Source organism: Sminthopsis crassicaudata, chromosome 5, assembly GCF_048593235.1.
Source record: "Sminthopsis crassicaudata isolate SCR6 chromosome 5, ASM4859323v1, whole genome shotgun sequence".
Taxonomy (NCBI): Eukaryota; Metazoa; Chordata; class Mammalia; order Dasyuromorphia; family Dasyuridae; genus Sminthopsis; species Sminthopsis crassicaudata.
The window spans coordinates 155474827-156628259 of NC_133621.1; the positions used below are offsets into that span (position 1 = coordinate 155474827).

At 32.3% G+C, this 1153433-nt stretch overlaps 1 protein-coding gene across 9 annotated transcripts; it reads right to left on the reverse strand.

Moving 5' to 3' along the window:
• Positions 1–33535: 33535 nt before the first annotated feature.
• Positions 33536–670209, reverse strand: SEMA3A (semaphorin 3A). Of its 9 annotated transcripts, none has more exons than XM_074268519.1 (19): positions 669954–670209; positions 415465–415530; positions 312266–312458; positions 231492–231649; positions 221336–221398; positions 196940–197059; positions 138538–138631; positions 128370–128489; positions 94905–95047; positions 92405–92519; positions 92243–92312; positions 86039–86183; positions 83225–83444; positions 79856–79947; positions 74128–74169; positions 64460–64617; positions 54677–54744; positions 40156–40298; positions 33536–37468 (listed from the first exon to the last, which is right to left on the reverse strand). In XM_074268519.1, the coding sequence occupies exons 3-19, from the start codon at positions 312375–312377 to the stop codon at positions 37013–37015; spliced, it is 2319 nt and encodes a 772-aa protein (XP_074124620.1). In that variant the 5' UTR covers positions 312378–312458; positions 415465–415530; positions 669954–670209; the 3' UTR covers positions 33536–37012. The 9 variants fall into 9 exon arrangements, with proteins under 9 accessions (XP_074124620.1, XP_074124623.1, XP_074124622.1 ...); XM_074268522.1 differs by lacking the exon at positions 669954–670209 and adding an exon at positions 564336–564351; XM_074268521.1 differs by lacking the exon at positions 669954–670209 and adding an exon at positions 534657–534672.
• Between the last annotated feature and the right edge of the window lie 483224 nt (positions 670210–1153433).

Sequence of the window (1153433 nt, forward strand, 5' to 3'; positions counted from 1 at the left end):
TCATGGCTGGATCAAAAGGAATGCACAGTTTGATAGCCTTTTGGGCATAGTTGCAGAACTCCAGAATGGCTGGATCATTTCACAACTCCATCAAAATGCATTAGTGTCCCAGTTTTTTTACACCCCCCTCTAACATTTATCATTATTTTTTCCTTTCATCTTAGTCAATCTGAGAGATATGAGGTAGTACCTCAGAGTTATTTTAATTTGCATTTACCTAGTCAATAGTGATTTAGAGCATGTTTTCATATGACAATGGATGACTTTAATTTCATCATCTGAAAATTGTCTGCTCATATCCTTTGACCATTTATCATTTGGGGAATGACTTGTGTTCTTATAAATTTGACACAGTTCTTTACATATTTTAGAAATGAGACCTTTATCAAAAACACTGGTTATAATGATGTCTTTCCCCAGCCTTATACTTCCTGGATTTTTTAAGGAGTTTGGAGTATCCAGGATCTCTGCCTAGTCTCCAACTACTGGGATAGTATTTCCCCAAATATAAAGTTGGTTCCCTATATCTCAACCACTAACGTGATTATTAACATGACATGGTAGTTTCTATACAGAAATCTTGACTTCAAATGGTATTATCTCAAATATAAAAACTTACTCTTCCAACATGTGAGAAAGAAAATCTCCTTCCCCCATACTTTTCATAGTCTCTGGATATGTCTCATGGTTTAGCTCAAATAGAAGACCTCTTCCAGTCAGGTTTAGTGCCAAGGCACCCTAACTTCTCAGGGTTTCTACACTAGGCGGGCTGACTATACCATTGAAGTAGATTCCCCATTAGGCAAACCAGGAATGTTTAAAAGGCCTTAAAAGATAACTTTAGAACTAATAGAATGTGTTGCTTGCCACCTATTTTGTATCCTTTGAACATTTCTTTTATATCTTTTAACATTAGATCGATGTCATTATTGTCTATATGATCTTAATTTTAAATATCTTTCCAATTATTTCTGAATTCTTCTAATTTTCTGGTATGTATGGTACAGTAAACTAATATTATATAATATTATATATGCTTCAATTTGATCAGTTACTCTTTCCAAAAGGCTAAAAAATTAAATTCCTCTTTGTTAATTAGATGGCTATAAAATAAAATATGAGAATTATTTTACTTTACAATTCTTTGACTATTAGTGATTTTAATCACTTTTTAAGTGGTTGTTAATAATATCTAAAAATTGTATCTTTTGATTACTTGTATGTTGGGAAATGGCTCTTACTCATATTTGTGTCAATTTTTTTAAGATTCTGTGTTAGACTTCATTCAGAACTGTTCAATAAAATAAATTCTATTTATTTTTCTAATTCTTTCTTTGAATTTTTTGACATAAAAGTTTTTTCATAATTATATAATTGTCATATTTATAATTCATATAAATATTATATAACATTATACTTCATAATGTATATAATTTGTCTACTTATCATAATTGTTAGTCACAATCTTCTCTTTTATTTTTTAATGGTATAACTTTTTTTTATTATACATCACTTATTCATTATTGCCTCTACTAAAAAGTTCTCAGAAACCACACATCATAAATTATTCTAAAATTTTTCTAGAGTCAATATCCTTGACAAAGGATAATTAGATTGCAAAATTTCCAGAGCTGGTTCTATGCCATATAAATATGTCAAATCTCCTTATACCACATTATTTATCAGCATTCTGGGAATAGATAAACAGTCAATTTACATAAATACAGAACACTAAATATATTTTATCCTTACTCAACATTACTAAAATATATACTTACTAAATATATACTCAATACTTACTAAAATAATCCTTACAATTAACAGAGATTTAAAAAAATTAACAGAGATGGTGATACAACTACAAATATTTTTTTATTTGCAGGAGACGTTATATTTTATAAGATAACCATTTTGGAATGGCTAAAAATTACTTTTAATGAAAGAATCTGCTTATAATTAGCCATAAGTGATAGCTGCAGCAAAATATAAAGAAAGAATAATTGAGATCAGTAATTTGTTTAGGGCTTTTTACCAAAGACAATTTGATTTTCATTTTTACTGAGAGGAATTGCAAGATTAATAGAAATGAATGAAAGAGGCAAAGGGTAAAATTGTAATAATACAGTACTGAATAAAACCACTTTATCATCATCACACATGGTAATTTCCACTTCTAGTTAGATTTGGGGCATTTTTCAGGAGTCAGCTAACATAAAGCAAAAGAATAGGAAAAAATGAACTTTGTTAGATTTTTGCATTATTGACTTACTTTCTTGATCATCTTAAGATCTAATCATAAGATGAATAATCCTTTCATATTTTCCTAGTTAGTGAAGCAACTAACATTGTTAATAGCTATATAATTATACCATTCTTTCATAAATTTAACAATTATATTAATTTTATTCCATTTCTGTAGCATTAGATTACACTGTAGCTTGTGAGTAAAGTGAGACATTTATCTTTTCATTGACATTGTGTTTATTATATTTAAATGTTAGAGTCCTTTTGGATATTCAGATTAAATGAGTGAAGGACCTTCAACTAACTCATAGTATAAACAGAAAGTACACCAGTGAGTAAGGTAATGGATAAAATAAAGTTATGCATGTAATAGGAAATCATTGTCCTCCAGGAAAAAAAAAAAAAATCTATCTATCTATCTATCTATCTATCTATCTATCTATCTACTTTTTTTTTCTCTCTTTCCACCCTGTTTTAATAGTGTTTTTTAATCCACTCCATTCATTACCTTATCTTCAATCACCCTTCTCCTCTTATCATTTTTCCCTAGTGTTTCTGCCCTCCCTTCTATCCCCCCCCTCCCCAGGCCATTTCTTTTCTTCTTTCTCCTCCTACTTCTTTATAGGGTTAGATAAGTTATTTACTCTTAGACCCAAAACTGATGAGATCAAGCTTCAGACAAAACTCATCCCCCTCTGTTATTTCCTTGGAATGTAATAAGTCTTTTGCATCTCTTTGTGTGAACTAATTTTCCCATTATCCCTATTCTTTCCTCTTTTTTTTCCAGTCCAGACCTTTTCCCACCCCTTAATGTCTTTTTCTTTGATATCACATCCACACCCTCTGTCCATACAATGCAGGCTTCCCCCACCTCCCTATCTGCCCCAGTGACAGTTACAGATAACATTTTTTTTTTTCTATCTAAGGATATAAATAGTTTAACCTTTAAATTTCATATATATATATGTATATGTATATATATATATACATATATGTGTGTGTATATATATATATATATATGTATACATATGTGTGTGTGTGTATATATATATATATATATATATATATATATATATATATATGTATGTATGTATATGTATTCCTCTGTTTACCTTTCTGACCTGTACATTAATTATTCTGTTTAGATCTGGTTTTGTCAATAGAAATGATTAAAATCATTGAAGTTTCATTACCTCCCCTGAAAGATGATGCTGAGTCTCTCTAGATAATTCTTGGTTGTAACCTTAGGTCTTTTGCTTTCCAGAATATGGTATTTCAGGCCCTCCACTCCTTTATTGTAGATACTGCCAGATCCTGCATAATCCTGACTATTGCTCCTTGATATTTGAATTGTTTGTGTCTATAAGCAAGGAGCCAATCTCTGAATGACTTCCATTGTCAAAGAGAGCATTTTATATTATTAGGGAGATTCTAATGGTGATTGAATGAAGGAATCATGTGGTCAGACTTGTTGTACTTTAAGAAAATTAATTTAAAATTTATTGGAGGATAAATTAATGAGGGGAGAGGATTAAACCAGGGAAAATAACCATCAAGCTATTAAAATAGTATAGATGTGATTTTATGAGAGCTGACACCAGAATGATGACAGTATGTTTTTTGTATAAAAAATTTTGTGGAGCTGTAAAAAAGATAGGACTTGAAAATAGATAGTAAGTATTATAGATTATGATTTGAATGCAGATCTTCCAATTTTGAACCCAGGAATCTTCCTACTACTAAATGAAATTATTAAAGGTCTATTATTCATATAACAACATTAATAAGATTAATAAGCACAAAGATTTCTCCTATTCTGAGTTACATATGGTAGACCTCAGATTAACAAAATCAATACCGGATAAACATGAAAACTATTTTCACAATGCTAGAAATGAATCCTAATTACTTTAAACCACCAAACATATTACAATAGTCAAATTAATTACTGGATGCATGGGTGAGTACTTTTTAAAAAATTTTTTGAATATTTTTCAAAAGATCTACAATATACATAACTAAAATTGTAATGCTGGAGAAACTGAGACAAGATAAAGATTAGAGAGTATTTAATAATTTATTTAAAAGGGAGAGATTTCCTGGGACCAAATGGATCCATGGTTTGGTCCCAGGGCTGAATGAGACTATCATCTCCAAGAATCCAGTGAATTCTCAATGACATACATGTGGCTCAGACTCAGGGGATAGACTGAGGCAGTGGTGAAGTCAGGTTGTTGAGAGCAGGAATGGGATTCTGACAGGGTGGGGTGAGCCACTAGAGATAGGATGACATAATGGGGGGAGGCATCCTGGAGATGGGGAGAGGCATCTTGACAAGATGGTATCTGATATTCTGATAGCTTGGGATGGGAAGAGGTATTCTGATATTCTAAAATATAAGATCTTTTACCTTATCAAATATTCTGATAAAGTGGGAGGAGTGATTTTGCAGGATTGAGCAGAACAATTATAAACTGAGGCAGAACAATTAGGGAAACTGAGTTAGGACAATAAAAAAAAAAAACTATGGCATAACATTCCACACACTCTCTCTTCTGAATATTCAAATCATTGAATTACCTTCCTCTAGAAGGTCTTAGCACCATAATATTAACCAACCCTATGTACAACAAATAAACCAAACTAAAACTAGAAAAATTCAAAGACTTGTGGCACGGACTAGTCTCTATCTGGTACCATAAAAAACAGAATTCCTCATGTAGGGAGACACATAGGCCTCCCTGTTGCAGAAATAGCAGGTCCTCTGCAGTTCTGGAGCATCTCAGCCAGACAATCCATTTTGAGATGGACAGTTCACTGTGAGTTAGGTCTGTTCTCGTTTGTGCATTTAACTCAGCCTCTGCTGAGTAGCAGTGCTCAAAACAGTCCTGCTACCCATCCTAAGAAGGGCACCCCAAGTCTGTCAGGGACTACAAAGGGGGGAAAAGTGGGATTTGGAGTAGGTCCACCTGTCCCTTCTTGATAGACCAGGAACTGCTACTAGGAAACAGATTTCTGAGCAAACTATGCAGTTAGACTAAGGCAGGCAACCCGAACTATTAGAGGCCTGATATCAAAAGGAACTGGGGTAACAGGAGTAGAGAAACAGATCAGAGAGACTGCCAGTCCCAAGAGAGGTGTCTGATTTCTGACTGATTCTAAAAAATAATCCCCCCCAAAACTGAGTTTGCCAGGGCAATTCCAGCAGACTAAGGGTTAATCAGCAAATTATAGTCCAGTAAAAAATGAAAAGGACTATTTAAATAATTTCCAACTCAATCTGAACTAATGAGATAGGGAGCAAGGCAGAAGTGCCTAAGAAAAATATATCAGTTTTTCCAATTTCCTAACCAGTTTCAACCAGTTTCATACTCCATTTTTTTTTCTCATGGAAAGGAATTATCAAATGACCATTTCACATATAAATCCCAAGAGTGAATCAAAATTCTTATACATAACAGACTAGTACAGTAAGTTTTGTAAAAATCCCTCAAACATACAGCAATAGTTACAGTTTTAACAAATCTTAAACACAGTAATACAGTTAAAATTTTAATAATAGTTCAACCACTTTCCCACTCCCTTATATCAGTCCAAATTATATCAGAAGCAGTGGTCTCTCAAAAGCTGCTAATGCTGAGGATGATCCAAGATGCTCAACTCAGAGAGGGGATAATCCGGGCATGGCTGTGCTGCCAACTACCAAAGCTTCAGATGGGCTGATCCATGTCTCAGAAGAAGCAAGTCAATACTTGTTAAGTTGATCAAAATCTAGAACAAAAATACAAATCTAACAAATGAAGGTTAGAACAGACTGATAAAATGACAGTTATCCTTTTGTCCTTTCATTAGTTAGAAACCTTAAAAAGAAACTTGAATATCCAGACACAATATCCAGTAACAAATAGATAATCAGACTAAACACTTTTTTGCCCAAGTATTTAGGATATCATGATTATAAATAACCAAGTTGGAAACAGCAAAGTATAGCATATAACCAGATTGAAAATGGCAAGCTATGACATAATTGAATTGCATTAACAGTTTCTTATTGACCATTGCAGCAATTATAGAGATTAGTTACATGAGGAAAAATGCAGGGACATAACTATAACATAACATAAGCAATCAAAACTGATCCCTAAGCTCACAAGGATAAATAAGCCACTTTAACCCAGTTTACTCCTGATAATTGACCCAATGGAGCTTTAAAACTCCCAAATAATATTAACTACAAACCCAAGAAATTTTCCCTTCAATAGCAAATCCCATTAATCAAAGTGTCAGATAAATCCTAAATAGATATTTACTATAAACTTATATTTATAATAGTAAGAATTTGTCTCAGTAAGTTCTTTTATATCTAAGTAAATGTTTCCATAAGCGAACATTATACATACAAATCAGTTTGCTTTTAAAAATATCCAATACATAAACATCCCATATTACATATTGTCCATAGCAAAAACATTTTCAAAAGGACAAAAAAATATTATTTTCAGAGGCTCTTTAAATGACCTCAGGATGACCCAATACAATCAATTAAAAACTTAGACTACCCTATACAGAATATCCTACTATCACATAAAAGAAACCAAAAGGTTCTTAAAACTGTTAAACCTTTAAAAATACCATAATCTCATATTGATAACAATAATAAGTTTGTTTAAGTAACTTCACAAGTTATCTTTCATATTTAACAGAAACATTTTCAAAAGGACAAGGAAAAAATGTTATTTTCAGAAGCTCTTTTAAATGATGGGCATAACCTCAAGATGTATTTATTAAACTTATATAGAATACCCAATTCTACATAAAAGAATCTGAAAAATTCTTTAAAATATCCTTTAAACTTTTAGAAATAGTGCTACAACTTATAGATCAATCAATTACCTTAAAAGCAGGCTTATCTCTTGAAATCTTTTGCCAAAGCTAAGTTTCTACAGAAAGAGGCTGGAACACACTTGGGGGGGGGGGGGATTCCATGTGGCTGCCCTTCCCTCCACTCCACTTCCAAAGAGGCAGGGGGAGGGAAGGCGAGCTAAACTTCACCCCAGACTAGACTTTCGGTAACTAAAGTAGCAAAGAGCAGTGGAGGTGACTTTGATCTTGACCTTTGAAAACAAAAGATCTCTTCCCCACTCAACTTTTAAAGTAGCAGAAAGCAGTGGGGGTGGGGAGGTTAGGGAGGATTTCATGTGGCCATTATTCCCAATGGACTTTTCTTAAGCTTCAACTTTGGCCAGAGCCTTTAAAAAGTCAGACCTTTCTTTACCTAATTAGAGGCATGTTACCCCTTTTAGGTAAGTTAACAGAATTTCACTCCAACAAGTTCTTAAGATCTTACATTTATTTCCCATAATTTGAAACAGCTCAAAAAAATACTCAGAATAAATCTGGCATGCAAAGACAACAGTAAAATTATTTCCCACAATTTCAGAATCATCCTAAAATTCCTAATCAAATATTTCTCCAGCCTGAATTTCTATCAGATAAGGTTTTATTGCTCTTTACTCTATAGGCTCTGAAAACCTGCTTCAAGGAAAAACCATCTGCCTTTTTCTTCCTTTTACTCACAAATTAGTACAACAGGTAAAAAAGTTTAAAATCACAAGCAAATTTTATACTAAGTACAGTTGCAACATTGAAATAACCAAATTTCTTAATTTAGCAGAGCTCTTAACCAACAAAACAGACAAACAAGTCACACAGAAACACAGACATAGACTACATAGTCAAAACATTTAACACACAGACCAGGGGCTATCTGGAAACCTTAGAATAGACCTGAGGGAAGCTGTCAGCTCCAGAATCTTTCCTCCCAGTTTGATGCATTTCTCTGCATTCACAGAGAATGCTCAGAATAAAACCAGGTAGTACCAAAAGGTACTCAGGTACCCAAAGGGTAAATTAGAACCAGATAATGCCACATAGCATCCTACTGGCATTTCTCAGAGTTGTATGGCTTGTTAGCCCAACTTTTTCTGAGGACCAGATTTGCTAGCAATCAGAGCAGACAGAAAATTTACCTTGCAGGAGTTTCAGACCAGATACTTCCATGGCCAAATGGAGTTGTCCACTGTCAGGTATTGTGGCTAGAAACTGCTCTCTTTCCTGGAGACTGTGGAAAAAAATCTAGAGGGCCAGCTTCTCCAAGCAAAGAATCTGGATCCCCAGCTGCCGGAGGCCCAAGTGGAGACTTGAATGTCTCTATTAAAACTGTTTATTTTCTAACATCTTGGTGGGAAGCCTCCAAAATGTAATACTGGAGAAACTGAGACAAGATAGAAATTAGAGAGTATTTAATAATTTATTTAAAAGGGAGAGATTTACTGGGACCAAATGGATCCATGGTTTGTTCCCAGGGCTGAATGAGACTATCATCTCCAAGAATCCAGCAAACAATGTGAGTTCTCAATGACATATATACACGTGGCTCAGACTCAGGGGATAGACTGAGGCAGGAGAAGAGTCAGGGTGCTGAGAGCGGGAACATGACTCTGACAGGGTGGGGTGAGCCAATGAAATGGGATAATATAATGGGGCAAGGCACCCTGTAGATGGGGAGAGGCATCTTGATAAGATGGTATCTGATATTCTGATAGCTTAGGATGGGGAGAGGCATTCTGATATTCTAAAACATAAGATCTTTTACCTTATCAAATATTCTGATAAAGTGGGAGGAGTGATTTTGCAGGATTGAGCAGAACAATTTTAAACTGAGACAGAACAATTAGGGAAACTGAGTCAGGGCAGTAAAAGAGAATTGTGGCATAACAAAACCAGTGGTTTAAAAAGTGGGATGTGCAAAATAAAGTGGTATGCAAGATAATCTGTTAAGGTCCTGGAAGAAAATATAAAAGTTTTTCTTTTTTTTTCAAACCTAAAACAAAATTAAACTTAATTTAATATATAGATTGGTACTGGCCCTCTCATCTGGTACAAGTTATCAAAAGATAACTTGTCATGTATGGTGTCTCGAATATCATTGAGGAAAGAATGGTAGTTCAACAGCAAGGAGGAATTGCCAATGACATCCTCACTTAGTCATTTATTTTCAACATATTATGATGTTAGAGTTCATGTGTATCTTTGTAAGTGGAATTATGGATTTTGTTATGTAGTTTTACCTAAAATAATCCTTATAAATGGGTGAGTAGATTAAAGTCATTCTATTACACTAAATAATTTTTAAAATAAAAAAGTAGAGGAGAATATATAAATGGGAAAAATTACCAGTACATTGAAAAAAAAAAAAATCTGACATTAGATGCAATGTTTACGCCTATGAAGTCTGGCATCTATAGAGAACATAGTAGGAGTAGCTAGGTGGATAGAGCACCAGCCCTGAATTCAGGAGGACCTGAGTTCAAATTTGGTCTCAGACACTTAACACTTCCTAGCTGTGTGACCCTGGGCAAGTCACTTAACCCCAGCCTCAAAAAAAAAAAAAAAAAAAAAAAAAAGAGAGAGAGATGAGGACATGCACCTATGTTCTCTCATAGGTGCATGTCCTCATCTATCTCTTCTTTGGGGTCAATGCTCACAGCCACCACCCAAGGAATTGTAGTTTGACAGTTTTCCCTATACCTATTCTATAGCTACATCTGATAAAGAGACAAAGAAACCTTTTGGCAACCTGAAATGATTCATCATAAGAATATGCTATAATTTTATTATTGAAGATGGCATTGAAGAAGAAGCATTACTAATGGCTTTGCCACTCTACCTTAAAGAGTAATATACTTTTCCAAAAGACTTGTAGCTGAAACCTTCCTTTTTGTATTATCACTCCCATTCAAATAGGAAGTCCTTAAGGACAGGGACTATTTTTCTTTTCTAATTGTATAGTATGTGGCCATTGGAATGGTCATTTAATAATGTGTTTGATATCCTTGGCAATATTATCTTTCTTTGTATTGTTCCAATTATAATGATGTGACTATAAGGATGGAAATGGAAATAGCAAAAAGAAAAAGAAAAAAAAAACATATGAGCTGACTGCTACATGGTTATGAGTTGTTTGGCTTTCCTTAATTTTCTATTTTTATATTTTGTAACCAGTGCTGGATAAATTTGTGGGAAAAGGGGAAAGACATATTCATAACTCTATGGCTACTGGAATATGCCCTAATACCTAACTTAAAAAATCAATTGTCTTAGGAACCAGAACTTCAGGAAACCATATCAAACAGTTCAACCTCCTGCCTGATTTTACATCTGAGGAAACCAAGACCCAATGAAGGGAAATGACTCACTCAAGTTCATATAAATAGCAAGTGACAGAGCTGGGATTGGAATGTAGGTTCCCTGATTCCAAATTCTTTTCTGCTGTACTCAAAATTAATTTTTCCCCTTTATCCTCCAAAGAGTATTCATTCCAGCTTTGGTTTTGTGACTCCTCTGAGATGCTTCATTGTTTCACGAACTGTCTTGAGATCCTCAACACAGAAGGAATGCTAATTAACTTTAATTTGTTAAAAAGAAGTCTGCCATATAACATTTATAAGTAAAAAAGCCATGTTTCAAAAATCAAATAGTGATAAAACACTGTAACCCTAAAAAAAGTTTCAAAAACACTGACCCAGGTCTGTAAAAAGCTTTTGTTCCTTCTGATGAAATCATGTAGCAGTTAGTCACCTGGAAGTATGTCAGCTGCAAGTTGGCCAGAACCACGGAGCTTTTTGTTAAGTTATTATGCTAGTCCAAGCCACATAATCCTGCTTTCTTCATGGTTTTAACTCAGATAGAACTAATTTGAAACCTTGAGGTAAAAAAAAAAAAAAAAAAAAAAGGTTTTTTTTAAAAGGTTGCCAAGAAATGCAGGCTGAGACTTTTTTTATGATGTGCAAATAGCCTTTGCAGTAACTCTAGCTGTTCATATCCTGAGAAGTGTTTACTTGAAAAGTTGACAGTATTATTGATTTTTTTTTTCCATTGCAAACCCATTCTCAGGATTGAACCCTTCCAGAAGAATTATTGAAAAGTAAGCTTCAGTAGGTTATTGAATTATTCAAGACTTGTCTGAACAAAAGAAAATCCAGACCTTTAGGACATCTGTATGCTAATTCAACATTAGAAAAAAATAATCTATTGGTACATTATATTGCTTAAGACCATATGAAGAACAATGTATTCTACTTGGAGTAGGCTGGTGACCATCTCAATGAGACTTTTGGGATTTAATTTCCAAATTTGTATGAAAACAAAAATCTTGCTTATCTATGTAAGGGAACTAACTAGCTTTTATATCAACTACAGAATATGTTTGGAAGAAGCAAAATAACCTCCCTAAATGAGAGGATATTTTTATACTTACTGTGGATCAATCTGTAGACTTTTTAGAATAAATAGATATTTAACAGAGAGACTAATAATTCTGTATGTTTCACCTATATTTATCAAATCCAGTTTTTGTACTTCTTATCTTACCTATGAAAAAGACTTCCTCATTGTAGGATCCATGATTTAACTACCCTACAGATATTATCTCCAACAAATGCCTGATTCATAAGCATTTAATGAATACTTATAGATTGTTTGAACAATCAGAACTCGAAGTAGATATAACTATCTTATGAAAGAAGTCAGAAGTAGATATTACTATCTTATGAAAGAAGTCAGGATTAGATCAAACTGAAAGATAGACAATAACTTTCCAAAGTTCTAAGCAAGCCCAGGATTTGAATGCAGGTTCCAGTGGGATAGGTATTGATAAGGAGGTAACCATCAAAATGACAGAACTTATTTTAGAAACAAGCAGCCAGATAATTTAATAGGAGTTATAGGGTATTAGGAAGAATCTCTTTCCCTCCAAAATATTGTCAGTCTTCCCCCCATCTCTCCAAATAGGAAGGGACCATGATTTTATCAGTATAAATAATGTCCAGTTAGCAAATTATCTCTAAGCACCCTGGTATTGGTTTTATGATATTTTTTCTTAATTACCTGAAACACTGCCATGCCTCGTTTCATAGCCAACAGATATTAGAGAAGAAACCTGAACCAAGGTCTTGGTGATTCCAAGATTGGCTTACTACCTAAAAACTTATGCTTCAACCTTGTAAGTTGTCTGCCTCAAATGAAAATAATTATAGATTTATTTGGGTGAGTACAAATCCTCTTTTAAAATGCAAATGCTGTTGGGTTGGGAAGGCCATAAGTCATTCACATCTTAACTTGAATGAGTTTAATTAGATTGCTTTCCTTTTAACAACTAGCAGAAATTGCTACCCTAACATCACTGGAGTTTTGATGGACATGCAGTTGGAGGGAGTTATTATTAAATGGCATAAGCCTGTTTGAGGGGATATAATTCTGAGTGGAAGGGAATCCACATCCATTGGTTTTGGAAAATCAGAAAGTAGAATGAGAGAAAGAGAGAGAGGGAAAGGAAGAGAATGAGGAAGGACAATGGGAGGGAGGAAGATGTAGAAAAAGAAGTAAGAAGTCTCCATGGACAAAATTTAATTTATTTCTTGTTTTCTGTGGGGATATTCTATGTTTTGGAGACGAGATAGAGAATGACTTTTCTGGAGCAGCAGTTTCATTTGACTATTTAGGTCTACAGTTAACTGGATAGGATGAGGTATGTTGAATAGAATTGTGTAAGAAGTAGAAAGGCTGTGATAGTTGACTTATGTGTTGCCCTTGACATGATTACTATACTTGTCCAAACAGTTTTATGAGGTATATTTTGAAATAGTTTTTTTTTTAAGTTTTACTGATGTTTTTTCCTGTCTTTTTAACATGGTCATTTTTCATTGATTCAGTCCAATAAATTGATTCAGCTTCACTAAAACCCTACCTCATAAGGGTTAAGTATGATTAAATAAAACTATCAAAAACATTAGACAAAGTATATCTTATTTCACAAATACCTATCTGCTTCTAAACAACTAATAAGAGATGATTCATCATGTCTTTTTAAGCCAGTTAATCACAATTTATTAAGCACTTATGATATGATTTGCTAAGTGATTATACAAAGAAAAAGCAAAAATGAACCCCGCTACCAAAAAGCTTATAAGGAATTGACCAGTCAACAATAATTTATTAAATATTTACAGTGTGTCAGGTTATGTATTAGGGATATGAAGAAAGGCAAAAATAATTCCCACTTTAAAGAAACTCACTTCATAAAGAGGCAGACATTTAAATAACTACATACATTTATATATACTGATATATACAAAGAGAAAGAAAGGAAAGCAGGAAGGAAAGGAGAGGAGGAGAGAAGCAGAAGAGGAAAGAGGAAAGGAAAGGAAAGGATGTAGGGCAGCTCTACTTACAGAGGATATTGGTTGTCCTTAATTCTAGAAGAAGACCATGATACCAGGGAGGTAATGTCTCCAGAGCCATCTCTAGTCATCGTGATCTATATCTGGCCATTGGACCCAGATGGCTCTGGAGGGGAAAGTGAGGTAGGTGACTTTGTAGAGCTCTCATTCATTTAAATCTAATTCACTTGCATATTATGGCATTACTTCCCTGATGTCATGTTCTCTTCAAGAATGAAGGATAAACAACAATAGAGTAAATAATAATCTCAGAGAGAGCAAAACTGTATGTGGGTATTGAGAAAAACCTGTCATAGAAGGTAATATTTGACACTTGCCTGAAGAAAATGAGTTAAGATAAAAGGCAGAAATGAGGTAAAGCACTCTAGGAATGAAAGAAAGTCAATAAAAAGCACAGATTTATAATATGCCAAATGGTGTTTGAGAAATGGCAAGGAGGTAGACATGGCTGTGTCAGAGAAGATCCAGAAAGAAATCACCTGCTTAAATATGGAAAGTAATAGGAAAAAAGCTATGGAAAGTCATGTTATAAAGAATTTGAATTTATATTATTTTAGTCATTAAGTTTTTGTTCTGGCTTTGCTTACTTTATTCTGCATTAGTCCATATAAATCATGGAACAAGATGGCTTGGGGATAGTGTTCTGGAATTGGAGACAGGAAGACTCCTCTTTGTTGAGTTCAAATCTGACCTCAGACATTCACTAGCTGTTTGACTTTGGGCAAGTCACTTAACCCTATTTGGCTAAGTTTCCTCATCTATAAAATAAACTAGAAAAGAAAATGGCGAAGTGCTCCAATATGTCTTCCAAGAAAATTCCAAATAGGTTTATGAAGTTAGACATGATGAAAAATAATTGGACAACAACAAAATATTAATTTTACCAAATTCTCCTGAAATCTTGATATTTGTTAGTTTTTAATAATATCTGATCACATTCATATGACATAATTTGTTCAGCCAGATTCTAGGTGATTAGAAACTCCTTTGCTTCCAGTTCCTTGCTACTGATAAAAAGTACTGCTAATTTGGTTTTTTTGTATGTATAGAGTCTTTACCTTTTTGACCTCCGTGAGATGTATACCAAATAGTAGTATTATACTACAAGTCAAAGTATAGGTAGAGTTAATTTTTTCATCTAATTCCATTTTTTTCCCAGAATATTTGGATTATTCCACAATTCTAAGTTACCTTCTCTGCTAATTAGGGTTGCCATTTAAAAGAATCAGGTGTGCTCTTCTAGAAGAATTACTATACATTGTGCCCTTTGAGAGACTTCAAGGACTGTGCATTAGGGAAAATAGTAAAATTTGTTTCTAGGAAAATAGGTACAATAAAATTATTTTGGTGGAGCAATCAATTGTCCCAACTATTTTGGAAAGCATTTTGAAATTACGCCCAGAAAAATTACCAGATTATATACTTTTTTGGCCCAGTTTAACTACTAGGTTTGTTCCCCCCAAAAAAAAATGAAAAAAAGGAAAAAGAGCTATATTCACAAAAGCAATTATAGCAGTTCTTTTGATAATAGCCAAAAATTGGAAAGGGAAGGGCTCTACTTCAATTGCAAAATGGAATAACAAAGTATGGCACATGAATGTCAGAGAATGTTATTTTGCCATAAGACATGGAGGAATGGACAATTTCAGAGAAAGTTGAGAAGACATTTATGGAATGATGTAAAATGAAAAGAGCACTAGTCAAACAATTTATTCATTGATAGTAACATTGGAGAGAAAGACTAGTAGTACTCAGATAAAAACAATGGTAAAATTTGAGTCCACATGAATGAAGATGAAAACATTTATTCTTTGAGAGAGAAGTAATGAACTTAAAGTGAAAAAAAGAAATATACATTTTGCAATGTGGGAATTTGTTTTGTCAGTCTATATAAATACATACTGAAATATTTGGGGGGGTGTTTTGTTTTGTTTTTAATTTGTTCAATAAGAGTTAGGAGAAAAGATATTTTAATATATAATATTCAAAAAAAAATTGTAGTGGATGGGGGAAGTATACCCTGGAACACGAACACATTTCCTAATAAGGGCCAAGACATTAGTTAATAACCCGGATGCAAAGTTTTATACATGCAGCATCTGGCTTTTGGGAACTCCAAGATTTGTTGCTGATGCTTCACTCACTCTTAGTTCTACAATTAAATGTCCTAAGTAAAAAAAACAAAAAAACAAACAAAAAAAAAAAACTAGGAAGAGATAGCTTGTCACCTATTCCATATGGAATATCTGGAGCCATAAAAACATCACAGTTTAGGGACCTGGAATGGCTATTAGCCACTTAGCAATATTATTGCCAAATATAAGTTTTGAGATTTTATACACCAAATCTTTATATGACTCTCTCCAGTCCAGAAAGAAATGCTTCTGTTTCATGTCTCAGGAAGAGGAAAGCATCACCTCTTTGGTGGTGAATTTACTTTACCCAGTGCAACTGCTCAATTAGCATATCATGTCTGGTTTGGAAAACATTCTTATACCTCAATTTGCCCCCAGACGCCTGGTCCCAGAGCTCCCAATTTATCCTTTCCCCCCAACCAACATTTTAGCAGTCTGTGTTACACATTAGCAAATCAGCAGTATTTTAAGATGATTTACAGAGAGCTTAAGAGAAAACTGCACTTTTCAAACTCCAAGACTTGGCAACCCTCATGAGCTTTAATTTAAGGTTCCCGCTTCCTGAAATCCCTTTGACATAAAACATCCATCGTACTACTCAGCTCTCCATATCTTCTGGAAGTCATTTTTAATAGGTAATGATGAGTGATTGGTTGATCAATATCCTTTTTAACAAAAAAAAAAAATTAAAAAACTACAAAGTTGATCCCAGATTATTTTAGGAGTTTCTAGTGAGTCACTAAAAGTATGTGGAATTACAGCAATTGATGCCCAAGCAAGCTGTTCTCTGGCTGTTACCAGCAGACAGTGTCTGTTGCTTTGACACGCGACAGTGAATGTAACAATAAATAACCTGATTCTTTCACAAGCAGAGAAATCTATTTGCCAGCAAAGATTACAGAGTTGAATTCAACAATATGAAAATATTCGTGAGTATACCAACTACTGGTAGGTTGCGGTGCTTTTCATAGGCAGTGAACTGGGAAGGTTGTAGAAACCTTTGTAAATATCATCTGGCATGGGAGCAAGGCACACATGGGTTTTATTTATGATACTTTTCAATAACCCTCAACTTCAGGATCAGTTGGTTGCAGTATACAAAGCAGTAGGAGACCACCCAGGAACATTTGAATGATATTCTTGGAAATATATGGATGCACACACATGCATGCACTGTTAACGCTGGTTAGCCCAACCTATGTTTATAGCTGTTGGCTATACTCATTATTAGATTTAAGTGGTGCAAAAACATACTAAGGAAGTAGTCAACTGGACTACATCCATTTGTATCAAATTACATCTCTATAATGATAAGAACTCATAATTAAGTATTAAATTATGACTACTAATATACAACATCCATAAGTGCCTTTTCTTCCTCACATAATTTAGAGTACTATAAAAATCATAACCAAAAGGAGCTGAAAGTTTTTTTCAGATAACCTCCCAAATGGAAAAAAACGCTAAGCTTAACCATGCCCATATATATGACTCTCCTTTTCGAGTCCTACTCCATGCAATAAGATGCCATTTTATCTCCAACATTTCCTGTTTCTAGGCCTTATAGCATGGGTCATAGTAGGAAATAGAAACTGGACTTACTGTGTTTCCTAAACAAGGTCTGAAAAATATACCCTCTGAAACTTGTCATCACCTATGTCTTTCTCTTCTCAGGAAGATTTGATGCTTCACTACAGGGAAATTACTATTTTATGATTTCAGAGATGATCTTGAAGTTCAGGGGAACAAGGATGTAATCTCCAGCCTCTGGAGGCAAGACTCCCAGGATCATGAGGTATGGGAGTGCAATGTGCAAACAGTTTTCATCACAAAATAGTGAAGTAGAAAATATTATCTCCACTTAACAAATAAGGGAACTATGACTCTGGGATAAGTGACATGAATAAAATCAGCTACTTAGTGGTAGGCCCAAAACTTGAAGCCAGGTTTCTTAAGTGCAAGCAAAGCTCTCTATATAATACCATCCTGATGGTACCTGACATGTCTAATGATCCGACATCAAGAAAATCATAAAATTAATAGTTGTGTGCAATGGAGAGCAGAATTTTGCATAATTAGAGATAGGCAAATTTGTAAATCATAGCCTTAAAACATATTTCTCAATATATATCTTGAGTGACTTTGGCAACCATTTATCCTTAGCATCAGCTATGACTGTTCTTTAATTACTAAGCTAACATTTTTTATAGTTTGAGTTTTACATGTGCATTTCTTTATATTTGCAACGTTTTATACTATAATACAAAAGATAAGAGACAATGTATCATAATAGATAGGGAGTATTATAGGAGCCAGGAAGACCTGGATTTTAGTCCTGCCTCTTTCATATACTGGCTGTGTGATCCTGGATATGTTATTCAACTTGTTAGCAGTTCAGGCAACTCTAATATTTTAAGTTGGAGAGCATTTAGTGATCTGCATTCGTGAAAGGAGTCCTTTGGTTGTTCAATGTATCGCAATGAAATCACAGTGTACTCTTTATCCCTCACTCCTTCCCTTTCCTTCATCTTCTGTCTCTCTATCTCTGTCTTTGTCCCTATCCCTGTCTCTCTTTTTCTGCATGTGTGTGTGTGTATCTCCAGATCTAAGTTTTCATTTACAATCCTTTTTCCATTTCCTCCAGATAGTTCTTCCTAAAAACTGCTCTTCAATCATGTCATTATACTGCTCAAAAATATTCTCCCACATGATCCAGTAATTATAACATAGTATTTTAGGCATACGACAATCTGGAGTTTCCAGATTGAAATTCCAAACATATCTTCCTACTATTCCCTAATATTACCTTTCTTGTCCAGCCAGATTGATCTATCTTCTGTCACCTAAAACTGTCTTGCATATGGTCTTTCTCTGGAATGCTCTCTTCTCATTCTCCTACCAAAACTGATTTTCACACATTCAACTGGTATTTAAGCATCCAGTGTGTCAGGTACTGGGAATACAAAGACAAAAACAAGACTGTGCCTGATCTCATGGAATTTACAGTCTAATAGAGAAAACAATGGCTGAACAGACAAGTAATTGCAAAAGATGCACCCCTTTGGAGTGCATCTGCTGCTAGGAGAATGCATCTGCTGCTAGGGAGTTAATGATGAGTAGGATTGGTCAAGACTAAGATAGGACTTTTGTATCAGGGAGCACTTGAATTGATTTTTACATGAATTTGGGGGAATTCTACAAGCCAAAGATAAGGGTGAATGTGTTCTGGGCGAGGAGGACAGACTGTAAAATCATGGAGGTAAAATGTTCTGTATGGAAAACAGTAAATAAGCCTGTTTGGTTGGAAGAGTATGAGAGAATTAAATTTAATCCATCCTTCAAGGCCTAGGTCAAGATTCACAGCCTTAGTCTTTTTAGTTTTCACAGTTTCCCCTGGGTACCTTAGACCTTGCTGATTTCCTCCAACCTGGCCCCTACCTTAAATCCTATTACTTTGATTGCCTAGACTTATTTTTGGTACAGGTTCATGCCTTTGATTTCTTCACTGTGGTGAAGTCCTTATGTGAGAACCTCTTTTGCTGATGCACATTGGCAGTTTGCCTGCAACTGACTCTTAAAAAAGCAACCTGGGGCATTAAGAATTTAAGTAATTTGCTATTAATCACACAATTGCATATGTCATAAACTGGCTTAGAACCCAAGTATTCCCACTTTGAAAACTGGCTCACTACCTACTAGCCAATCCTGTATCTTATATTTAACACATATTGTCTGACTTTATAAATTGACTTTTTACTTATGTCATTTTCCCATTTGATTTTAAAAGTGCATCTTTATATAACAAATGAGTTTATGGACCATGTTGTATGTTGTTTAATGTCTACTATCATTTGCACAAAGTAGCTTTTATATCAGTTTTATAAAGAAGCAAATTTGAGAATTCCTTCTTATCAAATATCACTGTCAAAAGACAAATCAGCTGCTTTAGGTGATGATGAGTTCCCAATAAGTGAAGACCTTTGAAAAAACTTTTAACTTGTACACTTAATAAACTCTTGAACCAGGAATCAGGAAGATGTCACTTTAAATCCCACCTAACATTTACTTACTATGAGTCTGGGCAAGTCACTTAACTTCCATCTGCCTCAATTTCAACTGTAAAATGGTGTTAATAATAGCACCTATCACAAAAAAAAAAAAGTTGTTTGGAAGACTGAGATAACACATATAAAGTACTTTGCAAACTTTAATGTGCTCTATAAATGTTATATAATGGCAATGATCTTGAGTGAATACTTAACAGGAGTATTATAGAATGGATTCCCATTAATAAGATTATAGGATCATGGATTAAGAAAAAAGTCCTCACTTTTTTTTTAACCAATTTTACGAATAAGGACCTAGAAATGTTAAGGACTTATCCAGAGCCTACTGATAGTCTAATTCCTAATACAGCATTATTTTCATTTATGCTAAACTATGTTAGAATAACTAGGTAAAGATTAAACTAATTGGCCTCTGAGATCCTTTCCAAATCTCAGATCCTGTGACTGTGGAATGTGTTGAATTACTCCATATTACAGGGAAGGTATTTCCTTTAATTATATTCAATTTTAATCACCATATCTCATTTATATACTTAAAATTTCAATAGTTCCTGGTCACCTGGTAGAATTAATAAAACCACCCATAAGGTCTAACTTCTAAATAATATCCATGGAAAAAAAGTTTAATTATTTTATCCTATAACCAGAAAAATGCCTAGAAATTTCAATTTATAAGATATGGTTTGTGGAAAATAATTCTAATTTTTACATGTCACATTTTTATTTTCAAAATCTTTAAAATTGTTTTTCTTTATAGCTATTTTCATTTTTTATTATTGGCTTCCTAAATATTTTATGATATTAACATTTTATTTTTGTTTTTGTTTCTTCTTAATCTTCTTGCAAGAGATATTCTAGATGAACTTTTGCTTTGATTTGAGACTGATAGCATCTCACAGTTTCTATGCATAGTGTTATTCTACTTCAAAGCAAGAATTTAAAAAATCTCTTTATGTTATAATTTATCATTTTGCAACCACCCCCCAATTAAATCACCATAATACTTTAAAAAGTGATAATATAACAGAATTACCTAAAGCTTGGAATCAGATCAGTCTCCACAGGGTTTTTTAGCCTATTTACCCTTCCTACTAGACCTTGAAGTTCTAAGATTTTGCTGAGAAGTCCTTACCAGTCAACATCTGGATCATGTCATAGTTAGGAATTATTTTCTATCTAATAGTTTCATTGCCAGGTTTGCTTCCCAAAATACACATGGTTTATTTCTGGTGTTTATCCTTAGCTTGGCAGGGTTTGGAACTGTCATGTTTCTTTCATTTCCAGTTTTTCAGGGAGTTATTTTGCATAAATTATTATTCCTCTAGGTGTGAATAATAATATCATTCTTTTTCATGTGTTCTTTAGAGATTATTAAATGACTGCTGTTACATTTTGTTTGCTGTGATGCATATCTTAATCCAAGATTTAACTTTGCTGTTATCACCAAGATAACATTTCTAAGTTTTAAGTAGGGCTAATTTTTTTCTCTTTTAAATCCTAAATTTTCATAGAATACATCTGGAAGGATCCTTAAAGATCAACTAATCCAATGTAATATTTATTTTTTTAACTTCTTTCATATTTATATGAGGTGCATGTTGCTGTATTTTAAAAATATGTCTTATTAAAATTTTAATGAGTGGGAAATAATTGATAATTTCTTTTTTCTATAGCTTGAAAATGTATGTTGAAAATTTAGATTAATAAGCAATTTGTAGTCTGATTAAAACCAACAAGTATTTATTGATCATCTACAATGTGCTGGGCATTGAAAGAAATGGAAATGGAAAAGTTGTCTATGGATGAGAAACTTAGAGGTTTGCTATGAGGAAGGTGGAGTCAGCAAACTTAATAATATATGATTGAAAATCATTTATTAAGTACTTGCTAGGTATCAAACACTGTGCGAAGTGCTGGAATACACTGGGGAAACAAAGATAATTTCTCCAATTCTAGTCACACACATACATACATACACATATCTATGTGTTTATATGTGTGTGTGTGTATATATATAATATCATATATATTATATATATACACACACACATATAAACACATAGATATGTGTATGTATTTATATAATGTAGGTGTATATATATCCAATTTTAGGATGGATATAAAAGTCTAGGAATCCTAAGCTTCCATCAGATGGAGACTGCAATGGTCCAGTCTAGCTCCTCTGAAGGGCTCAGAATAAGTCCTTGTCAGGATAAGGAAAAGTACTTGGCCCACATTGTGGACACCAATATGTAGCGTGCTGTTGTCTCCAGAAGCTGCCGATCGCTCTCTGGGAGGAGATCCGCTGTGTCAACTCAAATCTCTCAGACAGATTCTTCTTCCTGTAGAGAACTGTTGTCTCCAGACAGTTGCAGTTAACTGTCATCCAGAGAAGTGACTTCCCTTCCTGCAGAGAGCTGCATCAAGCCTGGTCTAAAGCAGAGACTCTTTATCTCTGGAGTGCTGCCCTCTTTATCCTCCCAGAGAATGGGCGTGGGATAATACAAGGGCTTCTGGGAAGAACCACTTCAACCAGTGAACTTGCTCCTCCCAAGCACACAAGCTCTTCCCCAGGAATTCACAAGTCAAACTACCAGGAAAGGCCGGAACTAGAAAATTGTCAAGTACCAACTTAGCACTTAGTAAAAACCCAATATCTCATTATCTCATTAGCACTTAGTAAGAACCTAACAGGAGACCAGGTAACTTAGGGGATTGTTAGATGAGGAGAAAAGAGAAAATTAAGAAGGGAAAAGTTATCTTGCTGCTCATTCTTCCTGTGTTAAACATTACCGTTTCCTTTAGCTGATCTTATTACCTGATCAACTCCACCATTATTCTCTCTTCTCTGAATTCTCTTTAAGTTATTAATGCCCTTTTTTCAAAATCTAACATCCATTCCTATTAAAAACACTAAAGAGCATAGGAATAAATGGAGTTTTCCTTAAAATGATCAGTAGCATCTATCTAAAACCATCATCAAACGTCCTATGTGATGATGATAAACTGGAAGCATTCCCAATAAGATAAGTTTAAAATAAGCCATAATTGTTCAATATTATATTAGAAATGTTAGGTTTAGTAATAAGAGAAGAAAAATAAATTAAAGGAATTAGAAAGATAATAAGGAAACAATATTATTCTTTGCAGATGGTATGATGGTATACTTAGAGAACAATAGGGAATCAACCAAAAACTTCTAGAAACAATTAGCAACTTTATTAAAGTTGCAACATACAAAATACATCCACATCAATCATCAGCATTTCTATATATTGCCAACAAAGTCCAATAGCAAGAGATATAAAAAGAAATTACATTTAAAATAACTTTAGACAATGTAAAATATTTGGGAGTCTACTTGCCAGGACAAAGCCAGGAACTATATTAACACGATTCCAAACATTCTCCACATAAATAAAGTTAACTGAAAAAATTGGAAGAATATTAAGTATTAAATTTAAAAGAATACAAGTCATTCTCCAAATAATAGATGGTCTAAGAATATGAACAGGCAGTTTTCAGATGGAGATAGTTTTCTATCATCATAAAAAAATGCTCTAAATCACTCCTGATTAGAGAAATGCAAATTAAAACGACTATGAGGTACCACTTCATATCTACCAGATTAGCCAATAAAGACAGAAAAGGAAAAATGATAAATGTTGGAGAAGATGTGGGAAAATTGGGACCCTAATGTATTGTTGGAGTTGTGAACATATCCAATCATTCTGGAGACAAATTGGAACAACGTGCAACGGGTAATCAAACTATGTATACCCTTTGATCTGACAATAAGACTGCTGGCTCTGTATCTCAAAGAGCTCAAACAAAGGGACAAAGAACCTATTTGTACAAAAATATTCATACCAGCTCTTTTTGCAGTGACCAAGGACTGGAAATCAAGATGATAGCCATCACTTGGGAGCAGCTGAACAAATTGTGTTCTTGGAAGGTAATAGATTGCTATTGTTCTATAAGAAATGATTGCAGGAAGATTTTAGAAAAACCTGGAAATATTTACATGAACTGATTCTGAGTGAGGTGAGCAGAACCAGGAGAATATAGCACACAGTAATAGCAACATTGTGTGATGATCAAAATGATTCATTTAGCTCTTATCAGCAATTCATTGAATCATGTCAATTCCAAAAGATACATAATGGAAAATGCTGTCTACATTTAGCTATTCAGAGAAAGAATTATGAAAGCTGAATGCAGATTGAAGAATATTATTTTCTCTTTTTTTGTCTTTCCCCTTTTCTTCTGTTTCCTCTATCACAAAATGAATAATGTGGAAATATGTTTATTATGATTTCATTATGTTTAACCTACATCAGATTGTTTGCAATCTTTGGGAGGATGATAGGAGATAGAAAAATTTGAAATGCAAAATCTTATAAAAAATAAATGTTTAAAATTACTTTTGTGCAATTAAAAAAAATTATAATACTGTTTACTGAAAAAAAACTCATCCTTTTTTATCTGAATGTGGTAAAAAATGGTTGAACACAGACACAAAGTGTTTGTTGTAAGACTATATCAAATTCAACTAGACAAATAAATGTTGACAAGGAGATAATATTTGGGAGAGGATACTATAGATAATATGCAAACAAAACAAACTTCCTGATCTTGAAGGAGACAAAGGAAGAAATAAGAGAAGACAAAACAGATCTAAGGGGACTTCCTTTTGTGAATGATCGAACTATTGTGGTATATAAATGTGCTGACATATTGACATTATATAAGAAAAGATGCAATAATTTCAGAAAATCTTTGAAAGTATGAATTAATGCAGAATGAAGTAAGCAGAACACTAAAACAACTTTCATAAATACATCATATACAGAAGGATAATTCTCAAATTTTTAATCTATTCAAATTAAGTATTAACTATGCCTCCAAAAGACAAATAGATAATGAGCTATTTAACACACTCACAGACACACAGACACACACACACACACACACAGACACACACACATTCACAACTACTAATAACAGGATTTGCTTGACTATGCAGATTTTCTTTTACAAGATTTATTTACTATTGTGTGTGAATGATAACACCTCTTGGAAGTTTGGTAAATATTTTGGACCCCTTCTCAAAACAATGCTTTTGTATCCATAAAATAAAATGCATATGATTACATAGAAAAGCTTTTATATTTAGATGTAATTATAAAAAAATTTAAAATAAACTAATAGATTCCATATTAAAAATACCTGTGCTGTTGTTGCCCTCTTTGTAGTGGCCAGAAACTGGAAACTGAATGGACGCCCATGAATTGGAGAATGGCTGAATAAATTGTGGTATATGAATATTATGGAATATTATTGTTCTATAAGAAATGGCCAACAGGATGATTTCAGAAAGGCCTGGGGAGACTTACATGAACTGATGCTGAGTGAAATGAGGAAAACCAAGAGATCATTATATACTTCAACAACAATCCTATATGATGATCAATTCTGATGGACGTGGCCATCTTCAACAATGAGATGAACCAAATCAGTTCCAATAGAGCAGTAACGACCTGAACTAGCTACACCCAGCAAAAGAACTCTGGGAGATAACTATGAACCACTACATAGAATTCCCAATCCCTCTATTTTTGTCCACCTAAATTTTTGATTTCCTTCACAGACTAATTGTACACTATTTCAAAGTCCAATTCTTTTTGTATAGCAAAATAACTGTTTGGACATGTATACATATATTGTATTTAATTTATACTTTAACATATTTAACATGTATTGGTCAACCTGCCATCTGGGCAAGGGGGTGGGGGGAAGGAGGGGGAAATTGGAACAAAAGATTTGGCAATTGTCAATTCTGTAAAATTACCCACGCATATATCTGGTAAATAAAAACATAATTAAAAATTTTTTAAAAGAATACTCTTCTGTTTGTAAATAACATTTTACATAAAGATGTAGAATCTTATTGCATTTACATTGATTTACAATTATGCTGAAGAGTTTAGCCTAAAAATTCCTGATGTGGAAGACTTGAGGAAGGGAATGTGAGGGGAAGAGTTAGGTAAATAAACCCCAAAGTTAAGACTATTATATGCATTTGAATGAACAGACTATTGAGTTGATCTATCAGTACATAAAACCTAGATGAGCACTGGTGGTTGGAAAATGATCTAGCCTTAGAATTAACTGAAGAAGGTAAATCTGATCTGGTAGGCTGTGTACTACTTTCAACAATCTCAAGCTTATCTTTGATAATACATATATATATCATATTTTAACACCAATTTTTTTGGCAATGCTATGTAGTGGTGATTCATGGAATAATATAATCTCCAAAGAATCAAAATTGAGGGTTATCCCAAGGGTAATGGAGAGATGTTTAGAGGACTTAATAGAATGCAGCATGATACAAATGATGAATTACAGGAAATAAACAGTGTTATGTCTTCATCAAGGGATATATAACCATAAAAAGGAGTTAGGCTAATCACACAGCAAGAGTGAGGCATAACAGATGCCTGAATGCTTTTGCACTGGTAACCTCCTGCTATTCTTTGTTTCATACTTTATTTCATAGAATGCAGAGATTGTAGCATCCTCAAAGAAAACTAAATAATAGTCTTAATTCATAGGTAATTTTTTTTTATCTCGGTTTGGATACTGAATTTTGGACCTAGAGAAAATATCTAAAAGTTCCATATCTTCCATGAAAGCCTAACAATAGACCTATGTGGCAAATCATTTGATTAGAAACTAGTTAGAAACTAAGTCCCCCAGACTTTTAAAAATGCCTGATAATAGACCTATGTCTCAATGAATTTTATTGGAAATTGATCACCCGGGCTCAAGAGAATCAAAGAATTAAAGAGTCCAAAAAATAATCTAAACATTTATTAAGTTCCTACATGCAGCAATGGACTAAGTGCTGGTGACATGAATGAAGCATTGCCTGCCCTCAAGAACTTTATATTTCACTGGAGTAGAATGGAGAAGATATCAATCTCAAAGCAGATTTCTTCAGGGATGTTCTGACAAAACAAGGGTCCTTCTAAGGTCTTAAGAAGGCCTTAACCTCATTACCCAGTGGCAGATTTTAAGAAACAAAGTCTTTTACTATACTGGTTGGAATTCCTTGAGAATTTTAGTACATAATTTTCATTTGCCATCATTTGAGTTATATTATATATTGCTAGAAGGAACATATGCAACATAACTTGAGATTAAGTATCTGAATCACAGAATCTGCAATAGGGTAGAGGAATTTTCTGTGACCCATGATCTTGACAGAAAGCATGACATATTTTCATGGGAGATTGCAATTTAACAGTACTTGAACTTTTTTCAATAGGTAAAAAATAGTACTCAATTTAAGTATTTTTCCTATTGATTCTTCATGTTTCTCTAATAAGATCTCTCCCCTGTTCCTAATTTCCTCAGAGAACAATGAGAATTGTTGACTTCAAAATCATTTCATATTCAAAAGCAAAATATGAAAAAGGAGTATATCTCCTAATATTTAAATATTCCAAAGCTATCTCTTTGATGATAAAATAAGTCTTTTATTTAATCAAATAAACTCAGTCAAGTAAGGGAATTTCATAGCTTCATAGATTTATAGTTGGAAGGGACCTCAGAGGCCACTTCATAATTTATAAATCAGGAAACTGAGATCCAAGTAAGTTAACCAACTTTGTCAAATAAAGAAGAGAAACTCAGTCCAAATTTAGCCCAATAAATTCAAGTTCAGTTCTTTAAATCTACCATTACTTTATAACTATCAAATTATCTCCAATTTATAGGTCTATAAAATATCTTAGTATCATGCCTCAGTGACCATTTATATGGAGCTTAGTATATAGCAAGCACTTAAATGCTTGTTGATGCACTGAAGTTATTTGAATTTAGTTATTCAAGCCTAAAGATAAAAGCAGTCAAAAAGTTTCTTAGCTTGGGTACCTGAATTCATTATTTGCTCACACTACTAACAAATGTTATAAGCACTTAACATCTATCTGCTTCAGTTTCTCCAACTGTAAAGTTGGAATCTTAATAATGTATACCTTTCAGCATTGTTGTAAGAATATTGGAAATTAACATGATCACCCAAGCTTAAAGAGAATCAAAATAATTAAACAATCCAACAAACTGATCTAAACATAAAATCCAAAAATTGAATTAATATTTTTAAAATAATTAGTACAATGCTAAGCATATAATGGGTATTTTTAAAATGTTTTCCCTGCCTTCCCCCTTCTTTTCAATACATTCTCTCCAAAAATAAGGAGTTACTAATTTTAGAAGCTCAGTTAAGATAAAAGTAGAAAGCAGCTTTCCAGTACATTAGCTATCTTTTCCTTCATTCTGTCTCACTCAAAAATTGTTTTCTGTAATTTCTAGACAGAACCAGTACTCTTCAGAGTAAGTGAAATTTTGAGGTTGTACATTTATCTTTAGGGTTATTTCTCTTACCATGGCTTCATCGAGCAGTAAATGATCATACAATCTGTGGCTGCCTTTTGCACAAATAGGATGATCTGAATATGTTCCCAGCTATTGACCATAATGAATAGTGATTTGGAACATTTATTTCCCTTTGTAGTCTTATAAGGATAATTGCATTAATGAATACTAAATACTTGTTGAATGGATGAATAAATCATCTTAGCCTAAGATGAGATTTTTTTTACTTATTTTTAAATTAATTTTTATAATTATAACATTTTCTTTGACAGTACATATGCATAGGTAAAAATTTTTTTTTTTACATTATCCCTTGTACTCCCTTCTGTTCCGAGTTTTTCCCCTCCTTCCCTCCACCCCTTCCCCTAGATGGCAGGCATTCCCATACATATTAAATATAAGATGAAATTTTTCAACAAAAAAGTTTTATTGTAGTGTTAATTTCATTCTTTTAAACTTTTTTTCTCTTGAACTTTGTATCAATCTGACATATAGTATTTAATTTTAAGATTGCTATACCCTACCCTGAAGTCAGGAAGACCTGAGTTCAAATCTAGTATCAGACACTTAATACTTCCTAGCTGTGTGATCCTGGGCAAGTTAGCAAGTCACTTAACTCCAATTGCTTCAACAAAAAAAAAATTACGCTAAAGTTAATGCAAATATTTAAACCATATTTCAAATTATCTATGTTAGAAATCTTAGTAAAAGAATTTAAGAATAAGATATATGGGCATCATAAAGGTTTTATAATATAAGAAATAGATTTTAAGATCAATAAAGAAACAAATATGTACTATATTCTAATCTTAGTTAGGGTGTATTTTCAGTTTTAGAATGGGTTAGGTTGCAGACTTCAAGTTTTTCCTTTTAATTTTTTAATTATAGTCCCTTTAAAAAGGGAAATATGATCTGGCAATTGAAAAGCAAATTATTCTTCATATTTTTCCTGACTTAAATGCTAAGTATATGGCTTGAATATATGTCATAAGGACAACAATTAAACCTTGATTTCCAAAGAAGAATTTGAGGTTTTCCACAATCTATGTGCACCTTATTTTTTCAGTCTTATTTTTTTACAATCAATCAGTTCCTTTGAGTCATGTTCGAATACTTACTATTCCCCAAGTAATTTTTTTGTTTTGTTGCTATTATGTTTTTGTTTATGATATTGCCTATGTCTGCATAGCCTATCATCTATTTTTGTAGAAATCCTATATAGGCTCAATAGATTTGAAATCATCTCCAATTTCCCCTTCCACTGACAATGGTACTTTTCCTCCCCTTATTCTCTCCTTCCTCTCTTCTCTTGTCTTCTCTTCTCTGTCTTCTTCTCTTCTCTTTCCTCTTCTCTTCTCTCTTCTCTTCTCTTCCCTTTTTTCTTTTTTCTCTTCTCTCTTAACAATTTGTATTTTTAACTAATGTATTTTAAGATGTATTATACTTATTTATATTCATAGTTACATATTTAATTGTATCATCTGTATATTATAATCTTCTACTATATTGCATGTTTCATCAGAGCAGTACCAAATATTTCACTGCAAATATTTAATATCATCTTAATGAATTGAATTAAGGTAACTACTGGGTTCAAATCCATCTGCAAACCATATTTTTCTGATATAGCCCAATTTCCACTTGGTCGTGCTTTTACAGACTCATGAAAGAAATAAAGGGAAAAAAGAATTTCAATAGACATTCTATTAATGAAATAAAGAATAGTAATGAGCAACTTTTCTGAAATCCTTCTGTTTAAAGGTAGCAAATGTGGCACATCACTATATCACTATTAATCAACCTCAAAAAAAAAAAAGACATTTAGCAAATCATCCTACCAATATATCTATCTATCTATCTATCTATCTATCTATCTATCTATCTATCTATAGACATATAGATAGATAGATATAATATACATATATATTTAAACTGCTGATAAAGACAAATACATATTTGTCTTTATCAGCAGTTTTAAAATATGGCATTCAAAAACTAAATTACATTAATAAAGTTTCTATTCTTTTTGAAGTCTAAGAACCTAAAACTGAAAACGTGTGGTGCCTTTTTAAAAGTGCAACACTTAAACTTCAAACAGAAACATTACCTATAGAATTTAAATGTGTCAAGAATTAATTTCAGGGGAAAATGAAAAAAGCCCTAAGATAGAGCTACATATAGGAAATATTGACACGTCTTAGCTTTTGGGAGTCTACTGATTCAACTAGAATAATTAAATCACAGAGAAGTGATGAGAATGAATTCATTTTCAGAGAAACTTAAAATTAGATTCCCTGAACACATTTATAAATCCATTTGCTGTGGTATTGAGTAAATATGCAGCATACAAGTATGCCTTTCAACATAAGAAAAAATAAAATATGTACTCTTGTCATACAGTAAGAAACTTGACAGTTTAATATAAGGGTGGTGAATGGCTGATAGATTCAAGATGCAGCTTGACCTTCTCATATTTTCTTAACTGCCTTTTTTTCTACTTTCTAGAAGAATGGGAGTCATCATCTGAGAATAGTTGACTTTTAGATATGTTGAGCTCTTTAACCAGACATAATGCAGCCATATGCAATGTTACACATGTAATACATATTTATGTGCAATATATTGATTTCTCTGGCTTAGTCATCCATTGCAAGGATAAGCTTCAAATTGTAAATTCTTTATTTTTGTGTATATGTATATCTTGTAAATGACTTTTAATACTAAGATCAAAATGAGCATTAGCCATAGAGCATTCAAGTTCTAGAATTTTGAAGGACTATTAACTGTTTATAAGAAATACTAAAAGCATGCACAAAATCCCATAAATCTTTCAGTGCCCTCCAGAAAAAAAAATTCTTATCATTTAATCAATCACCAAATATTTATTAAGAATCTACTATGAGTCAAGGATTGTGGACACTGAATATTAATTATAGATGATTTGCTGGTATTCTTTAAAGGGAAGATTTACCCTAACAGGGAGCTCATTATGCTCATTAAGTTATAGATTTCTGATATATATTAAATAGAAGAGTAAGGAGAGAACAAGAGCAAAGAGAAAGAGGAAGACTGAGTTAAAGAAAGAAAATAGAATGTCAAGATGTGAGAAAGTGTGCCATAATTTTAGAAATAATTTTTGTTATTTGGTCATTTCACTCATGTCTGACTCCTCATTTGGGGTTTTCTTGGCAAAGATACTGGAGAGGTTTATCATTTGTTTCTCCATTTCATTTTACAGATGGGGTGGGAGGCAGGCAGAATCTTGGAAAATACCTTAGGAGTTGCAGGAAAGCCAACAATGGACAGATTGGAAAAGTAGTCAGATGAACATAAGATTTAAAGCAAAAAAAAAATCATAAAATACATCTCTCCCTTCACAGCCTCTCACTTCACACATAGCCAAATTGGTCAACAAGATCTGTTCATTTTATTTCCTCAGCATTACTTGAATCTATATCACCATTTTAATGCAGAGACTTGGCATCTCCTATTTTGATTGATGCCATTGCCTCTTGATTAGTCTCCCTCCTGCCTTCCCACTTCAGTGCGTAAAAAAGGTCTGACTATATTATTATTCCTATTCAATATTCAATAAACTTCTTGGGCTCACCACCTTCCTATCTTTGATATTCAAAACCCTACATAAACTATGCCCTCCTACCTTTCCAGTACTCTTACACACCTTATTCATCTTGAATGAATAAGAATCAGATCCACTGAAGCTGGGCTTGCTAACATTTCTTGTACAAAATACTCTGTCTCCCAATTGACTGAATTTTCATTGACTGTTTTCAATATATGTAATTCTGTCTTTCCTTTTCCCCATCTCTTGTCCTCCCTGAATCTGTTCAAGTCGCAGCTAAAATTCCACCTTTTATAAGAAGCCTTTTCTTATCTCATTTAATGCTAGTATCTCTCTCCTTTTAATTATTTCAATTTATCTTGTATAGATTCTGTTTGTACATAGCTATATGCATGATGTTTCTCCCATCCCATTAGTGAACTTTTGTTTTTGTTTTTGTTTTTGTTATGTGCCTTCTTTGTAATAGAAAGTGCTTAATACAGTGCCCCACACATAGTAGGTGCTTAATATGTTTATTGATTAGTTGACTCTCCTCCATATTCCATATTGCCACCATTCTAATATAATCCTTCATTATCATCTAATGATATTAAAATAATATCTTAAATGATCTTCCTGCTGTTTTCGTGATCTTTCATACAATTGCCAGTCATATCTTACATGGATCTAGTGATGTCATTTCTATGCTCAAAACTATTCAATTTCCTCACATGAATACCTGTCCCTTTAATTGTTATAAAATGTTTTTCATAAGTAGATCCCACCACTCCAGTATAATCTTAGACTACTCTCTTCCACATACTTTTTCCAATAGAATTATTCACTAGCCACTATTCAATTCTTGTAATTCCAACCTTCATGTTTCTTCTTCTGATTCCAATGTATAGAATATTCCTCCTACTCTCTTTTCACCTGCTTATTTTTTAATTGTCCTGTAATCTAACAAAAATATTGCCACTTCTATATTTGTCTTCACTGGTCCCTTTGTCCAGGAATATCATTTCCCTTTTTGGATTTCAAACAGCTCTCTACTTGTATCTAATAAACTAATTATGCTTTATTTGTATTATTGCTGGCTATATAATAACTGTCATAACTCTACAAGAGTAAGCTTTATGAAGGCAGGATATATTTTATTAATTATAAATTCTCACTACATAGTGGTAGGCTCAGCCAACTCTGTTTATAAATGTCTATATCTTTAATCCTAGACTTTTTATATTTACTTCTTGATTTTTGGTTTTGGATATACTCATATGTGCATGAGTTCATCTCTTCAGTTTTAAAATTACTTTAATAAATCAAAGCCTAGTAGCACAGTAAATGGCAAAAATAAATGTCAGAACTGTGGTTCCTTCTTTCTCATCTCCCCTCTTTCCTTGAACTGCTTAATTCAATAAATTACTTTTCTCTCCAACTTGTTTTAATTAAATATAACAATATATTATCTAAATGAATTAATGCTTATGTAATTACTTTAAGGAATTTCTGAAATACAGAAATATTTTTATCAAATGTAAATTGGTTAAAATTATTTTACATACTATATAGCCATAGAGTTAAAAGGAATCTTAGAAATTATTTAGTCAACTCTCATTTTACAAATGGGAATACCGAGTCCTTGACACTTCCTTAGTTTCACATAAGCTTGTATATAAAAGCTAGGATTTGACACCAGGCTTTTTGATATAAAATCTACTGCTTTCCCCAATTCATTATGTGGTTTATTTTCATGAAGTAAAACTAAAAACAAAAATTATATTGTTAAAAGTAATCCATTTTATATCTAATTGGTGTTATTTCAACCTAAGAGAATTGTGATGCCATTTATTTTAAGTAGCACATATCCTCATTTAAAAAAAATATTTCTAATGTTTTACATACTATTTTAAGTCAAACAAATTCTTTTCATTAAACCTTAAACAAAAAGAATAGGACTTTTGTCTTTAGAAAGACATGCTTTGTGTTTAAACAATACTATTATTTCGTAGGTACTCTTTAAAAAAATGATGATTGTTCCACACTTGACTGTCTCTTGTAAGGGCTCCAGAAAACAAAAATTGTTCATAATTATGACAAAAATCTTCATATAATTTCAATCACATAATATATGATGGATATTGAATTTAAATTAATACCATTTCAGTTGAGAAAAAATACACACATCACATTATCACAATGAGAACCTCTCAAGTATAACTACATTGAGGGAAGTCAATGTGCTGATTTCTTTAGCGTCATTAGTCTTGATCTGAAAGACCCTTCCAGCTTGTCTTCTTTCACACTACATGCTGGTGGGAAGAGTAAAGACATCCAAATTCCAATATTTTGAAGAAATGTGTATTTAACAACTGAATACATGCTAAAAGAAATAATTTACAGCAGCAATTCCATTTACATTTTGTCTCCAGTTCTCTAATTCCCATCTGAAATGCAGTGATAAATACAGAGATGGAGAAATTTACTATCTGGCAAAGAACATGCTTAGTGAATGGGCACACACCTTCTGCCCTTAAATAGCACATAAACCACCATATCACCTGCATGGTGAAATCTTGCATTTTGAAAGTATGTTGAACACATTGAAATGGAGTACCTATAGATAGCAGTACTTTACAGTGTACCCTCTTTTCTATTCAAAAGTATTTACATCTCTTTTGGCTAATGTGTAGGTAGCAAAAACTGAACTATTTAACACATACCATTGAAATCCACTAAATAATACATAAAATGATCGATCACATGCACTTTTTTTTTGCACTTTGACTTCAATCAGATTATGTAACTTTGCTCTGCAGTGATGCACATCATTTCTAGCTTTATATTTTTATTATATTTCTTTTGAAACTCATAATTCTTATGAACTTTTAAAGTAAATCTCATGTCCAATGATCCACAAAAATGCAAATGGAACAAAATTTGATTGATTTTTTTTTGGCATATACAAACTGCCTTCTCTGAATACACTTTGGCAGAAGATTTTGTTCACCTGAATATAATGTGTGTTGAAATCCTCAAACTAATGATTTATTGAGTCAAGCCAAGCCAATATTTTATCAAAGTGCTATAGCATTTCTTTCAAATAGTAGCAAATGAAATCAAAATGCATTCCAAAAAATGGAGGGCATCCCTGGAGTTATCACATATCCTCTGTTTTGAAGCTTAATGAGACACTGGATACTTCTGTTGATAACAAATGAACTCTTTTCAACTTAAAGATGTCCACATTTAGAATGAAATTCAATACTATCTTTTTAGTACAGTTGAGATATTTTATGAAAAATGCTAGAATGACCTATTTTCTGAGACCCTCCTTGTTATTTTGTCTGTAATTATATAAGATGTTTTATAAAGAAATATATCTTGAATGTGAAATGGCACAACATAATATTAGTCCATGAAGCTTTCCAATTGAATTCAAACTAATTTTTTAGCTTTTTTTGAAACACATGCCACCAAATTGATTATTCAAAGTGATCGTGAATACTGAAACTTTGCCTTCAACCTGTGAAATATTTCAGCTTATGGGGACTTTTAAAATTCACTGTATTCCACAGTGAGAAATTAGTGACAAATTAGAATCCTAAAATTACTATAGTCAGAACCCTGATGTCATGTCATTAATTACCATTTTTTTCTCCTTGAGAATTTTAAAAATCATAGGGAGAGATCCCCAGGAAAAGGCAATGCTATACAAAAATAATGTTCTATTGATAATGATTTGACTAATCCTAAGTACAACAATTCCCAATAGCAAGACAATATGGTAAACAATTTTTTGCTTGATTCTGGATGCTTTTTCACAAAACTGTTTTAGGAAATTAGTATTTTCATATTTCAAAAAAGTTGATATCTACAATTCTGTTATGTTTGGTTGAAATAAAAGTTCATTAAAAAGAAACTATTGCCTCAAGAAATGAGAGTTATGGGTAGTTAGGCTTTGTTGGTACTGATTCTCAATTGAGAAAGGCACTATTACTTCATAACCTCATTTGGGAATGTAGAATATCATAATATACTTGTTTTTCATCTTTTCATAGTTTTCCTATTTGACTTCCACTGAAACTAAGACAAATCTTTGCTATATATGAATTCTTTTGTGTGGATTTTCTACATTTATGGACAGAATTAAAAGAACATTTTTTTTTCTATTCAATCAACCAGAGAGTGGCGATAACTCTTAGGTAACATGTAATTCATTTGTTCTTCACTGATCTGTAATAAACAATTAAGATACATTTTTACCAAATTCTTTGCTGTTTCTTTGGGGGGTGGTGTTTGTATATGTCAGGAAATATAGTTTACATTTTTTATAGGTAATATTTAGAACGGAGAGGGAGTGAAAGGTTTCTATCTTTTCCTTTCTACAGAAAACTAAGGCATATTTTATACTTAGGTTTTCGGGATTAACTATTTAAGCTATATGCCATATAAAACATACAGGCTGTCTCTGTGACTTGGATGAAAGAATTTCCAAATGAGAAAAAAAAAAGCAGCACACAATTGGAATTTTAAAACAATAATTAAAAAGTACAATATTTGTAAGACAAAAGCCTATTCTAGTTTAGAAAAGAGCTAAGTTTTACTGCATATTTGTCATGGTACATTTAAATTATAGTTTTAATAAAATACATCTTTAGATCAAAGCTGAAAGAAGATATCAGTAGTAGATCAGTGTATTCCACTTTCTTCCTGGATGATGGGTAGTATATGCTTTTCATATTTCCACAAACCATTTCATTCAGTATCATTTTACTCCTCCAGTATGTATAAACAAGAGTATTGGTAGATAAAAAAATCATCTTTGTGTCCAACCAATTTTGGAATATTAATCAGCTTTGTAAATCCATGCAGGTTTTTTTTTTAATGCTTAGTTCAATAAAAATGGCATTGCTGATGACAGTTTTCCTTCTTTTAAAGGATAGTATGGCAAATGACATTTTTAAGTCTCAGGCAAAGAAAGCAAAACCTGTACAATGGTATCTTTGTAGGAAACATTGTCAACTAAATTGAATATCTATGTTCATCGTTGAATCTCCATAATATGTTGGTATTAGGATAGGAGTCTATTAGAAAGTTAGTCATGGACTTAATTTATACTTGGTGGAAATCAATTGGCTTTCCCACTATTGTAAACATCCACATAATGCCATGATTAAGTTCACGTATATTGCATTTTTTCCAGTTATCTGTTTAAACAAGTTTCTACTTAGGTGAGGTTTCCAGAGGTAATGCAGTTCAAACACTCCTGGGTGCCCTCTCAAATTCGTGGGTCCTCCTATTTCTACCTTTCTTATTTTCTTGTAGGTGTTTCCATTTATTACTATTCACCTGAGAATTGCCTGGCCTCTGTCTACGTTGTTTTCGGTCCCTTTTCCATACTTGTTCACAGAACTCATCCATTGTATTGAGGTTGGGATGGTTGATAAGTTGCATGAAGTCTCTGTACCAGACTTTCTGATTGGGAGTCATGCTATTTGAAATATCCTTGGTCTTAGAAGTATCACCATCATCGTCTTTATGAAGAAGCTCTTCTAAGTGATCTGTGTCAATGACTTCTAGGGTCACCTTAAGAAGAGTTTGCATGAAGCCATGTTCCACTGCATGACAGAGATAAATGCCTGAATCTTTCCTTTGTAGACTGCGTAGCAAAAGGCCTTGTTCAGTTTTGATGATACGCTCATCCACTCTGATCTGATGTATGAGAGGGAAAAAAAAAGAAAGAGGCATTCTAAATATCATCTATGGTATCTCAAATTCTAATTTTCTTTTATAAGCACAGCATGATAGTAGAATTTGGTTTATATTTTGGGAAAATCTTATAAACATTATAATTTATATCTCAATGAAAATGATATATAAAAAGGTTTAGCATTCCATAGAATGAAATAAGTAAAACAATACCATCCAATACAAATGGAGTGAGGTTTTTCCACTATAAAGTAAAATTTTATTATATATATTTTTATTATTATTTTATATGTATAATTATTTATATAAAAGATTTTTATATAAAAACCATTTCTTATACCCAAGATAATAGATGAAAGAATCAAATATCTTACTTTCTAAAACAATGTTAATGGAAAAAATATTATTTTGGGTAAAGGATGATATTGCAAGTGTAGCTTGAAAAAATAACAGTGATAACTACAATCCATGTTTTAGAAAATTCTGAAAAGCAATAGACTTGTAATAAGAGAAAATGAAAAAAAATTTTGATAATTGAGGAAATCAGAGCTGAGCCATTGAGTTGGGCAGACTTTATTATTATTATTATTATTATTATTATTAATAGTTAGGATGATGATAATTATTTGTTAAGTATATTTTGTTTTAGTAATTCTAATTATAAATATGCAATTTGGATAAATCAATTATCTGTTCTATAATAATTACTTATTCAATTTATAAATATAAACTAGCATTAATATTTATCTATCATCTATCTAACATACATAGTAGAGACTAAAAGACTATGCTTAATGCTTCATTGAAGATATGGGAGCATTAATTTATTTTTACAGTTTTTCTCTATTATGTGATTATGTATTTCTTCTGTTCATCTACCCTTTTAAGGAATTTTTCACTTTTATATCTATCAAGACCATCTAGTTATTGATACTGAAGCTTTTTTTTTTCAAAAGTTTTTGAAAGCCTGGCATATTTATTAACTCACCTTTCTTTTGGGAATTCTAATTTATAAAGATAGAAATGGTCATGTTCTTTCAAAAGGCCTTCTGTTAATTAAACAAATGTGTTTGATTTTCCTGAATTGATATCTTTGCATTATCTAACAAAACAGATGCTTCTTAAACTGCCTCTTATAATCAAAGACTCAACACAATAATTTGAAGACATATTATATCTTAATCTTGATATTAGTTTCTGTATTTGTATGGAAATTTTCATTTGAAAAATACAACCTTTTACCTTTCTTCCTCAAGGAAAAAAAATGGCCAAAGCAAGAATTTCATAGAAGAAAAGTATGACTGGACAAACCAAATTTCTTGTATAGTGATTATAAATACCTGGAAAGTTTAAGTAGGTGAGCTACATGGCCGGTCAAAATATACAGTGGAAAGACAATATATTAACATTGAAATTCATTCCAGGGGATAGCTATATGGACAAAAACTAGCTTAGTAAATTAGTTACATTAAGGGGAAATATACTCAAGAATTTGTTGATTTCATTACTAAAGAAGTTAATGGATTTTATCCTTTTTCTGATTATTCACTGCTTAGCTTTCGTGTGTGTGTGTGTGTGTGTGTGTGTGTGTGTGCATAAATTCTTGGTTCCGTACCTGATATGTTTGTATATTGAGTACTTTTCATACTTCCCCTTCTTCTCTGGGGATATTTTAGACTAGATCCAAAAGCAACATTATTGTAATTAGCAACAAGGTGGTGAAGGTTTAGAACCAATAAACCCTGGACAAGTCTTGAAGGCAGGAAAAACATCAAAAATTAATGATAGGGGCAGCTAGGTGGCACAGTAGATAAAGCACCAGACCTGAAGTCAGGAGGACCTGAGTTCAAATCTGGTCTCAGACACTTAATACTTCCTGATTGGGTAACCTTGGGCAAGTCACTCAGCAAAAAAAAAAATAAATAAATAAAATAATAATAATAATAATAATAATAACAACAACAATAATAATGATAGTGTCAGTTTATAAACTCCATAGAAAGATAGTTACCTAGCCATTACATCAATATTATCTTTTTATTTGATAATTAAAGCTCTTCACAATTTGGCCCCTTCCTATTGTTCTAGTCTTTTTACATAATAATCTGTTCCATAAAAGCTATTATCCATTCATGCTGGCCTGCTTGCTAGTCTTCATACATGATGCTGCATCATTGTGCCATTCAATCAATTGCCTCCTCCCATTTCTAGAATATTCTCCTTCACTTCCCTTTCTTAAAATATCTGGCTTTCTTCAAGTATGAATTCAAGTCCCACATTGCTCAGAAAGGCTTTCCTTTTACTGCCTCAGCTATTAATATTCTTCCCTTCTGAGGCAACCTTCCACTGACTCAGCAAATATTCTCTCTTTACCAATTTAGGTGCATAATTTCTCTCCTCATTAGAATGTAAGCTTTATGAGGGAAGGGAAGGGAAAAGACTGTTGTTTTTTCTTTCTACTTCCTCAAGTTAGTATAATGTTTTTCATATGGCAAATATAGTTATTGAATTATTTTGATTGCTTAATTGATGATTAAAAATGGGATAAGTATGTTGGTGCTAAATTTTTTCAAAAGGCAAAATGAAAAAACTAGCTAGGCTACCCATTATGACAAAAATAGGGAAATTATTAAGGAAGACTTTAATAATAAAAGTTGTGTTGAAGAATAAAATCTTTTGTAATCTTGTACCTCTTCTTTCCGTTCCTCATTTTGCCTCTGGAATTGCCAATATACTAGAGCACGTTGAGACTTGGGGCTGCATTCCAAGAATGTGCTACTGTTTTCTACTCCATAGATGATTTTTTCTTCAAAACCGTGGCCATTGTAGTTATCTGTCAGTTGATAAAAATAAATAAGTGAATGAATAAATGAAATGAAATGAAATGGGGGGAAAGTAAGAAAGAAAATGACCCTCAATTTCCAAATGCATTTACTTCTTCAGAAAGTCATTTTTATTGCCAAGTTTGTATGATATTTCAAACTGATGAGAATAGCAGTGAATGCATACAACAGGAAAGGTCTGAAAATTGAGTTTTCTATCTATGAAAACAAAATCATTTTTTTTGGATCATATGAAGCACATAGAGAGCTGGTCTTTTAGAAAGTAACATTTTATTAATACAATGCTGTATAGAATATAAATGTGCATATATGTTATAAGTAAATGTATGAAATTACTTTCAATGCAATATATTATGATATGCAGAAGTGAGTGACCAGAAGGTATTTAAGCACATGGGATTTAAACTATTTCTATTGGGCTGTGCATCTTTCTTTGCTAAACAAGAGCTGACCTGGGGTTGGCAGGAAGTTTATATTATATAATAAGTGCCCTATAATACTTTATAGGCTTGTTGGGAGGCCAAACGTGGGAATGTCTTTGAATACTTCAGAAGAATTATTGTTTTGATGTGACTCAGCTCTCCACTGGAACTGGTTATAAATAATCCATATTTTATTATACTAAGGAATTAGTGAATTGGAGAAAAGATAGGAAAAAAAGATATTTAAATAATATATATGAAAAGTAAAGGAAGAACAAAATCAATTTCCTAAGAAGGTTTTGTTATTTTACCCTTAACATAACCTTCCTCAGTGTGGTAAAGGAAACACATTCGATATCAACAGTATCACAAAAGGAGATGCTTGGTAAAACTCATTGGGAAAAAAAATTTATAATATTATATAATTATTTTTCTATGAGGATATACCACAAAATCTGCACCTGTTAATTTAACTGAAAAAAATGGTCAAAATATTTTTATATGTAAGAGAAGTTGACTTTGCAGAAATATGAAAGAAATATTTACTATCTCCCCTGCAGATAAACTCCTAATAATAACATAATATTTTCTTGTCTAATTTGAATAATGCTACTCTCTCACCAGTTACTTATTGTATTTCTTATTAGATTTAAACCTCTTTTGCTTCTTATCATATTTAAATTTCTCATGCTGTGTTTAAAGCTTCCCTAAAAGGATCACCTCTAACATCCTCCATCTTGAACTATCAATTTCCAACATTTTACATAGAGTACTTACATTTATATAGTGACTTAAATTTCACAAAGCACATTCTTTACATCTTTGGCAGGAAAGTATCTAAGTATCACTCCTCTCATTTCTCCAGAGACAGAAACCAAAATTCTAAAACTTTGATTATGTCATTTAAAGTTACAAAGCAGGTAAGAACCTGAGCTGAGATTCAAATCCAGATCCCTTGATTTCCAAGTCCAGCACTCCATGGGCTACGTCATTTTGCTTATAATCTCAAATAAACCAATGGCTGTTTTTTCTCCTTAACTTGAATTTTTATTCTTTTAAAAATTCTCTCCAAAGTGTGAAATTCCTTTAACAGATATTTATCTGATCCTTTTTTCACATAACAAATCTAACACATGGGGAAAAAAGATCTATAACAAATATGTTACTTAAAAAATATATATGGCACATCATCCTTTGACATTTTCATTCCTAGAATAGCTATTTTTCCTACTTCAACTTAAGTGCTACTAATATTTCTTTATCAAGTAGGTTTACAGTGGAAGAATCCAGTAGTGGCTTTACTATCATTCTCAACATGACTATTTTTGTAGAACATTAGCTTAATAGATGTTATTTCAGCCTTTCTATCAGTATCTCCATAAAGGCTTGAATACCTATTGGAGAATTTGAAGAGTTTGCTAGACATGAGTTATCCCCTAGCACGGTTCAGGAGATTTCTCTGGATTAAAGCACTGAAGTGGGCTAGAGTCAGAAAGAGAAATGAGCCCTTTGAGTATTTCATGAGGAGTTTTTGGAGAGTTGGGATAAGACCTAAGTAAATCCTTGTGTGAAATAATAACATTCACAATCTTCCCTCCAGTTCTTCCTTGAAGTTTTACAAATAAGTTTTCACTATAACTCGATGTCCATAATAGGTGCTAAGATCATTTGCCTATCAAGACATAAAAAGTGTTTGCTGGTTAAAATAGTTGATTTTCTTGTACTGGTAATCATTTTGTGTTTGTTAAATTTCTCTTTAAAATTACCATTTTTGTAATTGTAACATTCTTTTTGTCTTTCTCAGCATTTCTTCCACAATCATTGCAGAAAAGTAGTAACACACTTGGAAGGGTCAGAAAATCTATCTGCTAGTCTAGATCTTATTGGTTAGAATCTACATGATTCTAAGTGTTTGGAAATAGTGAGTTACAATAGTCCTTACTATCCCATGGTACAATTAGGAATCATAGATAGTAAGCTGTGATTTTATTGGTCTAGACAATGAGGAAACTCTCTCTCCTAATTTCTTTCTTCAATCATTTTCAGTTATGTATGATTCTTTGTGACCCCATTTAGGATTTTTTTGGGCAAAGATACTAGAATGACTTGGAATTTCCTTATTAAGCTCATTTTATTAAAGAGGAGACTGAAGCAAAAATAATTAAATAACTTGTCCAGGGTGAAACAGCTAATATACAAGTCAGTATTTTCATTCAAAGATTTGCTATCTGGATGACTAAGAATTTAAATGCCTTTCCCAGGGTAACAGAATCAGTTTTCTTTTTTTTTTTTTAAATCCTGTTTCCTTGGTTCCATGCCAGCTTTCTCTTCCCTACACCATGTTGTTCTAATATTTAAGTGATAATTCTGCCACATATGCCATTTTAGATATATATGTTCAGAGGCCAGTATTCATTCTGATAAAAAAATAGGTTTTTAGTAAATATCCAGTAAGCATATTTCTTCAAAAGTTTCAAACAAAATAGTTGGTTCATTCTTACTTGGATTATACCTGTGCAATTCTAAAATAATTCCCCAAGAAGTGTGAGGGGTAGAGAGAAGGATGTAATTAGCCAAGTAATTGAGTCACAGTAGATGTCTAGTGATCTGTCATCTCAGAAATACTTCCTAAGTGCACAGGATAGAATGAGTGACAGAAATAATCCTGTCCTACTATTTAACCCTATTTTCCTGTCTCTAAGAAAGAGTAGCACTAAACTATCTCCTGGCCAGTGGGCAACTGCCTGATTTGTAAAGATTTCTAAGAAAGGAAATTCCACAATCCCTCTTAGTCATCCACTGAGAAATATATTTCACACTTAGAATAAATTGGTTTTGGATGCAAACTTTTATGATGAAAATTATACCAATAGATAAGAGGGGTGTAGTTTTAAAATTGGCATAATGATTCCTCATGGGTTCTGCAATCAGAATAGTTAGACCAAAATGTTTGAGAGTAATAAAACATTAGGTTCCTTCTTAAATAACTACAGCATGTTTGGAGAATACAATGTTGCAATATGTAGCAGCTGTTAACGAAAAGAAATAATGTTTTTGAGGAAGTAATCTTTAATTAATCATTTCCTCTTGTAGTAGGATAATTTATGGAAACGAAATGAGGCTAATAAACCAGAAATAATGGGAGAAAGTTAAATAAATTGCTTCCTTTTGTAACAACAAAGATTCATGATATCCATCATTTTGTTGGATATATCACATTGCTAAAGGACATATTTAGCATTTGATTCTCCTCCAATACCACAGAAACAGAAGGCATCAGATTTCAGCTTTCAACTTATTTACTTTTCTATCTTAACCCTATAAATGTTTCTAGGAACTGAAATTTAATAGTGTACTTTTCAAGTGATTAAACATCACATTGAAGAAAATGACAAAGGAGAATTATTTAATACAGAGTTTGTCTTTCATGGGAATTTTAACCTTTGTTTTAATTTTTTTTAAAGACCCTGATCTTTTGATTTGGGAAAATTGAACTTTCTTAGACATGAGGTATAAAATGAAAGCCTCATTTTGTCAAAAGTTGCAGACCATTTAATCATATTAGCTCATTCATTCATTAGCAAGTAGATTCAACTGTTCAATTGTTGAACAAAAATCTTTTTATTTTTCATAATGATACTGAAACCCAATTGCCCATATTCATGTCTTGTTTGAAGTTTCTTCCATCAAGCTTCAATTTCAAGTCCCAGTTCCTCCATGAAAGTTTTTCTGACTTCCTCAATTAAAAGAAAAATTTCCTTTGCAAATTTTCCATAGTCCACTGCCTGGACTTCACCAAAGGACCACTCTTCCTTTCCTTTTTGTTATATGTGTCTTTCAGATCAAAACCTACTTGAGAACATGTTCTGCCATGTCTTTGTATTCACAGGGTCTAACACTATGCTGTGCAGATAGTAGGTGCTTACTTCCTGAAATGAATTAACAAGTAAACTATTAATAGTTATAATAGATTTAATTTTGATGCAAAGTAATTATGTGATATTTTAATTCAACAAAGATTCATTAAATACTGTGGTGATTGCTAAGAATTTAGAGATAAAAGTCACTTGCAAGAATTTACAAATATACATGTATACAAAGAGTTATGTATATGTTAACTAGGTTTTCATACAACCATACATATGTGTATACACATGCACATATAAACATTGTCTCTATTATAATACCTGGCATTTATATAAGGCATTATATGGAGCAATTTAAAATGTTTTTCTTCTGCTCTCTTATTTGATCCTCACAATAATACTGTAAAATAGATACAGGCTGAACTTAACACTTAGAAATTCTGTATGATATGAGTAGAATTATTATCTTTACTTCATATTCTAACAGCAAAATGTTTATGAATTTTAAGATAAGTAAATGAGTTAGTTGTTTTGCTCTTACCTAATGGATTCTAGACTTTAAATATAATGGAGTAGAGAGAATTTAGTTCATTGGAAAGAGATGGATTTGAAGTCACAGCATCTAAATTTGAATCCTTCCCTTTTCCTATCCTCCACTTCCTCTCTTTCTCTTCTCTCTCCCTCCTCCTTCTTTTCCTCCAGCTTCTGTTACCTCCTCAGTAAATCAAGGAGTTCACATTAGATGATTTCTAAATATGTGGTGCTAGTACACTATGGAAATAAGGGTGAATGTTGTTTTTATTACACATAAAATACTTTGCAAGAGAAAATGGTTGTAGGTGATTAACACTATAGGAGGAAGTCATAAAAGTCAGGAAGACTACGTATTATATTTAAAAATATAAACAAAAACTAAAAAGAACTTAAAAAAAAACAATTATATGCCCAGGTGTATCTTTCACTCATCATTTTCATGTTGATAGAGCTTAATGATTTTCAAAATCATAGATGGGATGTATTTAAATTCTCTAGTGCATAGCAAAATTCTATGCATAAATATATCTATAGATTATAGTCCATTATGGGTATTTAGCTAATTTGATTATAGTTTGGTAGATGGTACTGGCTTTATTTAGCAAGGTAGAAATGCTAAAAGTTATCTTTAAAATTGAAATTAATAACTTTCAAAAAGTAGCATGGCATAGTGAATCAAGAGCCAGCCTTGGAATTAGGAATAACTGGATTTATATCTGATCTCAAAAGCATCCTGGCTATTTTATTCTAAACAGAAAACTTAAATTCTCAGAACTTCAGCTCTAAGACTGGGAGTAGATTAATTTACTTGCACATCTATACTATTTGCAGTAGTTTCAATCTGATAATTTTATTTCACAACATTTAAAAATAATGTGTTATATAGGTAACTGCCAGTTAATTCCCTTTGACAATGAAGATATCTTCCCTGGAACTTGAATGTACTCTTAAAGAGTGACCTAATCAAATATTGGGAAGTTGTAATTTTCCCCAAATCATAAAACTCTATGTCACAAGTAGGATTTGAAACCAAGCCTTCTAGATTCTAAGGAACAACCTATTCCTTATTTCATGATGCCTCTCAAATAGTTTATCAGCTCAGTAAATTCAATTTTATATTACATTGATTACACATTAAGATTCAAAGTAAGATTTTTACTTTCCATGTGCATATGCTTACTTGTAAGGTTCCATCTACCATATTATAGTTACTAAATTGACAACATTGTAGTTTAGCAAATAGTCACATTTGGGCAGAATTTTAATGCACTTTGTGAACTTGTCACTGAAATATATAAATAATATGGGGATTATTATTAATCTTTTAAATATTATTTATTACTACAAATGACAAAGTCTATGAATAATGATGCATTGCACATAATGAAATTAAATGATATTTCTAAAGATCATTTATAAAGTCAATTGAATTGGCAATATTAAAAATAAGATCTATTAATCTTGACATCCTTTGAAACTAATGACAATTCTGCTTTTTAGCAGGACTAATGCAGTAATTTTAATTATTTCAAAAAGCAATTTAAAATACTATAATATTTACTTTTATTTTTGCCATTTTACAGAAAACACATTTCTCAAGAAAGCAGGAATAATCTATATGCCAGAGAAGAATTACTATAGGAACCTTACTCTCCCAAATAAAATAAAACAAAAGTCAGAAAAGACACTTTGTTTAAATTACTTTTCCCAAGAGGTATAACAAGAGATAGGAAACATCCATTAGTTGAAAACAAAACCTCTCCATAAACAATAATGAAAATACCACCTTGCATTTGAAAAAAATGGTGTTTCATTCATAGTCTTAGCATCTGAAAAAATTCCACTGTGCTTGTGTTAAGGACACTAATATGAATAATATTGCAGTTTAAAAGCAATTATTGAATTTCAAAAAGCATAATGGCATAAAATCATTGAGAAGTGTGTGTATGTGGGGGGGGGGCAACATTTTAACCAAGTCTTGAAAGCTCTTAGAATGAATAAGGATCCAATAAATATTTAAGAAATAGAATCACCAATGTGTACACTAATCTCACTTCCTTTTGTAAGCTGTGTTGTTTATTATATTATACATATACATATATACATATGTATATGTATATGCAGAGAGAGGGAAGGAAGGGAAGGAAAGAGGGGGAGAGAGTATATGTAATAGATAGATACATTTTTAATATATACAGCAAGTAGTTAATTATTGTTACTGGTTACTCTCAGAAACATATATAGGTTGAAAATATAAAGTCTAAGGATTTAGATGAAATTATATTAATAAGTATTTTATAAGTAAATTATAAGATTTACTATGGAGAATTTAGAAATATTTAAAGTTAGAATATTTGTGCCCAAGCATGATGCTTTCTTACAATCTCCACATTTCAGGCAGATTATTAAATCCTAAAAATTGGCTAATAGTAGCAAGCCATTATTTTTAGTCTTTTGTGAATGAAATGAACTTTGTGGATGGAATAAAATGACTGGTTGTCATTCATCATTTGTTTTCAAAGAGGATCAATGACACGATGATATTGGGGTAAAATAAGCTGTAGCATGCACAAAGCTGGTAAAAATGTCATGGTAGATGGACTAAATCAGGTTGAGTGTAGCCTCAAATCTATTATGAGTTCTGGTCCATATCATGTGAATGACTCAACCCATGGTGGCATTTCTATAGTAATGCATAAGTCAGAGAATCTGAATTAGGACCAGTATGGATTTTCTATACCTCTTATTGCCCACTGAGGGGCAGCTTTTTTTATTCAGTTAACACTTAACTTGAACTCAACCCCTCATAATCATGGAGACCAACAAGAGTTTTTGTCTTTTTCTAAAGAATATATCCTTCAGCAATGGACCAGAACCTGAGTTCAAAACTCAGAAAGAGAAAGTTATGTATTGAACTTATGATTTAGGTAACAAATTGGAAATTGAGTATAGAGAACCTTAGGGTGAGGAATCTCCTTTGCCTAATGTAGATTAGCATCTTTTCTACAGTTGACTAAGATAGTGAGCTATGCTTTGCAGGAAGAAATAGGTTTTATAAAGTTAAGGTGAAGACCTAGTGTTTTCTAGACAAAGGGAATCACTTATATAGAAGCATGGATGTGGATGATCCAATGTCATGAATGTGGGGAGAACTAATAGAATAGTTTGACCAGAATGGAAAGTATATGAAAAGGAAAAAAAAATTAACTAAAACAAGAATGCTATGTAGAACTAGATTGTAGAGGCCTTTGCATTTTAGATTGAAGAGTTTCTATTTTATCTTAAAGGCAATCGAGAACCATTGAAAATTTTGTTGTTTATTTTGTTTTGTTGGGGCTGGGGTGTAGGGTATGGGTAACATGGTCAAATCTGTTTTAGGAATAGGTGATGTTATTATTTGAAGTAAAAGAATGAAAGGACTGGAGTCCAGCCTGACCAAATACTATGTTGCCTTCCTGGTGTCATTTAAGCATTGAATACAGTTTATGTGCTTGAATTAAGACATATAAAAGATGAAATATTTTCAGAGAAAGCTGCTAAGAAATGTGAAGCCAAGTTACACATAGCAGGAAATTCAGTTCCAGCTGCCATGGTAAACTCATGTAGTAACACTTCATAGGATGATAGAATTTAAAGGATACCCTGAGGCATAATCCAAATTTCATTTTTCAGAAGAGGATTCTGAGGTCCAGGAAGGTGATTAATCTAACATGATGTAGTAAGGAGGAACAGAATTTGAACCCGGAATCTGTATCTTCATATTCATGCACATTTTATTGTTTATTGTATTGTCCTTCAAAAAACATAGTGTGAATTTTGTTTCAGGTAGTTATACTGTAGAAATCATTGAAGAGATTGATTATTGTAAGAAATCATTAAGGAAAAGCCAACTCAAATGAATAGAGGCTCAAATTCATCTTAATTCTAATTTTTCTCATATTACAACACTGGTAAAACTTCCCTACATTGACAATATGGTGTGTTATTAAATGAGTTTACCACTGCAGCTGGAAATGAATTTCCTGTAGTATGTAATTTGGCTTCGCATTTCTTAGCAGTTTTCTTTGAAAATGTCTCATGTCTTTTATATGTCTCAATTTGAACACACAGACTTTATTCAACACGAGAAATAAGTGACATTAGCAAAGGAACATATATGATTTAACTGGGTTGGGTTCTGGTCCTTTGCCCATTTGATTTCCAAATATTGACATTATCCATTGCAAAGACTTTCACTCTTCCTTAAGGGTCAGGCCTGTTGTGGTCAGATATGAATGTTCTCCTTGGTTTTAAGATGGTTGAAAAGTACTTCATTTTGTCATTTTTGTGCCTAATTAAGAATAAAGGGGGGGAAAATCACCCTCAAACTTGGTTTCTATTTTAAACCAGATGGTTATACTTACTATTGCTTTCACATGCTTCATCTACTTCTGCCTCCAAGGCATTACATTTGACACCCCACTTGACTAAAATGCACTCTCCATTATGTCAAATTTTGTCTCTATCACTCTTTAAAGCTCTCATCAAAATTCTTTTCCTCCTCACAGACCTTATGTACTAGTTCCACATGTTATTGGTGGTTACCATCACTCTACCAACATCTTTGCTATCCCACCATACATTTCTCTTCCTGAATGATTTGGCACTTTTGTGCTAAATTGTAACTTAGGCCAAAAGAGGTAAAGAGGTACTGCTGAGAATATGGGAAGATTGGATTACTATAAATGTATACCCAAAGGCTAAGTGCAAGAGTGGAATAAACTGAGTGGCAGATTTGATAAAGTGGGGAAATCATGTTATTTCTCTTTATGTGTTCTTGACTTTGTTTATGGGTCATATGTTAAAATAATAACAACAATAGCTAATATTTATATTTGCAAAGCATTTATCATATATTGTTCTTTCATTTGATTCTCACAACAATCACAAAAAGCAGGTGTTTTTATTTTCCCCATTTTACAATTTAGGAAACTGAGGCAAATAGAGTTTAAATGACTTATTTAGTGTCACCCAGTTGATATGTATCTGAGGTCAGTTTTGAACTCAAGTTCTGGTCTACTGCTGAAGGAATATAAAAGGAATAACACAGAAACTTCTTCGTAGTCCCCATGATTATGAGGGATTGTGTTTGTGTTGACTGAATGAAAAAAAAAGCTCTTGAGCTATGTATAGCCCATGTGCTTTTTTTTTTTATTTATTTTTTTTTTTTTTTTTTGAGAACATAGATTTGATTTGAATTCCAACTCTTTGGACTTTCAGTGGGAAGGAAAGAAAGTGTCAGTCTCTCCTTTACCCATAGAATCAATAGTGGCTATATACATCTAAAAATGTGAACCTGTCCTTGCTTGGGGGAGCTTGAGATTAGATTTCAAATCTCAGGTTGCATTTTATCTTTTGAGTTTTCTTCCCTAAAAATGGGTTTGCGATCATCAATAGTGAGATTTTTAAAAAATCTTATCAGTTATCTTATGAACTCGACAAATTGAGGATTTCTTCAAATAGTGCAGGTTTGATTAGTTTGATGTGATTCTTTCAACAACATTTAATCTCAGAGAAAATGGCCTTCAATATGATCATACAAAACTACAGAGGACTAAAGAACAAGTGCTGGATAGTCAGGAGATTTGGAATTTCAGTTGACAGTATATATTCAAGGTAAAAGTAAAATATCAATAAAGTCTCACAAAGGTTTTTTTCTTTGTTTTGTTTTACTTTTTTGTGAACACATAGAATATACAAATGTAATGGGCTATTTGTTCTATATTTTAAAGCATCTGTGAATGTGTTTATGAGGGATTTTTTTTTTTTTTTTAATTTGGAAGTTTTCTTTTGTGGTACAGGAAATGTATAACATTCTACCTGATATATGTGTTATATATTGATTAGCTTTGTAGAAGTTCCTTTTGGGAGACTATAGAACATGATCTTACCAAAATTTTATTTTGGGGATTTTCTACCAAGTTATGATCCATGGGCAGGCTTAACTCACAGTCCTCTTCTCCATACACCAGGACTTCTAGCTAAGGAATATCAACATATCAATACTCCCTCAAATACCCTAACTTCTCACTTCTTTCAATCTACTTAAGGTTTTAAAGCAATCTACTTAAGACTCTTCAAATACACAAAGAGATTATAGCTTTGATCCTGTCAAAACCTACAAGGGTTCATTGTCCTTATTCAAGAATTCCAAAATTCCTTTATCTAGTTGTAATATTTTATCATTCCCATTCTTTCTTAAGTTTTACAACTACCAACTACATTCTTTGTTCCCACTGTGTCAGTTCCCTTAAAAAAAAAAAAAAAAAAAAAAAAAAAAAACTTAGCCCTACACTGTTCTCCATTTTCAAGTATCTTATGATTGCACTTTGCCAAATTTCAACTTTTATGTACTGATTCTCCCCTTCCCACTCCCTTTTCCCTCCTTAGTTTCACAGTCTTTTAAACAGAGCTAGAGAAAATCATGAAGCCATGTTGACTGAATCTTCAAAAATTTATTTTATTTAATAACTAATTGGTTCTCATTAGAACAAGTGAGGCCTTTTATTCCTCCCTAATTGATTCATTATCCTATTCCAGTTGCCTATGACCCTCTTCCCTCCAGACCCATACTTTCAGCAAAGTACTTTGCAATCTCAATTTTGTAGGTTAAATATGATGCAATCTGGCTTCTAAACCCATTATTAAATTGAAACTGACCTCCCCAAAGCTACTAATGTTCTAATTATAAAATCTAATGGTCTTTTCTAAGCCCTAATACTTTTTTTTTTTCCTTTTTTAATTTCTCAGCAGCATTTGGCACTACTTATCATCTTCCTTTCTGGATATTAATTCCTCCTAAGGCTTCTGTGACACTATTCTCTCCTTGTTTTCCATCAGTAGAACTACTTTCTCAATCTCATGAGCCGATTCTATATCCATGTCATGCCCACTAACTGTTGGAACTCCTCTCATATTTTGTTTTAGGTCTTCTCATAAATTTTCAGTGTGTGAACCAGATGATGTTTCTATTTTTATAACCCAAGTCTCTTTCCTAAAAGCTTTAGTTCTAAATCAGCAATGCCCTCTGTAAACAATTCAAATTCATTTATAAACTAGATTATTATCCCCCACAGCCCATTTCCTTATCACTATAGTGAACACCATTACCCTCCTTGTCATCAGTGCCCACAATCTTGGCAAATAATTTAACTCTCTAAGCTCATTCACCTGATGTATATCATCTGTTCCCAAACTTTGTTGCTTCTACATTCCTCTCATAGATCATCTTTTCTCTATTAACAAAATAATATAAGTTCAGGCCCTCATCATCCTTCTCATAGGTAAATTTAACAGGCTTCTAACAAATCTCACTTCCTCAAGTCTCTCTTCACTCCAAATACAGAGGTTTAATATTTTCGGTTTAAAGGGATTCAGTAGTACCTTATTATAGCCACAATAACATCTGGTAAGATCTGACAACAGAGCCTAAAACTCAGATCTACTGGCTTGATTAACTTTGTTTTATTGTTTTTTTAGTAATATCAATCAGGCACACTTAATGGGCAAAAAAAAAAATAAGCACAAAATTCATTAGTATTTAATGGCATTGTATTGGAATAGAGAGTAATCACTAATAAAGCAAATTTAAACTGCATTCAGAAATGGTTAGTATAGAAGTATATTGCTCTTACCTCATTTAATCTTATAGATTAAATGCTTTGTATTTGATCTGTGAACATGTCTTACTAGCTTACCAACTTTATTAGGTTATAAACTCCATGAAGCCAGGAATTATATTTTATCTATCCTTGTAGCTCCTTCAACCTTGTTTTATAGTGCATGTAGAAGCTTTTAATAAATATTGTCAGATGACATGCTCTATCACTTAACACCCAGTTAATAAATGATTTGAGTTTAATATATCCTGGATCAATTTAATGATACTTTAATTTCAACAATAAAATTTAGTAATATATGATCATTAGAATTTGAAGAATTTGAACCTGGAAAGAGCCTTACAAATGTTTCATTTAGCAAAAAAGTCTTTTGGGATTGGATGTTAAAAAACAAATATACTACTGAAACTCTCATTCATATCTGAAAGCAAGAAATATCTACCTATGCTTTTTAAAATATTTATTGGTGTAAACTCTTTTGTTCCTTATCTGTATCATTATTCCCAATGAAGAAAATGATAAGAATGCTTAAAATGTTCGTCTATGGGAATGAATTTTTTCAAGAAAGTGAGTCTATATCCTGCTCTCCCATATTTTTCCATATATATGGGGGGCATTATGTAGAAAATACAATCACATTTTTAAAAATATCAGAGTCTGAAGTCAGATTTTGGAAAACTTCCATCCGCTTTGGATTGAATTTTGTGATCATATACTTTCCATGGAAGTATTGAATTTTCATGCATTAGCAAAATATTAATTTTGTGCTTACAATGATTAGCTTATTTTTAAATTTCAGAGGAGGTAATAAATAAAATTTGGTTAATTTAAATGATGAAAAATCTGGCAGTTATACCCATAATGTAAAATAAAGAAGTAAATTATAAAATATTGATTTAAAACCACTACAACTTACATTTTTAAAAATTTTCCCCATCTCTGTATACAAATATGCCAAAGAAATTTTAATCAAACAACAATGATGTCACTAAAATCAAACAGAAAAATTTTTCCCCAGTAGAGGGAGGCATAATCCCATTGTTCTTTTCATAAAGGGAGACAATCCCTATTATTTTATACTTGGATAAGTAAAAACTAGCTACTTGTTGAAACAGGTAGCCCAATTTAGATTTAAACTCGATGTAAAACTTCATTGTAGCAAAATGTACTGCAAATAACAGTACAAAGGTGACCAAGTTAATTATCTTAAACATGAGGGAAAAATATTTTATAGCACCATCCAAGTTGTTAATATACCAACAAAAATGCCTGCCTGACATTTATTAACTTATATATTAATCTTTTGAACAAGCAGATTTTTTTCCTTTAAGTTAGAGTTCCTTGCTAGTCTTTTTTTTTTTTTCAGAAATTATTCCATAGGATTAATTCAAAAGAAGGCTGCAATTATCTTGATTTTAGTTTTTAATGAAAATATTAGAAATCAGCAAGTCTCTATGTGAACATGTTATAGCCTAAAATGTTTTGATGTCTTCAATTTTTTTAACAAAAGTCATTATTCACAAATGTTTTTCATTTCTTTCTGATTGTATATTTGTTGTATTCTCCAGGTAAAGTAAGCTATTTAAAGCAGAGGATTTCCCTTTTCTCTCTCTGCTTTCTCTCCCCCTCCCAAAACTGAGCATAGCCTTGACCCAGAGCAAGTCCTTAATAAGTGTTTGTTGAATTGGATCCTAGAGGTCTGTTGGATTTATTTGTCTTGGGGATCTTTTGCTCTCTTTGTAAGGGTCTACTTTTCACTAAGCATCCTTACATCAGCTGCATATATATAAAAAAAAGTACTTGTGTGTGTGTGTGTGTGTGTGTGTGTGTGTGTGTGTGTTTGTGTGTAAAAATCACTGAGACTATACATACCAGAATAGTGACTTACCATGATGCTGTAGATCTGAGCAATGAGTCAATGGGTCTCCATTGCGTATATCTTGTCTTCTTGTGCGTCTAAAAACATTACATTAGAAAATAGGTTATTGGATTTCTATTTGATACCCTTTAATGCTTGTGAAAAATCATGAAAAAGTCATGTTTATGAAGTCAGGAACCAAACAGATCTCAGAATATGAAGCAAAATTATGTGATTTTTAATACTAGAATATAATAGTTTATTGCACTTTTCAATGTAGGTTCCAAAATAATATGTAACAAGTGTACTAGTTTATAATGAGAAAATAAGTCTTCAAATATTGATTACAAAGACTTCATGGTTTGATCTGTATAATGGCAATAAATAGGAATCTTGAATTCATCTCTGGTAGGCTTGGGCTAATTTAACTTTTGAAATGCAAAGGGATTCAAAGTAGCATCATGCTTTAACAAGAAAGGAGACTAAAGGCAAAAGGAGAGGGAGGTGAAATGGATAATGACATGGAAGCAATGAAGATGAGCTTGGACAGATTTCAGGAGATAATGGAGGACCTGACATGCTATGGTCCATGGCTTTAGAAGAGTCAGTCATAACGACAACAATTTTTTTTTTTAAACAAATAGTGACTTGATTGAGAAAACTGTCAATTCATAAATAAGAATGATTTGTGATAAGAATTTTACAGGTTCAAAACGAGTGTTCAGTGAGGTATTTTCCTAATCTTTCAACTCAGGAAGAGATAAAATATGACTTTTCCCATATTTTCATGAAGTGGTTAGTTTAATTTACTAAAGAAAACTTTCAACAAATTCAACTTCCTTTCCTTCCCTCTTTCTTCCTTACCCTCTCTTCCCCCCATATATCTTTTCACTAATATATAAAGATTTGAGCAACAAGATTTTTTTTAAATCAATTTTTCTTTCACTTCCTTCCTTCTTTCTTTTCTTCATCTCTGTCCCTGTCTCTGTGTCTCTGACTCTGACTCTGTCTCTCTCAACTTTGGGAGAATCTATTTCTCATCTGTTTCTTTTGTCCTAAATGACTGTGACTGCAAATCCAATTTGGGGATATTCAGAATTTAATACAACAACAACAACAGGGTTGTATTTGGTCAAAGTCTTGGCTGGGCAGAGAAAATGGAATTAGATAACAGAACAATATCACAGCTACACAAAAACAGACTGCCTTATGAAACAAAAATGTAGTCATACCAGTTTACATTAAAGTCACCCTTCCTTATTGTTAATAAGTTCTGCTTTTCCAGATGGTACAGCTAATTCCTTTTTCTGCCCACATTTAAGGGGTGGAAAAACAAAGGAACAAACAATTGTACATTCTATTGTTCTTCAACTTCCCCAAATGTGATTCTCTCAGGTGTACGGTGAATAATATTTTTGCATGCCTATATCACAGGTTTTAGTGAAATAAATCTCTAAAACAAAAATAGAAAATCTCCATTCCATATTAAGTTTTAAAATGAGAGCTATGAGAAAAATCACAACATAAGGAACTGAAAGAATTTCACAAAAAAAATTCCAAAGAAAAATCTTATCAAAATAGTATTTATTTCTAAACTTAATATCTTCTTAATGATCACTCTTTTCACCTTATTCTTCACCCCACTCTGCTTTCCTACATTCCTATTTTCTCTCTGATTATGATCTTGCTCTTTTGCTTCCCCCAATTCTAAAGCTATTAAAGACATTAAGAATCTTTTCAAGTTTGGTAAATTATCACACCCATCCACACACCCCCTCCCCCCCCACACCTACAGAGCCTATTATTAAATCCATTCAGTTTTAAAAGTTTGCCCTGGGGTTAAGCTATGCTGATTAGATCAAAGGATTGTGTATTGATTTGTTCTTGAGTCCTGTCCAGCTCAGTATGACACCATTTGGGCTTCTCTTGGAAAGGATATTGGAGTGGTTTTCTATTTCCTTCTCCAATTCATTTTACAGATTAGGAAACTGAAGCAAAGTGAAATGACTTGTTCAGGGTCATACAAAGTATCTGAGTCTAAATTGGAATTCAGGTCTTCCTGACTCTAGGGTCAACATTCTATCCACTGGGCAACCTAGTTACCTCAAAAGAATCATAGAATTATAGAATTAAAATAGAAAAAGACCATTTACTCTAGACCACTAATTTACATATGGTACATTGAGGATGAGAAAATATATGTGAAGTAAGATTACACATAAAAGAATTGGTGGGTAAATAGGCAAAAGGACAACTAGTTCCATATATAGCCAATGCGCAGGCCGTGCTTTACATGGGATTTAGTCATCCAACAGAAAAATGGCCATATTCAGCTATAAAGCATGTACCCTTTGCCATTTTTTGCTAGCAATGCCACTGCCTTTCTCCCAATATCATACTCTAGGAAAAGTAATTAATTCATTAATACCATTGTTACTGAAAGGGATGAAACAATTCACTGCCCTGCAGTTCTCACAGCTATGGGATTCCTTAGACCAAAACTTCCTTCTCTTTCCTCCTCCCTCTAACATATGTTATAAGAACATGAGACCCTTGAGCACAATAACTATCTTATTTGCACTTCCAGGATCTAGTGTAGTGCTTGGGATTTAGTAGATGCTGAAGAATAATTGTTCACTTATTCACATTAATCCACATACTTTAGGGTTATTTTAATGTGGAGTTTATAAAATTCTGATTATTTGATACTAATACAATAAGGGAAAAAGAGGGTTGAAAGAAAGGAAGGTTACAAAAAGAATCATGTATCTCCCAGTAATATAAGGAATATAAAACTGAAATTATAATAGTTTTATTTCAAATATACATTACTTCTTTTGCTCTATGGAATTGTTCATCTTTGAATTTTTTTTTATTTCCATAACTATTATATTCCCCTAGGCGTGGAATTGTTCTATTCATTTATTAAAGAATTACTTCCTGAATCCTTGCCTAGTACCACAATAGAGATACTATGTGAGGGATACAAAAATGCTCCAGGATTTTTGCAAAATATTTTGCATTTCTCAGCTAGAAGTCATAGTATAAACACCATCTGTAAATCATACAAAATTTAACATTTTTTGTATATTGTTTCTTGTAAGACAAATAATCATGCAAACTGAACCTTTTTACATTTTTTAGGGTTGAAGGAACTCTTCTAAGTTGATGAAGCATAGCATCTCTGACCTGACAGGAAAATGGACTGAATAATTTAGATCTCTATCCAAAGCATCAAAACACTTTAATTTTCAAGGAGACATCTTTGATGTGAAGTGTTCTGGATTTCCTCACTCCCTTACATTTTTGACTAGTTTGAGTAGGCTGCTAACCAAAGTTAAAGAAGGAAGGAGGGAGCTCTGGGTAGGTGTGTACATAACCTAGTGGTTGTGGGGAAATGGTGTGGAGAGACAGATGACTTTGTGTAATGGACTGAAAAAGGCAAGAACATTATGGCCTGGTTTCTCTGTTTTCTAATTTAATGGTTATTTGCCTTCTCCAAAACTTCTCTCTGTAATTGAAAAAAAGTTACAAGAAGACCATTTCAGGCTGCTAACATGGATTCTGTTACTGCATTCATAAATTCCAAAGACAAACATATTTATAGAATTCTATTTGTAGAATTAGTGAGGATATCAAACAAATGTCACACATTTCAAAATTAAGCCAACATGGGAACTTGTGAAATACGAACCACAAAGCATCTGAGGAGACTCTCAACTGTCATTTAGGCTCTTTAAAAATGCAATTAATGTGGAGAAAATATAAGCTAAAGCTTCTTTTAAAAATCCCTTTTGAAAACATAGTGCTAGACAAGTGATATAGATTAAATAGAATGTGTCTACAATAAAAGAGGGATGTGTTAATGATCATTTCTTACACTTTCACAATCTAAGGGGTTCAATAAACATATTTACGCTATATCATAATATTCAATGTTCAATTTGTGACAGGTAAATTAAGGGACGTTCATTAAAAGCTTCTTCCCCCAGGTCCTCCCAAATTCCAGTCTAAACAAATTCTTCAATTGGATTACTATTAAATTATGGGATGGTGTGTGAATTTTCAAAGACAGAAAGGTCTTTTTAACTTCTGTTCAAAGCGGAATTCTATTACTCTAGAATCTTTTTTTTTTTAAGCCCCCTGTAGCAAAAAGTACTTTTTACTGTTGTTCTGTCACTTTTTTCAGTTATGTCTGATTCTTTGTGACTCCATTTGACATTTCCTTGGCAAAGATACTAGAGTAAGTTGCTATTTCTTCCTTCCACTTATTTTACAAAGTAGGAAACTGAGGCAAACAGGGTTAAGTGGATCTGCCCAGGGTCACATAACTATTAAGTATCTGAAGCAAAATTTGAACTCCCAAAGATGGGTTTTATTAATTCCAGGCCTGACACTATCTGCTATACCACTTATTTGCTTCATGATAAGTGCTTAGAAAGCATGACATTTTAATTTTAAATAACTATTATTTTTATCCTCATATTTACTATTATGTAGTAATTATTAAATTATTTATTATATGTTTGGTCAATGTTACATTCACCTATTCACTGAGATTCAAATTTTTAAGATCAATCTGCTAACACTGTCTTGGGTAAACAACAGTTTGCTCACAAAGAAATAAAAGGGGAGAAGACTAAGAAGGAATTTTGTATGTTTGATACAAGGCGTTATTTGTCATCAGATACTAACTAAATATTTATAAGTTTGTTTTTTTTTAATATTATAGTAACATGGCAAAAGCCCATTGATTTTGGTTTTGATTTTTTAAGCTGAAGATAAGGACCTTTATGAATGGATTTCAGAACAGCATTAATTTGATAGCCTATAACTCTTTTTTTTTTTAAATCAACAATCAAGTAGTTCAAAAGATACTAATACAGAAAACTTGTTCTACCTACTTAGTAACCCTCAACTTCTTCCAAAACATTTTGTCAATGGGAATTTTCTAAGAAAAAACAAACAAACAAACAAACAAAAAACTCAAACAAAAGTTGCTTTTAGAAGATCGTATTTTTAAATGGGAATATTAGTTCAAGCAAACTAGCTTTGGGCTTTCAATCAGAAGAGACTTGAGTTTCAAACCCACTTTCTGACATATCAGCTGTATGATTATAAGCAAATTGCCTAGTCTATGAGTTACCATTTCTTCATATGTAAAATGTTATCTTAAAATAGTTTACTAAAAAATAAATATTATTATAGATACTTTTGCTACTACTGTAGGCTTTCTGAAAAGTTTGTGCTATATTTTATGTAATCTATACAGCCATATACATAATATATGTGTGTTTATACACACACACACATATATATATATGAATATATACATATATATACATATATATTCCTACCAAGCCTTTAATACCCTTCTTATTGAAGATATACTCAAATTCCTTGAAATGAAAATGGTTTAAGGAAGGATAATAGAATCATTCATTAGGTATTTATTAAGCACTTGATACAAGGCAGCACTTACTGTTTGCTAAGCATTGGTAAAAACAAGTATGAATTGTGAAATAATTCAAACTTTCAAGTACTTAGATTCAAATTGAAGATACTTGAGGCATTCTTTTATAGCTGTTCCACTATCTGGATTTATCTTATATAACTTATGTGTTTTCCCATTTATCATTGATCAATTGAATCAGTGTCAAATATCAGCAAAAATTATGGATTGTTATTTGAAGCCACAGTTGAGTGCAGAAAACTTTGGACAGTGAGATGGTTTCCTTTAAGAATATCAAAATATTTGAAATTATAAGTGACTTTAATCATCATTTAGGCAGCTTTAATCTTTTCACAGATTAAGATGAGATCCAGAGAGGCAAAAAGATTTTCTTAGGTCATATAACTAGTGAACAACAGAGCCAATGTTTTATATATGTTTTCCTTCCCATGCTAAAATATAAGTTCCATGCAGGCAACTACCTTTTCTCATAACATCTAATACATTTGTATTAGATGTTAGCCACACATCTGGCTACTGTTAGCCACACAGTACGTAAATGCTTGAGCAGCTAGATACCCTAGATAATAGAGTGCCATGTCTGCACTGAGGAAGACTCATGTTTATGACTTCAAATTTTCAGAACTCACTAACTGTGGAACCCTAGTCAAATCACTTAATTCAGTGTCAGTTTCCTCATCTGTAAAATGGGCTGGAGAAGGAGATGGAAAAACACTCTAGTATTTTTGCAAGAAAATCCCAAATGGGGAAGAGTCAAATACAACTAGAAATGACTGACTGAAAGTAAGTAATTAGAGTGACCTTTATGTGTTAAGAAGGATTTTGCCATTTGTACACTTCTCTTAATATTTAATAGTAGTTTACAGTGGAAGAAATAACCACATTGATAAATCACAGATCTGTTTAGATATTTAAGCAAGTAATCTACTTGTTTATAGTTTTAGGGTACAGTGTATGTTCTTATGTGTAACAATATTATAATTTCCTCCTTCCTTCCCATCCTTATTTTGTGGCCCTTGTGCATTTGATACAATCCTGGAGCATGGGAGAAAACTAGGAGATGACAGAAAAAAGGAGAATATAAGATGCAATAGATCGAGGATGTGACATTTGGGAATGGGAAATTCAAGGATGAAAATCATTTCTTTATAATCTGGGTTTTCCTTTAAGTCCAGCATGCTATTCTACTACTGAGGAATAAAAAGAAGAACCAATTGGCATCCTATGCAGTTTGGTCCATAGGCAAGCCATTCTGGGAAGCAGTTATAGGATCAGATCAGATGCCTCAAGGACAGAACAATGAGTAAAGGAAAAAGGCCTCATTGTCTTTAAGTAAGAGCTTTAGTTAGCTTTGGTAAGAGTCCTAGGTTCCTAGTTCCCTTAATTGACACTGACCCATTAGGAGGCCACAAATATAATAGCATGAGCTATTTTGATGGCTCCTATTAAGAGTCTCTGAAAGGGAGGTCTAAACCTGAACTATGATCCTGGTGTTCTTGAGTTTGGTGTATGTCTAATATGCTGATTAAGGGCCTTATGGCTTTGGAAGAAGTCACAGACATGCATCCCGAGGGGTAGCTTTTTGTTTGCAGCTGATTTTATTAAAATTCAGCACAAAGGGGAGAGAGTAGATTTTTCTGGTATATAGAGATTGTCAAAAGAATAATTAGATAAATTCACACAGAGCACACCACCTAGTGAGATAGGCAATGCAACCTACAAAAGGGGCAGCTCTAGTAGATAAAGGTTTTTACTTCTTTGTTAATCATAGAAAGTTAGTCATTTTCCTGAGAGTCCTGTTGTATTTGGTAAAACATATAACTGGTAGAGTCAGATTGGAATTGCAAATGCCTAGTCTTTATTATACATAAAGATAAAGCAGTGAAGAACAGTGCTCCTTAGTGGATAAATAGTTATTATGTAATGAGTAATATATTAATAGCAACCCTATGTCCACAGCAACTTTTGTATCTAGTTGGAATTTCCTTTTCCTTCTAGTCTCCCCAGAAAATTCACTTTAAAGATAGAAATGTCCTATAGGAATACATAAATTGAGGATGGTTAAAGACTGAGATTCCTAGTATCTTAAAGTGATTTAAATAATTCCATTCTAACTTTAAGTAAATGAAATAGGGCAAGGAGGAGATTAGAAGCTTGTCAATTCCAGAGCAAATTGGAAGCATTTCCTCAGATTGGAGAAGCCTATCTCCTTTAGAGGAGAAAAGTATATCATACCAGAAAGTAGAGTTTGTTATGGGAACCTAAAAAATTATAGCATAACCATTTTTTTTTTCTTTTCTAAAGCCTAGAATGATTAGTGAGAAAGGGAACAATCTCAAAGAGAAGGAAGTAGAAGCAAAGGGTAAGGTACAGATAAAACATGAGTACTTGACCTGAACTCTTTTCAGTAGAACTGTGAATTGAAAAGTATGTGTTTACAAATAGGGATGGTGTAGATGTTAGTATATTGGGTGGAACAATATCTTAAGGGTGGTGTGATGGGATAGGACCTAAGGAAACAGTCAATTTCCAGGCCTTTCATGGGATGAAATGCTTTGACATAGAGATTATATAGCTGCATAATAGCAAATTCTCATTCAGTGATGACAATTTGTCATAAAATAATACATTTATAAGTCTGATTTGTGATATACCATATTCCAAATAGGATCACAGAATTTTAGAATTAGAGCTCGTAAGGCACCTTAGAGATAGGTCACCTAGTTCATCCCTTATTTCACTGATGAGGAAACCATTCAAGTTATTCAGTAGTAGCAGAGTGAACCCATGCCCTCTGAAGGTATGACACTTTCAATTTTATCACATTGTCTCCCTAGGTAACTTGCTAACAATAAAGACTGAAGACAAACAAAATAATAATTTAGTCTGTGTGTTCATGTATATGTATATATACACACACATATATATTTGTTGCAGTTGTTCAGTTATTTTTGAGTTTTTGTCTAACTCTTTGTGGACATTTAGGGTTATCTTGTCAAAGATGCTGAGTGGTTTGTTATTTCCTTCTCCAGTTCATTTTATATTTGAGGAACTGAGGCAAAAAAGATTAAATCACATGCCCAGAGTCATTTAGCTAATAGGAAGTATCTGAGGCCAAAATTGAACTGAGGAAGATGAGTCTTAACTAATGCCCTACCTAGCACTCTATCCACTCTCCTCCTAGCAGCCACACACACACACATATATATATATATATATGTATATACACATATGTAAAATCTAATTTAGTTATCATATATTATATAATCAATCATATAGAATATAAATTTTATATATGACATATTATATAACACAGTTTTGAAAGTACAGACTGAAACCTAGTTATTGTAAGAATTTGGATACAGTAGGCATTCCTATAATACAGATAGACTTTCAAGGGAAGGCCCTCATCTGTGCAAAAATAGGTTCCCACTTGAGAATTAAGGGAAACTGCTGACATAAGTATCTTCTGGAAAATAGAAAACTGAATTATAAAGGTTTCTTTCTGGACTTTTAATTTCCATCCTTCCTCCCTCCCTTCTACTTCCCCTTCTTTCTTTCTTCTCTCTCTTTGTTTCCTTGTCTGTCTCTCTTTCTCCTCCCTACTCTGTCTCTCTCTCTTTTTCTTCCTTCTGTCTTTCTTCCTTTCCTTCTTCCCCCTCTCTTTTTCTTTCTTCTTTATTCCTAAATGATTTGCTCTAGTCACTTGGATTTTAACATTTCTATGAACCATAATGAAGGAGCTGTTGGGTTTATTCAGATAAATACTACTCTTCAAATGAATTTTGTGGCAGTAAAAGAAACCAGGGGAAACTCTATGCTTCTCAATACCTATCTACATCCATGCTGACCCCAATATTCAACAACTATATCCTTCCTATCTGCAACTATCTTTTTCAAGTAAGTCATTTAACTAACATGATACCTAGATTCAATGGGCTGAACCATATTATTCTGACTGCATATATAAATACTTGTCATTTCTACAATCAGGAAAAATTGATGATATCACAGCCTCATTTAAGCACTTCAAAATTTGTTAATTACATTGTATTCTGAAGAAAATTCCAAGGAGACATTTTTTGTTTTCTACTCTATTATTTAGGCAAAATTCTTTACTCCTCTGAGTTTAACACTCTAGTTTTTCCCTCATGCCTTTTGAGAATATTTAGTAAAATACCAGTCATATAACCCATTAATATATGATTACTTATTTTTAGATGATGCCTTGGAAAAGATTCTTATACTGATATATATATATATATAATATATATATATATATTATATATATATATATATATACACACAATATGTACATATTAAACCCCTATCAAACTTACCTTTTTGCAGTAGGAAAATAACGAGAGCATGAAGAACCATCCCAAGCACAATATGGGTCTCGAGCAAGGCAACACTCTGCACAGGCCTTTCCATATATATCACACCGATGTAAAGGTAACTGGGCAATTCCAGCAGCTGAGCCAACATATAATTGTTGCTGTGGAAAGAATCACTTTATAAAGACTAAGTTTTGAAAGTATAATTTAAAAGAGTCTTACTCTGAACATAATAAAACTTTATATTTTAGATGAGAAAAATGAATTCCACTATAGATATTAATATGAATGATTCAACAATGGGATACAGGAAAATTAATATTAGCTTGTGTGTGATTTTAGGTAAATCTCTTTTATTCTCTAAACTTCAGTTTCCTGATCTATAAGTTAAGAGTTGTTGTGATGAACAGTTGAAATACTATATGTAAAGCACTTTAGAAATTTAAAAATATGAGGGCAGCTAGGTGGTGCAGTGAATAGAGCACCAGCCTTAAAGTTAAAAGGACTGGAGTTCAAATATGATCTCAGATACTTAACACTTCTGGCTTTGTGACTCTGGGCAAATCACTTAACCCCAATTGCCTCAAAAGAGAAAGAGAGAAAGAGAAAAGAAATTTAAAAGTACTATATAAATGCTATTTTAAAATAATAATGATATTGATATTTGGCAGAACTAGGTGTCTTATATTGGTACAAATTTTGACATATAAAGATAGATGGTAACATTTAAATGGAGTTGCTTTATAGGTCATCTCTTATAATAAGGACCAGAAATTTAGAGTTATAAGAGACCTCTGAGACCATATAGTCTAAATCCTTCATTTGCTCAGAAAAGTGAAATGACCTGCAAACACCACACAGGCAGAAAGTAAGGAATGATTCAGAATCGAACCTGGGCTTCTGATTCAAAGCTAGTGCTCCTTCTAGTGTAACACATTGTCTCTACATCTTAGGATGCTCATTATTATTCTTTAAAATTATTTATACCAAATGAACATACATATATAAGCTAGTTTTTGTCAGACTATGGGTAAGTCATGAAGAATTTTTATCGGAAATCATTTGTTTTCAGCTCTTGAATATTTTCATGACTTATATGGCCCAAAAAGATGGATTTTGGATATCTATTCCCCAGAGGAGCATCCAAGTGTCAGATACACTAAAGATTATAAGGAGTTAATGATTGTGAAGAATGTTAACAAAATCAATTACTTTTTCTTTTTCTTTTCTTTATTCTTTCTTTTTGTTTTGTTTTTGTTTTTGTTTTCGTTTTTAACTTTGAGGAACAAGGAAGGTATAGGTCTGCTGCTTAAGGGAGAAAGGTATAGTATTAAAGGTATAGTATTAACAGATAACAAAAATGAATAACTAAATCCTACTTTGCTTTTGCATTCTTTATCGAGCTGACTGATCTGGTTGGGAAAGAGAAATGATATATGGTTAAGGAAGAATCAGAGCTTAAGGTAAGTAAGCAAAGAGGAGGAAAACACCAGGACCTTTTGAATTATTTCATCTCTACAGGTAAGATGAATTATACTCATACAATACAGATGAAATTTCTGAACCATACTGTTGATACTTTTTTTTTGGATGGGTCATTGGAATAGGAGATAGCATCTGACCATTTCTTATTTTCCAATAAACCATATCTTAGTTTTTAGAAAAGGATTGTGTAAATCACAGACCAGTTATTACCATGGCAATTCCTGGCAAAAATCCTAATAAAAAAAATCTAAATGGATGTTTTTTCAGCATGAAAAAGGGCATTAGATAGTCACTAAGAATAAGCATGGTTTGTAATTGATTCATAAGTGTAAAGAAGTAAGCTGGAGGAAAGTAACAAAAAGAGACAGGCTATTGAAGATTTTGTAGCTCTTTCTGTAGAAAAGAGATCTGGACTAACTCTGGGAGAAGCTGCTTTTAAAAGCAGTGATCCAAAGTAAGGGGATTTTCAGGTGTCATTAGATAAAATGTAATCCAATAAGGGGTTGACATCAGAATTAATTGAAAAGAATAGTGGTGGTTCATAACTCCTTCAATAGAGGTACTGAGGTAGTTGTACCATTATCTGAAATATTCCCTCCATCCCTGCCATCATCTGGAACATGACAGATATCATCTACTTCTAGTGAGATATGTGGAGATAAATCAAAACAACAAAGGAACCTAGAAAATATTGCCAAAGAATATAAAGTCCTGGGCAAAGAATTGAAGGTCTTGAGAACATAAGTAGTAGTATTCTTTTTTTTTTTTTTTTTAGTAGTAGTAGTATTATTCTAATGAATTCCTTTTTCTTTTTTTCTTTTTTTTCTTTTTTTTCCCCTGAGGCAATTGGGGTTAAATGACTGGCCCAGGTCACACAGCCAAGAAGTATTAAGTGTCTGAGACCAGATTTGAACTCAGGCTGGTGCTCTATCCACTGTGCCACCTAGCTGCCCCTTCTAATAAAGTCTAACTAAATTTACATAATTATGAAGAAAAATATGGATTTGAGAAGTAAAAAACTGCTAAGAACATGGTCCTTGAGAATTGAATTTGAATTTCTAGACCATGATTTCAAAATAGGAATGATGAACTCAAAGACCGGTAAAAACATATTTACCAGGAATCTTGCAAAACTAATTAACAGCACTTTAAAATAAAAAAGGAAAGGGTAAAAAACTCACAAACCTGGTACCTTAGACATGTTCAACATGAAGAAGGTGTCAAAGAAGATACAATCTAAGAAGGGAATTAGCAAGGTAACCCACGACTACAAATATCTAAATATAAAATAGTAATTTTGTTGCAAAAAAGCAATTTTGACCTTGTTGATTCCACTGAGACTTATGTGTATGACTGAATTTGGCTCTGGAATTGTATGTTTTGTTTAAAATAGCATAAGAGATATGGTAGTAGTGAGGAGGAAATAACTTTATATACTAGTATTATAGATCTGGGTTAGACCTTGAAGTTCATCTAAACCAAACTTTTCATTTGACTGAGGTGAAATTTGAGGCCAAGAAAAGCTACATAGCATAGTCAATGTAATACAATAATTTCTTGTTATTGGTCAGTAATTCAGTAATAACCAATTCTTCATGACTCCATGGACTATGCATAGCATGTCAATATTGTCCATGAGATTTTCTTGACAAAGATAGGGTAGTAGTTTGCCATTTCCTTCTCCACTGGATTAAGGGAAATAAATGTAGCATAATTAAAGTTCTTTAAGGTTTACAAAGCAAATTACAAATATCATCCCTAATTTACAGATGATAAGACTGCACAATAATAGTTAGTATTGTTAAAGATTACAAAGCAATTTACATAATTTATAGCAATTTATAGATGATAAGACCATCTAGTTGAGAACAGTTAAAATGACTTGTCTATGGTAACAAAGCAAATATCTGAATATTTTGCTCCCTAAAAGACAAGAGCCAGATTTAAACCCAGGTTCCTGAATCCAAATGTAGCATTTATATATTCAATGAGGAAGTTCAGAAGCCTCTGTAGGAAGAATGGGACAGTGATGAATGAAGAAGAGTTATGTTATAGAGGAAATAATTTTGGAAAACTTTTGGCCAAGCTAGTTAATTCCATTTTTTAAAATATTTAATTTAGATAATAGACTAACCAAATTTTTTTTTTTAATCAATTCTTCTCTAATGGTATTTAACTGATTTATGATTTCTAGAGAGGATTCTGGGAAAATGGCAGATTAGGTCACAAAACTTTCAGTTCTCCAAATTTCTCCACAAAAGAAGAAGAAGAAGAAAAAAAAAAAGCAAAAACAACAACGACAACAACAACAACAACAAAAAAAAAACAGAACATCACCTCAGAGCAAGAGAATTAAACACTTGTTTAATAGTTGTTCTTCTAAGATAATTTGAGTAGACCCTAGAAAAGATCCAATTTCAGGGGTTGTGATTCATCCTGAAGGAAGTGCAAACATTCCCAAGGCTACTTTGCAAAATCAACAAACAATAAGCCCTGGAGCAGCTGGGTGAAGAGGAAGGTTCTATCTTAGAAACTTTTGCAGACATTGTAGACTGCTATAGAAGATTGAAGGATCTTCCTTAGTTGAGGGACACCAAGCATAGCTATGCTGACCAGACGTGAACTGTAGTTCAGTCTGGCCTGGTCAGTGGGAAAGCAGAGAGCCTGTTGGCTGTGGACACTTGAAGGAGAGCAGAGTCCTTGGTTTCATTCCTGGGGCAGAGAAGACAGATGTAGTTTCCAGTTGTTGGAGGGATTGCAAGGAATAAAATCATTAGCAAGACAGTTTGTCTTAAGAGTACTAGCTGCAGTTTAGGAATGGAGAGGATTGTCCAAGATTGGATCCTGAGACAGACCTCAGAAACTGATAGTAAGAAGAACCTGAGATGTGGGACACTATTCCTTATACCTTGGGATTGCAATTTAATTACAGTAGTAGCTTCTAAAAACCAAATAAAACCAAACAGAATAAAAATGAGTGAGTAAGAGAAAAAGAACCCAACCAGAGATCATGACCATGGAGATACAAAAGATCTGAGTTCATATTCAAAGGAAGATAATGGATAAGGAAAAGAAAAGTCATTTTTTTTCAATGAGAAATATAAAACAGTCCCCGAAACATAAAAAAAAGAATTCTTGAAAGACCTCAAAAAGGACTTTAAAAATGAAATAAGAGAGATTGAGGAAAAATTAGGAAACAAGAGCAATTTGAGAAAATCATGAAAAGAATGTTAGCTAATTTTAAATAATGAATCCAAAAATTAAGGAAGGAAATATTTCCTTGAAAACTAAAATTGAGCAAAGGGAAACGTATGTTCTAAGATACCCAAGAAATCATGAAACAAAATCAAAACAATGAGAAAAATAGAAGAAGTAAAATATTTCATCGGAAAAACAAATCTGGAGAAACAGACTGAGGAGAAATAACGTAAAAATAGTCAGACTTCCTGGAAAACATAATTTAAAAAAAAGAATCTTGGTACAATATTATAAAAAAGTATCAAGCAAAATTGCCCTAAAGTTTTAGAATATGAAGGCAAAGAAGAATTTTACAAAAAAATTATTTTTAAATCTACTTATTACCATTTGAAAGAGATCCCAGGAAGAAAATATACAGGGATATCATAGCCAAGTTTAATATCTCCTAGGTTAAAAAGAAAATACTGGAAGTAACAACAACAAAAAAATCCACAATTTAAATATCATGGAGATATTATAAGGATTACACAAACTTTAGCAATTACTATATTAAAAGAACATAGGTCTTGGAATACTATATTTCTTAGAGCAAAAGAGCTTGGCAAAACCAAGGGTAGGCAAAACCAAGGGTAACATGCCCAGAAAAATTAAATATAACCTGAATGGGGAAAAAAATATTTAATGAACTCAAAGACTTTCAGATTTTTGTGACAAAAACCTCAGAACTTAAGAGATAATTCAACATTCAACATATAAGATAAACATTAAAGACCAAATATAAGGAATGCAATAAGGACAAATTGTTTACTTCTTAGATGTGAAAATATTATCAGTGATTTTATGATGGCTTATCTTAAAGATAAACTATTTGTGTAGCTTGAAAGAAAGACTGGTGCTGAGCTGAGTAAGAGAGGGCGATTTTAAAAATGAAATTGTAAGGCCAGATAAAAAGGACATATAAAAGAAATTAATGGAGGAGGGTAGGTAGTGCTGGAATTTTATTCTCATCAAGAATGAATTAAAGAAGGAAATACACACACACACACACACACACACACATGTATATTTTTTTAAAAAGTCTTCTAAATTAGATAGAAATGGTAAGGTGGCAGAGAGGATAAGGGAAGAACTTTTTGTGGGATGGTAGGCTAAAGAATAGGAGGTAGAAGTAAAGTAGAGGAATGAGAAAGATAAGAAAAATAGAAAGGAAGAAAGTACAAAGCAAGTAATTGTAGCTTAGAAAGTGAATAGGATGAATTTACCTTTAAAATAAAAATGGATATCTGATTAATATTTTTAATTAATCAATATGCTGTTTTCAGGAAACATTAGAAAAAAGAATTATATACAAAGATAAAATAAAGAACAGGAGTAGAAGATATTACATAAAAAACAGGGATAGTGATCTTGATCTCAGACAAAGTTAAAATTAAAATAGATTTTAAAAAAGTTTAAAAAAACACAGAAAAACTGTGCTATGTCAGCAATATTATTCAATATAGCTTTAGACCATTTAGAATATCTAGACAATATAAAATATGTGAGTATATAACTGACAAAACAGACAGAAACAATATGAACATAAATATTTTTATACAAATAAACTCAGATCTATATGAAGTAATATTTATTGTTCATGGGTGGGTTAAGAAAATATAAATTTAAAAATAAAAAATTTATTTATTCAATGTCATTCCAATTAAATTATTAAAAATTTATTTTACTGAATTAGAAAAATATAACAACAAAGTTTATTTGCAACAATAAAAGATCAAACAAGTAGATTCAGCAGTATCAAACCTTAAACTATATTAAAAAGAAGAACATTGTAGGAAATGATGATCTAGTTGATTTTTAAAAAATGGAAAGACTTGGGCCTATGAAAAAAAGATGCCTCAGAGAAACAAGACAGGTGAAAAGAAGCATTGTATGGTCTTACATATATAGGTATGTTTCTAGATATTTATGTATAAGTATACATGCACATACACATACACAAATATACATATATACCATCTCCATGCTTCTTTGTATCCTTCTTTAGGGAGGCGAGATGGAGAAAGAGGAGAAAATGTAAAAAGTATACAATAGAGAACAAAAAAAAAACCAACAATGAAGATAAGAATAGCTGGGAAGCTTTGAAAAGAATATGTAGTATTATATAGGTTTTCTTGAAATAGAAATTTACTATTTATATAGAATTCTTTCCTATGATCTGCTGTTTACATAACATTTTTTTCCTTTTCTCATTTTGTATTTAAGTTAAAAAATTGATATGTCCTTTCAAAAAGAAGGGATTATATCCATTAGTTCTAGTCCTTCTAAAGAGAAAAAAATATTATGGGAGGTTCATGAAAGAAAGGGAAGATCAAAAGAATAACTTGATGATTGCCAGAAGGTAAGGAAATTTAAAGTTGGAAAAATAGCAGACACAGTTCAAATAAATTTAAATTTACCAAATTCTTTCAACTATAAAGCATTTCATTGAGCTAATCTTGAGGAGTAATGATTTTCTTTCTTTGACTGATAGAAGCTTTTCCAATTATTTAATAGTACCAGAATATTTTTAATGTAAAATATATCTTTATAATAGGCATAATTGTGTAAAGAAAGTACATGTGAAAGTAAGAAATTAAATGCTGAATATAAGGCACGTGATTCTACTAAAAATCATTATGTCAGGAAACATGCCAGTCTGGCTTCCATCCTGGAAATCCCCATATTTCCTTGCCAGCAACTGACAAATGTTAGGTCATAAGAACAGGTGAAAACATGCTTATGAGGGGTAAGATGACAGTATCAGGTCAATAATATTCCCACTATGAGTTTTGCTTGCACTGTATTTCTCTAAATGTTTTAGAAATTATTTATCCATCTATTTTGGTATATCGTTTTAGAAAGAGGATGTTCATTTTCACAAAATATGGTCTTCAAATCTTGCTCATGGGATAAAGTATGATTAGCAATTAAAACAAAGAAACAAATTAAAGAGCATGAGATTAAAGACAGACCTAGAATCCTAGATTCTCAAATTGTGTTAATACACAAGATGTCAGTTTAGCCAGTGATTATTTTCCCAGCTTCACTCATATTCATTTTAACTCCTTATATCATTGATTGATATACTTGGTAGCTATTACATTGTTTAAACAGCGTTAATTGCTGCTACCACTACTCTCATTCATTTGAATATTACTCTTTTATTACACATATTTTAAATTGGAAGGAACTTATAGGTCATCTAGTCCAATATCTTCATTTTACAATGAGAAATTTGAGGCCCAAATTAGTTGAGATTTTTCCCAAATCATGTTTTTAGTGTCAAACTAGTATTACATTAGGTTATTAAAATATTCTCAAAACATGGTTAATCTAGGTAACAATGGTCTATTTTTGAAATTCTTTCTTTGAGTTCTTTGAGAAGTGTAGAAGGATTTGCAACCTAATAAAACAAATTTTGAGACACATTTCCAAAGCCAAACAATGCTTTTAATTGTTTAGCAAAAAAAAAAAAAAAAAAAAAAAAAAAAAAAAAAAAAGAAAAAGAAAAAAAAGTCTTTTTAGCAGCAAAATATTATTCTTAATTTATCTTAATAAACCACATGCAGTTGACATGAAATAACTGGCAACATGATGGAAACAAAAATATAATTCATGAAAAGTAAAAACAAAATTTGTTTGTGAAAACTACATCATTTAGCCATCATCTGTTTTGCTTAAGGGTGCTGCCAAAGCACTCATTAAATCTAAAATGAGAAACTAAGATTCATGTAGCATAATAAACTTACTATTAATAAGCACGGGGTTTTAGATAAATTGGGACGGAATAATTCTTGCTGAGATTTAAAACTATAAAATTGTTTTCCAGAACTCCAAGCAGACTATACCTTTCCCACGTAGATAAAATGATCTTTGAAGACAAGATCACTGTGCCACAAAGGTACCTATTACGTATCTCAGAAGACAATACCATTCTACAAATAGACATTCAGTCATAATTTTATAATTTCTGATAGAACATATGTGACATGGTATTTCCTTTAAATCTCTACTTACATCCTACTCTAATGCATCATAGTTTAAAGGTGATTCTATGTTTGCAAAGATTAACATTAATGGAGAGCAAATTCTGACAGATCCTATTAGCTTTTTGTTAGAGGCCTGGCAATACCTCAAATTCTGTCCACTGATAAACTTCACTAAAATTAACTTATTCCTCAGAATGTTGACCACGGGATGAATGAATATATATTTTTCAGTCAAAGAAATTCTTGAAATATTCTATAAATGAATACTCTATAAAAATACTCTATAAAAGAGTAAAGAGGTAGTAAATTGTATCTATAAGGGGAGAGGGTATGCATACTGAAGAACTTACTTAGACATCAATATCTTTGAAGACATTTCTCTTAGAAGATATTTTTTGCAGAGTTTTTTTTCAACCCCTTTTGTTTTTCTGGAAAATTACAGATACCAATGCAGACATATTCATTTTCTTCAAATGGACTCCCACAAAAATTTCAAATTAAAAATCAATCTCTTTTTTGTGTACTTTTCAAATTTTAGTTGAAGATATTTTATAACTCATTAAATTTAAAAATCTTCAAAATTAACTTAAACGATTGAAGTAAATATATATAATTGATAATTTTATATTTAACCCATTTTTAAAAAATATAAACTTTTTAACCAAATAGAAAATTAACAGAATTTTTTTTGTTTTTGAAATTGGAAATGTAAAAAAAATTGTAGGTGGTTGAGTGTTTTTTTAAAAAAATAATATTTTTTGTTTCTTTAAATCTAATGTAGGTAGAGCTGTGTGGGAGAAAAGAATCATAGAACCTAGATTCAAATACTTACTCTGACATATAAAATTTGTTTTACTTTAGGTGAATCTTAACTTCTTACAGCCTTAGTTTCCATATCTATGAAATTAGGAAACTTATCTAAATATCATTTTTTAATGTCATAATTCAATATAAAAATACCTGCTTTGTAGAAATCTTCATTGCTGAAATAACAGTTGGTTCCTAAAAGAAAAAAAAAAAAACAAAGAAACTTTTTTTGTTGGGGAAAAAAAGAAATAAAACAGAAAACAGAAAATTTAATAGATACTGAAGGAGATAACTGTGAATTATCAGTATTACCAAAGGAATGTTTAATTTTGAGTTTCATTGATAGCTTTTATTTTAATACCACAATCATTTCCTCATATATTCCAACTACCATTGAACCTTCTCTTTGTAATAAAGACAAAACAGTTCATCACAATCAACCAACATAAACTCTGAATTGGACAGCATGTAACATTAAGCACCTCCAACTTAGAACAAAGGGGAATAAAGCTAATTTTTTAATCTGTAGAAGAAATGAACAAATGAAAAATAACAACATAAGCACATGGAGAACAAATCACTAACAGTAGATGTTAGCCAAGTCTTCAAAAGGTGTGCCTCTTTTTGAAATTTCCTTCTCTTTACCTTTTATTTCACAGTCTCATGTGTACACTTTTTATCTCACTTGATATTCTATTTTGTCTTTCTACTACTTTATCTTTTATTATATACATTTAAGAATTCTACATTTTTAAAATTGACAGTATGACCATTTCCCCAATTTTAGTATGCTGTTATTAGAACAAATTTAAAACCATGCCAATAATACTTTAAAATATCTTCACCAATCAGTGAGCTAGACAAATATAGTCCGACAATCATTCAAAAAGCAAATCAGCAATTTATAAATTTAAGTATTTGCTTTAGTAATTTTATTAATTGATTTCTGTAGGCATCTAGATTTTAAACAAATTATTTAGTGATTTCTTAGAATTTTGCTATTTTATAAAATCATAATCCAGATATAGTTTTCTGAGCTAGCTACTATTAATATAAATAATTATATATAGAGAGATATAGATAATATTTAATACATAAATGAAAGATTTATCTTGATTCTAGTCAGGTCTCATTTACTGTTTGACACCAATTTTGAAATTGATAGCATTTGATAGCTTATAAAACAACAAATGAAGAAAAGTTTTGTTATTTTTTTTTAATCTAGAAAAGATAAAACTAACAAAATATGTTAACCCTAAGTGAAGGATTTACTTTAAAAAAAAAAAATCATACTTTTATGTTAAGTAGAAAAAGCTGTTAACTTAAAATGCAAGTGAAAAAATCTAAGTATTTGTGCATCAGTTTTAAGTGAATAAATAGTACCTTAGTAGTAATCCTGAATGATAAACTTATTGTACTTTGAACCATAGTATGATATATTAGGGCTTCAACAAACTTAAATGAGGATTTAACAATGCTTTGAAAGAAAGAGCAGAAATTAATAATTAGTTCTAAACAACTCCCTGCTCATTATTCATTGTTGTGATGTTTGAATTAATATGTCAAGATAACATTCATTAAAATAAATGATATTTTACTGTAAAATATATTGAATCTGACTTCCATCAAAATTAATGTAGCTTTAAAAACTTTTATTTTAATAACGTAATATGGATGGCAAACATGGATAGAAAAACATGTAGTTTCAAGATTGTATGAATATAGTACTGATTTATGGTGTTTTTGTCCCAACAATTTATCTAATTCTTATTAAATAATCACACTTGCATAGCTTTCAACCTGCTAATCCCAGGAGAGTTTAGCAAAGCTCACTGGATGCAAAGCACATGGACTCTCTTTTATAAATGAGTTAATAGACTTGGTATTGGAAAGCATCAATTATGTTTTACATTTGAATGAAAATTGAACTCATTCATTTGTTTGCTCAGCTGTTCCTGAAATATTGCATAAATTGGGTTTTAAAATGCATGTTATCAATGTAACAGCTTTGGAAACTCTCTCTTTCAGGAAAGCTATAAATAAGACCCATTGTATTTATTAATGCACTGCAACTTGGGCAGTGCAATGCATTTTCATGGCTGGTATTAAGCTAAACTTGGTCCTAATTAGAGTGAAAAGCAGTTTAATATCTTCATGCCGATTTTCATTTTTCCTTTAGTTATTCACCTCATGCATTTTTATTACAATATATTACAGTTATATTTGATTCTTTTACACCTTTCAGAGGACATTTTTATTTTTGTTAAAAAATGTTTTTAAGCAATGTAAAAATTTTGAGTGAAGTATTCCATGTCAAAAGCAATTCAGGGCTTTTGTAAGAGTTCCTAAGTAACTGAGTTTGTCCTTTACAAAGAAAATAATGAATACTATATTGAAACTACTAGGATAGAATGGTTCCAGATGACACATTCATGAAGAATAAAGATCCTACCTGAAGATATATCAGAATATAGATCAAGGGCAGCTAGAGAGGTTCACTGTGTAGTATCACATTAATTTTCTTGGTGTTCTTGAAAGAGCATTGGACTTAGGTATCGAAAGATGAGATTCTGCCACTAACTAGCTGGGTCATTCCTTGGTTCAGACACTTAATCTCTCTCAATATTCTAAAATGGGGATAGTAGAACTGTGTGATCTAATTCACAGGGCTGTTGTGAGGACTAAATGAGATAATATATGCAATCATTAATCATAATTATAAATAGTCTAAGATAAAAGTGTTCCAACAACTGGTAAAGTTGATTACTAAAAAAAATTGAGAGTAGAAATCTAAACTACTTACAATGATATTAAATAGCAACCCAGTTCTGGATCATAAAATGAGGGTCTTAGGTATAATTGTCCTTCTTCAAAGTATCAGTATTGAATTCTCCAGGTATCTAATAGGCTATTATATCCATTATGACGATAACTGATAATGATATCAGTATAATCTGGTTATTATAATGATGATTCCCATGTTACCTCAATAGTAACAGCATACGATTCTATTGTATTTTATGGTTTACAAAATCCTTTATATTCTCACACAATCCTCAAAACAATGCTCTGAGTAGTTATTATTATCTTCAGTTTTCAGATGAGGAAACAAGAAAAGTTAGATGACTTGCTCAGTGTTACACCAACAGTAAGAATCTATGGCAAGTCTAACTAACCCCAGGCCCAGCACTTTAGCTACTGTGATGCCTATTTAGAGTCCATATGAGACCATACCTAGAGTTTTAAATTAACACAGATTTCACTTATGCTTAGGGTTAGAATTTATCTGAGCTGTCTGTTTGAAAAGAATTGGAGAGCAACTTTATTTATTAACTCAGTAAAAAATTATGTTATGGAGCAGTAGGTTTTCTCCATATGTTATATTTGAGATTTAACTTAAAATAAGAATTCTTTGGAGGTAATCTTAGTTGTTGGAATGCTCAGAAATAGATTAGGGACTTTGCAGCATAACTATGAACATAGTATATGTTGTCAATAATCTCATTTAATCCAACAGAAATGACTTAATAATAACTACTTTATGTCTATAACATAATGATACATTAACAGGTGGCTTTAAATGTATTTTACTGGATCATATCAGTCTACTTTGCAGGTAGAGAAAGAGAACAAGAATATAACTTTCCCAAAGGAAAGGAAGAAATGTAGACCAGAGACCATAAAATACTCTCTCATTTCACTATTTCGTTTAATATAGAGACTGATCTAAAGTGTTATGTTTTTTTTAACTACAAAATTAAACAAAATTTGACAGTGAAATATTCCAATCTAGAGGAGGCAATCTGAATATAAGTTTAGCCTTTGAGTATAGAATGTTTAAAGTAAATATTTCTCTACGTTCTGCTCAAATATGTTGTCTATTTGAGTAGCACATCAATAGCAATGGCAATAATATTCAGGAGGCATTGAGAGAATAATGTAGGGAAAGGTAATATGCAACTATGAAAGCATACAGATTTCTTATTGAAATAATTTGCTGCCTATCCATTAGAATACAACTGATTTCTTAGAAATTCATGAAAGACATTGAACAACTCAAAAACCTAATTATTATTCATTTATATTTATCTGTAGCACATATTCTGGAGCTGTTCTCTCTACCCTCCTATTTAAAAAGGCAATCATCTCAGCTTCCTCTAAGTCTGTGCTTTGGTACAACATCTACCCTTTTATTTTTAAGAGAAATTCTAAAAAAGTGTGGGATAATTTTTAAACATTTACTGCTCACATGCTCCTAGTGGTGTACTACATACCTTCTTTCTAATTATTGGTTGATAACAATTAGTCTTGTACATATTTAGTTATTTTAGTTAGTTTTTTTTTTTAAGAAGGGATATTTTACTAAGATGGTATAATAGAAAGAATTTTGGTAGAACATTCATACCCAAGAAAACTAAACTATCCTAATAATACAAAGTTCAGAAGAAAGTAGATGGGTGGGTTCACTGTCCAAAAGCACTTGTAGCAAAGGGATAATTCTCAACTTTTAGTTACTGAAAATATTCTTCCTTTCTGGAGTAATCATGAAGTTCTCCCTAAGCATCTTATAATATTCCTCTTAATCTGCTTGTGGAGTCTTGAGATTATTTTTTCTCAGTGGATCTAATTTGTTCTTAGCTACAGATTTAGACAATCAATTAATTCTACTGGAGATATTAAAAAGACTGGGACAATCAATGGAAGTCCCCAAATCCTAAATCTAGTCAGATTTCAGAAGGAAAATTGAATCATAAATTTAGAGGCAGGATATTAGAAATTATCTAATTTAACTATTCCTTACTCCTTTTACAGACAAGGAGACAGATATTAACTGATTTGCCCTTGGTCTCCTACATACTTAAAGTAGCAGAAGATTTTTTCCATTGAATCACTTTGTAATCAGTGGCAGATTTAGGATTGGGATGCAAGTTTTCTGATTCCTATTCCAGGATGTTTATTTGTAGTAATATTATTTCATACCTTCTTTATAATTGTTTTTAAAAGTTCACTTTCCCCAAAACCTACAAATTTGATTCTGTAAGAGTTTTTAGGAAACCTATTCATCTTCATTCTTTCTAAATCATATAAAAAAAGAATCTCCAGAACAATAGCCTATAATTAGATCTTTTCCTCTCTGTTTTGTTCTCATTTGCCCCATTTCTACAGAAACAGAATAGCCTGGTGGGAACATAGCATTGCTTTAGTTTCTGATTTGTTACCACCACAGGGTGGTGAAAATGGGAATCAATGACAATCAATGAGGATATTTCTAAGATTATTTTTAAAAGTATATGAAAGGCTTTAATATCAGGATTTGTTCACTTCTATTCCCTATACCTTGAATGTCTTCCATCTCAGTTGTTGAATTTTATTTATCCTTCAATATTCAATGCAATTGACATTTCTTTTCTGAAGTCTTTCCTGATTTAATTAGAAGTTTTTTTTCCCTGACCATTGAGCCTTCCCCAAACATTTTATACCATTTTAATATACTTATCTTACTTAATTTTCTATTTGCTTTATCTGTCTCATTCAATTGTTTAAGCTCTCAATGTCAAGGACCATTTCTTATGCACCAATATCAAGGAGAGTTTCTTATTTATAGTAAGTATTGAATAATTTTTCTTGTACTGAATTAAAAATTAATTTTAAAATATATTATCACTGACACAATAAAATAAGTTTGCAACGTAATTCTCTTCAACCTTTTAACATCTACTGAAACTTCTAAGATTTTATTTTGACTAGTGTCTAACTCTAATTAATGATCTAATTAGAAGGGTATGCTAAATTACTTACCCACACCAAATTCAAATGTGCAGCTGTCCAAGAGGAAAAGTATAGCTGAACTTGTTGACACTTGAAATTAAGCAATACTCACCCGAAATACTGTCATTTCTTCCAGTAAGACTTCTTCTAAATCATGCCAAGTTTCCTTAGGAATTGAAACTACTTTAAGAACTGTCCCAACATCTTTGAGAGAAAGAAAAAAAGATGATTATTTAAAAGGTCAAGTAATAATAGTGGGCATAATAGTAATAAAAATAATGACTAAATTATTTTGTGTTTGCAGAATTAATATAACAAATCCAAGAATAATTAGTGTATTTATTATGTATTTTAAGCATCCTAACTGGGATGTATTTAATTTAAGAAATAAGATTTTGATTTATGAAGGGTATTTCTTAAAGTTGTACACATTTGTTCAGTTATTTAGTCGTGTCCAATTCTTCATGACTTCACATGGAATTTTTTTAAGCAAAAATACTAGAATGATTTTCAATTTCCTTCTCCAATGGACTTAAGCAAACAGAGTTAAGGGACTTGTTTAGGAACACATAGCTAGGGAGTGTCTGAGACCAGACTCCAGACTAACATCCTATTGCTAGAAGACACCTGTCTCCTGTATACATTAAACCAAAAACAATCCTCCCCCAATGAAAACAAACAAAAATAAGCAACATCAAAACAACCTAATACATTTCATAAAAAGGAAACTAGCTTAACTGTGACATCTAAATAGAATCAGACAACCTTATTATCATTATTACTATGGAAAAGACTTTGCTATTTGCTACAAAGGAATAAATAAAAAAATTATAAGCACACTCCATTAAACAAACATGTGTTTATACTTACAAAAATGTCATTTTCCTACTGTTATTTCAAAATATGAAAGTTATGGTAATAACTACATTTTGAAGGAAAACTTAAGAAAAACTAAATAACAAAGACATCAAATCATTTTGGATCAGGGAAATGAAAGGTGAGATAAAGGGATTTCATGTGTGAATGCGTTTAAAACAGTGTGATTATCTTTGTGGAGATTTATATATCTATATATATAGATTTATATTAATATCTATCTATATTTGGCGTTAGGGGAAATATAGCAATGGCTTTTTAAAGATTACAGAGTTTGGATAATTCCACAGAAATAAAAAAAGGAACTTATATAATAGAAAATATGCTTGATCCAAGATATAATTGATATTCTTCTTCAAATCTCTTATTTATGCATAAAACTATAAATTCTCTCCTGTGACAAGTACTATGGATTAGTTTCTAGTTTGGCAAGTAGAAGTTTCTAATTTTATATATTTTTATTAGTATTTGAAACTAAGGGGGGAAAATTCCTAATTTAGCTGAAAGCTAATGAACTGAAATTTTAATTGAGGCAGGAGAAATGCATACAGACAAAAAATTAATTGAATCTTATTTTGGTTACATTTGCTAATTTTAAACACATGTTTAAAAATGTAATTATTAAGGGGCTACAAAATTATATCAGTAAAGGATTTATAAAGGATTAATTTGTGCATGAGCATGACTAGCTCCAATGAGACTCCTATAGAGTTACACTTCTGAAGTGACATTTTGCTAAAGAAAAACAATGGATGATCTAGAATTAAAATAAATTAACTTTGCATCTCTGAAGAATCAAAATACAGGGCACTCTTAAGATAATTCATCAGTATTTATAGAAACTGTTTTTTTTTTTTTTCAGAATTGCAAAAGTTTTGATTAGATTCTGATTCTCTTCAATACCTCTGATTAGATCTCTGGTACCATAAATAGACTTTATCAGAATCCTAAATCAAGTTTTACAAACGATTTCATACTCTTATAGGATCAATAGACTATGATAAGCAACTCAGTTAAAAAGATAAAATTACTGTGATTCATTCACTTTACTGACAGACAGAGTTTGCTAACTGATACTCCATGAAAGTTTGACATTCAATGTGATCATGAAAGCAGGGCTTTTAATGCTGGTTGGTGACAAGAAGACTTCAAAAAGTTCAGATTTTGTTTCTTTTGTTGAACATCTCAACAGAGTCATCACAATGACAATCAGATTTCTCACTGTTAATTTTTTTTTCACAGAAAAGAAGAGTAAGGATGGAATGAACTATAGAAATTAAGTGGCATTTACTTTATATTTGATTACTCTAAATTTTGGACATAAAATGATTTATTGCATTTTCTAGCATTTTTATATTCCTAGAAACAAATTAAATATAAATCTAGCTTAGAGAACTAATTTCATTCAACTTTCACAAAACTACTTAGGAGTTAGTATTAATAACTGTAATACAAAATTAATAAATCATCTTTGAATCTTCTTGGCTCTTTTTTGAAGATAGATGTATCACTCATAAAAAGGATAAAATAATATTAAGTAACTTACACTATTATACCTGATAGCACAGATACTTCTAGTTTGAAATGTTTAGATCTTGTTGCCATTTACATTTTTCTTTGGCAATTTTAAATGTTGTTCATTGTTTCCCAACTAAGGAAAATAAATGTTACTACATAAAGTTTCAGCAGAGTAATCAGCTTCCCACTGATTTATATGTCAGGCACTAACAAGGATGGAGCCTGGGGATTTATTGCCTTGGAATCTGACCTTAGTACCAAGTTGCAGATTTGCAACTGGTACCATTCAAAAATAGTATTACTGTTACAGAAAAAAAAATAAATAAAAACAGCTTATGTCATAGTACCAGTTTGAACCAGTCACAGACCAAAAAGGTATCTGAAGGTTAGATTTTTGTTGTGGAGTCTGATTAGACACTGAATAAAAAAAATAAAAGTAGTTAGAGAATTCATAAATTTTTCCCTTAAAGTTTTACAATGCAAGAGTTGGATATTTCCAAGGAGAAATTTTTCCATTTCTGCTCTGAGCTCTTTGAATGACCTGAAGGAAAACCAAACATATTTTAATGAAACTTTTATTTTTTCTTTATTTTCTTTTTTGCTGTCAATTTTAGCAAAGTGCAAATAACATTAAATTAATGAGTTATTTGACAAATTTTTCCACAAAATTAGGAAACCTACAGGAATAGAAAGGAAAAATAATTATTTGCCCTGATAAAGGAAAAAAAAATAGTGAGGCAGTTGCTGAACTTTAGTGAAATGACTAGGGACACCAAATGTTCTCCTAATCATTAGGTACACCTGTTCATATTCAGTCATGGACAAATTTAGGTCACATTGAAGAGGAAAGTAATTAAAGTGCTGTCAACAAACCTGAGAAGAGAATTATTTTAATAGGCTTTTAATGACAATGTTCAGTTTTTAACTTGTCCACTGATCAAGAGTCTGTTAGACTTTGCAGATTAACATGGCAATTTCTTTTGGTTATCTTCATTTTTTAAAGAAAAAATATTCAGTATTGGGGAATATTAAGCAGATTACTTGAATGTAATTGACATGTAAATTTAATGCTGAAATTGAGTTTTACCTGTTCCAATAAACATGACATCATATTGGCCATCTTCTGCATCCACTCGATCTACTACAATTTGTGTAAACTGGTATTTCACATCTGTTTTTATCATAATTGGGCGGTTATTAATAGGAAATACTGGATTGTACATGGCTGGATGACTTCTTGCAAATGTTATAACATCATCTGGAAGGTCCTTTGTAGAGTCAAACCCTCCAAACGTTTTACTGGGACACTGAGAATGTAAGAACACAGAACACTTGTCACTTAAAATTAAAAGTGAAATTATGTGAACTACATGATTACACATATGAGTATGGGAATTTTATCGTTGATAGATTTTTTCTGGTGTTTATATTTTATGTGTATGTAACTGTGTATATATACATAGGCACACACACATCCTAGAAATATATATATATATATATATATATATATATATATATATATATATATATATATATATATATGACTGTATATTTTAACATATGACATTATGGATATCTTTTGGTAGATTTAGATAATAGTACAAATTTTCCATATATATATATATATATATATATATATGTATGTATCATGCATAAACTTCCCTAGAATTTTATAAGAATTGGAGAATGAAAACTATTTTCCAGTACTTATATCACATTGCAAATTTTGATTTGTTAGTATTGATTTGATAGGGTAAAAATGGCCATTAAATAACTTTCAATTAAGAAAAAGACATATTTTAACTGAATATTCCCATATAATTATAGAAATTTCTCCGAATAATGCATTCAAATATTCTTTGTTTTTACCTAAAGTATAATGGCACATACAGATATAAATGCAGAGCCTAAAACCAACCGATATTTTATAAGAGGGACTTAATTGCTTTATATTTTTCACTACAGAACTAGAACTATGTATTTTTGTGGCCTAAGATAATTTTGGTGATGATTATCAGCATTTAGTATAGAGTGAAGTCTAAAAAGCATATGTTAAAGAAAAATTTAATTCATACTGACAGGCATACTATACTGAATTTAGTCTTGTAATACAAGTATTCAGAGGTTAGAATGTCTTCAACCACTTGCTTTTTGTCTTATACACAAAGAATTTCTGTTATTTAGAGTTTAGAACCTAAAATTTAATTAACAGAGATTCATAATCATATAGTATGCTCAGAAAAATAAATCAATTCACTTTGTACCTTGACTCAGATTATTCATCCAGTTTTTTGCAAAAGAAAAAAAATCATTAAGTTAAAGGCTTAGAAGCATTGTCTAGTGAGGTTTATAGTTTTGTTATATTTTCTTGGATAATTTATATCATTCCCAATTATATATTTTCAATGAAATAAAATGGTTAGAAGTGAAGAGTTTAAATATTAATTGAAGTTAATTTAAAAAAAATAAGCCTTTATGACTTTTGCTTGTCAATATACATTCTGAATCATTAACTATTTGGTCCCTTATATTCCTTTCTTTTTACACAAGATAAAGTAACATTCATTTTCCTTAGGAACAGATCATTTGAACTGAGATCTTTTGTGTAAGAGTGTTGGAATGGGTTGGTGCAGCTGCACACTTTCACCTGACACCATAGCTGCCTAATAAAACACATTTTGAATTTGCCTTTGGAACAGAGCAAAACAAAATGATCCAAAAACAGATTTAACTGTCTGTTAACATATTCAAAAGTGATTTATGGCTAAGAAAAAGAGAAATTCCTGTATCTCGAAAAGGAATAGTTGACTTTCTTCAGTTTAGATAAATACCTTTTTTTTTTAACCCAGTACTTCAAACCATATATTTATAAGTATAATATTATAATGTGATTTTAGCCAAACTGACCTTCTTTCCTTATTTTATAGTATTAAATTTATTGAAATGTGAATGCTACAATAATGTAATTTATGACTTCAAAAAGGATAAACCTTGTAAAATTACTTTAATGACTTAAGATGAATTAGTTTGCCTTCGTATGGAGAAATGGGACTCAAATGCTGCATGTAACCTAAATGGATTGATGGGAAAAATGTTTTGGTTAAAATTATGTAAATGTTCATCTCTACTCACTATATGTTTATCAGAGGTGAGGGCAGTTTCGGCTATCTAAGATATTCAGGAGGGACCTGAATTCTCTAGAAAAGTAATCTGCTATATGAGAATTCCTAGTAAAATACAGAAGTTTGAGTGTCACAATATTTTTTTAATAATTTCTTGGTTTTTCAGGTAGTTTGATGATTATAGCTAAAGAATATGACTATCATTTAGAAACGTAGGAAAGGCATATTGTAGAAAGGGTAGGTATGTTGGGATATCCTTAATAAGTCCTACTAAATATAAAAAAAAATCCAAGAAATTCTGTAATCAAATACATTAACTCCCTCTCACTAGATTATGGGACTAGGAAAAGAGCTCTCGAATTGATGAAGGTATACCTGTTATATTGTAGATTTTTCTCCAGAAATAGCTGTCTGGCACATAACTATGCTCTCATTATATAGTAGATCATAAATATAGTGGCAATAATGGAAAAGGTACAATTTTATTATGGAGCTGTGGAAATGAATAAAATCAGAGTAATCCAAACTCAATCTAAATGAATAAATTGTGAATATATTTTTTCTCAATCTGGCAGGAAAGCTAAACACTATTTGGGATAAAACATTGAAGTTGACCATGTGTTTACATAGTATACAAAATGAGCTATATAGGATGTATTTTTAATATTCAACACTATGTAATTATGGGAAGATTTGCAATACAGATATGTTCATCTAAATCTAGGCAACTTAATTGCTTAAAAAAAAGAAAATCAAAACACAATTCTCAGGGGACTTACAGTTCCTGGACGTGGATATGGAACTCTTCCTTGATATGGCACCCATTGATAGTTCGGACCATCCCTATGTGCATATGGACCAAGAAATACCCTTCTGACATCACTCATGCTGTACATACACACAGCTGACCCCTTGAAGATGTTACTAAAAGGTAAAAAGAAAGTCCATTTCTTCAAATAATCTATCAATTTAATTACAGAAGAACCATATAGAGAATGACATTTGACATTCTAATGTGTTACAGTTATTGATTTTCAGAACTCAGATATGCAGCCTCACAGCATATGCAAACTTATCTTTAGAAAATTATTTTATATACATATAATATGCAACACTAATCTACAATAAGCAGTTAATGTTTTTTTCTTGTTTTGTTTTGTTTTTGTTAAACAGAACATAAAAAGGTAAATAACCCAGTATAGTATTTTGGTCAATTTATTCTTGATACAATGATAATGTGATTTTAAAATAATTATGCATAACATCTACTGAAAATATTCTATTTCTATTAGGAGACATATACACACATTTGCATGCATATATATGTATATACATATATATATATATGCATTGTATACACACACACATTTGTGAGCAATTAAATTGTTTTACATTTCCAAAAATACTTCTCAGTATAAGTTTATAAGATAAATTGTACAAATATGTTCATTATGACAAAAGCATTACACTGCTAAAAGATTCACTCCACAGATGTAAAATTATTATTTTTAATATTGTTTATGATGAGAAAACTTAAAGAGGATTATTGAGAAAAGTTAAAGAGGATGACTATGGATAATCCTCTTTAAGTTTTCTCATCATAAACATATTTTAGAAGTTGGGGATATCCAATTAATGATGTCCTTAGACCAATAGAAATTTCTAGCTAGAAGGTGGGTGAGTAGTTGGAATGAATAGTATAGATTAAATAATTGGGAGAGTCTATTCTCATGGAAGATAAGGGAATTTTATTTCTTAAAAATTTAGGTCTCTAAAGGCACACGATATTTAAGATATATAAACAATGAAGAATCTTTTGAAAAGATAAATTGATTTAGTCAGTAAGTAGTCTGACACTAGTCCCTTAAACTTCAATTTTATTCAATTAATTCAATGGCAGAATATTGTGCCATGCTTGGTGATAGACCATGCAAGAAAAACATAAGGAAATATAATTTAGGCAGGGATTGGTTAAATGATCTATATATTCCTAACTGAACTCAAGATTTGATAATTTCATGATTACCTAAATGTATAGAAAATTAATTTTTGTTCATAAAGTTTTGCTGAATAATTTAAAAATTCCAAATCCTTCTTGCCACCCCTATTTATATTATATTTCCCCATCATTCAAATGTCTTAAAAAGTCAAATCTTCAATGCATTCAACATTTTGTTAACTCCAAATGGGAACTCATAAGTGCTTGGTCCATTCTAACTTTGCAACTTCATTTCCTAAAGTTATCTTATCTACTTTCACATATAGTACATTAGGGACTATTTTTCGGGGGAATACACTTTAAATATGGTATTCCCTTGTCACAGATCCTAAAGAGATATTGCTGTGAAAACACTGGCTGAGTTATCCCATTTTTCTTCTTTCTGGTGATTCACTTCTAATTTCACCTATAAATAACATTCTTTGGGAGTTATCTGTCTTAGTTGGCTATCACATTCATATTGCTGCAGAGACACTTTATGATGTAATATTGCTTGTCATTTTCCAACATCCTCCTCTTTAAAATTTAGCAAATTATTTTATATTCCAAATAAATTTTTGCTTTTGGCTGCCATCATTGATTGTTTGTGAAAAAGATCAAGTGCTTTCTGGCTAATATAGTTTTTGGGCTCTTTGTATTTTGTCACTGTGATGATTACATCAATTATTTGAACTCATAGAGAAAATACTAATAATAAGGATCAATAACTCTTGTTTGATCAGTTTTCCATTTGGTTATCAATAACTTACTTGAATAGTTCAGTCAAGTTGCCTTCAATGCCTTCTTCTCATCTTTGTCCTTTCTTCCAATTTGGTTTTGACTTTGACTTTTCTTGTAACTATCAATTGTTTATACACAGCTGAGGCAGACACGATTTCCCTATTTGGCAACTAATTGTATCTTAACTTTTATGTTATAGTCAAGTGCTTACCATGTCTAATATTTAAAAGTCAAGGCAGCAAAAAGTAATAGGAGGCTGGTCTTTGAATCAGAAAAGTCCAAATTCAATACCTGCCTTTTCTACATACTAGCTGTGTGACCACTATCTAGCTCTCAGTGTTACCAAGTAAATCTCTAATACTATGAGTTTTTGATGAGTTGCTTGTGAACAGTGAAAAGCAATTTTCATACTGGCAGTTTCCATACCAATGAAATAATAAATTAAAGAAAATAATGCTCACCATTTCCAGTGACTTCCAGCTCTTTTCTAAAATAAAATTATCATAATATACAAGTGGAAGGAAGGTTATAGGTAGTTTATAAGCCATTGGTATCTTTTATATATGAATTCTGAAGCATGTTTTCCAATACTTTTTTTTAGCATCCTCTTGTATATCCACTTCCATAGTTATGTCACCAGCTATCAGTGGATCTGTCTAATAGTTTGGACGTTCTTGATAAGTTTTCCATATAATTTATCTACTTTGTCTTCTGCAATAGATGATGTATAAGATATAATTATCTTCAGAGTGGTCTTTTTGCTTTTTCTTATCATGGGGACAATAAAGGAAGTTGACCAAATGTCCTAAGAAATTATGCTTCTTGCTGTCTTTGGTTGCATGATGTAAGCAGCTCTGCCAGTTCTTTTATCTGCCTCTCCAAGGAGCATCTTCCTTGGAGTCATCATTTCATTTAACTGCAACTTCTTAATATCTTCTGGTTTCATTTCTAGTGAGAATGTTAATATTGATATGATTCAGTTCCTCCAGTAACACACTGGTTATTGGACAAGGTTCTTGCTTTTAAGAATCATTAAATTATTGCTTCTAGATGACAAGTGAAAAAAACAACACATTTTATGGCTCTTAGCAACTCTTTCCCCCTTTTCTGCCACTGTGACTATTTGTTGATTCATTCCCTACTTGAGTGATTGGAATGGAAGGTGACCACCTTGTATCAATGGACATTTTGCATTGTTTTCTTTTTTTTTCTTGGGATGCTGTAGTCACATATTCATCACTTCTTAGTGCCCATCATACTGAGATGAGGTTTTTTTTTCCATATTTAACTAGATTGTTCTGAGGACATCAAAGGCTCAAAGCCTTTTTTTTATTTTTAACCATAGCAAAGTCTAATAGAATTCACAACATAATGTATTTTCACAACATATTGTATAAAAATGTGAGAACAGCTGCTTATCAATGCCTCTTTGAATATCTTTTAAATATGACGGTTAAGCAAGATGATTTCCAAAGTCATTGTAAAAATCTAGAAGCTATGATTTTCAAGTGCCTGAGATAAAAGTAGGAATTTGACTCATACTACCTGGAATCCTGATTGACTTATCTTAATTCTTCACTTTCCTTTATTTATGAAGCTATAAAATAATAAATCACTTTTGCTTTTATGCTTGAGTAATGTTATAATGCAAATTTATACTTAAAAATAAAATGCATGCCTATCTTTCAACAAAACTCTTTTATATAGAAAATTTGCACAAAAAACAATGATGCCATCATGAAGGATATATTCTTTTACTTTTTTGGAAACTTTCCAAAAATTGCATGTGTATGTAGAAAATAATACGATTAGACTTTAATAGTTTATAGTAACCTATAATTAGTGTTACAATAATTATTATTTCATACATTATTTAAAACATAGGTAGTGCCTTTGTGGTTTTATAACCTACTCATTTCTCTTTTAGAAAAGAGAAAACATGAAGGACTCAAAAATGACTTTTATGGAGCTAGTAAATTTCCATGTGTATTAACCCAAGCATGGGTGAAAGTTTTGGTGATTCTGAGTCTGTTGCTTGTTGATTAATGTGATGCATGAGTAGCATCACTATTTCTGTGTCTACTACTCATTAGTGACTGGGCTGTAAAAAAATAAATTCTGTTTAACAAACAACTATTTTAATGTAATCTTATAGGTAATGTACTGTATTAGAGGCTAAACAGAAAAAACAAAACTGATTCCTACCTTCAAATGACTGAAAATCAGAAGGAAAATACACACACACTTGCATGTATATATGTACATGTGAGCATATATGCAAATATGCATATAGATAGGTGCATATGAATAAATATTATAAGATATCAGCAATAGCTACATAAATGATGGAAGCAGGGTATAGCAGAGAAGATACAAGATTTCAAATTATAGCACTTGATTTTGAATTCTTGTTCTACATTTTTAATTGGAGAATTCATTTAATCCCTTTGGGTTTCAGTTTTCTTTCCTTTCAAATGAGGTGTTTGAATTAGAGGGCCTCCAATGTCCTACTCCAAATCCTATGAATACTGAAGAAAGTCTCAATGAATTAGCAAGCTAAGTTATATTAGAATAGCTTGCATTTATTCCAAAAGGTAGGACAGTAAAAATTGTGGAACTTGTTTGGAGAGCCCAATGAATGAAAGGTGGTATTGTGGAGAACCATAATGGCAATTTAGGAAGTTCATATTAAAGAGGCAACAGGAATTCATTAAGTGTTTTTTGAATGAGAGAATGAGACTACCAGATTTATATATGAGGAATAATAATTTGTCACTTTTGTGAATGATGGATTAGAAGATGATGACACTGGAAGTATTAGTACCAATAGGGGAACTATAGTACACATAGATAGAAGAAAAGGGCCTAAAATAGTGTAATGGCAATTTAAGTGTTAGAAAAGGGAAAGTGGATGTAAAATCTTCACAATTTTGTAGCTGACCGGATATTGGAAGCAAAGGAGAAAGAAAAACCAATAAAATACCTGATTTTTTAAGCCAGGTTGACTGAAAAGCTATAGTACTATCAACAGTGACAGGAGAATCAGAGTAAGAAGAGTTTTACAGTGAAAATAATGACTGTTGGAAGGATTATATTGAAAGTAACAAGAGAACATCCAGATAGACATGCCCAACAAGGTAATAGATATTAAATAAACAAATATTAAATCATTAAATATTAAATATGAGACAAGATGAGGAATATGTCATTTGGGGAATCATTCCCATAAAAGTAAAAATTAAAGTAGCCAGAATAAATGAAATCTCCAAAGGAGACTTCATGGAGAGAAGACAAAAGAGAGTACCTTAGAAGATAACCATCATTAGGGATCAGGAAGAAAAAGATAAACTAATGATGGAAACTAAAAAGGTATACTAACAGCTGCATGAGAACCATTAGTTAGCAGTGTTACAGAAATTAAGGTAAGAAAGAGCAGAATGAAGGATGATTGGGTCAAGACATGCAAATGCAGCGGAATGGCCAGTAAGTAGAAAATCTAGGCCTGCAAATAGGGATGCTTAAGAAAATAGTTTAACTGAAGTTATGAGGACAGAAGCCATAATATAGGCAGTTGAGGAGTAAATGAGTAAATTATTAAAATTCAGAGCAAAAATCCCACATTTTTATCTACTATGATATCTTTACAGTAGAAAACATGAAACAAAATCATATTTTGTGGACTTATCATATACTATATTTTAGTACACAATAAAATTATTAAATGCTAAATTGTATATTTTAAACCTTAAATAACTTTAAATATTTCTTAATTTGATGGTTCCACAATGTGAAAAGAAATGTAGGAGAAAGTAATAACATTCTATTTCAGAAAGCATACTGGCTTTCCACTGCCCTACGAAGTTTTGTTCCTCATCATGCCTGAGGTAATTTTTATCAACAGAAAAATAATTAGCCATCTAAATTATTTTCTTCAGAAGGAATAAGTTCATTGTAAACTAACTGAAGATTACTTTATAATATCACTAGGAACATTTGTTAAAAATACAGCTTTCCATATTAATAATTGATCATACCATTTTTTGAAACCAAAGTTATAAGAAGGTTTTGGGGATAGGTACACTGACAGACTTTCAAACCAGACATTTTATTTACAACAGCATGGAGATTCTTATTTCCTTCAATTATTGGGACTCTAAAGCTAAAAAGTTAGGAAAACATGGTTGAAAAATATTTTCAACAGGTCATGGGCAATCAGAAAGTACCTAATAAACTTTGCATGAAAATAACATAGTGAATTTAATACCTGGAAGTTGTAAACACTCCGTAGACTATTGGATTTTTAGGATCTTTGGAATTCATTAAGAATACATCCTCTAAATGAAAAGAGAGTAAGAAAAAATAATGTCACTTTATTATCTGGGGAGAGTCTGGAAAAAATATGTTTAGAATGACATAAGCTACTTACGTAATTCATCAAAATGAGTGTCAATGCCATTAGGCCCTGGCACTGAACAAATAAGCCGAGCCTTAAGGAAAGTTGTCCATTTATTAACAAGGCTTCTGTGTCCACCAAAGTCATTCTAAAAGGAGATGAGTAGAACTATGATAGTACTTCCGTATGAAATAAGAACTGAGCAAGTAAATAAAGATGACTGAAAATAATTTACTCTATTTTGTAACCTACAGTAACATCAGATATGTATTATCAATTTCACATTAAAAAAAAAAACTAAATATTATTTAATGAAACTACAGATTCAACTTTGGGGATTAATAAAATCTAATCCTTCATTGTATGATTAGGTTCAGTAGATATATCTTTATATTCAAATGAGATGTATAGAATTTCATTATGAAGAAACTTCTTCAAAATACAACTAGTCATACAAATCTCCCAAATTGCATGTAGGAGAGTAATTATTGAGAGGGAAGAAGAAATTTAATTATAAGGAGATTTCAAAAAGCAATATTATATTTTGTGTATTTTCCATGCTAGAACACTTTTCTCACATACATTTTGTTCTACTTATACTATCATCTAACAATGAATAAAACAGAAAAAGACAAAAATCAATTCAGCAAAATCAACAAATATATATAACAGTATATGCAATATCTCTTGTACATATATTCATTTCACCTCCTATATAAATTTCTAGCAAGTATTCATGATAATAACCTCATTAACATAGTAAATAGAGGTCCAAAGTATCCCACAGGTTATTTGATTTTGAAGATCCTTTGAATTCACTAAGTATATTTCAGACAAACATTTTGATTTTTTTTTTAACAAAACCTTTAGTAAGTCCAAATTCAAGTTTTTTTTTTTATTATTTTTAAAAAGATTTATTGACATTATGGGACTTTAGATCAAGAACCAAAGAATAATTCTATGAAAATAATATTTGCAAAAATATAGTAAACATATGAAATATTTAGGGTATTCTGATTAAGAAAATATGCACTTTAATATTACTTTATTGATAAATAATTTTATAAAATTAATACATGTCATACAAATAAATGTTATTCTCAAAATATTTACAAAGATATATCAATCTTAAATGTAATTTATGATGAAAAATACAGGAATAGGATTCCTTCCATTTGCATTTTCAAGTGTTTGAATTGAATTTGTAATTTAAAGTTTTCTTGTCTCTCAGAATTTGAAAAGAATATACTTACTAGTTTCCCTCAGAAACTCTCAATTGGCTAGAAAAATAATTCACATTGAAGAATTGATTTTTATAAATGTATTTTTAATTATACTGATAGTTTCTTTGGAAGTAAGCCCCCTCTGCCCCATTTTTCTGAGAGGAAAAAAAAAAAAGATGTTTTCCAAAGATATTTTCCAAGTACATAAAACAAAAGACAAATTGCCTGGAGACCTAGTCTAATTTCTACCACTTTACATCTCTGGAGCTCAGTTTCCCCTGAAGGAGCTGGTTCAAATGATTTTTACGTTCTCTTCTTGTTTTAACATTTTAGCAAGTTTGTCTGTATCAGAAGGTATTGGTAATATAGAGATGAGGAAATCATTGTTCTTATATATGTTCTTTTAAATTAGAGTTTTTGACAAACTAAGGTGATTTTAAAATAATGCAAATATACATATATGATATCATAATTTTGAGCCTTAGCTGGAGAAGATTTGTGGAAAGTGCATTAGTGAGGGAGGGCTATGCAAAGTCACCAGCCTCACTCTCTCCTCAAAAGGCATCTGAGTCCAGTGGCAAGATATACATTAGGACAACTGAACACTGCCTTGAATGCAGTGAGAGATGTTGGCCTTTTTTAAGTTAAGGATTTTCCCAGGTCTATGTTTGACTAGGACAATGCCCATTCAGTAACCACGGCTAATCATTTATATTTATATTACCAACATTATAGGATTTCTTTGAGGAAAGTGTTTCTTTTCAATAAGCCATAAAATATTATATAAAATTAGTTACTATTACCTTATGCATTTTTAAAAAAGTGATTTGAATTATTTTCCAAGTCAACTTTAATCAATTACATGGGTCCTATTCACATCTTTCATTATGAATTAATTGCTTCTTATTCACATTTAAAAAATGTTATATCAGTGATTTCATTAGTGAGAGTACTTTGTTCAGTGATTCAAACAATAAATCTTCGAAGTTATACCTTAAATATTTGGCTTATATTTTTTGACTACAACTAAAAAAAAAAAAAGAATCATCACGTAGTTATAAACATCTCAAAATTTGGCTAAGTTTTTCCTCATAGAATATATATGCATACTGAATTTATCATACTCAAAAACTACGACTTTGGTAATATTCTTGCTTCCTTCACTTCTAAGATTTTGATTTCCATTGGTATAATCTATGATATCTAAGATAACCTGAATGCTATCAGCATAAGATTTAAATAGATAATACAATTATACAAATTGAAAAAATGTAATAATATTTATGGCAAAAATTGTATTCTTTCCTCACCTTACATATTTGACCTATTCTAGCATGGGTAGCTTTTCCAGAATGCTCTCCATCTATTGCATTTTCACGGAAGAAAAAATAGACTTTGTCATCTTCTGGATTGTCACTCTCAGGGATGAGGTGGACACTGATAAATCTTGGATCTGAGACACAAAATGAAGTACATATATTAATTAAAATGACATCAAGACAAAATTATTCAATTTGATACACCACAATTTCTTCTTAATTCTATTGAATCTGATGCTGCAAATGAACCTTCCCTTTTCCTTCAGCTCCAGTGTTTCTTATTTGGTATTTTTCCTACAGGTGTTTCAATGACTGACATAAACATCCATTTGGAACATCACAGACCTTCTACAGGAAAGTTATACCTTAGTTAGCAGAATATCTCTTTTGATTTTTTTAGAATTCTTTATCAGAAGAGCCAACTCACTTCCAGTTGATCAATGATGGACAGAGGTAGATACACCCAGAGAAGAAACACTGGGAGGGGAATGTAAATTGTTAGCACTAATATCTGTCTGCCCAGGTTGCATATACCTTCGGATTCTAATGTTTATTGTGCAACAAGAAAATGATATTCACACACATGTATTTTACTTAGACTATATTGTAACACATGTAAAATGTATGGTATTGCCTGTCGTCGGGGGGAGGGAATAAGGGAGGGGGGGTAATTTGGAAAAATGAATACAAGGGATAATATTATAAAATATATATATATATATAATAAAAAAAAAAAAAATATAAAAAAAAAAAAAAAAAAAAAAAAAAAAAAGAATTCTTTATCAAAAGAGAAAGTATAAAAATGAAACTAAACTCTTATATCAAGGTAATTCTTGATGATACAGGGAAAAGTATTGGTAAAGGGTCAGAAAGCCTGGATTACAAAGTAATCATCAAAGAGGAAAAGGACCCATGTGTGCAAACATATTTGTAGGAGCTCTTTTGGTAAGAAAGAATTTAAAAATGAGTGGATTCCCATCAATTGAGGGATGGTTGAATAAGTTATGGTATTTGAAAGCAATGAAATATTATTGTTCTATAGAAGAATGATCAATGGGCTGATTTTAGAAAAGCCTGGAAAGATTTACATGAACTGATGATGAGTGAAGTAAGCAGAACCAGGAAAATAGCAAGTTTGTGTGATAATCAATGATGATAGACTTGGTTCTTAGCAATTAAGTGATCTAATGTAGTTCTAATAAATTTTGAATGGAAAACACTATTAGCATCCAGAGAGAACTATGAAGACTGAATGTGGATCAAAACATTCTATCTTCATCTTTTTTTTTTTCTTGTGGTTTTCTCCTTTTGTTCTGATTTTTCTCTCTCAATATGATTCTTATGGAAATATGTAAAAAAAATGTGTATGCACAATCAAAAATAAATAAATAAAATGTAAAAAGCCTAGTTCTGGAAATTTATGTATAACCTTGCATAAATCATTCATCATCTTTCAACTCCTATAAATCATATTTATTTTCCAAATATTTATATGTATGTGGGGTTATTATGATGTATTTTTTATACAAGCTATAGAATATAAACTCATTCAGGGCAGATATTATTTCACTTGTCTTTGTTTTTTCAGCAACTATAAAAATTTCCTGGCTCATAGTAAGTGATCAATAAATGCTTGTTGAACAATTAATAGCTGTCTTGCAGAGTTTCATGAGGTACACCTAGCTAATAAAATGTCCAGACTCTTCTATTGATGTTCCCATCTGGAATCATTCCTAGTTATTATCATAAGCTAAAAGTGTTGGTGCAAAGGAAGTCAAGAATCATATGAGATACAGTATATGGAAACAAATTAATAAGGAGTGTACACTTTCCCCATAGAGTGATATCTTTACTCCTCACCCCAAACATAAATATACTTTTCAAACATCTTTTCTAGTAGATATTTTTTACTCAAACTTTCATCTGAGCAATTCTAATTTCCAACATAACGCGGGCAGGAAGATGGAGGAGTGATCAGGTCAATAAAGAGGATCTCATAAAACATGAAATAATGGGACTTTTCTTTTGGAAAGACTTCCTAGTGTACACAGAATCACTGCCCAGAATTACACCGAGTCCCATGGGGAAAGAATATGAAAGAAATGTAGGAGAGTCTCTTGTTCAAAGAAGATTGGAATACACAGTTTATGAGAATCCATGATTCTTTGTGTATTTTTAGTACTTTGCATAGTTTACCATACTCTACTCTGTATCTATCCATTTAATCAACCAGAAAATACAAATGGATTAATTAGGTCAAGTTGATCAAGCTGCACTAAAGGCCCCAAGTTTTACGTAGGCAAAGTATAATATACTACTATAACATAGTATGTTGAATATTGACCGGAAATAATTTTAAGTAGCAGCCAAGAAGGCAAGAAAATGTTTTCTTATTACTTTCATTGTATGATATAATAGCTATACAAAATCAAATTTGCTTATGACTACACATTGATATTGCTATTTTTAATTTCCTCATAATGTAAAATCCTAAAATCATAATACATTTAAAAACAGATTATACAAAGAGCTTCATATAAATATTAAACTCAATATACTTTATCCCTATGATTCTTTTCCTATCAAAACATACTTGGGGAAAAAAGTCACATCTGAAGCTAGCTCTCTTCCTTTATTCCTGCAAAAAACATTCCAAACCCAGAATAACATTACATACTCTCCATATAATTTCTTCAATCTTCATCCTTGTGAATAATCACAACTAGTATGTATTCTTTAGTTTTAAATATCTATACTTTTAGAAATATGTATGTCATAGAAGGTTTGTAGATTGTTTAGCCTAGAGAAGAAAAGGTTTAGGGAGTCATAGCTGTTGTTTCTAAGTTTTTGAAAGGCTTAATGTAAGAGGAACTCAACATATTTTTCTTGACAAAGGGAAGAACTAAGCAATGGGTAGGAATTGGACAGGGGGCTGATTTTGGCTCAATGTAAGAAATAACTTCCTAACAATCTGTTGTCCAAAAGTAGGGTAAGTTGCTTTGGGAGTCAGTAAGCTCCCCATTACTGGAAGTATTCCAAAAAAAAAAAAAAAGTTGGATAGCCATTTGTCAGCTTTGTAGGAAACATCAGGGGGCATCTTGTTCAGGTAGGATTGGAATAGAAAACCTCTAAGGCTCCATGATTTTTGGATGTGCATTTTAGTCCTTAGCCTTAGAATATACAATGTTCTACCCTTTTCCCCCTTTTTAATCATCTAGGAATAAGAATGAATTTTATAATTATTGAGCCAGGTTGAATAAGTAGCAAAATACATCCTGAGTTTTATCTATGCAAAATGAAGTATACTACTATTACATAGAATGTTGGACATTGATTTGGAATAATTTCCAAGTAGGAACCTATGGTTCTGAATATTTGGGGGGGATAGGCTTATAAAATAATTGTTTTTATTACTTTCATGATGTGATACAAAGTTTATTTTAAAAAAGAACTTCTCTGGGCAATATGTATATTGATATCCATGTTTATTGCTATTAATTACTGGCATATTTGAGGGAAAATTCTCCTAATGTCTTTCATCTTTCCTCTTCCCCAAGAAGAATGCTCATTTTTCTTTTACTTTAACAATTTTATTTATCAGTGTACTTTTTTTTCAATTCTCTTCTACACCTTTCCTCTTTAGTTATCACTTTTACCCATCTTCAAAAACATCATGAATGTCTTCAGGAGTTCCATTTACCTAAAGTGAATTTATAGATTTCTCTCTCTTTAAATGTACAGTGGAAATTATGATTTTAAAGCATTAACAAACTATTCTTCAGGTATGTTCTTTCTTCCTGTTATTGCTTGCTAAGAGGTATTAATTTATCTCTCCCACCTCCTGCATCCCGTTTTCTTTGATTATATGGGAATCTGTGACTATCCAATTCATTAAAATTACTTAATAGCTAGTTTTCAAAATTACATCTGAACAATAATATTAAACATATTCAGAAAAAAGGCCATTCCCTTCCATCAGACTGAAAAGCAACATTAGTGGTCAAGCATTATCATCGTTCAGAAAAACCTTAGCCAGTTTAACATGTCTTGCCTAAAATTCCCCATGGAAAGGCTTACAAAAACTCACTTGGGGCTGGTCTACTTTGTTAATTGAGTTCAGATTCCTAGGAAAGGCTATGATATTGCAGAAGCTACTGGCCCTGAATGGGAAACAGAAATGAAAATCTAAACAAAGTTTTTAAAATTAAATTTCACTACTCTGCAATCCATTAAAGAAGGGTATGGCTATTTCCAGGTTCCAGATACAAATTGCTGGTTTCAACATAGCGAAATCCACCCAAAATAATTGACATAAATACCCAGATCTTTTAATAATGTAAGCAGTCACGTCACCCCTATTCACCATGTTCTTTTTCATGGTACAATTTTATTCCCTCCCCATGGAAAATTTTTTATTTCTTAATCCCTGATGACAATGGCTTCACAAAAACTTGAAGTTTCTACCATTTATAAAAATTCTTTGTGATTTGAATCAGGAAGTTAATGTGAAAGGACATTGGAAAACTGCACTTCAAAAGAAAGTGGCAAAATCCATTTAAGCAAGATCAAAGTACATTAATCTCTCCAGCATGAAACCATAGAGTAAACACTCTGAAAGGTAAATACAATTGGAACCCTTTCTCTGATCTGTCTAGCTTTGATAGTGGGCCTCCAGGGAAAGAACTTCTGTCTTTGCCTGTATTGCATATTTCTGAATACACTGAAGGAGCTAAACAAATAATCACATTGAACAATCTTGTAGCCAGTGCCATCACATGAAATAAAATACGCAATCTCTATTCATGATAATAATAGTAAATATTCACTTTTCCTCCTTCCATCTCTTCCCTTCCCTCTACTCTACCATGATATTATGCTGCTTTTTTATCCCAGAGTTGGCATCTCTTGGTAAAATGTACTTTGGTGCAACACCTGCCACTTGTAACAGTACCACTTTGTTCAAATATTTTCCACAGCTGCAAATTAAACTGTCCTTCAGGTGCAATCTCTCACTTAATGAAAATGACACCTTGGCAGAGGACATGCTGCTCCCTTTATGATTCATTTGGCAGCCTGTGGTTATTTAAATAATGAAAACATTTTGCTGTTCTCAGCACTTGAATCAATCTGAAACCTCTGTATGCCATCATCTTAGCCAGCATTTAACAGGCTACCCTGCTCTATCCTGTCAAAACAAAACAAAGAAACTACTAAACAAAACCCTCCCCAAATTAAAACAGCAGAGAACTTGGCTGTAGAAATATTTAAGTTCTTGAATTACTAATCAGAGGTTTTCACATCTTTTAAACATAAAGCACAAGAAGGGAAGTCAGGATATGTGTACATTTCTAGAACACACACACCATATATACAGCCCAGTTGGCTAGAGGATGGAGCTAATGAGAGCAAGGTCTCATATTCGATCCCCAGATGGGCCAGTAAGGTTTCACACACAAACATACACACACACACACACACACACACACACACACACACACACACACTTTCATAGTCATGGTCTGTACTCCTAACCCCAGCCAATCACTAAACAATGCGTGCATAGGTCACAAGGCAATTCACACAAGATCTGGAGGATGACTCATTGCAATCTATCAACACTACTGGAACAACAACTCATAGCACATGGCCTCCTGGCTCTGTAGCATCACCATGATAAATGACTGAGGAAAAAAAAAATGTTATTCATAGATTTCCAAATGCATGTATAAATTTATGTATGTATAGTGATATTTTTAACTTATATATGATATTACTGAAAATGATTCCTATCTGGAAAACTAAATATAACTCCGTGACTTTAAATACTAAAGCATAAACTAAAAAGACCCTTTTATTTCAGGCATATATAAAACTTTTATGTGATATAGAGGAGAACCAAGGATTTTGATCTTCTGTTTGGATCTATTTTATTCACTTATGTTCCAATAAATTCGGATTGGATAAGAAATGTAGTAGGCTGTTGTGGAAGAATGCTTGCTTTGGAGTTGAAAGTCAAAGTTTCAAGACCTGATTGTCATATCTCCTAGCCTTATAACCTCAGATAACCTCAGACTTTATTTCAAAGCCACATATTACTTTATAGATTCTCTATTTCCTCATTGACAGATTAAGTTGGATTAGATCATCTCTAAGGTTCCCTCCTAACAGAAACTTAGAAGATTTTACAAATGAATTTGAAATTCATACTACGACTATCAAAATGAAATATTTATTGTATAAATTGTATTGTTAGAAAATAAATTGCAATGGAATCTCTAGAGTTAAGAGACTTGTAAACCCATTTTCAGGTAAATCAGTGATTAAAAGAAAAGTCGACTTGCCCAGCCTATGCTCACAATGCTATTATGGTTTATTTATCTTTCGTTTTGCCATGAGGGAAGAGAAGACTAAAGAAAAATAAAGAAAATGTGCCAAAGGCCTTCTGGCTGATCAAGAATATTAGGAATGCAAAAGTAATGTCATCACTAAATGTCTAAAAACCTAAATAGAAGGGATGGATTATTTTTTTTTCTTCCTTGTGCAAAAATGTAGCTACCAGGGCAAAGAGAGACAAAAGACAACTTAAAAAGTGAGACACAAGAACTGGGAAAATCTACTTGAAAATAAGGGGGGAAAATACTCAAAGTGACTGAAGCCCAGAGATAGAACTAGCATTGTGTTATTTGTATTTACATTTCTTTGATTGCTACTCCACAGTGCAGTTGGGTAATTACATATCACAGTGCATAGAGTGCTAAACCTAGAGTCAGGTAGACTCATCCTCAGTCCAAATCCAGCTTGAGACACTTATTAGCTGTGTGACTGGTCAAGTCAATTAACCCTGTTTGCTTCAGTTTCCTCATCTGTAAAATGAGTTGGAAAAATAATGATAAACCATTCTGGTATCTTAGCCAAGAAAATGTGACCAAAACTGTTGAACAGCGATAGTGAATAAGCTCCTATTTCTATTATTTGTATTAACACACTTGTATAAAAGTTAGATTTGGAGTTGGGAATCTTAGAAATTTTCTATCATCTTTATTCCATATAAAAGGAAGTTGAGGCTAAAAGGGGATGTATAGTTTGCTCAAGATCACAAAGGGAAAAAGAGGTTGAGATTGTATTTGAACCCAGATCACTTGATTGTTGTTGTTATTGCAGTTATATAAGTATCAACCAAGTAAGCCTGACTCTTTTGGTTAATTGAATTATTTGCTTCTCAAATAAGGTTAAATGGAAATAATTTCAGCAAATAACTTGTGTGTGTGTGCACATGTATGTGTGGTAGTTTTTCAGGGAAAACAATTCTTGGTTAATTTGTATGAAATTTAAAAAAATACGATGCTTTATTATTACAATAATTTTTTAGTCAATAGAAGACTATTTTTAAAATTAGAAAACAGACATCCCTTTCTTTTTTTCAAATAGAAATTGGTATTAAAAAATAAATATTCAAAAAACTAAACTCTACTTTCATTTTCTATAACATACTTTTAATAGAGATGGTGTACATAGAATCAGTCATATTTATTTCTCTAAAATAACTAGAAATAAGAGGCACTTTTGAATTTGGATAAGGTAGATAAGTTATCAAATCTTTAAAGTATGATGCTAAGAAAGAAACTATTGTTCTGAGATAGGTAATAAATATAACCTATTTATGCTATGACTTTATACCCAAACCTTTTCTTAAAAACATTAATAGAGTTTCAAGACTTGTATTTTTCTAACCTACCTCATTTTAATTTTGAGCACATTTTCCTTCTCCTTGCCAGTAAGATAATCAAATGCTTTAGACATTATGCTTACTCTGCTGTATTGAATGAAACTTGAAATGAGTGCAAGTCAGTGCATGTGATTTATTTTGAAAAGATTCAGTGCTTAAGCAAGGAGCTAAAAAGTCAACCCACAAAAGAGATATAGCACAGGCATGATTTAAATCTTTAGGAGAAAAAAGGAAAACATACCAGTACTTCCCTTTAAGTCCCTCTCAAGTCCATAGCTCAGTCTGGCTTAATAATGAAGGTTTAGATGTAAATGGAATTGGGTAATTAAGTTGATGCTTCTTGGCTAATATTAGAAGGTGTCTTGTACAAATAAATAGCTCTTAGAACTTTTTGAAAATCAAATTGTTAATGAACCTCATAATTAATAGCCTGCCTGTCCCAAAGGTAAAACACAAGTCACTGGGCAGAGAGAGCTGCTCCAAGAGCTAAAAAGTCCTTGCTTCTTCTCTTGTCTCTTACATATACTAGCTCTGTGACCCTAGGCAAGTCACTTGATCTTTCAGTACTGTAGGCAATTCTATAAATTGCATATAAGATAACATGTGAAAGAAAAATATCTCAGTTTAATTTACTCAGCATTTTTTTTGAGCTCCTTTTATGTTTGCTACACTGTAATACAATTCCTGCAAAAATAAAAATGAAATAGTCCCTACCTATAGGGCCTCATATCCTCCTATTAAATGAAATATAGAGAGTTTGACATTGATTCTAAATCACTGATGACATGATTGCATACAGACAGTTGATAGTGAAATGACTTCAACTTTGAATAACAGTGATATCTTGTCTTCTCATTTCCCTGAATGCTATTATATTTCCAACCTGAACTACTTTAAAAAAAAAAAAAATTAGTGATTTTATGCAACAAGAAATGGGGGAAAATAAATATATTGATCATTGTTTCTCATAGAAATTTAACTAATATAAAACAATCAACACAAAGAAGAGTCCAATTTTTTTTAAATGGCCTATCAAATACATTACAAATAAAAAAAAAAAAAAATTCAGTATTAGAAGGACATTTAGAGGTCATCCAGTACATGATTAAGAATATCATCTACAATATCTTTCCACTTCAGATTACTGCTATCTCTGAAGATAACCCATTTCACTGTTGCATATCAATTATGAAATGTTTCCTTATGTCTAGTCTTTATCTGTCCTGTGAAACTTCTTCCAATTGCTTCTAGCTATTCCTTCTGAAGCAAAGCAAGAAAAAGTCTAATTGATTTTACTTATGATCAACTTTAAAGTACTTGAAGCTAATTTCTACTTCTATCCTCTTCTGCAAACTCGAAAATTCTTTCAACCAATAAAACATGTACTCTAGTACTTCATTATTTTAATAACCATCACCTGAATATTATTCAGTTTAGCATTTTCCTCTCTAACAGTAGTATGCATAAGTGAAAATAATGCTTCAGTTACAATCTGATCAAAACCAGACTACAACAGTATTAATATCTCGTATTCTGGATCCTATGTTTCTTTTAGTATATAATGAGTTTGCAATTTATAAAGTTTCTACTATCTAACTGTTTCTATCCCATCTTTTATATCTGTGGATTTTTTAAAATCAAAATATACTATTTATATTTTAAGTGTCAACTTTCATCTTATCCACTAGGAACAAGAGTGATTTTCCTAGATGTAGGCTTGACCATGAATCTACTTATTTAGTAAATTCCAGCAGTTTCCTACTATTTCCAAAATTAAATATAAAATCATGTGTCTGGCAAAGCTCTTACAAGTGGATCGATCGCTTCCTTTTCATCCTCTTTACATACTCTACAATCTACTCTTTATTGGCTCACTTTTCTCACACAAGGTACTCCACCCAATTTTAAGAATTTGTACTGGCCATAACTAGAAGACTGTCCATTCCCCTCTGCCCCTTGAAAACTATGGCTTCCTTCAAGGGAGTGCAAAACATTCCTTTTTCAAAATTATTTCTAGAGTGATACCCCTGAAGGTTAGTTTCCATCTAACATGCATTTATCTTGTAAGAAACTTGATATTTATCATAGTTCCTTGATGCCATGGTTATCCTCTTTGTCTTGTCTTTCTTTATATTCCCAATGCTTACAAGTACATGTTACAAAGTAAGAGTTTAATTAAATCCCTTTTTGCTTATTAGACCTGGTTCAACTTTTTTTTTTTTTTTCCTTCTAAGATCTTTTTGGATCCTAACCTCTTCTTCCAAAGTAATAGTTTTATTTCACATACAAATTGGATATCCATGTGTTGAACTATACTAGAAGATAAGATATGTTGTTGGGAAGCAATTTATTAGGGTAGACACCTTCGCTTATTCCACTTGCAAAGCCAAAACATGGCAATCAAGAACAAAGCTAGATTCTCATGTCAAGTTAATCCACTGTTTCTAATTAGTTACTGCTATGGATAATGTAATTGGGATCTATTTCTCTTTCCATTCATCCTATACTGCCTATCTAGTCAAATAGAGATTTCTAGGAAAAAAACAAAACAAAACAAAACAAAAAAACAGGTAGACCAGGCAGGATTTTTACTATATTAATCCTTTCTCCAAATATTTCTATATTGTAATATACCATGTAATCTTTTTATTCATTATCACATAGATTGGTCAGACTAAAATATCTTCAAATAAACATAGCACTTTTCCATGAATTTTATTCTTGAACTTTATTTTAATTATAATATATAATATAATAATGATATAATAATATTTATAGTATAATGGAGCATACTCCTCTTAATGGCTAATCTTTTACAGCTAATATCTAACATTTATATAGCACTTACTGTATACTAAACACTGTAGGTGATTTACAATTATTAACTTATTTGATCCTCACAATAGCCCCCGTATTATTACTCCCACTTTATATATGAGGAAACTGATTAACTGATTTAAGCGATTTACTATTTACTGCCTAAGGCTATATTTCCTAACTCCATTGTCCAGCACTCTACTTACCATTCCCTCTAGTTGTTGGTTTTCTTTGTGACTTACACCCAATAGTCACAAGAGACCATCAGGAATCCATAATAAAATACCTTTAATAATTTTCTTGAATTGTTTAATAATTTAATAATTAAAGCAATATCTGGGGAAATAATTGAAATTTTCACTTTTGTTTTTGACATGAGTACTAAGATTTTGTTTGATTATTTTTTTTCTTTTTTTTTCATAAGTATTAGACTCATAGATTTAAAAACAAAAGGAGCCTTATTGGTCATATAATCCAAGGCCTTCATTTTACAGATGAGGAAAACAACGTCTAAGGAAGTCGGATATCTTGCCTAGTGTCCCAGAAGTAGAGGAAGGATGAACATGGTTCTTTTAAGCCAAAATCCAAGAATTTTTCTAATTATATCATACTATGAAAGAGCTACAATCTATTCAGATTGGTTACAACTCTAGCAGAATTTCTGTTGTGCTTTCATTTTTCTATACTACTTAAAAATGTTCCCCAAAATATTGTCAATTCAAAGGATCCATTCCAGGAAGATAAAATGTTTAATGACAATATAATTACTAGCTTCTAGGCTTTTGTTCTTAAAAGACAATAATAGTTTTGATATTCAAATCTAATTATAGGGCAAGACATTTTAAGACAGAAGGGGAAACAGATTATATGATAATTTTCAAAGTAAATTAGATTTTGCACAAACAATATTCAAATAACTGTACAACTTCCTTAACCTCAAGTTGATTATCCATTTAAGAAAGAAAAATCACAATTAAATGTCATTTTGGGGGGCACTATCTGAACCCTTATCTGTTCTGGGAAAGTGAACTCTCAAAATAATTTCTACTATCCCTCCTTTTGGGTCCAAAATAGGTGTACAGAATACTAATGAATGAGTCATGACATTTGCATGTGATATGCATGTAACTACTAAATTTTAAGCAGATGACACATATACTAATTATGACTTCAGTTTGTCATCTTCTTTGCCAGCTCATTTCACAGATGTGGAAACTGAGGCAAACAGGGTTAAGTGACTTGCCCAAAGTCTCACAGCCAATATTGAAGGGGGAGGGAAATTGTTCCCTTTCTCAAACTATTCCCTTTAAAATTATCACTCTGAAACTGTATTTCCTTTTGATATGTGATCCCTTGGGAGTCTCAGCCCCTCCTGGGGAAGGCATATCCCACCAGATAAGGGTCTAGGATGCCAGACCCTTTAATTCAATTAGAAAACCTGGTCAAAAAGCACCCCTTTGAAATGCTATTAATTCCAATAGGAGATCTGGGCCTGATATTGATAAGCATCCAGGCCTGGGAACCTTGGCTTCCTGAAGCCTCAAGACTCCTTTTAAAGGGCAGCTTCTAAACTCACTTTTGGCAGAAGGCCAAAAGCAGGAACATGCCATGCTAAGGATCCTTTCTCTCTCCTTGGCATTGCTGCCTGTGAGTATCCCCTGTCCACTGAGAAAACATTCTTTTTTCAGTGTTAACCCATCTTTATCTTTCTCACCTATTTCCCTAACAGGACTTGGCAGAATGCCCAAGTAGCTTGCTCAGCTGCTAGGACCCTGCTCACAGAGAAAAAATTCTCTTCTTAGTGCCAGACTCCATTTCCCTAATAGGACGCTGCAACTATAGAAGTCAATCTCTTAGCAAAACTGGCTTTCTGTCCAACAATAAACTTTCATTTTTGCCAAGTAATAATTTGGGGTTTCATGAATTCTTTCATGAAGAACCTTTGTGCTGACCATAAGGGGATTTTAACAACTGACTGCCACTAACCTCAACAGTATTACTATGAGGGTGGATATGATCAGATCTTTCTGATTCCAGATGAAGCATTATATTCACTGTACCACCTAGCAACCATGTAATAAAATCTAAAAGGTAGTAACTAGGGAGAAGTATTTTGATTTAGAAATTTACAAAGATGGTGAGTCAGTCCATACTTAATAAACACTTACAAAATGCCTATTATATACCAGATATTGTTCTAAGCACTAGACATATAAAGAAAGGTAAAATACAGTCCCTGCCCCCAAGAAGCTCACAGACTAATGGAGGAAACCACAAATTCACAGTTTGAATTCAAGATGAATCTTCCTGACTCCAGGTCCGGCACTCTACTACAATACCTAGCTACTCCTTAATGTATCAATAGATACATTTTAAGTGAATGTCATTATCGGGAGAGGTAGACATAGTGGTTAGAGATTCAGCATTGGAGTAAAGAAAACCTAGGTTCAAGTTTTCTTTTAGACATATGCTAATTATATAGCTTTGAAAAACTCTCTAGGATAAGTGACAAATAAACTATATACTTCAGTGAAGGGAATTGCTACATGGAAAGAAGCATCACTAATCAGTCATGGTCATATTATGTTTACTTTGTGTCATTTCTTTTCATTATAAATTTATCAAGTTCATCAATATCAAAAACATGCAGCAGAAAGGTGAAGGAAGATTCTTAGCTGTGCATTCTGGATAGGCAAATGATGGTTCAAATTACCAGAAATCTTTCTAAGAGAACATTGTAAGGTGAATCAGTATAAAATGATGTGATAAGTAGGTGAACAGGCACAGCAAAATTTTCAATGACAGCTTAGATAGGTATTAAACAATACTGTAATTTTCAGTGATCAAAACCGATAAAAAGTCTTTGATGAAATTATTACCTCCGCAATGAGGGAAGCTTTCATGACCCAATCATCCCTGTTTCCTCACTGAAAAATAAGGGGCTTGAGATATATGATCTTTAAATGTTCTCTTTAACTCCATGACTTATGATCTAATTGGGCATGAACTAATGTGGGATTTTATAGTCAAAAACTATATTGTTAGCAGCTGTCAAGAGTCATCCCCAAAGAGATCCTGTAATTACTGCAGTTGGATTAACCCAACACCTGTCTCCATTCATTGATTCGGATGGCTAAAATCTGTTTCAGTGATCCAAATAATTGGTTTACTAACTTTTGTAACAATCCAGTCTTATTTGTAATTTCTTCCCCAGATATTATTAACTTATCAGGTTTTTTATTTTTACTTTAATTTTTAAATTTACAGTCAAAACATAGCAAACAGACTGTTACCTTCTAATTTGTAACCAGAGTTTTAAGAGGCCATATGATTAAACCTCATATCGTAAATAGTGTGCTCGCTTGCACTTTCCCCTGCTCTCCATCTCCTCTTCCCTCTCTCTCTCTTCCCCCCTTTCTCTCTTCCCCATTTCTCTCTCTTCTTTCTCCTCCTCTCTCTCCCCTGAGCTCTCTCCCTCTCTTTTTCTCTCTCTTTCTCCTCCCTCTTCCTATCTATTTATATTTGAATTGTAATATACGATATGTAATGAGTTTTCTTAGAAAGCCACATAGAGGCCTTCCATGTTGTGGTACAAATGTGTAATACCTACTAATGGGGAGGCTGAGGTAAGAGAATCACTTGAGCTCTGGAGTTCTCAGTTGCAATAGAACTAAAGCAGATTGAGGGTCCATAATGTCTGTCATCAATTTGGGAAATCTTTTGGTAATACTCAATCACCAGGCTACCTAAAGAAGGGTGAATCATCTTAGTAAATAAATGGAATAATTAAAAACTTTGGTGCCTATTTAGTCATGAGTAAAATAGAGTTACTTAGCCTCAAAAAATGAAGGAAAGAAAAAGAAGAAGGAAGAAAAAAAGGGGAAAAAAGAAACCAAGTATAGATATAATTGTCACCCAAAACAAAAAAAATATAAACTTATTGTCCAGAGGTAATTTGCTCACTGTCAACAAGAATAACTGTTACTAATCTACATCAGAACAATTAAGTCCATGGCTTGTAGAATATCATTTTATAAAACATTACATTATAAACCACTTTCTTTAATTTTACTATATATTTATTTCTTTCTGTTGGTGAAAAATCCTGATGTTTCCCACATAGCACTATTAGTTTCATAAAATTTTTGTAAATTTTATTTTTTTCAGTTTCTACTTAAATGTTGATACAAATAAACATCAGAATCATCAAACTAAATTCATAACATATAATATTTGTTAGCTAAAAAGACAACTATAATGATATTTGATAAAGTATGTTTAATATCCAAAGTGATAATAGTTATCATGTCAACCTTATTTTGTAGTCTATGATTTAATTCCATTGTAATTTGGCATTACTTCCCTTAACAAAAATTGACTTATTGCCAGTGATCATATAACTAAAATTCCTTCTTATTTTTATTAAAATGAAGTTCAATTAGTAATTGGCAGCTAGAAGGCACAGTGGATGGAATACTGGGCTTGGAGTAAGGAAAATTCAAAAGTTGAAATCCAGCCCCAGACACTTACTAGCCGTGTGACCTTATATGAGACACTTAACCTCTATTTGCTTCAGTTTCCTATTCTGTAAAATGGGGATAATAATGGCACCTGCCTCCCACAATTATTGTGAGGATATGATAATACTTGTAAAGTACTTAGCACTGGCATATAAGTACCATATAGATATTAGCTATTAATTGTTATTAATAAATATACAATGTATTCTAAAAGTTTTAATGTAATTTTAAGATATTAAATATTAAAGCTGTATTAAGACTTTGAGATATCTGTATAAAGATACATAATTAAAATACCCATCTTTTTAAAAACAAAATAACATCCAATTTGACCTGTTTTATTTCCTAATGCTTCTCTTACCTACGATTGTAGGTAAATTAAACCTTTGAGTGGCAAGACATTTAAATCCTGAAAAAATAATAATATAATTTAATTAGCAGATATTGCTTTTAATGTGGGAAAATATGGATCAATTTGCATTTATGTCAATGAATAAAAGACATTTACTATTATAGATAATGTTTCCTAAACCATTTTAATAGTATTCACTAAAATTGCTCCAGGCTAGCCCTTAAAAATGTTAAAATTCTTCTAAAATCTTGAAAGTATACAGGGAAATGTTACTAAGTTATAGTAGGTAGAAAAGAGACAGTATAGCAATGTAATGTCAAATGATAGCAATAATAGCAATGATTACTTATATCCATTACTTATAGGTCCTTAAAGTTTACAGATTACTTGCTTCACAAGAATACTTTGAAGTGGATATATAATTATACAAAATATTTTCTAGGATCCATGTGTTCATATCATAATTCAAATTTTTCAAAATTCTTTATTTCCAAAAAAAATCATTGAAGTTTTGATAATAGAAATTTGCTAATGAAGCCTCTGTCCTCAGAGGATATATAGATTTGTTGTATTTGAAGAATGGAGCATTTCTAAGCATTAAGCAATGTGTCAAGCACTGTGCTAAATCCTAGATTTAGACAAAAACAAAACAAAAACAAAAATCCCTCTCCTTCTTCTAAAGGACTTCACAGTCTAATAGAGAAGATGACATATTAACAGCTATGTATGAATAAGACACATATAATTTCATAGGGAAGGCATTAAGATGTTTGAGAATCATCTTACTGACTTCCAAATTACCACGTGGAAGCTTATTGAGTCTTTTTCTGAAAATACCTAATGGAGGGGGTATTTTTTTCCAGTTTGGAGCTTTCACAACTCTCTCCTCTCCCTCTCCCTTTCTTTCTCTTCCTCCCCTTCTTCTTCCTCCATACTCCCACCTCTCCTATACTCTTTTTCTCCTCTCCCTTTCTCTCCCCTCTCTCCTCCTCCCTTTATTTCCCCCTCTTCCTCTCCCTCTTTCCATCTCTCTCCTTCCCTTTATTTATTTTTGTCAGCATACTTTGACACTGATAAAAAATTTTAATTGATTACTGAGCCAGAGAAATGAATTAGCACACAAAAGGATTGACTGGCAATCTCTCCCTCCCTTAAGTCTTGGCTTTTGAATAATGAGGGCGGATGTGAGACACCAGGTGGGGGAGTAGCAGTAGAGTCTGTCTCCACCTGGCTGCAACATACCTATATCATATAATGCTCTGGCACCTGTTCCTTTTTATCGTTTGTGTTTATTCTTTCCTTAGTGTGAATGAATGAGTAGCTAAAGATGGAAATATGATGAGATTTTCATCTTCTCAGGTCTAAAGAGTCATCAGAGAATTCCTCAGTAACTGCAGTTGGTAGCAGAATCTACTGGAACTTGGTAGCTACAAGTAACTAAGTCTGTTTGGAGATGGCTCTGAGATGTGAACTGTTTTACCCAGCCCAGCAATTGCTTGTCCTGTCAGTCAAGAAACCATGCTTTGAAATATGCCAGCCCAGTTGATCTAGAGGACAATTAATTCATCAAAATTCCATGCTCTGAAGAAATGCTCTTAGTAGGGATCCTATAAGGCAGAAAAGTATACCTGCATAGAGAACACACAAAGAAACCCTTTATCCTTTATCCTTATTATTTTGAATAAGTGTTTTATCATCTTTGTTCTTTAAGTTTTTACTCAGAGATCTTATGAATACAAGTATCTCCCTTATACAAGAGGAGATTGGGTGTTTCTGTTTGGGTTGCTGTTTTTTTTTTTTTTGTTGTTGTTGTTGTTTGTTTGTTTGTTTGTTTGTTTTTGTTTTTAACCATTCCTCTTCTAATTTTCCCCCAATTTATGTTAGTTGATTGATTGGGTAAAATGTATTAGATGGGTGTATCTAAATAACTGTATTAGAAATCTCAGTCCTTTATACTTATCCTCTCATATCCCAAGGTGATTAGGAGTAATAGCCATCTCCTGGGGAATCAATCTGTCAAAACAATTGGGAGTAGTGAGAGTAATTCTAGAAAGGATGCTATATATTTTCTTATAGTATTTTTAAAAATAAGGTAATGAATTAAATCAATAAAAAGGCTTATCTAAGGTTAAATTTATTTTTAAAAATTCAAAATCTAAAGAAAAGTGATTTCTATTTTCTCGAAATAATTGTTTTTAAATAGGAAGCTATAATTTTTTTCAAAGAAAATGTAATCCCCTCTAAAGGATTCTCTGAAAAGTGCTATAAGATTGCTAGAAATTAATGCTATTTTTTTGTATGTGGGCTTCTTTGAGGACAATTTTAAGAGATTTTTGTTTATTGTCAGGGGAGTTTCTGGCATCTTTATTTAAAAAAAAAAACCTTAGTGTGTATTTTTATATAAAAATATAGTTTCCTGGTTATTTTCTTTCTTTTTTAAATAATAAATCTGTATTTCATTTTTTTTATTCTCTTGACTTTCCTCACCCAGCAATTTTATAGAAATCAAAAATTTTCAAAATTTATTTAGGCAACATTATTTAAATAATTGTAGCCAATGTTAACTATAGGGAATAATATTTTCAGTTTCCATAATTTCCCAACTTTGTAGGCATTCTTATTTTCATGAGACTATTAAACTTTGTTAGTTAGTTTAATACTCTTCATATAAAGATTTCTAATACTGGTTCCAAACACTTTTGTGTACAATATTTTAAATAATTTCATCCTATTAGAAATTTAAATTGAAAATTTAAGTTTTATCATATAATTTCAACTAAGTGTAGAAATGAATCTTTCATTTAAAGCATAATTTAAAAATGAAATAAATGACAATTTTCCATCACTCACTTTCAAATAAAGTAACAGTCTTGTCATATTAATATACCTTGGAGTGGCGAATTGAGGCTTTATTTGGCATAGACAGCATAACATATAAGACCATTGGGTTTGGAATCAGGAAGACCCGAGTTCAAAAAATCAGCCTCAGACATTTATTATCTTTATGATCCTGAGAGAGTCCCTTAACTTCTGCTTACTTCAGTTTCCTCATTTGTAAAATGGTGAAAAAAGTTCCTACCCACAGGGATGTTGGGAGAATCAAATGAAATTATTATTATTATATGTGAATGTCTCTATAGATACATATGTATGTGTGTATATATATATATATATATATATATATATACACATGTATTTATGTGTATGTTATTATTATCCTCACATTACCCTCACAATTCAGAGGATTTCTTCAGATTTAAATTAGTGTCTTCTTCTACTACTATTTACCAGGTGATCTTTGTAACTTTCACTAGAGAAAATGGATTTTTCTCAGAGCTTCTAAGGGAAACAGGAAAAAGTGACTGGGGTGAGATGGATGTAATTAGGAGAGTGACTATTGTGTGAAGGTGACTTAGAGATATTAGACATAAAAGATAAGTGACTGAGAAGAGAATGAAGAATAAGTTCTGGGTAAATCTTTAAGTTTAACCCTCAAATTAAAAGAATCAATAAATTTTAAAATGAATATCACTTAATCTCTGTTCCATTTTGATATTAATATTGTGGGCATTTAACTGTTATAAAGTTTCATCTATCATGGCACATTATTTTTACTGACCAACAGATGATCAGTATATGAAATATCGCTCTATAAAACTCACATGATAATATGAATTCTAGTGATATCTTGAAATTTGTATGTTAAAACTAGGAAAATTATTTATCTTTAGCATGTGAATATATATCTATATCACAAGTATTCAAATATATATGTAAGCAGATGTATGAATTACATTTGAATGTGTATGTAGAAGTTATTTTATTGCTCATAAAATCAGTCCAATTTATAGTGGACAGATTCCTTCACATGTTGTTGCTTCTTAAATTATCAGAAGTGAGATTTTGTGATCCAATTAGGTATTGTTCTTTAAAAGATTCATATTGCTTTAATTTAATATCAGTGTGGCATCAGGTTATAGTGGGAATGAAGTTAAGACTTGGAATAAAAAAGCCTGAATTCAAACCTTGCCTCTTCTACTCATTTATTAAATATGGAACTGAGAGTTAATGATTTACTCTGAGGCTCAGTTTGCTCATTTGTGAAATGAGATAGCAATATTTTCATTGCTGGCCCTCTTTGGACAATTCCAAGGCCTAAATAAGATAATGGAGATGAAATCACTCAGGGAATTATAGAAGCACCATGAAAATATAAGGTATTTAAAAATATATTTTCATGATATTTTAAAGTACCACTGAGTGGGACGCATGCCTGTTGGATCCTTCTCTGTGTTCCTGCTTTAATCACCCCAGTCAGCTGTTCTTAAATGCCCTCTCTTGCACTCCTTTTACTTAGTTTCACTCAGAGATTGGTTTCTATCATGGCAAGAGGGAATAATGGCTGCTAAATCTGAGTAAATGAAATGACTCAGCTACCACCAGCACACTGCTCTCTAAGTCTATTTACTCCTATACTGTTTCCTGTCTTACTTCTTCCACACCTGCTGATCTTATTTTTAACCACCTACTCAGATACTGGATTATTATATTCACCTGATTATGCAGTCCTTCACATGCCATTTACCAGGCTCTCCAACTAATCCTAATCCATCACCCATGACCAACAGCTTACTGAGTCTATTAATAAAGGATAGATCATAAGAATGTAGATTTAGAGCTGGAAGGTATTTCAGTGACCATTTAGTGACCTTTAATCCTACAAGTGAAACAGAATGGGGTTGGGTAGGAGCTTAATTGAGGCCATGTCCTTTTAATGATTTACTTCAGTACTGACCCATAATTCCCCATCCTTTTATCTATCTGCTTCTTTCTGATCTACTATGGAATCTTCAGTACTTAATGTAGCCCTGAAATTTAGGTAGAAAAGAAAGGGTTTTGAAATCATAGAAGTTATTTCTATGTTGACTGACTTTCAGCTTAGCCACTTATCAGCTGAGCTATTTTGATCAAATCATTTCACTAAGTTGAAGCCCTGTTTCCTCATCATTACAATGAGGATAAATCAAGAATTCAATCAAATGAGATCAATATTCAAATGAGAAATTGTTTTTAAAGTACTTTACACAGAATAGTAACTTAATAAATACTTGTTTCTTTTCCTTTCTCTAATTGATATTTATAAAAGAACTGAGTCCTGGTGATTCAAAGACAAAAATGAAGCAAAGCAATAATATTTTCAAGGATGTGAGCATTACAGATAATAAATGCTATATAAATATGAACGATTGAAAAATAAAATCTCATCATCTATGGCCTAAAATAACTCTATTATCACATTATATTTAAATTATTTAAGGTCTTCCAAAAGTTAACTGTAATACAATCTTAATCATTTGATTTCTCCTCATTTAGAATTTGTATAAGTTGACTAAGATTTACCTAGGCCTATCTTTCCATTATTTATAAAGAAAGCATTTTCTAGGCAAATCCCAAATGCAGGTTAATGATTAACCTACTTCAAACAATTATTTCTTTCCATGCACTTTTACAATATTTTGGAATACATAATAAACACATAATACATAAGAAATAAACATATACATATAATGCTTTAACATTTTTAAAAGAGCAGATTGGTAAATCATAAGTTTTGCATCCCTCTGCTGATATATACTGGCTTTGTGACTTTGTATATACATGTACATATGTATGTATATGCATATATGTATATACATATAAGTATATATGTATTATTTATCTATATTTACATAAAATTTTGAGTTTACAACCTCACTATGCTATAATAAAAATTAGCAGCCTCATTTGAAATATGGTGAAGCTAAATTTCAAAGAAGTTAAATAAATTGCCTATTCACATGGCTAAGAAGAATTAAAAATGGAATTTGGACTGGTTCCCTTAACACACTACACCAAAACATCTAAGGACTTGCAATCAAATTATGTCCTAATTGTTTACTAGTTATAAGACTTTGCATGCTACTGCCCAGACCCTTGGATTCACTTCTGTAAGCTCACTCTATCTCTATATTCCATAGACCTGTAATATGATTCAGTTAAGTTGTTTCATAAGTCAGAGTAAACTTCTCCTCAGTCCCAATTGGAAGTCCAGATTTTTTGATGAGATGTCATACTTCTGTATTTATTTTCTATTGCCTAGATTCACAAATGTAGAGCCAAGGAGTTCTTGACAAATACTTTGATGTATGTGTGTGCTTTATGGTCTAATATTTAAGCATTTCCAATAGGTATTTTAAAATAAACATTAAATACCATGAATATTTAAGCAATTGAGTGTTAGCTATCAGTTTGATATCAACCATGACATTGTTTGATATTCAGAATGAGGAAGGTTAAAGTTCATTGAACTACAAACAGTGGGAAAACATGAAGTGGAAATCTCAAGATGCAACTCTGCTCTGACTAAAATTTAAATCAGATTGCATGCTAAGTTGAAAAGACAGTAGAATTCCCAAAAGGCAACAATAAATCTAGAGTCACATTTGCCACACACATCCATAATGATGGTTATGAGATTTCTATCTTTCTTTGGAATGAAGGTTTTGTGATTTAATAAAATTCATAATTAAACAGCCTAATTTAGCTGGAGAAATTACTTAACACTTAAAAGCATTCACACTAAATACATAACTATTAATGGAAAGAAATCCCAATATGTTTGTTATATTATCCTATTAACTTGGAATTTTGAAATAGGTATAACTGAGGAAAGAGCAAGAGGTCTAGAAACTAGTAATACTATATTGCGCAAAAGTGATGGTGATTGGAAATATTAATTAAACATTGAATACTGAGACTTAGGAGAACAAAATATTCTGTATACAGTAATATCATTAAAGCAGATAGTTTTTGAGGGTCAGGGCCTATGATTTCACTGATATAGAGAGCTCCTGTCAGGGAAATTCCATCTGCTAATGCAGATCAATACTATTCTACAAATGAGTTTCTGACAAATTTGTCACTGGCAGTGAGAAGATAAGTTATTTGCCCTCTGTCATTGGAACAGTATGTGTCAGTATCTTCTTGAATTCTAGGCTAACTCTTTATTCACCATTTTATGATGCGATAAAAAATACTAAAAATAATAACAGCATATTTAAACCAATATGAGCGATTCATTTCTCAAATGAAATTGAACAGAGTAAAAGTTCATCACCACATTAGGCTTATTAGTTGATGAATTTCAGATTGCAGCATTTCTCCAAGAACAAATACTTAGTTATAGGTTTTAGATGCCAAAATACAGTCGAAGAAATGATCAAACAATGTATACAATGTAGACTTTCTAAATACTGTTTTGTATTTTCTTTTATAACTAGATAATAAAAATATTGACACCCAACATTTATCTAGTTCTTACTATGTGCCATCCACTGTGCTAAGTGCTTTACAACTAATAATATTATTATGTTATAAAGGTAAAATGCTACCTTTATAATAATACTGGGAGGTATCTGCTATTACTATCACCATTTTACAGATGAGTAAACTAAAGCAGAGGTTAAATGACTTGTCCAGGGTCACACAGCTAGTAAGGAATCTAAGGCTGGGTTTGAATTCAGGTCTTGGTAACTTTGGGTCTAGGTATTCTATTAAGTACAGCTGGTGTAGTTATGTATCATGGATACTCAAGCCTGCAAACATTTTCTTAAAGTTATATTTTAAAATGGTTTGATTTATTTTTTTTTAATTGTATCACTAGAATATTATTTTAAGAGTATTTTTTTGTGTTACATTTTCTTTTAGGGGTTCCAATTGCAACCATTGATTAATGGATACTCTACCATCTGCATGAATTTTGTAGTTTTTAATGAAAAAACAGTTTCTCTTAACTACTTATTCATTTAATAATTCAATAATTTATATTTTATCAGATGATTTCCTTTAACAAAGGACAGTAAGTATGTGAAATCCAATATGTAGTCAATTTAATATAGAAGAATTGGAATAGTGGAAAATAAGATTAGAAAGATAGGCTGGAATCAAGTTATGGATGATCTTCAGTAGCAGTTCAAGGAATCTGGAATTATCTTGGTAGGCAATGGGGAAACCCTGACTGAACAGAAGTGTGTTATTATTCTGTTAGCACATAAAATACTTTTGGAAGGAGAAGGATTGGAAGACAAATTATCAGAAAATCATAGAAATTATAACTAGAAAGAATTTTGTAGATTACATACTTCATTTTTTCCCTGAGGCAATTGGGATTAAATGACTTCCCCAGGGTCACACATACAGGAAGGAAGTGTTAAGTGTCTGAGACCAGACTTGAACTCAGGTCCTCCTGACTTCAGAGTTGGTACTCTATGCATTATACCAACTAGCTGCCCTTTCAATCCCATTAAAAAAATGAAGGAATTAAGACTCAGAGAGACAATGTAATTTATTTAAAGTAACACAAGTGACTAATGACTGAACCAGGACTGACTGGAAAAGTTACAAGAATAAAAATACCTAAATTAGATGTTTTCTTGGGTTAAGAAGATGATTTCCATTTTGTACATAAATGCCTTTGATGCTCATATGAGATAGCTATGTGATTGACATATATTTAGAAAACAGGTCTGGAGCCCAGAAGAATGACAGCTACTAGGCTTAAGTGTTATTTGCATGCAAATAAGACAGAAGCTTATGTGTAGCTTCAGTAATTCAGAGGGCTCTAGTATTACTAAATAAGTCCTTAAGATGTGGTGCAGCTCTAATGTGCTTTACTCAGTCCACACATTACTTGACAGGGGCATGATTGGAGCTGCAAGGAATTTACTTACTTCGATCTAAATATCAAGTAAGTTTGGAAAAAAATATTTTTGAATGTAATGAAGTTATTCACCTTGATCTGAGTTATTTTTTTTTCTTTGCTAAGTGTGTGTGGTGATAGCCTTGATTGACAAAAGAAGAATAACACTATCTATGTCATTTTGGAGGTCCCCATTTAAAACTTCTTTATGTCATAAATTACACAAGATTGAAGGTTTTAGTGGCTATCACCATTAGGACCATTGCCATCTTTATCATCTTTAGAAATGATACCTACTTCACTGTTTTTCACCACAGGAGAGTGAGTTTTGCTGTTACTGAAGGAAGTTTAAGGAGAACTACTGAATTTCTTTTCTCTATTCTATGCTCTTGCTGTTAAATTTGTCATTACCCAGGATTCATGGTCCGTATTCCTGTGCTTTTTCTAATATTACTATTACAATGGTGACTGCTAATAGATGACATCATATAAATGTGTAGATTGAGCTCACTAAAAATTCATGTTATCTTACCTCAAGTGGAATTTCAATATTTCAAAAAAATAATTTTTAGCTGATTGGCTGAAGACTGGAAAAGTAATATAACAAGGCTGCATATTGTCACCTCATCTATTTAACTTATATATACAACACATCATATGAAATGCTACCTGAACAAATCAAAAGCTAAAATTAGGGGTTCTGGGAGAAAAAAAATTCTACAATTTCAGAAACACTAATGATATCTGTTATATGATTGCAAAAAATGAAGAATTAAGCAGCCTCCTAACTTGGATAAAAGAAGAAAGTGTAAAAACTGGCTTGAAATTTAAGGAAAACAAACTAATAGCTTGATCACTAACCCCATCACTTCCTGGCAAATAGAAGTAGATGAAATTGAAACAGTCAGATTTTTACTTTGGGATTCAAAGATCACCATAGATAGCCACAGCCATGAAATTGAAAGGCACTTGCTCCTTGGAAGGAAAATTGTGCTAAATCTGCACAATTTACTAAAAAAAAAAAAAAAAAAAAAAAAAAAAAAAAGCTGAGATATTACCTTGACAACAAAGATCCATATAGTCAAGTGATGATTTTTCCAGCAGTAATGATGTATGGCCATGAGAATTGCACCATAGGAAAAACTGAATTCTGTAGAATTGATATTATTTTGAATTATGGTGCTGGAGAAGACTTTTCAGACTCTCTTGAACAGTAAGAAGACCAAATCAGATAATTTTTAAAGGAAATTAATTCAGGTTTTTTCTCTTGAAGATCAATTACTGAAGCTAAAATTTAAACACTTTGGCCTATGAAAAGACAGGACTGACTAGAAAAGAATCCAGTATTTGGGGAAATTGAAGACAAAAGGAAAAAAAGGATAATAAATGATGAAATGGAATGTATAGAAACATGGAAGCCAATGAACATGAACTTGGACAGACTTTAAGAGATAATGGGGGGGCAGGGGTAGAAGGACCTAGCAATAACAATAATTCTTATCCACTGCCTAAATCCTTGTGTTTAAACCAAAACATAAATTATCTTTTATTTGATCCTGCTCTCCCTTCCAGCTATTCTTTTCACTTTTAAAAGTTCCTATCTTCCTTCAAGTTTCAGTTCCTATGTTTCAATTAAAAACCTTTCCTTTTCCTTTCAGATGCTATTATTTGCATTGACCTTAAACATTCACAAAGTATTCTGATCTCTCCATTGCTTCTTACATTATGTTATACTATCTCTGTTCATGCTGGATTCCTCCAGTTTAGTGTTAAACTGTTTGATGGTAGAAACCCTTTTGCTTTTGATTTTGTTTTCAGTATCTAAGCAGAGTTCCTTGAATGTATAAGCCACTAACTAAATGTTGAGTTATGCTGAATTGAGTTCAATGAGGTGCCAGAGCTGGAGAATAAGATGCTTACAGAAAAAAGATAAAACTTCAAACCACTGATGTTCTCTATAAGCATATATAAATGAATTGCTTAGCCTACCAGGGTCATAGGTCTTTTTTCTAGGAAATAAGGGAGTTGGAGTAGAAAATGCAAAATTTTTCTTCATGCTTTTGTGCTTCAGACTGTGATAAGGACCAACAAAATGGTACAGAAGTCAAGGAGAATGATGAGGAAGAAAAGACCATACAATGTGGTCATTAGATACTCATTAGTTCCCTCTGAGAGTACATTTTCAAAGGAGAGGTGAAGATAGTGGTCACATTACAAGAGGTTAATTTGTTAGAGGGGTGTTGCAAAGTACAGAAATTGATGAGATGACCAGTTTTGCAAAGTCTATCCATGAAGGAAAAGAAAGGATAGGTACTTGCCTTCCTGGTTTAAATGCTTATTTCTATCCTAGATGATACTTAAATTTGTTTGTAGATAGAGTAAAGAAACTCAGTAATGAGAGAAAGAAAATAAAGCAATCAATAAGCACTTATCAAGTACTCTACATAGGCTGGGAGAAAAAAAAATAAAATTAGTATTAATGCTTTAGCACACTGTTTAATTGAATAAAAAAGTAAAAATTATCTTTCTCTAAAAAAAACAAAATTGTAAGCAATAATATAATTTTAAATGTATTATGTATGTTTAATCATATAAATAAAGCTAAATATGACTAATAAAAGGATCTCTTTTTCTTAGAATAGCTATCAAATAAAACATCTGAAAAATTTTGAAGTTTAAAATTTGTTCTTTGAAATTTTGATGGTTCTGTCTTCAAAGAAATGGCATAAATTCTGAAAAAATGTCTACCAATTTAAAATGCTTTGATGATCAATGAAGCATTTATCAAGTCCTTATTATCTGCCAGGCACTTTTCCAGGTCTTCAGGATATAAGTTCAAATAAGCTCTCAGAGAGCTTATATTTAAATAATAGACAAGGGGGCAGCTACTTGGTGTAGTGGATAGAGCACCAACCCTAAAGTCAGGAGGATCTGAATTCAAATTTGACACCAGATACTTAATACTTCCTGGCTGTGTGATCTTGGGCAAATTACTTAAGCCTAACTGACTCAGCAAAAAAAAAAAAAAAAAAATTGGGGCAAAATGAGATTATATATAAGAATATACAGCATTTATATAAAGTGAATAAATATAAAAATAAATTTTATATCATTGTATTTCTGGTCTAATCTTGGATATTCAGTGATTTGTGGAAAGATACAACCCCAGGAGATTAGTAAATAGGTGCTAAATTCCTTGGCCACAGAAAGTCATACAATTGTTCTTATAAGGTAAAATCAGTTATGCTATAGAATTAGTAGTTCATAGTGAATTTTTTTTTAAGTAAGGAAGAGTGTAAATGCTAATTTTATAAATGAGAAAGGACACTATTGATTTTCTTGTCACCTAATTTTACTATTCATCTACTGAGACATTTCAATTAGAATTTTCCACTGAGATCATCAGATATTTATGTGAAGTCTACCTTTGATAACACAATAAGCCTGTTCCTTCTACTAATAGAGATTAGGACATAAGAGGCATTTTGATCAAAACTATCCATGCCATTAAAATTCAATGAACTCACTTGGCATCATTCAGCTTTATCTGGGTAAAATCCTTTAATTCCCCAGCCCCTGCTGCTTACGTGCTCTAGGCTCATCACACTTAACCTCTGCTTTGGCTTCTCAGAAAAGATTGTGTTTCACTCCATTCATAGTTTCAATAGTCCTGCAAGCCACACGCAAGTGCCTGACTAGCCCTTTATACTGAGCACACTAATCTGATTGTTTTTCCACTCTACAAACTCTGGGTCAACAATCAAGCTGCCCGCCAGAAACTAATTAATCTGCAAACAGACTTCTGTTTTCATGGAGGGAAAGCTTTTGAAAGCCATGTCAGTGAGTCTAGTCACACCATGGTTACATGTATTGTCCTGGTATCTTCTGAGTAAAGCTCCTTGCTCACTGTCACTGCACACACACATGAACTCAGATTATCCAGTCAATAGCAAATCCCTATTGAACACTAACCAAACTCTGAATGCAGTGACTGCAAGAGAGGAAATTGGTACAGACAGGGTCTGAACTCATTAAGCTGGTGGTTAGAGAAGAAAGGGAGAGAAAATAGTTTTAGGATGGAGGCAGGAATGGATGTTAGCTATTAAAAGACTTGCTCCAAATAGTGTCCCTTCAGTTGTTGAATGTTTTATGCAGTTTAAAAAGAGGGAAGCAGCATCCTCAAAGGTAAAAATAATATTAAAATATGACTTATTGTGTCCCTTGCTAAATCTAGTAATTATGCAACTGTAAATGTGATTTACATATCATAATAAAATTTCATGTGCTCACGTCTATTTTTGAATCATGGCACTGATGTAATGGTCAGTTGAAATATGAAGACAATAGCCACTTTGTTACAACTGCTATGGGATTATATGTTAAGTTTTGTTATTCTGAGATTTCAACACACAAACAAAAATGTTGTGAAAATGAAATAAAAAGAGATATTAAGCAAGTACTTCATTTTCTCATCTAATTCCTGCTACTTCCTGAATTTTTCTTAAAGTAAGCCTCCCTACACAATAGTGTTTGATTGTGACAATAAAATATGTTTATTAACTGTTCAAATACTAAAATTTATGCATGTGATTTCACCAAAATGCAACATATTCAACATTTTAGAATTTTTATATTAGTTTACTTTTCTTATATTCATTTTTGAGAAGAAGAAAGAAGCTGTGATTTCATTAGCATGGGAGTTTCCTAGAATGGAAACTGGCATAAGCAGATCAGCAACTAAATATGTAGTAATTAGAGAAATGTTGGGGCCAGGTAACTAAGTTTGAAAAGGGGCTTGCCATTGATTGCAAAGTACCATGTCAGAGTCAGGACTTGAACCTTATACTGGACACTCACATAATACCTCTTTCAACTAGGCAATTAAGAAGCATTCATTATGTCCCATTCAGTGTACTAAAGATTGAGGGTAAGGATAATTAAAGAAAAGCAAAAACAAAAATAAAACCAAAAACCAGCCCTGCCTTTAAGGAGCTTGTATTCATTCCAATGCAGGAATTAACAGGTTTAAACAACTAGGTATATATATAAGAGAAAATTGGAGAGAGATTTTGAAAGGCCTCCTAACAAAAGTAGGATTTATATTAAGTATTAAATGAAGCCAAAGAACCCCAAGATCATGGAGATAACAAGTGACAGAATCAGGATTGGAACTTAGGGCCTCTGATTTCCCAACAAGAACTTTTTCCACTACGATATACTGTTCTAACTGTTATTTCAGTCAAACAACAACTTTGCATTTTGATGGCAATGTTAGGATTTTGACAATTATTTTAGAATCCAAATTATACAGTGGCTATAGGGCAAATCTCAGAATCAAAACCACTGAAAATGACGTCCTGCCTTTGACATATCTTGGCTATGTGACTCTAGGGCAATTTCTTAACTCAGACTGCCCTGAAGAGTTGTCCATCTTTGATGAAAGAAGGAGTTTCCTACATTGATGATGTATTCACAGATCTTGATAACATTTTTAAAAGTATATATTTATTATGATTCTCTCCAGAACCATCAATGGTCTATTTGTGAGAATTACCCTTTGATGACTACCTTATCCACTATTTTTTTGGCTTCTCGTTTTTCTTTATTGTTTTATCTTTTTCTGGCTTTACTAAGATAGGCTAAAGCACTCTTTTTCTTTGGTTGAATATGGAAAATGAGTCTAGGAAAGATGAAGTAAAGGAAGTTAATGTTTTGGTAAAGGTCGGACTGTTTGAAAAAAAAAAAAGGTATATTTGTAGGTGACACAAAAATGATTAGTTGTTTGAGAATAAAAAGATTCCATAGTTTAGTTTTATTATATATTTTAATAGAATATACAAAGGATGGTATATGTTTTTTGTCTAAAGTAAAGGACTGCCTGAATGAATTACATGAAAACAAACAAAAGAAAAATTGCTGAATCTTGTTTTAGCAAAATTGATATTAAAAACTATTTCAAACCATCAGGCTCATTTACTTCTGATTTCAATTGAGTAGGATGTTCTGAATCCATTTAGTTTCTTAGGTTCTTGATATCCTAGATAAATTATATGCTATCATAATATCAAACAGTAACTATTCATTTAGTGTCCAAGGCCATCTTATGACAGTTTGTAATCTGTAATAAAGGGGACAGGGCACTGTAACTGCCAGAAAATACAATATAAATGCCATAAGAGGATTGTGTCCTTGTTTCCTGTCTGAAAGCCTGTGAAATTTAAGAGGGTATTTCTTTATTATTATTGAATGTTCACTCAGTTCCTATAACACTCAACTGCTTATGTAACCATAAAATAAGGATTATGAAGGGCTTTGTCTCCAGGGTACTGAAACACGCAACTAACTGGTTTAAAATACTAAGCCACAGACATGATGAGAAAATCAAGAGGTCTAACAGTCACAAAAAAAAACAAATAAATTCCAACTTATTTCTAAAATGTTTAATTTAATATTCCTCTTTAACCTATAGTTGCCATAACTGGTGAATCTATAAAATCAGGGATTCTTTTCTTACATTATTTTTTCATCCCTTATTACATATATCTAAAAAACTGCCAAAGTATTTGTCTATTATTGCATTTTTAAAATTAAAAGTTAGAGTAAAAAGATATGTAGAAAACAAAGTTAAAAAAGAGGACCAAGAAAACAGTGAATACCAATAATATTGAGCATAATGCCTCTCTCTTGGGACTTAGAAAACCCTTTCTTACAAAATGATTTTCTATTTTTAGCTATTTGCTGAAAATTAGAATTATTGACAATGTAGTTAAAGGAATAGGCCTAGAGTGATGATTTGGGACTAAGGAGTGCTCCATATTGCTTAAAATCTGATTTCTAAAACATTTTAAATTCTACTGCATCAGATTTGTTTTCTCTTTAGTGGGAAGGAAACTATTAAACTATATTTGAAATAGCCCAACTTTTTGCTGCAAAGGAGAGGAACTGATTTAGGGAAATTAAAATGTCATATGCCAAATTAAATGTTCATAGCCTTGAAGACCAATAAAAAAAAAAAAAGTTTAAGATAGTGTTTAGGGTCTGGAAGTTCTGATGATTATGCAGTATAGTCTTATTCCACAAAAGTCATTCATTGTATGCAAGAATGCATAAACATAATGTCTCTAATTTTATTCCAGAATGGTATTTGATTTTGGGTAGTTTATGATTCCCAGTCCTTGGTTCTATCAGATACGTGACTATGTCCTCAATCTTAAAACAGTCCTAGTTTCTGCACCCTGTCAGATGTAACTTCTTTGCTAATTTGGGAAAATCAGTTCTCACATTTTGTGCTGAGAGACTGATAACTGAATTCCCATTGGAATTACACATTTTCAGAGATGAAGTACAGAGCTGTGGACAATGGCTGTGTTTTCCCATAGTGTAAATTCTTTAGATTCAGCTGTCATCATGCAGGTCTGCAGTACAAAAGCAGCTTCAAGTCAATGACTTGTCTTTATTTCCCCAAGGCCATACAAATTAAATGGGTGCTTTATACTTTTCCATATCTATACCTATTATAATCAGGCCTTATTTCTCAAGGACACTGAAAACTTTCATAACCTTCAGAGATGATATTAGCTTAGAGTCTGCTTCTGATATGTGTGTGTTTCTGTATGCATTTAAATAAATAAAATAAATCTACATTTATATGAATATATATAATCATTATATATATTTTCCTTCCATGCTAATAACACTAACTGCAAATGACATAGGATTTGCTATTTCTCCATAAATACTTTTATTAGGACATCTTAAATGAAAGTGGAATTATGTTAACAATTTATGAATCACAGTTACTTCAGTGAAAGTATAACTGAAATAAGGGTAGCGCCAGTGTCAAAGGTCTAAGTTTAAAGGAAGGACAGCATGTGCAAAAACTTGTACTCTAGGCTTAAAGATTACAGAACCTAGATTCATGGCCCTATTCCATTTTCTATGTGACCTTATTTGTAACAGTGCATAAGCAAAAAATGAACCCAGTTATGTCTCACCATCTAATTCTATTATATAGACATAATTCATGATGAAAAGCACTCATGAAATATAAATGGAAACAAATATAAATATACACTTTTACTTCTGTTTCATGGCAGCTTAAAATATTTCTAATCTTTCTTAGACATAATTGCTTTGTATATCTCACTCTTTTTAAAAAAATTCTGTTATCTATTATGTGTTACTTTAGACTAAACCGTTGTGCAGTCTGATATAAAAGACCTAATGCAAAGAAAAAAGGAAGTCTGATTTCTAGTCCCAGCTCCGATAGGATTTATGGGCCCTTTGGGAATGTAGATTTTCTGCACTCCAATTTTCTAGGAAAAATTCAAGGAGACACAACATGGAATATTACATATGAGGGACAACAAGTAAGATAGCTCGTCTGGCATATAATGTAACATAATTGAGAGCAATGACTATAAAGGCAGGCTGGGACTGGATAGGGAAGGCTTTTCAATTCTACAATATTTGTATTTTATCCTAAAATCAAGAGTGAGCCACTGGAACAAATTTATTCTTTATGCTTAATATCTAGTCATACTCCTTAAGTTATCTTGTAGTAGGAGCAATATCCTCACTCCCTTTCATAAGCATATTAGGCTATTTTATTTTTCTTCAAAAGGTATTAACATCTTTTGGAGACTTGACTGGTACAGGGGAATAAAGATTCAAAACACTAATATCTGAATAAAAACTGAATACAAACCAGACACAAGAAATTCTAGAAGAACTTGGAGAATTAACAGGTAGGTTGGGATAGATAAATAAAGCAAGAAAGCTTTGCTCTGCTATACCAACTCAAAGTGTCATCAAGACCTGCTCTCGTGGAATATCTTTCTGCTGCTATGGCTAAAGTAAATTGACTTTTGTTACCTGCTAAGTGACCAATGAATGTCTCATATCTGAAAATTGGCCTAAGTCAGGCCCAACCCAGGACCTTCCTTACCTTTGCCTTTTTATTTTTCTTCAAAGGATGATTTTTTCCTTAACATGAAAAAAATCTTCATGAACCCACTGTCTTACAGCAATAACTTTTTCTGAATATTTTATCTCTCTCTACATATTTATTCAGTTTATACTCCCTAATCATAAAACCAAAATTACTGAGTATTCACTAATGTTCATTAAAACATAAGCCAATATTTTACACTCAATATACAAGAAACTTAATTGTTCAATATGCGAAGTCACTGACATCAAATTTTGCATCTAGTTTTAAATTAATCAGTTTGTCAGATATGGATTGCTGAATTTTAAGATGTCAGATCAAAGTTTTCATGTTTCTATTATATAGTTTACCTACCATTTAGCCACCTGGAATCATGCTGTTCTGTCCTAATTGGATGGTGGTGTCCAAGAGTTCGGAAAATGGCAAAGTCTCGTCCCATAAAATCAGCTGCAGTACCAGAATATAATTCTCCATCTATTGAGTGACAGAACATAACAATGAATATTTTCTTTAACATCATTCTTATGGATAAATATTTCAAACTGATATTGTTTGAGAATGAAACAGAAAGTAGTCCTTCACAAAATTTGTTATATTTCATTTTTTTTCCTATATGAAATACATAGTTTTAAATCTTTCAACAAGTTTTCATCCACTTTTGCTGTTGCATTTACCTGTGGACTTAATAGCCAAACAAAACCATACTGTAAAATTTCACTAAGCATAACTGGAATGAAGGCCAATCTGAATTATCAAAAATTATAGATTAAGAAAATTATATTTCATTACTTACAAATAACAGAAAAGTAACATGAACTAAATTAATATTGCCATGTAGCAGTGCTTTGGGATTTACATAGATCAATAAGTATAATTTGAAATTAATACATTATTCATATGTACAATGAAAGGCAGAATGACAAAGTGACTGGAAATCAAGAACACCAGGATACAACTACTGTTTCTGATATATAATATCTGTATGACCATAGGAAAGTGCCTTAACCTCTAAGTGCATTGGGAAATTGAGACCATCAGTTGTAGGACTGTTAAACTTACTTTATAAAGGGAGTTTTCTCTTTTATAAAGGGACACACAAATGAACATGTGTGTATGAATGTATATATATATTTTTTTCAAAATAATTGCTTTGTTATTTAAAGGTTTTACTAATTAGATTAAATAGTTGTCTTAATCTTAAAACTGAGTTAAACAAGTACTTTTTTACACATGAATAAGAAAGATATGACACATTTATCTATTTCATATATGAGGGACTCTAAATGAATAAGAATTGGTTTTAGTTGAAATTTAATTCCTCTTTTTTTATCATTTTGCATGACTTTATCTTCTCTAAATTTTTCAGTGCACAGGATAAGTTCTGTATCTTGATGTGTCAGCAGATTATATTTTTGAAAAATTAGAATAGCCAAGTTTGGTTCTAAAGAAGAAATGTGAGAAGGCATCCCGTTCTGAGAAGTTGAGGTAATTCTGACATTTAATTATATGAAAGATGGGAACTCTAGGTCACAATAATGGATGATCCACAAACAACAAACATTTGTTGAGTAGATGCATTAGTGAATATAAATTACACAATCAAAGTTCACAGGATTTGGGCTATTCTTTTTCAGAAAATATATTGCTACCTACAGTAGGCTGTTTAAGATATACATATATTTTCTTTCCCCAAATATTCTGTTATCATTATATTGAAAGTTAAAATGTTATGGAATTTTTGTAAATGGCATACTTACTTTTAGATATTTTCATTATTTATTTACTTATTTCATTGTATATATTATATAACATATACTATTTATTATTTATCAGATATTATTTTTAGCTATTTTAGTTAATAGGATAAAGATTATTCATAATTATTAGTATTATTTTTAATAATTCTTAAAGATCTCAACTATTCACTGTTCTATTCAATCGAATATACATATATATGTGTGTGTATATATACATATATATGTGTGTATATATACACACATATATATGTATACACACACACACATACACACACACATATATATATGTATATAGTTAGTTAGGAATTTAATTCAGGAAATACTAGACATCTGATTTATTTTACAATCATCCATATTTATTTCTTCATCCTTAACTTATACAGAAATTATTCTTTACATGCTAGACATATTCCCAGATTTCCAACCCAAAGCATTTCTCTTGCTAGGAAATAGACCTTATAATCTATCTGGATCATATTAGCTTGGAAGAATCTATATGGAATTAGAGAAATGCCCAGTGAGAGCAATTTTTCCATCTCTGCATATCCTTGTCTTGAGAATAAAAAGATTTCATCTTAGGAAAATATACATAATGGCCTGACATTTTGTTGGATTATTGTGCAAAAGGTATCTATAATAATGTTTAGACACTTCAAAATACAAAACCAAAAAGCCACAGTAATAATATCAATATTTTTTTAAAAATTAAACCACCCATCAAGTTCAAATTTTTGAGCAGATTCAATGGTAATATACTATAAAAGAGTATCCTGAAAGACCACCATGCAAAGAAAGAATTCTGTGTTAATAGTGCACTGATGTTATAAAGAGACCCACCAATTGGTTTCAAAGGAAACTATGCAGTCAAATATTTCGTCTCCTGGATATTAAACCACTATTTATATTTCTATAATGTTCCTTCCTATTGGTTGGTATTTTATATACCCTTCCTTTAAAAGGAACTGACTCTCTAGATACAAAAAAGGGATGTTGTGGATTTTAAAATTTTAGGTGAAAGATTTTTCTTGTCTGTTTGAATATGAACCTATATTTTAAACACATTCTTTAAGTCACGGGCTTTATATCCTAGTAAGGTAGTGCAACCCTCATGTAGAGCTGAGTTGGGGCCTGCATTGTAGTTTTCAATTTCATAAAGTTCTTACTGGGAATAAATACCTTGAAAAGCTCAGCTCTGTAGCCCATATTTTGTTTGTTCATTTTACCAGGGAATCTCTAGGAAAGATTCAACTCCTAAGCCCATGGAGCTTTTGATGGCTATGACCAAGAGTCCCCAAAACAGGGTGTCTGGAATACTTGTATTGTAAATGATGAATCCTTGATGAGAAATTTGGTTAGGCAGAACCATGGACCATAGTCCATAAATGTTGAAATAGAATGTAAACTATCCAGTTTACATTAAGTCCTTGCATTACTAGTGCCTGTGAAAAATTAAAGTTTTTAATTAACACTTATTCCATTGAATTGGAAACAAATCTCCAATCTTCATGCCATTCATTTAAAAAAAAATCATGGTTGTATACCTAAATCTAAGAACATGTTCTGTCCTTCACCCTCAGAAAAAAATGAAAAAAAAAAAAAGATTCCTAATAATTATGGAGGATAAGGGAGTCACAAATGTGAGGAAAGTTTATGAGAAAGATCATAGGAAAATTTAAAAAATACATATAACAGATAGAATTTAGTCTTTTTCTAATAGTACTTTAAGCTAAGTGAAAGTGGGGAGCATGTTTTCATGTAATGGTTTCTGTTTTCTATCATTCACTTTATTTTGGGAAGAAAATAACAATGAGCCTTTCCCGCCTGAGCCGGACCTTGATCGCCGCCGCCAGCGGACATGGAACGGCCGGACCCTTTCTCTCCCCCTTTTTAACTCGTTCAATAAAGTCCGCTCCCTAAGAAAGTCTAAAAAAATAAAAAATAAAAAATAACAATGAAAAATATTGGGTAAAAATATATTTAGGAGAGCTAAATTTTTGTACTCTTGGTAAAAGTTTAAAAGCTTCTCTTCACTAATTTAACCTCATTTTTAAATCATTCTCTCCCAAGTAAACAGAGAAAAATCAATACAATTTAAGAATATAACAAGGATGAGTTTAATTACTTCTTTGACAAAAGGCAAAGTGATATTTCAGAGAGAGAGAGAGTGAGAGTGAGGGGGAGAGGGTGCAAGTGCAAGAGACAGAAAGAGGAGAGACAGAGACAGACAAAGAGAAGGGAAGAGGGAGGAGAAAGAAAAGGAGAGAGAGGGAGAGAAAAAGAGAGCAAGACGGAGCACAGAGACATTCACACACAGAGACAGAGAGAGAGAAAGAGAGACAGACAGAGAGAGGGAAGCAGGGAGGAAGGGAGGGAGAGAGAGAGCATGCTCAGGAGAAGAGCTATTGTTTTGATTTATAATTTTTAAAATGTTAACAAACAAGTGAATGAATTAAATGCTAAGGGAAAGCTAGAATGTAACTTTGGATGTCTCCAGCCATATAGAAACCTATTTCACTGCATAGTAATGCTCCTTTAGGAAGGTGTTTATGTGAAGCAATGAAGGGTGAGGCCAATAATGGAATTGTTTTTACTGCTCTCAAGGGTGCATCATTCCACTGCTGACCTTCAATTATATTCAATAAATGCTGAATTTCCCCAGATCTTGGCTTTGCTTTCCTATTTAGGTTTCTGTCATTGGAGGACTGTGTGTGTGTGTGTGTGTGTGTGTGTGTGCAAATTTTGGAGGGTACAAGGAGAGTCAGGAGGATTATTTGGTGGGAGAGATTTCATTCAGGAATATGATTCCTTCAGAACTGGGGTGGTCTCCTTATAATAATAATAACTTCAACTTTTTGTGCAACTTTCAAACTTCCAAACTGCCTTCCTTAAAATAATTCTGGGGGAAGATGGCTTACAATATTTGATGTGAATATTTTTATTTGTATTTACAAGTAGGAAAACTCAGATACAGAGGAATAATGTGATTGACTTAAAGACACACAGAGTAAGTGCTAAATGCAAACCTCAGATTCTGATCTTTTGAACTCATAGCTGTTTTCCTTTTACAGCATTATAATGTTTTCATAAACATGGGTAATAACTTTCATTCATGTAGCTATCTGAATATTTAATTGCTATAGGCCCATTAGCCAAAATTTTGACTCTATTATTTCAAGTATGATAGTTGTAGCCATTGTAACAAAACATAGATAACATATTCATCTTTTCAGGATGACTAGAAATATTTAAATAGCAGTAGCTAAGTCTCACTATTTTAGTTTTATATATAATTGATTAATTTATATTTGTATTTAGATGCCAAATACTGTTAATGATTATTTATATCATTTTGATCTTATGTGTTTTATATATATATGCACACACATATACACATATATCACTAATATATACTAATACATATATATAAGTACATATATATGTATATGTATACATGTACACACACACATATATATTTATATATATATATATATATATATATGTATATGAGTTGTTCTAAAAGTAGTCTTAGTGAAGTTTTAAGCACTAAGATTTGGGGACATCCTCGTGTGTGTGTGTGTGTGTGTGTGTGTGTGTGTGCGCGTGTGCATATGTATGTGCGTAGTCTCCAGTAGAAGCCAAAAAAAAATTTTTTTTTTAAATCTTAGCTCATTAATTTAGGGCACAGGAAGTGGTATGTGGGAGAAAACCAGTTGCAGATACTCTGTCCAGTAACAGCCTTTTACTTCCTCACTACAGAAAACCCTCTGTGGAGAGTCTGGTATAACAAAAACAAATAAATGGGTCCAAAATAAATTGGTGCTGACATGCATACCGAACTTGAAATACCATATACTAACTGCCAAAAGAAGGAAGTTACTATTTGAATGTGACTCCATTTTTTTTCTCCTTGAAAGCTGAGTCTCTAAGGGAAGTTTCCTTTACTGAACTAAACAAAGAAGACAGTTCAATGAACTCTAAGAGCATTTTCAGCATGTCTCAGATACCAAGGCACAGATTAAACAAAGGTCACATGTATTCTGGATTTTCTTTACACAACTCAATGTAAAATAAAAAATGTGGCTTAGATCAGTTAGAGTGTTGGATTACCATTCCTTAGATGGGTGAGGTGAGGGAAAATAGAGGACAAAGAAAATATATCTTGCTGATGTTTCAAAATTAGTGTTGCAGGTGAAAAATTTTAGATTGAGGCAGAAAAAAAAAATACTATGACCAGTACATATTTTAGAGCCTAAAATTGCTATCATTCAAAGTAAATCTCGTTTGAAGGTAACTCAGCAGTTAAAAAGAAAAGGGGGAAAGTATGTGAATTAAAATTATAAGATGTATGTATTATGTATGAAATTACATATGAATATATATGAGTGTATATTATGTGTATACACATAGATGTATTAATACTTAGAGCTATTTATGATTTACTTACCTATTCTCTAAAAAGGGAAAATTGGGTTTGCATATCATTCTAGTATTTAATACTTTCCTTATTCTATCTCCTATATGTTCCAACTAAATAAAACTACTGTAGAAGGGCTGGATTGAACCTTTTCCCTCCAACTCCATGAAGCACTAAGCCCACACTCAGATCACTTCCAAGGCAACATGTAGCTCAGAGTTAAATGACTTATACCCTATGGTGGTTACTCAAAGCCCTTACTGGTCTCTGAATATTAACAGGATCTCTAAAAGAGAATGAACCACCCTTTGCTTCTTTCTCCTTAGCTCTTTTCCTAACTGACCTGAGTCTAGTATTATTTTAAGCACGTACATCAGGAGTTTGTGCTTTAATCTAATTCTCCTATGCCTTTAATTTCTCATATAGCTTTGTCCATTTTGAATAAAAACTGAAAAATATCTTCTCTTTCCCACTTTACACCAGCAGAATTTCTATCCATCCAATAAAGTCCAACTCAAATACCAACTCTTACATTAAACTTTCCATGATATATCCCCCTTGATAATGATCTTTTCCTCTAGACTTCACATAATATACTGTTTTGCATTTCTTCAAGGCCCTAGTCATATGTTGTTATATAGTAATTATTGTGTTTGTGTTGTAATTTCCATTAGACTATAAGATCCAGAAAGGAAAGTTCTTAATTCTGTTTAGCACCTAAAAGAGATGTATTCATAGTAAGTATTAGTAAATGTTTTAAAATGTTGTCGAATGAAATTTTAGATAGCAATCTTTAGTCACAATTGATTTCAATGCTGTATGATTAGTCCTTAAAAAAAAGGAAGGAAAAAAAGAAGGAAGGAAATGAGGGAGAGAGGGAGAGGGAAAGGAGAGAAAGAGAGGGAAAAAGAGAAGGAAGAGAGAGAGGGAAGAGGGGACAAAAGAGAGGAGAGGGAGAGGGAGAAAGGGAGAAGGAAAAGTGCTTGTTAGCTGTTCTATTAATTGTATAGATGTTAAGTGATTGTTAATGATGGAAGAAATACTCTGTTTTGCTTCTTGAAAGTATAGCTGCATTCTCTTCACAGCTGGGATTTATTCAGAGCAGGGTAGCAATTGCTACCTTTAATGAACAAGTTTTAAAGAAAATAATGAAAAATGTTTGCAGGTGGGTACAATAAGAAACATGTTTCTAAAAATACTGGAACAATTTAATAATGTTGAAATTTCTTTTATAACACTACTGAACTCTATCAAAAGAGACTATAGAAAATGAAGGAAATGACATATTTTTGAGGTTTCATTTAAGTGGACATATTTAACTCAAGCCCAGAATAATAGCTACTCATAATCATTAAGGAACCTGGGATTCTCTTCAGAGAGTATCAGTTAACAATTATATTTGGGATTATCATGTTCTCTTTCACATCTAGAGAAGTCTAAAAGTAGTTTAGTGATTGTGTTAGTGATGAAGAATTGGAGCTGGACTATTTTAAAAAGTAATCTGGAACTTGCTATGTGGACAGTTTCAGGTAATCAGAGCTTTGGTCACTCTTCTGCAAAGGGACATCTTCACTCCTCTAAAAACAGCCTTGTTCGCTGGTCTCAGGGAGATCTGCATATCCTGCTTCATGAAGGTACCCTATGTTTGAAAGGACTAGAAATTTTTTCTTTTTTAGGAACAACTAATTGTTGCATATATGAAGACGAACATGACAGTTTTGAAACTGATGTAGCATCCATCTATAAAAGAGGTTCCTTTAAGCTATTGAGTATTGTTTGTACTGCTGTTTGAGTTATTGCCAAAAACAACCCAAGAGAGATTAAATGTACCAAAAGAGGAAGAATTATAAATTTGTATGTAGCATAGCTGTATATAAGAATAAATAAAACATCTACAATAAAGGGAGTTGCAGCATTTGAATTAAGAAGGGATTGTCAGCATTTTCAACAATTTTGCTAGCTTGGTGTAGTTTATTCCTAACCATCCATTTGATTGAGAGATCATTTTTATTCTACTTTAAGTGAGATCATAGATTTGGATCTGATTATCTCATTTAATCCCCTCATTTTATAGATGAGGAAATGGAAATTTAGTGACATTTATAATGTTGCACATTATAATTAGTAAAAGAGGCAGGATTTGAACTCAGGTTTTTTATTAGTGACCCATATTAAAATATCTTTCATTAGTATTTACTTAAGGTCCAGGCCCTCATTTAGAACCTGACTGATTAGTGTTTTTAAGGCAGATGCTCTTCCATTAACACCTTGAAATTTTAGTGCCCACTTTTTTTCTTCTTTCACATTACTACAGATTTTTCAAGATTAAATTAAAAAATTTTTGGTCTTTTTCATAAAACCAACTCTTAACTTTATTAATTCAATAGGTTTTTATTTTAACTTTTAATTTTACTAATCTCCCTTTTTATTTTTAGAATTTCAAGTTTGGTATTTGATTGGGGGGATTATTTATTCTTTTTCAAGCTTTTTTAGTTGCAAGCTCAATTTATCAACCTTTTCTTTCTCTTCTCTATTTTATGCAAGTAAGCATCTAGAAATATAAAATTTCTCCTTATTACTGCTTTAGCTGCATCCCACAAAATTTGGAATGTAAAAGAAGCCAAAATCATGAAGTTTAAAATTCTGTGTTGACTTTGTGTGTTTGCATACCATATGCACATCATCATGCCTACTTGTCAACATCCTCTTTCAACTTTATATTAAAGCTCATGATCCTATAAAGTCCGGTGGAGAAGCATATAAAAGATTCAAATTGCTTGAGGCACTAATTTGTATATCATCTTAATTTAACAATAAACCTTCTTTTTTGTATATTTTGAATAAATGCAGACTACAAGCTTGAACAAGGTAAAACTCCTCCCCTTTGGCTGACTATGTTTTAAAATTTTTATTGTGTGCCCTCAAGGAAGTCATCTGAGTGGAATCATTAGGCCTGATGTGAATAAGAAAATTATAAGCTTGCTATGTTTGCTGCATTCCTCCATGACTAACCTTCTGCTAAACTGTAGCATAAATGGAACAAAACTCATTATTAAAGGAAGCTCTAAAATTGCATGTAGTTGAGGAGTAATGGAGAATATAACTCTTGCTTAAAGCAGTTTTATTCATCATAGGGCATGAATTGTGGAATTCTGAAAACATATCTTAATATTTGCTTAAGGTGCCAATCAATAAAACTATAGTTAGTTAGGATCATTTGTTTTCTGTGAAAAAGTGAATTGTAAAGCACAAAAGAATGGAAGGAAATCATTTTTGTGAAGTCTTTACAATTTAGAGGGGAAATAGATTATATTTTCATTTTGAAGTATTTTAAGTTTTCATGTTTATCATGATATTATTTTTATTCATTTTTTCATAAAATAATTGATTCTTTCAATGATGAATTAAAGAATTTTCAGGTAATTTTGTAAAGCTGATTCAGCAAATTGTAGGCAAGAACAGAATTAGAATTCAGAATCATTTGTGATTTGATCAATCTGTTAGTATTTGCTCACCAGCAGAATAATGAAAACCTGTCAGAACATGAATTTTGAGATGAAATCACACCTTGGGATAGAAAAAAATTGAAACTCCCGAAACTCCTATCATATCCCAATCAAGATTACAACTGTCTCTTTCCTTTCTCTCTCTAGCCCTATCTCTCTTCTCCCAATAACTAGGTTGGCAGATTGAAAAACATAAAGAATGGCAGAAGAGAGAATTGAAGAGGAAGATTTCAATGATGTTGTAGAAGTTAAACAATACAAGAACTATAAGGCTTTGTTTTTGGCTTTTCATTTTTTCTGCATATTTTAAGATTAGTGAAATAGGTTAGTGTAATGAATGATTAACACTTCTAGATAATTCTTAAAGACATAACCAACTGTGCAAACCAATTTTTCTGATTAGTTTGATCAAAAACTATAATACAGAGGATGATTCTTGGGGCTATTCTTCTGGTAGGTATGTTATGCAAACTGAGCCTCACTTTTGTATGGGTTTTCTGAAACTCATTGTGTAACTGCAAAAAAAAAAAATCTTAAAATACTCTTAACAATATGTAGAGATAAGGGAAGACTTTGTAGGGACTGATAGATCATTTCCAAGTCATTTATAGTCATTATAGCCTTTTAAACTATTAGTTTGATAACCCCTAACAATAAAAAGCAAGATTTTGTATTTTATCCCTATTTTCAAAACATTTAAACAGATCACATTTGATTGACATCCTCCTGAAAAGATTTCAAGATTAAAAAAAAGTATAACCTTGGTAAAGGGGGGAAAAAAGAACAAGCAACCTAGTAGTGATCTACAGAAAATATTTTTTTCTCATTTATTGTTGACTACGCACCTATTAAAAGAGATGCTGTCAGCAGTTTGGGGTCATATGGACTCTTTCCACGGCCATTTTCAAAATGTGAATCCTCCAGCTTAAAAATGTTGTCCTGTTGGTGAAAAAAGGATTAAATTTATTTAAGGGAAGGAGTATTTCTCATATGAGTTCAAATATTCTTTAAGAGAGGATGAGAATTTATGTCTAATTGCAAGGGTAATATTTGTGAATTCTCCATAATTAGAACACTAAATTAGAAATAATTCTTCCTAAAGCCAATAGTTTATTATGTTGGAGGGTGGATGGGGAAGTTCTCTTCATTAGCATCACTATACAGATATGCACACTTGAAAATCTGTGTTAACAAAAAATACATATGCATAATTTCTATTTAGCTCTGCAGTTTTGATGAAAGAAAAAAGGCAGAACATAAAAATTCAAGAGATGCTTTACTTGATTGCTTGCATACATCATTCACCTCCTTTACCAGCTTACATTGTACAAGGCCATACATAGGCATTTTATACTAATGGAACCCCATAAATAGTTATTATGTACATAAAAATGTAAGTAACTGGAGGAGGGGACTTCCAGCTGGGGTCTGGACTTTTCTAAATGTGTCTTGTTCCTAAATACTCCAATGTGTTTACAATCACAACATTGTAACATATAGTAGTCTGGTTCTATATAAGTACAAATTCTTTTCCATGGAGTATTAGTTTGGAATTATAGTATGGGTGGTCAGATGATCTTAGATTTGCTGTGAAAAGGACACCTTAGAGATCATTTAATCTAATCTTCTCATTTTTTAGATAAGGAAGCTGAGAACCTGAAAGGTTAAGTAATTATCCAAAGTCACATATGCAGAAATAGGAGAACCAGTACTGAACACAAGTTCATTGATTCCAAAGTGTCCATTGTTCCTGGACACTAAACAAAATCATTCATTAAGCAGACCAAAAAAAGGAATGATACCACAGTAGCTCTAAAGAGTAATTATTAAGTGAGAATAAAAAAGTGATTCAAATGATATTATGGCTCACTACTTCTGTATTGTAGAGTTCTAAACTTAGCAAATGAACCTCATTCTGCCTGTCATGCAAAGATGTTGGCAACCCACCGTCTTCTTTATGAAGGAAAGATAATTGTTTGCCTCTTATTTTTTCCCTGTTTTTCCCATTAACCAAAGCCCAATTCATCAGCTGGGACAAAAAGGGAAACCATCCTTTCTTGGCCTGATGCTCTCATGGCTCTCTGCTATATGGAAATATACATTTTTAGAAACAAGATAAAGGAATGGGTGCAGTGACACACATATTAATTCCACTCTATCTTGGGAATTATTTGCCCATGGTATTGTCAGTAAGATTCCTTTTCTATTCAATATGGCAAAAATCAAATCTTAGGAGCTCCTGGATTTGATGAAGTTTAGAGTGGTCTAGATTCCTGGTGGTCTAAAGGTTAGTGGCTATAAGAGAGTTATTAAAAATCCCTATTAAAATCAGCCACAGGTTTTAGGAGTGATAGAAGTCACTCATTCCCAAATATTAGTTGCAAAATGAAAGTTTATTGTTAGATAGAAATCAATTTAACCAGAGACTGACTTCTATAGTGGCAGATCTATGGGAAATGGGAGTTTTGCACTGAGAATCCAGTTCTCAGTGGACAGAAAGTCCTGGCAGCAAAGAGGGCTGCCAAGGTCCATCTGCAAAGACTTTAGTTAATGGAAGCTTATTATATTGGGTGCCTTGGTGAGGGTTGGGAAGCCCAAGCAGATCAGAACCAGTAGGGGTTGGGCAGCCCAAGCAAGTCAGAATGGGGGCTGGGACAACAGGAGCAGATCAGAACCAGTGGGGGCTGGAAGAGCCTAAGTTGGCTCAGATCCATTAGGGGCTGGGACAAACCTGGATCTCCTACTGGAATTCAAAGGGATGCTTTTTGATCAAGATTTGTGAATCAAAGGCTGTGGCATCCAGGAAAAACAACTTGTCTGAGGAGAATATGCCTCAGCCAGGAAGGGCTGGGAATCTGAAAGGAATCACAGATCAATAGGAAATACATCTTCTTAAAGGGACCATAACCCCCTTCAGATTATTGTTGAGGGCTTCCCTAAAGCCTTCATAATTTAGATATTTTGTTAGCCCTTGGATACTAAATTCTGCATACCAGCTAAAGACAAGAATTTTGATAGAGGTTAATAATTTCATACTTAAGAACTATAGGACAGACCTTAAAATTCAAGGTTAACATTAAAGATTATAATATTACCTTGATCAGAAATACATGCATATACCATAATAACTGAATCTCATAGAGTATGAGTTTAAATACATGATTGATAACTACATCCTTCCTGAAGACAATTTAATTAATTTTATTCTAATATTTCATCACTTTGAATGCACTACACATTAGACTATGAGTTCTTTGTTTTTTTCTCTTTCTTTGCACCTTCAGCTCTTACCAGAGTGCCTGACATATAACAAATACTTAACAAATGTTCTGTGGTTTCCTGATAGCATAGAAATAATTGTGATTCAATTCAACAAATCTTCATGTAAGGCATAGTGCTTGGTAATGGGAATACAAAGATTGATATTATGTAGGCTCTGCTCTTAAGCTTACACTTTACTATGAAGAAAAGACAAATAAATACCATAGAAGAAGATAAGTACAATGGAGAGATCTAGGCAAAGTGGAAGCAGAAATTTGAGAAAGAAATCAATTTGATCAGGAGTGACAGGAGGAAGAGAGAAAGCTTGATGGAGGAAATAAAGGATCAAAGTGATTAAGTAGTAGTAGAGGAAAGGAGAAAACAAGAATCATTTTGCATTTATATGAGAGGTTTGGCAATTTAATATCTATTCACTGGGGAGAAAAAGGTAAAGATGACCTTAAGATTATTAGCCTGACTAAACTGAAGGTTAGTGACTGTTCTATTGGCTCTAAACGACAAGTTAAGTAGAGAGATACAGTATGAAGGGAAGAGAGTTCAGTTGTGGATATGTAAAGTTTGAGATGTCAGAAAAACATACAATTGAAAATCTTCTACAAATAAATAAAATATAATATTGAAACACAGTGAAGACTGCTTTGAGTAAAAAGGAAGATTTGGGGACACTAAATAAAAGATAATATTAATACATCAGATAGCTTAGGAGGAAATAAAAGAACTAGGACAGAATTTTGGTCTATATTACATATACATATGTGTATGTGTGTGAGTTTGTGTCTGCATACATATACTTTATATCTAAAGGATGTGAAGAAGAAAAGAAGAGAGTAAAGGAGACAGAGAAGATGTGATGATAAAGAGATGAGGAAAATCATGAAATGAACAGAGCAAAGGGTATCAGAAAAAAGGAGGGGGTTAATACTGCAGAGTTATCAAGGAAGATAAAACTTGGTGGAGAAATGGCACTGAATTTCAGAAGATCATTAATGATCTGGAAAGAGCAGTTTGAGAAGTGTGGTGGGGACAGAAACCAGATTGCAAAAGTTCAAGAATGAGTTATCAGTGAGTAAATCTGACAACTTTTTTATAGAAATTGCTACTAAAGGCTAAGAGAAAAATAGGATAGTTTGAAAGGACAGAAGAGTTAAGGCAAGGATTTGTTGCTTTTATTTTGGGTTAAAAGGAACTCAGTCTATTTGTGGCTTGAGCAGAAGGACCTACAAACTTCCTCTCAGAAGAAGAGAGATCAAAGATGCCTCAACTCAGGGAAAAAGACATGGAGGACATGAGATTGAGAATGCATTCTAGAAGGTATATTTGTCCAAGAAGACAGAAAGAGAAAAGGATGGGTAAGAACATTTGAAGTTTAGTGAACTGGAGGTGGGGAGTTATAATTGAAAAAGGAAAGAAAGAAACAAACAAAAAAAAAAAAGAAAGAGAAAAGGAGAGGAAGGAAGGAAGGACGGAAGGAAGGAAGGAAGGAAGGAAGGAAGGAAGGAAGGAAGGAAGGAAGGAAGGAAGGAAGGAAGGAAGGAAGGAAGGAAGGAAGGGAGGGAGGGAAGGAGGGAGGGAGGGAGGGAGGGAGGGAAAAAAGGAGGGAGGGAAGGAAGGAAGAGAGAAAGAAAAAAGAGAAAGAAACAAAGAGAGAGTGATAAAAAGAAAAGAAGAAAGAAGAGAGAAGGAAATTGTAAGGATGTTTCCCACAAAACAAGAGAAGGGAATTGTAAGGGCCCTTTAAATGGGCGGACACAGTGCAAAGAGAGATTGAGGCCCTGAAGTAATCTCTGTGGATATTAGGACTGCCCAGTGGGTGGGATCCTGACCATATTGAGATAGCTTCGTAATGGGTGACTCTCTTGCTGATTGGCTGCGTGTGTGACCTCACAGGCCCTTTATAAGCCCACTGCAGGCAGCAGTAGCTCTCTTTAACCTGGCTCCCTGAGCCAAGAGGATGGATAGCCCAGAGAGGTAAGGCTTTTGGTAGAGTAATTATATTTATGTCTCCTGGGTAATAAGTAAGACACGTGGGTCTTCTGACCAGGTGTTCACTACCAAAATCAGTGAGAGAGTCACCCATTATGAAGCTATCTCAATATGGTCAGGATCCCACCCACTGGGCAGTCCTAATATCCACAGAGATTACTTCGGGGCCTCAATCTCCCTTTGCACTGTGTCTTCCCATTTAAAGGGCCCTTACAGAAAATGGGAAGAGAGAGGAAAAGAAGGAAGTAAAGAAGAAACAAAGAACTAGGGGATGGACAAAGAAACAGAAATTGATGTAGACTATACTAGTTTACCTTGGAAATTTGACAGAAATAAAACAATTAACACAAAAAGGAGCCAAAAGTATTAGAAGACATTTTGGCTAGCAAACACTCAATAACTTTCTCAAACAAAGAGACATGGCAATCAAGAACAAGAGAAGTGTAGAATATAAATTCATTTGAAGATTTGCTAAAGGATTGTAGATAGAGAAATGGAGACAAAAATTGAAATTGCAGGAAGTTTATCCGGAGACCCAAACAATTAAGCCACATAATGCTAGGAAAGATAAAAATGGATAAAGAAAAACAGATGAAAAAAATACAAAAGACCTAATAAGTTTCTATTATTTTTATCAGTAACAAACTAGGTACCACATTTAGATCCTAGACTCAAAACCCTTGATATGCTAAGTTAGGAAATAAAAATAACATAAAAGAAATCTAAAATAAGAAGAATAGCTGGATTAGATCAAGTTTACAGAATAGAGAACTATGCTTGAGGGAACACATGTTAAAGCCATTGAGAGACTGAGACCCAAATATATATCTTTAAAAATCTATGTAATGGAAAAAAAAAAAAAAAGATGGTATTACAAAAAAGAGATAATTGATAGGACTTATTTTCCAGATTATAATATAGAATTATAGAAAAAATAATAATAAATATAAAGAATGAGATTAGGATTACTATGATTATGTCATTTCCCATAATTATTTCTATTCAAATCCTATTAAACAGATGAAAAATGAAATTCTGATAATTAATAAGCATTTTTTAAGTTGCAAAATAATTTATATACATTATCCTATTTGTATATCATGATAAGACTAAAAGGTATTTTGGACTGTAATTATCCCATATTTCAGATAACAAAAATGAAAATTGGATAAGTTAAGTGAGTTGACCATGGCTACACTGATAGTATCAGAGATGTGATTTGAACTTGTCTTCCTGACTTCAAGTATAGAACTCTTTTCACTACATCATATTGACATTTATCCCTCAGCAAATATATTTGAGCCTTGTACTGAAGATGTACATTGAACTGAGAGCACAATTAAAAAATATACTTGGCTACTTTGCTTTGGAAAACTGGGACTAATATACTTTATAAGGAACATGATTGTTATTTTAACAGACTCTAGGGAGAGCAATACTTGAAATTTTCAAGCAGCTTACACATTCTAAAGGACATTGGCTCAATGTTAGTTTTCGTGGTCTTGTTTTATTCCTATATCTTGCATATTGCATTAATTTGGAGTGGAGTTAATCCAAAACAGTTAACCCAAAACAGTTCATAAAAGACATATTGAAAATCTACTTGTCTCTTGCCGGTTTTTAGTAATAGTCAAAAGTGTGTGTGTGTGTGTGTGTGTGTGTGTGTGTGTGTATGTGTGTGTATGTATGAGAGAGAGAGAGAGAGAGAGAGAGAGAGAGAGAGAGAGAGAGAGAGAGAGAGAGAGAGAGAGAGAGAGAGAGAGAGAGAGAGAGAGAGAGAGAGAGAGAGAGAGAGATGTTTGAGTAAGTGGATGACCATAGTCTGTTTAGAAGAACCCTTTGGTCTAATCTTTGTAATCAATTCAGACTTGTATTTTACAATGGCTAATTCAGGACACATTAAAAAATTCAGTATTAATAAGATTGATTTCTAAGATAACTCCTCCATCCTGAAGACAACAACAACAAAAAGTTCTCGAACAGTTTTGTTTTACTTTTGACAAATTATAAGGCTTTATAACATGTCATAATAAGATAACTTGCCACTCTATTTCACCTGATAATGAAACATTTTTAAGCATTTTTTTCTATCAAAATCATTAGTTATTGTTTAAAAATTTGATTTTCACAAATGATATAAAGACCTAGTAAGAACATGGCTAATTACATGTCATGCCATCATCATCATTATCAATAATATTTGAATGGAATCTACTATGTGGCAGAACACTGCTAAGTGCCTTACTATTATCATCTCATGTTTCAAAAGTATAATCTAGAGGACTTCTCAGGAGAAATTATGAAATTCTCCTCTACATACAAATTATGTCAAAAGGCTTGATACCTTTTGATAATCAGAATTAAGATTTTAATTGCACATAAAAAGACATAAAGGACTGTCAGAAACTTTCTCAGAAAGAAATGACTACTACATGTTAATAAAATTAACTTCTAATACAATTATCATTATAAAAACATTTAAAAAACAAAGAATTTTTGCAAACAGATCAGGAGAAAAAATAATTTTCCCTAATGACTGAAGAGTTTAAACAATAGAGTTTAGATCTGTAACACATTGCACAAAGCTCCTTAAGACTATGTACTTGCATTCTGCAAGTTCATTCATTTTGTCTCTTTGACTCATTTTCCCCACCTGAAGTTGCTCCAGGAAAAAAAAAATTCTAAATATATTTTGCGTCTAGCATATGTCTGGTTGTCTAAAGGGGACTCAGATATCATAAAAGTTCTAAAGGTAACATAGGCAATTCAAAAAGAGGTGTGTTTTTATTTTATCCCACAAATAATGTGGAATATCTAAGGAACATATAAGAATCCCAGCACAGAAACCTAAAATATGTAGAGGACTCTACTGGTGTATGAGCTGAAGGCAATTTGATACAATAGAAGTACTAGATTTAGAACCAGTGGATATCAACTCAAATGTTAGCCTTCATGTATGATCTTGGGCAAATCATTTAACCTTTCCCAGCCTCAGTTCATTTTCTGTAAAATGAAAGGGAGGGTCGGACTTAATGCTTTTTTAAAGTCCTTTTCAGTTCTTAATTTATGATCCCACAATGACCCCTGGCCTTGCTGATGTGGAGAATGACAATAATAATAAATAGAATGATGAGGAGAATGACAATAATAATAAATAGAATAGCACTCCCCTCACACACATAGTGTTTTGTAGTTTACCAAAGGACTTTACATTCTTTACTTGATTTGTGATGAGACAATGGAACACAGAAAAGGACTAACTTGAGTGTGTCGATCAATATTCATTATAACAGTGAACATAGCTCTCATTCATATAACTGTGCATCTGTTATCGTCCTGGGATGAAAAGTAAATGTGACAGCTATAACAATAATATTAATAATAATATTAATCATTATATATGCTAATATTATATAGTTCTTTAAAGTTTGCAACAATCTTTTCAAATGTTGCTTCCTTTGATTCTCATGACAAATATGGGGGATAGGTGACATTATGATTTATGTTTTACAGATAAAGAAACTAAGGTTGAAATGGGTTCATTGACTTGCCCAGGATAACATAATTAAAAAGTATCTGAGACCACTTTGAACTCAGATTCTTATGATTTTAGTGTACCATCCATATATTGTGCCATCTAGCTATCTTCTTAGTTAGTCAAGATGGGATTAGTAACAACAATTTAGGATATAAGATGGAGAAATAAAGGCAGGGAGTCACCTGAGCCCTCCCAAATTTCCCCTCCAAACAATATAAAAATAGCATCTCAAAGCAAATGCTGAAATAGCAGAATCAATAAAAGGATGGAGAGAAACAATTTCCAACCTAAGACAATTTAGAAGGTTAACAAGAAAGGTGCTCACTGAGGTGAGGGTAGAGCATAATTTACTTGGGCCTATAGTAGCATAAGCCAAAACAAAAGCGTAATGCAACTGAATTTGCAATGGGATACTTCTTCAGCTCATAGATGTCAAGGAGGTCAGACAAAGGAATTTAAAGGGGACCCTTTGCTGGCACTGGGAGCAAGACATTGTTGCATTGCCCATATGCTTTCTGGGTTCTGGTCTCAGAGCAAAGAGGAGCACTATCAGGAATAGTAATCTTGGTCACAGTTGCAAAAGTTTGTGGTCTCTTATAGACAAGAGCACATGCCAGTAGAACAGTTGCTACACCTCTCATTGGACCATACCACCTTGGAAGAACTGAAAACACAAATCCTCTGAAATAGCTTGAACATAGAAGCAAGAAAATCCGAAAGTTAAGATGATACTCCCCCATAGGATATATCTGATTTAAGAATAGAAGCGTACCCTATTATTCAAGAGTTTGACTCTTCAGAAGTTAACACCTTGTAAGATTATATCAATCATATTGAACCTTAAGTATATTTTTCCAGAATTCCTGCCCTTTACAGAAACTGAATATGGATCAAAGCTAATATTTTCACTTTTTATTTGTTTATTTGCCCTGCCTCTTTCCTCCACCCCCCTTTTTGGCCTGATTTTTTTTTTTTTTTTTGGTACAGAAGGACAAATATAGAAATATGTTTAAAAGAATTGTATATCTTTAACTTATATCAGATTACTTGCTATCATAGGGAAGGCGAAATAAGGAAGAAAGGGAGAAAAATTTGGAATACAGTCTTACAAAAATGAATGTTGAAAACTATATTTGTATAAATTTGGAAAATAAAATATAATTGGTAAAATAAATAAATATCAAATTGCAAATCCTTCAAAACAAACGACAGATTCGTAAAATTGAATGAAAACCACTGATAATAAAGAAAACTAGGAATTAATTTTAATTTAAAATTGCAAGTGAAATAACTGTTTGTTTTGATTAAAAAAGGAAGAAAACCAATTTTCCAGTATCAAAAATGAAAAGAGTGAATTCACCAAAAAAAGAAGAAAAAAAAATAAAGCAATTATTATTAATTATTTTTTCTAATTATGTGCAATAAATCTAACATTAGATATTTATAAAAATATAAAATTTTCAGATTAACATAAGAGGAAATAATTTTTAAATAATCATGCCCTGGTAAAAAGAAATTGAATAGCCATCAGTGAATTGCCTAAGAAAAAAGACTCAGGACTAGAAGGGTTCGAAAGTAAATTCTGCCAAACATTTTTGTAAAACTTTTTATTTTCAAAATATGTACATAGATAGTTTTCAACATTCATATTTGTGAAACCTTGTGTTCCAAATTGTTTTTTTTCTCCCTTCCTTCCTCCTATTCTTTCCCCTAGATGACAATTAATCCAATTTGTTTAACACGTGAAGTTCTTCTATGCACATTCCCACAATTATTATGCTGTACAAGGAAAATAGAATCAAAAAGGAAAACAAAATATAATCAAACAACAACAACAACAAAAATGAAAATTCTGTTGTGATTCAAATTAGGTCCCCACAGTCTTCTTTCTGGACACCGGTGGCTCTCTCCATCACAAGACCACTGGAACTGGCCTAAATCACCTCATTGTTGAAAAGAGCTATGTCCATCAGAATTGACCATTGTATAATCTTGTTGTTGCTGTGTACAATGCTTTCTTTGTTCTACTCACTTCACAGAGTGTTTTATAGAACAATAATATTCCATAACATTCATATACCATAGCTTATTCAGTCATTCTCCAACTGATGGTCATCCACTCAGTTTCCAGTTCCTTGCTACTTCAAAAAAGAGCTGCTACAAACATTTTTGTACAGCTGGGTCCTTTCTCTTTTTTATAATCTCTTTGGGATACAAGTCATGTAGAGACATTGTTGGATCAATGGGTATGCAGAGTTTGATCGCCATTTAGGCAAAGTTCCAGAATGGTTGGATCAGTTCACAACTCCACCAACAACATCTTGGTGTTCCAGTTTTTCCACATGTCCTCAAATATTCATCATTATCTTTTCCTGTCATCTTAGACAATCTGAGAAGTGTGTAGTTCTACCAGATATTTAAAGGACAATTAATCCCAATATTATATAAACTATTTGGGAATATAGAAAAAGAAAGAATCCTACCAAATTCCTTTCACAAAGCAAATATAGTGCCAATACTTAAACCAGGAAGAACAAAAACAAAATAGGAAAACTAAAGACCAACTATGCTTGTGAATATAAATGCAAAAAGTTTTAAATATAATACTAGCAAGGAGAATATAACAATATATTAAAAAGATCATATGCTATGACCAGGAAGGATTTATAATAAAAATTTGGGATTGTTCCAGTATTATCAGTCTTTATTAGCATAACTGACAACATAAAAATAATAAAATATTATCTCAATAAATAAAAAAAAAAGCTTTTAACAAAATACAACATGTATTCCTTTTAAGAATGTTTGACAGAATAGTCACAAATGGAGTTTTCTTTAAATGATAAGTAGTATCTAACACCATCAGCAACTATTTTACACTGGAAACTGGTACACTTAGAAGTTTAATACCAGAAAATAGTATTTTATAAATCAGTTTGATAAAAGTAAAATTTAGATGAAAAACCTACAATAGTTCTTGTTATGTTTCAAATCAATTTTTAGAGGTAAAAACTATGACAACAATAAAACCTTTCTTTTCTTTTCTTTTCTTTTTTTTTCTTCCCTGAGGCTGGGGTTAAGTGACTTGCCCAGGGTCACACAGCTAGGAAGTGTTAAGTGTCCAAGACCAGATTTGAACTCTCGTCCTGAATTCAGGGCTGGTGCTCTATCCACTGCTCCCCCTAGCTGCCCCCCAAAACCTTTCTTTTCAATTGAACTTCAGCATATTATTATCCTCTAATTTATTATCCAGTAAAAATGGAATGGTTAAAATATTTTTTTTATCAGTGCAATGTAAAGCTTGATTCACAAAAGCATTGCCATCATTATTTTAGTAGCCTAGTGATCATTAGATGTTATAAAGAATATCAAACAATTATCAGAAAGTCATAGAGAATTGGAATATCTTTGTTTGTAACACTCTCTGTTGTCATATGTAAAATATTTCCTAGATCATTGTCTCACTTTACCAAGATAACCTCTGGGAATATGTGTTACAGAATGATTTTGTTTTAGATGAGCTGTTAAATAAATTGCATATGCAAGCAATAATACTGGATTCTAAGAACCATGTATACAATTAAGCTGCTTCATTTAGACATGTTATCATAGCTAGAATATTTTTTCATTTTTAGCAATATATTAAAGCAGAAATTGAGTTTTATGTATCCTAATTGCTTTAGCAGATACTATGTACATATTATATAAATTACTATGTCATACTTTACTACATGATCACATCAATTTTCAATGGCTGTTTTTAGAATTCAAGACCATTGTTTCTCTCTTTGTCTTATGGATTTCCTGAATATTATTAGACTGTGGTAATGTAAGGCATTTAAAAAAAAAAAAACAGCCATGCTAATTTCTAATCCTGGTGTTTCATAAATTGCAGAACACTGGTGACATAATATCAGTGAATATTCCCATTATCATTCTTGTCTTGTTATTAATTAGCATAGGGTACAGTAATGATGCTTTATTTAAATGGCAAGTTTTTTTTAAGAATTTTTTTCCCATAGTTTAATAAGAGGAACACATTTTACTATCAAGCCAACAAAACGGCATTGGCCAACATTGAAGGAAAATAAGGCTTTCAGTACTTCTTTGGCAATAAATCGAAAGTATTTACTGAAGTTTAAGAACCATAGAATGTAGAGCTAGAGGGGACATTAGCAGACATCTAGTGCAATTCATACCAGAAAGAACTCCCCACTTTAACATAGTCTATAAATAGTCCTCCTTTTATTGAAGGTTTTTGCTGAGGTTATCATCTCCCAAGGTAGTCCATTTTACTTTAGGACAACTTTAATTATCAGGAATTTCTTTCAAACAAGCTTAAATTTGCCTTTTTTGTAATTTATGTCTAATAACCCAACTTCTAACCTCATGGACATTATACACTATTCATTTCTTTGATTTCTCTTATCTCCATGTATCTCTCTGTTTCTGTGTGTGTCTCTGTGAGTGGGTGTCTGTATCTCTGTATCTGTCTCTTTCTGTGTCTGTTTTTATGTCTGTCTTTCTCTGTCTCTGTCTCTCTCTCTCACACACACACACACACACACACACACACACACACACACACACACACACAATTTTAGGTAAATGAATTGTCCTTTTAGGGGTTCCACAAAACAATGCAACTAATATATTCTCTGCTCTTCTTGGGAGGAGATAAAGAGGACGGGAGAGAAAAAATGAAGAATATGATTTGGATCTTAGGAGGGGCCATCTGTGGATCATGGAAGCTCCACATATGAACTATGTAATCAGAAACAAAGCCAAAATTAATGTATTAAAAGTCTGCTCTTATATAATCAAAAGAACACTTGACAGGGCCAAGAAAATAGAGTATGATTCCCAACTTGGACACTAGCCATTTGATTTTTGAACAGTTACTTAACTTTTCTGCATTCCTTAAACATCAATATTAATAGAAATAACTGCTATAGAGAAGCAGCTTGACCCAGAGGATAGAAAACTGGCCTTAGATTCAGAAAGACCTGGATTCTACCTCTGACATATTCTGGCTTTACACATTACACATTAACTTTTCAGTGATCTAGTAAACATTCTAAAACCAAAAATTACAGAATAGTTGTGGAGATTCTCTGATAGAATTTCCACACAGTAATACTTTTGAAAATCTATTAAAATGACTAATCTCCAAGACAAATATAAGAGCAACATTAAATGATTTTATTAATAAATGCTATTTATTAATATGTAGAACTCTAGCCAGTTTCCCCATGTGCCAAGTGTATTTCACATTATTGCTTATATTCTAAAATCTTTTACCATTAATAAACCTTTATCATATATCCAGTTCAATGGAATTAAAACAATGTGAGGTTTGTTATATGGGAAGAGATTTGAGGTATACAGAGATGAATTTCAACTGTTTTTATCTTTAATAAATTGTTTATATAAAAGAAGATAGACAATCATGACTAAAGTAGTCTTTTACTATATGCTACATAAATGAAAAGTATGGATCATTCTGATTCAAGTAATAAGGGAAGGTATTATGAATGATGACACATTAGACTTCAGATTGTAAGAATATTTACACTTGTACAATGTTTCCAAAGGTATTTGGGGTTGAAGAAGGAAGCACATTATATGGGTAGACAAAAAAAAAGCCTGAATAAAATGCTTCAGGGTATGTGGCCAGGTAAGGACTGCTAAACTTCACTGGACTTAGTAATTAGGCCATTAATATTTTAAAAATCATTAACAAGTTAGGAAATGAAATTCTACCAAACTAAAATTCCCACTTCTCTAATCTCCTTAACTTCTTCCTAAATTAATCTTCCTAAAATTAGCATTCATTAAGATTCTACCTCCTCCTGTAATGTTCTCTTTGGTTTTCTGGAGGTCTTTGGGGCAGCCTTCTTTTCAGCAGATTAACCACCACCACCAGAATAGCCAGGTATTAAAAGTCCAAACTTCTTTATTGTCTCCTTTGCCTGGTGCTCCACTTTCTTTCTCATGCCCTGAGTCTGAGTCCTAGGGCTTTTGCTTCAGCCTCTAGCCACCACAAAAGTGGATGATGGAATGAATATGTCTCTGCCTCTTTTGGCTTAATTTCTCACTTTATATGCTCTACACTGCATATAAACCAATCATTATATCACAAGGAAACCATTATTTAATATAAGATTAAATCACTCATACTGAATTTAGAGAGCTATTAAGCACCATGCTAACTAGATAATCATTGTCTCATCAATTCCACTGACAACATCTTGTAAGAATCCTTGTTTCAGAGTTCTGGCCCATAACATCCTCCTCCAAGCCCTTCTCCTCTTTTAAGGTCTCCTTCTTCCCCTCCAGTATTCCTCCTTCCTTCTCAGTGACTCCTCTAGTACTGCTTTTTCATCTCTATTCAACCTATCATATTCACCGCAAACACATTTCCTAAACAATACACTGCTAATTTAGGTTATTTATCATATCCTCTCTTCAAATCTAAGGGAAAAAAAAACACACACACACAATGATTTTAGGTAACCCAATGTAAAGAGTTTTGATTCAGAAGTCATTTAAAATATAATGTTATATGATTAAAATAATTTTTTTTTTCTAGAGGAGACTAGATTTCCCTATCTTTCCTTGGCTGAAAATATAACAATTCCAATCACAAAGGAAGATGAAACTTGTTCTATTTTACCAGAGACTGTTTATCCCTCCTTGGGGTTCCTGGTAGCTAATTTTCATAGTGCTGAGATTAGTGAGCACATTTGATCAAGTTTAGTCCTTAGATATTTCAAAACTCTTGAATTAAGAGATTCGCCAGCTTCAGTTTTCCTCAGTAGCAGGGATTATAATCGTGCTTCACCAAGTGTGGCCAGTTTTTCTAATCTGATTTTAATTGAATGATCTTCTCTTAGCTTTTCTAAGATGAAACCACAGCTCTGATTCTTGGGGCACAATTTAACTTTTCTTTATACCTGACCAATAATGTCTCTTTATATTAATAATGCTGTTAGATAAATAAAAATGTAATGAAAATGAGTAAAATTGTGTTTAAGAAAATGTAAGAATTGGTTGATCTACAAACACTAAAAATTATACCCTTTTCCTAACATTATTTGTTTTACATTTAAAACTGTATTTTGTATTCAATGTCTTTTAAATCCCATTAAAAGTCATGTTTCATTTCATGTAGAATAAAAATGATTATGAATCAATAGTTTTATTTATTGCTATTTCATGGAAATTAACACTTTTTTTTTCTGAGGGTTAAGTGATTTGCCCAGGGTTACATAGCCAGGAAGTGTTAAGTGTCTGAGGTCATATTTGAACTCAGGTCCTCCTGACTTCAGGACCAGTACTCTATCCACTATACCAACTAGTTTCCCGACACTTATTCTTTTAGATAATATCTTCCCAGGAATGGAGTGTGTTTTCAATATGAGGAGCCACCTGAAATAAATTTAGTTTTACATGGCTAGCAAAAAGTGAGAGACTTGCAATTTAGTATCCAATGAATTTGTAATCTCAGCAATGAGGGATGTTAAGAAGGTGCAAAATGAAGGAAGTGGATAAGAAGTTTGGAAGAAGAGGATGGAGATAGTTATAAGAGCTGGTAAAAAATAAAAAAGGAACTGCATCATCCCTAATGGATATTGCCCAGATAACCTCGAAAAGAGCTATAACTGCCTCCTTTCTTTTTAACCACAGTTAGCCATATGACAATTCTACTACAGTAAGAGAGTTTTGATGGTTGGTGTGAAGAAAGGAAAAGTGATTATAGGTAAAGCCCTGCAGAGAGTAAGAACTGGTTGAAATCTAGCAAGCAGTAGTTTGATAATATCAGAAGATAGAAATGGTTTTGGAATGATGGAGACATGAATTGCCTTTCTCTATTTTTGTTGCTGTCCAGACATTTTAGTCATATCCTTCTCTTTGTGATCCAATTGAGAGTTTTCTTGGCACAAATAGTTGCTTGCCATTCCCTTCTTTATCTCATTTAACAGATGAGGCGTCAGTGGTAAATAGGGTTAAATGATTTACTCAGGATTACATAGTTAAGTTTCTGAAATTGGATTTGAATTCAAGTCTTCCTGATTCTAGGTCTGGCACTCTATCTACTATGCCCCTGAATGCCCAAAATATTTCCCTATAAGTATGTATATTCATAGAGGAGTTCTGGTTACATGTATTCCCTTTTGATAGTTCCTTTATTCCTTTTGTAAAAGTATATCTATTTGGGTAAGAATAAATTCAAGATTTAGTAGGAAATATAGAATTATTTTATTAATTTATATTTAACTAAAATGTCTTTGTTATCAGCTAAATTATATGAGTGATAGCTAAAAAGTAAAACACATCAATTGGGGCATATGAAATTCTATTTGGAGAAGATTACAACATATATAAATAGCTGGAATCAGGTTAGTTAACTAGGATATCAAGAGTAAGTAGTCCAAGGACTAAAATAACATTCCTACTCTGTCCTCTAATCCTTCAAAATGCTGGATAAATTTATTCTATCACAATGATTATAGGCTATGGTCCTCACAGTTTAAGACTAACAAAGCAGCTTGCTAAATTTTCTCAAAAAACTGTAGTCAAATTTTCAATGCATGTAAAGACCTGGTGTCAATTTATTTATTTTCTCACCTATCAAATGAAAACTTTGCATGGCAATCTTTATAGCTGGATTTAAATGGTACCTAACATCTTAAATTCAAGAACCTTGAAATTATTTTTTATAAGTTTTACAAACTCACATCAGTGACATAATTCTTCTGTTTTCTGTCATCATTAAAATTAATTGTATAAACCAAATAAAATAGAAAGCACATGTGTTCATATTTCATGAAGATTATGTTTTTAATATGAGCTTAATTTGAGTTCATGCAGATATCACAAAACTGTCAGGGTCGTAATTATTTAGCTATGAATGCCTGTTAACTCCCAAGATGTGTAATACAGAAAAGGGGGGAAAGATACATATCCTCAAATGAAAAATTCCAGAACATGGATAATTAACTCTACCAAGCTTTATTCCAGTGAGGCCCTGGGCTCTGAACTTAGTCTAAGAGAAAACTAATGGGACAAAAGAAAACAAAAGTAGATGAACAGTTCATGATTAATATGACTTTCAATCTTCAGATGCAAAACTTTTGTTTTCCATTTATTTATTTTTTGCTTCATAAACTAATAAGTTAGTGTTAATTATAATGTATAAAAATAATATAATATTTCTTATTGAGTTTTTAAATAAATATTTTGCTAAATCTGTGAAAAGATATGACTGATCATTTAATGATTCTGTGCATGCCTCTGTTAATAAAAAGACCAAATGTTCTATAAGAATGGATGACTACTGCTAAATGATGTCTTGCATTGTTTTTTTAACATCTAAAAAAGTAAACAATCATTCAAGTGAGCATATTTACACTCATATACAAACACTTGTTTGTATATACGTGCATACATAAGAGATACTTTGTACTTCAAATGAGGAATTTGCCATCTAAAAAATTCTTATATAGAGGGAGTAAAAAATAATGGAAAAAATTCCTAGAACTTCAGCTGCTATAAAATTACATAAAAGTCACTGATAATTGAACTAATCAAGACAGTATCATGATCAATCATACTCTTCCTCAGAAGAGCATTGTTTATTTATCAATTATGCATTAATAATCGACATATTGTCACTTTATTTCTCTTCTTATATATGTGTACCTGTAAATGGGTTATTTAATTACAGCTTACAGGTAAGTAGCCAGATGAAGCAGCATCTAGTGTCTGATTGCCTTCTCACTCTGACTGTAGAGCATCTAATGTCCCATCCTCTTCTCAAGAAAGGAAGAAAGTCTGGGGGCATGTCTGCATCACTATGCCAGTAGACTAGCAGAAAGTGGGAAGGCAGACAGATCCCAGCAGCACTAAGAAGAAAGGGAATCTTTTATCTGTCTTCAAGAATGGTGCCAGACTAGAATTGTATCTGTCTTCCTAAATATTATTCCTATAATGTACAATTTGTGTTCAAAACATAAGCTGCCTCCTGGGTGTCTAGACTATATCTTACATTTACTGGATTGGTCTGTTCTTACCAAATGCTGTTTATACAGATGACCATCACAAATGTTACTTTCAAAACAAATTGGTAATCTGGAAGAGAGGCAGGTTCAGGAAGGAAGAGCATATTCTTTGATCCAGCAGTGCCATTACTAGTCCTGTATCCCAAAGAAATGATAAAATAGGGAAAAGGACTCACATATGAACAAATGTTTGTGGCAGCTTTTTATGGTGGCAAAGAATTGGAAAATGAGTAAATGCCCATCATTTGGGCAATAGCTGAATAAGTTATTGGTATATGAAGGGAATGGAATATTATTGTTCTATAAGAAATGATGAACAAGCTAGTTTACATGGAAAGAACTAAATGAACTGATGCTGAGTGAAGCAAACAGAACCAGGAAAACATTGTACAAAGCAGCATCTGAATTGTATAATGATCAAGTATCATAGACTTGGTTCTTCTCAGCGGTTCAGTGATCCAAGGCAATTCCAATAAACTTCGAATGGAAAACTCTATCTGCTATCTTCATCCAAAGAGAGAATTATGGAGACAATATAAATCAACATATGCTATTTTCCCCTTTTTTTCTCATAGTTTGTCCTTTTGGTTCTGATTTTTCTCTGGCAATATGATATATATGGGAATAAGTAAAAACTGGATATATATTTATAACAAAAATAGTTTATACATGTAACTGGGAAAAATAATTTAAAAAAAATTATAACTGTCCTGACAAAATTGCTGACAAATGCAAGGTTTCAAGAAATGAGTGAACAAAGTGCTGGTTTTTCTCAAAACCATGCCATATTGAAAATGGGTAGAATGTTTTGCCGGCAAAGAAGAAGAGCTACGCAGCACAGCTTTTTAAGGTATTTCAAAGGTGTGGTTATAAAACTTTTGCTTATTCTAAGAGCATTGCACCAGGAACAATAAGTAGAAGTTGCAGAGTGGTCAGTTTTGATATAAAGAAAAGTTTCCTGACAACCCAAACCTTCAAAAAAAAAAAAAAAAAGGATTGATCTCAGTGATGTGTTAGAGCCAGATCTTTCTGGTTTTCAAGAGATGATTATTAAATTTTTATTGTTTAAATCTTGGAAATCTGCAAACACTAAGGATCAGGATTTGGAACTGAACCAGCTACACCCAGCAAAAGAACTCTAGGAGATGACTATGAACCACTACATAGAATCCCCTCTAATTTTGTCCGCCTGCATTTTGAATTTCCTTCACAAGCTAATTGTACACTATTTCAAAGTCCAATTCGTTTTGTATGGCAAAACAACTGTTTAGACATGTATACATATATTGTATTTAATTTATACTTTAACATATTTAACATGTATTGGTCAACCTGCCATCTGGGGGGAGGGGAAGGAGGAAAAAATTAGAGCAAAATGTTTGGCAATTGTCAATGTTATAAAATTACCCATGCATATATCTGGTAAATAAAAACTATTAAAATTTTTAAAAAAAGAATCAGTATTTGATTTATTATTTTGTTAATTATCTACATCAATCCTTCTTAAAGCTTTTCTACTTGTGACCCTTTATCATCCATGAAATTTTACATGACCCTAGGTACAGAGGTATACAAAATATGAATACAAATCAAACATTTAGTGATAATATATCATAATTTTGTAACTTACATTCAGTTAGGAGATCCCATATGGGATCATAAACCAGTTTAAGAAGCTGGGGTCTGAATCAGGGCTTGACAGATTAGGTTCCATGTTAATAGTGCAGATTATTGAAAAATATATCATGTATATATTTTTTCTCAGAGAATCAGTTCTTAAGTGTTTACTTGTGTACCCCCAAATGGGTTTCATTAATTTAAAGTTTCCCTTCCTTTGACATCTTAAAGTCAGCTATCCACTTAGGCAGTTTGAGGAGGGGATTCTTGGTTAGTTGCTATCTGGACTAAATCATCTCTGAAGCACCTTTCTCTTCAACTGACCTATGACTTTGAGTAGAGAGAACCTATCCTCAAAGAATTTAAAGCGAGATAAAGAAGAGAAAGAGTAGCCCAATGGAAAAAAAATTGCAAAAAACATTCAATATTATATATAATCAAATAGAAACAATAGGTAACTTCTGTAGGGATTCTGAAAAAGCTTGATCATTGAGTCCTTGATCTATTATTGTTGTTGTTACTATTAATAATAACTAGAAATTATAAAACATTTTTAATTTTGCAAATAGCTATGCAAATGTTATATCTTTGATCCTTGCAACAATCTGAGGCTAAAGTTAAAACTAAAGGTATTCCTATTATCTCCACTTTAAAATGAGTAAATTAATATGGACAGAAATTAAGTGACTTGCTAGGTGACACATTTAGTTAGTGACTGAGGCCAGGTTTGAACTCAAGCCTCCCAGTTTTGTGTGTTAGCTGCTATGCCACTCGAATTGATGAGAGTTTTTTTCATGGAAAAAGGGAACACTGAATTTCATCTTAAAGAGTAAATATTTAGACAGGAAGAGATGGAAAATAGAAAATTCATATAGAATTGAAAATGGATATCTCAAGTAGAAAGGTATAGGTAAAAAAATAGAACCTCTATGACTTATATAGACAGTGAAATTAAGACACAGGTCCTTCTTGTTCTTGCTATATTTGATCAATTCAGTTATTAACACAAGATAACAAAAGAGACAAAGAAAAATGCCATGGTTTCCCACTGCGTCTGGGACCATCTCTAGTCATCCTTATCTCTTTCTGATCACTGGATCCAGATAATTCTGAAGAAAAAATTGAGGCTAGTGACTTTACACAGCCCTCCCTCACTTAAATCCAACTCACTTGCAAGTCACCCTGATGTCATTATCCTCTTTGAGAATGGACAAACAACAATAATATCTGAACAAAACTTCAACATTTTAATAAACCTACTATGATCTTGGCAATATGGTTATTCTCCCTAACAATGCAGACAATAGACTATCTATGCCTGCTCTTTCTGTGCAACTCTTATCTAGATGAAATTATTTCCTATTTTTTAAAAGTTCTACTTATATCAAATAAGCAAACAAATTTTTAAAAATCATTCTTAGAGGTTGGTCAAATGAAGATCAGCTGTACATAATGTATGAAAGTAAAAAAAATGTCCATTACAAGCAAATTTTTTCTTCTAAATTATTATTAATGCTGTATATTATCAAACAAATATCTCCAAATTTAATTTCTATTTAGTTCCTTATACAAATAAATAGCTAAAAAATAAGAGAACACTTTAAGTAGATGAGAAAATATTTATAGAAAGCAAATGCAGGCTCTGTTTTTAAAGTGCTAAAAGAATAATTGCAATCTGTCATGGAGTTCATAATATACTGTGTAAAACTTGATCTGTAACTTTTGAGTCTTTCAGAAAGCCATGTGTCTTTACTGTTATTGTTTGTTGCTGCTGCTACAATAGTATTTATAAGTGTAATATGAGACTGGCCAATGAGAACCTATGAACATGTAACAACTTGTTACCACAGGTGTTCTACCCACCAGAAGACTTAATAGCAGTTATTGGCTCTTTTTATTCAAATGTAGCCATGCAGGACTGGCTGAGTTCACCAGGGGGAGTCTTGTATGCATACCAAACACCAGTAGAGCCACCAATCAAAAAAAAAAAAAGGTATATAGTATGTTGAATTGAAACAAGTTTACTATGTGCTCATATATTAGACATCTTTGGGTTCTCTATTATGCTGAGCATGTGACATATGCTTCTAAAGGCTATGTTCTCATTAATCTGTTATTAAAGGAAAAACAAAACAAATCAAAACAAAAAAACTACTTCAAATTTTTACCTTTCTAAGAAGATATTAAGAAATATAAGTTTTGGAACAGGAGATTCTTCATAGATATAGGAAACACATTTGGAAAGAATGTAAAACATGGTAAAGCAAAAGTGTAAACAATATGACAGATTTTATTTGAAAACTAAGTTATTATAATTGTATTACTTTTCTTTCCTATCAAAAAAATCAAACAACAGAACAAAACAAAACAAACAAAAAAACACATTTAAATCTTAATGCTCCTGAGTAAAGGCACTGAATTTAGGATTGCTTTCGAAATGACTCAATAAATATTTCATTGTAATACTAAACTAAAATTCTCATATTTTGGTAGAATAAGTGATATCTATGTGTCAAAAAATCCAAAATGCCTATTTTTCTACTAGGGAGCAATTATTAACATGTATAGATGTTTTATTATTGTTTACAGTAGCAAATTATTCTTGATAAATTTATTAGCAAATTTATAGCCAAATTCACAAAACATAATTTTACTTACAATAAAAACCATGTGTCAAGTGCAGTAATATACTACCCTATAATTTATTTAACTTGACCTCATTCAAGTTTAGTTTTCTGCCTGGTTAAGTATCACTGATCACACAGGTAAATATGGGGTAATATAGATTTTGAAACACAAAACATTTCACTTTATATATAGTTGGCCTTAAAGTGTCAACTGCATTATGATTTTTTTTCTGTAGCAAAATCAATCAGCAGAAATTTATTGTTCTAATTTCAATTAGCTAAAAATGGGGCTCTACCCAAGCCAACTGTTCTACATATACACTTTGCAGGCAAACAGAACAAATTGGGATAATTGAATCTTTTGATCACCTTCAATTTACAGATATAAATTATTGAAAGTATAAATCATGTCAAAGTTATCCTTGAAATTTTATTTCTTGCCTTTGGCAAAGTGAAAAGAGACAATTTCTGAAATTTATATTTAAGGGCATGTAATTTAAATTTCCACCTCTGAAAACAACTTACATTAAAATTTAGCTCAAAATCTTATTAGAAAGGTATGGGTTTCATATCTAACGCTATAGAAATGGATAGACATTTACCTATATACATACATGAATGTTCATTTGCATGCATATATTAAAATAAAAGTGGAGAATTTAGGATGAGTGAATTGAAGGAAAGTTTTTTAAGGGTGGGTACTTCTATGTTTTTATCTTTTTATTCACAGTTCTTATTGTAGTATACTACATGTCTTACAAGATATGTAATAAGCACTTAATAAATAATTGCTGATTAATGATAAAAATTAGCAAAGAATACCTCAAATAACTCAGAAACTGAGGTTTAAGATGTATATTAAAAATCAGAATGCAGAAAAAATAATTCTTCATTCATATATAATAATAACAAACTTTCCTCTATAAATATTCCCAAAGGAAAAAACCCTCTGACTGGTTATCAAGCTTTTCATTAACAGCTCAGAAATCAATACTCAATGAGAAGCTAAGACATAGAGAGAAGAACAAAGCAGAATCTTTTAGCTGTACTTAACTGGAATTACTTATTATCAAAGTACATATAAGGTCATTTGAACAGAAACATGTAACCAAAATTACCTAAGAAATCTGATACCTTAGCTATGTGGGTTACTCTAGGGATATTAACAATAAAGTAGGATGATATGTCAATATTAGCAAGGGAGGATGCATCATTTGGAATGAGATCTCTTTTGGCTGACTGCATCAATAGATCGTATTCAGGTTTAGAAGGATGAAGGGAGGATGAGTGGGGGAGTAATAGGAAATGAAAGCAGAAGTGTAGGAGGTGTCAGATTTCACAGAGCATTGAAATGGAGAGTGGGGAGTTGGAATGTCTTCTGGAAAGAAATAACTGGAAGAGGAGAGAGTTGAAAGAGGGAAGGATGTAAAACAGCTATAATATCAGAAAAGGAGAAAATGAACCAAAATGAGAATGACATCAAAGTGAAGGGATGATCTTGAATCATTTGCTAGACATATTAAATCAAAGTAAATTTCCAAATGTTCAATCTTAAAGATATTTTTAAATAAGAATATTCATAAAAATTCAACATCAAGAATAAAAAAGTTAAAAGCAAATGAGAATAAACTTATAGAAATTTATTTGATATCATGTTTATCTTTTTAAATGTTAACTATTCTTTTATTTTTTCTCCCCTCCTCTTCCTCCTCCTCTTCCTCCTCTTCCTCCTCCTCCTTCTTCTTCTGATTCTTCTCTCTCTCTCTCTCTCTCTCTCTCTCTCTCTCTCTCTCTCTCTCTCTCTCTCTCTCTCTCTCTCTCTCACACACACACACACACACACACACACACACACTCACATAAAATTTTATTTTCCACCCACCTACTTCTTTTTTCTACACCTGGTAATTATTTATTAAAGTTAATATCTTGATATAACTTCTCAGAACCAGCCAAGCTAAAGGACATATATTTTAATTATATGGCTGATTACATATAGAGGGAGAAAAATAGTAATTCACTGAAGGCTTCAAATTGTCTAAATACCTCATGCATGAAATATATTATGTTAAAATAATATCAAGTAAGAGTTATAGTTTAGGATACTCTATAAACATTGAGCATTGAGGAATTTTGTTTTTAATTCTGTTTTGCTATAACTTCACATTAAATTGTTTACAAAAATGTTTAAGATGATAACCAGAGATATGATAGAAAATGATAGTCCTGAAAAATCCTGTAAGTTATAGTTCTTTAATAGTTGAATAGTTAGGATATAACTATTTTCTTCCCAACCACTAAGTTACTTTTTATTTAAATGTTATCATTTATCCCTTTTCTCTTCCTCAGGTTAGATCCTTCAGATCTCTTAAACAAGGATTTTACATTTATTAGCTTAAACTTATTTACCATTCACTCTCTCCTTTGATCCTTGGCAATCTAACTTATATTTCCATCACTCTACTAAAACTCATTCTCCAATGGTCACCAATGGCTTCTTTATTTCCTCTTTATGAGGTTGATATATTATAGTTGTGTTATATTCATCTTAAACTATACTCTCTGAGGTTAATGATCATGACTTATGCTTCTGTCTTCCCAGAGTATCTAGCATACTGCTGTAGAAATGCTCAAAATTGTAGAGAATGATTATAGATAGCATTTAGAAGCTACATTTCAAATACTTAATTGTTCTGTCATTAGGATTTCAAATACTATAGAAAATATTCATGCTTTCTTTCAAATAAGAATTTTAAAACTACTTTAATAAAAATAATTTGATGATATAATTTTGGGGAATTCATATATATATATATATATATATGCATTTACACATACATACATATATATGTACATACATGCATATATATGTGCATACATATATATGTATATATGAAGAGAGAGACAGAGAGAGAGAATGTCAGGATGTGCAGATACTGTAAGCAAAAGTAATAAAGCAATGAACTCGATGCAGTCAATGAAGAAAAAAAATGAGGCTGCTCTAACAGGTCTTTCTTGACCAGAAGAATCAGACATGTTATTTTCACATTTGAGTTTGTGGAGGAAGGGATGATATCCTTTAAAAAGACTGTTTGCTCAACCTCTCAGGGCTCAGCTAAGTGCAAAGAGAGGCACTGAGGTACTAATACTTTTAAGATGATGATGAATCAGCTATAGCTGTTAGGAAACAAATGTCATGACTCCATGTTGAGAATAGATGAAAAAAGAATTGGCTGTGAACATTCATCTCCAGAAAAAAAAATGTGTTACTGAATTTTTGAAGAAAGAACATACTGTATGGTATATTTTTACTTCTTGAAATATAGTTATTTATTTTCTTCTCAATTAAAAATCTATAAGGCTAACAAACAGAACATGAAATCCATTGGCAAAAACAAAATTAAATTCAAATGTTACATTTGTTTCTTGGGCAGATGGAACATGTTCATATGGGAATATTTTCACTTGGATTTGAGGGTCAGGCTAATTTGTACCATCTTTTTCCCTTAAAGACAGCTCAAGCATCATATTCAGCATGAAACTTTCCCTGATTTCCCTATTTCCACGGGGAAAAATTCTCGATTTTTGATAAAATTATCTATCTTTGAATCTAGTATCTGTATAAATTTGAGTAAATCAGTTAATCTCTCTAGAGCCTAGTTTTCTAATCTATAAAAGAAAGCACTAATTTAACTAGAGGAAGCTGGATATCAGAATGATAGTGTCCAGCCTGGAGTAAGAAAGACTCATCTTCTTGAGTAGCCTCAGGCATTTATTAGTTGCATGACCCTATGCAAGTTTCTTAATTTTATTTGTCACAATTCCTTCATTTTAAAATAAGCTGGAGAAGAAAATAGCAAATCACTCTAGTAATTTTGCCAAGAAAACCCAAATGAGAGGAGGTGGAATCAAGATGGCAGAGTACAGTCAGGAACTCACCCAACTCTCCCCCAAACCACTCCAATTCCTTTAAATAATGAATCTAAACAAATTTTAGAGCATCAGAACACCCAAACAAGTGGAGCAGAACATTTTCCAGCCAAAGACAAATTAGAAGGTCAGCAGAAAATATCTGTGATGGATCAAGGTGGGAGTCTAGCTTGCAGCCCAGTGCAGATAGTGCCACTGCAGTCCTGGCTCTTGCCTCTGAATCAGCAACAGTGCTAAAGGCTTCTTGATCTCTCAGCCCAGAGACAGCAATAAGAATTTGGATGTTCAGCAGAAAGGGACTATAAAATGAGGGTGGGAGCCTAGCATGCAATCTCAGTGCAGGTTATGCCAGCACAACCAGGTATGTCCCTGGCCCTAGCATCAGCGAGGCGGACCTCTGAATCAGCAGGCTTCTGGACCTCTCAACCTGGAGACACAAGGAAAGTAAGCAAAGAGGGTCTATGGCAATAAATTGGGAGTCTGAGTGTGCAGTCCCAGCATAGGACATGCTGACATGGCTCTGGCTATAGCCCTGGCCCTGGTATTAGCAAAACAGGACTCTGCTGCTTTAACACATGAGATCTTACAGTTACAGTAGGGCAAGGACACTCCTAATAGTTCCAGGGCAGAAAATATTTATAATATCTTTTATAAGATCTTTATAGTCAGGTTCCTAAAAAGATGTCTGAAAACAGTTTCATAAAACCTCTGAAGCTTGGGAGAGTGTGCCCTTCACCCTAGAAACAGAGTCCTACTTTAACAGAGTTAAAACCCAAGTAATTAATAGACTAGGAAAATGAGTAGACAACAAAAAAAAAGTTTCTGACCATTGTAAGTTACTATGGTGACAACGAAGGTCAAAATACACACTCAGAAGATGGTAACAAAAGTCAAAATTCCTTCATCCAAAGCCTCCAAGAAAATTAAGAATTGGTCTCACACCATGGATAAGCTCAACAGGGATTTTGAAAATCAAGTAAGAGAGATAGAGGAAAAATTAGGAAAAGAATTGAGTGGTACAAAAGGAAATACAAAAATCTAAGTTGCCTTATAAAGCAAAATTGGCCAATTGAGAAAGAAGGTACAAAAGCTCACCAAGAAAAATAATTACTTAAAAATTAAAATTGAGCAAATGGAATCTAAATATTTTATGGGAAGTCATGATAAAAAAGAAAAAAAATTGAAATATTGCATTGGAAAAACAACTGACCTGAAAAATGGATCCAGGAGATATCATTTAAAAATTATTGGTCTACCTGAAAATCATGATCAAAAAAATAAAGTCAGGATATCATCTTTCAAGAAATTATCAAGGAAAATTATCCTGGTATTCTAGAACCAGAGAGTAAAACAGAAATTGAAATAACCTCCTGAAAGAGAACCAAAAATGAAAACTCCCAAGAATAATAAAACCAAATTCTAGAAATTCCATGTCAAGGAGAAAATATTGCAAGCATCCAAAAAGTAACAATTCAAGTATAGTGGAGTTATAGTTAAAATAACACAAGATTCAACAGCTTCTACATTAAAGGACAAGAGTGCTTGGAATATGGTATTCCAGAGAGCAAAGGAGCTAGCATTATAACCAAGAATCACCTACCCAGCAAAACTGATAGACAGATAGACAGATAGATAGATAGATAGATAGATAGATAGATAGATAGATAGATAGATAGATATAGATAGCTACATACATATAGTGTGATATAATGTCATATAATATAATATAATCCTTCAGAGAAAAAGGTGATTATTCAATGAAATAGAGAATTTTCAAGCATTTGTGATAAAAAGATGAGAGCTTATTGAAAAAAATCTGCTTTTTAAATAAGGGAAAGAACCTAGAACTCCAAAATTTTAAAATAAATGTAAAAATATATACATATATACATATATATTTAATTTAAAGAATGGATAGAGGATAGAGATAGCTGATTTTTGGATTCAGTGGTATAGGGTACTGCCAGAGGAAGAAACTCCAATCAATTCAGGTCAGCATCTTCTCTGAAACTTTTAATGTTGTATGATGATTGGGGTTGGGAGAAGAAAAGAGACTGGAAATAGGGAGATCAAATAAGAGGATTATGTCAATAGTTCAGGTGAGAGATGAAACCATTAAATAGATTAATAGTCATTTGAGTCAAGAAAAGGGGATATAATTGCACTCACTTCAGGGGTTTGATGAGTATCCAAAAAGATAATATATGCATACCTTTATTTATTTTTTTATTTAGAATTTTTTTCCTCAATATTTTTTTTTAAAACATTATCCCTTGTATTCATTTTTCCAAATTATCCCCCTCTCTTTCCACTCCCTCCCCCCAATGACAGGCAATCCCATACATTTTACATGTGTTACAATATAACCTAGATACAATATATGTGTGTAAATACCATTTTCTTGTTGTACATTAAGTATTAGATTCCAAATATCTTTATATTTTTGATGCTACATTAATGCCAACTATTATTATATTGTAAAGCTAAAATAAAATGGCAAGAATTGAAAACTAATTAGATATTGGGGGTAAGAGAGAATGTAGGAAAATGGTAGACTTGGAATCAGGAGGATTTTAGTTCAAATCCTGTTTCTTATATTTCCTTATAATTATGAAAAATTCATTAAACCTCCCTGGGTCTCAAAAAATTACATAAATATAAAATTTATTGATATTCCATTTCCTCTCCAAGTCATCGGTCATCATGTTTAATAATGCAAGTGTTAAAAAAATTCCTTTTGCACAAAAGAAATAACATTGAGTATTGTTGTTGTTATGAGAAATGTCATCACAGTTGTGTTTGTAGGCAACATGTTATCTAAAATGGCTAATGGACATATGACTATGACCTATTTCCTAAGGGTTGTTTGAAGAATGCAATGGCTTTATTTCTTCTAGCAATTGTGTCTATTGAAGTGAATATGGGGAAGTACTCAGGGCTGAAAATACTTGCCAATAACTCTATCAAGAAGGTAAAAACATCTTGATATCTTTCCAAATGAGGCACGAGACAAGGTTAGAATGAGTTTTTTTTTTTTAAACTAATTAAGTTGTATTAAACAGTGAGCATACTAATAGCTACCAAACCTGTAATCAGCACAAGATGAATACCTCTATCCTCTTAAAGTAGCCCAAGTCAAATGTCTCTTTACAAGAGTAAAATATTTTTGTAGATAGATTTGCATCAGTACAATAGATATACATTGAAACTGAAAGATTTCCACCTAATACAATGCACAGGTGAACTAATTATTTGCAGATTTATTCCCTTTATAAAACTCTAAGGAAACATGCCACCACATAGAAATGGTCTGTTTCCCTTGCACAAAGGAAAGATTCATTCTGATTGCTAATGAAAATAAAGACAAGACATATGAGCATCTGAAATGGAGTTCAATGGAATCTTTATTCTATTTCCTTCCAAATGATAGTAACTTAAATAAACCATAAAAATTACATTAAGAGTCTGTTTGAAGTAGGGCTGATCTGAAAACAATCACAGTATGGACAAATATGTGCTTTGAATCAAAATTATCTTCATGAACAGTATCATACTTCAAAAATATGGTTCTCTAGATCCTACCACTATGATGTTACTAACCTGCATACCTATTGACTTTTTTTTTTTTTTAGACTGGGACAAATGTCAGTGTACTGACTGATTTTTATCTGGAAGAGTGTAGTTTTAGGGTTGTTCCAATAATATTTGAAATTATGTTAATCCAGTGTTATTTTTGCATTTATTGAATGAAGTAATTAAAATGTGAATGCACTTCTGAATACCACAGAGCTATAACAATGGGAAAATGAAGTGAAGTGCATCCTTTAGGCTGGGGAGTGGCAAAAATATACAAGAAACCTGTATTTGATCATCTAAACATGCCATATGATTAGAAGAGAGTGTCATTTTTATATATTTATCTCAAACATAAAATTAACAAATTATGGTATTGCTGGTCTAATACTATGGTTTTTACAATATAAATTTCTTTTCTAACTACCTCTAAAAGATAACATAGAAACTTAATGGTCTATCTAAAAAATATAGGTTGGCTATTCAGGTTGGAAAACCTGGGTCATAATCTTATTTTTGGATACTGAATTTGGAACCATCAGAATTATAATATCATGGGTTTTGAATTGAAAGGGCCCTTACTGACCATTTAGTCCAATCTACTTAATCTACAGAAAAGGAAACTAATACTCAGAAAAATTATGAAATTTGCCCAAGATGGCATAGATAGCAAGTTACAAAGTAGGATTTCAAAATAATAAAATATTACTTCCAAAATCAGTATTTTTTTTTCACTGCCAACACTGCGAAGAGAATATTGACTTGTCTACTAGCAAAGAGACCTTTGGAATGTGACAACCTCTCTCAGTCTCAGTTTTTTCTTCCATAAAACCTGGATAAAACTTGTGGCATTTACTTAAAAGAGGTTGTTGGGGGGATCAAATTCAAAAGTGTATACATAATACTTTGGAAACATTAATTTGTAATATGTCAGATATTATTATTTCTATTTAGAAATATTTACCATACACATTCAGAATCAGCTCTTTTTATTTTATTTACAAAATAAAATTTAATAATAAACAATTAGGGTTTATAACATTCTCTAGATGTTAGCTAATTCATAAAATAACTAGTTTTGTGGTTAATGAAGAATAGTTGTTAAACTTAACAATGAAATTGAATCATTAAACAGAAGAGTAGAAGTTTGACTTCTAAGTCCTTTGTAGATGACATCACTTCCTTCATCATTGAGTGTGGATAATTAAGGGTTTGGTGGATTGCCAATATTCAACAATAGAGCTCCGATGAGTCCCTTCATTCTTTTGATGAAGTCTTTAAATGCTTCATCATTCAACATATGAAAGGGACGCTGGATACTTAAAGGTGAAACTAGAAAATTTCAGAGTCAAGCAGGTTCTACCAAGATAGAAACAGTTTGCCTATGGGTCCCATAAGAGAAAGTATATGTATTGTCTAAAGATTAAATCAACTAAGTTCAGAAAAATTAGCTATTAGATAGTGAATTTGTAATCCACAATTGAAGTGATGATGTTCAATTATTTTCAGTCATTTCTGAAGCTCTGTGACCCCATTTGGGTTTTTGTTGGTAAAGATATTGGAGTAGTTAGCCATTTCCTTCTCCAACTCATTTTAGAGATGAGGAAACTGAAACAGAGTTAAATGACTTTTCCAGGGTCACACAACTAGTAAGTATGTAACATCAGATTTGACTTGGGTCCTTTGGATTCTAGAGTAAACATTCTATACCACTAAGTTGCTTTGTACTAATTTAGAACAGGATTACAAGCAATCATACTAATGAAACAACAGGCTTTGAAATAATGAAGTAAACATAATCAAATATTGTGACATGTATACTGGCCCCTGTTTTATCAGAAATAAATCACCAAATCTAATGTCAAATCCGAATATGCACAACTAATTAGCATCTTATGATACAAATCATTACATATTTTTAAAATGGCATACTCTAAGAATTTTATTTTGCACGTAGCTTCATATTCTCAACAGCAATTTTGCTGAGTGACAGTCAACTTCCTTTCCCAACCTCTTCCAAATTCTGATCAAATATCTACCTATTCTCAGACAATAAGAGTGAATAAATGTTTAACATATGCTGACTCTGTAGTGTTCATAAAAACTAGCATTAAAGAGAGGTGAAGGAAACGAGCCTCCTGTCAAATTCTTCAGCTCTCGAAATATCTGGTTGTTAAGCAAGCTGTGTCATTTTCTGCCAGTTGAAATCTTGATGAGAAAAAAAGAAAGGTACTTCTTTTACCAAAATAGAATTTCCCTTTAGCCTTAGATCTTTATTTTTAAATTTTAAACAATGGGAACTAGTTTCTCTTAATGCTACCTTTTATTATTCCGTTTAAAATAAAAAGTGTGTATGCTTCGTGCTTGTCTCATCTGTTCCTGTCACCTCCAAACTCCCACTTCCCTATCCTGTCAAGATGAAGTCTGCTGCTGATCATCACATCACTCCTTATTATCCTTATTACTTCCTGCTTATCAGGCCTCAGGAGTGAATCACAGACAAGAAGAATCTATTTTTTATTCACTATAGGTAAAGAAAATAGAACATAAGAATTTTTTGACTAGCATATTGAATAATACTAAATTTAGATGTGTAATTATCTGTAACTAAAATATATCTTTTAGGCTTTCTTATCTTTGAGGGAGGGAGGGAGAATGAAAAGGAAAAATAATGGCTTTTCTGTATTAGGGGTTCTTAACCATGGTGTATAGATCAATTTTAAGAGATCGATAAGTATGAGTAGGAAAAAATACAACTAAAAATTTAGCATTTCTTTACATTATGAATATAGCCAGCAAAACATTTTTCTGAGAAAGGATTCAGAGGTATCATTAGAATTTCAATAGGATCCAGGACATACAATCAAACAAAAACTATTGCAGTTCTTGATTGCCTTTTTATCAATAGCATCAAAAATTATAATATCAGGTAAAAACAATATTTCCTTAACAGTTTCCACAGCCTGTAGAGGTCTGCAGATAGTTCAGGAACTCTGGGTAAGTTATAAGACCTTTTAGCCCAGAGGGAACCTGCTAACAATGTCTGGTTTGACTCATTTTCCTTTGGTGCTCTCACTCTTCCTGAGAAGTCAAAGAGGGTAGGACCACCTGTACTCTACTTGAAGTAAGTAATACTTACAGTAAGAGGAATTTACATATCAATAACAGGGTGCTTATAGTTAACACATGTGCAGTGTGCTGTGGTTCTATAGTTGGCACATGCTTAGTGTGCCAACTATAGTATTATACTAAAGTATTTAAGGGCTGAGAGGACTTGAAATAATCAGATTCCATCTTTGACCATTCTTGTGGGTCTCCAGCCTTCTTCACTCCTCCACTAAGACCAAGGACTCTGGCTGGTCCCAAGATCCTCCAGAGAGGTAGTCAGGACAGTATATTTTTGGCAACCCAGAATGGAGGGGCTCCAGAAAGCGTAGTATATTTTGGCACCCCGACTTGGGGGTTCTAAAAAGCCCACTACAACAGTTTATCACTTTTCACTTAAAAAAAATGCCAGTTGGTTATTTCCATGAATTTCATATTTTCTGTCATGGTTATATGGCATTTCAATAGATTTTTCAATAGATATGCAACTCCTATCTGTAGATATTTGCGACTATAATATCCCTGTGTCAAAACAGACCCTTTTCTTAGGTCATGAGCATACATGTAACAAATATAGAAAGTCTAAAACATTAGGAGAGTCTGCAATTTTAGGCAATATGTATTCTATCACATATTGCTACTGAGCTGGCGAATATGTTGAATGTATATTGCAGCAACTATATTGTACAATACATAGAGCCTTGGGCCTGGTTTTTAAGATAGTAAAATGGGAATAACAATTACCTCTTAATGATGTTATAAGAATCAAATGAAATAATAATTTAAAGTGCTTAGCACCTAGTATATGATGGTACTAAACAAATATTTAATTCCTTATCTTGTCCAAGTAACTTCACTTGAAAATTTAAGTACCATGCAAACTTTCTTGAAGGCTCCTTTGCCTTTTGGTAAGGCCAAATTAAAATTTCTATTTCTCTGCCTTATAGAAGCTATATATGGATAGGGTTTTCAATTAGGGTTAAAAAAAAACAAAAAACACTTCAGCTGACAGGAGTTTTCCTTCTCTTTTCCCCCCCTTTTACACACTTTCAAACTATATTCCATTAAGTTTTAAAAGAACTACCTAATTAATTAATCCTTTATGAAATACAGAATCTTTGGCAAATTCCACATCCTTTAAATTCAGAGGTTTTATGTAGTCAGTTAATAAGCGTTTATGAAGCACTCATTATGTAGGGGTGCTGCACTAAGGCCTAAGAACATACAGAAAGGCAAAAAACCAACCAAACAAACAAACAAAACCAGACTGCTCTCAAGGAGCATACATTTCAGAGGGAACAAATAACCTGTAAACAACTTGCTTTAACCAGGGTATACACAAGGTAAATAGAAAGCAAATTAAGAGGGGTAAGCACTATTGCAACATGGGAGGGAGGAAATGAAGGAGGATGAGCAGAAAAGGCATTCTACAGAAGGTGGAATTTGAGTGAATGTTTAAAGGGAGCTAGGAAAACCAAGAAGTAGATTTGATGAAGGAAAAAAAATCCAGGCATGAGTGACAACTAGCACAAAAACAAAGACGGAGAGACAGAAAGGAGATTTCTTTGTGTTCTTTGAAAGGAAAAGCAAGCACGTTGAAAGGTAGAGCGATTAAAGGGAAGTAAAGAATGGAAAGGTAGACAAGAATATAAGAACAGACTGAGTGACACTGTCCTGATACCATCACTCCCGACTTTGGCAGAAAAATCTGACAATTGTGAGACATTTTATTTAGCCTCTTTGTTTTTGCCCCTATCTCCTCCCAGAGATTCCTCTCCTCTTTCTACTAATTTTTTACTGTTCAAATGGCATTTTGTGAGCCTCTTTTTTTTTTTTCTTAAGATAAAATTGCTTTTCCATTGTTACTACCTGGATGTTTTTAATGTGATGTTGAAGAGTACAAGGGGACAGAACTGAGAAATCTTGTTCTTTTACACAATATAAAAGCTAGAAGAACTTCTATTTTCTCTTGGCAGTCAAGAAATTGCCTGAGGGTACCACAAGTCAAATTTATTATGAATTTTATAAACCTTTAAATTCCCCAAGAGCAAAGAGAGGATTTCATATGAATCTGGGGCCCTATTAAGTAAAGGAGTCTAAACTTCCATTATAATCACCTGTAATTAGGTGGACTAAGAGAATGCTGAAAACTTCTGGGCCCACACACTCTTCTGCTTTTCTGATGATGAAGGAGAAAAAAAAGTTTGGAAGGGAGAATTAGGTAATGGCTAGGAGCAATGACTATGACAAGTCAACCTCAGGTAAACATTTGAGGAAGTTGAAGCTCAACTGCTGTCTGGTTGGGGAGTAGAGTAAAATGATCATTGACCCTTTCTACAAACACACCTAAAATTTTCTCATGACTATTACTTTATGGATAATGTATAATAACATACATTTATTGTCTCTGTCTCTATCTTTTTCTCCTCTCTCTCTTTTTGAGGTCAAGCATTGGTAATTCTGACTGAATTAGAAACTAATTATTGTATCTCCAGGCCATAATTTTTTGGATTTTTTTTTGTTTTGTTTTCTATATGAAAATGAAATGTACAATAGAAAGCTGAGCATAAATACAATGAGTTCCATCAATCAAACAGCAGAGACAGTCTGGCTCAGAAAATATTGTTTCCTTACCTCTAAATTTTAGATGCTTCAAAGAAGCATCAGCTTTATTTTGGTAGTATTACTCAAGTCTGAAAATGAATTCTTGTCTTTCTATATGTTATCTTCATGATTTCAACTTTGTCCTTGCCAGCTAGGGCCTATTATTGCATTCTTTATTGGATGCTTTTAAAAAAACTACAAAAAAAAAAAAAAAAAAAAAAAAAACTTACCAAAAATAGCTTTTAAATTTTTTTCAAAAATATAAAATACAATGCTTTTATCTGAATGTCCTTTCTCTCTCAAGTCAAATCATATCTGCTTAGTCAATCTGAAGTCTGTGCCTATTACTCTCTTTGTTTCTGAACTCTCCTTTTCTATGTAATATCTTTTTCTTTCACTTTGCTCATGCCTTGTGTCAACATTCTCCTAGTCTCCACACTGTTCATTAAACCTGTTTTCTAACAGATGTTGCTTTTCCCTTTCCTCTTTCATGTGATTCTGGGGAGATCAAAGAGTTCAGTCAATTTTGCTCATTGGCTACAGAGGTGTTTGGATGAAGCTTTGCATGCATCCTGTGTTCAAGCTATTTCACTAATGTTTTTAATTATTTTCTTTGATAAGGATTGATATGTGTTGACTGTTTCAACTAGTTGTATTGCTCTGAACCTACCTATTTTATGTAAGTCAAAGTATAATTTATAAGCTTCAAACTTACAGATATTTTCTTTCTTTAAAATAATATTTAAAATAAAAATAATTCCTATTTTAACTAAATAAAAGCAAAAAAATTAGAAATTAGAAATCACTTTTATAATTGCAAGATATGAAATAAAACCACTGAATTGCCCAGTCCATATTAACATGAAAGATTTAATTATTTCATCAACAACACAATATCAATGATTATACATGATTCTTTTTCCTGTCAAAAGAAAGAAGCTGTAAAGTTCTATTCGGTTAGTAATTTTTCAATGAGAGGAGGTGAAGAATGGTATAAAGAAAAGAAGCACCAACTCAGAAATCAGAATAACTAAGTTCTATTTCTGGCTCTGTAATTGCTTAGATGAATGACTTTGAACAAATCCATTCCCCCAAATGAAACTCAGTTTATTCACCTGTAAAATGAGAGGGCAGGGCTAGATGATCCTTGAATTGCTTTCTTAACCTAATAACTCAGGATTTGAAAATATATATTCAAATTAGTTCACCCATACTTTAAAACTTTCATATTTTAATGAATCTATAATCTCATTAATGTATTCATTCTGTCCCGTGAAGCTGATGGTAAGACATCTCCTTTCTTTCCCTGGATGACATCCATTAGTTCCCACAAATCATCCAGCCAACATGCTGAAGGTTTCCTCAACTTCTCATAACATTGTTTGGATATCAGTACAATTCATGGACTGTTCATCATTTCTCCCTGCTTTGTGCCCAATAATTGACCCACATTTCTTAGTCATAAATCTCTTTGATGGCATGCTTTATGTATTTTTGGGTTTTTTTCAATTTTTGCTTAAGCCACAGATAAGAGTCAAATTCTGGTAACAGTGCAAAAAGCAAAGTACAGTCAAGGAATGCTGGTCCTTTCAGTTAAGACAGTCATTAAAAATATCAGAAACATATGAAAAATGTAAACTGAGAAGATCAAAGGAATATGAGCTCTTCTATACTTAATAAGAACAAATAGTAAAGGAAAGAAATTTTAAAGGATTTGTGATTTTTATCAATATGGATGCTTCCTCTATTGATACAGCTCACATAGATACAATCCATCTATGCTTGACTAATAAGTAGCTTAAAAATTCCATACAAGAAACTAAAAATCAAACAAAATTTTAAAATAAAGTAGAATGTTTATACAAATATATTATGGATCAATCAAATCAGTTAAAGTACCAGAAACAATGGATTTGTGAAAAGAAATCATCAAAATCTCCTTGGAAACACTTTCAAACAGATGACACATTTAAATAAATTAAAATAGATAGCACTGTTTTAAAATCATAAATATATTTTATATGTATAGACATATGTTTCTGTTGTATATGTAAATATAAATACACTTATTCTACACAGGAGAAAAACAAGGTCAAATTAGGAGACATTAAAACAGATTGTAAAAAATATCAAAGAGAATTATGATTATGGTGAGTACAATAAGGGGGGGGAAGATCCTTAGAAACAATCGATGGGAAAAAAAATTGTACATGAAGCAAAGCAGTTATAACTTACAAAAAATCTGACTTACAAAAAAATAATGAATTAACCAAATTGTTCAAAAATATTCCATGCTAAATGAAGGCTGAGTTTTCCATTAGAATATTGCTTTGGTTCAAGACAAACTGTAAAGTTAGAGAGAAAAGAAAAGAGCTTGTAAAAAGAAAGAAAATAGTGACTGAAGGAAGCATCAGGAAGCAATCCCAATAGATGGAAGACCCCTTCCATGGTGATATAGCTCTAAACCTGGGAGTGGCTTGAGTTTTGTTTTATTTCCTGGTCTGCCACATGCCATATTTGGAGAATCCAGTAACTCATAAGCTGTGCCTACAAAGAAAAGCTTCAGGAACAGGGAGAAATCTACTTGTCTCCTTTCTGTTTATTGCTGTATAAACTCTGCCAAGATTATTTAGCAAAAAGTATTTCTTTGCTTTTTTAAATTCCCTTTTTGTGTGATTTTATCCTAGAAAACAATAAGATTGCATCCTAAATTAATGTTTTTTGTTGTAGGAAGTATGGAAAGGAGGTAAGTATGTTAATAATTAAGTGCACAGAATTTACAGAAATGGAAAACTTCATTTCCAGTCTCAAGATAAAAAAATAATCTGGGGCTTAGAAATTTTCTGATTTTTTTAGCTATATTTTTAAACTGTCCTGTTCTGTAGAGAAATGAAATCATGTGTTCAGGACAGGGAATTATGTTGTAGATGTTTTTGAAATAAGATTCAAGACATCATCTAGAAAAACAAAAACAAAAACAAAAACAAAAACAAAAACAAAAACAAACAAACAAAAAAAAACCCTCAACATGTCTAACCACATTAAATTAAAACTACAGCACTGTAATGGTAAGGGGAACACATATGCTATCAGAAGTTTAAAAATAATTTACCAAGGAATAATAATTACAATCATAGAAAAAATTTTCAATCAAGACAAGTACAAAGACAAGCTAAGAAATTGGAATATCGCATTTCTGAAATTGAGAAACATTAGTTATGAAATAGAAATACCAACTCAGAAAAACTTAGTTTATCCTATGAAAGCAGAAGATTGATACAGAAACAACAAAGAGTCTTTGAAAAGTTTATAAAAGACATATGAACTTCAAGAAAGGCTTGAACAACAAACAAGTTTTCTGACCAAAATGTTAAATGTTATCTAAATGTACTCAAATCAATGTAAACCCATGGTACACAAAAATTTAAGATCCCTTAGGGCATTTTATTGGCTAACTCCCAAAGTTTTCAGAGAAATGTTTCAGAGAAACAAAAGGAAAGGGGGAAAAAATGAAATAAAGATAGAAGGTAGGTAGAATAATTTCATTTATAAAGGGGAGTCCAAGATCAATAAATCTACATCATTGTCGCCCTTAGGACAAAAGCTTAATTCCTTCAACAAGTTTTTATTCAATGTTTATTATGATTGACACTATTTTCTGCACAGGAGTACAAAGATTGAAAACAAAATAGCTGCAACCTTATCAGATAGGTAGAAAAAGAGCCAGGAAAGAACAATATTACACAACCAGAGTAAAAATGTCCATGGAAGAGAGGAAAATATCAAAAATATAAAAAAAAAAACAACAGTATGAGAAAGATGAAAAATGAGAAAATGTTTTGGTTAGAGAAGTGTAGCAAAAATATTAGGTTATAATGTATTGGTCAGCCTACCATCTGCAGGAGGGGATGGGGGAAAGGAGGGGAAAAGTTGGAACAAAAGGTTTTGCAACTGTCAATGCTGAAAAATTACCCATGCAAATATATCTTGTAAATAAAAAGCTATAATAATAAACAAAAGCAAGTAAAGCAGGAAAAATTAATTAATTAATTAATTTAAAATTTCAAGTTTCCAAACAAACAAAAAAAATTAGATTATACTAGATTGTAAATTTGTTGAGGGCAGGGACTGTCTGTTATTATTACTTATATTTGTAGTATTTAGTACAATGCCTGGCATATAGCTGATGCTTAATAAATGGTTTACTGATTAAAATATTAAGGATGTGTTGCTTAGATAGAATGACTGAAGGAAAGATGAAACAACCAATTGTGCTATGAAATTTACCTGAATTACAATATATCTATCCCTCTCCCCTATTGTGGGGAAATCAAAAAAGTCATAGACTGGATTGAAAACTATAATCCAATAACTACTTATAAAAACATTTAATTTCAGTAAAATAAAAATGACAGATTTGTCTAAAATTTTTCATGCTTCTGCCTAATCCTAAAAAGAACTCTCCTAACCTCATGTCTTGAATATACTTACACACATCTATACATATATGTAGTTTTCATATGATCAGTAGTTATTGCAAAAATTCTGAAGCAAGGAAAAGCTGAGGTGACCTGTTTAATGTCACTTCAGTGGCAGTAACTGTCACCGAAAGGATCAGTGGCAAAACTGGAAATTGATCTGAAATTCTATTAGGTTTTTCTTCTGACCCATTCAGTAAGTTCTTAAGGCTGCTTTTAATGATCAAATATCCACAATTAAATTAAATGACAGACTAGAAAATAAAAAATAAAATAAAAATGGAAACTAGCCAGATGCTCTGTTTTGATTTCTGACAATTCAAAACTTGATTTCATTTCCTGTATGTAGATGTACAAATTATGAATTTCAAAGCCTTATTCAGACATAATTACTGACTTTTATTTCTGTCACTTAGACATAAATAGATTCCAAATTACTAAAGTATAATAGTGAAATATGCAAAGATAGAATTTAATGTGCTAAATGACAGCTGAACGCCTATGATGTTCAATTTTGTAGGCAATGATTAAAGCATGACCTTTGGCAAAAATACATTTTTTCCAAATATATTTGTCCCAGCTGCAATTTGTAAAAGTGTATAACTAGATAATTAAATTTGAATGAAATGCACATCTTTGTCAAAGATGTTCAATTTTAACCATTTTTTAACAGTGGAAATATCCTTATTATATAGGATAGATATAATTATAACCAATATACCTAGAATAAAGATTCTATCATTTCAAAATATGTTCTTGATAAATCATAAGTGAATTATATGCTTTCAGCCCTCACAGCATCCAATTTTGTGGAGTAATTTAGGTATATTTTGAAAAGCACTGATTAAAATGACTTTGATTTGAAGGTTCAAGTATTTTCCAATGTTGCCTTTTATATGTATAAACCATCCAATGCAGATCCATCATTTCTGCCCTACTAAATCCTCACTCTGAATAAGGAGAACTGGACTCATGCCCAATTTCTGTTACTTATTGCTTTTTGGATAATAAGAATATTTTGGAAAATACTTCTCATTGCCAAGAAGTAGCAACCCCATTGATTCTATAAGGCTGGAGGGAGATGAAGTCAAATGCATTTTTGAACTTTCCTTGAATTAAATCAGGGAATAAAATGGGAAAAAAAAAAAAAAAAAAAAAAAAAAAAAAAAAAAAAAAAAAAAGTTCAGCCATTAGTACATACCAGCTTCTGTAAGCATTCCTCCAGGATATCTTATATATTATGATTCTTCCCTTTTCTGATCATTGTGTATTTCAGTTGTGTATACTGCAGACTTATTTGTGAAAGGAGCTACTAGTAACATACTAATGTTATCTATCTATTCAGGGACAATCTTAACTTTGCTATTAAGATGCTTGCCATCAGTGAAAATATATATATATATATATATATATATATATATATATATATATATATATATATATATATATATAAAGAGATTCTTTATTTGGAACCTATGACCTTTTTAATTTCAGGATAAGAAGTTTCATTTACAATCCTATGTATTATGTTTTATGCAATTAAGAATATTATTCTCAGGTTTTCAAAAGCTTGATCACACTATCAAAAGGGCACATGACAAAATTAGTTAACTCTTCCTGATTTATGAATATATACCAATAGGAATACAGCATTCAAAGTAATTTCAAAGAATCAAGAATATAATATTGTAGAGTTAATGTAGAAAGGTTTTTTTTTTTTTTTTGTAATTCGATGTTTTTCTAAATTTAATGGAAAAAATGTTGGTACTATTTGAGTACAGAAAAAAAAATTTGTGATAAGCACATAGCACAATAATAATTGTAATAAAAACTTATATTTATATATTGTTTTAAGGTTAACAAAATGCTTTTACAAATGTTATGCATTTTGTTCTAACAATCATGGAAAGTAGGTGCTATTATAATCAACCCTATTTTAAAGATGAGAACACTGAGGCTTACTGAGATTTTGCCCAAGGGTCAAACACTTAACAAGATTTGTTTTCAAGTCTCCTGGAATCCAAGCCAGAATTTTATCCACCACACCACATAGCTACTTATGTTGATACTTGATGATTTCATCAGCATGAAAGCTATTGCTTTCAAAGAGGATCAGTGACATCACAGGGTTTTCTGACTTGCAATTGAACTAGATTTAAATGAGTCAGAGTTGTGTAAAGTCATCCATCTCACTCTCCTAAGTCATCAAAGTCCACTGGTGCCCAAAATGCAGTGGATAAATTTGGTGTTTTTATTACCTGATAAAGCTCTAAGCTTGCTTAGAGCAACCACAGCACTCTTTTCAGCCACCTTTGTGACTGTTGGAACAAATTTTTTACCACAGCACTCTTTTCAGCCACCTTTGTGACTGTTGGAACAAATTTTTCTCTTCCACCTATTCTATATGAGAAAGTCTTCAATATGCGTGGAGTAGGCATCCCCCAACTCACTAACAGATTTAAGGCCTGTTGGTTTTTGTAGGCTAACATTCATAACCTTTGGTAATTTTGCCAAGCCCTTATTTTGCATTGACAAATTTTCTGAGTTTTCCAAAGAATAAGAAAAATAGGTAATATTTATAAACATAGGGACAGACTAAATAATAATAATTTATGTGACATAGGTACACATATAATAGCTTAATGTTCTAGTGAAACCATAAATCCAAGCTATTTGTGGATTCAAATGGGGAAATAAAGCTATACAAAATTGCAACAATCTCTAACATCATCTGTGTTCTAAATAATAGTTACCTAATCATTAAATAATGATTTGACCATCTCAGTTTTATATAATCAGATTTTTTTTTTTCAGAGAATTTTGCTTCACTCACAGTTGTATCATTGTTTTGCTGTGAATATATACATAATTTCTGGTTTCTTCACAGTAAGCAATGGGAAAGAACAGGAGAAATGAATGTTTCTTTCCCTCCCTTTTATCCTCCTTTTCTTTCTATCCTTCCCTGTCTGTCTCTCTCCCTCTGGCTCTCTGCTATGTCTTTTTCCCTCTGTGTCTCTCTTATTTTATTCACTCACTCTCTCTCTTACACACACACACACACACACACACACACACACACACACACACACACACACACACAGACACACACACACATACAAAGCTTTGAAAATTCAGATCAGATCAAGAATGTTAAAAGAGGGGGCAGCTAGGTGGCACAGTGGAGAGAGCACCAGCCCTGAAGTCAGGAGGACCTGAGTTCAAATTTGATCTCAGAAACTTAACACTTCCTAACTGTGTGAATCTAGGCAAGTCACTTAACCCCAACTGCCTCAGCAAAAAAAAAAAAAAAAAAAAAAAAAAAAAGAAAAATGTTAAAAAAGCTCAATGAAGAATAGTTAATTAGTTAACACAGATAGGGGATCTTAAGTGATAATGTATCTGTGGACTAAGAAGACAACATTTTTAAAAGTGCCTTTCATAACTTTAGAAAAACTATTTATATATGAATATGTGTATACATATGCATTTTTGTACCCTAAACACATCACCTCTCTATAATAGAGAATATATGTGCTTTTGAATCACAAAAGATTATTGCATTGATCAAAATTTTTTACAACTTTGAAAACTTAATTTTTATGGAGTTGCTATAAATAATTTTGTGTCAATTTAGAAAAGTCATAATTGATCATCTTTATAAATTGTTCTTTTGATCCTGTTTAATTCATCTTAGATTTGTTCACACATATCTTTTTTGAAATAATCTATTTCCTCATTTCCTACTATACAATAGTCTTCTACCACATTTCATATTAATATTTTACACTTTATTTGGTCATTTCTCAATTGATGGACCATCCTTCAGATTAAGAAGTTTTCTTGTTTGTTTGTTTACTTTCCTTTATCACAAAAACAAAAGTTACTATAAATATTTTTGTACATAAAGAACTTCTTTCTTTTACTTTCATCCCTTTTGGCTATAGGCCTAGTGGTGGTACTTGAATGGCACTGGGTGGAGTCTCAAAAAGATAGAGTAAGTAGGTCAGACTATAGGTCTAAATCACGTGTTTCCTATTCCCAGAGGACTGCAGAGCTAGAAGATCAGGTCTTGGACCCAAGATTGCAGGAAGTCACATGATCTCTAAACATCAGACCTTAAATCAATGACAGAAAGTTACAGGAAGTGATGTGACCCACAGGAAGCAGACCTCATTGGTGACCATTGGTCAATAACAGTTACTTCCTTTTAGTCTATCCAGTGAAAAGATTTGAGTCTTTTGCTATTTAACTCTTGTCAGGTCCTTGAGCACATGGTGGGAACTGGGATGGCTCCTGGGAGTGCTGGGCCTCTCCCTGCAGGGACTAAATAAATGATTTCTCTTTGTACCTGAAGATGTCTCTGATTAGTTAATTTGGGAAATGGGGTCTGCATCTGTCCCACACAAAATGTTGGGCAATATTTTGTGTATAAAATTAAATTCCTGAATGACTGTATTCATTCACAGGTCAAAAATAGTGCATCCATATGAAGATATTTTACAATCTAATGTTGACACTATAAATACTGCTCTAATAACCAATAAAACATAATAAAACATATTGATAGGGTGTTTTGTGAGTTTTTGAAGTTCATAAGGAAGCAGCAATTCAATTAAATGTAATGCTAGGTAATGGTTTGCTGAAATAAAAAAACTTATTTTTCCAATTAAAATTTCCTGAAATATTCTAGTCTGCTGATTTAAAAAAAAAAAAAAAGTTCCATCATCCAAGCTATTAAGCATTCCTTCAAATTTTACACAATACATGAATGTGCCTTCTATGTCTCCATCCAAGTTGCTGACAAAAATGTGAATAGGACAGGACCAATGACAGAACTTGGTAGGATGCCACTGGATTTCTTCCAGATTTAAATGTATCTTTTAATCAAATAATCTTTTAGCACATTGTTTAAGTGGCTATGAATCCATTCAACTTTATTATAATCTAGAGAACTTTCTCCATTTAATATGTGTGTGTGTGTGTGTGTGTGTGTGTGTGTGTTTTCTCAGTTATATCAGTTCACTTATATAAATACATCCAAAATCTGTGTTTCTGTTGCTTTGGGAATCCCTTCCTTATGAACTTTATAATCATCTATAATTTATCATCTTATCAAACTACCTGACACTCAAAGAAGGTAAGATATTTGTCCATGGCCATACAGCTAATAATTATTAGAGGTCAAATTTGAATCCAAATGTTTGATTCCAAATCTAGCCATAGAAACCAATCTGTTTATTCAATTTCTTTGATTTCATCAATTAGAAAATCCCTTTACCAACTCAAATAAAAATTCAATTACTACTTAATAGATAAGTTTTAGGGATTTCCATGAAGCAAAAAAGAGATTTAAGGATATGTCTATATTCAGATTAGTAGTAAATGGCAATGGCAAGATTTAATTCTAATTCTTCCTGATTCAAACACCAACATATTATTTGCAATGGTGCATTTTCTCCTTTAAATAAAAATTCTTGTATATAAATATTTATTAAGTAGCTTGAAAAAAAAAGAATTGGTTTAGTTTGTTCTTCAGGTATCTATTCTAGCTTGTCATCACCAACTCTTTTTTAGCAAGTATTTACAAAGTTTATCAAATAACTTGTTCAGTAATTTTACACGAAATATATAATTTTGGGGATTCCATGCTCTCTATTTTGAAAACTAAAATTTTCAGTCTTTTGGTGCCACTCCTAGTTTCTCTATTACTTTTCAAAGGCTACCAATTCCTCACATTTGTTCATCCCTTTAGGATGATGGCATCTAAATAAGTTGGGTCTAAAAACTACAATTTAATTTTCAGAACTAGGTATGCTTTCTCCACTGCAATATTTTAAATATATAAATATTTTAAAATAACATCATTTTTAAAAAATTCTATAGCATTTTTAGGTTTGTAAAATAACATACATATCAAATACATTTGTCACATATTTATTTTATATATATAGTTATTTATAAGATATATATGTATTAAACACTTAATTTAATTCTTACATCAAGCTTGTGAGGAAGATGTTATTATTTAAGAGAACTTGTTACATAACTGGTAACTTTTTGAGGCAGATTTGTATTCAGGACTTTTTGAATCTAAGTGCAGCACTCAATCCCCTTATTAAATAAATATGTAGATATGAGCATTAGGTATTATGCTCCTAAAGTCTTTCAGAGATAGATAGGATAAATTAAATAGGCTCTGGACCAGTGATTTAATCGATTAAAGGGAATTCTGAGGTGAGGAAACTGCCTCAGATTGCCACATATACATACACACATTTTACAGACACACATAGATACATACATACATTAATATATATTCACACACAAAGCAATTTTCTTAAAGACTTTCAACTTCTAGCTTTGATTTTTTTCAATCCCTTAAGTTTTCTTGCATTCTGTATTTTTAAATGCTGAAGATGAGGTTTTAGGGAGTGAGAGAAAGGAAGGAAATTTGGGGGGAATTCAGGGTATCAGAAATAGAAACAAAAGGCTCTTGAGTTTAGGTTTTTAATTTTTTTTCTGTTGCTCACACATAATAGATATACTAGAAGAAGGATGTTTTGATTTAAGTCAAAATGTCCCTACTCCTCTGTGAACTTCCAAAGAGCCCTATTATTTGATGTTTATATACTCATCACTCCTCTCTCTCTTAAAAAAAAAAGAAAAAAGAAAAAAGAAAAAACAACAACAACAACAAAAACAAAACAAAACAAAAAAAACACAAAAAAACAGAAAAAAAGAAAAGGTATTAAAAAGTGAGGCAGGCCATAGAAAAAATAAAATTAAGTAGAGAAAGAAGAACACAAATAAAAGGGGAAAGGTACAGTGCAAGTGTATATATTGTGTGGGGGTGAGTGATGAGATGATATCTCATATCTCAATTAAGAGATATCTGTCATTTACATAAGTTTGTATACCCATATTCATCATCTGATTTGTTTTTCACAATAGCTCTGTGACATAAGTGAGGGAGAGAATAATATCTCCGGTTTAATAGATGTTGTTGAATTCAATTCATGGAATATAATCTGCCACTCTAGGTACAGGGCTATCTATGTTATATCATGAGAGAAAAAAAAAGATTAAAAATAAAAATAAAAATTCCTGAGTTCTGGTCTCAGACATTTGCTAGCAGTTTGCCCCTGGGCAAGTTTCCTAACCCTGTTTGTCTTAGTTTCTTCATTTGTAAAATGAGCTGGAGATGGAAATAGCAAAGTCCTCCAGTATCTTTATCAAGAAAACTCCAAATGGGGTCTCAGAGTAAAGTAGAACTGAAACAATTAAGCAAGTGATATAACTTGATAAATAAAGACAAGGGCATTTATCAAAGACAAAGGGAGAAGGTTTTTAGCTAAGCTTGAAGAAAATTAAGATTGTGCAAATATGTGGAGCCAGGAGATAGAGTTATGAGTGCATAATAGAGTAGTTTGGCTAGAATGAAGTAAATATAGTGAAGAATTATTAAACCAAGACTAGAAATGGTTGGCCTTGCCCAAAGATACATAGTGGGACATTTTCCTAAAAATTTTAAAGGTGGAAAAATTATTTTTAAAAGATTGGGGTGGTTGTTAATATATATATATATATATATATATATATATATATATTTTTTTTTTTTTAAACATGGGAGACACTACATGGGATCATGAGAAACAGTATGACATTAAAGACAGTAGATTGGCCTTGAGATTGGAGTCAGGACCAGGATTCAAATTCTGCTTCAGATACTTAATTAGTTGTGTGACCTTGGCCATTTCACTTATACTTTTTTAGCTTATTTTCCTCATCTGTGAAACATAGGAAGTGAATTTACAGAACTTTGTTCTTTTGATATTCTTAAAATAATCATGAGAGAAAGTAAGGTCAGAAGAAGTGGTCTTGGCAATAGAGGTCAAGTTTTGAAGAGAGGGATTCATAGCAAAAGGGTGAGACACTAAAATTGGCTTGCTTTATTATTGTGTATTAGGTTAACCCTACTTCTAGTTAATGCTATTAACAACTAGATTTTCTCAATAGTTCCACTTAGTATCTGGTCATTTAAAGGCTACTACTATATGGGAACATCTAATTATTTTACATTGAGTTTAACTCAGTTCCTACATCTACTAAATTTTTTAAATGACTGGAAATACATATAATTAAAGGAAAATAAATTGCTTAGATAAACTATGTATGACTGAAAGCACCACATATTTAAGTAAATGTATTTGTTGTCAAAAAGATTTCTTGTCATGAGTAACTGACCATTTTACTGGTGATAAAAGAACAACGTCTGGTAAAATTTAATGTGTGTGTGTGTGTGTGTGTGTGTGTGTGTGTGTGTGTGTGTACATACTAAGGGAAAAAATACACCAAAAGCCAATGTCACTATTTTTATCTCTTAGACTTATTATTGATTCTTACAGGACCCAGAGTTGCAAAACATCTTGAGAAAACAAAACAAAACAAAACTTTTCATAGTAACCAAAGAGGGGGTGGAGGGGGAAGCATGTTAATCTCTTAATTATGGTATTTGTATCTCAACTATACAGGACAAACAAGTCAAAAATAAAATGCTGAGCTGAAATATTTCTTCTTATATATATGTGTGTGTGTGTGTGTGTGTGTGTGTGTGTATTGCATATATTTACTTTGAATATACTATATATATATATGCATATATATATTCTAAATTTTGATATTTATTTTGTATATATGCATACATAGAATACAAGGTTCTAAAAGAATTAAGCAAGTGAAATTTATTTAAGGTGAGATCAACTTCTATAGAATCTGATATAGGTGAGGAAAAGTGGTTCTAGATGGAGTTTTGAGCAGCCAGGGCAATCATAAAGGAACCTGTACAAGGAGAACAAAGCACATGTAAGAAGTAGAAAGGTATCTAAACATTTCCTCTTTAATGATTTTTCCTTAGCTTTCACCCTGGAAACCTTGCATATAGCTTTGAGGGCATTAGAGATGAAGCTGGGTGAAATAAGCATTGAATATGGTTCTCAATGGACAATGGAATATCAGCTTAATACTCTGCTCCTCAGTTTTCTCATTTCTCAAGTGAAGAAATAGGTTTATATAAATTTTTCTAACTATAGAGCTGATAAGTAATATATATATATTAAATCAGAAATATGTTTTCATATATAATATACTAATAATAATATATATATACATATGTATCAATTAAGATGATAAAAATAAACAATTATGAAATTAAAGATTTTTGTAGATGTGAGGGAAAGGTTCCAATTTTAGAAACTAATGGTCAGTTAAACAGTATTAATTTCTCTCTTTAGATACTGTCCTACTTCCCTAAATTATACATCAATGAAATAAATAGTAAGGGAGCAATATATGCAAAAAATTTATGCTGAACTAAGGATTCTCCTTGTTTTCAACAAACTTATGATCAAGTGACAGAGAGAGAGGATAAACGTAAGTTAAGAGGCTAAAGAGAGGTTGTCACCTCCTAAATGGGAAGTACCCACACTAAAGAAATCATAAAGAATTGGGAAAAAAATAAATACAGATTTTCACTTTGACTAGAACAGAGGAAAAAAAAATCATAGAATGGTGATACCTGAGCTGATTTTTGAGAATGAGAAAGAGTTCAATAAATATAAATGGGGTAGAGGAATATTCTGAAAGCAAACTCAGAAGGAGAAATCATTTTCATCCATCTCAATGTGTTTCACACATAAACACACACACACACGCACACACACACAAACACACTCACTTCAAAAGGAGCAGTTTTCTACCTTCAATATATACAGGACATAAAATTCCATCAACCTAATCACATACACTTAGCTACTGCTTGAGCATCCTTAACAAATATGGGAGCAGCCAGGTGGCACAGTGGATAGAGTACCAGTCCTGAAGTCAGGAGGACCCCGGGTTCAAATCTGGTCTCAGACACTTAACACTTCCTGGCTATGTGACCCTGGGCAAGTCACTTAACCCCAATTGCCTAAAAAAACAAAAACAAAAACAAAAAAATATGGGTAGGGGAACATTTAATTTTGAAGATAGTTGCTGTGCAAAGTTTGTCTAGAGATTCATTCTTTAGATTTTTATTCAAGAACATTAATTTAAAGATTAAATACCTACCATGTGCAAGAAATTGAAAGGGAGAATCAAAAAAACAATGTATGTCGTTTTTGTTATTTGGAAATGTGGCCACAGAGATAACCCAGTGAGTCTTAGTACATATATTCTAATATTTCACTAGTCTACTATGGCTTGAACATGACATTATGATGGAATTTACAGTACTAATGTTTTACAGCTTTCATCTGTGTCTGTCCTTGCTTCAGATTTCCGGTCCTCTATACAGAAGAAGCCCACTTGGAATCTGAGAAAATATCCAGAGACTTACTTCAAAAACTCATGTTTCTACTAAAGACTTTTTTTTTTAACAGATGTAAATTTGAGGGGGGATGTCTTATACCATAAGCCATTTGGGATTATTTAGCCTCTAAAGGATGAACATACTTGCCATCTGAACGGCAGGAAAGCTGGAAGCTTAAACTCAAAACCAAGCTTTTCTGTAACTTTAGCCCTGAATCATCTTTTCTGTAAATTATTTTCTTCCATTAAGTTTGCAAGAGTTTTATGATAAATATTCACTCATATAAAGCAAATGACCTCATCGCTAGCTAGCTATAATATATATTCAAATCCTCTTGGCAGATACCCAAGAATTGATTGACACCCATCTTAACAGAGCTGGTTTTAATTAATATGTCTACCAATTCCCAAATGCATCTCAGGAAACTAAAAATCTATTTAATGCTGAAAGCAATGACATACTGTGTGTGGTCAGGAGAGAATCTCTAATGCCAAGAATAGATTTTAAAATTTAAAAAAGTATTAAAATGTCTGTTTAAAAAAAAAAAAACAAAAAACAAAATAAGTGTACCCATATCATGTCCTAGATCATTAAGATGAGGTATGGTTTTAAAATTAAAAAACATTTTTATAGGAGGAAATCATGTCCAGACTGTTAAGTCATTACTCAAAGGGTCTGTTAATTTCCCTACAAGATGCAAAGCTATTCTTGAAAGATGAACAGTACCCTTATTCACTTCAACAATAATGTCTTTATTTTTGTGGCAATTTGCCATCCTGAATGTCAAATCCACAAGGTGATTCTTTAATAATTGAGCTTTAGAGATCCTCACAACATAATATAAAATAGCTACAGATGATGAAGAGAGACTACTTCCATTAGAAAAAAAGAATGTTGAGGGAGATCAGAGATGTCTGCTTTAAATATTCAAAATATTCCTAAAAATCATAACAATAATAAAAAGGAAAATAACTTCTGCTTTCTTGATGGAAATAAAAATAGCCACAAAGCACTCTGTATAAAAATGTTATATATCTCATAACTAAAGAATCTTGAAGGTAATCTTCAATAAGAAGTAAAAAAAGAGAAAGGAAACATCCTTCACGTATTTTAGTTAAAGGGGAAAATAGCATAAAACACATAATATTATACACTGGAAAACTTGCAATGATGAAAAATATTTTGTAAAATCAAGGCAACATAAAGTACCATGGAAAAGGTAATATTTGGAATCAAAAAAATGCTTACTCTGCCATTATGAAATTATACATGGCACTTGAATCAGTTGGGCCTTGACTTTATCATGAAGAAATTGGAGTCTTAGTTGTGTTTTTCAGCTTTAAGTTAATGATTCTACTCCAAATTCATAAGAAATGCTATGCCCTGAAGTATTATAAAATACATAAAACATATTGTGTTTCGTCTTTAATTTTTTTCCATGCTTTGTTCTTCCTTTTCTTTGTTTTGAATTTAAATAGTATATATTCACAGTTCCCAAACTATGCACCATGGCTACAGTGTATTCCCAGGAGTGCTACATTATATTTGAAATTTTTAAGGGAAATACAGCAATACTTAGCAGACAACCTGGATGAACCAGTAGTTCAAAGTAGTTCATAATTTCAACATTAAATCTTGCTACATATCCCTATTAGTGACATTTTTAAGTGTTTGAGATCTGTTTTTGCATTTTCTTGTAGTTTTGGCTACTCCAATAACTTCTCAAACTTTCTCATTAGTGACAACATATGCATGTGCTGTGATTACAAAAAAAAAAAAAGTATGTAAAAATCAAAGTGAAAGAGGAAGTAATGATGGAGGTGATCAATTTGATTGCAAGGTTCAAAAAGTGTACAATTACCAACAGTACAAAAATCCCTTTAGCAAGTAATTATGTTGTTTAAGAATGAAATAAAAATGCTATTTTTTCTTATGTTGTATAGGTATTATTTTTTAAATGGCTATTAAGTTGTTAGGACATAAACACTTATTAAGTTATTTGAGACTATTTACTAAATGGAACTGTTTAGGTATTTCTTTTGGCCTAGAGGTGCCAAGAAAACAAAATTACTGTGACATTAAGGGTGCTGTAAACTGGGAAGTTTGGAAACCCCTGGCATAACTGAATGGAAAATGTCAAGACCCAACATATTATAAATATTTTTATAAAAATTCATGTCAGAAAAGAGATTGGTTTAGCCACACATAACTAAAAAGAATAAGAAAAATGCAAATTATTTAGATGACGATGTGCAGATAGACAAAAAGTCTACATTATTAGGCAGGCAACTATTATAAATAGTCAGTAAGCCAAGAATTTAATTAGATGAAGCAAGTGTTTAAAAACTCTTCAGTTACTGTTTCTAGGAGCAAGAAAAACATTTAGGTTCAGGACTATTGGTACAGAATGTTAAGGTTGTATGAGTCAAACTCCATCTCATCAAATACTACTGTCCCTTTTAATGTATATTATAATAATACAATATAAATACTATATAAATAATATATTTCATATATTATAATACGAATAATATTTAATATAATATATAATAATATTATAAATTATATATTAACATATAATATATTATATATGTACATATTATAAAAGATAGTAGTATGCTGAGAAATTAAGTGATTTCCCTAGGATCATACAATCAATATGTTTTAAGTGTAGAACTTGAATCCACAAGCTCAGTTCTCTGTCCATTCATTATGCCAGCCTGCCTCAAGAGTAAGTAAACTTAATTTTAGACCAAAGATCTAAACTGTTTTTTTCTTCATCTTCTGATAATTTTAATTCAATACACAATTCAATACATACTTTAATACACTTGAACACATACACACACATATATATCATATATATATAGATATAGATATAGATATAGATATAGATATAGAAATCTGATAGTTTCTGATTTCATTACCTCTGACCTCTGCTTTGACTTTGCACAACATGCTATTTATTTTCTGGGATGAAGATTTGGACCACATCCATTTTCCTTAGAAGGCTTCTTTCCTGAAGGTCCAATTAATTGGTTTTTATTCACCAAGCACTGTTAGGTACCATATTAATCTCCAGAGAGTAGGAATTTGACAATAACTGACTTCAAGAATAAAATACAAGAGTTTGGATTTGAAGCAGTTAGCAACAAAGAGAAAATGTTAATGCAAAATTGGGAAATAAGTTTATTACACAAAAATTTGGGGGAGATTATTCTGGGATAGATGGATGAGATGAACAGAGGTTTGTGGCAAGAAATCCAGCAGAGATTATTACAGATATGGGATAACAAATGTCTATATTTAAGATGATAGCTTTGTGGCTTGACAAGTATAATTTTACAAGAGATATTTTCAAGAATGAAGGGAAGGAACCCAATGATCAATTCTTTTTCATATAACTATTTTATAAATGCAGAAAGGAAGAGTCAAAGAGTAAAGAGAAGATGGAAGGGAGGAAAGAAGGAAAAAACAGTCCATGTAAGGACATATAAATACAATCAAGCAAAACAAATTTCCATGATAGTCAGGTAGCTTTTTCTTTTTTGGTAATTTTGCCATTCTGATGAATGTGGGGTAAAACCTTGGAGTTGCTTCATCTATACAGCTATTATTAGTGATTTGCAGATTTTTTTTTTTCAATAGGATTATAGATAATTTGAATTTCTTTCCTCAAGAATGACTGTTCATATCCTGATATCATTTGTCAACTGGGCAATGCTTTTATTATTATAAATTTGAAATAGTTCTTTACATATCTTAGAAATTAGACCTTTAACAAAGAAACTGCTACAAAAATTTTTTTTTCCAGTTATCTTTCCCTTCTAATCTTAGTTGTGTTGGATTTGTTTGTGCAAACCACTGTATTTTAAGCTCCATAATCCTCTTAGTATTTACTGTGCTGACAGTGTGTGGGGGTGGAGGTAGAAGCAGAGTCACTTGGGAAAAAGAAAGCCTATATTTTCCCTCCAAAAGAGTGTCCATTTTTCTCTAAACAGGCTTGGAAATCAAAGGACAATTTCATGTCTTAGAGGAATGGATTACCAGGAAAGAATAGAGACATTCTGGCATTATTGGCTTTAATGACTTAAACAGTCATTAATTAGAGACCTAAGATTAAAATATCATCAACAGAGGAATTAAAGTTTGTAAAACTTAAGAGTATGCTCACTCAGAGATGCCTGCAGCTTTTAATCAACCAATTAAAGTCTTATCACTGGGGAGTAACTAAAAGATTTAGAATTAAATATATATAATGGAAGACAGTAGAGATGATGTAATTTTTCCCAACTCATCTGTAAACCTCAAGTTTTTATCAGTCCACAAATCACTTATTTTTTTAAAATCCATACTCTCTTAAAACTATGAGCTTTCCAGTGTAGAGAGTGGAGGACTTGGAATAAGGACAACTGAATTGGTATACTATCTTACATATTTACCACAGTAACTGACTTAATCTATCATGTTAACCTATCATGTCTCAGTTTCCTCATATGCAAAGTCAGTATAATAGCATTTAACTCACAGAGTGGTGAGGAACACCTTAAAAGCTATACAATATCCCAAAAGTTTTAGTGCAGTTATAAATTTAGTAGCCTGAAACACACTAATGGAGTGCTACTCACTGAGGCTAATAAGGGCAAGATAGGGAATTTATATATTGTTAATCTCTATAGTTTGTTTTAGAAAGTATTTTTCTAGACCTACTTTATAAGTGAGAACACTGAGGCTGAAAGGAATAAAATGATAAATTGGGTAACCAAAAGTATTACTTTAGAATTCAGAGTTCTACGCTCTTCCCATTTTAATATATTGAGGTACAAGTTTCAAAATGGTTATTAAGAAAGTTTTAATTTGAATCTACCTTCCTTGGAAATGTGATTATTCACTCCTCTCTAGAACCATATAGTTGGGCATTAACTCAGGGAAGTCAACAACGGAGAATGATTTAAATTATTTTTAAATTCTTTAATTGAAAAAGCATTGCAGGTCAAATATGAAATAATTATTACCAATGTGAATCAAATTGGGAAAAAAAAAAACAGCCTTCAATCCTGAAAAAAATAAAACCTACTTACGTTAGTGCTCAAAACCATAAAGGTACAGGTACCTTTTGAGATAAGAATAACAAATTTGTCTAAAGGTATGGTTTATCAAAAAATTAGCAATATTTAAATTGTGTTTTAGTAATTAATTGTTGTTTTAACTATACCTGGATTTTACTAGTAGAGAAAATTCTCTAGCCAAACAAGTCACTTGCTCTGCAACTTGGTCTTCAAGAAACTGCCCTGAGCAACATTTCCTTTTTTTCAAAACTATTTTTTAAAATTGTGAACTTAATAATTATAAACATTTTAATGTACAAAAAGGAACTGAACATTTATAGAATTTACTATTGGTTAAGATATACATGTGAAAATGTAGAAATTATATATGTATATAATTTCTCTTCTATACGTTCATGTATATGTCTTAACTTATATGTATATGTATATATAACTATAACCTATATGTGTAAAACATATTTGTATATAGTCACATGTAGGTCTATATATGTGTGTGTGTGTGTATGTGTACGTGTGTGTATATTTTCTAGTAATTGCACTAAGATTTTTAGGACAATGACAAACTATAGACACTCACTTGACTTAACAATGGATCAATAAAACTATTGTATATATTCAATTCTTCATCTAAATTTTTTTCTGAACCTTATGAGTGGAATGAAAGTCTATGTGTTTATATGTATTTGTGGCCTGTAAACTGTATTCATTGGATTTATTCATTACATCCTATTGCCCAAATAAACCACATTAGTCATTCAAAAAAATTTAAAAGTTTTCTGTACATTAAAGGAGTTTTAAAGATGCTGAGAGAATGAGTGAGAAAGAGAATGCAAATAAGAGAAAATATTACCCACTAATCTAACTATTGTGCCTTTCAGAATTTCATTCTTGGGAGTATTCCATCCCTTCTAGGGCACTTCCGTCACAGTATTTTATTCCATAGGATTCTACCTGTCCTTTCAATTTTGGTTTCCCCAAATCTAATGCATATGTCTAACTGTGGCTCCAATTTTTTTCTTCCCTCACAAACTCTAGGAAGAAGTTGTTCCAGCCCTCCTTCATTCCAGTGTTTCTATCATTTGCACCTTAGCAACTAGTTTCTTTCTACTAGAGAGAATCTGATATAGAGTAGAATTTCCCATAAAGGCTTTCAGTTTTTAAAGGGTGAAATTATCATTTATAGAAGCCAAAGAGTTATTAGCAATTCTGTTTCTTGGCAGAGAGATCTTCAGCAGATGTCTACATAACTGAAGCTTTCTATCACTACTGTATCAGAACATTGAAAGTTTAAGTGGCTTAATCAGGATAGATCTCCCAGACTGAAGTGTCAAAGAAAGAACTCAAAGCCATGTATTTGGACCATTGAGGACGAATGCTATTATGCTACATTGTTTCAAAAGTTTGTTTTTAGATTGGAAATTTGAGTTGGAAATTAAGAAACAACAACAACAATAACAAAAACAACAAAATAAATACTTGCCTCTAGTTTGGAAAAAAAGTTATTGGATAAAGGTATTAACAGACACAAAACTGGAACACCTCTACTTATTTTTGGATATTCAACCAACATAGATAGATAGATAGAGGGCATTTTGAAAAAAAGGAAGTACAGTGTTAAATACTTATTGGTAAATTACTTTCATAACCACCCACATTCCCTTCTGATCAGATGAGACTCTCAATAATGGTCAATTTTAATTTTACCCTGAATTCTAGTTAATTTTCTTCATTTAATTACCAATTGAAAAATAACATAAAAAATAAATATTTAGAAATCAAATATACTAGATTTGTAAAAGAGTTAAATGTAGCATGTAAGAAGGGATAGCATTATTAAAAGAATCAGCTCCTTGATTTCACAGATAAGGGAATGAGATACAATGAATTAATTGATATGATAATAACAATGATCACAAAAGCAACCACAACAATAATAACTAGAATTTCATCAAAGCACTTTATAAATACATCATTTGATCCTCACAACATTGAGATATAGATACTATTACTACCTCAGACTTAAAGATGAGGAAACTCAAGTTAATAGATGTAGGAATAAACCTGAGTTCAGATTTGAACTTGATTTTTTCTACTCCATGACCAGTACTATTAAACACCTGCCTTGCTCAGGAGCATTTCTTCAATATAAAGAAAAGATAATGTCCAGCCTTTTTTTCTCTGCCAACATAAACTCTCCTTGTAATTGACACTTGAGTTCTCCCTGCTGCCCCCCTGTTTCAATGAAAATCAAAAAAATATATTCCACTCTTCTCTACAAAGTGGCCCATTGTAAAAAGCCTGTGAGTCTGAAATAAAATTGGTATTGACTGGATCACTTTGAGATTCTTACACAAACATTTTCAGTCTGAAACTAATTTAAATGGTTTATGTTTAAAGGTGCATGAATGGCTAAAGAGGAATTTGAATTCGCATCTTTCTGATTATATATCTGGTATCCTATTCATTTTTTCCATGTTTCTCTTCTTACAATTAGAAGATTAAATAAATGCATAAAAATCACTACTTATCTAAACCAGAAAACAAAACAATTAGATCCATAAGTTATTGAGATAAAACAGGATTCCTGAGAAGCATGTATAATATATGTGCATGGGTAGCATCTAGTCTTAATCCCTAAACAGAAGAAAACAGCTGTGGTGGTAGACACTAGCACTGTCTGAGGAAGGAACTGAAGGGGGAGGCTGACACAATAAAAGACAAAGGAGACCACAGTACACAAAGAGCCTGTTGGCATCTGCCACCAAAACAAAAGAAAACTGATTTAGTAATCTGGGGTAAAAACAAATGTTAGTTTTCTTTGTTCCCTTCTGTTCTTGAATTATTGGTAGATGATGGCTTCATTTGATTAGCATTCACAAATCAGAAATAATATCAACATCTCAATTAGAAGCAGATCACCCAGAGCAACAATTTGGAAACTAAATGAGCTGCAGTAATTAACAAGAAGTCATTTAAATAGGAAAGGGTCATGGACAAGATTTTTTTTTTTTTTTTTTAAACAGCTTTACCTCAGGATGGCGTCCAATTTCAATGTAGGTGCAAATTGGATGAAAAGCCCCTGTTCCACAGGCATACAAGTGAGTTTGGTTATAAGCCTTAAGCACCTTGATGAAATTAGCACATTCTTTCTGTAAGAAAAAAAAAATAATATAATAAAATAAAACAGTGAATTTAGTTTGACTAACGTATCCTCTAGTATGTCAAGTATGCTAAGAGGAGGAACAGATTTTTTTCATTTGAGGCCTTTTCACAACATTTCTAAGGCTTGTTTATTATTCAGCAGCCCATGACTATTTTAACCCAAGGGCTAATTGTTCTGCACGCAAGGGTGCATAACTTCAAAATACACAGGTCTTTCAACACAAAAGAAAGTTACTCCTTCAATTTCTAACCCTTTTTCTTTGCCAAGTTGTGCCTTCCCTTGTCCTGGGTACTTAATTTCTCCCCTTTGAGTATAAGGAAAGCAAAGTCCTATGTATTTTGTTTTCTATTTAAAGTTGCTTAGAGGACATGGGTTTGAAATAGGACTGACTTTGAATGGATATTACTCTAAAAAACTCATCTAAACATCCCTAGAGACCAATGACTTTTTTTTAGTTTAAATGTTCATACTATTAAAACTGATATTTTCAGTTATTTTAGTTTAAATTTACATCTGATTTATTTGAAAAGGAATGGAAGAAAGTGATTACAGACAATCAAGGATTTCAACTGGTTTCCCTATGAATTTCATTACTGATGGAAAAATTAGTTTCCTATACTGAAAATAAAGTAGACATGTTAAAATGGGAATCTTTTGATGACTATTCTTAAACTTTAAAAAGTATAAAGAAAATATAAATCTTACATAATAATAAAAATAGGAACCTATTATTACTCATCACTAGAAATTTATTCAATTGAGGTATATCTAAGTAGGTTGCACTGTATTAGGTACAGTGTGATTTTTAAAAATACATAGTTCTTTCCCTTCCTCCAAATATTACCTCATTTTCAAAGAAGACAGTTTTTTTTTTTAATCAAAGATTTGAGTGTTGGGATTTTTTATATTGTGAAGATCTTTAAGGAAATGTCTCCAGAGATGGTGGATGGGAATGTGAGGGCTGAGGGAGCAATTCAATCAAAACTTTTTAATATACACTGAGGTAAATTCCACAATAGAAAATGTTTTCCATTATACAAATAAAAATGCTCTCCTTAGTTGAAGAAACACTAGAGGAGAGACCTAAAATATTAAAAACTTATTTTTATTGGTATAGTAATCCATAGCAGGAAAAAAGCAATTTCTTATATTTTAATAAGTAAATCTATATTGACATTATAAAAACCAACTACCATAATAACTTCAATAAGCTTATGGTCCACTGCCCACATAATACAAATTTTAAAAATTAGTTACATATAGGATACAATGTGTTATGAGTTATGTTATTGAATACATAACATGCCTTTTAAAAGTTTTCCAATTGGGTATTCATCCCTGGGACCATAAAACTTTAACTAAAGATCATTTTTTATTTTTCCAGATATTTCCCAACCAGACTTAGTTTATTTCACTGGACAAAGAGAAATAGGAAAAACAAATAGGTATTTATAATAATAAAGGAAAAATTTAGAATGCAATACAACTAAAAGTGGCCAATATTAGGGAAGAAATGTTTTATCCTACTTGTATACTCAAAAAAGTCAAATATACATTCATCATTACATTCATCCTGTAATGAGAAAAGCTTAATGATTGATTTTTTTTGGTATAACTTTGTACCTGAACTTTATGAACATATGTATTCTATATTTGCACCTGAAAATTTTGGCCTTACCTCTCTTACCCTCAGGAAATGAGAATCAGTAGGTCAAAAATGAATTTAAAAATTCACAAATCAATCTGAACTGAATATATCTGTATTGTTGTCTTTAAGAATCTAATTTTTCTAGGGGTAATTATAAGGCTGTGCTTCCAAAGATAAGTTATATATTTAATTCCAAAGTTTTAGGATCTCATATTCTACTCAAAACAAATCCTTGCTGCTTTTGAGAGTAACCACAGAGATAGTTAATTTTTTAAAAACTGTTTTAAGACAGACCTTTAAATTCATTTTTTATTTTTGGTCTAGTCAGATATTATGAAATATTAAATTGAACTCAAGAATTAATATCTTAATTCCCTTAAGAAACTTTAATTTGAAAGGACTGCTTTTGTTTCATGATAAACAGACTCATCCTCACATATAATTCTTAAATAGACAAATTTTTTTAAGAGTTGTTATTTTCTTTCTTCCCCATTTGGTCCCCTTGGATATCCTAAAAATGTCCTGTGCTCAGAACCTGGAGCAGATTGGGAAAATTAGACTATCTTATTAATGAAGGAAAAGCATATTCTATATATGCTAATACTTAGCATTTTGTGTGTTGTTGTGCTACATTCACAGGATTATTTATATTTGAAAAAAATTCTGACTAGATTATTAGACTAAAGATTTAGATTCATATGATTATTACAAATAAATAATTCATGGTAAAATCAGAAGCATTAACAAAGGATAGATATATACAAATCTACATATATACATATATTTGAAAGATTCCATGAATAGTTCCTCACAGATATGTGTGAGGAACTATTCATGGAATCTTTCAAGTCACACATGTAGGCAATTGTTCACATTAACTTGCATAAAGATAATCTGAAATACTCATTTAATTATTATAATGGCTGATATTTATATAGCTCCTATTATGTGCCAGGCATTATGATAAGCACTTTGCAAAGATCTTATTTTACCCTTGAAATAACCTTGGGAAGTAAGTGCTATTATTACAATATCCATTTTTGCAATTGAGGAAATAGAGGGCAATAGTAGTTAAGGGAATTCCCAGGGACATACCACTAGAAAACATGTGAGATCAATTTTGGACTCAGCTCTTCATGATTCCAGGCCTGGCATTCACTATGAGGTAGCTATCTATCTGCCCCATATTTGCTAATTGTTATAAATTTACAAATTCCAGATTGACTGAAGACTTACTATGAGAGTTTGGTGTAGAAAGTAGAGAACAAACTTCATAGCCACAAAATCCTGGGTTCAAGTTCTGCTTCTAATATATACTTGTCACATTACCCTAAATCATTTAACCTTTCAAGGTTCTAGACAGCTGAAAAGGTTCCAACCTGCAATAGTAGAAACAGATTCTTCACCCCAGAGTTCCAATGAAATCACAAGCCCAGTTCTTATCTCATTTCCTCATGTTAATAACAATAATCAAAAAATACTTCCTATATACAAATTTCTATGCTATGCATTCCCTCTTGTGTAGATATTGGAGTGGAAGAGATACAAAGAATACCTTGTAAATCACACAATCTAGTGATTGTGGATTTAATACCACACATAGTTTACATAGTAGATGCTACTATCAAAATAGGCTGCATTTTGTCAATTTAATAAATCTCAATATGAAATACAATGGAACTATCAATTTTCAAAAAGGAAGGGCTTCCATTTACCTTATTTTTAGATTGATCTGAAATGTACCTAATTTCATAACATTATTAAAAATTAAATAAATTAAACCAAATTCATTTAAAGCCCCCAAATTTCTAGTTCATTTGCAACCCTGGGGTAAAATAAAGAAATTGGAAAATGGAGGGATTAGATTCTATTATATATTTGACAGGTGGCATAAATTTTACCACTATGCTCAAGAAGTTGAAATAAGTATTCATGGTTACAGTTTTGAAATTTTTAGTTGATTCCTCAACAATGTTAAGGGCTTATGGGTTATTTTACTTTTCTGTTGTTTTGGGTTACATCCTTATAATTTTTCAGTACCTCAATTTGCCCTCTTTAAAATATATTTCTACCTATTCACATTCCCAAGAGTTCTGAGGGGCTTTTAATTATTATCTGGAAAGACCTTATGTTTTTTGCAAATGAAGAGACCCCCATACACACACAGAAAGAGAAAATATGATAAGTTTTTATGACTTTCTATCATACCGTCTATAGGTGAACCACTATAAAAAGATGTCTAGACATTCCTAAGACTTGTGGGGGGGGGGGGAAGGGAATAGCATCTACATACACCTCTAGCTGTGAAACTTGGCAAACAATCCTAATGTGGATGCTGATGATTGAATGTATCAGTTCTACATAGCAGCTAAACCCACCCTATTGGCCCATAGCCTGGAATGAGTTAGTTTATCACTCAACTGTGCTCTTCTAACTGGCAGTAGGTTGTGTTTTTTGCCATGCCCCAAGGCTAACTGGATATTGCTTTGAATGTGAAGGACCATGCAATTAGAACAGAGAGAAAGAGGGGGAAAATGAGCTCCAAGTGTAAGATACTTGAAGGGAAACAAAAGAATTAAATGAAAATTTCTATATGGGCTAAAAATAGCAGATAGAAGAATGCATCAACAGCCACTCCTGGGGGAGGAAAGAAATTAAATTAACTGCTTCTATAAAAGAGCCAGGATTTTAAAAGAACCATTATTGGTATTCTTTTTATTTTTTTTTGGTGGGGGGGGGGCGGTTAAGCTAGATTTTACATAAATGGTTTTCAGTCCTGTCATTCATTTGATTTAGAGAAAGAAAAAAAAAAATCTCACGTTAATGCTGCCAAGGTTTTGTTAGTTCCTAAATAGGATATTCAGTTTTCTTTGAATCAGCTTGAATATTTCCTAAGGAGGAGAGAGTGAGTGTGGCATAGGAAGGAAGTACATTTCACACATTTCTGCTCCAAGGAGGCAGAAGAAAAGATTTTGTGACCTTTGCTTGAACTATGGCAATTCTGAAAACTTTTAAACTGTTATGTACTTTTTGGCACCACATTGTGCTTTGACTCACCACTAGAGGGTTTTTTCACTAGACTGAAGGAAGAGAATAATCAAATCAGATTGAACACATTTTTTTTCCCCAAGCCTTTATCCTTTTTCTGTTATATGTGGTCAAGGTTATCAACACGCTTTGGTTTGCTTAGAGCTAATCAAACATATCTGCTCCTGTGATTATGTATGAAGTATCTTCTAATACAAATACATAACAAATATTTAACCAAGCTCTGAAAAACTGCCCTCAAGAGATTAACTGCAATAAATTAGCCTAAGCAAAGTCTATGCCTGATAATCAATGTATCATCTTTATTGACAAAATATTTACATTTACTTGTAAGAGTTTTCAGTGTTTGTAGATCAAATAGGTAGAGGAAATATGGAGAAAAAGATTAGCCTCCAAAAATTAGGGGGAAAAAAAAACCCTATCAAAAGTCCCTTAAGAGTCAAATGCACAAGATTCAAAAATAAATACTGCAGCTATGTAATACTGATTAGATTGTGTTAGTCAGACTTTTCCTGGACAGTTCCTAAAATAAAGTCCATCCATCTGTCAAAACAATTGCTCCATGTATGAAAATTAAAACAGTTGAGGTGTTTTTAATAAGCTTCCACTAACTACACCCACAAGAAAAGCAAAGGATTTACAAACAGGTTCATCAGCTATTGAGAAAATCCCTTTGTGTTTTAAGTTAGAAATCAGAGGACTTCCCTTTTCATATGACTGATGTAGTAAAATCTTTTCTCCTTTCCAAATGACTTATACTGTATTAAAATATATTACAATATAAATAAGCTCAAAATGAATGGACAGAATTGAGTATTGCCTCAGGTCAGTGAGCATTCATTTAGAACAAAAAGAGATTTGTCTCCATTCCTTCTGTGAGTTAGATGGAACAATTTTAAGGTATCATCTAACAGCTGGGAAAGCAAACGAAACATTTTCCTATCATGCTGGATGGATATATTTATGTATGAAATTCCATTAATAAACTTAATTTCTGAAGTTAATCTGTTGACGTTCTTTTCCTCTGGTCAATTTATTTGGCAAGCTAGTGGAATCTGAGGATCCTAGTGCCAGAGCAATAATCCTGGAGATTGTTGCTGTCACTCACTTTATCCTTTACTCTATTTAAGATGTCTCACATTTATCTAGCAGGATGCGAGGGGCGCTCTCTCTCTCTCTCTCTCTCTCTCTCTCTCTCTCTCTCTCTCTCTCTCTCTCTCTCTCTCTCTCTCTCTCTCTCTCTCTCTCTCTCTCTCTCTCTCTCTCTCTTACACACACACACACACATACACACACGTCTCTGTCTATGTCTGTCTCTTTGTTTCTCTCCCTATCTCTCTTTTTTAACCATTATGTTATTCTAACCATGATCATTCCTCAAAAAAAAAAAAAAAAAAAAAAGGTCAGAGTCACTTTTGAGATGCTACAGACTTCAGTCATGAATAGCAAAACTGATATGTGATATGAACATTACTATTGTAAATTTAGTTGGTCAATTTTGAATATATATTATTCAAATAATGTTGAGTTTGAGAATTAGATTTTTGTTTCCTTTGAGTTTATAAAATATAGGTAAGCTTTACCATCCATTAAAATATACCTTTGCATATTTTACAATCCATCTTGGATTGCTTTATTGCTTACCAGAATCACTGGCCATATAATAAAACCAATGTAGTTTTCTACTTTATTATCATCATTCCTATGTTTTGTAGAAATATAAAACTACATGACTAAACTGATGATTATATTCATACTTGTTTTAAGTCACAAAGTTTAAAAATCAATTTATATTGTTACCTTTTAAGCTATGTAATATAAGTACTGAAGGCCAAATTTGCACAAGATTTTAAGGTCAACTGTTCTAACTGATCATTCAATTAAGTGACATGTTGGACTGAATGTCGTTTTCCCACTGAACTGTTTTGTTGTTTTACTGAACTGGGTGACTAGACTAATTGTTTTGAAATCATGTTTTCACAGTCAAAGATTGCATAAATATTTTTCTTTAGATTTACAACCTTCAAACTTCACCAAAAGAAAAAATACACTTTGGCAAGATAGGCATGACAGATCATGCTACAACACTGGTGATAACCACCAAATTAGATTTCCTTCTGCTGTTAAAAGGGTCCTGGGAAGTTTCAGGATGAAGTTGTTGATGGACTAGAAAAGCTGATAAGAGCCATCAGCAGCCTAACACATTTTTAAAGTCTAACTATCATTCAAATTCAATGTTCACTGCTTCTGAACCATCTATGACACATTCAATAATTTTCCACAATATTTTTTAAAGATATGGCTTTAAAAAGTTTGCTTTGAGTATATAAAGTAAATTGACTAGACCTTCTAGGGAAACTATAGGAAGAACATGGAAATGAATATATACAATGTGAAAATATGAATGGATAGCAATCTGTACCAATTGAAGCAGTATCCATTGAAATGAGATCTATGGAAACATGGTTTTCTCTCTCTAATTTGTAAATAGCTAATTGAAAAAAAAAACAACAGAGATACTGATTTATATAAAATGTAACAAAACATTACTATGCCTTAATGTAAAATCAATAGAAGTCAGCTATTGATTATTCAAGGACTTATATTTTCTTATAGAATATTACATGGCTTTCAGTTGTGTTAGAGGTTTTTTGTGACATTATTATTAAAAAGAGGACCTCAGAAAAGCAATAAGATGAGTATCAGAAATAAATTTAATGCTAAAACTAACACTTTCCTCTTAAAACCTTTAAATATATGAAAATCGAAATGGAAAGACAATGTAATATAATGAAAATGATATTAGATATACATTCAGAAGAGCAAGGATTCAAATCTATATACTGACTTAGCAAAATGACTAGCACATATTAAGTGCTTAATAAATATTTATGATTGAATAATTGATTATTCTTTTATAATCTTGAGTAAGACCTTTCTCTGGGACTTGATTTCTGCATCTACCAATTGAGGGAGTTAGCCTATAATACATTATGTGGAAGGTTCATTTCAATCCTAAATTCTATGTATATAAATGATCACATGGAATCTCAAAGAACAGATAAGATATATCTATAGGTGAGCCAAAAACAAAAAAATTCAAATTTCAGGGAATAGCTTTATTCTTTAAAAACAAACAAACAAACACAAATAGCCTCTCCCTTATTTCTATCTGATGCAGAGAAACAGACAATATTCTTTGGTCAAAGCACTAAGAGATATACCATTATAAAAAGGCTTATAAAATGTCTCACATTGTCTAGAAACAAAGTTGAATGAAAACTTTTGAATCACTTTGATTCTAAAACTAGACTTCCTTACCCAGGTGACTCAGAACATTTAGGGTGGAGATCCTCAATCTAAACCCTCTACTCCAAATACCTCCACAATTTCTGAAAAGTCATTTTGAGGTTGGAGCTGGAAAGATCCTTCAAATCTAATTTTCATATCCTTCCTTCCCCTATCATTTATTAATTCACCTCTGTTTTGTTCTGAATTCAACATATAGTTTACTTCAAGACAGCATAAATATTCATCATTTTTTTCAATGTTAACACAAAGATATAGTGCATGAACAAACCAAACTACTAGTAACCCAAGACCTATGACCAAGAGAAACAGGAAAGGACTTCACGGAAAGTGTAGTCAAGGATGGAGCTGTCTCTAACTTTAGCATAAAGTCCTCCTAACCTAGGGCTTTAATGTTTTCTCTGTCTAATACCTCAGGCAATCTGCTGTACAGCCAGATATAGAAAATACTAATGAATGTGGCTCTTTCAGGGAACCATACTACAATACTATTAAAAATAGATTTTATCTGGTTTTCTTGTTGTACCTAACAGTGTAGACGTATACTTGAAACAAGGTGTTAACTAGGTGGATTTGATGAAATAATGGTTCTCTAGTTCACATATATACTTAGTACTTATATTGTAAGTACTTATAATGTAAATACTTATAATGTCTAGTTCACACATACTCAGGATACTGTAATGATGTAATTGTAATAGGGTATTTAAACTGGGGACAAAGTCAGACTGAGGGGGAGACTGGTTGAGACTGGCAGATTGCTAGAGGAGACTGGGGACAGTCAGTCAGAATGTCAATCAGACTACTGGAGGAAACTGTAGGTCAGACTGCTGGAGCAGACTAAGATAGACTATGAAGGACACAAACTGTGTAAGAGACAAAAAAGACTTTGAACTCTATTCTTGTCCATTCTAGAGGTGTCTATCCTGATGAGACCAAGACCCTTCCAGAGGACCTGCAGAAAGCTAACCTGGACAGTTAACAAGTCAATAAGCTCTGTAGCCACAAAATAAAGTTTGTTTGTTTGTTTTTACAAATTTACGAATGCCAAACTAAAAATTATCCTTAAAGGATATCTTCCTTCCTTTTAAAAAAAAATTCTCTTTTTTATTATTTTCTTTATTTTGATGGTTATACATTTACATTATTTAAAAAAAAATACATATTTCTTCATGAATCATGTTGGGAGAGAAAAGTTGGAACAAAGAAAAAAACCTCCAAAAAATACCCCCCCCCAAAAAAAAATGAACTAAAAGACTTCTTCCTAACCTGGAGTCTCATCCTTTTTTTTTTTTTTTTTTTAACTTTACCTTTGGGAATGACAGAGATTAAAAACATTTAATACTCTTTCCCTCCAGTTATTCTACAGTCAAAAGCACATATTAATGCACCTGGGCATAGTAGAAATCACTCTCTTTTTAATGAAGTGCCCCTTCTACTCTAATTTCTAATAACAATCACCAAAGCCAAAAATATTCCAGGAATAGCTGAGCTGAAAGTGAAAGTAAATCTACCAAGTGTTGAAAGGACCCAGGAGACTGCTAAGATATAGGATATAGTTGCTAAGTAACTTAAGGACAATAAACAAATATATAAAGATGTACCATGCAGTTATTTTTTTCATTGTTTTAAAATTTAAAAAAAACAATTTTAAAAATTCCCCCCCAAAAAATTAAAGCTTTATCAATGGAAAACTGGTATATTTACATAAACATTCAAATAGAAGGTGCCAAGATTCCCACTCTTTTCTTCCTTTTCCTCTCTCTCCCCCTTCCAATGCTCTAATCAAAATCCAGTTCTCTCATGTGGAAAAGAAATATGTGAAAATAGTTAACAAGATGTGGTTATGAAGAGAAGGTCTTAACAGAAATGAAAAGAAGCATTAGATAGATGTGCTCCAATTCTCAAATCAAGAAATAAAAAAATGAAAAGTTTAATTCTCTAGGCATACATTTATTACGTCTTGTTCATAGGAATACCTATATGTAGGTTATGGAATGATAATTCTATTATAAACTTAGAAATTATTATTCTGGATAGAATTAAAATTTGGAGCCAACAATTTTGTCATTTGGTCTTCCTTTTGATGGCTAAAAATGTAGATCCTTAACTATAGATATTTTCATTTTAAAAGATGTCAAAGGAAGCTCAAATTGTTTTAAAAAATAATAAATGCAGAATCATAAGAAATATGACAAGTAATGTCACTGATTTTTGGAAATAGACTGCCTTATCTGAAGCTTACTCAGCTTGCATAGAAGCATCTGTCTAATGCCAAGATGCTTGGGCTAAGCACCAAAGTCTGAATTGCTTGTTTATGGATTCTCCAAGTAAAACAAATACGTTTGTTTAAATGGATAGAAAATGCTAGCCAGAAATGGACTTAGGTCAAATGGTTGGAGATAATATTGTCACTTTATGAAGTTCTTTATGAGTCCAATTGTGAAGCCTCCTTTTAGATTCTTGATGACTCAGTTCTTATTGTGTCAACGAAGGGTTCAATATGATGCCAGTGAGTCATATCATCTCGGTTCATTATATATATAGAGAAGATGTTTCCAAAGTAGTTATGGAGTGGCCTATAACCTGAGGATTGACAATTAAATGTTGGATTCTTTAGCCATTGTTACCCATGAGATGCCATGCATATATTTTTTAAACTAATTCCCACATAGGATTTATCCAAGTTGACTGTGAAAGTGGCAGAACCTTTGAATCAGTATTCACATAAAATTGTGGAGATGAGTTAGTGAGTTAATTGAAGAGACATTATCACTAAACTATAATCCATGTATGGATACATATTCTTTTACATGTAATATGAACTGTGAGAGAATGTCTTAAAAATAGTTTGGAATGCTATTTATTTTTCAATCTTAAATCAATATTGTTTATACACCCTATCATTATAATATTATTTTGAAACATAGGGGATGACAATTCAAATTTTCAGAACTTAGCATATTTGGATCTTTAAAAAAAAGAATATTATGTCTTATTATGTATATCAGTGCTACCATTTGAGGGTCTATAACACTTTCAAAGCAATGAAAAAGAAACCTTTGAGAGTGTTCCATTCTGGTTTTTTTAAATAAAGGAATGGTGATTTCCAGCTTTTTTTATATGGGGCCCCAAAATCAGAGAGAGTGGTTGAATCAATAGGAGGCAACAGGGTCAGTCCAGGATGAGGCAGGGTGTCAGCAGTGGCAAAGGCTAAACCTCAGGAAGTAGCTAGAGTTCAGAAATAGGGTTGATACTTGGCACTCTCTACTTTGCATCTTCTTAATCTTCAAAATGTGCCCTTGGTTTTGAACTCTGACCAATAACCAACTCTATTGCTTGCTTTTGGATTCCAATGTCTGATAGTCACTCTGAGACTAGCCTGCCCATTAGCTAGTCTTTACTTAGGGTTTATGATGTTATTTAATCTCTTCTTCCCTACAAGACTTTTCTTAATTACCAAGAACAACATGGCCAGAGGAGATAGAATTGTACCAATTTTAAAAGTGTAGTATAGAATTAGAATATTTAGATGCATTTAAAATAATGTTCTGGGAATTTAATTTTTCTTCACTTTTACTGGTAGTGGTAAGGCAGGATTGTTGACACTCTGTTGCTATAGTCCAAAAAACACCTGAAGCTTGATAGTTTATAATCAAAAGCTTAAAACTTTCAGATAGTACATTTTGGCTGGAGATAAAATGTACCCATGGAAAATATGCATGAAATTGTATTTTATAACAATTATGAAACTAAGTTGTGGCTAAAAACAAACTCTTTAAAATATCAATAGCTGCAAATAAATATTGAAAAACCCAGTGCAAATTAAAGCTGTGTATGTATGTTAGTATGAAATTAAATTACTAAATACAAAGTTAGACAGTGCTGGGCCAAATTCTCTTCCCTGAGGAACTGTGTAAATTATAATTGAGATAGTGCTTACACATACACACTTGAATACACACACACACAAACACACAGTATCTATATTTAGGTTGAACCACATAAAAATTTCTGTCATGTAAATTGATCTAAAAAATGTGTCATTTTAATTCAAATGTTTTTTTTTCTTTTCTTCTTTTATAGCACTGAATACTAATAAAGAAAAAAAATTCATCCTACCCCTCTACCATGAAAAATTAAGTGCTATTTAATTACTTTAATGCACAGTATTTAATATCTTAAGATGGCTTTTTGACTATGCAGTCTTAGCAAAAAAACAAAACAAAACAAAACAAAATAGTAAACCCTTCCCCTTTCCCCCAAGATTTATAGTTCTTAGTCCTTTGGTTAAACTAACATGTTTAATCAAAATACATAATTTAAGGGGTTTCCTGAAGGCACAAACACATTTATTTCATTCTCTCATTTTCCCATGGTACAACAAATTTGAGATATAATTTTCAGTCTTATAAAGTCAGATATTTAATCATGCTTATTTCATTATGAAAAGGTAACATCAAAAGACATAAAAAAGCATTCACTTCTTTTAAATATGTTGAACAACAGGCCTTCTGATGTTATTTAATCACTACTAGTAAAGAAACATCTTTGTTAGGATAAATAATTTCTTTATAGTAATTTACTTGAATATGTTATTTGTACTGGGAAATCTGTATGCAAATTCTTCAAGTGAAAGCAATTCTCAGTGCTAGTTTGCAAACTGAGTATCAGGCACCTGATCTGTTCCAGTTACACTAGGAGTAGGTTGCCTACTTCCGAATGCTGGAGTTAAATTGCAATCCCTGTGCTCAGTTATGCATTTACTTTGTCATATGAAATAAATTGCTTTCACATTTTGCTTTCATATACTTGCATATTTTCCCCAAGCAAAAACCTTTAATAAAATGAGAGGAAAGGAAGTAAACTAAACTTCTTTGGTCCAGTTCTATGATTCTTCCTAAGGCAAGATTTCCATTGGCTTTAATCAGCGATAGTACTTGTATTTCTAGAGTGTTATCAAATATGAGATCACAGGTCAAATCTAGAATGCTCCATGAAAAGATGATAATTTCAAACAAGAGATGAAATCAGTCTTTAGTAAAAGGTTTATATAATTCAGAAAAAAATTTAATTCTTGAGACAATCAGAATAGTGTGGCACAGTGATTCTCAAAATGTGGCCCCAGGCCACTGAGGACTCCAAAACATTTTGGGAGTCAAGATCAAACACATTTTCATAATAATATTGAAATGTTATAATATTTAATATAAGTATCAGGAGATATAAGCCACTTAAGCAAATGCTCTTGGGGTAAGAAATTGAATTATTTTCAAGAGTATTGAGATCCCAAGCGTGCCAAAATGTTTTTAAAACCCACTAATATAGGGACTGGCAATTCAGCTTCAAACCTGAAGTAACTGGATTCAAGTTCCACATATCTCATATATTGGAGATGAAATGCTAGACAAGCTATTTAGCTCAGAATTCTAGGTAATTATATAAGAAAGGAAGTTAAAGAGAAGGTATTGTCCCATGTTGGTAGAGGCATTTCATCTGGGAGTTCCTTGTATCAATGAAATCAAAGCTTGATCCTGTTCCATAGTCAGAAAAAAATACCAATATGTGATTATCTCTCAAAATTTTACATTTGGAAATAAATTATTTGACTTTTATGTTAATTATGAGATGAATTAAGCTTCTAGCTTAACAATATAAATGTATATATACATCTTCAAATGTGCAATTCTGCTACTTTGGTGAATTCTGCTGCTAAGCATTCAACTAAAATAATTATGGATTTAGGGGGTGAAGTACTAAGTTAGTAAAACATTGAGAAGAAATATAGTTGCTGAAATGGGAAGAAAAAAGTCAAACTACTCTTCCTTACTAAAAAAAGAAATAAAAGTTTAGTTTCTCATCAAAATATATCTAATCATAGAGATATTTTGAAAATATGACTTTGTTCCTATTATTGCAATTTTGATTTTAACCACATTCAAAATATTACAAGTATAGTCATATAAATGGAATTTTATATCATTGAAGCTTATCTCACAAAAAGTATGGTTTCTCAGAGAAATAAAATATGAAAATTCAGATTCATAGATTGAAAACAGATTTTTCTACTACCTTAGCATATGTCCATCTTTCATTTGTTAGTCAATCAACAAGCATGTATTAAAAGCATATGCTATGTGACAGGCACTAAATAGGAATAATAAAGTTAATCTACATATAATAATTTTAGGAATATCAAAGATCATAAGCACTTGGCAAATACCAAGTATCAGGGTTAAGCCTAATTATAAACAGGGATTTCTAACATCAAGCTACTGGGATTACATAGAGTTCCACCAACTAAACTATGTGATTTTATTTACAATTCATTAGTTGTCAAATCACCAAAGTCTTGAGTTAAAACAGACCTAATGGATAATTTATCTTAAAAAATCATAAAGTAGTGATTATATAGACAACTTGGAATCTATTGACTTATTTTTAAATACATATTTGTGTTGATTACATTTAAATATAATTATTTGTCTTTTTTTAAAAATTGATTTACTTTGTCAAATACATGTTATTTTATGCATTTAAAAGCCTTATTCTCAGAAGACTTTACCAGTGTGTTAAAAATATGATATACACACAAAAAGAGGAAGAAATCTGTTTGTGCGTTAATACTTCCAAAAATCATCAATCAATTAAAATTTGAGAATTTTAATTATTTAGCTAAATTTTTCATATTGCTCCAAATAAGATTCAATGTAATTACTACTGGCTTGCCTAGTTCCTTCTGGAACTACTAAAAATAAATTTATTAATTTTAATAAGTAAGAACAGTTTAAGCATCTTAAGCTAACCAGAAGGCTCTCCCCATTTATCCCTTTTTTTTTCCCTATAAGTTAAATAGTCTCAGTTTTTTCAAACATTCTTTAGATGTTATGCTTTAAACTCTGCTTACACTCTTTTGCAAAAGATACAGTATGTTATTTTTTCCTTAAAATTATGTTCCAAAGCTCAACACAATACACCAGGAAAAATCTAATTAGCATAAAATAGAGTGACTTGATGGCACTATTAACATTTTCAATGCAGCTATTTATTCCAACAAGCCCTATGCATAAGTAGAAAACGACCACTTTCCCTATGGTATCTACTCATAAATTTTTAAAAGGAATTTTCTTTTCTTTTTCTTTCCCCTTTCCTATTTCCTTCCCTCTTCCCATTTTCCACATCTGTAAAATGAACTGGAGAAGTAAGTGGGAAACCTCATCAGTATCTCTACCAAGAAAACTCCAAATTGGGTCAGACATAACTGAAAAAAAAACAAACAATTGAACAACAATAATAAAAATGTGCATTTTTATTATTTGTAGTTCCAGCATACCTATACTTTTCAGCTTTCAAATGATTACTTGAACATGTATATACATAGTTCTTTACCTATAATGAAAATAAGGAATACACTTGAGGAATTTTCACAATCTTTCTTGAAAATAGTATGGCTGTCATTTATTTTGCTGTGTTTATTTATTTTTTATTTATTTATTTGTTTGTTTATTTATTAACCACACATGATTTCAATAATCAGGGAACTACTCTTAGTGAGAAATTTTCTTTTCTGGCTTCCTCAACAATTTAAAATCTTAGATGTTTTCTTGTAACATTGAAAAATTAAGTCAATTGTCAAAGGTCACAGATAGTATGTGTTAAGAATTGGGATATGAACACAGGTTTTTATTCCTGACTGTGAGACCCTCATCCAGACAAGCGGAAACACATTCAAATAGAAACAGTATCTCTAATCTGTATCGAATCTTGTGGGTCACATACTAACTTAGTCTTAAACTATAATGTTATTTATGTTTTATTTTATTTTTGCTTATTTTGTTAAATATTTTTTCTAACTGCACTTGAGCTTCTACCTTATACCATGCTGATTTTTATGCATTCAAGTTATAATACTTTAATATATCTTAGTTTCAATTAAAACAAAGAAACAAAACTATGAGTATTCTCAGAAAGCTTCCATGACTAATGTGAAAAAGTTTGGCTTGATTGGCTATGTTTTCAACAGCCTGATAGCTAGAGCAAATTAGCCTCTCCTTTCCCTCCATTTTTTTCCCCTTAAGGAGAAATCTTTTGGTTCATAGTTAAGGTTACCTATAGGACAGGGTTTGAAGGTCATGCCTTCAGAACAGCTATTACACTGCACCTGGGCTATAACTAGAAACCTTCAGGATTCCATATTGACAGCCCCTCGAGATCAATAATTACAGATGTTAAAAATGAGGATTGTTATATAAGATATGGAAATATATCCTGGCAAGTTCTGGAAAGCACAGATACAAAATAATATCAAATATCTGAGCGGTGGAACAAACTGAGCTAATCGTTAAATCAAATATGTTCAAAATTTGACTTTAGTGCCTGTTACAAAATCCAGATCCTGTGGTAAATGCATGCATGGCTTGGGACATAGTATAGTTGGATCAAATCAACTATTTTCTTTCTTTTTTCTTTTTTTTTTTTTTAAATTCCAGAGAATGAGCAAATTCAGTAATGTGTGGGAGGGGCCTTTTACTTTTATGTTATGCTTTGCTTGAAATGTACAGATAAATAAGTGCATTAGCACTTTATTTCAATTTTCTTTCATAGACAGGATCAAGACATTTCAGGAGCAATGCTTTCTCTTGGAAATGGAGCAAAGTGTTCCACTGTAATTCTCTTATTATTCATAAGAATGACAGGAAGATTGACTTTGAAAATCTGAATCAGCCAGAAATCTTCCCCAAATGGATTAGCACTATTGTTCTGTCCTCTTTGGCCAAAAGAAGCTGGATAAAAGGCAAGCCTTCTGCTAAAATGTCATGTTGCCCAGCAGGCTAGAGGCTATGGAGGACCTAACTCCCCATGATCTACTTCCTTTCTGAGCAATAATTCAACAGAAAGTTCTACCCTGTGTGTTTGCAGGTAGATTTGACATAAAGATTGAGATTGCACAAAGTGAGGGTTAGTTCAGATGCGATCCTTCAAATGAATTTGAAGTATTTGATTCTGCTTTAACTGAAATCTTTTGAAAAATAAGTATTAATAATAATAGCTATAATAATTATTATTGCTATGTCAAACTTAGAATATCAGTATGTATTATTTTCTTTTAGTTTAGCTCCATGAAACCTGTACTGATTTTCAAAAAGTTCCCTTGACAAATATGGCTAAGCAGTCTGTTTTTTCAATCATTTAATCCTTCACACGTTATATCTGAAAATTACTTCACACTTTTCAAGGCATTTTCACACACATTATCCCACTTAATCCTCACAAAAATCTTGTGAAATAAGCAGTTCTTTTTATCCCAAAATTATAGATGGGCAGCTGAAGCCCAAAGAGAATAATGATCTATCTGAAATTCCTGTTTTCATTTGTATTTCCAGAACTAGAACCCAAATTCTAATTAGAAGTCAAAAGTGCTTTTCACTATAATAAATGCCTTCCCAAAGATATCAATATACATATTTTAAATTTGTAGACTATGTCAAAATAGTTCTCCCTTTTTGTTCCAAATTATCATCTCCAATAATGGACAAGTCAGTCGCTGTAACCCATTTTTCTCATCTGCAAACTAAGGGAATTGGATGAGATAGGCTCAAACTTCAGATCAATGAGCCAATAATCACAAGTCTAATATATTTACTTTGAAATCATGATAAAACAAGATCAGACCATTTATCATGGTAATTAAAAAGCATTTTAAAGCCATAATAGTAGCCTAGAAGGCAGTTTGTAAAGTTGATTTTTTTACAAATATTTTGTTCTGTAATCTCACATAGAGAATTTTCCTGTCAATTTGTTCATGTGCAGACTCTGTCAAAATCACCATTAATCAATGAATAAATAAATACCAGATCCTTAGGACTTTTCTCTTCCCAATATCATAAGCCATGTATTTTTTTCACTTCACCAAACAGATTGAAAATAAGGAAAAGAAAATGAGAGTAAGAATTTATATAATGCCTACTTTGTAACAGGCACAGTCCTGAGTTCATTTTACAAATATTATCTCATTTAATCCTCACAACAGAACTTTGTGGTAGGTGTAATCATTTTTCATTTGAGGAAACTGAAGTAAATCACAGTTAAGTTACATGCCCAAGATCATACACTTAGTAAGTATCTCAGGCCACATTTGAAGTCAAGTCCATATGAATACAGTCCAGGGCTTTGGCATTGGACTAATTCCTAATTACTATATACTAGCCTTTAATGCTATGTAGAAAGCATTGCTGTAGGTACTGAGGTATAGCAATAAAAAACAGCAGTGATTTAAGAACATCCTCAATGAAGAAACTTTCTCTACCCAAAAAGCTCAACAACTTCTTTATAATTTACAGTTTTCAAGATCTAAAATACTGAGAATTAAAATTCAGGTTTACACAACTATTATGTGTTAGAGGAAGAATTGGAAACCCAGATCCTCTTGCCTTTGTAATATACAATCTATATTTTTTTAAGACCTAATATGGAAATAACTAAGTAGATAACTTACTAAGCTATTACCATCTCAGAAAAGAGGGAGGAGAGGATTAAAGGAAGAGAGAAATAAAATTTGTAACTCAAAACTTAAAAAAGGCCAGATTTTTTTAAAAAAATCATTTTAACATATAATTGGGAGAAATACATTAAATTATTGATGAAAAATAAACAATATAGACATAAAAGAGGAAAATAATGAGTCCATATCTAGCTTTTTAGACAAATCACTATTATTAAATACCTTTGAGCACATATTATGTGAAATCATGCTTTATCATTATTAATATTTGAATTAATCTCCTATGTCAATTTGTTTATAAGTAAAAATTGCTATTTAAATAATAAAATATTTCAATCATAAAGACAGGGAACATCGGAACATCCCTCACTCTACTTGATTCACTCATCAGTCAGTTCTTGGATAGAGAATTCTGGCTTGTAAGAGATGATCTGTCCTCAAATTCCCCAAGATTAAGTATTGAACATTCCCTTCTTCCCTTAATTCAACTGAGGAAAATAAAGTAAGTTGCATTTTCTGAAGGCATTTTACTAGATAAGCAAGGGGAAAAGCAAAGTAAAACAAACTGTAGAATATGAAAACAGAAATGATGAGTTACAGAGCCTAGAAATATTCTTTCAAGATGTCTATAATTTAGATATATATTTTCTGGCATGACTTCTGAAAAGGCAACTCCCAGTCCCGCCAGAAAGACACACACACACATGTGCGCATGCATACACACACACACACACACACACACACACACACACACACACACACACACACACACACACCTGATCTCGATCTTCCTTCACTTTTTCTCAGTCCAATTTTGTTCAGGCCAGAGTCCTAGAGTCACTAGTCTTTGGCACAGGTTGATTAACCACTTATTTGAAGCTTAGTTTCTTGACTCCCTGTTCAAATTCAGCTTAGAAGTAATTTAGACTGGACTTTGTGGGACTCAACATGAAACTCTGCCTCTCTCTCTCAAAGAGATTCCCCTTTTAGAGCTAAGGATAGATTTATTTTCCTTTCTAGCTTCCAGTTTGGTTCCCTGTCCCAAATCTTAGAACAAGTTCCTATTTTTGGCATTTAGAATTCTTATCAGATGAAGGAAAGTAAGACACCATCCAGGATAGAGTTAGGGATTTACAATCCAGTATACCAACTCCTCTCATTTCCTTATATTTTGAAGTTGATGACTCATTAGCTCATTCATAAGATAACAGATTTAGAAGTAAAGGGACTCTACATTCTACCTTCTCATATTACAGATAAAGTAATTGAGGCTGAAAGCAGAGAAATGACCAGCTGAGGATCATGTCCATGGTCTGAGGATTTATTCAAACTCAAGTTTTCCAGATTCCAAGAACCAGGGGTATGTCCACTGTATCACCTACCTAACCACTCAACTCACAATTTTATCACATTTTAATTACAGATAGTTTATACATGATAAAATAAATAACAATAGTTAGTATGTATGTTATACTTATAGTTTTGCAAAGGGAATTGCATATATCATTTATTTTAACAATCCAATGAGGTAAGCACTATTAATATCCTCAATTTACAAGTGAAGAAACTGAGGCTTAAAGAATTTATGTGACTTGTTCATGGTTACACAGGTAGTAAAGTGTCTAACTGACATGATCTTCAAAACTACATGGACTGCAACACAGAAATATTTCAAAGACTCAGTGAAAGTGAGGCAAGGGGTATTTTATCACAGCCTAATGAGCCTTAAATGGTAACTTCTGAAATATATAGTAATTTTCTTTACAATGACTTTTCCTCACAATGACCCAGTAAGAGTTATTCAGTCAATAAACATTTATCAATTACCTCCTATATGACAAAACCTGAGTAATGCTGGGGATACAAAGAAATGCAAGTTCTTAAGGAATTCACACTCTAATGAAAATAGAATGTATATTAATCCCACTTTCCACATCAAGTAACTGACACTGAAATGGAATTTGAACCCAGAACATACACCTATAATCATTTATAATCATTGCTATTTCAACTACCCCATTCTACTTCTCCTAAAGCATGATGGTAATGAAGGTTATGTTTGCCTATAGTTAGCCAGACATAAAGAAAATTTGCTATGAAATAATGGAAATCATCCTAAACCTCAAACTAGATAACTCATAATATACAAATACAGGTACATGGGGATGAGAAGGAATAATAACAAGTAGTGGAAGATGTTGACAATGGCTGGTGCACTTGACAACTATATATATATATATATATATATATATATATATATATATATATATATATATATATATATATATATATATGAACTTATTCATGAAATAAATTCATAAATATGTGATTAGATACTAATAAATCACATTTCTACATTATACAAGAAAAGGCATCTCCTTATTTTATAGCCATACTTTATACAGCTACATGGTTCACTCTACCTTTTTTTTTTTTTTTTTTTGAGAATAATATTCCCAGTCATTAGAATTCAGGTGATAATAATACATAGAATTTATTTAGAGCTTTATGGCTTATACAGTGTTTTACAGATATAACTTCATTTTATTCTCACAACAACACTGCAGAGCAGACATTATTACTACCCTTACTTTATAGATGATGAAACAATGTTGCTAAGTATCTCAGACCAAATTTCAGGCATGATTGCTTGTGGTTTCTGCTTAATGTAATTGATGGAAATAGGATTCAAATCAATGATACTCCTAGTTCCAAGTACAATAGACATCACACAAGATCACAGGACTATATTGTACCAGGACTAGTACAGTTATACACACAAAATTCCACCATTAACCTAAGTGTCATCATTTACATATCAAATATTCAATAAAGGACAGATTCAATAAAAGATAAAAGAATAATGAAGAGAACACCACTAAAGTAAAAAAGAACTATCAGGGGACATAGAAAGTACATGGAGATAAAAGTTGAGGAGAAAGATTTACAGAAAATGAATATAAATACATAAACATAAATATATTGTTTAAGCCTTATTGTTTGTCTTTTATACATGATAATTAAATATAGACTGGAAATGAGATTAATTATACCTACAAAAGCTAAATAAATGTTTGTATGGTTCTCTGAAAGATTAGGTCATATAATTCCCATAGTATTTCATGAGTTCAATGCCTATGAATACTAATGAGTGAAATGTAATGAAACCTACTGAGATTTTATTTGTTTGACAGTCAAATGGGATCACAGATTTAGAATTGAGATATGCTTTTCAGAAAGAAGTCATCTATTCCAAGCTTTCACTTGCAACTAAGTTAAGGATCTGCTGGTGAATGTTTAACAAGCTGCTTTCCAGGGGAAAAATAAAGGCAATTCAACACACTTTTAACATTGCATTATTTACATTTTCTTTTTTACTTTCTTAAGTCTAGATAATCAACAAAACAATAAATCAAGTCTTGATTTAAAGTCTGCTGATTTCAAAGGTGTAAATACTCATATTGAAAATGTATGTGAGCATTTACAAACCATCAGTTTGAGAGTCAGCTTGAGCCCATGATATTAAGGTCATAGAGGGTAAGCTACTAGCTCAAAGTCAAAGAGTCAGTATGTATTCAAAGCTTTTTTACACATGAGGAAACAGGGACCAACAGAGTTAAGTGCTGAAGGTCACCCAGCTAAAGTCTGAGACCAGATTTGAAGTCAGGAAGATGAGTTTTCTTAACTCTGCTGAGCCTGACACTCTATCCATTGTGTCACCTATCTGTCCAAATATAGAGTACAAATATTTTGTACTGGGAGGAACCCTATTTCTTGATGAAGGAAATGACTAAAGTCTCCAATGTCTTTGCCAATAGAGCTTCAAATGGGGTTACATACAATCAAAAAATAACTTAACAACAATATTTGGAGTAGTTACTATTTGGGACATTACAGAATTGATCAATACCATCATTTGCACATTCTCTGTCCATTAAAATACTCATGCATTTTATGTATACATATCCATATACATGTCTGTGTATGTACATACACACATAATTTTGAGAGATATATATGTATAAGCATGCATATGCTTATATGTGTATTTCCTTTACCCCCCTCCCCAAGGGTGATTTAATTGGTATGGAGAATTCCTATTATGGAAATCTCCATACAAATGCACATTTATTACTTAATAGAATTGCTTGGGGCCTTAATGTTAATTAACCTGCTCTTGATTACAAGTTTCTGAAACAGCATATGAACCCCTGTCTTTTTTATTCCATAGCCAGACTTCTAGTAATTACATTATGCTATATTTCATGTATGTATGTATATATATATATATATATATATGTAAATATGTTTATATCTCTTTTATACATATACTGTCCGTGGATGTATTTTCTTCTACTAAAAAGAAAAAAAATCTGGTTCATTCTCCAAATGAAATCTATTCTTTTAAGTTTATCACCCAAATAAAATTAATATAGAGACAATGAAGCTGGTGTTTATCATTTAAAATAAAAATAATTAAAATTTTAAAAAAAATTAAAAATTATCTAATATAAAATATGCTAAGTATAGAATGATGCTTAATTCATTTTTGTCAAACATATCAAAAATGCTACTATTCTTTCTGCATGTGAGTTTTATATACCTATACATCAATACAAATACAATAACATGAATATTCAATATAATAAATTGTTTACTCAATACATTGCTTTTGCAATATTCTGAAGTGTCAGATAGAATTCTTAAAACAAACTTTGCTTTATTTGGATTTAAAACCATGAAGTATATTATTAAAATGCTTAATTATGTATGTTTTTCTCTGTGTGTATGCATAAAGTGAAGTCTTGGAAAGTCAAACTTTTATAAGATATGAGAATTCCAAATTTTTAATTATATATTCACCTATAAAATAAATATTTATGTATCTCTGTACCTATCTAAATATATAAATGTGATAATGTATTAATGGAACGAATTATACTCTGAGATCACATATCAATGAAATATTGACAAATAGTACATATGCATATATTAAGATTTATTTTACATATGAATCCATAGTTTTATTTACAAAAATTTTATCATTGATATTTCAAAATTTTAAAATATGTATAGAAAACTTTGTAAACTGATTTGTCAGCAGCTGTTTTAGCTAATATACAGATATATAGACACACACAGATATGTTTGTATATAAATACATCTTTGTAGTCATGCTACTTAAACATTTGTCTGTGACTAAACTATTCAAAATCAAAGAAAATTCAAGATCAAAGAAAAATCAAAGAAAGTTTCAGAACTATAAATTACCTTTCAGGAGCATTACAGATACAGGTGTTCTTTAAAACAAATCCCTATCTATAAATCTATGTCTAATTTCCTACATAACAGATTCAGTTGTCATGATTCCTGTCAATCATGAAGACCAGTTGAGGTTAACTCAGTTGATTGGTTCTCCTGAACTATTCTCTAAAGATATTAAAAACAGTACTGTAAGACTATCCCACAAAGATGATATACCTTAGATATAAGTATGGGTATGACTATAACAAATGGAATTTTATAAATAAAATTTCTATGTTTCCTTTATTTCTTAGATGTAAATATTATACATTTGTATCCTCTGATGATTTCTTGTTGACAGTCCACATCCAAACCCTTTTAATTATCTTCACCACTTCCACAATTGAAAATGATTGAAATATTTGAAAGCTAAAAGTCATAAAATTATTATATACCCAATTTTAAATTGCTTATTCAATTTCTAAAATAATTTTTAAAGTTTGTTGGCTTACCAAAATATCTTTTCCAGCCCACTTGCACTCGTCCCTTCGTGTATGAGAAACTGGCCAAGCAATCTAAAAGCAGAGAATAAAGATTACTTTAGGGCTGCTTAGAAGGAAGTTTCATTTAAGATCATGACTACAATTGCTCTAGACCAAGCTGGTGTAGCCAAGATCAGTACAGAATTAAAAGCAGACCTTCTGGATAGAATTATCCCTCTTTCTTAATGTTTTAAATTCCTATCAAGATATGTCCATTTAATTTAATTCAGATTTGTTAAAAATTTGATTTTATTTTTTAGGAAAAGTGAACAATGGATATATGAATGCATGCAACCATTACTTCTATTCTTAATTTTACAATTTCTTTCCCTTTCCCCAGAACTTCAGACATTATAATTGCTTACATTTCAATATATGAGAAATTTGATCACCCTGTTCTTTATTTTATTCATAATTACCATTCAGTTAAAATTATGATTTGGCATGGGTTTGACTCCTGGCTCTTCATTTAGTCAAGTCACTTCATCACTATGAGCCTTGGTTTCATTTCCTCTAGAATGAAGGTCCAGGAACAAACATTAAATCTGTTACCTAATCACTGAAATATCCAGTTCTTACTTTTGCTTCAATAATTCAAGATTCTGCAGTATTTTTCATTATAGATAATCCCTTTACTAACATGAAACATGACCTCCTCATAATTGGGCAGGTATTCTTTAAAAATTTCTGAAGCCAAGAAAACATCCCATTGTAGTCAACCTCAAAATGAGTCACTATGAAGTTATCTAGGTTGGTCATCCAAGCACCTTTATATTCAGTTTTGAAAACAGAAATTATAAGAATATCATCCTAATCACCAAAGAACAATAAAATGCCAAAAAAACTTATCATTAATTTAGACTACTTTTTGAGATTTTCCATTTTATGTGCAATTTGTGATTTTAACACAATTTCAGAGTGAAAGAAGTTGTGAATAAGGTGCTGAGAAACAAGGAGTTCTATCTGTGCTGTAATTATACTATACCCTTGACTATATTATTTGTTTGTTTGATTTTCATCATTGTAGCCATTCAAAGAATACCTACATAGTCACTACAAAGACAAAATAATGATTTAGCAAATTATCTCATGAAATCAGAACTGTCCAAAAGTTGACCTGACAATTTGAAGACAGGTATAAATAAATCAAATTGCAAAGCAATTTATACCAACATGTTATTGAATGTTCTCAATATAGGGTGTCATAAGACAAGTATAAAGAATTTCTTGTATAAGTTATTGAACCAGGCACATTATTGCAATGATATGGGTTTCTATAAGGTAAAGAAAAACTCCTTTTACTAATTTATATCAGGACATTTTCTGTAGTCTATAGTCCTAGAAAGTTCTTGAGAACAATGAGAATTGAATCAAATAACATCTAGCAGAAGAAGGATTTGAAATTAGGGTTTCTTGGTTTCAAGTCTATTTATCCTTTATAGACATGGCCTCTCATGTCTAAAGTCAATTTATATAAAATTATTATTTATGGTTCTAAATGAAGAAAAAACAAAGATTTGAGGAGATGATAGAGAAATATTAATATTAGTTGTCCTACAAAGACATTCCTAGACTTAGTAAAATAAAATTTAGATTGATTATTACAAAGATTAAGTTTACATTGTTTATCCCAAAGTACAGCTTGCTAGACTGTTCTTTAGTTTACACTAAAATCCTATTTCTAATTATATTTTGTTTTGCTTTTGAAATATTTTCAGTTGAATATTATAGTCATAACCCCAGCATTATGATCAATTATAACAAAACTTCATAAATTGTGGTTGTGCTTGTGATGGAGAGAGAGGATTATGGGGACTAAATGTGGATCACAACATAGTATTTTCACCTTTTTGTTATTGTTTGCATGCTTTTTTTTTTTCCTCTCATTTTTTCCCTCTTTGATCTGATTTTTCTTTTGTAGCATGACAAAGTTTGAAAAAAATTTAAAAGAATTGCCCATGTTTAATCAATATTGGATTTCTTGTTGTCTAGGGGAGGGTGGGTAAGAAGGAGGTAGGAGGAGGAAGGAAAAAAATAGGGAACACAAGGTTTTGCAAGGGTAAATGTTGAAAACTATCTTTGCGTGTATTTTTAAAAAAATAAAAGTTATAAAAATCAATTGTGGTTGTGTAGCTAAATGCAGTGATTATGATTTATTATCAGTAAATGTTTGATTTGTATACCTATTTTATGTATCTATATTTGTATACCTACATACCTGGGGTAATGTAAAACTTTCTTGGGTGAAAAGGAATCAGAAGTTGAAAATTTAAGAATTCCTTAGTTATATAATATCTTCTGACATTTCTAAACAAATCATAGTCAGGCTTTATGTGAAGGCCACATTTCATTCTTTTTTAATTCCTAAAAGTTTTTCAACAATTAGAAATAATTGACTCTCATTATCCCTAGAATATTTTTCTGTAATTTTTGCTGAAATTAGGTTGAATAACTAGAGTAAGAGTAGTCATACAAAAAGTAATGATTTATTCTGATACAGATAAGGGTGTTTCCAATAGTTAAGTTAATTTAGATAATCTTCACATTAAAATTAGCTGTAATTATGACAGCCCTTAGGCTGATGTCATTTTAAAAATTACACATGCAACACTCTAGCCCAGCAGCAAAAAAAAAAAAAAAAAATCCACACATCCACCATTTATTGGTTATATTTCATTCTCAAAATTGGAGCCATATGGGTGGGGCCTTTCTTCTGAAGCCATAGAATGTCCGAGTGGGGGCCCTAGAAGTAGACTTTAGGAATCATCTAATCAAATCCATTATTTCTGTTTGTATGTTTGTTTTATTTAATAACAAAGTTGAGAACCAAGAGAAATTCAATGAGGATTATAACAGAAAGGAGACCTTGAGTCACAGGTTAAGCAACCTCTATAGTATTATTTGTTGTTGTTTAGTTGTTTCAATTGTGTCCAACTCTTTGGGACCCCATTTTGGGATTTTATTGGCAAAGCTATTAGAATGGTTGTCATTTCCTTTGTCAGCTCATTATACAGATGAGGAAACTGAAACTAATGATTAAGTGATTCTCTTAGCATCAAACAACTAGTAAATATCTGGGGCTGGATTTGAACTCATTTATTTACATCCTCTATAATATTGCCTTCAAATCACCTTAGAGAGCCCTATCTACTGCAAAACACCCATATTCATTTTCCTTTTTCCCTGCTCCTTTACCCCCTTACATTTTTTGAGAACATTGGTAAACACTCAGTATACTTATTTTTCTCATAATCAATAGCTCTGTTCTCTAATGGACTTACTATCTTTGAGTAATGAACAAGTACTTAAGACAGGGCTATAGAAATGGAGTTGGGTCACTTCTTATTTAAAATTTCCCATTTCATAATCATTAATAGAGGAAAATTGGTGGTGAAGATAAAGAAGATATGAATGAATATAAATCTTCATGATGTGTTCTCTACTTCTACTTTCCCTTCCAACATTTCCAACTTTTTTTGAAAATCCCTCATTTCATCACTCGATCACCTCTCTTCCTATCTCTGTTTCTATTTTCTTTGCTATAAATACCCAGCAAAATGTGAGGGAATTAGAAGGACAGAGTATAATGAAATCAATTATTCAAAGCCAGACACTTAGTTAATGGTACTTCCTGGAAAATATGCATAACTAATAATTTATGACATAAGCAATTACAAATTTCTAGAATTCTTTGAGGGGAAAACACCTAATATGTCATGAATTAAGTGCAGCATGAATGTTGCTATGAATTTATAATAGTGGTCTTGCATAGTCAAGCTGTTCAATTTTGCAATCATAGATTTAAAGTTGGAAAGGACTTTAGAAGAGATGACCTTGTCCAATTCCCAAACCCTTCCAAGATTTTTGCTGTTCTCATAAGGCTAATTGTCTTATAAATCTTTGTTGCAATGGCAACTGAAGTAGTAAGTGAATTCAATTAAACTCTTTGGATAAAATGTGCATAATTTTATTTATAATTTTAAAAATTCTTACTAAGTTTAGAAATATTTTTCTTTCATTACTTTTGCCACCAAACTCAATATTTCCATTTTTTCATCACTTTCAAACTTCTTGATCCTGACTTCTAATAAATAGAACAACAATTTGGACTAAAAGCATTGAAATCCAGATAGAGGGCAAGATTTAGTCTATGGAATTGGGTTCAAACTTTGCCTCTAAAAGATGCTTGTGAAGTGATCCTGGGAAAGTCCTTTAACCCCTCAATCTATAAAATCAGAGTTGGCTGAGAGACCTCTAAAGTCCTTTGTGATTCTAAATCCAAATTCCTATGAACCCATGGGAATTGATAAAATTATTTTAAAAAGAGAGAAACAAGAAAAGAGGACACAGAACAGAATTCTGCAGGATAGTGCTGGCAAGTCAGCAAATAAGAGGAGTGATTAGGTTAGTAGCATATGACTTTATCATAGAAATGATTAGAATAGTTTCCTGGTTTGTCTATCTTCATCTTGGTTTTTGAACCCATTCTATATACTACTCCCAGATTAAACTCCCTAAATCTAATTATATCTTTTACTCTCCCTATTATTTACTTTAACACACACACACACACACACACACACAAAAAAAAAAAAAAAAAAAAAAAAAAAAGCCATATTTCTTAGGCTGTCATCAAACCTCTTCAAATTCAGGTCTCATCTACATCCAAATCTAGTAATTCTAACTATAGAAATTATGAAACAACCATAATGAAACAAATAGCTTCTTCTCTTAAGTATGTGTAATCTAATAAATGAAGAGGATGCAGGATACTATTTCTTTCCCCACTTTCCCTGCATTACTTTATCAAGTGTACTTTTATATAACAGTTCTAAAGTTAGTATTCTGATAAACTTTTTCTCTCCCCACTATGTATTGCCACCAATTCCCATATCCTTATTGGGGAGAAGGGAGAATCTGACAATACAAAAGGGAACTCTGACAATACAAAACAAAAAGTAAGTATTTAGAAAAATGATAGAAAAAAATTATTTTAAGGATTACATAATACATTCAATTACATAATATCTTTGGCAACTCCTTGTATGAATCTACATAGCTAGTTTCTTTTGAAAAGCAGAGCACTCTTCATAGAAACAAAAAACACCCTGTAACAATATATTATATATATTTTTGGAATGGCTATTAAATGTATAACTGGAGTCTTGACTGTAGAACTTTAGAGGTATTTAACTCTACCATGTTCAGACTGCTCATCAACTTTACTTTTCCATTTTCAGGGTAACAAATAAACAATTACGCATAAAACCATGCCACTCTCAGTTTTTAAAGGAGCAATTATCATGTCGAGGAGAAAGCAAAGCAAAATAACAAACAAAACTGCCCTTCTGTTTAGGAATATTTACTACAGTATCAATAAGCAATCACAATATCAGGAACCTTAAGTGAAAAATCAGGTTTATTACAAGAGAAATGAATATGCATGTGGAATCCAAAGAGTTGAAGTCCTTCTAGAAGTTTGTATATTTATAAGAGAAGAATACATGAAGGGGTGTGGCAAGGAAAGGAAAAAGTAGGGAAAAGTATAAAACCCTTCCTGAAGGGAAAGAGCAAGGTGATGATAAAATTTCCATTCTTTTCCTGTGAGAACCACTAGACTATGACATAGAACAGTCTGCTTATCTGCAGAGGACCCCAGTTGCACAAGCATTTTCCCAGCCTGGCAGACTGGTTCCTGTCTTGCTACCCAAGGATTCACAGGAAATCTAGATTAGGGTGCAAACAGCCAATTATGTCAGCTGAAGGGCTTTGTTCTTGATACATTAAGGCCCCCTGCATGCTCTGGGTCCAGGGTTTCAGGAAAATACTGCAACTAAGAAACAACAAACTGAAGGTGCCTTTAATAGTCTTTAAAAATAGAGAGTGATTCAACATACATCTGTTTGTTAAACCACTGGCATTGAATTTTCCAGAATACAGTACTTGTGTGAAGATAGGGCATGCTTTTAATTTTTTTGTGTGTGGAGGCTAGCATAATGCATTTTCTTCTGCATCCCCATCAGCACCACCAGACAATATATTTTTGGCATACAGATCTTTTGGATGTCAATGTCAAACTTCATGATTGAGTTGCAAGTGTTGTCTTGGAAAGCACAAAATTCCATATCTAAAAAAGATGGTTGGAAAAGAATTTCTGAACCTCTCACTGCCAGTGACTATGACCTGACCCTCAAGAAGCTTGTAGATCTTTTCTAGAGTAAAACTAAATGTTAGTGTTCAACTCCTGCTCAAAATCTAAGGCAGGAGCACATCACAACTTCTTTTTTTACATCACACACAATTTGCTGTTCTGTTATATCGGAGAAGTTATAATTTTCCTTATTATCTTTATGAGAGAGTCCTTTGGGTAAAGAATGATAGTATGGCGATGGGGAATAACCTTTATATATGGGCACAGTGTGGGTTATACCATCATAATATCACTGGTAACCCTAGAGATATATATAAAGAAAGAAAACAGAGTCTGAATGGCAGCATTTATGTCCAAAGGGTTGAAGACCTTGAGCTTCACATGTAAACATATGACATTCTTCTCCCACTCCCACTCTTGGCTTTAGAGGTCTATTTGGAGGGTGGTTTCTGGGAATAACACAAGTGATCATCTATACTGGAGCTCGCTTTAGAAACTATAGTTTCAGATCTCCTCCCATCTTGTCCTTATTGGTGATAATGATGCATTGAATGGGTGCCATCAAAGACATAATATTTTTATGGTTCTGTGCTTTATCGCCCATGTCACTATCTTGGAGGATCATGCCAACCATCACATTAGATATTAGAGGTATTGCAGAATGCAATGGAATGCAGCCTGAGAGTCAATGTTTCCTACAAACCCATGTTTAAATATTCTGGAGCCATTGTCAACAACAAGGACAGTGATACTGTCACAAATGAGAAACCTTAAATGACAATTAGTTTAAATCCATAAGTGAGTAAGGAGATGGAGACAGAAATAAGAATATTTCTGCTGAGTGTAATTATTCTGATCCAGATGGTTATATTTCTTCTCTCTTTCTAGACTTTCAACTCCTTCTGAGGAGCTATGATATTTTGTCCATCTGAGCAACTTGAGGTTAGGCACTATTTTTTGACTCTTTTGTATCCCCGGTGTCTGACTTAAAGGAGGCTCTTAATAAATGCTTAATGATTGAATTTTATCCCCTATAACATCTAAGGCAGCAGTATATATACAATAAAAGTTTTTAGAAATATCTAGGTCAATTTCAATGCTAGGATTAACAATAATAGCTATGGCATAAGTCCTACTCCCAAGAAGCTTGTAGTAAGGTAAATAAAATACCAGAACCATACTTTACTATGATATGAAGGAGATAAATACAAAGGAATAAACTAAGAAGGATCTTTATGGTAAAAGGTACAGTAGGTATCTGATATCGATATAGAATAGATATACTAATTATCTAGTGATTTCTTTCCTTTAACCAGTCTTCATTCTAGTCAAAGCATGTGAACCTCAAGAGGCCTTATTAAGAATGCGTTAGTGCTTTGACTATTTTAGATACTTAAGCCAATAATTTCCATTAATTTTACTCATAACATAAAAGGATCATAGTTGGGCCAAGTCCACCTAGAAAAGCCTTTCCAATTTCCATGACAACAGGCACAGTATTCCAGGGAAGAAAGTTACTATTGCTCTGCTTTCATCCCTTTTGTTTCCTTATGTCTTATAGGAAAGCTCAACAAGAAAAGCCTATCTGTCCTACAAGCCACTAAGAAAATACCTATAAAGTCAGGGTATTCTAATCTTGCTCCAAAAGTTAAATTAGTAATGAAAAGTCTCTTTTCTAATGGAAGGAGAAAAAAAAAAAGTTGGATAATCTTAATTTGTTTTCTATCCTATAATTTCTATTCTATATAATTTTCTAATCCTATAATACTATAATTTTATATCCTATAGTAATGTGTGTGTATATATATATATTATAATGATATAGTAACAGAATAAAATAGCATAAAATCTGATTAGAAATATTAATTAAAAAATTCAAAAAAGAGTTTACAACTCATATTCATAACCACAACCTTGAGAAGTAGATACTATTATTATCTGAATTTTACAAATAAGAAAACTTTGAGTAAAGTTCAATGACTCCCTGAGGTTCACAAAACTAGGAGCAGTGTCTGATGTGGAATTTGAACTCATACTCTCTTGACTCAGTATCCTGAGTCCATAGTCACTGTATCTTCAAACAAATTATCTTAATACAAATGAAAAACAAAATAAGACCCAGAATAGATTTAGAGATAATTTACCTTTTAAAAACAGGATACAGCATAAAACTAAATAAGATGAAGAAAAAATGTTATATGACATAATCTGCCAACACTGGATATTAATTTAAATTATTGCATGACAATTTTCTTAATTTCTTAATTTGCAAGACAAATGTCTTAATTATTGCATATACTTTATAAAATCTAAGTTAATTTTGGGGATTAAGACACAAAATGCATTGCATCTGTGCTTCCTCCAAGAAGATTTTCTTTTAATGTGTTAATTCATTTGATTTGGTTTACAAATAAATAAGATGGTTTTCTTGCAGAATAGAAGAGATAAGATCTTTACTTCTATTATCTGAGGAGGCTTAGAGGCAGCAAGAAAGTTCAGAAGAAAAAAAAGTCCAAAATATTATTTGTTATGTCTTTTAAAACACTTAAGTATGTGAGAGAGAAAGAGAAAAATAGAGAGTGCATGTTGATATGTAATAAATCAAACTTCTTTATGAACCAAATCAGTATATTGCTATTTGGGGAAGCTCTTTGCAAATGAAAAAAAAAAACGTTCTTGTTGGAATATCTTCTTCTCTGAGAATGTACATCAGCTTTGAATTTAACTATACAACTTTTATGAAAAGTAATGTTCTCCATAAAGAATAAAAAGTTGTTACCAATCTGTCACCATTTTATTAGTATTCAATCTATTATAGTTTATGAGAAGCTGAGGCACACCATTTTAAAGCACTCAGAGTCAAGAAAGAAGCAAAATCAACACTCACATATTCAAACACTGAGATGTATGCACTCTCAGAAATGTATTGTAATATGACCTTTTTTTTTGTGAGGCTTTCTAAAAGTCACTTTTATGTTTCAGAGAACTAAAGTTGGAAATATTGACTGTCATAGAACAATTAATTTAAAGCACAGCTCATTCATTCACTTAATAGTGTCATTTTTCCTCTACTGTGTCAATTCTATCTAGTTTTACCAACTTATAAGTCATCAAAGTTGAATATGATATAAAATGAATGAGCCATCAAATAGAAATGTTGATGGGTTCTGCATGACAAAAATTGATTTTTTACTTTTCATTCAGATGTTTTCATGCTATGTCAACTTAGTCAAGTATAGTGGAACATTTGGGCCTTCAATAGTTGTTTAAAGTGGGATAGTGAAATTTTATATTACAAAATAGCTATTATATGTCCTGTGAATACATACACACATGCATACATATAGGTAAGTAAGTGGCCCAGTAGATAGAACACTGGGCTTGGAATCTGGTAGATTCATATTCATGAATTCAAAGCTGATCTCAGATAAGTGCTCACTATGTGACCCTGGGCAGATCACTTAACTCTGTTTGCCTCAGTTTCTTATGTAAAATGAGTTTGAAAAGGACAATGCAAATCATTTTAGTATCTTTGTCTAGAAAACCCCAAAATAGAGTCACAAGTCAGACACATCTGAACAACAAAATATATGCATCCACACATATATGCATTAAAGCAAATGAATAAAGATCAGAAGAATGGATAAAAGTTGCAAAGAAGCAATTTCAGACTTGATTTTTTTTTTTTTTTGCATTTAAAAATGCAATGGAATTATTTGGGCAGCCTTTAAGCAAAGAATGGATGGCCAAATGTTAGGTATAGTATAATGGAATTTCTTTGAGGAATAAATTGGTTATTAATCTTGAAATCCCTTCTAAGTCTTAAATTCTGTGATACTATGATATCAAATAGCTACATATGATTAAACCATATTCTACATTTTCTAAAATTAGAATTGAAAATTTTCATTATTCTATCTTAGCGACTTTATTTGTTCATATACTCCAGTTTATATACTTCAGGAATGAAGATACCTTTTGAAAATCCTTGATATTAACCAGGTTGAATGAAAATATGTGATCCTTTGCTCCAACATACAGCCTACTCCGTTCCTCATCCAAAAGAAAAGTATGATAACTGGAGCTGTTTGTCAGGCCATTGAAAGTGATAACATTGTTGGATTCCAACATTTCTGTAAGGTAACAAAGCAGACATTTGTGTTAGTTTGATAACCTAAAAGAAACATAGATAAGATATTCCATAATTACCTAAATCTGGATATTGTGCTTGAGGTTATGCATGATAAAGTAACCATTTTCTTATAGTTTATTAAAATAGTAGTTTTACATTTATACTTAATAATTCTATTCTTTTAGACCCCTAAAATGGTAGAGAAGAGGCTTTACATATACAAATCTGGGACAGAAACCGTTGAGAAGGCTATTGTAGTAACTTAATTGCCAAAGCTATTTTCCTGTTGTGTAGACTGACCATAGCACATTTTCCCCCTTCATCTATCCCCCTTCTTCCCCTCTTTTCTCCTTCCTCTTCTTCTCTCGAAAACACACATACAAACACACTCCGCTTTTCTAGTAGGTTCCTATTACTTCAGACTCATAAATATATATATATATATATATGTATATATATATATATATATTTTAACTCTTCACAATCTGACTCCTACCTTTCTAATTTTTTTACACACTCCTCTCTTCCATTTACTCTGTAACAAGTCAATCCAAAGTCTCCTTGCTACTTCCATACAATAACTTATAATATTTTATTATTTAAGCCCTTTGTCTGAAATATTCTTTCAACTTCCATCTCTTAGAATGCCTGGCTTCCTTTTAGATTGAGTTCCTAAATTCACCTTCTTTCAAAATTCCTGTACACATCCCTAGTTTTTAATGCTACCCTCTCTAAAATTAATTTCTCTCTATTTTTGGATTTATCTTAAAATATCTGATTTATACATGTTAAAGAATAAACTTTTTGAAAACAGACTTTTTTTCTTTTTCTTCCCAATTACCTGATCTCCTTAAATAGGGTAAATGCTTAGAAGTTAATTAAGTATTAATTTAATTTTCATAGCCAAACTTGACATGTCTTTCTGCCTCCAAGAGAATTTTTAAAAATTATGAATCCCAAAAAATGATCAATAAGATGGAGATCATGTACAATCAGAAACTAAGATAGAAAAGAAAATATTTCTTTCAATAGAAATTAGTAGGAAAAGAAAACTACTTCATGAGAGAGAGGCATATTGAATAGCATACTACATTTGATATCAAGAAAGACCTGGGTTCGAATTCCCTTTTCTGTCACTTAAGAATTATATGGCTAGGTGTAGTCCACTTAACCTTGAAAGATCCTCAATTTGTTTACATGTAACTTTGGGATAATAATAATTTTATTAACCCATTTCACAGAGCAATCATGGTGCACAAACAAGTTTATAAAAAAGGATAAAATAAGTGCAAAACACTATAAATCTTAAACCATCATGCAGATTATAGATACACATTCACTATGTAAATATAATATAGAACCATTTAAGTTCTTTAAGTACATCATTCTGAGAAAAGAAACTATTCTTAGTTTAAGTCAAACTACTGAACCCTTCAGAAATCAAAAGAGCCTTACTGTTTTCCTTTAGCTGTTTTCCATCTGTTTTCCATTGGTTTATAATTTTGCTTAATTTCCTCCCATAATTCTTTTCAATATGACTCTAGGTTCTCTCACATTTTGCATTCTTTGCATCTGTCATCCATTGTATAAATGCTTTCAATACTTGGTAGGTTGCTTTCCAAGATAAGCAAAAGAAATATATAAATACAACTACCACTCACTATTTTTAGAAACCCAGACTTAAATAATTGGAAAAACATTCATTGTTCATGAGTAGGATGAAGTATTATAACAAAAATGACAATACCATCTAAATAAATTTATTTCTTCAATGCTATAAGAATCAAACTACCAGAAAAAATAATGATAATGAAATTTTATATTGAAAAACAAGGACAAGCATTTCAAGAAGAAAAAAATGAAAAAGAAATGGGAATTGAGGGGACTTATCAATGCCAGATCTCAAACTATATAATAAAAGAGTAATTATTAATATAATTTAGTAGGCACAAATTAGGTATCCAACAGTACCCTGGTATTCAGTAAAGACAATGACACCAGCTATGGTAAAGACTTACTATTTCACACACACACACAAAAAAATGCTTAAAATACTGAATAGCAGTATGGAAGAAATTATATTTATACTAATACCTCACATCTTGAATAAATATAAACTTTAAATTAGTATGTGGACTAGAAATAAAAGTTCATATCTGAAACAAATGGAAGAAACATGCAAAAAATTAATTATCTGATCTATGGATAGGAAAGTCCATGATCAATCAAGGAACAGCTGTCACAGAAGAATAAAAATAAGTTTATTAAAGAAGATAGGATTGATAATTTTATTAAATGAATTAAAAAGATTTTTCACAAGTAAATCTAATAAGCTAAGATTAAAGAGAAATAAAAAACCAGGAAAAACCTTTCCAGCAAGTTTCTCTGATAAAAGACTCATTTTCAAGATATATAAGAAACTGATTCAAAGTCTTAAGCATAAAAGCCATCCCAAATTAATAGTGTATGGACATGAACAGCCAATTCTCAAAGAAAATTAGGCTGTCTATAGTTATATAAAGAAAAATGTTCTGAATCACTAGTAATTAGAGAAATGAAAATTAAAATAATTCTGAAATTTGCCCCCACACATAATATAGTAGCAAAGACGATTGCAAAAATAAAAATAATAAATATTGGAGGGGCTGCAGATAGATACCATTGGTGAACTTGTGAATAAACATAAATTTTCTGGAAAGCAATTTTAAGTTATACACAAAACATTACTAAAGAGAAAATGTTATGTCACTGCTAGACCTCTATCCAAAAGACATCCAAAAAAGAGAAAAATGCTTTTTAATATGAGTAAAGGGCTGAAACTCCAAAAAGATATGCTTGAATCAGACAAGGGAGCACTTAAGGCTAATTACCTATTTGACTATGACTCTATTAGTATATGTTTGGAAAAATGGATCTTCTCCCCATTGGTGCTGACTCAATATTTGATGTTAAGATAATCACAAGCAAGGATGAGAGGGTGGGGTGAGAGAGATGAGACTTCACTTAGCAACAGGATAAGGAGGAGAAAAGTGGAGATTTTGGACTCCAGAATCCAGAAGAGATCTTTGGCTAAACTCCTGGCAGCCTTCTTCTCCTCCTAAAGACCTAGGACTTTTACTTATCCTTACTCTAGCTGATCCTGAGACCTCCAGAAAACTAGCCAAGACTTAACAAATATGTAAAAATAAATATTAAAAAAAATGTATAAAATTTTTTCATGTTGGCAAAAAGCTGCAAACTAAAGGATAAGTTGTGGCATATAAATATAATGAATTATTATTGTGGTATAAGAAATGAGGAAATGGATAATTTCAAAAAGATATGGAATGACTCATAAGAACAATTGCATAATGAAGTAAGCAGAATCAGATGAATGTTTTTATAACATCAATATTATAAAAATGAACAATTTTGACAACATTTATTAACTGACAAAGAATGAAATGAGCATGTAAAAACCAAAAAATAAATGTATAAGCTGTAAGATATATGATATCTTACAATCTGAGGATTGATGATGAACTCTTATTCTTTAGAAAGAAATGATAGATTTAGGGAATAGAACAAGACATTTATACTTTTGTATACAACTTTTGGAAGGAAGTATTTGACTTGTTTGCTTATGCATTCTTATTACATGAACATTTTTATTCCCTTTTGTTTTTAACCTTGGGATGGGAGAGGGAAGAAAAATTGTTTTCAATTAATTGAATTAAAGTTTTCTTGTAAGTGATTTCACTTTTGATAGCTTTCAACTTTCTACCTCCCTTGTTTTAATCTTATGTATTCTTCTCCACAATGTAGATACATTCAAAAATTTTTACTATTCAACTCTTTTTCTCCAAGTTCTTTCTTGAATTTTAGATTTTGATTTTCAGTTTCTGTTTTTATTGCTCTTGATTACTTAACTGGACCCCTAGACAGTGGAAACTAAAATAAATATTCAGGAATGAGAAAAGCATAGTCCCTTTATCACATCTCACACCATCTGTATTACCATAACCAAATTAATTTCAAAAAGATCAAACTAAATCATTGCTCATCAGTCTGGTGCATTTGAATACAGTGTAATACAAATATATACTACTTATTTTCAGGTCCATATGTGCTTCCCCATAGCTATAATGAGTCTTAACATTCCTGGGCAATCATAAATTGGATTACTTCTGGGTTTTAGTCAAAGGCATCAGTTGTAATTGAAGTTCTTTAGTTAAAATAAGTGCTTTAATTATGTAATTGGCAGTCTAGAACTCTCCACTCCTGAAAGTGTAATTGATTCTACAGGTAATAAATATTATTAAATACCTAGTATGTGTAACATTTAATATAGAGTTTTAAAAGACAGAAAAATAAATTAGATGTGGTTGCTGCCAGTTCACTGTCCAAAACTAGATTTGTCATATGGGCAATGAACAATAAATGAATAACCAAATCATGAAAAATGAATGAAAGTTATAATATTCTTTGAGAGTTACAAGGACAATTATCAGGGGAAATTTCTTGGAGGAAGTAGCCCTGGATTTGTATTTTGAAAAGTAGAATAGATTTTAAAATGACATGTAAGAAAGGATATAATTCCACACACACACACACACACACACACACACACACACACACACACACACACACACACAAAGGAGTTGAAGAAAAAGATAAGTATACATGAAATCAAAGAGTGGAAAGGTGAAATAAGATTAGCCACTGAAGTATTTTTTGTAAATGAATTCTTTCACACTGCTGCATATCCACTACCATCCCCACTTCTTTTAAACTGTATCTTCTTTAAGTTTACAATTGGTGTCACATATCTTTGTACCCCAGCACTTAATACTTAGCTTTGTATATAGTAGACACTTAAATCTTTATTGAAGTGAATTTCAAGAAAAGCAAATTAGGTAGAAAAAGGTAGTAAACTACACTTCCCCCCTTTATTCATTATATAAAGAGAAATATAAAAACTATAGAGAACTATAAAAACTAAAAAGAGAACTATTAAAAAAACCTATGTGATATTGCTTTAAAAATAGGACAATGAGAGAAAATAAATTATATTTGTATTTCTACAGAATATTTACAAACCAATGTTTACAAAGAGTAAAAAAAAAGAGTAAACACAAGCAATTTGCATGTAATAATATTAAACATATAACAGAAAACATGATGAGCAGAAATGGAGATGAGCCAATTATTTAGAGATTAGGAAATGACAATCTGCTACAAAATGTGAAACTGAAAATTGATACCTCAACTTCATTTTGTATTAATTATTAATTGAGAATTGTATCTAACAACTGAAATCAGTATTTGTGGGTTAAAGAAATAGATTTAAATATACAGGTCTTAGTATTAGAATTTTTAAGAGTTTAACTTCCCCGTTTCTCTGAGCTACAGCCTGGACTGAATCCATTTTACTTGAGAAGAAAAGGATGAATTGAAATGGCCATGCAATAGTCTCCTTAATTACAGACCTAGCACCTGACCACTCTATAAAAGGAGTTGCCTAATGCAGGAGTTTCCAGAAAATATTGATCAACTCTGTTTCTGCCTCACTATGGACTTTGGAAACCCTGCCTTAACTAGCAAGTCAGCATGAAAATGTCAAAATTAATTATGTCTTCCCTACACCTATGTATAAAAGCTGTATAAAAGACTGCTGTCTGCACTTCTAATACAAACCTGGCCACTGAGAGGCTTGAGATCTCACTTTGTTGACAACTGATGGTCTTGGTAATGAGTTGATTACAGTACTGTACAAATTGTATCAAATTGTAACAAGTTATAGTAATGTAACAAATCCACTCCCACCTCCAAGAAACTTAGTATCATAGGAAGAAAACTAGTGCATTGATTACTTTCTCAAATGAGAATTCATTAAAGTTCATTCAATAATTGTTAAGAACCATTAAAAACCATCAATTTTTTCCGAGAGCCCTCTGCAGCTGTGGATCATAACATTTGAAAGAGTTGCAAAGCAGCCTTTGCTGATGCAGGTATTCCTTGTAGATTTGGAATGAAATAAATTGGAGGCAAGAGGGAAGAGGAGAGAGGTCAGAGAATGCATGTTTCTCTTAGTCTCCTTGTATCATCATCATCCTTTCACAAGAATAAATCCCTTCTACAGGTCTGAGTTAGACCTGCAAGAGCTACTGACAGGTGGCTCCTGTATCACAACAAATAATCACACTAGATGAAAAATCATATGAGGGTTAATCATGATTTATTTTGATAGTGCAGTTACTTTCAAATTATCAGTTTAAGTTGTTCATGGATAGCAGTTTCTTCAAATATAAAAGACCTTCATTATTTTTAAACCCTAGCTTAATTTAGTTAAACATAAAATTTCTAAAAATTTGTTTATAACTGTATGTATGTATATGTATTTTAGTGTGGATCTATGAATTTCTCCTTTTAGAGGACTTCTACTGATTTAGAAATATCTTTGCCAGTGCAAATTAATAACTTATTTACTTTTTAAATTTTTTGTGAGAAATAAAAGAAAAGGAAAAAAAAACAATCATTTCCATATCTTCATTGAGTTAAGTTAAAATTCAATATCATCTTTGGCTTCTTCTCTAAAGATATAAAATTAGACTATGTGCCTTTTTTTGTATGGTGTGCATGAAAATTATACTTTAAAAGCAGGTCAGCAAAGAATTCTGGGATCCTTTTAATTTGTTATAACAGATATTTGTCCATGGTCCTGAGTTGAAGTCTTCTAAATCTTGTTTTAATTCTCTCAGAATAATTACTTACTTTTAAATTCTTAATAGTTTTCTGACTAAATACCATAATTCCCTCTCATATATTCTCTAGTTAGAATTTGTGAGCTGGTGGCAGAAGAGTGAAGAAATGACACTGTCAGTAATCAATAATGGCATATTATATATACTGCTATTGATTGCTTTTATCAATTAATATTTTTATGTAATTAATTTTCTCAATTAGTAAAATTTATAGGAAATATTTTAGAATGATGATATGCTGCTATACTCTTTACATTTTACAGTGATGTGGCTTCTCTATTATTCTAATTATCTTTAAAATAAATTCAGCTTCTTATGGATGACTATATTAGTATAACTAGGTCAAACTTTCAAATATTCAGTTTTAGAATGCAATATCCCCCTTAATATCAGCTTTTTTTTTTTTAAGTAAGGTGGAGACCTCCATACACTTGACCTTCAAATGCAAACAATAGTTCCCTTGTTTGCATATTTGTTTTCTTCCTTTATAACTTTTTCCTACAAATTTCATAGCATGGACGGTACTATACTTCACCAGTTGCTGCAGCCAGACAAATTTCTTTTATTCATTTTGACTTGAAGATCGTGTCTTTGTGTCTTTATGCATGATTTGAACTTTGCCCTTACTCTTGATTTTTCAAAAGGTTCCAAATAAAACAGAACCTCATCTTTGACTCCTCCTTCTTCTTTGGCCCCTGTCAAAATAGTGCCAAATTTTGGCTATTTTTACTTCCAAATCTCCTTTCATTTCTATTTCCATTTTAATCATACAAATTAAACTTCTTATGAAGCCTTATTAGGTCCCTTTGCCTCTTCTTGTCTCTCCCAGCTTCCAAATCATCTAAAATACTGTCACAGATGAACTTTCCCATAGTACTGTTTTGATTCTATTATTCTCTTAACTTATAAAACTTTTAGCAGATTATCATTTTATATAAATAAAATCCAAAGTTCTCACTCTAAATTCAAGACCCTACAAATATCAATCCAACTAATCTTTTCCAATCTTATTTGTATATTTCCTCATGATTACTATAATCTCAAGGCAAATTGCAACACTAACCATTCCCCAAATATTCTTTTTTTTTATCTCAAGCTTAAACCTGGAATATTTTCCCAACTTTTCTCACTCCTATACATTATTCAAGATCCAACATCACTTCCAATTCTTTCATGAAATCTTTTTTGATTGCCCTAGCCCCAGAACTCTACATGACATTATTCTGTAGACTTTTTGGCAAAAGCAATGATGCAAATCATGGAGTTTTTGTACAATTAGCAGCAGTACAGTTTGGCAGATTTCAGCATTTTTATGTTATTTATTCCTTTCTCCATAAAAATTACAAAAATTGTTTTTGATGTAATAAATGATATAGATCATAGACATTATAGATCATAGACAAACCATTCATTGACTACCTAAGGAACCTTTTTAGCTCTAATGGCATATGACAATCAACTAAATAACTTCTTTTACTTGGAAAATTGGGTTCTAACATAATGTCCTAAACATCTTTTCATTAAGGTATTGTAGTCCTAATGAAATATGTATAATTCCTTCACACATACATGCACCTATAAAAAGGAGATAGAGTTGAAAAGGGACTTCCAGTGTCAATGGGATTAGAAGACTTGTGCTTTTCATACATGGAGATGGGTCTCCCTTATACTCCTTCCAAAGAATTGTAGAATTCTGTGATAAGGGACAATGGAGACCTGGGTGGGAGGAAAAAAGGATCCCTTGAAATGGTGACAAATGTTTTGTTTGTCAAGAGTAAACTTGGTGGTATTTAATAGATAGAAGTCAGGACATAGATGGTTCTTTCTCTCCCCCAACAAGTAACACAATCTATTTTGGAGTCAGAAGCTATCTGTACCTTTGTAAGAATCTTGTAAAATTATTGAGATACTTAGATTTAGAGATAGAAGCCACAAAGTCATTGCATGCCCCATAGCTGAAGGTGCCAGGAAAAGAGCTCTAGTGGCAATTTCAGTAGGAGATCAAAGCCACATCCCCTAACTCCTTCTCAAAAGGTCCACTGAAAGGGAAAAAAGTAAGTTCTTTCAATCATTTATTCAACAAGTATTAATTAAGCACCTATTATCTGCCAAATAGTATTTGGGTACTAAGAATGAAGAAAAATGATGAAGAAGGATTATTCCAACTTCTTCATCACTACTAGTGAATGAGGAGAAATGAATGGATAGTGTGGCCAGGAAGGCTATGTTACCTAAGATTAGTCTCAATGAAAGCCATCAGATGAAAGGAAGAATAGAAAGGGGCACATTATCTTCAGACAAAGCCAACACTCCTTTAATAACTTCTCCAAGAAACAAAGGCCTGCATTTTTAATACCACTCTTCTACTGACATATTTTATATGGTGAGAAACATGGAACATAAGCCAATAGTGTGCTGATAAATGTTTAACAACTGGCACTCTGGGGTAAAATGTACTTATAAATGTACATATTAAGTCTAATTTGCATCTTTAACATTTTCTTTCTCACTTTAAGTCTATATGATCAACAAAATAATAAATCAAGCTGTAATTTGTGAAGTTTGCCAATTTCTGAGGATAATTTGTCACACTGAAAATTTAACAACTACTTTCCAGCATTCCCTTTATTACCTAATAATCTCTAAAGAACAATAAATGAATATTGCAAAGAGGACAAAAAGCAAGAAGAGTGAGAAGGTTGCACCTAATAATCAATGAGCAACTCAGAGGAAAAGCAATAATGAATTATATCATCAGGTAAATATACGATAGGATGAATTATATGAGGGGGTCATGTGGTGGTATGAGTGAGCATAAAAAGTGGACAGCCCAAGTATTCCAGTGATTTCTAGATAAAGAAAGGAAAGTCAGCCTATTGTTTCAAACTTACTGAAGTATCTGGACTAGAGTCTTTTAAGATGAAAAGACAAATGTGTTGTGATCGACATCCTTGGTGAGACCACTCATCTGACAGATTCATTTGAGTTTAAGATTACATTCTGTTATAACTATCCACTATTTATATGACCAGCCCCTTTTAATCTTCTTTACAGAATTATCATCCATGTTCTTCCCTCCATGGATAGATCATACTCTAGGGCTTTGTCTTAGACCCTCTCTCCTCTCTTTACACATTCTCTTCCTGATCTCATCACCTCTCATGGATTCAATTATTACCTATGTGCAGCTGACACCCAAATCCTTGTAGCTAGTACTCATCTCTCCTGAGATCCAATTTTATATTTCCAGCTGTCTTCTGGATACATCTGCTGCAATGATCCATAGGCATCTTAAATTCAACATCTCTAAAACCAAACATTTTCTTTCTGCATAAATCCACCCCACTATCTCTCTAATTTTCCATTTCTGGCACCATCACTCTTCTAGACAGCCAGGTTTACAACTTAGGAATCATCACTAGCTCTTCATCTTGATTTATCCTTCCACAATAACTGCCAAATCCTATTTGACTATTCCATGCTTGTATCTATTCTGATCTTTTACTCATATTACAACCATCCTAATTGAGGGCACTGATCATCTCTCTTTTTTTTATTTTATTTTTTTTATTATAGCTTTTTATTTACAAGATATATGCATGGGTAATTTTTCAACACTGACCCTTGCAAAAACCTCTTTTCAACTTTTCCCCTCCTTCTCCCCCCTTCCCCTAGATGGCAGGCAGACCCATACATGTTAAATGCAATATAGGTATACATATCCAATGTTATTTTGCTGCACACACACACACACACACACACACACACACACACACACACACACAAATGGACTTAGACATAAGGTAAAAATAACCTGAGAAGGAAATAAAAAATGGAAGGGGACAAAAACAGAAGGAGTAGAAATGCTATGTTGTGGTTCATATTCATTTCCCATGGTTCTTTCGCTGGTGTAGTTGGTTCTCTTCATTGTTGAACAAATGGACCTGATTTGTTTCATGTCATTGTTGAAGAGAGCCATGTCCATAAGAATTGATCATCATATAGTATTGTTGTTGAAATATACAACGATCGGGGGGCAGCTAGGTGGCGCAGTGGATAGAGCACCAGCCTTGAATTCAGGAGGACCAGAGTTCAAATCTGATCTCAGACACTTAACACTTCCTAGCTGTGTGACCCTGGGCAAGTCACTTAACCCCAGCCTCAGGAGGACAAAAAAAAAAAGAAAAAAAAGAAATATACAACGATCTCCTAGTCCTGCTCATCTCACTCAGCATCAGTTCATGTGAGTCTCTCCAGGCCTCATGTGAGTCTCTCCAGGCCTTTCTGAAATCACACTGATCATATCTCAATCTCAGTGGGATTATTGCAATAGTTTCTAATTATTCTTCCTATATCAACTGTTTTCTCTCTCTAATCCATCCTCCACATAAAATCAACATTTATAAATTGTTTTTTTGTTTTTTGTTCTTTTGTTTTGATTTTTATCAATGTATCGCAATAATTCTTAAAGCCTTACTGCTAAAAAGGTTTAAAAAGTTTTTTTTTTAAAGTTATTAGCTAAAAAAACCACTAATAGCCTTGAATGAAAAAAATTAAAGCATAAAAGTCAAATGCTTGATCCAATGTCATCTGATCAATTAGGAGTAAAGCCATGAAATGAAAATAAGAAACCAATTTTCTGGATTCAGTTCTCACTAGATCTCTCTATCAAATTAAACTTTTTGAATAATTTATAACTTGTTCCTTGGATGAAAAGGAAAGAATGACATATAGACTTTCCCATAGTGATCAAATGATAAATGAAGTACTTCACAGGTCAGGGGTAACATAAGAAAAAGCAGCAGTTTATTGTACAAAAGTTCACTTTTGGTTATTTCAGGCCACTAGGATGATAAACCAGCCAAATTCCATGGAACTAAAAATGTTCAACCAGAAAGTCCTAACCCTGGTAGAATGAATTTCTGGTCTGGGTGTTCAGGCAGAGATAAAAGCAGCAAGTGTGAGATCATGGGATCTGGTATTCAGGAGATTTAAATCTTTATTGTATTGAATGACAAAAGATATGAATGCATGACTGAACAGGTTATTTTACTTCATTACCATTGATGATTGATAGTTGTGATTTAGTCACGTAGTAACAAATGTACCATGAAAATTTTCATCTATACTTGAAATAACAACAATGAGCATTTAAAAAGTATCACCCTGTGAGTGAATATTGAAATTCCATTATTCTAGACGCAGACCAAAATGATTAATGCAGATGTTCATTTTTATTATTTTCATCTGAGTATAAAATTATTACTCATGTCATAATGGTAACAAATAAAAGCACACTCTTCCCTATCTCTTCTTCTGTATTTGTCTTAAGGTATTTTAATGGTTAGAATGGTGAACCAGTGTTCTTAAGCTGAAGTTTCTCTTATTCTCATTTTCCTAAAATATTTCTAATTTTGGATAAGATTACTACCTCCTCTGTGGGTAGGTTTCTATTATCAATATTTCTTTAGTGCACATTGTGCCTGGAGCTCCAGGTTTGCATTTTGGTGGAACTGTGTTACCAGCCAAAACAAACCAAACTAAAGCATACTTGTAACATATGTAATTTAGGCTTGGGGAGGTGCCTGGGGGTTCTATGAGGTTAAGGCAAGACCTAAACCCAGGTCTTCCTAATTCCAAGACATCCTTATCCTTGATCTTCTCTATCCCATTGCCTCTAGCATGACTATTATTAGCAAGATGGAAAATGGATAAAACTTTTCTGCATAATCCAGGTGAAAGTGATTTTGAGACAGTCATGGTAAATTATTTGCATATACTACAGAATGTCTTTCCCAGTGTTTTACGGAATTTTTTCCTAATAATTTTGTCATATTTTGCATGCCTTGAGAAAGCATGTGCTCTCTAACTTATTTGCAAACTGTATGCTTCATTTTTCCAGTAATGAAACTGTGGAAAATTTCCACATCTGGAGAATTAAGGAAGATGATAGTTCAGTTACCCAATGCCTATTATACATGAGTATAGTGAAAATATTTCAAAACTGCTTAGAAAATACATGCTGTGCTCCCAGGTTGAGCCAGAATGAGTAACTATTCCACAGAAACCTTAATCCCATATATTGGCATGAATTAAATCTCATTTTAGCATATTGCTTTTCAACCTTTTATCATTCCCACTGTCATTTATACACACACACAAAAAAGTATAATTGCTACCAATGTACACTGTCTTCTAGGGCAGCTACTCAGTCCTGAAGTAAAATATGAATTAACCTCTGTAGCTAAATGACAGGGGGGAGTAGACAAGTACTAGGGAGGGGAAAGGAGAAAAAGATTTGCTCTGAGTTCTACTACATGTATAATCTGTCCCCAACTTTCATCCTTAATTCTTTTTAAAAATAGGCTTTAATTGATACTTTTTCTATTATGAAGCCTGGATTTCCCTGTATTTCTCTCCTTTTTCTGACTCCTACAAAATCTTTCCTTAGAATAAGGAATTTTTAAGAAAGAAAAAGAAAAAGTAAACTAAACTGATATAGATTAAAAACTATTATTATGTGTTATGTTTCACCTATGGACTCCCAACCTTTGCAAATGAGGTGTGTGTGTGTGTATATGTGTGTGTGTGTGTGTGTGTGTGTGTGTGTGTGTGTGTGTGTATGTGTGTGTGTGTTGAGGAGGTATGTGGTAATAATTTTACTCTGGAAAAATCTTTATAATTCCACACTATTCATTTTATATTGTGTTGTGTTTGTTTCCACTTATACTGTTGTAGTCATTATATATGGGTGGTGCAGTTGATAGAATTTCAGGACTGAAGTCAAGAAGATCTGAGTTCAAATGTGGCCTCACACACAATTAAATATATGATCCTGGGCAAGTCACTGTTTGCTTTAGTTTCCTCTTCTGTAAAATGAGCTGGAAGAAGAAATAGCAAAGTACTCCAGTACCTTTGCCAAGAAAAGCCCCAATGAGGTCATAAAGAGTTGTAACTAAAACAAATGAACAACAAAAGTTGAGGTGTACGCGATTTTCTTGCTCTGCTAATTTCATGTTGTATCAGTTAGGGTACTTTTTGTCATATTTCTCTTTACTCATATTTATAACTTCTTACAAGAGAGTAATTTTCTGATATTCACATCTTACAATTTGTTTAGTCATGCCCTGGTCCATGGGAATCTACTTTGTTCTTGTATTTTTTTTAACACTACAAAAAGTGCAAATATAAATATTTTAGTGGATATGGAGTAATGGCTTTATTCTTATTTTGGAATTCTTCTCTAGTTATTTTTACCATATATGTTCCCATACAATACCATACCATCTTCCTCAAGAAAAGTGTAAACTCCTTATAGTTTAAGAGGTTTTTTTATTTTTTATTATTTTTTTTAATCTCTGTGTGTTTCTCTTAAATTGCTCACAGCACTTTCCAGGGTTCTTGGGGACTAAAAGTTGTGAGTAAGAACAAATTAAATATACAGCACAAAGTATTTATGTCCACATTCAAACTAAGTGAAATTATATATTAAACAATATACGTTCAAATATAGAGAATTGAGTCAAACTTATAAGAACAATTGATAAATTGAACAGAATATGAACAGAAATTTTTCAGATGAAGAAATTAAAGTCATTTTTAGTCATATGAAAATATGCTCTAAATCACTATTGATTAGAGAAATGCAAATTAAGACAACTCTGAGGTACCACTTCATACATCTCAGATTGGCTAAGATGATAGAAAAAGATAATGATAAATGTTGGAGGGAATATGCAAAAACTGGGACACTGATACATTATCAATGAAGTTGTAAACTGATCCATTCTGGAAAGTAATGTGGAAGTATGCCCAAAAGACTATCAAACTGTGCATACCCTTTGATCCAGCAGTGTCACTACTGGATTTATATCCCAAAGAGATCATAAAAAAGGGAAAGGGATCCATATTTACAAAGATGTTTGTATCAGCCCTTTTTGTAGTGGCAAGGAATTGGAAACTAAGTAGATGACCAACGATTGGGAAATGTTTGAATAAGTTATGATATGTGAAAGCAATGGAACATTATTGTTCTATAATGTTCTTCTATAAGAATGCTCTATAAGAAAGTTGATTTCAAAAAGGTTTGGAGAGACATGTACTGATGCTAAGTGAAAAGAGTAGAACCAAGAGAATATTGGACACAGCAACAAGATTATGTGATGATCAATTGTGATGCACTAGACTCTTTTCAACATTGAGGAGATTCAGATCAATTCCAATATGTAGAGGGCCAGAACTCTGAAAAGGTGAACTTGAATCAAGGACAGGGTGCTTATAGTTAAGCACCTACTCAGTGTGATTGATGGGATATTGGCTCTCTAGTTAAACATATACTTAGTGTTATATAATGATGTAATCACTGTAGTTAAACACGTATGTAGTATGATATGATGATGTAATGGCTCCCCTAACAGCTGTAGCATGCTCAGTGTGCTGTAGTGATGTAATTGTACTGAGCTATTTAAGGGCTGAGAGACACAGAAGGGACACAGAGAAGATTCAGGGCTACATCTTTGACCAGCCTTGTGGTAGCTCTCCTACCTTCATCACTTCTCCACCTAAAAACCAAGGCCCATCCTGAAACCATCCAGAGAGCTAGTCAGATATTACACAATAGACATGTGACAGAGTCATATCTGCAGCCAGAGAGAGGACTATGGGGACTGAATGTGGATCACAACATAGTATTTTCATCTTTTGTTATTGTTATTGTTTGCTTATTTTTTTTCTTTCTCTTTTTGATGCAGTTTTTCTTGTGCAGCATGATAAATGTGGAAATATGTTTAGAAGAATATTGCTTCAGTTTAACCTATATTGGATTATTTGCTATCTAGAGGAAGGAGGAGGTAAGGGAAGGAGAAAAAATTGAAATGTAAGGTTTTGTAAGGTTGAAAACTATTTTGCATGTATTTTGAAAAATAAAAAGCTATTATTATAAACATATATGTACATACACACAATATATATGTTCAGGCATTTTCTAAGCCTCTATAAATGACAATTGCAACAAAAAGAAAAAATGCATTAACAATCCTCTGACCAACTGAATCACTCTGTGAAATCCCACAGCTCAGTAGTCACTCACAGGCTACAACATTCTATTCAGAGACTCTGAATATCGGAATGCTAAAGTAATCACCTTATAACTTAAGCTTAAAAACCAATCTATTTCAGATTTCAGGGAGCTATCCTCCCCGCAAATGGCAAGAATCTTTTCATTTGTCTAATTATATTGTATAAGTAGGCATAAAGTTACTCAGGCACACCCAAGGAAAAGACAAGTGGAAGAGTTAACAATGAGAATTAAGATTTTAAAGTTAGGTTCAATGAAGATACTTTATAAATGTATTGAATGAAAGAATAAATTATTTTTTGTCAGTTCAATTCAATTCACAAACATTTATTAAATGAAAAGCAGGTAAGCAATGGGATGCAAAAACAGTCAGTTATAGTTCCTGAATGCATGAAGAGTATATTCTACCATAATCAGTTGAAATTGTTAAACATTAGTCCTGGATCACTTTTTTGCTCCCTTTCTTGGACCCTTGAATAAATGAAAGTTACAGAAATTCTAATCATTGGAATAAACATGAATCTGCAAAAGGACCAAATGGATAAAAAGATTTAAAAATTAGTTTCCTTGAAATATATTATTAGGTACTTTTCTTGTTCTTTAAAAAAAAAAAAAATGTGGTGCAAGTTTTTCTTCTCTGAAATGAACTGTTACTCTCTTTTGTACATACTTTGTTTTGGATAGTTAAATAGAGAAAGCTAAGATTATAGAGCACCAGATAGCTGAATGATCACAGAACTGATGATATGGATTCACTTTTAAAAAGTAAACATGTGTATAGTAACACCAATGTGAGGTAGAAAACAGAATCACATCTAGAGATTACCAGTAAATGAAATACTTCCTTCCCTTCTTTTCTACCAGGGATTGGGGGTTGGGGTAAGAAAAAAAGAAACTTTCTTTCCTCCACACCCCACCCAAACAATTATGAGAATAATTAGCTCACTACTTTAGTTCACTTTGTTTATGAAGAAGTAACTTTAGAATTTAGAAATAGCTTAAATCACAGTGGAGGCAAAAGCAAACAAACAAAAACTTCCAAAGCTTCTTTTTAAATTCCTGGAATTGGTAATCTATAAGCCTTTAATAAGATTAGGTATAATACTCTCCACAATTAGGAGTTCTTTTGTAGTAAAGTGAGTGTAATTTAAGTATCAAAAAAAAAAAAAAAAAAAGAAATTATTTTATCAATAATCTGAGGAAAGAAGAGATAAACCTTTTTTATACCTTCACCAGTTCAAATGTTTATTAGTTCTTCTTTGTTTCCAGTAGAATGAAAGGTTCCTGGAGTGAAGAAATATTCTCCACCAGATCAGCAATTGTTCTGCAACCTTATAGGATTGCCCAGGGATACTGGGTAATTGTCATATGATCATAGATTTCTAGTTTGAAGAAATCTTCCAGGTAATCTAGTACAGCTCCCTAATTTTATAGATAAGCAAACTGAAACACAAAGAAGCTATGTAGATTGTGCATTGGGTCAAGACCCTAAATACCAGTGTTAAAATTTGATCTTAAACACTGGGAAAGTCATTTATCCACAATCTACCTCTGTTTCCTCATCTGTGAAATGTAGATAATGACAGCTCCTCCATCCAAAGGCAGTTTTCATAGATTAAAAATGCTATATATATATAAAGTGCTTGTTTAATTATCATTCTAAAATATCATGTTAACGATACAACAACTCAGGTACTCCAGTTAAGTATGGTATGGAATTTGAGTCCAGAATTTTTGTGGACAACAGATCTTTTTTATAATGGAAGTTGAACTCTAATTTGCCGAACTACTTTTGTCTCTTTGTATTCTTGCAATTCAAATAAACTCTTTTCAAGTCAGGAAATCAATGTAGAAAGCCTATTATGTATAACACTACTGGAAAGATTGATCCATTCTATCCAGGTCACATTCATTGCCAATACAGGACCACAATTAATTCTAGGAATTAGGGTAGAAGGTAGAAGGAAAGGAGTATATAAGGAACAGAGAAGGCGTGAAAAGCATGGTTAGCTATTCAACTTCCTTCACTCCTATATCAGCACATAAGTGAGACTTTCAAATGACAATTGCATCTTACAAAAAAAAAAAAAAAATTAGAATTATGTATAACCTCAGGATTAGAGTGTTAAGGTGATTTCTTCATTATAATTATTTCAAATACTTGAGAAATTCCCATTGGTCTTAGAGAATAGGACCAAGTGTAAAATTTGACTCTTACACATCAAGGAAGAGGAAATATGTTTTAGTACCTTTCAGTGGTAATGAAACCCTCAGAGTATTTTTGCCTCATCAACTGAATCATGTAATATTATTATAGGCCACTAGTTCCTCAACTCTTTCCTTTTCCTCATAGGTATTTATTTTGTATATAAACAGTCCAACAGGCTATCTCTGTCAATCACTTTTTTATACCAACATGGTCATCATTAACCTTTAGACTAAATAATTAAACCTTGTAAATAATAATTCTTAAAATTAGCATTTTACTGGTTTTGATTTCTTCATCACACCTGACAGAAGGGGCTCCTTTCCACTGCCCCTACAATTAAAAAGCATTTTATAGAATAATAATCTGTGTACTTCTACAACCTCACAAAAGCTGCATGAAAAGCTAAGGTTAAGGATTCTGCAGTGTCCCCAGAGGGGCAATAAAAGTTATATAAGATTTCCAAGGGTTCTTTTTTCTTTTCTTTTTTTCATGTGAAGGAATTCTTTACAACAGACATTTGTTTCCTATTAGGCTTTATGCCACCTCTGGAAAAGGCCAAAAGGTGGTAGAAACTTTTAGAGTCTGAACATCAAGCAAAGATAAAAGTTATGTTTTTCCCATTTACACCTCAAAAATTATTTTTTAATTGTATTTTGTTCTAGAACTAAAAGAACTCTTTATGAAAAAAAAATCAGATTAGTTTAAAAGTTCTTAACAACATAATTAATGAACATAATTAATAGTTAATGAGCATAATTATTCTCACCTCATTTAGGAAATCTCTACCTTAAAAAATGTCATTGTCCACCATCTCATTAGGCATTATAGTTTATCTGTCTTGTTTATAGCACTTCATTAGCTGTCAAGACCCAGTAAGTGATATTGCTATATGACCATTGATTTATGTAGTCAGAAATTCTCATTTTGCAAATATGCCAATTTTCAAGAGTGGAAATTAAGGGAAAGTCTAACCCAAACAGTTGTCTTCCCCTCCCCCTTCTGTTATCTCCTTGGACAACATAGGATAAAGGAGTATTATTCCAGCAAATATTCCAGATTTCCTGAACTGCAGGTTGATTTAATACTGAACAAAAACTATTATTAGTCTTTGAGTTCTACCTTGTAGCTGTTTTGCAATATCTATGAAATGAAAGAAAAAGTAGAATTTTATTTCCAAAATTACTGAGATATAGATATATATTATAAGGGTCCCCAAGGGATCACCTAATCCAACTCTCTTATTTTACATATTTGGAATATGAGAAGTAGAGATGGAGTGACCTGCTTGCCTAATGTCACAAAAACAGAATGCAGCATATTTAATATTCATATTCAGTCCACTGACTTCAGATACAAAAATATTCTTTCTAACATATCATTTTCAAAGCATAATTGTGTTTGTGACTAATTCATTCTTATGTATCAAATGACACAAGAAACAAACAATTATCCTTCCAAATAAGTTTTTACCAATCAAAATATAATTTTGAGTTCATTCCTTTTGTTGAGTTCATTTTGTATTTTATTTATTTTTTTCTTTTTAACTCTAAGGTAACAATTGCACCTGCTTCAAGATGAAGAAGAAAAGTTGACTTAAATAAAATACTTAACAAAAAAAAAATCTATACAAAACTGAATCCTCCAAATTGCCTTATGTGAAAAAGTAACTTAAAATATTAGTCAATGGATAAGAATTTTTCATATAAAAATGAGAGCTAATTCAATGTAATATATAATGTATATATCCCAACATATAGATATATATATATTTGCTGAGGCAATTGGGGTTAAGTGACTTGTCCAGGGTCATGCAGCTAGGAAGTATTAAGTGTCTGAAGACTGATTTGAACTCAGATCCTCCTGACTTCAGGGCTGGTGCTTTATCTACTGCACCAACTAGCTGCCCCAATTCTATGTAATATTAACCAATACAAATAAAAGCTCTATTTGCAAATACCATAGGGACATCACTATAAAATGCAATGTTTTCTTAATAACTATAAGTATTGCAAAAGTATTTAAAAATGTAAATTATATTTAAAATATAACGTAGTAAAATAAAATAAAATATTGCTTTATATTAAAATACAAATAATATTTAAAATATAAATACTTCTTTAATTTTTTTCAAAATTATGGGCTCATTATTTCTGAATTATGAATACATAAATTTCCTTATTCATCTTTCAAAGCTATGGCTATCCTTTTTTCCAATTTTAAGAAAAATGTCAATTATTTTATAATATACTCAATAGATCATGGATGGTTTTTTATTTAAAATTATACTTTTATTAATTTTTACATATATTCAATTAAGGGCAATCACAGTGCTGTGTTGCCTGGTTAGATCAGTAATAGGAAATATTTAACTAGAGAAGTTAGCTTAGATCAATTAAATAGTATTATGAAAAAAATTGGAAGCTTTCCCAGGATTTGAGTCACAATCTTTAAGTGAAAAACAAAACAAAACAAAAAAAAAAAAAACAATGTAGAATTTACTTATATGTGAGACAGATGTTTGTGAAATACATATGTATTTCTTGGATAGGTCTTGTTGCTGCTGATTTACTTCAAGGAAAACTATTTTCACACTGAAATACCATGTCTGAAATGTGAAAGTCTAATTGTTCACCTCTCCTTGAGAGTTGTGGTATCTCAAAATGACAGTAGCTAGTATAATTTCATTTGTGTGCAAGACATTATGTTTTATAAAAGCAGCTGTTTTATATGGATTGTGTCCAGCTTTCCTCTTTGGGATGTAAACCAGTGACCTCATCCTTCCAATTCAAGACCTATCTATCAACACCTTTCCTATGCTAGATTTTTATTACACAGGACCCTCCCTTTTGTGTGATCAGTATGTGCAGGAATATACCCCCAGAAGTGTCTCTTTTAATTAGCCTCAACAATGAACCAATTCCGGCTGAGGTTCAGGGCCTCCTCCTCTTCCATCTCTTTCAGTTTGCCATTTCTCAGAGAAAATTGCTACACAACTTAGTATTCATACACCTCCACTTTGGACTGATGAGAGACTATCATGTATCTGGATATTAGAATACTGTGGGTAGCTGTGGCTTTAGTCTTCCACCAACCAGCTATGGTAATGCATTATTGGTCTCCTATTCCACTCTGACCATATGTCCTGAGTGAAGGATTGTAAACAGTGTCACATTATATCAAGCACCACCTTAATGAGGTACAGAATACTGTCTTTTTTCTTGCTTCTTTTGTTTGTTGTTGTTTGACTTTCATTCTCAAAAAGAACCAGTGACGTGGGGGGAGAAGGGGAGAAGGGGAGATATTCTGCCTTGACTTACAAGTAATTGCATTCAACTGAGGAGGGGTTGTGTGAAGTCATCAACTTGAGCCTGGCTCTCTCCTAAGGATTCACTGGAATCCACTGGCAAGACATTACTCAGGATGGTTGGCAATGGCCCTGAATGTAGTAGGAGGCCTTGGCTATCTTTTTTTTTTTTTTTTTTTTTAAATAAATTAAATTGTTTACTGATGAGCTCTGAATAGGAATAGTTATTATTGTCTTTGTTTTAACTTCTCAGGTAAAAGTAGCATTTCTTAAAGTTAGCATTTTAAGCTCAATAGAAATTAGTGAAGGTAGTTTCTGAACTAAGTAAAAAAAATCATTTTTTTCCATAATGCAGTTATCTAAACTTTTTTTTAAATAGTTCTTGAAACTTATAGGAAAGGCAACAGACAGCATTCTCTTTGTGGAAACTGAATGCCCATTCTTAGTGCAATTCCCAATTTATAGAACTCTTGGCTAGTTATTTTATATTACCTGTGCTTTGGTTATACCATATATGAAATACCTTTCCCTATCTATTTCCCAGACACTTAAAGAAATGAATGCTATAGAGTCTAAAAATATATTTTTCTGAATATGCTACTATAATTCAGAGTATTTTATTTTAATACTACATAGTTCTTTTCAAAGGGAATTTTATAAATTAGGACACATTTATTTGTCATTATTTTTCCCATTATGGTCAGGGATCATAGAGCAGAAACATTTAAAAAATATTCATTAGAAAAGAATTCAGAAATTCACCTAAGATTATTATATTTCTTTGCTTTTATGATCACTGTCACTTGGCTGTTTGGACAGAGATCAAGTCCAAAATGGCAGCTAGGTGACACAAAGAATAGACTGCCAGGCCTATAGTCAAGATGATTTGAGTTCAAATTTGACCTCAGGTACTTCCTAGCTGTGTAATCCTGGGCAAGTCACTTAACTCTGTTTGCCTCAGTTCCTTATCTGTAAAATCTGTAAAATAAAAATCTGTACAATCTGTAAATCTGTAAAATGAAGGAGAAAATGGCAGACCACTCTAGTATTTTTCCTAAGAAATACCCAGATAAGGCCACAAAGAATCAGAGAACAGAAACAATGCAACGATCATTCAGAATCTCTACCTTTGATCCTTATATTACAACACTAGCCTCACAGAATTTTCTCTACAGCAGATGAACAGGAAAACCCCTAAAAAGTGTGATATTATACAAAACTGTTTTTAACACTATAGAGTAAATCATCTTATACCTAGTAGTTACAAAAAAACCACTGAATCAGAATAAAGCAATGTTTCTTTATGAACTACAGAAATTTGGAGACAAGTAATTTACCAAGCTGCCTTATTTCTTGACTAGGTATTACTATATCTTACTCTTTCAATACCTTCTTAGTTCCAAATAGATTATGAACTTATATATAAAAATACATATATTTATCTATATATTTTCAATATACTAAGGGTAAGAAAGTTAGGGTGTGTGTGTGTGTGTGTGTGTGTGTGTGTGTGTGTGTGTGATGGTTTTTATTCTCTAGCTGTGTATTTTAACTCTTACTTTTCTTCATTTTATTTAAATAGCAGTCATTTCTCTTCATCCCAAAATATAGCATTAATACTTTAGAAAACTTCTTGCTTTCTTCTTAAAAGAACCTTTTATTCTACTTTTTAATCCAAAAGCTGGTTATTATGTCATTATTCTTAAAACTTTGTTCTAAACTATTCTTTTCCTCTACAAGTTAACATCCCACCTTGCAAGAAGTTGTTTTTCTAATTTATCATATATGCCAGATCTGATTTAAAATAATTAGAAAGGATTATTTGCCCTTAAGACTCCAGGAAAAAAAAAATCTATCAGCAGAATAACTGTTGAAAATAGAATGAGGGCCTGGTAAGTTTTGAGTTAATGTTCAAATATTTTATGCGATTTCAATGACATAAAATGCATGCACAGACAAAAATGTACTATTTGGAATGAGAGACTACCCTCCCCCTCTATTCTGTTTTATGAGTCAGCTCTCATCATTTAAAAATTGATCTTTTTAAAAAAGCATTTATGCTTCTGCCATTAGATCTTCTTCAAACTTTTTTAACTAATTATGAGTTCCCTCTGTGTGTATTTGTGTCCAAATATATATACATGCTGCCATCAACTATCAACTGCAGTCCTGTCTTTAAAAATGCCCACAACCTTTAAGACACCATGCTTCATTGTTGATAGATGAGTAACATCTGTGGGAATCCCAGAAGCCATGTGTATTGAGTCTGTTGAATGTTAATTTGAGAACTCACATATGAGTTTTTTTGTTGATGGCCACACACTGACTAACATATATCAAGGTTAAAGAGGACCCAGGAGAGTAGATCTGCTAAGAAAATAAAAATAACAATGTTGATTTAAAAAAAATTCTCACTAACATAGACTCTGTGATTGGGGGGGAGGGGAACCAGTGCTGAACTTCCTTGTTCAGCAAGAGAAAATAGTTTAATTAAAGGGAAAATGTTTTATTATTTGCATTATTGAGGGCAACTGACAGAATTTATCAAATATTTGCTAAATTTCAAATGCTTACTGTTGTATAATCTTGACAGAAGTCATTTTATTTATTTATTTTTTTAAGCCACAAACCTCCCCTGATTGGCATTTAAAGCCCTTCACAACCTGCCTCCAAACACCCTTTCTATGCTTACCATACATTATTCTATTTCAATCATTCCATGATTGAGTCACTGTGATCCAAGGAATCTGCTAAGACAAGAAGATCATGTGTAAGGAACAAGAAGATGGCCAATTGGCTGAAACATGGAGTGACTGAAATCGAGATGTATTTGCATTCGTTCAGCTTACTTTCTACCATCTTACCCTTCTTTCCAATTCAGTGAAATCCACTTCCTCATCTGCTCTGAGATGCCCTAGTTGTCTTTAAAGTTCAGTTCAAGCATTAATTTTTGGAGGAAAAAAAAAAACAAAAAAAACCTTTCACTACCTGATTTCTTCATCTCCTTCCCCCACTTTCATTCCCTGATCAATTTGCCTCATAATTTTCTGGTGTATTATTTTGTAGTTACTTATTTGTGTACATGGTCTTTCCCCTAATAGAATGTATACTTCTTACCAGCAAGAGACCTCAAAAGACATTGTCTTTGTAACCCTATCACCTAGATATGAGGAACTTTGATGTCCGAATTACTGTTGTTCAGTTGTTTCTTAGCTACTGTACTATCTGGCTGCCTTTTAATGAACAAATACTTTTTACATATGTATACTTCTGTGTCAGATTGGCTAGGTGGCACAGTGTATAGAGTCTAAGGCCTAGAGTCAGGAAGATTCATTTTCCTGAATTTATCTAGCCTCAAACATTTGCTAGCTTGTGACCTTGGATAAATTACATCACCATGTTTGCCTTAATTTCCCCATCTGTAAAATGAACTGGAGAAGGAAATGGACAACTTTTCTGGTACCTTTGCCAAGAAAATTCCAAATGGGGTCATGGAGAGTTGAACAGGACAGAAAAAAACTGAACAAGAACAAAATGTATATACATCTACATTTATGTCTATGCTGAAGATTTTTTTTTTCTGGAACCTAAAAGAAAAATTATCCTCCTTAATTATTTTAAACCAGGCTGATATAGAGTATATGTGCACATGTCATGAATGCTATCAAATAACATATATGCAGCTTTTTTTTTGTCTTTGAAACAATTTTTAATAATAATCAAAAAGCAAAACTTTACTAGAATAAAGAAAAGAGGGGAAAAGATATTGGATGATGGCTCTATATGAAACAAAGTTAAATTTTCCCGTCTTTCTCCTCAATGAACCAAAAGCATGAGAAGAAAAAAGATTCAGTTTGAACTTTTGCAATGATCATTTTTTGTTTGTTTTTTTCCCCCAAAACACTAATCATAAACTTTATGATAATTTTTTTTAAAAATCTTCTTCTGGTCTTCCCCAGGCAAACTTAGCATTACAGGTGATTAAGACATAAAATATACAATTTTCAAAATGTTTTGATTAATATTTTAATGCAGGGTATAACTAAGCCAAAGGATTCTTTCCATATACAGCCAGAAATAAATCTTATTCTACTTGCTTTATCTTGCTTAATAAGTAGAATAACAGGAGTATTTTTAAGACTTATGCTTAAAAGACAGTTAAGAGATAATCGAGATTAAGCTTTTTCAAAACGCTAATTTTTTCAAATATATTTTCCCAAGGAAATACTACACATAAATCCTGCTATATAATAAAACAATTCAAATGCAAAACTCCTACATAAAAGCTCTACCAGCCTATCTGTGCTATATTTCCAAAGAAGCTGACATAGTAATTGGGGAAAAAAAAAAATATATATATATACATATATATTTATATATATGTATATATATGTATATATATAATTAGAACACCTCCTCCACACCAGTTTCAGCAAAGCACTCAGACTTTAAAGTAATTTTCAGTCAGATAAGAGCATTACCTAATGAAACCATAGTTCAATCATGGGGGGAAAACTGTCAAGAAATTCAGAGGGGCTGGTTTAGCTTTGATGCAATCTTAGGCAATAATATTTCTTCTTTACCATCTGAAGAATAGCATGATACAATTTTAGAGCTAATTTTGGAAGTGGTTTTAATTCACTAGGTATAAGAAACTCCAGTGTATACCAGGGTTTCTGAGAATCAAAAAACTAAAGCTGTTAAAAGATTTCAAAGATCATCTCACTTGAATTTTAGTTGGTCTATAAGTCTCCTTTGTAACATCCCCAATAAGTAGGTATCAAAACTTCATCTAAAGACCCTCAGTGAAAGAGAATCCATTAAGTACTGTTCCATATTTGACCAATTTTCATTAATAGGAAAATTTTCCTTATACCAAACTAAAATTTGCTTCTTTGCAATAACTGCTCTTAATTTTTCCAAGGAACAGCAGATCTATAACCTGTCCCATATAACAACTTTTCAAATACTCAAAAGTAATTATCTTGTCTTTTCAATTAAAAAAAAAAAACAAAAACAAAACAAACAAAAAAAAAAAAACACCCTTCCTTTAGTTAGTTATTCAGTCATTTTCCAGTTGCGTTCAACTCTGTGATTTCATTTTGGCATTTTCTTGACAAAGATACTAGAGTTTTACCCTTTCGTTCTTCACCTCATTTTATGAATGGGAAACTGAGGCAAACAGGGTTAAGTGACTTGTCCAGTGTCATATTGCTAGTATCTGAAGCTTCATTTGAATTCATGAAAATTAATCTTACTGATTCCCAGACTAGTGTTCCTTCTATTGTGCCATCTAGCTGTCCTTTATGCCAATTTTTAAATGGTGTGATTCCCTGTCTTAACCTCCTAATCACCTTGCTTCAGGTATGCCCCAGGATGTTAATAGTTGTTTTTAAAATGGGACAATCAAGACAAAATATAATTTAAAAAGAAATGTCATCTCAGCAGAGAAGAGGGCAGCAGAATTTTCATTTCCCTTTCGTTTATTTTCCTCTATGAATAGAAATGGGGCAGCCTAAGTGGTGCAGTAGATAGAACACCAGCCCTGAAGTCAGGAAGACCTGAGTTCAAATTTGACCTCAGATACTTAACACTTCTGAGCTGTGTGACCCTGGACAGGTCATTAAACTCTAATTATCTCAGCAAAAACAAAACAAAACAAAACAAAACAAAACAAAACAAAACAAAAAACAAAACCAAACAAATAAAAATAAATAGAAATAAAGCCTAAACTTATTTTGTTTTTGTTTGTTTGTTTGTTTTTTGGGTAGGGAGCATCTTGTATCCTTCTATTGACTCTCAAATTAAGCTTACAGTCCTGAAAAACCTGTATTCTTTTCATATGAACTAAAAAGCCAAGCTGCCTGAATTGTAAACTCTAGCTGTTGTTTTTTGTTTGTTTTGGATGTTACATGTATCTATCTCTCTTAAATGTAATCTTGTTAGTTCCAATCATCCTTAGAACTATTTAGAATCATTTTGTATATTGATTTCTCTGTTAATCATATTAGTGCTCTCTCTTCCCCAAATTCATGTCTTCTATAAATTGTATAAACAAAATTATATGTCTTTAAAGTCATTGGCAAATATGGTTAACAACAGGGCGCAGGATAGACTTTTGTTATATTTCATTAGAAACCAACTTCTAGATTGATATCCATGAAATCATCACTGATTTTTTTTTTCATTCTGTTCCATCTATCATATTGAAATCTATTTTATCCAGAAAAAAGGAAAATGTGGTCAAATTGCTTTGTGAATTCAGAATACCTATGAATTCATTTTAATATCATGAATTTTATCTAAGAACATGTTCTGCACTCAATCAATATGGAAAATATAAAGCCTGGAATTGGTGAATGGGTTGAACTAAGACTTTCATCCTCAAATGGGAGATTTTCTGTAAATTCTTTCTGATATTTAAACATTGCTTTTTAGCTGTCAGAAAATTCTGGGAGCAAAAGCACTCTTTATTTTATATGGGTTAAAAAAAATCTAAGGCTGTAGATAGACTCTAAATTTGAATTTCTTTATAGAATCTTATTTGTGGGAGAATTCAATGCATTTTTCCAAATGTAGACTGGGATGTTAACCAAATTTCATCTAGACTAACCCTGTACTGAAAATATTTTCTTCAAGCTATGGTACATTCTTCATGTCCATGTTTTCTCATTTTGATTCATAGCTCATTTTAGAGGAATAGAAATTTCTAGAGGTACCACTAAACTCTCTGTGCCACAGACTTTTTGTACTATTGTTAGGTGATATTCATGTTCATGTTTACACATTATTGATGCCACAAATAAAAGTAGAGATTTTGCAAACTGTTGGAAATTATAAAGCTTTCTAATATATTTTCTAAACTACAAAAACTCCTAATATGTTTAAATGGGAGCTGCAAAAAAAAGACAAGGTTATGAAAAAGAGGACATCTGGCTAAATTCTGGCTGTGTGATAAATTACATAAATTACATAATTTATCACCTGTGTAAGCTTTGTCAAATCATTTTCTCTCTGTGGGTCTCAATTTTTAAAAAGGTAAAATCAGGGGACCTTATGACCCCCTTATATGATCTTAAAGGTTATTTTTACTTCTAAACAAATGATTAGACGTATTTAAACTTAAAATTGTGCATCCCTACCAGTAAAAAAAGGGGTGGGGAAAGAAGTTAGTATGTAGTCCTCAATATACGTTGTAATTAATGGATACATAATAAAATTTATGCAAAAAGGAGTAAAATTGATGAGATAAAGATGATTTAAATTTAACATTAAATAGGGAATCAATAGAGATTATAGAGTGGGGAGCCACTATATTTTATTAGGTAGAGGAAAAAAATAGCAACTATGTGAAGGATAAATTGGAGAGGAAAGAATCCTCATGTCGAGACTATTTAGGAGGCAATTGTAATAGTTTAGAAAAGAGATGATGAAGCCTGAACTGGGGTGATGGCAATGAAAAAGGAGACAGACAGGACAGTAGTTGGATAGATACAAAAAAAATCCAACAATTCATTAGCTATGTCCAGAAAAGGAAGACATCAAAAATGATATTAATAGTATGAGAATCTGTAGCCAAAAATCAATTTAGTAATAATTATTTATCTGGGTCTCTAAAAGCTTAAGTAGACTGTGGAGATACAAATAAAAATCAAAATAATTTCTGCCTTTTGACATTATATTCTATAGGGGAAACTATGTATACATAGAAGTCAATAAAAAAATATATACATAAGGATTTGGGGTAGGCAAAAAGAGTGTATAAAAGCAATACTTGCAACTGTGGAAATCTTAAAATACAACGAATGCTAAGTTGTCTCCAACCCCACTTCTCCACATTATATTTCCTTAGCAGAAGGAAAAGGCACAGAAATTCTGTGAAGGTTATGTCCAGAATATATACCTATAAATGCACACAGTGAAATAAAGAATGAGCTATTAATTCATTTAATTCACCCCCTTCCAAGTTACTATTGGCTTAATAATCTATACAGAGCTACTGTGGGAGACAGGAAACTTTCAGTTCAAAGTTTATCTAAGACATTATACTGATTATGTGACTCCTAGACAAATCATTTAAACTTCCTGTGCTCTAGTCTGAGGAAACTTTCTAAGATAAAAAGCTTCCATCTTACTTTGGTAGATGAAATTCTTCACCTGGCAGTTTCATAGGCTAATGAAGTAATATTTTCCCATCTCCAACCCTTCTTTGAAGGGAAAGTGGGTATATGTAGACCTCACTGATATTTGTGTCAAGAATCCAAATGCTTTTCATTAATTCATTTTCTCAGTCAACAAACATTAAATTTTTATTATCTGTCAGTTATTATGTTAGTCATTTAGGATGTAAAAACACAAATGAAATCATTTTTATGCTAAAAATGTTTATTTTCTATTTGGTGACAGAGAACCACATGCTGGTAGACAGTGCTACTTACTATCAGTGTGACTTTAGCCAAGTAATAGAACCTTTCTGGGTCTTCTTGCTAAATAGAAAATTAAAGAGGTTGAATTCACAAAGGTACAAAATTCTTTCTATATCTAAAGATATAATCTTAAGTAAATACAAAATGTATTTGTGTAAATTTTGAGGTTCAATGGGAGAGCACTAACAACTTAGGATATCAGGAAAGGATTTTTATAGGACAGAGCATCATGACGAACTTTAAGGGAACTTGGCATTCCAAGAGGTGAAGATGAAGAATGTTTCAGTCTATCTATAGATTATCACAAATGTGGGGAATAAAAGTCCTATATTGGAAACAGAAATTAGATTGATTTGACTAGTACATAGAATATGTGAAGGGAGAAAACTGCCAACTTGATCTTGAAAAAAGGTTGCTAGAGTATATAAAACTTGAAATGCCCCAAAATTGAGTGTTATATCCTAGAAACAAGGAGTCAAAATCTTGACTATGACTATGTTATTGTGAAATTTAGATGATTTAAAAGTATCAAGATAGCAGCTGAATGGAGTTGGAAAGATAACAGTCAGGGAGACTAATTATAGCCAAAAGGTGAGATTGTGAGATATTGAAGAAAAGTGGTGGTCATGGGGGCAGAGAGAAAGGAACATGTGTAAGAGATATATGAATAGAATCAACAAGATTGGGCAACCCATTGGAAATGATCTGAAGAATTGAAGATTACTCCAAGTTGAAACTTCAGATGAATAAAAGGGTAACAATCTGAAGAATTGAAGATCACTGCAAGTTGAAAATACAGATGAATAAAAGGATAACAATGCTTTTGAGAGAAATAGGAAACTTGTGGTGAAGAACTGATGCAGAGAAAATTATAATGAATTCTTTTTTGGACTAAGAAAGTTTTAGGAACTCTAGTCAATCATGATCTAATAATGATGAAAGCTATCTATCCTGTAATAAAAACATGATGAATATGCATAATTTAACATAATTTTTCAACAAGCCTTATATGAGAATGTATTTTCTTGACTTTTGCTTATTTGTATTGTATTTTCCCCCTTCTCAGCCCTTTAATCCCCACAATTTCCACTGACCAACAAGAAGCCAGAAGACATGGCATTACTGAAAACCCTCTCTAATATATGATGTCCCTCATCTCATGCTAGCTGATACTTTGGAGAATAGCCTGAGAACAGGTTGACAATTTAACCTTTAAATAATATATAATAATTTCCCTGTTTACTTTTCAATACTTCTTTTGAGTTCTTTGCAGATTAATTTTCTGTCTAGTTCTGGTTTTTTTATTTTTTTTTTGTTTTTGTTTTGTTTTGTTTTTTTACAGAAATGATTTAAAGTCTCTTATTTCATTGAAGCACCATCTTCTCCCCGGAAAGATGATGGTGAATCTCTCTGGGTAGTTAATTCTTGGTTGTAACTCCAGGTCCTTTGTCTTCAGGAATATAGTATTCCAAGCCCTTTGATTCTTTACTGTAGAAGCTGCCAGATTCTAGGTAATCCTAACAGTTGCTCCTTGATATTTGAAATGTTTTTGTTTGGCAGCTTGCAGTATTTTTTTCCTTGAGATTGTAGTTTTGGAGTTTTGCAACAATCTTCCTTGGGGTTTTCCTTGTGGGGTCTCTTTCTGAAGGTGATTGATGGATTCTTTCCATCAGTTTTTCGCATTCTGTTTTTAGAATATTGGGACAATTTTCCTTAATGATCTTTGGCAGAATACTATCCAGGCTCCTTTTTTATGGTCATAGCCTTTAGGTAGACCCATAATTTTTAAATTGTCTCTTCTGGATCTATTTTCTAGATTAGCTATTTTGTCAATGACGTATTTCACCTTTTCTTTATTTTTTTCATTCTTTTTAATTTGTTTGATTCTTGCTGTCTCACAAAGTAATTAACTTCCATTTATTCTGTTTATTTTTCAATACATGATTTTCTTCATTTAGAATTTGTTTCTCTTTTCCCATTTGGTTAATTCTATTGTGTAAGGAGTTGTTTTCTTCCATTTTTTTCTTTCCTTTTATACATTGTTGACTCTCTCATGCGTATCTCATTTTTTGCTTCTCATTTTCTTTCTCATTTTTTTCTTTTGCCTCTTTTATTTGCTTTTTAAAGTCTTTTATGAGCACTTCCAAGAAGCTTCTTTGGGCTTGAGACAAATTCATATCACTCTGAGATTTCTTCTATCGACATTCTGTTCTCATCTGAGTTTGTGTTTTGCTCTGCTCTGTCACCATATTAGATTTCTATGGTCAAAGTTCCTTTCAGTTTCTTGCTCATTTTCTTTCCTTTTCTTTTGGTATTTCTTCTTTTTTCTTCTTCTTTTTTTCCCCCTTACTTTTATGGTTAAGTTCTGCTTCTGGTTTAAGGGGACACTGTCCCAAGCTTCCTGTGCAGCTCTGAGCCTTGGCTTTGAGCCCAGAAACCCCTTGTGTTCGCAGGGGTGGCTTTGCCTCCTCTTTTCAACCTGGTTTCCCAGAGTTTGCTTTCTGAGTTGAGACTGAAAGCTGTCCCACTGATTTGATCCTTATGATGCCAAGATGTAGGCTCTTATTTGCTGATTTTCTATGATTAAGACCCTCTCCCTGGCTTTCCCAGAGCCTATCTGTGCAGGGCTGAACACTTTTTTTTTACCTCAGCAAAACTGAGGTAAAAACTTTCTTGAAGCTTTTCCAGTCTATCTTGAGCTGAAGACTGGTTTCATTCCATCAGACTCTGTTCAGAGGCTTGGTTTCATGTGGTTTTTGAGGGAAACTGGGAGAGCTGGAGCAGTTTTCCTGATTTTACTCTGCCAAAAAAAAAAAAACAAAACAAAACAAAAACAAAAACAAAAACAAAAAACACCAATAACAATCTGAATCTTCTCCTGGGACAAAGATTTAGCTTTTTTGTTTGTTTCTTTTTGTAACAAAATGTATTTTCTAGTGATTCTGTATGGTTATAAGACTTCAAATATATCACAATCTCAGTATAATTAAGGCTAAATCATGGGATAGATATGGTGGGTTTAAGTTATAGATGTTATAGAACATCATCACACACAAAGACAAATAACCACAAAAGGAGGTAAATTATTTATGGGTGAAGAATGAAGGATAACTAATGTATAGCTCATATATTTCATTGGTATTCATATAATGTCACAAGAGAAGAAGTTCCCAGATATTTCCCAGATCTATACATCTAGCCCTACTGTCTTTTCTGAATTCTCTTTCTAACTATGAGACATTTCAAACTGGATATTCTATAGACATCTTAAATTCAAGATATCCAAAACAGAATTCATTAAAACCCTTCCTTCTTCTAAAGTTTCTTATTATTGTCAAGAACATAACCATTCTGCCAGTCACCAGGTAGTAACCTCAGTCATCTTCAACTCTTCACTCAAAATTAACACAATCATTTTTTTGACAAACATTTTATTCATCAGACTTTTCAGACTATTGTATCCTTTGAGTTCAGGTATATCTCTAGATTTCAATTAACATTAGAGTTATTAGACACTCTGTAAGAGTATACATGAATATAAGTGCTTAAAATTAATATTACTTTGCCATTTTATTCATTTTGAAAAATGTATACTTTTCCAGAATTTTATTATAATCATGGGACTATCTCAATATTTTCTAATAATATTAAAAATGGCAAATTACTCTCCTTTCATGAGAAATTTCTCAACTTGCTTATTTAGGGCAATTAGATAGTATGTAATATATAATAAATATATATTAGATAGAGCACCAGAACCAGAGTTACAAAGATTTTATTTCAAATTTAATCTCAAACACTTCATCTATAAATGGAAATAATAATAGCACTACCTCTCAGGATTGGGATTATTAAATGAAATAATAATTGTAAAGTATTGTCACAGTGCCTAGCATGTAATAAGCCCTATATAAATGCTAGCTATTATTTTTGTGGTTTTTGTTATTTTTTAACCATCCTTTTTTGCATTTGTAAATAAGTTTTTGGGGTTATAACTTTTCACTGATGATCTTTCCTTGCATTTTTTTCTTCTGTGAATTTCTGGGGATCTCTACTAGTATTTTTCTTCTTATATTGCCTACTCCCCATTTTCTCTAGGTTGGTGTCCATATGTAAGCAGTTTTCTTCCTCCTCTTCTATTTCAGTTAAAAGGGTTTTTTTTTTTTTTTTTTTTTTTTTTTTTATTAGACTTGTTAGATATCAGGCAAATTTATTCTTACCAGCCCCTTTTTAAGTTCATTCCATTGCTGGCCAGGAGCCCATCATTCTTATATTTTAAGCTTGAGTTCAGAAATCCAAATCCTATTCCTAGAGTCCAAGTTTTGAACCAGATGTTTGCTCCCCAAATCTGTCTTTTTTTTTTTCTGAAATGCTTGCCTTTGATCAGTAGCATTGATGAAAACATCACCTGTGCCTTTTTGGTCTTTAGTTTCTTGTCCAAGTCTTTGTAATTTTTATCAGTGCTTTATACATTGCTTCTGGTGTAATTATCTTTGCCCCTGTCTATTACCAGAAATGAGTAGTAGTCATAAACATTAACAAATACTAGGAGATTCTTTGTTACTTTCTGAACAGTTTTAATATTTCTCAGCAGGGAGACATTGGATATTGCTATTTAACTTTTCTTTCTCTTTTTCTTTCTCTGGCTCTTACTAGATGAACTCTTATATGAAGCCCCCTTGAATCAATATCATCATTCCATTAAGGACAAAAAAGTATTCCCCTATTTTTTTGGAAAGAAAAACAACTTGTTTCTTTTGTTTACAATATTTAGTTTCTTCTCTTTCATATTAATGTTGCAAATTGCTCCATGCATACATTTCATTGATCACATTTGTTGTATTTTTATTTCTGCAGTTTTTAAGAGTAGATATTGATGCTAGAAATCATTTGATAATTGTAGAAGTGACTATTATTCTGGGAAATCAAATATTTCAAGAGTCTTTCAAGTGGATGATGATTCATTATTAGTTTCACCAAAGCACGAAGGAAAGTATGGTTGAAAATTAAAACAAAGTCATAACAAGATTCCACAAAACACTGCTCTATAAGAACCTATTTAAGCCATAAATTAATAATGAACAAAAACTTTCAGAGATATCTAGCATTTAGAATGATTGTTACTAATTTTTCTAGAATGTAGTTACTTGAAGTCAGTTGCACAAGACCAATAAAACAAATAAATAGCTGATAATTTTTCCAACCAAAAATGTTTTCACTGGCAAGACAATAAGAAAATGCTAAAATAATTAAAATTGGGAGGAAAAGATATATTTTACTGACAAAACTCAGTTTTTTTCATTAGAGGCTGAATCAAAATCTTTTTCAGAAAAAGTCTAGGTTAGCCTTTAAGATATGGGTATCTCCATGAGACTGTAAAATATTTATTCTCCAAAATATTGCTGTTGTTGGTGTTATTGTTTTTTTTGTTTTGTTTTGTTTTCTTTTTTTAACTTTCAGTGGTCCTGGAAGTCTTGATCTCACAGAAGAAATAATGAAAAAAAAAACATATTTCTATGTTATAAAGATGATTGTTCTATAGATTTAGAAATTCCCATTGGAGATGAAATTGTACAACATTAAACTGTTTTACCCAAAATGACGTACTAGACACAAGCTCCATTAGGTGAACACAAGGATAAGACAGTAATGGAATTTGGGACCCTTTTCAACAATGAATTCCAATCTACTCTTAAAAACTACAGAAGTAAAAATATAGCAAAAGTGATCAATGAAATGTATGCATGGAGCAAATTTCAACATTAATGTGAAAGAGAAGTAATACAATATGGAAAAGCCAGCTTAATGAATGTCAGACATTCTGACCTTATATCAATGGAAGTACATAAGAATGACTAAATGTCACAGAATGAAAAAATATATATATAAGAATTTTGACTTGATCCAAGTGATTTTGACACCACTGTCAACAAAAGAAACAAGTGATTTTTCTTTCCTACTCCAAAAAAATGGTGGAAATCTTTTTTGTCCTTAATGAAACTATATTTGGAACTGTTTAGTCCTTAATGGAACTAAATTTTCCAAAGTAAATTGGTTTATGAAGTACTTGAATTACAGTTAAACTCACATGTATTAGACAAGTAGGTAGTGCAGTGGATAGTGCCTTGGAAAATGCTCTTCTTCAGTCGTGGGCAATCTTCATGACTCCATGGATCATAATACCTAGGGAGTTCTCTGGGCAAATTTTCTGCCTCTTCCAGTGACTTAAAGCAATTAAGATTAAATGAATTAGCCAAGGTTACACAGATGATAAGTGTCTGAGGTTGCCTTTGAACCCATCTTCCTGACTCGTCTCTCTCAGCTGTCCTATTTTCAGGAAGCTTGAGTTCAAATTCAGCCTCAGACAATTAGTAGTTGTGTGATCATGGCAAGTAAATGTAATAACCCAGGTTTTTGTGATAAAGAAATGAGATATTTGAGGAATGCTTTTATCCACTCTTAAAGTGGTACATAAAATGCTAATTATTCTTATTAATATTACATGAAGAATAATAGAGAGATGTGTGGTGGCATAGGGGCAGGGGGTTAATAATGCTAAATTTAAAAATAGAAAGTAAAAAGACTTATTTATTATTGTTTCTTCAATAAAGCTTTTAAATATCTAAATTTTACTTTGGAAAACTGTGCAAGGCTTAACCAAGATCATGTTTAATCATTAATTTACCCATAACTTTGAATACACAAAGATGCATGGTACTTCATCACTACCTTTTTGACCTTTGATGATCCTCCACATTTTGCATTTCTCTGCCTATACCTAGCCAGCCTTACAAGGAGGAAGCAAAAATCCCTCCCAGTCTAGTCAATTTCCATTATCATGTTCATTGATAAGTCAAAATATTAAGAGTTACAGTCAGACTGCCTGTTGAAACTTCTAATTTATTAATGATGGCATCTACAACACCCCAGTGTGGTGAGTAAAGACTTGAGTCTTTGACCCAATACTGAGTCAAAATTCCTTTGACTGAATCCTGGCAGCGACAAATATGGTCTGGTGGAGAGCCAGAATCAAAAATTAATTCCCATTACATACATCCAGCCTTCAAATTATTTTATCCAAGTATCATTGCCCTGGATCAAGGCTTTGATAAGCTTTTGTGAGTTAATGCAACAAATACTTTTGCTAAGATTTGAAAGTTGGAATTACAAAGTAAAAGTCAGTTAATTTCTGATTCTTTACATACGTTATCAATTATAGGTTCTTAAATGGAAATTTTGTCAACATTAATTACTGAACTAAGATAAGGATAATTTTATAAAAAGTCATCAAAAATAAGATCTAAACTAAGCTTTAAACACTTATGCTCTCAGCTTTACTAATGAAAGTTCAATAAATGCGTGGTTATTTGGAAGCAACTTCAGAAAATTTCTGCTTACCAAAGAAGCACACAGCACTATCTAGATCCATCACATCACCTCCATCCTCATTTTCTTACTCAAAATCTCCACAGATAATACAATTTAATACTCCCATCCACCATTGAATTCCTTGATTCCTGCTTCCTTGTCTCTTTGTTCACCATGTCCTATTCATGAGTAACCACTACTATTCATGCTCTCTATACTTTCTTATATGCCGCTACTGATGCCTCAAGAGAAAGTCACAAAACTATGGTGAGAGCATCCATTTCAAATCGATGTTTTCTGATTTCAACTGGACCGTTACTTCTATACACAAATACTTAAACTATTCCTTGACAGATTATCGATTACATTTGTCATTGCAATCAGCACAGAACTCTCAGCAAACTATGCTAGCTACTGAAAGAAACAAAGTTCAGATAAGCAGCAGTCTTTGCTCTCATGAAGCTTACATATGTGGTAAGTAAAGCTGAAATGACCAAAGAAATGAATTTATGAGCATATGGAATTATTAAATAATGAATCAATTGGCCAACAGATTGGCGAACAGTTGATTTCCTCAACTTTGGCACTGAATGTGGGGAAAGAGGGTGGGAAAAGGGGAGAGGGGCTCATTCAAGGAAGGGTAGAGGAACAGATAGGCTTTTACACATTAAAAATAAATCAGATAGGGGGCAGCTAGGTAGCACAGTGGATAGAGCACCAGCCTTGAATTCAGGAGGACCCGAGTTCAAATCTGGTCTCAGACACTTAACACTTCCTAGCTGTGTGACTCTGGGCAAGTCACTTAACCCCAGCCTCAAAAAAAAAAAAAAAAAAAAAAAAAAAAAAAAAAAAATCAGATAAGAATGATTGATTAAAAAAAGCAGTCAAGTTACAAAATTAGGTAATCTGATGTCTAATTGGAGAAAATATTATTGACTTTCTATATTGAGATCAGGAAAATAAGCAAGTGTAATTCCTTGAAATCCCCCCCAAAAAACAAACAATAACAACAACAAAAAAGAGGTGTCCTACTTCCCACAAATATTTCTATTTAATAAAAGGAACATAGAAACAGTAATTGGTTAACACTATGAAACCAGTTTTCAGATAAGATATATGAGTTGCTTGAGATGTATAATTGTGAGAAAGTTCATTACATCAGTCTTTGGATCTGACTGGGTTTCTAGATACCATAACCTAGGTACTTACTTAAAGGTCATGGATTTGGTTCAGCTTCTCAGCCATAAAGAGCTAAGTTCAAACAATGCAATAAAGTTTTTTTTTTTTCTTCACAATTCCTAAAATTGAATAAAGTTTTCTCAGGACAGAAATTTTACTATACTCATAATTGAATTGAAAGGAAAGTGAGCTGAATTGAGTGAGTCATAAGATGGAGTCAGTATGGTTCACCTAATTTCTAATACCATTTGCTTTTAACCAATTATCTCCCAGTCTAGTCAATATCTTTTATTATGTTTTCATTGGTAAGTCAAAGTGCTAAGAGTTACAATCAGACTGCCTGTTGCAACTTCTAGTTTATTATTGATGGCATCTGCAACACCCCAAAGGAGTGGACAAAGACTGGGGTAGTTAGCTAAATCTGGGCAGCTACAAATATGCTCTGGTGGAAAGCCAAAATTCAAAATTAGTTCCCATTACATACATCTAGCGTACAAATTATATCATTGGAACAGAATCTCTCAGGTGCCTCCTTATATAACTGACTTACTACTGAGTACTTCAACAAATCCTTATGTCTCTCTAATTTTTTGCAGCATCCACTTAACTGTATAACCTTTCCTAATGATAACCTTATAAGAGATCTCCACTCTGTTTATAATTGCTGGATTTTTTTTTTTATTGAGATGTGAGAAAATTAAATTGATAGTGTTTAAATAACCAAGATTAATATAGACTCATCAAGCAAAACCAGGTGCTAACTATTTAACTTTAATATTCTGATTCATATTTAAACTGTCAAGATTCACATCACAAAACTTTTTTCTCAGTGTTAGAAGCTATCTTTCAAAGGCAAATACCAACATGTCAGCTTGACATAGAATCCCAGTTTCTATTGTTCAATTGTTTTCTGGTTATTTAATATTCAAAAGATAAGTTCATATTATTACTTTAAACAATATTTAGCCAATGGGCAATTGAACAGAAAAATAATAAAATTATAGAATTTAAAGACAATGTAGACATTATATAATGATCTTCTTAATTTTATTCAAGGAAACTCAAACATATTTGCTCAAAGTCACAACATTGCCAAGGCATACATTTAACTTTATAAATGTTTGCAAATATATGAGTCATAAGTAAGGATTTACTAAGCATCTGTTATGTGCCAAGCACTGTGCTAAGAGATAGGGAACATAAAAGATAACCCCCAAAAGCAGTCCCTGTACTTCACAGTCCAATGAAACACTCAAATATACAAAATATAATATATGTGTGTGTGTGTGTGTGTGTGCATAGATACACACAAATATATATGTGTGTGTATATGTAAAATTAGTCTTGGAAATGAGAATGTCAGGCTAACATATCCCCCATATCATATGAAGCATATCCCCCCCTAGTATACTACAGTATTCAAGAGGATATGCTAAAAAAAATTAAATAAAAATTATAAGAGTATCTTCTACCTGACTTGCATTCTATGAGGGAGCTATAATAACAGAAAATAGCTCATGCTGATGAAAAATTGCTTATAGATCATTTTCTAAATACGGACAAACTAATAATCATTATTTAATGTGGGATTAACTTTGACAGGTAGTAGTTGTTTAGATAATAAACCAATGAATCCCCTAATTTTTTGCTTTTAAAAAGTAGCCACATTTATAAGATATACTTGTCCCCCATCCACCTCCTTCACCCTTCTCCCTCACCTTCTCACTATCCCCACAATTCACTCCTACCAAAAAATAAGTCATCAAAGAAAGCATAATAAATGAGGATGTTAAATGAGTTCAAATCATCAAACATTTTATGAGCCACGTTCTCTGCCCTAAGGGCTGGGAAAACAAATAAAGGCAAAAACAGCCCAGTTTTCAAGAAACTCACAATCTAATCATAACAACATGTAAATAATTATGTACAAGCAAGATGTATATAACAACTCAAACATCATTTCAAAGGGAAGGCACTGATATTAAAAGGAATCAGGAAAAGATTTGATTTCAAATATACTGTTACTGTTACTATCTCTTTCTGGGAATTATTTTATATAATTTTGTATATCCTTGGTGTTTACTTAGTTCTTCATATACTTCTTCCTGAAAAATACAAACTTCTTGAGAGTAGAGACTTCCTTTGTTCTTTATATGTACAATACTTATCACAGAGAATGTTTCAAGAACATAAAAAATTTTTTTAAAATCATTTGTTAAATTGTAACAAAACCTGATATGAAGCAATCATTCAGCATTTTTTAAATGCCTTCTGTGTTCCAGGTAGTGTGTTAGGCATTGGGGAAATAATTTTTAAAATAATGAAACAACCTCTACTTTCCAGCAGCATAGTCTATCAAGTAGAATGCAACATATCCACAGTTAAGCTGGGTAGAGTGTAAAAAACAAGATTATTGCTCCATAAGACCTAATTTGGAAGAGGACATATAACATTATGATCACTTTGAAAGACCAAAAGTACAGAAGACAGGAAAAATAGGCACACAAGCTTAAATAATGACTGAAAATAGTTCATTATGGTAGAAAATAGGAGCTAGCTCAGTAGCATCCAGAAGAAAACAGTGGGTCTAGAGTTAGAAGGCCTGAATTCAAATCTTGAATTTTATACCTACTATTTATTACTTCTATGACACTGAACAAATAACTTAAATTCCCTGTATCTCAGTTACCTTATTTTTAAAATGAGAGGATTAGTCCAGATTATCTCTGAGAGTGCAACAACTTCTAGATCTTTGATCTCTGATATTTTGTGACCTTTACTCTCTAATAATTTGGACAACCATATTTTGTTTAATAAAGGAAGAATTTCCTAAGAAGAGAAACACTGGTCTCTCTCTCTCTCTAAGAGCTTATACATACTTAAATGAAACAATAGTCAAGATTCCTAAATCCCAGGTTGGGGTTAATGATTCTGCAAGAATTATGACAAATAAACCTAGACACAATATTGAATTTTACCCTTTCTCAGATGAATTCTGCAGAAATGACTTCAGACTAACTCAGACTAATTTTATCTTCCATTTTTAGCATGAGCTGCATTTTAAAAAAACATCCTTTTTTTTTGTTTATAACTCACATGCTGACAAAGCAGTCTATCTTCTATTGTTATAACTTCCAACTGTTTTCTGATGCGGTTAATGTACACAAAGATAGCTATACAATTTTATCTTTTTTTATTAATTATAGTTTTTATTTACCAGATATATGCATGGGTAAGTTTACAGCATTGACAATTGCCAAACCTTTTGTTCCAATTTTTCTCCTCCTTCCCTCTCCTCCCCCCTCCCATGGCAAGTTGACCAATACATGTTAAATATGTTAAATATACAAATTTGTCTTAAAAACAATCTAGCTCCTCTCTAACTTGCATATATCTAAGTTCTATTTATAACCCCAACATGTATTCCTGATAAACAAGAAATATCAAATGGCAACACAGTCTTAATTGTTATTTTTATATAATTGATCATATATTTATTAATTGTGGATAGAATTTAATGATGTAGGCTATTATTGAATTCCACCCTCTCATTTTATTTCAGGCAATCAAATCTCATAAAAGCCAAATAGTCATGTGTACACAAAGTTTATATATATTCATGTGTGAGCATATTTACCTTTATACTGATTTAGGTTTCAACACTGAAGGAAGTGAATTGTGAAAGCTGTCTCAAAAGATGGAGGCATTGTTCTAAAAACTGAGTGAAGGTCAGCTGTGCCCCAGGCCCAAGTTTTGGTTTTCCAGAAATCACGTGGTTTACAAAAAATAAGATCACATAGTCCATTTTTGTGAAACAAAGTTATGGCCACCTCAGCATTAAAACTCCCATATAAAATAATTTAGTAATCCTAAAGATCTGGTTGGGCTAGAAGTATTTCCTCATTTATGACTTAGAATGTGAGGCCATTTGTCCTGAATAATGAGGACAGAGGTCCAGTCTATGGGGAATGTTACCAGAGACATATATATATCTTCTGCTTGCTTTATGTAGTTTGCCTCTCACTGTTAGATCACTGCTTTTAAGGAGCATTTATTCTGATGTGGGGAGACAAAATAAAGAGGGAGGGAGGAGATTCATGTGAGAATTAGCAAAAATTGGAAACAGTATAAAGGATCAATCTTTCTTTGAATCTCTCATATCATTCTGAATCTATTTTATATGCTGAAATTTCTTAACTTGTCCTATAGTTATTTGGAGATAGCCCTTATTCTCCCCTGACATACTTGGAGAGAAAAAGAACCCAACAATTAGTATAGTACCTAGTAAATGCTTCATTAGTATTTGCTGCAATAAATTTCAGAATTTGATAAGAACCAATTAGTGACTGCATAATGAGTTGTCAGAAATCACTGGTCAAAGAGATAATAGCTCTCTCTCTTCCATTTCCCTATGCCCCATTCAATCCAAAAACCTTGGTTTACTTATTTATTTATGTAGCTTGAATTTTCTTCAATATCTGAGTATACAAATGCCCAATATTATTCCTTAATATTCTTTTCCCCTTAGGGTGCTATTTTCTGGAATTAATTTAGTTTTATGTTAGGGTCATAATAAAGTCTTATTTTCTACTTTTCAAACCACAACAGTTCCATGAATTTTGTTTCCATGTATGGGTTAAAAAAAAAAACATAAATAAGATGACTACAATGGAAAATAAATGATTTTTTCCTCTAGACATGTTATTCAGAATAGGTAGTAACCATGATCATATGTCTTACTGTGAAAGAGATTTGAAGGGGTGGATATCAAATGTTAGGAAATTCTGTGACATCAATAGTTTAAGACCAGAATTCTATTCTTTGCTCTGCTAGCAACTAGATATTTTATCTAGGAAAAATCATGTAATCTTGGTAGACTTCTCATTATCCATCTACAATGTAAGGCAGTGGGAAGAGATTATCTATAAAATCTCCTTTCAGTTCTGCCATGTAATTCTACAAAAATATTATTTTCTACAAGATAGGTTATTATAAAAACTGAATTCATATACCAATAGTACATCTATCTGATAAAGTAAGAGCTTAAATATGTTAATTTAATAATTATTTAGCATCTTAGGAGGAAGATAATTCACATAATTCAAATGGAGAAAATATGATAGCAGGAAATTGGTAACCCAGCATTATCTCTAGTTTAAGTCTCTTAACCGAGAAGAGAAATGAAATGATGAAATGAAGAGAAATGAAATGATGAAATGATTGATAATTGGATTATACTAGTCCATGTACCAGATTCCCTTCTCTTCAATTCAGGTTCCAGTGTATGCCTAATTTATTTTTCTAAAGCACAGTTAGAACACATCACTTCTCTGATGAAGAAGAATTAACATTTCTTTTAATATCTCTAGAATAAAATAAAAACTTCTATTTGTCAATGAAACATTTTTCAAAACCTGATTATCTTTGCAGATTTATTTACCAATATTTCCTCTCATTCTGTCTACCTTTCATCCAAACTGACTTTATAATTGTTCCAAATACAAGACCTCCACCTTCTATCTATCCAACTTTGCACATATTGTCCCACATTCTTGGAACATTCTCCTTCATCTGTTCTTGGAATCCCTACTGATATTCAAAGGATGAGCTCAAGTAGATTCCCCTTAGTGGGAGTAATAACTATGCACAGCTCTGCCTCACTTAAATCTAATTTACTTGCAAGTCATCCACCTCTTGATGGTTTTAGTCCTCTTCCAAAAGAAAGGAAGAACAATAAAGAATCCCTAGAAGTGGTCATTTTATTTGAATTTGTACTGCTTATTTCTACTAGGCTATGATTACTGTGAAGTAGAATACAAAGACTTCATTATTTGCACCAAACAGGACCTGACTGCTTCCAGTAAAAAGCCTCTTTCAATAGCAGCAGAAGCATCAGTGCTAACCATCACAAATCATTTTGGATTGGTTTTGAATAAATTTTATATTGACTTATCTATGTAATGCACTTTATCCCAGTAGAATATGAACTCTTGGATGACAAGAACTATTTCATTTATCTTTAAAATTCCCTAAACCTATCATAATTTTTTTCACATAGCAGGACTGACTGCTAAACATTTGGGAATAGAAGCTGAATTTAGAATTCCAAAAGTGTATGTACCTCTGGAAAAATTAAATATCACTGATGAGATATGTACTTAATGAAAGACTGATTTAAATAATATAATTTTAAAATAAAATAATAGTTTATACATATATATATATATTATTTTTATTCAAATATACCTTTACTCAGAGGGCATGTATCGGATATTTAGCAAGTTCAAAGACCTTTGCTAGGTGTTGATCAAGACACAAAAATATCCTCAAAGAAGCTCCAATCTAGTAGAAAAACTTATCACACATTAGATTTGTTACCAACTTAAATTATATAATACATCACCATTTTTTAAAGTATAAGAACAAAGAGATTCAAAGAGTTTGAGTCACACAGTTAGTCACATAATTAGTCAGTGGCAGATATAAGATTTGAATTCAGGATTTTCTACTCTGATCATAATATATTGTTAGGAGAGGAAATAAAATATAAGCATAACTTGACTCAATTTCCATTTAACAAAAAAATGCACCTATGCTGTATAAAGAATAAAGATTTTAGGACAGCTATAGGGTGAAGTGGATAGTGCATCTGTCCTGAGTTCAAATTCAATTTTAGACACTTACTAGCCATGTGACCCTGGGCAAGTCACTTAACCCCAATTGCTAATAAAGCAATAAATTTTCCCAGAGAGCTTTTCCTTAAAAAGAAAATGCGCCCATAGACAATCATAAATGAAAACAATGGAAATATAAAACAACAAAGGAAAATTAAAAAAAAAAATACAGGCAAGATTTCACTAAGCCTTCTCAATTGCAATGATTTAATTGAGAAGATGAATGAGACTTTATATAAAAATGGTATTATTAGAATGATCCTCCTCTCAGGTATAGAAGACAAAATAAGCTTGAAACTCTTGATAATGATGAATCGCCAGCTTGTAAGGATAACGCTGAAAAGAAAAATATCATATTTTCTTTTCACTAGGTATACTGTATTTCATCTAGTACACCTTTCTGTTTTTTAGAACTACACAGTTTCATTTTTTAAATGAAAAAGATTTTAAAATTTGTTTTAAAATGTGTAAAGTCAAAGATGCTCCAAGTCATTATTAATCAGAGAAATGAAAATTAAGACAACTCTGAAATACCACTACACACCTGTCAGATTGGCTAAAATGACAGGGAAAGATAATGTGCAATGTTGGAGGGAATGTGGGAAAACTGGGACACTGATACATTGTTGGTGGAATTGTGAATACATCCAGCCATTCTGGAGAGCAATCTGGAACTATGCTCAAAAAGTTATCAGACTGTGCATACCCTTTGACCCAACAGTGTTACTACTGGGCTTATATCCCAAAGAGATCTTAAAGAAGGGAAAGGGACCTGTATGTGCAAGAATGTTTGTGGCAGCCTTCTTTGTAGTGGCCAGAAACTGGAAACTGAGTGGATGCCCATCAATTGGAGAATGGCTAAATAAATTGTAGTATATGAATGTTATGGAATATTATTGTTCTGTAAGAAATGACCAACAGGATGATTTCAGAAAGGTCTGAAGAGACTTACATGAACTGATGCTGAGTGAAATGAGCAGGACCAGGAGATCATTATATACTTCAAAAACAATACTGTATGATGATCAATTCTGATGGACGTGGCCCTCTCCAACAATGAGATGAACCAAATCAGTTCCAATAGAGTAGTAATGAACTGAACCAGATACACTCAGCAAAAGAACTCTAGGAGATGATTATGAACCACTACATAGAATTTCTAATCCCTCTAATTTTGTCCACGTGCATTTTGGATTTCCTTCACAGGTTAATTGTACACTATTTCAAAGTTTGATTCTTTTTGTACAGCAAAACAACTGTTTGGTCATGTATATGTATATTGTATTTAATTTATACTCTATCATATTTAACATGTATTGGTCAACCTGCCATCTTGGGGGGGAGGGGAAAATTAGAACAAAAGGTTTGGCAAGTGTCAGTGTTGTAAATTTTACCCATGAATATATCTGGTAAATAAAAAATATATATTTTTTTAAATTGACCAGCAGGATGATTTCAGAAAAGCCTGGAGAGACTTACATGAACTGATGCTGAGTGAAATGAACAAGACTAGGAGATCATATACTTCAACAACAATACTATATAATGATTAATTCTGATGGATGTGGCCCTCTTCAACAATGAGATGAACTAAATCAGTCCCAATAGAGCAGTAATGAATAAAACCAGCTACCCCAATGAAAGAACTCTAGGAGATGATTATGAACTACTGCATAAAATTCCCAATCCCTCTATTTTTGTCTGCCTGCATTTTTTATTTCCTTCACAGGCTAATTGTACACTATTTCAAAGTCCGATTCTTCTTATATAGCAAAATAACTATATGAACGTGTGTGTGTGTGTGTATAGTATTTAACTTGTACTTTAACATATTTAACATGTATTGGTCAACTTGCCATCTGGGAGAAGGGGTGAGTGGAAGGAGGGGAAAAGTTGGAACAAAAGGTTTTGCAATTATCAATGCTGAAAAATTATCCATGCAGATATCTTGTAAATAAAAAGCTATAATTTAATCTTAATTCTAGTACATTTACTTTATTAATTATTGGATACACCTAGCTCTGCTTATATTTGGTTTTTTGTTGTCTCCTCTCATTAGGTCTTAAGGTCTTTGAGATCAGTGACTTTTTTCATAGTCCTGGGGGTTAACATGGTCAGTGGAACATAATAGCTGCTTAATATTTTTTTTTCATTGATCATAAGCAATCAGTAAATATTTACTGAATATCTGATCATTGCACCCATTAAACTTAAGATTGCTTCATGCCATGGAAATTCTGCTACCAAATCTTGGAATCTCAGAAATGGAAATGATTTTTGTGATCCTATAGTCAATTCTATATTTGAACACTAATCCCTTTCCCTGACAAATAATCCATCTAATCTCCATCTGAATACTGCAAGTGTGGAGGAAATTCCATCTTTTCTAAAAATATTAATCATGATAGACATTTGAGATTTTACTGATCTATTTATCACAGCAACAATTACAATCAAATGAATTAGATGCATGAGACTGAAATTTTACTTAAAATTCATACATAAAACAAGACCAGATATTTTATTGGGGAATTCTTGAATTGTTCTGCAGATGTGTCTCAAGAACAACATCAATTTATCAACATAGAATTTTGAATACATTATCAACTATTAAAAAGCATTTGTTATTTCAATTATTTTATCCTACTGAGAGGTCCTGTATCACAATTGATCTTTATGACAATCTATTTTATAAAAGTTCTCCATACATACTTGGCTCAAAAAAGCCTATAATTTAATATTTGTCAAGTGCTACTTACTATCTTAAACCAATAATGTTAACACTTTGGCTGCTTTTGTAAGATTCATTTAATTTTTACAATTTCACAAATGTACATTCTCAAAAAAAAATAATCAAAGGGTTTAGTTAATTAAATTGATCCAGAGTAAGAACTACATCAATGTATTGTGAACTAAAAAAGAAAAAAGAAAAAAAATTTCCAATATGGTCAGGTTACTGAACAGTTCAATTTTGTTCAATGAGTTCTATTGATTTTTGGCAGAAAGAAAAAGAAAGAACAGATGGTGAAAGAAAGAAATTGAGTTGCTGATGCTAGAATACAATATCACACTGAATTTTAAAGAATGGTGTTCAAAAATCTCTAAATAACCAGTTCAATTAGAATAAAATACTAGCATATACAAAATATTCCCCATTCACCATGGAGTGTTAAAAATATGTGCATATGATTTAATTTTGAAATTGTGTTATCTCTATGATAAAATAAAAAAGCATCATAAGGTAAGAAAGGTCCTTTATGCTACAGACTTGATGAAAAACATAACCCATTCTTCCTAGAGCCTGTGAAAAAATGGAAAATTCCTATTATCTACTGCCAAATATACTATGCCTATTAGCATACGATCAAAATTATGGATATACATAAAATATATATACACGAGAGGCAAAATATTTTAAAAACACTATATAAAGCCCTAATCATGGTAATATACCATCATAATGTGATATAACAAAGTTTCTTAAACAGTGGGTCAACCCTTTATGGGGTCATGTAACTGAATATGGGAGTCATGAAATTATGATTTGTTATCAGTAAATGTGTGGTTTGTATATCTATTTTCTATACCTACATACTCAGGATCAAATAAAAACTTCTCAGGCAAAAAAGGTGTCATGTGTGGGAAAAATTTTAAGAAGCCCTGGTTTAGAGGTATGAATATAACATTGTATCCTATTCAAATCACTGTCCTACAGGCTCATTATAAAGACTAACCATGAGTGTTTGTGTTTTGGTTGGTTCATTTCACCTTTGGCTCAATTTGGAGAAACAAACATAAGGAACAATGAAAGGAAAGTAATTTTTGCATGCAGAATGAATGTTTTTAATAAGAAGAAATTCATAATAACCACAGTAAATAAGAGAAATATTTATTTTTGGATAAGCACATTTTGAAGACTTTTACTAAATATTATATTTTAGTCTAATTAAATTTGAATATTCCCTTTTATTCTCTGTATTTATTTCACCACAAATATAATAACTTAAATCAGATTGGACTGCTGAAAACAGGGAGAAAAGGAGAAAACTGTGCCAACATCTTGCAATTTTGTAAGCAGAGAAAGTTTTGACCAACAAGAAGACTTCACCATGCTTCCTCAAACCTCAAACATATTAAACTTTTGAATCCAACCTTGTCTATATTTTGTGGGTGAACCAGACCAATCTATTGATTTTGCCCATTTCCATAATCATCCACTAATCTTTAAAATTAACTAAATGAACAGCTCAGCCATTCCAAAGTCTCCTCACTTTGTATGTTTGGAAACAGTTTCAGTTTTTGAGAAAAGCTCAAGGGACTTAATATAATATCAGTTTTTGACATTTATGATATTTTTAAATGTTCTTATCATGTTTAACTTGAGGGAGAAACTAGTCAGATAAAAGGGTACTTCCTAAATTCTCTGGTTCTGTTCTTCAGTTTTGGAAAGGACTTTCTCAAATTTTCTTTCTCTATGACTCCATATGCAAAGCTAAACTTGACAGCTTGAAAATTTATCAAGCAAAATTAGAAGTTTTTTAAAGTATTTTAGGTTAGTATTAAGAGAACATTTGGTTTCTTTTTGGATAAAAAAATATTCCCATTTGACTGTGCCATTCAATAAGGTATTATATCTAATTACAGGCAACACTGGAATAAACTTTCAATGTTATCTGTTAAGAGTATAATATGAATATCACTTAGATATTAGAAGAAATTATTTGCCAGTGCCTAATATAACCAGTCATTTGAAAATAATGTATACCAACTTAGACATAGTCTATCATGAAATCTTTTGGATATCTTCAAGTTTGTAGTATAATGAATCTCAGCATATGGCTATTGATTTATTCAATGATTTATTCAACAGATTATAATGAGGCAGATTCAATACATGGGAAGATCCTATCAGTCACCTAAAATATTATTTTCTAACAGAAGGCATTAGGAACTTGCTTCTAGGAGACTGGAGGACTAGAACACACACACACACGGGCACACACACACATTCTGTAAAGGTCTACCATGGGTTTGAAAGCAGTCAACCCATGGAACTCCATTTTTTCACCATCTTCAGGAGTCCCGGCTCATCACTCCTCCTCTAGGAAGGTATATCTTAATCACTCCAGTATGGGGGCTCTAGAAAGCAACTATGTTTTTGTCACCCAAATTTGGGAGCTCTAAAAAGCAGGGCACAAGAATTTTCCATTTTAGATCCAGAGATTGAATCTAATTTAATTTAAATCTAATCTAATCTGTGTATAGCTATACACTCTATGAAAAAAAAAATGCAGCTTATAAACTTATGATAGGTTAATGTTAAACGTACATAAATGCTTCAGTTCTCCAATTTTAGAAGCATATCCCTAATATATCCCAAATGGATGTGTACCCATGACACTATGGATCTAAGCTCTCTGTAACAGACACTAGAGCAGCAACCTTCAGAAGATAGAAGGTCACAGGACTCCTGTTCAACAGAGGTCAGCAACACAGTCTTTGAAGTTTCATTCAGTTGTTGGTGATATAGCTGTTCAGTTGTTTTCAGTCATATCTGGTTCTTTGGGAGCCTATTTGAGGTTCTCTTGGCAAAGATACTAGAGTCATTTGTCATTTATCTTTCCAATTCATTTTACAGATGAGAAACTGAGGCACACAGGATTAAATGACTTGCCTAGTGTACCAGCTAGCTACCAATTTTGGTTGGACCAATTCTATATAGTAACTAACCTAAATTGTGAGTGATAACAACTTCCTTCCTCCTCATGCCCATTCCCTTCCTAGAAGGAGAGAATATAGAAAGGAGGAAGAAGAGAGGAAGAAAATAAGCATTCATTAAGTATCTACTTAACAGGCACTAAATACTTTAAAATATTACCTCATTTGACCTAAAAATTCCTTTTGACTGAGGTGCTATTATAATTACCAGTTTTACTTGTATTATTTACTCCCACATTTTATGAGATATGAATGGAGGTTATCTTTTATCTTTTTTCTTTCCCTTTTACCTCTGTTCTTAACAAAGGACTTTGTCATCATAATGTTTTGGTAAATATTTGTGCATTAAATTGAATTAAATAAGAGTGAAATGAAATAAAATTAAAAAATGAGTAGGCTCAGAAAGAGGCAGAAGTAAGTTAACTGATTAGGTCTGATTGCTATTGCAATCAGATAAGCCAAGGCTAGAGTGGCTGAAGTGGAAGTATCAAGGAAGGACTAGGTTGCAGATATTTTGTGGAGATAAATTTAGTTAAATTTGGGGAGTGATTAGTGATTAGGAGAAGGCAAAAGGAAGAATCATAAATTCTAAATAAATGAAGATTATGAATAGCTTATTTGTTTTTTTCCCCAGATTTAAATATATAATCTATAGAAATTTGAATACACTGATTGCCAAAGGTTTTAGGCAAAATAGTAGGGGGAATTTATGAAGTAGAGGAAGTTTCACATGAATACTAGAGTTTGATATACATAAACATTTTTGGAAATACTACTTTTTGTGGTTTTCAGTCATGTCCCACTCTTCATGATCCCATTTGAGATTTACTTGACAAAGATGCTGGAATAGTTTGCCATTTTTTTCTTCAGCTCATTTCACAGATGAGGAAACTGAGCTAACATGTTAAGTTACTCGTCCAGGATCACAGAGCTAGAAAGTATTTGATATCAGATTTTAATTTATGAAGATGAGTCTTTCTGACTCCAGGCCTCACACTCTACTATGCCATCTAGCTGCTTATGATACTTACCTTTACTAATGTTGTTAGTTCCACACACCCAGTAATAAGAATAAATTTTCTAGCATCTGAAAATTTTGGTAATCATTTTAAGAAAGTAATCTTTTTCTTTGGTTTCTATACTTTAGTAAGTATACTTTCTATACTTCTTACTAGTTTATTGACTGGAGTCTAGAACATTGATTTGCTTATTTAAAATCAAATTTTGGGATATGTACCATTCTCAAAACTCAAAGGATTTGCAAGACAACTGCTTACATATTTACAGAGACAGTTATAGCAATGTCTTCCACAAATTTCTAAGAAAAATTAACCACTGAATCCTACAGTAATGTAGACTCATAAGTCCTGAATTATACATGCCTTGCTAACTTAAAAAAATACAAATATGAAAAACAAAGAAGCAACCCATTTTGGTAGCTTCACCACAAAACAATTCAGTTGTATATCCTGTGAGTCAGATATGGAGCTTTTAGTAATTTTTGTCAGCTTCCTTTTGTAGGTCTCTGTGGGGGTTGAAGAATTCCTTCATAAGTGCACAGGAAAGTGAAATAATTATAATTCATTTATGTGGGTTGCTGTTTCCATTGGCAAATTTCAGAATGTCCTATGGATCTCTCTCTCTTCTTCCCCTCTCATATGAGCTGTCTGAATGAAGGACTTGTGAATTTAGTTGCCACTATTTGGTTTCAGTTTTCTAAATTATAACCAAAATTATTTTTCCTCAGGACACTGACCTCCATCATTGTTATCCTCCATGCTTATTCTGCCCCTCTCCATTTAATTTAGCATCCTAATCTGAATTAAATATTTTGATAAAATATTTTGTCATAGGGATCCATCCTAATGCAAAAATCTTGAAGTGTGAATCCCTATATCTGGAAAAGTATATGAGAACACTGCATGTGTGAACCATAATTGCCCCACAGAAGAATGCTCTGAACTTTTATAGCAGTTTCTATTTATGAGCAAAGTGATTCACCAACACTAACAAGTATTAAATTTTCACAACATCCTTATCACTTGACTTGGCATAGAAAATCCTAAATTTTAGAAAGCCTGGATTTAAAACTATGGGTTCAATACCCTTAATTATTTTCTCAGAACTCTGGATTCTTCAAATTATCTTTTAATGACTTAAAAAAATTCAGCCTAGCTGGCATTGTAGTATGCCAATGATGAATCCTATCCAGTCAATTACAATCCTGGCCTAAGATGTGCATTAGAAGTTATTTTGTGGTCTTCTGTAGAATTGCATAAACCACTTAAACAATCATCCAAATTAGTGTAAATGTTAAGACCTTTGAAGACAAGAAACAGCCAATTGAAAAATTGTCTATCCAAATTGGAACAGAGATCAGAGGTGGTGCAAATATGTTTTCCATTGGAGTTTCCACCACAAATGTTTTCTGCTTCCTGTATTTAATAGAAAACATTCCTTGAGTAAGATGTATACCTATTAAGAAAATGAGGTCATTTATTATCTTCTTAAAAAAAGGAGCTTATTTGTATATGGGAGAAGGCAAGATAGATCAGTAGGGTGCCAGCATCTTATCTGAATAAATCTTGAAAGGTTGTTTAAATGTGGATTAGACAAATTTAGCTGCTACTTCCTAGCACAGAAATTAAAATAGTGACTTATCTATGTTCAAAATAAAATATAGAATGGGATGTCAAGAAATTTCTTTGAATCTAATAAATTCTTACAATTTATTCTACTATGAGGTTACATTCTTACATCAATAAGTGCAAGCACAATTTTTGATGAAAGGAAAATGATATCTGGAGTAATTTCCCTCAAAGGAATGCATTAAAATTTGGGTAGTGAACTATTCATTTTCACTAGTGAAGAGCAAAAAAAGTCTTTCAAATTAGAAAATGGTACTACTATCCAACCTTTATTCCATAGCTTCATAAAAACTGTCTAGCATCCAGCAAAGTTGGTGTGCTCCTTGATGCTGCCATGTGGTTTCTCCAATATCACTTTTAGAATATGATCTTAATAATAAATAATTTTGAAACATATTAATGAAAGTTTTCATTTAAATTGTGTGGTCATTTTTCTCTTTTAAAATTTATTTTCAAAAATATTTTCCAATTATAAGTAAGACATTTAACATATATTTTTGAATATTTTGAATTATACTTTCTCTCTCTCCCTTACACACATATTGAGAATGCAAGCACCATAATATTGATTATACATGTGAAGTCATGCAAAATGGATTTTCACATTAGCTATGTTGCAAAAGAAAACACACGCACAATTAAGACAAATAAATAAAAATACACCTAAAATATTGCTGTTAGTATGTTCTCCTGTTTCTGCTCACTTCAGATTGCAGAAATTTTTATAATCTTCCCAGGTTTTTCTAAAAGCATACTATCAATTTACAAAACAATAGATTTAATCATAGAAAGGACATTGGATATCATCAATCTAATCCATCCTTTCTTTTAGGAACTGAGGCCTAGAAGAGTCCAATGACTTCTCCAGAGATGTAGAGCAAATGAATTTCAGAAACAGGACTTAAGTTGGTTATTCCTGACTCTAAATCAATACCCTATTCAGTATTCTATCCAATTTGTCCAAATAGTTGAATCAATTATAAAATAAAGCTTAACTCACCTCTTAGCATCCAGGATAAAATAAATTTGTCTTCATATCACATTGAAATTAATAACAAATATTATGAGTGATTAAGAGTTAATGATACCCATATTTAATGTTTATAGAAATTTTTTATCATTATAATTATTACTCAGGAAATTCTCTGATATTCTTTATTACAATTAGGAAATTCAGATTTCTCTTACACAATTTTAAGAACCCTCAAGACATTTTCCTCCACTTCATTTTCAATGTTCATGCTATAGCAAAATGAAATGAAATTATCTACTTCTTGCTATACTGTTGTTGATAATACTTGTCTTTATGATTAAATGTCAGTTCCAAATAAATGTTTGATACAATACTTTAGGAATGGCCAACTAATGGATGCAACTTTTAATATTAAAAAGGAGCAAAGAAATAGTGAGAAGAAAGAAGAGGTGGCAATGATCAATTAGTTAAACAATCAATCACTAAGAATAATTAAGTAGCAATTATGTATTGCCAATTATGTATCACATACTATGTTGGCTACTGTATATACAAAGACAAAAAGGAGATGTTGGCATTGAAAAGTGAGTGCTGGGAAAAGAAGAAGATAAGGCTGAGGGGAAGAGGCATCTAAGATCTATTCAACATGAATTGCTATTTTGTTTTGTTTTGTTTTTGTCCCAATGTTGTCATGCCTCCTTTGTGACGCAATACTTTCAAGTTCAGTTTCTTTAATAAAAGGCACCTCTGCTCTGTTTTATTTATTTGCTCTGCAAATATGTGGGAAGTTTGTGACAGAGCCTTAGAAATTGAGTATATTCTTACAGAATTTTATTTGCAAAGTTTATATATATACCATTCCATGTGATTCTAACAATACTCTTTCAAGATGGCAGGGGAAGTACTATTAATCCAATTTTACAAATATATATTGAGTAACAGAAAAGTAATATTTCCATGTCCACCAAGCTGGCATGTAAGTGTCAGAATTCAAACTCAAGTCTCTCAAAACTCCAATTCCATCTCTCTTTCCACTAGTCTTAACTCATAAGTTTCAGAACCAAATCTTACATACACACATACACACACACACACACACACACACACACACACATATACAATGAAGTGTCTTGCTAAAGATAAAATCAGGCTGTAAATAAAAGTGATAATATTGAATTCTAGATTTTTTATTTCAAATTGTTATTTCCATTATATTTAACTATGATTAGCATACTTAGCCAGTTGGAAAATATAGAGGAAGGGAAACTTCTAGCTATATCCCAATTATTCTAAATATATATTCCCCCTATGTAATGGGCTGGTCCTGAGATCCTCCAGAGAGCTAGTCTGGGCACTATATTTTAATTTACCCCGTTATGGGGGCTCTAGAAAGCAATGGTACATTTTGTCACCCCAACTTAGGGGCTCTAGAAAACAGGACATTATATTGAGATGTGCAGACTGCTGAGTGGCTAACTGGTTGAGACTGCTCATGCATACTGGGAGACTGAAGGACACAATAAAGACTTTGGATTTATCCCTGACTATTCTTGTGGTGATTATTCTGCTGAAACCAAGGCGCATTCAGAGGACCACCAGAAAGCTAGCTTGAATATTACGCCCCCAAATATCCCAAAGTATTTATGCCAGGATAAGGGTACAAACTTCAGTAGCTTATACGGGATAGAGTCAGAAAGCATCTATCAAATCAGATATTGAATTTTAAAATGGGAACGTATTTTGAATATATATAGTAGGTTCCCATTTTCACATCTATCTATCTATCTATCTATCTATCTATCTATCTATCTATCTATCTAGATAGATATATGAAAACACACATATAGTTACACACAGCATTGATGTAACTACAACCAGTGTCATGAAAATTTACCTGCTCTACTCTGAGGAAGAGAATTTGTCCTTGATATATCTATCTCTATATATTTATATATCTTTCATTAATTCACATATCTAAGATACCCACTGGATGGAGGTAAATTTTAGTTTTAAGTAAAAGGCTAAAGAATATAACTCTAATTGCTAATCTTAGAAGAATTCCACAGATAGACAAAGAGGACTACTATTTCATACAATATAATATACAAGTTCAAACAGAGAATTTCCCTGGAAATCATTACCATAGCAATATCCTTTCTATCACTGAAAAAAGTTATAGTATGCTTATATGCATGCAGGTTATATGCATATTTATAGATAACAATTTTAAAAGCAATAATTTGAGTTATTTCTCTGTTTCCCAAATAACCATCTAATGATAAATTCTGTCATTGTTAAAAGATGTAAGAACCCAAAGTTCTCCACAGAGCAAGGCCTTCATGCTATCAGGCAAAATTTATATCTTTCTAGAGTATTGCACTTCATTATGGATTAAGTAGATCTTAGACTTGCTCTTGAATATGAGTTGGGGGTATTTTCATGTTTTGTTCTTGATTTTCATTTTTCATTTTTAAGCTGGAAAAAATCTTTGATACTTAGGTTACATTAATATCCTGCATTATATGCAGCAGATGGAATAAAAACCATTCACAAAGGCATAGTACGTTGGTGCTAAGCCTAATACCTGTGTTTTTTCAGAAGTTCAAGAAAAGAAAAAAAGTATTATGTCTATTTCCTTTCCAACGGAATTTTGTAGTTTTATGTCTTTAAACATTTGTGAAATGTTATTAAAAAACATACACAAGTATGAAAAATATGTAACGTATGCAAAACAAATTGATATCATGTTAAAAAGAAAAGAGGGGAGGGCCAAGCTTTTCATTTCCAACAAAATAAGTTCAGTGTTCTTATGTTAAATTTTAACTTTTTGAAAGATCATTGCAAAATGCAATTTATTATTTAAAACTTTCAGGAATAAAATAACACTAATACTACTAACTTAATTCTAGAGATACTTAAAATTGACCAATTCTTTATGTGCATTGTTTTTCTTTAAACAAGTGGTCCTTACAGCAAAATTTTATGTTACAAGACAATACTGTATAGTCCTCTTAGTGGAAACTTACCACAAAAATATTAGTTGCAAGATTGATTCATCATTGATCATTCTGTAAAGAAACTTATGCTAAAAGTGATGTGGTTATAATTTATAACCATCCATACTCTATGTTTCTAGGCAAGACCTATAAGCTCACCTTCACATATCATTTACATATCTTGATCACTTCCACATGTTTGGCATAAGGTAAAATAGTTTGTGTGTATTATAATATGGCTGAAGCCACAATAAAATGAAATTCAGTCTTTGTCCAAAATGCCTCAGACATTTATTCATACCGGTAAAGGAAGTGTTTGCCAAAAGTATCTCAGTTTCAAGAATTGTCTTTGAAGAGCCCATTGTGGTTAGTGTCACCTTCCTATCTAATGGCATTTAGATTTCCCAGTCCGGCATACAAGTGTCTTCTATAAAACAAAAGTTTCTTTAAGTAGTTCTCAACATGTTCTTCTTTCAATTTATTAGCTGCAGATTTCGTTTATTTTCTTGAGTGACTGAATATTCTTGAAAGAATTCTCTTTTTTCTATTAATGGGCTATTTGCAATCACAGGTGGTTTGCAGAATTTGTCAGAAGGACCAGACTTTATTTCAAGAATGTTCATTCAGGTCTGGAGACACAGAACACAGGAATATTGTGTTAATTCCTATGTGCATTCAATGTTCCCAAGTTGTCATGAAAGATGATGTGTCTTTGTGGACAAAGTCATAATAAAATAATATTTGGAGCAGCCATTACATCATTTGAAAGGATATGCTGTAAGTACAGGAGCAAATAAAATCAGTCATTTCCTGGATTATTTCACTGAATATTATATGACTGCCTTTGGTCCATGTGGAAGACATGAATTGGAACTTAAATACTGTGAGATGCAGCCAACCCCTTCCTTAAGAAACAGGTGCTTCCTTGTTCAATCTGGCTAAGTGAATCCATGACCAAAAGACTTAGAGAAGCACAGGTATACTTTATGGACATATGTATACAAGTACTATGGAAACTATCTTACAGAGTTGTGACTAGCAATATGACAGAAATTAAAGACTTTATTTCTACCAGTCAGGACAAAAATGTTGAGAGCCTTTGCCTGCTAATCTTTCCATTACCCTTGAAACAGAACTTTCACATTAATAGGTGCCTAATAAAGTGCTTATTGACTGACTTTCCACAAGGGTATGTGGGTGTTGTGCATTTTCTTTTATTTATTGGTCACATACTTAAAATATTATTTTTTAAAATATGTTTCCAATGCTTTCTTGAAAGATTTTTTTAAATTTCAAATTATATCACTTTTATTATTTCTTCAGACTTTGTACTAGTTTCATCTGCCGTAGCAAATCAATGGCCTAATTGTAAACTGACAACTGATTAAGGAATGATTCCCAAATTAGTAACAATTTGTTTCCTTTCTGCTAAAATGTAATAAATTCTCTCTCTCTCTCTCTCTCTCTCTGTATATATATATATATACACATACATATATATGTATATATGAGATATTATGTGGTGTTCTAATGAATAGATTCTCTGGATTGTTATCTCAAAGAAAGCATTCATGACATATAGGCATGTATAGTCTAACAAATCTTTGGCTTCTCTGATTCTTCCTTGAAGATCCATATTCCCTCTCTCTTTTTTTTTTTCTTACTCACCTATTCCAGTCTTTACATTCTATATTCTGGGTATCAAAATATATGCTTATTTATTTCAGAATGTTTTATTTAAATCTATACTTTTTTTTTCTTTCTGACATCTTCAGCAACATAGATTGCTATATGTTTTTAGTCCATTGCAGGTGGCCTTTTGGCAAATGCTTATCATGAATATTACAATAAGGGAAGACTAAATGTCTCATTAAAGGATGTTTCCTATTATTTTTGGACAAATGGTAAAACCAGTACACCTACTGCTTAATTTGCTACTGAGACCCATCATTCCATTTATCTGAAATCTCTTTCCTCCTGCTTAAATTCATAGTTAAAAATTTCAAAATCAACAAGGTTTAACTACTCAAGTAGCACATCTACTCACTGGATTATTGTTTAAAAGTCTCACATTTATAATATTAACCATTATCTTAAACATATATATGGTCTAAAATTATACTTCTTAGCTCCAACTGCCAATTTTCTTCCACTATGTCAATTTTAGTTCTTAGAAAGAAATTGCCTCACAACAGGACGGAGAGTATTTTTTTTTTCATGGACTGACATGGCCAAAAGATAAGCTGACTATACATTGGTATGAACCTCTCCATACTTAGCAAGACATATCTTGATAAAGAAATCTTAATCTGTTGCCAGAACTATAGGCAAAGCCTTCCCAGTGTTGTAGAAGCTCTCAGAATTGACACTCTATCAGAATAGACTTTAAAAATTCAGGATCATAAAACTATAATATAAAGCAGTAATCATCAAACCATTTGGTACTGGCTAAGAAATATTATTTGATCAGTAAAATAGGTTAAGTTGACAAGACACAATAGTCAAGGACTGTAGTAATCTAGTGCTTGCTAAACCCAAAGATTCCAGCTTCTAGCATAAGAATTCACTATTTGACAAACATTTCCGGGAAATTTGGAAAACAGTATGGCAGAAACTAGGCATTGACATCTAGCCCCCTATACCAAAATAAACTTGAAATGGATTCATGATTTAGACATAAAGGTGTTGTTAAAGCAAATTAGGAGAACAAGGGATAGTCTATTTCTCAAATATGTGGGGAAGGAAGGAATTCATAACCAAAAAAGAATTAGAGAACATTATGAAATGCAAAATGGATAATTTTGATTATATTATATTATTTTTTTTTTGTACAAACAAAACCAATGCAGCCAAGATTAGAAGGAAAGCAAAAAAGTGGAGGGGAAATTACATTCAAGGACTCTGATAAAGGCCTCACTACTAAAGTATATAGAAAATTGAGTCAAATTTATAAGAATACAAGCCATTCTCTAACTGATAAATGGTCAAAGGATATGAAGAGACAATTTTCACATGAAGAAATAAAAGCCATTTCTAGTCATGTTGGAAGGGGTTTCAGAAACTGGGACACTGATACATTTATTGTTGGAGTTGTGAACTGAGTCAACCATTCTGGAGAGCAATTTGGAAGTATGGCCAAAGGACTATCAAACTGTGCATATCCTTTAATCCAGTAGTGTCTCTACTGGGTCTATAGCCAAAAAGATATTATAAAAAGGGGGAAAGGACTCACATGTGCAAAAAAAAATTATAGTAGCCCTTTTTGTAGTGGCAAGAAATTAGAAAACAATGGATGTCTATCAGTTGAGGAATGGCTGAATAAGTTATGGCATATGAATATAATAGAATGTTATAGTTCTATAGGAAATGATCAGTAGCATGATTTCAGAAAGGCCTGGAGAGACTTACATGAACTGACTCTAAGTGAAGTGAATAGAACCAAGTGAACATTATACACAGCAACAACAAGATTATGTGATAATTAACTCTGATGGACTTGGTTCTTTTCAACAATGAGGTGATTCAGGCCAGATGCAATAGCCTTATGATGGAGATAAATCTTCATCTGTATCTAGAAAAAGAACTATGGAGACTGCATGTGAGTCACAACTTAGTATTTTCACTTTTCTTCTTGTTGTTTGCTTGCCTTTTTTCCCTTACATATTTTTTTCCTTTTTTTCATCTGATTTTTCACTGTGCAGCATGATAAATGAGGAAATATGTATAGAATAATTGTACATCTAAAGGAGGGAAATTAGGTAGGGGGTAAGAAAGGAAGAAAAATTTGGAACACAAGATTTTGGAAGGGTGAAGGTTGAAAACTATCTTTGCATATATTTTGAAAAAAAAAACTATTATTTAAAAAAATCTAGGCCCCAGATTAGGACTTTGTGGAGAAATCCTCCATACAGTTGACAAATTCTGTTTTGACAAAATTAATAAAAATTCTCACTGGCTCCTTGTTGCTTTTAAGATCAAATGTAATTTCTTTTTAATCACCCTGGAATTTAAAAACAATTTCCACTTTCATTTCCAGATTTCTTATTACTCTTTACATATTTTATATTAAACACAAAGCATAACACACAAATATGTCCTGAACCAGATTAAAATGTAAATGGAAAATAAAACAAACTGTTACTTTTTTTTATCTGTTATCTAAGTCAATACGTAGCCTAAAGAGATTATTTTATGATTCAGTGTCCCAAGTTTTAACTTGAGTTTGAAATCACTGCTTTAAAAATATAACAAGCTTACTCTATCTTACTTCATGAGGGAAGTAGTATAACAAAAATATAATAATAATAATAATAATAACAAAAAATTATGATCATGTTAGTGGCAATGTTAGTAATAAAAATAACAAGATCTAGCATTCATACAGAATTTTCAGGTTTGCAAAGTTCTTCATACATGTTATCTTATTTTATCATCAAATTAACTTTGGGATATAGGTGATATTATTACCTCCATTATACTGCTGAAGAAACTGAAGTGGAACAAATTTAAATGACTTTGTAGAGTTACATAGTGTCTAAGACCATCTTGGAATTCAGGTTTTCCTGAGTAGGGTTAGTGTTTTATCCCCAAAACTATCTAGATTCCTCAATATGTATCATTCTTGACTTAGAAATATGGGAGTAAGATTTACTTTTATGAGAAGCAACCTAGCAGAGTGGATAGAGAGCCAGTTTTGAAACCAGCAAGATTTCTGTTCATATCCTGTCTCAGAGAGACCACCTTTGTGACTCTACATGTCACATAGCTTCCCAGTATTTTTGCCAACTCTTTAAATTCATAAAATCTAAAAGTGTCAGTCTGTATTAGTAAAAATCAGGGAATTTTTAGACTAATTAAATTAGATCCAGTCCCCATCTTTAGTTAGAAAACTGAGCATCTTTCCTAGTGAAGGAAATAAAAGAAAATATAAGTACTACATGAAACTGCACTAGCTGTACACAATCATTAGAATATTAGCTCATATTTCTATAGACTTTATGGTTTAAAAATGTGCTCTTCATAATAACTCCCTGTTCATAAAGGACAAATGATTTCCTTAGCCTTGTTTGTGTCAGAGCCACTGAAGAACAAAAATTATGCTGGCTTCACAAGTTCTTTCCTCATTATACCAAAAAACTTGTTATATCAGTCAACAGGTAGTATCTTTCAAGGATATTTTAAAAGAAACACATTTAAAGAACAATTAAGTTAATTACTCAATTGTATCAGTCAAAATATACCTAAATCATAAATAAATAGAAAGTTGTGTAACTATTAGATATTAAAGGCTTTGTTATCTTTTGCCTAATTTTTATGTAATTTATGAACTATATTGTAACTATTCTTCAAACAAGTAAAAGACAAAAATATGTAACTATTTTTTCTATATTCAAATATTAAAGCTTTCTCTCATTTTGATTCATACTGTAACCCCCAAAATGCCTTGAAAGCAACAATAGGCATGTTTTATCCTGTTAACATTTCCTTAATCTATTATCCTAAGTGGCACGGCAGCAAGCATGCCAGACTTGAAGTTAGGAATACCCTGCTTTAATATCTACTCTTATTCTTGGCAAATCACAATTTCTGTCTTCCCAAGTTTCTGTAACTATAAAAATTAACAGCAACTACTAAAAAGGGCTGTTGTTAGGAACAAGTGAGTTGATATCTGTAGAGCACTCGGCATAGTCCTTTTAACATACTAAGCACTTAATAAATGTTTATTTTCTTCCCCTTCCCCCAAATATATACAATATTACTTTCTGTTGATTTTAGGAACACACAAGTGAGCTACCTAAATAGATTTTTTTTTTTAATCACATCAACTGATACACAAACCAAGTCTCTGTTTTTACATGCCATGGAAAGAATCAATATAAAAAAATGAAACATCCAATTGGTCACAATGTACATCAAAAATTTATAGACATTTGTCTAATATTGCACTACAAGATTCTAACTGTGCAATTAGATGTAGCATTCTATCCACAAGTCCTACTCTGGTATGTGGAGGTGATCAGTTGTTTGCAAAGGTGATACCTTTGAATCATAAACTCTGAGAATCTATTATATTGGAAAGGATCTGAATAATAAATCAAACCTGTTTTTGAAGGATCAACCTAACTAATCATGGAAAGACACATCTCCAATAGGCTGACAACCTGGTTATGTTTTTTTTTTAAATTTCTTTTCAGCCATTGTAATCCATGAAACAAAGAAAAAGTATTTTTCTTTTTTTAAATGACCCTAGATCCTATGCAGCCTTACTTCTACTTATTCTGGGATTGGTATAGAATAGTAGAAATGGTATATGGAAGATATTAAGAATCACATAGATTTCAGGCCATCCAAAAACTTCATTTTGAATAATGGTACTCTAAATATGAGATTCTTGCCCACTGGCCAATGAGTGGGCTAGAGCTAAATCACAAAAAATTTGACATTCTTTCTACAAACAAAACCAGAAAGATGGAAATTGCAGCTAAACACAACAAAAAATTGCAGCTACTCCTTAAGGAAAAAGGTATTGTAAGAGAAGATTTTATAATCTGTACAGAATCAAAAAGAATCATTATTTCAAGGGATATTTAATTACCACATGTTATAATACTAATGATAACAATCTACAAAAAAGATCACCATGAAAATATAGTTTTTATACCAATATATTACAGAGGACAAAGTGGTTAAAAAACTTTTAAAATAACTTAACAAAACCTTTCATATGATATTAATATAGCCTAATACTTGGTGATACCAATCACCAAGTAAGAAAAAAGTTAGAAAGGGTGAGGTTGGGGAAGACTAAATGGGAAAGCATGATTTAGAAAAAGGGAAGAAGCAAGGCCAAAGACTTGGTCCTATCTCATGAACACTGCGCAGGATGGGAATGCAGAAATGGTGAAGAATTTCTTTTACCAGAGGGAATTCATGAATCAATGAGATCAACAAGCTATTTGAAAATAAAACCAGAGATACTATCTATCAGACCACAAAAGAAGGGGTTCAGTTTTGGAAAAAACAAAACAAAACATTGCAGACACTATTGGGCAAATAAATCACAGTCTTTCTCCCCTTTGTTTGAGTCTTTGTTTTAAGAAGATTACTTTTTTCATAAAGAAACCTCTTTATTAAACTCAACTTCAACTGAATTATATTGCTGAAAGCCAATAACAAGAGAACTACTCTATGCCTATTTAAAATTAATATCACTTTTTTAGGTTATATTTGGCAACTAACTTTTTTAAAATTAATTTTATAATTACAACATTTTTTGACAGAACATATGCATAGGTAATTTTTTTTTTTTTTACAACATTATCCCTTCTGTTCCGAGTTTTCCCCCTCCTTCCCTCCATCCCCTCCCCTAGATGGCAGGCATTCCCATACATATGAAATATCTTATAATATATCCTAAGTACAATATATATTTGCAGAACTGAAATTTGTTGTTGTTGTTGTTGTTGCAAAGGAAGAATTGTATTTGGAAGGTAAAAATAATCTGGGAAGAAAAACAAAAACAAAAAATGCTCACAGTTTACACTCATTTCCCAGTGTTCCTTTACTGGGTGTAGCTGATTCTGTCCATCATAGATCAAATGGAATTGGATTAGCTCTTATCTATGTTGAAGATATCCACTTCCATCAGAATACATCCTCATACAGTATCATTGTTGAAGTGTATAATGATCTCCTAGTTCTGCTCATTTCACTCAGCATCACTTGATGTAAGTCTCTCCAAGCCTCTCTGTATTCCTCCTGTTGGTCATTTCTTATAGAACAATAATATTCCATAACATTCATATACCCTAATTTATCCAACCATTCTCCAATTGATGGACATCCATTCATTTTCCAGTTTCTAGCCACTACAAAAAGGGCTGCCACAAACATTTTGGCACATACAGGTCCCTTTCCCTTCTTTAGTATTTCCTTGGGATATAAGCCAGTAGTAGCACTGCTGGATCAAAGGGTATGCACAGTTTGATAACTTTTTGGGCATAATTCCAGATTGCTCTTCAGAATGGTTGGATTCTTTCACAACTCCACCAACAAAGCATCAGTGTCCCAGTTTTTTCATATCCCCTCCAACATTCATCGTTATTTGTTCCTGTCATCTTAGCCAATCTGACAGTTGTGTAGTGGTATCTCAGAGTTGTCTTAATTTACATTTCTCTGATCAATAGTGATTTGGAACACTCTTTCATATGAGTGAAAATAGTTTTAATTTCATCATCTGAAAATTGTCTGTTCATATCCTTTGACCATTTATCAATTGGAGAATGGTTTGATTTCTTATAAATTACAGTCAATTCTCTGTATATTTTGGAGATGAGGCCTTTATCAGAACCTTTAACTATAAAAATGTTTTCCCTATTTGTTACTTCCCTTCTAATATTGTTTGCATTAGTTTTGTTTGTGCAAAACCTTTTTAATTTGATATAATCAAAATTTTCTATTTTGTAATCAATAATGATCTCCAGTTCTCCTTTGGACACAAATTCCTTCCTCCTCCACAAGTCTGAGAGGTAAACTATCCTATGTTCCTCTAATTTATTTATGATCTCGTTTTTTATGCCTAAATCTTGGACCCATTTTGATCTTATCTTAGTATGTGGTGTTAAATGTGGGTCCATGCCTAGTTTCTGCCATGGCAACTAACTTATTAAGTTGTATCCTCTTAAATAATCAGTCATAAAAAAATTGGCTGGGTTAGGAAGGTAAGCAGCCAAGATCCATAGATACTGGGGTTATTGTTATTTTGGTATAGGTATATATGAAAGACATACTCATTATCAGTAGAGGAAAGAAAGTATTAGCTTGGTGTTATAATGACTGAGTTTTAATCTGGTTCTGATGCATAGTTCCGGTGTGAATGCAGGTAAATAACTGAAGTCCTCAAGACCTCAATTTTCTTATCTTTAAGTAAAAGGTTGGGTAACTAGATGATTTCTAAGTTTCAACTCAACACAGCTATAAATACAAGTCTTGACTCCTAGGACAAATTCAGTTGCCATGGATTGAGGGGGAAGAATCCAAGAAGAAATTTGAAATAGGGGCAATGAGGATTTGGGGCAAGATGAGTGAGTATTAAGTGATATAGTTTCAAAGCAATTACAGATCTGGGGAAAGTGACAATAGCTTACTGTTCTCCTTCTTCTGCCTGCAATTCTGCTTCCCTCTATTCTCTGATTTACACAGGCACAGGTTGGTAAAGGATCATGAGGTATAAAATAGTAAATGGAACTTCCCTTCCAGGACAAAGAACAACACCTCAGATGCCAAAGCCTCATCAAAGTTCTGGCTGCATTACTGTAATTACAGCTCTTTGCTCAACTTTTTCTTATGATTCTAAGAACTGTTACATGCTATATAAGCATGTTGTTGTTGTTGCTGTTACTGTTACTGTTGTTGTTATATACAAGAGAAAATTTAAGGCAATTGGGAGCTCTCAGGAGAGAGGAATGAATCATCATAGAGACACAAGTGAAAGAGGAATTCCTAATTATATCACTTGCTGATTCTTCATTGACCGAGGAAAGATATTTCTGCAGGAAAAGAAATGATGGATGTGAATGACAGATTGAAGGGGACAATCATTACAGGATGAGAAGACTGACTGCAAGAGCCCTATAAATAAGGACACACATTCTACCATCTCTACTCCCACCTCTAAGAAAGTCACCAGATTTTAGTCTCAAAAGCCATAGCTAGAGAACTGCCATAACCTAATCAGACATACTTCACAGTTCCTTTCTGTTCCATGAATCTATGTATTCACTAAGTGCAAATCAGTCATTCTTATTAATATTAGAAATATCATCCTATTAACAAACTTAATGTTTAAACTAGGATTGGTAGAAAGTCTTTTATGTTACTCTTCTATTTCTTTCTTGAATTAAGAGTCTGCTGATAGATTTGCAATTTTTAGCAATTTTAACAGAAGCTGAAATTATCTTTTCAGGAAAATAAAATTTTCTTTCTTAAGCACATAATTTTATCAGATTAAAATTTCAAATTACTCTTTTTATTTAATTAGGAGAAAAAAGGACATTATCTATTCAATCTTAAGTATAAAAGATTACTTTGTTGTCATTGTCAAGCCTGTACAAATGAAAATAGCATGAAAAGCCATTCATGTAATATTGGAATGGTATATGCTAAAATCCACTATAACAGTACAAACAGAATTAGACTTCAATTAAGGAAGACCTGTCCTCCAATTCTGTCTGACAAACAGTAGCTGTGTCACTTACCCTCTCAGCACTACAGGCAACTGAATTCATAAGATTATAAATTGTAGAGAAGGAGCTTGTCTTCAATGATAGAGAAATATCTTAATCTGAAGATCTCTGTAACAATGACCAATGCAATCAGAGGTCTAGTTCTAATCTCTTTCCTAGTTTTATGAAAAAATACAGATCATGTAGCAAGTGTGAGACCTGATAAGTAAATAACTTGTGTGCTATCCATACTGAACTGCTCGCTTCAGGTGATATCATAAGATCCATGAAATTTGAAAAGAGATGGAAGAAGGTCACCAGGATGTTCAACAAGATACATTCAAAAATGTTATGGGATGAAGGTATACAGATCAGTTCTGTTAAAAGGAATACTAATGCCTCTGAAGAGGCATGTCAAGTTAATAAGCAGTCATTATGTACATACTATCTGTCACATATTGTGACAAGGAAAGACAGAAAGAAGGATGGAGAGGGAAAAACCCTGCTCTCATAGATCTAGATCACAGTTCAATGGAAAAAATTCTGCATTTGTAATTAAAAGTGATCTGGATTTGAATTCTCACGTTTGAATACTCACTTGTTATAATGTGTGAATATGATAAAACTATTTTAACTTTTTTTTTGTCTCAGTTTCTTCCTTAAAATGTGTATATCACCTGTGGCACCTACCTTCAATGGTTAAGATGAGTATAGGTATTTTTGTAAAGCATTGGACAGGTGTGAATGAATAGTCAGGTACATCTTTGGACAAACATCACATCTTTCCTCTCTCACACATAGGGAAGTCACAAGTTCACTCAAGGAAAATAGAAATGACCATAGTAAGATCAAGATATGCTGACAATGAATCTATGATTTACACATAATTATAATAAAGACTCAAAAAAACAGGAAGTAGAATGAAAGTAAGAAAATATTTAGCTGCCTAAAATGAGTTTAAATCTGCAGGCCAAGATTTTACTTGAATTGAATTGAATGAAAATTGAAAGAATGGGGTTAGATTCTTTTGCCCAATGAAGTAAACAAAGATGATAGGAAGACATTGTTTTCCAACAATGAGGAGAGTTACATACAAATGAGCTTTGGAACTGGGGTTACATTTAAAGAAAACAAAACAAACAAGCAAACAAAAAAAAAACACCTTTAAAAGACTTTAGAATTCTTATAAATGCAATAATAAACTGCCAATCTAAGAGAGAAAATGAAATATGTCTCTCACCCTTTGCCAAAAGGATAATTTACTTGGAATATTTTTTTCTAATTTCCAATATTTTTTGTAATGTCCTAATTTGTTTTTTGGACAATGCATGTTTTCTAATAAATGTTTTCTTTATCTTGTTTTGTTTAATTGGGAAGGAGAGAAGGAAGTGAAGCTAGAGAAGGGTAAATACATATACAAATTAATAAAATATAAAAAAATTGCAAAAGAATGATTAGATATGGTTGCTGATACACTGCATATACTCTGAAAAAAGGTATAGAGAATGTGAAGGGTGCTGCAAAATTGTAGATTGGCCAAATGCCTCACTTTCAATTAAAAAAAAATAAGAAAGTAGAATTGTAGCCTTCAATAATTCTGACTTAAATTTCTTGCCACCACCCTGAAATGCATTATTAAAGCAAAGGTCACACAAACAAACAAAACCAGAATAGTTTCATAAAGAAAAATTCACATCAAGGTAACTTTTTTTTTCTTTATTTTTAAAAATAGAATTACCAGACAGGCAAATCAGAAGAGTAAAGTAAATGTAGGTTATGTAGAATTTAGAAAAGCAATCTCTCATGCAAATCTTATGAACAAGGTGGAAAGATGTGAGTTAAAGATAGCAGAGCTAAATTCAAAATTGGTTGAAGAGCCATATCTGAAAGTGTCATAATAGTTTCATATTAGTTTGGAAGGCTCTACAAAAGAGTGCCCCAAGAATATATATATTCCATCCCCTATTCAGATTATCCTGAGCTCCCTCTAGATGATACATTTCCCATTTCCACTCTTTTTATACTGGCTGCACTTTCACTTGTAGGCATTAGTAAATAAATACTGGTGAATTTGAATATTCTTTACTCCCCATTATCCTTATTAGGACTACCTACTACCATTATCACTCAATTATCTTTCAACCTTTGAGTTCATTCAATCCATATTTATCACCCAATAAAGATTCCAGGACCTGTTGTCTATCAATCTCCAGGAAATGCTCCTTCCTTTGCCACATATTCATGACTACTCCCCAGTCTTTCTCTCTTCCTCAACTTCTACCTTCAGGCTAGAAGAAATTAACATGCATAAGGATTATCTTTTCAACACCCAAATCCCAATTTCAGTACTTATTTTTTAGGACCTTTTCCTACAGCCTACTTCAAATATGCATAGTAATGGTCACACCTTTGATCTAGCTACATTTCTCAAAGATCCTGCTTCCATATTCATGAACTCTGAAATAGTTTTATCTGATTACCTTTCTCACTGACTTGCAACTCCAAAGACTGTTCTTGGGTTTCACTATGACCTTGATTACTCTTCAATCTCTATCTGCTAGATGCTTCTTTACTGCTTGTAAAATTACTTCAGCATAGAAGAAATGACTTAGCAGGGATATGTGATAGTTGTTCCACTGCATTTGAAAGAGAGATTATGTCTACTTAATGGTTTTAGATGTCAGAACTAGAACAATGAGTAGAGATTAAAAAGTTGTATATTATATGGGAAAAAAAAAAAAAAAAACTCCTTGGTCACTGAAACTTGGAAGATCTCATAAGTCATGAATTCTCCATATTAAAATTCTTCAAGTAAAGTATTTGTGACAATTTGACTGATATATTGTAAATTAGATAGAGAAAGTGCATATATGTGTAGAGTACTTTTCCAGTTATTATTTGAGATCACATATGCACTGAGGTACTAAAACAAGCAGTGAATGACATAAACAAGAAAAAAAAATCAAAAGGCAAAAAAGAAAACATACATTTGTTTCTATATCTATGTATTTTCTACTATCCTGTGAAGGAAGGCCATGAAAGCCATGGTTATATCAAGAATGCTTGCTGCCAAAAGCACTGAAATGCAAGAAAAAAAAATTGAAAATACTCAATCTGTTTTGTTTACATTATTCCAAATAATATATTTTTCAGATATCTTTTTCATGGAATCAACTAATAATTGTAAATGAGGAATAGTTTTTAGAACTCTGCTACTAAGCATTCGTATTATAATGATGAAGCCATCACACAAAATATTTCCTGCTCAATAAGTTGACTGGATAATGAAGTCAGAATGACAGGCCTTCCCCTACTCCAAATTGGCAGCACTACTTCAATGGATTGACCTTTCAACTTAACACCTTGGTCTCAGTTCTACTCCCTGAATTTTAATTACTGTTACCCCACAAAAGATATACAATCTATCTTCTTCTGCCTTGGGGAATTACATTTTGTTAGTCTTCAGGGAGCTAGGAGAAAGGATAACAAATTCTAAATTGTGATACAGACCTACAAGCATTTATAAGCATATTTATATTTATCACCTGAACTCCCAAAGTATATGTTATTTATAATTATTTATATTTTGCTTAGTGATACCTATTGTTGTAAAAATGCTATTTATATATTTTATTGTTATTTAGTTTTCATGTGTTTTTTTTTCTTGTTTCCCCAACTTTGCAGTAGAAACTCAATAAATACTTTATAATCTACTGTGTTGATTTATCTTGATTTATATATGATCATTAAAAGTTCAACATAGACAGAATGGAGAAAGGAACATATTGTTTTCTATTTTGTGTAATAGTAGGAACTACTACTAGTTCCTACTATTACACAAAACAGAAAACATATACTGTTATACTAAATCCATTCCTTAAAGAATGTGAATGGATTGGACCCAACAGAGCTAATCCTCTTTTTCTTAAAAATTTCAAAGTACATTATTATTGTCTGAGTTTACATGGATTTATCTTTATTTGGATAGTTTGGACACTGCTTCAAATGGATATTTTATTTCATTTTATATTGACTTTACATCAAGAAGAAGTTCCAACTACTTCAGGCAATATTTAAAATGTTATAGTGTCTTCTGAATAGTTAAAATTTCCATTGGAAAGTCTGAGCCCACAACTTTGGGGAAAGAAAGTTCTAAGACTGGAATAAATGAAAAACTTCCCCCTTCCCTCAAATCAGTCCCTCTATCCAAAAACATCAGTGATAAGAAACTAATAATTACTCAACACTCACTTATTGAGTACTACAGGTATATAGGTATAAGCACACTTACACATATATATGCTAAATCAGTGGTATTTTAAAATATGAATCTAAAAAGAAACAAAGCAGTATTGATCAAACTGTATTATTACACTCATCAAAACAAAACATATATTTGAGAATAAGCAGGCTACAGTTTCCCATTTTATGTTTATAAATAATTTCAAAAGACTCATGCTCCAAACTCCAACAATCTTCACTGGGGTCAGAATTCTTCTATGTTGGCAATATACTGCCAAATGATAATAAAGTAGCACTAAAATTTCATGACAGTTGTTAAAGGATATCAATCTCTCTTCTTTTCTATTAACTAGCAGTATTGTCTGCCTATAATTATAGTTTCTTCTTTACAAATCTGATATATATATATATATATATATATATATATATATATATATATATATATGTTTCAACCATATTCTAAGAATTAATCTCTATTGATGTAATAGTTTGCTTGCATTTTTTTTTATTTATGTGCAATATTTCACTATAAAGTGCAGCCTTTATTTAAGAATAGGGTGGTAACACAAATTATAGTATTTACCATGATTGAATATTAAATATTCACTACACATAGAGATGTACATGTCTAGTGATGATATAAAGCATTACTTTGCAGGATTTTTTCAATTAATATAAAAATTCAGATACAGAGAGCAACTTTCCATTACAAACAATGTAAACTTAAGGACAGGTGCTAGGTGTAATTACAGTATTACAGTGTATTACAGTATAATAATTTGCATATATGGCCTAGCACTTAGCATAATATTTTAATAAATAAGGTGGATAAAAATGTCTATTGATTGAATGAATGAACTAAAATTGATTCAATACTTGTGATGTTCAAAACATCATTATATGCTCTTTGGATTTGAGACAATCTTTCCATCTGTTCTTGCCTTGTATAAAAGAAGGCAGCATGGAATGAAAAAGATAAAGACTGATCACAATTCTGGAGAAATAACTCTTCTACCTGGTTCCATGACTCTGCAGCACCAAAAGGGGGGAGGGAGAAGGAATATATTTCTAAGAAGGAGCTACAGCAAATACTCTATCTCCTTTCTCCAAGAAATGTGATTTTACTCAAAAATGCTTTTTGATTATAGGGGCTTTCCTCCTCAATTTAAATATAGATTAATTCCAAAGAAGATTCATGATTAGGTAGGACTGTTACTCTTACCTTACTCTTACCTTCTCTCTGCTCCACCCCAGACCTTTTTTATTGGAAAGTACATAACTGGTTATCTTCTAGAATAGAAGGTATTCTTTACTTGGACTCACCTTCTCTACAATGCACAATGGCACATATTCTGAATGTATTTTTTTAAAATTTGAGCTTTTATTCTATTTACTAAATACAGCAATGTATTTAGTGTAAATTTTTTTTAAAAAATGAGTATTTTCACAACTTCTTATTAGCTATGTCTGAAGTTTTAGAACTGAATGGACCTTCATAGATATAAATTTTCCATTAAACTCCTTGCAATCTGCAAGTAAAGTAAATTCTTTCAGAAGTTTTACACTCAGCAATAATCCTACACCTACCCATTCTTTATATTTATCACTATGATTTTCTTTTTGCTTGCATTCAGTCCCTAGCTCTATTATAAATTGTGTATTTTCCTATCCTGGGTCTGACAGAATCCAGCTTTGTTAATGTTTGGAAACAGTGTCAGAATTCCTTGTTTACACAAATGTTTATATCTTGGCAATGGTCGGATGGAGTGGATGGAAACTTTCAGAATTATTTGTGTCAAGTATGATGGTGGAGGTTCCCATATGTTTAATTAAGGTCATATAATTATAAAGGAACTATAAGTCAAAAAGGGACATAAAAGGAACCAGTTTTTTTTTTGTTTTTTTTTTTTTGTTGTTGTTGTTGTTGTTGTTGTTGTTTTTAAACATATTTAATTTTTCCAAAAAACTTCCTTTTCCTTATCTGGCCAAATTCTGTGATCGCATAAGATGTACAACTTGGTGTCAAAAGAAAGACTGTCTTACCACACAAGCACATTTAACATATCATGGTAAAAACAAAAGCATTTTAACTTCAGCATACCAAGTATCTTGAAATTATATACATGAAAACTATATTTTCTTACATGGCCAATATCTTTTTCAGCCACAGATGAACTGTGGTAAAGCTTGAACCATAATAAAATAGCAAAACTAACAAAAAATAAATTCTTTAGCAAGTTGTATTTGAGCCAAAAATCTGATCTTTCTCTATTGGATCTCCACTCATTATTGAGCAGAGATATTTTTATCCTATTTTCTTGACCATTTCCAAACTGATGAAGCAATTGTCACAAATTGCTACTGCCACCTATTAGTGAAAGCAGAGAACTGCAAATCCTGATAGTCCATTTGTCTGGAAACTTCAGAAGGGAAAGTCATCATCATACTAATCACATGTGTCCTACTATGTTCAGATTATGTCTGTATGTGTTTCATATACCTTAACACAAATCAATATTTTATATATTAAAAATTTGATATTGGCACCAGCAAAGGAGAATTATATTTCTAACTAAAAAAACAATTAATAGAGCATGATTTTTCAAAGGACTTTTCTTTTGTGTGTGCTGATTTGCAGGAAAGGAAGGAACGTGCATTTATTAAGCACCTATTCTGTTCCAGGCTTAGTACTAGGCTCATTGTTTTGATACGAGGATCCGACTTCTAATATTAACATGCAGTCAACATATCATACATAAAGATACATATCATATATAAAGTCAACAAATCCTAATATATATTTTGAGAGGTAGTGTACATATATATGCATATATTTACACATCCACAAGTAGGTATATGCTTATGTGTATGTGAGTATATACATATATACATACTTGCATACATACATTATCCTTCTGACGCAACACAATAGCACACACTCTGTGTGTGTGTGTGTGTGGGTGGGTTGCAACATAGGAATAAGAAAGAGAGAAACAGGGGGAGATAAGAAGAGACAAAGGAAGAACCTCCTTTTGTAAGGGAACTATATTAGATAAATATTCAGTTTAAAAGCACCTCTGCTACTGGTATGGAATGAATAAAAGAAACTGAAATATAATCATTGTTGCTCTAATTCAGATTTAAATTTTTTTCTAAAAAACTTTGAATAATAGTTTAGGAATCTTGTCTTTTTTGGATTTACAATCTTAAAATTTGAAAACAGGAAAATATAAATAAAATATGAAACATAACTTAATTCTGACCTCCCCTTTGGAGTCCATGGTGACTTGATAAAAAAAGAAATAAAATTAAAATACAAATTAAAAATGCAAAAGGGCAAATTCACCTAATATAATTAAATTGAGGATGTCTATATAATACATTGTGCCTATCCTAATAAAACTTTATCTTTTGTAATTAAATAATTGTCATTTGATTTTATAGAAATTATTTGCAAAAATATTTATCATACTGTAAAGTATAACATCTGAAGAAAATATTTCAATCATTAATGTTAATAATAATAACTAACATTTATGTAGCATTTGAAGTTTTGCAAAAGTCTTTATGAATTCTAACTCATTCTATTCTCATAACAACCTTCTAAGGTACGTAGAATTACTATGCCATTTTACTGATAAGGAGATTGAAACTGAGCAGGTTAAGTGACTTGCCCATGATCATATAGCTAGTAAGTTCCTAAGGCTTTTTTTCTTTTTAAAGTATTTTGAAATAAAGACTTCAGAACTACAAGTTCAGTGCTCTATAGACTATACCATCTACTTGCTTCCTAATCAGAAAGATCAACTTTTTTGTGTGCTTAAAGATTTAGTTAAATAATGAACATGTTAATACATTTCGTAATCTACAGAGCTATAAACCTGTTTATAACTTGTTAGTACATGGTCTAATACAAATAACACAAACACTAGAATCAGAAGACTTGAATTCAAATCCCAGTTCTCCAATGAACAATGTGACTTTGGACAAATAATTTAGTCTTTCTAGATCTGTTTCTTCATCTGTTAAAAGAAAAAGCTAGTTTTTAGATGATGGTTGAGATTTCTTTTAGTTCTAAGTACCATGATACAAGGAAAAGGAATATTTGAAGTCCCCCAGCAACATATGTATTGGTAATTCATACCTTGCTGATCCAGTACTGGGTAGCATAGTATGAATTGCCCCTGTGTGAGAAAGGAAAGAGAAAGAACAGGAAGAAGGAAGTGTGGGTGGTAGATATTTTCTTTGGGTCATTAGTTCAGATCTGGTTTAGGCTTTTAGTGACTAACAGTCAATGTCAAGTAGGTTAGTGGCTTAAGTGGAAAGTGGAAAGACTCTGTGGTCTCAATAACATGCCTACTTGCCAAAGTCTATCCTGCAGAAACCACATAATGTCAATATGGTTGAGGGCTTTAAGCAAAGAAGCTAAGGACTAGACTTTTACCGATATCTTTGGGCTAGGTTCAGAGCAATGTGAGGGATCATCCATTATTATAAGGACTATGTTTGTTTGAGTGGATAAATATGGTTCTCTCCCAATTTTCAGGGCTTTTAATTAGACACTTCAAGAATACCAAATGTACTTAAAAGTCGACTGCCATTTAAAAGAAAGAAATGACCTTCTAAATATAGGTCACAAAATTTTAATCAGTACTTAACAAAATGATATTAAGTAAAAATGCATGACTTTATATTTTAGAGGGGTGATTTCTGGTGCCAAATTCATGAAATGCTGACTGCTATAATGAATTACAATAATTTCTTAAATTTTACCATTGACAATTTCCACATGAAAATACACACAGGGCTTTTCAAATGTCAGATTTCTTTCAAAAATAAAGCTAATGAGGTAGCACGGCACAGAGGATTTGAAATCAAAGTCCATGGGCTCAAACCCATTCTTAATCATTTAGAACTTAGTATGGCTCACATATAATTCTTTCAAGTTTTTAGAAAACCTATTATCTTTATCATAAGTCTTTGGGAGTCAGTCTGTACCTCAGGCCTAGGATGCATATAGCTCATACCTTTTACTCATACGTTTTGGTGAGCAAGCTGTTGTCAACATCAATGGCCAGGTACATTAGGAAATTTGTTTTCATAAAGTTAAAGAACATGTTTGCTTAGCATGAAGGTATCTTTCAATTATATTATAGCTCTGAGAGAAGAAAAAGGTCTTAGAGGTCTGAAAGGAAGCCAAGAAGTTGTACTACTGAATCTGTGTAAAATATTTTTCCAATTACTTGTTCAGAAGTATTACATTTTCACTGAGTAATGAGAAAGGGGGAAAACTCCACTCCAAATAAAAATCCACTACATTGCCTTTCTTTAAATAAATGCTATTTGTTTAACAAACAGATGAACATTAAATACTTTCATTTACCATGTTCTCTCATTTTAAAGGGTTTTAGGGAGCTTGGGGGGGGGGAGAGGGAGTTTTGTAAAATTATATCATAATAAAAACCTTAAAAGAAAACCTCATGAATGAAACGACCATTTACTTTATTGGTGTTACTAACCAAGAAAGAAATACTTTTGAAGCTAAGGTTACAGTCATTGATTTACACTTTGGTCTCACTTGATCACTATCACATTGAAGACTAAATACTGTACACATTAGTTCTCTCTCTCTCTCTCACATGGAACAGTTCATTAGATGCATAGTGAAATGTTTGTCACTTTTTAAAACTTTAAGTTTTATTCCATTTCCTTCCTATTGGTGTTTTTGCCCCTGCAATATTTGCTTTATTATATTTTCCAAGAGAAATATATGATTTTTTTAATATTTCAGAAGAGATATGGAATTCAAACAATTTTGAGGGAGGTAAAGAACAGTTATAAAATGCTAGTTCCAGAGAAGCATTCAACATTTAGCCATATTAAAGATGTTTAAGGAAAACACACAATCTCTCTATGAAATCTTTTGAATGAAAAGTGCCTAGTACTTCTGAGACTTGTAGACTTCTTGTGTTTTCTCCACAAGTAATCCAAATCAGATTGATTCATAGGGAAGAATTACTATAACTCCTTTATTTACTCTATCATTTCTCCAGAAGGATATAAAAGCATCTTTTCAGCCCCCTTCTTCTCTGCTGGATACTGAAGTAAGTCCCTATTGCTATATATTTACTAAAAATCCTTTCTTTTCCTACCTTTGTCATCTTCACTTGTCCTGTCAAAATACTTTTCATCTGTCTCAAGGCCAGGTGATAAGACAAGTGGAAAATGAATATTAGAACTGTTGTGTAGTTAACTGAAACTTCTTAGCAACCTGAGCAATGACTGAGTTAATAGTGGATCTTTGAAAACAAGTGACCATGGGAAATTAGGGTTGGCAGGGATTTAACCCTTCATGAATCATGCTGGAGTATTTTTAGAAGCAAGCATTGACTGTTTTAACTGTGTTTGACATATAATTAGCCAGAAAAAGAAAAGTTGCTAGAAGTCCAAATTATTCTTTGGACACAAAGTAAGGACAATTGAATATAAGAAATTTGTTTTGGAAACAAACAAGTTTACATGTACAAATAAAAAAGGTAATGACAGCTCAACAAAATGACAGAAGAAAAATTGCTAGACACATTCCTTTTATTCTTCTTGCTCTTGTTCATTTCACAGTTTATTTTACTAAATTGCCAAGCACTAGGCATATAAAGAGAACTGTTAGGTAACTGAAGGGTAGTTTTTCTAATTGTGGGTAGGATAATACAAATTAGTTCCACTACTGATAAATGATTTTCATGAAAGAGTAATAGCAACACTATATCAAGATGTGCTTCCTATTTATTCAAAGAGTTTTAAAGCATACACAACAAATTGCTATTCTCATTTAATGATGGCCTTTTATTACAGAGGGAATTGGTTCCTTGTAAAATGGAGGATAATCTATTGCCATGGAAATGTGTTATCTTTCTTTTTCTTGAAAGAATTGTTTTTTGGGGGGAAGGGAAGGTTAACAACTTACTGTGTTTTTCCAATTTGTATAAGAAGTGGCTAAAAATACATTTTTAAAGGCAGAAGCATCACCTTGACAAAGATCATTCAATCATTAAAATCTATTCTGCATTTTGAATTATGTGACAAAAATTGTAGACAGGACATCTCTGAGTCAAAATCTCAAATAGCACTTATTGGTAAGAAGTAACAACTTGAATAAAGTGATCCACCAATACAAAACATTCAAACTTGTAAGGAGTAAAAAGACAAAACAAATGCTGATATAATATCAAAAGAAAAATGCCATATAATTGGGTAAGTAACTTGAAATAGTAAATTAATTTATGTTTATGAAAAAAATTAATGGACTGTATATGTTCAATTTTAAATAAGTTACCTCACAGGGAAAGTGATACATGTATGTGTGTATGTATACATACATACATATATATGTATTGTACACACATACACACACATATACCTCTTCCTTTAATTAAATGATTATTTTAAAATTACCAATTCAATATCCATCAATGCAGTTAAACCTATAAAGTTCATTGTGAAGGAATTTTCTCTTAAAAAGTTATTTAAAAATGCATGATTTCTTTATAAAAAATTAAACAAGAACACATGTTTAATAGGTATTTAATTTTCTAATCTAAAAGTGTGAAAATGACAACTCTTCTCTGAGGTGTTTTTTCCACACAAGTGAATTCAGAAAAGACAGACTTTCTCCATTATGTGAAAATGAAAGAACATATTTCTGTTGGCATGAAAATAACATACAGTAGATAAATCTATGTCCAAAGAGGCAGCCACTCTCTCCTTTATATTATAGGGAGAGGTAGGACATTATAGAAAGCTATTGCCCCACCCCCAGCTGAGGAAATCTGAGAGTCATAAGAATTCAACACCTTAAGAAGGCTAAACTATTTGGGTTAAAATAGTTTCATCTTCTACTCCATCTTGAGTAATTTTTGAATTGTGAAAATGTTCTTTTAAACATTTTAAACATTTATGTACATCTTCTGATCTTGTGCTATTATATTTGACATGTGTGGCTATAAATTTTACTGAGATGGATAGCATACTAACCTTACACAATTCCATATTAAAATTGTCCAAATTTGTATACATAAAGGCAATTAATGAAAAATTCTGCAAAGTATTTCTCGTGTACTATTTACATTGCTTATAAATCAAAACTTGTTCTTCTAGCTATAAACTAGCTGGTGAGGTATCTTTAATTACTACTGAAACACACATAAAATGAAAATAGTATTTTCTTTCAAAGGCTTTAGCAGTACATCAATTAGCCAAATACACAATCTTTTGTACAATCATAACACCCTTTACAGAAGCTTGTCTGTTCCCTCCAGTTTATATTCTCTTGGCAAAACCACCATCTACTGCTTATGTTAAGCATCTGATTGTCAGATTTGTACAAACTGAATATTCATGACAGAGAATTAACCACTTAATGCCTAAAAAGTACGGAAATGAAAATCTGCCATGACAGGTATTATATAGGTACAATCCACACACCTACACAGAAGAGAAGCCAGTTTGCTATGAAATGTTATAATATTTTAGGGAAGTAAAATAAAAAAGGAGAAAAAAAAAAAAAAACAAGGTAAAATATCTTTTCCGCTGTATAGCAGGATGTCTTAGGATACAGTCCTGAAAATGTGATTAAGTGCTCTTTGTTTGCATTTAAATTGTCAGACTCTGAGCATGAGGCATGCTTTTAAAAGTGTTTCAATCATTTCCTTTATCTCCCCCCCCTCTCAATATACATATATTAACACAGGCTTTCACATGTCAGCAAACTAAAGGTTTTGAAGAAAGAAAATAAAAGAACCTGAACAAACCAAATAAGGGGAAGAAAAGAAAAGGATTTACCTTTATAGGATAATTTCAGTCTTGGCACATTATTCTTCACATTTTGATAGTTCGCTCTTGCAGCTAGTAATACTCCCCAGAAAAGATAGGCAATCCTCCGGAGCCAACCCATGCTGAAAACAGTGTAGGTCCTTCCGCGGCTTCAGGGCTCTTTCCTGTAGAGTCAGCCACAGAAGTTCAAACAATCTGGAAACTGGAGGTAACAGGTGATTTGGGTCAGTTTCATTCATAAATGCAGACAATCAAGACCTCATGGCAATTCTAACATATCCTCTTCTGTAGCAGTCACTGGAGCAGAGAAACTTCAAACCCTCCAAAAAAAAAAAAAAAAAAAAATGCAGGCACTGGATAATGAGGCACAACTGTTGTGTGGAAAGAAAAAAAAAAAAAATTTAACAAGGGCTGCTGCAGTGGTGCTTAAGGAGAAGTCCCTTTTATCTACGCTACTCCGATAGCCGGTGGCAGAAGCTAATCCTGCTCTCTGCTTCATTCGCCTCTGTGGCAACAGAATGAAAGGAAAACAGACAGAGACAGAGAATGAGACAGAGAGTAAGTGAATGTGTGTGTGTGCGTGTGTGTGTGTGTGTGTGTGTGTGTGAGAGAGAGAGAGAGAGAGAGAGAGAGAGAGAGAGAGAGAGAGAGAGAGAGAGAGAGAGAGAGAGAGAAAGAGAGAGACAGACAGAAAGAAAGAGAGAGAGAGAGAGAGAGAGAGAGAGAGAGAGAGAGAGAGAGAGAGAGAGAGAGAGAGAGAGAGAGAGAGACGGAGAGCTAGAGAGAGCAAGCTAAAGAGAGAGACAGACTGAGCAGCAGCACACCGACTTTTCCTGTACACATGCAGGAAAAAAGATGACACAAGATCCCACAGACAGGTTTTCCCAACACTCACTAGACTAGCTGACAATGGGAGAACAGGCAAGCTCAACCCACTCCCCTTCCCTGCTGTCACACAACACATGCAAAAAACATCTACCAGAGATTAGAGGAGGGAACATAAACCTCCAGCGTGCTTGTGAAAGGCATGTAGCTATAAATTTACTTCCCAAGGCATAGGCTATTTAATAGCTATTTTTTGGGTCCAATTTTGATTAAAAAAATCTGAATTCTGCTACCTACAAAAATAATAGCCCATGTTTGTTGTATAACCCTGCTAGGACGTATGCACAGTAAAAAGAGAAGGGGGGAAAAAAAACACAAAACAAAACCCGAGTCTTTTTCATCTATGTAAGTTTCCCATTTAAGGTTTTAAAATCTTGTTAGAGAACATCCCACCTCCCCCACCTCCCCAATTTCAGTGTAGAAATTCCATGAAAAGCCTATTTCAACAATCAGTTCAAGACAAGTATAGGTCCATTGGGAATTATAAATTACAACAAGGGATTCTCAAAAGGATTCTCTGAATTTAAAAATATCTAGTTTTCCAGCTTCTGGAATGCTCTGGATAATATTTTAAATACTATGCATCTCATTAATTAAAACCTTTTTTTGGTCTTATTTCAAAGAGCAAAGGAAGACCACAAAGTTCAGTAAATCTCTGCTGTGTCAAGAACCAATAAAAAGAATTTCCTCCCCCCCTTTTCTTTACACCCCAACTCCATTTCTTGACCTGGGGGTTACTAAAGTTTCTACAGCATTCATGTGTTATGCATCCAGAACTATGTCATAATTTTCTAAACCAGAATATTGTGTGCATAGCTTAATTCTTTTACCAATTCCCCCCCCCAAAAAAAAATCTCAGGTTAAATAACTTGCAGGTATTTTGAGATAATAGATATTAGAATCATGCAACTTTGTTTATTCTTCTTGCTTTTATCTCCACTTACAGTGTACACTGTATTCAAATAGAAGTTCACACTTTAAAAAGGGAGGTAAACGTGTTTTGTTGTGTTGTTGTTTGTTCCCGAGTTTCAGTTAAAAATGTAAACACTTACCCTGAAAGACTTTAGTTCTTTTGTAATAGAAGACCTATATGTTCACTTATCAACACTTTCTCATTATTCAATATCTCTAAGATTGTGGGAAAAGGAAAAGAACTTGGGGATATAATGGGGAATCCGACAGAGTGGTGAGGAAAAATGTTCTTTTTCTTCATAAGATTAATTCACTAAACTAACCTTATTATATTTGACAGATATAGCAAGTCTATTGATAAATAGTGGTAAAACAATATAATCCCAAAATAATGTTGATTTTAGTGACTCACATACTTGCTAATCTGAACACTTTCATGTTCCAAACAGTAGATTAAAGTTCCAAAGTGACAAGAGAAGCCTATCTTTTTTCCCAAGGATTTCTTACTTTGGACCCAGTAAAGGAATTCATGTCACTTTGGGATTATTTGGGAAATTGCTTTAATGAATTATCCTATTACAAATAAAAAATAATTAGTGGTTTAAAAAATCCTCACTAAACATGCACCCAACTCAGTAGTGATTTCTTTTAGTTGCCTTAGTTTAAATGAATGATTTTGCACTTATTCTTAACAAAAGAAGAGAAAAAAAGTTCTATTCTTGTCCAAAGTAAAATGAATTAATATTCCTTTTAAGTTTATTTTTATGCAAAACTCTAACCTTAAAATATTTTTGTGGTCCAACCAAAAGAGATGTTTCTTGAAAACTTTAGTATAGAAAAAGGATAAAAGGAAGGTCTTCAAATTCTGAAACAGAGAATATGAGCAAAATTATTTTATTTTTAAGCAAAAATAATCTAAATCAATGTTTGTAGCTTGGAATTTAGTATAACCAATGCATATATTACTTTTGAAAGTCTTTCCTTTATGTTTATTTAGAATAGGAATTGTTCTTATGTTCCAAATTTTAAACCAACTTGAGGTTTTTTAATGGATGTTTGGGAAAAATGATGAATAACTTTATATTTTCTTTTCCATAGATTTTCAGCTAACAAAATTAGTTAACTGTCAAAATGCTGTAAAATTACTGAGAGAAAGAAAACATTTTATTCTTTTTTCTATTTCCCCTGGATACCTAGTATAGTGCCTAATACACAGTAGACAACCCATGAATGAATGAAAACAGTTAAATTTTCAGATTTTCAAAACTGAAGCCTGAGGTGAAGTATGAAGAAATATCAAGGTAGTATGTTAAAAATGAGCCAGAATAAACATATACTTAGTATTAAATGGGTTAATTATAAACTTTTTTAGATTTTAAATTATAATTTCTACTGATTTCTGAAATAATTAATTCTCCCAATGGAATGGCAAAGCCAACAATGATCATGTCAGTAATGCACATATATTATATATACACACACATATATATACAAATATATGTGTATGTACACATAAATTATTAAGAATATGGAAGATACCTCTAATTTCATTGATAGAAGAACTATCCTAATAAGGTAACATTCTCTATCAATGCAAGTGTGCACTGTTTCTGCAACTTTTATTCGTTTGTTTAGTCTTTTTATTTTAAGAAATTGAAGTCTTTTATTTTTAATTATATCTAAAGATAGTTTTCCACATTCATTTTTGTAAGATTTTGTGCTCCAAGTTTTTCTTCTTCTCTCCCTTGCCTCTCCCCAAAACAACAAGCAATCCGATATAAGCTATACATGGACAATCATTACAACTCTTATTCTTAGAGAATTGCCTAGAACACTGAGAAGTAACTTGCCCTAGAATCAGATGACCAGATGTAAGAATAATATAACTTATTTTTAAAAGGTTAAAAAAGACAGAATTGGCATTGCCCCACAGAGACATGACCCCTTTAGCATTTTTTCTCTCCTGAAAGTCATTTTCCAAATTTTTCTCTATTTTCTGACTACTGTCTACTAATAATCTTTCTAATTGTACCAATGCCATCTTGGTTTCTGTTATCTTTTCCTTTAACCTCAAATTTTATATATTTATTTATTTTTTCATATATGGAGTTCATAGTGCAGTATCAAATTCATTTAGATGTCAAACACTATAAAAATAATAGTGACTTTTCTGCCTTGGATATGTTAATATTCAACCTTTTTTTTCTATCTATATTGGAATGGAATAAAATAATTTCCCACTTTGGAGAAACTGGTTTTGAAAAAAAGACAGTTTATTGCACAATGACATTTTCTAGTGTATGAACTTTTTCAATTTCCACTGCTGTACAGAAACCTAGAAGATCCTATCAAAATGGAAAAGTCTTGAATGTGGTCTGTGTGGAAGACTATACATCTATCCTCCAAGGACTAGTGTAGCTGCATTCAGAGAGGCTTGTCATTAGGTTGGCCTCATAGTGATGAATTTCACAGGCCATAGCAATTCTCTAAGACCGTCAACTAAATCACTGAAGAGTCATGATATGTGTCTGGGAAGGAAGTGCTCACATTAATGATGTCACAGGTTGTTAGAGTAAGAAGTAGAATGTTCTATATAGTACAGAGAGGCTAAAATTAAAAGAGTACTTAATATTATTCTGTATTCTAACAAAGCATTTTTGAGATAAAATCTATGATTTTTCTTTTCTTTCTTTTTTGGGGGGAGGGAAAATTTATCTTAGGAAATTCTTCTAATAGTCTAATAAATATCTAAAACTCTTTTTCAATTTATTATCTAAGAGAATTGCCTTGGGGTACTGTCAATTTAAGTCATGATGAAAATAGCTAGTATTTACATAAAATGCTTAGGTTTTCAAAGTGTTTTGCATATGTTATTTCATTTGATCCTTAAATAACCTTGTGAGTAGCTGTTATTAATACTTGCTGTTAATACAGATGAGGAAACAGAAGCTAAGGTTTAATGACATGGATTGGAACTGGAGGTTCCAGGATAAACTAATCATTTAAAATATCATCATCATGCTGTTTAATTCAAATTTGTATGATTAACATCTCCCCTCCTTTAAGATGGGAGGGCTGGAGGATGGAACACTAAAATCCACCCAAATCTTTCCTTCAGAGAAGGCAGGACCTGGATTTCCCCATTCATTCTCCACTTTCCCAATTGCCTCTCTGCTTGGTTTGAACTCCACTAAATAAGACTGTCCACTCTGTATTGAGCACCTTTTTTTTATTTTTTTAAATTATCTTCCATCCCTGCTTTGGAGTTTTCTTTTGCATTTGTTCTTCTTTCATTAGATTGTAAGCTCTTTCAGGGCAGGAACTATCTTTTTGCTTATTGCAGCCCCAGCACTTAGGACAGTGTTTAGCACCATAGTAGAAACTTAATATTTGTTTATGGAATTGAATTAAAGTCCTGGGTTCTATTCATTATGCCACCTAGCTAAATCTATCTAATTATTATCCTGACTTTAGAGAACTGGATGTGAAAGATGAGTGCACAAGTGATATTCTCAGAATCACAGAACTAGCATGAGTCAAAGAAATTACTAAAACCCATGTAGGCCCATCACCAACACCAGTTCTCTACACAGAACTGCACAGTGCCACAAATAAAATGTTTTTGATCATTTCACCGATATACTTTGCCCACTTATGGAAATGAAAACAAAATTTTCAATTTTTATATTAGCTTCAATACTTAGTTCTGCAATATTCATTTGCCACATCAATTTTAAATACAGTAAATAGAGAAAGGCAAACAGTAAGTTTTAAAGAAACTTTAACAAACAAACTACTGTTTGGTGACCTCCCCTTTATTCCAAAAGCTTCAAAGTTCTGTAATTGTCAGCTGAAATACTTTTTAAATATAGTTGCAAATAGAACCTAAGAAGTTAGGAAGTACCAGAATTATTCAAAAGATTTGATTTTATAAAACACTTAACACAACATACTCTTTTAAATATGTTTGTACCTCCCTTCAATTATTTGCTTGTTGATTTAGTTAGTAGACATAGTTTCTACCTAGAGGGCATGCTATCCTTAGAAGCAGACTTGATCTTTGAGAGAAAGATATTATGTTAGGAGTTTCAAAGTAAATTGGTTAATGAGTTCTTCCAAGGAAGAAGGCTAAAAAAAAAAAAAAACAAAAAACAAAACAAAAAAAAAAAAAAACTAATAACAAACAAACAAAAATTCAATAATCTTCCCAAGGTTGGTTTTTTTTCATATACAGTCACCCTGCAACATCTGCTACTACCATTTTTGTTTCCTTGTATTTTTTTCCTTCTCCACTCAAATACTGTATTCATATAAAAGAGAGGCAGTTGATTAAGAATATTATAGAAAATGTTACTGTCAAGCATTTGTCCCAAATTTGACATATGGAAAAAAAAAAAAAAAAACTTTTTAAATAGGACATTTTTTCTGATGCAAGAAAGTGGAAATGTGAGTTTTTTTATTTATTTATTTATTTTTTTTTATTGATACAACTTATTTTCATGTAGACTATATTTCCTTCTGTACCTGACACTCAGACATCTCTTATAACAAATCATTTTTTAAAAGGAGTTCTGGGAGAAGGGGAAATGTGTAGGTACATCCTTTAGAAAACTTAAAAGAGATTAAAATGAAGTGGAAAATATCTGGTAAATAGCTGGTACTTGATTGTTTTCAGACAAAAAAGTGATAGTTATTTGAGAACTACCAAGATACAAGAAGTTGAGGGATATCAGGTAAATTGCAATAGTTAAGAAAACAGGGTTGAATTTATAATAATTTGACCCCTGTGAATGCTTTTAGTGCCAGCAATATGTGAAAGCGTGTGTTGGGAGGAGGAGTTGGCGAGATACAAAGGGAATTCAATCTCTAAGGAAGCATTAACTCTCTCCCCCTCTCTCTGATGAATAGAGATTTCAGTAAAACATGCATGTCCCTCCTTTGGACTGAACTTGTAACAGTTTGAGAAAGGATCTCCTTATGCTATTTTCCTGTTTTCTTCTGTGACATCATTGTTCAAAATGCTTTAAGGTAAACAGGGACTCAGAGGAAGAAAGACCCCTTGTGTTCTCAAGGAAGAGGAACGAGAAATGTTTAACTCAAGGCAATGTTAAAGCAGAACTGGGCCAATTAGTCACAAATTCTTGGCTGTATAAACTTGAGGATGGGTTAAACAAATAAATGTATCAACATTTCCAATGGACAAAAAAAAAAAAAAAAAAATCTTGCAGGAAAGTGCTGAAACCCTATGACAGATCCTAGCTTTCTCAACCTTGAGTAATTTCTAAAGTTGGCGTGGAATGAGAGAGTGGGGGTCAGGTTGGGGTGGGGAGGGACAGAGAAAAGAGAGATACAAGACAGTAAAAATGATGGTTGGGTTCCAAATTGCACTGGCTAACATCCAGCTCTAGAAAAAGAAATTATCTTCTGCCACAGTCACTCTCTTGTCTATCGGCTTCCTAATTCCATCACGTTTTTCAACATTTCAAAATGTTTTGCAGATGGATCTCTCCCTTCTCTTTTCCTCTATTTAAAGCCCTTGTCATTATTACAGATACTTTGGGGAACTGAGTGCCAAGAAAATAAAGTTTCCGGAAGTTTCCGGTTTTGTCATCTAAATAATTAGACTACAAAATGTAACCTAGAAAATACCTGTTACTTTTATGAGATTATCTGCACCTTAAATAAAATGGAACAAGACCTTGTTCAAGTGAGACAAAAATCCCATTGTTAATACTGATCAGTACAGACTAGGCAGTGAGGAGGAAAAAACGAGGCCTCTGTGGAATACAAATTAAGAAAGCAGGTTGGTTGTTGAGTGTTTTAAATTATTAAGTTATTGAATGTCTTGTGCCTTCAGTAACTGAACATCACCTATTTTCCTATCAAATTAAAAAAAGGAATAAGAAAAGAAAAAAGGACAACACTCTTTAGAAATGTTTCGTAGTAGTTCATAAATGTGGTACAGAGTTTTCTTGTTACCAGCTGAAAGGAATGTTTCAGATCAAATATAAGTTTACCATAATCTCAATATTCTTCTAAGTCCTTTTAACTGCTTAAAAAAAGCTTAAAACTGATTGCATTGCATTGCTAAGGAGAGGGAAAGACGTATTAAAACATAGAATAAAACTTCCTGGCAAAGCATACTATTTAGTAGACTCAAAAGTCTACTTATAAAGATTTTCTTATGATAAATTGCTATAACTGGAAAAGCAATATCTTATTCCAAAATATTTCTTAAATTCTAAATAACATGTGACCTAATATACTGTATAGTGTCCTTTCTCATTTAAAAAGAAAATGGAGGGTGGAGACTTGGGTGCTACATGTAATACTACAATTTACATTAATGGCTCTAAGAACAGCTGTCACCTTATGGAAAAGTTTGAAAAGTTCTCTTCTTAAAAGCTAACTGTATTTCAATGTTAGATGTAAATTAAGAACACATTGAAAATTTTTCTCCTGTTCAATTATCAAATCTTTATTTTGCTTAGAATCTCTGCTCTTTTAGATTTATTTCCCCATGTCTCTTACATAATGCCAAAAAAGCAATTCTATTCTCCCTTCAATTTAATCCTTTCTAAATTATAGACACAATTCTAAAATAGTCTTCCTCATGAGACTTGCTTAGGTCTTTACTCATCAGTAAAAAAGTAATGTGATTATTGTTTGTTTTTGTTTTTGTTTTTTTTTAGAATTCATTAATGGATTTGGTGATGGAAAGCAATCTGAAGACAGTAAACATATCTGATACATATTTCAATAATACTTCCTTTTTAGTTCAATAATCTCATTTTAGTAGATGTGATTACTGAATCAACCATGCTCTCACAAAAGTAGTTAGAGTTTCCAATCTCTCATATAAAGTCTTATTTTCCTAATGTCTATTACCCACAGGAAGAAAAAAAAAATCTACATTGGCTAGTACTTTTCAAAAACACAAATGAAATATTTAATTTTGAATACACATATTTGTGGGCATGTCACTTGACATTTTGGAAAATCCATTTGAATCTTAATCTCTCTATATTTTCCTCCTTAAACCCTCCCTCCTTCCCTCTCTCTCCTCTCCATTCCTTCCCTTTCTTTTTTTTTCCTTCTTTCTTTTCTTCCTCCTTCCTTCCCCTTCTTTTCTCTCTTTTCTTCTTCTCATACATTTATATATCACCTTGCTACTACAGAATTAATTAAACCTAAATGTTTATTTTGATTCTCTAATGAATTAAAATAATGTGAAGTTTAAGCAAAGCAGAAAAAAAAAAAAAAAACAGAATAAACCATACTACCTGTCCATTCATTTAATTGCCAACAAATCTCTGCAAGTATTCATAGATTGCCACAATATACATGATACTGTATCTAATCCAGATGTAAGTGACATAATATTTTGATAATTTGTTACTGTCCCAGAGATTAAAAACAATGTGATGTGACATAAAAATAGAAATCCAGACAATTCCCAAAGTTTCAATTTTAGTCATGAGTTAAAGGATGGTCTTAATAGTTAATCAGCCTATTAAGGACTATTATTCCCATATTAGTCTCCTGATTTTTTTCTCATTTGTAAACAGAAAAATAGCAACTACTTCATAGGATTTTTGTGTGTTTAGAAACATGTGTGTTACATATGTCCATATATACATATGCATATATACATACATATGTACAAATAATATATACACAACCGTACATATACATATATACAAATGTATATAGTTCTTTGCAAAATTAAAAATATATATAAACGTTAGCTATTATAATTATGGTATGAAAAGACAACCATATGCTTCTTATATTCAAAATATCACCAAAACACAATTATTACAAACTTAAATTTCCTTTTTAAATAATCAGCATTGAAACTTATTTTTATCCTTCTTGAGACTTTAGTTTTCAATTGTTCTACAAGCTTTACATACTATCTTCATCCTAACCAGGTAATCTTTATCAAAATAATTATTTTTTTCCTTAACTTCCTGAATATTTTATTCTCATCTATTATGTATATATTTCCTTTCATTTTAGTCATATCTTCTATATTTCTTTTGCTATTTCAAATATGGCTCTTCTCAACTATTAAAGGGAAGATTACTGAGAAATACCTTAACTATTTATAGCATAATACATATCATTCATAAATAGTGGCTATCGGATTTACCTAAGGAAGCTTTTGTAAATTAATATTTGTTTGTGATTTTTCATGGGTCTCTCTATCAGAGACTCAGTTCTTGTCATGAAAAGATCATGGGATTTTGGGAGAAAATTCCAGTTCAGAACTAGTCTGATATTTACTAACTTGCCTTGTGGCCCTGGGTCAAATAACCTGAAAATCAATTTCCTCATTTGTAAAATAATAGAATTAATATGCACACCACAACATAGAATTTTTAACCAAGATCTCTGCAAATTTTATAGTATTATGAAAATGAGACACATTATTGTTATCTGGGACGTTTTGCTATTCCAGGAAATATTAGCGAAAATTTGTACAATTTTTCAACCACTTTAATAAGAGGTATAAAGAAGAATGATTGAGGTAGGGAGAGGAGGGGGGCATCTCCAAAGAAAATAAAAACAATGGAGCATTTCAGAAGTTTCAAAACTCCTATTAGTATTTTTTTTTTTTTTTTTGGTGGAAAGTATTTTTTCCCTCAGGTATAATTACATGCATATATGCTACTGATCCATCTCCTTGAATATGCATTGAAATGTATTTAAAAACACTTTTTAAAAAGCTATAGTAGATTCACTTTAAACTGTCAAATAAATTATATAAAACAGGCCACAAAAATAAGAAACTTATGACGAAGAGGGTGAAATCTTACCAGTTTATTCATCAAAAAAGTAAACCAGAAATAATATTCTTGCCTCTTGGTCAATGAATGAAAGATATCACTATTCTTTGGATTTAAATTAAAGATGATAGGAGTAATATTTCTGTTAGGATTGAAGAGTTCTTTCTCCCAATTTCCTAAAATCTGCTGCCCATATCCTAAAACATGTGATAGAGGTTGAAGCTTATTATGAATTACTAGGAATGCTGTTGATCAAACAAAATTCTTTATTAGTTTCAATGATTATTTGAATATCTGACATAGAAAATAGGGGTGTGTCTAAGTAAAGGAGGAAAGATATGTTTTTTCTTTCCATATATTTATTTTAAAAGAATGTTTTGTTTTACAACTTAAGAAAGAGGACTTTGACAAGGTAACATTTGAGAGGAAAGAATTTTAAAATTAAAGTGAAACATTAAAAATGCAAAGCCTCTGTTTTAAGTATATGTCTAGCAAAGAAAAAGAAGAATTCTCATTTAAATTATTATTTCAATGAGGTTGAGTAAAGTCAGTAGAAAAGATATTTTGTCTAAGCATAAGATTGCCTTGCCTAATCAGGTCACTATAAGCAAGCAGCTGCAAATGTAAGGAGAGTGGCATTTCACCACTTAGAAAGTTCTCAGTGACTCATTTAGCCAGATGTGAATTTGAGATTCTCTACTTTTCACAGCTCACAGGGTGTGGAAAGATTCAGATCTCTTTTGGCAAAAAGAACTTTAAATTATTAGGAGACCCATTACTAGGCCTACATCCTAGATTTAGGAATAGGTTTTAATAAGCTGACTTCCAAAGTGCATGGGTTAGTGAATATTTATGTGTCTAAGGCAAATTATTTTCCCAGAGAAGTGTCATGCTTACAGAAGGCATAAGCTTGTGGGTCAACAGGTGGAACACCTGTACAATTATTGTGGGAATATCTCTTGCTACTCTTTATATTTTAAGTCATTACCTCTCACTGGTCAATAGTATTCTGTGGTATTCTTACAATGTAACACGTTTTGCTTCATGCTGTTTTCAGACCACTAGGGAAGCCTGATTGGCTGGTAAAGAAGTTAATTTTTCTCCTGGCAAAATATTTAACTCTAATCATTTCACTAGGAGTATTTGCTTTTTTTCTTTATTATTAATGTTAAATACCAATGACAATAAAAATGACAACAAATTATATTTTTTTCCTAACTTTCCCATGGCAAGCTCTAAATGCTTGCAAAGCAAACTCTCAAAATATTATTTGCCATAACATGAGGACCACATGGCCTATATTAATTCATAAAATATGTTCATTTTCTAAATTTTTTGTTCATGTTGAATATTACGCAATAATTATCTGTAGTATTATCATATTACAAAGCTAATTATTAGTCTACCATAACCATCATTTGACTAGAGTTACAGATTTCTGTTTTCTACAAATGATATACCATAGCCAATCATTCTAGATTTATTGGCTATAAATTATTGTATACATAAAATAAGTTAGTTAAGAGAAAGAATCATGTCTCTCTGTATCTGAGAACAAATAAATAATTTTAAAAATCCAGTCTGTTTTGATGCTATATATATGGAAAAAGTCCTAAGAATAATGCTTTCTGTGTAATACTTCCAAATATGAATTTAGTAAAAAGGAAGGGAAATGTATATAATTGCCACACTAACTAGAGTCCATCTTTCACAAGGTAGAAGTTCAAATCTGTCATTGATTATTGTGTAGAAATAATAATGTTTTAACTTTACACAAACATAAGCTTTAGGCTGCTTAGTACTATAATATGTAGATGAAAATAGAGATCCCTCTACTGAAATAGAGAAGATTAAGTTACATTTAACAAGATGCAGGATATAGCACTTTAGCTATCTAACAGTGACCAGACAATTTGCCAACCCAGCAAGTGTATCAAATGTTCTATGCCTAACACACTTTAAGAAGTCTTTTCATTAAAGTTATATGATTAAATACATAGCTTTCTTCACAGTGGAGACTCCCTTAAATAGTTTATATCATGACAGTGAAATTATATTTAAAAAAAAAAAAGAAAGAAAATGACTTGATAATGGCTACATTTAACAAAATAAACCACTTACTCTGGTGTCATTTTCAAATCTCTAGGTATTATAGAAATTAAAATGACATTTCTTTCATTTACTTTAATAGTTTCCTACTTTGTTTATTTTGTATTTCATTCTCTGAAATCTGATTAAATGATTTTGGGTTCTTGAAATGTTACCAAATCATATTCTCTTCTTTCCTTCAAACTATTTAAGCACAATCTGCAGGATAGGATAGAAACAAGTAAGAATATCTTCCTACTTTTGGCAGACTTAAAGTCTGTCATCGATAATCACATTGTATGTATACATGTACATATATGCCAAAAATCTACCGCAAAGATATGACTTTAGATAGGTCATTTGGCCTTTATGGGTTCCATCATCTGTTAAATGAATAGAATGCAATAGATGACCTCAAAGGAACCAAAAACATTTCAAGATCCAATGTTATGTTTTTGATTGGAGTGCTTTACTTGACAAAAGCCAAATTAATAATAACTAGCATTAATAAAGAGCCTACTATATGCCAAGTTCTTTACAATTACCTTATTTGATCTTTACAATAACTTTAGGAGATAGGTACTATTATTATCCTCATTTTACAAATAAGGAAAATGAAACAAAAAGAAGTGACATGACCATAGTCACATAGTAAAAATGTGAGGCCACATTTGAATTCAGGTCTACTTGACTCCAAGTCCAGCTCTCTATCCACAGCACCATCTAGAATCTTAAGATATGACTTTAAAATCCCAAAAAATAGAACTAACCAAGGATACAAAAATGAAGTGCTCAAAGAGGAGAATAGTGATTGTTTAGTGCTATAGAAGCTGAGAGAAGAACAGCTATTGAGGAGAATTAGGTTTCAAATTGAAGGCAGGATGGAAAACACCACTGAATTTTTTTGATAAGGGACTATTAATTTGTGAAAACAAAAAATAGTTCCTATAAAGTCTCTGTAGTTTATTAGAAACACCACTGGAATGGGAGATAAAAGTCTTGGAAATTCAAAATCAGGTTTTGACATTTTTTGACATTTATTACTATAGCTTCTCAACTTAGAGAAGCCTTCCAGCCTTGATTTTCTCATCTGTAATACTGGTGATAATAACAAATATTCTATCACCCTCATAGGATTGTTATAAGGACAATATTTCATAAATTCTTAAGTGCTTTCTAAAGAAGTTATTAGAATGCTAAGCTGAAGAATAGATGGATGGCAATGAAATGAAGTCCTTAGATATAGACTAATTTTTCAACAAGTTCGAAGATAAATGGATGGGGCAGTAGCTTAAGGATGAATTTTAAGCAGCTATCCCCTCCCCAGCCCCCATTTTATTTTAGAGATTCTGATTGAAGATGTATATTAAGGAGAAAAGAAGTGATAGAGTAATCCTGGTAAAGTTAGAATTAGAGGATTTAAAGGAAGAATAAAGGCTCTTCTGAAACAAAAGAATGATAAGAATGAAGAAATGAGAAAGTTTTGAGGTGGTAGCAGGATGTTGATAATTTTCAGGTTTTTAGTAAAATAGGGTGTGAAGTCATCTTGGATTTAGAGAAAAAATCAGAAGCCAAATTATCATTATTTTAGTCACTTGTACCTCATTCTTTTACTTTCTCTCTTGCTCATTTCACTACATTCATACATACACATATATAGTTCATTGTCCTTGTAGAATATAAAAGATTTTACCTAGATTTTACCAAAATATTTAATGAATACTTTCATACCATCCTTGTGGTCAACTTTATGCTGTTTTTCACCATGAAATCACATGTCACTTCCTCCTGTGACTAATCATACCTTTCCAAACCACAAGTGGATTATAGCTAGTATTTATTTTCTCTGATCCTATTCAATTGCCAGTGAACATAAATAGAAGTTACAGAGCTACTGCCTGGTTTATGCTAGGCAATATCATATAGCCCCTCACTAATGTACCACAATCTTTCTACTTTTACCTAAGAAATCCTTAGTATTTTTGACAGTTTTATTCCAGAGTTCTTTTACTTTTCAAGCCAATTATGTGTCTTCTTCTCTTTCTTTACTACTTTACTGAGAAATGAAGGACAATCATTATAACTCTTATAATTTCACACCTCTAATCATACATATCAATTCTCTTATGTCTATTTTTGATGAAGTTATTTTCCTCTTGTCAAATTGATTCCCTTGAATCTTGGTATTCTTGGTAGCATCTTCTCTAAAAGTTCTCTCTCTCTAATCAATCAGTAAACATTTAACAATCTCTTATTGTGTATAGGTACCTTTCTATGTGTTGGGCATATAAAGAAAAAGAAAAAGCTGTCTATGTCCTCAAAGAACTTATATTCTAATGGGAGAGATAATACATGGACAGATAAATATGCATCCTGTTTATATGGAAAGGGGTAGGTGTGAGGATGAGAAAATAATGAAATCTGTTGATATGCCAATATGTTAAGTTTGATATAATGATTAGACATAGTTAGAAATTATAATAGACTGTTTGAAAGAATAAGGAATTATTTTTATAGACAGTAACTGAACTCTTGGTTTATCTCATCAGCTAACTAAGAAAATGATCAAGGAAAAGATAAGAGTTTCCAGGTCAGAGCTGTGGTGATAGTTGTAATGCAGGACAAAATATTAGGCATGATATGGATGAATATACAACAAAAAAATTGAGAAGGAATAATCAATTAAATAGGAAGAGAAGCAAGAGAGAGCAGTGTCATAAAAGAAAAAGAATCACCCCCCCCCCCAAAAAAAAAGGACCTAGGAAAAGAAGAGATTTAAGTGTGTAGGACATGAAAGATCTATCTGCAAAATAAATTAAGATGAAATGATGACATAGGCAGGATGAGTACTGGACATACACTTTAAAAAGTCCTCAATCTTCTTTTGTCTACTGGCTCTTTTTATTACTGAATACAAACTTATATAGGTATCTTACTGTCCATACAACTTCTTGAAAACAAAACAAAAATAATCCTATCGACTCTGCTATTTTGTTGTTCAGTCATTTTAGTTCCAACTCTTCTGACCACATTTGGGATTTTCTTAGCAAAAGTACTGAAGTAGTTCTCCACATCATACTTCAGTTCATTTTGCTAATGGTACCAAAAAAGGGTTAAATGACCTGCATAGGGTCACAGAGCCAATAAATGACTGAGGTAAGATTTGAAGTGAAGATGAGTCTTCCTGATTTAAGGCCTGGTGTTCAAAACACTGCTCTGCTGAACTAGTTGCCCTATCATGTTAAATAGCTTCTACTTAAATAAAAATAATGATAATATTATTAGATAGAGTTTTCTTATTTGTAAACCAAATTCCGGCACAAAGTTGTCTACATGCATCACCTCTTATCTCACACCACCCAGTTTTTGGCCCCTTGCAATCTCACTGTTGGATTGGAATTACATTTCTCACAATTACCAATAATCTATTTATTGCCAAATTGCATGACTTTTCCTCAGTCCTCAATGTTATTGACTGTTCTATAACATTTGAAATACTTCACTATTTCTTTCTGCTTTTTTGTTTTATTTGTTTTGTTAAATGACACTTTGCAGTAAATTCAATGCTTTGACCTTACTTGATATTCATGTGGCAATTTCAGAAAGGGAGGACTATGGCTTACAGAAAGATCCCATAAAGGTCCCAGGATATAGCAATTATAAAAGTAGAGTGATTGATTTATCCAACTCCACCCTACTTAAAGTGATAAGATGCTCAATCAATCATATAGGCTTTAAACCACAAGAAAATTCAGAGGGGTTAGGGCAGGCTTCTATAGAAGGTGAGATTTTAATTTGGGAATTAAAGGAAGCCAGAATTCAACATTACCAAGGACATATCCCAGCGATAAAAGCCATATTCTTGACTTCCAAGTTATTGATTGAATGAGAAAATAAATTTACATATCTACTCAACAATTAAAACCAATATAATTTAGCAAAACATGAAAAAGAATCCAAAATTTCCTAATTAAATGTAGAGTTGTGTGAATGGCTAATTCTGAAAAGCAGAAAGAAGTATAATCTTCATTTAGAATTTGGGACCTTCTTTCTTAGTTTGCATAATCTAAATTAATCAAATTGAACTTGTTTACAAAACAATGGGATTCAGTTTGTTCTAAAGTTCAGGTTTTGTTTTTTTTTTTTTTTGTTTTTTTTTAAATCTCAACTAATAAAAGAATTAAATATTACCAGTTCTAAAACAGAGAATAGCAAATGAGAATTTTGGGGAATATTATCTATAGAGACTGTCATAGTTTTCTTATTTTATTTACTAAAATATTTCTTAGTATGATAAGAGAGTGAAAGAAGAGTTGAAGAATAGAAAATGGCTTTCAACATTCATAGGATTTGTGTGCATTAGACAAGCACTAGGACTTATAGCCAGCTTCTTCCTGCTGCCTGGAATCCAAGCTTGGGCTGAGTTGGGCCCAGTCCTAGGGCTTTCTGGAACCACAACACTTCTCACCTCTTCCCCACCTAAACAGTGGTTCCAAAGTCTAGTGCCCTTGTGATCACTTCCCTGAAGTGCCTCTGTACAGGTGTGGTTGAATGGAGGATGGGTTAGAGTGGGGAGAGATGAGGGCAGACAAATCCATGAACAGGCTATTGCAATAAGCAAGTGTTCCTTCATCTTGGATACAGAAGTGACCTCTCCTACTCGCTCCATGCAAGCCTCTGATATTGCACTGAGTTGTGGGGTAGGAAGAGCCTACAAACTGGGAATGAGGAACAGGCTTACTCTCATCAGATTTCAATAAAATGTCTTTGGAAAGGAAAAAATGGTCGAGGATAGTTAATTGGTACAATTAATACAGCACTGCTTCTGGAATCAAGAGAACCTGAGTTCAAAATAGAATTCAGATACTTGACACTTACTAGTTCTGTGATCCTGGGCTAGTGACTTAATCCTGATTATCTTGTAATCAGAATTTATATACTATTACCATCAATTAATAAACATAAATTAAGTGTCTACTATATGGCAGAATCTGTGTTAAGTGCTATAGATATAAAAAGAAGTAAAAGAAAATTCCTTAATCAAGGACCTTATGGTCTAATGAGGAAGGCAACATGAACCAAATATATAAAAAGCCAACTATATACCAGCTATGTAAATGAAAAAGAATAGAGAGAAGGTACTGGGATTCAGAGGGATTAGGGCAGGCTTCTATAGAAGGTGAGATTTTAATTTGGGAATTAAAGGAAGCCAGAATTCAATGGAGTAGAGGAAGGAGAACATTCCAGGCATGGCAGACAGCAAGAGAAGATTTCACTAGCTAAGAGATGGAGACTTTTGCTGTTGAAATAGTCAGTCTAGTGTCACTGAAATAAGGTGCAAAAAGACTGGAAAGGAAGGAGGAGAATAGGTTATAATAAGCTTTGAAGACCAAACAGAGCATTTTGTGTTTGCTCGTAGAGGGAATAGGAAGCTACTGAAGTTTGTTGAGTAGGAACATGGTGATATCAGACTGATGTTTTAGGAAAATCACTTTGTGGTTGAATGGAGGATGGGTTGGAGTGGGAAGAGATGAGGGCAGACAAATCCATGAGCAGACTATTGCAATAAGCAAGGTGTGAGGTGATGAGGGCCTGTGCTAGAATGGTGGCAGTGTCAGAGGTATATGGAAGAGAAATGTTGCAAAGGTGAAAAACAGATTCCAAAAATCTTTTCACAGCTTAACTTTTGTGCTATTCTGTCATTTGTCTCATAGTTATTTATATATTCTCCAAAACCCTTCCCCAACCCCAAATTAAATATTAAACCCATTGAGAATAGGTATTACTTGAATCTATATTAGCACTTAGGGAGCTGGAACAAGTGCCTTACATTTGTTTAAATTGAATTAGCAAAGCTATGACTAAAATGGAAAAAATGGTTTTGAACCAGATTCTGAAATTCAGAAGATGCTGAAAGCCCTTGGATTCTTTCAGCAGGTCATCTTCCTCCTGTATTCCTTGTTGGCTTAGTTTTGTTTTTTTTCCTTTTGGTGGGAATCTTTCCAACATCCTTAGTATTAAGATCCACCTCTCTTCTTCCCCATCTCCCACAATTTCCTTTCTTTCAACCTATCCTTGGTTTATTTTGTGATGCTTGCCTTAGGTCTAGAGTCTCCACACCAATGAAATAAGGAAGACAGTTGAGGAAAAGCTATTCATACATATTTAAATTACATTATAGAAACAGACATATATTAAAATTTTTATTTAGTTATGAGACTTTCATAGCAGCTTACTGTGTCCAACTTCTGCTTTTAGTAATATACTGATACCCTATATTTAAATATAAATTCATATATCTTGTTGTAATCCTGGACAAATCATTGTTTACTTCAGTTTCCTTTTTTTTTTTTTTTTTTTTTTTTTGTTGTTGTTGTTGTTGTTGTTAAATGAGCTGGAGAAGGAAATAGCAAACCACTCCAGTATTTTTTCCTAGGAAACCCTAAATGAGGTCATGAAAAATAATACACAAATGAGAAATGACAGAACACCACCACCACACATGTACTTTCTATCAATCTATCTATTTACCTACACACACATATGTTCATTACATCTAAATATTAAAATATGCCTCTAGGATCAGAGATTGGATATTTATATATTTATATATGAGGAAATTGAAGCAAAGAGGTTAAGTGATTATACCAAGACAGATAATATGAAACAATAGGTTGAATTGAGTTACTTTGACTTGAAATTCAAGTGTTCAGCACTTTTCCCACTGTATCATGCCATATCCCATTATAATTGCACTATATTTATTCTAGTTTTCATTAGCAAAGTAAGAAATTTGAGAAAAATAGTTTATTCTTTTGTCTTCTAATTTGTAGTTTAATTTTCAGCATAGGTTGAAATATGAGTCATATTTACTGAATCCCTCTACACAGTGAAAATTTCCCTAAACAAAAAACTTACTATATCAGCTAGCTGCCTTTGATCCTTTGTGATTAAGTTGCTTTCTTTTTTTCTAGCACTTACATTGTCATTGAGCTCTATGGCTTCAGGATCAGGAGGTTAGGTCATAGCTTTTTTATTTATGATGCTATATCATTTGGTAGCCCCTAGTTCCTCTCTAATAGGTCTCTTTAAATGAACTGAGATTTCATTTAGATTCAATGAAGGCTGAATGTCTGTCCCTTACTTTAAGTTACTGACTATAAATACTAATCATCACTTTGAGTGCTGTACAAATAACAAAATTCAATAAATATTTTCAAAACCCCTTCTATATGTGAAATATGGTGCTAAGTGCTAGAGTTATAAATATGAAATGAGACACATACCATATAAGCTGTTTTATGATAGGAGAGACCTGAGAACATTTGTAACCTAAGGGGATAGATGGTTCAGGCAAGCTGGGAAGAGGGGATTAAAAGGATATATACATATATACAAACAATATAAAATACACACATACATACCCTCCAATATACACACGCACAAATGAAGAGGAAAAAATAAGTGTGAAAAGGAGGAAACAGGAGAGAGTGAAGTAGGAGGAAAAGGAAAAAGAGGAAGAACAGAAAGGAAAATGAGAAAGGGAAAAGGAAGGAAGAGAGGAAGAAAGAAAAGGAAGAGGAATAAGAGAAGAAGGAAAAGGAGGAGGGATGGGAGGAATAGGATGATGATGAGGAGGATAAAGAAAAGAATGTTTTTCTAGTCTTCATTTTGATTCATTTATAGCAAAATGATTCTTGTCCTGCCAGTCTCCTAGAATGTAGTAAGGATGAAATAAAAGCATATATATGATTCAGTTTAATGATACCTAAATCCAAGTTATTCTCTCACCAACTTTATCTTTATTGTTTTGCTATTGTTGTTTAATATATTATAGCGAGCACAAAGCAAAGAGCAATCTTAAAATATATGATATTGAAAATAAGAAGAAAACTGAGTACCATGCATGTTTCTGAGGCATGCTGGGCAGAATGACAAATGGCTGATGATATAGATAATGACATGGAAGTCTTTGGCTTTGCAAAGGGGTCTGCAAATATTTTTCACATGCTTGGAATACATGGACTTCCAGCTGACAGACTATCCAAGAAAATTCTAAAATTAGATACCTGCTCTAAATTAGTAACAGGATTTTGACAAAAAGGGATGTCCTTGGCAGCTCACACAAAAGGCCCTTTATGATGTATCTGACATCATCATGCTGTCTGTTATGGCAAAATGAGTATGAATGACTAAACTTAAAAAAAAAAAAAGTTGCAATCAGTTTGCATAGTGGCAGCTATGTGATTCACATTAATAGTGCCAAAACAGCAGCAGCATGAATGCTAAATTATTCACCATGTTCACAAACTGTCAAATGGGGCAAATAACCAACTATTCAAAATAATTACAAAAAGATCAGCACAGCTGTAATTTATTTTCAGCTTACATTAGATATATTCCTGAAACCAACAGTCAATGCAATGACACCAGTACTTCTAAATAGAAGGCTTGGATTTACATGTTATTCTAATTCAGAATAGGAAGCTAAAAATAATCAGTTCATTTGTCCTTCAATTTTTTTTTTTCCTTTCCTGTGATTTAAAATTAGCAAAATAATTCTAGATCAGGAATAAATAGCAAGAAGAAGTGAATGCTCAAGTGATATGCTGATGACAGGCTCTCTCTGTGTAAGTTGCTCCATGATATATATATACATATATATATGAGTGAGAGAGAGAGAGAGAAAGAGAGAGAGGAAGAAAAAGACTACTTTAAGACTATAGGTCTTTCTATATATATATATATTTTTTTTTTTTTTCCCTCTATAGAACAATTTCAAATTCTTATAATATTATCTTTTTCTCATGCAAATATATACCTCAGGGCATTGATAGATGCATTGAAAAATATACCAACAAAAAGTAAAAAATATTGACAATTTAAGTCTGAGATCCTTGTTTTATTAGTGATTTATTCCATAGATTCAAAAATCAGTTAGCTTTTCCAGTTTCCATTTTTTACTTTTTGAACTAAGGATGAGACCATACATACATGTACATAAACATACATCTCTATACATACTTAGGCATATGTAATTCATTTGAAAAACATTGATTAAAATAATTCTGTAGCAAGGACAATTGTCCTTGACTAGTATCCTTTTTATAATAAGTGTCAAATCTTTTTACTTATAAATGTTATGTAAATATATGGTTCAACTAATTTTGTTGAATACTTAATATTCTATTTATTATAAGGCATTAAAAAAAAGTGAATTTATCATAAAGTAATACACAACACAATGATACAGAAACTTCTTCCTAGACTCAAAGAGGAAATTTTGTATAAAGGACAGTATCTTCTCATGGTAAATATGATGAACTGAATGAGCTGAATTTAATATACCACACTGTTCAAATCAGGATATCAAAGTGCACTATGATATGTGGAAAGACTTTTTTCAAGTCTTTTGTTAAAATGGGATTATGGGTTTGTACAACCTAAAATCTTTAAAACTTACTGTGACCAAAATACTTTCTTCTTGAAGCTAGATAAATGGAAGTTTTTAAGGGATATGCTTATAAATTTGTAAAGCATTAACAGATTTATATTTTTATTTTTCATGGTTTCATTTGATAGATTTTTACAGATTTGTTTTTTAATGCTTTTAATTAAAAATATATACCATACAAATACATGCATATATATGTATAAACACATGCATATGTGTACTCACATGTTATATATGTATACATAGTGTGTATATGCATATATATATATATATTACTAATTATTTACAAATGTCCAATAAATTCTGATAATCTTTTATCTTTAATTTCTTGTATTTATAGGTACAGATGTATATGTACCCATAAATATATTTGAATTGTTTTTATGGTGGGAAATGCATTTTTAGTTATTTCTTTATGATTCTTATTTTATTTGATTATTAAAATTATAAAACCAAAATTAAATGAAAGTTTGAAATATATAGAAACAAAATTTTTAGAGACATACTGAGCTGACTACACTTGAAACCCATTTTTGCATATCTTTGCTATGGCACAATTTCTAGTCATTTAACTGACAAATCAAACTAAGTCTGATTCCTTGACATGTGAATCTGAGGCTCGGATGCTTTGCATGGAAACTATTCACAAATTTAATCAGTGGCAAAGGAAGTCAGCTATCTGATTGGCTTTTAGAGATTTTCCCCCCTATTCTATGAAACTTGGATTCATAGAAGGCCAGGATTGCCTTCTGCAGAGACAAAATGGGAGAAGACTAGATTTTAATATTAGAAGGGACCATAAGAAGCCATTTGATCAAGGCAAAATGAGGGTGTCATTCTCATTTATTAGATTGAGGCAATGAATCCCAGAGCATTTAAATGACTTGGCAGTCTTACAACTGGTAATTGATTGATTGAGGACAGGATCTCTAGTGATCTGCTTCCCACAGCTAGACTTGCCAGGAACCATCTGAGGTTGAGCACTCTGAAAATTGCCACTGTCTTTAAAGGTCACTTAATACTCACTTGGGGGTGCGGTGGGGGGGGTAGAGAGGTGGTTAAATTATGCAAGTTCTATCTAAAATTATATCCATATAAATTCCATAAGGATGGGGATTATATCTTGGTTTTTCTTAGTGTGTACAGTTTATAGTTCCTGGTACAGCTCCTGATACCAGATAAGTTTATTGAACAGATGCTGTTGAATTGAATTGAAAGAGACTTTAGAGATCCTCTGGTCTAAGACCTCCATTTCACAGTTGTGAAAATTGATGCCCAGTTTCCTCAAAAGATTCAGGTCATATAGGGGGTAAGCAATTGTTCCAGAATTCAAACCTAAGGTCTGCTCTCAAATTAACGACTCTCGTGTCTATTTAGAAGGGGAAGATAGTGTAGAAATACTGAAATTTGCTGTCCCCCAAGGAAAAACCATAATTTTAATTTTCTAAATTTAAATGACCTCCATAACAAAATTGGAAGCATCTATATTAAATAGTCTCAGAGAATCAGGAATGGTTGTATTAACTATGTTCTTGATATCCCAAGACACTTCTCTTTACTTAAGTGAGCTATGATGAGTGGAAAGACTTGTGTTCAAGTTTCAACTCTGATCTTAGTAATCATGTAACCATGAGCTTATAATACCTGAACTTTTAAGAATTTTTGCTAACAAAAAATTTTTTAATTGACTTTCCAAATCTAGGCAAATGAGAGTATTAAGGGAATTTAATAGTAGAAGAGCTGGGGATTTTTTTTTTTTTTCAGCCTGCTCTCTTTCAGGGGCAAGCATACACACACACATTTGCTAGGAACCAGCAAATTTACCATTTATATCCCTTCAGATAGCTATAAGGCTAAGATTTACATTTCATGGGGGAAGGGAGGGAGAATAAAAATCAATTTTTTAGCTTTCAGGAACACTAAACAGATTAGAGGATATTTATAGAATTTCACAGATATTTATCCTTCCCTAGGAACTAGACCTCTTACAATAAGAAGGAGATTGCTATCGAGTCATTAAAAGGATTAACCCAAAGTGCCCCAACTAGTGCCTGGGGCACTCAGAGCTTCCTTTTTTCCTCTGAGAAGTGCCTATTTACTCTTCTTCTCTTAAAGTGGCCAAGCAGTACCTTTAGGTTAATTCATGCTGTTCATTCATTGTACAATTCATTCTTATGCCAGTTTTAATCTTCAAGAATAAGCCCTCTTGATTTCTAAAGGAAATTGCATTGTCTGTGTTTCTCTTTCTTTTTCCCTGTTATGTTCTCTTGTCTGGGGATAGTCTGTGGGGGCCTGCCCCCCATGCCCATACAGAGCCTCTGATTCTCTGTATATTCAATATTATTTTGACTGTAGTCAGAGTCCCAAATTTAAAGCTAAAAGAGACCATAGTAATTATGAAGCCCATTTTACAGATGAAAAAACTGAGAAGTTAGGAGGATATGACTTATTGGTATAGGTAGGACACAGTACACAGGTAATAAAAGTAGTACACAATTTGAACATAGTTTCTGACTCTAGTGTCCTATGTACTATATGACACACTAGAAAATCTTGGGAAGCAGCTACCTTTTTTCTACCTTTCTTGACATCTCATATAATTCTCCTTTATCCATGCTCCAAAGTGAATCATTCTTTCTGTGTTCTCTGAACATGATCTGTTCTTCAATGTCCCTGGAGAATCTTTCCCTTAGATCCTCCTCATTTTTGTCTCTTGAATTCCTACTCATCTTATAAACTGAAAGTTAAGTCCCACCTGTTCCAAGATGTTTCTCCTCTAAGAATCTTTTCCTGTGATCTAAGATAGCATTTATTTTACATATCTCTCACACACTTATGCATGCCATAATATATGTTACAATTAACTGAATTTGTCTTATTTCTTAATTAAATATTAAATTCTTCATTTCTCCAGAATGCTTGTTCTTACTAAATTACTTTCTGTTCTTTCTTTAGAGTAGGTGCTTATTAGATATTTGATAATCTGAGTAGATCTTTAAGAACTATGAGGAAAAGATGCTTGTGCTGGACTTATGCAAATACTTTCAGTTAAGGAAACTAAATGTAGCAAGCCTTTGATATATTTTAGCTATTACAGGTATGGTCTTAGTTCAAATTTACTTGCATAGGTAGACCATTGAAGAACAAAGTAAATCAGCTACTCTTGGAAATTGCCTGTAGCCACAATAAGGCACAAATGATAGCATTTTTGTTTTACAATGCATCTAGGCAAAGTATAGGAATTCATTTCCATGTGGTAAACATTGAGGATGCAAGGATTGATAGCATTAGTGGAATTGGATTCTGGAAGCTAAGTAAGTTTGATTGGCTTCTATATATTATAAAATTATAGACCTAGAGCTAAAAGGAAACCTTGAGATGACCTAGTACAACCTTCCTCATTTCTATATGTAACTGAAAGGTGGAGAAGCTAATTGACTTGTTCAAGATCACAAAGATAGCAAATAGCAGAGCAGGATTTGAACCCAATTTGATTTCTAAACACAGTATTATTTCCATCCTCCTCCTCCTATTTCTTCTTCTTCATTACCATCATCATCATCATCATCATCATCATCATCATCATCACTCTCACCATATAAATGGTGAGCAAATATCTGGCACTTTTAAGTATGACATTTTAAGGTTTACAAAGAGCTTTAAAAATTCTTTCATTTTATCCTCACAATAAAGATTGGTGTGTGTTTAGAGTGCTATTATTATCAATCCCACTTTACAAAAGAGGAAATTGAGGATGACAGGTTGTGATTTGCCCAAAGTCATATAGCAAATTAATGCCTATGGCTAGCTTTGAAATCAGGCCTTCCTGACTCTACTTCCAGGACTTTATCCCCTGAATCATTACCCATAGTACTATGGGTTATGACAAATTAGATATTGTATTGTTTGAAGTGTTACTCGTCTTGTATAAGCATTTCTATGTATTCATTCTTGGATCTTGAGGATAAGAAAGAATCTGTATTGTATTGCCAGAATATATTTTCATACCTCTATGAAATTCTTCCTTCATCAGCAAACTAAGATTTTTATTTGAAAATCTGAGAGGCCACAAAGTATGGTAGAAAGTATAGTGAAATCAGAGTCAAGAGGCAGAAGTCATTATTCCAGCTATGAAAATCACTAGTTGGGTAGATCTTTATTTCACTGACAACATTTCCTCATGTAGAGATAATCCTCAGAATACTACAGTCTCCTAAAAGAGCACAGCCATGCATGATTTTGCCTAAAGAGAATTGACAAAAACAAAACACCAAGAATCCTATTTTTGCAGAAAATAGAGACTACTATGGAGTTTATGACATGCATTCTATTAAGTTATTAAGTATATTCCCATAGAATTGAATTTGCATGCCTTTCAAATTGAATTCAACATATAATTAGCAAATAGCTATACTAATTATAGCATTGTGAGAGAAAGAACAATTTTTAAAAATCAGTCTCAATATAAGAGGAACATGTAAGCTAGCTGTAAAGACAAAAAAATGTCTTTGGGAAATAAAAAGAAAGTATATTATTAACAAAAAAATTGAAATAATTTATATTTAGTGAGCAACCTTAGAGAAAGACCACAGATTGCAAGATAGAAAAGACCATAATTTTTTCATTTTATTTATTTTGCAATATGGATTATTTGGAAATATGTTTTGTGTAAGTTCACATGTATGATTTATTTTAATATTGTTTGACTTCTCAGTGGGTGGAAATATAGGAGGGAGGGAGGGAGAGAATCTAGAACTCAAAATTTTAAAAAGAAAAGTATGTTAAAATAAATAAAAAATAAATGTTAATTTTTAAAAAATGAAAATGACCATAGAGTCCACCAAATACAAATGATCCATTTCAAAGATAAGGAAACAGATTGAGGATGGTTAAGTGATTAGTCAAAGTCAAATAGTTATATATTAAGTATCAGGAATGGTACCAGAATTCAGGCTGTCTGACTCAGTCAGTGTCCTTTCTCTGATACCTTATTGTATGGAATATATTCTAAATAGTACAAATTTCAAATGAAATGATCCAAAAATCTACAGCTGTCCCATTAAAAATCTTGGAGACATTTTTTTTTTTTTCTCTATCCATACTTCTTCTTGAGAGAAGGCAGATCAAGTCAAGCCAATACCTATAGTGCCAGGCAGAATAAAATGCTCAAATTCTAATGGTGGTGACAGTGTATCAAAAGAAATAACAGAGGTGACAGAGAAATATAAGGAAACAATTAGAAAATTGAACTCAACACTCTGAATTGTTAAAACATTAAGCAAAACCACAATGGTGCATATTTTGCTCATGCTCTTTTCCCCATTTGTAATTGAAGCATTTATTTGAAGAGAAATCTAAACCTTCTGTACTTCATGTTTTATTCAACATTTATCCTAAGGTGCCTAATTTATAACAAAGGACAGAAAAGGCCCTAAGAGTAGTCCATGCAAGAAGAGAAGCCTTTAAGATTGTTATGCCTACCCTTTGACTTAAATTTTAACTCCAGATATTTGGTATTCAAAAATCATTAGATTTCTCCTAACAATTATATATATATATATATATATATATATATATATATATATATATATATATATATATATATATATATATATATATATATATATATATATATATATATATATATATATATATATATATATGTTAAAGTTTTTTTCTAAAAACGAAGAAAAATTGATAAACATGACTATGCCAAATGTATACTTTGTAGCTTAGGGATAAGTATTTTTTGTCTTAGTTACTTGTAAGAAAATATACATGATAAATAATATCTCCTTTTCCAAAAGGGAGTGGGTCATTTATTCTTTTGTTGTATTTAGATTTTGTAAAACAAACTATATTATGATAAATGAGCACTGACACATAGCTAAAACATTCCCATGAAAATATACATTATGGACTATATACAATCCATTTAACAAGAAAAAGTTCATACTGTTCTCTTCCTTCCTTTGGCACTCTTGAATATTTAGGCAAAAATTTCAGACACCTCAAACAGTCTTTTAAGCACCATCAATGAAATAAATTATTTTTGTTGTCAGATCTCCCACTGGGTGGCGTGTGGACCTTCATGCTTGTTCATTTGTCACCCTCCAATTGAGTAATGCCTCCCATATTACACAGGTCTTTTCCTTACAGCTGGTAACTACCCAAGTGGAAGTTAATTGAGTCATTGGTTTCCCCTTGAATCTGTGAATGTTTGGGGATTCTGAGCCTTCAACACTGCAAGTAATAAGGCATCTAATGCTTACTCTACAATATTCTAGTCTCAATGTGAAAATCAAAAGAGCCTACTTTGTATTCTATTCAGATACAAATTTATAGGCACTCTTGTTCAGTAGAAATAAGATAAGCAGTTGGAAAATGATCAGGAAGTACAGAATAAGGTCAGGCTTTCAACTGTGGACCTAGTTAAGTAGCATTTCTTTCTTTCTTTCTTTCTTTCTTTCTTTCTTTCTTTCTTTCTTTCTTTCTTTCTTTCTTTCTTTCTTTCTTTCTTTCTTTCTTTCTTTCTTTCTTTCTTTCTTTCTTTCTTTCTTTTTCTTTCTTTCTTTCTTTCTCTTTCTTTCTTTCTTTCTCTTTCTTTCTTTCTTTCTTTCTTTCTTTCTTTCTTTCTTTCTTTCTTTCTCTCTTTCTTTCTTTCTTTCTCTCTTTCTTTCTTTCTTTCTCTTTCTTTCTTTCTTTCTTTCTTTCTTTCTTTCTTTCTTTCTTTCTTTCTTTCTTTCTTTCTTTCTTTCTTTCTTTCTTTCTTTCTTTCTTTCTTTCTTTCTTTCTTTCTTTCTTTCTTTCTTTCTTTCTTTCTTTCTTTCTTTCTTTCTTCTAATATTGAATGCTTTTTGTAACAGTTCTTATGGCATTGCAAAGGATTTTCATCATCAGTCTGTTATGATTAATTATATTATAAATCCCATTTTACTTTTAATGTGCCCTTGGTAAAGCATAACTGTGTGATATGAAGGGTAGAAGAATTGAGAGGTTTGATTGTCGTCCAATTTCTGCATGGTATGAATATATCTTTTATCTTTGTCGTGCCTTGATTTTTCTGTCTTTAAAGTGGCAATGATGTTACTTCTCAAATTTATAAATAAAAAGATAAGCAAAACAAACCTGTGCTTATTTCAATGAAAAAGAGCAATGACATTGAGGAAAATGTTTAAAAAAAACAAACAAACAATTCTTTCAAATCCATTTCTCTCTAAGAACTCTCCTTAAACAACCAACCAGATAAAAATGAAGAAGAGAGGATACCTGGGAGGATAGTTACTTTGACACAGGAAATTTTTCAGACTATTCCCTACATATCTCACAACTTATTAGGAAAGCCAATAGTTCTAAGAGGTTCAATAGCAACAGTTGTCAGTTTAATAGATGAATAGTCAGGGAATTTATTTATGTGGGTATGAATACAATAGCATACATACATACATACATATATATATATATATATATATATATATATATATATATTATATATATATATATATGTTGGATAACTGAATTGGACAATGGAAAGAATAAGATAACTTGCTATCTGTTTTATAAGGGATTTTGTGAAGATCAATAGTCTAATTTCTAAGAAGAACTTATAAACTTAGATACCAAGTTTTAGCATTATTATTTATTAGTTTATTATATAGTAAATTTCCCCTGGGAGCATCACTGAAAGCTACCTGAAAACTTTCCTTATTTAATTTTAAATATGTTACAAGTATATAAGAGAGATTTAACATTTGGGAAAGCAGTGAATCAGCCTTGTAAAGTTCGAAGCTCCTGAAAAAAAAAAAAAAAAAAAAGGTTCTTTTAAATATTTGAAAATATTTCAATGTTCAAGAGAAAAGGTGAAGAAATCTATCACCACATGACAAAAAAGTTTAAAAAAGACATTCTGTTCCCTGTGTCTCTGGAGAATAGGATACAGGACAGAGATCATAAATTCAGAGTGGTGCTGCTGAGAACAAGAAAGGTGTCAGAAATCACACATTTCTCAGTATGTTTTCTCTACAAGAAAGTCTTTTTGAAAGAAAGAACACTTAAGTATACAAGTAGAGCTCTAAAACCTTTTTTAAAAAGAAGCACCCAAGCATCCTCTCACTCTGTAAAAAATATTAAAATTTATAATAAAATTCAAGACAGTATGATACACATACATATATATGTGTGTATGTGTGTGTTTTGTATATATATACATATACTCAAAATTACAATTAAATTTTTCATTGTAACAAGTTGTCCATTCTAGAAGTCTAATATAGATTAAAAAACAAAAACCAAAACAGCAGTCATAATAGTGAGTGACTCTAAAATTCTACATAGCAAATGAAAAAGTATGTATATAAATATCATGGCAATGATATATATTCAGGCTAGAGACTTTTTTTTTTTTTTCTCTAAACATTTCTTATGGTGTCAGCATATTTGTGTTCTAAAAAGGACATTTGATATATTCTCCAATAATCTGAGCTAGTAGAAAATAATGACTTTTTTTTTTTTTTTTTTGGCATAAGAATCCTAAAAAACATTTAGTTCAAATTACATATTCATTCTATTTCTAATGGATGTAACACTTGGGAAATAAAGATTTAGACTTAGTTATTATTACCTCTAATTATAGGGATGCCATTTACATATTCTTTATGCATTAAATATACTCCACAGATTCCACTTCTCTTATCTGCTTCATGGGTGAGGTTTCTTCTCCATAGAGCAATAAGAAAGACAATGGAAATGAGAGCAGCTATCCTATTACAAGGTTAATTTATGAATGATAAATGAATGTTTTAGAATGAACTGCAAAGGTTACCACTTAAACAGGTTTTGGCAGAGAACCAGTTCTCTCTCTTCTGTGATGGTTAAAAAAAAAATAAAAAAGGAAAACCAGAGAATATACATATCATTGCCCCCAAGATGTCTTTTTCAAGAGAAATGGAAAACACTCAATTCCATCCAAAACAATACTCTTGATTTCAAATCTGTGATTCTATAATCATGCTACTTGTACTGCACTTCTCACAAAAAAAAAAAAATCAATTAAATAGTATTTTTAAAAATATATGTTTTTGAATAGTAGGAGAAAAATAATAGAATCAAAGAATTTAGATCTGTAAGGAACCAATTGAATTGAAGATATTTCAACTGAATTGTAGTTTATTGTTATTGTCCTTTATTCTCAAAGAAAGTGGTAGTCGGGGAAGTAATGCCATCACCCAAAAATAAATTGAAATCAAGTAAGAAAGACTGTGCAAAGTTACTAGTCTTATTTTCTCATGCAGAGCCATCTGGCTCTAGACATACATTAGGACAACTGGAGAAGGCCCAGGATGCAATAGGAAATCTAGGCTTTTTTCCCAAGGGAAAAAAAAAAAATTAAATTATTATTATAGATTTTTATTGGCAAAGCATATGTGTGGGTAATTTTTCAACATTGACCCATGCAAAAAATTCTGTTCCAACTTTTCCCCTCCTTCCCTTTACCCCCTCCCCTAGATGGCAGGCAGTCCCATACATGTTAAACATGTTAAAGCATATGTTAAATACAATATATGTATACATATTTATACAGTTATCTTGTTGCACAAGAAAAACTAGATTTAGAAAGAAGGTAAAAATAACCTGGGAAGAAAAACAAAAATGCAAGCAAACAACAACAGAAAGAGTGCAAATGCTATGCTGTGGTCCACACTCATTCCCCAGTATTAGTTCACTGGGTGTAGCTGGTATTGTTCATCACTGATCATTTGAATCCTCTCATTGCAGAAGATAGTCACTTCCATCAGAATTGATCGTCATATAGTATTGTTGAGATATAGGCTTTTTTAAGATAAGGTCTTTTCCAGGTCTTAGTTTCAACTTAGTTTGATTGAAGCAATATCCATTGAGTGATCAAGGCTAGGTTAGAAATGAGGTAGATATTGGCCTTTTTTAATCTAGTCTTTATATAATTCTTGAGGTAATGAGGGTAGTAGAGTCTAAATATAGTATTTGCTTTAGGATATTCCAATGAAGCAAGAGGATAAAAAAGAAAAAAAAGACTTATTTAGTATACAAAAATGAATGTGGTATTTTAAGGTTTTCTTCAAGTAATTAATAGTAGTCCAAATTATTAAATTCTCCTCTCTTCTGAATACTCCTCATCCTGAGTACACATGCTTCCAAAATATCTTTAATACTGACCCATAATGATTCTATTTTCTCCATTTCATTGGCTTGACATTAACATCATTCAGTAATTGGGGGAGAGTGAGAAGAGGGAAACCTTAAGAAAGTGAGAGTGAGGTTCCCTGATTATCCACAAATGTGAAAAATTTTTAAGAGAAAACATTTATCATATAAGAAGAATGAATAATGCAACAGTGTTATTTTTTTTACTAATTATGGGTAAACAAAAGCATATTGATGAAATCTATATAGAAAAGTTCTTTTAGATCCAGGAGTAGTAAGAGAATAGCAGTCAAATACAAAAACTAGAAAGAAGAGAGAATCAGTCTTCTATACAGATTAGCCAAAAAAATAAGCAGAGAAATAAAAGGCAAAATGTTCACAGATCCTTTAAAAACATCTGAGCAATGGGTAGAATCCCTTTTTCTTAGACAATTCTCCATAGCATCCTCTTTAGTGCTTCCTCACACTTCTAAAAGGGGTCTGTGTAAGGTAAAATAGTATAAGTTATTACTCTTTTTCACCTTATTAAAATAATAGAAAATCAATATCTAGCCAAAAAATTGTGGATCTTTTTGCTTTGATTCATATACTACTTTGAAACTTCTGGTTTCCTGTAATTATCAATAAAAACCTCAAATGTCTTAATAATTATTTTAAAACTGCCATTTTTAGTAACCATAAATGTCAGTAAATATATGTTTGTTGATTGTCAACAACACAGATACCTGATACCTTATTAGGCTCTTGAATATTTCTGCTTCACTTTTTCATTATTTTTTTAAAAGGATGAAAGATTTTACTATAATAAAAATTTCTTCCATGCCTGTTACTTACTTCCTATATCATTTATTATATATAGAGATGTATAGATAGATATTTTGCCAATGAAACTAGCCCTTTCTGCCATATTTTCTCTGTTATGATGTGATATTTAGCCTAATTCTTAAAAATTATAGTTGAGATCAATTTTTATTCAATTTTACTGAAGATATCTAAGATTCCTCTAGAGTTTTTTCCTCTTAATTTATTTACAATGATTCCCTTGGGGTTTTGCTTTTCATCTTCAATGTCACACTGTACTGAATTCTCCCAAGCTTTCTAAAGAGTTCTTTTCCAAAGCAAAAAGGGGAGAATAGCCTTCCTAATATTATTTTTCAGATTCTCTCTGAGTTTGAGATAGTAAAGTCTATGAAGCTTCTGATCCCAACATATGTTTTATATGTTCCTAATATATGTATTGCTCATTATTAGACATTTTTTTTCTTTCTGTCTAAATTAAACATATGGCTTGGTTCTAAACTATATTAGAACTTTGACATACTTTATCAGTGCCAAAGTATTCTAATTTATATTTTAAAATATCAAATGATTTGTGAATTAGTCAAAATATTCCTTTTAATAACACAAATTGTTACCCAATAGAAAAAACCCAATAGAGGTTTATCTAACTCATATTAGCATCAGATCTTTTATCAACTCTATATACATTTTCATGATACCTTAGTTAATTATTCTTGGATATTCACAAGTAAGACATGTAAAGTCCAAAAGAAAGGGAAGAATTGTTCATCTATGTATCTAATAACATATTGTTGTTCATTAAAATATGGGAAAGTGGAGGATTTGGGTTCAATTTTATTACACTTGGCTGAAACTTAAAATATAGCTGTTAATTACTTATTTTACACATTTTCCCCAATACACTGTGAGCATCTTCTAACAGGTCTTATTTTCTCCCCATTTAAATGATCTATGGAGACCTTCTCAGACCCAGTATTCTTTAACTCCTTTTCATAATGGAGAATAATTACCCATTCCTTGAAGTATTTACTTAGAAAGTTTCAGTTCAACCAATCAGCACAATTTCCTAGAGTTAGCTGGTTGCCATTATAGACAACTACTTTCATTGATTCAATGATATATTCTTTCATTTAACAAGAATTTATTAAATATTTCTAGCATACGAATACTGCTGAATATAGATGCAGATAGATATTTGGGACAAGAAATATTCCATAACTTATGAAACTGGCAGTTTAGTAGAAGGGAAAATAGTAACTTAAATATTGCACCAGCAATTTTTTCCAGTGATGAAATAAATTATGCACTATCCCAACTACTCAAGAACCAAAATTGAGAGTCATGAAAAGGGGAGACTCACAATTGACAAAAATGAGTAACAACATATCAACACCAGTGAACTTTGAAACAGCTTCAAAGAGTTTACTTTAATAAATAACCATCAAAATATGTGGGCCAATCATGTTAGAGTGAAGGATCACAACAGATGGATAAACTGAGTGTGAAACAGGTATTCATAAACTCTTATAAAATCTGGAAGGACTCCTAGCACACTGGATATTATTTTAATGGGAGGATAGGGGCAAGAATTATATAGGAAAAAATTTTTTGAATGGCAAGTTGCCCAGTTTCCATGAATATTTATTCGATGAGATCACAGATCTTATCATTTAAAGAATGTGATAAGCATGCCAGATCTGCCAAATTAAATGTATGAGGCCAAAGTTAGGTGATAAGAATTAAAGAAAACTTCATAGAGGAGGTAGCACTGGTTAAAGTAACTATCACTGAATATTCTTTGGCTGTCAGTGCTTTAACAAAATATAAAATTTCAAAATATATAAAGACTAATCTTAGTTCTAGCTTCATCTAACCCATCACAAATAGCTGAGTTTAGGTTGAAAAAAAAAATCAAAAAGGTGCTTTATAACCAATAACTTACAGATTAATTAATTTTTAAATTAAATTGATTGACAATCCGTTCTGTAAATAAAATCTGAAAAAAAGAAAATACAGTTTCATTTGAATTTTCTATTAATGATAATCCATCTTCATGGTGTTATTGTTCAACATATTCCATCATAATGAAATTCCCTTGCATGCATTTGGTTTCCGACTTTATTTCTATTTTTTTTAAATCAATAAACTTGAGGCAGATACCAGGTGAAACTGGAGTGATTAGTATTTTTTCAAAAGGAAAATATTCTAAACAATGCAATTAGAATGTTCTAAACAGTAGCAAACATTTTGTAGATAGAACTGTCACAACTTTTTGCACATAGAATTTCATTTTTGATTGTGTGTGTGTATATATATATATATTATATATATATATACATAGTGTAATTGTTAGACAATTTAGTTTAATATATTTGACATCCATTCCACTGTTTTGTAATATTTATATGTATAAAGTTATGTGCTATTTCATGCAATAGATATTGTTTTAAGAACAAAGTTTAGAAATTTAAACATCTATAATTGCTCTGGAGAATAGCATCCCCTTCACAGGAAAAAAAATGGGAGTTTATTAGGGCAGAATATTATATACATATTCAGGTGAGCTTAAAATATGATATTTTATTTTTAAAATTTTGTAGCATATCAAATAATCAATCTATAAGCCTCAATTTTGATTGTCTGCATTTCAAATGTTATTGTTTACAGCTAAATCTATCTATAATTTTATGGTCCCCTTTTGATTAAAGATATAAACAATGAAAATATTCATATATGTAAGTTTTAGAAGAATATGTTTATATTATTTTTTATTATTCTATTTCTATTCCATTCTATTATATTAGCTTTCTATTAACACCACAATAATATTAAAGAAAAACAATGAACAACAGCATTTCAAGTCTTATCATTTCAGTGATCAGTCATGCCTTTGGATGCCTGATTTTTGTCTTGTCAGTGAGATGGTGGACCAAATAAGTCATACATTTTGGGACATCTTTGATTTTATCTACTTGACTATAATTTTGCTATAAGGGAGAACTCTGTTTGAATTAGACAAGATAAGGGGAAACTAAAGAATTTTTTAATTGAAAATTAAGCACTGATAAAACATTTTTAAAAATAAAGAAAAAAATCAAGACTAGCTATAAGAAAGACAATTTGACTTGAAAACAGCTGCCAGGGCATATGGCTCAGCTTTTGAGAAGAAAGGAGGTAGGAGTTAAGTGATCACATAAAGAAAGCTTTAAGCAGGTGTACCTCAATTGATTGGCAAGAGATATTGTGGGGGTGAATAATAATAGAGTATTTCAAAATTTTACAAAATACTTATCTCATGCCAACCCCATGAGATAGGTGAAGAGGGTAAAGTAAATTTGTGCACACTGGTGAAAAGCATTTGAATTGGAGAGTAAAACTCTTATAAAGATATTCTAGGCTAGGAGAAAGAATTACAATGAAGTGAAAAGATTTGTGCTTTATTTCTGCCTCTGGTTGTAACAGGCTACACTACCTTTGCCAAGTTTTTTAGCTTAATCTGGTCTTTGATTTTGTAATACTTCAAATGGCAGTAATATCTACCTCTTAAAGCCTTTTAAAAGTAGGGTCGGCAGCTATCATAATTCCCATTTGGCAGATAAGCCATGAAATAGTAATTTAGGAATGAACAACATTGATATGAAAATTATTTAGAACATAACATATTATGAAAAGTAAATAAGATCTCACTAAATGTCATAAAGTTAAAGAATAGTTTTCTATAGGTTATAGACCAGTTGATATTGTGAGATTCTCAGAGCTAAGAGGTTCATGTCATCTCTGATACTTGCTACCTTTATGATGCTGGGCAAATCACTTTTTAAAAAAAAATTTGCTCTTTCTCCACTTCCCATTTCTATGTCTGTCTATTTATAAACAATACAATATAATTTCATTTATTTCAGCAATACAAATAAATTTCATTTACTCTTGTATATTGATTTTCCCTTCCCTGCAACAAGGACACCAGGAGTTAGCTAGAGATAAACAGAATTTCCAGTGAGCTCAGAGATAGGAACTTGTTTAATCAGATGTTCTGAACTACTATGATTGCACTAACTTTGTATTGATATAAAATTCTTAAAGCAGTGGAAGAGGTGGCCAAGGAGATAATGGAATTATATTTACTTTAGGCTAAAAAGTGAGCTGTTATGAAAGGAAATGACTAATTAAATCTCTAGAAAGAAAGATGAAAAGGATGAGAGGGCTATGATTGGAGTAACATTTAAACCTTAAAGGACATCTTGCCTTAACTCTTCCCTCTGGCATCCCAGAGGGGAGGGGACAAAAATGTTCAAGATGGCCAATTGTACCTATTAAAGATAGTAAAAGATTGATCTGCCACAGCAAAAGGGAGCTGACTGAAAGTTTCTTATATCAATAAAATTACAAGTACAATCCAAAATATAATATTCTAGAACAAAAGATCAAAACAATCTTCACAATGTATTTTCTGAATTATGATAGTTTCTGGGGACCAACTTTTAATGGGATTAAATTTAATGATAGTTTGAATATTTAAAATTTTCAAGCAACATTTTCAAGCAGAAGGGCCAACAGTTATTTCTCAAAGAAAAAAAAATGAAGCAACAGACTGGTTGTTCATAAGGTGAAAAGTTAAAATGCATGCCAAAGGAAGTTTTTGCCAAAAAGCATTTAGGAAAAAAGCAATAGCCAATAGTGCTAGCAAAGTCTTTGTACTGCCAATTCTTATAATTCTTTTCATTTGATGGCAGTGATTATTGTTATACTACTTAATCTATAATACTTAATCTTAGCAACTTATCAGTTTTAAAATGAATGGTTTAATGCTAAGACATGATGTTAGTGAAACACAAAGGAAAACTATTCTCTGTACTATGAAAAATTGTGGGGGGATCACTATGGGTTTTTTTTGGAGACTCGTTCTGCAGATAAAGTCTTCAAGAGCCATGCATCAGCTCCATGCCACCATAAAATACTAGAAAGGACCTCAATATGGACTTGAAGAGATGGCACTCTAGTTGCACCTTAAAAGAAGGTTGAAAATTCAATACAGTGAACATTTATTAAGTGCCTATTGCATGTAGATTGGACAAGTCTTTGATGAAGTTGAAAAATATAGGAAATACACGTCTCTATCATCAATAAATTTTTAGTAAAATAGGAGTGTGACCCAAACAATGTTAGCTGTCATACATAAAGTTACAAAAGATAGAGGAGAGGAGAATCTATTCTAGGTTTGGAAGTCAGAAAAAAAGGCAAAGAAACAGGAGAAGGCATAATTATTATTAGATTAGTGAATATTATTATTTGATTATTGGAATAATCAATTGGATTCATTAGGTTGGAAAGGAGAGTATAATATTAAGGGGAGGGATATGAGATAGAGATAGAATGATAGGTTGGGTTCAAGTTGTGAAGTTAGTCAGGAGTCCTAGAAATGTGTAGCCATTAAATGTGACTCTTTTAAAGGTTATTTACCAAAGAAGGGGCATTAATGTGAACAATGAAAAAAATAACTTAGGCAACAGTATGATTATATTAGACCTATAATGTACACATTGGAAGCAGGAAGAATAGTTAGGTCACTATCATGTTTCATGATCTGTAAAATGTGAGTATTTGATCACAGAATATTTAAAGTCTCTCTCAAAATCCCATAAAGTAATCTAGATGACAAAATATAAGTTGAACAGCATTGTTGTATTTGTCACCCTCTATAGACAATTTAAGAGAAGCAAACCCCACTTATGACTCTGGTTGTTTTTTCCAAAGGATTAGTTGCCAGTTAAATAGTTCATCACTACATAAGTATAGAACTGCTCATTGGTAATTTTGTTTTTCTTTTTCACTGTGTTTCCTCCTCTTCCATCTCTCTCTTTATTCTACTCTCATTTAAAAGTACCACCACATATTTTATTCTGTATGGAAGAACAGTACAGAATCTGAGTTTCCTAAACTCAGGACTGTGGTCACCTATCCTGACAATTCTTTTACTCATGGCATAAAAGGAGCAAATAACTCAAAGTAAGCATTTTTTATGTTGAATGGAAAGGGCAATGTGGGCAAGTCATTTCATCTCTCTGAGCCTCTGGAAAATGGGTATAATAATAAATTTGCCACTTTATAGGATGGTTGTAAAAGAAAAGGCATCTATAGGTAACTTGAGGGGTTGATGGACAGAATGATGATTGGGCCTAGAGTCAGGAGGAGTGCAGTTCAAATGCTTGCCAGGGACACTTAACAAGTTGTGATTTCAGCTAAGTTATTTACCCTGTTTTGTTTCAGTTTCCTTAACTATAAAATGGGGATAATAACATCACTTATGTCATAGGGTTCTTGCAAAGGTTAAATGAGATGATATATGTAAAGGCACAATGCCTGGCACATAGTAGGCACTTTATAAATGTTTATTCCCTTCTCACTTGTAAACTATAAAATGCTTTATACATGTGCCATTATTTCTTCAAACAAATTGAACCCTTCATATGTAGGCTGGGTAATACTTATTAGCTTTATGCAGTCTTTTCATATATTCATTTAATATCTAAATATTGGATGAAGTTTGTAGGAAGAAATATAAGAAAAATTTTTTGAGAAATGGTCCCAGATAGAATATTTTTGAAGCTCTTATAGAATTTATCCATTTATTTTCAGCATCTGGTTATCTTTTTAACTAAAAAAATGCTAGGCCAATTATATTTTATAGGTAGCAATTTTATTTTTATAGTTTAAAAATTGGATCATAAAAGAAAACAACTGTGGTTACAACATTTTGAAAGTATTTTTTAAAGGATATAATGAGATCAGACCTCCACAAAAGTTTTCTGATGCTTTATTGTAGCTTATATGTGACCCATGATTGTTGAAGGCTATCCTAGAAGAATGAAAGCTCTGGCAATTCCTACAAAAATGTAAATGGTTCAAGTAACAGCCTGGTGACTGGCAATGCCTTCACCTTTCAAAAATCAGCCCTGTTAATTAGGAAAATAATCTTTTCCAGAAGATTGTCCAAAAGGTATTGATCCACAAAATGGACAAAACTAGAAACTGTATGGTACAATCCTTTTATGTTTCTGCATTTAAAATGGCAAGGTAGAAGAAGGGGACCAGTGAATATTAAGTTATAAACAATTCTTACACTGTCTGTAAACATTATTTTTATCACTTGCACTTTGAATATGTGATCTTTCTTTATTGACCAATGCATCAACATCTTACTGTACCAATCGAGTTTATTTCATTATGTTCCCAAAAGCAGCAAGAAACATCATATCATGAAATATTTAGTCATCTTACCATGTGCTATTCACAATGTGCTTAAGCAAATAGACCATCATGAGAACAATTATAGATTAGGGCAAAATCTATTATAGAAAATAAAGCAAAGAAGTGCTATTTAAAAGAAAAACTTAAAAAAATAAAAATAAACCCAAAATATATTATAGTTACTTTCAGTAATTTTTCAATCATGTCCGACTCTTCATGACCCAATTTTTAGTTTTCTTGGCAAAGATACTCTGTAATGGTTTGCCATTTCCTTCTCCAGCTCATTTCATAAATGGGAAACTGAGACAAATAGGGTTAAGTGATTAGGCCATGGCCCCAAAGGTAAGTGGCAGAGGCCAGATTAGAACTCAGGAAGATGAGACTTTCTGACTCCAGATCTGGTACTTTATCTATTCTACTCCCTACTTGTCATGCTACTTACCTACTTTAGTCTAAAAGTGTATTTGAGGGAAGAGAATGAAAATTATGTTGGAAAATATGACTAAAGAGACCATGAGCTTGTACAAGACTCAAAAATCTCATGCTTGCTCACTTATGAATATTTCTGTCAAAAAGGAGAGTTAGGAGGTATTATGACAGATACTACTGAATAACAGATCAATAAAAAATTTATTGGAGAAAATAAAAGTCACTTTAGAATTAGCTAGGTCACAGCTGGGACCCATGGTATATGACCATTGACAGATTGAAGCAAAAATTAAGGTGATTCCAAAGTATACAAGGATAAGGATAAGATATTATGGGTGATTATAAAAGCACCAACCACAATTATTTTTAAAAACCTACCAACTGTTAAATAAACTAAAACTTTATGAGTAAAACATCCCAACTTGCTTTATTAGCAAATATTTGATGATCTTGCTAGTTGATTAAATTTGGGGGGGAGGAAGTATAGCAGTTTAGAATATAAATTTATTTAAAAATATTACTGTTTATTGGAAGGCTATTGGAAGGTTTATTGAAATAATATCACTTCATAGAATAGGAAATTCAATTAGGGAGAAAAAAAAACCTTGCAAATACAATCCCCAAATAACTTGAGGGGAAAATTAGATTATATATATATATACACTAATCTATTTTCAGCCCTTTCATACCAATATTCTGTTGGTTATAATATAAAGTTGTACAAAAAACATTAACAAAAACCAGAAATTGAGTATCAAAATGATAAATGATCTTAATGACAATGGAAAGTTGTGGGATGGATATTAATAGAAAACAGTAAATCACCATTGATAATTGCAATAACAAAAGTGACAAATAGCAGTGAAGATACATATGTCTGTCAAAGATCATTTGGTACTGTAAGGATGAGAAAAGATATTATTTTGATGACCAAAGTTTTAGGTTATAGGCTAGTTTCTTTTGTTAAAACTGAAAGGCAGATAGAGGAAGAACTTTTGAGTCTCTCCTGCTAAGGTTTATTTGATCAAAGATCCTTAAAGGAAATTTTCTTATAGGGAGGCATTAATGTTACTCTTATAAAGCAGCTTTTACAGGGTAGGATTTTGTCAAGTCCAGGAATTTCCCTTGTGTGTCTTTTATATAATTTACATCATTTATCCTTGATACAAGCCTGTCTGGATGCAGCTGTTGCAGTCATATGGGCCAACTATATATTTTGTGGTTTGGGTCATTTAGGTGAGTTTCCTAGAGTGTTTATATATATAACATGAAGGGGGAAAAGTAATATACTAAAGTCAGTCAACAGACATCTCTTGAAAATAACCCTATACCTTCTTCTTTTATATATTTCTCTAATCTTAATATCTCTAGAGTATACAAAGCATGATTTCAAAAAGTAGAGGTTGCCAGATATACATACAATGTCAGAATTTTGTTTAAGGTGTTCATTAATTTTGCTGAATTATTTGTTTCTTCTTTATCTTTTTATTTATTTTTAAACAAGGATGGGACTCTGAAAAGACAATATGAAATAGAAAAAAATGCAGGCCATGTAAACATAAACCTATAAATCAAAATACGTTAAAAATAAAATTAAAAAAAATTAAACTATGGCTTCAGTGACACTTTATGCTTCTGGTCTAAAGACAAGCCTAGTTATGTTGTGAAATGTTCATTATCAGATTGATTGTAGGTGATAAATCTTTTGGAAACAGAAAGCCTAGAAGGACTTCTTTTTAATAAAAAAAGGCTGTGATCTCCCTTAATAGGAAGAGCATCTGTACTTACAAGTTCAAATATTCTTGAGATATTGAATAAGAGGAAAGAACTTCAATGAACTGGGTAAATCTCAGGAGAATTTGTGAAAGGATGTGTACAAGAAATGCAGAGAATGAATGTGAGAGTTTAAGGAGTTTGGTATTGATATCATTGACAGAATAATCATACAGTGAAATTTATATTGTTCAAAATGTAATGAAATCATATACATTAATTCACATGGATATAAGTAGTTAATACAGTGGACTGAATGCTAAATCTAGGTTCAGGAAAACTTGAGTTCAAATCTGGCCTCAGACACTTAGGAATTATGTGACCCTAAATATGTCACTTAATTGTTTGCCTGAGTTTCATCACCTCTAAAATAAACTGTAGAAAAAAATGGCAACACAATACCGTATCTTTGCAAGAAAACCCCAAATGGGGTCATTAAGGTTCAGGCATGACTGATATAACTGAATGACAATAAAAATTCACACAGTTTATGATTTAAATGGTCACAAAAGAAAGTCTTTATTCTAAAGATCTACAAATAAAAACATTTCTCTGATAATTACAGAGCAAATTTTGGATGATACAATAATAGTTGGTATTATTACATAAAAGCACTACAAACCTTTATTTCCAGTCTTGTAAATATGGTTAAAGAATATTCCAAGTGAAATGAGAATGATTTCTAAAAATGGCACTGTAATTGAAATGTTAAGAGGAAGTACAGTATTATAGAATCATCTAATCAACAAAATTTTATAAATTTTGTGAATAAAAAGCCCCATACTTTTCTCACTAAAATGATTAGTTAGAATAATGGTGGCTGTACCTAATAAATGAAGGACATATACACATACCCTACACAAATAGAATGTATACATAAGAGCACATGTGTGTTTTCTCTATATCTATAGTATTATATCTATATCTCCATATAGCTTTCTCCTTATCTCTCTCTGTATATATGTGTGTGTGTGTGTGTGTGTGTGTGTGTGTGTGTGTGTGTGTGTGTGTGTGGACATCAAGAAACCTAGTGATCCAATAAAAAGAATAGATCTCTCTATATAGTAGATATTCAATAAATGTTTCTTATTTCAGGGAAATCACCCCTATAAACTTCTCAAAGTATAGAATGTCCATTCTATTGAAAATAATAGTTTCATATTCTTGTTGCATAAAATGAACAAAAAATATTGAGAAATGGTACTATATCAGAAAATATACATTGATATCAAGTTATCTTTTTGAATTTTAGCTTTGGATCATAGCTTGGATAGCTTTAGAGCTTTAGCTTGGATCACAGAGAATTACTATGAATACGAATTGATTAGATTTTAGTTGATTAGTTAATTAACTAGATACTAATTATTCTATTCAAACACCTTTATTCATTCCTTTGTAATTTCTAAATAATCTTTCCCATTCTGTATTATTATTACATACAACACTTCAAGTCAGGGAAAATATATTTGTATCTCACAAACAATTCAGTTTAGTGAAAGAAAAAGCTAATTCTGATTCAAAGTTTAATTTCCCTTAAGTCCTATCCCTATCTCTTTAAAAATTATTTCACTGATTCCATCTTCCCCAAAGTTACAAGAACATACATGTTCCCCTGTAACTTTGTCTAAAGCTACCAGTGTTCAGATTTTTACTGGAAGAGAAATTTATTGAAGTGTCATTAGTTTAGCCCTCCACATTCTTGACCACCCCTATTTGACAGATTAAAAAGCACAGATACTTTTGTTCCTTTCTTTAGAAGTGTTTGGAACTTGCTCCAACAAGCAAATCTATTTCATCCCCACAAAAGGGAACCACTAAAACACTTTGTTTTAGTTGATGACATATAGTCAAGAAAATGTTTTACCAATATTTTTTGCAGAACTTAATTTAAAACTTTTAAAATAGTTATTAGCCTGTATTTATGGTTTTGTGCATATGGATATACTTTGGTAATGGACAAAACTAAATTTTAAGTCGTTAATCTGACAGAAGTTGTAGAAATGACATTTTTTTCCGTATGTGTTTCCATAAATATCACATCATTTATGGTTTAGAGACCAAATAATGTCTTTAAGCAAAACAGCTTACAAACCCGTTTCTTTGATAGAATTTTTAAAATTAAATAGGTTAAAATGAGACTTTTACCTAGAAGAGAATTCAAAAGGATTCAATAAAGATCATTACTGCTTAATGCTCATTCTCTCAGGAACTATTGTTTTCCTTTCTACCTTCTACCTTCAGGGGAAAAAAAAGAATCTTCCTTAAAGCAGTTGGTGTTTCCCTTGTTACATGATCTGGGTCATTGGGAGGCCACATTTAGCTGGACATCTGTGATTTCATCTTTAACTTCACATGGAATGGAAGATTTGAACATACCTACATTTGCCACATTACATGTATTTTTTTTTTTTATTTCATTCTTCCTTTTGTGATATGGAATCAGGATTTCCTCATCCAGTGAGAGGAAGTGCTTTTCCCTACCTGAATGAACTCTTCAACTTGTTTTTGCTAAAGAGTTGAGGTCTTACTAGAGTAACAACTCTGATTTGGGGAGTGAAGAATCAGTCCATTTGCCTCTAAAGAACTACTGCCATATCTCCCTCTTTTTAGTGAATAAATTATGTACTCTAGGTATGGAATAAGGTATATATTTTTAAACTATTTCTACTTCTTTCAAGGGAAGGCTTTCTTCAAGGAAATACCGATCTATATGGCAGACAGAATTAATTTAACAAGAATTCCCCAAACTAATGGGGGGGGAGGGAAGTGTGATTATGTGTGAGTATGTATGTGTGTGTGGTGTATGATGAGTGATATTACTGGTATGAGGTTTAAAGCATGAATATGATCTAAATATATATAATTTTCCAGTGAGCTAATTATTATAACTATTATTTAGAATGTAAGCTTTTTGAGTGTAAAAACTATGTTTTTGCTTTATCTTTGTAAACCCAGTCTGGTACAGATCTTAAGTACTTAATAAATACTTATGGTCAATTATTGTCTTATATTACAGATAGAGAAATTGAGCCTTCGAGGTCAGACTGCTTAAAGTGATACATTTAGTATGTAGTGTCATCTGGCATACAGAAGAAGGAGTTATACTCAGAATTAGGAACAACTATGTCTCAGAGCCCCTTCCGACACACCTAGCTGTATAATACTAAGTTATTTAATTTCAGTTTTCCAAATATTTGAGACTATAATTTATGGAACAAGAGTCGATCTGCTTTGGTAGAGGGAATTTCTTACATCAATGTAATACCTCTAGTTTCATCTATTATTGCATAAAATTAAATGTGATTATATACGTATAAACTCAATACCTCCTCAGCCATCCTCTGTTATCTTACTTCATTGATTGAAAGGCTAGAAAGTAGAGTAAAATAAATTCCTTTTAAAGCATCCCTCTATAGAGGGCTCAAAAATTTTTCCAGCTAACTTCTAATCAACAATTCATGGTAACCTTTAATGGGTGGGAAAAACCTTTTAACTTCTTTTTGTTGTCTTTTTCCATTTGATTGTAAATTTTTTGATCACATGGACCTTTTTTTTTTTTCACTTGGATCCTCAAGAAATGGAACAGTATCTAACACATAGTAGGCACTTAATAAATATTTCTTGTTTTATGCTTTATTATTGTTGAATTATATCAGATGTGCCCATTCTGTGACCCCATTTAGGGTGTCTTGGCAAAGATACTGGAGTGAATTGACATCTCCTTTCTGAGATCATTTTCCAGATGAGGAATTGAGGCAGTGTTAAGTGACTTGCCCAGGGCCACACAGCTATAAGTGTCTGAGGTCAGATTTAAAGGTTTTCCTGATTGCAGATCTGGTATTCTATCCGTTGCTTTATGTGTATAAAACTCTCTCCCAATGAAAATTATGATGTCTCTTTTCAAGAGCCATGAATGTAAAAACAAATAGTTCTTAGAAACATGTAAAATGCTTAAAGATGAGTAATATTTTAGATTTATAAATACTCAGTATATTGCCATTTGAAGAAGTAAATAATTTTGTCTGAAATAGTCAAGATTGAGTTTCTGAGGGAATGTGACTGAATAACTTTGGAATCCATAATCATATAACATAGAGTCAATCACCCAAATGTGATCATGTTTTCTTTTACTACTTTTCATTTTTAAAGAGGTAATATCTTTATTCATTCAAAACTGTAATGTTCTCATTGGTTTTCCTGGAGGTCTTGGGAGCAGCCTTCATTTCAGTCAGGTAATCACCACAAGTATAGCCAGGTGTTAAAATCCAAAAATCTTTATTGTCTCCTTCACCTGGTGCTCAGCTAGTTTTCCTGTGGCCTTCAGAGGGGACTTAGTTTCAGTGGAGAAAATGCAGGAGGACAGGCCAGCCACCACAAGGCTGATGAAAATGGAAATGAATCTCTCTCTCCTTGGCTCCCAGAGCTTGAGCTCCCACCTTCAGTCTGCTTGTCTTCACTGGCTCTGAGGCTGAATCCCAGTTTATATGCTCTAATCTGAGTATAAACCAATCATTATATCACTAGGAAACCATTATTTGCTGTAAGATTAAATAAATCATACTGAACTTAGAGAACTATTAAGCACCACACTAAACTAGATAACCATTGTCTTTATCAATGCCACTGACTTAACACCTTGTAAGAATCTTTGTTTCAGAATTCTGGCCCATAGCACAAAATTCACTGAATGAAGCTATCAGTGGCTAGGAGAAAATGGTATAAAATTGCTACTATGAGGACAACCAATATATAATATTCATAGGGAAGAATGGTCCAGGACTTACTATTCTGTCATTAAAAGGACTTTTATGAATTCCAAAGATCACCGATTATCTCTAATTCAACTCAGACCTATAAGTTATACACATAATAAAATATATTTTTAGTGATACAGTAGCATCTTTCCTAATTAACTTTCTTAGAAAAAAATCATTATTTCTCCTAGATATTTCTATAGTGTGTATAGTGACCAAAAGAACATTTAACATTTCTTGAGATGTAGATAATCACTTTCATGTAAATATATGACTATATTTTTATATACTCATACAGTCATTCAGTATGTCATACATATTTCAAGAGTCCCTGATCTATCTATTGAAAAAAGTCTATATTAACATGGGTGAAATAAAATCTAGTTTTTTGATTAAGGAAACTGAAAAAAATATTGTATTTATAAATAATGGAGTTAATTTCAATAAAACTAATTAAGTAGAAGAGTGACTATAAAGTCAAGAGCTTTAGAGAATATTTCTATGATTTTTGGAATGACTCATAAAAAAATAATACAACCATTAAGAATCTAAAAACATATAAAATAAGGGTATATTTATTGGGAGTATATTTTTAAATATGAAACTGACCTAAATTATAGAAAATATGCTTAGTTTAAGTTATAGTATTTTTACATAAAATATTTTGTGAAAATCCAAACATGTAAATTTGGCATGATTAAGAGAACATTTAATATCTCAACCAGGAGGAAGCTACAAATTTAATAAGAGACAAGTAGTGACAACAAATACTTATGTTCTACTTTCTTTTTGTTTTTCTTCTGCATTAAAAAATGGTCTCTAGCTCTTCTTTGAAAGTTTTTTTAAAAGAATTAATCACTTTCTGAGTTATTGCTTCTTCATCTGTAAAATGAAGGAAATGAATTGGGCTGTTTAGAAAACCATCTTTACTTCCATAATATTATGATCTGATTATCCTGAGAACTTTTACTTAAAGGAAAGGAGAGTGGGTGTTCGGTTGCACAAGTAGGGAAAATTAGAATTAGAAGCCAAGCCTTTAAAAGAAGATTCCCACTATATAGTAAAATACAAGAAAGTTTTAGTACAAGAAGATAATTCCTAAGTCTAACTTTGAATTCCAGGGTTCCTATCTACTTCCTTTGATACTCAACCTAAGAACTCGTTTGTAAAGTCACATTAACTTTGCTTCTCACTTCCTTGTCAGTGTCTAAATATTAGACACTTATAACAACCAAGACATTTTGCTATGTATTGGAGAGAAGGAAATTTTAAAAAACAAACAAACAAACAAACAAACAAACAAAAACAAAAAAAAAAAAAAACACCAAGCAATCCTTACCTTCAAAACCACTTCTTTCTATTACAGGGATAAAATGTTCAGGGATGAATTCTAATCAGTGGGGAAGATACAAAATGGCTTTACACCAAGAAGATACTATTTAAACTGAGTCTCAAAGAAAGACAAATCATTATGAGAAATAGAGATGAGGAGGGAGTGCATTCCAGGCATAGGAGTCAGTTTGTGTAAATACAGAGAGTCAGGAGATGGAATGTTGAGTTTGCAGAATAATTAGTAATTCAGTTTTGCCAGAATATAGAGGCCATGAAGGGGCATAATGTGAAATAAGGTTGAAAAAGTAGGACAAAATCAGATTACAAGGTAATTTAAAAGCCCAGTTGGGTAATCTATAGTTTATCTTAAAGGAAAGACATAGAAAATTAAGATTTTTTTTTTTTTCAGCAGGAAAGTGATCTGGTTAGAACCATGTGTTTGGAATGTTATTTTGTTAACTGGGGATTGTTTTGGCAAAGGAAGAGATTAGATGCAAGAATACAAATTAAGGAGGCCACTGCAATAGTCCAGATACAAGATCTTAAACAGAGTATTAGGTAGGTGAAATCAGAGAAAACAATAGCTATGTACAGGATATATTGAAGAGAGAATTGACAATGCTTGATGATTGTAGAGGTGGGATGAAGACAAATGAAGTCTAAGATGTAGCTGAAGTTATAAACTTGGTTGGAAGGTAGTTATCACTTAGGATTGGGAGGAAGGGTCAATTTAAGGACAAAATGATTACTTGAGAGACCAAGAAAATATTCAGGTAGAGATATTTAAAATAAATATGGAAATGTTCAAAAGATAGTCAAAGTTAGGTAAACATATTTGTGAATTATATCTGTAGATAGGAATTTTAAACTCATGGAAATAGATGAGATCCCCAAGAAAGAGGGAAGAGGGATAGAAAATGGATATGCTCGAGACGGAAACTTGAGGGACATCAAAATAAAAATCTATTAGAGAAGACTGAAGAGCAAAGAATTTGGGACAAAAGAGTAGTGTCACAAAAATCATGAGAGAAAAAGAAGTAGCAGTCAATTATCGACAAAAGAAGAGTTGTCAATGAAAATAAAGATTGTGAAATCCATTGGATTTTGCACTTAAAAGATTATTAGTAATTTGTGAGAGAGCAATTTCAGTGGAAGAGTAGGTTTTGAAGTCAGATTTTAAGGAATGGAAGACAAAGTGGGTGGTACATGGTAACAGAAGCAGTGACCAAAGGGAATTTTTTTCTATGAATTTAACAGTAGATGGGAAGAGAGACCAAAAGTACTAGCAAGAAGGAATGTAAGGTCAAATGAAAGTTTTTTTTTTTTTAATTTGGTAGAAATCTAGGCATGTTTGAAGGCTTGTGAGGAAGGAGTCAGCAGACAGGAAAAGATTGAGTATGTGAGAGAAAGAATGAATGATGGATGGGACAAGCTCCTGGAAGAATTCTGAATTCTTCAAAGTGACATTCTCAGCAATTTCCCCAGGAGCCAAAATTCTTATTAGCTTTGAGTCCTTTCTAGAAAACCTCAGAGGTTAATGTGCCTTTTCCCTTAGTAAGTTTTTTTTTTCTTTTCTTCTTCTTCTCTCTCCCTCCTCCTTTCTTCCTCCCTTTTATTTATTTATTTATTTATTTATTTATTTATTTATTTATTTATTTATTTATTTATTTATTCATTTATTTATTTTGGCAATGACTATAAAATTTCATGTGATTTTAAGATAGGTTCCTTTAGCATATGTCTCCTAGAGAGAAAAGGAAAGATGCAATTAAAAGGAAACGCTTTATCAAATAGGCTGCCAAATTGGTTCTACCTCAGTAGCTTGATCTAGAGCTATACAGAAAGTAGAAAGAGAAATTCCTCCTTACCCTGAAAGATTGCTGCCTTTTTTTTTTTAATCTATTGTGATGAGGTGCTTGAAATAGGAATTGTTAAGGACTAACATACTTAAGATATTTTGTTCATAAAAAATTGGATGCTAGTTATGTTATGCAAGATGCATGAAAGGCATATGATCTCTTCATTTATTATTCCATTTCTGTGGGTCTTATCTCTTTATTCATTTCGCAAAACTTCTGTAATGCTTTAGAACATATAGTAGTTCTTCAAATAAAAGATGCAATTGATGTTTTTATTTGTTCCAAGCTTTTGTTTGTGTTTTTATAGATGATCTTCACAGCTTTTTTTTTCACTTAAATCTGCATTTTATTCAATGTATCTCAATTGCATGATATGCCTACTTGTCTATCTCTCTGAATATAAAGGGCACCAACTCTTGAATCAAGGATTTTAAGTCAAATTCCCAAGGGCTTCATCTCCAACCTGCATGAGGGTGAGCAAATCATTTATGCTCTCTCAACCTCAGTTTCCTCATGTGTAAAACAGATGCTATCTTAGCTTCCTTTCAGCTATAGATCCTATGTAGCAGATTCTTCACCTTTTTGCTGTTCTGGACTGCTATCTTAGGTGGTTCATTGAAGCCTATGCAGCCCTGCTCAGCTTAATATTTTTGATTGCCTCAAAGAAAATACATTGGATTACAGAGGAAGGAAGCCAGTTAACTGAAACATTGTTATCAAAAATAATTTTACAAACAAGTTAATAACCTTTTACATGATAGATGTGTATATGGATATTTGTATAATATAATGAACTTTTTAACAAGCAAAACTAAAGTTTTAATTTGACATTAGTATTCTGATGCTCATTTATGTAAGGATGATGTCCTTAAGAAATAAACACTAGTTAAAATTTAATAAGCAACATATATTGCCATTGAAGAAACTTTGCATATCTTTCTCCATACCTATTTTTCATGATTTCTTTATCTAAATTCTATTTTGGAAGCCAAATTGGAAAGGACAAGGGAAACAAGTGACTTTAAACATCTGTTTGAAAGGATCTGAGTTTACCACTGCAATAAAAATGATGTGATATACTGGACTACATTGAACAAAAACCATTCTGCACTATAGGAAAGGCAAAGAAGGAGTTACTATTTATACTATTGTACAATAAAATGGAAAATATACATTGCTTTTCAGGTTCAAAGGGCTTGAAAGGACTTGGGTAACTTTATTCTTTGCCATCACAAATTGGCATATGGTTAAGATCCTCTTTTTGCTATTATTTTAAATTTGTTTATGGGATATAAATATAAACTATTCTGAATCCTATAAAAAATATTTCCCTGAATGGAAACATGAGTAAGTTGGACTAGGCCAAGTCACTTCCACTTTGGTTATCTAACTGTTTCTGATGGAATAGGAAAGAGGACTGGAGATATGGAAATCTAAGGGGACAATGATGTTAAGTTCTTTCCCTTTTCATTTTCCTCTGAGTTTTCCCATGGCAGAGGTATCCCAGACATAAGCAGCCAAAAAAGCTGAAAAAGGGATTTAAAGAACTGTCAGAAATTGTTTAGGGAAAGAGGGTGTCTCCACAATTTTCCATGAATCAAATGGTAACAAGGGAATATTATTTTCTGCCTAACTCAATTTCTAGGGCAATAGCATCCAGTGGTTTGGTCCTCTTAAATCACAGAAGTATTTCTAAAAGGAAAAAAATAAAACAAAGGAAGTAATAAATGTCAAGCACCCATCAAAAACAGACCAGGCACTTTATTATTATTATTTTTAAAATTTTTATTCTCTGCTGGAGTTCTTTGAAAGTATAAAGAGTAATCCATGTGTAGTTCAGTTATACTGTAAATCTGGTTTATCAAGCTACCTGTTTTAAAACTTACATCAGTCCCAGATTAGGTAACTGAAGTCATGGTTCATATAGCAAACAAAGACTTCTTACCATTTCTTTACAAGTCATTTGATATTTATTTTTAAATTCATATTAAAATGCACAAATAAGTCGGAGAGTAGATATGCACCAGATTTTAGTTTTAGGAAAAATAATATATGCCCGGAATACTGAAATACTAATTCCTAGGGGAAATAATTTTGGGCCTTCCAGTTAGATTTAAATACTGTACATTCTTATTTTCCTTAATCATATTCATCAGCTAGGTGTGTCTATGTGTACATTGGCTCCCCTAAATGAAACCAAAAGGCAAAAGAAACAAACTAAATCCTTAAAAAGTAATTTCAATCAATACTAAGTTAAACCTGAAAATAATGTGATTTCTAATAGAAAACCCAAATAAAAGATTTTAGGACTAATATTCAGATTAAAATTATTTAATCAGCTAATAAGAATTCAAAAACTTTGATGTATATTAGTTATGATGATTTTTGTTCTCCAAAGAATGGAAAGACATGAATTGATGCAAAATAAAGGATTATATATATATATATGTATATATATATATATATATACAATAATTACAGCATTGTACATGGAGAGAATAATAAATTCTTATTATTTTTTATTTTAAATAATTTCTTATTTTTAAAATGCTTGAAATTAACTCATAATTTCAAGATTGGTTGTATGGAGATGAAAAAATGCACCTTTTCCCCATCTTTTTCTAATTGGGCAACTGTGGAAATGGAACACTTCATAGAATGATGGGTTGATGAGCTTTTCTGAGCTGTATTCCTCCTATATCAACCTTCCACCCCCTGCATAAAATGTCATTTGAGAAGTAGAGGTGAGTGAGAGACGTATTTACAATGATGGTAATGCAGAAACAATAACATATCAAACGTATCGGTAAATCAGTAAATCAGTCAGTAAAATTATTTTTGATATGATTTCCATTCTCACTTCAACACACCATGGCATTGAATTTTATTTGTTTATTGATTTTGCAATTCCTTCTGCTTTACAACTTTTTCTATACCTTGTCAAATACACTAACAAGCATTGCATTGCCATTTTGCTCCTATGGAACTAACAACAAGCTTTTCATACTGACATGAGATAGGGGGAACATCTGTTTCCCTGAAAAGCATTAAGATATAGTCTTCTGTCATTGCATTTAAAATTCATTCTCTACCTTTAGTCTGTCAACACTACTTCTTTGCAAGGTCAGCACAAGATCTATTCTGCCTCCTTTATCATATGCATTCACTTCCAGCACTTCATTTACTGGTGTGCCTGTGTTCGTGTGTGTGTGTGTGTGTGTGTGTGTGTGTGTGTGTGTGTGTTTGGGGTGAAGGGATGATAACTTTTGGCTCCTGAATGGCTCTTCTGATCATAAGCTGCAGTTTCAAAAGGTCAGATGCTGCTTGCTTAGTTGTGTCAACTTTATTACCATCACCTCACTTCCAGGGTAAAAGGGGCACTCAAAGATTAATGTCTAGAAACATGATGTTCCTACTGAACTCTTAAGGAATTCTTTTCCACTGTGGAAAAGTTCAAGGGAAAGAAAAAAATGTGGGATATTAAGGGCACAGAAGATTTATATACTGTATTATGAAGAGCTAATACCTTCACTGTTTCGTACAATTTTCTAGTCAAACACAGGAACAAAATGATAGGATCAGTTGCATGTTATAGCATTTTGCAGTTATTCAAATGAGTAGATGAGCCTGCACAGGGAATATAATCAATTATATCTCAACTTTGTATTATAAAATAAAATAAAAAAAGCACACAATCACCATTTATATGCCTTTGTAACAATTCTTCTTTCTTTCACATTCAGTCAGTATTCATTCATTAATCTTTACCACTTTACTGCTTAAAGTCAGACGAGCAAATGGTGGATCCAAAAACAGAATCCAGGGTCCCTCACTTCTAGCCAGGATTCCGACCACAAAAACCACATTATTCTTTTTAAGGTATTACTGTAGGAAAGTTGTCTTTATAGCAAAGCCAAGACTCTAGGGATTATCTCAACTCAAAAGGATGATTTTTTTTTTTTTTTTTTTTTGTAAGCTGTGACCTGACCATCTGTCATGTTTTCCTCATTTCAGAGACCTGGTTTCCATGACCAAGAAAACAGTCCTTTTGAAGAAACAGGATATCTTGGTTTTATCATTTAATAATAAAACTGATAAGTGTTCATACACCCAAAAGATTGAAGAGAGTTATATTTTTGTTTTATCATTTTACATATTTTTTTAAACACTGCTTCATCTCAGGATAATGTTAAAATGTTACTAGCTGATTCACATTTTATTCACATTTGACCTTTTTACATGGCAAATATTGAAATGTTTTAGTGAGAACTTTTTTCTACTTTTCCCCCTTAGATATTAGAGGTCTTAGTACACTATTTAATAAAATAGCCAGCATTTGTGGATCGCATTAAGGGATACAATTAATTTTACATATATCACACTTGATAACAATAATGCTATGAGGTAGATATCCATTTTCTAACTTAAGGAAACCAAATCTAAGTTATAGTTTTGTAGCCAAGAGTGAGAGGTAGTCTTAAAACCTGAGCTATCAATATTGTCATATAAGGAACATCAGAGGCCATTGATCCAGTTCCTCAGAGAAGCTGAGGACAAGCAAGTTTAAATGATTTGCCCAAAAAATGTAAAAAAAAAATCATATATGAAGTAAAAATCAGAGAGAGGATAAAACCCAGGCACATTGACTTTAGTGTCAGCTTCCTTTCACTACAGCAAATAGTAGCTCTAGCTTCTGAACCTGATTCCAAGTCCAACACTATTATCACTTGGATCCAGGAACTCTTACCACATTTCTCCATTTTATTGAAATGTCACTTTATCTAACTTTACTTAATAAAAAAAGTGTTCATAAAGTATCCATACTACTTGAAACAATGATGTCCTGTATGCAACAGTAATAAATACAAGATCAATTTTATATTGAATCTTTTAATAAGATGTTCATGTGATTCAGTATATGTTTGTTGTGTTCTTAAGGTGCAGGACTGCATATTATCAGTCTTCTGATATTATGCTAAATATATATTAAATTTATATTTATATTATATACATTATATATTAAATTATGTTAAATATATATATATAATTTTATTATATATAATTACATATTAAATATAGCAACACAATATGATAAACAAAGAACTATGTTGAACTCAAGGAAGCCCGAGTCTTAAAGAGCTTCCTAGTGTACAGAAGGATAAAGAGACTGAGCTAAGGTGATGTAGCCATAGGACTGAAAATGCATAGCTCAAAGGAAAGATAGTTCCTTCTCTTAAGGAGTTTATATTGTAAGGTGCCAAGATAGAGTTGGGAGGACTAGTTTGCTTTAGAAAATTGGGTCTATAGTGACATACTTTTTCAGAAGAATAGCTACACTGATTTTATTATAGGTGCAGTACTATAATGCAAAGAGTATATGTTTGGCAACAAAGTGTTTAATAAGATAAGAAAGGAAGAGGGTACTTAGGTGGTGAAGTAGATGGAATATGGGACCTGAGCTCTGGGAGACTTATCTTCATGAGTTCAAATCCATTATCAGGCACTCACTAGATATATAATAACTCTGGATGAATTAGAGTTAACTCTGGCTCAGTTTCCACTTCTGTAAAATTAGTTTAAAATTCTGTAAAACTAGTAAAATTAACTAATTACATTAGTTAGAAGAAAATGGCAAACCACCTTAGTATTTTTGCCCCCCAAAAAAAACAACAACAACAATAAAAAAAAATGGAAGAGTCAGATATGAATGAAATGATTGAACAACAAAGTCTATAAAGCAGACTGGGGCCTAACTGAAATAATGGGATAGATAAGGTATTCACTAATCAGAATAATGGGGAAGAATTCAGGAGTTTCATAGATGAAAGGGTTAAGATCTCTAGTCTACAATCTATGGTACAGAAAGCAAGCCAAATGGCAAAAAAAAAAAAAAAAAAAAAAAAAAAAAGAGCGAGACTAGGAAATAAATTATGACATCACTTGGGTCTGGTTTGTGTTGTTCTATAGAAATATGGATGTTTGAAGAAAGGATTCCTTTCAGGAGAAATGTGTAATATTTTAGTTACTCTGAGTTTGTGATGTCTAACTGAAAGTAATTTAAGATTGGAATTTAGCAAAGAAACTTGGGCTGAATCTATACATCATCTCTTTAGAAGTGATAATTGAACCCATGAGATGTGATTAGACTACCAAGGGAGAAAGTGCAAAGAGGAGAGGGATTGAGGAACAGCCTGAGGAAACAGTGATGCTTAGTATATAGGAAACAGGATGAGGATCCAGCAAAGGAGACTGAGATAAGTAAGAACCAGGGTTATGATTTTTACTGTTCCAGCCACCCTAAAGAGAGATGTTTGATCTTTTATTTTACTTTAATAGTATTAAAATATTATTTATGGTTATCCTGAGAATTGATTATCAGCTTTAGCTCTCATGACAATCTTCTCACAGAAAATGGTATTTTTTTTATTACCTTCCATTGCTATCATTTTCTAAACATCAGTATAATATCTAAATTTACCTGTGATTCTCATTTATCAATGTTAATCTCATTAGATAGCTATGTTGTCCCTTGTTGGAATTTTTTCTATTTGTATGTTCAGAATTTCCTTTTTGAGAGCTTTCCGTTTTTTTGTTTTGTTTTGTTTTTGACTTAGTTTCCATAAAATAGTTTTAAATGATAGGAATTAATCAATTCTTTTTTTCTAACTTCTCTATTCACAAACATTTAAGATTGTGATTAGGCTGTATACCTACCTTTTCTCTTATTGTTATTATTCAGTCGTGTCAATCATGTTTGATTCTTTGTTACCCTATTTGGAATTTTTATGGCAGATATACTAGAGTACTTTGACATTACCTTCTTCAGTTCTATATACAGATCAACAAACCGAGGCAAACATGTTTAAGTGGCCTGTCCAGACATATAGCTATTAAGTGTCTGAGGTCATATCTGAAACTCAGAAAGACGAGTCTTCCTGACTCCACGCTAGGCATTCTATCTACTGTTTCCACAACCTTTTCATCGATTCTTCTTCAACATGTTACTCTTTGCAGTCAGAAAAGTAGCTTCCTGGTTTGCATTCTCTAGATATTTTAAAAATCAAGCATATTTTTGAAATAGTGACAAAAGAGCAAATTCAATAATATCTTAAGCTTAGATATAAAAAAAAAAAAAAAACCAAAAAAAAAAAAAACTTCAAAAGTACTAAGTAATTGCAACATGGTGAGTGAGCCATTGTCCTGAAAGGACACAGAGAACTGAACACTCAAAATCAGTTAGTGGTATGATATGACAGCAGGGATCTCTGATTGCTATAAGAGAGACAGAGCTTCTGGGAATAGGTAGATAATATTTCCACTTATTCTGCCCTGGTCACGCTTCATTTGGAGTATTGTATTCAGTTTTGAGTGCCACAGTTTAAGAAGGACCCTGATAAGCTTTGATAACATCCAGAGAAGGACAACTAGGATAGTTGCCTAAATGATATGAGGATCATATGTAGTAATGGGGTATGTTTAGCCTGGACAAGCCTCAGGGGGAACATGAAAGCTTTCTTCAATTATCTGAAGAGCCGTTATTTAGAAAAGTGAGCAGATTAGTTCTGTTGGGCCCTCTGGAGACAGAGTAAGGAGTAATGGGTTGAAGTTACAAAAATAAAATTTAGGCTACATGTCAGGAAAACAAAATAAAACAATTAATTTTTTTTTTAAAAAAGGAGAATTGGCTGCCTTAAGAGACAGAAGCTCATTAAGCAGAGGCTGGATGCTCATTTGTTCAGTACGTTGTGATGGTGATAGTTTTCATATGTAAGTTGGACTAAAATGCTAGTGAGATTGTTTCCTATTCTCTGATTCTGTGATTCTTTGAATTTAATAGCTGAATGATATGTATACATAGATATCATCAAATATTAATTGTATTATAGTATAAATATATTATATAGATAGGCATAACTCCCCTATAGCTAGCTACATATACATGCCTTTACATGTATGTGTATTTGACATCTATTTATAAATAAATCAACCTCTATAAATTCCAGCATCAATGTATATATATATATATATTTGCAATTTTCTTAAAGTTCCATAAATTTATCATATGTTCAAAATTGAAATTCTCAGAACTATGTTAGAAAAGTATCAGAGTATCATAGATTCATAGTAATTTTTAATCAATTAAATAGGTACTCTATTGATAAAGTTTCATAGTGTTATAATAATACTTTCAAATATGAAAGTCGTTATACTGGCTAGATAAGGGATGCAGGTCTATGTCTCAATCTATTTAATGTTCCTTTACAAGGTAGACTTTAGTGTTTGCAAACAAATTTGTGATAAATAGTGATTCTGTTACCATTTCAAGAAAGAAAGTAGATGAAAGATTATGAAAACTTTTGTCCCTTGCCTTTTACCTTCCACAGATAGATACCTCTTAGCCATCAGACCCTAGGAGTCAATATTCTTAGGAAATTAAGTGTAACTCTGCCAGGCCTATGCAATATTATAGTGTTTCTCTGTAGTATAGTTGGGGTATATTCTTTCCTTTATTAAAGTCTTCTCCCTTTCTCTTTCTTTTATTTAAAGGCATTTTCACTGGAAATGATATTTCATGGATTTTATCTTTCCTTTAGAGTATATACTCCCTGACAGCATGTATTATTTTCTCCCCAATATCTCCCCAGTGACTACTGTAAACTAATTATATTGTAAATTCTTAATATTTTCATTACTGTTGGACCTAGAGAAAAATAATGAGGTTTTCCATCTAAACTATATTAACATTGAGTAAACAAGGTGACTGAAAAGATTAGTAAAGTGAACAATAAAGCAACTGAAAAAATATTCTGGAATAAATACTTCAATCTATTAAGTGCTAAAGGTCAAGCAAGTAAAAAATATAAAATTGAAAATAATTACCCATCTGACACTAAAATTTTCTGAAATCATAATTATGATATTGCTAGTTTCCCTTTTTTTTTTAATGTGAAGGGAAAATAAGTAAAAGTAAATGTGCATTGTTATAATCATTATTAGTTGAGTAGATTAATTCTTGAACTTGGGCATTGCAAAGTTCTAATTTCAAATTCTACCTCAGATGGTTACTAGAAATAGGACCCTGGGCAAGTGACTTAGACTCAGTTTGCTAATCTGAAAAATGGGGATTATAACAGTTTCAACCTTCTAACAACACTGTGAAAAGAAAATAAGAGTAATATTAAGTGGTTTGTAAAACATGATGTGCAATATAAATTTTAACTATTAAATAGCAATTAAAGCACTTTGTAACCCTTAGAAGTCACATACATTTTAACTATTATTCTACATTCAGTTTAGCATTATGGGTTAAGTTATCCTTATTGCCAGAGAGATCTGTATTCAGCTTTGTTTTAGTTATGGTTTCCTATAATTTAGTATAGCACTTATAGGGAATGCACGGGATAGATTGCTGACAGTATTTCATTCATGTTTCTTAAATAAAGTGTTTTAAAAAAGGAAATGATTAAATTTGCTTTTATTATTGACCTCCACTATATTAAATGAATTGTTAGTCTTGTCCTAATTGTTCACTTTTTAAATTTTATTCATATTTCTCAATGAGCCTGTTTTCATTTCCCAGTGTAAGCTTATGAAAATAATAACTATATCCTGGCTCAGATGAAGAAAATATTTTAGTTCTTTTAACATTAGCTAATTCCAGAACACATGAGGATTGAATGAAATGTCCAAGTACAATAAGGAGTGAACTAAAGCAAACAACATGGGGGGCCAAAACCAATTTGGATAGATCCCCATTTTTTTCAAATGTTCCTGAACATCTATGGATTATGCCTCTAGCTAAGGAGGGAAGTAGAATAGCCAAAATAGTATGAGCAAAATTAATCCTGTGGTATTTCCAACCCTTATAGAAACAACAAACGCAAGGATACTAGAAATATTAATATAGTCTGTTCTCATTGATTTCCAACTCCAATCTTTAGATCCTTGTGGTTCAGATAAAATTCATTTGAATATGTAAACCTTTAGTATTCATCTCAAGGAAACTGAATGCCTTTGTCCCCAGGGAATTATTCAGTATTAGAATGAACCCCATCATTGACTAGGAAAACAAAATACAGTTCTAAATTTAGAAAAATAATTTTTTAAAAAGGCAGGTTATATTTTAGAAAATCTAAGGGTTTCCTCAAGGGAAAGAAAACTAGAAGTTGAAGGAAGAGGAAGGAAAAAAGGGAGAAAGAAAGGAAATAAACCACCTGAAATCCTTAATCAGTTCAAACATAAATATCCACTTAGTATTTAAATAGTCATTTTAAAAGATATTATTTTAACTAAATAAAAATAAATTTGTTTAAAAATTGAAGAGAGATTAGGTTAAATCTGTTTATTGCAATTCATAGCTTTTAGTTTACATCTTGGCCTTATAAATACTTAGAATATGCCTTGTACAAACACTACTAGCACCTGTGACCAGTTTTCTGCTATTAATTGCTGGGACATGGACTTGATGAGGTATTTTCAGAAGTTGGGTCTTATTAATTATTGTAAGTATATGAATGCCATGTCTCAAAAGGGACTTTGACTTTTCAGGGTAGAAGATTTCTTGATAGTTTCATAGTTTGATTGAAGCTTTCCTTCAATTCCTGTCATTTAAACATTTTTACCTTATTTTCAATCCTTTGTTTCTAATTTTTTCCTTATATCAGATTTAATAGAACATGCAACTTTCAGTATCACAGTCAGCATGATTTATTTTTTGTCTTAAGAAGAACTGAAGTGTAGGTGTTGCTTCACACTTTACATATGAGGTCTCCCAAGTGCAAATTATCTTTGTCACTTTTAAAAGTCCAGAAGATAAACTTAAGTCATCTAAAAATTACGAAATGAACATGTTACTGCTAAAAAGCAATTGCTGGCTAATATCATCCAAAATTAGGAAGAACAATTAACAAGATTATTAACTGGTTTTGTTCCTGCTTCTTTTAATCTGAAGCCTAATTATGTGTTTATTTAAATAAGCCCTTATGCTCTCATTAAAGACATCAGCATGTTAATGGTTTTGGTTTGGTGTAAGACATCAGACTCAAGATTAATTTTCACCATATGGGGGGTTTCCACTTACATTTGAGGAACTAGGCTTGTATCATACTTCATACAAGAGTCCTAGCTTAGCTTGGATTCCCATGAGAATACAAGAATTATGAAAATTCAAATTCCTTATTATCTATGGCCACTAATTACCATAAGCCAATTTATATTTGTTACTTAAGCAATTAAAAAATTGGGAATAAAAGTATAAGCAGAAATACAAATAATGACTTTTTTTCTGCCATATGTTCATTTAACAAAGAACATATATTTTTCAAGCTTTGAATAAATATTATTTGTATTGACAAAGAAAAATGCTAGACTCTATGGAGGGGTATGCATTTGGACAAAAAGGATTCCTGCTATTAAAGCGCCATAAAAGACAGTTTGCTATAGTAGAAGGAATATTGGATTTATAGAGGAAGAGGACCTGTGTTCAAATTCTTATTGTCATGTACTGTCTTTGATTCTGGCCACATGATTTAATATAGCTTGTTGTCAATTACCTTAGTTCTAACGTCCACTCCAGTTCTAATGCTATCCTATCAGTTTACATACATAAAAAAGCTATAATTATAAACCAATATGTGAAATAGGACATAGAATGATGTACATACTGCTAGAGAAGCTGAGATTTCTGACTCAGGAAACCACTGGTGGTTATATGAAGAAGGTCATTCAGAACTGAGGCTAGGAGCAATGGTCAAATTTCAAGTGATAAGAATTAGAAATATGTATGTGTGTGGATTTGAAGATATTTATAAGCAAGTATATAGAACAAAAAATTTCAAGGTATGCTCAGAAAACGAGAACTCTAATTTGATTAGAAAATAGAATAAATATAGAGGGGGAATGGAATAAGCAGATTAAAATCAGACTTTAAGAGTCCTGAATGCCAAGTTAAAATTTTAGAGTTTGATTTGAGAAACAATGGAGAGCTATTAAAGAACTTTGAGCAATGATAGCGATAAACTTAGACCAATGATGCAGGAATATTTCTCTGATGGTCAGAGATCTGACATACAAGAAAAATAGTGAGAAATATTTTGAAATATTCCAGGTTGGAATTAGTAAGAGCGAAAACAGGGTATCCTAAAGGTCTTAATGTAATTTTAAAATTGCATTAAGACTTTTAAGATATTCTATGATTGAATTATGGAAGAAAAATTAAAGAGATCAACTTGGTTATTAAGCAGTTTGGACCTTAGTATATTCAATCATTTTAGATGATAAATTTCTTGAAAGCAGGGCTGACATATAGCTATCTTATTTTTAGTGCCTTAAACACACTGACAATGAAAACAACAAATGATGATTGCTGTTATTTATATAAGAATGCAGTGAGATCATTTGATATACTGATAAAAGGACTTGGAGTAAGAAAGTTGAGGGTTCAAATATAGCAACAAACACTTTACTAGCTATGTGACATTGGATTAGTGATCCTTCTTTCTAAATTGATTGGAGAAGAAAATGACAAATTTAGTATCTTTGTCAAGAAAACTCCATGGATAAGATGGTCCATGGGGTCATTAAGAATCATAAATTACTGAGTGATGAAATTATGTTATTTATATACCACTTTATAAGGTTTACAAAGAATGTTATGTGTATATACCTATGCATATATATATATACATACCTATGCATATATACATATACATATATACCTATATATCATATATATATGATATACATAAACCTTATTTGATCTTCACAACAATCCTGTTAGCTAATTGCTCTTATTCTTCCATTTTTTTCCAAATGAAATAACAGAGGCTTAGAGATTGAGTGACTCTCCCAGGGTGACATAGCTAATAAATGTCTGAGGCAGCAGTTGAACTCCAGTTCTCCTTCCTAGTTGAACTTCACTGTGCCTAGATACTTAAATATACAACTTAAAACTTAAATACTTATTGTATTGAATTTATTGGAAAAATGACATAGATGAAAATCCATTCTAAGTCCTACCTAAATAGTCATATATTACAGAATGAAATGACATTAGTAACTGAATAAAGAAACAGAAATGAACAATTAAGTGATATCTGGTTAACATAGGGTCAAGTGGATTGAAAGTTTTATAAAATGTGATAAAAATAAATTCAGAAGTGTTTCATGAAAACATTTTGCATCTTGGTTACCCAACTATAAATACATCTGACAGGAAAATTACATATTCAGGAAATCTGAAATAGTTAAGAGATTATAAATACTATATAATTGAATTTGTCAATAACTGATTATCTAATTCTAAAATCTCTTTGTATAAAATTTCAACATAAATATTTAAATTATCTCTATTATTTGAATGCCCACTTGAATAAAGTATAATGAGTTAGATTCAAAAGAACAGGGTTCACATGGCAGGATGTATCTGACATTAGACTGAGGAGTCAGAAAACCTTAAGTCCAAATTTGCCCTCTCATACATAATCAAACACTTAGTTTCTATCTAACTCATTGTACTCATTTGTGAATTGAAAGGGATGTCTTCCATGGTTTCTATAGTCACTTTTAGCTTTATGTTCATGATCAGAAATTTGTAATCTGAAGTTCTTGACTGCCATTTATTAACTACTATCTCGGTTAATTAATTTAAGTTCTTTGAGGCTTTATGACTTCATCTCTAAAATGAAGATATGCAGAAGCATTATCTTGACATTCATGGGTTTGATATGACTTTTAGGTGCCATAATGCATGTGACAGTGCTTTATAAGCTATAATGTTCTATATGCTATAGTTATTATTTAAAGCAACATGTGGGCAGATGAGATCTATATAAAACTATTTCCAGTTTTCTATAAATATTTATCAAGTTGAATTTCATTTTGGGAACTGATGTTTCTGAGAACAAAGAAATAGGTTTTCCTCTAAATTTCAATATTTTAAATAAGAAAAATACAAGTAGAAATGTGTGCTTAAAATATAACAATGTTCTAACAAGATGGTCTTTGGCTCTGTCTCCATGACAGCCTTAAAATGATTTGAAAATGAAGAATAGAGGAATGGAGGATTTGAATGGTCATTAAAATGCTTAGAACATTTGATTTTAGACTCAACAAATGGCCTTTTTCACCCAGTAAAAAGGAGAGAAGTAAGCAACAGCTTCAATTGCATGCAGGCATCACACTGAGTTAAAAAGTCAAATTATTTCCTTCTTACCTCTAAACTACTCATTACCTCAGGTTTATATCATTGATTCACTTTCTTCATATAAATAAAAATTAAAATTCCATTCCAAGTTCTCATAAGAACAGTTTAGAAATTTAAGACCACACATGTCAGTAGCCAGAAGTTATAGTTAAAATTCATGATTTTCAGATGAGGAAATCAAAGCCGAAAGATGCCATGAAGCTTGCCCCCATGACTATATCCAAATTATCTTGTATAAATTTGTATGTTTGTATAGTTACTTGCATGTTGTCTTAATAGACAATAAGCTTCTTGAGGGCAAAAAAAAAATGTCTTTTTTTCCTTTCTCTGTATGTCTAGTAGTGAGCACAATTGATTAACACATAGTAGGCCCTTAATAAATGATTACTGGGATAAGCTGATCACACAGATAGTTAGATATGCCCCCTAAATCCAACATGTACCTTTCCATTGCCATTCTTATCCATGTTCTTCCTAATATTCACAAATTATAAATGTTCTTGCTTTCTTTTGACATCACCAATATACCAATGAAATACATATCCATCAATTCTTCCTAACTTTTAACATGTGTTTTATTCAAACATCTCTTTGCTGACATGTTTTATTCCAGTTATCCTTTGTAATTCTTCATTTGTACTTTGTTGAAGCCTGCTCATAACCTCTATGTGCCTCTCCATTGACATTTGGGTGATTCTCATTTATTATTTTTTGGAGTCAGTTGTATTCTATGACTCACAAATACAAATGACTAATTGATATTCATGATGATTTTTTTCAAGGGAAAAAAAAAAACAGAAGATACTGGACCTAGTAAGAGTGAATAGTCCCATATGAAATGAAATTCATTATAATCTGTAAGGAAGTAATTTATTATTCACATAGGAATTTTTCCTGACTTGTCTGTCTGGGTATTGTCAGAACACTAACTTGTTAGAGCAAAGCTCAAAATATAAAATGCAAGTAAAAAAATTCTAGCCTTACCTATTTTAAAGAGTTAGTCAAAAAAGTAAAATAATGAAATATGAATGGAGGAAAGGATATTGACAAAAGAATTTTATATAGAAGTTTAACCAATATAACCAGTATATAGGGAAACCAGAAGAGCCAAAAAACTACTTTAAATTGATTTTACTTGAGAAACAGGAAGATAATATAGTGGAAAGTAACATCAATTTTTAATATAAGTTTGATGGGAAATTTTTACAGAGGATAGTAGCAGAGCATGGATAGTATTGCATCAATATAAAGAATATGACTGGATTACAAAAACCAGTTTAAAGAGAACTTGTTAAGTAAGTTATCTAAATACAATAAATCTGAGTCCATTAAAGAATTGAAATAGGAGATAATTGTAAATATGGGAAAAGATCTACAAACAAATCCACTTCACTATCAAGCATAGTGGGTAACATTAAGTCTCAGTTTTTTCATCTCTAAAGTAAACAAATTAGAAGAGGACTTTTAAGGTGCCTTCATTTTCTACATTGACCATTCTTTGAAGCCATCATATTTGAAATCTAACATAACAGTCCTAAATGTACTTCTACTGCAAATAGATATGGCAAAGAAGAAACAAAACTTAGAAAAATTGCTGGACTAGATTACCAGTTTCAAGAGGAGTTATGTGGTGGAGGTTGAAAGGCTGATTCTCCAGGGCTCTAAGAGCAAAATAGACAAAATAAATAAAATCTGACATCTAATTAAAATTAAAAAGGGAAGAGGAAGCTAAGACAATATTAATAACTACCAATCACTATATTATGCTTTTAAAAATAATAATTTGTTATAAGTCAATAAACATTTATTAAGTGTGCACTACGTGCTAAGTATTCTGCTAAGCTCTGAGAATTCAGTGAAAGATACAAGGCAGTTCTTGCTCTTAAAGAGCAATAATAAATTTATGATAGAACATATCAAAATTTACAAAATGTTTCATCTAGAATATACCTCTGGGGTAGGTAATATAAATAGGATTATCTCTATCTTACAGAGTATGTGAATTTCCTATGATAATATAATTATTAAGCCACAGAGTCAGGCCATGAATCCATTCCAAGCCAATGCATTCCCTTGCTGTTTTGTTTTAACTCTTTAACATCCTAGAAATAACTTGCCTTTCATATTTCTTGGAGCTAGTGATTCAAGGCATTGTTAGCACTTATTTCACAGGGTTTTCTTGAGGACCCAGATAATATTGATAAAGTACTTAGCCCAGCACCTGGCACATATAGGTAATTAGTTAATGCTTATTCCCTTCCCTTTTGTTTTGTTTGGTTTTGTTTTTTTTTTTTTTTTTAATAGCTATGTCTCTGCCCTTCTCATTTGGTGACCTCATCATTTCACATTATAATGATGAATCATGTAACTATATATTCAGTCCTTTAGTCCTTTTCTCAGATCTTCTATCAAAAAACTGTTCATTGGATACTACAAACTGGATACCCTACACATATTTAAACCTGAAGATATTCAAAACAATCCATCATCTCTTTCCTCAAATCTTCTTATAGTCATCCAGGTTTGCAATCTTTGGGTCATCTTCATTCACCTCATGTGCTCTCCCTCCCTTCCCTCATTTTCCCTCTCTCCCCCTTTCCAAATATCCAATGAAATGGTGAATCTTATACTTTTTCTTCCACAAGACCTCTCTCCTTTTCTCTCTACTACTCAGTGCTCTCTCCTTCTAAATTTTAGATACGGTTACCAAAGTGAATTTCGTAAAGTACATTTGACAAAATCTTCATGCTCTCCAGTGGGTCCTTATTGCCTTAAATAAAGGAGAGATAGGTGATGCAATGGATAGAATTCCCAATCTGGAGGCACAAAGACTCATCTTCCTGAGTTCGAATCTGGTCTTAAACACTTTCTAGCTATGTGAATCTAGACAAGTCACTTAACCCTGTAGTATCTTTACCAAGAAAACCCCAAATGGGGTCATGAAGAGTTTAAAATGACTGATATGAGTGAACAATAATATATACATAATTATACATAACCAAATGTTACATTCTATAGAAGCAGTATCAAACTCAAACTGAAAGGGATCCTTGCACTTATAGACTTTTGGGAAATGACAAATAACATTACCTATGTTGTATTATAGTTTTATTTTGTTAAACAAATCCTAACTACATTTTAGTCTAGTTTGGGCCAAACTCAGTAGTTATTGAATTTGACATCTTTGTACAAAATGTAAGCTCCATAAGGGCAGGTACTATTTTGCATCTCCACAATTTTTATCAATGATCGACATATAGTAGATGTTTAATAAATATCTATTGGACACCTGAGGACTAGTTTGATAAGCTGAGAAAGGCTTAACAGCATGACACACTGATTATTTATTTATTTATTTTTGTCAGAGTTTTTCTTGAAGACTGTCACAGTGTGAACTGTTTGTGTTCTGTGATGGTAGAAAGAGTACCTGCAAGTAAAAATAGTATGAATCTTTAAAATATTGGCAACATTTGACTACTCAGAGAGCCAGAATACACTTACATTGTTACACTTCACCACCAATGTCTTTCCAAGATAGAAAACGTCTTTATCAGAGACCCTGTCAAAGATCTCTAATCCTCTTCCTCATCAATTTCCTCAATCAGAAAGTTAACTAGATACTGGAGCTCTTAAGTACATGAAGGGGAGGGGATCCTATTCCTAAAGTCTACAGAGGTAGGTTTTTTTTTTTTTTTTTGTATGTTTATTTCTTTATTTGTAAAACTTAAAGGACATCTGGTGGCTTCAAGGTGTTCTTTTTTTTTATTCAAGAAAAGATGTAAATAAAATAAAAGAAAATATTTTTATTTCTTATTCAAGAGGACTTACAAAGAAGGAAAATCAATAAAACATTTAAAAATACATAGAACAATAGCAATATAAAGGTTAAAAGGAGTTAAAAACCAAATGGGATAATTTTGTTTTTACCACAGTAAATTTAATATATACGTTCAACAAACTGTGCAGGACAGAAGTTAACACTTCTCTATATATTTCTTATTTTGTTCCTTGTTCTTTGAAACACTCCTGAGACACACACACACACACACACACACACACACACAGAGAGAGAGAGAGAGAGAGAGAGAGAGAGAGAACGAACCAGAGACAGAGAGAGGGATTTGTACATTTTCTCCTCCATTAGAATGTTTGTGATGATAAAGAAAATTGGAAGGGGAAAAAGAAAAAAAAAAATAAGCCAACTCAAAACACCAAATGAAGGGAACAAGCAAGCTATGTGGGCAACAGGTCAATGATATTCCAATAATATTTAATATCTTTGGGTCATAGATGAACTATATAGGTATAATATGTCCTCCTGGAAGAGATTTCAGTGTTCTCAAGACTTCCGTTTAGAAGTTATTTTGCCATCCTTCTGATTTTTATTTTTTTTTATTGTCTTACCTTGCTGATGATTTCCCTATCTGCTTCCAGTCATCTACTTGGTTCCCCTATCTCAGCAAAGAAGTTATCACCACAGTGTCTCACTTCAAATTTGACTTCTTTCTTCCTGTCAACTCAAGCTTCAAGCCACTCCAAAATGAATCATTGTCTCTTATTCTCAACCTCCAATTACTAGCACATATTGCCTGGTCCCACCTATATCAATAGGAAATCACTCTGGGCTCTGACCTGATCAAAAAAAATGTAAATTCAATTCATCCTGCATAGGTCCTTCAAAATTTTTGACCTGCCCCACAGCTCTATTCACCAATGGTGGTTAACTCAAAATATTCAGGGAAATAATCAGGAAAAGTGGGCTGTGAGACTCATTGCACTCATAATCTATATGTTCCCTAGCAACAACATGACTTGGAGATAAATACAAAGCAGAAAAAAGTTAGGCTCCTGAAGGACAGAGCAGATTTCTCTAGCATTAAAAGCCAGGAATTCTATTTGTGAAATTCAAGAAAGGAGAGATCTCCAGGCTATTGACTTTTAACAGGATATTTATGAATTGTTTTTTTCTCTTTGTTTCTATTTTCTGTGATACTTTTTAATTAAGAGTTTATCAATTAAAAGTTTCATCTAATCCTAGTGTTTCAATTCTTGAATCTAAACAAGTTCCAATTTCAAGAAATAGTTCTCTGACCAGATGTAGACCCAAGTTCTACGATGATTAATAATCCCAAACAACACTGCTTTATAACTTCTTATGCCTCACTAAAGTACAACAGCTTTTAGCTACTAGCCTTATGGTCCCTATATCACTTCAACAATTCAATTCAATTAAACATCTGAAGAGCCTCTCATATTAAAACACAGCAAATTAAATTTATTATGTGTACTATTTATCTAACTGATTCTCCATATTTTGTTTCCTTTCTTAAGTCAATGAGTGTTTATTTTTTAGTACCTGCTATGTGCCAGGCATAGGAATACAAACATTATGAATGAATTTCTTCTTATTTGGAGAAAACTTACGCCCTAATTAAATAGACAAGATGAATAGAAACACACAACTATGCACACATTTGTGTATACATAGATATAATGTATACATTTATATGTGTATTTTTATCTATGTGTCTATATTATAAATATAAATGAAATAGATACCTACATTGTATATCATACATTGTGTTTAATACACAAAGTAATCAAATATAAAGTATCATTAAAAAAGCATTTAATTATCAAAGACCCCGTCAAAGATCTCTAGTCCTCAAAGCATTTAAGGGATTTGGGAAATACTTCATGGAGAAAATAGTGTCTTCTTGAATTGAAGGAAAATGAAGCAAGCAGATAACCTTCTCCTTAGGCAGGTATCAATTAGCAAATGTTTATTAAGTTAGTATATACTAGGCTCTGTGCTAAGCAATAACACAAAGAAAGGCAAAAAATAGTCCTTGTCTTTAAGAAGTATACATTCTAATGAAGGAGAAAATGTACAAATCTGTCTCTGTCTCTCTGTCTCTGTCTCAGTAGTCTCAGAGTAAAGGGGTGTGTAAATTTTCTTGAAGAAGTTAGGATGTGTAAATACAATGTACTTTAAATTATTTTTATAGTAATCCACCAAAAAAATCAGAATCTTCTGTTTTCTGGCCTATTCTTCCTTTTTTTCCCTACAAAAAAACTCATGATATAAATCCAGAATGAATTAAGGCAACAAGTTTTAAAAAAAAATATTTAGACATAATATCACAATCTGTATGCAAAGTATTTTTTGAAAGGAGAAGAAAGCTAATATTATCAACTAGAAAGCAGAGGGAAGAGAGAGGAAGGTAGAAAAAGAGGTGAGGAGGAGAAAGAGAAGGAGGAGAAGGAAATGGAGAGGGAGAAAGTGAGAGAGCTCTGACAAAATGGGGTAACAACATCATGGAACTGTTTCATATCAGAATGCCAGTAGAAGACAAAGGACAATATGAAGTAGTAGGCTTTTTTGATTTTGAAAATCTATTCTAAGCATTCATAAGATTTTTGTGTCATGGAGCCTCTTGATCTAGTAGTAAAATCTGGGAACTCTTCAAGAGATTTTTAAATGTATAAAAATACATTTGGAAAATTGCATAAAAAACCAGTTATACTGAAATATAATAATCATTTTTTTTTAAGTTCATGGGTCCCAGATTAAGAATTCTTTCTATTACGAATGTCTGTCTCCCCATTTTAAGTTGAAAAAAATTAGGGACAAAAGATATATTTCAATAGTTGCACAGATTATTATTATTTTTTTTTTTGGTCTTCTGAGAACAAAGGACAACAATTGACCAACTTCTTGATATTTAATGGTTATGGAGGTAAAAGAGAAAATGTGTTGTAAAAAAGAATGATAAACTATTGTAATCAGGAGACCTATCTCCAAATTTTTTCTCTGATACTTACTAGATGTAATATATAGGCAAATCATTTAACCTCTGAGGTGATATTTTCTCATCTATAAAATAAGAATGATATTTTTACTTCCTACTCTTGCTGTAGAGATCATATGCTACAAAACTTAAGTATGTAATAACATTTAAAATTTATATAATGTGTTTGTAAATCATATATATGTGTGTGTATATTTATATATATATATATATATACACTATATATTCTTATTTTATAAATGAGAAAATAGAATTTGAGAGAAGTTGAGTGTCTTTTTCAAGGTTACAATGGTAGTATGAGTCAGAGGCAGGATTTAAGTTCAAGTCTTCCTAAAGGCAATCCTGGTGAGCTATTCAGTGTACCAAATTACTTCTCATGATATAAATAATTTATGATTAGATCGTTGCCTAAAAATATGAACATATTTGATTTAGTCAACTCACATGAACTTTGTATGTTGTTAATGAATTTTGAAGCAAAATGACCTAAAATCAAAAATAAATTATTATACTGCTCTTTTAATTCAATTCTGAAAAGCAATGAAAACACTTTTTAAAGAATAATGAAAGTTATCATTTAAAAAACAAAGCAAACTCTCCCAATAAGAGTCATTTTCTATAAATATAATTAAAGAATGGATTTGAAAAGCTGGAACAAAACTTATATGGAACATGTGATCTGGCATTTCTCAGAGTATATAGATTAATTTTCAAAGGATTAATCCAGGAAGTCTTTCCATAATTCACCTGTTTGTCTGGCTGACCATGAAAATGAGGAAAACTCTGAGGCTGACTTCATCCTTCATCTTGGGTGGGCTACACTCTTTAATTCTGTAAGGAAAATTGCAGGGTGAAAAAATTCCCAACTCTTGATTGCCAATCAAAAATAAACATGTTACTGTTGGCACTAAAGGGTGAAACACCTGTGTACCAGATACACACAGCTGTATGCTTGATGGAAATCTCTGCCCGACCTTTATTTGACCTGCTGTATTTCACTGAGAGATGATGCAAAGAAAGGGATATAATAAATGTTGAATTGTGGAACTGAATTGAATAGAGGAGGAAAAAAGAGAAAATACAACAGGATTAACAAATGAATTCTTTCTCCCTGGTTACTCCCATACACAGTGAATAGCTAGGATGGCAGTTAGTGCCTAGTTAGATGAATGAGTCTTAAACTAAAATTCCTCCAAGTACATCTCTTGGGGCACTTTTTCTCTCTTTATCATCTAGCAAAATATATGCTTCCCCTACTGATCTGGCTTTCCATCTAGTTTATGACAGTAGCTATTGGAGACAGAAAGAGACAGAAATAGAAAGAGAAGAGACAAGAAAGACAAAGAAAGAGAATGACACACACACAAACACACACACATACACACATAGATAGAGAGGAGAGAAAAGAGAAGAAGAAAGAAGAGAGGAGAAGGAAGAAGAGGAGGAAGAGGAGGGGAAAGAAGAGAAAGAGGAGAGGGAAGAAGAGAAAGGGGAGGAAGAAGAGGAGAAGGAGAGAAACATTATTATGAAAACTGGAAATATGTAAATAACAGAAAAATGAACAGCACAGTGTCACAGTCTTTGAGACTAAATCTACAAAACCAAATCAATTGACTATATGTAAAATTTAGTTAAATTCTACATATGTCATCTACATATCTTTCAACAAGTAGCCTACTTGTTGTGCCAGACACTATACTAGGTTATGGGAATAAAAGAAATTGAAATAAAAAATGAAAATGCCATTATGTGCATTTTAAAGCCTACAAATAAACACACACATACACATATATGCAACATAAATGAAAGGGAATTTTTTATTTGGTGGAAACAAATAACGAGGGATGAGGTAGAATCAGCAAATGTCTTACATATTAACTATTATTTAAACTAAGCTTTTAAAAATTAAGTATTTCTAATACTTGAAGGACAGGAGAGAATTCATTCCAAGTATGGTGAACAACCTGTTCAAAGATATAATAGTAGGGAAAACACCCTATTATATAAAGAATGGCAAGAAGGCCAATTTGCTTTGGCCCAAAATGTTTATAAAGTAGTAACATAAGTTTAAGACTAGAAAGATCGATTGCAGTCAGTTTGTGAAAGATTTTAATTGTCAAACAGAATTTATATTTTAATCTAGGGCTAACAAGCAGCTATTAGAATTTATTGAATGAGGGAAAAGTGTTTTTTTAAGATATGAGTTTTGAGGATAATAGTTTAACAGGTATATATTGGAGAGGGGAAATACTTGAGGCAATGAGACAAATTAAGAAATTCTTGTAATAATCTAAGTGAAGCTTATGAGGGCCTGAACTAAGGTGGTAACTATAATGAGACAAAGGGAAATCTGTGAGAGGGTATGCAGATGAAGAATTGACATCAGATTAACAAGTCATTTAATTTGCAGAGTAAGTATGAGTGAGGAAATAACTAGGATTAACCTGCATTTTGGACTCTAAAAGGCCATGAGGACTACCACCTTTTATGCTACCACTATTTAATCATGCTGCTTATAAAAATCCAAGGTATTCTTTGATGGAGGACCAACATTCTAAAACATATTATAAAGACATTTCAAATCAGGCCATCAATGGTATACTTAGGATTCTTATTTAATGCCCACCTCAAGGTAGTCAAACCTGATGACTTTTCACATTGCTTTTTGCCATATTAAATGCAAAACATCTGAGAAATATGGCATAATAGCAGAGACACAAAATCAACTCATTGAAGAACAATAAAATAAAGACAATATAAAAGCAAGAAGGTCATTTGAATTCTATCTAGAAGATATCCTTTGCCACAACAAAGATTGGAAGAGAGAAAAATGTTTAATTAAATGGAAGAAGGCAAAAAATCCTGTTATTAGAAATGGAATAGAAAATAAGTGTGGAGTTAGTACCAAGCTTTTGAACATATATCCTTTTGCTACTTAAATTTTCCCTTGTTTAAGGCAGAATTCTCTGCACCTCTCAACCAGATGTGCAACCATAAAAATGTTGTTTATGAATAGAATTGTCTGTAAAAATTTAATTTTTTAAGAAGAATACTCTTAATTTATGTCAAAAGATATTTTTAAAGAGATTAGAAAGTTGACATATGGACTACTGATATTGTTGTCTTTTGGGGTAAGTGTAAGTGATACTTTATGGATTTTAGCCTCTTCCCCTCTGTGATATCTTGATAATTAATAGATGAGTACTTTTAAAAATATGTCTCTTCCAGCAGATTTCTAATTCATTTGTATCTGACCCAAGTGATTATCTTGACCTCATCTTCTTCCATGGCCTGATCATGTCTTTCACACTTACAATGAGTATAAAGTAGAGGATAATTGGTGTTTTTTCATTGTTATTGCTAGTGACAAGAAATCACTATAGAAACAAAAGATTTATTTTACTTCTATTTACTAATGTCCTATTCTCATCTCCATTTGCAAATACTCTGGATGACCTGAATCAATTATATCTTAGACCAAGTTCTGCTTTAGTTAGTAACCAAAAAACACAAAAAAACCCCAAACAAACAAAAAACAATTGGGTGAAGAACTAACAAGTGATACTACTCATATTCTTCTATTATCATCTTACCAAATGTTTTGTAAATGAAGATGGATTCTAAGTTATTGTTCTTGTCTTCTATAGCTGCCTTCTTGATAAGGAGATCTAAAGTGCTATGATATCTATATATATAAATAAATAAATATATATATACACACACACACACACACACACACACACACACACATACACACATGTACAATAAGTAGAGGAATATATTTTAAACCAGTCATACAACAAACATTTAAGCATTTATTCATTGCCTACTATCTATTGGGGTAAGCAAGAAGGGAAAGATAGAAAAAGAGAGACAGATAGACAGATAGACACAGACACAGACACAGACACACAGAAAGAGAGACAGAGAGATAGAGACAGACACCAAAAAAACCAGACATAGAGACAGGAAAGAAAGGAGGGAGGAATAGAGGAAAGAAGGAAAGAAAGAAGGGAGGAGGGAAAGAAGGAAGGATGGGAGGAAGGAAGAGCCAAATAGACGGACAGAGGGAGGAAGGGAGGGAAAGAGGAAGGAAGGAAGGGAAAGTCAATTTAGAATGTTTTGTTCTGTTAACTTTGAATTATGACCTTAATGTTAGATAAGGTCTTTGAAAGCAAGAACTTTTTTTGTCTTACTAATCAGATGTGCTTAATAAGTGTTTGATGGATTTAATAAAATTCCAAAAGTTTTATGGCTAAAAAGATTAAAGTGAGAGTAGGTTAAAGTAAATCAATTACTACCACAAATATAACACACAACAATTAAGTGCTACTAATGGAAAGTTAGCTACCACATGATACCACACAATTTCCAAGTGCTTGGCAATCAGATAAATTCTATGTATGCCTTAGGGAAAATGTTTTAAATGTATATAATAAAACACATGGAATTGACAAGAAAATCAACTGATACTTTAATCAAAATAAAAATATATCCATCAAAATAAATTAGTTCTAAGGCAAATATTAAGGCAAGTTAGTAAGTTATTTAAGTTAACAAGGGCAGTTAGTAAGTTAGTAAGAGCAGAAATCTTCCAGATCATCTTTGAAGCACCAAACTAAGATTGTGCCTAAAATAAATGTTCAATGGATTAAGACAAATATCCATTCTATAAGAATTAGGTGCTATGCATATGCTTGGCACTGTACTGAATCCTGTAAAATCAAAAACCACATAAGACTGATGTGATAGAATGACCATTGTACTATTCAGAAAGTCACTTACAGAATTAGGAAGATTTGAGTTTACAGGAACTTGAACTTGCTTATATGTACACATATTATCTCTGTTACTATGAGCAAGTCTCTCAATTATGTAGTTTCCTAAGCAACTAAAGTTGCAGATCTGCAACAGCAAAAAGTTTCCATACCCACTATCCCTAAAGATTCTTAAGTTTTGGAGATCTTCTGTCCCCCTAATATGTGTGCATATGTGTGTATGTGTGTGTGTATGTTTTAGTTAATATTTATTTAGCTAATATATATTATATATATTTATTTATTTACAAGTCCCTGCAATTTTAGTTTATACAAGTCCCTTGATTCATAGTAGTTTATGTCAAATTAATTAATAAAATACTTATCTGAATAACCATCTGTATAACTACTCTTATTAAAAAAAAATATTTAGACACTCAGTCTCAAGGTATTAGCCATTTTCTAGGAAAGGCATTTATCCTAAAATTTTGAATTTGTCCTAAATTTGAACTTATCCTAAAATTAGAAATTGATGGGATTGAGAGTGAATGAATGGAGTAAATTGGCACACAGTAGCACAGACAAAAATTAGAGCTTCCCTTTGAATTTATAACTTGCGTCTTTCTCAGCTTTCTCCTCCCAATTCTCCCATGCTTCTTTATTTATTTTCTCTTTTAAGCTGTATCACTTCTATTTAGTGCAAGTGATAATAAGTACAATGTCCAATGCAAGGAGCTATTTTTTTCCCACACTTTTTACCAAGTTAACGTTTGTACCAAGAAGATTAGGTTACACAATTATCTCTCAGCATCTGGAAAACTAGAGTATTTTTCTCCCCAAACGTCCACAAGCAATTCCTTTAGGGAATTATCTCTGTTTTTCCAGGCCCCCTTTTTTTTCAGTTTCAATTTTCCACATTAAGAAATTAATAACTATGAGCTGAAAATCAAAGATAACAAATTTATCTGAATGAAACAATTTTGTATATGTGTATATATACATATATATGCACAAAATGTATATAAATATATGTTCAATTAATAAAACATATATATAAACAAATATTCTTAGACCATGTCATTTTATATTCATAATATTTATACTATATGTGCTACATAGTATTAATGTGAAAAGACATGGTCTAAGAGTACTTATTTACTTCTCCCAATTAAAATGTTGACATTAATAAGAGCAATTTTTTATTATACTATTGAATATATATGTATGACAGGCCTATGGGTTCAAGTTAGTTCCATACATCTTTTCACATTTAAGCTTCTTAAAATCAGATAATATATAGAAAACCTCTTCATTCATCCTTGCCATATTAATTACATAATTAATATTTTGTTTTTGTATATATCTGTGACTATCTATGTAATCTTTTGTTCAGGGACTACCTGAATAGATGACGTTTAGTTGGTCCAGTTAATAGAATACTGGGTCTAAGTCAGCAAAATTTATCTTTGTGAGTTCAAATCCTATCTCTGACACTTGTTAGCTGAGCAAGTCACTTAATCCTATTTGACTCAATTTCTTCAGCTGTAATATGTAGAAAAGCACAATTACATATCTTTGCCAAGAAAACCTTAAATGGGTTCATGAAAAGTTGACATGTCTGAAAAGTGGCTCAACAATGGAAATTTTTCTGTAAGTTTAGGGAGTGGCTCAAGAAAATTAATAGTTAAATGCCTTATCCAAGGGCATATAGTCAGTATGAATCAAGGTTACATTTCAAATCACAAGTTCCAGGCCTCTATCCACTTCGCCAAGCTGCATCTCAATATATTAATGAAGGCATGTCAATAACAATATCTAACAGAGAATGCATAAATAAATTAGATGAGGATGACCTAAACAAGACTCACTTATCAAAAAATAATGGACTTTCCCCTTCTTTTTAATTAGTATTACTTAGATATTAATGCATAATCTAACAACATAGTATAAATGCTTGTGGCAATACTAAAACAAGAATCCTACTGCTTAAATCTAAAGTATGCCAAAATCTCTTGCTGGTCTCAGGATTTCAGATCAAACCCAGATGGATCCAAAATATCCGAGATCTCTCACCTCACTTCAGGCTTATATTAATTTTTGTGGGGAGATGTAGGAATTGACTAAAATCTTAAATAATTACCTAAGGTACCATATTAAGTTCTTTTGAAAATTCAGAATTAATTTCTTTGCTATTTACTCTGAGGGCAAGGGAAATAATTGAACCAATCTATAATCATTTATCAAGCACCTAAACTGAGTAAGTTCAATCAAAGAAGACAAGAATTTATGTAGATTATATTAATACATATGTGATAAAGAAATCAATGTGATGAAGAAATAGACATTAGTAGTCAGAGAGATACAGAAAAGCATGTAAGCTATTTCTTGAAGGAAACTAGAGATTTTACAAAGCAAAGTTGAAGAGAAAATATATTAAAAGCATGGAAGATCATTGCAAAGGCAAAGAGATGGTATGTGGAATGTCACATATGAGGTACAAAGAGAAGTTATAATTTCATTGAAGTATATAGTAAGGGAAAGAGGGTAATATATAAAGTGGCTGGAAAGATGGATTGGAATCTAGTTGGGAAGAGTTTTAAAAGCCAACTGACATAATAGTAGTTTTCATTTTTTCCCCTAGGAGTAATAGGGAAATATTACAGTTTCTTGAGTATGGGAGCAACAAGATCAAGGCTATGCTTAAGAAAAGTTAAATAAATTCATGAGCACAAATTCTACATTGCACACTATTGGACACTTCAACTAGATATTCTAGAGAGATCTCCAATTCACTATGGCCAAAATAGAAATCATTAACTTACCTCCCAAAACTTATCTAATTTTCATTTTTTTTTTTAATAAGAAGGCTAGATTGCAGAGAGAGTAAGTTAGAACAAAGAAACCAGTTAAGAGACCATAGCAATAGTTTATTAAAAGATGATAAACCTGCTCTATTGTAATGGCTACATGAGAAGGGTGAATGAATGAGAGTTTCTCTAAGATTAGGAATAGTATGATTTGGCAGCTGATCAGGATTTTGGAATGAGAGAGAATGAGAAGTCCGATACAAAACCAGCTTTATGAAGCTGGCAAACTAAATGAGAGGTGATGCCCTTTAAAAATATAGGCATTAAAAAATGTAGGCATGTATATCTGTATCTACATAATATTTATATCCATATAACATATATCTATAAATTTGCATATATTCATAGATACACATGCATATATAAATAATATGCATAGATATATTATGTACATGCCATATATTACTATATATGCATGTTTATAGAGATATTATAGCAATATTAAAACATGTTTAATACATATTCATACACACATTACATTACATTATTATTATTACACATGCATTATACGATTTTATACATATATGTAGAAGGCATGTGTTACATATATGTTACATATATGCTACATATATGTGTGATCTATAGATATGAGAACAATGAGTTAATCTTGGCAAAGAGAAGGGTACCTTCCTTATGGCAACCTAAAGGACAGGAGAAAAAAGTTCAAGCTGATTACATAGAGTTTGAAGATGAAAAGGGGAAAAGAAAGACTTCATAAGAATGATCTCAGTTTTCTGAGTAAAAGAAGAAGTGAGGGTAAGATCCTCAGCTGAGTGGTGAATATATAGAGGAGGGGGAAATGTGAGTCTTGAGGGTAGAAGAAAAGGTCTAGGGTATCTTCTGTGTAGTGTGGGATACAAATTGACCTTGCTGCAGTAAATGCCCCCTATAAATAACTTCAGTTTGTAGTGTATCAGTCAGCTTATTTAGTTTTATACAAATGAGCATAGGCAATTGAAAATTTACTGAATATTTTTCCAGAAAATAAATGATAATCAATGGTTGAACAAAAGAATACAGATCAAGAATTCTGGACTAGTAAATTCTAGTTGTAATTTTCTTACTAACTATGTGAATGACCTTTGGCATTTTACCTCCATATGCTTCCACTTCCTTATCTTTGAAATGAGGGAAATAATCCCTCAGGTCCTACCTAGTCCTAAAATCTCACCATTAGCTAAATATCATTGTGACACTGATGATACTATGAAAAAATAAATGTGAAACAAGTTACAACAAATGTGGGGAAACTTACAAATTGCATTATTAAAATACAATCATAGTTATAATGATCCCAATCCTATAGAAGGTATCCAACCCTTTTTTCTTAAAATCACAGACTATTTTTTCCCTTCTTATCCCTTAATCTTAATAAAGGGCTTTGCACATAGTAGTTGCTTAAAAAACACTTATAGAATTGCAAGAATGAATAGGCTTAATTTAAGCAGTTTTTACAAGTATCAGATAAGAACAAACCGAATCACTTATACAGATTTATGTAGCATTGTCCTAATTTATGTTAAGGGGTCATAGATTTAAAACTGGGAGATCAACTATAAAACAGGACTAGGAAATTAATAACAAAAGTAACATAGAAATGAATATAGAAATCTACACTGTTTGAGACAATGGGGTAGAGCATGCTTTTTAAAAATGCCTTACAAAATAAAAAAATAAATAAATAAAATTAAGAAAAAATAAAAAATATAGAGACCTCACTGAGCTTTCTTGCATAGAATTTTGCTCAATAATATTTAAACATATCATTACATCATCAAAATAATGAATCTTATAAGTGCTGATAAAATGTTAAAGTCCATATTGTAGAATAACTGGCAGAACAGATCCAAAGGCCCAAACACAACATAATTTCATGGCCTTTTATTTTCTCCTGAAAAAATATTGCATTCAATAATGTCACCTAATCCTCTCTTTACAAAGTTGGCTTCTCTTCTTACAGAAGAGTGTACGTTGGTCAGAAGAGATGAAGATCAAGTCTGTATTTGTGAAAATAACCATCTTTTCACAAGCAAATAGCATACATGTCAGCAAAAAGCCAGGTGACCAATATATGTCCATGTTTAAATTTAAAGTGAAATGTGAGTACCAATTATGCTTTCTCTTTCTTCTGTCTTCTAGTTAATTTTCCCTTCAAATGAAAGATTTGGATTTCTCAATTCCTGCTGATGTTTGTTTTTCATTACAGGCTGATTTTTGTTAGGAGGAACAGTGAGTGAACATTTACTAAGGAAATGCTCAGTCAGGGCCTACTGGTTAATGTCAAAGGGCAGCATCTGGTACTATTCTCTTAGTAGTGAATTGCTTCTTTCTTTTAGCTTTCTTCTAAGTCAGGTACAAGTGGAGAAGTGGATATGAGATGCTAAAAGCTGGACAAAAAAACAACTTATGTGCATAAATCTTTTGTCACTAATACTTCACCTCAGTTCAATCTATTGTAATGATTTTGACCCTATAGAACTTTCACGAGAATTGTGGTTCCTGGGGTAGGTGGGAAAGAGATCAAAGGCAAATGGCAAACTTACCAAAGTGACATTTTCCACTTCTCTCACAAAGACACTCCAAAGAGTATGGCCCTAATGAATCTAATCTTCTTGGGCATCTTTCAAGACAGCTCAAATCTCACATTCTATAGGAAGCCTTTCCTAGTGATTTCTTTAGTTCCTAAGTGATTTCTCTCTGAGATTATCTTCTATTTACACTGTAAATATCTTGTGTTTATATAGGCATTTTCTCTTCACCACTAGAATATGAGATCCTTGAAGGTAGCCAAGACATTTTTATCTTTCTTTATATCTCACCACTTTGCACCAATAAATGATATTGGCTGAATGAATAGTTTCTTTCATTAAGGACAACCCAAACTAGATATTTCTTCTGTAGTGTGGATTAATGAGAGTCAAGAGCAAGAGTGCTGTAATACCAAACAAAAAACAAAGCTAGGATAGAAAGGGCTAATTTGTTGTGTTGTGCTTTGTTTTCTAAAAATCTTATCCTGTCAATTTGCATCAGAATCCATAGGCAAAGTTTTCCTTTTGATTGACTCAAATGTTAAACTTCCATGAATAAAAGCCAAACAGAGTAGGCATATAGTGTCTCTCCACAGGCTAAATTTCAAATCCTGGTTAACACAGTGGGGTCACTAAACATTCAAAGTGGCCTTTGCCAGTGTTTGTGTTTTCTTGCAATTAGAAGAAAATCAAAGCCATGTGGACACCTACAGGGAAAACAGGAGGTCTCAATGTGTTTTTGGCAGAGTAAACTATGTGAATCTCCTGCACTGTTTTATTTCTTGAAAATCTAAGGTTGGAAAAACTCTTTTTTTTCTGTATTCTCTAATTATCCAATTTTCTCCATTCTGTTTACATTATTTATCTGGGTATATCAGGAGGGTTCAGAGAAGAAAATAAAGCTACTTTCTATAGTTATTCCAGATCCCATACTATTTAAATGCCCAGAATAATATAGCAGGTGTCCAAGTTCCCTGGGGATACATTAAAGAAAAGACAAAGTTAAAGTCTTCTGACTTAATAAACTGCCAATAGACTTTCCCCAAGAAAACAAAGTGATTCAGGTATAACAAAGGCATTCACCTTCCCCCACAACTCTTGCCCTATTCACATCTCTTTTTAAAAGATTCTCATCTAAATGTGATAAAGAAAACTAATAATCTGTGGTATGCTTAATAGGGAAATATTATATTTCTTTTAAATAGTGTCAAAATATTCATAGGTTATGATGATAATGTTTTTTTTAAAGAAATAGACAAGAAATATCAAACATGTTGGAAGCTATTAAAACATGATTTATTCCTCTTAATAGCCAGAATATAACTTTGTTCTTTTTATCTGAAAGAACTTTTGAAAGAAATCAGATGTCTAGCTGTCATTTTAAAAAGAGAAAAATTGCAATGGAGAAGAATTTAAATAGAGATGTTAAATTAACAATAAATGCCATTTATCAATAGTCATTAAATACTATCTATAAATTTCAGAATTCTACATAATTTTAAAACCCTATCTTCTTTAAACTTAGAAAAGAGAGTTTTAATCAGTGAATTACTGCTATTGTGAACTTAAACTTAAGGGCAGAGACAAGAAGATAAACAAATTAAAAGAAATCCTAGAGAGTGGATTTTTACTTGTCCAAGCCCAACTTTTTTTCACATCTCAAGTCTTGAGTTCAGTGCAAAAAAATGAGGGAATGTAGATATCATGTAGAAAAAATTATATTACATCAATTATTGTATTTTGAGAAATGATTCATCTTTAAAAAAATAAAAACAACAAAAGTTATTTTAAAATGTTGTGAAAAGTTTTATCTAAAAGCACAAAAAATTTAGGTCACATGTTTTAGTATCCAGAAGAGGAAATATTTGACTATCTTTGCTAAGCATATTTAACAGACTAGTTGATTTTGTTTTTAAATTAGATTATCCGTGAGATTAATAGAAATCTTGTATATTTCAAAATATCATGTGTACCTATATAGGCTATTTATGTTAATATATGGATGTATTTATGTGCCCTATGCCTTATTCCTAAGAAATATAAAATGTCTGGTATCTTAATAGACAAACATTGCTTTGAAAAAAAAAAGAAAGAAAACCAAAACGTTAGCATCTTGTATTAAAGATAATGCTTCCTTAATATAGTAAAGACTGGTCTTTAGTTGGCTCACCTGTTAAGTTTTTCTATTTTGATAATAGCTGTCAGACGTTCTGATTGATTGACACAGTCTCAGGGAACTTAGGGCAGCAAAATGAAGAAGGCTTTTGAATAAGATCTTTTTAAATATGCTATACAGTCATCAGAACTTACTTTTGTTTCCTTGTTTATACATTAGATCAATTCCATTTTAAACACAAGCAAATAATTATTAAGTATCTATCATGTGGCCAACACAGTGCTAATCCTTGGTGGTACAATTTAAGGTAAGACAAAGATGTTGGCCCTAATAGTTGATGGAAATAAGCACTCCAAAAACTATGATACAAGGGAAAACACTATAGATTTAAAGAAGAGGGTCAGATGAGATTTCATGAGAAATCAATAAAGGGACAGAATGTTTTCAGATACAGGTTTTCCATGGAAAAGAACAAGTCACCTGATCCTTGAAGGAAATGAAAAACTAAACAAGAGAAATGTTTATTATAGACATGGGATATAGTTCCACCAAACTAAATAAAGAAGAGCAGAATAAGAATGAGTAATGGAAACTAATCCATTTTGTTGAAAAATTAAAGAATATAAAGTAGAAAGAAGAACAGCCTAAAACAAAAGGTGTATTGGTAAATGTTTAACAACTGTTTCTCCAAAAATATGGTAAAACATATTTGAAGTATTTTAAATGTATTCTTCAATATTAATATTTTCTATAGGATTTTCTTAAGTCTAGAAAATCAATAAAACAACAAATCATCCCTGATTTGTGTGCTGATTTCTAAGACATAAATACCTACACAGAAAATTTAACAAATGGCCTGGAAGGAAGTGGCTTCTGGATGGCCTTAGATCTTGAAGTTCATCTAGTGCAAACCCTTTATTTTATACCCCAAACCCTGGTTTCACAAGAAACAGGTTGAGTTAGCCTTGGAGAACAACTAAAAACACTCTCATCTTTGTGGTTCATTAGACCTTGGCCTAGTTTCCTTCTGTATATCTCAAATGAAGTCCACATCTAGATCAATACACATATGAGTTAAAAGTTCCTAGTTCCCCTTTCCTTCCGCCAATGAAGGAAAGAAGCCTAATAGATTTATTTATAAGGAGGTCATATAAAAAGCTACTTCCATATACAAGAGAGATATTTTTGTGAAAGGAGCGAGCTAGAAGTCTTGTTGGAATGAATGAGGGAATAAGTGATTAGTAAATGGAGACTAAATAAAGTACTTTTCCAAGAAATTTCATAGTGGAATATTGGGACAAATTTAAGTTGCTGTGAAGTCAAGAGAAGATAATATCATAATATGGGAAAAGTTAGCTTTTTTTGTAGATCCAGGGGAATTCAGGGAAAGATAGATTGAGGATAGCCTATAAGGAATAATTGGTAGAGAAATATCATAGTTGAGAGAAGAGGGGTCAAGGAATCAAAGATAAAAGTAGAAGGATGTTGTGGAAGCAATCTAGTAATCCTTGTCCCCACATTAATTGGACATTTATCTATCCCTTTCCAATGGTAGCAAAACCATCAGAATTACATGATTGGCCCAAGGGTCTAAGATTCAAATTCCACTTTTTTTTTGGTGCAATTTTTTAGCAACCTCTGGCTATATTGACATGGTTCCCTAACTTGGGTTCCCAAGCTATAAAAAAGAGCCACATAAATGGAATCTAGGTCTTTCAAAATTGGTGAATGTCTTAAGACCACAAGACTTTAAGACTTTTTTATACCTTGCCCTGTTTCTCAGATACATCTTCACATGTTGGTGTACATGTGTGTATATGTGTGTCCAATTACCTCAACTACTTTTCACAATATTCTTATTGAACATTCCTTCTATGGTATAGCTAAGTAAATCTCCTTATGTTAACTACTAAGTGACCTACAACAGTTGCATTTCAACAGTGAACTTAGGGTATCAAACTAAGAGAGTTTAGGCATTTTAAGAGGTGACTGGCAAGAGGAAGGGACTGTTAATCATAAAAGATTGTCGACACTTAATTGTAATTGAGGAGTAACTCTCTGTTAACAATCAATAGCAGCAACTTCATGCCTTACAAGAAGGGATAACTCTTTTTGTAACATATATAGTCCATGTGGGAGACTCTAGATGGGATCCATCTATTTGACCTAAATGTGATCACCAGATTCAAGCAACAACATCCTGATGTCATTATCTCCAAATCTAGGAATAAGTAAAACTATGTCTTCCCTGAAGAACTAAGCAATTCTAGAAGTACCTGATTCTATTATAGCCCTAAACATAAAGAATCTTCTTTGATGAAGGAGGAAGAGATTATAACTTTTGTCATACTCTAGGTGTGTGCTACAGCCATAATTAACAATTAATAATGCATAAATTATGTATATAGAAAGGGAAAGATAAGTTCATATTTGAATTATTTACTCTAAGCCAAATACCAGCTTTTGCTGCTCTTCATCAACTATTAGATATTAGAAGCATTAAATACAGTATTGTTCCACTGAAAATGGAACTCCAGGAATATTTCAAAATGAGTTATAGAAGCACAATCACAGATTCCTAATATGAAAAGAATGATAACATTTTCAAATGTTGGTAAAGTCTAAAGTCATTAATTGATGATATTTGCTCCTTTAAATTTTATCTCCTTTGTTTTACTCCTGTCAATATCTCATTGGTTGGAGAAATTTTGTAAAAGAGTGGAAATGATACCTATAGTAACAAAAGATTCCACAAAGTATTTCACAACTTTAAAGTTTTTATGCCTCAGGTATTGTTAGTTTTGTTGTTCATTTTACTATTTCAAGCTATTGTCCCTTTCCCCCTGTTGCTTTTTTTTTTTAAATAAGATCATGCTTATTGCCTTCCTGTGATAGGAATGCTATAACCTATAAAACTGACGATGTTAAGATAGCAATATCTGGTTTGAAATAAATATGACAAATTAAACAATGGCCATTCTCTTTGCCAAAAGGAAGGTGTATTTAGAAGTGTTTACAGACAAAAATAAGAAATAAAATAGACACATCAGGAGTGGCAAATATAAAAAATAGTTGGAAGAGCTTATAGTTGGCAAGGAAAATAATTTTAAAGAATCCATTAAAGGAATACACTATGAGGCCTAAGTATGCCATTAAGTAGCAGATTAGATCCCATAGAAGAGTTTAGCAGACTAGCCAGAGTTAGAAAAAGAGTAAGGGAAAAGACTATTAAAGGGAAGGCACTATGAGGGGGAGTAGGAGAGTACCTCATAGTGGGCTTACTTTTGAAGAGAACTTAAGATCTTCATCATAAGCAGATCTTTTACAGAGGAAATATAGCCTTGGGGGTTTCCTAGGTGCAAAGGCATGGAATGCACCTGGCAGACCAGATCCAAGACCTGTCAAAAGATATGCCAATCAAGATAGTCTGGGAAAACTTAACTTCTTAACCTATGGTAATAAGAATAAAATCCTACCAAAGTTATCTCAAAGATTGTTGTAACTGTCTTTAAAGATGCTAACTAGAGTGGAGATGGGATGGATGAATTAATGAAAGAACAACTTCATATTAAGAGATCATCTGCTAAAACAGGAAATTTGACTTATTGGTCTGCGAGAACTGAAATTGGGCATTTTTTTTATAACAAAACAAAGTTAAATATAATAAAAGTGCTATCATGTATATAATGCATAAGCATTTTCTGTTCCTATCTCTACTGCAGGGTACACCAACATTGTATCACATGACAAGAAACCTCAAAAACATTTCACATTATCTTTTTCTTTTTGGTACTCTATATGTTTGATTATTATCGTTCGATATCACAAATAATAAAGTAATAGCACTTTAGAATTAATAAGGATCTCAAGTATCAACTTGTCTAAACCTCAAAATCCACTTCTTGATATAAGCCCTACTATCATTATGCTAAGAATATTCTGACAGACAAATTCACGATCTGTTTTCCTTCCTTTGGCTGGATGAGTCTAGGAAGTAGGCTAACATGTCTATCTGAGTTCCCTCAAGTATAAAATGGAGATAATAATCACATTTACTTCCCAAGGTTGTGTGAGGATCAAATAATTTGTAAAACACCTAGCTCTGTGCCTATCAAAAAGCTGGCACTTAATAAAATGCCTTTCTTTTTTTCTTTTCTTCCTTTCTTCTTTCCTTTTTTTTAATCTCAGGCAGCCTACTGCTCTCCTTTCTGAATGATTTTCCTTCCTACTCTGTTATTGATCTTTGATATCTTTTCTTTTTTTAATTTTTAATTTTTTAATAATTTTATAATTATAATTTTTTGACAGTACATATGCATGGGTAATTTTTTTACAACATTATCCCTTGTACTCACTTCTTTTCCAAATTTTCCCCTCCTTCCCTCTATCCTCTCCCCTAGATGATAGGCAATCCCATACATGTTAAATGTGTTACAGTATATCCTAGATACAATATATGTGTGTAAAACTGAATTTCTTGTTGCACAATAAAAATTGGATTCAGAAGGTAAAAGTAACCTGGGTAGAAAGACAATAGTGCAAACAGTTTACATTCAATTTGCAATGTTCCTTCTCCGGGTGTAGCTGATTCTGTCCATCATTGATCAACTGGAACTCAATTAGATCTTCTCTATATTGAAGATATCCACTTCAATCAGAATACATCTTTATTCAGTATTGTTGTTGAAGTGTATAATGATCTCCTGATTCTGCTCATTTCACTCAACATCAGTTCATGTAAGTTTCTCTAAGCCTCTCTGTATTCCTCCTGTTGGTCATTTCTTATAGAACAATAATATTCCATAACATTCATATATCATAATTTACCCAATCATTCTCCAATTAATGGGCATACATTCATTTTCCAGTTTCTAGCCACTACAAAAAAAGGCTGCCACAAACATTTTGGCACATACAGGTCCCTTTCCCTTCTTTAGTATTTCTTTGGGATATAAGCCCAGTAGTAGCAGTGCTGGATCAAAGGGTATGCACAGTTTGATAACTTTTTGGGCATAGTTCCAAATTGCTCTCCAGAATGGTTGGATTCTTTCACAACTCCATCAACAATGCATCAGTGTCCCCGTTTTCCCACATCCCCTCCAACATTCATCATTATTTTTTCCTGTCATCTTAGCCAATCTGACAGTTGTGTAGTGGTATCTCAGAGTTGTCTTAATTTGCATTTCTCTGATCAATTGTGATTTGGAACACTTTTATATGAATGGAAATAGTTTCAATTTCATCATTTGAAAATTTGAAATCTGTTCATATCCTTTGACCGTTTATCAATTGGAGAATGGTTTGATTTCTTATAAATTAGAGTCCGTTTCTATATATTTTGGAAATAAGGCCTTTATCAGAACCTTTAACTATAAAAAATATTTTCCCAATTTGTTACTTCCCTTCTAATCTTGTTTGCATTAGTTTTGTTTGTACAAAAGCTTTTTAATTTTATGTAATCAAATTTTTCTATTTTGTGATCAATAGATATATTTTCTTTAGTGACACAATACTCTCTTCTCTATTAAAACCTGCTTTATTGAAAGTTTGCTGTCATCATACTGTTATTTTCATTTTATATGCCGTCTCTTCCAAGTATGTTTAGACTTTAATCATTATTTTTATTGATTTAAATACTCCTCCTCAATGGAATTCCAATCACTGCTTGAGCCGATTGGGTCAGAAAGTCCATCTAATCCTTTTGAAATTATACTACATATATAGCCAACTTTTGCCTTTATGATTAAGCCTGGTCCTGTTGCTTGCTGATCTGAGTTTTCATCTATATTATTGGGATTTATTTATTATATTATGTTTTTCTAAAATTATTTATGACTGTTTTATGTCCTTTACTAATGTTTTCTATATAATACAAATACATCTTTTTAAAATCTAGTAACCCAGGAAAGCAATCTTTAAAGGTATCAGATATAGTGTTCAGACCTTTATCAAGGGATGCACATGTGTATTAAACTGTTTTTATTTTTTGCTGAAAATTTCATTATGATATAGTAAGTCCTTTCATTAAGTAGGTCTTTCCCAAATATGAATAAATATTAATACTTTGAATATCAATTATTACAATTTAATTAAACAAATATTAAGTACATATATTCTAATCACTGGGGATAAAAAAGACTTTGAACTTTAAAACTTTAAAGATCTTCTAAATTATTAGTTTAAAATATACAAGCCAACCTTTCAAATTGTATACCACAAGCTTAAAGCTGGCCTGGGAATAACAAAATATTTTTAAAGTCAGAATAAGAATATTGTCAGTTAAACATCATCTTCAATCAAAATTAATTGTTAACTTAGTTGATTTATTTTACTTTCTTTTGAGTATCATCTTATCAATGTACAAATAGCAATTTAAAATATTCAATAATTAAATAATTTTTCAATGTTATTTTTTAGCAATAATATAGAAAACAAATCATTTTAATGTTAAACACTAAAATACAGACAGTAATGTTTTGAACTTAATACTTTTCTTGTTTCTATTCTCTTAAAATTCTATAAAAGAAACATTTCCATTGAGATACAAATTGAATAAGAAAGTCAAAGAAAGACTAGAGGCTTACTATCATTACATAGATTATGCTGTTTATATTTTGTGTTCTCTACAATGATACTGACATCTCATAGGACTATTCTTCAGTTAAAAAGTGAAAAGCTCCTAGGGAAGAAAAGCTTCTCACCCAATTTAATTCTTTTAAGACTTTATTCCCTTGGGCCAAATAATCAAGTGGAGCACCTGTGGTGCAAGTGTTAAAGAAATATCAAGCAAAAGCAAACCACAGCTGTGTGCACAATCATTGAAGTGTGCCCAATGCACAATGGTACATTAGGTAGGCATTGATCTCTGCCAGTTTATGAGGTCTCTTACAGAATTAAGCAGACTTTTTCAAGGAAACCCATGGAGCAGAAATTGCTACTTCTAAGCTAATCCATTTTCAAATTACCATCCAATTGTGACTGATGACCTCACTACAAATCTGCTTATCTACCTCTAACCATTCAATAATGAAAGGGAAATTAATCTTTATTTCCTTTTATTTCCAATTCTTTAAAAAACAAATGCCCCAAAATATACACACAGCAACCCACCAATATCATTGTCTCTTGCTTTTCTTAGCCACCTTTTATACAACTGCAGTTGTGAGATAAGAATGATAGATGCTAAGTGCCATCTATTTTGTGTGTGTGCATGTGTATTAGGAAAATAAAGCAAAGAAGCAGAAAATGTGTTTTATTTAATACTAGTTTCAACAACAACAAAAAAAATTAAATACTTGATATATCAGGGATCATCCATTTTATGAACTATGATACTTTACTCAGAACTGACATTATCTAGTAAACGTTTAGTCACTACAAAATGAAAGTATCTCATGGAGGTTGTTACCTGAGGGGCATTAACAGAAATTTGAAATATATGGGTGAAAACAAATTATTGAAGTCATTTAGAAATAGTTCCTGTAACATCATATTGGAAGAAATAGAAAGTGTCCCTTCTTTTATCTTGCTTGGAAAACTTTCCAATTAAAAAGTGTAGATGATAAGAAATTGCTAAAATAGTAATAAAATTAATTGTTTTTTATGCTCTGAATAATATCTAAATATAAAAATAAAAAATTTAACATGTTTTAAACAGAGGAGTCTGTTTTGCATTAATGTTATAAGAAATTATAATTTGTTGCCATTCCAAAGTCGATCTTAATATATCTTAGAAAATATTTTTAGTGAAATGTCATCTTGGTTATTTATGTTGAGAAAAAGTTCAAGACATAGCACTTCCTCAAAGCTTTCCAGGGAGCAAAGTTAAATAATATTTAAACTTTTAAATATACATACATACCCCTCCTCCCATACACACACAAATACATATCCATATAAACACATATGTACACAGCCAAAATGATGTTCATCTAAATTTTAAAATTTGAAGTAATGCACATTTTGAAAGTAATATGTGGAAAATTTTAGCATTATCAGTGTATCACTGAATTGATTGCAAAATACTTGATACTGGCAGAGTGATGGATGAGATGGAGAAATAATTATTTCCATGTCTATAAATTAAATCACACATTTTCCAATGATTCCAACTTAGATGTAATCAAAACTCAAACATCTGGACCCATCATTGCTGTGAAACATCACAATAATGATATTAATCATATTGGTCTGTACAGTATGTTGAAATCTTTATAAAATTCAGAGCCAGGCTAGTAGTGTCTCAGTTGCTTTCAAAGAGTTGTTTTCTTCTGAACATATATAATGTACAGAAAGAAACAAACAAAAGATTTTCTGAACATTAATCAATTCTAATACTTTAGCCCAATTTTTTGCACTAAAGAGTCAGGGGCATTGATGTTGAGAAGCATAGAGATATGATGTTATGGATTGGAAGGATGCATCAATCATTCATATTAAATTAAAAACTCCATTAGGCCAAAAACTATGTCTTAACCCCTTTTTGTATTTCTAGAAACTACCACTCAACCTTTATACATAGCAGACTCTTAGTGAAATATCACTGAATTTAATTAAAATATTTTGATATTATTGCAAACTCCTCAATATTATTTTATTTTATTTTTGTTTCATTTTAAACATTAAAATTTTACTTATAGCTTATTTTATGGGACTTAAATGCATCCCTCCAATCTTTCCTTCTAAACAGCAATTTCTTAAAAAATATTAATCTTTATAGCAAAAACACATTGAAAATATTTGACAACATCCATAATATTCTTCAACCAAAGATTCAAATTTATGCAAAGAAAAGTCAATTTTTCCTTCTCTTCTTTGGAGACTAATTTAGTCATAATTTCTCAATATTTAACTTCAGTTACTTTATTACTTATTTTATTTACTTTGTTGTCATTGTATATATTGCTTTACTGATTCTTCTGACTCACTTAAATCCATTTCTCTCCATGTTTCTCAATTCCTTCATCAAAACAGTTTCAATACAAAACATACAAACACTACACCAAGTTTGTTTAGATATGTCCTAATTGATGGGTAGCTATTTTGTTTCCAATTGTGTGCTTCTGGGTTACAAAATACTTCCTTACATATGAGACATTTTTAAAAATCACCAATTTCCATGGATTCTAGACCTTACAGTCAAATCTCTGGGTCAAAGGATCTTCATGTTTATTTTCTTCACATATTTCTAGAATGACTGGACCAAGTCCTAGCATATTTAATAGTCTACTTGTAATATAATTAGTACTTTTTGAAAATGAAGTATAAAAACCCAACATTTTTGCTAGTTCCACCTTATGTTTAAAATTCCTCCAATGATTTCCCTATTTTATTATCTTTGTCCAAATTTTTTTTTATGTGAAATGATACCTAAGAGTAGTTTTGATTTGCATTACTTATTAGTAGTGATTTGGAACATTTTAAAAAAATATGGTTGTTACCAGCCTGCAATTCTTTGAAGAATTGTTGTTCATGTCTTTGAATGCCTTTCAATTGGGGAACATCTTTTTAATAACATTTTTCTGTAAGTTACTTAGGTATTTTTTTGATAAAATCTTATCAGTGATAAATATTACATTTTCCCCAATTCCCTGCTTCCCTTCTTATTCTAGTTATGTTAATTATGTTTAAGATTTTCTTTTTTGCTGTTTTCTGCAATCAGTTCTTTTGTAATAATTTAAAACTATAAGTTAGGAATTCAACCTGAGTTTTTTTTTTTCAATAAATACTTGATCCAATCTATAAAAAATCTATTTAAAAATAAAAAGCAAAGATATTTAAGATACCAGATAATTACAAAAGTAATTTCAGTTGTACTATACAACTTTAAATATTATAGATTCTTTAAAAAAAAAAAAAAAGGAATGTTGCTTATAATCTGTTCCTTCTCTTTGCTCCAATACAGAGCCCAGAATGATACTTTATATGTAGATATTGCTCTGCTAATGCTTATTGTTTGACTGATATTTATTCTCTTTGCTCTAAACTAACTCTAAGACCAAATCAATAAGAGGGCATAAAGACCAAAAACAATACTTTCCTCACCAGATTTTGGGAATATGCATTCCCTGACGTCCCAGGGAAAATCAGACACATTTGTCCTTGGATGTAATTTTTTCTTATTTCCCTTACTTTGAATATCTATCTCATGTTCATTCCATACAAACTTGGCAATTCAGCACTATGTGGAATTTCAACTAACACATTTCAGATGTGCATGATCTCAGTCTGTGGAAGATGAAAGGGAAAAATTTAGAAGTTACCTCTATCCTACTTAAGAGTCTAGACTACACTACAATATTACTGCTAGACAATGATTTCTTGCTTCCAAATTGACATTCATCATAAAGTACTATAAGGATGGTTTTATATTAAAATGGATGATACTTGATCAATTATTTTTGATTGAAGGATCACTAGCCATACACCACCATGTTTACTCCCCAAACCAAATGCTAGGATGGATCCATTATTGGATTTAACATTTATATAAACTAATATATTGTGATTCCATGATTTACCTATAATGGCTTAAAAACAAATAAAATTAACAAATATGCATCTAATAAGATGCAATTTTACATACAAGGAATAATATTTCCTCCCCCAGCTTTCTGTACCACTGTATATGGCTACAATTTAAACTTCAGTTCAATTGCTGATCTAAAGGTTAAGATCTCCATTATCCTCCCAAGCATATGTGAACTTACTATATTGTCCAAGCAGTAGTTGACTGTAAGGTTTGCACAAGTTTAAGACATGGTAGTTATTATCATTATATGATCGGAATGCAAATATGGGCATCTAGTCTTAAACTGAGGGCATATTCTTGAGTTCTGACCTCCATTCCTCACTTTAGGAGAATTGTGGTTGCTCTCAAGGCACAATGATTTTAATAACTATTAAAACATTGTTCTCTTTAGGGTGAAATTAATAACCTAGGTCAGATTGCTCGTGTTCTTGGAGGGTTTGTATAATTCAATCCAAGTGCTTGAGAAATGAAAAATGGGGACTATTTGGGGGTACTTTGGTGTTTTTGAATGAATATGGGTAAATTCTTTGGAGAAAGAGTTATCCCACTTCTGAGAAGTAGGAAGTATAAGAGGGACTAGATATTTCTTTATGCAGTCAACTTCTATATGGAAAAATGTTATTATTACCAAAAGACTGAGAGATGAATGGCTCAATGGAAGCTCAAGAAAAGGAAATCTTTGTTTCCCTATTGTGGTTGTTCGGTCATGTTGGTTACTTCATGACCTCTGTATGTTTTTTTGGTTGTTGTTTTTTTTTTTTTTTTTTGGCAAACATACTCAAGTGATTTGTCATTTTTTTCTCCAAGAATTTGGGTAAACAGATGTTATGTAATTTCGAAAGGGTCATACAGTTAGTATCTGTGGCTGAATTTAAAGTTAGGCTTTTTTGACTCAGGCCCAGTGCTCTATCCACTGAACTACCTACCTGCCTCCCTATGTTCTGATAATAAAACTATGAGCATGGCAGGAAATAGTTGTAATAAGGTGCCAGGTTAATAGACAAACAGATTTTCATTATCAGTTCAGACCAATAAGGGGAAATCTTAAATATTGTTATTACCAAGAAGGGACATCAGCTAGGAAAATATATTACCAATTTAACAGCACTGAGGAATTAAGAATATATCATTTTGAACTGAAAGGGAACGTTGACAGCATTGAGACCAATCCTTTTAAGGAAGGGAAAACATAGCTCTGAGGCTAATTCACTTGCTATGTACCACTGGAATTTAGATCTTCTGACACTAGATCCATTGTTTTTCCCATTACACCATGATGTTTTCATATTACAGGAAGCTGTGATTATGTAATGATAACTGTGTAATTGGTCCCAGCAGACTAGTGGGAGTCTTCCACCTTAGTATGAGATTCTAGGCATTGGCATTATTATAGTTGGCTTTGGGAAATTTTTAGTCATAGTTTGGGAAGTCATCATTATTTTAAATTTTCTTTCTTTGCTCTCTTCTCTTTCCCATTCAATTTTAATAAAAAACGAAAAAGTTAATGCTAACCTGTTAGATTGCTCAGTAAAAAGTTTCTACAATTTTTTGGGTAACACCTCAAGATAAATAAAAGATGAACCATCAATTCTTTGTCCTACCATCAAATATATCTCAAATCATTTGTATTACAAGTACCACACATGTAAGGCAGTCACAAATAAGGTTTTGTTTTTGCTTGACACAATACAAATTCAAAAGGAGAACTGATATTACAGATTTAATTCTGATTATTTAATGTCATTCAGTCAGTGGTTAAAAATTATTAAGTATCTTTGAAGTGCAAAATTCTATCTAGGAGTTAGTAATTTAAAGAAAGACAAAACAAAGTGAAAAAAAAAAAGTCACTGTCCTCTAGGTATTTCACAGTCAATCTGAATCATATCAAAGGTATAATTTCCAGAAAGAGAATTCTTAGTCATTAAGGGATAGCTAGATAATATAGTGGGATAGAGCACAAGCTGGTAGTTAAGAATATTGGAATTCAAATCCTGCAAGCATTCTAAGCATTTATACCTATTAGCCTCAGTTCCTTGTCTATATAATGTGGACACACTGAAAAAGGAAATGGCAGACCTCTCCAATATATTTGTCAAGTAAACCACAGTGATCATCAAACATGACTGAATTATTGAATACAGTACCATTTATTGAAATTAAGCATTAAATTAAACATCTCTATATATTTGAGTGAGTATATAAGGTCATCTCTGTTTTTGTTATAGACATGGAGAAGTTATAGAAAATGAGTAGCAAAATCTGAAAGCACTAACATATTTTGTATTAGCAAAACAAAGGATAAAAAGGTTTTCAAAATATATGTCCTTTACAGACACAAAATAACAATGATTAAATGCAACACACACATACACAAACACTGAAATATGCCTATTAGAAGTAAATAAAAGAATTAACACACTCAGAGTAGATAAAAATCACTCCAGAAAGAATGGTTTTCCAGTTGGTCAACATGAGGATATTAATTTGCCTTCTGGACACAATTTCCCTAATTTCAAATGTAGGAAAAGTAGTCCACTGAAGCACACCATAATATCAATTTTCATCAAGGAAATTATAAAAAATGATACAAGTTTGGGTTGTGCATACTAGTGTACAGAATACCTAATTGTGTTTCATGTCAGGCCCTAGTTAAGTGCAGATGGAGATAATAGAAATACATCTTAAGACATCATGTTAATAATTCAGTGAAACAAACTCCTGTTATTATATATGTTGTATACAGAGTAGTGAAATAAAGGGCCAAGTCTTACAAGACACATATCTCTAATAACAATTCTTCAAAAGAAATCAGATTTTGAGGATCACTGTATCAAGAAAAAAAGACTAAAGAAAGCAAAGACCCAGCACACTATACACAAACATTTCAGTTAGAATCTACATAGCCCTTTAAGGTTTGAAAAGTGTTTTACATATACTATCTCATTTAGTTTCCCCAACAACCATATGAGGTAAGTGCTATAATTATCTCCATTTTATAGATGAGGAAACTAAGGTTGATGGAGGTTAGTGACTTGCCCAATATGTGTCTGAAGCAGGATCTGAACTTGAGTTTCCCAATACCAAGTCTAGGTCTACACATCACTTACCAGCCTCATACAGAGATAACAGTAAACAGTAATGATATTCAGGTCAAATACAAAAGATAATGTTATTATCCAAAAATGGAAGTTAAATTATGCATTTTTTGTTAATAAAATGTAAATGACAAGTGTCATTTAGCATGATATGCTATACCTGCTCTTTTAGGTAATTTCATTCAGCTTTAAGAGAGATGTACTTTGTGATAGCTTTACATTTCTATGTCAAAAGAATAATAATCAAGAAGATACAAAACTAGTTTAAAGCAAAACTAGCAGTGAGTACCATCTTCCTTTTGCTTGACAGGGTGATAGCTTCAACTCATTTCTATAGAAAAACCACTGAAAATAAACTCAGAAAAATGTAAATTCAAAATTGGCCAGAAAACTTCATGTTGCAAATGAATTTAATAGCCCTATATCATGAGTGGGAGTGGAAATTAAAATAGAACTACTTTATGATATTTTGAGGCCGAAACCAAAATCAAATTTTCTCTTTGATATGGTCCTTGGAAACTTATATGGATACTCTTTCCCCAGAAATACTTTGTTGTACTTTTTAGAGGTATTGGCAAGGCAAGGGAAAAATCTGCAGAAAAATTCTCACAGAAGAATCATAGGTAATAGTAGAAAACAGGAAATAAACTTTTTGTTCAAAGGTTGCTGGTAACATGAAGAAAATAAAGAAACATGGAAGTCACATGTAATGGTTCATAGAATAGAAAATAAAATACATAAATGGAGACATCATAAAATAGCATCAGTACTATGTTATTAACATGAATGCACATTATGATCTTTTAATTTAACAAATGTTAAATAAGAATATGATTACATGTACACTGCTTTCCAACTACTTTTCCAGGTAATTTCTTCTGGAGTATTTTCTTTGTTTTTTTTTTCTGCTTTTGCTTTTAACACATTTGAGAAAGAGGTTTAAATAATTACAAAATGTTACTTAATTCCATCACAATATGTTTTTGCCTTGTGGTGAAATAGAGAAATTAATTTCAAATTTGATGATAATAGATTGGATACTAGTTTTGCTTCTTATGACCTTTGTGACTCTCTCATGCTCTGTCTAGGCCTAAACTGTTATATTATGAAAAATGAAAGTCTCTTCTACCTCTAAACTTAGTAATCCTATGATGTTTATTATAACATTATTTTATTTTACTTTTTGTTGGGGTTTGTTTAGTAGTGTTACTTTTTAAAAAAATTCTCTATAGATTTTTAAATGTTTTTCTTCTTTATTCTAATCATTGTATTTGTATTATTCTATTATAAAATCACTAAACACAAATCTTCCAATCAACAAAAAGCAACAAAAATATAAGATTGTACATGAAATCACAAACTTTTGTTCTCATCTTACCTCCTCAGTCTGACTTCCAGTCCATTATTCAACTGAAACTACTCTTCTGGAAGTCATTAACAATCTTGAATTGCCAAAACTAAGAGCCTTTTTTCTATCCGTATTCTTCTTAACCTTTCTGCAGCCTTGGATGATGTTGATCACTTTCTTCTTCATGCTTGTACCCATTTAGGTTTCTTTCACTCCACTCTCTACTTGTTTTCATTCTATTTATCTGACCATTCTTTCTTACTTTTTTTTTTGCTGGATCTTCATCCAATTTATGCAAACTATGAGTATCCCACAAAGTTTTGCCCTTGTCCTCCTATCCTCCCCCTCTATACCATTTTACTTGGGTGATCTGAATTTCCATGGATTCAATTATCATCTCTATGCTGATGATTCTCTTAGCCAAGCCAAACCTAGGCTCAGATCTCCAACTGCTTACTGTACAACTTAAGCTGGATGCTCTGCAGACATGTTAAATTTAACACGTCAAAAAACAAACTCATTCTCTTTCCCACAAAATTATCTTATTTTCCCCTAACACTGTGAGTTTTCCACCATCCTCCCAATCACCCAGGTTCACAACCTTGGTATCATCTATTATTTTGCACGATCTCTTACTCCTTATATGCAGTCTAGTGCCAAAGTCTATAATTTTTTCCTTTGCAACATGCCTTAAACATGTGTTTCTCTCTTCTGACACTGCAACTATCTTGGTGTAGGCCTGTATCAACTCACATCACGACTACTGCTAAAGTCTGATAGTTACTCTACCTGCCACAAATCTCACCCCACTCCAGTACATCTACATGCCAAAGTGATTTCTATAAAGCATAAATCTGACCATGTCATTCATCCTACATGAAAAACTCTAATGGCACCCTAAAACATTGAGAAGCAAATATAAAAGTGCTCTGTTTATATTATAAACTTTTCACAACTAGCCCAAGAAAGCCTACTTTTCTAATATTCTGGAATGTCTTTTCTCCTCATCTCTACTTTCTTAAGTTTTCCTTCTTTAACCTTCTTCTTCCTCCCTTATAACTTATTTTTAAACTATCATTTTATTTGTTTTCTTACACATTAAGTTAAGAAAGGTTAAAGTTAACTCACATTAAGTTGTGAGTTTCTTGGAGGCAGTGATGTCTTATATCTTATTTGTATCTCAGGTGCACTTCACAGTTTTTATAATTCAGTAAGAACTATATAAACATTAGAAATTATTGTATTAAATTTAATAGTAGTAGCAAAATTATCCATTTTGTGTCCCCTTCTGAAATTATTTTACACATTTTCAAGTATTTTATTAAAGATTAATTTTGTTTTTGTAATTTTGTTAATCGAAAAAAATTTTTTTTGTTGATTTCTAAAATCTTCCCACAAACTCAAGCCTTCCCAAGCCTCCTTTTCTCTAATAAAACGTAGAAGGCATCATTCATTATCATGCGACTTTTTGGTTATTATTCTCATGTATTGTCTTTTTTTATTATGTTGATGGTATTTAAAACATTTATTAATAAAAGTGAAAACACTTTTTAAAAAATACTTCAGGGTTCTTGATTATTCCTCATTGTCAATTTAATAATTTTACAGCTTATTCTAAGTATCCTAGAATGACAGAATTATATTGTCTCATAGGCATAAAGGAATAAAAAAGTGATTTGATCCAAACAGAATCTTAGCAGAAAAAGCCCTTACATAAAATCCCAGAAACCTGAACATCCAACCTATGATTGGCAACTCTAGTCAGTAGAAAATCACTACCTCCAATGGATACATTTTGTAAATATCAAGTTGAAACCTGTTTTTGTAATTTTTAGTAATTACTGCTGGTTCTAATTTCTGGGGATGTACTAAGAATAATCAACAAAACTGCACTTGAAAGTACTTGAAGACAGCTATAATCCACTCTCTTCCAGAGTCTTTTATTTACCAGGCCAAACATCCCAGATTCCTTCAAGTAATCTTCATCATGATGGCATGATTTCCACTTCCCTCACCATGCTACCCTCTATCCTTTGGATAAGTGACAGTTTATCAATGTCATTGTTAAAATATGATGCCCAAAACAGGGTGGAAAAAGTACTCCAGATGTCATCTGATCAAGGCAGATTAGACAAGGACTTCCAACACCCTTTAGCCCTCTGCTCTTTTAATGAAAACCTTAGATAAACTATTTCTTTCATGCTAAAATTGTTGTCATTCTGAATGCTATTTTTATTAATAAAACACATGATTAGTAGATTTTGATAGCTATATCTTACTGTTTAGTCATTGTGTAACTAGAGATCATTAGAATTATAAAAATTTCACATAAACTGCTTATTCTCCAGGTTTCTCTATCCTGTACTTGAACTGTTTATTTTTTCATTTAAAACTAAGTATAGATCTTTTTTATTAATTATGGGTCATCATTCTAGTTTTTAAATATTTTAATATTATAATTATCATCCAATGTGTCAACTTTTTAAACATTAATATAGCTTTCAAGCTGCATAATATCTTCAGCTATGATTTGTTTTTTATGTTTCAATGTCTCCATTCAAGGCATTGATTTAAAATAAATACCTCCAGAGAACTTGCTTTAGCTCAAATTGACAAAGAATCATTCCCTTCCCCATCCAATTTTGTACCCAGTCATTCATTATGTTTCAGTCTACCTAATTTCAGTCACTTGATTCCCATATCTAAAACCCCACAAAATTCCTGAGAATATTATTAGAGATTTTGGAGAAAAAAGATTTAGTCAAATGTCGTGTTGGTATAAAGTTAGTGCTATAAGGAGAGACTAACTCACAATGGCTTATACTATACTAATTTATTCTACTCACAACATGTAAATGATTTTGATCTCTATGATATCCCTCTATTTTGAAAATCATTTTGTTCCATGTAAATTGAAGGTTATGATTATTTGGAAAAGTGATATATCTTTTAAATTTTGTTAAGTTGTTGATGTTTCAATAAATAAATTTTATGACTAGTAATAGTAACAGTTTGGCTTGTCTGAAGCTTTGTGCTAGGCATTATGCCAGGTACAGGATCTTCAAGTTATTTTGTTTACTTTGAAGAGATAACAAATTTAGGATTAAGCAGGAATGTAATTATTTTAAACTGTCTCTCTAAAAATGATCTTATTTTAAATCAATTGTTCTTGACAGGATTATGTTTATGAGAATAAATTTCCATATAGATACCGAATACACAATTTCTCACTGTCCCTGCTTCTATTTTAGATAATCATCATAAATAGCTTACCAATTCATTATTAAATCACCAGTAGACAAAAGCGTCATTATTATTGCCCTGCTTTTGATACATACATAGCATAAAGAATTTTCTTATCCTTCTATTTTTAATTGATCTTCTTAGATGTTGAAGTCCTTAGGCAAAATTTTATTTTATTGGTCTTTTCTCTGAATAAGAATCTGTTATTTTTTTTCTGTATACTTACCATCATGATACATGACTTTATGGGGTTATATTAGTTATAAGTTAAAAGATATTGTATATATCTAATGCTAAATACCCATGTAAATACAAGACCAAAGTAATTTGATGTAATTGGATAAAGTTAAACATGATTTTGGCTTTTGCTTATATTATATCACATTTATAGTCTCTTCAAAGCCTTGCCTTCATGCTCTTATGCTATAAAAAGTAATCTGACTCTATCAAGCACACATCTTAATTTAAAGATGCCTTATTTGATTAGTTATTCAAATCCTTCAATCATTTCATATTAGTTTCTATATATTACTATCTTAGAGCAAAGCATTTATTTATATCTTTTAGTCAAATTGATTAAATGGTTGGATATATAAAGATTTACATTGACTCCTCCTTGCAAATCCCCAATTCCTCATAAAATACCGTGAGATACCATGAGAAATGTCCTAAAATATATTTATTCTAATAATACAAATGCCCTGACACTAGTTGCTAGTGGTATGAAACACTAGAATATGGTGAATATTGTTCAATGGAAGGTTGTCTATGAAGAAGCTACATTAATAGTATTGATGAGGAAGTACTATGGGTAGTGTTTTAATTATTGAAACAGTTTAATTTTAATAAATTTCCATTTTGTACTTAAGGATGTTTGTGAGTACTTTCCCCCAAAACCACAATATTAAGGAGATATCTTATAAAGTTATCATAATAATCCTCCAAATCTAAAATTTGTATGCTGTGTGAATTATGAAATTGTTGAAATAAAAGATCTTATGATAAAGTTAGTACTCAAAAACTTTCAAGAATACAAAATGCTACATTTCCAAACTATCTTTTATTTGTGGCAAACATAAGTAAAATCTCTCTGAATCCTAGACAACGGGATGATTTATATTGTACTTTTCATATGATCTAAAGTGTCCATTTTGAGCATATCTGTTGTGGTCTTTTGGTAGAAGATATAGTCTATTGCTTACCTGTAGTTTTTGGCAGGAGATGTATTGTTTATGTTGTGCAGTTCAAAGAGGATCCCATCCTTATTACTAGAAAAAAAGTGATGTATTATAAATTAGAAAAACAAATGAAGGATGATCAGACATTCAAAAAGAAATAGTTTTGGTTTTTCAAGCTTTTCTTGGGTGACATTATTGGAAAAATCATTGCAATAGGCTATTACCAGAAACCAAAAAGACTAAAAGGTTAATATAAATTCATAAGTAAAATAATTATACTATAACAAAAGTAATAAAAATAATTATAATATAAATATATTTTTATCGTTTTTCTTTCTGTTCATATTGTTGTAGTCACTGTACATAACTATTTTCTTTGTTCTATTTCACTTTTCAACAATTCATAATTTTTCCCATGTTTCTCTACTTTCTTCACATTAATCATTTCTTACATCATAATAATGTTCTATTAAATACCATAATTTGTTGAGCCATTCCCCATTCCTTAACTCATGAATGTTAATTTTGTTTCCAATTCTTTGCTAATAGAAAAAAGTTCAGCTACAAATCATTTGAGTTTTGTGGAAATTTTATTTCTAACTTTGACCTTCTTGGAACATTTATCAGCAATGTGGTTTTTGGGTCAAAGGGCAAGGACATTTCAGATATTGTCTTTGCATAATTTAAAATTATTTTAGAAAATCGTTGAATAAATTTAGAGGTCCACTTACAGCTACTAGTGGGAAGTAGTTCAACAATTTTTAAATGCTTAGGAACTATGTTAGGAACTATACAAAGATCTGGTAAACCTATCTACAACTACTCCAATATTGATTATTCTCATTTTTTATCATTTTTGATCAACTTTTTTTAGTATAAAATGAAAATTCAGAGTTATTTGGATTTGAAAATCTCATCATTAATATTTTGAAACGAGCTTTCATATGGTTGGTTATAGTTTGCAACTGTTATTTTGAAACTTTTGTTCATATCAACCAATAAGACATTTATTAAGTGTTTATGATATACCAGGTACTATACTAAATTCTGGAAATGCAAAAGAAAAACAGAAGACAATATAGCTATTGATTTTTTTTATCCATTGGGGAGCTCTGTGTTTACAGTAGCTCCTAATGTATATCTTGAATATCTGGGATCAGAGATATTTGATAGAAAATCCTTCTCCTAATTTCAATGGACAAATTGACAGCTTCTCTTTTTGTCCTAGATGTTTTGGTGTTTTCATGAAAAAAAAGAGTCCATTTCATCCATCATTTCACAATTTAAGTGAATTATAATAGTGAAAATTGTGTTGAATATATTTATATAATATGTATATAATATATGTTTGTATATTCTGAATTGTGTTTCAATGATTAATCAGGGAAATATATTAAATTTTCCCATGTGTATGCATGTCTGGATTCTATGTGCTTTGTATGTCCTTCATGTAACACATCAATATCCCCTGATCAGTATTTTATCATAAATATTTAAAATAGTTTTGTCAAGAGTTATCCAAGGAAAACATCATCATGAGTAAAAAAAACTCAAGATGTTTCTAAGAATCCAAATTATATACCATTAATTCATGTCAGAATTTTTATTCCAAGACAGCAAAACTTGGGAATGAGAGATGCTTTTACGGTTTCAGGGTTATTTCTAATAGCATCATTTTTCCCTATATTATTTGGTGACATTATAAATTGATGTTCTTTTCTGCCCTTTTATCATGTCTGGGAAACTATCATTAAATATGTGGAAGGTGGGAAAACCTAGAAGAACTTTTGAAAAACTCAGTATTGTCAAGAATGAAAAATAATACTCTATCTGGTTTGACTTGATGCAATATTTTTATCAAGAAAATGGAGTAATTCTTAAAGAATACAAATAAAATTATTTTGGAGTCATATACCCAGAGTGAAAGACATATAATACCTGTTAAAATGTGATAATTTTCTCTATTTTAATAGTTTCTTATCAAATCAAAAACTGATTTGTATACATGCATAGGTAACTGCTTCTCTGCAAATACTTTCTATTGTTATCTCCCTAGATTTCTATAATTTCTTCACTTTTTTTATATTTTCAGCCTACATTCATCACCTTTGCTTAGGGTTTTACTGTATATCACTGGAGGGGAAGGTTTCCATGGCAACTGGATGAGACCCTCAGGCAAATCCCTAATGACTCTGGGCAGCACTTCCAAACACAGTTTAAAGGTCCAATTGTTGTCCAACAAGAGTACAGTTGATGAAACACAGATGAGTGGAAACCTTTCATTCTCTACTCTCACATCTACTAGAGTCTATTATTCTTGATATTAGAAAAATATAAATAGACTGAGTAATGAATTCCAGAAATAATCATAAACCATCATTTTAACCAAGAGTTTCAATTTACTCCCCCAATATACATTTTACCAAAACTACAGCCAGTGGCAAAAATTGACAGAATGGACCACCTCTTGTTTACTAATATGAAAGTGCTGATAAGTAGAGAATTGACTCTGTCCTAAAACATTATGATAGAAAATCAAAGGTGCCTTAAAAAAGCCAAGCTAAGTCTCTAAAAAAATTCAAAGTAGATTTTTTTTCATATTTCTCTTTTAAAAATTAGGCCAAGTTGTTCAAAGGAAGGAATTCTAAATGCGAAGTAAAAGGATTTCAGTTCAATATAAGCTCCATCACTTATAATCTTTGGTAAGTCATTTAGATACTCTGGGATTCAGCTTCCTCACTTGTCAAATGAAAACATTCATCTAAATAGCCTCAAAGGCCTTTTCTACCTTTCATTCAAATGTTCTTAATCATGAAAAACTTTTAGAAGTTTCTGTACAGTACCCCTATATTTGTCATTTTAATTTTAAAAAAATAAAAATAATTTTAAATGATTACAAAGTGCAAGTATAAGTAAAAGATCAATAAAAAAGTAATTCCATTCAAAAAGCATTTGCCATATACATAATTTGTTCTAGATAATATAATGAAAAAGAAATATACTCAATAAGAAAACCAAAGGCAAAACCTGCCCATTCTATCATATTTATTACTATTATAGTTGTTTATTAGTACCAGAGCTGAACAGTTATTTGAGGTTTACAAATAAATGCTATGTAAAGCAAAAGTGATACATATGGGAAGCAAGAACAAGTTAGTATTACCAGTAATAATAGAAGAGGGAAAAATAGTCAGCTCTCCATTCCTAATATTGCTTTGCTTATAGAATAGTGAAGCTCACAAATTATCAACCTAAATTTGTCAGCTAAATATAAATCTTGATTTCTCAAGAGTTGGCAATCCTCTAGGTGGATGAAGTCATTTCCTACATTAACAGAATATGAGTATTTTTCAGTCTGCCAGCTAAATGACTAGAGGAAGATGGCTGTATATATGTATTCTGTGCCAAAAAAAAATCTACATGAATATAGTGTTAAAACTGAAGATTTTGAACATATTTGTGACAGAGGCCAAAAGTGAAGGTTAATATTTTCAGTCCAATCATATTGTTCAAACCTTGCATTTCAGATCAAATTTAATTTATACTATTTACAGGTAAAGATGACTAAATGATTTGAAGATATTTTAGGCACATGTTTAATCAAACTCAGAAGAATTTGTGAAAGATCAGTAAGCACTGGAGATTCTCAAAACACCTGGAGAGTTGGCAATGAGGAAAGACATTTTTACTTAAACATATTGATATATTGGATAGTTTAATGCCATTTACCCTGGAAAAGTGTATGCTTTAGTTATGATTCTTCAAAAACTTAGTGCAAACATGTGACAATCCTTATACTTTCATTCTGGTTAAAGGAAACAAAGGAAGAAGGACTTCAATAGAATTTAGGATACCAATAATGTCAGAATACTTTTATTTTGTTGAATTACTTGAAATTGCAGTATGCTGACTGGTAATAGGTCTATAATTAACTTAATCTTTCTACATTTCCTAGTGTCCAGACATAATTTTTGCTGTTCCCTTATACTTAATCTTGTGCCATCTTGTTCCCCTATGCTATAATTTTATATTATCAATATAAGTTAATTTAACTATTAAATATTTCCATCCTTTTTCTATGCTGATATTTATACAGGGTGTCCCCAAAGTCTTTAAGATTTAAAGCTTAAAAATACAATGAATATTTAAAATTTAAATATCTATCAAAGTTCAAAAATGCCCTTAAAACTTTTGGGACACCATTTGGAGTATCAAGATTTTTCCAAAATAATTCATGAATATTTTCTTATTTTATCCTCATTAATATATAACCATATATTCATAATATCTCTATTTTTAAAAGTGTAAATAAAAGTGTGTCACTGTGGATATTTTACTAAGGCAGATCATGGTATCACTATAATTTAGTAAATAATAACAATACTATTTTTATATCACTAAGTATACAAATTAACACAGTGCCTGACAAATAGGAAATGCTTAATAAATGTTTACTGATTCGTTGATAGCTGTCACCAATGTCTAGAAATGTCTTTCACTTCACCTTCACTATGCTTAAATCTCACCTTCAACTAGAAGCTTTTCTAGATCACTCCAGATGCTCATACCTGCCTCATTTAGAATATCTTATAGCTATATTAAAGTTATAGGTACATAGTTATATATCTGTGATTTTCCTCATGAGAATGTATGGTTTTTCAGGGTTGAAACTTCCCTTCCTCTCACCATCTTTGCAAGATATATTCAATGTGCAGCATGGAGCTTGAAACATAGTAAGTACTTTATAGAAAACTATTGGCTAAAACATATCCATATACCATATATATTTAAAACACATCCATATATCACAGGCATATATGTAAAATAATATTTATTAATGATCTGATTCATCATTTGCTTATACATATTTATATATATGCATGTTTCCCAACATATATGTGTATGTGTGTATATATATACATATATGTATTTATGTACACATTCAAAACCATGAATCAAATCACTGACATATTATAAATTAACATTGAATGTATATTACTTAAATTTGTAATTATAGGTACCTTAATGTGTACATATTTTATATATACATGCATAAAACATAGCATGTTTATTCATAATCATATCTTCCATATGTTAGATGCATATTAAGCAGATAGTAAGGAAAGAAAAAAGCAGGGTAGAGTAGCCCCAAAGAATATTCAGAATAATTTTTTTCATCTTGGGGGTCTAAGTTAATTTAGTCAAGAATTCTGCTTACACTTCCAGAGGTGGAGCCAAAATGGCAGAGTGAAGCCAGGAAGCTGCTACCACATGAAACAGAGACAATTAACAGAAACTAATGGAATGAAACCACTCTTCAGTTCAACATAGATTAGAAAAACTTCAAGAAAGGTCAGTATCATTAAAAAAAAAAAGTGTTCAAGCTCAATTCTGATGGAGTCTGGGAAAACTAGTGAGAGGTTTTCATAATCATAATAAATCAGCAACTGAGATCCTTGGTCCTGGCTCAGAAAAAGCCAGCTCTATTAGAAGAGCAAATCAATGGAGCAGCCTCCAGTCCCAACTCAGAAGGAAAATTCTGGGAAACTAGGCTGTGTCCTGGAAAGGGCAGATAAAGATAGCCCCTGCAAACAAAAGGGACCCCACAAAACAAGGAGCTGCACAGGAATCTTGGGACAGTGCTCCCTTTACTCCAGGAACAAAGCTCAAACTTAAAAGTTAAAAAAAAAAAAAAAAGAATTACCAAAATAGAAAATAATTTTGAACATAAAAAATTACTATAGTGACAGGGAAGACCAAAACACTCAGAAAAGGACAAAATGTCCTTAGAGGAAATCTCAAAGAGTTATATGAATTGGTCTCAAAAGCCCAAAGAAGCTTCTTAGAAGTGCTCATAAAATTTTTTAAAAGGCAAATAAGAGAGATAGAAGAAACAAATGAGAAAAGAAATGAGAGGTATGCAAGAGAAAGTCAATAGCTTGGAAAAGGAAGGCAATTCCTTAAAAAATACAACTGGGCAAATACAAAGAAAAATTCACTGAAGAAAACAACATCTTCAAAAGTAGAATTAACCAAATGGAAAAAGAAATACAAAAGCTAACTGAAAAAAAATCACACATTAAAAACTAGAATAGGGCAAATGGAAGCTAATGACTGTATGAGACATAAAGAATTAGTCAAATAAACTTGAAGGAATGAAAAAATAGAAGAAAGTGTAAAAGACCTCACTAGAAAAAAAAAGCCATCCCTTAAAGCCATGATCATAAAAAAAAAAAAAAAAAAAAAAGCCTGGCTAGCATTCTTCAAGAGATTTTCTAGGAAAACTGCCCCAATATGCTAGAAACAAAGGGGAAAATAGTCAATGAAAGAATCCATTGATCACTTTTGGAAAGAGATCCCACAAGGAAAACCCCAAGGAACCCTGTTGCAAAACTCCAGAACTGCAGTCTTTAGGGAAAAAAAATACTGCAAGCTATCATACAAAAACAATTAATATATCAAGGAGAAACTGTCAGGATTACCCAGCATCTGGCAGCTTCTACAATAAAAAATATATATATATTGTTTGGAAGGCAAAGGACCTGGGGTTACAACCAAGAATTAACTACGTAGAGAGACTGAGCATCATTTTTCAAGGGAGGAGATGGATCTTCAATGAGGTAAGAGACTTTCAATCATTTCTATTAAAAACAAAACAAAACAAAACCAGAAGTAAATAGAAAACAATCTTCAAACACAGGATTCAAGAGTAGCATAGAAAGGTAGGGGAAACATAACATATTATTTAAAGGTTAAAGTGTTTGTATTCCTAAATAGGAAAATTATATCTATAACTCTTGAGAACTATATCCATTACTGGGGCAGTCAGAGAGGTCATTATAAGGACAGTGGATGTGGTTGTGAAAGAAGAGAAGGGGATAAGCATTGTCTGAAAGTTGATCTCATCAGTTTTGGCTCAAAGAGAAAATAAATCAATCATTCTTTTGGGTCTAGAAATTTATCTAACCCTATAAAGAAGTGGGAGGAAAGAAAAGATAGGGGTTGGATAGAGGAGAGGGCAAAACACACACACACACACACACACACACACACACACACACACACAAAAAGGTAAGAGAAGAGGGGAGGAATGATTAAAGATAAGACAATGAGTGAGATGTGTTTAAAAAACAAAACACTATTAAGAGAAGGAAGAGGTAGTACAGAAGATAATGTAGTGGGTGGGGTAAATAAAAAAAAAATCCAAAATACTACAAGGGACAGGGTAGAAAGAGAGAACAAAAGTACATACAGAGGAGAAAATAGGATGAAGGGAAATATGGAACTGGTAATCATAACTGTGAATGTGAACTCTCCCATAAAATGGAAGTGATTAGCAGAGTAGATTAAAAACAGAATCCTACAACATATTGGTTATAAGAAACACATTTAACACAGAATAAAGATATAAGACTGGAATGGAATTTATTATGCTCCATCTAAAGTTAAAAAAAAAAAAAAGCAGGGATTGCCATTCTGATCTCATTTAAAGCAAAAGTAAAAACATCTAATTAAAAGAGATAAGGAAGAAAAGTACATTTTGATAAAGGGTATCATAAATAATGAAATAGTAACTATATTAAATGTATATGCACCAAGTGGTAGCACATAAAAATTCCCAGAGAGGATATTCTACCATTTACAGGAAGAAATATATAGCAAAAACTACATTAGTGGGGACCTCAATCTTCCCCTCTCAGAATCAAACAAATCTAACTAAAAAGTAAACAAGAAAGAAACCAGGGTGGTTATTAGGATCCTGGAAAACCTAAATATTATAGATCTCTGGAGAAAATTGAATAGAGACAGAAAATAATACACCTTTTTCTTGGTAGAACATGGCACCTTCACAAAAATTGAGCATGTATTAGGGCATAAAAACCTCACAAACAAATGTAGAAAGGCAGAAAGTGTAAATGCTTGTTTCCAGAGCAGAATGCAATAAAAGTTATATCCAATAAAGGGGCAGGTAAAGGTAGACTAAAAACCAATTGGAAATTAAATAATCTAATTCTAAAGAATGAGTGGGTCCAACAAAAAAATCACAGAAATAATCCATAATTTCATCCAAGAGAATGACAATAATGAGATAACATAGCAAAATCTATGGGACACAACTAAAACAATTCTTAAGAGAAATTATATATTTTTAAATAGTTACATAAATAAAATAAAGAGAAGTTCAATGAACTAAACTAAACTAAGCTAGAAACTAAAACTAGTTTCTAACTAAAAAAGCTAGAAAAAGTACAAATTTAAAATCTCCAATTAAATATCAAGCTATAAATTCTGAAATTCAAAAGAGAAGTTAATAAAATTGAAACTAAAAAAGCTATTGAATTAATAAAACTAAGAGTTGGTTTTATGAAAAAAAAATAACAACAAAATAAACTTCAGATTAATTTGGTTAGAAAAAAGAAAGACAAAAATCAAATCACCAGCATCAAAAATGAAAAGAGTGAACTTAAAACCAATGAAAAAGAAATTAAAGCAATAACTAGGAGCTATTTTGCTCAACTGAATGGCAGTAAAGCTGGCAAACAAAAATCAATTAATTTTTAAAAAAAATATAAATTGTTCAGATTAACAGAAAAGGAAATAAATTACTTAAACAGTTCCATTTTACACAAATAAATTTAACAATCTATTAATGAACTCCCAAAGAAAAAATCTCCAGAGCCAGATGGATTTACAAGTGAATTCTACCAATCATTGAAAGTGCAATTAATTTTAATACTATGTAAACTATTTGGAAAAATAGTTAAAAAAAGGAGTGCTGCCAAATTCCTTTTATGATACAAATATGGTTTTGATATGTAAACCAGGAAGAGCCAAAACAAAGAAAGAAAATTACACAACAATCTCTCTAATGAATAGTGATGCAAAAATTTTAACTAAAATATTACCAAAGAGATTATAGCAATTTATCAGCAAGATAATACAATATAACCAAGTGGGATTTATACCAGGAATGCAGGGATGGTTCAATATCAGAAAAAAACTATTTAAATAATTGATTATATAAATAAAAAGAAACAGAAATCATATAAATCTTAATAGATACAGAAAAAGCTTTTGTCAAAATATAGCACCCATTAAAAACACTGGAGAACATAGGGATAAAGGAAGCTTTCCTTAAAATAATAAGCAATATCTATCTGAAAGCTGCAGCAAGCATGATTGGTAATAGAGAGAAACTGGATACATTCCCAATAAAATCAGAGGTAAAACAAAGATACCCATTATCGCAACCATTATTCAACATTGCATTAGAAATGACTTTATCAATAAGAAAAGAAAAAGAAATTAAAGGAATTATAATAGACAATAAGGAAATAAAACTATCACTCTTTGCAGATGATAAAATAAAATTCATCCAAAAACCTACTCAAAACAATTAACAGCTTTAGCAAAGTTGCAAGATATAAAATAAATCCACACAAATCATCAGCATTTCTATATATTACTGGCAAAGCCCAGCAGCAAGAGATAGATAAATTCTATTTAAAATAACTATAGACAAAATAAAATATTTGGGGATCTATGTGCCAAGACAAACCCAGGAACTATATAAGCATAATTACAAAATACTGCTCATATAAATAAAGTCAGATATAAACAATTGGAAAAATGTCAATTGCTCATGGATAGGCAGAGCTAATATAATAAAAATGACAATTCTGCCTAAATTGAACTACTTGTTCAGTACTGTACAAATCCAACTGCCAAAAATTATCTTATAGAACTAGAAAAATAATAACAAAATTCATCTAGAAGAATAAAAACTCAAGATTATAAAGGGAATTAATAAAACAAAAATTCAAAGGATTGTGGCTTAGCAGTACCAGATCAAAAATTGTATTATAAAGCAGCAGTTATCAAAACCACTTGTTACTGGCTAAGAGTAATGGATCACTAGAATAGATTAAACATGCAGGACACATAATAGCCAAAGCCTATAGTAATCTAGTATTTGATAAACCCCCAAACTCTAGCTTCTGGGATAATAACTCATTATTTGACAAAAACTGCTGGGAAACTGGAAAAATGTCATAAAAGAGAGAGAGGGAGCAGGAAAGGAGAGGGAGTAAGAAGGGGAGGGGAAGGATGTCTGTGTGTGTATATACTTACCTGAATACTTTTAGGAGGCAAAATGTGAACTCAGACCTCTATCTTTGATTCCAGATTGGTGTTTTTATAGACAGGAAAATATTTTGCCCAAAATGGAACAGAGACTGACTTTGTTACTAACTTAAAGAATTTGAAATTCTACAATGAAGTAAGAGAAATTTCACCACAATGTTCCACCTAAATATTCAGGTTCATATGTATATTGCTAAGTTTGGCCCTTTGCAGAGGAACACACTTCAGTTGACAAAATTTAACACTGTTCCCTCTTTTCTCTGTCCTTTTAACACAAATAGAAACTGTAAGTCAATGATAAAAAATGGCCAATGGAGCAACAGTAGAATTTATCTCCCAAATTTTTGCATTTCTGTTTAGTGGTTCTGAATGTTGAATTATGAGGTAAGGATGAAAGCAGTGGCATCCTGAAAATTATACACACACACACACACACACACACACACACATATATTATATATATATACACACACACACACATACACACACACACACACATACATACATACACACATTATAATTAAAGGGTCATATATAAATTGTAGAAACAACTGTAACAGGCATAAACAAGGTCTGGTAACAGAAATCATGGCAAGTAGTAAAAGCGATAAGTACCAAACAATATATAGGGAATATATCTCCAGGCTTCAGCCTGACCATATCTTTCTGCCCCAACTCCCTAAAGAAGACAGTAAGGCTTCTAGTTACAGAGAACAATAGCCCAGCTGGGATCATCCCTTCTTTACCCAATTCACTTTTTGAGAAAAATGCTACATTCATACTCTCCCCTACCCATTCAAGCTTAGCCAGAGTATGTCTGTGTGTGGGGGGTGAGGCTAGCTATGGAAGTGGAAGCTATGTCCCAGTGTCCATTGCTGCCCATGGGCTTCAGATTCAGTGTTTGACCTTCCAGTGAAAAGTCTAAATTAATTTCTTTAGATACTGACTGATTTGATTCCCTTGCTGTCCAATGGATACTCAAAAGTTTCTGCCAGCACCACAATTCAAAAACATTGATTCTGCTGCACTTAGCTTTCCTTATAGGACAAATCTTACAGTTATGCACTACTTCTGGGGGAAAATAAACAAACAAACATAATTTAGACTAAATGGAGTTTTGTTGGCAATGTGATACTTCTATTTTTTAGTATGCTGTCCAGATTTGCCAGGGCTCTCCTTCCAAGGAACAAGCATCTTGTAATTTAATGGCTATAGTCACTATTTGCAGTGATCTTTGAGCCTAAGAATATAAAATTTCTTATTTTTTTATTCTTCTTAATTATTATTCTTATATATTATATTATATACATTATTACATACATCATATTTATATGTAATATAGAATTATATATAACATTAATATCTTAGTATTAATAATTCTTACTATTCTTAAAATTTCTTCTTTTTGTGCCAGGAGGCTATGGAATAGATTGCCAATATCTTAGTACTTTTTTTTTAATGTTAAGCTTCCAGCCAGCTTTCACCTCTTTCACCCTTTCCTCATCAAGCTGGCTCTTACTTTCTTAAAGAGAAATTTACCATTAGAGTGGTATCATTTGCATATCTGAGAATGTTCGGATTTCTCCCAACAACCTTAATCCCAGCTTTTATTTTATCCAATCTGGATTTCAGATGATGTACTCTGCATGTAAGTTAAATAAATAAGACGACAATATATAGCTTTGTTGTACTCCTTTTACAATCTTAAAACAAGTTGTACATTGTTTACTTCTAACTGTTGCTTCTTGGCCTGCATATTAGATCCTCCAGAGACAGTCAAGATAGTCTGGTTCTCATACCTCTTTGAGGACTTGTCATGTTTTGTTATTGGTGAGAGTGGGCTCAGTTGTATGGATAAGCTAGATGAACTATGATCAAGAGTACATGAAAATAAGATTGATTTTGGCAAGAAAGGCCACTTCTTTATGAGAGGTGAGAGTAAATTTAGAGAAAGTGGGGATAAGATGTCTGTCCAATATTAGATGAGGAGGCAGAAGAAGGGGGGCTTTTTTTTTCCCAGTATGAAGAAAAATATTTGACTGAGAGAGGAGAAGAAAGGAATACCATGGGTTCTAAATACTCAAATTAGCAAGTCAAATAAAATAGAAAGAGTTTTAGAAACTAAAAACTAATAAATACTATCATAAATATTTTCCAGCAATATATCTAAAACAAAATGACTACCATCAAGTCATGTTAATAATAAGAATAAAAATGATGGTTCAACTTTGGGAAAACATGATAATTCTATTTAAAAGAAAGACAACCAAAATCACATGATTATAAACATTGAAAATGGACAAAAAACCCATCATTGATAACATAAATCATTCATTTTTGTCAAAAATTCTAAAATGATTAATTATAAAAGGTGTTATATTTCAATAAGGTAAACATATAGTTATGAGTCATTAGAAATAAATACAAGGATCAAGAGATAAAGCATACTACAAATGGTATATAAGGAAAATGGATATTATAAACCCATTAGTGTTAAAATTTCCCTCAATGTAACATTCTACAATGAATCAGGATGGGATCTTCTTTCTTCCCTTCCTTGCTTTCTTCCTTTCCCAGGCTGAAAGTACAGCTGCCAGCCATGGATTATATCATACTGATGACTGGCATAGAAGCTTAACCTACCCTATTTTCGAGTTTATCTGATTAGCTCTTCCTAGATTGCCAAATAGTTTCCCTCCACACACACAAGAATATTGTGTCAAGTTTAGTGGGTACTCCTGAGGAGCTTTAGCCCTAACTACTATAGCTTCCCTCATAAGGGAACAACAAGCATGCATCACCATAGGAAAAAAATATATTCTGCTAGTGATATGAAGAATTGTCCAACTCTCTCTTTTTCACCTTTTTTTCCCCTGCTCAGCAGGCCTATTTTGCTTAAAGTACAGGAGTCACTCATAGGTCCAATCCCACTATATCAGCAACTTTGATCTGCTTTGTTTACAATTTAGGATGGTTCACTCCTCCTTAGGCAACCAGGTGGAATTCCTTACCCCAATCCCTATATACTTAGGCTTGGACCTTGCCATATTGATGCTGAACTTAATGTCAACACCTTATTAGCTCTGCCTACTGCAGAGCTCCCTAAGAGCAAACCATTAGCCAACCTCAACTTTACTGATAGCATAGAAGGTAAGTGTGCATCACTATGCCTAACTCATATATATGTTTTTGAACAAAATCAGTGCAATGGTGGAATGATCATGCAATCGCCAGTTTTTGTCCTAATTGGTACAAGAGTTGCAATGAAAAATGTGCCCTATAATATGGGGAAAACAAGGTCCCTAGAAATAAAGTGAGTTCCCCAAACTTATATAGGTAGGTATGATTTGAAGTCAAGGGGATCTAATTCCAAAATCACAGAAGTCTGGTTTTTTTTTTTTTTCGTTTTTTTTCTTTTTTTTAGGAGAGTACAAAATCATGTGTTTATATAGTAATTTTATCCTCTTCCAATTGAGCTCAATTTCTAAATATTCTTTGGGAAATGGGGAAGGCTGAGTAAAACCAACTCTCCTGTATGAGAGGGAAAAAAATACTATCACCTTTCACCTGGACTCCTTGAAATTACAATTTAACAAGTCTGCACTATGCTTTCCTTGGACAACTAAAACATTTATATTTTTACAGATATAATAATCATCAGAGCAAAAACACAGGGCTAAGAATACAACAGATGATTTATTCTTATTGATTGATCATTCTATTTAATTATGCTTATCAATATTTTAAGTGCTGAACTATTATGTCCAAACTTCCAACATCAAATGTCATTTGAATATACATTTGTACCTCCTGACACAAAAATATTAATTTATGTAGTACTTTTTTCTTCAATCCAACTGCATACTTCCAATATCTTAAAAAAGGAGATTCATAATTAATATAAATATTCTACCAAATGTTTTCAAATGACTCAGGTAACTTTAAAACAACAACAACAAAAAATTGATGCAAGTAAAAGACAACAACTGCTAGAGGTAGCATCAGCTTTGGCACTCACTCTATAAACTATCTGCACTGTCAACCAAATTTGAAGAGTATTCAATGTACTCATTATTTAGGCTGAGAGCAAGAAGATATAATAGCAGTGTAAATCTCAGTGATTTGTAAATTAGTTTAAACATGAACAATCTAAACTTAGAGAACTCAAGACCAAGAAATCAGTAATATTTTAAAAACATCTTTGTAATAAGAAAGACATTAACATCACAGTTAACAATAAATTTCACTCTTAATATCTGGACTTCCCTTTCAGAATATAAGAGGGGAATAAAGGAGGGGGAAAGTTCATAAGTTAGGTAAAGTAAATTATTTTAACATCAATTGTTTCAAATTCTCAATGGAAAAAATGCTTAGGAAAGGGTATTTCAGATTAGTTCTTTTAGTAAAATGAAGGCTTTTGTAAAACTAAATTATAATCTGTCTCTTCCCCCTAGACCCAAGTACCCACAATACTTGTTAAACTCAGTATAATAATATAGAAAAGAATAGATTATCATAAATGAATGCCTGAGGGCAAAAGGACAAATTCACCCATTTGGGGAAATTTATTAATTTAAAAAGGCAAATAAAAATTAAAGTAAATTATCTAAGATCAAGTATAATATCTGAGTTAGTGCTATCAGTTTTCATTATCATTACCTGTACATATAGTATATGGAAGAGAAAGCTGCTATGGTATGGTGCTTTGTTCTCCAAACCTTTTTTTAATTGCATACCCCATCAGTAAAAAAGGAAGAATATCTTATCTAAGTTTACTTATTTGTCATGTATATACAAGTACTTCTACACATTAGAAAACTTACATAAAATGTAGAAATGAGAAAAGGATGAGATGGAATCATATTTAGTCTTAGAGATAATAAGTTGCCTTTAGAATAAGCACTAGAATATTTTTTTGCTACTAGATTGCTTAAATATTTACTATAATTCTTAAATTTTTGGTATATTTTACATTTTAGAGATAAGAAAAGTTTTAGGTACAGTGAATATGGGAAGAGAAGACCAATCAAAGCATTATATCAGATCACCACCCAAATAAGAAAGCTATTACTGGAATTTCTTACAATATTGAATTTAAGGAACAAGAGCTAAGAAGATAGTCACCCTAACCCTCTTTTATATATCAAAATAATGATTAAGTTTACTTTTTAACAAAGTAACCTGAGAGTGCCAAACCATCAAGCCAAGTTATTATGCAGGTCTTTTCTTTTTATGAATATCCTAAAAATAGACTGATCCCAATTTATACCCTCAAACTCAATCCCAATTACCATCCATTGTTCCAGAAAGCTGTGCAATATTGGGTAGTAACTTTTTAACACTGACTGGTAGATTGTTAGGAGCTTAGAAGATGAGGGTATAAGAGCCCACATCATGGTCAATTTGATTGTTTTGGACATATAAATAACCATACATTTTTTACTTCCTTCAGTGGGAATTTTTTTTTTACCTTCCCTCAGCATTTATTGAGTAGAAAATAAGACAATATTAATCAGAATTAATATCAATCAAAAAAACTTTTATTAAATACCTACTTAGCACCAGGCACTTTGCTAAGAGCTAGCTATGGAAGGGCAAAACAAAAATGGTCCTTAACACCAAGGAATATATATATTATTGGGCAAAGGAAGAACTGCTAATATGGGTAAGAGAAGCTAGTCTTGAAAGAATTGTGAAAGAACATTTGCTATGGAGACAGAGATCTGAATTTGAACACTTCTGTTACACATTTACTGTGTTTATGAGCAAATCACTTAACATTGGTGGTCTTCAGTTTCCTTATTTATAAAGTGAGGTTAGTTGGACTACAGGCGCATTTCAGCTTTAAATATTCAATTCTCTGTTTCTAGAACTTGTACTTTATGAAATTAATTTTGGCAGTCATATAAACAATAGGTTCAGGAGATAATAGTCTCCAATTTGGAAATCGTTGAAATAATCCAGGTAAGAAGTGATGAGGAGGCTTACATCAGTTATTTGTTCTAGAGAGAAGGGGAAGTGCATAAATATTTATGCAGATCTACTAAGTTTCAGGTATTTTAGTAAGTACTTTATTGATATTATCTCATAGGATCCTGAGAGCGACCCTGAGAGTTAGGTCTTATTGCTACCCTCATTTTACAGATGAGGAAACTGAGACAGCCAAGTTAAGTGACTTTTTCATGATCAACAAAAATTAAGTGTCTAAGGATAGATTTGAATTTTTTTTCCATGTTCAATATACTATGCCATCTAGGTGACTCTCAGAATGGTATAAATGTGATAAATATTATGAAGATGGAAGTGAATATATTTGGCAATTGGTCAGATACACGAAGTGGGGAAGAGTTCTAAATTAAGGGGACACTGGAATTGTAAATCTGAATGACTGAAAGGACGGTAATTAACTTCCATGAAAATTCCTAGATTTTGGAGAGGTTGCAATGAGTTTTTTGAGAGGTATATTATAACCTGTTCATACCTGCTCATCCTGTGATACTCAATCAACACCACCTAAAATACTAAATGGGTGAATGCCATGATTCTTCTTCAAAGGTTAGCAATGTGGAACACCAGTCAAAAATGTAGGGGCAGGGTATAGATGATACAATGTAGAAAATTTCCCCAATTGAATCTATGTAGATCCTGGGATGTGTTCCTGAGCACTGGGTTTTAACTGTCATGAAAGGCCATTGCTAGAGTCAGAAGGAAATTGGGAGCTTGCACTTAGGGTTGGAGGGGAAGTAGTGCAATAAACTCCAAAATTAATAAGTTCTTACAAACTGAGGCAAATTCATGTCCTGTCCAGCCTGGTCTTTGATGGTATCAGAGGACATTTTTGTGGAAGCACATGATTTTTAGCTTAGAAATCAATCTTTAAAGCTAAAAGGTACATGCCATAGACAGCCTAATTTCTCTTTCTGAAAGAGGTGAATTTGGGACTATTTCAATGTACATGATGAATATGGATAAAATAAATCAAATGGAAAGACTTTGTAAGATCACCTATTAGTCATAAAACTTTTTGAGTTAATCCCAGTCTTTGCAAATAGAACCAAAATATCTACATAGATTACCTATAATGATGTTTTGCATGTAAGCATCACTTAATTTTCAATGAATAAATATTTGATTAGTCTGGTTGATTTAAGTGTGCTAAATATTCCATGTTAAGACCACAGACTATTCCAGGTTTCAATCTTTCTAGGTAACATATTTTTATTTACTTAACCTGTCTGTCCATCTGTCCTTCCCTACCCCCCCATCTGTCTCTGTCTCTCTCTGTTTGACTGTCTGTCTGTCTGTCTCTCTCTCTCTCTCTCACGTACACACACACACACACACACACACACACACACACACACACACATACACACACACGCACATGCATACACACACATACACGCACACAATTGATTTGTACAACCAACCAGAAAGAAAATTTTCTGATTGATCATTGAGGTATGATGAAAAACTAGCTTCAGAGTCAAAGGACCTAAGCTCCAAGACCTCATATCTAGTGTTATCTGAATGACCTCAGGAAAGTCATTTAATTGTAAAGCCTCAGTTTCTTTATCTATTAAATTAGGAGTTGGTACTATGTAGCCTCTGAGGTTCCTTCCAACATTTACTGCTTTGATGAAAATATTTATTCTATGAAGGTATTCACATACCTTGTTAAAAGTTGTGGAAATCTGATCACATCATGGTCAATTTGGTTATTTTAGACATGTAAACAACCATCAGGCTGAACACAAGGGAATTCAATAAGTTATGTGTTCAGTTTTCACTTTTCAGAATATTTAGAAATTCTGAATAAAGAACATTCCAATATAGTCATTTAATAGGCTTTATGCTTATTAAATGATTATAGTAAAAAGTTTATTGTAGATAGCCTTCTACCAAATGATACCATGACAAGACCTAAAATCCCAGACATCAAAGAAGAAAGAAAAGGATCCATATGAACAAAATTATTTATAACAGTTTTTTCTTTGTTGTAGCAAATAAATGAAAAAAAGAGAGATGCCTAAATAACAAGAAAAACATAGTCCATGAAAGAATTGGAATAGTCTTATGCTATAAGAAATGTTAAAAAGAATGATTTCAGAGATATCTGGGAAGACTTGAATAAACTGGTGAAAAGTAAATGGAGCAGAACCAGAAGAACTTATGCTATAATGGAAAAAAAAAAGTGTGAAAAGAAACAGTTTTCAAAGTCCAAAGGGCTATGATCAATAGAATGACCAACCATTATTCTAGGAAATCTAAAATAAGAATGCTATTCATTTCCTGATAGAGAGGTGATGGACAACATATGCAGCAATAAAACATTTTTGAACATGAACAATAAGGGAATTTTTTTTTCTTGACTTTGAATATTTGTTAGAAAGGTTTTGTTTTCTCTCTCCTTCCTTCCTTCCTTCCTTCCTTCCTTCCTTCCTTCCTTCCTTCCTTCCTTCCTTCCTTCCTTCCTTCCTTCCTTCCTTCCTTCCTTCCTTCCTTCCTTCCTTCTTCCTTCCTTCTTTCCTTCCTTCCTTCTTCCTTCCTTCCTTCCTTCCTTCCTTCCTTCCTTCCTTCCTTCCTTCCTTCCTTCCTTCTTCCTTCCTTCGTTCCTTCCTTCCTTCCTTCCTTCTTCCTTCCTTCCTTCCTTTCTTTCTTCCTTCCTTCTTTCCTTCCTCCCTCTTTGTTTTTCTTTTCTTTTCTTTTCTTTTTTTCTTTTTTTGTGAGCGGAGGCAAAAGAGAGGATATAAATAATTCTTATTTGAAAATAAATAAAATTTTGTAATGAAAACTATGCTCAATAAGAGACATCTGTTGAGAGGGGGAAAAGTACACTTAAAATTATCTTTTGAAATACAAAGTAAGATAAGATGACTCTTGCAGAGGGGTTTGGAATGAACCTGACAGGTCATTGTTCAATTCTCACCAAATATTTTTGTACACAAGCTGTCTAGAGATTCCATTAGTGTCAGGAAAAGTTCCCTATCAAGCATAATTTTAGAGATCAGTTCCAGAATAATAGTAACAGGCAAAATTTGGTTGGGAAATCCCTGTTTCAAATAGACTTTACTTCTTTAACTATCACTTTTTATTTGATCCTAGTTCTCCAGGTTTTTTCAATATGGATTTTAACATTTTTCATATTTCATTTCCAAAAGAATAATGTTTTGGATAAACAATATATTTTAAATTCTGATAAACTTCATGTAGTACATGTTAACTTAATTTGTGCTTAAGCCAGATAATTTGCAAATATTAGGTTAACTTTGACAAAAGAAAGGGGGCAGTTATTAAGCATAAGTTTAGCTCCCCATATTTGTTACCAAGGAAGCTAGTGGAGGAGGAAAGCCTCTGGCCAGAGAACAATCAACACATAGACGATCTGGTATAGGACCCATCAGATAGAAGATGATATTTATACTTGAGTACATGCAAACTGACATACTTGAGAACTGTTTGGGATTGGGAGGAGACAATTTTCATAGATACTGAAAGGTGGGATGAGTGACAAATTTCAAGAATTTTTTTCCAAAATGCTTACCCCTAGCAATTTCATGATTTTGAAGGACATAGACCTGAATCAGACAAAAGAAAGGCAAGTTTTGGTACTGGTGTTATTACAAGTTATAGGCTTAACTTTTAAAGTGGAGCATTAAACCTGCCAGTTTTTCAGGGTCAGGTCTCAGAGAAAGAATTGGAAAACTTGTAAGAGATAATAGTGTAGGGGAATAATGGTGCCAGGCATTACATGGGTGCTTCAGATTGCTAGGACACAGTTATTTAAGGCCTTTTATGAATGACATTTATTTTTTTTTAATTTAAATTTATGAATTTATTGAAATTTAAAACATATCACCTTTATTTTCAAAAAGATCCTTCTCATCCTTTGTTCAGAATAGTTATAACAAAAAAAAGAACAAAATGATAAAAAAAAGGAATCCTGAAAAATTAACCAACTCATCTACTGAATTGACAGTATATGTGATGTTCCGACATGTAGTAATATTTCACCTTTCCCTGCTTCTTTAATAATTGGAGGAGATGCATTTTCTCATCTCTTTTTTAATCAAACAAAATTTTATAATTGCATGCTTAGGTTTTTTTGTCATTGTTCTTTTCATTTACATTGTTGTAGTAAATTCAAAATTACTTTCCTTTCTCTATTTAATTCACTTTGTATCATTTCATAATTCATCCTATTTCCATTTCTAATATTTATCATTTTTATAGTGCAGTAAGAATTCTTTACATTCACATACCAAAATGATTAATCCATTTCTTGATAAATGGCCATTAACTTATTTTGAAATTATTTTTATACTAATACAAAAGTGATATTTTTAAAGAATAAGACTACTTCATGTCTGATATTCTTGGGATAAATTCCTAAATGTCTGGATTAGAGGATAAAGATATTTTAGTCACATTTTAGCATAATTCTTGGATTGCCTTTTCAATGTGTGAACCCAGAATTTTGGTGTTATTGATTCTAGCAATAATAATCATGCCCCTCCCCCTGCCACCATGGAAGATCATAAACTTCCAGTGTAGAAACAAGATACATCTATGTTGACTTTTTAAAATCTGAAACTTCACTCCAAAGTCATCAAAGAGTGAAAGCTGGTCATACTCTAAGTGAAATTTGGGAATGGGAAAAAGTAGATGGGTATCAGGACATATTATGTAGATGAAAAAGAAGTTTAGATGGTGAACTATGATGTGTTAAAAATTTCAGAATTAGTATGGGATGCAAAGCAGTGACTTCAAGTCACTGCCTCTTGTAAGAGCAGTCAAATTCATACCATTAACTCTGATGTCTTGATTAGGTGAAAATACTTTTGATTGAATCAGTCAAAATTAAATAATAATCTTCTCACCCCCCCTGAATCAAAGCCATTATATGACAGATTGGATCATGTCATTAGCATGATGAGCTATCTAGTTTTGAAAGGTTGGACAAAGTAAAGACTGCACTGAAAGTCCCCTCTCCTCCCCAAAATAGTTCAGCTCTTTTCCCAATTCCCAGAATTATCTCTCTCTCTATCTCTCCCTCATTGTCTCTATCCCTCCCTTCCTCTTTTCCTCCTTTCTTCCCTCCCTTCCTCTTTTCCTCCTTTCTTCCCTCCCTTCCTCTTTTCTTCCTTTCTTCCCTCCCTTCCTCTTTTCCTCCCTTCTTTCCTTCCTCCCTTTTTCCTTCCTCCCTTTTCCCTTCCCTCTTTCCTCTCTCTCTCTCCTCCTTGTCTTTTCACTATAATATAAGCTACCATTTGGTCCCCAAATGAGTCACAATTTTCCATGATGAATGAAACATGCATCACTGCCACAAGGTTAACTTGAAGATAAACTTTTTTGAATTTAACTAAGCTGCTTTTCAGACAACAAATATAAACAAACATTTTCAGTTCAAGATTTGAAGGTTTTCTAGTTGGATTAGAAATTTCAGAGAATGTGCTCTTCTGGCATAATTTCCATGAGTCACATAAGCATCACAATTAATCCATCTATCAATCAAACAATTAGATTTATGAAAGGCCTACTCCATTCCAGGAATTGTGCTAGACTTTAGACAAACAAACAAAAATGAAAGAATCTCATTAAACTTTGGTGTAGTTTAATGGAAGATCTCACAAACAGGGAACTATGAAAAAAAATCTCAAAATTTCTGATGGATTTAATAAAACTTCAATTTTTTTATTATTAGAATTCATTTATCCAATATAAAATTTTAAGGAAGGTATTACTTTATCATAACATTTTAACAAAAGGAAAAAAGTAAATTATGAAATTTAAATAATATTGTGTACATTTTAAAATTTTTAATCCATATATTGCTTAAGTCTAATAATGGAAATTTAAATCTGCTTGATGAATTCAGTTTCAAACTTACATTAATTATGAAACATGAACATTGAGTTAAACATATTTATGACTATTTTTCTGGTAAACATTTTTATCCTTATAGTTCTTTATCAGTACACATTCAGAGATATGAAACAACAAATGTATAGCCTCTCATTTCTTTTTCAAAGAAAGACCATTAAGAAACATACATAATGGAGATTAAAAGGATCTAAAAGGCCAGTTTGTTTAAGCTTCCACGCAAGAATTGTTTCTTTAAATAAACTTCCTGGTGACTTTTCCAGCAAAATTTAAAGCAGACTGCACAAATGTATTGGGACATTACTAGGTCAGAATGAGGTCACTGGAGGATCTTTGATGAAAAATTCTCAGGGACAAAAAATTTCAAATGGGCATTGAAAGATCTGTTTTCCTTTTACACAAACTTTTTGTATTGAGGAGTTTTTGTTTTCCATCAGTGAAATCTATTATAATCCATGAAACCTTACTGGGAACTGTGATGCCAAAAACTCAGCTCCTTCCCAGAACCCATTTTCCACCAAGTCAGGCAACTACATTTGATTTCTACAGATCTTCTGATTTGGCAAAAGAATACTATCCATACAAAATTTGACAGAGAACTGAGAAATTTGACCTTTTATTCTTTGTCCCAGATGTTTAATTTAAATTCTTCTTACTTAGCAAATCATATTATTATGCCTTCTCTTTCAGAGAAGAGAATATTTTGATTTTTTTTTCAATTCCTAATACCTAGATTCAGCATCTTGCAGATAATAGGCACTTAATAAAGGCTTTTTTAAAACCCACTGCATTATAAGTAAGCTAACATTAAATTACTTGAAGGAGCTAAAGATAATCAAATATTTTCCAGCAAATGTTTGCACGTATTCAAGTAAATACAAATGGAATCCATCTCCTAATAACTATTCACATGTTTAAGTAATGAAGAATCCACCAGAATTAAAATGGTATGTGACAAACCACATTCATTCATATATTGGACTTCAATATATAGAGCTCTTATAGTGCCAGTACAGGAAGAAATACCAGAATTCTACTAATACTCATCACTTTCACCTGGGGAATCATTTGAAGATATCTTACTTGAATCATTTATATTTAATTTTCATTTTGCCTTACTATGTTTTCAAGGAAATGTATCAAAACTATTTCCAAAATGTGACCTCATGTGGCAAAATTATAGTTCTGTCTCCACCATAATGAAATGAGACCATCTAAGACCCTGGATTATATGTATATATATATATATATATATATATATATATATATATATATATATATATAGTGCTCAAAGTAAACTGCATCCTTTATTACACAAGTTTTTTTTTTGTTTGTTTTGTTTTAATCATTGCTACTTTTCTATCCACTACTTAATATCTCTGTTTAAGTACTCTCTTATCTAGATGTAGGTTAAAATTATGATTACATTATTCTGTAATGTCCTGATCATATCTCCAAGCATTTTAGATGAAGTGTAAAAAAAGGTTGTCTTTCTCTGATTTTTCTAAGTAACTCCAGTTCTAATATAAAATTCAAACTTAGGTCTTTCTCAAAGCAGATAAAATAAGTATAAATCTCTGATAACCCACTAGGCATTCCCACTGTCATTTACTTTTATATCTATATCTATATCTATATCTATATCTATATCTATATCTATATCTATATCTATATCTATATCTATATCTATATCTATATCCATATCTATATCTATATCTATATCTATGTGAATACAAGTAAATATATATAATATATGTCTTTATTTAATATATATATTTATAAATATATGAATATAAATAATAAAATATATATTATATATAATTAATATAATATATAATAAATATATATCACATATAAGTAAACATATATTATATATAAGTAAATATATAATATATAATAAATATATGCATATTATATAATATATATGTATATATATGTGTGTGTGTGTATAGTTTTAAAGACATTTTCCAGACCATGAAGTTTTATTGTCATCCAAATCAACAGGAACCAATTTTGCAAGTGAAACTGTGAAAATCACTGCCAAAGTTATAATATATATGTCCTTTCACTTAAGGTATTCATTCATTTTGCAGTTCTGTCAAGAAAATCAATCCAAGATTCAGTTATGGTTCACTAGGAATAAATCAAATTAGCTTTTTTTTATTGTTCTATTGTGTTGTCTTTAGCAATTTTGTCCATAGTTTTTCATTCTTTGAATGAGATCATTTTTCTTTTCTTTTAGGTCACACAACTCTATATTTAACTTTTCTCCCACAATATTAAAAAGAAAAAAAATTAAAGGAACTATTTTTTTAAGTTGGACAATTATGTTAATTTGAAATCAGTTGAGCTATTATCTGAATTTTTCCTTCTCTGGGTATTGGAGGACTACTACTATTAGAATTAGGATTTTAGAAAAATATTCATATATATTTATTCTGACATACACAGGACAAATTTATGTTGAATAGCAGAGAAAGAGAATATTTCTTCCTAGGAGCATATACCCATGTGCTATTTGCCTTTGTTTCTATGTGTAATTTCAATAACTAACCAAAGTAAAACCCACGGCTCATTATAACACCATCATAACATAATCATTTTCAGAAGAGCTCAACAAGATATAGAAACTGTGTCCATCTAATCCTACAAGACATTAGTTTACTATCACACTAATAATTCCTCTAGGTAGAAATATAAACCAGGACTGAGAAACCTAAGTTACAAGCTGTGAAAAGAACAGAAGAACATATTCTTCTGGCAAGAAGAAAGGCAAGAAGAAAAGGGAGCAAAAATCATGCAAGAGCCAAAAGCAAGGAAAAGTTATCTGAAAAACATCAGTTAAATTGAAAGGATATATGAGTACAGAAAAGCCAAACATCAAACAAGATGGGACTTGACAAGTAGACAGTCAAAAATCAAAAAGTACAGAGAAGCTGGAGAACAAGATAAGTTAGCTGTTTAGCTCAAAATAATCTACCAGAAGAGCAAAAGCAAAGACAAGAAAATCTTTAAAAGAGGCAAACCTAGTCTCTGTCAAATTGTCTTTTGTACACTTTTTTTTTTAATTGAAGCAATATCATATAAGTAAATGCTCAAGTCACTAGTATACAGAGCTGGAAAATTATGACTGCTGAAGTATAGAAATTCCCTATATTTGGCAAATTTTAATAGAAGAATACTCATACCCTTCTGTTAATCTGGAGTCCTTTTAATAATTTTTAACAAGTATCCTTTCTGACTGCAAATTTCTTAAGAGTAAGGACAATAATTTTGTATATTGTTTAAAAAATAGCAACAATAAACTATAAAAATAAAAAAAAATCAATAATATCAAGTGATTTCTTTTGTGTGCTTTAGGTCTATTCAATGCTGGTTGGACCCTTTGGTGATAAAGGGACAAATTTGATAAATCTCAACAAGATTCATTTTTCTGACCTTTGAAATCTTTAGGAATTTCAAACATGAAATTATAAGATCTTTGAATCTATCTAATTATATACATATATACACATCGGTGTGTATATAGTTATACACACACACACACACACACACACATATATATATATATATGTGTACATATGCATACATATATACATATTTGTATGTATTACCACATAAAGGATTTTCCAAAAGTGTGTGTGTATGCTAAAATCTAACTAATAATTTGAATTGTTAGAATGAAAATTATAGGTCAATTTCTTCAATGAATATCAATAGAAATTTTTTAAATAAAATTCCAGCAAGGAGATTTTAACAATATATATATAACCAAGATTATACTCTATAATCAGATAGGGTTTATGCCAGGAATACAGGATTGGTTCAGTATTAGGAAAATGATAAACATAATTAGTAATATCAACAATAAAAAACAAAATTGTAATTATCTCAAAAAAAAAGTCTTTGACAAAAAAAGTCATTCCTATTAAAAACACTAGAAAATATAGGAATAAATGGAGTCTTCCTTAAAATTAGTAGTATCTATTTAAAACCTGAAAAAAAACTTAAGTTTTCTGTGCTTTAAAAAAAGGTGGATAATCCATTTCTTTCTTAAGTAATACAGGGATTTTGGAGAGTTGAGGATTAAAATCACTAGAATTAACTCTTTTTTTCTTTTAAAAAATATTTCCTTTTTTAAAAAGTAACATTTTTATTTCCTTTATTATTTCTCAATTATGTAAAAATCATTTAAAAATTTAGGGTTTTAAATTTGACCCTCCTTCCTGACCTTTTCCATTGAGAAGGTAATATGATAGTGATTATACATCTGAAGTCATGTGAAACATGTTTCCTTATTAGCAATCTTACAAAAGAAAACAAAGAAAAACAAGAAAAAATTAAAAGTTAAATAAAAATATGCTTTAGGTTGCATTTGCAGTTCATCAATACTTTCTCTAGAGGTAGAAAGAAATTTTAATCAAGAGTCTATTGGATTTGTCTTTGATCATTGTCTTGATCAAAGTAGTTGTCTTTTCTTAGTCTTTCACATTCTTACAATAGTGTGGTTTTTTATTTTTTGTTTTTTTTTTTTTTTTACTATATAGTGTTCTCCTGCTTCTGATCATGTTACATTGCTTCTACTACTAAATGACCATGTAATGTTAAGAAACTAGTCTTGCATTCTCTCTGAACTTAGTTTTCTTCTTCTAACTGAGAGGATATAATGTATTAATTTCAATTCAATTTGACAAACATTGATTAAGCACCTACTATTGTTTTTTTTTTTTTTTTTTTTTTTCAAGTGAAGAATTTTTTTTTCTTTTTTTTTTTTATTTTATATATATATATATATATATATATATATTTTATAATATTATCTCTTGTATTCATTTTTCCAATTTACCCCCCCTCCCTCTATTCCCTCCCCCCGACGACAGGCAATACCATACATTTTACATGTGTTACAATATAGTCTAGGTACAATACATGTGTGCGAATATCATTTTCTTGTTGCACAATAAACATTAGAATCCGAAGGTACATGCAACCTGGGCAGACAGATATTAGTGCTAACAATTTTCATTCCCCTCCCAGTGTTTCTTCTCTGGGTGCAGCTACCTCTGTCCATCATTGATCAACTGGAAGTGAGTTGGATCTTCTTTATGTTGAAGATTTCCACTTCCATCAGAATACATCCTCATACAGTATTGTTGTTGAAGTGTACAGTGATCTTCTGGTTCTGCTCATTTCACTCAGCATCAGTTGATTTAAGTCTCTCCAGGCCTCTCTATATTCCTCCTGCTGGTCATTTCTTACCGAGCAATAATATTCCATAACCTTCATATACCACAATTTACCCAACCATTCTCCAACTGATGGACATCCATTCATCCTCCAGTTTCTAGCTACAACAAAAAGAGCTGCCACAAACATTTTGGCACATATATGTCTCTTTCCGCTCTTTAGTATTTCTTTGGGATATAATCCCAGTAGTAGCGCTGCTGGGTCAAAGGGTATGCACAGTTTGATAACTTTTTGGGCATAATTCCAGATAAGCACCTACTATTGTTAAGATATTATGTTAGGAGCTGGAAGAAGTAGTCTTTGACTTCATGGAATTTCCCTTTTATTGGAATAATATAGCATGGATAGATAGAAATAAATAACAACTGTGTGTAAAAGTATACAACTTACAAATTTATTCTGAGGATCATGTGAGATAATAACTATAAATTCTTAGAGCAGTGACTGACACATTATAAGCACTATATATATATATATATATATATATATATATATATATATATTAGTTAATAACAACAAAAATAACAATAAAATAAAAGAGATACTATTGGGGAGAAATCTTTGAATCTATCCAAAGTTGAAAACCAACCAGTAGGAACCAAGGTACCTATTTTTCTAATGTCAAATTTGCTTATTGGTCACCACATGATATACATATATATATATATATATATATATATATATATATATATATATATATATATATATATATATATATATATATATATATATATATATATATATACACACATATATATTGGTCACAGCAACTATAAACTAAAGCATGGAGTGGTTTTAAATACTTTAATGAAAAAATATCTACCCAAGTAAAATTAAAGATTTTTGAAGCTTGAAATTATGTTATAATCTACCAAAATAATTTTCCTAAAAATTCAGTGGCAACTTATTATCTCTAGGATAAAATTCAAAATTTTCTCTATTGAAACCCAACACTTTTTCTCCAACCCTTTTTTTTTTTTTCATATCTACTCATTATACACACTGTCCCATTCAGACATTGCTGCTGTTATTCATCCTTCATTATTGAAGAGGATCAATGCCAGACATAATAACCTATAACTATTTAACTTAATAGGATGTTTTATTTTTCAAGCCATCATTTCTGGAAAGTAACAATTCCTTAACTTCTGTCTCAAAGACTATATAACTTCCTTCAAAGCAAAGCCAACATATCATCTCCTACCTAAGGACTTCACTGATCCCCCAGCTGTTATTGTTCTTATCTCTCAAAAAGACATTGTATACTTTTACACACAGTTGTTATTTATTTCTATCTATCCATGCTATATTATTCCAATAAAAGGGAAATTCCATGAAGTCAAAGACTACTTCTTCCAGCTCCTAACATAATATCTTAACAATAGTAGGTGCTTAATCAATGTTTGTCAAATTGAATTGAAATTAATACATTATATCCTCTCAGTTAGAAGAAGAAAACTAAGTTCAGAGAGAATGCAAGACTAGTTTCTTAACATTACATGGTCATTTAGTAGTAGAAGCAAGATTATAATGTACAAACACTGATTCCAAAAACGGGGATTTCTCCATTTAATTACTTTCTTGTGGAATATCACAGAGAAATCTGTATTATTTCTTATCAATTCCTTTAATCTATAAAAAGTTATTTTTATTTTTCTACTATTTTATCTGTTTTTTAAAAAGAATTTGTAACAGCAATACACTCCCAAAACAGATCTGATAAGTCCAAAGTCGTTGGGAAAATGTATTAAAGAAGCACAGTGGGCTGATAAGAAATCCACAAGAGATCAAACTTTGCAATATCTGCGATTTACCAGAATTCTGTAAAATGCCCCTCATTTTCACAAAGTATAAGGAGATAAAGTTCTTGCCTATGTGGTATGCCCTACAGAAACTATTGTGCCCATCATGCACTTCTTCTAATGGATCCCAGTAGCATTTTGCTCACTTTTAGCAAGTTGTACTATTAGCTGATAACCAATACCTTAATAGGATACTTCTCCATATTAATGATGGATGCAGCTTCTGAAACTCCTTAAAAACTCTGTCTAGGCCTCAGGCTACATTTGTCCTGAAGCACCAAGTCATATGTAGCCTTGAGGGACTCATATAACTTGAGCAAAGTTATATCCAGCTTCCCTTGGGAGGAAACTAGGTCAATCTGATGGTGGATGCAAATACAATAAAGGTGAGAAACAATTGCTACTTCTGTCCTTGGCTTAATTTACCATAGCATTACTTGAGTTCCTAGAGATATGAGGTGTATGTATAGAAAAATGAAAATAGATGAAGTAAGTGGTCTTGTAATAGAATTGCATGTTTCAATGACAACACATTTTTGAATTAGTTTGAATTTTTTATTCTATCTAATTTTGAATATGATGAATAAGTTAATTCTTATTTTTCGAGTTGCTGCAGGAGAGTTTTTCTTCCATAATTTTAATACTTCTTACTAATAGCTGTATTTTCCTGATATTTGAATTTAAACAGCTTACATGAAAAAAATGTCCTGTGTGTATATCTACATATATAAATTCTTCATATCTCCTGACATCTCCTCTTCCTAGTCTGAATTTCACATCATATTTTTCATGCTATCTGTACTTGACGACCTCCTTGTCTCAACATATTTCATCATCTATTATGGTCACTGACTTGACAATAAATTATTTAACTTGAATAAATATTCTCTGTTGCAGACTGTTTGTTAGGTCAAAAAATGCAGCTTTCTCAGAATATACTGACATTGGAGTTATGTAAAAAATGTCCAGTTTCCTCCTTTAAAATCTTTGTGGAAAATTCAATTGAAGAAATAGTGTAATTCAATTGTATAAAACCAGTAAATTTGGAAATATATATTGTATTTTGAGAAGATTAAGAAAATATAGATTTAAGGAATTACTTTACCAGTCATATCTCTTGGTCAACCTTTCCTTCTTTTCATATATTCTATGGTCTATCCTAACTAGCTTTCTGTAGATTTTTTTTACACATAGAACTTGATTTCCATATCAGAGTCTTTTAACTGAGTGTTTCAATGCCTGGACTGCCCTCCTTCTTTATCACCAGCTCTTTAAATATCTAATTGTTTTTAAAGTCTTAATTTAACATATTCTTGGACCGATAAACCATTCATGATTCCCTATGCTCAGATCATTCTAGTTCTTGCCTCTCATCATCCAAAAAGTATTCATCACTTTGTGTCTATTTTTCATCCATTTCCTTTGTATGTAATTGTCTTTCTGTAGAATCAAAATGTGTCAGAGCAGAGATTCTTACTTTTGTCCTTGAGTCTTCAGGGACACAGTGGATTTTTTTTAGCGTTGGTGGATTGAGTAATGAAAATGAGAGAAAATGGAAGATAAGGGAGGGATTCTCTAACTTGAATTTTTGATGCCTTCTAGGATACATGATATTATTGATCTTTGTATTACCTCTCCTGAAATAGACTCTAAGACTTCAAAGTACTCTTGTCTTTTTTTTTTTTTTTTTTTTTTTTTTAAGAATAAAATTGTAACTAGACGAGAACACAGGGTCACATATCTAAGAAATGTTAAGTGACTGATGCAGATTTGAACTCATGTCCTCTTGACTTCAAGACTGGTGATCTATCCACTGCACCAATTAACTCCTGAACCACCTCATTTTACAGACAAGGAGTTTGAAGGCCCAGAGAATTTAATGATTTACTTGCCTGAGGTCATATAAGTAGAAAGTAAGGAAACTAGAGATTTGAACACAGGATCTTTCCTGTGCTTGATTAAAATTTAAACATTATTTATCCATTCATGATCTTATAGTTATTAATGATTTGTAATGGAATTATAAATTTCAAAAAAATTATAATGGTTCAAATTTAAATTTTAATTCTTTAAACTCTTAAATGAGAGTAATAAAGACAATCTACTTCCTGAATCACCCTGTAGTTATTTAGTACAAAGAGCTTAGCAAAGGAAAGTTTCAAGAATAATGGATTTCACCTTAAGTGAAAATCAGTAATGAAATTCAGTTGAATAAATGTTTATTAAATGACTACATTGTACGAAGTTGTATGCTTGGTGCTATGATTATTAAAAAACAAAACAAAACAAAACAAAATAAAACAGCAGTGGGAGGATTCTGGGAAGATGACAGAATAGGCCAGTAAATTTTAAGCTCTTCAGATTTCCCCCCCAAAACAGAAAATTTGCGCCTCAGGGTGAACACAAAGTGGTGAAAAATCAAGAAAACTTGATTTGGGGCAGAACAAGGATTTTCCTGGTGTAAGCCAAGAAGATCTAAAGATAAACCCCAGGCCTGGGTTAACCCTTGTGAAGAGCAACCACCTCAGGGATAGCTTCACACAAATACCTAGTAGGGAGTTATGGGTAAGCAGGAAGCACAGAAACTTTCACCTCCCCATGAATCAGGGTAGACTGAGTGAACTTTGGCTGATCAGGAATGTCAAGCCCAGTTGTGGTGCAGAAAGGAGGCACTGGGTGAGGAGAAACTAGTACCCAGGGTGTACAGAGGCAAGGGGGGCAGGGATGCTGCTGGCTGTGGGCATTTGAAGGAGGATGGAGATCTTGACTTGGGGTTTGAGGTTAAAGGGGAGAGCTGAAGTAAAGCCAGAAAACAGGGTTCATTTTCAGAGGACACTGAAGTGAAAAACAAACAAATAAAAAACCCAACTTCTATTCCAAAGAGTAATATTAAATGGCTTCCTGCCCAGAAATAATTTAAAAAGAAAAAAAAAAATAATTTAAAAATCAAATGAGAGATATTGAAAAAAAACATGCAAAAAACCAAAGAAGATTATGAAAAAAGTTAACTAAGTAGAAAAAGGAAATATAGAATCTCAAAAATGAAGATAACTATTTGAAAACTAGAATTGGGAAAGGAGAAATCAGTAAAGCTATGAGAAACCAAGAAATAACAAAACAGATTATAGAGAATAAGAAATTAGAACAGACTATGAAACATTTTATAAGAAAAACAACAGGCTTGGAGGATAGATCAAGAAGAGAAAATATTGGAATAATTGGACCATCTGAAAGCTGTGACTAAAAAAAAGAACCTTGAGACAATAATGCAAGAAATAATCCAAAAAAATTGTCCTGGAATAATAGAACATGAGGGGAAAGTAGAAATAGAAAAAAATAATCAATTATCATCTCAAAGAGATTCTTTGTGGAAAACACATAGGAATATTAATGCTAAAATTTGAAATTCCCAGATCAAAAATGTAATTTTGCAAAAAAAAAAAAAAAAATTCAACTCAAATACACTGGTGCTACAATTAGAATTGTACAGAATTTATTAGCAGCCACAATAATAGAATACAAATCTGGAATCATATATATTGAAAATTAAAAGAACTAGCAGCCAAAATATAATTTCCAGCATCAAATAGGACATCAATATCTATTATATACAAATAGGTATTGAGGAAAAAATGGACATTCAATGAACTTGCAGATTTTCAGGACTTTCTATCAACAAAACCCAAACCCAATAAAAAATTTGTCATGTAAGACCCAATATCAAAGATCATTTTCAAATAACTTAACATGGACAAGTTATTTATATTTTTAACATAGAAATGTATAGCATATGTTTAAGATTGACATTAGTAATAGAGTATAGCTCAAAAGATACTGGGGCAGAGTTAACATAATTATGTTATTCAAATGATGTGTAGAGGAAGAAAAGACACAGAAGAGGAGGAAGGAGGACTAATAGTTCAGAAAACTTACATCAAGAATTGGTTAAATAGGCAACACTATATATACATGTATATATATATATATATATATATATATATATATATATATATATATACCATGAAAGATATAGTACCTTCCAATATTTATAAAGAAATAAGAAGGGAGGAATGTGTGGAAAGGAAAGCAAAGGGTAGGGAAAGAAGACAGGGGAGGAAACATGAATAGAAGGTTAAATAATAACAAGGTGTTATGGGCCAGAAATCCGTACTTGAAACAAGAATTATTACAAGGTGTCAAGTCAGAGGAATTCTAGTTTATCAAGGTGATTAATAGTTCTCTAATTCAGTATGATTGATTTAATCTTACAACAAATAATGGTTTCCTAGTGATAAAATGATTGGTTTATATTCAGTAAACTCCATATAAGCTGGGACAAACTCAACCAGACAGATTCACTCCATCTCATACTACAATGGTGGCTGGCCTATACTGCTGCATTTCCTCCACTGAGACCAAGCTAGCCTGGGCCCCAGGCAAGGAGACACTAAAGAATTTGGACTTTATCTCTGGCTATTCTAGTGGTGATTACTTTGCTGAAACAAAGTCTGGTCCAGAGACCTCCAGAAAACCAACCAGAACACTACATTTAGTGTCCAAACGTAGGACTAAGGATTTACACACAAAAGTCCAGACTGAAATGATCCTGAGTTCAGTGAAAAAGTCTCTGTGACCCAGAAAATAGAGTGAGTACAAAAATAGAAAAGAAGGAAACTTTGTTAAGGGCTAACCTAGTGTTTCAGCTGAAATGGGACAAATATTTAGAAAGGAGCCTTCTCCAACACAAGGAAAATGTGCCAAAAAAATAGTTAAACTGATAGAAAATCAAGGTTTGATTGTAACTTGGAAGCAGATCATTAAATTTTTAGAAACATTACAGTACTCCTCTCCTTGGTTCTCAAAGGAAGAACCAAATGGAACATTACACCAGGCAAGTTAAAGAGCAAAATTAAAGCAACGAATTAGCAGGAATAGGAAAGATATATGTGTGGTTATGTGTGTGTGATGGCTTGTTATGTCTGTGTGAGTATATTTATATATATATATATATATACACATAAATATATTCTTGCTTAACTACATCCCAGTTAAAAATAAAGTTAAAAAAAAATTTCAGCAGAGAACAAAAGAACAACAAAGAAGTAAACATGAACACTTATGAATATAATTTCTTCTACTATTATATATCCTTTCTTGAATTGGTCATTTTTTCTCACATATTTTGAATCCTGCCTGATGTTCTGCTGAGCATATGAATGTTCTGTTTTATCTTGTTTTTTTTTTCCTTTTCTGTCTTTATTTTTTTTTAATTTTAAAATAAAATAAATTTTTAAAAAAGAAAAAAATGAGTTCAGTAAGTTTTTTGCATTAGTTCTATTCTGAGCTGAAAGATGGAGTAAGAGGGCTGGAAAGATAGAGATTAAAACATTTGCTGCCTACACCCTACTGGTGCTAGAACACAAGATTTTCCATTCTCTACCTTGTCCCTTACCCACTCTAGTCATCAAGAGAAAGGAGGCACCTCACAATGCTCTATAGTTACCATGTATAAGGGCAGCACTTTTAAGAAATGAAGGTTTTACTATGAATGAGATTTATGACAAACATATTTAAAATAATTTATAATAAATTTATCTTTGTTTAATATAAAAATGGGGAAGTGATGAGTCAAAAGAAAGTGCAGGATTTAAAGTCAGAAGTTATGGATTCAAATTCTTTCACAACACTTACTACTCACACACGAGTATGAGATTGGATAAGTTCCTTTATGTCTTCAAGTATGTTTCCTTTAAGTTGAACGTTTAGGACTAGATAATATCAGAATTTGCTTCCAGCTTCACAGCTATTACTACAGTTTCATACCTATCATTCAGATCTTGCCATCCATGTTTAGTCACTTTCATGAAAATGGTCCCCAAAGATTAAGATTCCAATAGAGTCATATTGAACAAGTTAATACTTTTGCTTCTGTGTTGGAAAATGGATGTCAATCAAGTCATTTATTCTCTGTAGCTTTTAATTCATTTCCTTTTCTTAAAATTAAAATGCACTATGGTTGTAATATTAAGTGTTCTCTGCTAAAAATCAGTTTTGTTAAGAATAGCTTACTCCATGTTCATTTGGAACTCATCAGTCTAGTGTACAAGCCTGCCAAGTATAATATTTTCAACTAAAGTAGACTGTTTAAGGAGCATCCACTTTAAGTTAAACATCTTGATAATTTTTGTTTGTTTTTGTACCATAATTTATTTGGTATCTTATTTTTCCCCAAAACATGTAAAAACAATTACCATTAATTTTTAGAAATTTGAATTCCAAATTGTCTCTCCCTTCCTGTTCACCCCCCACATTAAAAAGGTTATATACATGTGTACACATGTATTATTCCATAACAGCCATGTTATGATGGAAAATAGACTCATAACAAAACAAAACCACGAAAAATAAAGTTTTTGTTTGTTTGTTTTTGTGTTTGTTTTTTTTCCCAAAAAGTAAGCTTCAGCTTGTATTCAAATACCATCAGTTCTTTCTCTGGTGATAGATAGCATTTTTCATCATGACTCCTTCGGAATTAACTTGGATCTTTGTATTGCTAAGAATAGCAAAGTCATTTACAGCTGATCATCTTACAATATTACTATTACTTTGTGTATAATACATTTCACTTTGTATCAACTCATGGAATCTTTACAGGTTGTTATGAGAGCATCCTGTCCATCTTTTCTTATAGCACAATAGAATTGTATCAATCATTTGTTATAATTTGTTCAGTCATTCTCAAATTGATCTTCTCAATTTTCAATTCTTTGCACCAAATAAGAGCTACTATAAATATTTTTGTACATATAAGTACCTTTCCTTTTTGAAAAAAAATCTTTTGGGGGAAAGACTTATATTGCAAGATTAAAGGTTATGCATGCTTTAATAGCCCTTTCAACAATAGTTCCAAATTGTTCTACATAATGATTGTATCAGTTCACAACTCCAAAAGTGCATTGATGTCTCATTTTCTCCACATCTTCCATACAATTATCATTTTCCTTTTCTGTCCTGTGAGTCAATCTAATGGGCATGGGGTAATATCTCAGAGTTGTTTTAAAATGTATTTCTCCAATCAAGAGTTAGAATTTTTTAAAATATGATTATAGGTTTGATTACTTCATCTGAAAACTACATATCTTTTGATCATTTATCAATTGGGGAATGGTACTTACTTTTTTATAAATTTGATTCAATTACTAACTATATTTCCCTTCATTCTATTCCCTGACCCTGGGAGTTTATTATATTCTTTCTCTCCTTTTATCCTATTCCTCCTCAAATGTTTTGCTTCTTATTACAGTTTTCTCCAATCTGCCCTCTCTTCTATTGCCACCTTCTCCTTCTACTTTTCTGTGTATATTATTCCCTCTTTGAGCCACTTTAAAAATTATTTAATTTATTTGTATTTGTTATAGCTTTTTTTTATTTACAAGTTATATGCATGGGTGATTTTACAGCATTGACAATTACCAAACCTTTTGTTCCAATTTTTCCCCTCGTTCCCCCACCCCCACCCACAGATGGCAGGTTGGCCAATACATGTTAAATATGTTAAAGTATAAGTTAAATACAATATATGTATACATGTCCAAACAGTTATTTTGCTGTTCAAAAAGAATCGGATTTTGAAATTGTGTACCATTAGCGTGTGAAGAAAATAAAAAATGCTGGCAGACAAAAGTAGAGTGATTGGGAATTCTATGTAGTTGTTCATCTTTGAGCTACTTCTGAGGAGAATAAGGTTCACTCACTCCTGTTCATCTTTTTTATCTTTTCTACTGTAAAAACTTTTATTTGCTTCCTCATGTGAGATATTTTGACCTATTCTACCTTTCTCTTTCTTCTAGTATATTCCTCTCTTACCTCATAATTTTATTTACTTTTAAATATCATCCTTCCATGTTCACCTCACACCTGTGTCCTCTACATATATACGTACATATATATGTGTGCGTATGTATGTGTGTGTGTATATATATACACACACATATATATACACACATATATACATATATATGTATATATATATATATATACACATATGTTATTATTTGTTACAATTATCATTTTCCCATGTAGGAATGTAAACAGTTTAACCTTATTAAATTCCTTATGATTTCCTTTTCCCATTTACCTTTTCATAATTTTCTTGGGTCTTGTATTTGAAAGTCAAATTTTCTATTCCTCTCTAGTCTTTTCATCAACAATGTTTGAAAGTCCTTTATTTTATTGAATATCCAACCCTGAGGATTATACTCCTTTGCTGAGTAGAAGATTCTGGGTTATATTCCTATGTTCTTTGTCTTCAGAAATACCACATTCTAAGTCCTTCTATCTTTGAAAGTTCAAGATGTTAAATCTTGTGTTATCCTGACTCTGACTCCACAATACTTTAGCTATCTCTTTCTACTTGCTTGCAATATTTTCTTCTTGACCTGGGAATTTTGAGATCTCCTTCAGGAGATAATCAGTGGATTCTTTCAATTTCAATTTTGTCTCTGTTTTAGAATATTCGGGCAGTTTTGCTACATAATTTCTTTAAAGATAGTGTCTGGGCTCTTTTTTAAATCATGGCTTTGAGGTAGTCCAATAGTTTATAAATGATCTCTTTTAGATGTATTTTCCAAGTCATTTTTTCTTTCTTTCAATGAGATATTTCACATTGTTTTTTTATTTGTTTGTTTGCTTTTTAATTTTTGGCTTTGTTTTATTTTTCTTAATTTCTCATGAAGTCATTAGCTTCCATTTGCTCAATTCTAACTTTTAAGGAATTATTTTCTTCAGTCAGTTTTCATATTCATTTTTCATTTATCCATTTCTACTTTTTAAGGAGTTCTTTTGTTTGTTTGTTTGTTTGTTTTGTTTTTTAACCTGAGTGAATGTTTATGGTTCTTTTTCCATTTGGCCAATTCTGAACTTTAAGGCATTCTTCTCATTTGAGGGAGGCACCTCTCTTCTATTTGGTCTAATTTGTTTTTTAAAGTGTTATTTTCTTCAGTATTTTTTTCTCCTTTTCAAATTGTTAACTCTTATTCATGATTTCTTTCATCACTCTTTTAGCTTTCCTATTTTTCTTGTACCTCTCTTAATTTATCAAAAGAAAAAAAAAAAAAATCAGCCCTTCCATGTCCTAAAACCGATTAGTATTTATCTTGGAGGTTTGAGTCATAGAAGTTTTGATCTCACTGTTTGCTTCTTGAATATGTTTTTCCCCTATTCTTTGCTCCAGCCTATTCTTTGACTTTATGTTATTTTATTATTTATTGTTTTATATAAATATTATTATTTACATTATTAACTTTTTGTTAAAATAGGGTTCTGCTTAGAATTAAAGTTAATTTGGGAAAGTAGGGTGGAAGGTACACTGTTCTAAGTTTTAGGTGTTTTGTGCCATTATTTTTAGAGATTACTACAGAGGTACTTGTAAATTTTCAATTCTTCCAAGTGGTACGATCTAAGGAAAGGCACCTTTACTACTCTCCTGGTCTGTGCTCTGGTCTGTGAATGACCATAAGCACTCTTTTCTGTCTTGAAACTGTAACAAGGGTTTTCTCTCCACTGTGACTACAAGCTGTTATTCTTCCTCACCCTGAAACTGCCAACCTTGACTGCAACATAAATCTGTTTATGAGTAAAGCAACATAGTTCTGTCTTAGTGCTAGCGAAGAGATCCTTGTAATCTCCTTCTGATCACTTGTTCAGTCCCTTTACAATCTGTGAATTGAAGTAGCCACTGCCTCTACTGATTCAGTGACTTCCCAGATCTGTTTCTTGTTTGCTGGGGCTAGGGCTTTGCTGGCATGGCCTATGATAGACTGTGCTCCATTCTCACCCAGGTGTGACAGACTTTTCCTACTGACTTTCTAAGTTGACTTTGACATCTATGGGCTTAAAGGTCTGGAAACCACCACTGCTATCTCTGATACTGTTGCTTCCAAGTCTTGTTTCTGATTTGCTGGGTCCAATTTGCACAAATTAGGCCTGTGCTTAACTGTTGCTTTTCCCTTACTCTAATGCAATACACCTTTCCTGTCAAGCTTCTAAGTTGTCTTGGGTGGAAAATTGTTTCACTCTGTTTTTTTGTTCCTTATGCTAATCTAGAATTTGTTTGGAGAGTTTTGGGGAACAATTTAGACAAATCCCTGCCTTGACTCATCCAATCTTGACTCTGCCTTCTGATAAATACTTATAATTGTAAGGGAGTGAATTTTGGAAGCAGAGAGGAGGAAACCCTAAAGTAAACAAAACATGGATATAAAAATTTAAAAAAGAAAAAAAAAAAAAGAAAGAAAGAAAATATTCATACCACCTTCTAAACAACAGATCTTTTTACAATGAATTGCAGTTTATAAAAAATAGTTTTTTCTCTCATTGTATTCTGTTGTAAATCATATGGACAGATGTGAGCCTTAGTCATGCATCATGGTTGATTACTATTAGTTTAAGTTTATGCAACACAGACTAAAGATTATTTTGTTTTTATTCTAACATTAATTTCTTTGGTTTTATAACAGAAAAAATATAATATCCCATGCATTTCTTTTTGTTATAGCATAACATCTGAACAATAAAAAATATTTTCATCAAATATTTTTTCATTAATATATATATATATATATATATATATATATATATATATAAATATATATATATATATAATTTAAAACCATGCATAAGTCTGTTTATTCTCTTCCAGAGAATAGTATGTTTGGGGTTCTTGTTGTGGTTTAAAATAACTTGTTCAAAAGTTTTTAATTATGCATTACTTTTTTTCTAAGAATTTTGAAGAGTTAGTAAATCAACACAACATCAAAATATGTAAATATATAAAATTATCCGGGGAACAAGTGTTTACTAGTGCAGTGGTTTAGCCTGGCACCATGAGTCAAGGATTTTTAAATTACAGGGTGTACAGATTTCATATCTTGTTGCACCAGACTACCCTGATTTGGAAAGGTAGGATTAATCCATTGGGTAGCCTGCTTGCAAAAGAAAACTCTAGGGAATGAGCAATCTATGAGGGATACTGATCTGACCTAACTCATTAGCATAGTCATCTCTGGCATATAGAGGAGATTAGCATGAGGTTACTCAATATTTCTATTAGATAGAATTCAGACTTGACATTTGTCATGGGTATAATGTAAGTTTTGAATCTGCTCTGGAATTCAAATTCTCTTAGTTATCTGCCAGATCCAATGAATATACAAAGCAAGATTGTCATACAGAATAAAGGAGAGAATAAATGGCTGAAATAAGCAAAAGCCATACATAGCTGATAAAAAAAATAGACAAGTGATCATTTATACATTAAGGTTCATAATTTAAAAACTTAAATTCTAGATTCTAAGCAAATGAAAATGTCATTTAGTGAACCAACAGAAAATTGTGAAGGATTTCCAAATTTGCTCTTTGAAAAAGATTGGCAAGTATAAAATTGTACGGAATACTGATGTTGAAATTGTTAAAGTATATTTTTCTATCTGGGTAAAATTTAAAATGTCTAGGGAGATAGGTTGATGTGTTATTTTAAAATAGTTATGAAATAATTTTGTGGCCATGCTTCATAATTAACAGAGATCAGTATGATATATCACACACAGAGTTATACATGTTAATGCTCCATTGTAAATTTCAGGTTCAATTTCGCTTTATCAAGAGAAAGGTAGTAGAAAAATTTGGGTAAAAATCCCATCTCTGAAACATACTGGGTATTTGCCCCTGAACAAAACACTTGAGATCTCTCAGCTACAAAATATTTAAGATTACAAGATGGAAAAAAGATATCCACTTGAATTGGTAAAGAAAATTTCGTTCTTTGGGAGTTCATTCTACCAATGAAATTATGGGTTCAGTCATTGTATGTCACAAATTATTTAAATTTCTCCCCATGCCCAGACTTCCTGGGCATGAACTGTTTTTGCCTTTCTTTGTATTATCAGTGTCTAATGCAATGCTTGCCACCTAGTAAACAAAGAGACAGTAGAATAAGTATTGGCAGAGGACCAACCAATGAGTCAGAAAGACCTACAACGATGCCCTCTCTCTGACATATACTCACTATGTGACCAAGGTCAAGTCATTAAATAAAATATCGCAAGTACCCCTGACATCTCTCTAATACTGTAAATTACAAAGTCCTTAATCTGCATTGGTATATGGAAGTTTCCATATCAGGAATTATCTACACTAATTAAAACCCAAGTCCAAACCAACTCCAAATAAAGTGTCTACAAAGATATTTTTAATTGTTTCTATAGGAGATCCACTGTCTTTAAGTAAGTACAATGTGGGTAAGAGTAGAGAATTAGTTAAATCTATTTGGTGAGTATAGATGCCATTCGCCCTCCCCAAAGCCTAACAGACTGAGTGATTTTCTTTGGACTATTTGTTTTGATATGTAGATCATCCATTTAAGTTATAGTGACAGAGTATAGCAAATGTAGAAATGTAGATGAGGGTTTGGAATATTTCCTTATGAGAGTTTCATTCTGAAAATATGTATAAATATGTTAAATATAACATGTATGTTGTCACTATAAAATAGTTTTCTGATTCTTTTTTGGAAAACTATAAAAATTCAATTTTTTATTGCATAATGAAAATCTTTGAGAAATATTGTTATTGTTGATGTTATTTTTTACAGAAACAACTATACAAACAATTTTTATGAAGCAAAACTTATACCACCAGAACTGCCACCACCATCATCACTAAGATCTCCATCTTTTTCTGTCAGAAAGTAATCTTTCTTTGTCAGAAGATAACCAACCTTCTAGCTATCTGATCCTGGGCAAGGTACATCACCTCTACTTGCCTTAATACAATGAAGAAGGAAGTGATAAACTACTCCAGTATATTTAGTGTGCTATGGTTGACAGGCTCACTAGGAGTTGACCATGATTAAATAAATGATGGAACAATCACCCTGCTGCCTTTTTTACTGGAAAAATTCAGGCATTCTATTATGACCTCTCCTATTTCTCGTATTACACCTTCAAAAGTATTGCCAGTAATCTTTTTACTATCATCTCTATCCAACTGTATTTTAAATCTCCATCCTTCTAGACTTCAGCTTTTGATACTCTTGATTATTCCTTGTTTGGGAATACTCTCTCCTCTTTCAGATTCTATCACTATGAGATAGAGCAGGATAGTTTAATGGTATCATTAATTATATATAGGGAAGTAGAAGGAGATAAGTATAAAAAAGTGGGCTAGAATCGTATTTTAGTGGGCTTTGAATTCCAGGACTTAAAATATGATAGGAGATAAGGTTATATCTGAAGCAGACTTAAATATAGATTATAACACACATGGTCTTAAACAGATACATTTACAAACATGCATAACTGTATATAAATATATCAGGTGATGATACAAAGTAGAAAGTATATATTTTTGATCAACATGTTTTAACAGTGTAAAAGTCCTTCAGTAAGGAAAAAAACCTAGGAAGATTCATGTTTAAAAAGAGATAAAATGATGTAAGAGAGGAAAAGCTAGCTTGAAAAGTATGTATTCAATTTTATTTATCAAGATAGGATTTAAATGATTTCAAGTTTAAAATTTTTTTTCCTAGAATGCTTCTGTCATTGTTGGGAATTATAAAGATGGAGATAATTATCAATCTCAATGAATGAAAATACATGTAACAATTTGATATTAAAAGTATCTTATTTAAATATGCTATACAATCAATCTTAGACTATATAGGAGCTTTTCTTAATCATCAAGATGATTAGTTATAAAATAAGCACAATGATAACTATTTTTGTTTTTATATTTTGTTGCAAGTTTTTTTTTTCATTATTTCCCCTTCTTTCCAATGAGTATAAATGGTAAAAAGAAATGGCTATTCTAATTAAAGAGATAATAGCTTGGTGAATTGCAAATGAGTTCATTAAATTTGGGTTGGTAATATCAAAAATCATTTATATTCTATGGCAAGTCATATGCCTATGTTTAAAAAAAAATTAGCTATATGAGCTATATATCATGAGCCTCTATCAAAAAAGTATGAGAGTAGTAAAGGACCTTAGAGGTCCTCTAGTTCACAGAGTGAAAGTAATGTTAGAAACCAGGCTCTTTATTTACCAGATTTGAAAACTGAGGCAAAGAAAGATTACATTACTTACTCACACAGTCAAATAGGATTTGAATATAGATATTATTTATTCCAAGTCCATAGTTCTACCCACCTTCAATTGATGTTACACATGTTGCCCTGAAAGATATGATGATTTGTTTAAAGTCACTGATCTATTAACTGACAAAGCTGTAGGAATAATGGAAAATTATGTTTATAAATTTCAGTTCAGATTTCAGTGAAGAGAAAGTGAATCTCAAAAAATGCTTGAGGAAATCGAGAATCTTAGAGTAAAGAGCACTAGTGTTGCTTTTTGCATGAAAATTCATCATAGAAACATGGAGGGAATTTAAGAGATGGAAGGAGCTATATAGAACACTGACCCCTACTCTATCATTTTACAGATAAGGATTAGGAGATTGAGATCAATTAAGTGACTTGTCTAGGATCACACAGTAAGAATTAGAAGAAAAGGTTATTCCTGACTCCAAGTTCAGTGCTTTATCCAATATACCAGTCTGACTCTTCAAAACTCTTCTAATTTCTCAAGAAATCCATTTTTAGTTGTCAATATTTTTCATTTTGTACATTTTTTCAGTTTATAGATATAACTCATGTCCTACCTGGAAAGGTATTATAATCTGTTGGCTTTAGCCTACTCTCTCTGACAGGTTCAAAGACTTTAAAGCAACATGTTCCTCACAGAACACTTAATTTTTTACCAGACACCTAGAAAGTCTAAGGTTATTCTGCAATTCTCTGGCTATCATTCAACATACATCAGCAGTATACTAATGTTTTGGCAGAGAATAAGATAATGAATACAGGTGTGGGTGGCAGCACCTTCACTCCCCAAACAGCACATTACTTTTACCTTCTGTATTTTCACCTTGGCTTGGTGCCTCCCTCTGAGGGATTTTCCAGACCAAAAGCTTCCTGATAGCTTATCAGTGAGTCAGGTTCCCACCCTGTTTTATCTTTTGTATGCGTCCCGTGCTGGGAAGATAGCTAGTAAAGAAAGGGGAAAAAGACATCTGGAACTAAAGATTGAACCATTTGTCTCTTGAATGCAAACCTGATGACTTGTTGCTTTTTATACCAACTTTTTCTTACACTAGCATATTTTGAGGGAGAGTAATATCTAATTTCCCAACACTCATGCAAACTTTTGTAATCTGGCTTCCATCCCCACCACCACTCCATTGAAATACTTTTTTCTCTCCAAAGTAACACAATATTATCTTCTTGTTAAGGCCAATGAATGTGTTTCTAGACCCAACTTCATTGAGCTCCCTAGAAAGCAATGACCACCCTTTGCTTTTTTATGCTCTCTGGTCCACTGACTAAAATATTAATACACTCTAAAGGTTCTCCCTCTGATTCTCTAATCCCTTTTTTTTTTTTTTTCCTTTCCTTTGCCAGGGAATTTTCTCTTTTTGTTTCCTTCTCCTTCCTTTCACTCTTTTTCTCCCTCTCTTTTCTTTCTCCCTTTTTCTCTCCCTTTCCTCTCTCTTCCTTTATCTTTCTCCTTTTGCTTCCCTTTTCCCCCTCTTCTTCTGTGTTTCCTTGATGTTTTATCAGTCTGTGTGGCTTCAATCACCACATCTATAAAGATGCCTGCCAAATTAATATCTTCTCCTTCAGTTTTTCCCAAAAGCTCTATGCTGTATTTTCAACTATCTGTTGGAAGCTCTATTGGGATATCATATTCCCCTTGACATTCATTCAACTCAAAAGAATTGGGTTTTAACCTTAAAAACTCTTTGCCTGTTAACTTTTCTATTTTTATTGACACACGTATCTATTCCCTCTCTATATTGTCTTTAATGATCTCACTAGTTTATATGGGTTTCATTATCCTTGTTAGGTATAATTTAATTTCCCAGTCTGCTTTGTCCTTAAAGCCTGAAAGCTCATTTCGAGTTCTTAGAATCCATAGTTCCTTTCACTCTAATACTGCCTTTTATAAAGTCTTTCCTGGCTCCTTCACCTGCTAAAGCCAAAACCCAACTAGTTATATTTTATCTCTTTCTTCCATTTTTCCTCCTGAGGCAATCGAGGGTGAGTAATTTGCCCAGCATCACACAGCTAAGTATCTGAGGCCAGATTTGAACTCAGGTCCTCGTGACTTCAGGGATGGTGCTCTATCCATTGCACCACCTAGCTTCTCCTCTTCCATCTTTTGACTAGTTGTCTTGATGCCTTCTAGATAAATTTTTAGAAATCTTCATTTATTTTGTTTATAAAGTGTGTGTGTGTATGTGTGTGTGTGTGAATGCTCAGATTTGCTTCTTAGAATGTAAGCTTTTAAGGGCAGGGATTTTTTTATTTTTTATTTTGTTTCCTCAGTATCTAGCATATAGCACATGTTTTAAACTTTTTAAAAATTTAATTGGTTGACTCAGCTAGACTCAGGACCAGTGAATTTTTCTTGGGTCTTCTCTTTCTCACCCCTCATACCTAATTACTTTATTGCTGATCTTACCAATGTATCTTGAATATGGACTTACTTTTCCAATTTCATTGATAAATAGTTTAACTTAAATGGCTATCTCTTCTTACTTAGACTATTGATACGTAATCCTTCTAAATTTAATGTTTGAAATAGTGGAAAGTTTGCTCAGAAACCATGAGTTCAAATCTTGCCTCAGTATAAGCAATACCCTGCTCACAGTGGGTAACTACAAACTAATGCTTGCTAAACTGAAGAAACATAGGCAGTCTTAACCTGAAATACTTCATCACATGGATGTGGAAATGTTCCAGGGAGTAGTAAGAATTACTAAAAGACTGCAAATAAAAGGCTGGATATTAGTATATTTTAATGGATAATAAAAGTGGGAAATAAGCTTAGAAGTGTTATTTGAGAATCTGGTTTTGGGAGAAATGTCACTTTATTTAGGATTATAACATGCCATTGCTATGCATCAACCTCAGAAGTGTATAATTACAGAGATGACTTTGTCCAGAATATTCATATATAGGAAATGTCTCTAGAAATAATCATCTGGTCAAAAAATAAGCATTAAGCATCTTAGTCTATTTTTTTCATTTTTTTTCCATTCTAAAATTTTCTTTCTCTACATTAGTCCATAGAAGTTCCAATTTCCCAACAAAATTATCATTGGCTACACTCACATTTTTTAAGAGCATCTCCTTATCATATGTTCTTCCTTCTATTCTTAACCACATAAACAGATTAATGAAGCATAAACAACTGGCTATCAATATCCACATGCTCAATTTTTGAATACAAAATGAAACTATGGTTTTGTGATAGACCTCATGGATAAAAGCTTAATTGGTTGTATCAACAAGCATTTATGAAGTGCCTACTTTGTGCCAATCATTGTGCTAGATATTAAGCATAAAGATATAAGAAATGAAATACTCTCTATACTCAAGAAATTTACATTCAGTGGATACAATGCTGGACCTAGAGTCAGAAAGCCCTAAATTCAAAGAGTGCCTCAATTACCTACATGCACATATTAAACTAGGTTATTTGAGACCTATGTTTCAATTCCTCATCTGTAAAACAGAGTAATAAAAGCACTCACCCCCATTACTGTTAAGAAGATTAAGTTGCACTTTTAAATGCATACATGTGTGTATATATATGTATGTATATATGTGTGTATGTGTATCTAGTTAGTGCTTTACAAATCTTAAAGCTCTATGTAAATGTCATCTTTTATTATTATTGCTGCTGTTTAATGTAAATACATATACACATATAATTCCATATTGAATAAATATACTTTGGGAGGGAGGGTACTGGTAGTTAAGGGGTTTAAGAAAGAAATAAGTATAGAATGTGGTGCTGGAGCAAGGTATTCAATATTTCAACACAAGAAAAGATAGAAAATTTCAGTTTCCAGAGATACCCATTCCCTCATTCAGGACCTTCCTCCAATACCCAAAAAACTTTATCTGAAGATCTGTCTAGAAGATACCAATACAGCTGTTTAAGAAATGATTTTAAGAAAATGCCATTAAATTTTTAGAATAGTTGATAACTATGAAGTAGTTTGATAATTCTAGTGAAGAGACTTGAATAGTGTGGCCAGAATAAAAATCTTTTAAATCCAACTGTTGTTGATAGTTGGGGGGAAAGTGTGGAAGTGGAAGTAGGGAACGCATTTGAATGGTTGACATCTTAGTTTTCAGCTTTGCATTCCATAGACACAAATGTAAAATGTTCAATAAGTCTTAGTAGAAACATTTTTCGTTTAGAAAACACTTTCTAGGGGTAGAGCTAAGATGACACAGAAGGCACAAGAGAGTTTCTGAGCCTCTCTTTACCAACCCTCATTAAATTCAGCCTCAAAAATAATGCTGACTGGTGAAATTCACAAAGATTGGAAGTGCAAAAACTAGGCAGAGACACTTCCAGTGCCATGTGGTTTGCTGGGCAACTGTTAATACCAAAGTGGGTTTTTTGGGGGGCAGTGATACTTTCTCTGCTAAGCCTCTAGTCTCAAGGCAGTCCCTAATCCTCACAGCAGGCTCCTCACAGGGCAGTTCCACACAGCTCCGCTGTGATACCCAGGTCTAGTCACTTCTGGTGTGGAGTTTTTCCCAGAGCACTCCTGTCGCTTAGCCACTCTTTGCAGCCCATTGACAGGGCAGCTACTGTCTATTTACCTATACCTGCTCTGCAGAGGAAGCTGGCAACTTCCTTGCCCTGAAAGAAAACCCTAAAGGCTTTTTAAAAAATGAGTAAAAAAATCACAAGGACCATCAATAGCTTCAATAGAGAAAGAGAGCAGGTTTTCACCCCCAAGGAGACTAATAACAGGCAATCTCCAGACAATACCCCAAGGGGGATATAACCTGGTCCTCAAAGCAAAAGGCTTTCCTTTAAGAAACTATACAAAATCTTAATAGAGAACTAGAAGAAAAATGGGGAATGGAAAGAGAAGCTATGCAATAGAGTAACAACTTCTTGAAATGTGAATTGGAAAAAGTAAAGAACTCCCAGGAAGTGCAGGAAAAACAGAATTTGTGAATTAGAAAAGGTAAAGAACTCCTAGGAAAGCAGGATTTGTGAATTGGAAAAAGAAAATAACTCACTAAAAAATTAAAAAAAACAAAACAAAAAAAAAGAGTGAAATGGAAAAAAAAATTCCATAGAGCAAAACAACTCATTTAAAAACTCAATTGTACATATACAAAAAGAAGTAAAAAAAGCTAATGAAGAAAATAACTCATTAAAAACCAGAACTGAACAAACAGAAATGAAAGATTCATTGAGATATCAAGAATCAGTCAAGCAAAACCAAAAAAATGAAAAACTAGAAAAAAAAATGTTAAATACCTACTTGAAAAAAACAACAGACCTGGAAAATAGATCTAGGAGCGATAATCTGAGGATCATTGGACTTCCCAAAAATTATGATGAAAAAAGAGCTTAGATACTATTTTACAGGAAATTATCAAAGAGAACTGCCCAGATGTAATAGAATCAGAAGGCAAAATAGGTATTGAAAGAATTTATCAAACACCTTCTGAAAAAGACCCTAAAATAAAAACTCCAAGGAATATAGTGGCTAAATTTCAGAACTATCAAACTAAGGAAAAAATATTACAAGCAGCCAGAAAAAAAACAATTCAAATACTGAGGTCCCACAATAAAGATCACTCAAGATCTGGCTGCTTCCACATGAAAGGATCAAAGGGCCTAGAATCTGATATTCTGAAAGGAAAAGAACTTGGAATGCAGCCAAGAATAAACAATCCAGCTAAGCTGAGCATTTTCTTCCATGGAAGAAGATGGTTATTTAATGAAACAGATGAATTCCATTTGTTTCTAAGGAAAAAAACCACCTCTAAACAAAAAATCTGATCTCCAAACATAGCACTCAAGAGAAGCAGAAAAAGGTAATAATATGTAGATATACATAAAGAGTACATGTATAATTTGATTTTACTGATATAACATAAAAAAGGGAAGTGGAAAATGAAAGGGGATAGTGTAAGAAAAAGGGAAAAGGGGAGATAAAAAGAGGGAAATTACATCCCACAAAGAGGCAAAGGAAACCTCTCATATCTGAGGGAATTTAGAGAGGGGAGGAACATTGTATGAATCTTACTCTCATCAAAATTGGCTCAGAGAAAGTAACTGACATATTTATTTTACAGAGAAACTTTTCTCAACCCATTAAAAAATGGGAAAGGTAAAAGAAAAAGGAAAAGAGTAATAAGGGAAGGGTACAAGAAAGGAAACGAGATTCAAAGGGTAGAGGGAGGGATCCTAAAGAGGGAGAGCTGCATGATGCAAGTGGTGCCCATAAGATTAATACTGGGAAAGAGGGTAAGGGGGAACAAGAAAAAGAAAAGCATAATGTGTGGATAATAAGATGGCAGGAAATACAAAATTAGTAATTTTAACCATAAATGTGAATGGGATGAACTCTCCCATAAAGTGGAGGTGGATAGCATACTGGATCAAAAGTCAAAACCCTACAATATGTTGTTTACAGGAAACACAATTAAATCAGTAGATAAATACAGAGTAAAGGTAAAAGGCTGGAGCAGAATCTATTATGCTTCAGGTGAAGTTTGGGTAGCCATTCTTATCTTGGATCAAGCAAAACCAAAAATTGATCTATTTAAAAGAGATAAAGAAGGAAACTATACCTAGTTGTACCAGTTAGTTGTACCTAGTTGTATTATATTATAAAGGGGGCAGCTAGGTGGCACAGTGGATAGAGCACCAGCCCTGAATTCAGGAGGACCCAAGTTCAAATCTGGTCTCAGACACTTAACACTTCCTAGCTGTCTGACCCTGGGCAAGTCACTTAACCCCAGCCTCAGGGGGGAAAAAAAAAATAAATAAATAATATAGTATAAAGTAGCAGTAATCAAAACCATTTGGTATTGGCTAAGAAATAGAGTAAATGATCAGCAGAATAGGTTAGTCAATACAGTCAATAAATTTAATAATCTAATATTTGACAAACCCAAAGACCCTAGCTGTTAGGATAATAACTCACTGTTTGACAAAAATTGCTGGAAAAATTGGAAATTAGTATGGCAGAAACTAGGCATTGACTCACACTTAACACCATACCCCAGGATAAGATCAAAATGGGTTCATGATTTAGGTATAAAGAATGAGATTATAAATATATTAGAAGAACATAGGATAGTTTACCTCTCAGACCTGTGAAAGAAGTAGGAATATATGACCAAAAAAGAAGTAGAGATCATTATTGATCACAAAATAGAAAATTTTGATTATATCAAATTGAAAAGTTTTTGTACAAACAAAACTAATGCAGACAAGATTAGAAGGGAAGCAATAAACTGGGAAAACATTTTTACAATCAGGCCTCATTTCCAAAATATATAGCGAATATGAACAGACAATTGTCAAATGAAGAAATTAATACTATTTCTAGCCATATGAAAAGATGCTTAAAGTCATTATTAATCAGAGAAATTCAAATTAAGACAACTCTGAGATACCACTACACACCTGTCAAATTGGCTAGAATGTCAGGGAAAGATAATGCAGAATGTTGGAGGGGATGTGGAAAACCAGGACACTGATACATTGCTGGTGAAATTGTGAATACATCCAGCCATTCTGTAGAACGATTTGGAATTATGCTCAAAAAGTTATCAAACTGTGCATAGCCTTTGATACAGCAGTGTTACTACTGGGCTTATATCCCAAGGCGATTTTAAAAAAAGGGAAAGGGACCTGTTTGTGCAAGAATGCTTGTGGTAGCCCTCTTTGTAGTGGCCAGAAACTGGAAACTGAGTGAATGCCCATCAATTGGAGAATGGCTGAATAAATTGTAGTATATGAATATTATGGAATATTATTGTTCTGTTAGAAATGACTAGCAAGATGATTTCAAAAAGTCCTGGAGAGACTCACATGAACTGATGCTGAGTGAAATGAGCAGGACTAGGAGATTATTAGGTTCTTCAACAACAATACCACATGGTGATCAATTCTGATGGACATGGCCCTCTTCAACAATGAGATGAACCAAATCAGCTCCAGTAGAGCAGTAATGAATTGAACCAGCTACACCCAGTGAAAGATCTCTGGGAGATGACTATGAACCACCCACTACACAGAATTCCCAATTCCTTTATTTTGTCTGCATTTTTGATTTCCTTCACAGGCTAATTGTACACTATTTCAAAGTCCAGTTCTTTTTGTATAGCAAAATAGCTATATGGACATGTATACATATATTGTATTTAACTTTACTTTAACATATTTAACATGTATTGGTCAACCTGCAATCTTGGGGAAGGGGTGGGGGGAAGGAGGGGAAAAGTTGGAACAAAAAATTTTGCAATTGTCAAAGCTAAAAAATTGCCTATGCACACATCTTGTAAATAAAAAGCTATAAAAAAAAAAAAAAAAAAAAAAAAAAAAAAAACACTTTCTAATTTTCAAAGCATTTTGTTTGCACCCACCCAGTTATATGGTATATAATATAATGTCATTTCCTTCTTTTCACAGATAATGAAATTGTGGCTAGGAAAGCTAACAAATTTTATTAAATGCTGTAATTATTAATAAGAAAAAACATATGGAGCAGGACTTTATGTACAATGATATTTTAAAGTGCAATAGAAAACATCTTCTATTAGTTGTTCAGACACTGATGATTGGATTTCATCCAATATTCAGTTTTTTTAATAAATAGTATTTAATGATCAAAACATGAACATCTATCTAGCAAATATTACTTATCATCAATTCAAATGACTAGACATCCATATAACTCTTTAAAGCTCTTCTTTGGTTTCCAAGATCCTCAAATCTTGTCTTGCAGTAATAAAATAAGGAAATAAAAAAGATTTTAGAAATTTTAGTATATCAGAACAATGGAAGAATTTAAGACAATGTCGAGAACATTTGGAAAAATAGGTTGGGTTTTTTTCAAAGCTTCTTGAACTAGAAATTTGACTTAATATATATATATATAGATATGTATATATATATACATATCTATATATATATATTAAGGGCAAAGGGATTTTAGTTTAGAAGAATGACTCTTGATTTTCTTCATTTAATTTTAGGACTCATTTCGGGTTTTGGAATCAAGTTAATATTACAACTAAATGAGTGATGTGACTGATACTTAAATTGACTTTTCAAAAAGTTTATCTGGTCATTCCTCTAAATATAGAGCATGAAATTATTTCCTCAAAAGTATGGGTTTATGGCTTTAAAAATTTCTAGCTGAAGGCAATTAGATTATGAAGAATGGTTTGTTGTAATAGCATGTTTATGGAATGTCTATAATTGCCTTCAAGGACAAAAAGAAAGAAATGAATAGAACCAAAAAAAAAACCAATCTTACAGATTCAAATATTGTTGCTGGTTGTTGGGGGAATGGTGAGCAGGGTGGACAGTGAAGGTGAGAGTGTGGAGTACACATGAAAGTTTGATGTTAGCTTTCAGTTTTGCACCTGGTAAGGAGAGGGAGGAGGAAAAAGAGGGAACAGGAGAGAAAAGAACTTGAGAAGAAAAAGAAAAAAAATATATTTTGCTGGAAGGGCACAGAAGAAAAATAAAAGGAAAGGCAGACCAATTCTCGAGCATATATAAAGAATGTAAATAAAAGTCTATTCAATATTCCTGGCAAGAAGGTATTGCCCCATTACAATTGAAGTTAATGATGTTTTGCAATGCAGGAAAAAAAAAAAAAAAAAAAAAAAAAAAAAAGAACAAATTCAGGTCTGAAGCTAGTACTCTGGTTTTTGTTTGTTTTTAATTTTTTTTTTTTTTTGGTCCAAGTGGTTTATACTTGGCTTCCCCACAAAAAAAAAGTATCATAAACCTGATTCAACTGTTCTTCCTTTTTTTTTTTTTTTAATTGAGTAACATTACTTATCATTAAACGTTGACCTTTCTGAGGTAGTCTTAAACCACAAAATTATGCAACTCAGTGACTTCAGCATTTGTGTATCACTACGAAGTTTTATAGCTTGTCTGGGAAAATATTTTAACACCAGGTTATTAAAAATTCATTCTTTTACTACTGCATTCAGGTTTTTACTTCCAAGTAGGAAAAACAATCTATAAATATAATTCTAATATCATATATAAGTACTCAAAGTAATAACTATTTTATGATTAATTTAACATATTCTATGAATTTCCACTTAATTTTGTAAGAAATTAAGTATATATAGATATATACATATACATGTATCATATACCAATAGTAACCAGAACTAATTTAACTAATTAATTAATTAAATTAATTAATAGAATTAGAATTAATGTTTCATATTAATGAGAAGTTGTTTGTTTTTGTAACCTCTTACACAGGATAATTTGTTAAAAAAAAAAAAAAGTCTATAATACTTTGTGCCTTTAGATGACCTGTATTTCAAGATGTGACAAAATGAATGTAACTTAGACTGGGGGAAGGACAGCCAAGATTCATAGTAAAGAGCTAACAATTAAAATTATACAAATATGGAAGGAAATGATTCTGTTTTTTTTTTTTTTTTTTTTTTTTTTTAATGTTAGTCGGCCAATTTTGTGGTTAGAAGAATTGAGGCTTAAGACTCAATTAATAAATATTATGTAACCAAGGTATGAGCCAGAGATAGGTCATCTTCTTGTTTGGCTATTGAAATAAAGCCTAATGATGAATAGGTGTGGGTATACATTTTATGCACAAACATGGATGCCTATTATATATGTATATTTAACATAAACATATAGCATACATAATTATTTACACGTGTTTTAACAAACATTGTGAAGAATAACAAATAATCCAAGTAATCATTTGTTTATTAGCTTTTATTCCAGGGTAAATACTTATAGTATTTGAGTACCAGGAATACTAAAATACACTGAAGTTTCTCTGCCAGTAGATAGTGTAAAGCAGTTTTTCAGGTAAGTAATGTTCCATTGATCCTCTCAACAACAAACACCTATTTGTTTCATGCAACAGTTTGGAATTGGAAGACCATGGTTCATACTATTATTCAAAAAACCAGGTTAAGAGTCAAATGCAGTCATCTGTTTTTATCAATGAACTCGGAAATTATGACAACTTCTATTTCTCTCCAAGAATCATGGAATCTGAATTTCTTTCTGCCTCAGTTTTTATATTTCTATGACTCAATTCCTCAGTGCTACTATATGTTACAGACTATAAGTCTGTGTGGACTACAAGTTAGATAGTTTAAGATAGCATTTTTGAAGTAATAAATATGTGAATATTATATATAACTTTATATAAAATAGGAAAAATGGTGTTTTTTTTTTCCTTTTTTTTCCAAGTATCCTATAGGAGGGTTCATTTTGTATTGAGAGACTTAGTAAAAGTTCAGATTCCTAGTTTCTCTAGGTCACAGTATCATGGGATTAAGGATTGAAAAGACCCTATCAAAAAAACCTAAACTGAATATGGAGGAAATTCAAGCAGGATACCTGTCATGCCTTCAATTACATTCACTTGTCTTACTCTTCATTTCTACCAGCTGTCAAAGAAAAAGGTCATTCCCACATAGGGGTATATTAAGTACTTCAAGACAGTGTGATATAATAAGAAAAAAAATCCTAAACTCAGAATCAAAGGATTTCATTTTGAATCCTAGTTTTCTCAGTGTAATGATGGTTTAGTCAGCTATAAAATCAGGATAATATCTGTCCTATTGATTTACCTCTCTTCTTCTTTCCCTACTTCACAGAGATGTTCAATCAGTTCATTCAAGTCTGATTCTTAGTGACTCCACTTGAGGTCTTCCTGGTAAAGGTATTGGAATGATTTGCCATTGCCTTATCCAGCTCATTTTATAGATGAGAAAACGGAGGCAAACTGGGTAAAGTTATTTACCTAGGATCACACAGTAAGTATTTGAAGTCAGAATTCAATTAATGTCTTTTTGATCACCCAGCTGTCCTGAACTTCATAGAGTATTGGCCAAGAAAATATTTTGTCAAGCTTAAAGCACATTCCAGATAAGTATGAACCATTTATATTAAATTAATAGTGCACTAATTTAAGAGGTCTTAATTAGCATGCGTAATATATTGACAGATGGGGTAGTCTGTATTCAATTTTACACTATTCAAAAGTAAAATCATGTAATTGTTCCAGAATGCTGGAAATATGGACTTCACATTTGAATATATGTCCACATCAGATGAGTTCATCATGCATTTGGCCTTAAATAATACCTTTCACATGTTAGGCTCTGGTTAGGCAGAGGGAGAGATTATTGCAATTATTCTGAAAGTGTAGAAAGGCTCCTTTTGCAATAGCTATCCTTAAGTCCAATCTTCATTACAAAGATATTGTAAGTTATCCACCTATGAAGTTGGGCACCACTATTAGGTATACCTTTTCATAAATGTTAAATTACATAATTACTAATATATCTGTTATTTCTAGAAGATAATTTTTAACTTCTTTTTTACAGTCTTCCAGGAAAAGGGGTAGGTAGCATTTGTATATAATTCTTGAGAAGTTAAAAAGAACACTCACAACTCATCACTCTGAATGATGTCTGCCTATTACTGCCATCTGCTCTTTCTTCTCCATAAATCTCCAAAAAAAAAAAAAAAAAAAAAAAAAAGAGAGAGAGAGAGAGAGAGAGAGAAAGAAAGAAATAAAAAAAAGTAGCCAATGCATAGAAATACAGAAACTGGGCTGTATTGTATTTGGGTCATTTGAAGCCTGATGTATAAGCAACACATTCCAAACTCCTTTACTCCATTTGTTTAATGGTTAGCAAGACATGGCAGACAGAGTGCTGCTTTTCCCTTATGTTACTCTTTTTGCTTTTTACCCAAGACATATGTTGTACGTACAGAGAGACCAAATATCTGTTATAATTTAAATTCATCTTAGCCTCAGGCCATCAGAGAAGTTATTTTTAAACCTTAAAGGAAAATAATTTTTCTAACTTATATGGTGACTAATTGTTGAAAAAATATCAAGACAAACCAAAAAAACAACATGCTTGCCCTAGTTCAGGTATTAATACTAGGATCTTCAAGTAATAAGTATACTAATTTCTTAAAATTAAGCACTTTTGCCCTATTGTCTTTCTAACTAGTTCTTCTCATATTTTACCCAGCAAAATAAATTCCAACATAATTGTCTATTTCCAAAAGCAATTCCAATTAAAGACCAAGCCTTCAGTGGTGTCTATATGATTCTAAACATCTGGATCTAAGGAAAAAATCTGGATCTTTACAAATACACAGATGTTTGGCATCATATAAATAAAATATTTTTGTGGGGGTTTTGTTCTAAATTTTATAAGGATATTTAGTATCATGTAATATTCCTGGCCTCTTGCACTTCCCTCCCCATTCATCCTAGATGTCTATGAAAGATTAATCATTTAGCTGCACAGATGTGATCAGGGCATTTCCTTGCTCACACCACTGTCATCAGATTCTTGTTGAGTATTGAATGAAGCTCCTTAAGGTCTGAAGACAGTATGGCATAATGAAAAGATCCCTTGGATTTGGAATCAAAGGATCTGTTTTTAAACTTCAGATCTACTACTTGTAACATATGACACTGGGAAAGTTGTTTAACCATTCTGGACTTTATGAAACTCAGGCTCAAAATTAAAAAAAAAAAAAAAAAAAAAAAAAAAAGGGGGATTATCTTTCAAGCTCCGAAACATAAAACCAAAGCCTTCCTCAAAGTACACCAAATCTTTTTTTTTAGCTATGTCATTTCAGTTTCTTTTATGAATATTCCAAAGTAGACTACTCACTATTAGCAGAAAATTACATATATTTTCCTATCTCTCATGCCTTTTCTTATACAAGTCCCTTGTTCTGTAATGTTTTAACTTCATATTTTACTAGCATTAGCCTTCTCTGAAGACCTTTCTCAAATGCTACCTTCTCCATATTACCCATGCTGAATTAGTCCCTAATCAGAAATTATGGCTTTTTCTCCTGCTTTGAATTTACAGAGAATTTTACTGTATCTTATAGATAGCATCTTTACTCTAAATATTCATATGAACAATTTGTGCCAAAACTGTAATAGATCCTTCCAAATCCCAATGGTCTGATCAGCCACAGTGAGACCCACTGTCCCTTGATCCCAACATAGTGATAACATGTCCTCTCTAAGCATGAAGGACAACAACCAGCCAATGAAATTTGTCAAAGTATGTGTACTTCCTTGGTTTTATATTTATTTGTATATATAATATTCTTTTACCCTAAATTTTAAAGTTACCTGAGAGCAGGAACTAGTGTGTGTGTGTGTGTGTGTGTGTGTGTGTATGAAATGTGCATAGCCTATACCACTGAGGAGTTCTGTGCTGGGTAAATAATATACATAAATTTTTTGTTGGAATAGATTTATTAACTGTGGAATTTAGACTAAAAACTGAACTTATGGCAAGGAATCATTGTAATAATGTGCTATTGATATTTTGAACACATTGGGTGAAAACTTTTAAACAGATTAAACATTGCTTGACTTTTTTGGATAGAATATGCAAAACATAATTGAACTTTTTCTTGATGACTTAATATTTTAATTTTAAATATCAATTACTTTAGTTTAGGAACTCTTCTAAGCCCAGATTTATCTGTCCCTTTTTGCCTTTGGTTTTTTTCCTAATGTAAGTTGTTATTTCTCACTTGTTTCTTGAAAAGGAAACTGAATGAGAAAGTTTATTCAACAATAGGCTCAATTTCATATAAAATCAATAAGTTGAGGTCAGGGTGAGAGGAGCATAATTTTCTTTCTTATAGAATAAAATGAATGGGCTTTGTGATTCTTGGAGTCCTCAATCTGCAATCACAAGATCTAGTTTTTTACTCTGCCACTCACTAGCATTGTAACCTTGAATAAATCTTTTATATAGCTGTGCTTTAGTCTCTTTATTTCTAAAATAGGACTGATAATTTTCATATCATTTACTTCACAATTTTCTCATGACGCTTAATAGATCATGCATGTAGAATACCTTACTTAATGCAAAGGACAATAAAAGTGTCAGCTATTATTATTCCTCTTCCATATTCAGCTCTTTTTCAATAGCATTGAGCTTTGTGGCCATGTGCCAGAAAACTGAGTTTGCAAGAAGGCTAACTTCAAAATAGCTTTGTTATTATTTTAGTAAATTCAAGATTTTGTTCATAATTTTCTTTTGTAAAGAATAATTATTTGATAGCGTGGCAAAACCATGTGTTTCATAAAAATTGTTAAAGTGGGAAATATAACAATGAAGTTATCCTTCATGAGCAAATGAAATATGATGTCATTCACGCGTGTTTCTAAAATTCTGTATTTGTTGATCACATTGCCTTGAATAAACTGGAATGAAATGTCAACAAACAAATTATTACATTGGAAAAGATAATGTAACACAATTATAATTCATGAAATATCTTATCTATTTAAAGGCATATTTACAAATTTTTAGGCTGGTTGACACTAAAAACTAATCTTAATGTGCATTCTTCAAGAAGCATTCAAACATCTTTGTCTTAGATAGCATGCAAACCATATTTGAAATTCATGTAAATTAGCTAATATCATATTGAAAAACCACTGTGACTATAGCTATAGACTCTGCATGGAAGCAGTTAAAGCAAACCTTTAAAAAACAAAAGGTGTAATTAAGTAGAAAATGTGCAGTTAAATGTACACAAAACATCCCACTATTCTCAATAGATTGAAAGATTCCAAACCAAGGGAACACCACCAAGCATATAAAGAAATGGGAGAGGAAGAAACTTAACTTTGGCAGGAATTAACATATTTAGTGAAAAGACTACTTATTTGGCTTTGGGAACCTTTTTCACAGAAATCAGCTACATGTTTAAAAAGATACGGGATTTTTTTCCTATAACAGAGTATATTTGATGTAACCATAGTAATGGATATATAATATATACCAAGCTTTAAAAAAGACAATATCTTAAAGCAGATGTTCAGTAAGAATAAAAATGGAAATATAACTTCATGTCACAAACAGGTCAATTTCTTCCATGTATGTAGAATGAGAAAAAGTTTGGCATAGTAGAGAGTCATGAAGATCTGGATTTGAGTTTTGCTTTGAGATAAAACTATCCCTGTGTGACTCTGGGCAAATCATTTACTCCCTCCAGACCCTCAGCAGCTCACTAGCACTAGAATTTAGAGCACAACTTCCAGTCTACATTGTCAAGGAGTTTCCTCACTTAGAAGATCCATTATCAATAAAATCCTAAGACCAGACCAAAATAAAGGTAGTAGTAAACTGTGACCAACACAGATAAGAGAGACCCAGAGAGTATACTTTTGTATACTTTTTTGTAACAGTCATCTCATCAGTATAGGTGAGTAATCTCACCAATAGCCCATATTGCAATTCAACCACAGCTGAAGCTATCCTCTTGCTTTTATTCATGCTTTTCCATAAATTTTATTCATGCTTTTCCATAAAATTTACCTAAGGAACCACTCAACATGCTGGAGGCCTTCATAAAGCATATACAAGTGAAGAACTGGTTCCAGTGTCCAAAGTCCTGGGTTCAAACTTTACTTCTAAGATTTACAATATGTGTGATTTGGGAGTTTCTCTTGGTTTCTGTTTATTTTATGTCACTTTGCAATTTTACCTGATAATGAAAGATGCTGCAGATTATCTATGTCTACCAAGTGGTTATATACCAGACAAGCCTTTGATCCCTTACTAATTTAACTATGTGACATATGTTCCACAATTTTGTTTTAGAATCATAGCCTCTGCCTATCTTTAATTGAAGTTGCCAGTCTCTTAATCTTTTTTTTTTCCAAACTTACTGGAGGATTGTACAATATTGCCTACTTATCTTTTTTGGTAATGACAGGGAAATAGAAATTGAGTGGATGTCCAACAGTGGGGGAATAGTTGAATATGGTATATGAATGCAATGAGATATTATTATTCTATAAGAAATGACAAGCAGGCTGATTTTAGAAAAGCCTGGAAAAACTCAGATGAACTGATGCCAAGTGAAGTGAGTAGAACCAAGAGAACATTACACATCACAATTAGAAGATTATGTGATGATCAACTCTGATAGACTTGGCTCTTTTTAATAATGAGGTGATTCAAGGAAATTCCAATAGACTTGTGATGGAAAGAGTCATCCATATTCAGAGACAGAACTATGGAGACTAAATGTGAACCAAAGCATAATATTTTCACCTTTGTTTTTGGTTGTTGTTGCTTACTTTCTTTCTTTCCCCTATTTTTCTTGTGTTTTTTTTTACTTCCCTTTTGAAAAGATTTTTCTTGTGCAGCAGTATGACAAATAAGAAAATATGCTTAGAAGAAATGACCATGTTTAACTTACATCGGATTGCTTGCTGTCTATGGGAGAGGGGAGAAAAATTTGAAACACAAGATTCTGCAAAAGTGTTAAAACTATCTTTATATGTTTTTGGAAAAAATAAAGACCTATTATAAAAATAAAATGAAGTAGAGAAGATAAAAGGAAGTTTTGTACATTAAAACAAAAAAAAAAAAAACTTTGGCAGATGCTTTATATGTTGTTCAGTACTGGTTATTTGTTTATAATTTGTTTGAATACCCAATAAGTTTGATTGCACTTGGGAAAGTAAATATTTTTATGCCAAGGCTATATAACTAGTATTCATGGAAATCCAGAATCACATGGTATATTCTCAATAAATACTTGTTGATTAATTATTATTAATTGAAATATAGCACATCCAAAAAAGTAAAAAACTATCATAACCAGAGGATAAGAAGCTCAGATATAAGTTCTTAATGAAAGATCCACATAGTTCCAGACAAGGAATGAGGGAGCAGCACCCATTGAAATAAAGCTAAAGACTAGAAGGCTTATGACTCTGTGGTAATTACAGATAGCATAGACCTCAGCAATTCTGCCTTTGCTGGGCACATACAAATTAACTCAAATAAGCACAGGGTTCTGAAGTGAATGATTGTGTCACTTAACTATTAAATTGGCAAAGGGCAAGGATATTAGTTTATTCAAGATATATAAAATTAGCATTGAAGGATAGAGTTGGGGAAAAAAATAGGAAATCCAGAATTAGAAAGATGAAAGATTAAAATATGAGAGAAAAGGGAAGAAATCTGGGAGTCAAAGTTTTATCAATCAACTTAGATGGAATAGTAAGAAACAATGGAGGAGGAAATTGTTGCTAAAAAGAAAGATTAAGAATCAGGAGTAGTTATGAAACAGCCACTGTATTCCATAATTCCTTATTTAATCTTCCTGCCTCAACTAAAATCATCTTACTCACACTCTTAGTCTAGCCCGAAGTGAAACTCAAATTTTCTATGAATTCACTCATTTATACAATTCCTTATATATTCATCTATCTGGGTAAGTTTTATAATAACCATTTTTCATTCATTCACATGATGTTAGATTTTGGTAGTGCATATTGTGAACATGATTACTTAAAAGAGAATTAACACTGATGATAAACCAACAGAGTAAGAGGTGGTGGTCATGAAAGGACCACATGAAAGAACATGGCTTCATATTGCCATAGGTTTTACTCTCTTATTTTTTGCTAGCTTTATTATTTCAGTACAATGAATGCCTGAACTAAAAGAATATCAGAGATCAAAGGGAAGATGTCCATCCTCCTAATCCTCCTTAAAATAAAAAAGCAAATAAATTAAAAATCACATAGAATTAACAACTTATTTTACTCTTTGATAGAAAATGAGAATATTGACTCCAAATCTAATTGTAAAGTACTAGAAGAAAAAAAAAATATGTTTTAAGTTAATCCCTTCAGATGTGATGTTCCTATTCACCATAGCTCCCCTCCTTTTATATGGTGTGGCTCAGATGTCTGTGGTAGGTTCCATTCTCTATTACTGTTTTTAGATTTTCCTTCTGTGTCCCAAGTAAGAAGTTTATGTCAGGAATTGCTTCAGGCCTTTCAGGAATTAGCTATTCATTTGGAGTTTCCTTTGAAAAGCATAAAACAGAATACAATGACTTCAATAACACACTTTCCTGCACAATATTTTGAACTGTCTTACTTCCCCATGAATTAATATTATAATCTGAAAAAAGGTAAATCCTTTTAAGAATATGCAATTACCATTGGATGTTTTGAATATATAATTGAAGTGTTGTTTAAAATATTTGTGTAATTTTGCTAGTGGCCTTAACATAACTACATGTTCTGATTATTGCGTGTAAACCATTAAAAGTTTATAATTCTATGTATCTGCTTTTGTGGCATCTTGCAATGGCACTACTTAAGGCAGCTGCACTACAAACTTAAGGGGTTGCAGCTGTTCAAGGATATATCAGGAAAGTGAGGGTTTGGCGTTTGCTTTCAGGGGTCCTTCTGTGTAGAAGTTTGGCAAGAACTATGGAAAGGAAGGGGCATCTTAAAGAATGTCAGTAAAGCTATTCCCCATAGTTGTGGTTTTGTTCACGTGGGCTCTAGAGCCAAAGAATTTCTGGGTGGTTATTTTGGTTGGGACATTTGGGTCTCATCCATATAGTGAACAGTCAGTCAGCGTATTCTGAGCATCTGATGAAATCATGAAGAGTGTCAATTTGCTTCATTAAACTTATTGTATAGAGAGGGTTGTCCCAAGATGGGATGCTAAAGAATTTTGGTTGATTCCTCAAGGTTGGTAGTTTTGGAAACTTTTGGCAACTACATATAATCCCCTGCATTGTGATGGCATTAGTTGCTATGGAGAATAGTTACAATGTTGAAAGAGTAATAACAGAAATGTCAAGAAATTCATAAGCAACAAATTCTAAGAAAGGAACCCCAATAAAATCTTGGCCTCAGACATCTATCCACAAAAACATTAAGTATGGGAAGTAAAAACATAAATAAATAAATGAAAGTAAACTAGAATTTTCATTGTAAGAAGGAACATTTATTTGACTTCCTGGTTACCAAGGAGACTTTGAGAGATAGATGATGATAGGGTTCTGGAAAAGCACAATTTTTGAAGAAAAATCTTAAAAATCAATAAAAGGTAGAAGAGTTATGATGGTAATAAATATTAAGAAGATATCTTATTCACAATAAAATCCAAAACAATCTAATGGGGTTAGATCTGGAATATTGTAATTAGTTCAAAAAAATATGGATTACAAAGAACACTGATAAACTGAGAACATCTAGAGGAAGATAGCCAGCATAGTAGAGTGAATCCAAATCATTTCACATGAGCCTTGATTAGAGGAATTGTGAGATATTTATCCTAGAGGAGAGAAAACATAGCAGAGACATGATAGTTCTTTTCAAGCATGTAAAGGGCTGTTACACAGAAAAGGCATCCACTTTGTTTTGTTTAGTTTTACAATGAATAGCTAGGAGTAATATATTGAAGTTTCAAATAGACAGATTTAATTTTGTTAAAAGGAAGAAATTATTAACAAGTAGCTCCCTCAAAAAATGAAATGAGTGGGTCACCCAAGTAAAGAGGATGGATAATTAGTTCCTTATCCTTATAGCTAATCAATCTGAGTATAGATCCCCACTTCCTTCTTACTAGGGATCTAGTCAGAATTATTAGCTATATTATAGAGGACATTATTGTTCTATAAAATGCCTTCCAATTTTGACATTCAGTGATTTTTTTTAGGAAAAATTAAGAGGTATTTTCCTAAATTTACTAATTTTTACAGAAAAGAAAGTATTCTAATATCAAATAAACATAAGGCTTTCAAGGAAATAAATTTGATTTGTTCTTCAATAACTTTTCATGTTGCATGGAAAACTAGCTTTCTGATATTTGGAACCAGAGAAAGAAAGTAGAGTAATATCTGCCATGAACATTTCTAAGACAGAGTTTTAACAATGTGAGATTTGGGTTTAAATTAATATATACAGTGGTGTTCTTTTCAGTTCCTTCAATGGATGAGTTTCCATTTCTCTTGGCAGGAAATTTGGGGGAATGCCAACCTCCTGGGTGCATTTAATAATATTATGCTAAAATTGATTAACAATCCAGTAAGAGCTTTATTTCTTGATTGCTGATACCATTGCTACTGTAAGAAATACTGCAACATATTTTCACACAGTTTTTTTTTTTCTTTCTATTTAATAAGGCATAAACATTTGAATGGGAAAGTGGTCGCTCAATAGTAATTCATAAGAAACATATATTTAATATATTGCATGTTATAGACTATGATCAGACTTTTTTCATTTATTGTTAGAATTGAAAAAGTTACTGAAGAACCAGACATGACAGACTTATCAGAAGCATTATAAAATGCCTACTTTTCTTCTAAAATAAGTAAACAAAAATCCATGAGGATAACCTCATTCAGAATACCAATAGCAATCAATGAATTATATAATTACCTACATTTATTCCTATGTACAATAATGATGATGATGATGATAATGACAACTATTGTTTATTTAGGTTTTCAAACTATTTTAAGAATACTATCTTACTTTATCCTCACAAAATCTTGAGAAGGAGGTTATTACCTGCATGAAGTTAAATAGTACAGATCATTGTCTATATTTGAACTCAAGTCTACCTGACTGCAGGTTCAATGTGCTGCATGCTTATGGCAGAGAGCTATAATAAAAGAAATGAATGAATGAAAAAGGAGCTGGGCCAGTAATGCTTCAAGAATGAGGAAAAACCAACAACCTGAGTCTTGCACTGATACCTGCAGAATGCAAGAGGAATGAGAACAATGCAATTAATCCATTGAGTGGATCCTCTGGGCAAAACAGTAAAGAGAATAGCATAGGGCATGGACAGGCCACAATTTGCATTCCATTGAGGGAATCCATACATTGAGATCTATGATCTCACAAGTCAGTCCACTGAGAAAATAGATTATTTTAAATGATTTTTATTTTCAGCAGGAGTCAACAGAATTATATGCCATCCAAAAAGATAGCAATCTCAGTTGACAATGTAGTGTCAAGACAGAGATCGTATCTACTCCTTAATGCTACACCATATCAAAATATTGGGTTCAATTATTAGTGTTTAAATTTAAAAGTAAAATTAAAACAATAGTGTAAAAGGAAATTTTGACTAAAATGGGAATACCTTTGGTTTGAATATTGAAGATACTGGGGATGAAAAACATTTGAAACAAAGGCAGTGATGTTATAAATGGTTTTTGATGGGTTCACTATAATACAAATAAGGTTAAAACATATTATTCCTCCTGAAACATTTCCAGAATCTTTATTCACTCATAAAAATGATTTTTAAATGTTATTATTAATGCAACAATTTCTAATTTTTCTAAATCAAAATAAAATAGTTTTTATTTTAAAATATTAAGATTAAGTTGATAGAAAGAAGATAAATTTATGAACACTGATTATAGAGATATGCTTCAGGAGGAATGTTAAGATTTAGAGAAAATGCTCCATAGGTTTCAATCATATATTCTCTGTTATTTCTTAAATTAACATTTAAAAATGATTTTATAATAGTGTAAAAAAAATGGCCTCAGTTTATCTTTGATGTATAAAGACTTTTTTTTTTTTCTCATATGTAATTTTAGGTGCACTATTTTAGAATTAGAAATATCCAGAAAATAGTGATAGAAACCCAGCAATGAAGTCAGAAAAAAATTAGTTGGAGTGCTACTTCTAATGCATTAAGCTATGTGAGTCAGGTCAAAGAGTTTAACCTTCCAGAGTTCTAAACAATTTTCTCAAAACCTAAGTTTCAAGATGCCAATGGCCTATATTTCCTGGTCTGGGAGTTATATTATCAGTCTCTTATCATATATTTTAGATGTTTTTACATAACCTCCTGGTATGCATGTAAAACACAGAAGAAAAGCTAATTCTTCATATACAGAATAACAATAATACCAAAAGAAGCTCTAGATTCCATATAATGAAAATAATAAATTTTTTATTAAAATCCATCCTAAAACTATGAACCATGTAAGGTATATTTCCAATTTTTTTCTTTTTGCTTGTAAAGTGTGCTATATACTCCTTTAAAGAGTATGTCAGTTTTCTATTATTCCAAAATTAATGTATGGCTATATGGGATTATCATTTATGACCCTCACTGAATTATTTTCACAGACATAGTATTTTAAAGATACAATGCTTTAAAATATAATCATTGTGATATTTTAAAAGTTTTACGAGTTTTTCTTTGGATTTTACTGAATTCATAATTGTTTTACTTGATCATATTTTTTCCCTTCCCCTCTTAGGATTCCAATTTCCTGCCAAATTATATTTTAAAAGGCTTGAAAGTTTCTGAAAACCTTGTTTGGAATTTTTCTGTTTAATTGCTTTCTCAAGAAAATGAAATTTTGGCAATATTTATATAAGCAAAAACTTTCAAATATGCTGCTATGTGTCCCAAGTGTTTTAATATATTTTCTTTCTTATTCCAATGTGTTCTACCTAAGATAAGGTAGAATAGTAATCTGAGTCAGTATGGAGAAAGGGGTCTAGATTAGATCCATAGCCATGAATACAGTATTGGCCTTAAATTTTGTTGTTGTTGTCGCTAGTGGGTCTAACAATTTTCAGTTCTCTCCCATTCACCTTCCATTTTCTGTGTTGTTTTTTTTTGTTGTTGTTGTTTGTTTGTTTGTTTTTTAGGCAATTGGGGTCAAGTGACTTGCCCAACCAGTAAGTATTAAGTGCCTGAAGCTGTTTTTGACTAAAGTTCTCCTTATACCAGGGCCCATGTTATATCCACTGTGCCATCTAGATCCCCATCTTCTACTTCTAAAAGTACTAAACCTGTGAGAAGGGACATGAGCAATTTTTCCCCCCCACAGTCAAGCGACTGAAAAAGGTCTCTCTCAATTTCCTCAATTAAATGCTGGGATATAAGTGCTTTTCACCAGGCTCACATAAGGATAATTTGTATACTGAAGAAGGGTTGTCCCTTCTTTGAATTTTTGTCTTTGAGAGTTAAGAAGTTGAATAATGAGTGCTCTTTAAAAGCCTTTCCCAGTCAGAGGGAGATTTAAGGTACTGATTCAATGTATTCTTGTGTTGATAGGTAGGTCAAGTGAATAGAGTTCTGGGCTAACATGCAGAAAGACCTCAATTTAAATCTAGCCTTAGACACTTGCTAGGTGGGTAAACTTAGGCAAGTTACTTAACCTATGTTTGTCTTATTTTCCTTATCTGTAAAATGGAGAACCTAGCATTTCTTTCCCAGAGCTATTCAAATGAAGATAATATTTACAATTGACTTGACACAGTGCCTGGCACACCATAAATGCTATATGAATGCTAGCTATTATTTTTAGTGAATTAAATAATAATAATTGTGGAGGAGCATTATGTAGAAGGTTGACAGTAAAAGAACAGTGGAAATATCTGGATTGCAGGAAAGTTTCTTCAGGATAATTTTCTTTAAATTAATTATATTTAAAAGAATAATTGATGGTATCATAAGATATGGTCATGAGTTTGTTCACATGTCTGGGCAGGTCTTGATACAGATTATTCTCCTATTCTCTGATGAAGACATGTCAACAGACAAAAATGCTAATCCTTAATCTTAGATCATCCCTGCAGGCAGTAGCCACCACCACCATAGTTAGCGATTTCACACTCATATCCCTGCCATGAGCAGCACCAATTACCTTGCTTTGAAATTAATTACCTAACGTCTTTGTCAAGATCCCATCACTGGTAGCTGCCTGCTCAATATTGGGCTTTGTAGCAGTGCTTAAAAAAAAAAAAAAAAAAAAAAAGAGTCAAGGGGCTGAATTTGAAGAGATTTTTGCTTATAAAATTGCAGTTTGTGATAAACAAAGGCCAAATATTTATATCAATGTTTGTTTTTGATATTATCATTTCTCTAATTAGGTCATTTTGCTTACCTATAGCACTGAAATCCATATGATTAAAATACCAGCAGATGCAGTAGAAGGAGGTCACAATATACATATTAACTCTGAAAGAGGGACTTGGGATTATTGTAGAATCCAATCTTTTCACATGTTAGTATTCTCAAGACATATATTATAGTTGGGAACACCTTTTTTTCCCCCCATATGGCTAACAGATTTGTAAATTCATGAAATAGAGAAATAAGCCAGAGAAGCATGGAGACAGCAACAAACAAGGAAGCTAGAAGTACATTAGACAAAACAAGTTATATACCCATGGAGATCATAGTTGTGGGACTTCAAGAATATACCATATATTAGAAGAGGAAAGGAGAGTAGGTGATCCATTGAAACTGACAGTCATATACTGAGATCATCAGTTTTGGGGACCTGTCTTAGTTTTTAATCCAACTACAGAAGGAGAATGAGTCCATGTCAGAGATTAAAGTCTTAATGGAATTTATTTCCCAAACTACTTTGGGTTGCAATTATTTCTTCTTGATTTCCACTTCTGAACAATTAAATATTTACTGGTATGTTGAACTGAAAAGCTAGACCCAAATTAAAATGTGAAGTTTCCATGTCTTAGACTGCAGTTTAGGGAGTTAGTCAGCCAGAGGGATAAATTATCATTTTTGTTGTTTAGTTGTTTCCATTGTCACTGAGTCTTCATAATCTATTTGGAGTTTTCTTGGCTAATATATTGGAATGGTCTTCTATTTCCTTCCCCAGCTCTTTTACTGATGAGAAAAGGGAGGTAAATAGAGGTGTGACTTGCCCAGAGTCACGTAGTTAGTAAGTATTGGAGGCCAGAATAAATTTAGAAAGATTAATCTTTCTGATTTCAGATCCAGCACCTTATTCATTATACCACTAGGGTCCTATAATTAGAACCTGAGCTCATTAAGGAGTCCATGTCTTTAATAACTTTTAATAAATGTTTATTGATTGAATAAATAAATTAATTAAATTTCATTAAGGCCTTTACCTTTAACTTCCTATGAGGCTGAGAAGGATTAATCACATATTTTTGTTTTTCATTTTGATAGCCAATAAAAAGACAATGTGTGTGTGTTGGTCTCATGAAAAAAAAAAGAAAAAAAAAAAGTTTTACATAGTAGTAGAACAAGCCTGAATTAAAATGGCTATGATTAGGAAAAACAGCCATAGATATAAAAACCCATACAATTCAAAGTTTCTTTGTTATAGGAAGACAGCTAGTCAATAAACTATTCAATGAACATGTATTTTTTAAGCACCCACTATGTTCCAAGGACTGTGTGAAGTTTTCAATATTCAAAGAAAAAAAAAAAAAAAACGAAACAAAAAATCCACAACATGGTCCCTGTGCCAAAGTAGTGATTTTATGCATAAGAAAGTGAATTATCCTCTTTCACTCTATTTTCCTTGCCTTTTCTCTATCTTCTCTCTATTTCTCCTCCTATCCCTCTATGGTAAATAGAAGGTTATTTATGGATTAATAGAAATAACTTCATTCAAAGTTAGGCTTCTTAACTTAAAAAAAAAAAAGGTATTTGAACTATTCCTCATTCAAAATAAGACATGAGTTAAAAAAAAAAAAAAGTTCTGAAACTATACTTGAAATTGGATTGATTAGAGTGACTTTGGATATTAGCATCATTCCCAGTCACCTGACTGAAAAACAACCACAAGGAGTTCCAGGTGCACTCTAGGGCTTTATTGGAGGACCATGATGGGCAGCTCTGGAAGGAGAGCTTCACATGCCTGAATCACCTTGGTTTACTCTCAATATAATTTCCTTGTTGAATTTATTTCTCCTGCTATAACTATGCTTTCTTTTGTTAACTAGTTAATTATCTGTGAGTGTTTCATTTTGTTTCCATATTGAACAGAATAGTACTAGGAAATTGGTCTGAGTGATGCCCAAACTAGAATACATGGTATAGACATACTGTTGGTGAGTATGGGTAAGTAAAACTTTTATAACTTCCCTAATTCAGATCTGAAATAATGTTGAATGGTTTTTTGTGGTCAAATAATTTATATATACTGCATGTTTGAATATTTAACTATCTTCAACATACCCATATACAGACACAGCCGTATCCTTATTAGATATAATTATATAACTAGATACACATATAATCTTTCTATATCTTTCTTTCCATCTAACCATCTAGTATGGAAGTATGGAATAGTGGATAAAGATCTAATTTTCTAGTATCTGGAAGACCCAGATTTAAATTTCACCTCTTATGCTCACTCCTTATGTTACCCTGAGCAAGCCTGGAGGAAAGAAGGCACTTAAGATTTCAGTGCCCTAAGCAATACTCTAAAACTATAAAGTGACAAGCAAGAGCTCATCTGCCTTAGTAAGGGAGTTTCTAACCAACAGATCTCTATTTTGCCAATATCATACATCTAGGTATATGTGTATGTGTGTATGCATGTAAATGTGTATACTCTGTGTATACATATGTATATATTTATGTATATATATATATATGTATATATATATATATATGTATATATATATATATGTTCTCAATAGTAAACAATACAATAGTAACAAAATTGGGAAAAGTATTTTTGGGAAAAGACAATGAGTTCTACTTTGACTATGTCTTAAATGCATTATTAACATATATTTTTTTATTACTGTCTTTAACATTTTCTCATTCATCATTTCCAACAAGGGTAAAGAGATTTTTGGATAGTAACAAAGACTTCTCTAGAATGTTCTGACAATCTGGATTTCCTTTGTGAAGATAGTAGTGATTACAACAGAGAGAAGAAAGAACTTAGCTGGCATATGATCATGGATATATATATATATATATATATATATATATATATATATATATATATATATATATATATATATATATATATTACGTGGCACTCAAGTAATTTGAAAATTTGTACTCAGGAAGGAAAAAGTGGTGAAAAGAGGAATTTATAAAATGAGAATAAAATAAAATTTGAAAACTATTACAAAAATCAAGACCAAGAAAATTGAGGATTATACACCCTTTTCAGCTCTAATGATTCTCAGAATCCTCCCAAATGAGCAATTTTAAATTTTATTCAGCTCAATTATATCCGAATCCACAGTATAAAAAAAAAAAAGTGAGGAACCAGACAATGAAATTTTTATGAATTAGTGCAGGGAAATTCTAATCCTTACAGTGTTTATTCAGCAATCCTCCCACAACAGGCCTCCACAAACTAGTCAATGGGCAAGTGCCAGCAGCCTATATCCATTTTTGCTGCAGAGATTTTGGCAGTACACAGCACACCTTGCTAATTCCCCACTCTCCAACATCTAGTAGACAGTGATTTTTGTTCAGCTCAACAATGATAGAGTAGGAAACATGATCCTTTCTGCCTTTGGAAGCCCATAGATTAGAGATCCACAAAACTCCATCGACTTTATTTGGAACTCCAATTCTCCCCCCCAAAAAACAAACAAACAAACAAAAAACAACCTGACAGATGATGTCTCAAGCACTCAAAGAAGGAAAGGGAGAAAATAAGGGAAGAAAATTAGGGTCAGGATGGGGAGTCCAGTATTAGTAGCTGACCCCTCTGAAGGCAAGGGGTCAAAAATTCAAGCAGGGCTAGTTTTTTTTTTTTTTTTTTTTTTTTTTTTTCTTTGAGAGGCTACTTAAAGAAGGGACTAGGCCAGTAAATATTAAATCCACCAAGATTTGGAAGAAAAATATGATGAGATAACTTTCCAGCCATTACTGTGGTTATACTCATTAGGAAAGAGGAAAATCAGAAAACCACAGCTTTAGAAGAATGTAAAAAACAATGAAACATCAAAGATTTCAAGAGAAAGAAAATTAATTATGAACCCAGAAAAAGGCAAATAAATCAACAATTAGTCACTTAAAGTTTAAAAAAAATTGTGAGGACTATATTCTCAATGAGATTACAAAGGTCCTTTAATGAATAGAATAAGAGGAAAGAATCTATTTCTGATGAAACACCAAAAGCTATGATTTCCCAAGATAGGATGGAACAACAAGAAATTCCAGAATGGCTCAACAATTATATCCATAAGGGAAAAATATCAGGAATGAATAGGCATATTCATTCCTGATATGTAAGAAAATATAATTCAATACAGAGATTTTAAAAAATCTCATTTAATAGATTAAAAAAATAAGCCATGTTAGAGAGTTTTTTCCAAGGAACAAAAGACAGATTAGTATAATTGGAATCAAAACTACTGAAGAAAAGGGGAAACTTGGGGAGAAAAAAGGAAAAGGCAACAAAATAAGCCAAAGCTCCTGATTTGAAATACCAGATGTACATAGACAACAAAATGCATTTGGAGGAACAAAACTTTTAGAATAGCAAAGAGAAAAATGCAAAAAAGATAAGAGGAAAAGGGATTTAACATTTGAAGGTCCATTGCATCCTTCCTGTCTATTTCTGTGTCATGTTGTATCCAATTTTCCACCAAAATTCTGCACTCCTCTTTTAAAACTACCTTGGGTTTTTAACCATTTTTGGCTTTACCTTGCCCAAATTTAGGCTTCAAAAGCACAACTTCCTGGCCCCTCTCTGCTTCTCCATTTCTAGGTTTCTTTTATGTGTTGCTTTCCTTTTTTATAATGTAAGAAAACAAGGATGGCTTTATGTATTATTTGTATCCTCCACATTTAACATTATACATAGTAACGCTTTTTAAGTGTACTTTCTCTCTCCCTCTCCTTCCCTCCCTCCCGCCACCTCTCTCTCTCTTTCCCTCTCCCTTCCTCTTACCTCTCTTTCCCTTTCCCTCCCTCCCCCTCTCTCTCTCCCTCCCCTCCTCTCTCTCTATCTCTCCCCCTCCCCTTCCTTCTCCCCCTCTCCCTCCTCCTCTCTCTTCCTCTCCCTCTCTTTCCCCCTCCTTGTCTTTTCTTCTTTATCTACTTTCTTCTTCTATATGTATCTAACATCTAATTAAAACATTAGGAATTAAAACCATTTGCTACTGATAAATAGATAAGTAAATAATTAGAATGGATTGGCCAAGGAAAAATCAGAAATAAAGGTTTTTGAAACCCAAAACTATATTAATCCTTATCTATCTCCATGTTATATCTCAATACAGGTTACTGCCTTGACATCTTTCCTAACAAAATATTGGGTTCTCTCTTTAAAAACATCTTGGGTTTATAGAAATAAGTATTCAAAAAAAAATCATAAATTACTTTTAGGAAGAACTTCCTATTTTATATCTGGTAGAAATTAGATTTAAACTAATGCCTTGCAATACATAACATAATAAATAAAAAATGAACAACTGGCTTTTATATTGAGGATACTATTATTAAAAACCATAAGAAGCAGAATACATATCATAGGTATGATTATGAGCTAAAGTTTTAACCAACACACACACACACACACACACAGAAACACAGAGAGGGAAAGAGAGAGAGAGGAGAGGGTGAAAGAGAGGGAGGATAATTCAAAAAATAAATTAGATAAATATTAGTTAACTATTATATGCAAATAAAATAAAAATTCCGGCATGGACAAAATCAAGTCAATTAGATAATAAGAAAATAGTCAATTGGAGGTCTGAAATCTGGAAGACTCAAGGTGCCTGAAGTCAGGAAGACTCCATCTTCCTGAATTCAAATTTGGCCAAGGCACTAAATAGCTGTGTAACTCTGGACAATCCCCTTAACTCTGTTTGCCTCAGTTTTCTCATCTTTTGTTGTTGGACTTTTGTTTTCAAAGTGGGCTGATGGCATTATAGGATATTTTGATTTGCTTGAGAATCAGACTTAAGTGAGGCATTTGTAAAATGGCAAATCATTCCATTATATTTATCAAGAAAATCCCAAAAGAATCATGAAGAGTCACCAAAATTGAAAGTTCCTGAACAGCAAAATATCCTCCACCTATGTCCCATGTCTTTCTAACACTGCAGTCTTATGTCTGAAAGGTCCTTTATTCATTCTGATTGTTGAAATCCTTCTCCACTAAAGCCAGATTCTAATAGTCTCCTCTATCAAACTTTGTTTGATTTCTTTGGTTTGTAATGGTTTATGCCTCTTTGCACTTTATACAGTAATTTTCAATTCTCCTATTTACTTACCATCTATACTCATTGTGTCTGTGTCATATCTCTATTGATTTGTGACAATTGGTGCATTTTTACCTTCCTTGTGATTCTTCCACAGTTTTATAGTAACTTTGGTCTAATTTGTACTTTCTGCTCTAAAATTGTCTAAGCTTGCTATATCTATGCTCCCATTAACTTCTTTTTATTCACAAATTTATTCTTTCAAATGCTTATATTAATATATTATTAGGGAATTACATTTGCTGCAAAAAGAGGATAATTATAGAATTCAAATATTTAGGGAAGGTGATATTTATCATTCACCATCAAATTCTCACACACACATTGATGTGGACCCCTAAGCAAGAAGGATAGAATGATAATTCATATATGGGAAGAGTTTATTTATCATTCTTAAGGACTTCTATACATATATAATATGCCCCTCTGTTAATAGGTATGTCAGGATATTTTTTAGCTAAAAATTTGCATTTTATATTTACTATAATTAGTCATCACATTTACTACACTAAAATCTCCATGAAGAAAGGGTTATGTCCTCTTCTTAAAAAAAAAAAAAAATCTGTTCTATGGAATATATTGTTTTTCATATATTTTACTGGTACAGAATACATTTTTTTCAAACTTCAACTGTCTGATATACAATATTGCCTATTTGTTATATAGAAAGATTTAGGAAGGTATACCTGAGCTCAACATTGATGAGTAATTTTATGTAAAACATGAAGGAAAAGTGTTTCATTTTCTTTGCCATATTAGAATTGAATTCCCATGCTGCATTACTCACAAATGCTGAAATAATATACTAGAACATTCCCTTTTCTCTGCTAAATTTTCAGGACAGGATTGGGAAGTTCTTATGAATTATCTAGTATTATGATACAATAGCCTACACAATAAACCTAAGAAATATGTTTGATCACGAATCTTAATATTTATGTTGCTCATTGATTGCATTTTTTACAGCAAAGATTGCTACAAACTATGAAAATGAAATATTAAATCACATTCCTTTCCTTTAATATGTTAGTTATTTATTGAGAGCATATGTTACTCTGCCTTCTAACACTTGCCCTTAAGTTATATCATATTAACATAATACTGTGAAAAGAAATATAAAGAAATAAAATGACACAATGATCTATCTAAAAATAAAATTTAAGCATAATTATATTGTAAATATTTTAAATGATAAGCAAGACACTGATGTAAAAATAAATTTATAACTCTTAGACAAAGATGAATGAAACCAAGAGCTATGATAATGCATTGTCTTCAGTAAAGCATATTCATATACACTTAGTTTTTTCTGTCCACTAAAAAGCAAAGAGCACAGATATGGTTCTTACTCCATTAGTGGTAGTTCTTCTGAAATAAGTCATGTCATATCTCCTACATGTTGAATCAATGGAAAAGAAAACTAATATTTGCATTCAGCTTTTGATAATTATTTAAAATAGGTTATAATGCTACTTTGTTTCCTCATTTCCATGGAAGTAACACTGAATTCTCAAGTGTCATTCCAGTGAAATACAAACTTTGATAGGAGTTCATCTATCTAGTGCAGAAAACCACTTAATTGGGTACAGATGCAAGGATTTGTTACCTGAAAATTAATCTAGTCAAGCATAGAGAAGTTCACTACCAAATCTACCAAATACCAGTCTGATTTACAATCCCCCCACAAGTTACTACAAAGGTTATTTTTTCAAGGGTTTGTTAGAAGTGGAAGTAGCAGTCATTTCTATGAGCCACAGTGAAGACAATTCACATACCGACAAAATCCCCAAGTCTTAAAATCTGTATATACATTGTTTTTCTATCTTACCTTCCCCCTGCCTCAACTTAAGATAGTTCTCCTTGTAATTAATTCCAAAATGAAAAAGTGTAACTAAGCAACAGTAAAGGAAAAGTCCTACTTAATGTTTAAATCATACAGAGTAATTTTTATCCTGCCAAACATTGTTATGGAGACAAAGCATTACTTTGTTGTTTTTTTTTTTCCTAGATAATTCTAATATCTAAATAATATCCTTGTTTTAATTTCAGTTTTAAAAAGGGGCATAAAAAGATGATATCACTTCCCTTTTCTGGCTAGCTTCACAATTATCAACATTTCATAAATAAGATGAACTAAAATACATACTCAAATCAAATTAAAATAGAGGTATACAATTAGGAAGGGACTATGGGATGGAGGACAGAGCATAAAAAAAAAAATACTTCAAGTCCTGTAAAGTAGTACTCTTCAATATTATGCAATAATATGATTTTGATTCCTTTCTTTATGAGGCACTTGACTTTGGGTAGACATACAATCATTTCATGTAACAGAATGGAATACAGCATCTGCAAAGCAGACATGCATCAATGTCACACAACAGCTTAGGACATTAAAGATGACTTCCAGTCAATACTGTAAGGGAAGTTAAGTAGGCAGAATGGAATTCTCTAAATTAGAATGTCCTTGAGATGTTAGAGTAAACACATCTGCATATATCAAAAGACAAGTCATTTGAGTTTAACAAGTTTAACATGACAAAGACATTACTATGAAAGGAGTTCTCTTTCCAACCAACTCCTCAGTCACTGTGATTGATGCTTTGATTTTTATCCATGCCTCCAAAACAGGAAACTCCATCTTATCCAATTGCAGATCACAGTAGCCAACATTTATCCAACATATCTACACTTGGAGAATTAAAGAATTTTATTCAATTCATTGCAAAAAACATGTTCCTAATTTTGAAAAACAAAATAAAACAAAACTTTAGGAATGTCAAGTTATCACGTTACTCTATCCCTGTTTTCCCACTATTGTAGCTTTCTGAAGGGTGTAACTTCTACTATATATTTTTCTGTGTGGAGCCACATATTTGTATGTGTATATATGTGCTATGGCTTTGAAATCTAACATTCTTCTTATCACTAAGTCATAAATGATACTGGGTGGCAGTTCCATTATCATTGCATGCAGACAACTCAGTGTGTTTATCCACAACATCTTTGTATATGAAGGGCAAAACAGAGCTATTATTTTTGTCTTAAGTAGAAGAATGAGGGGATTGATAAAGTATAAGTTGAATAGAGAAATTTATAGAAGACTTATTGAACAAGTCAGTTTGCCAAAATCTGAACTAAAATAAACAACATGAACATTCTTTGCATCATTTCCATAATATTTTTACAGTGTTTTTAAACCTGTAAAGATACCATGCAATTTTTTTTTTTACTTATAGTATTATTCTGCTGCTATGTCAAAAAAGTAAAATAGGGAAACAAACCAAATAAAGTAGGAACATCTTCCCCTTAATCATTTGAACATTCCAGATAAAAGTCTCTTTTTGATCCAAATATAAATACTGGTTCTACAACTTTTCAGTTCTTTTACCCAATAATATAGTGTCATTCTGAATGGATTACTATCTTTGTTCCCCAATTGCTAAATTAAAAGACTCAAATACAGATTTCACTTCTTCATCAGATGTCATGGAAAGGGTCCATAATCTTTCAGCTTTGGAATTTTTTTTATAGTTTTCTTAAAGCAATGGCATTTGTGGAAATCGCCTAAGTTACAAAATGTATACCACAAAATGGCATTTCTATCAGCCATATATCCATATGCAAATGACTCAGTTCTATTAAAAGTCAAGAGGTATTCAAAAAGTCCCAGGGACAATTTTTTGAAGAAATTATCTTACAGATTGGACTAGGAAATCAAAATGAGTATTTTCAGATTTTCCTAAATAAATCATTGAATCAGCAATGTTATGATTTCATGGATTCTGGACACAGCAAGATTTTGTATAGTAAAAAAATACCTTTAAAAATTTTAGCATTCATTAACAAATATGCAAAAACAAAGGCATATATCATTATGTATGTATTCTGGGAGACATAATGATCCAAATGGAAAATATAGATTTAACAGTCTAATTTAAGAATAAGAAAACAATCCTTGACAAAAATTTCAAATTTAATAGCCATTTTGCAAATATATGTTGACTCTATAGTATGCCAGCAAAACCAAATAGGAAGGAATAATTTAATCACGCTAGTTTTTTTTAAACTGGGCGTCCCTATCTTTCTTACATATGCCACAAGTATCATGTTTCACATATGACTGCTGATTGATATAAAGCTGCTCCATTTCTAGCCTATGGCAGTTTGTCTCTTTTAAGTCAGTCTTGTCCCATTCCTGATGGTTCACAATATTAGTGCCAGACTTATTGTGAATACCTGATTAGTTTAGCTCTAATGGAATTTAAAGCTTCCAAACCTAAGAAATTAGCTATCTCAATTGCTTAGTTGGAACAATTACTCTCATCCTTGTCAGTTTACTTTTCTGAGAGTAGAAATGACTAAGAAGGAAAAAGTGCTTCTGATGTTTTTAGATGCATCTAATCCCTGGTATACTATATGAAAAATGAAAATGGAAAGTACACTGATTATAGGATGCATACTTCTGCATGCATGTGTATGTGCAATATATATCATCTGTTAGTATCTGAAATTTTAAAGTTGTGATGTAAGAATATTTAAGATTACTTTTTTCCTCCAAAGATGATTAATAACATTTAAAGGCATATTAATATTACCTTTCCAGTGATATAACTGACTGAAATTATATATGATTTTTGGTACTTATTTGTTCTTTATAAACATGGATTAATTTGGAAGGATGAAATATAAACATTCTTCTCCAATATAGTATCACATATTAAGATAAGATTATACAATATTCCTTGGTAAACCTTAATACCTAGATAACTTTTTTAGACAATCTGATTATAATTAGTACAAAGCAAGACATAATACAGAAAGAAGAATGTTCAACAAAAATATCTGCCACTGTCCTAAAAAACATAAAAAATAAAGCCAAAGTCAAAGAGATATTATTTATATATGATGAAATCCTCCAGATGTTTCTGTTTATGAATGATATAATATTATCAGTTCTGGAACAATGTAGAACCTCATAGTTGAGACAAAAAATTGTTAAGGAGTTTTGTCTAACATCCACAGAGAAAGCCAAGTGGTTGAAAGAATGTCTATTGGCCAATGGTATACAATTCAATGGAAAACCCATGGAGAGAGTATATACATATATATATATATATATATATATATATATATGTATGTATGTATAATCATGTATATACACCCAAAACATGCAGTATACATGCATCTATACATGCATATTGATGTTAAACATATGCAAATGCAAGTATGTATGTAATATATATATATATATATGTATATGAATTTCAGTTATTATAGATTTAAAACAAATGGGCTCTGGAACTGAAAAGAGAGAATGTGGGTTACATTTCATCTGAGATATTAAATAGTACTTTTAATGACCCTCCAATCCTCTCTCTGGAACAGATTCTCATCCTTTTAATACCAGTGACTGGTCATGATACACAACAATGAATCATGGACTAAAACATTTTTTTGAAAATCAAAATTAAAGGTTACCCAAAGCACAGTGAAGAAACTCTTAATGGACATAAATAAGCTATATCATGATACTGATCAAGAATTACGAAGAAGTTATTATTAAAGAGATGTATCACATGAAAAGGCTGATCATATACTAAGAATAAGAGATAACACAAAATCCATATGCTATATTACTATTTAATATCAGTAAATATGAAATAAAGTCCCAGAATACTGAGTAGATTCCTATACAGTATGAAAAACAAAACATCAATTGAACAGTATAACAAGTAATGGAGGGATTGTGATGTATACTGTTGAAGGAAGAACTCATATCTATAATTTAAAATCAGTTAAGGTTGTGAAATATTCATTTCAGCTATCAAACTTTATTATGTTCCTTTAGTAATATATACTTTCTTCAAATAAAATCATATATCTTCATCACAGAAAATATTTTGGAATTAAGTATTTTAAATACAATGTTGTTTGACTTTAGGTTAATAGCCAGGAAACTGGGTAGCATAATAGAGTGTTAAGTTTGAAACTAGGAAGATCTGAGTACTAATCCCATCCAAATATTTATTAGGTATGGAGCTTTGGTCTTCACCTAACCTCTCTCAGACTTAGTTCCCTTATCTATAAAACTGGAATAATAAAACAACTTTTGCATATGGCTGTTATAAGGATCAAGTGATCTTTATAATATATGTGCAGCAGATGGCAAACCTTAAAGCATCTGACAAAAGACTGAAGACACAAAGACATTAGCAAATTGGATTTGAACCCAGGGCTTCTAACGTCAAATCTTTTTTTTTTTTTTCTTTTTACATCATAATGCTGCATTAACCACAAATGTTTCTGAAATGTGTTTTCTAATTATAACCAGTGATTTAGTAGAATCCAATTAAATGAATGCAAATTGGATTCCTTGAAGTAAAACCAAATCATTGTGAAATCAAGACCTTTGTAACATGAATTTTAATGAGAAAAACATGCAGTTGAAGAGGTTTGTGTTTTTTCTTTATCTAAAGAAAAACAATGAGATGCAAGTTTTTCACCTGTTATAAAGCCAAAAGATTAAAAAGACTGATAGAATTAACTTTTCATTACATATGTCTCCATCACAGCTTCAAGTAACTTAATATAATCCCTTCATTAGCAAGAAATTTTTTTAGGAAAATAAAGTTTTTTGTCACAAAATTTAGTTCAAACAAAACTAGACAGTATTATTAAAATTTTATAAGACATTGTAATGTGGTTCTCTCTTGTTTAGGAGATTCAGTCGAGTTGCATAAATTAAACTAAGGACACTAGGTTAAACAGCTATTGAAGTTAACATGGAATGTTTAATAATCACACAGAACAGATGGAATCTCAGTTTTTATTAGATCTCATCTGAGAAATTCACACAATAAATTGCATGACACTCATTTCATGTAATTCATATGGGCAGAAGCATAACCTAAGATTCTGGGCTTTGCTAAAATTTGGAGATGCAAAATTAAAAAGGATTATAATTTTAAAATCACTAACATATTTGTCTCTTCCTTGATTTTACTCTGAATACATGAACAAGATGCTAGCTAGTTTGAAACATAGCTTGCTGCTAATGTGCACAGCTTTAAACCAACAGACTCTACTTCAAAGAAATGCAAACTCAACACTTTGGCCAGCAATAATCCAGATTTTGTAGTAATGTTGATTCCATCCCCATATTGGCAACATTTTGTTGTTTTAAAAAGCACATATAAAAATGTTTCCTTTGAAAACATTTAAATTCTTCAGTAATTTCTTCTAAAGAGATAATTTCCACATATCAGGAGATCAAACATGGCTTTCATTGTTTCAAATGAATTTTATGGGCTATCTACTTTAATAATTCAATCAGTTGTATAATTTTAGCTAAAGACAGGAAGGGAAGGAGGGAGGAAGGAAGAGAGAGAGAGGGAGAGAGGAAAGAAGGGGGAGGAGGAGGAAGGGAGGGAGGAAGAGGCAGACAGACAGAGAGAGAGAGAGAGACAGAGACAAAGAAAGACAGAGATAGAGAGAGACTCAATTTCCTTAATTTTTAGAGAGGGCCAGACAATTTCAACTATAGGTATAAATTTTCAAGTGAGTGTCAAAGAAAGACTTTGAACCCATACCCTCTTTTTACACAATCAGTATTCAATCTACTTCATGATACTATTTTATTTCATAGAGTAGCTTTTATTCATCCCTCTTTTTGCCTGTCCATGTCTTGTAAGGTGTGAGTACAGAGTCAAAGAAATGAAATAGAACATACTTGAAGGCATGTCTTTGTCGTTATTTTACCCAATTACAAAAAAAAAAAAAAAAAAAAAAAAAAAAAAAAGTAGGACTAAAGGAAAGTTTTTCTAAGAATTTGAGCCTAGGTCAGCTAAATTTAATTGAACATATAAAAGGTAAATGGAAAATCTTTAAAAAGAAAATCAGATGACCTGATTTCATTTGATCCCTCACTGATACTTATCAAAATACCTATTTGAATATGGTATCCTTTTGAATTTTGTAACATGCTGATTCTCTTCCCTTTTCCCCTTTCTCCCCCATCCCGTATTTCTAGTCTCTGATATTACCTGAAAAAAAATTTCTAAGGATTTATTGAACCATGACAAAATATTATAAACAAATATCAGAGGCATCTTCCATTATCTTTTACTTGTCTGATGATTTAAAATTAGGTGGCAGTACTAATTGTCTGAAGTAGAATATGAAGAGAAATTGTTAGCAATTAACCTAATATACAAATAGTATTTCTTACAAATTTAAGTATTATGATATGCTTTTTGGAAATAAAGCTATTACTAATGTAATTTCTTAAAATATTTAAATTTCATTTTTTTAAAAAATCACAATACTATCTTCCCAGCCACCCAGTGAAGACTTCAAAGCCATTTTTAATTTTTCCTTCTCTCAACTACTACAACCAAACAGTAGCAAAGTCATGCTAATGCTACCTCAATAATACCTGAGGTATCTATAAATCCCTTGTTCTTTCATACTATGACAAGCTCAAACTCTCATTTTCTCATTTTCTATTCACCAGTGTAATATCCTCCTAATTGGTTTCCTTTTTATTTTCTCCCATTTCCAAAACATCCTTCAAATACTTGGCAAAGTAATCTTTCTAAGGAAAAAAAAAATCTGATTATATCATCTATTTAAAAAAAAAATCTCTAAATTCCCATTTATTTTATTTATTTATTTGTTTGTTTGTTTGTTTGTTTATTGCTGAGGCAGTTGGGGTTAAGTGACTTGCCCAGGGTCACACAGCTAGGAAGTCTTAAGTGTCTGAGGCCACATTTGAACTCAGGTCCTCCTGAATTCAAGACTGGTGCTCTATCCACTGTGCCACCTAGCTGCCCCGCAGTTTATTATTTCCATCAAAATATGGAAGTAAAAATTAACTCTCAGTTTTGTCAATAAGCAAGAAGCATTTTAAGGCTATGGAAGTTCACTTACAGCTCAGACAGATGGACAGTTATATGGAAAAATGAAGAAAAAATCAATTAAATGCTATATAATCCTAAGTCCGGTATGTGCTTACTTTTAAGCATTTACTGCTTGCAAAATTAACCAATATTTGGGTTGAGCCGAAGCATAGATATTTTTCATTTAAATATTGTCCTGACATCCTCAAATCAAGTCAATCAGCATTTATTACTGTGATAGACTCATTAAGTAGAAAAAAAAATGAATGCAAAACAAACAAAAATACCCTTCTCTCAAGGAACCAATAATTCAATGGCTAATGGGGAGGGGATGGACAACCTTTATATAATTGGAAGGCTTGTAGATATGTAAGAGCAATATTGTTAAAATTAGAAAGGAAAAGCTTAGCTACAGAAAAATAAACTTTTCCTGTCAATTTTCTTGAGAAGTCTAATATCCAAGATATATAGGAAGTTAATGTTACACAATAAGAATTCCCTAATGTATAAATGCTCCAAGGATATGAATAGTAATTTCTCAAGAAAAAAACTTATAAACAGTCATATAAACACTTCTCCAAGTCACTAATAAGAAAATGCGAATTAAAATAACTATGATATCTATTCTCACACTTAAGAGATTGTAAAAGACAAAATGGCAATTCCTGGAATGCTGGTTAGAGAAGCATATCAATACACAATTAATGGAAGCATGAACTTATTCAGCTATTCTGGAAAGCATTTCTATCGCCTATTAGGCCCAGAAAAATATTTGTCTAACATTATTCTACATAAAATTTCTCCCACTATGTTGGGGTAACAAAATAATAAATTATAATGGAATGATTGCCAACTATTATAAAGTTAAAACAAGTCCTTTTCAAGCATTTATTGGTTATGAAATTAATCAAGATTTGGCCTAGGTCAGAACATAACAAAAAACTTATTAGAGTCCAGTTCTTGCTTGCTTCTATCCAAATAGTAATGCTCTAGCAAATTACAATCACTAAAGTAGAAAATGATGTAACATCTTTCTATCCCCAGAACTGAATTTCTATAGCATCTGCAATTACATTTAGGAGGTCTAGGAGAAGAACTGATGATATAATCATTTACTCACTCAACAAATATTTATTAAGCACTTAATATGTGCAAGGCAGAGTGAGAACTGAGAATAAGAAGAAAGTGAAATAATTCCTGATCTCAAGCTACCTAATATAGCTTTGGGGAGTAAAAAGTAAAAAGTATACAATTGATAAAATGTAGGAAAAAATACAAAAGTACATAGTCATTTCCAATTAGTTTCTAGGGAGATTTCTGGATAGGTGTCAAATGGGAAGTGCTACTTGATTTAAATCTTGAAGGAATTAAAACTATTCTATCAAGCAAAGGTGAGAAAGATTTTCATTTTCAGGCATCTAGGCTAGCTTGTGAAAAGACCAAAGCAGAGAGATGCATAAAGAAGTGATATATATATATATATATATATATATATATATATATATATATATATATATAGCAAATGCAAAGTAGACTAGTGTTTCTATAATGTAGAGTAAATGATGGCAAACAACGTGCAGTAAACCTGGAAAAGCAGACAGCCAGATTGTATAGGACTTTAAGAACCAGCCATAAGTTTGTGGTTTATTTTAAATGCAATACTGACTAAAGCTTCTTGAGTGGGAGTGTCATGTTCAGACAGGTGTTGTAGGAATATTAATTGGTGTGTGAAAGATAGAAGGGAGAGGGAAGAAGCTACAGACAGGGACAGTAAGGTTAAGGGAAAATAGAGTTTGAACTAAGTTTGGTCACTATATGAGTGAGGAGAAGGGATCAAATGTGAGAAATGTTGTAGACTTAGAACCAATAAGCAGGTCACTGGAGAAGAATGGGAACAAGCATTTATATATCATCTGCTATATGCCCATGCATTCTATTTAGAGCTTTTTAGAAATATTTTCTCACTGTCCTGACAACTGTCCAATGTAGGTCTTATTATTACTTTCATTTTTCAATTGAGGGAACTGAGGCAGGCAACCAGAAGTCAACTATATGTGGCCAAGGGTCACAGAACTAAAAGTATCTAAGGCTGGGTTTGAACTCAAGTCTCCCTGATTCTACACACAGTTTAGAAAGACCAAGGAATCTCTCTGCATTCAAGGCCATCTCAGTAGTCTGACCTATATCTCCCCAATGGATCCAGATGGATCTTGAGGGGAAAGTGAAGAAGGTGACTTTGCACAGCCCTATTTCAATTATATCCATCTTATTTGCATGCCACAGCATCACCTCCCTGATATCATGGTCCTCTTTGATAATAAAGGACAAATGATAACAAGTCCTGAATATGAGTTAATGAAAAAAGAAACAGATAGTTAATGTTGTAAATCTGGGTAACTATTACAATGGCTCTACAATGTGAAAATCAAAATATGTATTGTATGTTTTCCTGTTTGTTAAATTAAGACTATAAATTTTAAGATTAAAAAAAATTTAAATTAAATTTTAAAAATTAAAAAAGTATTTGATTAAAAATATAAAATATTTGATTAAAATAGTTACAGTAATAATTTGAATTTATACATATGCCTCACTTTTCTATCCATTGTGCAACCCTGCATGTCTATACAAAAAAAAAAAAAAAGTTGAATGCATATAGGAACTCATTTCTACAATGTGAACAATGAACTATTTCTTTTTCTTTTTTTTTTTTTTTTTTTTTTGAGGCTGGGGTTAAGTGACTTGCCCAGGGTCACACAGCTAGGAAGTGTGTTAAGTGTCTGAGACCAGATTTGAACTCGGGTCCTCCTGAATTCAAGGCTGGTGCTCCATCCACTGTGCCATCTAGCTGCCTCTAACAATGGACTATTTCAATGTGAACCAATGGTGCATGAACTGAGAAACAATTTCAGCTTATATTTGTTGTTCTTGTTTTTTATTCACTTCTGACTTTCCATCATCCCATTTGGGGTTTTCTTGGCAAAGAAAGTGGTTTGTCATTTCCATGTCCAGTTTATTTTAATAAACAACAACAAATTCCTGATTCTAGGCTCATCACTCTGTCAATTGAACCAAAATATTCTTGTTGCTTATTTTACATATCAAAAAATTGAATCCCTCCCAGATGCTTATGATTCTTACTCATATTACTCTCTAAATGTTTGCAACAACTTTTACCGCCAATTTAACAAGTGATCAACCAATATAAGCTGATTAGGCATTTAATGTTTTAGAAAGCAATGAGATAGATTGTAAGTGGACATACAAAGAAATAAGTTGATAGCTTTATATTCCATGGAACCTGAATTGAGAGGATTGTCATCAGAATTGGCCTTAGTGAATGGGTGAGCAAATAGCTAGAAGGACCAAAATTTCTCATCAAATATAGAGAAAACATAATCTGGACTAAACTAAGCTAATGTTAAGCACCAACCCAATAACATTAGAGGAGAATTTCAGTTTTAAAGTGGAGTATAATTAGGATATCTTAATCAATGTTATTATAAAATAACATTGATTGGGCAATACACAAGAAGAACTACAATTTAGTTCTTGGTATTATAAGCATCAAATGATAGTACTGACAATAAGAGCTATAAGAAAGGAGGTTAAAATTCATTTTTAAGAGAGCTCATTTGGTAGAAGGGAGTTGTATAACTGCCAATGGAAAAAAATGGGTCAGATTTCGGGGAGGGGGGGGAGGTAAATTTCAGATAAATCCAACCAACAAGAATGAATTAAACAACTATTACGTTCCAGGCACTATGCACTATAGGCTGGGGACACACAAAAATTTGCAAAAGATAGCCTCTGTTTCCAGGAAGCTCACGGAAAAGTAAGAAAAGTATGAAATTTTGGAAGCAAAAGAAATTTTGGAACTTGGCTAGTAGAACAATTCTAGGTAGAGTGGAAAATTTTTTTATGAAATAAAGAGAGACAAATATGTAAACCTAGTTCAGACCAGGTTTTGAAGGGATGATTTTTTTTTCCTGTAGGCAATAAATAGCATTATATTATAAGCTCAAATTATATGTTAAAAAAAAAAAAACAGAAATCCAGGGGAAGCTAGGTGGCACAGTGGATAGAGTACCATTCCTGAAGTTGAGAGGATCTGGGTTCAAATTTGACCTCAGACACTTAACACTATGTAACCCTGGGCAAGCTACAACTTCAATTGCCTCAGCCAAAAAAAAAAAAAAATGAATAGAAATCCAGACATATAATAATCCTATAAAATTTAGGATTCTCAGAGAACTTTCTTACATTCAAATATAAATATGTTCATTTATACAATTTCTTCTAAAGAATCCATCGAGAAAAAAATAAAACATAAGGGGATGATTAAATCATTATAGAGGTCACTTGTCAATAAAATTTATTTTAAGGGATGTGTTTAGATTTTTTCAACATATTGAAATTTCACTCTATTAAACATTGTACAAAATAAAATGAAATGAGCAGTGGTTGGTATTGAGGGCTTTATTATTATTAATTATTAATCTTTGTTGTAAAAACTATTTATTGTAATGAGATTTTGGCCTGCATCCCAATCCTTAGTCAGAAAATTGTCCTATGTTTCTTTTGATGACTTGGAACATTCATTAGTATCTTTTTTTTTTTTTTTTTTTTTAATATTAGCATGAGTGACAGGGATAAAGATCACTATTTAAAATCAAAGAAGTCATGTGGATTTCTGAAATCATAGGGTCATGCTGACAGGTCATTGTTTTCTTTGGGGGCCACAGTTTCTGCAGTGGAGCACAAAAGGCCACATTATAGAACAATAAGAAAAAACCAAGGCTTAACCTTGGGGTCTTTTTATCTCACCCCTGACACTATACCCTCCTGTGTTCTTTCCAGCCTTAACATTCCCCAACTTTCCCCCTACTTCACTGCTCTAAACTTAGTTGAAAATGATCAGTTCACTCTGTCTGATGATAGTTGATTTTTGTAAAAAAAAAAAAATATATATATATATATATATGTATATATATATATAAATCATATATATGTATATGTGCATATATGCATTACATATATATGTGTGTGCTTATTTATATATGAATATATATATATATACATATATAAACCAAGGATTTTATTTGGTTTAGTGCTTCTTATTTTGGCCATATGGAAAATATAGCTGAAGCCATAGAAGAAATGTTATTCCAATGATGTGGCTGTTACTAAGATAATTTAGATACTGTGGGTTTACGGATTTTTTTTTTTTTCCAAATATGTTTCCATGGGCGGCCCTGGGGCCACAGTTATTACTAAAGTACAATATCAATTTCTTTCTTTCAATGGTAAGTTGTTGTTCTTTTTAATGGTTGGCAATGGAAACAATGGAACTACTTTGTCAAATGCATATTCCCTCTAGATATCCATTATTATAGAGAAGAATAAATGGTACATATGCCTATATTTAGAGTCTAAATAAAAACCCAAATAGAATCAAAGCTAGACATTTTTAAAATTCAATATGTCTGGGATGATTTAACTTACTGAATTTTCATATTTTTCAATGTGTATACGTTTATTCAGGAAGGCTTATACAAAACAGAGAAGCATTATGGTAAAAAGGACAAAACCAGACTTAAACTCAAAAAGACCTTGGTTCAAGGCTCATTTCTGACACATACTGGCTAATTAAACCTGGGTGAGTTCGTGAACCTCACTATGCCATCAGGAATCTTTTTAAAAGATGATATATATCATTAAAGAAAGTTTTTCCACTGGGAAATTCCTACACTGATATATTAACAGGTCTCCAAATTAAAACTTACAAACAAAATAAATTCTTTCTTAGCAAGTGTCAAGATTTAGACAATGGATTCAAGTAACTTATTTAAGAAAACAGAAAATTTTCTTTCCCAGTCATACACAATGCTTTCCTTTTAGACATTACAGTTCTATATTTCTTACAAGTCCTTCTAGGTCCGTTTACCAACATGTATTATGCTAGCAGTAAGATTCCCAGAGACCAATAAGTATTCCTTCAAGATTCTATGGGTGCTCAAGTTTCTATTAGTTCTTCACAAGTGACCACCTAATATGTTCTCTACTATCAACCAGCTATCATGAATTAATTTGCAAAAAAAGAGATATTTATTGAGGAGGTTTGGCAAGAACAGTAGATCCAAAAAATACCCCCCCAAAACCAGGATTGTACTCTCTTCTTGCACATACAAGAATTTGGGGGACAATGAGCTTAATGTTAAGGAGCATATGTGGCCAAAAGGTATACTTATAGCTTCTTTTTCCAGGAAATGCTTTTACCTCTTTAGAAAGCAAGTATCACATTACTCATAGACAGACTTCTGAGCTAGGCTCCAAAGGCTAATGCCCAATTAAATTCTCCTTCCTTAGTTTCTCAACTCCAAAGCTGAATTCTAATATCCTTTCTTGCTTGATATGTTGATGAGAACTATAGATCATCTGACCTTTCAAGATTTATAAGGCCATGATGATGGTAAGTATAATATTCAGATCTTATTCCTTGTCCTATAAATTGGAACTTATCAATATGACTCCAGAAACTTTTTTTTTCTTCTAATGGACTGCACAATTTTAAGGTGATTTTTTATGCTATACACAGGTCCGTTGCTCTTTCATAATTTCAGTTGTGTTTGCCTCTTCATGCACCCATATGGAATTTTCTTGACAAAGATCTTATAATGGGACTTCCGGCCAAGATGGCAGCGTGGAGACAGACAGGTGCTTGAGCTCCACGTTTTCTCTCAGGACTTACTTCATGAGAAGCCTCGGAATTAATGCTTGACCAGAAAAAAAAAAAAAAAAAACCATAAATACTCACCAACAAAAGACATCCTTGAAATTCACCAGAAAAAGGTCTGTGTTTGCTTGGGGGAGGGTCAGACAGACTGGGCACAAACTGAGGGCAGGCAGTGAGAAAGAGACAGCCAGCTCACACAACCCGGACTGGAGGGGGGAGGGGTACTATCTCTTCCATTTCTGTGAAAAGACTTTTACCCCAGTGTGGATACTTTGTCTTGGCAGCAAGCCAGGAGCAGCAGAGAAGGTGTAATTACTGGAGGTGAAGAATAAAACCCCGGAAAGCTAGTGTCTCTCAGGACCCGCCCACCCCCACCCCCACCCTGAGTGACTCAGCGCATTTTCAGAGCCTCAGAGTGTAGACACAGCACAGCCATTGCTGTCCTGTTAGTGCCTCGCTGCTGTCTCCCTCAGTTTATAGAGAGAGCTTGGTAACACCATCCAGCCCCAACCCCCCCCCCCAGAAACAGACCAATTGTTTCTCTTGTCAATTTGTTTTCTTTGAGTCCTGCTCTGACAAAATGAACAAAAAATTCAAAAGGGCTCTAACCATTGACAGATTCTGTATGGAGAGAGAGCAGACTTCAAATACTGAGAACACTAAAAGCAGATTGTCTCTAGAGGAATCCCCTAATGAGGATATGAGCTGCTCCTCAATACAAAAGAATATCATAGAGGAAATCAAAAAGGCTCTCACAAGAGAGCTAGAAGAGAAATGGGAAAAAGAAAGGGAAGCTTGGCAAGAGAGCCTGGAGAAGTCATTCCACACATTTAAAGACAGAGTGGATAAAGAAAACAAATCATTGAGAAATAAAATTAGTGAGCTGGAAAAAGAAAACAGCTCTCTAAAAAATAAAATGGATGAAATGGGAAAAAAAATTCCATAGAAGAAAAAAACTCACTTAAAAACTCAATTGGACAATTACAAAAAGACATAAAAAAGTGAGTGAAGAAAATACATCATTGAAAATTAGACTCGAACAAGTAGAAATGAGTGACTCAAGGAGAAACCAAAAAGTAGTCAAGCAAAACCAGAAAAACAAAACAATTGAAAAGAATGTCAAGTACCTTATTGGAAAGACAACAGATCTGGAAAATAGATCCAGGAGAGACAATTCGAGAATGATCGGACTCCCTGAAAAATGTGAGGAAAAAAAGAGCCTGGACAGTATTTTCCATGAAATTATCAAAGAGAACTGCCCAGACATTTTGGAAACAGATGGTAAAATAGATAGTGAAAAAATTAATTGATCACCTACTGAAAGGGACCCTAAAATCAAAACGCCAAGAAATATACTGGCCAAGTTCAAGAACCATAAGACAAAGGAAAAAATACTGGAAGCTGCTAGAAAAAAGCAATTCAGATATGGAGGAGCCATAATAAGGATAACTCAGGTATACAGCCAAGAATAACTTATCCAACAAAAATGAGCATCATTTTCCAGGGAAGAAGATGGGACATTTAATGAAATAAATGAATTCTATCTATTCTTGATGAAAAAACCAGACCTACACAAAATGTTTGATCTTCAAATACAGAACTCAAGAGATTTCTAAAAAGGTAAAAAGAAATTTTGAGAACTATATTTCTGCCATAAAGATATATAAAGAACACATGTATAATTTGTCCTAGAAACTAGAGGTGGAAAGGAAATTATATCATAAAAAAGGGTAAAGTGGTGGTACTACATCTCACGAAGAAGCAAAGGTAACCTATTATATCTGAGAGAAAGAAAGGAGGGGGATGAACATACTGTGTATCAATAGACATATTCGATTTATGTTGAAACTTCTTCCACTTCAATGAAAAGTGAGAGGGAAGGAGTAAGCTAAGGGGAAGGCAATACAGAAATTGTGAGAAAAGGGGGTAAAATAGGAAGAGGAACTTTAAGGTGGGGGAGGGATATTAAAAAGGGAGGGCTGTGAGCAAGTGGTGTTCACAAGTTTAATACTGGGTAAGAGGGAAGGAAAGGAGAAAAGCAAAAGCAGGGGTTAACAAGATGGCAAGCAATATAGAATTAGTCATTCTAACCATAAATGTGAATGGGGTAAACTCTCTCATAAAGAGGAAGCAGTTAGCAGACTGGATTAAAAGTCAGAATCCTACTATATGTTGTTTACAGGAAACACACCTGAAACAGGATGAGACATTCAAACTAAAAGTAAAAGGGTGGAGCAGAATCTATTATGCTTCAGGTGAAGCCAAAAAAGCAGGGGTATCCATCCTCATCTCACATCAAGCAAAAACAAAAATTGATCTAATTAAAAGAGATAAGAAAGGGCATTATATCCTGCTAAAGGGTAGCATAGATAATGAAGCAGTATCAATATTAAACATATACACACCAAGTGGTGCAGCATCTAAATTCTTAAAAGAGAAATTAAGAGAGCTGCAAAAAGAAATAGACAGCAAAACTATAACAGTGGGAGATCTCAACCTTGCACTCTCAGAATTAGATAAATCAAACCAAAAAATAAATAAGAAAGAAGTCAAAGAGGCAAATAGAATACTAGAAAAGTTTGATATGATAGATCTTGGGCAAAAGCTAAATGGAGACAGAAATGAGTATATTTTCTTCTCAGCAGTTCATGGAACCTATATAAAAACTGATCATATACTAGGACATAAAAACCTCAAAATCAAATGTATTAAGGCAGAAATAGTAAATGCATCCTTTTTCAGACCACAATGCAATTAATATTACATTTAATAAAAAGCCATGGGAAAATAGACCAAAAAATAATTGGAAACTAAATAATCTTATACTAAAGAATGATTGGGTAAAACAGCAAATCATAGACATAATTAATAACTTCACCTAAGAAATTGACAATAATGAGACATCATACCAAAATGTGTGGGATACAACCAAAGCAGTAATAAGGGGAAGTTTTATATTCCTAGAGATCTACTTGCATAAAATAGAGAAAGAGATGGTCAACAAATTGGGCTTACAACTAAAAATGCTAGAAAAGGAACAAATTAAAAACTCCCAGACAAACACAAAACTTGAAATTCTAAAAATAGAAGGTGAGATTAATAAAATTGAAAGTAAAAAAAACTATTGAATTAATTAATAAAACTAAGAGTTGGTTCTATGAAAAAATCAACAAAATAGACAAACCCTTAGTAAATCTGATTAAAAAAGGAAAGAGAAAAAGCAAATTGTTAGTCTTGAAAATGAAAAGGGAGAACTCACCACTAATGAAAAGGAAATTAGAACAATAATTAGGAGCTACTTTGCTCAACTTTATGCCAATAAATGTGATAACTTAAATGATATGGAAGAATACCTTCAAAAATATAGCTTGCCCAGATTAACAGAGGAAGAAGTAAGTAGTCCAAATAGTCCCATTTCAGAAAAATAAATAGAACAAGCTATTAACCAACTCCCTAAGAAAAAATCCCCAGGACCAGATGGATTTACATGAGAATTCTACCAAACATTTAAAGAACAACTAACTCCAATGCTATATAAATTATTTGAAAAAATAGGGATTGAAGGAGTCCTATCAAATTCTTTTTATGACACATTCATGGTACTGATAGCTAAACCAGGTAGATTGAAAACTGAGAAAGAAAACTATAGACCAATCTCCTTAATGAATATTGATGCTAAAATCTTAAATAAGATATTAGCAAAAAGACTACAGAAAATCATCCCCAGGATAATACACTATGATCAAATAGGATTTATACCAGGAATGCAGGACTGGTTTAATATTAGGAAAACTATTAGTATAATGACCATATTAATAATCAAATTAATAAAAACCATATGATCATGCCAATAGATGCAGAAAAAGCATTTGATAAAATCCAACATCCATTCCTACTAAAAATGCTTGAGAGTATAGGAATAAATAGATTATTCCTTAAAATAATAAGGAACACATATTTAAAACCATCAGTAAACATCATATGTAATGGCGATAAATTGGAACCCTTCCCTGTGTAAGATCAGGAGTGAAACAAGGTTGCCTGCTATAACCATTACTATTCAATATGGTACTAGAAACACTAACCTTGGCAATAAGAGCCAAGAAAGAGATTCAAGGAATTAGAGTAGGAAATGAGGAAATTAAACTATCACTCTTTGCAGATGACATGATGAAATAATTCAGAACTTTACCAAAGTTGCAGGATACAAAATAAATCCACATAAATCCTCATCATTTTTATACATTACCAACACAACCCAACAACAAGAGATATAAAGAGAAATTCCATTCAAAATAATGGTTGATAGTATAAAATATTTGGGAATATATCTACCAAAAGAAAGTCAGGAGTTATATGAGCAAAATTGCATAACACTTCCCACAAAAATAAAGTCAGATTTAAATAATTGGAAAGACATTAAATGCTCTTGGATAGGCTGAGCAAATATAATAAAGATGACAATACTCCCTAAACTAATCTATTTGTTTAGTGCTATAACAATCAGACTCCCAAGAAACTATTTTAATGACCTAGAAAAAATAACAACAGAATTCATATGGAAGAACAAAAGGTCGAGAATTTCAAGGGAAGTAATGAAAAAAAAAATTAAATGAAGGTGGTCTAGCTGTACCTGATCTAGAACTGTATTATAAAGCAACAGTCACCAAAACCATTTGTTATTGGTTAAGAAATAGACTAGTTGATCAGTGGAATAGGTTAAGTTCACAGGGCAAGATAGTGAATAAAAATAGCAATCTAGTGTTTGGCAAACCCAAAGATCCCAACCTTTGGGATGAGAATTCATTATTTGACAAAAACTGCTGGGAAAACTGGAAATCAGTATGGCAGAAACTAGGCATGGACCCACATTTAACACCACATACTAAGATAAGATCAAAATGGGTCCAAGATTTAGGCATAAAGAACGAGATCATAAATAAATTAGAGGAACATAGGATAGTTTACCTCTCAGACTTGTGGAGGGGGAAAGAATTTGTGTCCAAAGGAGAACTAGCGATCATTATTGATCACAGAATAGAAAATTTTGATTACATCAAATTAAAAAGTTTTTGCACAAACAAAACTAATGCAAACAAAATTAGAAGGGAGGTAACAAATTGGGAAAACATTTTTACAGTTAACGGTTCTGATAAAGTCCTCATCTCCAAAATATACAGAGAATTGACTTTAATTTATGAGAAATCAACCCATTCTCCAATTGATAAATGGTCAAAGGATATGAACAGACAATTTTCAGATAATGAAATTAAAACTATTTTCACTCATATGAAAGAGTGTTCCAAATCACTATTGATCAGAGAAATGTAAATTAAGACAACTCTGAGATACCACTACACACCTGTCAGATTGGCTAAGATGATAGGAACAAATAATGATGAATGTTGGAGGGGATGTGGAAAAACTGAGATACTGATGCTTTGTTAGTGGAGTTGTGAAAGAATCCAACCATTCTGGAGAGCAATCTGGAATTATGCCCAAAAAGTATCAAAATGTGCATACCCTTTGACCCAGCAGTGCTACTACTGGGCTTATATCCCAAGGAAATACTAAAGAAGGGAAAGGGACCTGTATGTGCCAAAATGTTTGTGGCAGCTCTTTTTGTGTGGCTAGAAACTGGAAAATGAATGGATGTCCATCAATTGGAGAATGGTTGGGTAAATTATGGTATATGAGTGTTATGCAATATTATTGTTCTGTAAGAAATGACCAACAGGAGGAATACAGAGAGGATTGGAGAGACTTACATCAACTGATGCTGAGTTAAATGAGCAGAACTAGGAGATCATTATACACTTCAACAATGATACTGTATCAGGATGCATTCTGATGGAAGTGGATATCTTCAACATAGAGAAGAGCTTATCTAATTCCAATTGATCAATGATGGACAGAATCTGCTACACCCAGAAAGGGAACACTGAGAAATGTGTGTAAACTGTGAGCATTTTTTGTTTTTGTTTTTCTTCCCAGATTATTTTTACCTTCCGAATACAATTCTTCCTTTGCAACAACAACAACAATAAAATTTGGTTCTGCACATATATATTGTACCTAGGATATACTATAAGATATTTAACATGTATGAGAATGCCTGCCATCTAGGGGAGAGGATGTAGGGAAAGAGGGGGAAAATTCGGAACAGAAGGGAGTACAAGGGATAATGTTAAAAAATATATATATATATTTTTTACCTACGCATATGTCTGTCAAAAAAAGTTATAATTATAAAATTAATAAACAAACAAACAAAAAAAAAAAAAAAAAAAAAGCTCTTATAATGGTTTGCTATTTCCTTCTCCAGATCATTTTACAAATGAGGAAACTGAAGCAAAAAGAATCACATGATTTTCTCAGGGTCACATAGCTAGTAAGACTCTAAGGGCAGATTTGAACTCCAGACTCCTGACTCCAGGATTACCACTCTATCTATGTTATGTGTCTGTCTGATTCTTTGAATCAATAATAAAATATTTCCTATATGGCATTATCTGCTTCTATCTACTGAACAAAGGATATCTCTTCTTCCAAGATAGATGGGTTTGAGTTGAGAAATGAAGGCCTTTTAGTTTCAGAATCCTTTACTCGAACATCTAGGACCACAACTGACAAATAAATCCACTTGCAACAAACCCAACAGCAGGTCTTTTAATCTTTGCTTGAAAATTCCCAAATGATGAAAGAGTTATTACCTTCTATGGCAATTTATTCTACTTCTTTTAATTCTAATTTGGGCAATTTTGTCTTATATAAAATATCAACCTACCTTGTGGAAATTTTTATCTATGGCTATTAATCTTCTCCACCATTTGGCAAAATTAACCTCCACAAGCACAAAATCAAATAATTCATGGGATAGTCTAGCATCAATGAAATTCCTCATTCTTTTAAGGAAAGGAGAAGCATTTTATTAGCTATTATTTTTCTGTGACTAGGCATGACTTTTCTAATTACACAACGGTAAGTGTAGGCTTTATGTTGTTCTTTTTGTTTATTTATATTGTTTAATTCAAGTTCTGGTGATTCTGCTCATCTTATTTTATATCAATTTAAGTCTCTCCATGTTTCTCTGAATTTTCGATATATATTAATGAAATAAATTTCTGTTGCATTTAAGAACCACAATTTGTTTAACTAGTCAATGTATTTTTTTACTTGTTTCTAGGTCTTTGTTATGACATAAAGTGGCACTATGAACATTTTGATTTAAACTGGACTTTTCCTTCAGTCTTTGATTGACCCCATTGCAATGTATACTTAGGAGTAGATAACTCAGTAAAAAGGCATAATTTTTCTTTTTTGGTCATATTTTTGAGGTAACAGCAAAGTGGCACAGTAGAGTTCTGGACATGATCAGGGACGCCTTAATCAAACTGATCTCAGTCACTGGATAGCTATGTTAACTTTTGTTGGTCTTGGTTTCTTTATTCTAGAATGAGGATAATAATAGCACCTATCACCTAGAGAGTTAAGTGATATGCCAGTTGTCACACAGCTGGAAGAGTTGAGTATCTGAGACCAGACTTGAACTCAGGTCCTCCTGACTCCAGGGCCAAAGCTCAATCTACTGCATAATCTAATGCCATCTCCCATTGTATTTATGAGGATCAAATGAGACAATATTGGTAAAGGGTTCAGTACAATGCCTAGCACACAGTTGGCACTATTTTAATCTTAGCTATTTATTATTATTACAAATTCCTTTCCAGAATTTCTAATCAATTTACAACTCTACCAATAGTATGTTGTATCTTTTGTTTCATAGTCCCTTTATAAATGACTATTTTCATAATTAGTTATCTTTTCCAGTTTATTAGGTATAAGACAAAAATCTCAAAGCTATTTTATTTTGCATTTCTTTTACCATTACTATTGTGGAGAAACATTTCATATTGTCATTAATAATCTGCAATTCTTCTCTTGAAAACTATTAGTTCATTTCCTTTGATCACATTCATTAGAGAATGATCCTTGGAAAGGTTCACTATTGAAATAAGATATTTACATAAACTTTTTAAAAAATGCTTACTACTCTTGCTGCCTAGTAATGCAAGGCTATTTAGAAAAAAATGTATGCTGGGTTCAAATGTTTTCTATTAAAAACAACATAATTGTAATGAATTTGATTTTGTTACCAATAAATAATGAAAATTAGGTCTGAGGTTGGGGTATGTATACTATGTGAATGTTGTCCTATCATAAGAAAATGTAAAATTTGAATGGTCACTTTAGATAATTGTAGATAAAGAAGAAGGGCACATTTTTAAAGGCCTCTATAAAATGTTTCAAGGCATTTCTGAACTATCCTGTCTCTTTGTTACTTCCTCTCTAGCCACTCAAAACAGCATCCAGGTCTTCTCCTCTGGCCACATTAGATATTCCCAGATTACTTCTACTATTTAGATGCCTTAATTTGGCTCATCTTTTTCAGTTTCTCTCCAGCTGCTTTATGTCTCTCTCTTAAGCCAAAATCATCGCCCCCTCAATACCTCCTCCTTCAGCTGCCTCAGGCATTTCCAGTTTTCTATCTTCAGACATGCTGGGCGTCTGTGACATCCTCTTTCATTTTCTTCTCAAACTTATACAGATCATCTATTATTATTTTGGTAAATGATATGAGCTTTCAGATTTGGATTCCTAGAAAACATGCTACTTTCTTAACAAACAATTCTGAAATATTTCGTGAAAATTAATATTTTACTTGATTTGTTTTGGACTAACTTGAATAGAGATTCTGGATTCCAAGGTTTTCATGCTTCTGTGACACTGAATCCACAAATTTGTGGCTTGTGGTATGAGGTTGAGTGGGTGGGTACAATGGTGACTAGTTTAATGAGTCAGTCACTAAGAAACTTGAAGATTCAACCCATAGAGATACAAGACTCTCTTAAAAGGCACACATAATAATAATTTTAAAAAACAGTAAGAAACCACTTGTCTAAAAATCACAAATTTTCCATCCTTTTGATGATCTTATGGTCAAAAATAGAAGTAGATGGGTTTGATCTGGGATACATTTTATAATTAAGAAGCTACCACAAATTAATGATACTCTATCAAAACTACCACATTTTAGCTTTTCACTAAATCTTAGCTACCATGACTGCAGAGCTTTAAAATTACCGGAATAATTAATCAGTATCTGTAGTGGTACAAACAAAGTCTTCTATATTGGCTAAGGCTTCTGGGAGATCCTTAAGAATTAGATTATTTATAATCTAAATAATTGAAAACCTCAACTGTCATGATCTGTGCCTGATTTGTGCAGCTCTTGGACTATTCAGTCTGATAATGGAACAAAATTAGGTAATAGATCCATCACAGACATTTATTAAGTACTTGTTATGGGCTGGTATACACAAATTTTAAATATATATTATATATTTAAATCTTGCATGGATGGCTGGGATTTCTGGTCTGACCTTGATACTCCTTCCTAAAGTTTTCTTCTGTATTATTCTTTAGTTTTGTTTTGTTTTTCCTTTATCTCACTGCTTATAATTGACCTTGAATCAATGATTATTAGTGTGTATTGAACAAAACAAACTTTTTTTCAACTCTTGCTCACTATTGTTCTTGTTGCTGAGTCCTTTTACTCACATCTGACTCTTTGTGATCATATTTGACATTTTCTTGTCATTTCCTTCTCCAGCTCACTTTACAGATGAAGAAATTGAGGAAAACAGCATTAAATGACTTGCCCAGCATCACACAGCTTGTGTCTGAAACCAATTAGAACTCAGGTAAAGCTATTTACAGCTTAGCCTTTGCATATTTCCAAGAGGATGTTGGAGTCTCTCAAGGCAATTTAAGAGAACTGATTGCTAAATTCCTTATGGATAACTGTACTTCACAAACAATGAAAATTAAGTAATGATTTATTGTTTTGCTGATTTTTCAGACTTAATACAGTGATGGGCAGCATGTCACTAATGCAGATTAAACTTAAAAGTGTTATGTGGGTACTCTTTTTATTTTTGTTTCTTTTAAGAAGAGATTATTAACTATTTACCTGTATAACACTGGTTCTTTCCTTGTGCTGTTCAGCTTAAACAACTGATCTCTACCCATCAACTCTTACTCGAGACAGCAAATAAAACATTCACAATTGGCAACTAGAGTACCTGTTCCTTACTTTTAGCTTTCTTTCAATAGCAATCTGCTTCACATTTTTATCAATCTTAAAAGATTTTCTCCAGCAGATGGTTGGTTAAAATACAATAAATCGCCTATATTTATTACATCTTCCATACCTATATGGTACATACACATTATATGTATATATTATATACATTATATAATTTTCCTTAAGCACAGACCTGTTCATGTCACACCCATTACTAAGTCAACATCAATGATCCTTTATTGTCCTTTGATAGATTCAAGTTTTAATCTTTCCAGACACTATCTATGTAATCCTTTACAAGTTACTTCCTCTCAGATTCCTCAATTGTAAAATGGGAATAATTATAAAACCTGTCTTCCAGGATTATTATGAACACCAAATGAGATAAAATTTGTAAAGTGCTTAGAAATGTGCTTAGCATATTATATATGGTTAATAAATCCTTAATAATAAATATATTATAGATGGTTGTTATAATCTAGTATAAAATATACATTTTTTTAGCTGTTAAAGCCCTTCACAATCTTGCCCCAACATATCTTCTCACCCTCATGCGACACTATTAACCCCTCTTGTAGCAACCCCTTCAAAGTGACTTACACCCAATGATTCTATATCTTCTTCCCAGTCCTTTCATTATCTTTTCCCTATCCTATGGCTAAAAGTTACTTGTTTCATCTGTACTTCTCAGAATTTCTCTTTCTTCAAGCCATAAGTCAAGTACCATCTTCTATGTGAATACTTCCCTACGTTCTACTAGCCTAATGCCTTCCTTCCCACAAGATTTTGTAGTTAACTACATTCTATTTTCAATTATTCTCTTTCTTATTCAGTATAGACTTATATATGTTCTTGTTAGCTTACACAAATACAATGTAAGCTTCTTGCTAATAAGAACATAGTTATCACTATATTCTTTTTTCTATCTTTCCTTCTTTCTCTTCCTTTCTTCTTTCCTTTTTTTTTTCTTTTTTTTTAGCAACAAAATTGGAGTTAAGTGACTTGCTTAGGGTCACACAGCTAATAAGTATTAAGTGTCTGAAGCCACATTTGAACTCAGGTATTCCTGACTTCAGGGCTGGTACTTAATCCACTGTGCCATCTAGCTGCTCTTAACTTTTATATTCTTGATATAATCTTATTCTTTGCATTTATTGGGTTTTTTTCTTGCACATATTCTAATTCCTTAGATATCACTAACACTAGAGTTTTAAGAACATTTAATTAATCACCCATTTGCCAATTCTAGTGGAGAAACATCAGCTAACTGTAAGGTTCACATGCTTCATCATCTATTTCTTAGCCATAGATATTATTGTCTTGGGTTAATAAAGATCCCCAGAAGGGGAAGTTCTACTTTAGAAATCAGCTTTGCCCTTTGTCAAATTGAGATGGTCACTTCTTTCTTTTAAGCCAAATTGATGGATAATAGTGTGTCTACAAGCAATCATTAAATCTGAGGATGTTCTACAAAGACTCTACATTTCTCAATTTCTTTTTTGCAGTCACAAAGGATGAATTACATGGCTGTTAGGACAGAAAATAATGTCCTTTTTTTTTTTTAAAAAATTGTCATTTTTAAGTGAGAGACAGCATAATGTAATGGATAGGCAGTTATTGTCATATTGATTAAGATTTGCATTTAACTTCTGCCTGTAATATACACAGACTGTATAAATTTAAGTCTCAATTTCAGTTGCTCAATAAAAGGCAATACAATAAAAGTTTACCTCTCAGAGAAAAAGTCTACAGATCTGACTTGTCTTGCTATAAATTAAACCACATTCATTCAAAACAAATTTTCTTAATAAGGAAATAAAATAATTTGCTCCTGCTTATGCTTAAATAAAAATGAGAGACATAAAGATATCAGATGTTATGTTTAATTTGCAGTTGAATGGTTTAAAGCATTAGTATCCCATGAAAATTGTTTTATATGTCATTTTGGCATAGACAAAATACTTCAAGCAAAGAAACTTTAAGGAGAAAAAAAAATTTCATTGAACCAAAGTGTCTTTTGCTTTTATTTATAAAAATCTAAGGATATCATTGCAAAGCACTGACTAAAGGACTCAGATGAGCTTTTACTCAACATACACATCAGTGAATTCATGTACTGAACATATGAACACAATTGTGTCTATTTATAAGAACAAAGCTTCTATTTGTAGAAATAGGCTGTTCTTAAAAAATGTAAAAGAAAAAAATACCATTTGTTCTTTGGGTGGAAAGAAAATCATAGCTAATACCATAGTAGGAATGAAGTGACAATAGTGCTACAAGAAGAAAAAAAAAAAAAAAAAAAAAAAAAAACACCACTCATCAAAATTAAAATGGGAAAACCCATCCAATTCTTGTAACAAAAATCTTCAAAGAAATTGTGGTTTTTCTCTTCATTTTTTACTGCTTGCTGTATTTCCCAATTAGGGACAATGTGTAACAAGTAAGGCAAAAACACTGTCAGTGTGACTCACATACAAATTGCTAAAAACATAAATTAGATTTGTTTGGGCAACTAATCTTGGATTCTTTTGATTCATATGTTAAAAATGTAAATCAAAGTAATGATTTTAGAATGAGAATGAATGTAAGATGTTATACTTTGAAAACCTTCAATTTATCAACTACACAGTACTATGAATATGACCCAGTTTGTGTTTTTTATGTGTTTAGAATCATGTCTAATGTATGTCACCCAAGAAATCAGGGGCTACTTTTGTCTTTTAATACTTTGAAGAAATATTTTTGCTTCCTGCTTTAATAAGATTAGACCTATCCAAAAAGTTTCTTCAAATATGAAAGATATTTTCAAAAGAAAATATAGGAATTAGAAGAAGGAACCATTGTAGGAAATGTGTGATGATTAATGGAAGGAGGAAGAATTTTTTTTTAGTTTGCTACCAATCATTTGAACTGAAAGATTTAAAAAGCTTTAGTAAACAAATCATAAGTTTGGTACAAGAGCATAATATAATAATGGATATAGGATTTCATTTATCCAGCTGTCTGAAGGAACTTCCTTTCTATCAAAGTAAGGTAAAAATAATTTTAAAAATTTTTCCTCATAATTATATAATTATTCAAAAGGTGAGGGGCAATTCTAATCTGTAACAAAAATTTGTTGTTGGGATGAGAAGAATGAGAACCACCGGCAGAAGTTATATTCTTTCCTGAAGTTTGTGAAATGAATGGGGAGGAAATCCTAGTTTAGTTTAATATACACCCTAAATTTGAAAGAGTAGGTTTCAAAGAATTCTGAGGAAGGAGAAGTAGCACCCATTGACTAGCATTCCATAAGTGAACTGAGCATTGAAAGTACAGGAAACTTTAAAGAAAGAAGTTCTGTGAACAAAAGAACAATTCTTATGAACAAGGAAAAGGAGTTTCCCAAAGGTATTAATTTGGTTACACCTAAGTATGAGGGATCTGAAAAAACAGATTTTTTTTTTGTAAGAAAAAGGATAGTAATTTCAGTTTTGAGCATGTTACATTAAAGATGTTTGCTAGAGATTACTGAGAGGCAGTTGAAGATGCAGAATTCAGTGGAGAGATTGCATTTGAGGATTATCAGTAGAGAGATGATAATTAAATCAATGGGAGCTGATGAGTTTGTCAAGTGAAGTAATATAGACCAAAAAAAAAATAGAGTCCTGTGGGAAACCCGTGTTTAATGGTTATAACATGTTTGAAGTTCCAGCAACAGAGAATGAGGAGCAGTCAGTAGAGTGTGGCTGACAAAAGAACATAGACAATAATTACAACAATATAAATAGTGAGAACAAATATACATATATCACAAGTAAATGTTGTAAAATTATAAAGAAGGAATGTGGGCCAAAAGAAGAGAGTTGGAAAAACACTTTTCCAACTCACCCCTTCACAAAACTGTGAGGTCCCCATATCATTCTTCATTTTCTCAATATATTAATCACGGTGCTGACTTTTTTATAGTTATTCTTTTTGTGTTATTTTTTTTTTATTTTATTAGATAGCTGCCTTGGAGAGAAGGGGAAATATTGAGGATGATGATATATAAAAAAAAAGATCAATAAAACTTTTTTTTTTTTTGGATAAGCATAGCTAACAAGAATGAAGATGTGATATTTGGTTTTCTGTTCTAATTAGAGCATATCTGGTAGCATTGTGTACTTTATACTGGATAACACAATTTAAGAAGTATATTCATATGCTAGAAGTGGTGAAAGGTCTTGATTTCATATCATATGAAAATCATTCAGTAGAACTAGGTATGATAATCCTACAGAAGAGAAAAAACTCATCATTTGTTGGGTATGTTATCATAGGGATTTCTTTTCATATATGATTTGGATGAGATACTTCTTGAGGTTCATTTTGAGTCTATAATTCTATGACTGTGAAATTCCTTCTACTTTACAAATTCTGTGTCTTCACTCATCTTGGGCTTTTCTCTTGTCCTAGAGATATCTCTGCCTCTGGTCAAATCTTTCATTCTTCCCTCTACTTCCCTCTATTCCAGGATCCTCGTTTTATTAGTTGTCTTTTATGATTTTTCAAAATTTTCAAATTAAGTCTCATTATAAATGAGTCTTTTCGACTCTCATCTTGAACTACCATCCCTAGTTTCCCATCCTTCAATACCAACAGCTCTTGAAAGGATGTTACATTGCTTTGTCTCCAAGGTCTCAGCATTGCTATAATCCATTTCACTCTGAACTTGTGTATCTTATTATTTAATGAAGCTTCTATCTAATATAAGCAATGACCTAAATACTAAATCAATAGGTTTTTATGTCAATCCTCTTCCTTAAAATTTGTAACATTTCATATTAGTTACTATATCCCCCTTCCTGATTTTCTCTTTTCTCTTGGTTTCTGTCAACTTTATCCTTTTATTTCTTTGAGGGTCTCCTTTAAGGATTTCTATTCTCTCACCAGAGCATGATATAGTGAAATGAACAAGAGAACATTTCCATATGAGTCATGCCAGAGAAGAAAGAAAATAAGAACAAAAGGAAAAACCACAAGAAAGAAAAAAAGGGGAAAAAGTGACATAGTAGTATGCTTCAATCTGCATTCAGTCTTCATAGTTCTTTCTCTGGATGTGGATGGCATTTTCCATCTAAAATTTGTTGGAATTGTCTCGGATCACTGAATTGCTGAGAAAAGCTAAGTCTACCATAGTGGATTTTCATATAATCTTGTTGCTCTGTATAATGTTTTTCTCATTCTGCAAGCTTCCCTCAGCTCATATGAGTCTTTCCAGGCTTTTCTGAAATAATTTCTTATAGAATAAAATAGTATTCCATTACATTCATAAACCACAACTTATTCAGCTTTTCCCTACTTGATGGGCATTCCCTAAGTTTCCAATTCCTTGCAACCATAAATAGAGCTACTACAAATATTAAATTGTTCTGATATTTGTTTACATTGAAATCATTTCAAATATATCCACATAGTTTAGCAAAAACAACCAAAATAACATTTTACTCATAAAATATTCAGCACCTTTCTCTATAGTCCTGCATCTTTTTAAGGAAAGGAAAGAAGTTCTTTTCCCCCACAAAGCATAAGGTTAGTCATTAAGTGTTTAGCTTTTGATTCAATATTTATTTGTTTTTAATGTAATTCTAATTGTTTATATTGTTCCCTTGGTTCCATTTATTCTATTTCACTTAGATTCACAAAATTCCTTCCATTTTTTATTTATTCTTATTTTTCATTTTTATGATACAGAATCATTTTATTTATTATGTAATATTATTCTGTTATGCACCTAATCAATGGTCACCCTCTTTGTTTTTATTTTTCTGCAACAATAAAAAGTGTTGCAGTGAATATTTTTGCTTATTTGGTGCCTTTCCTTGTGCCCTCCCTTAACCCATTTCTCTTCTCTCATGATCAGATCTTAACCTATTGATGGATTTTAGGGAAATCATGAATTTTTAGGAGAAAATGTGATTTTTATTTACACTATCTTCTGATTCCTTTTGTAATCTCATAACTTTTATGACTTTAGAAATTCTTTCATTTTTATAAAGGATATAGAAGTTTTAACAGATTGTCTGCAGGTTTCATGATATAGCAAAAAAGGTAAAAAAATCTCATTTTCTTTCTACATTATCAATTCTCACCCCTGTGAGAGGCATCCCCCAATCATAATCCCTAATGTTAACCACATTGAAGTATAACAAGATAGAATTCTAGCTCTAGTAGAATACCTTGTACAGAACAGGTACTTACAAATGTTTATTGAATTTTGTTCTAGTAAAGGTTATATCGATTGAGAAGGGAGATTTTCTTTGTCATTAAACAAATATAGACATATACACATATACACACATGTGTATGTATGTATGTATAGATATACATTGAACAAATGCAACATGTTTCAAGCTCTGGTTATTGTTATTGGAGAGAAATAAGTATATTAAATAATTCATACTCTCATGAACGCATCTCCCAGAATTCTTTTAGACCTCTTTCATAGAGTTTTGCTCTAACTTTGGGAGTCGCAGAACAGCTAGGCTTTTCATACATTGGACTTGTGAGAAGGAAAATAGAGAAGCCATAGAAGTCAAAAGTAGCAGAAAACCAAAAGATATTGGTCATAAATGTGGAAAAGTACAAAGTATGTTGGAATAGATTTCGTGTTACTAAAATCCAGTAAGGTTACAAATGAAGGCTTTCATTTCTTTTTCCCTCCCTTATCTTCTTTTTTCTTCCCCAAAAGTGCTTAAGCTTGGTATACTTCTCGGAGAATATGCAGAAGGCTTTTATTATTTTCTTTAAAGTTTTTTATCCTATTTTGTGTCTAAATACTTACTTTATTGCTTATGGCAGGATTTGTGATACAACTATTAACTAGTTACATCAATAAAATGTGGGTGTTTTGATTTGAAAATATAATGGAAAGGGATAGTTGAGATCTCCTGAGAAAGAAAAGAGATTTAAAACTTGGGTATTATTTGCCAGAGCAGGGTATCTGGAAAAAGACTCAGAGGAAGGAAAGAGTTATTGCTTCATTTTACAGTTTCCTTGAGCAGAAGTAGTACAGAGAAGAAGACTAGTCCACAAAAAGGTAGGGAAAAATAATAGTGATTAAAAGCTTTACTTTCCTGTTCAATAGAGAAACCACACCTGCTATATGTATAAACCTGGCAAGTATAAACACTTAATTTTCATTTGAATGTGAAAGTATAACCTATATTTTGCCACCAAGTCTAGTCACAGGCAGGGAGAAATGGATGAGACCCCACTCCAATTGCTCTCTGAACTGCATTAAACCACTCCATATTCTTATGACTTATCTCACTGATTTTTATTTCCCCATTTTTCTAATAACTAGTTTCTTGAATTCTAGTAATTCTACCTGCTCTATCATTCTAGGCCATTTGGGCTTTTTGTCTACCCTCTGATTTCCTCCCTGATATTCCATTTCCTCCAATAGTTAATATTCTGTCCTCGAAGAAATATTTTCCTATAAGTGAGTACCCCTACATCTGATGTTAGATCCCTCTGACAACAACCTAGACTTCAAGGATTTTCCTGTCAGTTTCTTTTCTGAAAATTATATACTCTATCCTTGCTTGGGACAGGACTGTGATTTGTATATTTTGCTAACTCCTGCCAAGAGAATCACAAATTTATGGCTAGAGGATAACAGAGGGGTCATCTAATGCCATCTTTTTATTTGACGAGAAAGAAGAGACTAACATCCACAGAGCCTATGTGATTTGGACAAGGTCATATCATAAGTAACAAGAGTAGGATTTTAAATCAGGGCTTCTGACTGCAAGTCCAGTACTTGTTCTACTGTATCATGATGCCCCTAAATAACAAATAAACAAGGCCACTGCTGAGCTGCAATGGTAAGAGCTTAAAACGAAGCATTTGCTGTTATTGCTATTGTTCAATCATTTCAATCCTTTTCAACTCTCCATGACCACATTTTGGCATTTTCTTTGCAAAAATATTCAAGTGATTTGCTGTTTCCTTCTCCAGATCATTTTACAGATGAGGAACTGGGCAAACAGTGTTATATGACTAGCCCAGGGTCACATAGCTAGAAGGTGTCTGAGGCTGAATTTGAACTCATAAAGAAAGGTCTTCCTGATTTCAAACCTACTGCTCACATTTATGATTATCTTTAAATTAACAAATGTCCTTTATCTTGAACTCCCAATGTTAGAAATGTTTTTGGATTCGTGCCTATATTTCTATCCTTAGAATGAGTGAATGGCACATTTATTAAATGATTTCTATGTGCAAAGAACAGGAAATACAAAAGAAATATAAGATAGTCCCTGCATTTCAAGAGTACATATTCTAATGGAAAAGACAATGTATACAGGAAAAGTTTCAGCTGCATGTCAATGGAAAGGTCCCATGGTCCCTAGGGTGTATTGGCAAAGCTGATGGCAATCATTCTGCTCTAATTTAATTTCCACTGATAAAATCAAAAATTTCAGATATTGAAACAACTGACAGTGCCAAAGACTTTGGTGACAAGAACCTTCTTGTCTGGAACTTCAATAGATGAGACTAACTAATCTGTGGGGAATAATTGCCAGGCCACATCTTCCACAGGATTTACTTTCCAAGATGATGCTGTAGACATAGAACTTGAAATTTTGTTGTTCCCAAAGCTTTGGGGTTCAGCATTCTTGGCTATCTTAATAGAATAAGCAAGCCTTGGTCTTTACCCAATACTGTGGTTCTGTTTGGACTCCTTGTCCCATGCTTCTCTAATCTTATCTACCCAACCAAAATCCAAGTCTTAGTTTTGAAATAAGAGAGCAAGGAGAACTGCCAAACCGTGGGAGAGGTCGCCTATTGAAGAGTAGTAGGAAATAAGGCACGTTGTTGGCTAAGTACATCAATGGTAGATTGTGAAAAGGCTTGAAAGGCAAATGAAGGTGTTCAGACTTGATATAGTAAGTAGGAGGGATCTCAGGCAAAGAAGTGGTGGCATAATTTAAGTAATATTTTAAGTTGATTATTCTGGCATGAATAGACAGGATAAAATGGAGAAAGGAAAGACTAGGAGCAGGGAGAGCAATTAGAATGCTTTGTAGTAAGGTAAGAGTGTTAAAATCTCAAATACTTATAGAAATGAGGAATTATTATTGATAAATGGGAAACAAAATGAAATAAGGTAACTTTACTTAGCTTAATTGTTACAGGGTGGGGAGGAGGAGGAGGAAGAGAGAGAGAGAGAGAGAGAGAGAGAGAGAGAGAGAGAGAGAGAGAGAGAGAGAGAGAGAGTGAGAGAGTGAGAGAGATTCCTTGTTACATTATATAAGTGATATTTTATTGGCTATCAGATTCTGCTTTGTTGGGATGTAGGGAAAGAAAAGTGTATCTATGCAAGTGTATCTAAAAAGAATCAGACAGGAGGCATAGATGATGCCAGTGATTTAGGCCACATTAAATACTGATTGGGCATGGCAGTCACAGTTAATCCGCTCAATTATGCAGAAATCTCCTGGTTCAGTCATGTCATGTAGACAAAACTTGAATTTAAAAAATGCTTTTGTTTGAGAATAAGTGGAGGGAAAATCTTGAACTATATATTTTTTTTCTTTTTAACCAGAGGATCATTTGAATTATAGAATAAAATTATTCTTTCAAATACATCTGTCCTCCATTTACCAATATTGGTATCATTATGTGGTTTCAAAAAATGAAATGTTATCTATGGAGATCTTGAACTGGCAGGACACCAAGAAATTCAAAATTGAGCAGAGATATCTCAAATAGCCTAACCTAGGCAAAAAAAAAAAAAAAAAAAAAAAAAAAAAAAAATCAGGAAATAGGTTAGATATTTCTTTTATTTTCTTCCCTTCCTCACACTTCCCCTTACCCCCCTCCTCCCCTTTTCCTTTTCCTTCCTTTCTCCTTTCCTTCCTCTCTAACTCACTTTCTCCCTACCTTCCTTTTTTTCCTTTTTTTTCTTTCTATTACAGAAATCTCAGAGGGGTTATCCTAATAAATATTTAAATGCGTAAATTTTGGACAGTAGTAGGTATGTTAGTCTAGGTGTGTTTGAAAGAAGTATATAATGTGATCAATTCTATTTTGACCTTTACCATATTAAAAAGTAAATTATAATTATGACTCAAAACCATTTTTGCTTTAGCAAAGTAATAAAAATAAAAATTTTTCAACCATTATTTGAGAAAGAAGTTGATGGAATGAAGGAAGAAGGAGAATAAGCCAGAAGAAATAATGAAACAAGACAGATTTGTTTCATTTCCTACACATATAAAATTTAAGCTTTTGGTAGGTATAAGGATAAAAGTATAATTTGTATTTAAAAGGCTTATGATTTTCAATAGGAGTCACTTGTTTTCTTAAAGTAGACTTAAGACTCATATTTTATTGCTAAAGCACTGAATTTTCAGGTTGCAAACCCTATTTCTTTTGTCTGTAAAATGCAAAACTCTGGTTTCCTAAATACTGTTTACAATTCTGGAGCAGATGTTTATTGCTGTAACATATTTCTGCTGGAGTTAACCCCCTACCCAATAATGCTGTAGTGCCAATGAGTAGTAACAAAAAGTGAATTTCCAGAGTTTGTTCTTTTAAATGTCAAGTAACTTACTTGATTTCTACTATCTTGGAGAAAGTAATAGACCAGCACTATCAAAAACCTGAAACTTTTGTTGTGGTTATTGGTTTTCAAATCAAAGGAAAGCATTTTAATACTTCAAAAATTCTCAAACAGAATTTCACTTGAATAATTCATTTTTCTTATGTTTTAGCAAGTCTAAATATACCTGTGCTGTTGGCAAGGTTTAGAGAGTGCAAAAGGAACTGGAGTTTGAAAAAAATCTGTTGGATTACAATGGTAAGAATAAAACAAAAATAAAGTGGGGATCTTCAATATGCTAATTGAACAGATGACTTAATGTTCCTATTTCTATGGATAATTAGCACTGATCATATTTCTACTTAGTTTCCCAGTCCTGAGGATTCTCTCTCAAACTAAAGCTTTTCTTCCTTTTTGAGTCCCTCTTCTTTCTCCTTTCCCATAATCCTCAATCCTTGACTTTGATTGAATCCTTTCTTTTTCTTACCTATCCCCTGGGCATTCTATTATCTAAAGCATCTTCTTTGTGGGTATAAGTATCTCTGTCACAAAAAAATCAAAAACAAACAACAACAACAACAACAAAACTATTTATTGTTACACTTCCCCCTTTGGTAATATTCATTAAATTTTACCTAGTCTATTTTTTTCACCTTGGTCTAACTCCCCTCCCCCAATAAATCATAGCTGATCTATCTTTTCAAAAGTACTGATTAGAAAGGACTAAGAGAAAGATCACCTCAGGTCAAATAATAAAGGGTCTTTACTGTTCTCAAGTAAAATAGGCACACTTCAATTAAACAATCTACCCATATGTTCATTGAAGCTGTAGGTCTTTAAAAGATTAAATTCAAGGTTAGTAGAATAGAAATTTTTTGTTTGGCTTTACTCATATCTGACTCATTGTGACCTTATTTGGGATTTTCTTGGCAAAGCTGTTATCATGATTTCCTTCTTTAGTTCATTTTTCAGACAAAGAACTGAGCCAGCTTCAGTGGCATGTGTAGGTCACATTATTAGTAAGCATCTTAGGCCAGATTTGAAATAAAAAAGTTGAATCCTCCTGACTTTCAGGCCCTGGGACACTGATGCATTGTTGGTGGAGCTGTGAAAGAATCCGACCATTCTGGAGAGCAATCTGGAATTATGCCCAAAAAGTTATCAAAATGTGCATATCCTTTGACCCAGCAGTGCTACTACTGGGCTTATATCCCAAGGAAATAAAGAAGGGAAAGGGACCTGTATGTGCCAAAATGTTTGTGGCAGCCCTTTTTGTAGTGGCTAGAAACTGGAAAATGAATGGATGTCCATCAATTGGAGAATGGTTGGGTAAATTATGGTATATGAATATTATGCAATATTATTGTTCTGTAAGAAATGACCAACAGGAGGAATACAGAGAGGCTTGGAGAGACTTACATCAACTGATGCTGAGTGAAACGAGCAGAACTAGGAGATCATTATACACTTCAACAATGATACTGTATGAGGATGTATTCTGATGGAAGTGGATATCTTCAACATAGAGAAGAGCTAATCCAATTCCAGTTGATGAATGATGGACAGAATCAGCTACATCCAGAAAAGGAATACTGGGAAATGAGTGTAAACTGTGAGCATTTTTTTTATTTGTTTGTTTGTTTTTCTTCCCAGATTATTTTTACCTTCCAAATACAATTCTTCCTTTGCAACAACAACAACAACAAAATTTGGTTCTGCACATATATATATTGTACCTAGGATATACTATAAGATATTTAATATGTATGGGAATGCCTGCTATCTAGGGGAGGGAGTAGAGGGAAGGAGGGGAAAAATTCGGAACAGAAGGGAGTACAAGGGATAATGTTGTAAAAAAAAAAAAATTACCTATGCATATGTACTGTAAAAAAAAGTTATAATTATAAAAATTAATTTAAAAAAAGGAAAATAAAATAAAATAAAATAAAATAAAGAAATTATAGCTAGTCATTCCCCAATTGATATATGACCAAAGAATATGAACAGATAATTTTCAGATGACAAAGTTAAAGCCATCTAAAGTCATAAACAAATGCTCTAAGTCACTATTGATTAAACAAATGCAAAATAAAACAACTCTGAGGTACCACTTCACACCTCTCAAATTGGCTAAAATGACAGGAAAAGATAATAATAAAAGTTAGAGGGGAAATGAGAAAATTGGGACTTTAATGCATTGTTGGAGGAGTTGTGAAATGATATAACTATTTTGGAAAGCAATTTCGAATTATGCCTAAAGGGCTACAAAACTGTGCATACCCTTTAGCCAGCAGTGCCATTATTGGGTCTGTATCCCAAGGAAATCATAAAAGAGGATAAAGAACCCAAATGTGCAAAAATATTTGTAGCAATGTTTTTTTGTGGTAACAAAGAATTGGAAAATGAGAAGATGCCCAATAAGTGGGAATAGCTGAATAAGTTGTGGGAAATTAAAGTAATGGAATACTATTATTCTATAAAAATGATGAACAAGCTGATTTTAGAAAGAAAGGCCTGGAAAGATTTATACAAACTGATGCTGAGCAAAACAAATAGAACCAGAAATACATTATACACAGAAACAGCAAGAATGTGCTATGATCAACTATGAAAGAGTTGGTTTTTCTCAGTGGTTCAGTGATCCAAAGAAAACCCAATAGATTTTGGACAGAAAAGGCCATCTGCATCCAGAAAAAGCACTATGGAAATTGAATGCAAATCAACATATACTTTGTTTAGTTCTTTTTCTGTACTTTTTTCTCTCCCAGGATTTTTCCCTTTCGTTCTGATTTTTCTCTACCAACATGATTCATAAAGCTCTGTGTATTTTATAAATAAATAAATAATGAATAAAGAAAATGCTAGTATTATGCTAGTATTATGATATCTTAATAGGAGGAGGGGGAGGGCAAAGCCAAGATGATAGAGTAGAGGAAGAACTTCAGCTAAGCTCTCACAACATTCTCCTCCTTAGAACATTAAAATAACACCTAAAATCAAATTTTGGAGCAGCAGAGCCAACAAAATGCCAGGGTGAGACAATTTTCTAGTCCATGACTTATTATTGTATAATAAAGAGAGGTCTATACTCTGAGGTGGAAGATACTGGAATTCATATGGTAGCAAAGCAAATTGTGACACGTGGTAGCAATACTTCTGGGGACTCTCAAACCAAATATGATAAAGGGGTCATGCAGTTAAATGATCAGAAAGAGATTACAGAGGACTTCTTTTCTGGCATTGATAGCAGGAAAGGATGTGGTTTGACAATTCCATTGTCCAGCCACTTCTGGATTATAATTCCAATCAAACTAACAAATTATTTTATAGGACTAGAAATAAAATTTCATCTGGAAAAAAAAAAACAAAAGATCAAGAATATCAAGGGAATCAGCAGAAACATTTGAAGGAAAGACTAGCAATATCAAATTTCAAACTATATCACAAGAAAGTAATCATCAAAATTCTCTGATGCTGGCTAAGAAACAGAATGGGAAATCAGTGAAAGAGATTAGATACACAATACACAATAGTGAATGATGATAGTAATCTATTATTTGATAAATCTGAGAGATATATGTATAAAGACAGAGTTTATGAAAAAATACGAAAGAGAATTAGGGGGCAAAAAAGGAATCCTGAACAATTTTGATTACATGTGAATTATCTAAGACAATTCAAAAGGACTCATGATGGAAAAAATCCTATCTGCTTCTAGAGAGAGAGAAATGATGAATTCTGAGAGTTAAAGTTTTTTTTTTTTCACTTTATTTTTCTTGCTTTTTTTCCAACATGAAACAATGCTTTGCATAACTTCATATATATAATGGACATATTTTTTGTTTTGTCAATTGAGGAAAATAATTTGCGATTCAAATTTTTTTAAAGATCAGCAATAAATGCATTTTATAAATTAAAAAAATAAAAACAAAAAAGGAAGAGAGGCATTTTTCTCAGATATCTTCTTTGGATCAAAGCTTAATCTTTGTAAATTTACTACATTCACTTTGGACAGTTATATGGTGTCTGTTCTTTCTATTTGCATAGTTGTAATAGTTGTGTATATTGTTCTTTTTGCTCTATTTACTTTACTCTGCAGCAAAGTAAAAAATAAAAAAAATATTTATTAAACAACAACAATAATCCCCTGCTTAAAGTTATTTTAATTGAGTCCCTATGAAACAAATGAATTTGCTTTCTGACATATGCCAGAAATTAAAAAAAAAAAAAATTGTCTTCATTCTCTTTAACTTATTTTCAGTATTTTCAATGAATGACCATCCTTTCTTCCCTTGATTTTTCTCATTTTACACACTCTAACAATTCTAAACATTATTTTCCTTTGTTGGCTCCTCATCTTTCTCCAGATCTTTTATGATGAGTGTTCCAACCTTAGTCAAATCCTTTTCTCTCTGTTCTCTTCTTGGTCTCACCCACTCCCATGGAGTCAATTTTATCACCACTATGATATAAATGTCTCTATTCCCCAATTTTCCCCAGAGTTCCAGTTTAATATTTTTAGCCATTCTGTTTTAGCTCTCTGTTTAATCACATTTAAAATGGGTGTTATATTAGGACCTACTTCACAAAGTTGTTGTAAGGGCTAGGATATCTCAGTGACATCATAAATATAACAGAGCTCATCTTTCTTCCAAAACATTTATCCTTTCCTTCATTTTCTTATTTCTGTGCATAGTAAAACAAAACTACTATTCTCCCAGGGGAGTACCATTAGAGATATTTCCAATCAATTTGTAAGAATTATCTTTTCATCTCTACAATATCTCTTATGTCATCTACTCTAACCTTTCATTATTATACATGAGGAAACTATGAAAGATTAAATTAATTGTCCAAGTTCATAAAACAAAAAATTGGAGAAGATTTAAACTAATTTTCTTGGATCCCAAATTTAGCACTCTATTATAGCACAATACCTCTGAGATTAAAAACTTCATTTCTTTTTTTTTTCTAGAACATTTTCTTATCTTCCCAACTTATCTTCCTGACTTTATTATATCTCACACAATCCTTTGTAGTCTTCACATCAATGTCCAATAATGTTATTGATGTTCTGCTTTATCATTCTATCAGTCTGAGGTGTTTCTATCTACGGGTCCCACATTCCATATGCATCTCAAATGCAAAATATATAGAGTCTAACTCATTATTTTCAGTAAATACTGTCTCCCCCCCAAACCCTATCTTTCATTCAATATCCCTGTTTCTGTTTTGTGTATCATCAACTCACCTAGTTTTGCACTCTTATCATCTTTTACCAGCACTTGAAAAAATGCCAAGCATCTAACAAGCATTTATTAGATACTAGCTTCCTTCCTCCATATTTATGCCTCCCTCCCTCTAATCCCTTTTTCTTTCTCTTTGTTGTTGTAGTCCTCTTTATCATCTCCTCCTCTTCTTCCTTCTCCCTCATTTCTTTTGCCCCTCCCTCCCATCTTCTTTCCTTCTTCCTTTGTATTCCTTATTCCTTCCTTCTATTGCTAAATCTGTTTCAATCTGTTGCTAAATCTAACAATTTCTACCTCTATTTTTTTTTTATAATCACACTATTACTGCATTATTTTAGGCCCTTTTACTTGGACTATTGCAATATATTTCTAAATGATCTTTCTGTCCTGTATCTTCTTTTTCAGATCATTTGTTTAAATTTGTTTATATCTTTCACATATAACATATATATATATATCAAAGATGTCTTATTTCATTTCTAGACTCTTATTTTTGAAGCCCCTAGAGGAAGTATGAGAGTCATGAGTCAATCATTACAACTACCTATATAAATAAGATTCTAGCTTATGGGTTTTTTAATATAAAAACATGTAATATCCTGGCTATTTTTTTCTGGAGTCTGGAGTCTGAGCTCCAGTTTCAGCACACTCACACTCGAGTCTCTTTATTTCAAGTTCTCTCAGCCCTTTATATACCTTACAATTATATCACTATAGCACAGTGAGCATGTGCCAACTGTAGGACCATTACATCACCATACTAAGTATTAAGTATATGTGAACTAGAGAACCATCATCTCATCAATCACATTGAGTTAATACCCTAAGATAAGTATCTTTGCTTCAAGTATACTTTTCTCAGTTCCCCAATATCTCTGGTCCTCTACAAAAACCAATATTTAAAAATATGAATAGAATGATAAAGTATCTGTGACTTTTGATGAATTAATGTATACAAGTAAGTTAAGTATTATAGGACAATTGCACTTGTTTCACAGGCTAGCAAAGTTATGCTTAAGATTCTACAAGCTAGGTTTCAGCAATATGTGAATGAAGAATTATCAGAATAGCAGGCTGGTTTTTGAAAAGGTAAAAGCATGATCTAGAGACTAAACTGCTCAACATTCACTGGATTGGAAAGAAAGTAAGGGAGGTCCAGAAAAAAATAGCTACTTCTGCTTCAATGACTACATGAAAGCCTTTGTATGGATCACAACAAAAATGTAGCATTTCCTCAAAGAGATGGTTGTATTAGGTGATCTTACTTTTTCTTCTGAGGAAACTACATGCAGATCAAGATGCAACAGAACAAAATATGGAACAACTGATTGGTTTAAGATTTAAAAAAGAAAAGAACAAGGCTGTATATTGTCATCACATTAATCTTATATGCATAGTACATGACAGGAAATGCCAAGCTGGACAAATCAAAAAGCATAACTAAGGTTTCTTGGAAAAAATAATCTCAGATATGAAGATGACAAAATTCTCATAGCAGATAGTGGAAAAGAATCAAGAAACCTATTTATAAGGTTGAAATAGGAAAATTTAAAAGTTGACTTGAAGCTAAAGAACAACAACAAACAACAATAAAACTAAGATCATGGAAATTGGTCCCATGATTTCCTGGCAATCATAGGAAGAAGAAATCGAAGCAGTATTAAATTTTATATTCATGGGCTCAAAAATCATTGCACACAGCCAAGGCAATCATGACATTAAAAGACAGCTTTCCTTCCAAGGAGCAAGTATGACAAATTTGGACAGTATATTAAAAAAACAATTAAAACATTGTTATGGGCCAGAAATTTGAAACAAGGATTCTTACAAGGTGTTAACTCAGTGGAATTGGTGATGCAGTGGCTATCTATTATAGCATGGTGATTAAATCAATCAAACTGAACTTTAGAGAACTATTAATCTTACAACAAATAATGGTTCTCTAGTGATATAATGATTGGCTTATACTCAGTATGATGAATGGATTTAATTGTAATAGAGCATATAATCTGGGACAAATTCAGTCAGGATGGGACACAGAGGCAGATTTATTCCATCATCCACCTTTGTGGTAGCTGGATGCTGAAGCACAAGTCCTCAGACTCAGAGCCAGATTCATTAACTTCATCTCACACTATCATGTGTGGCTGACCTCCTGCACTTCCCCCTCTGAGACCAAGGATGGTCTGAAAGGCTCTCCAGAAAGCTGGCCCTGGCCCCAGGCAAGGAAACTAGACTGAAGGAGATAATAAAGGATTTGGACTTTAACACCTGGCTATTCTTGTGATGATTACAGAAAAGAAGGCTGGTCCAGAGACTCCAGAAAACCAACAAGAACATTACATCACATTGTCAAACAAAAGTCTATATAGAAAAAAAAAAAAATTTTCTCCCAGTAGCAATGTATGGCTTTGACAATTTATCTATAAGGAAAGCTGAATACCTCAGAAGCACTGCTATCAACTTATGGTGCTGGAGAAAGCATTTAAGATTCTCTTGTACACCAAGGAAATCAAATCAACCAATACTTAAGGAAATTTTAATTTTGATTATTGAAGTTTAAATGTTTTGACCACATAATGAGAAGATAGGATTATTATAAAACAACCTGTTGGTAGGAAAGATTAAAGAGAAAATGAGAAAAGGACTGCAGAGGATGAAGTGAATAGATAATGTCAAGGAATCCATAAAGGTGAGTTTGCACCGACTTCAAAAGATAGTGGAGGATAGAAGGGTCTGGTAGGTTATGTTCATAAAGTCATGAAAAGTTAGACAGGACTAAACAACAACAACAACAACAAAAATAAAGTATTAATTTGAAACTAGAAGCATTTTTTTAAAATGATCTTTTCTTTGGTGTATCTCAGTCTTTTAAAAGAAAACCCATCAGTTCATAGATTTAAATACACACATACACACACGCACACACGAGAGAAAGAGAGAGGAGAGAGAACTGACTGAAATTTATAAGAATACAATCCATTCCCCAATAATAAATGGTCAAAGAATATGAACAATTTTCAGATAACTAAAGACCATTAGTAATCATATGAAAAAATGCTCTAAATCACTATTGATCAAAGAAATGCAAATTAAAACAAATTTTAAGTACAACTACACATCTCTCAGATTGGCTAAGATGATGGGAAAAGATAACGATGAATATGGGAGGGTAAAATTGGAATAGTAATACATTGGATCAGTTTACAACTCCACCAACAACCATTTTGGAGAACAATATAGAACTATATTCAAAGGTCTATAAAATCGTGCATACCCTTTGCCATCAGTGGTTTTATTGGGTCTGTATCCCAAAGAAATCATAAAAAAGGGAAAAAAATTCCACATATGCAAAAATGTTTGTAGAAGCCCTTTTTGTAGAGGCAAGGCACTGGAACATAAGTGGATGTCCATCAGTTGGAGAATGGCTGAATAAGTTATGCTATATGAATGTTAAGGATTATTATTGTTCTATGATGATTTCAGAGAGAACAGAAGAGACTTACATGAAATAATGCTAAGTGAAGTGATTAGAACCAGAAGATCATTATACATACCAACAAGATTATATAATGATCAATCGTGATGAAAGTGACTCATTTTAATAGGTAGGTAATTCAGGCAAGCTCCAATGGTCTTTTGATGGAGAGCCATCTGCACACAAAGAGAAGATTGTGGGAATTAAGTGTGGATCACAACATAGTATTTTTACATTTTTGTTATTGTTGTATGCTTGCATTTTGCTTTCTTTCATTTTTTTTTTGCCCTTTTTGATCTAATTTTGATGTAAACTTATCATATTCAGCATGATAATTGTGAAAATATGCATAGAAGAATTGCACATATTTAATATATATTGGATTACTTGCCATCTAGGGGAGGGGATGGGAGAGAAGGGAGGGAGAAAAAAATGGAACACAAGGTTTTACAAGGGTGAAAACTATGCATATATTTTGAAAATAAAAAAGTTTTTTTTTTTTTTTTTTTAAAGTACTTTCTTTTCTGAAATATATAAATAGATATACATGTTCCCACACTTCAGGCTATACATCATCCTTCTCTACTTTCATGTTATTTTCTAATTTCCCCCCCATAGAAACATTTGCTTTCTTAATGTTTACCAAAGGGGCATGATTTCCTTTGTTTTTAGACCCCTATCTTACCAAGAGTGCCATTTATAAGAATAAAGTAATGGATAATGATGACAAAAAACAAAATAAAACAAAAACAAAAACAAACAAACAAACAAAAACAATTAGAGCAGCAAGTAATATAAAGGAAAGAATCTGGAACATTTAAATTCAACTTTTATCTCAGTGGTCTTTCAGAGGTCTTTTTTACCTCTAAATCTATGACCATGTGATTGGGAAAGCTAGTGATAGGGTCTTAATCACAGTAAATCAGCTACTGAGACCTTCTGTCCTTGCCCAGTAGAGAAGAAAATCAATGGGGCAGCCTCCAATCCCATCTCAGAAGACAAATTCTGTGAAACAAAGCTGTTTCTTTAAAAAGCAGGCAAAACTCCTCCCTGCAAACACAAAGGACCTTGTGCTCAAAACCAAGGTTCAGAGATGCCCAGGAAGCATGGTACAGCATTCCTTTTAACCCAGGAACAGAGCTTTGCCATAAAAGTAAAAAAAAAAAAAAAAAAAAAAAAAAAAAAAAAAAAAAAAAAGGAGGAAATTGCAAAAGAAAAGAGAAAAAAAAGTTGAAGAAACATAATATAATCTTGACCATAGAAAGCTACTATGGTGACAGGAAAGACCAAAATATTAATTCAGACAAGGGCAAAATGTACACAGAGGAAATCTCAGAGTGATATGAACTGATCTCAAGCCCAAAGAGCTTGAATGTAATTATAAAAAAACTTTAAAAGGCAAATAAGAAAGGTAGAAGAAAAAATGAGCAATGAAATGAAAGGTATGCAAGAAAGAGTCAACAGCTTGGAAAAGGAAGCCAATTCCTTAAAAAATACATTTGGCTAAATACAAACAAAAATCAACTAAAGTAAACAACATTTTGAAAAGCAGAATTAACCAAATAGGAAAAGAGATACAAAAGCTAACTGGGAAAAAAATCAAACATTAAAAACTAGAATAGGGCAAATGGAAGCTAATGACACTATGAGACATGAAGAATCAAACAAACTAAAAAGAACAGGAAAATGTAAGAAAATGTGAAATGTCTCATTAGAAAAACAGACAACCTGGAAAATAGATCTAAAAGAGACAATTTTAAAATTGTTGGTCTACTAAAAGGCCATGACAAAAAATTAAAATAAAATAAAAAAAGAATCGGATAACATTCTTTAAGAGATCATTAAAGAAAACTGCCTCAATATTCTAGAAAGTGAGGAGGAAATATTCATTGAAAGAATCTATCAATCACCTTCAGAAAGATAGCCCACAAAAAAAATCCCAAGGAACATTGTTGCAAAACTCCAGAACTATAAACTCAAGGAAAAAATACTGCAAGCTGCCAGAAAAAAACAAAAACAAAACTGAAATGTCAAAGATCAACAGTCAGGATTACCCAGGATCTGTCATCTTTTACAATAAAAGATTGGAGGATCTGGAATATTGTATTCCAGAAGGCAAAGAATTTAGGATTCCAATCAAGAATTAACTACCCAGTGAGACTGATCATCTTCTTTTAGGGGATATGATGGATCTCCAATGAAGTAAGATACTTTCAATTATTTTTGTTGAAAAAAATCCAGAACTAAACAGAAAATTTAATCTACAAACACAGGACCCAAGAGAAGCATAGAAAAATAAACAGGGAAAATATATATTATTTAAAGATTAAACTGTTTACATCCCTAGATAAGAAAACATTATCTGTATCTCTTTAGAACTATATCTGTTACTGGAGGGAGGCATCACATGGACAGAGGGTGTGATTATGAATGAAATCTGAGGTGATGATACCAAAGAAAAAGACATTAAGGAGTAGCAAAAGGAAAGAGGAAGTATAATGGGACAAAATATATCACATGAAGAGGCTAATGCAATTGATCTATTACAATAGACCTATTATAATTGACGGAAAGAAAGGAGGGGGATGAACACTGTCTGAAGCTTGATCTCATCAGTTTTGGCTCTAAGAAGAAATAACTTAATGTTTCAGTTAGGTATATAAAAATTTATCTAACCCTATAAAGAAGTAGGAGAAGAAAGAGGAAAGAAAAGGGAGGGATGGATAGAAGGGACAGCAGAAACACTAGGAAAACAAGGGAAAGGAAAAGGGAGGGGTGATTTAAAATAAGGTAATAAGTGGGATGGGTTAAAAAAAACCCACTACTATGAGAAGAGAGAGGGGTGATAGGAGATAAGATAGTGAGTGATGTGGGTAAAAAAAAAATAACTCAGGACAGGGTGGAAAGAGTGAACAAAAGCATATGCAGAAGAAAAATAGGATGGAGGGAAATACAGACTTGGTCATCAAAACTGTGAGTGTGAATGGGATGAATACTCCCATAAAATGAAAGTGAATAGCAGAGTGGATTAAAAAACAGAATCTTACAATATATTATTTGCAAGAAACACATTTGACACAGAGAGACACATATAGAGTAAAGGTAAAAGTCTGGAACAGAAATTATTATGCTTCAGCTGATATAAAAAGAAAAAAGGCAGGAATACCAATTCTGATCTCAGATAAAGCAAAAGAAATAAATTGATCTAATTAAAAGAGATAGGAAAGGAAAGTACCTCTTGATAAACAATGAAATAGTAACTACATTAAATATATATGCTCCAATTGGTAGAGCATATAAATTCCTAAAGAAGATATTAAGCCAGTTGCAGGAAGAAAGAGACAGCAAAGTTATATTAGTGAGGGATTTCAACCTTCTCTTCTTAACATAAGACAAATTTAACTACAAAATAAACAAGAAAAAAACTAAGATGATTAATAAGATCTTAGAAAATCTGGATATGATAGACTTTTGGATAAAATTGAATATAGACAGAAAGGAATACACTTTTTTTTTTTTTTTTCAGCAGTACATGGCACCTACACATAAACTGACTATGCATTGGAGCATAAAAAGCTCACAATCAAATGCAGAAAGATAATAATAATAAGCATTTTCTTTTCAGACCACAAGGTAATAAAAAGTATATTCAGTAAAGGAGCAGGGAAAGATAGACTAAAAAACAATTACAAACTAAATAATCTAATACTAAAAAATGAGTGTCAAAAATCAAATCACAGAAACAATTCATAATTTCATCCAAGAGAATGGCAATAATGAGACAATATAACAAAATCTATGGGATGCAGCCAAAGCAGTTCTTAGGGAAAATTTCATATCTGTATAAAGCTACAGGAATAAAACAGATAGAGATCAATAAATTGGGAATACAACTATAAAAGCTAGAAAAAGAACAAATTAACCCCTGAAATTAAATACTAAATTAGAAATTCTGAAACTCAAAGAATAGATTAATAAAACTGAAACTAAGATTGAACTAATTAATAAAATTAGGAATTGGTTTTATGAAAAAAAAAACTAGTGAAATAGATAAAACTTTGGTTAATTTGATTAGAAAAAGGAAAGACAAAAACCAAATCACCAGAATAAAAAATGAAAAACAAAATTAAAGCAATAATTGAGAGGTATTTTGCCCAATTGTATGGTAGCATATCTGACAATATAGATGAATATTTACAAATATATAAACTGCCCAGATTAACAGAAGAGGAAATAAATTACTTCAATAGTGGCATTTTAGAAAAAAAGAAATTGGAGAAGCCATTAATGAACTGCATAAGAAAAAAAAAAATCTCTAGGGCCAGATGGACTCACAAGTGAATTCTATCAAACATTAAAAATAATAATAATAATTCCAATACTATATAAGTTATTTGGAGAAATAGATAAAGAAGTTCTGTCAAATTCCTTCTATGACACATATTTGGTACAGATACCTAAACCTGGAAGACCCAAAACAGAGAAAGAAAATTATGGACCAATCTCCCTAATAAATATTTATGGAAAAATATTAAATAAAATCTTAGCAAATAAACTACAGGAACTTATTTACAAGGTTAATACAATATGATCAAGTGGGATTTATGCCAGGAATGCAGAGTTAGTTCTATATCAGTAAACTATTGCCATATAATTGACTATATCACTAACAAAAAAACAACAGAAATCAATGAACACAACTTTGATTACATTAAACTAAAAAGATTTTGCACAAATTCCTTCAACTAGTCCTCTCTCTTTTCATAGGATTCCCAAACTTTTCATAAACTTAGCACTTCTGAAATCTCTTCATTTTTTCAATTATCCTCCAATATTTCAGGACCAAAATGTCAATGAAATACATCATATTTTATTATACTAGGGCAGAGTACAAGAAGAAAACTTCCTTTCTTATTGTGAATTTCTATTATTTTTGCCCTTAAACACAATAGCATTTGTGCAGAATGTGTATATTTGTGAGTATTCATAGTGTGCTTGAAGTCAATACAAACCTTTAGGTCTATTTTACATAAAATTATATTAAGCTATATATCTCTGATTCTATATAAGGCCAATTCAATTAGTAGTCACTTAATAAGTATTTATTAAGTGACTATTTGTCATTCTCTATTGATACTTTTTAGTCAAGTATAGGAGTATTTACAATTTGTAACTATAAATACATAAATAAATGATATTTATGAATATTTCTAGTACATTTCATTTTCTCAGACCATGATTCTAATCTGCTTCTAATCTTTTTTGAATGATTATCCTTTCCCCTTATATTTTAGCCACCTTCTGTGAAAAGTGTCACCACCCATTTTGGTAAAGGTAGCCTCATTAGTCACATTGTATATAGCAGGGAAATCAATGAAAGCATTAAGAAATGCCTTTTGTGTTCTTTGGCAATGCGATAGGTACTAGATATATAAATATTAAAAATGAAAAATAAATTTGCAATGGTCTTATGTTCTAACAGGATAGATAACAAATATATAAGCATGTAGCTCTTTTAAAAAAATACAATAAAGAATCTTTACAAAGTATGTATGTAAAATAGCAAGGGAAGACAGCAGAGGTTGACAGAATGAGGAAAGATTTCATGATGTTGCCTAAGCTGGTCATTGAAAGGAGGAAATATTATTTGATGAGGAAGGAGTGAGGAGAGAATGCATTCCACATGTGGGAGACCGCAAATACAAAGGAATGGAGAAGTCAGAAAGAATTCTAGGCAAGAAGAATTCAGCCAGTTTGGCTAGATTGCACAATGACAAAATAATGTATGCTGAAACCAGAAAGATAGGTTAGTGCCAGGTTATGAAGGCTTTTCAATGCCAAATAAAGATTTTTTTCCTCCTAAAAACAAGAAAAGGAATAATTTATGTATTGACTAAAAAAATGATACAATCAGATTAAAACAATATCAAGGTAAAAACTAGACAGTTCCATTTTTTATATTTGTGTTAAAATAGAAATATGGGCAGAATTGAACCATGATAAAGCAGCAAATATTTATGTCCAAGATGACAATAAATTATTAATTGATTTCTTGAGAGTGGGGATGGGAATGGAAGTTCCATGATAGAACCAATAATGTTTATTTCAAACATCTCTATTAACACAGTATTTCTAAAACAAAGGAAATGCATTAATATTATCGGTCAAAAAAGAAACAGGGGGAACTATAATCATTTATTCACTTCAAGTTAATTAATTTCCCACTTTACCAGATGTTTTATACACACACACACACACACCATTAAGCATTATTGAAAATAGAATAGGAAATGTTCTATTGAACATTAAAGATGAATTATAATGTTTATGTAATAAATTTCAAATAAAATGAATCATATTTTATTAACATCATTAAAAATAAGATTGCAATAATTTTCTTAAATCACTCTAAATAAAAGAAGTGGTGAAAGGAAAAGTTAATTGATCTAATTCATGCCTGAACTTGAACCCTTTTTATCAAATCAGACAAATGGTCATTTAGCTGTACACCTCCAATTGTTAGGAATTTTATTTTTATCTCAAAGCTGCATTTTGTCTTTTCACAGAATTCAAACATCATTCCTAGTTCTGCCATCTGAGACAAACAAAAGAAGTTTATCTCTTCTTAAGCAAGACAACTTGTTAAATAATTAACAATAAATACACCTCATTCAAGTCTCTTCTCCAGTTCTATCAATTGATGCTTATATGGAATGAACTTGCAGCCCTTTACCATCTTTGATTGTCATCCTTTGGATGTTGTCTAAGTTAGTAATATCATTCCAAAGGGTGGTGGCTAGGATTATACAAATTGCTACAGATGTGGTGGACCCGTGGCCAAGTACTGGATGCTATGGTCTCACTACTTCCAGAAAACATTTTCAATACTGCCATCTAGGATTGCACTGGACTTGTTGGCTGCTGTACCACACACAATTGAACTCATATTTCATTAGAACTTTGGGATCTTTTCCAAGTAAATAACTCTGTAGTGAAAACTCTTTCTTCTTGAACCTGAAGCTAATTTTTTGAACCCAAATGAGAAACTTCACACATTTATCTCAATTAAATCCATTTTGTTCAATTTTAGTTCAATGTTTCATCCTGTTAATATCTATTTGGATCCTAATTCCACCAATCCAACATTCAACCTATCCTATCTATATCCTCCCTGAAAATTTCATAAACTTGACATCTTTTATTACATCTAAGTCATTGAGAAGAGTTGAAGAACAGCATAGGATAAAGGACAGATTGCAGGTACTTTCCAATACAGATCCTTCTCTTTCTCATTCCCACCCATGTTGATAATAAACTATTAATTATTGTGCTTTGGGTATTTCCATTGAACCAGTTTTGAATTTACTGATCTGTAAATTATTATTATCCACTTGACACATCTCCAAATTGTCTATAACACTACCTTTAAGATTTACAAAATGTTTTAGATACATTATTTCATCTAATCCTCACATTAAAAAAAAACAATAACACAGTAATGATGAAAGTACTAGAGCTATTATTATCACCATTTTAGAAATGAGGAAACTGAGGTTTCAAAAGGTTAAGTAATCACATACACCTTTTAAGCATCAAAATAGGGATTCGATGAAAAACCAATGGGATTAGATTGCCTCTTTATGATCATCATGTCTTTTTCTGAATGTTTTCTAAACATCTTTGTAATATTGATGTAAACTGAGATGTTTTGGAGAAAAAATAAAGTAAATTGTGTCCCCTTTAACCTTTTACGGGGACCCTGAAACTGTGTCCCCTTTAATCTATGGGGAAGGGTGATTGGGGTCTCAGGCTCTCCTTTGGGAGGGGTCACACCCCCTCCCAAAATAAGTAATCTCTTTTCAATTGGAAATCTCGGCCTGAGACATAGTCAATATTGAATGGTTCAAAATCCCAGTTAAGTAATCTCATTCAATTTTGAATTGAATTGAAAATTAGTCTCTTAGAAGTTGCCTCCTTCCTAGACACACCTTCCTCCCAGGGATCAGGCAACCTAAATACATCTAGGGCTGTGTGCCCACTAAGAAAGTTGTCCTCTTACCACTTTTTTCTTAACCTACCTTTGCTAAATTCCAAACAGAACCTTGCCCACTAAGAAAGCTGTCTTCCTAGCAAGCTGTCTTCTTAGTGTAAATAAATCCCCTTCTTTGCCACAAACCTCATGGCTGTATACATTGGGGTTTGCAAATTCTTTCTCAAAGCCTGCTGCTGGTCAAGGGGATTCCATTGCTGTTAGGGGATCTCTTACCCTCAATTCTGGCACCTCATCAATATTATGGCCTAAAATTTTGCCAAAAATTAGTCAAGCAATAAAAAATAAACTTTGTTTTTTGACAGAAATGCAGTTTCTCCCTCCTCTATTCCATTCTCATCATTCTGAAATAACTAATAGTAGCCTAAATATATATATATCAATTTTTTTTTAATCTCCTAGGATGAAGCCATTGGAGGTGTAATTCTGGAGAAACTGAGGCAAGATAGAGATTAGAGAGTATTTAATAATGTATTAAATGGGAGAGATTTACTGAGACCAAATGGATCGATGGGTTGGTCACAGGGCTGAATGAGATTGTCTCCAAGAATCCAGCAAACAATGTGAGGTTCTCAATGACCTATATACACATTGGCTTAGACTCAGGGGGGTATACTGAGGCAGGAGTGGAGTTAGGGTGCTGAGAGCAGGAATGGGACTCTGACAGGGTAGGGTGAGAGGGGGATGACATCGTAGCTTGGGATGGGAAGAGGCATTCTGATATTCTAAAACATAAGATCTTTTATCCTTAATAAATATTCTGATAAAAAGGGAGGGGAGGTTTTGCAGGATCTTTAAGAAACTGAGTTAGGACTGGGCCAGGATAATTAGGGAGATTGAGTCAGGACAATAAAAGAGAACTGTGGCATAACATTGGGTCTGTTAATATGATATTACCAAATGCATTTAGGGACTAGCTTACTACTTCCTTAACTAATTTCATTTATACTTCTCTATTTACCATTTTTATTTTGTTCTTACCAGTTCAGAGATCATTTTCTTCCTCAACTGATCAGAGATTAAAAGGAGAGAGACTGAGTAATTACTTCTCTCTGTCATCTTTTATCTCTTTTTAATCCTCTTCTAGTTCCTAATAAAGCCTTAAAAGGAGACCATTTTCTATAGGCTTTATTTAGCTTTCCATCTAATCTGACTTCCCTCTCATTCTATAGTGTTTTTCATTCTATTCTTATGAAAGCATGTCATCCATCTGTAACCTTGTTTCCATACCAATCTATATTGATAAATAATTTTCCTTTCTTTTCATAATTGTCTCCATAGATCACTGCCTATTTTTCATCTCTCTGGAATTAATTTTTTTTTTATTTTGAATTTTTTTCTGAAAAGTTTCCCTGTTCCTCCCCAGTTGAACCTTTCTTTAGGACTTTAGCATATAAAACTGTATTTAATTCCCACTCTCACCCCTCCCATAGATCCTGTGAAAGCAGTTTTTCAATATGAAAGGTACTAAGCAGTTCATGAACTAAATTGTCATGATTTTGTTAGGAAAAGCTCTCCAGCACAATTGTTGTTGTTTGTTTTACTTTCTCAAAGAGTATCATGACAACAGGAAGGTGATGATATGATCTGTAAGTGAATTGGATTTAAGTGAAGGAGGCCTATGCAAAGTAACCAACTTCATTCTCTTCTCCAGAACCAACTAGGTTCAGTGGAAACATATAGATTGGATGACTTGTAATGGTCCTGGCTGCAATAGGAAACATTGGCCTTATAAGATTATTTTACTTTTATTCACTTTTACTAAGGAAATGGCCCTTTAATGAATAAAGTTACATAAGAAATTAGTCAAAGAATGGCCTCTCTTACTAAATTTATTTATTTTAATAATTTTTTTTTTTTTTTTTTTTTTTTTTTTTTTTTTTTTTTTTTGCTGAGGCAATTGGGGTTAAGTGATTTGCCCAGCTAGGACATGTTAAATTTCTGAGGTCACATTTGAACTCAGTTCCTCCAGACTTCAGGGCTGGTGCTCTATCCACTACATCAACTAGCTGCCCCTCTATTACTAAATTGAAAAAAAAAAAAAAAAAAGAAAGAAAAAAGAAGAAAAAAAGTCTTTCTGGGATGGGGGAAGACTTTCTGATTTTCTGAGCAAAACAGAAACAATTGCTATTTACACTCACTCTAAGTCATTAGGGCCCAAACAATGACCAGTTTAGTATTGGGATAAGGGATAAATAAAATCTACTATCATTACTCTATCATGGTTCCTTGATAGGCATATTATGGTCTATTCCTTGAACACCTGATCTTTTTCCTCTTAATGCATTCTGTAGTATCCTATGATGATAAGATCACTTCTGTTTTTGCCTGCACTGGATATCATTCAGAACCCTACACTGTAGTTCCTCACTCTCACTCCTATATTTCTTTTATAAATATATCTTTCTCTTTCCTCTCCCATTACCTATCTTTTTCCTAATTGACAAGGGGAGCCCAGAAACTCTTACACTCTCTCTTGGACTTTGTGGGGGAAAGTTTGGGAAACTCCCTCAGAGAAGTTCTCTCCTGAGAGAACCACCCCAGGGAATCAAGATAAAATGGTTTTATTCTGTTATCTGAGTAGGACTAGATGAGTCCAGGACCACTTCCACTTAGCCAAAGCTGGAGATTGAGATTTCTAGCCAATACTATTGAGTTGGAGATTAGTCCGGGGACATTCATTCAATTCCAAGATTCTCTATTTTTGATTTCAACTCAAACTGCTCCCAGCCCCCACCAAGAACTACCCATATGGCAAGCTTCCTTCAACCCAACTCCTTTCAGAGGACTTAATTATGTCAAGGAACCTCTCTCTCTCTTTGGGATAGTTGTGATCCTGTGCCCATTGAAAAGACATTCTCTTTCAGTATTACTCTCTCTTTATCTCTCTCACCTATTTTCCTAACAGGACCTTATTCACCTTTCTGTAGGGATTTCTCTGCTAGAAACTTTCTTTGCTAGAGGATTTCTCTGCTAGATCTTTACTTTTCTGTCAGGACCTCACTACTAAGGAAGTTAGCCCACAAAAGCTGACTTCTCAGTTCTAATAATAAACTTCTTTTGCCAGCTTAACTTTTCGGGTTTGTAAATTCATTTACGAAGGACCTGCACCAACCAGAAAGGGGTAACCACAACTTCCTGCCCTGCACCAAACCTCACCATTTTTGGCTCCTTGACAGGGAATCAAGGGGAACTGAACCTCATCATTATGAATAAATATTTCATTCTAGAGTCATAGATATATTTCTCATCCCATCTAATTATAGTTATACTATAAAGTCTCTCTTTGTAGCATAATTTTTAATTCACCTTGTTTATGATTTAAATCTGCAGATGTTTATAGATATCAGAAGGCACAGATCTTAGTATTGATGTTACTCTTGGGTTTTTCCTCATGGAAATTTTGGGAATATTCTCCCTCACACATACTAGCCACTCCCTGTGCTAGAGGATCATATCTTAGGGTTTGTTGAGCTTCAAGATAACTATGAATAGATTTTAGTAGGTCCAACAACTTTTACAGGAAACCAAAATTATATCTTTATTTCAATATAATTTGGTTTCTGTAATATTCGTCTCTAAAATATATTGTTCTCTGGGAGCAGGTTTCTTTTCAGTTCAATAATTCAGTTCAGATTCAATAATCACCTCAAATGCAGCCAGAAGTTAAAGTCCAAATTCTTTATTATTTCCTTCAAAATCTTGTCTGTTTTCCTGGGGCCCGGTTAGCTTTCTTAGAGGCCTATCTCTCTCCTTGGTTCTGAGAGCTCCTGCTGCTAGTCCTTTGTCTCTGCCAGCTTCTGCCTCTAGCTTCCTCCAAATGAGCTTCTAATAGGCTTGGCTTATCCTGGCCCTGACAGCTCCTCCTTATATGCCCCACACTGACTATACACCAATCATTATATCACTAGGAAACCATTATTTGTTATAGGATTAAACAATGCTAAACTAGATTTAACCACTGTCTCCTCAATTCCACTTAGTACCTTGTTTCTAGTTCTGGCCCATAACATCTCCTTGTAGGATCAGATCAATCATACTGAACCATGCTAAATTAAATAATTATTGTCTCTATCAATTCCAGTGACTTAGCACCTTGTAAGAATCCTAACAGGTTTCCACATGTATTTTAGTGTATACATTTAAAAACATTCTGAAAAGGGAGGTCCCTTGATGCAGAAAAGGTTAAGATGTCTTGTTCTAATAATATATGGCTCGAGACTCATTGTCCTATGTGTGTGTATGTATACACACATATAAATATCATATTCATATACAAAGTTTGCTTCCTTTCTCTTGCTTTTTAATTTAAAGCCCTTTTGACTATATTTGCAAATACTAGCCCTTGTTAGCAATATTTTATCAATGGCCAAGCAATTCTATTTTTTTAAATTATCATCTTGCTTTTTTCTTAATTCTGATCTTCTTTTCTAATCCTTTCCTTTAAATCAAGAGTACTGATGAAAAACACTAACCATTTCCCTTCAGTTTCTTACCATGACTTTATAATCTTTAGTAACACTTTCTAGATTCCCTCTGGCAATATCATTTGTGTCCAGGTGAATCATTCCAAGTGGGTGTTAATCATCTGGTTTGACAAGTCTTGGGAGGTTCTTTGTTTCACCCTGGTAACATGCCACAGAAAGGCAATGCATCTCTAGTGTTATTATCAGTTCAAGAGAAAAATGGCTCTGTACTTTTCTATTTTTTTTTGACCTCTATTATATTGAATTCATTTTATTTAGGAGTTAAGAAAAACCAACAACAACAAATATTTATAAGTTTGCTACAGCTCTAGGAAAATCCACATTTGGCTAAATTCACCACTTATACATCAATTAAGCATATTTAAGAACTTCATTAGTCATCATTTTGTAGATGTTTCTAGGACACTATCTTATTTGCAAATAGGGGCATGCAAAAGTTCTTCACCCAAAAAGTAACATTTCTGCATCAAGAAGAAAAGACAGCCACAAGTTAGTTTCAAATTATTATTTTCAATTTGATTTTATTGGCAGGAAGAATATGAATTTTCATTATTTTTTTAGGGTCACTCCCACTCTTACCTATCATGCAACCATCAATACTAGAGGAGAAACCAGTATTTCAGTTCATTCCTCCTATTGTTTCCAGTGGCTTCTCAAGTCAACCACAAAATAATTAGAATAGTCTGACTCAGCTACCACAGAGAAAGACAGGATTGGTAAGACAAAGAGTGGGGGGAAGGGTATAATTATAGTCCCTCAGAACCCCAAGATTCATCTAGAGATTCCAAACAAACTGAAAGCACCATAGAGTCAAAAATATAACTGAGTATCTAACTAACATGGACAAACATTTGGCATCATGGATTGGAGTCAGAAGGAACTGGTATTAAGTTTAATTTTGGGTACTCACTTTGTCAAGTCAATTAAAATCTATGAATCTCAGGAAACTCCCATGGTCTTCATAAACTAAGTATAAGCAGGCTGTAGTTTGAGAGGAAGATAAAGATTCCCACACCAGAGATTCACCATGCTAATAAAATCTCAATTCCTTAGCTTACATAGATGAGAGTAGAGCAAAATACCAGTTACAGAATCTTTTAAGTCTTTAAAAAGGATTATAGTCCTTTAAATGTTAAAACTATAGGAAAGACTGTGTATTTACAACTTTGATCAACAATTAGAAAAGTAGAAAAATACTATTTCCCTAAATTCTTATATCCAATTCTATAATAAATATGCACAGAAATGAAATAGTTATGATTTGAAAAATGCAACTCCTTATATTTATTACTCCCTAAACTAAATTATCACTTGGGAAATAGAATTCATATGCAAGAGGTTTCAAGCCCAATTGTTTTGTTAATTACTACCCAAGCAGCTCCCTAGCAAGCTCATTTTATTTTGTAATTACCAAATTAATGACCCTTTCTGAATTGCTTTGCTTGAAACCAGAACTGAAAACATACACTATTTGCTCCACCAAATTAATCTTTAAACAAATAGCAACCTCACCCTTTCCAAGAAAACATCGGTAAGCTTAATATACGACAAAAAAAGCTTCAAAAAAAAAACATCAAAAACTCAGTAATATTAGTATTTATACAACTTTTTTTGGTTTGCAAAGTGCTTTCTAAATATTTCATTTTATCTTCAGAAAAAACTCAAGGAAGTAGGTGCTATTATTTTCTCTGTTTGGCAAACTGAGACAGACAGAGCTTGAATAGAAACCCAGAATTACATACCTAAGAAGTACCTGAGACTGAATTTAACCTCACATCTTCCTTATTCCAGGTCTGGCACTCTATTCACTGAATCACCTGGCTACCTGTGCATGGTATATTCTAAAGCCTTAATAAAGAAATTTTATAGCATATGGAATAGAATTGATATATAATAACCAAATGCTTTTTTTCTTTTCTTTTTTTTTTTTTTTTTTTTGGTAACACAAATCAGAATCTAACAATTAGAAATAACCTACACACATGCTACACATACACACAATACACACACACACACACACACACACACACACACACACACACACAATATGCCCTTGTGCCCAAATCAGTTTCTTGTATTGATGACTGCTTTAATCTGTGGTAACTTTTCATCAAACTCTTGTGATTCAACATGCGGTTTCTTTTCATTTGAAACTATAGACTAGAGAAAGACAGATACAGAGAGTTCTGGTCTAATCAAAGAGAATGGGGGCTGACATTGAATCTGATCTTGCAGTCTGGCTCTTTTATAGCTGTCCTGGCTCCTCAGGAAACAGATCTCCTTAAAAACAGAACCTGTTAGAATGCAGACATTTTTTGACATATTAAAAGTCTGCATTTGTTTGATCTTACCCAGCAATTTGAATGTATATCAACAGAAAGAAAGCACACATCTGCCACAACAGGCATGTTTACAATCATTTTAATGACACCATTAGATGCTGCTTTTCAGGGCTCTCTATTCCAGGCTGTTATATAAAAAACATGTGAGATAAGTTTACCACCTGTGCACAATGAAAATAACCTTTTAAATGAATCATTTTAAATGCAAACAGTTAGAGGTCCATCCATTTCCTCTTTTAAATCTCACTTATTTTGGATTTGAAAACAGGAGTTTTGAATCCAAGCAGTTTCTTTTAGCTTGAATAGACCAGATTAAGAAATCCTATAGACACTATCTCACTATTTTACCTAACCCTGAAACACCTTTTAGCCACTTCGGGAAAGAGTATCAGCTGACAGGTGCTTTGGAACTTTTGGAAAAAATTGGAGTTTTAAAGCCACTCCCCAAACATTTACCTGCCTCTTAAGACACTCTGGGTTTTAAATTTTCTGAAGTTTTTCTTTTGAGAATCATAACTTTGTGATATTTTTCTCTTTCTCTTTTGAAAGAAAAGTGAAATTTGGAATGTCTATAAAAATGTAAACAAAGTACAATATAATTCCTCATAATTCCTCATTCACCTGCTTGCTTTTTCTAAAGTATGGGTCAATGTGGTTCCTAAGCTTAAAATATGTATCGCTGGGACAGTTAGGTGGCTCAGTGGATAGAGCACCAATCCTGAATTCAGGAGGACCAGAATTCAAATCTGATCTCAGACACTTCCTAGCTATGTGACCCTGGGCAAGTCACTCAACCCCAGCCTCAGGGGAAAAAAAAAAAAAAAAAAAAAGAAATGTATGGCTATTTTTTCCCCATTAAACTGACTATAGCTAAATGTCATTATCCTAGAATAGAGACACTGTTTTTGTTTCCATCTTGGATGACAGTGATCTAAATTTGGGAGAAACCTCAGAGGCTATCTCTAGTCCAATACCTTTATGTAATATATGTGGAAACTGATGTACAGGCAAGAGAAATGACTTGTCTAAAATCACAAAGGACATATGTAGTAAAGGCAAAATTTGCACCTAAGTGATGTAATTACTAAGTCCCTATTCTTTCTACTCCACATGTTAGTCTCTACTCATGCTACTACATCTGCTACTGCTTTTCCTTCTTCTTTTAAAAATTGTCTTCCCAGCAATGGCAATTACAAACTTTCTTCTCTTCTTACAGAACTGTACACCAAATCCAAGAGACAATAGGAGACAATAAAAAAATGCAGGGAATGAAAGTCAGAGGATTAAAGCTTGATCCTGTGTCTAACATTTACCTGCTTTTCAATCTTGGGCAAATCATTTAAGTTCCCTGTACCTAATTTCCTCATCTGTAAAATTATAGGGATGGACTTGATATTTTCTCTGGTCCCTTCTAGTTTTAAATCTTTAATTCTATGACTCAAGTTCAAATACCCATTCTGCTACTACTGGCTATGTGACCTCTTATAAATAACTTAAACAACTCTGGCAGGTTGTATATACTCAGTCACCTTAAAAGTCCCTAAATTAATGAACTGATAAAACATTTAATTATTCATTCTGTGCTCATAATGGAAAGGAAAATCAAAAGGTAATTATTTCAACCAAATTTAATTTATGCTAAAATGATTTGTAACAATTCACCAAGTTCATAAATGGAATATTCAAACCCAAATTTTCTGATTACAAATCCAATGTACTTTCCACCTGACACTTATAAACCTTCAGCAATTTTCAAAATCTACCATTCAGGATGGTATGTTAAGATTATTGCACTGCATGTAAATAGGAATATTCCATTTCCCAAATGAGTGGCTTGACCAAATTACTTTAATTCTGACTAACTGTTTTATTATAGGATTCTGGTGAAAGCTCAATGAGGTGATTTAAAGTATGTTTTGTAAATCCTAAGGCACTCTACAAATGTAAACTACCATCTACATATAGAAAGTAAAATGTTGACTTAATGTAATTATAGTTTTTAAAATTTTTATAAAAGTACTGTGGTATGTAATTGGAAAGAGTATCAGAAAGCCTGGATTTGATTTAATTTGATCTCACTTGATCTCTGCACCTTAGTTTCTTCATGAGGAAGATAGGGATGGTTGGCTAGGTGATGCAATGGATAGAGTATTGGGCCTGAAGTCAGGATGGCTCATCTTTTCAAATATGGCTTCATATATTTACTAGTTGGTTTACCTTGGTCCAGTCATTTCACTCTGTTTGCTTCAGTTTCCTCATTTGTAAAATGAGCTGGAGAAGGAAATAGAAAGCCATTCCAGTCTTTTTGTTAGGAAGACTCTAAATGTAATCATAAATAGTCAGATATGACTGAAATGACTTAACAACAAGGGTTACTGGTATTTGTTGCACCTTCTTTATGGGGCGATTGTAAGGAAAGTGCCTAGTACACTGTAAAATATTTTATGAATGAGAATTATAGTTTTTGGGAGGATTTGATTTAATTATGATTATTTCAGGAGAGGGTTTTTTTTTAAACATAATTAAATGGAGAAAGGAAAAGGAAATGATGGTGCTACAAGGAAAAAACCCAGAATCATTGAAATGTGTCAAAAATATAGAGAACAGAAATTCAAAATGGCATAGACATATAAAGCAGTATTTCTGCCATGTTAAATTTAAGATATATTTTTAAAAGCTCCAGGTAACAGAGATTTATAGTTTCATGTGTGATATTCATTTTCTTTTTATGTATGTAGAAATGTGAATATGCTCATTTTGTCAAATTAATAATAAAAATAAATAACAAAATAAATAAGGAAATAAAATTATGGTGATATAGTACCATATTACAGGAACATCGTTAGTGAGGATATGATTTTTAATTCTAAAAAATAACTTGTAGTTATAGTAAGGAAATTATGAAAATATTTTTCAAAAAATTTTCACCTAGAAGTATAAAATGGGAATAATAATAGATCTTTCTTTGTAAGGTTGTTGTGAAGATCAAATTAGATAATGTTTATAAAGTATTCACTATAGATCCTAGCAAAATAAACATCATATAAATTCATGTTCTCTTCCCTTTTATTTATGAATTTCTCTTTTCTCCTGCCTTGAATCCAACTTTCACAATGCTGCCCATCTAATATTTCTCATGTACAATTATATATATAGATATATAGATATAGATATAGATATGTGTCTCTTCTGCTAATTTTTTTTTTCAGTTGAACTCATGGGTCATGTAACTTCCTCATTTTACAGATGAAGAAACTTAGATCCAGAGCAGTTAAGTGATAGTTTTCAAGTTCACATAAATAGTGAGCATCAGAGGCCAAATAAATTCATTACCTTAAGGTTGACTTCTTCTGGTGAGGAATCTACCCAACTTTAGCAAGATTAACTTCTAAATATGTCACTTCTTTTTTTTTTTTTTTTTTCCTGGAGGGAGATTAAATCCTAACTTGAAATGTTTTCAGCATGGAAGGAACTAAAAGGAGCAAATTAGTTGCTATAACATCATTGGCAAAACATATCACATAATCTATTGGAGTAGACCTTCAATGGAGTCACAGGATCTCAGAGTTGGAAAGGACTTGAAGGAACAAAGTTTGTCCTAATTTAGAAACTCCTTAAAGGAGCTTCCTTAGTGACTCTCCATTTGCTTCTGAATTCTCAGAAGAATTTTGAGGTTCCCTGAAGCTATATTAAACTCTAAGAATGTGGAACAAGTTACCCAATAGCCTAATTTAGTTCACTATCTTAGTTCAAAATCTATAGTTAGTTTGAAAGCTGTGTTTTTCTATCGTTCAGCTTGCTAAATGTGTCTTCATTGGTTACTATAATCACAAAATGGTCAAAGTAGAAGTTAAAAATAAAGACAAAAATCCAGATAATTAAGCCATAACAAAATGGAGAAGAGGTTTTTTAGTTCATCCCTTCTACAACTTTTCAAATCATCACTTGAAAATATCCAGGATGGGGGAACATATTATGTTCTCAAATAGACCAATCTAATTATGTAAAGCTCTGCTAGAATTTTTTTCCCCTTATATAGCTTTTATTCAAATGACTTTCTTTTAAATTACTGCTACTGTCCTATAAAGCCAAATAGAATGTTGAGCTGAGGCATTTTGAGCTGATAGTCTCAAGTATTAATTGAAAATGTCTCTTTGAGGGGTTTCTTCCTATGAAGCCTGGGAGAAATTCTACAATTTATCTTTACTAGTAATGAAGCTATTATGAATTTGTGGAAAAAAGGCAGAGAAAGAGATTGATGGGAAACTTCTTCCTTGTTGAAACTGTCATAAGTGAATGGTTTTAGAGAAATTTATAGAGTTCTGTGAAGAACCTTTAAGAAGCAGGCAAATATAATATAGTATGGAAATAACATTCTCTGCAATGGTTGAAAAGGTGAACAAAGATATAGGAATAACAATGTTTATTTTCAAAAACCTGAATTTAATTCCACTTGAGTAGAGATATAAAGAATCTTAAGAGACTTTGATCTATATCCAAAGTGAAATTAATATTTTTAGATAAGTGAAGAATTATCTGTTAATGTTGAATATTGAAGTTGAATTAAGCTATATATTTTCACTTAGCCAAAGTATTGTAAACAGTAATTTATGTCTTTGCATTATTATTGTTTTCCTTTGGTAATAAATTGTAAATGAATAACTACTGTTAGAAATGAAGTTTCACCAGTTCATTAAATAATTAACATTTATGATTAATTATACATTAAATAATTAATATTTGATAAACTGGGCTGGAGTTCAAATTAACTCACTAATGAGAAAGAGGTTGACAACTTAATAATTAATTAAAAATATGTTATCATAACATCTGTGGGTCACTTTAAATTAAAGTAAGAGAAAGAGCCTAATTATAGAAGAATGAGTTGCTCTCAAGTTAGTTTGAATGACCTCAGATATTACCTCCCCATATATTAAATCTTACTTATAGCATCTAGAAGTGGAAGCTTTGTCCTCTGGAATACCTAGCCATTACTCTTGGTTCTGCTGTCCATCATCATCATTAGGCCAAGGAGAGCAATCTAATTTCTCTACCATAGAACGCCCTTCTTGACAATAGCCACCAAGAATGTTTCAGGAACAATCAGAAAGTAAAATCTGGATATAGTAATGGAACTTTAAGAGAATGAATTTGGTAAACAAAAGAGAGGCTGGGAGAAAATTCAAATATGATACAATTAGCATACTCTATAAATTCCTGAGAGCAGAAAGAATAAAATTGAAATACGTGGCAAAAATAAATAAAATATGCAAATGTATGCTACATAGTTCTATAACTGAATTCAGTGTCTATTAAAAGTGTCTGAATGACAGCCAGCAACAATAAAGTTCTATTTTCTTTCAGGTAACTGGTATCATGGAGTCAGCCCCATTCTAAATTGCCAAGATGAGTCCAGACTGACCGTTAGGACCATCTGTAGGGAAAAAAACAACAAAAATGGGCTGCATATATAATGATGCCATTAAATTGCTGAGTCCTCTAAATATTTTAAATAGTTATCATTTCTTGAAACACAGATCCTATTTTCTGTAGGGGGTCATATAAGTTAATAGACCTAGGCCAATTGAAAGGATATCTTTACTTTTCTTCAGTTAAATTAGGATAGGAACTTCACATAATTATGTATTTTATTTCTTATTTGCTTTAAGACTATACTTCTTCAAAAGAACATAGTACTATAATGTTCAACCAAACTAAAGACCCAAGCTAATGGTATAAAAATTCATTATTCAACAAATGCTGCTGGGAAAACTAGAAAGTAATCTGACAGAAATTAGACTAAAACAACATTTTATATACTCTATAAAGATAAGATCCAAATGAATATTACATATATGTATATATAATAAGCACATTAGATATACATATACATGTATGTGTGTGTGTGTATGTGTGTGTGTGTAATATTTCACATAATAGATTTGAGCATTGAAAAAGATAATGATTTTTATAACTGTGGAAGGGGGGTAGGTTAATGGCCAAATAAGGACTAGAAAGGATATAAATGGCAATTTTGGTTATATAAAATTTAAAACTTTTACCTGTTTTTTTGGGGGGGGTGAGGTTATTGGGGTTTAAATGACTTGGCCGGGCTCATATAGCTAGTAAGTGTTAAGTGGTTGAGTGGTTTATCCACTGTATCATCTAGCTGCCCCTATAATTTAAAATTTGTTAAATGATGACAACATAGCTAAAATGTGAGTGGTTTCAGTTAGGTGAGGGAAAATCTTTTAATTTCTCTGCTAAAAGTCTAGTATTCAAGATACATAAAGAATATATTTAAGTGTATAAAAAGAGAAGCACTTCACTAACATAATCTGATTTGATCATCAGAACAAACCTACCAGATAAGCATTGTTGATTTTACCATTTCAGAGTTGAGGAAACTGAGGCAAGCAGAGATTGTTTCTTTCCCAGAATCACATAGTGACAGACACACAGTCCTGAGGTGTTATTTGAATTCAAATCTTCCTCAGGGAAGATCTGCCATTCAATCTACTGTACCACTTAGCTGTCTCAGAAGGCCAAAAACCATTCTCCAAACATAGTCAATGGATATGAAAAATCATTTCTAAAAGGAAAAAAACATCCAAGCTGTCTATAAACATATTCTTTTTTTTACATGCTCCAAATCACTAATGATTAGAGAATTATAAATAAAAGCAACTCTGAAATTCTATTTCATGTCCATCAGCTTGAATGTAATTTCCTTAAGAGTAAGGACTTTTTTTTTAAACAATAAAGGAAATGGACAACTATTTGGAGGGAAAAAAAATATTTGCAGGAAAATAGGCATCTTAATGTGACTTGATCCAGCAATTCTGGAAAGAAATGTACAACTATACCAAATTGTAATACCCTTTAAGTTGAGAATATCACTTGAGATTCTTATCCTCAAAGAAATAAAAGAAAAAAGGGAATCATTTCTGCAAAATTCAACAGCTACTTGTGTCCTTGAAACAAGACCAATCTATGTGCTATCTTCTTCCCAAAGATTTTTTAATTACCACAGGGATAAAATAGTATTTCCATGCAATGACATGTAAAAATGTTCTCAATCATAGATTATTCCATTTCACCCATTCACACTTAACATTCTAGACAAACTGTCAGTTAATAAGCATTAATTAAGCATCCACTATGTGCCAGAAATATTACATTTTGGGGATGCAAAAAAAAAAAAAAAAAAAAAAAAAAAAAAGCAAAAGATAGATCCTCCTATCATAGAGCCTCCAATTTAACTGGAAAACAACTACATACAAATAAACTGCATGATAAATAAATAATCAAGGAGAGCACTAGAATCAAAAAAGACAGGGAATGACTTCCTGTATAAAGTGGGATAAGAGTTTGTTTTACAATGTATTGCATCTCCTGGCTTTTCATAGGTTATCACTCACATTTCAATGGCTTTCCTCAATTATTAGGATTCCTATCTCTGACCAAAGATAAGATAAAATACCACCTTCTAAGTTGTTTTTTGTCCTCCTTTCTCAAAGGGAAACCTGGCATCAGGCAGGGAATGTCATGATAGGAAAAGTAATTGTTTTTTGAGTGAGAGAGGGCTGTGCAAAGTCACCAGCTTCAATTCAGCTCTGGAACCATCAGAGCAAGATAGGAGACTAGCCTCTTTAAGCAAAGGTCTTTAATAGGTTCTCAGTTTTATTGAGGCAATGCCTAATCAGTGATTAAGGCTAGGTAAACAAATGAGGTAGAGAAATGCTTCTTTTTATCTAGTCAACCTAAATTCAGAGATTATTTGGTCCATTGGTAGTTTGTACTAATTATCACCTTCTAAATAGTTCTTTTTTGATAGCCCAGATAGTTAGTGTTCCCCAACCCATCTTCCCAAATTGCTTTTTGTTTTGCTGTTTCTAATTTTTATATATGTTGCCTCTCCCACAAGAGAATATAATTTCCTTAAGAGTAAGGATTTTTTTTTTAAACTTTTTTTTTCTTTATATAATTAAGCCTTAGGAAAGTGACATGTACTTAATAAATGTGCATTGAATTGAATTTTCTGCCATGAATTAGAGAATCATTTAAAAGAAAGTTTGAACTTAAAAGGATCAAATAAAATGATAATTTCTATATACAAAAGTGAAATAGAAAATGAAAAATATACATGAACCCATAAATCTTAAAAACAGCCTGCATTTCCTTTAAATATATAACGTCAATATTGAACTCTCAACGTTTTCCTGGATGTCTGTGTGTGTTTTTGTTTTTTTTTAAACACTTCAGTGAAATTTTTTTTTTTTTTTTTTGGTTTGTTTGTTTCTATTGTTTATTTGTTTCTTCTCAGTCTGCCACTTCCCTTTCAGGAGTTAGTAATATGTTTCATTTTTGGAGATGGAGAGGTTAGAAACAAGGAGATCATTTAGGAGGCTCTTGCAATAGTTCAGGAGAGATGAGATGAGAGGAAAAGCTTAAACAATAAAATTGGGACAGAGGCATGTTTAGTTGAGATAGTAGGAGAGTCTAAACTTTTCTATTCAGTGCTTTAATTTTGCAAATCATATTTTGAGGCATTTTTAATTAACAATATGCAATTATTTATTCTTAGAATCTGAAAGGTAGTTGGGTCATTGAAGTGATATAGACTAAATCATTAATATACATGAGGAATCCAAAATTTAGTCAGTTTAAATAATTTGACAAGTGCCTCACTGCTGGCTAGTAGCACACTCAGGACTAAAATCAGGTCTCTTCATGCCTGGGCTAGGGTTTTTTCTTGGTGGAATTTTCTATAAGTAATAAGAAAGATAAACAGAACCTTATCCAAGTTATCACAGATTTCTGGAACAACTTTATCAATCAACTAAGCCACATTTAGAACTGAACTTAGTGGAGTAGTAACTTTGGAGCACATCTCCAACTGAAGGTATATGATGGGGGGGGCTGTTAGCTATTAATTTTTCAGTATGAGTATTTTATACCTCAGAAATCAGCAAATACTACAAATAAGAGCTTAATTTATTATTCTATTAATTGGATAGACTTGAAACAACAGAAAAAAATCATACTTCCCCTCCTCAGCTGGTGGTTCAACATGTATCTGCACAACTCTAGATATTTATTTTTCTTTTCTTTCTATATTTCCTCAATAAATATCCCTTTGTAAGCTTAACTGATGTTGTTAATTGATACTAAGGGTCCTAATAACTAGGACAATCAATGATAAAAGGGATATACTAACAAGAACTGATGAATGACATTGGATAAAATACATCAAAATGGGGGGGGGGGGTTGAACTAATGACATTATAAATATACCTTCAATCCCTTAGGGGAATGCTTCCTCTCTGATATCTAGATACCTTGCTTTGGGAAGAAAAGTAGAAGTTTAGATAACATCATGTCCAATGGAACTATCTTCTCAGTAAGAATGGGAGTCGGAATAAGGATACTTAGACCTTATATCAGCTATATAGGGTGATGGAAGAATTAATCAGAGCTATTTTGTACCTCACCAAGTCTTCAGTGATAGTTAAATTTCATCAGATAAGCTAAAACTTTCTCCTTATGTATATTCCCCCCCCCCCACTCCATCCTCCCCAAAGAGTAGTTCTCTATGTTAGATAGACTTTATAACCATGTTCTTCTTCAATAATTGCTAGGGTATATGAATGTCCATCCCCCTAAACTGACTTGGCAAAGCAAAGATCTTTTTTGCATCTGTTAGAGTACTATTGGGAGGTAAGCACTTATTTCTATCCTTAACTGTTTGCAGAAGGGAAACCTATCTCCTGATTCTCAAGTAGTTAATGATGCTCCTATGGAGTGCCATGGCTTTCCTGTCTGGGTTGTTTTCATGTGTGTCATTTCCCCCTTTTGATTTTCAAGTATTTAATCATGTAACTGGAAGGTATGCACCTGGCTTCTGAGTACTCTGGCCCAAGCTGGTGGGAAACCAATTTGCAAATCTCGGTAGTCATGGCAACTTTAATAAGTTGAGCTTAATAAAACTGCAGAGAGAACCCAAATGTTCATGCTCAATACACTGGGTTTTCTGGTTGGAAGATAACTCTTTAAGCACAGGAAAGGCATATATTTGAAGGAAAACCAAGACATGGATCCCTGCAGTTTCCCAAATCACTGATGTAAGATTTTTTACAGCTTGGTTGGAAAATGCAAACCATTAATTTTCTTAAGAAAAAAAAAAAAAAGAATCAGAATAATATGGACTCATGGAATAAACAAACACACAAGCAAACAACAAAACAAAACTGCTTCAGGGCTCCCAAACTAACAAACCAGGTAGTATTTCCAGTGGAAGATTTGTTAATTTCTGGAAAACATAAGACTGACCTGGTTGAAGCTAAATACTATCTATCTAGTTTTGTGGACTTTCTGAACCTTAAAGTTAGTATTTCCAGATTCAAAGGGCTAAAATAAAATATAGAGAAACTTTCCTGATTTACTCCTGGAGTTCAGGAAGTTATAGTCTGGGTAGGATCTGATTAAAGACAAAGTATGACTCAGGCATGCTGGGAAGGAGAGATAATGGGATTTCTCAATGCTATTTATAGTAGATTGGTCAAGTCAATCATGTCATCATGTCAATCCTTTAGAGTGGAAACTCTAATTTGTGTGAAGCAATGTGTCCCTAGTGGACAGAATGCCTAAATCTGAGGTATGAAGACCTGAGTTCAAAATCTTAACCTGAGCAAGTTATGCTTCTGAATCTGATTTTTCCTTATCTGTAATGTGAGGATAATAACTGCTACTTGGTTTTAAAGATCAATTTAAAAAACAATAATAATTCGTGGACAGAAAACCAATTAATGGACAATTAATGGACAAAAAATCAGGAAGATCTGAGTTCGAGTCCCACTCTGATACTTAATGACTTTGTGTCAATGGGCAAGTCACTCGTTACTCTAAGATCATAAATTGATTTCATGTTAACTGATACTGGTAGAGAAGAGAAATCATGTCTAATCTTTATCCTATGTTCAAGGTACTATATTATGCACTGGAGTGTTTTGATTCAAGTTTTATTCCACTTAAGAAGGCACTGATACCTTTCAATCATTAAAACTGAGTACCACCCAACACTCTGTCTTCTCCTAGGATCTCTTTTCATTTCCTGTTATAGTGTTATAATTTGTTATTTCACTGATTTTTCAAAGATTCATTATCCTCTCTATGCTAATGATTGTCAGAGCTACTTATCAAGCTCTAATCTCTCATAAACTCTAATCTTGCATCTGCAACTGCATATGGGACATCTCAAGTTAGATGTCCTATAGACATCTTAAACTCAATATGTCTAAAACAGAAATCATTCTCTTTTTTTTCCCAATGCAATCCCATTTTTCATTCTTAACTTTCCTATTATTCTTAAGGGTACCAATACCTTCCTCTAAAGAACCCAGTCTCTCAGCCAAAACCAAACATTTTGGGCTTCTCACTCTCAATTCAGCACATCCAGTCAGTTGACAAAGCCTGACATTTCTACTCATTTAAAATCTCTTGTTTATGCTTCCTCTTCTCTGTCATTCTCATCACACTATGATTCAAGCCTTCATTATCTTATACCTAGATTACTGCAAGAACCTAGGGATGGCATGCCTCAAGAGTCTAGACAGTCTAGTCCACCCTCCACTCAATAGCCATAATCTCAAGTATATGTTACTCCCCTCCCTTCTCTCCTTCTCCCCTACACATTTTAATAAACTCTAATGACTCAAGATGATTATCTGTTTGGCTTTCAAAGTCCTTTTTAAATTGATCCTTTTGTCCCTATTTTTCCCTCTGTTCAACTTCATCTTTCCTTCCCTCTCTTTTACTCCCTCGCTGTGTCCCTTCCTTTCTTTCTTCTCTCTCTCCCTTCTTTCCTTCCCTTCTTCTCTCCCTTCCTCCTTCCTTCATTCTTCTCTCTACCCTCCTTTTCTCCTTCCTTCCTTGCTTCCTTCCTCCCTTCATCCCTCCCTTCCTTCCTATCTTCCTGCTTTCCTCTATCCCTTCCTCCCTTCCTTCCTCTCTCCTTCCTTCTTCCCTTCATTCCTTTCTCCCTCCTTCCATTCCTTCTGTCCTTCCTTCTTTTGTCCCTTTCTTTTTCCCTCCTTCCTTCTCTCTTTCCTTCCCTCCCTCCCTCTTTCCTTCCTCTCTCCCTCCCTCATTCCTTCCTTCCTTCCTTGTTTTTTCCTTCTTTCCTTCCCTTCCCTCTCTTCATTTACTGCCTTCTCTCCTTCCCTCTCTTCATTTACTGCCTCCTCTCCTTCCCTCCCTTCTATTCGTCCTTCTTTTTTATACTTTACTGCCCTTCACACTCTGTAATCCAGTGACAGTAGCTTCTTTTCTATTCTTCATCCAAAATAACATGTCTTCTGATTCCAGGCATTTTCATTGGCTATCCCCCTTCTTGGAATGCTTTCCTTGTTCATTTCTACCTCAGCCTTCCTGGCTTCCTTCAATGCCCAGATGAAATCTCATATTCTGCAAGAAGTCTTATAGCCCTCTTAAGCCTAGTTACAACTTTCTATTAATTATATACAATTAATCTCATAAATTATCCTTTTGATATATAGTTGTTTATATGTTATCTTCCCCCTTATATTGTGAGCTCCTTGAAAATAGGTACTAGACTATGTTCTTGTTTGGTTTTTATTACATTTTGCTTTTCTGACCTTACTGTTTTTTATCTCCAGTTTATTACATTGTCTGGAACATAGTAAGTATTTAAATAAGTGGTTTTCTTGATTTGATTCTTAATCATAACAGAATCATCTTTCTGTTTAATCATATAGACTCTTGTATTTATTGAGGGAAATAAGAAAAGTCTAAATTTCCTTTATGAGTATCATGTTATTCTTTAGTTAGTGTAAAGATTTAAGATATTTTAAAGACTAATTAAATTTTTAGCTAAGTTTTCATTTCATGTTTTACTTTGTTTTTTATATGTCTGCCTACCTCAATGTAGACAAAGATTAAAAAGAATGAGAGAGGTTATCTTTTTCCTTCCCTCCTATTTTAATTATTTAATTGGAACATAAACAATTCATTTCTTCAGGATGTTAATTTAACACGAGCTTCTAAAAATGGAATATTAAAGTTCTCCCAACCTGTAAGCAACCAAAATACACAAAGATTTATACAAATTGCCAAAAGCACATGCTCATGTATTTGTAGGCCAAAAACTATGCTGTCATTTTGAACTTTTTTTGAGGCATTAATAGAGCTCTCTTAACATAACTCTACTGATCTAAGGCCCTTTTTAATATGTGAAAATCAATTACTTAAAAAAAATATATATATATATATATACATATATACACATACATACAGAGAGAATGACGGACACAATTGAAGAAATAAGCATAGGCAAAGGATCAATGAAATCCTTTATTTTAAGATGTTGTTTTACTTAAAAAACTCTATCCAGTCATTTAAAAAAGCAATTTGAAAAATTAATGATTTTAGCAAAGTTGTTGGACATAATTCCATATAAACAATACAGATTTTGAATATTACAAACCGAATCCAACAGAAAGAGATAAGAAGAAAAATGCTGTTTAAAATAACTATGGAAAGTATTAAACTTTTGGGAGACAGCCTGTTAGTCTCCACAAGGGAATTGTATGAACATAACTACAAAACATTCTTTATACAAAAAAGACATATTTAAATAATTGCACAAATGTTAGCTGATCACATATAAGTCACACCAATATAATAAAATGACAATATGACTTGAATCAACTTATTCCATTCTATACCAAATAGATTACTAATGGAATGCTTTTCAGAGCTTGGAAAAATAATAACAAAATTCATATGAAGGAGGAAAAAGTTTAAAAATCTTGAGGGAATTAATAGAAAAAAGTGGGAACAAATGAAGCCTATCTAGCAGGGCCAGATCTGAAACTATACTTTAAGGCAATCAAAACCAATTGATATTGGCTTAACAATGCAGGATTTGAATAGTGGAACATATTATGTATATGATATACAGAAACAAATGAGTGGTTGATATATCCAAAGATCTTGATGACTGGGGCAAGAACTAACACTAACTATTCTACAAAAAGGTCAAGGACAAGGGAGTAGTATTTATATAGTGGCTATTATGTGCTAGGTAGTATTCTAAGTGCTTTACAAATATTATCTCATTTGATCCTCACAACAACTCTATGAAATAGTTGATATTATTATCCCCATTTTGTATTGGTGGGATCTGATGCAGAGATTTGGTGACTCCCAGCATCATGTTGCTTGTTTCTGAGGGTAAAGTTGAAATCAAATATTCCTGTTTTCAGGCCCTAATAACTGCACCACCAATTTACTTTTGTATATATTCAACAAAAACTCCTGCAAAATTAGAAAGTACTTTGGGGGAAACTAGCTATATGCCAACATCTCACATTATATATAGTATGCATTTCAAATGGGTACATGACTAAGGTATAAAGGCTGAAATAATAAATAAATGAGAAGAGGAAGGGAAAAATTATCCATTAGATCTTGTGATAGGGGAAAAGTTCATGATCAGAGAAGACATACAGAGAATCACATAAGATAAAATAGACAATTTTGATAAATGGCCAAAAGATATGAATAGATAATTTCCAAGAGAAGAAATCCAAACCATTGATAGCCATATTCTTAAAAATGAACAAAATCATTAATAACTAGAGAAAGGAAAATTATACTAACTCTGGAGTTCTACTTCAACTTAGAAGCGTCTGATAGAATTTAATACATATATTATTAAAACTGGCAATTTGATAGAAAATCCATAAGCATTTTTGGTTATGATGAGCTTTAACTATTTAATCACTTCATTACTAGTAATTATGTCAAGATTAAAGTATAAAACACAAGCTATGATTGTAAACAAAACTCTTCCTTACCTTTTACACAATGAGGAAGTATTATGCTTCAACACTGAATATCTTCCTCCAAAATTTTTCTTTGAACTGAATCATCCAATACAGAAGCAGGCTAAATGTAAGAGTTGGGAAGAATGGCTTTAAACACACACACACAATATTACTGGAACTGTCCTCCTGTTCCATATATGGCATTCCTTCTCCCTCCTCCATACTTTTCTTCATGAATGAAATACACTTCCTTCTCAACTCCCCTTCGTATAATCCCTAGCTTCCTTCAAAGGACAATTTGGATGTTGACTCCTACATGAAATCTTTTTTTATATACAGCATGATTAGCACACTTTCACATTCTTCTTGAAATTACTTTGCATATGTTTTATATTTAGTTTTTTGTATACATGTTTTGTCACCCCAGCAGAATGGGCCCAATGGATAGAGCATTCAACTAAGAGTCAGGAAGTCCAGAAATCATTTCAGACACTTAACAACTATATGACCTCAGACAAAGCATGCATCGAGACATAAGACAACTCAAAGATAAACTCCTTGAGATTCATTTTCCTCACCTGTAAAATGAGGAATTTGGATTCAATGATTTTCAAGTTTCCTTCCAACTCTCAATCAAAGATTCAATAATATAAACATATTTATTGCAAGAACCAGTATGCTTTTATATATATATATATATATATTATATATGTGAGTATATACATATATATAATTTAAATTTAAAATTTGCTTTGACCTTGTTAATGTTAAAACAAGAGAAAACATTCAAATTAAATCCAAGAGGCAACATGGTCAGAGTATTTGGAGTCAGAGGACCTGGATTAAAATCTCAGTTTTGCCTCTTGCTACCTATGTTGCTTTGAACACCTAATTTAGTCTCCATGAAGCTCACTCTCATCTATAAAATTAAAATTTTGGTCTCAATGATCCATTTCTTCTCTAAATCCATGAGTCTACAACCCATGTCAAGAAAGACTCAACTTTTCCGACATGAGAATATCAATTAGTATGATGGACTCCTCATCAATAATAACATAATAATTTCATTAACAGAAATTCTGTATTTCTTTGTTGCTACAATGAATAAGCAGAACATGCTACCATATCAGAGGCATATACTATCCTTTATTTAATCAAGGACAGTGTTGCTTACATGCTCTGAAAAATGACAGTTAAATATGTAAATTACAAAAGCATTTTTTGCTGAGTTGTCAAGAATTTGGGTAATGATCACCAATCTATGCCAACAACTACAGTATTATTAAAGGCTTCTTACTGAGGTATATTGATGCTTAAAGGCAATTTATGTAGTCCAGGTGCTAGCTGCTGAATGTATTGATGGAAGAGGAGGGAAAGGGCAATAAATGTTGATCCCCTTTCCAGGGAAAAATGAGCAAGAATTGCACATAGCTCAGCCTATACTCTGAAGTGGAAAAGAAATAAAATGAATTTACTTGTCCTGACTTACCTAGGATTTAAGACCTTGTAATTAGGCAAGGATTTTGGAAAAAAAAAAAAAAGACTAATGCTTTAAGTGAAAGTTAAGTGTGATGAGACTTCACTTTTTAAAAAAGGAAAACGTATTGATAAGTTCATGATAAATAGCAGTCATATAAATAATACCATACTTAGTGAAGGAAATAGAAACAAAAAAAAATCCTGTCATTAGAATTAGGATAAGAGAGAAGCAGTGAAACAGTGAATCATCATTAATAGGCAGCAGAGAGAGCTATGAGTCTCTTTCTAGACATAATTCAACCCTCTTTCTCAGATTGAGTAATCCATGGAATGTTTCTTCCCCTATTTATAGGGAATCAACTGAAAATTGCTGTTGTTTTGTGTGTGTGTGTGTGTGTGTGTGAGAGAGACAGAGAGAGGAACAAAGAGAGAGACAGAGTGAAAATGTGTGTGTGTGTGTGGTAGTAGCAATAGGATCCTGAAAATTGTCCTTATACTTGATTTCCCCTTGATATTTATGTTGCTTCAATTGTGGTTCCTGTCTGGTCTTTTGGTAGAGAATGCAATGAATGGTCTGTAAACCATATCTACATAATTGTGATTACTCCAAATAACACTCAGTAAAATTAGGGTAACAATGATTTCAGGTCTGGGTAAGGTGGAATTGTGCTACAAATATACAACAATGAAGTATTCATTTACACTTTCAAGAAAAATAGAATTGGTAGAAGTAGTTTTCTCATTGGGGAAAAAAAAAAAAACAAAAAAAAAACTCCTCTACCAATTCAGATCTACCACTTAGCTTCACCTTGAAGTCTTAGAGATTTACCTATGGCTGCTACAGATTGGAATAGATCATACAAGCAGTATTACTCTTAACTGAAGAACAGTACCCATCTATCTGGGAAAGTTGTCCTCTTTGACCCAGCTTGCAACTTTGAGAGCAATGCACATGGAGTGGTAAGAAAGGAAGGGAACACCTTGGAAATCAATGGGGTGACAGATACTGCAATCAGATCACCCTCACATCCATACAAGCAGTATTATCAAAAGTGAGTCTTGCATCAAGATCTTTTGCACACCAAATTTCTTCATTTATTGAACTGTGATACTTATTATGACCTTTGTATAGGCTATATTATTACTTTCATGTTTGTTTGGTTTTTTTTAATGATAACGCCCCTTTCTATGCAGTTATTGAAATCTTTACTATATTTAAAGACACATTACAAGATACTTCTAATGTGTAAGTCATTGTTATTACTATTATTAATTTTGGAGGCAATTAGAATTAAATGACTTCCCTAGATTTATCTAACTTGTATTGTCTGGGATCAAATTTGAACTCAGGTCCTCCTGACTCCAAGGCCAATTCATCCATTTCATCTCTTATCTGCCTCATTACAAATTTATACTCAAGTAATCTTGTACACTCTGATCTACCTCTTTTCTGAATTCCTATTGCAGGCTCTTAATTGTTCTCTAGTGCTGTCATGAAAGTCAAGTGCTGGGCCTGGAGACAACAGAAGCTGAGTTCAAATCTTTTTTTTTTTTTTAATTTTAATTTTTTTAATTTTATAATTATGATTTTTTGGCAGTATATATGCATGAATAATTTTTTATAACATTATCCCTTGTATTCATTTTTCCAAATTTTCCCCTCCCTCTCTCTCCTAGTTACAGTATAACCTAGATACAATATATGTGTGTAAATCTAATTTTCTTGTTGCACGTTAAGAATTAGATCCCAAAGAAATACCCATATGTAACCTGGGTAGATAGACAGTAGTGCTAACAATTTATATTCACTTCCCAGTGTTCCTTCTCTGGGTGTAGTTGTTTCTGTCCATCATTGATCAACTGGAAGTGAGTTGGATCTTCTTTATGTTGAAGATATCCACTTCCATCAGAATACATCCTCATACAGTATTGTTGTTGAAGCGTATAGTGATCTTCTGGTTCTGCTCATTTCACTCAGCATCAGTTCATGTAAGTATCTTCAAACCTCTCTGTATTCATCCTGCTGGTCATTTCTTACAGAGCAATAATAGTCCATAACCTTCATTCTCCAATTGATGAACATCCATTCATCTTCCAGTTTCTAGCTACAACAAAAAGAGCTGCCACAAACATTTTGGCACATACAGGTCCCTTTCCCCTCTTTAGTATTTCTTTGGGATATAATCCCAATAACAGCACTGCTGGGTCAAAGGGTATGCACAGTTTGACAACTTTTGGGGCATAATTCCAAATTGCTCTCCAGAATGGCTGGATTCTTTCACAACTCCACCAACAATGCACTAGTGTCCCAGTTTTCCCACATCCCCTCCAAAATTCATCATTATTTGTTCCTGTCATCTTAGCCCATGTGACAGGTGTGTAGTGGTATCTCAGAGTTGTCTTAATTTGCATTTCTCTGATCAGTAGTGATTTGGAACACTCTTTCATATGAGTGGATATAATTTCAATTTCATCATCTGAGAATTGTCTGTTCATATCCTTAGACCATTTATCAATTGGAGAATGGTTTGATTTCTTGTAAATTAGGGTCAGCTGAGTTCAAATCTATCCCTAAACACTAGAAGTGTCATCCCCCTACGAAAGATATTTAATTGCTTGCCTTAGTCAAATGAGCTAGTGAAGGAAATGGCAAACAGTTCAGTATCTTTGTCAAGAAAATCCCAAAATGGGAGCAAGAAGAGTTGGACGTAACTGAAACAAACAAATAACAAGATGTCATAAATATTAATTTAATTCTGTTGACAAAACTTATTGGATCCAAATCATATACCCATTCACTGTCAAGTTCAAGATATAAGAAAGATCCAACAAAGGACAGGGAGTAAATACTCAATCCCAAGCATCTAGAAGTAAATTTAGCCCCACAGATAATTTAGAGAATCTAGAAGTAGTTATGAAATCATCCTCTTACATACCATAAAATCATACATGGATTGATTTTCTTAATTTCAATATACTGAGTCATTAGGGAAAATCAGTCTCAAAGATCATGCTAATAATGATGACTTCATTAGAACCCTGTCTCGTTGTAGGTTTCTTGGAGACAGAGACTTTCATTTCTGTTTTTATGCCCTTGCTGCCAAATTTAGTATATGGAACATTTTACATTTAATAAAGGTTTAATAAACTTCTAATTGATCTTAAATATTAATATTGGTTTGGAGCTTTTGTTGATTTTTATTATAGCCTGAATCTGTTCATCTCCCAAGAAGATTCTGTAATAAAAACAGTCTTTTTGAAACATATGCCACTAATTTTAGGGACATAAGAGAGACAAAGGGCTGCCAATCAATGTCCCAGGGATCCTTCTTTCCTCCTCAGAAAGAAGATACATCTCCGTTGGCATTTACTGCAGTTCTGTCTAGGGTTTTGATATCAGAATCAAAATTCTTCACATTTATACCTTCTCAGGGCATAAGCTGGGTATTTAAAGAAGCTTCTTTTACTCTTTTGAGCCACCTGACTTCCACTTGGTCTATGGAAAGAAAAATGTATGCTGTATGTCTTCCTAAATGTCCCATATGTTTACGCAAGTAGGTCACTACTCCTTTTCAACTAAAATATCTATATGTCTTCCATAAAATTTCTTTCTAGAAAAGAGTTATTGCACTCATTGCACTGAGAGCTAAAGCAAAACAAAGGATATAAAATTTTTCTCAAGACAATTAAAACTTGAGAGCAAAATAGTTACTATCAAGCTTGTAGATAAAGGTGATGGTCCCATAAGACATGTACTGAATTATCCAGTGATGGAAAATCAGAGCTGCTTAAAGCATTCTTGGATATTATAGAAAATCAACAGACTCTTTAGTTATCTCTATGTTTGATTTGATAGTTCTCAGGAGGGTAGGCAAAAGCCAAAGTGTTTTCCCAAATTGTTGAAATGCGTATTTAATGGGCTCAAATGGGTTAGGGTCAGTGAACTAAGTCCCGACATATGTTGTGTGTAAACCAGGTGCTCTTGTTCTCAACTTATTAATTCAAAAGTTATAAGTAAGTGAAGGTTTCATTCACTGAGAACTTGTACAACAGTTTTTTAGAGAAATTTGGCTAGAGGAATAAAAGGAAACAGGGATTGCTTAGTATGATGTAAGGAAATTAAAATATTTTGCTGCATCTCTTTTTGCTACTTTTTAGTTTATTCTTTCAGAAATAATGACTAATGCATTTCATTTTGAGATATTTAGCATACCATCAGTGGTTCCATAATTGACTGAATGACCCTTAAAAAGCTAAAAAGTCAAAGAAATTGGGGCATTAATAATAACAAAAGAAATCTAGGAATAGTTGCATTTCTTGTATCATAATCAACAAATATTAATTTTTATAGCTTTCTTAACATTCTGATATATTCTAGTACTCCAAAAAAATAATGTAATTCTAATACTCTAAAAATACAAAAAAACCCACTCATAATTATTTCCAACTCATATTCTATACAACATTATACATATGTTTTGTGTACAGACACAAATATACATATATAATATAATTAATAAAGAACATATTTTTTTCATTTACAAGAAGTGATTTGTGGTTGTTCCATAGAGGGCACTTTCCTTTTTATAATTTTCCAAGATAAAAGGAATTCTTTTAATACCAGCCTGGTGCCTATGTGGTTATGTACTATATTATTAAACAGCAACCTGGATTTGATTCCCAACCCAGAACTCACACTCCCCAGGCTACTGTGCTCCACACCTGTAGAAAAGAAAATGGCTCATGTTACATGGAATTTTCTATTTTAAAAATAACACCTAGATTTATTTTTATTAAATAAAATTCCTACTTTTTTAAGAGAAGGATTATATTCTCCAAAGAAGAAGGAAGTTTGATTTTGTTTTGTCTTCTAGAGAATTTGTGTGTTTTTTTTTTTTTTTTTTTTTTTTTTTTTTTTTTTAGTCAGAGAGATGAAATAATCTGGCAGTCTCTTCCATATAAGATTGTCTCCATACACCAATAACATTTTTAAAAGAGAAAAAAAGAATCCAACTATTACATATGTTTATCATACATTTTTCCTCTAAAGAGTGAATTAATATTGGGAAGTTGAGAGTGTTTAGACTTGAGCTTTTTAATATATTGGAAGACCAGTACAGTTCTGATTTTAGGCTAAGATCTCTGACTTTTGACCTAGGTAGTCTGCATCTGATAGCTATAGGGCAGTAATAGCTACAATTTTTCAGACAGAGGCATTTACTGGATCAGGGATTCCATACCTTTTACATGGTAGTTCTGGTTTTCAGGCCCCTCAAGCCTTGAGATCACATCAATGGAGTGAGGTGAAGTGGGAGGAGATATTGAGAAATTCCTGAGTGCATGCAGGTGGTGAAGGCAAAAGTTCATTTAAAAGGCAACTGAGTTGAATGCATTCATCTAATTGAAATCACAGTTGGAATATTGGGGCAACAACCTGTTGCCGAATATGCTGGATATGAACTAGAATTCCACTACAATATTCCATCAATGGACAACAGATAACAAAATCATAGAATCAGAAAATTTTAAGGAACCACAGTAATCATTTTGCTTATGTATATCTTCCCCCAAATAAATAAAAAAATGTAATCCCCACTGTATTCCTGTTCTTTGACAAGTGATTATTCGGCCATTGCTGAAGATCTCCAAGGAAGAGAAATCCATTACTTCTCAAGATAAAGGGCCAGCTAGGTGAACAATACCCCTTTTCATGACAGCTCTTTAAATATTTAACAGCAACTGTCATGACCCTCCTATGTCTTCTTTGCTCCAGGGTAAGCGTGTCCAGTACTTCCAGTTGATGCTCATATTTTATGGACTCATGAATCTTCACCATTGTGATTGTACTCCTCTGGATACTCTACAATTTATCAGTCTAGTACTGTGAGGACACACTCAGAAACTGATCCTCCCTTCCTCACACTACATGAGCTAGGGCAGTCTTTGTAAGAATTCATGTGACTTCATGGTCACCTAAAAGCATATAAAAGACCTAATCACCTGAAGTCTTGCAGGTTGGTGTTATGTCCCAAGAGCACATATTGCAGTAAACCCTGTCCTATTAATTAGACCATATGGAGAGTGGATGGGGAAATGTGTCTACATGAGCTAAGAGACACTATATCCTCATTAAATGTTGGTCCTGGCAATTACCTCTAACATCCACTGAGTTAACTGTACTAGATGTATGGGGGCCTGTTCCTTATTCTACTGAGAGGCAAAAAAGCCTACAATGTGCCACAATACTATTATATAGTCACCCATAACCAACCTTTTTAATTTGCAGTGCAAGTCTTACCTAAGTGAAGATATGAGTCTCAAGGCCATTTTACCGATTAAATTAAATCTTAGTGATAGACCTGACTCAGGCTGATATTTTGTTTAAGTTCAATGTTGAGACAAAATGAAGCACTCATAGGTCACAGAATAATTAACAAAAGGAAGTTGACTGAGCTTTAAAGTAGAAAGGACATTTAACAAAACAAGAGTCCTTTCATTGTATCATGCTACTGCTTGTTCACTTTTCTTTATACCTCAGAGCACAATACATGGCAAATAACAAGCACTTAAATGCTTGCTGATTTGACTTGTATTCTATTTTAAATTATTTTTAAAGGAAGTAACAGAAATGCCATTCATTGTGCAATATAAATATGAGTAGTGTGAATTTGTAAATTACTTTTTAGGAAATCACCCTCTCCCTCAGTAATATACAAAGTGACATTTATGTAAAGGATTCCTTGTTTTCTAAATTCTAGGGGTCATAGTGTTTAGGCTCTGTTTTTTCCAGTATGGTGTTAAAAATATTCAATATTAAGCAGACTTGTGATAAGAATATTGCTTTTGAGAAAACATACTTTTAGGCTTTCTAGTATATAACAATGTGTATATTGGGATACAAAGACCCCTGGATTTGTGGTCATAACACCAGAGTCCAAACCTTGGCTCCAGTATTTACTACAAGAGTGATTTGGGACAAGTAACTTCCTATCTCTGGAGCTTAGTTTTTTCATTTGCAAAATGAGAGGCTTGAACCAAACAATCCCTAATGTCCATTCCAGTTCTAAATCCTATGATTCTATTAGAACATTAAAACTAAGAAACTGAATGTGGTAGGGTGGGGTTAGTTTCACTCCATATTGTGTAGTTCAAAAGCCATGTAAAAATTCCAATGGAAAATCGTAAATTTTTTGCTAAATAAGTTAAGATATATTTTTCCAGTCGTGTTTTTCTCATGACACATGAAACAGCTGTTATACCAGACAAAGTTTCAGAATGAAGTAGGAAAGAAAGAAAAGAAAAAAAAGATAAAAGGAAGGAAGAAACATAGGAAAAGAAAGCATAACAGGAATAAAAGAAAAGACAAAGAAGGAGGAAATAAAGAAAAAGAAAAAAACAAAGCAGAAGTGTTTTCAGAGAGAGTGTTAAAACTACTTGAAACACTTATAAATTTGCCCTGGGGCGTGGGGGGTGGGACAAAAAGGGGAAATTTGTGAAAATAAAGTCTACAAATGTTACTGAAATTTCTTTTCTTCCCTTTCAATCCAGTTACATTTTCTTCAAGCTATTCCTTAATCCATAATAAGCTAATTTCAAAATATAGGAATTCTACAACCTCCCAAAGCATTCCACCCCCTCTTCTTTCCCAAAGTACTTATAAGTGACCTTTCTCACCCTGCTTGGCAAATGTTGAAAAGTATATTCTCAGATCCTATTTATGACAGCTCAAAAGCAGATGCCTTGATAAGGCCCCAAAGCAAGCTAATGGTTTTAAAAGCCCAGTGATGAAAAGGTTGGTGGGGAGGCAGTGCTAACTACATATGTGGATCATGGAAGAGGCTGCAGGAGGTCACAGATTTTAAGGGGACAGGATCAAGCAAGGTCAGATTGGTTAGAGCCAATTGCACAGTAGCATTCTTGTCCTTTCATTCCCAGCCAATCTCTAATTATGGACTCAACAATCAGAAGGGAGAGTTCTAAATGGTGGAAATGTATTGTTCCATGGTGAGTCCCTAGAAAAAAGGAAAGAATCTGATAGTTGGTCACAGTTTACAAACATGCAGTTGGACAACCTGAGGGGGTAACCTTTTTATATTGAGTCAATTTATTAGCCACAGTACCTGTCAGTCGGAAACTCCCCAAAAGCCCCTTCCTTATTAAAGATAACTTTGATATAGAAAGAGTTCAAAGTAAGAACTAAATCACTTAAAAGAAACATCACTCATTTCCCCCCTCCCTGGTTCTTTTTAGACAATCTATTCATCAATATTTCTGACTTTAATTAGCACTCTAATATATGAGCAAAAGATCACCTGGGCCTAGTTATTTTTAAAGAAACAAAGTTTTGAAGTATCTGTGTGGAAGGTTCCCAGTTTACATACTTTCTGATATTTTAACATGAATGCAAACAGTAGCTGACACTGTTTTGGTAGAGCTTTGACACACCTTCACATGCTTCATGTTTGCCCCACAGAAATGATTCAATATTTGGAAAACATGTCTGAATTTGATAACAGTCTGAAGTAAAGATGCCCAACAACTGCTCCCCCTGCCTTTTTTTTTTTTTTAAAACACCAGGACCTTTCTTCTGAATTCATATGGTTTTCAGTCTGTTAACCACTTTTCATTCAAGAAAAATAAAGAAATTACTTTCCTCTCCTTGAGGCAAAAATAACACACTCCAAAAACAGATGAGAGCTCAATTATATTTTCTTGCTTTTATTTTATTTTTATTTTTCCAGCAAGAAGTATTAAATCTTTAATCTTATATGTTTCCTTCCATACATTACTAGCTTCTGTTTGGAATTTATCATTTTATAACCTCTGTATATATAATTTCACACCATGCTTGGCCATCTGGGTGAAGTTACTTTGGCCTTGCCCTATAAGAAGTATTTTTTAAAAATATATTGAAAATCTAATTCCCTAAGGATTTTGCATGGGCAAGTTAAATAAGACTTAGAGAATAGTTCAAAAAGAAATAAACAAGTGACAAAGAATGATTAGGAAGCACAAAGATTTAAAAGACTTATGAGAGGCCTCCCCCATCCAACTCTTTCTCAGGAGGTGGGAGGTCCACAGGTGCTGTAAATTGTGTTTTCAGAGTTTTTCAATATATTGATGGATTGAACTAATTTTTTTTCCTTTTCCTTGTTCCTTTTTATTTATTTTTTTGTTTTGTTTCAAAAAGTACTATTAGTTACATTATATAGTTTTCTGGGAGGAAGAAAGGGAAAGATACAGAAGAAATTAGGATAATATAAAAATCAATAAGAATAATAAAAAAGTGTAGAATTTAAAAAGTTGCCCAGTTTTAGAGATTTCTCTCTCTCTCTCTCTCTCTCTCTCTCTCTCTCTCTCTGTATGTATGTGTGTGTGTGTATATATATATATATATATATATATATATATATATATATATATATAATTTTCTTTCTTAAAAAATAAGAAATTATTTCCTTTAAAATTGTTTTTAGTTCTTCTGGGACACATAAGGAAAAAATGATTTAAACATTTAAAAGGATAAATTTTCCAATGAAAGTACCAGACCACTTTACCTCTATAAGATAAAAGCTCTGCATGAGTTCTCTTTGTAACACAACTCTTGGTATAGAAATTTAGCATCAATTAGTTCTTGGCCATTTATACCCTATCATTAGTGCTTCCTCTGTATCACCCACTTTGCTGCATCTTCTCCTGCCATCTACAACCTCTGGCATCTATTATTTGAAGCCTTCATGGCCAAACCTGGAAACTCATTTAACACTAATTGCAAGAGTAATTTAGTTACCAAAAAAAAAAAAAAAAATTCGAGATCCCATTGCTAACCCTGGGTCATATTGTATGAAATCAAAGGCCTCTTTTGCAAGGGACCATGTTTTATTGAACATTCTTTGGGATTTGGGGACAATTTAAGCCATATAGCTGTCTGTGCTCTTTCTTGTCCCCAATCTGGTAATACTTTGAATCACTGATAGACCACTTAAAAGCTAACACTAATGGGCTGGGAAAGTGAATAACTCAATGGAGATTTCTTGCTGGATTATTCATTGTGGTTACTTCTAATTTACCATTATTAGATGATAGACTGTAGACACATATTTTTCTTTGGAATTTAATCTAATCAGCAAATGCAGTTTTTGTGTTTTTACATTTCTACTTGGAACTGGAAAAGGAACAGGAGCCTTCATTTTCAGTGATACTTAGGGAAAAAATTAAGTCTTATTTTGATTATCCTAAATATATAGTATGTTTCCCTAGAAATTAAACCCTTGGAAATTACCTGTCTATTCATTTAACTGGACTAAGCTTGCTAATTCTTCTAATTCTTTAATTTTTCTATAGTCTAATAGAGTTAGTTCAAATAAGCTGATTGGGGGAAAACTTTCAAGGGAAAGATAAACCATAACAGATAGCTATGTATTTTTAATCAGTAAGGCACCTATGGTTTATCACAAAGTATAGCATATTGAGAATGAGTCTATTTCTAAAAGTGGTTATAATTGAATTTCTGGCTTATTTACACAGATTTCAAGGCAATTCCAAGTTTCTAAGATATAATATTCCCCCAAAACTCAATTTACTTAATTGCATTCTTACTATAGCTTTGACCACACACATACACACACACACACATACACACACATATGTAGTATAAGTTGAATATAGCATATAATAGGCATGTATTATTATAGTACATTTGCAATATGTATACAAATATATCATTTCCCCCAGGGCCTGAACCAAACTTTTTTTATAATTGATCTTCTGATAACTATTTGAGGGGGCATTTTACTGTAGCAGAAGCATCATAAGAGACATGAGTAAAGGAGTATTTACATCTTTCCTCTATCTTTAAAATAATTCTGTTTTTTCTCCACAATTTACAAATTTCTCAGATATTTAGCTCTTACTACAAAGCATTTCATAAGAACTAGAAATTTCTAAGAAATATGGAATGCTTGCAATATAATTTGGCTCAGATTCTGTAATCTGATTAAAACCATACTTCAAATTTATTCCACAACTAGGCAATATTCTTTTGGGTGTTTACATGCATCCTTACTCACAGGAACATTTACTTTGAAGCTTCTGAAAGACTAAATTCATTCAGACATGCAGCAAATTCATTACATCACACCAAAGGACTTGTACCTAGTTTATATTTTCATTATAAAGTTTCATTATGTTTAAATTATAAAATTGTGATCCCCCTGGACAGCTCTGTTCAAACAGCACTAATGCTATAATGAATTGAGTTGATCCAAAGCCATAGACCAATTTCCTTCAAGACGTGCTTTTTTTTTTTTTAAGCTATAACTTTTTAGTTTTTCCTCAATCATGGTAATAAACAGTTAAATTCAAGAAAGGTGTTTTCCTTTTAGTGATTTTTCTACCAGTTGTCTTTTAAGATTCAAATTTTCTCATGTAACATGCAAGTGAGATTTTAGTATTGTGACAAAAGGGGTAAATGTGTTAATTCCAAATACTACAACTGTAGTATAATCAGTTTTCTTGAGAAGGAAAACTGACAATGTTATTGTGGGTCTGATTATTTCACTTAAGATCATAGATAGTGAACTTTTAAGGAGAAGTAGAAGGCACTTCAAACCACCACTAATATATTATTAGAAAAGAGGAAAAATCCACTGCATTAAGTCACAAGAATGAATACATAACCATATAAAATTCTAATTTGAAATGTTTTATTATTTCACTCTGTGACCTCTGGCAAAGTAAGTATGTATATAAGGAAGTGAGATTGCTTCCTGGACACAGTACTAATTCTAGAGTCAAGAAGACCTGAGTTCAAATCTCATATCAGAGAATTAGTATATGTGTGAACCTGGACAAATCACTTAAATTTCCTTAATTGTAACATAAAGAATAATAGCTTCAAACTTTAGGTCTAAACATAAGGATCAAAATAAAATATTATTAGTAAAGTATTCAGCTTGGCATATAGTAAGTGCTTAATGCATGCCTATTTTCTTCTTTCCCCCATTATCTTTAACATAAGTAAATTAAAATAAAAAATTAAAATAATAGACATGTTTATCAGAGATTTTTGCCTGCTTTATGCTGAAGCTTTTAAAAATGCTCAAAGACCAGATAAATAACATATATCCGTGTCAACCATCAAAGTCATGTCCTTTCACATATACATATACATATATATATACACATACATACACACATATATACCTACACACATACATATATATGTACGTTTTATATATATATAATATATATATATATATATATATATATATATGTATATATATAATCCAAATCTTCCCAATTTAACTTTTACTCTGCTTTTGTGCTGAGTCATCATTTGAGATGGTCTGGTCACCATCAATCTGAAGCTATACTTTTTTCAGTCTTGAGAATTTATTAATTCACTAATCCAAGACTACTCCTTTCCAGGACAAAACAGTCTTTCAACATTTCCCCTGAAGTCATACTTTCCTTTGGATCATCTCCAAATTCTCTACATCTATCTTAAGAACTTAGGACATAGTTATCTAACAAGGACCAGGCCAATTTCAAGAACAGGGAAAGATTACTTCATTGTTCTTTCATGTTGTGTTCTATTAATAAATTGTACTACTGTGGTTACTTTTTTTAAAAAAAAAGAACAACTGGACTATATATGGTGCTGATTCATAGTCCCATGTTTCATTAAATTGAAATTTGGGGCCTTGTTGGATCAAACTTGCATGCTATTTTTCTTACCAGATATGGCTCTACCCCATTTACCGTCCCAAAACTGGTTACAAGATACTATGAAATCACATATATAAAGTTCAAGAAGAAAAGGCCAAATAAGGGAGTTTAACATCTAGAGAATTCATGAATTCAAAAAATTCAGTTCAACAAACATTTTTTAATTGAATATGGGTAAGGCACCAAAGTTTAAAAAATAGTCCTTGCTGTAGAAAATATTATAGTTTACTTCAAAGATGCAAGACACAAGAACAAATTCAGGAGAAAATGAATATTAAATCAATGGAAATTAGGAAATTCTTCCTGAAAGAAGTGTCATCTAAGCTGAAACTATAAGAAAACCAAAGATTCTAAGAAGTGCAAATGAAAAGCAAATGCATTTCATATATTCTAAAAATGAGCAGGAACAGTGGAGTGTTAAGTTTGGGGAATAACTTTTCAGATGACCAGTTTGACTTTAATGCTCAGTCTAATTTTCTTTTTATTACTTTTATCTAATGGTAAATTACTACCAAAAACCCCCACAGGTTTTAAAAATGTATCACTTAAAGTTGTGAAGCAACATGTGTCTCCTAGTAAATCACCTAGTTCTCTAATTCAGAGACTTTGCAATATCCTAGTCAATCCACATGGATAAATAATGTACAAAAAGAAACTAGCTTATTCATATTTACTTGCTATAGGCAAGGATATTTAGTGCAAGAATGTATATATAGCTAAGTGGTATAGTAGATAAAGAACTGATTGTGGAAACAAGAGCACTTGAGTTCAAATCTTGCCTGAGACACTTGACAGTTAATGAGCATGCACAAATCGCTTAACCCAGATTGCTTTGCCAAAAAAAAAAAAAAAAAAAAAGATATAAAAAGAATGAGAAAATTAAGTTTTCTATGTAATATACTATTGATTCTGTTTGTTCCAAACATTTTCATAATTAACAAATTCCCAAAATAATAAAAGTAGTATCTTGCTTTCCCAATAAAAGCCATAGATAATAAATCTGGCTGGTACTCCTCCCACCCTTTTCATCTCCTTCCCTCCCATCCTTCCTTTAGTCCTTCCTGTCTTCTTTTTTTTCCCTCCTTTCCTTTTTCCTTTCCATCTTCCCTCCCTCCCTCTCTCCCTTCTTTCTTCTCTCCCTCTCTTCCTTCCTCCTTTCCTCCCTTCCTCTTTTTCTTCCTCCCTTCCTCCTTCCCTTCCTTCCTTTCTTCCTCCCTCCCTACTTTCCTTCCTCTCTTCTTCCTTTCCTCCCTTCCTTCCTTCCAATTCCCGTCTCTGTCTCCCTCTTCCATATACACACTTTTCATACCCACCCTCCAAAACCCCCATCCCTCATACCCATCTAAGAAGAAATTCCCTGGAAGTATACTGGAAAACCCTACACATTAACCTGATAGCTTCTTGCCAAGAAAATACCAAACACAACACTAGTGAGATCTGTTACATCACCATCTAGTGGCTCCTCAGAAAACTAACATAAAAAATAGCAATACACCCTAGCTGGAAATTAGAATAACAATATTTTTTAGAGGTAAACAGAACCTTAGAGATCATAAAGTCTCATTCTTTCATTTTACAGATTGTGAAATTAAAGTATCAGAGGCATGAAATGGCTTTCACAGTGATAAGCTGGCTAATGTTGGAGCTAAAACCTAGGTCTTTTTTCTAATCCAGTCCATTATTATTATTTTTTTTTTCAGTTGTATCACACAAATACCCTAATTACAAATCAGGATTACCAATATTTACTAAGTGAGTATTTATCTCCATATATGTGTGCTTATCATACCCCCCTGAGAGAATGCTTAATTTGTTTATTAGATCAATAAATTCCCTTGTCTCTTTTTATAATTATGTTAACTGAATATAACTTTTAAATTTTCTAAATGAAAATCAGTAATTGGTTTTATTTCTCAGAAATGTTTTATTAGTATGTGCTACCTGAAAATACCTCATGCAGTTACACTAAATCTATATTAAAAAATCAATGGTTCTAGAATCAGAAAACAATATTTGCCTCCTATATGACAATGAACAGCTAAGTGGCAAAGTGAATAGATTTCAGGGTCTGAAATCAAGAAGACTTATTTTCTGGAGTTAAAATTTAGCCAGGTGCTTGCTATGTGATCCCAGAGGGACAAGTCACTTAATGTTGTTGGTATCCATTTCCTCATCTGTAAAATGACCTGGAGAGAAAATGGTAAACCACTCTCATACCTTCACTAAGAAAATCCCCAAATAGTCAAGGACAAACTTTTTTTTTTTCCCCTTCTTGGCTCATGCCTGGCACACTATTAATAAAAGATTATTGACTTTTTAGTCTAAAAGTACAGGGCAGAATTAAAATGCCTGAAAATAGTTGGTCAATTAAGCCAGAGACTACTTGGATTAAATACCAAAATAGTCAAGTACAAGAGAAATAACAAAGTATTTTCTATAGTTTAAAAATCATGTATTATTTTATGTACTAAAACTCACTACCAAGAACTATAAAGTACATTTCAATTCTCTCCCAAAATGTAACTTTTAGATCTCATAACTCCATGTTTGAAATTCACCTGAGATATTACATTACATTTATTACATAAATAGCATTCAACAAATGGAAGAATGTGTGGTTATAATAATGCCAACTTAAGTGGACCTTATTATTTGCTCAATTAAAGCTTAATGCAAAGAAAAATATTTCACTGACAATAGTCTTGATTGCATTAAATTATTTCTTTTTTTAATTTTTAACGTTCCAAGATAATTTAAGGTATGATTTAATATCACAAAAAATAAGATGTTACCTTGAATATTTTAATAATGAGATGAATTTATATATTTAGCACTAGATAAATGCCTTTAAAAACAGCTAATTATTAAATACAAATTCAATGTAGCAAGTTATCGATATGTCTGATAAACTGACCTTAAAAGGGATCTATCAAACAAAGAGGTCAGCACACAGGGAACAAAGGATAGTAAAATATAAACATTTCCAAATTGTGGTGCACCAGGTGGACATTAATTTAATTGAAGACACATTCAATTTAATTATGTCAAATTTTGCAACTGATAAAGGTTTTTTTATGGAAAATTTAAAGAAAGGAATTATCATTAGCATCCACATTTACCACATATTAATCACATACCTTGTATTAGCTTCTAAGGCATTTAGAAATTGTTTTACTCAAAACATTATAAAAATACTACAGATAATAGAAATATATTTAGTAAATCATTAATAAAAACCAAAGGACTGGATAAATAAATGTATGAGAGAACAACATCCTCACATAGACTAGAAAGAACATTCTTGCTTCCCATTGTGATGGTAATTAAAATTAAAAGGACTTAGTGGTTCATGCATTTCACTTTCAAGACAAGTGGATTAATAAGAATCAAACCAGCAGGATATGAACACTAAATGATTATCCCAATTCATACACATAGTTACTGTCTTTGAATTGTCTAAGGGTCCATAAAAGGAATGGGACCCCTATTGTGTAGAGCAAAGGTGTATCTGGGGAACTGTGATGAGGGTGGGAGTAGAGAGAAAAGCAATCGATTATCTCAAGAAATACATCATACATTCCCCTGTAGATCCTTTCTTTTTTCATAAGGCAACATGTCACTTTGACAAAAAAGAAAAAAAAAAATCAACTGAACTATGAAATGTTCTCAAGAACTTTTCTTTCAATAGTGCACTTTATTGGATGCAAAGTTTTAAAAACAAACAAAAAAAAGTCTACATAGAATATGATCCTGGAAGGCAATTGTGATGCCATGGAGATGATAAAATGGAACTTAAAATTAATGACTACTATATCCATTTGTTTACAAAACAGCTTCTACTAATAAGCTAGTTTTCCATACTAAGATGAATCTTATTTGGTGACATTGGGAAAACAGACATCATTTCAAATAATATTTCAACTTTGTATATTTAACAAAATAAAAACGCCTTTAAATTGGCCTTTTTCCTCTAGTGCAACTCATTTATACTTGAGGGGAACTGTTATCTTCATGATTGTTACTCCTTGAAATCAAATTCATTGAATGCTATTTTATGAGTGCTATTTGATGTTTAAGAAGTCTTTTGAGTTGTTTCTAATGGTCTCTTAAAGCTTTTATTCTTTAAACCAGAATGTTTTGCTTTGTCAGCTTAAAATCTAACAAGATTTCAAAAGGGCTTGTGTTCATTTATGTCAAAAATCCCTAACTTTGAAATGGAATCATGGCTAAATGCACATACTTATCTATACCCTGCCCCCATAAAGAAGGATGAGACATATTAAATAAAGCATAAGGAAACTGCAAAAAATTATACAGGTATTATGCCATTAGCTGGGTAATCCCACCACATATTGGATACTTTATTTAGAAAATTTAAAAAAATATATATTTAATGAAATTTGAAGATTTCAAATAGTAGTACAGGAAAATCCAAAAAAACAGTTTTAATTAAAGTAAAATATATATATATAGCCAATAGAAAATGTGATATAATGAAAGCATAATAACAATAGTTTACAGCTAAATTATACTTTAATATTTATCCAGTATCTTCTTTATAACAACACTGTAAAATTGGCACAATCAGGATAGGGCTACATAAGAATGATGCAGAATAGCAGGATAATAGAAGCACTACTTATTTCATGGATCATAATAGGCAGCATTTACATAAGGCTTACAAAGAGCTTTACAAAGCTCTTTACATACACTATCATTTGATCTTTGCAATGTGGCAGAATGGTGTGTGCTATTAGACTATCCATTTTACATATAGTCCGGCCTCCACTCAGCAAAGTGATCTTAAGTGCAAATCTGATTGTGTCATGTCTCTGTTCAAACTCTATCATGTTGGGGGTCAAATATGAAGCCCTCTACTTGGTGTTCAAAGCCTATCATAAGTTAGCCCTGCCCCTACCTTGCTAGTTTTCTTATATCTTAAACCCTATGATCCAGTTTCTTAGACAACATATCAATTCCTAACTTCAGGGACTGAGCATTTGTTATTCCTGGAATATTCTTCTTCTTCATCTTCATTTTTCTCATGGCTTCAATTATGAGACCCATATGGGGTGGCAACTCGCAGTTTAAGAAATTGGGTTGTAGTTTGTATAATGATTTGTGTTATCTTCCTCATTCCACTATGAACTCCTTGAATTGAGGACTGTCTTTGACTTTTTCTCTGTGTCCTCAGGACTGAGCACATTACTGACCTGTAATATATTCTTAATAAATATTTACCGTATGACTGACCATATGATTTCCTTAGTTACACTAGAGGCAGTAGAGGCAAGATTCTAATTCCAGCTCTTATCCAAGATTCAAATCCTAAACAGTCCTTTTCGTTACCAGGTTGTATTATATTTCATTTAACAAGATTTGAGGGATCACAGGATTATAGATGAAGAACTAGAAGGGAATTTTGATACTTTTTAATGGAATTCACTCAATTGTACAGGAGAGGAGATCCTGAGATTTGTCTAAGGGAAGAATCCAAGATTTCTTTTTATTTAGTTGATTCACTTGTGTTCAACTCTTTGTGACCCTATTTGGGCTTTGTTGGCAAAGATGCTAGAATAGTTTGTCATTTCTTTCTTCTTCTCATTTTACAGATAAAGAAATCAAGATAAACACAGTGTCTGAGGTGAGATCGGAACTCAGGTTTGCCCACTGCTCTATCTCCTACAATACCTAGCTGCCCTTGTCTAAGATTACACAGACAAAATAAGTGGATCCCAACTTTTTTTGTAGTCTTATCATTGGGGTATTCAAGAATGTACCTCGTTTTTTTCCTACCTCTTTACCATTATTAGATTTTTTTTGTTTTATTATTATTATTTTAGTTTCTATTATGTCTCTGGCACAGTAATTGATAAGCTGCTGGTATTTTTTCCATTTAAAAATGAAAATACTATCATTTAGCCTATAAATATTCTTATCTCATATTCTTATCTTATAAATGGCTCATTTTACCATTGTTGTTCAGTAAGAATTTATATTCTGTTTCATCAGAAGAATTTAATGTGCAAACAAGCATTTTAAGAATATAGGGAAGTGTTTCTTGGGAGGTTTCCCTTATACAAAATGGCACTGATTAAGTGGACAATATGCTGCAGACAGGCTATTGTAAGCCTCAATTTCATTAATACCCTACTTACCCCATATTCTTACAATCTGCAATTACTAAGATTATGTGTCTCTCTCTCAACAGGACAAAGAGATACATTTTCAAGCTAAAATGGAGCAAGCTGGTTTATCTAATTTCAAACACTCTTTTCATTAGGGCCACTCTAGTCTTAAACTGGCATTTAAGTTGGGTCAAGTACAAGTAATTCACTTCTCTGACAGAAACACAGACAAAGCTGGATTACCATGACTGTCATATACAACAGCTCCCCAGTGCTATTTACTTCTACATAGCATCCTTCAGAATGAGAGATCACAAAGCTGCTCACAATAGAGAAAAGAAGGCCCTCCTGGCTGGTTGCAGTGACTCCCAGGGGGGCCCAAACAAAGGATGATCAATGGTTAAGTCAAAGAAAGGTAAGTTTCAGTGGTTAATCTTTCTTGGAAGACTAAGTACAACAAAGTAAGAATAATAAGATGTGAATTGAGGGACAGGAACAGTTAATAAGTTTTAGTGTCATTTAGTTAACAATTAGTTTTATTACTAGTATTTAAAGTACTTCCCTTCTCAGGTCATTTCTTCTTTTCATGGTTTCTTTCTAGTTAACATTCCAATTTGCACTTTGATTTTGTTTTTTGGTTATTCTGAAGTCATTTGGGCTGAGTAAAATGATAGTACTGAGGCCATAAGACTAATTTTCTCTCATTTTTCAAAGTAGTCTGAAGCATATTTCATGTTATCACTTTTCTTCTATAATTACCTTTTTGCTGTTCTCCAGCATTGCTTTTATTCTCCTTTTAAATTGGTGGGTAGGCAAGAAAGGGGGCTTTAAAAGAAAAAAATGAAATAAAAAAAAAAGTTGAGTTAAGCTTTGGATTTACTGAAATGTGAGAACACTGAGTTTCAGACATATAAACTAGGTTTAGAGAATCAAGTAGGTTTTGCAAACTGAAAAATCACAGGAAGGTAATTTGAAGTATATCATATTAGTCTTAGTGAGATGACAGGGGAGGTGGAAGCACTCACCAAAATCTCCAGAGAAATATTCCTCAAATGCAGTGACCAAATTGGATTCTCTAAAGCCAGCAAATATGTTGTTCAAGATACAATGATTCCTTAAGCCCAACATGATAGGAGCCACTTACATCCTTTCCTCAAGCACCTAAACCCAGAACATTTAGGAAACCTGAAATACATTTAGTAAGGATGAACAGAATCTGGTAAAGTTAGGGATGTGTGAGTGATTAAGGTCTAGGGAGGAAACTGCTTGGCTATTCATGTTACAGGGGATTTCAAATCTTAATATATAACAAAATAGCTTATGCCCATTGACAAATAGAGATTTAGTTTAGTGAGAGACCACACCAATGGACCCCCATCTCTGAAACATATTCTTTGGTCAGATGTCCCGTGGGAAAGATAGTAAGCCTTCATATCAAGTATGTGATCTGAACCTACCTGAATCACTCATAGTCTAGTGGACAAAAGATAAGATCAACTTTAAGGCTATCTTTTGATCTTGGAATCTGAACACTTCAAGACTGCTGTCAACAATATGAGACTAATGCAGGCGATTACACTGAGTTAAACATTTGGCAGACATATCAGACTGGCTATTGTGAGAGCCTGGGACTAGCAGAACCAGATTGATCCAGCTCTAGACACATTAAACACATAGGAATAGGATCATTGTAGATAACAGGAACTAATTTTGTGAGATACATCAATCTCTGCTTATGATCTATGGAAACAAGGTAGGCTAAAGGTAATCCTTGAGATAACAGTGACTGAGAAGAAGGGTAATCTATCTTCCTTCTCCATATTCTCTTCTCCCTCTTCACAGTACCAAAAACCAGTTTGGTAGATAAAGGGCAAAAGGATGGAGAAAGGAGTACTTAGTCACAGGGAAAGGGAGATGGCTGTATTTAGAAATAAATGACTAATTTTTATTTTATTTCCATGTATGCTTCAGGCATAGAATTTTTATTCTTGGTTACATTTTAAGAAATAAATGATTTTGTTTATTTTAGATTACTGGCTGTGAGAGTGGTTTTATTTACACTAATGTTTCTATCAAGCATAAGCAAGCCAACAGCCCTAACTATTTTATTTTGACAGACCGAATATGTGTGCTCTGAAATCTGTTGGACTGAGCTTGATATTAAAACAGTGCCATGGCAAAAGCAGATAATTCTGATATGATTTTTCAAACAGTGGCTGAGAAGCCTGTCGGAGGTTAGCCACACACAAAGATGATGTAGGTTAAGGCTATAAAAGGCTTGCTTGGGGTTTTACAGAAGACAGAGAAAAAGAGACAGACACAAAGAGAAAGATGGAAAAAGAAAGGAGAGACTATGAACATCTGCTATGGAATCTCTGTTAATAATGCCCTAAAGAATGTAGGACATAAAGAAGAATTAATTACATATTGGAATAGTAAAATAAGAATATCTTCATGTTATGAAAAGCATGTTATATTAGGAAAAGCACTGAACCTTGGAGTAAGCAGAGAAGGAGACAATGAAGTGTGGGTCCCAACTCTAATGTTTATTGTTTTGGGACCTAAGACAAGTTATTTAGCTTATCTTAATTTTAATTTCTCCACCTATCAAATGGAGCTAATATTACAGCATATCTCACAGTGTTATTATGAAGTTAACATAAGGTCAGCCCTTCACCTATCCATTATCTCATGTTACTTTTTATGGTAACATTTATAAAACTAAAAAGAAACAAAAAACATTCTGATATTTGAAATGCATTTTCCAATTTCTTTGTTCATATGCCATAAAAGGTTTGTAAGATGAGTGTGCTAAAGTTAAATTTTCAGTGTTAGCTTTCACATCTAAGAAATAAGAAAACTACATAAACCAGGGATTGATTTATTGTTTTGTTCATTGTTTAGACTTAAAAATCAAAAGAGAAAATGTTAATGGAATAATAATAAACTTAAAAAGTATATTATATGTACTTTCCCCCCAAAAGATTCAGTTGTTAAACAGTAATGTGCTTATCTTTGAACCTATCTCTGCCCTATAAAAAAAGTTCCACACATTTGCAATTTGAAATAAAGCACTCATTTTAATTTCAACTACTTCAGCATATATCAGTATTTCCCAACCTAATTCACCAAGAAGAAATCATGATAGTAGTATGAGTTATCATCTATTGAGATCTACCTCTTATTATAAATGAAAACCATGAAAGTATATAAAATTAATTATTTGAGTTATTGGAGATTATATTTAATATTATCTATTTATCCAACAAAATTATCAAAATATAAATTATATTTAATCATCTACTACATTGATTTGTAAAGCTAAATCTAACTTCTCAGAAGCTATGCAAGTTCAGGAAAAGTTCTAGCAAGTCCATTCAAAATTGAAAAACTTTAAATATGAACTGAAAAGAGATTATTATCTAATGCCATGCTGAATAAATTTCAGGGAGACTTATCACCTAAAGGTTAGTTATTAGATGACTATTTTTATGGCCCAAATGACAGAAAATTATGACTAAATTATTCATCAGAAAAGTAAGTACTCAGGAAAGCAGTATTTTTTAAGGTAATAGAGTTTCCATGTTTTGCATATCAATCTATGAATAGTCATCTGAAATAAATCCACTGTATTAATATCAAAAAATTTTATATCATAAAAAATATTATACTATGAGCAATGTATCTTTACTTCTATTACCAGAACAACAGAAGGTTGTCTGTAGATTCTAAAAGAACTTGCTATGTTATTTAATAGTCAACATGTGCTTTTTTCATTACCTTTCTCAGTAAACCTGAAAGTAAGGATAACCTGGAAAATATCAATTTTAAACCTTTTTAATTCAAGTTATTAATCCAAACCCATCCTCTCTTCAGAAATTTAGAATTGAGAGTCCAATAAAAAGGGTTTTGCCTTTTGCTCATTATTATAAAAACAGGTATTAGTCTGCCAAAAGAGGGCACTTAGAGTTTGAAGTTTTTCTTGGCAAGACAACCCATGCTAGGGTAAATGTGATAATTTGTTATACAATAAGGGCTTAAAAAAAAGCACAGACTGCCACAGCAAGTTATACAAGTAAAAACTAAAAATGTGATCTTTCAGGTTATTTTCACCACAGTTCATTTGTGGCTTGCAATTATATATACTTTTTTACTTTAAGGATGGGGAAGTGGGAAAGAATGTGTTATACATAATATATTCCCTGTAAAGGTAATCAGACTTCTAAATTTGGATAAATTATTTATATTCGTGGCATCAAAGTTTTAAAATATTTAATTTTTTTCAACAAGTATGTACTACTTAAAAAAAAACGTAAGTTAGACACAGATATGTATCAATGAAAAAAATCAAATTTAAGATTTGAAATGTTTTTGTTTAACTCTTCTATCACTCTTTAATCACCTTCCTTCAAATGAAGCAACTTCTAAAACTTCTCTTCTATTTGCATAAGTGCAATAAGGTTAAATTAGCTAGGCAGATGTTATCTTTGAAGTGCATGCTTATAATTCAGATAGCTAGATTTTCCAGTTGATAGATTGCTAAACCTGGAATCAGGAAGACCTGAATTCAGATTCTTAAATTTGCCATGTGACCTTGAAAAAGTCATAATCATTCACAGCTTCAATGTCCTCACAGATTTTGTTTGTGTTTATTTTTTTTTTTAGTGTTCAAGAATATCTCAAATATCATTTCATCTTTATCATAGATAAGAAGAATTATAAGAAATAGAAGACAAACAACTTGGGAATTAAATATATGCTAGAAAATAAACTTGGAAATATAAAAGTAGTAAAATTTCAGTAATAAACATCTGTGTGTAAATACTAGTACATATTTTCTTCTCTATATTTATTCTCATTCTGTCTAGACACTCTATATGATGTTTTCCCAGAACTACAGAATTACAGAACAAACTCATTCAACATTCTCCTTTTTATTATCTAATTAGCCAACATGTGAGAAATTACTATGTGTGGAAGCTGTATCAATCAAAAATGCCTAAGAAATAGCCCTTGATTTCAAAGTAGCATACATTATATTAGAATAAACATGTAAGACAAAAAAAAAAAAAAAAGATTTATGCCATACTAGTGGTACAAGACTTAGAGAGTTAGAACTTCTGGTGTAGAAAGCATGAAAATTCCAGGATATAGAATGTAAGCAAAAGCACAGAGGCAGAAAAGAATGGGATTTATTAAGGAAACAGGAAAGTGTTAGACTGGATGACGGGTGGGTACGAGTGAAGAATTGGGAAATAAAGTTGGAAAGGAAGTTTGGAGAGAAATTATGCGACTGAAGCAATGTCAGACTTCTGGCAACTGTAGAAATGTCCTGGGAGGGATTCAGACTACACAGGGAATACCTTTGCTAATGTTATTCTGTCTGCTTGAAATACCATTCTTTTTTTCTTTCCCTCACTTCACCCAGTTCTGTCTTTTAAAAATTCTACCTTTTCTGAAAGACCACATTTGTATGTTATTTCTTACATGAAACACTCTCTGATTGCTCTTACTAGAGGTGACTTCATTCACATTCCTTGAGGATATGCCTCACTTTCCATGCTGTAGTTTTACTATGAAGGTGTTGAACTAAATGGTCTCTATTTTTCTTCAGATATCTCCTCATATGCTGATTACCATGAAGATATCCGGGTCCCTTCACAGGAAAAAAATTTATCTCCTAAACTCTCACTATCTTAGGGAGGAGCAAAATGGTACCTGAATAAGAATTCCCTTTAGAGTGCACCTAAAATGCCTTTGGGTGCAGCTAGGTGGCACAGTGGATGAAACAAGTCTGAAGTCGGGAAGATCCAAGTTCAAATCCAACTGTGACATTTTTTTTTTTTAAACTATGTATGAACTTAGGCAAATCACTTTACAGTGTTTGCCTTAGTTTTCTTATTTATAAAATGAGTTGAAAAAGGAAATAGCAAAAGGATCACTAAGAGTTGGATATGACTGAAGGGACTTAACAACAACATACCTTTGATGGCAAATCTCAAGGAAGGGGTAATCCATTATCCCATCAATTTTTGAGGCAGCTCATTATACTTTTGAATAACTTTAATTATTGTCTTTTTTTTCCCCATGACATTAAGCCTAAATCTGATTTTCTTTTCTTTAACTCATTGTTTCTATTATTGTTCTTGGTGGCCAAGAAAGAAAAAAAAATCTCTATTTACACACACACACACAAATACATGTGTCCAAATATTATATATACACACACATATATACATATATCTATAGCTATCTATTTTTACTTTTCCTTCCACATAATCAAATATCAAATTACAAATATGTGAAATGTTTATCTCAAATTATATCCTATCTCCACCTATGTCTGCAGGCTAAATATCTCCAGTACTTACACCTGAAGATCATCTGACATAAATAATAATTAGACCTCCCATCCTCCTCATTATCTCTGTTGAATACTATATAGCTTACCAAAGAAGTTACTACAGCGATAGTTTTTGTTATTATCTAATATTATTTGTACCATGACCACTACTCTTATCCCTTCTTTGATCTTCATGTTTTCAAAAATATTTTTAAAAAGTTTTTACTTTTCTTTCTTGCCAATCAGCTTCTTCTGAATTTTAGTGCTGCTGACACCATTCTTACAGTACCATGCCAAGCTTTTATATGTATTCTTCATTACCTGCTCTTTTCCCTTTATTATGGCTTCTTAAAATTCCAATAGCCTGTGAGTTTTATGGGCATAAATAAGCCTAGTAATCTTTAGATGACTTCCCCTTTTTATTTGTTCCTGGAATTATATCTTCCAAATTTCACTCTTTTAAATTTTTTATGTTAATAGTATATTATTTTTTTCAATTATAGGTAAAGATGGTTTTCAACATTCATTTTTGCAAGATTTTGAGTTCTACATTTTTTTTCTCCTTTCCTTCCTCTCATCCCCCCCTTCCAAGATATAGATTATATATGTACAATCAATATCAATCCACATTCAATATCCATAGTTCTTTCTGGATGAACATGGCATTTTCTATTCAAAGTCTTTTGAAATTGTCCTGGATCACTGTATTGCTGAGAAGAAGTAAGTCTATCATAGTTGATCAACACACAATTTTATTACTGTGTACTATGTTTTCTTGGTGCTACTCACTTAGCATCAATTCACATAAGTCTTCCCATGCTTTTTTGAAATCAACCTGCTCATCATATCTTATAAACCAATAATATTCTATTACATTTGTATAGAATAGCTTATTTATCCATTCCCCAATTGATATGCATCTCTCAATTTCCAAATCCTTGCTACTGCAAAAAGAAGTGCTACAAACATGTTTTGTATGCATAGACTCTTTCCCCTCTTTTATGATCTTTTTGGGTTACAGACCTAAAAGTGTACCTGCTGGATTAAAGGGTATGCATAGTTTTATAGCCTTTTGTGCATAGTTCCAAATTCTTCTCCAGAATGGCTAGATCAATTCACAACTCCACCAATAATGCATCACATCACCATCAACATTAAAATGTTATCTGTCATCTTAGTCAATTTGATAGGTATGAAGTGGTACCTCAGAGTTTTTCTCATTTGCATTTCTCTAATTAATAGTGATTTGGAACATTTTTCATTGGACTTAAATGACTTTGATTTCTTCATCTTAAAAACTGCCTGTTCATATTCTTTGACCATTTATCATTTGGGGAATAATTTATATTTTTTATGAATTTGATTCCATTCTCAATATACCAAATTGGCTTTTATGGCTTTTCCCACAAAATAACACTAGTACAGTACTTGGTGTAGTACCTACCACATAGTAAGGACTCTATAAATGTTTTTATTATCATCATCATAAATTCTGACACAAATGCTAAGGTAGAGCAATGACTTCTTTACAAGTTGTCTATAATTTCTATTTTGGCAACTAGTTTATTCTTATTTTTAGTACTCTGTTCAAGAAGAACAATTTTCTTTCTAGTCTTTTCTTTCTCCATCTTTTAAAGAATGAGACAATTATAGTAAGTCCAGTTAATGATCTGACTTTTGACAAAAGAAAAAAAGACTGCAATTATTTAGAAGACGTAAATTCTTCATTGCTAATTTATTATACCTCTGTGCTAAAGTTGTGGCATTTGCTAAACACTTTATCTATTCCTTCTTTCTGTCCGGGTGTGTCATAGAATACTTCAATGATTTGCTTCTTTCAGTTGCTACTCATCAGCACCATAATGTTCTTCTCTAAGTTTCTCACTTATAGTATTTAGATTATCACACATGAGAAAATCTACTTAATATAATATGCTATAGCATATTACATGTGATGTAATATATAATGTATATAATATATAATTATCTCTTAACAAAATATAGTTATATAATATATAATAATATGTTTCCTTTTACTTATCCTATTCTTTTTGAACAAGGCATGTCCTTCCAAATCCACATTCTAATCTTATGCTAACAAGTCTCAGTAGTTGTCTGTGTTATAAAGTTTGCTTCCTTGTGTTGGGATCCCTAATTTACTTTACTTCTCTGTATTACATATTTATACAATGATCATAATCTAGTCTGTATTTTATTCTGCTCATTTTGATACTTTTTAATTTTGAAATACCTCAAGCTAAAGTTTCTGTCATTTATTTACTGGCTAACTTAGTCTTATATAGGAAAGATGATTTATATATATATGCTGAGGAGTTGGGGTTAAGTGACTTGCCCGGGGTCACATAGCTAGGAAGTGTTAAGTGTCTGAGGTCAGATTTCAACTGGGGTTCTCTTGACTTCAAGGCTGGTGCTCTATCCACTGTGCCACCTAGCTGCCCATAAAATGTGTTTTTAATGAATAGAAACAGTTTAATTTTAAAAGCACATGCAGTCCTCACTGTTTTATTCTCTGAATTGTCAAAAGTTTGATTGGTTACAGTAGAAATTCTTCTCATATTTGATGCTTAGATTAGGTAAAAACTCAAAATATCCTTTCCCCATGTATCCTTTCTCTTTATATTCCCTTCTTCTGAGCCAATATGAAAGGTTAGAAACAAGGCAATGTTTCCTGTCATTTTGCCTAATGTTAATCTAATTCACCTCTATAGTATTTTTTTTTCCTAAATAAGAATAATGGTACAAGAACAAGTCACTATCTTGCTGAAATCTTCTTCTTCTTTTTGTTTTATTTCTCTCCTTTCTATCACATCAGTCCAGTAGCATTCATTTATTTAACAAGCATTTATGAAGCATATACTATATGACATGTACTATGCAAGGGTTAGAAATGCTAAAGTTTTAGTGTCTATTCAATGGTTTTCAGCTCATTAAGGCCTACCCATCTTGGGAGAGTCTTGTCTATGTCCTCCTGAAATTTCAGCACAGGGAACCTTCTTTATTGTCTCCCCATATTGAGGGTAAAAGAGAAATACCCTTGATTTAAAAGTGATATCCCTCACTTTCATCATTTGAACAGCCTATTTTCTTTTTCTGCCACAGAATTCTTAGTGCTGTTGATACAAAAACAAACATTATAAAAGTTCCTTAATCTAAAGAACTTACATTATGGTGAAAGGAAACTATATATATATATATATATATACATATATATATATATGTATATATATATATATATAATATTAAGCAAATATAAAGTATATACAAAGAAATTTCCAGATGCAGTAGTAACTGAGATAATGAGAATGTGCCTCTTTAATGGAGCTCTAAATTTAATTAAGTTTTCAGTGACATCAAGGTGAATAAAGAACCTTTGCCAGGCAGGGGGGAATAGCTTATAAAAAGATAGATATGGAAATAAATTGGACAGTTTGGCTAGAAATTAGAATACGTGTAAGAGAATCATAAGTAATAAGCCTAGACATGTAGCCTGGAACCAGTTTATAAAAAGCTTTAAACCCCAAAAGGGGAGTTTGTCTTTTATCCCAGAGGTAAGAAGGAGCAACAAACTTTCTTGAACAGAGGAGTAAGATGGTTAGATTAGTTTTTTTGTTACATAAATGTGGCAGCTATGTTGAAAATAGATTAGAAATGAAAAGGACTGAATTGAAGAATGGTGGGGCAGGAAGAAAAATGGTTACATGAGTGAAAAAAATAGGACAACTGGGAGAGAGATTATATAGAGAGACTCACTAAGACCTAACAAATATAACATCTTCAAGATTTAAAATCAGAGGAAAGAGTAGTACCTTCAATAGAAAGGGAAGTTAAGAACTGGCTGCATTCACAGAGTGGGAAGGGGAAAAACAAGTTCTGTTTTTGACATAGAATCTCTGAGATATACATGGGAAATCTCACTGGGAATGTCCAGCAAGTAGTTGATGGGTGTAAGAATATAGCTCAGGAAAGAAAATGACACTAGGTATTGAGATCTGGGACTCGATTGTATAAAAATGGTGATTGAATTCATGGAAGTTAGTGAAATCATCAAGAAAAGAGGTGTAGAAATAGGGGGGAAAGGGTATGAGACAAGATCTTGTTACTGTACACTCATGCAAAGGGAGTGGGGCATCAGTGATGATCTAGAAAAAGAGACTGAGAAAGTATCAGGCAGGTTAAAGAAGAGGTGAGAGAAAATATCCTCACAAAATTCTAGGAGGAGAAATTGTCAGGTTTAGAGAGTAGGTAAGAATAATTGTTTTTCTTCTTCCTTCATTTTTGAAGAGGACCAATATCAACATGGATGCATCTAAACTTGTGTATGAATTAGATTTAAGAGTGAGCAAATGTTGTGCAGAGTCATTAGTCTCATTCTCACTTTCAGTGTCACCAAAGACCAGACATGATAAAAGTCAAGATGACTGGCAATAGCTCAGTAACTCATGTGTATATTTTTGTATGAAAGTCTAGGGTTTATATGAAGGTATAGAATTCATCCAATACTAAATAATCTTATAAGAGGAATAGGGGAAAATGTAATAATGTAGTTGTTTTCTGAGAAGACTTAGGAAGTATATAATTATAGTTTTACAATATTGAAAAATTATGAAAATGAAGATAAATTAGGTTTGTACTACTTTTCCCATCTATATTTATCTATCTACCCATACAGGGACACCAAGGGACTGAAATCAGACCATCATACTCACAAAATAACATTCAACTTTATCTGAAGAATAGAGCTGGAAGCACAGCTCTCAATTCCAATTATATAGATTTGCTCCTGCCTCTGAGATCTATAAGAGATCACAACCATTCTTAATTCTCTGAACTTCTCATTCACTCATCTTAATGTGGAAATGGTAGCAATGTTATAAAGGTGGAAGTATATATTAAGAGATATATCCCTAAGAGAATGACTGGAAAGATGTCATCTTTTTGCCATATTAAACCCCACACCAAGTGAAAAGATTCAGGGTGCTAACTGCTGCAGACTAAAAAAAAGCAAAATCTACAACAAAAAAACTTTGTATTTAAGTATTACTTGAGAAATATGGTACTAGGTTTTTTTTTTAATGTTCTCTAATAAGGAGTTGGAATGATTTGAGCTGGTCACCAAAGTCTTTGTTTCATGATATCATTCCCTACCAACACAGGCATGTACAAGCATGAAGAAATTTTGTAGCTTAAGGTTGTGATTATTAGAGTCCAAGGATGGCTCAAGGCATTCATGTAGCCACGGGATTTAGGAATATCATAAATCTAATATATATATGATATGGTAATGGATTTCTTTTTCATGTTCTAAACATACCAAAGTACATTTTTTCTTGAAAACAGTAAGTACGTAAAGATAATGATATGTTTACATATTCTTGGTGGATCAATTTAAGAGACGATGACAGAAACAAAAAGTGTGTACCATAAGATATCTATTATTCATCTCTACTGCAACCATTTATTTTTTCTATAGTCAAGACATGTTGGGAAGTCAATAATTAAATGACTCCTAGACAGAACTACAAACTCTTCTACCTGTTCTACCATAATAGCTTGATGAATGCAAAGTTCATCTGTCAGTGACCAGAGATGCCATTTTTCTCTCACTTTGGTAACTTGTTTAACTTGCTATGTTGGGTCACTCATCACTTTCTGTGGACATTTACACAAGCAAACAGGGACCTTTATTTAGGAAGTAAATCTTGACAAATTTTCAGGACCTTTTTTCTTTCTGTTGTTAGCACTGAAATGAGTATAGACGTTTTATTGCATTAAGTTAACATAACTACACAGCTGGACTTTTGTGATAGGCTGAATGGGCCTATTATAAGATCATATAATTTCTAATATTAGTGTAACAATCTACCAAAATGTCTTTTTTTTTCTTTATCAGTCTAATGAAAATCCATCATAAAAAATGAAATATTGTATCCTTATATACATGGAACACCTGTTATTAAGTGAATAAAATACCATATAGCGAATATTATATAATGAATACAATATATCATATATACATTATATAATGAATAAAACAAAACAAAACAAAAAAAAACATGTGCAAATTTACTTTATTTGTTTTGCTTGCATTTCTTAGAGTGGGGGTGGGAGGGTTTACTGGCTTTATGATTTCATTGACAGTGAATAGGAGAATGGGATCCCAATGAGAAAACTACCTCAAATTCTTGTTTGTTTGCTTTTAATTTTATTGGTAGAGAATCACATCGAGAAAACTACCTGCACCCAAAGTAGTTCAGCACTAGCTCTGTGAAAGCATGTTAGGAGATTTAAAAACAAAACAAAACAAAACAAAACAAAAACTAGCCTTAATTCAGGATTACCCAGAATTCAAAACCACCTCTGACATGTTATGTAAGTTTTTGAAAATCATCTGACCTCTCCCATAAGATCATGTAATTATAAGAGATAAATTCCAATACAAATTGTACTTTACAGAAAATGTAAGTGGAAGTTAATATAGTTTTCTCACAGAGAACCCCCCAAATGTTTATTTGCTATTATTTCTTTAAAACTTGCTAAAATTCTGAAGTATAAAATTTCAAAAAAGCCAGGATAAAGGCCTATTCTCAAGAGAAATATTTGTTAATGGGCTTCATTCATCAAAAGAAAAGCTAATTCTTTTTGCCTACACAAATCCACTTAATTTGCCTCATTTTAAATCACAACAGATTCTCAAGCAGTAGCTCAGAATTTCAATGGAATAAGGTTGCATGTTTCCTTGAATTTTATTGCTAACAGAAATTTGATTCTGGGTGGTATCATAGCAAGAAAAGAAGCACATATATATTTTCTACTTTTTCCACTAGAAAAAAGAAAATTCCATCAGTTCCTTTTTTAACAATGCAATTTAAAGGGGAAAATAAAACTATGTGCATATCACAGAAAGCTATGTGGAGAATTGAGGTAATTCAATCATACCCTCCTCATGTACCCACAAAAAAATTCTCAAAATAACAATTATTTGGAAAACATAGCTGAAAGTAATTTTGTTTTGACTTTTCAAAATAATAACTTCAGTTTTTTACCTTGTACCAGATTTATGCACCCAATCTAAGTTCCCATGGGTTTTCAGATGAAAGTCTAATGAGAAGTAAAAATTTTAGTGGAAATTTTAGAAATTCCTGTTTTAAACCCTAATATTGTCAACTGAATGTGAATTGTCCTTTTGTAACACCAATTGTGTTTATACTATGGTTTTGAAGCTTTATAACTCTGTTTATTTAAGGAAATTGTAGGATATACATTAGCCACACATAATTCCTAACTTAATCATGAGTTAAAGGAACTAACTTTAAGGTGAAAGATTGGCTCAATTTCCTTTCCCATTCATTCTCTGTCATCTCTGTGGGTAATGCTAACTGGTTATGTGCTTTATTGTGGTGTCATTCTTTTTAAGTGAATGCCTCCTGCAGAGAAGAATGAAGTCACCAACTTCTTTTGGCCCATAATAGGATAGTGTCTAGGGCTGTTCTGCAAAGATCACTAAATCATTTTGATGGCTTATAGGATTGTGTGGGAAACACATCTTGTCACTAAATATTACAATGTTTCTCCAATTCATGGAAAAAGATATTAGGATAAAAATGAATGTATTACAAAATAATTTGTAAAAAGATGACAAAATAAATTTAAAGCCTTTACAAATAGCATGTTAATGTCCATAAACTAATGGCTGAGTACCATCTTTTAAATAGAGTTCTATTTGTTAACAGAACATTCTTATTGGGGATTTTTTTTTTTTTTGAAGATTGCAATTCTGTTCAACAAAAGTTGATTGATTGATTGTTCCTGCCATCTGGTGGCAGAATGAAAATTCAGACATCATACTCATTTATTATATATATATATACAAATACTGTCACATTTAACATATAGAAAGATCTTGCTGCCATATCAGGATATATTAGTATGGACCTAAATTAGTATGTTTTCTAAATCAAGCAGTAGTTTAAAATTAGAATTAGAAATTATATGTTTGTGTATATATACATATATGTGTGTGTTCATATATACTATGAATTTGGAAAGTAGCATAATCCTTAAATTGACTGAAAACAAATACTTCATGAAATTTTAATATTCTGATATCCAATATCATGTTTGCATGAAACAATTAGTCATGTATATATTTTAAAAGTTTAATTTATTCCTGTCTTCTTAATTTTCTACAGATAAAGAAATGCCTTATTAAATATTTCTTCATAACCAGACTGTTGAATCTAATTAAAATACTTGAGATAGTTTCAAAGAAAATGATTAACAGAAAAGTAGGAAATACAGGAAAGTCAAACATGTTGAGCCTAACCATTTTGAGGAAGAAAAAACATTAAAGATATTCGAAATGAAAAGTTTTAAGATTAAAATCTTTTTCTTTTAAAAATATTTAGCATTTGATTTCCCATATTACATGTAAAAGCAATTTTTAATATTTATTTTTAAAATTTACAGTTCCAAAAGTTTTCCATTCCTTCGTTCCTAACTCCCTTGTTGAGAAGATAAGCAATTTAATATAGGTAATACATGTGTAGTCATGTAAAACATATTTCCATATTAGTCATGTTGTGAAGAAAACAGGCAAAAAACCCCAATAAAGAAAGGTTTTAAAAAAGTATGTTTCAATCTGTATTCAAATATCATCAGTTCTTTGTCTGGGGATGGATAGCATTTTTTTGTCCTAAGTCTTTTAGAGTTGTCTTAGATCACTGTATTGCTGAGAATAGTTAAATAATTTACAGCTTATCTTACAATATTGCTATTATTCTGAACACAGTACATTTCAGCTCATGGATTCCAGCTTTTTTATGAGCATCCTGTTCATAATTTCTGATAGCACAAGTGTATTCCATCACAATTAAATAGCATAATTTGTTCAGCCATTCTCCAATTGATGGGCATCCTTCTAATTTCCAACTATAAAAGACTATAAAAACTATAAAAGAGCTTTTATAAATATTTTATACATATAGACTTTTCCAAATTGTTTTGTATCTCTTTTAGATTTAGTCATGTCACTAATAAGTAAGGGAATATAAAGTTTTATGGCCCTTTGGACATAGTTCCAAATTTTTCTCAACAATTGTTGAATCAGTTCACAACTCCAGCAACAATGCACTAACATATCATTTTCCCATATCTCTTTCAACATTTGTAATTCTTCTTTTCTGTCCTATTAGTCAATCTAATAGTTATAAGGTAGTGCTTCAGAATTGTTTCTATTTGCTTTCTTCTACTCAATAATGATTTATAACAATTTATCATATGGTTATGGATAGCTTTGATTACTTCATCTGAAAAATGTTCATATCTCTTAATTATTCATCAACTGAGGATTGTCTTCTATTTTTTTTTTTTACAAATTTGACTTATAATATAGATGAGAAACTGAGAAATTCTCATGAAAAATGAGGCCCTTATCACTGAAACTTGCTTCAAACTTTGTCACAGTCAGAATTGCTAGATATTATCCACCAAGCTATTTTCTCTCCCTATTTATTATATCCTCTCTCTCCTTTCACCCTGACCCTTTTAAAAAGTGTTTTATGTCTGACTATCACTTCCTCAAATTTATCCTCCCTTCTCTCACCTCATCCCCTTATTTCATCCCTTTCTCTTACTACTTTCCTGTAGGATAAGAAAGATGTCTATATCAAAATGAGTGTGAAGGTTATTCCCTTTTTGAGTCACTTCTGATGAGCACAATGTTCACTCACTCCAACCTCCTCTTCTCCATCTTCCCCTTCACTGTAAAAAGCTTTTTTCCTGATGCTTTTATATGAGATAGTTTTCCCCCTTCTACCTCTCCCTTTCCTTTTCTCCCAGTGAATTCCTTTCTCACCTTTCAATGTTATTTTTGAAAATATCATCTCTTCACATTCAACTCATACCTGTGGCCTCTGTCTATAAATGTTCTTTCCAACTGCCCTAAAAATGAAAAACTTTTTATGAGTTATGTCTCATATGTTTCATCTTCCCACATAGGAATGTAAATAGTTTAATTTTATTAAATCCCTTATGATTTCACTTTCTTGCTTATCTTTTTATTCTTCTCTTGAGTCTTGTATTTGAAAGACACATTTTCTATTCAGCTTAGGCCTTTTTTTTTTTTTTTATCAAGAATGCTTGAAAGTCTTCTATTTCAATCTTCTACACATTTCCCCTTGAAGAATTATTTTCAGTTTTCCTAGGTAGGTGAATATTGATAGGTGATTGCTGATAGAAGATTTGTTTTCCAGACTATCATATTCCAAGTCCTCCAAACTTAGAATGTAGATTCTAAATCTTTCGTTATCCTGACTTTGGGTCCAAAACACTTGAATTATTTCTTTCTGGCTGCTTGCAACATTTTCTTCTTAGCCCGGGACCTCTGGAATTTGGCTATAATATTTCTGGAAGTTTTCATTTTTGAACTTTTCCAGGAGGGGATCAGTGGATTCTTTCAATTTCTATTTCACCCTCCGGTTCTAGAACATCAAGGCAATTTTCCTTGATAATTTCTTGGAAGATCATATCTAGATTTTTTTTTTTTTTTTTTGATGATGCAATTTAGAAAATCCAATAATTTTTAAATGATCTCTTCTGGATTTATTTTCTAGGTCTGTTGTTTTTTCAATGAGATATTTCAAACAGATATTTTACAATCTTCTATTCTTTTTGTTTTATCTATCTATCTATCTATCTATCTATCTATCTATCTATTTATTTATTTATTTATTTATTAATTAATTAATTTATTTATTTATTTATTTGATTCCTCATAAAGTTGTTAGTTTCCAAGTGCTCAATTCTAATTTTTAAGGAATTATTTTTTTTAGTGAGCTTTTGTACCTTCTTTTCCCTTTGGCTAATTCTGCCTTTTTTTTTAAGGTATTCCCCTCCTCATTAGCTTTTTACACTTTTTTTACCATTTGACCCAATCTGTTTTATAAATGTTATTTCCTTCAGTATCGCCCCTCCCAACCCCCATGGAGGTGTGTGTCCTTTTGTATTAAATTGTTCACTTTTTTCATGATATCCTTTCACCACTCTCATTTCTCCTCCCAATTTTTCCTCTACCTCTTATAGCTTATTTTCAAAATCTTTTTTTGAAATCTTCCCTGGTTTGAAACTAGGTTTGAATGTACAAGCTTTGATTTTATCTTCTTCTGAGTTTATGTTCTGATCTTCATTGTCACCGTAGTAATTTTCTGCAGTCAGAATTCTTTTATCTGTTATTGCACATTTTCCTGTTTATTTCTAGACTTTTATCTCTTTCTTAAAGTGGAGCTCTGCTTCCAGGGTGATGCACTGCCTTAAGTTTTAAGGGATCTTCTGCAGTTACTTTCAAAGATACTTCAGGAACCTGTGAATATTCAATTCTTCTAGGGTGGTATGATCTAAGAAGTATATTTACTACTCTCTTGGCTTGTGATCATGTCTGTGAGTGACCATGAGCCCTGGAACTATGGTGAGGGTCCCTGCTCTATTATGGCTAAAGGTTTAATGTGCTAAGGTTCTTCCTCAGCTTGGGACTGCTACACAAGATTGTTACCCAGATCTAAGTAAAAGCAAAGTAACAGAGACCTGCTCCCTCAGTGCCACCAAAGAGACATATGAAATTTCCTTTTTGACCAGTTGTTCAACATCCTTATCTGTGGGCTGAGAGGTTCTGATGCAGCTTTTTCTGTTGCTTATTCAGTAGTTCCCTCAAGGCCTGCTCCTGGTTTGTTGGGAGGTAGCCTGTGCTGGACTGTGCTCTACTCTCACCCAGGTGCAACAAACCTTGCCCAGTGATCTTCTGAGTTAGTCTTGGCTGGAAAATTATATCATCCCATCCCTTTGTGGGTTCAGTTGCTTATTTTATGTAATTATTTAAGGGTATTATGAGGGGTTTAGGGCCTTTTGGCATTTTGGATCTGTCTCCAAAATCTTTTTCTTAAGACAATCTGTACATTAAACATTTTGTATATTTTTTTTCAGATGAGATTCACTAAAGTTTATTTGAAAATTTTATCTTTTGTTTTGTAAAGACAAGCCTTAGAATTCTTAAATTCTATAACTCATTTAAAAAACTCTCTAATGTTTTTAGTAATTCACTATTCATGCTTGTCTATATACAGAACTTCCATTATTTCCCCTCTAATATCTTGTTAAGATAGGGAAAATAGTTTTATATCTTGCTCTACACATGATTTCCCTTTATGTAATTAAACTACTATGACAACCATTAGCAGGATCAAAGTAGTTTTGGGGGTAATCTTTTAGAGGTATAATCTCTCAAATATCAAAAAATATTTGGTTCATTTCCTGTAATAAAGTTTAAATTCTCTTTCAGGTACATTTTGCTAAAGTAAGAATGATTTCTCACCTTAGAATTGCTTATTGCATTAGATTTGAAACTAATTTACATTAGAATTCAACTTCTTACTATCATTGTTTTTACATCAACTCCCTTTGTTAGGTTATAAGTAAGCTACTTAAGGATTATTTTCTTTTCATCTTTTATTCCAAGTTTTTGACCCATGCCTAACAGATAAAAATAATTAATTTATTTATTTGAGGAGTTGAATACTTAACTCATCTCATTTTGCATAGCTCCCACATTATACAAATTCCTTCAAGTAGTCACATAATTGGTTGAAGACCTCTCATGAATGGGAATTCACTTTTGTGTAGTTTGAACAGAAAGTTTTTCCTTATATCAGTTTTAAATTTCCGTCCATCCATCAGTTTTAGTTCATCACAGTCATTTGGATACTTAAGTACAACTATCATGTCTTCCCTAAAGCTTCTACTCTTCACATTAGACATAATCAGTTTGTTCAAATGATGAACTCAAATTCAACTCACATGAATTTGATATCCTTCAGCCAGCAGTATTACATGGCTAAAATAAGGGGAGAAGGAAAGGATGTAAAGCACTTTGCAAACCTTAAGGCATCATATAAATGCCAGTTGTTATTATTATAAATAGCCTTCAGTCTGCTGATGACTTCATTCCCTGAGCCTTCTATTGTACTCCTATTGAAATCAAGCAGTGTTTATAGACCAATATAAATGTATACTGGTAAATGTGTAACAAGTGATCTCTGAGAAAAAGACATATGTAAAAAATATGCAAGGAAGAAGAAGGAAGGAGGGAGGGAGGGAGGGAGGAAGGAAAAAAGGAAAGGGGGAGGTTTTTCATTATGAACATTGTTTTAAGTCTAGATCATCAATAATACAATAAATCAGTCACTGATTGGTAGCAACTGGTGATTTGTGAGGTATAAATGATCACATTGAACATTTTAAAGTGGGATTGGTTATAGATAGATCCAGTGTGATCTTCTCCTCACCCCTAATTATTCTTCATTAGATCCCTGTTTTCCATTCATCTTATAATTGACATTTATGAAATGTTGGCCAGAGGTGAACAAAGTGGTCTGATCAAGGATGAATAAAATATAACTACAACCCCCCCAGAACTGGTATCTTTTCTTTTCTTAATGCAGTTTAATACTCTCCTATGTTTTTCATTGCCTCATTACATTTTTTCATACTGAAATTGCAACCCATTGAAATCTCCAAATCTTCTTTAAGTAATCTCTTGCCTAATCATATTTCTCTTATCTTAGATTTGTAAAAATAATAACTAGAATTTCCATAAAGGATTTGCAGATTTCTTTACAAAAATCTGGAAAATGTTTTACAATTATTCATCTGATTCTCACAACCATCATGGGAGGGAGGTGTTTTTACTATCCCCATTTTGCAGATGAGGAAATTGAGAGCTGAGAGTAAATGATTTGTAAAAAGTTCTTGTAAGAACAAAACTAATGCAGACAAGATTAGAAGGGAAGCAATAAACTGGGAAAACATTTTTACATTCAAAGGCTCTGATATAGTTCTCATTTCTAAAATATGTAGAGACTTGATTAAAATTTATAGGAGTTCAGGCCATTCTCCAATTGATAAATGGTCAAAGGATACGAATAGACAATTTTCAGATGAAGAAATTGAAACTATTTGTAGTCATATGAAAAGGTGCTCCAAATCACTATTGATCAGAAAAATGCAACTCTGAGATACTACTACAAACCACTCAGATTGGCTAAGATAATAGGAGAAGAAAATGATGAATGTTGTAGGGGATGTGAGAAAACTGGGACACTGATAACTTCAGTGGAACTATGAGTGGATCCAACCATTCTGGAGAGCAATTTGGAACTATGCTCAAAAAGTTATCAAACTGTGTAAACCGACCCACATGTGTGAAAATGTTTGTGGCAGCCCTTCTTGTGGCAAGAAACTGGAAACTGAGTGGATGACCATCAATTGTAGAATGGTTGAATAAATTATGGCATATGAATGTTATGGAATAGTATTGTTCTCTAAGAAATGACCAGCAGGATGATTTCAGAGTTGCCTGGAGAGACTTACATGAACTGATGCTAAATGAAATGAGCAGAAGCAGGAAATCATTATACACAACAACCATAAGACTATACGACCTTCAATTCTGATGGACATGGCTCTCTTCAACAATGAGATGATTCAAAGTGGTTCCATTTGTTCAGTGATGAAGAAGGCCATCTACACACATAGAGAGGACTGTGGGAATTGAATGTGGAACACAACATAACATTCTCACTCTTTCTATTGTTATTTGCTTGCATTTTGTTTTCTCTCAGTTTTTTTTTCTTCCTTCTTGATCTGATTTTTCTTGCGCAGAAAGATAATTGTATAAACATACATACATATATTTTCCTTAACAAATATTTTAACATATTTAACATGTATTGGACTACCTGCCATCTAGGGGATGGAGTGGAGGGAAGGAATGGATAATTTGGAAGGCTTTGTAAAGGTCAATGTTGAAAAATTACTCATCTATATGTTTTATAAATAAAATGCTTTAATTAATAAAAAAATACCCCTAAAACCATTAAAACATGCTTTTAAGATTTACAAATATTTATCCATACCAAAAACTTGGATAAAGTTTGCTTATATAATTTGTAGATAACAAAAAACCAAGAGGAATAATAAAAGTGAATGACAGATTGAAAAATCAATAAAAGTGATAAAAATGCAATAATTTGGTCAAGTTGTTGTCATTTCAGTTGGATGGAAGTACATTTTAGAATCTGATCTATCAATAATACTATTCCATAAGTTCAAAAGTCTATTTTCTTACTTTTTATGAAAATTGTTATAACATTTGTTGTGTAAGCACTTGTCCTTTCACCAGGATTTATTAAATATTATTAATAGTGGATAACAATCACACCTGTCAATTTAAAAAATATTTTGGAATGCATTTTGTCTAGGTAAGAGAGCTTGAGGTCACTCTAGTATTTGTCTTACCTATAAATGCAATCTAACTCCCTATTAGACATTATTTTTTTTGCTCTGACTTTGAAGTTCAAAGATAATTTTTTGTGGTATTGAAAACAAGAGGCAAAATATCATTTCTCAGCAATGCTTTTCCTCTATCATTTGTTATCATTGACCCATCCACCAAAAGCTACAATCTAATCCCCTGTGTGATTTCTTTCTTTTTTTCCCTAGTGCATTTTTGTTGTTCTTAGCTTTCCACTCCAGTTTCAGCTCATTCTCCAAATTGTCAGGTAACAAGAGAAAAACAAATATTAGATAACATCAATGCCACTAAAATGCCTGAAATCTAGTTAGGAAGCAATGACTAATCCAAGAGAAAAATCAAGAATTTCTGTATAATGTTGATTATATTTAACAAAAATTTAGATAAAAGTTAAGATAAAAGTGAATTATGAGAATCAAAGAAAGCTTACTAATGTTTAAAAAAAACTCCAAAGAACATTGAGAATTTTTCTATCATTTGTAATGTTTTTGAATAAATATTTTATTGATACGATTCTTTAGAAAAACACCTCTCTCAACAAAAAAGTATAGGCAAACAAACCAATCAATGCTAGTCTGATAACTTTGTTCTCATTAGATATATAGAGTTCATTACCTCTTTCTTCTGAAAGGTGGAAGATGTTTCAATCATTCCTCTAAAGTCATTATTGATCCTTAAATTAACTAGAGTTTTGGTTTTGTCCATTTTAGTTTTCTTTATAATATTGTGCTTCTGATTTGTATTTATTACAAAATATAGAATAGTTACAGGAAGTGATCTTTTAATTTTAAAAATACCGTATTTTGTACCTAAAAAGTATAGCCACTATAATTTTGCTTGAAAATTATACCTGATAAATATTATATTGTAATTCTACATTGATGACATGATTAAAATGTCATTATTGTCATTTAAATTATTTTTAGCAGCATAAACCAATCTAATTTCTATCTAAATCTTAATACTCTAGTAGGTGCAGAGAGCTTTATCAGCACTTTAGTGAATTTTGTATATTCACATTCTCCCAAAATGAACTAAGTGTAGTTAGATAACTAGTGGTATTATTTAAAATTAGTAATGATTTAAGTACAATGTTCTGGTCTTGTAATGTTCTGGTTAGCTCTCTGTAGGTTCTCTGAATGGACCTTGGTTTCAGCAGAATAATCACCACAAGAATAGTCAAGAATAAAGTCCAAAGTCTTTATTATCTCCTTCACAGTCTGTCTTCTCCTGGGGCTGGGCTAGCTTTCTGGGGGATCTTCAGATGGGCCATAGTCTTATTAGAGAAGTGAAGGAGGACAGGCCAGCCACCATGAGGATCTCTTGTCTTCAAGTCTCTTTATATCCTCCTCTAGGTCTGACTCTGACCTCTTAAATACTCAATTACAAGTAAATCCATTTATTATACTGAGTATAAGCAATCATTATATCACTAGAGAACCATTATTTGTTACAAGATTAAATCAATCATACTGAACCAGAGACCTATTAATCACCAGGCTAAACTAGAAAACCATTGTCTTATTAATTCTACTGAGTTAACACCATGTTGTAAGAATCCTTGCGTCAAGTATATCTCTCGAGTTCTGGCTCATTACATTGTCTTAGAAATATTTTTCAGTAGCTACTCTAAAAAAACTAAAATTGCCTTAAAAAGTAGCTTTAAAACAGTAACTTATGTTTTCTTATTTTACTGCAAAGAATTGAAGAGATTGATGTATTTAATCTCTGAGTTTGATAATTTTGAGCCTGATAAATCAGTATTAAATCTCTTTCTGCATTACCCACAAATAAAGTTATCTTAGATAATTCTTAGATACTTTAAATCCTGTCTGACTTTTTTTTAACCTTATAAATATACATTTGGGAAGGCATCATTTTCAATAACTTCTTTTTTCTATAATGAAAATTTGTTTTCATTGTATCTGTGTACGTGGTCAAGGTATCAAGATATTTAGCTATAATATCTTATGTACTGTACATAAATAACAACTTCATATGGCTTCCTGTCCCATGATTTTAATGTTATTTAGTTTAACTCAGTTTTTAAAGTGATCAAAAGAACGAATATTTGCTGTAAATATTTCTTTACTTTATTTCCATTGTATTTCATTGTCTGAAATAAATTTGAAAGCTTTGTCTAAATGGATTTTTTCTTAAATAAAATGTATTTTAAAATTTATTCTTTAATCCAAACAGTTAAAAAATAATCTATTTCTATCTTCATAACACTTTGATCCCTTGTAGTTGTTTTACCTGCTACAAAAAAAACAAAAAACAACAACAAAAAAAACAAAAACACTGTGATGAAACTTCAGTTTTAATTCTACTTCTCCTATGGATTTTATAATATTCCATACTATTGATTCAGAGGCACTTAAGTGGTGCAGTAGATAGAATCTTGGGTCTGAAGTCAGGAAGTTATTCAGTTATATGCCCAATTCTTCCTTAAATAATTTGAGGTTTTCTTGACAAAGATGTTGGAGTAATTTCCCATTTCCTTCTCCAGCTGATTTAATAGATAAGGAAATGGAGGTAAATAGACTTGAGTGACTTTACCCAGGTTACATAACTAGCAAGTTTCTGAAGCCAAATTTGAACTCAAGAAATAAATCTTTCTGTCTCCAGACCTGGCATAGTATCTACTGTGCCACTTAGCTTCCCTGAAGCCAGGAAGACCTTCAAATTTGACTTCAGACACTTTCTAATTGTGTGATCTTGGGGAAGCCTCAGTTTCCTCATTTGTTAAATGGGCCGGAGAAGAAAATAGAAAAAGAAACATGCCAATATCTTTGCCAAGAAAACCTCAAATGGGAGCATGAAGAGTTGGACAGTACTGAAACAACTGATCAACAATTCATCCTCTTTTAGAGTTATGACCATATTCATATACAATTACTTCAAATTTTCATTCTAATTTAATAATAAGCCTCTTTTTTTGTGTGTGCCAATAGAGTTTATATTTGAAGTATTTTTTTTTCTCTTGTCTGTTTTGTTAAAAACTCAAAAAATGAAACAAATATTGGTAACATGGCACACAGAAGAATAAGTAACTAAGAACTTGTGTTGATTAATGATGTAGTATCAAGATAAAATAGTAGCAAGATAAAGATAAAAATTAATTTTCATGCTTCATTCACATTAATGTATATTTAAATGTAACCTATTATTATTCTATAATTTATAATAAATCAAATTTCATAATATCAAACTATATTAATTATAATCTAGCACTATAGTAAACTAAAGTATAAACTGGAAACTCATTACTGAGGAAAATATATTTATACTCTAAAACTACTATTAGTCATTATTATAGTTATACACAAAGTAAATACTGATACTAGGATTTATTACTAAAAAGTTTATAAAATATTTTGCATTTGAAATACTTGCATGAAAAATGCCTGTATGGTATAAACTTTATCAAATTGCTTCCCGTCTTTGAGTAAGAAGGAAATAAGGAAGGGAAAGAGAATGTATGAATGCAACTAGAATCTTACAAAAATAAATGTTGAAAACTATCTTTAAATGTATTTGGGGAAAAAATTGTTGAGGAAAAAAAAATCTATATGTCTAGAGTGGTTCAAATATACAGAGGTCAGAGGATTCTGGGAAGATGACAGAGTAGGTCAATAAATTTCCAGCTCTCCAAATTTCCCCCACAAATGAAACAAATTTGTGCTTCAGGAATGAACATAGACTGGCAAAAAACCAAGAAGACTTGGGGCAGAACATGGATTTCATGGGACAATCCAAGAAGGCCTAGAAGTCCAGGGATTAACCAGTGTGAAGTTCAAACACCTCTGTGCTAGCTGCATAGAAACAACAAGTGGGGACCAAAGCTGGGTTTGGTTGGAGCCTCAGCCCAAACTATAGAAACTTTTACCTTCTGGACAGTTTAAAGAGTTCTGGATCTGAGTCCAGGACGACTGGATGACCCTCAACTAATTAGGAACATCAGACTCAGCTGTGTTGTAGATGCAGTCCTAGGCAAGAACAAACCCAGCTCACCCAGTGAGTGCAGAGGCAAAGGGGCAGATATACTGCTGGCTGCAAACACTTGGGGGGGAGGGGAAGGAGGGCTTTTAATTTGGGATTCTAGATCAGATAAAAGAGCTGAAGTAAAGCTTGAGGCACCATCACCCTACCCCATAATTAGAAATGCTTATTTAGAAAAATGCTTATATTAATACTTCTTATTAAAAAAAAAAAAAAAAAAAAAAAAAGAATTGGCCCCAATCATACAAAGGGAACAGTGAAGACGGGACTTCATCTTCAGAGGAGGACACTAAACTAAAACACAAACAAACAACAATAAACCAAAAACACTTCTTCTACCCCCTAAAGTAGCATTAAATGGCTCCCTGTCCAGAGAGAATTTATAAAAGAACTCAAAAATGAACTTAAAAATGAAATGAGAAATATTGAGGAAAAGCAAAAATTTTAAAAAATCCAAAAAAACCCCAAGAAAATTGTGAAAAACTACTGAACCTGTTAGAAAAGGAGACACAAAGTCTTAAAGTTGGAAATAATTAGAATTGAGCAAGAGGAAACCAGTAACAAAACAGTACATAAAGTACATAAAGAATGAAAACAATATAACAGAATATGAAACATCTTGTAAGACAAAAACAACAGATCTAGAAAATAAATCAAAAAGAAAAATATATATATATATAAGAATACGTGGGCCATTTGAAAACTATGACCAAAAAAAAAACTTTGACACAATGATGCAAAAATAAGCCGAGAAAAGTATCCTGGAATGATAGAACATGAGGGGAAAGTAGAAATAGAAAAAAACTCCACTGCTCTCCACCTCAACAAGATGCTTTGTGTAAAACACTCATGAATACTACTGCTAAATTTCAAAAAATCTCAGATAAAATAAAAAATTTTGCAAGATACAAGAAAAAAAAACAATTCAAATATGCTGGAGCTACACTTAGAAGTGTAAAGAACTTTGCAGATGATATGATGATATACTTAAAGAATTCTAGAAAATCCTATAAAAACCTACTCAAAACAATTCACAGCTTTAGCAAAGTTGCAGGATATAAAATAAACCCACAGAAATCATCAGCATTTCTATATGTTACTGACAAAACCCAATAACAAGAAATAGGAAGTAAAATTTCATTTAAAATATTTGCAGTTAAAATAAAATATTTGTGGTCAACCTGAAAAGACAAACCCAAGAATTATATGAACACAACTACAAAACACTTCTCACACAAATAAAGTCAGATAGAAACAATTGGAAAAATATTAATTGCTGGGTAGGCTGAATTAATATAAAAATTATAATTTTGCCTAAATTGATCTACTGGTAAGTGTCATACCAAGAAATTGCCAAAAAATTATTTTACAGAAATAGAAAAAGTAACAGAACTCATCTGGAAAAACAAAAGTCTAAGAATATAAAAAAATTAATAAAAAATAAAGGGATGGTAGCTTAGCAGTGTCAAACCTAAAACTGTATTATAAAGCAGCAATCATCAAAACTATTTGATACTGGCTATGAAATAAAGTGGTCGATCAGTGCCCTAGATCAGATACCCAGGAAACAATAATCAAACCTCATAGTAATCTAGTATTTTATAAATCCCCCAAACTCCAGCTTTTGGAATAAAAACTCACTATTTGAAAAAGTTGCTGGGAAAACCAGAAAATAATATGTCAGAAACTCGGCATAGACCTATATCTCACTCCCCATAATAAAGGGGGTGTGAAAATATGTTTCCTTTAAAATCATCAATCTGAAACTGTGTTCCCTTCCAATCTGTAGAATTATTACTCTGAAATTGTGTCCCCTTTTGATCTGAGATCATGGTCTTCTAGACTCCAAGAAGTCTAGAGAGGGCTCATCCTCTCTGGATGAGACAAGCAACATTATTCAAGGGCAAATCAACTCCTATTGATCTTTTGGACAGTCACATCCTTGTTCAGGAAATTCTAAATTCTCATTAAATTGAGAAATCCTGGACTGATCAGCTCAAACTGTCCCCCAACCCCCCCCCCTCCCCAGATCAGAGCTGCTCATAAAATAGGTTTTCTTTTACTCATTTTTTTGCAGAATGTCCAAAGTAGGACCCTGCCTGTTAAGAAGGCATTCTCTTCTCAGTGCCAGCCTCCATTTCCCTAAGAGGACTCTGCCACTGAGGAACTTAATCTCTTAGCAAAACTGGCTTCCTATCCAACAATCCATTTTTGCCATTAATATTTCAGGTTTTACAAAGAACCTGCGCCTCCGACCAAAAGGGGATTTCCACAACTCTCTGCACTGCCACTAACCTTATCAATACCAAAATAGGGTCAAAATAGGTACATGATTTGAGCATAAAGAATAATACCATAAACAAATTAGAAGAGTAAGGAATCATTTACCTATCAGATCTTTGGAGAAGGGAGGAATTTATGAACAAAGAAAAACTAGAGAACATTTTAAAAGGCAAAATTGACAACTTTGATTATACTAAATTTAACAGGTTTTACACAAACAAAATCAACAGAAACAAGATTAAAAGAAAAGTGCAAAGCTAGGAAAAGTTTATAGCCAGTGTTTCTGACAAAGGTCTCATTTCTAAAATATATATAGAATTGTATCAAATTTATAAGAATGCGAGTCATTCCTCAATTGATAAATAGTCAAAGAATATGAAGAGGCAATTTTGAGATGACAAAATTAAAGCCATCTATAGTCATGTGAAAAGCATGCTCTTAATCATTATTGATTAGATAAATGCAAATTAAAAACTCTGAGGTACTACCTCACACCTCTCAGATTTTGGCTAAGATGATAGGAAATGATAATGATAAATGTTGGAGGGGATGTGGGAAAACTGGGACACTAAAGAATTGTTGGTGGAGTTGTGAAATGATATAACCATTCTGGAGAACAATCTGGAACTATGTCCAAAGGACTATTAAATTGTGCACATCTTCTGACTCAGCAGTATAAGTACTGGGTCTATATACCAAGAAAATCATGAAGAAGGGTAAAAGGCCCATATGCGCAAGAAAATATTTGTAGCAGCTCTTTTTATGGTAGCAAAGAATTGGAAAATAAGTGGGTAGCCATCAATTGGGGAATGGTTGAACAAATTGTGGTATATGAAGGTAATAGTATATTATTGTTTTATAAAAACATGATGAACAAGCTGATTTTAGAAAGGCTTAGAAAGATTTACATGAACTGATGCTGAGCAAAATAAGCAGAACCACAAATACATTGTACACAATAACAGCAAGAATGTACATGATCAACTATGAATGACTTGGTTCTACTTTGATTCAGAGATCCAAAGCAATCCTAAGAAATTGCCATCTGCATCCAAAAAAAAAAAAAAAAAAAAAGAAAAGAAAAAGAAAGAAAAAAAAAGAGCTATGGAGATAGGATGCATTAATTTACATTCAATGTTCACTTTTTTTTCTCTCTCCCATAGTCTTTCACTTTTGCTCTGATTTTTCTCTTCCAACATGAATATTAAAGCAATGTATTTTAAAAATAAATAAATTTTTAAAAATTGTACAGGACTTTTCTGTAACCACAATAAAAGACCACAGGTCCTGGAAACATATACACCAGAATTCAAAACAGCTAGGCATGTGGCCAAAAATATCATATCCAGAAAAATTATCTATAATACTGAATGGAAAAAAAGGTCATTCAATAAACTTGAAAATTTTCAGGACTTTTTTTTCTCCCCAGGCAGAATTTAATAGAAAAATTAACATATAAGAGCCAATTCCAAAGATCAATTTTAAGGAACTTAACATGGACAAAGTTTTTTATGATTTTTACATGGAAATGCATACCATATGTTAAAGATTGACATCAACAATTGGGTAGCTCAAAAGAAACATTAGGAAAAAAAAGATTAGGACAGAGTTGAGTATGATCTGATTATAAAATGCAAAACTGCCTAGGAAAATGCAAAAATAACAATTATAATATACAAATGAAGTGCAGAGGGAGAATAAACAGAGGGGTGAAGAGGGCTTATAGTTCTGAAAACCTACTCAGGTTTCTTCACTTAACCCACTTCAGGAGTGGTTAAATAGGCAACACTTCATATATAATGTGAAGGGTATAGTACCCTCCAAAATCTGTAAAGAAATAATGGGAGGAGGGATAAGCATTGGGGGAAGCAAAGGGTGGGGGGAAAATATAATGAGGAATCCATGGATTAGGGGAAATTACATGAACAGGGGAGATTAAGTAATAGCAAGGTAAATTAAGAAGCAGAATTAAAGTAGAAGAATTAGCAGGGATAGGAAAGGCATACACAATTACTACAAATAAAAGTATGGATAATAATCACTGGCCTTAAACAAACTTAAAGATTCAAACAAGAGAGAATTCACCATTAGATTTTAGATATTCTAATATTGTTTTAGAGACATATTTAGATATTAACTTCATTTCACAAAATGGTGTTTTCAGTCAATTGAAAAATCTTTCATACTATCTATCCTACAACAAAAACCTTAATTATGGGTTCATCCAGGAATGGTCTCTTTCACCTCTAGAATTCTGTTAGATAAGTCAGAAAATTTTAACCAAGTGCTCTTAATAGCACATATATTTACTTTTTAACTCAGCTGTTTATTAGAAATTTAAAGTTAAAAAAAAAGAACAAACTGCTTATGTATATGTATATATATATATGTATGCATATAATTTTTAATGTGGCACAAGAAGCAGAATTTCATAAAGAAAAGAGAATAATATTCATTATCATGAGGACCAAGGTTCAAGTATACATACAATTATTCGTCTGACTCTGAGCCCAATCACTTAATCTCGCCCTGCCCCTGGAAAATCTCTAAAACTATAAATTGTAGAAAAGGTACAAATCTGTATAGACACAGGAAGTTCCTTTCTGAGAACTCCCTACATAGATGAAATCATAGGTCTGCTTAAACTTAACAAAGCTGTTACTTACATAGTCATATCACAAGTATGTATTCATGCTTCCCACTGAAAGGAATGTGTAAAAGTTATTTTCATAAAATGTCCTTCTGCTTTTCTTATTTCTCTAATCTTGCATATTTTTCTATTAGTAACAAGTTTACAAAATATCTCCAAATATGTATTATTTTCTTAATCATACTTTTCTGATGTTTAATTCAATTGATGATATATTAAAATATTATATTTTCTTTTCTACATAAAATTAGCTCTGTGAACAAAACATTATTATAAGGAAAGCATGTGGCTTTTCAAGGATCACAGCATAATTGTGGAGGATAACCTGGTGAACTGTGTCCTCCCAGACATTGCAAAAAGACTCAATTTGCATATTATTATGTGTCCTACATTATTTTTTAAAAAGTTACTTAATTTCTGTACAGAATTCTGTCCACATAATTCTACCTCGTGCACTGCATTTTCATGCTTTTATGGATCAATTCCTAATATTAGACACTCACTATTTCAAGTATTTTTTTTTTAAATTAGTGTTCTTGAACAAGGAATTTAAACGCTCTGGAATTCTGTTTCCTTTGTCATGTGATGTGGCTAGATGAACTAACCTCTAAAAATTTTTTCAATTCTATATCTTACCACATAAAATGGAAAAGTTGTCCATTTTTAGACACAATAGGTATTATAATTTTGGGAAAATTTGGATTCACACAAAAAATTCCTAGGCTTATAATAATAATAATAATAATGCCACAACTAGAGTTCACTTAGGAGGTATATAAATAATAAAATCCATCTTTTTTATCCTTTAACATGAATATTCATTTTTTCTATCATTTGTAACATATCACTATCAAACTATATGTGTATACATGCATAGGTATGTGTATAGGAGAGAAAAAATTGATTGATTTTATTATTTTTTGGGATTTAATTTATTAAATTAGGGAATTTAGGGAATGCATGAGCAAAATTTTTCTAAGACTGCTTGTCAGCACCTTTTTCTGTATTTTATAGTCTTAGAAAGTTATCTACAACACAGAGGTTGAGACTTTATGATCACAGGGCTAACATGTGTCAGTCAAACTTTGATCCCAGACCTTTTTAGCTTTAAGTCAAGTACTCTATCTACTATGTTAGTATCTCTTTGATCTATATGTGTATAGTGGTGTGTATGGATGTTTTTCAATTCAAGAAATGAAATTTAGATTTAAAATATTTTAAAAATGGACTACATAGTGGATTGGATACATAACAGGTTGATTGTGTCAATTTAATGAGAAAAAAGTCAAGACACATATTTAGTATAATTTTGGACCCAGAAAATCCCAACTGAAAGCTTTTTAACTTAACTTTATTTTTGGTAGCAGCATCTATGTGTAATCTGTGATTCAAAAACTGCTTTAAAATCATATTGCATGTAGGTGATAATTTATATGCTGTCATTCCCCATCTGAAAGCTGTTCTAGCTTCTTTCCTTTACTCTATTAGAGGAAACCTTAACTCATTCTAAACTTTCCCCTTTGCTCCAGATAGAAATCCTCCCAGCTGACCCTGCCTCATTTACCTTGCCCTGCTCTGTCATTCCTAGCTTACTATGTTCACCTTTCCACTTGGCTCCACCTCCTCAGATTTGTTAAAGGGTCCTGCCTCTTCTCACTGGAGGCATCACTTTTCCCAGCAATGGTTTTCTTTTAAAAATGTATCTTTATTCCTGACACCTATAGAAGTTCTATGTGAATTGCTTGATGATCCATTATGTAATTCCTTTGAATATTGTAGAAAGGGACCATTATATTTGGAAGACACAGTGAGTAAAAAGATATGATATATTTTATTAACAAAATAAACAATCCTATTGTCCCAAAAGTGGTTTAAATTTTTTTTTAAAGACAAAAGTTGTCTTCTGCATATGTTAAAACTAAGAAGTTATATAGTGTCATTAAGAGTTTACTATTCAAAATGTCTTTTCTTTAAATCCTACTTCTGAATCAATTCAGGAAAATTTTAAGTGGTTACCCTTTGCCTGATGATCAACATTTCATAAGCATTCAGAAGAAGCTTACTTCTTCCTAATGGAGATATATACTGGTTAACAACATTTTATTTTAGGGAAAAGAGTAAAAATCTTTGGAAAATATCTAAGGAAATAGAGGAGAAAAGGAGATTCTTGGGGAACTTAAATTCTCTTGTGTATTTTTCAAAAGATTCTGAAACACCTCAGAATATTTCTCAACATTACTTTTGTGATAACCCAGATGGTTTTGATTATCTTGAATATCTCAAAACCTCCTATCCCCCCATTAACTTTAATTCACTTAATTGAAAAATAAATAAACGTTCTTACATAGCACTTCTTAGGAAGAGATGGTAAAATGGTGGTGGAGTGTAAAATAGAATGGAGGGATGAAAGAAAAAGAATTGTTATTCATGAAATTAATCCAGACCTACCCATTTCCCACAATGTCAAAAAACATAATCATAGAAAACTTTCCTTTGGATAAGTTTAAAGCACATCTGAGATAAAGCAACAACAGCAGCAGCAGCAGTAGTAGCAGATTTCAAATTCTGTTGACATCCTAATTTAGCATAATTTATTGAATAAAGGATAAAATAAGTGACTTATTTGTATTATTTCATTCATTTCCCTATCTTCTGGAATTAGAATAGGTTATCTCTCATTTGGCATAATTATAGGCTAGATCATCAGATTTAAAACTAGAGTGAACCTTAGAGATCAATCTTTCTTCCAGATATTTATTTTCTGATAAAGACATACAACACTGCAGTTTTATTACGATTTATTGCTCATATGGAGGGGAAAGTTTAAAAAAAAAAAGGAAGGAAAGGAATTATTATTATGATGTTCCTCACAGTGATACTGTTATTAGGGGATGATGTAACACAAGCCATTAAGCTTTAAAAAGTTTTCTTCTCATTTGGTTGAGAAGCCAGTAAAATCAATCAACAAACATATGCTCCAGATGCCATGTTAGGCATTGAAAATAGAAATTCGACAAATGAATGAGTGACTAATATGTGAAAGCAAGTTGTACTTGATAGTTCCATGGGAAAAAAAAAATCCTGTTTGTTATGGCTCACAGAGGTGTTAAACTAGGTCACTCCCTTTATCCCACTCTTGGTCCACTAAATGAAAATATCTGTGGTCAGTTATTTGAAATAACTTAACCCAATTGTCATACTCTTCTGCCAAAGTATGCAATATATAGGATGTTGCATGGACTGTATGGAAAATTCCACAGACAAAAAAAAAAATAAAAGGGATAAAAATGGAGGAAGAAAGATGAGAAGCCCTGTGATAAATATACAGTTGAAAAAAAGGCTTCTTTATTTTGACACCATGTGTTTCACTTTAAAATATTTTAAGGCCTCCAAACAGAACACTGAAATTTATATGATATATGGCATTTTACTTATTCAAGAAGGTGCTGTGTATTTCAGACATACTTAAGCCCGCATTCCATGCAATAGGTTCAATACTCTGGTAACCACAAGATGTGAAATGAATCTCAGATTAAATATGTTGATAAATGTGCTCTGTGCACAAGCTGCAGCTGCCTGGGTTTTTCAGTCATTTACCTTTTTAAAAAATCCCTCCTCTCCTCCCCCCAGTCAATATCTCTGAATATGCATCCCTGAGCAAAAACAATAGAGAATCACTACCAGCATAGCCTGCATTATCCATAAGGAATTAAACACCTACTTGGGTACTTGGGTGAGAGGTTATAACTTATGCAAACTAAACTGTCACCCATTCCGGAGAACACATTTTGGGGTGGGTGATTTTCCATCATGAATATGTATTTTTGTTGCACACATACTTGGAAAGCTCTTTTTCCAGCTGTCTTCACTTCTTTTAGATTAAGGCACCCTTTGGATGCATAATTCATCCATTTATGCATGAAGAAATAGTATTTTGTGAATGCAAACAAGTATAGGATATGCACAAACAATGGGAAAAGGTGCCTTGTACAATTTCCTGTAAATATTGAAAAGATCCCCAGGGACCAAAATAAACAATTACTTTTAAAAAAATTAAGTTAAGATTTACTTAAGGCCTCACACCTATTAATATTCAACTAATTAAAATACCATTATGGTGTAGGCAGTTCTGAGGGGGAATGAATTAATTCTGTATTATGTATATAAAAACAAATCTCACTTCCAGCCTATGTTTCTGCAATTCTGATCCCTAGGTTGTTTCTATTTTATCTCAAAGTTTTATGCTCTTGTTCACTAAGACCAACAATGAATTAACATGTTGAAGGTGTTTGGGAAGACTCCAGAAATTTTTCTATTTAAAGTTTATGTTACTATTTATGTTATTTCTTCCAGAAATTTCTTGTACTAAGAAGGAAACAAGCAGGTTGCAGAATTCCATCATTTTATATATTTAATATATAGAACAATTCTTAGAAATGAGTCCTTATATTCAGTATTGGAAGTTAGATGAAAGAATACGAAGAGTTAAAAGACTTAGGTTTGAATATTGCCTCTTATACTTACTAGTTTGGTGACCTCATCTGTCACATGGAAATGTCATCTGTACACCTCTATGTAAAATTCTGTTGAGATTTCTTATCCAAATTTGTGTATGTATGAGTGTATGTTTGTGTATCTGTGTGTTTTCATGTAAGTACATATTTCTATTTTTATGCAAAACACTTTAAACATGGGTAATGATTTTAAAATTATACTATTTTTATTTTTATGGAAAAATGTTAACAGTTATATTATAGGATGAATCAAAAATCAATTGGCTTCTTTTCATTTTAAAATATCTATAATTCTTTATAATTTATTAAGTTTTCCAAAGACAAAAGTCATAAATTCCTGTATTCTGTGCAATATTATGCACAGAAATCCAAAGTTCATATCCAAGGAATATGAAATACAAGTTTTCATCATGGCTAACCTTGACAAAAGAGATATGGGAGTAACAGTCATTCATAATAATAACACTTTTTACTTTGACTTTTATAGTTCAAAATGTTCTTTCCTCTCTGCAGCCATGTAAGGTGGGATGTGCAAGTAATATTGCTTCCATGTTTTGAATGAAAAAGTTTCCAGCTTGAAATATTAAATGATGTGCTCAACCAAGGTCACAAAGCTAAGAAAAGGCAGAACTAAAACCAGAACCCAGGTTTTCTTGCTCTGTGTCCAGCATTTCTTTCCTTATGCCATACAATTTTACTCACTGGGTGAGATCAAAAGACTTAAGTAATATTTTGTCTATGCCTAACTCTTCTGACTATTTGTTTTTTTACAGGTTGATGCTTTTCTAAATAACCATTCCTATTATGTTCTTGTTCCAGTGCTGTATATGTAGATGAGTACAATGTGTATCTGTGAGATCCAAAATAGAGATGTTTTTGGAACTCAATGAAAACATAACATGGAAACGTGATGTAATTGTTTAGTTTTTTTAAGTCTTTTAATATGTATAATCTTAATATGTACAATGCTCCTGAACATGGCTGAAGGGATCATAGGATGCAGCATTTGTCCATTGTGCTCACATGAAGATAGGTGGTCACATTGCCAGTTATTCTCATCACTGAAAACCTTAAAGAAATAAAGCATGCTGCAAACTGTTTGGTATTATTTCATCACCAAATCAATTCAATCCAACCAATATTTATCAAATAACCATGATACTCAATGAAAGATTCTGGTAATAAAGACAGAAAACTCAAAATTGTTTTCAAAGGCCTTATCATCTAAAGATGGGGGAAAAATAAACATTGATATGTGACATAGGAAGTATGGGAGAACTGCAACAAATCAATAAACAAATATGTACAATCTGCCTATTATGTGCAAGGCACTATACTAAAAGCAAAAAAGAGTACTGTTTGTTAATACAAATTTCTCTTTTTATATCGGTGTTAGGTTTTCTGATCTGATGGTTTTTCATAATGGTATTCCTAATATTATATTCCTCTAGATTCTCCTCTTAATGTCAGGATGAAAGATTTATAATAATGCATTTTTAAGTAGGAGGAAGGAAAAAAAAATTTCTCTCTTTTTAAAACTCTGGAAAAACTCTCACAAATTTGCTAAGATGGCATAAAAATATTTTAAGGCTACAGGAAGCTCTTGGATCACTTTATTGAATCCATTGTCCCCCCAAAACACTTGCTTATAGTTGCAGTAGAAAGCTAGCAGGAAGCAACTCTTTCTTAAACTTTAGTACTAGCATAAGGAGGAATGAATAGGGGTTATTTTTGAATTGTAGATTTATGATTGTATTCTGACCTATATGGGGAGCACAAAAATTGAAAATAGAGTAGATTCTTGTTAATTATGGAATGGCTAAAACAATTATGGCATATGGATGCAATGGAATAACATTGATGCAAAGAGAAGTAAGCAAGGATAGGTAAACAATATAACAATGACTATAATAATGTAAATAATGTAAAATAAGAATTTTAAATAATTGAAAAAAGTTTCAAACTTACTAGATTACCTAGTTTTCAATAAATCGAAAGATGTACATTATTAAAGCAAGAGCTCATAATTCAAAAAAATATGCTGAAAAAAACTGGTAAGCAGTTTGAGAAAAACTAGGCATAAACCAACATCTCATAACAAATAGCAAAAATAAGCTCAAATCAGTTATTTGATTTAGACAAAGGATGACATCATAAGCAATTTAGGGGAAATGGGGAATACATACATACATACATATATATATATATATATATATATATATATATATATATATATATATATATATATATATATATATATATACACACTATATATATACACATATATGTAATGCCAGAGCAACAGAGGCAAGATAGTGATTAGAGAGTTTTTATTATTTTATTTGAGAGGGACAGATTGTCTGGGGTCAAAACAGGATCCATGTTGGCCCTACGGCTGATTGGGACTTTTGTCTCAAAGAATCCAGCATGGAATGTGAGATTCCAATGGATTATTATATGTAGCTCCAGAGATCAGGGTAGACAAAGGCAAGGTGTGGAGTTTGAACACTGAGAGTGTGGGAATTTCCAGAAAGGGACCATCATTCTAGTTCCTGGGGAGGGGAGGGGGGAGCACCATAAATTCTGATAAACTAGGAGTGAATGAGGTAGTCACTAGAGACAGAAAGTCTAGAATTTAGAGATAGAGGATGCCAATTAAGTATCTGAGATAGGACATCTGTAGTCTTATCTTTTTGAATGTCAGAGGGGCCAATTCTCTACAGCCCTAATTATCTCAGCCCTAAAGAACAGGCAAGGGGGATTGCAACCAGGAGGATTGAGGCAGAACAATTCAAGGAACTGAGGCAGAACAATTTAGGGAAACTATGGCACAACAATATAAAATAGATTACATGTGTATATATGTATGTGTATGTATGACAGAGCTATTTATAAAGGAAGAGTTCATGATCAAATGCAAGATATAGTCAAGGGAGGTAAAATGGGTAATTTTGATTACATTAAAATAAAATATTATTGTGCATTCAAAACCATTGCAGCTAAAATAATAGAAAGGCAGGAAAATGGAGGAAAACTATAGTTAGTTTCACAAATAAACATCTCAATTTTCAAATATAAATGGAACCAAGACAAATTTATAAAACAAAGCTATTCTCCAATTGATAATCAAATGACATGAAAAAGTAGTTTTCAGAAGAAATAAAATTTATAAATAATCATAAAAATGCTCTACATAAAAATAATCCTGAGGTACTGTTAGTACAGTCTTATCAGATTGGCTAACATGCCAGAAAAGAAAAATGATAAATGTTGAATGGGATATGGAAAAATAGGAAAATCAATGCACTATTAGTAGATTTGTAAACTTAAACAATCATTCTAGAGAACAATTTGCAGTGATGTCCAAAGGGCATGTACATATCCTTTTACCCAGCAATATTACTACTAAGTTTATATACCAAAGAGAGCAAAGAAAAATGAAAAAGACCTATATGTAAAAAAATATTTATAACATCTCTTTCATTATAACATTTCCAAAGTATTAGAAATTGAGCAGATATCCATGATTGGGTAATGACTGAAAAAGTTACAATCTATTATTGTGACTATTATTCTTATAGAATAACCACTTTATATAAGCTAATAAAAAATGAAGTGAGTAGAACACTGCACCAAAGTAACAGTAATATTGCACAATTAATTGTGAAAAAATGATATATGACAGTTCCAAAGAGTTCATGATAAAAAATGTTATTCACCACCAGAAAGATAACAGATGAACTAAGTGCAGATTAAAGCTTTTTAAAAATTCTTTATTTTTCTTGCTTTTATTTTTGATACAAGGACAATGCAAAATTAAAATATATATATATATATATATATATGTATATATATATATATATATATATATATACACAACAAATTTGACTCCTAACAAAAGAGTTTTGTAGAGTTCATTGCTATATAACATTATATACAGGATTTTTCAATTGATTGATTTTGCTAAGCTTTTTCTCTTCCTTTAATTTCTTCTTTTTTTTTTTTTTTTTTTAGATTCTTCACTATAAAGAAAGCCTCTCTGAGAAGAAAGAAGATACCCAAAGAGAAATTTGGACAATGGAAAAAATCAATAAAAATGTATTTAAAAATAGTGATAATCTTCACCTCTAAAAAGTGTTAGCTTTCCTGTTTTTGATTGTCAAGAAAATTATATTTATGGTACATGGAACTGAAAAAATGTTAGAAAGGTCAAGGAAAGGATCTTTTTTATATATCTAGTGAGTTTAATGTTAGTGGTCTCCCAGTTTCCATGGGAAGTACTAGACATCATTATATATAATATGAAATAAAACTGACTTTCTCAGGGAAAAAATATATATATATTAATATACGCACAGAAAAAGAAACACAGGAATAAATAAAATACTACCAAACCAAAACAAATAGAAAAAAAAAGGTTTGAAAAAATCATTCTATGGTACATTGCCCCCAGCTTAGAAAAAATCTTCAACAACCTTTAATACTGTATTTTGTTCAATATTCAAATTTCATTTCTGTTCACATACTTTTCAGTGAAAGCAGGTGCAAAAATATAAAGTTCTCAAAAAAATATAAGGTTGCTGAGTTTGTTGCATACATTTCATGCCAATAAGATTTTACGTAATTCTTTAAATATAAAATAGCTGAAATTATCAATAATCAAAGACAGATCATATAATAGATCTAAGTAGAAAAGAAGGGAGAAGTGATAATTCAATTTTAAAACAACATAATTGGATGATGTGGAAAGCATAATCTGTGTATTTCAAAAGTAATACCCATGTTTATTTCAACCAGTGACATTTTCATATAATAAACACTGCAAACAGCACTAGGAAGGGGACAGTATGTTTTTACATATATGTAACTAAATGATGTAATATCACTTCCTGTAGCTATGGAGACCTTTGCTCTTGTTAGTGCTGCAATTCCATTTGACTGTGACCCTGCATAATCTTTAAAGAATGTTTTTAGTCATGGGCCTTCACCTTCCAATGATTTCATCCAGATACAATTTCCATAGGCTTTACTGGTTTAGACAGAAGAAAAGAGTGGACCATCTGAATAAAATAAAATGTCACCATTAAATTGGTTTTTGTAGCTTAAGGTATAATGTAATGATATTTTCCTAACAGCTGCTTTCAGTTGGACTTGAAGTTTTGAAAACTCTTTGCATCTGATTCAAAGTAATAAAGCACAGGTTGTGTGACTTCCTCCTTCTGTGTCCCTGACCATAAGAAAAGTTTTGATACTTCACATGGCAACTTATGGTAATTAAAGACTTTTTATTTTATATGAACATTAATAATTACCCAGATGTGCCAAATACAGCCTATAAGATGTATATGTTTTAAGAAAAAAGAATGTTCCTAAAAGTAATATTGATATAACTTTGGTCAGCATCTTATTTATCATAGGCATTGTTCATTTTCTCAAATAAAACAGGCAATTGCTTATGTAAAAGGAGACCTTTTGGCAATATATTTCTAATGTAAATGCAAAGGAGCATAGAAATCTTTCAGAAATCACAATTTATGATTTATTCTTTCCCACCCACAGAGAGACTTTTGATCAGCATGTAAGCACTTAAGAAAATAATAATTTGATAAAAAATCAAAAATGAGTTTATCTTCGATAAGGAAAAGCAAACAATAGCCTCAAGTATAAAATGGATGCGAAGTATTTTTGAAAATGAAAGTTTATTGAAAACTTTTTTCTGAAGGTACATATAAAAGAACTTTCATTTCTCCTGAGATTAATATAGTGAGTACATATACTCAGAAACAACTAAACTCTAATATCTCTACTAGGTAATTTGAAGAACAGCAAGAGGAGATCACAAAATAATAGAAAAGTCCCCATGTTCCCTCTATCCATATAAAATTTACAGTTTATGAAAGACCATCATTTATCAATTTTTTTCCTTTGTCAGTGTGTTCAAGGATAGCTCAAGTTATGAGAAAAATCTAGTAGCCAAGTATGTTGATAAATTTTCTGTTTTGTAGTCTTGCAGTAAAGTCAGTTCATTTAATGCAAACAACTGAAATGGATGTTAGACTAAATTAGTTTTAGGATTAGATATCAAGCAGTCTGAGTACCAATATAGATTTTTTAGCAAAAAACACTTCTCTGTTCTGCTTCTCAGTTTCCTCACTTATAAAATTAGATGGTTGAATGATTTCTAAGTTTTCTTTCAATTCAAAATCCTATGATTACTTATCAACAATAATAGGGTTTGGGCTTTTTTTGAGCTTATATATTAATTTCTATTTTAAAGAGAATACTGGACTCTCAGGAAGATCAGGTTGAAATCAAACACTGGTTTTCCTGAAACCAAGTACACACACACACAGATATACACATAGATATACAGATACACAATACACATTTCATATATACATAAGCATATATGTGTATTTATATCTACAAGTGTATATATATGTGTATATATATGTATATATGTGTGTGTACATATATATGTATATATGCATGTATGTATATATGTATACATATATCACCTTGGATTTACAGATGGTATCACAACTTTTCTTTTCCCAGAATTTCTTCAACTGGTTTAAGGGAGAAAAGAAAGAATAAATGTTCACTCCACCCTCAAACTCCTATACTCTTCTATAGGCTGATTCTTCACTCTGGGACTTCTTCAGGATCCTGCATCAGCACCAGATTCCAGAAAACAGCCTCCAGGCCAAAGTCTTCATTCCCAGGGCCCTCTGCAGTGTCCTCTGCTAGCTGAATATCTGTTTTTTTCATGGGATCTTAACTAGCAAATTGGCAAGCTAACGCTAAAAAAAGATCCTCTGCAGTCTGACATTATCACTTCTTCCCATCTGATTAGTGTTCTTTAGACCATAATTCCATCTACTCCAATTTACTATGACCAATACAGAGCTCTCTATTGCAGTATATAGCATCACTACCTATATACCCATTAGGCAAATCCTATAGTCCAACAGCTCCCTCTTTTACAACCCACTGGCTCAAATTTAGCCTCTCTAATGTCCTACTCTATGTGTGCCCCCTTCTGGGTAGTAAATATTTATTAAGGGGCAGCTAGGTGGCTCAATGAATAGAGCACCAGACCTGAAGTCAGGAGGACTTGAGTATAAATCTGATCTCAGACACATAACACTTCCTAGCTATGTAACCCTGGGCAAGTCACTTAACACCAATTGCCTCAGCAGGAGATATATATATATATATATATATATATATATATATATATATATATATATATATATATATACATATATATATATATATATATATACATATATATATATGTATATATATGTATATATATATATGTAATACTTGAATACTTGATGATGACATGTTCTCATTTATGTCATTAAATAGACCTTAGAACTCCAATATTTTTATTGTTGCAGAAAAATAAATTAAAGCCCTCAAAAGTTATGCTTTTCCCAAGGTTACACTGCTAGTAAAGGGGAATATATAGAAATTGAACCTAGTTCTTTAATTCCAAAATTCAGCCCTCTTTTGATTAAACTCTTCAAAGTAGTCTGACATCAGGTCTCTAAATTTCTGATTTCATTTCTTAGACTTCCCTCTCCCTAATGTCCTCTGCATACAGTAACTTACTTAGTCTGATGTTTTCTGCTTAGAAACAAATCTGTGTATTTCTCTTTATTGTCCTGCTAGTATCCTAATTCTTTTATTTAAAAAATTAATTTAAATGTTATTTTAATTTTCCCAAGTTACATGTAAAACAACATTTTTGATAATACATATACATTCATTTTTTACATATTTCCATATAATCATGTTGGGAGAAAAAAATCAGAACAAAAGGGAAAAACCATGAGAAAAGAAACAGAAGAAACAAAAAGTCAATGTAGCATGTGTTGATTTACATTTAGCCTCCATAAATTCTCTCTCTGGATGTGGATGTCATTTTCCATCCAAAGTTTATTGGGATTGCCTTGGATCATTGAACCACTGAGAAGAACCAAGTTTATATAGTTGATCATCACACAACCTTGTTGCTCCTAGTTCAATCCCTTATTGCTTCTCTCATCAACTAGCTTAGTAGCTTCCCAACTGATCTCCATTTCTAATCTTTCCCCCTCTCTGACAGTTGTCAAAACAACATTCCTTTTTAAGTTCTTATTGTCCCTCTATGTAAAATGACTTCCAATGTCTCCTTACTCTATACAAGATAAAATACCACCTCCTTATTTGTGCATTTAAGAACTTAAACAGTTAGCTCTAATCTTCCTTATCAGTCTTACTTCATATTATAACATATGCATTATATATCCAAACACTTTTTACAAATAAGGAACCTGAGTCTTAAGGAGATTAGTGATTGACACGGGCTCACAAAGATAATTTTAACATTAGACAAAGCATTTGAACCCAGGTCCCTGTCCAACTAATCTGGGCTATTAGCAATTTTTAGATTTCATTCTTTATTATCTTATATCTGTATATTTTTACAGCTCATCCAAAAAAATTTCCTTTCAATAGATGCCTTCCAAATGTCCTACATTAAAATGCTTCTTCAAGTCCCATCTTAGGTATCACTTCTTCCAGGAAGCTTTCTCCAAGACTTGCAGTGACAATTTTTATAAGCACTCATTTTGCCTCTCTCTCTTTTGATTCTTTCTTACATATATACCACATTCTAAATTGTATTAAAAGGACTGGATATTATAACATGACTTTCATTCAGTCTTATATTGTGACAATTTAATTTATATTGTAAACATTTAATAACCATTTGGTGAGTTGAATGCTAAACCAAAATTAAGTTGGTGCTAACTATTCTGAGAACAAAAAGAAGGCCTGCCACAAGCATTTCACACTCTCAATTTAAAATAGTTTTGTCTTATTTCTTTGATGGTTCTTTCTTCTCCTGAGGTCTTATAAAGTATTAATATTTGTGAAAGTCTTCCAAATAAATGAACATTTAAAGTTATATATTTTTAAAAATAATATTTCATTATCATTTGTAAAATGACTATAGGGTATGACAGAGTATCTTTTTAAAGCTTACTATTTATTCAGTCTCATCTTTCTACCTTCCATGTTAGGAATATTCATAAAGCTTTAAAAGGATACATGGAAATAACCTAAGGAGTCTTTGGAAAGGATACCAGGGGCTGCATTACATATAGCCAATCATATTCACTTTTTGATAAAACAAATAACTAAATCTACCTATTAGGAATCATAAAGACTGGTGATCTATAATGAGAAGGAAAGCAAAACAAGGGTTTTTTTCCTTCTATAATTCCACTCTTTTGAGTGATTAAAAATAGAAAGTGTGTTAGCAACACATCCCTATGGATTTGATTTCCTCAGGAGGGAAAGAAAGGAGAGAGAAAAAGTGTTACGAAACTTGGACTTGAAATTGCTAGAGTGCATCAAAATCCCTAACTCCCTCTGCTGAAAAGAGGCACTCTGAACCATCTATATCATCATGTGTGTTTTTGTGGTTTCTAGGGAAACAAGCTTTTATACTTAAGTTGGAGTGGGAAATCTTTTTTTAGCTCCTTTGTCCTCAATAAAAATCTTCTATAATTATGATCAACACATGAGGATCAGTGGACCTTCAATTCTTCATACAAACTGGGACTTGATTTTTCCTTCAGTGGTTAAGGTTAAAGGCCTGAGTTGACAATAATTGAATGGATGGTGATTGTTAACAAAATTTAAAGGACAGTTAATTTCCTAAACCAATAAATAGCAGGAGATAACTGGAGAAATTTTATTTCAAACATGCAAGGAAACTGGGAAAAATAGATATCTAGAGTAGAAGAAAAAATATTGGGAAAGAAAGGGAAGATGTAAAATTAAAAACAAGTGGCAGAGTCTAGTCATGCTAGTTATTATCTCTCCATCATTAATAATGCTTCTCTTATACAAGATAAAGATAGAACCTCTCATTATCATTTCTGTTTTCATCACTTTTTGTCATCTAGCTTCACAAACTACCAAACCACCATCACATATTCATTGTTTAAATGGTGCATATAAATGTCTCATTAAAATAAGTGTCCTTCAAAGAAAGATGTAACTGAGAACATGCTAATACTAGCAAGAGTGGAAAGATTTGGAGATGGAAGAGCTTCAAGAAATAGCAATATATATTTGATTTATCTATATTCCATTCAGTATCTTACTTCCCCAGTGTCCAATATTCCAATGTCCATAATTGCCTATGATCCTTTACTGTCACAGTACCATATCCCAAAATATTATTTCATGTATTGAACCTCTTCTACTCATCAAAGCGGTTTCCCCTATATATTATTTCATGTCCTTTGAGGAGAAAATGAATGGAATAGAAGACTAGTAGGTGACCACAGAGTAGAAATAAGACCTATCAATCATTTAAAATCACATCATGCATGGTGTTCCTCTTGGAAGGGTAACAAGTTTCACTCTGGTTTTGTTTTCTGATAAAACACTATTACCACTTTTCCTTGTATTTCTTGTCTTTCAGAAATGGAGGGTAATAGAATACCACTTTTACTCATTTCAATATTGGACATTTTATCTTTATTTCTAGAAGGGTTAAACATGAAAGTCTTTTCTCTACCTTTAATCATTCATGCAATAGATGTCTCTTTCCCTTCTTTTTACATGCTAAATTTGTTTCATCTTTTCACAAATACCCTGGCCCTAACTTTGTTTTCTTGTCTCTCCGTGTATTTTGAAGTTTTGTAACATTTCTTATAGTACTTTTACCAACAAGTAAAATTGTAAAACAAACTTTATGGACCATAGCATTCAGCAATATAGATGAATTTAATAAGCAAGAGGTAAAGCAATCCTCAGCCAGAAATATGTCCTCACATCAACATTTTGGCACACCAGATCCATAGAAAATAGTGATTGTCTTTTGCTTTCTCTGAATTTCCAGTGCTTAACACAGTGTCTGGTATATAGTAATTGCTTAATAAATATTTATTGACTGATGTACTAACAAAACAGAGCAGTATGTCAAAGTCACTTCAATCTGAGGACATCAAAAATAGCTGATAAAGATAAAGCCACATCATTAAAGTTATTTTACAAGAGATGTGACTTCAGTTCCACAAATATTAATCATCTGTGTCACTCTAGGATAAGTCCCTTTACATCCCTGGGTCTCAGTTTCCTCATCAGTAACTGGGGGTTCGATAATCCCCAAGATCCCTTTTTAGCTCTAAATATAAACTTCTATTTTATTTTTTTATTAATGCTTTTTTAATTTTCAAAAGATATGCATGGATAATTTTCCAACATTAACCCCTATAAAACTTCATGTTCCAATCCGCCCCCTTTCCCCTCCCCACCCCACCCCTAAATAGCATTTACTTCTATTTTCTTAACACTGCAGGATTCTTTATGAGGATTGAGGGAGATTCAAAGAAAAACTAATTATTGTCCTTGCCCTCATGGAATTTATAAGAGGCCAAATAAATTAAGATCATCATACCAAAGGGAGCCTGATAAATGTGTAAAAGATATGACTAAAATAAAAAAATAAAAAAGATGTTAAACCTCAAAGACATTGAGACTATCAAAAAGGTAAACTTTTGCTAGAGATAATTATTTAACAGACCGTTGTGGTAGTATTTTATAATATACATATTACTAGTAATATTATTTTGGAGGTATTGACAACTGTTCCCATATTTTTATTTCTTCCTAATTCTTCTAAAAAATAAAGACTAGAGTTAGCCCACAAAACATATGTGAACAAATGATAGTCAAATTAGGCATTTAATTATTTGGAAATTAATTTCAAATATATAGTGTCTAAATACTTCAAAATTATTATTTCACCCCAAGCCATAATAAAAAGGACTTAAGCAAAATATAAACAGACTGATGTGAACTGATACAACACACAATACAAGGAAAACTAAAATAATAAATCCAATGGTTACAATAATGTAAACAGTTCCCAAAAGCAACCAAACCCAAATTAGCAGTGATGCTCGATTTTGGTTTTAGCAAAGAGTTGAAAAATGTTCCTTTTAGATATGTGGGAGGAATTCTAAACAGAGAATGTTGAATATTCTTTCATATCAGATTTCTCAATTTTGCTTAACTGTTACTCATTGTTATGAGTGTAAGAGGGATATTCTATCCCATCTCAATAATTACAAATGGCTCAAACTTACTTAACAAATAAATCAACTAGAGATATGTACTAGATAAGAAAAAAGTCTATAACTCTATTGAATTAATCAAAGGCACCAAAGTGAGCAAACTAGTTAATAAAATGGAAAAAGGTCTTAAAATAATTATCCACTGGATGAAATAAAATCATATTACACAAGGTATATGTGGGGGTTGTTTATAGAGACTCAGTCACATTTAAATAGTCACTAATTACAATGCCTGTAGTGAGTCTAGTTAAAGGTAGAGAAGGGGATGGAAAGGAATTTTTTCTCATCCATCCTGTTGCTAATCAGTGGAGATTCATGGAAACTAAGAATCTCAGAAGAATTCAACTTCTATAGGCATCATAGAAATGTTCTTAGGACTACTGACTAAATTTGAAGCAAAGGACTAATAAATTAGACACACCAAAAGAAATGCAGCTTTAATATTTTTCAAGGATCCCAACAAAAAAGTTATGTCATTGTTTATACATGCATAACCTATGTAAAAGTGCTTGCTTTCTTAATGAGAGAGGTAAGAGAATGAGAAGTGACTTGCGCAGGGTCACACAGCTAGGAAGTGTTAACTGTCTGAGACCAAATTTGAACTCAGGTCATCCTGACTTCAGGGCTGTGGCTCTATCCACTGTGCAACCTAGCTGCCCCTATTTTTTTTATTTTTTAAAATTTTTTTTTATTTTTTTAAGATTTGAGAAGTTATGCCACAAAGGAGAGGAAATTTTTGCATATTCCCCTAAGGGGAGAAAAAAGGGTTCTCCTGAAATTACTTCTAAGATATGTGAGTTACCCTTTTTTTCCATGATAAACATGGTTCCACTTTCTCCTTTTTATGTATACCTGTACAAAAGGGTGGTTCCATATTTTTAGGAGAATGTTATATATAGTTTGTTTTTATTATATCATCTTACTATATACCCTTAACCAAAAATAATTAAATGTCATTGGATAATTACTATAAACTGGTAATAATTGGGATAGGAAAGGAGCACACCTCTTGGGGTTCATGAGATGTAATACTTAAAAAGCCACTTAATCCCTTAAGGATTCTATAAATCTCAGAGGAGAAGTAGCAGCTACCTTTGGGGGACCTGACCTGACCATTTGAGTGAAAGTTGAGAGAATACAAAGTTGAATTGAGGAAGGAAAGCTTATCAGGGTAACAATCAAGTGTAAAGGTGAACGACCTCAAGAAAACTTTTTTTTTTTTTTTTTTTTTTTTTAGTAGATCTATTGCTTGAAAAAAGAAATGAAAATATATGCATATGTTTTAAATGGAAGTAATAAGCTTGCTCTGGTATTCTAGCTCATATGCTTAAACCAAACTTTGTAAGTTAATATCCTTGAGATTAAGAGAACCCATTTAGAAATTAACACTTGATCCTATAGAATGTGAGCAAGAAAGAATCTTAAATAATAATCAGCAGTGATGAAAGTTACATTAAAACATCATGTAAAAATACAATGCATTGAGCACAAAAACATAAAATATATTTAACTAAAAGACTTCCACTGTAAAAATCACCAAGATTAGTATTATGGCCCATAGCTTTTTGCCCTAAAATACTAATTTTTAGAAGTCAGAAGTACGAAGTCTATTCTAAACAATCATAAACATAGTCATATCTATCCTACCATAGGGCCAGAGCATGCATGGTACCTTGGTTTTTGTTACAATTAAGTTAAAAATCTATCTTTTCTATTCTTCCAAGTTAGAGAATGGATACATAATGTTGCTGATAAAACAAAATATTGAATCAGAAAATGATATGGTCATATATACTAAGATCAAAGGGAAACTGAATATGATGAGTCTGGACCAAGCTAATGCAAAAAGCAATATTCCTACTATTTCAAATAGAAGACATCACCATGCCTTTCAACTAATGTCTTCTTATACAGGTAGGATACATCCCCACGAAGTCACAAAAAGAAGCTTTGAGAAAAATACATCTAAAACTTTCCATTGACTTCTTTGATGATGAGGTGTTGCCCAGATAGGACATGGAGGGGAAAAGTGTAGGGAATTCCAATTTCCTACCCAACTGTGTAGTCCTCAAAGAAAATCTGTTCTCCCATTCAACTACCATGGTAAAGACTGTGTTTCTGCAGGGAGACAATTACCATCACTTTGAAATGTGTGTGACGATTTTGCTCTAGAAGCAGCCTATGTACTTGGCATGCTTTCTGCTAGGTAGGTGCTATTGGGAGAATGGCTCATTTTCTTCCTCAGGAGGGTGAATAGCTTATGTCTCCTGGGCCCAAAGGATAGAATAGAGCTGAATTATTACTATTTGGCATTTATATAGTGTCTTTCCTCTAAAGAGTGCAAGGCACATTATAAAACCTTAATTAATAGGCAGTATTCTTCCATGCATCCCAAGAGGTGGGTAAATGCATCATTGATAATATTGCCACCCTCATTCCTACCCTGGGAAAAAGTCAGGCCCAGCTACATTAAAAATTAAGAGCATACTATGCTTTACAATGAGAAAGGATACTGTTTATCGATCAGCAGGGTTTTTTCCCCTTCTTTGTGAAGACCAGAAAGTTGGGGGGAAGGGGAGGAAAGAAGACTCAATAAAAGAGGTGAGAAAGAAAAAGGGAAAGATTTCTATGAGCTGAAAGGAGGAGGTAGAAATGGATGGTTGAAAGGGAAGAAATACATCAGTGACATCATTGCCCTTCCAGGAAGGCCTCTGGTGGACTGTTGGCGCCAGAGAAGTTTGCACCCTGGCGCTCACTGGTAGTAGTAGGTAGATCCCCAGAGAGCAAAGGACTTGGGGGGAGGGGGAAACAGAAAAGAAAAGGAGATTGTTTCTTTCATGCTCTTTAAGAATTCTCTCTCACTCTCTCTCTCTGTATATCTGTTTGTATGTGTATGTGTGTGTGTGTATATAGTGTGTGTATACATATATAGTGTGTATGTATATATAGTGTATATTTATATAGTGTGTATATATAGAGTGTATATATAGTATGTGTATATATAATGTGTGTGTATATATATATTGTGTGTATATATAGTATATGCATATATATACATACAATATATGTATATAAATATATAGTGTATGTGTATATATATATGGTGTGTGTGTTTAGTGTATATATATATATATATATAGTATATATATGCATATGCATTGTGTGCATGTGTATATATGTAGTGTGTATATATGTATACATAGAGTATATATATGTGTATGCATATATAGTATATATGTGTATATGCATATACTATTCATACATACTATATATATGTACACACTATATGTACACACATGCACTATATATACACACACTAGATATATTTACACATTCTATGTATACACACACTATATACACACACATATAGAGATAGATATAGATATTGAGCTAGAGATATACACACACATATATCAAGGACAAAAACATTATTTCAATAGAAATCTACTCAGAAAATGTTTCCTAACAACAACACAAACAAAACAAAAAATTAAACTGAAAATAATGGAGAAAAGAGGGGAAAGAAAGGGAAGAGAGGAGAGGAGAGAATTATAGAATTGGAAAAAATCTTATTTATGATTTAGCCTAGTAAGCAGAGAAGAAAATTAACATTAGAAAATTAAGATCTAGTTGTAACCTGCCCAAGTTCAATCAAATTCCACCTCTATTTTCATTTTGTTGTGACTAAATTGACTCTATTGTCATTTGCATTTCAGGGGCTTGCTAAATTCTTAATAATTGCCTTATTTCTATGTAAATAATTTCATTCCAGTTTTAAAACAAAATATAATTATCACAATTTTTCAGATTTTAACAAACCTGCAGAATTATAAAAGTGATATAAATTCATTATTATTTTCATAATTTCTGCTTAAACTTTATGTAGATCATTGCCAAGTTTAATTAGAGAATTTTTTTTCTGAGCTAAATATGCATAGCAATTTTTCAGTTATATTAACAGTAGTAAATTTGTGACTTCTTAAGGATTTCTGAGACTTTCTATGTCACTGATATCCAGGGGAAAATGGAATAAAGCTATAGATGGCAACTGAATTAGAAAAAGGGAGATAGGGTGATCATTATCTGATGTCTGTCATAAGAATATAAGAATCTATTGGCCAAAGAATTAATACCTCTTTGATCAGTCCTGACAATAAGTCAATAGCATTTTATTAGTTCCTTCAGTGGTCATGCTAATAGGAGTAAGTTAATCAAAGTTATCATACCATTAGCATTTTCATTCTACTCTGTAGCCTTCTAAATATATAAATAAACAATTTATTTCATTAAGAAAATGAATCATTGTCCTTTCTTGGCAGATCAAGTATTGCACAAGATGGAACCATCATGCTACATTGTTTTCTTTAAGAAATTTCAAATTCATGAATCTATAACCTGAAATGCAACTGTAATTGAGAACTTTCAGAACTTATTGGCTTATACATTGTTGTGTTGGTCTCCCTCTGGGAGTAGAAATACTGCTGAGCACCTTGGTAAATTTGCATATATCAATCCATTAGTATCAAGTTGCTTTCCTGATTGTAGCAAGATTCTTTTCATTCTCCTTTGAAGCTATATTAAGTTTAGAATACATACAAAATTTTGCTGACTATTGTTCTGTTACCAAAGATTGAGCAGAAAATAATGAATTGCATGTACTATTAAGGTTTGTTTTTTTTTTTTTCTTAATAATAGGCCCAGGTATATATATGTATATATATATACATACATATATGTGTGTGTGTGTGTGTATATATATATATATATATATATATATATATTTTTTTTTTTTTTTTAAATCAGTGAAGGAAACTTTTATAGTGGAAAGTCCCTATATGGATAGAAAATGTCAGACTTCTCTGAAACTTAACATTTTTCCAAATTGATTGGGGCTTCTCAGATGATAAATGGCTTTATTACCACAGATATTAGGTATTAGAGGTCTTCCTCACTCCTATTTATTAATTCTGCCTCATTAAATCTCCATACAAAAAATATTTCAAATATATAGTTTATCTTTATGAGAAGCACTGAGGTAGATAAACTAGTCACCTCAGGAGGTCATAGATCTGTGCCAGTATCACTGTAATTAGATTTTAGTAAATACATGGAAATTATTTATTATATGCTTATTCTGTGCTGAAGACTGCGATAAATATAGGAAATAAAATAGGAAAATACACACACATCAAGTTTGTGAAAAAAATGTTTCAATCCCATAAATATATGGGTTATCTTGATAATGTTCTGAATATGATCCTTATAAAAGAGGGTTTAAAATAAAAGAATTTAAAGCTGTCTTAAAGGACCTACTTTATCCTCAAGTCACAAAATAAGCATGTTTCTCTGAATATGTAACATATCATAGACACAAACACACGTGAATATATACATATATAGTCAGATTCTCCTCTTTTTCAGTAGACCAGAAATGACTGCAGTTCCACCAGTGTATGTCTACAAAGAGATGCTTTTCATCCAAGACACATCATGGTATTCATATTGACAGGAAGAATCCATTTTTATGGCTGGACTTACTGTCAAACAGAAAATCAGTCAACAGCTATGAGCTCAGGATAAAGAGGAAGAAATCTTGGGGGCTTAAAGGTTAATGTCTTGTACTTAACCTTAAGAACTAAGCCATTAACCTTAAGTGCTATATTTACATAGCTATCAATTTCATTTATAAAGAGATTCCATGGCTATCAATCATTTGTAGCTACTAGTCAATCACATACCAAATTATATTTAAATTAGAAGAAAAAAAACTTATCTGAATAGTTTGGTAAATTGGTTGTGTCAGCAGGGAATTTCATTTTCTTCAATTAAATTGAATACCTATGATGTGTTGTTGGGAATATGAAGTGTAGTAATGTTTTCTTCCTCTAAACTCATGCAGCATTTTGTATATTTGCTGTCAGTCATACCTTACATTTTTTCAAGTTTTATAATTATTTGTTTACACATTTGTCTCCTTTAAAAGATTATAAATTCCAAGAGTATTGAGGATTTCTGTGTATTACTAGAGTAGCATTAACCATACAGTGGGTTGATTTGGATTTATTTGATAAATACACCATGTATATCAAGGGATTTACAGATGGCAAAAACTACAGATCATTTAAGGTTTTTTTCTCAAATGGTTCACAATCTAGTTTGAGAGATAAAACAAGAAGAAAAGAAATAATCACAAAAAATATTATAAGGTAAGTAAAAAGTGAAACAATAAATGCTACCCAAGTTCATAGGATAGAAATATATACCAGAGAATCTGATGAGGGGGGACCCCAAACTCTCTTTCTAAAACTCCTTGAATCCCGCCACTAATCTCATCATTTAATTCCCTGACCACCAGGAACCCTAAACCTTAACATTTGGTTTCCTGACTGGGAATCCAGTGGAACCCGATGAGAAAGCACTGAATCCTAGCCATTAGACCACCCCCGAAGGAGGGAAACAGGATAACCAACTTCATTCTGTTATCCTGAGAAGGGCCACCACCCCCACTGATAATACTCACTACTGATTAAACTTCCCATTGAATTAAAGATCAGCTTAAAGACACTTATTCAATTCTAAAATTCTCTATTCAAATTTCAACTCAAAGCTGTGCCAGCCCCCATCAAGAGCAAACCCCAGCTCTATTATCAAATGAGTCAACTTGGGGCTCAGTCCTTGCAGACGACCTAACATGCCATGCCATGCATAGCAGCAACCCTCTGCCTGCTGAAATGATATTCTCTTTCAGTGTTACCCTCTCTTTTATCTCTCACCTATGTCCCTAATAAGACTTTATACCTCTCTGTCAGGATTTCTCTGCTAGAAATTCTCTATCTCTCTCTGCCAGGACTCCTTCACTAGAAACTTTACTTCTTTTTTAGGATCTTGAAACAAAGGAATTCAGTCTTTCTATTCATGTGTAGCAAAGGCTGACTTCCCAATGCCAATACTAAATTTCTTGTTTTATTTGTTTTTGGATTCTAATTGTTAACTTAAAATTTTTGGTTTTATGCATATGTTTGATAATTCATGCCATATCTTCTGAATTTGATACTTTAAAACTACCTTTGATTGCTAAATTTACAATTAGAAAAAAAAAAAAGAACAATCATCCACAAATTCAAACACAAAGGATAACAGAAAGGATTGCATAATAAACTATAGATTTCTATTCATTTATTTTTTCAATTCATTAAATTTAATATGTTTTTCTCACAACATATTTTTTTCTGGGATTATTCCAAGAGTTTTGAACTTCTTTTATAAGTTTAACATTATGCAATGATGATAATGATGATGATGATGATGATGATGATGATGATGATGATGATGATAACCACCTTTGCACATTTAGGTGCTACTTAATGCTAAACAATAAATAATTTAAAAGAAAAATTCTAAAGAGTTGGCATTTGAGTAATTTTGAAAATTACATGAGCTTTCCACTGAAAGTTTCTTTACCTGGATAAACTTACAAGATTTTGAAAAATTTAGGAGCAGAAAATGTAGAATACAAGGGAAATTCTCTCAGTAAATCAATCAGCCTAATGTGATTAATTACAATACAAGAATGGAATTTAGTAAAATAAGATTGATGTCATTTCTATAGAAGCCACCAAGTAATTACATATAGCAGTTGCATTTTTAACTGAATTAAGAACTTTTAGTTGTGTTTCCTCCCTTCTCCTCTTCATACCCTTTGAATTGACTTTAAAAGAAGAATAGGAAACAAGAGGGGAGAAGAGGGGTGGAAGAAAGAAGAGGGAAAAAAATGAGTGTGCAGGAAGAGTAATAGTTTAAATTCTTACTGGCAAAGAATTTGGTTAATCATTTGAAATGTAAATTTTTTACATGTATAATCTAGAAGTCATGGTTTATAAATTAGAAAATCTTGTATTGTAATGTGCCTTCCACAAGCATATCTTAAACAGAAAAAAAAAAAAAACACAGCAAAAGAAAGTTGTATATAAAACTAAAAATCTCTATTTTATAATACTTATTTTTCCTAAGTATATAGAAATTCAACATATTTATTTCAAATCTATATTGTGTGATTTTGCTTCTTTCTGGACCTTCATCTTTTCCTTTATGTGTATTAAAAAAAGAAAAAAAATCTCTCTCTCTCTCTCTCTCTCTGTCTTAATCCTTACAGTGACAATATTAAAAATTGTGTATCACTGACCTTTCTGTTGAGTGAAAGACTTTGTGTGAATAAAATAACTATGTCTTCTGAAGACACTCATCATTATTGAAGTGATCAGAATTCTTAAAAAGTCTTTGAAATTTTTTTTTTAATATTGTTATTGTTCTTATATAAAGAGCTTCTCCTGGATCTACTTGCTTAATTCTATATCATTTCATATTTCTACAATTCTTCAGAATCTCTTTTTTATTTCTCACAGTGAAATAATGTCACATTTTATTGATAAACCATAATTGATTCAATCATTCCATAATTCATGAATATCTTGCTTATATTTTAGATTCTTACATGTCTTCTTTCTATTACTTCTTTTAGAATGAAAAATTTCATTTTGCTTGCTGTTGTACCTTTCTCAGTATTATAATCTCTTAATACACTTCTCTTTTCTATTCATGTTTATTTCCCTGTTGAGTTTGAATATTTTTATGCCAAATTGTCATGTTTTGTTTATTATTGTTTTAAATCAGATGAATTCATTTGATGTTCATTCTCCTTTATCCTTTCCCTTCATATTTGTATATTCTTGTTACGTCTCAATTGTGAAAAATAATAAGTTGGGGCAGCTAGGTGGCACAGTGGATAGAGCGCCAGCCTTGAATTCAGGAGGACCCGAGTTCAAATCTGGTCTCAGACACTTAACACTTCCTAGCTGTGTGACCCTGGGCAAGTCACTTAACCCCAGCCTCAGGGGGGGGAAAAAAAGAAAAAAGAAAAATAACAAGTCCTATCATCTTCTTTCTCCTTTCAATACTAGTGTATTTCTTTTGTCTTCATTTATTTCTTCTTAAAATACTCAATAAAAAAGAATCTGCATATTATCCCTATCAATATATATATATATATATATATATATATATATATATATATATATATAACTTTTGCTTTTTACATTTTTGTTTTCCTTTTTAATTCTTTAAATTTCCTTTAGAAAACATTAAGATGGAGCAGCTAGGTGATTTAGTGGATAGAGCACCAGCCCTGAAGTCAGGAGGACCCGAGTTCAAATCTGACCTCAGACACTTAACACTTCCCTAACTATGTGATCCTGGGCAAGTCACTTAACCCCAATTATCACAGCCAAAAAAAAGTAAAATTTTTAAGGGACAGGGATATTTAGCAGTACTTTAAGATATAACTAAGGTGAAGTCTAAACAAACTCTTCCTCTCTTTGTTGTTAGGAATAATACAAACTCAAAAAGAATCTGCCTTGTTCTTATTGTCAAACATAGTGTACATAAAAGGAGGCCAAATTCCTAGGACTGTCTTGGTATCATATCTAAGACATACTCAACCAACTCATCATGCAGCTGTTCATGTAGACATAAAACACATGTGAATTTGTTCTCAACTAGGACCCTACTTAACTTCTATCTAATTTTCAAGATTATGGCCTTACTTCCTATCATCTTCTTCTTTTAAAAAGCCCCCTTCACTCACACAACCCACTGCTAAATCATATTTGATTTTTCCTGTGAACCTTTTCATGCCAATAAAGGGCGCCTTGTCAGTATAACAACACCTCAGTTGAACTCTTCATATTCCAAACCACTCTTCCCCACAACCTTTACTTCTTCATAATTACTTCTGTAACATACAACTTCTTAAGTAAAATTAAAAATCTCAGATTTCTTTTAAGAATCACCTTTGTATTTAAATATTGCTACTTAGGTATTTATTTTAATCAGATATATTCAAAAGTTCTCTATTCTAAAGCTCAATTCCTCTCCTCCCTCAACCCCCAGAATTATATTTAGCTTTGTAAGTTAAAGCATTCTTACATATAAGTCTCTTAGTTTTGGAAATATTGCATTATGTTTTCTCACTTTTTTGAGACACTTAGAGGTTTTGAGTTAAGAAGCTGCATTTTTTTTTTTTTTTTTACTTTGATGAAAGAGCTTTGGATTTTGGCTATGACATTCCTAGGACTTTTCCTTTTAGAGGTTCTGTTATGAGATGATTAGTGAATTCTCCCTGCTTCACTTTTTCTTTCTTGTTCTAAGTTGGGCAGTTTTCACTTAATGATTTCTTGAAATATGGGGCTTTTTGATAAATGCAGGAGCAAATTCCATATTTTGTTACAAAAATTCATTTTTTTTTCAATTGGGGACTAAGTGAAGGAAAGAAATAGAGATTATAATTAGTTGAAAACATTAAATTAAGAATATACTAGCAAAGTTTTAAAAATATGTTTTTCAGGAGTCCAATGATTTTTAAATTCTCTCTCCTAGAAATATGTTTCAGGTTAATTATTATAGAAACTTTAGATCTTATATATTTTTTCTCAGAAAATCTTTAGATTTTATTCTAATATGCCTTATGGTCTCATGGAGTCATTAACTTCTCTTTAATCACTTTTAGGTTTTAGGGAGCATAGTATTTGAATAAGCCTACTATTTACCACTTTTTCTTATAAGCTATATATTATCCTTCCAATATTTCCTTCCAGACCTTTTATTTCACATTTTATGTGTTGGGTCATTTCTTTTAGGTATTCATGAAGTCCTTGTGGTGAATCCTTTTTTATTGCTGTCAGATTCCTCAGGGATAAAGTCAGGAAAACACGTTCCAGAAACATTGCACATAGGGATATATCCAATGACCCACTTCCCATTATCCCCTGGGAAATGATAGAGGGGGAAAAATGATAGCTGCTATTAGTCTTTGGATCAAGAATGTGGCTATTGGGACTTCTTTCATTAGTCTTGAGGACAATGGAAGAGCCATGATTAAAGTTCAAGGTAGTTATGGGTTCAAGAATAAATCCGTGAGCACTGCTGCCAAGAGCACTATAGCACAGAGTGCTCTAAGTCAGTTGAGGTTGAGGGAGGCAATAGGGTAATTGTCTAATTCTGTTTTTCCTTTTCCTACATCTGGAGTACTGGCCAACATTTCTAGACAACTCTTTCTAGGAAGAAAATTGACAAACTGGAGAATCAAGTCAGAAATAATTTATTAGGCAACTACCATGTGCCAGAACTTCTGCTAAGCTCTCAAAAATGAGGGAGGGTGATTGTCAAGGATTTTGTTGGTAATTTAATGTAAATTAAGACTTCTGTTTAGTTCCATAGAGGCCTAACTAAATTATAAAGGCAATTTAGGATTGATCTAAGATAACATTTCCCCCTAAAGAGCTAATCAATGAGTTCTCTGTACTATAAGTTTTTAGGTAAAGACCAAATCAGATGACTATTTAATAGGCAAATAGTAAATGAGATTCATATTCAATCGTAAATAGGACTGGATGACAACTAAGTTTCTTTCTAAACAAACAAACAAATTGTTTTCCAAAAGCCCAGAAAGTATTTGAACTAGCATACACATAGTTTAGTGGAAAGAACACTGGAATTGGAATCAGAGGCCTTGTGTTAGAATCCTACTACATTATCTTATTGGCCATGTGAATTTATGCAGATCAATTAACTGCTGTATAAAATCAAAGGGAATTTTTTTAAAGAGGTTTTTTTTTTCTCCTCTAAATGCATGATCTGATTTTAAAAATTATTTCCTCAGGAAGAGATATGAATGGCAAAGGAAACACTAATTTAGAACATGAATTTATTTATAAAATGTTATAGAGAATAATGATAGAAGACTATTATCATGACTTTTTCAAAACCAGCAAGATATAGTAGAAGGAAAATGGAATTACAGAATAACAAAGCCTGATCACACAAAAGAATTTGAATACAAACTTTGAAGGACAATAAACAGAAAAAGAAAAGAGAGAAAGGATCTGCACGAATTTTGTGGCATGAGAGATAAATATTAAGGGATTGGGAAAGATAGCAAGCCTGGAGATGTGTATAAAGATGTAAAACAAAAAAATGCTATTCATAAACATTTCTAAGCCTATCACTAAATGGAGAAAGACAGTGAATAGCACTTTGGTGTGTAGGACATTTTTTAATACCCAAAATAATACTGGTGAAAGAGTAAACCAATTAAAATCAGTATGGAGGGGCAGCTAGATGCTACAGTGAATAGAATACCAGCCCTGGAGTTAGGAGGATCTGAATTCTAATTTGACCTTAGATACAACACTTCCTAGCTCTCTGGACAAGTCATTTGACACCAATTGCCTTGCAAAATTAAAAAAAAAAATTAGTGTACATCAGTGAAGGCAAAAATACCACAGTGCCTGTCACTTAGCAAATATAATATATAGTTGTTATTGTTATCATTCATTATTGTTATAATTTATTATTATTATTATTTGCCTCAAATCTCCATGAATATTTAATCTTACCCTAGATTAAATGATAATTCATATTTTAAGATATTTTAAAGCTAATGTTAAGATATGCTGATAAGGGAAATGTCTCTTAATTTGAAAGTTTTTGTGAAAGTTTGATTTTGTAAGTTAGCTGCAGAGAAAAGGTGACTTTGAAATTCAGGATGAGATATCTAAAACAAGAAGTATCATAAAATAGAAAAAGTCTAAAGGAAAGGCTCATATATCTTTGACAAATGTTTAAAATTCATAGCTAGGATAACAAGGAGAATATGATATTATAATTGGGTTATACTTTCCTAAATTCTTTAAGAAATGCTTAATGTGGATTTTCTCTCTTTCTCCTATTACACCTAATTAAAGGTAAATTAAATTCACCCATTTCAGCTAATTACATTGCTCCTGTATTTTATTATGGGGTCTATAGTTTGACAGAATAAAAAATTACCTTTAATCAAAAAAGGCAAATTATTTTCTATTTAAAGTGCTAGAATTGCATTTTAATTCCTTAATACTTGATAAGTATTGAACAAAAGCAGGCCAAATTAACTGATAGAATCAATGTCTCCAATTGTAACATGTGGCTCTTTAATTAAATACTTAGTAGTTTGTTACTTGTTTCCTGGCTGAATTTTTAATATCTTTAAGTTATTTAATCTATGTTAGGAAGATTCTTAATAGGATTTGTATTTATAACTTTCTCAAATAAAAAAGGACACAAATTGTGATATTTATGTATGATAAATAACTTATCTTAGCCTGGATGACATTGCATTGTGGCGTGCACAAACACACACACACACACACACACAAGCTTAAAGTAAGAATAAATGATTCTATACAAAGATATCATAGTAAGTCAGTGTCAATGGAAACACATCTTTAAGTCATCCTCATTTCAAAACTAATCCTTTCTATCTGATTCACCCTATTACCTGTTATAAAACACCTTTATGTCATTTTCTGTATCTGTGTATTTCTCTCTCCCTTCTTCTTATTTTCCTTCATAGTCTGTCTCTATCTGTCTCAATGTGTCATCTGCCTCTGTTTTGGTGTATCATCATCTGTATGTCTCAGTGTGTTCTGTCCATGTATATGTCCCATCCATGTGTGTCTGTGTTTGTCTGTCTCTGTGTGCCTGTGTCTCTGTGTCTCTGTGTGCCTGTGTCTCTGTGTCTCTGTGTGCCTGTGTCTCCGTGTCTCTGTGTTTCTGTGTGTCTGTGTCTCTGTGTGTCTGTGTCTTTGTCTATCTGGGTGCCTGTGTCTGGCTGACCCTCACTGTCTGTCTGTCTGGCTGACCCTCGCTGGCTGTCTGTCTGGCTGACCCTCGCTGTCTGTCTGTCTGGCTAACCCTCGCTGGCTGTCTAGCTGTCTCTTGCTCTCTTGCTGTTTGTCTGTAGGTCTTGGTTTCTCTGTCATCTCTCTGTCTCTTTGTAGTATGTATGTTTCTAGGGGTATCTGGACAAACATATTATTAGATAGATAGATCTAAATACATAAATCTATATGCCTAAGAAATAGAGAGGGAGAGACATAAAACCCTGATTCATTTATGTCACAAATCAGTATTCTTTCCATTTAAAAATATAACTAATTAGCAAATCAATAGATTGTCCTTTCATAGGTTCATACTGAATTTTTAAATTTAGTTATTCTCTCTAGTGTTACTTGATACAATAGAAAGTTTTTGTTGCTTTTGTTATTATTGTTTTTAATTCAACATTTTGCCATGAGGGGGGAAAAAAGACAAGCAGAACAAAGTATAATATTCTTATAATTAACACAATTTTATTATGTTAATCTCGAATGAAAAGCTGAAAATAATAATGATGTTTAGCATGTTATTGGATTAATAATCTTATTGATATGAACATTTCCACCAAATATGAAGCTTCTAATACACCTGGGGTCTTCTTGCAATCTTTGTCCAGTTGCTACTTAAATTCACTGCAAACTACCTACTCATTTTTTGAAGGTCTTTCTTTAGGTCCTTTATTGTTGATCATCCATTAGTATTTTGACTATGTCTTATGCCTTGGGAATTATATATGATAAGAAAGACATTCTGTTATCATGTTTCTATTCCTTGTTAAACTAATGTCTTTATAAGATTTGAAATGCAGAAATGTAATAATTTCATTTTGCAATAACTCTGTAACACACAGGTACAGAATATCAATACTTCATAATATTGCAATTATTCATATTTTTATAAAAATCTAATACTTGTACTTTTAAAAATAAAATTTAATGCCATTCATTTTCATATTAACTGTTAATTATTAATTCTGCATTTTCCCTTTTCTCCTATTCACCAGAATAATCTCATTTAATAATGGATATTTCTAAAGAAAAAAAATCAGTAAAATAATCAATGCATTAAAAAATAGAAAACATACATAATATTTCATAGTAATCAAATGCCTTCCTGTATTGCTTCCTAAGAACTGTGATTCTTTGTGATTTTTGCAAAAAAAAAAAAAACAAACTTCATTCATTTAATAGTTTTATAGTTCTTTCTGATATGTTGCTACAATTGCTTTCTTCACTTTGTTTCAGTTCATGTAAATTTTTTATACTTCTCTTTATTCATCATACTCAATATTTTTACTTTTATTAAAATTATTTGAAAAGAGTTAAAAAATGAATTGTACAAATGTTTTGTAGTTTTAATTACAAATGTAATGGGAAGAAAGACTTCAGAGAAGTCTTAAATGCAGTATGTGATTTTCATCTATAAAATTTAAATATTAACTTTGATAGAGATTAATAGCAGGCATGTCTTTTAAAAACTTTGATAGAGATTAATAGCAGGTATGTCTTTTTAAAACCTTATATCAACTTACTGAAATATTTTAAATGAAAGTAGTCCAAGACTGGAAGAAGATTGTAAGTGAGAAGAAGGAACATAATCCCTCAAAGTGTCAAGAGTCAAGCAATCCAATACTCACAGGCATGGAAATATATGTGTGTGAAGCTCCTTCACCCTTTAGACCTAATGAACACTCAATGAAGATAGTTAAAGCAAACTGGGGGCTTTGTACCCTCATACAGAACCTGAATAATCTCCTGGCTTTATGCCCATAGATCTTATTCTTATTGCTTCACATATTAACATGGACTGAATGACATAGAAAGTCAGTAGCTAGTCTAGACTATAATTTATACCCCCTTCTTACCTCAGGACACACTGACATCATAGATAATAACATTTGCTACTATTATATAACTGGATTAAATAAAGTCTGTTAAGTAAATAATTTACTAATCTTTGCTCCTAACCCTAATGGATCTGACTAATTCTGTTGTTGGGTACACACTAACTTTGTAGTATAAAGACTGATAATAATCAAACATGGTATCACTCTTGTCAGCTAGGGCCCAACAATAAACTGATTCATATAATAAAACTTTTCCCCAAGAAATTTGTTTTTATATGTAGCTAATTAATATGCATGATGAATCTTCACTAAAAATGCCAACCTTTTTTTTTTTCCATAAGGAAATAGGTCAATTTAAATTGTTGAAAAGAAATATAAAATCGGTTTATAAACAAATTGATAATCATTTTATTGAATCTTCTAGGTATCCAGTTTCTTACTCGATATAGAGGAACACTAGAATGATTATAAAGTGATGGAAATAAATTCTGAAGTCACATAAGACCATCAGTCTTATGACTGATACTTAACATATAAATGTGGCCTCCACCCTCAAGGTTCTTACAATCAATGAACTAACCTGTGGTCAAATGGTCATTAGATTTGTAATCAGAGGAGTTGGGTAAGAGACCTGGTATAGTTACTTCATAATTTTGGGACATTGAATGTATCATTTAATCTCCAAAGGCCTTGGTTTCCTCATCCGTATTATAATAGTTTAAATGGATGATTGCCAAATTTCCTCACAGCTCTAAACCTTATAAATCTTATTGAGGAAAAAAAAAAGAAATATATAAAATAATGCTTCATATAAATTATGTCATGTTGGATCATCTTATTACAATTATAATTAAAACATTATTTTTAAAAGTCTATTGAGATTCATAGTGCTTATACATGAATTAAATCTATTTCTTACCAGAGGTACTCTGTGATTCTCAGGAAATTCCAGGAAAGGAAATTCCCTCTAGTAATGCAGGTGGGCATTTTCTCTGCAATTTATAGTCTTAGAGGTCTGCCTAAAAGCAGCAAGGGAACACTGTTTTCTGCCATGATTATATGGATATTTATAACAACATTCACAGGCTATACACAATCATCAATTTATAGAACTCAAGCTATAGGTTGTACTATCTAGCTCTCAGCTTCTCATCTTCTGTTAATTATACAAATAGTTTCACAGGCCTTATAGTCCCTACATCCTTAGCCTAGAGCCCTGAGAAATTAAGGTGAAGTCTACTCAACAAATATCACTGCAATGAGCCAATCACTGTACTAAGCACTGGAGATATAAATGCAAAAACAAATCAAAACAAAAAGCAAAACCAAGTCTTTGTTTTCAAGTAGCACATAATCCAGTAAAAAAAGAAATATGAAAATAATTAACTATAAATGAAATATACACAACCTAACCTGCACCTCAAAGTCCATTGGAATAGGCCAATTGCTTCACTGGTAGAGATCAAAGCTCCATGGCTTCATGAGGATCAGGGACAGAATTGCTGAGAGTGAAAGAAGAAAGACTGGCTCTTCACTCTTTTTGTTCTGTATATTCTCTTTGAACTGGCTTATCAGTCTCCACTGATACTATTGGCTAACTTCAAGAGAGATGATTGATGGGACCAGTCTTACTTCAGGTTGCTGAAGGGAGAATAATTGTCCTTAAAGAAGCTGGCATCAGAGCAGTTGACAGCGCTGTCATTAGAGGAGATGGCAGTTTTCGATATGTCTCTATTCCAAATTTTAAAAATGTGAGAATCTTCAAAGAATTTTCCTTTTGAATGAGATCTGTGACATTCTTTCAGTTGAGCTGCATTTTCACTTCCAATGGGAAACCTTATTCATTGTATATTGTCTGGGGTATATCTTTCTCTGTAAATTTTCTGATTTCTGAGATAATACATTTCTATTTACTATGGATGTATTCTTCATAAAACTACTATGTGGTAGAAAGGAAGTCAAAGTTAGGTGTTTTCCCCATTTACAAATAGTGATCAGAAGTTCAGCTGGAATCTGAAAAAAAAAATCCCCTAGACTAACAATACTAAAACGAGTAGACAGATTGATTCTAACTGGGTGGCACCTCTCTCTGAGGAGAGCTGGAGTGATCAGGCTTCTGGTTCTATTTCCCTATTTGTCAGAAAATAGTCTCCTTTGGAAAATGGACAGGCTGGGAGAAGAGAATGGAGATATCTGTTCTGCCTCTTTTCAAACTATATAGAATGTCTCATGCTACATGGGCAGGAGTGCTTTGCTACAAGAGGATAAATTGAGTGTAGTCTCAGAGACAAGGGAATAATATTAAGAAAGATTGTGAAAAAAAATTTTCTTAAAGAGAGTGGGATTTTAGAAGAGACTTGAAGGATATCAGGGAACTAGGATGTGGAGAGGAGAATGGAAATTGTTTTATACATAGAGCAGGCAAACAGACAAGCAAACAAAAAGAAACACAAACCCAAGCATTATTTTTTAAATGGTGAACAAGATGTTTTGAGATTTACTAGAGAGTAAGAGATCTTCTAATTGGCAAAATAGAGAAAATTAATTATAAAGGACATAATAAGGAAGATACTGTGTACAAAGAAAAAACCTGATAAATAGAAGTATGTATGGAATACTTCTATTTTTCTACACACACACACACACACACACACACACACACACACACACACACACACACACACACATATTTGTATTTAATGGTAGTCATATAAAACGTGATAGAGTGAGGAGAGAAAAAATACAAGAAAAAAAGTTAACATGATAACTTTATTATATATTTAAGATGAAGAGTAAGCAGTACATAATAGATTTGTTATTTCATGTATAATCATTTTTTCTTCTATGTTATAGAAATGCTTGTTTTAATTCTTAAATTTGGAATAAAATAAAAAAGAAGTCCTGTGTGGTAAGTTGAATACTATGAAATTGTAAAATGTGCTTTCCCCTAATTTTATAGTTTTACTTGTGGTCAAGGATATCTCAAACAAAATGGGTACCAGAAGGGGTGGGGGAGAGTGGGAGACAGAGGGAAAAGAGAAAAGAAAAAAGGAGGAGAGGGAGGAAGAGAAAGGAAAAGAGAGAGAATGAGGCAAAAATTTTCTGTTACCACTTTTTCAATAGAGGGAAAGGGACTGAAAATTTTATATATGTATATATGTGTGTGTGTATAATAAATGCATATTTATGTATAAAAACTTTGCAGTCCCCTTATGTATATAGATAAAATATGCATTTATTACATATATCTATATGTATATATATTTATCTTCACATATGCACATACATATACATTGTGACTAGACCTGTAATTTCATTGGTATATCTAATTCTTCAGTGTAGCAGGATTTTAACCTCTAGCAAAATTCAATTTCCCATCCATTCTGCCACATTGAAGCAAATATTGGTGCAAAATAAGTGTCTATTTCCCTCACAAGAATATTAAGACTTTTGTTATATTTGTAAAACATAAAAAGCCAGAAAAAATTGTAGAAAACAATATGAAAATATTAAAAAGAGTCACTTTTAAACCATTTAGCCAAAATTAGTTATAGATGAAAATGGTAAAGGTTTATCATATTTGAGTCATTTTTTACTTGCATCTATTTGTGACATCTTTTGGATTTTTTTGGCAAAGATATGAGAAGGTTTAATATTTCCTTTACCAGATCATTTTACAAATGAGGAAACTTTTTATCTTACATTTATAGATGAGGCAAACAGATTAAGTGACTCTCTCCACCTCATCTTTGCAATTATAGAAATAGAAGCTGAGAAATCACGCAGAAAACAGAAAAGAAAATGAAAAGCTAGAAAGACAGATAGAGACAGAGACACACAGAGAGGTAGAGACAGAGACAAAGACAGAAAGACAGAGAAAGTGAAAATGATTGACTAGTACAGGGAACTCAGAAAAAACTTGACAAGTATATAAAAGCAGGTTAAAAATTCTAGAAGTACTCTTATAGATACTATAATACTATACTATTCCAAATCCCTTAAAAGAAATATGTGAATAAAAATAACTATACACTTTCACATTCAAATTAACAAAACTGACAAAACATGCTGATTCAATTTTTGATAAGTTATAGAAAGGCAAAATTGATAAAAGGTCAAAAGATATGAACAGATGATTTTAATATGAAGAAATTAAAACCATTTCTATTCATATTAAAATGCTCTAGATCACTATTGATCAAAGAAATGCAGATTAATTCAACTCTGAGGTATCATAACCTATCTCTCAGATTGGCTAAGAAGACAGGAAATGATAATGATAAATGTTGGAAGAGAGGTGGGAAAACTGAGACACTGGTATATTGTGGGTGGAGTTGTGAACTGATCCAACTATTATGGAGAACAATTTGTAACTATACCCAACAAAGCTATCAAACTGTATGTACCTTTTGATCCAGCAGTACCACTAGTACCAGTATCCTAAAAAATCATAAAAAAGGGAAAAGAATCCACATGTGTTTGTAGCAGCCCTTTTTGTAATGGAAAGGAACTGGAAACTGAATGGACACCCTTCAATTAGAGAATGGCTGAATAAGTTATGGTATATGAATGTTATGAAATATTATTGTTCTATAATAAATGATCAGCAGCATGATTTCAGAAAGGCCTAGAGAGACTTGCATGAACTAATATTAAGTGAAATGAGCAGAACCAAGAGAACATTGTACTCAGCAACAACAAGAGTATGTGATAATCAATTCTAATGAACAGTGACTCTTTTAAACAATGAGTGAGTCTTGTGATGGAGAGAGCCATTTGCATCCAGAAAGAGAATTGTTGGGACATATTGTGGATCATGACACAGTTTCTCCACCTTTTGTTGTTGTTGTTTGCTTGATTTTTTTCCTCATTTTCCCCCTTTTTGATCTGATTTTTCTTGTGCAGCATGTTAAATATAGAAATGTGTATAGACGAATTGTACATGTTCAACACATATTGAATTACTTGCTATCTAGGAGAGGGGATAGAGGAAGGAAGGGTGAAAAATTTGGAATGCAAAATTTTGCAAGGGTGAATGTTGAAAACTACCTTTGCATGTATTTTGAAAATTAAAAAGCTATTATTAAAAAAAAAAGACAGGTAAGCTGGTACAATGTTGGAGGAACTGTGAATCAGAACCATTTCAAAAGCAATTTGGAAATATGTAAATTTCCATAATCTTTTATCTAATCTACTCTGGAAGGTCATTGAAAAGAAATCCTCATATATACCAAAAAAATTATAGCAGCATTTTTATGATAGTGAACAATTGGACAACATATTAAATGACTATCATTTAGGAAATAAATAAATTGTGTAATATTAATATAAAGGAATACTACTGTGATGTTAGAAGTAACAAATGTGATGAACACAGAGAAGCATAGAAAAATATACATGAACTTATATAGAGTAAGACAAGCAGAGTTAAATATATGATGTGCAATGACCTCAAGAATGTTAGCGGAAAGATTAATCACACACACATTAAAAGTGAATGTTACGAAGTTACAAAGAGTAAGAATAGGTCAAAAGAAGAAATGTTAGAGAATACATCTAATTCCCCTATTTGGAGAAGTTAGTTTTATAAGTGTTACACATTGTACCCCTCTTCATGCTTTTTCTTTATGTTGATCATTTTCATGCTGATTGTTCCCCCCTCCCCAATCTTTTATCTCTTTATGGAGGAGGAGAATGAAAGGGAGACAGAGAGAGTGAGGGGAAGCCAGAGGGGGAGAGGTGAAAGAAGAGGGAAGAGAAAAGGGAAAAAGTGGGTATAGAGGAGAAGGTTAGGGAGGGGAGAATGGAGGAGAGGAAGAGGAAGAGAAAGGGAGGGAGAGGAAGAGGGAGAGAGGGGGAGGATTAATTATCCATTGTCTTTCTAAATTAGTTGTCATTTATGTACTTTCCTCTATTCTTGCCACCACCGCATTGTACATTCATTATCATCTGCCACCTAAATTATTTGAATAATTTCCTGTTATTTCTATCACTAACCTATATCATCTTTAATTCACCCTTCCCACAAATACCTATTCCAAATGCAGTGGCAGACTGTATCACTTCTTTGATTAACACAACAATAATAAAATCTTTGGTGATTCCTTATTGTCTACAAAATAAATTATAAATTCCCCAATTCAGAAACCAACAAAAAATAAATTCAACATTGACTGTCAGACTTACTTCACAGAACAAAGATTTTAAAACATCTATGTTCCATTTTGAGCTTGCTCTGTCCCAAACCCATAATGACTCTTTCACATTATCTCCCATACTTAGAATAGATTTCTTCCTACACTTTTCAAGGCTCAACTTTAGTGATACCTCTTCTGTGAAATCTCGTTCCTCAGATTTCTCACAATATTTTGAGTCCCTCTTTTGTATTTATCTCTGCTTTAATATCTACAAGATCAGTTTTGTATTTATCTTTGTGTCTCCAGAGATGAAAAAAAGTGTCTTCCAGTAAAGATTTGGTTAAATTATTTATGGGTTTATTTTTTTATCTTTTTTAAAAATGATCAATGAAGAAATATATAATTTTACATACAAAATCAAAGCCTTATCTTTCAATAAACTGCATTTGAATTAACTATATGAGGAATACTAAATGGATCCCTATAAAAAGTATTGTTGACAAGCTATTTTTCATATCACCATAATACCAAAAATAAATAATTAGACCTTGAAATGCATGGTCCAGTGATGAGGTTAAAAAAATACAATAAATCATTCCCCCCACATGGGGGAACCATCTATAGTGTTTCTAGCCCATGAAAACCAAGAAAATTGAAAGTCTTTGAAATGACATGCTATTACTTTGAACAATGCACATTTGCACCTTTTTTCATTTTTTCAGTGAGAAATATGATGGGAATATTAACATAATTTTTCAACAGTCATAAATACAATGTATATTTTTATTCTGATGTTTCAAATTTAATGAAACTATTTTGTTTCCATAATCTTTACCAACTATCTAGAGTTTTAACACATGCCATTTTTTTTTTTTTTTTTTTTTACTTTGATACCTTGTGAAAGAGGTTGGGCAGTTTGTACTAATTTTGTGGGCCCTTGACCAAAAAAGTAGTTACAGAACATTAATTTTAATATAATTCAATAAAATGACAGAGTAAAGGAGATGCTATTCTTGTTTGTCTTATGTATAGTTTTTATTTTTAAATTCCAATGAGAATATACACATATATATTCATACATGTGTATAAACATGTGAATAAATAAGCATATGTGTATTTTAATTTTAATGTTATGTGATTTGCATTTCTCATGAATTTCTCATTTATTACATGAAAATCAAAGTTTAAAGGAACCATGCATTTTTAAAGTCCTTTAATTTCCTAAACCATTGTTTAAAATTAGGTGGCTAGTGAATGCTTGTTGAGTGATTGAAAGATTTGTTGATTAATTATTTCATTTTTTTTCAGTTAATGCAGAGGGATACATTTAAAAATGCCTTCACTCTTTTTATTGCTGGTTGTTTTTTATACATTCCAGAACATCCTTTATTGAGGAGGAGCCCATTGAAGGGCTACTTTAAGTTAAATTCTCAGAAACAGTATTCAATGAAATTCTGAACTGGTATTGGATTTAACTTTTTTTTTTTCCTTCCTCTCCTCTCAATCATTCATGAATATTTCTACTTTAACTTTAAAATCAACAAACTTGTTGACCACAGCAAATTGAGGACCACAGCAGCTTTCTACTACAATGATCAGCAAGTCCCAGGAAAGGCTTAAAGAACCTTTTTTTTTTCTTTCTTTTTTTTTTTTTCTTTTGGATATAGTTTATCTTCCAAAACAAAGACTCCTCATAGGCAAATAGTTTCTAATAACATATTTCTAGCCATTCTAATTCTCAAACAAGACTAGAGTAGTAACAAAATCAATTATTTTCCCAATGGCTGAATTGGAGCAAATTAAGCAAATTAATTCTGAACTAATAGCTTTCAATTAAAATACCAAATATAAGTGAATAGAGAAGGAAGGAGAATGGAAGTTGTATTATCTGAATTATCCATTTTCCCATTTCAGTATGACTCCTAAAATCAGGAAGATGTCTTTCTGAGTTTAAATCTGGCCTCAAATACTCATTATCTGTGTGATCCCATCCAAGTTATGTAACTCTGCTTTGTTCAGTTTCCTCATCTGTAAAATGGGCTAGAGAAGGAAATGGGTAAACCCCTCCAGTACTTTTGCCAAGAATACCCTAAATGAGTTCATGAAAAGTTGGTGACAACCAAAATGACTTGACAAATGAAACAACAAAATAATAATCTAAGAAAAACAACTCAGGCAAAAAAATCCAGTTAAGCCTGTTATTCAATTTCAGGTAAGTAAAAATAATTGACAGGTTAAGCATCTATACTTCTTACAGTAATTTGCCTCAAGTTCTCTTTGCTCTTATTTTATTCTCTTGTATCATGATGTTAGACTTATCATATCAAGTTTACTTGTCCATTATCTTATTCAATCTAAGCTCTTTCAAGAAGAGGATCTACCATATTTGTCTTCATATCACCAGTTTCTGACACAGTGCCTCCACAAGTACACAATCAATAAATGATTCATCGTAGTGAATATTTTCCCAAACTGAATATTCTTCAGTGTTCTCACTTCAATAATAGTGTATAATTACCCATGACCATTTTTTTTCAGATTTGTATAGTGTATTCAGCTTTTTATAGCACGATAGGAGAATATGTAAGAGTAGTTCATTGTTTTTCTCATGTTTTCTGCTTTTTAATATTTTTAAATTTTTAATCAAATCAATTATAATTAAAGATACAAAACACTAAAATTAATGTTTGATACTGTTTTCTACTCTAATTATCAAAACATTTTAAGGCCATACATATTTCTTTGTAGAATCAATCACATATAGATGATAATATATATTCCATTACATATATCAAATCTAAACTCAAATCACATATGCAGCATGGAAGACAAACTATCCAACTTATGAAACAACATCCTATTTATGCTTCTATGATGAAGGATAATCATTTGTTAGCTTAAGGAAGCTGCATTTGAATTGTATTTTGCAGAATGGACATAACATCAGAGGCAGAGATGAAGATTCCAGGGATAAGTTCAGACTCATGGGATGAACTCAGGAATTGTAAGTCATATGAAAGCATAGTATTATAGGTGCTATTTAGCAAGGTTTAGCTTTTGTACCACAGGTGTCAAACACAAGGCCTATTGATCTCATAATACTTCTAAGTGGGGCCTGATCCAGATTAAAGTGTAACTGAAAATAGTAATAAATAAAAAGGCAGTAGAACATAGTTGATATTAATATATGGTTTTCTAAGTCAATATGCAACCTGTAAGGATATGTTGAATAGTTTTATATAGATCTTATAAACAATTATATAGAATATAGTACCCCCTATTTCTATTTGAGTTTGACACTATTTTTTATTCAGCTGTTCCTGGCCCTGTGACCCTATGCCATAGCCTATTCTTCCATCTTCTGTAGTGATGGCTCCCTATAACTTTTTGCTTCATCTCTGTTCATTTTGCTCACTTTATTGAATCTTTTCAAAACTTTAGTTTGTGCTTCCAGAACTAAACTTATGGAAATATTAGAAAGAAGGGAGGGATAATTTCTCATCTCTATAGATGGTATCTCTCTCCTCTTTTCTATTCCATGCCCTGGAAAGACATGGGGAAAGAGGGGATATCACACATGGAAGAGGATTGAGGTGCAAACAATATATTTTTATTCTTTAATTTTTTTCCTCCCATTCACTCTACAGAAATACTTTGAGTTCCTATGTTGAGTAAGATAGGAGGGAAAAAACTCTTTTGATGTTGTCTTAACAGTGAAGGGCCTACCTGTGATTGGCTTATAATTATGCAATGATAATGATAATAAGGACATATTTTAATGGTAAGTTAGGATTTCAATGCCACAGTGCCAAGGATGTTTCTATAATTTCTTGAGGTTTGTAACTGATAACGAATTTAAAGAATTTTAGAATTATAAGGGACAGCAGAAATAAACTAATTCAACTACTTCACTTGTACAAGAAAGGTAACTCGAGTACCAGAGAGTTTAATGACTTGTTGAGGTGACATCTACTCAGTTGACAAAATACAATTAGAATTTTCTATTCTCTAGTTGCAAAAAATGTTATATAAAAGGAAATGATACATAAATCATAAAGAAAAATATATTTTCCCCAAATATTTAAACAGCAAGAAATTAATCTGTTAATCTATTAAACCACAGCAACAGCAGCAATAACAAAAGATTTCTTGTATTTGTTGGGAAGAAACAATTAAGACAGATATTCTCCTGGAAAATATACATCTAAATTTATGCTCTAGAATAATATTGACTTTTCCTGTATAATTCCAGTAGGACTCAGGAATACAAAAATCAACTTTGAGGAGTTAACCTGTTGATCTATGGGAGAAATGGTGATGACCTAGAAATTTTATGCTTAGTGTAGCTACTGAATCATCAATAATGGAGCCACTTAGAGTTATAAGATCTTATAATATCAAACAGCTATAATATAAAATACTAGGTTTAAATTCCTCAAAGTAAAATTCAATACACTGTTAGTATTTATATGTCATTTTAATATTTGTTTTCCTTATAATGACAGGTCATTAAATATAATGTAAAGAAAGTTGGTTTTGGAGTTAAAATATCCAGATTAGAATTCTATGCCTAATTCATAATTTGTATATGCTGGGCATTTCATTTCACAGGTGGCAAACATGTGATTTATAAATCTTATGATACTCTGAAGTTGGACCTGATCCAGATTAAAATATAAGTGGGAAATAATCATAATAGAAACACATTAGAACATAGATAATGTTAATATGTAGTTTTCAAAATCAATATGTGAACCACAGGGAGTTAGGATATGATGGTTTTATAGACTCCTCTGGGCTTTTATATGTTTTCTCAGTTGTGAAATGAGTGGGTTGAACTAGCCTATTTCTCAGTACTCTTTTCCGTAAATCTTTGATCTCATCCTATGACCTGCCTGAAATAAGGGTTTGTAGAAGAACTCTTTTTGAACAAAAGGGGTGGAGCAAAGATGGCAGAGACAATACACATTCCTCTCTGACCTTCTTTCATAACCCTCATATTAATTATGAAATCCAGCCACTGAATTAGCTCTGGATGGGCAGAACCCGCAAATATTGGGAGTGCAACAAATTATCAGTAGAAGATAATTTCAAGGACTCTAACAATTGACAACTTATATAGCAAAAGAGAAGAACAGATTTCAAACCCTGGAGAGACTAAAGGCATATTGTCTCCAGATGAAGCTCCAAGGGATGAAATAACCTGGTCCCAATCACACAAGGCTCTCCTAGAAGAACTTAGAAAGGATCTTAAAAGAGAGCTAGAGGAAAAATGGGGAAAATAAATGAAAGCCTTGTAAGAGAGTCTGGAAAAGGCAACACAAAATAGACATAGTGATATGAAAAAAGCATATAACTCATTAAAAGATAGATTTGATAAACTAGAAAATGAAAACAACTCCCAGAAAAACAAAATTTGTGAAATTGAAAAAGAAAATAACTCCTTAAGAACAATTTGTGAAATGGAAAAAAAAAATTTCATAGAACAAAAAAAAATACTCATTCAAAAATTCAATTGGACAAATACAAAAAGAAGTAAAAAAAATGAAAATAACACATTAAATTGAACAAATGGAAAAGAATGACACAATAAGGGAAAAAGAATCAGTCATGCAAAACCAAAAAAATGAAAAAAAATACAAAAAAATGTAAATTACCTAATGGGGAAAAGAACTGACTTGGAAAATATATCTAAGAGAGACAATCTAAGAATTATTGGACTCCCTGAAATACATGAGGAAAAAAGAGTCTACACACTATTTTTCAGGAAATCATCAAAGAGAACAATCCAGATGTCATAGAAACAGAAGGTAAAATAGACATTGAAAATTAGTTGATCACCTACAGAAAGAAATCCTAAAATTAAAACTCTAAGAAAAATTGTGGCCAAATTCCAGAACAATCAGACCAAGGGAAAAATACTACAAGCAGCCAGAAAAAAACACAATTCAAATACGGAGGAGCCACAATAAAGATCTCTCAGGATCTAGCAGCTTCCACATTACAGTATCTAACAGCCTAGAATCTGATATTCCCAAAGGCAAAGGAACTTGGTATGCAGCCAAGAATAAACTACCCTGCTAAACTTATCATTTTCTTTCAGGGAAGATGATGGACTTTCAATGAAATAGGTGAATTCCATATATTTTTGACAAAAAAACAAAAAACAAAAAAACTGGGCTAAACAAAAAGTTTGACCTCCAAATATAGGACTCAAGAGAATCATAAAAAGGTAAAAAGAACTCTTGAGAACTGTATTTCTTTTATGGGTGTACATAAAGAGTACATATATAATTTGGTTTGCTGTTATAACATAAAAAACAAAAAAAGTGGTGGAAAGGAAATTGTACCAAGAAATAGGAAAAGTGGAGACAGAAAGAGGGAAATTACATCTCACAAAGAGGCAAAGGAAATCTATTATATCAGAGGGAAAGCAGAGAGGGGGATGATCATAATACAAATCTTACTCTTATCAGAATTGGCTCAAAGAGAAATTATTAGACATATTTGGATTATAGAGAAACTTCTCCCACCTCATTGAAAAGTGGGAGGGGAAAGTGAAAAGGAAAGGGGTAGGATAAATAGAAGGGAATACAGAAATTCAAAGGGAAAGGATTAAGAAAAGGGAGGGAAGGATCCTAAAGAGAGAGGGCTATGTGAGGCAAGTGGTGCTTATAAGTTTAATAGTGGGGAGGGGGGGTAAGGGGAAAAGGAAAAAGAAAAGCATAATCTGGAGTTAACAAAATAGCAAGAAATACAGAATTAGTAATCTTAACCATAAATGTGAATGGGGTAAATTCCCTCATAAAGCAGAGGTGGATAGCAGACTGGAGTAAAAGTCAGAATTTTGCAATATGTTGTTTACAGGAAACACACTCGAAGCAGGGCAATACATACAGACTGAAGGTAAAAGGTTGAGCAGAGCCTATTATTCTTTAGGTAAAATCAAAAAAGCAGGGGTACCCATCCTTATCTCAGATTAAGCAAAAGCAAAAATTGATCTAAGTAAAAGAGATAAGGAAGGGCACTATATCTTGCTAAAGGGCAGCATAGGTAATGAAACAATGTCAATACTAAACATGTATGCACCAAGTGGTATAGCATCTAAATTCCTAACGGAGAAGTTAAGAGAGCTGCAAGAAGAAACAGACAGCAAAACTATAATAGTGGGAGATCTCAACCTTGCACTCTCAGAACTAGATAAATCAAACCACAAAATAAATAAGAAAGAAGTTATAGAGGTATATAGAACACAAGAAAAGATAGGTTATGATAGACCTTTGGAGAAAACTAAATGAAGACAGAAAAGAGTACACTTTCTTCTTCACAGTCCATGGAACCTATACAAAAATTGGCCATATATTAGGACATAAAGACCTCAAATTCAAAGGTAGAAACAGTAAATGTATCCCTTTCATATCATAATGTAATAAAAGTTACATTCAATAAAAAACCAGGGGGAAATAGACTAAAAAGTAATTGCAAACTAAATAATCTCATCCTAAAGAATGAATGGGTGAAACAGCAAATCATAAGCACAACTAACAATTTCACCCAAAAGAATGACACTGAGATGTCATACCAAAATGTGTGGGATGCTGCCAAAACAGTAATAAGGGGAAATTTTATATCTCTAGAGGCCTATTTGTATAAAATAGAGAAAGAGAAAATCAATGAATTAGGCTTGCCACTAAAAAACTAGAAAAAAAGGCAAATTAAAACCCCCCAATCAAAAATTAAACTTGAAATTCTAAAAAAAAAAAAAAAAAAAAAAGGAGAGATTAATAAAATTGAAAGTAAAAAAAGCTATTGAATTATTAAATAAAACTAAGTTGGTTCTATAAAAAAAACTAACAAAACAGATAAACTCTTGGAATATTTGATTAGAAAAAGAAAAGAGGAAAATCAAATTGTTAGTCTTAAAAGTGAAAAGGGAGAGCTTTCCACTAATGAAGAGGAAATTAGAGCAGTAATTAAGAGTTACTTTGGCCAACTTTATGCCAATAAATTTGATAACTTAAATGAAATGGATGAATACCTTCAAAATCATAGGTTGCCCAGATTAACAGAGGAAGAAAAAAATGGTTCAATAGTCCCATTTTAGAAAAAGAAATAGAACAAGCTATTAATCAACTCCCTAAGAAAAAAAATCCCCAGAATCATATGGATTTACATGTGAATTCTACCAAACATTTAAAGAACAATTAATTCCAATGCCATGCAAATTATTTGAAAAAATAGGGAATGAAGGAGTCCTATCAAATTCTTTTTATGACATAGACATGGTACTGATACCTAAACCAGGTAGGATGAAAACAGGAAAAGAAAATCTCCCTAATGAACATTGATGCAAAAATCTTAAGTAAAATATTAACAAAAAAGATTACAAAAAATCATCCCCAAGATAATATATCATGACCAAGTAGGATTTATACCAGTAATGCAGGATTGGTTCAATATTAGGAAAACTATTAACATAATTGACTATGTAATAACCAAATTAACAAAAATCATGATAACCTCAATAGATGCAGAAAAAGCATTTGATAAATCCAATACCCATTCCTATTAAAATTACTAGAGAATATAGGAATAAATGGACTTTTCCTTAAAATAGTCAATAGCCTCTATTTAAAACCATCAGTAAGCCTCATATGTAATGGTGATAAACTGGAACCATTCCCAATAAAATCAGGAGTGAAACACGGTTGCCCACTATCACCATTACTATTCAAAATTGTGTTACAAATGTAAGCTTTGGGAATAAGAGATGAAAAAGAAATTAAAGGAATTAGAATAGGTAATAAGGAAATGAAATTATCACTCTTTGCAGATGATATGATGGTATACTTAGAGAACCCCAGAGATTCTACTAAAAAGCTATTAGAAATATTCCACAAGTTTAGCAAAGTTGCAGGATACAAAATAAATCCACATAAATCATCAGCATTTTTATATATCACTAACAAAATCCAACAGCAAGAGATACAAAGAGAAATTACATTTAAAATTACTGTTGAGAGCATAAAATATTTGGGATCTGCCAAAGGAAAATTAGGAACTATACGAATAAAACTACAAAACATTTCCACACAAAGTCAGATCTAAACAATTGGAAAAAAAATATTAAGTGTTCTTGGATAGGTCAAGTGAATATAATAAAGATGACAATACTCTCTAAACTAATCTATTTAATTAGTGCTATACCAATCAGACTCCCAAGAGACTATTTTAATGACCTAGAAAAAATAACAACAAAATTCATCTGGAAGAACAAAAGGTCAAGAATTTCAAGGGAAGTAATGAAAAAAAAATCAAATGAAGGTGGCCTAGTATCTCATCTAAAACTATATTATAAAGTAGTGATCATCAAAACCATTTGGTATTGGTTAAGAAATAGACTAGTTGACCAGTGGAATAGGTTAGGTTCACAGGACAAAATTATCAATAACTATAGCAATCTAGTGTTTGACAAACCCAAAGACCCCAACTTTTGGGATAAGAAAGCAATATTTGACAAAAAACTGCTGGGAAAATTAGAAATTAGTATGGCAGAAACTATGCATTGACCCATACTTAACACCATATACAAGATAAGATCAAAATTGGTTTTTGATCTACGCAAAAAGAATAAGATTATAGATAAATTAGAAGAACATAGTATAGTTTATCTCTCAGACCTGTGGAGAAAGAAGGAATTTGTGATCAAAACAAACAAACAAACAAAAACCCTAGAGATTATTATTGATCACAAAAAAGAAAATTTTGATTATACCAAGTTAAAAAAGCTTTTGTACAAACAAAACTAATGGAGACAGCATTAGAAGGGAAGCAATAAATTGGGAAAACATCTTTACAGGTAAAGGTTCTGATAAAAGTCTCATTTCCAAAATATATAGAGAATTGACTCAAATTTATAAGAAATCAAGCCATTCTCCAATTGATAAATGGTTATGAAAAGGATATGAAGAGTCAATTTTCAGATGATGAAATTGAAACTATGTCTACCCATATGCAAAAGTATTCCAAATCATTGTTGATCAAAGAAATGCAAATTAAGACAACTTTGCAATAAATACCACTACACACCTGTCAGATTGGCTAAGATGACAGGAAAAGATAATCATGAATATAGGAGGAGATTGGGGAAACTGGGACACTGATGCATTGTTGTTGGCATTGTGAACAGATCCAACTATTCTGGAGAGCAATTTGGAACTATGCTCAAAAAGTTGTCAAATTGTACATACCCTTTAATCCAGCAGTGTTACTACTGGGATTATATCCCAAAGAAATATTAAAGAAGGGAAAGGGACCTGTATGTGCAAAAATGTTTGTGGCAGCCTTTTTTGTAGTGGCTTGAAACTGGAAATTGAATGGATGCCCATCAATTGGAGAATGGCTAAGTAAATTATGGTATATAAATGTTATGGAATATTGTTGTTCTGTAAGAAATAACCAGCAGGACAAATACAGAGAGGCTTGGAGAGACTGACATGTACTGATGCTAAGTGAAATGAGCATAACCAGGAGAACATTATATACTTCAACAACAATATTATATGAGGATCACTTCTGATGGAAGTGGCTATCTTCAAAAATCAGAGGATCCAAGTCAGTTTCAATTGATCTGTAATGAACAGAACCAGCTACACTCAGCGATAGAACACTGGAAAATAAGTGTGGACCACAACATAGCATTTCCACTCTTTCTGTTATTGTTTGCTTGTATTTTTATTTTTACCTTCTCTATAAATTTGATTTTTCTTGTGTAGCAAGACTATATATACATATATGTATACATACACACATCTATATTGTATTTAATATATACTTTAACATATTTAACATGTATGGGACTATCTGCTATCTAGGGGAGAGGGTGGAGGGAAGGAAGGGAAAAATTGGAACAGAAGTTTTTCAAGGGTCAATGTTGAAAATTTTTTTTCATATGTTTTGTCAATAAAAAAAGCTATAGTTAAAAATAAAAGAAGTACTCTTCCCCCCCCAAGCAGCTCTGTCATTAAATATATCTCTCCCCAAGTTCAGACAAAGTGGAATGAAGGAGGAAGGAACTTATTTGTGTTTTCCTTATTATCTGGTTATATTAGCAAAATATTTTTAAAAACATTAAACTGAACATCTGGCTGATATCATAGTGTTGAAATGAAACTTAGAGACTATTTCCTTTAGTTTTGCATATAAAGAAATTGAGCCCTAGAGAAATTAAGTAACTTTTCCCAAAGGAACTAGATTTGGACACAGGTCTTTTGATTTCATAAGTCACTTCCCACTATACCATGCTAAAAAAAAAAAAAAAAAAAAGATGGTTTCCTCAAATTCTGTGTGCTCAATTTCTTTTCAGATGGGCCATTTGGATATAACATATGACATTTCAGAATGAGTGATGTGTTAGTAGAAAATTTTGAGAGGTCTTACTCAAGGGCGATTTAAAATTTCTTTTTCTTTCTTTTTTTTCTTTTTTTTGATATAGAGGTACATATCTCATACCTACTACATCAACATTTTCTCATGTAGCCCAAAGGAATTGTCTAACAGACATTCTTTATCCTTTTGATGTTTAGTAATTTAATTTTCAGATCTCCAAACAGGAAGCTTATGACCTTGTAGATAGGGTCAGTTTGTGGCAGGGGGCGGGGAGGAAGGTAAAGCAGATACAAAGTTCTTTAAATTTCTACCTTTGAAATAAAATCTTATTGTCTCCCCAAAATGTGACTAAGTCATTTCTACATGGCAATAAATATCCAGTGATAATTGTGGTATAGTGGGGGGGGGGAAGAGATCTATCCTTGAAATCAGGAGTTTCCTGATATATTCTAAATACTCAGAAATGGGATAAATCAAGCAATCTCTCTAAGCTTCAGTTTCCTCATTCACAAAAATAGATTATTGTTTCTACCAACTAATGACAGGATTGGTTTGGGGAAAGTACTTTTAAATCTTAAGGCAGAATATAAAATATTAGTCATTGGCATGTATCTGGAAAAGGTAAGATCCCTAGTCAAACCTTTAAATATGTCAAAATATCTGCATGTTTATAATGTATAGGTGTTAATAACTTGAGAGTTTACAGATATTCATTTATTAACTCCTTTTGATTCTTGACGGTTGAAGAGTGTTATTTGAACATTATTTAAATGGACTAATTGCATTGTCTGCTGACTGGCTACCCTTATTGAGGAAAGCTAAGTAATGTGTTGTGACCCAGGTAATCACCTGATGTGGTCTGCTCAGAGAAATCCCACAGGACTACTCCTTTGAACCTTGGGCTGCCAAAAGTGAAGGGAGTAGGAAAAAGTAGCAAAAAAGTATTTCCCTTGCCACATTCACACATCTTAGTTCTAAATATATAATGTCTTCAGCCAACTTTATAAATTGGCATAGTAATTTGGCTCCTGTTCTCAAATATCTACTTTACTGCCTATAATTCCCACTATTTAAGTGAGATTCATGGGGTCTTTAAGGCTTTTCCATTTTTAAGAGTGCTTTCCTTAAAAAAAGCATCTAGTCTTGCTAAATATCAGGCAAGTCATGGGCAATTTAAAGTTAATTATGTCAGTATTTTAGGAGATATATTGACATATTAATGAAGAGCACAAAGAAAAGATAGTAAGAACATGGTGAAAAAACTCTTGGTAGAGACAAGGAGAAGAAAGAGGGAAGAAGAATTAAGGAAAAGTGCACAATTAAAGGAAGCAGAATGATACCAATGAATGGAAATTTTTGCTTACATTCAACCCTGCCATACTACTTTTTGCATATATGAGTAGATTGATTTTAAACATTTCATCAAGGTATTTGGTATTACCTAGGCAAACCCTCAAACTAAAAGAAAACACAATCATTTCTCTTATCTCTTCACTGTTTTCAACATCCTTCTTACTGTTGAAGACACTAGTACCATCTATGTGAAATAGGCTAACAGCTTGGGTGGCAGGTGGGATTTTTCACTCACTTTTACCCCACATAGATAATGTGGCTTCTACCTTTATCACATCTCTCTGACAGAATCCTTTCTCTTCACTAACATAGAAAGTCCCTTTATAAAATGTTACCTCATTTATTCCCACTGCAATAATTTCTTGATTGGTCTACCTACTCTAATCGATCATCAACTCTTCTAGCAAAATGATTTTCCTAAATTACAGTGTTTTTTCCCTCCTTCCCCAGAAAACAAACAAACAAACAACAACCCAAAACTTCACTGGTTCCCTGTTATTCCTCTACATGAAACTCTATTGTTTAGCTCTGCTCTACCTTTACACTGAATGCCTCTCCCATATCTAGAATGCATTCCCTAGTGGCTTCTGCCTTTTAACTTCTCCAACTTGTTTTTTAGATTTAACCTAAACCCCACTTTCTACAGGAGACCTTTCCTTGCCCTCTTTCTTCTTTACTCCTCCTCCTTCCTGGAAGATTACCTTCCATCTTCACAGTGTGTAATGTGTGTGTAGCATGTATAACATATATACATATATATGTATATATATGTGTATATATATATACATAATATATTAAATAGGCATGTATATTTTTATTTATATATGTGTGGGTAAGATAAATTTATCTTACCCACACATCTATATCTATCAATATATGTCTTATATGCACATCAATATGGGTTGTCCACTGGGCCATGAGCTCCTTAAGGCCAGGAACATTTTTGCCCTTCTTTGTATCTCAAACAATGCTTAGCTCTGGATCCAGCACACAGCAAGATCTAAAAGGATGTCTGTTTCCTTAAATGACAGACTAAAATCAAACTTAAACCTAGACTTGAATATGTCTGTTGACTCCCAAATCAATGATTTTACTACTTCTGTATGAACAAATAGATAAATCTATTTGCTATTAAATATCTACACTGAATATTTTTAAAAGTTTATCCAATTTAAGTTGGTAAAATTATGTTGATGAACTTACTTTTATGATTTATTTTTGCTCTTATCCAATTAATTTGTTATATCTTCAGTGAATCTCAGATTGCACTGTGAAAATGTTCACCCTTCCTATAATCTACCTGGGTATTTGAATAGATCTATACTTAGGCACAATATAATTTAGATTGTGAATTGTCTACTTTAAAGTGTGATTTAATTACATGAAATCTAAGCCAAACTCATGAACTCAGCTCCTTGGAGTAGCAGTAAAGGTTCCAATCAGTCATTCCCCACACCTCCCCCTATTCACCCCAGGTTTAAGTTTATTTAATTACTTTTTTTTTTTTTTGATGGGTCTGATTGAATTGACCAGATGTGTTGGCACCATGCAAGCACAAGCTCAGGATAAAAAGAAGCCCCTGACTACTCTCATCTGTGTAATATTGAAAACCAAATTAAAAAAAATAATAACCTGGGGGAAATGAAGACCCCATAGCTTGTTTTTTTTTTTTTTTTTTTTTTTTTTTTTTTTTTTTTTTTTTGTGTGTGTGTGTGTGTGTGTTTTTTTTTTGAGAGGAGGAGTGCTAAAGTAGAATCCAGGCTTTGAAACTGGCTTCCTATTAATCACGGTCTGACCTTTTCATTAAGGGGCACTTGTTGGAGCCAGAGACATCATTACTACATTCATATGTGTGAACTGTACTGCAAAGTATTCATGTACTGAGACAGGCATAGTGAAATTAGATTCTTTCCCTGTAGGGGGTAGGCATTGACCGCTATTTGATGCCAACAGCTGTATTTTAAGATTTTTTTGTGAAGAATAGTATTTTTTTTACAATTTTTATAGTAAATTTTATAGTACTTTTACCTTACTATCAGCAATGTCAAGTCCACTTCACACAAAAAGAGGTTTAAGAAGGAGTAAATAATTACAGTTTCCATTAAAGGAACATTATCCAGGGTAGATTGTTGACGCCCAAAAAAGGATTCCTCAGAGGTCTGGAGTCAAAACTTTAGATAAGTACAGAATTATAAATGTTGTCCTTTTATAGTATGTTTGGATGTCTGCGTGTCACATACATATACATATGTAAACTGGTTGCAAAGCATCACCAAGCAAAACTCTAAACATTTTCATGTAAACTTTTTTTTAATGCTTTTCCACTTGTGTTGCAGGCATGTGGTTTTGGGGATGACAATACTCTCTGGAATAACTGCTCATTCCAGACAAACAAATCCCAAAATGAAAAGAATCAGCTCAACCATTTCTCTAAAGATAGACATAAATGTGCTGACAGTTTTTACTACATTCTTTCTTAATGCAATCATCTTTAGGAGACTGAGGTGGGACCTTGGTCAGGGTGCATGTTTCTTGTGTTTATTTCTTACATAGAACATCATACATCTCATGGCAAACACATTCTTACACATTGGCTGACATTCCACCTGAAAGTCCACTGCCGTGAGCTTGTTAACACACTTCAGGATATATGGCGAGGTAGTAAAAAGATTCCCCATAGTCAAGTAAAAATCGGGGTAGGGGGCTCAAAGAATATGTGTTTGCTTAGATCAAATCTTAGTTTTAAGTTCAAACATAGTTTAACAGTGAATTCAAAGTTGTAAATGGAAAGTAAATGCAATTTTAAGGCTGCTTTAAACCAAGCATGAAAGACCAAAAGTCAAAGTTGAGATTCCATACATCTGGTTTTAATATCGCTCTCACTCTCTTTACTATTAGACAAGTGACCTTCTTTTTGTTTTGAAAATTCATTATCAACGGAGCTTGCAGCAATACAATAAATTCACTGTTTGGGGGTATCCTGATCTCTGGTTCCTTTTGGAATGGGGAAGATCAGGGATGGTTTTGTTAAACAAATAATCAAACAAAAACGTTAGCTTTCCTTCACGGGCTGTAATATAACTATATATTCCATTTAAGCTGAAACTGCTTAACAAAAAGAGCGTCCTCCTCTTCATTTTCAAAGCTTGTGGTGTCGTTTTCCCCCCTCCCAGAACAGTGGTAAAGCACTTGCGATCATCATTTTTGACAGCAATAAACTATATTTCCCCCAGAAATTGTGGTTAATATGATTGGCTGCAGGCTCAAATTAGCATTATTATTAGCACCACATTTTAGTTGCAGGAGCTCCTCTGAATAAGGAAGTCTCTCAGTACGACTATTTAAGCTTGAGTGGCAGTGCCAGGGCACCGTGCAAAACGAAACCCAGGGAACTCCACAGGGTCATGAACACCGGCTGAATTCTGCTTCATTTCTGTGCAGCCTTTAGAGAGTTGCCTCAAAGTAAACACCCTTAATTAATTCCCAAGTAAAATAAGTAAAGACGAATTTTCCACTTACTGTGTGCTGGGCTTTGTCCATGAGCTGGAGGAAAAAAAAGGGGGCGGGGGGGGGGACAGCTCTGCCGTTCTCACCTGGCTCCAGGTTGTTTTGTGAATTAGTCATAAATGTAAGCTGTGAGAAGCTTATTGACTTTGTAACTGTACAATGAGCAACCCATCTCACTGCTGCTAGACAACCCTTCAGGACAAAATGCTAAACTTCAGCATAAGAGCGCAGCATCTATTACCCCTGAGGCTCTACCATTTCACCTACACCTGGGCGGATCTATCAAGCTTCATCTCTATTAGAGCGATTTGACTCTGTGGTTTAAGGGAAGGTTGGGGGGGGGGGGGGGGAAGGTAAGAGAAAGCTTGCCGTTGCCACACTTGTTTCCTATTAAAGAGCCTTACGGTGGATTGAGTAATTGTGTACGAAGGTAGTCTGGCTGGCAGATGTGCTTAGCCCCAGCGGAGCACTAGATTCAAGGCAGATGGGTTGTACCAGGGCGCAAACAACATTGAGAGAGAGAGGCGTGATTAAAACAGCAGGCCTCTGTTTTATAGCGCTGGAAGTGGGGTACCATTAAAAGCCCTCGGGACCCAAAGCTCCCCAAATGGTCTTTCTCTGTAGCAAGCAAAACAATAAAATCATTTTTTTTTTTTTTTAAAGATTGTCCAAATAAGCCAGTTGTAGAAATTGTTATAATTGTTTAGGTAATAATGAATGATTTTAGGTAATAATGAATGATAGAAAAGCATACTGCCTATTACCCCCCACCTCCTTTTTGTACATACTAGTGAACTTAATTAAATCTACTCAATCACTGGTCTTCTTGGGTTATTGATAGTGCTACTGTAATGGAGTTGAAACAGATTCCCTATTTTGCCTATAAGTCAGGGTTATCTTTTTAATCTCAAATAAATTGCTTTAAGGAGATTTACACTGGTGGGTTTGACTTTTCAGGTTTTTCTTCTCTTTCTTTTCTTTCTTTTTTCTTTTTTTTGAAAGAGTTGAAGCAAATTAACCAGAAAGTCTAGGGTTTAGGATTTTTTTTTCCTCTTGTTTATTTTTGTATCCCCGAATCTTCTCTGAAGTGCCCTAACCTTTCAGAACCCTGAGAATCAAGTTATGACAACATTCTCTATGGCATTTAAATATCCTGAAATCTCTATTGAGACTTAGAAGAGAAAGGAGCCTCTGAATATTCCTAATATGGACAGATTTATATTTCAGTAGTCAGTATGGGTTATTGTTTTCTTTGATATCTTTCAATCATGGGGGAGGTAATCTCCCCCGTGGGGGAAATCTATCCTTATAAAAAGCAATAGTGTATAAGAACTTAAAATTAAAGGCCATGAAGTGGCTAGGTATCTCAGTTAATAGTGTGCTGGGCTTGGAATCAGAGAAAGTCATCCTCCTGAGTTCAAAGTAGGCTTTAGATACTTACTAACCTTGCGATCCTGAACAAGTCACTTAACCTAGTTTGTGTTAGTTTGTCCTCTGTAAAATGAGTTGGAGAAAAATAAAATGGCCAACTGCTCCCAGTATCTTTGCCAAGAAAAATCCAAAAATTGTCATAAAGAGTTGGATACCATTGAAAAACAATTAAACAGCAAAAAAATCATAAAACTCATTGTTTGGTCAGAGAAAAAAATAAGAGATTATATTGAGGATCAAATGATATCAAGTGCTGTGCAAATGATAAAGAAACAATTAAACATAAACTAATAATTTTAGTTGCAACAACAATATCCAGTAGTAATAATGGTAGTATTATCACTATATTAGAGCTAGAATCATAATTTTTCTTTAAACCAAAAGTTCTCCAAACCAGTGGAATTGTGATGCTTCAGAAATAAATTTGGATAGACAATTTGAGTTCATCTCTGATATTGACTTGTGGCAAAATCACTTTAATTCTTTTGTTCTCAGTGTCTTTATCTGTCAAACAAGGCAAGTGGAAGAGATATTCTACAGAGCGTAGAGGATGCTTCCAATTCTGTAGTTCTATTATCTGAAGCAATGTGCTACAATCATATCAAGTAGTCTAAGTCCCTCATTTTATAGAAACTGAGGCAAAAATTAAATAAAGAAAAATTTGCCCCAGATCATAGCTAGTTTATAAGCAGTTGAAGAAAATATGTACAATTTAAAAATGGTTTTGTAATTAAGCTAACAAGTCACTAAATCCTCATGTAATGTAAATCTATTGATTACAATGCAAGTTTTTGAAAGAAAAAGATAGAGAAAATGGAAGTGTTGCTTCACAACTTTCCTCCATGTATTAGAACAAATTTTATGTTCCCTTTGCAATCCTGCAATTTCACTTTGTATGTTTCCTTTTTTCTACTATACCTTAACTTAGCAGAGAACTAGTATTTTGCAAATGAAAATGATGACAAAATGTAATTTTATTTAGATATTTCCAGCACTTAGTATATAGTGACTAGCACATAATAGATGCTTAATTTATTGCTTAAGTTTATTAACTGAGTGACAAAAGGGGAAGAGAGAATTTTGGAGAAAAATATTTTTATAAATACAATCCAATATTCAAAATTATAACAAAATGAAAACTTGAAGTGAAAAAAAATTTACCAACTGAAGAGAGATAAAAATTAAATTCTAATGTTCTCAAATAATTAAAAAGCCCAAAATTTCATAACACATCTGATTACATTGTTTCATACTTTAGATAATGATAGCATATTAAAAATATGAAAAAAATAGAAACATATATCCAGATCATTCCAACCAATTGGAAACCTTCAGGTATGAATGAAGTACTTTAAAATAGAAAGCATTCTAATGAGGTGGGCATGAAAAAGATGATGAAAAGAAAGATAAAGTGTGGGAAAAGTGGGAATTAAAAAGCAAGCAAACAAACCTGGGAATAAAACAGAGCAAAAAGAGATAATAATATAAGAGGAAAAAAAAAGAAGACAATTTAAATTTGGCCCATGGGACCAATGCAACTTGAGAAGGCCTAATCTCCAACTACCGGTTTTGTATAACTACAATATGAGAAGAAAGCTTGTTAAACAACTTCTGCTTATCTTAAATCAGTAGTGCATATATATCTATCAAAGAAGGTACAAAAACACTGCGAGAGTCATCCAAAAGAAAATCATACTGTAACAGGAACACATAGCTGCAGGGGAAGTATCATACATGAAAGATAAAAATCAAGTAGGTTCCTTAAGGTTTGTTTCGTTATCACTTGAAATCTTTGCTTTTAACTTAAACAAAAAGTGGCACTTAAAAATTTCAGAATGTTAATGATTTTGAAGGAAATCATACTTGTGAATTTTATAGTTTTATCCAAAATGATATAAAGACATTTTTGAGTGAGTGATATTTCTCTTCTGGCTTAAAATAGGACACATTGGAAAATTCACAAAAAATAATGTCTTTGGGAATTGCCTAATCTTAGTTTGAGACTAAAGTTTGGATAAGATTTGGAGAAACATACTGACTTTATTTTGATTTATTTCTAGGTTTATTCACAACTCATCATGCAGGCATACACTCGAGAGTATTTCAGGATAAAAGTTATCTAATTTATGGACCAATACTATACTGTAGACTTTTTTCCTTAAATAGAACAATGCCAACTTTTATCACCAACTCCCTCAAAAGTCATTTTAGTTTATTCATGAATAGACAGTTACTGTTTTTACTTGCTGTACCATTATCAGGCAATTAAAATATTTAGTTCTATAAACCATAAAGGTTTTATGTAATTCCCATTTAATTTTATTTTACTTTAAGGAAAAATAATCCACATATTTTTCACTAATTCACTTTCAAATCAGCAAAATGTATTACAAAGTTATCTCATTTGGAAGAAAGAAAATAAAAAAGTGTTTCCATCTGATTTAGTATTTGTTCTTTTCAAAAGTACCAGCAAATTTTGTCAACATACTTTTCTGTTTTTTTCTCACACTACTCTTTCTTGGGTACTCTTCCTTCTTCTCAAAGTAAATTATTTGTCAGTCCTGGAGAACATCCTGGGTTTCCCATCTCAACATTCTGCACCTAAAATTTATTCTTCCTCTTCTCCCAGGCCCCTTTATATTAAGATTTTAACTATACTATTAGGGCCCAACGTAAATATTACCTCATCCATGGAACTTTCATGATTCCTTCAAATAGTGATGTCTTTTCCTTCAGAAGGGAACCAATCAACTGACTTAAGTTTAAAAAAGAAACACACAGAAGATGTAAGGCCAAGAAATAGTTGAAAAATAATTGCATGTCATAGCTTTGTTAAAAAATAGTTACATAAATGCTAATGCTAATTATGTGCTTGGGTTTCTGAGAAAAGCTAAGGACAATGAGTCCAGTTCAATTTTTTAAGACAAAAAATGAGGGGAAAGTTAGATAACAAAAGGAATAAGAACTTTAGGTGAGATGATGATAAATTACTGACAAAAGAGAAATCAGAGCAGTTCAAACAAGTCTTATGTAGTTTTTCTCTTCTCTCTAAAGGAGAATGGACATTACACTGGAAATGACAGAAGAGCCAGTGGAGAGTGTGAAGATAGTAATAGACCACTTATGTACCTTCGATGAAGTCAGTGGACTGGGGACTTACAGAACCAGCAGGTGTGATTGGTGAATTAGTCACTCATAGAAAACATGAGAATAGTTACAAAATTAAAGGAGAGCAAAATTGATCTGATTTTCCACAAAGCAAAGAAAGGAAAGTCTACAAAATACAGGTTAGTGAAACTGATTTCAATTCATGGAAGAATTTTAGAATACATAAATAAAAATATTGTTGGCCAACATTTAGAAAGTGAAGGGGTGATTTCAAAGGGCCAGCACTGTTTCTTTCACCAGAAACAAGTCACCTTTATTTGACAAGATTCCTCAATTGGTAGATAAAGAAAAGGCTGTAGATATAGTTAATTTCTGGTAAATATCTCATACAACTTGTGACCAATATTTAGTGATATCAATGAGAAGATAATACCATATGATGGTTTTAGGACAGGTTGAATTGCTAGTGTGAAGAAAGTAGTTGTGAAGTAGTCTACAGGTGGTTTCCAGGGGAGAACATCAATAATTTGACCTTGGTACAGATCCATTTAACATTTTAAAAAATCAATTACATGACTTTAAGACATAGAGGATATGCTTATCAGATATTCATGTTGCACAGATCTAGGAAGGATAATTAACACAATGGGTAAGATTCAAAATCTAAAATGATATTGACAGACTAAAGCACTGGGATGAATCTATTAGCATTTATCTCAATAGGAATAAATTCGATATCTTATACCTGACTCCATCATATCTACTTCAATAATATAAAGCTGGAGAGGCATGGGTAAATAACAGATGATGAGTTGATGGCTGCATTTTTGTTAAATTTTTCCCAATTAGATTATAGTCTGGTTCAGAAGGACTTGGTAGTATGACACTCTGGGTCCAGTTTTACACCTCTGCTTTGGTAAACTATAAACTTCATTTAAATCACCAGTGTGCTCTCCTGCCAAAAAACAAAAACAATATTTAGGTAGAGTCCCTCAATACTTAGCCTTTGATAGTCTTTATCTGGCATATTGTGTTCAGTTCTGAGAGCTGTGGTTTTAGAAGGATGTTAATATGTGGGAGAGTGTGTGTCCAAGAGCTGGGTAGCCAGGGTGATATAGAGTCTTGAATCCATGGCAAAACATAGAAATAAAATAAATTAAAAAAAAAAAACTGATTTAAGGAACTGTCATTAAAGAACGATGTATTCAGCCATAAAAGGAGATAAAGAAAAGAACATTTCATAACTGTGTTCAAGTATTTGTAAAGAAGAGATACCACATTTGGATGCTATTCTTCAATAAGGTATAAGAGGAAGTAGGAATGAGAGAGACAGAGAGAAAGAGAAAGACAGAGAGATATGAGAATGCTTATTATATAGAAGTTACAAAGAATTTCGTTGGCTCCAAAGGGACTCAGGAGTAATTGGTAGAAGCCTGAAATTCAGACTTACTATCAGAGGAAAAACAATCAACTATTTCCTGTACTTAGAAATTACAAAAAGGAAATGGTCTTGAAAAGAGGGAAGGGAGGTTTCTCTCCTTTCTCTCTTTTTTCACAATTGGGCATTACATTATTTGGCCAGGGTAATATAGTAAGTATCTGAGACCATATTCGAACTCACAGCTTCCTGACTCCAGACCCTCTATCTACTGTGCCATCTAGCTGCCACTCAGTACCACCCCCATTTCGCCCCCCTGGTCTTGAAAGTCTTGAGGCAGATACTAGATGACCACTTGTCAAATATATTTTTGTAGGAATTTCTTTTTTTTATAATGGTCAAACTAGGTGACCAATGAGATTCCTTTCAACTTTTATTTTTGTGATTCTATAAAAATGGGATACACCTTACTTCTTTTATTCATACAACAATATTTAACCTATATAAAATTTACTTTTAAGAGAAAAACTACCTTACAATTGATATTTTCACTTCCTCTCCACTAACATCTTAATGCATTACAATAGTGTTTCTTTTATTGAAATTGCTTTCCTCTTGATTTTATTAATACTAAATCAAGTGGCTTTTCTCTTAGTTCTCATGGGTTTTAACCTTCCTCCAATTCTGGGCACAACTGAAAACTCACTCCTCTTTAATATGCACATTGTGGGTAAGGTTGAAAACCCAAGTATTATATTCATAATTTCTGGCCTTCTCACAGGACTTGAAAATGATGTCATTCTCTATAGAAACTCAAAACAGGCCTAGACTTATGTTTCCACAAAATGTCTCCCTGTTTTATGCCTTTCTAGTTAAAAATAATCATAGGTTTCTTAATCAAACTCACCTTTATTATATCATTTAAGGAATTTTGGATGATTTTGACATACCTTTCTTGAGGATGCTCTTTTGGCATGTATATTATTTTTGTAATAATTTATAGAAAGGATAGTAGTTATGTCAATAGATATTAATGCTTTCTCAGTTACTTTGAGGTTAGTAATAAATTCCAAGATTTTTAAAGGGCATTTTTTATCCTTTCCTTTCTCAGATAATTCGAGAATTGGATTCTTCAATACTTTCCAATTATTTTTTTCCCCTCAACAAAGCCTAACTTTGGGAATCCATGATCTAGTTCAACAATATTTACAATCTTTTTTTTTTTTTTTTTTTTGTATAATTTTTACTTCACCTTATACCTTTCAAGAGCTATGATATCCAGATGTAGTGCCTCCTTTGTCATTGATGGAGTAAAATTTTGTTATAAAATTTTGACTCATCTTTTTCAATTTTTTTATTTCCCTCCTTGAAGTTTTATTCTTAAATATTCTAAGGATGAATTTTCTTGTTAGGATTCTCACAAACCCCACCCTGACACCGCTTTTTACTGTTTTGAGACAATGACACTCTGTAAAAAAGAATTGTTATAAAATAAGCTTATATTCTTCCAGCTCTCTGAATCTAACATTCTATTTTTTTTTTTTTTTTTTTTTTTTTGCCACAGAAAGTATACATAAGCCTTCAAATATATCTAATTTGTACTGTCTCCGCTCTCCTTTCAGAATTTTTGCTTTCTTTCTTGACAAGTTCTGTCTCTATATTCTTTGGGAAGCTTCCTTTTGCCCTTTTCCCTCAATATTCTTTATGTTATCCTTATTTGTGTACATGTTCATTCCTAAATGCAATATAAATTTCTAGAAGGAAACTTTTGTTTTATTTTTGTACCCCCACTATCTGCCACCACTTACATATAATAAACACTTTATAAATATTCATTGCATTCAATTTAAGTTTGAAGGAGAAACAAGCTTGGGAAAAGCTGATTCTATTTAATTAACAATGAATTTGAGATAACAATAACAATCAAAATGTAGATGTACAGAAGGGCAGGGTTGATGGAATTCCAGAGAGAGACTATGAACTGAATGTGTAGATTTGAAGACTAAACACAGATGAATGGAAATAAATGACAGGAGAGAGCAAGACTGACATTTAAAGGAAGACTGTATACTCAGGAAGGGATGAATAGAAAGAACTGATTGTGAAGTGATAGATAAAGGAGTTTATTATGTCTAATCTAATAGGTAAGAAAAGGTTAATGGAATTTACTGAGTGGGGAGGTAAGGTTTATAGAACTGGATTCAGTTGATATAGTAGGAAAATTGTTTGGTGACTATATATATGATAGATTGAAGGGAGAAGAGACTAGGAGCATGGAGTCTAAATAAGAGGCTTTTGTAATTGGCTATGCAATAAATGATTAATGCCTTGATTATGGCTCTGGCTGGGCAAGAGAAGAAAAGGGACTATAAACTTTGGACTCTAGGCAGTGCCTTGCAAAAAAAGAAACATTTAATACTTTTTTTTTTTTTTTTTTTTAATGTTTATTACACATGTCATTCATTCTACTACATAGTAAACACTTAAAGAAAAAGAGCCGTCTTGTTCATCTACTTATGGCCTTCAGGAATCCATGAAATTATGTATAAAGAGCAGAAAATATTTAATAAATTCTGAACAACTGAATGCTAGCATGCCTTTGAAAATAAATGCTAATTGATTCAAATTTGTTTCAAACTCATAATTTCTGAACTTTAGGTATGACAGGAAAGTACCAAAATTGCTCACTTATGGAAATATAGTAGGACAGCTTTTCTAGAAGAAAACTTGCACAAAACTTCTATATTTAAATATAGTACTTGACTTTTTTTTTTTTTTAATAACATTTTCATTGCAGCTTACCTGTCCTATATCTTATCCCCTTAGGGGCAGGAAGGCTTTCTATGTCTTCAAGTGACAATTAGATAATCTGATAAACTAATCAGGAGGAAGAGGTTAAAGGAAACCCTTGGGGCTTTTCTGCCCTCTACTTTCTAATTTCATAAGAAAATTAAATATCCATCTGATTCTTTATTCCATTATTGGAAAATTGAACTGTTATAAACCTGTGGAGGGAGATTTTCTAAAGATTCATGGAAAATTATTTCTTGGTCTTCCAGAGAGAGTATTTTCCCACTGTACTTTGGATGGATGTAATATTATGTAATAGGAAAATGTGACAGGGTATGTCATTCCTCACTGGTATGTTGATCAGGTTGAAAAGAAATCATGCAGTGAGTAAATAAAAATCTAAGTTGAAAATATGCCCCAGATACTAGCATGATTATATTTCTTAAACAACATTAATGCTTAGTAACATAGGACGAGGAGATAAGTATGTGGGAGTCTGGATCTGTGATTATAATGACATGACATAAGCATCTCTGGATAAAGAAACCCCCTTTGCTAATTGAGACTTGGATCTAGACTTCCTTGACTTCAAAGTCATTCCTCTTTTTTACTACACTATGCCATTTTTCCTCAGTTATATTTCTATTTCTATTGAAGTATGCTGAAAGAACACTTTAAAGATTGTGAGACGAAGATGGAGGAGTTCCAGTATATTACAGTTTCAAAAGGAATCAGATCTATGTAACGCATGGCAAATGAAAACTCACATTAACTAGAGTTGAACAATTAGAAAGAATAAGATAAGCAGCATTCTCTGCTCTATTGTCCAATGTTGTAGGTGTCAAAATTTTGGAAGGTTGTTAACAAGTTGGAGCATGCCTATTGAGAGGACCAAAGATGGTGACATATAAGTAATAGTTGAAGAAAATGGAGAAGAGAAACTTTTGAATGGACATGACTTTTGTCTTCAAGTACTTGAAAGCCTGTTGGTTGAAGAAAAAATAAACATGGCCTACTTAACCTATGAATTCAAAATGAAGAATAGTGGAAAGAAGTTACAACAAGGTCAGTTTGGGATCCTTCTAAGAAAATAATATATTAACAATTAGAATAGGTCAAAACTGCATATATTGCATTGGAAAATAATGGCAGAGGCAGCCAGTGCAACAGTGAAAAGATAGATGGACCTGAACCAAGGAAGACTTGAGTTTAAATCCAGATTCATACACTAATTAGCTGTGTGACTTTTGGTGAATTACTTTATCTGTTTGCCTCAGTTTCCTCAACTATAAAATGAGGATAATAACATTTATCTTAGATACTTATTGTGAAGATTAAAAAAGACAATATTTATGAAAACATTTACCACAGGATCTGGCACAGAGTAGTCACTATATAAAATGCTTATTCCTTTCCACCTTTCCTAGGAATTTCCTCCACAATTGCAGTATTCAGATGGAGATTAGATGGATTATTTGTCAGGGAAAGGGATTGGTGTTCAAATATAGAATTGACTATAGGATCACAAAAATCATTTCCATTTCTGAGATTCTAAGATTTGGTAGCAGAATTTCCATGGCTGGATGAAGCAGTCTTAAGTTTAATGGGTGCAATGATCAGATATTCAGTAAATATTTACTGATTGCTTATGATCAATGAAAAAAAAAATTATTAAACAGCTATTATGTTCCACTGACCATGTTAACCCCCAAGACTATGAAAAAAGTCACTGATCTCAAAGACCTTAAGACCTAATGAGAGGAGACAACAAAAAACCAAATATAAGCAGAGCTAGGTGTATACAATAATTAATAAAGTAAATGTACTAGAATTAAGATTAAATTATAGCTTTTTATTTACAAGATATCTGCATGGGTAATTTTTCAGCATTGACAATTGCAAAACCTTTTGTTCCAACTTTTCCCCTCCTTCCGCTCACCCCTTCTCCCAGATGGCAAGTTGACCAATACATGTTAAATATGTTAAAGTACAAGTTAAATACTATCTATCTATCTATCTATCTATCTATCTATCTATCTATACACACACACATGTTCATATAGTTATTTTGCTATATAAGAAGAATCGGACTTTGAAATAGTGTATAATTAGCCTGTGAAGGAAATAAAAAATGCAGGCAGACAAAAATAGAGGGATTGGGAATTTTATGCAGTAGTTCATAATCATCTCCTAGAGTTCTGTCATTGGGGTAGCTGGTATAATTCATTACTGCTCTATTGGGACTGATTTAGCTCATCTCATTGTTGAAGAGGGCCACATCCATCAGAATTAATCATCATATAGTATTGTTGTTGAAGTATATGATCTCCTAGTCTTGTTCATTTCACTCAGCATCAGTTCATGTAAGTCTCTCCAGGCTTTTCTGAAATCATCCTGCTGGTCAATTTAAAAAATATATATTTTTTATTTACCAGATATATTCATGGGTAAAATTTACAACACTGACACTTGCCAAACCTTTGGTTCTGATTTTTCCCTTCCCCCCCAAGATGGCAGGTTGACCAATACATGTTAAATATGATAGAGTATAAATTAAATACAATATACGTATACATGACCAAACAGTTGTTTTGCTATACAAAAAGAATCGAACTTTGAAATAGTGTACAATTAACCTGTGAAGGAAATAAAAAATGCAGGCGGACAAAAATAGAGGGATTGGGAATTCTATGTAGTGGTTCATAATCATCTCCTAGAGTTCTTTTGCTGAGTGTATCTGGTTCAGTTCATTACTACTCTACTGGAACTGATTTGGTTCATCTCATTGTTGAAGAGGGCCACATCCATCAGAATTGATCATCATACAGTATTGTTGTTGAAGTATATAATGATTTCCTGGTCCTGCTCATTTCACTCAGCATCAGTTCATGTAAGTCTCTCCAGACCTTTCTGAAATCATCCTGTTGGTCATTTCTTACAGAACAATAATATTCCATAACATTCATATACTACAATTAATTCAGCCAATCTCCAATTGATGGGCATCCACTTAGTTTCCAGTTTCTGGCCACTACAAAGAGGGCTGCCACAAACATTCTTGCACATACAGGTCCTGTTCCCTTATTTAAAATCTCTTTGGGATATAAGCCCAGTAGTAACACTGCTGGGTCAAAGGGTATGCACAGTTTGATAACTTTTTAAGCATAGTTTCAAATCATTCTCCAGAATGGCTGGATGTATTCACAATTCCACCAACATCCCCTCTAACATTCCGCATTATTTTTTTCCTGCCATCCTAGGCAATCTAACAGGTATGTAGTGGTATCTTAGAGTTATCTTAATTTGCATTTCTCTGATTAATAATGACTTGGAGCATCTTTTCATATGGTTAGAAATAGTTTCAATTTCTTCATCTGAGAATTATCTGTTCATATCCTTTGACCATTTATCAACTGGAGAATGGCTTGATTTCTTATAAATTAAGTCAATTCTCTATATATTTTGGAAATGAAACCCTTATCAGAACCTTTGACTGTAAAAATGTTTTCCCAGTTTATTGCTTCCCTTCTAATCTTGTCTGCATTAGTTTAGTTTGTACAAAACCTTTTCTATTTGATATAATCAAAATTTTCTATTTTGTGATCAATAATGATCTCTAGTGAGAAAGACAATTTGAATGGAGGAGGGATAATGTTTCAGTTATGGGGCACAGCTAAAGCAAATATTCGGAGACAAGAAATGGAATATCACATTCTAGAAACAACCAGGAAATCGATTTTCCTGGATTGAATAACACTACTGAATATAAGAAGACTAGAAAAGTAGGAGATTATGAAGGGCTTTGGATTCCAAATAGAGAATTTTGTATTCCATTCTTGAGACAACAGAGATTCATCGAAGTTTATTGCATAAGGGTGTAACATGGTTGGACCTATGCTGTTGGAAAATCACTGTAGGGACTGATGGGTGGATGAATAGTCATGGGAAAAGACATCAACAAGCTATTACAATAGTCCAAGAGTGATACAATGAGGTTCTGCACTAAAGCAGTGACAGATTCAAAGCAAAGAAGGGGGTCACAGTAATAGTAATCGAAAGTGAATATCATGAAATACAGTACTCAATTGACAGAACTAACTAAAGGCAAGTTACCAGCTCAATTTGATTTTATCTGGTTAGCATCAGACTATGTTAGTCAGATTAGGGTAAGTGGAAGCATAATATATGAACATTGCCACCTCAAAATGAAACCTGTCAAAAATAATTGCTTGTCCTTTTTAATTCACATGATATTGTACATAGTTTTGCCTTTTCTTCTACTACCACACTTAGGTGAGTGTAAGCTTCTTGACAAATCAGACATTTTTGTCTTTCTTTCTAATCCTGTCATCTAGACAAATATTTTACATACAGGAGATGCTCAATTATTTAATTTAAATTGATAAATGTGCTCTACTTTGGCTTGGTCAGATTACAGAAACATAATTATATTCAATTCTGGGTCCAAATTTTAGAAAATGTTAAAAACAAATTAGGACATGCTCATAATAAAGGTTAGGGGAAAAAAGCTGGATAATGGATGGAAGACTGTCATAAGAGGATACATAAAAGGAATGTTACTGCAAATGTTTATTCTACAGAAAAGAAGATTTAGGGGAATAGTTTTTCTTTTCAAATATTTTCATGAGTACCATGTGGAAAAGAGATTAGAAATATGCTTAGTTCTGAGGGCAGAACTAGAAGAAATGTTTGGAATGTAATGAGGCATAATTTCAATTCAATGTAAGGATATATTTAAAAATTGGTTAGAACTGTTTAAAAATAGAATATGTCATTAGAAATAGTGAGCTCCCTATCATTAAAAGTATATAAGCAAAGGCTAGGTGATCACTTGTCATTGTTGTTACAAAAGAAATTCCTATTTGGGTAAAGAGTAATTAGGCTTTATTATCTCCAATATCTCATCTAACTCTGACCTTCTCTTATGCTTCAATTCTTACAATATATTTTTCCTGGATTGAATAGTTGAAAGAATAGATGATATGAAGAATGATTCACAAGTTTGGTGGGGAAAGAAATAAAGAGATGGGGATTTGTGATTTCCTTTTTAAAGGGTACTTCTGCAGTGATAGTTCTTGCAACTAATGCACATCCTTAATTTAACTGAAACATTTCTTAGAAAGTTGCTTGGATTAGTGGTTATTAAACTCCATTAAGAAATGGATTCTCCTATAGGTTCATACTTGAAATAGAAACAACAGATTAACATTATGTATTTTCTTGTACTTTATCTGTTTTTTCAAACATTTTGAAATTATATTTTAATCTGGCTTAAGTGACACTCATTTGTAACATATATATTTATACATATGTGAGTCCAATATAGGCATACATATTTATATAATTATCATGCTGAACAAGAAAAATTAAATCAAAAAAGGAAAAAAATGAGAAAGAAAATAAAATTCAAGCAAACAACAGCAAAAGAAGTGAAAATGCTATGTTGTGATCCAAACTCTCTGAGTGTAGATGGCTCTCTTCATCGCAAGATGATTAGAACTGGCCTGAATCATCTCATTATTGAAAAGAGCCACATCCATTAGAATTGATCATTGTATAATCTTGTATTGCCATTAAACACTTTATTTTTCACTAAACTCTCTATTTACTAAATCATGCTACATCACATTCTACATATATTCTGTATAAAAATGAATAAAAAATAAATGTAAAGAAGAATCAATCAGAAGATTTAGATTTGGAGGAAGATAATGTGGAAAGCATTAGCAATAGCCAAATAATGCCATTTTGATGAAAATAAGAAAGTTTAAAAGTAAATGAGTTTGGAGGCCCTCTTGAATAATGTTTCACATGAGAAAATCTCACATAATGAATTATATTGGGACCCTGATATTTACTCTATGAATAAATAAATTCTTTCATTGGCCCATCTAATTCAAGTGTTTTAATCTTTGTATAAAACTAAAGAAGAAGAAAAGAAGAGTAATATTTAAAAAATAGTATCAGGAAGGATTCAGAAATGGTCAATTCAATAGTCTGCCTAATATAATGTAAATATAAATAATGTATAATATAAATGTGAAGAAAGCACCTCGGTACATAATTTGTAATACTTCTTTTCTTAAACATCACTTTTCTTATAAATAGCTATATTGGTGATATTTTCAGGTTCCTGAGATAGAAAATTGAACATTTAAGGACCTAATTATTTGCAAATTTTTAAGAAACTGTCTTAAGTGTAATGGGGGAGCAATTAACTGAATTCTCCTATTCCAATCTATAAACATTTGACTAGTTCTTGTGGATCTTATGTAAAGCTCACTGCTAAACAATAATAATAACAACCACAAAACAACTTGGTGCTTTGAGATGATGATGCAGTAGACCTTTGGCCAGCTTACACAGCAATGGGGCAAAAAGATATATAAAAATAATAGTGAGTTAGAGATAGCAATTTAGTGACTCTCGCTAATGACTTGTGACAGTAACTTTTACAGAAGTGATAGCATCTGTTTTATTTTTTTTTCCTTTCTCTGCTCCAAATTTTCTCCCCTTATTTTGGAATCACCCAAGGGGCCATCAAGGCCAAAAAAGAGAAAAATGGGGGTAACATCTATCACAGAAGGTACACACAATGGCTAGTGAAGGCTAAACCTAGATCTTCAACCTTTCACTGCTACTTGTTTTTTGTTGTTGTTGTTGTTGTTGTTGTTGTTGTTGTTTTCTTCATTCCCTGAACATAGCTCATCAAAGAGTGATATAATGATGGGTATTTCCTCCCTGGGAGTCAAACTCATAAGTGTAAGAAATTTGGCATTCCTAGGTCCTTCAACTGACCTTAGATGTATTGCAGAAGTCATTGAGATTATGCCCATTTTAGAGAAAATAACAATGGCCAGAATATATAGGCTTTCAAGGAATTTTTCAGATAGTACAAATCTGAGATGAAGGTGAAATGTCTTTTCAAAAGTTCTTTAGTTTTTACAGTTTTAAACACTACTCTCTTAATGAAGTGAAACAACAATTATCATTTACTTAGTCATTTTATATCTTTGTTAATCCCTACTTATGAGCCTCATCTTTTATTTTCCCCTTCATTTTATTTTTATGGAAGAAAGAGCTGAATTTTACTATATTCTACATGGAGTACTTTTCCATCAATTTTTGAGATATGCTAGGCATAAACCACATCTAAGGTTACTTATATGTGATGGCAAAAGGGTTGGTAGAAGTAGTTAATTCAGAAAAAAGATCAGATCAGTTGCCTGGTGAATTATTCTATTCCATTATTTAAGAAAATTGGTAAATTATACTTAATCAATTGAGCAATTTCTTGGGTTCACAACTTGAAACATATATGGAAAATGTTGTTTCTTAAGTCCTTAAAGAGTACATAACTACTTTTGTGACTTTCTATGACATTCATGCCATATATTTGTTGTACATGCTATGAAGAATTTTATAAGGTTCATGATAGTGTCTTTATGACTTTATTGAACACTTTAATGTTTTTCTATCTTTACAATAATAATCATTGAGCACTGCCTATTTTACTGTTACAACCATCAAATTAAGGCCATCAGACCAAAGGACTGTGAAATGATTATTCATCAATAGTTCCAAAAAAACCATCTATATTTACATGTTTTAGGTGAGGCTCTAATACCAACACCCTTACTTTAGGTATGAACATAGGATGAAATGATACACTAAAAAGTCAATGAACAGTTAATAAAATGAAGTTTACTTGTCCCGTCCAGTGGGACTCAGTTATTCAGGGAGTCGAGGGGGACCCAGCCTGAAAAAGAAACGGGTGAGAAAGAAGAGCGAGACCAAGCAGATTCTTGTCAAGGTCTCAGTTTATTACTCTTGGGGTACAGCTTATATAGCAAAAAGCATGAGAAAGAGAAGAAGGGTAGAGCATGGGAAAGGAGCAGGAGTGATGGAGAATTTGGGTTGGGCCTGGGAAAGGAACATGGGGATGGCTGGTTCAATGAACAGGAACAGTTTGTGGTTAGGATGTACAATGTTGGAATATTCTATGGTCGGCTGGTTCTCAGAACAATTTGTCTGAGGGTAATGCCCACTTAGGGGGGAGAGACACCTGGGCCGAAGCTGTTGGCTCCCAACATCTACTTTGTTCTATCAGAACATGCATATGCAGCATGGATACAATAGAACTCCCTTTTCCCTTAATATCCAAATGGAAAGTCATCTGATCATTAGGGCAAGATAAATTGCCCATATTGAAGAAGGTTTAAAATTCACTGTCCTGGGTCTTTTTAATGCCCTATAAGATCAGGAAAGTGGATGGTAGAAGCCAGAATCAACCAGGTTCAGGGGCAACTTCTTTTTTAGGTAATGTCTTCCCAGACTGAGTAGAAGGAAAGAAGCTGGATCAGGGAAATTCTGGTCTTGGTCACACGTAGCATATGTTTATTTATACTGCTCAAAAGAAATTGGAAATATGGATGTCACAGTAAATTTGAACATTATAGTTAGCCAAAATAAAATTCACTCTGGAGCCTGAATTATATAGGTTACTTGTCTCTAGTAACCAGATCATTATCAACTTTTCACTTTATTTTTTGCCACATAGGTACAGCCAAAGATTAACTAAAGTAGTTATAGGTACCATAATTATTTCTCTAATCTAATTTTAAAAGAAACTAAATGTACACTATGATTTTTTTGGAAGTTTAGAAGAGAACACTACCTATAAGCATTTTCAGTTTCTTTTAAAGGAAGGCTAAAGGAAATTGAAGGGCTAAAGCAAATGATGAAAAACTTTTCAGGCAGGAAATTTCAGAGAAGCCAAAGCTGGTTTTCATTGTTCAGATTTTCATTCAACAATAATCCGACATTTCACAGTGGCATATTACATGTGTCACTTAATTTATGTCACTGAAGAGTACAAGCCTGTATAACCTATTTAGTAAATCCAGATTTTGGTGTGACCGTAACAAAGGAGCAAGTTCTTTATTGCATCATACCTCTCCTTGACATTCATAAATTAGTCACCTCTGTGGTTTTTATTGATATTTCACCTGTGAGAGCTTGACTTTTTTTTTTTTTCATTTGGAATGTTTATAACTTGAAGATAGAGATGCTCTAGAAATATTTTATCCTGCTTATTCATCATAAAGGTCTTTGTAAATTTCTGTGCATTTCTTTTACTTTTACTCAATTACATTTTCTGAAACTTCTCCATTAGATTCTATGCTCCTATCTCTTCTTTAGCTTTCCTTGATCAATTTATGTTTAACTAATCTCCTCATGAAAATTACCATCATCATCATAATTGTTGTAAGATTATTTCAGTAATAGCCAACTCTCCATGACCCCATTTAGGATTCTCACTAGAGTGGTTTGCCTTTTCCCTCCTTGGCTGATTTTACAGATAAAGATGTCAGGTAAACAGGATTAAGTTAATTTACTTAGGGTCCCATAGCTAGTAGGTGTCTGAGGTCACATTTGAATTCATATCCTCCAAACTCTAGGGTCAGAGTACTATCCTGTGTGTGTAATCATAATAGCTTTAAACTTCGAGACATATATTATCACCCTGGATATTCATAACAACAATTGTGATAGGAACAATTATTATCTCACATACAAGGATACTGAGAAACAAGTTGGTTAAAGTCACACTTCTAGGGTCTATAGAAGGATTTTAATTTTAATTCCCTACTTTGTCATATTCTCTATCAACAAAGTCATTTTGCCTGCCTGCCTACAAATACACCTGTCCTTCATTTAATGATACTGCTATCTTGTTCATTGATTTTTTATCTTCATTCATTCTACAAATGTTTATTGAGACACAATAATAATAGCTCTTATTTGTCATAAATTTTGCAATATTTTACACACATTATCTCATTTGAGGCCCATTATCTCCTACCCCGCCCTCCAATGGTAGGTATTACTATTTTCCTTTTATAGATGATAAAACTTAATAATGCCATTTCATAGATGAGAAAACTGCCCAGAAAGATTAAATGATTTGGGTCCCCCATCAGATGAGATGAAAAAAAAAAAAGTATTTCCATGTTTGAAGTCATTTTGTGGTTCCAGAATGCTAAATATACAGTTTACCAGTGAGCTTGCCTTTAAAAGGCAGCCAGGAGAAATAATTAATTTCAATGGTACTTCTTAATCTGTCATATTGGGAGTAGAAGGCATAAATCATTATTCTCATAAACTTAGGATGCTATTTCTTCTTCTTTTTTTATTTTATTTTTTTTAGTTTTTATTTACCAAACATATGCATGGATAATTTTAAAACATTGACAATTGCCAAACCTTTTATTCAAATTTTTCCCCTCCTACCTCCCCCCCAGATGGCAGGTTGACCAATACATGTTAAATATATTAGAGTATAAATTAAATACAATATATGCATACATGTCCAAACAGTTGTTTTACTGTACAAAAAGAATTGGACTTTGAAATAGTATACAATTAGCTTGTGAAGGAAATCAAAAATGCAGGCGGACAAAAATAGAGGGATTGGGAATTCTATGTAGTGGTTCATAGTTATCTCCCAGAGTTCTTTCCCTGGGTGTAGCTGGTTCAGTTCATTACTGCTCTATTGGAACTGATTTGGTTCATCTCATTGTTGAAGAGGGCCACATCCATCAGAACTGATCATCATATAGTTTCCTTGTTGAAGTATATAATGATCTCTTGGTCCTGCTCATTTCACTCAGCATTAGTTCATGTAAGTCTCTCCAGGCCTTTCTGAAATCATCCTGTTAGTCATTTCTTACAGAACAATAGTATTCCATAATATTCATATATCACAAATTTTCAGCCATTCTCCAATTGATAGGCATCCACTTAGTTTCCAGTTTCTGGCCACTACAAAGAGGGCTGCCACAAACATTCTTGCACATACAGGTCCCTTTTTCTTCTTTAGTTTTTCTTTGGGATATAAGCCCAGTAGTAACACTGCTGGGTCAAAGGATATGCACAATTTGATAACTTTTTGAGCATAGTTAGGATGTTATTGTGAGGGAATTGGGATTAAGTGACTTGCCCAGGGTCACACAGCTAGGAAGTATTAAGTGTCTGAGACCAGATTTCAACTCTGGTATTCTTGACTTCAGGGCTGGTCCTCTATCCACTGGGCCATCTAGCTGCTCTGAGAACAAAAAAAAAATTAAACAATAAAGACAGTGAGGCACATAACAGAGAGAATACATACCACCAAGATAATTCAATTCTTGATTGCTAACACATTCCCAATCAATACTTATTCTCTCTTTCAATTTTTTTTTAAATTTTCATGCAGTATCTTGCTGGGCATAGAACCTCAGGTGGGTGGATTGCTTGACTCACTCTCTGATCAGCAACATATCAAGATTCTACGTGGACTTGTTTTTCTAAAGCCAGAATTCAAACTCCTTGAAGTTGCTTCCCACCCCAACTTTCTTCTCTCTGTATCTTGTGGCATATACTATCTCTTACTTGGTGAATAACTTTTCTGCAAGATGCCATGGGCAGGGGGGAAAAGGGAATGAACTAGATATAATCATATCCCTCACTGCTACTCTTACTTAGAGAAACATTCCACAAATGGTTTTATTTTCTAATCCTCTTCAGCTACAGTGTTGGTAAGTTTAGGTTTTTAAAAATATAACCTGAGTATGGCCTTCTCAAGAATACTCATACTCTTCCATTTCTGTCATATAACTGTCTTTATGGATCAGTTCACAAATGGATCAGATGACACATATTCATCTCTGTACTTTAACACATTGACAGAAAATTATTAATGTATTTGTTAATAAAACAATAGAAATTGTCAATACTGATTGTAATGTAGACTGGCAACTCAGTTCACATGATCCTTGTAATAATGTTAACATTTCACAAATGTCCTTTCATTTCTACTCTTATGATATTTGTTCTTGATTAGGTTGAGCTGAGCCATACCCTAGGTCTCTCTATTCAAAGATCTTGCCTTATGGGGAACTCAGCTGGATATCACCATCTAGAGTCCTTGCCCCCTTCCATTGGAATTTCTGTCATGAAGGGCAAAATAGTCAGAGGCTTTCCTTGACCAAACTGCAAGGGCCACTGAGATCTCATGACCAGGCCTTGCTGCCTCATATTGCCTCCTTCTCATCTCCTTCTCAAAGTATAAGAAGGTTTTGCATGGGTCATAAAATTAGCAAATTCTACTGGATATCCCTCAGGGAGGCAGGTGTACTACTCTGTTATCTCAATTAAAGACACTTTATCAACTCATAGTTTTTATTTATTTCAGTACTTGAGAATATTAATATCTTATCTCTCACGTACCTGCCCCCATTTTTTGGATTTTTATTCACTTAAAAAGAAGGAAGAACAAACTTGTGCCACTCCTTGATTTTTTTAACTAAATTTAAATTTAGTACCAGAGAATAAAGCAAAAAAATAAAATGTACTTTTCCAGTAAATTTAGTCACCTTAGGAAGGTTTCAAGGGATGAATCTGAATATATGTTAATGGTCCTCTCTAATAGAGTTATGCTAATTCTACTAACTCAATCTATTTTTAAATAATCAATTACATTTTAAAATCAATTATTGAGCAGTCAATGTATAAATCAGACATAAAATTCAAAAAAATATTTCATTGAATGAGAAAAAGAAGAAAGGCTCACATGTAAACTCTATCATATATAGGTCCAAAGAAAGGTACAAAAATGCCAATTGTACACATTGTTGAAAGTTGTTGAAGTGATCAGATTTTCATGGCACTCTTATGTAAAGGCTTCAGAGAGAACATGAACTTCAAGCATTGTTTTTATACATCACAGAGAGATAATTTTAATGTGAGGGAAAGGGAGTTTCCACATTTTACTGGGCAAGAGGATATATACCCAATCAACTCATCTATATTTGCAGATGAGAGGACAAAGTTCATCATATTTATTGTCTGGAAACAAAAGCTATAGAAGTTGACAAATAAAAGTTAATTGGTTGAAGATGATAAACATTGAAATCAAGACATATAATTAAATTTAAAACAACAGTGAAAGCCATTATAAGATCGTAGCCATTATAAGACTGAAGATGATTCCTATTGAAAGCACCAAGAGAACACAGAAACTAAATTTGGTTCTTTGCTGGGATTTTAGGGGCAAGTCAATAATGATTTAGTATTTTCAGTGAATTCAGTGAAGAATTAAGAAGGAAATCTAAGAAGTGTTTTGTAGGAAGAATAAGCAAGACAGTAATGGCTGAGACATAGGAGATAAGGAGAGAGATAAACTGTTTTGTAGAAAAAGATTAATAGGTTCTCTGAAGACAAAGAAGGGGTGTGCAGAGACCATCTGAATTATAAATCTTTCCAGCAATAGTATTGTAGAGGGATTGCTATTCCTCCCTTCAAAAAAAGAAGAAAAAAAGGCAATTGTACTCTTAGTACACAAAGAGATTCTTTTAGAAAACTGTAATGATCTACTCTGTTTATATCCATGCTAATAGTTTGGCAGTATATTTAATAAGAATCACAATACATGATGTTCTCTTGAAAATTTTGAGTGAATATCTTAAGCTAATGTGTGAAATTTTCATCAACTATTTGGTTGACTGAAAGGTCAAACCTAGAGTGTGGTTACCAATCATTCATTGTCAATCTGGAAAGACATAACAAGTGGTGTTCTGAAGGGGTCACCACTGGCTCCTGTGCTGCTTAAGTGTTTCATCAATGACCTGGAAAATGGAATGGAAAATAGGCTCATCAAGTTCTGAGATGAAACAATCTCCTGGGGAGCATGAGAGCAAGGTAGCCCATGCAAGACAGATTCTGTACTCTAGATGAATTTGTTACATTTGAAAAATGTTTTTTTTTTCCTCCCTGTAAGATGGATGTTCAATAGGAACACATTTAAAGAAAGAACACCTGTGAATTGCGGTAAATGGAGGTGCAGTACAAGCTAACTTTTTAAAATATAAAAATATGGCAGAAAAAGATTTAGGAAAATAAAAGCATAACCAATATTCTGCATTTTGTTACATGCCAAATAGAAGACACTGCAAAGTTAGGGTTTGGAGATAAGTGGGAGAGGAAGAAATGGCAGCATGTGTTCTACAATAGCAGAAACTGGATTAGTTTGCCATTTCCTTTTGTGGTTCATTTAATAGATTAGGAACAGAGGCAAACAAGGTTACATTACTTGCTCAGGGTCACACAGCAAGTAAATGTCTGAAGTCAGATTTGAACTCAGGAAGATGAGTATTCCAGGCTCAGCTCTCTATCCACTGAACCCCTTACAAACATAAAATACATATGTTATATACTGTGTTTTATAAACACACATACAAACCTAACATCTGTTTATATCCTAACTTGAAACCATAAAGTACTCTGTGAATGTTAACTATTTGTATGAGGAAAATTTTCCTATGTTGAGAACTAATACACATGAAGATGAAGTTTTTTAAGTAACTTTTAAAATACTGTGTTTATATGGGGTGCTTCTAATCTATGGGTTTTATTCATCCCTTGGTTGAATTTTATTTGGCTCTTGGTAAATTTTCTAAAATATGAATTTACATGTTAACTTTTTTATGTACCATTATGTAACCATCAAGAAATCACTTAAACTTTCTAAGGATCAGTTTCTTAGAAAATATCATATATAGTAACCTCTCTACAATGCTGTTGTGAGGCTTAACTGAGAAAAAAAAAGTGAATATGTATCTGCATATATGTATACCTTAACATGCATACATATGTCTACATATATGTATACATTAACATGCATGTATAGATGTGTTAGACTGCATACACACATGAATATATTTCTTTAATATTTACATTTATTTGTATATGCATACAAGCACACATATATACATATACTTATATGTGTTCAGATAGGTACATCTATTTATACATATACTTTAATCTATTATGTAAATAGCAGATATTGTTATTAACATTGTTGAGAAAATGAAGTATGTATTGCTTGCTCCATATTTATTATTGATATTGATAATACAATTATGTCAAGTTCAAAGAGGGTGTTTATAATAATTCTTAAATATAATAGTTCATATTTTACAGATCATATTTAGAATATAATATAGCTCAAAAAGAGTATTTATAAGAACCTAGCATCCCATATTGAATAATCTTGCTTCTTGTTGATTTGATAGCCTTAAAGGCAGAAATCTAAATTACTTGAGTAATGGGACAAGCAATAATAATGACCTTTATATATTTAAATTGAAATGTGTTATTTTATATTTTTCTATTATCTTTTTAAAAATCATACTTTATTAATTTGACTTTCATTTTTCTTTTTTGTGCACACCTTAATTTCTTTCTCTCTGTGGATAAGTGACTTATGGTAGAAATAGGGATATGGTAGAAAAAGAAATTTGGCTGAGGTAAAAATGGGATATCTGCTTGATTCAGGTGCCATTTTAAAGCAAAACTGATAAATTCTTAGCTTCAAGCTCAAAAACAAAGAATTGGTGGAACTCTTTGCAAACTAATTTATTCATCTTACAAGCTATACCAGAAGAGAACACTGTATAATAAAATGCAAAAATATATTACTGCTTTACACAGGCTACATGTGTATGCAAGATTTTTAAATCATGAGGCAGATGTCTCCCTTCTTGAGAGATCATGGAAGTGAGTTCTACAAAGCTTATGTAGCTTTTGTTTATGACATCAATCAGAGCCCTGGGAATTGAATCTTTTCGGTGTATCTTAGATTCTGGGAAGGTAGAGTAGAATCACATTTCCAGGAGGTCACCTAATATTATAAAAGGCTCTTGCTAAATCTCAAGTGATCTGCTGTAACATTTTACTGCCCTGTAGCTACAACTTTCCATATGTAAATGCATACAAGCTGTTTTAACATTTTCAAAAGTGCAGTTGTGTTGCACAATATATATCTATCCCATTGAGAGAAAAATCATTGGTGTATACTGCTAAAGGTCAGAGAAATCCTAACCCCAAGTTTTGCCTTTATCCATCATGAAAGTGACACATCATTGCAAACTAGATTGCCTATTTGTATGAGTTCATAAAAAAAGTTTATATCTAACAGTCCAACTTTGGGATCAATTGCATTCATATAAAATGAACGTAAGATCAAAATTATGTCAGGGTACAAAGCAAAGATTGACATTCTTGGCAAGCATAAAAGGTGGGAAAGTAGGACATAAATGAAATTTATAAAGACTTGGTTTAATTAAAATGTTGAAATTAAAAAAATAAGCAAATTTAGCTAATAGAAGATGATCTCTGTGCAAATACCTATTATATTTTACCATACTACACACACACACACACACACACACAACTTATGTCTCTGTGTATGTGTGTAACAGTAGATAAGAAAAATTGAGTGAAAGAAAGCATTGGTAAAGTGTTAACAACCAAAATTAGAAGAAATGCAGAAAATGGAAACATTTATAGGAAGTTCTCTCATAATGCTCTCATTTCTCAACTATAAAGGGGAACTGAACCAAATTTATAAATGTAAGAATTATGCCCCTATTATTAAAGGTCATAAATAGGTAGTTTGCAAGAGAAGAAATGAGAACTATCCTATGAAAAAAAAATGCTCTAAATTACTAGTGACTAGAAAAATGCAGGAAAAAACCCAACCCAACCAAAAAACAAAAAAACTCTGAGATCCTACCTCCACACCTAGAAATTGGCTAATGTAACAGAAAAGGAAAATGACATGCTGAAAGATATGAAGAAAATAGACACACTAATGTATTATTGGTAGAGTTGTGAGCTAGTTAAACCATTCTGGAGAACCATTTGGAAATAGAACAAAGGGTTAAAAAACTGTGCATACACATTTATAGTCTTACTGTGTCTGTATCCCAAAGAGATAAAGGAAAAAAGAAACAGAACATACTGAGGAGATGCCCATCATGTGGAGAATGGCTGAATAAATTGTTGTGTATGATTGTGCTGGATAGGGGATAGCTTGAGAAAAACCTGGGAAGACATATGAATTGATACAAAGTGAAATGAGAACTAGAACACTGTACTCAGTTATAGCAATATTGTAATGTAAATTGTACAAGACTTTGTAACTCCAATAAATACAATGATATAAGACAATTCCAAAGGACTCTCAAAGACAAATGCTATTTACCTCCAGAGACAAAATTGATGAATTCTAAATGCATAGTGAAGCAATTCTTTTTTACTTATTTTATTTTTCTTGCTTTTTTTGGACACATGATTAATATGAAATTTTATTTTGGATGATATCATGTATATAATTGATATCATTTCACTGACTTTCTCAGTAGTTTTAAGAGGACCTAAATGGAAGGAGAGAATTGGGAATTCAATTAAAAATGTCAAAATAAGTATAATTATTATTTTTCTTAAAAAAGGAAAAAAATAATAAGGATTTCCTATTTCAGAATCTTTTTAAACTTCACAAAACACCAATTGAGGTCAAATTAAGAAAGTGGACTAGAGATCATTTGGCTTCATACACCACAATGAAAAATGTATAGAATAATAAATATGTCTATTTTCTAATATCAGCTGTATTCAACTAGCTAGCCAATATTATCAATGAGATCATCTAGATTTCTCAATAAATTATTGAAAATTCCCTGAATTATTTCCTTTTGTTTATCTTTAGGGTTCAAAATATAACATATATGTATATTAATATATTCCTCCAAAAGATATATATATATATATACATAAAACTAAAATAATTAATAAATTGAGGGCGGCTTACTTTTGTAACTAATTCATTTAGAGAGTTAACATAATTTTGATCTGACTTGCCTTAATGTCACAAGCCGTTAAGTTCCTTCTAGAGCTGAAGAACAACAAATTTCAAAATTTGGATTTTTCCCTCCTTATCTGAATGGAAATGAAGAAAATAACTTAGACCTTTGAGTTTACTGTTTTTGTAGAAAACAAATTTATTTTGTTTATTTGAATCACAGGGTTTCCTTTAGTTGTAGTATAGGGTTTCAAAGTTTTCATATTTCCTAGCTTTTTCCTAAAAAGATCCTCCCAGTTCATTGGTCACATCAACATTTTTATTGCTTCTGATATCCAGCATCTGGTATCTGCTTCTGTTATAATTCTATGTATATCTTTTGTACTCCCTCACATTTAAAGAAGAAAATCTGTTTCCTTAAAAGTAGTTTTCTACCCTGAGGAGGTGCAGGAAAAAAAAAAAAAAAGGCAAGAAGATGGGATGATCCCTCATACATTGTTTATGGCAGCATCCAATGAGTAAGGGTTTGTATGTCTACATATGGTACAAGTGTTTTAATTCAACCCTTGGGATGTGAATTCAATAATGCTGCCAACACACACTTTTCTCATTGCACTGATAATGAAATCTGAGTACAGCCAAAAACACAAATTTTCTATTTGCATGCCATTGCAATACTCCTTTATATACACCATACACAAGTGCCCAAGTTGGCATATGTATAGATAGTATTTGTGAATATATAATATATACAATCCTTATCTTTGATCATTGCAAGGAAATGTTTGTTTTATTTTCACTGATAGTTCATGTTAAGTTGTTCAGAAAACCTTGGACTAATTTTATATTTTCCATTTGTTTTTACTTTATCTGGATAAGTATAGCATCTTCCTTTTATATTCAGACCATACCATTTTAAAAACATGTGTTCAGATTTGTGTTGACCCAAATGCATCTCAAGCATACCATGCAGTATAAAATGTCCAAACACATTGTAATCTCCCATTGGAACTAATGTTTCAGCAAGCTGCTTTCCTCCTGGATCTATTTCAGGAGTTTTTTGGCCCAAGCATAGAGAGGTGTCCACTGATTTTACAACCCAAGCCTGACATATGGTATTTTCAGAACCAAAGTATTGTCTGTAGGAAGCTTTTCATAGTTAGGTCAAAGTATCTCTCAGAGAAAAGGCATGTGTGGGCTAAATCTGCAGCCCACCTGATTCTCGATTCTCCAGACCTGTGTACCATATACACAAAAGTCAGGATTTTGTTGTGTGTTTTCTTCAATCAGGGTGAGAATTCTTGTATATAGTAAATCACAATTTCACCTTTTTCTTTATCACACAGGATGGTATGTTTTATGTTTGATTAGTCTATAGCTATGGCAGAGCAGAGGACTAGAAGCCAAGAGACTGAATATGTATAATAGGTCAACTACAGACACCATTAAAAAAGCTTTCTGCATATGACATTTCACTACTATCAGGACCAAAAGGGAATTATAACAAAAGAACTGTATAAAGTACCACACACATTTTCCATGATTTTCTTACTCTCTCATCTTGAGCTTGAGAAAGAATAATAATCTTATGAAAGTCAATTCCTTAGTTTGTCTTTTCTCTTTAAATGCCTAGAGAGAAAGCACCTAGTGAAAAAGTTTCAAAAGATTGAAGAGTAGAAAAATAATTCCATTGTATAGTACAAATGAAATGAAGAGATTAAATATATGTAAATTGAACTAATTTTTCTTGAACATTTAACTAAATTCCTTCAAATAGATAGGATCATGTAGAACATAAGCAAAAAGCACTGAAGAAACTCTTGTAGGTTTAGAGTAGTGATTCAAGTACAAGTGGTTCAAGTTCCTCAGGCAGAATCACTCACAAGGGCAACTGAACCGGAACAAAATGTAATTGGAAATAATTTAAGAAAATTAATAAAAATATAATAGAATGAAAATATTGTTAATATGTAGTTTTCTAACTAATTAAGTGGTTTGCTGTGATCCTTATGTATTTGTAGGACCCTCCCCCCGCCACTTCTATTATTTGTATTTGAGTTTTATGTTTTACAGCAGTGGAGAGTTAACCATATTTTGCCTCAACAACATCTGTGCCAAAAATCTAAAAAAAAATTATTCTTTAGAGAGTAGATTCCTGGGTGGAAGGGAAAGAGTTATCAACAATGAAAACCATTTTTATGGCTGTCTACCCTTTGGATTCATTTCACTATCCATAATTTACCTCAGTAACATCATTCTTGGCAAAAACATTATTTGATATTTTTTTTCTGAGTAATTGTTGAAAATTTTGTTAGGGTATGTTTGAAAATCAATCTTTTTTTGTGCCAACAATATATCTTTATAGGTTTTTAAGTTCTAATACAATTAACATGCCAATAAAATCACTTCTTTGATAATTCAAAAGATCTACAAGGTTATTTCATTTGAAACCACCATTTAGTGGTACAGATAGAAATCCTTCTACATACAAATAGAGAGTTATTCGGGTACTGAGCTATGTAGCAAATTATTGTTTGTTTTGTTAAAAGATGAATGATCAGGTGATTACCTTTGAATTCTGTTAAGTATTCTAGGCCTGTCCTGTGATAAGGAAACAATTTGTCACCAAGCCCATTCTTAAAGTCCTTCAAATTGGGTAATCTTAACCATTGAGAAGTCAGAAGTATCTATGTAAAATCATGACATACAACTTCAGGAGATGTACAAGTACAAAAGTAAATAATTGAACTTTTCCACTTTTTAAGAGAGATTCGGAGAAAAATACACATATACAGAGAGACAGATAGAGAGACAGAAAGGCAGAGGCAGAAACAGAAAGATTCACGGCCCCTCCATACCTTTCCATCCTATGCTTTTCTTATTTATAGAATTTGATTATTATGCTCTTTTCCAAGCTATTATAAATGAAAACTATAAAAATTATACCTCAACCCCACTGATTTCATTTTTAAAGGGGTGAAAGGAATTCAACATGATTGTTAATAAGTGCTAATTGTTATCACCTGGGCAATGTGAGATATGGATTTTTTAAAAATATGGTTTAAATGTATTAATTTTTTCTAAATGTGGTATATCAACACATTTAGAAAAATAAACAAAATACTGTGTATCTGTCCTCAATGTGCTGATTTCATTAATGTCTTACCTCATCTGTTTTGTACTTGTTGTAAAAACTACAATGAGAACCACACATATAGTAAACTACTACTTAGCTGCTTGTTAACAATATGTAAAGAACAATGATTCTTGAGTAATCTTTCTTTATGTCAACACCCTGTATTATGTTATTAGCCAAATTAATTACCCAAGTGAGTATTATAATTCATGGAAAAGTGCTATGTCATTTTCAATGTTAGAATTTGGCATTGCCTCACTTGCAACACAAAATATTGAATCAAACAGTAGGACAGACCTAGTGATGTCATAAAAGCAAATCAACAACAAAAAAATTAAAACAGAAACAGACAAGCAAGAACTAGCTGGAATGTTTGCCAAACACCCAGATGCCAAGAATTCTTTGCACAGCGATCCATCTCCCTCCTTTCCCCTAAATACACTCTCCAGTAGGAGAGACATTCGAATAACCTTCTAATGCATTCTGAAGGCCACATTTTTAGTGCCTGAAGTTATACATATAATTTTTGTTAAAAGTTAAAGGGAATTCTGCTTCCTTCGCTCACTATTGCCCTGGGTATATTGCTCTTATGTTGAATGGTTTTGCCATATAATTGAAAAATAAAGAGGGCAAGCTAAAATAAGGTAGTATCCAAGAATGACAGTCAATGCTGCACTCTGGGGTCTAATTTTTTTCATTTGCAATTAAGTGAGGCAAAGCAATGCCTTCCTTACTAGTGAAGCAAGAATGATGAGGGTGTTTGTTACTCCTTCCTCTTCCTTTCACTCTCTTCTAAAACCTGGTGCACTGTGTACAGATATATTGTATACCACATAGATACTATTTATGCTATTGTTAAATTCTTGGATTTTTTATGTTATCAGAAAGCTAGCTCAGTTATATGGAAATGACATAATTGATTTGTTGACTTCAATACTATATACAGCAGACTGGCCATGCCTTTGTTACTGTAAATTTTACTTAGAGGATAAAACAGCACATACTTATCCAGGTTTTAGAGTGTAATTCAGAGAAGTGAGAGATTTTTTCCCCTTTTTTGAAAGTTTTTAATCCTATATTGACTTAAAAAAAATTGCCACAATGGAGGAAAAAAGAGCACAGCTTCTTTGGGGGGGAGGGGTGAAGGGCAGGAGGGAAGGGGAAATCTTCTAAATGTGTTAAGTTTGTACCACATTGTTTAGTAGGTATTGCCTTATGCAGGAAACATTTATTTTTCTTGGGCTCTTTATAAATCAGCTATATAGAGAAACAAAAAAAAAAATCCCTCTCTCCAAGAAAGTTTGAAATGAAGATTTCAGATTGGCAATTTTTACCTACATAAGAATGACCTATTAAAAACAGGTGGCTCTGATAGGATTTTCAAAGGACTTTCCCATTTAAAAAAAGGAAAAAAAAACATATATCTATGATTTCTATAAGGAATTCATGATAAAGACATTTCCTCAATCAGTACAAATCAAGTATTCTTAAACTAAACATCAAAGATGAAGTATTTATGTGGCTAGATCCAAGTAAAAGAGAACCAAGTTCAAATGTGGCCTCAAATACTTCCACATGATCCTAGGCAGGCCTCAGTTTCCACTAAAGAAAAAAGGGGATAATAATAGCACCTATCTCCCAGAGTTGTTTTGAGGGTGAAATGAGGTTAATAATTGTAAAGTGCACAATACTTGACACGTAATAAGAACTATTTTAAGTGTTAGATTTTTTTTTTTTTTTTTTTTTTACTTACTATTACTACTACTGCTACTATTATTATTTTGTGGGGTGGCATTAAGAAGTGGCTTGCCTACACTTACAGGAAGAGCATTTGCTGTACTTGAAACCAGTTTTCTAATTCCCTCTTTCACATGACTCCTTAAAATCACTATATTAAGTACATTTTTAAAAAATAAAGTGAATAGTAACTAAAGTCTACTATAAGCTGTGTTTTAAAATTTAAAGTGGTTTTTATGTGACAAATTTTTCTTTGATAAATACCAAATGCAAAGAGTCTGACAGTATTGTAAACAGAATGAGAGGAGGAAAAAATAAACTTTAAAAAAAAGAACTCTAATTGCTATCTTAAGAAACTTTTAGGCTTATCAATCTGTATTGATAAGTTCTGTAACTGGGAAGAACTTCAGAAGTTATCTATTCAAATCTTTTTATAGATATATGAAGAAATAGAAATAACTTAGTCCAAAAAGGAGAAATAACTTACTCAGGGTCCCACGAGTATTAAGTATCATAATTGGAATTAGAAAACCATCTCTATGAGACCAGTTCCAATGATCTTATGATGAAGAGAGCCATCTACACCTAGAGCGAGGACTGTGGAAACTGAGTGTGGAGCATAACATAGCATTTTCATGCTTTCTTTTGTTGTTTGCTTGGATTGTGTTTTCTTTCTGATTTTTTCCTTTTTGATCTGATTTTTCTTGTGTAGCAAAATAATTATATAAATATGTATACATATATTGGATTTAACATAAATTTTAACATTTTATATATATATATATATATATATATATATACATATATATATATATATATATATATATATATATATATATATATATATATATATATATATTTGATTACTTGGCATCTAGGGGAAAGGGTGGAGGGAAGGAGGGAAAATTTTGGAACACAAGGTTTTGCAAGGGTCAATATTGAAAAATTATCCATACATATATTTTGAAAAGAAAAGGCTTTAATAAAAAAAATAAAAAAAGAAAACCATCCCTAGATTTCTGACACAGAACCTTAAGTTTAAAGTTGGTCAACTAGATTGATTTAATTTGATTAAGCTGATTCAGTTGAAGATTAGCAAAACGAAAATGGTTTTGTTTTGGAATATGGAATTCCAAACCATGATCCCTACTCTATTTAAAAGTCAGAAAACTCTATGTGTTACTGACTAGACCCTTGACCAACATGTCAGGGCCTTGCCAAAGACAAGACTTGCTATGGAATGTTTTTGAATGCAGACTGTAACTAAGTATGGTTTGCAGCTACTATTTGAAGTCTTCCTGAGTTCTGGCTACTGTAATTATCTAATCATACAGGTAACACCTCCTTTGTGAAATATCAGTCACAGCTGCCTATACTCTCTTTGTAAGTGCATGTGGTTGGGAAATACTAGCAAGTTAAAGGCAAAGTACTCCAGTTTGCATTTAGGCATGCCAAGGGTTGACAATGAAGAAATTCTTTACAAAACATTGCTACTCGTTCATCGGTTGCAGCCTTTATCACTTTACTCAAGGAAAAGACTGCCTGACGCCAACACAAGCGGTGTAGATAAATGCTGTCTTCAGCTCTGCACTTCTTGGCAAGTAGAGAGAACAACAAATAAGATGAGAGAGCCAGAAAAGAGGCCATGTAGAATGTTGTCTTTTTTTTTTTTTTCCTCCAGAATAAGCATCTACTTATATAGACTATTGCACTTTCTCTGTGGGTTTGTTGGTTCAGTCAGGGAAAAGATTTGCTTTTCCCAAATCTGTGAAAGATGGATATAAGGAATGTAATCGTTAAACATAACCAAAAAAAAATCCCCAATTCTGTCATGGTTTCACAATATTAACAATAGCTTCCATATTAAGCACAGGAAAGAGAATGAGGTAGGGGTGGGGGGAGAATGTTATGCTTGGGCCTTTCTTCAATTGTGGCAAAAATAAACTTAAATGGAGTTTTAAAAAAATTCTTTTATGGGTCAAAAATTGTAATGAACCTGTTCAAATTTTTCTCCTTCATACACATTTAAGTGTTTTCATGAATTTGGTTTGGAACACATTTTCCAGGGTTCCACATGTTTGTTTGTTTTTCTTTGATATGGGAAGGAGAGAAAATATATATTCCCAGTCTTTTGTATGCAAATAATGAATTATGGGTATTTGAACTGATGAACTTTTAAGATCTATATATCATATATTTGGTGATTCTAATCCATAAGAAAATGCTAACTTAAAGGCAATTAAGGATAAATTACCTTTCATCATGCTGCTTCAGCATTCCGGCTTGGTGTAAAGAATGTGAAATCTGGGCCTGGATTCAAATAGTGGCTTTACTACTGATATCACTTTAGATAATTCACCACCTGTCTCTAGGTCTTTCTCTCCTCATTCGTAAAATGAGAAAGTTGGGCATGATGTTCTCAGAGATCCTTAACAATTCTGTATCTGCATGATCTTATGACAATAGAAATGTTCTTAAGTACTCAGTGAAACAGCATTGACAAGAACAGTGGCTCTAGAGTAAAAAAAAAAAAAAAACAACAACAAAAAAACCCCCAAACAAACAAACAAACAAACAAACAAAAAAAAAAACCCAAGCATTTAAATCCTGGCTTTTTATTAGAGGCTATGTGATTAGGGGTTGGTAATTAAAAAGAATTTATTTTATTTCTGACTCAGGTACCTCATAAGTGAAATGAAGATAATATTTAACAATTGTTGATCAAGAAATGGTATAGGAGGAATAATGCTGGTGCTGCTTTCAAATTCCCTCCAAAGCCCGTGTAAAGAGGTCGTCAGTATTCCAGAGAAAAATAAAATGGTTGGTTTCACCCCCTTCCCCACAAAAAAGCATATGTTCAAAATAGGATTATGGGCTAGTCACATGGAAAAAGTGAGCATAAAATGGAATATCTGAGACTTCTAATATTATCCTTGTGGAATAAAAGCAACAACAATAATAGAGCATTTATATAGATCTTTAAAATACACAAAATTCTTTACAAATATTATCTCATTTCCTTCTTACAACTGCTCAAAGTAGGTGATCTCCATTTTACAGATGAGGAAATTGATCAATACAGAGATGAGCGACTTGCTCAGGGTCACATAGGTAGTAAACATCTGAGGCTCCATTTAGTCCAGTGCTTTGTCCACTGAACCACATCACTAGCTGCTTGAAAGGCCTTAGCATTTGGAGTGGACTCCCAAAGATGCACTCCATAGAAGACTTGCACAAAAGTTATTCAGAATGGATAGATATGGATTTAATTCTAAAGGGAACTCTTAGTACTGAACAACCAAATTGATGAGTTCATCAATCCTATTCAATATTTAAATATATAGAGAGGATCATATAAGATAACATGTATAGAAGAGCAGATAGATTGTAAAGTTCTATCTAAATCTATATTAATAAATTACCTATGCATATGTACTGTCAAAAAAAGTATAATTATAAAATTAATAAAAAACTAAACTAAAAAAAATAAATCTATATTAATAATTCATATTTTATAGATTTGAGAGTGGGCTTTGCAAAAGTTGGTGAATAGGTTGTCTTTCTTTTTTTCCTTTTTCTCTCCACTCTCCATTAAGGCTTTCAGGTCCATTACAAAGGCTAATAAACTACATTCCTTATAGTAATATGTAAGGAAAGTATTGAAAATATCATTATCTTGATTTCTTGGAAAAACTGAGAGCCAGAGAAATATCATTTGTTGAAATCCACAGGACTTAAACATTTAAATGAGAATTAGCCATTACTAGAATGGATTGAATACAGTTTAACCCCAGAATGGTGAAAATTAGAGCTTTACTATACCTTGTTTCTTTTCCCCAGCAATTTCTCTATAAAAAGGAAATGTCCAGGGAGTCTCCATCTTCTAGGAAATGTCTAGAATTTTTGTATTTCTCATTCTCCAAGGCCTTAGATCCTAATATTACAAGTCTCTCCCAAATTTTCTCTCCTTTTTTTCTCTCTACCACCAGCAACTGAATTTAACTGGTGATTTTAATGTGAATATTTGCTTAGTGGTGAAATTTGTGATGGCTGATTTTAATTTAAGAACTACCAGTTATTACTTTGGTCAGTTCAAATCAATTATTTTCCTTAACCACAAATCCACCATTTTTATAACATCTTGCCGTTTTTTTCATAACGTCTTATATATAGAGATAACTTCTCTCTTTAAAAATCATTTTGATCTCTACACATCTTAAACCTATGCCACAGACTATTGTTGTTTTTTTTTTTTCCCTTAAGGAAACAAAAATAAATCAGAAATAAAGAAAAAAGAGTGTTCAACTTGAGAATCGGTATGCACACCAGAGGGAAAAAATTTCTTTGGTATGGAATGTGGAATTGATAAAGGAAAAAAAAAATATCCTGAAAATTTGGACGGATAGTCATCACCTGCAACTGACATATCATAAAATGTCACTAAGGTGACATTCATGAAATAATGAGATTGATCTATGCTTGGCAGAGAGAAATGAATCTCTCTGTTTGACAATCCCACCTGTATGAGGTATTGTTCCAGGTCAAGAGATTGGTGTGAATTCTACAGTCACCTGGGAATGGTCAAGATTAATAATGCATGTTAAACAACAAAAGTAGGCAGCCTATGCAGGTGTGAAAGTTTTGGCTTTGTTTCTAGCTTTAACTGTTTTTAGTAAAATGATATTTACAATAAGGTTCATTCCTTCATTCAGCTAGTGGTTTGAATGTTGCAGGGGTTTTTTCCCCCTTTGGAAGATAGCATTCCTGTCACATCCTATTCGCTTCACAATTAACACATTCCTGAATTTGTGGGTTGGATTAGTTTTATTAGCCACAAACCCTTTCACCTGAGAGCAGGACTCCTGGATTTGTCTTAGGGGGTAGAAGTGGAGGTAGTTTTGTTCAGTGTTTATGACTAATGGATACCTTTACTTCCTCCAACTCTGCTGTGGGGTTATCACTTGCAAATGGTTCAAGCAAATGGAAAGTATATTCCTCATACTCATCCATCTCTATACCTAGTTAAGAAATAAAATTTGAGCTATAAATGTCATCATTACCTTAAATTTTTCATATATGCACATATACTAAATAAGTATATATAATGCATATGCATTTGGCAACTGCCCCCAAAGACCCAAAAAAAGAATCTCCTAGCATCTTTAATAATACTCATTTAAGCAAAATATAGTATGAAGAAGTAATGCAATCCAGAGCTCTGAGTAATCCCAGCACCAGTTCCTTGGATTTTCAGTAGTTATTGAAACCTATGAACATTTCTAGCTTTTCTTTGAGTCCTCCTGAAAACAGGTCTGTCCTTGAGGTGTCAGATTAACACTCCACTCAGAAGACAAATTGTTCCTGGGCACACTGGACATATGAGAGCCATTAGACGCTGCACTTTGCATTCTTGAAAAATGAAAAATTCTAGGCAACATTACATTTTATAAATGCAAGATGTTTATTATTACAGCACCAGCAATAAATGTTTAGAAACTGGAGAGGGTTCACGATGGCTCTGACTAGGAACATATGACTACGGAGCCCATTGGACGTGGAGCCATTGATTTTTGGCATTAAACAAAGGGTCTGGAAGTGATTATGTATTTAGCCCTCTATGAGTATTTAATTATATCAATAGGAGAACACAATTTTTGTTGCGTGCATAGTGATGAATGTCTTCATTTATTCGTGTTACTATGCATGATAGATGAGTTCAAACCAGATGCTCTAACTCTCTTGCAATTTAGTTAAATGAATTAAGCCAAATTCTTTGAAATTGCAGGGGACACCTCATGGACACTATCAAGAATACAATGCATGGAGACTCTCTGTTGAATTTATCTTTTCATGTCAATATATAAACAACAAGACATTCATATATTTATATGTATATTCAATATTTTCCCTCAGGGCTGAGAAAAATCCCTTTCTCTGGTGAGGATTATTTTGCACCTCTCCTCATCATCTATTCATCTAACAATAATCCTTGCTTGGCTATGTAGTTACTATTGTAGAATTTGGAATCACCAGCAGGGTCAGATATTAGAAGAGACTTATCCAGAGATTACAATTCATATCCTAGAGCCCAAATTACTATAGCTGAGTTACAGACTAGAAATTTGTGTGTGTGTGTGTGTGTGTGTGTGTGTGTGTGTGTGTGTGTGTGTGTGTGTGGTTTTAGGATGTGAATGGGTTGTATTAGGAGGAAGAAAAAAGAATGCCCGACTTAAAAAATGGTTCCTTTTTGTCTGTGTACCTGAGGGGATAAACATATTGTACTCAAACCTACTTGCAGAGAATGAAAAGCAAAGAGATTTCAAGATCACAAAGGTTTTAAAAGCACAATTTAACTGGCTATGCTTCATAAGGCTATGGATAGGAAATTGTTCTGTAAGTTGTAAATGCCACAAAAATGAAATTCATTATTTGTCAATGAAGATTTTTAGGAATTTCAACATCCCATCTTGAAGTATGCTTTTTCTTAATCTTGCAAATAGTTTAAAAATCATTAAATAAGCAAAAAACTGCATCTGACTTGAAATTACACTTATCTAGAGGCAGTTTGGCATAGAGACAGAAAGCTGACCTCAAAATTAGGAAGACTTGCCTCAATTCTCTCCTTTTACATATGTCAGCTTTGTGTGCCTGGGCAAACTGCTTAATCTCTCAATGGTCTAGGCAAGTCTCTAATGTATACATTTTTAAAGAAGATGCCAATTTGCATTGGTACAAGTAGTTGCTTCACTTACAATTTCTTTACCAGCAGCTTTTAAAGTGTGATTTGGGGATATTTGGGTTTTCTGAAATCCTTTTGGGGACTGCAGTGGTCAAAACTTTTTTTTTTAATAATTATTCTACAATTTTTAATTTTCAATATTGAAGAGTTATAACCCACAAAAACAAAGCCTTCTTTAGGGTGGTCCTCATTTTTAAGAGTATAAAGAAGTCTTGAGATTAAAATGTTTGAGAACTGCTGCCTTGTGCCAATGAAATCATTTCTAGTCCCTATTCTCTATTTCCTCCTCTATGTGTGGCCTAATATAAATAACATTAGGTGTCAAAGAACTTGGTTTTGCTTACTATCTGTGTGACCTTAGTTCTAGTGTAGTGCTTAGTAGAATGCCTGGAACTTAATAGGTATTTAATAAATATTTGAATAACTGACTTAATCCTCCTGGAACTTTGTTTCCTCTTTGGTAAAATGAGAGCTTTGAACTAAAAGATTTCTTAGGAAATAGGATTAACAAGCAACCTGAAACAATTTCTGAACTGAAGGAAGGTGAAGGGAAAGGAAGTTAAATTATTTGTCCAAAATAGTAAACTTCAGAGACAGATTTGAACGTGGACCCTCTGATTCCATAAACAATAAGCAATCTATTACACTATATTGCCCCCCAGAGTTAAATCCTATGATTCTGTAATTAATATTACCATTTCTTTCTCTCTTTTTACCATTTATTATTTCATTCTATTGGAGTTATTTTTTAGGTAGGACTCAAAGGTATTCTAATTACCCACAGTTTAGAATCTGTTCACTTGGTCTTCCAGATACAGAATTTCAATTCCCAGTTCACCAGGGAGAGATAAAGACATTAGAAATTAGTTTTGACTAACTATATTCACAATAAATGGACCTATAAATTTGAATGACAATTTATTAATTTACAGAGGTGGAGGTCTTCATTTCAACTAAAATAACTGACTTTTCTCAAGCCTTTTATAAATTAGTAGCTATATATATATGCAAATATAATGATGTTATTTGCCATTTTATTCTCTAATTTATTTTACAAATGAGGAAACTGAGGTAAACATAATTAAATTACTTGCCTAGGATCATACACAGAGCTAGTAGGTGTCTGAGGCCTGATTTGAACTCTGGTCTTCTGGACTCCATGTTTGGCACTCTATCTATCTAGCTGCCATATGTGGAAAACCACTTTAATTTCCCGAAGATGGCTTTTGGTAAGCATGAAATTATAATACTAAGTACTTGTTGATCCTTATATATATTATATCAAAGCTTGTCTATGTAACTAGGCTATTTTACTGCAATGATTAACAAAACATTTATTAAATATTTAGCTCTGTACAAAACACTGGCCTAGGTGCTGGGAATACAAACACAAAGTAAACACAAAGAATTCATTACTTAATGGGAGAGAAAATATATAGGAAAGTTTAAACTTCAGGTCAGATGGAAAGTTCCCATATTCTTTTTTTTTTTTTTCATATCTAATAGTTTTTATTTACCAGATATTTGCATGGGCAATTTTACAACAATGACAATTGCCGAACCATTTGTTCCAATTTTTCCCCTCCTTCCCCCCCCCCAAGATGGCAGGTTGACCAATACATATTACATATGTTAGAGTATAAATTAAATACATTATATGTATACATGACCAAACAGTTGTTTTGCTGAACAAAAAGAATCGGACTTTAAAATAGTGTACATTTAGCCTGTGAAGGAAATCCAAAATGCAGGCGGACAAAATTAGAGGGATTGGAAATTCTATGTAGTGGTTCATAGTCATCTCCCAGAGTTCTTTTGCTGAGTGTAGCTGGTTCAGTTCATTACTGCTCTATTGGAACTGATTTGGTTTATCTCATTGTTGGAGAGGGCCTCATCCATCAGAATTGATCATCATATAGTACTGTTGTTGAAGTATATAATGATCTCCTGGTCCTGCTCATTTCACTCAGCATCAGTTCATGTAAGTCTCCCCAGGCCTTTCTGAAATCATTTTGTTGTTCATTTCTTACAGAACAATAATATTCCATATTATTCATATACCACAATTTATTCAGCCAATCTCCAATTGATGGGCATCCATGTACTTTCCAGTTTCTGGCCACCACAAAGAGGGCTGCCACAAACATTCTTGCACATACAGATCCCTTTCCCTTCTTTAAGATCTCTTTGGGATACAAACCCCGTAGCAATGCTGCTGGATCAAAGGGTATGCACAGTTTGATAACTTTTTGGAAAGCTCCCATATTCTTTAGTTTTCACTGTCAAAGGTTATTTCTGAGGAAGCTAAGTGACATAATGGATAGAATGTTGGACTGGGAATCGGGCGGACCTGAGTTCAAATTCAGCTTCAGATACTTATTAGCTGTGTTACTCTAGGCAAGTAACAACTCCAATTGGCTTCCTTCTCCCTCCAAAAAGTTATTTCTATTGATAATATTGAACAATTTGACAGTACCAAGAACTTAAATGACAAACACTTTCTTTTTAGGTATTCAGTAGATGTGACTGCAGTACCTGTAAGAGCAGTTACCAGGTTGCATCTTCTGAGGATGATGTCTGAAGGCACTGGAGATTTGCTATTCCCAAAGCATTTTAATCCAGGGTCCTAGACTGCCTCCATGGTATCCTGAGTTAAAGCAATTGTAATAGTTTGAATTGCCTAGAACATGTTGCTTCATGTATGTTCCTTGGAGTGCCTTCCTGCCTCTTGGGGTATTCCTATCTATCTCATGTTGGATAATTGATGGGAAATACCAGGTCTCTTCAACATAGGAAATGCTTTTCCTCACAATGTTGGGTGGGAGCAGGATAATAGATGTTCCCACTTTATCTCTTATTCTTTTCACCCCTTATATTTTAGCTTCTGAACATATCATTCTACCAAAACTGCTCTCATCAAAATGACCAATGATCTTATCTCCCAAGTTCAATCTTCTTTCTGTAGCTTTTAACTCTGTGGATCAATCACCCTCTCATCCTTCATTCACTCTTCTGTCTAGATTTTTGGAACATCATTCTCTCTTGGGATTCCTCCTACTTATTTGTTCACTCCTCACTCTTTTTTTTCAGGATCCTTATCACGTCACATCACATGTGATCCAGATCACATCCTCTAATCATAAGTACCCCTAAAGATTCCATCTTGCTCTTTACTTCTCCCTATATACTACTTCATTTGGTGATTTTTATCATCTCCCATGGATTTCAGTACTATATATTGAGAAATCTCAATTCTACCCTGTCACATCTCTTTACTGACTTTCTATCTCCCTTTTCCAATTGGTATATATCCAAAATAAATACATCCAAACCCACAAACTCATTATCTTTCCCCCTAAACCCTACACCTACTATTATTTTCTCTATTACTTTTCTATTCCCACTTCCCCAGGCTGGTTGTCACCTTCAATTCCTCATTATTTCTCAAAAGCTCTGTCTAAGCTATTGCCAACATATCGGTTTTTACCTTTGCAGCATCTCTCAAATATAGCCCCTTTTCACCCTTGATGTTTCCAGCATTCTCATATAGGTCCTCCTCACTTCATACCAAGATTATTACAGTAAGGAGAAGTTATCTACTGCATCAATTCTCTTCCTAGTATGGTCTGTCCATGAAATCAGCGACTAATGTCACCTTCCTCCTCAATAAACTCCAGTGGCTCCAAAATCTTCTGCTTGGCATTCAAAGCCCTTAATAACCCAGCATTAATCTACCATGAATTGTTGTTGATATTGTTGTTTGTCCCTCATTCTTGAAGAGGACCATGACTTCAGGGAAGTGATGACATGATATGCAAGGGTAATTAGATTTAAACGAGAAAGGGCTGTGTAAGATCACCAGCCTCACTTTTTCCTCCAGAACTGTCTGGGTCCAATGGCCAGACAGAAATCAGGATGACTAGAGATGGCCCTGGATGCCAGTAAGTGCCAGAGGCTAGGGCCTCATGACTCTTGGCCTGGTGGTCTATACAGCTACCTGTTATTATTCTGTAAAAAAGAATTCTCTATACAAATGTTTCTATATACCTATACAAAAATCCATGAACTTGGGGAAAATATTAAGATGACCTTAAAGAGAAGTTAAGAAAAATTATGTTTTCAACCATTGACTGGTAGGAATTAGGTTCCTAAAAAGTGAGTGTACTAACCTTCAAAAGGAATTAGTCATAACATTAAGAAGAATGACATAAGACAGTATATTATGCCATTGATTGGTGAGCTAAATTCTAGGAAAAGTTAACCAGTCGTTTTCAAAATACAAAAACTTTAGCTGAAATATATGTCAAAATTACTATTAAAAGTATAATAAAAATGTAGATGTTTATTTATGCTGATATGGGATGGATCTCACAAGCCTAAAATTCATCTATACTGATGCTCCAGCATGGCAAAAATTATGTATGCAAATCCTGTTATCTAAATTTAAATTTTATTTATAATTTTTTTTCTAAGTAAGCATTTTTTTTTGGGGGGGGCAAGGCAATTGGGGGTTATGTGATTTGCCTAGGACCACAGAGGTAGTCACTGTTAAGTGTCTCAGGCTGAATTTAAATTCAAGTCCTTGGCCTGGAGCTGGAGGCAGCAGCTCTTGCTCTAGCATTGTGAAAGAAGATACCTCACAGCTCATCTTCCCAAATAATTTCAAATAGCAGAAACTTCTAAATTCCAAAGTCCACATGCTTCTAGAGCATCAAAAGCAACAGAATGAAAATACAGAGGATGAACAAATATTTTTAGAGGTTTTTGTGAAAACTTCAAAATACATTGCACATTTTATCCGTTTTAAAAACAGGGAAACCATTGCTAGTGTTTATAGTTTGTTATTCCAGAAAAATCTCCATAAATTTGAGTTGGCCTCTTTAGCAAATCCTTGTTCTGAGTCAGCAGGATAGACTAAAGCTCTGATTCTAAACCTAAAAGGTCCATTTGAAGATGAGGAATTACAACAGATTCTTGATGATATCCAGACTAAAAGAAGATTCTAGTACTAGTACCAGGGACTCAGCCATTGAGTAAAGACAGAAGAGAAAATTTCCCCAAATTCTTCTATAGCTGAAAAGAGATTCTCCCTCCAGAGATTGTATTGAAATTTAGTCACAAAAGTTGATCAAGCTTCCTCTGGACAAGGCAATGCATGATAGTCTTGCATTAACAAGTAATTAAGACTTGTGAACAGTTGTGATTCTGATTGACTCTGAATATTTCAGATGTGGCAAAGGAATGTCATAGAATCTTTTTTAAAATTATTATTATTTTTTATTTTCAAAAGATATGCATGGATAATTTTTCAGTATTGACCCTTGAAAATCTTGTGTTGCAAAATTTCCTCCTCTTCCTAGATGGCAAGTAATCCAATATGTGTTAAACATGTGTAATATTTCTTTACATATTTCTACAATTATCATGCTGCACAAAAAAAGTCAGATCAAAAAAGGAAGAAAATTAGAAAGAAAACAAAATATAAGCAATCAACAACAAAAAAGTGAAAATTCTATGTTGTGATCCACACTCAATCCCCACAGTTCTCTCTCTGGGTGCAGATGGCTCTCTTCATCACAAGATCATTGGAACTGACATCAATCATCTCATTGTTGAAGAAAGCCACATCCATCAGAATTAATCATCGTATAATCTTCTTGTTGCTGTTTACAATGATCTCTTGGATCTGCTCCCTACACTTGGCATCAGTTCATGTAAATCTCTCCAAGCCTCTCTGAAATCATACTGTTGGTCGTTTCTTAAAGAACAATAATATTCCATAACTTATTCAGCCATTTCCCAACAGATGGGCATCCATTCAGTTTCCAGTTTCTTGCCACTACAAAGAGGGCTGCCACAAACATTTTTGCACATGTCGGTCCTTTTCCCTCTTTTAAAATATCTTTGGGATACAAGCCCAGTAGAAACACTGCTGAATCAAAGGATATGCACAGTTTGATGGTCCTTTGGGTATAGTTCCAAATTGGTCTCCAGAATGGTTAGATCCATTCACAACTCCACCAATAATATATCAGTGTTCCAGATTTCCCACATCTCCTCCAACTTTCGTGATTATCTTTTCTTGCTATTTTAGCCAAGCTGAGTGTGTAGAGGTACTTCAGAGTTGTCTTAATATCTGCATTTCTCTTATCAATAGTGATTTAGAGTACTTTTTCATATGGCTAAAAAAAGTTTCAATTTCTTCATAACAGGAATCTTAATTTATTAGAATCTATAGAATTCTGAAATTTGGCTCTAGATTTAGATGACCTAAGTTCAAGTTGTGCCTCTAATATTATCTGTGTGACCTTCAGCAAGACCCTTAATATCTCTGGACTTTAATTTCCTGACCTGCAAAATAAGGTTTTGGAACTAGACAGCCTCAAAGATTTTTTCTATCTTTAGGTCTATTATTCTTTCTGCAGTCTCAAAGTAGATATCTTCCCATAAGCATTTCCAAAATCACTTCTGCTTTTTTCTTTGATCCATTTGAATCCAAAGTTTCTCTAAACCCATGTTTCTAGATGAAGAGAATAAGAAAATTTTTCTAACACAAATACACTAAGTGTCTTAATGGATTCCATGAAAAGCCAAGAGAAGGAAGAAAGGTAATGAAAAATATGTTAAACTGATTATAAATTGTTGACATATTACTAGACCTTAATCCATTTTCTATTATCTCTCCTGACTCTCTAAAAGAGTTAGGGTACATCATGGGTACCTTATTATTTTATAGATGCTTTATAAACCACAATGTCAGTTTTCAACAACTTCAAAACTGATTATTCTGATACACAACTGCTGTTTAGACTAAAGATAATAAGCTTTTATAAAGTATTTTAAAATTTACAAATGACTTTCCATATATACATCATATGAGGAATTTAGTGAAAGTATCATAATCTTCATTAAAGCAAGAGTCTGAGATCTCAAGTTAAATGATTTTTCCACAAAATGCACAGCTGGTAAGTAGGAGAACTAGAACTATGATCCATCCTTTCTGAATCCAAGTTTCCTTCATCACTTGCTACTCTTTTTTTGTGGGGTAATATCAGAACTACTACTGATTAAGTAAAATTGTTTCAGAAAAAAAAATAATGTCACAAATTACTGGACTTAAGAGAAACAGAATCAGTACAATGTCAAAGCAGAGGAAGCTGACGAAACAGAACATAGAATTAAAAAAATAAAATGAGTATCAAAAGTTATTTGGAAAGAAGTACAAGGAAGTGCATCAAATGTCTATCACTCCTTTACAGTGACACAAGTAATGATGCAAAAGTCAGAGGCTAGTGTTAAGAGGTTAAAAAAAAAAAAAAAAAAAAAAAAAAAAAAAAAAAGATCCAACTAGGGAAACACAAGACATGAGGAAGCAGAAGGGAGCTCAAGGGAGATTATTAGAAACAGGAAGAGGAAATAATACAGGGGAATTTTGAAAGGTGAGAATGTACATTGGGTCAAAATAGGTCAAATTTGAGGGTACTGATTCAGGAATTTATTCAGCAAGAGTGGTACAAAAGGGAAGAGACCCTTGGCACTGACACCGATGTAAGGTCAGGTGAAAAACAATGAGAGAAGCTGGAAGAACATAATCAACCCACTGAATTAGGTCATTACTGATGAAATAATGACTGGACACAGACCAAGGGATGAGACCCGTTGTCAGATAACCATAAACCACAGAATAACTGGCTCATGCTGCTCAATACTTTGGACATTTACTTTTTCCCCTAAATGTATCTTTCTACCAAGGTTGGCCTTCTTCTGAGGTTGATTCAAGATTTTATAAATTACTCTTTCCTTATTTAGCAACCATTTCTTCTTTGATATTCTAAGAATTTAGCTATTTCCTTTTTAAGTGATCTATTACTACATTGGGCCTCTGACAACCAAAATGGCTCCTTTTCAAAAACTTTGAGAGAAGAGAATTGTTTTTAATTAAGATTTTGTGTCCTGTATTCTTCTTTTATTCCCCAATCAAAGAAAGTCACTCAGAATCTTATCCAGATAATATCAATAAGGGAAATCTTTTAATCATTCTAAACTAAGCTTAAAGAATTTTATCACTGAGATTATAATAATTATAAATGTATATGTGTGTGTATGTTTGGCTGGGTAGGTATGGTTTAGCAGAAAGAATAAGATTTTCTGTCAATCTAAAACCTTTCTTTGATGGGTATAATAAATACAGTATGCTGAAACAGATTGCTGCTACCTTTTGGATCAGTTCAATTATGTAAATAGCTTAGTGTAGGCCTAGCTCTGTACTTGGTGATAAAAAAGAAATATTTTATAATTTAATTGGAGAGGTCATTCTCTCAGTTTTCAAACAGGGCTAACTTTCTATTATTGCTCTTACATTATAAATATCCTTTTCCAGTCAAAATATTATCACTCATAGGTTGATTGCTATTGTAGTATCTTTATTTTGTTTCCCCATCACTGCCATACCAATCTCCAGGCATCACTGGGCACCACAAACTAAGCTAAGTTTTAATCTTGAGTTTAATCCTGAGATGATGGCAACAACAAAGCAAAATGGGAAGCAGTAGAAACAGGAGCTAGATAGAGTTGGCAGGTTGTGAGAGGTGATATGGTATACAGGAGAGAGTTCACAATAGAAAAGCATGTCAGAATGCAAAGACTCAGGCCAAGTTGGAAGGATTCACATAAGGTGCACATTCCTTTTAATAGATATTAATCAGATGATCATGATTAGTTCATTTAGAATCATAGGTTCAAAGATCACAGACAAAACTTAATTGGGATATTAGGGTGTATGCAGTCCAATTCTCACTTTACAGATGAGGAAATTGAGGCTCAGAGGGATGAATTAGTTTTCTGAGATTACATAGTAAAGTGACAGGGCCTCTAAATTCACACAAGACTCTTTCTACTGCAATATGACAGCTCCTACCAAGTTCATAATGTTCTGGAAGGTTTAAGCAAATTTAAAGTCTAAGTAAAAAGGTATACACCATTCATAGAACAGAAGGGCAATAGAGTCTGGATAAGAAAATACAGACAGAAAAGTCCATCCATTAGGGAAAGCAGGTAATGTCTATTAACTATGGTAAGGGTTATTTTTATCTTATGTCTTGATTTTTATTTTCCTTATTTGGAGCATGAAGAAAGTAGCAAATTTATGCTGCTATAGTATCAAAAGGGAAAGGGCACTTTATAGATAATGATAATAATAATAGATGGTTTCAATGCAGATTGCAAACTTTCCCTCTAGGGAGTCTTCACAATTTTAGCACTAAGGTAATCAAAGGTATTATACTAGAAACCTCCTTGTCTCTTTCCTGGGATTTCTAGACACCCAATAAATCAACAGAAATAATCATTAGGATTTCAAGCACTCAGACATCACCTTAATGTATTCTACTTTAAAAAGCACTATATCTTTGTTATGCTTCCTTTTAAAGTAAATAGTATTTACTCTCAGGCTATATGATCCTCCCTTTTCCTACTTTGATCTTTTAGTTCTGTAACACCTGGGGTCAAAGCCCTCTCTCACCCAATCTAGAGGTGGATTTACTAGAGGAGTTCAAGATTAAGACATCTAACTTTTCTGAATGTGTTTCAACAGCGATAAAATGAAGTGTTTGGAATAGAAGACTTCTGAGGTCCTTTCTTCTCTATTTCTATGATTATGAGGGAGCTTGAGAGCACATCCTCTCCAAATCCTTTCCTTGCCCAATGTTATAGCATTTAATGGCAGAGCTTTGTAAGAAACATTACAAGGACACTGATATCTATTAGTGATGTTATTACATTGCTTCTATACTTACTTTCTATAGGTGTCTTTGGGGTGCATTGTCTTCAGAAGATGGAGTACTCCTACTCTCTGCCAGATAATGTTTTGTTAGATACAGTTTCCATCAGATGCTAGTAGACAAGGCTGCACACTAGGATCATATGACTGGATTTTCTTTCTTCCAGCTTTTGGTTTCAGCTTCATTGGCTAGTTGTGAGGATCACATGAAACAGCATATTGAAAGCACTTTGCAAACTCTAAAGTGCTATTTTCTGCAGTCATCTACTGTCTCCTTATAAAAGGAGCCTTGGCCAATCTATTTTATTTCAAAGGCCTTCCATATGGGCTTTGAAGGAAATTTGAGCCATAGAAAGAAAGCTTCATCTGGGGTAAGGATTGGGGCAAAGAAGTTGTAGCTTTGAACTAGTATGAATGATAAGGCTTTATTTTGCTATAGCTGGTCAACTAGATAAAAGCACCAAATATTCCCCCTCAGACCTCTAAATTAAGTGATAGTGTGTGTGTGTGTGTGTGTGTGTGTGTGTGTGTGTGTATGCATGTTATGATATTCAGGCTCCATTTCAATTTTCTTTACAAGTGAGAGTTTCTATTTCCTCTACATGTAACGGCCCATTTACACATGTGGACATATTTATGTCTTAGTGCTACACATGGGAACTCATGTTCCTGTTCTTTGTTATCTATTTCTATACCTATTTTACATGTCCATTGCTTTCACCTGTCCATTGCCTTGAAGAGATAGACAGAAGGGTTGCAAGATGGAAGGCAAACTAAAAATCCTGGAAATAGGAGGATACAATTATAAGATCTAGAAACAACCAACAAAGGAATTCAAAGGTTGTGTACATAGAATGAGGAGTTTTCTTCATAGAAGTAATAATTAGGATCAAAGTGGTAGATTATAAAATTACTGAATCTCAGACTTGTACTCTTACAAGTATCCCTGATACTTAGGGATCTTCTAGTTCAATCCACATCAGACTCAGAAAAGGTTTCCAAGAAATAGTCATCTTGTCCTCCCTTAAAGTTCTTTAATGATAAGGAAATTATTTCTTCCTCCAGGAAAGCCATTCCATTTTTAGAAAACTGTTATTAGGAAGAAAATTTGTCCTCACATCAAGTCAAAATATATATTTATACCTTCTACACATCAATATTAATTCTCTGTGTTGAGTGCTAGGTGCAAGACAATATGGAGTGAAAAAGACATGAATTAAAAAAACTATTTCTGACACATTATTTGTGTATGTCATATAATTTCTTTCAGTTTCAGTTTCCTTATCTACAAAATCAGAATAGTATTTAATTCACAAATTTAATGTGAATGTAAAAAAAATAACATGTAAAACAATTTGTAAACCCTAAAGTAGTACATAAATCCAGACTATTGTTATCATTATGACTGGCATTAAATAGAGAGATAAATATAGATTCACATAGATATCTAAATTATATAAAAAGTCAGAACAGCTAGATGTTGCAATTGATAGATCTGAGATATTTAACAGTTACTAATTGTATGACCCTGGACAACTCACTTAACCCCACATACCTTACCAAAAACAAAGAAAAAAAAGACAAACAACAATGTAAATATTAGGTAATTTTGACAATAGAGGCGTGAGCATCAAATTATATGTAAAGTTAGAGCAGCTAGATGATGCAGTGGATAAAGCACTTATCCTGAAGTCAGAAGAACCTGAGTTTAAGTGTGACCTCAGACATTTAACACTTACTAATTGTGTGATCCTAGGCAAGTCACTTAACCCCAAATACCTTTCCAAAAACAAAAACAAAAACAAAAATCAAGACAAACAACAAAGTAAATATAAAGTAATTTTGACAATAGAAGCATGAGAAGATATAGGGACTAGAAAAGGCTTTATGTAGTTGAGATAAGATTTGAAAGGTAGTAGATACCCTAATAATTGTTAGGAGGGGTAGATTGCAAGCATGGTAAGTAACTTTTGCAGAAACACAGAGATGGGAGATGGATAGTAAAAGGTTTTTTTTTTAAGTAAGGCAGAGTTACATAAAGTAATCAGATTCACTTTCTCCTCTGGAGTCATTGAAATCTAGTGGCAAGACAAAAATCAAGATTACTGGCAATGGCCTGCAAAGCAATGAATGACTTTGGTGTCTTCAATGACCCGCCAAGTTCTAGCTCTCCACAGTGCCTGTTTCAGTCACTTCCATGGTTATTGTAACAAATTGTTTTCATTACCCATTCTTCCACGAGAAAGTTTTCACATGCTTGAGGTAGATATCCCCTTAATTCACCATCAGGTTCAAGACTTGTTGGTTATCCTCAAGCTAATTTATCTTGTTTGCTAAGATGGTTACAATAGGGTGTAGCTTCTGTGAATGCTGCAGATTTTTGCAGCAGGTTAGGCTGGGACTGATCCAAAGTTGGATGAAAAGAACTCAGCAAATCGTTACATCAAAGTTGCTCAGCCTTCCTGTACACCTTATACATTTCATGGAAAAGGTGGATATCCCAGACAGAAAGATTAGAATTCAATTGTGAAGGACTAAATGTTAAACAAGTGCTTGACCTGGGATCCACTGAAATTTATTGAGCAATCAGAGAGTAATTCTTTTCCCACAAAAGAGCTATTCAAGTACTTTAAGAAAACTTTAATATTCATTCTCTAAATTTTTTCTCTCCTAAATAAACATGTCCAATTTCTTCAGCTGATGACTATATGAAACTCAAGACTTTTCATTTTTTCCTTTGGATACTAAAACAATTTAGCCAATTATTCCAGATATAGTATGACTAAGGGAGAATACAGGTGATTATTAATTTCCAGATTTTATACATTGTAATTTTCTTATGGAAGTTATAGCATTTATCTAAAATCCCAATGTTTTCACTGCTTTGTGCAGCTGTTGACTTATATTGAATTTTTAACCTATTAACCCTCCCCCTAAATTTTTTCACATAAATTGTTATTTCAAAGGATCAAAGAACTAGCATAAGAAGAGACTTCAGATTCCATTTAGTCCAAACCTTTAATTTTACAGATGAGAAAATCAAGAGTGAAGGAAATTAAATAATTTGTTCAAACTTATATGGATAATCAGCATAAGAGGTGGGATTTTAACTTACATCCAACATTCTAAATCCTGTGCTCCCTATAAATAAAAAAAAAAGCTTATTTATAATCTGGTGGTATGACTTTATATTTATCTTCATTAAGCTTCATCCTGTTGTTATATATGACCCATTTTTTTAAGCTTGTAAGACAGTCTGGGATCCTTGACCATTATTAATGTGTTAGATAATTTTCCCCAGTATGTAGCATCAAAACCTTGATATTCAAGTCTATTAAAGTGTTTAGCAGCATAGGGTTAAAGACTGATTACTGAGATACTAAAGGCTCACCTTCAAGTTGATGTTAATTCCTTACTGACTACTCTTCGCCTTTGGGGTTTAATCATTCAAGGATTCTAAAGCTATTTAATTGTAGTTTTGTCTGTCCCACCTCTGTCCATCTCATTCATAAGTATAACATGTGAGACTTTGCTGTGCTTTGATAGAATCTAGGTAAATGATGTCTCTGGCATTTTCCTAATTTAACAGTCTAGTAACCCTGTCAAAAAAAAAGGAAATGGGCTTGTATGACTTGTGATTGATGAAACCATGCAGGCTCCTAGGGTTCTCTGTTTCACTCAGTAAATAGCACAAGCCATATTTATAACATGTTCTTTGCAGGAAATTAAAATAAAAGTCACTGGCATATATTTTGCATACTGTATGTTTTCTATCCTTTTAAAAACTTTTAATTGGGGCATTTGTTCTTCAGTTCTGAAGCTTCTTACCTACTATTCATAATCTTTTAGTAGTTATTGAAAGTTACTAAACGATCATATCTGCCAATTTATTTAGTATTTCCTCTAGGTTGAGGACAGCTAAACTAGATTTTTTGAATGCTTATTATTGCCATTCTCAGCTAAAATTTGCCATAATGAAGAGGAAATATTGAAATAGTCTACATGCACCCTCAGATTTGGGGGAAAACATATTTCAAAAGGACCAAAAGAAATATCGATGAGATCCTGTGGAATAAAATGAAACCGGAGATGTCAACTCAAGAAGGATGAAAGAAACTCCAGAATTCTGAGTCCAAAGGAAATAATTCCAATGAGGAAGAAAAAGGATTGTTTATCTGAAAAGAAAGATATGCAATCACAAATGACTTATCAATCATGTTGCATATAACCAAGATGAATACAGAAAGTAGAAGTTCAATTAGGTAATTGAATAATAATAAAAGCTCATACATATATAGTACTTATTATGTGTCAGACACTGTGTTAAATGCTTTACAAATCTCATAACAGTTTGGGAGGTTGGTGCTATTATTATCACCTCCATTTTACAAACAAATAAACTAAGGCAAAGAGAGGTTGAGTGACTTGCTCATTTTTACCCAGTGACCACAAGTTTCTGAAGTCAGAATTGAACTCAGATCCTCCTGATTCCAGGCTTTGTGCTCTACCTCCTCTACCATATAGCTGCAAGATGAAAAGAAGAATGTAGTCAAAGGGCTAAAACTCAAAATGAGGTAAATATGGCCAGGGAGAGAAAGGGAACAAATCTTTTCTTTTTCTAAATGCATGTTGGCAGAAAAAAAAAAAAAAAGAGGACCAAAGAAGGATTAGGACCTTTGTTTAAAATTGATGGGATGTCAACTCATAAATAGTCAAAGGAAATGAACAAGCAATTTTCAGATGAAGAAATTAAAGCCTCTATGATTATATGAAAAAAATATTTGAAATCACTATTGATTAGTGAAATGCAAATTAAAACAACTCTGAAGTACCTCCATCTTCACTTATCTCCACTCATCTCCAATTGGCTAAGATGACAGAAAAAGGTAATGACAAAGGTTGGAGGGAACATGGGAAACTAGAATACTAATGAATTTTTGGTGGAGTTGTGAAATGATCCAACCATTCTGGAGAGCAATTTGGAACTATGCTCAAAGGGCTATCAAACTCTGCATACCCTTTGATGGACAAACAGACTTTAGAAAGATCTGGAAAAATTTACATAAATTGATACAACTGAGCAAAACAAGTTGAATCAGGAAAACATTGTACACAGTAATAGGAAGATTATAGGATGATCAGCTATGACAGAATTGGTCCTTTTCAGCAATGTGTTGATCTAATACAATTCCAATAAACTTTAGATGGAAAACATCAACCTCATATAGAGAGAAATATGGAAACTGAATATAGATCAACACATGCTATGTTCACTTTTTTTTCTCTTTCTTCTGTTTTCTTTTTTTTTTCTTATTTTTTTGTTCTGATTTTTCTCTCCCAACATGATTCATAAGGGAATATGTAAAAAAGTAAAAATGAATGTACATATAAACCAGAAAAATAGTTAATTAAGAAAAATTAAGAAAAATAAAATAAAATTTATGGGATGATGATAAATAAAAGCAAGGAGAATGAACTATTCAACTTTATATTTTTCTTCTGTTTTCTCTGCTAAGGATATTGGTTCTTACTTAGGAAAGACTAAACCAAAGCTACCAAGAAAGACTTTATAGCAAAAATAACTAAGGAGGCCTTAAGTGAGTACATATTGTAGTTACCTGAATGGATCCAAGTCAACTATATCAAATTAATTATATAAATGGGTACTGAGGGAACCCCAGGACAATATAGTCAGAAGAGATCTCAGAAATCATGTATTCCAATTTTCTTGTCTTATAAATGAGGACAGTGATTGGGAGTTAAGACTTGTCTAAAGTCTCACAGATAGTAAACATTAAAGACAAGATTCAAAACTAGTTTGTTATGGGATTACTGTCTATTAGAGTTACTTTTTTCTGGGCAAATAGGCTAGGCTATTTTTTCCCTTCAAGATGACAAAGACTTCATTTGAACCTAATGAGCCCACAACAAGACTCAAGCCACACATTGATTGGCATACCTTCCTGGTTATATCTGATTCTATAAATGAGACTTCTTAGTTATATATACTTTCTTGAAGTCAATATCTTACAGCTTTAGTTGACATCCTGAAGCCATATGAGTCCCAGGACTCCACTTAGATAATCAGCTCCAATTCTCTAAGAGAGCAAGAGGATGTGTCTTTTTTATTTACTTATCTATCTAAGTGAAGTGCTACTGTATCAAATATATGCTGGATCTTGTTCAAAAACTCAAGAACCAATTCTGAAATTTTCAATGTGAGCTTTTTCACTCCAGAAATCTGCAAAGGCTACAAATCAAGACTTAATTCATTGATTTGTGGATGGCATGTATTAGAAAAAAGCGATGGGGAAAATGCCAATCATTCAGACTAAATTTAAAAATGTATTTAGTACATTTTCTCCTATTGCACTGTATTTTAAGTGTCCCATGCTAGTACTTTTTTATTAACTGCTGAATAAGTTATAGTCCTTTATTTCTTTTCTATCATAGACCTTAAACTTCCAAGGGAATGCCCTGAGCTTGCCCATTTCACAGGCTTTGTCCTTTCACAACTTTTTAGGCACTGGAGCACCAACATTCAGCAATACCTCACTGTCTCTCAAAAGGCAGAATTGCTGAAATGCTTCCACTAATATATAAAAGATCATGAAAATTAAAAGAGATACCTATATAAAGGACTATAAAGGATCCATGATGTTATTTGTAAAATAAGGAAAAGAATCTATAAATTATTAGCTACTGATTACTTAAATAATTGCTGTAGAACATCCAAAATGGAACATGATGATTAGAGAAAGCCAGCATGACTTCATTAAAGACAGACCATGTCAGATCAATCTCATTTCATTTTTTGGAAAGGAATCCCAACATAGTAGAAGAGAATAGAAGTACAGATAAAAGTTAGCTAGATTTTAATGGAATTTTTAGTAAAGAAGTTCATGATATTCTTGTGGAAAAGATGGAGAGATGCGGATTATACAACAATAGAATTAGACCCAATTAAAACTGTTTTGATTGCTGGACTCAAAGAATAATTGTTAATGGTCCATACTCTATGTAGCAGGAAGTCTCCACTATAGTCCCTCTGCAGGAATCTGTGAATGACTCTGCATATATTCAATCATAAACCTTGTATTTAATGCCAGATCCTATGCTAGGAGAATGGTATAAAGACATAAAGAATGATATAATCCCTACTTTCAAGGAGATTGTATTCTAATCAAGGAGACGATAAGTACATTTATAAGTATATGGAATAGATATGAAGATAGTAAATTCATACATGAAGTGATTAGATGCAAAGGATTTTGGGAAAAACAGAACCAACAATTTAGGGGATCAAGAAAAACTTCAAGTAGGTGATAGTTTCACTGTCTTGGAAGAAAAGCAAAATTCTGTGAAATAGGTAAGGAGGGAGTACATTACAGGTTTTAATTATGGTCAGTAAAAAAAGCACAGAAATGGGAAGCTATGGATGAGGGAGAAAAGGCAATTTGTTAGATTGTGAGAAGGGAGTAATGTGCAGTGAGCATAGAAAAATGACAGGTTGAAGCAAAATTGTAAAGGGTTTTAAAGTTAAACTACTCAGAGTAATATGGAGGTTTGAGTTCATTGAATAAGAGAGTGACATTGTCATAATTGCACTAAGGGAAAATGATTTTGACAGTTTATGGGGCTTTTGAAATAATCTAGTTGAAAGGCTGGCAATATGCACCAGAAATAAGGTGGTAAATGTATGAGGAGAGAGGAAAAATTCATATGGGAAAGACTTTGTAGAAGTAGAAACATCAGGATTTGACAACTGATAGGAATTGTGGGGTGAATAAAAATCAGGAGTTAAAGACATTAAGCTTATGTACCTTGGAAATGGGGGCATATAATGATAAAATTGATCAAATAGGGTATTATAATGGTTTTAGAAAAAAGATAATGAGTTCCATTTTGTACATATTGAATTTGAGCTAAAATATCTACTAGGCAGTTATGATGCCTTCAGAGGATGGACTAGGGTCAGATAAATAGGTCGGGGTCATTGACAGAGAGGAGGAGATAATTAAACCCATAGAAACTGATGCGGTTACCAAGAAAGAATGAAGAAGACAGAGCCTATCATGGAGCCTTTGGGAAAAATGCAGGGTTAGAAGATGTTGAGAGGAACCAATACTTGTAAAAGGCTTCATAAACCCTAAGGCACTATTGAAATGTCATATATTTTCAATATGAGAGGTGGTGTGGATTAACTGATGGAAGGCTGGCCTTAGATTCATGATGGCCTACCTTTAAATCATTCTTCTAACACGTTTTGATTATGTGATTCTGGGCAAATCATAAACTCCCAGTTCCCCCAGACATCTCTTTAAGAATATAAATTATAGCAGCTTTGCCAATTTGCCTTTGTAAAAAGCATCCCACCTCTGAGATTTCCCCATACTTATAGGCCAAAGGTACAGACTCAACCAACATATATTATTATTATATAGATAGAGAGATTGCAGATAGAAAGAGAGAGAGAACTCTTAAAAAGGAAAATTATTTATATATAAAAGGAGAGGTCTTGGCTAGATGATTTCTAAAGTTCCAATACAGTACGCACTTAATAAATATATTTTTGACTAAATAACCTTTAATATTCTGTATTTATATTTACCCAAGGGAATATTTGATTCAAATTCAGATCTTATAGTACATTAGATAATAGATTCTGGAACTTCCTCTTAGTTTCAATTTGCTTATATCCTTAAACTTCTAATGACTTGAGAGTGTTCAGCATAAAGTCAGCTTGTGAGTCTATTTACACATGGAGACAGAGAAAAAAGGAGGGAGGAGATTACAAAACTTCCATTATGTTTCTTGATAAAAATAATCAAAGTTTTAGAAAATGAATTATCTCTCCCTGAAGGACAGTTTTTGAAAACCCAAAAATCTCAACAATTTCATCAATAATCATATTCCTCAGAAAGTTAAAATAATATTTTGGTAATACTGACTAGTATAATCACAAACTTAGTCCACATATATATAGTAGTCATTAGGAGTTTAAAATGATTTTCTCCCATTACTAGTATAGAAATTTTTGATCCTGAAAATGGATACCAGTCTGTCATAAGACAACTGGGAACTACTGTTTCGTGACAGAACATAATAGGGGAGAGGGGAAGCATTGTTACTACTTGTGCCAATAGATTTTTTTTTCCCTGTTAGATACTGTATATAAGGAATGCTGGCTTCGATTTTTCTCAGTTGCACTTTTGGGGATATTAGAAATTGTCATAGACTACTGCTCCTTTTTTTATACCTTGGATGAAATCTGAAGAATAGAGATGGAGAGGGGCAAAAAAAGTATGAAAGAAATTAGTGAAGACTAATAAGTAAGATGATAAATGACAGAAAAAGTATATAATACCCAAAAAAACACAAGAAATCAGTTAAACAATCGTTTAAAAGTCATTACTGTTACTCTCAGATATACAGAGAATAATGAAAGGCCAATTCAGATTTTATAATTAACTTTTAAGAAGTTCAGAATAGAATAAGAATATGCTTGGAAATTTTAATGGACTATCATAGCTATTCATGAAATAATTAATTATATATGCCTTTATGGTATTAACTGTCTTAACAAAAGAATTCCCATTATTCTAATAATATATTTCCCTTCAAAGAATAACATCAATTAGAAATTTTATTATATTGCTATAATACTTCCCACATTTATTAAGTGAGAACATGTCAGTACTTTTTACTTTTTTTAGAAAAGAAAAACAGTAAAAAAAAATACTCAAAAAAGTTTACAATACTATTTTTCTTTGTATAACCTTCCCTTGAGAGAAAAATAATAGAAAGTAGTTGCTATTTTCAACTGAGCACATGGAGAGTGACAGTAAAGATAAAATATATTTTAAAATGTTTTCCCTAGTGGATAGCAACAGAATCAGAGGCAGGTTTTGAGGGTTGGGGAGAGGCCCATGATTAAAATTTGAAATACACATATATTCAAACAAACTAAACTAAATCATTGAAATTTAGACTCCAAGATTTATGTTGTCCTTCCATAATTCATTGTTTTTAACTTATTGTTATATGATGTGAAACTCTTTTTTGTGCTTTTAAAATAAAATATATCAATTTTTAAAATTTTAGTCATGGCAGTAGCAATAGATTTTTAGGCCTAATATTCAGCTATGTCACTGACTTGTATAAAAAAAAATCTATGATCATTTGAAAGCCATTTTGGATGCATTGAAGGCTTAATTGAGCACCTTAAGAGAAAGTAAGCAATTTGTATACTTCACTCTGAATTTAAGAATAGAGTAACAGGTTAGTCCTTGGAAAGAATTTTTAAAAAACCTTTTCCCCCTTATGTGTCCACAACTGAAGATGAGAAAATTGGAAGAAAAAAAAGAAAAAAGGAACAAAGGAAGGAGAAAGGAGTAAGAAAAGATATCAAATAAATTAACAACAAAAAGGAAGAAGATAGCTCTTAAAATTCTTACCATTTTTTTCACCATCTTCTAATAAAAATGTAATTATAGTTCATAGGGTCAAATATTTAAAACTGGAAGAATATAAGGTGTTAATCATAAGTAATTTACTCTTTTTATATCTTTGTTTTCCTGCTTTTTAAAATCATTGTTTCATGTCATTTATTCATTGTATATTTTAAGTTTGAACTTAACCATCTGTTGTAGTACAGATGAGAAAATTAGTGAGTTTATATGTGTGTGGGAGAGAGAAAGAAACAGACTCAAAGCCACAAACACCAACTAATAAAAAAGATAGATATTGAGAGAAGAGTAAGGGAGACAGAGGAGGAAAAATAGCAAAAAAGAGTGAAAATACCCTCTTTTCCAATTTAAGAAACTCAGATAAATGAAAATGACTTAAAATGTATGATGTTTGTTTAATATGACAATGCATTTTAAGGATATTATTGATTAATTAGTAGGGATTTTAATCAGCTATTTGTCCTAACATGCCTTAAACAGATTAAATTATGAGAGCAGCTAAACAAGATGACTTTAAAGAATATTAGATAATTTAAAACAATCAGATTATAAAACTTATTTGGTCTGTGGCATTTCATAATTGTCAGCTTTCACTACCAACATACTATCTTCTTGGTGGGATGACATGTTGAAACCAGATCCTATTTGATTCCTGGCATCATGCATATTTTCTTATCTAAGTGAAGAAACATATTGAGAAATAATACCCTTTAAATAGTTTTGACTCCCACTATCATGCCAGTTCTATTTAAGTACAATATCAACAAGACTTTTTGTTTATTTGTTTGTTGTTTTCTTCTTCGGTATCTATTATTTACTAAGTGGAATCTTCACACTAGAATTTTAATACAAATAAATATTTAATATTGGTTAATGAGTTTAAGATTTTATCTTCTCTTGATATTTTAATCTTCTCAATATTAAAAGCAGACTTTAATAACATTTTTGTGAAAGACACTTAGTAGAATTTGTAGCAGTCAACAGTTTGGAATGGTTTGAATTTTATATGCTTATCAAACCATAGATGGGAATTAAAATAATTTGATCTTTGGTAAAGAATTTTTTTTAAGACAAAAAACAAAGTGAAGAATTTGGGTTTTATTGGGCTGATTTCACCAGAAGTTATGTCACCAAACATTTATATTTCATAGCATATAAAATTTGCCTCATTTCTCTTTGGGGGTCTTCATTTTGTGCAGATCAAGTGTCTTGGCTAATTCTGTCTTCCCTTGTGCTCAAAAGTAGAAAATTTCAATTAGGAGAAAAATTCATTGGTGACAAGAATGAGACCTAGATTAAATTTGCTTGATTTTTGTCAGAGTAAATAACTCTGATGACTCTCTATCTCTGTCTAGAATCAAAGTGATGGAATATAAGACATTATTTTAGTAAGACAATCTTGATCTGAATCTCAGAATAAAAGCTAGTAGTGTACCTGTGAAAATCTGCAAAATCTCAACCTCTAATCTTGAAAAAGACATCAAAGGTCACTGATTATTTAATTAAAACTAAAATGTTTCCTATTTAATCATGCCACAAGGCCAAATGGTGTGCTTATACTTGTGATGAGTAAGTTTTTTCAATATGCCAGCTACGTGATTTAGCTAAGATCCTGCAAAAGAATCATTGATTTTGACTTGGAAGGGAATTTATAGATTCAACTTAATATTCTTATGTGATAGATGAAGAAACTAAGTGCTAGAGAATTTAAATGAGAGAGGATTCAAACTTGGTTTTTTCTTGATTTCAAGTTGAGCTCTATGAGCTCAATGACCTATTTATCTAATGAGCTCTATTTACCTAATGAGCATGCTATGTCTTTCTGACTTTTTAAAGAGAATGAGGAAAAAACCAAAACAAAACAGCAATGATGTTAAACTCTACTAAAACAGAAAGGATTGATATGAAATTAAGCGGCAATACTATGAATGATTAATTATCATCTTTCTTCTCCATCTTCTTTCTACTTGTCTCACTTGTTTCTCAAGTGAAAGTGAAAGCTCTAAGCTGAAATTTGCCCCAACCACAGATGAATAATCCTTGATCCAAATTGCAGACCTACAACATGAAAGGATTCCCAAGTTTAAAGGGTCAAAAATTTCCCTGGGATCTGATGCCTGGATGATTCAAGCTGTAGCACTGTCCCTTATGAAGTCTGAGACAGATGGAAATAGCATTAATAACTACTAGCATCAGTACCAGCATAGACAATGACTAAAGGCTTCAGAAATCCATATGCTCAATTCTACCTATAATGACACTGTCTGTTTGACAGGCTCATTTGTGGTAGAATTTACCTTGACAGCTGAGGATGTCTAGAAATGGATGGTGGTAAAGTATTATTCAAGCAGCATGGCCTTGTGCTTAAAGCTTCCCTCAAAAGTCAGCAAGTACTGAATTCAAGCCCTGTCTTTGACACATATTGACTGAGATTCTGGACAAATCATTTAAAGTCATGATAAATTCCCTATTTTGATGAGATCATAGATTCAGTTAAAAAAAGTTTTAACTATTGTGTTGATTTATGTACAATTAACATATTTTAGTAAGCTAGATCAGACAAGATGAGTAGAAATGTTGGCAGATGTTAACCAACGAAGAAGGTATTTTTGCTGAATCCAGAGTTTTCTAAGCTCTGAAAGCTTCAGAGAAAATTTATACCTTTGAAGTTTTTGTTCCACTTATTTTTGGCAAAAGGTAATTTCTTGGTCCAAAGAAGAACTGATTTAACGGGTTGCTCAAAGGGATTTTTGGAAAATATAGTGCTTTTTATTAAGAAGAAAAGTTTCTATCTGAAAATATATGAGTGCTAAAAAAAGTAATGAAAAAATGCTTGTCAAGGTTCATTTGATTCCCAGATAATCTAACACATTTTTGGAGAAAATAGGATGGGCAAACCAAACTATTAGGTTTGCCAAGTTCAGAAGCTGAGGCTCAGAAGAAAAATGGACCCACCCAACCCAAAATGGTTATCCTGCTCATAGTAAGTATTTCATCCATTTATAATTACAATAAATGTACTTTAACCACTATGCATAATTGATATATTCTGTCCAATAATAGATTTATATTCAATGTGAGGGTAGTTAGCGCCCCTTTGAAACAGAACAATATATAATCTCATAGTAATTTTCATTTTTAGGTAATCTCAAGCACTTCATGAGTTTTTCAAAGTTTATAGCAAAAAATAATTTTCTTCATCACTGATGCAAAAAAAAAAGTTTTTTTCCATTAGAAAGAACAGATGCTCCCAATTTTTTTAATCAACATAAACTGTCAGGACCTTATTTTTATGTCTCTTCTGAAAGACAGCAGCACAGATTTGCAACTTCTTCTTGGGCAATATCATGCTGTGCTTATGGTTAAATATGGACATAAGACATAAGCCTCCTCTTTCAAATGGACGTTTATTATCTCCTTAGTGTTTAGTCCTCCAACTGCTGTCTTGCTCTTATTTAATCTATGATAGGGGATATAAGTATTAACCACACACTTCATACTCCAAGGAAAGTATTCCATACCCTAACAAACAGGCAATATTTTTCTCCGTGACCTCTATTTTCAACTTAAGAAAGTTTTATAATTTTTTTTTTTTTTTTTTAACAGAGGTTGGAAAGAGGGTGGATGAACTACCGGCTGAAGTTCTGTTCTTACTCCAGTTACACTTTAATGCTTGTAAACTGAGATAATGGGAAGTCTTTCCTGGGTTTATTTCTGAGGAGTTATTGGAAGCATTCTGGCACATAGGTGAAAGGATAGAAGGAATCACGATGGAAATAAAAGCAGCACTACTTCTGATATAAACTTTTGTCAAATAAGCTAAGCCACAAGTGGAAAAACTTTTCAAATGCCAATAGTACATGCAGTTTCACAAAGATGAGGATCTTAATTAGCACTGGATGGGAAGCTCAGCATGAGTCTAAATGGCTGGTTTGATCTTTTAGAGTTATGATTTTGGAGGGTATCACTGAGATTATACAATATCATGTAGAAAACATGAATGTTAAACAAATCACACATTTTGGAATTTCTTAAGTGGCATTTTATAGCTTTGGGATCAGACATGTTTTTGATACTGACTGTGTTTTTCTTTGCTGGATTCCCTAATGAATTTAACAGCCTTTATGCTGAACAGGAAATCTGGAGTGACCATTTGAGGTCTGTTTTCTTTATACCTTGTGGAGCACAGGTTTACTTTTGGACACCTAATAAATCAGGATATACTGTCTAAAACTCAGAGATTTTGCCACACCATTAAGCAAAGGACAGAAAATCATGCTAGAAGGTTGAGATGTCTTCCTTCATTCTCTGACCTTTGGGGAAGCAAAGAAGCCAGGTTTCCACTGGTCATCTTTCAATTGAGTTGGGTTGGTTACAGCTTTTCATTTAAAAATACTTTTCCTTGTAGCTCACCAAGGAATACAGCCATTTGCAATTCTTCTATATTTCAAGCAATGGCCCACTGCTGGATTGATTGCTGTTGAAAGCTTTTGACCAAGGGGAGCCATTAGATTTTGCTAGCTAGCAAACAATTATAGCTTTGATATGTGCATCAAGGTAGGTGAAGATTAAAAGGAATATAAATAGAGAAAAATATGCAGAATCTGTGTGGTCTCTAGTCTCATCTTGTGATGATGAAAATGAATCTGTATTGAAGGAAAAAAATTTACAAGATATGTTAGAGTTAAAAAGAATACTGAAAAAACTACTAAGGATGAATAAAATAACTTCTTCACTCTAAAATTAAGTACTTTGAAAATGGAGTTAAAAAGAAAATTGCACACCTTTGAGTTGATGTTAAGGTTTCTTGGATATTGTCTGTTTCTTCCTCCTTCCCCCAGCCCAAACAGGTAATGGGAATAAGCTGTTTGTCTTCCTAGATATAAATTCCTAGAACTATTATTTTTATAACTCTCACATGACCCCTTTTAAATAATCTTCTATCCAATACTGCCTGACTGACAAGATTTTTAAGTTCTGAATTGTTTGCTTCTTTTGACAATACTCATATAAGATAAGTTAGTCATCCATCAATCTTTGAATGTGGTTTGTTCTAGGAAATGAGTAAAGAAATTTCAATTTCTGGAACATTGTGAATTTGAAAATGATCAGAAAACTCAAATTTGATTATTAATAATAATTTTAATAATATGATGATAATAATTATTGTAACATGAAGATAAGGGGGAAATAATACTAAGAAATAGATTCACCTATCAATTTGACATTAAAAGGCATTTTTTATATGTAAATGTTAATGTCAATAATTAGGAACACATGAAGAATTTAGTAATGAAATCATGTTTAAATAACAAACTAAATTCCCTTAGTTTTGGTAAATATTTAGATGCAACATTTTACAATTATTTTTAAAAAATAGTACAAATTAATAATTTCTTTTTGAAAATAGTGGAAATAAAATTCCATTTAAACTGTATTGTTTCTTCTGGAATTTTTAAAATTACAAGTATACATGATTATGCAAGTGTTAGGACAGAGTATCATTGAACAAATTTAATTTAGTTAAGGTGTTTATTCCCTAGACCTTTGATTTCATTCATTTAGGCAGCCACTTTCACAGGTGGGCAATTTATTTTTAATTTATATTATGAAAATTTTCTGGAATACTGAAAACTTAAGTGGCTTGTCCACAATCAAGGATATTATGTGAGAATAAGAGAAAAGGTAATGAATCCATCTAGGTTTCCTGAGCACCTCTATTCTTTGCATCATGATGCCCCTAAGTTAGAGTTTAATATATGATAACTTATCACATTATATATCTTTTTTATTGATTCATTCTAAAAACTCTCCAAATGACTTAAGATGGAAGTACTATAATCTTTTATGGAAGAGTATATCTATTGACATTAATTTAGGAGGAAGTTTTTCTCTATAGTTTTAACATTTCAGGGATTTTTTCTGTTTAACTCTGTATTGTTAATATTATAGTTCAACAGGGTACATATTGATAGGAGGATTCAGTGACTGATTTCTGAGTTTTAAAAATAACTGATGATGATGATGATGATGATGATGGTTTTGATGATAATGAAGAGAGTGGTTATATAAGATTTTGCAGAACCAATGCAGAGTTCAAGAGTGCTTTGAAAATTTAGGAAATTCGACATATTCTATAACACAAGGAGACTATAAGTGCCTTCTTCCCCAAGAGACTTCTGAAAGATATATTTATGTGAATCTGGAAGAAGAAAGTTGGATACAGGTAGTTTTAATTTTCAAAGCCCTTCTCTTGTATTTCTATTTAAAGAGAGAAAATGTTTTATCTCCATAGAACTGAAACAATTAGATGACTTATATAACCAACTTTTAACCTTATTTGGTAAACAGAGTAAAAATATCTGTGAATTAATTGAATATTTTTTTTCAGATAGTTGTTTAAAGTTGCCACAATATCTACATGTTTCAAAAATATTTCTTTCTCCTGTCAAAAAATATTTTATTTTCTCCTGAAGAATGAAATTTAGGATATCTTTCATAGGAAATCTAATACCATGATACATTACTGTAATGCCTTGGACCTTAAACGCGTATATTTAAATGAAACACCATGACAAAAAAAGGAGAAAAGAATTTCAAGGTTTTCCATCTGAAGATATTCTGGACCTAGAGAGATGAATCTTGCAATAGAATAGCATTTTCCCTGTTTTAAATACCAAAGATAGTCATAAGTGTATTTTAACTGAAACACAGGGAATTTAATTCAAAAGGTCCAATTCATATCTAGCATATTTTTTATCCAGTGAATTAATTATGTAAAAGCACTAATCATTACACAGAGGAATTAAGGAGCATAAAAACAACACAGGTCGTTTCTGGATGGCCCAGTCCCATTTGTTGTTCTTCTACCTCCTCCCCACTTTTTTTCCCCTCAACCATGTAAATGACAGATCAAACAACAGCTGGAAATTATTCAAGATAGTATTAATTGATTCTGACTTCCTCAAAGATTTGTCAGCATCCCAAATAAGCTACAAAAATGTCATCTGGTCTAAAACTTAATTAGAGACCTTAGTAACCATCTAATATACCATCTCCTACAATTTTTTTGCAGATGACAAAATGAAGACCAAGGGGTTGTAACTTGCCTAACGAAACAGAGGCAGTAAGTATCACAGTATGGTATCAAAAACTCTGTTGTCTCACTAAAAATCCAGTGCTCCTTTTACCTATTACCTACTCCTCTATCTATTCTTGTACCTATACCTATTGCCTTTTTATTAAAGAACAATTAATAAATGAAATTTCATAGGAACTTTAAAAATGGCTAAATAAAAAAAGACATACATTCCATATCAGCAAGGGAATTTTATGTAACTTGGAAATTGAAATATTGGATAGCCAAATTAAGCATGTGGCTATAAAACACCTTAGGCCTTGAAACTGATGTGTAAACAGAAGTCTTGCTAATTTCATAATTATGCTTTCTCACTGTTTGGACATTAGTTGATTAATTATAATTAGCACAAAGACACACATTTACCTATTCTTTAATTAACATTATGGAATTTTGCAAGGCAGAAATACTAATAAATTTAAATTTATCTAATTCCTTTCCTCACAAAAGCCCTCTGGTTGGAAGCCAGTAAAATAGCTAATATAAATATTATTTTCTATTTTTATGAATTAGAAAATAAAGGCAAGTTAGTTGAATCATTAGCCTCCAATCATTAGGCTACTTAGGTACAGATACAGAGACTTCATGTATAATATACCTATATTGATCCTTCTGGTAAATGTATGAACACTCTGGGCAGAGATTGAGATGCAGCCAGATGGTCACCACCCTTTCAAGGATGAGATCTCTTTCTTAAAGTCAAAAATATGTTGGACTTCAACTTATGATCATTGAACAATTAATATTTAATAAAGTAACTCAATATTTCTAAGAATTCACTCATGCCAGTATTTTTATTTCTTCTATCATAACAATATCAATCTATTTTTGAAAAATAGTAACAAGCATGTATGGGAGGTATTATTTATTTAGTGACTCTATAGCAGGTAATTTGTTTTGGAGTCAAAGTATACATCTAATTGAAATTAGATAGAAATAAAAATTATAATTCTTGGGCACATATATTCAGGAATCACTTATTATAACTTTGAAACTTTTTAAGCCCAAAAGCTAAATAGCCATTGTAGCATAGAAAGAACTCCAGATTGAGGAAAAGAATGGTTTCCACCCATGGAACTACACAAAAGAAGGGCTAAATTTAGAATGCTAAAGTAGGCATTCCTGTTCTTAAGTTTGAATCCTGACTTTGTCACTTACCATCTATGTGACTTTAATCAAGTTGCTTAACCCATTTGAGGCTGTTTTCTCTCTTGAAAAATTTGGATTAAATGACTTTTAAGATTCTTTCAAATTCTATTTCTACAAAACAGCTCAAAGAGTTGTTGTGAGGAAAGCTGCAAAGTGCTGAAGAAAGGAGAATTTGAATTTGTTGTTATTCCTGCCATGCAAAAAGTGAGAATATTAATGAGAGAAGATTGATAATATGTCTGTATTCTAATTATTTAATCTGCTAATATACAAGCAATACTGAAGAAGCAGGAACACACGAATATATCAAAATTCAAGCCCTGGCTCCAATATATATTGGCTTTCTCGCTGAGATACTATCTACAAAGACAAATTATGTTTATGCCAGGAAAGAGTTCATAATTATATGCCTGTAGTTGGATGTATTCTATAAAGTACAGAATTACCTATCAGGAAATGTTTAAGTACAAAATTTTGACCATTGATAAATTATTTCCTTTCTTTGAGTATCTATTATTTTTCTGTAAAATTAACAAGTTTGAATAAATGACTTCTATAATCTTTTCCAGCTTTAAATAATTTTATTCTTTAATATTAAAAATATGTCACAATTTTGATTCCACAAAAATTCTTCTATGATTCCCTCATCATAGTTTAGAAGTGACAATAGGTTCCTGAAAATTTTGCCAATGAAGATTAAGTTCTGACAGTTTTTTTCCCCATATTGGGATGGATTTGAGTATACTTCTGATGACAGGTAGTATCTTCTTTCAAAAGATCATTCTAGTAATTTATGGAGAACTCGATTCTGTTACTACTTGATTATAGGGATAAATTTTTCGGCCATTGTAACCCATGAGATAGAGAAAAATGCAAATGTTCCTCTGTTATAAATAACACATTTCTATTTATGCAGAGAAATAGAGAGGTTATATTTTGCTGATTTACATGGTTTTTAGATGAGCCATAAGCACACAGTGACCATGTAGATATATTGCTTAGGGACATAATCATATCTGGGTTATTCTTCCAATAAATAAAACTAGAAGATAAAAGGAAGTTGAAGCTAAAGGCTCATAGAATGATGTAGTTTAAAAAAAAAACACACCTAATTTCATTGGTTAGCTAGAAATCTTATTACAATATATATGATGAACACTTACTTAAAAAACAAGAACATAAATATAGTTTGGGTTACTTAGGTCTTATTACCATCTTAGGTTCATACATTAAGAGCTCAAAGAGATAAGTTAGCCATAAGTAAGGCTTAGAATGGTTAGTGATTTATTTGCTCAGTGTCACATAAGTGGTACCCAGAACAGCTTGACTTTGAACCCAGTTCCTCTCACTTCAAATACAGAAAATTTCTTATTGTAACAGTATTATAACATCTGTAATAGATGAGAAAACTTGGGAATTTCTTTAAAAAGAGAGAGAGAAAAAGATTTGAAGAGGAAGAGAAGTAGATGGAGTCAAGCACAAGATAAAAATTAAATAAAGACAATATCTTCTGATACAAGACTTTATTCTCATCATTGCTCTTTCTCATGACTGTTGCTTTACAACTTGAGGTTTCTTTAAACTTCTAGCTAAAATACCACAACCAAGATGCCTTTTCTGATTCCTCCAATTAGTCATTGCTTTCTATCACTGTGTATTTATTTTGTCTATATACTATATTTATTTATGTGTAACTATGTTGTATTCACTCAATAGAATATAATTTCATCAAGGTCTGGGTTTGTTTCAATTTGCATTTGTAACATAGTACTTGGTCCATAATAGACACATAAAAAGTACTTATTGTTTACTTAATGGATTGAATCAGAAAGCTAAGTAAAGGATAATGGAGTGTAGTGAAGTAGGAGATCTGGAAGAGAAAGGAAAGGAAATTGAACATACTTTTCAAACTAATAATGAAGTCCTAAGTAAACAAGAAGATTGACAGCTCTTATGATAATGATTCCCACAAGCAAATGTTTATGATATTATTAGGAGAGTTACTAAGCGGAATAAAAAGACCTAGCAGCCTTCAAGAGAATGGACAGTTTTTCAATGACTTGTGTTACATAAAATGATTTTATTTCTACTATGTCCAAAAAACCTTGATTTGTGCCTATAGGGTTGACTGGTCTCCCTCGTAAAAGAATAAGTAAAGAAAGTTGAGCAGGGCTTTCTATCAGTGATCAGGGAAAAAAAAATCAAAATAATGGAAGAAAAACTTGGATATAACAACAAAAAAGAAAGGACTTTTAAATACCTACTTACAAAAATCCTTGGAGGTAGGTACTATTATTCCTCTCAATTTTATAGATTAGGAAACTGAGTTAGTTAAGGATTAAGTGATTGGCAGAGTCATTTAGTGGGAGCCTCAACCCATATTTGAACTCAGATCTTCCTATCTCCAGGTTAAGAGCACTATTTACTCACAATTTCTAGGAGAGGCAAAAAAAAGTTGATAGTATTGGCCTGATCTTTTATCTCAATGTAATTGCAAAATGGGAAGAACAAAGAAATTCTATAAATAATTGAGCATTCCAAACTAACAGAGAAAGACTAAGAATCAGAAAGAAAAAGAGATGAATAGATACTAAATAGATATTCATGGACTTCAGTTTAAATCAGTCCTTTGTAAGGAAATTTGGGAGAAGGTAGTATTTGTGGCTATTAATAAACAACATCACTAAGAATGAAATTGGCTTTATCGATTAAGATATAGTATTGTGTTCTGTTTTCTAGATCCCCCAAGTTGGGATGACAAAATGTATTGTGCTTTCTAAAGCCCCCATGCAGAGGTGGTTAAAACATACCATCTTAGTGGAGGAGTGATGAGGCAAGATTCCCAAGGATGGTGGAAATATGGTAGTCCATTTATTCCAAGTTCTTTCACCCTTATATACCTTAATACCCTTATGTAAATAAAACAGCACTGAGCATGTGCTAAGTATATACTGCACATGTGGGACCACAAAAACAACTTGCAAAACTTGTATGTATTTTGCCACCTGGTATCACTCTTTTCCACCTGGTATCACTCTGCTTCAATCACAACACAGATTGTCATGCCTCCTGACTTCTCAAGAAGGCCTAGAGTCTTTAGGGGAGATGGGGAGTCAAATCAAACATTGTTAGCAGGTTCCTTCTGTGCTTAAGTGTCTTATACCTCATCCAGAGATCCCGCCACTATTTGTGGACCTCCAAGTCTCTCCCTTTTGTTTTTAATTGAAGCAGGTATATACCAGTGGCTAAATTCATCATTATGGGAGGAATCACACAAGCAACTTGTACTATCACACATTCAAATAGTAACATAACAAACTATATGAATAAACAAAATATTAAAAAGATTTTCATGAGTCCCAGAAGGAAGGTATAGAAAATTACTATCAATTCACTACTACATATACACTCCCTTTAGCAGCCAAGAGATAGTTGAAAGCCAATCTACTGTCAATCACTTCATGTCTCAGGGTATCCAATGATTCCTGTAGGTTTTGAAGTCCTGCATCAGTCTCACTGAGAATTATTTTTGATGTTCATGAGTTAATTGCTATCCACATAGGGTTAACTGCCAAGCTCTTTCAGTGGTAAGTACAGTCAGCAATGGAACCATCTGATGTTTCTTCAGTCTTTTCCTTCATTTCGAGGGTCTTTTCCTTTGTTTAAAGAGTCTTCTCCTTTTCTGTCTCTCTCTGATGGACAAGGTGGATATGGCTTGTTGGCACCTATGTGGTTCCTTCTCAATCTATTGAGATACAAGCAAACCTTCTTCCCCGAGAAGTTAACCTATCTGATCCCTTCCATTCACCTCTTTCTGGCTCTCTCCACATCACCTTTTGATTATCTAAAGATACTGGAGCTGCTTGCACTGGACATTACCTTTCTAGCAGGTTATGAAACTTGTCTGCTAGAGACAGTGCATCTTCACCAAAAATAAATAAATAAATAAATAAATAAAATTGATATATAGAGTTAAGTTTAAAAATTTCCTAGGGTTACCTGTGGTTCCCCCTTTCTTTTGTTTTTGGAGGAGCATCTTAAATCTCTGTTTTTCCTTTATACTCTTGCCTGTCATTGAGGATTGAAAGGTATATCTGTGGTGTGTGAAATCTGATACTGTGCACAAAAATGTGCAAAATGCTTGGAAGTATATCCAGGTCCATTATCTGTTTTTATTGTTTATAGTACACCCATAATTGCAAAACCTTGTATAAGGAATTCAGTGACCATGTGGCTTGTCTCTTTTGATGCTTGTATTGCAAAAGTAAATCCTGAAAAGGTGTCCACTAAACATGGATTTTCCAGATTTTTTTTAAAGCAAATACAAGGGAATTCCAAGGACTTAGAGAAGGTTGTAAGTGTCCTTGGTCAAGTTGCTCCTGTACTATATGTAATAAGGTTGATTGTTTTCACTGGTTAAGGGCCACTGTTCTATCCACACTAGTGTATCAGTTTTCCATTGAATGTGAATAGGTGAGAGTGCAGGCAGACCTTCAACAGCAGCCCTATCTAAAAGGCCAAAGAACTTAATTGTAATCCTAATTATTGTAAGATGTCTCTTATGTCTCTTCCCCATAGATTGATGGAGTTTTTTTTTGTTTGTTTGTTTGTTTGTTGTTGTTGTTGTTGTTGTTGTTGTTGTTGTTGTTGTTGTTGTTGTTTTACTACAAAAGGAGTAAAAACTCCTGTTTTATCTTCAAATTTCCATCTCAAAGTGATAGCACTAAATTCAGCTATTATTGATCCTCCTATGCCAGACAAATGGATGTTTACCATAATCTTTGGCCAGTAACTGACCCAGCTGGCCCCTCCTTTGACTGTATGATCTGTACTGGTGTCTATCAACCCTTTCAAAATTATGCTATTTACATAAATAATGAGCATGGAACAATCAGCTATAACAGCTGCAGTCCAGAATATTCCTGGATTCTCTTTTTGGGAGTCAAAATCTGGGTAAATATTACCAAATTGCATTTCAGGAGTATATATTAGGATACCTAATGTTACTACTTCTCCTAGGTGATAGATCACACATTGTCTACTTATATTAGTGATTGGGATATTGGCTACACCTCTCTCAGTTTCCCAAATCATTATATGGATAGAAAATATTTTGTAAGCACTCTCAGGAGGTGAAATGGTCAAGCCTACTCTGTATGGAGGCAAGGGATCTATAGGCTGGACAGGGACAGATTCCACCTCTCCAGGGGATAACTCAGTAGTCCCAGTGGCATACAACTCTATTCTCCTTAATCCAATCCCCTTTCCCCACCAGCTTGCTTAAAGCCTCTCTGGGTGCAATAGCAGTTGCCATCATACCGGAAGTGTTTTTTGCATGGGGCCTGGAACCAAACCCCACTTCTCATTTACCTGAATCATTCTACATTCTGACACCCAGTGGAAGCCCTTATTGCATTTTGGACACAGGGTTTGGGTCTTGTTCTCTCACCCTGTTCTTTCACTTTTATCATTTTGCCAACATTGAGCTTTCAGATGCCCTACTTTACCACAATGAAAGCACTGACGAGTCTCTCTGAAAGTCCCTTCTCAAAAGAGATCCTGTCTCTCCATGTTCAGATCTTGAAAAGCCTGCATCATAGTGTGGTTATAAAAGGTATTTGTGCCCACTGTGGCACAGTGTCTTATGATTTCATCTAAAGGAGTATCCTTGTGTAGTCCTAGTATAATTCTTCCACAATCCTCATTAGCATTTTCCTTAGCCAGTTGTTTTATCATAATATCTGTTGCTTTATTTTCACCAATGTTTTGTGTGACAGCTATCTGCAGACATCCCAAGAAATCAGTAAAGGATTCATTTGGTCTTTGCACTATTTTTGTGAAGGCTTCCCCTCTATCTTGTCTTCCTGGGAGGGTGCTCCATGTTTTCACAATGGCAGAAGCAATTTGCTCATATACTGCCAAAGGGTAATTATTCTGTGTTAAAGGATCTGCATAAAGACCTGCACCTGTAGAATTTCACCAAACTCAGAAGGCTACAAGGTTTGTCTAGGTTCTAAACTATGTCTTTGATAAAGATTTCCAATCATTAGGGGTTAAAATTTCATAAGCCAAATTCTCTAATACCACCTTAACATAAGAAGATGTAGACCTATAAAGAGTGCAAGCCTTTTTCAGATCTTTGATGATTTCCAGATTAAAAGGAGTATATCTTCTTCTGATTTGACCAGAAGAGTCAAGCTCTTCACAGGATATGCTTCTATTCTCAATCCAATTGTATCCCGTCCTTCCTAATTAGCTTAAAATAGTGTCTCCTGTAATGGTGACATAGGGGATGGGCAAACTGCTGCGTGGTGTCATTGCCTCTCCCATTCCTCTTCCTGCCCACAAAGGCAAAGTTGAGGGAGGAGGGTCAGGAGATGGGGAATACCCTAAGGGTGCATGCTCAGGTGTAGGTGGAAGTAAAAGGGAGCTGTGAAAGTGAGAAGCACCATGGGCTTATCAGCAGAATCCTTGAGGTACTTAACTTGGCTCAAATGGCCATGCTTTCCAACTGCATAGTCAGTACCATCTCCCTCCTGCTTTTTCTCCTCACACTTCCATGCCGGGCCACATTAAAATCTTTCCTTGTTTTAAAACTTGTGGAATTCTTTAAAGCCAATTGTATTATATTGTATAATAAGGAATGAATCAGGAATTGAATCAGGACCCATAGCTTTGTAATATCCAATTACTTGTCCTGTCACTATTTTCCACATCCGGCTCTATTTTTTTCCCTTAGAGTGCCAAGGAGATGTGCTCTAATATATCTAAGAACTCAGTGATCTGCTTCTGAGTTACCAACAAACCTTGCTTATCTATTAACCTAACTAAACATGCTTCATGCTTCCCTAGGTGGGGAGACTCTTTTCTTAGTATTTGCCCATTTTGGCTGAAAAACAAAAGTGACTAGTTTAGTCCTTACTGATTCTTCCCACTTGCCTATTTTTAAACTTACCCTATTCCTGGGTCACAGGAACTTGTTCCTCCATTGAACTTGGTCGATCATAACAGTTGAACTAATATGTGTACAACCTCAGCTAGAGCCCAACATTTAGGCACAAATGTTGTGTCCTGCTTTCTAGAGCCACCAAGTTGGGGTGACAAAATGTATTGTGCTCTCTGGAGGTCCCACATGAAAGTATTGTGTGCTTTCTAGAGTCCCTATGCAGGGATAGTGAAAACATAATATTTTAGTGGAGGAATGATGAGACAAGACTTGGAAGGATAGTGGTGTCTACTTATTCCAAGTTCTTTCATCCATATATACTCTAATACCCTTACATAACCAAAACAACACTGGGCATGTGCTAAGTAAATACTGCACATACAGACCATATAAACAGCTTGCTATTGTATATAGTTTTCCACCTGCTATCATTTTTCTTTAATAACAATACAGATTGTCATGCCTCCTGACTTCTCAAGAAGGCTGAGAGCCCTTAGGGTAGATGAGGAGCCAAACGAGACATTGTTAGCAGGTTCCCTCTGGGCTGAAGGGTCTTATACCTCACCCCCAATTTCCCCACTATCTATGGTGCTCTATAAAATAGGTATTGATATAAGAACCATTTTCAAAATAAGTATGCATAATCAGATCATTTACTTTTAAATGATAGAGATGAGAAATTCTTTATACATCTTATAATAGCACCAACCTGACTTATTCAATAGAGCTATTTGGTAGGTGACACAGTGGATATAATGCCCAGTCTGGAGTAGAGAAGACTCATTATCCTAAGTTCAAATCTGGCCTCAAACCCTTACTAGCTGTGTGACTCTGAGCAAGTCACTTAACCCTGTTTGCCTCATTTTCCTCATCTATAAAATGGGCTGGAGAAGGAAATGACAAACTCCTCCATTATCTTTGACAAGGAAACCCCAAATGGGGTCATGAAGAGGTAAACACAATTGAAAAACAACTGAACAACAATAATGTCAAGTGTTCAAATTTAAAATGTGAAATGGATAAAGAAAAATCACATAGACCTTCAACATTTTCTACAGAAGTTTAAGTGACACAAAATAGTTGTCACAAGAAGAAGGTCAAAAGAGCCCAGAAATTGCTTTTATCAGAAAATATATTATGCCAAGAGATAAAACACCCAGGGACAACATTAGAAGATAATGTAAACTTTTGCAATATGTCATAGAGGAAGAGGAAAATGGAAAAAAATTATAGGCAGCAATGATTCAAATTGTAAAGAACAGTGGTAAAGAAAAATAATCTGAAGAAAGTCTTGAATAAGACTCCAAGCTAGATTGTCTTGCGAATACTTATAGATGAAATTGGAAGAACAAATCACTGAAAAATGAACTTTATCTGCCATCATTTCTATACCAAAATTTTTTCATCATCAAATGACACTATAATGACAAGTAGTTTTCACTCTCTAGTCTATATTATGCCATATACAGAAGTAAAAGAAGCACCAAAGAAGGATAAAGATTGGAAGAGAAGCTGACTTAGATCAAGAAGACAGAAGAAATCTATTCTGGATGTGATATGGTTTCAAAAACACTTAAACTTATTTTCAGAAAACTTTAGGAGATATTACCAATTGATTGAAAATAAAATTATAAATGACTATATATATCTATATATCCATGAATAAATAGATATATAGATATATATATATAGTCATTTAAATTAAATATATATATGTGTATATACATATATGTATATATATATAATGTCCATTTCCCTTCTTTCTTACTGTTATGTATCTTTATGAGAAGAGTAAGTTTTTATAGTATTTTTATGAAAGTGTAAATGGGTAATAGTAATCACAATTTTTTTGTATAATAGGCTACAACAATATAACACAATTGATTTGTAGCTTATAAATGTACTTTTAAAAAGTATTTTTATAACTATTTCAATATACTAGTTTTCTTTATAGTCTTATGTTTTTCAAAATATACATTTGAAAATGTTATGCTGAAAAAGTGAAAAGACTACTAGACTACCATGTACACAAAAAAGGTCAAGAAATTTTGATATAGAGAATAAAAGATTCTGTTGTGTTCAGTGGTTATGTATTATCAACATGCATTTGGCTCTCCAAAAGAGATTATCACGTAACAATGTTAGAATTATATAACATTCTATGGTAAATGAATACTTGTTCAATGATTTTCTGATCTTTAATGTCAAGCAGAGGAAGAAATATTCACTAAAAGCTACTAGTCACTATCAAGGAGGATATGCTTTGAGGAGCTCAAAGGGGCAAGGGTTTACCTATAGACACCAAAAACTTTCAGAAAGAGATAATATTGTTAATTCAGCTCTCTCATATAACATCAAAGAGCACTTAAAAGATGAACTTAACAATCTAAATGTTAAAAAAAGAAAGAAAGAAAGAAAGAAAGAAAGAAAGAAAGAAAGAAAGAAAGAAAGAAAAACTGTTGCCTACCAACACAATTTGCAAATGTATAGACTATCCATTGAATGTATGGCTAAACATGTATGGCTAGGAGGAAGGATAATATCATTAACAAAAATAGGAAAAAAAAGAAGAAAGTATTTGGGAGAGAAGATGTTTCTATTTTGATTGTGTTGAATTTGACATATTATTGAATAACATCAGTGGAGATATTTCAGAAGATGTATAAAAATACAGCTCTTGGAGATGTAGGGAGAAATAAACATACCTAGAAATAAGAGACCCTCTATTCCCTAAGACTTAGAGAACATTTGACTATAATTCATCATAAAACCAAGTTTCAGGTGAAAATCTGCCAAGAAACAAAATTTAATCTTACAAATATTACAGTACCAACTCAATCTTTAGCTCTAGAGACTTTATTTTAAAGCTAGGTGAAGGTCAACTACACTGGGATTGTTAGAGTCCTTCAAGAATGCCAGTCACAGCACACATCTGCCACTCTTAACTAAGAAAAATTCCACACAGTCAGGAGTCCCCATCTAAAAAAGGATTTTAGAGTAAAGTAAACATCATGAATGAATTACCCTTCTTCCCTGGGAGAGGTCACATTTGAGGTTCACTGGTGATGCAAGATGGTGAACCTAGGACAGTGCCCACCTGCTAAGGATTAAACAGAGAGCTACAGTCTCTTATGCAATCAATGCCTTATCTTTATTGGGCTAAATATTCATCACTGGAAGATTTGACAGGCTTATAATTCATTCATTAATGTATGTTAATATCATACTCCATGGTGTTGCAGTAACTTTCAAACACTTCTGTCTTGTTCATACTCTTCCCCTTCCCCCCAATAGAAAAAATAAAAAAAAATAAAAATAAAAACAACCCAAGAAGCTTTTGCGTGTGAGAGTTGGCAAAAAATAGTATACTTCTCACATAGGAAAAGAAAGTTTGCCAGACTGATTTTATTGAACTCTTCTCAGTGTGAAATTTCACGACTAAAGTTCCCTCACATGCTGTAACAATAAAATTATTGCTTGTCAGCCAGACCAAGCTGTAGTCCCATAAATACCATCTTGAATGTTTTCAGGCTGCAGGACAACATTTGTCTTGCTAAGCCATCATGGTAGGTCTAATCATTTGATAAGAATTTTCAAGTTAGGAATCCAATGAAGAGAAACAGAGAGATGGAAAAGAAAATAAAGTTTTGGTGATAAGAAATTCTCTCCAAAAGTAATAAAATATTTCTATAATTAAAATTTCTCTACTATGGAGAACAAATTTATCTCACAGGTTGATTATAATCATATACTTCTTGGAAAATGAAAATCTATCAGTATAGCTATATTGTATTTGAAAGCATAAATAATTTTGAAGAATACTACGTTTGTTTGTTTTTTCTGAAAGTTAAGCTGTATAAGATCTCCTTTTCCATTTTTAAAGACTAAATAAGGCATTTTGTATGCTGCTATCTGATGGAAGGTGCTGATACATTTTTGATGGTAGCTTAGCTACTTCATTCTTCTTTAGAAGTTTCAGATGAAAACCATTTGAAGTTTGTGATTTATGGCCACTTAATTTCTCATATTGTTTCAATCATTTCTTTGTTTTGATTGTCCTGACAATTCTTTACCTTCATTCATAGTACAAAGTAACTCCAGGGTAGATAGTTCTCTATCATACTCTAACACGAAGACATAACACAAAGAATGCATTCAATTCTCTGCATTCTTACTAATGTCTTTTGATTCTTCATTTGCACTGCTGTAGACTAGCAGACCAAGTTAATCTCCAGTGGAATTCTTACTTCTGCTATGTTTAGAGAATCCAAAGAAGGATGTTTTATCAAGGTAGTGATTTTTAAAATTCAATAAAAATTTTTGTTCCGGAAATTTCCCCTACGCCTTTATCCATTGTCATCTGATCACTGATGATTTTCCCATCACTCTTAATTTCTTTGCATTGTTTTACTTTATTTTTTCTCATAATTCTCACCGTCTTCTACTAATGTGCCCATAAGCAGCTTCCCTGCTGCTTGGATGGTTTTTAATTTCCTACCTTTTCCCCTTAGGTACTTTCTCACTAATCTTTTCATTTTTCTTCAAATCCACTATTTAAAGAAATTGTGTCCAAATTTGATCTTTCAATATGATGTCCCCTGTGAAGATGTCAAACTTGATTATGTCATTGCTACTGCTACTTCTTTCCTTTCTTGATTTTCTATGAGGGACCAAATCGAACCATTTAACTATTGGCATCTCCAAAATAAATTGTTCAGCCAGAAAAATCTCTGTATGTTAAAAGCCTCCAAGAAATCCAAGTTTTCTTCAATTTTTTATCATTAAAAAAATCTTGGCAATGGGTTGCCTAAACTTGAAATGTGCCATCAGCAAATAAGTAGCCACAGTAACAAGCTTTCCCTTTGTGATCTGCATAACAGGTTTCTGCCATTAATATAAAGCTTATGCCCCACATTTCCATATGACAAATCAATCACAAAGAGACATAGGTTTTATATTAACATATGCCAATCACTATATGGGAACCTACCAACACTTACATACTGTATTCAAAAGTTTATCCATCTTTAGATAAATAAAACAATGTGTCTCAACCCCAGTTGGATTCCCTTTCTTAAATATTTCAATATAACTCCAAGTGTCAGGCAAACCAAACTGAGTGATGATAAGCTTATTCTTACTCTTTCCAGATTGAACAAATCTAACCAAATAGTTTTGTATTACCACAGTGTCTCTTTTGTAAGAAACCATGGAGCAGTCACTGAATTCCTAGTAGAGCTAAAAAACATACATGTCTCTCAGCAAAACCTCAAAGGGACTTATGAAGAACTATAAATCCTATAAATTCTTTGCCATTTCTAGGGTTATTTTCTCTGAATTTAGCTCTCAGAAACATTTAAAAATACACATTCTTCTTATATAGATCACAAAGAACTATAAAACATTGCCATCAATGGTATAATTAGTACCACTGCAAAAAAAAAAAAAAAAGGTTATGCTGTACTCATCTGGTTATATTTTGGCTCTGAGAACCAACATAATACAGTAGATTGAATCAGAAAGACTAAGATTCAAGTCATGATCTAGACACACACATGCCACATGACCAAATGTAAATAACTTCTCAGGGTCTGTGGTAAAGGGCAAACATTGTTAGTTATAGAAGAGTTGCTAATTTACATACAAAAGAAAGCTTCTTTCACATAATTTTGCTACATAGAACAACTCAGATTCTTGATGTTTATGCATATATGTGTGTATATGCAAAATAATTTATTTGATGAAGAATTTTATTCATATCCAAAAATAACAGATGAAGATTAGAAGTTAAATAAAATTTATCCATCATCAAAATTTATACATCAATAACTAAAAAGTGAAATTCAGACATGGCAAAATTACTTAGGGACAATGCCAATAAACAAACAAACAAATAAACAAACAAATAAATAAATAAATAAATGACAAAGGACTAAATGGATATCTATCTGATAGATTTAGTGATGTAATTGGATCAACCAAAGAATCTCAGTAAACTGTTCTTTTAATTATTTTGTTCTTTACTAGTAAAAGGAAAGTTTCAGTTAAAATAGTCAATAATACATAATCAACACAACAGAAGCAATTGGCTCAGGTCAATTACTGCACATGTTCTGTGACTGAAAAGTAAACACACACATATATATGTGCATAAATGCATACAAGTATATGCAAATATACATGATTGTATGTTTATATATATTTGTGTGTGTATGTAGATAGATAGAAAGATTTTTATTAATTTTTTTTCCTGACTGATCTTTGTTAACTATCAATGACTTAAGAATGACTGTCAGGGCACAAATTCCATTTAGTTGACATCAGGACCAGCTGTTGCTGTGGGACACATAAACTAATCAAGATGTGCTTATAATACTAGAATATTGCAATCAAAAGCAACAGGGCTGGACATCACTAAAAAGATACCAAAACACAGTACAATGTTAGATTCATGACAGGAGAATAATCATTTGATTAATGCTGTTGACAACACTCTTCCTGGAAAGTTTCTCCTTCATTGAATCTTTCCTGGTTTTCCTTTTATGAGTTTGCTTTTTAATATCTTTTGCTGAATTTTCACCTATATCCTACCTCCAGAATGTTTGCCTCTCAAGGGTCTGTCATGGGCCTGCCTTCTTTTCTGTTCCTACAACACTCTCTCTTGGTTATCTCTTCAGCTCTCAGATTTACAATAAACATCTGTGTCCAAATTTATCTCAGAGTTAAATATCCAGTCTTCATCTTCTGAATGACAGTCTTACAGTGTCAAAAAGTATTCTGGCTGTCTTCCTTCAAATTTCCCTCTGTTAAATCTAAGTTAACATGTCCAAAATGGAATGCTTTATTTTTCTTTCTAAATTTGGCCTTTCTTCAAAATTCCCAGTTTCTGTTAGTGTACTACCATTTTTCTTATCACCCTGAGAAATCAACCTAACTAAACTTTAACAATTCCCTCTCCTTCATCTTCAATTTCTGATCAATTGCCAAGTCCAGTTGTAGCTATCTTTATAACATCTTATGTCTCCATGACATTTCCTGTCTTCATCCTCTACTTTCCACTCACATTGCTATTATCCTAATTCACCTTTTATCACCTCTGTGTCCTTCAAGATTCAATTCAAATAACAACTCCCACAATCATTTTTCTGATTCTTCCAATTGTGTATGCTCTCCCTGACAAATTATTTTTAAATATTTATTTTAAAAGTATGTTATCTTTTCCAATTTTATTTAAAGGATTTTCAACATTCAACATTCATTTTGTAAGGCTTCGAGTTCCATTTTTTCTCACTCCCTACCTTACCTTCTCCCTCCTCAAGCTAGCAAACAAATTGATATGGAATATATATATATATATTCATTTTTTAATATATTTCCATGTTGGGAAAGAAAAATCAGAACACAAGGGGATTATAAGAAAGAAAAAACCAAAACAAAATAGGTAAGCTTTGATCTGCATTCAGTCTCCATACTTCTTTCTCTGGATGCAGATGGCATTTTCCGTCCAAAGTTTGTTGAAATTGCCAAAGGTCACTGTATTTTTAATTTTTTTTTAATTCTTGAAGCTTTTTATTTACAAAGCATATGCATGGGTAATTTTTCCAGCATTTTGTTCCAAATTTTCCCCTCCTTCCCCCCTCTCCCCTAGCTGGCATGTAGTCTAATACATGATAAATATATTGAAACACATGTTAGATCCGATATATGAGTACATATTTATAGTTATTTTGTTGCAAAAGAAAAATCAGATCAAGAAGCAAGAAAAAAACTGAGAAAGAAAACAAAATGCAAGGAAATAACAATAGAGAGAGTAAGAATGCTATGTTGTGTTCCACATTCTGTTCCCACGGTTTTCTCTCTGGTGTAGATGGCTCTCTTCATCACTGAACAAATGGAATTGCTTTGAATCATCTCATTATGAAGAGAGCCATGTCCATCAGAATTGATTGTCATATAGTCTTATTGTTGCTGTGTATAACGATCTCCTGGTTCTGTTCATTTCACTTAGCATCAGTTCATGTGGGTCTCTCCAAGCCTCTCTGAAATCATCCTGCTGGTCGTTTCTTACAGAACAATAGTATCCCATAGCATTCATATACCATAATTTATTCAGCCATTCTCCAATTGATGGGCATCCATTCAGTTTCCAGTTTCTTGCCACTGCAAAGAGGGGTGCTACAAACATTTTTGCACATGTGGGTCACTTTTCCTCCTTTAAGATCTCTTTGGGATATAATCCCAGTAAAAACACTACTGGATTAAAGGATATGTACAGTTTGAAAACTTTTTGAGCAGAGTTCTAAACTGCTCTCCAGAATGGTTGGATGAGTTCACAGTTCCACCAACAATGTATCAATGTCCCAGTTTTTTCACATCCCCTCCAACATTCCTCATTATCTTAGCCATTCTGATAGGTGTGTAGTGGTATCTCAGAGTTGTCTTAATTTGCATTTCTCTGATCAATAGTGATTTGGAGCACCTTTTCATGTGGCTACAAATAGTTTCAGTTTCTTCAGTTGAAAATTTTCTCTTTATATTCTTTGACCATTTATAAAGTGGAGAATGGTTTGAACTATTATAAACTTGAGTTAATTTTCTATATCTTTTAGAAATGAGGCCTTTATTAGATGCTTTGAATATAAAAATGTTTTCCCAGTTTATTGCTTTCCTTCTAATCTTGTCTGCATTAGTTTGTTTGTACAAAAGCTTTTCAATTTCATATAATCAAAATTATCTATTTTATGATTAATAATGATCTATAGTTCTTCTTTGGTCATAAATTCTTTCATCTTTCACAAATCTGAGAAGTCAACTATCCTATGGTTTTCTAATTTGTTTATAGTATCATTCTATTTATCTAGATCATGAAGCTATTTCGAACTTATCTTGGTATATGGTGGTAAGTGTGGGTCTATGACTACTTTCTGCCATACTAGTTTCTACTTTTCCCAGAAATTTTTGACAAATAGTGAATTCCTATCCCAAAAGGTGGAGCTTTTTGGTTTGTAAAATATTAGATTGTTACAATCATTGGCTATTTTGTTCTGTGAGTTTAATCTATTCCATAGATCAACTTCTCTATTTCTTAGCCAGTACCACATGGTTTTGATGACCATTGATTTATAATACAGTTTTAGATCTGGTACAGCTAGGCTACCTCCATTTGCTTTTCTCTTCATTGATTCCTTTGAAATTCTTGATCTTTTGTCCTTCCAGATGAATTATATTATTTTTTCTAGTTCTATAAATAAATAAATAGATTAGTTTAGGGAATATTGTCATCTTTATTATATTTGCTTGACCTGTCCTCGAGCACTTGATATTTTTCCAATTGCTTAGATATAACTTTATTTATGTGGAAAATTTTTGTGGTTTTGCTTATTTAGTTCCCAACTTTCCCTTGGCAGATAAATTCCCAAATATTTTATATTATCAACATTATTTTAAATGGAATTTCTTTTTATATCTCTTGCTGTTGAATTTTGTTAGTGATGTATAAGAATGCTGATGATTTATGTAGATTTATTTTGTATCCTGCAACTTGCTCAACTTGTGGATTATTTCTAATAGCTTTTTAGTTGATCCTCTGGAGTTTTCTAAGTATACTGTCATATCATCTGCAAAGAGAGATAATTTGGTTTCCTCATTACCTACTTTAATTCCTTTAATTGCTTTTTCTTCTCTTATTGTTAAGGCTAGCATTTCTAATACAATATTGAATAGCAATGGTGATAGTGGGCAACCTTGTTTACCCCCGATCTCATTGGGAATGGTTCTAATTTATCCCCATTACATATGATGCTTGCTGATGGCTTTAAATAGATGCTACTGACTATTTTAAGAAAAGGCCCATTTATTTCTATACTGTCTAGTGTTTTTTAACAGGAAGGGGTGTTGAATTTTATCAAATTTGTTTTTCTTCATCTATTGAGATAATCATATGCTTTTTGTTAATTTGGTTATTGATGTAGTCAATTAGGCTAATGGTTTTCCTCATATTGAACCTGCCCTGCATTCCTGGAATAAATCTTACTTAGTCATGGTGTATCATTCTGGGGATGATTTTTTGTATTCTCTTTGCTAATATTTTATGTAATATATTTATATAAATATTCATTAGGGAGATTGGTCTATAATTTGCTTTCTCTGTTTCTGTCCTACCTGGTTTAGGTATGAGTACCATTTCTGTGTCATAAAAGGAATTTGTAGGAATTTGTATTTTTTCATAAATTAAGATAGCATTGGAGTCAATTGTTCTTTAAATGTTTGGTAGAATTTACATGTAAATTCATCTGGTCCTGGGGATTTTTTCTTAGGGAGCTGATTAATAGCTTGTTCTATTTCTTTTTCTGAAATGGGACTATTTAAGTAATTTATTTCCTCTTCTGTTAATCTGGGCAATCTATATTTTTGTAGTTATTCCTCCATTTCACTTAAGTTGTCAAATTTATTGTCATAAAGTTGGGCAACATAACTCTTGATAATTGCTCTAGTTTCCTCTTCATTGGTGGATAATTCTTCCTTTTCATTTTTGAAAATAGCAATTTGATTTTCCTCTTTCCTTTTTCTAATCAAATTAACTAAAGGTTTATCTATTTTGTTGATTTTTTCATAAAATCACCTCTTAGTTTTATTTATTAATGAAATAGTTTTTTTTTTTTTCATTTTAATTTTATTGATCTCTCCTTTTATTTTTAGAATTTCAAGTTTGGTATTTGATTAGGGATTTTTAATTTGTCCTTTTTCTAGCTTTTTTTGGCTGGAAGCCCAATTTATTGATCTTTTCTTTCTCTATTGTATGCAAGTAAGCATCTAGTCATATAAAATTTCCTCTTATCACCGCTTTGGGTACATCCCACAAATTTTTAGTATATTGTCTCATTACTGTCATTTTCTTAGATGAAATTATTGATTGTGTCTATGATTTGCTATTTCACCCATTCATTCTTTTTTATTTTTTAAAATTAATTTTATAATTATAACTTTTTTTGACAGTACATATGCATAGGTAATTTTTTTTACAACATTATCCCTTGTACTCCCTTCGGTTCCAAATTTTTCCCCTCCTTCCTTCCATCCCCTCCTCTAGATGGCAGGCATTCCCATACATATTAAATATCTTATAGTATATCTAGGTACAATATATGTGTGCAGAACCGAATTTTGTTGTTGTTGTTGTTGCAAAGGAAGAATTGTATTTGGAAGGTAAAAATAATCTGGGAAGAAAAACAAAAGAATACTCACAGTTTACATTCATTTCCCAGTGTTCCTTTTCTGGGTGTAGCTGATTCTGTCCATCATCAATCATTTGGAATTGGATTAGCTCTTCTTTATGTTGAAGATATCTACTTCCATCAGAATACATCCTCATATAGTATCATTGTTGAAGTGTATAATGATCTCCAAGTTCTTCTCGTTTCACTCAGCATCAGTTGATGTAATTCACTCCAAGCCTCTCTGTATTCATCCTGTTGGTCATTTTTTTATGGAACAATAATATTCCATAACATTCGTATACCATAATTTACCCAGCCATTCTCCAGTTGATGGGCATCCATTCATTTTCCAGTTTCTAGCCACTACAAAAGTCACCCATTCATTCTTTAGAATGAGATTATCTAGTTTCCAATTTCTTTTTGGTCTATTTTCCCCTGGCTTTTTATTGAAGGTAATTTTTATTGCACCATGATCTGAATAAAATGCATTCACTATTTCTGTCTTTCTGCATTTGATATTGAGCTCTTTATGTCCTAATACATGGTCAATTTTTATATAGGTTCCTTGAATGCTGAGAAGAAAGTGTATTCCTTTCTGTCTCCATTCAGCTTTCTCCTAAGATCTATCATACTAGATTTTAGTATTCTATTTAACTCTATAACTTCTTTCTTTTTTATTTTGTGGTTTGATTTATCTAGTTCTGAGAGAGCAAGGTTGAGATCTCCCATTATTTTAGATTTGCTGTTTATTTCTTCTTGCAACTCTCTTACCTTCTAAAGGAATTAAATACTACATCACTTGGTACACATATGTTTAATACTGATATTGCTTCACTATTTATGGTACCCTTTAGCAAGATATAGTTTCCTTTCTTATCTCTTTTAATTAGATTAATTTTTGCTTTTTTAGTTGATCTGAGATCAGGATGGCTACCCCTGCTATTTGTTTTTTCCTCTAAAGAATAATAGATTCTGCTCCATCCATACTCTGGATGTATCACCCTGCTTCAAATGTGTTTCCTGTAAACATATTGTAGGATTCTGGCTTTTAATCCAGTCTGCTATCTGCTTACATTTTATGGAGATTTCACCCCATTCACAATAACAGTCAAAATAACTAATTCTGTATTTCCTGCCATCTTATTAATCCCAAATTATACTTTTCTCTTTCCTATTCTTCTTTCCCTCCTCCCAATATTTTACTTATAAGCATTACTTGCCTCAAGCAGTTTTCCCTCTTTAGAGCCCCTCCCACTTTCTTATATATTTCTTCTTTTTCTTCTTCTTATTTCTTATTTCTTCTTTCTTCTATTTAGCCTACCTTTTCCCTTTTCCCCTCTGACTTTCCTATAAGATGAAAGATGATTTTTGGTGTAACCAAATATATCTTTTTTATTAATTTTTATAATTATAAACTTTTTGACAGTATATATGTATGAGTAATTTTTTTTATATAACATTATCCCTTGTATTAATTTGTCCAAAATTTTCCCCTCCCTCCCTCTATTCTCTCTTCTAGATGACAGGCAATCCCATACATTTTACATGTGTTACAGTATAACCTAGATACAATATATGTGTGCAAATCCAATTTTCTTGTTACATGTTAAGTATTGGATTCCGAAGGTATAAGTAACCTGGGTAGATAGACAATAGTACTAACAGTTTACATTCAATTCAGTGTTCCTTCTCTGGGTGTAGTTGTTTCTGTCCATCATTGATCAACTGGAAGTGAGTTGGATCTTCTTTATGTTGAAGATATCCACTTCCATCAGAATATATCTTCATACAGTATTGTTGTTGAAGTGTATAGTGATCTTCTAGTTCTACTCATTTCACTCAGCATCAGTTCATGTAAGTCTCGCCAAACCTTTCTGAATTCATCCTGCTGGTCATTTCTTACAGAGAAATAATATTCCATAACATTCATATACCATAATTTACCCAACCATTCTCCAGTTGATGAACATCCATTCATCTTCCAGTTTCTAGCCACTATGAAAAGAGCTGCCACAAACATTTTGGTACACACAGGTCCCTTTCCCCTCTTTAGTATTTCTTTGGGGTATAAGCCCAGTAGTAGCACTGCTGGATCAAAGGGTATGCACAGTTTGATAACTTTTTGTGCATAGTTCCAAATTTCTCTCCAGAATGGCCAGATTCTTTCACAACTCCACCAACAATGTATTAGTGTTCCAGTTTTCCCACATCCCCTCTAACATTCATCATTATTTGTTCCTGTCATCTTAGCCAATCTGACAGGTTTGTAGTGGTATCTCAGAGTTGTCTTAATTTGCATTTCTCTGATCAGTAGTAATTTGGAAAACTCTTTCATATGAGTGGATATAGTTTCAATTTCATCATCTGAGAATTGTGTGTTCATATCATTTGACCATTTATCAATTGGAGAATGGTTTGATTTCTTATGAATTAGGGTCAGTTCTCTATATATTTTGGAAATGAGACCTTTATCAGAATCTTTAACTGTAAATATAGTTTCCCAATTTGTTACTTCCCTTTCTAATCTTGTTTGCATTAGTATTCTTTGTGCAGAAACTTTTTAGTTTGATGTAATCAAAATCTTCTATTTTGTGATCAATAATGATCTCTATTTCTCCTCTGGTCATAAATTCCTTCCTCCTCCACAGGTCTGAGAGGTAGACTATCCTTTGTTCCTCTAATCTATTTATGATCTCATTCTTTATGCCTAAATCATGGACCCATTTTGATCTTATCTTGGTATATAGTGTTAAATGTGGATCCATATCTAATTTCTGCCATACTAATTTTCAGTTTTCCCAACAGTTTTTTTCAAATAATGAATTTTTATCCCAAATGTTGGTATCTTTGGGTTTATCAAACACTAGATTGTTATACTTGTACCCTTTTTTGTCCTTTGTACCTAATCTGTTCCACTGATCGACTGGTCTATTTCTTAGCCAATACAAAATTGTTTTGGTGACTGCTACTATATAATATAGCTTTAGATCAGGTACACTTAGACCACCTACTTCTGACTTTTTTTTCATTAGTTCCCTTGCAATTCTCGACCTTTTATTCTTCCATATGAATTTTGTTGTTATTTTTTCTAGGTCACTAAAATAGTTTTTTGGGAGTCTGATTGGTATAGCACTAAATAAATAGATTAGTTTGGGGAATATTGCCATCTTTATTAGATTTGACCTAGAAAAAAGTGTACCTGATTTAAAGCTATATTATAAAGCAACAGTCACCAAAACCATTTGGTATTGGCTAAGAAATAGACTAGTTGATCAGTGGCATAGGTTAGGTTCACAGGGCAAGATAGTGAATAAAAATAGCAATCTAATATTTGACAAACCCAAAGATCCCAAATTTGGGGATAAGAATTCATTATTTGACAAAAACTGCTGGGAAAACTGGAAATTAGTATGGCAGAAAGTAGGCATGGACCCACATTTAACACCACATACTAAGATTAGATCAAAATGGGTCCAAGATTTAGGCATAAAGAACGAAATCATAAATAAATTGGAGGAACATGGGATGGTTTATCTCTCAGACTTGTGGAGGAGGAAGGAGTTTGTGTCCAAGGGAGAACTAGAGACCATTATTGATCACAAAATAGAACATTTTGATTACACCAAATTAAAAAGTTTCTGCACAAACAAAACTAATGCAAACAAGATTAGAAGGGAAGTAACAAATTGGGAAAAAAAAATTTTACAGTTAAAGGTTCTGATAAAGGCCTCATCTCCAAAATATACAGAGAATTGACTTTAATTTATAAGAAATCAAGCCATTCTCCAATTGATAAATGGTCAAAGGATATGAACAGACAATTTTCAGATGATGAAATTAAAACTATTTCTACTCATATGAAAGAGTGTTGCAAATCACTATTGATCAGAGAAATGCAAATTAAGACAACTCTGAGGTATCATTACACACCTGTCAGATTGGCTAAGATGACAGGAACAAATAACGATGAATTTTGGAGGGGCTGTGGGAAAACTGGGACACTGATGCATTGTTGGTGGAGTTGTGAAAGAATCCAACCATTCTGGAGAGCCATCTGGAATTATGCCCAAAAAGTTATCAAAATGTGCATACCCTTTGACCCAGCCATACTACTACTGGGCTTATACCCCAAGGAACTACTAAAGAAGGGAAAGGGACCTGTATGTGCCAAAATGTTTGGGGCAGCCCTTTTCATAGTGGCTAGAAGCTGGAAGATAAATGGATGTCCATCAATTGGAGAATGGTTGGGTAAACTATGGTATATGAATGTTATGGAATATTATTGTTCTATAAGAAATGACCAACAGGAGAAATACAGAGAGGCTTGGAGAGACTTACATCAACTGATGCTGAGTGAAACGAGCAGAACCAGAAGATCATTATACACTTCAACAATGATACTGTATGAGGATATATGCTGATGGAAGTGGATTTCTTCAACATAGAGAAGAGCTAATCCAATTCCAATTGATTAATGATGGACAGAACCAGCTACATCCAGAAAAGGAACACTGGGAAATGAATGTAAACTGTTATTTTTACCTTCTGAATCCAATTCTTCCTGTGCAACCAAAAATTTGGTTCTACACACATATATTTTATCTAGAATATACTGTAATATATTTAACATATATAAGACTGCTTGCCATCTGGGGGAGAGGGTTGGGGGAGGAAGGGAAAAAAATCTGAATAGAAGTAAGTGCAAGGGATAATGTTGTAAAAAATTACCCATGCATATGTACTGTCAAAAAATGTTATAATTATAAAATAAAATAAAAATTAAAAAAAAAAAGAATCTGAGGCTACATTTAAACTCAAAAAAAAAAAAAAAAAAGATTTGCTCGGCCTATCCACAAGCACTGGATGTCTTTCCAATTATTTAAATCTGATTTTATTTTTGTGACAAATGTTTTGTAATTTTGTTCATATAATTCCTGACTTTTCTTTGGTAGATGAATTCCCAAATATTTTATGCTCTCAACATTTGTTTGGAATGGAATTTCTCTTTGAATCTCTTGCTGTTGAATTTTGTTGGTGATGTATAAAAATGCTGAGGATTTTTGTGGATTTATTTTGTACCCAGCAACTTTGCTAAAGTTGTGAATTATTTCTACTAACTTTTTATTAGAATCTCTGGGGTTTTCTAAGTATACCATCATATCATCTGCAAAGAGTGACAGTTTGATTTCCTCATTACCTACTCTTATTCCTTTAATCTCTTTCTCGGCTCTTATTGCTGAGGCTAGCATTTCTAGTACTATATTGAATAGTAATGGTGATAGTGGGCAACCTTGTTTCACTCCTGATCTTATTGGGAAAGGTTCCAATGTAAATAAATACTCCTGATTATTCTAAGGAATAGTCCATTTATTCCTATACTCTCAAGAGTTTTTAGTAGGAATGGATGTTGGATTTTGTCAAATGCTTTTTCTGCATCTATTGAGATGATCATATGGTTCTTATTAATTTGATTATTAATATGGTCAATTATATTAATAGTTTTCCTAATATTAAACCAGCCCTGCATTCCTGGAATAAATCCTACTTGATCATAATATATTATCCTGGGGATGATTTTCTGAAGTCTTTTTGCTAATATCTTATTTAAGATTTTAGCATCAATATTCATTAAGGAGATTGGTCTATAATTTTCTTTCTCAGTTTTCGATCTACCAGGTTTAGGTATCAGTACCATGTCTGTGTCATAAAAGGAGTTTGGTAGGACTCCTTCATCCCCTATTTTTTCAAATAATTTATATAACATTGGGGCTAATTGTTCTTTAAATGTTTGGTAGAATTCACATGTGAATCCATCTGGCCCTGGGGATTTTTTCCTGGGGAGTTGATTAATAGCTTGTTCTATTTCTTTTTCTGAAATGGGACTATTTAAGCAATTTATCTCCTCCTCTGTTAATCTAGGGAGCCTATATTTTTGGAGAAAGTCATCCATTTCACTTAAGTTATCAAATTTATTGGCATAAAGTTGGGCAAAGTAACTCCTTATTATTTCTCTAATTTCCTCTTCATTGGTGGAAAGATCCCCCTTTTCATTTGTAAGACTATCAATTTGATTTTCCTCTTTCTTTTTTTTGATCAAATTTACTAAAGTTTTATCTATTTTATTGGCTTTTTCATAAAACCAACTCTTGGTTTTATTTATTAATTCAATAGTTTTTTTACTTTCAATTTTATTGATTTCTCCTTTTAATTTTTGTATTTCGAGTTTAATTTTTGGTTGGGGGTTTACCCCTAACTTCTTATTGAATGTAGTTTTTATTGCATTGCGTCTTGAGAAGAAGGCATTTACTATTTCTGCCTTCCTTCATTTAATTTTGAGATCTTTATGTCCTAATATATGGTCAATTTTTGTATAGGATCCATGAACTGCTGAGAAGAAAGTACATTCCTTTCTATTACCATTCAGTTTTTTCCAAAGGTCTATCATACCTAGTTTTTCTAATGTTCTATTTACCTTTTTAATTTCTTTCTTATTTGTTTTGTGGTTTGATTTGTCTAATTCTGAGAGTGCAAGGTTGAGATCTCCCACTATTATAGTTTTGCTGTCTATTTCTTCTTGCAACTCTCTTAACTTTTCCTTTAGGAAGTTAGATGGTATACCACTTGGTGCATATATGTTTAGTATTGATATGGCTTCATTGTCTATGCTACCTTTTAGCAGGATATAGTTTCCTTTCTTATCTCTTTTAATTAATCAGTTTCTGCTTTTGCTTGATCTGAGATAAGGATGGCAACCCTTGCTTTTTTGGCTTTACATGAAGCATAATAGATTCTGTCCCAACCTTTTACCTTTGCTCTGTATGTATCTCTCTGCTTTAAATGTGTTTCCTGTAAACAACATATTGTAGGGTTCTGACTTTTGATCCAGTCTGCTATCTGCCTCTGTTTAATGGGAGAGTTCATCCCATTCACATTTACAGTTAAAATTACTAATTCTGTATTTCCTGATGCCATATTATCCCCGGATTATGCTTTTTTCATCCCTTGACCCCCCCCTGAACCCCTTCCCCAATATTTAATTTATAGACCTCACTTGTGACGTGCAGCCCTCCCTTTTTAGTATCCCCCCCCTCCTTTTAAGTCCCTTCCCCTTTCTTGTGCCCTTATTCCCCTTTTCCTTTTCCCTTTTCCTCTCCCTCCTTTTAATGAGGTGAGAGTGGATTCTCTGAAAAACAAAAATGTCAATTATTTACTCTTTGAGCCTACTTTGCTGAGAGTAAGATTCACACAATGTTTCTCCCCCTCTCTAAATTCCCTCAGATGTGGTAGATTTTCTGTGCCTCTTCCTGGGATGGAGTTTTCCTCTTTTTATCTCTCCTTCCCCTTTTTCTGATACTATCCCCTTCCCTTTACTACTTCCCTTTTTTATATTAAATTTTTATTATATCAGTATATATTATATAATATTTTATATTATATCAGTAAATCATCAAATTATCCATGCGGACTTTCTGTATATCCACAACAGAGATACAGTTCTCAAGAGTTCTTTTTACCTTTTTTGGCTTCTCTTCAGTCTTGTACATGTAGATAAAATTTTTTAAGTCTGTTTTTTTTTTTTTTTTTCTTAGAAACAAATAGAATTCCTCTGTTTCATGAAATGACCATCTTCTTCCATGGAAGAGAATGCTAAACTTAGCTGGGCAGTTTATTCTTGGTTGCAATCCTTGTTCTTTTGTTTTTTGGTTCCAGGCCCTTTGATCCTTTAATGTCGAGGCAGTCAGATCTTATGTGATCCTTATTGTGGCCCCTTGATATTTGAATTTTTTTTCTAGCTGCTTGCAATATTTTTTCCTTAGTTTGGTAGTTCTGCAGCTTAGCCACAATGTTACTGTGGAGTTCTTTTTTTAGGGTCTTTTTCAGAATGTGTTCGATGAATTCTTTCAATGCCTATTTCCCTTCTGTTTCTATTATCTCTGGACAGTTCTCTTTGGTGATTTCCTGTAAAATAGAATCTAGACTCTTTTTTTTGATCATAGTTTTCAGGAAGTCCAATGATCCTCAGATTATCTCTCCTAGATCTATTTTCCAGGTCTATAGATTTTCCCAGTAAATATTTGACATTATTCTCCAGTTTTTCATTTTTTTGTTTTATTTGACTGATTCTTGGTTTCTCAATGAATCATTCATTTCTATTTGTTCCATCCTAATTTTTAAATGAGTTATTTTCTTCACTCACATTTTTTTAGTTCTTTTTGTATATGCCCAATTGAGTTTTTAAATGAATTATTTTGCTCTGTTGAATTTTTTTTTACATTTCACTCTTTTTTTTAGTGAGTTATTTTCTTTTTCCAATTCAGAAATCCTACTTTCTTGAGAATTTTTTATCTTTTCCAATTCAGAAATCCTAGTTTCCTGCGATTTTTTAACCTTTTCTAATTCACAAATTTTGTTTCCCTGCACCTCCTGTGAATTCTTTATTTTTTCCAACTCAAATTTCAGGGCATTGTTATCATAGCTTCTCTTTCCTCTCCCCATTTTTCTTCAAACTCTCTTAACTTTTTAATAGTCTCTTCTAGGAGAGAGTTATGTGATGGGGGCAGGTATTATTCCCCTTTAGGGTGTTATAGAGACTGTCTGTGTTAGTTTCCTTGGGGTTGGATACCCGCTCTTTCTCTGTGTAGAAGGTGTCAATCTTCCTCTTCAGCTTCTTATTCATTGTTAAAAAGCTGTTGGGGTTTGCCCTTGGGGTAAGAAGTTTATTTATTTATTTACCAGTTTCCTCCCAGACCGGAGGTAGAATGCAACAACCCTGTGCCTGAAGTAAGAGAGAGTTCTGGGAGAGATTCCCCTCCCCCCTTCCCTGGAAATGCCTCAGAGGTGGTTAGCAAGGCTGCCGTGTGAGGAGTGCTCAGTGAAGGACCCTGCTATATGGCCTAGCAGCTGCCCTGAGGTTTAAGGCTGAACAGTGAATGTGTCACAAACCTCAGCCAATAGATATCATCAGCTGATGTGAAAAGCCCCTGTGCTCAAACTGGAAGTGTCTGCCCAGAAACCGAGGTCCCTACTACAAAGCTTCTGCTTCTCTGGGAGTTCCACTTCTCTGGGAATTCAGCTGCTGCTAGTATTCCACTGCCTTAGGCTGAGCCCCGCACTATGTGGATTAGAGGCTGCCTTGGGCTGTGTCCCTGTTGTTCAGGCTCTCAACTACCCCAAGGAGTAGCCCCAGGCAGCAGAAGGCATCTGCATAGCCATGTGGAGATCTATTAGGTCACTTCAGGATTAGAGTGGATTAAGGATCTGACTTTATGTTTTAAAGTGGCTTAATTTCTTTTCTGAACTGCTGTTTATAAGCAGAGAAGAGCTAACAGCCTGTGTCAGATTCCTCTATCACAGTGGCTTCTCTGATCCCAGAGTTCTCCCCATCCTGTTCGTCACAGTGTGTTAGCATCCAGTCCAACCCTCTCTGTGATGGCCTTTTTTTTCCTCCCCCTGTAACTGATCTTTTCTGTTGAAATTCCAGATTCTCTTCAGCTGGTAAGTTGTGCTTCTAATCCTTGTGGTTTTTATCAGTCTAGCGTTATTTTTGAGGCTGATTTAACTAATTGGTAATGAGGGAAGAAGGGAGCTTACAATCCGCATGTATCTTCTCAGCCATCTTGGCTCTGCCTCTCTCCCCCCCCCCCCCCCACCAATATATCTAATATTCTTTCTTTTGGCCAAATGTGATGAGAGTAAGATTCACACAATATTTATCACCCTCCCTTCTTTCCCTCAATTATAATATGTTTTATTTTTTTTGCCTCTTTCTGAGATGTAATTTCCTTCATTTTACCTCCACTTTTCCCCTTTTTTCTGTTATAATCCTCTTTCCATTTCTTTTTTTTTATAACAGTAAAATCAGATTATACATGTATTCTCAATGTATACCCATAACAGAAATACAGTTCTCAAGATTTTTTTTTCATTTTACCTTTTTATGTTTCTCTTGAGTTCTATTTTTGGGGGTCAGATTTTTTTGTTTAGGTCTGATCTTTTCATCAAAAATAAATGGAATTCACCAGTTTCATTGTGTGTCCATTTTCTTCCTTGATATAAAATGCTCAGTATAGTGGGGTAATTTATTCTTGGCTTCATTCCAAGGTCCTTGGCCTTTCAGAATATCAGCTTCCAGGCCCTTTGATCCTTTAAAGTGAATGCTGCTAGGTTCTGAGTAATTTTTATTGTGGCTCCTTGGCATTTGAATTGTTTCTTTTTGGCTGCTTGTAATATATATTTTTTTCTTGGTAAAATAGTTCTCAAATTTAGCCACAATATTCCTTGGGGTTTTAATTTTGGGGTCTCTTTTAGGATGCATTTGGTGAATTCTTTCAATGGTCATTTTACCTTCTGATTTTATGATATCTGGGCAGTTCTCTTTGATGATTTCCTGAAAGATAGTGTCTAGGCTCTTTTTTTCATAATTTATTTCAGGGAGTGCAATAATCCCTAGGTTGTCTCTCCTAGATCTATTTTCCAGGACAGTTTTTTTTCCCAATTAAGTATTTTACATTTTTTCTATTTTTTTTTATTTTTTTGATTTTCCTTGACTGATTCTTCATGTCTCATTGAGTCATTCATTTCCATTTGTTCAGTTCTGATTTTTAGTGTATTATTTTCTTCATTTACTTTTGTAGTTCTCTTTCTATTTGCCCAATTGAATTGTTAAATGAATTTTTTGTTCTATGGATTTTTTTTCCATTTTACAAATTCTGTTTTTAAGGAGTTATTTCCTTTTTCCATTTTACAAATTCTGTTTTTTAAGGAGTTGTTTTATTTTTTTGTTTCTCCGAATCTGTTTTTCTGGGAATTGCTTTCTTTTTTCATTTTATCAAATCTATCTTTTAATGAGTTATATGTTTTTTCTAAACCCTCTTGCAAATTTTTCATTTCCTTTTAATATTTTTCTTCTAGCACTCTTTTAAGATCCTTTTAATTTCTTCTAGGAGAGCCTTGTGTGATGGGGAACAAGTTATATTATTTTTGGGGCTTCATCTGGAGACAATCTGCCTTTAGTCTCCTCAGAGTTTGAAATCTGTTCTCCTCTTTTGCCATAAAAACTTTCTAATATCACAATTCTCTTTATTTTTTTACTCATTTTTTTTTTTAAGTTAAGATCTGTTTTTAGGGCGGGGTATGTTTTCCAAGCATCTGCAGCTGCACTGGGTCAGGGCTGATGCACTCCCCAGGCTTAATGGATGTGACCAAATCCCATGAGATTCTGGCATTTCAGGGGTTCACTATTAATCTTTTATGTTTGTATTGGATGTTTTATAACTTCTCTGCTGATCTACACGCTTGCAACCAGGGTAGAGTGGCCAACATTGCTGTAGATTTCTGTAGATTACTCCCAGCAGATTCTCTACCAGGCAGTCTTCACCACCCCACAGAGTCTGCACTACCCAGAAGCTCTAAGCTTTCTTTGCTGGCTTTTGTACTCAGCTGCTTGTGTTAGCTGCCATTGAAACAGACTTTTTCTGGTGATCTTCAAAATTATTTTCTGCTGGTAATTTTTTGCACACCCAATATTTGTGGGTTCTGCTAGTCCAGAGCTAATTCAGAGGTTGGATTTTATAATTAGTATGAGGGTTGTAGAGAAATGTGTGTTGTCTCTGCCATTTTGGCTCCACCCCTCAGATCATTGTATTGTTGAGGAAAGTTAAGTATGTCATAATTGATCATCACACAACCTTGATATTATTTTGTATGATGTTTTCCTGATTCTGCTTGCTTTAGTCAGCATCAGTTCATGTAAGTCTTTCTATACTTTTCTGAAATCAGTTTGTTCATCATTTCTTATAGAAATGTAAGATTCCATTACTTTCATATACTATAATTCTCCTCTTATAAAAAAAATAACAAAATTCATTTCTCACATATTACAGATAGTAAAACTTAGAATATAAGTTCCTTGAAGTATAAAATAGGTTCTGATTTAAGTGGTTCAAACCCTTTAGAGAATTAGGATCTGATTCCAAGATTTTAAAATTCATTCTATCTACTAGTGAACATGGCATCTGTAACATATAATCTGATTTTAATAAGTAATCCAATATAGAAAATATGCCCTGATAACTAAGTTTTCATTTCTCCAAATGTGCCATCTATAATTCAAAGAACAATATTAAAGCGGGATAGTAAAACTGTGACCAAGTGCAAAACTTTCCATCTAGTCTAGTAGTACAGTAGAACTTTTCCTAGTAATATAAGTCTTATCATTTCTGCCTTTTAGAAGAATTTCTCTTGTCAAAATCTTCTGATAATTCACTTTCTCCCCCTGAATTTGACTATTGTTGGTTTCCCAAAATTGATCCACTTATACTTGTTAGTTTTTCAGTTTGACAAAATCTCTGTAAGGTTTAGTGCTTTTCTTCAAAAGGGAGAAGAAGATTTAACATTTAAAGAAATGGTGAAGTAGGATTTTTGGGGAGTGATTATTGGTGTAAAAAAGTTTACTATTGTATATAGTTTAAATGTAGTCACCTCAAATTTCTAAACATATTCACTAACAATTATTTTTAAGTTTTAAGGTTTACAATGAACTTTATTTATCATCCAAGTTGATTCTAACAATAACATTGTGAAAGAAGTGCTATTTTTGAACTCAGTTTTGTAGATGAGAAAACTAAGGCTGCCTGTATTAGCGATGTAGCTAGTAAGTGTCTGGGGTAGAATTTGAATTCAAGTGTTTTTTATTTCAAATTGTTTATTTTATACACTACAGCACATAACTACAATCCCTTCCCAACCCCACCTTGTGTTATAAATTAAGAATTAATGAACAAAAAGAATATTTGAAGAATTTGAGATTTAACTGGCATTGAGAAACTCCTTGTATGATTATGAAGACCTTTTTTCTCCAGAGACATAACCTTTGAGAACCCAGTTCCCCAGTGCATCATGACATAGAAGTCAATTTATAATAATAGTTTACTTAGTGACAAATATGGGTATGCATATTAGCAGAAAAATAAACCCAACAACAATATTGGATTTTGTTAAGGCTTCAGTCCATAGGACCTGTTCAAATCCTGACTCTGGTGCTTTTATGAAAGTCACTATTTTCTTGAATTTTGGTGTGCTTGACTTTAAAATCAGGTTCCCTGTCAACTTTAAATCTATGATTCTATGGTTTAGATAGGTCATAAGTTCACAAAGTTTTTTGTTTACTTACCTTTGAAATCAGGTTACACAAATTTTAAGTGATTTGTCTAAGGTCATATTGCTAGCAAATATGCACCTTATCTTTTTAGTTTGCCTTAGCAGAAAAGAACTTACAGCTTACAAGAGTTGGTAGCAAGAAATGAAGTATTTCAGTATCAGTATATATGGAGGCCAAATGAATGTTTTAGTGACCTTTAGAAACACTTCAATTTTTGTTGTTCTTCCAGACCTTTTTTTGAAATGCAGATTGAAGTCTTTGTCAGACTTTGTTACCATAAGTTGGACTAACATGAAAAATTCAAATATACTATTTTTTCCAGGGAATCTATCAGGATTTTTATGCAGAACCTCTTAAGAATTGTCAAAGCTGATAACAAACCACTTAGCTAATTCTGGTGACTCATACAGTGATAAATGATACTATTTGAAGGAACCTAGCTAGCTTGAATCTCCAGAGATTAAAGGTCTTTAGCTTCAGGAAGCAAAACTTTAGAGGCACAGGTGATGCTTTCATCATCACTTTCAAATGAAGCTTGTGACTTTAGAAATGAAAGGAGGATTTTTAAAGTGAACAGCTGGCTAAGAAGATGTAGGGTTCATTTTGGATTAGGACCATGTTATGGGACATATGAGTTAAGGGTTAGAGGCAGAGATGCATTTTATATAACAAAAATAGTGAAGAAGAATGTTTTTCTGGAAACTTGAAGGTTTTTATCAAGAAGAATACAGTATGGCACAATGGGGGGGAAGCATTAGATTTGAATTTAAAGGACATAGGTTAGAAATCGATTACTGCTATTCTCCTTATGATGTTAAAAAAGTTATATAGTCTCTCTGGATTTTACTTTCTCCTTTTAAAAATCAGAATTCTTGATTCATGACTTGTAATATTCTTGCTATTATGATCATATGATGAGGGGCTTAAGCTGAATTTCCATCAATCAATAATCTTTTATTAAATTTACTTACTAGAAATGATGTTCTGCTATGAGAAAAAATGTAGGTTATTTTTATATTGGCAAGGAATTGGAAAATAATTAAATGCACATCAATTGGAGATGAATAAATTATGACATGTGTGATAGAATATCATATGCAGACTGGTTTCAGGAAAGGATTCAGGAAAGCCTTTAAAAACTTATATGAACTGATGCTCTGTGAAATGCAAAGAACCAAGAGAACATTGTGCATAATAATAGCAATATTATGTGAAAATTATCTGTGATACCATGAGCGATTCTGATGGATGTGACTCTCTTCAACAATGAGATGTTTCAAAATAATTCCAATTGTTCAATGATGAAGAAAGCCATCTACAATCAAAGAGAGGATTATGGGAGCTGGGTGTGGACCACAACATAGTATTCTCACTCTTTCTGTTGCTCTTTGCTTGCATTTTGTTTTCTTTCCCAGTTTTTTTCCCTTCTTGATCTGATTTTTCTTGTGCAGCAAGATAACTGTATAAATATGTATACATATATTGGATTTAACATATATTTTAACATATGTAACATGTATTGGACTACCTGCCATCTAAGGCAGAGGGTGGGGGGAAATAGGGGATAATTTGGAACAGAAGGTTTTGCAAATATCAGTGTTGAAAAATTACCTATGCATATATTTTGTAAATTAAAACCTTTAATAAAAAAAGAAGAAAAAAAGAAAATTATCTGTGATGGACTTGGCTCTTCTCAGCAACACATTGACTCAAGACAGTTTCAATAGATTAGGGATGGAAAATGCCATGCACATCCAGAGAGAGAACTATGGAGACTGAATGTGGAGTGAAGCATCATATTTTCACCACTTTTTTGTTTGTTTTTTCTTTCTTGTATATTTTCCCCCTTTGTCTTTTTTTTAATACAATGTGACAAACATGGAAATATGTTTAAAAGGATTATTTATGTTTGATTTATAACAAATCACTTGCTGTCTTGGGAAGAAGTAAGCATGGGAGGGAGAAAATATTTGGAACACAAAATCTTACAAAAATGACTGTTGAAAACTATTTTCACATGTATGTGGAAAAATAATATACTATTGAGAAGAAAAGAAAAAAAATTGAATGCAGGACATATACAATATGAATGCAGAATTTCCATTTGTTTCTTTGTGCTTTAATGGAGGTCAAGTAGAAGTAGAAGACTGATAATGGGGAAATCAAGAAAGGCTTTTTTGAAGGATGTAACCCTTTATATGAAAGGGAACTAGGATATCAAAGAAATGAGTGAGGGTGAGTAAGTATTTTTGGTTTAGCAGGCATCTGTTAGATCTTGTGATTCCAGAGCCAAGATGGTTCCATTGATGAATTGAAGTGTTTTTCTTCTAATACCTCTAGCTGAAGCCAAGGATGGTTGTATTTTCCCCACTGTTAATTTCCAGTGACTAGTGTCCTAGGTCCACTGAACCTATCTAAATTAGCATTTGCAAAGGGATCTTCATTTTAAAGGCAAAAAAACCCTACAAGTATTTCTAGCTCCCTAAAATTTAGGGACATACTTTCCCCTTGTGCAACCTCAGTCTCTGTAAAAGAATGGACTGTTAGTTGTTTGAATAATGAAGAACAGGTGCTACAAAGCTGGAGAATGGCAGGTGTACTGATTTCTTTTTAAATGGGAAGGAAACTTGTTCAGTAGTTCAAGTATATATCTTTCTATGCATTAGTCTTGGATTTCTAACTATAATGATATACAGGAAAATATTGGAAGTGAAATGAATATTACTAAATGCAAATCAACAGCTTCTCATCAATCCTTAGTCTTAGAGAAGTGCCTAAAATGAGAAGTCAAGAGATAGCCATTTTGTGTCAAAGGAGAACTTGAACAAACTCATTTTCTTTAACTTTCATGTTACCTCTTTGTAGAATATTATGTGTGATGTCAATTCCTGACAAAATTCAAGAATCCATAATTTGAAAAAGTTGATATCTTTTTTTATGTCATCATTTATGTCATCATTTTTTATATCTTGTTTTCTTCCTACACCACTTCCTCTTATAATAAATATTTGAAATTACAAAAAAATACTTCAGCAAAACTAATTGATGCATTAACAAAATAATTTGACATATGTAGGTTTCCATACCCATAGGCTTCCACTTCTGCAATGAAGAGTCTGCTTTATTAAAACGATAAGGATCAGGCATGTAGGAAGGAAACACATGACTCGATTGCGTTTTTAACAAGAAAAAGTACTTCTAGATTAAATTCATTTGTTTATTTGAGGGAGTTCAGTAACAGCAATTGATATAGCCCTGATTTGGGCTTGGCATTTGACAAAGTTTCTCACAATATCTTGTGAAAGAAATATGGATGAATAATTACATAAAATATTTATTTTTTTACCTAAACTATTAGGAATTTTTTTATTATTTTGGTGAAGATATAGATATATCTTTTTTCATCCAACTAGTTGCTAGGAAATGCTAAGCTAATGATAGAATCACAGTCATGATCCAGAAAGAACCCAAGAAATTGGAATGAAGATACAAACTTAATAAGATTAAAGATGGATTAACATAAAGTCCTGCAATCAGTTGAAGATATTAAAATGTTTAAAGAATAAAAGAATAAGCTTCACATGAAAGAGGCAAAGAAGTTTGAGTTTGAAAATGGAAATTTGGAAGATATCCTGGAGAAAAGTTTAAAAGTACATTTATCCTCACTAAAAATGCAATGAATCAGCAGAAAGAAAAAGTTAGTTAAATATTGGATTGTACTGTTAGAAGATTTAAAACCAAAAAAGGGAGGTCCAAGTCAAACTATACTCTGACCTCATGATACCATTCTAAAATAATGTGTCTTCCCATTTGAGGAAGACAAAACACTTCTAGAAGACAACATCCAAATAGAAAGAATTAGAAAGCAAACTATGAAGAGATTATATAGCTTAAATTATCCTGAAGTAGAAAAGACTGGGGAATGCCGGATAACTCAATATATTAGTAATCTTAAAATTTCGAAGTATTGTTATGTAGGAAAGGGGTTAGAATTGTATTTTCTTTCCCAAAGAGGGCAAAACTAATACTAATGGGTTATTATTTGTCCTTTGTTTTTTTGAAGAGGACCAAGTATATCATGGGGTAATATTGCAACTTATGCATGAATTGAATTTAAGTAACTCAAAGTTGCACAAAACCATCAGTAGCATTATCTACAGAATTTTCAAAGTCCATGGAAAGGACAAATGTCAGGATGACTGGTTATGGGTTGGGATGCAATGGATGATATTAGACCAAGCTTTAAGCTCTCCACAGCATCTGCTGCAGTCACCCCCTTGGTCATTGTTACAAATTGTTCTTATCTGCCTAATCCATGGTTTGTGCATGTGGGAGAATGGGGGAGTGTCTTTACATGTTTGGTCTAATAGTTTTGAGGACTGCCAGTTACCTAAAACTTAGGTCAGTCCATATGGCAAGAGATTTACTGAGGTATGGCTGCTGTGCATGTTCCAGCTTCTTGGTGTTATAAGTGAGAGTAGGATGCCAAAGATGAATAAATAGCCCTGAAAAGGTTTCAGTAAACCCTTATGCCAGAGATGTTATTCTTCCTTGAATATCCCACATATCCCTTGATGGATATAATTTGCAGAGAGAAAAGTAACTTAATTATTAAATTGCCTTATCTATAAAGAACTTGGATCAGCCAGCTTTTAGGTCCCCTTTAACATAAACTTATGGTCCTATGGTCCTGTGTTCAGACACAATGGATATCATATGCAAAAGTATAGAGATATAAAATGGAATGGCATATGTGATAAATAGCTAGAAGGCCAGTTTGACTGGATTGTTGAGGGCCTGAAAGGGACTAATATAAAATAAGACTGTAAAGACAGGTTAGAGCCAGGATGGAAAGCTTTTAAAAAACACTGAAGAAGAAAAAAATAGTTTATTTAATTAAAATAAGAGTTTTGGACTAGGTGTCTTTGATTAGAAACATGATACTTTTCTATTATCATTCTTTTTATCCTTATAGAAGAACTTTAGGTTTTATAAGGTAAATTTGGAAGATAGGAGAAAATATTAAAGGTGCATTTGTTCTCCCCTGTCACTCACCTGTCAATAGTGGCTGAACTTAGCTTTCTAGAAGGAAAACTGGGTTAATTATTTAAGGTAAAATGGCAGGTAAAATGTAGCATTTTCAATTTGAATTCAATAACTTATGTCAAATGCAATTCAGTGGCTTAGATTGTTAATTGGGAAAATCCTTGGAAAAGTACAAAGTTATAGACATTCTACTCAGTTCCTGCTGTTGCTCTCAGATTTGTAGACCACTTTCTTTTATTTAACATTTTGGTTGCCAAAACAAACAAAAAAAAATGAATGTGAAACTTCTTTTCAGTTTTTTGGCATAGTCAAGTAAGTACTAGGAAATTGTATTACAGACTAAATGTGATGGGGCTCTTGGAAACCAGTATTACAGTAGTGTGGTATGACATTGGATTGTGGCCTCTCTGAAAATCTTTCATATTATTTTTTCAGAAATTCTATCCTTCCATTTGATACAATTGAAAAATAGGTTTTATTATAATTTCATGAGAACATTCATTGCTTACTTTTCCTTGCTAAACCCACTAATCAATTTAGAGCTAATGATTATTTGAATGTTGAGAAAAGAATTAGACTAACAATCTTGGAATTTCTCTAATTATACCATAGAATATATATATATATATATATATATATATATATATATATATATATATATATATATATATATATATATATATATATATATATATGAAGTAGATTCACCTTGAAATAACCTTGAAATAGTATAACTTCTATTCTCTCTCCAGGTATGGACTCTCTTGAGTCTTATGCTAACAACAAAGCAACCCTTTTTAAGGGTGAGAAAGTAATTCATTCATTATGTCTTCTTACTAAGCCTGGGAACAAGGGTACAATTATTAGATTTCTGATGACTCTTTTTATGAGGTGGATACCTGACTATTAGGGACCAAAATGAGACCACCAACCAATTTCCCATAAGCCACCAAGTAACCATCAGATGTTAACAATTTTCAGTCACTTCTAATCTGGTTTGGATTCAAAATAGTTACCTAGGGTTGAAAGGTTACATATCTGAATACCAATCCCCTAGGGCCAACCAGGCTTTTGGGCTCATGAATTGAAAGTAATTAGATAATTTTAATTTAACAGGAATTGTCAATGTGTTCATCATTGTTTCAAAAATTCAAATCCCTCTGCTGAATTCAGAATTCTCCTTTTAGTATGTTTTTATTAACTGTCATCAAAACATATAATAATACTTTTTTGGGGAAAGAGTAGTTAAAGCAAATTATAAATTATCCTGTATTAGATTAAAGGAGAGTTATACATCACTAAAATTTATAAGGTGTACTGTATATTATTTTTGAGAAAAATAAGACTTTTTCCTGTTGTTCTTTTTATTTTCATATTCAAATTCATTCAATTTGGTATTTGTGGAACAAAAGTTAATCAGAAAATGATTAGAAAATTAAAGAACCTGGAATGTTTGGGAAATTTTCCTGTTTTTGTCAAGATAGTATTTTCCCACTTAATTAGCATGTAAATTCAGTCAAATCAAGGAAAAATCATTTTTTGCAGCATTTTCAAATTCAAATTGAGTTTTAAAACCTCTATATTAAGGTCAGTTCCTTAAAATTGCTTTGGAATTGAAAATTTCCAGTGGAATAGCTAGAATACAATTTCATTGATCATTGACTTATCCAAATATTCCTTATTTTACATATGAAGAAATTGAGACACGTAGTATTTAATCACAACTTAAACTTGCTCTAAGTGACACAGGTTATAAATAATAGAGACAAATTCAGTCCCCAGGGCTTTATTTTCAGGATAGTTACCAATGCAAACTTTTTTTTTTATTCTTTGAGTTGCTCTCAAAATAAAATTTATCTAAATCCCAATATCCTTTTATTTTAGAATCCATTCCACAAGTTGATATTCTTTTGTACTCATAACCTAAGGAGTGAGCAGTAGATAGAGTTACTCCATAGGGATTAGGTTTATATTATAAGATTTATACATTATATATTTCAAGCATTCAGTTTTATATTGCTCAAATCACAAAAACAAAGGGAGATTTCTTGAAGACTGAAATTTAATTATGGATTTAGCTAATAATCCATTTTTGGACTGCTTAGTCAGGTAGGCTCTATCCATACGATTACCCTTAACTCCATAATTTTTCACTGGGCCTGATATTAAAGATTGATCAAAGACAAAGAAGAGGAATGTCAAAATAAGAAACTCTTGCCACTACATTATGTCATATCCATTCTTTATAGACTAAAACTTTAAATGGTCTCTTGCTTTTTTCTATAATAGACAATCTCATTTAGTAGTGTATGTAATTTAAAAATATATAAACCAGCCAATGATGTTTAACAAATTTAAAACTATCTAAATATTATTCAGTTGACCTTTAAAAGTCACTTTTCTACTATCTTAAGGGAAAAAATTCTCTCTACTTGTTTCTGCTTTGCAATATGATGGGCAAAGGGGCAGCTATGTGGCTCAGTGGATAGAGCACCAGCCCTGAAGTCAAGAGGACCTGAGTTCAAATCTGGTCTCAGACACTTAACACTTCCTAGATGTGTGATCCTGGGCAATTGCCTTAGCAAAAATAAATAATAATATGATATGAATGTGAGCTATTATCATCATCATTAAAAAAGTTTATGCCAAGGAAAGATATTATTATCTGCAAATCCAATATAATATGGTATGATTATTATGTGTATTTTAATTATTGTAGCTAATGTAAATTTTTTCACTAGTTTTATAGTGTAGTCAAAAAAGCAATATTATATATCTTCAGGAGTTGTTTTATTTTTCAAGTTATTTTCAATCAGATGGAGGGGATGATATTGGATTAATCTTGATTTATAAAGAATATAATTACACCACATCCATCCCTTTGCAATCAAATTCCAAGTTCAGATGCATGTCCCATTCCTTTAAGCATTAGTTGTTTAAGATATTTTCTAAAACCTTCACATTCTATTGAGTCCTGTAAACATTCACCTACAGTGAAGGTTAGTTTAGTAGAGCATAAATTATGGCTGGCCTGATCAATCTGGAAAAACTTTTAAGTATGTGACCAATAATAAACTGTATTGTTATCATTTCACAGACATCCAAAGTAAGGGCTAACTTTTTCACAAGATGATGAATTTGAGAGTTATAGAAACCCATGAAAATCAACTTCATGGGCATAGTGAACATGAGACATATTAATGAAACCCTAGATTCTTAGAGTAATGAAAAACTTCCTAAATGAAAAACCTATTATGTTGTCATAATTGTTGAATTGTTTAGTCAGTTTTCAGTCTGATTTGTCATCATGTCATTTGGAATTTTATTTGCAAGGATACTAAAGTGGTTGTCTATTTCTGTCTCCAACTCATTTTATAAATGAGAAAACTGAGGCTAACAAAGTTGAGTGACTTTTCTAGTGTCACAGAATGAGTATGGCTCTGAGGCCAGATTTATAATGAGAACTCAAGAAATTCCCCAACTGGTGATTATAAGAAAGAAATATAATCTCAATTAGCTATCTTCTTGAATAAAAAAAAATTAGCTTCCAAATAAAGCTCACTTTCTGATCATCAATACATGATTAGTCTCCAGGACTTAGTTAGTCAATGGATATCAATGAGAGAATTAAATTTAAAATGGGGACATTAATTTCTTTTTTTCATCCCCCCATTCATACTCTCCAAAACAAAAAAAGAAACAAAAAAATACTCAGATATGTCTATATGCCCAAGTATAAATATGCCACAATAAAAATTGAACATCTGGTAAAACTTACAATTTATTAGTGAGCCTTGACATTTACTCAGTGAAAAAGTAAATATCAAATATAAAGAAACTGATCAGAAAATACATTTGCATTTTATTTATTATTGTATCTTTAGACCTCAAGTAACTTAGAGGTATGAGAGAAGCATGACAGCTGTCTTTCAGAATGACTGATGAATAGAAAAACCCTTGACAATGAAAAGTGATGTAAAGCTGAACAGGATCTCACTTTTCATCACCTTTAATGCACCTTACTGAGAATTTGTAAGTACTCATATCAATTGTAGAATTTTGCTAGTGTTCTTTCTGTGGTTTAGGAATGAACAGGTCTCTGGGGTCATTTAGCTGCTTTTTGTAGAATCCTTGCTGTGTTTCCATCTGTTAGTTATAGGTAACTTAAGAGACAGGGATGGAAGTTCTCTTACATCAATAGGAAAGGGATTCTGTACTTTGATTGCTTGTTTTCACAAGAGCTGTCCAGAGAGATTACAGCAAAAGCAGAATATTCTGATCTCATATTAGTGATTTATTGTGGACATCATGAATAATCAAGATCCTTGGGCTAATGAGGGAATAGGATTCGTATTATCTTTATACCACATCTTAGAAAAGAAAGAAGAAAAAAAAAGCCAGCTAATCTAATGAAGAGAGCTTTAATTTAGAAAGATTAGGCCTAAGGCAAATGATTCCTTACTTAAGAATAAAGCACAGTGTAGTATACACATACACATACACACACACACACATAATGGAATAGGGAGTGCAACATAAATCATGACAAAGAAAACAAGCGAGAAAAATTGCTCATAACATCCTTAAGGGCAAAGATTATTCCCTTTTTGCCTTTATATCCCCAGTGGCTAGTGTAGTACTTTATGAATGCTGTCTGAATGGAAGGGAATGATGAATAAGAAGCATTGATTTATGATCAGACTTACAATTTAACTGATATAACTGAGGTATGGTCAGTTCACTTCCATGCCTAAGGATCCAGGAAGGAGGAATACTGAATGTCCAGGAGGAAAGAAAAGCAACATGGTCTTATTCTTCAAAGTTATCTATACTTTTCCCCAACTCTAGTAATAATGGGAGAATATACTCTTGGATAAGTTAAAAGAACAAAAGATCAATGAGAACTTCTGTTAGCTTTATTATAAGTCTTATAACCAATAATAATAAGTGAATGTGTTCTTCTCCGAGTGGCTTAATAAAGCCTTACAAAGCATTGAGTGATGATGAAAGACTTTATCTAGCCATCTGTTGGAGAACAAGTATATTAGGTCACACATCATGAAACAAGTTCTGATGGCTGGAAATCATTTTATGATACAGAAATAATTCCCTGGTTGATTGAGGAAGAAAACCAGTTGAAGACATAAAGGCAACTTTTATTGTATCTAGATTTTGATGCTATATCAAAAAACTATCAACAGATATAAATTCAACTAATTTTAAGGAAACAAATTTTCTGGTAGTTTAAATTTGTCTTAAATTTAAGGTATACATTTTATCTAATCCATAGGAAAGGTGATAGCCAGACTAGGTAATTTCCTCAATACTTTCTGAAGCTACAAAATTGCTATTCAGTTATTTTCAATCATGTTTGAGAGGCTATAAAATAATCCTTATTAATTTCTCCTCTTAAATAAGGGTGGTTCAATACTTCAATGAACCCTTTATTCATCAGTGTGATTAATCACTTCAGATTTCACATAAATCATGTCCTCTCATCCAATGTAAATCTTTTATAAGTCCTCTCATAAGCCATAAGAGAGAGGATCTACTGAATATACTAGAGGTCATCATCTAGGTCTTTTAACATTTTATGAATAGTGCAGCACTTGGACTATCCATTTGTTATCTTTCCCAGTCATTACATTACCAGCTGACCTTTTATAATCATGTCCCTTCTGGTTAAGTTCCCTTATACCACCCTCTTATTTTAATTTTGTACATCATCATTGGTAATATGTTTAACTCTTGTGTCTGGAGATGAACTGGTTAATTATCAAATAGTAATGTTCTTTTGAAAATGCTTAGCACAATTTTAGTAAGTTGTTCAACTTTATACAACATTCCTGAGGGGTTTAGATATCCTGTGTAAATATATAAAATACATTAGATTCTGATTTTTTTGTGAAATATTATTTATGAAACACATTTATTTTTTTGCTTTTTTTTGTCAAATTGGATGCTATCTCATATGCAATCCCCAATTATATTTAATATTTCAATACTGGTTTATAAAATTCCCTTTTCACAATAAATACAAACATATGCTTCCATTTATGTATGTTAGGTACTGACTGCATTAAACCCTGAATCAGTGCAATGGCTCCTAGACATTATCAGTAGTATCTCAAGACTTGCTGATTTAACAGGTCACATAGGAAAATGTAATGTCTGGGCTAACTTTCTGGAGGATCTGAGGACCAGTCTTGGTCTTAGTAGGATAGTCATCACGAGGAAGGACAGGAATAGAGTCTAAAGTCTTTATTGTTTCCTTCTGTCTCCTTCACAATCTGTATCTGTCACAGTCTGACCAGTCTTGATGTTAGTAGAGGAGTACAGGAGGCAGGAGAGCCACCAGGAAAATGGTCAAAGATGGAATGTCTCATTTCCAGTCTTTCTCAGCCTACCTTAGTACAATTACATCATTACAGCATACTGAATATGTGTGAACCAGAGAACCATTACATCATCATACTAAGTACTAAGTATATACGTGAACTAGAGAACCATCATCTCATCAATTCCACTGAATTAACACCTTATTTCAAGTATACTTCTTCAGAGTTCTGGCCCTCTACTAGAAAATATAGATAAACAATAAATTTTATCTATACCATGACATGCAGGTAGATTGAAGAACTATAAGATACTTTTTTCCCTATCAGTGAATCAACTTTAGAAAACTTCTTAAAATTGTTTGAGAAAAGGAAAGATATGGAGAGATGTATTGACATTATAATAATATCCATTGAAATAATTTATTTTTAAAGGTGGGGAAACTATGGCATGTTTGAAGGCAGCAAGAAAGGGAGCAATATTACTTAAAACTTTAAGAAAATAAATGTAACTGAAGATGTCATATGTTAGAAAAGACAAGAGGGAAGGGGATCAAGTACAGTTATAGAAAGGTTGACTTTAGCAACGAGAAGATTCAACTCTTTTTCAGAAGCTGAGTTAAAGGAAAAGAGAATCAGATAAAATCAAGGGGTTTTGAGACTGGAAGAAGAGTGACCTCATGGAAAAAGCCTCAGAGTCAAGTTCAGCTTTTGAAAGGAAGTAAAGGAAAGTATGATGAGATTCAGAAGGGAAGAGAAGTTTTCTAATGTTTTCTATAGGGAGTGAGATAGGGAATCACTTAGGAAAAAATAAAAGTACTATCTATGATGCCTTTAAAGTGGCAGCCACTGGTAATGATAAGTTAAAATCTATGTACAACAACTTCTCACTGCTTGACTTTTATAAATTGATAATTTTGTATGGCTCACAAACTATATTATAAATAGCCTAATGGTCTTGGCAGGAAAAAAAAAAAGGTTCGCCACACTTGCTTTAAATCAGAAGATGGAAAGTAACAATTCATTGAAGTTGCTATGTTGGACAATACACCCCTCAGCAAGAGTTAATTACATTCAGTTTTGTGGATATCAATAATGCCCATGGGATGTAGTTGAAAATATTCAAGAATCACATGCCTCAATATTGTTACATATTTCTATAATTAATTGCTAGGGACTAGACCTGTCATCTTATTAGTATAGGAAACTTCCAGATAAGGATAGTACTTCTCCCATGAAGTTTGGCAACTTTTTTCCAATTTATTTTTGTGGAGGGACCAAGATCTTTGAGAAGTTCAATGATTTCTCCAGATTCACACAGCCAATATAGATCAGAGACTGAACCTAGGCCTAGATTTTTCCTGTTTTTGAGGCCATAGTTATATTAAATATATATATTTAGTAAATATTAAATATAATTCATTGTATTGACTTATATTCTTTTTTGTAACAGTTCTTAAATAATTAGAACATAAATAAAATACTTATCTTTGATGACAAAAGGATTTTATGGGCCCTAACAGTACAATATAATTGTTTCAGTCAGTTAATCTTTTTATAAATTAATTTACTGTTTTCAGCATGCATTTTTAAACCTGATAAATAAATGCAAAAGCAAAAACCTTAATGGAAAGCAAAAATTGGACTAATTTAGCATTAAAATGTTACAATGCTAAAAAAACTCATTTCTTTTATTATATAGTAATTATGTCAATGAGGTGTCAAGCTCAAAAAGAAATAGAAACCATTAATTCATATATAAGAATCTCTGTCAGCCATACATGAACTTATTTTTTAAATGTATTATTATCTCTGTATTATTATATTTTATCTGTTTTCTTAAATATTCCCAAACTTTATTTTAATCATGTTCAGACCACATTCAGGAGTATTATATGTGCATGTGTCCCACAGTCCATTTGTCTGATATTTCTGTAGTATATCATCACTATGATAGGATTACCTGAATAAATTACCATTTTTGTTTAGAATTCTAAAAGACTACAATAAATCTTAATGCATGAATAATTTATTCCTGTTGACTGAACTTTGATTTTAGGCTATCACTAGGAGGAATTATTGTTCCCTACCATCTCCTCAAGAGGCTAATTTTCAGTTTCTTTTCAAGTCTTCCTTGATGTCTTTCCCATTCTTCATTCCACCCTACCATTTTCTTAATTTATTATCCTATAGTCTTCCTTCCTTTTTTTCAGTAAAATTTGTACAACATACATCTATATGAGATGACTAAACTTTCCTACTATATATTTATCTACTTCCTTGAAATCTAGATTCCAATGTAATTGAACAAATGAAATATTTTTTTCAAGTTTACCAGAGAAATTAAGGACTGCTTTTAACACTAATTCTTCCTGATGATGCTTTTGAACAGCCTCTTTTCCCCTAGTTATTCTTTCTTCCATGCATATTGGTGGTATGAAAAGGCACAGAATTTTGAGTAGAGAGCCTGGGATGTTGATGATGATGAGGATGATGAAGATAAGGATGAGGATGGTGGTGGTGGTGGATGGTGGTGGTGATGGTGGCAGCAGCAGAGGTAGTGGTGGCAGTGGTGGTGGTGGTGGCAGTGGCGGTGATGTTGGTAATGGCGGTGATGTTGGTAATGGCGGCAGTGGTATTGACAGTGGCAGCAGCGGCTAGCCTTTATATAGTCCTTTAAGATTTGTCAAGTGTTTTACAAATATCATCTCATTTATCTACACAAAAATCTGAAGTGATTTTATTCTCATTTAACTCATAGGAAAATTGAGGCTGAAAGAGATGAAAGGACTTGTTTAGGGTCACATATCTAATAAATAATTGAATTCATATTTGACCTCAGATCTTCTTGACTCAGAAATGTTTGGAGTGTATCTCCTGGACCATCTATTTGCCTCTCAAATCTCAGTTCTGTCACTTACTGTCTTGGTGATATTGTTCATATCACTTCATATTTGCATTAACTAGAAAATGAGAGCATTGAACTTGATATCCTTTAAAGTTCCTTCCAGGTCTAAATTTATGATCCAATGAATCTGTGATTTTCCTTTCTGACTGACTATCCCTTCTCAATCTCTCATACAAGATTATTATTTACATTCATTTCCTCTGTTTATATTGATCTTAAAACTATGTTCAGAGTCCTTTTTTATCTACTTCTACATATTTTTAAAATGTTTTAATTATTTTCAATGAATTCAATTATAATCTCTAAGCAAATGATTCAAAGATCCATATAAAAACCCTAGGATAATAATTTTATTCCATATAATAAATGTTCCATTGGATATTTCTAAATGATATCCAATATTATCTCAAACTCAACATATTAAAAAAACCTCATTAATTTTTCCCAAAAATTCTCCCCTATCCCTGATTTCCCTATTTCTGTTGAGGGTACCACTATTCTTTCAGTCACCCAAATGTGAAAACTAATTCTTTATTGTTCCTTGAAATGTTTAATCAGTTGTCAAAACTTGTTAGTTCTCCTTCCAAAGCATCTCTAATGTTTACCTATTTTTTCTCAACTCACATGATCACCATTATATTTCAAGTTCTTATTGACTTTCTCCTACACTATTTCAATAGTCACTTAAATCTTGCCTCTCTATTCTTCAGTCATTCTTCCACAGAGTTGCCAACTCAATGTTTCTGATGTGTACAAATGTCCATATCAACTTCCTAATAAAGAATCTTTAATAGTTCCCTATTGTCTCTTGGATAAATAAAAAATCTTTTATTCAGCATTTAGTATTCCTCACAAACTGACTTCTTTTTCCAAGTTCATTTCATATTGCCCTATTCTTCACATTCTTTATGTTTCAGTCAAATTGTCTCACCTATTTTCCCTTCCTTTATGATTTTTCATTTCATATCTCTATGCCTTTGCATAGCAAGAGTGGGGAATGTCTAGACCAAAGGCCATATAAAGTCTGGTTCTTTCAAAGCAACTGCACATGACATCAACTTCCCACTGCTTAAATTATTTAACTTGTTAATTTTGTATGGCCTGCAAATGATGTTATAAATATCCAAATAATTCTTGGTAGAAAAATATTTTTTTTTTGCTTTTCTACTTGGAAAGTACTCTGATTTCATTTCTATCTCTCAGAATCCTAAAATCCCTTCAAGGTTCATTGTATATCCTCTTCTGTTGTTCAGTCATATCTGACTCTATGATCCCATTTAGGGTTTTCTTGGAAGAGATACTGATTTGCTATTTCTTTCTCAAGCTCATTTTATAGATAAACTGAAGCAAACAGGATTAATTGACTTACCCAGGTTCACAAAACTAGCAAATGTCTAAGATTAGAATTGAACTCAAGAAGATCAGCTGAGTGCAGCCGTGGTACTCTATTCACTATGCCATCTAATGGTCCCACGTGTACCCTCTGACATGATATCTGCCTTTATTGTCCTGGTTACTAATGTCCTGCCCCATCCCAACCCTAAATATTTTATATTTCTATTTTTATTTATATTTATATTTTGTGTTTATTCATTTCTGTACATGCTGTTTTCTTCTAATAAAATGTAACCTCTTTGAGGACAAGAATAATATTGAATTTGGATTTCTATCCACAGTGCTTAGCAGAATACCTGGCAAAGTAATTGATGCTTGTTAATGAATAATAGAAGCTTTGATAATAGCTTTGATAGTAGGATCTGTATTCCTATCCAAATGTTTGGATAATTAATATAATAATGTTCTTGGTTTCTTTAAAGTACTTTTATTGAGTTGCTGCAGAAGTATTACTTGGAAATTCACTGGCAAAACACCCCTTAAATGTATACCAAAATTTTATTAATGCCTCAATATGAACTCAAAATGTGAAAGCTCAACTAAAATTCATTTTCTTTTTAAAATTCATTTTTGAAATCAGCAAATACTCACTACTTTTCCTTTGCAGTTCACCACCCAAATGAATAGAAATGAAAAAGAAAAACCCATTTACAAACATATGTAGTCCAACAAAACAAATGTCAATACTGGTCATATTCAATATCTACTTATATGTTCATAATATTATAATGTAATATGTAAAATATTGCATGTGTATATATTATTTTTATATTGGGATATTCAAACACACCTATATGTATACACTTCTATATGAAGAGTTGTATATTTCTATTTGTTTGTGTATATATAATTTGTATATATAGTATATGTTATATATGTGTATATTTATGTATATACACACAAACATACATGCACATACACATGCACAAATGTCATTCTGTTCTCTAAATCTCTCTGTCAAGAGATTGCAATATGTTTCATCATGAGGTCTCTAAAATTGTGGTTGGTCTGTTTTTTGAAAATTGGTAAGTGTTTCAAAGTTGTTTGCATTTTATAATACCCTTGTAAATAGATATTTTTTTCTTAGTTCTGTTCACTTCATTTTACATCAGCTAATATAAATCTTTCCAAGTTTTTTTTTTTTCCTGAAACAAGCCTTTTTGTCAAATTTTCAGCACAATAGTGTTCTATCATATTTGTTAAGCTATTCCTTAATTGATGGATACCCACTGAGATTCTCATTATGTGCCACTTCAAAAATTACTATAAACATGTTTTTATTAATCCTTTCTTAATAGTTTATTTTGCTTGGGATTAATTCCTCTACTTGCAACTTCTTTCATTTTTTATTTATTTTTTTACTTTTTTCTCTACTGAGTGAAATGTATTTCTATACCAAACTCAGTGGGATAGTAAGGTTATATTCTTCCCTCCTTTACACAATTAAGGGGACATTGAGGTTCAAGTGATGTCTACCCCTCTAGTCCTTACTCTGCATACCATGGTTATGTGATATAACTTTTTTCTAAATTTCTTTTTGTTTCACTGATCACCTGCAGGGTATTTCGCTCCTCTCTTTCCATTCTTCTTTTAAAATCTTTTTTTTATATCTTTTAAAGATATAACAGAACCATTTGCAAGTCTTTTCTAACTAGACTTTCTCTATGAACCCTGATAATGATAGTGTTCTGAATGTAAATGTATCATCTTTCATATCTGAATGCAACTAGCCATCTTTGTTTAGTGCCATATGATTATTTATTCATGCTTACCTTTTTGTATTTTTCCTAATTCCTGTGTTTGAACTTCAAAGTTTCTATTAAAAAACGGAATTTGAAAGTTTCTACAAACCTCTGCTATTGGAATCAGGCTTTACAAATCAGTTGAGAAGCTCTGTTGATACAAAGAGACAGACCTATGTACTCTCCATTGGTCCAGGATTCCTGTTCTCGTTATTATTTTGCTAATTTTTGATAGAGGCAGAATTTGGAACCTTTATAAACTCTTTGGGGGATGAGACACACTGCTGCTATTTTGCTCCTCACAAAACACAATCTCAGGACTAAGCTTGACACTTGCCCTTTACCTTTTAAATGTCCGGCACAAATCTTTTCCTCAATCTATTTGTATCTGGAACTTGGAACCAGATCTAGACAACAAAGTTGCCCAGTTATCCCATTCCATCACTTTGTACAAGATTATGGTACTTACTCTGGTGCATAGCCTCACTTAATAGTGGAGTACCCTGGGAAGCAAGTTCTTGGCAAAAAACTCATTTTCAGGATCCACAAATTTCTTTGTCTCCTTATACCAACTCCAGTTAGAAAAGTTATTCACTTTGAATTTTTCTTGGATTTCCCTCTCGAGATTCATTCTGGTGTGCTTTCTAAATCCATTTGAAAGAGTGTGTGTGTGTGTGTGTGTGTGTGTGTGTGTGTGTGTGTGTGTAAGAGGGAGGGAATCTCACTCTGTATTTTCCTACTAAGCCCTCTGAGCTCCCCCCTCATTAAAATTCATTTGTGTTGAAATAAAGGATTTATATTTTTATTAGGTGAAAATGCTTCATTTCTTCTTTATCTGCATTCACCATATCTTCAATATTTCACAAATCAAGGACATTGAGCTTTGTTTTCACTCTAGATTTGTTTTTATAATCATTCTTGTTTTTTCTAACTAAGGTAAGGTCACAAATATAATTATCTTGGTTTTTTGAATGATTATATCATTCATTCAAGACATTGTAGATAAGCATCAAAAATGCTACAAATAATATGATATTTTTAATCAAAAACAATACAATCTAAGTTTATTATTTCCACTAGAATTTTGGTTTAATTTAGCAATTTTTTTCTTCTCTATTTCTGAACATAGAAATATACATTATGGAATATACATGCTTGAGAGTTTATTTAATTGCCTTGTCAATTATGTAAGAAATGTATATTTTGGGGTTATTGCTTGATTAGATTTGGTTTTATATTATTGAATCCATGTAATGAAATTATCTCTATTGACCAACAGATATTTCTAAACTTCATCTATACTATACATCTATACTGTCAGTTACATATTGTGACTTACTTGACAACCAAATGCATTCATCTAATAAGTCAAGTACAAGAGACAATTTATAAATTTTATTTAGGAATCTAAAACTTGGAATTAATGGAGAGCTTGTTACTTTTAGAAGATACTGCATGCATTTTCCTCCATGTTTGCTGATACATTCTCTCCCTAGGAGACTATATAAGCTGGAGTTAAGTAATGTTCCTTTTCAAGGAATTCTTTCAAAAATAAGAGTGCTACCTCTCTGGGAAGAAGAAAGGGTTGTAAAGGCAGGAATAAGTAATACCAATAGTTAGTACACTTAATTGTTCATACCACAGCACCTTCATCTCTAATGATACATATGTTTTAGATTAAGATGTCAAACATAAATGTTTTAAAGCCTTCGTGTCCCATAAAATAGATGTGCTTGGATGGCCATAGAAAACACATCATAGGAAAACTAAGATAAACTTTCATTATTTATTCATCCATGCACTCAAAAATATATATTAAGTGTCTACTCTGTATCCAGCACTATGCTAAGCTCTCTTTAGGACAAAGATGTCTAAGACAGAGATCTTGACCAAATTAAGCTCAGGTTCATATTTCAAACCAAATAATTAAATATAATTCTAATCTCTAGCCTTAGTTATACACAAACCTGAAGTGTTAAAATGGAGGGAATGAACAGCTCTGTTTTGAATTTGTTCACTATTTGTTTAACCTGTGGTGCCAGAAGTACTATAAATCCATCTTGCTTAATTGCATATGTCTTTTTTTTTTCTTTTAATAGACTCTTCTAAGTGCCACCAGGGACCAATGCCTCCCATAAATGGCTAACTTTTTCTTCATTGGACATTAAAGATAGATAAAGCATAGGAAATCTATGTAAAACAGCAACACCTGATGAAATACAGATTATGACTATTTTGCAAGCATTATTTCAATTTAAAATATACATGCTTACAGGTACAATTATGTGCTCAAAAATATTTGTAAAGTGTTCCAGGTCACATATGCAAGGAGATGGATGATTAGACATTTTATTTTATTCCTTTGACTCAAAGTTCTTAAAATTAGTAAGTTTCCATCATAGATAAGCAACTTCAACTACCTCCCTGGTTCTAGGACATCCAGAATCCCCCAAAATATTGAAAAAAGAACCCATGAATAGATGCTCATTGGCACTGAACTTACTCAGTATTCTTCCCCAAACTTCAATGCTATCAGCATTATGTCACAAAGACATAATAAAAGTTTAAAACAAAAATAATTATTTTGACATGTTGATTTCTCTTTCATCATTCTAAGAGAAACCATGGTTGCCTTGGCTGCAACAGACAACCTAGTGCTCCTAACCCCTCAGGACCAAAAGCAATCTCAAAATCACAACACAGCATTGCAAAGCTTTGAACTGCTGATAGATAGCAAAAGAACTAAAGAATAGAGGGAGCAGAACAGGATGCAAGGATAAGACATGGTTAGATGTTGGACTGTGTAAAACTCCACCAAATTTGAGGGAAGAGCATAGCATTCAGCTGGGGCCAGTTCTGACCACTCAAAAGTCAATTGAGGCAAAAACTTAAGCTGAACTTAAGTTGTTCAGCCTGGAAGGAGGGTTAAAAGCTTTGAGATCTAGCCCCTGAGAAAAACATAATCAAAGGGAGTCAGAAAGAAGTGTTGGAGAAAAGAAAAAGTGGAAGATTAAAATTACAAAAGATTTTAGGAAGAAAGCTCAAAGACCTTGAACATAATCTGATAAATCAACAGGAAAAACAGTAACACCAGAAAAAATATAATTTCTAGATTTAGCAAAAAGAGTTTAGCCATACAACCCTTTTTGTAGTAGCAAGAAATTGGAAACTGAATGGATGCCTTTCAGTTGGAGAATGGCTAAATAACTTATGGTATATAAATATTATGGAATATTATTTTTCTGTAAGAAATGATCAGCAGGACGATTTCAGAGAGACCTGGAGAGACTTACATGAACTGATGCTAAGTGAAATGAGCAGAACCAGGAGATCATTGTTTACAGCAACAAGAAGATTCTGATGGATGATCTTTCTCTTCAACAATTACATGATTCAGACCAGTTCCAATGAACTTGTAATGAGCAGAGCCACCTACACCAAGAGAGAGGACTATGGGAATAGAATGTGGTTGACAATATAACATTTTCCACTCTTTTTGTTTGGATTTTATTTTCTTTGTCATTTTTTTCCTGTTTGATTTTTCTTGTTCAGAAGATAATTGTATAAATATGTATGCATATATTCTATTAAACATATGTTTCTACCATGTTTAATGTATATTGGATTACTTGCCATCTAGGGGAGGAGGTGAGGGAAGGGGTAGAAATTGGAACATAAGGTTTTGCAAGGGTTAATGTTGAAAAATTATCCATGCATATGTTTTGAAAATAAAAAAATGATAAAAAACAAAAAGAGTTTAGCCATTTATGAATAAATACTGTAGAATATGAAAAACATGGAACTACAACACACTGTTTCTGAATGGTTCAAAAGAGAAATGAGAATTATAAAAACACAATTTAGGGCCTGCAGAATAAAATATTAGCACAATAGAAAAACCGGAATTTATGACAAACTTCATCAAAGAAACAAAATAGCACAATAGATTAGGAATTCAATTACACAGAAGTAAAAGATAATCTAGAAAAAGAGGAGCCACCAAAAATTGATTAGAACAAAATATGCAAGCAAAAAGCATACTAATCTTGAAGATAGGATGTGTGAGAAGCTAAAGATCATAAACCTTCTCAAAGAATATAATAGATGGAACAAAAAATCTTAACACCATAATATTATAATTAATAAAAGAGAATAGCCTAGAATTTTTGAACATAGGAAATGAAATTGTAATTGAAATGATTCTCAGATTATTCTGAAAGCCATTTGTCAAAAGTGATATTAAAAGTTGAGATTCATCTTATTGTTTTTACTGAAACCAACACATTTTCCTTCTCAAAGAATCTTTTTTAAAAGAGACATAAGCATTGGGTTCCAAATTTGTCATTTCATTAGTATAGGAACTCCCTGGAAAGTAACTCTCTCTATCAATGCAGATTGGAATCTTATCTGCAACTTATAATCTTAAAGCTAGGTTTTTTACCCAAGGCCACATGCACTCTTATTCAAACCTTCTGTTGGTAGCCAACTGGGACCAGTTACTGAAAGTCTATGAAAGTTCCAAAGTATCTTTTTTTCAAGACCTTTTCTTTACACATAATCAAGATGATCCCAAAAATATCAGTTCAGCATTCTTTTTAGAGAGAAATGTTGTCTTCTTCCTTATCTTCTTACAAGGAGAACCATTTGAGGCACTCTGGGCATGTACCATACCATGTACATATGGACTCTGAGGCCACCTTTACTTCAAGATCTATAATATTAAGATCTTGTAAATAATTCCTTACCAAACTAAGCTAATATAAATAGAGGAAAGTTATAACTTTTTTCATGTAATAGACTCCTTTGGCAATCTGAAGAAATCTATGGATTCATTTTCTGAATATTGTGCAATCCCTGAATGCATAAAATGCTTTTCCTATGAAAATCCTACCAGCTACACATGATCTCTCCATCTGAATATTACTTAAAGCACTTCAAAAATTCCTCTACCATGACTTTTTCAGATTCTACATTGTTTGCTACTTAAGAGTATGTATGTCTTAACCTTCCCATTAGAAGCATTTTTTAGATTCTATATTGACTTTTTTATATTCTATATTGTCTCTACTTAAAAGCACTCATGTTTTAACCTTCCCATTAGAAATTAAATTTCTGAGAATTAGGGACTATTGCTTCTCATCTCTGAATTACACAGTTGTGCACACAACATAAAACACATAATCAATTTTTTATTGCATTGAATCAAAATGAAATGCAAAGTAATCAGTACAAATAAAATTCACTGTCATTATGTGTTTCAATTGATGAAAACATCTTGCTTGAAGAAGCAAACTAAAATATTAGTATTATCTTGAAGTTTCTGAATTTCTTTTCATACAACTCAGTAGACTACAGTTTGGCCTAGTGGATAGGGAAGTAGACACCAAATGAAAACGATATTGTTTAGTCATTTTATTTGTGTCCAACTATTTGTGACTTCATATGGGGTTTTACTGGCAAATTTGCTAGAATGGCTTGCTATTCCTACTCTACCTAATTTTAGAGAGGGAAAACTGAGGGAAATTGGGTTAAATGACTTGACTAAGGTCACCCAGCTAGTAAATGGCTGAGGCTAGATTTGAATTCATGAAAATTAGTTTTCTTGATTTCACAGCTAACACTCTATCCATTGCACCACCTAGCAGGTCAAGAAATGGGTTCAAATCCACTTACCATTTTTAGCTTTGTGAGTCTGGGTAAGTAATTTAACTTCTCCATGTTTCAATTATCTCATATGTAAAATGGGAGCATTTAACTCAACATTTTCTCAAGTCCCATTCAGCTTCAAATGCATTTTCCTCTGAATTTTCAGAGGGAACAAGATGTAACAGAAAATCAATCTTGGAGCCGGGAAGACCCATGATTAAATACTTTTGTTGTCATTTTTTTCTGCAGAAAAATTGAAAGATCATCTTATGTCTTAGTAACTTTGGAAATTTTTTTAAGGATATGATTTCAGTTATAGATAGAAGTCTATGTATTATGGAGAGGAGGATAAGGGGAGTGATTTCAACAGCATGTGTTCCCCAGCCTGTTAAAATCATAGGTATATATTTCAAAACAGGCACATCTACCCTCAAAGTGATTTTATATTAATTAAATGTTGAATTCCTGTTTGAATGCCATCCTCTTTCATGAATAACTGTGCCTATTCATTTTAATCATATTGTTTCATAACTAGGAAACATTAAACTTGGATCAGCATGACTATATATATATATATATATATATATATATATATATATATATATATATATACTCAAGACAAAAGTATCTAACTGCTAGATGCTGGTGGGAAAAGGCATTTCTTTAAATACACCATTTCCTCCTTGGAAAATTTTTTCGATTGATTCCCATGTCTGGAATTCTCTCCTTCCCCAACTATACTTTCTGACTTCTTATTTCCTTCAAGTTCCAGCTAAAACATTATCTTCTACAATTTTCTTTCTGATGCCTCTTCATTTCAGCATTTTCTATTTGAAATTAATGTGAGTGTGCATGTGTGTGTGTGTGCATATATATATATATATATATATATATATATATAATGTATCTATGTTAGTGTCTCTCTCTGTGTATTCACAGGGTATATGTATATTTTTTGGGTGTATGTGTTTCTACATAGTTTTTTTTCCCAATGCTTAGCATAGGACCTGACACATAAGTAGGCACTTAAAAATGCTTTTTTGATTATAGACAATGAAATCCCAAAACATTTTTAAAAATAAATTGAATTAAGGAAAGGAGGAATAATCTGGAATATGATATAGGTTTTTTCCAACTGTAATCATGAAACTTCTGATTCAAGAAGTAGCATCATTAAGATATTTGTACAGAAACATTGCAGTTCTTTTTGCAGTGGTTAAGAATTGGAAATTGAGGGGATGTTTGTCAATTGGGGAATTACTGAACAAGATGTGGTGTATGAAAGTAATCAAGTGCTATTGTTCTATAAAAAATGATAAACAAGCAGGTCTCAGAAAAAAAAAAAACTGGAAAGACTTATACAAACATAAACAGAATGAAGTTACGCATGTATTACCAATATTATTGTCTCAGAGAAGAGAAAGCATGAGGGGGGGGTGGATAAAATTTAGAACTGAAAACAACAATATATGCTTAACAATTGCTTTTTACATGTAGTTGGGAAAATTGTTTTTATTGTATCAGAAAGTAGGACTATTGCATATTGGATTTTACTTGCTTGTCAATTATTCTAACATTATCTTATCACCCTGAGAAATGGAATTCTCGGAGTAAACACAATAGTTCCACTTTAGAAAAAAAATATTTTTTTTTCAAATTATGCTAAGAAATCATTCCAAATCCACAGGTAAATAAAATATAGGGAACTGTATTTATTTTAGTAATTATTTTTGTAGTACATTAGCAATGAGGGAATGCTCACAGTAGAACATGCTAGAATCATCTTTCAATCCCCAATAATGATTGGGGTATTCTAAATTCATAAACTTTTTTCCTCAAGAACAATCTTGAAACAATTGCTGAAATGGAACATTTAAATTCAGATTGTTTCAGTTTGCAGTATCAGCTTCATTTATATCTAATTAATACCTTCTCATGGACATACCCCAATCCTCTTAGACTAATCATTCCAATGGGCTAGGGGAAAATGTGGATTACTTTTCACAAAGAACCTTTGTTTGCAATAACCTCTCTTAAAAAATAAATCAAGAATCTTTCAATAATCTAATTTAATAGGATAGTGAAGGCAAGCAGCTATCAATCAATGCATAGGTGCCTTTCAAATGTAATTTGGTCCTTTTGGCAAACTTAAGTCGCTTATTGAGCACAATTTACCTATGAGAAGCTTAGGCAATAAAATGATAAAATCTTCCTTGGGATTAATGTTACAAGTAAAAATCACTTATTTACTTCAGCTCAAAGGAAAAAAGTCAGTCTAAGAGGGGGAAAAAAAGTAAAGTTAAAATTCATAATTAACTCTTCTGAATTCATAGACTATTATGAAAGTGACAAATTGTAACTTTGTGCACTGATGCAAGATTTAATTTCTGTTAAGTATCATGTCTGAAATGTCAGCATTTTGAGAGTATAAGATAATGAAGTGACTTATGAAATAATATGTGCATAAGATATGTTTATATTAAAAAGTTTTTATTAGGAAACATCTGGTATATATAAGAACTGTGAATATGAGAATGGGAGATAGAAAAGTTAAGAATATTGTCCATTTCATTTGCCTTTTCATGATGTACTCTATTGTAACTTGAGGAAAATGGTTTTGAATGCTCATGTCTTTAACAGTTTTGTGATATAAGATTGGAAAACTGATTATTTTTCTGAGATATTTTTTCAGAATGTTCTAGGAAAAGTATCCAAATGTTTTTCTGAACCAATTTTATAATCATTTCATTATTGGTTTGGGAGACAGTCACACAGAAAACTCTTAATTACAAGTTTGCTTCTTTCCATTTTTGCCCAGTTATTACAGAAAGCAGAATTTATTTGAGAACAAGCATGGCAGACAGAATGGTAGGACTTTCTCAGTAAACTTAGCCTTTCAAAATTTGGAGAGGGCTTTTTGCAATAAGTAGAATTAGACCCTCTGTCACCATTTCCAAAGCACTATTACTGACAAGGTGCTTCAGTGATGACTTTGAACACTTTTATCATACTATACATTGGGCATATCTGAAGAAATGTCTGCTAATTTGGTAAACTTTGTAGCATTTTTGTAGTGTGTGTGCAAAAGAGGTAAAAATGCTTTTTCTTTTGGCTTATACTATATTTACATCTCAGTTCTTCAGAGTAATTCTCACTTCTATTTACATTTTAGAATACAAGAAAAATTTATCCAAGTGCTTAGACCACAAATAAAGACTAAAATCTATCTTTGCGTAGTTTGACTTTATTATTTAGATAAAATCAACAATTAAAATTTCGGTGTATATATATATATATATGTTATTATTCCAAATTTTTACATTAAGAAATATTGCAATTAAAAGATAGAGGATAAGCTTCATAAATGTTAAAGGTATACAGAACAATAGACTTAAAGTTAAATAAGGCCTTTTATATATATATATATATATATATATATATATATATATATATATATATATATATATATATATATATATATATATATATATATATATATATATATATGTCGATCCCTTCATTCTGTAGCTGAAGAAATTGTGACACAGGAAGTTTAGATGATTTGCCAAGATTTATATAATAATTATGCGTATGAAGTAAAAACTGATTCCAAGTTCAATGCCCTGTCTTCTACTTTACCACACTTTTAATCCTGACATGCCATACACAATTTCCACTTCATCATGTATCTGTAATATGCAGTTTATCTATATTATAACAACACAAGAAGTTACTAAGGCTTTCTACATTTTTTTTCTATTGAAAGATCTACCATTGTTAATACATACTATGTAGTGTAATTCATGGACTTCATGGAAACTTGACATTAGGAGAAAAAAAAACATACAGGTCAGTGGGGCCACTTAATTCCATAAGAACAATGTTATAAATGGCTAATATATTTATTAGGTTTCTCAGGAGAGAGGGAAAGAGAGAGAAAAAGAAGAGAAAATGAGAAAGATAGGAAAAAAGAAAAAAAATATTAAGCTCTTAGTTATATGCCTGGCACTTTTAAGTACATACAGTTAGATTCGGAAACAGGAAAATGAGATGATCCTTATTCTCAAGAAGCTTACATCTTAATAGGGAACAATAATATTTTAAAGGGGAGATGGAGAAGAGCAAAAGCTAGATAGCAAATTAGGAGATAGAAAAGGTGAGAGAGTGAAGCTAGAGGGGAAAATGAACATTGTGTCTGAGTCTTGTCAGGTTATGAAAATTCTAGGCAGAGACTCAACAACTTGGGCTGCTTAAAATGTATTAATGTCATTGTAAAAATATTAAGATTGGAAATATTATCTATGTTGTCAATAGTTATAAGAAAGGAAAAAGGTAAAAGAATAAATATAAGCAACTATTCAACTATGCACTATTTTCTATGAATTGTAAGCAGATTTTAAGATAAAAAACAAAATATTTTGAAAGGTTAGATTTGTTCCATAGACAATAGGTTAACTGATGAGGCCTATAGAAAGAAATATTTATGACAAATATTATAGTTTTAATAGTTATTGTTAAAAATAATACTAATAGCTAACATTAAATAGTCTTGCCAGATTTGTAGTGTCCTTTCTGTCTTGAAAACCATCTAAGAGAGATAATACATAGGGTCCTCTCTTCATTTATGCAATGTAGAAGAGGTTCAGAAAAATTATGATTTGCCTACAGTTATAAAGCTAAAAAGTAACAGAACTCAGAATCAAATCAAATTTTCTATTTTTAAGTAGAGAATATTTTCTACTACATCAGATTCTTTTAGATCCTATCCACGAGAAGTCATTTGAATCAATTGATTCAAGCATTCTTTTTTTCTTTTTTACTTTTCTTTTTCTCCCTCCCTCCCCCCTCCCTCCCTTCCCTCCTTCCCTCCCTTCCTTCCTTCCTTCCTTCCTTCCTTCCTTCCTTCCTTCCTTCCTTCCTTCCTTCCTTCCTTCCTTCCTTCCTTCCTTCCTTCCTTCCTTCCTTCCTTCCTTCTTTCCCTCTTTTTTCTTTCCTATTTCTTTCTCTCTGTTTTATGGCACCACTCCTTTTCATCTTGACTGTTTAAAATAGCAAAATTCAATAGCCAGTGCAGTGGACATAGGATCATAGGGTAAGAGTTTTATAATTAAAAGGATCATCTATGTCCACCTTTTTATTTTGCAGATGAGCTTAAATGACTTAACCTAAGATTACAAAGGAAGTGGTATTTGAAACCAGCTCTTCTTGACTAATATCTGCAATGTCGCATTTTGTACAGATTTGCTTACATGCTCCTATAAGTAATAATTATAATAATAATAATAACAATAATAATAATCATTACTTCCAAAATACATTACATAGATGTATTGCTATCAAATAAAGGATGTATAAAAGAAAAGAGATATTAAAGAAATTAGATGAAAGTAAAATGAATGCATATTTTATTTATTCATATTACATAAGAGTTTTTCTCTCACTAAAATTATTAATAATCACATTTTAATGAGAGGAATTATTAAATATGCTTCAACATTAACAAAACTACTTTAACACTTTTTAATGAGCAACTTGGATGTTTTAAATTTATTTTATACTTGGCTCTAATGCTGATGATAGCTGAAATATGTTTCTGGTAGTATATTACTGCCTGTTTTCCTAAATCATGAAACTTATCTTTCAAGTTCATTCATTAATTATGAAAGGGATTTTGATGGAATATGGTTCATAATTTTTCATCTTCTCTAATGTTAGTGAGGCAAATTCATGGGAAATGGGAGAAGTAAGCAGGAAAGATTGGAAGATGCTAGAGGTAGACTTTTGTTTCCTAGTGGGGGATGGTACTTTCACTTGGTTTTAAGTTGCTATGATGAATGAGTCTAAAGAATAAGGTTATATATATGAGAGAATTCTTCTTAGAGAATTCACAGGAAAAAGCAACCCTAGTTTTCTTGTATCCCATTAACTACTTCTATTGTTTACTCCTACCTCTGTTCTTACCACTACAATCCTCACCAGAATCTGCAGGGGAATACAGCAGAGACAGATCACATTAATAAGGATGCTGCTATTCTCAATTGAAATATTTTCTAAGCATATCTCCAAGAAATCAACTCATGTCACTTATGTAGCCAATGAGTAGATGGATGATTTAGATCAGAACTGTCAAACATGGGTCTCAAGAAAAGTGCCAGAATTCCTCAAAACTCCTGAGTACTATTTGAATCAGATTAAAATGCAATTGAGAAATGTTTAACAGAAAGCATAAAAATACATTGCAGTACAGATAATGTTAATTTGTGGTGTTCTAAGTCAATATGTAGCTGGCTAAAATTCTTTTCCAATTGAGTTTTAATACCACTAATTTAAATGAATCCAAATAACTTTCAAATTGATTTGCTAGCCTTTGAAATGATGAGTGACTGGGATAGCTAGATGTTGCAGTGGATAGAACACCAGCCTTGAAGTCAGGGGGACCTGAGTTCAAATTTGGCCTCAGACACTTAATTCTTCCTAGCTGTGTGACCCTGGGCAAATCACTTAATCCCAATTGCCTCAGGAAAAAAAAAAGAGAGAGATCATGACTTTGATTTACTTTTGGATTTTGTACATATTATCTGAGTAAAAAAAAGCATACAAATCATTTCAAATATGATCAAATGCTAACAAAACTAAAAAAAAAAAAGAAAACTTTCTTTTATTGAGCCAAATATTGATTGATGCATACATGCATACATATATGACTTAATATATTTTAAAATATGAGTTTGTATGGTTTACCTTATAGAATACATTAACCAAGAGTTTTTAGATAGACTAGAGACATCACTATTTATTTAAAGCAAAAAACAAGAAATGGCAAATGTATAGGCGATGTGTTTTGCTTTTTTTTTTTTTAAAGTAGATATTTTCCTCACTTTCATTCTTATAAATATTTCCTAACAATAGAACATTTTTTAAAAAGTGACCTGGAAGGAAGGAAGCTACTAATTGAATAGGATTTTGAGTTTAGAATAACTAAATTTGTAAATATTTTATGCATCATAAGCTGTGTTTAAAAATTGATTCAGTATGTCACTAAAGTAGCGTTTTATAATTTAGGGTCATGATATGTAATTATCAGTTTGTATATGTGTGTGTTTTTCTATATGTTCAGTTTACATCTGTTCAGTTTAAATTTTCCTCCTTTTCATCTCTCAGAAAAATAAACAAAACAAACAAACAAAAAAACCCAACTATTTATCTTAATAAAATGTAGTATATGTTAACAAAGGAGTTATCCTCTCCAATAAGTCTATGAAGATAGGTGTATTTTGAATTCCTCCCAATTTGACTTGTATAAACATTCACCTTGCAAAATGATTAAAATCCTTGTAGAGTAATCTGCAGGACTTTGTAGTGTGATGACCGTGTTAGCACCCTGGATACCTGAGAATCAGCTGGAGTCAGGATAGGCAAAAGCCCTTGATCTTTATTCTTGGTCTTTTGGGGTAGCAGTCAGGGGAAATGGACACAGAAATCTCCACAACTTCTTTCTCTCTCTCTCTCCACCACCAAAAATAACTCTGGCTTGTCTTACTCCACTCTCTAATCCCCTCTTACAATTCTCTGTATACATCAACATATTGAGCAAGCACAGAGTAGTAAGCCTGGCCACTCTCTAAGCATATGCTAATAGAGTATTGTCTAATTGGTAATCAGCCTTAAGTTCTTGGTTATCTGACCTCAGTGCATCAACTCAGTTTCAGCCCTTTACATTGTATGACAGTTTATATCATATTATATGATTCATTTGATTCCTCACGTGAAAAAAATGACTTTGATAGTTGGATTTTTACCCTTTCAAATATTAATTGTGATGAGCTGGTTTAAGTCTCAGTGGAATGAGCCAGCATTAAGCAGATACCTCTATATTGTGAATTTAGTAGTGCCAAACTCATCACTTCCACTACAAATCTCTTCCTCCTTCCCAGTTCTGCCTAAAATTAATATTATTAGAAATTTAGTTCTTTGAATACAGGTATGATGTCCTTCTTAAAAGCAAATATCTATGGAGTTAGGAAATCATCAATCATTTACATCTTATTAAAGATAATTTTGTTAGATAATTGACCTAAGTCCAACCATCTCCTCTTCTCTACGACTTTGCATAAGCTATACCACATGCTTAGATTATACTAATTCTTCATGTTCATTCTTACATCTTCAGTTTTTTTTTCAATGACCAATTTAGATATCATTTCCCAGAACAAACTTTTCATGGCCTCTGATTATTACTCTATCCCTCTAAATAGGTATAGTATCTGTTTAGTAGAATATATGCTTCTTGTGGGAAAGGACTACTTTTCCTTTGATATATTCAACTATGTATTTACCTAGCACAATTCCTTGTAATTCTTTCTTTCTTCATTTATTTTAGCAAGAGAAAAGAATTTACTTTCTAGTGGGAAAGTAATTTTACCAATGCAGATCAGGAATAGCTTTTTATATTAGAGACAGAAAGCATTTTATAGTCTTAAAGAGTTACTTGTGGCACTCAGAGCTTAAGTGTCTTGTCTAGGATCATACAGCTAGTATGTGACAGGTAACAAGAGAATTTCAAATGAACTAACTCCCAAGTTAGATCTATATTCATCACACCATTCTTGTGCATATTTAATAAACATTTACTTACATAATGGGTGAATTGAATGAAGGAAAAATGAAAGATGTCACTTTGGAAAGACTAGATCAAAGTCCCAAGGAAACAAAATATTTGTTAATTTTTTTTTATGACAAGGATAAAGGATGACTAGATCTGGCTTTGCAGAAGAGAATGGAGATGGGGTATCAAAATGCAGAATTTTAGGAACATGGAGATATTGACCCTAGGTTCACAATAGTGGTATGTTTAAAAAAAAAAAAAAAAAACTTTGTCTACTTCCTAATTTTGTCTAGGACTAATCCTATTCTCAAAAATATTAATTTTTACATATTAAAATAAAGAATCATCCTTATTTATGATTTAGACACTGGCTTTTATTAACTCTCCCAGGAATCCAGGAGTTGTTCCTTAGAGTTGCTTTTGCAAATGATTTGTTTATGACATTTATATTTCTACATGGAAAAGATGAAAGATACTATAGCACAGTGATTAGGGAATTAGTCTTGGAATTTGGAATACCTGCATATAAATCCTGATCTTGGTATACAATGGCTATGATTTTGGGGCAAAGCACTTAAGACCTCTCAATGGCCCAAAATAACTCTAACAGATCTCAGTGTATCACTAGCAGAATAAGCTTTTGGAGGGCCAATCTGCATTAAAACAGCTCTTTATTCCAAGGAAATCACAGGTACAATTAAAAATAAAGTGGCTACTCCATGGCTTTCATGATCTGCTGAAATGCCACACTGATTATTAGCATCCTGAGAAAGAGTCATCTGTGCAGCAGATTTCCATCATTTCAAGACTTTGAGAAAAATGTGTAGCATATAGACTATCCCTTAATGTAAGAACTCAGTTTTGCTAATCACAAATTTATAGGGATATAAGGTTCTATACTAACCTCTGGAAATATACATACACAGACACATAAATGCCACATATACAGACATATATCTGCACATACACACATATATGCACATATGTATACAAATATATACCCATGACTACATAATGTGCAAATGCATTCATTCAGATTGTACTACTCACAGAAGGAAAGAGTTAACTCAATCCTGGAATCATTCTGTTTGTGTAGCTTCTCTGAAAGTCAGTGAGAGTTGTTGAATTTTGGGATTACTGACTATGTTTTGATCATCAAGCCTTCCTTTAAGAATGATCTGTGAAACGAGAAAATGAGTTAAAGGAGATCAGTTTTTCCAATGCATTTAGTTGGGCCAGACTTTTCAATTATAATGTTTGTTTGTAAAATCAAAAAAGGAATGGCATTCATTTCCTCCACTGGGTACTTAGTTCCTCTGTGGCCTGCCAATCATTTTGTTTTTTCCTTTTCACTGCTGCCGGCTTAAAAAAAAAACAAAAACTTTTTTTTTTTTTTTAACCCAATAAACTGTAATCATTAAGAATTGGCATAACTCCTAGTTGGTAACAAGCGTGACTGAAAGTCAAGACCAAGAGACCATTTATAGTTATGTTTATAGATTCTCTCCTGCCCATTTCTACTGGTTATTGCTTTACTAACTGTTTGAATAATTGAAAAGATTGCTCACTAAGTCTCTTAAAAACCAACAAAGTGGATGAGCTAATGTAGGACAGAAGAATACATTTTTTCATATTAAAGCTGTTTATGTCCCAAAGGTTTTAAGTTGCAAAATTAGTCTAAATTTTGAAAATTTCATGGAAAGCAGAAAAAAAAAGATGAGAATTTTGGAGAAGGAAGCACAGAAAGAGTATAAGGGAGAAACAGTTTGAGGAATAACATTTTGAAGGGCTAAGGGTGATTACAAGTTAGCCTAATACAAAAGATCTTTTCTTCAATTCAGTCATTTGTCAATCTTGTCCAGATCTTTGTTACTTCATTTGGGATTTTCTTGGCAGAGATAATGGATTAGTTTGCCTTTTCCTTCTCCAGCTTATTTTATAGATGAGGAAACTGAGGCAACAGGGTTAAGCTCAGATCACAGTAAGTGTTTGAGGCCAGATTTGAATTCAGGAAAATGAGTCTTTTTCTGAGTCCAAGCCACTCTTCTATCTAGCTTCTTCATATTCTCCTAATTTTTCTACCACTAAAAGCTGAGTTGGGAGAAGTATTTTCTAGTTTAATTATATCCTATCCTACATTCTCCTATAATCAGACGCTTGTCTTTTGTACTTTCTTATCAATTCACATTTATAGTCATTGAGATTTATTCTAAAAATCACTAAAATATTCTAGTAATAATTTGCTTCATCAATAAGGGATTCACCAAGATTTAGTTTTGACATAATTCACCAAAAAGTGAAATTCAGTTAGAGGTAAGTAAATTTTCGAGCCTGCCAAGAAATTTCATTACAGAAGTAGCTAAAGTAAGTTATAGTAAAACATAAGGCAAATTCACTCATCACCTATATAGCTAAGGACAGTGTCATACTGAGAGTACATAGAGAGAGTATTTGTTTTACATGCTTAAAGAAAACACAGAGGTGTTGGACCATAATTAAAATCAAAATTTATGTGTACATTAAGGAGAAACACATGAATTAAAGCTATTTTTGAATCCTTGTTATATTAACAATGAACTAAGGGTTGGCAGAATGTATCTTAGGGTATGATGGAAATGTAAGTTAATTTAGAAAAGCTATGAATCTGCTCTTGCTGTAAGAGCAAAAAGAAAAGCAAAGGTATTATATTAAAATACTAGGGAGATGCTTAAGTTATTATAGAACTATATCTAGCTGTCTTCCAGATCTTCCCATTTCTGTTGTTCACCTGCTAGCACAAAGAATTTTTATACTTTTTTAATTAAAATTTTTGTTTATCTCTACCTCTGAAGAAGACATGCCATCACATTACAACTTGTTTTATCTGAGGTTCATAACATTCTAAGTGGATATACTTTGATCAGGCAAGTCCCCAATCCCTAGTAAAATTTCACATCCATTTTTATTAAGTACCCTTGTGACACTGCTTTTTATTAGGACTGTAAGATAAAATCTTAATAACATTCAGGCCCAATGTCAGTACCACAAATGAGAGGTAAAATTCAGCACTTGACATGTTTATGAAAATTATAACAGGGCTTAATGGTATCATGGGATCTTTAATGCCCTCTCTTATTCTTCACAGACTTTAAAGTTCCCATGGTACTTTGATAGTTTGGAATGGCCACAGTTTCCATGCTCTATCATCTCTTTTCATCAACAATGTACAATCTGCATTTTGGCAATCTTGGTAGGCATATGGTTACCACTTCCTGTGAAATAACTACCTTTCAATAGCAAGATTATATGTATATGTGTCCATTAGAGAATTGTAGCATTTCACTGCACTGTAATACTTCCATGCAAGAATTAATTTAAGTACTGCAATGTTTGACAAATTATTTTCGAAAAGACTCTTTTGGGTTTATATATTTGGTAATTTTAGGGGAATTACTTTCTGATTTCATTAAAACTTATGTTTCTAACAAATGTAAACTAAGCCCCCTTAGGAGCTCTCAGTACTTGCTAAAGAGATTCCCCAAAGCCAGAAAACTCTCCCTGAAGAGAAGAAATATCTATCTGTGATATATAACTAAGGAAGATTTTTAAAAGGAGGAGATAAATTCTACCTGACCAGGTAAGAGAGGTCTCACAGAAGTTGTATATGGAAAAAACAAAAACAAAAACAAACAAACAAAAAAAACACTTTGTTTGGAATGAAGATAAAACAATTTGCATGTCCACAGTAATACAATCCATTGTATGATTTAAAGGGTTACTGGAAATAATAAAGTGTCAGATTTACAGCAGAAAACTATCCAAATTGGTTACACAATATGCCCCCAAACTCCATTTTACAGATCTTGTATTGGAACCTTGGAATGAAGTGTTAGGTATAGATTCAAATAAAATTCTTCATTTCAAAGACTTTTGCATATGTTCCATGATAAACATTGCCTGGTATATTTGATACTCATGATTGTTTCTCTTGTATATCTATTTAAATGGCTCTCTGAATGACGTAGCAAAATATCAAATGTCTTTTAAAAATACTTTTTTACAAAGGGGATTTTTTTCTCACCTGATTTGTTCTCTTTCTTAAACTGTGAATGTAAGGGAAAACAAATTATGTAAATTTTCTGCTTGAACACAACTAACTTTTAAAGAAATGATAAAATTTTGTAGGATAATTGAATGCTATGTAGCAATCTGGCTATACTATCAATATGGTATAGCAGAGGAACTTGAGAGTCTACCATAGTCAAAACCCATACATCCCTTTTATATAATGTCTAAGAGGAATGAAGTTTTCAGTTATAAATCCTTTACTTTGCTCTTGTTTTTCTTGTTTATCACAAACTATCTTATAGAGTGGTTACAGGTAGCACCTCCAAGTTTGGGAGTTCCTGGAGAGATTTCATTGTTTGTCCACTTCTTCAAGTGGAAGGGTAATATCAGCAAGTAGATCTGGGTGAGTTTAACCATTTTAGTTCAGATTTTGTTACTTCCATTTTCTATCAGCCACATAATACACAAAGGATTATTAGTGAGTGTTAAAATGTCTTATAATACTAGCAAAGAGATGAACAGAAATTACAGGAAAGAAATAAGAACTTGTGTTAACTCCATCATTAGCCCCTGGTCATAGGGAAGATGTAAAACAATAACTTCAGAGGATTATTACACTTGAAAGTAGCTATATTCATCTTAGCTCAGAGGCATGGGAGGAGGAATTTATTTTTTAGGGGATATTCATTCTTTCACACAACCTAGTCCACTATTCTCAGTGCTCACTAATTATATACAATCTCATTAAAGATCATTGTTAACCAGGATAGTGAGATAACAAACAGCTTCTTTCAGAATCTAAAGAACAGAACAAAGAAGCAAAATCCCCATGCTAATTATTGAACTCTAAAGTCTGAATGATTTCAATGTACAGGCCATGTCTTTAGCATCTGTGGGTGGTCTTCCTCCAGCTTCTACCTGCTTCTGTCTTCCAAATCTTTTCCTGAACAATTTCAGAAGCCTTAATGTGGTTCATGACTTCAGTAGCCAATAGCAATATCTGAATCTCTGAATCCCTTGAGGCAGGACCAGGTCTCAAATCAAGCTCATATATTTAAAGCACTTTATGTCCTTGGGTTGGCTCCATTAATAACAACAATTTAGATTTTATGCTATGACACTAGGGATATTGTAATCCCTCCTTTAAAATGAATGAAGTACAATTAACATTAAAATATCTATTATTTCCTAATGGAATTTTGAAGCAAGAAATTATTTCAAATTCATTTAAAAGGACTTTAAAATACTTCACTTACTCATTCACAAGCAGATTTTTCTTTTGTCTTGAAAGGCAATTTCTGATCCCAAAATGAATACATAAAAATAATTGAAATTTCTACTATCCTTAAATCTGTCCAATATATGTAATGATTGAACATATGTAAATAAAATTTTTCTCAATGATTACAAACTAATATTTCAGGTCTTTGCCAATAGTCTAAATTCTAATTATCCAATTATAATATTTCTGATTCTTTCATGACTATGTTCTATGTATGAAGTACATATGAAGTACATTATAAAATGAGTTGCTGAGAGTCGTCCATCTTGATTGACTGGAACAATCAATGTAGTCCATCATCTCACCATCAGACCTTAACATTCTTGACAGTGGTCCCTGTGGAATTACATTGCTCACTTTGAACATATTGCTTCAATAAGTAGAAATTATTTCGGAAAATTTGAGTTGTGTTGGACATGGCAAGAAGCACTTGAGGACTTGAAAAAGTACTTTCTACAGTAAGTTGTTTTGAAGATCATAGGGTAAAAAATATATTTGTCCTCCTTTGCATAAAAAAGGCCAGCACAGCATTTCACAAATTAACAATACAAATTGATGTAATAGTGAATAACATAGAGCAGAATTCTCTCATTTCTATGATTCCAGATGTGGTTTTTATGTTAGCTGATTTACTTTGAGATTAGTTATCAGAACTTAAGACATCTGTTGTCATTGTGTAGTGTGGAATATTTTAACGGTATTACTAAATACTATGCTTCTATCAGTGTCTAATCAAGTGTCTAATGCTAAAAGAAACCTTCATAGTAGGCTTTTGTCCACAGATGTGAAATACTAGACTGCTGATCATGTAGTTCTGCAAAAACAGCCTTTGAATGCATCTTCTCAGTAAGCGAATTGAGATGGGGGTGGGTGGGAGTATGGTAATGAAGCTACATAGGCATCATGAAAGTTCTATGATTCTATTCAGTAGTTTATGTTTGGATGGTTGTCATAATCTATTATTTCCTGAATTATACTGAATATAGAAAAACCTTAATTTTATTATTATTGATTTTATTATAGCTCCTTCATAATGTCTCTAATTTAAGAAAATAAGTGTTATCCCATGCATTCAGAGGCTAAAAGAAATAAAAATGGAACTAATGAAAATCAGATTGTAGTCAGAAAGGAAACCATTCAGCCACTCCCAAGTTTATTATACTTTCCCTTTCTGTTCTACTGTAATATAGTTTGTATAGCATTTCTGTCTTTTGGAGGACTTGAACATACATGATACTAACTCTAACTTAATTCTCTTTAGCCCACCAACTTGAGAAATCTTAGAAATGTTGGAACTAGCCTACTTCTTTATTGATAACTTCATTCAAGATTGTTCTTTATGAGATGGTAAATTCAGTCCTAGTACGAAAAGCTCATTGATTTAAAACTAAAACAAACATCAGAATTCGGTTATTCCAATCCTTAACTTTATAAATAAGTCATTTATGGTTCAGAGAGGGCATATGACTTGTTCAAAGTCACAGAGCTACCAGAGTTGGATTTTGAATCCAGGCCTTTATAACTCCAGGTCTATGCCATGCTATATCTGTATAGCTTATTTTTAGAATGTAAATGTACTTTAAACTTTGATAATTCAAATGTGCTTTAGGTTTCTTTGGGGAACCTGGGGACAGCCTTTGACAACCTGTATCATTTTATATACCCTATTCGCTGATCATACCCACTGATGTTCTGCATTATCCTATCTTGGTTTATACAAGTTTTCCAGAGTTTTTTTTTTAGTAATGGCAGAATTGTCATCACTTGATAGCAGTATGAGTCAATTACTTTAGATTGAAACCATTAACTGTGGAAACTGACATCATTGAAAGTCTTGTTCACTTGAAAAACTAGGTAAGGACTCATAAAGTGTGATCAAATAATAGAGCTGTTGATGACTTTAAGGAATTAAAGAAAATTCCTTACTTTTATGTTCTCTGTAGCCAAGATCTCAGACAATTTGTAGCATAGACTGACAAATAAAATGTCCCTGAGGACATACATAACCTAGAAAAACATAAATACAGTTATAGAGACAAAGCTATCCAGGTAGTCAGAACCCTAGAGCCACACATACCATTTATTCAGGAGGATCTGATGCTTCTTCTCCTCATCCCCCTAATAAGACAATGCAATCCACATTTCACAAATGAACTTTCCCCCCCATCAAGACAAATCTCCATTAAGTGAATTTCTGGGAGTCCAAATGAGTTCATAAACAAAACAAAACAAACAAAAGTAAATTTTCAACATATTTAAAATCTGTCATTTTTTTAAATATAAATGTGGACTATTTGTAAATAGTGAGGCCAGCTTAGGTATTCTAGACAAGAAGTTGTAAATATGCTTTTATCTTTTCATGCAAACAGCCTCCAAGCCAGAAGCTGCAACTGGCCAAGCAAAGAAGTCCAAGGGGATTATGATAGACTTGGAATTTGGTGGGATTAATGATATATAGGTACCAAAATTGTGAACCTAATCCCCTTTACTTTCTTAGAAACTAAGTGGATATGGGTTATATCCCTAAGTGTTGGTGGCAAATATTTGTATATTAACTTTTGTTATATTTTAGATACAAATATTCTTTTGTAAGAATAAGTGTTTAACTGAAACAGGAGTGCTTTTTGACTCCTAAAATGAGCAAACACAATCAAGTAGAGACTTGAGCTAGCACAGAATCCAGATATCAACCTCCTAAAATACTTGAGAAACCTATGGGAATGGTAGATATATAACACCATCTGACCCTCAGACTTTGGAGACAAAGATAAACTTTATTACATTGTCATATAAAAAAAAGAGGAAAATGAGGCTCAAAGCCCTGAAACCTTAATCTATGCCTTTAATTCTTGGTCTACACGTTGTCACAATTTTCACATGATAGAACTACAATCCTTCTACACCTCCTGTTAGTAAATTGCTAAAAAGATTAAATAATGAGTGAATATTGGTCAAAAATCTTAGAGATATCTAAAGATAAAAAGTAAGGAACTTTTAGAGTAAGCATTCTTTAGATATCAAGATAGCAATTTTTTCCTGTTTCTGCTTTTGTCTTTCTGAATTCATGAAGCTGGCCTAGATCAAAAAACTCAAAAGAATTAGAGAAAAGTAAGAATAGAGAAAATTATTTAAGAATATGACTTATGAGCTAAAATTAAATTTGTTATTATTTTAGTTGTAGGGTTATATGTAATGCAATTCTTTTAATTCTTTTATTTTTTCAATAAATAAAAATAATGAAAACAATTAATCATAAATTAGATTTGAATTCTTATGAGATCCCTTTTAATTATAAAACTATCATTCTTTGAAATTCACATAGCATAGAAAAAAAAAGATTAGCTTTTTTATTTTCTTGGCTGCCATGTTATACTTCCATACTTTAGTGTAAGTCACTAAATGTTCCAGACTTTTTGCACAGGAATCTTTGCTTAATCATATCATATTATCTACATTATTTGTGTAGTTAATTTTTTAATTTGTGTAGGATGTTGTATTTATATCTGTTAAATTTTATTTGAATTGGTTCATCACACTTGCCCAAGATTTCTTTAAAATTCATACTGTATCATCAAACATCTTCATTATCACTTCTAATTTCATATAGGTCATCTATACATTTAATATCATTTCTCTGTCTAAATCACTGAAAAAATATTAAATAACACAGTTCCAAGGGCATAATTCTAAGAAATTCTGGAATTTTCTCACTTGTTATTTCTATTTCTTGACTTTTTTTCAAGCTTCAACTAAAATCTTACCTTTGGCAAGAAGCCTTTTCTTGCTCCTTTTAATCATACTGCAGTCTCTTTAAGATTATCTCCAATTCATCTCACACACACACAAACACACACACACACACATTATATTATTACATAATCATTTGTAAATATTTTTGCCTTTGTATACTTAAAATTTAGTACAGCACATATTAGATGATTAATAAGTGCTTATTTATGTAAGTTTACTTTTTTCCCTATCAAAAACCTGTCCGTTGTGTATGATTATTAAAATCAACCCAACCCAATGTTAGTATCACTCAGCCTATATTTTTCCATATTCCTTTGAAATATTAGTAGCTGTGAAATTATTGTTTATTTGTCCATATTATCAATTAAATAGTTGTATCTAATTTTAAAACTGTGATTAATGTAAATGTCAGGTTATATAAATATAAAACAATGTGTAAATGCAATATCCTCTAAGTATTTGGCTATAGAGATAGAAAATATACTGGATGGGGGCTCAGGAACTAAAGTCATAAGCAATGAAAGTGTATTGTCCTTCAGAAAGAAAAAAAATTAACCTTAGGACGTAAGGAAGTATGAATTTCTCTGTGTAGTTGTGTTCTATTTTTGTTAATTCAGACCTACATCTGTGAGAATAGTATAAACCAGTAGCATTAAACTCAAACAGAAAAAAATATTGGAATACTGGCATTATTTATTGGGTCACACTTGGGGTGGTGTCATGTATTTAAAGCCACTGGTCTAGATGACCAACTCATATCCAGAATATTGGGGGATGTAAAACTTAGGCTTTTACATGGAGATCTCATTGTATAGCCCCACATCCTTTTATCTCATTGCAGTTAAGTTCAGTAAAGTGGATGAAGTTACTATCTGTCAATTCTACTGTTTTATCTATGCTTTAATTTGTAACAAGGATACATTCAGTTTGTATCTTTGCATAGTTATTTACCTGCCAATAGCTATTATTTTATTAATCTCTGCAAGGATCTATAGAAGAACTGATATACAAGAAACAAAACATTGCAGAATAGTGACTCCCTCAGGATTGCTTCTATCCAAAACCCATTGAATAAGATGAGAGGAAGAAGCAGAGGAGAAGGTAGTGATACTGGTAGTGATAGCAGCAACAATATCAACAGTGATGATAGCCATTGGTACTGAACACCTGTGAAGTTTCTTTAAACTAAATGATTTCAATCCTTAATATTATATATTCTTCCATATAGTCAACAGTACTTGTGATATTATTTCCATAATTAGCAGTCTTCTTTATTGTTCTCTAGATTATTTTATTGCTCCATTAGTATGAGATAATAATCAGAACCATTATTGTTGTTCTCATATACTATCTCTTGCGATTTCTTATATAATTTCAAAAAAGCTAGTGAGATAACAATAGTTTTTTGTTGTTTTTTTTGTTGTTTTGCTTTTTTTTTTAAAATCATTGCTTGATAATTTTATGGGAATCCTCTTGGATTGTTGTAGAAAATGTGTCTTGGCTTTTGAAAATTTTTGGTAACAAAGTAGATTAAAGTGATTTATGATTTTTTTAAAAAAATACATATTTTGAAACATTGAATAATTTAAGTTGCCAATAACTAACCAAATATACTTGGCATGAACTTTTCCTGAAAGCCAAATAAAAGATATGCAATCTGTATCTCAAATAAAAGAACTTGTGTATGCATGTCGATGTGAGTGGATGGATGTGTGAGTCTTTAGCATAGCTGGTGTGGAATGGCTGGGGAGGGTTAGGCCTTTGGCGGGGTGTAGAGGGATGAGGAAAGAGTGCTAATTTGAGTAGAACAAACCAAAAGGGACCCTTACATGGTAAGCAACAAAGTGCTTTACAATTCTCCCATGTCTTCTCCACCTAGTACCCTTTTGTCATCTTTCCATATGCACTGACTGTCCCTATGGGTCTTAAACATCTGGTAAGGTTCACAAAGGCTTTAATGAGTCAGAAAAAAGTCAGAAAACATTTGCAAGTTGTAAAAGCATTCTCCTAATTCAAAGCGATGGCATCTTTGTAGTCAATCTGCTAACTGGATCACATTCAACAACACAGCCACTATTTATTTGAACAAAGATTCCCTGCAGTGGGGTTCAGTGTTCCAGTAAAAATAGGAGTGTTCTGAGTACCTCTCTGAATCATAGAATAAAAATAAACAAATAGCAGCATATTTTAACCTGTGGAAGTAATGGCTCTTTATTCTTTAGACAAAGAAGAGCAAGATTTAAGAACATGGGATTTAAATTACTTTTGGAACTCCGAAAATGAACTTTGCCTCTCCTTTACTATCATTAAATGTTATATAAACTTTTATGTTTGACATTGGAAGAACTGTGAGAAATTAACCTTGAGATGTTTTGTTAGTTTTTTATTTTGGTTTGTTTAATTTATAGTTGGTCTAGATTCCTTAGAGATTCTTTTCACTCTGACATTATATAATCTATAATTCTTAAAGTAGCATAGGATGCTAGCTATTTTACGTTATATTTTTAACTCAATGCATTTGTGGTTCTTCAAAATCTGTCAATTTGCAAAGGAATTGCTGTTTTATTATGTACCTTAATCCTGTATGTTGGAGCTGATTTTTTTTTGAGCATAGAAGTGAATATAGAGTAGTTTTGCAGCTACTTTAATCTATAAATATATAGATGATATAATATGAATATTACATATATACAATAATATATAATACATGATTTAAATTTTTTACTACTACTATTGTGTTTTTTATCTACCATTTGAGACATAATGAACTGTAAATTTTAATCACTAAAACATCTTAGCACAATGTGTTTAGAATTCTAGCTTAAAAAGCAAGTTTAGTCTTCCTTTCAACCCTTTGTTGAAAAGGTCAAATTCATTAAGTAACAAATATGTAAATATTAAGAGCTAAATTTGACAGCTAATCAATCAATCAACAAGTCTACTATTCTGTTGGCACTGGAATAAAAATACAAAGAATGAAACAATTCTTACTCAGGAGGAGCTTCCATTCTAACAGAAAAAATAAGAATAGTGTAGTCTTCATGTAATCCAAATGGATCTTCAAATCTAGAGTTGTACACTTTTTGCAAGAATCTCAAAATCATAGCATAAATAGTAAGGGGAATCCTAAATATAGAGCTATTCCCTCCAGCAATAGATTTATGAATCATAATAAAATAGTTCAAATGTCTTAAGTTATAATGAGAAAAGAGAAAGATGATAAGATTTCTTAGTTTGTAAGTTCCTATTCTAATAGTATCTTATATCTCTAGCTCTTTCTATACTTTTAAATATATATATATATATGTTTTTTGAGGAGAGGTCATACTATTCCTGTCAAGATAAATCTTTGTCATGACTCAGAATATTCCTTTTAATCTCCAATGAGTTCTTTTAAACATAGGGTTCTTTAAATTTAAACATAGTTTTACTTAAAAAAATCTTTATATTCATTTTAACTCCCAACCTTTGTCTTATTCTCTCAATAGAAAAACATTGGAGACTTTTCTTTTAAAAGGTGGAGTAATGTTGAATGACACGAAAACTGAAGACAGGAGATTTCTCATGATTTGTGTCTTCCCAATCCCCAAAGCACCACTCAAAATACCCATATTTCAATGACAACATTAATTATTAAAAATAGTAAAACCATAAAATTTACAGGGAATTTAAGCCAATCCTGTGTGTTAGCCTTGGGGAAAAGGAGGAAGAAAATGCTACAATAATAATGTAACACTTTGCCCAAGACAATAAGCAGGTTGTAGTTCAATTAGTCAATAACAGTACAATATAATGATTAGATTTTTTTTTCAGATAAATTTAGAGTAAAAGCATCCGATTCACTACATACCTTATTTCCCAGAAAAGGAAGTTTTAAAAAAAAACAAACCCACAGTAACCCAATCTGTGAAACATTAGGGATTTGAAGAAATTCCTCTTTCCCCCAAGTGTGTTCTCTTATTTTATATGTCTGAAAAGGAGCTGTAAGAGTGAGAGTTGTGATGAAAGTATCTAAGATTTCCCAGAAAAGGTCTTGGGGAAGAATGAAGAACACACGGGGCCTCTCTATATGAAGTACTAGCTGTTACTGAAAATGGAAATGTCTCCAAACCAATGCTTCATGTGTTTTAATGTTGTAAAGACATTTCTCTTGTTGTTATCAATTTAAAAGCCAAAGGCCAGTTGGAATAAATTCTAAATCTTGCAAAGTACAGCCCTAGTTTTCCATGCAACATTTAATCTAGCGTACCATAGGTATTTTGTTACTGAAATCCAGGAGGAAAAATATCTTTTAAAGATTTTTTTTTCTTCTGATTATAAATAGGAAGTGAAAGGTAAAATGGGAATTATATGTATAGCTAATGTATTTGGTACTATCAAGAAAATGTGTTTGTGTGTGTGTGTGTGTGTGTGTGTGTGTGTGTGTGTGTATTGTATATGCACATACATGCATGCAGAATAGAGCATAGAATCTAGAGTCAAGAATATCTAAATTCTAATCTGGCCTCAGACACTCAGTTGCTATATGACCTTGAACAAGTCATTTAACCATTGCCTGCTTCGGTTTTTCCATCTGTAAAATAAGGATAAGTGAAGCACCTTTCTCCTGTTTTTTTGTAAGAATAAAATGTGATAGTAGCTATAAAGCCCTTTGCAAACCTTAAAGCAGTATATAAGTGCTACCTATTATTGCTTTTATCTATAGAAAACTGATTTGTAATAAATATCAGCTCTTCTAGATTCTCCTATGCTGACTGCAATAAGCCACAGAATAAGGCAGAACCTCTTAAATAAGACTTAAAACAAGTTAAAAAAAAGGTTTAGCAAAAATATATATGGAGAAAAGTGGTTAAAAATTCTTATTTTTCAGACTAAATATGCAATTGGATACTCATTGAACTGATGTGTGAGTGTGCATGTTAAACACAGAGTGAATTTGGATAATAATCTTGTCCCAGAATTAAATAAAAGTGAAAAAATGAATCTCATTTTATTTGAGAATGTGAATAATAATCCTAAGGTTCTCCTTTGGTATAAGGGAAATGATCAGAGAAATGACTGACTAATAGAAGTATGTATAAAATAACATAGACATATTTCTGTGTATGTGCATATATATGTATGTATTTGTATGTATAAATATATACACATATACACACATTTATGCACATATGTGTATACACACATAGATACATACATACTTATTTATATCTATGGTAGCCATCTCTGGGATGGGGGTGGGGAGGGAAGAAAAAAAAATAAATTTACATCATAACTTTCTTATATATTTAGAGGGAATAGCAAGTTGTATATGGTAAATTTGCATTTTCATATTCAATCTTTTTTTTAAATTATACAATGTTATACAAACTCTTGTTTTGTTTCCTGAATTGAAAATAAAATAAATTTAAATAAAAATAATATTATCTTTATAATTCCATGTGACTGTAAATATGGAATATGTTGTTTTATCATTTCAATTGTGTCCATCTCTTTGTGATCCCATTTGGGATTTTCTTTGTACAGACAGTAGAATGGTTTGTCATTTCTTTCTCAGCCCTTTTTAAAGATGTGGAACAGAGTGAAATGACTTGCCCAGAGTCACACAGCTAGTAAGTGTCCAAAGCCATATTTGATCTCAGGGACTGGCATTCTATATATTGTACCATCTACTTGCCTGTGGAATAATACTCTGAAAAATTCACATTGTGATTCATTCTTAGGGCAATGGAGGTATACACTATAGCTTGGTTGCAAATATATATATCATATTGTCAAAATGGACATATATAAGCAGAGCATAAAGACATAAAAACAATATCTAGAAATGGAAATGGGCTGGTAAAGTAGTGAGACATGGATAAAGGACCTCAAGACATTAAATTGATTGCTTTTAGATACTTTAGAAGAGTACATGTTATACAATGGAAAATGGGCTCACACTTATTTGGGTACAAATCCCTGATATGTGACATATTATTATGTAGAGTGTCCTATAGTCATGACAAATAAGTTCTATGGATCTCAGTTTCTTTTTCTGTAAATTGAGAAAGTTGGACTAAAAACCTCAAGTATCTTTCTAGCATAAAAATCTCAACTTCAATAATACAGACAATAAGGGCAGAGGAGTCAGATTCTTATCAGTACTATTGAAGGGAACAACTATTTCTAAGAAATGATAGATCCAACAAAGTTTATAAAAATTGCTTTGGTTTATTTGCTGGAAGAGATTAATATCTAAATATTTTTTATTATTTTACTCAAGCCAAGTCAAATGTATTACTAATATAGTTACTTATTTTAAAAATTACTTCATTTCAGAGAAGTAATACACAAGTCTGAATTGTCTTTCTTATTTTTTTAAATGAATGTGGTTTGATTTTGTCTTCCTTGCTAAGGGCTATTTTTAAGTTAATTGGCTCACAGAAGGGACCATGCAGATATGACTTCCACCTTTCTACTTAGGTGCTTTGGTTTATTAAGGATTAAAAGTAAATACAAGGAAAGAAAGGAAATATTAATTCAAATTTTGCATTCATTTTAAATGGATATTTAAAATCAAATAAAATGAGCAAAATCAAATGAGAATTTGTTTAAAGAATTTTGCCCAAAACAACTTCCCTCCAAAAACTCCCTGAAAAGCTTTAATTGAAATTAAATGAGTTAATGAAATACAGCCTAATTGCCACATTACAACCAACAAATATATATTAATAAACTATCTTTGTACTTTTCTTCAATTTTTTATCCCTGTCATTTTAGTATGATATTTGTCATTTCTTAACTTTTAAAAATATATTTTTTAATAATTCATTCTATGAATTCATCAAATAAGCATGATAAGCTACTTTTCTTTCTTTCCACTTATTTCTTTCTGAGTCTTTTATTTTTAATTAAAGGTAGCATATTATAATACATAGTCTTAAAATTATTGTCAGCACATTTTATTATTTTCTCATAATTTTAAAAAAAGTTTTCATTCTATATAGAGAAAGTAGATTTGGGGTTAGCTAAATTATAATTACAAATGTATAGAGTTTTGAATGAGAAAATATCTTAAAACTCAGCTATCTCCTTTATTTTACCACAGAGTATCTTGCCTAAAGTCAAAGAGGCAGAAAGAAAGAGAGCTATGATTCAAACTCTGGGCCTCTTTCTCCAAACCATATCCCTCCCCCTTTTTTATAAAGGGGATATGAAAATGTGAATTCATTGGCATGAGTAGCTCCCTAATATAGAAAAAAAAACAACAACTCAGTGATGCAAATTGGCAAGTCAGCTATTATTTTTAGTACCTTTCTCAAGTATTAGAGGAAAGCTTTAACCCCATTTCTAGTCATTTAGTGAAAATACTTTTTTATATTACTAGGTATAATTATCTCTTAGAGATATAGCTCACTTTATGACAGAATTTAGAAAACAATATCCTCCTTTTAAAAAACAATACATAATGCATTTTGATGGTTGAATACATATATCTTAAATGCATACTGCTTAAATCAATAAGCTTATGTCATTCTGAGATTATCTTTCCACCCAAAGAGACTCAGAGTTTGGAAGGCCGCCACTATTTGTTGGTAAAAGAAAAATGATTGTCCATAAACAAATGTACAAAAGTAAAGGTCTATTTTTAAATTACATCTAAACATAAACATGAAATTGGCTCTTGCCTAAATTGGGGAGACATAACATAACTATAGAGGCATAGGACTATGCTTGTAAAAAAAAAAAAATCTTTAAATGAAATGACTTGTCCATGCTCAAATAATCCCAGCTTCCCTCCTCCAAAGAAACATCTAAAAAGCCAAAAGGAATATAAAATAATTACCCAGATATCTCTGAGGCATCTATTTCTTTGTGGGAGTAAATTAAACATTCTGGATGTCATATTCATATCTCAAATAAGTAAATCTGTATCATTCATTTGTGTTCAGTTAAGAGCATGACACTGTTAGGAACTTCAGGTGGTAGAAAGCAAAGGCAACTAAGATACAATAGCTTCTATCAAGAGGAAATCTATAAGAATTACTTAAACAAATATCATGAGACAAGATCATTATATTATAATTAAACATGTAGGAAAAGTCCAAAAATTGTACAAAGAGCTTTGCAAGGAAGGAAGAATTGATTTGTAGTAAAACTTTGGGGAAAAGTTTCAAGGAAAAGTGATGGTAGGGCTAATAGTTGAAAGAATCAGTAGAGAAAAGGGGTCTAGGAAGGATTATTCATTCCAGGCAGATTTTTATGGTCATGAATATAAGGCTTTGAACATTACTTCATGAACAACTGAGAGCATTTCAAAAACTTTAAATCTGGGATTGGTATAACTAGAACTGTATTTTAGAAAAATTACTTTCATACTAGATTGTAGGATAGAGTGGGAAGAGATTATTGCAATGATTGAGCCAAAAAATGCAGTAAGGACTTCAACTAAGGATTGAGGAATGTAGTGAATTCTTGGTAAGGACTGCTTAAGTGGCAAAGGTGACAAGTTGTGTTTGGGACTATTTCATTTTGAAGTGTTAGTAGGGCATTTTGATATAGATATCAATCATATATATATATTTAGAGTGCTGAACTTTTTTTATTAATTTTTATAGTTATAATATTTTCTTTGACAGTACATATGCATAGGTAATTTTTTTTTACAACATTATCCCTTGTACTCCCTTGTATTCCGAATTTTTCCCCTCCTTCTCTCCACCCCCTCCCCTAGATGGCAGGCATTCCCATACATATTAAATATCTTATAGTATATCCTAGGTACAACATATATGTGAAGAACTGAATTTTGTTGTTGTTGTTGCAAAGGAAGGATTGTATTCGGAAGGTAAAAATAATCTGGGAAGAAAAACAAAACAAAACAAAACAATACAAAAAAATCAATGCTCACAGTTTACACTCATTTCCCAGTGCTCCTTTTCTGGATGTAGCTGATTCTGTCCATCATTGATAAATTGGAATTGGATTAGCTCTTCTCTATGTTGAAGATATCCACTTCCATCAGAATACATCCTCATACAGTATTGATGTTGAAGTGTATAATGATACCCTAGTTCTGCTCGTTTCACTCAGCATCAGTTGATTTAAGTCTCTCCAAGCCTTTCTATATTCCTCCTGTTGGTCATTTCTTACAGAACAATAATATTCCATAACATTCATATACCATAATTGACCCAACCATTCTTCAATTGATGGACATCCATTCATTTTCCAGTTTCTAGCCACTATGAAAAGGGCTGCCACAAACATTTTGGACATACAGGTCCCTTTCCCTTTTTTAGTATTTCCTTGGTATAAGCCAGTAGTAGCACTGCTGGGTCAAAGGATATGCACATTTTGATAACTTTTTGGGCATAATTCCAGATGGCTCTCCAGAATGGTTGGATTCTTTCACAACTCCATCAACAATGCATCAGTGTCCCAGTTTTCCCACAGCCCCTCCAACATTCATCATTATTTGTTCCTGTCATCTTAGCCAATCTGACAGGTGTGTAATGATATCTTAGAGTTATTTTAATTTGTATTTCTCTGATCAATTGTGATTTGTAACACTCTTTCATATGAGTGGAAATAGTTTTAATTTCATCATCTGAAATTTGTCTGTTCATATCCTTTGACCATTTATCAATTAGAGAATGGCTTGATTTCTTATAAATTAAAGTCAATTCTCTGTATATTTTGGAGATGAAGCCTTTTATCAGAACCTTTACTGTAAAAATGTTTTCCCAATTTGTTACTTCCCTTCTAATCTTGTTTGCATTAGTTTTGTTTGTGCAGAAACTTTTTAATTTGGTGTAATCAAAATTTTCTATTTTGTGATCAATATTGGTCTCTAGTTCTCCCTTGGACAAAACCTCCTTCCTCCTCCAGAAGTCCAAGAGGTAAACCATCCCATGTTCCTCCAATTTATTTGTGATTTTGTTCTTTATGCCTAAATCTTGGACCCATTTTTATCTTATCTTAGTATGTGGTGTTAAATGTGGGTCCATGCCTAGTTTCTGCCATACTAATTTCCAGTTTTCCCAGCAGTTTTTGTCAAATAATGAATTCTTATCCCAAAAGTTGGGATCTTTGGGTTTGTCAAACACTAGATTGCTATTTTTATTCACTATCTTGCCCTGTGAACCTAACCTATTCCACTGATCAACTAGTCTATTTCTTAGCCAATACCAAATGATTTTGGTGACTGTTGCTTTATAATATAGTTTTAGATCAGGTACAGCTAGAGCACCTTCATTTATTTTTTTTTTCATTATTTCCCTTGAAATTCTCGACCTTTTGTTGCTCCATATGAATTCTGTTATTATTTTTTCTAGGTCATTAAAATAGTTTCTTGGGAGTCTGATTGGTATAGCCCTAAATAAATAGATTAGTTTAGGGAGTATTGTCATCTTAATTATATTCGCTCGGCCTATCCAAGAGCACTGAATGTCTTTCCAATTATTTAAATCTGACTTTATTTTTGTGGCAAGTGTTTCATAATTTTGCTCATATAATTCCTGACTTTCCTTTGGTAGATATATTCCCAAATATTTTATACTATTGACCATTATTTTGAATGGAATTTCTCTTTGCATCTCTTGTAATGTATAAAAATGCTGAGGATTTCTGTGGATTTATTTTGTATCTTGCAACTTTGCTAAAATTCTGAATTATTTCTAATAGCTTCTTAGCAGAATCTTTGGGGTTCTCTAAGTATACCATCATGTCATCTGCAAAGAGTAATAGTTTGATTTCCTCATTTCCTACTCTAATTCCTTGAATCTCTTTTTCGGCTCTTATTGCCAAGGCTAGCATTTCTAGTACTATATTGAATAGTAATGGTGATAGTGGGCAACCTTGTTTTACTCCTGATCTTACTGGGAAAGGTTCCAATGTATCTCCATTGCATATTATGCTTACTGATGATCATAAATATATGCTCCTGATTATTCTAAGGAATAGTCCATTTATTCCTATACTCTCAAGCGTTTTTAGTATGAATGGATATTGGATTTTATCAAATGCTTTTTCTGCATCTATTAAGATGATCATATGGTTTTTATTAATTTGATTATTAATATGGTCAATTATACTATTAGTTTTCCTAATATTAAACCAGCCCTGCATTCCTGGTATAAATCCTACTTGATCATAGTGTATTATCCTGGGGATGATTTTCTGAAGTCTTTCTGCTAATATCTTATTTAAGATTTTAGCATCAATATTCATTAAGGAGTCAATCAGATATTTGGAATTAAAAACAAAGAAATTAAATAAGCCTGCAATTAAAATGTACTACAGGACATTGTGCTAAGCATTGGGGATACAAAGGTGAAATAAGACATCCTGTGTGAAGTTTATAATCTTTTATATCTACATTTTATCTTTATACATAATGTTAACTGTTTGACTCTAAAAATAGTAATTTATATTTTTCCCACTAACTTTTAATTTACTGGTTTCAACCTAACATTTCAGCATATTAACATAATAGTTTTATTCCTGTATTCAATCAGATAAGATTATCTCTCCTATTTTTGAATCATCACAACTCTGAACTTATTTTTCTTCATTTATTATTCTTATAAGACCCAGCTTTTTTTAAGAGAATGGGGGATTTATCAATTGGGAAATTCAGGGGATATAAATAAGATATCAATATATTTTATATGCCATCAATGACTTTTGCAAATCATTGATAAAAATGTAATAACAAGACAAAAGCAAGGATAAGTCATATAAAAGAGATCTCAGTCTCAATATTACCCTATAGATGCATATATTTAAATAGTTGCAAATCCAACTACTTATCTTATCAGGATATTTCTATATTTTATCTATAAGCATAAGATATAGTATATCATGTATAGGGGTTCAGATTAGAAATCATAAATATTTGGATTCAAGTCCTGTCTGTGACATTGGGCATATTTTTGGTATGGCTATTGTCTAAATTCATTAACCTAGCTAATACACCTGTGTTTTTATAAATGTTTATAGATAGCATTTGTTGAAATCTACACATAAGGTACACATTTATAGAAAATTTAGGTGTGAAGAAATATCCTTTTATTAAAAGTTGTGGCAATTTCTTCTCTGTTGCTTCTCCTCTCTGATTGTATGGTTGGTAGGTTTAGCATTAAAGTCCTCCTAAAGCCTTTATTTATAGAGAATAGGGATCTGCACTTTCCAGATAATTCTCCATTTTCTAACAGCAACTTGGCTTGCTTTCAGCTCCAGATAACATCATGTCTCATGGTGGATCATCCCAGACAACTTTTCAGTTTTGTTTTGTGCATTGTCTTTACCCATTAGACTCTAAGCTCTTTGAAAACAGTGCTTGGAACAGTGCCTTGTTAACACTTAATAAAATTTAATATTTAATTGAACCATTATTATTATGGAATGGTTTCTGGGAAGAGGAGGACAAGAGAAATATTGGGGTAAATTTTGGTGATGTCAAAATATGAAAATAAAAATTTAATTATTATTGAAAGTTCTTAGCAAGAACTGGGCTTATAGTATGATGGAGAGTGTGAGTACAAAGAAATGTGATTTTAGAGCAGGTCCATATCTTTCATTCAAATTTATTTCCTGGTACTCCCAAAAGTGAATCTTCTTCTTTAATCAAACAACTTTCTTCCAAAAGTCATACTCATTCTCATTTCCTTGATTTTCCAACAAAAAATACTTTATCTCATTAGTTTTTCTTAATATAAATGACAAATAGTGACTAAATAGGTTAGACTAGTCAGAATAGAACATGAAAAGGAAGAGATTAGAATAAATGCCAATATTCACTCTTTATCTGAATTATTGACTTTGTCAATAATCCCTGATTCAATGGATCTGACCTTGTATTATAAAGACTGAGACCACAAATCAAATAAAGATTTGATTTAATTATTCCTCTTCTTGGGAAGCTAAAAACTGGTCAGAAAAACCTTATCTCCTTATTGTGCTCAAAAACTATCTAACTGTACATAATCTAGGAATATTGCTAGAAGACTCATGCCATAAAGCAAATGAGAAAAATAGAAAAAAAGTCCCAATATATACAAAATACTTGTAGCATTTATTTTTGTATTGTCTAAGAAACGGAAATTGAAGAGATGCCCATGAATTGCGCAACAATTTGACAAGTTGTGTCCTATGAATATGAGATAATATTGTGTTTTAAGAAAAAAATCAAAGGGCTATTTTCAGAAAACTCCAAAAAGACATATTAAAAACTAATACAAAGTAAAGGGAGCAAAAACAAAAGAACAATCCATATGATAACAGCAATATTATTATCAACTTTATGTACAATGACCCATCATAAATCTAAATTACTCATAATGAAAAAGGATAATCTTCATAGAAAAATTAATGTCCTCAGAGTACAGAATAAATGATATTTTCCTCTTTCTTTTTTTAGCTTTTATTTTTGAATATAACTAATTCAGAAATTTGATTTACACTACTATACATATTTGTAAAAGGTTTTGATTTTATGGCCTTCTCATTGCATAGGATATAGGGTTTGAGGAAGGAAAGAATTGAAAACTAAGAATAGAATAAAAAGTATCTTTGTTTTAAAAAGAAAAAAAAAATCCTATCTCTTTTATAAAGTCTTTCCCATCTAGTCATAATAATAGTAATAATAAAAACAGAAAAAAAAAAAGACTTTGGTTCCAGAGTCAAAGGACTTGAGTTCAAATTCCTTCCTTAGGTGCTTATTTTCACTGTAATATCAGACAAGTTACTCAATCTTCTTGTGTCTTATTTTACACATCTGTAAAATGATAGGAATGTATTCAAGGACAGCTTAAATAGCACAGGATATATTTCAGAGTGGATTCAATACCTAAGTTCAAATTGTGGAATAAATACTAGTCATATAACCCTGAGGATGTCACTAAAAAATGCTTGTCTTAGTTTCCTCAATTTTAAAATGGGATAATAATAATATCACCCCTCTGATAGGGTTGTTAGAAGGAAAAAAATCTGGATAGTGCATAGCACAGTGCCTGGGATATAATAGGAAATTAATAAATGCTCATTCTCTCCCTTTTCTTTAATGTTCCTTTCATAGTTATAATCCTGTGATCTTATCTAAGCATTCCGAATTCACTCTTACTTGAACTGTTAGAACATTTATTATCTCTTATTGATCTCCCCTTGTTTTTGTGTGGCCCCTTATTTCTAAATAGGTGATAATCTTTTTCAAGGATAATGCACATGGCTTATATTTGTCTATTCTCCTTCCCTGCATCTTCCTTTATGCAAATGTATAATGTCTATCATATTAAATTTGTAATGTCTACCAAAAATATATGGAGTACATGTATTTTGTTAGCTCACTCTATCACTGAATGTAAGATAGTGTGGGAACATGCATCTATTTTAAAACTTTAGAAGCATGTGTGCTTTTTTCAAGAAAATGGAAGCTATCAGTTCTATTAATAATGTCTTTCTTAGAGACAACAGCTGTCTCTCATAACAAATAAAATGAATCATACTTTAGGCATGTGGATTCTCTTTTCCAGGAGGATCTTAAAACATCAGTAAGTATCAATTGTCCACTTTACAGAGCTATATATTGAGATACTGAAATATAAAATGATTCACCCTGAGTCAAACAGCAGGTAAATGTGAATGTACCAATAGAATTAAAATTGAAACTGTAATCATCCAACATCTTTGAACATCACTATAATTACATTAGATGCCCTTTGGAGTATGGCATGGGGACTGTCCATCCATTGGGAATACTAGAGAATATAATAGTGATGAAAACTTGACAACTACAAGACACATGAAAGGAAATTCCCACTAAGATGAGTGAGGCAAAAATGAACATCTGTTATGAACATCATATAGGAATAAGACCGCACAGTAGAAAGTCATGCCAGAGAATATCATCTGAATGTGATGATTTCAATTGTTTTCATTTTCTTATTTAAACATATTTAAAATTAAATAATCTCATAAACTTATATTAAGCAAAGGTAATATTATCATTAAGAATTTAACAATGAGATAAAACTAAACCAAACATATTACAAATATGTTGTTTTCCTCATTGTTATTTCATTTGACAAAAGCATTCATTTATTTTATGTAGTTTCATTCATATTTGGTATTGAGGGTATGCAGGGGAAGGGCCCAGAAAAGAATAATCTATTGTTTCAAGCAAGAGATGTCTCATATGTGCCATATGATCACAAAGATATCAAATGCTTAGAACGACATGTTTTTATAATTTTTCTGTCTGGTGGTTTTTAACTATGGTGAGTGTATACCATATGTTTGCAAAAACAGTGGCGTATGGATGAGATCTATACACTGGGTCAGCCTGCTGCTATTGTAATTTGGATTGTCAACAGTAGAGAATTTAGCTAGGAAAGAGAATAATTTCCCCCTCCCTGTCTGTTGGAGTTTTACTGTTGTATTCTAATTCACCCAGGAGTATTTCAATGGATCTTCAGAGTTTTTAATCCCCTGGGAAAGCATACAAAGCATTTTGTAGAATATTTACATCCTAACCAGCCACATGTGGTTGTAATTGCCTATTAAGTTGCATCTTCTCCAGAAGAATTTTTTATCACATTTTTTCATCCTGCTTATCTCTATGGTCTATAATGTGTAAGTTGAAGTCAGACTTTTGATTCCAGTCATTTTAGTAGTTACTGAACATTACTACATATGGGATGGTTTTACATACCTATCTAAAGTAGACATGTGCTCACACAATTGGAAATTCTGTGCTTTCAGTTTTGATGCAGATTGGGTTTGATGGAGGTTCATTTAAATAAGTAATCATGCATGTGAGAAGCTTTTGAGACTCCAGTCTCAAACAGTGAGTAGGAAAGTGCTACAGAACTCCTGGACAGTTAATAAGTGTTAATTGAATAAATTAATCTCCAAAAGTAGGTGCTAATGCTGTTCAGGAAATGAAAAAGTTCCATGGAGTGGTAGAAGAAAGTGGTTTTGTCTTTCATACTTGACCCACAATCTACACTCCACAGCATGCTGATGATTTGATTACACACTTGTCTTCTACACATCCCCATGTGGTTGTTGCTTCTTGAAAACCCTACTGTGAAATCCCAGAGAAAAAATGTTCTAAATGCTTTCTTGCTCCCTTTGCTTTTCAACAGATAAGATCTTTGACTCAAAAATAAAGAGATTTAGCTTGGATTAAGAGAGATTTAGATTTTCCCTTGATTTCCTAGTTGATATCATCACAATTAAAGTTAAGTCAATGAAGATACTTTTATCTCTGCACACCTAAAATTAGATTCTCAATGAAAACTAACATTTCCCAGTTGGAAATTATGTGAAAACACAAATATAAGTATTAAGTTATTACTAATAGGACTAAAGAAGTACCATCCATAATTTCCTACCAACCAACTTCTCTCTCTCTTCCTGCCTTCTTTATGCAGATCAGAACAACTAAAAAACAAAACAAAACAAAACAAAAAAGAAACAAACAAACAAACAAAAACCCCAAGAAATATTACTTTTCATCTTTTAGCTTTATTTGGAAATAAAGTTACATTCTAAATTTGGTGGAATATATTATTAAAATTGATAAGAACTCAACTAGAACACTTCAAGTTTGAACTGATTTTTTTGCAAAATCAAAAAAACTAGGCAGAAAAGAAAGTATATCATTTCTGAAAATGGAAATTAAACTGTACTCTTTGAATACATAACTGTTTTAAGAGACATGCTAGTATTGTGTTATAGATATTTTTAAATCTATCTGTCTTAGAGATCTAACTCTTTTCATCATATATGCCTCATTCATCCAATTTTAAGAATGTACTAAGTGACAAATGTTTACTGAGTTCTTACTATGTTTTAGTATTATGCTAGGAGTATGCTATAATATTAGGAGTATTAAATGCTATATGCAGGGCAGTGTGCTAGGTGCTGGAACACAAAATCTCAAATTAGGAATTATTCCTACAATCAAGCTTCTTGAAACATCTTCAGAAGACACTGTTAAGCTAAATTATATGAAGTATTCAACTTCCCACATTGACAGTCATTTTACCTAGACATAGTCAAGCAGGAATTCAACAACACTATTAAATCCCTGCTACAAACAAGACAAAAGGCAGTGTTTTATAGCATATATAGAGATGAGTTTAGAATTATGAAATCCTAATTATTATTAATTAGTATTATCTCTGACACATATTTTCTGTATGACCCAGAATAATTCAACTAACTAATCTTTTGGTAAGTTTCTAAAACTATAAATTGTATGGGAGGTGCTACTCTGTTTTAGTAGAAGGAGTTTCTCATCTAGGATTAAGATGTAGATACATTCCCTTTTTCCTGTACCCTATCATATGCATAAAACACTATGCTAACCATTAGTGGAAATATAAAAATAATTACACACACACACACACACACACACACACACACACACACAAGAACTATACAAAATAAACACCAGGAAATTGGGGGAAGTTGCATAGATAACAAAAATTAAAATCCAAATATACAAGATAAAGGTGCAAAAACTGAAGAAAGGAAAATTTGTTTGCAGTGTTAGTGCTATGCTCTATTAATGTGATTGTTCATAATTAAACATCTATATTATTTATAATGACACATCTATCCATATACAACAAATACACACCAGGGAGTAAAGGGAGCTTGAGAAAGAAAAAGAAATGCAAATGATTGCTATTATTGATATATCTTTGTTAAGAGAGCTCCAAAAGCAAGGCTGACAGCTTGCCTTGCATCATGGTCAATAACCTCGATGGCAACTTGCCCAAGTGAGTAGCATCTTTCATTGTACTGTTCTCTGCTTGGTGTAAAAAAGCTGCTGATATGAGGATTTATGGAGCAGCATGTTGCTTCTCACAAAGGACAATGCCTATAGATTGAACAGTCAGTAGGAAACAATATCTATTTCCAAGTCTCTAGCCAGTATAAAACACATCTGACCATTTGTGTGCTCCTTGCTGGGATGATATGTTTATTACAAAGTGAGGAGGAGCATGGAGGATAGAAATGGATATGAGAATATGAACTTTTTTTCATTAATCATTTGTAATAAGCTTTGGAAACATTTGTATCACAACTAAGTTCTATGATCTACGAGAGCAAAGGAAAATGTACTTTAGATTACAGCTAGCATATTTAGCAAACCAAAATTTCCTCTGCTGAGTGTCTGGTGGTTAGGGACAAATGATTTCATCCACATTTTGATTACTTTAGCAATTTGAAACTATTGAGTACACTCTTTGCTTACCACGTATTTTGTAAGCATGTATCCAATTATTACATTTTTTTCCTAAATAATTTTGTTATATCTAATATTCTATAGCAAAATAAGGTTGAAGTGGTTTCATGATTTAGACATAAAGGGTAATATAAGCAAATTAGGAGAACAAGGGATTAGTCTGCCTCTCAGATTTATGGCCAAAGAAGAACTAGAAAACAATTCTGAAATTCAAAATGGATAATTTTGATTACATTAAATTAAAAAGGTTTTTCACGAACAAAACCAATACAACCAATTGTATAAGGGAAGCAGAAAACTGGGGTGGGGTGGGGAATTTTATACCTAATGTTTCTGATAAAGGTCCTTTTTTTAAAATATAGAGAGAATTGATTCAAATTTATAAGAATATATGTCAATTGATAAATGGCCAAAATATATAAACAGACAATTTTCAGATAAAGAAATTAAAGCCATTTCTAGTCATTTGAAAAAGTGCTCTAAATTACTATTAAATTGGGGGCGGAGCCAAGATGGCGGAGAGGAAACACACGACTCAGTGAACGTCCTCACTCCCTCACAACCAATTAGATAAATTAAGTCTCAAAATTAGCTCAGGACTGATAGATACCACAAGGACTGGAAGCACGACTTACCAGCTGAAGAGAATCTGGAGTTTCAAAAGGAAAGGTCAGTTCTCAGGGGAGGAATAAGAAAGACCAGCACAGACGGTGGGGTAGGGGCACACTGCGCCCATTGCGCTGGGAAGGGCTCTGGGATCAGAGAAGCCACTGAGGTAAAGGAATCTGGCACAGGCTGTTAGCTCTTCTCTGCTAATTATTTAGCAGTTCAGAAGAGAAAGCCAAAATATTTTAAAACTCAGATTAGATTTTCCCCGGACCCTGGGGGTGACTCAGGCACAGATATCGGCACCAGGGGGTGTGGCCTCAGCTACCTCCTGAGAATAGTTAAGAGACTGACAAGTGGGTGGATACGGCCCAAGGCAACACACACTGCCTAGCTTAGCTGGAGGGAGTGGAACTCAGCTCCAGGAAGTCCCAGAGAAGCAGAACCTTTGAACTAGGGACCGCGGTTTCTGGCAGACACTTCCAGTTTGAGCGCAGGGGCTTCTTACGTCACCTGCTGCAGACGCCCACTCCCCACCCGGACACATAGGCTGGGCTTCTTGCTGTCTTCACTATTCTACGCCCCCGAAGCACAGTAGTGCTAATCACCTCTGAGGCACTTCCAGGGAGGGGGTGGGGAACTCTCTCCCAGAGCTCTCTCTTAGCGCAGGCGCAGGAGCCGCTGCATCCATCCAGTCTGGGAGGAAGCTGGTAAAGAAGTAAATAATTTCCTACCCCAGAGACAGACCCCAAAAGATTTTTTTTAAGTATGAGCAAAAAAGCTAGAAAAACCATAGATTCCTTCTATACAGAGAAAGAGCGGGTGTCCAACCCCGAGGAAGTTGACAGCAGAGAATCAGATAACAACCTAAAGGGGAACGATTCCTGCCCCCCATCACATAACTCTCTCCTAGAAGAAGCTCTTAAGAAATTGAGGGAGATCGAAGAAAAATGGGGAAAAGAAAGGGAAGTTATGATAGAGAATAACAATGTCCTGAAATTGGAGTTGGAAAAAATAAAGAATTCACAGGAGATGCAGGGAAACAAAATTAGTGAATTAGAAAAGGTTAAAAAAACACAGGAAAGTAGGATTTCTGAATTGGAAAAGATAAAAAAGTCTCAAGAAAATAGAATTTCTGAATTGGAAAAAGAAAATAATTCTCAAAAAAAAAAAAATTAGGGAAATGGAAAAAAACTCAATAGAGCAAAATAATTCATTTAAAAACGAAATTGGGCATTTACAAAAAGAACTAAAAACTGTGAAAGAAGAAAATAACTCCTTAAAAGTCAGGATGGAACAAATAGAAATGAATGATTCACAGAGAACCCAAGAATCAGTCAAACAAAACAAAAAAAATGAGAAGCTGGAGAACAACGTCAAATACTTACTGGGAAAATCTATAGACCTGGAAAATAGATCTAGGAGAGATAATCTGCGGATTATTGGACTTCCAGAAAACTATGACCAAAAAAAGAGCCTAGATTCTATTTTACAGGAAATTATCAAAGAGAACTGTCCAGAGATAATAGAAACAGAAGGGAAAGTAGATGTGGAAAGAATCCATCGAACTCCTTCTGAAATAGACCCTAAAAAAAGAACACCACGGAATATTGTGGCTAAGCTGCAGAATTACCACACAAAGGAGAAAATCCTGCAAGCAGCTAGAAAAAAACAATTTAAATACCAAGGTGCCACAATAAGGGTCACCCAAGATCTGGCTGCCTCCACATTAAAAGATAGAAGGGCCTGGAACCTGATATTCCGAAAGGCAAAAGATCAAGGACTGCAACCAAGAATGAACTACCCAGCTAAGTTTAGCATCTTTTTCCATGGAAGAAGATGGTCATTCAATGAAACAGAGGAATTCTATATGTTTCTAAGAAAAAAACCAGACTTAAACAAAAAATTTGATCTACATCCACAAGACTGAAGAGAAACAGAAAAAGGTACACAGAACCCTTGAGAACTGTAACTTTGTTGTGGGTATATAAAAAATACTCAAGGATAATTTGATTTTACTGATATAAAAGAAAAAAAGGGGGGTGTGGTAAAGGGAAGGAGGTCGGTTCAGAAAAAGGGGAAGGAGTGATAAAAAGAGGGAAACTACATCCCAGGAAGAGACATAGAAAATACACCATATCTGAGGGAACTTAGTGAGGGGGAGAATCATTGTGTGAATCTTACTCTCATCAGAAGAGGCTCAAAGAGTAAATAATTAACATATTTGTTTTTCAGAGAATTTTCTCCCACCTCATTAAAAGGGGGGAGAGGAAAAGGGGAAAGGAAAAGGAGAATAAGTGAAGGGACTTGGAGGGAGGGGGGAGGGATCCTAAAAAAAAAAAAAAAAAAAAAAAAAAAAAAAAAAGAGGGAGGGTTGTGCGTCACAAGGGGGGTCTGTAAATTAAATATCGGGGAGGGGGATCAGGGGGGTCAAGGGAAAAAAGTATAATCTGGGGATAATACGATGGCAGGAAATACAGAATTAGTAATTTTAACTGTAAATGTAAATGGGATGAACGATCCCATCAAACGGAGACGGATAGCAGATTGGATCAAAAAGCAGAACCCTACAATATGTTGTCTACAGGAAACACACTTAAAGCAGGGAGATACATACAGAGTAAAGGTAAAAGGTTGGAACAGAGCCTATTATGCTTCAGGTAAAGCCAAAAAAGCAGGGGTAGCTATCCTTATCTCAGATCAAGCAAAAGCAGAAGTAGATCTCGTTAAAAAAGATAAGGAAGGAAACTATATCCTGCTGAAAGGTAGCATAAATAATGAAGCCATATCAATACTAAACATATATGCACCAAGTGGTATAGCATCTAACTTTCTAAAGGAAAAGTTAAGAGAACTGCAAGAAGAAATAGACAGTAAAACTATAATAGTGGGAGATCTCAACCTTGCACTCTCAGACTTAGACAAATCAAACCACAAAACAAACAAGAAAGAAATTAAAAAAGTAAATAGAACATTAGAAAAACTAGGTATGATAGACCTTTGGAGAAAACTGAATGGCAATAGGAAGGAATATACTTTCTTCTCAGCAGTTCATGGATCCTATACAAAAATTGACCATGTATTAGGACATAAAGATCTCAAAATTAAATGTAGGAAGGCAGAAATAATAAATGCCTTCTTCTCAGATCACAATGCAATAAAAGCTACATTCAGTAAAAAGTTAGGGGTAAATAGACCAAAAAGTAATTGGAAACTGAATAATCTCATCTTAAAGAATGACTGGGTGAAAGAGCAAATTATAGAAACAATTAACAATTTCACCCAAGATAATGATAATGATGAGACATCATATCAAAATCTTTGGGATGCAGCTAAAGCAGTAATAAGGGGAAATTTCATATCTTTAGAGGCTTATTTGAAGAAAATTGAGAAAGAGAAGATTAACGAATTGGGCTTACAACTTAAAAGGCTAGAAAAAGACCAAATTATAAACCCCCAACCAAAAATTAAACTCGAAATACAAAAATTAAAAGGAGAAATCAATAAAATTGAAAGTAAAAAAACTATCGAATTAATAAATAAAACCAAGAGTTGGTTTTATGAAAAAGCCAATAAAATAGATAAACCTTTGGTAAATTTGATCAAAAAAAAGAAAGAGGAAAATCAAATTGATAGTCTTACAAATGAAAAGGGGGATCTTTCCACCAATGAAGAGGAAATTAGAGAAATAATAAGGAGTTACTTTGCCCAACTTTATGCCAATAAATTTGATAACTTAAGTGAAATGGATGACTTTCTCCAAAAATATAGGCTCCCTAGATTAACAGAGGAGGAGATAAATTGCTTAAATAGTCCCATTTCAGAAAAAGAAATAGAACAAGCTATTAATCAACTCCCCAGGAAAAAATCCCCAGGGCCAGATGGATTCACATGTGAATTCTACCAAACATTTAAAGAACAATTAGCCCCAATGTTATATAAATTATTTGAAAAAATAGGGGATGAAGGAGTCCTACCAAACTCCTTTTATGACACAGACATGGTACTGATACCTAAACCTAGTAGACCGAAAACTGAGAAAGAATATTATAGACCAATCTCCTTAATGAATATTGATGCTAAAATCTTAAATAAGATATTAGCAAAAAGACTTCAGAAAATCATCTCCAAGATAATACACTATGATCAAGTAGGATTTATTCCAGGAATGCAGGGCTGGTTTAATATTAGGAAAACTATTAATATAATTGACCATATTAATAATCAAATTAATAAGAACCATATGATCATCTCAATAGATGCAGAAAAAGCATTTGACAAAATCCAACATCCATTCCTACTAAAAACTCTTGAGAGTATAGGAATAAATGGATTATTCCTTAGAATAATCAGGAGTATATATTTAAGACCGTCAGTAAGCATAATATGCAATAGAAATAAACTGCAACCTTTCCCAGTAAGATCAGGAGTGAAACAAGGTTGCCCACTATCACCATTACTATTCAATATAGTACTAGAAACGCTAGCCTCGGCAATAAGAGCCGAGAAAGAGATTCAAGGAATTAGAGTAGGAAATGAGGAAATCAAACTATCACTTTTTGCAGATGACATGATGGTATACTTAGAGAACCCCAAAGACTCTGCTAAAAAGCTACTAGAAATAATTCAAAATTTCAGCAAAGTGGCAGGATACAAAATAAATCCACATAAATCCTCGGCATTTTTATATATCACTGACAAAATGCAACAGCAAGAGATACAAAGAGAAATTCCATTCCAAACAAATGTTGAGAGTATAAAATATTTGGGAATCCATCTAGCAAAGAAAAGTCAGGAATTATATGAGAAAAATTACAAAACACTTGCCACAAAAATAAAATCAGATTTAAATAATTGGAAAGACATTCAGTGCTCTTGGATAGGCCGAGCGAATATAATAAAGATGACAATACTCCCCAAACTAATCTATTTATTTAGTGCTATACCAATCAGACTCCCAAGAAACTATTTTAATGACCTAGAAAAAATAACAACAAAATTCATATGGAAGAATAAAAGGTCAAGAATTGCAAGGGAACTAATGAAAAAAAACTCAGAGGAAGGTGGTCTAAGTGTACCTGATCTAAAGCTATATTATATAGCAGCAGTCACCAAAACCATTTGGTATTGGCTACGAAATAGACCGGTAGATCAGTGGAACAGATTAGATACAAAGGACAAAAAAGGGTACATCTATAGCAATCTAATCTTTGACAAACCCAAAGATTCCAACATTAGGGATAAAAATTCATTATTCGGAAAAAACTGTTGGGAAAACTGGAAATTAGTATGGCAGAAATTAGATATGGATCCACACTTAACACCATATACCAAGATAAGATCAAAATGGGTCCATGATTTAGGCATAAAGAGGGAGATAATAAATAGATTAGAGGAACAGAGGATAATCTACCTCTCAGACTTGTGGAGGAGGAAGGAATTTATGACCAGAGGAGAACTAGAGATCATTATTGATCACAAAATAGAAGATTTTGATTACATCAAACTAAAAAGTTTCTGTACAAATAATACTAATGCAAACAAGATTAGAAGGGAAGTAACAAATTGGGAAAATATTTTTAAAAACAAAGGTTCTGACAAAGGTCTCATTTCCAAAATATATAGAGAACTGACCCTAATTTATAAGAAACCGAACCATTCTCCAATTGATAAATGGTCAAAGGATATGAACAGACAATTCTCAGAGGAAGAAATTGAAACTATATCCACTCACATGAAAGAGTGTTCCAAATCACTACTGATCAGAGAAATGCAAATTAAGACCACTCTGAGATACCACTACACACCTGTCAGATTGGCTAAGATGACAGGAACAAATAATGACAAATGTTGGAGGGGATGTGGGGAAACTGGGACACTAATACATTGCTGGTGGAGTTGTGAAAGAATCCAGCCATTCTGGAGAGCAATCTGGAATTATGCCCAAAAAGTTATCAAACTGTGCATACCCTTTGACCCAGCAGCGCTACTACTGGGATTATATCCCAAAGAAATACTAAAGAGCGGAAAGAGACATATATGTGCCAAAATGTTTGTGGCAGCTCTTTTTGTTGTAGCTAGAAACTGGAGGATGAATGGATGTCCATCAGTTGGAGAATGGTTGGGTAAATTGTGGTATATGAAGGTTATGGAATATTATTGCTCTGTAAGAAATGACCAGCAGGAGGAATACAGAGAGTCCTGGAGAGACTTAAATCAACTGATGCTGAGTGAAATGAGCAGACCAGAAGATCACTGTACACTTCAACAACAATACTGTATGAGGATGTATTCTGATGGAAGTGGAAATCTTCAACATAAAGAAGATCCAACTCACTTCCAGTTGATCAATGATGGACAGAGGTAGCTGCACCCAGAGAAGAAACACTGGGAGGGGAATGAAAATTGTTAGCACTAATATCTGTCTGCCCAGGTTGCATGTACCTTCGGATTCTAATGTTTATTGTGCAACAAGAAAATGATATTCGCACACATGTATTGTACCTAGACTATATTGTAACACATGTAAAATGTATGGTATTGCCTGTCGTCGGGGGGAGGGAATAGAGGGAGAGGGGGTAAATTGGAAAAATGAATACAAGGGATAATATTATAAAATATATATATATATATAATAAAAAAAAATAAATTACTATTAAATTGAGAAAATTAAGATAACTCTGAGGTACCCACTTCACACCAAAAATTGGCTAAAATGACAAAAAATAGATAATTTTGAATGTTTGAGGGTATGTGGAAAGTCTGGGAAAATATTGCGTTGATAGTGAAGCTGTGAAATGATCCAACCAATCTGGAGAACAATTTTGATCCACGAGTATCTCTTCTGGGTCTGCATCTCAAAGAGTTCATAAAAGATGGAAAATGACCCACATGTGCAAAAATGTTTGTAACAGCCCTTTTTGTAGTAGCAAGGAACTGGAAAATGAGTGGATACCCTTCATTTTGGGAATGGCTAAATAAGGTATGACATATGAATGCAATGGAATATTATTGTCCTTTAAGAAAAGATGAGGAAGATGATTTCAGAGAAGTTTGGAAAGACTTACATGAACTCATGCTAAGTGAAATGAGCAGAAACAAAAGAACATTGTCCATAGCAAAACAATATTAATTATGACAGATGTAGCTCTTTTCAAACATGAGGTGATTCAAGGCAATTCTAATAGAGTTGTGGTGGAAAGGGTCATCCATATCTAGAGAGAGAACTCTGGATATTGCATGAGAATCAAAGAACACTATTTTCACATTTATTGTTGTTATTTTTTGCTTGATTGTTTTGTTTTACTTTCTCATTGTTTTTTCCCTTTTGATATGATTTTTCTTTTTTAGCATGATGCATATGGAAATATGTTTAGAGGAATTGCACATGTTTAACCTATATCATATTGCTTGCTGTTTTGGGGAGGTGGAATGGGGGAGGAGAGGGAAAATAAAATTGGACACAATTTTGTGAAGGTGAATATTGAAAACAATCTTTCTTGCAAAGATAGTTTTAAAAATAAATTACTATTAAAATAAAAATATTTCTGTTACATGATCTCAAAAACATTTGTTATTGAATACTATAGGATATATCTTAATTTTCAATTTACCACTGTTTTGTGTATTCTTATTTTCTCTATGCATAATTCACTTTTTCTCGTACCTATTGTTCCCTTTATTGGAATGGAAGCTTTTGTGGACAGGGATGATTTTCATCTCATACTTGTACCCTAAGATGGCATATAGTAGCCATTTAATTAAAACTTGTTGATTGATTTTTAACATGCACAATACAACATTTTCATTCAATCTCCTTTACAATGGAGAGGTGGAGATAGACAAATAACTTTCGAGAAATAAGCTTTAAAAGAAGAATAATGATAAAGCATTGCCTCCTTGGTCAATGAATTCATTACAAAAACTGAGCTCAGAAACTTCAGCTGGCAGATGGGGAAGAAACGTGCTACTTAAATGAAAAGGTTTTTCCATCCTTCTATCTCCCCCATCACTACTCCTAGGCCTTGGCAACAGGAGAATTACATCATGAAATTGGAGCAATTCTATATGAAACCTCCATGTTTGAATTCCTCAGGTCACAAGCAGCAGAAATTAGATACCAAAATAAATGAAATACAAGGTTTGAACTTCCTGAATGATTCACTTAGGAAAGCAACAGGCTATCAATAAACAGCTCTGAAATCTCTTAGGCATGAGTCCTTCCCCAAAAGCAAAGCTCATGTTGCAAATTATTTTTGTATATGTACTTAAATGTTAAGTTGCAAACAGAGAAATGCTTGAGAAGATTGTAGACAGAAGTTGATGTCCTGGGGACAAAGAGGTATGCAAAGAATGCCCAGTAAGAATGTATTCAAGGAGGATTTGGACTTGAATCATGGAAAATGAGGGAAAGAAAACCTATAGAACTATTACTTCTCTGACCTTATGTCCATTTAGGGACAAAAATTCTCTGCATCTCTAATTATTTCAATAAAGCAGACTTCCTAATTCAGAACTCATACAGTGAAATTCACTTTACTTTTTTCTTTTTTGGAAGATGTGAGCAGCAATTATAGAGAATGAACAGGAAAAAATTATATGAATGGGAAATGAGATACTGTACACAGCATCAACTCCTGCTGCTTCTCTGCTTGCCCTCTGAGGCAACAGCAAAGTCATGTTGGAACACTGAGTTCTCATGAAAGTCATTCAAATATAGTAAGCTTTTCTAGCAACTTGATACCCATGGTTAAAAAGACAATTAAAGGAAAAAGGATGGCATGCCTTGAACTTAGTTATTATATTTTTAAACTGAAATCATTGGCATAGGAAACTCACTGATGGAAATAGCTGAGTTGCTTAACAGAAATTCCCTAAAGAAATTAGTAAAATTACAGGTCCAGGGATCTCTCCTTTATTTCTTCCCCCCCAAAACAAAACAAACTTTTTCTCTGTGAAGAAACTTCACAAATATAGCTAATGACAGTGTATACAATGCAACTTTTTGGATTAGAGGATTTTGGTTCATAAAACAACTTTTGACACTATCTAGATAATCTTGGATGATTCATTTGTCTGAGGACATAGAAGTTATTGATCTCTGAAGGCTATTTGAGCTAAATAGTTCTAATTATATAATTTATAATGGTTCTGAATTTAAAGTCTTAAGGAACTTTTTGAGATAACAAGAGGCTGAGCTACTCATGTTCATATAATTATTATGTGTAAGATGCAGGTCCTGAATCCAAGCCTTCCTCATTCTAAGATCAGCTCTCTGTCCATTACATAATGATGCTTTTGATACTGTGCCACATATACAAATTGTAAAGAGTTTCAGTAAAGACCTGGAGATCATTGTAGTGAACTATTTGAATAAAAAACCTAGACCGACATTGCAGTGATAATAACTTAACATTTAAAGAGTTAGATAAATATTAGAATAAGAAAAATTGGAAGCAGGAGAGAAAAGTGTTGTTATTTCTCAATAGTGTATGATTCTCCATGGCCTCATTTGAAGTTTTGTCAGTATAGATAGTGGAATATTTTGCTATTTCCTTCTCCAGCTCATTTTACAGATGAGGGAATTGAAGCAAACAAGGTTAAGTGATTTGCCCAAGGTCACTTGACTAGTGACTTTGTGTTTGAGGCCAAATTTGAACTCAAGAAGATGATGACTTCCTCACTTATAGCCCAGCACTCCATCCTTTATGTCACCTATTTTCCCAGGAGAGAAAAGTTGTCTTTGAGAAAATGGTGACTACCTAACCAAAGAACAAGGGACAGTTTTTGTAGTAAAATATATCTTGCCAAATATTCCATGAGAAAAAAATGGAACATATTCTGTGTATTTTAAGATAGCTACCTTCCTAGAAGCTTAAATTAGCAATTTAAGAGGATGTGGAGAAATTGAAACTAGTTTTTGAGATGGCAGTTTTTGAATTCTCCCTATATACATTCCACTCAGTGTTTCAGTTTGCTCATGAGGGGGCTATTTGGTACAATTGACAAGTCTGATAATATTAAGTAGAGATGAGCTGGAACTGAAATGTTTGGCATGTCTTTTGGCCAAGTGTGCCAAAACCTTCATAGATAATTCAATCTGAGTTGCACCTGAAAAAAGAGAGCCAATATTCAGAATTCTACTTGCTCTCCAAACACTATTAACAATGTTTAATATTTATTAACAGTATTTCTGCCTTTATCTGATTATTTTCATATACGTTAAACACGTTTTATGTAAATCACATACAATAATAGTAATATTCGCTCCAATTTATAATTTAATTAAAGATTTATAAGACCATACTTCCATAGAATCTGCATAATCAGGACCAATAATTGTAGCCATACTGTATAAAACATCTTATATACAATAATCTTCATACTGTTCTATTATATACACATATATGCATGTACACATACATACTATACATACAGACACACATACATGCAGTATACACATACCCATGTATGTATGTGTGCACATATACACATATACAAATATGTGCACATTGGATTTGACAAGTGATAAATTGCTTTAAAACTATTTTAGGAAAATATATTTTAATTATTTTTCTTATTGTTTCATTGTCACTGTTACCTCTGAATATTCAATCTAGCCAGTCAATGTATAGACCATATTTTTTAAAAAAGGCAAAATAAAATACCCCCTTACCCTATGAAAGTTAGAAGTTTTTCCTTAAATGGTATAAAACTGTTCCTTGAGACTTGTTTGGCTCAAGATAATAAAGGGTCAAATAACAAGTTTACCTTTTGACTAAGGCAGCCATAAGAAGCTCCAGGGATTCTGATATTTGGCAGGAGAATTAGGCTGGGTAACTCAAGCAAGGTACTTCCATTCAACTGTATCATTTTTTGGTGTTCTCAAAACCTAACCCTATTGAATATTCTCCTGCTGTGGCTATGTGAGTTTTTTTTGTTGTTGTTGTTGTTGTTGTTGTTAACTGTTGAATGACCTACATTAGTGTTCTATTGCCCTGCCCTTTTCCTTTCCCCTTTGCCCTTTTACTTCCCTATAAAATGAGAGAAGTTTCTATATCAAATTAAATATGTACAATATTCCCTCTTTGAATCAAATCTGTTGAGATTAAAGTTCAAACAATGCTCATTTCTCCCCCTTCTTTCCCTCAACTGTAGTAGTTTTTTTTTTTTGTGTTTTGTTTTGTTGTGTTTTTGCCTTTTCATGTGATGTAAGTTACCCCATTTTATTTTTTTATTTACCCTTTTATAATACCCAATATAGAACCTAATCTTTCAAGGGACTGGCTTGTGTGAGGCCCAGTCTAGGACAGAGGATAATCCCCCACACTAAGCAATTCTGCAAAATTAATGCAGCAATAGTCTGACATTATATGTAAAGTTTAACATCCATATTCTCTCTTGCTAGAAAAGTTACAGCTCCAGACCAAAAAACAAAAAACAAACAACCAAAAAAAACCCCACAAAATAAACAAATAAAATTGTACTATTGTAATTTGATTGTCTATTATTTGTTATCATTTTCATCTTTGTGGTCACATTAAGAAATAGAAGAAGCGGATTGGATCTTAGATTTAAAATTAGAAAGGACGTGAGAGACCTTGTGTTCCAACCTTCTAATTTTACACATAAAGAAATGGACTGAGGAATGTTTTGTCTTTTTAAAAGTCATGTAGGTATTAAGTGTCAGAGCAAATATTGAAATGTAGAGGGAGAATGGAGACCACTTCAAACTTTGATACACAATAAGTTTTCTGCCATGTTGCAGAAACGCCCTTGTTGAGCAAGGAGCATTAATTTGTGATCATGGGAACGAGTGTTGAGCCAGAGGGTCACAGCCAGTGGCTACGTGAACAGGGATGCCTGTGAGTAAACTGCTGTATTGCTGTGTTGGCCCTTCTTCCATTGGTAGATACCATGCATACTCAATGCCCACAAGCTGCTTCTCTAGATGTGATTGGGGATTGCCTACTGTCCACATAATGATCATGTTTGCAAAAATGTATATCAACAAGGCTGTATGACTCTTTTTAAACCCTATGAGTCCCTTCCCTCATTCATCTTGCCTCTGAAATTAAAGGGCTCATGCTATGAGCTCTTAAAAGCTAGCTGCAACAGTCCCTCAATTCAATAATGCTGGTAAACTAAGGCTTAAAAGATAATAAAACTTCCCAAATGTCCCAAAAGCTAATTAATTGATTGAACTGTCAAAACATTATTTTTTGAGGACAACATATTGAATGCATTTTCCTCTCTGCTGCCTATTACAAAACTCTGTATGCACGATCAGTGTTGGATAAAGATATATATTTTAAAATCTCTTTAAGGCAGTAAAGTGTTAATTAAAAATTTTACAATGATATCCAGTTTTTTTTTTAATTATGTTTTAATTTTTTTTAAATAAAATGAGAACAACATCACAAAATCAAGCAAATGATAACTGGAAATATATTGTACATTGTTATTTTCTATTAATTATGCCTTGATTTCCATTATGCATTGGATACTTCAAAACTAGAAACATGATGTTATTAGCATTTGTGGGTTATAATGGGAATTGATCTTGTAAAATTCCTCAGAGGAATATTTAACAATCATTCTTGACTTATTCATGCAACTTCTTGTTTTTCATAGACAACACACAAATACCAGAACATTATTGAAGAAGTACAAATCAATGAAATATAAAGAGAAATATTATTTATCTAATATATATTATTTAACTAATATAACTAATATAACTAAGCTGAAGGTACTTTTTGTTTTCTGTGCATTTAACCCATTTCAATTAGGTCTGGCTGTAGCACAATATAATTTTATTTAAAATCACATTTTTGTAACTACTTAAAATTCTTTTTTTTTTAAATTTTGGTAGGGAGATAGCCTCTTATTAAGTCACAGCTGATGGATGATTTATTGTCAAGTATAGTCTCTGTGTTAAAGTTAACACCTTCTAATTATTTTATGCCTATTGCATAGTTCATCAATTATCACCTTTGATTCTTACTGACTGAATAATTTAGAAAATTCACCTGTATGTACTCTCTGGGCTTGTTTCTTTAACTACAGAAGAAAAAAGCTGAGATAATTGAACTCTGAAGTCTATTATTGCTTTAGATATATAATCCTACTACTACTATTGATAAACATAAATACTCTTTTGTTTCTTATTACTATTTTTATGACATTGTGATTTTATCCATGCAACTAGATCCTTCACACATGTACATCAGCAGTTCGGCAATAACTTATTTTCTTAGAGATTTTCCTAGAGCACTAAGGTGAGATGAGGTGGCTTACTCTTGACTGTAAAATCCATATATGTATTCATCAGGGCTTGAATCTAGGTCTTCTTGTCACCAAAGACCAGGTCTCTACCTGCTATACCATAATTCCTCTCTTATGAAATGATTGCAGTTGAAATGATATCTTGGAAGGCATTTAATGAATCTACTTCTATAAATTACCCCAAACTAACATATGGGAATTGAGTTGGCTATAGTGCAAACAGATTCTTGAAATCAAGCCCATAGAAAATAAACCAAAAAATAATTGGAAACTAAATAATCTTATACTAAAGAATGATTGGGTAAAACAGCAAATCATACACATAATTAATAACTTCACCCAAGGAAATGACAATAATGAGACATCATACCAAAATGTGGGATACAGCCAAAGCAGTAATAAGGGGAAATTTTATATCTCTAGAGGCCTACTTGCATAAAATAGAGAAAGAGAGGGTCAACAAATTGGGCTTAAAACTAAAATTGCTAGAAAAGGAACAAATTAAAAACCCTCAGACAAACACAAAACTTGAAATTCTAAAAATAAAAGGTGAGATTAATAAAATTGAAAGTAAAAAAACTGTATTGAATTAATTAATAAAACTAAGACTTGGTTCTATGAAAAAAACAACAAAATAGACAAACCCTTAGTAAATCTGATTTAAAAAAAGGAAAGAGAAAAAGCCAATTGTTAGTCTTGAAAATGAAAAGGGAGAACTCACCACTAATGAAGAGGAAATTAGAACAATAGTTAGGAGCTACTTTGCTTAACTTTATGTCAATAAATTCGATAACTTAAATGAAATGGAAGAATAACTTCAAAAATGTAGCTTGCCCAGATTAACAGAGGAAGAAATAAGTAGTCTAATAGTCCCATTTCAGAAAAAGAAATAGAACAAGCTATTAACCAACTCCCTAAGAAAAAATCCCCAAGACCAGATGGATTTACATGTGAATTCTACCAAACATTTAAAGAACAACTAAACTCCAATGCTATATAAACTATTTGAAAAAATAGGGATTGAAGGAGTCCTACCAAATTCCTTTTATGACACAGACATGGTACTGATATCTAAACCACGTAGATTGAAAACTGAGAAAGAAAACTATAGACCAATCTCCTTAATGACTATTGATGCTAAAATCTTAAATAAAATATTAGCAAAAAGACTACAGAAAATCATCCCCAGGATAATACACTATGATCAAGTAAGATTCATACCAGGAATGCAGGACTGGTTTAGTATTAGGAAAACTATTAGTATAATGACCATATTAATAAACAAATTAATAAAAACCATATGATCATCTCAAGAGATGCAGAAAAAACATTTGATAAAATCCAACATCCATTCCTACTAAAAATGCTTGAGAGTATAGGAATAAATGCACTATTTTTTAAAAATAATAAGAAGCATATATTTAAAACAGTCAGTGAACATCATATGTAATGGTGATAAACTGGAACCTTTCCCTGTAAGATCAGGAGTGAAACAAGGTTGCCCACTATCACCATTACTATTCAATATAGTGCTAGAAATGCTAGCCTTGGCAATAAGAGCTGAGAAAGAGATTCAAGGAATTACACTAGGAAATGAGGAAATCAAACTATTACTCTTTGCAGATGACATGATGGTATACTTAGAGAACCCCAAAGATTCTGCTAAGAAGCTATTAGAAATAATTCAGAATTTTAGCAAAGTTGCAGGATACAAAATAAATCCACATAAATCCTCAGCATTTTTATATATTACCAACACAATCCAAGAGCAAGAGATACAAAGAGAAATTCCATTCAAAATAACGGTCGATAGTATAAAATATTTGGGAATATATATACCAAAGGAAAGTCAGGAATTATATGAGCAAAATTACAAAACACTTGCCACAAAAATAAAGTCAGATTTACATAATTGGAAAGATATTGAGTGCTCTTGGATAGGCTGAGAAAATATAATTAAGATGACAATACTCCCTAAACTAATCTATTTATTTAGTGCTATACCAATCAGACACCCAAGAGTCAACTATTTTAATGACCAAGAAAAAATAACAACAGAATTCATATGGAACAACAAAAGGTTGAGAATTTCAAGGGAAGTAATGAAAAAAAAATTAAATGAAGGTAGCCTAGCTATACCTGATCTAGAACTATATTATAAAGCAACAGTCACTAAAACCATTTGGTATTGGCTAAGAAATAGACTAGTTGATCAGTGGAATAGATTAGGTTCACAGGGCAAAACAGTGAATAAAAATAGCATCTAGTGTTTGATAAACCCAAAGATCCCAACTTTTGGGTTAAGAATTCATTATTTGATAAAAACTGCTTGAAAAACTGGAAATTAATATGGCAGAAACTAGACATGGACCCACATTTAATAAGATAAATGGGTCCAAGATTTAGGCATAAAGAACGAAATCATAGATAAATTAGAGAAACATAGGATAGTTTACCTCTCAGACTTGTGGAAGAGGAAGGAATTTGTGTCCAAAGGAGAACTAGAGATCATTATTGATCACAAAATAGAAAATTTTGATTACATCAAATTAAAAAGTTTTTGCACAAACAAAACTAATGCAAACAAGATTAGAAGGGAAGTAACAAATTGGGAAAACATTTTTACAGTTAAAGGTTCTGATAAAGGCCTCATCTCCAAAATATACAGATAATTGACTTTAATTTATAAGAAATCAAGCCATTCTCCAATTGATAAATGGTCAAAGGTTATGAACAGACAATTTTCAGATGATGAAATTAAAACTATTTCCACTCATATGAAAGAGTGTTCCAAATCACAATTGATCAGAGAAATACAAATTAAAACAACTCTGAGATATCATTACACACCTGTCAGATTGGCTAAGATGACAGGAACAAATAATGATGAATGTTGGAGGGGCTGTGGGAAAACTGGGACACTGATGCATTGTTGATGGAGTTGTGAAAGAATCCAACCATTCTGGAGAGCAATCTGGAATTATGCCCAAAAAGTTATCAAAATGTGCATATCCTTTGACCCAGTAGTGCTACTACTGGCTTATACCAAGGAAATACTAAAAAAGGGAAAGGGACCTGTATGTCCAAAATGTTTGTGGCAGCCCTTTTCATACTGGCTAGAAATTGGAAAGTGAATGGATGTCCATCAATTGGAGAATTGTTGGGTCAATTATGGTATATGAATGTTATGGACTATTATTGTTCTGTAAGAAATGACCAACAGGAGGACTATAGAGAGGCTTGGAGAGACTTAAATCAACTGATGCTGAGTGAAACGAGCATAACTAGGGTATCATTATACATTTCAACAATAATACTGTATGCTGATGTATTCTGATGGAAGTGGATATCTTCAACATAGAAAAGAGCTAATCCAATTCCAATTAATCAATGATGGACAGAATCAGCTACATCCAGAAAAGGAACACTGAGAAATGAGTATAAACTGTGAGCATTTTTTTTCTTCCCAGATTATTTTTACCTTCTGAATACAATTCTTCCTTTGTAACAACAACAACAAAATTTGATTCTGCATATATATATTGTATGTAGGATATACTATAAGATATTTAATATGTATGGGAATGCCTGCCATCTAGGGGAGGGGGTGGAGGGAAGGAGGGGAAAAATTCAGAACAGAAGGGAGTACAAGGGATAATGTTTAAAAAAATTACCTATGCATATGTACTGTCAAAAAATGTTATAATTATAAAATTAATAAAAAAGTATTTTTAAAATTACCCAAAAAAATTATAATCATAAAATTAAAAAAAAAAAAAAAAAAAGAAAAGAAATCAAGCCCATAAGTAGCTTCCCCGAGTAGTATATCTAAGTTATAAACAAAAGATTTTGGGTATTATACCTGAGGAAGGACCTTTTCCTCTTCCCCTTTTTAATGAGGTGAGAGAGAATTTTCTGTAAAGCAATATGTTAATTATTTTCTCTTTGAGCCAATTCTGATGAGAGTAAAGTTCACACAATGTTCTTCCCCCTCTCTAACTTCCCTCAGATATGATAGGTTTTCTTTGCCTTCTTGTGGGATGTAGTTTCCCTTTTTTTAATCTCCCTTTTTTTCTTTTTCTGACATTATCCCCTTTCCATTTCTACTTCCCCTTTTTTTTTTTTTTTTGTTATATCATTAAAATCAAATTATACATATAGTCTTGTGCCAGCTAGGTGGTGCAGTGGATAGAGCACCAGCCCTGAAGTCAGAAAGACCTGAGTTCAAATCTGGTCTCAGACACTAGCTGTGTGACTCTGGGCAAGTCACTTAACCCCATTGCCTCAGCAAAAAACAAAAAACAAACAAACAAACAAAAAAATTATACCTATAGGCTTAATATATAGCCACAACAGAAATACAGTTCTCAAGACTTCCTTTTACCTTTTGCTGCTTCTCTTGAGTCCTATGATTGGAGATCAAATTTTGTGTTTAGATCTGTTTTTTTTTTCCTTAGAAATATATGGAATTCATCTGTCTCATTAAATGTCCATCTTCTTCCATGGAAGAAAATGCTAAACGTAGCTGGATAATTTTTTCTTGGCTGCATTCCAAGTTCTTTTGCCTTTTGGAATATTAGATTCCAGGCCCTTCGATCCTTTAATGTGGAGGCAGCCAGATCTTGAGTGACCCTTATTGTGGCACCTTGGTTTTGAATTTTTTTTTTTTCCTGGCTGCTTGTATTATTTTTTCTTTAGTCTGATAGTTCTGAAATTTGGCTACAATGTTCCATGGAGGTTTTTTTTTTTTTTTTTTTTTTTCCTTTAGGGTCTTTTTCAGAAAGTGTTTGATGAATTCTTTCAATGCCTATTTTACCTTCTGGTTCTATTATCTCTGGGCAGTTGATGATTCCCTGTAAAATAGTATCTAGGCTCTTTTTTTCAACATAATTTTCTGGAAGTCTAATAATCCTCAGATTGTCTCTCCTAGATCTATTTTCCAGGTCTATTGTTTTGGCAAGTAGATAGTTGACATTTTTCTCCAGATTTTCTTTTTTTTTGGTTTTGCTTGACTGATTCTTAGTTTTTCAATGAATCATTCATTTCTATTTGTTCAGTTCTGATTTTTAATGAGTTATTTTCTTCATTAGCTTTTTAAACTTCTTTTTGTATGTGTCCAATTGAGTTTTTAAGTGAGTTGTTTTGCTCTATGGAATTTTTTTCCATTTCACTAAATTTGTTTTTAGTGAGTTATTTTCTTTTTCAAATTCACAAATCCTACTTTCTTGGGAATTCTTTATCTTTTCCAATTCACAGATCCTACTTTCTTGTGATTTCTTTACCTTTTCCATTCCCTAATTCTGTTTCCCTGCACTTCCTATGAATTCTTTATCTTTTCCAATTCAAATTTCAGGAAGTTGTTTACCTTTTCTAATTCACATTTCAGGACATTTTTTTTTTTTTTTTTTGCATAGCTTCTCTTTCCTTTCCCCATTTTTCTTCTAATATTCTTTTTTATATTTTTAATAGTCTCTTCTAGGAGAGCGTTATTTGGGGTATTATCTGGAGGCTGTCTGCTGTTAGTCTCCTTGGGGTTGAAAACCTGCTCTTTCTCTGTATAGAAGCTGTCAATTGTTTTCTTCATTTTTTTACTATTTTTTAAAAGCCTTCAGGGTCTGCCTTCAATGCAAGGAGGTTACCAGCTTCCTCTGCAGAGCAAGGATGGGTGTAGAACAGTATCTTTCCTCTCAATGGGCTGCAAGGAACGGCTGAGCTGCAGGAGGGCTCTGGGAAGAGCTCTACTTAGAAGTGAGTAAACCTGGGTAACAAGGGCTGGGCTGTGTAAGTGCCCTGTGAGGAGCCCTGCTGTGAGGATTAGTGACCTCACTGGGGCTAGAGGTTAAGGAGCAAAGGTATCACTGCCCCCCCCACAAACTTCTGCTTTGAGTATTAGCAATTGTCCTATCTCTCACCTCACTGGAAGTGTCTCTGCTTGGGGAGCTCAGTCAAGCAGGAGAAATTCCACTACCCCAGTCCAAGCCCCTCACTGTGCAGATGAGAGGCTGCCCCAGACTGTGCCCCTGCTGTGTGTTACTGTCCCCCAACAAAAGCCTCTTGCTGCAGAATGCTGCAAAGAGCTGTGTTATGGTCTGCACTGAGTCACTTCCAGACCTGAGTGGGTGCAGCCACATCCTCTCAGGCTTTGGTGTCCCTCAGAGTATCCACTCCCCTAGGCTCCAACTTCTTTCCTGGTCCACTACTCCACCACTGAAGCAAAGCAGTCAGGCTATGGCAGAGAGCTCTATGTAAAGCTTCCAACCACAGAGGCCACCCTGTTCCCATTTCTATCCCTGTTCTGTGCTGGTCTACTCTCACCATCTCAGGTCAAACCTTTTCTGGAGATATTCCAGATCCTCTTCCACTGGTAAGTTGTTGTTCTTCCAAATTTAATGGATTTTACCAGTCAAGCGCTATTTTTGAAGCTGACTTAAATAGTTGGCAGAAAGAAAATAAGAGAGATTAGAAAGTTCTTTGTGGCTTCTCAGCCATCTTGGCTCTGCCCCCTCTCAATTCTCTTCTTTATGGAAGCTTCTATTTCTTTTAATGACATTTGATGGCTTAATTGTTTGTTTTATTTTGTTTGGATTTGATTTCCCCTTGAAGGACTATGCTTAATTTTTCTGAGTAAGTGATTCTTGGTTGGAGTCCTAGCTTCTTTGTCTTCTGGAATATCAAGTTTCATTAACTCAGGTCCTTTAACATCACAGCTTCTAGTAATCATACTTCTGGCTCCTCACTATTTGAATTGTTTCTTTCTGGCCATTATCTGTATTTTTTTTTGACCTAAGATTTCTGTAATTGGACTTTTTCAGGAGTGGTTAGTTGAGTTTTTTTCAATGGCTGTTTTGTACTCAGTACCCAGTATATCAGGGAAATTTCCTTAACAATTTCTTGATAAACATTATCCACACTCTACTTTTAGTTATGACATTTAAGCAATCTATTAATTCATACATTTTCTGTCATGAATCTATTTTTAAGTCAGTTTTTTTCTTCCCCTCCCCCAAGGAGATGTTTCATATTTTTTCTACTATTTTTTTTTTCATTCTTTTGAATTTGTTGGTTTGAGTCTTAATATTTCAAAGAGTTAGTAGCTTCTGCTTGCACAATTCTAACTTTTAATGAGTTGTTTTCCTCAATTAACTTTTGTATTTTCTTTTCTATTTGGCCTGTAATTGGCCAAATATTTTAGAGCCATTCAGAGAATTTTTGAATCACCTCTTCCATTTGACCAATTATACTTTTTGAGCAGTTGTTTTTAAATTTTTAAATTAATTTACTTATTTTTGAAATACATTTCTTTCTGAATCATGTTGGGAGAAAAAAAAAAACAGAACAAAAGGGAAAAAAACATGGAAGAGAAAAAAAAACAGAAAAAAGAAATTAATTAATATAATTAATATAAGAAATGAACTTATCATGTATTGATTTATATTCAAATGCCATAGTTCTTTTTCTGGATGCAGATGGAATTTTCTATGCACAGTCTATTGGGTTTGCTTTGGATCACTGAATCATTGAGAAGAACCAAGTCTTTTATAGTTAATCATTGCACACTCTTGCTGTTTTTGTGTACAATGTATTATAATTTCCTTTATCCCTATGATTCCCAGTGTTTTTAATAGAAATGGGTGATGTATCTTGTCAAAAGATTTTTTATGTATCTATTGCGATTTTCATATGATTTCTGTTGGTTTTTGTTATTGATATGGTCAATTATGGAATTAGTTTTTTAGATATTGAACCAGCCTTGCATCCCTATTCCCACTTGATAGTCAAGTATTATCCTTATGATAAGTTGCTGCAATCTCTTTGCTAATATTTTATTTAAATTTTTTGCATCAATATTCACTAGAGAGATTAATCTGTAATTTTCTCTCTTTGCTTTGGTTTTTCCTGATTTAGGAATCAGTAATATATTTTTGTCATAGAAGGAATTTGGAAGGATTCCTTCTTTACCTATTTTTCCAAATAGTTTGCATGGTATTAGAATTAATTGTTCTTTGAATATTTGGTAGAAATCATTTTTAAATCCATCTAGCTCTGGAGATTTTTTCTTAGGGAGCTTATTGATAGCTTGTTCAATTTCTTTTACTAAAATATGACTAGTTAAGTAATATATTTCCTCTTCTGTTAATCTAGGCAATTTATATTTTTGTATATATTCATCAATTTTTGTTACTTTGCCTGACTTGGTGTCATACAGCTGGGCAAAATAGCTCCTAATTATTACTCTAATTTCTTTTCATTGGTGGTAAATTCCTCCTTTTTATTTTTAATGCTGGTAACTTGGTTTTTCTTTCCTTTTTCTAATCAAATTAACCAAATGTTTGTCATTTTGTTGTATTTTTTCATAAAATCAACTCTTAGTTTTATTAATTAGTTCAACAGTTTTCTTAGTTTTGATGTCATTAATCACTCATTTGAATTTCTCAAAATTTCTAATGTGATATTTAATTGATGGTTTTTATTTAATTGGTAGTTTTAATTTGTTTTTTTTTTTTTAACTTTTTTAGGCACATGCTCAGTTTATTAATTTCCTCACTCTATTTTGTTTATGTAGCTATTTAGAGACTTAAAATTTCTTCTAATAACTGCTTTGACTGTATTCCACAGATTTCTGTATGTTATCTCATTATTGTCATACTAGTGGATGAAATTATGAATTATTTCTGTTATTTGTTTGACCCACTCCTTCTTTAGAATTAGATTAGCAAAGATAAGATTAGATAAAGATTAGATAACAAAGACATGTTTAGAACCTGGATAAAACTTGTTGTGCTTTCTGAGGATAGTGAACTCTGCAGACTACAAGCCCAATGACATAGGCAACCTGGGGTTAATATACCAATCCCTTTGATCAATTAGCAGTTTAAGTTCTTATGCAGACACTTTAGCACAAACTAATTATCCTATAGCAGCATTTGAGAAAATTGCTTCTGCTGCTATCAAAGCATGGGGCACCCTTCCAGGAAGATAAGATAAAGGGGAAGTCTTCACAAAAGTAGTACAAGGTTAGAGGGAGGGAGGGGAAAATTTGGAAAAATGAATATAAGGGAAAATGTTGTAAAAAAAAAATACCCATGCATATGTACTATCAAAAAATATATAATTATAAAATTAATAAAAAAAAAATAGTGCAAGGTCCAAATGAACCATTTGCTGATTTTGTGGGATGTCTGTAGACAGCTGTCATATGAATTATTGGTGAAAAAGCAACAACAGATATTATGATAAGACAACTTGCTAGAAAAAATGCTAATGAGTTTTGTAGAAGAATTATACTAGGACTACATAAGGATGCTTCTTTAGAGAAGATCATAAAACATTGTACCACAGTGGGCACAAATACCTTTTATACCCAGGCTATAATGCAGACTTTTCAAGATCAGAAAATTGGAAGACAGAGCCCCTTTTGGCAAGGGATTTCCAGAGAGACTCGTCAATGCTTTCAATATGGTAAAGTAGGGCATTTGAAAGGTCAACGCTGGCATAAAGATAGAGTGAAAAAACAGGGTGGGAGAATAAGACCCAAAACCCCATGTCCCAAATGCAACAAAGGCTCCCATTGGGCATTGGAATGTAGAGTGACTCAGGAAAACAGGAAGCAGGACTCAGCTCCAGGGCCCCAGGCAAAAAACATCTGGGGCATGATGGCAGCCAATGCTACACCCAGAAAGTCTTTAGAAGTTCAGTACTATGCCGTGATCAATCAGCAGAGAAGCAATCTGATTCGAGAAAGGGATTACAATTGGGGAGAATAGAGTTGTATACATCTGGGCTGGGACTATTGAGATATCCCCTGGAGAGGTGAAATCTGTCTCTGTATGGCCTATAGATCCTTTGCCTTCAGGCACAGTAGGCTTGATCATTTCACCTCCTAAGTGTGCTTACAAAGCAGTGTTTATTCACTTGGGAAACTGGGGAATGTGTAGATAACATCCCAGTCACTAATACAGGTAGATAATGTGTGGCTTATACCCCAAAAGAAGTAATAGTATCAGATTTATTAATACACACTTTTGATAGGTAATTTGGTGATATTTACCCTGATTATGATTCCCAACAACAGAATCCAGGAATATTCTAGAATGCAGTTGTTACAGCTGACCATCCTGTGCTCACTGTCTATGTAAATAGCATCATTTTGAAAGAATTGATAGACATGGGTGCAAATCTTGCAGTCATTAGAGGTGCCAATTGGACCAGTCATTGGCCAAAGACTAAGGCAGACACCTTTATGTCTGGCATAGGAGGATCAATAGCAACTGAAATTAGTGCTACCCCTTTGAGATGGATATTTGAATGTAAAACAGGAGTTTTTACTTCTTTTGTAGTTGAAAAAATCTCCATCAATCTATGGGAAAGAAACATTTTACAACAGTTAGGATTACAATTGAGTACTTTGGCTTTTTAGGCAGGGGTGCTGTTGAAGGCCTGCCTGCATTTTCACCTGTTCCCATTCCATGGAAAACTGATACACCAGTGTGGGTGGCACAGTGACCCTTCTAAGTGAAAAAATTCAGGACTTATGAGATACAGAATTATTATTAGTACAGAATTATTAGTACAGAAGCAACTTGACCAAGGACACTTAAAACATTCTCTAAGTCCTTGGAATTCTCTTATATTTCTTGTAAAAAAGAAATCTTGAAAATGGAGGATGTTGACTTATTTAAGAAAAGTAAATGAACAGATGGAAATTATGGGAACTTTTCAGCCTGGACTTCCATCTCCTACTCAATTGCCTAAAGAATGATCTCTTTTGGTTATAGACATTAAGGATTGTTTCTATTCTAATCCCTCTAGATAAGGAGGATATGAAAATATTTGAGTTTTCAATACAGAATGTTAATTTAGCTGAGCCTTATAAAAGATATGAATGGACAGTTTTGCCACAGGGAATGAAAAATAGCCCTACTATGTGTCAAGGGTATGTTACTGATGTAAGAAAAGCATTTCCAAAAGTTAGGTTGTTACATTTCATGGATGATATCTTGGGGTGTGCATATGAGGAGCAAATGTTAGAACCATGTCTACAAAAGACCATAGAAACACTAAGGAACTACAAATTGCATATAGCTCCAGAAAAAAAAAATCAAAGGCATGCTCCTTTTCAGCATTTATGATATGAAGCATATCCTAAGGTGTTTACAATACAAAAGCTTTATTTAAGAACAGAGAAGCTAAACACCTTAAATATCTTTCAGAAATTGATAGGAGATATCCAAAGGATGTATTTAGTGTTAGGCTTAAGTACCTATGAAGCATTGCAGTTACAACCATTATATGACAGTTTAAGGGGAGACACGAGACACCGCTTTAAACTCACCATGCCAGCTTATAAAAGAAGCTCAAGAGGCTTTGAGAGAGGTTGAACAGGATTTATCCAATATGGTTGAAAGAGTTACTCAAAAATCCTTAGAAGTATCAGTTTTTGCTACAAAAGAGGCACCCACAGCAGTCTTTCATTAAGGACACAGCGTGATAGAGTGGGTGAAGCTTTCAGCACAACTAGAACAAAGCCTTACTCCTTACCTAGTGCTTATGGCTAGAGTTTTATTAAAGGCCATTAAGAGAGTAGTACAATTATCTGGGATAAGACCTGATAAGATATACACCTTTTATACTAATGCACAAATTAAAGTATGCTTTGAAATCATCCCAGAATGGCAAATTTTATTGGCCAGAGCTCCAAATCTTACACACGGGTCTCCATTAAAGATAACCCGGCTATTATATAATTTGCAATGGATTTTTGAAGAAAAGGTTTCTAAGGTTTTATTTAAAGGACCAATTATATTTACAGAAGCATCCAAACATAACATTTGTGCTGTATAATTTAGTGACTTAACTATAAAGAGAGTAGTCAGAATTCCTTTTCAGTCCACTCAGCAGAATGAATTGTATGCAATCATGCTAGCTCTTACTTATTATCTAGGAGATATAAATATAATATCTAATTTGCCCTATTCAGTAGGTGTGATAAAAAGAATTGCCACAGCCCAAATGAAATTTTCAGCTTCTAATATATATTAGCTCTTAAAGGAACTTCAAGAACAAGTAAGAAAGCATCCAGGTAAGATTTATATCTTGCATGTCCATTCTCATAGTGGACTTCCAGGTCCAATTTTTATGGAAATTCAAAGGCAGATCACCTTCTAATTATGTTAGCCAATACTCCTTTATTCCAGGCAGCCCAAGAATCTCATTCTAAACATCATCAGGCTGCTTGAGCTTTACATTTGCAATTTGGGATAACAACAGAGGAAGCTAAGAGCATAGTAAAAGCCTACACAACTTGCTTTCCTTTCCACACTGCTATGCTCCCTCCAGGGAAGAACCCTCATGGTTTGAGACACAATGACATTTGGCAAATGAATGTGACCCACTATAAATCTTTTGGTCATCTGTCTTTTATCCATGTTTTAGTAGACATCTTTTTCTGGATTTATTTTTGCAATATCAGCAGAAAAAGAGACAGAGCGAGTGGTCACTGAATTCCTTTTACAAGCTTTTGCTATTATGGGTGTGCAATAAGAAATAAAAACAGATAATTGACCTGCATATACTTCTAAACATTTTGCACACTTTTGTGCACAGTATAAAATTTTACATATCACTACCATACCTTTTAATCCTCAAGGGCAGGCAATAGTAGAGAGGAGGAAGAGAGACATCAAGACACTCCTCCAAAAACAAAAACAAAAACAAAAACAAAAAAAAAAAAAAAAAAGAGGGAGCCACAGATAACCATAGAGAACTTTTAAATTTAGGTCTTTGATTTTTGATAAAATGCACCGGCTCTGGCAAACAAGTTTTATAACCCACCAGAAGGGCTGTGTCCAGTGAGAGCAGCTCCACTATCTTTAGATAATCACCAGGTGATGTGGAGAAATCCAGAAAGCGGTAAATGGAAGGGACCAGACAGATTAATTGCTTGGGGGAGAAGGCTTGCTTGTATCTCTACAAATGGGGAAGGAATCAGATGGCTGCCAACGAGCCATAGTTGCCTTGCCCATAGGAGGGAGACAGAAAAAGAGAAGACCCTCAAAAAAAAGGAGAAGCCCTAAGAAACATCGGGTGCTTTTATTGCTGACTGTGCCCACCACTGAAAGAGCATGATGGTTATGGCAATTGACTCATGAACATCAAAAAAGGCTATTGCAGGACTTCAAAATCTGCAGGAATCATTGATTTCCCTGACACATGAAGTAATGGACAGTAGATTGGTTTTGGACTATTTCCTCACTGCTGAAGGAGGTGTATCTGTGAATGTTATTTATATATCCTTCTTCTGGGCTTATGCTTATATATAATTTCTCATGTTGATTCATGTTCTTCTTTACATCACTACTAGCCTATGTTATATTACTATGTGCTTGTGTAATACCTCCCATGCTGATGTTTCAATTACCCTTCAGCCCAGAGGACATCTGCTAACAATATCTGGTTTGACTCCTCAATTTCCTTTGGTTTTTTCACCTCCCTTCCTGGGAAGTCAGGGAGGGTGTCACCTCCTGTGTTCTAAAACAAAAGAAAGTGAGAGATGTAGAGGACCACAGATATTAGAGAACTCTAACAAAAGCATTTTTGAAGCAAAGATACTTACAGCAGGGTATTATCTCAGTTTGATTGATGAGATGATTATTCTCTAGTTTACATATACTTAATACTTAGTATGGTGATTAATGGTTCTACAATTGACACATGCATTTTCAGTATTCTGTAATTGTACTAAGGGCTGAGAGGACTTGAAATAAGCAGACTTAAGAGAGACTTCAGTGAGAGTATGTTCGAGCACCATCTCAGACTCCAGACTCCAGAGAAATCCTCAAGAAAGCTAGGCCAGACATTACATTTATTGAATATAATTTTTATTGCATTATGGTCGAAAAAAAAGCATTTCCTATTTCTGCCTTTGTCTCTGAGGTTTTTAATGCCTCAGGGTTTTTTTTTTGTTTGTTTGTTTGTTTGTTTGTTTTGGTTTTTTGTAGATGCCATATACTGCCGAGAAAAATCATATATTCCATTCTGTCTATTTAATTTTCTCCAGAGGTCTAGCATATCTATATTTTCTAGAATTCTATTAATCTCCCTAGTTTCTTTCTTGTTATTTTGTGATTATATCTGTCTGATCCTGAGAGGGGAAGATGAGGTTTTCCACCAGAACAATTTTGCTGTCTATTTCTTCATATAACTAACTGACTTCAAATCTTCTCTAAGAATTTGCTTGCTCTGCCACTTCATAGATACACATTTAGTATCCCTATTACTTCGTTATTTACTATACCCTTTATCAAGATGTACTTCCCTCCTTATGTCTTTTAATAAGATTTATATTTACTTTTACTTTCTCTGAGATCAGAATTACTACCCTTGCTTTTTTTTTTTTTTTTTTTTTTTTTTTGCTTCGGTTGAAGCATAATGAATTCTGCTACAGCCTTTTATCTTTACTTTTTATATATCTGTTTTAAATATGTTTCTTGTAAACAACATATTGCAGCATTCTGTTTTTTAAACCATTTTGCTGTTCACTTCTGTTTTATGGGAGAGTTCATCCTAATCATATTCAATTATGATTATCAACTCTGTATTTCCCTCCATCCCATTATCAGGTCTGTATATACTTTTGTTTTTTCTTTCTACCACTGTCTTTAATAGTATTGTTTTTAATCCTCCCTGCCCACTACCATATCTTTTATCACCCCTCCTCCTTCTCTTGTGTTTTGCTTTTTAACTCACCCATCTACTATCTTATCTTTTATTACCTCTACCCCTTCTCTAATCGTTTTTCTGTAGTGTTTCTGCCTTCCCTTCTATTCCTTTTCTTTCCTTTTTTCTTTTCCCCTACTTCTTTATAGAGTTAGATAAATTTCTATACCTAACTGAATGATTAAGTTATTTCCTCTTAGAGGCAAAACTGATGAGATCAAGCTTCAGATAATATTTATCCTCCTCCCTTCTTTCCCATAATTATAATAGATCTTTTGTGCTTCTTCATATGATCTAATTTCTCCCATTATACCTCTCCTTTCCTCTTCTCCCAATACAATCCTTTTTTCTATCACTTAATGTCTTTTTCATTGATATCATTCATCACAACAGAATCCATTCACAACCATTCCTTCTGTCCATGTGATGCCCCCATCAGTGTGCCTTAGTAACAGATACAGTTCTAAAAAGTTATAGATGTATTTTCCCATCTAAGGATGTAAATACTTTAATCTTTAATATACACACATATGCACATGCACACACATATTTATCCCACTTTACCTTTCTATGTTCTCTTGAATCCTGTGTTTAAAAATTAAATTTTCTTTTAAATTCTGTTTTTTTTTAATAGAAATGATTGAAAATCTCTTATTTCATTGAAGAGCCATAGCTTCCCCTAAAAGATGATGCTCAGTCTTTATGAATAATTAATTATTGGATGTAACCCCAGGTTCTTCACCTTTTAGAATATGGTATTCCAGGCCCTCTGGTCCTTTATCATAGAAGCTTCCAATTCCTGGTTAATTCAGACTGTTCTTCCTAGATATTTGAATTGCTTTTGTCTGACAGCTAGCAGTATTTTGTCATTGAGATTGCTGTTATGGAATTTTGCAACAGTGTTCCTTGGATTTTCTTTGTGAGATCTCTTTTGGAAGATGATCTATTGATTCTTTCAATGACTATTTCCCACTCTGTTTCTAGAATACTGGAGCAGTTTTCCTTGATGAGCTCTTGAAGAATGCTATCCAGGCTCCTTTTTTGGTTATATTCTTCAAGTAGAGCAGTAATTTTTAAATTTTCTCTTCTGGATCTATTTTCCAGGATGGCTATTTTTCCAGTGAGATATTTTATGTTTTATTGCATTTTTTTCATCCTTTTTTAGTTTGTTTAACTAATTTTTTATGTCTCATAGAATCATTAGCTTCCATTTGCTGGTTCCAGATTTTAATGTGTGATTTTCTTCAGTTAACTTTTATATCACTTTTTCCTTTTCATTAATTCATTAAACTTTTGACTGTTGTTTTCTTTAGCAGATTTTTTTTAATTTGTTAAGAAATTAGCTTCCTTTTCCAATCTGTTGACTCTCTCTTACATACCTCTCATTTTTTGGTCATTTTTTTTCTTTTACCTCTCTGATTTGCCTTTTAAAGTCTTTTATGAGCACTTTCAAGAAACCTTTTTGGGCTTGAGACCAATTGCTATTACTCTTTGAGATTTTGAGATTTTCTCTAGACATTTTTGTCATTCTCCAACTTAATGTTTTGGTCTTCCCTGTCACCATAGTAGCTTTCTATGATCATCTAAGATGTTACATTCAAGAATTAATTACTCATTAAGACTGAGCAACATCTTTCCAGGAAAGCTTCTTTTCTGTTTCTTGATCATTTTCTTTCCTTTTATTTTGGATAATACTTATAATACTATTTTTATTTATTTAATTTTACTTTTAATGTAGAGTTTTGTTTCTGGCATAAAGGTGGTGCTGTCCCCAACTTCCTGTGCAGATCTGAGCCTTGACTTTGAGCTCCGGAACCCCTTGTGCTTGCAGAGGTTAGTTTTTCTTACTCTTTTTATGAAACAGTCTGGTTTCCCAGAATTTGCTTTCTGAGTTGGAACTGGAGACTGCCCCGCTGATCTGCTTTTGTACTGAGCCAGGACTGAAGGTCTTAGTTCCTGATCTGTTATGATTTTTCAGACTTTGTCTGTGCTGGACTGAACACTCTTTCACTCTAGTGAGACTGACCTTTCTTGAAGTTTTTTCAGTCTAACTGGTGTTGGAGAATGGTTTCATTTCATCAAACTCTGTTCAGAAGCTTGATTTCATGGGTTTTTTGAGAGAAAATGGGAAAGTTTGAGCAGCTTTCTGGCTTTAATCTACCATCTTGGCTCTATGGTAGCAATTGCTTTCTATTTCCAAGCTGTTGACCTGCTTCCTACCTTTTTCAAATAATTCTTTTGATTTATTCTCATTTCTTTTCTCAATTTTTCTTCTCTCTTTTTAACCTCTTTTTATTTAGGAAAAGGGAAAAGAACTTAGGGAGGGAAATTATTTTGCCTAAAAGAGGCACGCAAGGAAGAACTTCTACCATGACAAGGAAAATGGTTGTTGCAGAGATAATCAATACTCAAACTTCACTCCAAATTAGTTCAAAAAGTAAAAAAGGGATATATATATATATATACATATATATATATATATATATATATATATATATATATATATATATATATATATATATATATACATGCATTGTTAAATTTTATACACACACATATGATATACATATAATTGTATTTTTATATAATACAAATATCATAATGTTTGGCCTTATACTAATAGCATAATAACTGATAGTACTAATCTATTTTATTCAATAATAAAGTAGAAGGACTTAAGAGAAATTTAAAAAGAGATGAAAGGATCTTAGAAAGATTAAATATGACAGATCTTTTAAAAATACAATGTGAATAGAAAGAAATATACTTTTTTTTTCAGGTATATATGTAAATTGCACAAAAGCTCACCATGGATTAGGGGATTAAAAATCTCACAACCAAATGCAAAAAATCCAAGAAATATTAAGCACACCATTTTCAAATTATATTGCAATAAAATACATGTAATAAAGGGCTATGAAAGACTATATTAAGAGAATATTGGAAACTAAATGATCTAGTGCCCAAAAGAAATGAATCAAAAATAATAGAAATAATCAATAATTTATTTAAGAATAATGATAACAGTAAGACAACATTTCAAAATTTATGGGATGCAGCTCCAAGCAGTACTTTAAGAGAAATCTTATATCTCTAAATGTTTGCCTCAATAAAAAGAGAGAAAGAACAAATCAATTCTTTGGACATGCAACCACAGCATTAAAAAGAGAAAAAAAGAAAAAAAAATTGAAAATTGAAAATTAAACACCAAAATGGAAATCCTGAAAATCAAGGGAGAGATTCATAAAATTGAAAGTTCAAAAATAAAAGATATTGAATTAATAAAGCTAGGAACTGGTTTTACTGGGAAAAAATAAAATAGATCAACAACTTGTTGATTACCAAAAGAAAGAACCACACATTACTAGTATCAAAAATGAAATTGTAAATGTACCACCAATGAAGATAAAATGAAAGCAATTATTAGGAGTTATTTTGCTTAAATGTATGCCAGTGAAACAGATGATCTAAATGAAAAGGATGAATAGTTATGAAAATATAAATCACATAGAATAACAGAGGAAGAAATAGAATACTTAAAATAACCATGTCTTGGGGAGAAGGGGATTGAACAGAACTCCTTAAGAAAAAAGAAATGTCAGGCCAAGTAGATTCACAAGTAAATTCTACCAAATATTTAAGATCCAATTAATCCCAGACCTAGATAAAATTTTTGAAAACATAGGTAAAGAAGTAATCCTTCCAAATTATTTTTAAGAAACTAATGAGGTTTTGACACCTAAAAGAAGGAGAGCAAAAACAGAGGGAAAAAATATAGAACAATATCCTTAATGCATATTGATGCAAAAATTTTAAATAATAGCAAGGAGATTATAGTAATATATTACAAAGATCACTATTATGACCAGGTAATTTATACCAGTAGTAAAAGGCTGGTTCAGTTTTAGGAAAACAATCAGCATAACTGAACATATCAATGACAACAACAATAAAAACAACAATATATGATTATATCAAGAAATGTCCAATAGTCTTTCACAAACATCCATTACCATTACTATTGAGAAATTCTAGAAAACATAAGAATAAATGGACATTTCCTTAAAATATAACTTAATATTCCTTAATATGTAAAATTCCTTAATACACATCTAAAACAAAGGGCAAGTATTATCTGAAAGGAAATAAACTAGAAGTTTTCCAATAAAATCATGAGTGAAGTGAAGATGTCCATTTTCACCATTAGTATTCAATATTGTACAGAAATGCTAGCTATAGCAAGTACCAGAAAAAAGAAATTGAAAGAATAAAAACAACAAATGAGAAAAACAAAGCTATCATTCCTTGCAAATGATATGAATAGTACACTTAGAGAATCAACTAAAAAATCTACTAGAGACAAGTAACAACTTCAGCAAAATTGTAGGATATAAAATAAACCCACATCCAACTTTTATATATACCAGAGCTTCTTAAACTTTTTCTGTTCATCACTCCTTTTCACCAGAGAAATTTTTACCTGACTCCATTATAACTACATAAGTATAAGTACATTATACGTACTGCTATATAAAATAGGTATACAACTAAAAATTTCCTGATAATCATAATTTCATGACTCTCAAATTCAGGTACCTAACTATAGGGTTATGACCCAGGGTTTAAAAAGCTTTCCTATATACTACCAACAAAACCCAAGAGGAAGAGATAGAAATATTTCATTTAAAAATCACTGCAGATAACATAAAATATTTGGGAGCCTACCCACAAAGACAAACTCAAGGATTATGTGAACAAACACTTTCCACACATATAAAGACAGAACCAAACAAATAAAGAAATATTAATTCCTCATGAGTGAGGACTAAGTATAATAAAATGACAATTTTACCTAAATAAATTTATTTATTTGGTGCCATATCAATCAAGTTTCCAAAAATGTTACAAAACTAGAAAAATAGTGATAAAATTCATCTGAAAGAATAAAAACTCAAGAATATCAAGAGAATCACTTTTAAAATGTTAAGAAAAGAATCCTAGCAGTTTCAGATTTCAAACTACAATCAGTAATCCTCAAAAATCTAAGAAAATACAATGGTGAATCATTGGAACAAATTAGGTATATAAATATACAATAATAAATGACCATAGTAATTTAGTATTTGATGAAGCCAAGGATCCAAGTTTTTGGAATAAGAAATCAACATCTGACAAAAACTGCTGGGAAAAATAGAAAGCAGCTTAGCAGAAAATACATATAGACCACCATCTCACATTTTATATCAAAATAACGTCAGAATGGATAAATGATTTAGCCGTAAAGGGTGATGTAATAAGTAAATTAGCAGAGAAGAGAAAATTATATGTGAAATAAAAAAGAATTTATGACCAACTAGAGACAAAGGGTATTTTAGGGAGCAAAATAGAAAATTTTATATCTTGAAGTTCACAGAACAGGACTTTCCCTCTCCCCACCAGTGGTAATCTGTATGTTATTTTAATTGGCCCACTATTTTTATACTCAGAATTCTGAAAAGTTTTCTTATATTATATCTTACATAAGTATTTTCAAGGGTTTTAACATCATATTTATTTGGAGAAAATATAATTCTTAAATTATCTTTGGCTTGGGGACTAAAGAATTATAGAGAAAATGTTTTATTTTAAATTTGTTTTTTTTTTCTTTTCTTCTCCCACATTGTCCTTCACTTCTGAGCATTTGCATTTCCAATCAGATATTCTTTGTTGTTTCTTTAGTGAGATCGAAACCATGACTTTATTTTTTGTTGCTGTTGTTGTTCTGGGTATAAATCCTTTCAAAATTGTTTATCTTGAGACAATCCACCTGTGATTCCACACTCTTCTAAGAATCCAGATTGTTCTCTATCTCATCAAGTATGATTTTTGTCTAAATGATACTTATTTCTAAATATCTTGACTATTTAAGTGATCTGGATAACTAATTCTGTTAATAATTTCTTCCCTTTTGATTTATCTGATAATTCCTCATTTTTTTTTTAACTTAGCCTTAATCATTGAATGAGCATCACCTCAGTCAAATTGAGACTTAGGAAAGATCTTAACTTAAAAAGGCCAAGATCTCCTACTGTCAGGGCCATCTCTGGTCATTCTGATCTATATCAGATGATTGCAGGGAACAGATAGGCTGCTACTTTGAAGGCCTCCCTCTCTTAAATCCAATTACTTGCAATTTATACCATCACCTTCCTGATATCATTTCCTCTTCAAATGAAAGATAAACAACAACAAACAACTTCTGATTATGTTTAGGTATGTAGCCAAATTTTCTTACTCTGAGATCTTTTGGTAATTCAGTCTTCCCCTTCCTTGCTTTATATATTCCTCTTCTTGATCACTTTATAACTCTTTTCCTTTAGAATGTGATTTACTTGGAGCATGGGAGTTGATGTCAAAGCTATCACAACCTCCTTCAATACTTGTCAATTTACATTTTGACATCCTCACTCTCTTCCCAAATGACTTGGTTTGGAGGAAGGTGACAGAAATAACCCTAATTGGATACTCCCCTCTTTCCTTCAAAGTTAGTGTATTGCTACATAGCTCAAAAAACATGCCCTGACCCAGTTCTCTCTCTTCCTCGGTTTTCTGGTTGTCAAGCCATAACATGTTTTTGCTTTTTAAGTTTATATACTACCAAGAGTAGAATTGGGATGGGGTAAAGTAGAATTGTTTGCTTTGCGGGTTATGACAGAGAGGTCTTAAATGAATGGGTGAGGGATTAGTTTTTCTTATGTTATTTCATTGGATTATTTTGTCCTTAAAGATTTTGTTTTAGATTATTGAAGCAGTTGAAATTCTTTTATCCCTTTCATACAATTTCTATTTTGGAGAGGTATGAGAAGTATGAGGATAATTCAAAACATCTAGTTATCAATCTTTTTGGTTTTGTATGTATAGGACTTTAAAAATCTAAATAAAAAAATTATGTTTCATCTTAGAGGAAATAGTAAGTCACTAGATTATGTTGTTTGGAAAGTAATATGATCAGATATATGCTTAAGGAAAATCACTTTGGAAGCAGTATATAGGATGAGAAAATTGAAACTGAAAGACTAATGATATAAGTGACAATGTGCTCAGGATCTATGCCAAAGAGGTAGTTCCTCCTGAATCTGATAAAGACTGAACATTTTGGAAGAGATATTAATAATCTACGTCAAAGACAATGAAGTAAAACTACATAGGACAGTGGGAAAACAAAATAAAACAAAACAAAACTTGGTTTGAGTGTCATAGCATCTATGTTCAAAATCTACCTCTGGTACTTTTTAGCTAAGTATCCTTGGTCAAATTATTAATTTCATAAGTCTCAAGTTCTGAATGGCAAAATACAGAATAGAACACAAGGGATAGAGGAGCTCTGGCATCCTTCCTAAGACCATCTCTATGATCTTATGATGACATGAAGGCAAACCATTTTGTGCAAAGATCCATGGAAGAAAATTGAATTTTGGTACAGACAATATAAATTTAACTGTTTTAAAGTTAAGTAGAAAAATGTATATTTTTAACCTATAAGTAATAAATAATAGAAAGTGTCAAATATCATTTGATTATTCTCTTCAGCCAAAGACAGAACAAATATCAATAGCTGAAATGACAAAGAGACATATTTAGGATTGTTATTAAGGAAAAAAATCCAAGCTCATCCCAAAATTCTAAGTCATTAGAACTATCCAAAAATGGTAAATAAAATAGAATCTAGTGCTTTAAAGAAGTAGGAACTAAAGCTTAGAAGTCTTTTGGTGGAAAACAGTCATATAACCTAGAGATAAAGACTAAGAATTTCTGATTTGAAGTTCAATTCTTCCTGGACTATATTGCCTAAACTGGAAATGATATTTAACACTACCAAAAGATTTAAAAACTATCCAATTAACCCTCCAAACCCAAACACTAATATTTAATATTATTGTATTACACTAATAAAGTCATTCATCATTGATATTATAGAATCATAGTACAATACAAGAATTTTCATTCAGGATGACAATATGAAGTACTTTCGAATAAGTAAGTGAATAAAAAAACAGTTCAATTTTGATAAAATATTATTTTTGTAATAACTGAATTCACATTTTAAGAGGATAATTTCTCACAATAATGGCTAGATAACAAAAAAAAAAATCACCGAATCAATTGAAACAATATTTATAATTAGAAATGAAGGAAGCAAATTTCATAGCTGGGATATCAAGGTAACTTTTTTCAGGGCACAAATTAGTCCTAATTATTTTGTTGCTAGTGATAAATGTGCCTCAATATCCTTATAACACTTTGTAAATTTTTCAAAGGCATTTTTGTTGATCCTCTGTGTCAAGCTTAAAATAAATTCATTAGCAGCTGTCAGCCCTGAAGGAAAAAAAATGTCAACACTGATCAACACAACATCTAAAGGTTTCATCTTACCTTCATTTATCTCCTGTCCCCAGAAGGTATGGAACCATTAAATGAGATAGTTGAGGTAATGACTGCTTTTGTCTTTTGCAAAATATCTTTAGAGTGTAGATGCTGTGGCATGCATATTGGCTCCAACCTCCACTGACACCTGTCTGATTTTTAAAAGAGAAAGACAAAAACAGTATTACAAGTTGAAACTTTACTGTAAGTCTGTTCATTACAGATCACATAAATTTTGCTTCCTAACACAGTAATAATTATTTTCATTTATTATATCTGTCACTTAGTGAATTCCATTTTTACACAGACTACAAAATTTGTCTTTTCTATTTACATGTGTTTTTCTAAGGTTATCAATAATTAATTTTTTTTAAATCTCTAGGAATAAAAAGAAGTAAAGCTACATTACATGATTGTATGTCCCCATAAGGCAGAGGTTTCTAAACCTGTGAAAGTGAGAGATGTCAAATTAGAATTATATTAATGGGGGGGTAAATAATATATTTGAAATAGCATTTCATTTTAGGATTTGTTCTAATCTTCCTAGCCAGGCTACTAAAATGATCAGGTGAAACATATATATTTTTTATTTTTCTTTTCAAAATATATGCACAGAGAGTTTTCAACATTCACCTTTGCAAAACTTTGTATTCTGATTTTTTTCTTCCATCCTTTTCCTGAACCTCTCCCTAAAAAATTTACAAAAAAATTTTTACAAAAAAAAAAAATTGCAAAAAAAAAATAAAGCAAGTAATGGATTATTTGTTCAACATATGCAATTCTTCTATACATAATTCCACAATTATCATTCTGAAAAAGAAAAAAAATGAGAAAGAAACAAAATGAGAAAGAAAAAAATGAGAAAGAAACAAAAATCAAACAAACTACAAAAAAGGTGAAAATACTATGCTGTGAGCTACATCCAGTCCCCACAGTCCTCTTCCTGGGTACAGATGGTTCTTTCAATCATAAGTCTATTAGAATTGGCCTGAATCACTTCATTGTTGAAAAGAGCCACATCCATCAAAATTGATCATCACATAATATTCTTGTTGCTGAACAATATTCTCTTGCTCTCACTTCACTTAGTATCAATTCATGCAAGTATCCCAGGCCTTTCTAATAGAACAATATTATTCCATAACATTTGTATATCATAATTTATTTAGCCATTCCCCTGCTATTGGACATCCATTTAGTTTCTAATTCATTGCCACTAAAAAAAAGTTTCCTACAAACATTTTTGTTTGTATTTTTTTACTTTTTTATGATCTCTTTGGGATACAGGCCTAGAAGAGACACTGATGGATCCCTTTGGGCATTATTCCATATTCCTCTCCAGAATAGTTGGATCAGTTCACAACTCTACCAACAATATATTAATATCCCAGTTTTCCCACATCCCCTCCAACGTTTATCATTATTTTTTTCTGTCATCTTAGCCAATCTGAGAGGTGTATAGTGCTACCTCAGAGTAACCTTAATTTGCATTTCTCTGAACAATACTGATTTAGAGCATTTTTTTTCATATGGCTAGAAATGGTTTTAGTTTCTTCAGCTGAAAATTATTTGTTCATATTCTTTGACCACTTATCAATTGGAGAATAGCTTATATTCTTACTACATATCTGTTTTCAATAGAAAACTGTTGGATGGAAAAATAGAAGACATTTTAAACAAAATTATGTGACCTATTGCTAATTTTCAGTCAGGAGAACACAATTTAAGTTAGTTTTCATGCTTAGATTAAAAACAGATTTAATATTTACTTAATATAATTCAGGGTATCAATATTTATTGAAATGGTATTCTATGATATTTATTAGTGTCATTATTATTATTAATATATTCTTATTATGTTATTGTTAATGTTTTTATCATATTTTTTATATCCAGTAGTAGTGGCTAGAGTTTTTGTTTTCATATCAAGAATATAGGTTCAAATCCTGCCTCTGACAATAACTGTGTGATTCTGGGTGAGACATTTAATTTTTATTCACCTCAGTCATCTCTCTAGGAATTATCTCCTGGTTCACACAAGCATATTTATTTACTTTGAATAAGTATTTATGAATATCCTTACTTTGAATACTGATTTAGTTATGTAGGGAACCTGAGAAGTCCCTGATCTCAATCCTTCATTTTACAGATGAGGAGACAAACCTAACCAAGGTTGCCAAGAAAATAAAAATGAGATAATATTTTTTAAAGCCCCTAGCACAGTGCATAATGGGCATTCCATTTCTTCTCCTTATCTTCCCTTTCCTTTGTATGAGTCTTGCATATACTATACATATATAGATATATGTTTATATGTGTGTGCATGCATGTCATATGCTCTAATAGAGTGTAAATTCATTGAGGGTAGAGGCTGTTTCATTTTTTTTTTCAATTAAGAATGCTTAACACATTTTTGTTGATTGATTGGTCTAAGTTGACCATTGTGATCATCACCAGAACAAGCTACATTTATATTGTGATTAATTCTCTAGAAATTTTCTTCAAAACTCACCTGTATGATATAAAGTAAAAATATTATATTCATCCATATCATGAGGAAATTGAAACTTTTGGAAATTGTCACTTGATCAAGATAATACTGAAAGTGCCTAAGCAAAGCTTATAAGTGACCCAAGTTTTTTGACTATAAATTATGAGGTCAATGACCATCTACTATATTACTTTGACTTTGGTGATTTATGAGGTTTTCCAAAGGCAAGAAGATGAGGTATAGCTGGCTGCTGCCTCTTCTTTCTCTATATAATATATACATACATACAGATGACTATTATAAATGTGTATATGTAATTATATAAGCATATATGTAGAAATCCCCTTCAGGATTCCCAAAAGTATGAATGGCATGTCATAACTAAAAAGTGCAAATATATATATATAAACAATCTTAAATTTAAACTAAATTTTCTGAAATTGTGAAAGATTAAGTGAACTAAATGAAATGCCTTTTTTTGCATATAAAATTATTAATTCAGTATATTTCTCTTAACTACAATGAAGACAAAAAGAGGGGGTGATGAGTATCACATAGTAAAAACAAAAACAAAACAAAACAAAAGGACAAATTCTCATAGGTCCAAAGTCAGCCATATTAAATAGTTGCTATATTGTTTGATAAACTGATTCCATTTTCATTTTAAGATCATTACGAATTTATGAAGACCTTTCATCTATTTGCATGTTATTGTAGTGTTAGTGCAACTTTTTCACTGAAATGAACAGGAATTGTAAGTATTACTCTTTTAGACTTCATCTTCTTAGACTAGCACATATATTATAAAGTAATTTTATTTTAAAAATATTCAAGAAGGGGAAAAAGCCAATTCTGCAGTGATATTAAAAAATAGCTATTCACTGAATAGGATCCTTTATTTCTGAGCCTGGGTTCAGTGTCTGAATTTAACCATGGAAAATATGCAACCCATATCTTATCGTCAAACCAGTTCTCAGAGAAGTTGCTTCAGTGGCCAGACAGGAAGAAGGATATCAAACACATTGGCATAAAGCTATCATTTCTTTTCTTCTAGACCCAATGAGTCTTTTTAGATAACAGAGTCTCAGGTTGAAAGAAAGGTGTTCTGAAAGCCATAGTTGGTTACAAGGTTCTACTTTGTTAAGATGTTCTTGCCCTTATGATGAAGTCTTTTGAAGCCTCCTTCTTATAAAATGAGAAGCCCTTTTTCTTTTTCTGTGTTTTGTCAATAAATTCCATAGCTGCTTATGTTACAGTTGATTAAGTCATATAAGGTTTGCTTCTCTGTCTGGGTCTGCCTCCCTGCTTTCTGTCTTGTGTTACTTATTTGTAAATGCATAGGAGTCCTTCTTTGGAATAATGTGCCTCTGCTGTGGACTGTTTTTATCCCATTCATATAAAACTCTGGACAGTCTGTTCATGTAAAGATGTCTTCTACTTTGGAGAGTATATGCTTTTAAATGGATTTGGAAAGAATCCAATCTCTTTTGCTGACTCTGTTGTCTGCATAGTGAATTAGGAAAGACAGTGTCAGTCCTGTTAAACAGATTTTATCTTAATCTTCTCATGGATCCTTTTATTAGTTAACCTTCTTTGGGAGTGGGTTAGAAAGGAAAAATGGCTTGACATAACTGCTAATGGTCTCGACAGAGAGCTAGGCCACAGGTGGCCTGCATTGGCTCAGTGTTTTTAAAACATAACTCTGATGCAGAGGGTAAAGACCACAATAAAGTGCTCTAGAGAACTACATTTATAATACTAAGCATACACAAAACATGTCTCTAGGGAGCTTTCAGGAACAGCCAAAAGTCCAAAGCAGTAGTCATTATGATCTTGCAACTAGATATTGAGCACAAAATGTGTAGCCATCAAATTAAATCTTCAGTAGGCATATTATTACTTTTTTTTTTCCCCAAAAAATCAATGCATGTAGATTGGAATGGCATGAATGCTCTACATCATGATGTTTATAATGGTTCTGATGATTGTACTGGGCTTAACCTTTTTTTTTTTTTTTCTAACTATATATTAGAGGCCAAAAATATCTAGATATTAAAATATCAGCAAAAATGTGATTTATTTTGATGTAGCTACATGAAACTGACCTTACTAACATGATTAGTTATTTAGGATTTACTACATGTAATCTGGCTCCCTTTTCTTTTCACACTATGCATACTTAACACTCACTCATGTGCTAATATTAGCACTAATGCCTCAGGCCTAACTCACAATAATTACTAGATGACATACTGGCTTCTATTTAAGCTGACATCTCAATAACTTGACATATGCATTACATCTCTATTACAGTGGTATCTAAATGGCACTTTATAGAGCATTCATTTATATTTAGTTCAGCTGCTGATCAAGCTTAAGCAATGTTCTGCCTGTGGGTGCCATTTCTGCCTATCAAAGATTATCAGATGTGTTATTATTTCTAAGATGTTCTTATGGCAAACAAAGGAGTCTCAGAAAGCTTTGTTTATTCAAAGTTGTAAAGGTTTCAGTAAAATGGATTTCCAGATGTAAAAAAGTAAAAGCCAGCTTTGTAATTAACTATCTGGTATATAAAAAGATAACCCCTCAAAAAAATCAAGAATAATACTTAAGACATTTAACATGGATTATCTGGTGTTTTCTTAAGTCAATTTTGCTTTTGTAAAATGGCTAGAATTATAGCATGCTAATGAGGAAAATCTTTTTTTTTTTGTATTTTTAACTATTCCTTTCCAAATCAATTAAAATTGACTAGTACTCTACTATAAGGATAAGAATAATATTGAATGATAGCAACAATAACAAAAATATTTTGGGTATGATAAGAAAGCACAATGGAACACTGAATTTGGGGTCAGAGGAACTGGGATTGAATTCTACCTCTTCCTCATAGTAACATTATGATCTTATATAAGTGATTTTATTTCTCTGAATCTCAGTTCACTTATCTATAATAAGAAAGGATTGGACTAAATTATCTGTATATAAGATCCATTCCCATTCTAAATCTCTAATTGTTTGATATGCCCTGGCTACTTAAAACAGAAGTGGGATTATAATTTTCTGCCTGAGTCATAAGGTTATTTTGAAGGATCATCACAAGCAATAGTAGTATTCCTCAAAGCTACACAATAGCTCACAGAATATTAAACATTAAAAAAAGGACAGGAATGACATATTTTAAGACTATTTCTATCTGAACTTCAGATTAGAGAATAAAATGTTGATAATTAATGAAGTGGTCTAAGTTTGCAAAATGTTTTAAATTCATTTTCTCTTTCTATCTGAGAGCAATCCTATTAGAAGTAGGTTTTGTCATTATTTTGCAAAGGACAAAATTGATGCTTTGAGAAGTTACATGATTTGTCTGGAATAAGTTTGAGTATTTATTATTGCTATTGTAATTAGTATTATTTTCTATGACCCTGGATATTCATTTTATCCTTTAGCACAGTGGTAAACTTCCTAAATTGAATGCAAGTTGCAAAAAAGTGTGCTGATCTACATTACTAAAAGGATGTCTTCACAGGCATTCTTAAAAGAAGGAAATTTCAGATCTTTCTCTATCCCTGAATAATAAAATGAAATATGCAAGAGTTCCCAAAATAAAACAAAGAAAAACAAAAAGATTTGAATTTTCTTCTCAGTTATCTTCTTGACTTTCCAATCTACAGAGAATTGACTTAAAATAAAAAGGGGATGTATACCCTCAGTGTTTCCAGCAGAGTTCCCAGCATATACTAACTTCAAAATTTCCCACAGAATACTGCTAGAGGCATGAGACCAGCAGTTGTGGGAGGAGTGCTTTTCAACTTCCCCTATTTTTTTTTCCCCTTGACCTGGCCACCTGCATCCTGGATGGTATCTCTCCAAGTTCGTCATGACAGCTCATTCGGAAATGGCAACTTCATCAACTTTCCTGGAACTTCTGCTTTCCCCAGGGAAACAAGGACAGGCCTCTGCTGAGCTGCTTCCCTTGAGTCTTCTTAGGAGGCCTGTCAGTGCCCTCTAAAGTAAAGGCTATGGCAAGCATGCCTGTAGGGATTGAGGCTTTCATGGTGGAAATTCATATTTATTAGCTGTCTTTGGAAAGGACCAGCAATTTACTTTTAACTGGTACCCTCACAACAACATCCCTCTAACAGCTCATGCTTTACACAGGACATGTCATTAATTACAGAATAATCTATCCTTGGTGGGTCTGGTTGGGGTTTTTCTTCTTCTTCTTCTTCTTTTTTTTTGCTGATGAAAGATAAACATAGGTTTTCATAATGAAATAAATAAAATGTCACAAAGAATAAGTGCAAAGAGGCCATGCAAGCATCTCATAAAAGGAAGAAATGAGTAAGATGAGGTCAAGGAGAAAACACTGGGCAGATGGATAAAAGTGGGGCTGAATATTGCCCAGGAGGATTGATATGCATTTGGATATATGTGCTGAGTGAATCATAACAAAGATCCAAGGGAGGACAAATTTACTGAATTATCATGACCTTGTGATTATAAAAGAATAACAAAAATATTTAGATTTGTATATTGTTTTGAAAGTGTTTTAAATGTTCTGTTCTACAGTCATAGATAGCACTTTGAGGAGGTAGATAATATAGGTATTAGTGTTTCCATTTTTTTATAAAGACCTCATTTCTAAAATATATAGAGAACTGATTCTTTATAAGAATTCAAGATATTCTCTAACTGATAGTCAAAGGATATGAACAGATAATTTTTAGATGAAGAAATTGAAACTATTTGTAGTCATATGAAAAGGTGCTCCAAATCATTATTGATCAGAGAAATGAAAATTAAGACAAGTGTGAGATACTACCACACACTTCTAGATTTGCTAAGATGACAGGAAAAGATAATGATGAATATTGGAGGGATTCTGGGAAAACAGGGACACTGGTATATTGTTGGTGGAATTGTGAATACATCCAGCCATTCTGAAGAGCAATTTTGAACTATGCTCAAAAAGCTATCAAACTGTCATATGCTTTGACCCAGCAGTGTTTCTACTGGGCCTATATCCCAAAGAGACCTTAACATTCTATAAGAAATGGCCAGGAAAAAAAAAGAAAAAGAAATGACCAGGAGGATAATTTCAGAGAGGGCTGGAAAGACTTACATGAACTGATGCTAAGTGAAATGAGCAGAACAGGAGATCATTATACACTGCAACAAGACAACATGATGATCAATTCTGATAGACGTGGCTATTTTCAACAATGAGAGGATCCAAATCAGTTCCAATTGTTCAGTGATGAAGAGAGCCATCTACATTCAAAGAGAGGACCATGGGAGCTGAGTGTGGAGCAAAACATAGCATTCTTACTCTTTCCATTGTTGTTTGCTTGTATTTTGTTTTCTTTCCCAGTATTTTTTCCCTTCTTGATCCGATTTTTCTTGTGCAGCAAGATAACTGTATAAATATGTATATATATATATATATATATATATATATATATATATATATATATATATGTATATGTATATATATTGGATTTAACATATATTTTAACATATTTACCATATATTGGACTACCTGCCAGCTAGGAAAGGGAGTGGAGAAAAGGAGGGAATAATTTGGAACAGAAGGCTTTGCAAAAGTAAATGTTGAAAACGTACCCATCCTTTTATTTTGTAAATAAAAAGCTTTAATTTTTTTAAAAAAAAGTTCCATTTCCTTCTATAGTCATAGATAGGACCTTGAGGAGGTAAGTAGTGTAGGGGTTAGTGTTTTCATTAGGAACCTGTGTCTTAGAAGTTGGGTGACTTGTCCTTAGGAAGTAAATGATTCTAGACTCATATGAAGGCATTTTTGCTCATTTCCTTACACATTGCTACTTCCCCAATGCTTTGAAAATTAAATGACTAGCCTTCAAATAAAAATGAAATGTTATAATCAAATCAATACTACCACTACACTAGAAAGGATGCATGAACCTATTACCTTAACGTATCTACTCCTAATCTGGCTCAGCTCACCATCTTTGAAAATGTCAAAATATCCTTCTTTTGCAAACTATATGTTTTATTTTTCTAATCCCTTTGTAATATTAGCTTCTTGTGGGGAGGGATTACATTTTCTTTTGCTTTTGTATTTCTACTGTCAATAATTGCCATATGATTGCTTAATACTTAAACTTTCATTTATTAATTTTTTCCTTTTTTCTGTTTTATATTTTCCTTAGTATTTTTTTAAATTAATCTTGCCTGAGAAATTCCAACATTGAAATGAAGAGGGAAATTTTTTCCTATATAGGTAAGGACTGAAGAGGGATGCAATTTTAAAGAAGGTATAGTAGCCAATCCAGGAGAATCTGACCAAAAAACATTTCCATCAGATTGTTAATAAATGGAATGAATGTGAGCATTACTAAAGAAACTGATCTCATTATATCAGGGTGTTTTTCTTTAACTTAAAAAATAATAACTCATCTTTTACTAATTTATTAAATCAGCATTTTAGGACATTTGGGGGCTTTGCCCATTTAGAGACATTGGAGCCCAGCATAAAATTCCCAATCACAAACAACTTACCAGTTTACAATTACTTAACTCCAAATGACCACTAACAAAATTTTCTGCATTTGTCCTTCTTTAAAGACTCAACAACTATCTAGGAGGAGCCTTAAGGTATTGGATGTCAATATACAGAGTGCTCCCCCAGGATAACAGTTTAGAAGGGTACTTCCTAGGATAAATGAAAGGAAGAGGAGGAGTTCACTAGTGACCTGGAGGGAAACAGGAAGGAACTGAGAAAGTGTCAAAAGAATAAAAAATAAAGAAAGATGGGGAAAAAGAGGAAGCTAATAAAATATAGTTTTCTTGTGCAACTTTGCTTTGGTTTGGCCTAGAATTAGAATGAGGCTCCTATTAAGAAACATGAACTAGTATTAAATAAACTATGCTTGATATAATCAGTGTCTTAATGGAGTTATAATACTTTAAAGCAAGGTAGTTTCAAAACCAAATATACCATATGTTTAAAACAAAAATGCTTTCAAAAATTTTTAGTAGCTACTAAATGAAAAAAAAAAGGAAAATAATTTTATCAGCATGGAAATATAGAGTATTTTACACACAGATATATTCATATTTATATTTATATTCATGCTCATATAAACATGTTATATATGAATACAGCTTTTTTTCTTGTTTTGTTTTTTCTTTTTTTTTTTTTTACTTGCTGAAGATCCTTTATTTTTGAGAAGTGTTCAAATTTCAAATGCTTTCAAATCTCACTAATTTAGCAGGAGAGTCAAAGAAATAGCTTTCCCGTCACTTAAAACTCCTTCTCAATGTTCAGATATACCTTAAAAGATACTTACTTACAGAAATTTATAGAGTTCTCAATCATCTTCCATCTTCACGTTAAAAAAAGAAAGAAAGAAAAAACTCCAACAGAGAACTGGGAATAAATTTCTTTTGCTATTTCCAGTGATTTTATGGCTTGCTGTGGGCATTTTGCTTATCATTCTTAGAAGCAGAGATAATTTTTTGGAAGAAATGAACCATGAAGAAGAAATGTCATGAAAACTAATTAATAAGGCATTTGGTATGTCAAAAAAATGTTGAACCTAGTTTGTCTGAAAAATGTAACTACAACATCCTGAATTTGATCACAACTAGCAAAAATAGCATAATTTTGCTTCTAAGAAAACTAAGAAAAATATAATTAAAAGGAAATTCTGAAAAAAAACTACCAACAATTAATTTGTTAATCTTTTTTCTTTCTGTATCTTTAGAGAATGTATGTGTGTAAGTTTGTGTGTATATATACTTAAATTTCACTTCCTAGATAATGTTTACTTGTACATAAAGATTTTTAGAATTTAACATGGCCTGATTTAAAAAAAAAAAAAACATCTTCCTAGAACTTCTCCATTCATATCAATATTCTCTTGGATCCATTTTAAAGAAAAAAAATAGTCTTGTGAAGAAACCATACATCAAAGCAGAGGTATTGTAAAGTATAATATATATTACAATTCCTTTATTTAAAAAAGATCTGGATAAAAATAAAGCCTCCCTCAACTCAATTCCAAATAAATTCAAAAGATACCTCCCAGAATTACAAAAGTTAGATATTAGAAAAAACTTTAGAGACCAGCTAGTCTAATCCACATATGATCAAAAATTCACTTCCCAACACATCTGCCAAACTATCATCTAGCTTTTGCTTAGAAAGGAGGGGAACAGGAATCTTTTTTTATCTAGTTTTGCATAGCCTTGATGTTAAGAAGTAATTTTCTCTCCATCTCCTATAATCAAACCTATACAAACCTTTTTACAGTTTTGGCCATGTTTATATTGTGTCCGGATTAGCTCTCTAGTGGATCTCAGGATCAGTCAGAGTCCTTGGCCTTAGAAGAGGAGTGATGAAGTGGGGACTCACGTGGTTGGTCAAACATGAAGTCCATTTGTTCCAAATTCTCTCAGCCTTATATATCCTAATACCTTTATATAACAATAGCGACACTGTATGTTGGACCACATAAACAACTTGCTATTGTATGTAGATGTTTCTTTGCCACTTGGTATCATTCTGCTTTAATTACAACACAGGTTGTCACGGCCCCCTGACTTCTCAGAAAGGCTGAGAGCCCTTAGGGAGATTATAAGCAGGTTCCCTGTGGGCTGAAGGGTCTTATATTTCATCCAGAGTTTCCCTACTATCTGTTATCCTCTACAATATTATTCCTAATTCTGTTCCTGGCTTTGCCACTTATTTCCCATATGATCTATATTAAGTTATTTATTCTCTTTGAGTTGCAGGGTTTTCTTTTAATGTATAAAATGAGAGATTTGGATTATAAGGTCCTTAAGGTGTATCCTAGTTCTAATTTTGTTAGCCAATGATCTTATCATATTTACAATCAATCAACAAGTATTTAAGTACCTACTATGTAAGAGGTACTATAGTCATATGATGACATTATCCACATTATTCTAGTTGTCCATTCCCAGGCACTTAAGATTATAAATGATCTTCTTAAAACAAGGCATCCCAAATTTAAAACAACACTGCTTATATGATCTGACCAGATCATATAATGACCTTCTCAGTCTTGGGTGATATGTAGCTCTTCTTACAAGGTAATTAGCTTTTTGAATTAGCTTTATAGCTTTTGATGAATACTGAGTTTTCAGTCCTTTAAAATAATCCACTAAGATTTTTTCAATTAATTGTATTAATCTTAGCTCTTCCACAATGTAAGACTTTGCATTCTCTCCATTAATTCACATATTAATAGATTTGACCCAAAATTTAACTTTTTAGACCTTTGGTAATCATGACTGTTTTTAATATGTTAGCTTTTCCTACCAGGTTTGGGAAAACTTGAAGATTTGATGAGTATTTCATCTATATTTTATTCAATGTTGAACAGCGAAGAACCAAGAACAAATCCTTAGAGATTTTTATACAGAAGACTTTTTTTTCCCCCTAGGTAATAGCAAGCTATTAAATACTTCTGGATTTAGACATTAAGTCCAATGGAATATGGTTTATACCATTTTCCAACTTTTTCTACAAAAAAGAGCATGCCAAAATGCTTTCTTGAAATCTGAGTAAAATATATCATTAGCATTTTCTGAATTTATCAAAATAGTTATCTATTAAAAAACAGCAATGCGATTAATTGGGTATGACATTTTCTTGGTCAAGCTCTGAAGAGTCTTTGTGATCATCTCTTATTTTCAAAATGCCTTAAAGATGTCTACTATCATGTTAATTGCAGTCTAGAATTTTGCAAAGAATTGAACTGAAATATCTTGGCCATTAGTTGGAAAACTTAAGATTTTTTTTTGGTGGGGACTAATAAATTTGCCCTTCTCCCCTTGGCAGTGGTTCATTGATCAGCTCTATTCTTTTAATATCCCAGGATGTACTTCATCTGTATTCAGGGTTTGAATTTAATAAAATTAGATGTTATCTTTTAATAACTATTTTAATTTTAATCTTCCTATTAACCCAAAGTCATACAGGTAATAAGTTGTAGAACTTAGATCCAAACATAGGTCCTCTAAGTTCAAACCCAGAATATATTTTCTACTATAACATGCTATGTTCACTGTTTTTACTTAGTATAAATTGTACAAATTTAATTTTTTTATAATTGTACAAATATAAATTTTAGACAAGTTAAATTAATGCATCACAAATTATAAATCTATAGCTTCCAAATTAATATTACTTAGTGATTACTTTTATTTTCCTCAGGGAACCTACGTATGTATGCATGCATGCATACATGTTTGTATGTTTGACTTTCAAAGTTATATCTCTAGCTTATATCTTTCTTCTTACTTCAGATTGTATATAACCAAGTATCTTCTGGATAACAATAAATGGAAATATCCAAGCCTAATATTTTAAACATAGAATTTTTATTTACTTTTACCTAAAATATGCTCTTCTACTTTCTAATTTACCTATTTCTTTCAGTGAAACTAGCTATTTCTCAAATTGAATATGTCATATACAATTCATTTTATTCATTTAAATTATCTCTTATAGCAGAAAATACTTATTTCTTACTTCTAGAATTCTTCTTTTCCTATATGGCTTGGTATTAGTTCTACCTCTTCCATGATACAACTTCTATTCTTTTCAGTAAAAAGGTTTCTTTCACTCCTTTAATTTCCCTAGACTACATATCCTAGCATTCTCTTTTCCTCCAATCACATTCAAGTTAATATTATATTTATCTGCCTGCATGATGTATCTTCCTTTACCCAACAAATATCATCATCTGAAGAAAAAAAAAAAGTAGATATTGAACCAGACTATCTCCAAGGTACTTCCTAACTCTAAACTTAAGATTCCACAATCTAAGAGTAATAAAAAATGTAAACAGGGGAAAACTGTTTGCTGAGAGATAAAAAAACAAAAAACAAAAACTTTTATTATGGAATTTAAGCAATACCCTTTTATATTCAAACAATGTCCTAATTATAAATGTATCTTACATAGGACTTTTTTAGTAGTCATCTATTTTGAGGTGGTGAACTTTTAGGTGCATATACATGGTGCACTTGGTCCATAGTATAAATAGGGGGAAAAATGGGAGAATAGTAACAAGAGAGAAAAATGATAGACATGTAATGTAGCTTCCTTGATAAAAATCACTATGGTAACTTTTAATGAAGAATTGAAGATTCTGAATGCGATTTTTTAAAAAGGTAGACTTGACTCATCACAATTATAAGCTCAAGTACAGTTATGGTTTTCACCAAAATAATTTTTGCATCATTCTGTGCACCCATGTTAAACTAAAAAAATTTAACATCAGAATTAAAAGAGAGTTTTCTCCATGTATATCTAAATATTTACACAGAAGAACCAAGGATCATCTTTTGCAGGCAAAATATCTAACTGTGTGAGCTACTTAAAGAAACAAATCACTTCCCCCTCCCCCCTCCCCCCCACCAATCCATAAGAACATTATACAAAGCTTCTTCAATATTATCTTCTTATTTAAAACAGTTGAACAACTAAAGCAATAGTATATTTCATTAAGCCTTCAAGAAAGCCTAAGAGATCTCCCTGTAATTCCTTGTCTTGGGAAAACCAGAGTGTTATATGAATGAAAACTCATTGTATTTTGTTTCATTATTGTTTATTTTCTGTGTTCTAAACATTTTATATACATACATATATATATATAATTTATTTATATACACATAAATACATGTACTATATATGTATTATATATATATATATATATATATATATATATATATATATATATATATATATTTATTTATTTATTTATTTATTTTCCTGGCTTGAGTTTCCTGTACCCAGACTTTTGGCAATTAAAAAGTTCCCACTGAATCATGACAGCAAAAGAACAAAACAAAACAAAACAAAAGCCTACTTTTATGAGGAGCGTGAGTGTTCATTAGGATTCATGATGAAATCTACTCTAATGGGAAATTGGTGAGCTCATTTACAACCAGGAAACCATTAAGGAAGTTCTACGTTTGAAGAAATCCCATTTGGGCATATGTCAGTGACCAAAGATTAAATTACACTTCATGTAACCTTAAAAAAAATAATAATAACGACATGAGAGTAAGTTGCTTTATATATTTATGGCCTGCTGCCATCCTACCCCAAGGCTATGATCTTATCAGACCTTGCAAACTGATCAGGGTCAGATAGGATCTGCACTTGGATGGAAGAATTCCAAGAAAAACCCAGGTGCTTTAGGAAGTAATAGGGGTGATTCAATAGGTGGTGTTCTTTCCTCTGACTCAGTTTTGGGCCAATTACTCCACAATGAGTCAGGGAACACTGCTATACTAAAGGCAATAATAAGACTGAAATCTTGACAATTCAGAAATCCTTCCAATTAAAATAAAATTTTCATAGACTGCCCAGTTCCACGTTCTATATTTACATTCTGTCACCATTGACTCCCACACTTCTGAAGCCACGTATAGAATGTGTTGCTTCTCATCTTTTCCTATATAGGTCTAATAAGAACTGTAAAACACAATTTAATTCAAAGAACTTCAGCACTGCATATATTGAGACTTTTAATTTCATCCATTATTTTTTCTGTATGCTTAATCATTTATTTTTATTTATTTATTCAATATTATACACCCATGCACATATAACACACACCCATATACACATTTATAGATACAGAAAGAGAAAGAGAGAGAGAGAGAGAGAGAGAGAGAGAGAGAGAGAGAGAGAGAGAGAGAGAGAAAAGATAAAGAGCTAGAGCTTATCATATGTCAGGTACAATGCTGGGTATTTTACTATTGTTATCTTATTTGATCCTTACAACAATTCTGGAGGTAGGCACTATTAAATGTATTTCCATTTTACAGGTGAGGAAACTGAGGCAAACAGAGGTTAAGTGACTTGTCAGGGTCATATAGTAAGTAAGTGTCTGAAATTTGATTGGAATTCACACCTTCCTGATTCCAGACCTGAAATAATATTCACTCTGCTTTGTATCTTATTTCAAATGGATAATTAGAAGATGGCTGCTTCAAGAGATACCTTTCCTTATATCAATGATGTTAGCATATACATGTGATACTTCTTTTTGGAAGATAATATTTGAGCTTGGATTTTGTTTTACTTGACAAAGTGCTTTTTTTGAATAGGCATGAATATTGTACTCAATTATTAGCCAAATTTAAAGAATCTAACACTCCATTGGCATCAATTATTAAAATTCAATGCCACTTCCAAGACAAAAGGAGGCAAAAGATTGGACTTTTGCATGTACTATTCTCAACAGACATCTTAGGGCAATACATAGGGAACATTACATTAAAAGAGGGGGAAAAGTTTAGCTTCATTGGTATACTCTGTAAAAGTTCTTGTTGCTTTAAATTTACCTACTTTAGCCAGAGTAAATTTTGAGGTCAAACACAGTAGGTTTTAAAGCTGATTTAAGAGATTTAGTTATACTAGGGCTCTGTGATATATACAAAGGAAGCAAATTAAAAGAAATACTTTGACTTAGGTCAAATAGGAATGCCTCATTTTTTTTTTTTCTTAATAGATTGATAGAAAATTCTAGTTGAACCATTTGAATGCCTCCATTATCCCAGAATTCAACATGTTAGCCAAGAGATAGGAAGCACATCAATGATTATGCATTATGATTGCCAAGTAGGATATGCATGTTTGTTATGTAAGCATAGCTATAGGAAAGACTCCTTTCCTCTCCATCCCACCCCCCACCGTGGGTAGGTCTTCTGTGGAATAACAAAGGACAAGAATCAAATAAAATGAAAAATATGGGATGTGTTGCAATCTCTACTGACTGAGGGAATATTCCCTTAAATGAGGTCACAGGTCCATTAAAGTATGAAAAAAAAAAAGAACTGAGGAAAGCAATCATGTATTCCTAGATGGATAGTCATTTATGTTCAACTCTATTCATTAATTTCAAACTTAAAATGATGTGAATGAAAGAATGGTTGAATGAAAAGACATTTTTAATTACTTATTACAAGCCAGCATAAAATATACAAACACAAGAATGAGATAGTTCCTCCTTATTCTTAAGGAGCTTATATTTGAAAAGAAGATAAAAATAATATGATATAAGGATACTCAGAAAAGGGATTTTTTTTAATTTAGGGAATCATAGAGATGGTAAATTTATCTATGGGGCAGCTCAAATTAACATGTCTTTTTCAAAAGTATTGAGTTCTACTTTCATTACTCATTGTAGAACAAAAGGTGAAAGAAGAGAATATGTGTGTAGTGGAATGGTCAATGAGAAGATAGCTAGGTTAAATGATTGAAGGGAACGTGAAGCATGTTCTGATTTGGGGACCAGTTAGACAAAGTGGTGAATTTGCACTTTTTTTGTCTCAGATAAGGCAATGTAGTCCCAGAGTATGAGTTTCAAAGATAAATGGATTAAGTTCTTCAAGGATTGTGGGTATGAGTTCTAGAAATCTAGGTTAGATAGTATTATTCTATGAGAGTAGAGATGGGGAAGCAGCAGAGCCAACAAAAGAATGGGAGTTTGATGACTACATAGGATGGTCACAATTATCTTCACAATCATCACCTCTAACTCTTTAGAGACTACTTCTCTATTTTGTTGCTATCACAATCCAGCAATTCAAACCTCATTTACTTTATGTTAGGTACACCAAAATATCCCAAAAAGATAAGTAACATTTTGTGCATAATTGGTGTTTAATAATTTTTTTTTAAAAATTCATTTGAATTGGAAAAAAGTTAACATTTTTCTTCTAAGTGCTGCTCTGGTAGAAGACCGATTTTTCATATACCTCACAATTTGAACAGTGTGGCATTTAAGGATAATTATAGTCAATCAAAAATTGTACTTGGTGCTCAAAGTTGAAGTAGAGAGAAGGTATTAGTTGAAAAAAAGATATACAAGGAAGTAAGATATACAAGGACATCAAAGGGGAAGAAGATAAAGGGAATAAATAAAATAGGCTCAAAAGCAAAGACCCAGAAAGTCCTTTGTCTCAGGTTTCTCATATGGAACTTTAGGGGTTTTGAATAAATGACCTCAGGATGCCTTCTAGACACACTATGAATTTATGACTTCTCCAAACCTTCGGGAAAGGATATGAAATATACTTGGAAGAGAATTTGAATTGATTCACTAAGAGAAAAAGAGTTTAAAGGAGGTGACTTGTATAAAAGGTTCCAGTCTTTTCCAGCCCACATGTTAGATATTGCTGCTAGCTTCACACCATCTGCAAGTTTGACAAACATGTGTGCTAATCTTGTATCTAAGAAACTGAAAATAAAGATATTGAAGAGAAAAGAATTGAAGAAGAGCCTCTAGGACATTTCATCAGCATTCTTAATCCACTTGCTATCAACCTAGCTTCATTATTTCCATTACCTATTCATTCAACCAGTTCTAAATCCACTTACTCATACAGCTGTGTAGACAGACAGTTCTCAAACTTTTGGGTCTTAGGACCCTTTTGTATTCTTAAATATTATTGAGGAGCTCCCCAATGACTTTTGATTTATGTGGTTTATCAATATTAACCAACAAGGAAAACATTTTAGTATTATTTTGAAAATAGTGTTAATCTCATGGATCCCCTGAAAAGGTTTTTGGCATCCATGAGAAAAAGATAATTTTCATACTTTGAAAACTGTTGCCATGGACTGCTGCATTATTTTCTTTATATGTTTCCTTTATATATACTTTTTTTGTATATATGTCCCCCCCCCACTGCCCCAATAGAATGTTAATAAGTTGATAGTATAATTCTAGGCACATGTTGTTGTTCTGTCATTTCAGTTCTGTCTACCTCTTTGTAATTCCATTTGGTATTTTCTTGATTAAAAAAAAAATCTTAAGTGGTTTGCCATCTCTTTCTCCAGATCATTTTACAGATGAGGTAAGTGAGGCAAAAAAAGGGTTAATTGAGTTGTCTGGGGGATCACAGTTAGTAAGTGTTTGAGGCCAGATTTGAATTGAGGAAAATGGGTCTTCCTGATTTCAGGTCCAACACTCTATTTCTGTACTATTCAGATGTCCTGTAGGAACATAATAGGTGCTTAATAAATGTGTTTAATTGAGTTTTTAGTTTTGTTTTGTCCACAAAATGGAAGACACACAAAAACACATATGCTCAAATATTTTGTTGCGCATATACACCTTGACTTAAAAATAACATATAACATTTCATAAAAATCTCTGATTTTTTCATTTTATGAAAAATTATTAAAGTAAATTGTATTTCAAATAGAATTGTAAATATATATAATTATAAATAAATCATAAAATACAATTATAAAGTAAAACATAAACAAAATGGCCAAATGAAACACTTTCTGAATTGTATTCAGCATTCATACCTAAAGTCTGTCTAATATTTTGTAGTGCTTCTAATATAGTGGAAAAAAGATAAGACAAAAGCTCTGGATTCAAGTTTCAGTTCTGGAACACTTACTTTTGTATCAAAGAAAATGCTCTCTATTTGTAGTTTCCTTGTCTGAAAAATAGAGCTAATATTAAATTTATTGCCTTTCTCCTGGGATTATTGTGGGGGAAAGTGCTTTGGAAAGTGCTTTATAAAAATTAGACAAAGCTTTAAAGAAATTAGTAAGTGCCTAAGGAAGCATATTTTTCTTCTAACCTGGCCACTGTTTTGAAAATCCTTTCCATCATATGCATTCCATATTCATACTTTTCTACCATTTAAATAAGCTTCTATTAGTCGCAAATCTTCAGCTATTAAATTACAAATGAAAATACAGACTTAGTAACTTAAAAGTGGAGACTTTTGAGATGACCCCTCCCCCAAATATTAGGGGTTTAGAATAGCTCTTGAAAACTACATCTGTACCAGATCATAAAATAAATGCTGTAGGGCTCTTTGTTCTCTAGAAGAGTATTTGTAGCTCCCATTAAAAGTAATGGGAGATGTATTTATAAATCCCTTCCCCCTCACAAGATTTTGGTGCCAAGTAGCTAGATATATTCTGGTGGTAAAGCTTCAAATAGGGTTGAGAATCAGATCCAGCCTTCAGAAATTGTGTGATCAGAAGCACAACTGAATGAATACTTTATAAGTTTGTGAAAATAGAGAGGATAGAATTTTATTCTCTTTTGAGGTATTTATTCCCTTGAAATGAATATGATTGTTGCCATTTTCTTTTACCAAACAATGTACAATATTGTTAACATTTGTTTCAGAAGAAGTAGGGTTTCCAAAGATATGAAAATTTCAAACTGAGATTATCTTTGGATTATGATGATATATGTAATTACAAAATACTGTACAAATTTATATGTTGGTACAAGCTAACCAAATGTCACTGTAGATTAATTTCAGCATATTGTTATTGGACAAATGTCACTGTGGCATTAATTTCATTAGACATCAAAAGGACCATGATTAGGTGTGTTTGTCCCAAATAAAAGTATTGATTTTTAAAATAGGAAGTAAAAGACCTAGAATAAAAAAATAAATAGGTATACATATATTTAAAATGCTAGGCCAATCAATCTTTTTATTTGAAGCAGAGGAAACAAAGTGTGACAGAAGTTAAGTGAATTCCTTGAGATAACACAACTACAGAATAGCAGAGATTAAGGTAAACAGAAGGACAGGTAAGCATGCTGGGTTTAGAGTCAGGAAGATATGAGAGTAAATCTTGGCTCAGACACTTAATAGCTATGGGAGTCTAAGCCAGTTACTTAAGCCACTTGCTTCAGTTTCCTCGTCTGTCAAATGATTTGGAGTAGGAAATGGCAAAAATGCTCTAGTACCTTTGCCAAGATAACCCCAAACGGGGTTGTGGAGAGTTGGATACAACAGAAATGAGTGAATAACAAAAATGGCAGAGATAAAAATAGGGCCTAAATTTCTTAACTCCTTGAGAGTAGTACTATTTTACTATATAGTAATCTTCACAGCTCGCTCCACAGATGGATGTGGATGGCACCCTCATCACCCTGGAATTGCTCTGAATCACTGTTGACAAAAGCCAAATTTGGGTCAATTTTAACATGGTTCTTTATGTATTAAATGTAAATAATATCTCTACAGACACAGTCAATGTTGTTTGACTAAAAGTCAAAGTTGTTTGACTTAATTCAAAGCCTGCCTCAGTCACTTTCTAGTTTTGTGATTCTGGGCAACTGAGTTTCCTCATCTGTAGAATGGGGATAATAATATAATCTAGTTCAGAAATTTCTGGTGAGGATTAAATGGGAAACTATATGTAAAGTACTTTGAAATTCCTAAAATGCAATATGAATGCTAGTTATTATTAATATTGCTCTGTCAAATTAAAAATAACATAGGCTATATAATCATCTGAATACAGATGTACACATGATTCACTAAGTAGTGGAGAAAGTTAAATTAATAGCACATGTACTTCACATTCAATCTAATCATTGTCCATTTTTTAATTGGAGAGTAGAAATATGCATGGAACCAACAGAGAAAACCATAATTTTATTTTCTAAATTTTTAATATTTAAATTTATTTGTTTTCAATATACATTGCTTAATGAATCATGTTGGGAAGGAAATATCAGAATAAAATGGGAAAAACCCTTGGAGAGGAAAAAAAAGAAAAAAGAAATGAATACAACATGTGTTGATTTACATTCAATCTCCATATTTCTTTTTCTGGATGCAGATAGCATTTTCTATTTAAAGTCTATTGAGATTGTCTTAGATCACTGACTTGCTGAGAAGAACCAAGTCTTTCATAAGTGATTATCACACATTCTTGCTGTTACTGTGCACAATATATTCCTGACTCTGTTTTAGTATGTGTAAGTTACTTACTCACCATTAGTTTGTGTAAGTCAAAAACCATAATTTTAAAAGAATTCTTAGTTAAATATGAGTTAAATATTTATTTATCTTAAAATCCTATGTCACATTACTCAAAGCCTAATCGCACTCTGAATATGTTTTTCTCCTTCTGTTGTGTCTGATTCTTCTGACCTCATGGACTATAATATCCTATCTGCAGGACTTTCTTGGCAAAGCTATGAGAGTGGTTTCTCATTTCCTTCTCCAGTAGATTAAGGCTAGCAGAATTTAAGGAGTTGTCCAGGGTCATGCAGGTAGTGTCTGAAGCTGGATTTGAATTAAGGTTTCCCTGGCTCCAGTGACATAGATTCGTAAACCAGGGAATAATTCTAGAAGTTCATGGAAGTCTAGTTCTTTGGGTTCATAAGTAGTATTTAAAAGGGCTAAAATTGGGGTAGCTAAAAGGTGTAGTGGATAGAGTGCCCATCCTGAAGTCAGGAGGTCCTAAATTCAAATCCAGCTTCAGGCACTTAAAATATCTCAGCTATGTGAGCTTGGGCAAGTCATTTAAACACAATTGCTTCAGAAAAAAAAGGGGGGGGAGGGGGTAAGATTGATTTCAAGTAAGTATCAGTTGCTTCATAAAAAGATAAGTGAATAGTTAGCCCATTTCTGTTCTAACTAGCTTTGTGATAGCTTTCAATTATTTTCTCATCTAAAAAATGAGGATGTATAATTAGATGATTTCTGAAGCCCCTTAGATTTTTTTTCAGATTCTATTATCTCAAGTCCTTTCAGTTCAACTTCTTAGAAGCCATCTACTTTCTAGTAGAAAACACATATCACTAGATGAAAAACGGTAATACAATTTGCAATCAGTGTTTTGATGTTTGTAAACCTAAGTTATTTTATATTCTCATTACCTTTTAATTTATGAATGATGATTCTTAGCTTGCTTGAATATGTATCAGGACTTTGTAATTATGTAATCTCAACAATGAAAAAACTGTTTTGGCACTTGCAATAGTTATTACATTGTTAAATATTGAATTTGCTATTTGTTTTACATATCTTTTCATGTTTTCACAGGGGGACTCCATCCAAACTAAACATTAAGCATGAAAATTAAAAAGAGTTAAGATTTATCTAACTAAAACTAAAATTAAAAGTCATGAGAGGGGATTTTACCATAAAGTATTACATCATCTCTTATGCATTATTTACATTATATTAAGAACTTTCAGGGAAAAAATGAACATTCTTTCTAAAATTGCTAACATAATCTAAGAGATATTGAATAGAGGAGGAAACATGAAAATTCTGGAGAAAATTATTTTAAAATACCAGGGACAAAAAGGAAAATAAAGGCCACATAACTTAAAAATTTATTTAAAAATACAGAATGCAAATAAATACATGAACTAAAGAAGAAACATTTATTAAGTATTTACTATTTTCCAAGCATCTTGCTTAATGCCAGGGATACAAATGCAAGCACAATTAGCTTTGCTCCCCAGGAGTTTACATTCTAATGGAGAAAGTAGTAGATGTAGAGTATGGATGTTCAGGGAGGAATATTTCCTACAATGTAAAGTAAAAGAGAATAGTGACTCATCCAACTTCAAATTCATGACATTAAAAACTGAATTCATTATAATTTTCCCCTCCCCCTATTTTTTTCTTATTTCTTTTGATGGTAGGACCATCCTCACAGTTACTCAAGATGAAAGCTTCAGTTGGGAGCTTAATAATCACCTTTGACTTATCCCTCAGATTCAAATAATTACAAAGTTTTCTTAATTCTACTTCAAATCTCTAACTTCCCTTCATATCATAATATAATGACTAATAACACTTTGTTTGAACTGTTAATTAACAAGATGATGGATAGATGGATGGATGATTGGACAGTAGGATGGATGTATAGATGGCGAGAATTATAGCTAAGAAAAAATAACATTTATTAAATTCTGACATGTGCTTAGTACTATGCTAAGAAGTTCTGATCCCAATATGTAAGCAATTCACTCCTAACTTTCAAGGATCATGCATTCTAATGAGGAAAGAAGATTTAAATAATATTGTTAAAGAAGAATAGTAGCTGTAAGAGGCAAAGAAAGTGAACTAGAGATAAAGAACTTTGTAAAGCTGAGTGAAGTGAGATATGCTTGAGACCTCTCCTGAAATAGCAAGAGAGTCACAAATCAAAACAGCAGAATGCAGTGGCCAGGTATCTCAAGTATAGTAAGGGAGTTAGCAAAGAAGAGGGAAAAAAAAAAGGAAAAGAAAGAAAAGGAAGAGAAGAAATGAAAGTTTTGAAAGTTGAGTAAAATAACTTAGATTTTGAAAAAGCATGCTATACCCAAATTTACTCCACAATGGCCAATGTTTTAATGGAATTCAGATACGTTATAAATTCATGAACCAGAAAAGCTCATTCTCACATATAAATATCTTCCTTCTAGACCAAATATACATATTTGTGGAGTTGGGTTCTATATCAGTTTAGCAATATTTTTGCTCTTCTCCATTAGGATGAATAATTAAGAACTGACTAGAGTTTTGTCTAGCAGAAGTAAAGAAACATAACTAAAACATAAGTCTATGAAAAAGCAACTGATTTTTTTTATTATTATTCATAGCAGTTGAAAAGTTGGAGCCAATTTTATCAGTCACTAAATCCATTTATTCCCTTTAGAGTTTAAGCTGCTAATGGGCTGGAAAAGCAGTTCGGATGGAACATTTCCCAAATCTTTAGTGACAGATTGATTTAAAAAAAGGAAAATTGTACTTTAAACATGTTTTTTAATGAACTCTGCTATGTAATATAATGACTAACAGAGTGTGATTGATTAAACACATTTTACATATCAAAATTAAAAAAAAATAAAAGCCTTGGAATGTTTGAATGTTTCTACAAGTACCATTATAAGTTCACTTTAATTTTCCAATAAATAAAACAACTTTCACATAGTTAAAATAATATCATGTAATATTCTTTAATTTTGAAATTTATAGTGTCATTCCAGGGTGTTGAAAGTAAAAAAGGACATGGGTCACAGGTTGTGAGTCATGCATGCCTTTCTTCTCTAAGGAAAAAAAAGGTCTCAATAACATTTTTAACCAATATAGACTTCTCCCACATATACCAATATTATAATAAATATGAAAAAGCAGAGTAAAATCAGATCATCAGTGTTTCAATAAACAAATAATTCTATACCTCACGGACCTCTTAATTCCTAAACTATCATCACTAATCTGCTTTTTGTAGAACTTGCTATGATATTTGTAGAGTAGACTTTTTTAAAAATGGAGAATTCAAGGTCATGTAAGCTATATTAAATGCACCAGGTACATTTAGCCTAAAATTCAAAATGTTAAAGATCATATTAATTACTGGCATATTAAAATTTTTCCCTAAGACACAGGATCTAATGTGGTGGACAAGGGGTGAAAACATGTTCAGAATCCACAAGCAGCAACAATAAGTAGTAGCAACTGAGGCTTGGTGAGCTCTAAGCTGAAATATGTTAAGGGAGCCAGACAACTGGTAAGAAGGAAATTACAAGTTGCCCTTAGCTGATACTTGGTATAGTTGTAAATAAATGGCAATTCTACTAACCACATAAATAGTTCCTGGTCATTGTCCCAGGATACTGTGTGTGGGCCACAAAAAAGAAGACTATTTATTCCAGTTCCAAGGCAAAAAGAACAATGATATTTGTGACTGCAGCAAGTTCAAAGCAGGAAAGAAATGACCATATGTCTCCCAGGATCGTACTACCTTGAAACCACCAAAAACTTGCAGACATCTAAAATTAGTTCTAAAAAAAGGAGCATGAAAAAACCTGTAGCCTGGGTCAGGGCTACTTCATTCCAAAATGAATAAAATTCGATTTTAATATAAACTCAAAATAAAAAAAAATCAAAAATTAAAAAAAAAAAAACAAAATCAAATCAAAATCAAAAAATAAATTTGGAAAATGAACAAATCACAACAAAAAAGAATTTTATAAGAAAGTTATAAAAGCAGAGAAGATTGAGATATTAACTCAAAAGAAGACAACACTATGAAAATACTTACAAAGATTCAATGTAAAATGCTAATTGGACTCAAACCCAACAAGAGTTCCTAGATAAGGGTAGAAGAAAAATTAAGAAAAGAAATGAAAGCAATACCAAAAAAAAAAAAAAAAAAAGATAGGAAAATTAACATCTTGGTAAAAGAGATACCAAAAAATGCAGATGAAAACACCACCTTAAAAATAGACTTGTCCAAAAAAGGGTACATCTATAGCAATCTAATCTTTAACAAACCCAAAGATACCAACATTAGGGATAAAAATTCATTATTTGGAAAAAACTGTTGGGAAAACTGGAAATTAGTATGGCAGAAATTAGATATGGATCCACACTTAACACCATATACCAAGATAAGATCAAAATGGGTCCATGATTTAGGCATAAAGAATGAGATCATAAATAGATTAGAGAAACAGAAAATAGTCTACCTCTCAGACCTGTGGAGGAGGAAGGAATTTATGACCAGAGGAGAACTAGAGATCATTATTGATCACAAAATAGAAGATTTTGATTACAAAAAGTTTCTGTACAAACAATACTAATGCAAACAAGATTAGAAGGGAAGTAACAAATTGGGAAAATATTTTTAAAGTTAAAGGTTCTGACAAAGGTCTCATTTCCAAAATATATAGAGAACTGACCCTAATTTATAAGAAATCAAAAAATTCTCCAATTGATAAATGGTCAAAGGATATGAACAGACAAGTCTCAGATGATGAAACTGAAATTATATCTACTCATATGAAAGAGTGTTCCAAATCACTACTGATCAGAGAAATGCAAATTAAGACAACTCTGAGATACCACTACACACCTGTCAGATTGGCTAAGATGACAGGAACAAATAATGATGAACGTTGGAGAGGATGTGGGAAAACTGGGACACTGATACATTGTTGGTGGAATTGTGAAACAATCCAGCCATTCTGGAGAGCAATTTGGAACTATGCCCAAAAAGTTATCAAACTGTGTATACCCTTTGACCCAGCATTGCTGTTATTGGGCTTATACCCCAAAGAAATACTAAAGAGCGGAAAGGGACCTGTATGTGCCAAAATGTTTGTGGCAGCTCTTTTTGTAGTAGCTAGAAACTGGAAGATGAATGGATGTCCATCAATTGGAGAATGGTTGGTAAATTATGGTATATGAAGGTTATGGAATATTATTGCTCTTAAGAAATGACCAGCAGGAGGAATACAGAGAGGCTTGGAGAGACTTACATCAACTGACGCTGAGTGAAATGAATAGAACCAGAAGATCTCTGTACACTTCAATGTTGTATGAAGATGTATTCTGATGGAAGTGGATATCTTCAACATAAAGAAGATCCAACTCATTTCCAGTTAATAAATGATGGACAGAAATAACTACACCCAGAGAAGGAACACTGGGAAGTGAATGTAAATTGTTAGCACTACTGTCTATCTACCCAGGTTACTTATACCTTCGGAATCTAATACTTAATGTGCAACAAGAAAATGGTATTTACACAATATGTTGTATCTGGGTTATATTGTAACATATGTAAAATGTATGGGATTGCCTGTAATGGGGGGGGAGGGAGTGGAGGGAGAGGGGGAATAATTTGGAAAAATGAATACAAGGGATAATATTATTAAAAAAAAAAAGAATTACTCATGCATATATACTGTGGGAAAAAAATCTAAATAAAAAATAGACTTGTCAAAATGGTAAAGGAGACTCAAAAATTCACTGAAGAAAAAAAAAACTAATTTTAAAGCAAAATAGCTCAAATGAAAAAAGAAAGTATAGACATTCACTGAAGAAAATAGTTTAAAAATTAGACTGGACAAATGGAACCTATCCATGAGATATCAAGAAACAATAAAACAAAATAAAATGAATGAAAAAATAAAGGTGAAAATGTGATATATCTCACTGGAAAAACAATTGACTTGGAAAACAGGTCAAGGAAATATAATTTAAGAATTATTGGACTATCTGAAAAGCAATCAAGAAAAGAACCTAGACATCAAATTTAAAAAAAAAATATTGAGCAAAACTGCTCAAATACATTAGATTCAGAAAGCAAAATACAAACTGAAAGAATCCACTAATCTCTTAAAAGAGGTCCCCAAATGAAAACTCTCAGGAATATTCTAAAACTTCTGGATCAAGGACAAAATATTTTTTAAAAAAAGTAAATAGTCAAATCATCCAAATAACATAGAACCATAATTAGGATTACACAAAATTTAGCAAATTCTATGTTAAAAAAAAGAGGAAGGCTAAGAATGTGATATTCTGGAAAGCAAAGGAGCTAGGATTATGACAATAATATATCCAGGAAAAGTGAGTATTAATTTTTCATGGGAAAATGGATATTCAAAGAAACAGGATTTTCAGGCATTGTTGATGAAAAGATCACAGCTCAATAGAAATTCTGATACTTTTACAGAATAGTTAAGAGAAGCATAAAACCTCAAAAATATGAAAGAGGATGATTACATGTAATTCGTAAGAATTTTAGCACTATTATTTCAAATAAAAGAGTTACATAGACAAAGGGTATGGATATGAATCAACTATGTTGGAATAATCTAAAAAAATGAAGGGATGGGAAAGGGATGCACTGGGAGAAGTGAGAAGGGAGAGATAAAATGGCAAAATTTTTCTCATAATAAAGAGATAGGCAAAGAAGAACCTTAGTGAAGAGGGAAATGGAGGAGAGACTCATATACTCTTAGTTGTATATAGAAATATAATTAACTTAATGGGGAAATGGGAGGGAAAGGAGATAAAAGAAAGAAAGATGATAAGAAAAGGGAGAACACATTAAGGGAAGCTGTAGTTAGAAGTAAAATAGCTTTTTGAAGAACATTATAAAAAGAAAGGAAGAAGAAACAGATGAAGATAGGACAGAGGGAAATACAGAATAATCACCACTTATGAAGTGAATGGAATGAACTCATCCATAAAATAGAAGCGGATAGTAGAATGTATTAGAAACTCAATTCCAACAATACATTGGAAAGAGACACCCTTGAAACAGAAAGACACACATGGAATTAAAATAGAGTTGTAGCAGAATCTAAGATGCTTCTACTAAACTAATCTAATTAAAAATAATCAGGGAAACTATATTTTCACTAAAATGTATCATCGACAATGAAAAAATATCAAAAAAATTATGGGAGGTTTCTCTGATAAAGACCTCATTTCTGAAATATATGCTTAACATAGAACTGGTTCAGATTCATGAAAATAAGAGTCATTCCCCATTTGACAAATAGTCAAAGGAAATAAACAGACTTTATTTCAGAGGAAGACATTATAACTATCTGCAGTCATATGAAAAAATGCCCTAATACAGTATTGATTAAAGAAAGGAGAATAAAAACAATTCTGAAGCACTAATTCACACCTAACAGAAATTTCAAATGCCAGAGGAAATTAAAAACAACAGCAACCAACTATTGATTAGAGAAAGGCAAATTAAAAGAATTCTGAGACACCATCTCACGCCTTTCAAAATGGACAAATACTGTAAGAGGGAAGATAAGTACACTAATGAATTGTTGCTGGAAGAGTGAACTCTTGTGGAGAACAATTTGGAAGTAGACTCAAAAGGGAAATAAACTTTTTATATCCTTTGACCCAGCAATGGGTTTGTATCCCAAAGAGATTAAAGTAAAAGGGAAAGGTTCTACTCATACAAAAATACTTATAGAATCTCCTTTTGTGACAGAATTGAACTAGAAATCAAAAGAAGTTCATCAATTAATGGCTAAAGAAATTATAGCATATGATTGGGTTTTAGAAACACATGGCAAGACCTAAACAAATTGAGGAAAAGTGAAGTAAGAAGAACCAAATCATTGTGTGCAGTAAAAGTAATGCTGATCATGCACTGTGTAAGACTTGACAACTTCTGATCAATACAGTGATCCAATATAGCTTCCAAGGACTAATGATAAAAATAATACTATCCACTTTTAGAAAGGCCAGTCATGAATTCTGAGTGCAAATGGAAGTATAATTTTCTCACTTTATTTTTTATGAAATATGACTAAAATGGAAATGCTTTGCAGGAATTTATGTGTATAATTGATATAATATTGTTGGGAGAGAATATAGAACTCAAAATTTTAAAAGAAAATGATGTGAAACAGTAATACATTGTGATAATATTTTTAAAAATCCTCTTGATTTATGCAGGAACTTTCTCATACAATTCTAGTAGGCTTGAAAACGACATCAGTTCATCATCAACAAGCTTTATTAAGTATCTAATAGGTATGAAAGACTCTGCTAGGTGTTAAGGGTATACAACAAAGCAATCATATCTTATACATGCATACATACATATATGTGTGTATATACATACATACACACACACACATATATATATATGTATAGTTTAGAGATGATCAATAAAAGAAAAGCAGTAGTATTTAGGGGGATCAGAAAAAGACATTTCATAGAAAATCGAATTTCAGTGAGAACTTGAAGGAAGTCAGTCATGCTAGAAAGCATAGATGAAGGAGTGTATTCCAAGTAAAGCAATCAGGAAGATTATTAAATATTCATGGGATCAGAGCAAAATTAATGTGAATCATTGTTATATTTATCATCAAAAAATTATTAGGTAGTCCATGCTAGGCTTAAACATCTTAACACTTTGCTTTCACTAACCTGTTTGCATAGGTTCAACATTAATTTACTGTAGCAACTCAAAACAATTAAACTAAGATTTCATTGATTTGGATATTCCTTTCATTGGTTCAGACATTAATTTACTCAGAATCTGGTCCATTTTTATTACAGAGTCCAAACAGAGTTGACTGTCTATTATTGGATGAAAGATCACCAAGGAATCAAAGGATACTATAAGCTTTATGTTTCAGTATATGTGTGTGGTGCAGTAGAAAAAGCAAAGGAGTTAGTATTGGAGCATCTGGGTTCAAACAATCTCTCTGTCACCTACTTAATCTATGTGACATTAGGCAAGTCACCTGAACTCCTTGGGATCCACTTACCTCATGTGTAAAATGAGAGAGTTCAACTGGATACCCCTGTGTTAGGAGAATATTTTAAACTTTTCCAGAAATCAGTTAGTATAGTTTTTTCCTTAAAAACTACCCAAACCATCTTTGATTGGCTCAGAGGAATAAGTATTACACCTCTTGACTTTAATTTCTCAATTACAGCAGCTAATACCAATAGTCTTGGGCTGTTCCAGATTCTCTAATGTTCAGCTAGTAGATAGTAGTTCAAGTAAGGAGATTTTGTTCTGCTGAATCAACTCAGGATGGCTTTAGTGAATAATACTATGACAACATAAATCTCTTCTTTTTTAACAATTTACAAATGTTGGGCTAAAACAGAACAATTTTTAAGATCATTCAGGCAGACAGGCACTGTACTAAGTACTGGGAATGCAAAAAGAAAGGGGGAAAAAACAACTCTTGACTTCAAGGAGAATATATTCTAATGGAGAAGTAAAATATAAACAAATTGGAATATATAAGATATATAAAGAATAGAAGAAAGTCATATGAAAGGGCAAATAACTGCAAGATGAATAATGGGGGCTCTAGGAATGACTTCTTGAAGGTGGGATCTGAGAGAAAATTTGAAGGAATCCAGTGAGTCTTTGAGACAAAAATGAAAGGGCAAAACACTGCAACCATGGAATAAATCTAATGAAAATCACAAAAATAAGAGATGTAGAAGTTGGTCTAAGGAACAGCAAGCAAGCCAGAATAATTGTATCAGCAAGTTCATGGATGTAAAAATACTAGGATTAAAGCAAGTAAGTTACAAAGAGATCTAAAGTGTTAAATAGAGAAATTTACAACTTAACCTAGAAATAATAGGGATTACTGGAATTTTTTTCCTAAGGGAAATGATATGGTTAGGCCTATATTTCAGAAAAATTACCATGGTGGCTGAGTAAAAAATAAATTGAAATGGGAAGAGAACAAAACAAACTGACCAATTAGGAGAACATTATAATAGTCCAAGTGTGAGGTAATAAGCATATGAATTAAGGTTATGTCTCAGGAGAAAGGAGAGGAGATATATATATATATATATTAGATATAAAAGAGTAAATTACACTTTTTGACAATGGAATAGGAAATTAAAGTTAGTGAGAATGAAGAATAAAGGATCACTTGATTCTGTGAATATAGGTGAATGAGAGAATGATTCTACCTTTAAGTCTGGAAGGAATTAGGTTCTGAGGGAAAGGGGGAGGGCCATAAGGAGCACTCTGCCAGATATGTTAAATTTGTGATGCCTATGGGCTTATCCAATTTGAGATATCCAAGAGTCAGTAGGTAATGTATCACTGTAGCTCAACAGACAAGTTAGATTCACCTCCATGGAAATAATAACTAAAACCATGGGAGCTGACAAGATCAAGAAGTATGAAACAAAAAGAAAAAAGGCTTGGAATAAGTGGAACAAAGTAATGAGGGTTACCTATGAGTAGGAGGCATGATATGAATCAAGAATGAACAAAAAAGACTAAGAATCATACAGACAAGAGGAGAGCCTACAGAAAGAAATATGAAAACCTAGAGGTCAGAGAGTATGTTAAAAAAAAAAAAAAAAAAAAAAGGTGATATACAGTATCAAACCCTGCAGAAGAAAATGAGAATTGAGAAGAAGCCATTAAATTTGGCAGTAAAGAGATTGTTAAGATTTTGGAAAGAGCTTTTTTTGTCTGAGTTGGAAGTCATATCACATAGGGTTTAGAATTGAGCAAAAGAAAAGAAATGGAGGTACTCTCTCTGTGATTCTACCTATACCACCATTTCCTATATAATTTGTGTAGATATTCTTCTATAAATACTCCACAGAAAAACCCATCCAACATACTAGAAATCTTAACTAATCTAACTATTTTTATACTTTCTGTATAAGCCTAACTCTTGTCCTTGCTCTGACCAAGGACAAGATTTCCATTTCTTATCATATGTTGTATCCTTGATATTTCCTTTCACTTCTTGAACTTAATTAATTCATTATTAGATATAGGCTATATCCTGATTGAGTCCAAAACACATCTTTTCATTGTCTTTTGTAAAACCTAAGACTTCGAGTGTTCAGAAACTATTATGTTTTGAAATTTGCAACTATTTACCATTACCAAAGAGTTGTATTGAAAAGATAGGAGTTTGTATATTGGAGAAGTTTGGAGTTGCTAAAATTATGATGCAATTTCCTAAATCCACCCAGTCTTCTCTTATCATTCTCTTCTATTCTGCCCCTAATTAATAGTTTATTCACAATGCCTGTTCCACATAAATGTTTTAATGTTCTAACTAATTGGACTGGTCATCCAGTGGCTGAAGAGACTCCATCCCAAGGATTCTAAACATTACAAATGAGATTTGTGAAGCATCCTAATTGTAAAATGATGATAGTCAGATGACTAAGTACTACAGCTACTTCTATGATTTTGTGTTGATAGCATTAAGCTCCCAAGCAATATAGAACCTCTTAAAAGCCACAATTATATAAAAGAAACAATTCCATCGAAGAAAATATAGATAGATTTTTTTTTCCATTCTTTTGTTATTGAAACTACACCCAAATATTTGAGCCATGTAAAATGGAAAAAAAAAAAAAAGAGTTGCTTTCATGGTTGCTCTTAAACATAATGTTTAACAACATAAAATTAAATTTGAATTGAAGAATGAATAATATTTAACAACTTCTATAATTGTCTATGCTTCACATTTTGAAGCTCATGAAAGTTGTCAATTTTGTAATACTGTCACGTACTTTAAAAACATATATATTTATGTGAAATGCATTTAGTTAGACACACAACATATGTGGCCAATGAAAAATAAAGATTGTTTCCGTATGGAATTTCCAATACTAGGCTGTCTTCAAAAAGATATCTCAAATGCAATAGATTAGGATCATTTTACAGACAGCCTGGTAGCATTTTTGGATCTGGAACAGAAACAACCAAATGTTTATTAAAGTGACTATATTATAGCCACTGTAATTTGCACTGGGGATTCCAGAATGCTGATGCATAAGATTCTGTGTTTACTATTTGAAGCAGCAAAATTAGATTAATTAGGTATGAGCTTGAAAAAATATGAAACTGCATGATTTTTACTAAAAGAGGGGGAATTGTTATTGATCAATGAGATGGGTTGCACATTATGAAAATCATCCTAGATTATTTTTTAAACAATTATTTTCCAGGGATTTCAGTTCTTGAAAATTAGCCCCTCCAGACTCAATATGAAAAGCTTGTAAACATTTTTTTTCTTCTTCATTTGTTTCATTCAAGAGAGAGAAACAAGCATGATGGTATTCTGAAATTTTAAAATGTGAAAATCAGGACCTTGATTAAATAGAAAAGCAATCCATGGATATAGAAAGGGAACGTTAAGTATAATTTTATTTGAAGCAGATTGTACCTTCACTGCAAAGGTTTAGACATAAAGACATGAAACACTCTATGAAGATGATAAAATTAATTCTTCAAGCAAAAAGCAAACAGTTTAACAACTCTTCTCTCTGATTTTCTTATCACATTGCTCCAAAGGAAGAAGTCTACCACTCTTATAAATGTACATGCAGCATTTCCTGAAGCCCAATGTTTCCACAGTGCTGTCTTTAATCATGGACATTGTTTCAAAATTCTAGTCTGGGATTTAGCAAATTACACAAGTAATTGTTGTCAACAGACAGAGCTTAATTTCTACTACAGTGATGACACACCAATTTGCCTAAGGCAGTACTGAACATGGAAGCCCTTTATAAAATCCTGGGTGGCTTATTATTCCTAAAACCTTTACAATTTACTCACATAATTTTGGGTAACATGAGTGAGCACTAGGAATTCAGTTTGAACAGACCCACAAAAATCTTAGAAACACTGATTGCTTGGGAAATATTTGAAGTTGCCATGATTAAAGAAGAATACAACACTCATGTCATAGAGATTTGAAGTTTTTTTTTGTTGTTGTTTTGTTTTGTTTTATTTTGTTTTCCCCTGGGAAAGTAGATATTATAGTGGTCAGGCTAATGACTAGTATGCTTCCATGAAGTTAAAGTAGAGATAGAAGGAGAAACAAAGAGAAGAATAATTAGCATGTTTTATATGTGGGTTTATTGTCCAAGACTGAATCATATAGTTCTTACTCTCAGTCTTACATTTACTAGAATTTCAACAACTAAAAGCTTTTGAAATTGGAAATAAATCATACTTAAAAATGTAACTCACAGAGAATTAATAACATTAATATCTAACTTTTTATTTATAAAGTTTTAAATAATAGCTTTTGTTCTCAAAATACATGCAAAGATAGTTTTCAACATTCACACTTGCAAAACCTTGTGTTCCAATTTTTTTCTCCCTCCCTTCCTCCCACCCCCTACCCTAGAAAGCAAATACTCTAATATGGTTTAAACATGAAATTTTAAACATATTTCCACATTAATCATGCTGCACAAGAAAAATCAGATCAAAAAGGAAAAAAGGGAGAAACAAAAAGCAAGCAATCAACAAAAAAGGGTAAAAATACTGTTTTGTGATCCACATTCAAACTCCATAGTCCTGTTTCTGGATGCAAATAGTTTTCTTCTTCACAAGTCTATTGGAACTGGCCTGAATTATCTCATTGTTAAAAAGAACCATGGACTTGGCTGTGATGGACTTCACAGTTGATCATCACAAAATCTCATCATGGTTGCTGTGTACAAAGTTCTCTTGATTCTACTCATTTCACTTTTCATCAGTTCATGTCACTCTCTCCAGGCCTTTGTGAAATTAACCTGCTGATCCTTTCTTATAGAGCAATAATATCTAACTTTTAATATTAAGGTCACCACATGCAAGCTATCATGCTAATGGAAAGATGGGGTAGGAATTAAAAAAAAAAATTATAGGCAGAATCATGATGACAGAGTAGAAATAGCAATCTTCTTCAAATATTCCCCTCCATATAAATTTAAAAATAAGATATCCAACCAAATTTTGGACCAGCTAAACCAATAACCAAATGCTAAGTTGAATTTTTTTTCTAGCCCAAGACAATTTAGGAGTTTGGCAGGAGAGATCTATGACAAAAAAGTAGGAGATGGACCATGTATATACATAGCTGCAATACCAGCTCTTAAAGCAGATCTAGAAGTAGCCCAACAGCTTTGGGAGCTCTCAGCCTAGTTATGGTAAGGAATTAAGAAAATGGTCAGAAAGAAAATGGGGAGCACCTAGCTGACATGGGCCATATGACTTGACATTGATTGGCAACCATACCACCCACATACAGTTTTAGACTGTAGTTTCAGAGCTGACAGTAGTGTTTGTGGTCAGTCATAAGAGACTAAGGCCTCTGGTCTCAGCTTCCAGGGTAGAAAGAAATAGTAACACAGCAAGGTGATTCAGTCCAAATCCAATGATATTGTAAAGAAGAAAGCCATCTGCACCCAGAGAAAGGATTGTAGAGACTTAGTGTGGATCACAACATAGCATTTTCACCTTTTTGGTTGTAGTTTGCTCGTATTTTATTTTATTTCTTTTTTGTCCTGTTTGATTTGAATTTTCTTGTGCAGCATCATAATTGTGGAAATGTGTATAGAGGAATTGCACATATTTAACATATATTGAATTACTGGGGAGGGGAAGAGGGAGAAAATAATTTATTTAGAGCACAAAGCTTTGCAAGGGTGATTTTTGAAAATTATATAAATTATGTATGCGAAAAACAAAACATTTTGGGATGACTAGGTAGCCCAATAGATAGAGAACCAACACTAAAGTCAGGAAAACCTGAGTTCAAATCTGGCCTCAGACATGTAACACTTCTAGCTGTGTGATCCTGGGCAAGTTAATTAACATCAATTGCTATAGCAAAAATGGAGGGAGGAAGGAAGGAAGGAAGGAAGGAAGGAAGGAAGGAAGGAAGGAAGGAAGGAAGGAAGGAAGGAAGGAAGGAAGGAAGGAAGGAAGGAAGGAAGGAAGGAAGGAAGGAAGGAAGGAAGGAAGGAAGGAAAGAAAAAATAATAATAAATAAAAAAGAAAGAAGTGGTAGAGCTTATAAACTGCAAGGGAGCAAGGGCCATTCCTGGATAAAATTAAAGCACAGAATAGGAAAGTATTGAACAATCCCCACCCTGGAATGTGCCAAATTGGAAGCATCAAAAACTTGATGGATTTTAAGAACTAGCTCTGAACCCAGTAGCCAAAAAAGACCTCAATATTGGGATACTGCGTGCCCAAGTAAACAGAGTCCAACTTTAACTTAAAAGTCAAAGAAAAGAAATGGCCTGGAAAATGAACAAACAACAACAAAAAGGACTGGCCCATAAAAGCAAACAAACAAATATGATGGCATGGAACATCAAGATACAACCTTAGAAGAAACAAAAATGTGAAAACAATTGCAAGCAAAATCTCAAAGTAAAATACTATTGAACTAAAGCATAGCAAGACTTTCTGGAAGAATTAAAGAATAACAAAAATAATAAAGGAAAAATTGGGAAAAGAAAGATAAAAAAATTATGAAAATAAGATTAACAGTTTCATAAAAGAAGCATAAAAATGCTGAGGAAAATAAAACTTTAAAATACAATTGGCCAAATGATAAAACTCACTGAAGAAAAGAACTTCTTAAAAAGGAAATAGGATAAATGGGAGGGGAAATAAAATCTCTCTGAAGAAAATAATTCCTTAAAAATTCAAATTGGGTAACTAGAAACTAATGCATCTATGACATATCAAGGAGTAATGAAAATGAAAAGAATAAAAAGAAAATAAAAAATGTGAGATATCAGAAAAAGAAGTGATCTGAAAAATAGATCATGGAGAGATAATTTAAGAATTATTGGAATAACTAAATTCTATGATCAAAAAAAAAAAAAAAGCAAAGCATAGACATCGAATTTCAGGAAATTAACAAGTAAAACTTCTTACTTATCTTAGATCTAGAGGGCAAAATAGAAATTGAAAGAATACAACAATCATCTCTTGGAATAGGTCCCAAAATGAAAATGTCCAAGAATATTATAGCCATAATAAAGTTCTTAGCAATCGCATGCATCCACTTTCTATATAGAAAGTGGATGCATGCGATTGCTAAGAACTTTATTATTATTAAGGCAATTAGAAGTCTACCCAGAGTCTAAACAAGTATAAATCAATTATGTTGGGATGCTCTAAAAATATGAAGGAATGAGAAAGATGGATATACTGAAAGAAGGTAGATGGAAGAGGGAATAAAGAAAATTATTTTTTTTAATTTTTTTATTATATATATATATATATATATATTTTATAATATTATCCCTTGTATTCATTTTTCCAAATTACCCCCCCTCCCTCTATTCCCTCCCCCCGATGACAGGCAATCCCATACATTTTACATGTGTTACAATATAGTCTAGGTACAATACATGTGTGTGAATATCATTTTCTTGTTGCACAATAAACATTAGAATCCGAAGGTACATGCAAACTGGGCAGACAGATATTAGTGCTAACAATTTACATTCACTTCCCAGTGTTTCTTCTCTGGGTGTAGCTACCTCTGTCCATCATTGATCAACTGGAAGTGAGTTGGATCTTCTTTATGTTGAAGATTTCCACTTCCATCAGAATACATCCTTATACAGTATTGTTGTTGAAGTGTACAGTGATCTTCTGGTTCTGCTCATTTCACTCAGCATCAGTTGATTTAAGTCTCTCCAGGCCTCTCTGTATTCCTCCTGCTGGTCATTTCTTACAGAGCAATAATATTCCATAACCTTCATATACCACAATTTACCCAACCATTCTCCAACTGATGGACATCCATTCATCTTCCAGTTTCTAGCTACAACAATAAGAGCTGCCACAAACATTTTGACACATATATGTCTCTTTCTGCTCTTTAGTATTTCTTTGGGATATAATCCCAGTAGTAGCGCTGCTGGGTCAAAGGGTATGCACAGTTTGATAACTTTTTGGGCATAATTCCAGATTGCTCTCCAGAATGGCTGGATTCTTTCGCAACTCCACCAGCAATGTATTAGTGTCCCAATTTTCCCACATCCCCTCCAACATTTATCATTATTTGTTCCTGTCATCTTAGCCAATCTGACAGGTGTGTAGTGGTATCTCAGAGTGGTCTTAATTTGCATTTCTCTGATCAGTAGTGATTTGGAACACTCTTTCATGTGAGTGGATATAGTTTCAATTTCTTCCTCTGAGAATTGTCTGTTCATATCCTTTGACCATTTATCAATTGGAGAATGGTTCGGTTTCTTATAAATTATGGTCAGTTCTCTATATATTTTGGAAATGAGACCTTTGTCAGAACCTTTGTTTTTAAAAATATTTTCCCAATTTGTTACTTCCCTTCTAATCTTGTTTGCATTAGTATTATTTGTACAGAAACTTTTTAGTTTGATGTAATCAAAATCTTCTATTTTGTGATCAATAATGATCTCTAGTTCTCCTCTGGTCATAAATTCCTTCCTCCTCCACAAGTCTGAGAGGTAGATTATCCTCTGTTCCTCTAATCTATTTATTATCTCCAACTTTATGCCTAAATCATGGATCCATTTTGATCTTATCTTGGTATATGGTGTTAAGTGTGGATCCATATCTAATTTCTGCCATACTAATTTCCAGTTTTCCCAACAGTTTTTTTCCGAATAATGAATTTTTATCCCTAATGTTAGATGTACCCTTTTTTGTCCTTTGTATCTAATCTGTTCCACTTATCTACCGGTCTATTTCTTAGCCAATACCAAATGGTTTTGGTGACTGCTGCTATATAATATAGCTTTAGATCAGGTACACTTAGACCACCTTCCTCTGAGTTTTTTTTCATTAGTTCCCTTGCAATTCTCGACCTTTTATTCTTCCATATGAATTTTGTTGTTATTTTTTCTAGGTCATTGAAATAGTTTCTTGGGAGTCTGATTGGTATAGCACTAAATAAATAGATTAGTTTGGGGAGTATTGTCATCTTTATTATATTCGCTCGGCCTATCCAAGAGCATTGAATGTCTTTCCAATTATTTAATCTGATTTTATTTTTGTGGCAAGTGTTTTGTAATTTTTCTCATATAATTCCTGACTTTTCTTTGGTAGATGGATTCCCAAATATTTTATACTCTCAACATTTGTTTGGAATGGAATTTCTCTTTGTATCTCTTGCTGTTGCATTTTCTTAGTGATATATAAAAATGCCGAGGATTTATGTGGATTTATTTTGTATCCTGCCACTTTGCTGAAATTTTGAATTATTTCTAGTAGCTTTTTAGCAGAGTCTTTGGGGTTCTCTAAGTATACCATCATGTCATCTGCAAAAAGTGAAAGTTTAATTTCCTCATTTCCTACTCTAATTCCTTGAATCTCTTTCTCGGCTCTTATTGCCGAGGCTAGCGTTTCTAGTACTATATTGAATAGTAATGATGATAGTGGGCAACCTTGTTTTACTCCTGAACTTACTGGGAAAGGTTGCAGTTTATTTCTATTGCATATTATGCTTACTGAAGGTCTTAAATATATGCTCCTGATTATTCTAAGGAATAGTCCATTTATTCCTATACTCTCAAGAGTTTTTAGTAGGAATGGATGTTGGATTTTGTCAAATGTTTTTTCTGCATCTATTGAGATGATCATATGGTTCTTATTAATTTGATTATTAATATGGTCAATTATATTAATAGTTTTACTAATATTAAACCAGCCCTGCATTCCTGGAATAAATCCTACTTGATCATAGTGTATTATCTTGGAGATGATTTTCTGAAGTCTTTTTGCGAATATCTTATTTAAGATTTTAGCATCAATATTCATTAAGGAGATTGGTCTATAATTTTCTTTCTCAGTTTTTGATCTACCTGGTTTAGGTATCAGTACCATGTCTGTGTCATAAAAGGAGTTTGGTAGGACTCCTTCATCCCCTATTTTTTCAAATAATTTATATAACATTGGGGCTAATTGTTCTTTAAATGTTTGGTAGAATTCACATGTGAATCCATCTGGCCCTGGGGATTTTTTCCTGGGGAGTTGATTAATAGCTTGTTCTATTTCTTTTTCTGAAATGGGACTATTTAAGCAATTTATCTCCTCCTCTGTTAATCTAGGGAGCCTATATTTTTGGAGGAAGTCATCCATTTCACTTAAGTTATCAAATTTATTGGCATAAAGTTGGGCAAAGTAACTCCTTATTATTTCTCTAATTTCCTCTTCATTGGTGGAAAGATCCCCCTTTTCATTTGTAAGACTATCAATTTGATTTTCCTCTTTCTTTTTTTTGATCAAATTTACCAAAGGTTTATCTATTTTGTTGGCTTTTTCATAAAACCAACTCTTGGTTTTATTTATTAATTCAATAGTTTTTTTACTTTCAATTTTATTGATTTCTCCTTTTAATTTTTGTATTTCAAGTTTAATTTTTGGTTGGGGGTTTATAATTTGGTCCTTTTCTAGCCTTTTAAGTTGTAAGCCCAATTCGTTAATCTTCTCTTTCTCAATTTTCTTCAAATAAGCCTCTAAAGATATAAAATTTCCTTTTATTACTGCTTTAGCTGCATCCCAAAGATTTTGATATGATGTCTCATCATTGTCATTATCTTGGGTGAAATTGTTAATTGTTTCTATAATTTGCTCTTTCACCCAGTCATTCTTTAAGATGAGGTTATTCAGTTTCCAATTACTTTTTGGTCTACTTACCCCTAACTTTTTACTGAATGTAGCTTTTATTGCATTGTGATCTGAGAAGAAGTCATTTATTATTTCTGCCTTCCTACATTTAATTTTGAGATCTTTATGTCCTAATATATGGTCAATTTTTGTATAGGATCCATGAACTGCTGAGAAGAAAGTATATTCCTTTCTATTGCCATTCAGTTTTCTCCAAAGGTCTATCATACCTACTTTTTCTAATATTCTATTTACTTTTTTAATTTCTTTCTTGTTTGTTTTGTGGTTTGATTTGTCTAAATCTGAGAGTGCAAGGTTGAGATCTCCCACTATTATAGTTTTACTGTCTATTTCTTCTTGCAGTTCTCTTAACTTTTCCTTTAGAAAGTTAGATGCTATACCACTTGGTGCATATATGTTTAGTATTGATATGGCTTCATTATTTATGCTACCTTTCAGCAGGATATAGTTTCCTTCCTTATCTTTTTTAAGGAGATCTACTTCTGCTTTTGCTTGATCTGAGATAAGGATAGCTACCCCTGCTTTTTTGGCTTTACCTGAAGCATAATAGGCTCTGTTCCAACCTTTTACCTTTATTCTGTATGTATCTCCCTGCTTTAAGTGTGTTTCCTGTAGGCAACATATTGTAGGGTTCTGCTTTTTGATCCAATCTGCTATCCGTCTCCGTTTGATGGGATCGTTCATCCCATTTACATTTACAGTTAAAATTACTAATTCTGTATTTCCTGCCATCGTATTATCCCCAGATTATGCTTTTTTTCCTTGACCCCCCTGATCCCCCACCCCTATATTTAATTTACAGACCCCCCTTGTGACGCACAACCCTCCCTCTTTTTTTATTTTTTTTTTTTATTTTTTTAGGATCCCTCCCCCCTCCCTCCAAGTCCCTTCACTTATTCTCCTTTTCCTTTTCCCTTTTCCTTTCCCCCCTTTTAATGAGGTGAGAGAAAATTCTCTGAAAAACAAATATGTTAATTATTTACTCTTTGAGCCTCTCCTGATGAGAGTAAGATTCACACAATGATTCTCCCCCTCACTAAGTTCCCTCAGATATGGTGTATTTTCTATGCCTCTTCCTGGGATGTAGTTTCCCTCTTTTTATCACTCCTTCCCCTTTTTCTGAACCGACCTCCTTCCCTTTACTACACCCCCCTTTTTTTCTTTTATATCAGTAAAATCAAATTATCCTTGAGTATTTTTTATATACCCACAACAGAGTTACAGTTCTCAAGGGTTCTGTGTTTTTCTTTTTCTGTTTCTCTTCAGTCTTGTGGATGTAGATCAAATTTTTTGTTTAAGTCTGGTTTTTTTCTTAGAAACATATAGAATTCCTCTGTTTCATTGAATGACCATCTTCTTCCATGGAAAAAGATGCTAAACTTAGCTGGGTAGTTCATTCTTGGTTGCAGTCCTTGATCTTTTGCCTTACGGAATATCAGGTTCCAGGCCCTTCTATCTTTTAATGTGGAGGCAGCCAGATCTTGGGTGACCCTTATTGTGGCACCTTGGTATTTAAATTGTTTTTTTCTAGCTGCTTGCAGGATTTTCTCCTTTGTGTGGTAATTCTGCAGCTTAGCCACTATATTCCGTGGTGTTCTTTTTTTAGGGTCTATTTCAGAAGGAGTTCGATGAATTCTTTCCACATCTACTTTCCCTTCTGTTTCTATTATCTCTGGACAGTTCTCTTTGATAATTTCCTGTAAAATAGAATCTAGGCTCTTTTTTTGGTCATAGTTTTCTGGAAGTCCAATGATCCGCAGATTATCTCTCCTAGATCTATTTTCCAGGTCTATAGATTTTCCCAGTAAGTATTTGACGTTGTTCTCCAGCTTCTCATTTTTTTTGTTTTGTTTGACTGATTCATGCGTTCTCTGTGAATCATTCATTTCTATTTGTTCCATCCTGACTTTTAAGGAGTTATTTTCTTCTTTCACAGTTTTTAGTTCTTTTTGTAAATGCCCAATTTTGTTTTTAAATGAATTATTTTGCTCTATTGAATTTTTTTCCATTTCCCTAATTTTTTTTTTGAGAATTATTTTCTTTTTCCAATTCAGAAATTCTATTTTCTTGAGACTTTTTTTATCTTTTCCAATTCAGAAATCCTACTTTCCTGTGTTTTTTTAACCTTTTCTAATTCATAAATTTTGTTTCCCTGCATCTCCTGTGAATTCTTTATTTTTTCCAACTCCAATTTCAGGACGTTGTTATTCTCTATCATAGCTTCCCTTTCCTTTCCCCATTTTTCTTCAATCTCCCTCAATTTTTTAAGAGTTTCTTCTAGGAGAGAGTTATGTGATGGGGGGCAGGGATCGTTCCCCTTTGGGTTGTTATCTGCTGACTCTCTGCTGTTAACTTCCTCGGGGTTGGATACTCGCTCTTTCTCTGTATAGAAGGAATCTATAGTTTTTCTAGCTTTTTTGCTCATATTTAAAAAAAATCTTTTGGGGTCTGTCCCTGGGGTAGGAAATTATTTATTTACTTCTTTACCAGCTTCCTCCCAGACCAGATGGATGCAGAGGCTCCTGCGCCTGAGCTAAGATAGAGCTCTGGGAGAGAGTTCCCCACCCTCTTCCTGGAAGTGCCTCAGAGGTGATTAGCACTGCTGTGCTTCGAGGGCGTAGAATAGTAAAGAAAGCACAAAGCCCAGCCTATGTGTCCGGGTGGGGAGTGGATGTCTGCAGCAGGTGACGTGAAAAGCCCCTGTGCTCAAACTGGAAGTGTCTGCCAGAAACCGCGGTCCCTAGTTCAAAGGTTCTGCTTCTCTGGGACTTCCTGGAGCTGAGTTTCACTCCCTCCAGCTAAGCTAGGCAGTGTGTGTTGCCTTGGGCTGTATCCACCCACTTGTCAATCTCTTAACTATTCTCAGGAGGTAGCTGAGGCCACACCCCCTGGTGCCGAGATCTGCTGAGTCACCTCCAGGGTCTGGGGAAAATCTAATCTGAGTTTTAAAATATTTTGGCTTTCTCTTATGAACTGCTAAATAATTAGCAGAGAAGAGCTAACAGCCTGTGCCAGATTCCTTTACCTCAGTGGCTTCTCTGATCCAGAGCCCTTCCCAGCGCAATGGGCGCAGTGTGCCACTACCCCACCGTCTGTGCTGGTCTCTCTTATTCCTCCCCTGGGAACTGACCTTTCCTGTTGAAACTCCAGATTCTCTTCAGCTGGTAAGTCGTGCTTCCAGTCCTTATGGTATCTATCAGTCCCTGAGCTAATTCTGAGACTTAATTTATCTAATTGGTTGTGAGGGAGTGAGGACGTTCACAGAGACGTGTGTTTCTTCTCCGCCCATCTTGGCTCCAAGAAAATTATTTTCATATAAAAGAGTCAATACAAGGAAGAACTTTTATAAGTGAATGAAGTGAATGGGAAAAATGAAGGGGAAACACTTGACTTTCATTCTTATCAGAATTGGTTCAATGGGGAAAGAACGTATATAAACCTACCCAGATGGGTATGTAATTTATTCTTAACCAGAAGGAAAATGAGAAATAAAGAGGACAACAGGAAAATAAAAGAGTAATAAAAAGTAGGACAGATTAAACAGGCAGTAGTCCCATCCCCCAAAAAAAAAAGACCTTTGAAAAGTGATAGGAGAGAGAGAGAGAGAGAGAGAGAGAGAGAGAGAGAGAGATCAATTCTAAGGAACTTAATATAGACAAACTGTTTGAACATGAACAAATTGTTTATATTTTTATATGAGAAAATGTATACTATATATTTAAGATTCACATCAACAATAGGGTAGCTCAAAAGAAAGATCGGCAGAGTCAAGGTAAAAATTGTAATCATGTTATACAAATGAGAGGCAGAGGAAGAATAGACACAGAGGCATTAGAGGGGAGAGGAGAACTCAGTTCTGAAAACCTGCTCATATAGGAAATGGCTTTAATAGGCAATAATACATATATACCATGAAGATTATAGCACTTTCTAAAATCTATAAAGAAATAATGGGGGAGGGAGGGGCAGATGGGGAAGCAAAGTGTGAGGGAAGAAGACAAGGAGGAATGCTTGATTGGGAGGAGGTTAAGTAAAAGCTAGTCAAGTAATGGAGTGTGATTTAATTAAAGAAGTAGCAGGGTTAGGAAAGATATGTGTGTATGGGTATGAGTATGTGTATGTGTGTATATATGCACATATATATATACATATATATATGCACATATATATACATATATATATATATATATATATATATATATATATATATATATATACATATGTATACATGAATATATCTTTTCTTAATTGTACCTTGCTTGGTGGATAGCGGGGAGATGAAAGGGGTAAAAAAGAATAAAGTAAATAAGGTAAGCAGCAGAGAACCAAAGAACAATTTACAAGGAAGTAAAGAAAAAAAGGACATTCATGAATATAATTTCTTCTACTAAAATATATATTTATACACACACTTTTTTGATCTGTTAATTTGTTGTTATATTTTTTTGAATCCTCCAAATCTTCTAAAATCAATACCTTTTATAATAGTGGATTCTACTATATTGTACTACCTATATATAGATTTATAGATATCAGATTATAAGAGGGTAGCATCTCACACAATGTATATTTTAAATAGGTGTTTAATGTTTGGGTCCTCCTCAAGAAGTTTTTCACCTTTCATTATAGTCTTACTTCCTTATGTGAATAACATCCCTTTATTATAATTTAAATTCACAGAGATTAGAAACTTAATCTCTTTTTTTGGCATCCCAAATGGTTAGCATAACATGTAGCTCATAATATGCAATTAATAAATGCTTTTTCATTCATTATTTCATCTTTCTAATTTACTTTCCAAGATAGTTGAATTTAATCATAGTTTAATCAACATTTTAAGTCTTCCCAACATTTGACATCATTGACAATTTACTGGATATCAGATGAAAATTCACAGTTTTAATTTGGGTTCCTATTTTTAATACTTTGAAACAATTTTGTTAATCATTTATAATTATTCTTTAGAGAACTCTTTATTCATAAAATATGATTATTTCTCCATTGATCCATGACTTTTGGTATTATATATTTGCATTAGTAACCTACATATCTTTAATATCAGATTTGTGCCAAACATTATTATTATAAAGGTTATTTTGCCCTCATCAAGTGCTTCCTTTATTATGTTAATTGAGTTATTTTATTTACTTTTAACTTCACTTTTAATTTTTTTCCATTTTAATGTAAAGCTATCCATTTTATATTTTATGATAAATAGATTTTATAGATTTAAAATAAAATAGATTTTATTTATTCCTCATTTGGTCAATGAGTATTCTCCTTATTGTACTGATGAAAAGTATATTCTTTGGTTCTCTATTAATTTTTTATGATATGACTTTTAGTATTAAGATCATATATACAATTTGAACTCACATTTAATGTAACATATACTGAAGTTTAACATCCACAAATTTCCATGAGAAGAACAGCATTCTTCTTAACTGACTGCAAATAAGATAAGTATTTGGGGCAATCATTTTTTTTTTTCAGTTTATAAATAGCTTCCCACATAATATAGGCAAAAAAAGAATGCATTTGTTTCAAAATTGTTTCAAGTGCTGATTCTGCAATTCAGTTTTCCTTATTTTTAAAAATATAAATAAAATAGGCCACAAAATGCCTAAATAATGTAGAAAATGTTCCACCTTTCTCTTTTGTATGACAACTTAAATCCTGAATCAGTACAATCCAGTACCATGTCAATTATAATGCCCAAGCTTCACCTTATTTTGGAGGCCAGAAATTTTGAAAGTCATCTAGAATCATACTACCTCATTTCTTGAGATATATTGAGATCAGAGTAGGATATGAGCAAAAAAATATATGTAATCATATAAAGCTACATATGATTTTTGAACCATGTGATCAAAGGAAAATCTCTGTGTTTCTCTGGAGCAAATTCTATCTTCAAAACATCACTCATATACTTCCCTTTATTCCCAGTTTCATAATTGTCATCTTGGTAGAAATCCTTATCATCTCACATTAGAACTATATCAATAGCTTTCTAGTTGACTTCTTTGCCTAAGTTCTCTTTTTCCAGCCTTCATTTAGTTGCCTAAGTGATTTTCCTGAAGTACAAGTGTGTCTATGTTCCTCCTTGCCCCTTCCCAAATAAACTCCTGTCTTACTACTACCTCCAGGAACAAATATCAAATATAATTAAATAAAAATAAAATATAAAATCTTATTTCACTAAACTTTCCAGAATTCTTACACTATACTGGCTTACTTGAAGTCCCTACAACTTATTTTATTTCCCATTTACTTGCATTTGCTTAAGCAGTCCCTTTACCTAAAAATTTCTGGGTTTTGTGATTTCCTTCAAATTTTGTTTGATTTTTACTTTCAGCAGTAGGTCTTTCTTGATGCTCCATCCTCAATCACTCCCTCTTTCTTTATTGTTAATGCTTCCTCTCTGAAATTGCCTTCTATTTTTTTTTTACTATATTTATTTTTTGCATATCAATATCAAGTCAACAAGACAAGAAGCTTTTTTTTTAAACACTTACCATATGCCAAAAAATGTTCCCAGAGATCAGAATACAAATACAAGGAGAAAGGAATATATTCCCTCGCCTTTAATAAACTTTAATTGTAGTAGTAAGACAACACACAGAAGGAAACTATAAAGCAAAAGAAAAGTGAGATGAAAACACTTGGCATTTGGGCATTGTGGAAAATATTTGAAGAGTCTGTAGAGTAGGCTATGGAAGAATAAAGAGATGTTGGTCTCAGAGGCCTTAAAATGGAAAATCTGTGAAGAAGTATCCAATCAGAAGAAGAGCTATGGAACATCTCAGGACCTTGCCTCATATCTTAGAGAAAAAAGTTTGAAGCCTTATTTCTTTCTTATCTGTTACTCAGGTGCTTCCTCCCACTCTCTCCTCCTTCACCCCTGTTGCACATGATAAAACTAACCTCTTTACTTGTTCAAGAGATTCCATTCCAGCCCACATCCTCTCACATGCTGCTTCTTCTGTCCTTCCCTTTCTCTCACCTACTCTCCCTATTACTCTAGGGATACCACCACCACCTTTCCCATTCTTTTGTCTAGCATCCTAAGGGTCCTTCTGGATTCTTCATTATCTCTCACTCCCTACATTCAAGCTGTTGCCAAAGCTGGTTGATTTCACCTTTGCAACAACTTCAGAACCACAATTCTTTTTCTCATCTGACACTGTCGCCACTCAAATGTAAACCCTTATTCTAGGACTGGATTATTGCAATAATCAGCTGATGAGTCTTTCCCCCCCCTCTAAATCCATTTTCCCTTTAGCCTCTAAAATGATTTCCATAAAATGAAAGTTTAATCATGTCACCCCTTCCATATTTAATAAACTCTACTGGTTTCCTATTAACCCTCTGACATATATCCTTTGTTCCAGGAACACTGACTTCCAATATTTCCACAAAAAAAGACACTCTATCTCTCAATTTTGGGTAGTTTTTCTCACTGTCCCTCATGAGAATAATATTCTTTATCTTCTGCTCTGTTTCCTAATCTCTTGGGCTTCTTTTAAAACCACACTAAAATCCTAACTTCCTTCCCAACTGCCTCCCTATGTTAATTATTTCTTATTTATCTTCTAAATAGCAATTTGTTTATGCTAGTTTTCATGTTGTTTCCCTCATTAGATCATAAGCTCCTTGAGGGCAGAGATTTGTTGCTGCTTTTTTTGTAACTCCCAAACTTAATACCATGTCTAATATAGCTCATAGGAGGTTATTAATAAACATTTAATGAATTAATTTGAATTGCTTCCAAAATGAAAATTAGCCCAGCAATTTTCCACAGTGAAGAGTTTTTATTGCAAGGATATTTTACAATAGTCTCTCAAAAAATTGTTAAGCACATCACACTTTTCAGTTTAATTTGAATTATTATTTGTTCCATTATTTTCTTAAGTCTAGACAATCAACAACACAATAAGTGAACCTCTTGATTTATAGCTTTTGCCCAATTCTTTGTTGTAAATGATCACACTGAAAATTTAACAATTAGCTTTCACAAGCCATAATAGTTGACTCCAGCACATTTTTTTGTGTGGCAAGGCAGAGGAAAGTCCTGTGTAAAATCAATAGTGCAGACTGGAGAGTAATTAAAATATGATTGGACTATTAAAATTGTGATTTTAATCACAATAAGCTGTGAGGAACCAGCTAATCCAAGGGAGAGGTCAGAAAGGACGAATAAGAAATAATAATAGTTTTCCCCAATCTCTTTTTTGAAAAGTATTGTCTAGAGACATTTAATACTTACTAACAAGCTACAACATACAAATCACTATCAGTTTGCATCTTGTCTCCCTCATGAAAATCTGTATCACTTGAGGGCATGAACAATGTATTTATTTTTCCATATATCTCTAGGAAGAGTATCTGGCACATAGTAAATATTTAATAAATACTTATTCAGTGACTGACTCTTCTGTAAAACAAAGAGAATAATGTCCATGGTAAAGGGTCAAAATAAATCATTTGTATGAAGTGCTTTGCCAATCTTGAAGTACAATATCTTTGCTACTGAAGAGGCAAATGATGCTTTTTTTAGACTAAAGTTGTTTATGGATTTTGGGAAATTGTATACTTTCCTTGAAACTCAAATCCAAGTTGAATTAAAAAAAATATATATTAGATCTCACTGGATTTTTATGTTTATTCATTGACAATTTACTCTTTATTGGTTTTTAAGGAAAAAAAAAGTAATTTAATTTCTTGAACCAGAGAATTGTTATCAATATTATTATATAGATGCTAAGACTAAGTACATACAGTAATAAGACTAACTCAGATGAGACACTTACACTGAAATAATTTGATATTCAAGAGATTATGATAGAAGTTACTGACCTAGAGATGATTCTAGACTTTGATCAAATTTCAGAGCAGCCTATAGCAATATTTTTAATTTTCATGTCTAAGTCTCATTCTGTGGGGGGATATCAAGTTTATTTAACAAAAGGAGAAAAATTAGAGAAAAGAATGACTTCTTCCAATCACTTCCTTGAAAAAAATCACAGAGAAATTTAATCAACAACTACCTACTAAGCATTTACTTAGCAAATTGCCATCTTGAACGTAGGCAGAAATGACAAGTAATCTGGAGTCTATAATGTAGACAAGATGATACAATACCCACACCAATATATGTGTAGTAAGTGGTACAGAGTGGACAAAGGGTTACCCTTAAAGTGACAAAGAGTTGGGTCAAGCCCTATCTCTAATATGGAATTGTTAAGCATACCTCCACAGCACCACCTTTTTTGTGGAGAGACTGAATGTTGAACACAGAAGAACTTCTCCTGGATCCTCCATTTAAGGACAATTATCTTATTTCCCATCTGGTTGTATTCCTATTTTAGCATTGCTCCCTCAGGCCAGTACCCCTTATCTCATCTTTTAATCAAAAGTTTATATATTTTCTTTTCTTTGGTTTTTGAGCTTCTTGAGGAAAGGGACCTCCTTCTGCCTTTGAATCCTCAGTGCTTAGCTTAGTGTTTAACATATAGTGTGTTCTTAATCAGTATTTCTAAATTCAGTGAGAAACAATTTCTATTCTCATTCCTTCTATTTGGTGAGAATTTAAGGACTCCCCTTTCCTATATGCTTTACATGATGGGCAAGAACTCTAAATATTTTAAACTGAAGACCAATATTTTAAGGAAAGAACTCTTTCTCTAAAGCCTCTCAGGAGCAGACAGACTGAAGTAAGAATTATATGGGGTACAACTGAAGTATAGGACTGTGGGCAATACTCATCACTGGACATTCATCATATCATTCTAGAAAGGAAGAGTAGAACTTACTATGTAAAAACATCATATATCCATTATCTTGATGGATTAAGCACCACTTTAGAACTTTAGAAGGTCAGTGGTAAGTAATGGTTTTATATAGTAACTCATATGGTTGAGTTGGAAATGAGCCCAACATTAAATCTTGGACATCAGAAGAAAATAGCAAGCTGCAGCATATTGTGTCAATCTCAAATATCAAATAATAACTATCATTAAGTGCCTATTATTTGCCAGGCACATATTAAGTTCTGGAATAAAAAAAGAGGTAAAAGAGGATGGTCCCTATTCTCAGTGAGTTCATAGTATAATGAGGAAGATACAAGGTCACTGTATATAGGATAAATGGGAAACAATTAAAAGATGGTCAAGTTAACAAAGTTTGGGAAAAGCTTCCTCTTAAAGATAAGATGTTTACTTGGTAATTAAAGGAGGCCAAGAAAGCCAATAAGTAGAATTGAAGAGGAAGAATATTCCAGGAATGGGAAAAAGACAGAAAAATCCCCCAAACTGAAAAATAGATTATCTCATTATGTGGACAACAAAGGAGGTAAATAACAGAGAGAAGTAAGAAAACTAAAGACAAAAGGGGTCTAGGTTGTGAAAGGTCTGAGTGTCAAGTAGAGGGCTTTTTTATTTGGTTCTGGTGGTGGAATCACTGAAGTTTATTGAGTAAGGAAGTGATATACTAGAACTTTCACTTTAGGGAAATCACTAGTTGATGAAGGGAAAATAGATTGGAGTGGGGAGAGAAATGAAGCCAGCAAACCCACCACAAATTGTGGCAAATAGTCCAAGTGTGAAGTGATGAAGATCTGCATCAAGGTAATGACAGTGTCTTAGGACATAACGTGGTGTATTTAGGCGATATGGTAATGCTGAAATCAATAATTCTAGACAACAGATTGGATAAGCATGGTGAGAAAAGTTAAGAAGAAGACTAGGTTTTAAACCTGAGAAAATGGTGTTGCCTTATACAATAGAAAGGAAGTTAGATGTGGGTAGAAAGTGTAGGAGGAAAAGATGATGTGTTATTTTGAACATGCTTAATTTAAGACATCTGCTGGACATCCAGTTGAAGATGTCTAAAACACAGTTGGAGATGTAAGACAAGGTCAGCAGAGGTTGGGACTGGACAAGTAGATGTGAGAATCACATAGAGAGATGGTAATTGAACTTAAGGGAACTGATTGAATCGCCTAATGATATTGCATACAGGGAGAAGAAAAGAGAACATAATGTGGATGAGGGTCTGGCAAAATAAAAAATAACAAACTACTTCATGAAAATAAAGAAGAGTATCAAAGAAGAAAGAGTATCAGAGAAGAAAGAATTGTTTAAGGCTGTAGAGAGATTAAGAAGAATGAGGAACAAAAAAAGGGTTACTGTGTTTGACAACAAAGAGATCTCTTGTATCCTTTGGTAGAATGATAAGATAAGAAGGCAGATCAGAAAGTGTTAAGAGAGGAACGAGTTGAAACAAAATTGGAAAACAATAACTTTTGAAGCATGGGGAATGGTGGCTGTCATAATTAGAATGAATACTTAGAAGTCAAGAAATTAGGATTTTAGTTCTGGCTATGTCATTAGCTATAAAGCATGGGTAGTAGTAAAATTCTCTACATCTTACCCAATTCTTTTAGATATAAAATAAGGATATCAGGACCTAACTCATTAGACTAATGTCAAGGTAAAAGGATATAATCTATTTAAAAGGACTCTGGAAGAAGAAAGGGAGGGGGAGAAGGATTCACCACTGGTAAAATTATATAATTATGTAAAATTACATAAAAATTATGGTAATTATGTAAAAAAAAAATGTGAGGTGAATCTTCCCCTTGGACTTATTCTGCTTTTCTATTTGTATCTTAATTCATTTCATTCTCCCTCCTATTGGATTTCAGAAGAGAAATCACTTTATTGCTGCACTCATACCCACCCTCATCAGTTAGCTCCTTGTATGTCTCTCTTCTTCAAAAGAAGCTAATGCTGCCCTGTTTGACACTGGCAAAAGTCATTTAGCTGCTTATCATAGTAAAATGCTCTTTCATAAACTAATTCACACTAAGACTTACTGGTCAAAGCAGTATTTTCTCTCAAAGGACTTGCATATAAACAATTATCTCATAAAGATACAATATCATACCTCAGAGAATTTATTTTAAAGGTAGAATTTTATGACTAGTCCTTGGGGAAGATTTGCATGAACTATTATTATTGCTTATTCATATAGACATCTGTCTATGCATACAGAGCTGTAGAATGTTTCCCTAACCTGTATCAGTTTTTTGTCCATGTACTTCCATAAATCCTCATTCCAAACAATTTCTTGGCCCATGTATGTCTTTCCCCAAAATCCATTTTGCTAATATATGAATAAATTTTTACTAGGCAATCATATGGACTAATTATTCCCCCTTCTTTAAAGACACAACTATCTACATTCTCTAAATTCTAGGAAATGTAAAAAATTATTTATTCATTTGGCATAAATTTTAATTGTACATGTTTGATGAGTCTAAGTAGGCAATCATATAAACTAATTATTCCTCCTCCTTTAAAGATACAACTATCTACATTCTCTAAATTCTAAAAAATGTAAAAAAAAAAAATTATTCATTTGGCATAAATTTTAATTTGTATATGTTTGATGAGTCTAAGTACTTTTACATAATGTTAGCACTACTAATTGCCTTCAACTACAAGGCTTGAAATTGTTGGGAGAAAATAACATTTGTTTTGTTTTGTTTTTCTTGGCAAGGAAAGGATAGTTTTAGTATATTTTAATCAGATAGTTGGGAACTACAAGAACTGAAGAAACACCTTTGTTGATAGAGATCTTAACTCCTCCAGAATTTATAATCCTATAGAATCACTTGGAAGCACTTAAAGAATGACTTGCTCATGGTCATATGCCTTGTGTGCATTCTTGAATCTGGGTCTTCCTGAAACCAAATGCGGTAAAATACTTCTCATTCATTTCCAATGAATATCACAATTTATTTATGATTAAATATTATTTGAAAATTAAATGTTAAATGTGTTAGGCAGAGAAAAATAAGATTTTTTTGTGAGCTCCATTAATTTTCATGGGACATGTTTACCATATTCAAAAAAATTCTGACAAAACATAGACATGCTTGGGATTAGTTGCCAAGCTGATTTCAGATAACTGTAGCAAAGCCAAAGTTTATTGTGCCATTCCTCTATTTTTACTTTTTATCTAAGCCTGTATATACATAAATGGAAAGTTATTCCATATATTTCTGCTTAATTTACAGTTTTCAGTTATTTTTTTTCCTCTGAGAATTAGAAAGTTAATTGATGCCAACTATAAATGAATTCCAGAAAAAAAACAACAACCTTGAATTCAGCCAATATTAAACTTGTCAACTGACATTATCTATCCATAGACTTCACTTAACCAATGCCTTTTGTTTTATTTTCCCTCTGAAGATTAAATAATGAGTACTGCTTCATAATTCATATGATTTCCAGAAAGAGCTGTTGAAATGTAATTTATGTAATTAATTCAACCTTGTAAATGAAAACATGCAGAGGATAATTTTCTTGATGGAACTTGTATATTAGCCGATTGGTCTAGGTTTTAATTTATTGCTTGCTGGAGAAGAAAAAAAAAAAAAAAGAAAAGAAAAGAAAAAAAAGAAACAAAAAAGGAAACCCAGCATAAAGGAAGGACCATTTGTTATCTAATTTTATACAAATCTGCCCAACCATTAACAGTATAGGTTAATTGATAAATGAACAAAGAATATTGAGTTGAATTTAAAAAGAACTCAGAAGAAATGTCTCCATTGACATACATGATTGGTATTTCTTCTAGAGTATTCTGACAGAAATTTTGTGTCTCTACCACCCAACATCTTAACCTGTGCTTCGTGATCCTTTTGGGGGTCGTATAATTGAATGTAGAGATTGTGAAAGTATCATTTATTATCTGTAAATGTTTGATTTGTATATCTATTTTATACATCTACATAAGGGTTATATAAAATTGTCTTGGAAGAAATGGCATTTCAAGAGGAAAATGTTTAAGAAGCCTTTAACTAACCTAATTGTCATTACTGTTGATACAATGAAAAATGAGAAAATTGCATGAAAATTTCATTACATTATGCCATACTTTATAGACATGCATAGAAAATATATCCACCTTACCTTCCATCTGATAGGGGTGATTTGGGTACTGTTCTGTTGAGAGTAACTGGTAACAAAGGAAAGGAAGATAAAGTGGTTTGTAAATCAGAATGTATAGATTGATGAAACTAAAACTATTGTAGGTGCCCAAGACATGTTAATCCTTTCACAAAATAGAAATTAACATGGGAAACATAAACAAAGAATGTGAATACAAAATGGCAGAATAATATAAAATGAGCAGGAAGAGATTGTGATTTAAAAATTTTTAAAGCTACATATAATATTAAAAAAAATTTTTTTTTAAGAGGATTTTCTGAGTGCTATTGTCTTCAGAAAATGAATTTTGGGATTAGGAAGAGCTAGTGGCAAATCTGCCCCAGGTTCTTACTAGTAAAGTAAACCTGGGGAAGCAACTTAATCTCTTTATTTCTCAATTTCCTATAAAAGCAAGCACTGAATTCTAAGGTTGCCAAGGTCCATCAGTCCATTCCAAGTCTACATATATTGTCATCATTATTTTGTTGCATGCAAATTGGTGTAACTAATTCATCCAAAGTTAGAATATAGTTCAACATCTAAAACCAGTGTGATTTTTATGGATGGAAATGACACTGAAGGAGAGGCATTGCCACTTGTTTTGCCAATGCATTCTAAGGATAACAAAATGTAGTTATCAAAGGTGATTTTCCTGAAGTGCAAATGTAGCCATGTCATTTTCATACTCATCAAACAATATTAGTATTCTTTTGCTTCTGGGATGTATATCAATATCAATACTAATATCTATACATAGATCACATATTCAGGATATTTATATATATTTATCTATATATGTATATATATATGCATTATACATTCATATATATGTATATATATATTATATACATACATACATACATACATACACCCCACTCCCATCACAAACACACATTCTAAATACAGGGACTAATATATTTTATTTGTAACTGAAACTTTCCATACTTGTCTTCCTCTGTGAGAATGTGAGCTTCTTGAGATCAGATACTGTTTCAGATAATGTTTCCATTTTCTATTTGTATCCACAGATATTTGCATAGTGTTTTGCACATGTCAAGAGCCAAATAAATGCTTTCTGTATCCATTTCATTAATGTATTCATTCAAACAGAAGTCAAATGATGGCTATAGTAATTATGTTTCCCTAGGGTTTAAAAAGATGAATACTTAAGGGGAAACACTTGGCAATGGCCAGTTGACCCAGGATCAATAAAGACAGTTTTAGTTACATAATTGTCCTCCAAGGGGATCCAATGATAACAGAATTGTAATGGCTGACTAGCTGAAGCATTATCTTATCAGTGAGTCAGTTTGATTAATTACTTTTCTTCATAAGCCAGGTCTGCACACTAGTTGAAGGGGGTGTGGTTAATAAGGTATATATGGCCACTAGGATTCTGGGACTGCATTTGTGATAAGTGCTTGCTCTTTCTATTTCCTTATCCAGGATTGTCTCTCATCTTGTTCAATACTTCCACATCTTTGTCCTCCCTTCCTACTTAGAACCATATTTCAATCTTCCCCCTGTGACTTTTCAATACTATAAACTAATTATAGATCTGAAGGTAAAAGGGGCCTCAGAAAGTAGAAGCCATTAGACAATACAACTGATAGAGCACTGAATTAAGAGGCAACAAGAATTGAGTCTATATGCAATCTCACACATCTCTTAGATGTGTAACCCCTGAGCTAGTCATTTAACCTCTGTCTCAGTTTTCTCATTTGTAAAATGAAGATAATGTTAGAGCCTACCTCCTAGGCTTGTTATCGTGATCAAATGACACAAGTGTCTTGAAAACCTTAAAGTAGTACATAAATTCTAGCTAGCTAGCAACAGCAGCAACCACAGCAAGAGCAGCAGTAATAGATGTAAACAATTAAGTAAGTTTCAGAACCAGAATGCATATCTATATCCAGTGCTCTTTTCACTGGAACACACTGTTTCCTGATGAATGATTCAGAATATTTCCTCAGACTTAGAAATTAGCTTTGTTTGACTTTTTGTGACCCCATTTGGAGTTTTCTTGTCAAATATGCTTGTCAAATATATATAGTTTTCCATTTCCTAATCTGATTCATTTTGCAGATGAGAGAACTGAGGCAAACAGAATTAAGTGACTTGTCCAGAGTCACACAAATATTAAGCATCTAAGGTCAAAATTGAACTCATGAAAATAAGTCTCCCTGACTTCATGCCCAGCACTCTACCTAACGTACCATCTATCAGTCCATAAAGTACCCTGAACTAATTTTATATATCATGTTCATGACCTTTTGATCCCTTGAAGGTAATATATGGAGGAACATTGTACCACGAACATATCTTTCAAAAAGGATAGATAATGTTTGTAAAATTCTGCAACTCTTAAAACTTTTGCAAAGGCTAACTAATACTATCATTGTTCTTATTATTATCTCTTCATATGATAGCATTAAATTTAACCTCTCATATTCCTTGATTCTATATTTCTAATTTTAGCTGGATATGTATCTGTGAACTAATTCATCAACAAGAATTTAAAGTATCCAGGAGAATACAAATGAAATAGTGTCCAGGTCCTGCTTTCAACTTCACAATAAGGTTGAAGGGGGAGAGAAAAGGAGAGAGCAAGGCAAACTTTCATAAAACAAGTGTACAGTGATATACAACTATATGTAATTAAGTGTTAAAAATGAATATTATTATTCATAAGTGCTATAGGAATTTAAGAAAAGGTCTCATCCATAAAGGCTGAAGTTGTTTAAAATGACTATATGTAACCATAAGTGGTAAAAGAGGAAAAGTTGGGAAGAGAAAGTCCATGCCCAATGAGCAATATGAAGAAAGGGACATAGAAGTTGAACTATCCTGTTCATATAATCAACACACTTGATTTATCTGTCTCTTTCACTAGTTTACCATTGACATATCAGAATTATGATTATATTGTAAGGATTCTTCTTCTTCTTCTTTTTCTTCTTCTTTTCTTCTTCTTCTTCTTCTTCTTCTTCTTCTTCTTCTTCTTCTTCTTCTTCTTCTTCTTCTTCTTCTTCTTCTTCTTCTTCTTCTTTTTTCTTTTTCCTTCTGCACATAACAATTATGGTATAGTGGATAAAATGTTGAATTGGGTGTTGCTAAGTCCTAAGTCTGAATCTTTCCTTAGATACTTATTATTACTTTCACAATATATAAGTAACTTAATATCTCTGTCTATTTTATTATTTAGAAAATAGGCTAATTGCATCACAGGACTATTATGAGAATCAAATGTGTGCTGGAAAGGATTTTCCAAACCTTAAAAAGTAGCTATTATATTATAAATCTTATATGCTCACATTTGGTGATCTCATACATTCTCTTCAATTTAATTATTTGTAACCTTATAATTTTACCAAATTCTCAGTTTCTCTTGCTCTAGTAGCCCGTCTCCTAATATTTACTTGTATCTTAAAATGTGTTCAGAGGGCGGTTGGTGCAGCCCTGAAGTCAGGAGGACCTGAGTTTAAATCTGGTTTCAGACATTTAACACTTTCTAGCTATATGGCCTTGGGCAAGTTCACTTAACCCCAATTGCCTCAGCAAAAAATACAAAAAAAAACATACATGTTCAAAATTGGATTCATTCATTATCTTTCTCTGCAAATCCAAATCCTTTTTGAAATGCTCTATCTCTATCAAGAACAGGGCTGCCCATCTAGTCATATAGGTTCTCAAACAGAGTATACATCATCTTTCATTTCTTATTCTCCTTCACTTCTCATGCCAATTTAGTCATCACACTTTGTTTTGTTCTACATAATACTTCTCATATCTACACCCTTCTCTTTATTCATATGGCCATTACCCCAGTTCTGATCCTTATCATCTTTTCCTGAGACTATGATGTTATCACAATTCATATGGAATACGGCAAATTTCTCCTAATTTGTCTTCCTGTTTCAAATTTCTTCCTTCTTCAATCATTTCTTTAGATAGTATCCAAAGCAATTTTCGTGAAGTATAAGATTATCCATCTCATTCCTGTACTCAAGAAATTACATTGATTTTCTATTGCTTCTGGGATCTATATTGCTATCAACATCAATATCTATAGTGCACATATACTATTAGACATGTCATATATGCACATATAAATGTACTCATGTGTGGATTTACATGCATATATGCAAATATTTAGTTTTAAAAGCTAATAATATTTTGCATGTATATATATGTATGTATTCTGACTTTTTTTTAAATCTAAAACTTTTAATTTAAACATTGATAACTAGTCTTTTAAACCCAATTATACATTATGTCCCTTCCCATGCTCTAAGCTCTAGTCACACTGGATTTCTTGGTGTTCCTTATACATTGCACCTTGTTTTCTACCTCTTAACCTTTGCATAAGCTACTCCTTCCCTCATATGCATGTATTGCATTCATATTACATGTCTTGCTACTGAAATTTCTTTTCCTGTAAAACTTCACTGAAGCAAAAACTTTTACATATCATTTTTAGACTCCCAGATAATTTGCCTTGCAATTATTTTGCAAATATTTTGTATGTAATTATTTATGAATATAGTCTTTCAGTTTACTGAATTTTGGATACATTTCCCCCCATATGCCTACACAATGTAAAGACATAGAGGCCAAATCTTGCAATCTTGGAATCTATAGTCTTTCCTCAGACACATAATACCAGGATGATCTCAAGCAAGTATTTCTGTGCCTTTCTATATCCACATGTACTTACTTTTACACAAATGTATAGCCGTCTTGGTTTAAGGAGGAAAAGAAAAAGAAGCCTTCCTCCTGGCTAGAAGACTGGGAGAGAGCTTACAGAGTTCAAAGTAACTTATTTAGAAAATAGAAAGACAGAGAAAGTAGAGGTTATTTTCCTTTTAAGCTTAGTTGAACAGACAGCTGCTCCTTTCTCAGTAACATTGTATTCTTTTATGGAGAACATGGAATTATTCATACACTCTCATCCATCCCCATGGAGGAACCAGTTCATAGGCTCCCTAAGCCCATCCTTGTTCTATGCACACATTTGAATACATATAATACATATACAAATAAATGCATAGATATACATAGATTCATATGCTTTATAGATTGCATGTACATATAAATCCACATATGACCATGTGAACACACAATATATATACACTGGCTCCCAAAATAATTTTCAGGAAGGAGTAGGAGTAGTGTAAAATCATTTCTACAGTTATTTGAGAGTCACAAGACCTTTAAGGACATTATCTTTCTTGATCCTCAAGGAAGATCCTTGATTCAATGAATGTTGGTATAATATTCCCAAATAGTGTACATTGATTTGAATTCTTCTATTTAAAACTTCTGTGAGCTTAAAAAATCATTGCATCTAATCTTTAACATCTTCATCTGTGTAAGGAAGGTTTTTTAATAAATTATTTCTGAAATCCTTTTAGATAACCTATGATCTTATGACCAACCATATGAGGTAAACACTACTATGATTATTGTCCTTTAATGAAAAAATTGAAATTTTGAGAGGTTGAGAGTCTTGCACAAGCTTATATAGCTTTTGATCATCTACTAGAAGATTTGAATCCAGGTACTCCTGATTAGTCCAGCAGGCTATCCACTCCACTGAATCATTTCTCAATAATTATTCAGTTCATCATCCCAATACCCAGAGGGGCCATTAGGGTATAGACAAATAATTAAAATTTCCTTCTTTCTTTTTTTTTTTTTTTTTTGTATAAAACTGGGCAACCAAACAGTCTACTTATAGAGGGCCTGAGTGCTTATCTCATGCAATGTAACTTTGAATTAGAAATGAAGTCAAGTGATCTTATTTCAACAATAGATGGTAAATGAAGGTTGTGCCTTAGGTACAAAGTAAATAGGCATAAAAGCAGATGAAAAACAGCTGGAGTCTGAGTTATAAGTAGTCTGTACTCCCATACACCTTTAGGTGTGATGTTATTTCAACTAGATGTTCATTTATTCCAGAATCATTCAGGTGCATTGGCTAATAAGTAGCTCCAGAGCCTCCATAAAACAATGTACCAAGAAAGAATGTGCTCAGCTGCCAAACTGAGTGCCCAAATTTCAAACAGTTTATTATGCCCACAATGACTTACAAATGAAACATAAGTTCAGTTTTATAAGGCTACATAAAAGATTGTTACTTAAGAGGCAAACTGGTCTAGAAAGTTTTACTGCCCATATAATTTATTATGGAATTAATCCATTGCATGTTTGCACCAGGTCAGCCTGCAGAAGGGAACCTGTGTCTTATCGAAATCAGACTGAGAAGTACAAATCGAGAATCCCTAAAGTACTAAGCACACTTCAAAAAGCCAGCCATATGGACTATGTTACAATCTCTGGATGGTTTCATTTCAGTTATAATCCTAAAAAAAGGATTATAGACTATTCTCTTTGTCTATGGATCTTCTAGAAAATTCTAGAAAAAAAGCACAACTCAGTGTATTCATTCCAAAGCCCAATGTTGTGCATCAAGGTGAACTGCCATGTGTGTGTGTGTGTGTGTGTGTGTGTGTGTGTGTGTGTGTGTGTGTGTGTTTCTCTTCCCTAAACCCATAAAATATACTTGGAAAAAACTATTAGGAAAAAACGATCTAGCTGAGCTGGTGGTTTTAGGATATTTTAACAGACAAAAATGCTTAATCAGAGTCAGAGCATGTAAACCATGAGTTATTATTTTATCAATCCACACTTATCAGATATAAAGATAAAACCACATTCTATGCTTAGTTGGCTTAACACAAACTCTTCTGAAAGATTAATTAATGGATTTATTATGCAACAGAGCAATGATGTAATAGAAAACCACATTGCAGCTTTCTGAAAAATATTAATTTGTTCTTCACAGTGGCAATTTTCTTGCTGTTATTTGATGTATTCTTTAAGAATACATACACTCAAACACACACACAAATTAGCTATAACATTTCTTATATAGGCAAATTTTATTCCAACCTCACAGATGGGCTGAATTGGACCAGTGAATGATGTTTATATGATGACTAATAAATGTATTCAAGCTGTGATTAAGTAGGTATTCTTTTGAACTAGACCTATATTTCCATTTTAAAATTATCAAAGTTTGTTTCAAGTTAATGCATTCCTACTTGAGGAAGTGTCCTAAATAAGTTCCTTTGATTATATGTAAATTATAAATAAGATAGCAAGGCCACAGACTGAAATAAATACTTTTTTTCTCTCCCTAGAGTGTTAGATAAGGGTATAAACTTGGATCCCTCCACACCCAGTCAGGTTTATATCCTGTCTTATCTGTAACACCCTTGTTTTTGTTCTAAGTAGAGAAACTATTGGAGGTAGGAGATATCTGAGAAGTCTGTATACAAACCAAGAATTTTATTTTCTGAAATCTAAAAATAAACTAAGAGGAAGCTGATAAGGGAATAGAGGAATTCTAACTCCAAGCATTCTCTGACTTCAGTGAATTTAGAGAAAATTTGTTATTTACGAAGATTTATAAAATAGATCTTAAAACTCTAACCATTTTCCATCTAAATCTGGGGTTAATTTTTTTTGTGTGTGACATATATCCTTTTCCCAAATATTTTAAATGCATAATCTATATGGAATTACAAAGGAAACATTGTACTGAAATGCAGTTCTCAAAATATTTACATTTAAATTTCCAGAATTTTAGGTTAAGCACCCCCTATCAAGATACACTTGGAAGCGGGACAATAATTTATGTTACATTGTATTTCTATGCACTCTTGTGAATCTGGAACTTGACTCAGAACTTCTTGAACAACAAAAAAAATTAACCTATTGCTTTTCAAAATATTTAAGCTAACACCCTCAACTAGTCAAAAACCAGATAGGAGAGTCTCCTACTGTGCATCTTCAGTGTTCCCTGGCTAACTGACAGCTGGATGGAAAGCTCATGTTAAGAATGTTTGATTTGCCCTGGTTTGATTCTTCATGCCACTGGGAAAACAGTCATCAAGGTCAGAGGCTGTCACTTAACAGTTGAGTACTAAAGACAGGAAGTATAAACGATGATTAAGTGCTTTAACAAGACACATACTATCCAGAGAAGCTGATTCACAGGTGTCCAAATTGCAGCTGAAGCTAACATCTCATCTCATTAGAAATTTAAAGCATCCTTTTTAATTTCCAAAAATATGAAGCTTGGATTACAGACCTCAGAGCAATGAGGTGGTTCGTGCTAATGTAGGAAATTGATGGTATATTAGAAGATGTAAAAAAAAAAGAAAGTTTTATTTAACATGATTGAACATCCTACTGAAATGACCAAATTGATTGAATTCTGTGATAAGCTAATATGACATTATGAGTTTATTTTTGTCTTTTTATATGGCATGAATATTAATTTTATCACATTTATATAGTGCTTTAAGTTTTACAAAATGCTTTATACACATAATTAAGTTGGCTATCAGAACAAACCTATAAGATAACTGTTATCATTCTCCTTCCTTTATAAAGGATGGAAACAATTGTCTTAAAAAGTTAATTGAATTGCCCAGAGTCACAAAACTAGTAAATATATAGTAGGAGTCAAACTCCCATTCTTTTGACTTTATGATTAGAATGAAGTAAGCAAAACAAGGAAAAGAAATTATATAAAACAACAGTATTTTAAAGTCAATTGATTTTGAATGACTTAATAACTGATTATTATAATGATCAACTATGATTTCAAAACATCAGTGATGAAACATATTAACTACCTTCTGACAGAGAAGTAAAAGTTTCAGAGTGCAAAATGTTTGTTTTTTTTTTTAAGTTAAACATGGCTAATATGAATTTTTCTTTTGCTTGTCTATACCTGTTTGTTATGGTTTTCTTGTTCTTTTCTTTTTTATCAATTGAAGGGGAGAGGGAGAAGATAAAATGGTTTTACTCCTTGAAAAATAAAAGTGAATTAAGAAGCGAATATTATTTCTTAAGCCATACTTAGTAATGTCAGAGACAAATGCTATTTCACATGTGTAGGAGATGGCTTTTTTGATAAAATGATATTATGATTCAATACATTAGAAATCTCTCTTGTTTTAATATAAAACTAGGGATTTTAATGTAAAACCCCTTCAGTTTCAATTGACTAATATCCTGGAGGGGGAAAATCACTTTTTTAAAAAAACTAAAAAACTAGAAAATACTAACATCTTTTAGAAAGGATACACACACACACACACACACACACACACACACACACACATATATATATATGTATATATATATATACATATATATATATATACACATATACACACACACACACGTATATTTATCTATTCAAAGAACTAGAAGTTGCAGGAATATCCATGAGATGTTGGAGCATACCTGAACAAGTTGTAGTATATTATTATGATGTAGTATATTATAGTATACTATTCGATAAGAAATGATGATCTCAATGATAATAGGAAAAACATGGGAAGTCTTAAACAAAATAAGAGTGAAATGAGAAGCATCTAGAGAACATTGTATATAGTAAAAATCACTATTGTTTTAAGAATTTTGAAAATGACTTTGAGCAAATAAATCATTCTTATTATTATAAATATTCAAATTAACACTAAAGGTTATATAAAAAAGAAAAGATGCTGCCTCCAGAGAAAGAACTAATAATTAAAAGTATCTATTTATAGATACACATTCATACATGTGTATATGACTGTGTGTGTGTGTATACTTATTTGTGTCTAATGGTAGCCATCTCTAGAATTAGAGAGAAAAATAGGGAGAAAAAAGAAAAAAATTACATGATAATTCATTTTATATTTCAAAGAAAGATCAAGTTGCACATGACAAATTTCCAGTTTCATGTTTGAACACTTTTTTATCATATTGTGGAAATTTATTATATTATGGAAATGCTTGTTGTATTCCATAAATTATAATGTATATATGTATATCTGTGTATATACAATACACATATGTAGTAAAGATTTGATATTGGAACAAAATGACACATTTGTGGGTCATTCAAAAGCTAATATAAATAATTAAGCACAGCAAAAGGAGAATGTTTAATAGGGATAAGTAGAAAGAATTCTTCAAGTGATTGAACTAAATAAAACTAATGGAATTTTGTTTACTTCAATCTTTTCCATTCAAATCTTCAATATCTGTGCTGTCATAAAGGTGACAAACCTATGCTAGCAGTGTATAAGATATGAAAGGCTCAAACCAAGTATTTTGTTTGGGCCAAGTCTTTGGGTATAGACTGAGTGATAGAATACATGACTTATCTAAGAATTATTCCAGGTAAATGTGTGGTAAATACTGAGTTTTTTGTTTTGTTTTGTTTCTTTTTCTGACGAGAGATTTTCTGTGACAACAAATCCAAATTATCTAGGAGTTGTGATTTCTGAAAGTGGAAGAAATAACCACACCAACCTGATAATATATCCACATTGGATGAAATTTTTTTGTTTTTTTATTTTGTTATGAACTAGCTGGTAAACTTTTTCAATACTAATTCCTTTGCCCTATGGAATATCATATTCCAAGCCCTCTGTTTCTTCAATGTAGAAGCTGTTAAATCCTGTGTTACTTGACTGTAGTTCCATGATACTTGTATTGTTTCTTTCTGGCTTCCAGGCTCTGAAGGGTGCAGTGTTATGAGGTTCAGGAGTTTTGTGTAGCTATTTATTGTATGGAATGTATGATGTATGGATCTGTAGTGGAACTGTATATTGTATGGAATGCATTAGCAAGGTGAGAACATTGCACACAAGTAAACCAATATCTATCATCCAAGAGATAAATGATTGGAACAGTTACTGTATAACTATATCACAAAAGCAAATGATAACAAATGAAGAGTACAAGTTTTCCACTGATACGCTGATATTCAGGCAATGTCAGGACAGCTAGAAAAAGATCTCAGGCATTTGTTGTGTCCCCATCCCCCCCAAAAAAAAAACAGCTTATGGTATGACAAAGACAAGAGTAGCATGGGTTAAGAAGACATGGATGATCAGACAGTCAATAAATAATTATTAAGTGCCTACTATAGTCCGAACACTGGGGATGCAAAAATATATATATATAAATGACCATCCCTGTTCTTAAGGAGCTTACAATTTGATGGAAGAAACCAACACATAAAAGGAAGTTACAGGTTAAGAGTTGTGAAGAAGATATCCATCGAGAAGTTCCAGAAGATGAAAAAGTTCAGAAGAGTACAGCCAAGTAGAAAGAGTAGAGATTCCTGGACCAGATGCCTTCCTTTAAGGGATGGATTGAAATCTACATTATTATAATTCACAGATAAAAATTTATCAAAGTATATTTGTGATAGTAATATATGAAGCCTCATCTTCTCCAAGAAATTAAATTCAAAAGTGGTAGAGATGAAAGAGTGCTAGATTGATAGACAGGAGGCCTTGTATGATTTTATAACTGTCACTCAATTCTTCTCTACTTATGTCACTTAGGTTTTTTTGTTTGTTTTTGTTTTGTTTTGTTTTAGACTTTGGGGCAACTAGATGATGTAGATCTCAAACACTGCCATATTGGAGAAATCTAGATTTCTGTTCCACTTAGTTTCTTCATTAAGGATAATATTAGGATCCAATTGCAATAGCTGCTGATCAAAGGATCAAAGGAGATTATAAAGCAATTAGCACAGTACTTGACACATAGTGAATTCTATACATGTTGTTGGTATCATTATTATCACCTAATTGAGAACACAAGTTACTGAAACTTAGATACATTTTTAATAACTTCTATATCCTTTTTTTTCCCAGAGGAATGACATATAGGATAAAGAATCTGTTCTCTAAACAATTAAGCTCGTACTGTTCCCAAACTAATCCCTAAACAAGGTTTCTTAACCTTGCTTTTATGAACTTGGGTTGATGCATATATGTAGGTGTGTGAATGCACATATATATATATTTTTTATATACACACATTTTATGATGATATTTCAATATATATTTTCCTTTTTAATCTTTTGCATTTTATATGTTTATACAAATAAAAACATTAATTTGAGGAGTACAAAACTTACATTAGACTGCAAAAGTTGTCCCAGCCATAAGAGTTTAATAACCCCTATTCTAACACTATATGTTTCAGAGTAGGTGCCAATCTACATTTGTTAACATTTATATACATAAAACAACTTATAGCAGGGAAAGTACAATTCTGGGACAAAAAAGGAAACCTACAACACTCACTATAGTGACTTTCACAGAGTAGATGCTTAGGAAATGCTTGTGGAATACACAATTGAATCTCTAAAGTGAGAAATCTGTGTTTAGATATCCTGTAAGACCTTATCTTACTCAAACACTTTAAAATTCTGTATTCAAGTATCCATCAAAAAACATTTATTTATTCTAGCTGTTCAGTCATGTCTGACTCTTTGCAACTGTATTTAGGGTTTTCTTGAGAAAGACACTGAATTTATTTATTAAACTCATTTTACAGATGAGGAAACTGAGGCAGAGTGAAGTGATTTTCCAAGGTCCCATAACTAATAAGTGTCTGAGGTCAGATTTGAAAGTTGGGTCTTTCTGATTCTAATAATGGAGCTCTATCTAGTATGCCACCTAGCTTCCCCAAACATGTATTAAACATCTGCTATGATCAATATACCCTATGATCATTAAAAGTTAAAGACATGGGGCAGCTAGGTGGTGCAGTGGATAGAGTACCAGCCCTGAAGTCAAGAGAATCTGAGTTCAAATTTAGTCTCAGACACTTAACACTTCCTAACTGTGTGACCCTGGACAACTCACTTAATCCCAATTGCCTCAGCAAAAAAAGAAAAAAAAAAAAAAAAAAGTACAAAAAAGAGGGAAAAGGAAGTCCCTGATCTCAATTACAATTTACAATCAATTACAATCAGTAATCTCAATTATCATTTATAGCACAAGGATATTCAAAAAACAGATATTTATTTTAGCCATTTTAAAAGGACTTATAAATAGATTTTCTTTGTCTTCATTAAAAAAAATTGAAAAGTGGCAATAGCAAAGAATTCAGTTTCCTGAACCCAACAATTCTTACTCTTAAGAATTTTATTTGTAAATAATTTTAAATTCCACAAGAGAATGATAATTTTTCAAACTTAAGCTTTACAAATTACCAGTAGGATTTCTTGGAATGGTATTCTGTTTTAAGTGTCATTTTTTTGATTAATTATGACATAATTTTAGAGACTTTATTGCTTGAAAGTAGACCTTGGTTAAAACATTAGCATTAGCAGTGCATGCCAGTATCAGATAAATCAATGATTCCAATCATATATATTTTTCTTGAGAATAAAACATCAATGATTTCTACACTATTGATGTTCTTAATTCAAATGAAAAGAAATATTTATCATTTAGATGTTCTTGGTGATTCTTGTGATTATAGATGATGGCTGAGATTAATGAAGGAATTCAGAATGGTGCAATGTTTGAGCTAATTACAGCCTAGGAATTATCTAAGTAAGGACTTCTTAACTTCTTTATGTATAAAAGATCCCTTTGCCAATGTGGTAGAAGCCTATGGACACCTTTTTTTGTTGCCAGGATCAGAGACAGGCCTAATGTGTGGAGATCTCCTTGCCTATGCTATATATAAATTCCTCTTAAGTCATTCTTTTAACTTCCTGTAGACAACTTTTTAATATTGTATAGATACCAATAGAATAAAATGGATTGTACATTGATAATTGCCTTCTCTTTTAGTATGTGAACAACCTTCTCTATCTCCCCTCACCCCACTTACAAAGCTCTCTGATGTCTTTGATGTTACTTGTTTTATAAAAAAGCATTTGTTAGTAATATCATGTAATCATCTCACATAAGCTATATGACCTTTCCTTTTCCTCTGTGTGATCTACAGTATCAAACCTTAGGTGTTGTGATATTTCATGACTTGCAGAATTAGCAGAAGAATATTTATGTCAAAAAATTGGGTTTTTTCTTTCAAGAAAAGAAGCCTCAGGATCCTTAAGAAATACTGTGTATTTCCCAAAGTCACTCTACTATATGTTCTTTTTCCTCTAGATTTGCAGGCCTGGAGTTAGGAAGAAACACCTTCCTGAGTTCAAATGTAGTCTCAGACAGTTCCTAGCTATGTAACCCTGGACAAGACACTTAATCCTGTGTGTCTCAGTTCCTTATGAGTAAAATGAGTTGGAGAAAGAAATGGCAAACAATTCTTACCAAGAAAACCCCAAGTGAGATCATGAAGAACTGAAAATAAAAACAACTGAATAACAAGCATATATATTTTACATATGTGCATATATATTATATATATATATGTGCATATATATAATATATATGCGTGTGTGTGTGTGTGTGTACAAACATATATACACATATACATGAATCAACTCTAAGAGCCATTGTCCTACCTACCACACTAGCCAATTCCTTGTTGCTTTTCTCCAACTAAAGAGCTAGGCTTTTCTTAGTGGTTATTGATTTCATTTAGATAGTTCAACAATGTTTGGGGCTCTGATATACTAAGCCTAATTAAGGCCACCAAAAAACAACAACAGAGCACCTCAACAATCTTTTTAATTTGCACTCTACTGAGGGCATCCTCCCTGTCAACAACCAAGATTTTTTTTTTCCAATGGTGAAAAATACCTTTGGTAAAAATACCTCTTTCAAATTTTTGCCTTACTTGAGAATGTTTTATCTGTTGTTATATTTTTCAAGAATTTATGCAAAGATGATTTGCATTTTAAGTAGATATAAATATTTCTTTTCCTATGAGAATTATTTATGTTCAGTCTATGACAATATCTAAATAAACCTACAATTTAGATAGAAAATCAAAACTTTTTTACATAAAAATATAGTTGAACCAAATTACTTAGCCAAATGAACATAAAACATAAACATTTTATAATTATGGTGAGCAGACTTTTTTTTAAGATTTTTATCACAGTAAGACTTGTTGATGGAAAAGCTTTAAGCTGTCATTTTTCTCTCTTGAAACAATCACTTACTACCTTAATGACTATTTTTTTATTTGACATAAAAAAGTCATTTTGTTACCTTTTTTATTAAACTGTTAGTTTGTTTTTTTATTATTTTGAATATTGCAGTGTTAATGCCATCATCACTGTCTTCATAGTAATTTCATAATATCAAAGATATTTAAAATATCCATTATCACTCTCACATACATTCAAAAATACATTTTCTAATAAAGCAGTATTATCCTGGATTTGAAAAGTTTTAATTTAGTCATTTAAAAAACTTTTTTTTGAGATTCTAGGATATAATTTTAAGAAGAATGTACTCATAGACAAAGACAGTCTAAAGACAAAAGCCTATTGGCCTAAATGATGGGGGTGCTAAAGGTAAAAGGGAATTTTCAGCCTGAATTATCTACTTTAAATCTCTGTTTAGCCTGGGAAGCTTATGACATCTTAGAGTATCCGGAAATCTGCTTTCAGGCTGTACTAGGTAGAATTTATATCTAAGTCAGAAATATTAAGTTAAAACATGTATTATTTGAATTGCAATCTCTGAACTAAGGGACAGAACATTACCCTTTAACCCTCTCTATTCCAACACATCCCAAGATAATAATAATATTTTATTATTTATGTAGGAATTTACATTTTCAAAGCACTTTAGACCCATTAATTTGTTAAAGCAAACAACATACTATAGTGGTAGGTAAGTATGATTGACTGTATCTGACAGGTAAGAAAACAGGCAATACCTAATGGCCTTTTCAAAGCCATTCGAGCCACATTGAGCTTTATTGATTCCCAGTATTGTTCTGAGCTCCCTGAGCAAAAAACAGTAAGAAAAATTGATTTTTCTTCTTTTTTTTGCATTTTATGTTCAGTTACTCGAATTTTACCATAGAAAAATGAAATTTGAACAAAATTATTAATTTTAAAATAAAACACAGATTAACTTTAGAATAAAGTATTAAATTTCATGATTATAATTAATTACTATTTTCAATGTAAAGACAGGATCACTGATTAATAAGTAGCTCTATTTTTTTGTGTAACAATGAAAGGCATGAAAATTGCATGATAAAATAGAACATTGTACTTCTAGTTGGAATGCATATCTTTGGAGTCAATGAACTTCCATTTAATGAGCTAAGTAACTTAGGCTTCAGTTTCCTCATCTGTAAAATTAGGATGTTTACTTTGATGATCTTCAAGAGATTTTCTGCATCAATCTTTCTGCAAAATCACAGGCAGAATCTAATTTGGCTAAATGTAATCTGCTTACCATAACTATGAAATGTTTATTGTTTCTGTTCATTGGGCTAAATAATCTGGTTCAACTATATTTTTATGTAAAACGTTTTGATTTCATTTCTAAATTGTAGGCTCACTTAGATATCATCATAAACTGAACATAAACAATTCTTATAGGAAAAGGAATATTTATATCTTTTTAAAATGAAAATCATTATTAAGCATTGTTTTAGTTTCACCAAGTTCTATTTCATCAACTTGTCAATAATAAATTGATTCAAAGTGTAAATTTTAATATTTTGTTCAATATTATATAATCCTTGTAACACATGTAAAATGTATGGTATTGCCTGTCGTCGGGGGGAGGGAATAGAGGGAGGGGGGGTAATTTGGAAAAATGAATACAAGGGATAATATTATAAAATATATATATATATATATAAAATAAAAAAATAATAAATGATAAGCTCCTTAGTACAAAAAAAAAATTATATAATCTTGCATCAACTTAAAAAAAAAAAAAAAGATTCATTGGGACATAGGCACTTCCAATCCCTAGACCAAGCATTTTCCAAATCAATTGCCTGCCCCTACTCAGTGTCTCAGGAATGTAATGTTATTTTATCCCAGTGGGGATGAGGGTTTCCCACCTTTATTTATAGCTGGCATTTTTATGCTTTCAACTCACACAACACTACTCTCACTATGAAGCCATTCATACATCTTGAAAGAAGTTAAGATAATTTTACTATTGTTGGGACAGTTTTTTTCCCCCTTTTTTTCACTGATATAAAGAATGACACACATGGACTCCTGTTAGTGTCAGTCCTTATGAACTATAATGAAAAATTCAGACTCCTGCATCAAACACATCTGCTTTCAGAGTCCTGAAAGACTTTTTAAAGAGTGTTTAATTATTTTGAGTTATATGAGTTCTTTCCATAGCTATCAATCTGGATAACTACAGAAGTAACATTAGTTCTTTATTGATACCCTTTGCAAATCCATACACTAATCATCAGCTCTTTATCTCATTTTGTTTATCAGTTTCCCAGCTAAAGTAAATATTGAGGATTTAGGATAGAAGTCATACTAGATATATGCTTATCTATATCCGTCTAAAATATCTCCAACTACTTTTCCATTTCAACTCATCCTTTCCTTGTTAATCTCACTTCTCTCTGTCACTGTCAAAAAGAACTGTTACAACACTGACCTATAGGAAAACACTTGATGCTATCATTGGGTAAGAGTGCCCTAAGAAGATCTAGCTTCCTGTGAAATTACTGATTCAGGCTGTTCTGTGGATATGAATATGATGCTTAATCTGCAAACAGCTAGCAGAGGTTAAACTTATGCCCATGATGCACTCTCCTTTCACATATCTTCAGGGAACTGAGTGCAAGGGTCAAACCCACACCTGAGTCTAATTACATGACAATTTATTGGATACCTCTGGGACTTTTCCCCATACAAGCTCCAGCATATGTTACTCTTAAAGATAGAGTGACGATTTTTCTATGTCCCAAATATTCTGCCAAATGTAGGCTTCTATTCTCATTTAACTATTACAATGTTTTCAATAGGAGCTGCCCACAGGAAAATTGATATAAGGAGGACTCTATTTTAGCATGGTGACTTAAATTACTTCAATATAATGAGCAAACAGCCCATCTCAAATGAACCCTCATAAGAAAGAGAAATATATATACACAACACATAGAGATACCCAAAAGTGATATCCATAACTTTTAGTTATCTTTATAAACCCACATAAACTGTTCAAGATGAAATAAAAGAAAATAAAGCAAAATCAAGATATGGATGAGGAATCTCTGTGTTTATGGTGAGCAAAGCTTTGGGTCACATGTATGGGGGAAGAAGAAGTGTATGAGCTATATAATCCATTTCTTGTAATTGGGTCCACCATGATTGAGTGATCTGAGACTTTAACAATTGTTTTTGCTACACATTAAAATCTACAGGGCACCAATCACCAGAGGAGATTTTCTGGGGAATAAACAATAATAATCAGTTCTGTTTAGTTAGCCCCTTCAAGCATGAGGTATAAGCTTGGAATGCAGGTTGAAAATAAACATAAGCAAAGTGGGAAAATTCCTTCAGAATGTTAGCCTTTACCCTCCTTTAGTCCTTTAAGCACCTTTACATAGTGTGTAGGCATTTAGACATATTAAGTCTTTGTTATTGGCATATTTTGATGTGGAAGGCTAAGGTATATACTACTTTAAAAAAAACTAAGCTAAACAATACCCTTTTTAAAATAAACTGTCACTGCAGAGCTTTCCAACCTTATACTTTGGAAAACAATTTCAAAAATTTTCCTTTAAGAAGGACATTTAAGTATATGAACTTTGGCATTCATAAAATGGGATTCAACTTAGCATATTCACTTGATTGTAAGATTAGAATAAGAAGAAGGACTAAATTTTAGGGAAACAACAATGTTTAAATTTTAGTTCATTATTCCTCCACTGATACTATTAGGATGTCAGAAGAAGGTAAGGAAGACTATATAGCACAATAGATGAAACACCTTGTGGCAGCTTTATAAGAGAACACAATGAGATCACAAAAGAAAATGATAATGCTAATGATAATAACAATAATTAGCATTTTAAAGTTTGCAAAAGATTTTCCAAATATTGTCTCAATTGATGCTCACAACTTTGCAAGATAGGTGATATTATTATCTTCATATTAAAGGTGAGGAAATTGAAGTTGAGGTCCAGGATCTTGTAACTTGTCTAGAGGCACAAAATGGAACTCTCTAAGGCAGGATCTGAATCCAGGTCTTCCTGACACTAGGTCTAGCACTCTGTCTACTGTGCCATATAGAGATTTAGATATAGACAAAGACATAGATTATAATTTCCATCTTTGAAGAAACATTCAAATCCAAGAGATAAAATAATATTTGTGTCCATAAAATGAAATGTATCAATTTAACAATCCTCAGCTCTTGAGTAAATAACTTTTATTAAAAATAAGCATGCACCATTTCCAAAAGAAAACTTTCAAAACATTTTTAAAAATCATCCTACAAGCATGAACACTAATTAAAATTCTTGTGACACTTGTATTTATCATTATTTCTTGCATTTGTTTTTATTATGAAGACATACTTATCTGATTAAAATGGGAAGGCTAATGTTAATTGTAACAAAGATAATGCCAGTTTGAAAAATACTTTTATATCTCTTTATTTTTGGTAAGGTAATGCAAACAATAGAATCTGTCTAGGTTTTTGTTTGTTTGTTTTGTATTTTGCTTTTTTTTTTTTTTTTTTACGAAAGCATAGTAAACACATCACAATATGAAGTTACATTCAATGACTAAAACTATTTGCTTTTCAAGGATCATATGGTCAAAAGAATGCTTGTTTTTATTGTTTAAAGAATGTAAATCCTCTTATCTTCCACTTATTACCCATGAGACCATGAGCAAATGGATTATTTTTTTTTTTGGATCTCAGTTTTCTCATTTATGAAATAAAGAAAGGAAAATGATCAAAGTTCTCTCAATTGATTCAAAGAGTGGAGGAAAGAAACTAAAGTCAAAAGAAATAATTAGAAAACGTATGCTTGCTTACTATATATTCCTCATAATATTGCTTAATTCAGTCTTGGATACACACAAAACCTTCCTAACTCCCTAATTCCCCTCTTCTATCTAAATGAAGAGGTGGGGGAGGATTACTTTATCACAGACAGAAGCTGGATTTGCTAACTCAGCTTTAAATCTACAGCTTTGATTCATTTCAACTCCAGTTCCTTCCAGGAACTTATTTGTGAACTCCAACACTTCTTGTAGCTTCTTTTTGTGTATTGTCTTCCCCAATTACATTCTAAATTCCATGAGGTTTTTTTTTCCTCTTATTTTCATTATCAGTACTTATCACCATGTCTAGTGACATATGGTGAACATGTAATAAATGTTTACTTGACTGAATTTGATACTTTGGATCAGATCAGGTTATGCACTTTTTAGTTATGTCCATTTTTTTCTGCGACATAGGTCTGTCTTATATTAATATTTTAACCTTAGGCAATTCTGAACGATCATGTTCCTTTTCCAAAACAATATTTTATGTACTCAGGCTGTTGCTTCATTAAAAAATAGAAAATTTTCTCTTTAATCCAGTCCAGAAGATGTATTTGGAGTGATGAGAATTTGAGTCAAAAGGTACATTCTCTATTAAAAAACAAAATGTTATTAGTTCAATTTCTGATCTTTTTAGAGACCAATCTTCCCTATGATCTATTGCCTTGATTACAGATGATTGAGGGAAAGATGATATTACTCTACTCTATGACCCACTATTTTCAAGCACTAGCAGGCAACTTGGTGTCATTTTAAATATAATATAGTCAAAATTTAACTGATCAGAGAGACATAATAGAATTCACTTATTCATTCAAAAATTGTTAAAGCACCTAATCCATGGAAGACATGGAGCATTGAACCACAATCCTTAGTTCTTTTCATTAAGGTTTTCATTCCAAGGCAACATCATTCATTCAATTTTACATATATCAACTCTATCAATATAGAATGCATCTTACAATACTATCATCTAGCTTAAATCTCTCGGTATTCAAGTTATGCATAAGTAGAAATATTGCTTTCATTTCTTCTATGTTGATCTTAACTTAAATATGCCCCACTATGTTAACATAAAATATTCATTTACCTCAATTTTCCTGTTATCTGCACTCTTTTGAGTAAGTCTCAAAAGAGATGATACAGGTATACAGAGAGTGAATGAGAAGAACATTTTATGCTAAGAAAATAATACTTATGAGAAAATCTATGAAATGGAGGGGGAAAACATAGTGGAGAGACACTATAGCTGGGTGATCCTAGACAAGTCACTTAACCCTAAAGAAGGAAATGGCAAAGTTCAATTGAGTTGTATCTTAATGCATTCTAAAGTTTGTTAATATATTTAAGATATTGAATCACTATATTAAAAATAAATCCAGTCTTTGTTTATTCAATTACAAGAAATATTCATTTATGTTGAGCAGTAAATATCTCATTGTTATCTAAAATTAACTGTTAGCAATAAATATAAAGTCCATCTGGGGAAAAATGTTCCTGAGCAACCCAACCTACATTCTCCTTTATGAAGAAAAGACAAATAATTATAGTGCCTAAATGTTCTTATTCCTACTGAAGCAGTGACTACTGCAGCATTCATCTACCATAAATAAAGCCATCTGACCATCACTGAATATTACATTAATTTTTTAAAGATCAATTTTGTCTTTTTCTATAAAATAACTGAATGATATCTTATATAAAGTGATGCTCCTTTTCAAAGGGTATACATTTTTATGCTTAAAAAGTGTTGAAAAAGGATGTTACACACACACACACACACATACATACCATATATGTGTATGAAAATGACAAAAATCATATGTGAAGCAATAGTTTTTCCATTAAAATATGGAAATATGGAGTTTATTAAAAGGATGAGAGAAAGAACAAATCCTCAAATGAATAAACTGAAACAGCTAATTTGAGGACAAATAAATCAGTGAGACTTTCAGCTCATACCTCACTAAGCTGCCTAACTTCTTTTTTTTTTATTTTAATAGTTTTTATTTACCAGATATTTGCATGAGTAATTTTACAACATTGACAATTGCCAAACATTTGTTCCAATTTTTCCCCTCCTTCCCCTCCCCCCCAGGATGGCAGGTCGACCAAATACATGTTAAATATGATAGAGTATAAATTAAATACAATATATGTATACATGACCAGATAGTTGTTTTGCTGAACAAAAAGAATTGGACTTTGAAACAGTGTACATTTAGCCTGTGAAGGAAATCTAAAATGCAGGCAGACAAAATTAGAAGGATTGGAAATTCTATGTAGTGGTTCATAGTCATCTCCCAGAGTTCTTTCACTGGGTGTAGCTGGTTCAGTTCATTACTGCTCTATTGGAACTGATTTGGTTCATCTCATTGTTGGAGAGGGCCACGTCCATCAGAATTGATCATCATATAGTATTGTTGTTGAAGTATATAATGATCTCCTGGTCCTGCTCATTTCACTCATCTTCAGTTCATGTAAGTCTTTCCAGGCCTTTCTGAAATCATCCTGTTGGTCATTTCTTACAGAACAATAATATTCCATAATATTCATATACCACAATTTATTCAGCCAATCTCCAATTGATGGGCATCCACGTACTTTCCAGTTTCTGGCTACCACAAAGAGGGCTGCCACGATTGCACATACAGGTCCCTATCCCTTCTTTAAGATCTCTTTGGGATACAAACCCAGTAGCAACGCTGCTGGATCAAAGAATATGCACAGTTTGATAACTTTTTGATCATAGTTCCAAATTGCTCTCCAGAATGGCTGTATGTATTCTCAGTTCCACCAACAATGTATCAGTGTCCCTGTTTTCCCACATCCCCTCCAACATTCTGCATTACCTTTCCCTATCATTCTAGCTAATCTGACAGGTATGTAGTGATATCTCAGAGTTGTCTTAATTTGCATTTCTCTGATTATTAATGTTTTAGAGCATCTTTTCATATGACTAGAAATAGTTTCAATTTCTTTATCCAAGAATTGTCTGTTCATATCCTTTGACCATTTATCAATTGGAGATTGCTGCCTAACTTCTATTAGTTATTTTCACTTATCCCTCATTGCAACCTTTGACTCAGCATATATGTCTCTTGACTCTGATAGATGAATGTCTTTGTAGGAACAAGACCATCATACAACTTTCTTGTATCCATTACACATTCATTAACTACACCATTCCAGTTTTCCTCTAAGTGTTTTTTAATCCATTAGAATATAAACTGTTTAAGGATAGAAACTAGCTTGCTTACTTATATTTATGTCTCAAGCACTTAGAACAGATTCTGACACATAGTACAAAAATGTGTTTCCTTTTCTTCATCCCTCCCCTTATTCCCATCCCCTTTTCCCCTTTCTCTCTCTTTCCTTAAACTCCTTTGAGTTCATGACTTTTTTAAAGTTTGAGAAATTAAACCTTTTAAATGGTCAACTATTTAGCTGTTTGGAGACTTTAGCAAAAATTTTAAAGGATTGGTACTTTCTTACAGAAAGTTAGATTTCATAAAGCAAAGATAAATCCTTGAATCTGAGGTATCTCTGACTTGAGCCATTAGTGACAAAGAAGAAGAGAGCAGGAAACGAAGGTCTGAACATAGCAGGAGATGAATCTAAATATAATAGGAAGATCAGACAGCTAATGGAAAAAGTTCAACTGATATAATTTGGAAAAGTAGCATCATTTTGTGGATTGACTAAGAAAAGTCTGAGAGCCTGCTGATTGGAAGAGAGCATTATTTCCCTGCTGTTTGAATTATTCTTTGTTATTCTCATTTTGATAGGGAGAAACAGAAGAAAGACAGGTTTTGTAGTGCTTTACCCTAATGATGGGTTTGAAGTTGATTGATTGAAACACAGTTCTATTGCGTGATATCATATTGGCCTCCCCAAAGAGGGGAGTACAGTTTTCTGACCTAAAGGGATTTTTTATCATGATAATAGCATAACACCTCAACATCCTAGGGGATGGCTCATTGTGGATTAAATTAGTTTGTCATTGAAAAAGAAAGAATTCCCTTAAAAAGACAATTGGGAGACTAGAAAAGAAGCTTCTAGCAGCTAGGAAGGAGCAGTTTTATATATATATGTTCTCAAATGGATCAAAGACATGTAAGGTCTACTGTTCACAGTTGTTTGTTGCCTGTTTGCACAAGATTCTCTCTATTTCTTAATATCACATTTCCTTTATTTTAAACATGCAGTTTTATTTATTTTTATTGTCAGGCAATTTTTAATAATTTTATGTTCTAAATGTTTAAAGTTTATTATATCATTGTGACTGTTTTTGAGCAAATAGAAAGCATATCAGGGGTGATTATTAGCTATTGTGACAAACAGCAGAATTATAGTCCTCAGAAGGTAACTTCTGGGCTAGGATGAAGGAATTTGGATCAAAATTAAGTGGTAGTTGTCAATTTGGGGGAACTTTAGATCTGCTAGTAAGAAAGTAAGTACAGTAGACAAGAGACTGAGAATGGGAGCTCCTGTCCATTCTGGGAGCTCATTTACCAAGATTAAATTAATTTTTTCCTGGTTTTGTATCTTTGTGTCTATGTTAATTTTCTTGGCAGAGAATATACTTATGTATATAAGTGAATAGGAATAACAAGTGAATAGAATTTAGTTTACTGTTTTTATATGAAATGTTTTCTAATCAATAATAAAGTTTCCACCTCTATCATAATAACAGGTATAAAATATCCACATCTTTTAACATACTGCTCTCCTAATCCATGAGTAAGTGAATAACTCACTACAATGTGGATAAAATTTCTTGTTTAGTTCAGTACCATTTTAATTCAGTTATGTGATTATCACCTATGCTTAATCTAGCTGTTATGATATTCAAATGAAAACAATCCTGGCATATGCTAGTACTCATCTATTTACTATTTTCATTCAGTATCCTACATACTATCATAATGATGGATGAAAGAACTGGTTTTTTTTAGTAGAATAGAATATTATGATATCAACTTTTTCTCTGTAGTCCTAGTGAAAGCATCCTCATTCCAACTCCAAAAACAGACAGTTCACAGTTCAAGGATTATATAAACTTCATGTTGTCTTCAGATTACTTTGATCTCTTTGTACTTTTAAAGTTTTTTCTACCCTCTAGTTCAGAGATTTTGAATATTTGGGATGTCATCATATATTTTAAAATGTCTTTTTTTAAGTATAAAAAAATAAATCTTTTATCCAGGTAACTACGAATAATCATATATAGTCTATCATAATGGTATGTATCTATTGCAATTTATTTGTTCATTCATTCATTATATTAATGGTATGTAAGATTGTTGGTTATGTTTCCAACTTGTATATTTAATGGTTGCATTTCCTCAGACTAAATAGACAATCAAAAAATTTCCACATCCTTCTTTAGAACGCATGCTTTGTCTCAGATTTATTTATAAAATCTCTATAATAAACCATTTGATTGATATCAAATTGTTTATTTTGTTTTTTTGTGCTGCTTTGATCCTTCATATCACCTTACCCTTTTAACTTTTGTCATCAATTACTGATTAAGGGAATTTAGAATTTCTGATATTCTTTTGTCCTATTAATTACTTTCCATATGTTTCTGTTTTGCTGTCCTTGTGGGTAATGTGGAGTCTAAATCTTCTATTGTGTGTACCATCTTGATACTGATTAAATTTTCCAAGGCCTTTCCACAGATCTTTAATAGCTCTTTTAAGTTTGATCTTGCATTAATGCATGATGTTTATAGCTGATTCCAGCTTTTTTGAATTATCCTTTTTTTTTTTGGGTATAATTGGTATGCTACTTGGATTCATGCCCTTAATAATTTTAAGTATGCCCATCTTCTTTTCAAAGTTGTTTTAGATTGGTGTGTTGGGTCATCTACTTCATTATTTAGTATAATTTCTGGAGTTTGCAAAAATATTTTCAATGACATCAAGCACCTCTAGTTTTTAGCTCTTCAGATTTTACTATTTCCTCAATTGTATCTCTTAATTAATCTAATTTAGGTTTAGTAAAAATTATTTATAATGAATACCATACATTAATAAGAAATATATTTTTTTGTTGTTGAAGGTGATGGCGACAAAAAAAAAAAAAAAAAAAAAAAAAAAAAAAAAAAAAAAAACCACAAAACAACCCTTTGAAATCCACACTGAAAACTAGAGAGGTTAACTTCCAACTATGTTAAGATTTATTGCATAATGAAAATATCATATATTTAGGCCAATTCATGTGCACTTATGGTTTATCAGTCTTAGTGGTAAACACTTTTTGCAACGAATCTTCTCTAGCCAACAGTATATTTACATATCTGTTTTAATTTGTTGCATTTTGTTTTCTTATGGTATCAAAACAGGAGTGAATGCTATTGGCTTCTATGTCTATCTCAACAAACAAAAGTTTCAAATAGGGTCAGCCTTCAACTTTGTGGAATTTCATATAGTTATTAGGACAGTTCCATTACACTTGTTGGAATGATAACTCAGTCAGTGCTATTGCCAGACCCCCAAGGATCCAACATTTTAAATGTCTTTCTGAGTCTTCATAGTTAATAAATCAGTCTTAGGACACAAAGACTACATTGTACATCACCCTAATTCTTTGGGCTTCCCTTGTTTTGTTGTGTTCCAGTACCCACTCTATAGCATGGATGATGATTTAGGTTTTAAGAAGGTTAATAGATTTTGTTATATCACATCATATTTGTTATATTGTGTTATATCACATCAGATCACTTCAAGTAATATCACGCCATGCCATTTTATGTCATATAATATATTTGTTTTTCTGTTATGTACTCATCACCTAAAGGAGTATCTGATTGATATGTCTATGAAATGTATACCAACAGAAAGGGTGGTTTGGTTTCTACTGTTACAAAGATCATTTTTGTAAGATAAGCTTTATTAGTGCATTTTGTGTAAAAAATAATTCCCTCCTCCTTTCTCTTGAGTTCTCTTTCCTTCTAATTAAGAATAATACTTCAATGAAACCACAATAATGGTAATATCTGAAAACTGACAAAAAGCAATATATTAAGTATTTTATATCCATAATCTCATCTCACTTCATAGAAAACTTGCTTTACCAATCCCTTTTGTAAAAATCAGAAGCTGAGTTAAATCAATGTAGCTCATTAAATACTCTTATCTTTAGCTGACTCAAGTATTGAAGGCTAACAATCTAAATAATGCATTGAGAGCTCTTCACTGCTTACAAAAATATAACACATGAAAAAAAATCATTTTAAGACAAGAGCACAAGTTATGGTTTTGTTTAAGAGCTCATTTTCCTCCCATTTAGTAGTGGACCTAAAGTAATCCTTTTATAGGGAAGGTATCATGAACATCTTTGTATTTTAATTTTTTTTTATCTATGCCACCACACCATGTGATGTTCCAACAGCTTTAAGTTTCAGTTGCCCATTCTGAGCATGCCTAAAATAGTCATCCAGTATCATTTATATGAGTTGTTAATTTCACAACACATTTCAAGTAAATAGATATACTAACAAGATATTCCTAAGTGAACATTAAAGAATAAATAATCAGAGTATACTTGACATTCTTTGTAGAAGCTGAATTCTGAATGTGGTATGTTCTAATCATTTTATCAAGAAATGATATTGAGATGCCTTCTTAAATAATGGACAGTTTTTCTAATCTTATCAGAGTCATATACTTTGACATAAGTCAATACTTTAATGGTTAGAAAATTTCAGTGATGAAAAGCCATTTGGAATACTTATTCTGGACAATTTTATATGAGCTAAAAAATTAGAGAAGAGTGAAAGAAACTGCTATTGCTATTAAATTTCAGGTAACAGGGGCAGCTAGGTGGTGCAGTGGATAGAGCACCAACCTTGACTTCAGGAGGACCCAAGTTCAAATCTGGTCTCAGACACTTAACACTTCCTGGCTGTGTGACCCTGGGCAAATCACTTAACCCCAGCCTCAGGGGGAAAAAAAATTTCAGGTAATAAAAATAAAATGATTTCCTTTAATGTAGTTTGTCTTCATTTATTCAAAATGTACTGGATTTTCATGAAGAGTTTTCATTTTTTTTCAACTGAACACTGAAAGAGAAAAAATTATGATGTATCTAGCTAAATGATATTTTGGCAAATATTATTTTAATAATTTTAATTTTAATGTGCTCACTACATATAAGTAACCTCTGCTTTATTATGCATCAATTAAAAAAGATTGCAAGCACATAAACATTTATTTAATACCTATTTTGGGAAGTACTACGCCATGTACTTTGTATGCAAGACAAGGAATTAGTCCTACTTTCAAGGAGCTCACAATCTAATGGGGGAAATAACATACAATTAACTACATAAAAACAAGCTACATATAAGAAAAAATAGAGATAAAAAAGAAGGAATGCAAAAGAATTAATGGGGGATTAGCGAAAGATGCATGGCAAAGTGAGTATTTTTAGCTATGATTTGAAAGAAGAATGGGAAGTCATATGGAAGAGATGAGAAGAGGAAACATTTCATAAAGGGAAAGGCCAGTGAAATGCCTGATGTAGGGAAATGGCATGCCTAATGGGAGGAACATCCAGGAAGTCGGTATTACTGGATTTCAGATTACAGAGGAGGGAGGGAAAAGCTGAAGTTTTAAGAAGACTGAAAAGACAGGAGGAATATGTCTTAAAGTTTTGAATACCAAAGAGAGTATTACCTATTTGATCCTGGAAGTAGCAGAGAGCTATTGGAGTTGATAGAGTATGAAGCTGATATGTATAGATCTGCATTTTTAAAAGATCATTTTGGCAGCTTAATAGAGAGTAGAATAGAATGGGGGGGTAGATTTGGCAGAGAGGACAAATAACATGTTATTAGAATAATCTCCCATACCAGGGTGGTTAGAGGAAAAAAGGAACATATATGAGAGGCTTTGGTAACAAATGGGATGGGGTGGGGGGGGGGTCAAGAAAAAGTTTAGAACTGAGGACAACTACCTTATGGACCTGGTGACCTAGGAAGATGATGGAGGGTTCCACAGTAATTAAAAAAAAAAAAAAGTGGGGGCAAGTTAAAAAATGAAAGGGTTTTAGAGGGTAAACATAAAGATAATAAGTTCAGTTTGGGGCATTCTGAATTTAAGACATCTATGAAACATCTTGTCTTAAATGTTCCATAAACAACTAAAAAAGTAAGATTTGAAGTAATAAGAAGTATGCTTATTCTGAAAAATTCAATGTGAGAGTCATTTGCATGGATGATTGAAACAATAAAAGGGGCCAGGCAAATTCTAATCACCTATGGGACAGGCAAGACAGACTAGCTGAAGGAATTAGTGACCCTGAAAGAAGAAATAGACTGCGTCAAAGTTCTTTTGTTTTTTTCTAGTAAATTTATTTATTTTTAATACATATTAATTTGTGAATCATGTTTGGAGAGAAAAATCAGAAAAAAAAAGATAAACCATGGGAGAGATTAAAAAATAGTAAGAAGAAATGAACATAACATGTGTTCATTTATATTCAGTCTCCATAGTTATTTTTCTGGATGCAGAAGACATTTTCTGTCCAAAATCTGTTGGGATTATATTGGATCACTGAACCATTGAGAAAAACCAAGTCTTTTACTGTAAAGGGCTAGAACTGAGCAATGCACTTGGATAATGAAGCACGTGAGACTAATTGCCAATTGGACGGTTCCCTATTAACTTGTTTGAAGGTTGACCCTCCCCAGCTGTTCTGTGCTGACTTGATTGGTGGGACAAAGAGGGGGAAGTGACTTGTGTGGGAGGAGTAATAGAAACTTGAGTGGTGGAACTCACGCTCACTTGCACTTGGGACCTGGCGTTGGAGGCGACAGAAAAGATCTAGAATAAAGACATTTAGTGGTCCTGACTCCTGCTGATTTCTGGGAAGATAGAGTTCCAGCATTTTACATTAGATCATTGCACATTCTTGCTGTTATTATTTATAGGGTATGGTTCTGTTTGTTTTGTTCAACATCAATTCATGTAAATCTTTCCAGGCCTTTCTAAAATCAGCTTGTTCATCTTTTTATTTTTTTATTTTTTTTTTTAAATAGAACAAGAATATCCCATTATCTTCCTACATCCTAACTTGTTCAGCCATTCCTCAAGTGATGGGCATCTACTTATTTTCCAATTGCATGTTACCACAAAAAGAACGGCTACAAATATTTATGCACATTTTTTTTTCCAATTCTTTATAATTCCTTGGGGTACAGATCCAGAACTGATACTGCTGTGTTAAAGTGTTTGATAGCCCTTTGGGCATAATTCCAGATTGCTCTCCAGAATGGTTGGATCATTTTACAACAGTGTCCCAGGTTTCCAACATTCCCTTCAACATTTATCATTATCTTTTCCTATCATCTTAGTCAATGTAAGAGGGGTGAGGTGATATCCCAAAGTTGTTTTAATTTGCATTTCTCTAATCAATAGTGCTTTAGAGCATTTCTTCATATGACTACAAATGGCTTTAATTTTGTCATCTGAAAATTGTTCATATCCTTTGAACATTTATTAATTGGGGAATTAATTGTATTCTTACAAATTTGACAAGTTTTTATATATTTTAGAAATGAGATCTTTAACAGAACTACTGGCTATAAATACTTTTTCCCAGCATTGTACTTAACTGTTAATCTTGATTCTACTGGTTTTGTTTGTGCAAAATCTTTATAATCGAATGGTATCAAAATTGTCCATTTTGCCTTTCATAACATTCTCTAGTTCAAATTTGTTCATAAATCCATCCCTTCTTGAAATATCTAATAGGTAAATCATCCCTTGTTCTCCTAATTTGTTTATGGTATTATCCTTTATGCCCAAATCATGTATCCATTTTACCTTATTTTTCATGTGGGGTATAAGATGTAGATTTATGCAGAGTTTCTGACATATTGTTTTTCAGGTTTCCTAGCAATTTTTGTCAAATAATGAGTTCTTATTTCAAAAAAAAGAGTTTGGGGGTTTATCAAATAGTAAATTGCTACAGGGTTTGATTATTGTGTGATGTGTGTCTAATTTATTCCACTGATCCACCACTTTATTGCTTAGCCAGTACCAAATGATTTTGATAAATACAGCTTTATAATATAGGTTTTGTTTTGATTTATTTTTGGATTTTTTAAAAGACACTATATTTTTTTCATTAATTCTCTTGATATTTTGACCTTTTGTTCTAGTTTTTTTAGGTCTGTTAAAAAAAAACTGTTTTGGCAGTTATATTGGTATGACACTGAACAAGTAGACTAATTTAGGCACAATTGTCATTTTTTTTTTTAATATTAGCTGGGTCTAGCCAGGAACAATTGATATTTTTCCAATTGCTTAGATCTGATTTTATTTGTGTGAGAAATGTTTTGTAATTGAGTTCATATAGTTCTTGGTTTTGACTTAGCAGGTAGACCCCCGAGTGTTTTATTTTGTGTACAGTAATTTTAAATGGAATTTTTCTTTCTAAATTTTGCTGATGAGATTTGTCAGTAATACATAGAAATGCTAATGATTTGTGTTGATTTAATTTATATTCTGAAGCTTTGCTAAAGCTGGTAATTGTTTACAGTAGGTTTTTGTATTATTTTCTGGGATTCTCTAAGTATATTATCATATCAGCTGCACAGATTGATAGTTAATTTCCTTATTGCCCTATCATAATTCCTTTAATCCTTTTCCTTTTCTTGCTACTCAAGTCAACATTTCTAGCACAATGTTGAATAATAGTGATGATCATGAGCATCCTTGTTTCACTCTTGATATTATTAGAAATGGGTTCAGATTTTTTTTGTTACAAATAATGTTTGCTGTAGATTTTAGTTGCTGTTTATTATTTTAAGGAAATCTTCCTCTATCCCTATGCTCTCTAGTGTTTTTAACAGGAATGGGTATTACATTTTGTCAAATGCCTTTTCTATTGAGATTATCATATCATTTTTATTGCTTTTGCTATTGATATGGTCAATTATGGTAATAGTTTTTCTGATATATTGAATCAGCTCTGCACTCCTGGTATAAATCCCAGTTGGTCATGTATTACCCTGCTGATAAATTGCTGTAGTCTGTTTGCTAATATTTTATTTTAAATTTATTTTAAAATTTTGCATCTCTTATTCTTTTCTATAAAATAAATTTATTTATTTAAAATTCTTGTTTATTTTGTCTGATGTGGATGGGGAAGGTTGATGTCCCCCACTAGTGTGATTTTGCTATTTATTTCTTCCTGTAATTTGTTTAAAATCTTCTCTAGGAATTTGGCTCCTCTACAACTTGGTGCATAAACATTTAGTACTATTACTACTTCATTATTTATTTTTAATATCCTTTATCAAAGGATTTTTTATTATTTATGGTATCCGTTATCAAAATGTACTTCACCTCCTTATCTCTTTTAACAAGATCTATTTTTACTTTTGCTTTATCTGAGATCAGAATTGCTATCCCTAGATTTTTTTTTTTTTTACTTCAGCTGAAGGATAATAAATTCTGTTCCATCTTTTTACCTTTATTCTGTATATTTCTATCTGTGTAAAATGTGTTTTTTGTAAACTAAAAAATGTAGGATTTTCTTTTTTAATCCACTCTACTATTTGCTTATTTTTATGGGAAAGTTCATCCCATTCACATTAACAGTTATGCTTACAACCTCTGTATTTTTCTCCATCCTCTTTTTTCCCCTGTATATACTTTTGTTTCTCTTTCTATCATGTTCTTAGTCACTTTTTTATCACCATACTCACTACTTAACCATCTATCAAATCCTTCTCTTACCTTTTTTCCTGGTGTTTCTGACCTCCTGTCCCTCCCTTTTCTTTTCCTCTTTCTACTCCTACTTTTTCTTTTTTTTACAGGGCAATAATAAATTCCTATACTCAAATGAATGATTAAATTATATATATATCCATTTTAAAGCCAAAACTGATCATTCACAATCACACCCTTAGGCAATGTGACACCTCTCCTCTGTCTAGCTCCGTGAGAGATACAGTTCTCAAGAGTTATATTGTTTTCCTATCTAGGGATGTAAACAGTTCACCTTTATGTGTGTGTGTGTGTGTGTGTGTGTGTGTGTGTGTGTGTGTGTCTGTGTCTGTGTGTGTGTTTGTGTCTGTGTGTGTTCCTCTATTTATCTTTTTATGGTTCTCTTGCATCCTGAGTATATGAATAACATTTTCTCTTTAGTTCTGTTTTTTCAATAGAAATGATTGAAAGTCTCTTACTTCACTGAAACTCCATCTTCTTCCATGAAAGAGTATACCGAGTTTCTCTGGGTAGCCAATTCCTGGTTGTAACCCCAGATTATTTGTCTTCCAGTAGTATTCCAGACCCTCCTATCATTTATTGTAGAAGCTTCCAGATCCTATGTAATCCTGATTGCTGCTCCTTGATATTTGAATTGTTTTTTTGTCTGGCAGCTTAGAGTACATTTTTCTGGAGATTATAGTTTTGGAGTTTTGCAATAATCTTTCTTGGGGTTTTCCTTATGGGATATCTTTCAAAAAGTGATTAATGGATTCTTTCAATGAGTGTTTCTACCTCTGTTTCTAGAGTATTGGGGCAGTTTTCCCTAAATCCTCTTGTGAATCCAAGCTAATTTTTTGGTTATGGATTTCAGGTAGGCCTATCATTTTTAAATTGTCTCTTCTAGATCTATTTTTCAGGTTAGCTATTTTGCTAGTGAGGTAGTTCATATTTTTTTCCTTTTTATTTTTTTATTTTTTTAGTTTAATTGACTAGTACTTGCTGTCTAACAAAGTCATTTGCTTGCATTCACCCTATTCTAATTTTTGATGTGTGTTTCTTCAATTATCTTTTGTTTTTCTTTTTTTCTATTTGGTTAATTCTCCTATTTAAGGAATTCTTTTCAGCCAATTTTTTCCCTTCCTTTTCCAAACTGTTGACTCTCTTATGCATACCTCTCAGTTCCTTGCTCATTTTTACTTCTACCTCTCTTATTTGCCTTTTTTAATTATAACTTTTTATTGACAGAACATATGCATGGGTAATTTTTCAACGTTGACCCTTGCAATCACTTCTGCTCCAACTTTTCTCTTCCTTCTCTCCACCTCCTGCCCTAGATTGTATGCAGCCTTATACATGTTAAAGTATATCTAAAATACAATATATGTGTACATATTTGTAAAGTTCTCTTTATAAAGTACACAAGAAAAATCAGATTTAGAAAGGTAAAAATAACTTGAGAAGAAAAACAAAAATGCAAGCAGTCCACACTCATTTCCCAATGTCCTTTTGCTGGTTCTGTTCATCACTGATTAATAGAATCTGAACTGGATCCTCTCATTGCTGAAGATTGTCACTTCCATCAGAGTTGATCCTCATTTAGTATTACTATTGAAGTGTATAATAATCTCCAGATTCTGCTCATTTCACTTACCATCAGTTCATGTAAGTCTCTCCAAGTCTCTCTGTATTCATCCTGCTGCTCAGTCCTTATAGAACAATAATATTCCATAACATTCATATACCATAATTTACTCAGCCATTCTCCAATTGATGGGCATCCATTCAATTTCCAGTTTCTAGTCACCATGAAAAGGGCTGCCACAAACATTTTTGCCCATACAGGTCTGTAAGGGACTGAAACTCTTGAGTCAATGCCTCGAGGTTGGACAATTCAGCACTTGAGGCTAAATACATATTGGACAATATTCTATAAGAATGTGCTTGGAAAATGGCCCTTCCCATTATCCTGTGCTGGCCCAATTGTTTGGTGTATACAGAGAATTGTGGGAGGGACTAGGAGGTGCAGTGAGACTAGCCAGACTCATTCTGGGGGAAGGGGGGAGGGAGGGAGAGATGAGGAGGTGAAGTTGCAGAGATCCTATGTGTCTGCTCTCTTTGCTTCTACCACTAAAGACCAAGAATAAAGACTTTTGCTTATCCTGACTCCGGCTGATTTTAAGGTATCCAGAGTGCTAATGCAGTCACCACACAAGTCCCTTTCCCTTCTTTAATATCTCTTTGGGATATAAGCACATTACTAACACTGCTGGATCAAAGGGTTTGATAACTTTTTGAGCATAGTTCCAAAGTGTTATTCACAACTCTACCAACAATGCATCAGTGTCCCAGTTTTCCTACATCCCCTCCAACATTTATCATTATCTTTTTTGTCATTTCAGCCAATCTGACAGGTATGTAGTGATATCTCAGAGTTGTCTTAATTTGTTTTTCTGATCAATAATGATTTGGAACACTCTTTCATATGAGTAGAAATAGTTTCAATTTCATATCTGAAAATTGTCTATTCATATCCTTTGACCATTTATCAATTGAAGCTTGATTTCTTATAAATTAGAGTCAGTTGTCTATATATTTTGGAAATGAGGCCTTTATTAGAAGCTTTAATTGTAAAAATGTTTTCCCAGTTTACTGCTTCCCTTCTAATCTTGTCTGCATTAGTTTTGTTTTTATAAAAGCTTTTTAACTTGATATAATCAAAATTTTCTATTTTGTGATCAATAATGATCATTAGTTCTTTGGTCTACTATTGACAGTTATTTTAAATGGAATTTCTCTTTGTATCTCTTGCTGTTGAATTTGTTTGATGTATAAAAATGCTGAACATTTATCTGGATTTATTTTGTATCCTGCAACTTTGTTAAAGTTGTGCATTATTTCTAGTAGCTTTTTAGTAGAATCTCTGTGGTTCTCTAAGTATACCATCATATCATCTACAAAGAGGGATAATTTGGTTTTCTCATTACCAATTCTAATTCCTTTAAAGTCTTTTTCATCTCTTATTGCCAAAACTACAATATTGAATAGTAATAGTGATAGTGAGCAACTTTGTTTCACTCCTGATTTTATATGGAATGGTTCCAGTTTATGACTATTACAAATGATACTTACTGATGGTTTTTAATAGATACTACTGACTATTTTAAGAAAAAATCCATTTATTCCTATATTCTCTAGTGTTTTTAATAGGAATGGTCATTGGATTTTATCAAATGTTTTTTCTGCATCTATTGAGATGATCATATGTTTTTTGTTAATTTGGTTATTGATATAGTCAATTATGTTAATAGTTTTCTTAATATTCAACCAACCTTGCATTTCTGATATAAACCCTACTTGGTCATGCTGTATTACCTTAAAGATGATTTTCTGTAATCTTTTTGGTAATATTTTATTTAAGATTTTTTCATCAATATTCATTAGGGAGATTGGTCTATAATTTTTTTTTTCTGTTTTTGTCCTACTTGGTTTAGGTACCTTGTCTTTGTCATAAAAGGAATTGGTAGGATTCCTTCATTCCCTATTTTTTTCAAATAGTTTGTATCGCATTGGAATTATTTGTTCTTTAAATATCTGATAGAATTCACATGTAAATCCATCTGGTCATTTTTTTTTTTTTTTTGTTTCTTTTTTTTTTTTTTTTTTTTTTTTAAGGGAGTTGATTAATAGCTTGTTCTATTTCTTTTTTTCTAAAATATGATTATTTAACCAATTTACTTCTTCCTCTGTTAATCTGGGCAACCTATAATTTTGAAGGTATTCATTCATTTTATTTAAGTTATCAAGTTTATTGGCATAGAGTTGGGCAAAGTAACTCCTAATTATTGCTCTAATTTCCTCTCCATTAGTGAAAATCCCTCTCTTTTCATTTTTAAGACTAATAATTTGATTTTCCTCTTTCCTGTTTCTAATCAGATTTACCAAGGATTTATCTATTTTGTTATTTTTTTCATAGAACCAACTCTTAGTTTTATTTATTAATTCAAAAGATTTTTCTTACTTTCAATTTATTAATTTCTCCTTTTATTTTTAGAATTTGAAATTTAGTTTTTGATTGGGGTTTCTTAATTTTTTTTTTTTTCTAGCAAGCCTAAGTCACTTATCTCTTCTTCCTCTAGAGATATAAAATTTCCCCTTATTACTGCTTTGGCTGCATCCCACACATTTTGGTATGTCATCTCATTATTGTCATTCTCTTGGGTGAAATTATTAATTGTGTCTATGATTTACTCTTTCACCCATTCATTCTTTAGGTTGAGATTATTTTGTTTCCAATTGCTTTTTAGATTATTTTCTCCTGGCTTTGTATTGAATGTAATTTTGATTGCATTGTGATCTGAAAAGGATGAATTTACTGTTTCTGCCTTTTTGCATTTGAATTGAAGTCTTTATGTCCTAATATATGGTTAATTTTTGTATAGGTTTCATGGACTGCCTAGAAGAAAGTGTACTCCTTTCTGTCTCCATTTAGTTTTCTCCAAAGATCTATCATAGTTACCTTTTCTAGTGTTCTAGTTACCTCATTTACCTCTTTAACTTCTTTCTTATTTATTTTATAGTTTGACTTATCTAGTTCTGAGAGTGCAAGGTTGAGATCTTCCACTCATACTTTTGTTATTTCTTCTTGGAGCTCTCAACTTCTCCTTTAGGAATTTAGATGCTTCACCACTTTGTGCATATATGTTGAGTATTGATATCACTTCATTATTTATGCTGCCCTTTAGCAAGAGATAGTTTCCTTCCTTATCTCTTTTAATTAGATCAATTTTTGCTTTTGCTTGGTCTGAGATCAGGATGGCTACCCCTGCTTTTTTTACTTCACCTGAAGTGCAGTAGATTCTGCTCCAACCTTTTACTTTTATTCTGTATGTATCACCCTATTTCAAGTGTGTTTCCTCTAAACAACATATTGTAGGATTCTGGCTTTTAATCCAGTCTGCAATCCACCTCTGCTTTATAGGGGAGTTTACCCCATTCACATTTATGGTTAAGATTACTAATTCTATATTTCCTGCCATCTTGTTAACCCCAGATTGTGCTTTTCTCTTTCTTTTTCCCCTTACCCTCCTCCCCAGTTTTAAACTTATGTGCATCACTTGCCTTATGTAGCTCTCCCTCTTTAGAATTCTCCCCCTTAGAGTCCCTCCCCTTTTCTTAAACCTTTCCCTTTCAATTTCTATATTCTCTTCTATTTATCCCATCCTTTTTCTTTTTGCTTTCCCCCTCCCACTTTTCAATGAGATAGGAGAAGTTTCTCTGTAAACCAAATACATTTAATATTTTCTCTTTGAACCAATTCTGATGAGAGTAAGATTCACACTATGATCATTCCCCTCCCTTCTTTCCCTCAGATACAGTGAGTTTCCTTTGCCTCTTTGTGAGATGTGGTTTCCCTCTTTTTACTTCCACTTTTCCCTTTTTCTGGTACAATTTCCTTTTTACCTCTAGATCTTTTTTTATATTGTAACAGTAAATCAAATTATACCTCTACTCTTTACATATACCCATAACAGAAATACAGCTCTTAAGAGTTATTTTTATCTTTTTAAGCTTCTCTTGAGTCCTATATGTGGAGGTCAAACTTTTTTGTTTAGCTTTGGTTTTTTCATCAGAAATATATGGAATTCAACTATTTCATTGTATGTCCATCTTATTCCCTGGAAGAAAATGCTCAGTTTAGCAGGGTAGTTTATTCTTGCCTGCATACCAAGTTCCTTTGCCTTTTAGAATATCAGCTTCCAGGCTCTTTTATCCTTTAATGTGGAAGCTACTAGATCCTGAATGATCCTTATTGCGGCTCCTCATTATTTGATTTTTTTTCTGGCTGCTTGTAGTATTTTTTTTCCTTGGTCTGATAGTTCTGGAATTTAGCCACAGTATTTCTTGGAGTTTTACTTTTGGGATTTCTTTCTGTAAGTGATTAATGAATGCTTTAATTTCTTATAATTTGCTTCTTTTGCTGCTTATAATTTGTTGTATTCCCAATATTTGGATTCTGCCCATCCAGACCTAATTCAGAGGTTGGATTTCTAGTTATTGTGAGGGTTGTGAAGAAATTCAGAGAGAAACATATGTTATCTACACACATCCCATCCACATCCACATCCCATCTTGGCTGCACCCCCCATATCTAGGTTTTCTAGCATCCTATTAACTTTCCTAATTTCTTTCTTGATAATTTGTATTTGATAATTTCTTTGATAATTTGTAGTTGCATTTGTCTGATTCTGAGAGGGGAAGTTTGAGGTCCCTCACTAATATAGTCTTGCTGTCTATTTCTTCCTGTAACTGGCTTAAATTTTCTAAGAATTTGGCTGCTCTGCCACTTGGTGCTTACACATGGTTATGGTACCTTTTGTCAAAATGTACTTTCCTTCCTTATCTCTTTTAATAAAATCTATTTTTACTTTTGCTTTATTTGAGATCAGAATTGTTACACTTGTTTGTTTGTTTGTTTGTTTTTACTTCAGCTGAAGCATAATAAAGTTTGTTCCAGCCTTTTACCTTTACTCTGTATGTGTCTATCTGTGTCAAATGTTTCTTGTAAATTTTGTTTTTTAATCCACTCTGCTATTTTTTCCTTTTTATGGGAGAGTTCATCCCATTCATATTAATGGTTTTGATCAACTACATATACTTTGGTTCTATTTTTCCACCCTCCCTTTAGTCTTGTGTTTTTTTAACTCACCCCACCCACTACTTAACTTCTATCACTACTCTGATTCTCTTACCTTTTTTCCTAGTGTTTCTACCTTCTATCATGTCCCTCATTTTTCTTTCCTTTTTATCCTATTTTTTATAGTTAGATAAATTTCTATATCCAACTCAGTTATTAAGTTATTCTCTATTAGGAGCAAAACTGATGAGATCAAGCTCCAAACAATGCTCACCCCCCCCTCCCTTTCCCCCTTACATTGTAATAGGTCTTTTGCCCTTCTTTTTTTGCACTTATCAAATGCTCTTTGATTCACACATTCATCCATCCATTGGTAAAACTGATAACATGACATTCTTAAAGCAGAGGTCTCTGCTCAAAAAATTATGTTGACTACTCTTGTTTATGGAATAAAATAAAATTGCTTTATTCTAGCTGTTTGGAATAAATAAATTCTAACATGAGGAACAGTCCATGCAAAAGTTCAGAGATGGAAATTTAATGCCATTTCCATGAAATTGCAAGCAGATGGTTTAGTTACAACCTAGAATAAAGAAGAAAATTACGATGTGTTTTATATACACTTATTCTATACCTCTATGAATCTGAGAGATTACTGAACCAATTATTTTTTAAGGTTGCCTATTGTGAACACTTCACTTCTCTATGTACAAGATGTGACTAAGTAATTATAAAAATATACTGCTTAAAAACATAGAAAGACTTATATAAACTTATTGAGAATAAAATAAGGAAAGATAGAACACGAATTTATACAATAACAACAATATTGTGAAAAGAAACATCTTTTGAGTTTTTAATTTCTATTAAAATGAGATTTGTGTTTCCATTTTTTTATAAATACAATAATTTTTAAAAGGAAGTGTGATGGGGAAATTTTTGTAGTAGAATTTTAGTTTGGTGCAATTCTTTGAGTTTTCCTGGTTTTTCAGCTCTACTTTATCTTGGATTCTTTATTCTCCCTTAGCTCATATATTCAGTCTGTTACCAAATCTTACTATTTTTACTTCAAAAATATTTCTTGCAACATACTCTTTCTCTATTCTCATACAGCTAGCACTTTATTTCAAGTTTTTTTTCAGGTCTTTGCTTTTCCCTACTCCAGTTCATTCTACACTTTAATTCCAAAGTAATTTCTCCTAAGTGCAGAGTTGACTATGTTACTTCCCTACTCAGTGCAGTGTAAGAGTTTCCTGTTGACTGAAGAATAAAATGTTCTAATCTTTTCAAGACTTTCAGAACTAAACTTCACTTTCAGTAAATATTACTCACCATCCACTATTCAGGTGTAGAAAATACGTCTTTTATCTATTCCTAATATATAAGACTTCATCATCTCCCTTTTGCACTGGACATCCCCCAGAATACACTCCCTATTCAATTCATTCTCAAAGAATACCTGTTTTCATTTAATTAATTCCTTCTCGAAATTACACTGTGTACATAGTTTTTCTGACCCTCCCATTGCAAAATATTAAGTGATGTCTAAATCACTGTTGTCTTTCTTACACATATGTAACACATTTATGTATTAATGTAAGGAAGATATGCTTAGATTGGACCTTCAGTAAAAGAAATAAATTCTTAGGGTTGCATTCAAAATAATATTGTTCTAGAGATCCATTTAATAAGATGCCACACAAAATATGGATTATATTGACATTTAGAAATAATGGAATAGTAAGTTTAATGGAAATTAGAAGATTGACCTCTTTAACCTACATTGTATTTACATACCTTAACTTGCATATATGATTATATATAAAATAGATACATACATATATATATATATATATATATATATATATATACATATATATATATATGTTATATATATATACATATATATATATATATATATATATACACACACACACACATTATGGGGATATTTATGTGTATATATGTATGTATATATATATATGTATATATATGCTACATATGTATATACATACATATATATATACTTGTTAACCTCTCATAAGTTATGCTCATTTGTGTTTCTGTCATCAGATTCTAGTATCTCACACATAGTAGTAACTTCATAAATCCTAGTTTATTGAATGGTTATTGATAATTTCTCATGTTAAGCAAATATTGTCATTTTCTTCATGGAAGTTCTCTGAGTGTCCTCAAGTAATTTACTCTAGTTCTCTTGATAGTTCTTGAATACTAATGAAGTACATGAAGTGTCTGTATGCTATATTTTGATCTTAGTCCACCTCTTTGACTGATTATACTTTGCTACACTAATATCCCTTATCACATTTTTCTTGCACAACTGACCATTGTGATACTATGAATAATAAATGCCCACCATAGATCTAATTAACCCCAAAGTACAGATTAAAAAATAAATTCATCTCTTCTGAAAGAGATGTGTGTGTGAGAGAGAGAGATAGAGAGATAGAGACAAGAGAGACAGAGAGAGAAGGGGGAAGAAGAGAAGGAAGAGGAGGAAGAGAAGGAGAAGGAAGAAGAGGAGAGCAGTAAAAGGAGGGACAGGGAGAGATAGGAAGGGAGAGAGAGAGAGAGAGAGAGAGAAAGAAAATACAAGCTTATGTAAATAAGTACAACTTTCTCTTATATCAGTATAAAGGACCACAAATGACTCATTTGGCTATTCTTAAAACCTAAGACATTTTTACAAATTGTTAGAAGTTTTTCATCTTTGGAAACTCAATTAATGCCATTAAAAAGACAAATGTAACTGAACCTAAGAATAATTTCAAAATGCAATCTAAGGAAATCTCTTCTGTCTTCCTAGTCAATACAACAAACTTCTTAAGGAGTGACTGTTTCATATGTGCATTATAATGGAGTCTTCTTTTGCCTTTTTATGTTAAAAGCAACATAAATGGTTTATGATGGCTTATGACATTTTCATATACAAGATTATAGTAGTAAAACCTTGGGTTTCAATTTCTCCCCCCCTTTCTCAATTCCCTCCCCTAGATGGAAAGTAATTCAACATATGTTAAATATGGTAGAAATATATGTTAAATCCAATATGTATATATGTGTATGTATGTATATATATATATATACATATATATATATGCAATTATCTTGCTGCACAAGAATAATCAAATCATACAGGAAAAAAATGAGAAAGAAAATAAAATGCAAGCAAGCAATAACAAAAAGAAAATGTTATGTTGTGAATGACATTTAGTTCCCAAAGTCCTTTTTCTGGGTGTAGATGCCTCTCTTCATCACAAGATCATTGGAACTGTTCTGAATCACCTCATTGCTGAGAAGTTCACATCCATCAGAACTGATCATCATATAATCTTGTGATTGTGTACAATAAAATAAGTTCTCAAAGGATGAAGGGTAAGAATAGTGCTAAACTTTTAAAAAATGTACATAAATATGAAATGCATTTGTGAAAATGGAATGAATCTTTATTGACCCCTCAACATAATGAGTTTACTTCTACCTACAATGTTTTTTTTGCAATATTAAATCATAATAATAATAACAATAATAGCATTTATATAGCATTAACAATTTGCAAAGTGATTTGTAAATATCATATTTTTCCTTTATAACAATCCTGATAGATGTTATTATTTCCCTTTAAAGATGAAGAAAATGAAGCTAATAGAAAACAAATCAGTTAGTATTTGTCTAAGGTCAGATTTTCACTCAAGTTTTTTTGCATTCCATATCCAGTATTGTCTCTCTCTCTCTCCCCCTCCTTTCACTGCTCTCCTCTTCTTCCTTTTCCTTCTCTTCCTCCTCTTCCTTCTCCTCTTCCTCCTTTTCTCTCTGTCTCTTTCTTGTCTCTGTCTATTTCTCTCTCTCACACATACATACAAATAGCTATTTCCTTTCAGAAGAGATGAATTTATTTTTTAATCTGTACTTTGGCGGTAATTAGATGTATGATGAGCATAATTTGATTAATATTATTATATATTATAATTTATTATATAAATATTCAAAACTTGGATGATTACTACAGCTTAGCATAAGTACTAACATATATGAGGAAGTGTGTTATAAGGTATAAAGAGTTGTCATTTGAAACATATGGGGGATTTATATTTTGTCTCTGTGTTTTAGTTCCTGTGAGATACTGGGTAAATGATTTCACCTTGTCTGAGTCTCAGTTCTATCACTAGGTTGGACTAAATGGATTGGTTTGACTAGATGATATCAACGGTTCCTTACATCTATGATCTATGATACATGATCTATGATCATTTGATATACTCTTTATGTGTATGAAATAGTGATACATGACAAGTGATTTAATCTTAATCCATCCAACAAAGGTAAGGAAAACTCCAATGAGTAATACGTCCTTTTGAATTAACACTGAAAGACTATAATACATTAAGTGCCCACCCAAGACTGAACCAGTTTCTATGCATTCAAGCACAAAGGAACAAACTCGCTGGCTTATTTCTAGGTGATATCTTGCACTTGGACTCTCTAAAGTCACACATATTAAAAAGAGCCCCAAATAGTTATATATCTGTAAAAAGGAAGAAGAATTTGAAATTTGATTTGAATTTATTTTGAATTTGAAATAGATTTTACTCTATTAGGGATCATTGAGGCAACAGAAGCACAACCAGGAGTATGATCTCTAGCTACTCTCTATACCATAAAAAAGCAGCATATGGTGGTGATTCAGCATAGCTGGAGAAAAAAATATTTAGTTCCAATGGAAGAACTTGGGTAAGGATTAAATTTGTATGACTATGCTGGAACTTAAGGAAGGGGAGTAAAATTAATGGTGACTACTCCCTAAAGCAGACTGTTTTGGAAATAAAATCATTAGACAAAGAAAGAAAAGCTATAAAATAAATGTTGGAATCTATATTTTATAGTACCTTAAGTATCAAAGATTTCAAGACCCACTTGAAAAAAAATATTTAAAAAGAATACCAAAGCATAAAGAGATTAATCAATACATAAACTTTCTAAAACCAGAAGATAGACTGAGTAGTGAATTCTCAAGAAGAATACAATTGTTATTTGACAAAGAAAAGTGAATCAAAATAGAAATCTGGGGATGTAGAAGGGCAGCGACCAACATTACAAAATGCTGGAAAGCTTCAAGTGAGAAAACTCATAAAATTAAAAATTAATGACTTAGAGCCTAGAATTTAGAGAAAGAGTAAAAGTAGTAGATATAGTATACAAAAATTCCAGTAACCAAAAACTAATATTTTTAAAAGATTACATGAATTCTAAATCCTTAAAGATTAGAATGCATAGAGACAACTTTAGTATTCTGACTGTCAACAAAGATCAAGGTAGGTCAAAAATTTTCATCATACATGAAATAATCCAATAAAAATGACTAAAATAACTACATGTAAGAAATTAAAATAAGTATTCTATCCAGAGAATTTATACTATATTTCAAATTTTAAGGCAGTGGTTATATTGAAAAATTCAGTGAAAAAGAACATTTTCCTCAATTAGCCAAAAGATAATCTTTCAAATAAAAAAAGTAAAAGGAAATAGACTAAGGAATATTATTCCTTGACATGAGAAATCTTATAAAACATAATTGTACATTCTGAAATTAAAAGGACTCAATTAGTAAACCAACATAACCCATGAATGAAAGCATAATCAATGATAAAAAAGAAAGACACTCTACCAGAAAAAAAAAAAAAATTGAGTATTTACATGTAAAAAATTTCAAAATATATAAGAGAAAATACAGATATGCAATAATAGATAGCTGTTACATATAGTCTTTATATTTATAAAATTATAATCTGGTAAATATGTAACAAAGTATGCCATTTGTAAATGTATTATATTTATATGTGATAAAACACACCCCAAAATTAAATGTTTCAGTTATCCATTAGATATTTTCTATTATGTGATTGTTTTGAAATTTTACTTAGATATAACCACAAAATATCTCTTTTCACAGTAGGTATTTTGCATAGGTTATAAAACTTCATATTTTATACAAGGATAAGTACAATTAGGGGGAATATAAGCTAATTAGAAATCCCTAATATGAATTGTCTAATTAGTTACAAATGTCCTATGATAGTATCTCATTCTGGTGGTACTATTTTTATTTGCTTTAAAAATACTCTGAAAAAGAAATAGACATGAATATAATTATGTAGTCAGAATTTATCATTTATAATTTCAACTACATTAACTATACAACAATATAATTATAAATTAGGGACACAGTTCAACTAATGAAAAGTTAGATGTTTTCCTACTTCATCCTGCTTCAAAGAATGTCTAAATGAAAATAATATGGATAATTATTGGAAAATAGCAAATAGTTCTCAAAAGCTGCATTGTGTATGTATATATGTGTGTGTGTGTGTGTGTGTGTGTGTGTATATATATATATATATATATATATATATATATATATATATATATATATATATATATATATATATATATATATGTTAGGTTATATTGCATACTGTTTCAAATCTTACAAAATTGTGATTTCAAAATGAAATGTTATTTTTTAAGTAAACCATGGGTTGGCACAGACAACTAACAATTTGGATAATATAAACAGTAGAATGGTCTATTGTGGCAAAACTTCCATCAACTACAAAGAAGTGAGAAAAAAAAGAAAATTACATTTTTTAAGGTTTAGAATGTCTTCAAAATTTATGCTCAATAGCAAAACTAACTACTGGAAATTTTCTGGCATACAGTTATCCAAAGTAACATTTCTAAACCAAATAAATGAAGTACTATGACTATTAGTAAGAACAAATATCAAACATCATGCCCTTGTTTATTTCTTTCATTGTGTAAAATGTGAGCTATGGCCATGTGTCATCTTGTAAAAAAGAAAATAATTTATTTAATAAAAATTTTTATATTCAAAATAGTATGCACACCAGTGCCTTTTAATTCCAGTGATGTATTGCTAAACAAATAATTAATACCATATAATAGCACAAAACTGTCAATTTTCATCCTCCAAATTTTATTTTAAAACCACATTCATTTATTTAAAATATATACCCTGAGAGAATGACCTGTTCTTGTAAAATCTGGAATCAAGACAAACTTACAAGATCTAATAGTACCAAAATACAACAGAGCAATGCTAATTTTATTTCCTATTAACTGTTTTCGTTTACTTTGTCCAAATATATGACAAATGTAGTATGTGTTTCTTTTCACCTTAAAAAAGATTTCTAAATTCTTTCAAGGCACTCATTTTAATAGTATTTAATGGCCCTGAGTGGGTTAAAAAGAAATGCTTGTACTAAATCCAGGCTTATAGTAGTGTAATTGAACTAACGTAGGCTATATATACATATACATGCATACATACAGATATATATATACACACACACACATATATATATAAGTCACTTCAGTGCTTCTCAGTAATAGAAACTATATATCATGCAGTCAAAATTCTAGAAATGAATTTGCATAAATACAATTGCCTAGTTGCTTGGTCCCATTTAAATTAACTCTAATACAAAGTCTTAAGACATTTATTATACATTTTTCATACACTTATTATTGGTTTAGATGATAATCTTTGATCCAAGGAAAAAATAAGATTTGATATTTTAAAATAAAAGTGTCTTTTAATTTGTAAAAAAGATACCCCAATAAATTTGGTGATAAAATTAAATTTATACTATTAAAATCATAGATATTATAAAAGGAGGAAAAAATCTCTTCAAACACCAAAGCTAAGATTTCTGATAAAAGAAAAAAAAAATAAGATTGTTGGTAATCCTGAAACATATGAATATTTTTGTACTTGGAAGGATTTTTGTAGCATTTTACTACATTTTTCCAATTTACCTTCTTCTTTCATCATTCTCATGTGATGCAATTCAAATTTCTTTCTAGCTTTCATCTTGTATAATAATCTACTTGATTGTATTGAAAGCAAATTACAGTATGACAACTTAATGATTATTCTGTCAGTCTTGAGTTCTGAACATACATGTGTATGTGTGTCTATATATGTGATAAGTAGCACAATGTATTTGACATATAATATGCACGCTACATATAATATGTCATATATGTGTGTGCAAATACAATCCAAATATATACATGTACATGTTTGTATGTACACATGGATGTTCTTATGTGAATTATGGTTTATTCATGGAGGTATATATTTATGTATACATACACACATATATGTTTGTATATATGCGGATGGCCATGGTGCATCATGTATAGAGAATAGGCAAAGTCAAAAAGATTCAATCAGATTTGTGTTAAACTTCCAACTCAGATATATACCTGCTATATAATTCTGGATGAGACTCAGTATCCACAAACAATCCTCTAAGTCTATAGTTGAAGAATAATACAGCATCTCCATTGATAGAGAAGCTATCAATACCAATAAAATCACAAGTATACAAATATGTATATATGTTTGCATTCATAAAAATATAGATGTGTGCATAATTATTTGTTTACTCAAATGAATACAAAAAGCTCACATACACATATATCTTAATGTAGTGATTTTAAATAAAAAAGTAATGGGTGCATAAAACTTATGTGTGTATAGGTATATGAATATCTATCTTTCTATACACATAAGCATATATATTTTTAAATTTTTCTAATTGCCTTTTATACTTGTGAACCTCGTGGAAGGCCTCTGTGGTTTGTCTTCCTCTTTAAAAATATATGAATATATAGACACAAACATAAATGATATACTTGCAAGGCTAACCAGAGATTGCAAGAACACCTTTGCATTCCTTCTGTCAGAATCTGAAATGGTTTTATGATTAGAAATAGAATTCAAGAGGTATTACCATATGCTCATCTGCTTCAGAGGAGAGATAGGAGGCACAGTGGATAGAATACAAGGCCTGAAGTTAGGGAAAATTTTCTTTCTGAGTTCAAATCTGGCCTCAGATACTCATTATGACTTTGGGAAAATCATTTAGTTCTGTTTTCTTAGTTTCATCCTCTGTAAAATGAACTGGAGAAAGAAATGATAAACCATTCCAGAATCTTTGTCAAGAAAACTCCAAATGGAGTCATGAAAAAATAGATATAACTAAAATGACTGAACAATAAGAATTATGTAAAGAACTGTGATAAAAGAATGACAGATATAATCTCAAGTAGTTCATCCCCTAATGGAAGGAATAAAATATCTGGAATGTTTCAGTTGAAAATCAGATGAAATTTATATATATATATATTTATTTATTTATATTTATATTTATATATACAACCATACAAATGTTAAAATGATACTAGTTGCTTCACAGAATTTCAGAGCAGAGAACTTTTGGATCCTGTAGTCCAGATACTATATTTTTACACACTAGGAAACTGACACAGAAATGGTGAATTACCTAAAATCACACATCCAGTTGATAGCAAAGTCCAAATCTCCTGTCTCCCAACTCAATAATATTTTTTCACTCCCTATTTTGAAGATAATTTCTTCAGCAAAGCCTTTCTGAACTTGACTCATTCCCTCTCAATGTTGTACCTAAGTCTTCTGATTGTCTGCCAATGAGTCAGATTATAAACTTCCTCTTGTTCCCCTCCCCTAAACACTTTCTCTTAGCTCAAATGAACATCTAGAGGAGGGAAACATCTGGAACAAAAGTTAGAAAAGTCTTTCCTCCAAAAACTAATTTAAAACCCCAGCCATTTGTTCATTTTTAACACAAGTCTTATGCAGTTGTCACAAGGATTATATGTAAGCAAGAGGTGATGATATGTGAGTTGAGTATCATATTTGAGTATCCGAAGTAATAAGTAAGATCCTGAATTATGCTTTCTTTTTTCCTGTTCCCAACCTCTGAAGCTGTTTCACCCTTACTAATGAAAAGAGGGCTGCCCTACCATAACCTCTTTTTGAATAATGATGAGAAGGAAGTAGAAGTGATTTACAACATCCCAGAGGAAAGTAAAATGGATAAAGGAGAAATTTTTAGGGTTTAGAATTTATTTAAATATATCACATTCATTTTTCAATCCCTTCAAAAGTAAATATAATACATGAGAATGTGGTTATTTTATACTAAGTAAAATGGTATTTTTAAAATTTCATTCAAGACATCAACTTATTAGATAAATTTTTGTTAAACTAAGTAGCAGAATTTCTAGCATAACACTAAAGCTAAATTCTCTCTTATTCATCTATCCACAGCTTATTATTTCCCCTCCCCTCCCCTCTTCTCCCCTCTCTTCTCTTTTCTTCCTCTCTTCCTCCTTCCCTGCCTTCCAATCATCTTTCTGTGTATATGTATGTGTGTATTTTAATGATCAGTTTCACTTTTTTGTCTTTGTATCCCCAGAAACCTAGCAGAATAAATGCTCAATAAATGTGTGTTGATTATACTTAATTGATTATTTTTGATTACTAATAGGACAAAAAATATGGTCAAGAAATAGTAAAAAAAAAAATGGTGAGCTTTTCAGAATGGAGTATGAGATTGACTATTTGGCCATTTTAATATCCAACAAATGAAAATGGAAAACCTTAAGAAGCTAGCCTTCCAAACATTCATGTTCTCAAAAAATTTATAATGCTGATTATGAGTTATGTATGTATATATATATATATATATGTACATTATATTGAATTCACCTGAGTTCAGGGAATGACTATGGGAAATTAGCTTCTGAGAAATTGCTTTTGAAAAATAAAGTCATGATTATTCTAGGTCAATCAAGTTCAAGAAAAGCAATTTTACTTTTAACAAAGTTGTGGAAAGAGTAACCTTATCATATATCATTATCTGCAGTTAAAGTATTTAGTCACTAATAAATATAATTTCTTCCCAGAGGCAAAAGTAAATTGCAAAGGAAGAAAATGAATTCAAATCAAGCACTTTACATATAAAACCCCAATAATGATGTGCTGTTAAAATATCATCCTTTCCTCCTGCCTCTTTCATGGTTACTATTCTCTCTCTTAATGTAAATGGAGTATCTTTTAAGGTGAATGGAGCAAAATTCCCACCCTTCCCTCTTAGTTCCTAGTCCTCAAGATATGTATTTTATCTGGAGATGCTGATGGCTATATAAAAATTTCTTTGAACATATGGAATTGGTGAATTAAGCAAACTTTTTTAATTATAAAAAATGATTGAATCCTTTCCACTTCAACTTAATGGACATTTTCCCCAACAACAAGCATTAATGACTTCCCAGGCTAATGAAAATTAATTGTCAGCCCGCCTTGACAATTACATTGTGATCGATCAAGTTTAAAGGACCTGCAAGGGTCATTTGCTGTAATTCTAATGCAATCCATTAAATCTGCAGCAGATGATAACCTTTAGCTTATTCACATATTAAGGAATACTAATAGCAACTCTAGATGTCACTGTTTATATAAGAAGTGATACATCATATTGCCTTTTTTCCTCCCAAGTCATATAATGCAGTCTTTCTTGACAGATAGAAGGCTGCTATCCATTCTTCCAAGACATCTTCATAGCATAAGTCCCTTTCCATTGGTATTAGGCATTAAAACTATCAGTAATCACTCAAGAATATATAACAAAGGTGTGACCCTCAAGCAAGCAACCGTTAGGAAAAGCTATTCACGTTATTTCAAAAATTAAGCATTGATTACATTATACACTTTTAGACATAGAATTCACTGAGATGATAAAAAGGAATTCATTTAAAGATAAGCATTATTGTCATTGTTAGGAAAGAAAAATAATAACTAGGTGTTTGAAAATGGAGATATCTTCATCTTGGATTTAAAAGTTGATTCCCAATTTCTCATAGTCTAGAGTTTATTAGTCCATACAAGAATGATCAAACATAGCTAGATGTGTGATATATTCAATAAGTAAACACTTAGACTTATGTTGAAGGCTCTTAATAAGGGGGAGTCCTGTGCCTCCCAAAGCAGTCTATTACATTTTGTATTACTTCTAAGTGAACTTTTCCTAACATCATACCTAAACTTGTGTTTTGGTCATTTTTATCTTTTTTTTTTTTTTTTTTTCAATTTCTATCCCTTGGTGACAAAATCAATTAAATCTAATATGTCTTCCACATAATAGTCTTTTACATACTTAAAAAAAAAAAGTTAGTATGTTCTTTATGAGCTCCCAGTTTCTTCAATCCACATGGCTGAGGTGAAATGAAGTAAATTGTGGGATGTCAACAGAATGAGGAATGAAGAGATTAGGAAGTTTAGGGGAATAGAAATAAATATGTCAAGGTACCTAGCATAAGAATAGAAGCTATAAAACAGATAAATATATGAATCAGTTGCTGATCCTCTTGAGAAAAAGGAAGAATAAACTAGGGTTGAAGTACAACAGCCAGCATGATTTATATTGGGTGGAAAATTTTAATTGTGTGAACTTCAAAGGAGGAGAATTTGCTAAGTGATATTATTAAAAGAGAGAGAAAGACAGCAATAGAGAGATCAAGAGATAGAGAAAGAGGTTGATCAGTAGTTGGATAGAGAGAAAGGACTGTGAAAATAGAATGATCAAGTATTTACAAACTATATTTTACAACAGATCATATTTTAGTATATGTTTTATTCTTCCTCACTTGTTCCAATATATTTAACTGCCTTGCATTTATTATTCATTCTACATATGCTTTTAAAAATGCATGATTCCCCCAGCAATAAATATAAGATCTTTCAGTGTTTATTGATTTATTGTCAATTGTCAAATAATTTTTCAGAATAAAAATTCCCACTATTTTATTTTTGTTGATTGTTTTAAAGACTAAGTAGATCAGAATAGTCTTTGCTTCAACAAGGTATCTCCTATATTTATGTTAAGAGTATAAAGTTTTCTGTTCAATGTGATAGCAAATAATCCTAGTTAATAAGCCATTGGTTGCTCTGATTATCACTATAAATCATGGAATAAAAGAATGAGATATATACAAAGTTTTTTGTTTTGTTTTGTTTTGTTTTATAGCCTTGGAAGATATCTGATTTTGTGAATGCAAATAGCCTTAAAGCTGCAATAATTGCTTATGACTCTATACTTTATTCATCTAAAACTTGAACATAAGTATATTTAAGATTTTTTTTTAATTCTTCAAGAAATACCATAAAAATCAGTTGGATATCATCTCCAAAAATTTTGGAAATATAATATTTTAGATATCATCATCAAACCAGGCATTAAATTTCATCTATGGAAGGAGGGAAGTTCCAATGAGAAAATTCCTCTTTCATTGCTATTTGCCACCTTCTCTAAACCTTATAATTTTAGAGAGTTGCCCAGAGTATTGTTGAGGATTTCTTCTGAAAATTTCTTTCAATATTTGATATAATACTCTTTCTCAGTGATAATACAATTATCTTGATCAAATGAGATCCATTAATCACAGGTCTGTTTATGATTAATATATTATGAATAGTGAAACAAAACATATATAGTTTTAAAATTAGGAGACCTAGAAAAAAAAATTCCCCATTAAACTAAGTACATGTATTGCTAAGGAACTCAACCAAGTGTTTTTATTTTCCCAAAAATGTGTTTCATAAAAAAAAATAATAATAATAATAACAACAGCAAAACCACAATAAAGCTTGATGACATATATTAAAACAATAGAGAATAGAGAGTTTTGGCTATCCTTTATTCTTACAGAATTTTTTTTTATCTCTTCAATTTTTATCAAATTCTAAAATAAATTCTGACTTTCCCAAACTAATCAATACTCACAAATTCTATTTCTGGCAAATTAACTTTCTGAAGAACATTGGAAATTTGAGTCTGTCAGTACATACAACAGTATAGTATTATTCCGTAAAAGATAAAAGAATTTTCTCTGTGTTCAATGTGATCTATACTGGTTATTAATAGGTTATTAAATTAAATAGGCAAATTAAATACAATAGGTTATTAAATGGTTTCATTCTTTCCTAGTCTTGAAGCCAATGGAATCACAGAAATCTGTCAGACTTCATCAGCACTAAGAACCTTTGACAAGTTTTAAAACAAGTCTAAACGAATTATCTGCTCTATAATAAATGGTCATTGTAACCATTTAAAATGAATACAAAAATTTGATGAAGACGATTAATGCTGATTTTCAAGATGGCTAAGCATTGAAGCCTTGTAAAGCTTATTCTTGTTTGTTAGAAAGGGTTTATTTTAGTAATGAAAAAATGTCATTGTAGAGAAATGGTGAAAAAATGTGGTAAAAAATGATACTTTGGATAATGTAAAAAAGAGACTTTCTCTTAACACAATATTTCTTTTCTATCTTTCCATCAGGAAAACAAAAGAATGAAATATTTGTCATTGATACAAACATCAACATGCAACTATTAACAAGTTCACTTGATTTCTGAACTTGTGATTTAAAAAAGGTACACTGATTTGGAGGGATATTAAGGTCTTAAATACTATTCCTACAATGCAAACACTAACACATATCCTTTGTAAGAAAGCTTTCCATTACAACACTGTTCTCATACTGTGTATGTCATCCAAGGATAAAATAAATTAAGCTTAGAAAGGTTTATTAGTGGAAGGAAGCCATCAAATTATGGTATATTTGGTTGTTTGATTTGGTCCATTTGTTTTTGTTTGTTTGTTTGTTTTTGGTCATAGGAACTCAGAAGACTAACCCCAAAGAGTGCAGAAATTATGAAAGAGGAATTGTACAGTTCCCTTCCCAAGACAATAAAATCATGAATCTGCTAAAGTATCAAGGGGAAAAGTTATAGGCAATTTCTTCTTATAATTCATATACAAAGAACTAATGTGACTTTTCCAATAAACACCTTCCATGTTGGGTTGGGATTTGTTTTCTTTGTTTGTTTATTTTATTATTATTATTATTTTTTACTGGCAATATGGCTTCTAGAGGAAATATTATTTGAAGAACTTTGACTCATATTAGGTGCTCATTAAGTACTTGTTGATTAATTTATTTCACCTCACATTAGAGGGATAGACCCTAGCTTATTCAAACCAATTATTACACATTTGCATTTATGACAATTGAAAAATGTATCAAAAACTACTCATAAACTACTTTAAACATATATACAAGGTATCTTTAATGATCATAATAATTATTTTTGCTTTAATAAATATTGAAAGTGATTTTAAATAAATTAGTTCATTAAGTACATAACCCTTTTTAAAGGGCTGAAACTGAGTTGATGCACTCAGGTCAGATAACCTAGCACTTAAGGCTAATTACCAATTGGACAATACTCTATTAGCATATGCTTGGAGAATGGCTCTGCCCATTATTCTGTGCTGGCTCCATCCGTTGGTGTAGACAAAGAATTGTAAGAGAGATCAGAGTAAAACAAGGGAGAGTTACTTTTTGAGGGTGGAGAGAGAGAAAGAAGATGGGGAGATTCCTGTGTCCATTCCTCTCATTTCAACCAAGAACAAAGACCAAGGACTTTTGCTTATCCTGACTCCAGCTGATTCTAAAGTATCCAGGGTGCTAATTCGGTCTTCACATCCTTACGAAATAGTTCAATAAATTTATAATTAGGTACCTACTTTGTGATCATGAATGTACAACAGGGATAAAAAGAAGTATAAGCCAGATTCTTTTTCTTCAAAAAGCTTAGTTTCATTGAAGAGATGAGTAATGAGCTTGTGATGCAATTGGAGAATAATTCTCTATATAATAATGAAATTATTTGTATTATGAACTATAATTACAATATGAATTAAAGGAAAAATAATTGATAAATGTAATTAGGGAAGGTTTTGTGAGGAAATAAGATGTGAACTAAACTTTAAGTAAGATTAGCTTATGCTTGAGAGATAGTCTGGCATAATGGATTGCAAGATCTCAAGATATGGTTTCAAGTTCTGCCCCTAACACATACTGTTTAATACTAGAACTATCATTTAACCAACCTCCCAATGAGCCAGATGAATTTTCAAAATGATGTTTCAAAGAAGGAACCCATATTTACTGAGCTTTCTTTATTTAAAAAAAATCACAACTGAGGGTAAAGGAAAATAAAATATTCATAGGAAATGAATAGAGCAAAAGTCTCAAGAAAAATAAGAAACAAGAATAAGCAATGTTCATTTTTAAAAGCTCCTTAATGAGAAGTAATATTTCTCTTTAAATATATCTTCTGAATAAACCATTGCTTCTACATTAGTATAACTTCCTAATTGACCTCCTGAATATGACTGATCAATATGTTCCTCACATATGAGAGATGAGCCTATGAACATTAGTTCTATACTCTTTGCTAAATAATGCTGCACATTTTTAGCCAAAAGATAGTCACCCAGTTACCTAAATCCTTAGAATTCTGGGTTTAAATCATAAGCATGTTGTTGGAGAATTTTACCAATTAGTTATTTCATAGGCAAAGCTAAATTTTGATTGACTGAGATGGTCCAAGGGATAACTATGTACAGTCTTTTAATGGAATAAGCAAGATGAGTCAGTACAAAAACATTAATCAGATTATACCACTAGGGAATGATTCATTAAGGAGTAAGCATTACAGTCTGATCAATCATTAGAGAACATTCAAACATTATAGTGTGGGGGTTGTAAGAAACATGAGTATACAATGATAGGTAGGACCTCAAAGAGTTCAAAGTCACAATACCAGGATAAATTGTTTGCAAACTGATCACAAAATTCCATGCTACCTAATCAGTCTTGCAAAATAGAAATTTCCATCTCCTCAATAAATTAGTAAATGTTTTAGGTTCTCAGGTAGTTTCCTTTTCTTAGTTTCAATACATTCCTGATGCTGGAAAAGAATAGTTATTTTGGAATGGGCTACAGACTGAATGAAGTACCTTTATTTTGTTTCTTGATTTTTTTTCTTTTTTGTGGTTTTTCATTTTTGTTTTGATTCTTCTTCCATAACATGACTAAGATGGAAATATGTTTAACATGACTGTACATGTAGAACCTATATCATATTGCTAGCTCTCTCAGAAAAGAGTGGGAATAGAGGGAGGGAGAATAATTTTGAAGTCAAAATTTTATAAAATGAACATTAAAAACTATCTTTACATGCAATTAAAAATAATATTTCATGCCAAAAAAGACAAATCCAGGAATTATGTGAACAATTTAAAAATATTTTTTTATAAAATAAAATCTAAATTTAAAAAAAGGACAAAGCACATAAAATGTCTTAATCTTATTTCTGACTATCCACATTTCTGTCTTTTTTACCTTAATGTAGTAAGCCAAGGACAGTTAAGTGGTACATTGGATAGAGCTCTGGATCTCTAGTCAGGAGAATCTGAGTTCAAATGCAGCCTCAGACACTTAACAGCTACTAGCTTTGTGACCCTGGGCAAGTCACTTAACCCCAATTTTCTCACAGAGAAAAGGTATGAGAGAATGAGGGAAGGGGGGAGAAGGCAGAAAGAAAATTAGAATCATATCTCAAGATGTAGGTCATCTGCCACTTCTTCCAGAAACCCAATCCTTGTCCAATTAGAAATAATATATTTTTCCTCCAAATTCTTTGTTCTTTTCTTCTACATTATAATTAGGATGTTTTGGTGGCTATAAAACTGGCATGTTGTAATGACTAGAGTGGCTTGGGAGTAGGAAAGTGTGGATTTAAGTATTACCTCTGATAACATACTGCGATCTGGACAAATCCCTTAACTCTTACCATCCAAGATTGTAAATTTTAGATCAGATATAGACTCTCATTCATAGAAGTAATTTCCACTGGAAGAATTTCCTATACTTCAGAAAATCTGAGCTCTTTGAACTTTTTCTCCTATTTTCCTATATTCACCTACTCCCCAGGTACTTCACATATTGCTATCCACATAGCAAGCACTTAGTAAAACCTTTTAAATTCAACTTTCTTATTCATTCAATTAAATCATGGTTAAGGGACCAAAAAATACATAATATTGTACATTTGTCCTTGTGTCATATTTCACAACCTAGGACTATAAACTCCATGAGGATGAAGGCTATTTTTTTTTTTCTTCTAGAACTGAAGGGTCCCACCCTTTTGGGGCTCAGATTAAATGAATTTTCATCTTATTTTGACAGTTCTCAGATCCATCATGGCTAAGTTAGCAGCCCTTTCAATGAAATTGTAAAAAAAAAAATCTTCGTTTTTCTAATGTGACCTCAGAGAGAAGAAATCAGAACAATAATGAAATTCGTAATAAGAAACTGCTAATTCAAGGTTCTATAATTCCTCTAATTCTATTTATTCTTATTGACTTCTTCTCTTTCCTGCAACTATTTTCTTTTAGAATATAAATCCTGAGATGTTAGGAACTCTCCATCCCTTCTTCCATCCCTTCTTCCCCATCTTTCCCTCCCCTCCCTCTCCCCTCCCCTCCCTCTCCTCTCCTCTCCCTCTCCCCTCCCTCTCCCCTCCCTCTCCCCTCCCTCTCCCTTCCCTCATCCCTCCCCTCCCGCTCCCCTCCTCTCCCCTCCCCTCCTTTCCCCTCCCCTCCTTTCCTCTTCTCTCCTCTCCTCTCCTCTCCTCTCCTCTCCTCTCTCTCTCTCCCCTCCTCTCCTCTCCCCTCCTCTCCTCTCCTCTCTCCCCTCCTCTCCTCTCCCCTCCTCTCCTCTCCTCTCCTGCTCCTCTCCTCTCCTCTCCTCTCCTCTCCTCTCTCCCCCTCCCTTCCCCTCCCCTCCCTTCCCCTCCCCTCCCCTCCCCTCCTCTCCTCTCTCCCCTCCTCTCCTCCTCCCCTCCTCTCCTCTCCTCTCCTCTCTTCTCCTCTCCTCTCCTCTCTCCCCTCCCTTCCCCTCCCCTCCCTCCTCTCCTCTTCTCTCCTCTCCTCTCCTCTCTTCCTCTCCTCTCCTCTCCTCTCCTCTCCTCTCCTCTCCTCTCCTCTCCTCTCCTCTCCTCTCCTCTCCTCTCCTCTCCTCTTCCTCTCTTCCTCTTCCTCTTCCTCTTCCTCTTCCTCTCCTCTCCTCTCCTCTCCTTCCTTCCTTCCTTCCTCTCCTTCCTTCCTTCCTTCCTTCCTTCCTTCCTTTCTTCTTCCTCTTTCTTTCTTCTTTCTTTCTTTCTTTCTTTCTTTCTTTCTTTCTTTTCTTTCTTTCTTTCTCTTTCTTTCTTTCTTTCTTTCTTTCTTTCTTTCTTTCTTTCTTTCTTTCTTTCTTTCTTTCTTTCTTTCTTTTCTTTCTTTCTTTCTTTTCTTTCTTTCTTTCTTTCTTTCTTCTTTCTTTCTTTCTTTTCTTTCTTTCTTTCTTCTTTCTTTCTTCTTCTTTCTTCCTTTCTTTCTTTCTTCTTTCTTTTTAGACTGGCTCAGTGCCTAAGGAGTAGGCCCATAATGAAAGTTCAATAAAAGACTAAACTTCTTTTATTTTGATGTTGTAACTTTAAATGGAAAAGTGTTTGCTTTGTTTAGGCTCTTTTGCTTAGGGAGAGCTATCATTTTAAAGTTGCATTTTAAATTATTCTATAAAATCCCATTAAGTGAACACATCCTCTGATATTCTAACCAACAGAAATGACAGTAACTTCTCAACATATTTTCCTTGTAAATCTACTCAAGAGAAGATACCCATGGGTTTGAAAAGAAGACATTTGTTGCTTAATTTTCAGAACCTGAGATTATATCTTTTTGTCTCCCTTGACTCTCATAGAATGAGCTTTTTCAGTCTTGCCAGAGATAAAGTTAACTATTATTTAGGATATCTTATTTCCATCATAATAATAACACTACTTTATTTTAATTCTATTGTATTTTATCTGAGAAATTCAAATTATTTTGCAAAAGGATCAGTAATATTATCCCATAATAACAGATAAGCAAAAGGAGGTAGAGATGGATACACAGTGTTTCTCAAGGGGAAGTTCTGAAGATGTAAATAACTGGAAAGAGAATTTAGGAATCCAACCTCTTGGACCTAAAAAAATATTTAGTTTAAAATGCAAATATCATGGGAATTATGGGTTAGTATTCAGGTCTCAGTAGAAAGGCTCTTAAATTTCTTACATCACAAAAATACAACAAAGATCTAAGTATTTTACAAATTCATTGGGAAATAGCTAAAATAGAATCTGGGCTCTTATAAAGAGAATCATAATAATCATATATATATATATATATATATATATATATATATATATATATATATATTTTTTTTTTTTTTTTACTAATTCTCTGTGGGGTCAAAACAATTGAGAAAAATGAATGGAGGAGGCAGATAAAAGCAAGGAAAAGAGTAATGAACCTGAGAGTCCATAAGAGTTCCCTTAAAATATCCTTAAGTTTTATACTCTATAAAACTAAACAAAATTCAAAATATAATTGTGATTTGAATATTGTATTCTTTTGTCATCTTTGAATTACTCTTTCTTCAAAATATCTTTATTGAAATCTATTCTGAAAATAGTTCCTGTGATTTATTCTAATTATTTAGTCTTCCCTTTGCAAAATATGGAATTTATCATTCATTCACTCCTTTAAAAAAAAAATCTGGCTAATTTCTTAAGGACATTGCCTGCTCTGAACACAGTAGGACATAGCCTTTTCTAAAAGGTCTGATTTATGGTGGATTATGAGTATAATTTCTCTATGTTGTTCTTCAATCAGGTCAAAAGAATCATTAGCTTTCAAAATTACAAAACACTTGCCACAAAAATAAAGTCAGATTTAAATAATTGGAAAGACATTAAGTGCTCTTGGATAGGCCCAGTGAATATAATAAAGATGACAATACTCCCCAAACTCATCTATTTATTTAGTGCTATACCAATCAGACTCCCAAGAAACTATTTTAATGACCTAGAAAAAAATAACAACAATATTCATATGGAAGAACAAAAGGTCGAGAATTTCAAGGGAAGTAATGAAAAAAAAATCAAATGAAGGTGGCCTAGCTGTACCTGATCTAGAACTATATTATAAAGCAGCAGTCACCAAAACCATTTGGTGTTGGCTAAGAAATAGACTAGTTGATCAGTGGAAAGGTTAAGTTCACAGGGCAAGATAGTGAATAAAAATATCATTCTAGTGTTTGACAAAAAAAAAAAAAAAAATAAGGGATAATGGCAGAGACTAGGCATGGACCCACACTTAACACCACATACTAAGATAAGATCAAAATGGGTCCAAGATTTAGGCATAAAGAACGAGATCATAAATAAATTAGAGAAACATAGGATAGTTTACTTCTCAGACTTGTGGAGGAGGAAGGAATTTGTGACCAAAGGAGAACTAAAGATCATTATTGATCACAAAATAGAAAATTTTGATTACATCAAATTAAAAAGCTTTTGTACAAACAAAACTAATGCAAACAAGATTAAAAGGGAAGTAACAAATTGGGAAAACATTTTTACAGTTAAAGGTTCTGATAAAGGCCTCATCTCCAACAGAGAATTGACTCAAATTTATAACAAATCAAGCCATTCTCCAATTGATAAATGGTCAAAGGATATGAACAGACAATTTTCAGATAATGAAATTGAAACTATTTCCACTCATATGAAAGAGTGTTCCAAATCACTATTGATCAGAGAAATGCAAATTAAGACAACTCTGAGATACCACTACACACCTGTCAGATTGGCTAAGATGACAGGAACAAATAATGATGAATGTTGGAGGGGATGTGGGAAAACTGGGACACTGATACATTGTTGGTGGAGTTGTGAAAGAATCCAACCATTCTGGAGAGCAATCTGGAATTATGCCCCCAAAGTTATCAAACCGTGCATACCCTTTGATCCAGCAGTGCTACTACTGGGCTTATATCCCAAGGAAATACTAAAGAAGGGAAAGGGACCTGTATGTGCCAAAATGTTTGTGGCAGCTCTTTTCGTAGTGGCTAGAAACTAGAAAATGAATGGATGCCCATCAATTGGAGAATGGTTGGGTAAATTATGGTATATGAAGTTTATGGAATATTATTGTTCTGTAAGAAATGATCAACAGGATGAATACAGAGAGGCTTGAAGAGACTTACATCAACTGATACTGAGTGAAATGAGCAGAACTAGGAGATCATTATACACTTCAACAATGATACTGTATGAAGATGTATTCTGATGGAAGTGGATATCTTCAACATAGAGAAGAGCTAATCCAATTCCAATTGATCAATGATGGACAGAATCAGTTACACCCAGAAAAGGAATACTGGGAAATGAGTGTAAACTGTTAGCATTTTTTGTTTTTCTTCCCAGGTTATTTTTACCTTCTGAATCCAATTCTTCCTTTGCAACAACAACAACAACAACAGCAAAATTCAGTTCTGCACATATATATTGTACGTAGGATATACTATAACATATTTAATATGTATAGGAATGCCTGCCATCTAGGGGAGGGGGTGGAGGGAAGGAGGAGAAAAATTCATAACAGAAGGGAGTACAAGGGATAAAGTTGTAAAAAATTACCTATGCATATGTACTTTCAAAAATGTTATTATTATAAAATTAATAATAAAAAAAAGAATCATTAGCTTTCAGCTACATGTTTACTTAATTTTGACTGTGGTTTGATTTTCAACATGCATATCCTTAAATTGCATAATTATATTTTGAAGAACATATTTACTTGCTTGTGATTGTCTCTAAAAATGTAAAAGCAATACCAGAAGATTATGACAAATGTCCTCTATTCACTATCACACTACTTCCCAAATGAGTAAGAAAGAGATTCATTTAAGAGCACTCACTGACTTCTATGGTTGTTTTCTACTCTAACCTTCACATCTGGAGGTGAGGGAGTTGCCCGTGAGGAAGACATGGTATTGTAATGGGAAAAAGCACTGGCTACTGATTTAGGAGTAGAGTAAAAATCTTCCTCAGAAACTCTCTCTAGGGATCTCAGATTATTCATCTTTAATTGATGTGGTTGGAGAATGATCTCTTAAGTTCAATACAGTTCTAGATCTATAATTATTAGATATTATCAACTTAAGAAAGTGTCATTATTTTATTTTAAACATTTTATTCACTAATAATGTATTATTTTTATTATAATTCTGAGTATAAGCTGAATTCATTTACTAGACCAAAAGTTTCATGAGACAGTGTAATCTTAGCTTAGGAAGCTTAGGAAGTAAAAAAATAATGGGCTGGAAGGCAAAGTTGCATCACTCATTAGCAGTGGCGTTTTGAAAAAAAATGCCAGTTGTTTTTTGTTTTTTTTTTCCATTTACTTATTTCTAATATGAGTTGTTAGGCTGACTCTTTTGAATACTTCAGATGTTGTTTAAATATATATATATATATATATATATATATATATATATATATATATATATATACATATGCATATATATATATATACATATGCATATATATATATGTATAAAATGTTTATATATATATATATATATATATATATATATATATATATATATATATATATATATATATATATATAAACATTTTATTTTCTCTCCCTACTCTTTATCTTTCTCCACTGAGAATGGGAGGGTCATTTTAAATATATGCAAAATATATTTCTAATTCTATACCCTGAGTTCATTACTTCATTTTCATTGGTCCTCTAGAATTGTGGCTGGTTATTGAATTGACCAGACTTTTTAAGTCTCAAAATTGTTAAATTTTACAATGTTATCACATAAATAATTCTTTGAGTTCTGCCCACTTCATATTATACCTCTTCACACCAGTCTTTTCTGTTTTTCCTGACACTGACTTTTATCATCATAGTATTTACATATATATTTTATATATTTATAATTTTTTATAAAATTATTTTATTCATGAGCATGCCACATTTTATTCAGCCACTATCCATTTAGTGGGTACCTCTCTAGATTCCTTTGCATTTTGTCACCTGAAAACCTTTACTACTTTACCACCACAAAAGAAGTTTCCATAAATATTTTGTACATATTGATCCTTTTCCTCTTTGATCTTTTTGGAGCTATGAGCCAACTGACTTAATGAGAACACTTATAGTAGTCTGGCTTTTAATTAAATAAAATTATCATTCAAAATTTGGACATTGTGTAAAACATACTCCATGTTGTTTTCCAGTACATTATTGGGTCACTGAGTTCCTAGGATTTAAAATATATGTAAGGGTGTAAGGGTATAGCACAGGATTTGATAAACTATAACAATTGATAAATTATAATATCTGCAGCTTTGTCTCATATCGGAGGAAATGCCTAGTAAAGTATAAAAAGATATATCAATTTGGATGACCAAGATACTCCATGAAATCAACAAAATACAAAATGCCCTATAACAGTAGCAGAATGGTGGAGAAACAGGGAATATATGACAAAAATCAGAAAATCTTTAGATAATGTATTTGCATAAATGTTTAATTGTATTTTAAATGTGAGATACTTATTCAGTGACTAATGAACTGATATGCTTCCAAAGGAATTCAGCCATTTCAATATTATTGCTACAAATGAAACCAGAAAATTGTAGAATTGTAATTTTAAGCTAAATTGAAGAATGATACAACTTTTCCTACAATATCTAATTAGAATTGAAACAGTGAGTGTCATTATGTATCTCAAAACAAGAAGAACTGATAGCTGATTTCTTTATTTTTCTTTAATTTTCTTTATTTCATATTGCAGTGCTTATGTTGAGCCAAAACTAAGAGAGTATCATAAAAATTCCTTAACATTGTGCATTAATATTTGTTGCAGAAAAAAGTGTTGAAGCCCTTTTTGTAGACTCAATAAACTAGAATTTAGTGGATACTCACCAGTTAGGGAATGGTTGAAGAAATTATAGTAAATGAATGTAATGGAATATTGTTGTTCTATAAGAAATGATAAGCAAGCTGATTTCAGAAAATTGGAAAAATTTACATGAACTGAAGCTAAGTGAAGTGAGCAGAATCAAGATTATATGTTTATCAACTGTGATGGACTTGACTCTTTTCAATAATGTGGGGATTCAAGACAATCCCAATAGACTTAGGATAGAAAGTGACATTTGCATCCAAAAAGAGTACTATGGAAACTGAATGTGTTTTAAATAATAGTATTTTTACCTTTTTATTGTAGTTTCCTTGTTTTTTTTCTTTTTCATGTTTTTTTTCCTGCTTTATCTGATTTTTTTTTTGTGTGTGTAGCATAACAAAAAAGGAAATATGTTTGCAATAATTATGCATGTTTAGCTCATATTAGATTGCTTGCTGTCTTGGGGAGAGAGGAGGAGAGGGAAGGAGAAAAATTTAGAACACAAGGTTTTGCAAAGATATATGTTGAAAACTATCTTTGAATGTATTTTGGAAAAGCAGAGTATGGGAAGGAATGCAAGTTTTAACAAGATTCTTCAAATCAAGTTAAAATGTTTGTTGATACTGACTTTGATGCAAAAGTAAACACAGAAGAATTCGTGGGAGGAGAGTGGGGAATGTGTTTCAGCATTGTGAAATGAAAAATTTCTGTCAGCATTAGCACTGCCTTTGTCATATGACTGTAGAGTTCAGCCACAATGAATAGGAAGGTATGCTCTTTCTGGCCTCTTTCCAACAACCTATAGGGCCACATATGCCAGTCATACAGACACCAGCTCAAAAGATTATCTTTTCTCCAGGCTAGATAATGGAATCCTACAAAAACATCTCAGGTGATGTGTGCACAGTAGCTGAATATAAGAAATCATGCTTCCTTGAACTTTATATTTTGTTTTGCACAGTCCAGATTGATTAATAAACTCCAATGACTTCCTCTTTGTTGTTGTTGAACTTCCTCAGTTGTTCAGCCATATTTTTCCCCAATGGTTTTCACTTTATGCGACCCCTTTTGGGGGTTACTTGTCCAATATATTGAAGTGGCTTTCTATTTCCTTCTCTAATTAATTTAACAGATAAGGGAATTAAGGCAAGAAAGGTTCAGTGACTTGCCCAAGATTGCATAAATAGTAAATGTCTAAGTGTCTACAGCTTTATTTGAACTCAGGAAGATTACTCTTCCTGACTTCAGGCCCTGCTTCCTATTCACTGTGCTTTCCAGCTACTCCTCTTCCTCAATTTGCTTTTTCAAACCCTTTATAATATTTCCCTAATCTACCTTTCCAGTGTTGTTATACACTCATTCACTTCCCATATTTTGCCATTTAAACTGCCTAGCCCTCTAGCTATTCCTCTTTCTCCTGTTTCCTTGCCTTTGATATTATTCTATTCCATATGTGCAAAGCCTTCTTCCTTTCCCTCATGATCCTTTGCTTCCTTCAAAACTCAGCTCTAATACCACTTTTTTTTTTATCAAGCTTTTCTTAATTCCTCCAACTTCTAGTATTTTATCTGAAAAACTATCTATTTTAAAGGTATTCAAGTAAATGTTTCATCCTTATAGACTGTTAAGTTGCCTTATGGAAAGGATCATTTCCTTTTTTGTTTGCATAACCCCAATGGCTAGTATAGCATTTGATTCATCATAGAAATTTATTAGATATTGTTGCATAAATAATTTTTGTCTCTTATTTTATAAATTGATCAGGTTAGATATTCCTTCTGTAATGCCTTTTGTAGTTCATCCATGCATTTCCATTCACTAGGACCCTTCTGTATCCTCTCAAGGAATTGACAAAAGGAGATCCACTAAAGGTATTGAAAGTTTTCCTTCCTTGTCTTTTTCTTGTCATTACAGAGATACAAGTGTAGCATAAAATTCACCTTACTTCATATTAATATTTCAATTAGCTATGGTTTTACTTACAAAGCTACTGCTTCCAAGGATGCAGATTATAATCTTCTCAGTCTTTTTAACTAACTCGTAGGAACTGCTGTGAAAGAAGAAAAAATAATCAAGGAACTCTTCCTCTTGTTGTCAGTTCTGAAATTAGTGAAGTTGGTCCTCAGGTGACTGAAATATTAATACTGTATTCAAAGCCTTTCTGGGATTGGCGGGTGTGCTGTAATTCTTTTATAATCAGGCTCATATCCTGGCTCAGATGGTGAGATATCAAAGAACTTTAATTGATATGAATATCTTAAATTGAAGAAAATACTTGGTGCAGTACAGTCAGAATGGCTAAAGAAATTTTATGTTATGAAATTTGGTTGAAAAAGAGGGAAATAGGGGGCAGAGCCAAGATGGCAGAGAAGATACTCGCAAATTTGTAAGCTCCCTTCTTCCCTTGTTACCAATTAGTTAAATCAGGCTCAAAAATAATGCTGGACTGATAAAAACTACAAGGATTAGAAGCACAACTTACCAGCTGAAGAGAATCTGGAATTTCAACAGAAAAGGTTGGTTCCAAGGGGAGGAAAAAAAAAAAAAAAAAAGGCCTGCACAGACAAGATTAGGTGTGAACACACTGTGCCAATCAGGCTGGGGAGAACTTGGGATCAAAGAAGCCACTGAGATAGAGGAATCGGACACAGGCTGTTAGCTCTTCTCTGCTTATAAAACAGCAGTTCAGAAGAGAAATTGGCCACTTTGAAATATAAAGCCAGATCCTTAATCCACCCCAATCTGGAAGTGACCTAATAGATCTCTTCACAGCTATGAAGCTGCCTTCTGCTGTCTGGGGCTTCTCCTTGGGGTAGTTAAGAGTCTAAACAGCAGGGACACAGCCTGAGGCAATATCTAATCCACATGGAGCTGGGCTCAGCCTGAGGCAGTGGAATTCTAGAAGCCAAGGAATTCCCAGAGAAGTGGAACCTTTGAAATAGGGACCACTGTTTCTGGGCAGACACTTCCAGTTTGAGCGCAGGGGCTTTTCACATCAGCTACTGATATCCATGCCCCATGGGACACATTGACTGGGGTTTGTGACTTCACTGTTCAGGCTTAAACCTCAGGGGCAGTTGCTAGGCTACACAGCAGGGTCTTTCACTGGGCACACCTGGAAGCTGCAGCAGTGCTAACCACCTCTGGGGCATTTCTGGGGAGGGGTGAGGGAAACTCTCTCCCAGAGCTCTCTCTTAGTTTAGGCAACAGACTTTCTGCATCCATCCTGTCTGGAAGGAAGCTGGTAAATAAATAAATAAATAAACTTCTTACCCCAAGGGCAGACCCCAACAGATTTTAACAATGAGTAAGAAGCTGAAGAGAATGACTGATACCTTCTACACAGAGAAAGAGCTGGTATCCAACCCTGAGGAAGTTAACATCAGAGAGTCAGCAGATAACAATCTAAAGGGGAAGGATACCTGCCTCCCATCGCATAACGCTCTCCTAAAAGAGACTATTAAAACGTTAAGAGAGTTTGAAGAAAAATGGGGAAAGGAAAGAGAAGTTATGATAGAGAATGACAACATCCTGAAATTTGAGTTGGAAAAAATAAAGAAGTCACAGGAAGTGCAAGGAAACAAAATTTGTGAATTAGAAAAAGTTTAAAAATCACAAGAAAGTAGGATTTCTGAATTGGAAAAAATAAAAAATTCTCAAGAAAGTAGGATTTCTGAATTGGAAAAGGTTAAAAAAAAGTCTCAAGAAAGTAGGATTTCTGAATTGGAAAAAGAAAAAAACTCATTAAAAAATATTAGGGAAATGGAAAAAAATTCGATAGAGCAAAATAATTCATTTAAAAACTCAATTGGGCATATACAAAAAGAACTAAAAAATGTGAATGAAGAAAATAATTCATTAAAAATCAAGATGGAACAAATAGAAATGAATGATTCATTGAGAACCCAAGAATCAGTCAAACAAAACAAACAAACAAACAAAAAAAAAAAAAAAAATGAAAAGCTGGAGAATAACGTCAAATACTGACTGGGAAAATCTATAGGCCTGGAAAATAGATCTAGGAGAGAAAATCTGAGGATCATTGGACTTCCCAAAAACTATGATCAAAAAAAAGAGCCTAGATTCAATTTTACAGGAAATCATGAAAAAGAACTGTCCAGAGATAATAGAAACAGAAAGGAAAATAGGCATTGAAAGAATTCATCGAACACCTTCTGAAAAAGACCCTAAAAAAAGAACTCCACAGAACATTGTGGCTAAGCTGCAGAACTACCAAACAAAGGAAAAAATATTGCAAGCAGCTAGAAAAAAAATTCAAATATCAAGGTGCCACAATAAGGGTCACTCAAGATCTGGCTACCTCCACATTAAAAGATCGAAGGGCCTGGAACCTAATATTCTGAAAGGCAAAAAATTAAGAATTGCAACCAAGAATAAACTACCCAGCTAAGTTTAGCATTTTCTTCCATGGAAGAAGATGGTCATTTAATGAAACAGAGTAATTCCATTTGTTTCTAAGAAAAAAACCAGACTTAAAAAAAAATTGATCTACATCCACAAGACTGAAGAGAAACAGAAAAAGGTAAAAAGAACTCTTGACAACTGTATCTCTGCTGTGGATATGCAGAATGTCTGCAGGGATAATTTGATTTTACTGATATTAAAAAAAAGGGTGGGTAGTAAAGGGAAGGGGGTAGTATCAGAAAAAGGGGAAGGAGTGATAAAAAAAGGGAAACTACATCCCAGGAAGAGGCATAGAAAATCTACCACATCTGAGGAAATTTAGAGAGGGGGAGAAACATTGTGTGAATCTTACTCTCATCAGAGTAGGCTCAAAGAGTAAATAATTGACATATTTGTTTTTCAGAGAATTCTCTCTCACCTCATTAAAAGGGGGGAGAGGAAAAGGGAAAAAGAAAAGGGAAATAAAGGAAGGGTATAAGAAAAAGGAAGGGACTTAAAAGGAGGGGGGAGGGATACTAAAAGGGAGGGCTACATTCACCCCACAAGTGGGGTCTATAAATTAAATATTGCGAAAGGGGTTCAGGGGGGTCAAGGGGAAAAAAGCATAATCTGGGGATAATATGATGGCAGGAAATACAGAATTAGTAATTTTAACTGTAAATATGAATGGGATGAACTCTCCCATCAAACGGAAATGGATAGGAGACTGGATCAAAGTTAGAACCCTACAATATGTTGTTTACAGGAAACACACTTAAAGCAGGGAGATACATACAGAGTAAAGGTAAAAGGTTGGAACAGAGCCTATTATGCTTCAGGTAAAGCCAAAAAAGCAGGGGTAGCTATCCTTATCTTAGATCAAGCAAAAGCAGAAACTAATTAATTAAAAGAGATAAGGAAGGAAACTATATCCTGCTAAAAGGTAGCATAGAAAATGAAGCCATATCAATACTAAACATATTTGCAGAAAATGATATAGCATCTAACTTTCTAAAGGAAAAGTTAAGAGAGTTGCAAGAAGAAATAGACAGCAAAACTATAATAGTAGGAGATCTCAACCTTGCACTCTCAGATTTAGACAAATCAAACCACAAAACAAATAAGAAGGAAATTAAAAAGGTAAATAGAACATTAGAAAAACTAGGTATGATAGACCTTTGTAGAAAACTGAATGGTGATAGAAAGGAATATGCTTTCTTCTCAGCAGTTCATGAATCCTATACAAAAATTGACCATATATTAGGACATAAAGATCTCAAAATTAAATGCAGGAAGGCAGAAATAATAAATGCCTTATTCTCAGATCACAATGCAATAAAAAAACTACATTTAATAAGAAGTTAGGGATAAATAGACCAAAAAGTAATTGGAAACTGAATAATATCATCTTAAAGAATGACTGGGTGAAACAGCAAATTATAGAAACAATTAATAATTTCGCCCAAGATAATGACAATGATGAGACATCATACCAAAATCTGTGGGATGCAGCTAAAGCAGTAATAAGAGGAAATTTTATATCTTTAGAGGCTTATTTGAACAAAATAGAGAAAGAGAAGATTAATGAATTGGACCTGCAACTTAAAAAGCTAGAAAAAGACCAAATTAAAACCCCCCAACCAAAAATCAAATTTGAAATACTAAAATTAAAAGGAGAAATCAATAATATTGAAAGTAAAAAAAAAAAACTATTGAATTAATAAAGAAAACCAAAAGTTGGTTTTATGAAAAAGCCAATAAAATAGATAAACCTTTGGTAATTCTGATCAGAAAAAGAAAAGAGGAAAATCAAATTGTTAGTCTTACAAATGAAAAGGGGGATCTTTCCACCAATGAAGAGGAAATTAGAGAAATAATGAGTTACTTTGCCCAACTTTATGCCAATAAATTTGATAATAAGTGAAATGGATGACTTTCCCCAAAAATATAGGCTTTCTAGATTAACAGAGGAGGAGACAAATTGCTTAAATTGTCCCATTTCAGAAAAAGAAATAGAACAAGCTATTAATCAACTCACCAGGAAAAAATCCCCAGGACCAGATGGATTTACATGTGAATTCTAGCAAACATTTCAAGAACAATTAGCCCCAATGTTATATAAACTATTTGAAAAAATAGGGAATGAAGGAGTCCTACCAAATTCCTTTTATGACACAGACATGGTACTGATACCTAAACCAGGTCGATCGAAAACTGAGAAAGAAAACTGTAGACCAATTTCCTTCATGAATATTGATGCTAAAATCTTAAGTAAAATATTAGCAAAAAGACTTCAGAAAATCATCCCCATGATAATACACCATGATCAAGTAGGATTTATACCAGGAATGCAGGGCTGGTTTAATATTAGGAAAACTATTAGTATCATTGACCATATTAATAATCAAATTAATAAAAACCATATGATCATCTCAATAGATGCAGAAAAAGCATTTGATAAAATCCAACATCAATTCCTACTAAAAACGCTTGAGAATATAGGAATAAATGGACTATTCCTTAGAATAATCAGGAGCATATATTTATGACCATCAGTAAGCATAATATGTAATGGAGATAACCTGGAACCTTTCCCAGTAAGATCAGGAGTGAAACAAGGTTGCCCACTATCACCATTACTATTCAATATTGTATTAGAAATGCTAGCCTCAGCAAAGGTTTCATTTCCAAAATATATAGAGAACTGACCCTAATTTATAAGAAATCAAACCATTCTCCAATTGATAAATGGTCAAACAATACAAACAGACAATTCTCAGATGATGAAATTGAAACTATATTCACTCATATGAAAGAGTGTTCCAAATCATTACTGATCAGAGAAATGCAAATTAAGACAACTGTGAGATACCACTACACACCTGTCAGATTGGCTAAGATGACAGGAACAAATAATGATGAATGTTGGAGGGGATGTGGGAAAACTGGGGCACTGATACATTGTTGGTGGAGCTGTGAAAGCATCCGGCCATTCTGGAAAGCAATTTGGAACTATGTCCAAAAAGTTATCAAACTGTGCATACCCTTTGATCCAGCAGTGCTGCTATTGGGCTTATATCCCAAAGAAATTCTAAAGAGGAGAAAGGGACCTATATGTGCCAAAATGTTTGTGGCAGCTCTTTTCGTAGTGGCTAGAAACTGGAAGATGAATGGATGTCCATCAATTGGAGAATGGTTGGGTAAATTGTGGTATATGAAGTTTATGGAATATTATTTCTCTATAAGAAATGACCAGCAGGATGAATTCAGAAAGGTTTGGAGAGACTTACATGAACTGATGCAGAGTGAAATGAGCAGAACCAGAAGATCACTATACACTTCAACAACAACACTGTATGAAGATATATTCTGATGGAAGTGGATATCTTCAACATAAAGAAGATCCAACTCACTTCCAGTTGATCAATGATGGATAGAAACAACTACCCAGAGAAGGAACACTGGGAAGCGAATGTAAATTGTTAGCACTACTGTCTATCTACTCAGGTTACTTATACCTTTGGAATCTAATACTTAATGTGCAACAAAAAAATTAGATTTACACACATATATTGTATATAGGTTATACTGTAACACATGTAAAATGTATGGGATTGCCTGTCATCTAGGGGAGGGAATAGAGGGAGGGAGGAGAAAATTTGGAAAAATTAATACAAGGGATAATATTTTTAAAAATTACTCATGCATATATACTGTCAAAAATATTACAATTATAAAATTAAAAAATAAATAAACAAAAAAGAGAGTTTAAAAAAAAGAAAAAGAGGGAAATATTTAGATTGAAAAAAGCATATAAATGGATTTTGTTTTCAGATGTCTGAAAGGCTTCTTTATAAGAGAAAAAGAAAATCAAACAATTGACAGATTCTATTGACTCTAATAGGAAAACATATTTGAAGAAGTTGTAGTAAAGTAGATTTGGCTCAATATAAGGAAAGAAAACAGGATGCTTCATGATCTTAAGACCTATCCAATTACATAACAGTTGTTCAAAAGAAGGTAGGATCACCTGTTTTGGATGTTACAGAGGATATTTCAAATTGAACAGTAAATAAAATGAAATGTCTGAATTTCCTTACAGTTCTAAGTTTCTACAGAATTCTCTGAATATGAAATCTATAGGTAACCTTGGTGTTATTATCACTACCCACCACACCACTACCCAGCATCATCACCATTCCTATTATCTTGTTGTCTAAAGGAATTGTATCAAGGATGATTTCAGTCAGGTTGCAAAGGATTAATGTATATTCCATTACTTTTATTCTTCCACAAAAAGCAACAATCCAATAGGCTGTAGAAGATTAGATATAAAAAGGATAATAAATGGTAAATTATTGACTTATTCCAGGAAAAAAAAATATATAAATTCCACCAAAATGTAGAAGAATGAGACAATAGTAATGATCAATAATAACATTTGTATTATACTTTAGTTTTACATAATGTTCTATATTTAGAATTATTAAACCCCCACACTAAACATGTTGTAAGGTTATGCATTCTGTACACATATATCAGAGCTTCTTAAACTTTTTCTTCTACCTTTACTTCTTGCTAGCCTTTTTCACTCATGAAATTTTTACATGAATCTGGGCATATAGGTATGTAAAAGAGGACTACATATTGAATATTTACTGATAAATCATAATTTGTGATCCACATTCAGTTATGAAATTATATGTGAGGTCATGACCCACAGTTTAAAAATTTTTGCTATATATGATTTGAAATAATTCTTCAGAAAAAGAATGTAAAACTATTTTAGTTACATTAGACTAATAGAGTATCATGCCTATCTGTTAAGAATAATCTGACTTGTAAAAGCCTCAAGAAAATTTTGGTATACACGAAATAGAGAAATTATTAATTATTTGAAGGTCAGCAATTGAGTAAGGAAAACAAAATAGATTATCAATCCCTTCTATTTCAATGCTTAAAGACCACAGAATTCATTAGAGTCGAGAAGGGGAAAAGAAATGGGGGGAGGGAAGGAGGGAAGAAAGGAAGGGGGAAAGAGAGAGCGAGAGAGAAAGAGAGAGAGAGAGAGAGAGAGAGAGAGAGAGAGAGAGAGAGAGAGAGAGAGAGAGAGAGAGAGAGAGAGAGAGGAGAAGGAGGAGGAGGAAGAAAAGGAGGAGGAGGAGAAGGAAGAAAAGGAGGAGGAGGAGGAGAAGGAGGAGGAGGAGGAGGAAGAGAGAGAAATTTTAGAGCATAACTTCTAGAGACTGAAATACTAATATACTCATGAAGCCCGTGAAGATATAAGTCAAAGCACTCAAAATGACAATAGAAAACAGGAGAGTTAGAACAACTGAATCAACCACAAAAAGTCCTAGATGCATGAATTTATGTGCTTGAGGAGAATTAGTGCAAGCTGATGATAAAGGTTAATATAAGGGAATTAGTTGCCTTGGGCCTAATTGTAAATTATAGTTTTTATCATACTTATAATTTAAGGTTCTATCAATGGTTCTGATCAATATTAAATTCTTGAAGTTCATGGGTTTCAAAATAGTAAATCCTTGCTTCCCTGATCTCATTCAAAACTTGGCACAACATCCATGGTTTTCATTTCTGCAAACATTTACTAGTTTCTGACACTTGTCTTGGATGTCAGATTAAATTCAGTTCTGTTTGTTAAGACAATATTTGGCAGACTTCTAATCTAGAAACTGAACTAAGTACTTGGAATATTTATAAGTAAGTAACAAAATGTTAACACTGGAAGGATGACGACAAACATACAATTCACCTTCTAAAACACATTTAAAGAGTGTCTGTCTATTTACATTAATGATCTATTTACATTAAGGACTGATATATAAATATATATATATACATACATATAAGCAAAATCATGTGATGCTTTGGTCTGACTTTCTATTTTTCGCCTGAATTTTTGGTTCTTAGTTAAAAATTAGCTCCTGGTATGGAAACTTCTCCTATTGAGGTATATTGGAAGTTCTTTTCAAATTCTCATCAGTTTACTGATGACCAAAAGATGAACAACCTGACTATAGTCACAAATTTCCCAATTCCAAAGTCAATACTCCTTTTACTACCTTATAGTGAGCAGATTATCTTTAGTTTTTCACTTAACCTTCATTAAGTATGAGTACTGATTCTTCTTGCTATGTTATTAAAGGAAGCCTCAAGATGAAAATTTCTCTTGAAAAGTTCAGTGAGATAGTTCAGTGGATAGAGTGCCAAGTCTTGAGTCAGGAAGACCTAAGCTCAAATCTGATCTCTGACACTATGTGACTCTAGACAACTCACTTAACCCCATTTGCCTAGGTTTCCTCATCTATAAAACAAGCTGAAGAAGAAAATGACAAAACACTTCAGTATCTTTGCAAGAAAAATCTCAGATGAGGTTACAAAGAGTCAGGCTTGACTGACATGCAAAGCTATCTTAGGAAAAAAGACAAATAAATTTCAGGACATTCCACAACTTCCCAGTTTTAAGTAGAAATAAATATAGTAATAAATAATCCATTCCAGAAAGTTTCAGTATGCAAAGAAGAAAGTATACATATTAATTTGTATACTATGCAAAATGTATTCTCTCAAATCAAAAGTCATAGTTTCAAATTAACATCAATAATGCAATTCTTTTCAGAAACCACATATTCTAAAACTTTTTTGTTAATATCTACCAAGCTTGGAAACTCCTTCAATGCTTTTTATTTAAATAAACTGAATGCCTTCCCCATAATTCTGTCTTCTTACCCTACCTCCTTTTTCTCACTTATATCACCTTTTCTTGTTCTTTTTGAACTCTCACTTGAAGGTTTTATACAATGTTTAAATTCTATTTTAAAATAAAATATTTAAGACCTACATAAAGATGAAAGTAAGAATTTTTGTCATATTATTCCTTAAATTACAGGACATACTATAATATGAAACTGAATCCTTGCCTGAGTTAAGAATGAAACAATGTTATAATAAGGACCTTCTGGTACTTCCCATAACGTATAGCAATAAATAGGATTATGTTAGATTTCATGCTAAAATAGGTCATGTTTTATTTAGGTTCCAGTGCATTTATAAGGAATGATGAATTATTGCAAAGATCCTCTTACTAATTATAGATTCCACAAATCTTACTAATGATAAAAATTATGATAAACATTTATGCCCAGGAATACACAAGAAAAATGAAGGAATAGAAATGGGACAACTATCATATTTCCACTAAAAACAATACTTTCTCAACTTTACTATTACACTGATACTTGGACTTAATAATATAAGAACATTTTCTAGAATGCATATGATGTAATATAGCAGAAAATGTTGTCTCTCTTTTTCCTAACGCATAATTTTCAGAGCTTACAAAGTAACAAAATAAACCTAAATTCAACTATTTTTGAATATATATGTGTATATATCTATACTACAGTGTATGACTTTGATATTATTCATAGTCCAAAATCTGCTCCGAATAGATCATTTTATTATTTTTTTGTCATATACCTCTCAGGCCCATGACATTCAATGGCATCAATCTTCCTTCTTTCTCACAAGAAATTATTCCATCATTTCTCCCATATGCCCTTTATTACTCACTTTTAACCCTCATCACACAGCCATTAACCTGTATTAGTATTGTCCCTAGGTTTGATCAAATGTTAGTAGTTCATTCTTTGGTTCATGAATAGATTCAGCTTCCCTTTTCCTTTGGCAGCAGCCATAATTTTTATTCATTATAATTTCTTCTTTTTCTTTCTCTAGGCTAATATGGATAATCAGTCATCATTCCTCAAAATATAGCCATATCTCCTGCCAGACAGGTGACAGAAGAAAAGTCATTCTTGCTTCTCTTAAAGCAACAGGTGCATTATTAAGTTTTTTTCTTCTTCTTGGACAAGAGCCAGTACTTTTCCAGGCCCAGAACAGTCTGACTTTTAGTCACTTTAACTCCATGATTACCAAAGAGAATATTAGAGTCATAAAAAACACAGGTTCTCAACCCAACTTATGCTAGTCTTTTTGACTCTAAGACTTTACTTTCCTCATATGTAAAATGAGAGTAGATTCTTTAGGCTCCTTTCTAGTATCAAATTTCATTATTTAATTTTTAAAAAATATTTATTATAATTCTAGCATTGGCTGAAACTTCAAAAGCACATCACTATTACAAATGAAATACTATACTACCTTTTGGTATGCTTAAAGGAAGAAGATATAATGTCTGAAAAGAAAAGAAATATTGGATATTACCACTTATAAAAAAGTGATTATTTGAGGAATATAATGGGGAAGAATAATTATATAGATATTTTAAAAGAATTTAAGTAAACACAAATATTAAGCTTCAAGAATACATCACTGTTACAAATGAAACATACCATACTACCTTTTGGTATGCTTAAAGGAGGTAGATATAATGTCTGAAAGGAAAAGAGTTATTGAATATCATCACTTATAAAAAAGAAAGTAGTTTTTTGGGGAATATAATGTGGAAGACATATATATATATATATATATATATATATATATATATATATATATATATATATATATATACATAAAAAGAATTTGAGAAACAAATATTAAATGGACAGTCTCAGAGATTACAGTCATTGGGTAGAATTTAATTATCAGTTTTGGTATTGTGGCTCAACCCTTTAAAAGTAATGACTAAAATAAAGCTTTGTTCTAAAACCCACTAAGTTCACATGGATAGCTTTTTTTTGGACATCTGTGAACATGAGTCTTTCATGTTCCTTAATTTACAAATTACTTAAAATTACAAATGATCAAATTTGGCTGTTAGTTTTCTTTCTCAGTATTGTCAGAAAATTCTAAGAAAATTATTGCTTCCCTGAAATTCAACATTGCATAAAAAAAAAATACAAAAACAAAAACAAAAACAAAAAAACATTTGGGTTCCTAGTCTACCAGAAAAGAAAGTCTACTGTCAACCAAAATATTTATAGCAAAACTTCTTATGGAAGCAAAAATTAGATTAAGTCAATTAGGGAAATGCTGAATTAAATATGCCATATATATAATATGAAAAAACTGTAAGGACAAAATATGAAAAATTCAGAGAAATATGGGAATACATATGAACACATATAATAAATAGCAAGTGAAAACAGGAGAATAACATTTCCATTTAAAATGGAGTTTGGCAATTGGAAAAATATTAAATGTTCTTGGACAGGTCAAGCAAATATAATAAAAATGACAATACTACCAAAATAATTCCATTTATTTAGTGCTATGCCAATCAAACTCCCAAGAAATATTTTACAGACTTAGAAAAAATAATAACAATATTCATCTGGAAGAATAAAATGTCAAGAATTTCAAGGGAATTAATGAAAAATGCAAATGAAGGTGGCTTAGCTGTATAAGATCTAAAATTATATTATAAAGCAGTAGTCATCAAAATCATTTGGTACTAGCCAAGAAAGAGAGAAGTCAATCAGGGGAATAGGTTAGATTCATAGGACAACATAGTCAATGAGTATAGTTATCTAGTATTTGATAAACCCAAAGACCCCAGCTTTTTGACAAAAACTGCTGGGGAAATTGTAAACTAGTATGGCAGAAACTAGGCATTGGCTGCACATAACATCGTATACCAAGATAAGATCAAAACGGGTCCATGATCCAGACATAAAGAATTTTATCATAAACAAATTAGAACATAGGATAGTTTACCTTTCAGATCTGTGGAAGAGGAAGAAATTTGTGACCAGAGAAGAACTGGAGATAGTTATAGATCACAATAGATAATTTTGATTATATTGAGTTAACAAAGTTTTTATACAAACAAAACTAATGCATATGAGATTAGAATGGAAGCAATAAACTGGGAAAACATTTTTTACATTGAAGGGTTCTGACAAAGGTCTCATTTATAAAATATCTGGAGAACTGACCCAAATTTATAAAAATTCAAGCCATGTTCCAATTCATAAAGGGTCAAAGGCTTTGAACAGATAATTTTCAGATGAAGAAATTTAAACCATCTTCAGGCATATGAAAATGTGCTCTAAATCATTATTGATCAGAAAAATACAAATGAAGACAACCCTGAGATACTACTACACACCTCTCAGATTGGCTAAGATGACAGGAAAAGATAAAGATGAGTGTTGGAGGGGATGTGGGAAAATTAAGATACTAATAATACACTGTTGGTGAAATTGTGAAGAGATTCAATCATTCTGGGGAGCAATTTGGAATTTTACCTAAAGAGTTATCAAACTGTGTATACATTTTGATCCAGCAATATTTCTACTGAGCTTATATCCCAAAGAGATCTTAAAGACTCATATGTGCAAAAATATTCGTGGAAGCCCTTTTTATAATGACAAGAAACTGGTAACTGAATACTTGTTCATCAATTGGAGAATGGCTGAATATTATAGAATAAATCTAATTAAATAATAAATAATAAATCTAATTAAAATCTAATTAGTTTTGTAGAATAAGTAATAGTTTTCTATATCACAAAGGGAAAAAATAGAAAGCAATATAATATACTACAAGAATTCCTTCTTTCATCATGCCCTTGTCTTACATGTTTAAGTATATTCTCATACATATTTGAAAGAACAGCTCATGCCCCTTAGAAATAATCTTTCCCAAAGTGGTATTTCATGATAACTACCAATTTGAGCCAGGTAAATCAATTTATTGAAATGAAGAAAGCATTTGCATACAATAAGAGTTCACCATTTTTAAAACTATACACGTTAAAAGTGATAATTATAGCAATCATGTGGCTTTATCTCTTGTTCTTCAACCCTCCTCAGTCCCTTTTAGTAGTAATACAAGCTGCTAAAGTTCCCCAGAATAACAATGGAAGAAATAACTAAGTCTTGCTTCTAGAGTAAAGTATATATTGATGGTTGTATAATAGCACCTTAGTTTAAATAAGACCATCTGTACAACCTCAATGACACATTAAGAGAAGTCATGAAAAGAAACTAAGAAATAAGAATGGTTACAAAACTAGGTGATTAGGGCAGGACTGTGGAAACACAACTGATGCCGGCTATAGCAACCCTATGAGACTTCCTAGAGAACCCAAAAAGCACCTCAAAAAAAAGACAGCTGTGAATGATTTGTTCTAGTTTGGGTCATAAAATTAAATCTGGTGTGCCAAAAATCTGAATTATGAGGCAAGAAAAAAAGAGACACAGACGTCCCCTAATGAAGTGTCACCCACAAAAGGGAAAATGAATATAAACACAATATTTACCTTGACTAAGGATAACTTTCAGTAACATGGGATACAATTATTAGATCATGAATCCATATTCAAAACCACATGTATAGTTTTTAATGCCTCTGCATAATAAAATCCAGTTACAATGAAAAATATCATAGAGTCCCCTAAAACATGGTTTAAAGTATTTTTTATGATATTGCCTTTTTAATGAGATGATGATTATAAAATAATAATAATAAAGTTTATTCCATTACTGATGTTTCATTTTTAATATTTAGTTGAGATAGTTTAAATGAGTTTATCTACATTTATACTCTTTATAAAGTTTCTGAAAATACAACTACAATATATATATATTTTTTTTTAAGAAGTCACAATCTTTAGAGAACAATTTTTACCCTAAGAGTTTCTTGACTTCTGACTAGGAGGCTGATATTTCTTAATGGCCTTCATCTGTCTCAACTCCCAGGGTGAGCAAATCTTACTTGAACTAGAAGAATCATTTCAAGACCAATTGACTTTATTGTCTCTACGACGATTTCACAGAATTGTCTGGGTAATGAAGCATAAGAGTGCTGCTGAGAAAGCACAGTAGGAATCCATCTAGAAAGGAATTAATGTGAACTAAACCTTATCATCTTGGTGTATATAAGGATCAATGAACAAGCTTCTGAAGAAATGCATAAGAGCAATGAAAAGCCTTATTGAAACAAATGGAGACTACACTTTCCTAGGAAGAATAACCTGTGATTTACAAGAGAATACCAGTTATAACTCATTATATTTTTTTTAAATATAGGGATGAGATAGAATATCATATATCTATAAAAATTTTGTTATGTAATCTTTTTACATATTTTGTAGGATGCATTTTTATATTTATATATAGAGAAACATAAATATGTAATGGTTTGTCAGATATATATTTTGTATAAAACATATAATAGTCTACTCAGGATAACTTCCATTCCCACCACCCTCCCATTATTTTGTTTTTGTTATTGTTTGGTGTTTCTGGACCTAGAACTTTACTGGTATAGGGAGCTCTTGATGAAGAAATTATTTTTATGAAATCAAGTCTATAAGTGTTTTATAATTTAGATTCTGTATAGAATCTTGGAGCAGTGACAGCTTATAGGAATTGTCCATATTTAAACAGCTACTATGTGTCCAGTTGACTTTGGATCTGGCCTCCAGCTATAACAGCTGGCTTGATTTCATCTATTATTTGTAATGCAGACTGATTACTCTTGGGTGCTTCTATAGAGTCTTGTTCATTTTGCTAGTATATATCACCTGATATTTTATTAGATCCTTTCTTTGGGGAATGTTGTAATTACATTTTAAGCTACTTAGTGAAGAATACTTTCTTGTTCATCTCTGAAACATGAACACTAATCACAGTTTAGTATTTGTTTCTTTGTTTTTTTTTTTTTTTTTTTGAAGGATATAATAAAGCTTTGAAGAACAGAGATGGATCTGGAGAGTAAGAGGATAAAGAATAAGATCTTTCTTTATCTATTGACACAAGAAAAATAGCCTCTAATCAATTTCATTTGGAGTTCTCTTCTTTTCTCCTTTCCTTCTTCCTTCCTTTTTTCCCTTCCCTGCTACATTCCTTCTTTCCTCCTTCCTCCTGTTTTTCTTCCCTGCCTTCCTTCCTCCCTCCCTTCCTTCCTCCCCTTCTCCCTTCCTTCCTTCCTTTTTTTCTTCTCCTTTTAAACTGGAAAGGTAAGATCAGTATTAATAATAAAAGAGAATAATGACAATGATTTATCCTAATCCCTGATTTATCATGATCTACTGAGTACTAATTCTTATCCCCAGCTATGCAAGCTCTGATGTCTTTTGTCTAAATATATTAAAACATTCATAATCAAATATTCTTTCTTTTTAAAATTTTTCTTTTTCTACAGGCAGCCTACTTTCTCCCCTTAAATATTCATAAATACTTGGTCTCTAGTATGATGTTAGACAAAAAGGAATAATATATTTTAAATAATATATATTAAATAATTTCACTTCCCTTTTATATTGAACATGATGCCTCAATATGTTTTATTTTAATGACACTATAAAGATAGCTAGATGGTACTATGGATAGAGCACTGAGTCTGGAGTCAGAAAGACCAGCATTCAAATTGGGCCTCAGAAACTTACTAGCTATGTAACTCTTGTTAAGGCATTTAATCCTGTTTGACTCAATTTTTTCATCTATAAAAAGAGCTGGGGAAGAAAGCAGTAATACATTTTAGTATCTTTGCCAAGAAAATCCCAGAATGACTGTGATGAATCAAACTAGACTGAAATGACTGAAAATAACAATAAAATGTCATTGCACTGTATAAGTTTACCGAGTCTTTACTGGAGACAAAAAATTGGCCTAAATTTGGTATTGTATTTTTTTTCCTCAAGAATTGGAGAGAAGTATTTGAAGATTCTGTGATTTCCAACTGAAATCTCATTCAACTTTTCTCCCTACTTAATAGTATTTCTTTTTCCAATTAAATGTCAAGATACTATTGAACATTCATTTTTGTTAGATTTTGAGTTCCAAAATTCACTCCCTGCCTTCCCTTCTCCAAAGTGGCAATCAATCAGATAAAGGTTATAAATGGACAATTATTTTGAATATATTTCCACCTTAATCATATTGTGAAAGTAGCATCAGAACAAAAGGGAAAGACCATGAGAAAGAGGAAAAGCAAAACAAAACAAGAAACAAAGCAAAAATGAAAATAGCATGCTTAGATCAGAATTCATGACTCTCTGGATATAGATAACATTTTTCATCATGAGTCTTTTGAAATTGTCTTGGATAATTCTACTGCTGAGAAGAACCAAGTTTGTCATAGTTGATCTTTATACAATTTTGTTGTTATTGTGTACAATGATCTCCTGAATCTGCTCACTTTTTTGTTACTGTTTCCAGATTTTTCTGAAATCTGCCTGCTCATCATTTCTTATACCACAATAGTATCCCATTATATTCATATACTACCACTTGTTCAGCCATTCTCCAACTGACAGGCATCCATTCAATTTCTCATTCTTTGAGTTCCAAATTGCTCTCCAGAATAGTTCACAACTCCAACAACAATGTATTAATGTTCCTTTCTTCCCATCATTTCCAATATGCCATTTTCCTTTTCTGTCTTATTAGTCAATTTGATAGGTAGAAGAAAGATTTCAGAGTTATTTTGTATTTCTCTCTAACCAATAGTGATTTAGAACACTTTTTCATATGATTCTGGATAACTTTTTTTTTTTCACTGAACTCACTTTTATTTCATTTTTTAATTATTAGTTACATGAGATCTTTTTTTTTTTTTTAATTCATTTTTCTAAATTATCCCCTCCCTCCCTCCACTCCCTCCCCCCCAATGGCAGGTAATCCCATACATTTTACATGTGTTACAATATAACCTAGATACAATATATGTGTGTAAATACCATTTTCTTGTTGCACATTAATTATTAGCTTCTGAAGGTATAAGTAACCTGGGTAAATAGACAGTAGTGCTAACAATTTACATTCGCTTCCCAGTGTTCCTTCTCTGGGTATGGTTATCTCTGTCCATCAATGATCAACTGGAAGTGAGTTGGATCTTCTTTATGTTGAAGATTTCCACTTCCATCAGAATACATCCTCATACAGTATTGTTGTTGAAGTGTATAGTGATCTTCTGGTTCTGCTCATTTCACTCAGCAACAGTTGATTCAAGTCTCTCCAAGCCTCTCTGTATTCCTCCTGCTGGTCATTTCTTACAGAGCAATAATATCCCATAACCTTCATATACCACAGTTTACCCAACCATTCTCCAATTGATGGACATCCATTCAACTTCCAGTTTCTAGCTACAACAAAAAGAGCTGCCACAAACATTTTGGCACATACAGGTCCCTTTCCACTCTTTAGTATTTCTTTGGGATATAATCCCAATAACAGCAATGCTGGGTCAAAGGGTATGCACAGTTTGATAACTTTTTGGGCATAGTTCCAAATTGCTCTCCAGAATGGCTGGATTCTTTCACAACTCCACCAACAATGTATCAGTGTCCCAGTTTTCCCACATCCCCTCCAACATTCATCATTATTTGTTCCTGTCATCTTAGCCAATCTGACAGGTGTGTAGTGGTATCTCAGAGTTGTCTTAATTTGCATTTCTCTGATCAGTAGTGATTTGGAACACTCTTTCATATGAGTGGAAATAATTTCAATTTCATCATCTGAGAATTGTCTGTTCATATCCCTTGACCATTTATCAATTGGAGAATGGTTTGGTTTCCTATAAATCAGGGTTAGTTCTCTATATATTTTGGAAATGAGACCTTTGTCAGAACTTTTACTTTTAAAAACATTTTCCCAATTTGTTACTTCCCTTCTAATCTTGTTTGCATTAGTATTGTTTGTACAGAAACTTTTTAGTTTGATGTAATCAAAATCTTCTATTTTGTGATCAATAATGATCTCTAATTCTCCTCTGGTCATAAATTCCTTCCTCCTCCACAGGTCTGATAGGTAGACTATTCTCTGTTCCTCTAATCTATTTATGATCTCATTCTTTGTGCCTAAATCATGGACCCATTTTGATCTTATCTTGGTATATGGTGTTAAGTGTGGATCCATATCTAATTTCTGCCATACTAATTTCCAGTTTTCCCAACAGTTTCTTCCGAATAATGAATTTTTGTCCCTAATGTTGGTATCTTTGGGTTTGTCAAAGATTAGATTGCTATAGATGTGCCCTTTTTTGTCCTTTGTATCTAATCTGTTCCACTGATCTACTGGTCTATTTCTTAGCCAATACCAAATGTTTTTGGTGACTGCTGCTATATAATATAGCTTTAGATCAGGTACACTTAGACCACCTTCCTCTGACTTTTTTTTCATTAGTTCCCTTGCAATTCTCGACCTTTTATTCTTCCATATGAATTTTGTTGTTATTTTTTCTAGGTCATTAAAATAGTTTCTTGGGAGTCTGATTGGTATAGCACTAAATAAATAGATTAGTTTGGGGAGTATTGTCATCTTTATTATATTCGCTCGGATTATCCAAGAGCACTGAATGTCTTTCCAATTATTTAAATCTGACTTTATTTTTGTGGCAAGTGTTTTGTAATTTTTCTCATATAATTCCTGACTATTCTTTGGTAGATGGATTCCCAAATACTTTATACTCTCAACATTTGTTTGGAATGGAATTTCTCTTTGTATCTCTTGCTGTTGCATTTTGTTGGTGATATATAAGAATGCTGAGGATTTATGTGGATTTATTTTGTATCCTGCCACTTTGCTAAAATTCTGAATTATTTCTAATAGCTTTTTAGCAGAGTCTTTGGGGTTCTCTAAGTATACCATCATGTCATCTGCAAAGAGTGATACTTTGATTTCCTCATTTCCTACTCTAATTCCTTGAATCTCTTTCTCGGCTCTTATTGCCGAGGCTAGCATTTCTAGTACTATATTGAATAGTAATGGTGATAGTGGGCAACCTTGTTTCACTCCTGATCTTACTGGGAAAGGTTGCAGTTTGTTTCTATTGCATATTATGCTTACTGATTGTCTTAAATATATGCTCCTGATTATTCTAAGGAATAATCCATTTATTCCTATACTCTCAAGAGTTTTTAGTAGGAATGGATGTTGGATTTTGTCAAATGCTTTTTCTGCATCTATTGAGATGATCATATGGTTTTTATTAATTTGATTACTAATATGGTCAATTATACTAATAGTTTTCCTAATATTAAACCAGCCCTGCATTCCTGGTATGAATCCTACTTGATCATAGTGTATTATCTTGGGGATGATTTTCTGAAGTCTTTTTGTTAATATCTTATTTAAGATTTTAGCATCAATATTCATTAAGGAAATTGGTCTATAATTTTCTTTCTCAGTTTTCGATCGACCTGGTTTAGGTATCAGTACCATGTCTGTGTCATAAAAGGAGTTTGGTAGGACTCCTTCATCCCCTATTTTTTCAAATAGTTTATATAGCATTGGGGCTAATTGTTCTTTAAATGTTTGGTAGAATTCACATGTAAATCCATCTGGTCCTGGGGATTTTTTCCTGGGGAGTTGATTAATAGCTTGTTCTATTTCTTTTTCTGAAATGGGACTATTTAAGCAATTTATTTCCTCCTCTGTTAATCTAGGAAGCCTATATTTTTGGAGGAAGTCATCCATTTCACTTAAGTTATCAAATTTATTGGCATAAAGTTGGGCAAAGTAACTCCTTATTATTTCTCTAATTTCCTCTTCATTGGTGGAAAGATCCCCCTTTTCATTTGTAAGACTAACAATTTGATTTTCCTCTTTCTTTTTTCTGATCAGATTTACCAAAGGTTTATCTATTTTACTGGCTTTTTCATAAAACCAGCTCTTGGTTTCATTCATTAATTCAATAGTTTTTTTACTTTCAATATTATTGATTTCTCCTTTTAATTTTTGTATTTCAAGTTTAATTTTTGGTTGGGGGTTTTTAATTTGGTCTTTTTCTAGCCTTTTATGTTGCAAGCCCAATTCGTTAATCTTCTCTTTCTCTATTTTCTTCAAATAAGCCTCTAAATATATAAAATTTCCCCTTATTACTGCTTTAGCTGCATCCCACAGATTTTGGTATGATGTCTCATCATTGTCATTATCTTGGGTGAAATTATTAATTGTTTCTATAATTTGCTCTTTCACCCAGTCATTCTTTAAGATGAGATTATTCAGTTTCCAATTACTTGTTGGTCTATTTATCCCTAACTTTTTACTGAATGTAGCTTTTATTGCATTGTGGTCTGAGAAGAAGGCATTTATTATTTCTGCCTTCCTACATTTAATTTTGAGATCTTTATGTCCTAATATATGGTCAATTTTTGTATAGGATCCATGAACTGCTGAGAAGAAAGTATATTCCTTTCTATTGCCATTCAGTTTTCTCCAAAGGTCTATCATACCTAGTTTTACTAATGTTATATTTACTTTTTAAATTTCTTTCTTGTTTGTTTTGTGGTTTGATTTGTCTAAATCTGAGAGTGCAAGGTTGAGATCTCCCACTATTATAGTTTTACTGTCTATTTCTTCTTGAAACTCTCTTAACTTTTCCTTTAGAAAGTTAGATGCTATACCACTTGGTGCAAATATGTTTACTATCGATATGGCTTCATTATTTATGCTACCTTTCAGCAGGATATAGTTTCCTTCCTTATCTCTTTTAATTAGATCAACTTCTGCTTTTGCTTGATCTGAGATAAGGATAGCTACCCCTGCTTTTTTGGCTTTACCTGAAGCATAATAGATTCTGCTCCAACCTTTTACCTTTACTCTATATGTATCTCCCTGCTTTAAGATTCTGGATAACTTTGATTTCTTCAGCTGAAAACTGTGTTCAGATCCTTTAACATTTATCAATTGGGGAATGACTTGTATTCTTATAATTTTGACTCAGTTCCTTATATATCTTAGAAATAAGGCTTTTATCAGAAACATTGTCAGTAGTTTTTTGTTTGTTTGTTTGTTTGTTTTTTGTCAAATGGTGAATTCTTATCCATCCCTAGAGATCTGGGATTTAGCAAACAGTAGATTCTGTAGCTATTGACTCATGTGTTTTATGTACTTAACCTATTCAACTGATCCACCACTGTATTTCTTAGCCAGTACTAGTTTTGATGATTGACACTTTATGATGTAGTTTTTGATCTGGTACAACTTAATCATCTTCCTTTGTATTTTTTCCCATTAATTCACTTGATTTCTTGACTTTGTTATTTCAGATGAATTTTTTGTTATTTTTTTCTTGCTCTATAAAATAATTTTGATAGTTTCATTTGTATGACACTAAATAATAAATTAATTTAAATAGAATTGTCATTTTTATTATATTAACTCAGTCTAATTATGAGCAATTGAGTCTTGTTTCAATTCTGTGAAAACTCTTTTGTAATTGTAATTGTCCTGGTTTTATTTTAACAGATAGACTCTCAAATATATGTATGTATGTATGTATATAAAGTTATCAATGATTACTTAAATGAAATTTATCTTCCTATTTTTTATTGCTAAACTTTGTTGGTAATATGTAGAAATGGTGATATTTTCTGTGTTTATTTTATATCCTACAACTTTGTTAAATCTGTTAATTGTTTCAAATAGGTTTTTTGCTGATTGTCTAGGATTTTCTAAGTATACCATCATATCATCTGCAAAGAGTGATAGTTTTCTTTCTTCACTGCTTATTCTAATTCCCCCAATCCCCTTTTTCTTATTGCTAAAGCTAGCACTTTTTAATTTTATTAATTATTTTATGTACATTAACATTTAAATACATATTTCCTTATGAATCATGCTGGGAGAGGAAAATCAGAACAAAAGGGGAAAAACATGGGAGATGGAAAAACACCCTGAAAAAAAAGAAGTGTACATAGCATGTGTAGATTTACATTCAGTCTCTACAATTCTTTTTCTGGATGTAGATGGCATTTTCTATCCAGAGTTATTGGACTACCTTGGATCACTGAAACAAATTTTTAATAGTTGATCATCACACAAGCATGCTGTTACTGTGTACAACGTGTTACTGGTTTTGTCTGTTTCATTTAGAAATCAGTTTATATAAATCTTCCTAAGCTAAAGGTAACACTTCTAATGCAATATTGAGTAATGGTGGTTAAAATAGATACCACTGAGTTTCAGGGGACATTGCCCCAAGCTTCTTCTACTCAGGGCTAAGGACCTGGTCACTGGCCTTATATGCTTTAGCCTCCCTACTTTGCTTCTCTACTTTGCTGGGTGGACCAGCCTAATTGTAGTTGCTGTACCAGAGGTTCTAGGGGTAGCAATTTGCCTTCTGTGATGGCATGTGAAGCCTCACACCTGACCAATTTTGTCACTGGCCTCTTGAGAAAGTACTGAGAATTCTTAGTTGCTATTTTATGCTGTGACAAAAACCTTCCCATTTGCTTCCTGGATAACATTTGCTCTAGAATTCATTTACCTTTTACACAAGTAAGACAAATCTTTACTGAAGTCTTTCTAAGTTATCTTAAGCTGGAAAATTGTTTTACTCCATATTTTTGCAGATTCTGTCACTCCACAATATCCACCTAGAGCCTTGGTTTAATGTCGTTTCTGAGGGAAATCAGGAGAGTCCAAATAAATTCCTAGTTTTTTTTTTTGTTTGTTTGTTTTTTTTAACATTTTGGCTCTGCCTTCTGGATTTTCCTGAATAATTTTTTTCTAGACATTTCTATCATATGGATAATCATAGAACTATTCCAATACATAACACTGTGTTTCAATAAGGATGAGCAGACTTGTAAGGTTTAAAATATTACAAAAGTATAAAGTATTTGTTTTGTCCTTTCAGTGAAAAACACAGTATATTCTAATTCAAAAATTCTAATTTTGTTCTGCTGAATTTAGACTAATCTGTATTATTCTTATTATATCAGGCATTTATATATATATATATATATATATATATATGTATTTATATCTATCTATCTATCTATTTAAATCAAAGGAATTTATGAAGACTGAGGGATGACTCTTCTAAAACTGAACTTCAGTCAAACTTTTTGGGAAGAATGTGGAAAATTTTTATAAATATAAAAGTTATACAATATTATGTCATGAAAAAATATGAAGAAGAATATGCATATAGCCACCAAGTCCTACTGATAATAGATAATATGAATTTAAATTTTAGCAGTTTATAGTTTTCAACAGAATACTTAGTAATTCAGTAATAGTGGATAAGGATTGAAAGGGATTTTTGTAGGAGAGGGTTTTAGTAAATGTGGAAAAATAGAAAGGGAGTAAGCAGAGATCCAAGGACATAGACAGAAATATTACTGAAATGCTATTCATAGAGAACATAAAGGGAAGTAATTATATCATAATTGTATTCTACTCCTGTATATGCCATGATAAGAGTGAGGAACTAAAAAAAAAAAAAAAAAAAAAACAGAATAAACTGAAAGGTGAAGATGACTAGTGAGGAAACGTAACAGTGTCTCTATGAGATAAAAGGTCAATAATTTAAAGTGATAACAGAATTTCAGAGTTCTAGGTCTCTGAAATAAAATTCTGTTACTCTTTAAAGCTTATAAAGAGCTTTACACCCCTATTGCAGGATTTGATTCTTACAACCTGTTAGATAAGTATAATTGGTACCATTATCACTATTTTATAGATGGAGGAAATAAGTACTGAGGAATTTAAATGATTTAACCACAGTTAGACGAATAATGAGCCCCAGAAGTAATATTCAAACTTGTTTTTCCTGTCTCTAATTGCAGTTTTCTTTTCACTATACTATGATATAAAACTGACCCTTCTTTTTCCTTCTCTCCCTTTCCTTTCCCTTCTCCTTCTTTCCCTTCCAGGGATTAAGATTCAAATTATGACCATACCCTTACCTGTACTTGAAGGGACTGGAAGAAGTTATTGGCTACAGAATAAGAAGCAGTATTAATTTAATTTGTCATCTGAATTTACTGCTAATGATGACAAATGAAAGGAAGATTACAAATCATAGGCAGAAATAATGGAAGGAAATCAGAGGATGTTCTGAAAGTAAATGGATGATAACATGAAAAGGTCAAATAAAGCAAATTTTAAAGTGGAGATGTTGAATAATTGAGGCAGAGAAAAAGTTTATAAGTGGTAGAAGGGAATCAAAGAACTTGACACTCCTCCTGATTCTATAAAGCAAGCTTTCTATATAATAATACTGATCTTCAAGCAAGGCATTTCAACTCTCTGGGCCTAAATTTCTTAATCTATAAAATAAGAATTTGGGAATAAATCATATCCAAAGTCCAAAATATATTTAAATACTATATCCCACTAATTGATTATCTTTTAGGACAGTATCATAAGCTATTATCTAAAAACTTTACTCCAATATGGAGAAATATACCAGTTGGAATTAAAAGTATCTCTAAAATAGGATAGACGCATTTTCTTAGCATAGACTGATATTAAGACAGTTATGCTATTTCCTTGTGAAACGTGCTTTTATGTCAATAGTCTTTTTTTTTAATTTTAATTTCTCCATTAATTAAAAAATAATAATCTTTTGCAAACAGCAGCATAGCAGAATTTCAGAGCCGATGAACCTTGACTATCTAGTCTAGTCTATAAAAATGTTATCCTTTTGAAGTGAATTATATATTTGCACTAATATGTACTAATATCCATGAACTTCTTTCAGAACCAGAAGATCTCTGCTTCACTGGGTAAAATAATCATGGAGCCTTACAACATAAGATGACAAGGTATGTTATGAGTTTGATCTCATTCATAACATGGTGGTTGGCATATACCTGTACTTAATAACTATAATTGAATGATTGACCTGAATAAGAAAAGGAAATAAATATAGCCATGAAATCATAAGCTAACTGGAGTATTCTGAATCAAATCTTTGATATGAGGATATATATCATCTTCTAAGTATTTTTCTATTTATTAGTAAATTTATCAAGACCACATCATGTAAAATTGCTTTCTATAGAGGCATCTTGGGGTAGTAAATAAAAGCCCTGAAGTAGTCACCAGGAGACCTGGTTTCAAATTATATTTCCAACACTTAATATCTGTGTAACTCTTACCCTCCTTCAACCTTAGTTTCTTAATTTGTAAAATTACAATAATACTGGCAGGACACCACAAGAACGTTTTGTCTCAAGCAAGAAAACATATGTAAAATACTTTGTAAATTTAAAGCACCTTATAAATGTAATATTATTATTCCACAAAGCTTTACCTATATTTGCTGAATCCACTGCCTATAGGCTTAATAAACTGCATAATAGCATATAAAAATAGAGCAGTGTGTCTTTAGAAGAAAATGATCTTTTAATGTTCTCTTTGATATATTAATTCATCTTTCAAATATAGACATTAATGAAAGAAAGTACTTCTAAAAATTATGATTTCTTATCTACAGTCTTTTTTACATTCCACAGAAATATCATGCATCTAGGGTTCCAAAGAAACTGTAAGTACTTTTGTTTCTCAAAAGTAATATATTAGAAAAACTTAAAAAACAGACACATTCTTAGAGAGTGGTTCATATTTTAAAATGGAATCAAAGGCTACTTGTATAACAGATACCTTCAATGATTTAATTGATATTGAGATCATCCTAAATTTGTTTAAATTAGAATTATATCATATTACATTTGTTCTTGTCTTTAAGAAGTTTTGTTCTAATTCTTATTATTAGATAATTATCCATCTCCTTTGTTTTTCCAATATGGATTGCCAAGCCTACAGCGCAGTGAGTGGATTGAATTGTTTGTCTTTCACTGATGAAGAAGTCTTTTTCTGATGAAAGACATCACAGAAGATCTCTTGGTTTGCATGTGATTTGGACACTTTCTTCGAAAGTCATCACAATCCAATAAGACAAAAATCAGGATGACTTGGGACATATTGAATGATCATTCCAATGTCTGATTAAGCTCTAAATGTTCCACATCACCTGCTTCAGTTGACTTCATGAACACTATTTTTTATCTGCCCATTCTATTTTGGAAAAAGTCTTCACATGCTTGGAGTAGACATCGCCCTAACTTATTGGAAAGTTTTAGTTATGCCAGTTACCTTCAACTTGGGTTAGCCCATCTGTAAAGGTGGTTTCACTACAGGCATGGTTGCTGCATAATAGCTTCTTGGAGCCACAGTTGAGGGTTAGTAACCAGTTGGAACCAAAGGTAAGTGAGCAGCCCCAAAAAGGACTCTGCAAATCCTCATACCTAAGATATCAATTCTCCCTTATGATCTTAGATACCCTGATAAGGGATGGATTACTACTTCAGATGGACAATGAATTAAGTCTAAAATTGAATAGAATGATAAAAAAGTTAAATGTGCATTACAGCATATTTATCAAATCTAAACTACATTTTGGGTTCAAAGTCTCCTTTTGTAATATTGATACACTCCTGTGATATATTAAAAAAAAATGATTATTAATCAGTGTACATCATAGAACCTTAGAAGCATCAAAATTTCAATTGACTCAAAGGGTAATGAAAAGGCAAATAAGTATAAGTAGGCTTCAGTATATCACTTATAATTACTTGTTTTTAAGACATACCACAAAACTCATCACCAAGGACATATATAATTGGAAAAGTAGATAAATTGATCTTTTTGGATAATTAGTGGAAGGAGCTACACAACAATTTCTCAAGATGAGAAGAAAAAGAAGGGTTGCCATCTGCAAGGATGAAAAACAGACCTGCACTCATGAGATTACTGATCCATACAGATTATCTAAGTAACTTATTGCTATAGAACTACAGAACATAGAGTTTGGGAGAGATTTTGAAATTCTACTATTTCAACTTTTCCTTCATTTTCCTCATATGAAGAAATTGAAACTCATAGAAATAGAATGCTTTTGTCAAGTTCTAACAAATAGTCTTTAGTTTAGAGAACATATGAACTCAGATCTTCTCACTCACTATTTAGTATCTTTTCTATTCTAGCACTCCACTTCTGTATAATAGGGGGAATAAAAAGGAAATCAAGAAATCAACAATATCACATTTGTCTATATATACACACATACAGACTTGCACGCACTTATAATCACTAAATATTTTCAGGATTTGGGATATATTAAAAAAAAAAAAGGTTCATCTGCAACAATTTTGTCCAGAATAATATTTTTTGTGCAATAAAAAATTTGAACAATTCATAATGAATGGAAATGGAATTTCCAGAATATCAGTGAATAAATAATAATAAATAAAGGTTTAGCATACTCTTCTTATAATGTTATTCAATGATGATTGTTTTGAAGTTGTCTGATATGTAATTCTTAAAAAAAATTATATCAAGGAAAATTCTACAATTCAGGAGCAGTGGTTCCACAAAACTAAACAAATAAATAACTTCAATGAAGCTTAATTGTTTGAATTTCTCAACAACAGCAACAACAAAGTCTAATACATTGGCAGCTCCCTTTGCTTTTCATCATAAAAGTACCATAAAATATTTTAATTGACTTTACCTAGGTTATAGTCATTCTGGATCAGAATAATTACTTAGCTAATTGTTTTTATTATGTTGATCCTAAGCACCAGCATAAAGGAAATCTTTGTGTTAGCATATTCTGTGAGTTAATTAAGGTAGCATAAGCATTGTATGTGATGTGCCTTAGAATTTTTTCCTGCCTTCCCTCTCTCCTGCTTCCCCATTCCTCTTGACTTTGAAGGAATATTTGTTTTACATTTAGAATTCCAAAGAGACTACTGGCTCTACAGACCCAAGTGGGAAAATTCCCTTTATCCCATAGATCCAATTGATTTTAGATAGCCTAATGTCTAAAAATGCCAGCAGGTCCTATATATTCAGATGTGTGTATACATATATATATATACACACATTTATATATAATATATAATCTTCATCCTACTTTACCCCACCTATTTTTAACATCCCTATTCTATAGTAGCTAAATTATCTTTAGCAGCATATATTGGAAAATAATACATTAAACACTATGTAAGTTTAGAATTCTTTCCCATAGTAGATACTGAAAACATTGAAACATGTATATCATTGTAAGTTTAAATAAGCCATAGTCAAGAACTGATTGAAAGGTAGACAGAGTGATCAATGAGATACCTTTAAACAAGCAGAAGTTAGCAATCAAAATAAGCCTTGTAAATGATTTGTGTGATTTCTGGTATGCAGCTGCCCATCCTGCAGAATACTCCAAGAAAGGTAGCCCAGCTGCTTCAAGTGAAGAACTGCAACAATGAGAATCTTGTTCTCTAAGAGACAAGGGGATTACTTGTTGATGGTCTGGGTTGTATGTGAGGCCACACACACATATGCCACAGGAAATTCACAGGGATACATGAGAATATAATGGTATCTTTTAAAACTCAGACTTAATCCACTGAAGTAGCTCATCAGTCATTAAACAAAGGTAGCAGCACTTCATTTTCTTTATGGAAATAAGATTCTACAATACATCCATAGGCCCATATGGCAGGCGTGTTTAAAGGCAGCTCATTTTTCCTAATCAAAAGGATAAAAATGGTTTTATTTTAATTTTCTTTTATATATTTGTGTCTAAAATTAAAAAAAAAAACTTAAGTGAATTTAATTCAAAAATTAAGTATTTAGTAAGTGCCTACTGTCTGCAAGATGAAAATTAGATTGACATTGTGGATGGAAGCCACTAGGGAGATAGGAATAAAAAATAAGACAGTTCCCATTCCCAAGAAATACAATAAAGTGGGGATAACTACTATACAAGGTAAAAGATGAGACTTCAAATTTTGTCACAAATGTTTTCTACCTATATGATTCTACAAAAATCACCTAACTTTTCTGTTTTACTCAGCCTCAGTTTATTCATCTCTAAAAATAGAGTTCTAGTCTCAATTGTCTTTAAAATGTCTTCACTATTCCACTCATGATGCTACCCTCCAGGTGCTTTTCTAAACTTTCCAGCTGTCCTCAAACCTTCTATGACTTCCTTTCATCCTCTTATTTTGTATTTTATAGGAAAAAAGAGATCATTTACTTGAGCACTCTTCCCCTCTCTGCCTCATATGCTATCATTCAAATATCTTCTGCTATGATGTCCTCCTTCACTCTATCTAACAAGAAAAGTTAGTCTTACTCCTTATTGAAGCAAATCCCTTTATTTATATAAGTGATCCCATTCAATCCCATTTCCTATAACAGATTGCCCCTTCTGTCAGCACTTAACCTTCTCCCTCTTTACTGGCTTCTTCCCCATTGCCTACAAACATGTCCATGCCTCCTTTCTCCTCAAAAAATAAAACAAATCATCAATTAAACATTCCATCTGTGTGTTCATCCTATAGCTCTTCTTCCCCTGGAGTTATATTCCTTGAGAAGAACATCTTCAATAATTGTCTCTACTTTTTCTCTTTTCACTTTCTTCATAAGCCTCTATAATCAGCTTCCAAATTCACCATTCCATTGAAACTACTCTCTCCAAAGTTACTAGAGATGTCCAAATTGCAAAATCCAGTGGACTTTTTTCAGTTCTTATTCTCCTTGACTTCTCTGTAGACTTTGATACTGTTAATCACCTTTCTCCCCCTCCCCCCCCACCAGGGAAATTGGTGTTAAGTGACTTGCCCAGGGTCACATAGCTAGGAAGTGTTAAGTATCTCAGACCAAATTTGAATTCAGGTCCTCCTGACTTCAAGGCAGGTGATTTATCCACTGCACCACCTAGCTGCCTCTTTTAATTACCCTATTCCATTATACTCTCTTCACTCTGAGTTTGGGGTTATTGTTCTTTTTTTTATTCTCTTACCTAACTATTGCACAGTCTCCTTTGCTAAATGCTTATTCAGATCATACTTTCTAACAGGATTAATCTTTCAAGGATCTGTACAGATCCTCTTCTTCCCTTCTCTCTCTATAGTAATCCACTTAGTTATCTCATAAGCTCCCATGGATTTATCATTATCTTTTTGCTGATAATTCTCAAATCTACTCATTCTGTCTAAATTCTCTCCACCTTCTAATCTCTCAGTCAATTTCTAGTGCTGCTTCTCCAAATGCCTTTCAGACATCTCAAACTGGATGTCTGGTAGACATTTCAAATTTAACATGTTCAAAACTGAACTGATTAGTTTTCATTTTAAATCCTCCTTCCCACCTACTTTCCCTGCTCATAATCTGTGTGGTATCCTTAACTCCTATCTCTCACCACTGCTATATCTAATCTATCCCCAAGATTTATCTATTTTAACTTTGTGACAAATCTCAAATAGATCATCCTCTCTTCTCTGATATGATTACCAACTCAATATCTCATTTTTGGATTATGACAATACCTTACTGATAGGTCTGTCTACATTCAGCTACTAATTTATTTTTCTAAAATGCAGGTACTACTACTATGTTTCCCCCATCTCATCCTCAATAAATCTCAGTATTTACTTATGAACTCCAGGATCAAATACAAAATCCTCAGATATTTGAAACTCTTCATAACTTAGTTTCACTGTCATCCTCTGATTTTTCTTCGTCTTCTTGACTCACTACTAACTAGATTTTTTTGACACTGGCTTCCTTGCTATTGCATAAATATGATGTTTCATTTCTTGGCTGTAGGCATTTTCTCTGCTGTCTTCCATGCCTACAATTCTCTCCCTCTTCATCTTTGCTTCTCTGGCTTCTTTGAAGACCCAACTAAAATACTATCCTCTATAAGAAATTTTTCTTATATCCTAGAATTCTAGGGCCTTCCCCCTGTAGTTTCTTGTTTATTTGGTGTTTGGCAAAATCTTTGTTTATTTCTTATTTCCTCCATTAGATCCTTAAGTTCTTTGCATCAAAGAATTTTTTTTTTTTGCCTCTATTTGTACCTCCTCAACTTAGTACACTGTCTGACTATTCACAAATGTTTCCTAACTTATTCTTCTTATTCTAAACATGGAGTTCCCTAATCTTCAATGATAAGTACATTAGGACTAACAAAACAAACAGCACAAATGATAAAAAGGGAGATGGATTATTTTTTGCTGAAGAAAATGTGGACAGCTCCATAGAAAAATGGAGCTTGAATTATACCCTAAAACAAAAGAAGGATTTTAAAACCTAAGATGTATAGTGGGCATTGGATAAAATATACTTAAAAGCAAGACAGGAAGGGATAAGACTAGGAAAATTCATAATAAATTCATGGCTAAGAGAATCATATTTAAAATATCATTATTTGGACCACATCATAAAATACAGAAGTAATAAATTCTTGCCTAAAGAAAAAAAATTATCATAGGTTACTATGATGAATATAAGAGCTTTAAGATAAGAACAGTGGAGGAGAAAAACTATCTACAAATATCTATTAAATAAGAACTAAAAGAAAAGCTAAAATTTAGGAAGGAGATCAAAGTTAAATACCCAATAATTCACAGGAAAAGAATATCAGACAAAAAGATGAATAGTAAAATATATGGGCTAAAATGTTCATATGTAAATCCACAAAGTTTAAGCAACAAGGAATATGAAAGACAAATTCTACCTCAGAGATGTTATGGATACTTGATAGGATAAGAACCATGATTGCAATATGATTATCCTTTATTAAAAAAAAAAAAAAGGATAAATTAAATGTTTTCAGCAGTAATATAGATGAGCTAAGTATGTTCAGAATACTCTTGTGAGGGAACCCAAGAACCAAATGAGAAAATACATTGGCTAATCTTTGTGTAAATATTAATGGAGAAAGAAAACAAGATTAATTTGGTTATCAGTGTATACTACAGAGTACTTAGATAAAAAAGAAGAAATACATGACTTCAGGATAGATTAGAAATTGGGCACAGAGGCTTGATATGTTAATATAAGACTTCAATTATCCAGACATCTGTTAGAATGTTCTCTTGAGCATATGCAGAGCAGCTAAACACTTCTTGATTTGCTTTAAACAATGCGATTCTCCAAAAAGTGGAGGAAACTATAAGGGGAAATTAAATTATGGATCTATTTTTTCTAAGAAAAAAAATTGATTCCTGATCATAGAAATGCTAGAAAATTTTAGGAATACAATCATTACCTTTTGGAGTTGGTAATAGAGAAAAAAGGAAAACGAGACTAGTCTGACATGTGTCCTAGCTGTTTAGAATTGATTTTTAAGAATTAAGAATCCAATGGGTAATACATAATATTTTATAAATTATGGTATAATGAGGAGGGTGAAAGCAATGAATTTGAAATTAGAGGACCTGAATTCATATCCCACTTCTGCTACTTACTACTTGTAAGATAATGAGCTCATTAATTAAACTCTCTGGGACTGTTTTCTCATCTGCCAAATTAAAGGATTGGACTAGATGGCCTCTGAGGTTACCTAGCTTTAGATTCATGATGCTTCTATCCAATGAGTTATTAAAATAAATGTTGTTTTTTTTTTTTTTTAAATCCCTTTGTGTCAACATCCAATTAGTCATCCATTGTCATAAAGGTAAAAGCCAATAATACCCACTGTATTTGTACAGGAGTTTGGAGTTCTAGATAGTAAAGGCTTAGCCCTTTAAGGTGCTTTCCTCACATGATTCCATGTGGTACCTGAGGGACATATTACTTATGGTAACTAATTCTACTTCTCTTCTTTTTATCATTTTTTCTCTAATAATATTACTGCTAGAACTAAGAAAGTATTTTCTCCCTTTAACAGAGTCATGAAAATCTTTACTTAAAAGAACATTGACTATCAATGTTTTATTCTTCCTTTTATTTTCTCTATGATGGTCTTTTCAGTGAGAGAAGGCTTCTCCTTTTTTTTCTTATCACTGTTCTAAAATTATTCTTCTTTGCCTTATCTAATTCCTTTCTCAGATTTCTTCATTTCCTCACCATAACACCAAATCTTATACAACAATACCATTAAATCACATTTCCATGTTTAATAAACTTTTATTTGTTAGTGTCAATGTCATCCATATTAAAATGTCATATCATAGTAACTTTCTTTATAAATTGCTAGAGAAGTGATGTTAAATTCAAAAGAAATGAGGGTCATTAATCTCTACTTAAGGATTGCCATGAGCTGCATATGGACTTAATTTTAAAATGTAATGTTATCTATGTTTAATTACATTTTAATTTATTTTGTTAAAAATTTCCTAATTACATTTTAATCAGCTTGACTGAACTCTGGAGAATTGTTGCCATGTTGGTTTTGATACCTTTGGCTTAGAAATGGATTGACTGTGAAGACCTTAGAATCAAATTCCCTCATTATACAAATGAGGAAACAGACCCACAAAGGTCATGTAGTTTGTTCATAGGTGAGCCAAAACTTCCTGATGCTAAAATCCTCATTTCCACTACAACATTGGAGCTATATGAATCTACACCTTTCCATGATTACCTGGTTATGCTTATAGCTGCGTTTTTAAAAAACTTGTAAGAAGAAATTTCTTATAGTAAGACATTAATTAAATATGTAATTTAACCTCTGGACATAAAAAATACTAAAATGTTTACCAAATGAATTAATACTTAATTTAGGAGTAAAAATGTCTTACCTAAGTATAATTTTATTAACTAAAGGTATGGAAGCTAAACTAAAAAAATAAAAAAAATTCACTTAAAAGCATAAAAAGGACATTTAAATTGAGAAACAAAATTAAATCACAAAAATAAAATTACTAGAATTAATATATTCTAAGCATTTACATGAATCTGAACATATTTTGACAACCTTTTCAAAATATACAATTTTATTCAGAAAATTTGTTTCTGTTTTGGGGAAAAAATATCAACTTGCATTTTAAAAACTTGTCTGGATAGCTTCCTGAACAAAGAAGTGTCAAGAACATATGCATATATACCTACATGCATGAACATACTTGCAACAACTGTCAGGTTTAAGAAAATTATCACTACATACATTACATATTTTGATATAAAAATAAGCCAATAAGTAATAAATAGTGTTTGCAACAGTTAAATATAGGCAGCTTTGATATATCTGAAATCCATAAATACTCTGGAACTATATATTTATCTTAGTAATCTTATGAATCTTAATTTTATATATCCAAGTACTTTAAAAATATAGAATCCTGTTCCCATGATTTGTTTTTTATATATTCTTCTATTCCATACAATTGTAATACAATTGTATGGAATAGAAGAAATATAACAATATATAAAAAACAAAAAATAAATAAATAAATAAATAAATAAATAAAATAATAAATAAAACAATATATAAAAAACAGGATTCTATATTTTTGGAATACATTGCCTAAAAATATGCCTTTATATTCACCAGGGCTTCTATAGTAAAGAGGAAACACAGTAAGAAAATAGGGATATTTTTAAATAGACTAAATATATAACAAAATTAATCAGAGAGAGAGATGCTGAAAATAAATTCATTCCTACCTTTAAAGCTTAAAAGATAAAGATGAAATTCAGGCAAAATACAAGACTCTGTGTCTTCAGCTATTTGTTTTGACTATATCAAAGCAAATAGTGAACAGCAAACAGCAGAATAGCAGGTCTGCTGGTTTCCTGGTCCCTTGCAGGCGACCTCTGAACTTTCCTTTGCCCAGCCGAAGCTCTGCAGAACATTAGACTAACAGAATTAAACCAAAGAGCCCAAGTTCAACAAGCTGCACTGAACTTCATTCAGATATTCAAAAGGACTAATAGTAGCACTCATAGCCTGCAGGAAAGAAAGCGTGAAATGAAATAGTCTTGTCTCCAGGGACCCAAGAAAAACATTTTCTAACAAGGAGATGAGTTGGGGAGAAAAGGAGGGTATCATCCATTGGTATCATATTAACAAATCAACATTGTTAAAATCAAGACTCATATTTTTCTAAACTCCTTCTTATCTATGGAATTTATAACATTTAGTTTCTGATTGCACCACTACTATGCTCCCTATGTAATTACAAACCACTACTACAGTTTGCCACATGTCTAGTTCTTCTCATGCTTTAATAGGTTGTTGAAAGAAATCTAGTGGGTTTGTGAAATGACTGGGCCACCCTTCAGTAAATAAGTACATGTACCCCCAAAACTAAAAATAATAATATTCAAGTTATCCTTCCCCAAGATTTTATTCTCTGCAGTAGATTAACATCCTTGTCATCTTCCTTTGACATTCAAAGTAAGTAGAAACTGTTATAGCTGTTAAGGTTTGGTAAGCAGAGGATATTGATAGATGTAAGTGTATAATTTAAATATTTCTTTTCAGTTAAAACTTTTTTTTTTCAAATAGGGAAAGTATGACTCCAACTATCTCATATGTTGTATCTGTGAATTAATCCAGATAGGTAACAATTGAGGAAGAAACACTGTCTACTAATGCAGAATGTTAACTGCTAAGCAAATTACCTATAGTAATCAAGTTCATAAGAAACTGTTAACTGGATGTTGAAAAAAAAAAAGTTAATTCTACTCAACTGCCTTTCCATATTTGCAGACACAAAGAAAGATAGAAAATATATGTGAAGGTACCATAACAATTCTTTGGTTGCATATATTTCCCAAGAGGGCAAATTCATCTCTACTATTTTATTTTTCTTTATTTCTAAGTATATAATGTTCTTCCCCTTCTGATTTCTGAGATGGAAAATACAATTTGGAAAAATAGATAGCATTTTAAAAGGTCACAATTTTTGATCCTGAACAACTCTTAGCTGCTTTAGATTCTTACCAAAAAAGCCACAAAGAATTTTACTAAATAATAATAAATATATATAGAAAAAATTTAAAATTAAACTCCCAAAACACAGAAAAAATAATTTAAAATATAGAAATGCTATTGAAAATGCTGACTAGGAAAGGCATTTACAATGAATACTTTTGTAGTTGACCTCTTTCTTAAAAACATACTCTCTATTTACATATATGATCAGCAGTTCTCTTGACTTTGCTTTTCTATCTCTCAAGTCACACTATGCACTATTGTTTAAAAATACCAGTATGTTTCATGTTTTAAAAAAAATTAAGATAATTTTATAAAGCTATTATCACAAATGATGCATAAGTTGAAAGTTTCTTTGGGGGCATAGATTTCTGTCAAACAAAAAGAGGGAGAAAAAAAAAAAACTTAGGAGCAATAGTTTACCATCAAAAGGAAATACTGAAATGCAAAAATAGGAAATTTATATTATAACATCAGTTAGACTTCTGAGAGTGCTCTTTTCTATCATTAATGGATGATAAAATTCCTTTAAAAATAATTTGTGAAAGCAATAACTTGAAAGTTAACTATTTATAGATTAATAATGAAAAAAGAGTAGATATTTCATTAATGATATTCTACAGCTTAAAGAAAACATCCCACATTAGAAAATCAAGTAATCCTGAAAATACCATTTTCCCTAGAGGACTTTGCATGATTTAATATGATCTTCAGATTGTATATAACGATATATTCATCTACTATAGCACTTACTTAGGAGGGACAAAAAGTTATAGTCTTAACAGCAAAGCCCTAAATAAATATTTCTACTGATCATCATCACAAAGTTACTCAGCACAGGTACTTCAATAATTATGACCCATTGGAGAAATTCAAGTTCAGTGACCCTCAACTGCACATTTCCATCTGTAGGGAGCAGAGGTCAAGTGGCGGTTTACTCGAGTGAAATTAAATAAATAAAGATCACAAAGAATGTTATTTGCCAGCTGAAAAGTCACTAAGGAGGGCTTTAAAAAAACATGTCTCAATTTATCTCAGTTTATTTTGGAAGCTGCCTTCATGGCTTACATACCAACTCAAATTCATCAAGGAAAAAAACTTTTTTTTTACAGCCAAATGAGTAAATTACTTGTTCTGTGCTCCATATAAGATTATGAAGAACCCACATTCCTCTTAAATCATTCACGAGCATTAAAACCCCACAAAATACTCTATTTCTCCCTTTCTTTTTTATTACCTCTTTACTTTCTGTCATTTTTTAGTTTGAAAAACTGGCTTTTACAGTTGTAGAACTTTAGATGAGATAACTATGAGATCAAACATCCTGGAGGGAAGAGCAGATAATACTATTCAGTTTGCAAGCAGTAGCTTTTCATCAATAGCTCATTACTGCACTGATGGCTCAGCTACCTCCATATTGTTAAGAGTTATTCTATCTAACCCCAGTTATCATTCCTGCAAGATAATAACTAGTATTAATTTTGTCTTGCATCCCAGGATTTTTGCATTTCCTAAGCCCTTCTTACTAAGACATTGAAAATAGTTAAGACTTTATTTTGCTGCCTAAAATTAAATTCATTTTTTTTCCTTATTATACAAAGAAGTAATTGCAGAAAAATCCTTAAAATCAACCAGGCCTACAAAGAGTAGTACCATCATCACTTAAAGTATCCTAACTAATATCGTTAATATATTAATATATATTTGATATAGACCCTACATATGACCATCAAATTGAACCTTGAATTAATTAGAAAAAAAAGGCTACCATTCTTGTAGGGAATTAAAAATCTTAAACTTTTTCCTTAAGCAAAGACCTATATGTTAACCTAAATATACTCCAAGTGATATTGTGTGGTTACAAATTTTTAAATATCAAAATTTTTGAGTCAAAGTCTTTGGTGACACAAAGAGAAATGGAAAAAGATACACAAGGGGTACAAGTAAATTACAGAATATTTCCAATGATGACCTATAAGCAAGAAGTCGCATTTTAACAGTTATAGAATATGTGATTAGAAAAGGAGGTAAGACTGTTGTGACAAGAACAACAGCTAACAGGACAATAATTCATCTAAAGTATTTCACCTGTACTTACAAAATATGATAAACAGACAAAAATCTTAGAGAAAGATTTTATTCCAGGACATCAGACAACCAAAAATCACGCAGAAAGTGAAAACATAGTGGTTTGTTATCTCCATATTGCTAGATACAACCTCATAAAATGAAAATACTAACATTCAACAACAGCACTGGAGTCATAAATTATCTCTTCTTAAAGTCAGAAGTAAGAGTTGGATTGGGCCTTAGCAAAGATTTTTATCCTGGCATCAGTGACCCTTTTTTTTTTTTTTTTTTTTAATATATACCTGCATTTCAATATAAATGACTTTTTCATTAATCCAGTAAATTTTAGCTTCCCTGTTATATTGGGCTGAATGTGTCTGCATAGAATATTACATGGTATCTATTTTATATTTTATGTGTTCATACCTGTATATTCACATGGACATATATGTGCATGTAAATGGGTATACATGTACATAAATGTATACAAATATGTGCATGTATGTACACATCTATTTTTATCTTTATAGATATAGAAAATTTCTGAAAGGAATCAATAGGTGTTATCATGTTGCCAAAAGGATCACTGATGCAAAAATTTTAAGTAAATACATCTTTTGTCCATTTCTTAAAGTATTATCTATTAATTGTTTTATTTTTTATCTATATGTAATATGAGCAATTATTAATAGTATTTAATAAGATTTAGTTGAAATTGGAGTTGGACTTAACAGTGTGTATGTGTGTGTGTTTGTGACAGAGAAACAGAGATAGACAGAAACAGAGACAGACATTGTGTATTATTTATGAATTGTTTTATTTTTCTATGACTTATATGTAATATGAGCAAGTATTAATAGTATTTAATAAGGTTTAGTTGAAATGAGAGCTGGACCTAACAGAGTGTGTGTGTGTGTGTATGTATGTGTGTGTGTATGTGTGTGTGAGAGAGAGAGAGAGAGAGAGACAGAGAGACAAAGATAGAGACAGAGAGACAGAAAGGCAGAGAGACAGAGAGACAGAAACAGAGAAAGACAGAGAAATACAGAGAGAGAGGGATAGAGAGAGAGAGAAATAAAGACAGAGACAATTTAAAACATTTAAGGGTCAGCAAATCAGAACACATCAGAAACTACTTATACATTTCCATTTCTTATCTCTGTTAAATATAGAGATTACTTATTCAAATGTTGAACATATTACTGAAAAATGAGAAAGAGAAAAATAATTTTTTACAAATTTCTTTCAACAGTATTTATAATATTATATTTATAATGCCATGATTGACTAAAAAGTATGGATAATATAGAACTGAGATTTATGTTTGATGATTATTTAAGAAAACATCTAAAAGAATAAAATGAAGATCTGGTTGTTTTCCTTAATACACTTGTTGAATGATTTTTTTTTCTTAAATTGATGACAGATATGACCACAGGGATAACTTTCTTCATTTACCTTCTATATATCAATACTAAGCAAGGCATAAAAGAAGGAGATGTGATTGCCATAACTAAAAAGGATAAACCATATAAAGTCTAAATAGGATTTCCTGTTATTCATGATATTATTCTACATCATTAACAGAAATAGATGTACAGATAATAAGTGGCATTGTGTTAATTACTTGAAATCCCAGAATGCTCTAGCATCTGTCATTGAGATTCATGTTCAATAAAAAGATAACCTAACAATTCCCACAGGAAAAGCCAAGTAGATTAACAACATATTTGCTCAAACCAAGGTAAATGTAAAGAAATTCTGTATGTAAATGTGTGCATGTATACATACATATATATATATAATATGCATATACACACATGCCTACATAAATATATGTGTGTATATTTATCCAACCATGACTTGTGTAGAAATGTGATAACAAGATTCCAAGGACATGTTAAAAAGGAAAAGTAGATGACATAATAACATATAATAAAAATAAAGGACAGATTTTGGATATTCCAAAGTTTTCTATTAGAAATGTTAACTAGAGAGTGGTTTCTGCTTTGAAGGTGAGATGATTCTGGGTACTGTGGCTTCAGGAACTTCGGGATGATAGTGGTGTTTGTGACCTCTGGACTAAGTTGAGAATGAAATCATCAGCCATAGACTTGAGAGGGAGTAAGCTGAGCTAGAGGAAATGATGGTGGGATCATCTACTCTTGTTGTATTTCCTGTTAAATAGAGGCAGAATCCGTTAAAGTGAAGGAAAAGTACTAATCACATGATAACTTCCCAATTAAATTCCAGACTTGTTGAGTTATGGATTTATAGTATGTGAACTTTTCTTTCAGTCTGGAAGTGATTGGATTTCAGAAGTAAAGAGAAATACTAAAACCCATTCTTCATAAACTGTAACTGAGAAGTCTCTATGTGAGCACTGGAGATGCTCTTCATTATACTCAAGATTTGGCCACTATAATTTGGGTCAATGCTTCCTTCCCTGCCAGAGGTGAGTTTGTTGAGAATCAAATATATCTAGATTTCATGTGAAGAAAATCTGGCAGTTTCTGTAGATAAGCTTAATATAAAGCACTACCATGACATGGAAGTTAACAATAAATCACACCTGATTTTAGGCAAAATTAAATTATAGTGTTATAAAGTCAGAATATTAGAAGTTGAAAGGAGCTCAGAGGCCACCTAATCCAACCTAAATATGAACAAGAATCCTGTCAACATCACACCTGGTAAGAATCATCCATCCATAGCTTAGAAAACTTATTCCAAAATGAGGGAGGTGATAATTCTACAGTGTGTTGCCCTCTTCAGACCTCGTTTGGACTACTGGGCTCAGTTTTGGGAACTGACAGAGGCAATTTAGCCAAGAATGGTAAGTGAAATGAACATGACACCATATGAAAACTAGCTGAAAACATGATAAAGCTTAAGTAGAAGTAGGGACCTGAAAGCTATTTTCAAGTACCTGAATGGTTATAGTATGGGAAGATAGCATACTTATTGATTTGTCCCTAGGGGCAGAGTCAAGAATAATGGGTATAATTTAAGAGAGAAAAAAATTTGCAGAAGGCATATGTAAGAGGTTGAAATAAAATACCTTTCCAATTTTTTTTTTCCTTCACTTGTGTCTGACTCTTTGTGACCTCACTTGGAGTTTTCTTGACAAAGAATCTGGAGCAATTTATCATTTCCTTCTCTAGATCATTTTACAGATGAGGAAACTGAGCCAAACAGGGTCAGACAGCTAAAATGTATCTGAGGTTGGATTTGAACTCAGGAAGAGTTTTGGTTCCAAAGCCAGCATTCCATGCATTGTGTCACCTAACTGCCCTCCTTATATATAGTATTATGCAAAATTCCACTGGATAGTTTTGGGTCATACTGTTTTTTGTTTTTGTTTTTGTTTTTTTTGTTTTTTGTTATTTTTTGTTATTTTTTTTTCATTAGAGGCCATTAAGTAAAACCTGAATGACCACTTGTCAAAAAGGAAATATTTGTTCAGTTAAAAATTGACCTGATGACTTCTATAGTTCACTCTAATTCTGTGATTCCATGATTATGGAGGTTTTAATGGCATTCTTTGTGAATTAGGCAATTTATAGACTATTAAATTCTTTCTACAGATGACTAACTTAGTAACATTCTTTCACCAGCAGTTAATCAGTGTGCAATGTGCTTAATACAATAGAATATGCAATCCTGTTACCTCCTATTCATCACATCTTAGTACCTGAACTTCACTAACTGACATGAGGAATTTATAGTCAGGACAACCTCAAATGAGCAATTTCACTAAACATTAATACAGGGAACTGAAATCCAAGAAGAACAAAAACATCTCAAATTCATTTTTCCCTGTTTTTCAGGAAAATATCAAAATACCAACATTTAATGTGATTATAATTCTTCTACTGGTATAATTGAAATTAATTCCCAGACAAAAACAATTTCCAGACAGAAACGTTAAGCCTGAAAGATATCCTAACACTGACATACAACGAATTCCCAACTGGGTGGTATATATGTACTCCTGGAAAGTATTTATAAAATCACCATTACCATCAAACTTTCTGCTTATATTGCAGAATATTTTTACCGAACAAAAGATGTTACCTTTTAAAACCTATCTTATAATATTTATGGGAAGAGGGCTATTTTTGCTGATCATATGCATGGGGAAAATCAATGAAATCAGATGGTTTTCATCAGGTAATGGGACCTCCTCATAACACAGGTAAAAAAAACCATGTTTGATTAAAAATTCTCCCTTTAAATAAACAAGGTTTTAAAAAAAATACTTCTTTTATTTCTATTTTGCTTTTAATATAATATAAATTAGAACTAGATAGAGGTCATAACTCTGAGTATTTCAAACATATTTATACAGGCTGAAAATTGGGGAGGGAAAGAAATGAGCATTGATGGAAAAAAATCCACTAGTCCACATAACAAAGAGTCTTATCTTCATGTTAGCAAATCTAAATCTTTTCTTGGTCTATTTTGAATAGGATCAAGTTTAACCATTCAAGGTCTTTCAAAAACCAAGAAGCTATCTCCAAATAGGTAATCAATCAGTTATAATTCTAATATGGAAATAATTTTTTCCTAAGATCATACATAGCCTTAGAGCTGAAAAGGACTTTTGCCTATCAATGCTCCTTTATATTAGAGGTAAGAATCTAAAGTCAATAAGTTTAAGTGACTTCCTTAGATAACAACAGAATAAGTGATAACATTGGTACTTGAATCTCACATGAGATCTATAAATATAGCATTTTCAGAATATTATAAAAAATTTCCCCACTTCCTTTTCATTACTGGGAGTTGTGTTTTCTCAAATGTCAAACATTGTAAGAAAGTCTGGAAAAATATATATAAATATTAGATTTAAGTGATAATAGGAAAATATATTTTTCAACTTCACAAACAAACTGAGTTAGACATGAATATAGCAATGTTATGTGCTAAGGCTGTACCCACATGAAGCTGCCAAAGTCAACAATAAAAAAATAAAACAAATGTTTATTGAGAATATTTTGTAAGCACATTATACTTTAACTGAAGTGATGAGTTAATTCACTAACTTAGTTGACTGAATTAACTCATCATTTCAGTCAGTATCATCAACTAATCCTTTTAATATGAGCATCTAGGTGACACAGTGGATAGAATGCTGGGTCTGGTGTCAGGCAAACTCATTCCTGAATTCAAATCTAGTCTCAGATACTTGTTCTCTCTTTGACATTGGGCAAGTCACTTTAACTCATTTTAGCTCAGTTTCCTCATCAATGGAAGACCACTCCAGCATATTTCTAAGAAAACCCCAAATGAGTCACAAAGAGTCAAACACACCTAAAAGTGACTAAATAACAAAAAAGTTCTTTATTAAGCAACTCCATTAATTTCTCAAAGGCACAATTCTTAATTTTTATAAATTAATGTAATTATAAGGATATGGAATATAAATCAATAGCATAGATCCTATGTTAAAATTACAGAAGTATAGAATCATAGATAAGAACTAGTAGAGAAATCAGAAGTCATCTAGGCTAACCTTTCATTTTATAGATGAGGAAACCCATGGAAGTGATGTGACTTGTCCAAGATTACTCAATCATTAAGTAACAAAGGTAGTACTTATACTAAGATTTTTTTTTTTCTCTCTCTCTAGAGTTCATGTTCTTTCCACCACCCCAATTCATCATGGTATACCCAATAATCCTAAGGTACATTGACAGGATAAAAGATATATTACAGAACCTACAATGAAGAAAAATGTAGATATCTTTGATCTATGGGGCTGTTATTAGTTCATGTATACTCATTACTAAAGAGCCAAACCATACCCATCTACCCACCTCACCCTTTTTTTTTTTTTTTGGCTAAGGCAACACAACAACCTAGACATTAAGGGCACAAGTATAATGAGTACCCATGTAGATGAAATCACAGATCCTTGAAATATGGAAACAAATAAAAAGCAAGGTTAAATAACACAAAGTTATTTCAGTGAAAAATGGCAATGGCTTTCAACATTTATTCACATGCAGGATGAATGTATGTGTATGACTGTGTCTGTGTGTGTGAGAGAGAGAGAGAGAGAGGAGAGAGAGAGAGAGAGAGAGAGAGAGAGAGAGAGAGAGAGAGAGAGAGAGAGAGAGAGAGAGATTCACACATTCTCAAAATCACTACTATAAACATCAACATTTAAAGCAAAAATATAAGAACTAATTTTAGTTTTTTTCCGTCATTATTCAAGTGACTAGATTGAAATTAACTATTAGGCAACAGACCTCACTCATCCTGCTCTAACATGCTATCACAATAGGTAGTACTTGCTTTTACTTGTAATAATACAAACTTTTCACAAAATTTCTTCTTTAAGCAGTTATTTTTAAGCATATAAAAAAGTGTAGGTGGATATTTGGCAGTAAAAAAAATAGCACTTTCAGGGTGATCATAAATAAATGAGATAATGAAATTTAGGGTAAAAAAAAGTTTAAAATGTGTTCCAATGTATAAATGCAACATAGTAGTAACCCTCATCTCAGAGGCAATGCCAGTAGAACACAGATCCTGAATACTTTACTATTGTTGTCCAATGATGTATGTCCTCCCCACCTGCCCAATTTTAGAGAGGCTGATTAAAAAAGCAATGACTTGCTTTGGCCATTGCAACTTATTATATCAATGAGGTAATCATCTCCACTTTTGAAGAAGTAGAGATTATGCTGTTACATATTTTTAATTACTGAAACAAGGATAAATAAATCAGAATAAATCATTCAAATAAAAAAAAATGGATTGCATCTTTTCCTTTGATTTAACTAGTCCAAAACAAATCTAGGGCTAAGTCTGTTCTCTATCCCTCAAATAAATCTTATATTCCCTCTTTCCCTCTCTCATTCATTGTGAATGTTGTTCTCCTTCACTTGTTGGATCCCTGCATATTTTAAGAGCAACTAAAATATTACTCCATAAAGACTATATCATGGCTTTTGATATTGCCTTTTTCCCCCACATTTGTCACCTTTCACTCCATTTTTTTTTACCTTTAGTGAATATTCACTGTAACCAGTTATCCAACTACTCCTAATCCAAAGTAAACTCTTACAAGAAAGTATCATGTTTTACTTAAAATTTTCAATACTTTCAACATCTACTATAATGCTTTAACATAGGAGCAATTCTAAAATGACAATAAGAACAATAATAATAATGATGATAATAGTAAAATATAGCATTTATATTTGTCAAACACTGTGATGTGTTTTATAGTTATTATTTCATTTGATTTTCACAACAACCCTAGGAGATAGCTCTATTATTACTCCATTTTACAGATCAGGAAACTGAGACAAAGGGAGATTAAGTGTCTTACTCAGGGTCACACAGATAATACATGTTCGAGATATGATTTGAAATTGGGTCTTCCTGACTACTTCCTGACTTCAAGTTTCAAAGTGCTCACTAGCTGCCTCATTTAGTATTTATTAAATTGAATCATGCCACTGTTATATACTGTTACATATTATTATATTTAATATGAAGACATAACAATTGAAACTCTAAAAAATATACTACAGATGAAAATAATAAATTAAGTCTATCAACAGAAGATTTTTTATCTGGCATAAGAATTTGAATATGACAGTTTGTGTATGTGTGTGTTTGTGTTGTAGCTTAAATGATCAGTTACTTTACAATCATAGTCTGTGAAAAGAGGACTTTGAAAAATAGGTAGTTGAAATAAATGTACTTATAGAAGTCATGTAGTTTCATGGAAAAATAACTGGATTGGGAATTAGAAACGCAGGGATCAAATTCTGTCTTTACTGCTGTCTGCATAAGCATGGGGAAGTCACTTAAGCTTTGCAGGTCTCAGTTTCTCCATTTACAAAACAGAAATATTAATACGTGTTCACAAAGTTACTATGAGGATTTAATGAGAATATGTGTGTGTGTGTGTATGTGTGTGTGTATATGTATACTTACCTACATCTAGATCTATCTATCTCACTTTATCAACCTTCACCCATTACTTAAAGACATTATCATTAATGTTGGGGAGGGCAGTTTTGTCCTTTTTTCCAGAGGAAAATACATTAACAAAAATCTTTTCCTAAATAATTACCTCCATTTTCTTCTTTATGTGAAACCATAGGTTTATTGTTCTCTATAAAGAAAGAAAATACTGGTCAAATCTTACTAAAATATATATTATTTCAAGGCATAACAATTTTTAAAACATAATCAATAACCAAATTGGAAAAAAAAAAACAAATTCATGAATGGAATAGGAACATGATTTTTAACTTTTGAAAATCAAAGTAGTGCTTCATAAAATTATAAGCTATATAAGTACTGTTAAATTATTTTAAAAGAAACTTATAGTGCTTAACAAAAAGGAATCTCAGCTGTCATCTCTGATTTGCCCTTAAAGCGTTTTTTAACATTTCCAAAATTACTGGGGTTTTATTACCAATGACCCAGCTCTCATTCCCAGGCTTTCACCCCCTCCAGCAATTTGTGTATATTTTAAGCCTCAATTTGCAGTTAACCTTCCAATTAAGAATTTGAAGTGTGGTAGTAATTTTATGCAAAATCTAAAGTATGACTGCATTTGACTATAACCTTGAAGTTCTAAATAATACCAAACCTGAATTTTAGGAGTTTCAGATCAATTAAGAATGTCTCTGTTGCATTTCTAAAGCACTTCCTTTAAAAAAAAATCCTGAGTCAAAGAACTATCATCTTACAGTTGAAGTGACATTCCCATAAGTATGATATTGCCTGCAAATTTCATTCGGATTTCATTTTGCTGAACTATATATCAAAATGGTCAACATAAAAAAAGTTTCATTCTTTCTTTTATCACTTAAACCATACTGCAGGAAGAAAATAAAAATCATTGTAATGAAATCAAATTTTCATAAATGGAACAAACATGTAAATCATGGAAGTGCATTGTGAAGGACTTTTTAAGATGAAGAGATGAAGAAAATAGCATATTCTGAACTTGGGGCGGGGAGAGAAGAAAGGACAATTTTTTTCCCTAAACAAGCTCAATGGTGGAGTTGGAAGAAACAGTTGTATGATTAAAGAAGCAATGATAAATCATCATTTCTGTACTCTAGCACAATACATTGTTTTATTTACAAAAAAAGAAAATCCCATTAAGCATTAAATACTTGTGAATGTATATGGTAAAAAGGAGACATACCCCATAAAGATTTTTTCATGTGTGGATATTATTTCTTTCTTTTCCCAGAACTATTGTAGTTTATTCTAAAAAAAAAAAATACATGACTTAAATTTAAAATTTTATTAAGCATGCCATAATATTTATGATATTTGTATTTTTGATCCAGATATCCAATGTCTCCTGCTTGAGCTGAGTTATCTTGTTCACCATGGCATAGAACCTTCATTCTGCATTAGTTAGCATATATTCTTCTTTATATAAAATTTCACAGATTTCTATTTTGCTGTGATTTGGATTTCTTTGCTATTTGTGGAACTGGTCTTTGTCAAGCCTTAGATATAAAACCTGGAATCCCTTTTCCTCAATAATGACTAAACATTCACAAGTTAGAATGAACCTAATAGTACCCTCTAGACTAAAAAAATATTAAGGGGATAGACAGATAAAAATATAGTCTGATAACCTCTCTGTTTGAGAAGACTATAATGGTAGCCTCATCTCGAATTCCTGCTTTTCCCTCCTGACAGGAATAAAAATATCCCATGAAGAAAAGTTTGGGGAAAAGAAGATGGTGATGTTTCTTCTATCTCTCACACAATCACAGCCCTTGCTGGGAGGTGGACCTCTTTGATACCAATTGACAGAACATTATTAACTCATAGCAAGAAGTGTTAAAGGTTTGATTTAGAATGGTTGTCAAAGGTAGAAAGAGAAAGAATCAAAAGCTATTTTGTAGGTGGACAACTGACTGGTTATGGAACAGGAAAGAGTGGTTTTATCAGTGGAAAAAATGTTAAAGTAGGTGCTTTACTATTGTATTATATTGTATTATAAACACCATGAGGAAATGTCTGTGTGGACTGGGCTGGCAACAAGGTATATAGTCTTGGACGTCATGAGCCAGATCTGGCAGGATCTAGGGATGCTCCTCTTTCCAGTATTCTTGAATTCACAGTTCTAGGCTTCATTGGGGAGTTGGAGCGGCAGAAGCACCTGTGCTCCGGACTGCAGCACAAGATGGAGATGCTGAAGGACGTCAGCATCAGCAGGAGCCACAGAAGCTCACAGAGAAACATGGGCTTGTGATAATCCCCAATGACACCTTGAATGGGGAGGTTGCTCATGAGCCAGTGATGGGTGCCATCACCATGTAGTCGGGAAGCAACACAGAGTCCATGGGAGAAGGGCCCCTAGATGTAAGGATATGAAAACTTGCCAGAGAAAAGGAGGAGCTGCTGTCCCAGATCAGAAAGCTGAAGCTGCAGTTGGAAGAGGAAAGGTAGAAATGCTCCTGGCAGGACGGACTCTTCGGGGACCTGCAGGGCTGGAGCATGGAGCAGACCTGCAGTTCATTGAGATGTATAGAGCTGCCAACAGACAAATTAAGTTCAAAATTTTAAAAGCAGAACAAGACATAACCACCATGGAACAGAGCATTGGGAGGCTTGAAGGGCAGGTGGCCAGGTAAAAGACCTCAGGTGAGAACAGAGTCCCTTACTGTAATGATGGCCTTGGGAAAAAGCACCAGTAGAAAGTGCTGCTACTTCCAGGAGCCCATACTCCTCCCTTGGCAGTTGTTCATCATTTGGTACTTATGATAGTCAGGATTGTGGGCCTTTCATAGTGGTATCACCCTTTGATAATGGCTTTGGGCATCAAGTTAGAAGCAAAAGCACTGGGTCCAGGAGCCATTGCTTTTCTTCTTTATAAAAACTCACATAAATAACAGAGGAAAATTGAAGATGTAGATTCTGCAAACTGAGGAGCTGGATAAGGAAGTCATTGTACTTTGTACAAGTTTGCACATTGTACAAGACAAATGTGCAAATGGAAGTCTCCAAGAAGGGCGTAGAATTTGAGATAGAAAGCAAACCTTTGGTTTGAGTACTTAACACCTTAAGAAGATTGAAATGGAAGCAGCTAAGTTAAAGCACTAAGCATTTTGGCTATGTGATATACAGTTTATCTCAAAATAGGAGGGGAACAAAGATAATAATTCTTCTTTCTTCAGCCCCAAAATGTAGGAAAGCACAAGAAAATGTAAACTAACAAATGACTGCCTGGCCAGAGATAAAGTATCTTTCAGAACAATGATATCAAACACATGGGCCACATGGAGTCTACAACCCTTCTGAGTACCCTAGAATAAGATTAAAATCAAATTGGGAAATATTCCACAATATTAAAATACAACAAAATATAGATAATTTTAATATGTGATTTTCTAACAACATGTACAGGGAACTTATATATCATTTAACGATGCCTTTTTTTTTTTTTTTGAAACTATTGTTCTGGAGAGAATCAGGTTTTTATAAGTACAAATTTTGACTCAATATGAAAATAAATTCTAATAGGAAGAGTCAGGCTATACAATAGGCTACTCTTTAAGATAGCATATTCCTTATCACATCAAGAGGGAAGCAAGGCCTGATGACAATTTGTCAAAGATGTGATAGAGGGGGAGTCCTACATGGAGAATGGTATAAATCTGGGGACCTCTCAAACTTTTTTCACCTTTAAAATTCTATGAATGAACTATGCTTAGATGGGAAGCATCACATTTTATTATTTTTCTTTATTAAAATGTATTATTTTTCAAAACATATGCATGGAAAATTCTTCAACATATTAGCCTTTGCAAGACCTTGTGCTCCAATTCCTCTCCTTTCCCCCACAACCTCCCCTAGGTGGCAAGTAGTCCAATACATGCTAAACATGGTAGAAATCTATGTTAAATCCAATATATTCATATATATGTATACAAGTATCGTGCCGCAGAAGAAAAATCAAATCAAAGCAGTAAAAAAAAAAGAAAGAAAAAGAAAAAAGAAAAAAGAAAAGAAAAAGAATGAAAATAAACAACAACAAAAAGAATGAAAATGCTATGTTGTGAATCACACTCAGTTCCCCCGGCCCTCTCTCTGGATGTAGATGGCTCTCTTCATCACTGACCTATTAGAAATGGTTTGAATCATTTAATTGTTGAAGAGAGCCATGTCCATCAGAATCGATCTTTATATAGTCTTCTTGTTGCCAGGGATAATGATCTCCTGGTCCTGCTCATTTCACTCAGCATTAGTTCATGTAAGTCTCTCCAGACCTTTCTAAAATCATCCTGCTGATCATTTCTTATAGAACAATAATATTCCATAACACTCATATACCACAACTTTTTCAGCCATTCTCCAATTGATGGGCATCCACTCAGTTTCCAGTTTCTTGGCACGATAAAAAGGACTGTCACAACAATTTTTGCACGTATAACTCCCTCTCCCTCCTTTAAAATCTCTTTGGAATATAAACTCAAGAAAAACATTGCTGGGTCAAAGGGTATATACAGTTTAACTCTTTAGGCATAGTCCTAAATTGCTCTCCAGAATGGGTAGATCTGTTCATAACTCCAACAATGTTTCAGTGTCCCAGTTTTCCCACATCCCCTCCAACATTCGTCATTATCTTTTCCTGTCATCTTCACCAATCTGAGAGGTGTGTAGTGGTATCTCAGGGTTGTCTTCATTTGCATTTCTCTGATCAATAATGATTTGGAACACTCTTTCATATGACTAGAAATAGTTTCAATTTCTTCATCTGAAAATTGGCTGTTCATATCCTTTGACCATATCTGTTGGAGAATGGCTTGAATTCATATAAATTTGGGTCAATTCTCTATATATTTTAGAACTGAGGCCTTTATCAGAACCTTTGAATGTAAAAATGTATTCCCAGTTTATTGCTTCCCTTTTAATCTTGTTTGCAGTAGTTTTGTTTGTCCAAAACACTTTTAAACTTAATATAATAAAAAATTTTCTATTTTGTGATCATTAATGATCTAAAGTTCTTCTTTGGTCACAAATTCCAATTTTCCCAGAAGTTGTCTTATCCCAAAAGCTGGAGTCTTTGGGTTGATCAAACACTAAATTATTATTGTTACTGCTTATTTTGTCCTGTGAAAATAACCTATTTCACTGACTGACTACTCTTATTTCTTGGCCAGTACCAAATGGTTTTGATGACCACTGCTTTATAATATAGTTTTAAATATGGTATAACTAGGCCAACTTAATTTGCATTTTTATTAATTCTCTTGAAATCCTTGACCTTTTTTTTTTCCAGATGAATTTGTTATTTTTTGTAAGTCAGTAAAATACTTTCTTGGGTGTTTGATTGGTATAGTACTAAATAAATAGATAGATAGTATTGTATAGTAGTATTGTCATCTTTATTATATTCGCTTGGCCTATCCAAGAGTATTTGGTATTTTTCCAATTATTTAGATCTGCCTTTATGTGGGAAAATATTTTGTAATTTTGTTCATATAGTTCCTGACTTTCCCTTGACGGATAGATCCCCAAATATTTTATACTATCGACAGTTATTTTAAATGGAATTTCTTTTTGTATCGCTTGCTTTTAGATTTTGTTAGTGATATATAAAAATTCTGATTTATGTGGATTTATTTTGTATCCTGCAACTTTTCTAAAGTTGTGGTTTATTTTTAATATTTTTACTTGATTCTCTAGGGATCTCTAAGTATACCATCATATCATCTGCAGAGTGTGAATTTGTTTTCCTCATTACCTGCCCTAATTTCTTTCATTTCTTTTTCTTCTCTTATTGCCAAAGCTAGCATTTCTAATACAATACTGAATAGTAATGGGGATAGTGGACAATCTTGTTTTAAACCTTATCTTATTGGGAATGGTTTCTATAACCATTACATATGATACTTGCAGATGGTTTTTAATAAATACTACTGACTACTTTAAGGAAAAGTACATTTATTATTATACCCTCTAGTGTTTTTAATAGGAATGGATATTGGATTTTATTAAATGCTTTTTCTGTATCTATTGAGATAACCATATGATTTCTATTAGTTTGGTTATTGATATAGTCAATTATGCTAATAGTTTTCCTAATATTGAACCAGCTCTGCAATCTTGGTATAAATCCTCCTTGGTTACAGTATATTATTCTGGCAATGACTTTCTGCAATCTCTTTGCTAATTATTTTATTTGAGATTTTTGCATCAATATTTATTAGGGAAATTGGTCTATAATTTTCTTTCTGTTTTCATCCTATTTGGTTTAGATATCAGTATCATGTCTGTGTCATAAATGAAATTTGCTAGGAATCCTTCTTTCCCTTTTTTTCCCAAATAGATTATATAGTATTGGAGTTAATTATTCTTTAAATGTTTAGTAGAATTCACATGTAAATTCATTTGTCCCAGGACATTTTTTCTTATGGAGTTGATTAATAGCCTGTTCTATTCCTTTTTCTAAAATGGGGATATTTAAGTAATTTATTTCCTCTTCTCTTAGGTATTCCTCCATTTCACTTAGGTTACCAAATTTATTGGCATAAAGTTGGGCAAAATAATCATTGTTCTAATTTCCTCTTCATTGGTGGAAAGATCTTCCTTTTCATATTTGAGATTAACTATTTTATATTCATCTTTCCTTTTTCTAATCAAATTAACTAAAGGTTTATGTATTTGTTACTTTTTCATAAAACCAATTCAGTTTTATTCATTAATTCACTAGTTATTTTACTTTCATTTTTATTAATCTTTCCTTGTATTTTTAGAATTTCAAGTTTGGTATTTGATTGGAGGTTTTAAATTTGTTTTTTTTCTAGATTTTTTAGTTGCAAGCCCAATTCATTGATCTTCTCTTTATTTTATTTAAGTAAACATCTAGAAATATAAAATTTAACCTTATTACTACTTTGGTTGCATTCCACAAATTAGGACTAATATTCTTTGAGCCAAATCTGATGAGAGTAAGCTTCATATAATGTTCATCCCCTTCCCTTCTTTCCTTTGATTATAATAAGTTTTTTTTTGCCTCTGTGTGAGATGTAATTTCCCTCATTGTACCTCTACTTTCCCTTTTTTTCTGGTACAATCCCCTTTCCACCTCTATTTTATTTTTTATATTATAACAGTAAAATCATATTATACATGCACTCTCTATGTATACCCATAATAGAGATATAATTCTCAAGAGTTTTTTTGGGTTTTTTTTAACCTTTTTATGTCTTTTTTTTTTTTTAATTCTATATTTGGAAGTCAATTTCTTTGCTCAGCTCTGGTCTTTTCATCACAAATAAATGGAATTCACTTCTTTTGTTAAATGTCCATCTTCTTCCCTGAAAGAAAATGTGCAGTTTAGCAGGTAGTTTATTCTTGACCACATTCTAAGTTCCTTTGCTTTTTGGACTATCAGATTCCAGGTCCTTTGATCCTTTAAGGTGGGAGCTGCTAGGTCTTGGGTAATTCTGATTGTGGCTCCTTAGTATTTGAATTGTTTCTTTCTAGCTGCTTGCAATATTTTTTCCTTGGTCCAACAGTTCTGAAATTTAGCTATGATATTCCCTGGAGTTTTAATTTTGGGTTCTCTTTCACAAGGTGTTTTGTGAATTTTTTCAATGACTATTTTACCTTCTGATTCTAGAACATCAAGGCAGTTCTCTTTGATGATTTCCTGAAAAATAATGTCTAGGCTCTTTTTTTCCATCATGGTTTTTAGAAGTCCAGTAATCCTTAGATTGTCTCTCCTAGATCTATTTTCCAAGTCAGTTGTTTTCCCAAATAGGTATTTTACATTTTCTTCTATTTTTTTTTCTTGATGTCTCCGAGTCATTCATTTCCATTTGTTCAGTTCTGATTTTTAGTGAATTATTTTCTTCATATACTTTTTTTAGTTTACTTTCTATTTGTCCAATTGAATTTTTAAATGAGTTGTTTTTTTCTATGGATTTTTTTTTACATTTCAAAAATTCTGTTTTTCAGGGAGTTGTTTTCTTGTTCCATTTTGTCCAATCTATTTTTTCAGTAGTTATATGCTTTTTCCATTTCACTAAGTCTATTTTATAATTAATTTTCTTCAGATAATTTCTGTTTCCTTTTCCAAACCCTCTTGCATAGTTTTCTTTTCTTTCCCCATTTCTCTTCTAACTCTTTTTAAAGATCTTTTATAGTTTCTTCTAAGGGAGCTTCTGTGATGGGAACCACTTTATATCCCTCTTTGGGGCTTCATCTGGAGACGATCTGCTTTTAGTCTCCTCAGGGTTTGAAATCTCTTCTTCTATTTCACCATAAAAAACATTTGTGATCAGAGTTCCTTCTGCTTTTTTACTCAATTTTTTTAATTGAGTTGTTCTACTTTTAGAGAAAGGGAGATTGCCCAAGCTTCCTCTATAAGCAGCAGCAGCAGCTATGTTGAGTCAGTGCTCACTAACTTCTAGTGCTAAGTGAGTGGGGCCAGGTCCCATGAAATTCTGGTTTTTGGGGGATTCACTATTGATCTTTTGTGTTTGTGTTGGATGTTTTATAATTTCTCTGCTGATCTACTAGCTTGCAACCAGGACAGAGTGGCCAACACTGCTGTAGTATCCCTTCCCTTGGATTCTCCAATGTGCAAAGCCCACACCATCCCCAGACTGTGCAGTGCCTGCACATGGAATCTGTGCTGGGCCTCCTTGAGCAAGGCCCACCTCCCTCCATGCCCAGTTGAAACAGACCTTTTCAGGAGATCTTCAAAATTGTCTCCTGCTGGTAATTTGTTACACTGCCAATATTTGTGGGTTCTGACAATCCAGAACTAATTCATAGGCTGGATTTGCTGCTTAATTTGAGGGTGGTGGGAAGAGATCAGAAAAAAGGTGTCTTCTCCACCATCTTGGCTCTGCCCTCAGCATCACATTTTCAGGAATATTTAGTTATTTTTCCAACATTTTTTGTTTATGGGCCAGGTCACCTAGGGGTGGAAAAACATTACAATAACAAAATGAATAATGTTGAAATATGTAAGCTGACAAAGAATCATTTTTCATAATGAACACCATAACTTGTCAAACTCATAAAAGTCTCAAAAGTTGAAATGTTATTAATCCATTTTCATTTTTTGATATAAACAATTAGATCTTTTCTACTTTTTACTCTTCCTTAGGCAGCTAGAACTACTTTTTATGACTGTCATGGGAAATAGGAAGTCTTGGTATGCATAGAAATGGCCATTCTGGCAAGTTTTATAAACAGTGGAGATGTCACCAATAAATAGAAAATGAAGATGATATTTTAACCATATCATATGCCAAAGGAAAGAGTTTTCTTTTTTTCCTTTGATGAAGTATTAAAATGGAAAAATATCAAAATTTGCTTTACTTGCATTATCTATGAGAGATCTTACTTTAAAATTGATAACAGAAGACAAAGTGAGTTATGATATTCACAACTCAGTCTGTGATTTACCTCTTTACTCATGAAAAAGTAGAATTTATTTCAGATACTATAGTTGAGTTTTCAGATGCAAAAATTCACATTTGGGCAAAAATGATAAATGTATCAGTAAGGAACAATTTCAACATGAAAGAGAAATTCTAATGTAAACAATTAACTGAACTGTTATGGTTTACACTGTCTTTGTAGGTAGTTCAATGATTATTTTAATGAATTTACTAAATATTTCTTTTGATGTACACTAGTTACAATCTTAGAGAAGAAAAATTAATTTAGGCTAAGGTTTTGCATCAGTCATGTAGGATAACATTAACAATACCCTAGAATTGCAAAAGATCTTAGAAATAATATAGTTCAATACTTCATTTTATAAAGAAGAAAATTAAAATGCAGAGGAGAGAACTGTAAGCTAAAAGTAGTACTGATTGTTTGGAATATGGAATAAGCAATGGATAAGTACAGGGGTATTAGTTAGAAAAGCCAGGCTCTTTTTCATTATTGTGCTTGAGAGATACAAATAAATACTAGAGAACTAGAAAGTATCATAAAGATTCCTGAGGTCAACTCTTTAATTTTGCAAATAAAGAAATGGCAGCCTAGAAAGAGAAAATATCACATCCAACATAACAAAGCTAATTATCTTAAGCTACAGAAGCTCTCTCATTTTCAAAAGTAAATTTATAAAATTTTTCTAATATATGGGAAGTCAAATGAGAGCTGAACTTTCATGGGACATAACAACCTGATAACCACCTCCACAGAAGTGTTTCTCCAGATCTATTCAGAACCAATCAAATAATAATAGCTGAAATACAGTATTCAATTCTAGATTATTCACTTTAAGAAAGGCACTGACAAATTCAAGGATGTATGAAAAAATGGCCAAGATAATAAGATTCACTATATTGACACATGAGTTCTACTTGAAAGAAGTAAAGCTTTCATATGAGAGAGAGAAAAAAAAAATAGAGCGAGAAAGGGACAGAGAGAAAAGACTTAAATGAACCATGATAGTTGTCTTCAAATTGTCTTCAAACATGTGAAAAAGAAATTTTATTTGTAGGTCACAAGATCATCAAAGTATAAAGTTAAATGAAGACTGAGATTCATTATTAATGGTAAATTTTCTAAAACAGAAAAAAAAATTTCTTTAATTGATGTGCCTTTTTAGATTACAATCTTCTCAAAGGTAGTGAATTTTATAAATTTATGAAAAATTTTATGAATTTTTAAATCCCTACCTCTTAGGTTCAGGATCTTGCACATGTGGTAGTTATTGAAATGAGTAGTAGTAAGTTCTCTATCACTGTGAACAATATTTAAACAAAGAGTAGATGACCATCTGTTGGAAATGGTATCTATACATGACATAAGGGACTGGCCTGGAAGATTTCTCAGGCTGCTTCCAAACCTTAAGTTTCTACATCTGGATATGTTACCCTCTCAAAAGATAATTGAGTAAGGGGGAAAATGAAAGAGAATGTTACCTTGAATTTGGGATGGTTTTGGCATGCTATCAATAAATGGGGTGTGTGTGTGTGTGTGTGTGTGTGTGTGTGTGTGTGTGTGTGTGTGTGTGTGAGACTAGTACAATACTACTACTTACTAGGACTAGTCGTACAAATATTTAACTAGTATACCCAGTAAGTGTCTAAACATGACAGACTTGTAGTCTGTTACTATTTGAATCACAGTAGTAAAAAACTAAAATATGATGAGAGAAAAAGAATTCAAAAGCATTTGTAGTTTATGCACCTAAATTCCTAGGGATTGAGAAGGTTGATATCAGTTCCTTAAAAAAAAAAAAAAAAAAAAAAAAAAAAAAAAAGATACACACATTTATAGTTTTAAATTATTTTTTTTTACAAATTCAATTTTATGTTCTCTGAATGTAAGAGGTAAAGATTGTTCTGAATTTAATCAATTTCTTGATTTAAAAAAATTTCTAAAAACCCAGACCACCAGCACATCTGTCCTTTCTCTGGCTTTTAGATCAATAGACTACAGCACAATAAATCCTTCAAGACTAAAGTCTGCTGGGTTAATCTATGGCAATAGAGTGTGTCACCATAGAATATAAGTTTACTAACATATTATAGGCCTCTTCTGAGGTTAAGAAAAACTAGATTCCTGTAAGTCATCATCCAGAGAAAGATTTATTCCTGGGGCAGTAGAAATTATGTGACTACTACTTTTTAAAACTATAATCATGAACATTCAACTTTTGCTTGTGTCATCCTTTTATGTTTTCCAATTTTTAAAGGCTCATATATGAGAGGAAAGACAATTTTACTTTTTATCTTTTATTACTTGTTTTCAAAAGAATGTTTTTCCAAGTTTCCAGAATGATGTTTTTAAAAAGTATCTTATTTCAAAGACTAGAAATGAAGAATAAAGTCAGTGACCCATTCTTTAAAAGTATTATGCACTGATCAATTTTGATTTTTTGAAAAAAGATATTCTGGTTTGATAATTTTTGTCAAAAACTTATTTTCTTTCAAGAGTTGGTTTATGTAAAGATTATTAAAATTTGGATATTTTAATGATATCCATTATTAAAAACATAAAAGGTAATATATTATATATACTGTAAAGGTAATACTTAATTTTGGTAAAACATACTTTAACTTCTTCTGAAATATGAAAATGGTAAATAGCAAAAATATACTACTGAAGGTCATTTATGCAGTAGTAAAATTTATAGAAATTTTACAAATATTCAGTACATTTAATACATATATAATTTTGGAATTGAAAGGGTTCATGGGTATAATTTAATCCAAGCTCCACATTTTATTAATGTTACAAATAAAGTCAAAAGAACCTGATTTAATTGTTCAAAGCCACACAACTTACTTGTGGCAAAGTCAGAATTAAAATATGACTCTTTGAAAGTCTATTCTTACACCAAGACATGATGACCTAAGGAGTCTCTAACAGCTTATGTCCACATTTTTGTTTTATCAATTAACAATAATTTTATGTACACTGTAACAGATATATATAATAGTATAAATAATCTAAATATTCTTTGCCACCACAAAGATGGCTGCTATAAAAGTTTAAAAACATATAAGTTCTTTTCTTTTTTCCTTCATCATCTTCAGAAACAGATATAGTAGTGGTATTTCTGAGGCAGAGTATATGAGGAGTTTAATAACACAAGGCATAATTCTAAATTGTTCTCCAAAATGGTTGGATCAATCCAAATTCCACCAACAATGAATTAGTGTCCTATTTTTTTTTCATATCCTTTCCAACATTTGTCACTCTCCCCTTCAATCATTAAAATCAGCTTGGTAGATATTTAAATTATATGTTAAGATAGTTTTAATTTTCATTTCTCTAATCATTAATGATTTAATAACACTTTTTCATATGTCTATAAATTGTTTTGATTTCTTCACTGGAAAATTTCCTATTTATATGTTTTGACCATTTATAAATTGGGGAATGATTTATATTCTTATAGATTTGACAAAGTTCTTTAAATCTTTTAAATGACATTTTTTATATGATGTCTATTAATTGGGGGATGGCTAAACAAATTGTGGCATGTAATTGTGTTAGAATACTTTTGATGTATAATAAATAATGAGCTCAATAATCTTAGAGAAACATGAAAAAACTTACATGAAATAGTGAAGAGTGAAATGAGCAGAATCAAGAGAACATTGCATCTAATAACCATAATATTAAATTTGAGAGAATAAGTTATTTTGATTATGATAAATATGTAAATTATTTATGAAGAACATATGAAAAAAGACAACTGTTTCCAGAGTAAGAACTAATACATTTATATATATATATATATATGTATGTATATGTGTGTGTATACATAATTTTACATATGCATATAACATATATATGTGTGTGTGTGTGTGTGTGTGTGTGTATATATATATATATATATATATATATATATATATATATATATATATATATATATATATATATATATATATATATATATATACTCACATAATTTTATATACACACATAAGGGGTGAGGAAGAGAAGAAAAATAAATTTATATATTTTTATTTGCCTTTAGGAACATCAGATTCCAGGCCCTTCATAGGAAATAGCATGTTGTATATGTTAGATTTGCAGTTTCATGTACAGTCATCTTTTTTATTGTCTTATTCTATGAAAATACTTCTTTTATTCCATAAAGTAAAATAAAATAATTTTAAAATTCTAAATATTTCTTTGATTTTTAAAAATTTTACTTCCTATTTTAATTATTGTTTTATAGTGTTATTAATAATTACTAATATACTTTTGTGATAATTTGGAAAAAAACTTACTAGAAAAGGTATTTTCTTGTCAAAATATATGCATTTAAATAATAGTTCATTTCTTACCATAAATTCTCATTTGGAAATATTACTCTGAATCTCAGGGATGCCCTGCTCACCATTCAAGTCAGTATTCATGACTGATTCAATTTTTCAAAAGCAGGATCATAAAACTGGCTATTTAGGACAAGAGAAAAAATATCCTCACATACACTTTCAAATCAAAACAAAAAAGAATTATAATGCATTCAAGAGAATAATCTTTACTACAGGGAATATAGTAGAGTATGAGAAACTTCTTGAACTATTTATGCCACCCCTGGTTTCTATAACTGTAAGTTCTTGAGTAGTAAATTTCTTTTCTTCTTCCCCTAATAAAAGCTCATCGATGGATTCCAGATCAATTACTTAAATTCATGCCTTCCAATATTCAAACTATTTCATGTACATGAATGTAATTTCAAAATTAAAAACTTCATTGTTTTTACATATATGTATGGTTTTTTTTAATCAAAACTTTTTGGATGGTTATTCCCTTTAAGAAACATATACCTGTCTTTACAGTAAATGAAACTATGATTCAGATTTATAGAGAATGAAAAAAAAATCTACAAGTTATACATTAATTAAATCTCTTTGACAAGTTCTTCTCTAAGGATTGTAATCTGTTTAAACTGCAGGAGAATTCCAGTTCTATTCATATCTTTTAAAGTGGTCCTTTCCTGTATTTTCACATTCTTTAAAATCAACCAATGAAATTTTGGCCATGAGTACAAAGACGTATCTTTTGTGATTGAATTATAGGGTTTAGCTAGGCTTTGAATGGTTACTTTACACAAATGCACACATACACACACAAAAATTTAATCTTCCTCACATGAAACTGTTCTATTTTTATATTTGCCATTTATTTTCTTATGTGGATCAAAAAACGCTAGCATGTCCTGAATCATATGTGATGTGTGTATATATATGTGTATATATATATAAAGATTGCACATTTATACATGTAAGCATATATAATGTGTATGTGTTTGTATGTATATGTATGTATGGAAGGAAGGGAAGGAAATAGGAAGGGAATGAAGGAAAACAGATAGATAAATGTATATGAAAAATCAGACCCTAAAATGTATTTTCTCAAGGCCAAAATAGTTGATGAAGCCTTTCAACACATTCTTTGGTTCCTTTTGCTGTATTTTTTTATGCTCTTTGCCAAGTAAAGGATGATCTTGTTATTCATTAACCTAATTTTACTTCCTAGATACTTGAAAATATATTTGATTTCATAACTGAGGACACTCTCTCCATCAATGCAGATTGTAATTCCCAGTTATTACTTGTTATGCACAAAATGGGTCCTTACCTAGTGGCCAATGTTTAAGCATGAGAATCCTCAAAACTGACCCCTAAATAGAAGGCACACAGTTTGTCACAAGCATGTATTCAATCATTTTTCAATTTGGTAGTACCTTCTGGATTTCATGATATAAAACATCTGAGAATCAGTCAACTTCATGTTACAAGAAAGGTTTAAAGAACTGATAGAAAATCTCACTTCATCTATACACAAATAATTTAATCTAAATACAAATTACATTCAGCCCTAGGATTCCCTTAGAGATAGCTCATCACTCTCAAAGAGCAGATCTGTCAATTGGAGGACTGGAAAAGAAAAATCTAAGACATGAGTACTATTGAATTATTTTGAAGCAATTGTTATTCTACCATTCAACTATCATTTTTACTTTTTTCTTTCTCTCCCTTTTATTTTCTTTAACTTTTTCTTCATTACTTTTATTTTGACCTCTCTCACACTAACCCCTAAACTCCAAATGTTGGTGGAATTTAGAACTGATCCCTAACCATAGATGTTAATGAAGAATATTTTATAACAAAATCTGGTAAGTGAGTATTATTGGAATGTTTTCAATTTTAATTGATAAAACACAAACAGGGACCCTCTATGTCATTGTGAATATGTGTTAAAATAGAAGGCTAATTTTTACACATAGGATAACTTGATTAAAGAAAAAAGAAATATAATATTGATAGTGTTCCTACAATCTAATTGACTCATAGAATTCCTAACACAACAAAAAGAATTATATAGACCTTTTCTAGATAATCTAGAAAGGATGAACTTTAACATGCCTTCTAGCCCAAAATTCAAACATTTTCTGACATCAGCAGCTTATAAATTATATGAATCATTTGAAGTAACAGAAAATTCAGCTAAGAACTCATCTCTAGTTTCTAAATGTAGAATTTTCTCTCTTAAGCCATCTATGTCTATGAAACAAGTTAAAATACTAAGAGTTCCCTTTTGAAATCGAACAGATTTTATTCACAGAAGCTCTTTAATTTTACCTAAAGAGAGTAGCACTCTGTTTCTGACTGCTGGGAAACCTTCTGTCACAGGACATTTTCTTGAAGCAGCTGCTTTCAAGGTAACACAGCAATTAATCTCCTGGTATTTCCAGCATGATCAGATGCAGGAAATGTGGGTGAGCAGACCCAATACAGAAAACTCATTGCAAAATCTGTACTGATTAATCTATCCTGAACCTACCACTTGGCCCATAAAACCTGGCAATGAGTTCAAGAGGGAACATAATTGAAGATAATGACAAATGACCTAACTAGAAAACAAGTGAAGCTGTATCTACAAGCGCAAAATGGAGAGTTATTCCAACACAAACAAACAATTTGAGCTCAATTAGATAAAAATGTAAGAAAAACATTGTATTTAATTTTGGGTTTGAATTTTCTGTATCATTCCTTCATGCTGTGGTGTAACCAGAGTGTAACTGAAGGGGATTTGGCACTCATTGTTGATTCTGAGTCTACATTGTCTTTAAACAGAGATTTGGAAATCCTGTGCCTTTTTCCTGATCTCCTAATTGCGGACCCACGCATTTTTCTAACTCTGTGCAGCTGGCTACATTCTGGGGCTGGCTTGGCATAATACCAAACATGCATTTCTGCTGCAAATTTGGCGCTACTCCAAGTACATGTGTCTTATAACACCCAGAAATGACAGGTGTTTCCTGACATGACTATATAAGTGTCCCATATTGATCTGATAGGAAGATCCTTCAAGAAAAGAATTGTGATTGGAATGTAGACCTAGGCTACTAGATTTCAAGATTTTACTCCAGTGAAATGCCAGGTGTTTATGCATAAGCTTACTTTTGCTTTGCATTTTGTCTATTCATCTGCATGATCTATATGGCTTTTTTAAGGAGTATGAACCCACTTCATAGTGAGAAAATTTTCTTCACTATTCTCTATAGACCCTGTAATTTGTGGATGAAGGTCATTTATTATGAAATATTTTGAATAAAATGAAGTTCAAGATCTGTGAGTAATTCATTCATTTAACAACCATGTATGACATGTCCTCTGTGTGCTGAGTACAGTGTTCTGTGCTATACAGATACAAAGTTTAGGTAAGACATTGTCCCTGCCCTCATAGAGCTCAAAGTTTAACATTTGAATATGAAACAAACACAAATAATAATAATTTATGATGAATAAAGATCAAAGTAAAATTAAATAACCAACAAATGCCTTAATATGTGTGTATATAATATATATATATATATATATACTTATATTACACATGTCACCTTTACACAAGTTAAATGCTTCCAAAATCTGATATAGTCTTAATATTCAATTCTACCCTATATAAAGCTTGAGGTAACACTAAAAACATTATGGGGTAGAGGAACAAGAAAACTGATTGATTGAAAGGTTTTGTTTTGCTTGTCTTTCCAAACAATTCTCTAATTGGAGAAACAAGATTTAAAAGTAATATGGAAATGAAACAAATGAGGAAGAGAGGGAGAGAAACTGTTTGCAGTAAGATACTAGTACCTTCCACAAACATACATAACTATTTTAAATTTATCAAATTACTCATTTTGCCTTGGGGGAAATAGAACAAGGTATATGCAAGTATTGGCATGACATTCATTGCTTTGAGAAAGAAACATGGGTCACAAATAGGGAAATGTACAAAAGAAGACGCCTCAGTTCTTAAGTTTAATTGTCTTATCCTCATCCACCAATTTTTTATGACTTTATATGGGTCACACAGATAAAAATGAATCAGAGGTGCAAAAAAACCAGCTAATTTATGCTAAATATATATGAGACCTTTTACCAGATGCACTGTTTCATTCAGGTAACACTAACAATTAATATTTTTCAAATTATCAACACTTGATAATAAGGTGCTTAGCCTAGCATCTATTTTAAAAACAAACTCTACATCTAAATACATCTGTATTTCAAAATATATTTTAACATACTAATTTGAAATAACAGGAGAGTTGTCTAAGTAAAGTTTTTTAAATGGTTTTCATTTTTTATCTTTACTTATAAAATTGAAAATGAGAAAATGAGAGTCAGATCATTAATAAGAATATCTATCAAGATTTTATTTCCAGTATGCAACAAACTTAGAAGCTAAATTTTGCATTGGTTAAAATTCACATATAGATCTTTATTAGTAGTATTTTGGTAGTAAACTTATTTATTTTTAATTCACACAGCTTTATGAATGTTTTTATTGTAGTAATATTATTTATTTTTAATTCACATATCTTTATGAATCACATTGGAAGACAAAAATCAGAGCAAAAGGGAAAAAACATGGGAGAGATTTAAAAAATAGAAAAAAAGAAGTGATTATAGCATGTGTTGATTTACATTCAGTCTCCTTAGATCTTTTTTCTGGATGAAGATGTCATTTTCTGTCTGAAGTCTATTGAGATTACTTTGGATTGCTGAACCATTGAGAAGAACCAAGCATTTTATCATTGATTATCACACATATTTGCTGTTATTGAATACAATGTATTCCTGGTTCTGCTTATTTCCCTTAGCATCAGTTCATGTAAATCTTTGCTTCAGCTTGTTCATCATGAATATTTTCCTTAAAAACAGACTGGCTTTAATTGAGATCAGCTTCCTGGTAATCTGAACATCTCTTCTCCTGTTAAAAGATATACCTCCACTGTGGCAGGTACATGCATATATAGTTATCAGATAGTATGCAATAATCAAAAGAAATTATTTAAATTTTTTTTTAAAAAAAGACAGTTTTTGAGTCACTTGTACATAAAGGCAAAAATCTACAGATACAGAAAGTCTAATTAGAGAAAAGAGGATAATTATGAAATTAAAAGAGTAGGACACTCAAGAGTTGTGCATTCATGCCATGTAAGGCTTGGATGAAGAAACTGAGAGAAGTTAGCTTAAAACTAGAATAGCCATCTATAAATGTTTGAAAGATTATAAAGTAGTTTGTAAGATGTCACTTATTCTTCTAGCACCAAAATGTAGGCAAAATGTCTTGAAATTGTAAAAAAAGAAATTTGCATTCATTGTTAGGAAAAAGAAATAATATCCTAACAATATGAGCTAAATAGAAGTAGAAAAGGCTGCTTTGGAAAGTGAGGTCCCCTAATTTGGAAGTCCTTAAGCAAAAAATATAGGCCCTCTAGTGGGGATTTATTTTTTTCAGATATGTATTGGACTAAATGGATATTGAGGTCTCTTTCAACTTGGAAAATCTATAATCCTATGGATAATCGAGTCAACATAATGGAAGTCTTTTTATGCTAAAGACTATTTCATTTTTGTTTGTATTTGAATACTCTATAAAACATATATTACTCATTGGCATTTAGTAAGAGCTTACTGAATGAATGAACAAGTACCTCTCAATCTCCATGATACAGAATTCTGAAATTCCTCTAATCACAAGTTACTACTATTTATTTCCCCACACACCTCAATCATTCTAAACCAATTTTTCAACCTGATTCAATTCATCTTATCTTTGCTGATGTCTTTCCAAACCTCAACTATATATGGTTGTTGCCCATTTCTTGCACCTGTGGCTGACTCTTTGTGATCCAATTTGGGGCTTTCTTAGCAAAGACATTGAAATGGTTTGCCTCTCATAAAGAATGAGATCATAAATAGATTAGAGGAACAGAGAATAGTCTACCTCTCAGACCTGTGGAGGAGGAAGGAATTTATGACCAGAGGAGAACTAGAGATCATTATTGATCACAAAATAGAAGATTTTGATTACATCAAACTAAAAAGTTTCTGTACAAACAATACTAATGCAAACAAGATTAGAAAGGAAGTAACAAATTGGGAAAATATTTTTACAGTTAAAGGTTCTGATAAAGGTCTCATTTCCAAAATATATAGAGAACTGACCTAATTTATAAGAAATCAAACCATTCTCCAATTGATAAATGGTCAAAGGATATGAACAGACAATTCTCAGATGATGAAATTGAAACTATATCCACTCATATGAAAGAGTGTTCTAAATCACTACTGATCAGCGAAATGCAAATTAAGACAACTCTGAGATACCACTACACACCTGTCAGATTGGCTAAGATGACAGGAACAAATAATGATGAATGTTGGATGGGATGTGGGAAAACTGGGACACTGATACATTGTTGGTGGAGTTGTGAAAGAATCCAGCCATTCTGGAGAGCAATTTGGAACTATGCCCAAAAAGTTATCAAACTGTGCATACCCTTTGACCCAGCAGTGCTACTACTGGGATTATATCCCAAAGAAATACTAAAGAGCGGAAAGGAACCTGTATGTGCCAAAATGTTTGTGGCAGCTCTTTTTGTTGTAGCTAGAAATTGGAAGATGAATGGATGTCCATCAATTGGAGAATGGTTGGGTAAATTATGGTATATGAGTGTTATGGGATATTATTGCTCTGTAAGAAATGACCAGCAGGAGGAATACAGAGAGGCTTGGAGAGACTTACATCACATTCAAACTTGTAGTCTCTGATCTGTCCTGGGCCCTAAATGATATAAAGTGATCCTTTTGATTTACTTTCCAGTGAGCTTCCTAAAATGACTATTCCTACTATGTTTTTTTTTTTCTCTCTCTCTCATTGAACATCCAAAGCCACCAGCTCTTCCTTCCTTCTCCCACAAAGCATTTTGGTCATATTTAACTTAAAAAAATAGTACCTAAGATATGTCTTTAAAAAAAACCAAAACCCTTTCTATTCTTTCCTTCTTTATTCCAGTATCTAATAAAGAGGTAGGAGATAGTCCTTTTTACCACAATGAAACCTTCAATGTACCCTCAATTGTATCCTTGATTCTATCTCCTCCCAATTTTTTCTGGCAAAATGATCCCATAATCAACTCCACTATCTATCTATAAATATTTGATATCTGTTTATACTGGCCGTTGCCTACAAACATGCTCAGGTATCACCTCTCTTTCAAAAAGACTTAAATTGACCATATCATTCCCTCAAGCAATTGTACTATAGCTCTGATATTTTTCATAGATTAAAAAAGAACTTATTTTCATTTCTTGTCTCTTCTTCCATTCATTATATTCCCACTCATTCCTTACCCTTTTTTAATCTGACATCTGATTTTATTAATTATCTGAACGGTCTTCTCCAAAACAAGAGCAAATGTAAAACAAATAGAAAAACTATAGAAAAAGAAAAAAGAAAAAACAAACAAACAAAATTGTCCTGTGCCCAGCTGAACATGAAGAAAATTCAAAATATGTAACAATATGTTTCTATTTCTATATCATATATGTAATAATAGAAAACATTGCATTCATAAGTATCCACTTTTCATTGTTTCCTTGTAGGTTTTGTTTTGTTCTCTGCAGTGCCCTTTTTGCTTTATCCTCCCCCTCCATGTACTCCAAGAAGGTTGCAGTTAATCATGGATATATTTATGTATACATATGTGCATGCATACGTACATACACACATACATGTATACATATATCTATATATCTATATGTACTCTCATATGTACAGTTTCATATACACATACATCTAAGACAATAGTAATATGACTGACATATATTATAGTTTTTTTTAAAGTGAAAAGTAGGATGCTTTAAATCTGAATCCAGAATCCATTAGAGCTTTCTTTGCAGATAGGGAACATTTTTCATCATGAGTCCTTAGGAATTGTTTTGGATTTATGTATTGTTAAGAAGGGCTAAGTCATTCTTAATTGATCATTGTATAATATTGTTGTTCTTGTGTACAATGTTCTCCTGGTTCTCTCACTTCACTTTCAAAAGTGAAAAATAGCATGTCCAAGTTTCTATTGATAATTTAATTGCCAATTTTAATGATCCAAAGAAGAAGAAGAAAATGCAGTTGGATAAGAGAAGTTCTATGCAAAGAAAAGGGAGAATATCCTAGAAAAGGGAATGATCAACAGTGTCCCTTCTTTGCATCAGTATCTACGTTCTGCCTCTATGTAAATAATGTATTAATATGTACTGACTCTTTACTTAAATTCTTTCTCACTTGTATTCTTAGTTCATATAGGATCTTTAGATGCAGATGATTCCCAAATCTACATATTCAACTCTAATCTCTACCCTGAGAGAGCAGTTGTGTGCATAGAGTTCTGGGTCTGGAAGCAGGAAGATTCATTTTTCTGAATTCAAATCTGGCCATAGTCACTTATTAGCTGTGGGATTGTGGACAAGGCATATAACCTCGTTTGCCTCAGTTTCTTCACTTATAAAATGATCTAGAGAAGGAAATAGAAAACTCCATTGTCTTTGCCAAGAAATTCCCAAATAGGATCATGATGAATCAGACATAACTGAAAAATACTGAACATCATATCTCTCTCCTGAACTCTAGTATTATATAAAAATACTTATGAGGCATATGAACAGAATAATCCTTAGGAATCTCAAAGTGAATATGTTCGAAATATATCTCACTGCCTTACCCCAAAACACATGCGTCTTCCTAAATTCCTTATTTCTGTCAAAATCTTTGGACTCTTCATTACTTCATTTCATTCTCTGCAAAGCTGCCAAACTGCTGTGCTCAAAGCACAAATTTAACCATATTGCTCCCCTGTTCAGAAATCCCCAGAGACTCAGCGATAAAACAAAAATTTCTCTATTACCTTTTAAAAACATTCACAATCTGGCTGCAGCCCATGTCTCAAAGCTTACTCTCCATTTCCACCCCACATACATTGTATTGGAGCCAAACTAACCTTTCTGCTGATCTTCATACACAGCATCTCCTCTCATGTCTCCATTCATTTGTATTGGATTTCTCCATTCCATACTGAGAATTATAAACTACTTGAAATTCTTTGGTCTTTGTTGTCTTATCCCTAGCACTGGGTACAGTGTATGGCACTTAAGTAGATACTTAATAAATTTTTTTTCTAATTAATTGATTCACAATTTCCCAGAAAGATCTAAAATAAGGTACAAATTAACAAACCAAATAAAATTATTCATTTACATATAGTAAACCAAATAATTTTTTATTCCTTAAAATTTATAAGCAATAAATCTTCCCTTTGCTCTAATCATTTGGTTTATATTACTGGCCACTGGGTTCATAAGATTTTAACATTTTTTTTTAAATTCTTCATGGAACCACAGTTTTATCATATCAAATTTTAAGCCTATCTTTAAGAAAATCTATTATTGTAATCCTAGTCTTAATTACTAAATCTATAGCTCACAGATTTACATATTATTTAACTTACATGATGTCCTAAGCCATTGAGGTATGTTTATGTTGAAAAGGTTTCTTAACCTTTAGTGACATGTGGCGTGTTTAATGTTGTATTACAGAATTCTATCTCCATTTGGAAATTTCTCTAATTCCAGAACAATTCTATTCTGTGTATCAATACATTTATGAGACTTCATCATTCCCTCAAATGGAATGCAGCTTCCAGGTGATCTGAAGTAAAAACAACAAAATCTTCCAAAAAAGTTTTATTTTGGTGGATGTTTTACAATCTGATTAATATGCCTTAATCTTATAGGTTTACTTGGACATCTTTTGATAATGGCTTAGTAAAGTAGAATGAAAAAAAAATTCATTATTGAAAAATACTCTTTTTAAATCTACATTTCTCGATTCTTCATATTGATTTGCCCATGAGAAACATTTTTTTCTTCCTAGTAATAGCTGGCAGATGTTTTTATTTTAAATCAATCTCTCTATTCTCCCACCATCAAGAATACTAAACTAAACTGGAGAGGAATAAATAACAATGCCTTTAGCAGCCGGGTCCCTCTCAAATTCTTTGCTTGTTTTCTGAGGATTGATTTGGCTGTTTTTGGCAATAGTTTCTGAAGTCTTAGAATCCTGCCCCCCCTCCCCACATCATGCTTTCCTTTCTGCTTTAGTACAGCTGACTGTTATTTTGCAAACTTGAAAGATCTTCGGAAAATTTTATTTTACCACACAAATATCGCATGAAGTATCTAAGAATCAATAAGGTATGCTTTTTAGGAGTTATAATTTTTTAATATTATCTTCATGGTAATATCCATTCTTGAAAATCACAGAATTAATACACATAAAGCACATCAAAAAGCAATGAAAAATGTATGAGGGACATGAAATTCATATCTCGATTAATCTTGATTCATGTGTTTGTTTGTTTTTTTTTTTTTAATTTGATCAAGTACCAATAGAAATATATATCCATGACCATTGTTGCCATAAAATTTCATCATATTAAAAAATGTCCGCATGTAACTCAAATACCACTGTATATTTGAACCACTCTAGGCATACAGGTATTTCTTTTTCCCCTCAATAGCATTTTATTTTCCCAAATAAATATACAGAGAAGTTTTCAGCATTCATTTTTGTAAGATTTTGTGTTCAAAATTTTTTTTCTCCATCTCTCCCTTGCCTTTTTTTCCTCCAAAACAAGAAGTAGTTTGATATAGGTTCTATATCATGCAGATATTTCAAATGCAGAATATTCCATGAACTTCCCAGGAATAAATCTTGATAATAGTTTTTACTTTGGTTATAAATATAATAACTGACTGATAGATGTTTTATAATATGAATGTATTTTCCTCAATAACAAGTTTCCATTTTATACTTAAATTTACTATAAAGCTAAATTACAATCAATGTAGGTTCATAATGTGAAATTTGTTTCATTATAAATTATAGAATAATGGTAGGTCACATTTAATTGAAATCTAAATTGAACTAATATGAATGAAGCATGCAAGCTAATTGAGAGTATTATCTTGCTACTATATCATCAATCCACATATCCTTAGTTCTTTATGCTATGTGCCATATTACCAACATTTGTTTCATTTTTTAAGAGCCCTTAACAAATTGGACAGGAGAAATAATAATTTAGTTAAAAATACCACCAACACAAAAAAGATAGGCTTTTCACTACATTGAAATAAAAAAAAATTGATGCATTTGAACATAATTATATTTATAATTCTAAAAAAGGATGGAATGGCAGAATCAATGGTTATTGTTAATCAATAGTTTCAGTACTGTCTAGCTTTTCGTGACTCCATTTGAAATTTTCTTGAGAAAGATACTGTGTGGCTTTTTTTCCCATTTCCTTTTCTAGTTCATTTAATAGATGAGTTAACTGAGGCAAATAGAGTTAAGTGACTTCTCCAGGTCACACAGTTAAGGAGTATCTGAAGATAAATGTGAACTCAGTTCTTTCTGTTTTCAGAGCAGCTAGGTGGCATGGTAGATAGACTGCAGAGTCTGGAGTCAGGAAAATTCATTTTCCTGAGTTCAAAATCTGGTTTCAGATCCTTGTTAGCTATGCGACTCTCTGAAAGTTATTCAACTCCATTTGCCTCTGTTTCCTTATCTATTAAATGAACTGGAGAAGGAAATGGAAAAACCACTCCAGTATCTTTGCCAAAAAAAAAAAAAAAACAACAAATGGTCTAAGGAGTTGGAGACATGAATTAACAAATTCCTGACTTCAGACCCAGCATTCTGTTTACTTCAATTAAAAATAGTTGCTCCTAAATGAATGATATTGAATATTATAAGTTGGCCTGGAGATATAGAATTTTGAAATGAAGTTTCATTTGTTTTTTGCTTTTTTTGGCAGATAAACAACTAAAAGGAATTAAAGTGTCATGAAGATAGAAATGGAACATCATCTTCATTCCAATATATGGATTGAAAAATAAATTTTAAAAATGCATTCTATTTAGAAGAACATCCATTCAGATTAAAGCCTTCAAATTTATTTAAGGCAATGAAAGAAAATGGAAGTAAGGTGCATTATAAAGAAATATTTATAGGAAGTATTAGTTTTTATGATCACTTTATATAATGCTAAAATTATGAGAGAGGCAGCTGGGACATATGAAGATGCTACAGCTAAACATCTTGATTCTTGACAAAGTATATGGATATAATATTAAACAAATTTTCAGTGTAGAAGAAACAAGTTCTTTAAAAGGATGTCTTCCTGAATTTATATTTATAAGAAATAAAAATACTCAGCCTGGATCTAAGAGGCATTTATTGGTAGGTAATGCATAAAAAGTTTAAATTAAACCAATGTTGGTTTATCAGTCTCAAATTTTTCAAATTCTGAGAAACTAAAGACATCAATCTCTTAATTTCTTTGAGATAAAAATAGAAAGGCAAAAATAACCCAAGTTGTTTGTAAGGCTACTTTTTAAAGGCAATTTTACTATTTTAAATTAGCTACTGAAAAATATTTCTAAGACAAGTATATTGTACTTAAAACAGTACTGATTTAGTTCATTTTTGGGAGAATGTGAATATGCAAAATTCATTAGGATGTTGATAAAGCTCTATGTACCTACCAGAATATGTAATGAAGATTTAAATAGAATACAGATTGCCTTATGCTGCTAAAATAATTTAAATGACAATAATGACACTTCTATCATATCATTAATATGGTACAATATTTATCAGGTTTAATTTTTAGGTAAAATTCTATTGGGGTATAATCTTTAGGTACAAAAATAGTATTTTAAAAATTATTTAAAAGACTGCTTTCTATAACTATTCTATATTTTGCAATAAATATGAATCAAAACCAAATTTTAATCCTTTCTTGTTATATTAATTAATAGATAAAATTTATTTTTAAAACTTGTTCCTGTATATTTCCTTTGGGCTGAACCAATTATCATATTTTACATATAATTATAATTTCAAATAGTCCAAATTCAAATAATGCAACCACTACATTGGGATCCATTATTTGTAGTTGTATTATAATACATGGTTTTATATTTTTTCTTTTTTTTTTTTTTTAATCTATAACCTTGGTATTTTCTGAAAGAGCATATACTATTATCTAAGAGAATTACCCTTCCATCTATTTAGTGTTTTTGATGCTTCTTGAGGCTTGGAATAACCTAGGATCTTTGAATATTCTTCCAATGTAGGGAAAAGCCTGGCAGATCCTACACAATGATGGAAAATCTTTGAGCACAAACCCATCAACTGCTTATCTGATGCCTGATGACCAGCCTACCTAAATTCAGAGAAACAGTGCCAGAAGGTTGACTTCCAGGTGACTTTTTTTGTTTGTTTTTTTGTTTGTTTGTTTGTTTGTTTTGTTTTATTTTGTTTTTGTTTGTTTGTTGTTGTTGTTGTTGTTGTTGTTGTTGTTGTTGTTGTTGTTGTTGTTGTTGTTGTTGTTGTTGTTGTTTTGGCCATAAGAGGGATTTTAATTTAGATAGGTGGAGGGAATACCCACACTGATGCAATCACTGATTTATGAAGTATCAAAGAACAGAGTTAATGGTGAATTGTTAAGTTATTCTCTTTAAAATAGTCAAAGTCAATTTAGAGGTAAAGATGAGGAAAGAAGATTCCTATCCATCATAGCCTATGATGGAAACTTCAATGATGTGCTTTTTAAAATCTGCTTAAGTCACTAACCAGAGCTTCTGCCTTTAGGAATATTACTATGATAGGAAACTCTATACAGTGAGGCTAAGCAGTAGGTTGTCAGTAAACAGCAATAAGGCTAATTTTTCTCTATGAAAGCAAGTTATAGAATATTTTGAAAAGCATATGCCAAAGTTATAAATTCTGGGTCAATTTTTATTACAGAACTGTTTATGCTAAGTATAATTATAGAGTAGGATAATATGCTTAAGACATTACCAGTAATGAATAATAAGTTTTTAATAAGAGAAATTTTAAGTTAACCCTGAGATATCACATATTTTTTGAGAAATAAATTTAAAGCTACTAGAATATTGGCCTAAATTCATCCTCCTGTGTTTATCTGTTTTCCATCACCTTTCTCCCCCCAAAAGCATAATCTTTAAAAAATATACATATACTCTTCTCCATTTGACATATCCCATTATCTCATTCATCTGTTTGTCATATAAATGATGCTTTTAGTACAAAAATAAGGAACATTGATTCTTTGTGATCTGTTTGTCATATAAATGATGCTTTTAGTACAAAAATGAGGAACGTTGAATACTTTGAGATCTGTTTGTTGAATGTTGAATACTTTAAAGATGTTTCTAACTTTGAGCATTCCATATTTTTGCAAATTGCTTATATTATCATTATGAACCCCAAAGCCAAACAATATATTTTCCCTTCTCAGCTCATCAAATGATAAATTTGATTAGAAATGCAAATACTAAACCTTCAAGAAATATAACATAAAAAGACAAAAATTGCCTTTTATTTTAAAAAGGGAATATTAGCTGAAAATTCTGGGAAAAAAAGTTTTTTTAAAGTCATTTTCACATTCTGAATATATTTTAGGCAGTTGTCTTTACTAAAATACTTAGCATCCTTGAAAGAAAAAAAAAATCACTCCCTGTCCATTCCTTTTTCCTATGATTCTATAAATCATTCTATATATCTAAGTGATGCTTTGCCCAATCTTCTTTCCAGGACCCTTCCATGTACCAAAGTGTGCAGTTTGGCATTATCTAGGAAACTGAATGAATGAAACATTTATTAATTGTTCACTATGTAGAAAAAGTACTCTTGTAAATGCTGGAAAAAAATTTTCAAAATAGAAAATCAGGAGAAACTTTGCTCTAAAGGTGTTCACATTCTAAGAAACAAAATATATAGAAGGTTACAGCTGTGAATCAGATTGAAAAATTCCATAGTTCTTAGTATGAAATGGCAAAACAAATGGGAGTGCATCTTTGTTGGAGTACAGCTCCTGTAGTGAGATGGAGGATGTGACAATGGGGCCAAGTGGAGAAGTCTGGATTATGGACTCCTCAAAATTTATTGATCAGAGAGACAAATATATATACATATATATATATATATATATATATATATATATATATATATACTCAAATGCTCATAGACTAGATACAAAGTACATTCTTTTAAGTTTCTGTAGTTTTCTCTAACAAACAAATATTATGTTTATGTATTGTAATATAAATGATTAAGTCCCAGGTCTTGGTTAATTAAACAGAGATACAAATAGTTGAGATACCCATTGGGGTAAAGTTTATGATACCATTATCTCAAGTATCTTTCTCCTAAATGCCTTTAGTCTCTATTGTGGACTCTTTTTCCTGTCCTAAATTCAAAGGTTTGCCTTTAATGCAAAGAGTAGTGTTTACATTTTGTTTCAGTCACTAAATTATTAATTATTATATTGACAAGCAGTCTCTGCTGTTTCAATAAGGGAGTTTTGAGCCAAGTTACTGTTAAGATTCAAGACCTGGAATGGATTCTTACCTCCTGGTCCTCTACACATCTTTAATGTCATGTACTTAATAAAACTATATTAGTTTCTGATATTGAAATATTTGATAGTTCTAAAAATTCTGGTATTAAGAATTTTCTTTTCCAGTTCTTCACTGATTATGTTTGCTAAGGTCAAAGACTGCAATACCTGCTGATGAAGTTGATAGATTTTGTCTCCATAAAGGCTGTTTGAATGGTAGTTATAAGACCTCACCTGGAAGAAGATTAGCTGGTTTGGAGATTCTTTGGGCATTGCTTGAAAGCCATTAGGTGGCAAAGTGAATAGAGTACTGGCCCTAGAATCAGAAGGACTGGAATTCAAATCCAGTCTCAGATTCTTACTCAGTATATGAAATAAGCAAAACAACTGAACAATTTGGGATTACTTGCCATTCAATGACAGCTAGCAAGGTGTTAGAATTGTTCATAGCAATATTAATAGGTAGGCTGGGTTAACTAGGTTAACATAGCTTTCATCCCAGACCTAAATCCTAGTCATATCTAGCATGGGGGTGAAGGCTAGGGCTTTGTCCTTTATAGAGGTGTGCTTTTTGTCAGTGTCTAGCACATTGCCATATACATCAGGTGCTTTACAAATGACTGTTGAATTAAAGTTGTTTAATAAATATTCTAATTTTTGTTTTTTATTTCATCATTCTTAACCAAAGTCTTGAAGCACTCTTCCTTTTTCTTTACTTTTTCTTTGAATTCCCTTAAAATAACCAATATACTTATCACTAATAGACATACTGCCTAGTCCCATTCACAGAAACAGAGCTCTGGCATAAAACAAGCCAGATCTAAGAAATAGGAACTAAATGCAAACAATAGGAAAGAAACCAAGCTAATTAGCAAGTTTCTGAATATTTTATTCTAATGTCAGCAAAAAACTTCTGTTGTCCCAGAAATATTATGAATCTCCTCTTTGGATTGAAAAAATAAAATTTAGCAGTATTAAATCAAACACAAAATGTTATTTACTTCAAAATTTAAAATACAGAAAATTATAGAATTTTTGTTCTCAAGAAAATTTTAATATGGAATCCAAATTTAAACTAAAATATTGTTTTCAAAACCCATTTTCCATGTAAATTATTAAAGAAATATAAAATGCATACACAGACATGATCATCCTTATTGTTTTTAATTAAAGCTTTTTTATTTTCAAAATATATACATCATTTTCAACATTCATTCGTCTTCCAAATTTTTCCCTCTCTTCCTCCCATCTCTCCTTTAGACTACAATACTTATTTGTTAAATTCATTCTAATATGTTTATAGCACATTGAAATAATACAGTAATTATTTACTCGATTTGCAATAATTTTTTTTAAATAGACAATTTTACATTTGAAAACTGATTGTGACCAACTTTTTGACATTCTGTTAGTGGTAACAACTAACTCTCAGGTCTTCCCTTAGTAAAGCTATCACAATTACATATCATTAATGCCTATTTTCCTGTAAATTCCCAATGCAAACTAGTCAAATATACTATTTAAAATTCTTATCGATTCAAAAACTATTTTCTAGATATGACAGCTGAGAAACCTATTCAGATTTCATGGCTTCCTTGATCTCATAGACAACAAAGTACCTCTTGTCATTTCTTTCTTTGCATGTGTCATCCTACCTTTCCTTTCGTCCTGTCTTTTGACAAATGTCTTCCTCTCTTCTTTTCACAAACTAAGTAGTCAGAATTTGTTCCCTTGAGAAAACATAAAGATCTAAAAGTAATTTTCTGAGCTTTTTAATGTTCTAGGATGAGTTATTACTCATTAATCTTTTAGAAAAAGATATTTCTTCCAGAAAGATAGATGTTTATATATATATATATATATATATATATATATATATATAACGTGTGTGTATACATATGACTCATTTAAAAATATTTTTCTTCAAAAACATTCCATATTAAGAGTCCTCATGCACAATGTGGGAGGAAAAATTGTTAGAGTATGTCAAAGTCCCATTTCTCTTATCTCCATCTTCCAAAACAATATCCTATCTCTACCATCAAAACCTATTCTTTTGTGCTTTCTCTTTTCCTTGTTACCTTTAGAAACTTTTCTTTCATTAAGAAACTTTCCTTCTATATAGATCTCTAGCTTTCATACTTCTTCCATTTTCTTTCACTTGCAGAAACCTGGCTTTGATACTGCATCCCTTTTATCTAATTCTTGGTACTACACTATTATCAACCCCACATATACCCCCACATCCCTAGCTTCCATCAGCTCCATCTATTCAACTCTTTTGAAGTTTACTTCATCCATATCTATCATGCCATGAGAAGCTTTTTGCAAATCAATGAAAGATATCTAGTTAATTTTCCCTTCTTTCTCAAGAAGTTCAGTATCTCATTCATAATTCTCCTATTCTTCCAAACTCTGCCTTCATTCCAGTGATTTTAATATATATAAAAAATGACTTTTTGAATATCCTATTTTTTTAGTCTACCATCATTTTAATTCTCATAGCTACCTCTTCATTCCAAACACCAAAAGAGATAATAGAATTCTAGTGTTCACCATTACCCATACATATGCTATTTAATGACCCTAAAATCCTTTACAATTCATAAACTTTTGTCAAGGAGAATATACAATCATAGAAACAAATTTAGAAGGAACATTAAATTTCATCTAATCCTGTGATTATTTAACAGATAAGTAAACTAAGGCCCAGAGAGGATAATTAACTTCTTTAAGGCAACTATAGGGAGATAAACATAAATCTTAAGAGTCTAATGGTATTTCCATTGTACCCTTCACCTTTCCATATATCTCATAATCTCTTTAAACTTTTCAGCTTTACTGATCTTCAATCCTTACTTCCTCCTCTGTAAGGTCATATTTTGACCTTATTTTTCTTCCTTCACAATATGTAACAAGCTCTTGTGATCTACAATCTGTGTATACAATATCTATCTCAAGATTGAATTTTAGGCCAGAAATTAATTGACTTATCTTGGCTTTATTTGCTATCAATTCCTTAGATCCTGCTATTGTTATAAAATCACATATATCTGATATCACAAATAGTAATTCAGTGAAAAAAGTAGGCATTGTGAAAGCAAGTAATACATTAAGTACAAATACAATCTTAACCTTAACTTTAAGCAAATTTTGCCTTCTCAGAGTCTAAAAAGAATGAAAAGTTGTGAGTCCATCATTGGTCTCCTAAGACAATGATTCAGCCCTACAGTTAAAAGGATTTACAAACTTTGGGATATCTGCTAGTTTCTTAAAAGATTTGAAAATGTGTCATAATTAAATGCCTGGACTAATAATAAATACACCTGTAGGCTTGCTGAAATATCAGAAATCATGCCATATTGTCCCAAAAATTACTGAGAAAACAAAATTTAGATATCATTCTTCTTGCCAAAGAATGAATGGGATGACTGGAATGGATTAAAATTTCCTTCAGATTACCTTTTTGTTAGAATGATCCAACTTTTTGCTGCTGATGATGATTAAATTATACTGTATTTGAATTAATGTCAGATTTGATAACATTCTATGTGAATATGAATTAAAAGCATTAAATCTCAGGAAAAAAAAAAAAAACATTTTGCCAGCTTTATGGATGGTAGATTGAAGAAGATAAGATAGTTTAATTAGGAAGATAAATTAGGAAGTTATTGTTATCTTCCAGGTAACAGGTAATTAGGGCCTGAATTAGGGTAATGACCATAAGAATAAAAAGGCTAGTAGGTGTCATAAAGGATAGAATACTAGGCTTGGTGTCATAAAGATCTGAATTCAAATCTGGATTCATCACTTAACCCAGTCTGCTTCAATTTCTCCATCAGTAAAATGAACTGGAAAAGGACATTTTAAACCACTCTAGTATTTTTGCCAAGAAAACCACAAATGGGATTATAGAAAGTCAGACATTATCAAACATTACTAATAGCAACAGTACCTGTTGCAATGATATAAAAGACATGTTTTGTCAAATGACAGTGTATAAAATGTGAGAAGATTGAAGAGATAAGGATAATGGAATAATTGGAAAAGTCTGTTTAAAAATTTTAATATGTCACATTTTGGACATGCTGAATATATGATATCTACATTATTCATCAGTTCAACAATAACCATTTATGATGATATTGAGGTGGAGATAATCATTAGGTAAAATGGAACTAGAATTCAAGAAAGATTCAAGCTATATACATAGATTTGGAAACAATCTCTATAAAGCCATTGGATCCGTGGGGACAGAATCTATGACCAACAGAAAGTGTAGAAAAAGAGAAAAGAAAATCTAGCACAGAACCTTTGGAGATACACATCCTGTGAACAATGTGTATGGGGGGGGGGGGAGCATAGGACATGGATAATGAGCTGATAAAGACTGAGAAATAATGGCAAGAAAAGTAAATGGAAATCAACATCCTAGAGACAAAGATGAGAGTAAATGGCATCAGAAGCTACACTTTAAGGAAGGTTAGAATTGAAAATGTCACTCTCTTCCTCAAAAATATTAAGGTCATCTCTACTGCCTCTCTCATAAAATAGAAGCTTGTCAGCAAGGCATTTGCGTTCAACCATAATCTGACACTTTCCTTTCTATCTAGTGGATCTCTGATGTTGTTCACCAAGGTTGACATTCTATTGCATGTTCCCATGCCTTTATTTTGACTCCCATGCCTGAAATGCTTGAAGAATTCTTATCTTTGTTTTAGGTCGAGCCTAAATAGCATTTTTTAAGAATTCTGTTCTCATCAGTCTTTAAGGATATCTCTTCTATCCTATTTTCACATATTTGCTTGTCATTGTGTAGGATATATCCTTTTTTTCTTCCCCTGCCCCAGTTAATAATGTTAAATCCTTGAGGGAAAGGGCTTTTTAAAAAAAATCTCAGTACCTACTATAAGTACTGAAACCAAGTAGTCACTTAATAGATCCTTATGGAATTGAATTGAATTGAGTAATTAAGCAAATTAATAGTTTTGATAATAATTTAAATAAAAAGAACCTAATTTTCATGTCCTCTATGTTCTTAGTGTTCATTTTCAAAAATAAACTCTCAAATCTAATCCAGAAAAGCCATGAGACAATAAAGTATATTGGGAATTGTGTTAAAATTTTAGATTCACATACTTTTAATAAATATGACAAATCAACAGTGGGTAGCAATAAAATATTGATGTATTTAAAACAAAAACAATAAAGCACTGTAGATCTATGAAGAGGTATATACTAAAGAGAGAATATGCCATTTTGATAAAAAAAAATCAAATTGAGATTTTATTTACTATTTCCAATAACAAAAGGGATGAAATTCCTTTTATGGGATTATATGAATTACTGTATTCCTTGGTAAATGGATATCAGCAATTCTCTAATTCATAACAAAAAATAATCAAAATAAGAAAAAAATCTATATTTTAGGAATATGGTAGATCTCTTAAATTCCAAAATGTAAGTTTTAAGTTTAGCTTAACCTAAATTTGAAGCCCAATTCTGTTATTTAGAAGCTTTATATGCTGATTTTCATTCTGGTACAAAATATTAACCTTTGCCAAGTACATTAGACAGTAATTAAAAACATATTTAGATACTTTATCAATCAAGATTTCAAAGTTGTTGTAGTAGACAGATGTTATTTCAAACTGAGATGAAAGCATCATTATCATGATCACAATTTATGTCCTATATGGTTTTATAACCACGGTTAAACTCTGGGAGTTATTTATTTATTTATTTTAATTGTAGCTTTGTTTGAAAAAGGAGAACTAGTTCCCTGCTTGCAATTAGTAGGTGAAAAGCCAGTTGACGAATTTCAGTGATACACATTTCTTTGAAAAGGGACCTTACATATGTATTTCATAGGTTGAAAGTGAAGTGAAAGGTCACTTGAGAGAATGAATAACTAGTATTTGAAAAACGTTGCTATGCTTCTAGGGAATAAATCTCTCAAAGTGAGATTTCAAAGTAGGGTGACTACTATGTTTTCCAGCAAGAGAACATGTAGTCCTTTATACTCCAGTTGTGTGTCCTTTTCATTTGAGTTACAAATAAAGAAAAAGATAGAATGAACCTCTCGTTCAAAGAAGAAATATTATTAAAGCAAATATATGTTATTAAATTATCCTTTGAAGAAAATACATCCCTCATGAGTTTTAGCTTCCTATTACAGTAAACATTTTAGGAATATTTATTCCAGATCTTGCATCTTATCAAATTTACTAATAATTTCACATAAATGTATCCTAAATTGTCCTAACAAGCAATGGTAACCCTGTTTAAAGGTCAACTAGTCCCCTCTTTGCACAAACACATTCCACATTAATGCAGACTTTTTAAAAGTGTAACAATACTACAACTCTTTAGTCTCCTTTTGAAAACCTACTTTATATGACCAAAATTATATTAAAGAAACAGTATGATGCATAATTATATTAAGAAACATTATGATGCATATTCATATAAGTTGTTTCTAAGAAGAAATGGCAAAACAGAGCTCCAATTAGAAGATATATATATAAAATAATCAGCCCTTAAAAAGTTTATTATTGAAACTCTGTAAGAGAAAAGTTTTCTCTAGGACACATGTTTATAATTATTCTTAGGTCCAGTCACATTTTCACTTTCAGGCCCTTAATTGATTTTCTAAATCTGAAAAAGATCCATCTAATAAGATGAAGACAGGCTTAGGTTATAAACAATAACCAAGTAAGGCAATTGCTCCTTTCACATGCTGATGCAAGAGATGATCAACAGGCTGGTACTCAGAAAAAAAAATAGATATTGCACTTCACATAATTACATCCTCACTAACTATTGTTCTATATCTCTTCTACCCTTTGCAGCTGAACTCCTCAAACAAGGTCATCTACAAAAGATGTCACCACTTTTTTTCCTTTCAATCTCTTTTAACTTCTTACAATCTGGCTTCTGATCTTATTTTGCTGAAAGCACTCTTTCCAAAGTTACTAATGATTTCTCAGTTGCCAAATTCAATTCTTCTTGACCTCTCTGAAAGTCTTTGACACTAGGGATCATTCTCCCCTCCTAGTTACTCTCAGCTCTCTAGATTTGGGGGAAGCCATCCTTTTTTGCTGAATTCTTTTTACAAATGAAGCCCTCTAACTATAGCAGTCCTCTTCTCTTCTCTTCTTCCTTCATGTGGTCCCCCCAAGCCATATTTGCTCATTGTTTGGGTCCTGATTGACTCATATTGAAAGTTAAGAGGAGTCATATTTGCTGTGGCCTGAGAGTCTTTTCCTCCCAATTTTTTTTTTTTTTTATTGTGCTGAAAATGGAAATTCTTTGCCCCAATTGTTACCTAGCCCTAAGGCTGTGCCCTCAATCAAACTGTCCAAACTGTCAGAACAGTCAAATTGAGACCTATTGAAGAACTTAATGAGAAGTTTTAAAAGGCCAAGGTCTTCTATTGAATCCAGGATCATCTCCAGTGATCTTGATCTATATCTGACCACTAGACCCAGATGGTTCTGGAAGGGAAAAGGTGACCTTGCACAGCCCTCCCTCACTTAAATCCATTTCACTTACATGTCATAGTATCAACTTACTGAAGTTATGCTTTTTCTTCCAGAATGAAGGGACCAACAACTAAAAACAAGAAACTAATTTTACTTGCTGATCACAGCAGTATCCATGGATTTATTTATCATCTCTATGTTGATGATATTCAAATCTACCTATAGTACCCAAAACTTTCTGCTGTCTTCAATTATTTTCATATATCTTAAAATGCCTATTCAGGAGACATTTTAAAATCAATATGTCCAAAATGAAATTCATTATCTTTCACCCTAAACCACACTCTCTTTTCTTTTCTTTAGCACTGATGAGACAACATAATCTTACCATTCTTTTCGGCTTACAATCTAGGAGTTATCCTGGATTTATCTCTCTCTCATTCTCACCCATCAATCTGTTGCAAAGCTTGTTGATTTTATCTCTGCAACATATATGGTGACATATATGCTCCCTTCTCTCTTCTAATACTGCTATAATTTTTTAGTATGTACATGCTCTTGTCACCTCACATCTGGACTACTGTAATAGCCTGCTGGTAGGCCTGCCTGCCTAGTCTCTCCTTATTCTATTCCACTCTCCACTTAATAACCAAAGTGATTTTCTTAAAGAATAGCTCCTACCATGTTACCCTCCTACTCAATAAGCTCTAATGCCTTTTTTTCATCTAAAGTATCGGATAAAAAATGTCCATTTTGGCATCCAAAACTTTTAATAATAGAGCTGCTCCCTACCTTTTTATATGTTTTTACAACTTTCTCTATGTTCTCTGTGTATTCTTTGATCCAGAAATCATTATATTCCTATGAATAGTAGGGAAACATAAACCTCACTTTAAAAAATAATAGCCAAAAGAACATAAAAGAACTTTTCAGCTCCTATTAAGAGAAACAATTCTTTTTATTTTGTATAAATTAAAATTGTATTTTATTTTTAAGTTTTCATCCTCTTCAAGCAGTGTCAGATCCCCCACCAATTGAGAAAAACAAAATAAATCTCCATTATAAATATATATAGTCAATCAAGAAATTCATATTTATTACTGATTAATATGAGCCAGGAACTGTGTTAACTACATATTAGTTGTGATCCACAAGCTAAACAAATTCATGCATTTGGTATGCCAGACAGATAGGAATAAAGTCAGGCAGGGAAGGAGAGGTAGAGAGAGAGAGAGATTGATACAGACAGGCAGATGGAGGAAGAGAGAGACAAGGAAAGAGAAATAGAAGAAAGAAACAAGAGTTGGGAGGAAGAATGAAGATAAAATGGAGAAAAGAAGACAGAAATGAAGGAAGTAAACAAGAAAGCAAGCAAGGAAAAAAATGAAGGAAGGAAGGAAGGAAGGAAGGAAGGAAGGAAGGAAGGAAGGAAGGAAGGAAGTTCAGTGTTTGTGTGTGTGTGTGTGTGTGTGTGTGTGTGTGTGTGTGTGTATCATAGGCTATACTCTGAGTTTGTCACCTCTCTAATAGGATTTATAGCATTTTATCTTAAGTACTCTGGTGTCATATTTCATTCTGTTGATCAGAATTCCTATGTCTTTCTCATTTTCTGACTTCACAGTATTGTTATTGGATAAATTGTTCTGTTTCTGCTCACCTTCCTCCTCATCGGTTCACATGAGTATTCCCATGTTTCTAAGTCACTAAGTAAGGGGTACTTACTTAGAAAGAGTACCTGGTTTAGTGATTTTCAGATTCACAGAAATACAGAATAAATGTATATAAAACATATCATGAGAGTCTGTCTGTACATTTGGCTATATCAATATTACAAACAAGAGAAAAAGAACAGAACCAGAATCATGAAGTAGGAACAATAAAGAAGTGATAAGAAATGATACACAATTTGAAGAAGTGAACTAAGGTCAAAGTCCCACACTTGTTATCCTTGAGTAAGTCACTTAATCTCTCTTGGCTTCAGTTTCCCAAATCATAAAATAAGGGGTTGGGCTAGATGCTTTCTTTGGTCCCTTCAACTCTAAAACTATAGACCTTTGATGTCCTATGGAAGATTTCTGAGAAAACACATAAGAGAGAAAATAGTTGTGATCTGAACTAATGGAAGTTATATACATACATACATACATATATATATATATATATATATATATATATATATATATATATATGTGTGTGTGTGTGTGTTCTTTCACTCAATAAAATGAAAATCTGTTGAGTCCAGGGATCATTTCTTTTTATCTTTGCATACCTGTAACTAGTGCAATACCTCCTCAATAATACATGCTTGATACATTTTTTTTGAGAGAAATAATACGAGTTTTCTATTCTTAGTCAAATGGAAATGTCCCATGGTACTTAAAGAATGATGACAAAGAAGATGATAAGATAATGTAGATTCTTTTTCAAAAATCACTGCTTCTCTCCAAGATGATTTGGCTGAAGGCAGAGCCAGTGGTCTGTGAAAGCACAATTACTCCCAAGGCTCTTAAGTTTAGGACTAACTTAACTGGACATTGATGGGAGGGTGTGGTGGTTTAAATTACCAGGCACAGCCCATATCATTTTTCTTACTCAAGATGCCATGTTGTTTCAGTTCATCTTTGTTGGCTGCCCTGTACATTGGAGTTAGTTGCCAGTTGGCAGTTAGCTGGCCCCTTCTCCAATAGTTTGGAGAACCACTGATGATAGGGAATGATTATCTCCATCCATATGATTCTCAGATTTATTTTACAATCCTAATCTTCTCTCTTGAGCCTCAAGTCTCGTATTTCCAACTGCCTACTGAACATCTTGAACTGTATACCCCTAGAAATCTTAACTCAACATGCCAAAAACTGAACTCATTACCTCATGCTAGAAGTTACCATTGCAAAAAACAAGAAAGAAAACCCGGGCAGCTAAATGTCACAGTGGATGGAGCATGGAGCACCAACCCTGAAGTCAGGAGGAAGTGAGTTCAAATCTGACCTCAGACATTAACACTTCCTGGCTGTGTGACTCTGGGCAAGTCACTAGACCCCAATTGTCTCAGCAAAAAAAAAAACAAAAAACAAAAAAAAAACAAAAACAAAAACAAAACCAAAAACAAACAAACAAAAAAACCCAAAACAACTCCTAGTTACAAGTCAGAGTTTAAATAAATCAAATGACAGAGCAGGTTAATGAAAATGTAATTAAACTTGAAGTTGAAAATTTTCTGCAAATAAACAAAACACACACACTGCCTCTTGCTAAACATGATCAAAATGAGAATTTTAATCATTAAGATTTTTTTGTTTGTTTTTATTTTATCTCTAAAATAATTGAGTTTTTCTGCATATAAAAAGTATATTCAAGAAAATAACAGAATTTGAGAAAGTTTACATTTTCTAGTTTAAAGTTTAGTTAAACAAAAAGTTTAAAAGGCAATTGACTTTTATTACAGCCCTCATCACTTTTCTAAGCTTTTAAGAGATTTAATAAAATATTACATTTCAGCTTGCTCTCCGTGTGTGTGAGGAGGTATTGGAAGGGGGAAAGGTGTTAATTGTGACAAGACACAAAAAGTCCAATGGTTAGTTGTGACACATTTTTTTTTGGCCATGTTGATTGAGCATTATTTTAACATGATAAATGATCTTTGTTAAGATTTGGGAGACATTTCTGAGAACAGCATTAGTATATTTATCACTGTATGCTTTCAAGATTCTATTTGGTTGGATGTAACATAAAATATGACTATAATAAGAATGCAAATCCACAGCTGCACGTTTAACTGTTGTCATCTCAAATGTCACATTCTAAAACATTCCAAATGCATGTTTTAACTTAAGCTTAGTCTCTTTTTTTTGTCTTAACCTTCGTTACTTTCCCAAATTACAGTGATAATCATTATGCTTCTCAATTCTTCTTGTACTATTGCTAATATGGTTATCTGCATCTCTAGCAAACAAAAGATTTTTCCTCCAAAACTATGAAAATGGTTTTATACTTTCAAGCTGCCATTACAAAATATCATTGTTATACAAGGAAAATATTTTGAGATAAGAGGTATGGGGCTAATGTAATTTATTGTCATAATTTTAACTTTTTGTAAAGCTCATTATTTACCTGAAAACTAAATAAAATTTCTGTGGTAAAAATATGCTGACAGTAAATTAAATACATGCATAATCCAAATGCCTAAGGGGTAGAGAGGATTTGTCTTTTTTTACATGCAAAAAAAATCTTGACCAAAGGATTACACGCAAAAATTGGGGTCAAATGGGAACCAGCTGAATTAATTTGCAAAAGCAAAAAATATGCACAGAAACCAAAGAAAATGTTTAGAAACCTGCCTTCCTCCTCCAATGTTTTATAACACCTTTCAGGATAAAAAGCAACTATTTAACTAAAATGAAATTTAAAAAAAAATTACAGCCACAAGTCATTCTTGAAATTATACATAGTAAAAACATATTTTAGATTATTTTACACTTGAATTTTTCCAAAGTCCCAAACTTTCAGGAAGTTCTACTAAATTCACCATGATCTTTAAAGGACTTTAAACGTTTCTACTGAACACTAGCTTTATGGGTTAACAAAGCCTAAATAAAATAGGTTTTATGGAAAGACTAGAACTAATGTTGAGATCTAAAAAGTATAGACATAAATATCTTCTTTCCTCCTAATATATACTACCATAACCTACTACCCTGGTAGAATAACACCTTAAGAGTACCAACATTTTTTTAAAACATTTATAGAAACTGGAAATCATAAAGTGCAGGGAAGAAATAATGAGTATTTTCTTTTTTTACAGAAAAATAAAATGAGCAGGACACTGATGGCTTATTAACATTTCAGATTTCACATGGCAGGATCTCTCATCTTTGACCAAAAAATCCATGACCCTTCAAGCTGTGTCTCCACAATCCTAAATTCTTAGAAACATAAAATCATGGCATAGAAAAGTTGGAGCTGGAATAATCCTTACAAATCATTTCCATCTCTTATTTTATTTTTTCAACTTGCTTCACTTAGAGATAAGAAAAATGAGACTAGAGATTAAAGCAACCATAAAAAGAATAATGGTCAGTACCAAAATCTGTATTGCCTGATTCACAAATCTACTTAAAAATAAAACTTAGTTGCTGAAATTTTTTTTAATTTGTTAAATAATTTATTTAGTTTTATGTAGTTTTTCCACTCAACACCTCTAATATACAATTTAGTTTGTTTTAGTTTTGTGGTAAACCTCATTAAATTATGAATCTATATTCAATAAAATACTAAAGATCATAGACATTAAAAGGCTACATTTAAAAGTTTTTCAGTCGCAATAAGTATGTAATAGATATAGTGGGTTTTTTTTTTTTTTTCTCTACTGTATTTGGAGAATATTTAATCCCAGGGAATAAATTAATCATTTGTCATTAGAGTAGATAAATTGAGGAGATAAAAATAAAGACATAGCATGTTTTGGTTTATGCTACTCATGCCTGAAAGAAGTTTCTTTAGTTTTGAGGTTTCTGTGCTCTTTCTGTAAGACTTTCTATTTAGTGAACTCTAGCATTGAACAGGAGACAGTTAGGTAACATAGTGGTTATAGCACAAGGCTTAGAATTAGGAAGATTTATCTTCATGAGTTCAAGTCTGACCTCAGACACTTATTAAAAGTCACTAATGACTAAGCAAGCCACTAAGCTCTGTTTTTTTGTCTGTAAAATGTACTGAAAAAGGAAATAGCAAACCACTCCAATCTCTTTGCCAAAAATCTCCAAATGGGGTCCCAAAAACTTGAATACAAATGAAATAACCTGAAAACAACAAAAAGAATCAATTATTGCCTAGTGAGGCAGAACTTTATCAGATGATTATTCAATAATATCAATTAATTGAAATTGTTTTCATGTTTTTTGTTGAAAACATTTCTGATTAACTTACATTTTCTTTTAACTTCATTTCACTATGATGAAATGAAATTTCTTCACTAGGTACTTGATGATACAGTGAACAGAATTCTGAAACTTGGGCCAGGAAGTTAAAATCCTCAACCCCTTTTTAAGTATGCAACAATGAAAAATTCATTTAATTTGTTTGCCTCAATTTCCTTAACTGTAAAAAAAGATAATAGCACCTATCCCCCAAGGTTGTTGCTTAGCACAATGTCTGGTACAAAATAAACACTATATAAGTTTTATTTATTTTTAGTTTATTATAAATATTTAACCTTATAAAAGTTATTGAGTATTTTATGAAACAAATAATAGGAACTTTGAGACAGTATCATATAACAAACCTTTTCCAAGAATATTTCCAAAAACATGTTTGGAATAAATTCCATTCATCACATCTCATTTAACTTTACAATACATTATTTCAGACATAAAATCTAGTTATCTTTATAATTTCTCTGAATAACTTGAGTTATCTTTTTCTTGATTATCCTCCCTTAATAACATGCTTGAGGGATAAATGAGTAGATAATGGTGAAAAATCTGATAAGAAATCTGGATATATCTTTTATTGTCTTGGAATTTTTGTTGTTGTGATTCTCGAATGGGATAATTTGGAAATTTAGTTCTTATGATTCTTGTTAAGGTTTGTTTCAAACACCTGCATCCCATGAGGTATGTGAATAATAATAAAAAACAAGACTTGTATTTTGCACAATTGTTTCTGAGTAACTCTTGAGGAAGCTCTTAATAAGAAGCAGGGGACCCTCTATGTAAAGGGTCAACGCTATTAAATCAAGACTGGATTTTATAATATCATGGGTCTGGCCCTATTATCTATTATCTAAGGTAATGGCAATTTCTATTCTTTACTAGTAATTTAAAATCCTTCAATCAGCAGACAGCAAGGGAGTCATTTAAATGAGCCCTTAATTCACTTAGGGATGTTGCCCTGGATTCCATGATTTCTTTCTTCTTTTTTTCTTTGCCCCACTAACAATATATTTTAAATGACATTAATAGATGAAGTGAATGAGGAAAATATCAACAAGGAAAAAAATCAATATCTTGTTACCCAATATTAGGAAGAGTGTGCTGCTGAAGCATGACAAGATGGCAGATGGTAAAAATGAAGAAATTTCTTGTAAACCATTTTACATGATTTTTTCTGCTATTCTTGTTCCCTACCTTACTCCATACCAACAAAACAGTTCAAAATTAGATATCTAAAAAGAACATAAACTCTTTCTTAAAACATGTTAAATGGGGCAGCTAGGTGGCACAGTGATTAGAACACTAATCCTGAAGTCAGGAGATCCTGAGTTCAAATCTGACCTCAGACATGTAGTACTTCCTAGCTGTGTGACCCTAGGCAAGTCACTTAACTCCAATTGCCCCAGCATAAAACAAAACAAAACAAAACAAAAACCTTGATAAATTTCACTCTTTGTAAGGTTTATATGCCAAGTAAAAAACATTATTTCTCTGAATAAATGTGTCCAGATATTGATAATGGAATGTTTTAAAATGGTTGAAATATTTTTAAAATAATCAAAAATCCTTTTTTTTCTGATACAAAATAAAATAATGCATTGACTAGACAGTATTTTTTTTTTTTGGTTTGTTTCTTAACATGCTAATAGGACATCAACTACGTTGATTCTATTTCCTTTTCTATTCTTTTTTATGTATACTATTTGTTCTATATTTGGACAAGTATGGTTGTTAAAAAATATATTTTTATCCTTAGATTTAGAATGATTTTCTAATCTCAAAAACTAAGTAATATAATTTATAAATCATTTTCCTCCCACTGTGTGTGGAGAAAACTATTATAATCCCAGGAAATAAATTAATCCATCACTCATTAAAATCAGGTATTAAGGTGAAATTGATAAAGATTCTATTGCCCCATTTAGGATTTACATTTTTATTTTCATCTGTCTTCCTTGTAGAGGGCTGGAACTCTGAAAAGGTATACTTGAATCAAGAACAGCAGAGTACTTAAGGCTAAAGTACCTTGCCTGAATATGTAATATCCAGGCCAGCTCTCTGGAGGGCTTCAGGATCAGTCAGAGTCAGGATAAATCAATGTCCTTCATCTTTCGGAGGAGAAGTGAAGGAGGCATGCAAGCTGCCATATGGCTCCTCAAAGATGGATCCTGGACTCTGGACTCTGGAGCCTGCAGTCTTCCCTGCTGAGTATGCTGTAGCAGAAAGACTCTGACTCTCTCCCTCAGCCCTCCAATCCTTCCCTAAGATTACTTTACCACAACACATTCAGCAGGAGCCAATCTTGAGGAGAACCATCACATCATCACTATATCATCTAAGTATATGTTTTTAGAGTCATTATCTCACATTGAGTAGGTACTTAGTCTTAAGCATTCTACTGTTCTGAATTCAAGTACACCTTTTCAGAATTCTAACCCTCTCCACTTCCTCATAAAGCAACCACAATTTCCTTCATTTAGCCCAAATTTATTTTAAAAATATTGAATGCCTATTATGTGCAAAATACTGAGTTAAAAGACTCTGAAGAATGAAAGAATGAAGATAATAATACAACAATCATTACCTCAAAGAGCTTACAATTTTGCAAATAAATATATAACTAAATTCCTAAAAGCTCTAAATCTATGATTCTATAGATTAAAGTAATTCAAATAAAATATATGACATAAAATAAAATGAGTGTGTGTGTGTGTGTGTGTGTGTGTGTGTGTGTGTGTGCACGCATGCGTACATCTTAAACTTCTACTCACTACCCCTTTCACTCCCTTCAGATTTACTAGCCATGTGATCCTGGGCAATTCACCAAACACTATTGGTTTCAGTTTCCTATAAAATGAGCTGAAGATGGAAATGGAAGACTGCTCCAGTATTTTTGCCAAAACAAACAAACAAACAAACAAAAAACAAGTTCATGAAGAGTTGAACATGACTAAAAATGACAACAACAGGGCTTAATATTTATCTCTGTTCTTTCTATTCATTGGTTCTACTACTGTATTCTGATGATTTGCATCAAGAAAAACAAGCATGCTTCTTCCACATAACTAGGCAACTAATATGTCTCTCTTGTCTACCACAAGATCTTTATTTCTACATACCCAGTTCAATCTCTACAGCATGCTGTTTTTTTTTTTTTCCTTTGCATGTCCTCCTACTAGCAAATATTATTTTACAAAACTGGTATAGAACTGAACACTGTTCCAAATGTGGTCTGAAAATGTTCATTGCAGATATCAAGGCAGTATTATCAGTGATTGAATTAGTCTATTGAAGCAATGTAGATTATAAGGTAATACTCTTGGTGTACAAAAATGAAGAGAAATACGAGGATATGTCAACAGTATCTTTTTGACATATCAAAAGGAGAATATTTAAATTGAAGAATTCCAGTAGATAAGCTTTTAAGTGCAAGGCAAAATTAATGCATGCCAGGGATTCAAAAATACAAACTAAAACAGTCCCTGATCTCAAGAAGATTATATTCAAATGGAGGAAATTATATACATGCATACAAATAAAAACATAATCTATAATTGCAAGGTAATGGGAGGGAAGCACTAACAATTGGGGTCCAAACATCGAGCAGGTAATATCTCAGTTGAGCTTTAAAAAGAACTAGGGATTCCAAAAAGTTGAAATGTGGAGGGAAAGTTTCTCAGACATGCAAGATATCTTGTACAAAGGCAAGAAACAGTAAGAGATGGACTTTCATAAAGAGAGAACAATAAATAGGATAGTTTATATGAAAGATAGAGTGTATAAGGAGAAATAATTATATATATATGTAGTCCAGCTATGGGGCCCAGTGTATGGAATACTGTGCTTTGGAGTCATGAAGAGTGGATTCAATTCTGACTAGTTACTTATTAGCTATGTGACCCTAGGGAAATCACTTAATATGATTTGACTCAATTTCCTCATCTGCAAGATAGGAGCAGGAAATAATAAAACACTCCAGTATCTTTGCCAAAAAACAAAAACAAAACGAAAATGCCCAAAAGGACTTAGAAGGAGTTAAGGCTAAAAATGACACAGAACAACATAAAATGTAAAGAAATTTAGTTTGATAATGAGTTCCTTCAAAATAACATTTGTGTGTATGTATGCAAAAAAATAAATATATACATACACTATATATTTGTTTTTATGTGTATTACATGAAATGATATGTATATAAACTATACATGTCTATATATGTACACAATATGTTATAAATATATATATGTATATTATATTGTATGTATGAATTTCATTCTAGTGATAAATAAGAATTGCTTCTTGAGTAGGGGAGTGAGAGGGACATAATCAGACTTGCTCTCTAGGATTATTAATTCACCAGTCATGTGAAGCAGGACTTCTTAAAATTTTTCTGTAACCTATTTTTGCCCAAGATATTTGTACATGATCCCAGCATGTGGATATATAAAATAGGTATACAAACCAAACATTCAATGATAATAAATCATAATTTTGTTACCCCCATGTTAAGGAATAAAATTTCATATGTACTCATGAATCATAGTTTAAGATGCTGGGATGTAGAGTGGAGAAACTGGAAACAGGGGGACCAATTAAGTGGCTAGTGAAATAATGCTGTAATAAGTACAGAGAGTCTAGGAGTGGATAGGAGACAGTTATAAAAAAAATTATGGATGATGCAAATGGTGGGGTGAAAAAGGAATTATGGGAGTAAAATTTAGGAGAGTGGCCACCAAGGGAAGAATGACTTTTACAATACCCTAAGAAATAGTTTTAAATATTACCCTATAATAATGCTAGACTACAAAGGAATAAAAATAACAATCTGGTATCCTGCACACAAAAATAGGATGGTTCATTTGTAACAAAAATTTCAAGTCAACCACAATTTACATAAATAAAATAGACTCTCCAAACCTCAGTTCTGGCCACAGATCAAAGGACAATCTTCACATATGCATGAAGTTGAAACAAGTTTTGGTCTTGGGTTAGTCTATCCAGTCACACCCACCCACCCAAGTAGTAAGCACATGTTTCATTATACTAGGAATCAGGTCCTGGGGGTGTAGGACTTGGAGGGGGGGAGAGACATAGATTATTTCCCATGCAGCTATTTAGTGTATCTCAACATGCATACAGAAAATACTGAGAGGGATCTTTCTAAGCAACTTAAATATTTAATATTGTTTCCTTGTATAATGAGTTAAAATTTGTATGATACCACTTGTAGAAATATAAAGATGTCAATTTTATCCTCTGTAAGAATCAATGGAGATTCAAATTGGTGGAAATTATATATATATGTATATATATATATATACATATATGTATATACATATATGTATATATATATATATATAACTAAGTAAAAAATTGGAGAATTAATTAAAATGAACATATATATTTTGGTTGTATTTTTTTTTTTGTTTCATTAATAGTAGAAGAAAGTTATTGAGCAAAAAAATATTGAGGATACCTTGAGTTCATTCAATTGTTTTTTCATTAACAAGTCATAAATCTGGCTGGTTGGAAAAGAGCAACAAGTTTACTAACAATCTTTACTTTTTTTTTCCCTCTCTCAGAGAATCTGAAGCTTTTTCATAACTATTTTCTAATCAGATGATTAGATAAGTGATAACATCTTAAGCTCAGGGATGGCTTCAATAATTATTTAAGGAAATAATCTAGCTTAATTTTCATAGGGGCAAGAAATAAAATCTTGGTTCTAGCATCTGAGATCATGGGACAGATGCATGGATAGGATGTTAAGCATTATCTAGTGTCTGGGGCCCAATAGATATAGTGACCAATGAACATTTGTACTGTATGACTGATAAAGTAGAGCAGCATGGCCCCAGGATTATAATTCCAAAATTAAGTAGATTAGATCACTCCAGGCATATATGATTTCTAAAGGTCCATTTGTTCAGAAAGTTCAGTAACAGTGTGGTTTGCAAGGACATAGCCAGAGCAGAAAAAAAGTTCGTAATTAAAACTTGAAATAAAAACATAATTAAATAATTAAAAAGCATCATTAAATAAAATACTTTGAAATAAAAAGCATGGTCTCCTATCTAAAATGAACATTTCCTTCTTATTAAAAAATGGGGCTTGGCTGTCTATCCTACCAAATAAATTTCTGTCTACAAGATTCTCTGGCTTCTAGTTTATTAGTAGGGCAGGGAATAAAAGAGAGATTTAGGGACCAATGAACACATATTTTGCTCACTCTTTCCATTTTTTTGTTAATAAATCACAGTATACTGGAGAAATGGTTTCATAGAATACCAGATTTAATAATGAATACAGCTGTGGTCACACTTATACAAAATTTAACCATATAGTAAATAATATTAATAAAGCAAACCACCAATAAAAGTAGTTCTTGGCGTTATATAAGTTTAAGGAAATTTCTATACAATTTCAGTTTAAACCACTCTAACAAAATATTCAATAAATTATCATTTATTAAGCACCTACTTTGTGCCAAGTTTTGTACTTAATGCTGAGGATATTAAAGAAAAAAATAAAAGTGAAAGAACTTACTTCTCTTTATTAATTTTATAATTATACATTTTTGACAGTATATATGCATGAGTAATTTTTTATAACATTATCCCTTGTATTCACTTTTCCAGATTTTCCCCTCCCTCCCTCTACTCCCTCCCCTAGATGACAGGCAATCCCATACATTTTACATGTGTTACAGTATAACCTAGATATAATATATGTGTGTAAATCCAATTTTCTTGTTGCATGTTAAGTATTGCATTCCAAAGGTATAAGTAACCTGGGTAGATAGACAGTAGAGCTAATATTTTACATTCAATTCCCAGTGTTCCTTCTCTGGGTGTAGTTATTTCTGTCCATCATTGATCAGCTGGAAGTGAGTTGGATCTTCTTTATGTTGAAGATATCCACTTCCATCAGAATACACCTTCATACAGTATAGTTGTTGAAGTGTGTAGTGATCTTCTGGAAAAACTTAATTCTCAGTGATTTCTTTATAGATACTCCCTCAGCTCTGCTGACACTGAACATCACTGAATGTGCACTATTCCTTTGACACTGTCATATGTAGCAATGTTTGAAATTTGTAAAAGTCAGGTTTAAATTTGACATAAAGAAAATTTTCCTTATAAATAGAGCTATTCAAAAGTGCAATAAACTACTTGCAGAAGTAGCTTCTTTCTCAGTAGAAGTCTTTAAGCAGATACACAATGACCAATTTTCTAGAAAGGATTGATTGACTCTTGTTTAGGTATATGTTGGACTACATGACCTTTCAACATGGAGGTTCCATGAGTTGAACTAGGAAATTATTTGCTCTAATGGACTCTAAGAGACTAACAGAGTAGTGATAACTGTCTTTTAAAAAATGGGGAAAGGAGAGAGGCATTCTAGAAGGTAGACATAAAACTCATCCTTTTACTCTTTTACTTTCATTTCTAACCAAAATGTAAAACAGCTTTGCAGACGAAAATAGTAGAATGCTCCCTTGAAGGCAAATTTTCACTCCAATTTTACTAGAACTTAGCTACATGTTACAAAATCTACTTCTTATGTTGTATGCTAAGCACATCTGTTGTTAGTAGTGAGAAGACAAGCATGCTCAATTTTCAGAAACCTGTATAAATGAAAAATGGGAGTATTATGCTAAGACTTTTCTATCACTTAAAATGAAATCAGAGTTATTTATTTTAAAAGAAATCTTTTTCTGATCCATAAACCAGATTTTTGTAACATAGTTCATCACCATAATTAAAGGTCACTCTTGCAGCTTAAAAATAGACTATTCAAAAGAATCCGTTGTCATATTGTGATGCACTTGCAACATATCACTCTTGTTAATAAATAAAAAGCAATCACAACAGTTAATAAGCAATCTCCTTTCCCTATATTTCATCCTTCTTCAGTATTTGAAACATTTATTTTAATTTCCTAGCACCACTCAGACATAAACAACTTAGACAAAAAATGAAATAAACCTAAAAGTGACCTTATTTGCTCCATCACGTGTCAAATCAATTCTTAATGTTGTCTGAGCTATGCTTTTATAGCACATTATTTATACACAGTAGAACATTTCTATAAATTTCATTTTTAAAAATTCTACTCATAACCCCAGGATCTCTGTACTAAAAGCAGATGAGATCTTGAAGTACTATATATACAATAATTGTGAACAGAGCCCAAATTAGGAATTTTTATGCATAAAGTGTACCTGAGATAAGTGGCATATAGCATTTCCTCAGTTGGTGGGAAGAGGGTTAGATCAAATAGGGTAAACTAGAGAAAGAACTCATTCTATCTCCCAACCTGCTGACTTCACATTTTAACACTTCTTTTGCTAATTGGGTATTAAATACTGTCATAGTTATGGTGCTAAAAGACTATGAGTGTTAATGTCATTTCAATTTTGATGTGTTAGGATACAAAAAGTAGATCAAAGTAGCCTTATATGTGAAAATAAAAAGCTTCCAACAAAATATGTGTGTAAAGCAACAGGGATAGCTAAACAAAAGTATGACTGCCATGAAAAATAAATCTTAAGAAAGGAGATTTTTTGGGGGGGAAACATTAGAAAACTTACATGGAGTGATGGAGATAGAAATCAAAGCCAAAAAGGACAACATGTGCAATGACTACAATAATGTAAACAATGAATTTCTAGTGAAATACAAGGGCGTCATCAAGTTAGGACACCAAAGTACATATTTCCCTTCTTAATTCTCAAATTACAACGGTTTTGTCAAACAATATGCTTTGCAAATGGATTTTTGACCATTCCTAAAGAAATATTTCTTTCATCAAAGCAATATTTATAGCAGCAGGGAATAGCAGTCACTGAGTAACAAAGTTTTCAGAATAAAGGAGTTCTGGCAAAAGCCCAAATCTTTATTTCTCTTTTATACAAATTGAGGGTTCTAATATGGAAAGTTGACAACCTCTTAAAATGGACTCCTATGGGGAATTCATATACTATGGGTCTTCTGTCAGAAAATAAGGTGCACCATGCAGGAAAGGAGGCAACTAAAATCATACTGGTAATGTATACAAGTAGTCATTTTGGAGGTCAGTGGTAGGGTTAGAATATGTTAATATCAGTTTAACTGATGTTGTTCCAAAGTTGAGATAAAAGTTATTCTTTAGCCTTTGCCAAGTAGTGATTAGCTGCTACCTGGATTTATTTCTATAGGTGACATGGAGATGGATTTTCTCAAGTTGCAGGGGATGGTAGTTCTATGCTAATAAATCACCAAAACAATGAAAAACAGAGAACTCTGAGTAATCCCTGATATAAGAAGCTTGATGTTCTCCTGAGGAAGATTGAATTTTTGTAGTATGCTTTGCCCCCACAATCACTTCTTAATTATGTTCATGGCCACTGCCCATCCTATGAAGTTGCAAAGGAGCCTGTGTCAATCCTATAATTTGGAAAGTCTTACAAGTACATATGTTGACTATGGCTCAAAATACTACAACTCCAAGGAAACACATAATAACATAAAGGAAAACTCCAAAATGACTCTAGAATTAAGGTTTCAGTTCAGAGACAGAAGTAGGATGGAGTTGTCACTATAGATAGAACAAATAACATTGAGAAAACTTACTTCTCTGCCTTTGCAACAGTAAGGTAATATGTCTGTAAAATAGGAACCATACTTCCAGATACAATTTACAAATTAATTTGGCAAAATTGTTTTCTTTCCTTATTCTTCCTTTTCTTTTGTTAATCTTTGTTATAAGAGATGGCTTAAAGTCTGGGAATATGAATGAGGAAAAGAATATACTCAGAAATAAAAGCAGAAGATATCAATAGAAATGTTTTCAAGAAAATTAAGCAAAAATTGATTTTCAGTTAAGTTTGATTCAATTAGATAAGACTAGACATAGGTAGCACATACAATTCAAGAAGTTTGAGAACTGTTTGTTAATACCTTTTGACTATTTCTCTATTAGGAAATAAGTAAAGATTTCCTGTATGTCTGTTGTAAGAATATGCAAATCAAAATTTTGAAGTTTTATTTCATAATAAAAAACTAGAAAAATAACAAAAAGTATGAATTGTCACTGTTAGATGAGGTATGAAAAAGTAGGTACACTAATCCTCAATTGGTAGAGTTGTGAAGTGGTCCAATAATGTATTTTCTTTCTTTTAAGAGATTACTTAAAGGCTGGGCATATGAATTACAGAAAAGATATACTCAGGAATAAAAATAAAAGATATCAATAAAAATTTTTTTAAGAGAGCTAAGCATAAATGGATTTTAAGTCAACTTATTTGAATTAGATAATAACAGGCATTGGCAACAGAAATGATTCAAGAATGCATAGGCTTCAGAAGTGCTGGTGTGCCATGGGCCTCAGCTATAGAATCTGTTTGGAGGGAGGATTAGCCATACCCCCTTCTCTGTCTGCTTTAATGCAATGCAGCTGTGTTCTGAACCAGCTTTGACACTTTGAAAAGAAAAGCATACATAGATTTACTGAAAAATAATTACACAAAATTACTCCATCAAAAATTTTACTATGAAAGAGTTTATACATTTTCTTCAATTAAAATAAAGCTATGTAGAGAGACCTGTACTTCCTCCATCCCTCACTCCCATTTGAATGAGGAAAATAATTGTTTTGTTTTATTTTCCTAAATACACCTATGAAAATTGCTAGAAATTATAGCTGGTGGAAGAGAAATGGGAAAAAAAAAAACTAAAGAAAGCCAGACATGAAGAAATACTGACAATCAAAAGAGGAAGAGGGTGGTTTCTTCTGGTTTGAACTTCACATTTTTGCTTCTCATTGGGGAAGGTAGCTCCAACAGTTGGAGAACCCTGACAGTATATCATTGTCCAACGCAAGAAATTGCTAAACAGCTTAAGAGCCATGAGGAAATTGAGAAGAGAGCAAGAAAATAATGCCATTCCTCCCCTTTCATATGGCACTGAATTAAGATAGGGACCAAAATAAGATGGGAAACTCCCCAAAAGGGACTTGATCTTTTGAAGATAGAGAAAAAAATTTCCTGTCTTTAGAAAAGACAAATTCAGAATTAGGTGTGCTGAGGCTTTGCTAGGGCTGGATAACTCTGTATTATTAATAGACCTCATCACAAAATTGTTTTGGGGGAGGTCTCCTAATAAAAGATTCCTTCAAATTTTAAAGGAGTCATTTGTTTAAATTAATTCAGAATGACTGTTTGGAAATGCCAATGCAGCTGAATCAGCAGTCTTCAATCCTATAATTGTAAAGGGATTGTTTCATAGCAAAAAGTGAAGCTGTAATACTAGCCCCAATAAAAGAAAAAGGAGATTCTCTCAAAGACCTCTCATCAGTAAAGATCACGTATAAATCCCAACCCCACTATCATTCTCATCTTGGGTAGAGGCAATGAGCCAGGGAACAATAAGTGAGCATCAATATAGCATCAGTATAAATAATAAGGCATAATGGCAATAAGTAAATGTTATCAACTTTGTTCTAGGATTCATGATCGTTTTTTTCCTTCTCTTTTTTTATTTTTCAAAACATAAACATAGATAATTCTGCCACATTAACCCTTGCAAAACTTTGTGTTCCAACCCCCCCCCCCTTTCACCCACCTCCTCCCCTAGGTGACAAGTAGCCCAATATATAGCATTCATGATCTTAAAGATGCTTTTGCTTTTATGACCATCTTTTTATATGGAAAGGCTTACTTTGAATCAGCACAATTTTTCCACCTTATGGACATGATTGTTTAGGTCCAGGACTCTTCAAGATTAAGTAACTCCTGCAAGAAATTATTGTATTGTTTTCTTTAAATATATATATATATATATATATATACACACATATATATGTATGCATTTTCTTTTCCACCTTCAGTAAAAAGGTTGTATCATGCTTCATAACTACTGAAGGTCAGGCTGGACCAGTAACAGATGTGTCTTAAAATAGTTTAAATGACTAAGAAACAGTGGTAATAATTAAATATAAAATATATAATAGTAAATAATGCTAGTAATCTAATGTTTGATAAACCCCAATAAGAACTCCTTATATATCTGACAGAAATTACTGGGAAAACTGGAAAGTAGTTTGATAGAAACTAGGCATAGGTCAACATATCACACTCTATATCAAGATAAGGTCAAAATAGATACATGATTTATAATTAATGGGTAAAATAAAGCAAATTGAGAACAGAGAAAATTTTACTTGTTAGATCTATAAATAGGAAAATAATTTATGACCAAAGGAGAGATACAAAGGATCATGGGAAATAAATAGGATAATTTTTATTATATTAAATTAAAAATGTTATGCACAAACAAAACTAGAACAGGAAAGATTAGGAGAAACATGGGAAATAGAGAATTTTTTTACAGCAAGTTTCTCTGGAAAAGCCTCATCTTTCAAATATATAGAGTACTGAATAAAATTATAAAAATACAGACCATTCCCCAGATAATAAATTTTAAAGGACATAAACAGGCAGTTTTCAGAAGAAGAAATCAAAGTTATCTATAGCTGTATGAAAAAAAAATTTCCAAATAACTATGGTATGGAGAAATTCAAATTAATACAATACTGAGCACCATATATTAACTTATGTGACAAAAAAAGAAAATGACAAATGTTAGAGGGGATGGAATAAAATTGGGACACTATTGCACTGTTAACAGAATTGAAAACTAATTTAAAAGTTCTAGAGAGAACTATGCCCAAAGGGCTATAATTGTGTACACCCTTTGGTCCAGAAATACCACTACATGTTCGATGTCCCCAAGAGAACAAAAGAAAAGGAAGAAAAAAAAAAAAAAGACCTATTTGTACAACAAATATTTATAGCGTTCTTTTTGTTGTGCCAATGTATCAGAAATTGAAATGTCCAACAAATTGAGGAATGTTTATAGATCTTGTATATGCTTTTAATGGAATGCTACTGTGCTTTGTCAAGATATTGGGAGATACCCACTTTCCCAGAAAGCAAGCTGTGTCCTGGGCTTGACATAATAATAATCCTTTATACTTGCCTTCTTGATAATCTCAATGTCATGAAAAATCATATAATTATTCTATTGTCATGACCAATGTCATGTGTTCTCTGAGCTTGGATAAGGACTAATCAAACTCAGACAAGTATCCATGTTTGGATTTTAAATCCCTGCTAGAAATCAAAATTTTCTCATTTTTGCTGTTACCCCTTATTGTCAGGGCTCTGAACAGGCAGGTACAGTATTAAGATTTCCCCATATTGCCTTGGGTCCTCTCCACTAGAAGCAGGGTTCTGGCATACGTGTCCTTGTTTGCAAGCAGTTTCCCTTACTTTGAAATTAAACTTCTTTTTGATTCCTGATTCTCCTGTCTCTAACCTGTTCTGTTCATTTCCAGCCACCCATAGAGGCCAGTTCGATTTTGTTGACAGGTTTAAAAAATGATGAAGAGGATTGTTTCAAAAAAGAACTGGGAAAATGTATGTGAATAAATGTAAAGTGAAGTAAATAGAACAAGGAGAATATTGAACATAGTAATAGCAATATTGTATGATGTTCAATTGTGAATGCTTAGCTATTCTGTTCAATACAATGACTCAAAACAATTCCAAAGAACTTATGATAAAAAGTGCTAACCGTATCAAAAAAGAGCTGATGGAGTCTGTGTGCAGACTGAAACATAATTTTTTTTTACTATTTTTCTTTTTCTTTTCTTTTTTGTAACATGACTAATAATTAAATTATATTTTACATAATGTCACTTGTGTATTTGATATCACATTTCTTGCCTTCTCAATGAATAAGGGAGAGGCAGGAGAGAGAGAATTCCGAACTCTGAATTTTAAATGAATGAACATCTAAAATAAATTTTATATATATATACACATACATATATATATGTACATATATACATATATATGTATGTATATATATATGCATACATATATATGTATATATATACATATATATATTAATCTTTCAATTAGTATAATATTCCATAGATCTTAAGATCCCATGCATGAGTTTTGACCACTTAACTGTTAGAGAATGGCTCTTATTATTACATGTTTGTTTGAATCCCATTTGTGTCTCAGATACCAGACATTCATAAGAAATATTTGTCCTCCATTTGTCTCCACAATCAAAAAAAGATGAAGAAAAAAAATGAAATCAGCACAGGTAATCTATAGGTAGAATTGTAGTTTTGCAATTCTTTGTTCCACCCTCTACTCCCTTCACCTTAGACTTAAACAAATGATCCTTTCTTTCAATCTTGTTCTTTCAATCTCCTTTTAATTCCTCCTCTGTTATCATCCTTACATCACTAAAATTGGGTTTGGGTTGTGACTATTCCTTCTCTAACTTTACTATTTTCTCATAACAATCCTTTTTCTTAATTTTATTTTATATTCTCCCTTTGCCCAATTGAGATAAAAGTTGGGTTTATGAAATACATATTCACTCTCTTTATCCTCACGTGAATACCCCTAAAAATCTTCTCTTGTCACACACAAACTTTGAAAAGTAAATAAGATTTTCTCTATAGTTAACTGAATCTCATTTGCCTGTTTCCACTGTCTCTGAGAAGGTATGGGAGTAAGCTCAGTATGACCAGAAACATTTCAAAGAACTACCTTGATATTGAACCTGTCATTTTTCAATAGCTTACATGATAATTATTACATTTGTCATGCTGCACAAAAAAATAAGATCAAAAAGAAAAAAGAAAAAAAAAGCAAGCAACTAACATAAAGGTGAAAATCCTATGTTGTGATCCACATTCAGTCCCCATAGGCCTTTTTCCACATGCAAATGACTCTCTCCATCACAAAACTATTGGAATTGGCATGAATAACTTCATTGTTGAAAAGAATCATGTCCATCAGAGTTGATCTTCACATAATCTTGTTGCTGTCTACAATGTTCTCTTGGTTATACTCACTTTATTTAACATCAATTCATGCATGCCTTTCTGAAATTATTTTCCTGAAAACTGCTTAAAAACAACAATAATAATAATATTCCATAACATACATATAACATATCTTATTCAGCCAGTCTCCAACTGATGGGTACCCACTCAGTTTTCAGTTCCTTGGCACAACATTTTTGCACATGTGTTTCTTTTTCCTTTTCTATGGTCTCTTTGGGATACAATAGAGACACTGCTGCCCTTTAGGCATAGTTCCAAATTGCATTAATGTCCCAATTTTCCCATATCCCCTCCTTCATTTATCATTATCTTTTCCTGTTATTTTAGTCAATCTGAAGGTGTTTTAATTTGCATTTCTCTAATCAAAAGTGATTTACAGCATTTTTCATATAACCATAGGTGGTTTTATTTTCTTCATTTGAAAATTGTGTTTTCATATCCTTTGATTATATATCAATTGGGGAATGACTTATATTTTTATAATTTGACACAGTTCTTTATATGTTTTTAGGAAAGAGACCTTTTTTTAGAAATACTGTCTGTAAAGGTTTGTTGCAGCTTTGTACTTCCCTTTTTATCTTGTTTCTTTGTTTTAATATAATGTAATCAAAGTTGTCCATTTTGCTTTTCATAATGCTCTCTAGTTCTTCTTTACTCATAAATTCTTCCATTCTCCATAGATCAGAGAGTTAAATTATTTCTCTTTTTTTATTTATGTAGCTATTTAAAGATTATAAAATTCCCCTAAGAACTGCTTTCACTGAATTCCATAGGTTTTAGTATGTGGCCTCATTATTATCATTTTGTTGGGTGAAATTATGAATTCTGTGATTTGTTGTTTGAGTCACTCATTCTTTAGAAATACATTATTTAATTTCCAACTGGTGTTTATCTTTCCCTGGCCCTTTATTGAATTTTTTTTGCATTGTGATCTGAAAAGGAAGCATTTACTATTTCTGCCCTTGTGCATTTGATTGTGATGGTGGTATGCCCTAATACATGATCCCATTTTGTTTAGGCTCCATGTACTGCCAAGAAAAAAGGCATATTATTTTCTGTACATATTCAATTTTCTCCAGAAGTCCATCATATCTAGAAAATTTTGGGGGGAATCTTATTAAAACCTCCCTACTTTCTTTCTTATTTATTTTGTGGTTAGATTTTTCTGATTCTGAGAGGGGAAGGTTGAGGTCCCCCACTAAAATAGTTTTGCCTGTAACTGGCTTAAAATCTTCTCTAGGAATTTGACTGCTCTACTACTTGGTGTATACACATCCAATATTGCCAGTTCTTCACTATTTACTGTACACTTTATCAACATGTATTTTCCTTCATTATTGCTTTTAATAAGATGCATTTTTACTCTTGCTTTATCTGAGCTCAGAATTGCTACTCCTGCTTCTTGTACTTCAGCTGAAACATAATAACTATTGTTTCAGCCTTTTACCTTTGTGTGTGTCTCTATCAAATGTGTTTCCTATAAACAACATATTGTAGGATTCTGGTTTTTTAATACACTCTGCTATTTGCTTATGTTTATTGGAGAGTTTATCCCATTCACTTTAACATTTATGCTAATCAGCTCTGTATTTCCCTCCATCCCATTTTCTCCCCTGTATATACTTTTGTTCTCTCTTTCCACCCTGTCCTTAGTCTAGTTTTTACTTTAACCCCACCTACCAACTACCTTATCTCCTATCATTTTTTCCCTTCTCTTGCTAGTGTTTTTTTTTTTTATTTTCCACAACTATCTTATCTTCTATCAATCCTTCCCTCCTCTTTTTTTCCTAATGTTTCTGCTCTCCATTCTATCCTGTCTTTCCCTCCCTTTACTTTTTTTTTTCTTTTTCCTTCTATGTCTTTATAGGATTAAATAAATTTCTATACCCAACTGAATGATTATGTTATTCTCTCTTAGAGCCAAAACTGATGAGATTAAACTTCAGACAATGCTCATCTTCCTCTCTTTCCCCATTGAATCTGGTTTTGGTCTTTTGAGTCTCTTGGTATCAACTAATTGTTCCATTATATCTTGTCTTTTCTCTTTTTCTAGTATAGATGATTTTCCACTCCTTAATGTCTTTTTCTTTGAAGTCATCACATCAGAATCCATTTACAACCACATCCTCAGTCCATGTGATGCACCCTTCTGTCTGCCCTAGTTCCTGCCTTCCTAGTTCTCATCGAGGAATATAAAAAGTTTAACCTACATATATATATACACACACACATATATATATATATATATATATATATATATATATATATATATGTATGTATGTATGTATGTATGTGACATATGTGACAAATATATAATATTAACATAAATATAAATTAAATATATAATATATATAATATAATATATATATACATATACAATTTCCCCCCACTATTTACCTTTCAATGGCTCTCTTGAGTTCTGTTTTTTTTTCAACAGAAATGATTAAAAGTCTCTTACTTCATTGAAGATCCATCTCCTCCCGAGAAAGATGATGCTGAATTTCACTGGGTCGTTAATTCTTGGTTGTAACCCCAAGGCCTTTGCCTCCCAGAATGTGGTATTCCAGGCCTCTGATCCTTTTATTGTAGAAACTGCCAGATATTGGGTAATCTCAAATGACAAAATTAGAACCATGTTTAGTCATATGAATAAATGCTCTAAATAAATATTGATTAGAAAAATGCAAATTAAAAACTCTGAGGTACCATCTCATACTTCTCAGATTGGCTAAGATGACAGGAAAAAATAATGATGAATGTTGGAGGGGATGTGGGAAAATTGGGATACTAATACATTTTTGGTGGAGTTGTGAAATAATCCAACCATTCCAGAGAGCAATTTGGAACTATGCCCAAAGGGCTATCAAACTACACATTCGTTTTGACCCAGCAGTGTCATTACTGGGTCTGTATCCTAAGGGAATCATTAAAAAGGGAAAAGGACTTGCATGTGCAAAAATATTTGTAGCAGCTCTTTTTGTGGTAACAACTGAAAAAAGAAATGGATGTCCATCATTTAGGGAATTACTGAATTAGTTGTGGTATATGGGGGTAATGTAATAATGTTCTAAAAAAATATGAACAAGCTGATTTTAGAAAAGCCTGGAAAGCATTACCTCTACTGATGTTGAGTGAAACAAACAAAACTAGGAATATATTTTACATAAAACAACAGAAATGTGAAGAGATAAAGTATGGAAGATTTAGTTCCTTTCAGGTGTTCAATGATCCAAGGTAATCCCAATAGACTTGGTATAAACTTAGCATCCAGAAAAAGAACTTTGGAGAGTTACTGTAAATCAACACCTGCTGTGTTGACTTCTTTTTTCAGTTTTTCCCTTTCCCATGGCTTTTCTTTTTTGTTCTAATTTTTCTCTCCTAAAATAATTAATAAAGCAATGTGTATTAAAAATAAATATTTTTTAAATGAAGGAGGAAGAATAGGATGAGAGATGAACAAGGTATGAAAGCATGGTGATGTGGTTCAGGTCATAGCAAGGAGAGGAATGAAAAATAGACCAGCTGATACCTATTTTTCTAGGTTCAGCTGGGACCATTCCCAAAATAAGTTCTGGAAGGAACTCACCAAGATGAATAGGGGGCCCCAAAAGGAGAAATGTTCTAGGGTAAGATAAACACAGTTAAATTAGTGGATAAATTAGTCAGTAGGTAGGTAAATGGATATCTAGATGGATGGATGGATAGATTGGTAGACAGATTTAAGTAGATCAGTATCAAGTGCTTATTAGATATTTACGCTATAAAATTATGGACAAAAATGCTTGTACTATTTATCTCAAAATGCTGGAAAAAGTAAATTAATTAGTATTCAGTAAATTATAGAATTAATTATATTGTGAATAACTTTTGATCTTTTAAAACAAAAATATTGATGTGAGAACTTTGGGTATTCAAAATTGCATATACTGTCAGACTTCATTAATATGTTAGTTTTGTTGAATTATTTCTTTTTTTCCCTTCCTTCCTTTCTTCCTTCCTTCCTTCCTTCCTCCCTTCCTCCCTCCCTCCTTGTCTCTCTCCCCCTTCTTCACTTTCCTTCTCCTTTTCTCTCTCTCTCTCTCTCTCTCTCTCTCTCTCTTTCTCTCTCTCTCTCTCTCTCTCTCTCTCTCTCTCTCTCTCTCTCTCTCTCTCTCTCTCTCTCTCTCAATTGTGGTTAAGTGACTTACCCAAAGTCACACAGCTAGTCAAGTATTAAATGTCTGAAGTCACATTTGAACTCATGTCTTCCTAACTCCAGGAACCATGTGTTCTTCACTGCACCCTTGATGCCCCTTTTATTCTTTTTACAAGGAATATTTCCTGGAAAGAGGAAGAGATAGGAGTATATCTGAAAATGGATGCAATATGTAATAAAAAAAAATGATAAATATTTTCAAAAGGCCAAAAAAACTGAATATATCTTATCATTTTTTTTTAATTTTATTTAAACAGAAACCTCTCAATATATGAAATTAATGTGCTGAAAAGATGCCAGCAAATTGAACTTCTATATATGGAATTAATTGATTTACTTTATTTTTAAATTTTCTACCAACTCAAGTAATACACAATCTCAATCAAATCAAAAAAAGATACTCCAGATTATAGAATGATAATTATAATGATAGTTGAAGGGGGAGTGTGTGTGTGTGTGTGTGTGTGTGTGTGTGTGTGTGTGTGTGTGTGTGTGTGTATGTAGGGGTATGCTGTTGAGGACAAGAAATCATGGCTTTCTATATTTTTTAGGGGAAATAATTATTGCAGCAATGGTTGCTACATTTGTCCAGTTAGGCTGGTAGTGGCCAAAAAACACATCAAATTCTAACTCCTAGTCTTGAAATGTAAGCTATAGTTCTTCCTGAGGCTATAAATCATTGTAAAACCTCACATGTTGACTTTTCATATGACAAAGAAAGCTTGTCTGTGTGTGGGTCTCTACATTTCATGTTCACCTGGCATATTGTCAGTAGATTTCATCAAATATAGTCGTGTTATTATATTACATATGAATTCAGAGGCATTCAAAGTGCTTAGCCTATTGAGCCAGGATGACTTCCAACATGTTTCCCCACATTTTTCATACATGCTAATTAGGGGAAATATACAAAGAAAAATTATCTCCCTCAGACAGAAAAATGTTAATTCCTTTAAAGTTCTCAGTAGCCTCTAAGAAAAAACAATTTTGAAGAAAATAGTTAGAAAGGTTTTCTACCACAATTAATAAAATTGCCAGGATTCATGATTAAGAATGAGCTCTTCCCCTCCAAATCCCATTAAGGGATTAAAACACAATGCTAAGGTGGATGGCTATTAGACCCAAATCTATAATCCATGGAAATAGATCTCTTTAGACTTTTCTTAATTTTTATAGGTAATACAGCAATTATCTTGTACATAGTAGGTTCTCAAATACATGATTTCTGCTTCTGCTAATATCTTGGTAGGTTCTTGGCAAGAACCACAAGTTGATTATTTTCTTAATTATTTAGCTTTAAATTTAGAACTCTGCAAATTATAGACTTCAAAAGATAATGATCTAAATTTCATTTAAAAAGTCATATCATTAAATTAATGATTAAATTGGGATGCAGAGGAATGCTGACAATCAGATTTTGAAATTAAAGTATTTTTTTCACATGAATACAATAATGAGAACTAAAAAGTTTTATTTACTTTTATTTTTTTTTTCAATACCTATACAGATTGGGAGAACTTGAAATAATATAAGTTTTGATGCTCTCACATCCAAAATAAAATGTGTGCTTATTTATTAATCATAGAAATACAATTTAAGACAACTCTGAGGTACAACTACATATCCTTCAAATTGGCTAATATGACAGGAAAAGGTAATGATATACGTTTGAGGGATGTGGGAACACTGAGACATATACATTGTTGGTGGAGTTGTGAAGCTATCAAAATATTCTGGAGAGCAATTTGGAACTGTTCCCAAAAGCCTATCAAATTTTGCATATTCTTTGATTGAGCAATGACTGGGTCTGTATCCCAAAGTGATCATGCAAAAGAGAAAAGGATCCACATATGTAAAAATGTTTGTAGAAGAAGATAGGGGGAGAGCCAAGAAGGTGAAGTAAAGTCAGGAAGCTGCTCCAGCTCTTCTAGTTTCCCTTGAAAACCACATGAAAGAAACCAAGCCTCTGAACAGAGTCTGATGGAATGAAATCACTCCCCTCTCCAAGATAGACTCAAAAAACTTCAAGAAAGATCAGTCTCACTGGGGTGAAAAGGCTCAGTTAGACTCTGGGAAAGTCAGTGAGAAAGTCTTAATCATAACATATCAGCAAGTAAGACCGTCAGTCCTAGTTCAATAGAGAGGAAATCAGTGGAGCAGTTTCCAGGCCCAGCTGAGAAGGCAAACTCTGGGAAACCAGGCTATTTCCTTAACAGAGCAGGCAAAGCTACCTACAAACACAAGGAGCCCCTGTGCTCAAACCCAAGGTTCAGAGCCGCACAGAAAGCCTAGAATATCAACCCCTTTACCCCAGGAGAAGAGCTCCAACTTAAAAGTTATATATACATATACATACATCTTCCAGATGTATTTTTTTTTAAATTATCATAGCTTTTTAGTGACAAAACATATGCATGGGTAATTTTTCAACATTGACCCTTGCCAAAACTTCTGTTCCAACTTTTCCCCTACTTCCCTCCACCCCTTCGCCTAGATGGCAGGTATATATTTAACATATATGTAAACATATTTATACAGTTATCTTGTTACACAAGAAAATTTAGATTTAGAAAGAAGGTAAAAATAACCTGGGAAGAAAAACAAAAATGCAAGCAAACAACAAAAGAAAGAGTGAAAATGCTATTTTGTGGTCCACACTTATTTCCCAGTGTTTTTTTTGCAGGGTGTAGCTGGTTCTGTTCATCACTGATCAATTGGAACTGATTTGGATCCTCTCATTGGTGAAGATAACTTCCATCCGAATTGATCCTCATACACTATTGTTGTTGAAGTGTATAATGATCTTCTGGTTCTGCTCATTTCACTCAGCATCAGTTCATGTCTCCAAGCCTCGCTGTATTCATCCTGCTGGTCATTTCTTACAGAATAACAATATTCCATTTATACCATAGTTTTTATTCAGCCATTCTCCAATTTTGGGGCATCCATTCAATTTCCAGTTTTTAGCCACTATAAAAAGATCTGCCACAAACATTTTTGTACATACAGGTCCCTTTCTCTTCTTTAATATTTCTCTGGGATTCAAGCCCAATAGTAATAAGTGTATGCCCAGTTTGATAACTTTTTGAGTATATTTCTGAATTGTTCTCAGAATGGCTGGATGTTTCCACAACTCCCCCAACAATGCATCAGAATTCCAGTTTTCCCACAACCCCTCCAACATTTGTCATTATCTTTTCCTGTCATCTTAGCCAACCAGATGAATTTTCTTATGATTTTTCTAGTCCCATAAAATATTTTAGCTGTTTGTTTGGTATGACACTGAACAAGGAGATCAATTTAGGCAGAATTGTCATTTTTATTATATTAGCTCAGGCTATTCATGAGCAATTGAAATTTTCCATTTGTTTAGATCTGACATCCCCCTTTATTTTTAACCCTATTTTATATTGTCTTCTATTATTAGAATGAAAATAACAGCCAGGGGGATAGGGATTGTTTTTCATTTTATTTATATCTTCAACCTTTAGCACAGAGTTTGGCATATAACTTAAGTGCTTAATAAACATTTGATGCCTCTGCCACTCCCTCTCTTTGTCATATGTTCTCTCTCTGCTTCTCTGTCTCTCTCTGTCTGTCTCTCTGTGTCTTTCTGTCTTTGTATCTCTGTCTCTCTATTTTTTCCTCTCCCTCATTCTTCCCCACCAGCATTTCCCCCAATCTCTGTATCTCTCTCCTTTGCTCCTACACTCCATCCATCTTTATTCATAACTTTACTGATATGGACCTTTAGGCTCAGAAATATTAAGGTACTAGCAAAGGTCACAATTTAAATCAATGAGTCGGGACTTCCACATAGGGAAGAGGAGAAGACAACAATAATTTGTTAAACACCTACTCCGCACCAGTTGCTTTGCTAAGCATTTTACAAAGATCAGTTCATTTGAGTCTTACAACAATGTTAAGAGTTATTTGCTATTATTATTCCTAATTTACAATTTAGAAAACTAAGGCACAGAGAAATTAACTGACTTGCTCAGGGTTACAGTAAAAGAGTCTAAGGCTGGATTAAAATTCAGATTTTTATGAAATCTTTCTGCTGGATCACCTAGTTGTCTCATCTATGCTGACCATAGAGCTTTCCCCCATTATATCCTACTGCCTCTTACCACAGTTCTTCTATCCATAAACAGAATCAAATGATGAATATAAAGAAAATCCAGGCAATCTTCTTTCTCAAAATTTTCAAGGCAAGCATTTTTGCTTGCCTTATTTCTATGAATATTTAACAATGTTAAATTGTTAAATTGCTTCAATTTTCCATTTTTCTGGGAGATTATCAAATAAAAGGCCCTTTTTTTCAATGTTAAATCTATTTTCTATTTGTTTTTAGTCCTATTATCTTTCATTCTCTGTGTGTACACATGTATAAATGTGGGGGAAGGGAGAGGAGAGGAAGGAGGGAGAGGAAGAGTGGAAGAGAACATGGAGAGAGAGAGAAAATGGGAGGGGGGGGACAGAGAAACAGAGGGACAGAGACAGCGAGATAAAAGAAGGGGAGGGAGGGAAAATATTGTTCTCTAAGGGAGAGAAAGATGATAAAACACAATCATTGTTCTAGAGAAATTTTAACATGCAAATATGCCATAATATAATAATTTTAAAATTTTCTTTATTTTTTTCTTAAAAGCCAAAAATAGAAGGATTCCTCTTCAAAGTTTCTATGGCAATTTAGAATCATAGTATCATAGATCTAGACCTAAAAGTCACCTTCTTGGTTATCTAATCTTAATATCTTTTTACATTTTAGGAAACTCAGGCCTTGAGCAGTTAAATGATTTTCCCCAAGGTCATAATTAAACTAAGTAGAAGGTATAGGATTAAAACAGTTCTTTTGACTTCACACTCAACTGTTCTTTTTCCTATACCATGATCATTTTAAAATATACAAGTAATAGTGTTACATAGTATTAGTTTAACTGGAAAGGATTAAATCAAATTTTCTTCTTTGCCTTTAAATTAATAACCAAAGAAGGAAAAAGATGTAAATTAATGGCAAAACTTCTCCCCATAATAGCAAATCAATTGTGATATATTTGTACAACACAGCAAGAAGTGGGGAGAGAAAAAGAGAAATAGAAACAGACAAGGAGAAAGAAACAGAGAGATACAGAAGAATAAAGGATAGAAGGCATAAAATATTTCCATCTGGCCTAGATGAGAGCAAAGGAGTTATAATCATTTTCTAAATCTTTTGATAAGCAGAAGAGATTTTGGGAGAGTAGGTTGAGTTATTATTTCTATTACAGATATATTGTGATTTGTAAAATATGAAGGAGCATGCAAATCAATAAAGTCAAAATGCATTTGAATATGCACTAACAATTTTTTTATTAACCAAGTTTATTGTGCTCTAGAAACAATTTCCCTTATCTTAGGCCAAAGGGCTAATCCAGACTCATTTTTATAAATTATAATTTTTATATCCCCACTGTGTATTTCTTCTGAAAGGAATATCTGCGTGTGAATTTGAAAATGTCTTTCATATAATTTCTTTGATTCAAGCCCCACTCAGGGGAATCTTGGGAACTTTAGTATTTGGCTCATTTTGATTCCTCAAAAGGCTTCATAGTTCTCTCACATGTTTTTAGGCTAATAACAACATTCCACATAAAAGAATGTATTGATGCCGCAAAAAATATAGTTCAATTTCTAGACAGTAAGAATAAAACAAAACAAACAAACAAAAAAACCTCTTCCACCATTTTTTTCCACAATTACCTATATAGTTTTCAACATGGGTAATGTTATCCACCTTGACTCTGAATTACTGGAGAGTCACCCCACCATCCTGGGGACCTTTACAATCCACAAGTCCTAAATTCATCCTTTTCTCCTTGTTGCCCTAAGTCATGTTCCATTCCCTCTTATTAGTCCCATGTCCTCAGTCAAATAACTAGCATTGGAATGCTAACATTTTCTTTGATAATTCATTACTAAATTTCAGCTTCAGTGTTCCCATGTCAATATTCTCAAATAATCCCAGGATTCTCTCCAAATTCAAGTACAGTTCTTTTCTATTTTCTGGTAAATTCCAAATAGCAAACCATTCCCTTTCTTTGTCAAAAAACTTCACAAATGGGGTCATGAAGACTCTGACACAACTGAAAAATGATTGAAACAATTTCCTATTACTGTTCAGTATTATCCCCATAATGGAGATGACAAAAATGGCACAATAAGTTTCTGTGCTGTTTATTTGTCATTAAATAAAATTAAACATTTCCTGATTCATTATTGTTAACTAGATTACTTACTAATCCTTCTACAAATCCCACTGAGATTTTTGGTTCCCATATTTTTAAAGATTAATTGTATTATTTTATATTAGGCGATACTCTTTGCATCTGTACTCTGCTTCATTCCAGTATTCATCGGGTAACTGATAATATTAGAAGTTTCCTGAGGTATTGAAAAATTAAAAGAACTACCCAGGGTCACATAGCCAATATGTCTATAATAGGAGTGAGCCTGGTTTTCTGGACTCTGAGTCCAGCTCTCTATCCAGTAGTCCACCCTGCCTCTCATAGGGACATGGACTCTTACATATGAACATAAGGAATTTCTTGGAGGTTCCTTCTTGTTTTTCATTCAAAATAATAACTTTCTCCCATCTATCCCATAGTGAGGTGCTGGAACTATGTCTTCCCAGTAATCAGCTGGAGTCAGGATCATTAAACGTCTTTATCTTGATCTTTTATGGTCAAGGTCAGGGGGTTAGGCCTAACAATCTCACACACACCTTCCTCCCTTAAACACCAGGAGAGACTGACTCAGCGTCCGTCTCAATTCCTCTTCTTCCTCCTCCTCCTCCTCCCAAACACACACACACACACACACACACACACACACACACACACACACACGTCACTTCCCCCTCTTTGTCCCTCCAATCAAGTCAGCACAGAACAGCTGGGGAGGGTCAACCTTCAAACAAGTTAATAGGGAATTGTCCAATTGGCAATTAGTCTCAGGTGCTTCATTATCCAAGTGCATTGCTCAGTTCTAGCCCTTTACAGTGAGGTTATTTGTTGATTTGACAATTTATTTCAAAGCTATTTGATAAATCAAGAATAGAATTTGATTCATATCCATTTTTCACATTTTCCAAAATATTTGTGAGGTTGTGATAATGTAACTCCCCTCTGTCTTCAGTAAAGTTCATATATACACAGTTTAGGATCAGCTGTCTTTAATTAGATTGCATTTCAAATAGAATTCATAGGATGTAAGGACTGTATAGGCCTCTTTGTTACTTAAAATATAGAACAAAAATATTATAAAATACAATTAAACTCTCAGGTTAAACTGTCAGACTCGCATTTTAATAAGTGCACCAAGCTAAATATGATTGGAAAAATAGCTTACACTATGCTTTAGAATAGAGCTGTCTTTCAAAAAAAAAAAGTAAAAAAATCAAAAGCCAAAAAAGATTCCCTTCAATTACACAGAGAATTAAAAGAAATACCAAAGATACGGCGGCAGCATAAAATACAAGGAAGAGAGGAGACAGCAGGAAATCCAAAAATTAAAACATTACATAGAAATATCCTAACTCAGGAGGAGGGGAAAGAATTAAGATCAGATTGCACACTGGTGCTTAACTTTCCAAATTATAGGTTAGGGTATAAAAGAATTTAAAATAGACATTAGTTCTTCTAAAAAGAATGGGTCCTGGATGTTAAGAATGATATTTCCTCCCTTATTCATCCACTTTCACAAATAGATGTATATTGGGTCCAATTATTCTCCTAAGTATAAAAGGTATACTTAGTTCAGGACTATAATTAAAATTTAGATTACAATCAGGATATTTCACAAAGGTAGGAGAGGTACAAAGAGGTATATGACATTTTCCTTTCATATCTTCTAGTATAGTGCTTTGATTCTCCATGTTCAGCATGGGATAGACAGTAAATGAATTCATGCAACTCATTCTATGAGTTCTATTACAATTTGGGGATTCAAATTTATTATTAAATTCTTAAAAACAGTTTGCTTCCCAAGTTTTAAGAGGTTTTTTGCTCCCTATAGTTTTCACAACATTAAATAATTTTTAATAAAAGGTAATAATATTATCATTAATGTCAATAATAAATTAAAATACTAATAATAAGATTACCAGCCCATAATTAGAATAGATAGAATCAACTTCAGGATAAGGAAACCACATGGACAAGACAAGAATTGTTGTTAACTATGAAAATTTGACAATGTAGTATCTCATGATTACCAAATTCTCTATTCATTTGCCTCTTGGAATCTCATGCATATTTTAAGGTCTTCCAGCATAAGATCTTTCCTAATTCCTGCCATTGTTAGCCTCTTTTTCTCCTTGATTTTTTATAATAAATTTTGGAATAATTTGACTTTGTATTTTCACATTCCTCCAAGTTCAGCATAAGCTCATTTTGGGCAAGGAAGACTGTCATTTCTGTCTTAATATCCTCAGCATTTAGTACACAGTAAATGAAACAATATTTGCTGAATAGTTGATCATATTCTAAAACAAGAGGTGTGAAAGTTAATCAAATTTATTTTAGCTCTTTCACTAATATGACTCTGAGTAATGTTATAGAGCATCAGTCTCCAAAATGGGGTCTGGGTATTGATCCTAAAGGTTATGCCATCAACCAATTAAAAGATGCAAAAGTTAGGTCACTCCCATTTCCTTCTTGTGATAGCAAGTCATGGAACCTGTCTACAATACAATCACATTTACTCTTTTTCCCTCAATATGAGCTATTCTTATCCTGTCCCTCTGCTGTATGAGATTTCAGACTTCAGATTTTCTGAAATTTTCAGATTTCAGACTGAGATTTTCAGATTTCAGACACTTCTAAATCAGTTACAGACCCCTTCAGGCAGTAAACCACATTAGTTGCACAAATGACACTGAAAAAAATCTACTGTGTTTCCTTGCCCCTAGATCACCTTTGAATTCTGTACTTAGGGTAAATAATAGATAAATAGGAATCTGGTCTAAGTTCTTTTCATTTTGGGTAGGAATAACTTAAGCAACATATTTTGAGCAGGAATTTACCATTGTCTGGATTGCAAATATCTTTGCATTATCTTCCCTTAAACCCATTCCAAACTTTCCATTCACCTTCCAAACTTTCCCATTACCATCTAAGTTCTCAAAAGATCAGTATTATCTTTTAATTCTCACTTGACAACCCTCCCCTCCTCCCATAAACATATTCAATAACTTGTCAGATATTGTTGATTCTATTTCCATATCTCCATGGTGTACTTCCTTATATATAGTATATTTTTTCAGCATAATGCTGACACACACTCCATAAGTCAGGCTCTTATTATTTCTTACTTGGCATATTGTAATAACTTTCTCATTATTCTCTCTACTTCAAATCTCTCTCTATTTCAATTGATCCTCCACAGAGCTGACTACGTGATTTTCCCAAGATTTGTATCTCATCATGTTATTCCTCTGCTCAACAAATCTTAATAGCTCCCTACTGATCTAGGATCAAGTAATTTTTTTTCACATTTATCTCATTCTTTGTGTGTGTGTGTGTGTGTGTGTGTGTGTGTGTGTGTGTGTGTTCTTCATGGAAGTCATATATAATTATTAGTAAAGAAATACATTTATGTATTTTACAAAAAATTTACAAACATGTACTTATTCAGGGCACATACACAGAAACTTTTTGCTGAAGACTTCATCGGTATGATCAAGAAAGTTTATAGGTGACAAGTATAGGAAACAAAAAATATAATTTATTGGAACTTGGAACTTAACCACAAACAGTAAGATATTAGTGTCATTAGGCTGATAAATTCCATGCAATTTTATTTTTTTGTTTATCTACTTTTCAGATCTTTGTATGAAACTGTGTAGTACCTTCTCTAATTACAATAATCCCAGAAATGAGCAAAAGATGCTATACACTTATTTTTTTTTCCAAATTGTTTGAGAAATTGTCTTCATTGTTTTCATCCAAAATTCAAAATGTTACAATCTTATCTAGTGGTGAGTACTCTCTATTATGCCATGTTGAATATCTTCAGTTATGGGAAATTTCCTTGTGCAAATGGTTTTCTTCCAAAAATAGAATAGGTAGACAAAGAAACTCAGGTTTTAGATTTATATTCTTAAAAATCGAGGCTTTGGGTTGGAAACCACTCAAGTTAATATCTCTTTTATAATTGAAATAGATTCCCTTTGGGTCAGAAAGTAAGGACTCACTGAAGATATTTTTGGCTTACATTGGATACCTTTCCCAAAATATTTTAGTCAAAGTCAATTATAAAAATGAAGTACCAAGTAGGGAAGAAAAAATGATTCTCAAGTAGAAGAGTAAAATGGCTATTTCTGATCTCTGAATTAAATGATTTTATAGTGCAAGGTAATGAGCTCAATTTTTTTTCTTTTCTGCCAATGAATACATGTTTCTCACATAGGAAAAAAAGAAAAAAAATCCATTTTTGGCTTTTACTCCTTCAGTGAGACAGAGAAAGCATAATCAGTTTATCTCAGGATTCCTTTCCTAGTAATTATAGTTGAGAATAAACCTAAAACTTAAAAGTAATTATAGCATTATCCTGCCCCAATTGAACTCAATTTGGCTGTTACCAGCTCTAAGTACAGGTAGACCAATCCTAGAGAGATCATCTGAATTCTTACACTGAAAAGTGAGAAAAAAAAAAGTGTCTCCCCTTTATGTAAATAAAATGGAAAGTCATTTAAGGTGTGACAGTTCAATCACATATCTGAAGTTCAAGAAAAAAAAAAAAAATATATATATATATATATACATCGATTGTGAACTTCTTAGTATCATTTGCCAAAATATAAATACCGTCTGGGTCTCATTATGACATTGATGGCATGAAGGAATTCAGATAATTCTTTTACATGAACTATAGCATAATTTGGTGTAAAACAAGAACAGGGACAAGATTCTGTAATACAGAAAAGACCTATAATTTCACTAAAATACAGAACATCCAGGTGAGAAAATGATTTTGACTTCTACCAATGGAACTTGTCACCTCCTTCTCAATTATAGTCTTAGATAATTTCCCAGAACAGAAGTGACATTCCTTGCAATACTCCTTAGTTTGGCCCGAACCAGATGAAAATGTAATTGGGAAATATTTCACAAAAGGAATAAAAATACAATAGAACATAAAGTTATATGGCCTCCTATGTTAACATGTGGCTTGAAGGGATCTTTATGTATAGTTTTTACTTCTATTTGGGTCTGATATCTTTGTCTTAGAGCTCGCAGAAAGTAAATGACCCAGGATCATATGACCAATATCAGAGGCAATAGTTGAACCCATATGTTATTGAACTCTAGACTATTTCTCAATCATTATATCATTCCTTCTCTTTGGGTTAAATTGAAGTAAAACAAACAACATTTTGAAATTGGGATGGGGAATGGAAACCAATGTGCTGACCTGATTAATTGAGGGAAAAAAAAGGTGATCTTAAACCAACAAAATCATTACCTGCAGCAGCAGCCATTTTCCTCTTGCTTATCTATCTCTCTTCAATATACATTATATGTTTTAACTTTCAATTATTTTTTCCCTTTTAATTAATGTCCTTATCTTCTTTTCTGGTTCTTCTACTTAGCCTTGTCACATTGTCTATCATAATGCTTGATGAAATATTTCCATGCACATTATTTCTTCTCATTTTTGATGAGCAGAACATACAATTCTGTATTTTGACATGCTCTCATTGTTGCACACCTATTCACATGAGGAGATTGATTCCCATAGGGCAATTATTTCTCCTTTCAAAAATTTAAGAGATCTGAGAGTTAAGGGTAGGTTTTTTTAGTACTATAGATCAAAAGCCTTTATTTATGTGATTACTTCAATAATTATCAGTAGATACAAATTATACATATTTTAAAAATTTATAGAAATTGTGTTAAAATGGCATTTACTAAAGTGTTAGAAGAAGAACAGTTGGTACTAACTATCCTCCCAACTGGGGCAAAAGCTCTCATGAAAACAAGAGAGTCCAAGGGAAAGTAGACTCAAGATTAGAGTGTTGCCATCAGATGCAACAAAATAGATACCTTGTGGTTGCTGGCAATCCTATTGTATCCTTCACAGAGTCCTTGAAAAATGTCCTTTTGGTACAGGATAGCTTTCTGTAAGTTTCTTGTAGCCACTTTGAAGCATGAATTCTGAACTGCCTTGCTATTATTTTATAAAAGATCCCCAGAGCACAACATGATATATAATAGTTTACCGACCTTTATTGATTGATTCTATACAGATGTGCTCACCTGGCAAAGGTAGCAGGGCTAGATTATCTTGCAGTTACCACTCTTGCACTATTCCTAACATATCATGCCTCTGTACCATACTTGTCAACAGTTTCTTAAATTCTTCAACTATATCTTCCTTCTTTCCAGGAGATTTTTGCAATATTTTCCATTATTTTAAAATCTTCTTTCTGGCATCTCCAAAATTAACTTTGAATGTTTTTTTTTTTTTTTTTTTTTTTTTTTTTTTAATTAGGTCATCTTTAGAAAAGACTTCTTTTAAGTGGTTTTCCCCTTCCCTTTCTTAAATACCATTAAATTTCATCTGGCAGCAATTTTGGTAGTAAAATGACAAATTCAAATTCAAGCAGGTCTACTGCTATTGCAAATGAAAATGGTCAGTTTTCTGTTTCATGTTTGTGTAATATTATTCTTCCATTCTGTATTTATAAATACTCCAAAGGTGATGTGACTTAATTGGGTATTATGCCAAGCTTTATACTCAGTATTATTTCTTCTCCAGTGTATTTTGATTGTTTCATGATCATTATCTTCAATCATTCTCTTGTCCAACATATTACACATAATTTTATTCATTAAAATAGTGTTGGTTTTAGTTGCTATTTGTGTCATCTTAGCAATGAAATTAAAGCTTCCTTAGAGGAAAAATTTCTAATTTTTTTCAAGATTCAGGTAGTAACTATCTTGTATTAGTTATGTTTCTCTAAGAAATTATGATAGAAGTAGTATTTATATTAATCTTTTCCCATATTTTTTCAGTCAACAGTTTATTTAAACTATTTGGTTCACAATTATTATCATATAGTGTATTCCATTTTTATATTTTTCTTCTAATTTACTATTTACATTGACCATTAATCCTACAAATATGTGAAGCAACAGCAGATTCTGATTTGGCTTCTAAGTTTGAAAACATCATTTCTTTTACATTACCATCATTTTCCAGGGTTATGTATGATTTTCCTCCAGGTCCTTTTGACTTTTCTTGATAAAAATATTCATGCTAATACTATATTATACAAATATATATCATATACTATATGATAGAAAGGTATCATTTCTTAATTATGAATCTTTTCATGATATAGTTATGACTATAAACTCACAAAAACATTTTGATGCTACCAGTACTGAAATATATAATTACAATTTCCATAATATTTTCAGATTGTTCCTAGAATTATTCTTCTTGTGTATTATTTGCAACAGATGATGGTACAAAAGCAGTAATTATTTCCATGGTGGTAGTCTGTTTCATAAAACTCATGATGAACACATCAAGATGAAATCACCAAGTATATTGTGGGATTACTTTTTCTTGTGAGGAAATAAACCCAATATTTTTTGACAATCCATTTGTCTTTTCAATAAAAAACCTGTGAACATTCTTGTTTGGAAAAAAAATTCCTTACATTAAAAAAGATGAAAGTTTACACAAAAATATGAAAGTAGTTCAATTTCTTTCAACTGTGTATTAACACAGTTGTCTAAGACTGCATTGTACCAATCATTGCTTGAATGTATATAAATGATCTAAGAAGGATGTAATTAAAAAACAAAACAAAACAAACAAAAAAAACTATTAGGTCCTATTTTTGACCTCTTTGTAATTAACACCAAAGAAGAAGTCTCCAAAAACTGTTTTATTTTGTGTTTTTTTTTTTTTTTTTCATGGATTGCAGTTTCCAAAGTAATTCATCACCTAGGAATAAATATTCTGGTAATAGGCCTTTCCATACTTAGCTACATTTGTCTTCTAATAGTAAATGTTTTTCTGTCAGAGCCACATTTGGCTCAGTAAGAGCTTTCAATGCTTATGGTTTGGTGCTATTATCTTTGAGAATCCATAGTCATTTTTATATATTGTTCCCAACCAATTATTTGAAATAGAGCCAATTTAAATCATATTATAATATCAAATGCTAATTTATAGTATAAATTTTGATTGATTCAATTTAGTCATAAGGTCTTTTAAAATATACCTTTGTAAGACAGGATACATTTAAAAATAATATACAAAAGTTAGGAGAGAGTGACAAAATTACAATAAAAGATTGCTAATCTTTTTTATAGGTAGATATATTAAAATGTGAAACTATCAGGACAATCTGTAAGAAAACATCATGAAAGACTTTTAAAAATATTGAAAATATATTTCCCCACTCATAAGGAACTATCTCAATTTTATAGAATCTGCAAAAGAATGCCATGTTTTTAAATTTCATATACTTTCCCCCCAAAAAAATCATAATATATCTTGGGTTTAATAAGGAAAAAATGGGATAATAACAGTAAACATTTTATTTAGGTAAATATTGGTACATCCAATATTTGAACTATAAATCCAAAGCAATATTTTTCAGAGGTGTTTTATGCCTTCAAAATTGCTATATATTGTAGCCATCCCCATCCTCTACCTACAACCTTTTCTCCTATAGTCTAATTGGTACTTTCTTTAGTATGAAATAAACCTAATCTTTAGAAGATAATTTGCAGTGATATATTTAATTAGAGATTAAAAGACTTGTGAGATCAATATGAATGAATATTTTTCTAGTTATACAAATTCAGAAAATTTTTTCCTATTGATATTGGCTATCTTAGAAAATCATAGTTCAATTAAATCAAATGTCTTTTGGCATTCCCTTTCTTCACTATTATAGAACCAGATACCAAAAAGATTGTATTCATTCTAATATAATTATTTCTAGAATTAGGATCTTAATATAGCATATTATAAACCAAAGTAAAAGAACACCAGATTGGGAATTTGGACTCTTAAGTTCTTGTCCCATCTTTTCTACTATCTGGGTGCATGGTTTACATTTAGGAATGAATTTTCAATAAAATGTTTTCAGGTGAATTAAAGTATAAAACAGAAACAATTTATTAGGCATTGACTAAGTTCTGGGCATAAACATTGAGGGAAAATAAAAATGAAATAAAACAGTCTCTGCTCTCAAGCAAGTAACATAAAAACAACACAAAGGGAGAGGAGAGTGCCAGAAGAATAGAATTTTATAGAAATGACTTGAAAATAATTTGCAGACCTGTTTTCAAGGAGCAGAATCTATGTTGTGGTATGTATGTAGTATGGAGGTGAGGACAGGAAGGTGAAAAACATAGCCAGAGTATAAACTGCATAATTGGCTAGCATGAGTTAAAGGACATTGCTAAGATGTCAAGTGGCCAGAGAAGGACAGTTTTCACTTGAGTTCATAGCATTTGAGTTTCAATTAAAAAAACAAAAACTAAAGATGAATAAGTTAGATAAGAGAAGATGGGTGGAAACATAAAAACCAACTTCCAATATTTGAAGGGCAATCTTATGAAAAGGGACCAGAATTTTTACTGGTAAAGGTCAGAAGGTAAAACAAAGAGCAAAGGATCAAATTTAGGCTCCATGTCAAAAAAAAAAAAAAAAAAAAAAAGCCTCATTAAAATTGACTAGAAGTAGATTTTTTTTTTTTAATGGGATGATGCTTCAAGTAAAGTCTGGATGACTCTTCATCACATATGCTGCCAGGGAGATTCTCAGGTACCAGGTTATACTTTATGAATTCTGTAATCTCTTGATTATATAACCAAAATAACATTAAATTATACCAAAAACAATAATATGGTGCCCAAAGCTAATAAAAAGCCAATGCCACCTTGTACTTTTTCCCAAACAAAATTTTATGATAACTAAAGCTGAAGCTGGAAAATAACTTTAGTTAATATAAATATCATAATATTTAACATAGTAAACTATCACTATTATTTTTAATTAATTAAATATTTCATCTTAATAAAAGTAAAGTAACAGTTTTGTCTAAGGAATATTTACAAAGTGTCCTGAATTGTCTGTGACTAAAGGCAATATAATAGAAAAAGCATAAGCCTTGAAATCAGAAGACCCAAGTTTGTGTCGGCTGAATCACTTCTGCTAATTGCATGATTTAACTTTGGAAAAGATTCCTGGTTATCTGCAGTCTCATAGGTATAGTCTGCTGTGCTTATAAAAATAAATATAACTTTATCTATTATTGATTTTTGAGTATCTCTGTTTCTATGTTATTACCTCTAGAGTCATTGCCACTCAACAAGCAATGGCACAACTGTATAGTAGATAGATTTTTATTGGGGAAATAGGCATGGTACATTTTATACAAAAAAGCAAGAAAAATAGTGAGAATATCTAATCTAATCATTTGTGTATATAGAAAAATAAACACCTGCCTGGATACTAAGAAAACAAAATTTAAAAGGAGTGAAGAAACAGTAAGCAAAAAAAAAAAAAGTATGTTATAATGATTGCTGCCCCAAGATTGATTAGATTGAATTTCACCATCAACTCATCAATTAAAAGCTTCTAGTTCAGTTCATGTTGTTATTATGAATGAGAAATCAAAATAAATAAATAAAAAACTGTTTCAATTCCTTAGTGTTATAAACACAGAGAGAGAGATTTAGAAAGATACTAAAAAATAAGATTTGGAAGCCATTCTGTAGGGTCTTCTCAATATACAGCCAACTAGTATAGTTGCTAGGTAGCAAAATAGCACAAGGAGATGTCATGCTATTAATCTTTAACAATGACAGTAAATTGGAAAGATAAACTAGAGGGTTTATTTCTTTTAGTCAAATTTAGTCAAAAGGTAGTTTTCTACTTTTTTGCTCTAAGTAATGTTTCAAAAGTTCCCATAGTGAGTCTCATGATTATATAAACTATCTAAAATACCAAATCTTTGTATGTCATTAAATGTTTAAATAGGAACATCTAATATTCCCAAGTAGTAAAATTCTGCTGGTTGCTAAATCAACATTAAAGTAGATTGGAAAACTGGTTTATAAATTAGATCTTTCTATCTTGGGTGGCATAAATGATGCCAGTGGCTGCCAGTAATATTTAAAAGTTAAATTCACCATTAAATGTTTATACATAGCAAATGCTATTTCTTGCTATTTGATCATGTAGTACTGAACTCACTTATACAACATCACTGAAAGTATGCTACAGAACCAGAAAATCCAAACTTTTATCTGCATAACAGTCATAGTTTAAGTCTTCTATTATCTTTGTTTAAAAGAACATTCTATCCCAGGATAAACTTTATTTTTGGAGAAAACTCCTATTTGAGCTCACTTGAAAGCAATGACTATACACAATAAATAGGTTTCTTATAGATAGATATATACATATACATGCATGTATAAATATGCACATCTATACATATATAACATGCATATCTACTATATGTATATACCTATATATGTGATATCATGTACAATATATAAAACAGGGTCAACATCATGAAATATGCAGTCAGGCCCTATAGGAGGAGGTCTAGACATATATTTTGGGACAATAAGAGCTATTTGAGAAGCATTGTGGAGTGGTAAAGGGCCCATGCTCTAAACCCTTGCTAAAGAACCTGAACAACCAGAAGCTCCTTCTGGTTATTACCCAGTATCTGCATCACTGAGGGCCATACCTTCATCAGAAAAAGCTATCCCTTTAGAAGGCTGAAAATGAGAAATTAGAGAGGGCCAGAACACTGAAAAGGTGTATTCCTCCACTAAAACCAAGGATTCAGGCTAATCCTAAAGTCCTCCAGAGAGCTAGTTCTGACATTACAAGAAATGACTTTTGTTCTTACTCTTTCTTTCCCCTTTCCAATCAAGGCTGAAATTCTGTGAGCTCTCTTCCTTCTCCCTACAAATGAGTATGAAGACTACATGCACAGTGAGAATATGTACTTATCTAGGTAAGCCTAAGATATTCCAAACCCTTAACTACTCCTGATTTTTTCTTTCCCTGTACTCAGGTGACAAAACGTTGATCCTCCAATAGATACAATGAGTTTATTCATAAGCTAGTAAGCTTATGAGACTGATATTTCCAGTGAAATTGAAAGTTTTGTGTGCTAATTGCTCAATGGCAGGTATTACATGCAGCTATACTCCTTATAGGAACATTCAGTAAGTACCATTCTGTACAATATAAACTTAAGTTAAAAATGAAATATCCATCTAGCAGTCCTACAGAGTGTTTTATAGCTTAAGTATAAACTATCCAGTAGAATATAATAAGTGTAGTGATCATCTACGAATTGTATATCTTACTTACATATTTTAAATATTTGTTTATAAGTCTGTGATTGTTTTGCTATGCTTTTTTAAGTTAGGAAGAATCAAGTCCTCCCCAAAAGCCTTAGTACCATTTTGTATCTTAAAACATGTTGAATTGACGTAAACATGTAGAGTTTAAGATGGCTAGAGTCATCTAGTGGAAGATTTCTAATAAACCAATGAAGGATAATAATCTTGAAAAACTAATAAGCATATATCATGCAAATATGTCTTTTTTGTTCATTTCAAGAACTTCATTTTTTTTTTTTCTGAAGAAAGAAACAAATATATTTCCTATATCTGAAATCTACCACTGTGTAAAGTAACTTTTCTAGAAAGGACTCTGTTAACCTGTTTTGAGGAGATTCTGGCTATGAACTAAATCTAAACTTTAATAGATTTTCCTCTAAAATTCCTACTCTGAGGTCAGGGTATAATGAGAAAGCAAGAAAAAATCCATTTCTATTGGGGTCAGGCTTTCCTAAGATGAAACTTGATTTGCCCTCTGACAAAATACTTTGGAGACCTCAAATGACTATACAAATCCCATTATTTTCATTAGCATTACACACACATACCCACATACACCCCCACACACACACGCACACACACATACACACACATACACACACACAATTTTCCTAGATTTCATGTTATTTTTGTGATATGGATTACAGTCACAAAATGCCCAATCAAATTAAAGTTCATGGCACATGTCACAATCATTCCTTATCACCAATGGACTAATGATTATGTTTTAAGCCTTACTCTGTGACCTAACCCCACGTCTGTTTCATGGAACAATTTTTAAAAACCTATAATGTTAAAAATGATTTTCTTCATCTGTGGGGCTATTACAGCTCAAATGGCTTCCAATGTCCTCAAAAATCTTTAAGTTATTCACCCATAAATTTTATATGCTAACTACCTTGTACATTAAGCATAGAGACAAGAATGTATGCTGAAAATTATAGACTGACTTTCTGAGTCAGCTTGTACCACCAATTGACAACTATCCTGAAAATAATCCAAGTTACATACCAGCTGCCTCTTGGGGAAATCCTATTTGAAAATATAATCACAAGAAATCCAAAGCTGAAAGCTAACAGTCTTACAATTTCAGCAAAGCACTGACAGAGAGTACTTCTGTTAACAAATAAAAATTGAATCAAGGAATATATTCTGTTTGTAAGTATAATGTTGCTAGTATTTTATAATAGCAGGCGCTTTGATCATTATCTATGTGACTTAATTGACAAAGAATTCTCAGCAGGTAACTTTTTGACCATTGTTGAGTTAGACAATAATAGGGTAGTAATTTACACTATTAGAGATTAGCTTGAAATATGGTAACTTGCCCAGGAGTACATGGCTTCTATAGGGAGTCCCAAAACTTTTAGTGCAATTTTCAGTTTTTAAGACCTTAATTAGGGGCTAATTTGTTCACTACATTTATGATAATTTTACAAATGGCTCTATTCCTTTTCCCACTTAATCTTATATCTAGTTTTAACTTCTAGTGTAAAAATCTGATTCCTTTACCCCATGTATCCTTTTTCGAGACATCATATATTATCCTTCATTGATCTATTAAGCATCTTACACTAGATGCCCCTTAACCATCTTAAAATCAACATGTTCACTTAAACTCCACACGTTTCTTTTATTTATTTATTTTTAAACCGCATGTTTCAAGTCACGAAATGGCACTAAGACTTTTGGGACTTTGTAAAATTTTCCACAGGACCTAATTCTTCCTAATTTAATAATTAGTTCTAACCCTAAATTCAATACACACTGTTGAACTTCTTTGCTTCAGTATTTGGTTTAGATTAATCAAGATTGGGACTTTTATCAAAATTTATGTATTGGGGTAAACATAGTGCAACTAGAAAAACTAGCCTATCTTTTTGAATGAATAGTAGTTATATGTCCCAAAAGCAAAGAAATGGAGACAGGGCAATCCAGTCAGAGACAGTCTTTAAAAAAGTCCAATCAATTCATGTGACTAAATATTTCAGTCTCATCCAGTTTGACTGCAAACACATAGAAATGGGCTAGGTAGTATCACCTCCACATAACTAATGACTACATAAAAAACAGAGAAAGACAAGAAAAAATGTTTCATTTGTTTCATTCAATCTTTCATTCTGAGTTATGCCTTCTAATTCTATGTGGAATAATTTCTCTCTATCCATAGTATTATTCCCTAATTTTCCTGCAGTCAGTTAAATTGTTTAGCTAAATTCTGCATATTTTCCTGGTAATCTTTCATCATAAATTGACTCATCAGTCTTTTAATCATTTCTATTGCTCTTCTGTATGTTCCTTGCAATTTGTCAACATCTGTTAAGGTAGAGGAATGATTCCTCATTCCCTCTGTTCCTTTTCCAGTTTTCTACTCATTTTAATCCACAAGGTACATTACCACTCCTACTGCCAAACCAGACAGATATTAAGTTATTGAGGAACCCGCTTCATTATATAGATTTTTGGAATCAACCTGCAAACAATAAGTCCTGAGAATATTTGACCCCTATTTGCTCAATTGTTCTCTAAATCTTTTGAAGTTGCCTGAGTTCTGGAGAGAATTAAAATGGCTTTCAAAGTTCAGCACTTGTCAAAAGACATCCAATGGAATGGCATCTACCTGTGAATAATACTATTCTATTCTATTCTATTTAGTACCTTGACTATCTCCCCCTAATTTTCTCCCCTTTACTATCATCAGCAAAAAAGAATGGAATTATTCATAAACCTCTCCTTACATTTGCTCATTACAGTTATGACAATTTAATAAGTAGCTTTCTTCTTTTTCCTCAGTCTCATACTGCTTTGGGTATCTATTACAAAACTGATTACATGATTTTATCTGGTATTTCCTAAGACTCCATTTTACCACCTGTCTTCTTGGGCATCTCAAACTGGATGCCCCTTGGACATCTTAAACTCAACATGTCCAGATTACCTTCTAATCCCTCCCAAATTTATACTAACTTCTTTATTACTCTTAAGGACAGCACCAGCCTAATAATCACTCAGACTCACAATATAGGTATCATTCTCAACTTGTTCTTATTTGGTTTTCTAGAGGCCTTGGAGCAGCCTTCTTTTCAGTTCAGTAATCACTAAGAGGACAGCCACTAGATAATAATAGTCCATTATCTATGGACTAGCTAATAAAGTCCAAATCCTTTGTTATCTCTTACATAATCTAGTTTCCTTGCCTGGGGCCTAGGCTAGCTTTCTTGAGAGCCTTTCAGACCAGCCTTGGTCTTAGTAGGGGAAGTTCTGGAGGCCAGGCCAGCCACCATGAGGCTGATGAAGATGGAATTGAATCTTTCTCCTTGGCTCTGAAAGCTGGAGCTCCCACCTCCAGTCTGATTGTCCTCTCTGGCTCTGACTCTGGCTGAGGCTCCCAGTTTATATGTTCTCTTATAATTACATTATCATAGGTATGAATCTTGTAGAACTATATTAAGTACTAAGTACAAGTACTGAACTAGAGAACTATTCGTGCACAATGCTATACTAGATAACCATTGTCTTTATCAGATAATTCCACTGACTTAACACCTTGTAAGAATCCTTGTTTCAAGTTCAGAATTCTGTCCCTTAACACAATCTTATTCCTAAACCTGGCTAAATTTATATTGCAACACCTCTTCAAATGTTCCCTTCTCTCTTCTGACACTGCTACCACTTCTAGTAGATCCTTATAATTTTATGACTAGACTATTGCCTTAGTCACCTGACTAGCCTCCTTTCCTCACACTTCACTCCTTCCAAAAGCAATCAAATTAATCTTCTGAAGGACAGATATAACCATATCAATAAACTATTATATATAAACCTATTCAATAAACTTCAATGGTCCTCTTTCACCTTCAGAATTAAATACAAAATATTTGGTGTTCAAAGCTCTTTATAACTTGGCTTCCTCAGACCTTTCCACTCCTGGTTTTTGTTTTTGTTTTGTTTTGTTTTTGTTTTTTTGTTTTTTTTCTGCAAGGCAGTTAGGGTTAAATGACTTGCCCAGAGTCATTCAGCTAAGAAGTGTTAACTGTCTGAGGTGAGCTTTTAACTCACTCAGATCCTACTGACTTCAGGGCAAGTACTCTGCCATCTAACTGTCCTCTTCACTCTTGTTACACATTACTAGTTCTTCCCATGTACTCTATGATCTAGTGACTTCAGTCTTCTGGCTATTCTTTGTACAAGACATTCCATCTTTTTAAACTTTGACCATTTTCACTAGCTCCCCTCATACTTGGAATGCTATCCCTCTTTATTTGTACCTCCTGCTATCCCAAGCTCCAAGCCCCAGACAAAACCCCACCTTGTACAAAAAGACTTTCTTGATACCATTCTTAATGCTAGTGTCTCCCATCTATTGACTATCTTCAATTTATATATGTATAGGTATACTTACATAAATATGTGTATGTATATACTTTTTATAAATGTGTGTATCTATACATACATGTACACATACATACAAATGGCACGTATGATTTACACATACTTGTTTGCATCCTATATCCCCCAATAGACTGATCTCTTTGAGAGCAAGAACTCTCTCTTACCTCTTTTTGCATATCCATAGTAAGCAGTTAATAAAAATATTAATTTATTAACTGGCTGATTGGTTTTCAGCACACTGGTTATGCCCCACAATTTGCCTTGGCTTACTACCTACAATTTACCACCCTGCTACTGTGAGATTAAAATAGCCTTCCCACCTGCCTAGCTGTTAAGGTTCCTCATTTATTTCTTATAACATGATAGAAAAATACCCCTATTCTGAGAATTGAGAGAACTGGTATTAAGTTTTTGCTATCTGTCTGTGATCTCTGTTGGCTCCTAATTATAAATATAAGAGAAATCTGTAGTATTTTTGGAACAGCTCAGTTTATAGACAGGTTGCTAACAATTATACCTTTCCATTCCTTCTGTCTCAAATAGAGTGAATCTCAGTGTTAATTACCGATTTTGGCATTTCCATATTCATTTAAGAGGATCATTACCTATTTTATGTAATGTTATTCTACAGTATGAGTAAACCCTAAAAGATTATATCTTACTTTGATCATATCACTTTTGCTATCTATTATAATAATTATTTTTGGAAACTTTTTTTCTGCTAGTGATTTAAATCATAAATCTATGATTTACAAATTCTAATTTAAGGTCCTCTTTCACCTTCAGAATTAAATACAAAATATTTGGTGTTCAAAGCTCTTTATAACTTGGCTTCCTCAGACCTTTCCACTCCTGGTTTTTTTTTTTTTTTTTGTTTTGTTTTGTTTTTGTTTTTTTGTTTTTTTTCTTCCACTTAAGTAAAAAGAATAAATTCACAGGACATGATGTACAATGTATAGCTGAACTCCACAACTATATTCCTTTTGCTCTCTGCAAAAAGAGGAGGGATATGCTTCACTGTTAGTCCAATGAAGTTGGAGTTGATCTCTATTGAGACTATTTCTTAGTTTACTCATTTTCTCAATTTTTTGAAATGCATATATTAATTTTTTATAGTCCAATATCATTTCATTACATAGTGTTGCTAATATTTGCTTAGCCAATCCCTAATCAATTGCTCTCAACATTGCTTATAATTCATTGCTACTTGAAAAGTGCTTCTATATATGTTATACATATGGTTTGTATATTTACAAGCCATTTTCCCTTCCCTACCTAACAAGATTCCCTTTGTAACAAAGATTAAAAAATAATTCAACAAAAAAATAATGCATTGGCTATTTCCCAATGTATGTGTAATGCCCCATACCCATAGGATCCTACTTCTAAAGTGAAAGGAGACGAAGTTTACTTTCTCAATTCTTCTCCAAAGTCAAATTTGGTCATTATAATCACACAGTATATTTTAACCTTATTGTTCTTTCCACCTACGTAACAGGTTGTATTTGTTCAGTGGAGTCTAACTCTTTATGACTCCATGTGTGGTTTCCTAGGCAAAGATATTGGAGTGGTTTGCCATTTCCTTTTTCAGTGATTAAGGCAAACAGAAGTTTTGAACTCAAGTCTTCCTGACTCCAGGCCCAGCACTCAATTTAGCAGGCTACCTAAGCCCTTCCTACATATCATAGTGACTCTATATGTTGTTTTACTGGTTCTACTTATTTTTCTGCATTGATTCATAAAAAAACTTTATTATATCTCTCCAAATTCTTTTTATTTGTGATTTATTATGGAACATTACATATGGAACAAATAGTTAAATCATTCCTCAATCAATGAGCACTTGGATAATCTCTCTCTGGCCCTGCCCCCTTCTTTTGTTTTTCCTACAGTCAAGTACATGGGGCAGTAGACAGAATTCTGGAATTAGAATCAGAAAGATCTGGATTTAAATATGGTCCCACACACTAAGTTGGTCTTGATCCTTAGGTAAGACAATCTATCTGCCTCAGATTTTTCAACTGTAAAATAGGGGCAATAATGTTACCTATCTTACAGAGTTGTTAACGTAAATAACCTATTTATAATGTACTTAATTTAGCCCAATACCTAGCAGATAATAAGCACTAAATAAATAATTGTTCTTTTCCTTCTATTCCTCCTATTAGGAAAGTGCTGCCACTAATATCTACAAACATTAAGCTTTTCTATTATCTCTTCGAGGTATATATCATGTAACATTATCACTGAACTAAAGGATATGTGTAATATAGTGAGTAAAATTCCAACTTGTTTTCTGAATTTATTGGACCAATTGATATCTCTTCCAAACATGGCTTAATGCATGTTTTCTCACAGCCTCAGCAACATTAAATGAGTTGTCTTTAATTTAACTTGTTGCTAAGAAAAAAAAAAAAAAAAAAAGCCATGCATATGTGAGTTATTACCATCTATGAAATTAATTATCCTCACACTAAAAATGCCATAAATAGCAACTATATTTTTCTTCCATAACTCTAGGATAGTGTTGAAGTATTCCTGGTACTTGTCATCTTCTCACAGGGGATTTTGCTAAATGAAATAAAAATAATTTTGTCAACGAGAACATGGTGCCATCAGAAGGTTAAGGAAATTTCCCAAAGGCAGTTTGAGGATGAAAGTCAGCCAAACTAAAAATATCATTAGCCTCCCCATCTAGTTTTCTTCCCACTAGACACCTCTGAAAAAATTGCCATCACAACATTTCAACATCTTTTTAAAATACATACATAGAAATTTGCTTTACCATATGTGGTATAAGCTACTCTTTCTTGAACAGGGATTTTGTTGTAGGACAATCATACATTTCACTGGCCCTGAAAATAAGGAATCATGTTTTTCATAAATACCAGCATCACAAGTGGATACCAAGAACACTGGAATTTGCACAGCTAATTTCATAAAAGATTCCCAGAATGAAAAATGTTTTGTGTTGTTCCTCAGTTGATAGAATCACTGGCAAATATGCACTGGACAATAATTTGGGCTTGGAGTAACTTATTTTATTCTTTAAAACCAATGCTTTATTGAGTTTTCAGCTTGTAACTAAACTTTTCTCAGATTTGCTGTGACCAGTGTGCTTAAAATGTTGAGTTAATATCAATATCTTAGACTGTCCAGAAGAGAAATTCCCACAGGTTCTAGGTAGGAGTCACCTTACAAAATATTATCTAGCCCATTCCTCAGATTCGAATACCACAGGGGCAAAACTATAAAAGCTACTCTATGAAATATAGCTATGATCAGAAGCTATATGTGTTATACTTCATGTGAAAGTTTTTCCACACAAATACACTCTCAGTAGTTCAAGCACAAAGCATAGATAGCAATATCTTTTGAACAAAAATGAACTTTGAAAATGTGAATGTGTGTGTGCATATATCCCCTTAATAAGTCACATAAAAAAAAAGACAATACTAATGCATGTGTACACAGAAGTTACATTCTAGATTTGTGAGGTATATCATTCTTCAGCTGAACCTTGCAAACTAACTAATGTGCTACAAATGAATGCATTCCCAGTAAGTCACAGGTGTCCAATATATAGACAATATCAGATGTGGTTTTTGAAGGGTGATGACAGTTCTCTTACCATAATATATTTGTTGTCATTTATGCATCTGTTTTTCATATACTTCTATTCATGTTGTATTTTAGAAATTTTCAGAAGTAGATTATCTCCATTTTAAAGTTCATTTAGAGGGGACATTGACAAGATTTAAAAAAGATGAACATCTAAAGTCTTTTATAAAAAGAATTTTTAAAATTCCTTTTTAACTGCCTTTTTAATTCTATATTCCAAATAATTATAATAAAATCACTTCCAAATGTGTTATTTATTCTAATATTTTTCAACATCCCAAGCCTACATTGTTTTATAAACTTAATCATGCTTGTGTGTGTGTACATTTTTATACATGATGTGAGAGAATATGGTATACAAAATAAAAAAGTTGTCTTCAGAGTCAGGAAGACATGAATTCCAATCATTTATGGGACACAGACTATGTGGCCCTGCACAACTCACTTAACTTTTCAGTTCTCAGTTATTCTCAAAGGATTTGAGATGAGAGTAGGTGACAATTTGCATTGGTGAAAGGAATTTGTCCAATCATATGCATATATAGTGAATAGATATTAATAAACACTTTATATGACATATATAGTAATATACATATACACATATATATATACATATTTTATATATACATATATATAATATTATATATATATATATATATATATATGTATGACTGACTGAAATAGTTACTGGTCAAATCCCCCCCCCCCCAAATGACTACTCTAAATAACAATAGATATTTCAAAACTAGAAAATCACTTACTTATCTTGGAAAATTGGTTTAATAAGTTTGAATTCAAATTTAAAAATATATATATACATACATTCATACAATTGGGTACAAGAATCAATTCTAACCTTAACTTTTTTTTTTTTTAAGACAAAGATTTGTTTCTCCTAAGATACTGCCTTTTCTTTATTAACAAATCTGTTTATGCATGTATAATTGGTCATGCTTTCTGATAAATTTTGGTGTGCCAAGAATGATGTCATATACTTATCATATCTCACAATTATATTCTTTTTCCCCTGAAGCAATTGGGGTTAAGTGACTTGCTCAGGGTCACACAGCTAGGAAGTGTTAAGTGTCTAAGGCCAGATTTGAACTAAGGTCCTCCTGACTTCAGGGTTGATGCTCTATCCACTGTGACACTTAGCTGCCCTCTACAATTTTACTTCTGAATAAGAAAATTTAATCTTTTAAAATCCACTCTACAGAGGCTGTTCAAGCAGAATATAAATTTCAAAATAACAACAACAAAAACTCAAAATGATAAATCACTTTAGTTCAATGAAGGCCTTATATTTTTACAGTTAATCCTTCAATTCAGCACAAAGTATGATAAGGCAAAAATATGATTATGAGATACAATATCTTTGAGAAAGACGCTACAGCAATGATTATAGTTACAAGCATTTCTAATCTTTATGCCACTCCTGAAAATAAGTAAGTATTGTTAGATAAGGTTAAGTGACTCACTCCAAATCACAGAGTGCTGATTCCAGATTTTAACCTTTCTAGCTTCTAAAATTACACCTTGTCTAATAGGCCAAACCATAATTTTAATGATTTTTTTTAGTCAAAATTACTTTTGTTTTTGTTTTTGTCAAGAAAGTGAGCAAAAACTATACTTTTATTTCTGAAGGTTTGTTTCTATTAGAACATTATGGAGATTTATTAGAACAAGTTTAATTAATTAGATTAATTAGAACAAGTTTGACACCTGAAGCTCTTTCTTACTGGCCCCTTTTAGTCTCCCAATTTTCTCCCCTCTGTGAACCCAGAGATGCATCTCTATTTCTCACATAGGAGATTCCATCTCTCAGTGCTTTTGTCATTGCAGGAATTATATCTCAGGCCTAAATAGTCTTCCTCCTCGTTTACATTTCCTAGTTTTCACCAGCATCCTTTACGTCACAATTCAAGTTTCATCTTTTGCAGAAACTTTTTCCTGGTTCCATGTTGCAGTATCTTTGCCAAGAAAACCCCAAATGAGATCCCTATTGGGCATGACTAGAAAACAATTAAAAACACAATCTCCGTTTTGTTACCATTCAGCATCGTAGGAAAATATCAAAATCTATGTCTGGTAATGTCACTATCACCAACTCAGTGCTAAGTCTTTTAGAAATTAGTCAGGTTGACTCTTCAAAACATAATTATGCTGGACCCCAACTCCAGGATTTTCAGTTTAGTAGAACCTATCTGTACATGGCCTCCATCTCTTAGTAAAGCATTTGGGGTGTAATTTAGTAGAAGGTACTAAAGTAATAGCAAAGTACATGAACATATGCTATTTCTTAAATATCATATTAAACCTTACAGTATAGATATCTTGCTTTTGTTTGCAACTTAAAGAATTGCTATCATCTTCATCAGCACTACATATTAAAATAATAATAAAGAAGTGCCGCCTTAAAACTGAATATTGCTGTGATGGAACATAAGTAAAACATAGCTTATAGCTGTGTTATAGCTTGCCATTACTGTAGTATGGCCTAGTGGGTAGTATGATGTACTTGGAGTTAGAAAAGCCTGGATTCAATTCCCTCTTCTAAACTTGGCACTTGCATAATCCTTGGCAATTGATGTAATTCTTCTTAATCTTAGTTTCCTCATTTGTAAAACGGGTAAATGTAACAAGTACTCCACATACTGCAGGGCTTCCATAAAATAACATAAGTAAATAATAAAGGTTAAGCACTTTGAAAACCTCAAATTACAATATAAATGTTAGCTGTTATTTTAAAAAAATATTTTTATTTGGATCTGAGATTTCATCAAAGTAGGGAAATCCTGATGTGGACATTTTCCTCATGTATGTATACAGGTTTTTCTTTAAGTCAAAGTCTATGTGAGACACTGACAGATTACGTGACAGCCCACAGACATAGACACACACACACACACACACACACACACACACACACATGCACGCACATACATATGCTCAAAATAAAGTTATATTCTCTTTCCATAATAGGATGAAAAAATACTGTTTACTCTTGAGAAACTAGAGTAAAAGCAAAGGAATTTTGTAAAAATAATGATAATAATAATATTTTTGTTTTGTCTTTTACATTTAAAAGTCTATGAAAAACTTGGAAGTTTGGGATTGTGAAAAAGCTGATATTCCAGTTTCCCTACATACATGCAAATGATAGGTAGAGAACACTTAATATGTTTAGAAATATTTAGAAAATATTTCTAAAGAGGGGACTGGCTGGAAGTGATTTAATGATTTATAAGATTAAAGTAACCCAAAGAGTTTAATAATATGAATTAGGGACTGGAATACAGTAATAATGTGTTTGATCTTGCTCAAATATTCTTTCTTGTAGTTGAAGCTCTGTCTTGACATTAAATAATCTTCAACCCTTCCATTTTTAAATCAGGAAACCTTAGTTATCAAAGAATTTTCTTCAGATTCCTTTTCTATGGGCTTTAAGCTTTAGCAGTCCTTTAACTATATATCATTTTCACAACCTAGATCTATCAAAATCTTAATGGAATCACTGACATAGAATATTCCCTATACTCATAACTATCTTCACTTCACCTTTAACTTTGCAGCAAAATGGAAACAATTCAAATAAATATTTTCCATACATGTTTGAAATGAAATAGTTTTGTGCTCTTCTTTCTATAAACATATCTATTTATGGCTTCCTAATGAATAAGAGGAATGTGAGGGTGACTGCATCCAATAGAAGTAAGTGGACTACTGTTAACAAAGAGTAGAAGCAGAAATTTTTATGTTGTACTTTCATCAAGTACACAAAGAAAACATATTTCTGAAATAGTCAAATGATTTGAACAGACAATTTTCAGATTAAGAAATTAAAACCATTTCTAGTCATATGAAAAAGAGCTCTAAATCACAATTGATCAGAGAAATGCAAATCAAGACAACTATAATATTTCTACTATATATCTCTCAGATTGGCTAAGATGATAGGAAAAGATAATGAATGTTAGAGGGGATATGGGAAAACTGGAACACTAATGTATAGTTGATGGACTATGCTAGAGAACAATCTGAAACTATGCCCAAAGGGCTATCAAACTGTACATGCCCTTTGACCCAGCAGTGTTTCTACTGGGTTTAAATTCCAAAGAGATCTTAAAGGAGAGAAAGGAACTATGTGCAAAAATGTTTGTGGCAGCCCTTTTTGTAGTGGCAGGAGACTGGAAACTGAGTGGATGCCCCTCAATTGGTTAATGGCTGAATAAATTATGGTCTATGAATGTTATGGAATATTATTGTTCTATAAGAAACTATCAGCAGAATGATTTCAGAGAGTCCTGAAAAGACTTATGTGAACTGATACTAAGTGAAATGAGCAGAACCAGGAGGTCATTGTACATGGTAGCAAGATTATATGATGATCAGTTCTGATGGATTTGGCTCTTTTCAACAATGAGATAATTCAGATAAGTTCCAGTGATCTTGTGATGAAGAAATCCATTTACATATAGAGAGAGGACTGTGGGAACCATGGATCACAACATAACATTTTCACTCTTTTTATCATTATTTCCTTGCATTTCTTTTTGATTTTATTTTTTTGGGGCAGCAAGATAATTGTATAAATATGTATGCATATATCAGATTTAACATATATTTTTACCATGTTTCATATATATTGAATTACTTCTAGGGGAGGAAGTGGGGAAGGTAGGGAATTGGAATGCAAGATTACACAAGGGTTAGTGTTGAAAAATTATCCATGCATATGTTTTGAAAATAAAAAACTTCAATAAAAAAGAAATAAAAACCCAGAAAATATATTTCTGTGTATATACAAATAAAGATATATAATTATAAAGATAGATATATGGATATCTGTATTTAGGTAGATAGATAGATAGATAGATAGATAGATAGATAGATAGATGTGTATGTATAGAGATGCCCATATATATGGTTTTACAGATATCTATATCCATTTATGATTGTTAAGATATACATATGTAAATAAATATTTTCCTTAAATTTTATATATATATATATGTATATGTATATATATATATACATACATATATATAGTCATATTTATGAGCATGCACTTATATAGGCACATACATGTACATGCCTATATAAAGTATATTATATATACTGCATACACAGATGCATATGTATATTAGTATATATTTATTTCTGTGTATATACATTTTTTTTCTTTATACTAAAAAAAGTTAAAAAAAAAAAAAAAAAACTACCCAAGAGGTGCTTTGACTATCATGCCTATCATGATGGTTAACTCTGAAGGAAGCAGGCTATCAGAAATGAGTGTGCAGTCTCTTGGGCTGTCATTCACATGGACAATACACTCATTGTCTTGGCTGGGAGCCATAGTTTTACCTTATGCAGAAGGTCTGGTTATCTTCAACTTGTCAACTAGCTTACACTGTGAGAGATGCTTAGCACCTGGACATCTAATAAAGCTTACTGCAGTATCAAGACAAAATAGTGATTATCTTACAGGTCCTGGGCTTAATTGCTCTGCTGGGACAACTCACATCTCTGATAAGGTTTTAGCTATTTTTCTTTAAAAACATCAAAGATTCTCTATTTCTTTAAAGCCTGGGTTCCTTGAAAATAGTCTGTATATTAGCTTCCTCACTATTTCAAGTTATCTGTGATTCAAAATTAAATGAAAAAGGAACTCTTGGCCTTAAATTTATAGCATAAATCTGTAGTTCATTTATAACAAATAATGAATCTTTTTACGATCTTATGTTCCTTTTTTTAGTAACAGTACCCTTTCTCATTCATTTGGTCCCAAACACAAAAGGTATGTTCCTTATTTCAATTTGGCAGTTGGGTCATCTTCCCTAGTGATTTGAAAAAGATTAATAGACCTGAGGGCTGACAGATGGTTAAAGTTTTTGGACAAATTTCTTATTGGAGTTCTCAAAAATACACTTATTATTTAATTCACTACCTTAAATGCTAAAACTCATTTATCAATGGGAACAATCATAACATTCATAAAAAAATCATCATAGTGAATTTTGTTATGTGATTTTTTTCCCCTATAAGAATACCATATGAACCATTTTATTTGGGAAAAAAAAAGAAAAAGAAAAAGAAACTTAATCAGAGTTACTTCATTCATAAGCAAATAAATGTTTCCATAGGTCACAACCTCTTCCTTCCCAATTTTTTTTTTATTTTTAGATCCATTTTTTTCTTTTTAATCTGATTTTTAGTTAAATTTTTTGATGACTTCTGCTTTGATATTATAAACATCTATAGATTATTCCCACTACATGACAGATTTCTTGTAACAAAATAAAATTAACAATATAGTTCATTAATCTGAAAGCACATGTAACATACTCTCTTTAGCACATTCCAATACCCACTTTAAAAATAATACAAAACAAAAAATAACAAAAATCCATTGTTTTCTCCCTCTCATTTCCCACCTTATAGGGAAAAGAAACAAAGAAAAAATATATGTGTAGTCATGTAAAAAGGAAAATTCTTTATTGACTATATATGTCTCATTTTGCATCCTTAATGGATCACTTTTTTTTCCAAATGTATTTTTTAAAGAAAAAAGAATTTATTTTTTAAAGAATTTTTTTCAGAATAAGAAAAAGGAAAAACAGAAAAGGAATACAAAAGAAAATGAAACAAAACAAAAGATAACATTGTCATGTTTCCATAGAACATCAGGGAAGATTCAAAATACCCAACAAATACCAGTTGAAGAAAGTATATATATTTGGATAAGAAATTGTATTCATGAGTTTCCATCTTTTCTTTTCTTCTTTATAAATTGTTCATTTGTTCTTTGATGTTCATCTTTTTTTTTTATCTTATTCTTCCCCTTTCATTTCTCCTATTAACCCCAAGGAGGCTAGTTAAGAAAGGAGATATTTATATAAACATATGTATATACATATTTTACATATATAGAGAGATATATGTCTATATATGTATATATACACGCATATCCCTATACACACATATATCACCACACTTACATCCACACATATCCCTGCTGACCCTTTGCTTTAATTCTGCTCCTAACTTGTCTTAGTATTACTTAACTTCCCTCTACCAGTGGATCCCATCCTTTGTCTTTTTCCCACATCCTTTGCTTTCTTATCAGTCCATCCCTCCTACTTTATTTCTTTATAGATTTGAAAGGTGTTACACCCATCATTTTATATATATATATATATATATATATATATGTATGTATAGTACTGCCTATTTAATCTATTTCTGATGTGAGTAGGTTTTCAGAACTAGGAGCCCTCCTTCCATCTTTGATGTCTCTGTGTCTATTCTTCCTCTGCACCTCATTTGTGTGACAAAATTGCTATTTTTACCCTAATTCTGCCCCAGTCTTTGTTTTGAGCTGCCCTATTGTTGATGTATATGTATACATTTCCCATGTTTAAAAAAAAAAAAAAAAACTTTGTTCATGTTTAGTTACTTGAAACTGATCTTTGATATTGACTCTATATGTTAAATTTTCTATTAAATTAGGGTTTGGTTGATAGAAAGTCCTGAAAATATGCAAATCCATTGGGTGTCCATTTTTTTCTCATTCAATATTATAGATAATTGTGCTGAATATGTTATTTTTGGCTGCAGACCAAATTCTTTTGATTGTAGACAGAAATGATTCCAGAATCTGCACTCTTTTATTGCTGCTGATGATAAATTATATGCAATTCTAATTGTAGATCCAATATATTTGAACTGTTTTTTCTTGTTTCTTGCAATAGTTTCTCTTTGATCTGGGGGGGGTTGAAATTTGATGATAATGTTCCTGTGTGTTTTCCACAAAGTAGAAATAGAAAAAACCCACAGATCTTCATCTCGATGATATCATCATAGTTTCATTGGCTTTCCCTTGCCCAAATCTAATTTTCAAAGGGTTATTTTAGTCTTTGAGTCTCTGTATGTCTTTTTCTAAGTGGTAACTTTTTTTTTTTTTCATAATCTCACTTTTTTTTTAAATGGTTTTACTTTTTTTTAGCTTTTTCTCAATGTCTCTCATTTGGTTTTTAAACTCTTTTTGAGATCTATAAATTCTCTTTAGGCATAGAGTCATTTTACATTACTCTTTGGAGTAGAAGCTTTTTTTTTTTTTTTTTTTTTTTTTACTTCAGTGTCCTCCTCTGAAGATGAAACCACAGTTTATTAAGCCACTAGTCAATTGATTATCACTCTCTTTTAGTTGCCTTTTATTTTGCTAGAACAAAAACAGCAGTTTTAAATATTCTCAAACATAAAAGACCTTTTCCTATTTCACTGATCTCTTGCTTATTTGATGTTTGCATTAGGTTGGGGTTTGGATTGTCTAGGAATCCCTGGGAAGCTGAGGCATTTCCACTGTACAGTTTAGAAGCTCTGTGACTATAACATGAAGACACAGAATTATGGCCTGACAAACTCTTGCATTGCCCATTTTCTTTTCTTTCTATTTGACCCAAGGATCTTAGGAAATTCTGCAGTTACAGCCTGAGAATGCTTCACAGTTGGAGCTGATCATAACCCAGGAAATAAAGGCCAGTTTCACTGGAGATATAACAATGGATTATCCTAACAAAGCTAAAACAAAGATTTATTACTTTCTCTGTTCTTCTCCAAGAAAATTACCTAAAATTTATGAATAGAGAATGTGGAGATAGACAAGAAGTGAATTAATTAAAATTCTCAAAGGAAAGAATCTAATTTAAAACAACAAAGAAGGGCAAGTGAGCAAGAATGTATGCAATGTCTAGTATATGTCGACAACTATACTAAACACTTAACTAATATCATCTCAATTGATTTGCAAAATAATCCTACAAATAGATATTATGATTCCTATTTAAAGTTGAGAAAATGGAGGCATCCTGAGAGGTTCACTGATGTACCTCATGCTACCCAACTAGTATACATCTAACTTTTTGAACTAAGTCTTTTTTAACTTCAAGAACAATGCATTACCTACATCACAAATAAAGGAATTAGAGAAAAAAGTTAAAATTTGAAAAGTAGGAATGATGGAGGTGGCAGAGTAAGAACATCTGAACTCATAAAAGTCTTCCAAATCACAAAGGCCCCACTTTTAAGCAGGAACTTGCATCCCTTGGACCAAGCTCAAAGTTCATTCCCTCTGTTATTTGAACTATTCAGATCTTGTTGGTTCCTCTGATACAATTCAACTTTAGCAGTAGCCTCATGTGTTCCCAGCAGGTCAGAGCCTCTAACTGGCCAGGATAGAGTTCAAGGAGTTTGAGGAGTTCCAAGTATGGATAAATTTTCCCATCTTAGGGAATCCTCCTACTGCTAGTCATCACCAAATAGAGACAATTTAAAAGGGGAGGAAACAAATGCTGCCAGAGGCAAGGCAAGAGGTTTAGAGCTTTCTGTACTGCTTTAGAAGCAACCTTAAGCCTGTCAGGAATACCATAAAGCATGGGTTTTCAACTGGCGTAGGATAGAGATTTGCAAAAGAAAATTCTCTCTAAAAAAAACCTTAAAAAGATTTTATCTTACTTTTGAATAATTTAAGTTGCAAATTTTAAAAATGGCATTTTAAATACATTTATATCTGCCATTTCTCATCACTTGTTTATCTAATAATTACAAAAACAAAATATTTACATGAACAATTCTGTATCCACATGTCAATTTTTATAATTTTTTAAAATCCTCTTTTACAATTAGTTCCTTTTGGACTTTTGATAATTGCGTTATTATTCTGTCCTCCATACATGCCAAAATACTTATTTACTTATAATTTCAAAAGTACTAATTTTTGAAAGAAATTCTCTTGCCACTGTTTCTAAAAAGAATGACACTGTTTCATTCTTTTGTTGTTCTATTTTGTTTATAAAAATGTTCTCTTTTCTTTGGAGGAAAGGGTTGCTTTTATTTCCTAAATAAATTAAATGATATATGAACCTGTTATTAAAACATATTCAGAGGCATAAAATAAATTAATTTCTCTATAGTCATTCAGAAAAATATTTATTAAGTACAAAAAATATTTATTAAGTGCTTAGTATGTGGTAATAATTAAAGATTTAAAAAAAGAAAATCTTTCAATCCTCGCCTTTAAAGAGTTTTTAGTCTATTGAAGTCATATTGCAACTATTTTGTCATCATTAAATTCCCTATCTGCCCATATTTGAGATCAACTTTTAATTATTAATTTTAATTCACAAAACTTCCTAATATGATACTAGATAGCTTATTAGGAACATTATCCAAATCACTTGCTTAATTTTGCTGAATATACAATTCAAATAACATAATCCCACTTTATTCCACAATGTAAAAACTAGACATTGGATGACATCCAAACCAGATCCAAACCTTAGGGCTTCATTTACATTACATAGTTCCTAGCACTTAATTTTATGAGCAGTAAAGGATACTTCTGACCCTCCTCTAAGACATTTAAATAAATGATAAATTGATTCTCATCTATCTACTTCTTAGCACTTCCCACTTGGCAAACTATCCATTTTTAAAATGTGAACCATTTAGCATATTCCCAATAATATCTACTTTCATAACTTACCCTATTAACCTTTCTTTACCTACAAGGTTTGGAGTTCCAGGAATTCCCCAAAATCATTTAAGAAAAAAAGATAATGTCATGTGATATACACTAAATTTGTTGCAAATTAAATCTTTAGATGTGAAAGGAGATCAGAGAAGCTATCTAATCATCCTTGTGCTAAAGCATTCTCCCCAGTACTTTGGGCAAGGATCTACATTTCTTCTCTACCCCTGCCATAGCAAATATGTTTGTTCCAAACACACTCATGTTGAGAATTATGACCTCTCAAACACATCTCTGTATTCTCCATTGGAATTTGTAAATTGTTCATCAAGCCAGCCCATTCACTGAGTAAGCAATGTCTCTGAGAGCTTTATTAACACAATATTCTCATTGAAACCTAGGTCCTGGTTAGTTTCATAAACTCTTCTACTAATTGAATTCTGCCTACTGAACACTCAAATTCCCTTCTAAATAACATGAAAGTCTAGTCTGCCACCCATTCAGCTGCATTCCCAATCCTTGATACATAAAATAAAAAGGGTCAAGATTTAGATGGGAAGAAATTAGTTTGAGTTAGAGAATAGGAGTTAAGAATTAGAGGAGATATCCTGGAAAGGCATGAGACATGGAGAGATGGGAAATCATTTTCAGAACAAAGAATGGAGTTAGATGAAAAAAGGTGTGGTAGCAAATAGACTTGGACCAAATACTTCAAGGGACCAACCTTTACACAGTTATTAATAGTATACTAAAATAGATTCTCTCTTGTAGTATTGCAAAATATTTCTGAAATAGAACAGAATATGATTTCTGGCCAGCTGGAGTGAGAATAGGGACAGAAAAACAGTTAATAAAAGTATTTTACTGAACTGAAAAACAAAACAAAACAAAGGAAAGCCAATGCTTTGAAGAGGAATGTAATTCACAGTCATGATTATTCTCTAGCTTTGCTGTAGAGATTAACAAGAAAAATCTAAACTTCAAATTTGACACAAGTATGGGGAGAAAAGTGGAAGGTAGTAAAGACCCTAGTTTTTGGGAAAAAGACTTCACTGTTTGACAAAAACTGCTGAGAAAATTGGAAATTAACATGGCAGAAACGAGGCATTGCCCCACATAATACCATACACCAAGATAAGGTCAAAATGGATTCATGATCTAGGCATAAAGAATGAGATTATAAATAAATTAGAAAAACATAGGAGAGTTTACTCTCAGATCTGTGGAGGAGGAAGGAATTTGTGACCAAAGAAAAACTAGAGATCATTATTGATCACAAAATAGAAATTTTTGATTATATCAAATTGAAAAGCTTTGTATAAACAAAATTAATGCCGACAAGATTAGAAGGGAAATAATAAACTGAGAAAACACTTTTACAGTCAAAGGTTCTGACAAAGGCCTCATTTTCAAAATATATATTCCACTGATCAACTACTCTATTTTTTAGCCAATACCAAATGGTTTTGGTTACTGCTGCTTTATAATATAATTTTAGATCTGGTACATCTTAAAGAAGGGAAAGGGACCCATATGTGCAAAAATGTTTGTGGCAGCCCTTTTTGTAATGACAAGAAACTGGAGACTGGGTGGATGCTCATCAATTGGAAAATGGCTGAACAAATTGTGGCATATGAATGTTATGGAATATTATCGTTCTGTAAGAAATGACCAGCAGGAGGATTTCAGAAAGGCCTTGAGAGACTTTCATGAACTGATGCTGAGTGAAATAAGCAGGACCAGGAGATCATTATATACTTCAACAACAATACTATATATATGATGATCAATTCTGATGGACATGGTTCTCTTCAATAATGAGATGAACTAAATCAGTTCCATTTGTTCAATAATGAAGGGAACCAGCTACACCCAGCAAAAGAACTCTGGGAAATCAGTATGAACCACTACATAGCATTTACACTCCCTCTGTTTTTGGCCGTTTTCATTTTTTATTTCCTTCTCAGGTTATTTTTACCATAAGTCTGATTTTTCTGGTGCATCAAAATAACTGTATAATGTGTGTGTGTGTGTGTGTGTGTGTGTGTGTGTGTGTGTGTGTAATATTTAACATATACTTTAACATATTTAACATGTATTGGTCTAACTGCCATCTAGCAGAGGGGGTGAGGGGAAGGAAAGGAAAAGTTGGAACAGAAGGTTTTGCAATTGTCATTGCTGAAAAATTACCCATGCATATATCTTGTAAATAAAAAGCTATTATAAAAAAATAATAAATAAATAAATAAAAGAAAAGTGGAAGGGAGTGACTATCATGCCTATATACTTTACCACTTCTTCATCTTTAGGACTTCTCACAGAAAGCAACAAAAACTATCATGGGGGCAAAAACTATTAATACTTATGAGAAAAACTCCAAATCAGATGTTGTTTTTGCTTACAGTTACGGACTAGGGAATCTTTGGCCCACAGAATAAAAAATATCTCTAAGGAGAATTCTCAATTCTAAATATGAATCATTTATGAAAGTATGTATTATAAACACATACATACACATAGACATACACATACACACACACACAATCATGCTGGATTCATAGACAGCAAGTAGTCTTGGAAACAGGGTTGTGCTTTAAAGGAAAGAAGAGAAACTTCCTAATGTATTACTCTACTGTTTCCCTTAGGTTCTGAGACAGAATCAACTGTCAATTGTCTGACCTCCCACAAAAAAATTAAGGCAGAAAATATAGTGTAGAAGTATTTGCCTGTTTGTACTAAAAATGGAGGTATTAATATCAATAAGGAGAAAAAGACGCTTCTGTGTCCCTACCACCATAAAGGGCTAGGGAAGAAATGGGGGGATATGAGTTTATAATCAGAAAAAAAAAGAATTTTGTGTATGTGCCAAAATATTTGTGGCAGCTCTTTTTGTAGTGGCTAGAAACTGGAAGATGAATGGATGTCCATCAATTGGAGAATGGTTGGGTAAATTATGGTATATAAATGTTATGGAATATTATTGCTCTTTAAGAAATGACCAACAGGAGGAATACAGAGAGGCTTGGAGAGACTTAAATCAACTGATGCTGAGTGAAATGAGCAGAACCAAGAGATCACTACACACTTCAACAACGATATTGTATGAAGATATATTCTGATGGAAGTGGATATCTTCAACATAAAGAAGATCCAATTCAGTTCCAGTTGATCAATGATGGACAAAAACAGCTACACCCAGAGAAGGAACACTGGGAAATGAGTGTAAAATGTTTGCACTATTTTCTTTCTACCCAGGTTACTTATACCTTCGGAATCCAATTCTTACCATGCAACAAAGTTGGATGTACACACATATATTGTATCTAGGATATACTGTAACACATTTAATATCTATGGGATTGCCTGTCATCTAGGGGAGGGAGTAAAGAGAGGGAGGAGAAAATTTGGAAAAGTGAATACAAGGGATAATGTAAAAAAAAATAATTATCCATGTATATGTACTGTCAAAAAAATTATAAAATTAAAAAAAAAAGAAAAAAAGAATTTGTCAAGTTCTTAGCATGGAAGTTGAACCAGTCAGTGTATAATTGAGTAGGAATGGAGCATTAGAAACAAGAGATTGAATAGGTTTAGGAACTAAGAAATTAGGGTGTTTTATGAACAAAGATGGTTTCTTAGTATGAAGCCAAAATTTCAGGTGGACTGGAAAACTCTGAGTCAGGTGTTACATCTCTCAAGAAAGGGGAAAGAATGAATGGGGGCTGATATTGATTAATTACCAAGATCTGATAATTCTGCATTAAAAAAATAAAAATAAAAACAAAAACAAAAACAAAAACCTCAGAAGTTATTGAAAGAAGGTAAAAGTATATATAGATCTCCCCTCAGGACCAATGAATTGGAATTTCTGAAAGAAAAATAAAACCAGTACTGGAAAGAATTACCAAGGAATTACCAAGTATCATCTGGGAAAAGCCAAGACTTAGAAATTACTGACAGAAGAATATGCTCAAGTAATTGAAAAAACAATATTTACTAAACACCTATTATGTTCCTCAAACTAAGGGATACAAAAAAGAGGCAGAATACTCCCTGTCCACAAAGAACTTAAAATCTAATGGGGAAAAACATTAAAAACACATTATACAAAGCAAGCTATATACAGGATAAATAGGAAATAATTAAGAGGAAAGACACTAGAACTGAGAATAAGAAGAGACTTCCTATAAAATATGGGATTTTATTTGGAACTTAAAGAAAATAATGGAGCCAGTAATCAGAACAGAGGATGGAGAGTACTCTAGGTGAAAGAAATAGAAGTGCCCTGGAAATAACACTTCTTTAATACCCACAATTCCTAAGGAGTCTTCTGATTGGAGGATGGAAACCTCCCAGAATCTACATTTAAGGAGGGCACCTAGGCCAGTCATATCTTCATTGCTGACCCAGTTGCAGTTCAATTTTCTTCCACAAGGCCTTTTAGTTTTTCTTCCCAACCACCCATTTCAATTTTCTTTTGTGAATTTTGTATTGAGTGTTCAGTCATTCAGTCATATCTGACTCTTTATGACTGCAGTTCTATGACATCCTAAGACTTACTATCTTTCACTAGCTTTCAAAGTCTGGAAGTTCATGTTCATTATTTTCCCCATGATACAATCTATCCATCTCATTCCCTACCTTTCCTTTTGCCTTCAATCTTTCCCAACATCAGGGTCTTTTTCAATGAGTTCTCTCTTCTTATCATATTGCCAAAATATTTAAGCTTTAGTTTTGGTATTTGATCTTTCAGTGGAAATTTAATATAATTTAAGTATTAATTTAAGTATTGACTTAAAGGATCCCTAAAAGCTTTCTGTAGTCCAATTCAAAATCATAAGTTCTGTGATGCTCAGCTTTCCACCTATTCCAACTCTCACACCCATATACTGCTATAGGAAACATACACACACACACACACACACACACACACGAATAAAATCTCTTTGATTTCATATGGATCTTTATCAGAAAGGTGATATCTCTTCTTTTTAGTATTATGTCCAAAATTGCCATAACTTTTCCTCCAAGGAGCAAGTATCTTTTAATTTCATAGTTGCAATCACCATCTGCAATGATCTTTGAGTTCAATAATATAAAATCTGTTGAGATCAGAGACTATCTTTCTTTTCAAATTTGTTTTGCCAGAAATCAGCACAGTGTCTGATGCACGATAGGTATTTATTGTTTATCGACTGATTGAAACAGAAAAAATCTAATTCCTACCCCAGGTACCCTTTCAATAATCAAACAGAGCTTTAATAAGATGAACAGTCATTATTTCCCAGTTAAGCTCTAACTTTTCTGATCTTTTCTCTTGCAGTTTCTTTTGCCTAGAATATTCTGCCCATTCTTTTTATCTTCATATCAAGTTTTAATAATCCTGATGTAAATTGTGACTCCTTTAACCTCGGGGAAGGAGGGGGGGGGGTCTGAAACTGTGTCCCTTTTAATCTTTGAGAGAAGAGTGAGTGATTAGGGTCTCCAGCTCTCCCCATTAGAGAAAATTTCCATTAGAGAAATTTCGGAAGATAAGTCTCTTTTCAATTGGAAATCTAGGCCTGGGGCATTAGACAACATTGAGTGCCTCAAACTCCCAGTTAAGTGATCTCATTCAATTGAAGATTTCATAGTCAATAGTCTTTTGAGTGGCTCGATCTTCTCCCCAGCCCCCAGCCCAAGGTAAACCCAATCTAACCAAGGGTTGGTCAAATCTACCTTTACAGAAGTCCTAACAGGATCATGCCCACTGCTGAAGATATTTTCTTCTCAGTGTAACCCACCTTTACTATGTTACTGACAGGACCTTGCCCACTAAGAAGTCTGTTTCCTAGCAAGCTGGCTTCTTAGTGCAAATAAAACCCATTCTCTGCCATAAACCTCATGCCTGTATTCATTGGGGTTTTCGAATTCTTTCACAAAGCCTGCCACTGACCAAGGGGATCCCCATTGCTATTAGGGGCATCTCTTTCTCTTAATTCTCTCACCTCATCATTTGCACCTCATCAATCCTATTTATTCTTCAAGGTGCAGACCAAATGCCACTCCTTGTAATAAGTCTTTCTTGATCTTGTCTACTAAAAATAAACTTTGTTCCTCTTAACTTCCTCTTACTGCCTTTTTTCCCCTTATAGCATTTCCCACAATTTTATTTTCACTACTAAATTGTTAACTCCTTGAGGGCAGGGACAATGTTTTTTCCTCCTCCCCCTTAATCACAAAACACTTATAGATTCTTGCTATATAGATATATAAATGTTCAGTAACTATTGAATTGAATTATGTGTTAGTATTCACATTTTACCTTACAACAAAACAAGTTTTTATCATTCTATAAAAGCAAAATAACATTGAACTCATATTCTGCTAGAATTAGAAGAGACCTTGGGATTTATAGTGTTTAAAGTTGAAAAGGACCCTAACATTTTCTACTTTAGCTCTTTCATTTTACATTGAAAAAAAAACTGAGTATCTAAGAGTTTAATCAACTTGCTTAAATCATATAGCTAGTAAACAATAGGGAATAGATTTGAACCCTAGTCAAAAAATCCTTTTGAAGCCAGTTTTTTTAAAAGTTAGTACTTTTCCAACTAGAAAACATTACCTTTTTTGCATGAAACATCATGCTGAATGATTCTTAAATTAATAAGTGTTATTATTTGATCATTATTATTTTACCTATATCATTATATTATTTTATTTTAGGAGTATCTGTTTTGAGGAATATTTAAATAAAGGGTCAGAACTGTTCAGAATAATTAGTCTCCTCCTTTATTAAACAAGCTGGGATTTTTGGGTCAGTGTGTTCAATTAACATGAATTTCAATTACTGAAGAAAAAAAAAAGATTAAGGAATGATAGGATTAACAAATTAAATGTAAGAAAATGTGTTCAATAGCCAAGTATGAGTGAATACATTCTAAATATTTAATTCAGTAGCACATATAGATCTGAAATCAATATTTACAGCAGGGGGGAAAAAAATACTACTTCTTCTTTTAAAGAATGAGAAAAAGGTTCCCATCAATTTTTCTATTTGAAAGCTGACTCTAATGGAATTCACATAATCCTGGGATGTAAACAAAATTCACAAACCAAGTGACAAATACAAGACCACACAGCTGGGACAGATAGTCTCTTTCAAGGGTTATCTAGAATGATTGTCATTTTCTTTTTTCTGGGAGCATAAGCATGACAATTTTGTCTAGGTTCTACTGAAAACTAGCAGATAAATTGCATCAGTAGTAGGTTACTTATAAACATTCCCAGCTACAGAGTCAAACTTTTCACATGCATCTTACTATGTTTAGGAAAAGTCCTGCAGATGGCCCACTTACAAGCTGAAGACCAATACAACATTTCTTCCATGGAAATACTTAGTGCTGTGGGATTATTATTTTTTGATGCATTCCTTGGGGTGGCAAAGGGGAAATGCTAGGTTTAGAAGAAACATTTTGTGTGGAAGAATCTGTGTCATTTTATAATATATTTTTTTTAATGTCAAAAAGTTTTTTAAAACATAAGATTAACCAGTAGGCATAATAAAAGCAGCTATGAGAATAACTGGTTTTTTTTTTTCTTTTTGAGTCTTTCCTCATGTCTAATCCTGCCCACACATTTAAAAGCATTGCTTTCACCCTTTCATCTCTTTCTTAAAACTAGGCTTTCTAATATAGCTTTTTCAATAGTTTATAATTTGCCCTTTCCCCTTCACTTCCCTTTTTAAAATCTAAGAAAAAATTTCATGGGAAGGCTGATGGAAGTTAATTTACAATTAAATTGGTTTGGATGAAGAAGGCTTATAGGAAAGCACTTCTTTCTCTTATTCCCTATGTGAGCTATCTTCTTTTTGTAATAGGTTCTAAACGTGACAGACTTCTATGGAGAAAGACTTCTATTTTCTTCTATTTTCACTAATGCCCACTTGAACACCAACCTGGAAAAAACACAACCATTTCTCCTGAGATACAAACATTCAAGGGAAGAATCTGCAAAATGTTTAGCCAAAGGAACGCCCTTTTCCTTTTGACTTTAATATCCATCTCCACAGTAAAAATAAAAGCAGTTAAAACAAGATTTCATGGGTCTCAATTCCCACAGTTCTTTCCAGGCATCAAATTTGATCACCATTATAAAACATTCTATATGATTGTCCAAACACTAAGAAAGAAGAGAGAAGAAAGAAGGAGGTTGGGATGGGGGTGGGGGGAGACTTTTTACTCACTGTGAGATTTAAAAGGTGTAAAGAATAATGAAAAAAATTGGAAAAAGACATTTTGATGCAAACTGGATAGCATTAAAAGTCAATTATCTCTGATACAAAAAAGAATCCTTCTTTCTTTGGAGCTATTTTACATTATCTTTCATTCAGATCTACCTTTTGTGATGCAAGTTTTTATGTTGTGGGAAAGAAACAATAACTTTCCAGGATGGAAATAGTATATAGGGAAGAAGAAAACTATTGAGGTACAAATTAGATTATGAAAAAACAAGGAAAGCATAACAATTAAGTTTATCTTCTGAAAAAATTGACTGACTTGTGAAAAAAAATTATAAAATTAGGCTGTTTTCTAAAAGGTGCATTAAGGAAAAATATATTTCTATTTTGAAACAGTGTATCAGTTGTTGTTTTTTTTTTAAGTCAAGACTGATGTCTGTGATCATAAAATACATATTTCTTTATACCTAGTGTAAAATTCTAATCAATTTTATTAGGAATAAATTCAAATCAGAGATAACTGCCAGAAATGTGTGTTTTATACCAGAGTGTTCCAAAAACTTAGTACATTTTAAAATTTTTCAGTGACTTAAAGTTGTTTTTAAAGTACTAAGGCTTTTGGAATGCTATATTTAAAAAGTCACTAAAAAAAACCTTAATATAGATTTGATTGAAAGCCATATACATTTAGGAAGTGTTTAGTAATTGTAGTTTTTTACAAAAATAAAAATTTAGGGTATAAGATATTGTTAATATTAGATCATGGAGTTTCCATCAAGAGAATTTTATTTCTAAGAGGAAGACCAAGAGAAATAGAGGTGTCAGAAACAAATATAGCATTGTAAGTGATGCTTTCTTAAAGTGGTGAATTTTAACACAAGTTAGATTTTTTTCTAGTTGGGATGATCTTTCTTTTTGTTATTTCAGACTATTTATGATAGATAAAATTTAAAAAAAAATCTTGCTTGGTCTTAGTGTACAAATCTAGTAGCAGTTTATGGATGTTTTGGGATTGAGTGACTTGCCCAGGCTCACACAGCAAGGAAAGGTTAAGTGTCTGAAGTCACATTTGAATTCAGGCTGGTGCTCTATCTAGTGTGCCGCCTAGCCACATATAAAACCAAGGCACAGATATAGAGCATCAGGCATGTAACATATGGGATGGCACTGATTCTGAATGTCAAGGATGCACATTAAAAAAGTCAAGGAATGTGATCTAATATGACAAAGACTGCCTTAATCAAACTACTATGTTCACAATAAGAGATATTACCCTTTTACTCTGCTTGGGTCAGATCATATAGGAGGTACAACATGGAACTGACTCATGGGAGATTTTTAGCCTGAAGAATAAGAGAAGGTATGGTAAATATCTGAAGGAATGCCAAATGCAAGGCATATTAGAATTGTTTTGCTTGGTCTTAGTGTACAAATCTAGTAGCAGTTTATGGAAGTAGCAAGAAGGTTGGTTTTTGCTCAGTCCTAGGATATATTTAATAACAGTTAAAATTATCCAAAAAAAAAAAAAAAAAAAAAAAAAGGAATGGGTTCCCTTGGGAGGTAATGAGTTCTCCATCACTGGAGGTCTTAAGATGGAGGCTAGAAGGATGATTTATTGGGCATATTGAGGCGAGGGAGGAGATTGTACAGATGGAGTTTGGAGGAGATGACCCTTGAACTCCTACTCCCTTTTCAGGTTGTAGGATTCTATAAATGATACATGATTTTGAGCACATCTTTTCCCTTACCTGATCATTGATTTTCTCAACTCTCAAACTGAGAGGTTTGGTTCTTTCTGACTTTAAATCAAACTTAAGAAATTTTCATGCCAGACTAAATCCTGTATTTGATTATGAGACTTATTGGCAAAGATTGACATTGTTACCTAGCTCTTTGGTACTGCACTCATTTGAAGATCTACATCTGGGGTTCAGTGATGCTAGAAAGTAAATAAATAAGCTTCTGGGGTCAAATTTTTAGAAATGGAGTTAGAGGAAGTGGTGATAAAGGAAGAAAATCTCTGTCTTGGGTTAGGGAAATATTGGAAAAGAAGAGCAATAATATTCTTAAAACCAGGTTACTTATGTCCTCACTCTAAAAAAGCATTCAATTATAGGAGGATTTATATTTTGTTAGAAATAGTCTTCCAAATTAAGAATGGAAGCCAGTCAGGAAATTGGATCATTTTTTAAAAAATATGGATATCTTTTTTCATATATCAGCTTTATTTCCTAATATATACCTACCTCATCAAGAAAACCATCCTTTATAACAAAGAATAAAATTTTTAAAAAGGGAAAAGAGGTATTTTAGTAAAGGCAATAAATCCAGTGTCTGAGTTCTGTATAAATGGTATTTTTTAAATGGGGTTATTTTAAGTAATATATCTTATGACCCATTTTACTAGAGTGTATTCTTCAAAGTTGAATAATCCCAATGTTTTGACCACATTTTTATAATAGAAGATGGTACTGTAGAGTCACCCAGAAGGATTTTCTTTTGTGCACCTCAAGCCTATAAAAATGCCATTTTATCCTCTATCCAGCTACCAAGGTGATTTCTCCAAAGTATAACAACATTAACAATAACAATAAAAATAGCTAATATTTATATAATATTTGCTATGTTCTAGACACAGTCCTAAACACATTTACAGACAACTTGATTGATCCTCACAACAACCCTATAAAGCTCTTTTTTCCATTTTACAGTTAAAGAAACTGAGGCAAACAGAAGTAAATTGATTTCCCCATAGTCACAAAGCTGGTAAGTTTCTGAGGCTGGATTTAAACTCAGATCTTCCTGATTCCAGTCTAGCATTTGACCCATTGCATCACTTAGCTGCCATAAATCATACTGTCATATATAACTTCCTAAGGGATAGCAACTTCCTTTTTCCTCTACAATCAAATATAAAAAACTTTATTTATTATTTTATGCTCTTCTTAACTTCACCATTTCCTACTTTTTCTACTATCTTTCTCATACCTCATTCCTTTTCCTTAACCCTGTTATCCTGCATTGTTGTGTTAACCTGGCAATTCATCAGCATAATACTCCATCTCCCATCTTTTTGTAGTGACATTTCACACCCTTTCCTCACTTCGATCCAATTCCCTTGAAAGTCATGGCATCACCTCCTTGATGTCATGGCCATCTTTGAAAATGAAGTACAAACAGCAACAACATGGGATAGACCATAGAACACAGAGTACAAAGAAGGGTATAAAGACTTAGATAACAAAAAGAACAGGTCTATATTATAAAAAGAATTAAATGTCAGTAAGATGATAGGAAAATATTGGAGATTATTGGGCAGTGAAGAGAATTCATTCACACTTCAGAAAAATCATTTTGATAACTGTGTGGAGCAGTTATATCAAATTCAAATGGAAATGAAAAATACTAAACTTTACATAAAAATTTCTACAGGCTGCATATTTGAAGACTATAGTTTAAATTATATAAGTTCTATCATTTTTTCTTATGGTAGATTTGTGGGGTTTTTATAGCTTTTTATTTATAAAACATATGCATGGGTAATTTTTCAACATTTACCCTTGGAAAATCTTCTGTTCCAAAATTTCCCCTCCTTCCTCCCCTAAATGGCAGGTAGTCCAATACATGATATTACATTAAATGTAATATATGTATAAATATTTATACAATTATCTTGCTGCACAAGAAAAATCAGATCTAGGGAAAAAAAAACCTGAGAAAGAAAACAAAAATGCAAGCAAACAATAACAGAAAAAGTGAGAATTCTCTGTTGTGGTCCACATCAGTACCCATAGCCCTCTCTCTGCGTGTAGATGGCTCTCTTCATCACTGAACAAGTGGAAGTGGTTTGAATCATCTCCTTGTTGAAGAGAGCCAAGTCCATCAGAATTGATCATCTTATAGTCTTGTTGTTGCCTTGTATAATGATCTCCTGGTTCTGCTCATTTCACTTACCCTCAGTTCATATAAGTCTCTTCTGAAAATCATCCTATTGGTCATTTCTTACAGTATAATAATATCCCATAACATTCATGTACCACAATTTATTCAGCCATTCTCCAATTGATGAACTGAGCATCCATCCAGTTTCCAGTTTCTTGTCACTACAAAAAGGGCTGACACAAACATTTTGGCACATATGGGTTCTTTTCCCTCCTTTACAATCTCTTTGGGATATAAGCCCAGTATGCACAGTAAAGGGTATGCACAGTTTGATAACTTTTTGAGCTCTATTATTATTTATTTTGCTAAATCTTTCTCATTTGCACTTCCTTTGATTATAGTTTTATATTTGCCATCCTCAATGTAATGGACTGATGGGGGAAAAGATGCTTGGGGTAAAATGAAAAAAAAAGAAAGCTATTGCAAAAACCAAGTTGAAAGGTGATAAGGACCTAACACAGCTTGGTGGCTTGGGGGTAGACAGGAAGGGATATTAGCAAGAGATGCTGTAGCAAGATTTTGCAACTCAGGATATGTGATTTAAATGAGTGATGAGTTATAGATGTCACTGATGTGAGTCTCTGACTGAAAGGTAATATTGAGTGAGTAAGCAAAGGAGGAAAATTAATTTTGTTTCAGAGATATTGAATTACCTCAGAGTTAATAACAAAGAGCTGAGAAGAGTAGATTTGGAATAATCTTTGTCATTTGTTCTTCAGTTTTGAATTTAGAAAACCACCACCGGGTGGGTGATGCCATGACATGCAGATGAATTAGATTTCAGTGAGGGAAGACAGTTGAAGGTTATCAGCATTACATTCTCCTCCAGAACCATCTGGAACCAATGGCTAGATATAGATCAGGATAACTGGCGATGGAGCTGGATACAGTGGAAAACCTGGATCTTTTTAATCTAAGATCTTTAACAGGTCTTAGTTTGTCTGGGACAACTATCCATTCAGTGTTAAGAAAGAAATGAGGCAAAAAATAGTCTTTTTAACCTAGTAATGCAATAATCATTAACAACAACAACAACAACAATAATAATAATAATAATAATAATAATAATAATAAATAAAAGACTCAATCTGATAGATAAGACCCTCAGGATTTCTGGCTAAAATAATAACATTTGCATTCACTCTAAGGCAATCAGGGTTAAAACAAAGACCAAGTGGGCTTATTGGGCATGGGATGGATAATCCATTAGGAAAATCAATAAATATATAGTGGATCTAGGCAGCACTATAATGAGACTTTCTTCATCTCCATTCAGCAACATATGAGGTTTTTTCCATTTTATTTTCCATTTAACTAAAATGGAAGCAAAGCCCTCTCCCCCTTCCCCCCCAGTAAATTCATTATTATCAGGGACTTATTTAAAAATGTTTAAGATGTAAGATTAAGAACCAAATTCGCCTCATCCTCTGATATCACCTATTTAACATGAGATAGTTAGATAAAGTATTATGCAATCTTTAAAGTTACATAGATATTTACTATATTAAAATACTCAGGTAGGATTACTCTTAATTCAAATTAATCAGATGATTTTTCCCAATTAAAAAAAGGCAACATTTCAAAAATTTAGAGTTTATCTTTGAGTGGAAATAATAATTTAGGTAGGTAAAGAGAGTAAAAACTAGGGAAAATAATCTCCCTGGATACTATTAATAACAAAGAAATTATATAGTCCAACTCTTAAAATATGAGCATTTTTCACAGGGAACCTAATAGTTAGTTTCTCTCTCTATCCATAAATCTTGCAGAAAGTTATAATTTTTTTTTTCTTAACAAAGACAACAGCAAATGTTACTTTTTGAATTACAAGGACCTTTAAACCAATTGCTCCAGGCTAATGCACTCATTGTACCAACAAGTCAGTGAAAGTTGACTGAAAGATGTTGAAGGAGGAAAGAAGAATGAATCTGGAAATTTTTCTCAGGTGATTGATAACCACAAACACCTGTATTAAAGCGATAGCCATCTCAAGAATTATTCAAAGTAATGAAGCAGCAACAAATCTTATGTTCAGTATCCATTCCTTGACAGCATAATTGTGCTTCCCTAAATAATATTTTAATCACAGGACTAGAACAAACCCAGTTAAATTTAAAGGGAGGAGTCAAGGAGATATGTGTCAATGTTATTTTATCCATTAATAGTTTCAAATGGGAAAAAAAAAAAATTAGCTTCCATTTCCACAAAGAAAGATATGAGAATTGAGGAGGAATATCAAGTCATTTCACTCATTCCTATCATGTGTTAAAAGTTAGATGTTATCATTTCTTGAGTAGGAAGTTCATTATAAAAGAATGAATTTAAATGAAGTACTCACACACCTGGTGGTTTAGCAAAATTCTCCACATTCCCCAGGTAACTGGGAGGAGATCAGGGACTTGCCTGAGTTGTCTCCTTTCAAGTATAAGAAGCATATGGCATTTTCATTATAAAAATACAAACTTTGATTGGTATTACATTGTTCATCTCAAATAATCTTTAGGACAAAACATCTTTTCTAAAAACATAATAGTCTGAGCTACAGAAGGGTAGGATAAATTTTTCTAAAAGTTCATATACTATATGTAACAAACATCAACATTAAGGCATTATTTTGTCCAGAACATTCACATCAATTTTTTTGGCTTAGATTCTAAGCCAAAAAAAATTGATGCCATAGTCATCTAAAATCTAAACGAATAAATTAAGGTAAGTGTAAGTGCAAAGAAAAGTTTGCTTTAGTAAATAAATTAGCTATTTTGAAAATCTTTGAAATGGAACAAATATTCTAAATTAATCTTTGCATTAATTCCTCAGATCTGGATTCTTGAACTCCAACTTGCTGTCTACTATTCTAGAACTCTTATATTCACTATGGATGGAGAAACCTAAGATAAATGAGAAAGAAAAAAAAAACATTAAATAAGAACTGGACCTGTAATTTCCATCAGTGTAGGAAAATCTCTGGATAAAGAAACTCTTTTTAACAATGTACTTTCTCTGCAACATATAAGCTCAGAGGCTAAAAGCCTTGAGAGGATAAATGGATTGTCCATACATGAGAATGTCAGAGATGGGACTAAACCCAAGTCTTTTTGATTCTAAGACCTGATCTCTATCCACATAGGCAAATTTAGTTCTATTTCCTATAATTTTTTTCAAGTTTCAATAATTATTAAATCTCCTTTTTAAAGATGAAATTTGGAGCTTTAATATTTTGAACTTTACAGTGAACTTTTTAATGAGATATACTAAAATATTTTATTGTAATTAATTATGCTTATAATTAATAAATACATCATAAATATAGTCAAAATGTCTTTCTTTGGGATCTGGAAAGGACCTTCGAAATCATCTAGTCTAACTCACTGATTTTATAAATGAGGGAAGTGAGGTCCATTGTGGGCAAGTGTTTTACCCAAGTTCAGGTCAAATTGATATTAAATGTGAATTTAACATTATCTCCATAATCCCCCAAAATTTAATTAAGCCATCTCAAAGTTGGGAATCTAACTGTCATGGCTGCCAGTCCCAAATTAACATTGCACATTTATACAAATGTTCCAAAATAACCTTTCATTTTATGAAATGAAAACAGATTTGGAGTCTTCCCTCTGCTTCATGCAACAGCACACTTTGAATCTTACTTTCCAACCAAACCCAGGACCAGCTAGTTACAGATGCACACCATGTGAATGGATGAAATGGGCTACAAGGGTGCTGGGCTGAGAGAATATACACCTTTTAAGGTGAACCCAGGAACTGTTTATATTCTTGGGTCTTTTTGCTGGTAGCCTTTGTAATACTTAGAGAGGTGGTCAAGCCTTGTTAAAGTCTGTTAAGCAGATGTGTATCTATGCCTAACAGATCATAAAAAACCTAAAGGTTAATAAAGGGATAAGAGGTGTGACCTTGAGCTTGCTTAGGCTAAGACTGTGATATGAGTTTAGTATGAGTTACATTCAGTAAATGGATTGAGAGTCACATTAAAAGTTAGGACAGCATTTCCTTACCTCCAAAGAGATTACATAAAATGTTTCCATCTCCATTGGAGTTGTGTGAGGTATAAGCTTGTGGTAGATGATTTACAGGTGGTATACAATTTCTGGGAATCATCTGTGTGCTTCAGGGTGTGATTTAAATAGCAATTGTTTCCTTTCCTCCTTTAAGAACTCATAAGTGCTTCAAGGATATGCTAAATACATTTTACCAATATGAACCATTCACCTAAACCCTATGGAACAGACCATTTTAAATTAAATTGGGGACTTTGGGCATTTGAGTTTGCTCCTGGCCAATCTGGACTAGTATTTTCCTCAAGAATGCCACTCCTAGGAGATATTGAAAAGCGATTGTTGAATTGGAAATAGTTACTGCATAACCTCATTTATGATTGAAATGTAGTTGAAATAAAAAAAAAATAATAAATTTCTCTTGAATCATACTCTACATATTTCACTAAGGATAAGTGATTAGAATTAATAGATTTAAACTATTTTAGAAGAGAATGAATTAAGAACAAAAAATGAGGATTGGGCATTTTCTTAGGGAATCCTTTCAATACCAAAAATTAGGGAAAGTGATAAACTCTACCCAAGTATTACCAAGGAGGAAACCACAAAACAAGAATCCTTTTAAACTTAAGATTAATCTACAATTAGCAATAATTAGATCCGACAACCAGGCAATCAGGTGGTTCTGTGGATACAGTGCTGGGATTGGAGTCAAAAAGACCCTAGTTCAATATTATCTGTATGACCCTAGCCACGTTACTTAACCTCTGTTTATCTTAATTTGCTGGAGAAAGAAATGGTAAACATTCTAGTATTTTTGCCAAGAAAACCTCATGGACAGTATGATCTATGGTATGGAGTCATAATAAAGTGCAATACAACTGAACAAAAGCAACATTTGAAAGCTAGATGACACAGTGAATAGAGAGGATAGAGTTAGGAAAACCTGAGGTCAAAAATGGTCTCAGACTCTGAACAAGTCAATTATTACCTCTTTGCCTCAACTTTTTCAAATGTTAACACTAATTACATCAAAAGTTTGTTGTGAGGATAAAATTAGATAGTATTTGTAAAGAGCTTAATACGATGCCTGGTACATAGTAGGCACTGTGCTTTTCCCCCTCCCAAATGTTTCCCTCTTTATGTTGGGAAGCATGATTCAAAATGTTGCTATGAAATGACTTCAGGTAGGGCAGGAAGCATCAATAAGACATTTAAAACTCCTTTTTAAAGGCAAGAGTATTTTCTTAAATAAGGGTTTGGTGACTTAGAATTGAAAATACTGAAACTTGTAGATAGATCATGTAGTACAATGGATAGAGATCTGATCTCAAATACAAGAAAATCTGGTTTTGATAAATAAATGTGCTACTTTTGATACATAAATGGAAGCTCCTTTTGTGTAGGGGCTAAGTTTTATTCTTGGTGCTTACAACCCCGCTGTTTAGCACATAACAATACTAAATCAACACTTAATAATTGATTGAGTAATGCATGATTCAGGGCAAGATACTAAACTTAGTATTCTAGGTAATGCTCTGAGATGCTGTTAGTTGTAGAGGTGCCAAATTACATTGGGGAATAGTATGGGGAAATAGTATTTCTTTACTATGGAGTTCACTATATCCATGGAATCAAACATCCAATTCCTATCCCTATTTCTGCCCATTTCTTGCAAAGGTTCTGTTCCATACTCCACAGAAGGATATAGTTAAAAACTAACCTCCAGTACTATGTTATCATAATTGAAAATATAAAGTAGTTAAATAAATTATGGTAATTATATAAAATTAGCTCCCAATTTTCATGAATTATATAAAATTCAGACTTTTATACAAGGTAAATTTCCATCTCTCTTTACATACAAAATAGGAAATATACAGAGGCCCTAGAAATGCAATATAAATAGGACTGATATTACTATTATGATGTCGGCACTGTTTCACCCAGCTGGTTCTTTGGCAAATGGAAGCTTTCAGAATCCCAGATACAATTCTATGATTGTCTTGGCTATGCAAAATATAACATTGGACATCTCATTAAATATTACAAAGATTCTCAAAAAGCAAACTCAGGTCTGCTCCCAATCACAGGAGTTAGTAGTGCAAATGAATTCCACATGGATCCCACATGCCAGAGTATGGTTTAGCTCTTTGAAGATCATTGTATGAAACTAGAAGTGGCGAAGACAGAAAAAGGTGATCAGAGAGTTCTGGGATAGTATCTTTGGGTACATTGGCTCCAGAGTTGGTTTGTTCCTGCATTAAAAAAAATTTAATGAGATGTTGGATTGATGGCTCAGCCATTTTGTTTCTACAGGTATCACTGTATGTACATGTAAGTACTTTGATGTATCCATGAGCTCATAAATTTATATGCCTCCACCAATACAAATGCCAACCCCAAATAATACATATGCTTTTATCCACGTCCTGTCATAAATCCTCTAAGGTTTTTTTTTGTTTTGTTTTGTTGTTTTTTTTTTTTTTTTTTACATGTTGTAGGGACCATCACGTCACTCAGATTTTTCATCTGTTGTTTTCCACTCTTTTGGCATGAGTGACACATCCTTTTCTGAATATGCATTTTCTTGATCATATGTTTATACCCCCTCTTCAAAGTAGGATAATATGCTGTTGCACATGCATATCCATCATTTCTGACCTGAACGCAACTAAGGTCGATTACAAGAATAATTCTTTGGAGGACATGATGATCCATGGTTAAGTTCTATAACATTACCAGAAGAAGAGATGTGTTAACAAGGTAAAGTTTTGTATTGAGGAGCAGCTTGAAAGACTGCATTATTCTCTCCATGCAATCCAGCATACTTTGGTAATACATACATGCATACATACTGATAATCAGGGAATAATTGAATGCATTTACCACTATAATTGTACAACAATATAAGATGCCAGTATGCTGATGCAAGAAACTGGATTAAAGAAGAGTTTTTCAAGCTTTATGTATCTATTCCACCAAATGTCCTCTACCATGCTTCCTTTTTTATATTTAATGAATAAATTCTATAGAATCTTATTTTGTCTGTGTATCACTATCAACTAGAGATGAGAATGTTTGTTGTAAATCTACACAAAATCTAACTCTTATATTTTCAACAGTTAATCTCATGCAGTCAACCTAATAAAGATTTTGGCTAATTTTTAAAGTAGGTGCATGAGTTGGTAAATGCTAAGGTCTTGAAAGTCTTCACAACTATAATTTTCAGAAAAGATTTCTGTGTTTACTTGCTTAGACCCAGCCATTCCTTCCTACTTCATCTCCTGAAATGATATTTTCACTTTCTTATATTGTATACTAAGTCTACTGATGGTTCTTCCACAATCATTGGCATCACATTTACATAGATAGTCCTTGAAGTTTTATAAAGTACTTTCTCCATAAAAATAATGTTAGGTAGAGAGTATGAGTAGTGTCTAACTTTGTCTAACTTTATTTTATAAATGGAGAAAATAAGACATATAGAGATGGTGATTTACTCTAATCTTATAACTAGTAAGTTGGTCAAATTGAATCAGACTCTCATAACTCCATGTTCTTTGCTCTAATCTTTTCCTTGTCATACTTTTCTCTAGTTATTTCCTGACAATAAGCAAACTGGTATTTAACAAATAGCATATAAGGAATTAAAGAGGTTGTCACTGAATGAAATGTATTTACATATTTACATCAAAGTTCAAGCACAAATTAATATCTTTTGTTCTTTGATGCTTAAATCCATCAATGATTGTAATTTTGTTAATGTGGCAGAAGGATCCTGGTTCTCCTATTTTGTAACCTATCAGACTTTAGCCCAACTGGTCCTTAGTATGCAGACATAAAATTAATTGCAATACTTATATTCAGACCCTTTCTAACTTGAAACAGTTTGACCAGAGATTGTGCTTGATTGGCAGAAATTCATGAACTTTAATGCATTGATGAGATATTAGAAGAAGAATGATTGGTTTGATTCTTAAGAAAAAAAATCTCATTAGCTATTGCTATTTATCCATTTCTTTTAAAAAATATATATGCTTAATATATTTGAGAATTCTTGATAAAAATAAATCATATAAAATTATTTCTGACTAGTTGGAGAGAGAGCAATAACATAAAAATAAGAACAATGAAATATTAATAGAAATTGTATAGCACTTTGAAAAGTGCTTTACATGTGTTATTTCATTTGATATGAAAATATCACCTTCTTTGGAAAGGGACTCTGTATGTGCAAGAATGTTTGTGGCAGCCCTCTTTATAGTGGCCAGAAACTGGAAACTGAGTGGATGCCCATCAATTGGAGAATGGCTGAATAAATTGTGGTATATGAATGTTATGGAATAGTATTGTTCTGTAAGAAATGACCAACAGTGTGATTTCAGAAAGGTCTGGAGAGACTTACATGAACTGAAGCTGAGTGAAATGAGCAAAACCAAGAGATCATTATGCACTTCAACAACAATACTATATAATGATCAATTCTGATGGACGTGGCTCTCTTCAACAATGAGATGAACCAAATCAATTCCATTTGTTCAATAATGAATAGAACCAGATATACCCAGCAAAAGAACTCTGGGAAATGAGTGTGAACAACTACATAGCCTTTCCAATCCCTCTATTTTTGAACGCCTGCATTTTTGATTTCCTTCACAGGTTAAGTGTACATTATTTCGAAATCCAATTCTTCTTGTGCAGCAAAATAATGGATATGTATACATATATTGTATTTAACATATACGTTAACATATTTAACATGTATTGGTCTACCTGCCATTTGGGGGAGGGGGTGAGGGGAAGGAAGGGAAAAACTGGAACAAAAGATTTTGCAAGAGTCAATGCTGAAAAATTACCCATGCATATATCTTGTAAATAAAAAGCTATAATAATAAAAAAAAGAAAAATATCATTTTCTTTACCTTGAAGCACTTATAGATTAAAAACACAGATAAAACATGTTTAAGACAACCCAAAAATATTTAAGACAATTGTTTTGTCCTCCATTTAATAAAGTGAGAATAGGTTCAATAGCAGAATTTGATCCTCTAATATAGCATTATATGTTTTAAAGTGAGGGCAACAAATCACATTGGATTTACAAATAATTCAGATTCTTATTAAATTAATGTATCAAATGGGATTTTTTCTAGGTTCTTTTGATATTATGGCAAAGTATGGCTTATTTTACCTGGAAAATTTTTCTGATTATTCAAAGTTGTACAAAAGGTCAAATAAACTAAGATTCAACCTTTTTTGCTTTTTTTTTTTTTTTTCTTCATGTAATCTTGTCTTGCAGAAGCCTAATTCTAGAATATTCTTCTCTATGTGATGGCATCCCCATGTGCTTCAGCTCCATGCCCAAGGCATTCAGGCAACTGAGTTGGCACTGGTATCTAAAACCATGAAATACGTCTGGTTTAAGTCAGAACAATTGTCAATTTATGTCTAGTTGGCCTTGTGTCAAATCTTGTAATGAGAGATTAAATGTAGCGCAATATTCGATAACTTCCCAAGGATTCTAGACTTATTAAATTAAATGTAAACCAGACTAAAAGCTTGGCCTTGATTAAGCAAAACTTGAAGCTAAATCTCCCTTTGCTTGTTATTTCCACATTAAAATGCGGACAGACTAATAAAGTACCCTCCTATTCCCCCAACATATCATGATTTTCATCAGATCTCTTGGAAATATCATTATCTACTTAGTAAACAACCTGTATTATCCATAAAATCATATAAAATTTGCATTGTTGGGACATATTTTAAAAACTGACCCCACTTAATCATTCTTACAGTCTTCTTTTTCTGAATACTTACTTTGGTACCATCCCTTTAATGGAGATGAAAATAGGGACAGAGAACAAACTTTTGGGGTATTGAAATTGAAAATATAAACATATGTAAGAAATATTATGATGTAAGGGATAGACCATTGGATGAGGAATTAGAAGACCTGGGAAAAGTCCTGTCTATTATACTAATTAAAGATGTGAACTTGGCCAGGTAATTTCAAGATGACTTTAGCTTCACATTCTCCTCTCAAAAATTAAGAGGACAGACTGCATAGGGAGTTCTTCACATGGAATGCAAATGATCTTTGGACAAACTTTGGGTGAGGGGTCAATGAACTTGGATAGAAGGGAAAGTATTTGTTTTCAATAGCCTCTAACTAAAATATACTCTAAAATTATTTATGTATTTTCATAATATCACAATTTTATTTAATTTATTCTAGCTTTTATGCTGTCATATAATATGATATATAATATAATATCTCTACATATTATTCATATTTTATACTAACCTTAAAAATAACTTCAATAAAACCAACTAAAGCAGAGATATCCATTCATTTTGATTTATACTTACTTGTAAACTATATATGTTTGTTCCTTTACAGACAGGTGATAATATGTATTTAGGTTTCCTCATGATGACCATATGTGAAACTACAATTCACATACAGACATCTGTGGGCAGAGTCTACAGATGTTTGTTAAACAAAAGCTCTCCCAACAATCCTCAAGTCAGGCTTTCATCTTCTTTAAAATAAGACCTTTAACAAAATACTTCAACTCTCCTTCCGGCTCAGTGAAGTCCCAGATGGGAGATTTCAATTCTAAATTCTAACATTTCATACCCCATGTTTGTTCCATAAGTTTAAAGCAGGCACTTGTGGAAAGACTAGAAAGAAGCTCTGGGAAAAGACATGGGAACATAGTTTGCGGTTCTACTGTCCCCCATCAGTGGATCATTTAACAATATACAAATGATTTAACAAAATATACAGATGACCTAATAGTAATGTAGTAAGGGGTCTTAGAGTATACTATTTCACTTCCCATTCCTGAAAACAGATCTTAGCATTAATTCACTTTATTATATGAAATATATTAATGTTCCCTCTTAATCACTGATATTTTATGTAGTGTTGCCTTGTTGTTGTTGATGATAATGAGGTTGTTGTTTGTCCTTGATTTTCTAAAGGGACTATGACTTCAGGAAGGTGATGCCATAATATGCAAATGAATTGAATTTCCTCTGGAGATAGCTCTAGATACAGTGAAGGACCTTAGCCTTTTTAAGCTAAAGTTTTTAATGGGTTTCAGTTTGTCTGAGGTAATACCCAATCAGTGATTAAGGCAAAAGTAAAAAATGAGGCTGAGAATAAACTCTTTTATCTGGTCAAAATAATAATCATAATCATAATCATAATCATAATCATAATCATAATCAAACTGGGAGGGGAAAGCCCTCAGGTTTCTGGAATAGGAATTTCAACATTATTTGAGTTAATATTTTGAAGGGACAAAAACTGGTTCTATATATCTCCCAAATAAGGAAACAATTCTCTATTAATGCAAGTTTACATCTTCTCTACAAGATGGTTTCAAGAGTTGCCATAAGCCTATTAAGCAATTTAGGTTTTATTCTTGAAGTCTTTTGTTATCTCCCTAGTCTCCCTAGCTCTCAAAATTATATTTTATTCCATTTGGTTATTATGTATATATACATATATATATATATATATATATATATATATGTCTATATATGTCTCTCTATATATATATGTTTTACACACACACACACACACACATATACACACAAACACCCAGTTCCAATTCCTTGAGGGTAGTAACTGTTTTTACTATTGCTTTTGTATTTGCATCATTTAGCACTATGCCTGACACATAGCAAGTACTTAATAAATACTTGTTGATTGATTGCCCAAGACTCAAGATACTTGGGTCTTGACAAACTTCCTCCAAGTTGGGGGTCACTTAATCCTGCCATGACCCATTTCCTGTACTAGATGATAAACCAGTTTCTTGTTATCCTCATGGTTGTAGCTCAGAATTAGCTCATTAACCGAACAGTCAGAGATGTAAAATTCTAAGTACTATGTTCTATGAAGCTGGGCCAAAAACAAACACTGCTGATTGAACATGATAACCTTTAAT

Excerpts from the sequence above, each read along its gene's own strand:
- SEMA3A (XM_074268519.1), bottom strand. The coding sequence starts at position 312,377 with ATGGGTTGGCTCCGGAGGATTGCCTATCTTTTCTGGGGAGTATTACTA. Across the intron at positions 221,399-231,491 it reads ATATCAAGGATTTTCAAAAG|ATTGCTTGGCCAGTTTCTCA; the intron begins GTATCTTCATTC and ends CTCTGCTTTTAG. Across the intron at positions 95,048-128,369 it reads TGATTCCAGGTGGCTAAATG|ATCCAAGATTTATCAGTGTC; the intron begins GTAGGTAAACTA and ends TTTGTGTCTCAG.